The sequence below is a fragment of the Pezoporus occidentalis genome, unplaced genomic scaffold (assembly GCF_034315485.1).
Source record: "Pezoporus occidentalis ecotype Australia unplaced genomic scaffold, CSIRO_AGI_Poc_V1 ctg159, whole genome shotgun sequence".
In the NCBI taxonomy this organism is placed as follows: domain Eukaryota; kingdom Metazoa; phylum Chordata; class Aves; order Psittaciformes; family Psittacidae; genus Pezoporus; species Pezoporus occidentalis.
The window spans coordinates 264,890-1,401,716 of record NW_026913415.1 but is presented as its reverse complement, the minus strand read 5'-3'; the positions used below and the strand labels follow the sequence as shown (position 1 = coordinate 1,401,716).

At 48.9% G+C, this 1,136,827-nt stretch overlaps 24 protein-coding genes and 4 long non-coding RNA genes across 88 annotated transcripts in view; 14 read left to right on the top strand and 14 right to left on the bottom strand.

Annotated features, from left to right (window-relative positions):
• Window positions 1-4,106, bottom strand: part of LOC134160284 (protein PML-like) — a 9,743-nt gene extending 5,637 nt beyond the window's left edge. For all 4 annotated transcript variants that reach the window (XM_062612162.1, XM_062612163.1, XM_062612164.1 and 1 more), the window contains exons 1-4: window positions 3,970-4,106; window positions 3,182-3,287; window positions 1,632-2,199; window positions 1-333 (exon numbers count right to left, since the gene is read on the bottom strand). The exon at window positions 1-333 is cut by the window's left edge and continues 245 nt beyond it. In XM_062612162.1, the coding sequence (XP_062468146.1) occupies window positions 1-333; window positions 1,632-2,199; window positions 3,182-3,287; window positions 3,970-3,984 (1,022 nt within the window). In that variant the 5' untranslated portion in view covers window positions 3,985-4,106. The remainder of the gene's footprint in view (window positions 334-1,631; window positions 2,200-3,181; window positions 3,288-3,969) is intronic.
• Window positions 4,003-9,325, top strand: STOML1 (stomatin like 1). Of its 4 annotated transcripts, XM_062612194.1 has the most exons (8): window positions 4,003-4,128; window positions 4,237-4,564; window positions 4,742-4,848; window positions 4,988-5,137; window positions 5,615-5,818; window positions 6,557-6,767; window positions 7,316-7,537; window positions 8,364-9,325. In XM_062612194.1, the coding sequence occupies exons 2-8, from the start codon at window positions 4,417-4,419 to the stop codon at window positions 8,564-8,566; spliced, it is 1,245 nt and encodes a 414-aa protein (XP_062468178.1). In that variant the 5' UTR covers window positions 4,003-4,128; window positions 4,237-4,416; the 3' UTR covers window positions 8,567-9,325. The 4 variants fall into 4 exon arrangements, with proteins under 4 accessions (XP_062468178.1, XP_062468181.1, XP_062468179.1 ...); XM_062612197.1 differs by lacking the exon at window positions 4,003-4,128 and having other exon boundaries at window positions 4,213-4,564; window positions 7,328-7,537; XM_062612195.1 differs by lacking the exon at window positions 4,003-4,128 and having other exon boundaries at window positions 4,213-4,564; window positions 7,325-7,537.
• Window positions 9,326-10,222: 897 nt separating this feature from the next.
• LOC134160275 (protein PML-like) lies at window positions 10,223-17,445 on the top strand. 4 transcript variants are annotated; one of them, XR_009963501.1, is made up of 4 exons: window positions 10,223-10,361; window positions 11,173-11,645; window positions 12,556-13,873; window positions 14,299-14,321. XR_009963501.1 is itself a non-coding variant. In XM_062612150.1 (4 exons), the coding sequence occupies exons 1-4, from the start codon at window positions 10,341-10,343 to the stop codon at window positions 17,347-17,349; spliced, it is 1,080 nt and encodes a 359-aa protein (XP_062468134.1). In that variant the 5' UTR covers window positions 10,223-10,340; the 3' UTR covers window positions 17,350-17,445. The 4 variants fall into 4 exon arrangements, 3 of the variants coding, with proteins under 3 accessions (XP_062468134.1, XP_062468133.1, XP_062468132.1); XM_062612150.1 differs by lacking the exon at window positions 14,299-14,321 and adding an exon at window positions 17,333-17,445 and having other exon boundaries at window positions 12,556-13,124; XM_062612149.1 differs by having other exon boundaries at window positions 12,556-13,124; window positions 14,299-15,217.
• LOC134160277 (zona pellucida sperm-binding protein 3-like) lies at window positions 17,384-35,781 on the top strand. Its single transcript, XM_062612153.1, has 11 exons — window positions 17,384-17,494; window positions 18,115-18,816; window positions 19,789-19,907; window positions 19,983-20,086; window positions 20,281-20,458; window positions 20,542-20,662; window positions 21,014-21,105; window positions 21,282-21,424; window positions 21,543-21,632; window positions 21,716-21,856; window positions 35,769-35,781. Exons 2-10 carry the CDS (start codon window positions 18,328-18,330, stop codon window positions 21,829-21,831), a joined length of 1,452 nt encoding a protein of 483 aa, XP_062468137.1. The 5' UTR covers window positions 17,384-17,494; window positions 18,115-18,327; the 3' UTR covers window positions 21,832-21,856; window positions 35,769-35,781.
• On the top strand, window positions 25,532-28,553 carry LOC134160278 (zona pellucida sperm-binding protein 3-like). The gene is made up of 9 exons (XM_062612154.1): window positions 25,532-26,351; window positions 26,763-26,881; window positions 26,967-27,070; window positions 27,210-27,387; window positions 27,470-27,590; window positions 27,677-27,768; window positions 27,920-28,056; window positions 28,132-28,221; window positions 28,372-28,553. Exons 1-9 carry the CDS (start codon window positions 25,989-25,991, stop codon window positions 28,512-28,514), a joined length of 1,347 nt encoding a protein of 448 aa, XP_062468138.1. The 5' UTR covers window positions 25,532-25,988; the 3' UTR covers window positions 28,515-28,553.
• LOXL1 (lysyl oxidase like 1) lies at window positions 30,433-40,497 on the bottom strand. Its single transcript, XM_062612151.1, has 7 exons — window positions 38,996-40,497; window positions 33,706-33,814; window positions 32,740-32,877; window positions 32,124-32,280; window positions 31,937-32,032; window positions 31,445-31,560; window positions 30,433-31,089 (listed from the first exon to the last, which is right to left on the bottom strand). The coding sequence occupies exons 1-7, from the start codon at window positions 40,047-40,049 to the stop codon at window positions 31,083-31,085; spliced, it is 1,677 nt and encodes a 558-aa protein (XP_062468135.1). The 5' UTR covers window positions 40,050-40,497; the 3' UTR covers window positions 30,433-31,082.
• An 89,506-nt stretch (window positions 40,498-130,003) lies between these two features.
• On the top strand, window positions 130,004-141,458 carry INSYN1 (inhibitory synaptic factor 1). The gene is made up of 3 exons (XM_062612147.1): window positions 130,004-130,152; window positions 130,449-131,185; window positions 140,758-141,458. The coding sequence occupies exons 2-3, from the start codon at window positions 131,003-131,005 to the stop codon at window positions 141,436-141,438; spliced, it is 864 nt and encodes a 287-aa protein (XP_062468131.1). The 5' UTR covers window positions 130,004-130,152; window positions 130,449-131,002; the 3' UTR covers window positions 141,439-141,458.
• An 11,521-nt stretch (window positions 141,459-152,979) lies between these two features.
• LOC134160273 (zona pellucida sperm-binding protein 3-like) lies at window positions 152,980-156,476 on the bottom strand. Its single transcript, XM_062612146.1, has 9 exons — window positions 156,034-156,476; window positions 155,149-155,267; window positions 154,964-155,067; window positions 154,629-154,806; window positions 154,428-154,548; window positions 154,242-154,333; window positions 154,027-154,172; window positions 153,646-153,756; window positions 152,980-153,143 (listed from the first exon to the last, which is right to left on the bottom strand). The coding sequence occupies exons 1-9, from the start codon at window positions 156,433-156,435 to the stop codon at window positions 153,013-153,015; spliced, it is 1,404 nt and encodes a 467-aa protein (XP_062468130.1). The 5' UTR covers window positions 156,436-156,476; the 3' UTR covers window positions 152,980-153,012.
• Window positions 156,477-161,993: 5,517 nt separating this feature from the next.
• CD276 (CD276 molecule) lies at window positions 161,994-188,337 on the bottom strand. 4 transcript variants are annotated; one of them, XM_062612136.1, is made up of 9 exons: window positions 188,266-188,337; window positions 188,040-188,097; window positions 170,178-170,320; window positions 168,591-168,941; window positions 167,646-167,942; window positions 166,397-166,548; window positions 164,754-164,787; window positions 164,362-164,397; window positions 161,994-163,035 (listed from the first exon to the last, which is right to left on the bottom strand). In XM_062612136.1, exons 3-9 carry the CDS (start codon window positions 170,224-170,226, stop codon window positions 163,013-163,015), a joined length of 942 nt encoding a protein of 313 aa, XP_062468120.1. In that variant the 5' UTR covers window positions 170,227-170,320; window positions 188,040-188,097; window positions 188,266-188,337; the 3' UTR covers window positions 161,994-163,012. The 4 variants fall into 4 exon arrangements, with proteins under 4 accessions (XP_062468120.1, XP_062468122.1, XP_062468121.1 ...); XM_062612139.1 differs by having other exon boundaries at window positions 162,366-163,035; window positions 164,754-164,795; window positions 166,408-166,548; XM_062612138.1 differs by lacking the exons at window positions 188,040-188,097; window positions 188,266-188,337 and adding an exon at window positions 172,611-172,624.
• Window positions 188,338-188,598: 261 nt separating this feature from the next.
• On the top strand, window positions 188,599-246,358 carry NPTN (neuroplastin). 2 transcript variants are annotated; one of them, XM_062612135.1, is made up of 9 exons: window positions 188,599-188,828; window positions 214,014-214,361; window positions 219,655-219,823; window positions 224,252-224,346; window positions 233,004-233,137; window positions 234,387-234,660; window positions 243,710-243,719; window positions 244,798-244,871; window positions 245,260-246,358. In XM_062612135.1, the coding sequence occupies exons 1-8, from the start codon at window positions 188,741-188,743 to the stop codon at window positions 244,856-244,858; spliced, it is 1,179 nt and encodes a 392-aa protein (XP_062468119.1). In that variant the 5' UTR covers window positions 188,599-188,740; the 3' UTR covers window positions 244,859-244,871; window positions 245,260-246,358. The 2 variants fall into 2 exon arrangements, with proteins under 2 accessions (XP_062468119.1, XP_062468118.1); XM_062612134.1 differs by having other exon boundaries at window positions 188,600-188,828; window positions 243,698-243,719.
• Window positions 246,359-246,380: 22 nt separating this feature from the next.
• Window positions 246,381-269,194, bottom strand: REC114 (REC114 meiotic recombination protein). Its single transcript, XM_062612048.1, has 6 exons — window positions 268,712-269,194; window positions 268,179-268,268; window positions 255,094-255,177; window positions 251,119-251,328; window positions 249,316-249,384; window positions 246,381-246,637 (listed from the first exon to the last, which is right to left on the bottom strand). Exons 1-6 carry the CDS (start codon window positions 269,192-269,194, stop codon window positions 246,476-246,478), a joined length of 1,098 nt encoding a protein of 365 aa, XP_062468032.1. The 3' UTR covers window positions 246,381-246,475.
• Window positions 269,195-276,787: 7,593 nt separating this feature from the next.
• Window positions 276,788-415,226, top strand: HCN4 (hyperpolarization activated cyclic nucleotide gated potassium channel 4). 2 transcript variants are annotated; one of them, XM_062612119.1, is made up of 8 exons: window positions 276,788-276,897; window positions 342,185-342,608; window positions 372,113-372,274; window positions 380,090-380,308; window positions 393,207-393,353; window positions 395,233-395,473; window positions 397,892-398,056; window positions 410,787-415,226. In XM_062612119.1, the coding sequence occupies exons 1-8, from the start codon at window positions 276,815-276,817 to the stop codon at window positions 412,340-412,342; spliced, it is 2,997 nt and encodes a 998-aa protein (XP_062468103.1). In that variant the 5' UTR covers window positions 276,788-276,814; the 3' UTR covers window positions 412,343-415,226. The 2 variants fall into 2 exon arrangements, with proteins under 2 accessions (XP_062468103.1, XP_062468102.1); XM_062612118.1 differs by lacking the exon at window positions 276,788-276,897 and adding an exon at window positions 314,056-315,587.
• Window positions 415,227-425,749: 10,523 nt separating this feature from the next.
• On the bottom strand, window positions 425,750-612,549 carry NEO1 (neogenin 1). 9 transcript variants are annotated; one of them, XM_062612112.1, is made up of 29 exons: window positions 612,308-612,549; window positions 553,459-553,776; window positions 533,512-533,787; window positions 528,787-528,940; window positions 520,801-520,937; window positions 491,625-491,779; window positions 490,686-490,806; window positions 473,491-473,710; window positions 466,540-466,694; window positions 465,853-466,001; window positions 464,911-465,049; window positions 460,606-460,655; window positions 459,651-459,795; window positions 458,763-458,873; window positions 454,329-454,523; window positions 453,459-453,554; window positions 452,172-452,395; window positions 449,178-449,316; window positions 445,915-446,022; window positions 442,723-442,917; window positions 441,862-441,894; window positions 437,386-437,454; window positions 436,321-436,468; window positions 434,381-434,619; window positions 433,659-433,751; window positions 430,451-430,609; window positions 428,919-429,173; window positions 428,470-428,610; window positions 425,750-426,563 (listed from the first exon to the last, which is right to left on the bottom strand). In XM_062612112.1, the coding sequence occupies exons 1-29, from the start codon at window positions 612,420-612,422 to the stop codon at window positions 426,556-426,558; spliced, it is 4,347 nt and encodes a 1,448-aa protein (XP_062468096.1). In that variant the 5' UTR covers window positions 612,423-612,549; the 3' UTR covers window positions 425,750-426,555. The 9 variants fall into 9 exon arrangements, with proteins under 9 accessions (XP_062468096.1, XP_062468092.1, XP_062468094.1 ...); XM_062612108.1 differs by having other exon boundaries at window positions 428,474-428,610; window positions 612,308-612,548; XM_062612110.1 differs by having other exon boundaries at window positions 428,474-428,610; window positions 452,172-452,347; window positions 612,308-612,548.
• A 1,408-nt stretch (window positions 612,550-613,957) lies between these two features.
• Window positions 613,958-617,323, bottom strand: LOC134160270 (uncharacterized). 4 transcript variants are annotated; one of them, XR_009963492.1, is made up of 4 exons: window positions 615,362-617,323; window positions 614,601-614,738; window positions 614,384-614,506; window positions 613,958-614,284 (listed from the first exon to the last, which is right to left on the bottom strand). It is a non-coding gene; the product is annotated as an uncharacterized LOC134160270 (long non-coding RNA). The 4 variants fall into 4 exon arrangements; XR_009963491.1 differs by having other exon boundaries at window positions 614,601-615,468; window positions 616,476-617,323; XR_009963490.1 differs by having other exon boundaries at window positions 614,601-615,468; window positions 617,140-617,323.
• Window positions 617,324-617,351: 28 nt separating this feature from the next.
• Window positions 617,352-638,054, bottom strand: LOC134160269 (uncharacterized). Its single transcript, XR_009963488.1, has 11 exons — window positions 637,674-638,054; window positions 637,200-637,345; window positions 635,710-635,795; window positions 630,374-630,885; window positions 629,613-629,737; window positions 629,345-629,505; window positions 628,766-628,917; window positions 627,089-627,279; window positions 623,237-623,383; window positions 618,257-619,007; window positions 617,352-618,117 (listed from the first exon to the last, which is right to left on the bottom strand). It is a non-coding gene; the product is annotated as an uncharacterized LOC134160269 (long non-coding RNA).
• A 1,999-nt stretch (window positions 638,055-640,053) lies between these two features.
• On the bottom strand, window positions 640,054-681,569 carry LOC134160271 (uncharacterized). Of its 5 annotated transcripts, none has more exons than XR_009963497.1 (5): window positions 681,388-681,569; window positions 646,356-646,587; window positions 646,181-646,274; window positions 641,853-642,974; window positions 640,054-640,299 (listed from the first exon to the last, which is right to left on the bottom strand). It is a non-coding gene; the product is annotated as an uncharacterized LOC134160271 (long non-coding RNA). The 5 variants fall into 5 exon arrangements; XR_009963496.1 differs by lacking the exon at window positions 640,054-640,299 and having other exon boundaries at window positions 640,889-641,951; window positions 642,031-642,974; XR_009963493.1 differs by lacking the exon at window positions 640,054-640,299 and having other exon boundaries at window positions 640,889-642,974.
• Window positions 681,570-681,767: 198 nt separating this feature from the next.
• LOC134160272 (uncharacterized) lies at window positions 681,768-728,099 on the bottom strand. Of its 3 annotated transcripts, XR_009963500.1 has the most exons (7): window positions 727,887-728,099; window positions 725,799-725,929; window positions 708,745-708,846; window positions 699,557-699,831; window positions 685,490-685,746; window positions 684,493-684,660; window positions 681,768-682,038 (listed from the first exon to the last, which is right to left on the bottom strand). It is a non-coding gene; the product is annotated as an uncharacterized LOC134160272 (long non-coding RNA). The 3 variants fall into 3 exon arrangements; XR_009963498.1 differs by lacking the exon at window positions 725,799-725,929; XR_009963499.1 differs by lacking the exon at window positions 725,799-725,929 and having other exon boundaries at window positions 685,490-685,653.
• ADPGK (ADP dependent glucokinase) lies at window positions 727,992-739,331 on the top strand. Of its 2 annotated transcripts, none has more exons than XM_062612133.1 (7): window positions 727,992-728,258; window positions 731,426-731,651; window positions 732,768-732,830; window positions 733,352-733,472; window positions 735,156-735,352; window positions 736,642-736,740; window positions 737,705-739,331. In XM_062612133.1, exons 1-7 carry the CDS (start codon window positions 728,044-728,046, stop codon window positions 738,251-738,253), a joined length of 1,470 nt encoding a protein of 489 aa, XP_062468117.1. In that variant the 5' UTR covers window positions 727,992-728,043; the 3' UTR covers window positions 738,254-739,331. The 2 variants fall into 2 exon arrangements, with proteins under 2 accessions (XP_062468117.1, XP_062468115.1); XM_062612131.1 differs by having other exon boundaries at window positions 737,702-739,331.
• A 4,143-nt stretch (window positions 739,332-743,474) lies between these two features.
• On the bottom strand, window positions 743,475-787,470 carry BBS4 (Bardet-Biedl syndrome 4). Of its 2 annotated transcripts, XM_062612127.1 has the most exons (16): window positions 787,358-787,464; window positions 785,541-785,592; window positions 768,037-768,116; window positions 763,956-764,019; window positions 763,159-763,270; window positions 761,625-761,697; window positions 759,125-759,178; window positions 757,226-757,353; window positions 755,346-755,400; window positions 753,878-753,946; window positions 752,494-752,646; window positions 752,191-752,362; window positions 751,061-751,130; window positions 747,913-748,054; window positions 747,328-747,538; window positions 743,475-745,968 (listed from the first exon to the last, which is right to left on the bottom strand). In XM_062612127.1, the coding sequence occupies exons 1-16, from the start codon at window positions 787,385-787,387 to the stop codon at window positions 745,817-745,819; spliced, it is 1,617 nt and encodes a 538-aa protein (XP_062468111.1). In that variant the 5' UTR covers window positions 787,388-787,464; the 3' UTR covers window positions 743,475-745,816. The 2 variants fall into 2 exon arrangements, with proteins under 2 accessions (XP_062468111.1, XP_062468112.1); XM_062612128.1 differs by lacking the exon at window positions 768,037-768,116 and having other exon boundaries at window positions 787,358-787,470.
• Window positions 787,471-789,044: 1,574 nt separating this feature from the next.
• On the bottom strand, window positions 789,045-848,765 carry ARIH1 (ariadne RBR E3 ubiquitin protein ligase 1). The gene is made up of 14 exons (XM_062612126.1): window positions 848,327-848,765; window positions 823,637-823,704; window positions 815,831-815,975; window positions 810,499-810,591; window positions 810,059-810,114; window positions 806,482-806,548; window positions 805,214-805,320; window positions 804,838-804,880; window positions 803,950-804,021; window positions 795,404-795,534; window positions 795,250-795,307; window positions 793,749-794,009; window positions 792,387-792,499; window positions 789,045-789,838 (listed from the first exon to the last, which is right to left on the bottom strand). The coding sequence occupies exons 1-14, from the start codon at window positions 848,693-848,695 to the stop codon at window positions 789,754-789,756; spliced, it is 1,668 nt and encodes a 555-aa protein (XP_062468110.1). The 5' UTR covers window positions 848,696-848,765; the 3' UTR covers window positions 789,045-789,753.
• Window positions 848,766-857,653: 8,888 nt separating this feature from the next.
• HEXA (hexosaminidase subunit alpha) lies at window positions 857,654-868,454 on the top strand. Of its 2 annotated transcripts, none has more exons than XM_062612129.1 (14): window positions 857,654-857,928; window positions 861,179-861,298; window positions 861,849-861,914; window positions 862,066-862,112; window positions 862,419-862,529; window positions 863,335-863,436; window positions 863,520-863,652; window positions 864,458-864,638; window positions 864,930-865,016; window positions 865,360-865,432; window positions 865,783-865,960; window positions 866,267-866,357; window positions 866,751-866,855; window positions 867,615-868,454. In XM_062612129.1, exons 1-14 carry the CDS (start codon window positions 857,682-857,684, stop codon window positions 867,676-867,678), a joined length of 1,605 nt encoding a protein of 534 aa, XP_062468113.1. In that variant the 5' UTR covers window positions 857,654-857,681; the 3' UTR covers window positions 867,679-868,454. The 2 variants fall into 2 exon arrangements, with proteins under 2 accessions (XP_062468113.1, XP_062468114.1); XM_062612130.1 differs by lacking the exon at window positions 857,654-857,928 and adding an exon at window positions 859,551-859,608.
• A 1,966-nt stretch (window positions 868,455-870,420) lies between these two features.
• Window positions 870,421-888,738, top strand: CELF6 (CUGBP Elav-like family member 6). 8 transcript variants are annotated; one of them, XM_062612088.1, is made up of 13 exons: window positions 870,421-870,689; window positions 874,734-874,816; window positions 881,889-881,937; window positions 883,255-883,380; window positions 883,978-884,057; window positions 884,504-884,647; window positions 884,997-885,141; window positions 885,216-885,365; window positions 885,624-885,686; window positions 886,526-886,606; window positions 886,703-886,846; window positions 887,889-888,044; window positions 888,243-888,738. In XM_062612088.1, the coding sequence occupies exons 1-12, from the start codon at window positions 870,437-870,439 to the stop codon at window positions 888,014-888,016; spliced, it is 1,446 nt and encodes a 481-aa protein (XP_062468072.1). In that variant the 5' UTR covers window positions 870,421-870,436; the 3' UTR covers window positions 888,017-888,044; window positions 888,243-888,738. The 8 variants fall into 8 exon arrangements, with proteins under 8 accessions (XP_062468072.1, XP_062468074.1, XP_062468073.1 ...); XM_062612090.1 differs by having other exon boundaries at window positions 883,252-883,380; window positions 885,006-885,141; XM_062612089.1 differs by having other exon boundaries at window positions 883,252-883,380; window positions 886,529-886,606.
• LOC134160233 (anti-sigma-I factor RsgI2-like) lies at window positions 875,993-877,452 on the top strand (the record flags this gene model as incomplete). Its single annotated transcript, XM_062612037.1, is given in 7 exon segments — window positions 875,993-876,519; window positions 876,603-876,664; window positions 876,708-876,781; window positions 876,783-876,904; window positions 876,906-876,996; window positions 876,998-877,040; window positions 877,043-877,452. Coding segments are annotated over 7 exon segments (1,329 nt in total), but the record flags the coding sequence as incomplete, so codon positions are not given.
• A 1,645-nt stretch (window positions 888,739-890,383) lies between the features above and the next one.
• PARP6 (poly(ADP-ribose) polymerase family member 6) lies at window positions 890,384-899,015 on the bottom strand. Of its 3 annotated transcripts, none has more exons than XM_062612085.1 (22): window positions 898,859-899,015; window positions 897,359-897,436; window positions 897,153-897,247; window positions 896,521-896,581; window positions 896,300-896,390; window positions 896,141-896,207; window positions 895,754-895,903; window positions 895,368-895,548; window positions 894,964-895,017; window positions 893,937-894,032; window positions 893,756-893,848; window positions 893,553-893,678; window positions 893,385-893,450; window positions 893,179-893,246; window positions 892,904-892,952; window positions 892,178-892,290; window positions 892,016-892,088; window positions 891,744-891,813; window positions 891,318-891,397; window positions 891,137-891,200; window positions 890,917-891,001; window positions 890,384-890,833 (listed from the first exon to the last, which is right to left on the bottom strand). In XM_062612085.1, the coding sequence occupies exons 1-22, from the start codon at window positions 898,859-898,861 to the stop codon at window positions 890,731-890,733; spliced, it is 1,866 nt and encodes a 621-aa protein (XP_062468069.1). In that variant the 5' UTR covers window positions 898,862-899,015; the 3' UTR covers window positions 890,384-890,730. The 3 variants fall into 3 exon arrangements, 2 of the variants coding, with proteins under 2 accessions (XP_062468069.1, XP_062468070.1); XM_062612086.1 differs by having other exon boundaries at window positions 892,178-892,287; XR_009963486.1 differs by lacking the exons at window positions 890,384-890,833; window positions 891,744-891,813 and having other exon boundaries at window positions 890,932-891,001.
• Window positions 899,016-900,462: 1,447 nt separating this feature from the next.
• PKM (pyruvate kinase M1/2) lies at window positions 900,463-920,895 on the top strand. Of its 3 annotated transcripts, none has more exons than XM_062612122.1 (11): window positions 900,463-900,611; window positions 905,933-906,102; window positions 906,770-906,861; window positions 909,645-909,776; window positions 909,979-910,165; window positions 911,373-911,643; window positions 911,777-911,927; window positions 913,215-913,367; window positions 917,390-917,556; window positions 919,545-919,726; window positions 920,201-920,895. In XM_062612122.1, the coding sequence occupies exons 2-11, from the start codon at window positions 905,952-905,954 to the stop codon at window positions 920,305-920,307; spliced, it is 1,593 nt and encodes a 530-aa protein (XP_062468106.1). In that variant the 5' UTR covers window positions 900,463-900,611; window positions 905,933-905,951; the 3' UTR covers window positions 920,308-920,895. The 3 variants fall into 3 exon arrangements, with proteins under 3 accessions (XP_062468106.1, XP_062468105.1, XP_062468104.1); XM_062612121.1 differs by lacking the exon at window positions 900,463-900,611 and adding an exon at window positions 905,661-905,720; XM_062612120.1 differs by lacking the exons at window positions 900,463-900,611; window positions 917,390-917,556 and adding exons at window positions 905,670-905,720; window positions 916,743-916,909.
• Window positions 920,896-921,237: 342 nt separating this feature from the next.
• Window positions 921,238-933,513, top strand: GRAMD2A (GRAM domain containing 2A). Of its 4 annotated transcripts, XM_062612081.1 has the most exons (13): window positions 921,238-921,310; window positions 921,893-922,233; window positions 924,588-924,701; window positions 925,294-925,351; window positions 926,545-926,617; window positions 926,699-926,802; window positions 927,525-927,623; window positions 928,488-928,559; window positions 929,451-929,513; window positions 930,977-931,130; window positions 931,420-931,519; window positions 931,613-931,720; window positions 932,477-933,513. In XM_062612081.1, exons 3-13 carry the CDS (start codon window positions 924,598-924,600, stop codon window positions 932,478-932,480), a joined length of 939 nt encoding a protein of 312 aa, XP_062468065.1. In that variant the 5' UTR covers window positions 921,238-921,310; window positions 921,893-922,233; window positions 924,588-924,597; the 3' UTR covers window positions 932,481-933,513. The 4 variants fall into 4 exon arrangements, with proteins under 4 accessions (XP_062468065.1, XP_062468066.1, XP_062468064.1 ...); XM_062612082.1 differs by lacking the exon at window positions 921,238-921,310 and having other exon boundaries at window positions 921,819-922,048; XM_062612080.1 differs by lacking the exon at window positions 921,238-921,310 and having other exon boundaries at window positions 921,819-922,233.
• A 1,595-nt stretch (window positions 933,514-935,108) lies between these two features.
• Window positions 935,109-942,325, bottom strand: SENP8 (SUMO peptidase family member, NEDD8 specific). Of its 3 annotated transcripts, none has more exons than XM_062612077.1 (2): window positions 942,197-942,325; window positions 935,109-937,484 (listed from the first exon to the last, which is right to left on the bottom strand). In XM_062612077.1, the coding sequence occupies exon 2, from the start codon at window positions 937,439-937,441 to the stop codon at window positions 936,803-936,805; it is 639 nt and encodes a 212-aa protein (XP_062468061.1). In that variant the 5' UTR covers window positions 937,442-937,484; window positions 942,197-942,325; the 3' UTR covers window positions 935,109-936,802. The 3 variants fall into 3 exon arrangements, with proteins under 3 accessions (XP_062468061.1, XP_062468062.1, XP_062468063.1); XM_062612078.1 differs by lacking the exon at window positions 942,197-942,325 and adding an exon at window positions 942,078-942,166; XM_062612079.1 differs by lacking the exon at window positions 942,197-942,325 and adding an exon at window positions 937,888-938,341.
• Window positions 942,326-942,453: 128 nt separating this feature from the next.
• On the top strand, window positions 942,454-1,133,715 carry MYO9A (myosin IXA). Of its 11 annotated transcripts, none has more exons than XM_062612104.1 (44): window positions 942,454-942,566; window positions 978,525-979,448; window positions 1,007,345-1,007,439; window positions 1,012,354-1,012,416; window positions 1,013,683-1,013,782; window positions 1,016,461-1,016,517; window positions 1,020,339-1,020,436; window positions 1,023,880-1,024,006; window positions 1,031,102-1,031,191; window positions 1,051,508-1,051,624; window positions 1,062,655-1,062,789; window positions 1,077,208-1,077,329; window positions 1,078,517-1,078,658; window positions 1,080,008-1,080,203; window positions 1,084,311-1,084,430; window positions 1,091,078-1,091,153; window positions 1,096,111-1,096,254; window positions 1,096,946-1,096,985; window positions 1,097,818-1,097,940; window positions 1,102,179-1,102,259; window positions 1,103,170-1,103,280; window positions 1,104,304-1,104,426; window positions 1,104,911-1,105,060; window positions 1,105,370-1,105,593; window positions 1,106,824-1,108,473; window positions 1,110,040-1,110,121; window positions 1,110,627-1,110,842; window positions 1,115,743-1,115,855; window positions 1,116,247-1,116,404; window positions 1,116,982-1,117,205; window positions 1,118,118-1,118,234; window positions 1,118,906-1,119,094; window positions 1,120,053-1,120,100; window positions 1,120,774-1,120,885; window positions 1,122,213-1,122,274; window positions 1,124,969-1,125,161; window positions 1,126,258-1,126,386; window positions 1,126,728-1,126,833; window positions 1,127,307-1,127,438; window positions 1,128,396-1,128,519; window positions 1,129,328-1,129,381; window positions 1,131,116-1,131,318; window positions 1,131,520-1,131,662; window positions 1,132,105-1,133,715. In XM_062612104.1, exons 2-44 carry the CDS (start codon window positions 978,606-978,608, stop codon window positions 1,132,584-1,132,586), a joined length of 7,914 nt encoding a protein of 2,637 aa, XP_062468088.1. In that variant the 5' UTR covers window positions 942,454-942,566; window positions 978,525-978,605; the 3' UTR covers window positions 1,132,587-1,133,715. The 11 variants fall into 11 exon arrangements, with proteins under 11 accessions (XP_062468088.1, XP_062468089.1, XP_062468084.1 ...); XM_062612100.1 differs by having other exon boundaries at window positions 942,455-942,566; window positions 1,105,283-1,105,593; window positions 1,110,043-1,110,121; window positions 1,110,630-1,110,842; XM_062612099.1 differs by having other exon boundaries at window positions 942,455-942,566; window positions 1,105,283-1,105,593; window positions 1,110,043-1,110,121.
• Window positions 1,133,716-1,136,827: the final 3,112 nt, after the last annotated feature.

Below are 1,136,827 nucleotides of genomic sequence, written 5' to 3'. Positions count from 1 at the left end.
GCCAGCTCCCGCCGGCCCTGCTCCTGCCGCGCCTCCAGCATCCCCAGCAGCTCCTCTTCCTCGCGCCGCAGCTCCCGCACCAGCTGCTCCACGCGCTGCCGGATCAGCTCCCGCAGCTCCCGCTGCGCCCGCTCCAGCCGCGCCGCCTCCTCCCGCAGCGCCGCGCACGTGGCCTCGAAGCCGCCGCGCCGGTGCCGCAGGGCGCGGGTCACGGTGCCCAGCTCCTGCTGCCGGCGCTGGGTCTCGCTGCGGATGTCGCAGAAGGCCGCGTGCCGGCTGTCCAGCAGCGCGCACGAGCAGCACAGCGCCTTCTCGCACTGCTGGCAGTAGATGCTGCGGGGACAAGCACAGCCACGGCGCCAGCTCGCACCCTGCCCCGCGCACCGGCACCTCCGCCACCCGCACCCCTGGCACCGAGGAGGCTCCCCCCGGGCGGGAAGCAAGACCCGGGGTCACCCTGCGCGGGCTCCTGCTCCTCTGCCGCGCCGGACACGGCCGCTGCGCTCGCTGCGCGGGAGCTGCGGATGGGAGGCAGCCACCCGCACGCTGCAAGGGCGGTGAAGGAAGGGGCTCTCTGCCCCTCCGCGAGCGCTGCCTGGGGTTACGTATGAGAACAGAAGAGCAAAGAGCATCTGATCTCCAGGAGATGCCTGAGGCAAGAATAGAACAAGTGGCGAGGGGAGATCATCGTCCGTCCCTTACATACGTCCCGCGAGCCTGGGGAAGCAGCGGCCTAGGGACGCAGGGAGGCAGGGGTTGCATCACGGCTGGCACCGGTGCTGGCCTCCACAGGTGCTCCAGCCCCTTCCCCTCTTGCTTGGACTTGCCCTTGAGGACGTTTAAACCTCGTCCTGCGCTGCACCCCTGCTGCTCCCCAGGTCCTCTCCAAGCTGGCCTGGCACCAGCAGCCAAGCCCACCCTCCTCTGCCGTCCAGCACAGCAGTGGAGCAATAGGCCTTCTTCTTGCTGAGCTCCACCAACTTCATCCTCCTTATCCTAGCAAGGAGCACCCCACACACTCCCCTCCTTTGGTCGACCCTGTCCCCACTCTGCCATCACCACCTTGAGCCTGGCTGCATCCAAACCCTCCCTCCATGCTCTGAAGCCCAGTTCTTGCAGCACATGCTGGAAGGAAACGTGAGCATCTTTCAAAGCCAATTTGTGAATGGTGGGAGGAAAGCGTTTCCACTGTGATTCCACTTCCCAGGGGGCTGCTGAGGAGTTGAACAGGAGTGGAAACTGAGGCACGGGGCAGGGAACGCCTTTGCCTTGCACCATCAGCTGCAGGTGTGAGCACGAAGCCTGGTGTTCAACCCACCTTTGCTGCCTCCCCTCCTCCTGAGACCTGCCAGCCCTGTATCACACCCTGCTCCTGCCCAGCATCTTGCCAGGTTGCAGAGGTCCCTTGCCAAAGGCAGGCGATAAAATCATCTTGGCTCTGCCCCCCTGGCAGAGTTCATAGGATCCCAGGCTGGTTTGGGTTGGAAGGAACCTTAAAGCTCATCCAGTTCCAAGCCCATGCCATGGGCAGGGACACCCTCCACTAGAACAGGTTGCTCAGACTCGGTCCTGGAGCAGCAGCCACAAAACCCTTGGTGCAGGATGGGACCTGGGCACAAAGCACCACTCACCTGGAGATGTGCCCCTGCTCAGCATGACCAGGAGTGGAGCACAAGAGGCTGCAGGACTTCCTGTTGTCTTCCAGGAACTGATGGGCGGACTCAGCACGAAGTTCCTCCACCCTCTTGGCCTTGTGGCTCCTCTTCTTGAAGAACCACTGGTGGTCCTCAAAGCACTTGGTGCAGAGGAACTCCTCGCACTCAGAGCACCACACCGCAGCCGTTTTCACCCGGCACCGGCTGCAACTCGGGCCACTGCTGCTACTGAGCTCCTTGTAGACCTTGAGCCTGGCCTGCAGGTTGATGAAGAGCAGGTTGTCCATGTCGGGAATGCCGCTGGCCTGCGGGATGGGCGTGGAGCACACAGGGCACTGCCCGATGGGTTTGTTCTCGCTCAGGCAGCCGAGGCACAAGGTGTGCAGGCAGGTGAGGAGCTTGAGGTTGGGCGATTCCTGCCCGCAGCCCTCGCAAAGGATGAACTGGAAGTCATCTTCCTCCGCAGCAGGGTGGGATGGGGGCAAGCACGGGGGTGTACCCGGCTGGGCTCCTGTCTCCATGGGGGCAGCAGCACCATCTCCATCTAGGTGGGATGTGGGGGAAAGACCCCATTGGACCAGAGGGGATGGAGTGGGGCAGGAGGCTCAGTCCCACCCACGGGGGCCATCAGGCCACCCCTGTACAGCCCACTTCACCCCTCGGCTGCAGGGAATCACAGCATCACAGAAGCATCAGGGTCGGAAGGGAGCTCTGGAGACCACCCAGTCCAACCTCTTGGACCCCTCGGTGGCCAAGGCAGGGCCACCCAGAGCAGGCCACATAGGAACACATCCAAGCGGGTTTGGGATGGCTCCAGGGAGGGAGACTCCAATCCCACGCTGGGCAGCCTGTGCCAGGGCTCTGCCACCCTCAGTGTAAAGTGCTTCCTCGTGCTGAGGTTAAGGGAGTGTCTCCCCTTCATCCCGAGGGCATGTGGATGGCAGCACCTCCAAGGCAAAGGATGCTCTGCTAGGGAGATTCTCTGCTGGCTGCACAGGGTTGTGCTCCCTCCTGCCCTCAGTGTGGGACCCTGGGGGTGTCCCCCACGCTCCCCAGCCTCCTCCCCTTTGGGCAATTGTGGATCCCACAGTTGAGGGGGGAGGCTGCAAAGCGACTTTCCTTTCGCTTTCGCTGTCACCGCCCCTTCCTGCCGTGTGAGCGGGAGCGCAGGGAAGGGATGGGAAGGGAAGGGGGGTCTCTGGCCACGGTGTTCCCCCCCCCCCCCCCCCTGATTCCTGCAAACCCCCCTGGGCAGCACCGGGATGCTGGCACCCAAAGGTGTCCCCCTCGTCACCCTCACCCCGGGCCTCCCCCAGCGCGGCAGCGCAGGCAGGAGCCCCCCGAATAGAGCAGGGACCCCCCCCCGTTACCACCCCCCATGCAACAGCTTTGCACCCTAAAAAATACCGCCCCCCCCAGCAGGCAAACCCACGGCAGCGTTTGAGGGGGTCTGGGCCAGGCTGTGCCCCCCTCCCCATCCCGCCTTCCCTTCCAGGAAAGCGGGGACCCCCCCCCCCCCCCTTTACCTGCCGGGAGCCCGGGGCCGGGCGGCCGGGGGGCAGCGGGGCTATCGGCCATGGGAGCGCCGGGGCAGGGCTGCGAGCACCCAGGACTTTCGTGTTCCCGGTCGAGCTGAAAGAGGAGGAGGAGGAGCTGGAGGGAAAAAGGCGGGGAAGGCAAAGGGGGGGCCAGGAGGGACGAAATGGGGTGCTGGGAGGGGGGGAAGAGGGAGCCGGGATTCCCCGCTCCCGGCCGGGCAGCGCACGCTGACCTGCCTGCTCCTGCCTTCCCTCTGCCTGGGGTGCTAGCACCGGGGGTGCTGGTACCGGGGGTGCTGGTACCGGGGGATGCTGACACCAGGGGATGCTGGCACCAGGGGGATGCTGGCACCAAGGAGAGGGGGTTCAGATGGCAAAGCTCTGTCTCATCTACCAGCTAGGCCCCCCCCAGGCTGTCCTGGGGTGCATCTTGGGGTGCCAGCTTGGTTCCAAGCGCAGCCGCTGTGTGTGCAGCTGGGTCTCAGGCCCCTGCTTCAGCCAAGGGGGGCTTTAAGCCAGCCCTATTGTCACCCCCTTTCCCTTCACAGCGCTGCTCTTTGGCCTTCACTGCCCTTTGCAAGCCGGCAAGATGGAGTAGGGGGGGCTTTGGCACGGTGAGAAGGCCGTGCCGGAGAGGGAATTGCTGGGAAAAATACCCCCACTGCTTCCCTGCGGGGCTCGGTACCCCCCGGAGCCCCCTCCCCAGTGACCATGCAATGGAGGACCCCGTCTTCACCACGGAAGTTCCCGGCCAGGGGCTCTCTGGGAAAACTCACCGAGCCGTGAGCCATGAGCCCTTTCGTCCCTGTGCCGTCAGCAGCCACATGACAAGCGGACCAGGAAGCGCTAGCAGCAAGCTCCTTCCCTACACAGCGTCCCCACCACGGCCTCCGGTCCCCACGGACACCCCTGGGGTATCTCCCAGCTCCAAGGGGGTGAGATTCTGTCTCCCGGCTCGGCTCCTGCGTGCCGGGAAGATGGGAAGCTCCAGGCTGGGTGAGAGCCCAGCAAGGAAAGCTCCTGAAGGATGTGGTTTCTTCTAGCCAGCATCCTCCGTGATAGGAGCAGGGTTTGTCAGCTCCTCTCCGGAGCACATCAGGTCTCCAGGCAGGGACGCTGGGTTGGACTGGGGACAGGCAGAAGCCATGCTGGCTGCAGTGCTGGGAGCACAGAGCTGGGCTTAGGATGCTCTGAGCACCAGCCCAGTGCAAAGCACCTGCACCATGTTCAGCCGGTCGGGATACCAGGCCCTTCCCCTGGGAGACTTTGACCGCTTCCAGCAGTCCAGCATTGGGCTCTATAGTGCCCAGAAGGGCTGCTTCTCCTTCGGATCCAAACAAGACTCTCTGGGGCCAGCTGGGAATACCACAGGTGAGTCCCAACCTTAGGAGGGGTGTTGCTGCTTCTCTCCCTATTGCGGTAGGGTGTCCCACTGGCTGTGTGGCCCCTGCGCTTCCCTGGGGTGCATGGGGGAGAGGCTTGGACTGGGGGTTCACAGGCAGGGCAGAGGGGTTGGAGCAGGTACATCTCCCTTTCACCCCACTGCAGAGTCCTCCCAGGGTTGGCTGTCCTGGATCTGCCATGGGATTATCACCTCCTTGGTCTTCTTGCTGATGGTTGTCACCTTCCCCATCTCAGGCTGGTTTGCCTTGAAGGTAAGGGAGGAAGGCAGGGCAGGAATGGGATGACAACCCATCCTCCACAGGGAGGACTGCTCCCAGCTGCCCCTGGTCCCTTTGGCACCGCAGGACCCAGGGCTTTGCTTCAGCCCTGCTCCAAGCTTTTCCATTGCAGATCGTGCCCACCTATGAGCGAATGATCATCTTCCGCCTGGGCCGCATCCGGGCACCGCAGGGACCTGGCGTGGTCCTGCTGCTGCCCTTCATCGACCACTGGCAGCGAGTGGATCTGAGGACAAGGGCCTTCAACGTGCCCCCCTGCAAGGTAAGCGGCCACGGGCTTCAGGGCAGGATGGAGAGACAACTGTAAACTACCCAGAGCACATGGATTTTGGGGTGGTCTGACCCTTGGTGCCGTGCATGGACCCAGCTGTCAGTTCCTGCTCGGGTTGTAGCTGGTGCTGTGAAGGGAGAGTCCTTACCTCTCTGCAGCTGAAAAGTTCCTCTTGACTTTGCATACCTTGTTCAATGGGCGTTCCTGCCTGCAGGCATCTCAAAAACATCCATCCCTATTCTTTCCAGAGGTCTTTTAGTAACAGCCCTGTGCTGGAAACTGTCCTCACCGTTCAGACTAGCCCAAACTTCATCATTTGAGTTGGTTTCATTTCTAATGACCTTCTCAAAGAGACTTAGAGCTGCTTGCCAGATGGGGAAGAAGTGAATGCCTTTGCTCCCAGGCTCTGTGCACAAGGGCTGGGCAATGGGGCAGAGAGGAGAAGAGATCCTGACCCCTCTGCCCCAGCTGACCTCCAAGGATGGGGCCGTCATCTCCATGGGTGCCGACGTCCAGTTTCGCGTGTGGGACCCCGTGTTGTCTGTCATGATGGTGAAGGACCTCATCGCGGCCACCCGGATGACGGCGCAGAACGCCATGACCAAGACCTTGATGAAGAAGAGTCTCCGTGAGATCCAGGTGGAGAAGCTGAGGATCGGGGAGCAGCTCCTGGTGAGGACTGCCCCAAAGCCTTGGGCTCTTGGTGTGAAAGTAACAGCAAGGGAAAGATGGAGCTGCTCCAAGTCCATCTGGCCATGGACCTGGCCAAGGAAGGGAGCTGGGAAGATGTGCTGATTAGTGGGAAGCAGATATCTTCAGCCTGTGGAGCTCTGTGTCTTGTCTCTAAGGGCTTTTTGGCCACAGAGAAAAGCCCACATGGTGTTGGCAGGCTTGAATCTGACCCCCATATCTCCACCAAGAAAATGCCTGGAGGGCTGCAAACTGGGAGGGCAGCAGGACAGTGTTGGCAGAGGGGTGATGAGTCGTGCCTGCAGCCAACCTGGGCCAGGCCAAGATCTTGTGTGCTGAATGTCTCCAAGAGATTAGACATCTTATTATATAGGGAGCACCACAGCAGGATGTGTTACCCCAAGGGAAGCAAGGAAAGGGCCAGCCTGGGAGGGAGCCATGGAAAGGGGAACAAGACAGAACTGTCCTCCCTGTCCTGACCTCCTCCATGCCAGGACAGCAAGTGGGGGAGCAGGGTTGAACGTAAGCATGGACAGCTTGGAGGAGCTGCACTATTGAGCCTGGTCCAACACCTCACATCTAAAGCTGGTGGGTAGCAGAAGTATAAGCTATTGGATGCCCATGGTTGGCGTGCTATGGTTGGATGCTCTCCATGGCCTTACCCAGCTCTGCTCTGTGGCCTCTTACCCAACACGTCTCCCTTTCTCCCTGGCTCTGCAGCTGGAGATCAATGACATGACCAAGTCCTGGGGCCTGGAGGTGGACCGTGTGGAGCTGAGCATGGAGGCTGTGCTGCAGCAGCCCCGGGATTGCCCTCTGGCCGCTGTGCCCCCCGTGCCCGGGCTGGATGGCACCATTCAGCAGCTGGCTGCCCACTTCTTCAGCAGCACCCTGGCTGGGGCAGGCAGCGGGACCGGCGCTCCAGAGGCAGGTAATCGATCTGTGTCTCTGCTTGGGACATCCCTCCTGCCCAGTGAGCCCGTGTGCTTTGGCTGTTTGACACAGAAGTCAAAGTCCGGGGATACCATGCTCCTATGAGCACAAACAGAGGGGAGGAGAGAGGACAGCTCTGGGCACAGCTCCAAACCTTTCCTACAAGACACTGGGGAGGGCAGGAGCAGATCTGCAGGAGACTGGGCTCAAAAGCAGCTCAGTTCTGAGTGTTCCCATCAGGCAACCCCAAGCCTCAGCTTACCAAGAGTCACACTGAGGGCAGCGTGGGTTTGTTGGGGTTTTTTCCAGAAGCCATGCACCAGTTTGTGTCCTGCTGTTTCTTTCAGGGATAATTTTCCACCCCCTGGTAGCACGGGAAGAGTAACCCATGGCAGACAGTAGGAAATGGCAAAACCAGTGGTTGTCTTCTTGCTTAGCTGAAAATGCACTGGTTAAGCGGGTTCCTTTACTCTGGAGACCTTCTGTAGTGGGTTCATGCAGGCCAGCAAAGCTCACCACCTCACAGGGTACCCTCTGCTGTCCCAGTGTTCCCAGCAGACAGCGTGGAGACCGTGAACGAGACGGAGCCTCCCGCCGCTCCCCTCCTTGCCAGCAGTGCCCAGAGGAAGCCCAGCACAGATGAGCTGCTCGCAGCAGTGGAACCCATCCTCTCTGAGGCCCTGGTCAGCCAGGTGGGAGCATCCTACCAAGTCAACATCGCCCTGCCCAGCGGCGCCTGGAGCACCTACTTCATAGACCTCTCCTCAGGTCACTACTCGGGGGTTGCTGTGTTGGAAGCAGGGGGATGTGTTGAGCCTGTGCCCTGTTTTCGTGCTGTGAACTCCCAAGCTTGGTGATCAGAGGTCCCAAACTAAGCCCATTTGGTGGCTCCATGAGAGGCAGCCCAGAGTCCATCAGCTGCGCACTGCAGCTTGGCCCCCACGGCCATGAGTCCTTGCTCCTGAAGTATAATTTGGTTTGGGTTGAAGCCATGATTTTTCCTTCAGAAAGAGAGTACTGGGAGAAGGTTGGCACCTGTGTTTCCTGGTGGCTGGCAAAGTGGGGTGGATGGCTTAGGCCTCAGGGTTTGTTAGCTCCTGATGCCTCCAGCCTAAGGGGGTAGCAGTGGAGGGACATGAGAGGACAGCACCTTGGGCCACTGCCATGCTGGAAGATGCCCTTAATCCATCCCCTCATGGTTGCTGATGGTTTTCCTGGTGGCCATGGCAAAAGTAGGATGAGGCTCGGGGGTAGACCACTGTAACAGGACATTGGTGGGGCAACAGAAGAGACATTTATCTTCATGAGGAGGAAGCACTCCTGTGTCCAAAATCACAGAATCATAGCATCACAGACCGGTTTGGGTTGGAATGGGCTTTAAAGATTGTCCAGTTCCAAACCCTCAAGTGGAAGACACCTTCCACTAGACCAGGTTGCTCCAAGCCCCATCCAAGCTGGCCTTGAACGCTGCCAGGCCCTTGTTTGTCATCTGGCTCACGTCAATCCTTATGGAACAGTGGGGGTGAATGCCAGCGGGCAAGGCTGGATCCTGAAGCCCTCTGTTTCTCCTTCTCCCACCCGTTGTGTCCTACAGGCAGCGGCCGGGCTGGCCATGGCGTGCCCGAGGGCATCCCTGATGTCATTCTGGAGGTGGCAGAGAAGGACCTGCAGGACCTCTTCTCGGGTGACCTGCGCCCCTTGGGTGCCTACATGAGCGGGAGGCTGCAGGTGAAGGGCGACTTGCACCTCGCCCTGAAGCTGGAGGAGCTCATCAAGGCGATGAAGCAGCGTAGATAGAGCAGAGCATGCGTGTGGGTGCGTGTCTGTGTGCATGTGTCTTTGTAGGTGTGCGAAGGCAGGGGACATGCAGGGGGGCTGCACAGCGGGGGCCTTGTCCTGCTGGAGCTTCTCCCTGTGGAGGCTGCAGGAGTCGGTGAAGACGTGAGCAGGGAAACTGAGGCTGAGCTCCATTGCCAGTCCTTGTCCTTGGCTTTACCTCCCCTCCCCATCCTTTGCTTACAATGGGATGAGAATCCCATGAGAAGATGGGATGCAGTTGGCACCCCAGCACGTGCCAGTTTGCTTCCATGTCCCCTTGGCCAATATGCCACCAGGGCACAGCCTTGATGTCCCGGTGCTCCCATGATGGGCTGTGTGGCCAGACTGGAAGGGGCATGAACTGAACAGGTTGGATTGAGAAGAGCTTGGGGACACTGTGACCAAGCACAGTAGCCATGGGATGGGCAGCCAAAGCAGGGCACCAGGGCTGGCTGGACCAGGCTAACGGGATACTGGCATCCATGGGGAAGGAGCAGAGGTGGTGATTCTGGGAATGATCTGCCTTGGAGGTACCCAAACCTTCCTGACACAGCAGTTTGGAACAAGCAATTGCTCTAATTTGTGCTTCAAAGTGCTTTTGCATGTGTGCTGTGAGGCCTGCCCATGGGGCATGTGGACTGTACATAGGCATATATGGATACTTATTTATTTTGTAAGCTTCCTTTCTATCAGCTCTCGATGGACAATAAACCTGGTCTGCAGCCTTGTGCTTGGGCAGTGATGGGCTGATGACTTCTGCACCCCTTGGTGCCTCAGTTTCCCCAAAGGACCACAGGTAAAGAGGTGCTGGCACCAAGGAGGCTGCGTGGTGTAACTCCATCTCACCATATGATCATGATGAAGACATGAAATCCTGCCACGGTGAGGAAGAGGTGTCAGGATGCTCCACTGCTGGGGATGCTCAGCCCCAGCAGCACCCAGCACCCAGGGGTTAACATGTCTTGGCAGCTTTACCAGGCCCCAGGGTGCTTTGCTGGACCAGTGGGACAAGCCTGACAGGTTTGTGTCCTGTACAGGCCAGGGACAAGGGGCAAGGAGGATGGAAATGCTGCCAGAATTGAAAGTTTCATGGGTGCAATGAGGTCAAACCACCTCCTGAATGTCTCCTGCAAAGCCTGGGGCTGGGTGGCACCAGCCTAAGCCAAGCTTTGGAGACCCTCCATGCAGGGGAGGTGACAGTAGTGCCCTGCTATGCCCTGTCCCTTTGGGGATGCCAGGCGAGGGGAGTCCCAGGGGTTCCCGGTGGTCCCCGCTCCGTGGTGGTCCCCATGGTGCAGATGTTTAGAGGGGCAGCGATGCCTTGCATGAAGGGGCAAAGAAGATCCAGGACACAGCCCCGAGCACAAGGAGGGATGTGGAAATCTTCCCCAAGGGTGGGGGGACAGTCCCTGACCCCCCTCGCAACCCTTGCTGTGCACGGGAATAGGCTGGTTTCGCGCTTTAGCACGGCTCCCTCTCCCCGCCGGAGTGCGGCAGGGCGCTAGGACCCTGCAGGGCGATGCCGTTCCTTGGCAAACCGCCTCCTTTCGGGGGGTCCCGGGGTGCCCCCGGCTTTCCTGCCCCCGGGAACGGGCACCCCCGCTGGGCAGCTCTGCTCGGAAGTGACGCGGGGGGAAGCGGGCTCTGCGCAGCTCCTCCCCGACACGGAGGAGGAGTTGCGGGAGGCGCGGAAGGAACCGAAAGTGCGGGCAGCGGCGGGGGGGGGTCCTGATCCGGCCCTGCACCCCCCGCCATGCCCGGCTCCCGCACCCCGGTGAGCGCCAGCTGCCCCCGGGGTGGAGCGGGAGGTGGGCTCCGGGTTGCGGAGGGTCCAGGCCAGCAGGAAGCGGTCGGGGAGGTGGGGGTAAGGGTTCTGGGATGCTGCGCCCCATTCCTGCCAAAGCATAGGTGTGGGAGGGAGGAGGGGGGACGGGGAGGGTGATCCCACCCTGCCAGGGTGACATCCAGAGGGCTTTGGATCGTGGAATCATGGAATGGTTTGGGTTGGAAGGGACCTTAAAGCTCATCCAGTTCCAACCCCTGCCACAGGCAGGGACCCCTTCCACTAGAGCAGCTTGCTCCAAGCCCCTGTGTCCAACCTGGCCTTGAACACTGCCAGGGATGGGGCAGCCACAGCTTCTCTGGGCACCCTGTGCCAGCGCCTCAGCACCCTCACAGGGAAGAGCTTCTGCCTAAGAGCTCATCTCAGCCTCCCCTCTGGCAGGTTAAAGCCATTCCCCTTGGCCTGTCCCTACAGGCCCTTCTAAGAGTCTCTCTCCAGAACCCTTGTACATGTTTCCTCTGTGCCCCATCCCCTGCATTGCAGCCCCCCCAGCCCCATAGCCAGGAAACTGTCCTGTTGCCTCTTTGCTATGGGGGGGGGGGAAGTGCTCAAGGCCATTCCATCCAACATTACCACGGTGCTTGGGCCACATCTGGCCTGTTCATAGCGCCTGAGCATCGCTGGTGGCTCAGTGGTAGTTCTAAATAGGGTCTGTGGGTTACCTTCCTCCCCCAAGGTTTAGTCTCATAAGCTCTTAAATCTCACCCCTGCACTCACTGCTCTTCCTCTCTCCCTTCCCAAGCTCCTAGAAGATGACTTCCAGTTCATCCTTTGCGAGGGCTGCAGGCAGGAATCACCCAACCTCAAGCTCCTCACCTGCCTCCACACCTTGTGCCTTGGCTGCCTGAGCAAGAACAAGCCCATCGGGCAGTGCCCCATGTGCCAGATGCCCATCCCGCAGGCCAGCGGCATTCCCAGCATGGACAACCTGCTCTTCATCAACCTGCAGGCCAGGCTCAAGGTCTACAAGAAGATCATTGGTGGAGATGACTTGTTCTGCGACAACTGCAAGAAACCCAGTGAGTTCTGGTGCTCTGAGTGCGAGGAGTTCCTCTGCACCACGTGCTCTGAGGCCCATCACCGCTATCTGGCGAGCCACGAAGCCAAGAGGGTGATGGACATCAGGGCAGGGTCTGCTAAGGACTTCCTTGAGGGCACCCAGAGGACCAGTAACTTCTGCTGCTCCAACCCGGCCCATAAGAACCAAACTGTAAGGTAGGTCAAAGCGGCCTGTCCCCAGCTGCGTTGATTCTCTTTGGGCTAGTCCCTGGTGGGACTGAGCAGGGTGTCCCTGTCCCTCTGCTGCCCTGGTTTCACCATGCCATGGAGGAGATGGGGGAAGTAGTGACCGGTGGGTTCTACGGCACGGATGGTTTGGATGGAGCCAGGCTCAAGGTGGTGATGGGAGAGTGGGGACAGGGTCGACCAAAGGAGGGGAGTGTGTGGGGTGCTCCTTGCTAGGGTAAGGAGGATGAGGTTGGTGGAGCTCAGCAAGAAGAAGGCCTATTGCTCCAGCTGCTGTGCTGGACAGCAGAGGAGGGTGGGCTTGGCTGCTGGTGCCAGGCCAGCTTGGAGAGGACCTGGGGAGCAGCAGGGGTGCAGCGCAGGACGAGGTTTAACCGTCCTCAAGGGCAAGTCCAAGCAAGAGGGGAAGGGGCTGGAGCATCTGTGGAGGCCAGCACCGGTGCCAGCCGTGATGCAATCCCTGCCTCCCTGCGTCCCTAGGCCGCTGCTTCCCCAGGCTCGCGGGACGTATGTAAGGGACGGACGATGATCTCCCCTCGCCACTTGTTCTATTCTTGCCTCAGGCATCTCCTGGAGATCAGATGCTCTTTGCTCTTCTGTTCTCATACGTAACCCCAGGCAGCGCTCGCGGAGGGGCAGAGAGCCCCTTCCTTCACCGCCCTTGCAGCGTGCGGGTGGCTGCCTCCCATCCGCAGCTCCCGCGCAGCGAGCGCAGCGGCCGTGTCCGGCGCGGCAGAGGAGCAGGAGCCCGCGCAGGGTGACCCCGGGTCTTGCTTCCCGCCCGGGGGGAGCCTCCTCGGTGCCAGGGGTGCGGGTGGCGGAGGTGCCGGTGCGCGGGGCAGGGTGCGAGCTGGCGCCGTGGCTGTGCTTGTCCCCGCAGCATCTACTGCCAGCAGTGCGAGAAGGCGCTGTGCTGCTCGTGCGCGCTGCTGGACAGCCGGCACGCGGCCTTCTGCGACATCCGCAGCGAGACCCAGCGCCGGCAGCAGGAGCTGGGCACCGTGACCCGCGCCCTGCGGCACCGGCGCGGCGGCTTCGAGGCCACGTGCGCGGCGCTGCGGGAGGAGGCGGCGCGGCTGGAGCGGGCGCAGCGGGAGCTGCGGGAGCTGATCCGGCAGCGCGTGGAGCAGCTGGTGCGGGAGCTGCGGCGCGAGGAAGAGGAGCTGCTGGGGATGCTGGAGGCGCGGCAGGAGCAGGGCCGGCGGGAGCTGGCGCGGGAGCTGCAGCGCGTGGAGGGGGTGCTGCGGCGCATGGAGGCGGGCGAGCGGCTGGTGGAGAAGATGGGCCTGTACGCCACGGAGCAGGAGGTGATGGACATGCAGCCCTTCATCAAGGGCGCGCTGCAGGACCTGCAGCGGGCGGCGGTCAGGAGCCAAGCGCAGCCCGTGGGCTTCGCTGAGTGCAGAGCCAGGCTGCAGGCGCTGGTGGAGCGCGTCGAGGGGCACGCAGGTGAGGAGGTGCTTGGCCAGGCGGGCTCATGGGGGGGGGACCGAAAGCCAAGTTGAAGGTTATAATCCCTGGTTAGATCATATTCTCCATGGGTCTCCTTCCACGTGGAGCCTTGATGGCCCTGTGCCTTCAGCCTTTGCTCATGTGATGGGCACAATCCAACCTCTCCCAAGGGTGTTTGGGATGCAGTTGTTGCATCCATGAGTTCCAAATCCACCTTTGTCTCTTGGTCTTGTGGAGTACAGCAGTCCCTCGAACACAGGTTGGCGGGGAGGGAGCATGGTGAATTGCTTGGTATGGAGCCATGGCACGGGTTGAGGGATAAGGGAGCTGCGTGGCACCTGGATGGAGATGGGGCACTTGGAGCTGGGGCTTACAGAGGCTGCTGTGGCAAGGAGGAAGTGGGTGGAAGGGTTGGGTCAACTCTGCATCCTCTGTGCGATACGTTTGTGCTGGTGACACCTGCAGGTCCCTCAGGGATCATAAGCACTGTGCTGGCCCCTGACCACTTCTGCTCCTCATGTCTCCAGCCCATTTGGCTTTGCTCAACATTTGTCCATAACCACATGTGGGGCAATTCCCCTTTGGGCTGTTGGTTACCACCTCGGGGTGGTGCATCCAACCAGGAGGTGAAATGTTCCCTGGGAGCACTCCCTAACAGGGATGGCAAGAGGTCCACGAGCACTGCTGGGTTTGCCCAGGTCTTCCCCCAGCTCTTTGGCAGCAGCGGTGTGGTGGAGATGCTGAAGGTTTGGGAATGGTGAAGGCCTTGGTGTCTGTTGGTGTGTGCAGGGATGGTGCTCTGGAAGATCCGGTTTGGGTCAGAAGGTGGTAGAATCCTTCCAGGAAACAGGCAGTGGGAAGCAGTGGGTGAAGAGACTTTGTGAGGTTCTTCTGCGCCATCCCCCTCCTGCTGTCTTCAGACCTGAGCTATGACCAGTGTCCTCCTTGGCCTGCTGTGGGCATCCGCCACTGAGCTCCCCAGGGCAAACTCATGAGCTCTGGACCATCTGTATCTCGTGGCATAGCTATGGATGGTCCATCAGCCCAGGGGGGATGTCCTGGTGGGCATTGTCCCTTCACCTCCCCTCTCCACCCCACAAAGCAGGCTGGGAGGACCCCCCCGAGCCCTCATTCTCCCTCTTGCTCCCTTCAGCCCCCGTTCCCAAAACAGGTACCTCTGCTCCCCACCGCGCCTCAGTGTCTGAAGACGGGACTACCCTGATCCTCCACCTGGAGCCTCCCAGGGATCATTACCAACCGCATGGAGGTCTCCCCATGGGGCTGCCTGCCCCCCAGCAGCCCTGTGCCCCCGTATCAGACCCCTCCAGCAGCAGAGCACACGTGTGTCCAAGGCAGGGGGGGGATGTGTCCCCCACCCAACCCACATCTCCAGCCCTGCCGACGCAGAGGGATGAAGAAGCAGAGAAGGACGCCAGGTCAGCCCATGGGGACACTGTGCCTCTTCCCAGGAGCATCCAGGACTCTTTGGCCTTGCTGCAGGAAGATTTCAGTGGCTGGGCCAGGTCCAACAGGCAGCAGGCAGAAAAGCTCCTGAAGATGGGCAATCGCCTCCTGCAAGCTCAGCACAGGGCAAACAGGCACTTGGTGTCCATGACCCAGGAGATCCGGGCCATGTCCCACTCCCTGGCCAACATCGCCTCGGCTGTGAGCCCCTTGCTGCAGGCCACGGGCAACCCCCAGGACCCCCAGCCCGCAGCCATGGAGTGGCCATCGATGCCCTCCGGCGTGCTGGAATTGCTGCTTCCCAGCACCCTGCAGGGGCAGGAGCCGCTGCTCCCGGTGGCTGCCACAGCCCCATCCCATGTGAGCTCCCCTCCTGCCTCCCCCGCTGTGAGCCCAGCACGCTCGGGGTCCCCCAGCCCAGCCTCTGAGGAGGAGCATCCCAAGTCAAGGCACCCCACGAGCAGCAAGCGTGGTGGGAAGCCCAGCAGCAGGCTTCGGAAGCGAAGGAGGAAGTGAGGGGCTCCAAACCAGGATGCTTGCCGTGGGCTGCAGCTGCTTGGGATACCCTTATGGAGACCAGGCTCTCCATTTCATCCTGCTGTGCCAATAAATCCTCATGGAATGAATGGTGCATTGATCTTTTGCTGGCTTTGGGAAGGCAGCATCTCCACCCCAGATGAGCCCTCATTACTGCATGGCAATAACGTGCTTGGAAACAGCGTGGTCCTACTCTTTTCTTCTGCTTTCCTTGCCAGCATGTGTCTGGGATGGGTGGGAAGGCAGCAGACCCATATGGGAGAACCAGAGGAAAGGCTTTGGGATGAGGATGGGTGAATGAGCAGGCAGGTGGCTGGGCAGCCCAGCTTGCAGCTCACTGGATTTCGGCCTCAGTAGCATCTCCAAGAGGTGACCCCTCAAGGAATCACAGAATTACTGAATCAATGAGGTCAGAAAAGCCCTTTAAGCTCCTCCAGTCCAACCATTCCCCAGCACTGCCAAGGCCACCACTAACCCACGGCACTGAGGCCTCGTCTCCACGCTGTGTGAACACTTGCAGGGACGGTGACTGCAGCCCTGCCCTGGGCAGCCTGTTCCAATGCCTGAGCACCCTCTGGGGAAGGAATTGTTCCTCAGCTCCATCTAAACCTGCCCTGGTGCAGCTTGAGGCCGGTTCCTCTTGTCCCATCCCTTGTTCCTTGGGAGCAGAGCCCAGCCCCTCCTGGCCCTGGGGCTGTTAGGGGAGAGATGCTGCTGCTGCTGGCTGTGGGCCCTGAGGGCTTGGTTGCTCCTCATCCTCCTCACTGGCTGCCTAGGACCTGCCCAGGGCAGGGTTGGTGGTGCCTATGAGGGGACTACGAGTCCTGGTACTCACTGCAGGGGTGAATTAAAGCCCCGCATCTGAAAAGTGACACATCTGCCTTGGCAGGTAGAGAGATTCTCTGCTTGGACAGCTTTGAGGAGGACACGAAGAGGAGTGGATGAGTGCAGCCAAAGAGCTGTCAGTGCTCCTTTGGTCAGTAGCATCCAAACCCTCTGGGCTGGGATATGAACCTCCTAAGCAGGCACACAGGTTTATCATCTTCCTGCCTCTTTCCTCCTTGCTTTCCAAGCTTAAAGACAGCCCAGGAACTGCTTGATGCACCTCATTGCTCTTTGGCTCCTGCCTCCGGATGGAGAAGGAATAAACCATTTCCCATGCATTTGTTGTGCACTGCAAGTGATTTCCTTTTGCTCCCCATTCCCACAGCACCCACCTGCTCAAAAAGGCAGATGTGCAGGGTATGGGTGCTGTGGTGATGGTTGCTTTGCAGCATGGTGTGGCCCCTTGAGCCCACACTGCACGATGACCCATGTACATGAGACGTGAGCTGTCCAGTTTGAATCATGCCAAACCGGCCTGATTCATCCGTGGCTACCACCTGAAGTTCATGGGCATCTCACCTGCATCTCCAAGCAAAGCAATGAGCACACCACTGTTCAGCCAGAGGCAGGGCCTCTAAACCCCTAGACAAGGGCTCCATCCAATGCCATGCTCCTCCCTGGTGTCTCTTCCACACTCCAACTGCTTCTCTTCCCAATGTGCAGCCCCCCCAGCAGGCATAAAGAAGCTCATGGGGGGTTCAGCTGCATGAACCTGCCCTGGTCCCCTCCCTCTGGGCACCAAGGAGGGGACAACCTGCTGCTGAACCACCCCAGGGAGGGATGGACTGTGCCGAGCATTGTGCCCCATTAATCCTCATAATGATTCGAGACCATGATTATTTGTAATTATCATTAGTAAGAATTATAATTACGTAATAGCATTCTAATTTTTAATGACTATAATTAATCATAGTTATTATTATTTCTAATACCTAATAGCTCTAACATTACCCCTATACTGATTATTCCAGTCATTATTTTACTACTGCTCCTTGCCACACCAATCCTGCCCAGGAAGCTGATGGCTCCAGGGGACAAATCCGGGCAGGAAGCACTTGACCAGCCACGTGTGCACGAGCGTGTTCCTCCCCTTTGCTAAAATCCCGGGAGGCACAAGGAAACACAAGGAAACATGGGTGGCCGCGCTGGGGTGGACACCACTCTGCGGAGTCTGGTCCTGCAGGAGCAAGGATGTGGTTCGGGGCAACCGATGGGGATCTCCTCCTGATTCCCCCTTTTTCTTTTATTCTTCCATATGACTAGAACTCAAATTGCCCCTTTTTCATCAAAAAAGAAAAAAACAACTTTTTGCTTGGTAGAGAAATGCCATCCATGATTCCCTCACATCCAGGAGTGCCCCAGCTGATATGAGCAGCTCCATGAGGATCATCACTGCCCTGAAGGAGCTGGGGACAGGGACCAGTTTGGGCAGCTGAAGAGTGGGTTTGCCTTGGGAAAGCATCACCCCCAATGATCTGGAGGTGGGATGTGGAGTCTGGAGGTGGGATGTGCAGTGTGGAGGTGGGATGTGCAGTCTGGAGGTGGGATGTGCAGTGTGGAGGTGGGATGTGCAATCTGGAGGTGGGATGTGCAGTGTGGAGGTGGGATGTGCAGTCTGGAGGTGGGATGTGCAGTGTGGAGGTGGGATGTGCAATCTGGAGGTGGGATGTGCAGTGTGGAGGTGGGATGTGCAGTCTGGAGGTGGGATGTGCAGTCTGGAGGTGGGATGTGCAATCTGGAGGTGGGATGTGCAGTCTGGAGGTGGGATGTGCAGTGCAGAGGTGGGATGTGCAGTGCAGAGGTGGGATGTGCAGTGTGGAGGTGGGATGTGCAATCTGGAAGTGGGATGTGCAGTCTGGAAGTGGGATGTGCAGTGCGGAGGTGGGATGTGCAGTGCAGAGGTGGGATGTGCAGTCTGGAGGTGGGATGTGCAGTCTGGAGGTGGGATGTGCAGTGTGGAGGTGGGATGTGCAGTCTGGAGGTGGGATGTGCAGTCTGGAGGTGGGATGTGCAGTCTGGAGGTGGGATGTGCAATCTGGAAGTGGGATGTGCAGTGTGGAGGTGGGATGTGCAGTGCAGAGGTGGGATGTGCAGTGTGGAGGTGGGATGTGCAGTCTGGAGGTGGGTCACATCTCTGTGGGTTTTACAGGGCTGGTTGTTACCAAAAACAAGTGGAAACACACAGTTGGCTGCACAGTAAACTCAGCATCCCTCCCATGGGTGAGGGACCCAACCCACCACCTCATTAGCTCATTAGAGCCCACCAATGGTTCCTTAAGGACCTGAGTGCTCTCAGCTGTTGGCAGTTACCCTTATGGGAGGTGTGGCAAGCATCACCTGCATTGGGAGTAGCTATAAAGTGTCCCTGGGCAGCAGTTGCAGCTTGTGCTGGACCCTGGTAGGCAGGATGAGGCCTGGAAGCAGTCTGGGGTTTGCTCTTTTCTGCTCTTTGCTTGGGGAGGTTGTTGCTTACAACCCCTGGGACTTCTTTAGGGGGGAGGCTGAGCTATGGAGGTACAGAGAGGATCCTTCCTTGGGCTATCCCCATTCCTTCTCCCAGCCTTGGGCATGGGTGGACGTGTCCCAGCTGCAGGCTGCAGCCCCGCCGCACCCTGTGGCTGTGCGGTGCCAGGAGGCGCAGGTGATGGTCACGGTGCACAGGGACCTCTTTGGCACGGGGCGCCTGGTCCGGGCTGCGGAGCTGAGCCTGGGCTCGGCTGGGTGCCGGCCGGGGGCCCAGAGCAATGCTGAGAGCACCGTGACCTTCGTGGCTGCGCTGCACGAGTGCGGCAGCACCCTCAGGGTAAGGCTGGGGGGGGCTGGAGCCTTTGGGTGGGGGTCATCTCTTGGCTTGCACCTCCGTGCTGTGGGATGCTGAGACTTCGGATGCTGGAGTGGGGCCGTTATCAGGCCTGTAGGGACAGGCCAAGGGGAATGGCTTGAACCTGCCTGAGGGGAGACTGAGATGAGCTCTTAGGCAGAAGCTCTTCCCTGTGAGGGTGCTGAGGCGCTGGCACAGGGTGCCCAGAGAAGCTGTGGCTGCCCCATCCCTGGCAGTGTTCAAGGCCAGGTTGGACACAGGGGCTTGGAGCAAGCTGCTCCAGTGGAAGGTGTCCCTGCCTGTGGCAGGGTTGGAGCTGGGTGAGCTTTAAGGTCCCTTCCAACCCAAACCATCCTATGACCGGCAGGGGTTGTGCTATAGTTGGACTCGGGGAGGGTACACAAGGGACGGGGAAGTGTTCATCCTGCCCAGCGCAGAGGTATTGAAGTCTTCCAGGACTCTCTATGCTGGTGCTGCCACCTCGAGGGGGGGGGGCCAGATGACCTGATGCTGGGAGCCACTGCAGCAAGCCAGCATGGGATGCTGCCTCGGAAGGCATCTGTGTTGCTGCTGCTTGAGTGTAGCATGAAGGACTTGAAGTGGAAGTGGCCTTGCTCCCCTGGGAGAGGCTTGGTGCCGTGAGGGTGAGCAGGTTCCCCCCAGCTCTGATATCCTGGGGGTGACACTTTCCTGCCTGTTGTTCTGGGCCATGGAAACATGAAGGGAAAACCGGGGCACTGGCTTGAACAGCTCTGCTGCTGAGCAGAGGCTGTGCTGGGGCAGGCTGCAGCAGCTTCACATCCCTGCAGCAGGATGAGGGCCACTCGCCTGCATCCAGCCCGTGTTCTCCTGGCTGATGTCCATCTCGGTGCTGTCTCCAGGCTTCAATGTGCTGCCCTGTGCATGTGGCCCGAAGATCAGGGCTCTTGATGCCTGGGTGTTCTCTTTCCCCAGGTGACCCCCGATGCTCTGGTCTACAGTACAAGCTTAAACTACAACCCAGTTCCTCCTGGCAACCCTGTCATCATCCGCACCAGCCCTGCCATGGTTCCCATAGAGTGCCACTACCCAAGGTGAGCTGAGGCAGGTGAGGGCCAAGCAAGCCCTTCTGCTGCCATGAGGATCTAACCGTGAGCATCCCTCCCCAGGAGGGACAACGTGAGCAGCCATGGTGTCAAGCCCACGTGGGTACCCTTCCTCTCCACCCTGTCCTCCGAGGAGAAGCTGCCCTTCTCCCTGCAGCTCATGAACGGTAGGTTTTGGTGAGGGTCTCCTGGTGCAGACCTCTGAGGTGGTCATGCTTCCATCAGATGGTGCTGGTGTCACCGCAGCGCTCCTGGGGCGCTGGGTTTGGTATGGTTTGGGTGGGTACCCAGGGCCTGGTCACTGCTTCCATCCCAAGCTGGCTGCCCATTCAGCAGTGCCTGGTGACCTCTCTCCTTCCAGATGACTGGAGTGCTGAGAGAGCCTCCACCGTATTCCAACTGGGAGAGGTCCTGCACTTCCAAGCTGGTGTCACCATGGAGAACCACGCACCTCTGAGGCTCTTTGTGGACACCTGTGTGGCCACCCCAACCCCAGACAGGAGCTCTTCCCCCCAATATGCTTTCATTGACTTCAGTGGGTAAGAGCTGGCTGTGTCCTTACTTGAAGAGCACCCTTCTGCAGGCTATGGCAGCTCTGAAAGTGGGATCCTCTTGTGTCCAGGTGCCTGGTGGATGGGCAGCTGGATGATGCCACCTCGACGTTTATATCCCCGAGGCCCAGGCAGGATGTGCTGCAGTTCGCAGTAGATGCATTCAAGTTTGCAGGAAACTCCAACAACCTGGTAAATCCTTCCTAAAGCAAGTGAATTCCCTCATCTAGATGGGGTTGTGGCCTCTGGAACTGCATTCCCAAGGCAGTGGCCTCATGGCAATGTATGAGTGAGGCCATACATTGGAGCATACTCAAGGAGCTTGGCCCTCTGCGCCAAGTATCTCCCTTGGAGACCAGTTCTGATACTGGCCAAGATGAGCCCTTCTGATGGGCTTCAATAGCTGAAGCCTCAAGTGGCTTGAAGCAAAGAGAGCCTTGAGCTGCCCTGGGATGTCGGTGCTCCCATTGGAAGCCAACTTCACGGTGCATAGGGAAGCCATAAAGGCAAAGGAGAGCTGAATCCTGCCCCTGTTCTCCCCAGGTCTACATCACCTGCCACCTGAAGGTGTCCCTGGCTGACCAAGCTCCAGACCCTCTGAACAAGGCTTGCTCCTTCAACAAAGCCAGCAGCCTGTGAGTAGCTGGAGCAGCTTGCCCAAGGGTGAAGAGCTGGGGCTTCTCCTGTGATGCCGCCTCTGGGGAAGGTGGGGTGGGATCCAGGTGGGAGGGTTTGGATGTCTCCTTTGAGGCCCTGAAGCCCGTGAGGGGTTCCCACCATCGGATGGGCTGGTCACTGGGCTCTCTCCTAGCTGGGCCCCTGTGGAAGGCACCCGGGATGTGTGCTCCTGCTGCGAGATGAGGAGCTGTGGCTCGGCCAGGGACTCCAGGAGACCCCACGCTCCATCCCGATGGCAAGGGGGACGTGCCCGGAGAGCGCTGCCCTCCCAGCTTGGTATGTCTCGGTGTGCCTTTGTCCCCATCGTGGTTACTGGCTCGGAGCTGCCTCGCTACCCCTTGGCTAACCCAGGATGCTCAAATGAGGTTGGGTGCTCAAAGGTCCTCCCTTCCAGATCCCTTGGTGAAAGAAGCAGATGTTGCAGTGGGACCCCTCTTCATCCACAGCTGGCAGCATCACCCAGCTAGGAGGATGCCTTCACAAGGTAGGGCAAAGCCAGGGGAGGGGAGGGCTTGTGTGGCAGGCCCTGGCTCTGGCCATAACCACCTCTTTGCTTCTCCTTCCTAGGTGCAGCCCAGTTGTGGATGGTTTTGGGGCTGGCCATGGTTGCTGGTTTGGTCATTGTGCTCCTCGGTGTTGTAGGAGCTCTGGCTGCCTGCCGGAAGCCCAGCAACCCTGTTTAGTTCAGATGCCACCTCCAATAATAAAGTGCAAGTTGAATGACTTGAGAGGTTGAGTGAAGAAGTCTTCTTGGCGAGGCAGCCAGACCTTCGTGCTAACTGTAAGTGTGCTGCTTTGCCCCTCCAAACCCAACTGAAGCATCTTTCTCGTGCCCCCCATGCTCTCAGCAGAGCTCTGTACAGCCTTTACACCCCCGTGAACAGAGCTGGCAACTGGATGTCAACACAAAGCACTACCCAGATGCCTTTCCTTGTCTGTACAAGCATGGAGTTCTACCTCTCTGTGCGGCTGCTTGGGTCAGCTCCATCCTGGTAGCCCCTTATTCAATGAGGGCTTAATCAAACTTGCTAGAAGCTGGTTTGGGGAGGGAAATGGAGCTTTGCTGGCTGAGGAAGGGAGCATGACTTGAGGGATTGTCCTAGGCCACAGGCAGGAATTCCAATCCCTGCCCCAAGGACTGTTTACACATAGTTCTATGCAACAAGCCTTGGCTGACGTGGATAAACAGTCCTTGGGGCAGGGGCTGGAATTCCTGCCCTGCTTCCCCCCCTTCCAGAAAGGAGATTTCTGCCATGCCTGGGTCGTGTTTGCTTTGCTTCTTCCTTCTCCTGTGGAATTTGGGCTCTTTGCTTAGCACAGGAGCTGTAATGGCCAAGATGTTCGTGCCTCAACCCCGAGACCTGGGAGAGGCTCCTGCTTTAGGCATGGGTGGGAGCTAGCCCAGCTGAGCAGCTGGAGCTGCAGTGTTTGCTGCTGGAGCTCATCCAGGGGGCTGGATTCAGGGAAAACTGAGCCCTGTGAGGAGCTGGGGCACGGCTGCTCCTTGAGCTGGTTTGCAAAGGGCAGGAATCGTAGAATCAGGACTTGTGCCACCTCTCGGCCTGCTCATGGGGAGCTTGGGCAGCTCGTTTGGTCATGGAGCACAGAGGAATGTGGTATCCTGTGCAAGCTGGTGTCTTTGGGTCTCAGCCAGCACCCTTGGAGCTCCTCAGCCAGATGCCCTTTGCTGGATGTCACTTTGCTCTGGGATCCCTTTGGTACAAGGTGCCAAGATGGGTTTGAGCCTTTGGGTCACCTAAACCACTGTCCCATCCCTTCCCTTGCTGTTGGTTTGGTTGCTTACGGTTCTAAAAGCAGGTTAGCCCTCCCTCAACGTGGCAAAACTAGTTGGGGGCTGGATCAGGGAGCTGCAGTGATTTGGAGCGGGGATTGGGCATAGCTTCATCCCTCATCCCTTGTTGGGAGAACTTGGTCCTTCCCTTGCAGTGAGATAGGAGCTTTTGGGGGAAGCCTTCACCATCCTCTGAGAGCTGTTAGAGCAGAAGGGAGAGGAGGAGGGCAGAGCATGGAAACAGGGGTGGAAGTGATCCAGGTCCAACACTGGCTGTATCAGGCTGGCACTGGCCATAGGTGAGGATCCCCCCCAACCCAGGGCAGCACTTCCTCACCCAACCTCAACCTTGCAGCCCATGAGTTGTGGCTGCTGCCATGTTAAATAGAGTCATAGGATCAGCTAGGTTGGAAAAGCCCTTTAAGATCATCAAGTCCAACCGTTACCCCCCGACTGACAAGCTCACCACTAACCCGTGTCACTAAGGACCTCAGCACCATGGTTTTTGAGCACTTCAGTGTCTGTGATTCCACCGCTTCCCTGGGAAGCCTGTTCCAGAGGCCTGAGCATCCTTTCAGTGAAGGAGTTTTTCCTGAAACCCAAAAGTTATGAGAAAGCATCTGAAGGAGCACAAAGTAAATAAAAAACCCTTACAATTAGTTTCATGCAACACAGCAAACCCATGCAGTAAAAAAGCTTAGTAAGATGTAAATAAGGTGCCATATTAAACCAAAACCCAGTAACTGGCATTTAGGAAACACAGCTACTAAAATGGATTTAATCATCAGCAACTGTTTGGATTATTATCCTAAATTAAAGTAATGAGAAGATGAAGATAATTTTAACAGAATTAGGAGCTTTCTTAAATGGAAATCCACTATTTCAGTCGCAGGATCAGATGTCAGTGTTTCATAGTAAAATTCATTTGGAGACAAAAAGGGTAGGAGCAATTTTTAATCTTCATGTAACTGATTCCTTCTTGCTCAGCATCTTGCTGGCCATCCCAATCACTCAAACTACCTCAGCTGGCTCCAGGAACGAAGACAAATATCAGCCAAATCTGGCCTACAAAGAACTTTGGGATGTGGAAATGCTTTCTGGCTTCCTGGGCAGCATCACTGGCTCCGGTGATGCTCAATGGCAGCACTGACCTCAAGTTTTGACTTAAAACTTTGTTAGGAGGAATACTGAGCTCTCTTTTAATGTCTCCTTTACACAACTGGGGGAAAGCACTGGGGTTTTTGCTGGTTCAGGGCCTGGGACCTTGTGGTCTCTGTCTCCATCAAAAACCGGAGCCCATGCTCTTTCCCAGTGGTGCTGGACCACGGCCAGTGTCATCTTGTGCTTGGAATACAGGGCAGCTGCTCCTTGCTAATCAGGGAGCAGAAATCCCCCTTCTTCATACATAAACACCTCCTCTGCCCTGGGCCTGGGTGTGTTTCTCCACCTGGGAATCACCTTTGCTAATGTGAGAGCTATAGCCACAAGGTGACCCATCAGAGGATCCTGCTGGGATCAAACCCTGGTACCCAAAGGCCCACAGCCTAAGCTGGCCCCTGAGCTGTGGCTCTCTGGGATGCAGTGGAGTGAGGCCAGGCATCTCCCATGGTCCTTGCAATCAAGGACCCAGCCGAGGAGCAATGCTCTCCCGCTGGCTGTGGGGTAGCAGCTTATTTACCGATACAGCATCACCCACTGCCGTTATCTCTGTGACGCATGGGCTCAGGAATCCCTGGCATGCCTACGCCACTGCCAAGCTCAAGGTACTTTAAACATGAAGGAGAAGGCCTGGACCACTGACAACAGCAGGGCTGGGGCATTGGCTACTAAGGGAAAGGCAGAAGGTTTTATACTTGCACATGAGTGGTTTTGGGGATGCTGAGCCAGACACAAACTCCAAAGCCGGTGGGATTCCTGCTAGGAGCAAGCTGGCCCATGTCTGCCCCAAAACCTTTCCATTTCTTTTCATTTTCCCTGAAATGGCTCAACTCAGACATCCAAATCAGAGGCTTTCCACTGTCACTGAGGCCTGCCAGGGACATCCCAAAGGACAGAGAGGGATTCAGGGTATGAAACAGAGCATCCCTCATAGGGAGCCAATGGGATGCTTGCATTCCCTGGCAGGGAAAAAGAGTTAAAGACACTCAAAAGAAGGACCAGAGCCCCCAGTTACGAGGCTTGAAAACATAGATGGTGTCTTTTTAAGCAGCTTTCCCTGTTCTCCAGCCGTGAGGAACTCACAGGGGACGGGATACAGGCTGGGATGCTGCGCATGGGGAAGGGAGCGATGAGAAGAGGGCCTCACCTCCAGCTTCTGCTGTTCCAAGTTCATTTCCTTGAGGGCAACAAAACAAACACAAGCAAAAGAGCTGGGGAAGGGCAGCAAAGAGAAAAAATGAGAGGTTTTGGCTCTGCAGCCGATGACCTCAGTGCTGCAATGGGGCTTGTTCAGCCCTGGCTGAGAACAGCGTCAGTGGTGAGGGCTCTCCGTCAGCTGCTGCTGACTGAGCATCCCGGTCCCACATGGGATGCGGGGGGATGTGTAAAGCCCCAGTTTGCGCTGGAGCTGCGAGCACATCAGCATCCAAGCGGAAAACCTTAGTCCCAGGGGGGCCGATGGCGCCGGGCAGGAACGGTCCCTGCGTAAGGGATGGGAAACACCCGGATCGGGATCACGGACCCTGCTCTCCTGCTCTGCCAGTTCCCCAGCAGCCTTGAAACCCCCCTTATCACCTTCTAACCTAAACAAGTCCCTTTGTACCAGTCTCCCCGTCTCCAGCCTCTGCTGAGTTTTATAAACAACTGCCCAAAGAGGCTGACGAAGACGTTTTCTCTCGCCTTGGGCAGCCCAGGAACGGGGGGTCCCAGCACCCCGGAAATGACGGGGTGATGCCTCACCTCTCCCTGCACCCACGAGGGCTGGCCTTTGGGTACCATTGGTCCCCAAGCGGGAGCCCAGGGGCGGACAGCTCATGCTGCTGGGGGGGGATATAAGGCTGGAGGAGCAGCCTGGGCTCTCCGTGCCAGGGTTTGCTGGAAGAGGGAAGGATGGGACCCAGAAGCGGCTTGATCCTCGCTCTTCTGTGCTGGGCAGCGGGCGAGGTGGCTGCCTACACTCCCTGGGACTTCTCCTGGGCTGACCTGGCGAGCCGGGGGGTGCAGGCAGACCCCCATGCCTGGTCCTGGCTGGAAGACCCCCATTCCCGATCCATCTCCAGCAGCCAGCCGGTGGTGGTGCAGTGCCAGGAGGCTCAGCTGGTGGTGACGGTGAACAGGGACCTCTTTGGCACCGGCCGCCTGGTCAACGCGGCCGACCTGACGCTGGGGCCAGCAGCGTGCAAGCATTCCTCACTGAACCAGAACTCCGTCGTCTTCACCGCCGGCCTCCACGAGTGCGGCAGCGTCGTGCAGGTAAGACCTTCACCTCCCCGGGCCCCCAGCTCCAGGATCCTGCCTGGGAGCCCCTTCGGGGTCCTCCTCCGGGAGCAGCTCCAGGCTTTGGGACCAGGCACAGTGATGCTGGGGGATGCTCTGGGTTCGGGATGCAGAGCACCAGTGAGGACCATCCCCAGGGGAAGGGTACGTGGGTATTTCCCCCAGACCAAAGCATTTTCCCCACAGCTGGAGACATGCTGTGGGGGTGGCAAAGCCTCCCCATCAGACCCACTTTGCTCGTGGTTTTGCCCATTGGGAAGTTGAGCTCACTGAGAAAGGAGCAGGGTTCCTTCTCCATCCCTTTTCCTTCCCTTTCTTTGGCTTTCCCTGGCATTTCCCAGTTGGGGGTTGTTTTCTCTGACACCTTCCCAATGCTTTTCTGCTCAGATCACGCCAGATTCCCTCATCTACCGCACGCTCCTCAACTATGACCCCAGCCCTGCCAGCAACCCCGTCATCATCCGCAACAACCCCGCCGTCATCCCCATCGAGTGCCACTACCCCAGGTGAGGCCTCCCTGCCCCTGCTACCCAAGGGGATCCACGGGGACCAGCATGGGGCTGTGCAATGATGCCCGTTATCCTTGCCCAGGAGGGAGAACGTGAGCAGCAACGCCATCCGGCCAACCTGGGCTCCCTTCAGCTCCACGCTGTCGGCAGAGGAGAGGCTGGTGTTCTCCCTGCGCCTCATGAATGGTAGGTGGGAAGCTGTACGGGGGATTTCCACCCTTGTCCCAGTATGGGGAAGCTCAGGGATGCACACCAGTGCTCCTGCTTTTGGGATGGGCCTTGGCTCTGGTCCCACAGGACCCCCCCGTCACCCCTTGCCTTGCAGAGGACTGGAGCGCCGAGAGACCCTTCACTGGTTTCCAGCTGGGTGACGTCCTCAACATCCAGGCGGAGGTGGGCACCGAGAGCCATGTGCCGCTGCGGCTGTTCGTGGACAGCTGTGTGGCTGCCCTGAGCCCCGGCACCGACTCCTCACCCCATTACTCCATCATTGACTTCAACGGGTGAGCCCCAGGGACCCAGCCTGCAGCAGCGCTGCGGGGGCACCCAGCAGGATGCTGACCCCCGCCTCCTGTCCCTCCCCAGGTGCCTGGTTGATGGGAGGTCGGATGACACCAGCTCTGCCTTCATCACCCCCCGGCCCCGTGAGGACATGCTGCGCTTCAGGATCGACGTGTTCAGGTTCGCGGGGGACACCAGGAACCTGGTAAGGCTGCGAGTGTCCCCCGCTGGCCCCGAGCCGGTGTCCCCCCACCAGCAGGTCCCCACCTCTCTTCCTTGCCCTCCCTGCAGATCTACATCACCTGCCACCTGAAGGTGACCCCAGCGGAACAAGCCCCGGACCCCCTGAACAAAGCCTGCTCCTTCAACAAAGCCAGAAACACGTGAGTAGGCACCACACCGGGATGAGGGCACAAACGGGCAGGTCCCCTCCAGCACCCCACAGCCCCAGCGGGGCATCACGAACCTGGGGGGCAAGAATGCTCCGTGGGTGCTGGTGGGGGCTCTGGTGACGATGCTCGCCCCCTGCTCCAGCTGGGCCCCCGTGGAAGGCACCCGGGACATCTGCAGCTGCTGCGAGACCGGGAACTGCGAGTCCCCGGCGCAGTCCCGCAGGCTCAACCCCCTGGAGCGATGGCCGGGCCGCCGCTTCCGCCGCCACGATGCCAAGGGTGAGGGCCCTATGGGGACAGAGGGGACACCCCGGGCTGTGGGACAAACCCGCCTCATCGCTGCTTCCTCCTCAGGGAAAGAGGCTGAAGCCGACGTGGTCATCGGCCCCGTTCTCCTCTCGAGGGTCCCAGATGCCGTGTGGGAGCAGCAGGAGGGAGGTCACGGTGAGTCCCCTCTGGCCCCAGCCCCATGGCATGGCCCCAGCCCCATGGAATAGCCCCATCCCCATGGAATAGCCCCAGCCCCACGGCATGGCCCCAGCTCTGTGTCATAGCCCCGGTGACAAGACCTAACAGCCCCCCTTGGTTTTGCAGGTGAAGCGACAGCGATGCCCGGCATAGAGATGTGGCTGATAGGCGTGGTGGCCGGCGTGGGGCTGGCCGTCGCAGTGGGGCTGGCCGCTGTGGGGCTGGCCGTCGCTGTGGGGCGCACGAGGTGCGTCCGTGCCTCGGCGTGAGCGTAGAGCGAAAGCCAAATAAAGCCATGGAACGACAAACGCGTCCGTGCTGCCCCCTCTGCGATCGCACCCTGGGGCCGTGCCAGGACCCCCCGCATCCCCACCCTGGAGGACGTCGCTGGCGGCGGTGAGCGGGGCCGCCCCGGGCGCTCTATGCTGTGGGGCTGCAGACCAAGCCCCGGCTCCCTCCCTGGCACGGGGCGGAGCGAGGAGCCGGCAGCGGCCGCCCCGAGCCCGGGTGAGGGGCGCCGGGGAGGAAACCGAAACCCCCGGGACCCTCCACCGGGCCCAGCGCCACGGCGGGGTCTTGGTCTCGGCCCCGGCCCCCGGGGGCTGCTCTGCACACACCGTACGTGTGCTCAGGGAACACCGCTGCAGCAGCGCCTCCGCTACCGCCCGCAGCCCCAGCCCCGCACCGCATCCGCATCCGCGACACCTCCGCTCCCGGCCCGCGGGGCGGCAGCACCGGCACCGGCACCTCCGCCAATCACGGCCCGCCCCTTGCGCGCCCCGTACATCTCCGCCCAATCCGGGCCCGCCCTTTCGATCCAGCCCCGCCCCTCCCGGAGGCGCGGATGCTCCGTCCCCGCACTCCACTGAGCCCCGGCTCTGGGGGCTCGGGCGGGCACCGGGAGCGGCCCCGCTGCAGAGCGCCCGCTCACCCTCCCCGGGGCCCAACAGCGCCCCAAGGGCCCACGGCAGCGGCACCGCGACCCCTGCGGCTCCGCGGAGCGAAGGGATCGGGGCCTACGGGGAAGGGGAGCGGCGGGGCTGGACCGGACGGAGCGGACACGGGAGGGGCGGGACCGGATTGAAGAGGCGGGGCGCGATTGGGTGCAGTGTAGACGGACGCGCTCTGGCGGGCCTCGGATTGGCTGGGCCGGGTGAGGGCGGTCCCAGACCGGAGTGGCGGCCGCGGGGCCTGGCAGTGCTGGCGGGAGCGGGCGCTCCCGGTGCCCGTTCAAGCTCCCAGAGCCCGGAAGCGCCTCAGGTGGCCGCGACCCCGCGCGGCCGGGGTCCCTCCGGCCCGGAGCTCTCCGGGAGCGGGGCACCCGCGCTACCAGGAGCGGCCGCGCTGCCAGCGGGGCGGGGCAGCCGGGAGGGGCGGGGCTGGATCGAAAGGGCGGGCCCGGATTGGGCGGAGATGTACGGGGCGCGCAAGGGGCGGGCCGTGATTGGCGGAGGTGCCGGTGCCGGTGCTGCCGCCCCGCGGGCCGGGAGCGGAGGTGTCGCGGATGCGGTGCGGGGCTGGGGCCGGGCGGTAGCGGAGGCGCTGCTGCAGCGGTGTTCCCTGAGCACACGTACGGTGTGTGCAGAGCAGCCCCCGGGGGTCGGGGCCGAGACCCCGCCGTGGCGCTGGGGCCGGTGGAGGGTCCCGGGGGTTTCGGTCCAGCCCCGCGGGCTCCCGGCGCCCCTCACCCGGGCTCGGGGCGGCCGCTGCCGGCTCCTCGCTCCGCCCCGTGCCTGGGGTGTTGGAGTCCCCAGAGCCGAGGGCCGCCAACGAGGTCCTCCGGGCTGGGGCTTCCGGGGCACGGCCATCACCGGTCTCTCGCGGCTGCGAATGGGGGCGAGTGATGGGGGGGGCAGAAGATGGGGAGACAGGGGTTGGAGGGACAGGAGGAAGGGGGGAGGATAAAGGGGCGGGGGCAGGAGGTTATGTCAAGGCTGTGGCTCCCAAAGCATAATGGATATCACCCAAGAAGGTGACCGTGCCTCCCACCCCAGCCAGGGCAGCGAGGAGCACTTGGGGTGTCTGGAGGAGCACATCCTTCCCATCCCCCTCATCCCATGTGCCCTGTGCTCCCCAGCACCCAGGGTTAAATAAAGCCCCCTGTGAAGGAGGCGACAGCTTTCCCTTCGCTTTGTGTTGGGGACATCCATCAGTGGGCCACGGCGCCCTCAGTTAAACGCCAAGCTCTCCAAAGCAACGTGTTTTAATGAGTTCTGGTTTTAAAGCTCGTGAAAATAATAAAAATATCAATAATAATCATAAAAAATCCACCCCATGGTTTCCAGTCATCTCAAGGACTCCGTCCTTGTTTCCAGACAGACAGAGCGAGCCCTGCATTAAGGCAACAGGATTCCCAGCACCTTTGGTCCCAGAAGCAACCAGAGCATCCCTGCCCGGGCAGCACCTCCAAATCCAGGCTGTCTCCTCCCCTCCCAAGGAGGTGGCATCACCGGAGACACCCCCGCTGCCCCCCCCCAATAAAAAGATGCCAAAGGGGTTAAAGACTACAGAGCTTTCTATTGCTAATATGCGATTTACGTCCCTTATACAGCATTTATGGGCCCCTGCCTTTATTCCAGCATTGGTTTCCCTTAGGAAATGGGATAAAACCCAAAAGATTAAGGAAAAGTTAAGTATAAAAAACTATTTCAAAGACTCATTCTTGCTTCCCCTCCTCTTAACATGAAGAAATGGGGGGGTGGGGGGGATTTCTCTCTTTCTGGGGGGTCTTGAGGAGCTGCTGATGGGCTCTGGTGGGACAGAGGAGCCAGCTCAGGCACTGTGTTGAGAGGGGGACAGAGGTGGGGGCAGGTGAGGTCCCTCTGGCCCTGCTCCCATCAAGATCTGGAAGGAAACAGAAGGGAAAGAAGAAAAATAATCCCAGGATTTGGGGAATGCATTTAGGAAAAGATTTAAAAATGCTGTTTTAAAGGCAGAAGGGGTGGGGGTGGCGGGGGGGGGTGTCTCTTAAAAGTCATCTTCCTTCTTCCCTGGGATAACCAGGAAATTCAGTATACAGGGAGTGAGACACCAACCCCCAGCTCCCCCACTCGCCAAATCCAGTTTCTTTTTGCTGCTGAAGGAGAAAAACTGGATAAAAGGGAGGAAAAAGGGGCCTGAGCCCTATACCTGGGGGGTTTTGATGGCTAAGAGAGCAGAGAAGGACAGATGGAGAGAGGACAAACAGACGTCTCCTTACTGGGAAATCTTGCAGTTTGTCGTGGAGACGTAGCGCCCGGTGTAGTGGATGTTGCACCTCACCACGTTGTTGGTGAAGTCCGACTCCAGGACGATGTATTTGGGGTTCACTTGAACCTAAAAGCGGGGGAAAGGGAAAGGAAAACACTGTAAAACTTAGTGAGAGCGGGGACGAGAAGCACGTAAACCCATGTGAAGGGGATGGCACCGAAATAGGTGCGCGGTCCCAAACTCAACCACAGAATCAGAGTCAACCAGGTTGGAAAAGCCCTTTAAGCTCATCCAGTCCAACCATTCCCAGCACAGCCAAGGCCACCACTAACCCATGGCACTGAAGGCCTCATCTACATGGACACTTGCAGGGAGGGTAACTCCATCACTGCCCTGGGAGCCTGTTCCAATGCCTGAGCACCCCTTGGTTGAGGAGAGCCCAAGGTGACCCCAAATTGGTACTGTTTGCCCCCAAAAGTCTCCCCCCAACAACCCCGGCCACCTTTAGGACGTAATTCCCCGGCTGCACGTCGGTGATATCGATCCACTGGCAGTCGATGTCAGCGTTGTACGTGTCGTAGCACCCCGGGCTCAAGCCCTGCAGGGACAAAAGGGGGTTCAGGGTGTGCTGGGAGGGGGGGGGGTATGATGACACCCCAAGATGCTCCTTGAGCATCCCCGCAATGAACCTGGGTGTGGGCTGTGCAGGCGTAGCGCTTCAGGTTGCCGAAGTCACAGGTCGTGTCCTCCAGGCAGAAGCTGGCCTTGTGGCCCTCAGCCACCTTCCTCCCCGTGGTGGCATCCAGCAGGTCGTAGTGGCTGAACTCATCCATGCTGTGGTAGTGCCTGGGGAGGGAAAAGGAGGGACAGACAGAGTGACCCCCCCCCCCCCAATGGCATCATCCCCTCCCTCCCCAGCTGTGATTTTGGGGGGTCACCATCAACCCTGACTCCACACCAGCTTTCAAGCTTCCTCCCTGGGGACATATGGGAACAGGGTGCCCAGAGAAGCTGTGGCTGCCCCATCCCTGGCAGTGTTCAAGGCCAGGTTGGACACAGGGGCTTGGAGCAAGCTGCTCTAGTGGAAGGGGTCCCTGCACATGGCAGGGGTTGGGACTGGATGAGCTTTAAGCTCCTTTCCACCCAATCCATTCTATGATTCTATCAATTGCAGGACCCCGGTGGCTTTAGGGCTAAAGAAGTGAATTAGGTGATGCCCCCCTCAACCCCAGAGACCTCAAGGGGCAGAATGTCCTTTCGGAAGCCTCCAAACTGGGATGGGCAGAGGGGCCTGGGGACACTCACTGGTGGCAGCTGTGCCATTCCCAGCTGTGCCGGGGCCGGCTGGGCAGGAAGTCGGCCGTGCCCTGGTTCTTCACGCGCTGGGGAAACCTCAGGAGCACCCGCACGTCGTAGTCGGTGGTTTCCGGGGTGTAGGCAGTGCTGGGGACACTGCAGGGTCACTGCTTCTGTCCCCCGCCCCGGGGAACAGGAGACCCCCAGTGCCCCTGAGGAGGAAAACCCCCGGCGTTTCCTCCATGGGAAAGGGAATTAAGGAAGAAGAAGGAGGGGAGAGAAGGTCCCGGCCCTGCAGCACCCGCCAGACGCCTCCCTTTGGCCTCCTTTGCTCTGTGCTCTGTGCTTTGCATCAAGCTTCCCTCAGCTCTTTGCTTTCCCCTTCCCTCTTTCCTTCTCATCTCCTTCATCCTTCGTCCCCTTCCCCTTTCTTCTTTCCTCTTCTTACCCCTTTCCTTCTCCGTCTTCCCCCCCATTCCATTTCCCTTTCCTTTTCCCTATTCTCTCCCCTTTCCCACTCCCTCTTCTCTATCCTTCCCTTTCCATTCCCCTTCCATTTCCCTTCTCTTTCCCTTTTCTTTCCTCTTCTCTTTCCTTATACCTTTTCTTTCCCCTTCCCTCCTTTCTATTCTTCCTTTTCCTTTCCCCTTTCCTCTTCCCTATTTTTTCTTTCTCTCCTCCATCCTTCCCCCTCCTTCCCCTTCCTTTCCCCCTTTCCTGTTCCCCATCCTTCCCTTTCCCCATTCCTTCTCTCCTCCATCCTTTTCCTTCATCCTTCTTCCCTTTCCCCTTCCTTTTCCCTATCCTTCCCTTCCTTCCCCTCTCCACCCTCCATCCTCCTCCCCATCAACACATCCCCCAGCCACCCTCACATCTCTCCTCTCCAGCCCCCCCCCTTACCCCAACTCCTTGCTCTGTCCCCCCATGTCCCGGCTCTATCCCCCCATGTCCCCCTGGCCCCACAGCTGCTCCTACCTGGCCAGACACTTCTCCTCGGCAGCACAGCGCAGGGAGTACAGGTGAGCTCGCTGCACGTAAGTGGATGCTTGCACATAGTTGGGATCTGGCACCAAGTCGGGGAGCCCTGCAGGAAGATGGGAACAGCCCTTGGGGATGCAGCAGCCCCCTCTGGAAGCAGCCGGCCCCAGCCTCGTGGGGTCGTTTTGCTTGGGCCACCCCCGTGCTGTTTCAATCCCAAACTGCGGATCCTCCCTTCCCCTCCTCTCCCCCCTGGCTCCCTCTGGCAAATCCCAAGCCTCCATTTTCCTGCAGAGGGATTGCTCAACCCGGCCTCCTGGAAGAGATTCCACCCGGCCCTGGCTGCTCTGCAAAGGGTTATTGGGGTCCCCCCCTGAGCCCCCGGCTCCCACCCTTATGGCAGCAGGGGCAGGGGGTGATATGATTCCCCCCCCCCCGAAATGTGGGGTCCCTATTTCCTGCCCTGTTTCCTGAGTTTCACCCCAAAATAGGGGTGAAAGTGGGGGCTCTGCTAACCCCAGCCCCCTCTGCTCCCCTCCCACACCATTATCCTTCCTCTCCTGTAATTCCCAAAGGAACCTCCAAAATGAGCTGTGGACACACAGAAACAGCCAGAGGGACAGGCCGGGGCTGCCTCACTTTCCAAAAGCGTTCCAAAAGAGCCCAACAACTCCCTTTCGCACCCCCAAAGGCTCCTTCACAGCCTCCGGCCTGGCAAGCAGCTGGAATCAGCCCCTCAAGAGGGACCAGGATGGAGGAAGAGGGTGGGGATGCTCCCAGGCACTCCAAGCCTCAGTTTCCCTCCTCACAGCCCTCTGCAAAGCCAAGCCCTGCTCTATAGCAACCTCTGCTTACCATGAGCATCCCTCCTTCCTGCAAGCTTTCCGGTCTGTCCCATCCTCATCCCTGCTTTAATCTCCATTCCCATCCTTGTCCTCATTCTCATCTCTTTCTGTGTCCCCATGTTCACCCTAATCCTCATCCTCACCTTTCATCCCCTTCTCCATCCCCATCCTAATCCCTATCCACATTCTCATCCACTTCTTCATCCCCATCATCATGCTCATCCCCATCCTAGCCCTCATCCTCTTCTGCATCACCATCCTCATCCCTTCACCATCCCCATCCCTATTTTCATCCCTATCCCCAACATCATCCTCACTCCTCATTCCATCCCCATTCTCATCCTCACCCCTGTTCCTCATCCCCTTCTGCATCCCCATCTCCATCCTCACCCCCATCATCCTTATCCATGTCCCCATCTCCTTGCAAGGGACCAGGGGGCTCCAGCCACACCGGCTCCTCTGTTTACACCCGGCCAGCTTCCCATTTCCCCTTTCTTTCCCCTTTTCCTCCCCTTTTCTCCCTCTTTTTCCACGGGCTACAAGAACAATGCCTCCTTGTTTCTTGGCCTGCCTTCCCTCGAGGGATCACGTCACTCCATTGGAGCTCGTTTCCTGCCCCGCTTGCTTGGTCATCGCTGCTGATGTAATACCCGGGGGGGGGGGCTGCACACACCAGGGGGAAACCGGGAGAGCTTGGAAAAGCTTCCCCCCCCCATCCTTAAAACCATGGATCCTAACAAAAGTGATGGGAAAGAGCCCTGGCCGCGTCCCGCTCGCGGGAGGAACATTTGCCATCGTTTATAAACCAGCTTTTCCTCCCCGCTGGTGTTTAGAATAAGTTCTTGGACGCTCCAGAGAGAAACCCGACTCCTTTCCCAATGGGAAGCTGGACTTTCCCCCACCGTGCAGCTCGCCCTGCACGGCCCCGTTGTTATTGTAGGGTCTCAGGCCTGGTTTTCGCCTCAGCGAAGGGTCAAACCGCTTTGGCAGGACCCGGCCTCAGCACCCTGCAAATGTCCCCTTGTCGCAACAAGGGCACCAAAGTGTCCCCATCCGGAGGCTTTTTGCTGAGCCAGCACTTTGGCATCTCCTGCCCCCCGTGGTTGCCTCGCAATGGGACAACCACAGCAAGGAGGTGTTTGGTTTTCCTCCTCTGGCCCTCAGCTGCCCCCGGGAGCTGCCAGAGGAGATTTCCTTCCCATTCCCCATGGAAAGTGCAATAATAAAGCGGGGCAGGCCCGCTCCCTGATGCTGTTTGTGCAGGTGTGCCCGGCTCAGCCCAGAAATCCCAGCTCCAGCAGCTTTCCAAGAGGCAGGCTGCTTCCCTCCCTGTGCCTGGCAGGGCTGGCTCCCTGCCCTGGAGATGGAGGGAGCACCAAAGGGGTAGCTGTGAGCAGTAGGGATGGGGATGTGGGAACACACCGAGTGACTGAGGTGCACGCCTTCATCCCATCCCCATAGCATCCCTCCTCCAGCACTTCCTGACACCCCTCTTCATTCCACCCCATCCCATCCCATCCCATCCCATCCCATCCCATCGCCATAGTATCCCTCCTCCAGCACTTCCTGACGCCTCTCTTCATTCCATCTCATCTCATCTCATCTCATCTCATCTCATCTCATCTCATCTCATCTCATCCCATCCCTACAGCATCCCTCATTCAGCACCTCCTGACACCACTCTTCATCCCATTCCATCCCATCCCCACTGAATCTTCTCAGGATCCGCAGTGGTTGCTAAATGCTTGAAGATAGCAAGAAACTCCAACCCAAACCCATTCCCAAGCTCACAAAAGGGAGACTTTCCCAGCCAGATTGCCACCTCCTGGCCCAGGTGCCTCATCCATGGGTGGCAGCATCTTCAGGCGCCACCGCGACTCAAGCTTAGTGGGTACCAAAATCCCCATCACCCCATGGGGTTTCCCAAACCCTTCCCATTCAAGAACCAACCCCCTGGTGACCTATTTGCATGAGGGCAAGGTGAGAAACCTGCTGGAGACAGAGGAAAGCAGAGGACAGGGGTCCAGGGTGGGGTGAGGAAGCCCCTGGAGATGCCTCCTGGGGGTTGGTTGAGAATGGGGAGCACCAGTGGGCACCGGCACCTTGGCTGAACTCCACCAGGAGGGGTGGGCTACCTGCCCCCATGGCTTAGATGCCACGTGGACTTCACCTTCACCACCCAAGGCCTCCTTTGCATGAGATGATTCTGCCCCTGAGCAAGACCTGGGTGACGCTGGGGTCTCTCTTCAGCAGTCATGAGCAGGACACGTGAAGAATTTTGGTGTCCCCATCTCCTTGCAAAAGCCTGGTCTGATGCATTTATCCCCCTCCACTGATGAAGCCATGGGAGATGCTCCTCTCCCACCTCCACCATGACCTGGCCACCTATAGATTTAGGGGTGGAAAAGATCTCCTTCCTCCTTCTCCATCCTTCTTCCCTTTCCTCTTCTCTTTTCCCTACCCTTCCTTCTCTTTCCTTCCCTGTCCTCTTCCAAGATGTCTTCATGGGCTGGTTTGGATGGAGGAGCCCACCGTGCTCCCACCAGCCCAAATAAAAAGCCTCATAAAAGCCAGTGGGATCTAATTGCTTTATTAACCCCCCAGGTGCCCCAGCGAGAGGCCAGGAATGCCGCACATTCCTGGCGGAGCCGGCTGGGATTAGGAGGCTCTCAAAGATCTTAAGGCACATAATTACCATCTGATTCGGCTTTATAAAGTGTTTTGCCCAATTAAGGAGCCTGCCTGAAGGGTGGCCCTGCGGTGGAGGGGTTCTGGTGGCCTCCAAGGAGGTGACAATGTTTGGCTGCACAGAGCAGCAGGTGACCCGGAGGAGAGGCCAGGCAATGGGGTGGTCCCAGGGACTCACCTCCCTGGGCTGCTCGGATGCTCTGTATTCCCTGAGGAAGAAGGAGGCTGGGGGCTCCTACACTGAGAGGTCAGTGTCCCATTGATGGCCAACAATGAGGGCTGTCCACCTCGAAACCCTGGGCAGAGCCACAGCACCATCACCTCCTGGCCCAGCTTCCAGGGATCCTTGAAGGATACAGCCTTTGCCAACAGGAAGATGCTAAGCTTGGCAGGCATCTTCCCATTTCCCTCTGTCACCTCGGGTCATCTGCAGGGCAGCCACCCCGGGAGACACGGGACTGCCAGCATCCCTCATCCCTGCATCCATTGCCCCTGCATCCCTCATCCCTGCATCCATTGCCCCTGCATCCCTCATCCCTGCATCCATTGCCCCTGCATCCCTCATCCCTGCATCCATTGCCCCTGCATCCCTCATCCCTGCATCCATTGCCCCTGCATCCCTCATCCCTGCATCCATTGCCCCTGCATCCCTAATCCTCCCATCCCTCACCCCCACATCCCTCACCCTGCGGGAGCAGCTGCTCCCAGTGGTGCAGGCAGAGATCCAGAGATCCAAAGGAAGATCCTCTCCTCACAAACCCTGATCCCAAGCTCTTTTCCCACACGGCTGCGGCGGGGGCAGCCGGACCTCGGGCTGACCCGGCTGCTCTCGCTGTGTTTGCTCACTCGCACGCAACGGGGCAGGGCTGGGACAAACGCTTCCCCTGGGGAATGGGGTTTTCTCAGAAAGCAGGGATGGGGCTGGCTGGGTCATGGGGTCAGACGGGGCAGAGGCTCCAGCTGAGATGGGTTTCCCAAGGGACAGGCCGGGAACAGATCCCCCAGGCTGCTGCTCCTCACACCCTCCAGCTTTGCTTCCAATTCCACCATGGAGCAAAAACCGCTCTGGGCAAGGCTCAGCCAAAAGCCACAGGATTTCATCAGGATCAGGGTCAGTAGGACATGAAATGACGGTGTTCCTGCTGTGACCTTGGTCCCTTGCTGCAGCCCGATGCATCCATAGGGACAATCGGCTCCAGGCAAGGCAGCATGGACTCACCTGGGAAGCGAGCATGCACAGCATGACCCAGGACACACTATCCTACTCCAGGAGCATGGGGTTCCCCCAACACATGTCATCCAGCCACCCCACAGATACAGGACATGGCATATGGCCCCCCAGGAGGCAGGATGGCCTGGGACACAGGATGGCCTGGGACACAGGATGGCCTGGACACGGCACAAACCCACCCCACAACCAGTGTCTCCTCCATCCCACAGCACAGACCCACCCCATGAAGATGGGATGACCTGGAACACGGCGTAGGCCCACCCCAAGCCCCACCAGGACTTGCTCCTTTGCACCCCTTCCCTTTCCTCCCTGATTTTTGACCACCTCAAACATCATTCCCCAACAGTCCCACAGTGGGCCCTGGGCCACATTTGCTCCTATAGACAGCATCCCTGGAAAGCAGCTGGCACTGGCCGTAGATGCAGAAAGCTCTGCCTTCAGGGATACCTTCTCCCTTAGGCACCCCCAGAGCATCATCCCACCCTGGGGAGCTGCCACCCACCCCAGGGTCCCCGAAACTCACCCCGTCCACCATGGCTGGGCCTGTAGACGCTTCCCACGCTGACCCGGGCTTGGCTATCGGGGACGGCTTGTGGAATCTCGGGGTTCCTGGCAGGCAGGTAGGGCTCTGGCCGAGGGACCCCATAAGGCTCCAGCGCCCGGAACGGCGGCTGCGGCTCGTAGGGTGGGTACTGCCCCCCGTACCCGGCCCCGGGGGGGGCCTGGAGGTTATCCGCCGATGCGATGCCGTGCCCGCCGGGTTGCTGGTTGCCGTACGAGTCCGGGCTGCCCTGCTCCGGCGAGCCGCCCGCGTCGTGGTACAGGCTATGGGAATACCGGCGGTCCAGCCCATCGACCGGCTGCGGGGCGGCGGGCACGTAGGGGCGTTCGACCGCCGGGTAGTACCCCTGGGCTCTATAGGGGCTCTGCTCCTCCCCGTAGTCCTCGTAGCGTTGCCGGGGTTGGAAGGGGTACACCACGCTGGCGCCCGCCGCCGCCGAAGCCACGGCCGCCCCGCCGGTGCCGGTGCTGCGGTAGTAGGTGTACGCCTCGTCGTACACCCGGGGGGCCTCGTAGGGCTCGTACTGGGGGGCGAAGGGGAACTGGGGGTACGCGGGCTGCCCGGCGGAGGCGAAGGCGAAGGAGGAGGATGAGGATGAGGAGGAAGGCTGGCGGGAGCGGCCAGCAGGCCGGGCCCGCTGCGAAGCGGTGCCGTCGCCCACCGGTCCCTCACGCCAATTGTCGGGCACCTGCCCGAAGCCGAACGGGTGCCGCGTCTGCCCCCGAACCGTCTCGGAGCCCGGGCGCGGCGGTACGGCCGGTGCCTGCCTCCGGACGCTGCCCGCTCCGCCGGTCACCGCTCCCGCTAGCAGCAGCCGGTTCCCCCCGGGTCTCTCCTGCCCCGCCGGTACGTACTCGGCTCCGCTGTTCAGCAGGCTGTAAACGCGGCCGTTGTTCTCCCACTGGATCAGCTGCCTCCACGGCTGCCCGCCGCCCGCCTGCTGCTGCCCGGCCGCCAGCAGGCACAGCCCGCAGCCCAGCGCTGCCCACAGCCCCCACGCTCCCCGCCGGGCCATCCCGGGAGCGCCTTCCCCCCGCAGCGCCGCCGCCAGCCCCGGCCCAGCGGCTCCGGGCCCGGCGCAGCGGCCGCGCTACCGGCGGGGACCGGGGACGGGGAAGCGGCGCTGCCGGCTCCTAGGAACCGCCTCCGGCACCGATCCTGCCCTCGGGAGCCGGGAGGAAGCGCTGCGGGGTGCCGGCACCCGAGGTACGAGGCTTCCGCTCCGGATCAAACCCCGGAATTTGGGGTTGTTTTACAGGGTTTTTTTTTAAACCCTGGAATGATACACGCCTTCAAACATTTGGGGGGAAAACGGCGGGTTTTGGTCCTAGGAACCGCCTCCGGCACGGATCCTGCCCTCCAGGGGCCGGGAGGAAGGGCGGCGAGGTGCTGGCTGCACGCAAAACGCATCCATTCGGGACAAACCCCCGACTTGTTTGGCTTTTTCACTTTGTTTCAGCCTGGCACGGCGCACACCTTCAGGATTTGGGTCGAATTCGGCTGGTTTCGGTCTTACACAACGGGCTCGAAATAGGGGTCGGGCTTGTGGAAAGCCCTGATGGGCCAACGCGACGCAGTCCTGACCGCTTGCAAGGACCCCATTTCCCCCTAAAGGGACCCAATTCGCGCTGGTGACTGTCCCACGCAAAGGCCTGATACCAGGGTGAGGGCCTGGGTGAGCACCTTCATTCCCTCACAAAAGCTTTCAATAGGTTTCAAAGGGGAAACTGCCAAAAAAAAGGGAGTTTTCCCCCAGAACTTGTCTCTTTGTGACAATTTGGTGTTTGGGTTTGTTTGCCCTTGATATTGTCTCCTAAATGAGGCTGGATCCTGCACAAGAGAGTTTTAACAAGGAATAAAACCAGAGACCGGTTGGCAGCTCAGGGCTGGGAATTCTAAACAGAAAGGGGGGACATGAGGAGTGAATCCAGGGGGTCCCCATGCCTGCTGCCAGCTGGATCCAGCCCATGCAAACCATCAGCACACCGGGGCCATCGCTCCTCAGCATCACGGAATGAAGGGCCCGTGCAAACACAACAGTGGGGCTATGACACCTCCCCCCCCCCCCCCTCACCTTCCTACAGCCCCACACCCCAGAGGGACACATCCACAGGGCAGAAATGAAGCTGGGACAAAGCATCCCTCCATCCTTCCCTCCATCTTCCCCCACTCAGAAGCTGGAGCTGACACCCCAACCCAGCCACCCCGCTGCCCCTGAACCCCTTGTTCTCCCGGCACTTCCCTGTTGCTTTAAATCCCGGCCGTAGGGACGTGTGTTTTCCACGTGTAGATTTTTCCTTTTCCCCTTTCCCCCCCCCCTTCTGCCGCTTCCATTCCCAGCCCCGAACCTGGGGATGGAGCCAGGGGCCAACGCCAGCTTGGGCGCGGGGGATCCCAGCACCAATCCTTACCAGAGGGCCTGATTCCCCCCCCCGGGACACCCCCCAATTCCCTGCATCCCCCAATACTTTGCTTTCCCTTGCTCCCGCCCGCGCTCCTCCCTTCTCCCCGCAGGGACTGGAAATACCAGAGTTGATGTAATAGCAGCACAGAGCGCTGGCCAGGAAGGAAAGCCTGGCCTAACCTCCTCCTCCCACATCCCCACCGCCCCACGGCCGCCCATCCTCAGTGGGGACAGGGACACGGGGGGACTGGCAGCAGGTCGCTCCCCCCTGCATCACCCCAGCCCTGCACTCAGACAGGATTTGGGGTGATGTAAAGGGGGGACATGATGCAGTGATGGGGTCACCCCACACTGACGGGGGACAAGGAGGGGTGATGGGGGGGTCCCTATAGATTTGGGTAGAGGGTGAGGGGCTCGTGTGGCTCCGCACCCCATCCTGCTCCCCATGTGGCCACAAGATGCCACCGGGATGCTGTGGCCGAGGGGACAAGCTGCCAGCACCATAACCCTTAATGGGGAGGTTCGAGGACACGCAGGGTCCCACGGGGGGTCAGCATCTCCAAAGGGGATGCAGGAAGGGGGCGGCCAAAAGCGGGACCCCGGGCCACCAAAACGTGACACGAGTGTACGGGGTGGGGGGGGGGTCCCCACTCCCACTAGATGGTGCCAGCAGCCCACGCTGCGGTGCCACCGCTCCCGAGGTGACAGCGGCGGGGACAGCAGCAGCTTCCCCATCGCAGCCCCACAGAAACCCCTTCAGAGGTGGGGTGCGAGAAGGGGGCGCGGGGCTGCACCCCCTGAACCATTTCCACCCCCTCGCCTGTTTACGTGGGGGTGGAGGCGGGTGCCCCCTCCCAGAAGGAGCCCCAGTGCTGGGGGAACGGGGGCAGGCAGCCCCCGGCACAGCTCCAGTGCCTCCATCCCTTCCCACACTTCAAGCTGACCCCTCAGCCCTCCCATTCCGCCTTCCCTTTGCAGAAGTACTTCCCCACGCGTTGAATTCACTTCATTCCTAAGTAAATGAATTACTCGGTAACTTAATTACCTGCAGAGTAAAGTTCCAGTACTGTTATTTGGGATAACCGCTCATGTGAGCAACTGGGTGTCACCTTACTGAATTAATGGGGACCCACGGTCACTGTGGGGCACAGTGGCACAAAAGCTCCTCTGCCTCCATCCATGTCCAATGCACCCAAAAGCTCATCGCCAGCATTTTCCTGCCTCCTTTTAAATATGGATTTGCCAAGAATTTGGATTTGCCAGGAATCTGGATTTGGGGATTTGTCAGGAATTTGGATTTTGGAATTTGCCAGGAATTTGGAGTTTGGATTTGCCAGGAATTCAGATTTAATACGGATTTGCCAGGATTTGACTTCATTTTCCAAGACAGCCAGGTGAGGAGAAAAGGGGGAATTTAACCCAACTTAAATCTCTGCTTTCTTGCCTTCAAACAGGTTGGTTTAGGGAACATCAGGCTTCCCACAAGCAATTTTTAACAGTTTAGGGCAGAAATCCCCCTCTTCTCTCCGGTTCTCAGCATCCTAAAGACAGCCAAGCCCCAGGAGCAAACCAGCATCCCCCATCTCTTTGACCCTGGTGCTATGGGGACAAGCAGATGGGATCAAGCTGGTGACAGAGGACAAGGAGAGCCGCATCTCCCTGGCAAAGCCAGTCTCCTGCTATTCGTTTCCCCCCCAGAATCAGCCAAACTTAGAGATGCAACAGCCTCACCGGAGCAATTCCATGGGGAAACCTCTGGGATGGAGCAGGGAGGTCCCATCCTTGCCTGGAAACCGTCTTACACCACTGCTGCAGAGGAATCACCTCCTCTCGCCAGGATCCAATGGCTCTGCTCTCCCCAGACCCCAAAAACAAAGGAAAAAGGGGGAAAACACAAAGGGTAATCAAGATTGAGAGGAAATCATCAAAACGGCTCTTTGCCACATCCCTTTGAGTAAGCTAAGTCATGCTCTGAGTGTGCCAGGTCCTTCGGGATGGACCGCGGTGGAGCTGGGATGTCTCCTGCTCCATCCCTTCACCCTGGGTGGGAAACTGAGGCTGGGGGATGCTCATGCTCATGCTGGGACCTGAGCAAATCCCACCCAGCAGTTTGGCCTCTGCAGGAGGAGGAGGAGGAGGCAGGCACGGGAGCATCCTCCTCCTCCACACAACTCATCCCAGCTCCGCAGCTGTAAGAGCTTTCAGCAGGGGAATGTGTTTGCAACCCCATTTATCCACCAGCCTCCGTGGAAGGCTCTTCATTGCTTCCCTCTCTGCATCTCCATCAAACACTCAGCAGCCAGGAGGAAACAAGCCCTGAACTTCTCTGCCAACAGCTACAGGGGTCAGCTCCTATGAGTGATGCCTTCAAAAGCCCTTGGTCAAGCATCCGCTGCTTGATGTTAAGCATGGGGTGATTCCCAAGCCAGGGAAAGGGGCATTTGGCATCCCAGCCAGCAAACCTGACACAAAGTCCCCCCAAGCTTTGTATTCCCAGTATCCCAATAGGAGAAAGAAGAGCATGAAGTGATGCTATATATACAGCAGTGTGTAGCAAAGGGATTTGTTGGATCATTTCATCCCTAAAAGTCTTTTTTCCCCCAGGAATTTGCCTGGTATCCTATGAGAAGGGGTGAAAAAAATATTATCTGGGGTAATAAAACCTGAGCTTGGAGTGAGGTGGTTCCTCTCCTCCTTCCTCCCCAAACTGGGCAACACCACACATAACACAAAATTCCAGAGCAATCCCATGGAAAAATCTCTGGGATGGAGCAAGGAGGTTCCTACCCCACATTTGACCCATAGGTGGCTGGGGAGAGTCTGCGGGGGATGCTGGTCCTTCAAACGTGATGCTCCCCGTCTTGCTTTATGGTGGTCCTTCTTCAACGTGGTGCTCCCCTAACTTGCTTTAAGGCATCCTGGTTCATTTCTGAGCCCTCGCAGTGCTCCTTGCTCTCCACACTGACATTCCTCTACCACACTGAGCAATCAAAGGTGATTTTCTTCTCCTTCCATGTTCTTGATGGGGCTTATAATTAACTTGCTTCCGATTGGCATCCCCATCTGCATCTCCCTCATCAGAGGTGTCAGCAGAGTCCTTCAGGAACCTCACCTCTGTGGTTGGTTTTCACAGCCAAGCACAGCCTGGGATGCCAATCCAAGGGGTTTCTTCTCCCCAAGGATGTCCCCAGCGGATGCTGTCCCTCAGCATCCAGCCCACAGGGACATCCACAGGCAAGATGAAGCTTCATCCACATTCCAGCCTCCTGGTCCCAATCCATGCTGAGCATCCCATCTGGAGTGGCAGGGTGGTACCCAAAGGATAAATGCAGCTTCTTAGGTCAGTTTTGGTGGTTCAAATTAGCCTTTGGGGTGGGATCAGACATTGGGGAGGACATTGAAGGTGACCAGGGGAAGCATCCTTTCAATCCATGTGGCTGCCCTCTCCCAGCACACGTGCGGAAGCAGCAGAGGTTTCTCTTCGCTCTTGTCAATGGAATGAAGTTGTCATCGCCCTAATCTCAGCTGTTGTGCATGAGGAATGTTCCCTCCCTTATCTCACCAAAACTCCTGCCTCCAGTTTCCAGCCTGTTTGAATTGCTTTAGTGCTTTGCAGCCCAACCTGGCTCTCTGCTAAGCTGGGAAAATCCATCACATCCCTCAGGGGGAGAGTAAAGCCCGTGGAGCTTTTCCCAAAGGGCATCATCCTCTGCTCTCCTGAGCCTGGTCACCGTGACGGTCCCCAGGGGCAAGGCAGCCCTTGCTGGGGGACAAGGCTCACCCCAGACAGGGAAGATGGGGTGGACATCACCAAGGACATCGCTGGGCTCCTTCCCTTCCAGCCTTCCCCTTGCTGCCGTGGTTGCAGAGGGCTGGATACAGGGCAGGGGAGATCCTCACCCATCAGCCCCAGGGAGAGATGTGCTCTGAGCACAGGAGCATCCATCTGCTTCCTTCAGGAAGCCAGGGGAGAGGTTTTCCATCACCTTCCCACCTGGAGGCATCCAAGCACCCATGGGTGCTGCACCACTGGGTCTGGCAGCTCTGCCGTGCAGGAGGAGCACCCCAGTTACCAGCCAGCAGAGCCATGGGGAGGTTTTCTGCCTTTACAACATCACTTACTGATTTCCATCAGGTGAAACCAAACCGTTCCCACCACTCCCCTTCATTCCCTACCACCGAAGCTTCCAGCGTGGCAGCACCCAGGGAGCAAACAGCCCCAGCAGGACCCAGCTGAACGCCAGGCAACACCCTAAAATAACACAAACCCACTATTCCTATGGGAAAGTTAATGCTTATAGGGTATTAGGTCTTAATGCAAGCACCAAGGGTTTCCCTGCGCAGAGAGGGTGACCCAAGGTGGCTCTGTTGTCCCAGCATCAGCAGATGGCAGCCTCAGCAGCCTGAAAACCACCCACCGCTGTCTCACCCATCACTGCAGCATCAGTCAGAGGGCTCAGCATCCCCTTGGGGGGCGGCTCAGCCCCCTTCCAAGAGGTCCCAGCACCCCACCCCAGCACAGATGCTGGGTACCCCGCGGGCTTCGCTCATGGATGGCAGGAGATGGAATTAATTAGGGAGGCAGAGTGGATAATAACATGTTTTTTAAAGCATGTTGTTTGCAGCAGACTTCTCTGGAGTGGGTTATTTATAGGCTGTGTCTATAACCTAAATAAAGCAGCTGAATTGCACCGTGCTGCTCCGGGGGATGATGCTGGCTGGGGCCCGGGGGGCTCCAGATCCCCCAGCGATGCTCCGCAGGCACCCCCGCACCCCTCCATAGGTGCAGCAGTCAAAGCAAGTCACCAGCTTGAGGACCCTGAGAACCTCCCTCTCAGCAGGAACACCACGTAAGTGGGTGGTTTGAGGACCCCTGTACCTCATCCCTCCCATGGGACCCTGAGGAGGACGCGATGCTCACCATGAGCTGGACCAGCTGCTTCCCCATGGCTTCATCCCAGCGCTGGGCTGCTGCAAACAGGGAGCAGGAGCCAGGGCCACACACTCTGAGTGGGGCAGAGATGGGGCAAAGCTGTTTCCAGACCCTGGGAAAGGGGGCTCAGACACCTCAACCCCAGCTCACCCCAATGGGAACCTCACCAGCAGGGATGCTGCAGTCACCTCCCCACACCAGGAGCAATGAACCTCTTCTTCGCTGTGGTCTTCCTCCTCCTCCTGCTCACCCTTTATCCCCTCTGACTGCTCTCAGGTGTTAATGCCTCCCTTGGGTTTAACCCATTGCTGCCCTCCTGCCCGCAGCTACCTGTGTTTTGGGTGGGTTGGGACAGTGGTGGCACTTGTCTCCATCAGAGGGTTATCCCCAAACCTTGCCAAGATGCTGTGTGCTTGCAATGGGATCCCCCCCAGACCTTCTCACTGCTGGGGTCGTGAGCATCCTCCCCTGTGCCTCAGTTTCCCCACTCACCTCCAAACCACCAGTGGGAAGCTGAGCGGAGGGAAGGGTGGATAAATAAACCCCACCACATCCCCTGTCTTTCCTAGAGCTGCTTTCCAAGGGAAACACCACCCACAGCCGTGACAAATGTCTTTGTCTGGCTCACAAGGGGAATAGCTGACACCCAGAGCGCGGTGCCTGCTTGCACTCTGGAGTGGTAGGTGTATAAATATATAGTGAATAAAATGAATAGTTTTGTTTGTTCTGCTCTTATCTAATTTAATAGCTTCTGGGTGAGCAATTACTCCCTTTAACAAGAGCAAATAAGCAGCATTAGTGTAATTGGTAGAGTATTACTCTGCTTTATGCTATATAATGCAGCATTAGCACTTACTCTTAAAGGAAAGGTTTCTGTTCCTCTCGAGGTTGGAGGGATGCTCGGTGTGGGTTAACCCTGGTTTTACCCACAAAACCCCAAACTCAGTTCCTTTTTGCCATTCCCAGTAAGGAAAAGCTGGTTTTATTCCCCCCTTAATGCTTGCTGCAGGATGAAATCTCTCCTGGATGAAGGGTCAGAGGCCTCGCTATGGGTCTGGCTGCATCTCACAGTGATGCTCATCCTCTCTCCCAGCCAAACCAAGGCTGAAACCTGCCTGGGCAGCCCCAAAACCTCATCCCTGCACATGGGTTTTAAAGAGAAGGGGAGAAAATGACCTGTCAAGAGAGCAAGAGAAATCAGCCCATCATCTCCGGCCAGCCCGGCTGTGTACACAGGCTTAAATAGGCATTAATGCATCCCTTCCTGCCTGACATCATATCTGGGTTAATGTCTTCGCCTGCACACTCCATGATGGACATCTCCATTAGGAGCAATAGAAAAAGTGACAAGAGCTGTCTGGGGAAAGGGAAAACAAGAGAGAAATTGGCTTTTGGGATGGGGCGAGGTGGAAATTCCATCTCAGTCTCTTCATGTGCTCTGCGGAGGAGGAGGAAACAGAAGCGGCAGCTCCAGATCCGGGTGTGTGTGGAGAAGGAAGTGGGAAATGGGAGATAACCCCCCCCAGTCAGAGCAGTCTGGGGGGGTTTCCTGCCCCTTTTCTTCTCCAGTAACCACAAATCCTTCTCCCCACATCCCTTGGAGCTGCTGCATCTTTGCCCTATGGAGGAGGTGTTTCCTCCAGCTGTCCATCCCTGGGAAGCAGAAGTAAAGGTCCAGCTCCTCCCGGTGCATCCTGTTCCCCTTTGAAACAGCTCCCAGTCTTTCCAGTTGACCTCACTGGTCTTGGGGAAAGGACCTGGGAAGCTGGAGGCCACTTGCCCCAGCTGTGCCTCAGTTTCCCTCCCTGTGGAGAAGAGAAGGGGGAGGAAAATGGGACATGAGGACAACTTGAGTGGGTTCAGAGGGGAAGGGATGTAGCATCCATCCCGTCCCTTCACCCACACCTCCTCTCTGGGTGCGGAGCACCTTTAGCCACTCCATCGCATCTCATCCTCCCATTCTATCATCCCATCCCAGGGACCCACTTTGGTGCACAGGGATGGGCTGAGCCTGACCATACATACATGGTGTTCCCCTGGAAAGGAGGAGACAATCCCTGTATTTGATGTCCCCCATGGTGGCCCTGCCCCTCACTAAGGAAGGAGCAGCCAGTTGGCTGCTCTAGCAAGGAAGCTATTGATGGGGGAACAAAATGAAGGATGAGGAGGAGCTGGGAAGGATGGTTTAACCCCATCATAGTGTCTGCCTACAGGAAGAGCGGCCCATCCCAGGTTCTGTGCCAAGAGAGGGATGGTTGGTAAGCAGATGGATTGGTCTGCAAAGGGCATCATGGAGTGAACTGGTGCAAACTCATCCCTGGCAGCACCCAATGCAGCCCTGAAGATGTGCCTGAACCGGGATGTTTTGTCACTGCAGGGAAGGGTATGTCTCAGATGCAATGAAACACGAGGCTGTGGCTCCTGTTACCTGCAGTGGAGACCCAAAGGGACCCATCACACACCCCCAAAACCAACAGCACCCCATGAAAGGGCCTCTTCCAGTCCAAACTGCTTTTCCCCTTTAAACCACTTCCCAGGGTTAGCTCCCAGCTGGTGCAAGGCTGATTATCAACACGCTCTCATTTATCCTGCAAAGCCACCTCACGTCCGCCCATGCCAGGGCACCTAAACCCAGCCCAGAATAGCATCAACCCCAAAGCGGCTCATGCCCATTGACTAACAATGTTAATCCTCCAGAGACAAAGAGAAACCAACCTTGGGGGTCAGGGAGTTTCTGTTACAAGATCAAAGCTGCCTTCATTTCAATGAGAGCAATTTATACTCCGCTAAATACACGGAGCATCCAATGGGGCTGGCTGAAAGAGGTTTGGAACACCCAGGAACTGGCTGCTGGGGTTTGGAGGGCAGCACGTCGTGGGCAGTGCAGGTCCATCATGGAGCAGATGGATGCAGAAATCACTTTGGTCAAGTTAAGAAAGGCAAACTTTGCAGAGAGAGGGGGATAGCTACGTGACAGGTAAAACAGGTAATCCAGAGCAAGGAAATGAGGTTTCAGGTATGGAGCCTGTGTTTCAGCAGCAAACTTCCGGCAAAGAGATGGGGTGTGAATGTTCCAGACCTGGGATAACGCTTCTGTAAGTGGAGAGCTCCCGCTTTGCTGCTATGGATGCTGAAATGCACAATGTGGTGATACCCATGCTGCAGAGCCCGACGGATCCTAGGGCTTTCCCAGAGCAACCTGTCAGCCCCTTCTCACCCTCCTGGTGGAACCAGAGGCAGCCCATGGAAAAGTAACCTCAGGAGCTGAAGCATCACCCAGGGAAGGGCAATTCCCCAGGGACCCATTCCCCTGTGCATCCAGCTCAGGGTGACATTCCCATGATGGAGCTGCTGCTTGTTCCTCCTCACCAGCATCCCAGGGGGAAAATCCCAACCCCAAAACCAAATCCCTCTGCACTCAATGTGCTCTGAGACAGGTAGGGAAGAGGAGGAGGAGGAAGCGAAGCAGCGAGGCTCGGGAAGCACGATCTTGTTAGATAGCTCAGCAGGGACACAGTGTAATCAATCCTAACGAATTCGTCATGGAACAACCCCTTGGTTGGTTTGGGATAAATCAGGAGCTGGCACCTAATGGCATCATCATGAGGAGGGAGCAGGTACCTCCTTATGGCAAGTGCGTTCCCGGGTATCCAAATCCCTCCCAAAGCTGAGGTAGGGAGTGGAATGGCGATGCCCAGGGAGGCATGGCCAGCTCTCATCTTCCACAACCTCCTCCAGGAAAACAAGGCTGAGATCTTCCCAGATTTCAGCCAGGGGGTGAAGTCACTTGAATAAATGAACACGGGGCCATTTGCTCTGAATTCTTGCAGGGATCAGCTTTTGTCCCTCTTCTTGCAGAAGCACCATCGCAAACTAAGCCAGCACTGATGTAACTACATTGCTCAGCCTTCCCCATCTCCTCTCACCCTCAGCACAAGCAACGAGTTCCCTCTACAAGACAATTCTTGCCCTAAGGAATGCCCCGTCCATCTGAAATAGGAAGCATTAAAAATCTCTCCTGTTCCAGCTGGAGAACAATGCTTGGCTTAAAATACATGGGGATAAACATGCTTGGATGTCTCATGAAGATGAGGAGGGATGTCTATGATTCATCACCATGCTCTGCCTTGTCAGATGTCCCAGACCAGCAAAAGAATAACAAAACATCCACAGCACTGCCAGCTCTTCCTTGCCGGAGCCTGGGAACCGCTGCTTTCAGCATTCCAAACAGCCCTGGACTGGGATGCTGGGCTTTGGGTACCTCTGGCATCCCAGTGCATTCAGTGCGGGAAGGCTTTCCTCCCCGGAGGCTTTCCCAGCTTTCCTCTCCTCCTCGTCTTATCTGCTAAAGAAAGCATGTCAGGCAGCATTAGCTCATCCTTCCCCTGATCCCTGCCCAGAGAGCATCCCTTGCAAAACAGACCTCTCCGTGTCAGCACAAGTGTCTGGACTGATAAAAGCCGTTCCGCGGCAACGGCTCCGTATGACCAGCCACTGGATGCTCCCAAACCGATGAGGACCTTGAACACATCATCAGATGTTCTGCGCCGCCCGCCAGCCTGCCTGAGGATGGATGAATTCCTCAAGCTCCCTGGGGCCTCCTCTTTGTCCTTCTATAACCCTCGTTGAGATTTATGGCCCTTCAGTGGCTTTCGTCCTTCTGGGGACCGGACAAAGTCCACCCTTTCTTAGCAGTTTGGGGTCTATTTACCCATTCCCCATATCCTCGGTGCTGGCCTGGCTACATGAGGATAGAAAAAGCAAGAGGATCCTGGATGCTGCTGCCCAGCATCACTTAGGACAGTGTGGGGACAGCCAGGGGGTTGAGACATGGAGCATCTCTCCGAGACAAGCGGCTCCCCCTCTGAAGCAGCAATCACAGTTCAGCTCATCACCATGCTCCGTTTCAGGAACAATTTTCCTCCTTGTGCTTGTTTATTTTGTCCTGAACCCGCCTGGTGCAGGGGAAGATCAGCCCATCCTGCTCTTTGCAATGCTTTTATCCCTCTTTATCCCCCACTGCGTTTCCTCGCCTCACCTTTTTTTCCCCCGTTTTCCCCCTTATTCCCTTTTCCCCTTTCCCCACTCCTGCCACTCACCATGAGGATACTGCTCCTGCTCCCCTGCAAAACCTGCTCCCGCACCACCACAAGCACCTCGGAGCTCTGGCAGGGCTTCCCATCAGGAAAACCTGGGGGAACAGATGGAAGGAGGGAATTAACATCAGGGGGAGCCTGCAGGCAGACTCTCCAGATCCAGATAACCAGACCCTCAAATACAAGGAGTTAAACTCCTGATAACCTACAGAATAAACAAAGCAGCAACTCTGATTCCTTGATCTTCCTTCTCAGAAGAGCCCAAATCCATTCCCTGGGTTATGGGTGAGGGTCTCACAGACTGGGACGAAGCCCAACATGGGTACATTGGGGGGGCCCTACAGGGTTTTTTTGGATGTTTTCCTCCAAGAGAAAAGCAATTAATGGCTCAGTGACCTCCTGATCCCCACACGCCTCTGAAGCAGCGATCTCCCATCAGCCAGAGGATAATGAGAACAAACACTTGCCTCATGGGCTTCACTGAGACAGGCGAGAGCAGAGGAAGAGTCTGTGCAAATAATGATTAAGATAATCAAAGCTACCACAGTGTGGGGCTGAGGGGTGAGCCGCACAGAGAGCTTCCTGTGGTCCAGAAGCTGCAGATGGATGAGCTTGGCTGGAGAGATGCAGGATGCTTGGGGTGCCTGGGCAGGGCGATGCAGGATGTTTGGGGTACCTGGGCAGAGGGATGCAGGATGTTTGGGGTACCTGGGCAGAGGGATGCAGGATGCTTGGGGTGCCTGGGCAGAGGGATGCAGGATGTTTGGGGTACCTGGGCAGAGGGATGCGGGATGCTCAGGGTGCCTGGGCAGAGGGATGCAGGATGCTCGGGTTGCCTGGGCAGAGGGATGCAGGATGCTCGGGTTGCCTGGGCAGGGGGATGCAGGATGCTCAGAGTGCCTGAGCAGAAGCATGCAAGGATGCTCAGGGTGCTTAGGCAGAGGGATGCAGGATACCTGCACAGATGCAGGGCAGGTAGGGGAGACCAAGGATGGGATTTTAACACAAACTCCCACAGCCTCCAGACATTGTCGAAGGACTTAAACACTCATTAGGAGGAGAAGCAAAAGCAGGAGACCAGCAAGTGACTTGCTGGTCTTCCTCTGAAAGATGAGAAAAGCAAACCCCAGGGCAAAGACAATGCTGTATTGTAAGGGCAAACAGGAGCAAGCCATTGGCATGGGAGCTAAAGGCCAACATGGACAGAGAAAAATCAGGCAGTTAAACCTGGAGGAGAAGGAATATATTCCACCCAAGCAGCGTGAGCAGGACACGAGAAGGGCTGGCCTGTGTCAGGACAGCTCAGGAGAGCTCGATAGCTGCAGCTTCAGCTCCTTCTTCATACAACTCATAGAGTAAAGGAGATAAATTCAGAAGCGTGGCAGCAAAGGGCTAAGGTCTCACCACGGAGGCTTCTCTGGAGAGCTGAGATGTGTAACCCCTGCTCGGTGGCCCTGGCCCCTGTCCTCAGCGGATTTAGAAGGTTCAGGTGACAATCACTGTGCCAGTATTTACCCTCCTTCCCCCACATCCTCCCTAGATGCTGCTGCTGGATCCTGGGGGATGTTTTCTGCTGGAGCTGTGGAGGTGCTCAGGAAGCTTGGGACTTACCCGAGTGTTGTGCAAAGGTGGGATCCATAAACGCAACCGAGGTCCCCAGCATGATGAAGCTCTTCCCCACAGCCGTGCCCATCACACAGCTGCCCCCCTTGGGGACCCGGAAAGTGGGAAGCAAGGGCAGGGAGAGATCCTATGGCCCAGCTTGTCTGTAGCCACAAAGGCCAAAGCCCCAATAACAGAGGATTCAACCCCTTTACTACAGGGATCAGCACTGCTTGGTAAGCTGGATGAGGGCTATCCCAAATGGATGCTCATGGAGAGGTGTGCCTGGTTCGGGGTAGAGGGGAGCTGGAGGCTGTAGCTGGCTGTAGGATACCAAGCCAGGAGCAATTATGGACTTTCACCACCTGGACTCTTTGATCCAAAGAGGAAGCACCCAGAAATTTAGTGTTTTCTGGAGCAAGACTGGAAGAGCCAATGCACCTCATGTTCCCTCTTGACCAGGAGATGGGAGAGTAGGAGCAGCTCACAAAAGCCTTGCTGGTAAGAGAGAGAACATCCAGACATGCTCGCTATAGCAGAGGTGAGATCGGCACTGCTGGATGCCAATGGGAAAGGTTCTCCCATTGGGGCCACGCAGGACCTGCTGCCTGCCCTCCAGCCTCTGCTTTGCACTGGTAGCTCAGCAGAAGGATCTTCTCCAGCTGCTTCTTGCCCACCGTGCTCGGGCTTCATCTCATGTGCAGGTCCAAGCCTGGAGGGAGAGACATCCACCTGTATTGGACACTCAGAGGTTGCTTGCACCATTGCATCCTGCACACATAAAGGTCTTTGGGACAAAAGCGAATAGGCAGAACAAACCTAAGACAGGGCAAAGCTGACTTCCTTACCTGCAGGACTCAAGGGGACTCCAAGGCAGCTCTTCTACCCTGATTTTGACACAGATTTCCTGCTGCCACAAGAGTCTCACCATCCCTGCTGCCACAAGTCTTGCTTATGTGCTTGCCTATGTCTGCAAGAAGTTTCAGCATCTTTCATTCCTAAAGCAGTGATTTTGTAACAGCAAGGCACTTGGGGGGAAAAAACCCCACCCAAACCTTACCTTCTTGCTTCGTCTGGGTTGATTTATGCAGGTTACATTGATTTGTAACATCAATTTTGCAAGATCATTTAATATTCCTTTTGTTGTACAACTTGGAGAAGCCTAAATGGGAACCTGAATATAATAACACTCTTCACTGAAGTAAGCTCCTTTCATCCACAGCAAAAAGGGCCCAGAGGTTCTTTCCCAGCTCCCAGCTTCTCTCTAATGACATCTCTATCTCCTGTTTTTCTATATATAATCCCCTCTCTCTGGGTCACTTGCCCCATCGCTGTAAAGCTGATGGCTCCAGGCGATGCTGTAGCAGATGCCGGATCAAGCAGTCAAACGCTGCAGCTCACAGGGAGAAAAATGCCATCAAGTGGAGCTGCTGTGGGGGTTTTAAGGTGTTCAAACACATGAGGACATGAGCTGGGGCTGGGCCTGCCAGGGGGTAGCACCAGTGGCTGCGACCCCTTAGCCTGTCACTGTTATGGGGCAAGGACACCCATCCCAGTGTCTCAGCCAAGTAAAACTCCAGCACGGATAGCCCTGGTCCTGCTGCAGCTGATGGAGGAGGGAGGATTTCACCATAACCTCTCCCTCCATCCCAGCACATGATTTTGGAAGCAGCTGGAGGTGATGCAGGACCTCCGCATGGTCTTTGGCGGCATTGACCCCATCCCTCCGGGTTAGGGACCTGATGAGGCATGCAGCTAGCCCCCTGCACAGCTACAGGGTTAATTACCCTGCAGACAGCTGGACACTGAAACTCAGGCCACTGTAACCCTGCTGGGGACCCCATGCTGCCATCAGGGAGCTGCAGGTGTAGGAGAAGCCCCTGCGCTGTGGACAGGCTCCAGACAGCCACAGCTCCAAGTGCTGTGGGCCACAAGAACCTCACGTTGGGAACTACCCCAGGAGATATTTCCACAGCTCTGACTGCACAGAGGATGCCAGGCCCTGGGGATGACAATCTGGCACCTCAGGTGCCTCACCTGTACCCCAACTGGGGCCATCATCTGTACCCCAGCTGGTGCCATCATCTGTTCTTGTGGCCCAACAGACCCTTGTGAAAGTGGCAACATCCCAACCCACCCTACTTGGACAAGCAGTTTCAGGGTTTCCTGCTAAAACAGCCCCTATTTACAAGGTCATTGAAACCCAAACAACTCAGCAGAAATGCTTCCAGCCTGGATTTGCCCATTCCCAGATGCCTTGGAGATGCCTGGTGTCAGGAGAAGGAAAGAAGGGCCCATGGGATGCTGCAGGGACACAGAGAGCCCCTGCACCCCCTTGCACAGGGAGTGATGCTTAGCACTTCTATAGGACCAACCCCATGCCCTGTCCCCTCTTGGATGACACAACCCCATCCCCAAGGAGACAGGAGCATCCTCTCCCGGCCTCCCCATACCCTGGGTCCCATACACCAGCTAAGGGCCTAAGAGGTCACCCTGCCAAAAAGCACTGCCCAAAGCCAACCACAAGCCAGCCCTGACCTCCCAGATGCTTTCCAGACACTGCCGGTAAGCCCAAACAGGAAAAGTTCTCGCTCCCAGCCCAGCAAGGGGGAAGCAGACTGTTTTCACAGCTCTCTGCAAGCGTGACAAGGTGTCTGGGTTTGTCTCCGAGCTCTCCTGCCTGCTTCCAGGGGGATGAAAAGCTGTTTTTAGAGGCTGAAAAAAGGAGAAATAATAAAACAACACAAGTGCTTCAGTGTAAGAATCAATTCCCCCTCGCTGGGCAGAGCTGACTAATCCTGCACTGTAAGAAAGGGAGAAAAAGCAGCCAGCGAGTGAGAAATGCCAGCTGAGGATAAGTGCAGAGCATCACTAGGCGAAGGGATGCTGCTTCCTCAAGGGGTCATCCATTCTCCTAGGAAAACAGGGAGGAAAAAGTCAACTTCCTGGGGGTGGTTTCAAGGCCAGCTTGGAGCAAGCTGCTCTAGTGGAAGGTGTCCCTGCCCGTGGCAGGATGGTGGAACTGGATGAGCTTTAAGGTCCTTTCCAACCCAAACCAGGCTGGGATTCTATGTGGTTTCCCCCTCAGATGGCACCCAGGTGGACTTGGTGAGGCTGGGGACTCCCTGAAGGCATCCTCTCCACCGCTGATCCTTCTCACCCTGTTGATGAGCATCCCCTCAGCTCTCTACAAGCAAAGGAAGAGTGGGTCTGGTCAGGCCAGGGTAGCAAAGCCCCCCTGGGGTTCCCACCGTCCTGAAGCTCATGAACCACATCAGCAACCTGCTTGGCTTCTATTGACCACCCACCCTGACTCTCTCAGTGGAAAACACAGCCCCGAGCCCACCTAGCTCTGTTTAATTCCAGTCCAAGTGTGCTTTCAGTGGAGGATAGCAGGCAAGTGCAGTGTGGGTTAGCATCACTCATTAGAAATGACCAGAGAGGAGGAATTAAAGGGGTGAAAACCAGGAGAGGAAACGGGATTGGAATCTGAAATGTCTATGTCCATCAGAAGGAACACTTCATAAAGTGACTCCTGGGGCTCAAAGGCAGGTCCTGGTGGAAGGGGTGTGCAAGCAGCAGTGCTGCTGCCCAGCTCCTGTGGTGTTCCCAGCTCCAATCTAAAAGAAGGGGGAGCAGTGAAAGTCACTTCTTTAAACCCAGCACCAAACAGAAAGGGCACAAGAGTGAATTTGTGCTGGTTTCAAACACCCCATGTATGTACAGTTGGGCTCTTGTCTCCCAAGGAAAGCCACTGGGCTGGAAACAGCATTTGGGGGACTGTTATGGAGGGGTATGGTGCAGTCTTGACCAGTTTCACTCCTCTCCAATTGGAGTAAATACAGGGACCAGGAGCACTGCCCAGACCCAGGGAACCCCATGTACCAGCAAGGAGAAGGAGGGTCTGAGTTGAGAGATGATGTGGGATGAGGCACTCGCCATCTCCCAGCTCTGCAGTGATGCTGATGCATCACCCACTCATAAGAGCAGAAGAAGGGAGGGGATCACACGCCTGCAGGGCAGAGATGTACCAAGGGATGCTGTGAGGCGGCAGGGACAGGAGTTCACCAAGATATGAGGTCCCACCGTGTTGCCAGCCCACATCTCCTCTCCAACCCAAACCCCAGCCCTTTGGCAAGGGACTAAAGGTGCCCAAGTCGTTTAGCATCTCTTTGGGTTTGCTGACGACCCATTTACAATGGCTTGGGTAGATCTCAGTCTACATCCCATGTATAATGTGATTACAAGGCTGTGTAATTGCTGCATAATTGTCCTTCTTCCTGAGGCTGGTGCACCCTGGGGTTCCAGGCTCTCAATCTTAATTAAAAAGAATAAATCTTAATCAACCTCAATCATAATTGCAGAGCTGAGGGGGGCAGGGGGAGGATCCCTCAGCACACAACCAACCTTTGGGGTGTAAGGGGAACATGAATCCACATGGGGAAATCAGCCTAAGGAGGTGCCATACCCCATCATTAGGGGTCTAATTGAGGACTCGCTTACACAGTGCTTTAACTCCTCAGTGGCTGATCCTTTGGCAGAGCAATGCCTCAGGAAGATCCACCTGCTGCAGAGCATTTCCACGCATCCACGCACCCTCTGCATTTTACACAGAGCTATCTGCCATCCTCCAGCTGCTGGGAGGCAGGAGCACATCAGCCTTTTCTTGTCCCTGAATCAAAGGGAGTGATGCCACGTCTCGTCTGTCTCAGTAAAGGTGAGCCACGGGAGATTGGGACCCCCAACTCTCCCTTTATCCACCCACTCACAGCCCTTCTGGTTGCAGAAGTGCACTGACTCATAGGGCCAGGGCAGTGGGATGCAAACCAGCTCCTGCCTGGAAAGCAAGAAGCCAAGTTAATGATGGGGCAGAGCTAATAAAGCTATGCCAGGATCCGGGTGCCAAGCTGCTGCAACCCAGGGAGCACAAGGGTGAGGAGAAGGGGCTGCCCAAGAGAAGGGTTTTCCAAGGCAGAGATCTGGAAAGAACTGCTGAAGGGATGCTAGGAGTGAAGGCAGGGCTGTGAAGGAGGGGAAGCCACGCAAGGGCTGTGCAGATGCCTGCTGAACATGAGCTGTGGAGAGCCTGCTCCTGGGCATGAAGTCTGTGCCTTGGCCTCATACGGGCTGAAGTGGTGGATCAGACACACAGATGATGGAGGGGTGCTCGAATGCATAAAACAGGGAGAAAACAAAGAACTGTGGTAAAGGGGGCCAAATATAAAAGAAGAACAACCAAAAAGGCAGATAGATGCAGTTACAATCATAGAATCATTGAGTGGTGTGGGTTGGAAGGGACCTTAAAGCTCACCCAGTCCCAACCCCTGCCACGGGCAGAGACACCTTCCACTTGCTCCAAGCCCCTGTGTCCAACCTGGCCTTGAGCACTGCCAGGGATGGGGCAGCCACAGCTTCTCTGGGCACCCTGTGCCAGCGCCTCAGCACCCTCATAGGGAAGAGCTTCTGCCTTAGATCTAACCTGAACTTCCCCTGTTTCAGTTTGAACCCATCACCCCGTGTCCTACCGCTCCAGTCCCTGATGAAGAGTCCCTCCGCCAGTGCAGAGCTTGCACACAGTGGGAGCTTGCAGATCCTGCCTGGTTTGGCTGCAGGCACCTCTAAGTCTGCCCTCATTGTTCCAAAGGAACCACCAGTCATCCGGGATACACAGCTGCTAACAGCCAGGATGCACGAGAGAGATGCTCAGGCGAGAAACACTCCAGGGGAGGTTTGCCCGCAGTCCCCTCCTGCATCCTCCCATCTACAGCCAGGATTGCTGCCCCATCAGCCCTGACACATTAGGGGAAAAGCCACTCAGAGAGCAGGGGTTGCACTTGGAGAGCTGAAATGGTGTTAGGTGGCGCGGCACGTGAAAGAAGAGAGGTTTAGGTACAACAAAAAGCTCTTTCAGAGTTGTTTTGTTGAGGAGTAACTGGGCCAGATCTCACCTCCTGCATTGACTACTTGGTCTTCACTTGCAGATCTGCCCTGCTCAGTGGCCAGGGAAACCTAAGCAAGTTGCAGAAGGGCTAAGAAAGAGTGAAATGAGGAGGAAAAGAGAAAAGAGTGCTCCCAAGAAGCTTTGGAGAGAGCTGACAGAGGAGGAGCACTCGGCTAATTACATCCTCAGAAGCCTCACCACTTCCAAGATGAATTTTTAATGGCAGAAATAACAGTTTTCCCCATTATTTAACATAGAAAGGAGCAGCTCTGGAGATTGCCACAGCATCCCCCAGTATTACTGCATTGGGGCATCTCCAGACTACACAGAGAGGTGAAATAGAGCCTTTCCCAGGCAGGTCCTGACCTCGGGAGGTGGGACCAGAAGTTAGTTCAGTCTCACATAGACTAAGAAAATGCTCTTTAAAGCAGAGGCAGGGAGATGGGGGCCCACAGGGGTCCGGTGGTGGTGACACCCCCAGGAGGAGACTCGCTCGAGGCCCCACTCGATAGAGTTTTGTGTTTAACATAGAATACCCCAGCTCCCCAGGGCTCTGTAAGCAATGAGCAAGCCCTGCTTAGCACAGGGCTGCAGGGAGGCAGATGGTGCCACAGACTGAGAGCAGCCAGTGGCCCCAAACACCTCCTCCATCATCCAGCCCCCAGGATGGACTGCATCTCCACACCTACGTCATCTCCTGGCAAGGAGCGGAGATGGGCATTTAGCACTGTGGAACACGACTTCTGCCTCCCTCCACCTGCCCTCCTGGTCTAACCTCCCTCTCTGAACCGTTGCTTTACCCAGAGGACAGGGTACCGCAGCTGGGGTCTCAGCACCGCAATTCAGCTCCTTTTCAAGCCCTCGGAGCAAGGTCTGCCTGGAGCCAGAGGAGGAGGTAATCCGTCATGAGCCATATGCCATGAAAAGCTTCACTCATCCCTGGAGGTAAAGCAAGAAGTGAGTGTAGATATAAAGTCCAAAAAGGAGAGAAATTCTAAAGCTCCAGCTTCAAGATGAGAGGGAATCAACCCACGCTATTTCCAAGCAGTTGGACCTATCACCACTGGGTCCTGCCTGGGATGCTGCAGCTCTGTGCCAACTCAACGGAGCCAAATGATGGGTTGTGCAAAACCAAATCTTTTGTGCAAAACCCCTTCTTTGTTTGTGCAAACCCTGTCTTTGTTTTAAAGCTCCTCCCATCTGATGCCTTCCGGTGCTCTCCTTGTGAAGAAGAGCAATTGTTCTCTGCTGCTCAGGTTTTTATAGACCTCTGCCACCAGCTCCATCCGTCATCCCTTCCCTGTGCTGAGGAGGGATGGGTTGTTTAAGCTTTCCTTGTACACAAGCCTTGCACCCCCCAGATCTCCCTCAACACCCCTCTCTACTGTTGCCTGGGGAGCTCCAATTCTCAGCACAGCAGTTGGGAGCCACAAGACACACACGAGAAAGGTGCAAGCACCCTGCCATGCCTGGCTGAAACTTCTGAGAGCGGAAATGCAGCTATTTCCACCTTTAACTATCTCAAACCCTTCTGATCTGGAAGCCTGATGTCCCAGGACTGTGTGTCTGCTATCAATGGGCAAGTTCAGCTCAGCTGTTGTGCTCTCCTGTCTTCCGGCTCGCCATGGAAGATTAAGGTGGGGGGAAGGAACATAAATGGGAGTTTCTAAGGAATTCCCAAAGAACTTTTGTCTCCTGCTTGAGAGGGTCAAAGCTGGACCCCAGAAAGGAGCAGGGAAAGGAGGGGAGTTCTTTAACACAGCCAAGACCTCACTCAGCAAGATGCCCTTAAGAGAAATTGAAGGCAGAAAAAGGTGTTGGGATGGAGGAGCCCCTTTGGGCAGCAAACCCACCACCATCCAAATAGCTGTTTAGCTTCTCTGACAGCATCTTCCAGTGACACATTCATCTTTAATGGATTGAGGGCTGCAAACTCTCCCTCCCTGTCCCCAGTTTTGTTCTTCAAAACTGTTCCATCAAAGAGATCTATGGAAGGCTCTGTTCCCAACTGACAAGCCATCTATTTAAAGTTTATATGCCCAGGAACATTCACAAAGACTTATTAATGTAAAACTGCTGAAGGGAGCAAGTCCGTACACAGCAGCTACACAAACATGTCTCCATTATCATTTAATGCTCCCCTGCTTGGCAAAGCAACACATTCTTGCTTCCTCATCCCATCCTCTCCTACCCCAGTGCTCAGGACTGGCTTATTCCCCAACAGCAAGAGCAGGTAGGTCTGGCAGAGAGGGACAAGACAGCACACGGAGGGCCTCCTCCCTGTGAGGGTGAAGCTGGATACACAACCCACCCTAGTGCTCTGGTTGCAACAAGGAGCAGCATCTAGGAGCTGCCCCTCCGGTATGGACCACGGGTGCTTTAGACTGCATGGAAGGACAGGGGCTCTCACCACAGTGGGGTGGATATGGGAATGGCAGAGTCACATCTCCTGGGCATCAAAGGAGCAAGCAAGTTTGAGGTGGAGCAAGGTGAAACTATCCCCAGTGCATGCTGACAGCTTGGTCTCCGTGCAGACCCCAGGAGGCAAATGGATGGGCTGGGTAGAGAAGGAGGGTTGGGGGCGTGCAGAGCCAGAAGTTCCCCCTACACCCAGAGGCTGCTGCAGGGCATCCTGCAACCCAAGGACAAGGCTATGGGGTAAGTCCATAGGGTAAGCCTGCTGAGCTAGTCACAGGGAGCTCCCTTGCTCTAGCAGTTCCACAAACCTGGAGAGGGTCCTTCCACCCTTCCCAAGCACTTGCTACCAGGGAAAAGCCACCTTCTCCAACCTCGGTTTTGTTCAAGCTGGAAAAAAATAGAGAAATGAACCAAAAGCGTCTTTCCCAACCCATATCAGCTAAGAAATGCAAGTGATTGCATTCATGTACGCGAGCCCTGGGTGATGTTTTACTCCTGGCATGCTGAGAAGCAAAGCATGACCTTGGCTCCTTGAAATCCAAGATTTATCAGCGAACGCCCACAAAGCTCATCAAGCCAGGCAAGGAGCAGAGCCGAGATGAATGGACAATAAATGCATCACTCTTTCCTCTTCCCGACGCACGTGTAAATAAGTGCAGTGTTCCCAGCCAGGCAATGACATATCAAGTATGGCCCATCCAAGGTAATTGCTTGTGCTTTTTCTGGCTTAAGCTTTCCAACCTTGGGGTTTTCCACCTGGAAGAAAAGCCCTGCTCTTCTGATAAATCCCTCTGGCAGCGCAGCTTGTGTTTAGCTTGACAAGAGGACAAAACAATAAAAGTCTTGAAAAGGAAGACTAAAGACATTAAGCATGAGAGGACTTTCTTTGTGCTGAGGGATGGAAAAACCTGGGGCTCTGAAGCTGGAATGGCTGAGACCATGGAGACAGGCAAAGCAACACACACTGGAGAGGGTCAGCAGGGAGCTGCTGGTGCTTCCAGCTCCGACCATGACCTTATGCTGAGCTCCCTGTGCAGACCACTGTCGCCAGGTAACTTCATGCTGACACCTCCATCAGTCCCACCTGCTGCAGGCTCTGGGTTTCTGCATCATCCATGACCATTTCCTACCTGGTGCGAATGCCCCCATGCCCACCTCCGAGTTTTGGAGTTATGAGGCAGCAGGGACCGAGAGTTCTGCTCTTAGCCTTATTCAGCCTTGCACTGCTGCTGGCACTGAGCATCTCCATCTCCAAGGACAGAGCCACAAACCCCTTCTGCCATCAAGAGAGATGCTTTTATAGGCAGGTGAGAGCTCTGCTGTAGGCAGACAGTGCCCAAGGTGGTGCTCAAACCCATTTCTAAGCCTGCAGAGAGGTTATATACACTGACAGCAATGCCAAGCCTCGTTCCTCCCCTGCAGCCAGGAGGGAAAGGTCATCAGGGCTGGCCAAAGGCATTCCCCAAACCCCCACAAATCCATCTCATGTAACAGCCTCAGGTGTTGATTGCCTGATGTGGCCAAATGAAGCAGCTGCTGGGAATTCCCACCGGGATTTACGGACACCACCTTGCGGCACATGGGGTTTTGTGAGCACACAAAGGATGCCATTTTTGGTATCATTCCATTTGTTCATAACATTCCTGCCTTTTATAGGGTCAATAAATTTTTTAGAAAGCACTTTTATTGAGCCATTTCCTAATGAACAACCCCAGCAATTGGCTTCTTGAAAGGAGTCAAGGTAATACTGGAACTTTATGTCAATGCAGTAAAAAGCAAACTAATGTTGTTAACTTCTCCAAGTTCACAGGTCCCCACCGGCGTGGAAATGCTTTGAGATAAAGGCACCATAAACGTGTTAACGTGAATCACTTAACACTGCACCTTCTGCAGGGCTCAGGTGTGGGTTTCAGTGGGAAACACCCCTCTATATAAGCTCAGCTCAGTGTTTGCTGTGAGGTTCCCCATCTATTGGGAAAGGTTTCCTTTGGACAAGTCAGATGTTGTGTTGGGGCACCCCAACCTGGAGGTCACTACAGGGAGATGGGACCAATGCTGTATCTCACCTAGAAGAAGCAAAAGGAACCTGGAGAAGGAGGGCCAGATTTCACAAGGACCAAAAGAAGGCATGCAAAATACGGTCAGACATAGCAATCACGGACCAAAACCAGCAGGAGGGAATGGAAAAGGGGACTCAGAGATCCAGACAGCTTTCCAATTGCATTGCCTCACCTTGCAGCATCGCCGATAGACAGCCCATCTGGCTCAGTCCCCGGCAGCAGGGATGGGAGAAGATGTTTCAGGCCAGAAAAGCAGCCGGGGACTGGGAATAGACAAGAACAAGCCCTCAGCTTGGTTTATGAGCTCAAAAATAGCCACCCCCCACAATTAAATCTTTGGCAGGTTATTCACCGACGTTGTCAGCCCTGCACAAGCTCTTCATTTGGAGGCTTCAGTCGTTGGAAATCAGGTTTATTCGGGGTGAGCTGGAAAATTACAGGGGGCAAGGAGACAAATCACACTGAGATCACCTACCCTGTTGTTCGCTTGGAGTGAATTATATTGGTTTAAATTCAGACATGAGGTTATACCCAGGATATATTTCCTAGATAAATAAGCCACTAGCCTTTTCTGCTTGTAACCAAGCAACATGCAGACATGTGGGTGTAGGACGCCAATGAATGTTTATATTGGGTATTATAACCTTTGTTTACTGTTGGACCGGCCCTATTCCCTCATTCTGAAGGAGAAAGGAAGGGATATTGCCAAGCTGACTCCTGCCTTATAGCCGAGCCCCACATGAATAAAAACCAGAGCCATTAAATCTCCATTCTCCCCAAGCATCGGATCAAGGGACCCTGCAGCAGCTCCTGGTGTGGGGAGCAGCTCTTGAAACATTTAACACGCTCAAATCAGCAGCAAGTGAGATGGAAAACTAAAGAAAACCACCCGGAGCAGCTTGATTTTCAGCCTTTCGGGACACAGAGCCATTAAACTTTCATGTCCACCCTTCACCTCCTCCTTGCCCGGCTCTGATCCGATTTAGCAAACACTCAGTCCCAAGGACCGGAACCTGCTGTAGGCGAGGCAGGGAAGATAAATAAGGCACCAGCACTTTATGGGATGCTGAAATGCAAGATCCTAGCAAAAAGGTGGTTTCTTGGGGTTAGTCTTTTCAGAGTGACCGCCTCTCTGTGCCACATCTCCCTTCCACCAGCCCTACAAGACTGCCAGGGATGAAGGGGACATCAGTGATGCTATTAGAAAGGTAGCCACTGTGGGCATATATACAGATATATAACATATAAATCCAAATTAAAATATATAGAGAAACAAAAATACACAAAATTTGTAAATATATATAACATATTTCTATTTTAGAGAGGTTTTCTCAAACAGATCTCATGGGAATGATTAAAAATATATTTCTTGGGAAGCCATACTTCAGCAATACAAAACACACCAAGGAAAACAAAACAGAAAAGCCCAGAATGGTTCAAATTAAATTCCTGTACTTTTTGTCTCCCCCATCCCCTGCATTCTGCAGAGCCTGCCCCAGATTCTCCATTTCACCCAGGTTTCCAACACATGGCAGCAGATTTGGGCTTTCCCTTCGGTGGAGGAAAAGCCAAGCAGGATGAGCAGATTTTGGGGTTTTCTGGGAGTTTCCATCAGCCACCAGTGTGAGCAAATCACCCACATTAAAAAACAACCCCCCCAAAGCCATGTTTTTGGCTGTCCTCCCTGCTACACACCCCATTGATGCATGGGAGCCAAGGGCAAGGCTGCAGGTGAACCTCAGCAGGTTGAAGGTGTGCATTCCCCTTTGGGCACCATCCTGCACTTCGCAGGTTTCCTGCCACGGGTGCTGGGTACAGGAGACACCCCCACCACCACCACCTTGTTAAGGGCTTAAATGACCTTGGCTTTGCTGCACATGCCTCTTTTGGGATGTCTTTCTCCCCTCCAGGAAAAAGCATATCCCAGACACGCAGCTCCGCAGCCAAACCATCCATCAGAATGCGGTCCCAGATGCAGTGGTGGCTTTATGGCAAACAAGGTGCCCTCAGCCTCGGGCACAGCCTGATCCCCAGCACCCAGAAGGGTGCTCTCCCCATCACTGCAGGGGTGACACCCACATTCTATGGCAGGCACCAGCTCCCCCATCCCCATCCAGCGTCGCTGCAAAGCCTAGATCTTGGCCCATAAGGAGATATGCCCATACACCAAAGTAGATGCCATGGCCAGGCAGCGACACCTCCAGTGCTCCTCCTGACCCAGATGAGCCACCAAGGAGCATGCACCAGCAGTCTCCAGCTGCTGACACCCCACTATGGCACCCATGCAATAAATCCATAGGTAGGGCTCTGTACTGAAGCAACTACAGTGAAGTCCCTGGGCTGCCCAGCAAGTGGGGACCACAGGTACCAGCTCACTCATGCTTCTTCTCTGTCCTGCTCTGTGCCCTGGTGGCACCACGCTGGGCTGGTCACAGCATCGGGCTCCACGCTGGACACTGCTGTCACACATGGCCCTTGGTTGGTTTGTGCAGTGTAGCAAGCCCATACACACAGAGCAAAAAACCAGGAGATGCTGATGGCACCAGAGATCAAACCACGGGAGGTTTCAGCCTCCCAAGGTTAGATGGGTATGGCTGTGGGATGCCCTCTAACAGTGATACCCTTAAACCAGAAGATCCTCATGAACACCAATCAAGCATCTTTGCCTGCTGATAGGGCAAACCTGCAACCCAGCTACCCGGGGGGGACGTTTGGAGGATGGATGGGGACAGACCCATGCTCAGAAGCTCTCCTGCAGCCTGCCTGCAGGCTGGGGGCAGTTAGGATGCAGAGCATGTACCTGATGCATCTGCACCAGCTTTAAAGGGTTTCACTTCACACCACCTTGACTTAAAATTTTACTGCAATTCTTTGCCTGCTGTTTATCCACTTTCACTGCGTTTGGCCTGCTTCTGCAGAGACCTTTCTGGGACACTTTCCAACCTTCTGTCTCTGTTTATCTTGCACCCTTGATAGGGAAAGGGAAAAGAAACCACATCCCAACCTCCAGGCAGGCAATCTGGTCTCTTTGCTGCACGCTGCATCTTCATTCCTGTTCTTGCTGACCTGTTCTTGTCTCTATTCCACCACCCCCCCCCTTCTCCCTTTGGCTGCTCTAATAAAAACTGGGTTTAGGAGACTGAGGGGAGAGATGGATCTGTTTGGATGGAGCCCTGAAAGCCACTCTACCTGTCTTTGGTCCATGTAAGAGAAGGGCTTCATTTCTGCAACCCCCAAACCCAATTAATATCAGGCTAGAAACTGCCTCACGTGCATGTTTGGAAAACAATCAGTCACATGCCTTATAGGATGGCTTTGCTCTCAGCCAAGGATGCAAATCAGGGTGGTGATGCAGGGAGAGAAACTCCTTTCTGTTCGGACTGCTTTCCTCCCCCTCTGTTGTTTCTGACAGTCCAGAGATCAAACTTCTTCCAGTTCTTTCAAATTCCAAGCATTTTTTTGGACGCCAAAATGGGTTTGTTGAAAGAAGTTGATGTTTCCTTTCAAAGTGCTCAAGAAAGAGCAAAGAAAAGCTTTTTCTCTTGGTTTTTCTGCTAAAGGAAATACCAAAATAATGGACTTTGATGAGCACAATCTGCTCTGCTCCTGCCTGTTTCCATCCCAGGGATGCAGATCCCCAGCCTAAGGGTCCTTAGGACCCCCAAACCCCTGGGTGGGGAGTGGGGCAGCAGACCCCAACCCACAACGGAGGGTCCTGGGTTGTTTGCCTGCCTTCAAAGGCTGGTTTCCATCCAATACCACTGCAGAGAGTTGCAGAACCAGAGGTCTGAGGCTGGCTGGGAAGGGATGGAGCCCTGTACCAGGCAGCAAGGGTCTTGTTGGGGACCTGCTCCCTAAGGGGAGAGTCCATTTTGGGGCTGGAGATTATAAACAGACCCCCAAAATAAGAAGAACCAATGGATTTAGTGCTTGAATAGAAGCCTTCAAAAGCACAGCTCACAGGGTGGGTGTCCCCCAGCCCGGGGGCTGTAGTAATGCTTAAGGGGTCACACAGTGTAGGGTGCAGCTCTCAACACCAGCAGCTCTTACACCTCTGCCCAGCAAATTGCCCCATACTGGGCATTGGGAGCCCTGTTCCCACCCTACACCAGAGCTTCACTGAGCACAGAGCTAAACCCTTGGGCTGGCATAGCAGAGAGCAGCAGAAGGGAAAGAGCAACTCAAAGAGGACAGAGAGGGATAAACAGCATCAAAGGAGCACAAACAACATGACCCAGGCTGACAGCTAAGGGGGACAGGGAGGGTTTCCACCCTCAGTGTGTCCCTTGGGAACACCAGAGGCATAAGGAGATGGGGCAGCTCCATCTCTGGAGTAACTCACAGCATCACCCCAGCGTGAAGCAGCAGCTCATGGTGAAGCCTCCATTGGCCAAGCCAGCTCCCAGCAACCTGCCACCACAGAGACCAAGAGCTCCTCACCACCTGCAGCTTATCACCCCCTCCTGCATAAGCACCTCCCTCGTTCCACCCCTTGTTATCTCATGCGTTAAAGTAATTGAGCTGAGTTTGAAGCAATTGGGGGTGGCAAAACAGGCTGAGAGATAGGAAGTGTCAGTGCTCAGAGCTAAATTGTAGGGCTCAGAGTGAACAATCTGTGGCTGTCACTAAAGAATGCTCTGGAAAAGGGGTGCAAATCCCCAAATCAGGCCTGTCTCTTCCTTTAGGGCAGCTGGAAGGGGCATTACATCCTGAAGGAAACTCCAAAAGTCCATTTCATTTTGGTAAGTACCAAGGTTCCACTGTGCTAACATTGGAGCAGTGTAATGCAACATCTAATGCGAAGCCTCCCCATAGCGAGACAGCAGGAAAGTCCAGATGAAGTGAAAGCAATAGCATCTCGAGGAAACATTTTCACTATCAGAATGAAAGGAGATTGAAAAGATCCATTACAACCATTCTACAATAATGGGATTTTTTAACTATTATTATGCTCCAAGGAATTTTTTCCAGTTCAATAAATCTGCACATTCTGCAAGAAAACTCCTGCAGCATCAACATCACAAAGTTCCCCTTTGGGAGCTTCCTTCAATATCCCAGAGGCTCAGGGATGGTTTTTCCTGCAGGGAGCACTGGTATGTCCAGCCTGGCACAGCCCTTGCAATGATGAGGGATTCCCTTTGGGATTCAATGATGACTGGTTCCCTTCCCAGCTCCAGGGCTCCTCATCCATGCCAGGCACAACACTGGGGAAGGAAAAGCAAGCAAGGGACTGTATGTCCCAGGAGCCCTCCCAAAAATAGAGAGGAAAGGGGCATTTTTGAGAAGAAACCAGCAATTTTCCAGGTGCGAAGGTGGGCAGAGGAGACCCCAGGCTGTGCTGAGGCTCTGCGGCTCCCTTTTGTCCATCTGTCCATCTTCAGCCTCATCAGGACTGTTGTAGCAGTGGGAAGCCCTCCCCAGGGGCAAACAGAGAGGAAAGAAGCACATCCATCCAAATGCATCCGGCCATGGGTGATGTGGTACCAGCTCACCAAGATGCCCCCCAGCTGGTGATGCTCCAAGCAGTCCCCATTGCTCCAGCGTACCACAGGCTCCAAGGGCATGGGGAGAAGGGAGATGTGGAAGAGGAAGAAATCCCTGATGTATGCATTAAAGATCATTTTGGTCACAGCAGAAAATTGCTGGCAGCTCCAGCTCTAGCATCTGAGCAGCTGCCATGTGGCCTCCAACCCTTCCCTGCTGGAAGCCAGCCTGGAAATGAGCTGGCCCCAGTACCAACGTCCTACCCGAAGGATAGGGGGAGATTTGTTCCTTGAAATCAGAGCCAGTGACTACCCCATCTGATTTTGCACAGGGAAATCAATGCACAGAGGGTGTCCCCAGAGGGGAGCAGAGCCCTGCAGAGCCTGCCTGGGCCCGTACAGGCACCCCCAAGGAGAAGAGAGCCCTCTGGCAGGGTGAGGAGATGCTGGAGGAGCAGAGTTAAAAGCAGGATGTCTAATACAATTGTACCAGCCTGGAAACACAGAGGAAGCATCATCTGGTGCACAGTCCCTGCAAATGAGCATGGCAACATGAGCCAAGGTGGGAGAGGACCATCTCTCCCATCCCCACCATCTGTCCTGTCCGTCCTCCTGCTGTGCACCACCAGAGTGTACAGCCAGAGCCCAAGTGATGCCCAAACACTTCCTGATGCTTGAAGGCATTGCACTCAAAGCCAAGTGTCCTGGATGGCTGCAAAGATGCTGTGCAAAGGGCAAAGCTGATGTCCCGTTTGTGCCCAGGAGAGGGAAGGGTTGGGATACACGTGCCTGGGTTGAGCCTCCGGTCCCATGGGCATCAGGTACAACCGCACAGCTGGCAGCATCACCCTCCTGCTCCATCCCCAGCACATGCCAACGCCAGCAGCAGCAACGTGGCAAGATGCCATCACCCTGCCAGCGCTGTGTCCCCTTGGCCACCAAGCTCACCCTTTGATCCCTGGAGCCAAGTGTGGCCCTCATGAGGGGGCACCTTGTAGACCCATCCTGCACTCCGGCATCCCCGGAGTCCCAGCAGGGCTGGGTCTGAGCTGATGTCCCAGCAACGGGACACGCTGGCTGGCGTGCAATGGGGTGGATGTCCTGAGCCCATGGCACCGGCGCTGCCAAGGCAAGTCTCATGCTGATGGGCAGCGAACCATCTCACAGCAGCAGATCTTCACCTTTCATCTTTCAACTCCTAGGGATGACTTGCAAAGGAGAAGTTAGTCTGTGCCAGAGAATTTGAGCTCTGCCTCTCACGGCAAGACATGATCAGCCCCCCTGCCTCCCTCCACCCTGCTAAAATCAAATGTAGAAGGCACACTCTGCCAGCCTATCCCCAAGGGGGGCGAGGAGCAATTTCCTCTCCTCTGCACGCTTCAAAGGTGCTCGTGATCTGAGAGCGTCTCCCTCTGGTTCCCTTCCCCTGCAGTTTGTTTCCTCTTCTGGCAGGCTCTGTGCTTCCCATTCCTCCTGCTCTCTCCCTTATCCGTGTAGCTGGAATTGCTGCATGCGGATGGCAGCTTGGCTCAGCTCTCAGAGGTTAGGGACCCTCAAGGACTTTAGTTTCCCTGCCCGTTTTTGAGCTCCTTCCCTACCTATTAACTCATTCCAGCTCCATCAGCTGGATGTGTGCTCTGCTAATGCTTGGAGAAGGGGAATCCCTGTCAGACACCATATAAATGGAGGATCCTTTATAATTTGTCATAGGAGAGTGTGGGTTCAAGCTACAATCTCCACCTATTCATGCTTAGGAGACCACGTTCCATTCCCCAAGGTCTAGATAAGCCCCAACACCAAGCAGGTACATCCCACCCCAAGAAGATGCATTGAAGCTGGCGATGAAACTGAATGTCTCACCAGGGCCCTTCCTACCACATCACAGGAGAGCCATTTCAGATCCACCCTGCAGAGAGAATCCAATAAAGAGACAAACTTGGGTGTCCCAAACCCACAAGAAAATGTGGAGCACGGTGCTCCCTGGGGGGAAGTTTGGGCTGAGAACAAGCGATTGCTTCTCAAACTGCTCTCATGCCCTGGAGCACATATTTACTTCAATGTTTGTGCTCCTTTTTGAGTCCAAATCAGATGGAAATGGTGAAAAATGCTAGTCCTCAATCTGACAGAACTACTTCTCCTTCTGCTGGCAGGCGGATAAGGGGTACAAGCCAAAGAGGGGACCACCTCGAACCCCGGCATGGGCAGCCCATGGTTTTCTAAGCAGAGTGGCCCCCTTGCAGGCTCAGGTTTCTCATAGAGGGATGAAACACTTGGTGAAAGGTGCATTCCAGCATCAATGGGGCTGTTAATAAGCTTGAAGGAAACCAAATCCTTTCCTGGTTGCAGGAGGGAGGCACGTTGGTGTCCTACCATGTTGGAGAAGGCTGACAGGAGAGGAAACCACTCAATGTAGGACCAGAACAAAGTTGATTCCCCAGCTCTTCCCAGGATGTTACAACCAACCAGCTTGTCCCACCATTGTCTTTCATAGCTCCAGACTGTATCAACCCGCAGACCAGGTTAAACCTTGTGTATTTAACTGAAAAGAGTAGGAATTAAAAAGCCAAATAAATCACAGTTGCAGGTTGATTTGTACGGTTTAAATAAAGCCTTCCAAATGGAGGCATTATCCACTGGAAACTGTTAATGAAAAGCCAGCAATGTTCTCAGAAGCAGAAATACCCACAGCATGGAGGCAGGACGTCTATTAAAGCCAGTAAAATCAGATGAATGGGGCTCAAAGCTAGTGGTTTTTAATACACCAGTGCAACACTGCAAATTTCAGCTAAAGCCATTTGGAATTAGCTCTGCTCCCAAGGTGTTTCAAAGAGTCATTTAGCAGATATTTGAGGGATTGGGAGGTGCTGGAGTTACAGCAGATGGTGTTTTAATTTGGCTTGTGGAACCCCAAGAAACATCATGAAAGGCAGAGGTGAGTTCTGCAAGCAAGCGAGAGGCAGAAAGTCCTGTCTGTGTATTTGGGAAGTTCAAACGCCGGGGGTATAATTGGCCTCATGTTAGCAGCTGTGTTCTCCAGAACAAACACCAACCAGTTGGTGAAATGACCTTCAAAACCTATTTGGACACCGAGGCCAAGACGCTTTAAGTCAGCAATCAGCAAGTTGAGCACTGAAGGGTTCTGGAAAGGTGCCCTCTCTTTGCTGCCCAAGTAGGGTTTGGAGATTCAACCGCAGGAAACTCTCTGCCAAGGATGTGTCAGCCTCTCTTCCCAAGATCCCCTCAACCCTGATGGACACATTGAGCTGTGCTGTGATTGCTGAATCCAAATAGATGCCTTTAGAAGCATTAGGACTAAGAAATGAGTGAGGAATTAAGACAGTCAATGAGAAGATGCTGGAGAAGCCACCCGCAATGAGACATGTGCCCATGCTAGGGTCCACAGAGAGTGGCCTTCTAAGCTGAAGGTCACCGGAGGGCTCTCAGCTGCTCTGAAAGGACTCCATGCCACAATAGGTGAGTTTCCCATTTAAGAAGAGCTCTGAAAGCCTAAACTTTAAACTTGCCAGGACCCATTAACCCTCCGTGGAGCCACCAAGCCATGTCACTTACCCAAGGGCCCAGGGCTGGAGACAGCCACCTCCAACCAATCCAGGCTAGAGGGATGGAGAGGGCATCTCGGCCCCTGCAGGAAGACTGAAAAGTTCCCCCTGAGCAGTGACACTAAAAGCTGCCCTTTTGCTTCTGCTGCTTATCAAGAAGAGAAAAAAAGGGAGGAAAAAGAAGTATTTACCCTGTTTATAATATCACTGTAGATCAACATATTAATTATTGATACAACCAGAGACAATGGTAGTCTCCAAACACCTCCCACTGCATCAAACCCATGTGAGGGGTTTCCATCCATCAAAACCCCTGGAAGGGAACAGCCTAAGAACAAGTCTCCACATGGAAGAGAAAGCAAAGGGAGAGGGAAGACCACCCTAACAGGAGAGAATTCCCATGTCCACATCATCTCCAGGAGCAGCAGAGCGAGGAGTTGGTCGGAGGACATGAGCCCTGCACATGGCTTTGAGTGAGGGTTGAAATGACCCCCACCATGGGCACATACAAATCAATGTGGTGGGGTGAAGATGACAACGTGAACACAAGCTCCTCTTTGCTGCAATGAATCTGCTGTGCAGCGGGTGCTCCAGAATGAGGCAGGGAAAGGCTGGCAATGGATTAATAATTCATGCTAAAAAGCTGAACCAAAGCCCTTGATGTGAGTTTGCAGCCTCCCTCCCTCCCCGAGTCGGGCGGGAGGGACAAGCCAGTGACAGTCCTTGAAGAGGAGCCTGGGCTGGAAAAAGAGGGAAAACCTCCCATGGCAACAGGAAAAACCTCCTCATTTTTCACCCAGGCAGGCACTGTGGTGGGCATTTGGGTTTGTCCCACTCCCAGAGCAGCTCGGACAAGGGGCGCAAGCAGGAAATAGCAGTCCTGACTGAAACAACAGGGAAAGACCATGGAGACATTGGTCCACAGCAGAATTACCTGCCCTGGAGCTGATATTGGGCCTGGGTCCAGATGTGCAGCTTCATTTTGGCTGAAACCCGGCTGTGGCATTCAGCTGGTTCCTTCCTCTAGGGACAAGGAAAGGCCAGTTTGAGCAGCTGGAGCAATTCTCATCCTTGAGGACAACCATGACACCGTGGTCACAGGGGAAGAGCCCACATCACTGGAGCTCCCTGGTTACCACTGTGACATGGGGCTTCCTTTGCCCTCTGCTCACACATCCCCAATGCATCACGTAGCAGTGGTGACAGGACTCATCCCAAACCAGCTTTGCAGTGATGGTGGGATGGGGGACCACATCACCCCAGCATGGCTTTGCAATGGGCACAGGGATGCCTCATCCCTCTGTCAAGCTTAAGGTCACCCCTGCAAGGGACAAGGCAGGCAGAAGATGTGCTGGTTTATCTTGTCTAATTGGAGGCAGCAGTCCAGGTCCTGCTCTGATACCCGGCCAACCTCTGCCCCTGTACAAGCTGCTTCAGTTTCCCTTCATCACCAGTGGCAGGGAGGCAGATGGAGCACACTGCAGTTAGGTGCTGCCCTCCTTCCACACACTCCCGGGGAGCTGGCTCCCAGTATTCCACCTCTTATGAAACCTTTCCCACATCCTTGGTGCATCCAGATCTAGATACTCCAACCCCATGAGTCCAAGCCTGCCTTTATTACCTGCAAACGAAACAACACTCAGGTAATGCACACAAAGAAATTGTAATACTAGGTAGACACCTACAAGGCACCAAATCCGTTTCAGTGGTTCCTTCCCATGGTTTAAGAGAGGCATTTTTCAGTGCTGGATGTGGCTGTTTCACTTGCCTCCAGCTGCAGGACTTTGCCCAAAAACCATCCCAACTCTTCTGATGGACGTCGGTGAAGTACTTTTAACCACTGAAGCAAACAAGGGTTTCTTGTGGTCATCCAAGAGACCCCCGAATGTGCTCACTCCAGAGGGGGATTGGCTCTGCAACTGCATGGGCCTGGCCAGGAGGTTTCCCACTTCCTTGGGGAGGAGGTGGCATCTGCCATCACCATGTGCCAGATTGGTGGGCCCATCAGCCTTGAAGGGATCTGTCATCACCAGACCAACCCAGTGCCAATAGTGGAGGGGGGAACCTAAGGGAATAAAGACAAAGGTGTCTTCCCCATGGTGGGAACCTTTTCAGTTGATGTTTTCATATAGAAAGGTCTCCTGCCCCCTGAGGACCTCCAAGCAGAGGTCCCATGCAGAGAGGATCTCCATGAGATTGAGAGGAGGCCTCCTCCTGCAAACAACTGCCCTGTGTACAAGCAAAGATGGCAGGGGAAGCTCCTGGGGAAGGACATGCCATGAGGGGACACGTGCTGTGAGGGTCCCCTCTTGCTGCAAGCAAAGCTGCAGGCACAACCCTGCATGTTGCAGGAGCAACCAGCTTGGCTGGCTGCCCCCATGTTGGAGCCTTGGTTGTGGGGAGCCTCCTTTTCCTTCCAACCAATTGTGTATTCCATGAAAGACACAATGAGCCCTCCCCAAGAAACCCCCCAAGACCAGGACTCACCCAGACATCCAGGTTAGCCCTGAGACCTCACCCGGTGGCCACGGTCAAAGAGACACAGGCAGGTTTCAATGGAAGGCGCTTGGGTATGGACTGGTTTTACCTGCTGCTGTTGAGGGTGGCTCCAGGACATCTCCAGTGACAGAAGAAGGGTTTAATCAGCCCCATTCCAGGTCCTATGTTAATTCATGGGGGACTCGCTACCTTCGGGGCTGTACAGCCACTGAATCCTTAATAGCTTGTCCTCACACAACCCAACTCCTTTATTTTCTGAGCCTGGAACCTTCCTCTTCCTGCTCATCAGCAAATCAGACTTCTTAATAGCAAAGTGAAATAACCTGAGAAGTAATGGGAAAGAAAAAAGGGAGGATTCAGTTTTCCCAGGGACCTTGATCCCTTTTATCATCTCATTGTCTTCAGAGGGGTGGTTTTCTTTCAATCTAATTATGGAGTGGATATGTGTTGCCAGCTCTCTTATGCATCCCGGCTTCCATCAAAACAACAAGGAAGATAAATCCCCCGTTATTGTTTTTTGATGAGAAATTCAGGCTAATAATTTACATCTGGGAAATAATTTCAGCAACTTTACCTTGTTTTCCTGAGAGGTGTCCCACGGGAGCTCTGCGATGGAAGAAATGGCCATAGGAAGAGGCAGCTGTTGCCAAGAAGAAGAAAGGGATATGCACACCCAATATGCTTCTTGAAGGCCTTGACCCAAGCGCTCATAAGCTGTAATCCATGTGAGGCTTTCCATGGCTGGTGGCCACTTTTGGGGAGGGCTTCCAGCAGGCAGGGCCTGGCCAAGCTTCCTCTGCATGAAATGGAGAGGAGACAACTGTAAAATGGAAAAGGGAGGGTTAGTGGAGGCATGAGGGGTGAATTAGGGATGAGTTGACTGGGACCATGGAGGGAGTAAGAGTGCAACATGAAGACCAGGCTGGAAGGGGCTCTAGTGGAAAGTGTCCCTGCTCGTGGCAGGGGGTTGGAGTTGGATGAGCTCTAAGGTTCCTTCCAACCCAAAGCAGTCTGGGATTCTATGAAGACCCTGCAGCAAGACATGGTGGGAGCAAGGCAGGAGGTGGGTGCCCTTGAGAAAGGAGATGGAGACAGCAATGCAGGAGATGAGGGTGTGCATGGGGAGGGACAGGCAGGCCAAGAAGATAGGCCTAGGAGAGAAGGTGGACTAAGGCGGAAAGCAATGGGAAGGGGCAGCCATGGGGACCACAACAACAGGCAGCATGCGGCATCCAGTGCTGCCTGGGGATTCAAGGGCAACAGCATCTGGTAATGCACGTAACTACATGGCCAAGGCTCCCTCTCCAGAAACAGCCCACCATCTTACTCCCCTCAAGCCTGACAAGGTCAGGGTCATGCATGCAAACTAAGGGTGCATTTGGTTGCCTGTAGAAAACACTGAGCTTCTCTCTCAGGCAGTAGCGAGCTACTGGCAACATACCCAAGAGGCACTCCATCACTGTATTTACTACAGGAGAAAGGGGTGTCTGCTCTTCTTGATGGCTACTTGTGGCTAATTTAATACAATAACTAGATATTAGTGTATTAAAGCAAACATATTAGTGCATCTGGACAATACTTGTGACTTTTTTGCCTCTTGCTGGGGTCACTTGAGCCCTCTTTCCTTGTCATGAAGAAAGGAGAACAGGGTTTAGGCAGCGTCACCTGCACAGGTGGAGTGTCTGTGCCAAAGAAAGCATGTGGGGCTTGGAGCGGGTAGATTCACCCTTCACAAGAGGAAGGAGCACCAAGCTGGGCTAGCAGAAGAGACAATGTCCTGCCCTGGGCTGACCACGTTAAGGTTAAACATCAGCAGGACGATGGGTACAAGACCTCAGCACAAAATCACTGAGAATAAAATTAATCAGGAGCACCAAGGGATGCGGCTTGGGAAAAGGCATTTAACTGCCTGCCCACCCATCCCTGCGGCACAAACAGCACCGAGCTGCTCATCTCTAAATGAGAGTTTGACCTGATCGGTGCTGCTGAGAGCTGGTGAGACGCCGTACCTGCCAGGAATGCCAAGATGCCTCTGAGTCACGCTGGCGGGAGCGGGAGGTGGAGGAGGGACCTGGTTTGAAAGCAACCCAACTTGAGGCTTGCAAGCCCTGTGGCAGCTCGGAGAGGAGGGCTTATTCCTTCCTTGAGACCATGAAGACGTCACACACCTCCTTGTCACCGATGGTCCTGCATCGTGGTCCATCGCAGGGATGTGCCTCCGCTCCACATCACATCCCCAAATGTGTAGCATACACAGCTGATCAAATTCCTCTCTTATGACACATTTCCTTAAACTGCTCTGTTCCAGAGGAGTGGTCGTGGTTAGGAAATGTTGCAGCATGCAAAAGGTAGAATGACAGAGAGAAACAGCCCAAAAGCTGAGACTTCTTGTAAGAAGATGGAGAGAAAGGGAGAGATTTGATGATGATACATAAGGGCCAGAGAGATAATGCAGAAAGGAACAGGCATAGATTTAAATTGAAAGATATTCCAGATAAACAGGAGACAGATGAATAGATATAAATGGATTAGATAAATAGACTGTAGGAAGGGAAAGGGGAAAAATAAAGAATGAATATATGGAGAGAATTTATTTCCCAAATAAATCCTGATCTCCCATTCCAGCCTTTGTTTTGCAGACATAAAACACACCTCCTATGACAGATGGACCAGAGACACAATAAAACTCTTCCTCACCTTTTTGCAGCCTCACAGTGCCAAGGCAGAGCTCCGTCCTGACCCACAGGGAGCTCACAGCACCACTGGAACTCCAGCACCTCCCAGACCCACAGTCAAATGCTGCTGCTTTGCCCATGTGTGCCTACACAGCACCAGCTATGCTCAGCATCCATAATGCCATCGATGGGGGGCTTCCCAGCCACTGCTGCTTTATTTCTAGGCCATAGGAAAGAGAAGAAATGGAAGCTGATTTCCTTGTAAAAGGTGAAAACTTACATGAAGATGAACCTCCTATTTGCTGTCATGGTTTACCCCATTTTCTTGCTGGTGCACCCTGTCCATCACGTTCATGGGGATCAGCAGACCTGTGAGATGCCTTTAGCCTTTGCTGGAACCAGTTCTGTGCCCTCCAGGAGTGGAAATCCTGGCAAGCTCTCAAACCACAGAAGTTGCGGCTCAGGCCTGCCTGAAGCTGAGGGCAAGAGCTTGCTGTGTGCAGGGCTGGATCCAGCCCAGCCTCACCACAGAGCCTGGCAAGAGCCATGGATGATGGGGAGAGTGAGGAAAGGCTGTAGCAGCATCACAGACCTGCTCTGCTCAGTGCATGCGTAAGAGGCAACATTCACAAAGGAGAAAACACTTCCTTGCTTAAACAGATGGAGAGATATAAACCCCAGGAAGAGGTGGATGGATAGAGAGCAGGGGTTAGGGGCCATGGCCTGGTGGGAGCCATCACCCTTCCACAAGCCAGGTTTGCAGCGTACAAGCACGCATCTTTTGGAATCAGCTCAAGCAAAACCCTCCTCGAGTCATGTTGCATTTGCTAGAGGGTTTGAGCACACACACGTATCTCGAGGGGGAAAAATCCCTTTTCTCCTAGTACAAGCCTTCAGGGATAAAAAGCAAACACAGGCTGCCTTGCATGGAGCACAACCAGACCCTGCCGTGCAACATCACTGAGATCAAGGGGTCTGCAAAGGATGAGTTATTGAGAGATATCCTGCAATAACATCCATCGGGAGTGATGCATGGGCAGTGTGGGGAGGGCTTGGAGGCTTGCTGCAGGGTTTCTGATCTGCACATGAGATGTGAGTTTTGATGGCGGGGCTGGTCCCCAAAAGCACTCACTACCTCGGGGGCTTTGCTGGTGCTGCTGGCACTAAGAGCAGAGCTTCTAAAGGAGACCCGAAGGCTAAACCATCGTAGCAAAAAATCAAGCCCTGTTTTCCCCCCACAGGAGTCACCTGCAAGGGATTTAGTCTAAATATATCTCCTCCATCACAGCTTGCATTTCGAGCAGTGCATTAATACGAACAGCGGGACGCTGCTGGAGGCGGGCAGTGAGGGAGACATGGGCTGGAGCACTGCAGGCAGGCACAGGCTGTCCCCAGCGTCCCCATGGGACCCCTCTCTCACCCTGCCCATAGTCTCTCTTTGTCAGAGCATGCAAGGAGCAGGGCAGGGGCTGGACCATCTGTGGGCCATGGTTTTCAGACAGCCGTCCCCATTTATTCCCTCCCACAGAGATGCAAGCTTGCCTCTGCAAAGCCTGGGATCAATGCAGTGCTGTCACTGCTGTCGGGGTACAGCAGCCAGGCTCCAATCCCTGGTGCAGAATAACCTCCTGCACCATCAAAAGCTCATGGACATGCCCAGAGTGGTCCTTGGTGCTCACCTTCCATTTACCTTGCAGAAACACCTGAGAGGGGCCCAGGTGACCCCATGGAAGGGGAAGGGCACTCAGCATCTATCCCCATGGTCTGGCCAAAGACAGGCAGCTGCACATAGGATCACAGAATGGTTTGGGTTGGGAAGGACCTCAAAGCTCATCGAGTTCCAATCCCCTACCACGGGCAGGGACACCTCCCACTAGAGCAGCTTGCTCCAAGCCCCTGTGTCCAACCTGCCCTTGAACACTGCCAGGGATGGGGCAGCCACAGCTTCTCTGGGCACCCTGTGCCAGCGCCTCAGCACCCTCACAGGGAAGAATTTCTTCCTTATATCCAACCTAAATCTCCCCTGTTTCAGTTTGAACCCATCACCCCTTGTCCTGTCGCTCCAGTCCCTGAAGAAGAGTCCTACTCCAGCATCCTGTAGCCCCCCTCAGATGCTGGAAGGCTGCTGTGGAAGGCTGCATCACTCCATCCAGGACAGAACGACCTGAGCATTTTTACAGCAGATTTTTGCTATTTGGCATGAAATATTTTCCAGAGCTGCCCAAGAGACTTGGGCACCCCAGAGAGTTGCACATGGGCAAGTGCCAGCCAGGCCTTCCTCCTAATGAATACAAAGCTGGTCATAGAGCCTGCCAAAATCCAGAGTGGAAAAAGACAGAAGGCAGCCAGGGGAACATGCACCAATAAATAAGTTTTATGAAAATCCCCAGCTTTTATACAGTTGCTGAGCTTTGGTGCATCTCAACTGCTACTGAAGGATGCTTGGGGCAGGGTGGGACCAACCCACCTCCTGCATCCGCACATCGCGTTTCTGAAACGACTTCAAAGAAACAAGGGGTCTGTGTTTTCTTTCATTCCAAAGGGTGGCAGGGCACAACCACAAAGATGCCTGGCTTTGCTGGAGTCAAAAATCACCTGGAGCAGCATTTCAGCAGATGTTCCTGCACTTGCACGGTGTTGGTGCTGCAGCATCTCGTGTGGGTGTCGCTCCCAGCTTCAGCTGCCTGGGTATCATAGAATGGTTTGGGTTGGGAAGGACTTTAAGATCATCCAGTTCCAACCCCCTTGCCATGGGCAGGGACACCTCACAACAGACCATGTCACCCAAGGCTCTGTCATGCAGCACTGCTCCATCAGGCCTGATTCTGCACAGCCAGGAAGGTCAGCATCTCCTTTGCCCAAACCAATGGCCTCCAAATCAACCCTCTACAGAGAGGATCTCCCCACCACCATCACCAAGCACACGGCTTCTCCAGCCCAGCATTCAGCTTATACCCGAAAAGTGTTTTGTGGGGATGCTATAGCCACCTTGCAAGGCAAACCCCTCCTGACACTGGAGTCCTCCACTGCCAGCTCTGACACACAGCCAAGCTCCTACCAAGTTAATCTGGAGTTGTTCTCAGGGGGGAGTCTACAAAGAGCACCAGCAGGGGAGGGCTTTCCTCTCCCCAGAATAACAAGCAGTGGAGATGGCTCCAGGGTGCCAACCCACCCTCCGAGCTCAACCCAGCCTTGGGAAGGAGCTCCCAGGAGCTGCTCACAGCCACCCATCGAAAACACCCACTTCCAGCCCACTCCTCTTCATGCCTGAGCCCTTTCCCAAGGTCCTGGGACCCTGGAATACATCAGCCCCTATCAATGATGCTTGGAGTAGCTCAGAAACCTCCCTCCCGGCTCCAACACCCCTTGGCCAGCCGCGTTTCCACATCTCGCACCAGAAGCTTTGAGCAGGGTAATAACACTGCCTCGTTCAAAAGGAGACTTATAAATGTTTGAAGAGCTTGTGTTGGTGGCAGCAGAGATCAAGGGCTGCAAGCAGCACGGATCCGCTGCGCGCAAAGCCCACGTTGACAGCAATTGCAAGCCTCAGTTTGATGTCGCTGCACTCTCAATGATGCCAAATACTCCCTGGTCCCGTATTCCCCCTGGTCCTGCCACCCGGCCTGCCCATGGGAATCACCTGCAGGGATCCACCTGCATCCTTTACCCATGCAGATTAAGAAGGGAAGGTCCTGTACTGCTGGTGGATATGCAGGGGTAATGTGTTGGCTTGTACTAGCTCATTTTGATCCCAGCCATGAGTACATCCCTGGATGAGGTGCCTGCAGGCATGCACACAGTGGGGTTTCCTTCTGCAAGAAAATGAAAACTCATGGAAAATTTGGATCAAGTTCATGAAAAATTTGGGAAAAGGTGTTGGTGTGCTCCCACCATACGCCTGGTAAGGAGGGTACAAGGATGCAGCGCTGCTTGGAGAGGGAAGTGCAGAGGGTTAGGGAGAGCAGCAGCATCTCATGGCTTGTGGTATAAATACTTACATCCCTCCCGGGCTAGAAATGTACGTAGACTTATCTATGAAATTACATAACTTTATATAATCTTCATATACATTTATAACCCTCTGGGGAGATGTTATTATGAGTATGTTGTTCTTCTTCCTTACATCTAACCTGAACGTCCCCTGTTTCAGTTTGAACCCATCACCCCTTGTCCTATCACTGCAGTCCCTAATGAAGAGTCCCCCCCCAGCATCCTTGTAGCCCCCTTCAGACACTGGAAGCTGCTCTGAGGTCTCCACACAGCTTCTCTCCTCCAGGCTGAACAGCCCCAGTGTTCTCAGCCTGGCTCCATAAGGGAGGTGCTCCAGCCCCTGTGCATCCTCGGGACTCCATGTCCTTCTTATGTTGAGGACACCAGAACTGCACACAGTGCTGCAAATGAGGTTTCACAAGAGCAGAGTAAAGGGGCAGGAACGCCTCCTTCGACCTGCTGCTCACGTTCCTTTTGATGCAGCCCAGGATGCGGTTGGTTTTCCAGGCTGTGAGCTCACACTGAAGCTGGCTCATGTTGCGGCTGAGGCCACCATGCCCCAGCACCTGCAAGCAAATACATCACATAATCCCACTCCTAACTGGATTAAATTCCTTCTTAAAACCAGATGGCCCCTGGCTGTCCTCAGATTCCCTCCTGAAACTCTCCTGACAGCTGAAAACCTTCCACTGATTTCCTAAGTGCCTCCCTCCTGATTGTCTGTACCGCTCACTGCTGCAACTGTGCATCTTGTTCCATCTGCAGGAACAGCAAAAGCACACCTATTCCAACTTAAAAGCTGGTTTATAGCCCATCGAGGAACAGAGTGCCACTTACATTGCAAACACGCAACACAGAAGCCTCACATTTGGTACTTTTGATGGTGCTTGCGTATTTTAAAGCCCGCTTCCTCCTCTGTTTTAAATCACAGTTAAAGTTTGCCTGTGCATATTGGCTACACTTTGGTATCACTAAAAACACAGCGTTTGGGACTGTACTTCCATAGCAGCTTCAACAAAGTAGGGCTGGAAACGCCATGTGCCTGGCAAGAAATTCAGCTTCAGGTGGCAGGGAAGGGTGGATGATGGCAGCACATTGATGAGCATCCTCTTCCCTTCTTCATCTGCCTTTCTATTTCTACGCCTATCAGGGAAGAGTGCAATTATTAATCATTAGGAGAATTCCGAGGGTAATCAGAGTAGGGCAATTGCTGGGTACTGAGTGCCCTGGAGCTACGGCTACATGCATAGAGCAGGGCCCTTACCTAAATGTTCAGTGCTTGCACCCTGTTTCCATTATAACTGAGGAGAAGCAAGGAAAAATTAAGCAGAGTTCAAGAGCTGTGTGGTTTCTGGCTTTTTATGCACATTAAAACACATTCTGCCTGGAGCCACAGGGCACGGATGGGGACCCCAAACCCATCCCAAACACAGAGCCACAGGACATGGATGGAGACCACAAACCCATCCCAAACGCAGAGCCACAGGGCATGGATGGAGACCCCAAACTCATCCCAAGCCCCCCAGCCACAGGACATGGATGGGGTCCACAAACCCATCCCAAACACAGAGCCACAGGGCATGGATGGAGACCCCAAACTCATCCCAAACCTAGAGCCACAGGGCATGGATGGAGACCCCAAACTCATCCCAAACACAGAGCCACAGGGCACGGATAGAGACCCCAAACCCATTCCAAACACAGAGCCACAGGGCATGGATGGAGACCCCAAACCCATCCCAAACACAGAGCCACAGGGCACGGATGGGGACCCCAAACCCATCCCAAACCTAGAGCCACAGGGCATGGATGGAGACCCCAAACTCATCCCAAGCCCCCCAGCCACAGGACATGGATGGGGTCCACAAACCCATCCCAAACACAGAGCCACAGGGCATGGATGGAGACCTCAAACCCATTCCAAACACAGAGCCACAGGACATGGATGGGGTCCACAAACCCATCCCAAACACAGAGCCGTGGGCCATAGCCAGGAGAAACATCAACTGCTGGGGAGTTCCCTCTTCTGACCCAAACCTCCTGTTCTCTGCACCAGGCAGGACAGCCAGCATTGTACTTCTCCTCCTCCTCCTGCTTCTCCCCTCCACTGTTTCAGTTCCACCAGGCTGGTGTGTTCCATGTGCAACACAAAACAGCCATGTAAAGATCTGGCAGCCTGCAGGCAGGTCAGGCAGCAGCATCCTCCCCAACAAGGCCAGCCAGCAGACATGGATGGAGCATTTTGGGATGTGCAGTGACCCTATAACCTGCCTCAGTGCCTTGGCAGCTCCTCTCCCCCCCCCAAGGCAAGCTGCTCCATGAAGCCAGGAGGACATGCGAGCCCACCATGCAGCCAAGTGCCTCTTGTTTTCAACGAGACACTTGTTATCCTTGCTCTCTGCCCCAAGGAGCAGCCCTGGTCCCACCCTATGCACTGAGATCCCCCGTGCAGCAAAGCCATGGGAGCCCACTTGAGACCATCAAGGTCTCAGAGCAGTCCCTGGGGTACCTCAAGTCCCCACAGCCAGGCCACCTTGTCAAACGTGTCATTCCCCCTCAGTTTCTTTTTCCTTTCATTAAATCAGTGTTTTCCAGCAATGAAAGAAAAGAAACCAAGTGTTTCCTCCTGAGAAGCTTTTTCCCACTCCACAAGTCTCTGGGAGCTGCAGTTTCTCTCCTCCAGCCCCAGGACCCCCTCAAACCATCACCACTATTAAAACACAGGGTCTTCTCTATGAGCCCTCTTCACCCTGTGCCGCAATACCCATCCACTTGCCTCAAAACCAAAGGAAATTCAACTTCTTTGATCCCCAAACTCTTGAGGTGTGATTCTGCAACAGCTGGAGACAAGGATTTATCCCTTGCCAAAATCAAGGCACAACCCCTTGTAGCAGCATTGGCCAGCAGCAAGGGGGGGTTCTGAATGGGAAAGAAATAAAACCAAGCTTAAGTTATTCCTGCAAGGCGGGAGGCTGGGGAAATAATGCCTTTTCCTGCTGTTGGCATGCTGCTTTGATCTTTACTTTGTAGTTACCATAGTGACAAATAAAAAAGGCATAGGTGGAATAAACTGCTGGAAGTTGATGATGTCCTATGCGTGTTTCTCCAGTGCAGGCTGCAAACATTCCCCCAGCTGCTGCAGCGCGTGTGGCTCATGGGGAGGAGTTACACTCTGCTCACGTTAAGTGACATACAAGCATGTGCCAGACACAGAAAGCTCCACCACTTGGTGTGTCGTGGTCTGGAGAAAGGAGGAAGAGGGTTTGTCTTGTCTGCAGAAGGAAGCGGTAATATTGCAGCTTGGGAAAGGACCATCGTCATTCTCATCTGGGACTAGAGGGGGCTTAGGTGCTGAGGGTGGGGAAGCAGCATAAAGGATATAAACCAGCCTGCAGCGGATGGTCAAAGCAAGAATATCTCCATCATCCAGAGAACCTTTTCTCCAGCTGCTCGGAGGTCTGCACTCACATAGCACCAGGCTAAAGAATAAAATACAAATGCACAAAGGCAAAAAATTACATCCCCCATTGCTTTGCTTTCCCCTGGACCGTTCACCCCAAGGATTGAGCTTTAGGACAGAAAGCTGCTGTCACTTCCAGAAAGGCCACGGTTTACCATTTCTCCTAGAAACCACCCCAAAACCACTGTCCAAGCCAGCTCCTACCGGTTAGGTAAGATTTAACAGTCCAGACAATCTTCATCCTGGTCACTTGCAGCTCTTAACTGGAGCAACCTAACCTAGAGGTACCAACCAACCTCCACCAATGCCTTAATACTTCTTTTCATACTAAGGAGCAAAACCCTATTAGCATCGATTCCTTTCCTATGGAGAGGTTCATTGCACATTTGGATAGACCGCAGCATTCCCAGTGAGAAACTGGGATGTGCTCCTGCACTGGGGCAGCACCTCGGGCTGACCCATGGAGCTGGCTGCAAGAAGCAATGAGATGCTGCTACAGGCTCCAATCATCCTGATTCTCCCATGTACAGGCAATTGAAAATTGCTAATTCCTATGTTCCAATCGATGGAGCAGCCCAAATATTTGCAGGGCTCTGAGCCCAAGTGGCTGCATAAAGGAGCAGAGCGAACAGTGGTGATGCCAGCCCCCCATCACACACACATGGAATTAAATGTAATAAACCCAGAGGAGCAGGGCCAGAATCAGCACAGCAGGGGAGCTCTGAGGGCTGAAAAAGAGCCAGGGCAAAAAGGGTTCATAAAATTACAGAATGGTTTGGGTTGGAAAGGACCTTAAGGTCATCCAGTTCCAACCCCCTGCATCGGGCAGGGAGACCTCACTCTAGACCATGTCACCCAAGACTCTGTCCAACGGGGCCTTGAAGGCTGAAGTTACTTAAGTTACCACCTGGATGACAAGCCAAAGGCACCATGGGTTATTGCACCCATCTGGCAGGCAGGGAGGTGGGGGAAAACCCCAGATACCTCTTTCCAAAGTCCCCTAGAAAGAACATAGGAGGCACCAATTGCTCCTGAGCACCCATCAGCTCCTTCAAAGAACCCACAAGGATGGAGCCATGCTTGAGGGATGCAACCAGCCTCAGGTCCTGCCAACCCCTGCCTGGCTTCGCTGCTGTTGACACGCAGCTCTGAAGTCAATCCGTGCACAACTAATACGCTGCATCTGCTGTGTGTTTTGCTCATCATTTGTTTGCTTTAGTTCTGTTGAATCTCTTCCCGTGCTCCCTGGTAAGCTCTAATGATGTGCGGCGGCTGCTGTTGTTGCACCATTACGCCGCGATAATCTTTGGACAATTATTTGCTGGATTCGCCCCGTTGCTGGATGAAATGGTGCTTTTGCCAGCTGTCAGTTACATATTGCTCTGAGCCCAAGCCAGACCGCGGGGAGCCATCCTGGCACTCAATTAACAGTTGCCAATGCCAGGAGCATCCTACAGGAGCAGCTCTGGCTTCAGACTCTCCTTAGTGATTAAGCATGAGTTGAGTCCTAGGGCGATAGGTGATGCTTACAGGTGACTCACCCGAAGCGGAGGCAGGGTTCATCCCAGGTGCTTGCACACTTAAAACCATACAATCCCAGCCTGGTTTGGGTTGGAAGGGACCTTAAGATCATTCGGTTCCAACCCCTGCCACGGGCAGGGACACCTTCCACTAGAGCAGCTTGCTCCAAGCCCCTGTGTCCAACCTGCCCTTGAACACTGCCAGGGATGGGGCAGCCACAGCTTCTCTGGGCACCCTGTGCCAGAGCCTCAGCACCCTCACAGGGAAGAACATCTGCCTTATATCCAACCTAAATCTCTCCTGCTTCAGTTTGAACCCATCACCCCTTGTCCTATCACTACAGTCCCTAAGGAAGAGTCCCTCCCCAGCATCCTTGTAGCCCCCTTCAGACACTGGAAGCTGCTCTGAGGTCTCCACGCAGCTTCTCTTCTCCAGGCTGAACAGCCCCAGTGCTCTCAGCCTGGCTCCATATGGGAGGTGCTCCAGCCCCTGAGCATCCTCGGTTCTTAACAACATCATTTCTTCTTCAAATATTCCAGTTCTTGTTTTCCCTTAACTCCTACAAAAAGTAAGGTTTTCCTAAGCCACACTCATACAAGAAGAGGCAGCAAGAGGTCACAGGTTGATTCTTCACTATGATGTCTGCTGTAAAGGTCCTTGGCCCCCCCAAGCCAAACTTGTGGGACTCCCCAGATGGAGGAGACAGCCCATAAATCCTCTGTCACAGCAGAGGACAAACCCCATGCATCTGGTGGGTTGGAGCCTCTGGGCTGAGCTCATGGGGGAAAGCATTGCCCAGCAAAGCTGCAAGTGGAGCCTTGCAGGAGAGGAAGGGATGCTTCTGTCCTGGGGAGGCGGCTCAGGCCCTGGCTTTTAAAGCTTTTAGTCTCAAAGACACACACAAAAAAGGAGTTTTTTTCATGCTTATGATTTCAAAAGAAACCCTCCGAAGCTGATGTGACTTGGGGGGGATCCTCCTGGAACATCTCGGAGGTAACGCAGGGGCACATCAAAACACCTGGTACTTTACATGAAGCTCTCATCTTCCCTGCCGCCCCTGCTGTTCCTGTAATTAGAGGGAAAGGTCCTTTGTCTCCAAGTAAACCTCCCCTTTCCCTCTCCCTTCCAGAAGATACCAGCTCCATTTGATTTTTGATGGCCAGCTTTTGGGGTTTTTTTATGACAAGCTTGCTCCTGCATGCCCCATTAGCCTGGGTCTGAGCCGTTATAGGCTTTTTGCAGCATCCTTTTCCCTGCATCATTAATGTTGTTGCACACTAGGTCTTAAATATGCTGCTCCAACCGCTCTGCAGGTGTTCTCAGGGCTCGGTGGGTTTCTAAGTGGCTGCTCCTGTTTAAGTGATGGCCACCCAGCCTGAGAACAAGCACAAGCAGCTTTAGGACCCGAGGGGTTTTTCCTCCCCACCTCCTCTTTTAAACCTTCCACTCCTCATCTCCAGGTCAGAAAGGAGAGAGTGGGCACTTCTCATGCAGCCCTGGAGCTATTTTGCCCTAGGACACGTATTAATGGGTTACAGAGATAACCAGCTGCTTACACCTGTTCTCCCATTACCTCTCCATCAATGATGCATGAACCTGTCTCCACGGGATCAACCTGTCCTTGAAAATCCAAATGCAGATAGGGATGAGCAGCTCCACCCGGGCAGACATTACACCGTTTGCTTTCATTAGTGGTGGTTAAATGCATCATTCCAGTCGTTCCAATAACCATCTCCAAAGGGAATGGAGAGGCTGTATTGAGCATAGGCCATGATGCTTTCAAAGCCTGTCAGCAAGGACAGCCGGGAGAAAAGAAACCAGGACAGGATGTCATGCAGAAATATCCAATGGGATAATAAAATGGAAGTCCTAAGGGAAAAGAGCAATATTGCTTTCAACAGTGAACATTTGCCTTCAGATGGCCATACTTGACCAGAGCCCCAGGACTCTGCGGTGATAGATGAGGGGTGTACATGGTACCCAAGCCTGGTGCTCGGTGTTTTCCTTGGATGGAGCTTATGGGATTTCCAGGGAGATGCTCCCACGTCCATTTTGTGTTCCACAGCTGTCAGGAAGCCCTCCTGCCCCTGGTAGCTCCCTTCCCATTGACACTCCTTAGATTGAGAGAGAAAATCAAATAACACAAGGTCTGGGTATCCTATGGCAGCACCAGGACCTGGGGAACAAAACCTGTACACAGCATCCGCTCTTGAAATGAAGGTTGAGCTGAAGCATCACCTTTATGAGCCTGAAAATAAGATCCTGCTTTGAACAGTGCTGCCATCACCCCAAACCCAGGGATGCTGGGAGCTCCTTTTTCCCCTGCTTGGTCCATGATGTGGATCAGACTCCTGAAGTACCCAAAAGCTCAGGAGCTGCTGGAGCATCCTTTGCATGCCCTGCAGGCCTTATTTATACATTAAGAAAGGGTAATGGAAGAATTAGCTGGGAGAAAAGCAACCAGAGAGCAGCAGAAAACGCCTGATGTATTAGAACCACTTAGAAGCCTCATCGCTCTCAGAGGGGTCTGCAACCCCATTTTGTAGCTCACTACCCCAAATCCTGCACTGAGACACCCCTACAATTCTTATGAGCAGGGGAAACAAGAGGTAAATGCATCCTCCCCAGTCTGGTATAGCACAGGGGCCATGCACAAGCTGCTTTCTGGGTGTAAACACTACTGTTTCTGTACAATGGACATTTGCTCTTGTCTGGTCTCCAGCAGGATGAGCCAAAGCCTGTAAAAACCAGGGAGCAAAGGACCTTTTGGCCATTGGCACGGCTGCCTTTCAAGGAAAGGAGAAAACACAGCGGGGAGTTTTTGGAGCAGCAGGAGTTAAAGAGTCGTCTTCATCTATTAGCACCACCCAGTCTCACATGGAGTCCAGGAAGAAAAAGAAACGAAGGCAAAATAAGCCTGACAACACCACATTAAACCAGCAGCCGTCCTCTTCTCCCATTACTTTAAACCATGAGCATCCTGCTTTCGGGGAGAATCAAAGGGATTTTATTCCCCTGCAAAACAGATGCTCGAGTGCTCAGCACGGTGGTGGGGAAAATGGCCATGGTGCTACCCCATGGCCAAGGCACCCTCACACAACGCATCGAACGAGCATCACCGTCGGCTGCCTCCATCCGTGGTTAAATCAAGCCCAATTATGACAGGTGCAGTTTTATATCACCGTTTGGCTTTTATTGCCATCATAAACGGTCCAGCTGGCATCAGGCTGGCAGCAGTTCATAGCGAGAGAGGCGCTGAGATAAATACAAGAAGGAGAAGGGTTTTTTCTTCCATGCTGTGCCTGAAAATCCATCCCCGCATCGTTCACACCAACCCCAGGTCCAAGGCTGGCGAAGGGAGAAGCCAAATCATCGTAGCAGAAGATGCTCACCCACATTTGCTCTTTGACCTTCATCCGCAACACCGGGGAGCTCACAGCATCCCCTGCTGCTGGGGTGGGAGAACAGGGATGAGAGAATTTGCCTCATAAAGCTGATGGGCTCTGCAGTTCACCCACCAGACCGAAGAGGGTGGGATGGAAAGTGGTCCAGAGCTCCTCAGCAGGAGATGGCTTGTGCCACCCAGGCAGGTATAATGCACGGGAGCGAGCATCCTCAAAGGCAACATTTTGGGTAAATACTTCATCACAGATCCCAAAGGATAAATTCTGCCTGGGGCTGAGGCTACTTTAGCATCTCCAGCTCTCCATTGACTTATTCACAGGCCCCAGAGCTTGAACCTAGGGACCAGATTCTGCTTGCTGCTCATCACCTGGGACAGAGTCAAGAGCCGTTGCCTGAGCCAAGGCTCCCCCATTCCCAGGTTACTACAGAGCCTTTCAAATATATCAGGTTAATTCTCATCCCACCCAGCACACCCTGGAGATAGATGGGGATCATGGAATCATTTAGGCTGGAAAAGACATGGAAAAGATCACAAAGTCCAGCCGTTAACCCAACACTGCCAAGCCCATGTGCACCACATCTACACGTCTTTGAATCCCTGCTGGGACGGTGACTCCACCACTTCCCTGGGCAGTCTGCTCCAGTGCTTGAAGCCCTTTCAGGGAGCCGGGCACCCAAGGAACAACTGGCATTGCTATTTAAGACGGAGGCAAAGAAGGCACTAAATACTTCAGCCTTCTCTTCATCATTTGCCGTTGTGTTTCCCCCTGCATCCAGTAAAGGATGGAGATTCTGCTTAGCCTTCCTTTTGTTGCTAACATATTTATAGAAACGTTTTCTATTGTCTTTTATGGCAGTAACCAAACGAAGGTCTAGCTGGGTTTTGGCCCTTCTCATTTTCTCCTTGCATAGGCTCCTAACACCCCTGTAATCCTCCTGAGCTGCCTGTCTCCTCTTCCAAAGGTCATAAACTCTCTTTCCCCCCACCCAGAGCTCCAGCCAAAGTTCCGCCAGGACTGCCTTCTTCCCCATGTCTTTCTGCACATGGACTCCTTTGCCCTTCAGGACTGCCTCCCAAGTCAACCAGGTTTCCCTAACTTAAAACAGGCCAAAGTCTGCCCTCTAAGAGCCCAAGGTAGTAGTTCTGCTGACCTCCTCCTTTACCTCTCCAAGAGCTGAACACTGTCATTTCATGATCACTGTCGCTCCATCACATCATCCATAAACAACAGGTCCGGAGAGGATCCAGCAAGCCACAAACCCAATTGCCCCACCAGCCTTGAGGAGAACACCTTCCCTGCTTCAGCCCGGCTTTAAATTAACATGGGAGCTTTGAAGTTAACAGGGAAAGGCCAGCCTGCCCCTTCCCCAGCTATTTAGAGCCCGTTGATGGAAGAAATGAACAAACAAGGAGCAAACGTAGCAGGGATCTCCCTGTTTACCCAAGCGATTGCACAGCTCCAAGTAAGCTCCCGGAGGAGGATGAGGTGTCTTGGCCACTGCAGTAGAGCATCGCGGCAGCTGCTGTGCGGAAAGGAGGAAGAGATTTACTATCTCTGGTGCTTGTTTCTCCTTCCCCACCCCCTCTTTTTGGTAATAATAACTGTGAAAGAGGGTGAAGGGGGGGGGGAATCTCCTGCACCTCCCCATGGTGCTGCCTTATTAAAACCACTGACAATTAGTCATTTGACGAAGCAACAAAGAGCCGGCATCGGAGAGGCAGGATTGGAATGTCAATGTGCTAGGGGAGGGATGGGGAGCAGAGGCTCTGGGAGGAGAGCTGCCAATCTCCCTGCAAACCCCACGGCCACCCTTTTCCACCCCACCTTCCTCAGCCTTGGGGTGCAAATAGAGCTGACAGCAAGCACCATGCTCCATCTCCCCCCAGATCCACCCTGACTTGCACCCCTGGCTCAGCTCACTGCCAGGTTTTGGCACATGAGTGGGACACTGGGCAAGGAGGGGCTCAGGTCCCCTGAAAAGCTGCTTTGCTGTTAGAAATCATGTGCAGAAGGGATGGGGGGAACCCAAAAATCCCACCCCAAGGCAGCTGGACCCCAATGAAGCAGAGCCAGGGTCCTTGAGCAGCTTTAGGGGTCTTGTGTCCAGGGATGCAGGCTGGGTGGGATGCATGGATGGATGGATGGATGGATGGATGGATGGATGGATGGATGGATGGATGGATGGATGAAGGGTTGTGAGAAGGACGCAGGGATCAGCCCAGGACTCTCCTTCTCCACACTTCTCCCTTCTTCCCCATGTAATCCCTCTGGAAAGACTGGAAGGACAATGAGGCAGAAGGGGGCTGGAGGTTTAATATAAGAGCTGCATCACACCAATGCATTCAGTCTCACCCTATTTCACACTCCCCCTGAGCCCTTGGCTCAGGAAAAGCCCCAAAACATAACCCATGATCACCCTAAAGACTCAGAATCAACCCTATAATAACAGAAGCCAAACACATTTCTCACTACAGCAAAATGAGCCCAAGGGGGTACAAGGGGATATAACCCCCCCACACACCCCCCTTAGCCACAGATAAGCCCCCAGACTCCATCTACCCCAAAGAGGATGGAGGGGGGTTCCCAGCTGCCAGCCCTTCTCTTACAGCACCTCATACCCAGGACATGGCTCTGAATTCAGAGGCAGAGAGCTGCCAGACGGAGACAATATAAATGCAGCCCTGCAGCCCAACAAATGAACAGTATCTTTATTAGCATCTTCCTTTTATTATAGCTTATAAGGGTTTTTCCCCCCCCTTCACTGCCTTTCTCCTCCTTCTTTTATTCCCATGAACAGTGACATTTATTATTGCACTAGGCAAGCAGGGTGCTTTTGCCCAGCATCCCCCAGGGGACATAAGGCCACCCTGGGGACACTGGTCACCCTTTAAGGAGGGCAGCAAAATATGGCAAAGGAATTACAATGGACAAGAAGGGGCTGGAGCATTTCCCCCATTATCAGCAAAGAGAGGGGGGAAAGTACAGATTCCCAAGGCTTTGGCTTCCTGAGGAAGGCTGAGGGCCCACCACCCTGATGAGCCAGACACTGCAGATGGAGGGATGACAGGCAGAGCTAGACACGCTCCCCAGCACCAAATATAGGAGACCCATCAACTCCCTCCCTTGGAAGCAGCCCATTTACACTGCAAATAAAAACTGCCTGAGTTGAAGCATCCCTTCATCCCAGCATTCCCAACACCGCATCCCCCTGGGGACCTCCCATGTCCTCCAGCATCTTCAGCCACCACAGTGAAGGCTCCCTCCCATCTCCACGGGCTCCTCTTGGTACCCTGCATCCCAGGGGAGACGGAAATGCTCGGTGACATGCTTAAAAGCGAACTGACCTCTTTAGCCATGCATGGATGCTGCCGAACAGCCGGCGGGGCCAGGGAAACATCTGTGCTTCCTGATCCTGGGAGATGCAAACAGCCTCCGGGAGAGGCAGGATCAGGCCCAGCGTGGCTGCTGGAGGCTCAGCAATGGGGTCACCCTCAAGAAAGGGGTCCCTAAATCAACATGAATCTGTCAGGGATGTGCCCGTCCCAGCAGAGCCGTGGGCATTCCGAAAGCATCTCCACCTGCTGCTGAGGTCCCCATGGGGTTTGCCAAGAGGAGATTAAACCCCATGGTTTAATCTCAGTCGCTCCTCATGGAGTAAAGATGGGTTGTGGTTGTTGTTGTTGTTATTCTTCTTCCTCTTTTTCTCCCCATCCCGTAGGTGAGGCTTTGCATTCGGAGGCAAGAGCAGATTGCAGCTTTTAATTAAAACCTCTAAGCCTTTTCCTGCTTCGAGTTGCACCAGGAGCAATCTCTAAACAAGGCTCAGCAGCGAGGAGACAGCGCTGACTGCTGCTCTGCTTCACAAAATAATGAAAACCTAAAGCAGCACAAGCCACAGAACAGGGAGTCCTTCCAACAATCTGTTTGCTGTACCCTGGAAAATAATAGCAACCCATATGGAAAGCCCACACAGCTCTTTTCCAGGTGCTTTGTGCGGCATGAAATCCACGGAATAAATCACCTGTGTGACAGGGAGGGCTGCCGAGGCTCTGCTCATTTGCTGTGGCTCATTCCTTAGGATGCAAACATGTGGCACGGGGCAGGATTTTCTCCCTACGTGGGAAATGTCACCCTAAATACCAGCAGCGTGGGGCATTGCTGTGGCAGAGCCCTGTTCCCAGCCCAGCTGGGAGCAGGCAGGAAGGGGGGGGGGGGGAAGAAAGAGGCTGAGGAATATGTTCCAGGCATTATCTGATCACAGGGTGATGGAATGCAATGGGTTTTCTCCATGTTGTTTACTCGAGGTGGTTATGGGGAGACTGGATCCCACAGGGGAGACCTTCATGGGGCAGAAAACCTGGCACTAAAAGGGGAAACTGAGGCCCCACAAAACAAGGTTGATGCTTAAATCAGATACATGCAGGAGAGCAGAGTAACTAATGAAGCCATGAAAGCATTCCTGTTGTGGGGATGCCAGCAGTATTTTAGCTGGTCCACGAATAAAGCCCTGGAGCCACTTGCAGGCACACAGCATCCACCTGCGCAGCCAGCCAGCTCTTCTGTTTGATGAAGGGATGAAGGATGTGGGGCCACGCACTCATAGAGGATGCTATCCTTGGTTGGCCAGTACCCAAACACCTTGGAAAGCTGTTTTCACTCAGAAAGCACCAAAAGACACTTGGCAACTCTGTTCTAGTTCTGTCTCAGTGCTTAAACCTGGGGGGGGTATTTGGTTTGATTCTTTGCCTGGACAAAACATCCATTTGGGTACCTGCTCAGGCTGCCTGAGCCTCCCCTTCAAGCACGCACATGGGCTGCTGCAGGCCCTGGCATGGGCTCACCACCTTCTTGCAGCGCCAAGCAACCTCTCATACCCTAAAAATCCTCCCTTTGAGCTCGCTAAAGTGGCTCTGAAAGTTTTTATCCCTTCTGCCTTTCATTTTTAACCCAGAGAAGCAGATCTCCATGGACAGGCTCTGCTCCAGGCCCTGGGATGGTTTCATCTCCTGGATACCACACACGGGTGGCCAGGACAGAACCAGGCTCCCACATACTGAAAACGTATTGGGGGTGCCCCTGCAGAGCCTGCTCAGGTGGAATGCAAAATGTGTTTAATTAAACTGGGAATTAGAGGCTTTCCAACCTGATGGGGACTAAACCAAGCCTTGCTCTCTGGAGAGCTGGTGCCAGCACCTCTCAGGTGAAGATGAATGAGCTGCTTTGATTTCCTCCCTCTCCCCACTAGGCAGAGCATCCAAGAGATGCTCAGCAAAGACCAGCACAAGCTCAGCACAGAGGTTCAAGCTCCCACTCCTCCTCCTGAACCAGCCTGATGTGATTTTCCCACCTTCCCATCCTTAGGCCACTTACTTACAGAGAGATACGTGCAAATCCAGCCAGAAAATTAAGTGTTGTAAAGCAAGGAAGACTAATTAAAGCTCCAGTCATTCCACGCTGCAAGATCAGGTCTGTCCAGCTGGTAAATCAGAGGGGACTGGTGGCTGGGATGTTTGTCCACTTGGCTGAGCTCTTCCAGCCATTTACCTAGCATTGCAAACAGATTATGTGATTAGGAGAGAGCAATTAAGAAGCTCAACCATAAACTTTTGTAATTGATGGGCTCCTTCCCTCCTTTTATACCCGCTCCTTCCTCAAAGGCAGCACTGAGCATGATGAAGAGCATCCCTCCAGGGCTAGCATGGGGCAGCATCACCCAAGGATCCACCCTGCTCCTCTCAGCCCAGCAGGTATCTGTTTCATAAGGACCCCTATTCCATAGATCCAGATGTAGGTTCCAGTTCCCACATTCCACCAAGGAACAGTGGGAGCCAACCCCCATGCCTGGCAGCAGCCATGTTTTGGGGATGCTCTGGCCCAGCTTGCTCCCCAGGGAGGATTTAACAGCACTAAAGGGCTCTCTAAAGCCTTCGGACCCACCCCAAACAGTGAGAAAAGCCCCACATAAACCACACTCAACACTCAATGTCCCAAATTTAGAGGACTGATGATGACACGGGGGAACCCCCCTACAAGGGCACACACTCTTGGAATCCCCACAGCACTATAGCAGCCCCCAGTCCCCACCAGTGCCTTAATAAAGGCACAGCAACACCCTCCAGGTGCCGGTGGTTGGGGTCCTGCCCCAAGCCCAGCCCAGCTGCTATAGCAGCAGCAATTAGAACCTCCCCCATTAAACAGCTCTATTTCAGGACATTAAACGCACTGCCATGGATGTGGTAACAGTGGGACAAGTGTGGGGCTTCATCCAGAGAGGCAAAGTTGAGGGATGCTGAAAGCCCGTGCACAAGGCAGGGACCGGAGCAGAGGATGGACAAGCACCAAGAAGTTTTTCCTCCACTCAAGTGACATTTGCTGTCCCTGATGAATCAAAAACGTGTGATCAGTGATGTCCTACACACAGGCAAGAGCCATAATGTGTGTTCCCCAGCCCTGAATCGATGTGGCTGGTAGAAAAGGCTCACGAGCATCATTTTGAGCATCCCCAGCACCTCCAGCTCCTTCCTTTGGAGCCATCCTGCTGCGAATAAGCAGCACCCAAGACCCATTTCCCCCTGAGATACCAACCTCTCTCCTAACTCATTACTAAGATTGGGCAGTGAATAACCTGGTGGAAGAGAAGATGGCACAGACAGAGGCGTGCAGGGCTCCCTGCTCCCCCCAGGCGGCCCCTGCTCCCATCACCTCACTGGGGAGGGACCAGCACTTACCTCCATGGTTCATATTTCAGGTTTTTGGTGCTGGCTCCCAAAAACGCACGGTTTGAGCCCAGAGGGACCATCTGCTCGATGCCTCTCAACCTCAGCACTGGATTTACAGAATAAAACCAGCCCAGGGCGTGAAGAATTTAATAATACAAGGTGTTGCATTACAAAGCCTGGAGAGTAATATCCATATTATGGCTATTATTAAATCAGAGCAGCCTCCTATGTTTTGTCCTGCCTGTAATTTAAACAGATCCTTGGCTATATTTGGGTGCTTTCACAGGGAAAAAGCCATGAGTTATAGCTGAGTACCCGTTAAAAGGGCCTGATGAGCAACTTTTCTCTTTCTAAATCCAAATCTAAATAGGAAATATATGTATTTTAAATATTTTATAGGGGTTTTGCAACCTCCTAATGCTGCCATCGCCTCAATGGGTGTCTTTATCCCAACAATGCAGACAATGGGACATCTCACATGGGGAGGGGACAGTTTCACCAGGGGACATTTCAATCCTCAGATGAGGGCATTTTGGAGATCAGTGGAGTTCCAGCCTCTCCCATCAACCTTCCCTCTTGGGAAGCAGTCAGCCCATGGTATGAAGATGGTGGGTGATGGATGAAAGGGGGCTGTGCATGCCCCATGGGGAGGGATTTGGGTCAGCATTATGCAGTAGAGGCCGGTGAACGCAGTGTTGGGATTTACAAGGGATTTGTGGCTGGCTGGGTTTAAATGCACCTATTTCACCTTTTCTAGCACCAAGGATGCTGCTCCTTGAGGAGGATGATGCTGCAAGAAGCTGGTCCAGCACTTGGCTTTCCCTGAGTGGAAAAGCACTTCACAATGTGATGCTTCATGCAAACTCTGGGCAGGAGGACTGCAGGGAAAAGGGGAATTCTCTTTCTGAATCATTGGAAACACCTCGCTCACCAGGCCTGATGAGGAGGTGATGGCCACTTGGCTGCAAGTGGAATGAGCCGTGCAGATTCCTTAGGTGGGAAGCTAAAGCCTGGGCTTTCCAAATCTAAGGGTTACCATCATTAGCTCCAGCAGGTGAGCTGACATGATGAATTAGCAAAGCCAGGCTCAGGGGCACGACTGCAGCTCATCGCCCGAGCTGGTGGCAGTTTACAGTGAGGCTGAAGGTGGCTCTTCCATGGGGAATTGTGCAGAGGTGAAATAACTTCTCACCTTCAGCACCAAGTTTCCTATGGGGAGCATCAGTCAGCAGTGCCACAGCCCAGTCGGAAACGGGGCCGCTGGTCCAGTGCAGGAGAAAGCTGCTGCAGGGGCCCACAAGTGAAATGAGTTGTGTTGGGTCAGTGGGATCCCCATCCTCGCTGGACCCTGCTGGTTTCATTCCCCTTTAGGGAAGCAGAGCCCTACGGATGGATCCCTCCAGGCATCAGGGCTGGGTTGCAGCTTGTCTGAGCAAGGACATCCTGTGACCAAGGTGGTCCCGGCTTCATGCCTCAGTTTCCACTTCTGCTGCACACGTGCAAGCAATGGGGGAGCTGTTGATGATAGAGGAGCTCAGCTGAGCAAGGACCATGTCTGTCCCTGCACGCCCACAAATAGACCCTAAAGCCTAAGAAAAGACCTGGGTAACATGAAGCAGGGATGCCACGCGTTGAAACCCCCAGCGAGGGCCTGTGGGCAGCCTGAGAGCCGGAGCTAACGGAGCCCTTGGGCTGGCTCCAGGGCTCTCCAAATGGATAGGAAGAAAGCGAACAAAGCCCCTGAATCCCTAAAGAGCGCTTGGCAGGATCAGCTCATCCTGCAGAGCTGGTCTGGGCTCCCTGCGGAGCCCTCGGGCTCTCACAGCCCTCCACGCTTAGAACAGAATAGGAAAGATGTTTCGCAGTGGGTGAAAATGAGTTTGCTTCTGGGAGGCAGGAATCACCTTTTCCTGGTAATTACGAACAAAGAGCATCATTTAGTGAACGCCTGCGAGGTGGTTAATTAGCAGAGAAGGGAGCATCTAGCAATTAAGAGGTGTTTTTCCAACAATTCAGGGTAGCAGGGTCAGGAAACAAGAGGAGGATCAGAGGGAGCGCTTGGCTCCTGCATCCACCACTGTGCAGGGACACAAGGGCAGCCCTGGATCCACACTCCCCAGGAAAGAAAGAACAGAGATGTGGCGTGAGTTTGGGTTGGAAAACTAACTTCCATGTAGTCCGTCCACCTTCCATGTATTCCTTATGCTGTGGGGCTGCCCCATGGCTCAGCTTTCCCAGCAACACCGCTAATGGGTATCCCCACTGCAGACCATCTGCTTCAAGATCTCCCATTCCCCTCCCTGTGAGCGCCTCCAGCCTGGGTAATGCCCCCACCAAGGCTCTTCCTTGGGGGCACAGATGTCACGTCCCTTCCTGTTTGTCCTCAGCACCCCCGGGTCTCCCTTGGCATTCCTGCAGTAGTTGGATTTCAGCAGAGCCCCAGTCCTCCGCGCTCTTGGGGCCACCCCTATTTAACAGGTTATTTGCTTCCCCTTGCTGCTCCACCACATTTCAGCGTCTGTAAATATGTCCAGCACTATTTTATACCGTTTTTCAGCTCAGTGACAAAGAGAGCAAAGAACAACACCAACGATCTCCAAATTAACCAGCTTTTAATCCATTTATCACGGGCTGCGCAGGGCTGTGTGCTGCTGGACTTGCATCAGGCTGGGATGCACAATTAAGTCAAACCTCTCACAGAAGTCGAACTGCATTAGGTCAAGTTATCTTTATCAACTGACCTTGCAATCTCATAAAGAAAAATAGGCTCGGCAAGAGCAGGCTCCAGCATTGTTGCAGGTAGGAGCAGGCAATAACCCCCTGTGGTGCCTGCTCTGGGATGGAGAAACACGTGCCATATCCTTGCCTTGATGTGCTCCTGTCACTTAGCAGCATCACTTTAGCATGTGGAGAGGATTTACATAACCTTCTGGGGAGACGGAAGCCTTGGAAAGGGCTCTCTTCTGGCCCCATGGACCAGGGATTGCTAAGCCAGGGAGAGGGCAGCAGCAAGCATCCCTGTGGTTGCCCAGGAGGGGACCAGATCCCCCCATCCTCAAAGCTGTACATGCTGAGGACAAAAGTGGGTGGCAGATGGGGACACCTTGGGCACAAGGGAAGGGCTCAGCACTAGCAGGAGGTGCTGGGGACATCCTGCAAACACCATGGGTTAGGATGCAGTGCTGCCCATTTGGGGTCTCCAGGGATGGGTACTGGTGAGCACAAGATGGGGGCTGTGACTGCGATAAGAAGGAGCTGGGGGGGCACTGCCTTCTCTCCCTATCCTCCCTACCTCCCTGTCCTCACTGGCATGAAATCAAAGCCATTCCCTAAGGAGGATCCCACAGCATCTGCCTGAGTCACAGGCTGCTGGTCTCGGCAGATGCCAACCTCAAGTGATGCACAAGCATTGGAAAAAGGGATGCCATCCCTGCATCCCTGCTGGGAGCCTCCAGCCATGGCTCCCCAAAGGACCTCCTCAGCTATAAACCATCCCGACTGCCAGGACTCTCCTTCACCAGGCTTCCCAAGCACTGAGAACAGCAGAGCAAGGAGAAAGGGAGGCATGAGAGAGAGGACAGGCGACAGAGGAGAGAGCAGACTTGTCCTGTTGAATAAAGTTGGGAATGATGAGTATTGCTCTGTTGGGCTGCGCAGCACAGGAGTAGATTTGGGCACCTCTGTGTTGGACTGTCTGGGCTATTCTGAGCCCCCTTTTCTAGCTGAGAAATTGGAACAGCATCAATTTTTCACCCTGGTAGGGGAAAAAATGGCGAGACTGGTGTTTCCAAAGTGCTTGCATGGCTCGGTGCCTACGCAAGCTAAAGGATGCTCAATCATTGCACCATGCAAGCAGCACTTTAAAGACTATCAGCATCCAGCCAGCATCGACCTGTGGGCCAAATTTTGGCTCTTTCTTCCCTCAGTGAGCATACTGGGCTGTTCTCAAGAGCCCACCATGAAGCAGAGAAGGTCTCACACTGGTCCAGCATCAACAGAGAAATCTGATTGCAAGTGCTGGCCACAAATGGCTGCTCCTTCAACCCCAGAGACCATGGCTGAGATTCAGGATCTATTTCCCCTATCCTGGTCCTTACAAGTGCATAGCACAGGGCTCCGCACAGACCCACCTCAGCTTGGAAAAGCCTCCCAGGTGCTCCTATGGGTTGTGGTGGCTCTGGTGCACATGATGGGTAGGTACAGGTACCTTGAAGAGCAGGGTTTAAACATGCAGCATGGTGGAATACGGAGGTTCACCCAACTCAGTCCTCTGGTACTGATGTTCTTCAGCTGGGTGAAGAAGGAGAGAAGGTACCAGTAGAAGGTGTGTGCCTACCTCTACATGGAGCAGGTAACAGCATGGACACTTGATGCAGAGAACAAGCCAAAAACTGGAGCAAAAGGTATTTGTGTTGATGCAAACCGAACTTTTATGGAAGGATTCAGCAAAATAGAAGAGAAAGAAATGGGTTGAGGACAAGCAGAGGTGTTTTCTTTGCCTCAGGACAGTGTGTTTCTTTCCTCCAGCACGGTGTGTGCTATTTCAGGCTTTCATAGCCTCCATTTAGATCCATTTTCAAATTACAAAAAGAAATCCTGATTTACAAGGCCAAAGTCAAACCCGCTGTTGTTTGAAATGAGCCAGGACACCTGAAACAAAACTTGTCACTAGGAAGGAAATGAGATGCAAGAGGAAAGGTCTCAGAAGCTCCTCCTTCACTTCGCCCAAGAGCGAAGGTTGACCCGACGCTCTGCTCCCCACACTCATGAAACATCAGTGCCCACAAGTTGTGCTCATGTAAAAAGCCACATACCGGCTTTCTTGAGCACCCATCCCTAGGATGGGATGTGGATGGTGGGACCACCATGAGGACAGACACCCAAGCAGCTCCCAGACCTATATGGTCTATATGGTTCTTCTAAGTGGTGTCACCTCCATCCAAGCTCAGGTCTGCAGGGTCCTCCTGGTGAGTGATGTCGAGGCCCCTTTAGGAAGGACTCAGGGCATCATCTCTGCTTGGTTTTGGGACAAGCATGGGGGAAGTCCCCTATCCCAGAGCAGGGAGAGACCCTCTGTGCTCCAGGTCTGGCAGCAGGGAGAGACCCACATCCTTGCAGTGATGCCATCTGCATCTCTCCATCTCCTTTATTTATCAGGGAGTTTACTGTGGGAAATCTAATCACCATTTTGGAGCTAATCCCGCTATCAAACCCTTGCAAATCCCTTCATCCAGAAGTTTATTAATATTAGCTCTTCTCAAGCAGAAGTGAATTAAGCGCCTTTACCTCTCGTTTGGCTTTTTGTTCCTCTTCTCCTCACCGCTGTTAATGGGAACAATTCAATTAAGGAACAAATGACTTCCCAATAAAAATCCTTCCTTGCTGCCTCCCTCCTCCTCCTGCTCAAGGACTAAGAATGCTTAATAGGGGAAATGAGCTTGGCTGGTGGTGCTGATGGAGGCAAGGACGAGCCCCAGCAAGTACAGCCCCCACAGGCTCTGGGTATGGGGCAGAGGAACTCAGCTCCTCACAGGGATGGGAACTGCTTGGCTGGGAACACCCTGGGCTGGGAGCAGCCTTTTGGGCCTCATGATTTGCCGGGGGAAGATGTCCCAGCCCCAGCATGGCTTGTGCCAGTGCCCAGTTGATGTCATCCCACTTGGGCACGATGGTTCGTGGAGAGGAGAACCCTTGAAGGCTGCAAGTACCACTGGGATAAAGCCAGCAACAAGGCTTGAAAACAGAAACGCTATCTATGGGTGTCACCATAGATAGGTGTCACTATCTATGGGTGTCACCCTGCATCCAAGGGAGCTCAAAGGTGCCCAAGCCCACTTCCAAGAAGTCCAAGTCTGCCTTTGCTGAGTTCATCTCCGAGCATCATGCTACAACAGGCATGGTTCCCACCAAGCAGCACTGGAAGAGGAGGCTCAGCAGTGCTGCCTCTCAGCTCAGCTCCATTGCAAAGGCCACGGCCTATCCCTGCTGTCAGAAAGGATTTGTTCAGTGCTGCATGCTCCCTCCTCCACCTCCTGCAGCGACAGGGCAGCTCTTCCCTTAAACCTGGGGTTAGCCTGGGAAAGGAGGTTGCAGATCCCTGTCCAGCCCAGAGTTTGGCTTCTATCTCTGCATCAGTGGCAGGAGGATGCCGTGGACCAGAGATGCTCAGCCACGGCTGAGGTGCCACCTGCGAGGAGAAGACACGTGTGAGCAGGGTCAGGGAGCAGATCCAGAGCACAGAAGATGAATCAACTTGGGAAAGCTGGCTCAGGAGGCACATTAAACCCCATCTCCCCACAGCTCCTGCTGAAGTTGCAGGGCAGCCAGACCCAGCGCCTCCCCTCCTTTGACATTCTCCACTTGCACTTCACCCCAGGGCCTGCCTGGGGATGCAGCAATAAGGACCATCCCCATACTTTCACCCCTATTTTCCCAGGGTTTGCCTTCTAATACATCCCACTAACATTTGACGTTGGTGCCTCCCTGCCTCTCCCAGAGATGTGTGGAACAGCATCCCTCTGCCCTGCCCGCCATCAACGGAGGGTGAGGGATGGGCACCCAGCCTTGCCGATGGCCACGTTTCAGCGGTGGGAGAAGTGATACAGGAATGCCTCTGGGAAGAACCATGCTGCTGGAATGTCAGCAGCAGTTATTGTAATGGGGGGGCAAGTTGGGCAGGCAGAGGACAGTTCACTTCAGGACAGATCCTGTGCCTGTTTGACAAGGCCGTTTCAACCCAAGCAAAGCTCCAGCCTCAGTGTCAGGGCTGGGGGCCCCACACCCTCCCTGGGTGGTAGCAGAGGGACAGAGATGGCCTTGCCAGCAGGGAAAGGGCTGCAGGATGCTCTGACAAGGGTCACATCACCCAGACTGACCTATTTGGAGGCAGGAAGGATGGCAGAGCTGCACAGCTCCATTTCCAGTTCAGTCTCTCTGGCCAGGGACCACTCCTTGGAGCTGCTGGAAAGCCTCCAAGGCAGTGCTGCAGCAAGGGCAGAGCTGCTGTGAAAAGATTTCCAGCAAAGCAGGCTGAGCATACCTGCAGTGAAGATGGGTTCGTTCCCCATCTCTGGGTCTTCAGCTTCCTCAGGATACACGTTCATAGTGGTCACACCACCAGCTTTTAGGTCTCCTCCAGGCCCATGTTCCTTCCAGATCATGAAGTTTGGTCCCTGGAGTTACCTACACACAGAGGAATCCCATCTTTACTCCATCACAGTCGCCACATGCAGCGTGTGCCCCCAGCAAGCGGTGTCTCACCTTAGCATGGCTGAGGTGATGGAACAGCAAGTGCGCTCATGCAGGCACGTCTGCACAGGGACCACCACCTAAAGAACCACAAAAGCATAAGACAGCATCCTCGGGGGGACAGGAAAGGGACTGCTGAGGCTGAAAACAGTAAAAAAAACCCCAAAGATGAAGTTCTCTGCATCATTTCTTCTCCCATACAAGGGAAAGACGCCGAACTGCTCCACAGGGCATGTAACAGGGCCAACAGCGCTGCTCTCCCCCTCCTTGGCTCCACTGAAGGGATGGCTGCTCATTAGCGAGTGGTGCTAATTAAGAGAAATGAAGCTAATTTACAAGAGCAGACTGAAGAGCCTCCCCCTGCTTCCCTTTGCACCTCCGAGCAGCTATTCAGGAGGTGAAGCAGGCACCAGAGCACATTGACGTAGCAAATCCTGGCCACAAGTACATCCCACCGAGGATGAAGCAGCTCCTCTGGGGCCCACAGGCACTTGCAGACCCAGATCACAGGAGCTTCGGCAGAAACCAGCCTTTGTTTTACTGACACCACCGCAGAAGAGCGCAGTTGAAAGCCTTGCCAAGCCTTGACGTGCTGCCTTTGATTTCTGCAAAACAAAATGAGGGTTCCACACAGAAATTAATTCCTTTGCAACAAGGAGATGCTTGTCAGGCCCGCTGACATCTGCTGACCCAAAATGGAAACAGAAAGAAAAGAGGTTTTCTCCCCAAAATGAGAGATTCAGTTCACATTGACCCAAATTTGAAGGGTTTTATTATTAGTTTTGACTCCAGGTGATGAATGGAAGAAGCAGCCACTCTCCCATCACCAGGGAGCATCTAACTGATGTTGTCAAGCATTACGAGCAGCAACATTACAAGGGGTGATGGGTTCAAACTGAAACAGGGGAAGTTCAGGTTGGATCTAAGGCAGAAGCTCTTCCCTGTGAGGGTGCTGAGGCGCTGGCACAGGGTGCCCAGAGAAGCTGTGGCTGCCCCATCCCTGGCAGTGTTCAAGGCCAGGTTGGACAGAGCCTTGGGAGACATGGTCTGGTGTGAGGTGTCCCTGCCCATGGCAGCGGGTTGGAACTGGATGAACCCAAACCGTTCAGTGATTCTATGAGAACAGGAACATTATAAAACATCCAGATGGGATCACAATTCCCAGATGTGGAAGCTTGCAAACAGCAGAACAAGACCACGGAGGTGTTTTTCCTGAACATCTGGCGTGCCCTGTCATGGGGATGCTGGATGCTGAATCGTGACCAGAATGCTTAAAATCCCTTCAGAACCTCTTCTCCACAAGCTGGTGAAACCCATTTTGTCCCCCAGAGCATCTTGCAGCAGGAAGTCCACAAGTGAACATCCCATTTCAATGAAACAGCATGAAAGAAATTAGGTGATCTGGGATCTTTAATTAAATTCAAAGCTATAAACCAGGTTACACAGGACAAGCTTGGCCTTGGACCTGCCAGGGAGCTTGGCAAGACCCAGCTTGCAGAGGCAAATGGGGAAGGAGGAGAGAACTGAACCACCAAGGGTTCCTTGAAGCTCTAGATTTCACCTTTAATGTATTTCAGCGCATGATTCAAGCACATTATCTGCATGAAATGCTGCATTAGCATCAAAATGAGGGGAGTTCTGTTCGATATATTAAAGTGTCTCTGATGGGTTTGAAGGTAGCTTAGTGCAAGAGAGGCATTAAGGAAGTAAATGCCACATTTGTATTCAAAAGAGCTTTCTTTTTTTCATTTAAAGCCATTGATGTAAGAAGTGGTGCTTAAGACGGGCTTATAAAAGCAAGAGTGCATCTTTGCTATGAGACAAAAAGCTGTGTTGATGGTGAATGGTAAAAGAAAGCAAATAGCCCATTTAGAAGATGTATTTCTTGAGGGTTTTGACATAGGAGCTGGAGGAGAGACAGGGTCTTTGGGTGGCATCAGCACCAAGAACCATATTTTACCCTGAATATGTCCCCACGATGCCTTTGTTTGGTTCACGCCTGGAATTAGAAGCAGTTTTTCCAGGCTGGCCACCCCCACCATCATTTTTCCTGGAAAATAAATAGGATTTATTGACCCAAGTGCCTGGCAAACACCCAGTTTTCCCTTTTCTGTGAAATTTCAAGGCAAAAAAAACACCAGAAAAGGTCTATTTAGGCTTTTCTTAATGTATTTTTTTTTAATGAGGATGGCTTTCTGCTTAACAAAGCAGCTTCAGACGGCTCTTTTCAACATCAGAAGTTCAAGTCCTGTCAAAGGAAATGGGACCAATGGATCTGCTGGGACAGTTTCAATGGGCTTGTGCACCAAAATATGCAAGAAATAGCAATACTGCTTCATAATATTCTTCATATCTTTATGCCACTCAACTGAAAAAGTCCATTTTGGAGCGGGCTCTGAGAAAGGCAGGGTTTGACCCCAAAACTCAGACCCCAATCCAGTCCTGTTTAGACCATGATGGTTTTTACTCACTGTGTTAATGCCAGACAAGGGACATTTTAGCTCAAACCACCGGGATTTCTGCTGAATTTGGGGGATCAGAGTGGTTCAGTTTCCTGCTTTGAAGCTAACACAAACTGCACTGCAAGCTCAGGGCGAGCATTAAACCGGCTTCATCCATCTTTGCCACCTCCGAGGGCAATTAATAATCCCTTGTCTTTCCAAATTGAGAAAGTGAGGGGTTATATTAATTGCTTTTGACCACTTAATGAGTCAGGGAGAAACCCTGGGAAGCTCCTCTTCCTGCCTGAAAATCAGCCAGAGGGAAAAATCCACTGCTCTTGGCTGAGGTGCATCACTTAGGGAGCTACTCATGCCTTGGAGCTGGCACGGGTGTTATCGCTCCCCAGCCATGGGGCTGCTGGAGGTCATTGCCCTGGAAATCCAACCTGGGCTTTGGGGTGAATTAAATCAGTCAGAATGGTTGTTCCCAAGGGAAAGATGCTTTCTCACAGGCACTGGGAGGTTTTAGGGGTGTCCAGCCCTGAACGCAAGAGGCTGGATACACAGCAGGACCTCCAGTGACCACACTATCAACCTGTCACCGATGTCATCCCGCTCTGGAGAGCTGTGCCAAGAGGAAAACACACCAAGGAAGAGTTGGACAGGTTGCAAGTCTTAATAAATTAACAGCCCCTTCCTGCCAATGGCAGTAAATCACAGCCTGGAGCAGGGTCAGCTCTAATCACTCAGCCTCCAGCCTGCCTCCTTGCATGGCACCCTTCCTCCATCACCCAGACAAGAGCCACGAGGATGATCAGGGACTGGAGCACCTCCTGTATGAAGATAGGCTGAGAAAGTTGGGGCTGTCCAGCCTGGAGACCTCATAGCAGCCTTCCAGTATCTGAAGGAGGCCTATAGGGATGCTGGGGAGGGACTCTTCATCAGGGACTGTAGTGATAGGACAAGGGGTGATGGGTTCAAACTTAAACATGGGAAGTTTAGATTGCATATAGGAAGAAATTCTTTCCTGTTAGGGTGATGAGGCACTGGAATGGGTTGCCCAGGGAGGTTGTGAATGCTCCACCCCTGGCAGTGTTCAAGGCCAGGTTGGACACAGAGCCTTGGGTGATATGGTTTAGTGTGAGGTGTCCCTGCCCATGGCAGGGGGGTTGGAACTTTCCAACCCTAACTATTCTATGACTTGGATACCCCAGCACTCCCCACCTTTCCACCCAGCTCCTCTAAACACAAGCTGTCCCAGGGACACCCAGCCCATGGAGCTGCCCCACACACACACAAGGATGGGGCTGTTGCTTGGAAAAGCATCCCCACGTTTGTGCGGGCAAACCCTGCTCTACCCCAAGGATCCCCCATTCCCCGCTTCCTTTCCCGTTCCAGCTCATTCCCCCCTCCTCCCTGCAGCAGGTTGTGCTGTCACAGGAGACGGGAAGGAAACAATGCGGAGGAAATTGATAAGCATGGCTTGAAACCCAGAGAAAGGGAACATTTGCCTGGGAGAAGCTGTGATTAGATCCGTGTGTGTGTGCGTGTCCTTTGCCAGCGCTCCTAAAAATAGAGCTTGGCTGCACAGACTGTCACACGCATGCAGACATGCTCTTGCTGAGGCTATATTTACCAGTCTCAGACAGCCACATTCCTATATGTGAGCCTACATCCCCCCCCCAGACTGGCACTCAGGGTTCACATGGCCAGGAAGGGACCGCAGTGGTGGTGAGGGACGTCCCTGAGCATCCCTGCTGGAATTGAGGCACAGGAAGAAACAGGATGGGGGGCACAGGAGTGGGGAAATTCATTTCTGGAAGGTCCTAGAAGCCATGTGGAATCAAAGGTCTCCGTTTGGAGACATGGACGTGGGGCAAACTTCAGAGGCCACCCAGATGGCCAGAGGGCTCCAAAGAAGCAACCCCAAAAAGAAGTACCTATTCCCCAGCCCTTCCTCCCCTATCAGCCCCAAAGCCAGCAGTTGTGGCCAGGTTACGAAATCCTGGACTGGTTTGGTTTGAAGGGACCTTAAAGCTCATCCAGCTCCAATCCCCTGCCATAGGCAGGGACACCTTCCACTAGGGCAGCTTGCTCCAAGCTCCATCCAACCTGGCCTTGAACACTGCCAGGGATGACACCTCGATCTCCGCATTCAAGTTAAAGCTACGTTCCCTTGGCCTGTCCCTACATGCCCTTGTCAAAAGCCCCTCTCCAGGTTCCTTACAGCCCTTTTGTAGGTCCTCCAAGGCTGATATCTGCACAGCCCAGACATCTACAAGCCATGAGCTGAGGAAGGCTCACAGCGAGCTCCAGCACTCCGCCGATTCATGAGACCGCTGCTCGTGACGCTGAATTCATGGATGTGGGCATGAATAGGTTTGGGAGGAGGAAGGTCCCACAGCTGCTTCTTGGGGAAAGCAGAACTGGAGCATGACCTACATCGCCTGCTGGAAAGCTGCACCTCCGCCCCCCACCGCGCTGGTTAGCCTCGTGATGAAAGGGACAACGTTGAGACAATATTAGTCACATGCATGCGGTCTCTGAAGAGGACAGTTGAAGACCGAGGTGTTATTATCTACATGTGCCTTTGCAGAGGTTGCACGCAATTAGCATTATTCAGAGATACGCAATTAACGTTACCCAGAGATATGTGTTTCGGGTGGGAAAATCACTGGTTTTCTTCCCAGAGAACTTGTTCTGTGCAGAGTTTTCTCAGCTCTGAGCATTTTGGGCCCACTGGGAATTGGAATTGTGCCATTTGCCCCAGCTTGCCCCTGGAAACGGGGCAGCCAGGAGCAAAGGATGGTTCAGCAACGGCAGCTTTTGTTTAACTGGGGGGGTTTGGACAAGCTCAGCACGCCTGCAGACCCAACAGGCACCTGCACACCCACACAGCCCAGTGCCACCTGCAGCATCATTCCCTGGTGACCACGTCCCCAGCAGCTCTGCTCCCCTCCTGCCCAGTGCAGAGCATCTGCCCCAGTCCAGCACTGCCTGCAGGAGAATGTCGCATCTCCAGACCAAGGACCAGAGCTACGGCTTTGGTTGCAAACCTCCCCCTCTGATGCCTCAGGGTGATGCTTGAGCGGACCCAGGCTGCAGATGGGTGCCCATGGATGGAACAGGGGATGGCAGCTCCAAGGGTGGGTTCAAAACCAAGATGTTCTTCCCTCACAGAGAGCAGCAGAGACCCTCTGGGTCTTGTCTTCATTTTGCCACATAAAGTTCCTCTGTTTAACCAGCTGGTTGTTGTATCACCCTGTGAAACATCATTACCAGAGGGTGAGAGAAGAGCTCCGTGCCATCATATGAAGAAGCAGGGGGTGCTTGCTCTGAGTGGGCAGCTTTGGGTGCCTGGGCACACAGAGAGCACTTGTACTCACCAATCTCAGAGCACAGCACTGGCGGTGGCAGCAGAAGATGCTCTCCAGTGGGGAAAGACCTATGAGGTTCACTGTGCTAAGAGCCACTGGGCTTGATAGCAAGCTGAAGTACCCTCAATCATGCCACTAAACACTAAACCCCCAGCTTTGACTTAGCTTGGTGAAGATCTGAGCTGTATATAAAGAGCATTCAGTAAATTAGGAATATGAGGGTTGTTTAGTGATGACTAGTCCATAAATCCAGCCATTTCCCCACCCCTAGCTTTAAGTTTAGAGCCCTAAGCAAGGTCTAGACCTACTCAGACTCTCTCAGCGTAACTTTACCACCAGGAGCTGTCCTTCACGTGAGGACTCCAGACAATCATTCACTCACAGCCACACTGCAAACACCACGTCGTGCTCCAGGTAGGTGCTTTCTCCATCACTGACAATTTGGTCCCCACACCCTTAGGGTCTTTGGACTGAGTGTAACTGGTCTCTGGAGACATTAGTGCCCTCAGGAGCAGACTAAGGCCAGCAAGTGACGTTTCACAGGGCTCTTTAGGCAAGATCAAGGGTGTTGGGTGTCCGACTTAGAATTGCTTGAAGGCACCAGCTGCTTGGACATTGTGAGGTACCTTGATGTACCAGTTGACTTGCAATGGGACTGTAGAGCACGGCCCAGGAGACATCCCCACGCTCATAGCGATGCTGTGGGATCACTCATTCCCAAGTCCTTCCCCTGCCCTCCTGGCAGACAAGTTAACCTACAACTACCACCACAGAGAAACCACTCCCCATGGGCAGACATGGGCGGATGGTCCAGCCAAGAGCAGCAGCCCCTGATGCCCTGACCCCACTTCGGCCTCCAAGAGCAGCCAGGGATCATTGCACATCCAGCCCAGTTTGCAGGGACCACAGGGGCCACCACACAGTCCTGCTCTTCCCTTCAGCAGAAGCCAAGCTCTGCAGAAACATATCCTGCCACAGCAGCACCAGCTCCAGGGCATCCCATGCTGGGTGGCTGCTTACCTTGACAGCGCCCATGGCACTCCCTGCTCTCCCTTGCTGCAGCCAAGGACCTTTAACAAAGGAATCCCATTCCAGTCCAATCTGTTTGACCAAGTGGGGCTCCTCGATGCCATTGGGGATGGTGGCAGATGAGAAAGGGCTGCATGGACAAAACCAGCCCGTTGCCCAAAAATGCTTGTAAAAAGCAAGCAGGCTGCCTGGGTGCACTGAGAATATCTGGAAGTAGCAAGTGTGACATTGCATCCATCAGGGGTGCAACCAGCACCAGCTGCCAAAACATCATAGCAACCTCAAGAAAGGTGCCAAGGAGCCCAGTACCTAACATTAAGGTCATGAAGACTTTCCAAGGGCTGGAGGCTGAGGGTAAAGGGTGGTTGCAGCAGATGGAGGCCAGAGGAAAGCATCAGGATGAGCTCACCCCTGCTGCAAGAGATGCTGTTCACACACAGGCAGCTCCAAGCTGGGCAGGCACTCGGTTGCATGCAGATGGCTCTGCAGCCATCCTCAGGGCTGGTAAACCCCTTCATTTCCCCAGCAAGAGCATCACTTAAGCACAAGCCACAGGCAAAGCCACAAGTGGGCTCTGGAGCTAATGCACAAATTATATTTGAGCAGCACTTCTCCCCAGTGCTGCTCTGCAATACAGGGAAATTGCTGTAATAAAACCAGCCTCTCCACGTGCAAAAGGCAGCAGGAGAGGCAGGAGGGAACAGGGGCCTCGTGGCCAGGCCAGCAGCAGGGCAGCCCTTTGGGAGGGGATTACACAGCATCATTCACCTCCAAGTACAAGGTGATGCTCTCCCAGGGAGATGGCCAGGACAGGGCTTTCCCACCACCACTGCTGGGACATGAAGAGGCAAAACTCTCTGGACAGGAAGAAGCCAATGGTGAGGAACCCATGCTATGAACAGCCATGAGGTTCTGGTCCTGCTCCTCTACCACAGGCCTCCAGGATGGGCTCCCCCAGGGCACAGTGACCACAGTTTCTTCCTTAGGCTCTTCCCATTGTGAGCTTTGTAAACCTGAGGGTAAGTACCCAATGATGCAGGTCATCCTTAAAGCTCTATAATCACAGAGGGAGCATCTGCAACCAGTGGCAAACCAGCACCAAGCCCAGACTCACTGAGTCTAAGAGGAGAAACCATCCATTGGGCCCTTCATGTGGAAAGCAGGCACTCCAAAGCAGGGTTGTCTCAGTAAATCATTTAGAAGCGATTACTAGAAAAAGGATTATTTGTGCATATTATTATTAGGACAGTTCCCAAGAGCAGAGCGCACCGCTGGTGACACTCAGCATCCACTTCCTCAGGTGTAAAACCTGCTTGAAACAAGCTGCTCCAGCCAGGATCCTGAGATGAGGAGGCACAGAAAACAGCTCAACTACTTGCCCTTGGATGGCCATGGAGCCCCACTGCTGACCACTGGCCCCAGTCACAGAAGACACAAACCACCATGATTCATCTAAACACACATCCCAGTGTGGAGCATCATCACTCCAGATACCATCAGTAGCTGGGTAGAAATAAGAGAGCAACCCCTGGAAGAGCAGCAGGTCTGTGGTTGCCAGCCAGCCACAACCATCTACACCCCCAGGGTTGGGAGAAAGGCACAGAAGCTCTCGAACCAGCCCAAAAAAGCCCCATATTTGTCTATTTTTTCTGCTTTATATAGGAGCACCACAGCTGCGAGGCCAAAAATCAGCTCCTGCCCTGGTTGCTGCTGCTTCCAGCAATGTTTGAACTGAAGGAAGCAAAGGGGAGGATCAAACGGCATCACATTAACCAGGAAGCCCCAGCTCCTCTCCACCCTGCTCTCAGCTCCTGTTGCTGTGCAACCCCTCTGGTTTGGGAAGTGCTCTGCAATCACAGCTGAGAGTCAGAGATGCTGGGAGGATGCAGAGGGCGGCTGCAGCAGCTCTCCTGCTCCCAGTAACTTCCCAATAGCCCAGCAAAGGAGCACCAAGCCCTTCTCCATGCCCAGCAATAACTCATCCTTACAGCATGCTGGGATACTCACCTCTGGATCCAAAACATGGCTGGAAAACACAGCATGGAGAGGCTCTCAGGACACAAAAAGCCCAACATTTTGGCCATCTACAGAAACTCGAGCAGTGGGGGAGACAAACAGAGCATAGCAGAGCTGCGAGAGCAACCAAAGGCAAACCCATCCTCTGCTCAGCCCCATGGGGTACAGGATGAGGTCAGCCCTTTGCCCCACGGGTTAAGGCAAGGACAGAAAAATCCTGCAGGACTTGACGCATGGAGAATCTCCTGGGGGAGCAAGTCACCTGGAAGGCCAGGCACAGATAGAACCCCAGCCTGGTTTGGGTTGGAAAGGACCTCAAAGCTCATCCAGTCCCAACTGCTGCCACGGGCAGGGACGCCTTCCACTAGAGCAGCTTGCTCCAAGCCCCTGTGTCCAACCTGGCCTTGAACACTGCCAGGGATGGGGCAGCCACAGCTTCTCTGGGCACCCTGTGCCAGCGCCTCAGCACCCTCACAGGGAAGAGCTTCTGCCTTGTATTCACCTTATATCCACCAGGTCCTGCAAGAAGTACCGGGGAACTGGGTTCTCTACCTCTCATACAAGCCCAGGGCATAAAAAGAAGAGGCAGTTTTCATAGCAGAGGGACCATTTGAAGCTGTTTTGCTGTCGTGGTGGATCCTCCGCCCCGCTCCTGCTTCCAAACTCATGAGCCGCCATCGGAATCTTCCCTGCCAGCAGGATTGCTAATTCTGCACATCCCAAAATAAGATTTGCCAAGCAGCATCCTCACTGTGATTAAAACAATATCGGGCACTAAAAATACACAGCTCCTGGGGGAATCCTGCCTGCCCCAGACAACAAACTTGTTAAGACACAGCAAGGAGGAGCTTCTTTCCCATTAAAGGCAAAGCAAGCACATTCTCCACAATAGGGAGGCCAGGAGGGATGAAAAGCAGTGAGGGGAAATCTGAGGATGAAGGAAGGGCAAAAAGAGAGTGGAAGAGGTTTACTCAAGCATGAAATGCCTGTGGTGGGAGAGCCAGGGCTGGGCAATGGATAGTGAACATCTAGTGATGGGGCTGTACACCTGGAGATGATCCCAAGTATCATCTCGGTACCCTCCTGCCTACAGGAGCTTCTTATGCTGGTCAGGTCATCTTCCCACATCAGTCACACTGCTAACAGCTCCTGCCAGCTAACAGGCAACGTATCTGTGTGTAAGTGGATCAAGGCATCAAGGCAACTATTTGCATTTTTATTCCATCATCTAGCAAACGAATTACCAGGCAATACCTTCTCGTAGCCCTCAGCAGCGAGGAAGCACCCCAGAGAGCATCTCCCACCATGGTGGCTTTACACATTTGGCAATCCATCCATCCATCCATCCATCCTCCACACATTTTCTCCTCATTTCCAACATATATTCCCCATTGGGTTTTACCCATTTGTTCTTGTGCCAATATTGTCTTGCAGCTTAACCTCTCCCCAGTCCCTCGGTCCTCTTCCTCTCCAGGGCATTTCCCAATGCCTGTGGGCCGTACAACCCAACACTGTGTTTCTGGGCCAGTGCAACCCAAGAGCTGCAAAGCCCTGGGCCCTTCCCCAGCTAAACACTAAATAATCACTTCTGTGATCCTATGATTAGCGTGGCTGGCAGCCAGCGTCACGTCAGCGAGCCCTTCCCATGGGGATCAGCCTCTGATGGATGCCCCATCACCCTCAACAGCCCGGACCACAGCAAGACCCTCCCTGGTAGATGCTGGGGCAGGTCCCTGCAGAGCAGCCCCCACAGCAAGCTCTAGTTTTGAACTCAGCCTGCTCGCTGCTCCCTTTGATCTCCCCTTCATTAGTGTTTCTCCTTTGCTTTCAAACGTAATTAATACTTCCCTGATCAAAAGCCCCAGCACAAGGAGAGCTTTAACAACTCCTATTTCACGGTGTGTTCCTATTAAAGCAGGGCTCAGGCAGAAGGGAGGAATGAGACCTCATTTGGAGCCTCAAAACCGCAACAGTTTCCCCTCCCTCTGCCCCATCCCCAGGCTCTCACTGCCAGTGCCAGCCCTGGAGTCAGAACATGCCATGTCCCACTTCCTCCCCACACCCAGCTGCCCCAGCACAGGGTCCTCAGGGGACACAGGACCTACATGGTGGCTGCTTGGGGTCTGGCCAAATGCTCACCTAACCCAGCAACAGCACCCAGAGAAGAGGAGCAGGGCTTCCCCCAGCACCCAGATGCTCTCACCTCACCCCAGTCTGGTGGAGAACTGTCTTGTGTATACCCTTCACTGGTTAGATATCCAGCCCTGACCTGCTCCAGTTCTTACCACTCAGCATCAGACTCTAACCCAAGCTTTGAGCATCCCTGATCCCCTCCCAAAAGCCTTATAAACTTAACAGCATTGTTGCTGGGTCACTTGACCAGCAATCAGATGATCCAAGAGCTACATGGTCAAAGCCCCCCAGTTTAACCTCCTTCACTGGCACAGACCCCCAGCAGGTATCCCATAAGGTCTTAACTGGCTCTTGTGGCTGTGGAAAGCAGCCACAGGTGCTGAGACTGGGGTAGCAGCACAGGGCAGGAGGTGGTTTTTGAGGTGATTAAGAGCATCAGGCACCCACAAAGCCCAGCTCGGTCCCTCCATCCCAGTGCAGACCCTCTGCAGACCATTAGATGCTGCTTGCAAGGGGCACGAAGCATCACAAGATGTCTCTTCTGCCAGCCACATGCCCCTCACTGACCAGAACCACCCAGGATCAGCCAGAGCCAAGCTGCAGCCCAAGGCACCAGGAGAAAGGTGTAGATGCAACCCCAGGCTTTACTGGGCAGCAGGGGCCTCCAGAGCTGGGGCAGGAGATGCTGATCTGACCTTTTCAGTCAATGATCAGTTTAAGTTTGCTGGGAGGAAGAGAAAACAAATCCATCACCCATGGTGAGCCCTGGACAGGTACATCCGGATGCTGCTAGAAGTCCATCGCCTTCACACAGCATCCCCACAGCATCCTTCTCCCCTCCTGCTTCCCCAGCAACCAAAGACAAAAGGAAAAAGACATTTCCTCCATCAAGGGCTGGCTTTTTGGGGCTCACCAGACCTTTGCTAACCCGCTCATGTCCTTTTGCATCAGCCAGGACAGCAGCACGTCCCCATGCAGGGACCCGCCGGCACCGGCGCCAAGGTCACTGCACCCAGGTGACATTACCCAGCAGGCACATCCAAGGGGCTGGCTTTGCTCCCTGGCACCGGCAGCTTGGCCAGACCTTGCAGAGTCACAGAAGGTGACATTTTCCACAGGATTTAACATGCCCTGATAAAAAGCCAGCTAAAAATCCCTCCCGTCTGCTCACATCCCCGCTGGGAACCAGCGCCCTGGGGGAGCAGGCTGTTTGTACCGGCATTTACTGGGGGAAGGAAAGGGAACAAGCTCCTTCCCAAGGCAGGAACCACAAGAGAAGACATTTCTTCCTTTGAAAAGGCATTTGGTTGGGCTCTTTCTGTTACTGTGTGCTGTGGCAGGCACAGTGATACACATCTGTTCAAAGGCAAAAGAAGAACACGACGCTCTGATCCACTCGGACAACCCCAACTGCCCCCCTCCATTACCACGGTTCAGCTTTCCTCCTGCTGAAAACACTGGCTTTTATTCCCCTTACAAACAAGAAGGAAACTGAGCAGCCAAACACACCATGATGTCAAGTCCTGGCAGCCCTCAGGCATTTGGGGAATGAGCCTCTGCCCCTGAAAAGCATGGATTTTTCCTCCTTTTCATCATTAAAGCAAGCAGGAGGATGGATGCTTTAGGGTAAAAACCAGGGAATAGCATGAAGCTTCCTCCGTCAGGAAAACCACAAAACAAAGCCTAATTTCAAGTTGTTTTCACAACCTTCCCCTTGCTTAAAGCTGCTGCCACAGATGCAAATCACAGTCCCCCACTTGGGCAGGCCCGGAACTGGAAAACAGTGCTTTGGAGCAAAGGTTTGCTTTGCTTTGCCTTAGTCTTGTGTTGATAACATAAGAGGGTGGGAATGGAGTAATCTTCCACCTTTGGGAATCGCCTGGGGAGCTGGCTGCCCGGCTCCTGCGGCTGGAGAAGGGGCTCAGCAGTGCTGGTCCTTCCATAGGGAACAGGGAAGGAGCAAATTAAATGAGCTAAAGGAGATGCAGTGCAAAAAAAGCCCCAAAGCATAGAAAAGAACAGAGCCCAGAGCAGAGAGGATGCTCAGTGCATGTTGAGCCCAGGAACATCGGGTCCTGCTCCCACCACTGCCTCCTCCTCCTGCAACACAAGGATCCATGCCCAGGGATCACCAGCACAGCCCAGCAGCCACAACGTGCACTCAGCCTTTCTGCAAGCACAGGATTAGAGGCATGGAGCTATTCCTTTGGCTGGTTGGCTGTCGATGCATCCCTTAAGATGCCACACCATAGCTCAGATCCCAGCCCAAGCTCCAGCTGCTCCCCCCAACTAAGCTCCATTTCCTTCCAGCAGCAAATGTCTTCTACTACTTAAAAGCCATTCTAACACCACTTTAAAATAACTCAGAGTTACTCTCAATGTCTTTACCAGCAAGGAGATGCCCCCTCTCAAAGCCCTGGGTAGCTGTCCCCATGCAGAGAAGCCTGTTCAGCATCTGTCCCAGGCAAATCCAAGCCTGCAGCAGGCTGGAAGAATTCATCCAGCCCTGAACACCATCAGGAAGCATTAAAAGGAAAAAAGTCAGGAAAAACCTGGCACAAACGAGGTTTATGCTCCCAGCAGCAGAAACTGGGGAATATTCAAGCAAAACTGAGCACAGGACATTAGGAAAGGCTCCTTTTCTTTCAGTTCTTTCCCATTTATTTCTTGCTCTCCCACTGTGGTTTCCCAGAATATGGAATGTGTAACCTCAGGATAAACTTCCTCTAACAGATGCACAGAGACAGGGATACAGGGAATTATCATCGGAGGAGTCAGCACTTCAGGCACTAAGTTATGGAGGTTGTGGAGTCTGGGGCACTTTTTTCCCCTTCTCCATTGTTTTCCAGTGGGATGACATAACCTTCTCCAAGCTATTTTTAAGCCCTTGTGACTCGTTTCATCTCAGGACAGATGCTGATCCCAGGAGCCAGGGGTAATTCCTGCACAGTAGCATTATTCCAGGCGAGATGGCACAGCTTTGGCTGGTCACCTTCTCTAGAGGCTGAAACAGCTGCTAAAAATACCCAATTTGGGGTGTTTTTGTAACAGAACCAAGGGAGCTGGAAAGAAAAAGGGGAAAATGTCCCAGTTTGTCTTTCCTGATGCATTTCCTCACCGCTGCGCTCACCAGAGGACAAACAGCACCATTTGTCCTTCTCGGACACTCTCATGCTGGAATCCATCACCAGAGCCAAGGGGTTTAACCCGTTTTGGATAGCAGAGACCTCCAGGACCGTCCCTTTCTTGGGGGACCTCTTCACAGGACACCCCTTTGAGCCCGGAGATAGCTCTGGATGTGGTATCCTGCATGTGCCTATGGTATCCATAGGGGCAAGGTGCAGGAGACATCCCAGGCTTTGGCCTCTGGGGTTGCTGTACCAGAAGGAAGGGCAGCATGTCCTCCAAGGTCCTCCTCTGCCTCCGAGCTCCCATCTCTCCCCATTGCTCTCCCACCTCTCCCATGCAAGGAGGTTTTAGAGGTCTCAGACTCAAAATGCAGATAGCTGGGGCTAGGGAGGGTCTGTGGGACACCTCCAAGCTGTTGGATTCACACATGTACTCTGGTTGCACGAGGGAGCACATAAAGATGGCTGGATAAGCATTTGGGTTTGGGAAGAAGCTGTGGTGCTTCTGCTCCTACAGCCTCAGCATCCCCTGGGGCTTCCCACTGGGAATGAAAACCAGCCCTCCTGCCTGGTCCCAGCCCCTCTTCTCCCTTTCTACAGCAGGACAGGGAAGGCTCAAGGTGGGAGAGAAAGGGGAGAAGACCCTGGTGAGATGCAGTCAAAGCCAGCCCTAAGTACCCTCAGTCTCCACACAGCACCACAGGAGGATGGCTGCCCCCTTTCCTGTCCAGGTTGTCCCCCTCGAACAGATGCAATGCTCTGAGGAGGAGGTATCACGCCAAGATGCAGGTCCCACCCATAGCCCATGTGGGTTTACGGGGTGCTGTGCCCTCAGACACAACAGAAAGCTTCCCAACCCCGGCTTCAAAGCCTCGATACATGCTGGAGAGCACATCCCAGAGCCATCCCAGGGCACCAGCCAGCAGTCTGACACACGAGGGTTAATTCTGCCTGACTTCCAGCATGGAGAGAGCTGGTGCTTGGTTTTCATCGTGCAGGAGTGGAACAGGGCACTACCAGGGTGGGGAAGAGCATCCTCCAGATGCACCAGCAGCCCCTCACCGCCAGGGCTGGAGCCCAACCACAGCCAGAGCTCGGGGTGATGCGAGCACACACGTGGGTACCACTACACACACCCCACAGGCTCAGACACTCCAGCAGCACGTCCCCACCTCACCCAAACACACACAGCACCCGCCCTCGCTCCTGCCCACGCTCCCACAGCGCTGCTTAAACAAACCATCCCGGTTCCCCCAGGAGCTTTAAGGGAAGCAGTACAGAGATACTGCAGTGGCTTCCACACTGAAGCAATGGATAATCCAAGCCTTGGAAAGGCTGATGCCACGATACGGCAGTGATGCTGACTGAAGGCTCAGGCATGGCACGTGCACACACACACACACCTTGTCTCTGAAGCAAAGAAGGGTTGAGGGATATTCCTCTAATCCTTTCCAAGTTGAGGATTTAAATCCTTGGTGTTTTCATCAAGTGTATTCCAGCTCACAAGGACGAACAGATCCCCTCTGAGCCCGTTGACAAGAGCGGAGACAAGCATGCTGCGGGTTGGGAGCACTTCTCCACGGTATCCTATCCGCAGCCCATCCCTTACAGAGCCTATAAATCAGTCACAGAGGTAGTTACCTCTGTTTTCCCCAAAGCTCGGAAGCATGCGGCCGTGTTCTGTCAGCCTGCCCCAAAAGGCTCCTAAAGAGAGGCCACCAAAGCTGGATAATTCCGGAAGCTATAACAGGGATGCACCTGGGGATGTCCTCAGGAAGATACAGCCCACGGGGACATCCCATACCCTGCAGGGACCCCATTTCTTCTTGGGGGGGATGGAGAATTCCTCCTTCCTGCCATTCCTGGGGAGCAAGCAGTTCACCCAGCCCCAGGAACACCAGCTTTTGCTTTGGAACCAACAAACAAGGGTAACTGCAGCCACATGATGCCCAAGACACGACAGCAGACAGTAGGAAGGACCTGCTGGTGGAAGAGTTGAAAACCCCGGGCAAGCAGCAGAGTGAGGGACAAGGGACTGACACCTAAGCCCATTTTGCTCATTCCCTGTTGAGCTGGGAAGTGGGGACAGCTCCTCCCTCCTCTTCATTTCCTAAGCGATCCAAAACCCTGGAAATTCCAAACCTCCCTAGGCTACAAAGCCCTTTCCACCAGGCTGACACACAGATGGCTCCTCATCAAACCAAACCCAACCCAACCCAGCACAGCCCTGCCTGCAGCTCCCAATGGGCTGAGATGTTCCTTGCCATAGACCTCAGTTGGGAGCATCCCAGGGGGCAGGGGACACCCAACTGAACACTGCTTCATGGAAGGAGGAAAGAAAACATCAACTGGAGGAGGAACTGCAAAAAAGCAGCAAGATGAAGCAGAAAATGTGGAGCCCTTGGCAGTCAGCTCCTCGAGGCTGGAACGAGCACTGCCTTCATTGCATCAGCTGCGAGAACCCATTAGCATCTTGCTAAAGTCCATTGAAATATTCACCTGGAGGATATTTAATGCTAAACTGCTGCCAAACGTGAAGAGCCACATTGAGACCCTCCTGTGGCAGCCACCTCCCGCTGGGGTTAGTGGAGGTGAGAGCGGGGATAAAGGCATGGCATGAGCCAGGGGAAGGGACAAGCAATGCGAGGAGCCCCTTGCCAGTGTCGGAGGGATGAAACCCAGAGCAGAGCCTGGCTGGGTTTCCAGCCTGGTTGCATCCGTGGGTCCGCACAGCACAACATGGGAGCATCAAAACGTGCAGGGAAGGGGTTTTCCAGGCTCACAGCCCAAAGCTAAGAGGGATGCACAAGCCCTTTCCTTCACCCAGGAGATTTTAGGGGGGATTCTTGACTTCTTCTCCCCCCTCAAAAGCACCAGGGCTGTTTATTTAACAAGCCCTTGCTCTGCCGTGGAGGGGAACTAGAAGGCGAGTGGCTTCTGATTAACAAAATACATTATTAGCATCCCAACGTGAGCTTTGCCAGTGCCTATAAATACAAGCCAGCAGTGACTCAGCAAAGCTGTAGCTATTTCCCTCCCCAGTTTCCCAGGTAGTTGCATCTTGGGGTGTGCGTGTGTGCATGGTCCTGGCTCCCGGGATGCTGCGCAGGTCGTCATGGAAACCCAACGCTGCCAAAACCCATCCCTGCTCCAGGAGAATCCTGCACTAAATGTCCCCCTTCAGCAGCAGGGAAACCCCAAGAAGATACAGGACCAGGTTGTGGCATAAATGGGCAGCACAAGGAAAAGGAAAAGGTGGGTTTGGGCTTTTACTAAGCTATTCCTGGCCTTTAAAACAACCTGGGCAGCAAGGAAAATTCTCTGTTGTCTCATATGAGGCTGTGCCCATCACCTTGCTTGCATCCAGCACTCAGCCCAGGGGCTTAACATCATGCTTTATATTCTTTTCAACTGTTAAGGCTACGTGTGCAAGAGAAACCAAGGGAGATGACATGAAAAGGCACATTATCCCATGGGTTTCCCACCATCCTGGTCAGCTCTGCCTATCACTAATCAATCCTGCCATGAAACCAAGGAGATTTAATACATCTGCCCCCCCAAAAGATCAACAGCAGTAACATTTGGTGTTTCTAACAGCCTTTCACACATCACATTAGCAGGCTCACCCAGCCCCAAGGCACAAACCCTCCCTTGTTACCCAGCTTAACAGGTTTTCCTTTACAGATTCACAGCGCTAAGCAGGCCCCTGGAGCACAGACAGCCCAAGTTTGCCAGGGAAACAAGAAAATCAGCCCAAAAAAACGCCACAAAATGGCTGGCAACCCCCAAATTTCCATGTCTTGGTCCAAGTTTCAGCGGGTTGTTTGTGCCTGGAGGATGCCAGCGCTGGTTTACTGCGGCATTTGAAAAGCCACTGCCACGGGGAAGGAGATTTGCATTTGGAAACTCCCTGTGATTTTGCTTTTCCGTTCCTATTGCAAAAACCAGGATTTAGCTTGAAAGCAGTTCTGTTTGGAATTTCTGTTTTGGCTTCCTAGCAAATCACAACTGGAACAGCACAGCATGGCTCAGACCCTCCTGGACTGGATACCACGGGGATGGGCGCTGCTGGGCGAGGTAGGAGGAGCAACCAGCTCCATTGATATTCATATTTCCAAGTAGCAGCTTCCAATCCATCATATCCTGGGCTACATCAAAAGGAACGTGAGCAGCAGGTGAAGGAGGGGATCCTGCCCCTTTGCTCTGCTGTCGTGAGACCTCCCTTGCAGCACTGTGTGCAGTTCTGGTGTCCTCAACATAAGGGCACGGAGCTGTTGGAGCAAGTCCAGAGGAGGCCACGAGGATGCTCAGGGGCTGGAGCACCTCCTGTATGGAGACAGGCTGAGAACATTGGGGCTGTTCAGCCTGGAGAAGAGAAGCTGCGTGGAGACCTCAGAGCAGCTTCCAGTATCTGAAGGGGGCCTATAGGGATGCTGGAGAGGGACTCTTCATTAGGGACTGTAGTGATAGGACAAGGGGTGATGGGTTCAAACTGAAACAGGGGAAGTTCAGGTTAGATCTAAGGCAGAAGCTCTTCCCTGTGAGGGCGCTGAGGCGCTGGCACAGGGTGCCCAGAGAAGCTGTGGCTGCCCCATCCCTGGCAGTGTTCAAGGCCAGGTTGGACACAGGGGCTTGGAGCAAGCTGCTCTAGTGGAAGGTGTCCCTGCCTGTGGCAGGGGTTGGAGCAGGATGAGCTCGAGGTCCTTTCCAACCCAAACCATCCTGTGATTAAAGAGGAGGTGGTGACCAAAACAAGCAGAGCTTGTCCCCATCCTAAGTCCTGCTCCAGAAGCAGCTGCATCCCCCTGCCCGCAGCCACTCGCTGCGCCACTGCCCTCCATGGCCAGAGGTCCCTGATTAATTATTTATCATTGCACACCATAAATTGTGATGAATTTGAAACAGAAGCCTGCCCGTGCAACATGAGCAAGGTCACCTTTCCCCTGCCAGGCAGAAGAGCCCTCATGTTCCAGGTTCAACAGCGAGATAGCAGCCCAGCAGGAAAAGATGCTGTAATTACATCCCGCCCTTTTAATGGTCACACTCAGCAGCTGGAGAGTCGGTTTCCCCATCCCAGCACCACAATGATCCAAACCAGCAAGGACTGAATCAGGTTTGGGGCGACATCATTAGGGAGCATTAAATCCTTAAACCCAAGTCGTCTCCAGGAGCATCGCTGTGGCCAGCACCACTGGTCCCAAGGGATGCTCAATGGGTTTATGCAGAACTTGGCCCTGCAAATCTAACTTGGCTCTTGGAGACCCCTAAATAATCTGAGGGGTCTTCAAAGCCATCAAGGCAGCACCTCCCTAAACCTGCTGATTTCATCCTTCCTATTTGTAGTCATGTCCCCAGCCTCGCCATGCATCTCTGAGCCCTCACCAGTGCAGCTCAGTCCCCACAGAGCTACAGAAGACAGATGAGAGCCAGAAACTCAGAGAAGGGCATGGACAAGGCTTTTATAGATGTAAATGAAGCCCAAGGAGATGGCCTAATCCTGCAGGCAGGCGCTCTGCAACAAGCAGAAATGAGATTAGCACAAGGTCCCCTTGGCGTAGGTCTGGCCCATCTGCTTCGTATTCTCCTTGGAGAGGGCATTCCCAAGGAAAGGACTGATCCCAGAGCTCCCTGGGGCATCTCCTGCCCCAGCACCATCCAACTCAGGTATAATCAACTTGCCAGGTGTCAAATGAAGGTGGCAAAAAGATGTCATTTGGGGCCAAAGCAGCAATTCATTCACAGAACATCACTGCTGATGCTGCAGCCCTCAAAGGGAAAGTGCAAGGGAAGCTGGAAAACCCTCTTCCAAAGCTTTGGGGAGAAGCTTATTTTAGCTTTCAGCATTTATTTGGGTAGGGTTGGGGCTTTTTTCCCCTCTGAAAAGCAGCTGGAAAAATCTGCTTTGCTGTCAAGCTCCATCACTGGCTCACAGCCCATGGTCACTGCTGGGGCCTCTCCAAGCCCAGCCTTGCTCCATCCCTGGTACCTCCCCAGCTGGGCAGCCCCAGAGAGACACGAAGTGTGCTCCGTGCTTCAGCATGGTTATGAGAGCTTTCCACTTCAGCCACAGCACTTCAAACTCCAAATCAGATGCTCATGTACAAGCTGAGGATGGCAGGAAAGATGCTTCAGTGCTTGACCCCAGCAGATGCTTTCCAGGATCTCAAATCTAAGACCAGGTTAAGGACCAGAATAACTTATTCCCCCCAGTTCCTGGTACCATTTACCTGCTGCCCAGACTCCCTTATACCTTCCCTGCTCTCCTGGAGCGCTTTCAGCCCAAACACAGAAACCAGAGGGACACTGGAGCTCAGCAGGAAGCATCACCTGGGGGATTTCAGCCCCATGCTTTCCACTGGAGCCTCTTGCCCCCCTCAGCAAACACTTTTATCTCTCTAACAAAGCCACAGATGTGCATTTTTAAGGCTCCTTATTTCAGGCACCCCCAGCTCCACCGGACCCCATGCTCACTCCCCACTCAAGCACCCATGGATGCTCAGGGGTCTCCCCTCTAACTCCCAGCTCTGTTTGCACAGATAAGCCATCCCCGAGCAGACTCAGCTCCCCTTGCCAGGGTGATTAATAGTGGGTTCGCTGGTAAAACAAAAGGCCATTAAGAACGCTAATATTTGCTCTCCCTACTCCCTGCCTACTTCATTTCATCCTTCGACGCAAGCCCTGCACACTTTCCCCAATGAGAAATTAATAAGGGCATGAAGCCACATTGATTTCCCCTGCTGTGGTGGATCAGATACATCTGCTCAACCCCAGGCACCCAGCCCCACTGGCTGCAAAAGCGAGGATGGTCCCAGCTCCATGCATCCAAGAAAAGGATGCATCCCAGAACAGGATGAAAATTACATGAATACACTGTCTCCATCTGAGACTGAGGGGTTTTAACATTAAGGGGAAGAGCAGCATTTCCACAGGGCTTTTAGGCGACTTGGTGATGGAAAAGGTCCCATATCCATCCCCATCCCACCCTGCAGCAACAAGGGCCTCATTTAAAAAAGCTTCATTAAAAGCAGCTCCAAGCACTCCAGACCTCACAGCCTCTAAAGGATGAAGAAAGCAGGAGGGAAACCCCAAAGGGCCAAACCCTGGACAGAAAAGCCCCCTTTAGGGTTGCTCACCATTCACCAACGCCAGCTCCTCTGCAGCTTGCACAGGGATAACCTCCTCTTGCCAAAACCCTCAGCACAAGAAGAACCCTCCTTGCTCCCAGCCCCTTTAGATGGATGTTGAGGCCCTCAAACCCTTTTATACCAATGTCCCCACCCTCCCCAGGTGGGATGTATCTGGGCTGAAAGCTCTGGAGAGGCAGGTTGAGTGCTTTTGGGTGTATTGGGGTTATGACTTGCTCCAGTGCTTTATACAAGAGGCAGAGAAGCCAGCATCACAGAGACCAGCACCCCTCCATGATGGGATGCACATTTTCCACCAAGATCCACAAATTCAGTCAAATATGACATTTCTCTCAGCATAGGAGCAGTTTCCCGATGAAAACACCTTTGGGAAGCAGCTGTGAACGTTCCCATGTCCCATTCCCTGGTTTCACAGCTCACACCCATGTTGCCCCTCCATTTTAATCCACTTTTTTCCTCTCTACCTGCTTAAAAGCAGCAAGTTGACCTGAACGACCACAGCACGTGGCCGAGCAAAACCATTGCTGCTCAACACCAGCAGCAGTTTCTGCTCCTCATCCTCAGCACGGCCAGGCTGTGATTTGAAACTCAGGGATGCTCTGCTCGCTGGGATGAGCGGACACTGGGAATCTGGGGATTTGGACCCCCCGTGATGTGGCTTTGGGCTGGACTGTAGTGCTGAGTGTGCTGAGCATGGCACCAACACAAGCAGAGCAAGCAAAGATGGGCACCAGGCTCTTCTGGTGCAATGGATTGAAGCCCTCCCAAAGGATCCCATCATGGATCATGTCACCAAAGGTGAGGAATTTCATTTCACCCCAGCCCCAGCCCAGCAGGAAGGGGAGCCCCCTTCACCCGCAGATCCTGAGCATCAAGGACCCCATTGTGCACCATCTCAGAGATTAACTCCACATGCCATGTTTCAAATGGCCCAAGGGTAAAGTCCATCCGGGCTGTTTGACCACGAGCATCCTGTGGGATTTCTCCCAGGAGAAGGCACCTGGGAATGCCGCAGGATGGGACCTGTGGCTCTGCAGGCCAGGTAAGGGCAATGGAGATGGGGAAAGAAAGAGATTTTGAAACACCATTTTGAAACAGCAGGCTGCTTCAGGGGGCGTTTGCTTCCTCTTTCCCAATTCCCTACCTTATCCTCTGCAGGTTTTCCCCGGGCAGCTGGGACCCGAGGCGCTGCTAACACATAGCTCTGTATTGTCACATCTCTCCAAGGTAATCTTTGGGGAAAGGGGAATTGACAAACCGGTGGAAAGTGACTGACACTCCGATCAAAACACAAAGGGAACAGAAACAAATGGCTCCGCAAAGAATCGCTATTTAATTAGGAATTAGATCTGTGCCAGTGACTCACGGCAGGAAGCGACACAACAGCGGGCTCAGCGGAGGGCACCTGCAGCAGCATCACAGCGGGGACCAGCTCCAGCCCGCGGCTGTGCTGGGACATTGCCGGAGGGGGACACACATGCAGAGGGGACTCCCGCTGCCAGCATCCCCTTGGCTTTGCCAAGCCAAGAGCCACGCTGCAGGAAGCAGCCTGGCGTGACCCTGGGCAATCAGATGCGTGCGAGCCCGAAAGCTTTGCAGAGAAATCCCCTCGCAGCAGTTTTGCTGCTGGGATGGGAAAATCCCAGTAAATCTGATCTAGGGAAAAGCACAAATAAAGACTGTGGAATGAGGGAGGGAGGGCGATTAGGGAGGTCGGAATAAAGCTGCTCCTCTCTCTCCATCACACTCCAGTTGCAACCCTCCTGTGGGGAAACCCCAGCCCTCCATCAGTAGGGTACCAAAGCTGGGCAGTGCTTGGGAATCCCTCTCAGCTCCTCTGGGAGACATTGAGGAAAGTGAGATGTAATTGGAGAGGATCTGGCAGGGATAGGGACCACAGATCAGTCACAAGGGACATGACACGCTGAGAGCAGGGTGGTCCATGACCCCCCTCAGATCTGGGCTGGGATGCGCAGGTGGGAAGCAGCATCCATGTGGAAGCTCCTGCTGAAAGCTGTATCCTTCATTGAGTTCTTCACAGGGAGGAATCAGGAGCAAGGCAGAATGGAGGAACATCGCTCCTCATGGCTACCTCTTTGTCCCTGGTGCTGGGTGTGCTGGGGGCCAAGGGTGCCCCTCGGCATGGATGCAGCTGGCGATGGTCATGCAGGGCTTTGGAACAAAGGAAAGCAGGAGCAAAGGGTGAGGGATTCTGCAGGCTTGGCTTCTCAGGTGTCTCATTCTATCCCCTTTCCAAGGGGGAGCTAGCTGCCACCCCTTCATTTCACATTGTCATGACACCATCCAGAGGGTTGTAGGAAACACAGCTTGGGCCTTTGACCTCATGGTGGAGGCTTTGGACATAGAATCATAGAACAGTTTGGGTTGAGAGGGACCTTAAAGCTCATGAAGCTCCAATCCCCTGACACAGCTTCTCTGGGCACCCTGTGCCAGCACCTCAGCACCCTCACAGGGAAGAGCTTCTGCCTAAGAGCTTATATCAGTCTCCCTCTGTCAGCTTAAAGCCATTGGGCGTCCCTGCAGGGCCATTTCTGCTGCATTAGCTTCACCCCCATGGACAGGACTTTCCAAGCTGGGTTCTTGGGCAGTGCTCACTCAGAGTCCCACTTTCCAGTACTGGTAATGGGTATTTTTGAGCATCTTTTCTCAGTCTGGCTTGGAGCAAAACTTCCTGGGCTGCTGGTACCCATCACAAAGGTGCTGAGCAGATGCCTATGGAAAAGAGCAGGGCATGGATGGAGCAATGCCCATGTCTCAGCCACTGTATTTTTCCCCCACTGTAGCTTATTCAAGTCATCTGGCCAAAATCATTTGGTATCTTCCATCTCCTTCCCCAGCTGCACTGAGCGTGTCTGGAGCTGAGACCTCACCCGCTCCCACAGCACCGGTCCGAGGCGGATTTCCCAGGCGCAGCACCTCCACCTCCGTTTTACCACCTCCACAAATGACTGTCCTAATATCCTCGCTGAATTCCAGCTGGGGAAGAGCAGAGGCAGAGCATGAGCTGGCATTAAGCTGCTATTAGAGGAAATCGGAGCCTGGGAGTGGAGGAGAAAGCGTCGTGGCTGTCAGGTACCCGGGTGGCCGTGTGGACCGCGGCTGAGCTTCGGGTACCAGTTGTTGCATGGAGAAGGTTCCTGCTGAAAACTTCCCACCAGCCACAGGCTTACCCTGGGAAATATCATTCCAATGGGGCTGTGCACTGAGGGATTGCACCCCAGCCCTCCTGCCAGCGCGGGGATCCACCGCTGGATCCCCATCTGAACGGTCTGTGGGAAGCAGAAGAGCCCCCAAAAGCAGCATCTCACGACGAGCTGCTCGCTGAAGGATGAGTCAGCCCAGGAACACGCCAAAAAGTGTGTTCAGCACTTTTGGACATACCCGGTAGGAGGCAATAAATAACACATCTGCTGGGAGGCGGCCGCGCCTCCTGCAGACCTGGGATTGCCACCTATCGTCGAGGTTCAGCTCTAGGACAAGAATCTCTCCTTGCTCCCATCCCTGTTAAAGTGGATGGATTTTCCCACTCTGGATCCCCTTGCTTTGGGCCCATGCCCTCCCCTCGTTAGGGAGCATCCCACACACACGTGCACATCCAGGCCCATGGCTGTTATTTTCCTCCTCCTGCCCAAGCAAGCCCGACAGGAGGGCCCCTTGCTGGGATGCTGCTGCCGCATCCTGGGTGCACTGCTGGTTTTTTACAGATGCTGCAGAAATTGGTCCTAAATATGACCCACAGAGTGTGTGTGTGGGGGGGGGAGAATTCACATCCAGAAGGGACCAGCTTTAACGAGCCTATTACAGAGCGGGAGCGAAACGAGTGGGGAAACTGAGGCACAAACCTCCCCCCAAAGAAAGGGACCCCCCCATCGCTGCCTCAGTTTCCCCGGCGCTGCCCCCCCCCCCTCCCCGCTCCGCACCGCGCAAAGGGGCTCCCTGCCCCTTTAAGCCCCCCCCGCCCGGCGGAGGCTCGGCCCCTTTCTCTGACACAGCAGCCGCCGGGACGAGCCGAACCGGGAGCCGCGGGGAGGCTGCGGCCGGGGCCGGGGGCCGGGCGCCCACCGCCGCTCCGCCCGCCCCCCCCCCCCCCATGGCCCTGCCCGGGCCGCCGGGCGCCGCCCGCCCCGCTCCGCCCGCTGGAGCCATCGCTGCTGCCGCCGCCGCCGGTCGGTCCCGGGGGCATCGGGAGCGGGGGGTGCGGGCAGCGGGGATGCGGGGATGCGGGGATGGAGGCTGCGGGTACCGGCATCCTCCTTCCGCGGGGATGCGGGGACCGGTGAGGAAGGATGCGAGCAGCGGGAATGGAGGATGCGGGGAGCTGGGATGGAGATGCGAGCATGCCGGGACACCCCCCCCCCCTCCTCCCTGTGCGCACCCCCGAGCTGGAGTATGCGCTCACCCCACTCCGCCTCCTCCCGTGCTTCCCCCTCACCCCCCACGGGAATCGGGGGGGGGGGGGGGCATTTGGGGGCAAGGTGGGATTTCCCCCTTCCTCGACCGAGGCGGGGCTGGGGCTTGAAGCCGGCAGGAGGATGGTGGTGGGAGGAAGCTGCCAGACCCCCCCCCACCCCAAAGCGAAGGGGTCCCCTGGACCGTGCTCCCCCGCTGCGGGCTGTCACCTCCGGTAACGTCTCACCCCTTCCAACAGCGACCTGAAGGAAAGTGGCCCCCGGACTCCTCTTGTGCCACGGAAAAGCCCTGAGGGAGGAGGAAGAGGAGGAGGAGGGGGAGGAAGTAAGAAAAAGAGAAGGCATTAAAAAGAAGGACAAGGAAAGGCTTGGGCTGGAGCCAAGGGGGGTCGGGATAGCGACGGTAAGTTCCTGAGCTGCTTCTCTCTCTGTCTGTCTGTCTATCCATCCATCCGGCTAAGCAAGACCCTGCTGTGCCTAATTTCCTGGTCTCAAAGTGGGGAAGGGGCACAAAACTGGGGGGTGACAGGCACAGGGTCAGGCTCCATCCTGCCCCCCCCAATTAGGGGGGACCACTGTGGGGGTACCTGGGAGCTTGTTCTCATCCCAGGGCTGAGATCAAAGGCAAGGCAGCAGTGGGCCCCGCAGCTGTCTGCCTCCAGAAGGGATCGCTCCCTCACGCTGTCTCTGTCCTTGCAGGAGGGGAGCTTGGGCTCCCCAGGGCACCTGTGGAGACCCCACCGCCAGCACCCAGCACTGGAGCTGGTGACCCCGGAAAGAGGGCCCAGCACAGGGAGCAGCATCGCTCCCTGGGGACACCCAGCCCTGTGTCCCCCTTCCCGGCATCGGAGAGCAGGCAAGGAGTGAGCCGCTGGATTTTAGCTTCCTGGGACATCCAAGGGACTCTTCCTCCTCCTCCTCCTCCTCCTCCTGCTCACCTGACCAAGCAGCACTCACCTCTTCCGCTCGCCCCATGGCCACCCTGCATCTCCCCATGGCCACTGGCTGAGCCCCCTTTGCAGCAGTCCCGACTCCGCATGCTGCATCCCGACCCTGCTCCCCGCTCCGAACCAGAGCCCCCCGACCTCGCAGGGAGGCGAGCGTGCGGCTGGGACTTCCTTGGAGGCAAGGGAACGTTAAGATGTTGAAAGCTCCCCAGCCGAGAGGGGCTGCACGGACGCCAGGCCACCCGGCTAGGGGGGAGCAGGATGGACAGAGCCGTTGGGGCCGGGAACCAAGGCTGGTAGGGAAGGATGGACTCCCAGACCTGCCAGGACAGGCAGCCCAGTGACCACCCCAGCAGCAGCAGCAGCAATTGTAGCAGCAGCAAGAGCAATTGTGAAAGGGAAAGGATCCGGAGCCGGATGAAAATGGTGATCGGGCAACTGGAAGGCATCTTACAGGAGCTCAAGGAGGTGGCCAAGGAGCTCCGGGAGGTAGGAAAGCCCTGGGGTGCCATCGCGTCCCTGCGCGGGTCACGGGAGCCCAAAACATGGGTGCTCTGTCCCTGTCCCCCTGCCTCCGGGGCCAGGCGGGGGTACCAGAGCCAGCTCAGCATCCACCAGCCCCCTGCAGGGACTTGGGGGGCAGAACCCGGCCACGGGGCAATAGGGCATTCAAAAAGGGAGGGATAAATAGACCTGGCTGTAAAATTGCTCTTGACCTTGACACCAGGGTCTGCTCGGGGTCAGGGCCCAGCCAAGGCACCAGCCCTGCGGGTGCTGGTAGTAGGAGAAGCACCACGGGGGTGACACAGTGGGGCTGGGGCAGCCAGTGCTGTTGGTGCTGTTGGCACCGTGTCACAGTCAGCTCTGCTCTGCCTTGTGCCAGGCCCCTTTCAAACAGGGAAGTGGATGGGGAGAGGGGATGATGGGACCCTCTGGCATTGCAGAGAGCACTGAAATCATGGCATCAGCCCTGGGTGTGATAAGGGGGGTGCTGCTGGGGCCAAAGCAGCTGCCTGTCTCATAGCCTGGCTGTCAGGGTCCATTGCTCTTGCAAAACCCATTCTATGATTCATATACATACATATATAAAGTGTGGTTGGACTTCCAGTGTGGAGGAATTTCATACTTAAGGTTTGGTGGGGAATTCTGTAGCTCAAGCGTTTGGGCCACACATGTCCAAGGTGGAGGGGAAGGGGATGTGGATGAGACAGGTAATTTAGGACCACTTGCAGGCAATGGCGATGTGGTAGATGGAAAGCGTGTGGTACTCTTCACGCAGCTCGAGGCTTGGTTTTGGAGTAGGGCAGGTTGGTGTTTGAATGCTCTCCGTGGCCTGAGCCAAGCCTGGGGTTATACCCAGCACTGTGCCAAACCTTCTGTCCCCCCAGGAAGGGCAGGAATTGGTGGAGGTTTTGCCATGGGGCCACCACAGAGCAGCCCCACATGGGTTGGGGACCTTTGGGTACCACCAAGAGAGTGCTGATGCAGGCGGACCAGCATCATCCTCAGTGCAGACACAAACCTGGTCAGGGAGGTGACATCTTCTAGCCTGAAGCAGCCCCTGGGATGCAGCGTTCCTCCTTTGGGGTGGTTCTGCTTGGTCCAGGAGATTTTAGGGAGGCTGTTCCACTGGGAAAGCCAGTGGTGGGAATGCCAAATCCCACCACACCAGCCCCTGGGGCCCTGTGAAGGCTCAACCTGGCCGTGGCATCCGTAGAGATTTTCCTTTCTCTCATGGCTTTGCTGGTCCTTTCTGCAGCAGAAAGCAAACCCGGCCACCCATAGCACTTCCCCAGTCCCAACACCACCAATGGGGGAGCCCAAAACCCCTTCTACAAACCCCTGATGGATTAAAAACAGTCATAATAGCATTAGTGGGGAGGCAGAGCTATTTGCTGTTTAGCCCAAGCTCACTTCATGCTCCTTCAGGGTCTTAAAGAGGCCTTTAAAGTGAGGACGATGACAATTGGCCCCTTCTCTTGTGCCCATGGATTTAAGGCCAGGTGGGACCATACAAGCATCCCTCCGGCTAAGGATGCACAGGGGTAAAAAGGACCTGGATGAGACCTTGAAGTGCTTGGTGCTTCCCACCAAGCTCTAGCTGGCTCTGCAAGGTCCCCGTACAGCTCTTGGAGCCAGACAGACCATGAGCATCCCTGCAGTATCCATGGTAGGGTGCACCAGTGTCTCAGAGCAGAGAAGAGGTGGCCAGGAGACACCCATCCTCTGCCCCTCAGCCCAGGGAGACCCTGCTCCTGTACCAGGGAGGGGACCCATGCCCCATGAGGGGCTTCTCCCCTCTCTCCAGAGGGCACTGGGAAGCTCTGAGGCCTGGGGATGACTTTTCCACAGAGCTGGCACATCCCTAAGCACTGGTGACCTAGCAGCCTGCATCCCTTAGCTGCCCCGCACACCATGGGACAACAGCATAAAGCCAGCCTTAAAGTGCCCACCACGAGGTGGATCCTGACCTTAAACCCTTCTCAACAGCTCCTACAAATACCCACATGGCAGCAAATACTTGGATTTATACAGAACAGCACAAACTCAGCACAAGAGCAGGCTCTGGAGCTAAACCACACCGGTCCGACCGGGCTACACCAGGCTCCGGTGACTGCAAGGGACCAGAGCTCTGGTTCCCCCCAAGCCAAGCAGATGCTGGGTATGAGAGGCGTTAGGAACGCAACTCTTTGTCCCCCGGTCACTCAGAGCAAGCTGGATGGGAGCACACCATGGGCAACAATCAAAGCCACCCAGAAAAGTCTGTAGTAGGGACCAGGCTGGCAAACTGTAAGCTCCAGGATATCGGAGGGAGAGAAGTAGAACACAAGGCTCTGTGGTTGTCTGCCTTGCACATAGCAATGCTCTTCCTCAGCTGGAGGGGAGGGCCAGCACTTGGGGACAAGGACCTGGGGACCGATGGCCCCGAGGTCAAGTGGGCTCAGGGATGGGGGTCTCAAATGGGGCTGCTCAGGGCCACCAAAGCCCTTCAGTGACCACAGGGCCCTGGCACTTGTGATATCAGTGTCTTCTCCAATGGAGACACCATGAGGGGTTTGGAAACGTCCATCCCTGCATCCATCCCCTCTGCACCGGTGGGTTGGGGCACAGGGCTGGATGCGCTCGGTGAGGGCAGTGGTGGGCCCCATCCTGGATCACCCATGGGGCTGGAAAACCTTCACTGGGTGATGCTGGACCTGCTCCTTCCAGCTCCAACACAAGGGGAGCTGGGTACCAGGACTTTACAGGTCTGGGAGAAGCAGCCAGGTTAAAACCACCCTGACAAACATAACCCCCAACACCACCAAAGCCCCTGTGTGGGCACAAGCGCTTTCACCCAGCACGATTCCTGCTCCAAAAGCACTCACCAGCCCCAGCCAGGATTGCGGGATGCTCCGGAGGGATGCTTCAGTGGGGGACCCCGCTCTGCTGGCCCATCCCTGGGGATGCAGCGTGGGACCGTACCCTAGTTCAGGCTCCATCGCTGGCTCCCCGGAGCGGTTCCCACCTGAAGGCTGTCATTCCAGATGTCCGTTAGCTCCAGGATGCTGTTTTACCAGCTTCCCACTCTCCCTGCCTCCCTCCTTCCCTTTTGTGTATATAATTATTCCCAGCGCTCCACGGCAGGGCTGGTTTATATGCGGGGAAAATGATTATTAAAACCTTTGATTGAAATTGCACACTGGAAGTAGAAGTGAGGCAGGAGGCAGGCGGGGAAGGCGCTTCCGCCGAGCGCTCGCCACGCTGCCTGCCTTCCCACATTGCCTCCTGCCAGCCCCAGCCTTTTCCCGCCGGGATCAGGGTGATGCCACGGGGAAGATGGTACCCAGGAGATCCCAGCCACCTCCGCTCCTTCCCAACCCTAGGGGTTAGTGCTGGAGGTCAGGAACCATCCATGGGATATAGGCAGAGGTGGGAGGTAAAACCAATATCGGGGCACGGCTCCCTGTGTGCAACCCCCCTAGAATCCCATGGGAATGGGGCCTATCAACCCTGCATCCCCTGCTATGGGAGCACCGGGGGAAGCAGCAGCGAGGGGTCCCTCCAAGCCTTTGGCAGGAGGAAAATCCTCTCTGCAAGCCCTCGTGATAATAAATACCCTAATGATGGTGTAATCAATAGGTTTGATTCGGCGTGAACTTCCCTGAGCTGGGAATGCTTGGGAAAGTTCGCAGTGAGAAGGCGGCTTATTATCCTAATAATAACACATCCCAGAGATCTGCGCCGTGATTTTGAACTGTTTAGCAGCTGATGAGCTAGCAAATGATCCCAAGATCTGCAGCGTGCTCCTTTGTGAGCAGCAGCTCAGGGAGGAGAGGCCCCTGGAACCCAGCGAGCTCCAATTAATCTTTTATTCCTTATTAAATATTTACTCACCTTTGCCTGCGCTGGGAAGTGGTTTGGGAGATGCGGGATGGGCCCTGCTCCAGGAGCTCTGGGCTGTGGGGTCATGGGGCTTTGGGGTGGCTCTTTGCCCCCCTGGAGGGAGGAATTGAAGTCCAAGGTGATGGCTTTGGGGTGATGTGATGCTCTGGGGATTTGCTGCGTGGTCCCATTGTACATCCCCCCCAGTGCATCAGCTGGCAGCAAAGCACAGCGCAGGGCCAGGCGGGTCAGATACAGGCAGGGAAAGCAGCTGTGGAGCATGGGAAAACACTTTGGGCCCCAAACTAAGCTGCTGCAGGGGTGCAGCGGGTGCTGGGGATGCATTCAGGGGCTGTGGGAGCATGGGAGATCTCCCAGGACCAGATGCTTGGCTCTGCGTTGGGAGAGCAGTTGCATGTGCAGGAGGGCAGCAGAGGGGACACGCGCACCGGTCCCCTCCTCACCGAAGCAAAGACATCCCAGGCAGCACCACTCCATCCCCCTGCTTTGATCCCCACACCCTGGACCCCCCCCCTTCACCCGGTGGTACCCGCCCCGAGCGCCGATGCGCTGCGCCCACCCTCTTCAAAGGCCGTGCTGGGATGAAGGGGCCGTCAGATCGCAGCACTTTGATCCCAGCAGCTCCCAGCTCCTTCCCCAGCCTCGGGAATACGCGTTACCAATTACCAACCATGAAGCCTTTGAAGTCCCCTCTCATCCTCCCCCCCTCGTCCCTCACCTTTCCAGCATCTTCTCGAGCTTCCAGGGGGGGTAGCTCCTTGGCAAGAAACAGCGTGGCCAAAACGTGGACGCTGGAGCCACCAAGCCCAGCTCTGGACTTGATTTGGAGCCACTGACCAAAAATCCCATTCAAAACCAACAGTGCTCCAGGTGTTCAACATCTGCCTTTAGCTGGGGAGGTGAACACCCGTCTGGAAGGTTCCTGGGTGCCAGCAACGTCCATGGGTGCAGGGATGGTTTGAGAGGCGAGGAAAGCACCCGGCATTCCCAGTTGGGCTGAATGGTGGGAGCTGGATTTTGGGGTGGGGATGAACTGGTTGTAGCGCATCCTTGCTCTGTGCTCATCCCTATGGGTTACCTCAGGGACATGGGCACAACCCTCTGCCTCACTCCACTTCATCCTCTGGCTGCTCAAAGCTCTTTGGGCAAGAGCGGAGCACCCTCGGCCTCCCAGCACCTGCTTTCAGGGCACTTGGGCACAGCAGGATGAGGCCCTTCGGTGGCGAGAGGTGAACGGGACTTATCTTTGCTCCCTCTTTTCCTGCTGCAAGACACTGCTGGTTTGAGCAGGGATGCTCTGCTCTCACCAAAGAGGCAGCACTTTGCAGCAAGGTGAAACCTAAAGGCAAGTGAGGATGGGGACACAAGGCACCTCCAGCACATGCTGAGGACACCCCAACCATCTCCACTTGCTTGTAGGGGGACAGAGTGACCCCAGTTCACTGGGGGAGAGAGCATCACCCCAGTATCCATCCCAGGTGTGGTACATCCATCCCTTCCTCCCTCCCCATCCCTCTCATCCTGGCTCCCTCTGACAGCAGCAATGGCCTCAGCCAGGAAAGCTTTGACAACCTGCCTCGGGAAGGAGCAAAGCCCAAATCCTACTTTACATTTAAATCCTCAGTGGGTACCAAGTGTCACATAGGTATTTAACACCCCCCTCCGTCCCGCACCACCATCACCCGTCTAAAATAGACATCACTCCTAAAAATAGCCCCGAGTGAGCCACTGCCGATGTGACACTAATCCCCATGTGCCACTGCAAGGACCGGGATGGGGATGTGCCCCCCCCACCCCAGCACCGACTGGGCCCCGGTGACAGCAGGTCCCTTTAATGAGGGTGAGGAAGGACCTGGATGACAGGAACCCAAATGGAAGCCCATGAAGATGCTCACCCTGAACCCAGCACTGCAACCACAAAGCTGCTGTGACAGCAGAGGTGATCTCATTTTAGCTGAGGAGTTTCAGCACATCATTTGCTGCCTTATTAAAACCTAATAATAGCTGGGTGTTTCCCAAAGCCAGCTCATTTCCACCCCTTTTTCCTAAGGCTTTCTTGCCACCAAGAAAGAATGGGTCACTTGTCTTCTTCCCTTGAGTTTTGCCCTTTCTCCCCCAAAGAAAAGAGGAAGAAAAAGGGGAAAAGATAATAAATGTGGAGGTGCACTGGGAGCAGGAGAAACCATCTCATCTCATTTCCAGACTTTCTCACCAATGCTGATGTGGATGCTCCTTGCCCTCAGCACCCTTCAAAGCCAAAGCTTGAAGGACAGATGGGTCCCTGCCCAGCCCCCATTGCGTGGGCAAGGAAGCAGGAAAATTAAGTTGGAGATCATGAGTGAAGAGCTTAGGTAAAGCCTGCTGCCTTCTGCTGCCTGCGATGAGAGGCACTCAGGTCATTATCCCCAGCACCACCTTCCACTGGGCACCCAAAGTCCCTCCGATGAAGACAGGGACTTGATGTAGGTCTAGGCTCCATCCTGCAAGCAGGATCCAGGGTGGGCTTCGTGAGGCCCAGCCAGGAGGGAAACCACCCATGGGGCCAGCACATGGGGCTGGGAAACAGCACAGCTCAGGAGAGGGCTTCTGAACCAGGGCTGAGCTTATATGGGCTCCTGAGCCATGGGCAGGGTGAGGTCCCAGGCGGGGCTCATCAGGGCTGTTAAGGTGTGTTAGTGCCCATCCCTGTGTGCTCAGGTCTGAGGATGGGATCACTCCCCTTATTTCCAACCCACCCTTTTTTTCCCCTAAAAGGATGCGGTTTGGCATCTTCTATTGCAGCAGTCTCCAGTCCTTCCACCTTCAGCTCCTGGTGACCCCCTCTGTCCCATCTCAGAACAGGTCTCCCCATTCCCAAGTCTCCCCAATCCACGTTTGCAGCAGGCAGCAAACGCACACATCCAGCCCCTTCACCCTCCCCCAAACTGCATCAGCGCCCCGTGCCCCTTGGGATTGTGGCCCCATGGAGGTGACACCAGTGTCCTCCAGAGACGTTCATCCAGGTCACACGGTTTGGAGGCCCCAGGAATGGTCCTGGCACAGCCAGAGCCTGAACGTGCCCCATGCGGCTGATTTAAAAGAGGGGGGGCTGCGTGCGCACGGCTGGATGGCCCCAGACGCAACTGGGTGGTTGGTGTGCCCCATCCTTGGTGCCATGGCCTCGGGAGCACGGCAGAGCAGGAGCTGCACGGGCAGGGCTGTGGAGCCAGGGAAATTTGGAGCTCGGATATGAGAATTCCATGAAAATGAGGTCAGCAGAATGTAAGGAGCCACTTGGCTGCGGCAGCATCCCCCCGGGCTGCTGGCTCCAGATGCCCAGACATGTTCAATTACCCTTAGCTCTGCCCACACGTCCTCATCCACCACGAGGGCTTTGTGAAGAGCCTGCCCGGCCAAGCCACGGCTTATAGCATTGGCCCAAACCTCCAGCAAAGGGCTGCAGAGACCAAGGGCAACCTGGGACAGCAGCTATGGGGTGCCCTCCCTCGGCTACCCAACGTAAGGATGGGACTGGGGTGTCTGAGCCCAAGGACTCGGTTTCCCCTAGGAAAACTGCTCAGAAAAGCATGAAGTTATGGGATAAGAGATGCATAAAAATCACAGAATCATGGAATGGTTTGGGTTGAAGGGACCTTAAAGCTCATCCAGCTCCAACCCCTGCCACGGGCAGGGACACCTTCCACTAGAGCAGCTTGCTCCAAGCCCCTGTGTCCAACCTGGCCTTGAACACTGCCAGGGATGGGGCAGCCACAGCTTCTCTGGGCACCCTGTGCCAGCGCCTCAGCACCCTCACAGGGAAGAGCTTCTGCCTGAGAGCTCATCTCAGTCTCCCCTTGGGCAGGTTCAAGCCATTCCCCTTGGCCTGTCCCTACGTCCCTTGTCCCAAGCCCCTCTCCAGGTTTCCTGCAGCCCCTTCAGGCACTGGAGCTACTCTAAGGTCTCCTGTTCAGGAGCCTTCTCTTCTCCAGGCTGAACAGCCCCAAAAGGATGGGGAGATGTGCCATGATTCATTATTCTTGGTGGATGAGAAGGTCAAACACCCATTGACAAACCCTGGTTCCTGATGGAGATGCAGCAGAGCCTTTTGGTGGCATAAGGAGAAGGAAAGGAAACGTGTCTGGCAACATAATGTCTTTTGTGAAATCTGTGGCTGATTTCCACCAGGAAAGGACATGAGGAAGGGCAGCAGAAGGGAAAAGATGGAGAGGGAAAGGCAGTAATGAAAAATAACCAGGAAAGATACTTGTGCTTGGAGAAACCACCTGGGAAAAGCCAAGCAAAGGGGGTGGTTTGCTCCCAAATGTTCCGTGTTCAGGACAGGAGGCTGGGGAGCAGTGGGAGGGCCATGGGGCCAGGGTGCCCATGCTGGAGAGGGGGGAGCACATAGAGCATCCACTGGGTGCACAAACAGGTCTGAGGAGTCACCCTGATCCCTGCTCCCCGTCTGCTGCTGCCCACCTCCTGCTTGGCAGCACTGGGATGGATGGGCCAGGCCCTCTGCCACCTCCCGCAGCGCACCAGGAACACCCCATTCCAGTGCTGCCAAGCTGGATGCACGCATCCTGCTCTGCCTCCTGCACACAACCAAACTGCACCCCACACACACACAGAGCAACACCCAAGGAACAGCCCTCACGGCAGCGGGGGCTCGGCAGGCACCGGGTTCCCTGGGCAGGATTAGTGCGGTGCTTGGCGCTGGGCAGCGCTTGAGCTGGATGGGGCTAAAGGCTTTGAAGGCGGGTGAGGAGCCTCTTGCATCCAAAAGCCTGGCAAGGTCGTTGGATCATAGAATCACAGACTGGTTTGGGTTGGAAGGGACAAAGCGCATCCGGTCCAACCTCCTGCAGTGAGCAGGGACATCTCCAACCGGATCAGCCTGCCCAGAACCACATCCAGCCTGGCCTGGGACGTCCCCAGGGATGGGGCAATGGGGCATCCACCACCTCTCTGGGCAACCTGTGCTGGTGTTTTACCACCTTCATACCATGCTCCACGGTCCATAGAGGGAAGGAGGCCCTTCCTCCTTCCCTCCCCTCGCAGCCCTGCCCATGGCTCTCACACCACCTAGGACACAGCATCTACTATTTCTAATGCTTTAAGGATCTGCTTGACCCAGGGGTCCATCCGCTGCAGCACAGCAGTGCCATGAGCCCGTCCCCAGGCCACCACAGCTCTTTATATACCCCACACTGCAAAAGATGGAGGACCAGGGACCAACCCCATCAGCATCCCAGCCAGGGCAGGGGGTGACAGCGCTTTCCCCGCAGTCCTGCACCTTCCCATGTATTTGTCCCATGACTTTGGGACATTTTCCACCTTTGCCTCAGTTTCCCCACCCACAGAACTGCATTGTCCAGGGGGAGGAGGTGGCAGCTGCTGGTGGCTTCTCATGGTCAAGTGCAAGGGGATTTGGGGTGGCACTCATGGTCCCGGCACCGGCAGGACCCATCCTGCTGCACCGGGTGCCATGGGGTTGATAGGGCTGTGCCACCAGGTGGGTTTTGGTCCCTGCTGAGGGACTCCCAGGGTGGATCTACTTGGGCTGAGATCTCCCAGCTCATCACACCGGTGGTGCCAGGGGACATGGCAGAGCTTTCGGGATGTGCTGTTACTGCGGAGCCCAAACAGGAGGCTCCTGTTCAGGGGCTCCTGTCTGCCCGTCCCTCTGTCCGCAGGTGGTGGGCCAGATCGACCGGCTGACGTCCGACTTCGAGTTCGAGCTGGAGCCGGACGACTGGACAACGGCGACGGCCAGCAGCACCTCCAGCAGCGAGAAGGGCGGGGGCGCCTTCGAGCTGGGACCCCTCGATTTCCCCGCCTCCGACATCCTCTCCGACAGCTGGGAATTCTGCTCCTTCCTGGATACTTCCACCCCCTCCGACCCCGGCGACGGCCCCGACCCCCCCCGGCCGCAGCCGCAGCCCCCGCCGGCTCGCCAGCCCGATTACCGGCTGATGAATGGGGGGCTCCTCATCACCAACGGCCCCCGGGGCGGGGGGACCCCGGATTCATCCAGCGAGGAAGCCTTTGGCGCAGCGGCCGTCCAGAAGATCTCGCATCACCGCCCGGCCGGCACACGGGAACGGGTCCGGTTCAGCGACAAGGTGCTTTACCACGCTCTGTGCTGCGATGACGACCGGGACGGTGACAGCACAGCATCCCCAGGGGATGACGGCCCCGAAGAGCCCGGCCGGAAGGCGCTGGTGGGGCCCCCCTCCAAGCATCCTTCCGCTGGTGGTGGTCCCCCGGCGCGGCGGGTGATGAGGAACAGCAGCACGCAGACCGTAGCCGATAAAAGCACCCAGACGGTGCTGCCTTACATCCCGGCCAAGCAGAGAATCAAGAACAAAAACTGATGCCGGCTCTGCCGCATGGATTTGGGGAGGGTGGGGAGGGGATGTGGGGATCCCTGGGGAGGGACACGAAAATCAAGGAAGATATATATATATATATATATTTAAATAAATCGATACTACTAATAAAACTCAACATGAAAAGGTGGCAAAGAAGACGAATGTCCCAACTACCTACCCGTCATTTTTTAAGGCTCAGGGAATTTTAAACTGCTTCTTTTTTTTTTTTTTTTTTTTTTAGATCAATAAACCATCCATCATGGAGAAATAACAACAACAACATATATATATTATATGTATATATGTACCAAAAAGGGAAGCCTCTGTGGAGGGGAGAGCCAATGCACCTGAGGTTGTGGCTGGGGGATGGATGGGGAGATGCGGATGCAGGAGGTGGGGGGTGGCTGGACCAGGGAGGACAAATGTCCCTTCCTGGGATGTTTTATCCCTGTTTGGATTAAGAAGAGCCTGTGTGATCTGCTTTGTCATAGCCAATGTCTGAGTGGAGCGGGGATGTTACCAGGGACATCAGCCCCATAGCCAGGATGTGGCCCAAGAGGGATGGAGAAGGGCTTGCGGAGAGCAAAGCCACAGCAGTGATGAGGAATCGAGGTGAGGACACCAATTCCACACACAGTTTCCATCTTTATACCAGGTCCAAGGGAAATATTAGTGACCTCCAAGTCTTGCAACCATCTTAGATGATGAGGGAGATGTCTCCAGCTTTCCTTTAGGTACCCGCTTCTGGTTTTGCCCTGATCTGGAGGGGAAAAAAAAAAAAAGCTAGATTTGCTATGAAGGAATCTGGACTTCCAAATCCACCCTTGGCATTTTTTTCAGTTTCCAGGTTTTGCTGAAGCCTTCAGAATCCAAAGGGATCCATGCAGCACCTCCTCCTGGAGCCAAACCCCTCGTGTGCTCCCTATCTGCTCTTCCTCCAGCAGGGATGCATTTGTACCACCAGCCCTCCAGCATCCCTGGCACAGTGGTGTTTCTTCCAAGCCTGGCAGTAAAACCCTACCACCTTGAGTCCTGATTTTTAATCCAGGTCAGAGATGCTCCATTTCAAGCCTTCTCTCAGGGTCACCCTAAAGCCAGGACCCCCTCTACCACTCAGCATGGCTACCACGAGCAAGGGATGCTCATGTAGAACACCCATTAAAGAGGAGGCAGCAGCGACCAAAACACTCTCTATTCAACCCAAATCGTAGCAGGACAGAAGCCTTTTACCCAAATGGTGTTGAATCACTTTCTTAGGACCCAAGGGATGTGGCATCACTTGGAGGATCAGTGTACATTCCCACCATGTGCAGAACCTGGAGGGTTTGGTGCCTCTGATCCAGGGAACATCCATCTGGATCCCCACCGGGACACCTCAAACTGGGACAAAGCCAGGAGGAAGAAGAGCCCTACAGAAACGACTGCGAGGAGAAGATGATGATGATGCTGCTGCATCAGGTTCCTCTGCATCTCACCCCCTGCCCAGGGCTGGGACCCCCAGGGGAGCGTGAGGGAGTTCTTTCACACCGAGCCAGATCCTGCATCACAAAGCAGGGACAGCTGGGCTCGCCCAGCACCAGCATGGGGAGATGTGGGATGGGACAGCTTCTCCCTGCTCCCTCCATTACTCTGCATGTCATCAGCTGGTTACTTATTTAAGAGCTTTTTCCAGCCTGGCCCCATTGTAAAAGCATGATTAATAGATGTAGCTTTGTTCTTTAATAACTCCTCCCAAAGGATGCCGGGAGGAGCACGAGGCACAAACCCAGAGCAGCTGAGATGCTCATCAACTGATTCGGACTGGGGGGAACCCACATCCCCTGCAGCCCAGGAATGAGCCAGAGGGGAAACTGAGGCCCGGCGCAGGGATGCAAAGCTGCTCACCTTGGGGCTGGGGATTTAAAGCCAATTGCTGCAGGCAGGGCTGTGTGGACAAGGGCAAGAGCTCCTTCCCCCCACGTTTCTATTAGGAGTGGATTTACAGCCGTACAAGCTTTATTTCACGCTCTCTGATAAATCCAAGTGACGGCAGCAGTAAGTGCTGTATTGACCTTCTGGGCCCAGGGATGGGAAACCTCCATAAACCAGGGGTAAACAGAGATGAGGGCAATTCCCCTGCTCCCTTTGCTCAGGGTAAGGGGTAATAAAAGCCACCATTGACATATAGAGAACCAGAGGCGATGTCCTTGCTGCTCTTGCGCACACCCAGAGGGGTTTTGTTATTATTATATAGCAGGAAAAGCTGCTGGTTTGGGGCTTTTTAGGGTAAAAATCAAGCAGATGGGAATTTTTATTAACACAAATATGGAGGAACCATTCTAACTAGAAGGCTTTGTTACACCAGGAGCAAAATTATGCGTGATGTTATTAGTTGCACCACCAACCTAATCATCTCTAATGATGTTGAATGAATGGACTTTGGACTTGCAGGGACAAGGTGCAGCTCATCAGGGTTCCATGGCCACAGGGAGGGTGATGAGGGACGGAATGGAGCTCGGCTGGGAAAGCACTTCATCTTCCTCTTTGTTATTGTCACTCTATATTAACAAGTATTATACATTATATATTAACAAACTAACAAGCCTTTCCCACTCAGCATCCCAGCAATATTCCTGTGCTCCAGCCCCAAGCCTTTCCCAGACCTCAAAACCTGTTCAGGAACACAACAAACAGCAACCAGAGCCAGCAAAGGAAGGGGCAAAGGGCTCATGTTTCCTGCAAGAAGCAATAAAGAAACCATCAGCAAATCAAACAAGGACACGGGCTGCTGGTGATCCAGAACTACGGAAACCTCTGCCATGCATCCCGCTGGGTTTTGGCCGGGAAGGATGCTCAGCGGCTGCTCCGGCCGGAGCCAGGCTTTGATGGGTTTAAAGCAGGATTTCAGCTTCACATCGGAATCCTCCAGCTCTGACCCTCCCCACGGCTCCTGTTGGCGTTGACCTGGATTGCGAGCGGCTCTGCTGGGGTTGGTGCTTTGAAGAAACTCCTCTGAGCTCACCCAATCCCGCCGGCTCATGAAATCCAGCTGGGAAGTTTCCCCCTAGAAGAAGCTGTCTCGCCGCATCTTGCTTCAGTGAGGGATGAAAATAGACCCTGGGTGCCTGGAGACTTCACTTCTGAGCTCGCTGACATGAAAGGCAGCCATCAAAGTGGATAACAGGATATTTTCCAGCCTAAGGAAGAGCTCCGGATCAGGCTCAGGCTTTGGCAAGGCAAACTGTGAGGGGGATTTGATGCACTTGGGACCCCAAACAGCACCCATGGGTCGCCGTGCTCACCCCAGCCCCCTGGAAAGCCAGAACCAAGCTGTCCCTCTGCACCGGAGCATCTCTTTTCGCTCAGATCTATGATAATCCATTCTTACATGGAAACCGTTCCTCCTGCAGAGATGGGCTTTTTCTCACATAGCCCTAGCTCAGACCAGGCTACAGCCAGCACCCTTGTAGCTCATCAGCTGGTAAAAGCATCCCTGGATTTTAGCTGCAGCCCCTGGGGCTGGTCGCTCGCTGTGGTTGGAAGACAAACGCTTTGTTTTTGAAGGGAGAGGCTATTCCTGTGCCTCTGCTAATGCGCAGCATTGTGTCTTGTTTGTTCCTTGCTGTTCCGCAGCTGAACTGCTGCAAGTGATGTACCAGTGCCTCAGACGATGCTGCTGCTTTGGAGCTGCAAGAGGAGCGCTCCTTCATGCTCTCAGGGAGTTAAATCCATTTTGTGCCTTGCGAGTGGACCGTGAAGGCTCTTCCCGCCTCATCTTCACCCCTCCAGCCAGAGTGTTCTGCTCCATGGGGAGAAAAGGAGCATCCCCCAGAGGCTACGGTCCCCATGGGGCAGTGCAGCTCGGTTCTGCTCCGCAGTGCAGTGAGCTGGGGGTGACATCCCCCCCACTTCTCCTTATCTCCAGCCTCAGAGCCTGGTAACTGCCAGACAGCAGCTATCTGCTCACAAGAAAAGGCTGCATGGGAAGCAGGCAAGGAGCCCTGCACCAAGCAGAGTGGATCCACACTGGCCACAGCACCCTAAAGCTGTGCCCCTGCCGAGCACAAACCCAGCCCTCACTCCCTGGGGTGTTATCGCAGCATCCTGCATCCCATCACCCCCTCATCCCCAGCCCAGAGCATCCCTGTTGGAGGAGAAAGGTGGGTTCAGAGGCACCCCTAAGCTATGGACCAGCCACTCCAGGACTCAGTGCTGGGTTATAGATTCACTCCAATGCAGTTTGGCACTAACCCACACACACACCAGAGCAGCTCCCCTGCTCACACTCCTCTCCGGGCTCCATCATCTGAGCCCTCCTGGCAGCCATGGCATGGAGATGGCCCATGTCTGGCTGAGCCTGGCCAGACATGAACCTGACACAGATGCTCATGGCCATGGCACCCTCATTAATCCCTCTGTGGGGGATCAAACTGAAATAGGGGAAGCTCAGATTAGGTATAAGGCAGAAGCTCTTCCCTGTGAGGGTGCTGAGGCGCTGGCACAGGGTGCCCAGAGAAGCTGTGGCTGCCCCATCCCTGGCAGTGTTCAAGGCCAGGTTGGACACAGGGGCTTGGAGCAAGCTGCTGTAGTGGAAGGGGTCCCTGCCTGTGGCAGGGGGGTTGGAACTGGATGAGCTTTGAGGTCCCTTCCAACCCAAACCAGGCTGTGACACCTGAACAAAAGCCCCTGCTGTGCCAGGAAAGGGAAAGAGGAGGATGAGGAGCTGGGATGGATACCCAGCAGCAGGGCAGGAGCCATCATCCTACCCCAGCAATGGGGATGAGGGGCTGCTGTTGTCAGTGGATGAGGATGAGGCAAGTCCAAGGCCAAGTGGGAATGAGTCTGCAGGCAATGCACATGGCTGGAGAGCAGCATCCCCGCAGCCCAGCTCAAGCAGGGACCCATAACTCCAGACTGAGCTTAAATGGGCTGTGGGGGCCCCAGGTGAGGCTGCCCAGGCCATTCAATGCTCCCAGGGTGGTGGGAGGCCAGAGTCGAGGTGAGGGTCTCTGCCTGACGAGCTGAGCTGGCAGCTCCACCACCTCCAGCCCAGCAAAACCCATAGCTCCAGTGGCTCAGCCCTCCCGTACCTGCTGCACTGGGCGCTCTCTGTGCACTGATGGCGTTACCTTGCGCTCTGAGCCGCGTTTCCCGGGTGAGGAGCGAGTGCTCTCCCACCACCACTGGGTGGCAGTGGGCACACATGCACCCGCACCCGAGCGCCCCACGCAGGGGCTGCTCCAGCCTCCTCACCCCGTCAGAGCCCTCCGCCAGGCACCGAGGCCGTGGTGGCCCCGTGTCGCATCACCGACCGGTGTCACTGCCCCACGGCCAGTGCCCAGGGAGCTTCAGCCTGGCCACATCCTGCTTCCTCCCCCCCCAAATTCAGCCAGAAAGGGCAAATTTGAGCCCCAAAGCACTTCTTACCTCCATAGCCCGAAGGCAGCCGCAATCTGAGCCTTGAGTTGACCCTGGGACAAGGGGTGCTTGATGGGAGCACCCCTCTAAATGAGCCCCAGGCCCCTCAGATCCATCAGGTCCAGCTGCGCTTGCTGCAGTCCGGCCCCACCAGAGGAGCCCTGGAGGTACTTGTAAGACAAGGGATGACATGCTTGATGGAGCTCCTTAATTAGAAGTCTCTAAAGCAGAACGTACCGGGGCTCCCCTGGCAGAAACACGCCAGACAAAGCATTCATCATGCTCCAGATAAATAATTGAAACCTTGAGGATCTTGGAATGGGAACAAAATAGAAGAGGAAAACCCAAAGGCACCAACACCAGCCCATGGGAAGTAGCGTTGGCTCTGTGCTGGGTGATGCCCCGGCCTCGGTGGGGAGCCACACAGTGACCCCAAAGCCACCTGAGCCTGGTGGGACCAGACCGGTTCACTGAAAGCTGTGCTCAAAATCCCAGCAGGTGTCAGGATGAGGTTTGGGACTCTAAAACCTCATACGCGGAGCTGTGGGATTACATCCCCATTGCAGCTCTATGTTAAAACGTGTCTTTTCGTTACTATGGGCTCAAATGGTGGATTAAAACCGATTGCTTGCCCACGGGCTCATGCACTGCCCTGGGATATCATCCACAGTCACCTTTGGGATGCTGGAGGATGCCCAAATCTTGGTCTCTGGAAGGAAAAACTTAGGAAACACTTTTGGGAGAAAAACACCAAAAAAAAAAGGCTTTCAAAAAGCAAGCTCCCCTTCCCCATCCCCTCTCAGCCAGAGCAGAGGCGAGGACTTCATGTTAGCAGCACAGCGCTGAAATCATGCCTGATGGAGCCATTTGCACCAAAGAACAGGACTGAGCGGAGCTGGTCCTGGTCTTCCCAGCTCCCCGGTCACACAGAAGGGATGGAGGGAAGGCTTCCTGGGAGAGTGCCTCCCCCATCGCAGCATCAGCCTTGGACAAAACCTCTGGCGCAAGTTTACAGCAGGAAAAAGGTGAAAAGAAGAGGTACAGGAGGCTGCAGAGTGATGCTTCCCCCTGCATCGAAGCCACTTGGGTACCATCTTCAGGTACAAATGGCATCCATGCTCTGCTTTCTTCTTCTTCACCTTTCCTACAAGGAGTTTATAGAAAAGCAAAGCCAGGGCTGGCTGCAAAGCTGGGGTGGAGCTGCTCCTCTCACCCTGCCCATGAGCCAGCAGTTGGTGCTGTATTTAACTCAATAACCATACCTTTAGCTCCTGGTTTTCCTTGCTAGAAGGCTGCAATGCAGTGGGGAAATGGGGTGTTTCATGCCAACCCCACGGCCCTTGGGTGCGCCCACCAAGAGGTGATGCTGAAATGCCCAGAGAAGCTGTGGCTGCCCCATCCCTGGCAGTGTTCAAGGCCAGGTTGGACACAAGGGCTTGGAGCAAGCTGCTCCAGTGGAAGGGGTCCCTGCCCGTGGCAGGGGTTGGAGCTGGGTGAGCTTTAAGGTCCCTTCCAACCCAAACCAGGCTGTGACACCTGAAGAAAAGCTCCTGCTGTGCTGGGAAAGGGAAAGAGAAGGATGAGGAGCTTCTTACCCAGAAGGCACCCATAAAGCCTCAGCGGTGGGCAGCATCCCTGACCTTCCTCCTCCTCCTCCTCCTCCTCCTCCTCCTCCTCCAAGCCCCCCCCCCCAGCACATCACCTGGGTACAGAGCCTGCTGGGAAGGAAGGACTCCACCAAACCCTGCTTTACTGCATTAATATTTGCTGGTAATGAAGGCAGCACTTCGAGTTCCAATCAAATTAGGGAAGCTCTAATGTACAAGGACTGGTGCATTAATTCGTTAGCAGGGAATTACGCTGAATTATCCCCACTAATACAGCATGGCTTCCATTTACCAACGCTGTTTTCAAATGGCTTCTGCCACTTCATTTACACCCCAGCACATTTCTTCTGGCAGCAAAACCCGGGAAGTGAATTAGCTTCAGTTCCTTGGGGAAATGCTTTTGTCTCTCGGATGGGAATAACCACCCATAAGAGGTACCAAGAGTTTTCCTTTCGGCTTCTTCTGCACAGGGAAGATGGGTATTACTTACAGCAAACAGCTCAGGAAACACCACTGGGAAGGTCACTGCCTGTTAGAGCTCCACCAGCAGCATCCCAAGGCTTAGAACAACGTCCTGCTTTGTTGATCATCGCAGAAAGGGAAAAAGGAAGGAAAAAGAACGTGGCAATTCCCTTGGACACATGCAGGCAGGGCATTAATAACGTATATCCTTGGGAAATGAGCCTTGATGCTCAGCTGCACATGCTTAATGCATGCATTTGGGCAGCAAAGCTTACTGGCCTCCCTAGTGCCTGTTGGCAGGGGGCTGAGAAAGGACACAACTTGTGTCATGTCCCTTGCTTGGCATGACTCTGGAGATAAACCCCTTGGCATCCAAACACTCCCCACCTGGGCCGGCACAGGAGCCAGCCCCATGTAACATCAGCAATGCAGTGGCAGAGCACGGTTGAAGCCCCCAGCTGGGGTCTAAGTGCAGCCAAAAGAGCAGGGTGAGATGCAGAAGACACATGGAGAAGAAATAGGATCCTTGGGACTTCGGGGAGCTTATTCACAGGGGCAAAATGAGGGGGAGAAGGAGCCCTTTGTACCACAGGGCACATGTGCCTCAGCCCCCTCTCTAAAGAGCCAGGTCTGCACTGGGATTTAATGCAAGAGGGCACTTGGCTTGGGAAAAGTAAATGTAGAAGGCAATAACTGAGGCTGGGAAGGCCTTGGGCTGAGCTGATGAACCTCCCTGTGGTGGCAGGGCTCCAGGAACCAGGTTTGCTTTGTACTGAACTGCAAGGCAGGCAGCTCAGGGACAACGTGGGAGGCTCCTTCCCTTCCATACTGGGGAAGAAACCCCTCAAGTACGACCCTGGCTGCAGTGACCTGGAGGTTTCCATCACAGGTGGAAGGTTTGGTTGCCTTTGATTGTTTTAAGGCTCCCCTGTGGAGCAGGAATCCCTTGTGGAAAGGTCCCTTCTGCTGTAGGACACATGGCAGGGCCATGAAGGGGATAGTCCCATGGAGAAGATCTTTAAAGCCATCCAGTCCAACCTTGACCTCCAGCCTGCCATCAGTGCCACAGCCCTGCAGAAGCTTGTGCACCCTTCCCTGGCTGTCCAAGCACCCAGACCAGTCCCAGGATGCTGCCATCTCCTTGACGTCAACCCCATGGGGATGGGACCACCTCCCCCCAAGGCGCACACAACAGGAGCTCCAAGCCCACCTAGGCTCCCTGCAGGCTTGCAAGAGCAAGTTGCTACAAGCCCCAGCTCACTCGATGGAGTCTTCCATTAATTATTTTGCCCTGCCTTCAATGGTTCTTGCTCTCTAATAACAGATGGGCCATGCCCAGGGCCACCTCTGTGCAGGAAGGAGATGGGCATTGATGCTCACACCACTTCCACAGGATACCACAACACTGCAAACAAAAGGGCCAGCAGCTCCCTTTCCCCCTGAAATCCCTGTAAACATCATTTTACTGGTTTTCCTGTGGGATAACTTATTTTCCTTTTAATTAACTGCTTCAAAGGCCACTTGGAGCCTATCACCACCATCTCCATGTAGCGGGACACAGCAACCTGGAGCCACCTGTGAAGAACTGCGCTGTATCCCTGTTCACATTATTAATTCCCACAAATTGATTGTTCTTCCAGCATCTTCCAGCTTTCTAATTAAGTCTGTTCTCAGGAGGGTGAGGGAAATGAATGCTAATAAAGCTCAAAAGCAGAGGTATGGGAGAGGGCTTGATTGGACTCAAAGCAGATGAGTTGGGCATCACCCCCAGCATAGGCAATGTACTTCCCCTCTGCATCCAGCAAGGAGCTACACAGGGCTCTGTTAACCCAGGCAGGAAGAAAAGGACCAGCAACATCACCTACTGCAGCTCCAGCAAGAGGGCTCAGTGCTCTGGGGACCTTACAGGTTCAAGCTTAAACAGGGGAAGTTCAGGTTGGATATAAAGCAGAAGCTCTTCCCTGTGAGGGTGCTGAGGCGCTGGCACAGGGTGCCCAGAGAAGCTGTGGCTGCCCCATCCCTGGCAGTGTTCAAGGCCAGGTTGGACACAGGGGCTTGGAGCAAGCTGCTCTAGTGGGAGGTGTCCCTGCCCATGTCAGGGGGGTGGAAGGGGATGAGCCTTAAGGTCCCTTCCAACCCAAACCATTCTCTGATTCTATGACAGTGGAGCAGCACCTGGAACTGCTCAGCTCTCAAGAGCATCCAGTGATAAATGCCTGCCTAGTCCCTTACTTCAATAATCACAGCACCATCCTCCATGAGGCACCTTTTGCCTCTCTGTCTCCTTAATCCCTTTACAGCAACCCCAGCTTTGGGAGCCATAGCTCCAAATGACCCACCCAGACTCTCTCCGCTTTCCTAGCCTGGATGCTGAAGCCATTAGAGGGGCACGGTTTAGTGTGAGGTGTCCCTGCCCATGGCAAACGGGGTGGAATCTTAAGGTCCTTTCCAACCCAAACCATTCTATGATCCGAAGAGGACCGTACAGGTAGGGCTGCCTACAGCTGACACAGCAGTGCCTCCATGCCCTTAGGAAGGGCATCCCCACTCCCTGCCATGCCCCAGAGCTGTTTCTCAGCATTAGGGAAGCACAGTTGCAGAGCTGGAGCTGGCCCTGGCCTTTCTTGGAGCACCCTGCAAGGAGAATCAGCATCACTGCACTGCAGCCCGATGGCTGGGGGAGTGCAGGCCAAAAGAGCTGTTATCTGTAGGTAATGCCTCTAACATTGTCAGAAGGCAAAAGGCAAGGACCAACCCTGCTGCTGGCATAGCCCTAGGTCAGCCTTGCTGCTTTGCCCGTTGATTCCTAGGGCTAAGAGAAGGTTCCTCAGCTCAGGAAGGCTGTGGGAAGCATCAGGTCTTTCACTTTCCCCAGCACATAGGAAGCAGGGACATGAGGCCATTCAGACAGAAGGATGGAGGGGAAATCAAGAGGCTTGGGAAGCTCCCCCTGCAGAGCACACAGCCTGGGGACATTCCTGCTTCTGACGCCAGAAACAGGAGAGGTATTCATGTTCCTCAAGATCGCAAGAGGCAGAACTGGTGTTCGTCCCAGCCCATTAGAGTTGAGACACCCAGAGCTCACACCCAACTTGAATCCCAGCAGGCAGAAGACACCTCAAGCCTTCAGCAGCCCAAGCCAAGAGGTCAGGTTAAGCCTTGCTGCATAGGAGGGAAAGCCACAGGGCAAGGAGAGCACTCCAGCATCATTTCAAGGCCCATCTTGTGCCTATTGACTTAAGTGTGATGAGGACTCCTGTGTCCTATAGCACAGCAGGAGAGCCCCCAAGGCTGCTGCAATGAGGCAATGATAATTCAGACTAAGGGCTTCCCCCACCCCTTTATATTTACACTTGAGACCTGTTTAGAGTGGATGGACTGAGGGCTTCTCATATTTGCCCTCTTAACCACCAAGTTCCACCTCCCCATCCAGCCATTGCTCCCATTTTATCCATGCAGCCGAGGCCACACCAGCTACAAGCAACGCTCACCTTCTGCCCTTCTCCAACATCAAGTCCCTCCCAGCAGCAGAAGCCACACTCAGCACCCAAAATCCCCCCACTTAAAGCTGCTCTTGTGTCCTTGCAGAGGACAGGGCCCCCTCACCCAGGCTGCAGCAAGTCCCACCAACAGAGCTGCTCTTCTCACATCGCCACTGCCACCCCCATGAAGGCAGAGCAAAAGGGACTTCTAGAGTCAGGAATCCACTCAGCATCTGGGAGCAGCACCAGTTCTTCCTTTACTACCTGTAAATAGGAGCCATACCTTGTCTGCAACCAGTATTTAGGGTTCCTCATTGTCTGCACCAAAGGTGGAACATGCAGAGAGCCTCAACAGCAGCACTGGGCACTTGGGAAGGCCTCCTCAGAGAGGCAGCCTCCATCTCCACCAAGCACTGCTGTTTGAGAGATGCTTTCAGGGGGTGACAGCTCTCCCTGTATCTGGTCCATTGGTGGCTTCCCGAGAGCTTGCAGCCACCCCAAGATGCTCCTTACCTGCAGGGTGTGCATGAGCACGACCCCGACACCCAGCCAAGGCTGGCCTGTGTCCCTCCTCCCCACTGAGGACACAAGGGGAGGACAGAAGCACTTCTCTTTATTGGGGTGGGGAGTTACAGGGGCACCGCGGGAGGGCAGCTGCATTTTCTGCACACAAGAAACAGTCCCAGAGCAGTTAAGCTCAGCACAGTGGCTGCTGCGAGCACGGCAGCTTGGACCAGCATGGAAAGTCCTTCAGCAGCACCTGGAAGAGACACGAGACTCTCAGGGACTGCAGCAACAGGACAAGGGGTGATGGGGTCAAACTGAAACAGGGGAAGCTCAGGTCGGATCTAAGGCAGAAGCTCTTCCCTGTGAGGGTGCTGAGGCACTGGCACAGGGTGCCCAGAGAAGCTGTGGCTGCCCCATCCCTGGCAGTGTTCAAGGCCAGGTTGGACACAGGGGCTTGGAGCAAGCTGCTCTAGTGGAAGGTGTCCCTGCCTGTGGCAGGGGGTGGAGCTGGGTGAGCTTTGAGCTCCCTTCCAACCCAAACCAGGCTGGGATTCTATAACAGACATTAAAATGTCTTTTCACCACCCATGAGGGGATGGACTCTCAGCTTCAGGAAGGAGTCCCCTGAACGTCTCCTGGTGATGCTACCAGAAAGCCTGTCCATGAAATCACAGTAGATTCATGACTCCATCAACCTGGAGCCACCCTCAGGCGAGACCTGAGGACACAATCAAAGAGAAAACCCATGCACTTACCATGAGCCTTCCCTGCTGGTGCAAGACCTCCTGAGGAACTCCATAATCCCCGAGCTGAATCAAGGATTAACAGTGGTCCAACCGAGACTTCAGCCTCTGCCAAGGACCCACCTAAGAGGAGACGAACATGACCGAGTTCACAGGGGAGGCAATTCCTGCTTAGCCTGGATTTCAGGGCAAGGTGGACCCTGCAAGAGCAGCTTCCTGGTAGCTGTGAGGGTAAGGACACGCAGCCACCGCTACTTGCCCAAAGACACTGGGAAGAGCTGAGCTTGCCCTTAAAGCGAGATGCATTTGGTAAAGACCTTCCAGCATCTCAGCTACCCCATCCTCAATGGTCGCCCTGTCCTGGGGGTGCGCAGTGGCTGCACAGAGCCCTACCTTGCTTGGAGGAGAGGTCTCTCCTCAAGCGTCTCCCTGGCCATCTGGCTGCAGGGCTGGGTCTCCGGGAGTATCCTCCATACAATGGGCAGTTGCCGGTCTCACAGCAGCTACAGATGTCTCCAGTACCCTCCACAGGAGCCCACCTGAAACAGAATGAGCTGTAAGCCCTCTTCTGGAGGCTGGTCCCATCCCTGTGGGCATCAGGTACTCACAGGCTGCTGGCTTTGTTGAAGGAACAGGCCTTATTCAATGGATCTGGGGCTTGGTCAACTGGGGAGACCTTCAGGTGGCAGGTGATGTAGATCTAGAAGGGAAAAGAAACCAACATCCATGACTGAACTTGTCCACGCACAGCTTCTGGACACACTACGGGAGGTGGGATGGGTACCACATCTCACCAAGTTCCTTTCATCTCCCGCAAACCGGAACGCATCAACCGTGAACTGCAGCGTTTCCTGCCTTGGCCTTGGAGAGATGAAGGCTGAGGTGGTGTCATCCAATCTCCCATCCACCAAGCACCTGGGCAAGGGTCAGAAGTCATGGGCAGCCCAACCAGCCCCAGCAGCAGCACCACCACCACTCAGCACTGCACCCCTTACCCGCTGAGGTCAACCAAGGCGTATCGGGGTGAGGAGTTCCTGTCTGGGCTCAGAGTAGCAACGCAGTCATCCACAAAGAGCCTCAGAGGTATGTGGTTCCCAGCAGCCACATCCGCCTGGAGGTGCAGGCTCTCCCCCAGCTGGAAGCCATTGGATTGTCTTTCAGAGCTCCAGTCATCTGGAAGGTAGAGCCAAGAACCTCGCACACCCCTTAAGTGAGCAACAACCCCACGGGTCCCTTCTGCAGGACGCGATTTTAGCCCAGATTCAGCCGTTTGGGCTCTCAGCATATGGCCGAGACCTGGCAGGAGCAGGGCAGCCAGGTCTGCACCCACCGTTCATGAGGCGCAGGGAGAACATCAGCTTCTCCTCTGCTGACAAGGTGGAGCGGAAGGGAGCCCACGTGGGCCGGACGGCACTGCTGCTCACGTTGCTCCTCCTAAACCAGGGAGAGGTGCGTTAAAGACCGCACCATCCCCACGGGTGCGTCGGGGCAGAGACACAGCCCCCATTTGCTCACCTGGGATAGTGGCACTCAATAGGAACCACAGCCGGATTGGTCCTGACAATGACCAGGTTGCCAGAAGGAGTAGGTTTGTAGGACAAGTTCATTTTGTAGATGAAGGAATCGGGGGTCATCTGCAAGGAAGGTTTGGGAGAGGTGAGAAGCCAGTAAAACAAGCACATCAACCAGCACCATCAGATGCCCAGCACTGATCGTGCTAGGACACACAGGCCCACCAGCTGGAAAAGCACAGGCTGTCCTCCACATTCCCAATCCAGTGCGTACAGGGCACCACGAAGCTCAGTACTGGCATCCCAACGAGGTGCCAGCCCCACAGGTCAGACTTTGGCACCCCAGTGAGCACCCACATGAAGCGGGTCAGGGCTGTGGGACAGCAGGTCTGCAGACCTCCTCCCCAGGGTGGGCTGGGGCACAGCAGCTCCAAGCAGCCCTTCCCCTCTCCTGCTGAGGAGGGCAGCAAGCCCCATTCCCAGTGACACTGCAGTGTAAAGCTCTGCTCATTTCTCCCCTGTGCTCATCCAGTTACATGGCATGCACATCCCATTACAACTGAGCCATAAACCCATCACAAGCCTTGTTGAGTGTGAGCCTCATCTAAGGCTTGAGGAGCGTACCCAGGCTCTAAGACACAGGTGTGCAATGGTCACACCACCCCTCACTGGACATCTACTGCCTCCACACAAGGCCCCTCCTCACCCCAAACCCTGCCACCACCTTCACCGGCTCGTTCCTAGGACACACGTGAATCAGGCAGCACAGCAGCACGTTGCTCCGACGCTGCCCACCACAACCCCCATTCACCACCGCAGTGCTGGGGTCCATTCCCCACGCAGCACTACCAGCGATGCAGCAGCCCCTCACCGCAGCACCCCGCCTCACCTGCAGGGTGCTGCCGCACTCGTGCAGCGCAGCCACGAAGGTCACGGTGCTCTCAGCATCGCTCTGGGCCCCCGGCCGGCACCCAGCCGAGCCCAGGCTCAGCTCCGCAGCCCGGACCAGGCGCCCCGTGCCAAAGAGGTCCCTGTGCACCGTGACCATCACCTGCGCCTCCTGGCACCGCACAGCCACAGGGTGCGGTGGGGCTGCAGCCTGCAGCTGGGACACGTCCACCCATGCCCAAGGCTGGGAGAAGGAAGGAACGTGGGGCCGGCTCCAAGAGGAATCCCCCCGCATCCTCAGAGCCCCAGAGTCCCTTTGAGGGAAGCCCCAGGGACTGTAGGACACTGCTTCAGCCAATGCCCAGCAGAAAAGAGCAACCCCCAGGCTGCCTGCAGACCCCATCCTGACCCCAGGATAAACCAGCTCATAGGGAAGGTGCTGCCCGGGACCCTTTTATACCAGATGGGGACACCTGGGGGCTGCAGGAAGGCCCCCACCCAGCAAGGAGCAACTCAGGACAATGGGACCCAGCTGGGATCATCCCTCCCTCTTAGAGCATGGAGGGTGATTTCCTTGGACCTGCACCTGGGAATTGCCCCGGAGCAGTTTGTTCCAGGTCTCTTTGTCTTGCCTGCTTGGGGTGGCACCAACCACTGCCAGCTCAGTGGCCAGCTGGCCACAGGCCCTCTGCTTTTGTCCCTTGTCCTTCTGCCTGTTTCCTTCTTGTTGCATGAGATGGAACCAGTTTTGGCCACCCACATGGCAAGGGCTCAACAGTCAGGCTCCTACAAGCGTTTCTCCCCATATCATCAGCATCAGTGATTCCCCAGATCCCAGTTCCTGGAGCATCGTTGAGGTGGCACGTTCAGAAATGGAGAGGAGTTGGGCTGCAGGATCCACCTGGGCTCTGGCCCGGGGGTGCTGGTAACCTGTCCATGCTGGATTTCATGCCTATGTGCCCTGGGTAATTGTGTGTCAAGTAATGAAGGCATCATAACCAATGTATTTGCATAGAAAGCAGAGGTACAAAAGCCGATAGTCCCATAATAGTAGCTGATAAGTGAATGGCAGGCGTAATCAAGAGATTAATTGGCCCTCGTGTGTTAATTATGCTAATTGGCACAGCTGCTCATGTGTGTGTGCAGCACGGTGACTAACGGCTCCACAACCCCATGTGAGCTGGATGAAGAGCTTAGGGTCACCCGAAGCTGCTTGCTGCAGTGGCAGAGCCCGGCGAGGGGGGTCCCTCTGACATGGGGGTGATGCCCTGTGCACAGTGGTGTGGCTGGACAAGCCAGGAGGGTGCTTTTAGCTTGAGTGGTTGCATTCATGGTGTGTTTGTAAAGGTGCTTTACAAGGGTGCCCTTGGAAATGGGGTTTATTGGCTGAAGCATCTTCCCCCTGGCCCATTAGGATCCATGGGGTGGGATTGGGAAGGGGCGGCCGGCACCATTCTCTGGTAGGGGAGACTGCAGCGATGAGCCGGGTGAGAAAGGCTCCCACTGAGACCATGGGGGTGCATCCAAATTCCTGGTGGGATCTCCTTCCTTGCTGGCACATGCATGAGGCACTGGCTGTTATCTCCCTGCAGCATGAATAATGCCACACCATCCTTCTCTGGCATGATCTCCGTGTCCCGGCCTTGTCGCTGATATATTTATGAATGATGAATAAATGATACAACAAGAAAAACCTCTCTGGCAGCTCAAGCCCTCTTTATTAATTCAGCAAGCAGCAGGGTTTCTCCAGCCCCAGCTCATCCCTGTGCTAGGTTGATGTCTTTCATGCCTGAAGCTGGGTTTGTTCATGGGGGCTCCTGCAGCCAAAGGCACCCAGGAGACTGGGAGGTGATGCTGGTGCTGCCCACAGCCCCGTCACCCAGCCTGGCAGCAGGACATGGCACTGGGTGTCCAGGGGCTGATTCACCCAACCTCCTACAAACCACCTTGATGGGGACCCAGGTCCACACGCATGGGTGCCTGCACCCCTGTGCTCCTGTTCCAAAGGGAGAGGTGCAGCTCCTCCAGGTACCCCAGGAACCACGCTCAGCCCGAGCCCCGTGTCCCACACTAACAAAACCCCAAGTTTCCCTGCTCTGAAGTGGGTTTCTCATGTCCCACAATAGCTCCAGCCAAAGGCTGACAGGTCCAAACACCAGGAGTGGGGTGGTGAGAAATCAAGTCAGGAATCTGGGATGAAACGGGGATGGGAGATTCACTGGCATTAAAAGCCTGAATCTGTTGGGTGAGGAACAGCTTTTATTCTTGCTTGAGTGCAAAAGAGATCAACAGGCAGCAAACCCCCCCATCCACCACCTCCTGGCTCCTGCACCGCAGTGAGGGCTGCATCCATCACTGTGAGCCCTTCCTGGCTGCCAAGTCCTCTGCAGGCTTCCTTCAGGAATGAAGGACATTGAGGACCTTGTCCTTTTCGCTGTCCTTCCCTGGGCCACCAGGAGCTCAGGGTCTTCACTGAGCCCCTGCTCCATGGGGAAGGCTGCTTGCCCCCCATCCACGCTCCTTGGAAAGCCTTCGGCTGAGCAGGACGAGCGCCGCGGTGGAAGCCTTTGCTGCGCGCTGTAGGAAGCAATATCGCATCCTCCCTTTGGGATGGCTCTGTTATGAATTCTCCATTTGTCTACACAATTTCACCTCGTGAGATGAGTCGTTTCTCTGCCAGGCCTGGCGAGGAACTGCACTGTCAGTGCCTTTCCCCTCATCCAAGGGATCTATTTACCAGGGTGCTTTTCCACTGGAGTGTTAAATACTGTGTTTATAGGGGAAGTGAACCCTCCGCTGGCACTGTTTAAACAACAGCTCCTTACCTGCGACACCGCAGGCCTCTCTAAGGCTCATTAAGCAACACCAACCTCTCTTCAGTGGTCCCAGAGAAAAGGATGCTGCACCGAGCCTGCAGCGCACCGGCTCGGATCCCGCTGCCGGGGGGATGTGGTGTCACCCATCACGAGCAACGAGGGTAAAACAGCACTGAAATGATCACAACGTGACACTGAAACGTCCCCCCAGCTCCCTTGTCCCCATGCCAGGCACCCCAAGGGGAAGCAAACCCCGCTTGGCTAACAGAGGGAAAGGGGAATGGGAGTTGGGAAAGTGCTCATTAATCCTCCTGGCTGGAGACAACTCCTGCACGCCAGGTAGTGCTTTTTCAAGCAGCATCACTGTTTCGCTTCCAACCTCTCTCCCAACGACTTCTGAGTCACTGCAATAAATACTCCCCGCGCTTGCTTTCTGCTTCAGAGCCCTTCTAACTGCTGATGGATAAATTGCTGGAGTTACCCGGGATAAATCATGCAGGGCAGACAAATCTGTAATTAAAACGTCTCTCAACCCCTCAGTTAAGGCTGCCTCAGCGGGACCGGATGCATTGCAGCTGCTGGGAATAACCTGCTTGGGATTGGGCTCTGAAAAATGGGTCCTGGGAGGTGAAAGTGACCATTCCACACAGCTCCCTTGGGAATACCGTGGAGCTGCTTCATTCTCCATCAAAAGGACCGGGGTACCAGGACTGATGGCACAAGTGGGGAGCTTCTCAAGACCTTTTATTGGCTGAAATGGAGCTTTTGAGTGTGCCAGCGTTTTGCATTGGTCCGTGGAAAGCAAATCGCTGGCGCGGAGCTGGGTGGTTTCTCCATCCCAGTTGTTGCACTGGGAGGAAACAACAAATCCTGGATGTTTAGACCAAACTGTGGGAAGGGAATGCTGCTTCCCAGGAAAAGCCACCAGCAGAGGTAGAAAGCGATGCTAAAATCCCTCTCCCCCCAGGCTCACAGCCCTGGCCTTGGGGCTTTGCTCCTTGCTTTCAGCAGCAGAGCGCAGGAAGCTGCAGCCCAGGGGCAGCTTCTGGGCTCTGCTTTTCCTGCAAAGGCCACATATTACATTTAGAGCATCCTTAAATCAGAACGGAGCAGAGCCAGGCTGCTCTGAGCTGAAGTCAGGTCTGGCCTGGCAATATGGGGGCTACGAATTGGCTGTTTGGGTGCAGCGCAGGAGCTGGATCCTGCTCATCCTGACGGAAGGCACATCACCCCATGGAAATAACCCTGGGTTTTCAGAGCATCCCCGTGGGGACACAGGCCCATCTGTGAACTGGGTCAGGACGAGGGGACAACAGGGACGGGCAGCAACCCTGCCCCGGCACCGCAGGGGCATCCTCCACCCCGTCCCATGCCCCTGAGGTGCTCAGGGGAAGGCAGCCACGAGGCTCAGCATCTCCATCCTCCCCTCTCTCTGCAATGAGGTCACGGGAAGGAGCAGGGATCAGTTTATTGATGGGGAGAAGGGAGCTGCATGGATGGGCGCTGGGGACAGCCTGGCCCAGCACAGCCTGCAGTCAGCTGCCAAACGGGACTGCGTGGTTGGGCTTTATACGCACGGAGGGTGTGTGATGAACACGCAGCCTCGCCTGCTCCCGAGAGGGAGGAGAGCAAACACGAGCGAGCTGAGCTCCAGGCAGCTCCCAGGGCTGGGTCTGCACCCCCGTTAAATCCCGCTTCCATGCCTGCCAGGTTTGCCGTTACCCTGGAGCAGCGGGAGCAGGATGTTGGGAATGGGAAAACGCCCGCGTTGTGGCTGACCAGCCTTGTCCCTGCCTGGCTCTCATGCACGGCACCCACGCACCAGTGTGTTGCATTGAAACCTTGACCAAGAGGCTGGATGGTTTCCTCCCCCCCCCAAAAAAGACCCACCATCCTGACAGCTCCAAAAGCAGGATGGCACCTGGGGACAACTGAGCTCCTCCTGGGGTGCTTTACCCCATGCCAAAGCCCAGCCCCTCATCCCAGGGACAGCGGTGAGTGGCTCAGCCCCAAGCAGAAGCACAGCTTGGGCTGGCCCATCAGCCTGAGCCACCTAAGCAGTACTTCCCCTAAGCTGCCACAGCTTCAACGGTGATTTTTCTCCCTTGCCACCCTCAAGATCTCCCTTCCCTGCATGGCCCAGACCCAAAGAGATGCCCCCAAACCTTCCAGCTGGAGGAGACATCCCCAGTGATGCTGGCACCAACTCAACACCTTTAAAGATGCCCTGGATGTGGGGACAACTCACCCCACCACGCACCAAGGAGCTGGGGATGATGATTTCATCCCCAGCCCAGCGCCTCGATGCTAATATTAATGATGCTTCCGAGCACCGGGTTGAAAACTGCACCAGCTCTGAATCCAGGCTGTAGCTCAACCCCCCTAAATGAACCCACCATCATCCCCTCCCTAAGACACCAGCTCATTTCCCCCTGTTGCTTTTAGAAGCAGTTCTTCTATAGCACATGATGCGGGCAGGCAGCAATCCAGCGCTGGAGTGGCTGTCTCCCTGTGCTGAGTGATGGATGAGGGCAGCGTAAGGGCTGTGGTGGCAGCAGGGGACAAAAGGACAGGGCTGAAAGGGGGACATAAGGGTTTGGGTTGGAAGGACCTTAAAGCTCATCCAGTTCCAACCCATGGACACCTTCCACTAGAGCAGCTTGCTCCAAGCCCCTGTGTCCAACCTGCCCTTGAACACTGACAGGGATGGGGCAGCCACAGCTTCTCTGGGCACCCTGTGCCAGCGCCTCAGCACCCTCACAGGGAAGAGCTTCTGCCTAAGAGCTCATCTCAGTCTCCCCTCGGGCAGGTTAAAGCCATTGCCCTTGGCCTGTCCCTACAGGCCCTTGTCCCAAGCCCCTCTCCAGGTTTCTTGTAGCTCCTTTAGGCACTGGGGCTGCAATAAGGCTCCCTAGAGCCTTTTTTGAGCCCAGATACCCCAGTGCCATCGATAGCCCCAGGGACAAACCCAGGCTTAAACTCTATTCAGGAATAAGTGGAATTAACTCGTTTCTTTTCTGTGAATATGGGACAGAATCAGATGACTGAGAAAAATCAACTCTTTTTCACCTGGTTTTGTGCAGTTGCTTCAATGGATCTTTTTTACCCTTCTTAGACCATGGTGAGCTGGAAATCATTGTCCAAACCAAGCCCCCCCCCCCCCATTTATTTGTCAAGGCACAAAATTCCCCTTCAGATCCTGGATTTTAAATAAAACCAAAACCCAGCACAAGAGTCCTCAAGGGACTTCACCCCCGGAGCAGGACCAGGGCCATGCCACCTCGGTCACCCTGGCAGCTTGGATGCCCCAGGTACCCAGCAGCAGTGGGAGGACCCCCAGACACGTCCTGGGGCAATGACCCCCAATCCCATGCTCAGCCCCATGCACCAGCTGGGTTTGTCCTCACCAGTGCTTCAGCCCCCAAAGCAGCACTGTCACCATGGGGAGGCCAGGGGGGCTTCACCCGGCCAGCAGGTCCCCCCCCAACCCTGCCTTTTGTCACCTGGGATAATTCAAGGCAGGAGGTAACCGCCCTGAGGGCACTTTGCATTTAAGGCAGAAATGAAAGTCCAGTGGGAACCACAGTGGTGCAAGGGGACAAAAGTCATCCCCACACATCCCCAGAGTGGTACCTCCATCGGGGACAAGAGCACCAGCTCTGCCCCACCATGCCTGGGAGTCCTGCAGGTCCCATCCATCTTCCCAGAGCCTCCAGGGCTCCGTGTGTTGCTCACTGAGCCCATCACCACTCTCAAGGCCTCTGGGCTTAGAAAGGGCAGCAAAGTTTGCCCTGGAAGGCACCTGGAAGGTGGCTGGCTCAGCTGCAGCCACGCAGGAGCAGGAACAGAGGGTGATGGGGAGCGGGGGGGAATGGTCAACCCTGGTTGCTCTCGGCCCCACGTGGGGATGGACAGATGGACAGGGAAGAGCCTCCACCCCACATCATCCCTGGGAAGGATGCACCAGCCCTGGGGGCTCACTGGGGATAGAGAGATTCAACCACCCCAGGGCACCCCAAAGACAAGACTGGGGACAGAGGAGGCTGACGGGGCTCAGGATGAGGGGTGGCAGCAGCTCCGTGCCCTTGCCAGGGGACCTGGAGCTCATCCCCACTGCAGCTGGTGCAGGGCACAGGGCGCTGCCTGGGGGCGTCCCAGCTCCCATCAGTCGATTTCTTGCTCATTATCTGGGGAGAAAAAGAAAAGACTGAATGAAAACGTGCAAAGACGTTACCAAAGAGTCATTCCCAGGCCCAAGTGAATGAGCTCATCCAGCTGATAACTGCCCTGGGCTGTCCTGGCTCTGGAAAACTGGGATCCCCACTCCCAGGGCTGATGCCAGCCCCAGGTAAATCAGCCTAGGCACATGTAGGTGTGTTTTTATCCCTCCATCCATCCTCCTGGATAGACCCCCCCCCCCTCCACCGGCTGGCAAACCCTGGGAGATGTCATTATCCAAGCTTTATTGCTCCTGTAAAAGTGGTTGAGGTGCAAGCAGATGTCTTTGACATGGGGTTAAGGAAACAGGGCCCACTGTGGCTGGGAAGCTGAGCGTGGTCTGGAGAGGGAGATAAGGGCAGGGAAGAGGAAAAAAAGGAGGAGAAGTGGAGCTGGCTGATGCTTCAGTAAAGGTGGGAAGAGGAAGGGAGAAAAGGCTTTTATTAACTTACTGGTGGGGAGGCAGAAATGGCATGAGAGGAAAACCAGGGCTGTTAATAAAAGAGGAAGGAGGGTTAAAGGAGCAGAGAAGAGTGGCAGCAGAGGCCAAGCTCTGCCTCTAATAGGAAAGGGAATGAATTAAAAGATTGAGATCTTGGAATGAGGATGAGCTTGGGAGGAGCAGGGCTGAGCAAGCATGGAACACACTGGAGTGCGTCACAGGGTTGGGGTGCATGATGGGCTGGTGGCAGCACCGAGCCAGGACGTTGGAAAAAGGTCCTCAAAGGTAAAACCAGGAGCTGGGGCTCCACTTCCCATGAATTCCCATCAGGAATTCAGCATCAGGCTCCTGCTGGGGAATTCTGCATGGGGAGGGATGCAGCTCACGCAACGTGAGGACCAACTCCATCCCTTCCTCTCCTCTTGGCAACACTCAGAGACAGACACAGATTCCTCACAATGACCCAGGCTGGTGGCAGGAGGCTTTTCCTGCCCCCCACCAGTGTCCAAGAAAAGGAAGGATAAGAGAAGAAACACCATGTCAAAGCCATCAACTGCATCACTCCATCACTGCTGGGAGACGCGAGTGGTGGCCAGAGCAAGTGCAGCCCTAACTGGAATGGAAATGGGTGATGGGAAATAACTGATCTAAGAAAATCTGATTGAGAACTGGGGGAGAAAATGAAATAAATATGAACAAATTGAGAATCCCCCCCAAAATCCAGTGATGGATGATGGAGACGCAATAGAGGCTTTCCACTTAGATCTGAGCATCATCTCCAGTGCTCTTAGGAAGAAACCCTCATCATGAGCCAGCTCATGGTCCTACGCTGTTGCCTGGCAAATGCACTCACCCTCTTTGATCTCTGTGCTCTTCAGGAGCTGCAAAGCTGCAAGAAGCAGAGTAGCACTTGGTCAGTCAAGGAGGAAACAACCGAGAGCCCTGTTTTGGGCAACCCACCCCACTAATTGCCGATTTCCACTGCAAACCAACCCTGGTCCCTAAATCTCACCGGCAGGAAGGAGCCAGCATCGCAAGCAGGCTCCTGTACAAGCAGATAAAGGCAATCACTGGGCACATAATTCACCTGTTTGATGACAGCAGAGCATCACAAGCACTCTACTCTTTAGAGATAGGGTGGTGCACCGGGGAGCAGGCGAGCACAGGGGGCTGAGCACAGATGGAGGATGTAAAGCACACTGCGGTGGCACAAGCACATGTATATGATAAGCATCATGCACCCACCTGTCTTGGGTTCTCCCCCCTCCTCATCCTGCTCCTCCGTCCCTGCAAAAGAGCAAGCCAGAGAGTGTGAAGCTCCACCCCAGCTCCCTGAACCAGCTCTGGTGGGTGTCCCTTGTATCGCTGCCATCCCCAGTGCTCAGAGCCACCCATGATCACCCCATATCCCAAGGTCTGCTCAGGAGCAGGTGCTGCGGAGCCACTGGTGATGCTCATGGAGGAGGTGAGTGGCACCCACCTGCACCCAGCACCCCACGGTGGGGATTCCTGCAGCACAAGGCTGGGCTGGCCTGGCCCATCCCCTACAAGCAAAGCAGGAAAAGCCACAGCTCCGGGTGATGCAGCGCAGCCGCTCGCCTCCCTATTTATAGCACAGCCACCATCTGGAGCAGTGCTTGGCAAGGGGCTTAGCAGGGAGACCACGGATCCCCCAACGCCTCCGGGACACCCCATCAGCACTGAGGGATGAGCATCCCCTTCACACCCACCAGCTGCCACCCTGTCTGGGAGCCCAGGAGCTCTGCACCCCATGGGTAAGACCTGCCACCCTGCCAGAAAGCCCAGCAAAAATCACTGCTCCTGCCTCCCGTGGCTGCCAGGCCCACAGGCAGGGGCCCTGCCTGGGTTCTGGCTGACTAAGAGTGACAGCAAAAGGTTATTGCTATGGGCATGCAGCCATCAGTGCAACACATCACGAGCTGGGAGCTGTGTCTTGATGGTAAAAAGCTGAGGTCAGCTGGCCCGGGGCCACAGCTGAGCATCACAGCACTGCAAATCCCCTGGCCAAGGGGAAAACACTGTTAGAGGGGGGAAAAATATATCTATATCATTTTATATATGTATCTCCTGCAGACCATTCCCAGGATAAAACTCTCTTGGTCCCCACTGCTGGGGGGACCCCACAGCCAAGCATCAGGGGATATGGGCACAAGACAGAGAGAGGAGGAGCGAGACAGGAACCCCTGGGGGGGGAAGGCTGCAGGTCCCAGCCCTGCAGCATGGAGCTGGCAGGGAAAGGCTCTGGCAGAGCAAATGCCTCGGGAGGCAGCAAGGGGAAACAAATGGGAACACCAGGAAAGCTGCTTCTGCAGCCATTTCAGAGCACGGCAGCTTTTTACAGCAATAAAACCTCCCTCTTTTGTGCAAACACGTCCCCATAATAATAAAAAAGCCCCAAAATACCCCAAGCCACCAAAGAGGAGGATGCAGAAAACCAGAGCGTGGAGCATCTCTCTCATGCCATTTCAGTGCCAAAGCACTCGGCGTTTCCATGGTGGCAAGTGCTAAAAGCACCTTCTCAAGAGGAGATGCTCCACGCACACCCAGTTGTGGGTACCCGACATGCAGAGGATGCTCGGAGTAGGGAGGTGAAAGGGGGAGAAGGAAAAGTAGGGAGCACTTTCACTGGGGAGGGGGAGTGGGGGGGAGGAAAACCCAGTGTATGTCTGAAAGAGCTGCCTGGAGCAATGCACGCAGCCAGCACAGGTACAGATCTGCTGGTGCCCACTGACCCCAGCAGCTCCGAGCATCTCTTCATCCTCTAACAGACGCCACCACCAAGGCAAACCCACGCTGGTTAAAATTTGCCCCGGCTCCCCCCATCCATGGCCCTCTGCAAACCTCATCCCTTTTCCAGGGGGGGAAACCACCACATTACCTGCGTTTTCCTCCTCTTCCTCACAGCTCTCACGGATCTTCTTCTGGCACACGTAGGCCAGGATGATGAGCAGCCCCACGACGCAAATGGCAAGTCCCACTGTCACCCAGAGAGCCACGGCAGGGAAGGCGAGGTGTTGGCCTTGCAGGGGGAGGAAAGGGAGATACCACCACAGTGAGCAGTGCTCCTACAGGGGGGATGCATGCCCAGGGGACATCCCTATGGAAGGAGCTGGTGGAACAAGAGGTGGTTTTGGAAGTAAAACCATCAGTGCCTCTGATTAAGGCCTCCCCCAGCAGGTCTGGATGAGCAGAAATAGCAGGTTGAGGCACTCGTTAAAATACTTCATTAACTTTTAAGTCATTGCACATAATGAATTCAAAAGGCAGGCTGAGCTTTCACTTGCTGGGGAGCTCCAAAGAAGCATTAGATGATGCAGCACCTGCTCCCTTTCCCCTCTCATCTTAGCCCAGGAAGGATGGGGACACCTTCCCCAGCATCCAGGACAGCCTGGCAGGGATCACCAGGACTTGGGGCTATCTCCTGGAGAACCAGAATTCCATTTTTTCCCTATAACAGTGCTCCTTCAAATGAAGTCTTGCCACAAACCCTGCCCCTCCACAGATGTCACCCCAAGGCTGACCATTTGCTCATGAGGCCATACAAAAGCCACCCCCTCTCCCCAGCCAGCAGCATCCACACAGGTTTCCCTGCAAGAGTTTGCTGCGTCCAGCCAAAACATTAATGCTCCACCAGGGACCCACCTTCCCAACCCAGTGCTGTACTGAGGGTAATGAAAGAGCAATTAGTGCTGAGGAGCACACGAGGTTCCAAAGGCATCCAGGAGGGCAGAACTAGAATGGACCAGGTGCCCAATGAACTTCTGCAGCCTGTATTTTTGAAGCAGGATTCCTGCAGCTGGGATGGAGAACTCCAAACCCCAGAGCATCCTTAGCATTGCTAAGGAGAAGACAAGCACTGTGCCCTGTGCTGGCTTAGACTGGGATGGGCCAACTAACAAAGTGAGAGACTAAGAAATAAGGATGCTTGCTCTAGCTGGGACGCTGGCCTGGGGTGACAGGGAGGACAGCACAGCCTCAAGTCACCCTTGCAAGTCCACGGGGAGAGAGGATGAGCAGAGATACAGGGCAGCAACCCCAGTAGGGATCCCAGTGCCACCACAATCTTTAGGCAGTGCCCTTCACTTCCCTTCCCCAGTTTGGGCCCCACAGGCTCACCTGTGATGGTGACAGAAGCTTGGGTCTCCTGCTGCAGCACCGGGTTCCGCACCACACAGGAGTAGGTGCTGCTGGGCTCCACCAGCACCTGGAGCATGCTGTGCACGTCAAAGAGACCTTCTTCATTGGCCACCTGGGACGTGGTGATGTTCTCTGTGATGCTGCTGCCCTGGCTGTCCTGCCAGAGGACGTGGGCCTCAGGGTAGCCACGGGAAGCGTGGCAAGTCACCGCTGCCAGATCTCCTGGCTTCAAGTGCTTGTTAGGCTCCAGGTTCATATGGGGCTTGGAGTAGGGAGCTGCAAGGAAGAGGGCAGCCAGCATGAGCAAAGGATCCGGATCATAAGGAACCCAATGAGGTTGGGCAAGGACAGACTCTTCCAGCTGATAGAACCAACCAGATGAAGCCTCCCCAGCTTTGGTTCATGGCCCTGTTTCTGTAAGAGCCTCTCCATCACTGCAGGGAAGGGACTGCGGCCCCCACCAGCAATATTTCGGGGAGATTATAGAAACATAGACTGGTTTGGGTTAGAAAGGACCTTAAGATCATCCAGTTCCAGCCCCCTGCCATGGGCAGGGACACCTCACACTGGACCATGTCCAGCCTGGCCTTGAACATTCCCAGGGATGGAGCAGCAACAGCTTCTCTGGGCACCCTGTGCCAGTGCCTCAGCACCCTCATAGTAAAGAACTTCTGCTTTATATCTAACCTGAACTTCCCCTGTTTCAGTTTGAACCCAGCACCCCTTGTCCTATCACTACAGTCCCTGATGAGGAGTCACTCTCCAGCATCAGTGCAGCTCGCTGGTCTCTAACAGAGACCTGACTTCATGGGGAGACCGTGACAAGGCGGAGACAGAAAGAGACTTGAGAGAGGAACAAAGCATGATGGAGAACCCCTCTTTTGGGGCAGACATGTAGGGACACCCCAACTCTCCATCCCTCACCTGCCACCTGCAGTGTCACAGCCGCACTGTTGTGGTCCTGGACCCGGACAAAGCAGGTGAAGCTGCCCTCATCCGAGATCTCCACACGCCGGAGCAGCAGCGAGACGTTGCCCTGGGCCAGCTGGTCATAGAACAGGGCTGTACGGTTGGCGTAGCCCCCACCCTGGTCTTCCAGCTGGTCCCGACCACCAGAGAAGCTGTGGACCAAGCGCTTGGTGTCCGTCAGCTGCCAGATGAGGCTCAGGTCGTTGAGGCTGAAGTTGGCCTCGGGAGAGAAGGAGCAGTGCAGGGTGGCGTCTTGGCCGAAAAGAGCCACCACGGGCTCATCCGGGACCTGGATCTCAATGGCACCTGCAGGAGGGTGGTAAGGGCAAAAGCATGTGGTGGTGAGACCCTGCAGAAGCACCTCCTGAACTCTCCATCTCAGTAACATCAAAGGAAATCAAGGGATGCCCATGGAAGGGACCCAGGGGTAGGTGGCATCTCAGCTGTGACCATGGGCACCTCAACCTGCACCCCACCAGGACAAGCAGCTTGGTTTCTTCCCATGGGTAGAGGACACAGGTGGGTGACAGCAGTGGGGACACAGCCCCATGTCCCCAGGACGAGCCAGCAGCTCCGGGCAGCACCATGGCCAGGCTGGAAGGCTCTAGATGGCACCAGTGCTCCAGCACAATGCCAACCTCATCCCAGTGCCACAGCACGATGCCAACCTCATCCCAGTGCCACAGCACGATGCCAACAACCACGGTGCCAAGCCATGGCAGGACACCAACCCTGCCATTGTATCAGGGAGCAACACCAACCATGCCAGGGCTGCTGGACCCTCCACACCTGGAGCTGGTCCTGGGGTGCCCATTGGCAGCAAGCAGCAGCAACATCCTCTAAAGCAGACCCAGGGCACTTCATTCACCACAGAAAAGCTCCCCTCAGACCAAGGATTTGCTTTATGTTCCAACCTCAAAACTATTGTAGAACACAACAAAGGTGTTACCTATGGCAAATACCTCTCTGGAGACAACAGCAGCAATGAGCCATTGCATTTTAAGCAGGTGGGAAGGATGAGGAGCTGTGGGAAGGAGCCAGGCAGGAGAAGAGTGCTCAGGCAGCATGCCTGGCTCTAGACTCAAGAGCATCAGGTATCCCTCCGGCTAACAGTCAATGCCAGTGGGTTTTAGGATGTACTACCCAGCCTGGCCAGAATCACTGCTGAGCGTTCCGAAAGGATTCAGTCCCAGCATCCCTCCCAGGTTGATGTGACGCAGCCTGGGAGACCAGGAGATGCAGTGCACGGGGACAGACCCGGGGGAGTCAGAAACCTTCAGGATTTCCTCCTCCCTTGGCTCTGCTGTTCAGCTGTGCCACGCAGGAGGTGGTGTCCCTGCTCTGAGGGTGGCCCATGTGCACCAGAAGCCATCACACCCACTGTAAGACCCCCAAAACAGGAGAAACACCTCATGGGTGCTGCCACCAGGGACCACGGGTCAAAGGCAGCTTTGTCAGGACGAGCGTGGCACTAAGGACACCTCCTTTGGGGCGCTGACATGCAGGCCCCACCAACCCCTAAGCCCCCCAAGCCCCACTCACCTGCCAGGCCGAGCACCAGTGCTCTCAGGGCAAGCAGCGGGCAGAGCATCCTTGGCTTGAGCAACGACTGGGAGAGGAAGCAGAAGCGAGCGCAGCCCTGGGTGTCTTCACGGGGTTTTCTCTCTCATTACAAGTACCCTGAGCTGAGGAAAAATAGAAGGAAACAATGAGATGGTGCCAGGGACCAGGGACAAAGAGAAGGGAGAAGACCGGCACCGGGCAGGGGATCCCATGCCAGCAGCACCCGGAGCACCCACCCCGTTGTGAAAGGCAGGAGGGGGTTTGCCTCCAGCCTGGAGCCAGCCAAGTCCCAGGGTTTAGGAAGCCGACGGACCCGGAGGCAGCTCTTGCGCTGGAGGCGTTGGCCGGTGCCCTGGGGAAGCCACGTGAGCCTCTTCCCCTCCTCACTGCTTCTCCTCCCCTTTTGTTTCTCTCTTTCCAAGCACAGTGCTGGGCTGTTACATCCCTGTGCTCCAAGAGGAAGCAACTCGCTCCCGAGGTCCAAAATCACTAAAAGCTAAACATAAAGAGGTCTGCAGATTCCCGTTTCTGCCAACAGCGAGAAGGCTGTGAGGTCCATCCCCACTCATGACATGGAAGTCCCTGGCATGAGGCTGCCCTGAGAAAGGGGGAATAAAATCAGAGCATCTCAGAGCTGGATGTGAGGAGAGGCGAGGGCAAGCTGCCCGGCACCGCTGGCTACCGTGGCTCGCTTCCCGAGCATCCCTCCCTGCCGTGCCTGGAGCAAGCCAGGCCCCTCGTGACCGGCATTCCTCCCTCATAGCAGGAGCTGCAGCCAGCATCACCACTGCCGTGTCCCATCCCATCCCATCCCGGTGTCCCCTGCTCTGCCTTTAGCACCGACAAGTTCTGACACAATAGCTCCCCTTGCAGTAAATCAGTGTCACGGCACCGGTGTCCCGGGGTGCAGAGGGAACTTCAGCCACCGGCTCCTTCATCCTTAAAACCCCTTTAAGTGGGGAAACAGCAGCCCTGAAGCTCTGCTCAGCTCAGTCCCATGGGGGAAACGGAAGCACAGGGCGAGATGGAGGCATGGGGGGGAACTCAGGCCCAGGGGGAAACTGAGGCACAGCTCTGCTCCAGCATCCCCTCTCCTTCCCTCCCGAGCACGAGGTTCCTTTGGGGAAAACAAATTCCCCAGCTTTTTTTCCCAAGCCATATCCCTGAATCTCACCTTTTCCCAAGTGGATGAGCCCAGAGCCAGCCCCAGGCGGGTGGGAAGAGAGGGACGTGCGGTGGGAGAGGGTGACAGGGCAGTGCTCAGCTGCCCATTGAGGGAAACGTGAGTCACCTCCTCCCGCTCACCTTGGAGCTCTTTCCTTTTCCTGGGGATGCTCAAACCAATTCCGTTTTACAGGTTCCGTGATCTGTGAGTCCTGCCAGACCATCCCAGAGGAGTCACGGGAAGGGGACACCCATGTCCCCAACCCTCCTTTCAATGGGGCTCCGGCCTTTCCATGACTCGGTTTCCCCATCCCTGCGGGACAGGCTCTGCCCCAGACCTGAGCTTCTGTCACAAGCTGGGATCTAACGAACCTCACAAACATGCTCCCATGGAAAACCAGGATGGCTGAACCCCTGGGATAATGAAACCCTCTGTTGCAGCAGGACCACAAGTCACCCTGTTTAAATATTAACTACTATTGCCAAAACACTGCTCTTTTATAACACCCAAATTATCAGCTGCCAAATTCTCCCCCGAGACGGTGGAAGCGCAAGGAGGGCATCTGCCGGTGTAGGGAGAAGCCCCGGACCAGCCCGGTTTTTGCGGGAGCCCCTCGGTTTGCTCCTCTCCTCCCCGGGGTTTGTGCCAGCAAAGAGCCCGGCTCTGCTCTAGACTATTTTTAGTCCCAGCTTAACTTGTGGGTGGGAAGGAGAAGTTCCCCGCTTGCACAGCAGGACCCTGCGGGGCTGGGAGAGGGGCGGTAGACAAGAGGGGCGTGCGAACCCCGGTCCCAAGGCAGTGATTTGGGGTGCAGTGCGTGGCGGTGGAAAGGAAGGGCTATTCCTCCGGGACACAAAAAGGGGAACCACCGCTTCCTCCGGAGCCGGGATCCGTCTCACGCCTGGGAGCGGGCGTTACGTTAACCGTGGCATGTAGGGATGCCGCCTCCCCTGCACCCCCACGGGCCTCGGCGACGGGAGCCGGTGGGGACACGGCCGGGACCCCCGAGCCCCGCACAGCCCCGGGGGCAGCTCCATTCATTGCGCCCTCCAGGAACAACGGCCGCGTGCCCAGCCCGGGCCCGCCGCAGAGGGAGCGGGAGCAGCGGCGGCTCCTGCGGCCGGGCCCTGCCCCGCGGGCTCCGCTCCCGGCTGGGACCCACCGGGACCGAACCCCCCCCCCCCCCCACGGCTCCGGTCCCCGCCACGTCCCCAGCGCTGCCCCCGCCCCCCCCCGCGGGTCCTTACCGGGAAGGCGGCGGCGGACGGGCGGGAGAGGAGAGCGCGCGCCGCCGGGGGCGGGCCGCTTGCGGGGCGGCGGCTCCGGCTCTGATTGGCTGAGAGCGCTTCCGGCCGCGGTCCCGCCGGGCGAGGAGGAGGGGCCGGGGAGCGGGGGGCACGGGGATGGGTGCACAGGGATTGGGGTGCACAGGGATGGGTGCACCGGGATGGGTAACGGGGTGCACGGGGATGGGGGCACAGGGATGGGTGCACTGAGATTGGGGTGCACAGGGATGGGTGCCCGAGATGGGGAACGGGGGGCACGGGGATGGGGGCACAGGGATGGGTGAACTGGAGGGGGTGCACGGGGATGGGGGCACCGAGATGGGGAACGGGGGGCACGGGGATGGGGCCACCGAGATGGGGAACGGGGGCACGGGGATGGGGCCACCGAGGTGGGGAACGGGGGGCACGGGATGGGGGCACCGAGATGCGGGGGCACGGGGATGGGGGCAGAGATGGGGAACGGGGGGCACGGGGATGGGGGCACCGAGATGGGTGCACTGAGATTGGGGTGCACAGGGATGGGGGCACCGGGATGGGGAACGGGGGGCACGGGGATGGGTGCACAGGGATTGGGGTGCACAGGGATGGGGGCACCGAGATGGGGAACGGGGGGCACGGGGATGGGGGCACCGAGATGGGGAACGGGGGGCACGGGGATGGGGGCACCGAGATGGGGAACGGGGGGCACGGGGAGGGGTGCACCGAGATGGGGAATGGGGTGCACAGGGATGGGGAACCAAAGCACATGGAGCCAAGGGTTACACACAGCCAGAGCATTGGGATGCACAAAGCTCGGGAACTACGGTGTGAAGCCCTCCCATCAAATCTGGGAGATGCAGACCTGGAGACCCAAGGGACTGGGATGCACCCAGCCAAGGGTATTGGGGTGCAGAGAACCTCAAAACGGGGACTCAGGCCCCCAGATGTGGGCCTAGGGTGCATGGCAAGGCAGGAGTGTGAGCATCTCCGCTGGGATGAACAAAAGGCAGCTGGAGTTTCCAGCTGCAGGGACCAGACACAGGCCACTTCCCAGGGAAAAACCTGGCTAATGATTCACCTATGCAGAGGAGCTGCAACCCCACACCGTGCTCAGGAAAAAGTGCTGCTGGAGGGTAGAGAGGGACCCCAAACAGTTGGGAGCTGCGGTGCTAGAAGGGGACACCCCTGAGATGCTTCCACACACAGCATCTCCTTTATACAGCCTCAGGCAGGCACTAGCACCACTCCCAACATACACAGAAGGGATGTAGCCAGAGCAGGGTAGAAAGGAAGAGGAGGAAGAGCAGGGAGCTGGGCTCTTTGTTAGGGTGATTTTTCAGCAGCACGCACACACACCCACCAGATGTTTCCCCAAAGGAAGCAGCTTCTTGTTTTTAAGCTGATTTTCTTTGGGGGTTCCTCAACACCAGCAGCTCTTGTTGTGTTCTCAAAGGCTCCAGCAGCTTCAGGCCATGCCCCAGAGCCAGGTGCCCATGTGGGAGGCTTGGATCCTGTTGCTCCAGAGCAAAGGAAGCTCCTCACCCTTTTTGATTACAGAGGGGAGCAGGAACACCCAGACCTGCAGAGCTTAAAATTAAAAGGCAAATAAGAATAACCTGAAACATGCTATATTTAAAACCATTTGAGTTTTTCCCCTCACACTTCCAGACAGGGCAGGACTTTTCAGTGACAAAGCACACCTTGACCCAAGCACTTTGGCTGATAGCAGCAAGAACGAGAAAGGGTGAAGCCAATGTACTTCAAAAGCCTTGCAACTAAACTGGGAGCCCTGGGCTCCATTCGAGATGTGCCCTGCAGATCAAGTGGCTTTCTCTTTCTGTGCTCAGCCTGGATGTGTGGACAGCCAATGGAGAAGATCCAGCCACCAGCCCCTCAGCGCTGCAGCAGGGAGACAGGGGTGGGTTGCAGGGACCTTCTGCATGAGATGGTTCCCTCTCCCACAAGCAATAGGTCCCTGGACTTCTCCTGCACCAAAGCTCAGAAACCCAAAAATGCAGGTGGAACCGAAGATTTTGCAAAGATGCCCCCCCCAAAAGACACAACCTTGCCCAGGGCAAAGTTTCACACCATCACAGCTCCATCACGTTGTCCCTTCTCCCAACAGTTCACATGATCAAAGCAGCATCACAGCTTTGATACCTTAACTGTGAGTGCAACTCTGCTCCTGTTAGTCTTTGAAGATCCAAAGTGAGCATCGGAGCACCAGGAGCTTTCTTACTGTTAAATAAGGAGAAACTAAACAGCTTGGAAACAAAGACAGGTTTTTCAACATCAAAACTAGCTAAAAATTCAAATCCAGGCTGTTTGCAAGCCTGCTCATGATTAACAATGAAAGGCCTTCCGGGGAGGGATTTAACCAGTAGATGTTCTCCATCACAAGTGATTGGTTTGGACTAATTTTCCTTCCTCGAACCCTTCAGTACACAAGGTATGTGCATCAAAATGTGCATAGTAATGACACAAAATACAGAGAGGCAAAGGAAAGAACTGCAATTTGCCAGTTTAGTTTCACAGGATTTGATCAAGGGGAGGAAGAATAACCAGAAAGAATGGATGGAGGTACTGGAGCAAATCCAGAGCTTCCCAACAAGGTGTCCATAGCGTGTGGGCTCTGTGCACCCCAAGGGAAGCTTGCATGGCTGTTTCTCCTCCCCATCACAAGCATGAAAATACTACACAGCACCAGCACTTTCCAGCTGCCAAGGATGTAGAAATCAAATCTGCAATGCTCAGGAGGATCTCCTGTGTTTCCTTCCAGCACAGGACGTGTGGCACACAGCATCTTCATGACCAATTCAGTACAAGGCAGGAGGGTAAATCCCACCTTGGCTACATGCAGATTTCCAACCCCCAAAACTACCAGAATCATCTATTTTGGAGCACTTTGGAAGTGAACATCAATCAGCTCTATGCAGTGGTAACTGGGTTACCCCTGTGGGTGAGTGGCTGGAGCTCCTTCAATGCAGGATCCTTGGACATAGGGAAAACAGCTCTGGCTCCTGCTGCAGACTCAAAACCATCACAGTGGCAAAAAGCAAAGGATCTGGAGAAGCAGGAAGGGGGTTTTGAGGTTGCTTTGAACCAAGAGGCAGAGCAGTGAGCCAGTGCCAAGAGAAAACAATCCCAACACTAACCTGGGAGCCTCCCGAGCCGTTTTTGATGAGGCTGCATCCGGATAACCTCAATCCTGCTCACTCAGGAGGAACAGAGCTGGAACACTTTGGATGTGGCCATCCTGAGGCACAGGGTCAGGGCTGGGGATGGTGAATCACTCACCACCACCCAAGCACACATGGTTTAGGCCTGTGTGTGGAGCAGGAGGCTGCTTTGGAGAGAGTCAGCATTTCTGTGGTACACAAGGATCATTCATAAGCAGAGGGCCCAGCAATGGACTCCAGATGCAGAACCACCCCAGGGGAAGCTAGCGAGGAATAGAATGAATCCCATTCTGCACCAGGTACACACCAACCCTTCCTCCTCTCCTTCCCAAGCACAGAAACAAGTCCCCACCACCAGGAGACACTCAAAACAGGCTTGGAGCCTTCATCTGTCCTTCGTATCAGCTACAGCAAATAGTTCCCCTTAAAATCAGGGGGGGCTTTATCTGTCCTAAATGACAATAGCTAAAAGTGCTAGATGTTGCCAGCGCTGGTGTTCCCACAACTGCAGATGAACCACTCTTGCTGACTTGTGTTGGGATCAGCAGCCCAGATTCACCCTGGGGAGTGGGGCACAGCTCAGGAGAGCTCCTTAGCAGGACAGGTCAGTCCCCAGAGCAGAGCTGGGGCACATGAAGGGGTTTTTGCCCATATCTGGGCTCCAGGGATGTCTCTCTGCCTTCGACACCCCAAAAAACACACCTTCCCCTGCTTCCCCACTTCACACAGGGCCTCTCAGGAGCAGGAAGATGAAGCTGCTCTGTGTGCAGATGGTTTCAGCAGCCTGCTTTGGAGCAGCCGCTGCAGGATGAAAAGGCTCCTCTTTGTTCCAGCTGCATTGCCTCTGAGGCACACAGGGAGGAAGAGCAAGCTGGTAGGCAGAGCTGTGCACCAGGCCCTTGGAGAGCATTTCCCCTCCCCCAGACATGGAAAATGAGCCTTTTTTTCCTGCCCTTTTGTTTCCACATCCTTCCCAGGCATCCCCCAGTCCTTCCACCCAGCCTTGCTGCCATAAGCAGCTACAGCATGAAGCACCTCTGCTGCAGCCACCACTGCTTCCAACAACCCTACTGTGCTGGGACTCATCAGCACCCAACAACCAGCAAGGGCAGGATGAAGGAAAACACCTTCCAATACCCCCCCCCCCCCCAGTCTAAGAAACATAAGAACTGCTCCCCCAAAGGCATCACCCCTCTGTGCTCATCTCCAGGTATTGCCAGAGCCTTCATCTGTCCCTGCAGCATCCTCTGCTGTCCCATAGCCACCTTACAGCAGCACAGCCAGGGCCTGCTCTCCCTCATCATCCTCCTCCAATCAAGCTGTGGTGCTGGCCTGGCCAGGAGCAGGCAGGAACAATGCACACGTGAGACCCGAGGTGAGAAATGCCCCAAATCCAGCACTGATGGCTTTGCAAAAGGCATCTCCCTGTCCTGCAGTGACTGAGCACCCCAGGTCTGGTCCTGCCATGGGTCCTCTTTGTAGAGTGAGGCAGAGGTGGGAAGCTGCAGAGTCCACCCTAACATGGGATGAAGATTCCATAACACTGGCAGCTCCCTCCCAAGAGGAGGAATTCCACAGCTGGGATGTCTCAGAAGATGAATCCATGCAACCTGTCCGGGCAGACACTTTCTCCCCCTCTTTACCTGATGGATACTCCCATTAAAGCCCCAGCTTTAATCGCTTCCTGATGATGCAGCTCTCCAAACACTACCATGTGTCCCTGCACCCATCATCACAGTGCTGTGGGCTGCATCTCCTGACCACACCAGACAGATTGCCAGCTCACAGAGGAGCAGGCAGGGAGCACAGGGCTTTCTGGCTCACTTACAAAGCATGTATTGCATTCTCACCTCCCAGGAAATTCATTCAGTTCAGAGCAGGCTATCTGTAAACATTAGTAAGGTATTTTCTTAACAGGGAAAAGTCACAAAGCTTTTCCCCAGGAACACCTCTGCAAGATTGCTTTCACCAGGACTTTCACCAATTTATCATTAAAAAAAGGAAGTTTTATCTCTAAGGCCTTTCCTTAAGGTGTTTTCTCCAACAGTCCAGACTGCAACAATAAGCAAACTCCACGTAGAGAGCACAGCAGCAACAGCACAGCCAAACTCAAGTGCACAAGCAAGGGAAGTGAAGCAGAATAAATACCTGCACAGGGCCAAAGTGGAAGCACAGCACAGCAGGATGGGGTCACCACGTCCCAAAGAAAGCAGTGACACCACAACCCAGCCATGCAGAACTTCAGATCTCAGACCAGCGAAGAGCAAACCATGCCTGGTCCATTAGGTATTCAAGCTACTTACACACAAGGTAAGGGATACATGCTGTGTCCACACGAACACCAGGTTTGCCTGAAAGCTGCACAGACTCTTAATGGTGACTCAACACTTCTATTTACCATCATAAGGTATGTGAAGTTGGACTGACCCAACAGCAGAGTGCAACTGAGCTAATGCAAAGCTTTATGCTACTCCCCCAAAAATAGAACCTTAATCATCCCTGGGGCTGACTTGATGTAAGCAGCAGGGAGCCAGAGACTGCATTACATCCTAATGCACTTTGGACCTCAGCTCCTGTGTGGGAGATGCCCACCAGAGACCATGCAGGGCCTGGCAGAGGCACAGACAGCAGGTCTCACTTGGCAGCCTCCACCCCCTGGTTGCTGCTCACCATCTGCTGTGAGAGCTCCCAAGGCAGAGCCTGCTGTCAGCTGCAGACAGACACACAGCCCAGACTCTCCTGCTCAGCATCCCAACCCCTCCACACCACAGCAGCACCCCTGAAGTAAAGGGACCGTGATGCCGTTAGTGCCTCTGCTTTAGACACTCCAAATATCCCTTTCAGTCCCAGTTTCCCAGGGAATCTAAGTGCTGATCACAGTGCTTACTGTCCCTCTTCCTCCCTTTAGAAAACTTTAGCTAAGTCTGAAAGGAGGTCAAAGCCTAAGGGATGCCTGGATTCCTACCAGCTTGGTTAGAGATTAAGCAGGAGTCAGAGGCGCACACACAGCCCAGGGTGGCAGCCAGCTGGCATCACAGCACACGTCCTGGCTCCATCCTAGCCATAATCGGTGCCATAGCTGTCCTGATAGGTCACTGGGGAGAATGAGTTAGTACAGCAGTGGGAAAGGGATGAGCAGAAGGAAAATGAAGCCCTGGGAAGGAATAACCTCCACACTGCTGCTCCCAGAGCAGCTGATTCAGGAAGCTGGGTGCTAGTGCACCACATCTCCAGACTCACCCACACGTTTTTGGAGCCCACCCTTGTGCTGCACAGAGCAGAGTTTTTCTTCCAAGAAAAGCCCTTCCCAAAGCAGCTCCTCCATCTCACCACCATCATCCTCCTCCTCCTCCTCTTCCTCCAAGGCAGCTGCCTGCAAGGAAGGGAATATGGCAACCGCACAAGTCACTACAAAGCTTGTCTGCAGCTGATGCTTTAGCCTCCTAAACTGCAGCTGTCCCATGGCAACGTGTCAAGTGTATCACATAAAAGATGCCATGTTCACACCATTATCCCCATCCCAGTCCTCCCCATCACCATCTGTTTGGAGCTGGGCCCCCCTCGACAGTTGGCTGGTGGGACAGCAAAAGGAACCAACAGCTTTTTAGGGGATCTTGCAGCACAGGATACACCGACTGTCTCCCAAATATCCTGCCTCCTGCTTAGGAACAGTCCCACCAAGAGATTCCCACTCATGAAGCCAGGCAGAGACGTTGGCATGACAAGCTGAAGATGAGCTGTTTGTTCCCCCACGTTCTGCAACAGCTTGGTGAGCCTTGGGGGAGGTTTGCAGCACAGACCCCACTGACCTGCTGCAGGATATGGTCCTACCTGCCCTGGCCGATCCAAGCAAAGCCCCACCAGGAATGCAGGTGGCTTCAGGACAGTTATCTGAGCTCCTGCAAACACATTCCTCATGCAGCATTTGTTTAACCCTTTAGCCTGTGGTTTGTTTGCACTGTGCTTAAACCAAGCCTGGAGAAGGCGAGACGTCAGCACAAGCCTGAAATAACCACATACCTCTGCACCCTCCTCAGCTGCTTTTAATGGAGACAACTCGGGACCAAGCTTTGCCTGAAGTCTGGAATCCACTCCCAAAGCCCACCAGCACCACAAGGTAAAACACCGTGTGTGGAACCTGGAGAGGGGATAGAGGGTGAAGAGATGCTCATGGTCGCAGTTCCACCCCTGCTCCTAGTATCCCAGCCTTGCTGGAGCACAGCCATCCTCCACCACCCACCAGCCCCAGGCTTTGGGAGGCAATCCAGCCAGGACTGCTGGCAAGGGCCTCTGGACATGAGATTCCCAGCCTTCCTGCCACTCTTCAGGCTTCCCCAGCCTTTCCCCTTGCTCCTGGCACACTCAGAGCTGGTTCACTTCCCATCCATCCACCCCTCATGCTCAGCATCCCTCTGTAATGTCCCTTTTAACTCATCCTTTGCTCCTCTTCAGCCATTGCCCTGCTTGATTTATCTATTATTTCCTAAACTAGTTCTGCTTTCTGAAAGTACATGGGAAAGAGGTTTCAGACTTTCCACTTAAATAGGCTTTTTCTTCCACCCATGCTTCCCTAAAACTGTAATTCAAACAACTTTAATTGTACATTATTGTCTTTCTGAGTCGCCCCTATGGATAATTCATCTTCCTTTAGTGTAGCCATAGGGAGCACAATCTTATCTTTCAGCTCCAGCAACGCTGACAGTTTCCTATCTTGTGATACCTTCTGCTCTTTTCCATGCTGGGGCTTTGTTATAGAGTTGATTAAAGCCAAATTGCTTTTTGCTGCAATTTTACTGCAATCTAACCCAGCAATGCCCCAAGAATCAGAGTCATCTTTCACAATGCTCATCCATTCACTGCTATAAAAGTCCTCCCTGCTCAGGGTGGAGGAGCTCTAAGGCTGTATCAGCCACAGTGTTTGCCATCAGTTAAGCCTCCCCTGTGAGATAGGGGTGAGACACTGAAGCTGAGCCCCTGGCCACTCAGTGCCATCCCCCATTGCTCATTTTCTCTTATTAATCAAAACCACTTCTGCTCAGAAATTGCTTTACTTTCTGCATCTGCATCCAAAAGCTCTTCCTAAGCCCTTTCCACAGCAGCTTTCTTGTTTCTCAAAGGTGCCAGAGGTCTGAAGCCCAAACATTATCCCCAACACACACACACACAACCTAAAGCCTCCATGAGAAATCTCCAATTCTCCCATTTTTGCTCATTTCCAGGCCTTAGCAGGGCATGGCACTGACCAACCAACAAAGCGCCAGCCCTGAATCCAGCTTCTGGGGGTTATGAAAGGGTTTTTAGCTACTCAGGTGACTCAAGGACTCCAGCGATCCCCAGCTACCTGGGAGAAGGTTTCTGGATCTGCACAGTGCACGACTCCAGAGTTTCTGAAAGGATTTCACTGCCCCATGCTCCATCCCACCTCTTCCAGCTCCCAAGGAGGGATAGAGCCAAATACATCACAAAAAAACAGCTCTTTTCATTGCCCTGATGCTGTCTTGAAGTCACACTGGGTGAGCCCATGTTGCTGGATGAGGAGGTCAAGCTCCTACCTCCAAGGAAAGGGGTAAAACAGACCCCTTGCAGACCAAGGGTCAGACCTGGCATTGCCCAGGGCAGGATGCTAGCAAGACCCAACCTGCTAGAAGGGGACATGCAAGCCCTCACTTCAGCAACCAATACACAACAGGCACAAAGTGAAGCTGAAGGAATAGCTCTTATCTCAGTCAAAGGGGTTGAGGCTCCTGGCAGCCCCCCAGGCCCCACACCAAGGGTACCCATACAGGAAAAAAAAGCTGGCCTGTGAACAACAGACCCATCACTCCCTCAGTGCCAGTGAGGAACAGGCATAGGACTGAACCAAGAGATAAAACCAACCACAGCACAAGTGGGAGCATCATACTGGACCAAGCAGCCCCAGGGAAGATGACTGGATTGGATGAGGTCCATCTAGAGACAGGAAGACAGAGTTACCTACACAAAATACATAGGCCTCACGTCAGAAAGTCCAGCCCAGGCTAAGACAGACTGACTTACAGACCAGCTCAAAGCAAGAGCAGCTACCTGGCTCCAAGCTTATATGGAGCAATGGGCAGAGGGTCAGTGGGGCTCCCAGGTGAAGCTGCTCAAGGCCACTAGAGCTTATTAGTACCTACATAGCTGGGCTCAATCCTTCCTCATGACTGCTGTTTATTTTAGGGAGAAGGGAACCTCAAGTGTCATCAAATCACTTTTAGTAAACCATTACATCATTAGCTTATATTAATGTGGCCCAGGCCAGCACAGACAGCCCCATCTCAGAAAGCCTGATCAGAGGAAGCCAGTAGATCTTTTGAAGCTAGAATCATAGAACAGAATCATAGAATAGTACAGGTTGGAAGGGACCTTCAAAGGTCATCTAGTCCATCCCCCCTGCAATGAGCAGGGCCACCTTCATCATAGAAAACCCCATAGGTCCAATCTGACCTGCACCACATGGCATTCAGAAAATTGTAATCTAATTGCCACAAGGCATAAAGGCCAGCTAATACCTTTAGCTTTGATTTAGCTGGTAAAGCATGACCTGCAGGGGATGCTGAAAATAACCCTCATGTATAATAGATCCGATACCCACACGTGTGATGCACAGTCCCCGCTGCACTATCACGAGCAATCTGTGCTGCCACAGGCTGTCTGTCAGTCATAATGAACTTCCCCCTGTCCTCCCCACAATGATCCATCCTGATGCTCTTCATTTCATTTTAATCATCAGCGTTTAGTGAAAGGCATCGGCATTTCTGCCTCGTTGGCTGCGTGCGGCCGGACCCAGGGGGGAGGCAGCAAGAGGCTGCGGTCGATGTGAGCCATGATAGCACAGTTGTCATTGATGTCTGGGTCACTGGGCTGCCTCCAGCTCCCCCAAACCAGGCTTCAGCCCCTATGCGGGTGCTCCTTTAGGAAGAGATGCATGTCATAGAGGAGCGGGGACCAAGAACCATGAGCTCAGCAGGGAAGAGCAGAGGGCCAGGGTGGCACAGACAGATACATAGAGTCATAGAATAGTTAGGGTTGGAAAGGACCTTAAGGTCATCCAGTTCTACACCCCAAGATGAGGGCCCATGTGGCTCACTGAGGTGTCCCCTGATGTAATAAACAGTGTGCAGTGCTTTGGGGATGGCACAAGCTCATCTATCTCTTGAGCAACTGATGCCTGCAGGTTGGGTGACAAGTCCTGAGGATGCCAATGGCTCTGAGCAGCCCCACCTGGGACTCACACCCACACGTGCCTGTGGGCTTTGCAGCCTATTTAAGCTTAGCCCAGGGCTCTCTATCCTTGTTTGTGCTGTGCTCCTGGGGTGCTGGCCTCTAGCTGAGCTCTAGCTACACCTGTACATAATTATGGGTCCTATCGATCTGAATCCTGATCCAGACTGATTTCCAACTTAAATCAAGGTCTGTTTTGTCACCTTGAACCTGCCTGGGGCACTGTCCTGGCTGGGTCTGACTTTGGTTGATCCACCAGAATTGATCCTGAGCTGTGGGCTGATTTCTCAGCTTGGCCTCAAGCCTACCTTACTGCTGTGCACATGCCTGAAAACTGTGGCTCCTGTCTGCCTCCTGTCCTCCTTAATCAGGTACCTTAGGGCTGCTCCATCCCTGCTAGCCATCATGTCCCCTTGCTTCCCCCTGCCTTAGGGAGCACTGTCCTTGGTGCTTCCTGGTACAACAACCCTACTTGCTGTGAGCATCCCTTGGCCAAGGCCAAGTTCACAGGCTAACAGAACTCCAGCCTGGTTTAGGTTGGAAGGGACCTTAAAGCTCACCCAGCTCCAACCCCTGCCACGGGCAGGGACACCTTCCACTAGAGCAGCTTGCTCCAAGCCCTGTGTCCAACCTGGCCTTGAACACTGCCAGGGATGGGGCAGCCACAGCTTCTCTGGGCACCCTGTGCCAGTGTCTCTGCCCTCAGAGTAACAGATTTATTTCTCATATCTAAATCTCCCCTCTTTCAGTTTAAAACCCTTGTCCTGAATGAATGACCTATGGGTGATAGCCCCAGGCCACCCCCCACAGGACACAGATGGCTGTGCATGCAATCTACACATCCCTGTTCTGCTCTTCCAGATGAAGCCAAGCCCTAGCTGCAGGCATTGCTCAGCCAGGCTCACGCTCACCCTGAGCAAGCCCTGCGCTAATCCATGGGTGCCACCTGCCGTCTACTCCTGACGGCATCAGCCACAGCTTCACCTCTGCATCACTGCCAGCTGCTCCAGATGTTCAGGTTTCCCCCTGAGCCCACTCAGAGGTCTCTGGCTGGGACCCACGGTCTCCAAGAGCAAGTTGGGTGTAACATGGGTGTCCCCCCGTGTGGCTGGATGGAACAGCTCCCAGCGGAAGCAGGAGGACAACGTTATCGTTTTCCTTGGGATAATGAGGTCAGGGAACAGCTCTTGGGTATCTGACTGGAAACTAAGTTATTGGAGGCACTTCCCTAAAAAAGTGGGTGGAGAAAACCAGTATTGTATGGATGAAATAATCACAATTGAGAGAAATAACTATGAAGTTGGGTCAGGAGGGGGGGAAGCCCTTTCCTTTCTTTCTGTCCTTCTTGCTCCTTTTCTGCAGAAAAGAAGGTTAAACAAACTTAAGACTTTTGTCCTAACAAAGATGAAATCAAATATGCTGGTATTTGTCACTGGACGCTTTGTTCACACTACAAATGATTCTGACCAGCACTACCCTCTCTGTCACGATTGTTCTGTGTGAAAACACAGTTCTTTTCGGGAAGAAGGGGGGGGGGATGTGATCAATTCAAACACTTTGACCAGTTCCAACAGGAACATTTGAACACAGAGCAGGATGGGGGATTGCTGGAAATAACCAAACTGCCGTTACCCAGTGGGGTTGGGAGGTGTAAAGGGAGCTTTCTGCAAAATAAGAAAGCACATCTATATTCTCTTATTACTACCCTGGGAGCTTTCTTCCTTTTCTTCCATTTTTTCTTTTTTTTTTTTCTTCCAGAAAGCCACTTGTCTCCAATTTTAGAAGCTTTTCCTCTGACTCTCATTCCTCAGAACATGTTTCTCTATAGTTTTATGAGCTTTTCCTTTGTGCTTCATTCCTCTGAGCACTACTTTATGTTCCTGTTCAATCTTTCTCTGCCTCTTTAGGATGAAAGCTTGTAAGGAGTCCCCCATGCAGCACAGCTCTGTCTGTAAGAAGAGCTAGAGAACCTTTGTGGTGACTCACTGGGATAGGTGTCACCTCTGTTTGACAGCTCCATTCTGTTCCCTGATTAGGTTAATGGTGTTCCCTGCCTGCCATTGTGCCTTTGGAGAGATTAATCTGCATATATCTAAGATACATTAAGCGTATAACTCAAAGGCCAGGGATGCTTTTTGGGATGCTTTACCTCCAACTCCTCTGCCATGCTGCAAGGCAAGCAAGGAGCACCGAGGGGCTGGGGTCTGAGTCTGGCTGGCCCTATATAACATACGTGCACAGATGTGTTGCATTGTGTTTGCTCATTCATCTCTCCCCCGGCACGCACAAAACAAACATGGTATCTTGATCATGCACTTGACAGTGCAGTCTGGTTTGCAAATAGACTCTGTGTGTGTGTGTCTGGCTACAAGCTGATTGGAGCCTGCTGGATATGGATCTGGGTTTTCTCTAGCACGTAGCTCTCAGTATTACCTGGTGTTTCTCAGCCCTGAGAGCAGCTGCAATAGCAGGGCTGTGCTGCTAGACGTCAGCAAGTGCTTTGTGCTCTACCCTACATTTTCAACTTGCCAATAATAGATGCAAATGAAGGTGAGTGCAAGTGAGCCTTCTAGAGGCAAAGCTTGCTTCAAGTGCTAAAACATATCAATAAACACATCTGAATAACAGGGATCTCTTAAGCCCTTCCTGTCACAAGAAGACAGGCTGAAAGATCATGCAGGAAAAAGGCTGATGTTGCTTTGAAACATGAGAATTGAAACTTTAATGAATCTGCTGCCGATTACGTGGGGTTTTTGTTCTGAATCCAACATTTTCTTACCACCTTTTGCTGAAGACTTAAGGACTTATCAGCGAACCAAAACTGAGACATCCCAGGTGAAAAGATGAGACTTGCTTGAAGGGAAAATGCAGGGATTTTGAGTTACTGTACTTGGAAACTTTGACACGTCAGGCTTTAGCCTGCCACTCATGAGCCCTGGAATCACCATACCCACACGAGAAAAGCCTGGGAAGGCTCAGCCTGGTGGAATACCAGCCTTTGTAAGAAACCTCTTTCCTCCCTACCAAGCCACTAGGTTGACTTTGTCGCTGGCAAATCCTCATTTTCTCCACTACAAGTGCAACCTGTTGCAAGAGGAGGTACTCAGACGTGGTAGAACAGGTTTTTACCCTATACTAGCCATGGCTGGAGGCTGGAATATGGCAGGAATAGGTCTTGTAATATATATATTTCAGGGAACTGTAGGAACCCTGTTTGTTCCCCAAAGGGCTCTTGAAGGCAACAGCAAGCTTCAGATCAGGTCTGTCAGCACAGTCCTCTTCTGGCCATGGCAAAGACCTCTTCAGTTTCTTGTGTAGCATGTTCACAACATCTTAGGTCTGCACAATCTTCCTTAACCGCTCTGGGTAACCACCTCAGAGCCTTCAAGGGAAACTCCAGCAGAGCAAAGCTCCCAGTGAGCACACACACAGGGTGAAGCTGGCGGTAAGCAGGGCAGTGTGTCTGGGGATTGTCTCCAGCACAGAGCCAGAGGAACGTGATGGGTGAGTTACGCAATTGTGGGGAGAAGATCTAACAACACAAGAGTGTGCTGAGCTGGTTATGGAAGGGGAAAGAAGAAAAAGCCTTCTGCTAACTTTGGCCCAGGCCTCTGGCAGCATGAGTCACTGTGAGCTGCCATGGTTACGAAACAAGTATTACTGTGCAGATACAAACCATGCTCAGAGGCAAGAACATTGCTAAGTAGTTCCAAACTTGGAAAACAGCTGAGTGTAGGTAAGGCCTAATGCCGAGTGGGTGTCTGCAAAAAGCAGTTGCAGCAGAATCCTCCGGAGCTAACATTCAGCAGGTGAAACAACCTGCAAAGAGCAGGAGGATGGGCACCACTGTCCGAAACCTTGACTTCTGGCTCTTTCTGCCTATCCCTTCTGGTTTGCAAAGGCTACTGTCAGAACTGTTCCACAGAAAGGGAAGAAGAGGATGTTTCTGCACCATGGCAAGAAAACAAATAGTAGTGTCACAGATGATTCAGCTGGCACGACTAGTGAGTCATGGAAATGCACCATGGAAATGCTCCAACACGGGTTGCACGGCACAGTGGAATCTCTGATGCACATCAAATCTACCAACACAGCATCCTTGGAGAGTTAGGGGCAGCCAGGGTTATATACAGCACTAGCATATGCCCTAGTGCTTCTCACATGTGACCTCAGCCCTGTGAAGCTGCAGTTGTGAATCTGTGATCATCATGAGTCTGAAACGCTCAAGCAGCAACTTCCCCGGCTTCAAGCGAGCAGCAGGCTTTTCATGGAAAAGGTGTGTCCCGTCCTCCTTCCCAGTCTTTGAGTCACAGCAACACTGAAAGGACTCAGAGCCTGTTTGCTAACCATCAGCTGAGCATAAGCAGGCCAAGGAAAGGATGAGGGGTACCAAGTGAAGCGCCTGCTTCGAGGGATGAGGGGGAGCAAGGCTGCAGTCTGTGCCCTGGTCACACAAGCTCTCGCTGCTGCAGCAGGGCAGGGTGAGGAATGAGGACAGTTTTGGATGTTGCCACACTCCATTGTGGGCACACCAGTGCCTGCAGAGATCTCTGGACTGGAGACAGAAGTGCAGAAAAATCCGGTTTTGAGGGATTTTCTCTTTTTTTTCTTTTCCCACCCCAGCATCCTTCCCTGCTGCTCTGTCCCACGGTCTCCTGCAACTCTCGTACCTCCCCACTTTGGGTGTCCATTACAATGATGGGCTCCCATTGAGCTGCAAGCTCCAGCCCTTTGCTTTGACCTGTGAGGGAGAAGAGTCGGAAACCTGGCTTAAATCACTGCGTTAGGCTTGCTGTTGGCTGCGGGCTCCAGCACAGTACAGAGCAACCAGTGCACAGAGCACTTCTGACCTGGAATCGGTGTTCTACAAACAGGAAAGTGCAGTAAGAGCTGCCCAAAGCTCAGCAGAAGCTGTTTTCCAGGGCACTTCTCATGTCTGGCAATCCAGGAGCGAGCCCCTCTGCTTTCTATCCCCAGCTCCACCACTAACCTGGGGCAAACGCTGTCGCTTCTTGCAGCCTCTTATTTGTGCACATAAGGACAGGGCCCTTGAAGGAAAACACATTCATTATGGTTTTATGCACGTATAAATGAACAGCTCTGATTGAGCAGTGTTTATGGTAAGTTAGGTCTGTTGTGGCTGAACACTTTGGGGTAGATTGCGTTCATCTGACACCCCCCAACCCTGCAGAATGGCACATAAAATCCTAAATTACCTTTGCGCCTATGACCGGAGCCGAAACACCGCCTGCCCCCTTTCCCCTGTATCTGCCGCTCTTACAAGCCCCTGAAGAACCGAGCGGAGGAGGCGTGCGGTGCTCCTCACACCAAACGATGGACTCCGCCATTCCCCACCTCCACCTGCCCTGCTCGGCGCCTCAGGACGGGAGGCTAAAGGCTGGGTCGGCCGGTGACGGGTGACGGCCTCCAACATGGCGGTGGGGGGGGTCCGGCCTCGCGTCTCCCCCCTTCCCCACTCAGTGCCGCCCCCCCGCCTCCCCGCCCCTGTCAAATCTCGCGAGAGGCGGCGGCGGCGTCGCGAGAGCTGGCGCGGCGCTGCGGTAGGAGGTCGGCGGAGAAGGACGGAGCCGGAGCCGCTGCGCGCCCGCCGGTGCCCGCCTCACCCCGCCGCCCCCTTCCTCCTCCTCCTCCTCCTCCTCCTGGCTCCCCTCCCCGGCCGCGGACGGAAGGATGCCGCGCTCCGGGCCGCTCCCCGCCGCATTCTCGCTGCTGCTGGCGACGGCCGCGCTCCTGCCGGGACCCGCCGCGGCGCAGAACGGTGAGGGCGGGGGGGGGCGCGCTGCTGTGGGGCTTGCTATGGCGGTGGGACGAGAGTCAGCCTGGGGGGGGGGGACACGACACACAACACGATAGCCCAGGGCTCGGCGGCTGCCCCTTGAGCCAGGCGGGGTCCGACCCCGGTTTAGGGGGGAATCCCCCGTGTTTAAGGTCCCTCAGGGTGAAGGGAAAGGGGGGCTGAAGGAGAGGGTCGTCCCGTGTGTCCCCCCCCACCCTTCCCTCCGCTTCTCCTGAGGCGTCTCGTGCTGCCGGTAAAATGGAACATCTCCTCCCGCCTACTGAACCTGCATCTGCCGGTTTAATTGCTGCCTTAAATCATTTATAATGCAATAAACCCGTAGTTCCTTAGCAACTAAAGAGGTCTCCTGATAGGAGCGTAAAAGAAGAAGGAGGAAAAAAAAAAAACCCATAGCAAGCCACCCTTCTCCCTATCCTCGTAGGATAGCATGAGCTAAATGTAGCGCACCGTGCCTCCTCCCCGATGAGCTTGCAGCCAAGTGCATGACAATTAGTGGCAGAACAAAGTGGGGCCAAGAGGCTGGCCTGGCCTAGCCGAGCCTCCGGCTCGGAGCGCGCTCCTGCAGCGCGGATGGAACGGCCGCCTTCCAGGGGCTCTGTCTGCTCCAGGCTTCGGGAGAACGGGCTTTCTGGAGCGGCTTCCTCTGCAGCATCACGGGGAGGCTGATGGCAGGGATGCTTTGGCCTGCAAATGCTGTGAAGAGCAGGCAGCTTGGCTCATGAGAGGCTCTCCGGTCTATGTGTGCTAGGAACATATACCTAAAAGGGATGGGTCCCTTACTAATATACCAGGTTTTCATTGTTTCATCCTTCTTTCCTGATCTGCAGATGTAACTCAGTCCTAGCTTTTTCCTTCTGCTGAGGTGAATTTTGCCTTGCAGCATGAGGTCAGCTTAGCTGGCTGTTTGCTGCAGAAGAAACACTGGGGCTTTCAGCATCTTGGACAATAATGGGAGAGATGCAGATGAAAGAAATAATGTCCCAAAGAGCCCAGATCAGAATTATTGCCATTATACGTGCAGGTTTGGCAGTCTGAAGCCAGAGCTGAGCCTTATGTCTCTGTTAACCAAACAGAAGCAGCTGTGGCATCCACACTGTGTGAATGGAAGCTGTGGCTTTCTGCAATATGAAGGACTTTCTGTGGAGCCTAAAAGAGTGTGGCCGAATTCCACTGGAGTTCAATGGGAATTATGGACCTGGCTTCCAGGAGCTCCCAGGAACGAGGCTAAAGTCTGGTTCTCTGTCACGGAGATGCTGTGTGGCAGCATCCTCACGGCAGGGTTAATCTGCCCGTGCTGGGTTTCCCCTTGTATTTGGGTGGAGGGAGGAAAGCAATCTTCTGACAAGCAAGTTAAATGGGTCGTGTGCCTGAAGCTGTTCCTGTGCAGAATTAGCAGGCAAGGCGTCAAATGCTGGCAGCTGCTATAACAGTTCCAAATAGCTGGTAGGCAGTGCAAGCATGTGGTGTTTGACAGTAGTTATGTGTCTGGAGGTCAACAATGAAATGAATTTTTGGGATAGATGGAAAGCCTTTCAGTTGTCTAAATCATGACTTCCATTCCTGATGGGAAGCTCACCAAGCAGTAGCTGCTCTTGGCATGAGGTAAGACTGCAGAGCCCAGGTGGAGCCTGAAAGCTTATTTATTTTTATTTGGTTAACTGGGGTCATCCAAGCAATTAAATGGGAAGGGAGACTCTGCACTGCTGTAGGGGTTTATTCGGGTGAGGGCAAATCATCTTGGAAAGGAGCAGAGTATTCTGAAGCCAACTGAAAGGTGGAGAGCCTTCTGAATAAGGTTTATTGCTGCTGTTGAATTTTTACTCAATTTGAATGCTGTTCTAAGATAGGAAAGCCAACTTCACGGTTGTAGGCCCTCCTGCAGAGGAACTGGTTGGTTTGCTTTATTTCAGCAAGAAATGCTTCATGAGACTGAACAATTCCTCTTTTGCTTTGGCATGAAGAGCAGGTACAGCCATTTCCTGAGTTGTGTGTACTCATTGTAAGTTGTTAGAGAAAAGATGTGGTTTGAACAGATGTGTGCAAGTATGTGAGTGACAACTCCTTCATAACATGTCTAACACACAGGTGTGTGCTTTGAAGGTATAAGGAAGGATCCCAGGGTGTATATGCAAGAATCCCCTTATCCATTATTGATACGGAGCTGTCAGTGTAGTGAAAGCTGATAGCCCAAGTGCTGTTGAATGTACAGTAACACCACACAAGTTTAGGATGGTGAAAGAACCATAATGTACTTGTTGGAGCTGCAGGGCAGGTCACCACTCACCTGGAACAGAAAATGCCCAGTAGGATCCTGAGTGGCTATGGAAAGCTGCCTTTTTTGTCTGCTTCTGACAGGAGATGGCTGAAGAATTGCTAGGGAGTTTTCCAGAGTGAATGTAGTGCAGAATACTCTGAATCAGACTCACCTATGGATTTAAGCTTACTAAAACTGGAATAGCTTTTTGACACTTGCATGGATTGTTTTTTAAAGCTTTTTCATAAGCACCTAAAGATCACAGGAAAGTTTGCATGGCAGAAGTGTAACTTTTCCTGAATATTCAGAGGGACTTGTTGGGTTCTTTGAGGCTGCATTTCTGATGCACACCAGCTTGTCACTTGTATCCAGAGCATAGTTTGGTGGAGTAACAGAAGGCAGTTAGAAGAGGCATAAGGAACAGCTGGAAAAAGCCAGTCTGTCAAGAAGATCTGTGTTAAACCTGTAGTTTGCAATTGGTATTTGCTGGAAAATCACTTTAGAGCTTCAAACAGAAAGCATCTTCCTCATGGAATGGTACTTTGCTTGCTTTTTGGTGATGAATAACATGTCTTTTCCAGTTGTTGGTTGTTAACCTATGCAATACCTTTGTTTCTCCAGCTCCTTGTTTAAAAATAAAGACTTTAGTGTACTAATACTTCACCTTAGAAGGTCTGGATTTAAAGGAGCAATGCTGTATTTTTTTACTGTCATCTAAAATAGATGCTTGGACTGCCCCCATGAAATCCGCAGTGCTTCTTCAGTGCACCAATATGTGAGTTGGATCGCTAGGAGTTTTTCCAGTGCTTCCATTTTCAGAGCTTTGGTCTGGCAAAGTGCACTTCAAACCAGTCTATCATGTATTGTGTAGAGAAGGGAAATCTTACATTTCATCACATCTGTAAAACTGAAAACTGGCTTAATAAAATGACTTGGGTTGTGCAAAGCTGGAAATACAGATTAAGTTAGGTGGCAGTTGCTTAGCTCTGCTCTCCTCCTCCTCTGGATGAGTGAGGAGGAACTAACTAGCTGGCTAAAAATGGAACCTGGCTTTTCTGTTGGCAGAAGCCACTATAGAAGTGACCATAAAGTCAGGGAAGAGTGATTGCTTAAGATGAGATCCTTCTTAAAAGAGCAAGCGAAACCCCCTTCCTTTTATCCTTGTAACGCTATTTCTGACTGCTGATTCTCATCCATTTTGCACGGATTGTATTCTGACATGACTTTAATGGTCTCCAGATAAAACTAAGAACCAGTTTCATACAGCATTTATGGAGCGTGAGTGTGGGCTGAGCTTCGAGGAGAATGTTCAAAGTTCTGGTCTCTTTCCCACCGTTGCCATTCTCCCTCCTACCACTCCTGCATAGGAAAGTTAAGTACAAGCTGTGTGACTAATGCCTAAACACTGAAATTGCACTGAGTTCTGACAGATCTCAGTAACAGGTAAAGAGGATATAACTGCTAGAACTGAGAGGTCCAACAATAGTTTTAATTATGTTAAGAAACACTCAAAGGGAGGGACTCGTGAATTACATTTCAATGCTGAAATACTGAGTGTTAACTGTCCTTACAACATCCTACTGTATGAAGACTACTTCTTGTGAAATTCATGAATGAGGTGCATTATCTCCTTCACAATGAGCTGTTTCTTTTGCTGCAAGTACTACTTCAGAGGAGGCAATTGTAAGAACTTCCATTGTAAAGGACAATGCTAGCCTGTGATTCATCCTTGGGTTGTAAAGCCACAATGTTCAAGCTCTTCTTCACTTCCAAGTGCTGGAGGTGCTGCAGCTCCCACGGTTGATTGAAAGTTAGATAAGCTGCTTCTGTTATCTATTGGCTGGAAAGTTCTTCTGTAAATCTAACCCAAACCTGTTTTCCTATCAGTTTAGGCTTTTTGTTCTTATTCATGCCTTTTAGAATGGGGAGGAGGAGGTTGTTATCTCTCATCAGCAATTCTGTGCAGGTGAATTGTCATGGTTATTCTCGATAAACTGCATTTTCCTGGCCTTCTTGCTGCTTTTCTGCACATTTTCTTCAGTCACGTTTTCTGGAGTGTGATGTGTAAAATTGGATGCTTCTAGTTGGGACCAGACCAAGGTTCAGTGGAGTGGAAGGATCACTCGATGTGTCTTGCATATGGCATTCCCCTTTGCATCACAAGACCTTAAGAACAAGGTTTCTTATTGTGAAACATTTGACTCACGTCCAGTGGGATCCTTTGTGGTGGTCAGATCTTGCATTGCAGGACTGCTACTTTGTGTTTCTTACTACCTAAGTTGAGTAGTTCTTGATAAGTGGCATCTCACCTGCTTCTGATGTCTTCCTCCAGCTGTTGAAAGTCTTTATCTTCTGGAGCATGCTCCCCTACTTCAGCTTGCTTTGGTTTTATCTGCTTAAGAGACCCCTGGAGCCCATCATCAGTCTTATTTCATTCTGTTTTCCATCTCCTCGCGTACTGTATCGCATAAAACCCACACACATGATACACCAAGCTACATTAATGAGATTGTATTTTTGGTTATGAGGCCCTTGTATAGGGAAGTATTAAAAGCTTTACTAAAATTAGGAAAACTGCTTCTGTTCTTTCTCCTCTAGAGTCACCTTTGGTTTTTATTAACTTTGTAGCAGGAGGTCAGATAGTCATGGGCTGTATCAAACCATAGGTATCGATACAGCTCGGTTCTTCCCTCCCCACAGCCATTCTGTGTTTCTGAGCACTTCCAAGCAGATTTGTTCTTGTGGAAGACTAAAATTGAATTGGCTGGTCTGCAATTCCATGATCTTTCCATTTTAATGTTTTAAACATGGGCACTGTCTGCCCTTTTCCATTCACCCAGCTTCCACAGGGACTGCAGGAGGACTTGAATTAAACCCAGCAGCTTGACACCCCCAAAACTTTCCAAAGCAACCTGTAACCTGGTTTTAGAGCTCTTCCCTGAGACTGTTGATTCCTCTATGATTGTGCTTTGTTTTGAACAGCATATGTGATGGCAGGATCTCCTTCCTGTCTTCTCCATCCACCTGAGCTTTCTGCCCACACCAGAGTTGTGCGGGCATTGCTACCAGAAACCCACCAGTGGTTTAGGTGCTGCTTCTCCTGCCAGAGCTGGGGGCTGAATGTGCACCTTTATTATCTGATCCTGCACACAGCCTTGTTATTAGATGCTTGAGAAGAACCTTTATATGTTGAGTTAAACCCCTTTTAACCAAGCTGCATCTCAGGATTCCATGGTGATTGTAGTGGCTTGGCATTTCCCCCAGTTAATTCTGGAATATAAAACCTGGCTTGTATAAAGTCAGTTTATACCTTTCATAAAGGTCTAAAGTTAGAAGAGGGAGAATGGCTGTGAAAATATAATTCAAGAGTTATGAAAGCTGCTTGTCAAATACAACATCCAGTTGTTCAAATCACAACAGTTGTCTGAAATACTGTTTGCATGCCTTTACTAATCTTATTTGATATGTGAAATGTATTTTCACTCTAACACTTTTTTGGATGTCTTGTACTGCGTGACCTTTTGGTGTTGAAGGAGATGGAGTCTAAACATAATTCCAGCCTGGATTAAATGTCTGTGTCAAAAATTGAAAGTATTTTATCCCCATGTAAGATAACTACTGTAGACTTTAAAAGATTCATGCCCAGTTGATAAGCTTGAAGCTTATTTGGTTCATCCCTGTGGTTGAAGTCACCACTTACACTCTGACATAAACTCGGTCAAGAAAAGAAGACAGTAACTTTTGAATCTGTGAAGGGTTCTTCATCATGCAGTGACAGAAGATGGAGATCTCTGTTAGAATTAAGAAGGGTTTTGAGAGCAAGATGGTTTTCTTCCACACCATTCCTCTTCAGGATGCAGTGGAAAACGGCACCATCATACCAGCACAGTGTTTTGGCTGCTTGAAGGTGTGTGTGGGAAAGTGGCCTCTGATCCTGGGAAGTTTATGTTGACTAAATATGACACAAGTGGCACACCATTGAAGAGCTGTAGGTCAGGAGAACCTTTATCCTCCTCTTAACAGCTTTGATGCTGAGATGGGGTGGGATAGCCGAGCTGTGCTTTGCAGCTGCTTTTGAAGGAGGGAGGAAGAGGTCTGTCTTCTCTTTGGAGGTGTAGCTGCGACTTGGGTATGTAACGTGGAATCTCAGGGACACAAGGTTTCTATCAACTGTGCCACCTTTTGATACCAAGTTGAAAACCTTTTGATACCAAGTTGAAAACGTTTTGATAAATTAAAGAAAAAGCAGGGATGTTCTAGAAGAACAAACATTCCAGATGAGGGAAGTGTCGAGGGTAGTAGGTGACCAACTGAATGGATTTGCATCCTGAGACCTTTTTAATAGAGGAAAATCAGATTATAATGTCCCGTTCTGGTTTGAATAAGGAAAAATAGGTCTTGGATTGCTCTAATTCATACAGGCTTTTTTAACATTACGTGTTTTAAAATGCCACATTACCAAAACTATTGAGTCAAAATGCTACTCAGTGTAGCTAAGTAGTATAGCTACTTGCTACTTACTAATTCCTACATCTTGTGAATTATTTCTAGCTCTGAGTGCACACGGGGATCGTGGTTGCTCACCCTATAGCTTGTGTGTGTGTTTGGAAACTAACTGCCTTCTCTAACAGACTTATTGAAGACATGAGAATATAAGAGGAAGGAAAGTACACTTGGAGCACTGCGTGTACTTCTGGTGTCCTCAACATAAGAAGGATATGGAGCTGTTGGAGCAAGTCCAGAGGAGGCCACGCTGAGGCCACAGGCTGAGAAAGTTAGGGCTGTTCAGCCTGGAGAAGAGAAGCTGTGTGGGGACCTCAGAGCAGCTCCCATTGTCTGAAGGGGGCTACAGGGATGCTGGAGAGGGACTCTTCATCAGGGACTGTAGTGATAGGACAAGAGGTAATGGGTTCAAACTGAAGCAGGGGCGATTGAAGCTCTTTCCTGTGAGGGTGCTGAGGCACTGGCACAGGGTGCCCAGAGAAGCTGTGGCTGCCCCATCCCTGGCAGTGTTCAAGGCCAGGTTGGACACAGGGGCTTGGAGCAAGCTGCTCTAGTGGAAGGTGTCCCTGCCCGTGGCAGGGGTTGGAACTGGGTGAGCTTTGAGGTCCTTTCCAACCCAAACCATTCTGTGATTCTGTAATGATCTAGAAAAGGGAAGGTGTGATACAATCAGTGCAAAACCCCAGTTACAGTGGGTGAAAAAAGGATTTAATTCTGGGAAGTTGGTAAAACTTGCACTGTATTTTAAATTAGAGAGAATTGAACTGCAGAGCTTAGAAAAGAGCTCGAGAAGGCTTTTGGCAATGCTGCAGTCTCCCAGCAGACACCATGGCAGACTGAAATAATTCAGTGAAGGCGTACAGCAGGAGTTTGAAAAACCAGATGCTTGAGTGCATTTTTAAACCCCCAGTAGATACCAACTTGACTGAGCACTCTGGGAATGGGGGATTTTTTTTTTGCCTGGTTTGTTAGAAAAGCTTTGTGGTGCTTAACCAGGGTAGTCAACCTCTGTAGGTGCAAATGGAGAAGTGTTTGAATTCCCATCATACTAGTTGAAAACGAATAATCGAGTGAGGCTAAACTGGTTTAAATGTAGTTACAAATCAGAGCTCAGCTGCACTTTTGCTGTTAGTCATCTTAAATTCATGCAAGTGGTGTAATGGCTCTTGGCTTTCCATGATGCAGTGTTCAAGGCCAGGTTGGACAGAGCCTTGGGTGACGTGGTTTAGTGTGAGGTGTCCCTGCCCATGACAGGGGGTTGGAACTAGATGGTCTTAAGGTCCCTTCCAACCCAAACCATTCTATGATGCTAAACGTAGTGTGTGATGGCTGACATAATGGTTTAAAATATTACATGATGCTTTCTGACTTAAGGAAAATCTGAAATTAATATTGCATTCCAGAGCTTAAAAGAGCAGTGAAGACTGTTCCAGAGATGGGTGTGTGAGGTAGGGATGCTTGGCCTGGGAAAGAAAGGTGCCTTGATACAAGATCTGAGACTGTGAAGGCCACCAGGAGAATGAGATATGGGTGGGTTTGTTTTCTGTTCAAGGTGCTTTTTGTTAATTCTCCATACAACAAAGGATAATGAAGAGAACTGAGATGAGCTCTTAGGCAGAAGCTCTTCCCTGTGAGGGTGCTGAGGCGCTGGCACAGGGTGCCCAGAGAAGCTGTGGCTGCCCCATCCCTGGCAGTGTTCAAGGCCAGGTTGGACACAGGGGCTTGGAGCAAGCTGCTCTAGTGGAAGGTGTCCCTGCCCGTGGCAGGGGTTGGAACTGGGTGAGCTTTAAGGTCCCTTCAACCCAAACCAGGCTGGGATTCTATGAACCGTAGTTGAAAAAGGACAAAAGAAACCCTATGTGAGGATTGCTTTGATCTGTGATAGACAGCTCTCTGTGGCACTGTGAAAGCTGGGCACAAGACTGACAAGATCAGCCAGGCAAGGATTATCTTTCCCCCGAATTACTGCTGGGGTGAGAGTAGCTAAAAATCCCCAGTGTTGCACAAGATGGGCCACTTTTAATTCCCTGTTTGAGCAGGTTGGAATCATTGTTACCAGGAGGTGATGCAGACTGATGGAGCAAAGAATTACATCCAGTTTGCAGTTACATTGTTGATCTTGGTTTCTGTGTATCTTCCTGCAAGGGTAGCAGATTCCTGTTCGGTATCATTTGGTTGCTACTGTCTGCTTGAGGTTTTTTTAACCCGAATATGCAGATGGTTTAACTAAAGCAGGAAACTGGATAGCTTTTTGTCCTCTGCTTTAAGCCTCCAAGCAGCTGACTCCCACTCTCACATTTTATAATGTTACCTATTTGTATGATTTTTATAGATGTGTGATGACATTAATTCATATTTCGGGGGTCTAGTTTGAAATAGGAAAAACTTGCATCACGGGATGTAACCTGAAATGGTTTTTAGTTCTGCCCTGATTCTTCCTCTGTGCAGTCGTGTGGAATCTTGATTTAGAAAGGGGAGGGTAGAGCAGAAAAAGATGGAAAAGTATTCCAGTGAGGTTTGAGGAGAGAGTTAAGAGGCTGAGATCAAACGAAGCCAGGAATAAATGACACGGAGGAAAGAAATGTGTATATATAAAGCAAGACTGCTGGGTTTAGTATAGTAAGAAATGTGGTAACAGGATGTACAAATTGCAGCTTTAAGCCAGATAGTCACCAAATAAGCCAGGTTTTATTCTGAGCTTGAGACATTATCCTGTTTCTCAAGTTTGTAGCTGAAGACTTGCAGTGTGGGCTCCATCAGGCAGCTCCGTTTAGACTTGTGATGGATTACCTTAATGACTCTAGGAAATAAATAGGAAGCTCATTCTTTGGAGAGATCCTTTTATTCAGGGTTTGCATATGGCAAGACAAGTTCTGCAGCTGCCTTCTTCCTCTTGTTCTGCCTGCCAGGCTCCATAAAGAGCCAGTTCAGCAGCTGGCTGCTGTTGAGGTTTAGCACTTACTAGAAGAGAGCTGCCCTGGGGCAGTGCTTTCAGAGTCCTGAAGCTGCTGAACGTCTTGGGTCTGTGACTCAGAGCACCTGGTCTTTGGAAGCCTCCTGTGGATGGATTCTTCCCTGTGGATGTAAATTGGGAAGCTAGGGCTCCCATCCCACACTAGGTTTTCCTCCAGGGGGGATTGGGTTCGGGGGCAGAGCTGTTGCTGTCTGCTGCACTGTATATGGCCTATCCATTAGAAACAAGGGACTTTATTTAACCTTATGGTAAAACCTGAGTATGTCTTGGATATACTGGAGGACTTGGTACAGATGTTTCTAAATTGCAGGTGAAAGGGTCATCTTTGGCAAGTACTTGAATAAATAAGACACTTGAGTGATATTTGGAGAGCTTTCTGTAATTGCTCTAAATCTGCACTAAGGGAAAGGTACATTCAGGGTGCCATTCCTTTTGTGCTTCATTCCACTTTAGGAAGTGGTATATCTGGTGCCTATTTGGTCCTCATAATCTAGACACTAACACTGCCAGTTATTTCTGTTTCTTGTTTCATTCAGGAACTTGCCCTTTTGCTCTTAAAAGCTTCACCCTTTCGTGCAGGCCTGATGGTGACCATTGGTCTCTGGTCTGACACCAGCGTTTTCAAAAATGCCCTTAAAGCTGCATTCCTCAAAAAACTAGGAGACCAGTGGTGGGTGCTGTTCCTCGAGGATGGATGTTGGGACTAGTGTTTGTAACATCTTTGTCACAACATGGACAGTGGGATGGAGCACCCTCAGCAGGTGTGCTGATGACACCGAGCTGTGTGGTATGGTTGAAACACTGGAGGGAAGGGATGGGACCCAGAGGGACCTGGACAGACTGGAGAGGTGGGGCTGTGTGAACCTCATGGAGTTCAACAAGGCTAAGTGAAAGGTCATGGCAATTGGTGAGGGCAGTCCTGAGTGAGTCCAGAGGAGGCCATGGAGTTACTGCAGGGGCTGGAGCAGCTCTGCTCTGCAGCCAGGCTGAGAGCTGGGCTGGGGCAGCCTGGACAAGAGAAGGCTCCTGAACAGGAGACCTTAGAGTAGCTCCAGTGCCTGAAGGGGCTGCAGGAAACCTGCAGAGGGGCTTGGGACAAGGGCCTGTAGGGACAGGCCAAGGGGAATGGCTTTAACCTGCCCGAGGGGAGACTGAGATGAGCTCTTAGGCAGAAGCTCTTCCCTGTGAGGGTGCTGAGGCGCTGGCACAGGGTGCCCAGAGAAGCTGTGGCTGCCCCATCCCTGGCAGTGTTCAAGGCCAGGTTGGACACAGGGGCTTGGAGCAAGCTGCTCTAGTGGAAGGTGTCCCTGCCCATGGCAGGGGTTGGGACTGGATGAGCTTTAAGGTCCTTTCTAACCTAAACCGTTCTGTGGTTCTGTGATTCCGTGAAATACCAAAACCATTCTGGTACTGTGAGAGCTCTTCTGCTTGTTGTCAAAGATGAGGGTAATAGGTAATATATACATAGTTTCCTTCTATTGTGTTATTTGTTTAGATTGGTTATGGTACAACTCTTTCTTTTCTTCCCCTGTAACTCTGGTAGAGGGGATAGCACATGCTAATGCAGCCTTCCCTTCCTGCCTGTTTGCTTCTAGAAACAAACTACTTGATATAGATGGGACAGTTTGCACCTCTCCCTGTTTTTGAGGGTAGTGAACCTAATATGAGACTCAGATATACAGTATCAATGGTTTACTTTCAGAGTTAATTTGAGAGATTTTAACTGACAGGTTTTCCAACACTTTGCTGCAAGTTCTGTAGTGCTCAGTAGCAACTTCTGGTCTCACTTAAGTGTAGAAGATAGTTTTAAGCAAAGCTGCATGTTTTGGGTCTCAGACTCCTGAAGCTCCTATATATAGCAATACCAGGATCGATTTAGTGACCTCAATCTTGAGCCATATGGAGTAAGGGGAAAAAAAAGTCCGTTTTGGTTTCTAGGAAGGGAATTAGTTGGGAGAATGGAACAAAAATGACAGGACAGAGAGAAATAGCTTTTAAAGAGCTATAAAAGGCAAGGCAAGAACTGTAATAGGGCATGGATGAATACAGTCCTGTTTGGAGTATTTTTTTTACCTCCACTTTCATCTCTTCAAATCTTCCTTTAAGTAGAGGTATGTGGCTCTTCACTACACAGTAAGGAGCTGGGAGTCACAGTTGTTTGTCAGTGGCCTACATTCATGTCTTTCAGCAAGGCATTATCACATTCTTTTTTGTTGTCCCTTTATTTATGCCTCTTCTAGGCAGCAGAATAACTGCAGAGGTGATTGATGCTTCAAACAGCACCTACCAAATGTTAACCTGGCACTGGCTGCTCAGTCAGTACCAGTACGAGCATGCCGTGTCCTGCCTTGCTGTGCTCCCCTCTTTGGGGCCTCAGTGTGACAAAGTGAAATGGCTTTATAATTCCCAAAGGGTTTTCCATATATTACACTGTTGTCCTCGTTTTGCAGACTGAAACAGGGCTCTTGCCTCTCAGAGATGGAAAATGACTAAATAAAGCTTTTTGGTTTCTTTGCTTTAAGTTGGCAATGAAAATGTGCCCTTTAGAATGCTCAGCAGCAAACTCTTGAAGGCCGTCGAAAGATCACTGTATGTTTGTCCTTTCTCACATTCTTGCTACAACCACCGCTGTTAAAGGCTTGATAGACATTGTAAAATAGCTGCACACTTGAATGTGGTCTTTGGCTCAAGAGCACATGAGAAACTTCCTGGTGTTGGCATCGTGTTGTTAAATGTTGGTAGCTCTTTAACACTGCTGTGATACAAAATAGAAGCAGGACCTTTTCTACTTCACTTTGGGGAGATGATTCACATGAGATTTTAACCAGTTTGTGCAGGTCACCATTTATATTCTTCTCCAACACCAACAAGTCTTTAAAATGCCATTAAACACTCTTAAATGTCTCTCAGCTGTGCCTCTGGATTCCCTGGTATGTTGAGTAGGCTGGAGTGGAGTTCTAATGGTTCAGGCATGCCAGGTCTTCCACTGACTAGTGTAGTACTGCAGGAGGGTGATTTCTGCATGTGGATTAGGATGCATGGTGTGGGTTAGGCTTGCATTCATCCTGAACTTGAATTTCATGTCACAAATAGTGATATTTGATGTCTTCAGAAGTTCTATACTAATAATCTAAGTGGTGTCAGTAGGGCATGTGAGATCCAACTTCTGCTCTAAGGAAGGATGTGGTTTATGGTGGTGCAGCTGCGTGTACTGGCACAAAGCAGTGGGAAGGGCAGGGCTTCTTCTATTGGCATGTCCTTATATACATGTGGTAAGTGTTGGTAGACAGCTTGATCATAGAACCATAGAATGGCAGGGATGTGTCACCCTAGACCAGCCTGGCCTTGAACACAGCCAGGGATGGAGCATTTAATGCTTCTTTGGGCAACCTGTTCCAGGGCTGCACCACGCTTGTAGGAATGAACTTCTTCCTTATATCCAACCTGAACTTCCCTGGTTTAACATTGAACCTGTTACCCCTTGTCCTACCACTACAGTCAGTGATGTGGGGATCTGAGTTAGGAAAGGCTTCTTGTGGTCAAAGGCATGTTTTCAGAGTAATAGATGTGTCAAACCAGGGAGAAGCCAAACTACAGTCAGTGATGTGGGGATCTGAGTTAGGAAAGGCTTCTTGTGGTCAAAGGCATGTTTTCAGAGTAATAGATGTGTCAAACCAGGGAGAAGCCAAACTCCGCTATAGAAATGGGTTAGGCAAAAATAGGACTCAAAAATGCAGTGTGGAAGAAGCAGCTCTCCATTGCAAAAGAAGCACACAAGTTGTGGCATCTCTGTGAATCTTTAATCTATTTCCTTCCTGTTTTCCTCTTCCCTGTAACTGGAATGCTCTTAACAGTGTTCTGGAGAGTAGCTTGTCTTTGGGCTGCCTGCTGCTGCTTGTCTGTGCTTCGTAGCTTGGCTGTCCAGGAGAGAGCAGGACCTGGACTGCTAGAGATACTTACTCTGAAGTTAGTGATTCTCTCCAGCTTTGGAAAGCATAAACTTCAGAAGTACATGAAGCATCCCTTCTTTAAGCCCGTCTCCCACAGTGAGGCCAGTTTTCACATGTTGTCGTCAGGCAGACCCTGCTCTGTTCAGACCTGAACTCTCATTTACATTTAAACATGTTTTGTACCTAAAATGCATTTCACCTTCTGCTAATAGCATTTCTTGTGCACGCAGAGGAATGATTTTTTCCTGGATGCCTGGTTCTCAGCCCTGCCTGGGATTGTGTGACCTCTTTACATAATCCAACCGTTCTGCAAAGGGCATGTCTTTTCAAAGGTCGCTGTATTAAAATGCCCTGCTGCTCCCTCACAGACGAGATGGAGCAGCTCCGACTGCTGCAGAATGCATAAAAGGGGCAAAAAAGAGGTTTTGCCATTCAGTGTGCATTTCCTTCATGCTAAACAGAAGTGTAATCAGTCTCCTTTCAAACACACCTTTGTTGGAGCAGGAAAGGTCAAAGCAAAATTGAGGAGTACTTGAAACCTTTAGAGCTATACTGACGTAGTCTGAGCATTTTAAATAACTAATCTGAACTCAAGGTGTTTTTGTTATCCTCACCAGTGGTTTATAACATCTTTAAGGTGCAAATCTAGTGGCCTTTAAAATGTTAGCTCTGTGGCATGCAGGCTTCAGTTGTGCTGTTACATAGGAACACCAGCCAAATTGAAATTGCTGTCACCTCTGCTGAATTCCTTCCTGCTTATTTCCAGGGAGTGGGTTCCTAGTTGTTAACCATTCATTTTTGGCATTATACAGAAGTCTTTCTGATTTAGAGAGATTCTTACATATTCCTTAGGTGCAACAATAGTATTTCTGTAGTGACTGAAAGAATTAAACTAAAAATGCTGGCGTGTTTGATTTTCTGTCTTCTGGCTGCGTGGATGATTGTGAAGTCTTTCTGTCCCCAGGATGTGCCAGGGAAAAGCGTAAATGGAAAGAACAGAAGGATAATGCCTGCCTTTTCTGAGGATGATGCAAGTTTAATCTTTGGAAAAACCTTTGAGAAACGAATCTCCAGATTCTCCATGGAATGAAATCTCTTGTGTTAAATGCTGCTTGATGCATTCAAACCAGCTTCGTGACAGCGTGTGCCCTTTAGAGCAACTAGGCATGGAAAAGCAGCGTTTGCTACACAGTTAGATGGTTTAGAAAGGTTTGGTGTAGCATCCTGAGCTATGCCAGCATCAGGCAAGCAACACCCCCAGCTCTTTCAGGTGATGAGTATGGGCGCCTGATGCCAACAGCCAGTTTAGTCTTTGTTCTGTAAGTGTCTGTGGATCAGGGGATTTTTTGCCTTCAGATTAGAATTCTTCATAGTTCTACTAGAAGGATGAGCAAGGATCCTTCAGAAACCTGGTTACCACGTAGATATCTGATTTGAATGCCTGATCACTTGACTAGAGAATAAAAACTACTCAAGTCACTTGACTCTTGCATCAATCCTCCAACGCAGAGCCCTTTATTTTGTAGTCAGCCCTGGGTAACATTTTCTAGCCGTGCTTAGTAGCCCTCAGGAACATGATGCTGACGACAAGTCTCTTTGGGGGTTTAAGCCATTTTAATGTGGCACAATGGCTTGTGTTCCACTTGTGTTCGGGGCCTTGCCCCAAGCTGTGATGTGCATCCTCTGTGAGGAACAACTTGCCAGTTTTCCTGGAATCAATGGCTTCAATGGTTTTGTCATTCCCATTTGCTTAACTGGCGTTATGTAAGTTGGAATACAGGCACAGCCCAGTGAAGCTCCCCAGACTAGCCCTTCTTTAAAGCACGCGACTGAAATGCCACAAAGCTAAATATAACTCTGTTTAGGATGTTGTCTTCTGGGCTGCTTGGGGTGTATGTGAACTGCTTCCAAGAAGGCTAGGAGTACCTCTTGACTGATGTCCTTTAACCTTTGAAATATGAAGGAATGTGCTTTTTAAGGTACTTAACAAATGCATGGGCTTGCTGTTGTTCCAGGTACCATTAGGTGTTTCACAGGGAAGTCAACATGTGCTTCAGATTGATCCGAGCTGGCTACATAGCATCATAGAATTAGCAAGGTTGGAAAAGCCCTTTAAGCTCATCAAGTCCAACTGATCCCCAGCACTGCCAAAGCCACCGCTAACCCTAACGGCCTCGTCTCCACGGGGTGTGAACACTTGCAGGGACGGTGACTGCAGCCCTGCCCTGGGCAGCCTGTTCCAATGCCTGAGCACCCTCTGGGGCAGGAATTGTTCCTCAGCTCCATCTAAACCTGCCCTGGTGCAGCTTGAGGCCGTTTCCTCTTGTCCCATCCCTTGTTCCTTGGGAGCAGAGCCCAGCCCCTCCTGGCTCCCTCCTCCTGTCAGGCAGCTGTAGGGAGCGATCAGGTCCCCCGAGCCTTCTCTTCTCCAGACTGAACTCCCCAGGTCCCTCAGCCATTCCCCATCACACTTGTGCTCTGGGCCCTGCACTAGCTCCGTTGCCCTTCTCTGGACCTGCTTCATAATGTCTCTATCTCCTGTTTATCTGGAGAGCATCAGTCCAAGTGTTAGAAGTAAAGGAGAGATTTTTCTATGCTTCCTATAGAAGTGAATGCTTCAATGTCATATCTGCAGTGATATTTAAGCTCACAGCACAGGGAAGCATGGAGCTTTCTAGTTTATACTTCTTCAACACCTTTGGGAGGATGCGCTTGAAACAAAAAGCAGACTTTTATAAGGAAAGTGTTATGCATTGATGATAGAGCTTGTCCCGATAGAAAATGAGCTGGAATAGGGACTGCAAGAATGCATTTTAGGGGCAAACTGGTGGAAACCCAGCATCTTGTTACCCCAAGTTTGCTCCCCATGTGTCATCCAAGGAGATTATACATGTAAAGTGCTGCTTTAGTTATCAGCTCTTCTAAATCATTTGTGGAAAAACATAGGAATTGGCAAGTTAGAGATCCTTAACAAAGAGCAATTAAATGTTGTCATGAAGCTTTGCTTACTCATTTAAAGTGGAATGTATTTCAGTTTTGTTCCATTCTTGTCTCATTAACCAAGCAAAATACCAAGCTTCCCAATTGTTTGTAACAAAGACCTAATTCAGTGTTCCAGTTACTTCAGACTATGCTCTTGTACTGCCAGAGAAGTAGAACTTTGTTCTATCCAGCTAAAGAACTAGGGAAAAAAAGATCTGTAAAGCAGCAGGCTGACATCAGTATGGAGCCAAACTGAGGTACTCATTTCTTGTCCTGATCATTCTCTTGCCGGGCATTCCAGACTTGAATCCATTATCACATCTTCTACCTTATGGAATCAAATATGCAGGTATGGGGTTGTGGTAACCACTGTCCAGAACTCATGAAATTGTGTGTGAATGAGGAAGATGTTGGAGGATGTTTGAACCAACAGCTCTATATAATAAGGATGTATTAGGGGTGAAAGTAATTTCCTGCAAGTGGAGGTGTGTAGTTGTAATTGCTATGACACACCAGTGTCTCTTCTACCCAGTAGCGTTCCTATGAGATGTGCTTTGATGTGGGGTGTTTTCAGTGAATTACAGTTACCAAGAGCAGCTTATGCACAATAAAAGTGACCATAAAATAACAGTTGCACTTAACTTCACACCACAATGACTTTTAAGTGTTGGGGTTTTGTATTCCAATGAAGCTCTTGTATAGAAGCATCCATGATGTGAACCTTGAACTTCAGTGCCTCAACCTGATTGATGGGTTTTGTGTTTGGTGAGGCAGCTGGACTAGAGGCCCCTCAGAAATCCTTTCTAGTCTGAATTCTCTGGTTTATAACCTCGAAGCTGACTGCTGTGTCCTTTCTCCATCCATATGTGCAGAGAGGTGTCTCTTGGCTATGTGGGACATACATCCGGGATGGTCACACAACAGCAGAGGCTCCGAACCCATTTACTTAAGGACTCTCTGAATTTTACTTCAGCAAACAAATGGAATTAGTTTGTGCATGAATATTTTTGGGTGCCAAATGAATAAGGTTTCCTAACGCACAGAGACAGTAGGACAGTTGGTCTGCACTCAGAAAATGTTAATCATTATGTTCGTGGACCTGGAGAAAGTAATCCTCAGGTTTCCCCCCTCTGAAATGATTCCAGTGCTCCATCATGGGCTCATGCATTTTAGATGATGCTCTCTGGGTAAGGTTTTCCTCTGTAGCAAGTCAGAACCTACCTTCAGCTGTTTAAAGCTGCAAGATGCCGTTGCAGGAATTAATTCCATGTGTTGCTGCAGTTCTCAGCATCCTTATAGATGGTATAGGCTCATCTGGCTATTTGATACACATGTCAAAGGGCTGGGCTTTAAACCTGCTTCTGCAGTTGGCTAAAGAATAGGGGAAAAATAGACAAAAAAAGGGCAATTTCTTTTTAGTTTATGGAACTTGGGTGGAGTGTTCTGGGGACTTTAGCTCCAAATTGTGTGATGGGCACATGATGGTTACTCCTCAGTCAAGACAGGGAATGCACTCTAAAACTTAAACTCATCTCTTATCAGTGAAGCGATTGTGACCAAACCCATTTCTAATCAGTGGTATGATTGCAAGCTGTGCCCTCCCAGTGATGTGAGACCATCAGACCTGCTAGATATGGTGGGTGAAAAGAGGCAAGGTGCTTTGGTGCTCTCTGTCGAGTTGAGGTATCTTCAACTCCTCCATCTGGAGTACTGGCTCTCACTTCTTTGTTTTATTTCAGGTACCTCAGTGAAGGTGAGCCTGGGAAAGAAACTAGCCATGAATTAGGTTGCCTTTTTTCCATCCTAAATGAAGAAAATGTAATCCTTTGAGAAAGTGATGGTGGTTTTTTCCACCCTCAAAACGTTTATCGCTTCATTAACACCCTTCAGTGAAGGAGAAGGTGTTAATAAGACTGGTACCAGTTGAAGTAAGTAGCAGCCACCTGGAGCTTGGCTTTTCAAAGCCTGGATTGCAGTAGGAGAATGCTGAGGGGGGAGAAGAGCAGCTTCTTACTGCAGTTTTCTTTGGTCCTCTGATGCGAGTTCTAAATGAGACTGCTGCCATGAAATCAAGGTGAAAACAAAGCTATAGTTAGGACAGAGCAAAGCCAGCTGAGGAGGACTGCCCAAGATCATCTGGGCTTTCATGTTTTAATGAAGTCTTTACAGCTAGCACTTAGGTTTCATCCCCTTTCCTGAAACTGCAGTTTGTCTTGGTCCAGCCTTGGAGCTTGGATCCTTAATTCCACCTCAGAGATTTATCGAGTCAGATGTGCCAGTGGTGGTAAGGCTTTGCTTTCTTTGCCTGGGCAGAGCCTAAGGGTACTTAAAACATCATTCCAGCTCTTCCTGTTCTTTTTGAGGAATTAAAAAGTGAACCTGCATAATTCAGAACACCAATTAGGAAAAAGGTGTGCAAACAGCTTAATGAAAGCTTTTACCCTAGTGCCTATTTTTGGTGGCAGAACGTTGATACTAAGGGTCTAGCATTTGCCAGAGTAACATATCAGGAGCATTTTGGGTCTATAGGGTGTATAAATAAATACAGATATATAAATGAATACAGGACATAAAAAACTCCACTTTGGCAAAGATATTTGGCTTTTTGCTATTCCCTTTAGGAAAGGCATTCCTGAATAGGGCGACATTGGCCTCTTGCTGTTTACAGGATGGGTTTCATTGTAATTGTGACCAATGTAAAGTACAGTCCCCCAGTAGTCCATGTTTTATCTGTGTATTGTGAAAACGGGGTTCATTTTTGCACCAGCTTTGCAAGCTCTCTTTTTGAGCTCTGAACCTTGTTTTCTTTCTTCATGTAAGTGGAATCCACCACAAGATAAAGACAGGATTGGAGCATTACCTTGCTCGATGGAGACATGCACCCCCGACTATTAAACTCGCTTTGTTACCTCTGTATTCCTTGTGGTTGAAAATATCCTTGGAAACACATTGTGTTTCCTTCTTTTGGGTCACCTCTGTGTGTTCTCGTACGTGTGTCCTGCTTTGAACCTCTCCGAACAGCCCCTTCTGCTCTTGGGCTTCAGAGCTTCTTGTTCCGCAACCTTTGCAGACTCTGTTTTTGAGACAGCCTCCCCTTGCCATTTGATGGTCTTGTACTTCTTTTCTGCTTTGATATTCATGCTTGATACACATAAGCCCAAGAGAAATAAGTTTGTTCTGCATCACTGGGGCTTTTTGCAGTACCTGCATTTTATTTTCACCTGGTTGTCTCTCTTTGCTGGACTGGGTTAACATTTCCTTTCCTCAGCTAGCAACTTACCTGCTTTTTCTTAAGGCAAAACATAGCTTTGGGGTTTTTTTTAACCCCTTTCTTTAGACCAGACTTAAACTTGGGGACATTGGTATTCTCCCTGCTTTACTTCTCCAGTGCCATTACAATCAATTCTATTGTAACCTAGTGCATCTTGTGTTAAGTGTCAGTAACAAAAGGATATTTAGATCAATAGCTCAATCGCTTCTGCAGCTCAGGGCTGATACTGTCAGGCACTGCTTTCTGTATGTTCTTATGCTGGTAGCAGCCTAGCATATTGGTGTTACAATAGCTGTTGATCTCTCTGTCAAGATCCAAATTTGTGTGCTCATCCTAGGAGGTGAGGAAGTTGGGGAAGCCTTTTGGTCATTGCATGACTGGTTTTAAGCTATTCAAGGGGGCTCCAGCTAAAGTAGGACTCAAGCTGCTCTACAGGCTTCTGGAGTTTGTCGAAATTACAGTTAGATGTTTCCGCATGCTTATAATGTGCATAAATTTAATCCTCCAGTTCCATCATCACGTCAACAAGAGGATAAGTCTTGTTCCTTCTCCCACCTACACCTCTTCTAGAGGAACTCGGTTGCTGCCTCTTCTCTGGCTTGTGCCAGTGAGGGCAATAGGTGCAGTTGGAAGGGCATTGCTGGTATGTAAAGCTGAGAACGTAGCTTGGCTTGGCCTTGCCTGCGTTTGTCCAACAGGTAGCTCATAAGTACTGGCAGAAGAAAAGCGACTCTCTAAAAGGTGTCTTCCATTAGTAAAGCCTCCTCAGTGAAATCGAGTTGCTCAGGAGTGGTAAAGCTGTGCTTTTGTGCTCCTTTAAACTGTCCATCTTCAGGCTCGCTGTCCGCTCTCCTCTTCTGACCTCAGCATTTGGCCAACATGGAGCTTTTCCAGCTTTCTGGCTCTCCGAGGCTGCTGTACATATCTCTCCTACTGCATATGGGATTTTTTGGCTGGCTCTGAGCTTCTCCCCCACTCCCAGTTCAGGTGCACCTGGCTTTCAGAATGCACTTTTTCTCCAATTAGATTTAGTGGTTCTTCACCAAAATACGCATTTTACTATGGGGGGATTGCGAATGTGAGGAGCCCTGCTGGGAACTGGATTTCATTAGCCTTTGGCAGAACTGTATGTGGAGACTAACTTGTTTCTCTGCTGTTAGAGCATTAGTCAATTGCTTTCCTCACCTTTATCCTCACAGTGATGGCTGAGATCAACTTCTGCAGTGATTTAATGCTGTTGCCACTTACTCTTTCTGTCCTGCATGCAGATAACCTTCAAGGAATAACAACAAAGTTATGATTAGTTGGAAAGATAATGGTGTACTTGAGTAGCTGCACCTTGGACCACAGCGTGTGATACTTCTTGCATTGTGGTATATCATGAAGACCTCTCAAGCCCCTGGGAGAGATGTTTAACAACAGGTTTTCCCTTGTTCTTTATGCGTAATAGCAACTGGCTTTAAAGGTATCCCAAACCTGAACAACCCTCCCCTTCAAACACCTTTGAATGAGATCTTGCTACATAACAGAATAACTCATTCATGACTATAATGCAGAAAATACAGCTGCTGATAGAATGAACAGTTACAACACAATTTTCTTGTAAACCCTTGAAGGTGCTTATTCCTATTGTACTTGACATTAAGGGTTCACTGCAGATTTGGGCTATTCTGCTTCTTCCTTCTATATGATCTTAAGGTATGATCTGTGGATTATTGCCTCCTTCCTCCCCTTCCCAAGAGCCCTGACCTTTGTGAGCTTTCCAGTGTTGGCTGCAGTTTCGCTCTGCTCTTGTGTAAAGGGCTGACACTCATACACCGACAATGATTCTTCCTACACTTTACCCTTTGGGAATCAGGCAGCTGTAAATCACAAATCAGGGCAGGTTTTCAGTTTGAAATGGCTCCAGTATAATCACTTTAACAAAACCTTGACCTCTTGGCTTGATCTGTTTGTGTTTTGCTATGTATTTGTTCCCTTGGTGCTCCTGTCTCTAGACCAGAACACGATAATAATGAGGCAGCAGTACTGTGCTTGGAGAAGACCAAGTAAGGAAACTATTGGGCTCTGAAAGCCTCTTATGTAAGCAATGAAATCTGGAGAGTGTCATTTTCTGTCTGGTTTTGAGCAATAATGGAAATCACTGACAATTGCCAAAAAAGCAGGAGCGCTTTACTTCCCAGGCTCCTGTGGTATTCCCTGTAATACGTAGCCTTTTTTCCCTGTTATTCCTCCCTTCCTCAGAAACATGTCTGCTTGGAACTGGCAGGTTTCAGCTCTTTTGCAGCTCCTAGCTAGAGATCTTACTGGGAAATGGCCCTCTGGCAGATGTACAGTAGCTGCAAGCATCGCCTCCGCTTACTGATGCTGTTTGATGTCTTGCCTTTGCTGTGTTCTGAATGACTGAAATGAAGAACATTAACCCCAGCCCTTTGTAATGCAAAGTGTTTATTAACTTGTATATGAGGCTTTTCTACTGCTTTCATTCCCATCTGTCCATTCAGGATTTTACTGTAGCCTGGAATACCTTTTTTGAAGAGCACTTTTACCTCTTGCTGGGGTGGGGAATGCCACCAAGTGAGCACCATGGTCTAGTGTGAAGTGCCCTTGCCTTTGGCAGGGGGTTGGAACTGGATGAGCCTTAAGGTCCTTTCCAACCCAAATGACTCTGTGATTGTATGAAAACACATTTGTGTGTTTTCTTTGCCATCTTAATGTGTGCTGATAACAGGGTTGCTATGATGACCATCAAGCGTTGCATTGAAATATATCATCATCTGAGATGTTTTTCAAGAGGATTTGAAGTGGATGGAAATGTAGGTTTAAAACTTCAACCTGGGGAATATTTTCTGAAGGGGCCTATTGCTGAAGTGGTCCAGTTTAATCTTTTTAGATTATTTTCAGGCTTTGTGCAGAAGTTACAGTACTTTTAAGAGCTTAGTGAATACAGAACCAGATTCAACCCTGAAAGCTTTTGACAGCTTGTTTTAGTCAAATTACTGAGACTGCTTTTAATAAGAGGATTTACAGGACTTCCATCACTCTCTCATGCCACATATGTCTATTGTGTACCCCAGCAGGAGTGCAGCTCATATTATGTTAAAATATGCAGTTACAGCCTTTTATCCCCGCTACAAAGGCCAGGCAAGGAGGTGTTCTTGAGGAAGTGGTTGCTTAGTAGCCAGGACAGCTGGAGAAACAGGATTGAATTAGGATTTGGGATCACTTGGCCTTTGACTACAGGGGTGCATTTCATGATGCATCTTTGTGACAATGAACCTGTAGAAGGTGGATCCCTTCTTGAGCATCTTCCCTGAAGTGCTGTCATCTCTTTGGCTCATCTCAGTCTTATGGTGGAAGGCAGGAGAAAAACGCTTTGGTATAGGAGGGAAAAGCACTAAGATTTGGAAAGAAGATAGTCTGTGTCCTATGCCAGTGCTTCAGCCTGTTGTGTCTAGTAAACCATGTTGAGGTAGATGTCAGCCTCTCTGTTTGATTCCTGCCTCTGTGGGAATACAGTTTTCCTATTTCAGCATCCGTTGAAATGGGGACAGTCCAGCAGAGCAAGATCATAACCCAGGCTCCTGTGTTACCTCGACCAGCAGTGTGAAACCAGTGTGATCCTTGTTAACCTCAAGAAGCCACGACAGTGGTCTTAGAGCAGTTTACTACCACGAGCAATTAGAGGCACTTGTAGTGCAATAGCTTTTCGTCTTTCTCCCTGCAGCACTGGATTATTTGCTGTAATATTTGATCACAGAGCTCACCTCCTCTAGTGCTAGAGTGTGAGGTTGGAGCACCCCTGTCAAATGAGGTTGTAATTGAAACCATTTCTGAGGTTAATACTTGCTATTTTTTGAGTGTTCTTGTAGCCGTTCCTTGCAGCTACAGCACAGTTGCTCTTCAAACAGGACTGTGCTGGCAAGGAACAGGCTGTGTGTGTACTCTAGGGACTCTTGGCCTTGTTTTCTTGCCCAGATTATTCTGTAGAGATCCATCTATGGTGCAGACTTCCCATGTAGTTGTCAATGTGCAAACGTTTCACGAGCGTGGCCACGCAATGGGAAGGGGAATGCTGTTTAATGAGTGCACATCAGAAATCTTACCGAGGCTTTAACCTTTCTGTGTTCTAATATCCATTGAACTGCCTTTCAGTCCTCTCCCTGAAAATAAGCCATGAATTGGAGGAGAGGGATGACACAATCTGAGGTTTATCAGCTGTGTGGCACTCTAACCCTGCTTGCTGAAGGGAGCACAGCAGTATATGACAGGTTTGGCGCATAATCTGTCTGGCCAGCTGTATTCTCATCCTGTAGTTTGAGGGGGGGCCTGCTGGGGGAAGAGTCTACCTTTAAGGCAACACTGTTTTCAATGGATACCTTGGAAAATAGGATTAAAGGACAATTTAAGATGTCCGTGCTCTTAACACAGCTGGTAAGTATTGAAGGATTCCATGCCATAATAAAGATATTTTGGCCTGATCACGAATGTCAGCTCAGCATCTTGTTTCAGAAGGCAAAAATCATGTGCTCTGTCAAAATACCTTTGATGCTGTTGATTTCCCAGCTATCAGAAGGGTATTTTGGCCTCTGTGTGTATATAGCACTTTACCATAGCAGGTTGTGAGGCTTCTGGAGCTGTGGTGGTCCAGCTACTTCAGGAAGTAGGTCACTTGGATGTCGGGGAATTCCCTCCCTTGGAAGTCCAAAATAGATGGCAGGAAAGGTCAAAGCAGGGTTCAGAGTCATGAGCTGTGCAGGCCAGAAGGTGAAAGTTTTACCCTTTGCCCCCTGTGTAGATGGGTCATAGGAAGCCAGAAATCCCTGCAGAGAAAAGCCGTCTGGCCATGAGCACTCAACACTTGCCAGTTACAGAGTCCACGCAACTGAAAGGGGCTTGAAAACCCATCAGTCTGCTTGGAGGTACCTCCGAGCTGGTGTGTGCTGCAAGCACAGCTGCCACGGATGGATCCCCCAGTGTGGCTGGAGAAGCTCTTCATGCCATGAAGCCATGCTCCAAACGGGAGTGGGCTGTTCCAGACTACCTCCATCCACCAGTGCCCAGGGTTGCGCTTTTCCTATGCAAGTTGTGTTACTGTAGATGCTAATGTCTCCTCTAACTCTTTGTTTTCTGCACCCCATTGCTTTGTTCTTTATAAGCTCTTTTGTTTTCTGCCGCTCTGTCACTGCGTTTCTGCTGCCCCTCCCTCTAGCTGGGTTTGTCAAGTCGCCCATGTCAGAAACTAAACTCACGGGGGACACCTTTGAACTGTACTGTGATGTGGTTGGGAACCCCACTCCAGAGATCCAGTGGTGGTATGCTGAAGTCAACCGGGCTGAGTCTTTCAAACAGCTGTGGGATGGCGCTCGGAAGCGCCGTGTCACCATTAACACTGCCTACGGGGCGAATGGGGTGAGTGTGCTGAGGATAACCCGCCTTACCTTGGAAGACTCTGGGACTTACGAGTGCAGGGCCAGCAACGATCCCAGGAGGAATGACTTGAGGCAAAATCCCTCCATAACGTGGATTCGAGCCCAGGCTACTATAAGCGTCCTTCAGAGTGAGTCCGGCACCCTACAGTAGTGGCACTGTAGTATCTAGAGGCAGTCTAGTGACCCTCACCCTCCTGTCACCCCCCCATCCAACCCTCTGCTCCCTTGTGCTGTTGTTCTGAACCCAAGACTGCTCCTTTACCTGTAGTGCTGCCGTTGTCTGCCCTCTGTGTCTCTTCTCCTTAGGATCAAAGGACTTGGGAAAAATCTGTGGATTAGTTTCAGAGCTTCTGTGTGAAAACAAGCCCAGTGTTGAATCTGTGTTTATTCCCTCCCCCTTAGTGTTATAGTAGGTTTCTAGTCCCCCTAACATTGGCTTCTCCATGAGTGCCTTCATATTTGATTTGTGTTCTTCCCAGGTCTAGCCATTTCATTTTGATTCTGTTCTCTGGGAGTCCTCTCTGAATGCCTTCTCACATGGTTTCGGTTGCATATATGCTGCTGTACAACTCCTTCCCTTTCAGTTACATGTGGCCTTTAATGGTGAGATTTTTCCATGAAGTCGTGGTGTTTTTTCTCCTTTCTGAATTGCAGCATGTTCCTGGTGGCTTCTCTGATGCAGCAGCACTGAACTGATGTAGCACTGAACCTGATGCAGCTATTTTTAACCCAGCCTATGAAAGGAAAGGGGGGGGGGGGAATATCTTCCTCCCCAGTGTTGAACTAATAACATTTAGGTCATGATCTTCATCTGAGAAGGCAATTTTGGACAGCAGAAAAAGCTTTCAAAAGCAGAGAATATAGTTGACCCAGAATGGCTTTTTTTGTTCTTTATTGTTAGAAGACTCTCCTGCATTCAGCTCACTTTTAAAGCAGTCCCAGATGAGCTTGGACATTTATATTGCAGAGGTAGTAGGAAGAACCCAGTTTCATTTTGCGTAAGGTGTAAAACTCTTGCCTTCACTAACAAGAGGAAGCAAATGTCTAATGAGTTATAGGTAGAGTGAACTAAATGTGCAACATGAGCATGGGGTTACAGGAGAGCTTGCTTTCTCTGTGATGAGCTAACATGGCAAACAGTGTAGGCTTTATCTTGTTCTTGCGCTCTGTGCCTAAATAAACCTCTTCTGTGAGTACCCCTTTGAGATTTGTCTGGGCACAAAGATGCCAAACTCTGTAATTATGTCTCAGGTTTTGGAACACCTTTAAATATCAACCCAAAACTCTTTCCAAGATGTGGTGCTGCAGTCAGTGCTGCCTGGATCAGAGACCTTCCCTCTGGGAAATGGAAACAACATGGATGTATATGGAAAACTTGAGAGGAAACCCAAAATGTGGACTGACGTGTGGATTTAAGTGGCACTGGGTCATTCAGCTCAAACCCACTCAGCTTTCAGTCCTACTGCTTGGTTCCTCCTTTGCCCTTTGAGGTCCCAAAGGATTGGATGTGTAGATTACTTGCATGACCTACAACAGCAAGAGCTATGTAATTGGAGGAAATGATACGACCTTAAGACAAAGCTGAAAGATTTGTCTTCTAGGAAGTATTGTCTCCTGGACATCCCCTCTGCCCCTGTAAGACCTTTAGCTCTTCTGGAGCGTGACAAGCCTGGTGTCCTGTGCTCCCCTCTTTGTGACCAGTCAGGGTCAGTAACCTACTGAGGGAAAAAATCCTTTTCATATGAAAAGCCACCATTTGGGATTGAATTACTGTGAAGATGTCTCCATATGGAAAGTGGGTTTTTCCTCTCTCAGGCCTTTGATACTAACCTGCTCCGGGGATTGGAGTTTAACCTTTCATTTACTCCCCAGTTGCTATCATCTTGTTGCACCTGATGCTAATTCTGAAGTGTGTGTTGTGACTTCATTGCCAAGTGCCTTATGCCCAGGGTAATTCTGCTGCTTTGTGGTTTACTCTTGTACTTGAACCAGTTACTTTAACGCTTTAACTCTGTAACACTGCGTATGAGACCAGCTTCTGCTTGGGAAACAGACCACTTGGACATCAAACTCCTGCAACACCACGCTGGAAATGGTGATAATGGGAGGGAAAACAGGTTTCCGAGCTGTCCCTGGAAGGTGGAGACCATCTGAAGCTGCCCAAAATGTCTCAGCTGTGCTATTGTGTGTGTGTGACCACGATTTGTCATCAAAATGGGAATTTGTGATTAAACACATTGGAGTTTCCAGCTAACGATGGCCAATTTGCTGCTGACTTCACATGGCATCACTGAAACGGAACATCAGATGTATCAAAAGAGCACTATCCTTTCAGTCACAGCTTGTCTCAACTACCAGCATTTGAATGCAGAGAGGCCAAGTGCAATTTGATTTTGAAAATCAAGTTTTAGCCCCAGGCACAAGCATCTGGCTTCTGTCTCATTCCTCATTTAGGTGAAGAATTTCACTTACTGATGGGGGGTTTGGCTTGGGTTTTTTAACTTGAAAACCTGATCTCACATAAAATGGGCAGTTTGAGTGGTCTGTGAAAGAGACTCTTCAGCATTTTGCTTTTTCAAGTGGATGTTCTTTGGGTGTTGCTGTCCCAGTAGTATTCCATTTGCAGTTTGTCCCCTAGAATTAAATGAGACTACAACAGCCTGATTGCTTGTTATTGAGCTCAATCAGAATACCATAAATTCAGGTAAAAGATGTAAAGGAGATTGCAGTTGCCTGTGTTTTCTTCACCTAAAAGTTAAAAAGCTGCAAGTCAGGCACAGGAAGCCCCAGCCAATTCCGGCACAGCAAGCTTGGGAGTGCTAAGTGTTGTCTGGACATTGCAGCGTAGCAGAGATGTAGGTAAGAGCTGCAGATCCAGGCAGGTTTTTTTTTTTCAATGTTCTTTGTTGTTTTGTATGGTTTTTGTAGGGTTTTTTTGTATGTGCATAAGGCCTGCAGGGACAGGCCAAGGGGAATGGCTTGAACCTGCCAGAGGGGAGACTGAGATGAGCTCTTAGGCAGAAGCTCTTCCCTGTGAGGGTGCTGAGGCGCTGGCACAGGGTGCCCAGAGAAGCTGTGGCTGCCCCATCCCTGGCAGTGCTCAAGGCCAGGTTGGACACAGGGGCTTGGAGCAAGCTGCTCTAGTGGAAGGTGTCCCTGCCCATGGCAGGGTTTGGAGCTGGGTGAGCTTTAAGGTCCCTTCAGCCCAAACCACTCTGTGATTCTGCTTCACCAGTGTTGAGGCCAAGGAGTCCGCTGTCAATAGAACATGAAAGCAGATTCCCATTGTCACCCCCCTTCTGGATTAAGTCTTTAACTTTCCAGTTTATGTAGGGACTAGGTCCAGGTTTTCTTAGTGCCTTTTTCCTGGTGCTGGCATTTGTGCAGCGCTCTGATGGCAGCATGTGTGCTTCCTGTTTCCAGGATCCCTACAGGCTGGTCGCTGCTTCAGGTTGTGTCTCAGCCCAGCACAGACAGCATCAGCATCTCTTCCAGCAGCACTTGCTGGATGTGGTGCTGTCCTGCCGGGGACCTCCTCCTAAAAGGAAACCACAGCACTTATTTTGCAGGCTACAGGCTTGGAGACCCTGCCTTGAGCATCCAAGGAAAAAAACATTTATTTTCTACCCCATAGGACCCAAGTATGGGGAAAATGAAGCAGAAACTCAGTTGAAAGTACATGGTAATAGCAAAGTGTCAAACCCCCTCCGTTACTCCAGCACCTGACAGTTTTTCTGCACTGAAATGATAGTCCTAGTTTTAAATAGATGTGAAAAGAAGCTGTGTAGCTGAAGAAAGGGGGAATAGATGCACAGAACTGGAACGCCTTTGTCAGGTTATTCGTAGGTGAATATTTTTATTCCCTGCCTCCCCGGGCAATAGTCTAGTACTGGACCATTGGCTAGATGAATGTTTTATGTTGAAAAATGCCATAGTGGTATTTTCCACTTCCCCTCATTCTGTTTCATAACTGGTGTTCCAAGCACTTTGCAGATGAATATCCAAAAGGCTGCATGGCTGTGACTAAATTTATATCCCAAATATGTTACCAGGAGGCATAACTAAATGTACAGCATGAAAAGCCCTGTGCTGACTTGCAGAAGTGACAGAGGTTCATCCCTGCCCGACTTCCTCACCTGACCCAGCACCATGGGAGCGTGGTGGGTGAAATGAGCAGCAGGTAACAGCTACCTCTTTGGAATTCATTTCACCCTTGGAAGTCGTGAGATGCATCAAAGGAGAGGACACACAGCAGCACTGCCATGGTAGATGCTGCTATAGCAGCGGCCTTTAGCTCAAGCTGAACTATAGCTGCTACTAAATGTGGGTATGTTTGGAAGGCTGATAGCAATACTACATTTCCTTTGAGCTCTGTCATCCTGGGATAGGTTTCTGGGATTTACAGAAAACTTGACATGAGACCTTCAATAAAAAGGTCTTTTTTTTCTCCAAGTTTGGGAAGAAACTTGACTATCCTAAACTCTCATCAACCTTATTTGTTAGAGGGTAATAGCCATCTACACAATCTTAAGAGAATGTGGTTATCAAGTAAATGTAAGGGCAGTGCCCTCATGCCAGTATTATCACTTGTGAAAGGCTGTCCCCTAAAAAAGGTGAGTTTGTTCCCAGGTAAGGCTGTAATGTGCCACAGCCTGGCTTCAGTGCCTGTTGCAGCTGTCACCATGTGTAATGCCTGTGGTCTGCTTGTGCAATGAGGCTCACGTTTGCTTTATGCTCTTCATAAATGCTTAAGGTTACTTTAGACATGAAATGGTTCCAGACTCTGATTTTAACATGGTGCATATTCTTACTTATTATTTTTAAGGGCTGCTTTCAGCCATTCTTCATCAGACTCGTGCCTTGTTCACACTCGGATTTCAGACATCAGCAGTTTTGGGCCATTTGAAATATCTTGCGTTCACAGGATGTTTTCCATACGTAGACGTGAGCCTTTTTGCAGGAGGAAGTTCAGAAATATTATTCAGAAGACTCTTTAACTTCTCTATAGAAAATGGGTTTATTCCTAAACCTCAAAGTAGAGGAACCAACTTGCGGCCAGAAAGAAGTTTATGCCGAAGGCCTGGCTGGTCTCTTATGTGTGGTCACAGGACATGCGTTTTTCCATGTCACGGTCAGTAGTGTTGAAATAAGCCATTGGTTAATGGTGTTACACAGGAATCTGTGGTGATGTTGAATATTAAACAACCTCAATAATTCCCTCTTTCCCATCTAGGAGTGCTGATCCATAAGGTGTTGCCTTCACCAAGTTCTATTGTGACTTCCTTGCTGTCTCCCAAATTAGTGCACTTACGTTCCTTGTGTAGTCTTTTTCCCTTCCCAACTCCCCCTTTTGGATTTTAGACTAGCGTGGCACAGTTGCCAGGGAGGATTTGTGGCTATTTAACATGTCCTTTGTTTCAGAGCCCAGGATCAATGCCAGCGAGGATGTAGTCATTCACCTGTACGGTCCGGCTGTCACATTGCAGTGTAACCTCACCACAAGTCCCAGCCCCCTTTCTGCCAGTTATTGGGTGAAGAATGGAGAAGAGATCCCTGGCACTAGAAAACCTTCAAACACTACAGAATACAAGTAAGTCCTTTCGGAATCATCTTCATGGGAGAATGATAAACCTGGTAGAGCTATGGCTTTGGAACACACCTTGGGATTCCAGGCTTCCTGGTTCAGCTTCACAGTGGTCAGATGAACAGAGCTGATCTGCACTAGAGGTTCCACAGAGTATGAATAGTGCTGAAAGAAAGATTCTGGGAAGTTTGTTGACTTCAGTATATGTCTAAAATGAAGATGGATCTGCAGCTGTGCATCTTCATCACAGAGGGAATCCCAGCACACAAATCACTGCTGAATTCAGCTGGCTTAGTCATTTTCTGGGCTTGGGAGATAAACTCTGTGTTCTGTGAGTTGTCAGGTCACTACTGTGAAACGATATCACATCTTGATTAAGCCATTGCAGCTGTATCGCTCATGCTTCTTATTTGTCAGTACTCCATGTTTTCAGCTTTAATCTGTTCCACATGCACATGTTCTGGCTTTGTCCCTACCTTCCATCTAAGGGTGTGAAGGAGAACAGAACATGTACAACCATCTCTTCTGTTCCACTGTAGAATCAAGTATCACAGGCTGGTTTGGGTTGGAAGGGACCTTAAAGCTCCTCCAGCTCCAACCCCTGCCACGGGCAGGGACACCTTCCACTAGAGCAGCTTGCTCCAAGCCCCTGTGTCCAACCTGGCCTTGAGCACTGCCAGGGATGGGGCAGAAATCCTTGGAGGGTTTCTGTATTCCTGCAGTGGGGCTATCTTGCCATGGAGTTGATGAGAGCCATGTGAAGCTTGCTCTCATCTTGAAGTGGTGCCATCAGAGATCTGTTTTGTCTGTGCCGTTTTCTTGCTTTCTTATTTTGTCCTTCCGTTTCCTTCACTCCAGGCCAGCAGGGATAGCAAATCCAGCTTTGTGGTCAGTGTCAAGCAAAGATGAAGAGCACTTAAGGAATGTTTTAACCATTGGGTAACTCATTCTTTGGAGGCATTAGACCCCTTCTGACCCTCCTACTCAGCTCTTAACACCAGGACGAGGTGCTTATGTCTGGTCAGGGCCCACTAAGTTATATATAGTGCTTGTTGTTTAACGTTCCTTGGCTGTACAGTGAAGCAAGGAAACATGCCTACACACTCAGTGGGCTTTTTTCCATCTAGCAGAGTACTGTGGGCTCTTTACCACGCTGGTGTTGCTTCTTGGTACAGGATGAAGAGATATTCCAGGTTTTCCTTGCCTTAGCAAAGCATCCTTTCATCCACGGGATTATGGAAGTGAGGTTTGATTCTGATAAAGCTGTGTTCAACTTTTCACCTTTTGCTCCCACTTCAGCTCACCTTGCATTAGCTGTTCAGTTTTGCAGTTAAAAAAAGTCTCAATTCCATAATTCCATCTTGTTACTTCCTGCCTCCAGTGTTTAACACTGGGGCTGAGTTTTGAAGGCTCTGCTTTCTTATCTAGCAATTAACTTGATGAGTAGCTTTGTCCAAAAGCACCAGTTTGAGTGGTACAAGAGGCGTTTTGCATCACAGGCACTGAAAATTGCATGTTATTATTCAGGGAACTAAGGATCAGTCTGACTTCTTTGCAGGCTGTTCCAAGCCAGGGTGGACTTTCCCTTCCAAATTCCTTTGTAAAGGAAGGATTAGACTTGTTTTCAGTTTTCACTTCCTGGAGAAGAAAGCAGTGAGATGGGCAAACCATAAAGTCCCTTTGTTCCTGGTGAGTGAAGGGGTTGCTGGACCACACTGCAGTCACGGGGACAGCTTGAGGAACGGGTAGATCTGCCCTTGCAAAGTAAAGCTTGAATTCCTGATCATTTTTGAGCTGCTTTGCTGCGTTTTGTGGGTTCAGGCTTTCTGTGGCATCTTGTTGCTGCAGATGATCACACAGTTTGATCTGTTTGTTAACTTCTAGTTTGAGTTAGTTACTCTTTAAATCTAGCACTACCAAATCCTGCCTGCGAGGATCCATGCAGGCAATGGCAGCATAGATGTGGTTAAAAGAGGAGATTTAACACCAGCATTGGTTAATCTTTTGTATTCTCTTAATTTTCCTTTAAAAAGTTTCAGGTTCTTGGCTTTTCAGTCATTAACATGCATTGGCTGGCTGTAAAATGTTGTTAGTACTCGAAGGTCAGTGTTGTTTGCCATCCAGAAAGCTTCAGAATTTATAGGTGCAACTACTTACTTTAAACCCCTTGCTTCAGACAGCATTAGAGATGGAATACAGTGTTCTTAATTCTTCATTCCACCTTGGTGGAGCTGTTCTTGCTGGAAAGCAGCTAAAATCAGGATGTTCAGAGTTAAATCTAGGGCTTTAGTTCAGCATTTTAATGACAAAGGGGCAAGAATTGTTTGTGGTGTATTATTGTACAGGCGGAAGGTGCCTGGAAGTGGTTCAGGCCATCCTGTGCTTTCATTGCAGACTCTTGTCTGCACTCATCATTCGGAGGACAGAAGTAGTGAGTTCTTTGCAGACTTCTCAGCAGTTAATTCAGACTTCCTGAGCTAAACCAGTCCAGCCCTTGGGGTTTATTTGTAGCTCTTGTTTCGCATCTGCTCAAAAGGCTTCGTCTGCAAAAAGCTGGGCTCCTCCTGAAGCCGCAGGCCTGAAGGAAGCTGGTGCTAAGGAGGCTTGTTTCAGGGGCTTGTCTGTCTTTAAAACTTGGCAACTGGATCAGTTTCCATTTGCTTTAATGATTCATGGTAATAATACTCGAGTACTGGCTCTTGTACTTTCACACTGTAAGAAAAGCAGTCTCTGTAGAACTGAAAGAATGCAGCATCTTTCCCCCCAGCTTTTAAGTATTGACTATAATGGATAAGAAACAGCAGCCGTCAGAGTACCATAACTTAATTGTTAAGGTCCTAAATGCGATTATAGAAAGCCAGGTGTTTTCTGCCTACCCACACTATTGCAGATCCTTAAAATAGATGAGCTGAAACATAACAGCAGCTTCCAGTATCTAAAGGGGGCTACAAGGGTGCTGGAGAGGGACTCTTCATCAGGGACTGTAGCGATAGGACAAGGGGTGATGGGTTCAAACTGAAGCAGGGGAAGTTCAGGTTGGAGATAAGGAAGAAGTTTACTGTGAGGGTGGTGAGGCATTGGCACAGGGTGCCCAAAGAAGTGGTAAATGCTCCATCCATGGCAGCGTTCAAGGCCAGGTTGGATGGACTCTTGGGCAACATGGCCTAGGGTGAGGTGTCCCTGCCCATGGCAGGAGATTGGAGCTGGGTGGTCTTAAGGTCCTTTCCAACCCAAACCATTCTATGATTCTATGATTCTATGTATTAACTTCATAACCAACTTCAGGCTTTCACCAGCGATTCTGGAAAGTAAGTGCTCTAACCAGTGAAGACCTGAGTCCAAAGGTTGTGTGTAACTGAGCAGCTTTTTCCATGTGTCTAAGCAGTTTCCATGTATAAGGAAGTAGTTGAATTATTTCCTTACAGTGCTCTGTGCAGGGTCGCTCCTCATCTGCATGTGATTTGCTTCATGTGTTTTAATAAAAAAGCAAAGTCAAGAAGCCTTTCAATAGAGGGGGGGATGAGGAGAACCCGTGGAGATGTAAATTCTGCATCACAACATCATATGCTCCCCTAGTCTAAGATGCCTTTTGTAGCTCAATATCTGAAGAACATATGCATAGAGCTGTTAAGTATCCACAAGCTTTCTGAAAGACAACAAAAGCTGGTGAACTTGAAGGCAGCACCATCTCTAGTGTAACTTCATTTTTTGGGTGCCTGGCATTTGTCATAGCTCAGCTTTAACTCTGGCTTGTTTGCATCTGGTTTGCCCTCAGCTGGTTGTTACTGCATCGGTCTTGCCTAATTCTCAGCGGCATCAGACTCCTGTGTGCTGTCTTCCTTCAGGAGTTGACCAGCTTTTGTGGTTTTTCCACACCCAGGTTGAATCAGAGGAAACTGTTAATGGAGCAGTCTCATACCTGCTCTGGAGAAAGGAAAACAGCTTTGAAGAGGAGTGTCAGCCTTGGTTATACTTGTAGTCTGTTGCTTCCAAGTGGCCATGCTGTCCTACTGATGTATAGTAGTATACATCTCCATACTCAATGGAGGTAGTACCTCCAAAGCCTGTTTCTCACTCAGTGGGAGGCAATACCTGCCAAGTAGGCTACTGACTTGAGGATGACTTGCATCAAACTAACTGTAGTGCGTAGTTAACTGATGTTGGGCTCCTTCTTTGCTTTTGAGCTAAATGCAGCTTTTTCCAGCTAAATTGCTCCTGACTTTCCAGACTAGAGCTCACCCTTTTTCTTGGCCAGCACCAGCCTTTATTTCAAGTAGGTTCATCTGTACACCACACCTTGAAGTAGCAGCCAATAGCTGTGAAATTCAGTGCAAAGATTAACGTGTGTGGGGAAGAAATAAGCTCCTGGCCTGCTTGGGTTTGGTTGCTAACACAGTATTTAACACGGCTCCTGTGTTCTCTCCCTGTCTGCAGGATTTTGAAGCCCAGAGCAGAAGAGTCAGGGGAATACTTGTGCGTGTTTGTGTTTTCAAACTCTCCCATAGCCAACGCCACTATAGAAGTGAGAGGTACTCTCTTGTTTGCTTCTTTTTTGTGTGCTTTTTGTTTCCTCTCCCTGCAAGTGAAATGCTTTTACTGCCTCTGCCGTTTGCTGTGTGTCTGTAACTCGAGGCCTTCCCTAATGATACAGAGCCTGTGTCCAGACCCTGCTTATGATTTTAAGGGAAAGTCATAGGGGAAAGATCTCATGGATATGGGAGTGTGGCTATTGCGTTTGTGGCCCACACAAGGGATGCTAAAACACCCCCTATGCTCCTTTGGTAAATCCGGCTATCAGAGGAGAGCAAGCCTGGCCAGCAGGATGTGTTTGCTCGTGCAAAGGCTGTTGCTTCCTCCCTGTCTCACAGTAACTCAGGCCATTTGAATGCATACAATGTACTTTGAATTTGTCCTGAAAAGAGGGGAAAAGAGAACCATCATCGGCTGTGTGGCAGCTTGGAACTGGTTTTGTCTGCAGGAGCTATTTCAGTTCCTGGGAAGGCCTGGGTTCTGGTTAGGACAGATGCCCTGTGCCAGATAGGGGGTTTCTACTTTCATGCACCCTTTTTTGTCACTGTCTTGTGCATGTTAGTAGCTTCCTGACATCTTCAGGAACCTTAAATCATGGATAGAAACTGCAGAAGGTGAAAGGTTTGCACTGAGCTTTGCTGTAGTTGCTGAACAAAAGAGCAGGGTTTCTGTTAGATGTAGAACATAGGGGTGATAGGATAATGTGAATATATAGGGTATATGGAGGTGATGGAGTTTTATACAGTGTTAAACTCCTGCCACAATGCAGTTGAATAACTGAAAATCACTGCAGGAGCCTTGGTTTGCCCCTTCTGTGCTGCAGTAGGTTGGAATTAGGGCATTAGGGCAGCTTTGTTAACCAAAGGTAGGCGAGTTAACCCAAACCCATGTTTAAAGTCTCACAACCAGCTTATATGTGCCCAGGACTATGCTGATGCTTGCTTGATGGAGGTGTACTTACTGTAAACTCGTCTGAAAGTAAGCCAGCATTCTTTACCGTCCTCCTTAGAGCCCTAGTTCAATGTGAGCTTCCCCTGCTGCTGTTTGAATATAGCAAGGGGGAAGGAGGCTGCTTCACACTGTGTCTCAGCACCCCTGCACAGTGATGCAGCTTAGCCAGATGTGTATTGTCATCCTTGCTGTTTAAATCAGGGCCACAGATCTGTAGCAAAAGCTGACCTCTTTCCTGGGCATTTCTGGTGCATGGTCAGGCTCCCGAATCCAAAGGGAGGAAGTGGGAGGAATTCAGCAGGCTGTGGGAAATGACAAACGGGCAGTATTATTCTGAGTGCCATCTTTCCTCTCCAGAGAGCAGCGGTTTTGAACCATGCAGACACAAATATTGCCAGAGGAATGAGCATTCTGACTGATGCTGTACCAAGAAAAGCTTGCTGATTTGCTGGGTTGATTTTTCAGATTGCTCTTCCAAAGGTCTTGCATAAAACAACCTGTCAAAATGTAGTGTGGAAGCAAATCTGATGCAGAAGCTGCTTCTGCAAGGACAGAGGAGATGTAAGTCCATGCTCATGCTCATTCTCATGCAGCACAAGTTCATGCTGGCCCAGCTGAGAGGTGTGTGCCATGTGGACACATGAGAAACGGATTAGTAGTGATGAACAATCTGACTGCCCTACTGAAAGCCCTTATTGCCTTGCTGGCAGCAAGCTGAATTCAAACTTGCATTGCGCTTCTGGTGAGCTCGTGTGCTGGGTGCTCAGGGTACAGAAGTACAGGTTGGGTTTTCTTTCCTCTTTGGGGATATTTGCTTGCATTCTGCTCCTACACTCTCCTGGCTAAATCTTCTCATATTATCTTAATGAAGATCTTAAGCCCGTTCTGCTTTCTCAAGGCTGCTTTGGGCAGCAAACCTCTTCTAGAGACTGAACTTTGGTACTAGACTGGGTAAGACCTTTTTACAGCTTTGTATGAGCTCTCAAAAGAGCTTTTGGAAACGTTTGGCTTGGGGCTTCTCTGCTGCCAGAGGCAGGGACACAGAACTTGGCAGAGAGCTTTACAGGGACACAGGATTTCGTGTTGGAAAAAGCAAAGCCCATAGATCTGACTGGAGTAGTGGCACAAGGGGCAGGGAGAGAAGAGTAACTAATGCTACTAACAGCTTCTCACAGGCTCTTTCTACATAAATACAGGTAAGTAACCATCAGGTAAAGGGTGATGACTCCAGCACTGCTCTGGGGAAGTTTTGCACCTGCATCTTGCTCAGCAGTCACAATTCCAGGACTTGGTGACCCTGTTCTCCAGCTCCTCCTCACAGCATCCCAGAGTAGCTGATGGGCCTCAAACTCCTCCTTGGCAGAGACAAGTACCAGGGCTTGGCTCGGGTGGGAAGTACCTTGTCCAGTCTTTTGCAAAGCAAATTGGAACAAGTGTATGCTTCTGAACAGCCGCTTTCCTACCAACTCCTGTAGTAATAAATTGGGACTGAATTCAAAGCACCACTTGGAGAACGCTGCAGTCTAATTGCAGTCCTAGTGCTGTACGTAACTTCATTAGATCAGAGAGTATTCCTTTGAGCTAGTGCTCCTGCAAGAGCTGCACAGCTCTACTTCAATGGCATTGCACCCATTTTCTTGGCTGTAAATGTCTCTGAATAATATCCATGCTATTGCAAAGAATACACAGGCCCTTTGTTTCATTTTCCTTTGCAAAGGAAGGCAGCTTGGGGTAAATATTGTACACATTCTGTCAAAGCAGTTCTAGTTGTCAAAGCAAGCAGCTCTATTTTGACGCTATTTCATGTTACCTACTTGTTCATTGTGATCTATTAGTGATGCATGAATCTTGTTTGGCCATGCAGATGCTGTCATTTCATGCTTACCTGCATGTGTGGCCTGTCACAGTACACTTGTGGTTAAGCAATTAGACGCAAATGTCACTGCTTAACAGCTAATTAAGATGATACTGCAATTTTGAACTGCTGATGTACATAGAAAAGATGGTTCTGACTTGTGGACCAAAATAGGGCCTTCCTGACAACTTGTGAACAACTTGAACAAATGCCTCGCAGCAGATGTAGTCCAGGATACACCAGCACCAGTTGCCTTTTATGTAATGCTGCCCCTTTTCTTCCTGCATCCCTACATGTGTTCTGCAGGAAGATGAGCGTGGCTGCCGGAATTGCTGGACTGCAGATTTCAAGCAGATTTTCTTGGTAACAAACTTCCTAAGGCAGCAGCGGAAAATAGTGGGGTTTAATGTCAATCTCCTGGAATTCCCAGTTGGCTTTTGGCTGAAGCGCCTGCTGAAGACCTAGAGTATCCTCTCCAGTCCCTCTGGGCTGTTAGGGGCATTGTGTGAGGGCAGCTCTAAGCCTGAAACGACAGCCTGAGCAAATGGTGATATTAGGGAGCTTCTGCCTTAAAACAGGGATTCTTGTCCCCACGTGCAGCAGAGCTGGCTGGCTGGGAGCACTGCAGGTAGCCAGGCTGTGGTGTGTGATGGGGCTATTTCCAGCAGAAGCAGTGATGATGCTCCTGCCAGGCACTGGGCTGCCTGCTCCCCATCTGGAGGTAGGCTTTTGGAATTGCCGTTGCCACGCAGTGGGAATACCTGCAGTGCTGTTGCCGTGTGATGCCAGAGCTCTGGAAACATGAAGATTAAAAGAAAGGAAAATAACCAGTGAGCTACAAGCCTGAGGAATTCTGCCTCTGCAGTCTTTCTGCTCTTATGAAGATCTTGGGGAAGGAGGAGGAAATGGGTTTGTGTCTTCTGATACTCCAGACCATCATCTGGTGCGCAGCAGCAGCAGTGAGAACTGGATGGGGAAGAACATGCCCTTTAAGTAGCAGGAACATCAAGGAAGATGCTGATGTATGTAGTATGACTGATGGAGGGCAGCTGTCCTCTCCACCCTGCCTTCCCATCAAAGACTCCCTTCTTCCCATGCACCTGGAGAAGCAGAGCCTTTTAGTGCCTCTTCCTGCAATGCCTTTGTGCCATTATCTCATCAAGGGAATCTTCTGACTTCCCTCCTCATCCCTCGCTCATTTTCATAGAATTCCAGACTGGTTTGGGTTGGAAGGGACCTCAAAGCTCATCCAGTTCTAACCCCTTGCCACGGACAGGGACATCCTGGCCTTGAACAGTGCCAGGGATGGGGCAGCCACAGCTTCTCTGGGCACCCTGTGCCAGCGCCTCAGCACCCTCACAGGGAAGAGCTTCTGCCTAAGAGCTCATCTCAGTCTCCCCTCTGGCAGGTTAAAGCCATTCCCCTTGGCCTGTCCCTACATCCCTTGTCCCAAGCCTCTCTCCAGGTTTCCTGCAGCCCCTTCAGGCACTGGAGCTGCTCTCAGGTCTCCCTTAAGGAGCCTTCTCTTCCCCAGGCTGCCCCAGCCTGGCTCCAGAGCAGAGCTGCTCCAGTGCATCCCAGCATCTCCATGGCCTCCTCTGTGCTCACTTCACCTTTACCTGTATCCTCCCCAGTTGGTGTTGGTTTCCCAGTGACAGCAAGTGCTCAGCCCTGTCCCAGTCACTGCTTTGGAGAGATATAAACCAGCTTTTTAACCCCTCCCCAGGCTCAGCTGAGCTGGGCTCTTGTTCCACACGTGATACCTGCGCGTGGAATGTTACTTACCCGCTTTCATTCTGGCTCCAGCCCAAGCAGTGTGCTGGGAAACGAGTGGCTATTTCAGTGGGTATTTCTTGGAAGATCCTGGTTTCCTGGCCCTTGGCTCTCTTCACAAACCTCTGCTGCAGCTTCACAGCACTGGCCCAGAAACTCATTAATAAATCAGATGCTCTCTTAGCACAGCTGCATCTTAGAGTGGTCTAAGGCATTGCACAGAAAATGCACATCACGTTCTCCCTGCAGAACCTTTGGTGCCTCAGCTCCCTGCCCAGGCTATGAAGTTAGTCAGGGATACAAACTACAACACAGAAAAGAAAGGTTCCAGAGCCCTTTTACTGGGGCACCCATAAACCATCATATTTTTAGGTGCTTCTGCCCTTGCTTTAATTTAGTCTGTTAATGGGAAAACTTGCAGAGGTTTTGTTAACTGGGCCATGGTTTGGAGGTGTTACACGTATTAGTAATGCTGGTACCATATCCTGAAACTAGCTGCAAATTAAGGGCTGAATAGCTCCTCGATATGAAGAAATGACATTGTGGTAAGACAAAGCAAGCTCTGGCACAAACCTGCTTTCTGCTGTGATTCAGTTTAGAGCTATCCAAAGCACTGATGCTTCTCAGAAGTTCGCTCTGATGTGTCAGAATGGCTAAATCCGTATTTATTGGGGATTTTTGAGAGCAGTTAATTGAAACTGCCCCTCTTTTTGCTCTTCCATGGGCCCTGGCAAACAAACTGCCAACGTTCTCTGTTTCACAACGTAAGAATGAAACCCTTGCTGCCTTTTATCGGGGCCGTTGCTTGGGTTCATTGCTGCCGGAGCTGACGTAGCATGTTGTGCCCACGTCTCGGCAGCCAGCTGGATATGAACAGAGATGTGGATTCTGCTGCTTAAAAGCTGAAGGGAAATCTAAATCCTTCCTGAACAAAACCTGCTTCATTCCGTGCTTTATCCATTACTGGCACTGGAGCAGGAAGGTGTCAGAAGGAGCTTGACTTGATAAGCTTCCCCAGCAAACATCACTGCTGCTAAATCTGACTGAGGTCAGCTGCCAGTGATACGTGAATTGTAGTCTGTACAGCAGAACCCAGCCAGCTGGGTAGAATAAGCGCTGCATTAATGTCTCAGCCAGAACTAGAAGCTGGCTAGCATCGTGCCCTGGATATATGAATACTCCCTGTGGCACTCCCCTCGGAGCGAGGACAGAAATAGGCCCTGTCCCAGCAGAGCTGGAACCGGCTGCAGCAGAACTGCGCCCAGGAGGAGAGAGCAGGATGTGTTCCTGTCACTTGTGCTCTCCTTGGGGTGACCTGGGGGAGATGGGCTCCTCTTAACGGCGCATGGTTACCTGCGGGCTGCCGGGGAGCGTGGGGTGAGGCTGCAGTGCAGTGCAAGTTCACATGTCCTAGAAAGCTTTCCCTCTTTATCTGTCAGCAGCTTTAGCGAAGAAGTGGGCCAGCCGCAGCGCGCTCCCTGCGCCCTATTCCCCTGCCAGGTTCTGCTCTGACTCCGCTGTCTGCTGGGAGGTGGCAGTGACAAATGACAGATGGAGACTGTGTGGGGCTTCAGCTTTAAGCTGATGAATCCTATTTCTTCTTTTCCTAATGGGGGTAATTTGTGATGGCTTCTGACAGCCCGCCAGTGCCTCTCTGGGGACTGTCACTGTGCCACCTTCCGTCTGTCTCTTGTGCTCTGCTGCCTCCAGCCTTGCATTTTCCTTAGGCTGGGTGAGGTCTCTGAGTATCAGCCCCAAGTAAGCAACCACCATGGGGAGGTCCCGGGGCTGGCTCTGTGCCTAAGGGAGCTTTCCAAGCCTGGCAAGGAAGAGATGAAGCCTCTCAGTCAGTGATGAGGAGAAATTCACTTCTTGTTGAACCACCATCTCATGGAATAAATGCTCTGGAGGCTGCTGGCAGTGGTTTGAAAGGACATTGCAGGTGCATATCGGAGCTCAGTATTCGGGATGTGTAATGCAGTGCACTCAACCCCAAGGCTGATTGATTTTCAGCTTGAAAACTTAATTTCCTCCTGGTATTATTGCCTCTTGTAGGCACAGGTAGTATGGGCTCATTTAGCAAGTACAGACTGTGCTGTCCAGCTTGCTTCGGTTTCTCTCCCTGGCAGCTTCTTTTTGCACAAGAGCAGAGAATTATTATGATCTGGTGTCTTCAGGCCATGTTTTATGTGTCTCAGTACTTTTGTCTGATGTGTGCATGAATACATCATTAGGTACCCGTAAAGATGGATAGAACATTGTGCCTTGTTCTTACATATCATGGTTATGGCCAGCATCATCTTGGAATTAGTCAGCATTTGTCTAGCTTCATCCCTTGCTCTGCCTAGATGATCATGTATATTGCATGTTAGCAAAGCTGCTATTTGCTTGGGTAGACTTGGATCAAGTTCTTCCTTCCCCTTCTTCTTTACGGGCTGATACAACCATAAGATTTGTTTAGGTAATGAGCTCTTTGTCACCTCACTGCTGAAAAGGTGTTCACTTAAATTCAGCTGAAGAGTTGATAATGCTCCAAGCAGCAAGTGTGTCATGGGCTTCTTTACATGCTCAATGGTCACAGCTTCTGCAAAGCTCCCAGTGTGCTGGAAATCCTGTTTTGAGAGAAGCCTGGCTCCATCAGCCTCTCCTGATGGTGGCTTTCAGGTGAATACACACACACTAAGGAATGCTGCAGCTGAAGTGTTCTTACAACCAGGATTCTTCCGTCACTCAGAAGCTTAATTCTGCCTCTGAGTTATCAGTCAGCTGCATTTCAGTCCAGAAAGACTCTTGCAGGAGCATGGCATGGGATGCCTTCTGCATTGGAAAGCCCTTGAAAGATGAAAACTCCTTTAGCATTTAAACGTGCCAAACATCTTTCCTGAAGGGTTGTGCTGCAGCCTGGGGGAGGAGCAGGTTCAGCTGATGCTGGCTCATTGCACAAGATGGGTTGCTCAGTTTTCATTGCTGCAACTGTGAAATGCAACTGCTTGAACCCTTTTAGCTTGCAGCTGCAGATAAGCTGCCACAAAGCTGTGCTCCCTCCCTGTGTGTAGGGGCTGCTGGGCACGAAGGCAGCGCTGCTCAAACAGACCTGTGTAATACATCCTGGTGCCTGGGGGTCTTTTCCTGGAGCACTGGGATCGGGCTTTGGCTGGATTAACAGATCAGTGCCCTGCGATCACACAGCAGGCCACGTGTGACACCATTAGCCAGCTAGAAAGTGACTGACCGGGCTTTAAAGGTGTTCACTACAGCACTGGAGCCATCTGCTTCAGCGAAGGTTCAGCTCGGGCAGCCATTGATCCAGCATAATCTCTCGTGAGGCTGCCCCAGGCATCACTCAATGACTTCAGAAGACCCTCTGCTGATGTTCAGGGCTGCGTTTTGCTTGCAATTGCCCAGCTTCACCTGCAACTCTCCTTAGAATATATGGGTTTGTGTATAGGCTGAATGAGAGGATGCTGTGCTGGAGGGATTTTGACTTCTGCTGCATCACAGGTACCCAGGAGTAGTGTTGCTGTAAGGCGTAACAGGCGTGAAAAGTCACAGTGTGTCTGTGGAGCAAAGCCAAAATCCTGTTGCAAGGGGGAGAATCGCTTGAGTCAGCTTTCCGAAGTTCATGTTCAGACAGTATCAGTGCAAAGTCCTGACGTGGTGAGCAAGTTGTAACCAGAATCGCTGTCAGCTCTTTCAAAGCTGAAGGCACTGCAGGGACCTCCTGCGCGCTGGGGAGGGAGATGGAGGTGTTTCTCAGCTTCCTGCACAGGGGAAGGGCTGGGCTGTCTTAACTTTTGTAGGCTTTTGGTAGAGAACTCGAGTCTGATGCTGAGATTTTTCCCCTGCCCATCAATTTGCCTGGCAAACCAAACCTGGAGGACACAGCTCTTCAGTTGAGGGGCTGCTTGGAGTCGCATGGGACTTGCAGTTTTTCTCCTGCAGCATAGGCTCAGTGTGGGAAAGGAACAGCACGCAGGGAACTTGTCACTTACTTTCTGTTCAGCTTCTCCAGGCTTAAAATAACTCTGTCTTTAATGAGCAGCTTGTAAACACGGAGCTTTTCCTTCCCTTTTGCAGCTATTCCCGACATCACTGGCCACAAGCGGAGCGAAAACAAGAACGAGGGGCAGGAGGCACTGATGTACTGCAAGTCCGTGGGCTTCCCGCACCCCGAGTGGGTCTGGCGCAAGAAGGTCAATGGTGTGTTTGAGGTAAGAGAACGGAGGTGTCGGACAAAGCCTGCCAGAGCCCCTGGTAAAGAGGGAAGCGAGCACCTTGGGCTAGGGCTGTGTTATTTCAGGTGCCTTCTCCAAACGCAGTTCCTCAGAAGCGTTGGTGAGTGAAGGTGGAACCTCCCAGCAGCGGCACGTGCAGAAGGGGTATTTCTGCTGGGGTGTGAATGGAGTCGCTCGTTGCATTGCTGCTGGGTAAAGTCAAGCACTGTGCAGAACGAGACGATATTCAGGGTGTCTGCTACAAATGGCAAGATGTGAGTCAGGAAATGGGACTTAAATGCAGTTGGATGTAAATTTCTCAAACTGTTTTACTGGAAAAGATTGGATTTGATTTAATTTAATTAAGATTTAACCCGAGGATGTGGCAGTGATACCTGTTAGTGTTAAAGTCATTGTATTTTTCCATGTAGCAACTGATCTAGTGAGCAAGAGAGTTGGACGAGCAGTTGGAATAGCAGAAGAGAAGCTGGAAGTTGCTAAATCCTTCAGCCCACCTATTTTTATATCACTGTATGATCTGCCAGAGAGGTAGCAATTTGATTGATAGATGAAGAAAGATGTGAAGTAAGTAAGAGGTAGGGGTTGATTGTTCAATGTTAAGAGTGAGCTTACATTTGAATGGGGCAGTTCTATATGGGTGATGTAGTGAGCACTGCCAGTTCCCTGTGGTGGGGTGCAGGTTCTCCTTGCTCTGGCTGGTGAAGCTATGTGATGAACTGATCCAAGGTGAAGCTTTGGGAAGATCACACATCCATACTTGGTCCAAGTTTTGTCCCTCTTTTAAATTCTTTACGTGTAAGCAACTCTGGAATTGTAGAAGGAATGTGGGGCCTTGAATTCGAGCTTCTCTGAACATTCCTGAGGTCCCTGACCACAGATCTGTGAGAATGCCTGTTTCTTTTAAAAACAGCAAAGGCAAAATGCTGTTAGGGCCATCATACCTGAACTGGTTAGCAAACCGTGCCTAATGTGGCGTAGAATAATCTGACCTGGTACTGGTGGCTTTCCTCTTTGCCCTGGGTGCATTTCTTTGTTGTGGCTTTGCAGCATAGCTCACTTTAGTGAGAGACCCAGGACAAACACTAGTGGTGGGCTTTCCTCTTGTGTTACGGACCAGTCTCTTTGCAAGAACCCCTCAAACCTCTTCTAGTTTCCATGACAGAAAAGAAAAGGCACCAGAACTTGCTAAAGCTCTTGCTCTTTTCCACCTTTCCCCTTCCATCAGGACATCAACAACTCCTCGGGCAGATTCTTTATTTTAAACAAAGACAACTACACTGAGCTCAGCATCACAAACCTACAGATAAACGAGGATCCCGGCGAGTACCAGTGCAACGCAACCAACCAGGTCGGCTCGGTCTCGGTCACAACCATCCTGCGTGTCCGCAGCCACTTGGCTCCCCTCTGGCCCTTTCTGGGCATCCTGGCAGAGATTGTTATCCTCGTTGTCATCATAGTTATCTATGAGAAAAGGAAGCGGCCGGATGAAGTCCCAGACGGTAAGTGTGCTCAAAGCCGCTTGTGAGGAGGAGACCAAAACCCCAACCAAAGGCACAGTGAACTTGTGGAAGCAGGATGGAGCGGGGCTTTGTGGCAGGAAGGATCAGCAGCCCAGTTGGGTCAGCTCTGAGCTCTTTGCTTTCTCACCTCTTCCCTCTCCAGACATTAGATTAAGCCCAGCACGTGCAGGGGATGCAAGTAAAGTCTGTGAAGACCTAACACTGAATATCCTGCACATCACAGACTGGGGGGTGGGGGGGTGGGGATTTCCATGTCTTTAAAGCTTTTGTTGCATGAGGGGTCTCCTGCTTCTGTCTCTTCCCTGCTATAGCAGCCCTGAGAAGCCCTAAACACCAGTCCTAAGGAGTGTAGGGCAGAACAGGGAGAGAGCCAGGAACACGCTAATCCTTGATGGCCCTCCCTCTTCCATGTGGCATCTGCATTGGACACTGGGCAGGTTTTGTAAGGAAACACATTTAAAGGGATTGGGACTGCAGAGATGCTTCAGAAATAAACCATGTTTTTAATGTTAGAAGAGTGGGGGCTCTTATTTTGGTGTGTAACTGAATTTGTACTTCAGTAATGCTCTGGAAACTATATCTAATTGTAACGGCCACTGAGTTACATTTCTAAAGCTTAGGTTTTAATTATCAGCTTTAACAGTAGCACTGATGAGTTAAACTGTGTTTAGTACAGAAATACAAGTAATAACTGTTTCATTTTCGAGCTGTTTCTGCACAACTTCCCCTTTAAAGCAAGGGAGAAGGGGCAGTTTGAGGCTCAAAGGAGTACTTGGAAGAAGCACATTGAGAACCAGGCATTAATGTGACACCAGGCTGCTCATTTTTGTGAAGAGAACCTGTTTTTATCAAGAAACCCTCCCCAGTGATCCTTGTGGGAAGCTCTGGTACACCATTGCGCTGTTGGAACAAGTAACGGAGCAGGCGCTTCAGGGTACACAGAGGGCATGGTGCTGGATCCACAGGGGAAGCACTGAGTCATTAGTGGCTTCCTGGCTTGGAGGAGCCCTCCAGCATGGTAGACGACTTCCAAAAGCGGCTGTGTTGTAGCTTGTGCAGCAGTGACTAGTTGTTGTGGAGCTGCACAAGGTGTGTGTGCTAACACAGCATGACATTTGCCCTGGGGGAGCTGCTGAACCCAGCATCTGCCTCTGAAGTTTGGACAAAACCAACTTCAAGGTTCCTGAGCTACGTTTCAGAGAATGAAAAAAACCCCAAATCTCCTCAAACAGATGATAAATGTTAATATTTCAAGAATGGCTGAGGCTTGGATGACTTCTGTAGCAGATCAAAACACTGTCTTTAAGTAGTGCATACCTAGAGGAAACTGGCTTTTGATTGTAACCTCTTGAGTAGCATTTACTAACTGCTTACAGAGCATGCATTGACTCTGGTCTAGGTGTGTATCCAACAAAAGCTGCATCGTGCATGTTCCTCTGCATAACTAACAGCTTCACAGGCGCTGAGGGCTTTACTGCAGCACTTTGTCCTCAGAGTGGCTCTCAACCAGCCCAGAAAACTTCCAGAAGGACAGTCTGAATCTTCTCTTGCACATCTCCCATGGTGCTGTGCTACGTTGGCCTGGCTTGGATGGCCAGAGAGGATCTCACCTCTCTGTTGGTGGCTGTTCATAGCTCCCTGCATTCCCAAATTTCACCTGCTGTGGTGTCCCCAGGACCAGACCAAAGATACCAGGTTGGAATGTGAGCATTGCAGGCAGCCTCAAATGGCCTTAAGCCAACAGAAATTGGCTTTGCCTCGACTGGATCGCAGTGCAGCTGCCCTGGTGGCACGGTTAAGCACATGTTGGAGGTGAAGAGGTTCCTACCTGTTAGTTCCAAAGGCTGAAGTTTTCCTGGCTGGTTTGGCTGCTCTTTGGGTGCCTGAGGGGTCTGGGCTCACCATCTCTGACGGAGGAGTCCAAGATGATGAGCCAAGTAACTGAGGTTCCTATATTTGCTTGCTCGGTCTGCTGGTAGTTTACAGGCAGCTAAGCTTGAGTCTTGGAGAGTGATGCACCTCTGTGATGGGCATGTGTTGTCTCTGCTCACTTTCTTGGAGGACAAAATCCAGTCCTAAATATCACAGTCAATACCTGTGTATTAAGTTTGCCTGGATGAAGAGACACGATTGGCATAACATCTTCTCAGCTGGAGGCTGACTTGAGTCCTACCTTCCCTTGGATACTCTAGCATTTTCCTTAAAGGCATTTAAAGCTTTCTGTGATACCGTGGTGGGCAACACCCTACAAGCAGGGGCATTTGACAAATGCATCTGTGAGAAGCCCTGGATTATCTGCTGATCTCCACCCTTGGATGTTTTACGTGGGCTAGTCTTCATTTTCTTATTCTCAATACCTCGTTATGAAATGCCAAAGTTAACATTTGAATGCAGTGGTGTGCGTATCATGTGGAATTGAAACTCCCTGCTTCCAAAATCATCCAGCCACCTCCGCATGCTGCAGTGAGCAGTAGCAGGAAACATCAGTGAGCCTATAGCTGAGGCAGCAACATGGGCAGGTATTAAGCTACATATTGTATTACTTGATACAGAAATTATCAGGCAACAGCCGTGATCTCTCAGCTATGAGCTGGTTTTCTGAATTCTCTCTTTTAGCGTTGGCTTTGATGTGTTTAAGCTTTAAGGATGAGGGCTGTGGTTGTGCCACAGTCTCAATACAAAGCTGCTGCAGCAGTGGTGATCGAGCTGTTAGTGCCTTCTTGCTCCACAGGGAAAACCTGGCAGCCTCAGCAGCAGTTCCTCACTGAAGGCCCCTCTTCCTGGGATGTGAATTTCATCCTTGGACCACTCCAGATGTTTTCCTTAGACACTGAGATTCCTTCACATTCACCACCACTCCACTCCCTCTCCTCCTGTGGTGGAATAACTCCGGACCTCCTTTAGCCCCAGGTTTCTCTGCTATTCTTCCTTTGCTCTGGAATAGCAGGTAGAAGGAGTCATAAAACCCCTGGCTGTGTTTGTGGATGGATCCTTTGGACCACTGCCTGGTTGATCGTTGTCACCCGGCTTGGCACATCCTCCTGCTGCAGGCTCTGCATTCCTCCACGTTCAGTGTCTGCTACCAGTAACCAGCCTCAGTGCTGGGGTGGAAGCTTTGTACCTGTGGTCTTGCACCTCTGCAGTGCTCTGGGGTGCCATAGATGCTACGTGAGGGAAAGGTGCCTCCCGTGTTCAGGGTCCCCTTGAGGATCCTCTGGCTGAGGGCTGTCCTGGTGAGGCTCCCTGGAGGGGAGGGTTTCTGCACAGACTTAGTGCAAAGGTGACTGATTCAGGGCACTTTAAGGACTTCTTGAAAAGCTTTGGGAAGAAAATCAGTGATGCTAAATGTACCTTCCCTGTATACAGAAAGCTCAGAGCTTTCCTATAGCTGAGAGTGGGAATTTGGCAGGGTAGAAAGGTACCTGCAGCCTGTGCAGAGCCTGGCTGCTGATGGTGTGGGATGAAATGCTGTTGAGCTGCATTTATCTTGTTGGGAGATGCTGGTGCCCACGCTGAGCGCTCACCTCGTGCAGAACCCAGGTGATGTCGTTTCTAGGGCAGGCTTAGCTAAGCCTACACGAGTTACAGGCGGTCCTTTGGGGTGTGCTGTGCTCAGCTCCTTGGACAAAACCAGGCCAAGCCAAACGCTGGAGCAGGATTGCTCCAGACTTTGCTAACAACAACAGGCAGAGTCCTTTGGGGTCCTTTCTACCTTGCTCAGCTGTGCCACAGCAGAAATGGCTCATCTTGCCTCTCAAGCTAGGCTTGAGGGCTCTACCTTCTTGGTGAGCCTAAACAAAGTGCCAAAAAGGCCTTTGGATAACTGATGCCAAACAGAAGCACCCAGTTACTGGTGGGGGATGCAACAGCTTGGAGAGAAACATTACCTCTCTCCTGGAAGGTGCCTGGGATGCTTTCCAGAGCGCTTGGGAACTCCACCTGGCCAGCCAAAACCAAGGCAATTGAATGGATTGCCTTTCCCCCTCTCTCAGCTCCATGTTCTACAGGCTAAAACTTACCTGTCCTAGTGTGCCCGCTACCTCAGCTCTTGGTGAGGGGGGCAGCGGTGGGTAACCTGGTTCTGTTGGAGCAGCTCTTCTCAGCTTTCTGTGTCCCCACAGAGGGAGGCTGCTCGGGTGGCAGGGGCTGGGGGGATAAATGGCTGCTCTGTGTTCCAAGACCCCTTCCCAAGGGATCTGCTGCCCTTGCAGAAGATGTTACCTCCATCTACCTTCCAGCAATGCCATGCTGGAAGCGCGAGGCTGCTCCTTTAACTTTGGCATTTCCTGACTGCAGGGTGGGGGCTTTTTTGTTGCATGGACCTTGCTTTCTGTGTGGAGTGGATTTGCTTTTTGTGCCATGGAACAGGGCTGCTCAGTAGCTCCTTTGCTAATGTTTCCTCCTTCACATAATTTAGATTTGTGACTTTGCACCCAGGAAATCTGTGTTTCTGACTAGAAATTGTGGCACTGGGGATGCCTGGTGCAGGTTCTTGCTGTTGTACCTGTGGATGAGGGGCATTCTCATCCTCCTGGGAGGGGAGGTGACTGCAGTGAGCCCCCTTGCATCCAAATTATGTGCTGGAAGGAGGAAGGGAGGGCAGATGGCGCTTGAATTTGTGCATCCTCTGCTTTACACATGGTAAAGCAATAGACAGATCCCATCCCTGTTTTCCAGAGGGATTCCAGAGGTTTTGTGTAAAACCGGGGTGGGTGGGTGGAGAACGTGCAGCTTCCCATGGCTTTGGGTGATGAAAGCTGCATGACCGTGGCATGAGGAGGCCAGAGGCACTGGCACGTCGCTGCATGCCTGATGGGAAGCGGTTTCAGCAGGGGACTGCTGATGCATTTTGCTCAATGCGAGTTGCTTGGGCTTCCCTTGACAACAAAAGGAAGCAAATAGCTTTTGATTCCTCTGTGGTATAGCTTAAGCTGCTTATTTCTGATAGACGTAGCGATCAACCGTCGTGACCCAGATGTAGTACATGAAATATTCCTAAAGAAAGTGGGTTTCTTTCTCTTGTTGGATCCAACAGCCCAATATTAGCAAAGATGCTGTTGTAAAGGGTGTGCTCTGGGGTAAGTAGAAAGTAAAAACTCCTTCCTGCATTCCCTGCAGGAATATGAACAGTTTTTACTTGACAATCCATATTCTCTCTGACCTTTAGTTCAAAGCCATGAGGTGACTGGGGTTATAACGTGTCCTTTTTCATTCTTCCCTTCTCATTTCTCAGCTTAATACAAAGACTTGCCATTAGTGTGTTTCTGCTCTGGCTCTGCAGAAGCTCCATCCATATCCCCACATTCTCTCTAATGTTGATTTTTTTTCCCTCTTGACTTTCCCTGCTCCTGCTATTACTGTAAGTAATTCCAAGAACAAAATGTTTTCACCGAAACAGTTTTGCCTTGTAACAAGTGAAATTTGGGGGTTATTTTTTCCTCGACCTGCACCTTTCTCTCCCATGCCTAAAGTTCTTCAAGGGGAGAAAATCATCCGATAGGCACGTTGCTGCCAAGGGCCAGCATCATTATATCACAGTGCTAATCAGCCTGGCTCCTCTGGGCCTTTGTGCACTAGATATGTTAGAGGAGCAGGGTTCCAGTGTAAGTATCTTGGCCAGAGAGTCTCCAATGCGCTTCTGCCTTCATTCCCTTTTGGAGCTCGAGTGTCTCTGTTCACTGCCTCTTCCCCCTCCCTCCAAAACACTCCTGTTAATGAAGGCAAAGGGAAGAGCATTGCTCCGAAGCCAACACGGACTGTGGTGGTAGATGCTGCCTTTGAGCGCAGCCAACCTTAAATGGGTTAATGCTGGCTTTTCCTTTTGCTTATGTGACCCCAAATTGTCATTTTAATACCGTTCCAGTTGGCTGTTGAGCTGTAAGGGCAGGTCTGAGGGTGCCATGTGCCAGTGTGAGAGCCGCTGCTGGAGCTGCTGCTCTCAGCTCCTCTCTGGAAGTTTCTTTGCAAGTTTTAAATCACCAATCACAGAGTCCCTTTGGATGCAAAAATGTGGGTTTTAGTGCTGGAAGGACCCGATAATGTTTCATTTTGGACTTGCACCAGGCTACATGAAGTGAATTTGGTGTTAAAACTAAACCCTGGAGCTTTCCAAAGGGGGTAAAAGAACTGAGCAACAGGTAAAATGCCTCCTAAATTAAGGCTGAAGGAAAGGGGGTGGCAGCACAAACCACCCTCCTTCCCTGACTGCCCAAGCACGAGTTACATTCCCAGACAGTTCATGCAAGTGGAGGAGCTGAAGCAGACCTGATTTGTCATCGCCTTGCGATTTTAATGTGCAGATGGTTTTTGCCTGGAAGGGTTGATTGCACGTGTTACACGATGCGTTAAATCCATAGCAAATTCTAACCTTGCCCCTCCAAAACGGGCTGTTTCAGGCCGCGCAGTGCCCACAGGGAAGGCTCAGGTGGTTGGGGTGTTTAACTCTTGTATTGTATCAGCAGTTGGGTTTTTGGAGTCTGCAGGTCCCCTCCCAGTCCCAAAGGCAATGCCAGCAAAAGGAGGGATTACACACGGTCACCCGGCAGCGCTGTGGGAGCCCCAGGGGCTGGAATGCAGCAGCGTACTGGGAGGACGTGCTCAATGGCCATAGGGTGTCCGTCCTGCGAGCAGCTCGCCTGCCTTAGAGGGGTTGAGTGACGTTGATGCTTGTCGGTTACTATGACTTCTTTTTTTTTTGTTTTTGTTTTTGTTTCCCCCCCTTCAATTGCATCATACCCTTAAAAACCTGGTGGTAAGTGAGAGCTCTGCATGCTTTGGAGTTTGTTTAATCTCCGCTTCAGTCTATACAACGCACAAGCCATAACGTTAACACGTGGTTTTGTTTTTTTTTCCTCAAAACTTCTTCATTCACGTTCACAACTAATTTGGAGTTTTTCAGTTTGCTGTTCTCTTAAACCTTTCTTTAGTCTGATTTTTGTATTGGTTTTTCTGTTGGTCCGTTGCCCCCTGGTTTCACTACGGTTTCGGTCTCTGTCTGTACTGTACTGGGGATGCTTTGCCAGCAGTTCAGTGCCTGACTGGGAGAGAAGCGCACGGAGAAACTTCCCTCAGGCTTCTTTTATCTCCATGTAGGTTACAGATGGGAGAGGGATGAGCGGTGGTGATCCACCCTCTAGTCTTAAGTATTCCAATAAGCATTTTTGTTGGCTCTTTGTTAGGAAAACACCCAGTGGCAGCCTTTATAAACATGATGGAGTTGTTTTTTAAGCATGCAAAATGACTTAGCTGCAACAGGCATGAAAGTATTTTAACAGAGAAGGAGAACTGGTTATTTGCTAGTGAGAGGGAGCTTGTGTCTTCCCGGTGCAGTTTGGTATTCCTGAAGTGTGGCCAAACAAACTCAAAGATGTCTGATGCTTGTCAGAGAGCCGAGGTCCCGAGTGCTAGTGCAGAGCGGCATCGGCAGCATCCGGACCAGGGGAGGGAGGGAGGGTGCTGTCAGGCCGAGGCGCTTCCCACCCGGAGTGCAACCGGCTTGAAGATCTTTTGTGAAGCAAAAGATGTTCGTAGAAGGAAGTTCTAGATTTACTCTACTGTGCTTTGTGTTTCAGTACCTGATGTGTCTCTGTATATCTCCACTGTATATACAACAGCACATTGATGTCTGGTTGTCCTTACTAGTCCTAGTTCTCTCTGTATCTTGTCCGGTAGTGTACTGTTGCTGGTAATGGACTTCTGTGGACACTGGTGTGTCGCTAGTGTGTTATTTTGGCTGTAAAGCTCTTGGTTTGTGGTTAGTTCTTTCTTTTCTTTGAAGTATTTATTTTCTGTTCCGGTCACTGTCTGTGCTAGCAGTGGCTTTGCCTATCCGTTGCCTTGAAGGTACAGGTGGAGTAATGTCCCCTTTGACCGACATTACTCCTAGCGTGTGCTCATGCGGATGCCCACACTGTTGAAACTGTAATTTCCATACCTGCTTCATGTGCACTAAGCACCCTTGTGGAATCCTGCTGAGAGTTTCTTAAAGGCTTCAGTGACACATCCCTCCAACCTGAGGTGGGAACAGCAACTGCTGAGTGCCAGAACCAGCAGGTCCTGAATTGGTCCCCCCAAAATACCTCTACAGGAGTGTTAACCTTTTGGATTGATTTTTGTACTGCTGTTTCAATGCACTTCTGCCTTCCATATTGCAGCTTGGGAGCAAAACAAGGGGGTTTCTAATTCAAACCCCAAAGTTCAATTGGTCACTAATGTTAAACATTACTCATTGGCAGAGTTCTTCCCAATTCTTTAAAGAACAGTTTTGCCGTGAGACACGAGCAGAACAATGCCGTGTCTTGCATAGCTGGTGTGTCTGGAGGTGTTACAACACCCCTGACCCTGCCTCTTGCCAGCATGTTGAGCCCTGTCGGATGCACGCACGATGCCTGCCGCTGCCCACGGACTGCGTTTGGATACTTGAACCAAGTATTGAACCTCCAACCTCCTCCTAACCAAGTCCGATCTAATCAGACCTTGAGGAAAGCGGAATATGTAGAGGTTGGATCAGCCAGGGGAAGACGAGCATGTGGTGTATATGCCCTGTGAGGTATATACCAGTAATTACCCCTCAGCAGTTGAAGAATGGCTTATAAAAAATACTATCTATATTAAAGCAATATCAATGCAAGCAAACAACCAGCAGGATTTTACAACTGAATCGTTGGTTTGTCTTCTCATCTATTTTTTTATGAGATTGAACCACTGGAACTTGGGGACAAGATGAGTCTTGACCATATTGCAACAATCTGTCCGCTACAGTTGCAGTTCTTCATGACCAGCATCCCAAGTGTTAACTAAATGCATTGAGGCAACATACCTGCCATTAAACCCTGAATCCAGACAAGCAGCTCCATGAACCTTTGCACTCCCAAGTGGAATGGCCTTTAATGCTGTAGATAGATCGGTTTGCTGTTCGCGGCTTGGCCAGTGCACGGTGCAAAGACTGACTCTCTTTATGTTTTCTCCCTTTCCTTTCCTTGTCTTTCCCTGGATCACACCGGAATTCTTGCTGCAGATGATGAACCAGCTGGGCCAATGTAAGTGTGTTTTCAGAAAAAAAAAATACTACTTGGCTTAATCTGAGAGTTTAGGGGAGTTCACATGATACAGGGTTGATATTATGTGTGATGTTATTACTGGTCATAGAATCCCAGCCTGGTTTGGGTTGAAGGGACCTTAAAGCTTACCCAGTTGCACTAGAGCAGGTTGCTCCAAGCCCCATATCACAGTATCACAGTATGCCAGAGATTGGAAGTGGCCTCAAAAGATCATCTAGTCCAATCCCCCTGCCGGAGCAGGAACACCTAGATAAGGTTACACAGGAATGTGTCCAGGCGGGTTTTGAATGTCTCCAGAGAAGACATTCAAAGAGAGACTCCACAACCTCCCTGGGCAGCCTGTTCCAGTGTTCTGTCACCCTCACTGAGAAGAAGTTTCTTCTCAAGTTTAAGTGGAACCTCTTGTGTTCCAGTTTGTACCCATTACCCCTTGTCCTATCATTGTTTGCCACTGAGTAGAGCCTGGCTCCATCCTCGTGACACTCCCTCTTCATATATTTATATACACTAATAAGGTCACCCCTCAGTCTCCTCTTCTCCAAACCTGGCCTTGAACACTGCCAGGGATGGGGCAGCCACAGCTTCTCTGGGCACCCTGTGCCAGCGCCTCAGCACCCTCACAGGGAAGAGCTTCTGCCTAAGAGCTCATCTCAGTCTCCCCTCTGGCAGGTTCAAGCCATTCCCCTTGGCCTGTTCCTACATCCCTTGTCCCAAGCCCCTCTCCAGGTTTCCTGCAGCCCCTTTAGGCACTGGAGCTGCTCTCAGGTCTCCCCTTAAGGAGCCTTCTCTTCTCCAGGCTGAACCAGCCCAGCTCTCTCAGCTTGTTGGAGACCCCTTAGGTTGTTAGTGTTGCAGTAAAGAAAAGGGAGAACTATTGGCAGTGCCCTTGTGAGGTGAATTGCGCTGGGTGAGAAGGTGGCAAGATACAAAGCCTAAACGTATTGTCTTTAGCCACTTAGGAGGAAAGGTGCAATGGTGTTTGACTGAAGTACAAAGACTTTTTTTCTTATGCTTTTGCTTGATTTTGGTGCATTTTTTTATGTTGTTATTTCTCCAGGAAAACCAATTCTACAAACAATCATAAAGATAAAAACTTACGCCAGAGAAACACAAATTAAAAATGCTTATCATGTAAGTATGACCTGTGGGCACCTCTGCAATGGGCAGGCTAAACCCTCCTCTTTCTGTAGTGCTTGGGGTGCGTAACAGGACCTCCTCCCTGCATTAAAACACTGTGGGCTGCTCGGGCAACGGTGCTGGCCTTTTGCGCCCTGCTGTCCAAAGATATCCCAAACCACACAGGTAGTTTAAGACCCCACAAGCTGTCAGGCTCTACATCATCCCTACTATTGCTCATGAAACAAACCCCAGCCCCTGCCTCACTCAGTGTTAAAACGCAGAAGCAATCCAGTCGGGAAGCCTCTACTTTCCCTTCATTGAGCGCTTTGTTTGCACGCTGTTTGAACCGTTCCCACCACTGCCGGGCATTGACTAGCACCTTTTCTCATTTCTTTTTTAGAGCTTTAAGTTTCTGAGAGACTGATGGCAATATGACCTGCTAAATTTAAGGGTTGGAACTCTTGGTTCTAGAACTCCAGTTCTGTCTGATTTTGTTTTCATTTATTTTTCTCCTTTTCAAGTGAGCAACGATATGACTGTCTAAAGCATGCCTTATTTAGCCTCTCTGCAAGGATCACCTAGCCAGATACATTTTAATAACGCTTCAGTGTAGAAGGTGTAAACTATTCTGGGCTTTGATGTGCTGTGAATGTTGCTTTTCTTCTTTTTCTTTTTCCCCTCTTTTTCTTTCTTTCCCCTCCTGGATCTATTTAACCGGTAGAGGTAGTTGGGCGAGTCCCGCATGCGCTATTTTTTACTTCCTGTAGCTGTTCAACCGGGCTCTGAACCGCACCGCTGCCATCTAGTGAGACTTTTTGTAAAGTACAGCAAAACGGAAAAGATATATACAGTATATATTTATATTTTGGGGGAGGAGGGGGTAAAACCAAAATCCAGTAATCGTGTTTCATTTTTAAGCTGCTGATATTTCATTCCTTACTGTATGTCTGAAAGATGAGAGAATTCGAGTGTGCTGGTACTTGGCGAAGTAATGTATCTTAAGGGCTTAACCTCTAGAGAGAGACTTGGGTGTCCTATGATCAGACTTCCAAAGGCAGAAGGGTCGGACGTGGTGGTGGAATGCAGTGGAAAACAAAAACCTTCAGTTTATAAATATATATATATGATTGCTTTTTAAGTGATGATTTCTTTTTTGTTAACTCATGTAAATTCTCAACTCCTTTTGCACTGATGTGTTCAACATATTCTTGTACATTCAATTCAGGCAAACTTTTGTAATTTTCCTTTTTTTTTTTTGGGTTTTGTTTAAATGATGAAATGTTACAGCATGGTGATATTCTATGCAACTAGTTATACTCTTTAGTTTGACACTGTAAGTTCTCATGATTTAAAGATTGTAGGAATAGACCTAACAGGGTTCTCATGATGTGCGTAACTGTAGATGCATGAACTTGTGTTCTGTGTATTTGTTGAAGTGCAATGATGTATAAAAAGTGGATTCACCTGTTTTTAAAAATAAAACACTGACCAAAAAAAAACAACACCCCCAAAAACCGTGTGTGAGACTTACTGAAACGTTTAATCCCACGTAACCTGCGCATCCCTGTGCCGGGAATCCCGGAGCCTGCATCCCAGCAGCCACAAGCTGGTGCTTCTCAACCTTCTGTAAGCTTTTGCAGTTCCCTCTCCACGGCTTGCACAAAAGCTGGGAAATGCTGATCCAGGAGGCAGAAGCGGATGAAGGGCCCCAGCTCCTGGGTGCTCCACACCGGGTGCCAGGGCGCAGGGGGCAGCTCAAGGTTCTTGTTCAGCACAGACTGGGGAAGTAAAAACCAAAGGGTTGTGCTAATGCAGGACAGAAAAGGTGTAGTAACGTTTACGTAGTTAAAGGTAAGTGAAAGGTAGGTAGGTAAGTTAAATGTAGGTAAAGGTAAGTGCAGCTACATCAAGGTTTTTTTTGGTATTTAATAAAGATGCATCTGCCAGGTTATTTATGCTGTTTGGATCCTTTCAGTCGGGTCAGATTTCTCCAAGTAATTTTATCTCTATAGGGTTTTTTTCTCTGTCTTATTTTCTTCCCTAGTTCCCTGGGCTTCCTCTCAAAGATCCACTCCATGTTAAGAGAATAGGATCTGGTACAAAGCATGTGTGCTGCCACTTGAATTGTGTGAGGGTAACCAAGTGTGCAGTGCAAAGCTCTTTGTTTAGCGAGAATTCCAGACTGGGTTGGGTTGGGAGAGACCTTAAACCTGATCTAGTTACCAACCCCCTGCCACGGGCAGGAACACCTTCCACTAGAGCAGGTTGCTCCCAGCCCTGTCCAACCTGGCTTTGGTCGCTTTTAGAAGTAAATTAGGGGGCTTTTAAGAATCCTTTCCATGCAGATTTAACCACCTCCTCCTGTTTTTCCCTTGGTGGTGGGCAAAGTACGTCCCCACTCAGCCTCTGGCTTTCTCTACCCATCTGCACTGAAGCCATTAAGTTACGGATGCATTTTGGACACTTTGGGAGAGCAGAAACAAAGACAATCGTGGATGTGTTGCTTTCCCCATGAGGTAAGTGTGATGTACAGAGGGAGTTAGTGATCAAGGTGAATAGTTCTGGTATCAGAGGAAATTCCCAATGCTGCTTAATCTGTGCCTGGCTTTAAAAAACTTCACATGCTTAGTTTGGCCTCTTTTTTTGATGTGCTGAGCCAAGCTTCTGCTGCTTGAACCCAAAACAGCACAAGACAACTGGCAGATGGACCAGGCCCACTGGTGCCTGGAACACAATGGGGAGGCAAACAAAACTCTGTAGCAAAAATATGATCTTAGTGTTGGTTCACATCCCAGGATTGTTCTTCTGGTGGAGAAAAAGATCTTTCAAGATTGTTGAGATATATTTTTAAATAAAAGAGAATGTTTAAAGCCGGTGCTTCTGCCAGCTTCCTGAAGTGGTGGGAATGGAGATCCTGAACTCCAGCACATCCCAGAGCACCAGCTAAAAGCCTGTTTGATGTGAAGAAGTTCAGCCTTTCACAAAGCTTGTGTGGGTCAGGGCTTGAAGCACAGTTGTGTTAAGTTGACTTAAGTAGTAGAGGGACAAGTAAAGGAGGATGTAGTAAAGCTACTACACCACAATCATCTTGTGCTGGGGAATAAAGTGAGAGATAGATGAATGTGTGTAGTAAATACAGGCCTCGGGCAGAAGGCTTTGTTTGAAGTGGGTATCATCTCTTGTCTTGCACAGGGACCACAGAAAAGCAGTTTTTATGAGCTTGAGTTGTTTGTAATGGTGGTTTACAAGCTCTAGTATTGCCTTGTAAAGCAGAGACTGGTCATGAAAAAGACAGCTGCTAAAGGCCAACTGCCTTGTTTGATCCCTCTGGCTCAGTGCTGCACTCTTGCTGCATTGTATAAGGACAGTACCAAAGCTACTGGGAATGGAACAGCAGGGCATGTAATACAGCTCTCACTGCTGAGGAGGGCACAGCAAGCTGCCTTCTCAAAATAGAGGTGTTTATAAAAGGCTTTTTTTTGGGTTTAAAAGATGACAGATTTGTAGTAAGAGCACAGGAATTGTCCCTTAATACTACTGATGAGAAGAAATGTTGAGCTGATCGTGCTCTGAATGTGGAAGAAGGGTAAAAAAGATCCATTGAAGCAACTGCACAAAACCAGGTGAAAAAGTTGAGTTTTCTCAGTCATCTGATTCTGTTCTGTCCCAAATTCACAGAAAAGAAACGAGTTAATTCCACTTATTCCTGAACAGAGTTTAAGCCTGGATTTGTCCCTGAGGCTGTTAATGTCATTGGGGGATCTGGGCTCAGAAAAGGCTCTAGGGAGCCTTATTGCAGCCCCAGTGCCTAAAGGAGCTACAAGAAACCTGGAGAGGGGCTTTGGACAAGGGCCTGTAGGGACAGGCCAAGGGCAATGGCTTGAACCTGCCAGAGGGGAGACTGAGATGAGCTCTTAGGCAGAAGCTCTTCCCTGTGAGGGTGCTGAGGCGCTGGCACAGGGTGCCCAGAGAAGCTGTGGCTGCCCCATCCCTGGCAGTGTTCAAGGCCAGGTTGGACACAGGGGCTTGGAGCAAGCTGCTCTAGTGGAGGGGGTCCCAGCCTGTGTGAGGGGATTGGAGCTGGAAGAGCTTTAAGGTCCCTTCCAAGCCAAACTAGTCTGGAATTCTATGACTGATGTTTCCAGATTTAAGCTATGACTGCTGATGTCATTTCTGCCGTAAAGAGAATGACAAAGCCACTTATTTGGATGTGACATCTTGGGTGTTTGCTCTCAGTGTGTGGTTCGTTCTTATGCAAATGGCATAATGACACCATGAAATACCTGGGTTTGCAGCTTATTTCCTAGCTCTGGATGAGTTTTGTTGGTATAGGTGATGGCATCCTGATGTTCGGTGAAGGCTGGTGTTGATGGAATGTGAGATACCTCGAGCTCTTTCCATGCCCAAGAGATTCAGGTACAGGGTGTAAATGTTAGTTGTATTGTTTTTGCTTTACCTGGGCGAGCTGTGGTACAGATCTTCTTTCTCCAAGGCCTGCACAGGAATCTGGTAGAGGCTCATCTGGCTAGAAAATGTCAAATGCAAATAAGGGCTTGTTACCAAGCAGAGTGTGGGTATGTGCAAGAAGGGAAGTAGTTCCATTTTTAGAGATAACAGGGAGAGAATGTGCTCAGCTACCTTCTGCAGTAAAAGGCAGCTTGTTCTGGAACCTGAATGCACATCTGCTCAAGTCTTTACACATGAAAGACGGTGAAGTAATGGGCCTGCCGTTAACCTGTCATGTCTGAGCTAAGATCAATTTGAAACTGCTTTCTGGAAGTGAGTTTCAAGCGGCTGTGCAGGAACACTCACTAGGAGCGTGCTTTTTTCCTTCCCATGGGCCACATCACTGAAAAGATGCTTGAAGCTGTCAGTTCTATTTTCTGAGTGAAGTTTTCAGTCTAACCTCTGGAGCAAGAGTTACTCATCCCAACAGTATGACTGCTGGGCTTCTGCTACCAAATGCTTTCTTTACCTTCCATTCTTTGCTTTAGCTTATCAGGAAATGAGCAAAGCCCAAAGTATAGGTAATCTGCTTGAAGAACAAACAGTATATCATCACTATCAGCTGTTGAAGGCCTCCCTTGTGCCTTCCTGGAAATGGTGAGAGCCAAATTGACACTTTCTCTACTAAATATGATTTTACTGCCTGGTAGAGTAGGATCTTCCTAGATTACACCATGAAAATGATGTAGCTGAAAGCTTTGACATTCCTTTTTCCAGGCTCAGTCTCAGTCCTGATATTTTTATCCTGTATCCAAGAGCTTTCCTGGCTAAGTTAGTGCAGGGATGTTTTTAGAGCTGGTAAATGTGATCCTCTGGATACCCAAGAGAGCATATATTTAAGAGGTAGTCATCCTCAGAAACACTCTCTGTCTTTTGCCTTTCCCATTTACCTGGAGTCTTTGTCTTGGAAAATGGAAACACTCAGTTTGTACCCAAAATTGCTTTCAAATGTGTCAGGTTAAGATCAAATTGCTCCAATTGTATATTTACTTAATGGCTCTGATCCTGTACCCTGTATAATACATCTGAAAGTGCCAGGTTCCCAGTAGCCTTTGCTGGAATCTACACTGATGGAATTGTAGATGTGGGGGTTTTGGCAACTATTCAGCTCTCCTCTGCTGCTATTTATTAACCTCAGCAGAAACCACCTTGATCTTTCACCAAACCTGAGTGGGAATTGGTAATTCCCCATATTGGTATTCCCAAATAACTACTACTTGGCTGGAGCATTTGCAGCTGTTTCTTTTAATGGTTACTAACTTCCTCGGTTTGTCTGAGTCCTGCATAATTCGTTCTCTTCGTTTCCCTAATGAAGTGTAAGTTCAAACCCCAGAGCAAAGATTTTACCCTATATATGAATCCCATCCCGTCTGCATGCTGATATTCTTCCTGTGATCACATGAACTGCATACTGATTTTCGTTCTTGGTGACCTCTTGGAGGCCAAAATGAGAGAATTAATAATGCTCTGAGATAACTTACAGTAAGCTTGAAGAGCTCGAACCACTTTTGAGCATTGTTAACTTCTTTGAGGTAGGCTAAGAAATGGGAAGATGGTGGCTGGCTTCAGCAGCTCACCTCCTGAATAACTCTCTCTCTCTAGGTTTCCCTGCAGGATATTTGGGTTTCCCAACTCATTTCATAGAGATGGTCTCATAGTTGCAAAAAAACTTTGCTTAGAAGTCAGATTTGCCACAGATCTAACACTAAGGGTTAATTATTTTTCTGTCTGTATGTTGTTGGTTAGTTACTGCCTGTAGTAGCAATGCATTTAGTTCAGCGTTCCTCACCTGGCTGTCACCGTAGGCCAGCTGACTGAAGCTGCGATAGAGCTGCTGGCTTTGCTCCTCGGTTCCTTGCACTGGCACGTACTCTGTGAGTTTCTGAACACAACTCCAGCAGTTTGCCAGCATCTCTTCCTTTGAATCACCACCGAACTGAACACGAAACATGCGGCCTTCATTCTGAAACCAAAGAGAAAAGAAAGGAATCCCCTCAAAATGATTTAATTCAATTCCTATTTGGTAGTTAGGAAGAAGGTGATCCATGCTGTGTTCTCTGCACCAACTTTAAAGCACAGAAACAAGTTTTCCCTGCTCTATCTTCATTATTCCCAGCAGCTAAACCAGACTGATTCCCAGTTTGAAAATCAGTTAAAACCAGTCCAAACTGGTGAGTAAGACCATTTACCAACTAACTGAAGGTCTAGCCAAGTCAGAAAACCTTGCCATGACATGAGTTTTTACGTGTATAGCAGGGAAATAAAGTTCTTCCTGCTGCAGCAAGTAGTGTCCTACATGGACAGGATATGCCAGCTCTTGAAGAGTTATTTGTGACAACAAATGAAATGACATTAAAGTAAGTGGAAGCTAAACTGAAAGTTCTGGGAATAGTGTGTTCCAGTTTGGATTTATGTTACTGTCTGTGCCAAAGCTTTACCAGCCTACCTGGGCTGCCTCTGTGTAGCCAAACAGGTAAATTCAGTTTAGCACTCTACCTGAATGCTGCTGTTCCTTGAAGAGATGCTAACCCAGCAGACTGGGAGCACAAGACACTCCAATGCATTACTCCAAATAGTGAAATAATACTGGAAAATAAAAATAAGAGGTAGCTCTGACATCCAACCCCACGTTTTAGCTTGTGATGCTGTACCATAAATTTTAGGTACATGAGGTTCAGGAAATGGCACTGAAAATGGAGGACTGAAGAGTATGTCATGCATGGTAAGAATGTCCTATGTGCACTCAACTGATCGAAGACAGATGCGTATTGAATGCTTTGGTTAAGGAGTGAGTTAATGGGACTTTTGGTTTGATTTTGAGGTTTCAAATGTAAACCACAGGCAAAGTGCTAGAAAAGAAGCATGTTTTCCTTGGACTGAGCCAGCTTATTCAAGTCTTCATCCTTCTGTGGCGTAAACATGAAAACCTTTTTATAATGCCTACACATGCTGCTAGATGACATGAGTACAAGCATATCTTTCATGTTACAGGCTTCATCTCACAGGTAAGCCAGCTCTTGATGACAGCCTTTATGTTTCTATGCATGTTATTTTAAGATGCTTGTATTGCATGAAGTGATTTTGGGGCAGTGTAAGCAAAAAAGCTTGTCTCAGTGCCTTTCAAAGGGAAAAAGCTAACTGGAACTGGAGCACTCATTTTACCAGTGCGTGGTTACATTACCTCTAACTGAGATGTCAGCTGGGTCAGACTGACATAGCTAAGACCTGTGTGTGGGAGTGCCAAGTGGTGAATTCTCATTGAAATGACAGGGATCTTGCGTCTTCATTTGAATTCCTCCTGGAGACTTTCAGAGAACACTTGCTTTGGTTAGCCCTGCAAGCCCCAAATCACTTTTCAGTCCAAGGTGTTCGTGTTGCCCTCTGCTATTCCACAAAGACTACTGAATACTTAAGACTGCAGTTTATAAACACCAGTAGACTTTGTAAATTTAACACTTTTCCTTTATGGAAAGAGAGGGAATGCTCAAATTCAGCTATGATGATGCCAAGTTTTAGCATAAACGGAGTACTGGGCAGTAACACCTGAACCATACAAGGGCTGAAGTATTAAAGAACCTGGAGGCCACTTAGATGAGGTAAGAGGTCACTAGAGATGGAGCTGCACAAAGGGCAGTGGCAGCCACACAAGGCAAGTGTAAGACACAAGGTGCATCTGTGTTTGGCTTTGGAATTACACACTCGTGTGCTCCGCTGAATAAAGCTTCCACTAGTACAGCTGATCTGCAACACAGATCTTCTCTACAGATCTTGTTCCTTCAAGTGTATCAACACTAAGCTTCTCCAAAGAGAGTTTATAAACTCCTGCTAGCTAAGAGTCCACAGTGCCCTATTAAAACCACATTTCTTAAGTAATCAGTAAGCTTCACTACCAGTGTAATGTAATGACTTGTAAAAGCAAGAGGTACAAGGTAAATCAGAAATGAGAGTCATATTTAGTTGCCCATGCTCCTTATTTGCTCTGTGCACTCAGATACAGCAACCGGTTTTTGGAAACCCTGTGCTCCTCTGCTTGAATCAGCTTTGATTCTTCCCTTACTTAGGTTTAGCAGGGATAGGATGTAAAGCCTTACACAGTGTGGCTGCTTCCTGAAACACGTTGTTGAAGATCAGCACAGGAGTTATATGCACAGATGTCCCTTAAGAAATCACTTCAGCTACAATTTAGGATACAAAGCAGAGGAACTGTATGATAGGACCAGTGCAGTGCCACTAAATGCAGTTTGTCATGTGAATTTATGATAAGTAAGCATTAAGATGCACAAAAATAAGACTCTTGCTATCCCTCCTTTTTTGCACTGTCCCTCAGAGCTTTGTTTCAGCCTCACACTGATTGTGCTGTTCATTTCTCTTTATTTCTTGTGAGATGCAGCAGAATCCCTTAACGCTGTGCTGGGGAACTGGTTCTTGGCACTGGAGAGGCAACTGATGATGCACTGACTGAGCAGAAGTATGACTGCAACTGCTCAATAGTCAACTTCAGTGAGATCCACTTTTTATAAGCATCTGACAAAAATCAGAGGGCCAAGGTGGTTTAGGCTCACGCAAGCACAGCCCATGGATTTAAAATGGTTTCAGGTATTTATGAACTTTCTACAGGCATCATCAGATGAAGCTGATTCTGAAATGAGTCCCTCCTTACATTTGAACAACGTATGTTATGCCTCACATTGGCTTTTTTTCTTGCAGTTCACAAGGCATTGCCCCATCTGCAAACTGTATTGTTTGGTTTGTAACATCCTCTGAAGAAATCTCTGTGCATCTTTAAAACAGAAATCAGGTAAAAGATCAAAATACAACTCAAAGGAATTGTTACAGTTTTCAGCTATTCTGGATATTGCTGTTCTCTGTCATTACAATAACACAGCCTGTACCTGAGCTCCTGTCAGGGGAATGCCAGAACATCTCTGATAATTGAGCTATTTTTATGCCCTAATAGCTCTGGGAATGGGGGAAAGAGTTAAAACCGGTCTTAGCAACTACTGAACAAGGGGCTCAACATGTTCCAGAATTCCTGTTTCTGGCTTAGAGATGAGTTCTCTTGTCAAGAGAGAATTAAGCTGGAGGCAGCTGTCTCTGCTGAAACAACAAAGCCTCTTAGAAACTATCATGGAAGAAAGGAGAACTCATTTGAAACTGCTTCAGTGCTTAGTATAGATGAAATGAAACTTCTCAGGGTTCATCTAAGAACCAAGAAAACTGGGATTTATAAGCAGGCTCGTAACAAGCAAGTGCCATTTAATTAAAGGCTTTTCTTGAGATCTGAAGGGAAGATCAGAAACCCAGGTTCCTTCACGGCCCTGAAGCACCAGCCTGCCAGTACTGTGCCAGCATCAGGGGCCACAGCATGGCTGAATAACTGTTTGTTTAGATACTTCATTTGCCAAACTGAAGTGTGACTCAGAACTGTGTTAGCTAAGAGGGACCCTTCATCAGGGACTGTAATGATAGGACAAGGGGTGATGGGTTCAAACTGAAACAGGGGAGTTCAGGCTAGATATAAGGAGGAAGTTCTTTACTGTGAGGGTGCCCAGAGAAGCTGTGGCTGCCCCAGTGTTCAAGGCCAGGTTGGATGGGGCTTGGAGCAAGCTGCTCTAGCGGAAGGTGTCACTGCCCTTGTCAGGGGGTTGGAACTGGATGATTTTAAGGTCCTTTCCAACCCAAACCAGGCTAGGATTCTATTAGAAATACTAAACCCAACTGTGCTTACCTTGGCCTGTGCATGAAGGAGCAGGCAGTCTGCTTTCCTGACTATCTTTAGCCACTTGTGGGAATCAATCAGTGAGAAACCTTCCTGCAATAAAGCAGAACACAAACGGCTCACAGAGCAAACATGCACCACTCAGAAGTCCACACTTGTTATGTGAGGGAATTTAACCCCTAATGAAGATGAGTCACCTGCATCTGTGCAACTTCTGTATCTGTAAAACAATTACCAGCATGTCATTTTTAAACAAACAAGGGATCGAATCTGTAGCTCCAGTTCCAACGTTGTCAATTATGTTCTAATTTTCATATATACTTTACATTTAAATTGGTGCATGTGATGGAAGTCTCCATGAAATGCACAATAAAACAGCCACAACGGAGCTTGAAATCCTTCCTCATCCCGTGAAGTTGCCCGAGAGGGCAGCAGAGGGCAGGCAAACCTGGGGAATGGGCTCGCAGTCGGTTTAGTTGCTGCCCAGAGGCATTTCCTCCAGATGGCATTCAGGTAAACAAGAAGCAGCTTTGATCGCTTGATGAAGATGTCTTTATATGCCGGTTGCAGTAACTGTCAGTCTCTCCCAACAAGATGGACTGCTCAGCACTGTGAAAATACCTTGGGAAGCTGAAAACATGAGATAAAAATGGCAAGGCAATGGACTGTGTCTCCCAAGGTACCTTCCATGGACTGCCACATAGACATTAGTTAGAAAAGTCGGGGAGAGAGGGGCAAAACCCAAATTTAAGGGCAGGGAGGAAATCACTTATTTGTTTTATCTGAACTTTTAATGCCTTCAATGACCATGGCTTATTGCATAGGCTGCTTTTCCTACATGTCCTGAGGGTCAGAAACCACAAGCCATGTCCACCCTGGACCGCCTGCAGTGTATTTTTGCAAGTTACTACATATCTGCCACAGGTCCAGGCAGGGAAACCATCTGCCTTTCTATTTTGGTACAAGAAGTCACCTCAGGCACTGCTGGCACTGGCTTTATAGTCTCATGGAGCAATCATGTGTAGATTTATAATTGAAATTCTACAGAGAATGTCTAGAAAGCATTGAAGATTGATGTTTTGCTAGAGAAGCAAAGCGGATCACAGGCATGAGGCTGCTCAGACACCAGCTACAACAGACTCGACTGGTAAGGCAGCAAATTCTGAGGTTCATAGGTCAGTGAATTCAGAGCAACAAGAAAGAAGAGCACAAAAACCCTGTCCCTTGTTGCTTTGTGTGAAGCTGAGAGGATCTCTGCCAACATCCAGGAGCTAAGTGTGCCGTAGATCCTGGCAAATGCATGGTGATACATTGAGATTATGGTCCATTTCTGCCTTTCTAGAGGTAATGAACTGGCTCTAAATCTGCTCTGGATGTATGCACTGGCAAAGGAAATAGTAGTATCCCTCCAGACTGCTGCTCCACCAGGCTGACAGAAATACAGAGCACACAGCTGCTGTGGCACTGTTCTTGGGCAGGCAGCATCCAGAGCTGCTTCACATTCCGAGTTGGGCTTTGCTCAGCAGCATTGCCATGAGCAAAGACAGATGGCAGTGTAAGACTGATGAGGAATACAGACCAAAAGGCAGCCTAGAAGTGGGCAGAAGACATAAAATGTTTCCAATATGAGGAGAGAAATGGCAGGGCTTTTCTACGTGTGATCTGATGTAGATACTCATTCTCCAGGATCATACTTGTAAGAACCCTGTATTAAAAGAAAACAGTTTCCTACATCTCTGATAAAAACCTAAGTTGCTCAGAGGAAGGACCCTAAGAGGAATTAAGCTGAAGCAGGAAACAAGCACAAGACCTTTCCCAAATCTTTCAGAAGCAGGCAAGATGCAATCCCACCATACATGAGGTAGGGAAGGCAATGCTGCTGCTCTAGCCTGCCAACCAGCTAGTCCAGCATTAACTGGGAGATACTTTTGTTCTGATTACACATTTCAGCATTCCAAGAGCTGCTGGGTGCTGAGGCCTGTGGTTCTGGAAGGTGCTGTGTGTTATTTATGAATATTGTTATTATTGTATCATTTAGAAACCCTGTGGTGCTGAATGACACAGGAACCTAGGAGCAGTCTGTTTCCTGCTAGATTGCAAGGCCTTTAGTCAAAGCCTACCTTAAGTAAGAATGCATATATATGTATATATATATATAAGAAATGTTAGTTATGTACCAGCTCAGCTCTGCTGCCTTCCATCAATCAGTTTGGATTCACTCATTTATGAGACGACTGTTTCCAAATGAAACTGAACTATGTGTAAGCAATACCTTAGGAGGAACTTTCTGCCACAAATGTTACAGACTCTGCCCTTAAATTACAACCAGTATTAAAAAAGACATACCCCAGCTGCCACGCACAGAGAGACACATTCACCAGCTTGGCTGCTACTTAATGGGCTCATGCAATGCAAATAGAATTTTGTTGTCAAGAGTTCCCAGTTCACCATGAATATAATACATACAGTGTATAATCTCCTGGATTAAGGAGTCACCTGGGTATCCCCCACCCTGGGAATATGCATGTGGAAGAAATGATGAGTTCAGCATGAGATCAAAGGAATTTTATTGTACGTATTAATAAATATCCTAGTGCATAGCTGACAGAATGGTCCTGTCTGCTAACTGAAGCAAGACTGCAGAAGACAAAAGCTGAAGGCCTCAGGCAAGAGCCCGCTTGCACCTTTCTGGTTCAGGCTTGGCAGCACCATGGCACACAATTTCCAGAAAACAGAGTGATCCTCTACTTCCAAAGGCCAGGCTCCATTTCCAGAGAGGTACCTGTGACACCTCCTTAATCCATTCATTTCCCCAGGTAAGCTCCCAAAACACAACTTAGGGAGCAAAACTAGCTTAGTAGCCCTCGCAGTGCCTCTGCAGGGAAAAAGAAGGGATTTGGGGAAAGCACTTTGCTGGGGAAGGGCAGGATCCTCTGCTCTCTGAGCACTCACCTGCAATACTGCACAAAACAATAGGGATGGCTGAAATGACCTGCTGCTTTCATCAGATGGAGATGGGTCCCCAGTGGGACCTGTCTAGGTTCCACTGTCCCATCCAGAGCTCTGCACCATGGGCCTGCTCACCACACTGAGGTACAGTGAGAAATGCTTTCAGAAACACTATTCACTGTCTAGGTTTAAAGTATGATTTGTTAAGTTACAAATATCAATGTTTTGGATCTCTAATAGTCTAGGTACTATTATTATTTAACATTTATACTGAATACCTTAACTTGTTCTTAGAAGTGACTAATTTGGCAGCAAAAGAACAGAAATATTATTTCCAGGTATCTACACAGTGTGGTTAATACATCTGATAAACATCTGCAGCAGAACAGAAATGCTGTACTTGAGAAGACTGTCAAGAGACAATAAAAATAAGGATATGAGAGCAGACAGTGTGAAAAAGCTTGTAAATTATCTTCAACTATTACATGGAACACTAAAGAGAAGGCAAAACTGAGATGCTTTGAGAAAACTTAAGCAAAATTGGAAAGCATGGTTACAAGTAAGTGTTTTGATGGTGACCTCTTTGATAGGGATTTAGTTATTAGTAAGTTGTTACAGTAAGAGCAACTGTGCATGCTTGATACTTGGCACATAGGTTATAATTCAAATTCTTGTATATATCTGAAAAATATTAACTCATTGCCTTCCCAACAGAGAATGAGAGTTGCCACTTTGCACTTCTAAAATGAAAAACTGCTTACTCTGTAAAAAAAATTAAAATTCTTCCTTTCATTAAGGATTGCAGAATAAAAATGTAATTCCAGCTTAAAGTTAGAACTTAATTCCTGATATGAAACATATATTTCCTTAGATCAATACCATACTTAAAACTCTAGGGTCATTAATGACTGCCGCTACTCTTTAGAAACTATTCTAATAGTTGGGTTCAGAAGAACTGGGGCAAGAGAAAATTAAAGATCAGGACCCTTTAAAACTCTTTACTGCTGCCAGTCACCAGTGCACAGCATCCCAGAATGGTTTGGGTTAAAGGGACCTTAAAGCTCATCCAGTTCCAACCCCTGCCATGGGCAGGGACACCTTCCACTAGAGCAGCTTGATCCAAGCCCCTGTGTCCAACCTGGCCTTGAACATTGCCAGGGATGAGGTAGCCACAGCTTCTCTGGGCACCCTGTGCCAGCGCCTCAGCACCCTCATGGGGAAGCACTTCCTTATATCTAGTCTAAATCTACAATAGGAATGCATCATTATACCAAACACAAATGGGGAAGCTAAGGCAGAAAAAATCATAGAATAGTTAGGGTTGGAAAGGACCTTAAGATCATCTAGTTCCAACCCCCCTGCCATGGGCAGGAACACCTCACACTAAACCATATCACCCAAGGCTTCATCCAGCCTGGCCTTGAACACTGCCAGGGATGGAGCATTCACAACCTCCCTGGGCAACCCATTCCAGTGCCTCACCACCCTCACAGTAAAGAACTTCCACCTTATATCCAATCTAAACTTCCCCTGTTTAAGTTTTAACCTGTTACCCCTTGCCCTGTCACTACAGTCCCTAATGAAGAGTCCCCCCCCTGCATCCCTATAGGCCCCCTTCAGACACTGGAAGGCTGCTATGAGGTCTCCACGCAGCCTTCTCTTCTCAAGGCTCAACAGCCCTAATGTTCTCAGCCTGTCTTCATACAGGAGGTGCTCCAGTCCCCTGATCATCCTTGTGACCTCCTCTGGACTTGTTCCAACAGTTCCATGTCCTTTTTATGTTGAGGACACCAGAACTGCACACAATGCTCCAGGTGAGGTCTCACAAGAGCAGAGTAGAGGGGCAGGATCACCTCCTTCGACCTGCTGGTCACGCTCCTTTGGATGCAGCCCAGGATACGGTTGCTTTCTGGGCTGTGAGCGCACACTGAAGCCGGCTCATGTTCATTTTCTCATCCACCAACACCCCCAAGTCCTTCTCTGCAGGGCTGCTCTGAATCTCTTCTCTGCCCAACCTGTAGCTGTGCCTGGGATTGCTCCGACCCAGGTGTAGGACCTTGCACTTGGCATGGTTAAACTTCATGAGGTTGGCATCAGCCCACCTCACAAGCGTGTCGAGGTCCCTCTGGATGGCATTCCTTCCCTCCAGGGTATCAACCGAACCACACAGCTCGGTGTCATCGGCAAACTTGCTGAGGGCGCGCTCAATCCCACTGTCCATGGCAGCGACAAAGATGTTGAACAAGACCGGTCCCAACACCGATCCCTGAGGGACCCCACTCATTATTGGTCTCCAGTTGGACATGGAGCCATTGACCACAACTCTTTGTGTGCGGCCATCCAGCCAATTCTTTATCCACCCAGTGGTCCATCCATCAAATTGATGTCTCTCCAATTTAGAGACAAGGAAGTCATGTGGGACAGTGTCGAACGCTTTGCACAAGTCCAGGTAGATGACATCAACTGCTCTACCCCTGTCCATCAGGTCTGTAGCCCCATCATAGAAGGCCACCAAATTGGTCAGGCAGGATTTCCCCTTAGTGAAGCCATGCTGGCTGTCACCAAGCACCTTGTTGATTTTCATGTGCCTTAGCATGCCTTCCAGGAGAATCTGCTCCAAGATTTTGCCAGGCACAGAGGTGAGACTGACTGCTCTGTAATTCCCTGGGTCATCCATTTTCCCCTTCTTGAAAATGGGGGTTATATTTCCCTTTTTCCAGTTGTCAGGAACTTCACCTGACTGCCATGATTTTTCAAATATGATGGCTTAGCCACTTCATTCACCAGCTCCTTCAGGACCTGCGGATGGATTTCATCAGGTCCCATGGACTTGTTCATGTTCAGGTTCTTAAGATGGTCTCGAACCAGATCCTCTCTTACAGCGGGCCCAAGGTCTTCATTCGCACAGTCCCTGCGTCTACCTTCCAAGAGCTGGGTGGGTTGATCAGAGCCTTTGCCAGTGAAGAATGAGGCAAAGAAGTCATTCAGAACCTCAGCTTTCTCCAAATCCTGGACAGCTAGTTCTCCCGATGGATACTCAGCGTGTCCAAAATAATCATGTCCACAGTACATGATTCCTTCTCCTTTTTCAGAGAGCAACCATAGGACTTTTAACAAAAAAACCAACCTTTCTCTTGCTTTGCAGTGTACAACCACTGAGCAGCATTAGCAATCTGCTCATTTCCCTGGTCTTCTGTCATATGTCCTCTTTTATTCCACAGGGACCTTCCTCTACCCAAGGCACTGTTGTGAATATCAGCTCAGGAATTTGGTGCATGAGGTTTCAGGTACTGCAAAGAAAGCTTTGAAACACCACAATGTCTGCTGCATGCCTGCCTAATTAATGAGTTAGAATCTACTGTATCCAGAGCACTGTTAGATTATTAGAAGCCACGAGGGGACCAGGAGGGCATGAAGGACATTTAGTGTACACTTTAAAAGATCAGGTCACAAATCAATTACTCTGGATTAATTTGATCCTATTAAATAAGTCCTCTTCACAATTGTAATTTGTTTAATTTGTAGGGTATGAAGAATGCCAGCACCAGGATTAATGGCATCAAATAAACCACCGAAATAGAATTCTCATGATGTACTGATTTGAAGGAGGGAAAGGAAAGAAGAGTTGTGGTAAACAGAACATGATGTATCATCTTGAGAGTATTGCCACAAATCTACAGAGATGCTGTGGAGATATTCCTGTAAAATTCCATTATTGACAGTATGCAAGTATAAGATTTTTATACCAGAAAATAGTCAGTGTGTCAGGTAACATTGCAGCAAAAACAGGCCCTAATAATATGTTATAGAGTTTAACTCCAAATGAAGAACTTTGTTTAAAAAACACCCCAACAAACAAATCACAACACCCTCTGATTTGCGTTACACCTTGGGGATTTTTGTTCCCTTTGCTCTCCGTTTCATGCAGTTGAGCACACAAGCAGATCGTATTTTTAAAGGAAAACAGTTGTTTCCTCATTAGGACAGTTTCAAGTATGTCTCTGGCAGCATCATGAAAGAACATCTGAAGTGATCTTGAACGTGTTCCCGTTCCCCAGAAGATTGCCCATTAAATTATGTGTTTTCTTTGAGCAGCTGATGGAAACACTGACCATGTCCACAGTTATTTGTTCTAGGAGCATGGAAGTACTTCAATGACCAGTTCTGGAGCATTCTCCAAAACTATGACACCTCACCATGTACAAGTGTACACAGCACAAGGTATTTTTACTAACCTACGTGGTTTATAAGTGCTGAGACTCAGTGCATACATTGTAGCATTCTTTTGGGCAAGAAAACAGTTATTTCAGCTTCCATTAGTATAAAGACTGCTAGAAGGGAATTCAGTAAATGTTCTATTATTTTGTTGCTCATGAAAATAATTCTGTAGTCTTCTGTATGTGCTAAAAAGAAAAATCAGTTCTTAGGATACGTAGCTATTTCTATTTTATAATATATTTATGGGATCATAGAAGAGTCATATTCTTACTTGACTCTAAAGAGCCATCATTCCTTAAGGGAAAGGCTTCTTAACATTCTTGCTGTAAGAAAATAAAAAGGACTAAGAATATATAAATACATCTATAACAGAGAAAATATTTTGGTATCAAGTCAGGAGCACTGGAATATTTTTCCTAAAATGGATCATGTTAATCCAACCAACAGTAAAACAAAGTTTTCCATTTCCACACAACTCTTTCACCTCAGTTTTGTGCAAATGGAGTTGTAGTGAACGTTGTACATAAATAAAAGACATCAAAGAGGATGATCTACTAAGTAACTAACTTGCACAAAAGGTATCTCATTATCACACTGACAGGAGAGAATGTTACAGGACATAGTTTATGTATTTTAGTATTTCATAAATCATCACTTGACATGAAAAAGGTTTGATGCAAGAACCACTCAACAATGCAATAAAAGATGCCTTTATCAAAACAAAAAGGTAGTTGTTGGAGCCATGCTCACTAGGAGAGCAAACCTTGGGAGCTACACTAGCATGTTAACTGTGAAGCTGCTCAGCACCAGCCCAGGCAACTGCTCACTGCAGAAGAATGAACAAAGAAAAGCTCTAAGTGAAATACAAAACTGCTGAAGTCTGGAAGTTCACAATTTCAGTAGGTGACTGATTGTACTTTTTCTGGACTTCTTAAAAAGCATCCACCCATGATACTATCAGCATAATGCAGAGCTTCCTGGCAGCTGAAAAGGTTCATCTTGGCTTGTGTAAGATGCACGTACCACTGAGAAAAAAAATGCACTCTGGCTTTTATCTGCCTAAAGAAAACAGAAGGTACCAACCAAGATAGTTTGCATTTACTGATGCACTGATTTTACTACATTCCTTGCTAATTATAAACCAGAAGAGATAAAAATCTATGTCATACTACAGTATTACCCAGTATAACAGCATCCAACTGATAAGCTTTCTTTGTTGGATGCTGGATAAAATCTTTCTTTTAAGAACTCTTACTTAGGACGGTTCATGTAGGAATTGTTGGGGTAGGGTGAGGGTCCCAGCTCTACCATGGCTGGGGCAGTAAAAAACCTAACAAAATAGGAACATTCACCACGGAATGAATTCTTGAATTTAGTCAGCAGTCCAGTTCATTCTGGGTTACTGTTAGAGGGGACAAATATCCCTTTATTATTGATCCATGGAAATTTGACAAAAATACAATATAGTTGTTCAAGTTGAGAAGGAAGTGGTGTCCCTGTGACACGGGTCTTGTGCCTTACTGCGTTCCTATGCAGAGGTACAAGGTACAAAGTTAACTGTTATCCAGTTCCCTCAAAACTAGGAGCCTGTAGTACATCAAAAGGTCTGAAAAGTGGGAATTAGGAGATAGATCAAAAGACTAGACATCAACAACTTAAAGGATGCAATTACTACATAGCAAGAAACAGTTCGGAAGGAATTTTGATGGGAGGCAGCACGTACATGGTGGAGAACACCTTGGCAATAAATAGCAGTAGTCTAGGCCCGCAAGTAGAAATTAGGATACACAGTAAACCCACAAGCTGAATCATTCCAACAATTGCAGCATTCTGTCAAACTTGATATATTCCCTCTGGAGCAGAAACTTGTGCATTATCCTCAGTGACAAAATGTCCATTAGAACAGACCCCCAGTGAGAGGATTTGGTCTGTGACAGATTCCAAAGAACTATATGTACTTAGTCGTGCAAAGCCTGTTTAAATATTGTGACAGGGTTCTGACAACTGACAGATGGAGGCTAGAGGGAGATAAAAACCAGTGCATTAACCATTTCTACATTCTGATTATGCTTACAGCAATAACCAGACAGCTCAATATTGCAACTTTTTTGTTACAGAGCATCTCAATGAGGAGTTTGTAACATTTCACCAGTGGCTTGCCCAATTCTAGCTGCTTTAAGTCAACTGGGAGCTGCTCTCAGCTGCTGGCCAACAATATCATGCTGGTGCTGGCTTTTCCCTGGGCATCACTGTCATGAAATGCATGGTTTAGGGTTGCTCAAAGAATAACCATCAAAGGTATTAGCCAAGAGCAGTTCTAGTATGATTTATAATGGCATGACTTAATTCAATGGCAACGTTCATGCTATTAGTTATTACATGGATGAAGTATGCAAAGGAAAAATCAAGGTAAAATCAAACTAAAAACAATTGATACAGGGACCAAGGAAGCAAAAGGTAAGGGAGACCCTCCACTAAACACGAGGCTCAGAGTAGACCCCCTCACTTTCTAAACTCCTGACTGAGTCTAGGTGCTGCTGGATCAATCTCGTCTTAGTCTCAGACTTGGTCAATGGCTTATATCTGAAGGGTTACAGATGTACCAGTTCACCATGGAGGGAAGTTTTACATGGTTTTTGTTTAGCAGCAGTTTGAAGGTTTAAGGATCTTATAAAGTGAGTCACTAGAATATATTATAGTTGCTGTAACAATCTATACACACATACAAACACATACATAAATACATATGAAAGTACCTGTAAATAATTTACTGGGGGGGACTTCAGTCCAGGGAAGGAGTGTTCCACGGCTGTCAGGGATAACCGATTATCCCCTTCTCACTTCCCACCTTGGTCAGGGAACAGGAGTCCTTGATAACAATCAGTGCCTCTTTCCTTAGCTGTGCAAGAGTTCCTAGCATGGTCAAGGAATGCTTCCCCATTCCCTCCAACTCATTACACAAAGGCCAAGTCCTGATGGAAATTCCTGAGATTGTAGAGCAGCCCAGAGGAAGGGACACACTTCTAGGAAGGTATATGCTCAAGGAACAAGCTAAGCAGATGTGCTGGACCAAACCCCTCAGAAACAGGAAACCTGACATAGTTCTGAAGATGCCTGCCCAGGTTCAGAACTAGCAAAGTGGGTATTTGCTAGGTTTTCAGTGAGTCAGGGATGCTTAAGAGGAACAGTGGGAGGACTGGAACTGTTTCAATCTCTGAGAAATACACAGGCATGGGGCATATTACACCAGCGCATTTCACACCAGTTTAGTTTTGTATTCACAGAACACACGTACAGCATGCTCCCAATTGCATGGACTTGAAGAAGTGCAACCAAAGGAGTTGTCAGTCAGGTTTTAAGATGCTTATGACAGCAGTTATGTGTAACTTTGATCATACACTTAGTAAAGTGGTGTTGGCCTTAAGGTTAGTATAGACACATTGTTAAAATAAATGTTTTAAGAAAACCAAGCCAACAAAGAAACAACTTTCTTTTTTGTTTTCTTTTAAACTCAGTATTCTATTTCAGTCACATTTACCACGTACATCTGTTCCACCTCTGTTCTGCTCTATTCTTTGCCTGTGATGGTTACTGCAATATATTAGTGTCTCTTAGAAGCTGAAACAGACCTGATCTCAGAAGTTCCTCATCCGGCATTTCAAGCAAGATAGCTGTCAGGAAGATTCACTAGCCACTAAACCTAAGAGCTGCAAGAAGTGCTTTTCTCAGCCAAGTCTTTATAAAGGTTTTCTTGTACTTCCTGAACTCATCCCTTATGACAGTATGTTTTTATCTGCCCATTGTCACTTGCCAGATTCAGCCTTTGCCAGGCACAGTCTTTGAAGGGCTAAAGCTTTCGTTGGTTCCTTTTTTGCTCTTTAGTTATTAAAACTTCCTTTCAGTTAGCTTGTTTGTGGTTATTTCAAGGACAAGGAATGTAAGTCTCCTAGTTACTAAACAGTTACAGCTGTGTGATAGGGATAATGCACCTCTCCTGGACCAGCTCCAGGAGAGATGCATTCTGCACCAATTGGTTCAAGCAGTATTTAGTAAGAAATGGCACCAAGTCTCATTTCAGTTGCATTTCTTTGAAATATGTGGATTTTCAATGACTCCCTTAACAGAACTGCTAAAATACTTTCCAGCTTCCATGTTTACCCTCATTCAAGAACATTCCAGGAACTTGCCCTCACTAAATATGTGAGCCAAATACCATGCCTTTTGTGAGGGGCACGCAAACTGACAGCCTTCCATTGGCTCATTTGTTATCTATTCAGCTTTCTTAACACATAGGCCAAAACCAATTAAGTGTATCCTTGGTTCTCCCTCTACAGTTACAAGATATTTCTGTAAGTCTGAGACCTCTTAAAAGGCACAGTAAAAATTAATTTATAAGCTAATACATATTTAAAGCAATACATATTTAAAGCTACAATATACTTTCTTATGCATTCTGTATTAAAAAACAAGTCTTTGTCGTCTTAATCGTGCCTTCCACCAGTTTGGACCTGCTTTCTAATATATTTATTAGCCAATTCTTACTTGTTACCATCACTCAGTATTGGTGATACACACTTAATTCCACTTTCCAGCACAGGTTTTCTCTGTCATGAAGAACAAACAAACTCCTGCTAGATGGAGTGTTTCTTTTAAGCTATTCGGTGTCATTGTGAAACCTTTACAGTTTAGTCATGCTTAAGTACAGACAAACCAGTTTACGCAGCTCTGGAGTTGTTATTTTGTCTTCATGGACGCCAGTTCTATGTTAGATCATATTGCCCAACATAGAAAAAAAACATACCCTTCGATAAACCAAATTATCAAACCCAAAATGCTAAACCAAACCCATTGGCAAGAAATTATCTGGATCGTACAGCAAATCTTATAGGCAATTTTTGTTATCTTTTTAATCTGTTTCATAAGTGCATTTTCTCTGTTTTCTTAGAATCATAGAATAGTTAGGGTTGGAAAGGACCTTAAGATCATCAAGTTACAACCCCCCTGCCATATCTAAACCATATCACCCAAGGCCTCGTCCAACCTGGCCTTGAACACCGCCAGGGATGGAGCATTCACAACCTCCTTGGGCAACCCATTCCAGTGCCTCACCACCCTCACAGGAAAGAATTTCCTCCTTAGATCCAATCTAAGCTTCCCCTGTTTAAGTTTTAACCTGTTACCCCTTGTCCTATCACTACAGTCCCTAGTGAAGAGTCCCTCTCCAGCATCCCTATAGGCCCCCTTCAGACACTGGAAGGCTGCTATGAGGTCTCCACGCAGCCTTCTCTTCTCGAGGCTCAACAGCCCCAACTTTCTCACCCTGTCTTCATACAGAAGGTGCTCCAGTCCCCTGATCATCCTTGTGGCCTCCTCTGGACTTGTTCCAACAGTTCCATGTCCTTTTTATGTTGAGGACACCAGAACTGCACACAATGCTCCAGGTGAGGTCTCACAAGAGCAGAGTGAGGGGCAGGATCACCTCCTTCGACCTGCTGGTCACGCTCCTTTTGATGCAGCCAAGGATACGGTTGTTTTCTGGGCTGTGAGCACACACTGAAGCCAGCTCATGTTCATTTTCTCATCCACCAACACCCCCAAGTACTTCTCTGCAGGGCTGCTCTGAATCTTAGGCAGAATCATGAAAAATCCCACATCTTTCAACATCAGCAGCACTTAGCATTACATCTTAATGTAGATCTTTTATAGCCCCAGAAAAAACCCTGTTCCTCAGTATGAAACAATGCATTTGGTATGATTCTGATAAACACAGAGAGAAAGCAGCCAAGCAGCCCAGGAGAATTACCATGAGCAAAATAAAAGTGGCGCTTTCTTTTCAGTGTGAGAGAACATGAGGCTGAGAAGGGAAATTAAGTTAATGCTGATGCTACCATGAAAGGAGAAATGTTTTTTATACGTGAGAAACTTACCAGTACAGTTCGCCCTTGGGAAATAAAGAAATGGCCAGATACAACCATGGTAAGGATAAGATGGCCTGATTCTTCATTTGATTCAAAAACCTGTTCAAAAACAAGAGAGACAAATTAGAACTCCAGCCTGGTAAGTGCAGAATCTCCTTTTTCCATTTCTAGTGCAAAATGAGAGGCTTCAAAGGTTATAATTTACCTCTCACTACTGCACCTTGTGCCACAGATTAGAGGCACATTTACCAACAGATTTAACTATTTTAAGCAACCACCTGGGTTCTTCCAACCTGATCTCTAGTTTTTAATACCACAGACCCCTGCTGAAGGAAGCAATAAACACCAGTGAAACACTATCACATCACTGATGCGTTCACATGAATAATTCATGAAGTAAAGTACCTCCGATGCCTGCATTAGCTCTGGACTTGCAGAAGTATACCTCACTTATTGCCGCTCGTCACGCAGCGGCCTGCTAGACCCCACCGAGTCAGCCACTGCCACCCCGTGCAGGCAGCCTCCCCCGCGCCGCCCCCCACCTTCCAAGAGGCGGCGTTCTGCCCTTCCTCATCGCGGTCCGCCGGGGGCAGGAATCGGCCGTAGCGCTTCAAGGGCCATGTTGTGGCGCTGCCGAGGAGGGAGGTGTCCCCCAGCGCAGAGCCCTGCCCCGGCTCGGAGCCGCGGCCCCCGCCCGCCGCCGCCGCCATCCCGGCCCTGAGGGGAGGTGGCTCTCCACAGCACGGCGCTGGCCGCCGGGGAAGCGGGTTTGAGCGGGAAGTAGGAGCCAATAGGAGGGGAGAAAGAGCGCGTGGGGGGGGGCCTCGTTCACCAATCAGCGGGCGGCAGAGAAACAAGAGCCAATGAGGTAGCGCGCTCGGGCTCACGCCGGGCCTTCTCTCAGTGATGGGTGAAGGCGGGCTGAGCTGATGTCGCTCCGCTCTCCTCAGTGGTGCTCCGTGCTGTGCTGTCTCCTCCTGTTCCTTTCCTTTCGAAGGTATTACTGCTCCAGGGGGAGCGAGCATGCTGCCTCCGCCTTTTCCTAGCACCCTCCAGGTGTACCGGTATGGTGGGGCCGAGGAAGAGAGCAAGCGTGGAGGCCGTGGCACATGCGGCCGCCATTTTGTGTGTTGTGAGAACCCGGCTGTGGAAGAGGGTCCCGATGGCGGCGTGCATCCTTCCTCAGCTGAAACGTGGTCAAGCCAAACTCAAAACTGCCGCTTCACTTCTTAAAGGTTGGACTTGATGATCTTAATGGCTTTTTACAACCTACTTGGTTCTGTGTGTGATAAACATAAATGTATTGGCTTTCACAAATCATAGGTGTGGTTAAGTGGGTATAACTACGAGTTTACAATTACAAAACTCGCTAAAGACACAAGACTAGACAATAAGTTAAAAAGGTTCAGATCTCTTGATCAGAGTTACATAGCAAAAGAATTTGTAAAGGTAAAGAAGGGGGGGAGCTTGATATAAGGTAAGCTAGTGCCTGGAAAAACATAGAGTTAAAGTACTTTTTTAGCTTAACTTGGGTTGTAGAAAGAGAACAATGTTTATGTTGTAAGTCTGTGGAATGCAGTGGCCCTGCTAAGCATGAATTAATTGTTTCACACTGGTCTTCTGAAGTGCCTTTAGTATTAAAGAACAATGTGTTGTAAGTCTGTGGTGACATAACAGGATTTAGTGGCCCCACTAAACGTGAATGAGTTCATCCTTCTACTTACCAGTTAGTTTAGAGACAGCCTCCCAAACATCTGCTAGCTTGGGGTACTCCTTGTCTGCCCATCCTGCAATAAATTTTGCAGCCAGGTCACACGGTTTTAAATCTTTGCTAGTTATCAGAATAATTACAGATATAGCTGGTTGTGTGATTGCTGGGGGGTCCAACTGTGCCAGAGGTGAAAAATACACTGTGAGGAAGACTGCTTACTTCATCCTCAAGACCCCTGCTCACAATCACCACAGAGCAGTGCGCAGACACCAAGAGAGGAGACTTGTGATAATAAATTCTTGAAGCTACTTATGATATCCCCCGCCTATATGCAGGAATTATGAATATATAACTAATGTAATACTGGAAGTATATAAACCTGTAACAAATGCTAATCACTTGTGCCTCTGGCTACGGTCATGTGCCCAGCGCTGTTGCTTTTGCTCTGTTGACTGTCCCTCAATAAAACCTTGTTATCTATGTATTTCACATATGATTCTTGGTGCAAGGCGCTGTTCTTGCTTCATAGAACTTCCAGTAGTGCTTTTGTGGTACCTGGAGTGGGATCTGTCAGAAAAGGGGCTCTCTTTTTTCAATGTGTATTGTATGTTGTTAGCCCAGGTTTATACAGCTGGATTAATAAATCACAGTTGCGCTTGCCTCCCTTCCTACTTTGCTTCCTTTCTGCTATTAGGTTGTTCCTAGAATTAGTTGTACTGCACTTTCTCTAGAAGAAAAAAATGGTACTGAAATGACACGGCAAGACTGCACTTATGTATTCCATTTATAGTAAATATCTTGATCCATTAACAATAAAACACCCTGTGCATTAGCGAGGCAAGGTCATTGAGGGGGCATGGAAGAGCCAGTTCCCATTCAGGAAGAGGTGCATGGGAGCCGACTGATCTGGACAGATTTAAGGATGCAGGGCACCACTAGCTGCCTTTAAACCATCTGCATGCTTGAGGGTATATGCCAGTAGCTTTGATCCTGGTTCTGAGCATTGCCTACTGCCAGCAGCTCATACCTGAGCACAGTGAAGTTTGTTAAGTATTCATGCTTCATAAATGAAACAGAACAAAGGAGTTTATGCTGTTTTTTAGCTTTGTTACCTTTATGGTTCGTATTTACAATGCTGGCTTGGCTGATAGGAAAAAGATTAAAGTGGAATGGAATAACTACTGTCTCATCTGAAAGAAAACCTTCAAGTACAAGGTTAACCTGTAACTTAAACTGTGATGGTTTCACCTGTTAGAAAATACTTTATGTTATGTGGCCATAATGTTTTTCATCTGATGGTACACCCCCAGAGCCAGGTTACCATCACAGGAGCTGTTTCCGGGATAAACAGTTTTACACTGTTGATCTGAAAGCTTTGCAGATAGGGAAGCACAGGCAGAAAGGCATTAAGTGATTTGACAAAGTCATCCAAAAGAGTCAGTAGAAAACAGGGAATACAGCATGGGCCTCCCAGCTGCCAGTTGCCTTCCCTAATCACTGCTTCCCCTGGAGGATTCCTCAGACTGCGCTTGTCAAACATTCAAAATTGGCCTGTAGATGTGGGACCTTGTTGGAAACTACTGAAGAAGCTAAGTATTATTGTTAGAGAAAGATAGTATGAGTACATATATACTGAATATGTATAATACATTATATATAAGTACATAGGCCGAGTCTGTTTCCCACTAATTCAGCTAAAGTTCTGTGGAAAATTGTTTGTTTGCAGCATCTTCAAGTGTTTAGTTTCCAAGAGTGATTTCTCACAGATGTGCTAAAGGCTTCAGCAGGAGGAAAGTAAAAGCTCTATCTTTTACCAAAACAGAAATTTCCAGCTGTGGTTTTGAAAGAGGCAGAAGTAAACCAAGAGGATCAGATACTCCCATAAAATCGTTTAGTAATAATGTATTATTGCATTGGCATGTGAAAAGGAGTTGACGGGGGATGCAAAGCCAGGCAGTGTGTAAAAGGCTGTACAAATTCTTTTCTTCACAGCTTTGTTGGGGCATCTCATTCATGTATGCTCAGTTTATTTAGACCTGGAGCTCAGCCAGTGCAACTGCACCATGACAGGGCAGTATCTCATGCTGCTCTCATTTAGATGTGCCAGTCACAGCCATGTTCGCTTTGGATGCTGAACCTTAAACACGATTCTAGCACCCTGTAATTTTCTGATCATAGTTTTTTGCTTAGCTAGGGTCTGCTAGTTTGCTTTTAGTTTTTGGACAGTTATGTTTTTACATGTGTATAAAGTAAGGTTTGAAGTGGGAGAAAGAAACGAGAATTGCGTTAAGATGGATACACAGGGTCTTGCAGATTGTGATTTCAATGAGGAATTGCAAGATTAGCCTGTGTTCAGAGAGTAGATGTGTAGGAAGATGGTAAAATTGTTTTTGTAAAAGGCCACAGGGGTTGCCAATTTTGTAAAATTACAGATTAGAATGGAGGAGGAGACTGGTAGGTGAGCCTGCCATGTGAAATTACATTTCATCAGAGACGAGATAGCAAACCCCATGTACGTGCTGAGGATTCATCATTGTGGTCTACTTAAGATTTGCTTGAGACTTTGCAGGCTGCAGTGGTAAAAAGTACTTCTCTCACTGCAAAAGTACCCAACCCCGTTAATAACTTAGAGAAACTGCTAGAAGCAGAGGTCTGTGCAGGGAGAGAAATCCATTCTTTTCCTGTGCTATATGGATTTGATGCTGTGGTAATAATTGTTCTATGTATAGTAGTTGATTATGGACTAGACATTTTGCTGAGCCACCTAAATTAATGATTTTTAATAATAGAAGTGGTGATAACAGCAACAATAAAAACACATTACCAGGACTTTATTGTCAAGTGCGAGTGTAGATTTGCAGCAAGTGCAAAGGATGGACCGGAGTAACTAGTACAAATGGGACAAATAATGTATTAAAAAAATAGAGGCTACCAGGTGCATGAAATGGATAAAACGAGCAACAAAAGGTACATTTCAGAAATTTTGGAGGTTTCCCTCTGGTACTGGCAACTTATCATCTGCTTCTACCCAGCTCTGTTAAAGAGAGAAATAGGATTACTCACAGTGGCAGGAATAACAGGCTAGTGAAATTGTTCTGTTCAGAATACTTGATTTATTGCTTTTTTATAATAAATGGAGTTACCTTATGCTTTAGTTGCTTTATTAGTAGTTGTAAGGCTTCCTCCATAACTGACAGGTTCATTCCATTAATCAACATCTCACATAGTTAGTTATACCTCCTTTCAGCTGAATGGGATCTGGCAGTCAGCAGTCTCACTGCCCAGATCTCTCAGTGGTGATGAAATTACAGCATCTCAGTATTTGATTATGGCATAGCAGTTCTGTACCCATCGCTAAAATACCTTCATCCAGTTCTGTCAGCACATGTCAGCATTGCGGGAGATGAGTTCTCTTATGCAGTAATTTGAAGCCAAGAACTATGTGGTGTTCTGGGTTGAGATGAAGGGCTGTGCTGTCCTGAGGAGTGTCAGGCGTCACACACCTATGAGACCTCCTTCCCCAGCTGTTGTGAACTGCAGTCACTGAATTTAATCATTGCTTTTATCCTGTTTCATTTTTTTTCTTTGCCAAAATCTACTCCTTGCAATGAGCTTTCCATTTTCAAATGACTACCAGGAACCAAATCAGTGAATTTCTGACTGAATGCTCTTCAAGTATTGTTGTAAGGCATCAGGCTCAAATTGTAATTTGCAGTTATACTTCATAGTCTCTTTTTTCTCTTCAGTGCTCGTGTCAAGATTAAGGTTGGATTGAGCACCTTAAGCACCACCGGAATTCAAGGGTCCTTCCAGCTTTATGTCTTCTAGAACGTTAAGGAGCTAATCCTTCTCTTTTTCCAAAGTCAAAACACTTTCTCCAGTGAAGTCTTCAATTAGCTTTTTTATTCAGAATTTATTCAGTTTTAGTGTGTCTCCAAAAATTGATTCTGTAAGTTCATATATTGTTTCTGTTTATCTAATTGTGCTATTCTGGACTTGTCAAGTGTTGTATGTACCTAAATGACACATTCATCTTATTCCCTATATTATTTCATAGAATTTCATACATTTGTGGGGATGCTTGAGATTTACAAGGAAGCAGCGGGAGCTCATAGAGCAGTGTATGTGGATGTGAACAATTTGTTATATGACAAAAAAGGAGCCAGTGTAGGTCTGTGGTTTGTGTATCTTAATTGTCCTTGCCATGGGATTTGCTGGAGTGTTCCAAATTGAATCAGAAGCTTTAAATACGTAGGTGGATACATATGTTAAAGAAGTCTGTCTGCATGCGGGCTGGTGTGCAACAAGTGGAAGAGCCCTGTGCCACATCCTTTGTCAACAGCCAGTGTTGGCAGAAAGCTTGTCTGCGGTCAGCAGGGACAAAGACACCACTAAATCTGCATGAAGACCCCTTGCTTTAATGATGACTTTGGCCTTGTCATGTGTTTAGAGACTGTGTTCCATAAAAGGCTTTAGCCTTAAACTTTTTCTAGGGAAGGTCATATTTATTCAAAGCATAATTTACTTGCATTCCCTTTATCTCTTTTTAAGTTTTCTAACTTTAGCACTCATGGCACAGATAAAGGAGCTTCTGCTTCACAGATTTTCCATTTACATAAAAGAACCCCACCCACAAACACCCTTCCCTGTCAGTGCACCCATTCTGCTGAGTGCTTTTCATTTGCTGTGACCTTGAAAACATAAGGGCATTTATTAATTAATTCAAATTTACAGCTGGGTGGAGGGGAGGACTGCAGATTGGAGATAAGCAATTTGTGGTATGCCCCTTGTTTAATGAGGATCCTAGAAGGAGAAATAGTCCTTGCTATTGCCAATATTTCCCATTCCAATCAAGTGTGGTTTTCATTTAACCACTGGCTAAATATTGACCTTAGCAGGATGAGAAGAGCCTGGACTTGGAGTAATTACTGTAAACTGAACACCTGACAGTCCTGGATATGGACAGGAGCTGTAATTATCTCTTCTTTTTTAAAGTCTTGCACTGATTACCTCTGGATCTTTCCTAACACAAGCCTGTGTGTTCTGCTATAAACACCAAATAATGGAAGGGACTTTGGACTTGGATATAACTCTGCCAAGGTTTGTTTCTGCCCAGACATATACCGGAACGTTTAGAGATTTTGTAAAGAAAGAAATACAGTTGGGTTTTTTTTGTTTGATTGGTTTTGTTTGTTTGAGTTTCCCTTGCCCTCATTTAACTGGTTTCAGCAGTATTTGCAGTGAGCTTGTAGGGGAAAATGTCTTTGATTCGTTCTTTAAGTCTCAGCCCCAAAGCTTGTGTCAGGGGGAGTTACGTGTGCATAGAGAAAGGAGAAAATACGTCTTGAACTTTTGTGTGTTCTCAGAAAAGGATATTCTCTTCTCACCACCCTCCTTAATTCTGAATTCTTCTTCTAGTCTACTGGATTATCATGTAGGACTCAGTGAAGCGGGTGAAGAGAAGACTCTAAATAATGTAAATATTTAATAATGTAAACTGTGCCTTTTTTTCCGTGCCTGAATGGAGAATATTGCCATTGGAACAACCCGCATTACAACCACTTAGAGCTGAATAGGTTCAAGTCTTAAAGCATCCTGTTCCAAATACACAGCCATTTAAAATAGAGGGAAATCTTTTCTAGCTGTTAACGTCATGAGATTTTGACATTCAGCTGAATAGTTGCTATGCTTTCCAATAAAAATTGTACTATGTGGTACTCTTCAACTCACCTTGCCACGTTCAGGTGTCCCTCTGACATTTAACCTGGAGTATGCACCGCGCAAGAAGCCTCTAGTTCTCTGAATCCCACGCTGTTTAAGAAGCAAGCAGCAGAATGATAATTTAATTTACTTGCTTAATCCCCCTTATGTTTTATATTAATATGAATCGCATTATAGGAGCAGGGATGTGCTTATATAACACAGTATTCACCTTCAGCTAAAGATTAATGTAGTTACTCATATTTACCATATATAAAATGGAGGTCTTCCTCTCCTGCAGCACGGTGCAAGTAACTTCCAGGAGAGGTAGTTAAAAATTCTATGCTAGGAGTCTCTGAGCCAGGGACTGGGTTATCAAGCATTTGCAGTGTAATAGATACTGGAGGCATTCCCATCTTGGCAAAGATGACAGAATCAGGATGTGTAGAAGAATATTAATTGGAATCGTGTGGTTATGCAGGAAATCTTTCTTTGCTCCAGTTTAATGACCTCTTCTTTCTCCAGACCTCTGCTTTGATACTGGATTGCATGTAGTACAGTGTAGAAATTCTGCTGTACTCTAATGTACACTGTTGTCAGGTTTTCTTTAGCCTGCGTTGGTGAAACCTCACTGGCAATAGTAGCGTGAAACAACATTACAGTTCCTGCATTTGACTGACTCAAAGGCATTCAACATAAGGGAATATTCTATGAGGTTATAGAATAATTCTATGAATTATATATTCTATAATATTCTATAATTCTATGAGGTTACAGAATAATTCTATGAATTATTATCAGGCACTTGATATCTCCCTGTTCCTGAGTGCCATCTTCTTGTGTATCGTAATAAATTTATCAATCTCCCCGTGCTGCCATATGATACAGGTGGCCAAACATAACTCTCCGCCATTGTCCCTGATTTTATTTGGAACATTTTCCAAATAAACAAGAACTACTAAGTTTTGGATGTTTCTTCAAGATATAGTTTTATAATAACCCATTTTCATCTCTGAGCCTGCCTTAGTACCTCTTGGACAGGAACAGGTTTTGATTTCCCATGTTTTTATAGAGCCAAGCATAGCATCACCATTTTGTACATTGAGAATGTCTTTGTCCTCTCCAAGTTACATTTTTGTTAATTTTAATACATTAGGCAGCAGTTTAGTTCTGTCTGATTTAGTTCCTGCATGAAAATTGAGAGACCTATTGTCATTCTTTGCAGAACCCATGTATGATCCCAGTCATTCAGCAAGTTCACAGCAGAAGAGTTTTGCCAGCTTCGGCTGATTTCTTCTTGATATTGTTTGGCAGAAGGTAAGAATGAGAGCCTCTCAGTTTTATTTGTTGTTGTTACACAAGACCTCAATAGGGCAGCAGATAAGCACAATCTTAGTTGTTATTCTCAGAAAAAAAAATATTAAGTGTGATAGATGGAGTGCCATTTGTGATAGAAGATATTTTGTTTTCCTATCTTAGCATTCCAGAGAGAAGGTCTTTTCTAACATGTAACAACAACCTGATATCAGTGGAAAACTCAAATGTCATTTCACATAAGCTCTCCCATAAATCAAGAAAAAATGTAAATTTTAAGATAGCCAAACAGAAGCGAGGCTCAGGGTCACAGCGGAAGGTTGGAGATCATTCTCAAGCTGCTTCTTCCCCTCACATGCTGCAAGGCAAGAGGTTTGGCTTTTTGTTTTGTTTAAACAACATTTTCATGGCTCTACTACATTCATTATGAAGGTGGCTGTAAAAATGTCTGAATTCCAACAGTGTTAATGCCAGTTGGTTTGTATCTGTGCTTTAAGAGGCTGACGGAATATTTAACTGAAAGGGTAAAAGACTGGAAGGAATTGGTTTTATATTGTGCTTATGTTTCCAGTGCCTCAGAATCTGCTTCATGTTCTGTGTAATGGGACTCTGAAAGCAACTGCTTTAGGGGATCTAAAAGTCACTTAAACTTTCTACCACTCTGGCATTTCTTGCCCCCAAAAGATGATTTTGGTGTGATTCCCACATATCCTTCATGTGTTTCTTCATGCTCCCTGGGTGATCAGAGAGACTTATTAGAAGTAAGGTATCACAAAAGCTACAGCATTAAATGACCTTCAAAGCAGAATGAAGCTTGCTGGCATGATGGTGAGCTTTGCCTATTTGTCTTCGTAGTTACAGCTTGAAAGTTGTTTTTACGATTTGTGCTCATGGCCATGAAAGTCCAGTCTAGCTGTATGAAGGATGGTTTCATGGCATAGAGAAGGTACTGGGCCAGATGAGCATGCTGTCCTTTCTACTTGTAGATATTTCACTAATGGAGTAAAAACCATTATATCAGAGGCTCAGTACTTAAAATAGTAATATAGAAGCAATTAGAGAATACTTGGCAATTTTAAAGGTATTACTGCACAGTGCACAGTAGAGAATACTTAAATTTGCTTTTTTTTGTGTAAGTGCAGGCTCACGCTTGCAAGTAAAGCTAAGCACTCAGAGGAAATGATCCTTCAAATCTGTCTGGGCTTTTCATTTCTGTTCAAAACATCATAGCAAGGTGACACCATCTGTAGCTTGTCTTCTCCATCAGGTCTAAGTTTTGTAAGGCTGTTGTTTCTTAATGTATTAAAAAGCAACAAAGAGTAGGCTGTAAATACAGAACACATACCTGACCGTATAGCAGTGCACAAGTCATCTGTGGACCTCTTTGCCATAGTGTGTTGTGTATGCCAAAAGTTTACGTGGGTCTGAAAAGCAATTAGACAAATGCGAGAAGAAAAAAAAAAATCTGATGGGCTGTTGTTTAACAGAGTCTATCTAGAGATGAACTTTACAGCCAACATGGCCTTGGGCCTGCTAGAAACCTTGAGAGTATACTGGGGAAATACAGGATTTCCCTGTTCTTATAGTGGATCTCTGAGGAAAAGTAGTCTTTACTTTAGTCATTATTCCCTCCCTTTAAGAATAGTTAGCAGGCTTTCCCTAGGAAAGTAAGGACCTTCTTTCTCCCTCCTTGCCCCCAAAATGCAGGGAGAGAGAAGTACAAGAAACAGAGACCCAGAAGAAGGACAAAACCAAATGAGTTAAGAGAAAGTGGTGAGGGTTAAAGAGTGAAAAATAAAGGGACAAGAAAACAACTGGGGGACACTGAGCGAAACACTCCCAGGAATACTCACTGCTCCCACAAAGTAGCCAGCAAGATGGTGGATCCTGAGAGGTTTCATATCACTTCCTGGTGTGACAAGGGGCAAGTTTGGCTAAAGTCAAGAGGATGACAGGGCAGTCTTGCAACTTTAAATGGGATGAATGTACATAAAAAAGGAAGGGTAAAAACAGAGCAGAAAGAGTGCAGCCTGGAACATGAATGTACGCAGGTGGTGTCACTTTGTCAAAGGCAATGCGAGTTGGAAGACACTGCAGACTGCATCATGAACATGCCTACTGGCTGTTGCTGTAGCCTGGAGTCTAGTGAAACAAATCTTTACCTTGCACATCTATGATTGTTCTACTGTTTGGTCCTTTTCTTAGTTTAAAATCATGCTTTTCTAGTTGCTTCTTTGAATAGTAGAAACCATACAGAAGCATATGCTGTATTAGCCATGGAGGAAATAATTTCAGATCCAAAATCCAGGCACCAGTCTTTATCAATATTACAGTTTGGGGGTGGGATAAATAAGTAAAAAAAAAAGCACTTTCATTCATCCTGTTAAAAGGGATGAACAAAATCTCTTTATTCAGTCTCTAAAGACATCCAGACAAACCAAAGGAGAAGAAACTCTCAGTGTATCATATACAGCAACTGGGGACTAGGATTTTGTGAGTTTTGCACACAGACATACGACTTGTTCCACCAGCATGCTTACATTCGTCCTCTTGTCTCTTACTGCATTAATAATAAGCCTTAAAAACCCAAAGAACACATGTCATGAAACAGCTTCTGTCTGTTACTTAATTGCTAAGTGACTTTTTCTAGATTTTCCTAATCACTTCAGCCCAGGCACCACTCATCTGTATTTAATATAACCATGAAGTGCCACTCGATTTCCCGATACTGAGCTCTGAACTTGGCACATCTTGCACAACTTTATCACACAGTTGTTATTTCCATGAAGAAGGATTTTCAAATCATTCCCTATTGTCAGAATGCAAGCAGACAAACTGGGTAAATCCTCAGCTGCATGAAAAATGCCAGGAGACAACCATTAGAATCCCACTGTCATACGCTTTAAATGCAGATTTTTATCTTGCCTTAAAATGGTTGTAAGTTTGGTGAGAATAACCTTCAAAATCAGAGGCCAGCAAGTGGTGCAGGCCATGGGGAGACACTGCTTGCAGTTTTCAGCATGGGTATGGGGGGGAAAAGTATTCAAGAGGTGGCAGTTTTCTATAGATCAGAAGAGATTCTTTTGCAGATCTGACCATTTTATACTGCTTATCACACCGGTGTCACTAGCTAATGTTGCACATCGAGCACCAGCATTGGTTTAGGTAGCCATCCCCCCAGCTTATACCTGTGAGCCAGAGAAGAAATTAGATAAGAAGTGCATGCAACAGGCAACTTTGACCTGATTCACAATACAGGGTATCTTTCCCTGTAGTATGGGTTATAAATGTAACTCTGTATCGCTGTAATAGGAAATACAAGATTATTAGCAACTTCCATTCATGATGGAAACTGAGCAGCCTCATAGCCAAGCTCATGGACTTAAACTGTCAGGAATTTTCTCCCATTAAAGCACATAGAAAACATCTTTTCACAATATATTTGATCAGTTTTTGGAAGTTCTATCATCAGCTCATGAATGTGTAAATGAGTAATGTTTTCTCCCTAAAAAATCTCTCTGGAAGAAAACACTAATCAAGGGTTGAGAGGTGAGAGTTAAGGGTTCATCCAGTTGTGATGAACTATGTAATTTGGAATGCCTTAGAATGTGTTTGCTTATTCCATGAGCTCTGTGGGATACTTTATAAAGCAATGAAGAGATGCAAAGACTCGGCCTTGCTATATGTTCAAATGGAATAGACACAGGTGAGCAGCTGCCCTCTTACTCCATGAAGGCTGTCTTGCTGGCATTTTATAGACACCAGTGCTGGTTTTTAGCATCAGCACTAGTTCTTGAGCCACTTCATTGCCTCTTTTGGTCTAGGATGACAGTAAGTGTAGATGCTTATAGTGTGCACGTAATATTTTCCAAGCTCTTAATTTGTAAGTTAGACATTTTACAAGAAAGGTGGAAGTATCTGTTAATGCTGAGGATCTCCAGCTTCTCAAGCTTAACCTGGGTCATGTGCCATAGGGATCATGATACTTATTGAAGTATATGGATATATTATTGCAAGGATATAGAAGAACCTTAAAGAAAGAAGTGTCCAAAGAGGAGTTAGTCTGAAGTCTAAATAAATAGAAGGCAACATACTGCTCTATCTGGGCGTTTCAAAATGCTCTCTCAAACAACGTGAAGATCCAGAAGACACTGGCAAGTCATTGCCCATGAAAGAGAACAAGTCAGGGAGTTCAGGTTCCAGCTGACACTTTCTTACATGAGAGTTTACAAACTCCATTACACTCATGTTAACTTCAGAACTGTTCTTGCTGACTTTCTCCATTGATACGCATTGCTTGAAACTTGATAAAATAGAAAAAGTAATTATAAATTTGGCTTGGAGACAGGAGCTATGCCTGGTTGGATCTGTGGCTGCTCAATATTCATTTCTCTTCTTCCTTTTGCACAGTGGTAGGACACTATTTATTTTTACAATTGTATTGAGGTATTTTGTGGACATTATCAGATGAGCATTTTATTTGTAATCTCACCACACTAAGAAGCCATTCTTGATCAGTCCTCAGAATTCAGACCTCAAGGAAAAAGGAGGGAAAAGAACAAACTTCATGTGGTCATATTGCTTAGCATACAGCTGTATGATGGATATAGTGAGGAAAGCGGTATCGGAATCTAGGTAACACACCTGTGTGCTGCACTAAGGAATGCTGTCATACAGTTTCTTGAGAAGCAAGAGACTCTGTTGGGAACAAGTAGCCTGACTTGTCTACCATCAGCTGTAGAATTTAACCTCCTGCTTCTTACTGCAGCTTGTAGGTGAACTAAAGCATATCTCTCAGATACAGTGTTCTGATTTCGTTTGAAAGCCGTGTTTTTCCTCAGTCTGAAAAGGCTAACTTGTTCTGCCATGTATGGCAAATGGATCCGTCTGCTTAGCCACCTGGAAGGCCTCTATTTTTAGGCTCTTTCCTTGGAGCAGTTGTAATTGGAATTGACATACTGATAGCTAAATTTATGGCACACTGGGCAGTAGTACCTCTGGAGCCACACGAGTTGGTTGTTGTTCACAGAGGCCCTAGCAGGAGCCAGTTTGCTTTTTCCAAGCTGGAAAATAAGCAGTAAAGTTGAGCTAGTGTAGGACTTGCTTTCAGCAGGCAGAGCTGAGCAGTCTTAAGTTAGTTAAAAAAAGAGAACAGAAGGATGAAGGGCACATATCTAATCTGTCTGGGAAGAGTTCAGTTACCAGTTGATGTTTGAGCAGACACAAGTGACTGTAGCCTGAATGCTGCTGTTTAATTTAGATACCTAAAGCCTTACCCATACACAGCAGGTGGGCAGTTTTGGCTAACATTGTTCCATTGTTATTTTTTCTAAAGTAGTGCCAATAGCCGTTATGAATGTACTTAATTATGAAATTATTTCTTTAGCCTGCTCACACAATTTATGTGAGCTTGATTGGGAAGTAATGTATCTTAAACTGCACAGTATTTTGTACATGTGTGTGGTATCTGTGCATACTTGACTGATGAAGTCATATGGATGACTTCTTGCTTTGGCAGTTGCTCTTGATCCCTTTTTATGGCAGATCAAACATATTGAACTCTTCTGTTACTTGAAGGTGTTTTTTCCCCACATCTTCACACTTCTTCCTCACTACCCAGCTGCTTATAGTCCATGGTCACAAAAGCCATGCCCATGCAAGCAGTCCTTTTCAGGGCCATTGCTTTGTCAGGGTGCAGTCCCCTACTCTGCAGCTATTTCCATAGTTTGTTTCTACATGTATGACCTTGCATATTGCTGTATTAAATCACACTGTTAAATTGTCTCAGTTTACCAAAGTGCTTTCTGTATTGTGCTGACAGATAAATTATTTTTCACTTTGCCAATCTTTGTTTTGTTCAAAACAAGGAATCTGTAAAGACTTTGCATGTATGTGGATCCTCTGGGGGTTAGGTTGAATGTCTTCCTGTGTGTATTTGTATGTGCAGATGCACATTTATTTGCTTTGTTTTCACTGTTAAGTGTTGGATCTAGAGCTATTATTTCTTTCCCCTTTTTCCCAGAATGACTTTGACAACAACTCTAACATAAAGACAGATTTGCTTGGAAATCTGATTTCCCGTTTGTTCTTGTTATGTAGTAAGAATGAAGTCTAATTTCTGCCCCAAATTCTAATTTGGCAAGAAGCCACATGCTAAAGCTTTGCCAAATGGAAAACCTGTGCATTCCCAGGAAAGCAGTAACACCTGTATTTGTTGGTTTTGTGCATCACTTGTACAAATGGCTGCAGTTTAGGTCCTGGGTTTTGTTAAATCGTGGACAAGGGAGTACTTTGATTCTCCTTAGTCAATTTGCAGCAGCCTTTTCCTGGCTCTGAAATACTGTCAGAATCTCAGTAATCCATATCCTGCCTCTAAAACATTCGTTCACTGAGTTTAAAATGATTTCCAGTTAGTTTTGTGTTCCGAAGGCTGGCAGACCAATGTATTATTCAGCAATTTGAACTGACGGGAAGAGCGTTCTTCTGTAATACACATCTGCAGCAGTACCTAGGTAGTCAATAGAATAGTCTGTTTGGTCTCAGACTTTTTGTTGACCCAGTGTTTATGCCCCAGATTTGCAATCACATCTAGAAAATAGGTAGCGTGAGGTGCTTCATGTCTGCTGACATAGAGGACTGGTTTTAGGGCATGGAGGGAAGTTGCAGGGTAGTAATTTCTCTGGGATTATTGATACGAGGGCAAGAGAGAAAGTGATAAAATCTGTTTGTTGATATTGCTTGCAAGGCAGAGCAGAGTGGTAGTCTTTGCCTTTCCTCTTCGCATCTCTATTGCGAGATGTTCTTTGTGTAGCTGTGAAAGGGCTTAATGAATGAATGAAGAGCCTACAACACAGAGCCGTACAAACCTGGGGGTTGTTTCCTGGTTTGTCCCAAAGCCTTCTTTGCATTGGAAAGCTACTGTATATTCCTCAGTCTGTGCTGTACCTCTGTCCTCCAGTTAAAAATTGGGAATGCTTTATGGTTGTAAAGAGAGAGAAGTAATGCTAAAGTGAATTCACAGTTGTGATCTCTTCCTACTGCAAGGGGAGGGAGGGCAGTGTGAGTTGATAGTTTAAAACTACTTTCTAAGTAACACTAAACTTTTTTTATATCTCTATTGATTACAAAGGAATCCAGCTCTGGTTGCTTATTGTGATCATAGGAAAAGTCAGGAATTTCTGCCAGCTATGTAGTTTCATTCCAACTAGGATCTGTTTTCCAGATAACGCAGCAGATGGTTCCCGTCAGTCAGACATTGCTACTGTACCTCAACTCACCAAACACTGTAGTTGTTCAGAAATTCAGGGCAATCGTGGTACACACTTTGACCCTACTTGTCAAAACAATCAGGAACTCAGGGAAAGGGTATCTGCCAAGGCTGCAGCATATTCCTATGGGATATGGAAACTTATCCCCTGTGTAATGGAGGACATGATTAATTCTGACTGCATTGACACTACAAGGTTATTGAATAGGATTTCCTTGTGAATGGGCAAATCCTCTCCCAGCAGAAAACCATGTCAGAGGTGTCTAGCGTACTCCCATTGCATTCTGAAAACCCACACCAAGGTTGCATAAATCCAGCTCAGGGTGCTCACAGTTTAAAGTAACAGAGAAGCATCTACAGACTTGTGTGTTCTGTAGTATTATGAACTACAAAATAATATGGATAAGGCTCATTTTATTGAAGAAAAAATTTAGCTCTGCAGTCTCCCTGTGCCTCCTCCGTCTCTGTATTTTTGATAGCAACCATCCATTAGCCTCTAAACCTGGGATTTTGGTTCATGCTCCTGTGTCCAGAGACTGTTGCCACTCAAGGCAGTATATAATCACATTCCACATTTTAAGCAGCTTAACAGGTCACTGGTTCTGTTCATCCTTCTCCAGGCACAACTTCAGAACTGCCTGGAAGATCAGCCCATAAGGGAAGAACAGGTGACAGCAGTTAGAGCTGAATGGGGCAGCTGTCATGCTAGATGATCAGGTGGAGAGCTGTCTTCCTCAGTGCTTGAAGCCTCTGCTGTTTGAAGACACATGCCTACACTTGACAACTTCAGTTATTTAGTTTATCAGGGGACTGCAGGAGCTTTTCCTGGTGGCAAGGGTAGCATTTATTTCTCTAGTGTAAAATTTTGCCTATCAGATGCTCACACCGAGGCTGGTCACAATATAGCTCACTTCACAGTCACTGGAGAGAACGAGACACTACCAGAGTGTCCAGCCCATTAGAGAGATACACATTTAGAGTGATGAATTGTGCCTCCATTGATTATGAAGAGAGATGAGTAAATGACTTAGATCTACACTGCAGGCATCCATGTTTGATCAAACAAATCATACATCTGAGTGATGCATTCATCACTATTATCCTCTAGAAAGAACCACAGACCTTGACAAATCTGCTCACTTTATGCTTCAAATGCAAGATGCACATCATCTTGACATTTGCCAACGAATCTGTGTGCGTGTAGGTGGGTAACAACTGACCCGCAGATACTTTTCCCCCTACTGAGAGGACGTAAGCAAGTGACAGATGTTACTCGTGGTGTTCTAAGCACTGTTGAAAGATATTCTGGTGCAAGGTAATGGATGTAGTATAGATGTGTAGGATTCCCACTGAACTCAGTAAGATTTAAGTCTGCATTAAAACTGCTTGAGTGTTTCACTGTCCCCTTAGCAATCGCCTTTCCGTCGCTCCATTAAGCTCACTAAAGTCAGTGGGAAGGCTTGCAGCTGTTAAAAGTCACAGAGAGGTAGCTGTTGCCTCTCACAGTTCTAAAATCTTCCTGTTGAAAAGCTCTGCCAATGACTCATAAAGGCTTCTCTTTATGCCCTTTTCTGGAAGGTACATTTTGATGGACAGAGTAGTGTCCTTCAGGAAGGTATAGAGAGCTGTCAGTACCATTTGATCCTTTTCTGGTGCCACAGAACTAGATACATCAGCACAAAGTAGTTAGCAGGATTGGTGTGATTCCAGGAGCCCTCTTTAGTCTGGTTATGTACATTGTCTGGGAAGAGTCTACTGCTTACCATGGTCAGAATACAAAAAAGTACTTGACAGAGCACAGAGTTTCAAAACAAGTAAGAAAAATACCTGATTATTATATTGGAGACCTTCTAACTCTAGTATGTAAAAGAATCAACACGTTTTGTACTTTTTTTTCTTGCTGTAAGATGTGTTAGCATATGGCAAGGTTTGAAATCTGTTGGTTTAAGTCTCCAAATCCCTGCTACAGCTTTCTAGGCGCATCAAGCCCCTTAGGAGATTATCCATTAAGATACTGGGTACTATTAGGGGTGTCCTGTTTAGTGGAAGAATGATGTTGGGAATCACCTTGTTTAATACAAGTTCAAAAACTCAGGGCATAGAGCTGTGAGAAAGGAACCAGTCCAGGGTGTTTTCTGTCCTCCAGAAGTCAAGAAGTAGGCTATGGGGCTTTCAGACTTCAAGTACTAATATTTCCTATACATGAGTGCTAGACACAGCCTACATGTCCCATATTCTTCAGTAGCAACTACTGTATTAAATCCTGTAAACATATGAATCAATTAAATGATACTGTTATTCACATTGCTGTAGTGTGAAATCCAAGAATTATCCTTTTGCTTGGACAGACCTTACTGATCAAGTAAGGCTTTTTCCAAGTAAAATGTAAATTCAAGTTAATTTTGGCCTTTGTTGCAAAGAATAAATAAATGAGCAAATGTGTATCGGTGACACAGCACTGCATAGTTGTAAGGTGTAATAGGGACAAAACACAATATAATTGGGGCTGTACGGAGACCTTTAGAAGCAGTGGGTTTAGTCCTCAAGTATTAAAAAGTTAATTAGGTTAAATGTTATTTTCAGCATTGTGCTTATTCCAAATAATTGCCTGATCTACTTATTTCTGCTTTTGTGTAGTAACTGGTTATATCGTTCCTTCTGCTCCTGAGGTCTGGAGGTAGGAGCTTTGCAGCTTGCTTTATCAGTGCTTTTGCTACTTTGATTGTCACTGTGGGGTTTGGGATAGGTTAGGGTTCTTCTCCTCTTAGCAATGTTTGGACCCATTTGCGTTTCACCTTGTGTGTGTGTAAGAAAATGCCCTAGGCCTATAAAACCTAAATGTTCTCAGAAGTGTAGCGGCTGATACAATGATGTTGGAATGTATGGCTTTAAGCACTGGCTTCAGTGATACTTAAGTACATTTTTAATGCCCAGCATAAATGCTAGTTTGATACTTTTTTATCAATTTATATGTCAAAATAAGTATTTCTACTGGTGCATCTTCTTTGAAATACAAGAACTTAACCCTCAAGTATTTCTTGATGTCCTGGAGGCAAGTCCCCACTTAAGCAGTTAACCTGCCTTCAAGAGAAGGTTAAAGGTATTAGTGAATGGCTGCTTATCTGCAGTAAATCTTTTCCAAAGCACAGTCAGCTTTGGGCCTGAATACACAGGCTTCAACTCTGCCCTCAGTCTGAGTAAATAAACAGGAATTCATGCCAGTGTCATCAGTGGACTTTATTATATGTAACCAGATTTTTCAATCATTGTTGTTCTACCTTCTGTGGTGGCATACGGATTTCACATTGCTTTTGCCATCTGCAGAGGATGGTTGGATCATTTTTGCCATGTAAGTGAAGAGCCCACTGGCAGAAATCGGATATATTTTTTGTCCCGACTAAGCTTGTCAGCGGTGGCAGTTTAAATACAGTTTCTTCAACAGTATAGTTAGGGCTCATTCGTTTTTTCTTTTGATTCTCAAAATATTTGGTACTTCTCTAATGCGGCAGCTTCCAACATCACAGACACAGGTTGTTATTTATTTTGGGGGGTGGTGGCAGAAGATAACATTTATCGATATATTTATATGTAGAAGATCATTAAGTGAACTGTTAGGCAGTCATCATTTTAAAATAGGTCTCTTGGTTTCAAAGGCCTTGTCTGAAACACTTGAAGGGGTAAAGCTAAAGTAGATGTTCTTTCTGAAAAGATCCTGAAGCTGTAGCTCAGTCCATCTGACCCTGAGAGAGGCTGTGAAGGCATCCTTGTATATCTGTAGTAGGTGGTAGAGAAGTCTGATGGGAGTAGAAGAGAGAATAAGATGATCAGGTGAAAGGAAATATACTCCTTAATAACATTAACTTGCTTTTGGAACCATGATGTAGGCCAGTTAAGGATTTTGAGATGCCATTGGTAGTCAAGGTACAAAACTTCATTTTATACTGACTCCCAGCATATTTTTAGTCCGTGTTGCTCAACATCACTTGTCTTATGCCACAAGTTACATCAACATGGGCTGGGGAAGGAGCAGGTTGGTTTTTGCTTTGTTATGAAATTCCTGGTTTCACTTTAGAAGGTTTCTTTCTGTAGCTGGAAGGGGTAATTTTTCATGAAAGCTGTAGGTTATAGTGTGTAGAAAGAGTAAATCCATACCACAGATTCAAAAAATAAGCAGATTCCTGGTATTCTAGATCTAGGTGGGTATGTGGGGGTTGTGTGCAGCTTTGTTGCAGGTGTCTTTCTGAATAGCAGTGGATGTGGTGTATGAATATCTAAGTGGAATTTGTTTTAAAAGTGCACAATTTAGGTTGGGCATATATTGGAAAAGAAACCCTGCCACTGATGTGTATTTCCTTGTTCACTGCCCACATACATACATACATACATGCATATCTATATAGAGACTCTGGAAATAAAGCCTCATTTTTGAGCTTGTGTTTTTTTTGCTACTCTGATATTGGATTAAGATAGTATGACTGCGACTTTGGATTATTGCCAGACAGGGATCATTCTACTTTCTTTATTCTACAGTTTGTGTAGTCGAGTATTGCTGCTTGGATTGTGTCTTGCTCTGAGAGTGCAGCTGGGGTGAGATGTGTTGTGCAGCAGCTTGAGATTGCTCACGGTCAGCAGCAGTCGATGGACTTGTTTTACTGTATCCCAAGTCAGTAGGTCCCTGAAGTGCAAGGGAAGGTTTCATGCTGTTCCTATGTTTGCTTTTTAACAAATATCACACTTTGGACTCCTCTGAGAATGCTGCTTCTATAGCCCTGTCCTGGTTTTGACTTGAGATAAAACACTGGATCACCACTCTTTAAGTTCAGTATGAGCTAAAAGACCAAATTAGAGAAGTAAATACATGCTTGTGAAGGAGTACCAAAGGAAATGCATCATACTCAGACCAGTGCAGTGTACAAAATATTGCCAAAGCTGGTCCGCATTATTGCACATACTTCAAGGCTAATACAGACTCAAACTCAAAAGAAACCTGAAAGCTTTACTTCAGTGGGGAGAAAAAAAAATCTTTAAAATACATGGTGTAGAAAATGGCTTTTTATCCCAGTCTGATTGCCAAGAGGGTGCCTCTTTGTACAAGACACCATCATCAATTGTACCTTTCCCCCAGGAGCTGTTTACGCTAAAAATCTATTTTCAGAGCTATATGTAGTAGCAACAACAAGAAAACAGGCAAAGAAAACTGACATTTTACCCTTCAGGTACAGAGAAAAGGACCTATTAGTGGTTGGGGATGCTATTTTAGAAGCATTGCCACTGTCCCACTTATTCACTGGTCTGATCCATCCATCTACCTTTCAAAAACCTTTAACAATGGGAGGAAAAAAAGCCTTTAGAATGCGTGTCTTGGTGCTGTTTAATTGGTGTGTTGGGTGACTGAACTCAAAAGACTTTTCCCTGTCAGTCTGTGTCCCAGTTCCTGCACTGCTGTGAGAGGCTGTCCTCACCATGTTCCTGCTGTGTGCAACACAATGCTCCAGCACAGCTGCAGAAGACTTTGGGTCCCTCTGCTGTATATTGCTGTCAGTGACAGCAGGAAGATGAACTCTGTTGAAAAGCATAGTGCCTTTTTTAACTGCAGGAAAAAGCCTCATTTATTTCTAACTCCAATGAAGAATTGAAGTACTGCAAGGGCCAAAATCCCAATCTCTGTAAGCCCTGCTCCACACAAGCCTGCTAAGGCTTTTGACTAATTATAAGGCTCCATGTTACTAGGGCCTGTAGGGACAGGACAATTGGGAATGGCTTTAACCTGCCAGAGGGGAGACTGAGATGAGCTCTTAGGTAGAAGCTCTTCCCTGTGAGGGTGCTGAGGCGCTGGCACAGGGTGCCCAGAGAAGCTGTGGCTGCCCCATCCCTGGCAGTGTTCAAGGGCAGGGGCTTGGAGCAAGCTGCTCTAGAGGGAGGTGTCCCTGCCTGTGGCAGGGGTTGGGACTGGATGAATTTAAGGTCCCTTCCAACCCAAACTCTCCTGTGATTTTATGGTGATTCTGTTTAAGGGGCATGGTGTGTGGGGGTTTGAACAGCATGAAGTTTTATCTAGTTTCTGTTGCCTATCAAATAATTGTAGAAGCTGGAAGTCACTGGAGCTCAGTGCACAAATCCTGACCTTCATTTTATTTAGTTAAACTTTAGAGCAAGGAAATAGGCTTTTGAGTATGTGTGACATGTAATCCTTACAGAGTTAAATCTGCTCTGGCTTTAAGGCAGTTTTGCTGCTGGAGATCTTCCCCAATGTGATAGTTACTCTTGAAATTTACTTTGCTTAGTAACTACCTAGTGTTTAGACTGGAAACTAAGCAAGTGTAACTCTGGTGGAGTCATGAAATGGTGTATGACCCTATTTGCAAATTTGGGATATTAATGCTCTTCTTGAAGAAGGGCAAGAAGAAGTATATATAGTTTCCTAGGAGGAAGGCTGCTGGGAAGATGACCATCGTTGCAGTTCATGTGCTTGACTGAGGCATGAGTACAGGTTGTTGTGAGCTCAGCACTGTTAGCAAGTTTATCTTCATTGCGTTGTACTGATGTTTTATGATTTCATTACTTTAAAATCAATATAGCACGAAGGCAAATCACCCTATGATATAGAAGCATACTTCAGTGCACCCACCCATCCTTTAATATCTTTAGAGGGGTATGTCCTATTGGAAGTAGTTTGTGCCTATGTTGTGAAAAGCTTAATATGGGAAAGTGTGGCACATGCATCTTTCAGATTACTTACCTGCCCAAAAGCTTGTCCCTTTTTTCAAGTGACAGCACTTCCATTGAATAGGTATGATTTGCTTAATGATAAATATCTAACAGCCCTGAAGACTTTCACACATCTGTCAAATGTTTCAAGCGGAAAAAGTTGTCCTGTACTTGTATGTGCTGCTCTAAGAAGGGAGAAAGTTTTGCTTTCCGTGGCTCATCTGGTTCTTAATAGGCAATCCAGTTTTTGTCTGGGACCAGAACCAAGATCATTTAATGCTCTCTATCCAGTACTCAAGAGAAGATGTTGGTTCTGGCTGTCCACTGATGTGAGCAATGTGAGCTAGGTTGGTTCTTTAGGTTCTCTGCCTCAGGTTGAGTATCAGTGCCATTCTTTCTTGAGTTGCTGTTGTCTTTCTAACCCTATCCCAGATCGATCAGATCATTTCCCCGTCCTAGTTAGTATTGAGACTACAGTTTAATTTTATTACTAACAGTGAGTTATGTGATGAATGTGTGCAAAAAGAGAGAAGTATGAATGAGAAAGTAATTGTGGAAGAATTGTTACTTTATTTCCACCCACAAGCATCCCTATCCATCTTATCCACACACACCTTGCCCTCACAAGGAAGTTGTAGGTGAAATTATACCAACTTCCAGGGAGCAGTGAAGGCAGGGCTGTTCCACAAGGAAAGGCAAGCCAGCAGCTGAGGAAGACCACAGCACAGGCAGGAGCAGCATCCTTCCCAGTGGGGCAGAGTCCCTCAGGGCAAGCAGGCCAGGGCTGGTGACAGTAACAGATTCTATCAACAGTCCAGCCATCCTCAGGCGAAGAACAAGCCAGGTCCAAAATCAGTCCAGCAAAGCCAAATAACAGCTTGAGAACATGCATGGAAATGGGTACACCTACAACATAGCTCAGGTCAGCAGAGGGTGCCTGGGCCTGAGCTTGAATGGAGCTCCTGGAACAAAGAGCAAGTCTTGTTTGGGTAGGGCTCATGGGACACTTAAGGTCTTGTTGGTGCGCTGAGGACCCTGATACTACAAAGCTGAATCTGTCTGTGAAAGCTGAGTGCTGACTCTCCTGGTGCCTCATGTGCTGGCTGGCATTGTGAATGCAGAGTTCTGTTCCCTTCATTCAAATGAAATGAATCTACTGAAGCCAGTTACAGTCTGACCATTGCAAGCAATTTATGGTAAAGCAATTCTGTTGTTTTCCAAAGTGTCATCACAAAGCAATTTGAAATCTGGGTTTATTTTCCCATTTCTTTAACTGCTGTTTCCTGCAGATTCTCAGAATAGAATAAATGAGGAGCACATAGCAATAAATTACTCTTGTTGAGGCTGCTTGATGTCCAAACCACTGCAGATAGAAAGAAACGTCATGCCATTGTTATGGTGACAGTGAAGGATGATGCTTTCCCCCACCCTCTGCAGCTCCAGTGATGAAAATTCAGCTCTCATCTCTCTTTAGGCCGTGATGTACGCCAGCAGCTATTCATTAAGCAGCAGCAGAGAATTTGCATCCATTCCTACCACATACCATTTACTAATCAACAACTGGAATCATTTTCTGAAGGGAGAAACTTGTTTCTACCTTCCTAAATACATACAGCAGCTTGGGGCAGAGCCGTCTTTCCTTCCTGAGCTCCTAACTAATTTTGAGGCAGCCAAGTAACTGACTGACTTCCTAAGCACTCTAGTGTCTTCATCTTCCATGGACTGCTCCTGACCTATGCTTTTAGACATTGCATCTTCTGCTCCACAGGATACTTTGCTCCAATTCAAGACTAATTAGCTGTTCCCCAATAGAGAAGGTCCATATTTCAGTCAGATGCTACAGCTGAGTGATGAGTCCTTTCAGTGCTATATACACTGTTCATTTCAGTGCTATACACTGTTCAGTTGGACTCATTCAAGTGCTACAGAAGTTGCTTGTGAAGGGGGAAGCTGTGTTTTCTCATTTGGTGGTGGTGTTGTGCACTGTTTTAGTCATGGGTTCTGTGCCTTGGGTCTGCCCGAGGCATTGTAGCTACAAAAGCTGTTTTAGAACATACTTTGCATCCTGATTCCTGAGAGTTAAAAGATGATCTGACAACATTTAGTGCCATAACTGGTCTTCATGTTCCCTATTTTAGCACATTCTTAGTAAGAGAGCTTTGTGATAATCTTTCCCTAATCCTGCAGAAACCTGTTTTTTACTAGGCTGCCAAGGGCTGTGAGCTGTAGAGATCGGATTTGGGATATAGATGCACTCAGGAGCATGGTCTTTCTTAAACCTCACAGGGTCTTCCCAGGAATGATCGCTCTGATTCTCAGCCTCTTCTGTTTGACACTTATTTTTGGCTACCGAGTAGAGTCTTTGAAAGCGAGGGATTCCTCCACAGATAAGCCATGTTCTGCTTCCGAGCCTATTGCTTTTCCTTTTCCTTTCTGATGAGAGATAAGCCCCAATTCTACCTTCCCTTTCTGATCAAAGAGAAGACATCGACCTGACTTACAGCTCCTATCCTCCAAAACAACCCAAACATTCCTGTGTAGCTCGATACACTGAGCCTTGTGCCACTTTGGACTATACTACAACTGGTGGCCCAAGAACAGAGAGGTGCTGGATCTTCTTTTTCTAACAAGACGTCTAATTTCATAGAAGAGGATATAAATATTAGCAAATAATTGGTCTTCTGGTTTATAAAGGAGCCCATTTACTATTGTCCCTGGAGCAGACACTGGGTTCTGTAGAAGTGCAGTGATCTCAGATGCAGAGAGCAAATCTGGCTGCTGTTTATGACCTACACTGAAAGGTTTTCAGGGATTTGATCTTGAATGATTCATGAAAAAAGTTGATCCCTAAGACAGTCTGTAAGTATTTCAGAGTTGTGGCAGCCTCTTCACAGACTTTATTCCTGTTGCTCAGTTCACAGCTTTGAACTCCTTATTAGTCTGTTTCTCTCTTTGCCCATAACCAACCTGACTGAACTCAGGGCCAGGCAGTTCTGTCACTGTCTCTATTAAGCTGACAGCACTCGATTCTGAGTTACCACAACAACAAGGATTACGTGACAAGCAAATGAAGACCCAGTCAGATAATGGAGTTTTTAAAATGGGGATTACTGGTGCTGAAGATGTAATGGTCTCTTTGATGCTGTTACTATCTATAGCATAAATCCCTCTCAGTCTTTGGCCTATTGACCTGACACACTGAAAAGGCTCCTTTGCAGCCCCTATTGTCCAAGGGGAAAAGCTTTGAGCACAGACGTCTTCAAGGCACAGGAAAAACACAAGGCCAAGAGATAAGCTTGGAAATTTGAAGGCAGTCCTTTCAAGCAGAGTCCCAGAGTTTTAGTTGAAACCGATCTCCTGATTGTATCTGTGTTGCTTTTTCTCCAAGGTGTGCATTCAATACTTTGTAATTTCTAAAGATATCCTGAGCTGCTCTCCTTAGGGCCAGAGCAGCAGTCTTGCAAATCATCATCTGCTGAAAAGCACTGTCTGATGAGATTTTGGAAGAACTACTTGTCCCTGATACTTACTGTACCTCTTGGAGTATTGACAGGCCTGTGGTATAGAATTACTCAATATACACCTTTACTACCTAAGAATAAACAGTTGGACTTTGGAATAATTAGGACTATTGGTCTTGGTTTGGGGAATACCAGTTAATGGCAGTGGAACAGTTTGTAGAAAGGTGAGAATTTTTAGCCTTTGTCTATACCATAATGCCGTCTCTCTGCAGAGCTGTAATGTAAGGAGAACCTTTTGTGAGTTCCTCAAACATGAGCCCTTTGCACTTCCTTCTAGAGATCTCTGAGGTTACCTTAGAAGTCATTGTCAGGCCCATCATATTGTGAGGAAATAGGGGATGTCATTCTCCCTATTTTCCAGCTGTAAGGTGAAATTCTTTCCTAAATTAGGGTAACATTTTGCTTTATAGAGTTACGAAGACTGTCTTCAGTAACTTAACAGGCACTGACTGACAGACACAGTCTCCCTTGCTAGGTTCTCTGATCAGTCTGGTTTGTGAGAGCTCTGTGGGGATATCTGGCCATTAGCAAGTGTTGGCCCAGTTTCAGTTTGTTCAGAAAATGGAAATATATGGGCAAAAGAAAACTGAGGGGTGAGGGTGAAGGGTGTGCTTGTATAGAGGTTGCTTCCCTCAGTTTGGACTTCACTCCTCAGCTGCGTTCAAGGACAGGCGCATGGAAATTAAGAATAGTTGGACTCATTCAAGTGCCTTTTCATACAAGATACCTTATCATCACTGTCACTGTGAGGCTCTGTTCCATAACAGATGCTGTCACTCAGTGCGTGAACAAGCCTCCTGCTGATGCCAGTGCATTTGTTATGTTCACTGCCCAAGTTCACGGAGGCTGGTGCTGCTTTTTTCTTGTTACTGTTTGATTCCTTTTTCTTGTTGCCTCTTTGCAATTAAGAGCTCAAAAGAGTTGTCCAGGAACTTGAAATAGATGAAGTGTTCTTCTACAGTGACTTCAGAGTGTTTTCCAGGGCAACTGTGCTTTCCCTTTGTGTTGCAGCTCTGTGTATCAGAGCCAATTAGACATTTGTGTTCAAGAGCTGAATTTCCACCAGCTTTCAACAGTTCTCTCTTACTGGTTGCACAGGTCATGTAGCAGCAACATCTCACTGTTGGGGAGCTCTGTTGGGCTTTAGCCTATGCTGCCTTTATTCCATTCCCTTTCCCTTCCTTCCCATTATAGTACTTTATAACAAACTAAATTTCCCTCCTTGTATTCAAACCCTTCAACTATTGGTAGGTGACTGTCACAGGCCCTTGGTCATTGCTGAACCAAGCTATATATATTTAACCTCTCTTCACAAGTTAATCCCTTCAGCTCCTAATCACTTGTGTTGCCTTTTTCTAAACTCTCTATGAAATCAGTCAATCAATGTCTTCATGACAATCAGGAGCCCATCACAGAGCACCCTATTATAAATGCATTTCACCACAGTGAGAAAGATGACATCTTACAGTTTCCTTGTTTCATAATATAATGCTGCTGCACATTCTCCCTAAAAATGGCTTGTTTTTTTTCCTTTTTGATGTTCTGTTTTAGTGAAAACCTCCAGTTTTCTGTTTGTCCTCAGGTCTTGCCCGTGGTCACGCAGAGTAGGACTTAGGGGAGCTACTGCCCTCAAGTTATTTGTAAGAACAATCCAACTTCTTTTGATTAGTTTTTTTGTGGGGAGGAATGACGGTGGCCTTATTTATCAGGGTAGATAGTGGCAGGACTCAAAGCATGCCAGTTTAAATAGAACTAGATTCAGAAGTCATGGCCAGCCCTGAGAACAGAAGAGGGAAGCTCTGGTTACTAATTCTTTGCATCAGCCTTTGACCTCACACCTCAGATACACAGGCACCTTCCCAAACAAGGCATGGCTGTGTCTGAAACCGTGTGCTTCTAACTGCCCCAGGCAAGATAAACACAATCACCTATAGATTCCTGCTTGTCAGTGTGCAGGCACACCAGAGCTGGTTGGCTGCAACCTGCAGCCTTTCACCTGGAGAGAAAGCAGAGTTCATTCCCAAAAGCAGCTCTACGGCCTCTGGACTGCACTGCGTGAACTGGTGTGTTTAGATTGGAGCTGCTTGAGGTGTTATGTGTTACATAGACAGTGACAAGGGGAAACGCTGCAAGTGGAAAATTAGTTGACGTATTGAAGTGTCGTAACAGAGAAAGAGCGTTGGTACATTGAAGGGGATTGGTATTGAGGAGACCTTGGTCCTACACCTGCTGTCACTAGTGATTAAATCACCTTCCCACCATCATCCCCTCTTTGCTCTCTGACCCTTTAACATCAGCCCTCTGAAACAACAGCTGCCTGTCAAGGTATGTTTTATGCAGTGCCTAACACAGCAGGGCCTGGTTTTAGCTATAAATCACCACAATGAAGCCCATCACAATAGAACAAACTACAGAAATAGAGCAGACTGACAACCCTTCACTGAATTATTGAACTACAGTGGGGCTAAATCCCACTGAATCTGCTGTGGCAGCAAAGGGAGTTTAAGTAATGTAAACCATGTATGAGTTGAGATACCCTGTGACAACAATACAGGGACATAAGCTGGCCAAGAGTAAAATTTAGGCAAAAAAGTAGGAAAAGAGATTTCTAAACATCAAGCCAGGGATGTTCTGGAAGAGCTTCCCATGAAGGAAATTAGAGGCAAAAGACCTAACTTCTTGTACTAACTCTAAATGCCCTCTTTAAAGTTTGTTATTAGTAAGAGCATATAGGGCTTACTTAATACTTTATACAAGTCATGAAGTTTAGGGACAGATTCCCAGTCCACATCTTTCTTTCTCAGAGCTATGTCAGGTCTTCATTCTTTCTCTGTTCTTTTCCAGCTTTCATTTCTACACTGAATTTCATTCAGTTAACTTAAAAAAGAATCTAAAACAAATCTGTGCAATAAAGCTCTCTCAGATCAGAGCGTCTGACCTGTCCATTCTAAACCTGAGAGGCTGTGTCTTCACAGGCAGGACTGTTCACATGACTTTTGTCTGGAGTACCTTGTCATAATGCAGATACTTTGTCCCTTGATTGCACCAGTCAACTTCAGAAAGTTTGTAGCTTAAGTGTATAAGCAAATGCACATTGTTCACCATCAGGAGGAATGGAGGCTCTGCTCTCCTGCTGCCACATTTGATGTATGCTGCATGCTCCCTAGGACTTGCCTGTTTCTTAAATAGGTCAGTCAATATGTAAAGTGGAACTGTAGCCACTTATCGCAGGCAAGAAAATCTGTATCTTGGGTTTCAGCACAATCTGTGGGACTTCAGTGGAAAAAGCTACTTTTGTGAAGGAACAAAGCAGGGAGGAATTTGAATCTACTTTAGCTGTGAAACTCCGCTTGGTATCTGCCTGCCTTTGTCCCACCTAACAAAGCATTTGTTGTAAAGCTTATAGCAGAACAACAAGCCCCATACTCCTTGGACTGTAAATTAGCAGGAATTCTACTGGAGTGGATCAGTGGCCCTCTTGGGCAGTAACATGTTTCTGACAGGACTGCTGCATGCAAAGTCCAGTCAGAGCCAATCATAACCTGAAGGCCCAGGCAACACTTTGTAAGGGATGTGTCCACAGCATCCTTTTGCAGCACGTTTGGCAGGGTGGTGCTGGCTGGCAGGTATGACAATCTTGCAGAGACCCTGCACTTGAGGAATTGACACTGTATGTGGAGTTGGAAATACAGACTGGATCAGTTGTTTCTGTTTGAGGTTGGTTCAGTCTGTGATTCACTGCTGTGTCCCTTCTCACACGGTGTCTTGCCCTGGAAGGCGAATCACAGCTGCTTCATCCTGTTTTCAGGGAGTTACATATGCTGCTGAAATTAGAGTCCCGAGACTCATCTGAAGGTACTGTCTGATACTGCCCAGTCAGAGCCCAGCACAGAATGTTCTTCAGGGCTTCCAGTGCTCCCTTCTGAAAACATCTCAGCAGCTTTCCCGGCAAGGAATCCCTTCCTGATGTCTCTACCTTACCTTGCTATTTTGTGTATCAGAGTGAATCTGTTCAAAAGGTTACTGCTACTGAAAACGGGAAGCTTTATTTCCCCAGCCACCTCCTACGCTCTCCTGCTTTTACTGCCTCTGGCTTTCATCGGGTGCTTTAATAAACTGATGTAGTCTACTAATGTCAGACAAGCAAAGCAGCAAAATGAACAAACACCACTTTTTCTCTGAATTAGCAAACAGAAATGTTTGTGAAGGTCCCATGAGTGCAAGAAAAGGAGAAGGGAGAGCTGAACTGGAGGATGAATACTTCTTGTCTTTCAACATCTGCCAGCTGGTAGATGAGTGTGTGAAACTGCAGTTTCATCCCCTTATTTTATTAAACATTAGGAAAAACTGAAAACCTAGAACCGAATTCCATGGTTCAGGGAGATCTCCCTCCTAATGATGCCAAAGTATCTACAGGATAATTACCCTGGACCACATTCCTGGCAATGTTCAAGGCCATGTTAGACAGGGCTTGGAGCAGCTTGGTCTAGTGGAAATTGCAGGGGGGGTGGAGCTGGAAGAGCTTTAAGGCCCCTTCCAACCCAAACCAGTCTGTGATACTATGACCACGAGGCATGTGAATGTAGTTTCCCTGGTTCTAGGTGTAATTTGGCAGAGTTCAACCCTTATCTGTGAATATTCTTTTCCTTGAGTGGAATCTAGGCTAGTCCCATATATTAAAATTAAAACCCGAAAGAACTAGCTTGTCTCAGTGCAACACAGTGTGGGGATTATGTCTGTATTGAGGTTAGAATTTCAGCATGTTATTCTGGATGAAGCCTCTTCTCTTCTGCTTCAGACTGGGCCCGGTTTCATCTGTCTGGAAACGAGAGCTGATGGGGTTTGATAAATGGATGGAAGGGCTGTCCACCTCCACTGTGAGCATCAGCCTCAGAATCTCACTTATGTAATGTGTTCCTCAGTGATTCACAGCAGCAGTCCTGGCAGGTGCTGGGAGAACCATTCTGCTGCTCTCTGGCGGTAGAAGCACACAAAAAAGAAGAGGCCAAAACTGTTCTGCTGCTTCAGGACAAACACATCCGTGACCTGAAAACGGCTGCCAAATTACCAGTTGATACCTTGGAAAACGGAGGTATCGAAACTACCTGAGAAAAACCCAAAGAAATGGTTTAATCTAGCATGAATATGCATAGTGTTACTTGAGTGTCAGAACAATCATCATGCTGGAAGCTCTTAAAGTGAGAACTTTTTGCTTTTCCAGAAGCCCTTGCAGGGATGCTTTTGCAGAATGAGAAGTTCTCGCTGCCAGTCTCATGGCCCAGGAACGCAGTTGCTCGGTTTGGCTACAGCCAGTAGATAGCAGCAGTAAGCAGTCACTCACCAGTCTGCTGCCGCTTTGTGCTGGGATGGGCAGAGCAGCAGCGTCTGGTGAGCAGCAAGCAGTGTCTCATGCCAGAGCTGACCAGCCCTGTGGTGTGGTTCATCAGGGAATAAAAGCAGAGTGTGAGGCTGCCTAGCATGTTGAAAGAAAGGGGCAGCAGCAGCAGATGATCATCAGCATTGGCTGCCAGGGGCAGCTCAAAGGTTGCTCCTGGCAGTTCATGGACAGTCGGGGAGGTGTAGCTACCTCCTTGGGAGAGCAGGGGTCCTGTATCTACTCAGAGCTGACTGATGGCTAGTAAGGGTCTCTCAGCAGGTGCATGCTATCCAGAGACTGGAAAGCAGAGATCACACAGTAAAACTGGAGGCAAAACTAGAAATGAAGCCCTCACCTCCCCGCCTCTCACCTCAGGGGTGGCTAACTCATTGGTTAGCATCCACTGAGGACAGCAGCAGCATTGCACAGTGTCTGACTCCTTGTGCTGCCAGAGCCCCCATGACGTGTGTGGAGCGATCTGTGTAACTACCACCCTGCGGGAAACTGGGGTTGTGGTCAAAGTAGTAATAGCAGGGAGGCTACAGGCTGAGGACGCAAGCCTTAAACACACACCTACAGACACATCACTGTAAGCATAGTTGAGTCCCTACTAGATTAAAGGTGAATATGGATTTTAAACATGCATTCATTTCAGAACAGTGACATGTACTGGAGCCTCTTTAAAGTCCTGTGTAATCAAATAAAGAGTTCTCTTTAAGGCTTGCTTTAACATAGGCAACTCAGAGTGGAGGAGACAGTGCTGGAAAATTGCAGGTTGTTCCTTTCTCCTTCCACATCCAGTGGAAAATAAAGAATATAGAATCACATGAATCTCTCAAGCTTTTTCCTACAGTCACCTGCTGACATGTGAGTAGTATGTGGTTTGATACCGGGACAGGCAGTCCCCAGCTTGCCTGCCTCAGTTGCTGGAGTACCTATTTTAATCAGTGTTGTACAGCACCCTCTTCTGCTGAGAGGGGATGAGAAGTGGAAATCCCTGGTCTGTCTCTTTCCGTGTCTCTGAGAGGCATTTATGTACTGAAGAGCAAGGGAAGTATAAAAACTCAATTACAGCAAATAGGGGAGAATCAATAAAGGAATGAGAAGCTGACAGCACAGAGATGGGGTTCATCTCCACAGCAGAATCATGACACATGACATTACAAGAGCATAGAGTGCTCAGCTGAGTTATCAAGATTGATATTTATGATGATGACTTGCAGTTGTCCTGTTTAAAAACCACACCTATTTGGTAATGAAAACCTGCTGGCAAGATCTGAGCAAAGAGGTGAAATTGCAGGAAGAGTAAAATAAGATCAGTAAATCAAATGCTTTAAATCATCAGTGAGGCACGCTACAATTAGGGTTGGATTCAAGAAGGCAGAATTATTGGAATTGCAAGCATAAATCCATGCCATGCATGTGCTGGGAAACACGCTCACCTCCAGCATCTCCAGCCTGACCTCTGTCAAGGGCACAAAGGTAAACAGCTGTATTCTAGCATAATAATTCCCATCAACTGTTTCATGTTTCAGTTGAACAGAGGCTATGCAGGCTTTGAGGATCCCCATTTTAGGACCTTGGGAGGACTCTCATATTTTGTGTCTTCACATCAGCTTTCACATAAACTTCATGGGATACAGTCTGTGGTGTTCATGAAGACCAGGTGGGTGCTGCTGGAGCCTGAGAGACCTCAGCTGACTTTGCATGGGAGATTGTTTGTTGCTATTGATCTGAAATGCAACCCAGCCATGAAACATCAGTGCCTTCTCCCTGGCCTGACTATGAGCCTTCTCTCTTTATTTTTTTAATTCCACTTGTTCTGTTTGTCTTTTGAAAACTTCCAGTTCCTAACCATATATTTGCCAATGTACAGTAGCCACAGCACAGGAACTGAAGGTGAATAAGGACCACTAAGTAATGCAGTACAAGCTCTTGTATACTGCATTGTTACCTATTTTCTTATACATTCAAAATAAAAATGAGAGACTACCTAGTCACAGAATCATAGAATAGTTAGGGTTGGAAAGGACCTTAAGATCATCCAGTTCCAACCCCCTGCCATGGACGCCTCACACTTAGACCATGTCACCCAAGGCTCTGTCCAGTGTGGCCTCGAACGCTGCCAGGGATGGAGCATTTGCCACTTTTTTGGACAATCTGTTGCAGCGCCTCACTATGCTCACAGTAAAGAACTTCTTCCTTATATTTAACCTAAACATCCTCTGTTTCAGTTTGAACCCATCACCCCTTGTCCCGTCGCTACAGTCCCTGATGAAGAGTCCCTTTCCAGCATTCTTGTACCCCCTAGCTCCATGTCCTGCTTACATTAAGGACACCAGAGTCATGAAGTTCCAGCCTGGGATTTCTTACTTTGTCAGTGGTGTCTACTTAGAACATTCATATTGGATAGAGATTGAAGCACGTCACTCCAGTTTCAATGGCAGGTCAGATTTAGTAAAACAAGCATGTCCTGAAATGCATTTTGCAGGAATGCTTAACAAAAGCTGCTTTGAGTTCAGTGACAACAGCTGGGTTTTGGTTTTAAGAGGCAGTGTTGAACAAGCACAAGTGGAGAGAAATAGCTTATTCCAATGGACTGATTAGGGGATGAGGAATCAGGAAATCCTGTGGTTTTATTTCCTGGCCTGCCACTGCTTCATGACAGGCCCTGGTAAAATCTTTTAGATTCTCTGTAGTGAGCATCTTATTTCATCTCATGTAGCATTAGAACTTGCTTCAGTGAACAGTGACGAAGCCTAGCAGGTACAAATGTGCCTTGCTTAGAAAATTTGGCAGAGCACATGGTTTCCTTCTTTCAAAGGGAAAAGAGAGGAAAATAGAGAGGAAAATACTGGTGACTAGCATTGTCCCAGAAATGCACATGAGAGTGATAAGAGCTGTGTATTTCCTGTCCTCACTATGGGAGAAAACAGATCTAAGAGTGCCTCTGTCTAGTTTCTCCCTGTTTCAGGAAATCCTCTCTCTTTGGTCCCTTTAACAAGAGGAACTAGAATGATAGAGTGGGTTTATTGGGAAAGAACCCATCAAACTAACTTGGATTTCTGGGGATCTTTAGCTTTTTAGCTTTCTTCCTTGTAATATGCTAGAGGACAGTGACTAACAATTAGGAAGAGACAGCAAAACTGTTACGGGGTTTTAATTCTGAGTCCAGCATTGACTTTGTTGTGGCAGTCGGGGCCAGGTTGCCATTTTTCCTCCTTTTGCCTGCAGAAACTAAGCAGAGGGTGCTGAAGTGAATTTGTGTACCTACTGTAAGTAGCATCTTTGGTACAAAGCGGAGTGACCTTATTTCAGTAGCTCCACGATTTTCATTCTGTGTATACTGAACCACTGCTGGAGGGAACTTACTTAGTAAATGAGTAGTTGGTCTTCACAATGGCTCCATGCGCTTTTTTAACGTGGCAGTTTATTAGACGTTTTACTTAGCTACAAGGCATTAATAAAACACAAAAAGCTAAAGCTAACTTCATTGAACCTGGAAATCTGTGCAGTAAAGTTACACAAAATGAGAAATCTCTTGGTTTGCATTTCCTGTAGAAAATGAACATTATGCACCAACAAAGTTTACCATTTGTAGCTTTTAATTTAGATTCACCATTAGGCCACACTGCCACACTCCCAGCAAGATACCTGCGAGGAGCAAAGAGAGGACCTCTGAGAATCCATTTTCAGTCCCTCTTTGAAGCAGGTCTGTATTGAAACTGGAACTGTGATGGTCCAGCCTGGTAGAAGCTCTCAATACTCAGCCCATAAAAATAAAAAGGTCTGTATGTGCTCAGTGTTTCACCACCCTTATAATAAAGAGGTTTTTCCTCACACAGATAGAATCACAGACTGGTTTGGGTTGGAATCTCCCCTCTTTGAGTGTGGACATCTTAAAACCCCACATCCAGCCTTGCCTGGAATGTCTCCAGGGATGGGGCATCCATACATGTGTGTATATATATATATATATGTATACACACACATGATACACACCTTCTGTGTAGACTGAGACTTACACAACTCAGTGTTCAGCCTCCTGTTCTTGCTGCAACTCTTCTCTGGAGAGAGATTTTCAAATAGATCACTATAACCAAAACCAGAAGTCTGAACTTCTGAGGACCAGAAACCTCCTACAGGACATGAACTTGGATAAATATGACCTGCTTCAGTCTTACTTGAGAAGTGTGAAAGTGGCTTCTATAAAGAGGAGTCCTAATGGTTTACAAAGGTCTCAGACATCTTTGAAGGGTCATCAGTAACTGGAGTAAATGTGATCTGATTCCTACTGTCCCTTTTCAAAAGGCTTTGGCAGATACTAGTTTTTGAAGAAACTAAGCAGCCAAATGGGATAAGGGAAGGTTCCAGCATGCCTGACTAGTTGGGTACACAAGAGAAACAGATGGTAAATGACCAGGCCTCACAGTAATGCCAGCAGAGCTGCTCAGGGATTTGTGCTGGGATGTGGGCCGTTCAGCATATTCACAAATGACCCAGGAAAGGGTGTAAGCATTCCAGTCACTAGCACTGCTCCTTTGCTTTTCCAGTTTCTCTGATTTTAACGTGTAGAGGAACATTATTAACATTTATTCTCACCTCTTGTGTGGTACAACCTAGGACTAACTGAAATTAATTGCAGATTCAAGTCAGGTATCTGGGATTGAGCTAAAGCAGGTCTCTTGTAGGAAATACCTAATTTTGGGTTTAAAATTTCCTGTGACAGAGAATCTCTGAAAATCTCCATCATGTTAATCTAGAGGGCAGCTGCCCTCAACATTAAAAATGATTAACTTAATTCTGGCCTGAAGGTGTGTAGCATCCAGGCAGCAGCTCTTTTGTTACAATGTGCTGGTGTGAGGATTCCTCTGGGGTCAGGTCTCCACCTCTCCATGTGTGCACTTACAGATTATTATCAAATAATTACTTCTACTTCCTTTTGCTTAACCAAAAAAGATTAAGCTCCCAGCATCTTTTCTATTAAAGTGCTTCTTCCAGTTCTTTTCCACTGAGCGGGATCTTCAGCTCAGATTTGGGGCTAAAACCTACCACAACCAGCAAAGACAGTTCTGAGTGGTTTAATCACCTTTTGAGTGTCTTCAGCACTGGGCAGGCCTTCCAAGCACAGACAGAATGACCAAAGCAGCTCTGCCACCACCCTCTTGTAGATCAGGGAGTGAGTGCATGGCCTAGGGCTACATGTTTGAAGGCTGCAGATCTGTCCCTTGTGAAAAGCCAAAGGCCACTTAAAAGTCCCAGGAAGATGTTTTAGCAAGTTAGTGTCAGCCCTGGGCTTGATGGGAATACCAAATCATGTTGAATCTCACATTCATTAGATCTCACAGCAAGACTCAGTCTTCTCAATGTATTCCACTGCAGCCTTCTCCCTGCTGTAAGAAGTGAAGCATTCTGGAGTACTGGGAAGTGTGGGGACACACACCTGATCTGAACCTTTTCCCTGCTGAGAAGTTGGAATTTAAAAAAGCAACCACAAAATTTGTGAGTTTTCCCCCATGCCCCTCTTCCTGATGAACTGGATGTTTTTGTCACCACACAGTGCTAAATAAATCCTGTCACCTAATCCTGTTAAGTGAAACCTGCAAATCCAAGGAAGGAGAAGTCTTGCTCCAGTGAGACAAGGATTTATGGAGGGTTTTGCAGCATGGTGAAAAAACAAAGACAGGATTAACAAGGACAGAAGTGGCTAATAATATATACACCATTTTTCTTCAGGCAGACTTTGAACAGCAGCCTGTGGAGCACCCACCGTGACAGGACGTTGCTCAGAATGGTGTTTGTTGTTGTTGTTGCTGCTTAACCTTAAGTGCTTCCTCTGCAGTAGAGTATGCACTGAGATGTCGCCAGCTCCAGCGTGCTGTTTAATCTGACATTCCTCTATGGGAGTAGGAGGAGAAGATGGTTGCAGTATCTAGGTCTGCTTTACGAAGCTACTTTATATGAAAGTAAACAGCTTTTTTCTTATGGCAGTAGCAAACAGAAGCACTGAGCAGACATAAATGGGTTTTGCTAGTAACTTTCTGCTAGACAACATAGGAGCATGTATGCCCAGGGAAGCTGAATGGACACGTCCTGGGTGATCTCTGGCAAGTTCTTTATGCCGGACCCAGTGACGGTCAAAGGTGGGATGTATTGCAGGATGTCACTCCTGTGAGCCAACCAAGCCCATTGGGGGACATTGAACCTTTCAGTCCCGTGCCTTGGTGGCTCTCCGGGGACCACGGGCCAGCCAGCGTGCTGAGCAGGAAACAACCCAGGCGGGAGGGGAATGCTGTAGCCACAAATTGCCTCTCCCCATCATCTCGCTGCAGCTCAGCCATGTGCAGGGCTGCACATACCTTCCCATCAGCTGGAACCCTGTCACCAAGATGGAAGCTTTATTTAAAAAGAAAACAACAGACAGTTCTCACTTTCCTCCTAAACTGCAGCTGGTGAAGCAAATGTCACTTTCCCGTTCCCTTAGTGTCCCACAGGAAGCATCTTTGTGAAGTTGCTCCATTGAACACAAGATTTAAGGTACCATCAGTCAGTAGGAGAGCACAGGAGGGAATATGATTCTGTCAGCTAATGGGTTAGGGAAAAAGCAGGAAGGCCTGTCTGCTGGTCGTGCTCCCAGGAATGTTTCTACACATCACACAGGAAAGGGCTTTGTCTGTTCAGCCTGGAGAAGAGAAGGCTGCGTGGAGACCTCATAGCAGGCTTCCAGTATCTGAAGGGGGTCTATAGGGATGCTGGGGATGGACTCTTCATTAGAGACTGTAGTGAAAGGACAAGGGGTAACGGGTTCAAACTTAAACAGGGGAAGCTTAGACTGGATATAAGGAGGAAATTCTTTCCTGTAAGGGTGGTGAGGCACTGGAATGGGTTGCCCAGGGAGGTTTGTGAATGCTCCATCCCTGGCAGTGTTCAAGACCAGGTTGGACGAAGCCTTGGGTGATATGGTTTAGTGTGAGGTGTTCCTGCCCATGGCAGGGGGGTTGGAACTATATGATCTTAAGGTCCTTTCCAACCCTAACTATTCTATGATTCCATGATTCTATGAAAAAGGAGATAAAGTCTAGGAAGCAGCATGTGGAACTGCTGTGTCTTGTTCTGCCCTTGCATTTAGCAGCACAGAACAGTAACAGTAGCTGCAGTGTGCAGTTTTCTCATTGATTTCCCCCAAAAAAGCCTCAGTGTTCACAGAAGAGCCGGGTGAGAGGGATCCCTCCCCCTCACAAACACACACACACGAACACAAGGCTACCATCCACCGAGACACATTTATACAATGATGAACTGATCCTATCAAGGCAATGGCCTCCAGAGCCTGTAGAGCTTTATTTAAACTCTTACACAAAGGTCAGCGGAGTGTTGAAAACAAATGAAAGCAGAGGCTGTGAAAACGGATCAGTGGGAGTCCCTGGGTGGACTTTGGGAAGTGCCACAGCGTGGGGCAGGGCTGGTCTCTCCCTGCCTGTGCAGGGCCCAGCACAGCCTTGCTGCTCTGCTCCGGCAGCATCTGAGCATGTGGCTGTGTTCAGTCAGGGCCAGCTTGTGTGCCACTGTGGAAGGTGAAATCTTAGTCCTTAGTCTGTAGGCCTGAGAATGAAGGAGATGCCTGTGTGAATAGATGTGACTAGCAAGGAGCATCCAGGGAAGAAGAGGCACAGAGAAGAAAATGCTCTGTCTCCACCTTTTTGACTTGCACTTCCTGTTATTAGGATGTTCAAATCTCATTTTACTACTGGCAACTTGGGTAATACATTGGTTCCTAAAATACCAGCTAAAAAAAAGGGGGGGGAGGGACCAGGAAAAGTGTATTTTCTCTTTTGTTTTCTCTTCTACCCATGCAACCTTCTTGTTACCCAAACCAGCAGGTTTGGCTTTAGCTTTCAAGAGAAGGAAATTCACTTTTTGGTAAAGATAAGGTTTTCAGAATGTCGCCGTAGTTGGTTAAGCAAGAATGGCCATAAAGAAGCTTATAATGAAAGTTCATACCCTCCTTAGTGGCAGCATCACAGGACAACTTCCTCACACAGAAAGGTGAATGTGATGCAGACAATTCTCTCCTGACCTCTTTTCATGTTCTTAGTTTCTTCTCTTCTGTTTTGGATCCACCCTTCTCTGTCTCTTTTCCATGCTTTGGGACCTTTCAACAAAGCCTTCTTTAAAACTAAACAAGCAAAAAGGCTCCAGACCACAGTGAACTGGCATTTGAAGACCAAGAGGTTGTTTACTCTGCTGCTATATTCTGCTCCTGTGCTGTTTAGACTGGGAGTGGACTACCTTCCTCTGCTGGGGTTTTGAGATCAGCAGGATTTTCTAGACGTTTCAGTAGCACCCATGATTAGACAGAAACATGACAGAGAGAGGCTCAGACTGGACCGGGAGTGCTTTTCTTGATCCAGAAGTGAGGTAAAAGCTTGATTAAAGAAACACTAATGTGCACGTGTACTCGTAGGCAGGTGCAAACTCAGGGAAACGATCTCCCGATTTAGGATAGCCATGAGATCCTTCTGGATTGGAGTGGGTTGTATGCAGTGCCACTGAAGGGCTGGCTTCTAAAAGCAAAGCCCCAACAGAGGAGGCCTTTATTTTGATCTCACAGAGTTATTTGTAGCCTTATCAACTGAAGCTTATTTCCCTTCCTCTACTTATCTCCTGGCTCAGCACAGCACTCGGCATTGCTGACAGTTGCACACACTGCTGCTGAGCGGCAGACATGGCAGTGGCACAAATCACTCTCTTGCAAGATAATGGGAATGTCTTGAGGACTCAGGCTGGCCTAACCTAGTTGCTTGTTTGTAAAGGATGTACTTCTGCCAGTAAGGAATGAAATGCAGGCAGAAATACTCCATCTCCCTTGCCTTTCGCCATGGTTTTAGTGGCAGGGAAATTCTACTCCACTTAAGTTGCTGAGTGGGAGGGATGACTACCTGAAGCCCCCTCTGTGGGTAGCAGCATGAGCAGGGTATCAGTGAGGGGCAATGCTAAAGTATAATCTTCTGCTTGAAGCTCTCCCACTGCCATAGTGTTCAGACATGCTGGCTAAAGCTTGGTTTTGCAATTTTGCTATCTTCAAGAGTTTAGAAATTCTGAATAAGCATGGAAATGTCTGAGTTTGTTCTCCAAAATCCTGACATGACTTCTAGTATCTTGTCTGAGGAAGTTTATACAGTCATGCTTTGTATCCAGCAGTCTGTCAGTTCCCTCCTACTAATACTTCAGCTCGTTTGATGGTTTAAAACAAATTTAACAGAGGGATTTTGTCTCGAAAATACTATCTTCCTATATATTTGTGAAAGTAGGTAGTAAAGAGTAAATAGAGTAAAGAAGAGTAAAGAGAGAGTTCCTCTTGAGTCATAGAAACATTGAATTAAAGGGTAATTTAGGTTGAAAGGAATCTCTGAGGGCCTTCTGCTCCCAGCTGCTGCAGCCTATGCACCAGCCTTAAGAAATGACTAGACATTAGAGAATCCACAGCAGTACAATTAGGAATTCTGGAGGAAAAGTTGGTGCAGAATCCTGCATGTTAGACTCCAGTGACAAGGCATAAATCTACAAGATGTTTCTTTCATAGTGTTTTGCTCGCAGAGATCTTGTTTCTAATTAGTCTTATTTCAGGGTTTGAAATCTTCTACCTGTCTTCAGCAGTTTGCTGCAGGGAGGTGCTGTTAAGATACATCCATTAGGAATTCTTAAACCAGAGCTGTTTGAATGTCTGAGAGGTGCTATGGCTTTGAAACTTTGCAGTTGCATCAACAGCATGTTGTTGAGTTTGATTCACCAAGGAAGAGGAAGAGTTAAAGTCAGCCCTGACTGCATTCACCTCACTAAGACCTGCCAAGGTTGGTGGCTTCCATTCCTGTTATTGGAAACAATAGTACATTTCCATCAAATCTAGCCCTGCCTGAGAATCCATAATATACAGTTCATGTAGGCAGGAGATCCATCGGTGGGGACAGCCTGCTGAAAGGGATCCATTATTCTTTGTGAGGCCACAGCTCATTAAATGCGGGAGAAAGGCGCTATTTTGAGCAGGAGTCCTTTGCTAGTCACTGAGCTGATTCCAGTCTGAGCAAACCTCCCCATGCTGTCCCAACCCTCTCCTGATTAATTCCAGATGAGGGTAGAAAAACAAGCTAGTGCTTGGGTTTGAAATAGAAATTTGATGGAGTAGACATTTGGAAGGCAAAGTTTACTGAAGTCCAAGATACAAGCTTAATGTGAGCATTTCATTGTGAATATTGGAAAATTCCTGGGTAGAGTTTAGACCATAATGTAAGAATGTGGGTACTTTTAAACTAAAAATGATTGTGACTTAATCATGCAGTTGCTGTAACCTCAGATTCTATGTCGTTTCTCTTCCTCACAGCTTCATACCTCACTACCTGTCTCTGTTTTTCTAATTCTATGAAGGTTTCTATTCTGCAAGAGGAATATTAAAGGTCAGATGGCCAGACACTCATGCTAATTTGTTTCCAGCTGTGATTTTTAGCTCCTTGCTTCAGTGAGGGTTACCAGCTATTGCAAAAACATCCAAGCATCATGAAACTCTGGGAGGGTTATTCCCTGCGTAGTCTGGGACTTCTTTCCATAGATACCAACACCGCTGGTTCTTTGGATAGCATCTTTTTTGCAGTCCGGTGGCAGAGCTGCTTGTTGGTTATAAGCATGTTCCCCACAATGTGTCCTAGATAAGGGCTCACTTTTTAATCTTGGTTTTAAGGGTGAAGAGAGTGGGATTGCTTGAGATTTGTTTGCCTCTGCAAGATGGAATGAATATCACTTTCCAAGTACTTCCTGATACAAACTTTTGTGTGCTGTTGTGTATCTCCTGCTGCTGCCTCTCTCACCAGGCTCCACAATCCATTGTTGCTAGGGACCTGTTCAGTATCTCTCTGCTCCCACTGATGGACTTTGAACTGTTCTTTCTCCCAACCCGAAACAATTCTTGTGTAGCAACAGTGACTTCTCCTTCCATCCTGACATACAGATCTGTGGGACTCCTCTCTCCCCAGAGTCCAGCATCCTGGCATGGATCTCACATCTCATTGCTCAGCTGTTTCCTTTATCCAGGCCAAATCTTCAGCTCCCCTCTTTGCTGTGGCTTAAACAGGTTTCAACACATGTTCCAGCAGTTCAATCCCCCACTTCACTGCTTTTATAAGGAACATGGTGCAGCAAGAAAAACACACTGCCTGAATTTCAACAAGTACGAGTGTGACAGCACACGTGGGTAGTTAATAAGGGTGAGGGAAGGTAGGATTTGTGTATTTATGGTGATTATTTCTTTATTATCTTCTAGGTCTGATATCAGCTGCCAGGGCAGCAAGTGCAGACTCTGCCACTGAAACTCTGAGGTAGAATTTCCCTGCTTTGTAGTGTTGAATATTTCATGAATTTCACATGTCAGTTATGAGTTACTGCCTGCCTGCGAGGAACAATAGGCAGCTTTGGAAGGACTTGCTCCCATTCTTCCAATCTATAGCACATGTTTGTGGACTCCTTTTTCATCTGAGAATGCAATGATTCAAGGATGATGATGAAACTCTCCCCCATGCAGCATGCAGAAAGCTTGTACTGCTGCTTTCTGTACCCTGAGCCAGAGGACTGCAGTTTTTATGGCTCTCAGTTTGTTCTTCTAGAGTCCTGAGCTCCTTTGGAATGGGGTTTTTCCCATGTGCATTGCAGCACTGGGTTTTTATTAAAACAACAGCACATATACGTTTATAAATATGTATATATAAATACACATATAGACATAAATGTATACATATATATATGTATATATGAGGTGGCAAAATCCCCTAAGAAACAAGTGAATCTTTGGCTGCTTCACTTGCGTTCTCCCTGCTAAATCCATTTCCTTTGTATCTATGCCAAGTCTTAGATCAGTAGCTGACAAATACTGTTTACAAGGAGATCATTTCCCTCAAAACCAGTTCTCCCTTTTCCTGGCAGGTGGGTTCTCTATACCCCCTTTGGGGGTGCTGTGCAGGCAATGATAGGCAGGACCTGGTCCTACAGCAGTGCTGGCTCTTCTGAAATGTGCCTGTAAAGGTCTGTTTGCTGACATGGAAAGAGCTGCCATGCTGACAAATGCTGACAATAAATAATGTCCATGATAGTAGTTTCATACCATTAGACAAGGATAATTCCCAGCCTCCTGCACTTAATTCTTGGAAGGCTCTCAAATAAAGTATCATTATTTTGAAGTTCTCTGGGCACAAAATTGTCATTGCATTTTAAGGACTTAATAACATCCGCAGAGTTTGATACCTGTAATTCCTGGAGCCAAGCGTTTAGAAGCATTTAGGAACCCACACTTGGAGACAGAGCTGCAGAAGCTTGCACCTTCTGGTTTTTAGCACTTTGGGCTGTCTGTTAGACAAGGCCTAGATATGTTACAGCGCTGTCATTCTTATTTCTGGGCATGGGGATATCTGTGTGCTTCTGGAACAGTGCAGCAGTCAGCCTGACTCAGTCTTTGCACCTGATAATTTCTGTCCTAGCTACAGAAGTGATAAAGGAGCATTCTGCAGCTTGGATGCTCTGTTGTATTCCTTCTCCACTTCAGGGCTGTAAGAGAATCTTGTTTGTGTCACCAGATACAGCAGCGCTTGGAGAACAGTCCCAGAGAGGCCAGGACATAAAGAGGGTGTCTAGAATACCTGCAGCTGAGAGAGGACAAACAGCTTGAGCATGTCCTTTATTGCTCTGTCATTCTCTGGGAACATTAGGGACTGTGTTTAAAAAGCTGCATCAGTTTATGCACCTCATTAATCAAAACACATCCTTTTGGAAGGCAGTTGATTGCAGCTTAGGCACAGAAGTGCTTGCACCTCAGCATCCCTAGTGCCTGGAGGAGGGAAGAAGGGGAGGAAGAAGACCTTTCATGCTGTCACTGGCTTGGTTCACATTATCTAATCTATGGGAGCATTTGAAAACTCAGATTTATTTCCCCAGAAAAGCTTGTTCTACCAGAAATTGTAATGAAAATAATATTAAATAATATTTGCACTGGGTAGCTTCACTGAGGAGTATTTCAAATGAGTCACAGCCCATCTGGGTTGTGCCAGGAGGTGGGAGGATGAGAGGAGCAGGTGAACGCTTCAGAGAAAGGATTCAAGTGAGAGCAGGCAAACAATGATGAGGAAGAATGTGCTGTGTATGTGTATGGTGGAGTCACTGCTGATGCCTGCATTTCCTTGAAGTAAGAGCTTCAGTAACATCTGCTGCTTTAAATGCCAGAGGTACCTGAGGCATGTGGCAGGGGACTCCTGGAAGGGAAAAGGGGAATATTTGCTTATGAAAGCAGAAGTACAGGCATGGGTGAGGGTAAACAGATTCTTCGTTTAACTCCACTGGTTTTAAAGGCTTTACATTAGGAAATCATTTGAATCTTAAGAGCTTCTTAAACACAAGGGAATAAACAGCCATTCCCAAAGAAGGAGAAAGCAGGACTGATTGCCACCCCTTTTCCTCTCAAAGAACAAAAGGTAGGGAAATGCCTGATTTTAGCCCTTTTTCCCCACTGCTTTGGCCTCTCTTACATGAGGTGCATTGTAGCCCTCAATGAGAGGAAGCAGGACTCCCACGCGGAGCTGTCACTTCCCCAGGACCAGCCTCCCGGCAGCCTCACTAGCGGAGGGCGAGTGTGCCGCAGAAAGTGCTGACTCAGGTGCCCACTGGGAAGTGGGTTTCCCCGTGTCGTGTGGCAGGGAGAGCCCACGCATCCCTCCTTCCTCGCCATCATTCCAGCAGGGGAGCTCTTCCAGATGCAGCTTGCCTCTCTTTTTATTTATTTGTTTTTGGAATGATTTCTACAGCTCCAGCCCTACAGTGGAGGAATAGTGCTGCTTTGCATGGCTAACGGGGAGGCAAGGCAGCCGAGCAAAACCACACCTTCCACGCCAGGGATACTTTGCACACAGGTGTGAACCACAGCGTTTTCCCCAGCAAACTCCTGCTGGGAAAGCCGGGCACTCCCTGCTCTGCATGCAAGTGAGATTTTCAAGGTGAACTGCTGTTTAGATTTGGATTCACCCTTTCTCACAACACACACACCCCCCCAACCCCCTGCCCCGTGTCTTCACAGGAAAACCTGCAACAAAGCCACCACAACTCCAGAAGGAGCAGGGACCATAAGCATCTAAGAGGAAAAGGAATCTTCTTGCTCCTATTGTTCTTTTCATGTGTTTTATTGTATGTTTATGCTGCTATTGTTAAATCCCAGCCGCCCGCTACTTCTTGCCGTTAAACCACGGGTGGATCCAGCCTGGCACTGCTGGCTAAAGCCGAGCCACGGGTGACTTTGGCTCTGCAGCAGGAGCTCTGCAGCTCCGCAGCAGCAGCGTTGCGGTGCCCCCTGAGGCACACACCCCCTTGGCAGCCAGGCGTTGCCCTTTTAAGAAGCCCGGGTGCTGGCTCAGGTAGGCAGAGCCTGCGTGCAGTAGTCGCTCCTATGGCAACCCAATAGAATGGGATCACTTCATGAATATTCCCAGGAGCAGGAGCTGCATGAGGAATAAGTGATGACAGTGATGTAAGCAAGCAGTGGCTGCTGCAGGTTGCAGTTCATTGTGTTACTGGCCGGCAGGTTGAGGAGTTAGAGGCACCCGGGCTTGAGCTTGGCTTTCTGGATGATGTCTGCCCGCCGGGAGACACGGCACATTTGCATCTCGATGCCAACATGGCAAAGCGGCTGCTGCTGCTGCTGCTGCCGCCCTCCCTCACCTTCCAGCAAGAAGTGTATGGCTCTCCTCTAGACTTCTTGCCGGGTGCTCTGGATCTGAACAGACAGGGATTGCAGTAACACTCACCAAGGGGAGACAAGCAGCGAGTAGCCAAATCGGGACGACAGAGGAGAGGGGAGGCTTTTTTTGCCTTCCCTCTTTTTTTTTTTTTCTCCTTGCCTTCTGGATGCAGAGCCTGTGTTTTGATGCAGAGCGTGTGGATGCCACAGTCTGGTAAGGAGATGACACGCCAGTCTCTGGTCCCTTCTGCCCCTTGAGCTGGGAGCAGGGGCCTGGGGGCAGTGACAGTTCCCTTCCTTGGGCAGAGCAGGGGGGGGGTCTCTCCCTCTTAACTGAGCATCAGCAGCAGCAGCCATGGACAAGCTGCCCCCCTCCATGCGGAAGAGACTCTACAGCCTGCCCCAGCAGATAGGACCCAAGGCGTCGATCATGGACGAGGAGGAAGACAGTGACAAGGACACCCGGAGGAAAAGCATCAGGCTGAAGCCGCTGCCTTCGCCCTCTGCTGGGAGCACCCGGGCTCTCGGGGGAGACCCTGGCCGAGGGGGTGACCCCGGCCTCGTGGAGACAGAGGCGGGCAGCAAGGGTGCCAAGACCAGCACCAACGGGGACTGCCGCCGCTTCAAAGGGAGCCTGTCCTCGCTGACCAGCAGGCACCTCCACGACGCGGCTGAGGAGAAGAGGCTGATCGGCGGCGAAGGGGAGCCGGCCTCCCCCAGTGAGGACAAGAGCCCCCCTGGCAGTTCGGAGCTGGAGCAGGGGCTGCCAGCGCCTCCCCCACCAGCGTCCCCCCCGGAGCTCCAGCAGCAGCCCCCCCGGGCTTGCTCCTCTACCTCCATCAAAGTGGAAGGAGGTGGAGGGTGCGACCAGATCACCCCAGATGAGGAGCAGAGGCTGGGCCAAGCCGGTTTCATGCAGAGGCAGTTTGGGGCCATGCTCCAGCCGGGGGTCAACAAATTCTCCTTGAGGATGTTTGGCAGCCAGAAGGCCGTGGAGAGAGAGCAGGAAAGGGTTAAGTCTGCTGGGTTCTGGATCATCCATCCCTACAGCGACTTCAGGTACAATCCCCCCCTCCTGGCCCACCCAAAACTAGCTGGTCTCCCCTTCCCCTCCCGTGTCCAACTCAGACCTTTCTGCACAGTGCACACACCCAGGCAGAACTTTCCTTCATTTCCTAGTCAGAGGAGCTGGAGGACACATCCAAGATCTGCTCCAGCCAACCAACCTGCAGATTTCATTTCTATTTAAGCTCAGTTCTAGTGACCCCACACTAGTGGTAATTCTAAATTGTGTTTTTAAGCCAACAGATGTATTTTCACATTGGCTTTTTATAAGGGAAATCCTCTCTGCAAGTTCAGTGTAAATGGGGAAAAATGTTCCCACCTGCTGCATGACTCTTAGACTAAAAGTGTGGCTGCTGCTGCTGCGTAACTAGTCCTACACCTCCAGTTCAGAGCAGAAGGTCTGCCTGATTCCTGCTTCAGATCCTGGTTTTGTACCTCTTGAGTCCTCCCCCTTGTTCCCAAAGAGTTAGGGCAGGATGTTGCTACTGTTGCTGTTCTGTGCGGCTTTGTACTGCAGCATCACTTGTCAGGAATTGGGATGTGCAGGGGAGAGCAGCAGTCATTAAGAAGGGGCTTAACGCCTTCAGAGTCTTACGGAGAAGGATTTCCTCTTTTGCATCTGCAGATCCATATTTGCAAAATTCATTTGGACAGGGAATAGTTAACATTGTCTTTGTGAAAGTAATGGCTTGCTTTCACTCAGACAGCAGCGTTTCCATGAAGATTAATAAGGACATTAACTTGTAAACCCTACAGCCATTTTTTATGGAGTTCTGTGTAGCAGAGAGGTTGGCTTTGGGTATTTCCCTGTCTCATGCCCAGGTGAATCGTCGTCTGCAATATGTATATAAAGTACTGCAATCAATAATTAATTACTTAGCGCAGTCAATGGCTAAGGTTTATTGCTTCAACTTTCATTACAACTAGCTTACACCTCACATTTAAAAGCACACAGAAGAACATTCTTCAAACACATATGTATCAAACAACATGATTTTATGGAATTCTTGGACTCTTCGTGAAACCTTCCTGAGTACAGTTAGAAAGAAAGATAATGGCAGGAAGGAGTTGCAGGGTGGATTTGGGTGCCCAAAGACGGAAGCTTCTTGATACCGCCTACTAGGGGTTTAGCAAGCAGTCCACATGCTTAGAAGACTCAGCACTGGCACCAGATTCCTGCACATTTACTTGGATTAACAAATGTTATTAGAAAGCTCTGTGAATTGGAAGACTGCACTGTCATTTGAATTCAGTGCATTCCAGTCTCCCGAGCACACAGCTGACCGAGCATATGAGGGTTTCCAGGAGCTACATCATGATACATATTCCTTGCAAGTACAATCTTACTCAAACCCAGATGGGAAAGAGTCTAAAATTGCCTCCCAGTTGTGACTGATCAAGTCATACCTCACAAACATGGTGAAATGGGAGAGTCATTACCTTTAAAAAGAACAAACCCAATTTCATACCCTTGGCTATAGTTCGGATTATTTGCTGTGAGTCTGAAGTTTAACTGCTTTGCTTTCCCGGGTTATCCTAGCAAGGTGTTCTCAGTGTGTCACACCCTCAAGGAATTTTGGCTTTAATCTCTGGGTTGTATTTGGGTTTATACAAAAGTAGCATTCACTTTGCGTACCTTTTATGTATCTGTACAGTGGATCCCTTCCCTTCCATCTTTCTGACTACGTTTTCAGCACAGAACCAGGCTGGCAAACTTCAGTGACAGGATTGTAGCAGTAGCTGAGGTAACCACCTTGCCCAAGGTGAGATGCCCCTAAGGGTTCATGTTTTGAAGATTCTTAGTGAACCAGTCCTGCCTCCTTAAAACAGCACAGGAGACTAGGAGGTGAGTTTTGATTGCTGAGGTACTCGGCTATAGGGCCACTCCTAGCCTTGCACAAAGGACTGAGATACATGGGCAAGCTTAGACTCTGCCCAGCCAGAGGATCACACTGAGGCTGCTAACAGCCATTCGTATGCATGCAGCTATATCTGTATATATGCATGTGTGACTCCTTGGTGTTAATAATATAATCCTCCCCAATGTAGCTTTGTGCAGAGAGAGCACAGTGAGTTAGGTATCTGCACCCTGATGCAAGACACTCTCTGCTTTGGGGTCAGATTCATCTGGCTGCTTTGTGTTTTTTCTCAGTTAATGCTAGAAGCCTTGCACACAGAAATGTGCCTTCTCCTACTGTTCTGTACCAACATCAGATGGAGCAGTGGTACTGATTGTACAGAGAGGTGGGGAGGAGTTGGCTGTGCTACCTACCCTATGGTCAGTGTGTGTATTTTCCAGGGAACTTTGTTCACCTCTGCTTCTGGGTCACTTGCAGCATATTTGTTTGAATATGAATATGCTTAGAGAGAATGCGTGGGCTTCCATGAAAAATGACCTCTGAACAATGGCTGCCTTGAAGGAGAAGAGTGGGAGCGCTCTCAGATACTCTTCGGGTTTTGTATTCCCTCCTCCTCTGAATACTGCTAAAGCATCTGTCTTGGAAACATCTCACATGAATAATAATATTGTCTGACCTCTGAAATGCAGCAGATTGCACCAAAGAGCAGATATTATCAGACTGGTTGCAAGAGCTCTATCCTTGACCCAAAGGACTCTCTTTTCTGCTTTGAAAATTACGCAGTGCAATGCGTGATTGCTTCTTGTTACAGATGGGTGCAGAGTCTGGAGCATCGGGACCTTATCTCCATTATCTTGCACTTCCCTGCCACCAAAACTGTACAGCAGCATTTGGTGGACATGGTTCAAGTTAAATATTCAGACCCAGATCTTGGATTCTGTCTTTTTGGAGAAACGAGCTTCGCCTCTGAGAGTGAGCTGTATCTCCAGGCATTGTGGTAGAGCTCCAGACCTTGTCTCAGTACAGCTTGAGATGGGAAGTTTTGAATGGAACACTCCAGTCTATTTACTGGAGCTCAGTTCTGCTGCAAAATGACATAGGCGTCATTCCTCTGCCTTCATGGAATTGCTTCTCCTTCGCAGTATGTGCGAGAAGTTCCTGGTTTAGCATAGGACAGAGGCTTTCATCATAGGCTTATTACATTATCCTTTCAGCATCTAACATGGTTAATTCCAGTGGCAAATCTATGACCCTCCAAGAGTAAAGCAAATTAATATAGATTAAGGCTCTGTTGATTCCTGCTTTTAGTCCATTGTGAGGGAAAAAGACACCAAACGACCTTTATAAAACCAAGCTCCCTGCCCCTGAGTACTCATGACTAATGCAGTGGACTAGGTCTGAAAGCACTTAAAAGGTGGCTTAGCGATTTCTAATGAAAATAAGAATCCTAGCTCCACTTCTGAGGTGCAGCTGTGTGTGCTAACAGCCTGAGTTTAGTTGCATCTGGGCTTGATTGCCCATCAGTGCAGAGCCAAACACTATTTCCTAGATCAAGATTTATCTGTGACTTTGAAAGCTTTTCCGCTGGGTAGATAGAATTGTAATTTACTGCTAAGAGAAAGCATTGATCCAGTGCAATCGGTTTAATAAAAAAATTCCAGACAAAAAATGATCTATCTGGTTTGTAGCTGACTGAAGCATATTGGGTGTAGCTGCTCTCCAGAATTGCTTGTAAAAAGGTGTAGCATGCTGCTTTTAGAAAGGCCTGAGAACAGAGACACTACCCGAAGGACCAGAATAGTCCAAACAGTGGATGTAAATAGAACTGAACATAATTCACTGCCCAGTAATCTATTAACTGCTTCACAGAAAAGACAAGCTGCTGCTTCCTTGAAAACAATGGAAAATATCCCACTCGGTAGCAGACCCAACTTCAGATTTTAGGGTTTGTCTTTTCATTGTTCTCCTTTACTTGTGAGAGTTGTGTGCAAACAGATCCCATTTTTCATCGGCTTCCTCTGCCAGAGCCCCCTGTCTGCCTGGGGGCCTGCAGGGATTTCTGTGACACCCAAAGGTAAGGATGCTCAGGTAGGGGAATTCCTGCAGAATGAAGTCATTTGCTCCCCTTCCTGCTGCTCCAGACCTCCGAGCAGTGTCATTCAGGGACACTCATGGGGAATCAGTGGGATTTACTAATTCCACTACTCAACACTGAACTCAATAGCAGTGATGGGATTGAGCAAAAGTGGGGAGGAAGCGTGTTTCCCTTTTGCACTCTCTTGAGTAGAACTGATTCCCTGCATTCCTGATGGGAATAGTGCTCCAGCGATGGAGTCTGTTCTTCCTAAGCTTTCACTGTGCTGTGAGGAGGGTGAGCAATGTGTGAAGCATACAGCACTGCTTCATGGCTGCAGGTCACTTGGGTGGCTGGTGCTCTCCCTGCTCTCAGGCAGTGATGCCCTTTTCTGCAGCCCAGAATGCTGCTGCTTGCACCCCCCTTGCCCACAGCAGCAAACTCCCCTCGTATGACTTGCCCACTGCTCATAGCAAGCTAAAACACAAGGTGCTCACTGTGTGAGCCTTATGTCCACCAAACTGAAATCTGGGTTCAGAGAAACCTCTGCTTAGAGGGAAAGGTCAGGGACACGGTTGCATTCGCAGCAGAACCTGTCATTAGAAACAAAACCAAAGTGCAGCTCAGGCCCAGGTTTATTGCTAGGCAGCTCATTGACTGTGCTGGCTTCTTTTTGTTTTCATCCTGATGGCAGTTGCCTCAAAATAGTGTGGGGACACTGCTGGCTGAGGAGGGGGAGATGCTTTCTTGAAGTCACCTCTTGCTGTCTCTACTGCAGACAACTTTTCTGCCAATTCCCAGGGCAGCTGTGCCGGAGCAGAATGAGAGGAATAATATGAGAGATAATCCAAATCCCACTGAACAGCACGGGTTGGATTTCTGTTCTCTCCAGTGGGCTGTGAATCAGGCCGCAGGAGAAGAAACATGGTTTTGTGACCCTAAGCTAAGGAGACCAAACTAGTGCAGCCACACTTCCCATGGCCACAGGCAAGTCATCGCATCTTCACATCATGATGGGGAGGATGAAAACTCCACACTAGACAATCAGTGTGGGGATACAGATTTTAGTATGAGACAAGTTCAATGGTAGAAAAGGCAGCATTTGAAATAGGAAGGCCTTGGTAGGAGAAGCACCTCAGTGTGTCACCATAATAAGTTTTAAGACCATAATCATATAATATTACAGTACTTTCATGTATGTTCAGGTGCAGAAACTGAGATGATAGTGTATAAATAAATGCTAAAATGAGAATTGAGATACAAGATTCTGCATAAACTTAATTCAGGCCCTTCAAACATCTCTCTGCCACCGGATGAGCACATTATCTCTTCGGAGAAGCCCATCCCTCATCCAGCACACACAGGGATGGTTCCTTTGTGAAAAACATTACCTTGGTGTAGTCAGTTTGAGTACCTGTTTTGCAGAGGAGGTAGCATTATGCAGCATACCTTTTGTTCAGAGCTCTGCATCTGTGGGAGCAGTCATTTGGAGGATTGAGCAGCCAGCCAGAGAAACCCGGTGCCACCCACCCTCTTCCCAAGCCTCTGATGTTTGTTAGTTTAGCTGTTGTTACAGCAAACCCCCCCAACATAGCTGTGAATAATGACATAGTGTTCTCTTTAATCACCACGTAAGAACATTATTGTAATCACAGTTTTGGGTTGAGTGATTTGCCTAACACCTCTGCAGGAACTTTTTGGCAGAGATAGGCTCTCCAGGGCACCGCTCATCTGCCCTCGCCATCACATCTCACTCTGCAGCTCCTTATCTCTTTCATTGCAAACCTTCCAGATAGTGCAAGAAATGAGCTCCTGTAGAAAATCTCTCTCCTCCATGCGTCGCCTCAAGCCCTTCCTCTCATCTCAGGTGAATTCTATGGGAAGAACTGTTTTGAATCTTGTCATGACTGTAACAACCTCCGTTCTGCTATTTCATAACCTGAGCTTTTGACTTTGCAGTCTCATTTTTAATGCAGTGCTTTTGTACAGTTGTTAAGGTTTTAAAAAACAAATCAGTCCCTATCCTCATCACAATCGTCTCTCTGGATTCATTGGCAGGTGTGGATCTTGTCAAGGAGATGCTCCACTGCCCTCTGCTCTGAATTAAGCAATGGCTGTAGCAGGTAGTTACAGCAAAGCAACGATGATGCACCAGGTTCTTGGGTTATTCTCCAGGCTTCAAAGGGAAATACTGTGCTTATTACAAACTCTGCCCTTGTTTTCTCCCCATCTTCTGCCCCATTGTCTCGAACCCGTTGTTTTCCCCATCCCTCACTTCATGTTTGTGTTTCTTATCCCACCAGTCCCATCTCCATTATCTGGGCTTCTCAAGGCTGATTTCTTGGCCAGCCAGCCCTAGGTCCTGGTACCCATTTACCATCTGATCACTGTTTTCCACCTGGCTTTAGTTCTCAGTAACACCCCTCCCGTGCCCCTGCAATGTTCCAGTTGCAATATACTGTACTTGGCTCTTCACTGAGGCTGGTTCCCTCCCTTGCCAGTCTCCATCCTTCAGGGTGTTTTTCTGGGGCCTCTCCACAGATTAGTTTAATCTCGTTCTATATATTCTTAATTGCTGTTGTCCCTCTGACTCTTCAGACTATCTGTTTTCTCAGGTCCTTCTTTCCTTCCTGATTTAAGGATGGATCATTTTGCCTGGTAATTTAACACCCTTCCACATTATCTCTTTCCATCCGTGGACACTTCCAGCCCAGCAATGTTTAGGCAAACTCTACCCATTTTTTTACCTTTTAAACTTGAACTACCTCGATCCTCAGAGCTAAGCATTTAAAATGATGGATTTGTATAGAAGCACAGTCTCCACTGCATTGGTGTGAAATAGATTTTATTTGAGGAAAAATGTGCTTTCTGAAGGTGTTTATTGCTAGGCACACAGAGAATCTGTGTAGGACTTTTCATATTGTTCTAAGCAGGTAAAGTGAAGTTTTCAAGACAGGATTATTCTGGTTAGGTAATGGTGCTAGTGCTTTCTGTGGCACTGAGGTTTTTCTGCTGTAGAGTCACTGCTGCTGCACTGAAAGCCATTTATTACACAGATAAAAGAGGGATCTGTGTCTGGGGGTAACAGTGTCATTTTAGCTTGAGATCATTGAAATATGTCTTTGTTTCTGATGTGTTATGAGCATCTCATTAGCAAGCCCACGAATCCTTCAGTTTGCTCTTGAACCCAACTGTCTGAGCTCTCCTCTGCCAGAGGATAGATTCCTCCCTTTCTCCTATGTTTGAAAGCTGTGTTGGTGCCAAGGCAGTTATAGGTCAATTGAGTTACTGTTAGTTCTAATTGGCACTCTAACAAGCTATTAAATCCATTTACCTACAGATGAATGTCACTCAAAAACAAAGGTGCCAAGTCCTTTGCTGTATTGGAGAACTTAAGAAAGCCCCAGTTCCACCAGAGCCACTGGTGAGTGTAAGGGAAAGGCCAGGCTGTAGGGAAGTGGCCAGTGAGAGCGGAAGATTTCACCCCTGAAGGTTTATGCCACGAGGTCCGGGCTGTTCCTGTGTGCAGGGGGGAGACTATTGAACTTGGGGTCAAGAGGAAGAATTAAGAAAATCACCAACTCAGGCAAATGCTGTTCCCTGTTTGTAACATCACATGGATTTGTTTCCATGTGGAGAGACCTCCGTCCTCTCTTCCTCTGTTGGTTCTCAGTGGCCCACATGTATTCCTGTGACTGCCGATGCAGGTGTAGGATCCACAACCATCTTTCAAATCAGGCAACATTGGCTAGGGACATTACTACCTTTTTGGTGTCTGGTGATCTATAACTCCATGAGATTTACTTGCTCTGTGTTGCAGAAGAGTCCGAGTTACTGTGGTGCGCAGGGTTGATTTAAGTTCTGTTCTGAAGCATTGAGGTAACCTCTTCCTTCAGCAGCCATACAGTGCTTATTCCCACATTATCCCAGCATTTCTTAGTGAGACAGTTGTAAAACAGTAATTTTTCAGCCTATAAGTCAGGACAAGGTTTCTTGACCAAGCGGCACTGCAAGTTCACCCTGAGGTCTTCAAATCAAAGCTGCTTTCTATATGACAAGCAGTAAGCGCTGCTCAGGTATCCTTGCTGAAGCGGGCACATGAGAACGCAGCTTGGCTCTGAGCAGCTCTGCAGTGCTGACAGCAATAAAGCTAGGGTTTTGTCAGCAAACAAAGCAGTTAGGACTCCAGAAAGAGAGAAGAGAGAGCAGATGTGTGCTGGGCTAACAAGGTGCTATTATAGAGACCTTGTTCTGCCTCTTCTCCCTTGTGAATGGTTTGCTACCTGGGAAGTCCCTTTACAAATTGAAATTATTCATTCCATGCAGTATATTCACAGTGGCTGACATCAAATATGGTCACTGTGTGCCTAGTATCAGCACGAGGCTAGTAAATCCAGGCTGTTCACTCCCGAGGAGATGCTGCATGCAGCAGGGGAGTACAGTGCCAGTGGGAGCAAAGCAGAGGAGCATCCAAAGGGGAATTGCAAGGTCAGCTTGAGGGCCCATCACTTGGACATGATAGGGGCACAACTGCTACCCCAGCGACGCACAAAAGCTAATCTCATTTGCGGTGCCTCGTCCAAATGTGCTAATTAAGGATTTAAATCTCTGCCTCTTTGGATGGAGAGGTTGCCTGTGTTTATGCATCTATTGTCACAGAGCTTAGAGGCAGGAGAAGTGCTGCAGGTTGCCAGCTCACTCTAGTGTAGGAGCTGTAACTCCTGGGGTTTTGAATTTTCACAGCTGTGCTCAGGGTTCTTGTGACGGCCAGGAAATCAGTAGCTGTACCCTGAGTAACTCCTCACCGCTGGACCCAGCTCCAGGGAGGCGCTGGGTGCACAGGAGCTCTGGTGGGATTCAGGTTTCCTGGTCAGAGCTGCTTGAGCACTGTCACAGGCTGATGCTCAGTTCCACTCCCTGAATGTCTGGGGGATGGAAAACCCAGTGAAGTGCAGCTGGGTTTCCCTGGCTGTGGGAAAGCAATGTCTTGGGAAGTTATCAGTGCTCAAAGCCTGCGAGGGAGATAAGGGCTGCATTCCCCAGACTCGGGGACTCCACTTTCCTCAGTGCCTTCCTCCCAGTGGCTGTTCTTCACACGTGATTTGAGGGCAAGGTGCTAACTCATCCCAGCTCTGCCATCAGTGTCACCCGGTGCAGTCTCATCTGCAGAGCAGGGGTGTGTGCGCCTGCGTGCGTGTGTGTGTGTGTGTGTCTGGGGGCCAAGAGGGAGCGCAGGCCCTCTGTTACCCAGCTCTGCTCTGCTGCTTCTCTCCCCTGTGTCCACCTCTGGGATGGTGCAGAGCACCACTGGGGTGTGTGCTGAGCGAGTGCAGGGACGTGGTGGCTCTCTGCAGAGAAGCAGGAGTTGCATTAGGCGGGGTGAAGCAGTGCAAAGGTGATGTTTCCTGGCAGCGTCAGGGCTTGGACGAGCTCTCCCAAGAGTCCAGATGATAAGAGAAATGATAACGATGCCTGACTCTATGCAGGTTTTTAACAATAGCAAACCCACTTTCATTGAGCACTAATCCCTGATGCTTGATCTTTGCCCCTTTGCTTTGAAGCACTAATGCATTCATAAGTTAGACTTCTATTAATAACACGAGGAGTATTTTTCTTCCATCTCTGGTTGTCTGTGAATTGTGGGGAGGGCAGGAGAAAGAACCAGTCTAGGTTACAGCTCATAGGCTCTTCACCTTGATGCCTCTACAAAGCATTTGTTTCATTCTCTCATTGCTCATTTAGCTGCATATACACTTGGAATCATAAGCAATGGATAGAAGGGCAAACTGGAAGGCAGGTCAGGCATCTTGTGGAGACTCTGGGAGCCATCCTGAACAGAATACACTGTGCCTTGATCTCCAGCTTTGAAAAGGGGTGATGGTACTGGCAGGGGCTGTGGAAGATGCTGTAGAACTCTGAAAGATTTTAAAGTAGCAGAAGATGCCAGAGTCAGCAAGGTGGTGGTTCCATGTCCAAAAGGTGGTTCCATGAGGCTTTCTTCATGACTGTTCTTTTCTGTGTACTGCTGTAGATTTGGTTATATCTCTTGTCCATCTTTTGCAAAGACCTCAAAACTGAGCAGATCCATGTACTGGGAGGGAATTTCTGGGTAATTGGGTTGTCTTAGTAAGGAAACCAGTTACCAGTGCCTGCACATTTCCAGTATGGTGCTATATTGTGTAGCACATTTAGAACTAGGCTGGGAAAAGATAGAAAAAAGCCTGCATGGGAAGGGAGACAAAAGGAACTTCACCTTTTGTGTCTGTAAATGAGAACTGTGCAGCACCTGCATGGGCTTTGGAGAGGCTCTGAAAAGGAGATGATCCTGAGTATTGCAAGGTGTGCGTCCCTTTTCTTTGGGAATACGTGGCCTCTTGGCTTTAGTAGACACTCCTGAAAAGGTCTGGCACAAGGAGCTGGCAAACGGGCTGCCCTTTGCTGTGCTGTGGCAGCAAACATCTTGTAAGCTTGCTGACTCTAAGCTGATGAGAAATCTGTTGTGACCCCTGGTTTTCAGCACGAACCCAAATGTGCTTCAGGGCATGCCAGCCATGGGTGAGGTGATGCACTGTGTATGCTGTGGTTAGAGAGCAACTAAGCCCGTTCCTCACCTGGGAATCAGAGCAAGTACCTGGGCAGAAGACATGCTTAAATCAAACTCCAGATTCAGTAGTGACTGTTGGCTCAACCCTGACTGCACTTGGAAAGTTTCTGGGCCTCGGCTTTGCAAAACCTCCTGTGAAGTTAGATCTTAGGCGGAAGCTCTTCCCTGTGAGGGTGCTGAGGCGCTGGCACAGGGTGCCCAGAGAAGCTGTGGCTGCCCCATCCCTGGCAGTGTTCAAGGCCAGGTTGGACACAGGGGCTTGGAGCAAGCTGCTCTAGTGGAAGGTGTCCCTGCCCGTGGCAGGGGTTGGAGCTGGGTGAGCTTTAAGGTCCCTTCCAACCCAAACCAGTCTGGGATTCTATGAAAGATACCTTGTTCAGAACTTCTCAGTGTATTCCTGTTATCACTGGGCTCCTCTGCCTTTGTCTCTTTGCAGCCCAGGCACTCCTGTCATCTCCTCCTGATCCATCACCCAGATAGGGTGAATTCCTCTGGCTTCTTGTTGTCTAGTTGGGCCAAAGCCTTCCAAACAAGGGCAGCTCTGCTGGTTGCATGCGCCTTTTGCAGCACAAACAGGAATTGGGGCTAACAGTGGCAGATGTGGGTATGGCCTAGGGCTCCTGCTCTTGAACAGGGGATCTGGAAGCCTCATCTGCAAGTAAATTCACACAGCAAAATCTGCACTGCAGACAAAAAAACCTTTGCCTTGACATCATCTGCCCTGCTCGGAGCTCCGCAGTCAGTCAGGAGAGCAGCGCGCAGCTTCCAGCCTGGCTAGCTCGGGAGAATTAAAACTAAGCTTCCTCATGAGCTAATGCGAGCTGTTCCCACCCCAAACACAGGCTGCTGGGTGGCTTTGTGTCTGTCTAACCATTACTGCATGTGGGTGGATATGTTATGTATGTGTGAATGAGTCTGCTTTGGAAATGGAGACATAACATCGGGGGTGCAGCTAATAATACAATGCCTTGTGAGTGATGTGGATGTGAAAAACGCAAAACAGAGCTGAGCATGTCGAGGATCACTCTCTCTGGTACCACAGGGTGGTGATCCCCAGGTCCAGGCCACTGCTACCTCTCTTTTTTTGCTCCTCTTCCCACCCTAAAGCACCTCAGATGGCTTTCCAGTCCTCTGCTGAAATTGAAAAGCAGGGGAGAAAAAAGCAGTGGGATGTCTCCAAAGCCCAGTCCCCCGATGAGCACAACCCTCTTTGCAGGGCAGAGCAGCTCTTACGGAGAATAGGAAATGACAGAGGTGTTGGCTTGTCCGTCAAGATGAAGCATTATGCCCATCCATGAGCATGGCTGTGCTAGACACTGGTGTATGGAAGTCACTGGGGGAGTGGGGAGATGTAACCCCTGTGGCACTTGGCAGCTGATATTATTTTCACAAGGCTGAGCTGTTTTTAAACCCTTCCTTTCGTGTAATCATCACACATGGATTTTCTCAGTCATGGCAGGCCATGAGCATTTCTTTCCAGCTTCTTAGAAACAAGCTGTGAAAGAGCTGAACGAGATGCCTTGGCCTTAGTCATTCACTTTTCCTCAGCTTGGACCACAAACGAGCTTTGGGCTTTGATTTTGGTGCACAGCCTTGTGGCTGAAGGTTCTTTGAGGGAAGGAACAGCTCTTCCAAGTCAGGACAGGTAAGTGGAAACTTGTGCCTGCCGCAGACTTGGCTACTCAGGTCTGCGCTGCAGTTAGGGATAAAGACACAGCGCTGGTGACACCTCCAGTTGGAACGGTTCAGGGTGGAGCACAGCTTTCCTACAGCTGCTCACAAGAAGAGGGGAGAGAATTCTTCACAAGCTCTTTGAAAACTTGTTTTTCAAAGGGAAGATACATAGCCCCGGGCAGCTCAGAAGGCAGAAGGGAGGATATCCCCGATAAAGGAGTTTTGTAGTAAAACCTAACCTGATCATTCAAAATCCATGGCTGCTGATGGAGCAGACTACTAGCCTACGAGCTGACACAGTGAGTGATTTTAGGACAGTTTGAGTAGTATGCTTGAGTTGTATTCATACCCTGCCCTGAAGCACTAGTTGTGTGTGGTTGTGCTGTGTACTGTGGAAGTGCTGCACTTCCCCTTAGCATTAGCTTTGCTGCAGTGCAGGGTCAGATGATTCCTCCACATGCTGGGGTTCTGCTGGATCCATCATAATTTCTTTGAAATTAGTTGTTATCAACAGATAAAATGTATGGAGCCAAATTCCATGGTGAGAATCCACTGCAGCTAGTGGGGGTGACACTGGGAACCAGTTTTACTCCTTGGAGCTACTTCTCGCCTGTGTCTCTTGTGTAGGTACCTCTGAGGCTCGTATGGGCAGTGTCTAGCATGAGACCTGCTAATACTGCATTCCTGTGAGATACCAGACTGCATTCGCATTTTGGTGGTTGTGGAGTGGATCTTCAAGCAGGACTCAGTGAGGCTGGTTCTCTGTTGCTCCAGTGGAAGTACTTTAAAGCGCTGAATATTCTGCTCTTTGCCCACAGAATAGCTATTTCTGATTCAATGTCTTTCATAAAGGAGATCCCTAAATTACAGTCTGAATATCTAATGAGGTAAAATGGCTTTGGATGTACTCGAGGGCAGAGCTGATGTGCTCTGCCTGCACTCCAGTGAAAGACCTGCTGCTGTTCCCCACGGAAACCAGGGAGTGCTGAGGATGGGGGCTCCAGGGACTTGCAGAGCTTTCTTCCAGGTACCCTCGTCACTGAGCCGTCTTTATACTTCTTTCTCAGCCTTCCTGTATCTACTGAGCACCAGCCAGTTTGGCTGAGTCATCTCACATATATTTTTGGTGGGACAAGTTTGAAAGATAGAGAGGAAAAGGCTAACTTTTGCCTTACTGCTAAGCTTACTTAAACAGAAGGGCTAGATTAAATTCTGGGCTAATTCACATAATATGCTAGCACATCCCTACTCCTGCTGAAATCAAAGGCTACAATAGCCTTGAAATAAGGCCCTGTGTATGTAGAAGTGTATTTCATGTTTTAGAGAAGAGGACCTTTGAGAGCGCATTCTTGTGTTGCTCCTTGGAAAAGCTGGAATTCATTGAGACATTGCTGCCATCCTCGGTGTCCAGAATGGGGCAGGGAACAGGCTTGCCTCTAGGCACCACAAGCAAAGGATTACACATGCCTTTTCTTTTAAGACAGGAAATCTGAAGAAGCCTGGAATAGTCTTTTGTGGCTGTAACTTTCAGTACCCAGAGCATGGCTTGGTTCTTTGAGGTTTTCTTCTTCCAGCCTGGGAACCAGAAGTCCGTATTGGTGAGGAGGGCTGTGGCATCTGCAAAGTGCTGTTGCCCATCTTGCCCTCGGGCTTCAGGCAAGAATAGAACCTGTCCTCACCAAAAGAGGAGGAGAGAACGGAAAGAGCTCCTGTCTAGAAGAAAGGGGATTTAAGATTTAAAGCGGGTAGATTGAAAATGTACACTTGGATCTCCTTTGTCAGTGGAATCTGTACCTTAAATAGGCAGGAGAGAGCTTGAACCTGTGCCACTGTCCTTTTGGTAACTATTTACTGTGTCAACAAAACTACTTGCACATTTCAGGTGTAGCTGAAGTATAAGGTGCTATGTAAGGTAATTCTATAGAATGAGGTTATTATATATATATAAGGTAATGATATTGGTCATATGTCCAAAAAGATTGCGATTTCACATTCCCTTTGTCACATGTCTGAGCCCTGGTGCTGATGTGCAAATGCAGAGAGGTTTTTACATTATTTATTGGGTTTTCATGACTGTCATATCTGTACTGTCCCAGCTGCTTGTAGAAATAGCTTTGTAATATTCCTGTGAAGTAGCAAGTATATGTTCCCATTTTATGTCTGGAAAACTAATACATGGAGAAACTGCATTCTTTTCTAGTGAGTTGTTCACAGACTGTGAACTTGAGTGGTGGAGCCCTCGGTGACAGGACTGTCCTACCTTGTTCTGCAGTGTTCCTCCTGGGAGGCTGGGAACTGGCAGGCTGGAGCCTCTGTGTTATGTATTGATGGAAAATGGGCTGCATCAATCTGAATATATTTCTGAAACAACTTGTTTCTGGCAGGTTGTTCATTCTAAAAATACAGTTATTTCTAATTGCTGAGCAGAATGCTTAATGAATTCTTCCTTCCCAAGAACAATTCATCAAAGACATGATTTAGGGCCGGCACTTGTTCCCCCAGGGCTCAATGGCTGTGTTCCATTGACTTAAATACAGCAGATCAAGGCCAGCCCATACTGGAAAAGATTTATCTAAGTGTTTTTTGATGGTGCCCATCACTATTTGTCTGCATGTCTCTGGCAGAAAAGTGCTATATGTATTGGAGGAGCAGCACTGGACTGTATAGTACAGTTACAGTAAGATGCTGTGTTTTGCAACCAGTGTTTTCCCATTTTGTATATATTTTTAAAGAGGTTATTATGCAAACTCTCATTGATCATCGTGGGCATTCAGAATGGTGAGGAAAGGAGCTGCAGTTACAGCTTGCTCTGGAAGGTTTCTCGGCTGGACTCTGTGGGTCACTGAGCCCCTGCGACATGGATTAGAGCTCTGAGAAAGGAGAATCCGCTGGGCATCCCCAACACACCACAAAGATGTGCCCTTTCTGCATGTCCTGGAAAGAATGGAAGCGATCCATCAACATTCTGCGTCTTGGCAAAAGCCACATAGGTGTGAAGTGAGAAGGCCCAGATCCCCAAGAAGCTGCTCTCTTGCAGGAGTGTTCCGTAGCACCCTCCGTGCCATGGAAGATGAAAAGCCAATGCTCCTACCAGTCTAACAGGAGGGAAGAGGCCTCTTATGCCTTGAATGTAGCCACTGATGTTTTCTACTCTGAGAGAATTCCTCCTAGGGCAGGTGTGCCTAGGGGTACCCTTTCTAGGGGAGAATATATTTTAAATGAGCAGTTTCTGATTTTCTCATTCTCCTCGCTCAGAGTATGCACCGAGTCCTTGGTTTTTTCCCAAGTCTCCTGCTGCCTTTCGACTTCTGCTGGGTTCCCTCATTTCAGTCAGTTCAATGCAGGGCTGTTTGTGGGGCCAACAAATAATAGTTTCTCAGAAACTTAGAAAAGGCTTTGGAGCACAGTTCCTTACATAAGGAGCTGCCTTTCTGTGGAGCTGAAGTGCCCTGCAGTCACTCGAACCGATTCAGGATTCCTGATCTCCTCCTTTCTGCTGTGGACCTGCCTGTGAGTCAGGCACTCAGGAGATAACCACCTCTCTGCTGCAGACCTGCCTCCGTTTCCCCAGCTGCCAGTGCTGAGGGTGAGCCTCAGCCACCTACATCAAGAGCTTTGAGGTCAAAAGGAAAAGAACCTCTTGTGAGCTACATACTGTTTCTGTAGGTGCAGTGATTAATTCAGCATCCGATGTTAGGAGGGGATAGTGGATTCACGTGGATGCCTTAGCTAAGCACAGCCTTGGCACAGTATGTTTCTGCTGAGACCTAAAATAATCAGAGGTGGTTGGACTTTTTTTTTTCTCTTAACTGCTGCATTTTTAGCAGGTGATTTCATGTCTTGTCCAGGGTCTCAATACCAGGATCACAGAATCACAGAATGGGTTGGGACCTTAAAAATCATAGAATCGCATCCCTTGAACACTGCCAGGGATGGGGCAGCCACAGCTTCTCTGGGCACCCTGTGCCAGCGCCTCAGCACCCTCCCAGGGAAGAGCTTCTGCCTAAGAGCTCATCTCAGTCTCCCCTCTGGCAGGTTAAAGCCATTCCCCTTGGCCTGTCCCTACAGGCCCTTGTCCCAAGCCCCTCTCCAGGTTTCCTGCAGCCCCTTTAGGCACTGGAGCCCCTCTGAGGTCTCCCCTTCAGGAGCCTTCTCTTCTCCAGGCTGCCCCAGCCCAGCTCTCTCAGCCTGGCTCCAGAGCAGAGCTGCTCCAGCCCTCGCAGCATCTCCATGGCCTCCTCTGGCCTCTCTCCAACAGCTCCACGTCCCTCTTGTGCTGCTGCCCCAGAGCTGGATCAGGGCTGCAGGGGGGCTCTCAGAGCACAGCAGAGGGGCAGGATCCCCTCCATGACCTGACGCTCTAGGGCACAGCCCAGCACATGGCTGCCCCCAGGATGCCAACAATGTTAGATTTGTTTGGGATTCACTGAATAACTCCCTGCAAACAAGAGTTTGATGTTAGCAGTGAAGGGTTGGAGAGGAAAAGTAGATTCTGCTTTTGCAACTGAAACACACATAGCCACCAGCTCATTACTGTGTTCCATGTCTTACTCCCTTCCACCCCCATCTTCTCAGAACAAGAGGCTTATGCCTGACACTTTGTGCTGAAGCTGGTCTGAAGCGGTGATGCCAGCATGAACATTTCCCACCAGGGCTGGAAGTGCTGATGTAAAGCAGTGTTCTTCTGGTGATTCTGTATGCGAATTGTGGTGACTGTGGATCTGGTGATACTGGTAAGTGTCAGCTGAGTTTTGGAAATAGTATACAATATGTACTCCAGCCATCCCGATCCATGGTCCATGCGCATTGCTCCTTTGGCTCTTCCTCAGCCTCCAACACTTGAAGCCATACTTCGGAGAGTATGTACTTCACAGAGTATCTCATTGAGTAAATGGCTTCATGTAGCTGAACAACAGCCACATCAGATTCAGGTTTGAGCCATCCTCAGGCACAGAAAGCTCTTTCTCTATTCTTTGGTCTTTCATCATAAGGTGATGGGATGTAAATGGCCAACTACCCAGACAAATGACATGCAGAGTTGTTTCTAAGGCACCTTAAACCCACTGCTTAAACCTGCTGCAGAGATGGTTGTCCTGGTGGTGCATGGTTCAAAGGTTATGGTGAGCACCCCAAACCTGGGTCTCTAGGAGCCCCTTTGAGAGCCTGGATGTTGTTAAGAGACCTTCTGTTTCACCCCACTTTCTGTGGGGAGGCTGGAGTTGTGATTCCTAATCGACACCAAGCTGTGGCACAGCAATACCTAGGAGGAACATTTTTAGCATCTCAGATGGCTGGAAGTCTTTTTGTCAGCCTGGTAGATGACTTTGCTATCTGATGCATGCTTTTGTCACCTCTCTGTGGGCTACTGCAGAGCATGAGGACATCAATTTGTCAATCCAAAGCAAAACAACCGCTAGCAGAAACCGCTGCTCCCCACTTTGTAAGCTGTGCTTCTTACCTAGTTATGATTCATGTCATCTCTCTGCCTTAGTTTAGCGTTTAATTTTAGTAAATTTGGGTTCCTGCTGGTGAGGCTGACATCCTAAACTTGCATTATGTCAAGAGAGCCATGTCAGTACAAGCCAGTTGTGAATCCAGCCTGTCATCCTTGTAGCTTGTCAAGAAGAGGAGTTGGTGGCAGATAGCTGTTCCATCAGTTGGTGTCATATGGGCACAAATCAACATATGGCCCAGTATTGCTGCTTTTTGAGACAGTTCAGGACTCTCTAGTGCAGATTCACCTTCCCAACAGCCTGCCTGAAGCCTTGAATTTGACTCATGCTGCATGTTGGATAGGAGCCAGGGCCTGGACTTCATAATGTCACAGCTTATGCATGTCTTTAGGCTTTAGCCCTTCACATTCCGTAACATATTCATGATGACTTGGAAGCTGCAGCCCTTATTGATCTAGCTGTTCACTACACAATGTATGGCATGTTTCCATGGCAATAGGTCCCCTGAAAGTGGCTTCCTCCCTTTCCTCAGTTTATTGGTCTTTTTCATTATTAAATCATCAGAGATAAATGCACACAGAGAAGGGTCAATGGCTGGATCAATGGGCAGCAAGCAAAGAGGAACTTTTCCATATTCATGCTAAGGATAGATTTCAGAACATCAAATAATGCAGAATTGCCAGGCCTTTATAAAGCCTGTTGGCCTCACACATAATGCATCCTGGGAGCTCTATGAAATCAATACATCTAACACCATGAAGACCTTTGGGATTCAGCATGGTGGGGGAGGAATCAAGATTGACGCGTGCAGTAGGGTGGGAGACGAAGAGAGGGTTAAGCTCTATGACCTGGGCTTTCTGCCGTGGAAATGGAAAATTGTCCTGAGTTCTTTGACTCTGGGGGATGTGGTGTGCACGTTCCTTCTGATGAAGTTTGATGAGGCAGCCACGCTGCTAATCCCAGACCACCAGCAACTGGTGTCATCTGTAACCTTCCCTCAACAGGGAGCCTGAAGTGGGCTGCCATAGCAGCAGTAGGGAGAGGAGTTCTTGCAGACGCGTTAGAGCTTCGTTAGCAAGGGCTTGCTCTGACCTGGTTTCCTTCAAGGAGAAACACGTTCTTACAAGTTTCCCACAGAATCTGCACCATGTTTGTCTTCCCAAAGTGTCTGCAGCCACTGCTCCAATGAATTTCCACTGCAGAGCAGTTTATATCTTTGATCACCCCAGCGGTGCTGTGGGAACAGCAGTGAATTACCTGGTTCAGTGTGTAAATGTTAGTCCTTTGGGCCTTCAGCAGGAGGGGGAATAAACTTCCTCACAGAAATACCCACAAAGATCTCCATGCACTGGTAATAGCTGCATCCAGGCAAGTGAGAAAATAGTGCTAATGCTGCTTTTAGATGGAAACGGGGTGTGTGCTCTATTGGCCTCTATACTCCAAATATAGAGCCAGAACAAACGAAGTCTCTTGTGGCTGTGTCTGTGCCTGTGTGTGCATCCCTCAAAGTGAAATGAAACCTTGTTTATTTTTACCTTTCTGGGAAGACTGGCTTCTAAGTATAGCTTTAGGATATGGTTTAATTTGTCGGGATGGTGTTTGCTGGCAGGAAGGCAGCAGGAGTTGAGGAGAGTGGTCAGTTGACTGCTCCATGCAGAATCTGCTGTTCTTGTGACACGTTTGTGTGTGAGCATTACTGGAAATGGGGTGCAGGAGCATATTGTTTGTGTGAGACACAGTGTGTTTGCAGAACAAGGCCTAGGTGTAGGTACATTTGCATTTATCAAATGGCAGGTTGCACATAAACCTCTTGCAAATGCTTGCAGGGTTTCTCTTAAGCACAGTGCAGGTTTAGGTGGTAGGCATTTATGTTGCAGATTAGATGTTCAGAACTGCAACATGCAAGACACATGCAAGCCAGGCAGCAGTGCTGTGGCCTCCATGAACTTCCCTGCCATGCTTCAGACTGTAAAGAGAGGACACCTCCCAGGGTTTGCTCAGTCTCCAGGAAGCTGAGCTTCGAGATAGCACTGGCTGTGCAGTTCACATACAGCATTTGGAGGAACTTGAGTGGAAGATAACAGCATCTGGTAATTAGAGTGCTGTTGTCCCAGCCAAGTCACTTGAATTCTATCAGCAGCTTGCCTATCTGAGGCAAAGTTAAACACACTCAGGAGAAGGGGTGTCAGCAGCTCCTGGGCGTAAGAGTCCATTTTTTATTACATGCTTGAGCCATGCTTCTCTTAATGTGGTTTTGCTTCATGACCGGTGCACTTCAGCACAAAGATAATGCAAAGTGCTTGCGTTTAGAGGCAGAAAAACAGGAAATGTAACGAAGCTGTTCCAACAAGGTCACAGAACACCAGGACTATCTGCCTTGGCTGATGCACAAAGCCTCTTTTAAACTGGAGGCAACTGGAGGCAAATCTTTACCTCTCCGAGGAGCCCAACAGTAGAGTGAGTGTAGTGTAGGTACTATCAAAGAGCAACAATTTAAGCTAACTTGTATTAATACAGTGCATCGTGGTTTTTAAGTTAAAGGGCATAATTCACAATGTACTCTGTTATAATCGGTTAAATGCATCAATGCCTCAAACGTGGTGTTTGCAAATTGTCAACTATTATAGCTGGAATAAAAATACCACCAAGTAATGTGTACATTTATATTTTTACAAAAGAAAGGAAATCTCCCCTTTGCTGCTACTGATCAAATTGTAGTGTTTAACATGACTAGAAACCTCTGCTGAAACTAGGCAACTCTCTTTGCTGGATAGCAGTTCTAGCTCTGAGTGAGTTACTGAAGTCTTTAGTGTCTCATAATCCATCTATTTGTAATATGGGATGCTAATATAGTTTAATTGCATCTCTTGGAATTTAATGAATGTATGGACATCACTTTGAAAAACGCAGGTTGCTGCTCACTGGTTGATGGTGTAGTATTAGATTTAAAAAGTGACCCTAAAGAAGCAATGAAAAGCTGCCAGGCTGCTTTGCTGGGCCTGCAAATGCCATGGTAAAATATTACATAAGCAATAGCTTCCTTAATATTCCACTCACCCAAATCCATGTCATTATATTTTAAGGTAGTACTATGAGTGCATCTGTTAAACTGGAAACACGGAATGCAGTGCTGCAGCTCCGGGGGGACTGGGTGAGCAGTTAATGTGGAGTGGCCATAATCAGTGGCTAATTACAGACCTTGGGAAATATCACTTCTCAAGTGAAAATGTCAAATTGAATTCTGTCAAAATTTGGTAGAAGTCAACACATGAGTTTTAAGAAATCTTGATGTGAAGTGCTCCGAGGTGTGCACCTTCTGTGCTCTGTGCTGTCCCTTGTGTAAGCACTTAACATTCACCACGAGCTAATTGTCCTTTTGCTCCTGATGACATGGAAGCTAATCACAGAGAATCCCAGACTGGTTTGGGTTGGAAGGGACCTTAAAGCTCATCCAGTTCCAACCCTCTGCTGCAGGAAGGGACACCTTCCACTAGGGCAGCTTGCTCCAAGCCCCTGTGTCCAACCTGGCCTTGAACACTGCCAGGGATGGGGCAGCCACAGCTTCTCTGGGCACCCTGTGCCAGCGCCTCAGCACCCTCACATGGAAAAGCTTTGGCCTAATGTCTAATCTAAATCTCTCCTCTGTCAGTTTATAACCATGCAAAATTGTGTCCTATCTTAGTAATTCAGTGATACCTCTTCCTCTCTGACAGCCAGCTGAGGTATCACGATGACTACAGCATCTGAGCTCAGCAGGTGAATGGTTCAGACTACCAGCTGGACAGGGCTCCCAGTCCTGCCTCTTTGCTGTCATCATGACAGTTGGAACACCTTCTGTAGGTGCCGGTAACAGGAGCGTAGCCCTTTGCTGCTGCATCAGCCCTGGTGTTTCTCCACTGTTCATTTCCTATGTACTTGCAGAGCAAGAAGGGATGGGCCAAGCAGGGCTGAGTGAGCAGCGGCAGGGAGGTCTAGAGGAGGCTGGGACGCAGCAGAGCTCTGTACCTCAGGCTGGCATCACACATGGCTTATGATCAGTGCTCTCAGGGTTTATTCAGGGTGGCAGAAGATACATATTATTTGCATAGATTGGTCAGAAGGAATTAAAACTGTCATCTTCTTTAGCTAGGGCCCTCTAATCATTTCCCCTTATGCAGCACATGGAATATTGTTGTAAGTCATTGGACTCTTTTTTTGTGGATATGAATTTCAAAGAGGTTTTCAAGTGCACAGGTATTTGTGTAACTCCCTAAAAATAAATGAATTCTTCTCACAAGTGAATTCTTGGCCCCAGTGGCTGGTTAACCGTCCTTTAGTGTGTTTAGGAGCAGTGAATCACCATGTTCCTCCTATTATCTCTGTGCATAATGCAAAGTTTGTAACTCTCCAGTAGCAATACGCCTACTCCTCTCTGCGAGAAGTAATGCTTCCAAAGCCAGGGAAGGAGCTCTGCCTGCTGTTTCCTTCTCCTCTCCCTTCAGATAGCAGTGTGAATGGCTGCTCTCTGGAGTAAACTTACCTCCCACTGTTGCTGCTCCAGCCACACTGACACCCATTTGCTCATGCTCTTTGCAAAGAGGGTTGCTATTTCTAGCCTAACTAGCGGTACTGGGAATTGCAGCACAAGCTTTTTCCTGTCAGGATAGCTGCTGGTGAGCACAGCAGGGTCTGATTCAACGTGCAGTCCAGAGCGGAGGAAGGAGGACAGGGCAGATTTTCATCAGCTTCTGAAAGGAATAAGGTGCATTTCCTCCCAATGGAAAGCTGAGGATGGAGATGGCATTCAGGTCTCAGCAGGTGGCACTCTGTTTCTTGAGTCCGCACCGAGGCAGTGCTCCTGCCTGGGCTTGGGAGAGCCTCGGGTCTGTCTTTGGTGTTGGTTTTAGCAAGAGACACTCATTAAAGAGCTGCTCTTGCAAGGCTGGAAGGGTTGGCCAGGGTGTCTGAGCGCAGTTCCGTCGCCGGTGGGAATATCCTGACTCCTGTTAGTTTCCAGTTAGAAGCAGTTTCATTTCTTCTCCCTCTCTGTGCGTTTTCAGGCAGCGCCTCAGTTCAACCCAGAGTTGGCTGCCTTTCAGCACAGGCTGAAAGCGTCTAAAAGGCGGTGGTAATTTAAAGGTGAGGTTGCTCCAGTCTATTTTCTCTTGACAGTGCAAACACCACAGAGCAAGAGCAGAACTTTAGGCCACAAATGTGCCCCATTGGGGCAGGTTTTGGGTGCAATAGTGATGCTGTGATGCTGACCCAGATAACCTCTGCAGTTCTCTTCAGCTGGTCACAATCCTTCCTGAGCTCATGCACTGTAATGGGTTGCAGTGCATCACGGAAGGGTTTTGAAAGATCAAGGTTTATTCCATTAAAACCACGACATCCAAAAGCAGTATTCTGAGCCTGCTGTTCCCTCGTGCACTAGACAGAAGGGAAAGGTGATCTGACTTTCTGGTCAAAACCCACCTCCAGAAGTGTATGTGCTATCAGATCAACTGACTGACACCACCTCTGCTTAAAGAGCATAAAGTATGTTCTTAAATTGTCTTTGCCACACTGAATCTCAGATGTATTCTGTTACAGCTAAATAATACATTAGGAATTAAAAGCTCGGCAGTAGCAGTGCATGTTGAAGGGTGATTTTCAGATCTAAGAAGCATGTGTAGAGTAGGATGTAGGATGAAAAACAAGTGTGTTTGAACAAGACATCTGGTTTCTGTAGTGCTGGCAGTTCCCTGTGCTGTGAGCTGCTCGGTCTCCCCGAGTCAACTATAATCAAACAATGCATTCATATTTATTAATTTTTTATGTAGGCTTTTGAAAAGAGGAAGAGATGAGAGAAGAAGACAGGATATCAGAGGAGGACATCCAAGAGAGTGTTAAAAACCTTTTTCAAGCCATACAAATAGCTTCAGGTCTGGTTAAAGAATCCAGTTCAGGCCCTCATCTTCACTTGGCCTCAGACTTCTGTGGACAAATCCCGTTCAGCTTCTCTATCTGCAAGACAGGGATAATAACTCTATCTGCCTCTCATGGGTGCTGCAGAGCCAAGTTCATCACTGTCAGCTCTGTGGAGTCCCTGGGTGAAAGGAATAGCAGAAATACAGAAAGCGTGGATTATTAATAGCTGGTGCTTGCCCTCACATACATCACAGGCACCCTTAGTCATCCTGGCCAGTAATTTACAGGGAATGAAAAGATGCTCCTCCACGTAAATACAAAATTACACATGGATGGTATTACAACTCTGAGGTGTCGTGGTCGCCCAGAGTCTGTTCAGTCTAAATCCAGTGGTGCCACCCTGAGCAAATGCTGCTTCATCTGGTTCTCTCCTCCCTGGCACCTTGGATACCCTTTTATTAGCAGGGGTGCACTGATACTCTAGTTTGCCTTTTGTGTTTTGTAAGTGGTGCCTTTAAAGGTCAGAACTGAGGGGAGCCTGTGACAATAATCTTGAGGCACTAGTACACCCTGGAGGAGAACTCTGCTTTAAGAAACACAGGGCAGTGAATTTTCACGCTTCATCTTTGCTTGCCAGCATTACAAACCATGACTCTCTGCAGACAGATCAGCAGTAATAGCAGACTGGGACTGAGGAACACGTGTGAAGTGAGTCTGAGGATCTTAGAATGGGAATAGCTGTAAGAAATGCCATAAATCAGGATGCAGGACAGCTGACCGTGCTATGACTGTGCTGACTGCAGGAGTGGGGTAACAGGAGGTGCTAGAGCCAGGCAGAAAGCATTTTACTGGGGTTGTGTGTATGGAAAACATCTTCCTGAAGCTGCGGAGCCATCCTTACCACTCCTGTCACTGTCACCACTTGCCACTGAGTATTGAAATCACCACCCAGTGTGAAAATAAGAGGCACAAGGATCCCAGGCTCTCTGAGGAAAGCCTCTCACTGTTCCATCCCTGCATGTCTGACCATGGCTGCCTCATGCTATTCATTTGAAACTCAGGAAGAAATCCTTTTCTTTGTGCATCTCCTTCTGTATCCCCTAAGGCAAATTAAAGATGGCTGGGAGGTTATTTGTTTTCAGTGCTAATACACACACTGCATCCAGACTTGCTGCTCTTGTGGGATTATTATGTAGATGAATTGACTAGGAAAGCTGCAGCATCATCTCAAGCCCTTCCTGAGGAAGACCACAACATGGATTTCTGCTGTATTAATGTACAACACTGTGTGACACAGCCCAGCTCTTAGAGACGGACAAATCTCATTGCTGGGTGTCTACCAACACCAGCTGCAGCCTTATGGGTGAAGGACTGAGTGCTGCCATGCCTGCAGAGGCATGGCACTTAGAGAGCAGGGCAGAGATAGATGATGGCATAAAACCTCAACAGTGGATTATAGCTTTGCTTATACTGAAGTCAGTTCCTACCAGCCTCTGCTGAATGTTCTGAGAACTGCTGGTGTGGTGCTGGGTTGTGACCTGTCTGTACCTGTGTAATACCTGCAATCTTAAATATGCTTTTAGGGGTTTTAAAGCATACTCTGCCCGTTTTGTGTTCCTGATGGGAGGTTTATGAGATGGGTATAGTTGCCTCACTATAGAGATACTGCTCTGTAGGAGCTCAGAGGCCCAGCTGAACAGCTCTTACCAAAGCTACATTTTGAGGATCTTTAAGGCAAATCGCTTCCTCCTGAAACGCCTCAGTGATTTGGGCTGCAACCTGTCAGACAGAGAAGCAGCGTGTGCATGTCCTTCAGCAAACCCAACAGTTCCCTACATTCTATCCCTGTAAATCCAGACTCATGCCGTTGACTTCACCGCTGTTGGGAAGGTTGATTTAAAGGAAGGCTCAATTCTCTCCCTCGTGTTAACCTGCTCAGTGGCCTAGGAAGTTTGTCTTATTTGGTACTCAAGAGATCAGTAATAATACAAATACCATGCTGATAACCAGCCATGATAGTCTCTTTGCTCCGTGCCCTTTGCTCATTTGCTGGGACAAGTGCAGTTTAATACAAGTTATTCATGATACCTCACAATATTGTAGTAGCCACCCTGTAATCTACAGCGTGGAGCTGATGAAATCTTGGCAGTGTGAAGCCACAACACGTTGGCATCTCTGTATGTGAAACATTTGGAACACCACTGTGGTGGGCAGAGGCTCCTTCCTGAGACTCCTCAACAAACTGGGAGACCCAGGCAGGTTTTTACTCCTCACTCTGGGTGAGTTGTGGCAACGTCGTTGTATCTTTTACACTGACACCTCAGGGAAATCTTAGAACAACACTACTGACTTGCCACTGCAGGGAAGAGAAGGTTCTTGGAGACTGCTCCATGGAGCAGCCGTTAAATGTTGTCATTGCTTACTTTAGAAAAGAAAGAGATATTTCTGGGCATGTGCCTCCAGGCTTTATTGATGATGCCTGTACAAACGGGTCTGTAGAGTGTGGACTACCTCCTCAAGTCCAGGCTCAGCAGAAGCTTGGCTCAGCACATAACTGAGCACTGCAGATCACAGCCCAGTCTTCATTTCCATCCTGATCCCAGTGCTGTCAGTGCTTGCTGCTTCCAAAGAAAGATCAGGCAGTAGCCCGAGGGTGTTAACCCCAAGTGGCTTTACTGATACGTGAACTCTGAGGCCTTCCACATACTTGTGTTCTTTATCCCTTTACCTAACAGTCATTGTAGTAACTGCAGGTATGTCAGTCTCTGCTCGGATGGCTCTGAAGTCCCAGTTGAAGTTTTCAAGTGGGCATGTTCATGCCTGTACTCAGTTCCTTTCTGAACCCTCTAAGCCAGAAGACGAGTGTTCCTGTGATATCAAGTACGTCATTAGCAGCTTGTGTACTCTGAGTACAGACAGACTGGCAGAGCACAGGGAGTGATTGGCAGTAGCATAATAAGCGCATTAGTTCTGTTGACCTGGGCTCCCTGATCTCCCACACTGTAGCTGATCTTGTGTGTTTCTGTCTTGCTTTCCAGGTTTTATTGGGATTTGACCATGCTGCTCCTGATGGTAGGGAACCTGATCATCATCCCTGTGGGCATCACTTTTTTCAAGGATGAAAACACTACGCCGTGGATTGTCTTCAATGTGGTTTCGGACACGTTCTTCCTCATCGACCTTGTCCTCAACTTCCGAACTGGGATTGTGGTGGAGGACAACACAGAGATCATCCTAGACCCACAGAGGATCAAGATGAAGTACCTGAAGAGCTGGTTTGTGGTGGATTTTATCTCCTCCATCCCTGTGGACTATATCTTCTTGATAGTTGAAACCCGCATTGACTCGGAGGTGTACAAGACAGCCCGGGCACTGCGCATCGTGCGCTTCACCAAGATTCTCAGCCTCCTGCGGCTGCTGCGGCTCTCCCGCCTCATCCGCTACATCCACCAGTGGGAGGAGGTGAGCAGAGCCTGGGGTGCACTTGCATCCTACATCTTTTCTCTGTTTATGCTGGTATTACACAGTGGTGCTTTCTTTGAATGCCCATTCTCCTGCTTTCTGCCAGTGTGAATGCTAACAAATTGTGTCTTGAGTCTGATGCTTTGCTTTTAGCAGGTTCCTGAGAGGGCCTTCAGCATATTGGTGTGTAGTCACTTGGTACTGTAGTGTCTGCTTCACCACCATAATATATATACTCTGTAGAGATGATGTATTGGCTGGGTGGACCCCCTGCCACAAGTGTGGAGTTACAGAGCTGCCAGTGAGTGGAGCAGTTAGCCAGACACCAGGGTCCTGCCCTCCCAGAGCTCCAGAAGGTCCAGAAACAGCTCAAAGGAAAGGTCTAGATAAAGCTGATTTGCAGAACCTGTGGCACTTCTTCTTTGACATGCTTATCTCTTAAATAAATGGCTCAGTGATGTATTTATAAACTTCTTGCTTTCTAAATTCTCTTACTCTGTGTTAAGGGGAAGAGGAGAGAAGAGCAATCTGCTGATAAATAGTGTCTGTTTAAAGACATAGAATCATAGAATAGTTAGGGTTGGAAAGGACCTTAAGATCATCAAGTTCCACCCCCCCTGCCATGGGCAGGGACACCTCACAGTAAACCATATCACCCAAGGCCTCGTCCAACCTGGCATTGAACACTGCCAGGGATGGAGCATTCACAACCTCCCTGGGCAACCCATTCCAGTGCCTCACCACCCTTACAGGAAAGAATTTCCTCCTTATATCCAGTCTAAGCTTCCCCTGTTTCAGTTTTAACCCGTTACCCCTTGCCCTGTCACTACAGTCCCTAATGAAGAATCCCTCCCCAGCATCCCTATAGGCCCCCTTCAGATAGTGGAAGCTGCTCTGAGGTCTCCACGCAGCCTTCTCTTCTCCAGGCTGAACAGCCCCAATGTTCTCAGCCTGTCTTCATACAGGAGGTGCTCCAGCCCCTGATCATCCTCGTGGCCTCCTCTGGACTTGTTCCAACAGTTCCATGTCCTTTTTATGTTGAGGACACCAGAACTGCACACAGTGCTCCAGGTGAGGTCTCACGAGAGCAGAGTGGAGGGGCAGGATCACCTCCTTCGACCTGCTGGTCACGCTCCTTTGGATGCAGCCCAGGATACGGTTGCTTTCTGGGCTGTGAGCGCACACTGAAGCCGGCTCAAGTTCATTTTCTCATCAACCAACACCTCTAAGTCCTTCTCCTTGGGCTGCTCTGAATCTCTTCTCTGCCCAACCTGTAGCTGTGCCTGGGATTGCTCCGAACCATGTGTAGGACCTTGCACTTGGCATGGTTAAACTCCATGAGGTTGGCATCAGCCCACCTCACAAGCGTGTCGAGGTCCCTCTGGATGGCATTCCTTCCCTCCAGGGTATCAACTGAACCACACAGCTCGGTGTCATCGGCAAACTTGCTGAGGGCGCGCTCAATCCCACTGTCCATGGCAGCGACAAAGATGTTGAACAAGACCAGTCCCAGCACCGATCCCTGAGGGACCCCACTTGTTACTGGTTTCCATAAAGGTCTGGTTAAAAGCAAGAGCCCTGTGCTGTTCCCAGGGGAGTTCCCATGTGGAGGTTGAGCTGTCGGGCATAATTCAAGTGAGGCCACAACCTTACAGGTAGGTTGAAGATTAGTTAATTTTCCTGTGTCTGTGCTCTTCAAAGCAGAGAGAAAGCTCTCAGCATCCTTCTCCACATGTCAGGAGCATATTTCCAGGACAAGGAAAGCTGGTCAAGCAGGTACGTCTTCCTCCCCGTACTTCCTCTTCTGCTTTGGAGCAGAGCCTGATGCAGAGCATGACCTAATGCAGAGTGTGCTCCTGGGAATGTGAAGGGAAAGCAGCCATGCAAGTCATGGTTAGATTGCACCAAGCTGTCAGAACACTAATTCGTGATAGAGCTGGACCTCCTCCCAGCATCACTGACTCAGAGAGGGAGCACTGGTGCACACTTCCGCTTTGTGGTGGTACGATTTGTGACTGCTTTACTTGCAGCAGAGCAAAATGCCTTGGTGAAGTTTGGGATGATGTTGTGCAAGGTGCTGTTCAGTGCTGTTCAGTGCAAGTTTCATTTGCTTCATAGCACAGGCAGGCAGGAAGTGCAGAGATGGAGATAAACAAAGCAAAAGTGTCCTTCCCAGTGTGACTCAGTAAGTCAGAGACTGAGCAGAGCAGTGAGGTGTCTCCAGGTCTGTTGCCCTGTCCCTTGGCTCTGTTGCTGCTCTGTCCTCTAATCGAAGAACACTCAGGAAAGGCAAGGTGGTGGCTTAGACTGTTGTTAAAGTTGCTCCTTCATACAGATTTGCACATAGCTCCAGCCGTGCAGAGCTCCCTGCTTGCTTGTCTCTGCTCCTTGACTTCCTTTCCTGAAGGCTGTTGAAGAGTATTTAAGTATATTTGCTGTTGATTGTACTGGATTTGTTCTAAACCATAATGAAATGAAAGCAAACCAGAGCCCTTTCCCTGCCATCTCACTCACTTTTCTCTGAGAAGCCATTTCTAGTTTCAGGCTGGTGATGCAGACCGGTGGGGCATCTCAGCCTTTTGCTGGCTGTGGTGGGTACCAGGGCAGCACAGCCAGGAGCTCCCCATACTCCCCCTGAAGAACTGAGTCCTGGAGTGATGCAGTGCTGCAAGCGGAGGGGACAGATGGTGCTGGATTGCAGTTTGAGACTGCAATGCAGACTCTGGTATGCATTGCAGAGCCCAGCAGCCCGAACACCATAGTTTTTCCCAAGCAGCAGTTTCCTGGAGAGAGTATGATCCTAGGAGGTTTTCCACCCTCTCAAATCAGGGAGGGAAGCAGAGAGAAGAGCTCATCCCTTGTTGGTGCAGTGCATGCTACAAAGCAGCAAGGAGAGAGGGAAGAGAAGTGCTTCTTCATCTTTGTGTGGGAGTAAATGGTTGCGCTCCCTGGAACCACACTGACAGTTCTTTCTTCTTCTTACTCTGAAGTGCCTACTTACTCTGAAAGTTCCCATTAATCTTCCCTCACTGCACAGATCAGCAGCGGTGATCTGGAAGTGTTCATTCCTGTAGGACACAGCAGTGTTGGACTAGACTTCCTCGGGGTGTGCGCAGGGGGCAGGTTGCTGTGCAGGGTTAAAGGGGGACTGGTGGGTGCTGAAGACTTCCCTTCTCCTTTGCTCCCCCCCACACTACCCCACTCAGTGGCTTATCTGATAGGTAGAATCCTCTGTTAGGCTCTTTGCACATGACCAGATAAGCTAACTAAGACTTCAGTAGGGCTCACTGGTCCACTGAAGAAGAGTCTGTGTGTGAACAGGACTGCGTGAGGGGCAGTCCGAGGCAGAGTTAACAGATGGAGTAGTCAGGGAGGGAGCGTGCTGCCTTGTGTCTGGATGCAGCATCACTGCTCGCATGTACTGAGCTTATGCTGGGACTTCTGATGGAGCAACCGCTGCTGCCTCGCTTATAACTGGTGCTGAGACTCTGGGTCCTGCATGAGGGGGAGAGGGGGATCCAGTGTACACAGAGATGTTAATCTACTTACTCTGCCTCCAAGATGAGCATTCCATCTGTGCATTAGTATAGTTCTGAGTGAGTACAGGGATAAGTGGTCCCTTCCTGAGTTCACAGTGAGCCTCTCCATTTCTTCCCCTGCAATTGGCCATGCTCTGCATGAATTTATCACTCACCCTGCAGTGAGGAGAGAGCAGCTTCTCTAAGGCTGCAGTGCTGTAAAGCAGCCAGGCTCTCACCCGTTCCAGATCAGTGCTAGTCAGGAGCCTGTGGGCTCGAGAGCCAGTGGTTTGAAGTGCCAGCACCACTGTGGCTCAGCAGAGCTCTGCTCTGACATCCTCCCCAGATCTGAACCAAGTGCTTTGGGGCCTGCAGCTGGGCAAACAACCTGAAGGAAACAGAAAAACAAAGAAGCAAAACATTCTAATGTACCCGTGTTCACTGGGGTACGAAAATAAGCTAAATTCCAAACACAGCAGTTTCATTTGCATGATCCATTTTGCATGAGTGGTCCAACGCATGACTTCACCAGTAGGGCAGGATATAAATAGAGTCCTTCTGAAGTGTCTGCCATACCCACCCTGCAGTGGGAAGCTTGGCAGCAGCGGAGGGAGGCACACTGTACTGGCCAGAGCCTTGCCTCAGTAGCACATTCTGAACTTCAGTGTCTGGTAGTCACCAAGTCTATAGGCAGAGATCCAGGAGGGTCTGTGTGCAGGGCTGTACAGCCAGAGACAGAACAAACATAGAATCATGGAATCAACCAGGTTGGAAAAGACCTTTAAGCACATCCAGTCCAACCATTCCCAGCCCTGCCAAGGCCACCACTAACCCATGGCACTGAGGCCTCGTCTCCACGCTGTGTGAACACTTGCAGGGACGGTGACTGCAGCCCTGCCCTGGGCAGCCTGTTCCAATGCCTGAGCACCCTCTGGGGCAGGAATTGTTCCTCAGCTCCATCTAAACCTGCACTGGTGCAGCTTGAGGCCGGTTCCTCTTGTCCCATCCCTTGTTCTTTGGGAGCAGAGCCCAGCCCCTCCTGGCTCCATCCTCCTGTCAGGCAGTTGAAGGGAGCCATCAGGTCCCCCTGAGCCTTCTCTTCTCCAGACTGAACCCCCCCCTGTCCCCCAGCCGTTCCCCATCAGACTTGTGCTCCAGGCCCTGCACCAGCTTCATACATGGGTTCTCCTGTCATGCCGTGTTCATTCCCAGGGAAGCTGTTGTCATCTTGGCCTTTGAACCACTCCAAGAGCATTTCAGGGTGTCTGGCCTGCTCAGTGGTTCCTGACTGTGGGAACGTGGAGGCACGTTGTAACCTCCACCTTAGTCAGGGAGTTGGACCTTCACGCTGTTGTATTGGAGAAACTGTTGAGAGGAAGCAGACTCTGAATATTAACATCCTACAAACCCATCCCAAGGTGCGAGGGGTTATGATGGGAAGGGAAGGAGCTAACTGGGTTTGATACATATCACAATGATAAGATTATCATAAGTAAGAGGATTTTTGCTGATTTTTGTCAGAAAAAAAAAATACAGTTTTCAAATTTTACAGCTGGAACCTGAAGAAAAGGGCAATTTGGTGATTTTCAAGCTATTACATCAATGAAAGCTTGAAAACTTTCCTGAATGCTGTCCTTTTCTTCCCTTGAGTTTCCACATTACATAGAAGCTTGAGAATGGAGGGAATGCATCTTGTCAGGTCTGTTACTGGGCACATCATTATGAAGGGTGACCTCACTTCCAGAAAGATTCAGAGAGATTCAGAACATTGATTCAAAGGCTAGAAGGGCCTTTGTGGAAGGACTAGGAGAGAGCCTCTGAGGCTGTGAGAATATGGCTCCCAATTGCTTTTCCTTGTGATGTGAACAATAATTCCCTTAGTTTCTTCTGAATTCACTTAGTTTCTTCTGACCTATTTGTAGCCTTCTTCAGGTTGGATATATGGATGAAATTCTTCCCTGTGAGGGTGCTGAGGCGCTGGCACAGGGTGCCCAGAGAAGCTGTGGCTGCCCCATCCCTGGCAGTGTTCAAGGCCAGGTTGGAGCAAGCTGCTCTAGTGGAAGGTGTCTCTGCCCGTGGCAGGGGTTGGAACTGGATGATCTTAAGGTCCTTTGCAACCCAAACCATTCTGTGATTCTGTGATAATGTGGCTAGTGGCCTGGGGATGTAATGTTAGGCCAAATCCATGGATCCTGAGAGGCAAGGAGCCGGGCAAAATGGTTGCTCTGCAGTAGCACAGAAAGCTCCCATTGCACAAGCAGTTCCAAATAGCTTAGCAAAGTTTGTATTGCTAGGATTTGCAATTCTGTCATGTTCAATTGCAAGGCAGACCCAGGGGAGTAACTCATAAAACCTCTGGCCACCCTGGAGTAAAAGCAGACTCAATAAACCCTGGTAATGTGGCAGGGAGGGGGGGAGAATGGGCTGGATTCCTTCCTATATTTGCATTACCTCATCTCTGAAAGCAGCATTTGTCTTTAATGTCATTAGAGGAGCTTATTACAGCCATAATGCAAATTATAGCAATTTTCCCTCTTCCTGCACAAAGTGACCCAAAACTCCAGCATCTTTTCCTTTTGAGGAAACCCAGGCTGAGCTGAAATCAATGGCAAACCCCTCTTGTTGATGCATTAGAAGATTGTACCACATTGGACTGTTTCTGCTGTACAGCACATCTTCGTGGAAGGAGGACAGACCACAGAAGGAAACAATGTTCTCTGTTCCTATCCAGGCACTGGATTTCCCCTCACTTGCCCACAGTCACCTACTGATCCGTCCCCTGCTCTGTGCCAAAAGACACCTAAAAAAGTGGGATTTGGTGGGGTTTATCTTTGCCATAATGCAAATTAAGCTCCCACCTGGGAAATGAGAATAGTTTCAAAGAGAGAATATCATAAAGAAGGGGTTATAATGCATTACAAGGAGCCAGGCAAATATTTGCATAGCTGCACAGCTACAGAGGTTGCCATGAAAAAGGAAAAAAGCCTTTTATTATTTTACAGTTACCTTCTGGCACTGCTTAATGTGTCTGCTGTCAACAGGATGCTATGACGGGGAATAGATGGCTTGAGGGGTTGGGATTAGGGCATGGAGCCATTTGTCGCTGGGTCCATGGTTCAGATCCAACTTACAGCAAGTCATTTGCTGTCTCATGGATGGTTTTTCTTGCATCTGTTCTAAGTAGCCAGGTACCTGTGTGACAAAATCATCTCTGGGGCTGGCCCTGGTAAGCCTCAGGCTCTCTCTAGTAGCAGCTGTGGGTTAAATTCCCTCTCCCCCCCCCCCCCCCCCCCCCCCCCCCCCTTTCTGCAGTGAAGTCCATACTGGCCAGGGTGTAAGGCTATGTTAGTGCCCAGGTCTAGCCTGTACCCAGCCCTGGTTCTGAGTCACAGGGGCCACCAGTCTGGGCTTTGATGCTGAGATGGAATTACAGAGGTTTCAAAAGAGAGAGGCTGATCTCCTAATGGTCTCTAATCACTGTGATCGCTGGTTGCTGCTCCAGCCTTTCATTTTCCTCTTCGCTCAGACTCCTCCCAGCCTACTCCTTACGTGCCCCTCCACTGGGCACTGTGGTGAGTTTTCCTTTCTCCTGGGGAGCTCATGTCCCTGTATTTCTCTGCCAGCACCAGCTGCCTGCAGCTCAGAGCCCAGATCTTGCCCAGCTGCCTGTCATTCTTCTTCAGGCCATTGTTTGTGGAGGGGGTTCCTGGCAGGCTTTATCAGTGCTGTTGTGTTGCAGTAACAGAGGGTCCGCAGAGAAGTGCTGGCGTCTGGCATGATGGTTTCTAAGGTTTAGTACCATTTAGGCTGCATGCGTTGGGGATGGGGCATGCTCCAGCTGCGGCCATGGGGGGCCCTCAGCACACTGAGAGCCTGCTGTGTTCTGTCATAGAGGTGATGTGTGAAGTGGTGTGATACCAGGTATGTTTGTAACAGGACGAGGGGGCTTCACAACCTTGTGCTCTGACTGCAAAGCTTAAGGAGAGCTCTAAATCACTGAAAAATCTGGTGAGCTCAGGAAGCAGCAAAGGCAGTGCCTGGGTCCCTGAACCTGTAGGAGCACAGATTCACACTGCAGTAGAGCTGTGCCCCATAGAAAAAGCCCAGTGAAGGCCAACCTGCAAGGGCTGTACTCTCTCTGGAGCTGGAACTGAGCCCCTCGGGTTGTGTATGTAGGCAGCCTACTCTGCAGAGCCTTGTGTCGGTATATGGCAATATAGCACATGCATGGTATGTATGTGATGTGCATATATATAGTGCTGTTGTCAGCAAGACGGCTGATACAGCTCCTAAAGCCATTCAGAGGGAGATTCTTGTTGCCATTTGGGTTGCTGATCCACTGCCAAGTCTGGTTTTGCCTTTTGGGAGTATGGGAATCATACGCTGCCAAACCCACCGTATTCTTAAAGTCAGTGTGCTTTACCATTAGCCTTGGCAAGTGGTGGTAAACACATTACTCCTCTGGTTGAAGGTTCTTCCAGGAAGGCGCTATTGATTGTGTTTGTAGCAAGTGAAAAGCTTTAATGAGGTAGTTGAGGAGAACAGCATTTCCTCACCTCACTTTTTGTATTTAGCAAGACAGGGTTGGAAAAGAGCGTGCCAAATCCCTAAGTTGTGTGAATAAAGCAGGAGCTTGGCCCAGAATAGGACCATGGAAAAAAGACAATCAAGTTGGTTAATGGGGGAGGGAGAAAAGGGGATTTTGGAGCGTAAGGAGGAGCCTGTCAATGTGGAGCTGTTTTTACCAAGAGAGGTTGAAGTCAGTTATTTCATCTCCTCGCAGAGCATCCTCATGGCTCCGAGCCAGCCACTGGGCAAGGGAAGTGGCAGGTGGGACCTGAAGCTGCTCCTGCTGAAGTGGGACTGAAGGAAAGCAAATCCCTGCTGGCAGGAAGGGAAAATACCCCACTCACTGGCATGAAGGGGTTAGATCCTGGAAAATCTCTCAAGAGCTCTTTAGATATGTGTGTGGTTTCTTCTTGTCTGGTTTGCTTTGCTTGCCTCCCCCCTTGAAGCTGTGGGCACTCTGAGACACCACTGACACCGGAGGAATCCAGGGTAGCTTTATTCCTGTAGGTGGATAGGGCCGGTGGGAGAGAACAGGCGATTGCAATACACCTCACTGACCACAGACACAACAGCCCTTGGCAAGTACTGTTGTGTTGTGGAGCTCAAGGCAAAGCAGAAGCCTGAATCCCTCTCCCAGACAAGGGTCGCTGAGCTGGAGTGAGCCCTCAGGCTCCAGCACCACCCCTCCATAATGCTGTGAGTTAAAGAATTCAAATGCCTTGCCATGCAAATAAGGTAGCCAAAGGCAAGCTCTTGCCTTTCAAAGGTTCTGTGCACTCAGGGAGGGGGACAGGGCAGCATCAGCCATGCAGAAGGGTCAGGACCCTGCCTGCCTTTGGGGATGCACCAGGGTTGGGTGGGATGGAAGTGGCTGCCCCTGGCCACTCTTGCTGGGGAATGGAGGAACACAATCCTGAGGCCAAGCTTTGGCTCTGAGTGGATCTCACTTCCCCTCCAGAGGAGAAGTTGCCAGCCCCAGTGCAAGACTCTCAGCAGCACATTGTGTGTGGGGAACCGGAGCCAGAAATCCCCAGCCCTGAGAATGTGTTTGGTTTTTACCCTCTTTTTCTCTTGCTGGAAACATGCTAATGCAATGCAGACAGCTCTACTTTCCCTACTAGCTCGAGGTGAAAGGAAGAAGAAGTCTTTGTCGAGAAGGACAGGCTTCACTCCTGAGCAGGGCACAGAGAGTGCGAAGGTTTAATGGGCAGGAGCCTTATTGATGAAGTTATTTTCTGAGCACCGCTGTGAAAAGAGCTGGTTCGAAGACAGTTTCAGGACATGCAATTATCCAGTTTGCCAGCTTAATGCATCCAACTTAACCTCATTTTTCTGAAGCAGAAATCGATGTGGTAACTCTTTCGGAGCTGAGAGATGACATTTCGTTCTTGCTTCTCTCTTAAGGATGCAGATTTTCAGGCTTCCTCTTCTGCTTTAAGTCCCCCAGTTTTGATAAGCAGGAGTACCCCAAGGGCTAGAGGAAAGGGTGAGGCAGTTTCCACATTCCCAGAGTCACAGCAGAATGGCAAATGTTTCTGCAACCTCTTTGCAGTTCATGGCAGAGTTTTCCTTATTGCCTTTTTGGAAGAGGACTTGGAAATACCTCTGTGATTTCAGTAGGAGAACCTTTTATTCACTTTGTTCAAGCACCACAGAAGAATTCTGAAGTGTTGGCAGCGCTGATCTTCACCCCCGGTTTTCCTTCCAAGGAACTCATGTCCCCTGTTCATCTCTTCCAGCGTCTGTCACCTTCTCTACTCCCACATGGCCAGGGATATTTTGGTAACTATTCCTCCCTTTCCTCAGTCCTGCAGAGCCGCAGCTGCCAGAGCTGTGAGCTGGGTGATGCCTGTCCAGAAGTTCCTCAACAAGAATGTTCCATAAAGTGGGAAAAAGATGGGAGTCGCCCTGCTTTTCACTCACAGACCTCCTCTCCTACCCCTGGCACTTCCAAGGCTCCGTGACTCAGCGGTGCTCAGCTGGGTGCACTGCAGCATCCGAGGGACGGTGGTGGCAGCCGGCCACACGCTGAGCAGTGCTGAGCTGGGTCAGCTGCAGAGCAGCCTGGACCATGCAGCACTCTCAGTCCTCACCTCGGTGGTTCTCTACATGATCTGGTCAGTCAGGGGCAGAGTGCAGTGGGTGTTTTGTGCACAGACAGAGGGAAAGGGGAAGGAAGGGACGTGATGGACTTGGGCTTTTTAACCTAAGAGAAAACTCTTTTCCCTGAGGATGCAAAATGGCAGTGGTGGCCCTTGGCAGAGCCATGTAGCAGGCAGTTCCCTGCTGACCTGCTGGTGGGTCTCTCTTTGCCATTTCCTCATCTGGTATTTATGAAGGAGAAGCCAGAAATCAGAGAGGGTCTGATCATTCTGCCTTTTGTGACAGCTGGAGAAAGAGAGATGTGATCTGAAAACAGAAACACCACAAGTATCCTGCTGCCTTCCTTCTGGGCTTAGGATGAGCCACATGCCTGGAGTCCTGTAATGTTCCTCCCCACAGAATGAAGATGATAATGTAGTCACCTCACAGATCTTAAACAACTGCAGTTCATTCACACTTCTGAAGTGCTGTTAGGGCTGGGATGTGCTTGACGCAGACCCTGAGCATCTCACTGAGATAGGATAGAAACATACGCTTCCCTGCTAAGTAACCTATAGGAGGTCCTTCCCCAGGGCTGGGGGACACTGTTCCTATTCTTCCCTGGAAACAGCCCTGTGTGGGCCATATGTATCTTCATCTTAGCACACCCTTCTGTCTCAGGTAGCTGTTCGTTGTTTTGTGATGTATCCTCTCCCTTGACCTGTTGACTTGGGCTCATCAAGGTGGATGAGCGTAGAAGAGGATGTTATCATCACATGGTTTACTCTGTTAGTTTGAGGGTTAGGAGAGAAGGGGAAAAGTGGGGGGTGTTTCTCAGGTTCATCAGCCAGGATGGATCATGAAAGGATGATGGTTTATGCAGTGTGTAAGTGGATTTGGTGTAGAGGGATACTGGTGTGAGGGAAATGGTGTGATGAGTCAGCTGTGGGCCAGGAGCTGAGCACGCCTTGAAGATGGAGAAGTGACTAGTTGCAGCGGGGGCTGCCCTGACGTGGATCACTTCAGGTGCTCCCACCTGGGGAGGGTGAGGTGAGAGCCTGTCCCTGTGCTGGCAGTGACAAGCAGTCAGACAAGCAGCAGCAGCGCTTCCTTGTAAACGCTGGCAGGAAGCTGGGAGGATTAACGTCCCTTGCAGCAGCTGAGGGGCCTGCTCTTCCCCAGGTCCCTGGAGGGGGTGGGAGCAGTTAACAGCAGCTGTGGTTGTTGGGTTTTTTCCTTTTCATTTATATATATTTATTTTTCAGCCAGCAAACTGCCGGGTGTTAATTCCTCTTGATTTGCTGTGGCTCAGTGCAGCCCAGTTTGGAAAGGCTGTCCCTCCAACAGGGTTTATTTACACTCCTTCCTACTATGCATCACCCCAAAATCCACTAATTTGCTGTACCCAACAGTGTGTCTGGCTTTTCTGGTGCTACAAGGAATTAAGCTGAAGTTGTGTAGTTTGTCTGTGAACTTGGTGTAGCCAAAGTCCAGAGACTTCTGTCAGTGATCCCCAATGAAAGGTACTGAAGAGATAAAGAAGTTTCAGTCATCCTCTCATCCCCAGCACCCAAACCCAGTCCTGTCTACTGGACCCAGCTGATTTTGGCAAGTAGCAGGGTGAACCTAGGAGAGATGAGACATGCCAGCGTGACTGCGTCACTGACAAAGGTCCTCCCTTTCAGTGCCAGAAGGATGCAGCATCCCCCTAAATTCACCTAATGTTCCCTGAAAGCTGGGAGTGGTGGTTGGGAAGTGTGCCTCTGTACACTGGCATGTTGTTAGAGCACATCACGGAAGCTGGAAAAGCTTGGGAGCAGCCCCTGGCAAAGCCTTACCGTGGCACTTACCATGGTCCTTATGTGCCACATGGAGATGTAAAGAGACCATCTAGAGCAAGCCTGGCCAGCTCCACACTTCCCAGGGCCTCGCTGCCCATACCCTCAGCAGCTGGAGGGGGATGTTCTGCTGGTGGGTTTGTGTAAGTGGGTTGTAATGTGATGAACTTTGGGTATCGCATGAGCTCAGTGCTTCCTCACTCTCCCTGTATCTCCATCCGTGCCTTGTGCTAGAGCATCTGTGGGAGATGCGAAGTGGCTAATGAGTCATGGGGAGCTTGTGCCGTGTCACCTTCCTCTCTATTTCCGTAGTACTCTTCCATGCAAAGGAAGGATAAAAAGGGCTGACCTTTGCATACAGGTGGAGAGAGGAAAATAACACATGTGATTCAGGTTGGTTGTGCCTTCTGCAGGCTCTTTCCCCTCCCCACAGGCCTGGCCCATGGGCAAGTCTTGCTCCTCTGCACTCTGAGCTCTTCTTCAAAGGTCTGTTCCCTGCCAGGAGGCAGACATCCTTCCAGCTGCCTTTTCCAGCTAATAAATCACCTCAAGCTGTAGGTAAGAGGACGGGCACCGGAGAACCTTTCCCTTTAGTTCTCTTCCCTCCAGATGGGAAAGACATGTTTGTATTTTGTCTTCAGCATAAGGCAGACCTGGTCCAACTCCGGAATGTGAAGGAAATAAGGAAGGCTGGCAGGGCCAGGGGAAAGCAGAACGAAGAGGGCTTCTGTGAAATGAGGCAGTAGAAATGTACTTCAACCCACAGAGAACAAGTGGGCCACAGAGAGGGGAGCTGGGCTTTGCTGTTGTTTGGGGGAAGAGATGGCTTCTCCAGCATGGAAAGCAGGTGATCTCTCTCATGTACCTGCTGCGAAGGAGAGGGGTCAGCACATAGCAGTGGGCAGATTGCAGCTGCCTTAAACAGTGCATGTGGGGAGAGGGCAGCTACGTGTCTGAGGAATCTTTCTGGAGCTTCTCTCATGACCCTTGGGAATAACGTTGCTGGAGATGAGATAGAAGCACACAACGATGATGCTTCTCACATAGACATTTTTGCCCCTCTTCTTGCCCTCTTCAAGGTCATTTTAGCAGCCAGCCAGGAAGGAAGAACACAGCCCACCTTAGGAAGATGGAAAAACCCCTCCAGTTTCCATCCTGCCTGGCTGTGAGTGCTAGGAATGCAGATGGTGGGGCCTGGAGTCAGGCTGGAATATGTTCCTCTGGCCTTTACCCTCTTCCTCCTCCCCCTTCCTGAGACACAACACACTGCAAGCTCCTACAGGAGATGGTGCCTTTAAAAGGAACCTTATCATAAAGCACTCTCCCCTTATCTGCAGCCTTCAGATGTGGATGTGCTGCAGAGTGCTGACTGGGGACCTGCAGCAGCCTTCCACCTGCTGCTGAGGAGAGGAGGCTCCCTGGACCTCCCTCCCAGCCTGCCTGAAGCAGTGCATCCACTGAAGTAGCCATGCATGGTCAGGGGACTGCATCCCTCCCATCTCCTCCGGAAGAGTCACCAGCATTGCAGAGCAATCCATACGGATCTCTGCTGGCTGTGCTCTAGGCTGGGTATGCACAGCCCCATGGAGGGGGGCCCTTCCATGCCACAGCAGGATCATAGCCTCACTGAATACCCATGGGCTTAGCAAGAATTGCATTTCCATGAAGCCTTGTACTGCTCCATCCTCCCTGCTCTTTGTAGACCTACTGCTGTGGGCTGCAAGTGCAGTGTGGCAAACTCCAGAGGGGGAAAGCCTGGAATGCTCTGCCATTTCCTTGCCTGGTAAATGTTGCTCAGACAGAGCTATTGCTGGCTGCTTTCAGCCTTTCCTTCCTACCTCTCCAGCCATCCCGGCCAGCAGCAGGAGCAGGCGGAGGGGAAGCAGCCTCAGAGCCCAGCATTTGACCCTGATCAGCTAATGGGGTGAGGGAGGGGAGAAGAGCCAGGGCTACAATCAGTTGTCTGAGTGAGGAAGAGCCTGTTTTGATTAGCTAGCAATTTTTGTGGTCATTTGGAGGAAAAGCTGCCTGTGTGTGTTCCCTCCTTCCCGGGGGGGCTGTGAGCTGAGGGACAGCGCCTCAAAACTTCCTGCAGTGCCTTGGGAGGAAATACTCTGTAGTGACATCTTTCAGACAGAAGAGAGGCTATTTCCAGGCTAAAGGGGACAGAGCATTTCCTCAGCATGAGGGCTGGGCATCAGCACCCCGCACAGTAGCTTCTTGCTCCCATCACTTGTCCGCAGATCATCCGGAGCTTCCCCGGCCGGATGGCTAGCAATCAGCTCCTTGCCTCCGAGGCTGGCAGCTCCACACACTGTGGGTTGCTTTACGGAGCCAGGAAGGTGGGGAGGTTGCATCGATGTGCCAGCTTAATTGACTGCTGGCACAGAAAAGGGGATGTGCTGATGGATGGGAGGCAGCTGCCAACCCCAGATGCCAGCACTGGCATCACAACCGCAGCAGGAGAGAGGACCAGGAGCAAGCCGGGGTGGTGGTGGGGAAACAAGCCTGTGGCATAACTGTGTAAGGGGCTAGTGCAGAAGTCAGCGTTGGAAGCCTCGGAATGCGGCAGGCCAGGTGGCTGGGAAGCCTGACTGCAAGGGCAGTGCTCCGAGTCCTCATCCGGAGCCTCCTGGGAGCAGGGCAGCAGGACAGCAAGCTGTGTGCTTTCTGCTTACTGCTGGCAAGCCTCGAAGCCAGGTGCTAAAGGCACAGCTCCCCATGGCTGGAATTGCAGGAGGGCAATGTCAGCCAGTTCACAGGCCGAGCAGGGGGAGATCCGCTTGGTTCCTGAAGCGGTGGCAGCTGGAGGTCATCTGTGGTCATCAGTTATAGCGGAGGCATCCCTTCATCTTGAGCCCATGTGTGTGTGTTTGTGTGCGTGTATGGGGGCTGACAGCTTGGCACAGCCCAGCTGGTGTGCTGGAGGGTGATGGGCCATGCTGGCCAGACGCCTGTCACTGTGCCTGGCCATGGCTGTCACTGCTGGGCTTCCCCTTCTGGCTTTTGTGGTGATAAGGATTTGCCAGGTCACCTTGGGTGGAAGCGAAGAGGTGCTGGGTTGGGCAGATCCTGCTGCAATCCTAGCTACTCACAGAAGCCTCCTGTACTCCAGATCAGCCCTGGTTTTGATGCCCTAAATGCTGTTGCTTTCTGCCTTTCTCTTATCAAGGTAATGCTGCTCAGAGAGCCTTGGTGTTCAGTTTTTTTTCCTTGGTGTTCAGTTTTGGGAGGACACATGTCCCTCACCTCATCCCCAATGATCCTCACCACTTTCCTCCTCATCTCCCTCCTGGCATCCAGCAGATGATCAGAACTCATCCTCAGAGAGACAGTTGCCAAATTCTTTCTCATTAGTCTTGTCAAAAGTGCTTGCATCACCCATATTTAGGCTACAGATGGGAGATGGGATCTGTAATGAAATCCTGATGTTCAGATCGTCTCTTGTCTCTGTGGTAGGCAGAGGCTTAGATTCAAATACCAATCATTTGCTAAAGATGTGGACACCAGGCTAATCCAGACACTGAGGTGCCTGGGCTTTTGGGGAGATCCAACCTGAACCCAACAGATGTTCTTGGAAGTTTAGTGAAAAGAGGCAAAATCTTCCATTTTGTGAGATTCCAGCTGTGTCAGACACGGAAGGGGGAAATCAGATCCCATGACTCTGAGGTCATGCCAAGCCCTGAACTGATGGAGCAGGCTCTTATCGGGGTTTCATATCAGGCTTTCAAATCTGAGGAGGTCAAATTTAGTGTCCTGCATTTGCATCATCCCATGCTCAGTTTAACCTTGGGGTTTTGAGGCATCCCACCACTGTTCCCAGGCTGCTGAAGTGACAGCACTGAGAAGGCGTTGAGATTGCCTGAAGTTGGGTTTCAAAATAGCCAAAATGTTTCTTAGCCCATATCGCTCTAGAAGAATTTGTCTGCAGCTTAATTCCCTATTTCCTTTGTGAAGGGGAAACACCGTTAAGTGGAAGGAAAGAAACTAATAGTGTTAGTTAATGCAGAGAGACATGTAGTCCTGGTGCTAAAGCTTTCTGAAACGAGGACTTTAACATTGCCTCGGAAGCATGTCCTGCCCTGCTGGTTCTCCTTGCCTGCTCCCATATGTTGCAGCTGCTCCTGGTGTCTCCACCCTCTGCCTGCCATGCTTGAGTCCTCATTCATGTTTCTTGCTCTGCCAGAGCTTTCCAGGGTCAGGGATCTGGCTTCATTTATAATCACTGATGACACTTCATAATAATTCTGCCTTAGGTTAGACGTGCTCATGGAAAAGATGCTCATTATAGTAAATGCAGACCACTGAAGCACTGCACTGGTCCCTTCTCCATCCCTTGCAGTATGGCTTGCTCTCCAGGGCAGAAACCTAGTGCTGTGTTGCAGCTGTACCACTCTGCTAGTACTCTTTTGGGGGGGAGAAAAGGCAATGTCAGCCTTTCTTGATCCCTGCTGTCACCTCAGCACGAGACTGCACCACTTCTAAACTCCCAGCTTGTCTAGTGTCTGCTCTTCATCTGTGCCAGCACACATCCAGACATGGACTCCACCACAGCCTGGATTCGTCCAGAGTGAAGGCCCTTGAGCACAGCTCTCTTTCATGTGCTCTGGAGGCATCAAGCATGACTGAGGCTCATCCAGAAGCAGATACCCTGAGAAACTCAGCCCTTCTAAATTCACTGTTGACACTTTGAACCGGTTCTACAGGCTGCCAGGGATGGAAAAGAGTGTGCCACGAGGCTGGCTCCACACAGCCACTGCTTGCTTGGAGCTTTCCAGTGTAGATACAGCCTGTGTGTGCACAGTCTGTCATTACATCAGAGAAGGCAGCAGAAGTTGAAGAATGATCCAGACTGTAGAGGGCAAGGCAGGAGAGGTCGAATGAACAGGCTAGGAAGTGAGTTCCCAAAGGACTCAGCTTTCTTTAAACCTGACCAAGAAACCAAGCAGAGTAAATATGAACACTTAAAGCAGCTCCCATTTCTGTTTAGTGTGGTTGCTTTACAGAAACTGCTCCAATATAGCTTCTTACTGCCTGGTTCTCTGGTGGAGGGGATGAAAAAGCAGAACTGGGATTGGGGAAGCACAGCGTAGAGACAAGCACTAAAAATAATATAAATGGACATGGTAGGATAACTGAGTATAAAAATAGCCCAATTTTAGTTATTTAGGCTACTTCTACACTGTACAAGTAAAGCGAATTCAAAGAAAACTGATGAGAATGATGGAGAATAACCTGGAATAAATGAAAAGTTTGAAATTCTTTCCTTTAAGGGGAAGGTATTAAATGAAGCCTCTAAAGTAATAAGTGAGCTAGAAAAAGATGAGAGCCATCTATATTTCTCCTGCTGTATTCAGCAAATATATGGAACAGTCAGTGAAATTGAAAAGGCAGCAAATTCCAAATGCATTCAAGGAAATATTCTTTCAGGCAGGAGGTATTCAGACATCCACAGACAGCACAATTTAAGGGCAGTTTGGAGGTTTATGTTAGCTCTAAGTGTATCCAGAGTCATAAGGGAGACAACAAGAGCTTTGGAAGGTTAAACCTCACTCCTGCTTCCAAGTTTAAATCAATCTCTCACTATTAGACGTTGAGGTGAAGTCTTCCAAGGAGGTGGGTTATCATCCCTGTGCCCTATGGGAGGTGAGCAGTAAATCAGGAGGGAGTGGTGGCTCCCCTTCCCATCAGGATTAAAAGGAAAGGTTGAATAGCTACATCAGCAAAGCCATTTCAGAAGGAAACTAGCAAAGATTGGGCCTTAAACAAGTAGCTTTGTTTAAATAATTCTGTCAGCAGTGTACTTTTTGGAGCGAAACACCATAAAATACTTGCTGATCACATGGTGCCATGAGAAGAAAAGGTTTCATTAGGACTTTGTTGGCTTTTGTGTGAGCATCCTGCAGTGCCATGGTGGCGTCTGGGTCCATTCCAGCTCTGACAGACAGGGCCCTAGGACAAAATGCCTCTTCCTTTCCAGGGGAAAAGGATAAAGACCTGCCTGGGGAACTGTGTAGCCTTTTAAAGCACTTCCTAATATCTTCTGCTTTTTGGGCTGTTTGGTTGGTACAGGTTTGCTGCAAAGCAAGGGTTGGAAGATTTATGTCAAGGACAGAAAAGCCCTATACTGTGAATAAGATGGGGGGACTTCCCTCTACATTGATTTGAGCCAGGGCTCAACCTCAGGCACAGAGGGGACAGCAGCAGGTTTTTAGAAAACCCTTGCATTTGCCTGAACATACAACATCCCTGTCAAACTCTTCTTATTCTTATTACTATGATTATGATAATGATAATATTATTATGTTATGCCCCTAAAAGAGCTGTGCAAATCTCCTCCTTCTCCCAGGCTGCAGCTCTGGGGAGTTTTGCCTTGAGACCTGTCACCAGGCAGCATTTCCTGTTGAATTTCTAATTAAAGTGGCAGCCTTTAGGGACTGTGCTCCTGCCCAGCATATATTAATGGAGCTTTAAGAATGCTTTAGGTAGAGGTGCTTTTAATAAACGTCTTTGTTCTGATTTAGTTCATTTGTCCAGAACGTATCTCCAGCCACAGCAGGAATTAACCTGTCACACTTTCATAAAGAGAATTCATACTTGCAGAAATATAATCTGCACTGCTTGTTGGTTAAAAACCAGTTTTCCCTGGCCCAGATTCTTCACGCAGATGCAAGATGCACCCAGGCACTTCCCCATGGGAAGGTCGCATGGGAGGCTGCTGGCTGTGCTTCCCCAGCACTTCCTCTTCCTCCTATTTCTCTGTGTCTCCTCTGTGAAGGTTACAGGAGGGAGCAGGTCTTCAGAGGTGTATTACTCAGGGAGTTATTTTCACTGCATTGCTCTTTTACAAGCTGTCTTCTCTAAGGCTGCGGTACTGAAAAGGTTACATTGCTGTTACTGCTCTAAAAGGCGGTTGTGTCCCTGTTACTTGTCCTGGGCCGGATGCGACATGTGTGACACTGCAGGCAAGTGAGTTTGCATCACTGCGCAGTGAAATCTTGTGGTGCTCTGCTACAAGGGACCGAAGAGCAGCCTACCCAGCAGCCTGGCATTCCCCTCTTCGGAGTTTGTCCAGGGCTGCAGTAGAGAATCTTCATCCCTGTGGTGTGAAGTGCAGCCGTGGTTTCATCTGCCCTGTCGGAAGTGCTCCTAGTGAGAAGTGAGTGCTCAAAGCGGATCAGTGGAGACTTTGCAGGGAAATGCTCAGCCCATCTGCAAATCAGGCCATTGTGCTGAGCATCCTCAGGCTGTGAACTTCAGTCTCTGTTAAAATACAGTGTCACCAGGGTTGCAGGCGGAGGAGCTGCATTATCTTTGCTCACACTCTCTGCCTCGTGGCACATGAAACCATTCCAGTCTCCAGGCCTGCCAGGTCACTTCCTTTCATGGCTGTTACAATCACTAACAGCATCAAAAAGTCAAGGGTGGAAGTTGTGCTTGGTTGCTGTGGTTGTAATCAAATTAAAGTAGAGCATTGAGTTAGGTGGCAAGTACTCAATCTCCCTGCAGACCTGAGCCATCCTGCCAGGCTGTTGGGCTTTTGTACACAAATGTAACCAAACCTAAGGCAGATGGAGCATATAGAAACCCACATTATCATCTCTATTTAAAAACAGGAGGGAAAACCACCATCCTTTCAGTCAACAGCAAACTGATCCTTTAAACAAATGCTAGCAGCAGAGGTGAGGAGAGATCTGTGAGCAGCAGGTCTTGTAAAGCACCCGAAGGACCCATTCCATTTTGGGGTGTGCATTTTTTGGTGCAGGTTATTTCAGTCTTACAGGCATCCAGATAGGGCTGCATAGCAGGTGAATATGCATATGCTTTACTCTCTGCATTGCAATGCAAGCTGAATTAAAAGACATATCCATTGATGAAGAGTAAACTGTGAGCCGTGGAGTTCAGCAAGTTTGCACTTGCTGGGCATGCCCTAGTGAGCGTATGTTGTATCTCAGGTGCGATCATAGGAATCTCGAAGTGACAATCCTGTTTTAAATCCTGTTCTGAACTTTAAACCCACAAATTCGAGTGTGACTGAAAGAAGGCTGAAAACAAAGGTCACTGCTAACCTCTGGGGTGACAGCTTCTCTAGAACGTGAACTCGGGCTGCTTCCAGGCAAGCTGGATTTGGAGAAGACAATTTCCTGCTCATTGGAAAGGTCTGTTCTCTTGATCTGATTTCTTCCTCCCGAGTTCCGGCAGTGTGTTTATGGATACAAATCTTAGTTCGCAGGGTCAGGCTCTTTCCTGTAGGTAAATGGGGACAGGGAGGCACTGTGGAGACCAGACATTCATTTAGTCCTCTCTCCTGCTCTTAACGGTGATGAAGTGCTTCATGTGATGAATTCCAAACCGAGCATCTCTGAAGTGGTCTGCTCACAGGTAGATTTATTCCTCTGGGATTGTTTTTTATTAAGCACTGCAAAGGAAGAATATAAACCAATTTTTTAAAGTTCTTCTTAGCCATTTACTTATTTAGGCATGTATTTAATATCCTGCCGAGTTCCTGGCCTGCAGGATTCCTGGCAGTGCATTCCACAAGCTAAACTGCACGTGGCTTGGATGAAAGAGCATTTCCTCTCATCAAGTCCTCCTTCACTTTGCTAAAGGCTCATCTTGCCTTTGGGTGAGAGAGGATTGTTAAGAGCATTAAGCCTGTCCCATACCACTGATGTCTGTCTGGGGTACAGGTACCAGCCTGTCCCACAAGGTGTTCTGTAGTTACTGGGTTTTAACTTTACCTCTCAACCAAGTAAAGCCAGCACAGAGTGGAAGGCAAACAGCTTCTAAGCAGGATGTGACATGGCCCAGCTTTGGGACCTGATGTTGCTGCTGGGAGGTAAGAAGCCTGGGATCCCCTTCCTCAGGACACCTATTTATGCAACTTCATTTCCTTGCCAAGAATAGATCTGTGCTCCTAGGGAAAGGGTGCTGCTGACCTGGGTAACAGCGTAACCTGATCAATAATGCCCTCAGGATTCTCTCTCGTCACTAGTCTATGCTAACGGGTTGGATTGCATTTGTGCTGGTAGCTCAGTGTACTCAGGTGGGTGTTTTCCCACTCGTAGCTCAGTGAAGGTTTGAGGAGACCACAAATGAGGTCCCTGTGACATGTTCTGTAGAGTGGACTCACCTCCAGCACCTGAGTCATGCATTGATTACCTCATTGTGCTGCTCAGCTGCCTTTTCCAGCCAGGAATACCTTCACTGAGTGCCAGTCCAGCACAGAGCCACAAGGACCAGCCTCTCAGGCCACTCAGTGTCCCTTCTTGATGCCATTTCTAGGTCTTGAGGCTCCAGTTTCAAACCAGTTGTGTTTCTTGTCTTCTCCTCAGGTATTTTTGCCTCCTTTCTCCTCAGCCTCCCGGATACTTCTTTCCCTAGGCGTATCTATGTATAGCTCCTGAGCTAGACAGGCCTTTTGCCTGGTGACTGTGGTCATTCTTAAACTTCCAGAAAAGCCTGTGACCTATTTCCAGAAATGATTCATTGCTGGCCTCTCAGAACTACAGTTCCCAAAGATGCAGATAAGAGCCATGAGAGATTAAAACCCAAAATGCCTAAGCAGGTGAGATACCTAATTCCCACTGAGAGTGAGCCACCTAACCTACTTACAGCTCTGGGGCTTGACTTTTTGTCTTTTTCTAAAGGCATTTGACTATGTTGAGAGCATATGAAACCTGAGCTGTAGGTATATGAGAACATCAGACCCATGGAAAAGCAAAGGGTCGCTTCCTCCAAAGATCTTAAAGTCCTGGCCCTGTCGTTGTGTTGCTGCCCTGGGAGGTGACAATACCATCATTGCTCCGCACTAGAGGCAGTAGCCAGCTCCAGTCTCTGCTAGCTAGCACCCATGGGAGCCAGGCTGAGAGAGCTGGGCTGGGGCAGCCTGGAGAAGAGAAGGCTCCTGAAGGGGAGACCTGAGAGCAGCTCCAGTGCCTAAAGGGGCTGCAGGAAAGCTGGAGAGGGGCTTGGGACAAGGGCCTGTAGGGACAGGCCAAGGGGAATGGCTTGAACCTGCCTGAGGGGAGACTGAGATGAGCTCTCAGGCAGAAGCTCTTCCCTGTGAGGGTGCTGAGGCGCTGGCACAGGGTGCCCAGAGAAGCTGTGGCTGCCCCATCCCTGGCAGTGTTCAAGGCCAGGTTGGACACAGGGGCTTGGAGCAAGGTGCTCTAGTGGAAGGTGTCCCTGCCTCTGGCAGGGGTTGGGAATGGATGACCTCTAAGGTCCCTTCAACCCAAACCAGGCTGGAATAGTGTGCGACACAGAGCTCCATTCAGTGGAGGCCCAGCCCAGCCCCACACGTGTTTCCATGGAGGTTCATGGAACACCAGGCAGGAAAAGCACCGAGTTGTGCTAGGAAACATTTTTTAAAGTGTGTGTCGCGTTGCCGTGGTGACAAAAGTTCTTCAGAGGAGAAAACTGGAAGTCGAGGCTGTGGATGGTGGCATGGGGAGGGGAAGGGGGGCTGTCGTCATGGCAGCCTCAACTCCGAGCGTGCAAGAGGCAAAGCACATGGTGGTGGCAGGAGCTTGGGGTTTATATATATCTAGAAACATCTGCCATTGCTGCCAGCTTTCGCAGTGCTAATGAGTCCTGCTGCTTCACCTTCCTCTGCTGTAAATATCTGCCACAGAGACACGAGTCTCTGAGGGGGAAGGCAAGGAAATACTTCTCTTTGCCTTTCATTTTCATATGAGCTTTCTGCTGTTCTCTGTGGCCCCTCAGCTCCTACCTGGAGAAGAACTTCCATTAGCCAGAAGCAAGCTGCCTGGGAAGAGTTAAATCACCTCGGGAGGAGGTAGAGGCTTGCATCGTGCTCTTGCACAGCTTTAAGAGCAGCAGTGCTGCAGGATCACTTCTCTCTGCCCTGCATGCACACACACACTGGCTTTTCGTGGGGCTGAAGTGGCTGTTCCTGAGTGTGAGAGGTACCTTCTTGGGCTCTAGTTGGTAGCTGTAATCCATGGGCAGTGGAGATCGAAGCTGGCAGCCCTAGATTTGGCTCCAAACTTTGCTCTCTGCTTCCTGTGCAAACCTCTGGCAAGTGGCTTTTCCCTTCTCTGTGCCTCATTTTGCCCACCTAGAATAAGGGAGCTCACACATTCATGGGAGATAGAGCAGACCAGATTAATGTCAGGAGAGCCCTTGGAGACCTTTGGATGGAAACTGCCACGGCAGCACAAAGGATTATTATATTGGAAATGCAAAATCTACTTGGATATCTCTCTTAACACCTGGCACTTGGTGCACTTCCCTCAACCTCCCTGTTCCAGGCAGCCTGAGACAAGCATACTCCACAATATCTTCCCCCGTGAGCCTTAAACCTAATAAATCACAGACCTGATTCTCCTCTCGCACTGACTCAAGGCAGCATCAGCAACTCTGCTGACATTGATTATGTCATTTGGTGCAAGGCAAGCATAAAAAGAGATACAACCCCAAACTCTAGACTTCATCTAAAACTTGATCTTCTGGCTATAGTTTCCCTTGCTGGCACAGCAAAAAGCAGGCAAAACCAAATCCCACACCACCCCAAACTGTCGAGCGCATCCCTGACTCTGCACACTGCTTGCAGCTGTAGCTGTGCGCCACAGATGATTCCCCATCTCCAGTCCATCTGCTGTGTGCTGCCTGGTGCTTGCAGCGTTGTCCCAATACAATCTGGATCCCAAAGCTCCCTTCCCCCTGTGCACCATTCTGCCAAACACAGTGGGATCAGCAGAGCCCAAAGCTGGTTGACCCAAAGCTGAAGCTTCAGACGGGACTTCTGTTTCCCAGTATGTTGGGAAGTTGTAAATAAGCCCAACTGCATTCCCTTACATTTATCTATTTCTTTACCTAAGCTCCTTCTCAGTAGGCCAGGCTGCTGTTCCTGAGTTGCCTCAGAAATTCAGAGTTTATGTATGTTTTCATGGCAAGAACAGCATTTTGTCCCTTCTGCCCAAAGAACCAAACGTGGTAAAGCTTCTGGAGTAAAACTAATCCGTGGTTTGGCACAGCTTAAATGTGACATCACTGGAAGAATAAATAGAAAGTCGGGGAGGAAGGAGCAAGTAAAGGGGTTGATGATGCATTTCCCATGGCAGCAGCAGGAGAAGGAAGCCAGCAGCTGAGATCCTTTGCGTTGCTTTGCTGAAACATTGTGTGAGGGGCTACTCAACAGGCTGATCTTCTGTGGGAGCTCTTCTTGTGCATCCTTACAACGTCTGAGTTGCTCAGGGAGTTTGTGTGTGCCTTACGTATGCTCGTGGCTTCCATGCCTCAGTGCTCTAATGTGCATAATGCTTTGTGTGCCTGGAGAGGGCTCTTCCTCCTGGGGCAAGGCCATGCTGTGAGTTCTGCGTGTGGTTTGTCTCTCCCTCCCGTCAGCCTCCCACAAGGGATCGAGGCTCCCAAACCCTTCACCCCACACGGGCTGTGTCAGTCGGGGCTCTTGCTGAGCATACCCCTTGCCTAAAGAATTGCTGCTGGTTTGTGGTAGTGATCCCTAACTGAGCAAACCCACTGCCCTGCCCAGCATGAATGAGGGCTGCCACTCTTGTCCAGTCTCTTCTCGAACGAAACAGGATGCGGCCCACACAGTGCAGAGGCACTGTAGCTGATGATGCAGGGACTTCGTGCAACCACCATGCAGTGATCTAACACTGCTTTAGGCTCAGGGAAGCTCTTCCCAGCAGCCACCTCTCCCCAGTATGTCAAGAGATTAACACTGAGGCTTGGAAAGGCACCTGATGCCTTTATGAGAAACATGGATCTTTACCTCTGTTACCTACAAAAGCCAAGGAAAGAAAGGAAGGAAGAGTGAAAGACATGTCAGCTTGCTTCCCCATAGTCCACAAATACTCTTCTTAAATGTGTTTCCTCACAGCAGAACAACCTTAACTCTGACGCTGGAGCACTCAGAATGACATGTTTTGATTCTCTTTGGAGATTTGTGGTGCCTTTTAAGTTCTTTGGGTTTTTTAAAGCCATAAATTAGGAGTAAATTCTTTGCTTTCTATTAAGCTGGAGCCACGTCACAGCTACTTGATTATCCAGGGGGATTTATCACTGTTGTATGTTAACCATAGTGTGGATACAGATACCAACACTGGCTCAGGACCAGCAGGCTTTCTTAGTTTGGATGCAGTGCTACAGAAACACAACTGTGTTGCTAGAAGAGGTAGTGAAGGGCCACAAGCAGTGTCACTGCTTTCCTGTGGTGCAGAATCTGTTCAGAAACCCCATGCGTGGAAGTCAGCTCTGTGCAGAGCCAGCGCTCAGCTGAGCTGCTGGGGATGCTGTTAGCTCTCTCTGACAGGATGCTTAGGTCCAGCCCAGCTGTGCTGGCTCCAAACAGGATCAGTACTATGTCTCTGCCTCCCGGACCCTCAGGAAAACCCATTTGTTCCAAGCACAGCGCCTCCAGTGTGTGCAGAGCACCACAGCATCCTCTCACTGTGCTCAGGCTCTCAGAGCACTCCAGCCTCCTAGACAGCCAGCCAGCCTAATGGAACATCACTGTCAAGGGTCTGAGGAGTTCTGGTGCCCTCTTGGTTTGGATGGGCACAGCAAGCCGTGTGCCACAGACACCAGCACACCTCGTTCAACATACAACTTGATTACAAAGCCCTTGTTTCAGTGCCAGAGCCAGACCCCACTCCTCCAAGGTGTCCTTGATTTCTTCCAGCTCAAGTGATCAGGTTAGAGGAATCCTGCTGCAGTAGAGAGTACTGCACAGAGTCGTTTGGGGCTGACAACAGATTCAGGCTAATAGGATCCTGATCGCTTCTTCTGAATAAGCGGGATTTCCAAGATGGAGCTTTTATATAACTACAGATGACTTTGAGGAGGAAGGTTTTGATCCTTCCACTCTCCCAAGCTGCCCTTTCAGAAAGCATTGCAAGGTGTTCTTTGGCTGGAAGGACAGGGCTGACTTTGTAACAGGGATTCTGAAGCCACAGCTTGTTTTGGACAAGCAAGAAACAGAGAATAAATACCCTTGGAAAGAGGTGCTTTTAGTGTGAATCTGTGCTTTGTCCTTCTCCTCCCTGCCTTGCTCCAAATGACAGGCAGCCGAAAGGCAGAAAGCACAAGCAGTTCCAGGGGCAGAAGGAGGTGTGATGCTGGGCCCTAGCCTGGCTTGTGTTACAGCAGGACAGGAAAGCCCGGAGTGTTCACGATGAAAACCAGGGGAGTTCTAATCACCACTCACATTCCTCTGCTTGTGAACCAGCTATTCCAGAACGTTCCTTCCCCACCTCTCTATAGTCTGCTTTAGGGCACCGCAGCCTGGCTTAGCCACTCTCCAGCATGCTACTAGAGTTAGTATTCCCTGCAACACACACACCTCTTTACAGCAGGAGCTCCTCCTCTGTGAAGGGTGTTCATTCACACCCCTTCAGGTATTCCTGTGTGCTGCATAGTGAGTCCTTCTTACTTTTCCCTTGCATGTAAATGCAAATGTATTCCAAGGAGTGAGTGTGAGCTGGTAACTCCCAAGACTGCCGTTTGCATTGGAATTGCCTCACCTGCAGTTTAAATATTTCCAGTTGGAGTTTGTTATCCAGGCTTACTGTATGGGCAGCAGAGAGAAACAGGAATTCCCAAGGAGCAGAGCATCTCCTTTCAGATGTGTCACCCTCTGGGTGTGTGTTTCCATCCAGTGACTGTAGTGAAACAGTTTAGATCTCAAGGTCTGAAGTAAGTGAGCTGAATCCATCCTTGTGGAAAGCTGATGTTATCTCTACCTGTGTGGGAAGTGCTGGGGCACTCCTGAATGTGGGCAGTCCTGAATGGCCTCCGAGCTCCATATCCATTCACCTTTCCCCTAAACCATCCATTCCCATAGGCTATTCACCCTCTGCTTTAGATATATTAAAGGCAGAAGCTCTTCCCTGTGAGGGTGCTGAGGCGCTGGCACAGGGTGCCCAGAGAAGCTGTGGCTGCCCCATCCCTGGCAGTGTTCAAGGCCAGGTTGGACACAGGGGCTTGGAGCAAGCTGCTCTAGTGGAAGGGGTCCCTGCCCGTGGCAGGGGTTGGAGCTGGATGAGCTTTGAGCTCCCTTCCAACCCAAACCATTCTATGGTTCTGGGAAGAAAGGCACTTTCTAACTCTGACAGGGTTTCTCCCTGCCCCTGTCTGGAGTCCCCTTGGTTACAGGAGGGCTGGAGCTCTATGGAAAACACACATAGGTGGGAGAGGAAAAGTCATTAGCACAGTAAAACCCTGGGGACACAAAAGATCCATTCAGAGATCCTTCACAGGCTGCTGCTCTGACTTCATTAACAGCATCACCCATGGCTGTCACTCAGGCTGGATTCACTTTGGGTCATCAACATGAGAATGAGCATTTCTGCAGTGGGGAGAAAAAAAAGATGAAACCAGTAGGAATTATTCTTTATGAATGATGTGCTCAGCTTTCATACTGACCGATTGAGTCAGCGTCGAGAGCTGCATTTCCTAGAACAGCCTTTCATGCTGGATTTTGGAGATTTTCTTCTTTTCAGCCCCAAAATATCACTGAAATGGCCTTTCTCCCACAAAGAGACTCTGTGGACTCCAGCTGCCTCTTGGATGCAGTGGGAATAATGGAGTTTAGGAGCAGTTATCCAAATCAATCATCCTGGTTTCCACCATTCTTCTGTGGCTCCCTCCTGGTCTGGCCATGTCACATCTCACAGTGCATCTTACCTCCTGCCAGCAGGATTAGGTGGGGAAGTGTTAAGATCTGCTGTGGAAACAGGCATTCAAATTGCACAGCTCCCTCTGACAGCAGTGATGAGCCAGTTGGGGCAGCTCTCCTGACAAACCAGGATTCCTTCCTTTTATAACTAAAGCCTTTTTAGCTGCTGGAACAGACTCACACTGTGGGATGAGAGGAGACCGATCCCTGGCATAGGCAATGATGGCAGGTACGTACGGTCAGAGGGGTGGGAGGAGCAGGGCTGTCTCTGTCAGAGCAGCAAGGAGCTATATGGACTTAGCCATCCAGTCACGTAGCACACCTATGGCCTGTCCCCTGCTTCAGATACCTCCCTGACAGACATCTCCTCTCCGGAAGCAATTCCCAGGTGCTATCTCATCCACTGCATGCCTGGCTCCCTGCACAGAGGCATGGTGGAGCCCAGGCAGTGCTCAGGAGGCTCACACTACAACTTCCTTTGCTCTCTTACATCAGCCTGGATCATGGTCTCTGTGCCTTTTGGTCTGTTGCCTGGAAGGGAGGGAATACCAGGGTGGGAATGCAGGAATAGACTGTGACATGCAGCCACATCCGATGCCCAGCAGTCTTCTTTGCTCCTCACATTCCTCTGCGTTTTGTTCCTTCCACTAAATCCAAACAGGACGTTGTGTCACCAGATTGGAGGCTGTGCTGCAAGCAGCCGGGCTGCATGTGCCCTCATCTATGGGGAGGCCTCCTGAGAAGGCACCTGACAGCAGTCTCTGCTTCATTCACATCCAGCTGTCCAAACATCTCACTCCTCCTCCACCAGGCACAGCACGACCATGTGTGGGAGCAGTGATGAGGCTCCAGGGCAGGCCTGGAGCATGGCTGTCAGGCCTCCATCCATCCTGGCTCTGTCACAGATTGCCCCCACGTGTCCCTTCCAACCTCAACCATCTTGTGATCTCTCCTCACTGTGGCATGCTGTAAGGTATGGAAAACCAAACCTGGGTGATACGTAGCTCAGGATAGCAGTTGCTGCATGCCCTGTGTGTCTTAACTGTCATCACAAAGCTGGGCATAGGAGAGCCAAGCACCCCCAAAATCTCCACAACCATCTATAGGAAGAAGATGGTGTCCATCAAGAAATATTTGACTGCACATGCAGCTTGCACTTCCTCATGTGTGCTGCTTATGACCGGTACTATGGACAACACTGGCACAGAACTGATCCCAGAGGTGTGGTTGCTGCTGCCTGGTCACAGGTTCTGGGTTTCCTTGCTAGCTGCTCTACAGCTCTGCCATGTTTCTCTATTCCTTGCCCACCTTCACATAAGACTGGAAGTGATGCAGCAGCAGAATACAAGAAATACAGGAAAATAGTTGAATCAGGTCCTCTTCTAGGAGTCTCAGCTGAGCCTGAGGCCATTCCTTCTTGCATTTCATACTTGCAGAGACTGTATCGACAGCTTCCACTGTGGGTCAGTCTGTAGCATCCATTCAGCAAGAGCAGAAATCAAAGAAGGGCACTGCAGTTTAATGATGGAGTTTATTTCTGACAAGTGGCTGATGAGGCAGAAACATTTGCAACCAGCTTATTTTATAAAATGAGTTATGAAGCTTTTAACGTAAATGAGAAGGCAAAATCAAAGGCAGAAGGGTCTATGATGATGATTCTGTATTTTGGGTTTTAATCTGTTTTTCAGCTGGTTCTGCTGACCTGCGCTCAGCTGATGCAGCCTTTTCTGTTACTTTAGCAAGGTTCTTGACCCTGTTACTGCACCTAATGATGTTGGGTTGGTTGGCTGGGGAGCTGCCATCTAACCTGCTCCCTGTTGGCCCCTGCAGATCTTCCACATGACCTACGATCTGGCCAGTGCCGTGGTGAGGATCGTGAACCTGATTGGGATGATGCTGCTGCTGTGTCACTGGGATGGCTGCCTCCAGTTCCTCGTGCCCATGCTGCAGGATTTCCCTGACGACTGCTGGGTGTCCCTCAACCGCATGGTGGTAAGTGCCTGCCCCTCTTGTGCCCTCACAGCCCTAAACCCAGGCCCTCGCTCACAGCATCACCATTGCAGCATCTAACGTGGCATCTCCCCTTCCCCCCGCCTCCTTTGAGGGTTTTCCACCTCTCTCCAGCCCCAGCGCTGTGGGCATGGAGCTGCGGTGGAGGCAGTCTAGGCGAGAAGGACTCGAGGCTGCAAGGGGAGGACCCAGCCCCAGCGGAGCCCGCTGCGGGCTGCCTGCGGCACAAGGCAGGAGCGGGGCTCCCCCTCCCGGCAGGAAACAGCAAAGAGCGAGGGTGGAAACGGGTTTCTGCTGGGATCTGGGCAAACGGAGCCAAAGGCAGGAGGCAGCTGTGAAGCCTTCTCCGGCACATCCACTTGCAGGGTCGGTGTGATCACCCACCCTTCTCCGTGAGGAGCTGCACAGTACCCCATTAGAGTGGGCTGAAACAGGCTCTGCCAAGCCACAGTGCAGCCTCCCATCACGGGAGCAGCAGCCAGACTTCCCAGTAACATCCCAAGCTGTGCTGCTCACTCTGCTGTTCGCTGAGAGGGAGCTTTATACCCTATGGTAAATGCATGGGGAGTTCATGGTGTCTTCCAACCACCTTGTTGAGAATTCAGGCTCTTTTATTCAAAAGGACAATGTCCAGTTGATGAAGCAGCAAAAACTGACAAAGCTTATAAAATTACCTCTTATTGCAGCTCTTAAACCTCCACATTCCCCCAGCCAGTTCCTCCTTAAAAGAAATAATAATCAGGCAGTCGGGCAGAACAGACCCAATGTAACATGGATAAAAGAGCTGCCAGGTTTCTGTGCCTCCCCCTGTAGAGCTGTGGGCACATGCTGCCCATGCCTGAGGACGCTGAGCAGCCATGGAACAGTCGTCTGTTTGCTGTTCAGTTATTCATTTCTTCCCTCTGCAATAATCATTCACTTCCTGCTTCTGAAAGGTACCAGACTGGCACTTCTGGAGACTAGAACCCTTTATGTATCTACAACATGCAGGAGCTGCCTTCCCCCATGCTGCCTTTATATTATTTATGTGGCAGGAGAAATAAAAGATCAGGCCCCATCATGCTAATGCTGTTCAGGTTCAAATGGACATCTCTCATCCTGTAGAGCTCAGAGGTGCAGACAGAAATCATCCCCATCCATAAAGTGACTTGGTGCACTTGCAGGACAGCTTCAGAGCAGCAGGTTTGAGCCATGTTTCCTTTAGCTTCACATTTGTGTGGAGGCTGCTGCCTGATGGCAGTGCATCTGTTTGCTTTTCCCATCAACCCTGGGAGAAGAGGTGAAATCTGAACAGTCAAAACACCCAGGTCTACTGGGAACTGATTTTGCTGATTCAAACGGGCTCTTGGACACCTCTCACTCAGGGTCTGTAAGGCCAGAAAACCACTTGTAACCAATGGAATGAAGAGCTGCAAACAGTAGGCTCAGAGCCTGAGGAGGAGGGAAACAAAGCTAGAAAGAGAGTTGCCTGCACCAGACTATGATCACAGCCTGCAAAAGTCCATCAAGATAACTGTATAGTGAAGGGAGTCTTGAAAGGTGGCAGGAGACAGAACAACGGAAGAACAGATTTAACCTGGGCACCTTCCTTAGCAACAAGGAGAAGGAGAGGGAAGGATGGGATCCCACAGGCAGGAGGGCTCAGCACAAGCTCCAGGAGGAGCAGGGTAGAAAGTGGCTTCCTCTCCAGACGCTGTACAGGAATGTGCCAGCCCCAAAATACCTTGAGTTTAGCTCATTAAGCTGAGAGAATTAATTCATCTGCAATCTGACTTTCTTCTCACAATAAGGTTCTGTCCTCTAATCTCCTGAAATTTCCAGATGTGTCAGTGGGCCATTGATGGATGTGGATGACATGATTACTGCAACAGCTTCAATACAGCCTATAGTGAGGTAATAGGAGAGGCCACTGAGGCAGGAAACAAGAAGAAATCAGTGTTCTGAGCTGATTTCTCAGACTTTGGTGCCAAGATCTTGATGGTGTTTTCGAGAATGGCTGTTTGCAAGCTGGGGTGGATGGGGTTGGGAGGTGGGAGTCCAGGATGGCATCTGTCTGTGACAGGTTGTGGTTTGTGACATTGTGGTCATGGCTTTGAGGAGATAAATACACTTTGTGCAGGACTGTCCTGCTTATACACAGGAGCCAAAAAGCTGGGATGGAACCAGTGTAGGAAAAAAAGGAATCTTCTGAAGCTGCTACAGCCAAGGGGAGCTGAAAGTGAGGTGCCAAATGCTTCGGAGGCTTTCTCCTCGAGTATGCTGGTGCTGCTGTTCCACTGCTCCAGCATTTCCCACCTAGTCACTTGGCAGTCCATAAAACCACCTCTGATTCCGACACAGCAGGGAAAGAAGATTCATCACCTCCAATCTGCTTCCTAAATGTTTGATCCTCTTCCAGGGCCTCTGTGAAGGGTCTGGTGGTGCCAGATCACATCAGGAGCTCGATAAATCCCTGGGTCCAATTCATCTTGGTGTTTCCTACATGCATCATGTAGAAATATGAGCAGTTATAGGAGTGAGTCTCCATGTGACTTCTTTCTGAACTGGCAGGGAAGGATGTTTGCAGTATTAATTACTCAGCCCCATCTCAGGGGCTCCAGCATTGGCTTCTCTACAGGGCACTTTATTAAACAGAAGAACTACAGTGAGTCAGCTGCCGAGCAGCATGTGTGAGAGCAGCAGCATCTCCCCAAGACCCTCTCCTGGCAGCTCCTCACCCCAGACATCTGAGCTCTGCTGAGACCTGAAAGCTGCTGGAAACACATGGCTCACTCCCCTGGGTATTGTGCTGAGCTGAGGAACCCTGCCGAGAAGGCAAATATGCCCCTGTCAAATGCAGTGACCTTGCATAGGGAACACTAATCATCTTCCCTCCCTTCGAAAGGAGAGCAGCTTTTCTTTTGAGCTTAAAGCCTCCTCCACACCCCGACACATTCCTGTAGTGATGCTGATAGAAAGGAGGAAGAGAAATGGATGCTGCATGTGTTGTGGAGGACACATGGATCTTCTGTGTGCTTCTGAACTCCCCCAAAGCCTCTGCTCCAGCTCCTGCCCTCACTCAGCAGGCACATAAATTGTGCAGTAGCTTATCATGGTTTACAGCATCTCTCAGGGAGCAGCAAGAGTAGGGCTGCTCCAGCATGGGGTGTAAGTCAGGAGCCAGAGGGGAGCCCTGCACAGGCAGCACCCTCACCAACTAGAGCACTGTCCTATGAGCTGAAACAGCATGGGCAAAGCAGGAGTGACCATTGACCATTCCGGGGTGTCAGTCACATCCTGGGTCTATCCAGCAAGTCCACTTCCATCTCTTACTGCTCCAAGTAAGGCTGTAGTGTAATGTTCAGATCCCAGGGCTGGGCACAGATCCAGTTCAGGCAGGGTCTGGGTGCCCAGGCCTGCACTGAAACGGAGCACCAGGGACATGGGGTGCGTGGGTCAGGGCCCTGGACAAGGGTGATGACTGGGGCAGTCAGACTGGTGCACTCAGAGCCCTCAGAAGATCTCTTCTGTTGGGTGAAGGCGTGCAAAGCTTTCATTGGAAATAAGCCCAGAAGAGGCAGGTTCTGCCCAGTGTGAATTCTGATCTGTCATCTCCGTTTCTCATCCCACTGTTCCATTCCCTTAAACTGGATCTGAAGGTGTTTTCCGACCCCAGCAGTTATGGTGTTGTCCAGGGGAGGGCAGTGATGTTCAGAGGCCTTACTGCACAGCTTGACATTAGTGTGTAGTAGCAAACCCTGAGTAGCATCTCTGTGGCCGGGTAAGATCACTGCTGAGACAAATGTGGGGCTTCCCAAGATTGAAATATGGCCTTTCACTACAGACAGTGCCTTAATACAGTGAGTTATTAGTGGTGTAAATCAGGCATAACATTGTGCCCATGGACCATACCCCTACCCCAAGAATTTGCCAGTGCTTCTCGGTGTCTTTACTTCTTTCCCTCTAGTCTTCTCTAGTGAGGCTTCAACCAGGCATACTCACATGTACACCAGACCCAGAACATCCTAGAAGACACCATGCAGGAGAGATCCGAGCAGAGGCATTGCATTCCAGACCCTAATCCCAGAGGAACCCTTACAGTACTGCCAGTGTGGATGTTAAAAACAAGCTAGGCTGAGAAACCACTTCAAAGTAATTTGAACTCCCTTTTGGAAATACTCTTAATGCCAGGCATGTATCTGGGATAACATCCCCCTTGACTGTGTTCTGTAGCTTCACTTTAGCTGGCTTTGAGATTTGGTTAATGAGGAGCCATTTGCTCTCTGCAGTTTAAGGCCTCATTGACCTGCCCTAATGGGCCATTTTAGCTACTCCAGTATGTTTGAAGTAGTACAACCCTCCCACTCTGGGGACTGGCATATATTGGCTAGAGGGCTATGACAGTAGAGTGTAGAGCAGGCCTAAAAACTAAAGATATCCTCAGACCTATAAGAAAAGAACACATATACTGTGCCATGAGGATCCAGTGCTCTTTACAGACGTTGAAAGAACTCAGAGGTTGTGTCATGAAAGTAATTGCTCTGAAAGGTTTCCCCTCCATGGAAGTGCCTCTCTTCCAGCAGTCCTTGATCTCTTCTCGCAGCAGATACTCCCTCAGGATATTTGTTTTAAAGGCTCCATGTTCTCCTCCAGCTCTCACCCCCAGCCTGTCATTAACTCAGCGCTCTGCTCTTCAGCCTGGCGTGAAGCAGGCTGTCCTCACCCGGAGCTCTGCTGCTGCTGGGAACTGGGCTTGAGGCTTGGAAGTCTAATGTTCCTAGGGAGCCAGAAGGGATTCTGCAGGCTACAGGGGCTCAGTGATGTTGGATGTTGTAGTTTTGGATGACTAATTCCTACTAAACACTGGCAAGCTTCCTCGTAAGCAGCACTTTGAGCAGCAAGTTGCTGGAAGAATAACATTTAAAACCTGAACCTGCCTGACACCAGCTGTTCCTCTTAAGCTCTGATCATTCTTTGCCATTAAAAACCGTGGCAGTTTCCTGAGATACCAAATTCCAGCTCAGCTATTCTTCTTGTGCCTCCCCAAATTCCCTTTGGAATTTCAGTTCGGCATTTCTGCTCTCAGTTCTGTTGTGGGGATGTGCTGCCCTGTTAAACGACTGCCACACTGACCTCAGAGGCAGCACTTCTGCAGTGTCCCAGTGAGAAATGCCTGGTGGGAAAGGAATTCATCTGACAAGGAAGGGATGGGCCAGGATCCTGCACCAGTAAAGCACGTTTTAGGCAGAGGTTGGTCAAGTGTGACTGCTCCTTCCTGTTGTCTCAGGACGACTTTCCTCCTGAAGCATGGAAAACAAATGGGCTAAAGGCATGGAATTTATAGCCTTTACCATTCTGTGGGTGCAGGGGCCACAGCTTTACAATTGCCAGAACTGCAGGGCTGAGGGAAGGGCACTGTGGTTCCTGGAAGAGTTAACAGTGGAGATGCAGGGCTGGGTCCATACTTTGTGCGAGATGCTTGATGACTTCACAGATCAGAAGCGGGTCTGCAAAATGACCCAAACCTTGGGCGGTGGAAAAAATGGGTCCCCCCCACTTCTTTGGCCAGGACTCTAGGGGCCATAGCATAGACATGGGTGAGGGAAAGGAGCAGATGCACTCCTCTGGTGCTTGCACCTCAGGCAGCCCTTCGCATCCAATCCTTCCTGCTGCCCTAGTGAGGCAGCACAGTACAAAAGATCTTCACCCCTGCCTGCCTCCCCTTTAGTCTGCAGTTCCTCACACACAGGCAGAGCCAGGAATGGAGACAGCAGTGGCCACACTGTCTCTTGTCTCTGTCCCTTGACTCCAGGGTAGTTTTTCCAGCACAGGAGGTGAGCAGGGTCCTGCTTTGTCAGGGAGGGGAGCCCAGACAGGCCGGCGCCAGGCGGGAGCAGCTTTGGGGCTCTGAATGTGGTGCTTCTGTGTCCTCTTCACTATCATTTCTATAGCTTTGCCCTTCTTGTTGCAGTGTGAATCGGGCCTGGCTTGCATAATGTAACTGGATATGGCCCAGGTAATGCTATCACCTGCCTTTGTCCATGTGCTTATCACCTAACCAAGCATTAACACTCTCCAGAGGTTCCAGCTCTTTGCCACAGCTTCTGTTCACTACTTGTAAGCTCAGTGAAAACTTTCCATCAACATTAGTGACACTGCAGAGAGCTCCTCAGCACCACACTCAGTGTGATGAGATACCTCCAAGGTGTCCAGTAAGCTCCAGGGGTCATAGCATCACTGGTCACCGGTGCTGTGGCCGCTGCATCTCTCGGGATGGAGTTCACAAAAGCATTGCTTCTGTGTTTGACAAGCCACAAGCCAGGCGTTCTGTACAATGACCTTCTAAGTTGCCACAGCATATGGATTTACACCCATAATGTTCATGCCTTCCTAGACCAGAAAGAAGAGTGATGAAGGTACAGGTGATGTGCTGTGATGAATGTCACTGGAGCAGAGGTATTTTTTCATATACCCTGTGGCAGCACTGTGTGATGACAGCGCGTTTACTTTACAAGGTTTTGTGGCAAGGACTTGCTGGTACATACCCACAGGATAGTAAATGCACCTTGAAGTGTTCCACAAACTCAAGTTCATCAGATTAATCATGAAGCTTCTGTCCCATGATGTCATTGCTTGTGCTGGTTGCAGTGGGAGAGCACAGGGTGTCTGGTGAAGCCCTTGACTTCAGCTGGCTTCTCTCAGTGGTTTATTGCACCTCCCAGATGAGAGCATTTGTAGTTTTCTCAGCTCCCAGAAAAAAGCCCTGTTTTACACTGAGAAGAACTCGCTCTCTGGACATTATCACCCTAATGTTCTGCCTTTCCCATCTCTTCGGGTAATGACCAGAAATCCTGACCATTTCCTAAATTGCCAGGAGTGATTTTCCCCACTCTAAGGCACCATGCTTAGGCTGTCTTTCACCAGTTCATTTGCTCATGTGGATCACTTCAGAAATATCCCAGGGCCTAATACCAGTTTATGAGGATAGCAGCATGTCACACTGCCTGCCTTCACTGCTGCAAAGTTTTGCTGGAAAGAGTATGCAGAATGTCTACAAACACTGTCCAGAGTCAGTTAATGTCAGATGACCAAACTTACTGAATCATAGAATCCCAGCATGGGCTGGGTTGGAAGGGACCTTAAAGCTCATCCAGTCCCAACCGCTGCCATGGGCAGGGACACCTTCCACTAGAGCAGCTTGCTCCAAGCCTCTGTGTCCAACCTGGCCTTGAACACTGCCAGGGATGGGGCAGCCACAGCTTCTCTGGGCACCCTGTGCCAGCGCCTCAGCACCCTCACAGGGAAGAGCTTCTGCCTTAGATCTAACCTGAAATGTCTGACCTGCTTCAGTTTGAACCCATCACCCCTTGTCCTATCACTACAGTCCCTGATGAAGAGTCCCTCTCCAGCATCCTTGTAACTCCTTCAGACACTGGAAGCTGCTCTAAGGTCTCCACGCAGCTTCTCTTCTCCAGGCTGAACAGTCCCAGTGTTTTCAGCCTCTCTTTGTATGGGAGGTGCTCCAGCCCCTGATCATCCTTATGTCCTCCTCTGGACTTGGTCCAACAGCTCCATGTCCTCCTTATAGTGGGGACACAAGCATTACACACAGTGCTGCAAGTGGGGTGTCATGAGAGCAGAGCAGAAAGGCAGGATTATTGAGTGTGCCCAGCACTTCCAAGCCCTCAGAGAACACAATTGCTTTTTTAATATGTAGAGCTGCTTTAAACATGGGCTTTGGGGTCGAGTGGTGGCTGTGCTTTTCTGGAATGTGAATGCCTGTCCCAGTGCTGAAGCTCTGTCTGTCTGTCTCTCTAGAACGACTCCTGGGGGAAGCAGTATTCCTACGCGCTGTTCAAGGCCATGAGCCACATGCTGTGCATTGGCTACGGGCAGCAGGCACCCGTTGGCATGTCAGACGTGTGGCTCACCATGCTGAGCATGATTGTGGGGGCCACCTGCTACGCCATGTTCATCGGCCACGCCACCGCCCTCATCCAGTCGCTGGACTCCTCGCGGCGGCAGTACCAGGAGAAGGTAAGGACCGGGCTCCGTGACCCTCATGTGAGGCTTCATGTATGGAGGAGTCCAGGGCTGGCAGTAAGCTGGGTGAGAGGGCGGATCTGTGGTGCCTTCCTCACCACGGTGGTTTATTACTTACCCATCTCCACATAGGGGAGCGAAGGGATGGGTAATTCATCCCTTCCCTCAAAACCTCAGGTGCAGAAGGGTAATATCAGGGGAAGTGGGTGATTCTTGTCATTCTTTTTAGATGAACGTTATCAGTGTCACTGGTGGCATCCAAAGCTGCAAGTCACTTTTTCCTTTCCAAGATCTTGTTTCATATCCCAAGTGAATGTTCCAGAATGCGTGGCTCTGTGTAGCAAGTACTAGTTGTAAAGGTATCCAGATAATTCACTTCAGTGCTCAGGAGTGAAAATACACAACAAACCCCAGAGCACAGATCAAAGCTCAGGAACTCCCAACAGGTAGCTCTTGAATGAATTGCACAGTTGTTGAATTGCATAATGGAGGCATGGGCAGAAATGTCACAGTGATCAGTTAGCACTGCGGTGGCAGTGAGTGGTGGTGGCGTTAGGGTGGTGCTCTGTGTAAGATGATAAAGGACAAAGTCAGTCATCCTGATTCAGCTGATGAGGGTAACTCGTGGGACTGCATCAGTTCCTTACCTCGTTCCATGCCTTTGGTGTACCGCTGTCTGTACAATGACATTTCGTTATCTAAAGCAAAAGTGCAGTGATGCTTTGCCATCCAGCACACAGGCAAAACGTCTGCCTTCAACTTCTGCTTGAAGTTGCAAAAGCAACTGCCCTCAGCAGGGCTGAGGATGCCGTAGGCATAGGCAAGGAGGTGTTATGGTCAGGGTGCTACAGAGATATGTGGTCTGATGATTAAGAAGAGGAAGAATTATTTGCTATGCCTGTCCTGACGAGGCCAGGTCCAGTTGCTGTTGTTCAAGTGGGTCAACTATGGCTAAGTGAATTTTAAATTCAGAGTGGGCTAGGAGCAGTTTTGTTATGGGGTTACAATGCTGGGCCACAGAAAGAGAGTAGGGCAGAGACTGAAAGCAAAGAAGACCAGAGGGTGAATCATGATTTGAGGAGAGGGAAGATCTCAAACCACAGCTGGAGATAAAAGAGGGGGAAAGCCCAGGAGAAGAAGGGTGGAGGACTGGGCTTTGTGTAGATTTTTACCACTGTGCTACAGACTGGCTGCAGTAATTCTAATTGGGAGTGTGGCATGCCAAAGGAAAGGACACTGCAACACCAGGAATGAAAGCTGATCAGCTCTGTGTATGCAGAGTAGTTATTCAATGTGTTTGAAGCAGCACAGAAGTGAAGGGCTGATCTGCAGATCAAGCCACCTGGCCAGCCTCCCTGCAGCCAAGGTTCCACCTGCAGGGCTGGGCACCACGGCTTTCTCCTCAAGCCAGGTCCAAAGACAAGGGCTGAACTTGACCTTAGAAGTTGGATTCCAGTCAGTGCTCAGGGAAATCCAGAAGGGCAGCAGGGACTGTGGGGGGATGACAGAACAAATGTGAAGTGTTGGAGCCTTATTAGAATGGAGAGATGTGAATGACAGCGTTAACAGATCCAGGAGGAAAGCTTGGTGGCAGAAGTAGTGGATAGGGGATTTAAAAAAGGGTGTATTTCACACATGATGGTGATAGCAGGTTCATTTCCCAAGGTATTCTCCTGGGATTAAAGCCTCAGGGATTGAGTATCTCCACTTTCCCCTTGCAAATGGGCCAAACGGTGGCCTAAAACCAAATATATATTCATTTCCTGCATTCCTTAGCACTTGAATAGCCATGGTGAAAATGAAGCTGCTTTGTGATTTGCAGCCTTGCAGCTCAATTTAGTTCAGTCCTCATGGGACAACGTGTCTGTTGAAGCATAAGCAAAGAGTCTCAAGTTTGGAGGTCGATTGGTAGAAGCAGGCAGCAGTTTAGAGACACTTCTGCTGAGTACACCTTTGGCTGCAGACAGGGCACTGGGGGCTTTAGCAGCTCTTCCAGGAGTAGCCAACGAAAGGGAAGGCAATGGGAAGGAGGAAGAGTAGCAGAAATAGCATAGTAACAGGACAGGAGGTTCTGGTTAGTAGCTGCACTGAGAGGCTTTGCTTTGTGTAACCTTCAAAACAAGGCGCAGGATCAGGAGTGAGTTTGTGGTGACGTTTCAGATTGTCATGGGCTTTGCCAAACCAGCTTGTTTGTCCCTTGGACAAACAGGAATTTTGAGGAGAGGAGTAAAAGATGTGCTGTCTGGTGCTGTCTGGTGCCTTCAGTCGCAGGTTTGTCTCCCTCTGGCTTGGATTCATCGAACATTTGGACATTCAATCCCTGTCCTGTGTAAGTCTTCTCCTGTAGCACCTGAAATGACACTGTGCTGGTTTCTGCGTGGCAGGGAAGCTGTACAGGATCAATGGGGTAGTAGGAAGCATGGAGAATTTGGATAGGGAATTTGCACCCTCCAAGCCAGTGTAGTGCAGAGGTTTGTGAGTACGAGCGGTGAGTCCCACCAGGCACAGAGCACTCACACCAGCTCAGGCACTGGTGGCACAAACACCCCTTGAACAGCCCTGAATCATAATAGCTCTTTAGAGCTGGCACTCTGAACTGACTGCTTTATTTCCAGGCCCAAAGGCAAAGTTAGAAGGGACCTCTCTGTCCCGTCCTGCATTCAGTGTTATGTCCTTAGTCTTGCCCATACTCACAGAGAATCAATGGCAGGATCAGGAACTGACTCTTAACCTCTTTACCAAGCTGATTCCTTTCTTCTGGGTTAGTTTGCTGCCAGACTAGAGGAGGCCAGTGAGTGCCAGAGCTGGTGCAGGGTGCTAGAGGAAGAGGTCCCTAAGCAACAGCAGAGGCACAAAGCCCTTTTCAGCTATTCATGGGTTATCTCAAGCCTTAACATAGAAATTCCTAACCCTACAACCTGCAGTAGCTGTGGCTCATGAGAGAGGAAGAGTGTTTCCTGCCCAGGAGATAAATAATCCAGACCAATCTGCAAGTTATTGTCATGTTTTTTGCAGGTTCTCCTATTAATTTCTCTGCTTATAAAGCTTGGCTGGATTAATATTTATGTCAAGTCACCACACACAGCCTCCTCCTCCCCAGCAGACTCTATAACCTTGAAGCTTCTGCTGCTTCCTGCAGCCAAGGTCCTTGGAACAGAGCAGGGGGAGACTCTGGGCTTCACTCTCCCAGGATGCAGGCAGCGATGGGCATCATGCAGAGAGGATCTGCTCCCCTGTTATCTTCTCAGGTACATTCAGAAGAATGCCTGATGCGAGGTAGGAATTGCTGCTGTCAGCGTTGCAGAGCCCAGCAAAGCTGTAATCTCTCCTTCCAGAGCTTCACCTCTCATCAAGATCTGCCTGCCACACTGGCATTCCCTCAGCTCTCTGCTTTCCACATTCGGTCCCCTGCTTCTCCTCCCCTCTGAACTGTCCAGTGAACCCTGAATTATCCAGTGCCTCATGTTCCTAAAGTACATATTGAAAATGGGTGGATACTTAGGTGCTTGTGTATTCACTTAATACTCTGAAGCACAGTTGCAAGGGGACTTCCCTACAGAAGCACTAAAGGCATCACCTTTCAGTTCTTGAAACAGCCCTGCTTACCCATCAACAGGCCTTCTTGACACACCCAAGGTCTGGCTGTCCAAGCAAAAAGCACTTTATAGTCCAGCTATCAACATAGCCCTTCTGTCAGCAGCCTGAATTCAGCAAAGGGTAACTGGGGAAAATGTAGTCACTGTAAAGGCTGAAGCAAGACAACAGGACCATTCAGTCTCTGTTGGGACAAAGCAGATTTTAGACCAGTGTTCATTAGAGGGGAAGTGAGACTGCTGTTGTGCCTGCCTGCTGCAGGGAAAGCTGGGGACCTGGCTTTGGCCTTAGAGAAATTCACGCAAGGAAAATGTTTCCAGTGTTATTGAGTGCTGAGATGCAGACAGCAGGGATCCCTAATCTGCCTTTGTCGGGAAAGCTGGGAGGGTATGGCCAGGAGCTGGACTGCTGTGTGGATTGCCCGTCTGTTCTTTAGTCTCTTCCTCAAAGTACCTGAAACTGCCTGAGACACACCACGAGGTGAGAGGAACCCTCAGCCTGGCCTTTCGTGGCTACTCCTTTGGATTTGGGCTCTTCTCCTGTGCAGGTTGGTGTTCTGAACAGCCTCCAAACGAATGTGTGCAGGGAATTGGGTGCAGAGATCCTAGCTGGGGTCCTAGGTACAGCATAATCACATCAGCCTGGCTCCGTGCCCTGGCTGCTAGCCCCTCTCCATCCCTCCTTTAAGCAGAGTGGATTAACCCAAGCACTGCCCTGTAACAAAGCTGTATTCAGCCTTGTGGCTCCAGGAGTGGGTAAGCCACCTTGGGGCCAACACAGCACAGAAGCATGAAGATAACCAGTGTCAGCATGGAGTTGAGCAAAGAGTTCCATTTTTCCCACACTTACTCTCCCACAAGGGTGGGAAATGTGATGTTCATTACCAGTCTGAACAGGATTTGAAGTGACATTCCCAAGGTGATTGGTCACCGATGTCTGTAGGTTCTCAGGGGTCGTTCCCAGATTCCTAGTGTTCAGAGGGGTTATATGGAAGTCCTCTTCGGACCTACTGTCAGTTCTGGGTGTCAGGGAAGCTGCAAAGCTCCCTTACTCTTCTAGTAATGTGTATGAAGGAGAGGGAAAGATGTGCAGCTCTCCAGAAAAACATGTCTGGAACATTTAATCAAATGGAAAATTCAATCAAACTTCCCAATTGGGAAAAGTTTGGAGAGCCTTGCTTTATCCTGCTCTGACAGCACTAGTTGTGTATTACCTCAGCCTGTTAAGAGATGGCTTCAGACCTGTCATGTCCCATGTCACTGTCAAAACATTTGGGGTTGATAACAAGGCTTGTAAATGATGGGCTTTATGGACTGTGCCTGCAGTGAAGTGATGTGTGCAGTGATGTGCCTTGGGCTTGGGCTCTCAGCACTGCCTCCAGGTAGCTGTTTCTGGAATCAGGAACAGGTTTTCTGGGTAGTTTGCAGTGCATAGGCACAAAGTGAAAGGAACAAGGTTTGCATGCAGCTTAACAGGAAGGGTCCAGCTTCCTAAAGCTTACTAAGAATGGATGGAATAGAAACGGGTGCCCCATCCCCACCTTCTCTGCACACATGGGACAAGTCCAAGGAGGCTGCCAGAAAATTGCAACCCAATGTAAGCTGGGTCTCCTTTGAGTTGGGATTTGGACAAAATATCCCCCAGAGGTCCCTTGTAACTGCTGCAATCAGTCTCTGACAGCTTTATTCAGTGGGAACGGCTGGCTCAGGAAGGTACATCCAGTGCTGCAAGGCAGCTGTGCTTTTAGATACCACAGCCACCTCAAGAGTATTTGTAAGAAATAAGCACTGGGGTGGTAGATCAATGATTCCTTCAGTTCAGCTCAACCAACACATCAGCCATTCGTGTCAGTTGTTTTAAGCTCCTTTTCATGAGAGACTCCTGGGTTGGTTATAAAGTGGAAGTGTGTCACTAAGAGGAGCCGCATTTTGAAGCTGTAAAACATGCCTTGTAGATACTGGAAGCAGAGATTTCAGTGCCCAGCTGGGGAATGTGACAATCGTACAAGCAGCAGTGCCTGCATGGAGTGCATGGCTGAGATTGAGTGCACGTACGGTTCCCTCTCCGCTCTCAGACAAGGGGAGGAAGGAGGCAGTAACTTTGCAGTGTCTTTGTAGCACATCTTTAGAGAAGGGGAAGGAAAACTGCCTCGTAGATTGCCTTCTGCCAGCAGGTTTACATTGGAGATAGGTCTCAATTTGCAGTACTGGAGATACTGTGATTATAGCTGGGCTTTTGACATTTTCTTCCTGAGAGTGGAAGCCTTTGTTCTTTGTTCTGTTCTTTGCACACCATCAATGCCAGCCTGTTCTGAGCAGTATGCTTGTGCACACACGTGGAAAGGGCTCTTGCCTCAGCAGTTCTTTGTATCCCAATGTGGGATACAACAAACTTCATTATCAGTTTTGAAATTCATTTTGGCACTTGAAGTGTAAGTAAATAACTGTCTCGGTTAAAATGGACATTCTCAGCTTCCCTGCTGAGCCATCCTGGCAAAAGTCTTCTCCCAGCAATGCTGGTCTTAAACTGCAGAGACTCACTGGTCCCTGTTCCCCATCTCTGACTTTGGTGGCAGATTTTATCTCACCTGATGATGAAAATAACGTTGAGCTCTTTTTCCCCATCAAACCTCCAGTTAAGTGGCTCCAGTCACAAGACCTGACACCTCCAGTATGAACTATGAGTTTCACAGTGTTTCATGAATGATGAAAGATTCATTGAGGTCCAAAAGGTCCCTGCGCTGGACTTACGCTGGTATGTGGCCTCTCAAACCCAGTAAGGCACTCTCTTCAGCTGGAGCCAGTCAAGGAAAACAGGCTGTTTCTGTGGCCATGATATACAGGTTTGTACATAATACATTTGTCATTGCACCACCTTCCTTCAGGCTGAGCACTTGTAAGAGCAGACAAAGGGGGCCTTCCCCACAACATTTAGTGCAAAGATGTTCATCCTAAAGCTCTTGGATCTGCTCTCCTAGACCCCTTGAAGGTAGCAGCCATTTCCATTGCTGGCAGCAGTGGGTGATGCACACTCAGTGCTGTGCTAACAGCACCATCTCCTTTGTGTTCCGTGGCTTGTGCCGCAGCGCTGCAGCAGTGCTGCTGATGGGTGAAGTAAACAACTGTTCCAGCAGCCCATCATTGACCAAGCTCAGTCTGTTGACATCTCACGGGCCAGAAACGAAGCATAATCCTTGCCTAAATAGGTGCTGATTAACAGCAAGGAGAGGCAGCTCTGGCAGCTGATCGTTACAGTCATCCTCAATGGAGTGGATGTTGTATGAAAGAAAGCTCCAGGAATTTTCTGCTAGTGTCTGTGGTCTTTGGAAGGCAGCAAGAGATAAATAGCCTGATTCTAGGTAAGGTGGTTTCTGAAGGTTACCACTGCAGTAGGGGTAAAGCTGTTCCATGTCTTTCAGCATGTAGCATGCCATGGTACAAAGAGTAACGTGGTCTTTGGACTCAGAGCCAGGAGCTCAGAGCCAGGACATGCTGTTGAGCTTCTTGCAGAATGCAGGTAGCTGTGGTAGATTCTAAGAGTACATGGCTGTAGGTTTAAATTTAGGTCATTAATCTGAAAGCCAGATAGCACTGATAAAGTCTGGTGCTGTGCTAGGTCTGGTCCGAGTTGTTCTGGTTGAAATAACCACCCATTCCTATACAACAGGGTACAGTTTGCCTGTACCCAACTCTGAGCCTCCCAACCTACCCCAGACTCCCCTCATGCAGGCATCCTCAATGTCTTTCCTCTTACTAGTTCACTTAGTTTCCTTTGGGCCTCTAAGTGAAGGAATCCAGATCCTGCTTCAGCCTCATCCCTGGCTGCCTGGGGCCTGGAAGGTACGGAACGGACAGCATATGCCTGACTACAGTTCCTCTCAATCACTTTCCTGTTCCTATGGAACAGACAGCCCTGAGCACATTTAATTTGGTTGGAAAACAGCAGGACAGTGCCCACAAGCATGTGTGTAGAGCCAACGGCATTCATAACAGTTGGCAGACTCTGGATAAACTGCCATAACCTGCACCAGATACAGTTTTCAGCAAGAGTTCAGGAAGAGTAAAGTTAGATGAGCAAGGACTGACACTAAATACGTTGCAAGCATGGAGATGCGTAAAGGGGAACCAACACAGATCACACCAGCAGTGCAGGCATGAGTTTGTGTTACAGAATTCCACTGTTCTTCATAGAATCATTTGGGTTGGAAAGGACCTCAAAGCTCATCCAGTTCCAGCTCCCGGCCATGGGCAGGGACACCTTCCACTAGAGCATGTTGATCCAAGCCCCATCCAACCTGGCCTTGAACACTGCCAGGGATGGGGCAGCCACAGCTTCTCTGGGCACCCTGTGCCAGCGCCTCAGCACCCTCACAGGGAAGAGCTTCTGCCTTAGATCTAACCTGAAATGTCTGACCTGCTTCAGTTTGAACCCATCATCCCTTGTCCTATCACTGCAGTCCCTGATGAAGAGTCCCTCTCCAGCATCCTTGTAGCCTTTTTCAGATACTGGAAGCTGCTCTAAGGTCTCCACGCAGCTTCTCTTCTCCAGGCTGAACAGCCCCAGTGTTTTCAGCCTCTCTTTCTGTGAGAGCTGCTCCAGCCCCTGTTCATCCTCGTGGCCTCTTCTGGACTTCCTTCAACTGCTCCATGTCGATTTTATGTAGAGGACAGCATTGCTGCACACAGTTCTGCAGATGGGGTCTCACGAGAGCAGAGGCGCAGGATCCCCTCCCCGAGCTGCTGCTTAATCTCTGTGGGTGCAGCCCAGCACACAGAGGGGTTCTGGGCTCAAGCACACGCTGAAGCCAGGTCATGATCAGCTTCTTGTTGACCAGCACCTCTCATTCCTGGAGTTATCTGACTCCATGACAATGTGTGTCTTGATCATTTTGAGGAAGATGGAGATGTGGTTGTAGAAGACATCCTGAGGGTGGGGATATGGATGACTTAAAAGACAAAAAGGAATTCAGCATTCCTTTGTTTCTAATGATTACTGCACGCTGTGTAGCTGCACTGGTTTAATCCTCATCATAGGTCAGAGAAAATAAAACAAAGATGCTACTGTGGCCTGTCAGGACACTTTGCCTGGTGATGCTCATGACTTGATCTTTACCCCTGTGAAGCACTAATCCATTGCAAGAGCCACAGCGTTGTACCTCATGGCTGCTGATGTGGATCTTAACCCAATATCTCTGGATATATGTTACCAGTATTCAACGTACGGTCAGTGCATTATCATTCTTCACTTCATGGGAAATGCATTATTCAGCTGGAGCATCTTTCTGCTTACACAAGTGCATCTCTGTTGGCTTCCATGGAGTCCAGACAGGGAGACTGTGAACGAGGTTAAACTCTCCCACAGAGGTTTCAGCCTGGAAGGATGCAAGCAGTGCAACAGCTCTGTATAAGTAATGTGTATTTATTGATGGGTAGATAGAGATGAGCATCCCAAGTGCCTTCACTGGAGTGGGTTATGTGTGTGCCTGTGTCAGCATCTGTGAGTATGTGCAACTGTGTTTGAATTAACTGAGGTGCAAAAATGGAATCAGTGTTTCTCTGGAGCCCTGAAGAGCGACGTGTATGGGCCAAGAGAGGGCTCAAAGAGGTGTCAATTCCAGGACTGGGATGGGAGCAGCTCTCCTTAGATGCAGGGCCATTTTTATAATCAGAAGTAAAGCAAGGAAATAGTCAAGAGTCTTTTTGCCAGTGATTTATTACAGAGAGGAGGATTCATGACAGAGATTGAGGGCAGGGAAGATGTTAAAGCTATTTAGTTCCCTTTGGACTGTGAGTGATCTGAGCTTTGGTTGAAGGGGAGGGGAGTGGGGAGACAACTAAGGAAGGTAGGCAGCTGGGGAAGGAAAAATACTCAGGCGAATGGTTTCCCTTTGATATATTAGTATCTCCTTTGAGGGCTTATTTCAGGTAAAACAGACGTAAGAAAATGACGTAGGATTTACATGGACTCAATTGTCTTCAGAGAGATTGAAATAATTCCTAAATGAGTCTTTTTAGTTGAGCACAGAGAGGCCGCTAATCTCTCTGGTTCCTCGGAGCAGGGCTCACACTGGTGACACAGAGGCAAGTGGGAAGATGGAACAAACAAGTTCAAGGGGAAAGGAGATAGAGGAGGGTGTCAGGTGAAGCAACACTGGAAGGTTCTCAAAGGGCTGCCACCTCAGGGGGTATGAAGTGGTTTTAGAAGGTGCCAGATCTTCAGGGGACCAAGGAAGGCCTGTAAATTCAAGGTTGTCAGGCTTAACCCCCATGTACTGCTGATGTTTACCACACAATTATCCTTCCCCCTTTGCTTTGTACCATCACTGAGCGTTGCTGATGGCCTCAGGATAGAGCTCCTTTAGAGCTTAAGCTGAGAAGAGGCATGCAGAGCCCTCTGCACTTTGAACCCTCCCTCACACAGGTTTAATAGCCTTTTGGTTAGTAGCTCTGAATGCTCCACACTGCAGGACCGCTGGCCTTCAGCAGCACCAGGGAAAGGAGGAAACCCCACCTGACTGTAGTTTATTAATGCAGAGAGACTCCATCTCTGCACAAGGGAGAGTGAAGAGCTCACAGAAGTCCCCAGCTGGCATGGGTGAGAGGAGGTGGCACCAGCAAAGACAGGAGAGCCAAGATGTGAACCTCTTGTTAATGATGACAGAGAATTATTGTCTCTTACTTCACTTCTTCCTCTTAGAACTGTGTTCTTCATTTATAATCAGAAGCAGAAGGTTTTTTTTCCCTGGTGAAGTAAATTTGGCCTGGTTTTACTCCGAGCCTTATCTAGGGACAGTGATTCTAGGAGAATCTGACAAGCCCTAGAGACTTGCAGAGCAGTAATTTATTGCTTTTCATTGCAAAGCAATAAATCCATGTACAGTAGTGAATAAGCAGTGTCTGAGAGGCCCCATCCAACCTGTGCTAGTGAATCTGAGGATCCTGGGGGGATTTGTCCTGAGAAGCAAAGGTCGGTTGAAGATGATGGCAGAGGGAAGAGGGGCACCAGGCAGGCATCTTGTGACCTGGTCAGTCATCCACTTCAAGACGTTGGGCTAAAACTGAGATATAAGGTGATAGTTTTGGTAAATAATTTAGCCAAAAAAACCACAGCATTAAAACGAGCCCAGCTGTTTGCAGCTTGAGAATCAATTTAACAAACCCCAAGTCAGCAAAAGCTAGTGTAACGATTGCCCTTTCCATAGTGAGTGTCCTGTATGTCCTGTGTCCAATTTGACAGGTCTCATGGGTGTCTCAGATGCTAACGTGTCTCCAGTGGCAGTAGACAAGCCGTGTTTAAAAAGAAGACAGGAAACCTGGAGAGGGGCTTTGGACAAGGCCCTGTAGGGACAGGCCAAGGGGAATGGCTTTAACCTGCCCGAGGGGAGACTGAGATGAGCTCTTAGGCAGAAGCTCTTCCCTGTGAGGGTGCTGAGGCGCTGGCACAGGGTGCCCAGAGAAGCTGTGGCTGCCCCATCCCTGGCAGTGTTCAAGGCCAGGTTGGACACAGGGGCTTGGAGCAAGCTGCTCTAGTGGAAGGTGTCCCTGCCCATGGCAGGGGTTGGAGCTGGATGAGCTTTAAGGTCCCTTCAACCCAAACCAGGCTGGGATTCTATGGTTCTCTGTTTGTTTGAGCCAAGACCTTAAACTTTGAGCATTTAAGAGCATAACCCACAAAACTGTAACTGGGCTCATACCAGCATGGTGTCCACATGGGACATGGTGGTTCCTGCTCCCTTTATCTCCCTTGTTCATGACTGCAGCCTCCATGCAGCACCCAGTATCCTGCCAGGCCCTGCAGAGCTTCAGCAGTTCAAGCAATGAAGTGCCATATTCATTGCCAATTCTGTGCTTGGCTCCCGCACCCGAGGTGGTGACTCGCTTGACTTTGCTCATGCTGTAGTGATGATGAATATTTACAGTCAGCTCCTCCGCTGCTAGCTCCAGACACAAAGCTCTGGAGATGCCAGGAAACCCCAAGTGTCTCCTCTACCACCTTGGCTTCTCAGAGTAATTCCTGCTCCTCTCTGGTGCAGATGAAGTTGTTAGCATGCAAGGCAGCAGGAGCACAGGCTGTGCTGGGAGCAGAGTGACACGGTGTGTGCAGGGGAGAGCTGCAATGAGCACAGGTTTGGTAATTAGGCTCTTCAGCACAAGCTGCAGTAAAGGGTTATTCAGGGACAGGTGTCTCGGGGACAAGAGGGGAAAGAGGGATGGCAGAAGGGGAGCATCGTCCTTTTGTCAGCATTATTCAGTATGGTACACGCTCAGGATCATGTTCTTTACTGCAGACCAGTGGGAGGGGAGCATAACCATTGCAATGCACACACCTTGTCTCTGCAGCACCTTCAAGGCAAGTGCCCTCGAGCCATTTACAGTCCGAGGCCCTTAAGGAAGTGTCATTTATTCATAGAAAGCACCATTCATGCCCAAATACTGCTCTGGCATCACTCATAGTGGGCCCTTGTATTCCCCTCTAAGTGACATGATGGAAATGCAAACCATTAGATGAAAGCAAGGACAGGTTAGACAGCAGAAGTGCATGGGGCAGTAGAGACCCAAGAAAGGTGAAGAGAATGTGGGGCCCAAGGTGGGAAGGCAAAGGTTCTATCATACGTGGCAGCCAAGGACACAGAGGGGAGGGAAAGCGGACCGTGGGTATTGCAGCTTCAACTGAATAACTCAGCATGCGAGTCTGTGTGTGTCCTTCAGTTTTATCTGTGGCTGTGAACATCCCAGCCTGAGCCACGTATGGCCCCTGGTGCAGTGGGGTCCTGTGCTTGGCTGAGGGGCTGCACATCACTTACTGCTCCAGAGCCAGACCACCAGGTCACTGGCCACCATTCCACTGTGTGCTGTGGAAAAGCCTTCTGCTGAGGACACTTTGTACTTCCCTTTTCTGATTGTGCACAAGGGTTTTACAGTCTTTGCTCAGCAATATTTGCTGCGAGGAGATGCCCAGCTGAGCACTTTCTTATCAGCTTTTGCAGTGTCTGTAGGGGAGGACAGGCCCTGGGCTGCTCAGCACCCAGGGAATGAGGAGCTGCATCCGCAGTGTAACTGTCTGAGGGTAAGGTTAAAGGTTAAAACGTGGTACAGCCATTTAGGGAAAATAACAAAGAGAAAACAAAGATGCCTGCACTCTCCCCACAGCTGCTCTCTCCTGCACCAGATTATCTGCCCAGGTCTGGCTTGGCATGAAGGGAGCAGGTATGGGTACGGTCTAGTTTGTGCTTGTCTGTGAGTGGGCACCATTGTTGCATGTGCTGGTAACTCCTTCTCTTCCTCTCTTCCTTGCACAGTACAAACAAGTGGAGCAGTACATGTCCTTCCACAAGCTGCCTGCAGACATGCGGCAACGCATCCATGACTACTATGAGCACCGCTACCAGGGGAAGATGTTTGATGAGGAGAGCATCCTGGGAGAGCTGAGTGAGCCCCTCCGGGAGGTAAGGAGGTGGCACTGAATGGGCAATGCATGTTCCTGTCCCCTTTGGCAGCTGGGGAGTTCCCAGTGTGCAGTGTTCTGTCCCAGTGCTTTGCAGAGGACACCACCAGCGACGGGAGTGGTGGGAGGCCAGCTTTCCCATTAGCATTGGCTCTGGGTGTGCTCTGTGTGTCTGATCAGCCATAAAGGTCCTGTTTCACTTGGGGCTGTACCTGTTCTGTGCTGTGCCTACCTTTCTGGGGGAGCAAGGCCAAGAAGAGCCGGGTCTTCTTGGGTATGTCTCTGTGGGAGACAGTTTCACTCAGAAGGAATGACTGTCCTATCCCTTGGTGTACGCCTGGTATTCCCTTGATTTGGTCATGGCAGAAGTCAGGGCTGTGGAGAGAGAAACCCAGGCCCTTTGGTGTTTGCAGGACTCCTGCCTGAGTCTGTTAAAGGCTGCAGCACAAGTGATGTCTGACATAAAGGGTGCAGTGTGCAGGCTGTGTTACCCACCCAGCATGTGAACAGGTACATCTTGTCAACTTCTGAGGCTGTGGTGATATCTGGCAATGTCATCCCCTTTCCCAAAGTGCCCCTGTAGGAGACACTCTGGAAGGTGTCATTACCTCACACTTCTGGAAGCCCTTTTCCCTCCCCAGACAAACATGCATGGCTGCTTCCGACTTGTGCTCCCTAATCTGTATCTCATGTATTTATATAAACCTCTGTGCAGTGTGGTGGCCTCATCTGTGCTCCAGACATCAGCTGTAACAGCACATAGAGTCCAAAGAAAGAGAAACCTTCCAGCAGGGCCCACACTTCAAACAAGCATTTACAGAAACCCCCTTCCCTCACTGAAGCCAGGCAATGCAATCCCTAGTTTATGCCTCCAATATATTATCCACCAGCACTAGAAGAGGTTTTCCTTTTGTCTTCTTCCCCCCAGTAAAGCACTTCCATAGGAGAAAGAAGAGCTGAGGACCTACCAGCCTTAGTTTAAAACTAGTTTGGTCAAAGACTTAAAGGCCAACCCTGAAAAGAACCCCAGTGAGGAGCAGACAGATGCTTCCCAGCCCTCCTTCTTCCTGCCCCAGTCATCCAGGTGCCTCTTCCCTGCTTGGCTGGGGTGCCCAGTGCTGAGGTGCTTCACTCAGTATCACTTTCTGCTGCTCTCCAAGTCTGAGCTGGCACAGAGCAGCTCCTGTGCAGTGGAAAGTGCTGTCACTCCCTGGGAGTGACAGCCAGCCACAGGAGGAGGCACAGTCCCTGTCTGCTCTGGACAGCTGAACAGCTCAACTGGGTTTCCTTCACCAGAGGCTGATGATCCATCCATGCCCAGTGACCTGTGGGCACCTCTCCCTCCCCTCTCTTCACCCTATCCCCATCTGCCTCTGAGCTCCTTGGCACGTTTGTGCTGTTCAGCATCTATTTGACAAGCAAGGGCAACACAGACCGTAGGGCTGCCAAGGTGAGTTATAACATTCTCCCAGAGAGGAGCCCTGAGCTTTTTCACCCAGCATTTCACCCGTGCTCTGCACCTCTCTCCTAGCCCAAGGTTTCCTGCAGAAAGAGGTTTACTGTGCATGTTTGGGAGGTTGGGGTTTTTGTCCCTGGTCAGAGAGAAAGCATATGAGTGGAAGCAGTGAGGCATGCAGCTGTCAGCCTCAGCTCACACTGTACGTGCTCTGAGCATCCGGGGCCTATTCCAGCCCGCACTAGGGAAGCCAGACAAAGGGAACAGCATTTCCCTCCTTACTTTATAGTGTACAGTTCAAGTGGGGAAACTTCATCATTTATTAGATGTAGACTAAATATATGTGTCTTTTTCTTCCCCAACTTTCCTCCCCTTCCCTCCCTTCCCCTCTCTTTCTTTCTCTCCTACATCACATCATGCTCAGGAAATCATAAACTTCAACTGCAGGAAGCTGGTGGCTTCTATGCCCCTCTTTGCCAATGCAGATCCCAACTTTGTGACATCAATGTTGACCAAGCTGCGGTTCGAGGTGTTTCAGCCAGGGGATTACATCATCCGGGAGGGCACCATTGGCAAGAAGATGTACTTCATCCAGCATGGGGTGGTGAGCGTCCTCACCAAAGGCAACAAGGAGACCAAGCTGGCAGACGGCTCCTACTTTGGAGGTGCATGTCGGTCAATCATCATTACACAGCAATACCCACTGTGCTCCTTAGCTTGCCCTGGGTGCCCTGGGGTGGGAGCACGTGGAACTGCTTCCCCAGGCACTTCTCCTCCACCCTCTGTTCATCTCAACTGTGTGGCAGCTTCCCGGTGTAGTAAATGGTGTAATGGGAAGTGAGTGGGACTCATGGGCAGTTCAGGAGTATAGATAGCAAGTAGCAAAACGGAGAAGGGAAACTGGGCTCTTGCACCTTCATTTCTTTTTGCCCTAAGCAGACTGACAGATCTGTGAAGCTGAGAACCTAAAGGGAAAAAATGGAGCATTCTCCAAGTGCATTCCTGCTGTTTTCTAGTCCTGCTGTCTGGCATCTATTATATGAGGTACAGGATAAACGTGGAGGAAAACAACATAGTCCATCTTCCAGCCTGTGGCTCAGCAAAATGATGGGGTCAGCAGGCAGAGGTAATCTGTCAGCAGCAGAGCTCGGGAACAGGGGAACTGGCATGAGATCAGGAAAGCCTGTAAAAGAAGATTTGAGATAGTGCTCTTATGAGCAACACAGAGAAATCCATCCTGTCAGAGCCCCGTGAAGACCTCACTGAGCCCCAGACAGCCAGCTCTCTGGTAGATGCGTGTTTCAGTGCACACACTGAATGCCCCAAAATTAATGGCTTACTGAGAGGGGGCAGGAGGTAACCTGCTTTGCCTTCCCTTCTCTAAAGCCTTTTCTCTATTAGAAAATCCCTATCATGCATTTCCTACACTCCTACACTCCGTTCCTATGAAACAACCTGTCTGCATCTACCTGGAGTGCAAGGACTCTGCATGTTCCTAACAAATTAGGTCAGTTTGCTGGGGTTTGGAGTTCCAGGATTGGAGACAATGCTTTGGGATAGACCCAGAATGAATCCTTAGCGTGGTGTTGTGGCTTGACACCCAGCATGCAGCACAGAGAAGAGTGCTGTCAGTCTCTAAGACACGCCATCTGTCTTCAGGTGTCTGCCTTAGATGCCCACAGTCTGTGTGTAGTCAGTGGAAAACCAGGAGACAGGAGCTCTCTGCTGAGTGCATGAGGAGTGTCTGTGCCAAAGTCAGACAAGGGCTTTCTGTTCTGTAATAAGCTGAGCACCCTCCTAAGAGTAGTTGACTGCAGGCTAAATAAACCAAGAGTTAGTAGGTGCCACAAACTTGTCTTTTCCTGACAATCTGTAACCTTGTGTCATATCGTACAATCCCACACTGGTTTAGGTTGGAAAGGACCTCAAAGCTCCTCCAGTTCCAAACCCCTGCCATGTGCAGGGACCCCTTCCACTAGAGCAGCTTGCTCCAAGCCCCTGTGTCCAACCTGGCCTTGAACACTGCCAGGGATGGGGCAGCCCCAGCTTCTCTGGGCACCCTGTGCCAGCGCCTCAGCACCCTCCCAGGGAAGAGCTTCTGCCTAAGAGCTCATCTCAGTCTCCCCTCTGGCAGGTTCAAGCCATTCCCCTTGGCCTGTCCCTACATCCCTTGTCCCAAGCCCCTCTCCAGGTTTCCTGCAGCCCCTTCAGGCACTGGAGCTCCTCTCAGGTCTCCCCTTCAGGAGCCTTCTCTTGTCCAGGCTGCCCCAGCCCAGCTCTCTCAGCCTGGCTCCAGAGCAGAGCTGCTCCAGCCCTCGCAGCATCTCCATGGCCTCCTCTGGCCTCTCTCCAACAGCTCCACGTCCCTCTTGTGCTGCTGCCCCAGAGCTGCAGGGGGGGTCTCCCCAGAGCACAGCCGAGGGGCAGGATCCCCTCCCTGAGCTGCTGCTCATGCTCTGGGGGTGCAGCCCAGCACACGGGGGGTTCTGGCCTCAAGCACACACTGGAGCCGGGTCATTGAGAGTTTCTGCCAACCAACACTCCCAAGTCCTTCTCATGGCTGCTCCCTCCAGACTCCTCCAGCCTGTGTTAGTGCTGGGCATTGCCCCAGCCAGTGCAGGACCTTGCAGATATCTACAAAAACCTTTGAAAAGACAAATGTTCTGGTGTTGGGATCAGAGTTATGCGCAGGCATCAAGCCACAGTCAGCAAAGAGCCTTACTACAAATCCAGAGAGAGAAGTAGCTTCAGCGAGAGCGCAGCTTCACCTTCTCCTCCCAGTGCCCACGAGGAGCTGGAGAAGGACAGCTTCTCCAGTCTGAATGCCCAAATGATATCTTTGATAATCCGCCATCCCAAAACTTGCCTGGCTAATGGGATCGTCAGAATCATGGAGCTGTGTTTTGGGAGCAGCTGCCACAGCTGAGCTCCCGGTGCTGTAAACCGTTGCTGCACACGCAGGATGTTAGCCCTGCTGATGTTCTTAGGGGGAGAGGAGGAAGAGTCCAGCTGGAGAGGCGACAGGGTGGCCGGAAAGTGGTGATGCCCATCCCCATGTGCTCAGGCTGGCTCTTTCCTTGCAGAAATCTGCCTGCTGACGCGGGGCCGGCGCACGGCCAGCGTGCGAGCGGACACCTACTGCCGCCTCTACTCCCTCTCCGTGGACAACTTCAACGAGGTGCTGGAGGAGTACCCCATGATGCGGAGAGCCTTCGAGACGGTGGCCCTGGACAGGCTGGACAGAATCGGTGAGTAGAAGGTGGGGGGGGGTCTCCTTCCCATTGCCTGCTGCTCTGGCAGCCCATCTCCAGCCTTTGTCCTTAGGTCCTTTGATGGAGTTGGGAACTGAAGGAGATCATAGAATCATAGAATGGTTTGGGGTGAAAGGTTAAGGTCATCTAGTTCCAACCCTGTTGCCATGGGCAGGGATACCTCACTCTAGACTATGTGACCCAAGGCGCTGTCTAACCTGTCTCTCTGTGCCTGACTTCAGCTCCTACCAGGAGCCCCGTTCACAATCAGTTAAGTCTGCATTCTTCTCTCTCTTTGCTCCTTACACCTAAACATTTTTGCCAGCCTCTGCTTCCATTCATTCCCAAGATCAGTGTGAGGCCATGAGGGCCATGCTGGTGCATTCACTAGAGTTTGAATTTTAGCTCAAAATCCATAAACATAGTCAGTAAAAACCTCCCCCCCCAAAGCAAACACAAGTAACCAAATGGTCTTAATGCCTTGTTGCAGCACAGTGACCCCCACCTTGTCCAGTGGCAGACCTAAGCTCTTCTGCAAGCACCCCTCTCTAACTAGGGAAGAGAAGGATAACATTCTTTGGTCACAACCAGAGATGTCTTAACACAGAGATTAAGTGACTTATGCAAGGACAGGCAGGAATTCTTTGCAGAGTTGAGGACTGAGCATTTCAGAGTCCTGTGCTAACTCCTTTAGCTGCTTATTTTACATCTCTTCACAGTGCATTCATTTTCATTGCTTTCCAGAATCCAAAAGGTCAATGCAGGGCTGAGTACAGTGCAGAAGGAGAGGAGGATGATGGGGTGAGGAGGGTAAGGAATAAGCTGGCATCCCAGCAACGGGTGCAGTGCCTCTGGGGCTGCTCATGCCAAGAGCACTGTATTCTGGGCATCTCATTACCTGCTGCAAATCAGAAATGTGACCCCTGAGTAAAAGGGTAGGAGCTTAATATGTAGAGTTTGGCAGAGTCTATGATAATGAGGCCCTAGTGTAAGTAGCAAGAGTCCCATCATTTAGGTTATTTAAATTTCACTCTAAAACTGCTGAGAAAATGAAATGTCAGGCACTGGCAGGGATGGTCTATCAAATCTTCCATATTTAGGTGGTCAGAACTGCTCAGGATCCTAGCTTGATGCTTTCTGTGGCTGTGTGTACAGGTGGGCAGGCTGTCCTGTGTCTGTGTGCTGCTGCCCACCTACCTAAAATTCATGGAAAATTCCAACCCAGCTGAGAGAACCTCACGTGCTTCTGCCATCAGAGAAATTCCTTCCTTCCACAGGCAGCTGCAAAATACCAACACCAAGTCAGGAGGTAACACAGGAACAACAGGCCCTTTGGTGCAGAACTCTGGCATTAGCCTCCCCTCCTTTTGCCATTCTGCTGACCTGAGACACCATCAGTCCCTGTGTCGCAGAAGAGGCAGAACTCTTCAGGGTCAGACACTGAAAATCCTTCTGCTACCCTTGTTTCCCTGGCAGCCAGACCTGAGAGCTGCCTGTTCTTTTAACTTTACATCCTCTACTGTTGTGAAATAGCAGCTTCGTAGCGGTTTCCAACCCTGTTGTGCCCTGCAGTCTTTGGTTTGATTTTCCTGAAAGAGCCTTAGTGATTTATGTGTACCCAGCTCTTTCAAATAAGGCATTTCTTCACTTCCCTCTGAAACTTGCACCATCCAGAAAGAGCAGTGCGTTAGCTGTGTAACAGCATCTGACTTTTTTAGGTGTCAAGATGACTGCATTCTGCTTGGTCTCTCTCTGAAAGCAAAGGGATTATTCGACTAGAGTGAAGTTAAGGAACAGAAGTTCATAAAAGCTGGGTATAAACAGAAGCAGGACCCTGTTTTTGGTTCCTGTTATGTTCTGCTCAGGATTTGGACACAAGGTGGAAGCAAATGGGAGCCTCTTTCAGAGTCAGTGGTGCATTCACTAACTCCCTCCTACCCAGACAACAACATGTCCTTGAGAAGCCCATGCGTCACTGAGAACACAAGATGTTTCAGAGGGCTCTTCCACAGTTCTGGTACCAGGATAGGAGCCATCCAGTTCCCCCGTGCAGTACAGGGAGAAAAATCTCAGTCCATTCAGTCACAGTGGCTGCAGAGATTTTTACAGGATTACCACCTACATGGAGGATTTGGAAAGCATGGTCTAAGCTTGTCGAGGCAGCAAGGAGGCAGGATCAAGATGTAAGACGTTATCCCTTGAAGCAACAGCAATAATACTGGTCAACAGGAGGTGTGATGATGCAGAGCAAATGCAGTTTGAAAGCCTGTGGCTAAGGGGAAAGTGCAGGGCAGATGCCCAATCTCCTCCTGTTTGTGGATGGGCAGTGCAGCAGCTTGGAAACTGTCATTGATGGTTCTGCAAAGAGCATGTTGGTGGATCCTTCTAACCTCTGTTGTTAATGGGAATTGGTAGTGGCAGCCTGCCTGTTCCATGTATTGCTTGGGAAGATGTTTTCCAGAGCTCTTTAAAGACTGGCAGGTGTTATTCTCCATGATTTGACTAAGGCTGGGTTCTACAAAGACTTGTGTCTGAGTAACTTCAGACTCTAAAGAACTCCTCACCCTGCAGAATATCACATACCCCACTTTCTGCAGCTTCAGATGGAGACTAGAGACATTTAGGCTGATCACTGATTAATGATCATTTTATCACACATTAAATCTTCCATTTTTTCTTGTTAGTGACCAAGCTGTGACAGTCTTTGCAGTATTTCTGCGGGGAAATGAGTTGTTCTTTTCTCCAGTGAGTAATTCTTTGTCTGACGAGCATTTGTGAATGTCCCAGTTTGTGATGCACCACTTACTTACACAGGTCGCATCGTTCTGTTCCTGCCTGGCTTTGAAACTGGCTTTCAGTGACCACTGAAGCTTAAAATTAGATTTTCACAAACATTTGCACTTGTAAAACACAATGTTCGTTGAAAGTAAATACAAGACAGGGCGTGAGTATTGTTGAATCAAAAGTCACTGATGCGTCCCCAAAACTACTGAGGGACAATTACTTCCAGTGGTGGCTGTGCTGTAGTAAACACCATCAATGTCTGGGTGAGGTTGCTCCCCATCTGTATCAAGGTCACTGGTGGGAGCTGACAGTACATTTACAGCCAGAAGAAGTTACTTGTTCTTTTGCATCAGGCTTTTTTCACCCCCTAGTGAAATGGTTACATTTTGAAGGCCAGTTGTAGATGTTTTGATACAAGGATCCCAGTTAAGTCAGCACTTCCATTGCCTCCAGTCATTGCAGATGCTAAAACACCAGAAGCTCAGACAACGCAATACGAGTCTCCAAATAAAAAATACTGTTGTGGTACAAGAGTGTCAGTTCGAGATCTTATAGTGGTGGAAGTTTTAAAAGCTTTGTCATGCAAACAAGCCACAAAAATAGATGTTCCCAACCCTTTGCCTGTGCAGCCTCTTTGCCAGCTCGTGACCATGCTTCTGCAATTGAAATCCTGTTGGGTTTGTGACCCCACTTGTCCAGGTCATGACTAATACTGTGGGATCTGCTGCCTCAGAGGAAGGGCTGGTGTTAGGTGAGGGGAAGCATGAATGAGATCTGGGATCCATGCCAGGCTCTGCCACACATTCCCTCTTTGTCCTTCGCGTGCCTTTGCTCTGTGCCTCAGTTCCTCAGCTCTTCCACAGGTAAAATAAGGCTAACAAAAGTGGAGCTTGATCTTTGAATGCCTCTCTGCTGCCTGCTCCATGGCAGGTGCCCTGCAAGATCAGATGGATAAATGGAACAGGCTGAAATGTGTATAAATAAACCAAAATGAACTCAGCATAAATTTTATACTGTATCTACACTGTAGGATAGATTTGTTTACTGTATGCAGGTGAGTAGCTCCAAAGAGCTGCACATGTGAAGTGAGCAAGTAGATTTGGTTGTGAGGAGATATAGATAGATAGATAGATAGATAGATAGATAGATAGATAGATAGATAGATAGATAGATAGATAGATGCTTCTTATTCAAGACTGCTGATGCAGGCACAAGTGATGTAAGGATAGAAGTTCCTCTGTCCCAGGTATACAATGCTAGAGTGTGTGCTCTGGGAGAAAGCGTTCTTTCAAACTCACATTGACCTCTTCCTTAAGGCAGTGAAATCATAATCCAAGTGCTGAGCAAGAGAGGTTGCAATGGCTGACATGAGGTAACACAGTTCTACTCCATTTTGTCTTCCTGGTTATCTGAATAACCCACAAACGGGACTGCTCATGAGGACTCAAATTTCAGGTACCACTCTGTGTATTCCTCTGACATGAAATCCTCTCCCCTCATTCCAGCACTACAACTTTTACAGTCAGCAGAGAGAAAAAGGCATATAGAGTATGACAGGTCTTCTGCTATGGTGGCTAGCTGAAATGGCTTAGGTGAATCACCCCTGGAAGTGCTGTCTAGTCCAGGTATGCAGGGTAGGAGCTGGACTTCAACAGGAATTGAATAATGGAATGTGAAAGCCAGTGTTTTCTGTTTAGCCTAAGGCAAAACACCAGCAAATCAGCAGCCATGAGTCACTTCAGCTTAATCAAGGTGAATTGGCAACTGTGTTCACCTCATAAAATGCCATTTCTCTTGCAACTCTAAGCAGAAAATAAAGCTCAAGACACCCCAGTAGAAGGGACAGTGCAGGGTGGTGGTGGGATATCAGGAGACCTGTCTTTAACTTTGTAAATGACCTTGGTTTACATCAGTTCATCCCAGCCCATGTCCCTTGCAGGGTGCAAATTCTCCAGAAAGTTTGGTCTTCTGGGCAGGAGTCACTACTATTGCAAATGGGTACTGGCTAACTGGGAGAAGTGGAGCAGTGCTGGGAGCGTTGTAAGAGATACTGCATAGTACGACCTACTGTCCTGGGCTCAGCAGTAGCAGTCATTTTTTCTCCTTCTTAGTAGCTGGTGCAGTGCTGTGGTTTTGACTTTCAGCCTGGGAACAGCGCTGATAACACCGATGTTTTTAGTTACTGCTCAGTGATGGTTACTCTGACCAAGGACTTTGTGAGCCTCATGCTCTGCCAGGGAGGAGGGGAAGCCAGGGGGAAGCAGAGACAGGACACCTGACCCAAGCTAGCCAAAGAGGTATTCCATACCACAGCACGTCATGCCCGGGATGTAACTGAGAGTTACCTGAAAGGGCTGGTTCGCTGCTCGGTCGGGCTGGGTATCGACGGGTGGTATTGTATTCTCTTCCCATTATTTCCCTTATCATTATTATTATTGGTGGCAGCAGCAGTGGTTTGTGTTATACCTTAGTTACTGGGCTGTTCTTATCTCAACCTGTGGGAGTTACATTCATTCCATTCTCCTCCCCATCCCTCTGGGAGCGGGGGTGAGGAAGGGAAGAAAGGGGGGGAGTGAGCAAGAGGGCTGCCTGGCTGACTTATGGCCTGGGCTTAAACCATGACACCTGCCTACATAGGTCACCCAAGTTGTCAGTTCCTTATATATAAAGAGATCCAACTGCACAGATCTTGGCTATCTATCTGCATCAAAATAAACCACTTTTTCGGATCCCATTTTACCATTCCATCAACTTTAATTTTCAATCTCCTCTTTAATTACATGAAGTAAGACTTGCTTCCCAGCCACTCCTCTGGCCTCATGGGACTTTTCCTGCCTTGAAGGCCATTCAGTAGCTGTCTGCAAGAAGAGCAGGCTGCAGAGCGCAGAAGTGACAGGAAACCAGTTCCAGAATGTCTGGAGTCTTCCAGAATGTGTCCTTGTCACAGCTGTTAGTGCTAGGAGGGCACTGAGAATTGAGTGCAGGAGCTTTGGCTCCAGATAAAAAAGCACTTCTGCCACTTTGAGGAGAAGGCAGTTCCTTGGCTTCAACCACCAGTGGTAAGTAAGAGCCAGGACTCTGTGCTTCAGGCAGCAAAGGGCATCCTGGGCACTCCATAATTGCACAGCTCTTACACCTCCTCAGGGATATTGACAGTCACATTCCTCTAAGAAATTCTGTACTCAGTTTATTTTTCTGCAGAGCTCTGTATGATGGGCATAAATGTGAGGAGTGGAGGCAAGAGCTTCATTTTTGTTTACCTGTCATGAGGTTCATCAGCTCATATTATTCACCATTTGACCTACAGCACTTTGGCCCAGTTAAAAGGGATGTTCTGTCTATTAAGAGTTGCCATATATTTTGTAAGGTACTACTTGGTTTATGGGAGAAGGGAAACAATCAATGGCAGGGCTGAGCTGTTCAGGGAGGGAAAACCTCCCCTTGGAAAGATGGGAATTGTCCATTTTGAAGTTTTGAACACATTATTGTTGAAGATGTTACCAAGAAACATTCGGTGACCCTCCCCAGTACAGTGTGCTCTACACTGATCACATTGATTTCCCTTTCAGTGTGGCTTTCCTGCAATAAAACCCCTGTGTACGAGTCTAACTCCATGTAGTTTTGCAGAGGACAGAACAGGGGAAGAGAGCTTGTTGTACCCTGGAGCTTGAAGAATTTGGCTTTAGCCCCGCAGCGTATGCAGCCTTGTGCATATCAGGGCATAAGAGCAGTAATGATAATTACTGCAGAGCACTTTGAGAGCTGCATGTCTCAGCTGTGATGTATTGACACAGCCAAGCTCTCAGGGATGTTCATCTGAATTGGTGTCTAGAGCAGATTTGTTAACAATGCTGAACGCTTCTGTGGATGCTCCTAGAACTAATCCAGCTGGATCAGCTTTGCTTCCAAGCTTTGCTTCCAAGGGTACTTCAGTTGTGAGCAGAAGCCTTCACATGATAGTTGACACAGTTCACTGTGGGTTAAGTTACATCTGAGAGAAAGGCTGGAACAGGAAAAGCAGCCCAGATTCTTACTGGGAGTTAAGAATTATTTTAAAATCTCTGTTCCAGCTAATTTCATACCATCATGAAATCATGGAATGGTTTGGGTTGGAAAGGACCTCAAAGCTCATCCACCTCCAACCCCTGCCACAGGCAGGGACCCCTTCCCCTAGAGCAGCTTGGTCCAAGCCCCTGTGTCCAACCTGGCCTTGAACACTGCCAGGGATGGGGCAGCCACAGCTTCTCTGGGCACCCTGTGCCAGTGCCTCAGCACCCTCCCAGGGAAGAGCTTCTGCCTAAGAGCTCATCTCAGTCTCCCCTCTGGCAGGTTCAAGCCATTCCCCTTGGCCTGTCCCTTCCTCCCTTGTCCCAAGCCCCTCTCCAGGTTTCCTGCAGCCCCTTTTGGCACTGGAGCTGCTCTCAGGTCTCCCCTTCAGGAGCCTTCTCTTGTCCAGGCTGCCCCAGCCCAGCTCTCTCAGCCTGGCTCCAGAGCAGATATGCGTTATTTATTTAATGTGAAAATGATTACCACAACAGAGCAGCTCAGGGTACAAGTAACCCCCAGGCAAGGGAGGGCAAAGACCACCATCAGCCGTCCAAGCAGTGTGTTCAGTACCCAGTCCTGTGAGTTAGAAGTGAGGAGCTGGAAGAAGTCGCCGCGTGGCAATGGGCAGGCACCGTGACAGCAGGGCAGGCAGAAGGCAGGCTAATAAAGTGAGAGTATTTCAAATCCATGCAAATTCAGAAAGTGATTTAGTGACCCGAATTCTTCAAGTGCAGCCAGTGGGCTTGGAACTGAATTCTCTTTAATTTCCTCTGTGTCTGTGCAGAGTTTTCACAACAAAAAGCTAATTTTGATGATTTGATGGAAGAGTTAGCGTTGAGTGCTGGCTCCTTTTGTGCAGTCACCTGAGCTTTTCTCCCTGTTCTTTTGTGTGCTCTCTGCAGTCAAGGAAAATGTGACTTTGCAGTTCGTTATTAAGCGAGCAACATCTATTTGCTTAGTTTCCATAATTTTACATACCCAGCTCCACTTCAAAGCACCAGTAGCTTTGCTAGGAACCTCTAGGCTCTAAATAGCTTCCTTTTTTAACCCCCTTCTATTTAGCCTATTGTTACAGTGAGGAAAATAGGGAGCTTTTAGAACCCAGAGCACTCCATTGATGGTACTCATTTTTTTCTGACTTAGGGAAGAAATCATATTGAGAACAAAAAACATCAATTGTGCCATGTAGACCCTTGAGTCTTTAGTCCTTTGCCTGATGTTGCTCCTGTAGCTGCCTCAGTCCTGTTAAGGCACACATCCAGGCCAAGGGGTTGCTTTGGAGCCACCCAGTCCTCCCATTATGTTAGCTCAGTAAATTTGGATCGTGCTTTTGGGGTTAGGAGAAGTGCTTGGGTAGATTGTTTGTCTCAGTACCTTAGACTCAGCACTTTTTGTGGGATAAAGAACATAGAAGGAGAAACTCTAACATGCGGCCTCCCTGCTTCCGTGATGAGATGAAATTGGAAAGGGGAGTCCCTTTTCCTTTCTCTTAATGAAGCTTCTCCCCGGCTTAGCAAGAACACAGGGCTCCACCGTGGTTCACTGAGCACAGCTCTGAGCTGAGGAACATCATTTCAGTTGGGGTTACATGGGGCCAAACTAATCAGTTCTCTGATTGCTGCCTTTACTGCTCTTCTCTTGAGGCACGGGATGTGGCAGTAAATCCAGAGCAGCAGAAAGGAATTTGAAACAGAAGCAATTCAATATATAAGATGATGATGAGAAATAATCTCAGAACTACCTCCCTAAGCAAAAGTGCCTCCTACTGCCTCATCCCACTGTTGGCTGATTTTCATGCAGGACCTGAGACAGACCTGCCAGGAAAACATCTTCATCCCACCAGCGTTCTCCTCTTCTGATCTGGTGCTGGTTGGAAGGAGGATTTGCTTCTGAAGCACCTAATAAGACTTATATCTCTGTGTGGAAACATGATGTAAATGATGCAATTCATTAGAATGGTGGAACCCATGAGTTCTTCAGTTTGGGAACCAGCTCCAATTTGAATAATGACTCTGACACATTCCTCTGCCCTTCAGTAACTGAAAGAAGCTTTTCAGTCATTTGGTGGTTAATATTCTGGAGCAGAAATTTGAGACTTTCCTGGCAAAAGAGAAAAGCAAAAGTTGATCTAATGAAGAGATTAATAGATTCAAGCTGGGCTCAGGAAGACGGGGAAGTGGAATGTAACGGCAAAGGAGAACTGAAACGTTCTGGTTTAAAAACTAACAAACCTCCTAATTCCAAGGGTTTCCATGGAATTGTTTTCTCAGTTTGACACAAATTTCAGGAGCTTTGATCAAAACACTTACAGGAAATCGTGTGTATGTTTGGGAAATGTTGGCATATTCTCTGTTTAGTGTTCTGCCAAGGACACCAGAGGCTGCTGAGCAGCTCGTCCTGTGTTATCAAGAGCTTGGGTTATGAAAACATCAATCCCCTCAGTTCATCCGTGCAGCTCTGATTAACATCACTTGGGTTCTCATCTCAGTTGAGGGCAGCCTTGAAAATTGCAGGTTATTCAAGCACAGACAAGCAAATCAGAAGCCAAAGATAGGTGATATGGAATTAAAGGAGTGAGCTGAGGTGTAATGATGGAAACACAGAGCAGTTGATGGTATTTAGCTTTCCGGAAATCTGCATTAGCAACACAGAATCAGAACCCCAGACTGCTTTGGGTTAGAAGGGACCTGAAAGCTCATCCAGTCCCAACCCCTGCCACGGGCAGGGACACCTTCCACTAGGGCAGCTTGCTCCAAGCCCCTGTGTCCAACCTGGCCTTGAACACTGCCAGGGATGGGGCAGCCACAGCTTCTCTGGGCAACCTGTGCCAGCACCTCAGCACCCTCACAGGGAAGAACTTGTTTCTCCTTTTCCTATCCCTCATCAATCCTCCTCAGCCCGGTTTTGCTACTGTTTGTTATCAGGAAAGCAAATGCCAAAAGGCAGCTTTTTTGCCTGCCTGCTTTGAACACAGCGTGTTGACTCCCATCTACATCCTGACCTTGCAGTTGTGCAAGGAAGCTATGGATTCCCCATGCTGGGATTTGTACCTTCAGCTCTGAAGGGAATGATTACAAACCTGCAGCTGAATCCCTCTCGAACTCAAGTATGCTGGCCAGGTTCTCTCTTGTTATTCTTATTTAGGTAGGGTGTTCCTTCTCTCCAGACCACAGCAGTTAATATTTCTGTTTCTGTGTAATCAGCTCTTTGTGATTAATGTGTTTGTGAGCAAACAAATGTCATTTTAGTAGATACCAGGTGGAAATTACTGTGTGTGCAGCGTAGCTCTAAGCCATTCACTGTATATTCACTGCAAAAATGCTCTGAAGTTTAAAGGTGACATTCATGCTCCCTCTGGTGTGCCAGCCTGCAGGAAGGGCAGGTAGAACTGGGATCACAGGAATACCAGTGCTGTCTATTCCAGTCCAGTTTACAATGAAACAGGTATTATACACTGTTTATATCTCCTACACATTCACTTCCAGTGCAGACAAGCCTTCCAGCAACTATAATGACATTAGGAGCTCCAAACACTCCTTGCTTTCAGAACTGTGTCCTTCCAGGGGCTGGTATTATTCTCTAATGCAGGAAAAGAAAGGTCAGTTCATGTGCCTTGATGTTTTTTTTAGGAGGGAGTGAATAGCAGCAGGTAAAACACAAAAGCATTAAGCATCTTGCTACCCACAACAGACATCGTATCACAAATGCACCAGTTGCAGAACCAGAATCAGTTGCTAGAGCCACATCTTGTCCTTTATAAAGACAGAAACACTTTAAAAAGTGCAAGGAAAAATCCTTAGTGTGTTCTTCCAATGCTTAACTACAATCACAGTTAGATTGCTCCTGCTTTCTTTAATGGGCCTGTGTAAAGTCACAGTATCTCACGAGTCCTTCTGGACCTCAAGAGAAAGGTCTTTAACAGCTTTCTTTGTGAAGTTCCATATAAATCAGTATCAGATCATCGCTTCTCTGACAGGTTTGTACTTACAGATGTTTTCAAGCCTGATCCTTGTGGATATTTTCTGTACCTTTTCATACCTTGCAGCTGGACACTAGAACTAAACCATCAAACCTAGCATGATATATGGGGTGAAAGATCCATTATACACTAAAGAAATAAAAGCAACACTAGGGATGTCATCTATGCACAAACCTGTTCCTACATCATTGTGTAAAGGTCTGAGGTGTGACTGGTGTAGGACTGAAAGGAAATTCCACTGGAACCTCACTGGGAACTACTACCCAACGTGGCAGCCCATTCTTAACCATTCCTTCTTGGAAACTAGCAGCTGACCAGTTTAAACCGGAATGCTGTAGGAGACAAATGTAGTATCATTCCATGAACTTAGTAGATAATATCAATGCTCTTGAAAGCTGTGATTTCATGAGTGTGAGACAAGTTTAATGGACATGAGCTGTGCCGCCAGCCTTTAATTCCTAAATCATGACATGATTTGGGGGTTAAAATACAGAAAATGAGGCTCTTCCCCATCCATGCCTCCATCCCCTGCTCTCTGAGTCCACAGCAGTTGGCACCCTGTCCTTTGTCTGTTTGCCCTTGTCCTGTACAGGAGCTAGAAGTGATCAGCCAGGAGAAATGAATCAGGTTCAGGAGGAGGGCGAATACGGCTTCTGATCCAATCCAAACTGGCTGGTGCCTCCTTTGGAGGTGACCCTTCTGCACTCACCCCCCCGAGCTTCAGCTGCAAAGTGAGCTGTGTACAGACACGCAGCCGTAGGGCCAGGGTGCCCCTGCACACACAGACCCACGCAGAGACAACACACAGAGCAGTTCTGGGCTGAACCCTTCAAATCCAAACAGCTTCAGTAGAAATAGCAGAGGTGCTGCCATCAATTCAAACTGGCATATGTTGTCAGGAGAGAGGTCCCTTGAAAAGGCAAGAGCAGGGATCTAATCTGCACTAATTTTATACGAAGCTCATTCAAATCAGCATACACCAGCTCCTTATCAACCAAGTTATCGAGTGGCATGTTAGGAGAACAGAGCTTTAGAAGGCGTTATGCGCAGAGCCTGACCGTATCAGAAACGCTCTCCTTTGAGAAAGCATTTGTGCTCTGGTAAAAGGTCATCACTGGCAGCATCTCCTACCCCATCACTGAATAGTTCTGTCCTTCAGTCTGGGAGAGTGGATCCATGCAGACCACACAAACTCTACACCACTTTTTCCAGCCCACTGCAAAGGTAAAGCACATGCTGCTATTTTGCTGCAGGCTTGGAAGTCCAGCTGGACCATGCAGTTCGCTAGCCTGCAGTTCCTTAAAGTCTGGGCTAGAAGAGCACAGCCAAAATGCAGCATGGCTGAGGTCTCTTACCTGAGCCAGTTTGAGCTCTTCCAGCACGCAAAGTCCTTCTGTCCCTTGTTCCTAGAGAAATCTCAACTCAGAGCACTCCAGAGGGAACACGTTACATGACACAGAGGAGGAAAAGAAGAGTAACTGAAGACTCAGGAGACTTCACTGGACTTACATTTATGAGGTTTTCCTTTGCAAACACACACACACAAAATTGCAGCCTTTGGATTTATTCTTTTTTTTCTAATGGAGGTTCAGATTATGAGGTTAAAATGGGAGTCTTCCAGACTCATGAGCTTTGCTACCCATCTGCCACACTTACCAAAAGTGGCTCTACTGTCTAACTAAAATTGTGTGTCCTGTCAGGCACATTTTGATGGGATCTTTAACACAAGATGTTGATCATAACACAAAAGCAGAAAATGTGATGCTTGTCATCTTGTAGCTGGAACACTGATCCTGTAATGACAGTGGAGGGGAGGCAGTGCCAACAATTTGAGGGAAGTCTGGCAGGAAGCTTTGAGGAGCCCTCCCATTCATTGACATCCCAGAATGACTCTTTCTCTCTTCACTTTCACTACAGGCAAGAAAAATTCCATTCTGCTGCACAAAGTCCAGCATGACCTCAATTCGGGTGTTTTCAACTACCAGGAGAATGAGATCATCCAGCAGATCGTGCAGCACGACAGGGAAATGGCACACTGTGCTCACAACGTCCAGGCTGCCGCCGCTGCCGCATCCACTCCCACCCCTGTCATCTGGACCCCACTGATCCAGGCACCCCTGCAAGCTGCAGCAGCCACCACTTCTGTCGCTATAGCTCTGACCCACCATCCACGCCTCCCAACAGCCATCTTCCGTCCTCCCGTGTCCGTCCTGGGCTCCTTGGGACAGCAATCCAACCAGACTCCAAGACAGCTAAAACGAATCCAGTCTCTAATCCCGTCCACGGGTCCTTCTGCCGTTGGCTCTCCCTCCAGTACTCCGTCCCAGCTGCATACCCCAGGAGCAGAAACCCCTTCCTCCTCCTCCTTCCACATCCAGCAGCTTGCAGGATTCTCAGCAGCCGCTGGCTTAGGCCAGTTCCAGGTGGGATCCCCTCCAAGTGGCTCAAGCCAGGTGGGTTTGAGCAGCGCATCCACAGCGGGACTGAGCCAGATCCAACATGGGAATTCTGGATCCCCCTTAGGTACAGCTCAGTCCTTGCAGCAGCCGCAGCAGCAGCAGCAGCCAGCCCTTTCCAGCAGTGGATTTGGGCATTTCCAGCAAGCCGCAACTGGATCCCCATCAACATCTCTCACCCAGCTCTCATCAAACTCACCCCCCAGTCTTCTCAACCAGTTCCAGCCCACCACAAGACCACTGCAGGGGGGACAGTTACAGCAGCTCTCGGGCAGTGGGACTTTGGGAGGAATGAATCACTTCCAGCCCCCTCCTTCTTCCAACTCTCCATCTTCCAGCCTAAGCCAGCTGGCACAGGGCTCTGGTGGGCCGTCCTCAGGCCTGTGCCAAACACATCCAAGTGCATTAGGATCTTTAACTGGAACGATAGCCCAGCTCCACCAAGAACGGCCACCTTTTGCCTCCATGTCTCCACTACAGCAGTCTGGTGTCGCCTCTCCCTGTTACACCCCTTCTGGCCTTAGTCCTCCTAGTCAGAGCCCAGTAGCAGCAAGAACTTTTCAGTGTGGCCCTCCCGGGGCCTCGGGTTCTCACGGCTCTTTGCTCCTGCCCCAGACCGCCAGCCCACCTTCGCAGATCCTGCAGGCCAAGAGCACGCCACCGGTGCCGCCGGGACGTCTGAACCAGGACATCAAGTTGATTTCTGCTTCCCAGCCATCTTTGCCCCAAGAGCTGGCTCAGACACTGAGCCAAAGCTCTCATTCCTCTAGAGAATCCGTTTCCAGCTTCTCTCCTTTCCCTGGGGGAGGCACTGGACTTCTTGGGAAGCCTTGTAGCTCAATTCCTGGGCGTGTGACTTTACCGCGTCAGCTGTCCTCAGGTTCTTTACCCCATCCGCTGGTGTTTGGGGCCAGCACTGCAGGCGCTGCTTCTCTGACTGCTGGTGGGAGGAAAGAATCCATAGTGCTCACAGGGGACCTGGAACCTGTCAGATCCAAACTGCCCTCCAATTTGTGAGGACTCCTTCTGAGAGCTGGTTCTGTCAGCCCTGCAGTTCAGTTCCTGATCAGACTTCCATGAATCATGTTTTCCTTTTCTTCTCCCCCTCCTTCCCATTGCTTTTTTCTCCACGTCTTTTGTTTAGGTTTAACTGTGATTAGAAACAAACAAAAACCACACGAAAAAAGAACAAAAAAAGAAGCTAGCCAGGTATTCTTAGAGCTATAGATTTTTGGTCACTTGATTTTATAGAATATTTTAATACATGGAACAAAAGGATATGAGCAAATTTAATCCAACGAGGTAGCGCACAGATAAGGCGTGTGCCTGAGCTGGAACATGTGAATGCTCAGCCATAGAAGCCACCAAAAAAAGGTTTTCCTGTTGAGACAAAGATCCGAGGTTGATGTGAGCCATAAAAGAGAACATCGGGTCAGGCCTGTAGCTGGTGATTTTAAGACAGCTCTGCTTGGCATCGCTTTGAACCTGAACCTGACCCACAGCACCTGGTCATGGGGGACTTGGATGGGCCCTGTGAGCGTCAGGTTTTGATTCCTCCCAGGTTTTCCCCCTGTGACCAGCAGGCTGCAGAATAAGCAAGAAGAGGGGGAGTTTCAGCAGCATAGTCTAGGGCTTTCAGAAGGGCTGAGCTTCTGTTCGGACTCCATCTGAAGAGGACGGAGGTGACCAGCAGGTGGCCTGACTTCAGATGCTTGTCTCTTCCTTACTCCACTGATGCTCTAGTAGGAACAAGAAGCAATCCCTTGTAAGTCATAAGCAGGGCAGTGAATATCCCCTCTGTGTTTCTGTAGGCATCGTGGATGGCGTGGGCCGTGGAAGAAGGTCTGTCTCTGCCCCACACCAGGCAGCTGGCCTCAGCCAGCAGGAGAGCCCAAGCAACAACCTCTCCGTGGTTCAGAAAGCTGCCTTTCAGGATGGGGTGTGCAGAGTAAGGGAAGGGATGAAAATAGAGGCAGCACTAGAACCTTCCCGCTCTCATTTGAGTGTCTCAGTGTCCAGGGGCTGACTGCTTTGAAGAGAACTGATTAGAGAAAGATTGGGAGGTGGGGTGCAGCCGCTCCAGCCCTCTTCCTCCTTAGCCCAGGGGAGTTTGAGCTTTGAGGCACCCAGGGTAACTCTGATGCCCAGCTGAGAATCCTCCAGATTTGCAGCCATGTTTATCCCATTAAACCAGATTAGACCAGAAATTTGGCCAGCCATGGGCCATGCTTCTGATGGGGGAATCGAAATCCTTTGCTTGATTTCACCAGCAATAAGAGTCTGCACCTAATTGGCTTTGGTCTCACCTTGCGGGTGCAGCATCACTGGACACGTCTGGGGCCTGGTGGGCACCTTGAACTGGCTTTTTGGGGCACCCCTGACTTAAGGCTGTCAAAGTGGGGTGCAGACAGTGAGGGGCCGTTGGGTGCACACGGCACTGAGGAGCTACAGCCTTTACCTCGAGTGCAAATATCTCCCTTTACGTTGACCCTGGTTTGGTCTTTTGTTTTCTCTTAGGCCAAGAGGTGTCTCCGGCCACCTCGCTCTAAAGAGTCAGGTGCTCAACTTTTCCAACACCCATTGCCCATGCCCAGGCTCCCTCTGCTCCCAGCTCTCATGGGATCCCTCCAGCCCTCAGGCAGAAAGCAGGACTTCATGCAGCAGTGCCAAACACCTTGCTGTTGTTATCACAGGAGCAACCCATGTCCATAGAACCCCCTCTCTCTCTCACCTCCTCTCCCCAAACACTGGCTGACAGTTGGGTTTTTGTACCAAATTGTTTGCAAACCCCTTGACACATGCCTGTATCTCGGATGTTGCTGCCAGCATTCCTGGCCACTCCTGCTTCAGAGTGCTTCGGTGGCTGAGGGTTCAGATGTAATCAGCTTTGGTCTTCCTTCAAGGGTCAGGGCAACTCCAGAAATGGTCTTTTTTCTACTAGCTACATACAACAACTAACTACAATGTGTGAGTGTGTGTGGTGGGAGGGGTGCATGTGTGTGTGTATAGATTTTATATATATCTATATATACACCTTTTTATATATAGCATACAGTTATACACATATGTAGTCTATTTATGCACATGTGTAAGCACGCACACACACACACACACATACGTATATTTATATCTATATATATCCTCCTTTTCAAATACCTGTCAGTTTTGACCCTCCTGTAGGCCTGATGGGCAGCTGAGAATTCTACTGCAGAGATCCTGCTTTTCCAAATATGTACAGGTTCATCTTGAAACCAAATCAGTTGCTGGAATTGAAGCAGACTCAGACACTCTCGTGTTCTCGCAGGGATGAGGCAGTTCCTAGGAGGAAGACTCACTATGTCCTTTGAAGTTTTATGTTGTTTTAGCAACCTTTCTCCCTCCATATTCTAGAGGGCCCCTAGAACGAGCATCTCAAGAGGTTGGGAGCTGAGCTGGTTGGGTCTGGGGTGTCGAACAGAAGTAGGTGGGAAGGGTCTTCAGCCCAGCAATGCCAAGCCCTCATGGATGACTGTCCTGCGACCGCTGCATTGGTACTTGAATCTCAACAACCCCTGTGGACACTGACAGATGGAGGTGCACAGAAACACCCCGAGGGCTGTCTCTGTCTCTGGGTGTTCCATCCACCACTCTGGTGAACATCCTCCTTCGGTTGGGCTCTTCTGCTTAGTTTCTCAAGGGGATACTGTTTGATTTGCCAGTTCTTAGCAGCGCAGTAGCCAATCTTGAGTTACTCCAGCTGGACCCCAGTCAGCACTAGGCTTGTCTCCGTAGGTGGAACTATATTTATTATTATTGGGGTTTTTTGGTTGATTTGGGGGGCGGGAGGGGAAGAGTTCTTGGGGTGGGGTTTGCAATATAAAACACACAATAAAAACCTTAGTAAATAAAAATGTGAAAACCCCATTTCTCTCGCTGTCTGCTTCAAGTGTGAACTTCAGGCACCATGAGATGAGGGTTCTTGAACCCTTGGGTTAAAAACCCAAAGAACAAACCTTGGGTGACATTTCAGACCTCTCTTTCTGTTGAGCAGGGGAGACGCAGGGGTTTGCCTCACTCCTGTCGGTATGTCCCTGAAAATCTGGTAGCTGTTCTGCAAATGTATGTATGACAATTCATATCTTCATATTCATAGCAGATATGGAAGTGCTGGCTGACATGACCTTGGAGAAGAGCCTGAGGAGCCCTGTCACAGGAGACAGACATGAACAGCTTTGGAATAGGGACTGTTGCAGGAAGCAGCCAAACACTGGGAGGAAAGAAGCTGTTCTGAGGTCTCAGACTAAGCTGGATGATGATGCCGAGATCAGGACCAGGTGTGTTTTAGAAAGGTAAAACTAGACTCAGCTCCCAGCTTTTGTTTCACTCCCTCTTTGAGTCTTTGGCCAAACTCACTTGAAGTGTTACACACAAAGTTAATGCTGCTGGTGGCAGCTCACAGAGGAGCTGTGTGGCCTCGTGCCCTTTCTCCATCGTCAGAAAACCATAGGGCAAAGCAGCCAAGCTGTGGCAATGAGGTGGAGAGAGAGACCCCAGCCTCACAGCTTCCTCTCCTCCCACCAGTCAACACCAAGAGCCTCATCTCTGCCTTGGTGACAGCCTCACTTTCACCTCTCCTCCTCTGAAATCTCATTTGCTTTGTACCTGCCCACCCAGGGCTGGGATTTTGCCCTCTGCCCGGCCTCTGAAAGACTTGAGTTTGCTACCAAACACAGCAGCAGCGTGTCTGAGATGAGGACAAGGGCCAGGACCTGCTTTACCCCCCGTGCCGGAGATGGCAAAAACCTAAAGAGGAGCTGAGGGCCATGAGTGAAAGCAGTGTTTTGCAGAGGATGCACCGACACACGCACCAACACAGCAGAGCCCAGGCTCAGGCCAAGGAGGACGCTCCTTTTCCCTTCCTTCCTGTTAGCTCCTGATGGCACAAGGAAACTGGAGACGTTGTGAGTCTTTCTCCACCAGTTTCCTGTACTTGTGCGGCTGCAAGTATTGCTGGTGAGGACAGACTAAACCACACTTCTTCCTTAGAAAGGGATGCTCCCTTGATACCAGATGGCTCTGCCCTGGTGGGTCCCTTGTCCTGGAGGTTTGCTGAGGGAAGTTCACGCACTAGAATATTTGGTTTGCCTTTGAAAATGAGTGTCAGTGTCAGGCTCTTTTATTTTGCATGCTGTTCTTGCTAAGAACTGCGGTTGTGTCAGTCCTGCCCAATCAAGACTTTTTTAAAGTTCAATTTCACTCAGTATTTGCAAACTTTGAAGGCTGGAATAGACCAAAATCCAAGTTCTGAGCTCCTCAGCATCCCTGTGAAACCTTTTTTTTCCCCTCCAAGAACAGCTAGCAGGGATTCCAGACGTAGTCCCACTGCTGCAGGGTGGGCAGGACTACACCAGGAGGATCTCATGCCCTTCCTGTGGGCAGAGGCGATCACTGCAATACAGTAACCATGAGGTCCTCATGACAGGCATGAGACTGCATAGGAGTCAATGACAGGGCTTAGCTTCATCATCACAGCCAGTACCACGTCCCTGCTCTAGGCCACTGGGGATGAGGATGGCATAGGCAGCTTTTCCCTGACCAAAGCCAGGCCCTGGCTCCACGCTCTGGAGAAGCCCCATCAGTTGTTTTAAAAGCTGTGATGGGTTTGACTGGTTTAGCATGTGTGTTAGTGCCTCCTTATTGAAAGGACCTAAGACCACGCTCAGATGTCATGATGCTTGTGCATGGGCTGTAGGGAGCGAACTGGTCAGTACCAGAGCCAAGTCACCCTCTGTAAACAGAGCGGGTTCCCCACCTCCTGATCACCCCTCCCTCTCGTGCAGTGCCTTGTGAAGACCCAGCACAGCTCAGAGTGGATGAAAGGCAGTGTCACCACCTCCTCTGAGTTCTCCCTGTCCCCGCTCCCAGCCTGGCCATGGCTGTTCCTGGGGATTTCAGCCCTTGGGAAGCTGTCCCAGACGGGCTGCCCACCCCACTCACCATCAGGAGCTGGAGGTGGTTTTGCTGCTGCTTCTCAGCTGTGCCCTTCCTTGGTCACATTTCTGCCTTTCCCCACGGTTCATCAAGCCAGGTTTGATGTGTGCAGGTTCCCCCTTGGCTGTGCAGGCTGTGACCCGCAGTCTGTTCGGTTCTGAGCTCCTTCCTACACTCAGCAATGTGCAGAAATGATGTCAAGGCACTTAGGCACAATGTGAGCAGCTCTACCCCCTCTTTGCGGAGGCGGAGGCTTGACTGAACACCTCTTTTGAGACAGGAGAACAAAGGGGAGAAGCTATGGACATGCTAAGGTCCTGGCCCCGAGCCCCAGCTCAGCACCACCTGTTTTTCACAGCACAGACCTTCAGTGCTGAGGTCTGAGGCCCCAAGTGTGCTCCCTGCTGAAGGTGTTGGGCTGGGAGGCCCCTGGGGGCACACACAGTGATGCTGGGTGAGCATTTTCTGCTCTCAGCAGCACCTCAGTGAAGCTGGGGAGGAGCTGAGGGTGCCTCAGAGGCAGTGCTGGGTCCTTTCCAATGGCCTCAGCCCTGCCTCTGCTCTCAGGGGACTTTAAACTCTGATTTTAATGAAGCTGAATATGGTGCCATCTACTATGGGCAAATCAAGGGAAGAAAACCTGAGCTTGGTTCTGCCACTTCGGGTTGCAGGAAGGTACATTGATTTTCTGAAGAAGGCCTTGCCAAGCAGCTGCCTTCAGCCTGCAGCTGCCATCTGACCCCAATCACCAGCACTGCCTCTTCTCCTCAGGTCACCTTTTAGCAGGCACCTGATTAGGGAAGACATTGAATGAAGGCTCTCAAAAGAAGATGCTCTTTTGTTTTAATGGAGGAGGAACAACAGCTTGATAAAAGAGGTTAAAATGGAAGTTTTAGCCTAGCAAATACCATGTCCTTTGTAGGTCTTCTATTGCATGACCTCTTGTTGTAATGGGCACGTCAGGACCTTGTGGGCCACCTCCTCCAGAAATCCCCCCTCCAAGGCTGTGCATGGAAGGGAATGGGAATGGAAATGGGAATGGGAGCTGCCTGAAGCTGTCCTGCAGCACTGAGCAGGAAGCATCTCCCAGCGTCACGTGTTTAAACACCTTCCCCTTTCTGGAAAGCTCTTCCCCCTGCCCGTGCTGCTAATTAATTAGAAAATTAATTAGCCTGCTCTTCAGGGGTCATTTTTCCTCTCTTCCCTTTTATTTTGTGGTTTTGCAGCTTCCTTCAGCCGGGATGGGAATGGCTGCGGCTCACCCACACTGCAGGAGAACACATGCTCCCCCTCCAGCTCTGCAGACACAGCGTGCAGGACCAGTGGGGCCCATCAGAGCCCTCCCCAGAGCCGGTGCTGGCTCTCAAGTGCCCACTGTGGCCAAAGGATGTTGTCAGCTCCAGCCCTGTGCACACTGATCACTGTCAGCTCCTCTCTGCTTGACGTGCGGCTGTGTTGGGGAGCTGGAGGTAGGAGCTGCTCTTTGCTATTCCTGATGCTCCAGTTCTCCTCAGCAGCCTGGAAACATCCACGTGGGAGGAGGGAGCTCTCTCCTACCCCCAGCATGGGGTGAGGAGAACAGCACATCCCAGCACTGCTGGAGCAGGTCCACCACAGTCAGAAGGGCCTGGCTGAGGTGGGAGGAGGATGGAGGAGAGGCTTCCATGCTGCTCCTCTGTAAGGATATCTGCTTCCTCCCCCCGGGAGCTGCCTGGATGTATTGCCAGGAGCACAGGTCCCCTGGCCACCACCACATCTGTACCGATGGCTGCACTGCCAGACAGGAGCCATTTCCCTGATAGATTATCAACCTTCCCCCTGATGCTTCAGGGCCCTCTTGCAGCTCAAGGTTTGTGGCAATGATTTAGTACCACATCACTGTAAGCCTTGTGCTCCCAAAAGCTGTAGCAATGAGGGCATATACACTTATCTCTAGAAAGATGCTGAGAGTAGCTTTAAACCAGCCCTACCATCAATGCTCAAGTGTGACCCCAGAATTCTATGGTTGAGGGTACCTATAGGAGCTGTAGATACCCCAGGGATGAACAGGAGACCTGGAGGGACTTTGTGCATGGACACAACACACACTTTCCTCCCTGCCTCCAGCAAAGTGGTCTCCAAAATCACAGGGTTTGGAACGTACAATCTGAATTTGGTTCAAGCAGCATGAAAACAGGCAGACACGTGCCCCGGGGCCTGGGGAATATCCTCTGAGAGCCAGTGAGTCACAAGCACTGGGGACCCAGCATCCACTTCTCATTTGTCAGGATGCTGCTCTTTGCCTGCTGGGTTTTACTGGAGCTCAGTGGCTCACAGCCAGGCTCACACAGCACCTGAAGCAAGCCATAGGGAAAGGGCTCCATCCTCCATCGCACCTAAACTCCACTGTTGCCCAGCCCCTGCCCTGTTTCCAGCCCACAGACGAGCCAGGGCAGGGGCCAGACCCAGCCCAGGTGAGGAGCAGCATTGGGCTGGGCACTCAGGCTGATGCTCTGAACCTGGGAAGAGGCCCTGGCCTTGGGAATGGGGATGGGAAGCACCTGTAGGAGGTGGAGCTCAGGGGCAGGCTCCAGCCTTACAGCCCCTGGCTCATTACAGCAGGCTCCTGCAGCTCTGGTTAGGGGTGGTGGGATGCGAGTGGGTCAGTATCCAAAGCTCACGTTTGGAGGCTGCTGGGAGCACGTGTGAAGGAAAGGCTTTGTGCTTGCACCTTGTCGGCACTGGGGATTCTGTTGCCCTGGCCGTGGAGGTGGCCCTGGGGGATACGGTTGGAGTGAAAGGGTCTGGAAGGTGCCGTGTGCTGCAGTGTGTTGGTAACCGGGCCCTGTGCCCCGTCTTTAGGGCTCCCTCACCAGGTTTGGTGCTAGGACTGGGCAGCATTTCCCCCCCCAGCCCCCTGTCAGAGTGCCTCGTCCTTCCAGCTCACCAGGGCCCCGGCCCCACTCCACCAGCAGCGGGGGGCAGCGATGCCGCAGGGTCCAGGAGCCCCTGTGAAGCTCCTCCTCATCTGGCTGTGCCCGCTCCTGGGCTCGGCAGGGTGCGGATAACGTGGGGCAGCCCTCGGGGCTGTGTGGGGCTGGCGCAGGGTTCGCGGGTGTCGCCGGGGGTGCTGCAGAGACCCGGGGGGAGCTCTCCCTGGCAGCCGCTCTCTGCGGTACCTCCGTGTCCTTCCCGTGGCAGGGTTCTGTCGTTACAGGGCTCCGCGTCCTCCCTGCAGGCACTGAGATCGATCGGAGCGGCGCAGCACCGGGCTGCGCCTCGGGAGCCGGCAGCAGCTGCAGGGAAACCCGCGTGTAGGAGGGGAGCGCCCCGGCCTCGCCGTCCTTGGCCGGATGAAGTGGATGCTGTTGCCATGGTGACTGTGGGGGGAAACGGGCTCTGGTGTTCTCCTCACGTAGGAGGACGCCAGGCTGGGATCCGGAGGATGCTGGGCGGGGGGAGACGCAGCCATCCCCGGTTCCACTGGGGAACCCCCTCCCCGGGTTCTCCCTGCACGTGTCTGGTCACAGCCTGGCTCTGCTGCGCCCAAGGACCAACCTCTGTGTCCTGCACCCTCCCCGGGCGGTGCTGCAGCCCCAGGCCTGGGTGTCCACACCCCGGCTCCCCTGGCCTTCTGCAGGGTGGGACCTGGGAGGCTGAGCTCTGGCTGCAGTGAAAGGGTTTTAAGGGTCAGGGCTTCCCACCATGTGCCTCTGAATGTCCCAGCTCCAGCTGCAGAGGCTCTGCCACGGGGGGGATGGCAACTGAGGTTACAAATGGGGCTACTCCTAAAATGAAGGAAGGCAAAAGGGACACAGCAAAACCCCAAGGTAGAGGAGCATTCGAGTCTTCCCTTGAATGGAGCCCACTAAGGGTGAGTACCACTGATTTGGATTAACGTGTGATGATTTTAGCGCTGCATCTCTAGCACATCTCGTAATTCTCCCAGCCTCTGCAGTGCAGGGTACTGTAACCAGGGCTCTCCAGTGTCTGGTTCAAGTGGGGAGGGTTTGCAGATGTTACAGCAGCATTACATCATGTTTCCAAGGCGGGCAGTGGTGTTACTGGTGCATTTGTGTCTGGAATGGGAGGGCTGAGGTTAAAGTGCCACCATGCCCAGCCCCCTGTGGGCAGTGCAGCCTGCAGCATCCCCCTAGCCAGTGACCACTGAGGGTGGGATGTCCCGAGACATCCCTGGATGGGACACAGAAACCCGTCCTAACGAACTACGAGGGAAGTCAGTGTTTGCTCTGAGTTGCAGCCCCACGGAGCTGGCTTTCTTGGCCACTGCCCTGCAGGGGACTTCTAAAGGAGGTCTGGAGGAAAGGCAGTGCCGAAGAAGGTTGGGAAACAGGAGCTGGAATTGGGAAGTACCGGGAAACAGCTGATTCTCAAAGACTAAGGGGCAGGGAATAGGTTATGTGTCCGCCTGGCACTCCCATCACATTCAGGCTTTTCCTGCTTTTAACGCTCATGTACGTGTTGCCACTATTCCACACTGGCTTTCCTTTTCCAAACCTGCTGGTCCTGCTTCTGTCAGCCCCTGCGCAGTTCCTTGCTGAGATGATTGTCCCTTTGGCTCCCAGGGTGCCCATCACACTGGGGAGCTGGTAAGCTGTTTCCGAGGCAGGAATGTTGCTGTGCCTGCTTACGGATGGTTTTAGAGTCACACCGCAGCTCGGCATTTGTCGATTAAGAGTATCGCAGTGTCCATACAGAACACGGGATGTGTCCTCTTGGAGGTGGGTGGAAGAAGGGTGTAGGCAGGAGGTTTGCTGAGCAGCTGTGTTCAGCAGCAAGTCACCGCTGCCCTCTAGTGTCCTGCGGAAGGGAACAATACCCAGCAGGTACCGCTTCTACCTGCCTCAAAATGGGCTGCTTGCTAAACCGGTGCTTTTTTCATCGGGCTCGATGTGCAAAGCAAGCGGCACAGCGAACCTAGCAAGGAATGCTCGCTTTTAAAGCTAGAGGTTACCGAGGATCCCAGCCTGGGTTGGGTTGAAGGGACCTTAAAGCTCCTCCAGTTCCAACCCCTGCCACGTGCAGGGACCCCTTCCACTAGAGCAGCTTGCTCCAAGCCCCTGTGTCCAACCTGGCCTTGAACACTGCCAGGGATGGGGCAGCCACAGCTTCTCTGGGCACCCTGTGCCAGCGCCTCAGCACCCTCCCAGGGAAGAGCTTCTGCCTAAGAGCTCATCTCAGTCTCCCCTCGGGCAGGTTCAAGCCATTCCCCTTGGCCTGTCCCTACATCCCTTGTCCCAAGCCCCTCTCCAGCTTTCCTGCAGCCCCTTCAGGCACTGGAGCTGCTCTCAGGTCTCCCCTTCAGGAGCCTTCTCTTGTCCAGGCTGCCCCAGCCCAGCTCTTTAGAGGACAGGGTTGGTTTTCTGTCTATATCCACTTTGTCTGTCTGCGTCTCAGATGTGCCTTGTGACACTCCCACCACAATGACTGATGTCTTTGTTCCCTATTTCTCCTCTCCTCTACGCACACACATGCCCACACCCCACCAGTGCTGGCATGGCTGAGAAGTCCTGACCAGCTTCAGGATCATGGCATCCCTCTGGACCTCCAGGGCCCAGCTCCCACCCAAGACCTCCGTGTGGCTGCACAATTTAATGAGTGAACAGGAAGATGTGACTAGCAAAATAGCGAGGGGGTAAAACCCGTGCAGTAGTTCCTATTGCTGTGTGCAGGGCTCAGGGTGAGGAATGGTGCGAGGCTGCCACGAACATGGGATGCACGTAACAGGGGAGAGTGGCTGACGGTCAGTGTGAGGCTGTAGTACTGAAAGGTAGAGTCTGGAGCTAGTTTGAGGACATCAATTACTGCGCTTTAAACTCTATGGACAGAAAGTGCTATATTCTAAGAATTTCAGTAGTGGTTTTCTGTGATTTACTAGTTTACTGAGGCTATTAAAGGCCCTTTGCTTATTTAAACCCCTCTTTTTCTAATGCTTGGTTTTAAGAAGGTGATACTTTTACTGTTGAGCTCTGAAACGAAGGGGAGTCAGCCAGAAAGCTGCTACATGCTCAGTGTCCACCCAAAGATGGGGCAGGAGGGAATCGTTCTTCTCTCTCTGGAGGACACAACCTACTAAAGCACAAGGGAAAAGGGACAATAAAATACCAACGCTGGTCCCCGCAGATGAAGGAAAAAACGTACAGGAATCATTACAAAGAGAACAAATCATTACAAAGAGCAGACCAGAATGGGGTTGGATTAAAAAAAGTGTATTGGATGGCCAATACAAAATCATAAACATGAAGGTATTAAAAAAAAAAGCCATCGAGTATACAGCAAATACTACAGGAAAGCAAAGAAATGGTACAGAAAGGCAGACATCTACAGCAGTCCTCCAAACAGGCTACATGAGAATCAGAAAACAATATACAGGTTTGGTTTGTTTCCCCCCAGATGGCTGGGGGAAGCTGTCACTTACCAGCTTGACTATGACACTACAAGGATACACAATGTCCCGAATTGAAAATCACAGGGGATGTAAGAAAACGTAGCATTAAAATGTGAAAAAGTGCAATACAGATTGTACACTGAACTGAATGGGTGGTGGTTTTTTCCTCTTTTTTTTTTTTTAACCTTAAAAAACCAACTTTGAACAGTTGTTTTAGCATTAAAAATATTCCCCCCTCCCCAAATTCAATGCCAATATTAACATTCATGGTGTTATACAGAAGGAATATTCACAAAGACCCACCAGCTAAGAACACTGTGTATGTAGGATGGCATTTCTTTGGGTATAGGTAAAAAATAGGCAAAGAAAACATTCCCCCTTCCCCTCCCTTTCAGGACAAGGTGTGGATTTTAGTATTTAAATACATATTCTATAGCTTATTTTGCCCCAAATTGTATTGATTAAAAGTTCCAATCATCATTTTCCGGGTGGCCTGTGGTGCTCTGATTCATTTCCTTTCCTTCCCTCTCAATAAGGAAACCCAGCAAATGTCCTAGAAGCGATGCCACAAGGAGTGCAGGAACAGAAAGGATGTAAAATACAACCCAAGCCCTGTTGCTCTCTGGGAGATTTCTCAGCTCTCCCTTCTGCTGACAGAGACCATGAAAACAGGCCCAGAGCTTCGGTCGGGTGGATGAAAGGACAAGAATGAAGCAAAGTTCTTGGGTTTTAAATTTAAGCAGATGACAGCATTTCCTCTTCCTGCTCTAACAGGTCCAGACATCCAGCAGAGATGCTGTGGACTACAGCAGCAGCACCTCTCGCCTGCAATGCCTGTTACCTGCGTGTCCCAGCTCCCACATCTGACTGCTCAGGAGGAGTCAGTAACTTGTGAGCTTCCTTTCAGCCTAAAGGTGAAATGGCACACGAGCTCCTCAGGCAGCTGAATGCATTTTCTTTTTTACCTAAAATCACTGCAGAGTACAAGTTTGGATTGGAAGGGACCTTCAAAGCTCACCCAGCTCCAACCCCTGCCACGGGCAGGGACACCTTCCATTAGAGCAGCTTGCTCAGAACCACATGCAGCCTGGCCTTGAATGTCTGCTGGGATGGGGCAGCCACAGCTTCTGTGGGCAACCTGTTACAGACTGCCCAGAGACAACTTCTTGGGTTGGAAGGGACCTCAAAGCTCACCCATCTCCAGCCCCTGCCACGCGCAGGGACACCTTCCACTGGAGCAGCTTGCTCCAAGCCCCTGTGTCCAACCTGGCCTTGTTAAAATGACTAAACTACAGTCCCTCTCTTCAAGCCAGGGAGAAAGAAAACCCCCTTTTCCTCCCCTCACACAGGAGCTCCCTTGTATCCTCCCTTCCTTTCCAGACAGCTCTGCGCCAGCACCGCAGCCACTAACACCAGTTTTCATCTCAACTGGTTCCAGAAGTGTAAAAATAATACATTTTTGCCTTGCTTCTGTCTCTGGGGAATCCTTAGGGAAGGGCTCTTGTTTAGATGGCCTGGGCCAGAACTTCAACTGAGCGGCACTGGGAACATCTGTAGTGTTCTCAGAAGTACGATACGGTGTAGTGCTGATGAGAACAGGTCCCCACAGCCCAAACCTAAGCACTGTCAGTGAGGAGCTGCTGCCTCCCTGCTCAGTGAGCTCCATCTGCACGTCAGAGCTTCACGAGGAGAACTGTCCACTACCACCAACACAACAGAGCCAAAGCAAGCTGCAGTGTCATCTGAACACAAGGATTTACCTTACTTTACAGGAGGAATCAGGACTTTTAACGTTTCTCAATGAGACTCTCACTGCAAATCAGTAACCAGGGACACAGTATGCTGAAGGTCCACGGAAGGACGTTACAGAAGATGCTATCATTTCCTTCAGTCTTTCGGGTCCATGGAGAAAGACAGGAAATCAACAATAATGAAACCTCCCCCTGGATCCCCTCCCCTTCCCCAGCTACTTTTCCCCCACTCAAAATATTGAAACGGCACAAAAAGCGACAAACAAGCCTTTTAAATTACATTTCAATTCAAACAGAGCGGGAATCTCACAGTGATGAGAGGAGAAAGTCAGGCTTTTAATAATTATAATATAAAAATAATAAAAAAAGCTTACAAAGAGCAGTGCAGCATCCCAAAAAGGCCATGGATTAACTGCCAGAAGGGGACGTCAGAATACGCAGGGTAAAAAACAAAACAGAACAACCCACACTGGCAATGAATTTCCATACACGATAGAACAAGCAGTCAAACTTCAGTCTAGGCTGTGGAAAACAACAGTTTCTCCTTTTTCTTCTTCTTCCTTTTTTTTTATTACAATTTTTTTTTTCCTTTTTATAAAAAAAGTTAAAATAAAAACACAAATAAAATTGTACATAAATGCCAATGTCCAACACTGAAAAGGCAGGGCAATCACACCACTGAGACAAAACCTGACCAGAAATAAAACAACCCTCAAGTCCACTTTCTTTCCTTTAGTCTGGATGCTGGAGCTGAGCCTGCTGCATCCCACCCTGCGCGGTCTCAGCAGGTCACTGGAATTCAACTTGGCAAAGACTTCATTGCAGGACGATGACAAGAAGGGTCATCTCTTTTTGACCAGCTGGAGCCCAAACGCTGGTTGGTTCCCATTTCCATGGGCTGTCTCTCGTTCTGGTTTTCCTTTAGTTTTGTTTTTTCTTTTCCTTTTTTTTTTTTCTCTTTTTTTCCTCTGTACAATTCCTTGTGTTCCAAGGCTGAGTCCCAACACTTGTGACACTGTCTGGAGTCATGTCCCGGTGAGGGCGGTCATGCTGTAGTGATGGCATTAAGGTCCTTCATAAGTCCTTCCAGGTGGGCCATCTCTTTGGTCAGCTCATCCGGTTCATAGTTCTGTGGGAGATGGAAAGAGTGACTGAGGGTAACCTCTTGTCTCTGAAGAGGGACAGAGCAAGAAGTAACGAGAAACAGTCAGTTATTCCGGAGCAGATTGTGACCCTGACACATGAATAAGCAGGAACAGATCTATTGACAGTTACAGGAATTAGTAACTTGAAACAAGTCTCTATTTTAAGCACAGATCTCTTTGCAGCAGTGATTCATAGTTTCACTGACTTTTAAGGCTGTGACCAGCTTATCTGCTTTCCTTGTATCAATTCCTGCTTTGAGATAACAGCTTCCTTTGAACCAAAGTAGGTGTTTTAGAAACATCTTCCCAGCTTACTTGGAAAAAAGGTCAAAGGAGAACTGCTCTGAGAATCATTTTGCTTTGCTAAAATCCTACTCCATTTTTAGCCTCATCTCTGTAGCTGCAGCTATACTGATACAGCTATCATCATCACCAGTTGGACTTGATCACCTCAAAGGTCTTTTCCAACCTACACCTATCTGTGACTCTATTCTGCCATCACTGCATGCAGACAGATGCCATGAACTGATTCATCTCAAAACCCTTCCTAAGCTGACCAAGTCTTGCCCAGTACTGTGTGGTTTTCAAGCCCTTACATTCTTGGAGCCTTTCTCCAAACCCTCTTTGCTCTCTCAGCACCACTTCCACAGGCGGCATCCAGGCTGCTCGTGGTATTCCAATGCCAGCTCTGCTGATGCCAGATCAGAACCTGCTTCATAGTTTCTGCTCTGTAGGTTTAAAGGCCATTATTAGACCTTATGGCTAGAGTCTAATATTCAGGCTGCTGCTCAGCTGATTGCAGCCTGTACTTATTAATGAAGAAATGTATTAATGGCCATATCTCAGTATTACAAAGTTGATGAATAAACTATAAACTAATGAGTATGTTTTTGGTACCAACTGAGGAAAAAGAATAAAGTAGGAATGACAACAAGACAGAAGGGCAAAAGTGCACCAAATCAAGGCTGCATACAGAAAGGAAAGCAAGAGGGTGACAAAAGGAAAGGGCAAGAAAGAAACAAGAAGTAATAATAATGATCAGCATTTCCTGTGGCAGTAATGCATAAGTTTTTGGCTTGCAATTTGAATGGAAAACAGCTCTTCCAGTGCCTGATGCCCAACACCTCTCCTTTTCTTAAAAGCTGCCTCCAAAGAAGCTCAACAATTGGATGCATTTTCCCCCCAAAATCAGAACACTCCTATATGAGTATCTAAACCCAGATGTGGGGCGATGGCTCATCACCCTGAGGCTGAGGCTCATTCTGGCACTAATGCGAACTCTTCCAGCTGCAGTGACACTGGCTGCTCTGCAGCAGTGCAGCAACCTGCAGCTGCAGGACTTTCATAGGATCCAGGCACAGTATGCTGGCAAACCCGAGCGAAATGACTCACATCTCAAAGCCAGCATGAATACATCATCTTCAGCTGTACAGGGAGCAAAAAGGCACTGTTGGAGGCCTTCAGGTCTGCAGACAAAGATGCTCTTTATATCAAGAGAAGCAGGCAAAACCAAGACATGTAGGGCACTACAGCCCCAGTATGGAAGCCCAAGTCATAAACCAAAGCTCCCTTAGGCACAGAGTACTATGAAGAATGCAAAAATTAGGTACTGTGTAACTAGGAATGAAGGCATGCTCTTAAACTTTCAGATTCAGAAAGGACTTGAAAACTGAAGTGCCTATTCTCTGAATTTACTGCCTTGTGTACAAAGTATTTGCACTATGGTTTTGGATATGGGTTAACCAGCACTTGGTGGAAGTCAAAGGACTTGTTATCCTTTCGACAGTCTCAGTGCAGACATCACTAAAGCTTCCAAGTGTCACCTAAAGAGAGATTCACCACAGTTTGATCAGCACTGCCAAAGAAAGCCCCTGGCGGTGCTAAGAGTACCTACACTTTCTGAGTCCTCAAGCATCCTGGTGGTCTCCTGCACATCAGGGGCACTGGGGACTACCACAGGCATAGGAGGTCGAGTTCTTCCTAAAGTCCCAATCGATGCAGTCTTCACCGAGTGAACTGGATGGGCAGGAGCTTAAAATAAAGTGTTACACGGTTATACCACAGCTGTACCAGATAATGAATTGTTTTGCCTGTCCAGAAAGCTCTTGAAAGCAGGAGAATAAAAAGGATTCTATTAGAGGAAAAGAAGCACTTCGAATTATGGAGTACCGAGTTTGACATTTTGTCTTGCTTATCGATGTAGATAAAAGGGCCTTGAAAGACAAAATTCACCCCAGCCTCTGGCACATTTCCTCTGATGGCCAACTCTCCCCCTCACCCTTTCGGAGCTTCTCTCTTTTCCTAAAACCCCCTTTTTGTGCCCGCTGTTCCCCGCTCACCTTGCTGCGTTAGCAGGGGCGTGCTGGGCAGCGCAGGGTCGTACGCGGAACCAGCAGGTGGAACGGCTGGCACTGCAAAGCTCTTCAGCGGGTGGGAAGGACGCACGTGGGCCGTGGGCAGGTTCTGAGCCGAGTCCTCCTCTTGTGCATTAGCCAGGTAGGACCCTGTGGTGCTTTCCAGGTCCTGGTGGTCAGCACAGGTCTGGGATGAGGAAGCCGGCATGGTGTCTGTGCTGGGCGTGTTCCGAACAGATTCTACAACACACACGACAAGGAGAGGTTTCTTTTCTATAACAGAAATATCCTCTGTGGGCAGATGAAACCAGGAGTGTCTGCAAGTACCTTTTCCAAGGTCACTGCTAGAAGCTAAGCACTGAATTCACAGATTAACCATCTGTGTAGCAAATGACACCAATTCTGTGTAACTGCTCTGTTCTGAGGTGAATGACAATGACTGCCTAATAACAGAATAAGCTTGAGGACTGAATGATTCCATGGGTATAATACCAAATCAAGACTTACACACTGAAACAGCCACATGGAGTAAGACCTTGAATAAACAGCATGAAACACAAACCTTACTTTACCCTGGAGTATTTCACAGGATTGGCCTTCTTAAACAGGTATATATAATATGTGCTGACAAGCCAAACTGCTCCTGAGATAGACTTGAAATCCCTTTACTTACTGAAAACCCTTTACTTGCTGCCTTTATTTGCTTGTTTTCATCAGGCTCCACTCTGCTGAATCTACTGATCTAAGAAAACTGTGAGATGGTGTCTTCAATTGAGGGCATCGTGATCCTACCTGGACCACATGCAGGGAACGATCTGGACTGTGAGAGCTGCCACTTCAGGAGTACAAAGAGAACAAGGGAAACCTCCAACTTGCCATCTGCCTGGGTATTTGCAGCCTCCTGAATTGCTTCCATAAGGAAACAAGTTGTTGGCTGTGGCACCTTAGTTAAAATGTAACCTTAAGCTTGAGAAGCTCAGAATTCACTTCATCTCATGATATTACTTATGTGCAACTTAGAAGTACCCTCGCACTGGAGACATTACAAGAACTACAGCAAATGCCTAGGCTTCAGGCCTGAAAATCCTGCATAGGAATCACCACAATTCTCTGTGTGCTTCAGGAAGATCAATCAAAGCCAGCTCTCAGCAGCAAAGGCTGGATTTTTGTCCTCTCTTGGTTTTACGTGGAACTAATTAGGATAAAAGTTGTTGTATTAAGTAGATTAAATGAGACTTAATCTGATGTTACAGACTCCATGGCTGAAGGCTCTAGAATAAGGAATGTTCCTACTTGAAGCTATATATAAAACATTAAGCTTCCTTTTCCAAGGACATCATCACCTATCACAACATCTGATCTACACCACAAACTGTTCACAGAAAACCCTGTCAAGGGTTTGGTCTGCCCTCCCTCAGGGCACACCGCAACAGAGACCAACTGAGTGAAGTGTCAGGCTTTGATTGCCACTCATCGTTCCCTTACAAGCAAAATCTGTCTGCTCATTAATGTCTCACCTGTGGAATTGGCCCTGTCTGAATGGGACATGGATGTGCCAATCGGCCACGGGTTGACCTGGTGATGGAGATAGCTGCGAGTTGGAGAAGCGAGGCTGCCGGAGTGGAAATGATGGTGAGGGTTATCGAGTGAATGGATGGGATGAGCACTAATCACAGCTGTGAATGAATACAAGACAGAAATATGCTTAACATACAGACAAGCATGCACGTGTAGTGAAACACCACATCCCTCCCATCCCACCAAGCCCCTGAACAGGGGACGCAGGCTGACAGCGAGTAAATCTCAGCAGGTTCACAGTGACACCAAGATGACCTGTTTCAATCCCAATTTTCCAGCACTTCAGCTCCCTCCCTGCCAAACCACATAATGGCAGCAGCTCTGCATTCCAAAGCAGAATCTGGAGGAAAACCTGCTCCTGTGAAAAGCCACATCCCTGGGAAGTTCACCCTGCCACCTAAGCCAGCTTAACCTGCTGGGCTTTGCCAGTAACTCACTGGATTATCAGACCTACATCACACGTATCTTTACAGGTCAACTTGTACCACCTGCACCTAATTAAGATTGTGATGAGCTGTTTCGAGGAAAAGTTCACATGAAGAGCTAAAAAATGTGGTGTGATAAGAAAAAACCAGCCCTTTGCTTCTTAATATCCTTTCAGGTTTTTGTATTCCAGTTGTCAAAGGAGGAGCTAACCAGGCACACCCCATTACTGCGAATTACACTAAAATTGAACACAGTGAATTACCATCATTTAGGATTTAAGAGGTAAATAACTATGCTTGAATAGTAGGAGGCAAAAAAAAATCCATAGGAAGGTATCTGCAGGCAGTCTTTAACACATGAAATGGTCCTCCTGCCTTCTGCTTGCTGAGAAAGGCCCTCACGTACCAGAGAGTTTTCTGTGGAGCTTCTGCAAAAAGGCATCTACAGACATTACATCAACATTTCCACTTACTATAAAATAGAAACCTACAGCTGGAAGCCCTCAGAGCTTTTGCAAACAGAATAAAAAAGTCAAAGTCACAAACCCAATCTTCAGCCCTCAGGCACCAGAAGACCTTACACATCCTTCCTGACATTCAGTGCATCATGCTAACCTGTCACAGCAAGCCAGCTATGTCTGCTTCTGGTTTGCTCCTTCTGGACAAGGCAAGATCTAATAAAGAGGGGGAAAACAAAGCGGTTTTCCAAGCAAAGGCAGCAGGGCTGGTATCACAATGAGAAATCAAAGCTGGGGTTTGTGCTGCAAGGAAAAAGTCATACCCACAACTCGATCTGCAGCATTATCACATCAGCTTGAGTACAAGCAAAAGGTAGAACTGCAATATACCACCTCCCTAAAATATCTATCACCACTCTATCACCTCTGTCAACTGTGTATCTTTTCACCCTAGGTGGGACTGATCATGGAAGATGCTGAGTATCTTTCTCACTGAATAACACAGTACCAGGAGTACTTTGCTACGCTGTTTCCATGGAGCACTTGGCACCTTTCACAGCACCAGCTCCTGTATGGGTCTATCTGATGCTCTGTGTATCCAGTGCTGCATCCTTTTGAGAGAAGAAACACTTAGAGGAGTGCAAGGTAAGACTTACTGCAGTCTGAACTTGTTATGGGGTCACAAAAGCCTGAATTCAACATGTTTCAGCACCTGGCATAGGACAAGAAACCACCAGAATCCAATAGCTGCAATGCCCTTTGTTAGATACCCATATTTGACAGAAGACAAGCTACAGATTATCAGTGTCAAACTGCATCCTCCACTCCTTCCTCACACATGTAACACCAGGAGGAAACAAGGAGCATCACTACTTATTTTAAAACTAAGAAAAAAAAAATACTACTCTTGTAAAAAGGTTGGAAAATAAGGAAACAGTCAGAGATTCACAAAGTGAGCTAATCAGGTCATCAGGACACTTGAGAAAACATGAAGAGCCCCTGTAAACCAAGTGCTCACTTCAGCTAAATAGAGCAAAAATACAGCTGAAACACGCTGGACTGGTGTGAAATCATCCCACTTAACACAAAGGTCAGGGTAGCAATCACCTGGCACAGGGCTGGCCACGACCATGGTGCTCAGGGAAGTCTAAGCTCGGACTAGAGAAGCACACAGGGATTCTGCCTCATGGTTCTGTCTCTGCATATTAACTTGGGTGCATTTTACCTGTGCTCTCCTGTCAGGGTTCCCAGCTGTTCGGGGGTTTAGCCAAGTCTTTTTCCATCTCAGAGTCATCATTGGAGAAGTAGATACATTGTTGGATTCTAGTAATTAAAATCTATTTCTACTGCCTCAGCAATATTTCAGTTCAGCACTTCTGCTCAAGTCATCATTAAGCGATAAGGAAATGCAGAGATAAGAAATAAAACCCCAGATATCCTGCTCATGTAAGAGTACGCTCTGCCAGACTCACAACATCTCAGCCTCTATCAGTGCTCTAGCCATGTTCTAATCAATTTGATAACAGACACATCATGAAGCAAAGCTAAAGTACATACTGCAGGCTTTTGGTAGCCTTTCCAAGAGATGAGCATGTTACTCCTTCACAGAATCATAGAATAAATCACAGAAGGGTTTGGGTTGTTCCAACCCCCTGCCATGGGCAGGGACACCTTCCACTAGAGCAGCTTGCTCCAAGCCCTGTCCAACCTGGCCTTGAACAGTGCCAGAGCCATTCCTTCTGCTTGGCAAATTAGGGGACTAGCTCCCAAGCAGGGATGTCTTGCACTGAAACAAGCAGTGATCTATCCAATTCTCTCTTCCTAATTCACTACTTCAGCATCATTTCTGAAGCTGCTCCTGAGCCACTGTGAGAAGACAGATTCTCAGAGGATAGACTCACAGAGAGAGAACAGTAAGCAGGAGATTCTCCAGGTATCCCTGCTTAATTGATCATGTTTCTCAGTGACACAGGCTCTCCCTAAACTCCACCTGCAGCCACCACTGCTGGAGACTGGGACAGCTGGACACATTCCTAACTCTTCCCCACTTTTGCAGCACACCTCCCCTTGCTCAAATACACCTAATCCCGTTTTTCCTTTTAAGGGTACCTTCTTTGAACTGTTCCACTGCAGATACAACAGAATTACTTAGGAGCAGTAAGTAGGAAGGCAGTATGTGAGTGTGTGTCTGTGCATATGGTATCAGCACGGTTGTTTGGGTGCTCCCCATACCAAGCCAGCTAGTGGGTGGGCTGTTGACTTACGTTGAGGTGGTTGAGAATCAAAAGGCATCATCATCTTGGGCCTCATCCCCCTTCTTCCTGCCAGCGTGGACATGCTATCCTCTGACTCATGCCCTGAAGGAAAAACACTGAAGGTTATTTACCACTGCAGTAAGACTTCTGTGGTACCACACCAGACTGCTTCAATCCTCCTCTCTTTATTTCTGGGCTGTCCTCTTTGTAGGCAGTTCTGTGACTCAGAACTGATAAAAACAGCTCTTTCATCCTTCACTAAAAGGTGGAGAAGAGGACAGTTAGGGTAAAGCTTATTGGGCACTGGAGAAACTCTCTGGGCCGTACTGCAAAACCGAACCTCAGGCAGCGCAGCTATGGGGAGTGAGCGGCAGTGCAGAGCCACATGCTGGCTGGTTAACAACCATTCCCCAGGTGAAAACTCACCCGCACCTCAAGAGCCAAGCAGCAGCTGGTTAAAGCACCAAAACCTGATTGTGTGTTTGACCACTGAGAGAACGCCACATGTGTCTCAACTACTTAACACGAAACACTTGCTAGATGACTATTTGGTATTTACCAAGGGATAGTCATGATTTAACTCTTGGGCGCTCAACTTTCGCACGAAGAGTGTGACCCATCCTTTTCAGAGGGCCCTATAAACTAGGCACAAACCCAATTCGCTACTGGGAAAACAAGAGCAATTTGTCAATAAAGTGATTTCACCAGATAGAGTTAACTTTAAACCTCACCTCTGTAGGAATTCCGCCGCTGATGGATATTGCTGTCCATGGAATTATCAACCGGGGTGATGTCTTGGGAGTTGCGAGGGATTGGGGTATCGGTCATGATTGGATTGGGATCTGGAGATTTATCAATGGGTTTCAGCTCCAGCCTTTCGTGATGGATCCAAAGGTCAGGGGGTTTGACATCTTTGGAGTTTCCTTTGTACTTGTGGGACCCGTTCACTGATTTGCAGGCAGCTCGTTTCCTTGGGAAGGGAAACAAACGGAATGTTCTTACATAGAGGATTCCTTTCACTCATTGGAAAAGGCAAATTTGCAATGTGATTTCCCTCAGATCTTGCATCCAGCTGAGCAGGAGCTGCCCACTGGGCAGGAGGCTTTGAATTTTACATATAAGCACATCTGACACCTCAAAGCATATTCTGCAACATGAAATTTGTCTCAAATGCTACACACGCTGCAGAACTGGGCTCTGCAGCCTCAGCCTTCACTAACAAAGTAAAGTTCTCTGTCCTTGCGCTCATTAAGAGAATATTCTAAACAGGAAGCGTACATCCATCATGCTGGGCCCATACTCCAGGGTGTACGACCAACCTCAAACAATAGCTGTGGGAAGAGTGTGCAGAGAGCTGACTACCCCAATGGGATGGTTAACTTTGAAGATTAATGACAGGAACGTTCATTTCACTGCTGCTCAGGACACACACATCTGGCTGAGGAGCTTTCTCACTGCTGCTGAAGGGGGGCAGCAGCAAACTGTGAGGCAGACATGAGACTGGGCTGGATGGGGCTTGGAACACTCTGCTCTAAGTGGAAGGTGTCCCTGCCCATGGCAGGGGGTTGGAACCGCATCAGCTTTAAGGTCCCTTCAGGCCAAACCAGTCTGGGATTATGTAACTCTATTGGACATGCCATGCAGAGTTCCAGCACTTTCCTTCACACCCCCTCGCTTTGGACCCTGGCAGTGATGGAGGAAGGCATCCCTTCTGGGTAGCACGTTTCCTAGAACTGGCTAAGAGAGGACTAAATACAATTTTGAAAGCTATCAGTGAGCAGAGCCTCTGGTGAGGTGATTTGCAGCCAGACGTGCTCCTGGCACCCTGCTTTAAGCACTGCAACTACAACAGATCAGAAGGTTATTCACTGGTTGTGGGTTGCTGCACGCAAGAGAGGTGGCATTTAGGACTGGAGAAACAAAGGCAAGAGTTCACAGGGTTATTTCTGCTCTTTGAAAACAAAATGCCATGAATTTTGCCCTCTCCCAAGCATATCCCCCAGTTGCTCAACCACCACTCCTGTATCCTTGCTCTCCTCTCTGCAAGAACTTGCAGGATGGTTCACCTTCAGCAAAGCAAGTGGAGATTATCTTCCAAGCCTGGCTTTTCATCACTGTCTTAAACCTCTCTTTAGCATAACAGAGTCTTTTCAAACTTAAAATAAAAAAGCTTTCAGCTCTCTTCAGTCCTTTTGAAAGAACACGCAGGAACAACCTCGTCAGGAGCCTATACATGGAAGTGTTGCTGCTGTAGTCTGAATTCAGATGCTCTAAATGAGGGAAGAATTCAGATACCCATCTGTATTTTGGAACACTTTTCTAAGGAGTCCAGCACCAGGCTCCAGTTCCACTCCAGCATCTAGCTAAAAACTGGGTATTATCCTGCACAGCCTATAAAGCAACTCCACACCATAAAACACCTGCTAAGAACAGAAGTGAGAGCTCTCACAGCTCTGAACAGAAGGACTGGCTAGTGCTTGGAAGCACTACTTTAACCCTCCTCAGAGAGGAGCAGTTGCAGGTATTCGTTAAGGTATTGCCCCAGCTTGCCTCTAAACTCTTGCTGGTTTGTAAACTCTGCTGATTAGGGAATACAGAACATGACCATCATCATCATCATCATCGCCACCACAGGCAGGACAGCTGTCCCAGTGCCACCCCAACAGCTTACTTCTTTTGGTGAGAAGTTGTACGACGGGTGCAGAAGACGGCGACTATCACCACAATCACAATGGTGATCACTCCGACGGACACTATGATTACAAGGAGCATGTTGCTGTCCAAGGGAGAGGTTGGGCTTCCATGGGGACTGTTACTGCCTGGAAGAGTTTGAGACGAGAGAAAGGGGTTATTTTTCATGCAGAAAAAATCCTCATCAAAAGCAAGCAGACCCCAACAAAGACTTCTAGAAGCTGTGTGGAGACCCCAGCACAGCTTTCAGTATCTGAAGGGAGCCTACAAGGATGCCAGAGAGGGACTCTTCATCAGGGACTGCAGTGACAGAACAAGGGGTGATGGGTTCAAACTGAAACAGGGGAAGTTCAGATTAGACACAAGGAAGTTCTTTACTGTGAGGATGGTGAGGCCCTGGAACAGGCTGCCCAAAGAAGCGGTGAATGCTACATCCCTGGCAGTGTTTGAGGCCAAGGTGGATGGTGCTTGGAGCAACCTGCTCTAATGGAAGGTGCCCCTGCATGTGGTAGGGGGCTGGAACTGGATGCTCTTGAGGCCTTTTCCAACCCAAACCATTCTGTGATTCTATGCTCAGAAATCCCTAGAACTGGTATTGGTGTTCCACAGTGGGCACCCTCCTCTGAAGGACTCGCATTTCATGTCGCGCTAACAAGCAACACCTTAGGGCAAGGCTTCCACAGTGCAGAGTGCTGATCAGGAGAAGGATTAAGATGACTTTTTAAACTTCCTACTATGTTCTTCCTGAATTAATTTTACACTTGTGCGCTCCAGCAGCTATTTAAAACCAAACTGGGAACACGATCTGCTTATCGTGCTTCAGACTGAAATGTAAATGCAAGCAATGATATATTTTTCCATCTACCCCACACAGCAGGCAAGAGCACTACGACAGAAGTAGGAAATGATGTCTTGAGTGGGAACAACTATCACCATAGAGAGAAAAAGTTCCTCGAACAGATGTAATGAGTACCTTCGGGAGGATATGGCATCACTTGGTGAAACACCAGAAGACACTGTGTTTAGACTGAAGAACAGCACTTACCACCCAGCGGCGGTTTGTAATCTGCTCCTATGTCCACGGGGCGGCTTCCTTTCCCTGCAGACCCTGAAGCTGAAAAGGGGATGCAGGGGGTAATTGTATATACATATATATCCACACCCACACACATAAACACGCACTGGAGCATCTCTAAGGTAGCTCTTCTCAAACTTCCTCCTTTTCCCTTCCCTACAGCAGGATTTGCCTTGGAGCAGCAGCTGTGCTTCTCCCTGAGAACCACTTCTTCAAAAGAGCTATTTAATAACCAGTTTCCCACATTACTATTTTCCCAAGTAAGCTCAGGAGCCTCTCCTGTTACTCATTTTTAAAACATAATATTATGTGCAGTAATACACAGGTTATATTGAGGCAAATGGCTTTGCCACACTTGCACAGTTAATTATCTCAAAGCAGTAATTACATGGGTTTTTTTTTCCCCAATACCTAATTACAGACAGTGTGGAAGACTGGAAATAAATGGAGGATCAAAACCAGGGGAAATCCATAAAAACCTGCTTTCAGCTTCTCCTCATTCTCTTCTGCTCATGTCACCTTCACCACAAGTGACAATGAGGCATCACAAAATGTGTTTTGGGGAAACCTGGGAGAACAAATCTGTTTCTAAGCTTTAAGTTTAAAGGCTGATGCTGGAAGCAAGCCCATCTGCACCTCAATAATTACAAACTAAGGCAAATTACACAGCCCCTCCTGAACCCTGGCTACTGCTCGTGGGCTCCTCGGTGCTCAGTGCAAGAGCTGACCTCCCTGCTGAGCTGCTGTCCTCTTGGTACTCTACCAGGTATTCTCCCTGCATGATTCAGCTCTAACTTAGATCACTTGCTGCTGCAAGTCATGAAGTCATGAGTTTGCCTCTAGTGTTAAGTTAGCAGAAAGCTGCCTACAGATAAAGATACACAAAGCCCTGGTTCTTCTACTTCTGCATTGCCATTAAACTGCACTAATGCAAAATGACCACGAATGAGGAAAATACTGCAGGAGGGTAAATGTGCGGCAAGATGGAAAGAAGGCATTCCTCTGGTTACAGGAATCCATAATCCTTTAGCCATTTTTACACTGTTGTGCACAAACTGCCCCAAAATCAGCAAATTTGGCACTTTCACAACGAGGAGAAGGAATTCTCTCAGTTAAAAACCCATCCTAGTCAGGAGGTGGTAAAGGACATGTAACAAATGGAACCTGAAGCCAAAGCCTGTAAACTGCTCCCTGTGAAATAAGGACAGTTGGGAAAACCAGCAAAAGGAACCAGCAAGGACACTGAGTAAGCCCTGGGAAGGGCAGTAGGAAGCAACCCTACAGAGAGGAGTCAGATTTAGTCTACAATAAATGAAGACATACTGCAGGACAAATCTAGACTCAAAAAGACGCACTGCACGTGCCAGCCTGGAGAGGACTCTGCCTGCTCTTCCTGAAGTCCTGGACTAATCATGTTGCAGCAGCAACGCACTAATTCAAGTGAGTTTTAAACAGCTTCTATTGTATGAAAGGATGTGAAAATCAAACAACCCTAGGTGGATTCGCTGAATTGCTGAACCTGGCCCTGAAGATCTCTTGGAGCACCAGAAAAGTGGGAGAAGGGGGAGGGGGCAATAAAAATAACTGACAAAGGACAAACAGATACCCTATAAAATTCTGGTGCAGCAGCTGGAGCCTCAACATAGGCAAGATCATGGCACTGGTGGTTGATCAGAGATGGTGGCACACTTCATGCCCATCTTTCTGTTTTATTAGCGCAGGTATTTTCCAACACACGAAATGTCAGCCCACGAACGTGGCTGCTAACAGCAGCTATGCTGGCACGCTGTATTTAGACTTCCATAAATCACTTCCCTGAACACCTGGTTAAAAATAGCATCCTAAAAAAAGCCATGTGGCACTAATAACAAGATTAACAACAAATTCACCGATAAGAATAAGAACTGTGCGTGCAGAGTCATTATTCACAAGGGATATTTCTCATGAGTACTGCAAGGACCTGTGCTTGGCCAAGGGAATTCAATATCCTGATAAATCACTGCTCCTGAAGTTAACAGATGACCTAAGATAATGGAGGAGATAACAAGATACACAGAGTCACCTGCACAGAGCAGCAGGGATCATGTAGTACGCATGGGTGAAACACACTGAGGTGGTGCAGTGTATCATGGGGTCTGCTCTCTCTGAACCATCTATACCCTCACGCAGCCAGCTGCTGCTGTTACAGACCCCCCTATGTGTGAGGATGGGTGACAAAGGACATAAACCATATGGAAATGATAAAAAGATGAGAAGGCAGCGATAGGGAGGAAGCAGTGTTCTGCAAACAGCTGTATTTTCAAAGGGTGTTGGGAACAATTACCTGTGGCAGCTCAGGAATGCCTGATGTTGGCGCTGACTGTGTGGTGTCAGCACCTGCACACCTCCAAAATCACAAAGGTAATTAAAGATACAAGTCCAGGATTCAAACTAGGATGAAATTCAGATACCTGGAGTACTGTGTTCAGCTCTGGGACCCCAGCATAAGAAGGACATGGAGATGTTGGAGTCCAGAGGAGGCCATGGAGATGCTCAAGGGCTGGAGCAGCTCTGCTCTGGAACCAGGCTGAGAGAGCTGGGCTGGGTCAGCCTGGACAATTGAAGGCTCCTGAAGGGGAGACCTGAGAGCAGCTCCAGTGCCTAAAGGGGCTGCAGGAAACCTGGAGAGGGGCTTGGGACAAGGGATGGAGGGACAGGCCAAGGGGAATGGCTTGAACCTGCCAGAGGGGAGACTGAGATGAGCTCTTAGGCAGAAGCTCTTCCCTGTGAGGGTGCTGAGGCGCTGGCACAGGGTGCCCAGAGAAGCTGTGGCTGCCCCATCCCTGGCAGTGCTCAAGGCCAGGTTGGACACAGGGGCTTGGAGCACCCTGCTCCAGTGGAAGGTGTCCCTGCCCGTGGCAGGGGTTGGAGCTGGAGGAGCTTTAAGGTCCCTTCAACCCAAACCAGTCTGAGTCTATGATTAGGAACCTGACCAAGATGCTTCTCACTACCTAATTCCTGAAACCAGGGACCAGCAGTTTAGCCTTTAAATTCTGGGGAGCTCAGTACCAGCTCTGGGCTACAGAAGCGTAGGGAGAACAATGTAGCTTAATAAAGAAGAAAAGTAAGGGAGAGAAAAAAAGGAAAACCACTAAGGCCAGAGTCAATCCCACTGCAGCTCTGTTTCTTCCCAGTCTCAAATAACTTGCCTACTGCTTCCTGAAGGACACAATGCTGCAATTCAGCGGTACTGTCACCAAACAGGCTCTTCTCTCCAGCTTGTCTTCTCCTTTTCTACATTTAACCTACCAGGATCTATAATCCATGAGTGCTCTTCTAGGAATTCTGAAACAAAATTCTCATGGCTTTTAGGTAGAGTTTTCTAATCTATAAATGAATCAAGTTGTTACTAGAATATGCTACTTCAGGATGGTAACGATGGATGACAAGCTTTAGTTATCTGCTGAAATAAGGTTAGACTAGTGCAGAATGGAAATAGCAGCTTCTATGTAAGACCTTTTTATCTTCCCCTATTCCCTTCCTCTTGCAGCTGAGCACTGCCAATGACACCATGAGGGTCTCTTCCCCTGAGACACACCTGAATCTCAGCTTGCAGCTCTGTTACACAAGGCTGGATATGAATTTACCCCATTCTGCCCAGTAGCAGCATCACATGGCACACAGAAGGTAAAAGCATATTTAATAAATTACTTCTAAGTAACAAGTTGAAAAGCAAGTGAAAAAACCCCTCATGCTCAACCCCTTTAGGATCTATTGAATTGTGTGTCTGAGTGCTTGCCAATGTCCTTTTAAACTCATCCCTTTAGACTAATTCTTTCCCTTTTTATTGGGCTTGTAGGTTATTTGGAAGAAAGCAGCAACAGCCCCGGGACATCCACCTTATAACTCAATGTCATGAAGTCAAAGCTGCCATTTTTCAAGCTAGGGGTTTAAAACCTGAGGCTTTTAGTAGCTAATGCTGTGCTCTTCAGGAGCGCCTGGAGTTTGAAGGAGCTGACAAGCAGAATCTCTCTTGCAAAAACCCTTCCCAGAGCAGGCATATTGCCTTTGTCATGACCAGAATTAGAGCTGAAGAGCTCAGAAAACCACACTTGTGCCAATTAGGTGACTGATCTTCCACCTCAATGTACTGAGATCTTGCCTCAGTGGTCAGAGGGCTGTCTGCAGTTGCACTTCACCCAAATTCCCTTCGATAGAGTGATTCAGCTCTGGCACAGGCTTGTCCCTTCATGTGACATCTGACCGCAGGGATCACTTTATATCCCTACCACCCCAACCACAAACAGGACTTCCAGCTCTTCCACTATTGAGCACAACAGGAACTCGCTCATTTACAGTTAGAGCAGCAGACAGTTCTTTCATTGACAGCAAGCAACAACAGCACATGGACAGGGAAAACAAAACGTGTGAAGGCTGGAATAAAAAAGAGTGTGGTTGTTCATTTACCTTGATCATTAGGCATTTTATCTGAGGATTCAGCTAGTGGGACAAGCACAGGGGAGGAAAAAACAAGAGAAAGATCACAAGGCTTGAAGGCGTGAGAGACAGAAATCAAAGTTGCACATTGCCCAAGCAGACCAGGGGGAGCTCCCATTTCTAACCACCAGTGCTCACATGGTAAAGGTACCCTTCAAGAAATCTACTCCTAACGTTTTATATTTCTCCTCTCCTTCGAGTACTTTTTCCCAAGCAACGTGCATGTGTTCCACTTCATTAGTTCTTGATTTAAGAGCTGCTCTATCTCATTATTCCCGCTGTGACATCCAAGTCACCAGCACACAGCTGCACTGCTGGCTCCAACTGGAAAGCCTGCAGCTTTGTACTGCTGGGGCGTGACACACAAGACCCACAACCTTAAAACATCTAAAAACTGATTTCCTAAAAACCACCTTTAGGACACTATAACTAGGTGAGACCTGAGTGCCCACCAGTAACTGAGAAACACCACAATGAATCAAGCAGCTGAGCAGCATTTGCTTATCTATTAACTATATGCAAATAGAAAATTCCATTGAAGTCAAACTCCGTTTGCTCCTCCTGCCTCTTCCAATTTAAACAGGCTCCCAAAGAAGTGGTGAATGTTCCATCCCTGGCAGTGTTCAAGGCCAGGTTGAACAGACTCTTGGGCCGCATGTGTGAGGTGTCCCTGCCCATGGCAGGGGGTCGGATCTGGATGAGCTTTAAGGTCCTTTCCAACCCAAACCACGCTGGGATTCTATGAGATACAAAATTCACACTACCCTGACCTTACAGGAGTTGCAATCAGGAAAAGCAGAGGAAGATCCCGAGGCCTCCGTGGTGATTTACCTTTGGGGGTCCTGAACTGAACTGCCTCAGACATTGGCCCCATGCCCTTGGAGTTGCGGGCCTGAATTTTGAAGTAATAGGGTGTGTCGAGGGTCAGCTCCTGTATCTGATGGGTCAGTCTGTTTCCCACGACGGGTTCGATAACCCAGTCGTGTATTTCAGCGTTCACATCCGTACTGTAGTAAATGATGTATCCTATCGAGAGGGAAAAGCAAAAGGATTTTACACGTGAGCGAACAGGACAGTGGTAAGACCTCACAGAACATATTCTATTGACTTCTCATTACACACAGCTAAATGAGGATGGGATTTCTCTTACTTTTTCAGAGATTAAGAATGCATTCAAGTCTTAGCCAGCCAGCCCAGCTTAAGTTTTAAACCATTCGTAAGTTTGGGTTAAGAGGAAAAAAGCCACTGAAAAGTCAAAATTCCTTCTGACCCCTGTTCACTGGATGTGGAGAAATTCTTCCTTTCCATCTCTTTGCCTGCTCATAGACCAAATAACGTAAAATAACATAAAGCTGTTATTAAAGCATCCTCAAAGTATTAATATTTATAAAACCAGTTAACGTTAAAACAACAAAAGATTCTCATGCAGAGCTGAAGAGCATGTGCTCAATGGTTTATAATGGGTTTATTTTTCAGGGTCTAAATAAAGGTGATGATCAGAAGAGAACTGAAGTTATGCACGTCACAGGCATGGAAAAGGTATGAGATTTTGTTACTGAATACGCTGCAATTACAAACCGCTATGAAGTAAAAGCTTTGTAACTTTTCTAATATAGGAAACACAGAGCCCCAGCATAAAATGAACACTTGCACCACTACAGGGCTGGGTCTCCAGCTGCTTCTTTGTCCCACACACTGCCAGGCTGGGGTTATAGTAAGGAGAAGGCTTAATGCTTGCAACTTGTCCAGGTCACAAAGCAACATACCTGTAACTAGGCCAAGAAGGGGCAATATTTTATATATATATATTTATTTTTATACATATATATATATACACATAGAGATATATATACACACACACAGATATCTCTAGTGACAGTTAAAAGCACCATATATAGTATAGTGGCACAAGAATATTGACTTAAATCGTGACTGTGCCAATTTGTCAGCAACTATAACAATGCACAAGCATCTGGAACCCGGACTAGCACAGTTCAGCATTTCACATCCATTGCATACACATCAAAAGGAGGTCAGAGCTGAAAAAAGACAAGCATTCCACAGACATGCTCTCCAGGGCAGGGAATCCCATCATCACTTTGTTTTTATGGTGGTGTTTAGTGGACAGAAAGGACTAAGCTGAGTTAATGACTGACTGCAGCCCAGAACCACCCCCGTGTGCTGGGCTGCACCCCCAGAGCATGAGCAGCAGCTCAGGAAGGGGATTCTCCCCCTGCTGTGCTCTGAGGAGACCCCCCCCTGCAGTCCTGATCCGACCCTGGGGCAGCACCATGAGAGGGACGTGGAGCTGTTGGAGCGAGGCCAGAGGAGGCCATGGAGATGCTGCGAGGGCTGGAGCAGCTCTGCTCTGGAGCCAGGCTGAGAGAGCTGGGCTGGGGCAGCCTGGACAAGAGAAGGCGCCTGAAGGGGAGACCTGAGAGCAGCTCCAGTGCCTGAAGGGGCTGCAGGAAACCTGGAGAGGGGCTTGGGACAAGGGATGTAGGGACAGGCCAAGGGGAATGGCTTGAACCTGCCAGAGGGGAGACTGAGATGAGCTCTTAGGCAGAAGCTCTTCCCTGTGAGGGTGCTGAGGCGCTGGCACAGGGTGCCCAGAGAAGCTGTGGCTGCCCCATCCCTGGCAGTGTTCAAGGCCAGGTTGGACACAGGGGCTTGGAGCAAGCTGCTCTAGTGGAAGGGGTCCCTGCCTGTGGCAGGGGTTGGAACTGGATGATCTTGAGGTCCTTTCCAACCCAAACTATTCTATGATTCTGTGAGGAGCTGCCTCTCTCACTGCAGGGGCTCTTCCCACCAGAGGGCACCCAGCGCACACACATCCCTGCCAAATGCCTTGTTCTGGTAAACTGAATCTCCTATTTGGGAGACTCAGACTCACCACAGAATGATGTATTTTTTAGCTGTAAACTGCTACTTACGCAAAACCTAATAAATACTCTATGAATAAAGGTCAGGTTCTGTTTCACAGAATAGAAATTGCAAGGAGATGTTTCAGGAACATATATAGGCTGGGGCTATTCGTGCCTATTGTTTCCCACCCCTACTGACCACTAGCAGCCAAGCCCTTTAACCTGTAGTTATGATAAAGGCTCCTGTTTCTCCAGTCAAAGCGTCTTTCCTATATAGAGGAAAAACATATTGCTGATAATAACACAGAACTGGCTTTGTAACCAAGGGTTAAGTCTCCAGTGTTCTGCCTTTTCAGAGAGATCCAACTGGCTTGAGTGTCCTGCCTGGAATCTTACCCGATCTCCGGTGGTGACAGCTTCCAAAGGTTTGATTCCGAGAACAAAAGCAAAACCCCACACTGCAAACTCTGCACCACTAAAGGTGCTTCAAGCATAAAGTCTGAGGTAAAAGCAAACAGCAAATGGAAGTGAACTATTTTGGGAAGCCTTTAGAAATGGGATTCCACGCAGAAACTACCAAAGGGAAACAGTAATATTTTCTGTAAAATGATTTCTCCTACGTAGAAGTGATGTAGTTACTGAGACAAGTAACAGTTTACTCCTAATGGTTTTGTCAAGGGACTAATAACTGACTTTAAGTCTGTTCCACACCACAAAGATGACACAAAGATAGCAATAAGCACTGGCATGGGTTCTCCTAAATAAATTTCTGAGGGGCCAGAGGCATTACCCCCACGGCAGGGGTTGGAACTAGATGATCTTAAGGTCCTTTCCAACCTTAACGAGTCTATGATTCTATTCTATGATTTCTGGAGGCATGCCATTAGAGGAGCACAAGCTGATGGAGACAAAGGTTATTAAGATATTTAAACTTCCAATTCTCTATCTGGTTACCTCCAATTTCACACTGCTGTTACTTTCTATCTTAATATATTTTGACTGGGTACGAAAGTAAATGATTAATCCGAACAACTAAAGAGACTGACAAAGGTAAACACCTCTTGGTTCGCTCTATGGAACATGCTCACATGGTTATGCATGTTATATTCTGCTGCTAACCAGCATCTTGTATAGACTTCATTGCTCATGCAAACTGCACCTGTGATTTTGCCGTTGGCTTCTGATGGAGGCTGCCAGTTGACAATTATTGTCCGAGGTTTCCCCTCTTTGCTCACCACAGTCACGTCTTTGGGAGGAGAAGTGGGAACTGCAAGCAAGCAGACAGACTCGTGTCACTGGACAGATACAAGTAACCTCGGAGACATCTGTCTTTGTTTTACCATTGAAAAAGGCACATATAACAGTAAAATCTCAGAACATTCCGTCTTCAAATAAATCCACCACTGTGTGTGGTGGTCTTACTGATTTACTCCATTCAACCAGCAAATGCCACCTGGTGTGCAGCATCTCCTTTCCAGGAGGAGGTACCTGCTTCTGAAGAGCCAGATGATCTTCAAGGTCCCTTCCAACCCAAACTATTCTATGGTTCTGCCAACAGATACCGTGATTCACAACTGAGTAAGCCCATGTCTCCAAAACCACAGCATCACTGTACAGCTCTAACGGCTGGGGTCAATGACTTCCAACTGAATTTCTTCAGACACCATAAAAATGACACAGATGTGTGAAATAAGTATGCTTTATATGAAATACCTCCATATTTTCAGGTTTATGGTGGGACTGAGTAATGCCAATTTGCCACTTAAACCTGAACCAGGGAAGGAAGCCCACCTGAGATTTAGAACCATAATCCACAGTTGCTGATTGACTTTAGCAAAGAATTCAGTGTAATTTGCAAGGAAATCTGCCTCACCATTTGAAATCCAGAGCTATCTGTGGAGCACACCTGTCCAACCCTCTTCCTTGGGCTGCCAGAGAGCAAGACTGAGAGAAAGAAAGAAGGAGAACGTGCTCCCTTCTCCCATCAGCCTCCTCCTGCCTCACGCTGAGGAAATGGCACAGGTTGCTGCAGCGCAGGCCTGAAATGCGAGTCCTTGCTTGCTGTGAACTGAGATTTCCAGCTGGGACTCAGATTAATGCATCTGGCTGCACAGAGCCAGCATCTCCAAAGGTGCATTGAGCAGGCCAGGCTCTGCACAGCCACATCGTGGAAAACAGGAGACTTCTAATTAGGTAACTTCTAGCAAAGTAAATCCGCTGTGGATATTTAACACTGTAACAGTAACATGGAGTGCTTCCAGGGCTTTCTGCATTTCACGAGCTTTAGGGATATTGCCCACTGGAAATTAATCCGTACATCCTCTGAGATGGCTGCCTACTAACCCTGTGCACAGGAACAGGGGGAATCCAGGGGTAGCAAAAGCTCAACAGTTACTGTACCTATTATCCCAGACTCTTACAAACACACTCAACAAACATATGGCCGTAAGGCACAACTCCAGGCCCTACAGTAAACTTGAGACTAAAACAAACCCCAGGACGAGCCTACAGGAGATTTCTAACCCACAGACCAGCACTGAACCCAGTATCCTGGGTTTTCCTTCAGCAGGAGCTGAGGTGCAAGTCCTACACAACGCTGCTACTCAGGGGTATCCAAAACCATCAGTCACACACTATGGAATTTGTGAGTGATATAAATCACAAGATCCATTATGAGAAAAGACATTCAGCCTTCTGGGGGTTATTTGTTTCTTGGCTTCCAAGCTTTAGGTCACATTTGCAGATATCCTTTACAACCATCCTGCATTAACTTTCTATTCAGATGAAGTGAGGTCTCCTGTATCTCACCCTCCCTCTGCAGATTTCCGAGTTTCAAATGCTGCTTCAAGAACTTCGTTCCTGCAACTTTTTCCATCCCCCATGTAGTTATGGATGAGGATTGTGTGCGTGTCACCAAATAACCTGGGATGGGCACGGTAATTGGAAAGGGAAAGGAGCTTCAGTCCAGATCTGCCTCCACATCATGGACTTCCCACCAAAAATGAAGACAATGTTTTCAAAAGCAACTGAAGCCCACTAAAGCTTTATGGGGCTTCAGAATAAGTTAGATTTCTGCTTTTAACCTGGTCTTACTTTTTCTTATGCCTTGCTATAGAGTTATTTGGATCATCTCAACTAATTCTTTGTGTGCCTGATTTCTTTTTGCTGTATTTTATTTAGTGTAAGAACTACAGGCTAAGTGGGACAGGCTCTTTCTTAATCCTTACAGTTCATATCAAGAGAAACCTAAGCATAATAAGCAGTCAATTTAATTGCACAAAGATCATGTAACACTGCAGGATAAAAAGAGCTAATGAGGGACAGGTCAGGTGCACAGGTCCCGCACCTCCCGGGTACTCAGCAGACACAAGTTCATCCTGGCATCTATAAACCCCTTTCTGTTCTGTACCCCGAGCTTCCAGCATTTCTGTGGCACTGAGGACTGCACCGGCAATGCCTCCAAGGCACAAGAATTTAGGGTTGATTTGGATGTCTTAACTTCTACTGGGATTTCTGTTAGCTCACTTGCCTCATGCGCCTCCTCTGTAACTCTATCAGCACAATGACAGGTTTTAATTATTATTTGCTGATTGTGTGCAGTTCTGGTGTCCTCAACATAAAAAGAACACGGAACTGTTGGAACAAGTCCAGAGGAGACCACGAGGATAATAAGGGGCTGGAGCACCTCCCGTATGGAGACAGGCTGAGAACATTGGGGCTGTTCAGCCTGGAGAAGAGAAGGCTGTGTGGAGACCTCATAGCAGCCTTCCAGTATCTGAAGGGGGTCTACAGGGATGCTGGGGAGGGACTCTTCATTAGGGACTGCAGTGACAGGACAAGGGGTAACGGGTTCAAACTTAAACAGGGGAAGTTTAGATTGGATATAAGGAAGAAGTTCTTTACTGTGAGGGTGCTGAGGCACTGGAATGGGTTGCCCAGGGAGGTTGTGAATGCTCCATCCCTGGCAGTGTCCAAGGCCAGGTTGGACAGAGCCTTGGGTGACACGGTTTAGTGTGAGGTGTTCCTGCCCATGGCAGGGGGGTTGGAACTTGATGATCTTAAGGTCCTTTCCAACCCTAACTATTCTATGATTCTATGTATTTTCTTTGTATTTGTATTAACGTGCTCTGATATGCTCCAAGCATACACTTCCTTCTTCTCTCCTGCCCACGAACTGTGGTACATTATTCATTACTCCTCTGTAATTTGCTGTAAATTCTCTTGCATGCAATCACCCCTTTGAAATCTGAAGTGTGTTGTTGTTGATTTTAATCAGTTTCTAAGCTATAAAGATAAGAACCTCCCAGCAAGCATTCATCAGCATAATCATTTTAAACACATGCTTTCCCTCTCCCAGAACTGTGGCATACTCCGTTCATCTCACTGGGACTGCTGGCCCTTCCAGGGAGAGAAGAGGAGTACCTAATTCAAAAGTCGTTCCATGCGCCGTCATACTCCAAGTACTCGATCTTCGCCCTTTAGTCACCATCACGGAGAATTCATACAAGGTGTTTGGTTTCAACCCAGTCACTAAGTAGCTCAAAGTGGTGGCGTTGGCAGTCTGAAAGGGAAACAGAGTCAGTAACTTCTGAAAGCATCAGTCGCTGGCTCCCAAACGCCCTTGGCTTAGGTAAGTGCTTAAAGCATTTTCATAACCAGTCATTAAATCTGTAATGGTTTTGCTCTGCCATGAAAATTCATTCATCAAGAATTAAAGCGCAGTTGTTTCATCCTCAACTAGAAATGCTTTCTGCAATCAGCAAGAGCATTTAACAGCAGTCAATTAGAAATTAAAGGGGAAGAAAAAAAGCAAGACGAGGTCTTGGGCACACGTGTTCTGCAGCAGGGTAAATCACTGTGATTAGGGGGGGTTCATTTACAGCAGTTCATTAACTGATCTGGCGAGGGAAAGCACTGAAGCCCAGCTAACAGTAACAGTCCTGCCTGAAATCTCTGCCTTCCACATTCCTGCTACAACTTCCAGTCAATTTTTAACACACGTGAAAACCAAAGGTACAACCCCACCTGAAGGTACAAGGAAGGACAAGCTCAAAGGAGAAATCTTCTCTACTTAAGATTTTAAAACCATCAATCCTAAGATTTTTTAAGAAATATTAAAGGTCTTTCTCAACTTAGTTGATTCTGTGATTCCTACACTTTCCATTAGGAGCTGATGCACCCCTGATGAACAACAACACATCAGTTCTTCCCCTCCACAATCCCTAGGGAAATGCCTAACCACACTTAAGCACTCGATTCTGTTTGTACCACTTGTCTGCTCGTAGCTGCAGTCCTTTTTACAGGCTCAAATTGTGGTTTTAATCTACACCTTTGAAACTAGGTGGTGTTCCCTGCACATCACATTGAACGGCAGTGACACATGAAAGGCTAAACTGGAGCAGGAGACTTTCCTGCTTTCTTCGTTTTTCAACCCCACTTACTGTTAAGCTCACAACTGTCCCATGGTACTGAACACTGCTCACCACTAGAGAATAAACTTCATAAATATTACCTTGTAAAGTTTATTTTCCTTTTATACAGTCCTAAAGGTCCAAGTTAAGATTTAATACTTCCGCTTACACTGGAGTGCACACCAATACATCCTGGGTAGCCTGTGAGTAGGACAACCCTGCTCCACCAACAAAGACGCCTGACACTGTTCAAAGCACAGCAGAGTTTATTAGCTTCAGGAACTGCATCACGTCTGTTCCTGGGTTTATGTGCTCTAGACTGACACTGCTCCTACACAAATTTAAGGAAAGAAGGCTCTGTAAAAGCAGAACCTCTTAACTTGTGTTTGAAGTCATTACTCTTCCTCAGTGAGTTTGCAACAGTGCAGAAGTGGGGAGTAAACGTAGGAAACATGAATGAACTATACCAATATCCCACTTACTGACAAGAGGGATGGATGAAACGACTTTATGTTGAGCTGATGTAGCACTGGATACCAGAGAACTGACACCAGCATACAACTGCTGCGTGCAAGGTGGTGGATCAGAGGAGCTCCGATGCAACAGGCCAACAGCCCCCAAACATGTAAGAAACAGGAAGGCAGCGAGAGCTGGCTGCAACAAGCAGCACACTAGCTCACGCTTCATAAAGTTACCCAAGATCTGACTGAAATGCAGCAGCTGATGGAGCAACGCTGCTGAAAAAGGTTTTGCCTTTCTTAAAAGTAACCACCACTGTCCACCAGAAGCTTCATTTGCTTCATTTACTTCATTTACCACAGGGTGGGATTTCCTAGCATTTAACTAATGAAGCTGCAGTATTGTATAAACCACTCCTGAGACATCCCCTCAACAGGACACGGGAATGAGGGCTCAAGTAACTTGCCTTTAGAGGGAGAACACAGATATACACAGCTTTTCATTTCCATTAAAAAACCCTGGTTTGTACCAAGATTGCTCTGTGAGAGCATAAAGGGAGCTCCACTGACTGGAGGTTTTAACAACCATTTCCTTTGAGTCTCATTTCTAATGTGAAATCTGAAGTCAGCAGTTTTGAGGCCTCCTGAGAACTCTGAAACCTAAAAAACGATCCAACCAACTGACTGAAGAAAATGCAAAGCCATAAAGCAAGCCCCAACTCTGCTCTTCAAATCAGAACACCAGATGAAAATCAAGGGAGGCAGGGCCCTCATGAAGTTACTGTCACAGACGTCGTACCCATGCAGTTCCCAAAGGGAAAGTTCACTGTCAGCTTTGTATGAACAGGAAAGGTTGCAAAAGGAAACATAAAGACACCAGGGTATCTTCCCTGCATGACTCTCCCCTGGAATTCAGATCTGTTACCTGGAGAGAAGCCACTGGTAACATGTTCCTTACTAATGTGTTACTGGCTCCTCTAAAGGTAAGTCCCCATTTATGGATGTGATCACAACTGGGTGAAGCAGAAAGTATGAAACTGTCACTGTTTCCATGGTTCCACAGCAGAAAGTAACCATGGAAACATTCACCTTTGCTCCCCATGGTGGCCCTTCCACTCACACCAACACCCCACACATGCAAAAGCGAACACAAAACCAACTCCTTCCACTAAGTCTAGATGAATCTTTGAAGCAATGATTTAACTGAGCAGAACTGGTGTGAACCAGAGAAGCTGTGGCTGCCCCATCCCTGGCAGTGTTCAAGGCCAGGCTGGACACAGGGGCTTGGAGCAAGCTGCTCTAGTGGAAGGTGTCCCTGCCCGTGGCAGGGGTTGGGACTGGATGAGCTTTAAGGTCCCTTCCAACCCAAACCAGGCTGGGATTCTGTGAACTCGGTTCAGACATCTCAAATAAAACTGAGCCCACCTCTACGCCGCTTCCTCAGCCCTTGTCTTTCTTTACTCTGCTTCACTTAACCCTGCCTCAAACATGAAACTGCTTGTTACTGACTGAAGGCAGCTGTGTTAGTGCTGGGGAAGCTCCGATACCTTGTACTTGGTATTAGCAGGAATATTGGTTTTCCAGCGCACTGTGTAGTAGCGAGCATCTGTGATCTTCTGGTTCTTCGGCAGAGAGTTGTCTGCCCAAGTGATCCGTATGGTGTCATGGCTCAGGATGGAAGCCTGAACTCCCACTGGTGGCATCATGGGAGACGGATCTGGCACTGGAGTGTATGGAGCATTAATAACAAACAAATCAACCTCGGAAGTGTCTAGGGAATTGATGGGTAAAAAGTAGTGTATTATAATTAAAAAGGGAGAAGGTGGCATTTTAATGTAAAACAAAAACAAAAAGGGGAAATGCAGGGTTGTGCAATGAAATGAAAGGTGAGAAATGGAGAAAAAGAGAGAAAAGCCAGGTTAATAGGTGACATAAGACAGGCTAATAAAATTACTCTTGCATCGTGTTCCCTTCTTAAGACAGTCAGACAACATATATATGCTAAGATATATACACACCTAACATATTAGTGTTCAGTGCATTCACCCATGGCCTAAGAACCCCCAACATGTAGTAATTTGAACTATATTTGACTGAATGTCCACTGATCCCTCCCCTTCAGAAAACCATGAGGAAAAAGAGCTGAACTCCTAGCTGGGTAACTACCACTTCATAAAAATGAAGGGGAACTCCCAGCACCTTTTACAGACTCTTGATGGTGCTCAAGTTCCCAACGTCACACAGACCTGCAGTAACTGCAAATCTTCATAACCGACAAGGATTCCAGCTACACAGAGTGACTGTGTGACACTGAGAGTCTAACAGGGAGCACACTGAGCTACAGCAATGTAGTAGCTTGCTTGCAAACCAATTTCTCTGCTTAAAATCTTTTATTAATGTATTACAAGAAACACATATGGCAGGAACTTGCTTAGCATAAGTGACAAGACACTGAGACTTAGAGGAAGAAAATGCAGGCATCACATTCAAAACCTCAGTGTAAAAGACCCTCAAAAATCTATACTTGTCTATACTATAAAACACAAAACAAGGGCCTTCAGAACTGCACCCACAGGATGTGTGCCGAGGTAATGGTGGTGAGGTGCTGGCACAGGCTGCACAGAGAACCAGGCTGGGATTAGCACCTGAAAGGTAAGTGTTGTAACGTACAAATGACGCCAATTTGAGGTGGCTCCATGAATGGAGGACGTGTGAACGCAACCACCACAACAGCAAGGCCACTCGGTCACACACCAGCACCACAAGCTCAGCCTCGTGCAGTTCATGGAGGAGTTTGGCTGTGCAAGACACTGAGAGCAGCCCCTCGCCCTTACCCGAGTGAGGCCTGGTCACCGCGCTCTCGTAGAGAGGGATCCCTTCCCCAACGTTGTTAAAGGCTTTCAGGGTTATGACATAGTGGGAGCTTGGGTCTAAAGGGAAAGAACAAACGCCTTAAGTCAAGCTCACAGTGAATCCCGTTTTCTCCTCTTTGTTCAGTATTTTATGACAGGAATACATGAAATCCTTAGGCTGAATTTCCACAGACCTTCTGTTAGTGCTCCAAAGTTCTCCTACAGCACAGGTCTGCAGTCTCAGCAAACCTTCCTCAAGTACAGCCAAAACAACAGTGAGGAAAAACATCTTTAATGACTGTTTTAAGTTGCTCTATGATAAAATCACTCAAAACTCCTCTTTCATAGAACTTCCCATAGTTTGTGACACTAATGTTTATTTTGCTTTCAGGATATTTTACCTAACACAGAGAATTCTCTGGAGGATTGAATCTCCAGTTTTCTTTCCACGTAGATGCCACTGTATCTTGGTGACATTTGAGTTTCTTTTTTGCCTCAGGCCACCTGTTCTGCAGCTCCAGAAGGAGAACCAGGGAACGCTGCTCAGCATGGAAGCGTTTTAATAAGTGTTGAAAGGAAAGCACCACATCAAAACGCACTGTGCTTCAAACTCAGTGGATGTAGGGTTCTGGGGCTGGGGGGAAGGGCTATTCCTCTGCCTCTTTATCATCAGAAAATAGAGTTTATTTGAAATTTATCCACAGTGTGGCATCCACTGCAATAGTTCAATAAGGAACAAGATCGCCTTAAGAACACACATGCAGTATTAGTTATTTCTAACTCCATAATTAGAGAACTGTGGCAGCACTGAGAGGTAAAACCTGGGCACGAGTGTTGATTCTCTCACCATACCTAGGTTTTCGATGGTGTAGTATCTCTGTTTGTAGTCCACCTTGATGGTCTGGGCGTGAGGGCTGCCGATGCCGTACCCGATCGCATAGCCTCTCACCACGATATTCTGGTTTTCAGGAGGAGTCCAGCTCACGACAATGCTGGTGACAAGGGGACGGACGTGCAGGGAGCTGGGAACTTCAGGAACACGGGTTTCTGTTAAAGAAAAATGATGGACTGAAAGGATTCCTTATAAATAAAGGTAATTACATAAAGAGCTACGAGCTAGGAAGGTCAAACGAAGCACTTTACTCTGTGTCTGTACTGAAATGAATACGCTCCAAAGGAGGAGCATTGTTGTGCAAGAGAGAGCAAAGACCTCTAATAAGCAGAAGAAAATTAACACAGATTTGTAGACTAATACATTTTAATAGACCCTCTGTTTAAAAGAAAGGGCAGTTGTACTGAAGGGAAGCATCAGATCTGCGTCAAGGCAGATGTTCTGATGTTTGTGCATGTTCTAGTTTGTCATTCCTCAAACAGCCATGAAATTTATCACGTCCTTCCCCTCCAATCTACTTCCAGCTCCATCACATCACTTACCTGAGGGCATTACAATAATTACACCGAAAACATCCTAATGATGAAAGCAACACTCCTGGCCTTCAAAAAACTATTCCAAAGCTCTAAGAATTGTCCATAAACCACTGCTGCATGTGCTACAAAGGTTTCTTCTGGTCTGTCCTACACTTGTCACCGTTTAAATCCTTGGGCCTCTTTAACATGATTCACAAACTATAATGCACCTGTACCACACGCAACACAAATCCCCTCACAATCCACCAGAGCACTGGGATGCGGATCCCCGACAGAAGAACTTCCACAACATGGCACTGAAATCCCCAAGTATTTTTACTGGATGGTGTTTTCCCCACTGCCGAGTAGAACTTCAGAGCAATCTAAAAGCACGGCTGCACCTACTGGTGTCCAAGCCCTTGTTTTATCGTCCCCCAAATTAAGTAAGAGCTTTTGTCAGGCCACTGGAGCCTGCTGTATGTCGGCAGATGATAAATAATTCTGTGCAGGTAGAAGGCGAGTTCCCTGCTCTAAACCAGCACCAGTTCCGAGGGCTGTGCTTCCTGCAGGGATCTCATTTTAATGAAACATGCAGCGGTTCTCTAAAAGCATTTAATAAAGCACCGCGACAGGAGGATTATTTGGATCATAATATGCCACTGGCCTGCTCGCCCAGGGAGTTTACAGTCTCCAGCTGACACCGCTGATCAATTGAGGTTCACAACTATTAACTACAGAAAAGCTACAGCACTGCAATACGGGAGGGGACATTTTTAACTGCACACGAGTTAGTGCACAGGGGAGAGACTCTGCACAACTGTTCAACACCTCTGGCATATGGGCTCCTCGGGGGACTTGCACCGACTGCAAAACGACACGGCCCCCCTAAAACTAAACTGTAAGAGTCTGGCTCCCATTTCCATTGATGACACCAGAAAGTGAATTAGTTTCTATTTAAATTCAATGGAATAAAAGGGAGTTAAGTCTCACATGTCCAGTAAGCCTGAGAAATTAAAGCTTGGTTGTAAACAGATTTGCATGGTCCTGAAATTATCCACATGAGCTTAGTAAAGAGAGAAAAATAAAAAGTACCATAGAATTCCAGCCTTGTTTGGGTTGGAAGGGACCTTAAAGCTCCTCCAGCTCCAACCCCTGCCACGGGCAGGGACCCCTTCCACTAGAGCAGCTTGCTCCAAGCCCCTGTGTCCAACCTGGCCTTGAACACTGCCAGGGATGGGGCAGCCACAGCTTCTCTGGGCACCCTGTGCCAGCGCCTCAGCACCCTCACAGGGAAGAGCTTCTGCCTAAGAGCTCATCTCAGTCTCCCCTCGGGCAGGTTCAAGCCATTTCCCTTGGCCTGTCCCTACATCCCTTGTCCCAAGCCCCTCTCCAGGTTTCCTGCAGCCCCTTTAGGCACTGGAGCTGCTCTCAGGTCTCCCCTTCAGGAGCCTTCTCTTCTCCAGGCTGACCCAGCCCAGCTCTCTCAGCCTGGCTCCATAACAGCATGTACACCTTCTTTTCCAGCATGCACAGATAGAAAGATCTCATGCAGGTATACAGAATCATATGGACACCGTGTTATGTTGTAACATTAATTGTGAAGTTTTTATTACTTAATTCATTGAAAAGAATATGCATAAAGAAAGTGAGAATTCCTTAATTTCAACATTCCCACTGGACAAAAATGAAAATGGCAAAGCCCACACAGAATGAAAAGGTTCTTTCCTTTTCCCTCCCACTGTCCTGATTAAATTTAGTCCTGATGCTCTCCTCTGGCAAAGTACAATGAACTCTGCTTCAAAAGCAGAGCACACTTTCAGTACCATGTGTAAGTGCTGCCTATGTGCAGAGCTCTGCTGAGGTTTGGGGAATGAGCGGGTTCTCAGAGCTGCAAGGTTGTGTCACAGCCAGTTAGAGGAAGACAGACACAGATGAAAGGGATTTCAACTCTAAAAAGGCATTTAAAATAACTACAAAACACAACTCTACCCTGAACACCGGGCTTTGCACTGCTCTTGATGAGGAAGTGAAGAGTAAGCAGCAAGAGGATGAGTATTAAGTCAAGCATCAACTTTGCATTAACACAAAGACTGAAGCCCCGGCTCTCAAGAGCTTTCATCAGCTGACTGTCGAGGCAACCTTCCAACAGCACAGAGCAAATACTGGAGCTCTTTCACTAGTCTGTCTTCCAGCTGCCAGCAGAACTGAATCTCAAGCCACACAGATGTGAAAGACATCACTGGGCCCTGCAGCTACTTTAACAAAGCCAAGAGGGAAACTGGCCTACAAAAAAGCGCAAGGTAACTTGCGTGCAGGAGCACTAATTAAATGCTTTTCTGAAATGGGAACAGTCTAACCAGGATCAGCAGCTCCATGGAGGCAGCTCCAACGAGATTCACCTCATCCTTTTTAAAATAACCATTTTTCTTCCATTTTAATTGCTCTGAGATTCCTGGGAGATGCTCACAGATCGGAATTCTGTATGCCACACCTGGATCTCAATTCTGCAAGAAGCAGGTTCCCACCTTTGAACTGTTCTGGTGTAGTAAACAACCAACATCTGGGCCAGCTATCAAGGGTCAACAGTTTTCACAGAACATTCTCTACTTTTAAAAACCCTATGTACGGAAAACAAGATGTTAACGTGGTTCTGTGCACTGCATATCATGAAGCAGTGGAAGAGACTTGACTTCTGATGGAAGATAAAGGTCCGTCCTAGTCTACTGCTACCAGTACTGGAGCAATAACAAAAGCAACAATTCTTGTGGGGCAAATGTTCTCTTTAGAAAGAGTCTCAGCAAAACTAGAAGCCCAGGAAAAGTATTCTAAGGAAGCGTGGTACCAATGATGGGGAGTTTGCAAAGGTCTAGGGCTGAAGACAGTGCTTTCCGCTCTTTCTTTGCTCCTGCGTCAAATCTGACACAGTCTACAAGCAACCCAAGTCTGTACCCACACTGCAGCCAAAAGCACTGTACCTCATCAGCAACCACATCCTGCCTTCCAACAGCCAATTCATTCATTAGGGACTGCAGTGATAGGACAAGGAGTAACAGGTTCAAACTTAAACAGGGGAAGTTTAGATTGAATACAAGGCAGAAGTTCTTTCCTGTTAGGGTGCTGAGGCACTGGAATGGGTTGCCCAGGGAGGTTGTGAATGCTCCATCCCTGGCAGTGTTCAAGGCCACGTTGGACAGAGCCTTGGGTGACATGGTTTAGTGCGAGGTGTCCCTGCCCATGGCAGGGGGTTGGAACTGGATGATCTTAAGGTCCTTTCCAACCCAAACCGTTCTATGATTCTATGATTAAATCTCCACTCCCAGCAATTTGGTGTACACTTCCATGGTTTCATCAGCCTCACTGGAGGGCTATATAAATACATCTTCAGTGTTTTACTTCGCAAGAGGAAAAGAGTCCTCCAGTTTCAGTTTCATAGCATACAAACCCCTGCATATTAACATGATGAATTTTATTACAGTATAAAATTTGGGCCATTATGATTGTTATTAGTATAATATGAACCTTACTTTGTATTATTATTTAAATATTGAATCACATCACTGACACTGTCATTCATAATCAGGTATTTCTTAGCAGAAAAATCTTAGTGCCCTTATACAGTTGTACAGGAAGTGTAGAAGCAGAGCTTAATTTCAAGCTATTGTATGGACTCTGCAAGAATTTTGTGTTAGAATAGAAATTAATTTCAGTTAATCATAAATAAAGCACATCGTACAATTAGAATATAGGAAAACCAACCGAAAACAATCAGTTTGCCTTCAACAATGACAATCAAACTTGGAAAAGGCAATAAAATTCATGTCCTGCCCATGAATTCTAACGGTTTTGATGTCACAAATATGGGTACACTCCTGATCTTACCATCCAGATCACTCTCAAATGTTTCTGCTGACACCCAGTCGGTCGCTGGTCCGGTACCATTGACAGTCAGGGCAGCTACTCGGAAGCTGTATTCTGTGCCTCGTTCAAGACCTTAGAGACAAAGAGTACCCAAGATAGCAAACCAGGGATTCCAACTGCCTTCCACCCCACTGGTGCCACTGGAGCATAACAGGAGGTCAAGAATGGAAATGGTAGTACCCACACCCCAGCTTTGACCACAGGGTGCAAGAGCTGAACTGGAGACCCCCAGGGTTGTGACACTGGAAAAGCCTGTGAGGTACTGTTTGCATCTGGCTTTAATTCCTCCCAATTAGTTAAAGTACAGAACCACCCACTCCATAACTAAACCCAGGTGAAGAGTATAAACTATGCAGACAGTTTGTTTCCTGTATGGAAGAGTGTATAGTCAATAATGAAAGCAGCATGAAAATGCACTTAGAATTTGATATATGGGACATCTTCAACAGGCTTTGCTGCTGGCAAAAATACACTCTAGTTACAAGCACAGATCAACTGCTGCTGTGTGAGAAAACCAAAACTTCCTGAGTCACAGCTGGAGTTTCTGAGAACAAATCAAAACATCTTGTTAAAAAGTGCATATTCATTTTCTGCAGAGGCACAATTCCTTCTCTTCGGACCAACTGATCATTTACAGAGACTGAACAAGATCCAAATGAAGCCTTCCTCCTGGTCTATGTACTGGTCATTGCCAGCCAGCCCACACTACCTCATAACCTACACACTCTCATTTGAAGGGTTTTCAGCTTTCCTCCGAGGTAAGAACCCTGTGTAAACACCTCAGCCTGAGCCCACTAAAGGCACCTAAACCCCCCTTGTGCTAACAAACACTGGCAGATGATGGCTCACCTTCAATGAGCTGATAGAGCTGGGTCCCACCAATGCTCTCCGTTACATCGCTCTTGCGGGACACCTTACGGTAGCGGATCTTGTAGCCAGTGATTTGCCCACTGTGTGTCCCTGCAGGAGGAGGCTGCCAGTGAAGCATGATGCTCTGTGGAAGGCAGAAGGTCATTACAATGTCATCACCCCCCACACAGCCACAGAAACTACCCTAGTGCCAAGAGTTCATGAGACACAGGACAAAGTACTGCATTTTCATGTAGTAAAGCAGAGCCTGTATGTAACAAGTAAAACCCTACGATTCAGCAGCCACCCAGGTCATACATGTGCCTACAGAAGTTCACCTCGAAGCATTCGATCCTGTTAGACATTTTGATACAAACAGCCCCCTTGGTTTTCCCCTTCATTTTCCTTCAGGTTATCTTAAGATAGGGTTTACTGGACGATCTATCACTAAGAACTGGTATTTTCTCTAAAGGGTACAGGTTACCTGACCTGTAGTTTATGTACATGAAGTTACTTAGTTTTAGTCATACAGGTGGTAAAGAAGATATTTGGAAGTTGTCATAAAAGGCTTGTTAAAGAATCTCCATTCATAATCTCCAAAGTCACAATGCCCAAGTGCAGAACTTTCTCTTTAAAACACCCAGGACTCTACAACGTTAACCAATAGTTAATCAACAGGAACATGTTTGAGCCATGGTGTTTCTGGCCTTTGTGCCTGATGAAACCTATTTCATAATTAGCCTCTGTGCCTTGGTGCATTGTCATCGTCTTCACTGCATTCCATGCATACAACCCACAATGGGACTGGAGTTTCTAGGGCGTCAAGCACCACGTTCAGATATTCTCCTATACAAACAGCTGAAAAGCAGCACAGTAGAAAAAAAAGACCCCAAACTGGGCAAATCTAAGCCCTGCCAAGCTTTTATTTACAAAGAGGAGATTCTCCCCATCTTACCTTGGAATTGCGGACCTCCAGCGTCAGATTCTGTGGCGGAGCACTGGGGACTAGAAACATTCATGGAATTACAACTCCAGACTTGCCACATATTGTACCAAGTTCTGTATTTTCATGCACAAATGCTCTCTGCTATCAATCATTATGAAAGTACAAACCCTTCTGGTTGAAGACACTGTATAAGAACTACAATATACAACCAGGTACTTTATGACATGCACTGACTGGCTTAGAGGCTTCTGTATCGTTGTCTGTCCAAGAACAAACTCACTTCTTATTCAGGTCTCTACTTACTAAAGGTATCTAAATAACAAATGGTTTCTATTTAAAGGTACTTCCCATGAACTCTAAGAAAAGAGATCACATTCTGTACTGTTCTAAATCAAATCTTTAATATTCATGCTTGATTCTGAGAACCCCCATGTAAAATTCCAGCCATGGATTCTGTGATCATGATTTTCGGTAACAGGAAAAGCTCAGGGTCAGCTCATCCCTGTGTTACCGAAGGGTAAAGCGCATCACAAAGGCAGGTTCTGCTTTTAAACTTAGACTCTTTGTTAGTCCTTTGCTAGCTGTAGCAACTCGCTGGTCACAACGGTGTAACTCCGTTTGACAAAAGGCAATGTGAACAGGAACCTGAGAGCGCGGAAGCCCTGTCACAGCACTTCAGACTCACAAGATGACCTCAAAAGCAGAGATAAGGGTCCCTGAGGCTGCAGCAGAGTACAAGGACCAGGATGTAGCTCACAGGGTAAAGGCTGTTCCAGTCCGAATTATGTACTTCCCAAATAACTCACCCCAGCTACAACAATACCTAAGAAAACACCCCCCAGTGCAGAAAGTGAGAGGTACACTGGGCTGGAGCTAAATAAATACAAGTATGGCGGGGAGGGACTCTCCATTAGGGACTGTAGTGACAGGACAAGGGGTGACGGGTTCAAACTGAAATGGGAAGTTCAGGTTGGATATAAGGAAGAAGTTCTTTACTGTAAGGGTGGTGAGGCACTGGAATGGGTTGCCCAAGGAAGTGAATGCTCCATCCCTGGCAACGTTCAAGGCCAGGTTGGATGGAGTCTTGGGTGAGATGGTTTAGTGTGAGGTGCCCCTGTCCATGGCAGGGGGTTGGAACTGGATGATCTTAAGGTCCTTTCTATTCTACGGTTCTATAATTCTAAATACCCATCTTCCACTATCCCACAGGTAAAAGGGAGACAACAAGGATCTGGTTTTCCTTCTCTCTTGCCAAGTGAACAGAGTCTGAAATGAACAGACGAGGGATTAAGTGCTAGGGCCTTTAAAAAGCCACACAGGTTAAGAGAAGAAAATGAGGTTAAGCTTTTTTTGCTGTTTGTTTTACATGGCTGGTGCCTACTTTCAGAGCAACCTTAAGAAAAGACTCAAGTTTCCCGAGATTAATAATTAGCATCTATATTGCAAATGTGGCAAGAGAAGGACAATCAGCAGCACACAGGAAAGGATACATGCACACAGGTGTACTCATACACACTTATCTCGCCATGTGCACAGCTCATTTTATGTCAAGGTAAGCTTAGACTCAGACTAGATGAAGAGTTTAACCACTCCAACAACTGGAATGGATATTCTATGGTCAAGGTTCCTTCCATCCCTAGCTAGTCTATGATTCTATGATAGCCCACGCTTCGACAGCAAAGGCCTGACCTCATCTGGTACGCTGTACACAGGTGACCCCAGGCTGGAGGGCCATGATGATCTGACAGCTCAGAGAGCTGTGATGACCCATAAGGACAATGTCCTCGCTCAGGGTGTGACACAGGGATCACGTTTCTAGCTGTAACACACAACTGCTTCCCATAGATCAGGAGGATGATGAGAAGAGAGGTGATGCTTACATGCAGCATGTAAACTGGGGTTCACATTGTAACACCTAAAAGGGTTACCCTGCAACAAACCACTGTAACAGATCAGGAGCAAAAACCTACACAAGAATGCAGAAGCTTGTTAAATAGAACCTAAAGGAAGGTCAGAAAGAAATCCCTGCAGGAGACACAGAGAGAGCTTACAGACACCACAGCAAGGGAAAACATGCATTACTCATCTGGAAGGATTTGAGATTGAAGGGGGAGTGCAGCATGGCTGTAAGGCTGTAAGCAGCACGATGACATCCTTCAGGAAGCTTTAGAAAAGCCATTTCTGTTGGTTAAACATGAAAACTGAAATTGGACCAGAAAGAACTTCAGGAAAACCTGACAGTGACATTACAAGTAATAACAAACTCTTCTTCAAACAATTAAGGAGCTGGAAGCCCTTTAGAGAGGGGCTAGTGAATGGTCAGGGTATGACAAATAAAGGAAGAGATAAGGCCACACATCTATCTCTGTGTTTGTACTGAGTGAAAGGAAGAGGAGAGGCTCCATAATAACCCTTTACAAGGGACCTGCAGGATCTCTCAAACAGAAATGTCAACACAAGGGATTACAGAAAAGTCAGACAGGGAACAGGAGCGTGTGGCCAGGGTTAGCTGCTATCCATCCAGGATTCCACAAGGAAGTTGGGAACATGACAAATGTGTAACCTCTCACAAGTTACCTTGATACTGGGAGGTGGCAAATTCAATGTGGGATTTACAAGGGGTTCCATTTGAGAAGCTTTGAGTGGAAGTCAGAAACCTGTAGCAGGCAAATAAACTGAAGCTACAGTAAGTGTGAAACTCCCAGATGCATGGAGCAATAATACATACTTGTCACTTCTTACAGGGAAATCCTGCACTGCAAACCTGCTGGAGAGCTCTTTGGGAAGGGGACAGGAGAGAAGTCCTTGCCTGAGCAAACAACTGGTTCAAAGAAAGGAAAGAACAGGTGGGACCGTCCACGGTGATGACCTGTGGAGGTGCACCATGGAATGCACCGACACCCCTGTGGCTCAGCACACTGGAAGCGATGAAAGGGGATGAGCAGTGAGGTGACCGAGGTAAGTGCAGACAAGGTCTGATGGTAAAGAACTGCAGAAAGACCTCAGCACGTTTAGTGCCTGGATATTAAAGTGAGAGATGAAGTTCACAGTAGATAATGTTATGCACATGCGAAAAAAGATCCCATCTCTATGTGCAAAACAATAGCTCTCAGCAGACCAATTCCATGAAGATTCTGAGCAAACCCAGTGCTCAGAATGATCCAAGAAACAGGCAAATGCTGGTCATTACACACTTGCATCTTTGATACAATTTTAGTCCCCTCTTTTTAAAAGCAGAGAAAAGAAACTGTGGCAGAAGGCAGGGAAGGGCACTGGAGGCTGAAATGGCTCCAGGGAAGGAATGGCTAACCGTGTCTGTGACTTGGGAATCTGGGAAAGAGAGGGATGAGGGAGAACACGGCAAAGGTCTATGAAATGAGGAGCAGGACACAGAGGGCTGATGGACACTAAGACACAGCAGGCTCAGAACAGACAAACAGGGGTGATTTTCACAGTAAGGTCATTGGTAGATCTTTGTGCGTTTGATGTTGTGGATGGTAAAAGCTGACATGGGTTAGAGAGCATGCTGAAAGGGTTTCATACAAGAGCAACTGAATTAGTAAATACACAGAAACCACTGCAGGGTCAGGAAGTCCCCCAGGAACGAACTCGGGCATAGGGAGTTTGGGGCAACGCAGCTCTGCGCTCATCTCTTCTGGTGTGGGTCGCTCCTGGTGAGAGGATCCCAGGCTAGGCTTGCTTTTGCACTGACTGCTCTCATATAGGGGTCAACTTATCCGTAAAAGTTAACACGAACTCGGATCATTACACACTTGACCACAGACCTATAGTTGCTCATGTCACCTCTTTATTTGCCTCACAGAACAGTTACCACTTTCTCTTCCATTACTGTATGCAATGGATTTAATAGTATGTGTCTAAACAAAGACACACAACTTCTTCCCGTATGATCACAATTAAACAAACCCACTCCAAAAGCAGAACTCTGCTCATGTGTAAAAATACTGCAGAACCTGACAAATAATTTGGAGCCCTTGCATTCAATACACTTGATTTTCTGACTGCTTTTAATACTTTGTAGACTCAATAACCCATGAAATAAGCTCCTGATGTTGAGATGAAGGACACCATTGTTTCATAAGCAGAACACCTGGTACTTTTGCAGGTACAGTAATTTTCCTTCACCCAATTTGGAAAGCCTAAGGGGAAACTTTCAACTATGTACGGCCCTATGCAACAAGGACCTTTTTAATAAAACAGGGCAGCAGTGAACAAAGGCTGGTTAAAAATTCACTCAAAGGAAATGACTGGATAATTCCTGTAAAGAAAAAGAGCAGGGATAAAGCAGCTCACCATCTGACAGCGTTCGCACAACAACATCCTGGGTGGAGACACCGGGGCCGTGCTTGTTGTACGCTACCACACGGAAACTGTACTCTGTGTACTTCTTTAAGCCGTTAATGGTGTAGGAGAGTCCTGCTACATCAACATCCTGTGCATAAGGAAGCACACATGTGAGGTCAGAATCATCACTATTAGACATGCCTTACGAGTTTGAGTAAAGCAATTCAAGTCACCTGGCAAACCTGCCTGTTAGTAACAATTCTCACTATGTGCTCAACAGTGGGATGCAGAAGAGGTCATTTTACCTGAGGAATGCATTCCTATTTAAAACAGATGTAAAAACTTATCTTGAAAACTAACAAAAATACTCTTCCTGTAGCTTTTTAAAGCTGGGATCATACTCATATGCCATCAGAAGGAAATTAAATGGCTGGGATTAATCCTCCCAAAGCTGTGTTTATTCTCAGGCGGCAGCTTGTACTTCTACAGAACACACTGGATCCTCCCAGTAGAAATTTAATCAACAAGATGCTCCACACTATCAAAATATCCACCAGTGAATCAAAGAGCTCAAGTAGTAAGAACAGCTCAGACTAAGGATCATGCTAAAAATCAGGAGTTAAACTATTTTACTACAAAACCATAAGCATCCTTTGCACTGTCTGAACCAGAGGGAAGATGGTTTTCATGAATATTTGTGCTCTCCTCTCACGATATGATGGACTTCCCCAAAAAGCTGCTCTATGCTGCTGAGTATCTAAATAAGTTGAATTCCAAGGCATTTCATGCTGGATTTTTCATTCTTAACATTTCCTTGGTTTAGGCCACAGGATTCAGCCCATCAGGGAGATGAACACTAGCTGTGTTTAGGAATTTAAGGTAAAAGTGTACTAAAAGGAAACAGGCTGTTCCCAGCATTATACACCCCACAGGAAGGGCCGGGCTCCCTACCTGCTCGGTGTCCTGCCCCTTCTCCATGTAGTAGAGTTTGTAGTTCTGGATTTCACCATTGCCGGACAGCGGCGTTTCCCAGGTCACCGTAACGGAGGTGGGGGAAGTGGCTGACGCTCGGATGTTGGGTGCTGGACCAGGAAGCTGAACTGAAACACAAGTGTGAAACTCTGCTCGTCACCGGGCTGAACCATCACCATCTGCAGTGGCTCAGCATTTTAGCCTCAACTCCACTACCAGTGAAGGTAAAAAGATGTGTATTTATTCCCATTTCACACAGATTCATTGGGGCACTTAAGGCGGGACCCAATTTCTGAAGGAGATCCTGCTCCCAGGGTCAGATTCCGTTTATCCTGAGTGATTCTAATGAACACCAGACTTCACGTTTGCTTTAAGTTTTCCTTTTGCCCCCTTTTTCAGTCAATGACCATTTAAAAAGGTTCTTATAACAGAAAGTTTTGATAATTTAACAAGGAATTTCCTACCAGTTCTTAATGGTGAGAATAAATCATGCAAGCTCACCAACTTGGAAAATCAGTTTGAAACTACGGTCTGCAAGTTGATGGTTGCAAATACAACTTTTAAGAGTACCTACTTATTCTGGGAAACATCAGGAATGAGAAAACCACCACCATCACCACACCATGGATCCCAAAGTCAGGAAGCCTCCAGGTATTTAGCACGTACCCTCAGGCTGAGTTGCCACCTTCAGCGGTGCTGAGCTCTCCCCAGGGCCATGCTTGTTCTGAGCCACAACTCGAAACACATAAACTGTTTCTGGCATCAGGTTTTGGATCATCACTTGTGTCTCTCCAGGACGACTTGTATTTTCGACACGTTCCCTTTGGGAAACAAAAGGGTTGGGCACAGCGACCATCACTGATTAGCAAGAGGGGTTTTGAGGGGTAAATAAAGGAATAGTTGCTCCCAAGATGTATCCTGTATGAATATATCTAATGCCTTAATGAGGAGGTTATTCATACAGCAATGACTAGACAATAAAACAAGAATATGCCAGAAGTACATGTGATAAACAGCTTCTGATTTTGTAACTTCTCTTCAGAAAACAAAGATGCACTGACCTAAAAGAATGACTTATACCCAACAACACAAAACTCAGAGTAGTTTCTTTGTTATTCCCGTAACAGCATGGTAATTCAGGGACAGCTTTTCCTACTAGTGTGAAGCCAGAAGAAAAGCTGGTCCAGGAGCACGCACAGAGTCTGGGGAGGTTGAAGGCATCCCTGTTAATATTGTGGGGCTGCTTTCTGTGTGTTTGTCAAAGCTTTCACCGCATCTTGCGGCCTCCAAACTCCACTTGGTTCCTCCCTAATATTTAGACGATTTGCAAACATCCACAGGCTCTGACGTGCACAACAGCTGTGGCCTTTCTGCTCTTCCCACACAGGCAGTGGGAACAAGAGCCAGCTCTGCTGCTCATCAGTTTGAGGTGGGAGCAGGAGCAGCCCCTCAGCAGTGCTCGATGCTCGTGTTGTGGAAGCACCATGGCCTCACACCCAGCACAGCTCAGGAAACTCCATCAGCTCTTACGGAGCTCAGGCCTGAGGGGGAGATTAAAAGATTAATCATCAACCAACTACAGCCTTTATTTCATAGGCACCGCTGCTGCCATGTGAACGTGCACAGAGCTGCGCCTGGGTGACGACACCTCCGTACCGGCCTCCCTCGAACAGCAGCTCCCCACCCCTGTACATACAAGTAAAACCAGTGTTACTGAAGAAGAAATCAAACCCTTCCCCACTGAGAACATAGAGGGAAAACGTGCCTGCTCTGAATGCAATGCTTTCCCTTTTGTCTGCTAGACTTCGTTTCACTCTACAGCAGAGGGCAGGCGATTCTCATCTCGGCCATTAGCTGCTTTTAAATCATTTTTAATGCAGAAGCCCAGGCATAATCACTCCACAGTCTCCCCTTCTCTACATTCCAGCCACGATGGGGCCAAAAGCCCCATTTGTAATTTATTTCTTTCTAAATCAACTGGTCTGGTTGACTTACCATAACCTGGGTGAAAACAGGATGAACTCCCTGCTTCTTTCTGCACTGCTACACTCCGACTATACAGAGGGAGACTACACTTAAGAGTAACTAAAGAGCTATTTGAACAGTTTCTAGAATGTTCTCCTTCCTGCAAGTTGAGCTGAAACGGCACTGCATAAACAGCTTAATTTAGATCAGATTTTTAGTCACTCCCTTCATTAAATGAGCATCATCATCATCATCACCACACATTGATGGACATGCTTTTACAAAAGGCTGCTCCTCTTTTCATGTTTATAAAGTAGTTTTTGCAAGAAGGAAGCAAGACCCACGCTAACAAACTACCCTTCCCTGCACAGACTGACACTGGGGTAGGGAAAGAGAGAAACGTTTCCTCCCCTTTCCCAGTTCTAACCAGGGCAAAGGGCTTGCCTGAAAATGCATTTTCAGCTGTTACCTTTAAGAGGTGCCCGAGATGCAATGATGGTATCAGAACACCCCAAGGAAGTGCCAGCTGATTCACAGCTGTGCTGCAACATCCACCTCCCACTGACATACAAGGCTTCTTGCATTTGCTGCCTCCAGTGTAAAGGCCCTCACTGATTTTCCTCAGAAATTCCATCAGCAATCCAAGGGTATTATTTAAAATTACCCCAAAGTGAAAATTATTTTAATGGAAAGACAACATCTCTCAAAAGCCTAGAGACACAGCAATGGGTTGACATTTGGGGCAGTAAGGAGGAACTGCAGCCTCCCCTCGCAACGGGATGCCCAAAACACAGGCAGGTTAATTAATGTTGCATGAATCTCTCTTTCCTGCCCTTCTGCAGGGAGCCACGAGCACCTTTTATGAGCTCGGATGTGTTCAGGTAGGCGTAACAGGTACCAAACCAGATGGTCTGTATGAACATCCCCATTACCAGAGAGAACGTTATGACTGTTCTAACTCATTCCAGTTTAATCCCCAATTAAAGAGCTCTGTAAACTGGAGTGAAGGTTTAAAACTGCTCTCAAGTACTGAAGGGAAAAAGCTTCCAGTGCAAAACCAGGAACAAAACCTGGAAATGTGAAGTTTTGAGATATACTTGGATATATGTTCAACATCTTTGTCACTGACATGGACAGTGGGAAACTTGCAAGTTTGCCGATGACACCGAGCTGTGTGGTTCGGTTGATATGCTGGAGGGAAGGAATGCCATCCAGAGGGACCTTGACACACTTGTGAGGTGGGCTGATGCCAACCTCATGAAGTTTAACCATGCCAGGTGCAAGGTCCTACACCTGGGTCAGAGCAATCCCAGGCACAGCTACAGGTTGGGCAGAGAAGAGATTCAGAGCAGCCCAAGGAGAAGGACTTGGGGGTGTTGGTTGATGAGAAAATGAACATGAGCCGGCTTCAGTGTGCGCTCACAGCCCAGAAAGCAACCGTATCCTGGGCTGCATCCAAAGGAGCGTGACCAGCAGGTCGAAGGAGGTGATCCTGCCCCTCTGCTCTGCTCCTGTGAGACCTCACCTGGAGCATTGTGTGCAGTTCTGGTGTCCTCAACATAAAAAGGACATGGAACTGTTGGAACAAGTCCAGAGGAGGCCACAAGGATGATCAGGGGACTGGAGCACCTCCCGTATGAAGACAGGCTGAGGAAGTTGGGGCTGTTCAGCCTGGAGAAGAGAAGCTGCGTGGAGACCTCATAGCAGCCTTCCAGTATCTGAAGGGGGCCTATAGGGACGCTGGGGAGGGACTCTTCATTAGGGACTGTAGTGACAGGACAAGGGGTAACGGGTTAAAACTGAAACAGGGGAAGTTTAGATTGGATATAAGGAGGAAGTTCTTTCCTGTTAGAGTGGTGAGGCACTGGAATGGGCTGCCCAGGGAGGTTGTGAATGCTCCATCCCTGGCAGTGTTCAAGGCCAGGTTGGACAGAGCCTTGGGTGATATGGTTTAGTGTGAGGTGTCCGTGCCCACGGCAGGGGGGTTGGAACTGGATGATCTTAAGGTCCTTTCCAACCCGAACTATTCTATGATTCTGTAAAGATGACCCTTCAGGAAATGACTGCAAGGGAGGATTGTCTGTGCAGCCGGCTCAGCTGAGAGCCTGCCAGGCAGCTCTCAGAGACACTGTGACAGGGTGATCATACACAGTTAAACCCCATGTTCCATGTTTGGAGCACACTGTGTTGAACCATGGCTTTAATACTGTTGGGCTACCTCACCTCCATGGTGTAATCTGCCCTCTTGTAATAGCCAAGTGCTAGCTATTTCTTCTCTTTTTGTCCAAGTCTTGACAGTCTGGAGCTGTTCTGCTCAGTGCAGGTCTAAAGCTTCAGAGAATTAAACCTCCCCTGGCCCCCTACACACCTGAATTTCCCTACCCTTTACAGGGGAACCTTTTCAAACTGGATGAAATAACCGAGTGACCATACAGTCTATAAGGATTCAGTCATTTCCCCCGATCAGATTACTTCAATCCTTCCAGAAGTGTGACAATAAAGCCACGAGACATCCACGTAACTGCCTCAATAAAAGCCACGCTGAAGTCTTCAAGCCAAGGTGAAGATATGCCACCTGCTGATGACATTCTGCAGCCAGTGACACCATCAGGAACCAGGCACCTTACAGCTGATGTCTGCGCTTTGAAATGCTCCTCTGCCATGAAGAGTTTCAGTTTCTCTGCTAAAAGCAACCTCCACGTCCTGCAGATCTTCATTCTCACCCCTCAGCAGACACAGCTCACTATCAAACCCAGCTTTAACCGTTTCCTAAGCACCAGAAACAACCACTGTTGGCAGCACTGGCATTTGAGCTGCAATTCCTTGTTTGTTGCTGCTTTTATAAATCTTCTGGAACTTTCAACTCGGGCCAACAGTTTCTGCAAGCAGACATGGGGGTTAAAACATGAAATGAATTTCTCTGGGCAAAGGGTACCCCTTGGCAGCAGAAGCAGTTTGTGGCATAAAACCGACATGCGGTGCAGGAAGAGCCTTTTGCAGGCTCACCCATGAATATGAGGGAAACCATGTTCTTGCCACCTCACAGTCCTCTAAATCATAGAGCCACAGGATGGTTTGGGTTGAAGGGACCTTAAAGCTCACCCAGCTCCAACCCCTGCCACGGGCAGGGACACCTTCCACTAGAGCAGCTTGCTCCAAGCCCCTGTGTCCAGCCTGGCCTTGAACACTGCCAGGGATGGGGCAGCCACAGCTTCTCTGGGTACCCTGTGCCAGTGTTTCATTAGTCCAAAGGGCAAAGTTAAGGAACACCCTCCATGTTTCTGTGTGTGTCTCCATTCACTGAACAGGTGAAAAGAACAGGAATGTAAATCAGCAGTGACTGAGGCAGCTGGTAACTAAGGAACCACACGCCTCATATATATGAGGGCTTAAAGCAAGCTGCTCTAGTGGAAGGTGTCCCTGCCCGTGGCAGGGGGCTGGAACTGGAGAAGCTTTAAGGTCCCTTCCACCCCCCACCAATCTGTGATTCTATGCTGTAGTATGCACAGATACTGCTGGGATTTAAGTGCCCCTACAATTCACAGTATGAAGATGACTCGCTCCAGCCCATTAAGATGGGTTACAGATGTCAGGGTATCCAGCTAACCCTTTCCATCTTAGATGTAATTTTCTCAGTTTTCACAAGCCTGATTTAAAAGGTAAATAAATCAAATACTGAGCCTGATCGCTGCTCAAACACAAGCGAGGCAGAGACAACACTTTAACTACTAAAAGGATCCAGTAATGCACGCAATGAAAGTGGTATGTGTAGGCAAAAATGTAATGGTATGAGGAGATGGTACAAATACACTTAAAACCATAAAAGATATAGGATCATATATAATTCAAGGACTAAAAAAGCCATCATTTAAGTAGTGCTTTATAGTGCTGAGAAAGAAAAGAGGGTTGCATATCCAAGCTTCACTTCCAAATTTTCTGATTTCCAACTGCTTAGATGTATGCGATGCTCATCTTAATTTAATACCCAAGCAATGTTTCCATAAGGTCCAACCAACTGGTCAACAAGTACCATGTAACAGCAACATGCTAAAAAGATTTTTCTCCCTTTTTAAGAAGATTTTATTGTCCTGATTGTCTAAGTGCAGGCTGAAAGGCTGGATTTCAGAGTGGGTTTGTATCTGTGCAATGCGTGATGCCAACTGTCTAACAAAAAAACTCCCCAAAAGCAAAGGAGTGGTGAAGTTGAGAAAATAGTGAATATGTGCTAATAAAAGGCTTCCAGAGCCTGCTCTGAACCCTAACCCAGAAGGACACTCAAGCAAACACAGATCCTATTGAAGGCAATGGAACCACCTGCTTCCATCTAAGCACCAGGTTAAGTGCTTTGCTGTGTAAGGTTCTGTGGACTACAGGAACCCAAGCCTGCAGGGCTGCTCTGCAAGAACTGGAAACAGCATTTGCTGCAGGTTTTCCTATAACCTTTTGATTCATGCACCACGGGTTATGAGATTCCTTTTACCCTTTGTTCTGCACATGCTCTTGGCACAAGGAGAGTATCTGCTAGATTTCTATAGTCTTGCATGGAGCGGAAGGGGATGTGTTGTGCTTCCTCCAAAGCAATACAGAGAGGAAGGGAGCCTTCTCCAGCAAATGGCTTTCTAAAACCCCACTGGGTTACAACCAGGGACGTGGAGGAGGAGCGGCAAGAAGCAACAATGGCTGGCCAGATCCCACATTTCCTTCCTGTTTCCCTTATAGTATCTCCAGTACAACTGAGTACTACCCAAGTAAGGAAGGAGCAAAGCAACACTGGTGAGGCAAAGAAACCCTTTCCTCATTGCCTCAGTGAATGGCCATGAGCCTGGACAAGGGGCCTGGCCACTGAATTGAGAGCATGGCAATTCACTGCAAGTAGTGGTGAGTTTTGTGTTCTCTTTAAATGACTTTCTCAACTTGGATCCTCACACTTTAGTAAGCAAGTAGATGTTATTTTTCTCTTGAGTAATGAATCTGATCAACAAGCTAATTTGCAATTAAGCATTGCTCAAATGACTGCTAGCTCTAAGTTCTTTAAAACCCTATCACACCAATTTGAAACTGTAATTCTGAGCAGTAGAGCCTGTCAGGAAGAAAAAGGGGTTGACTGAACTAAACCATTGGCATAATATGTCACAAATGCTTCAGATTCATGGCATTCCTCTTGACAGGGATGACTTGGAGAGACTCAACATTTAACTAACCCCAACCCCATGGTCCTCTCTAGAATCAGACCCTGTCCAGAGCTTTAAAGCATGAAGTGACCTCTTGCTCTCAGTAGCACACAGTGTATCTGGAGGGTGTTTCCAGGCCTATGGTGGATGGCATTTACAGGAGAGGCAGGGTACCTGAAGAGATGTTACTGTCTATGCTCGTTCTTAGTGCCTAAGCAGGCTACTAAAAGCAGGTAGCAACTGTTTGCAGTCAACCAAAACCATGCACAAGCATTGCCTCTATGACTGTATACATGCAGCAACAAAGCAAATAATGCACTTTGTTTAACCAGGGTGCAGGAGGGAAGGAAACACAACCCCTCACCTCCGCCATCCATCAGACTTGGAGCACTGAGAGCTTTTATAGGTTTATAGTGCTTCTAAGCAAAGCTAGCGTGAAGAGCAGCAATGAAAGAGCTGTGTTACACGTCGAGATCTTTACCTGTTTATACCTTCCTTGGTGTAGAAGATTGAATAGGTGAGGTTGTCTCCTTGAGGGTCAGATACAGGTGTCCGCCACGTCAACCGGATGAAGCGAGTGGAGACGAGGGTGGCCACGACGTCCCGCGGGGCTGAAGGCAGCGGTCCTGCTGTCGCTGGTGCTAGATGGTCATTAGTGGCACTGGTCAGTGAAGTGGGAGGTAATGTTGGGATGGCAACATCTTGTCATGTGCAAACATTGGGGAATATGAAGGGCAAACATCACCACGGGTTAAAAAAAAAAAGAAAATAGAAAAAGAACACAAAAGAAATAAACAAAACCACGATGGGAAACAAAAGAAAATGAACACACAAAAAAAGGCCATTAAACTGAAGGCTGACATGCGGGCAAAGGTACTACTGGAAACTAATGGGAATATTAAAAGACACGTCACTGTCGAGCAAGCAGACCAGATCTCCACTGTAATGGAAGTGGCAAGGGAAAAGGAAGGGTGAAGACTGGGGATACAATATGACCTCATCAGAGGACGTACCAGCAGCAAACAATTCCCATTTCCTTGTAAACCAGATGTAATACCCCCCCAAAAAATACCCAACCCATTAGTTACTCAAAAATACACCCAGACCCAATGCTCTATTTCATTACCATGCAGGATTCAGTTATACTGATCTCAATCACAGAGACAAATAGCCACAATAACTCATCCAGGTCATGCAGTTAAACACTGAGGTCAATTCACATGGTTAACTGTGTGGGTGCTGCTGCTGACCATGGTAAGATGTGGTGACAAACTTGGTATGGCAGCAGAAATAAAGACTTTCGCCTCAGTTCCACCAAGGGCACCGTTTCCTTTCCAACAAGGCTTTTCCTCCCTCTCCTAACATGTATGACCTCATTGTACAGAGACATTAACAAGCAGAAACAACTCTTGCTTCAGACTAGATGATGACTCTATAAACTTTTTTTGTGGCAAGTCATGTACATCTCCCTGTATTACCACGTGAAAGCCAGGGTAAAGCTCTGGGATTATTACATTAAAAGGTTACAAGTTAACAGGCACGAGTTGTAGGGTACAAAAAGCTCTTCTCCAAATCCTATTAAAGTAATCCATCCGGTAAATCTAACAGTAATATTCTGAGCAGCTGGACCCCAATTACACAGAGTATTACAGGCAGCACAATTAGTAACAGAACCCTAAAGCTCAGGATACCCTGAATTTTTCTGTATTCTTAACTACTTACCAAGCTTAAGCCACCTGATGCCCTTTTCCACATGGGAATCTCTGCTGCCAAATACATTTATTCACTTATTATTTATATAAACTAACTAAAACTCCTCAGGTTTTCTGCAGAAAGCAGTTCAGGGCTAGCACAGCTTTAGCTGAGAGCTGCAGCACCTCCACCGAACACACCACCGGAACACGTGTCTTGATAGACAAGGAGAAAACTGCACACAAAGAGGGCTGGCTAAAGCAGAACACGTTAATCTGCACAACCAGACCTTCAGGCAGACACACTGAGACATGGAGAAGTCTTTCAACACCCACCTGGCTTTAAACTGTAACACACACACACACACACACACACACCCATCCACCAGCGCAGCTACTTCAATACACAAATTCCATATATCCACTGTTTCAGCTGACTGCAGGGGATGAATTTCCACTGTGTGGGCTTCCAAAGAAGGAAAGGCCAAACGGCAGCATCAGACTGATAGCCTTCAGTACAGCAGCTGTCTTTTAGAGCTCTAAATGGAAGCCATGTACCTTCCACCACCTTACACGAACACTTTGGTTTCTCTTGTCTCAGTCATACTGCCAGGTGACCTGCTTCAAATCACATGTTCTTGATGCCAAAGCTGCATCTTCCCTATCTTTAAACGTCATTCTATTTAGTAAAAATGTAATACAAATGTTTTTTTTTTAAATAATTCCATTGAACCAAAATGCTGAAGTTTCTCTAAGGAAAATACTCCCCTGATAAATGTTTAAACTTCACCTGCTTCATCAAAAACACATCCCACACACTCATGTGTTTGTCTTTTGATATAATGCAACAGATCCATCTTCTACTTAACTGATCTGCACGTGGTGCCTCAAGAACCTGCAGGCATCAGGATGGGAGTCTGGGAGTGCTGCCAAGAGCTCCCAGGTTAACAGGAATCCGGCTGTATCCTCACGCAGGACTCAGACCCAGAACTCCTCCTCCTGCCAGCGTTACAGTAGATGGGTCAAACGCACCAACAAACTACCGGCCTCTGAAGCAAACTGACCCACATCAAAGCACAGGGGCTTGTGAATCCTATGAGGAAGCTCAAGAACGAACAGGCACGAAAACGCACCCCGGGCAAGCTGCAATTAAATGCCAGCTTGGAAGCAATTTGGTATGTGGAGAGCTGGGGAATGTATTGACAAGAGGAGGTTATTTCCTTTGCTTTTCCCCCTCTTCTTCCCAACTCCTCGAGTGCCATTGCACCCTGGTCTGTACCCAGCCGTGTGAGCAGAGGGCTCAGCAGTGCAGAGCAGTGGTGATGAGTAGTCACACTACCATCAGCTTTAATGCCAATAAGGGAGCAGCTTTAGAACTTCAAGCTTTTGAGCATGGTGTAACAAGTAACATTAACTTATATTTAATCACTTTGCATAAAGTACCTATGCTCCGGAATACTCTTTGCAGGCCTCTTCCTACACGGTTTCACCTGGATCTCGGTTTTGAGCTAAGTACCAAATACACCTATTCAGCAAGTGACAGGCTTTCCATGCTAAGAACATGGAAAACTAGTGACATTGCTGCATGCCAGACGTGTACACAACAGATCAATCTTTGCAGCCACTGCTGACAGAGCAGTTCCTGCTGTTTCTAAGGGAGCAAGAAAAGCCCTCATTCAGTTTGGCATCACGCAACGGCTGTACAGGTGAGGTACAGCATGCTGTCTTCAGCAGCATCTGAAAGAAGTCCTTGAGCAGAAGAGCTGATGTAAATGAATCACTCCTTAAACAGCAGCTCCACTGCAGTCAGGCTGGGAGGGGAAAGTGAGGGTAAACAAATGTTGCGAAGAGGACACATTAAAAGTGCTGCGATGCCATTTCAGTCCTGGATCAACAGACAGGGAAAGTCACTTGCTTTATCTGTGGCTAACAAAGTTAAGAAATAAGTTAAAACACAGCAAGTCTCAAGCAGCCCTTTTCCTGCTTTGCACAATGACTTTTCTAACATCTGGATTACACATTTCTCAACTCCCTTCTGTCAAACTGCTCTTTCCAAGGGTTTTTTCAGAGCAGACATCACCTATTGCAACTGTTTTATCAAAATGGTTTGCAGGGTGCACAAGAACCCACAAGGAGCTGGACTCAAGGGGTAGATTCAGGTTAGACATAAAGCAGAAGCTCTTCCCTGTGAGGGTGCTGAGGCGCTGGCACAGGGTGCCCAGAGAAGCTGTGGCTGCCCCATCCCTGGCAGTCTTCAAGGCCAGGCTGGACACAGGGGCTTGGAGCAAGCTGCTCTAGTGGAAGGGGTCCCTGCCCGTGGCAGGGGTTGGAACTGGAGGAGCTTTAAAGGTTCCTTCAACCCAAACCAGGCTGGGATTCTCTGATTCAAACAAATAACCATCAGTGACGTCCCTAACTTGAACCATTCACTGGCAAAACCACGATGTTTTAAATTGACCAGCACAAGGCCACCTGTGCCCATCAGTCTGACGCTCCGATGTGGTCCCCAGCCTTTAATCATGCACGGAAATGACTCCCCCACTGCTCCTGCCATAATTCTCCACAGCGAGATCACAACCCCTCTGCCCGTATCTCTGGTGCTGTTCTGTTATCAGCACTTCAGGATGCTGATGGGATCTTTTCAAAACAACTCTGTCAAAAATGCCACGCCTGAAAAGCGGTCACTGAAATGCTCTGGCTGTGAGCTAATCATTAGAAATACTTTCCACAATGTCCAGCCCCTCCGGTTTAGATTTCCTTTTTCCTGCTTTTCTCCCTCCTGTGGTATATTATTGGCCTATTATGGTTTCCTCCAGCTCCGGGCAATAACATTCCAATTATACCATCAAATACACTACACAAAGGGGAAGCCGAATAGGAATGTTATCTGCATGACCTGGGACAAGTCCAGTTCCCTTGGCTAACCCGTATGTACAGCAAGTATGTCACTGAAATGGATGAAATTAAGCAGTAAAATACTTTAAGAACTACTTAGTGGCCACATTTAGACTTCTCTTGTCCATATTTAAGTGCTCACCAAGTCACAGCGCATGTCCAATGAGAGCAGCAGGGATTTGTGACCGAGGGTTGAGGCTACACTTACATTGGAAGGCCACAGGAGAGGCAATGATGGGTGAATCAGATGTTTCTGAGAGCTACACCTTCCTTTATAGGTTTCACTTTGGACTAGCTCTTTCCCCGGACACTCAAGCTGGACCAGAGAGCATCTTCCAGTTCAGTTTCATCCCAAAGACATGGACATCCAAGACCACTCTGAGATGCAACTCAGTGGGCGAGGAAGAGGCATGGGTGGGAAATATCAGGGGTAGAAATGAGAACTTTCACACTGATGCACCCTGAGAGGCCACAGAGGGGTTAAGTAGAGAACAAGAGAGACCCAGCCAACAGGAATCTGGAGCAGACAGTGGTCTATGTACTTCCACAGAAGAAAAGGAAGCCCTCTTTATAAGGGCTTCAGAATGGATTTTATAGCTTGTAAACATACATAGACTCTTAGCTTTCAGCCACAGAGATCTACTACAACTAAAACCAGCAAATCCCTCTTCTGTCCAAGGGCCTGCTGGAGAAAACATGACCTAGGACACCCACCTCTCCAAACTCCTTCACTATTTTAACTGTATGCCCCAAGGAAAAAGTATCTCTGAGGCACCAATGGGTTTAATTTTGACTTGGGGTATTTGGATAAAAGTGTTTATGCAATATAAAATATTTTTCACATAAATTGCTATTTGGCTGATTCCTGAAAGGTACTCGAGGCTTTCAGCCGTTTCTCTCACTTGTCCCTGGATGCACTGTTCTCCTAAATTCAAGCTTTAGTGTATGGCATCACTCCTCCTGCTCTGGAGTAGGGTTCAGCTTTGATCAGGATTAAGAAGCTGTGATAGCTCAGTCAGTCATAGTGACAACCATTGATTTCCTTCTATACCCTTTCCCTTGTAATATGTAAAAACCACAGCAGTAACTGCTCACAGTGTGGTAAGAAATAATGACATAAGTCCATGCTATACAACTATCCATTAGAGTTCTGCTTTCTTTACTACTCTTTCCCTGTTTTTTTTAATTGTATCAAATTGGCATCCTTCCTCAATTGCTTAGTTCATAAATTTGGGAGGGAAGGGACATCATCTTCTTATTTCTAGTAGTTCCCTGCATGGTAACACAAAGAAAACCACGTTAACTGGCCCCAAGTTGTTCTTACAGGACAAACGCCTGCACCGCCAGAGCTGGTGCTTCGTCTCAACAGCTCAGCTATAACAACTCAATTACTTCCTTCCCTTGGAAAAACTAATTAAAGAACTCTATCAGACTCCTATTCTGCTACTGCGAGGAGCTTTCATGCAAAGCTGAATGAGTGAATAAACAGACATGGAAAGAAGAGTGGATTAAATTGATTTCTGCTGTATATAACAGACATACATTTCCTGAAGCTTGGATTTCCTAACAACAACCAAGAGCACCTCCCTTTCCCTGGTGTAAGGCACAGATCTACATCTGCTCGATGCCACCAGGAAAAGTTTAAAAAAAAAAGTATTTCAGAGAAAATTCAAAATTATACCAATAATTTTAGACAAAATTGTGCTTCCTGAGATGACTTAAACTGCAGGATGTTGTGATGCTGCTCCACGAGGAAATCCCTCAGAAAGAGAAAACCATACGAGAACATTCAGACCAACACCTCCAGGAAAGCACAACCAGGGCCAGCTGGACAGAAAGCCTACTATGCCTGAAATTACTCCTAGCATTAGAATAGCACACAGTTCAGAAATGCCAAGCACGTCTGCTGAGCAACTGACCCCACAAAGGGAGCTTCATGCCTACATGACTGTGTAACAGGGATGTAGCACAGGGACAAGGGGCTCCGGTCTTCAAACATGCAGAGCCTTTATGGTTGATACTGCAGTGTTTGATACAGGCCTTGCTGTGAGGAACTGAAAAGCCACTAGTAATGCCTACCACTGGATATAAAGGACATTTGATACCAAAGGAGACAGAGAAATAGGAGAATCTTTGATGAAGGCATTTCTCCAGTGACCCGTTCATGTTGTATGACACGTTCACACGCCAACAGCATCTTCATGTGCTGTTTCACCACTTTGCCTGGGCAAAGAAACCTCCAAGCTGTCAGCAATTCCGAGCCCTGGGCATATCTCCTATGCACTTATGTGCTGGACTTACTAAACCCAGTGCTTTTAATGTCTGTGGTCTTTAAAATCCTTTTGACTATAATACACAATCAATGAGTGATGGGAAAACAAGGGGATGCTGTCTGGGAGCTTATGTCTGCTGAATGGGAGAAATTCCTCTTGCATGTTGTGGAACTGGCTGCACGCACATATATAAACAGATAAAGTCCTGTCTTGGCCTTATGGCCCAGACTACAAAAGTAACTCACCCTACTAGTCCAGCAAAGAGATCACACAACTTTGTGTGCAGGGTACATAGAGAGCTGAAGGTACTCAAAGGGTCTGACACATGCCAGGACTGGATCAAAGGTGGCAGAACTACACTTCCCCCTTGGGATGTGAAGAGCCACTGGACGTTCCCAGCTGCTCACGAAACTGCTGCCTGAAACAAGGAGGAGTTGAAGCAACTGCTCAGGGGGACAGATGACACCGACCATGGTGGCACAGCTGGAGGACTGAGCCAGGCCAAAGGGAAGCCTCCATCCTACCACAAGAAGGAAGAGGACTGAGGGTAAGAACCCAACACAGCTTTCACTGAATCACCTTTAGAATCACAGAATCCGCCAGGTTGGAAAAGACCTTTAAGATCATCACATCCAGCTGTTCCCCAGCACTGCCAAGGCCACCACTAACCCATGGCACTGAGACCTCATCTATGTACAACCATCCTGAGGAACAGACCCTCTCCCAGGTAAAAGCAACCCTCATTTTCCTCATGCAAGCAAATGCAGATGCTCACTGACTTACTCCTGCCTAAAGCAGGCAGGCAAATGCCTTAATTTTTTGTGGTTTTTTTCAATTTAAATTGCCTTAAATTCGTTTACATTCCCATGGGAATGAGAACTGGTATTTATGCTTCACTCAATGCACATGACTGGCATAAAGCTCACCAAAGAATGCATAACAAGCAAATGCCCAACTAATATCCAGTGACTGGGATTTTTAAGCATTGATTTGGCCCCATATACTAATGTAAAATGGACACTGATGGGCACTGAATAAATGGAGCCTGCATAAATATACTGATAAACACGTTCTGCCTGGAGCCTGTTTTGGAAAGGAAGTCATAAAACCTGCTCTGATAACAAATCCTCCTCCCATTTTCATTTCACTATGAAATGCTTTGGTGTAGAGGAAGCAATTTGAGCTCTTCCTGCCTCATAAAGCCACTGTTAAAAGGTGTGACAGAGCTATTGACGTAGTGCACAGGGCAGGGAGCCCGCAGGGGGAGGCAGCAGGAACCCTACAGCTCTGACCCGATACTGGTGGTGCAGGGCAGGATGAGAAGGAAAAAGCCCTGTGTGTGTTTGGTCATGAGACTCACACTGTGAAAAAGGAGGACAAAAGCCAAAACATACCTGTACCTGGGGAGTTTAACATTATTGTCAGCAGGTTTTGTTATCAGAAAAATTCAAACCGTAACAACATATTGCAAATGATGGACAAAATCTTAAAGTTCTATAGTGAATAGTTCATCTTTTAAAAAGATTTAAGAAAACTGGAGGGTCTGGGGTTTTTTTAACAACCATTCGTTGAGGAGAGAGGGAAAAACCTGAAACAAAGCACACATACAGAACCCAAGGCAATAAAAATGCATGTAAATGCACAAGAACCTGGTACAGGTTATCTTCCTCATGGAAATATGCAGAAACTGAAGTCTTATGCAGAATAAGAAGAAGCTCTTGAGAACAGCAGAGCCTGCAACAGTGTGTTGTAATTTGACTTTAGTAACAGCTGGAAAGCAGTGATTTTATTTCCATGTTTTCTATTTGAGCGCAGCTCTTTATGGAGCAGTTACTAATCCAAATACTACTCATTTTTACAGCAGCCTCTTGCATGTTGGAAGAGTTGGGCAAGATTGCTCCCCGAGCCACAGCTTTCCCTGGGATGCTGCCCATCGCTCTTGTTATCACCTTGAGCAAATCCCATTCCCAGTCTCACCTTCCATGTTTTTCGCACCGCTGTTCAGTTGCCACTCACTGTTTGCAGAGCCAAAGTAACAGGGCCAGAGATGCTGTCAGCTCTAAAAACTACACATAATGAACAAGAACCATTTCAACCAGCCAGGTTCAGGGCTAAACCCCTGCTGTGCCAGCAGAGCTGCACCACTGCACCAGTACCACCACCATCAACCTGCATTACCTGCCTGTTTTAAGGATGTATTTGCAAAGAAACACCATAGGGTCGTTGTTCTTTCTCTCTTTTCTCAGTAACAGCCTAAACTGAAATAAATCAACCCATCCTCAAGTTGCTACCGTTCAACATGGCTTCTTGTAGGTAACTTTGATAACCCTTGGTTTTAAATTGCAATATTTCATTTAAAAGACTGTTAAGACTCCTCAACGCTCAGGCTCTCTGCAGCTGCCAATGCAGAGGGGGCTGCAGCACACATAATTTATCCCAGGGTCAGCCTACATGCTTATCTCTGAGAAATAACTTGGATGGGAAAGAATTTCCCTTCATTTGGGATCTGCTGACACTTGAAGCACCTCTAGCACCAACTCTGGCAAGTTGCACCTGCAGCAGGTGAGATGGAACAAGCTGCTTGGATGGTAAAACTGTGCTCATTTCTGTTAGTCTCTTCATCAAACATCTACGTATTTAACTACTTGTGTACATACCCAGTGAACTCAGGTTTTCTTTACCTAGATCGATACATTTATTATTTTTTTTTTGTATATTTGTGTAAAGAACACCCACCTTTCCTCTTTCAGGCTCTAAGCACATAGAGAGCAACACTATCCAGTGTGGCACTGGAGAGTCCGAGACACAAGAATCTGAGTTCCTCAAATGAGTCTACAGCAACAGATGCCACATTTGAAACCCGGATTGCTCTGGTCACTGACCATTGCTGAAAGCTTCCTTTAGCCCCTTCACTAAAGATATGCCAAGAGGAGAACCATACAGAATGGATTTGTCTTTTAGAGACTTTGGATCCACAATGAGTTTCATTTTCATTTGGTGGGGAAGAGAGGCAATAGGAGAGAGGAAACAATGAAGAAACCACCACACAGGATATTTTTAAGGCAGTGAGAACAGGGACAACTTGCAGCCAGTTCCAACAGTGAATGCCCACCATCAAAACTGGAATTTAGATTTGTTAGATTTCTTTTCTTTCCTCATAATCCTATTCAGGTTATCTTGTCAAGACTGCTGGAAAAATAACTGACAGCAGCAATAAGAGAGCCTCCTCCTCGATTCAGATATTCAGCTGTACGAATCCTATTACATATGCAACCAGAGTGTAAACCAATCATTTTCCCTTCTTCGCCAAATGGCATTCAGCTGTCTCTGATATTACTGTATAATTTAGCAGCTCTGAAAGATAAGCAACCAATTAGGATCATATCCACACGTTTGTTCCCCCCGCTGGTGCGAGACGGACAGAATCTGAGATTTTCCCTTTACAGCACCAGGCTGGATCAATTACAAATCACGGCTACTCCTGTCAATCTTCACAAGCCTGCGGGTGAATAAGAAAGGCAGAGGGAATCTTCGGTAGCTGTCACAGATCCCAAGCTAAAGCTAATCCTGCTGTTATAACTCTTCATTTCAACAAGAAAAGCCATAAAACACACTGAAAGAAGACACCTTCACGATGCAGCGAACACATCCTACGCCTACAGGTGATGTTCTAATTTCACCTCTAACTAGAAGTCAGGTAAAGGCAGAGGAACAATGAGCTGCCACTTGACAAGTGCAGGTGCTCACAATGGAGCAGCAATTACATAAAAACCATGAGGATAAATAGAAAATGGAATTGGTGGATTTGGTAAGTGCCGTTTTGGTATGTGTGTTTGCTTTTATCAGTCTTTCTGGTAGCAAAGAGACTGTTCTCAGACTGAAAAACTCCACTGGGAATCCAGAGTAAGCCAAAAGAGCTGTTAAAGAGCCCATTCCACAGCTGCGGTACCACGTATACACATCCTAGTTCATTCCATTTCTCCTGCATAAATACAGACAAAATACAGCTGAAGAACAGAAAATGTGTATTAGCAGGTCGAATGTTTCTCAAAGAACATCCAAGCTTTTTGCGCCTACAGGTTCCTTCTGCACCTCTGCCTCATGTTCCTTACAGATTATTCCTCCTCACAATGGGACACAGCATTTCTTTAAACACAAGTAGCTCTTAACCACTAATTCCAGTCATGAAAACCAAAATTAAAGAGGTGACACAGCCCAAGCATTTCCAAGTGTAACTGTGTCAGCAGTGATCACTGGAACCCAGCAGCCTTACACCGAATCATGGCACACATGATGGGATCTGAGCACCTTCATGAGCTTCCACTTCTTTTTTGGCCAAGGCAACTGTAAATACGGTCATAAACTAAGAAATGAAACCAATAAACGCATTCAGAGCGCCCTGTAAGTTTTGTTCTGCTTCCTGCGACCCACCACGCACAGCAAACATCCATCCTTTAGGAGTTTCATCTACATTAGAGCCGTTTCTTCAAGGCGTGTGTGGAAACAAGAACAGTCGATTGAACACACAGCACGAGAACTGCTGGCCTCCCAGTTTCCTGAAGTTCTAATTCAAGCAGTTTGAGATCTACTGTGGTTCAGTTCAACTTCTCAACAGGACTATATACAAGCAGGGACCGTAAAGAGCCCTAAATAAACTACTAAATAAATAGCCATTTATTTAGTAATAATACTAGCCAGAGGGACTAAATAAAGGCTCTTTTTTAAACAGGGACTGAGTCAAGAAATGACTCTGAATTAAACCAGCTTTCTGGCAATTCTGCATAGCCATGCAGCCAGGAGAAACACGAATGCTGACTTTCACTGAGGAATAATAGCTAAGTAATGTAAATGAAAATCAAATCCAACCAAATCCCCTATCTTTCAGCACTGAACATACTGCTCTGTTTACAGAAAATTAGCAATGAAGTGTACACAGCCACTAACAAAATATTCCCAGAGTTTGGCTTTGGTTTGACAAAACACTTTGAAGTCAGTTTGTGATTTCAGATGCTGTTTATGTTCCTAAGCCACAACTTTCAAAATGAGACTCCCAAGCTGTTCATCCATCATTCACATGAGGCCCTTTTGGTATCATGAGTCAGGGATGGAGGCAGCAAGTTTGGAAAAGATTTCACCTACACCCAACACAAGCACTGCCAGTATTTCTTATAAACTTCCTTATGCCATCAGTGTGAGGTCCCTGCCTAGTCTTGTTTCTAAAGGTATTTGTTGTAGTGGATTTTACATCCTCCTGCTTTTGGATCTCCCCACAAGAGCAGATGGGATCTCTCACATCTCACCAGGTTTTGACTCCCAGCAGAGCCTGGTACCCTTTGGTCTTGAACACTGCCAGGGATGGGGCAGCCACAGCTTCTCTGGGCACCCTGTGCCAGCGCCTCAGCACCTTCCCAGGGAAGAGCTTCTGCCTAAGAGCTCATCTCAGTCTCCCCTCGGGCAGGTTAAAGCCATTCCCCTTGGCCTGTCCCTGCAGGCCCTTGTCCCAAGCCCCTCTCCAGCTTTCCTGCAGCCCCTTTAGGCACTGGAGCTGCTCTCAGGCCTCCCCTTCAGGAGCCTTCTCTTGTCCAGGCTGACCCAGCCCAGCTCTCTCCAGCCCTTGCAGCAACTCTGAACACAAACCACTTCTTTCTGAGCAAAGAACTAGAACGGTCTTCAGGGTCAATACCCACCAGGGGAGCAATACCCACCAGAGCCCTTCGCTTTTACTCAGTGAACTTGTGTTTATCTTGCACTGATGTTTCACCCATAACACTCTATGTATTTTTCCAGTACTTTTACTGTCCCCAAGAAGTCAACACAATTCCATGGACTGAGAAAGTATTACCTCAAACCTCAACATTCTTGATTCACAGTATGTAACTGCATACAAAATACTCTAAATAAGTAACTCTGTAAGAGGTGAGAGAGCCTCAGAAGTTACATTTGATATCGGTGGAATCACCCAAAATGGATCCCAAAGTAACATGGGAGTTGTCAGCCTCTAGGGCTCAACCACTCGCAGTACAACCTAAATCTATGTAATTTTCTACAGATGGAAAAGTATCCAAAAGTACCACCGAGTTTTTCACAGTGGAGGACAAGCCTCTTCGTGCTAACGTTTGGACTTCTTTCAGCAGAAGCCAGCATTTGTCAAACAGAACCCATATGTGCCTCCTATGGCAGAGGAGTGGAACTGAGATGGCAAACAGAGTATTTCCTCTATCTTGATTTAAGTAAGTCTTTTGACATTGCCTTGTGTGACATTTTCAACAGCAAGCAAGTATCCTCCAGAGAAGGCTACGACAAAAGGGCTGGAAGGATCAGATGTGGAAAAGAGCTCTCAGTGCTTTGGTGAAGCCCTGACCTGAGCCAATCCAGAGTCTTGCCCATCCTGTTTCACTGCTGTGACTCGAGAGAGCTCATGGCCAAACTCTGGCAGAGAAGGACCAGCATCAATGAAATCGTTCATGCAGCAGTGACTCTGGATGGGATTAAATTACACCAATTTAGGGCAATAAATGATGTTTTCTAAAATTACTCAGAATTAGGATTCACATAATGCAATTCAGCAAGGAATTAGTATCACCCAGTGCAACTGAAGTGGTGTCATACTGTAATCGAATTTGGTTTGGAATGTCAAACTGCCACCAGTAGCAAACACTTGTTTCTCCTAAGGAGATCAGCAGGGGAATACATACCACAAACCTGTTATAATTAGACTATTACATTAAGGCTACACACAGAGATAAACAGGGTCCAGCCACCCCTCTCAGACCACTCTTCCTGAATCATGAAATACTGCTGCTTAGGAGGGATCTCAGGAGTTTACCTACGCAACCCCTCACCCGAGCAGAGCCACCTTTAACCAGGTTGCTCAGGCCCTTGTTCAGGTGTGACTTAAGTATCTCCAAGATCACTACAGAACCTCCTGCCGTGGTGCACTGCCGGTGTACTACTGGGTACCAGCAGCACGGTCCAGTCATTCACTTGAAGATCTCACTCCTACACAACTCACAGATGACAAACACCTCACTTCTGCAGTGTAAAAGAGCTAAAATCCTGCAGTATATTACCACGCTCCCTTTGAATTTTGAAGGTGATACAGCACATCTCGGTAACAGTCTGAAATTGTTCTCTAAATAACGCGGCATATTTATTTACACTGATTTGTCTTTATACAGCATTCAAGAATCACTCCTTTTTGGTGCCTGCATACTTGTCAAATGCCTATCACATGGGGGTGACAGGGAACCATCTGCCTCCCTCCCCAAAGGCACCGCCTCTTACTTACTACCACCTGTTCCTTTTCCAGTCCCCAAATGGCAGTTCTGAGCCATGCCAGTTCCTCTGGAGAAAGCCAGGTTACAGGTCCTGGATTTGCTCTTCAGGCTCCTCACTGCCATTTAACCTTCCCAAGGAAAACCCATTCCTGACGTTTTGACAGACCACACAAAGGGACGCTGGAAAAAATGAACCTGTAATTCAGTGAGGACATCAGTAAACCTGATCCGTAACTGAGATAGTCAGGGCTGACCCATCAATTGGACATAAAAAAGGCTGGGTTTGCGTAAAAAAGGAAGGGAGAGATTGGAGGTTGCTGAGAACATCACTCCCAAAGCACAACTGAGGTTCTTCCTTCTCACTGGGATACGCAGGAGTCTCCATGGTAGCATCTGCAGGACATAAGAACAAACCACCTATCTCAACACGAGTCAAAGAGAGGAGCATGGAGATGCCAAATGCTGGCGGAGGGCAAGTGCAGAGGAATGTGGTAATTGAGGCAATTCACTTTCTTTAGGCAGCTCTTAAGTTCTCCCTAAAAGGCAGCAGAGCCACAACTCCAGTGAAATTCCCCAAAGGGGAAGGCAGGTATCTGAGAAACAGGGACACAATTCCAAATCTCAAAGCACTTGGAATGCAGGTGGGATACTTTTCAACTCCATGGCAGAACTCTACACCTGAAGTACAGAGGACATTGGTAGAAGAGTATTTAACTCAGACCATCTACCCAACACCTATTCCCTCTCTTCCCGCTTTCAACCTTCTCACTGCTGGAAGAGTTGCCCTAAAACTCTTGATGCCACAATCCTTTTGTATGTTCCAGGAAAAGCAAAAGTTGTGGTCTCTGTACAGCCAAACCATTTCCAAGCACAGTCTTTTCTATCAACAGAGAATTACAGAGTTGGAAAACAAAAAGCCTCTCCAATAAGCCTTCAACTTCCCCTTTTTTAGCTAATTAAGTTTTAATGTTTTCCACAAATAACTCCACATCTAGTGCAAGCTTTTCAGAGTCCACCCGAAAGACAAAAAAGGACCAAGCCAGAAGAAACTTGGAGCAGATAATCACAATGTGCACTTTATGCCTGTTGCGTTTAATGATAATGCTACCCCCTATGACTGCAGAAAATCCAGATGTGGTATTTGACTTTCCCCAAGACCCCCAAGAAACCCTCAATGAAGCCATGGATGGAACAGCACCATTGCAGAGAGCAAAGTGCAACACAGTGGAGGATTTCCACGGGAAAGGTTTTCACTGAAACAAGCTCACATACAGAAGAGCCAACCGAGTTCTGATATAATACACAGAGCGCAAACCGCTTTACTGGTTTATTTCTATTTAACCTTTCTCACTGTATCTCCCTTAAAGTCTGAGTAACTCTACTTTTTCCAGCTACTCAAACTCACCTTTAATGGCAGCAACTACCTCCTTCCTTGCTGTCTGCTACACCATGCTCAATGCTGTGCTCTCTTTACAGATGCCCACGCTATAGACTTGGCCCAACACTGGCCCATAAAGAAATTCCATAAGGCCTCTACTTTCTAATTTAAATTTAATTAAAGATCAATTTGATAAGCAAAATGGCTCATGGGAAATAAGTCTGCAAATAGCTAGTCTGGAAATTGCCTATTCCACTTTGGAAGGAGAAAACAGAACAGCAAGGGAAGGGGCAGGCTGCTAATTGGGAAGAACTTCTATGAACACTTCACATTTTCTCACTGAAACTAATTTCTCAGTTGGCAAAGTGGATAATTCCCATCAGGAGGGATGAAATTTAGAACAAAAAGCATTCTGAATGAACAACTGAAGTGTTCAGAATAGGTTTTTCTCAAAGCAGTGGGTTTAATTTTCATACCAAGGTAGCTGTCCTGAACTGCTGTGTATGATCCCTTCACCACTGTTCCCTGAACACTGCTCCCTTCTTTGCCATTCACATACTGTGAGAAGGTATTAAAATATCAAAGAGCTGTATTTGTTGACTGTTTATACCAGCTTTCACAACTAAGACACAGCATGTTCATTCCTACTCTCACTACTGGTTACGCCACTACTCAGCACCCAACCAAATAAAGTGTGCTTTTGGTGATGTACCATGTGTTTATCTCTACTACTGGAGAACAACAACTAAACTGCATCTGGGTTACACAGGGAGTGCATTGTTAAAACACTGCAGGCCATGTAACAGAACAACAGGACGCCGGGGTGTATCTTCACACCCGAAATGAGACTCCATCAACACTGCATCCACAATCCATTGGCAGCATGCAAAAGAGAAAGGACAGCATTATAAGGCAAAGTCCTCTAATGGAACAGGACAGGTTGCCAGAGTAGAACAGGAAGGAGAAACCACTGGGCAAACAACATGGGAAGGAAAGGAAGAAAAGTGAGACTACAGGAACTGCAATAACAACAGTAATAGTAATTTATAACCTACTACTGGGAGCAGGGTTAACGTACAGACTCGGGCAGGGCTTCAAAACCAGAGTACATTAATTATTCAGTATTTTTCAAACATGGAAAATATGGAATAATGCTTCCGTTTGGAAGATTTGGGAACGACTGAGGTGATTCATGCAGAGAGCAGAAAGAAAATTACTTTTACTGAGTTTTCTGGCAACCTGATGACAGTAGGCTGCTGCCAGATTCAGGCGCCTACCACCACTGGAAGGCTGAAACCCCACAGCTCTCTAGGATTAAAGGTACTGAACCCAGCAGAGGGCACCTTTTGTTCCCCAAATCCTTTTGGGAAGTACATGCATCTATCTCTTCAGCCTGCAAGGAAACATAGCCACATCCAATTGAGAACTCAGAAGAAGCTCTAAGTGCACAACTACCCTTCAAAAGATTCAGAAAAGAAAAGCTCTCTCTCTGTGGCATGCTCTGCACAGTGAACACCAAACCCAGGTCTAGTAGATTCACATCTGTTAACATTACAAGCATGAAGTTACATCATGCCTCTGACCATCCGTAAGGCTTTCCACCCAAATAAAAGATTACAATTTGGAAACAATACCCTCTAAAGCCAGGCAACACAGGCCCTCCCTCCCCCCCAAGTAAAAATGACTGTTGTCTGACTTGTCTCTCCCCTTATCCCTCTTAGTTTTCTTCTTTCTGCTCTTAGAAGTTATTTTAAAGAACTGTGTGACCTGAAAGAGCAAAACAAGCTGATGCCTCAGGAACAATATTTGTACTATGTTTTTTTGGGAAGACAGTAGGTCTTTAATCATAACAGCAATTATTCTCTTTTAATATCCAAAACACAAAATGCAGAGCATTGCAAGGGGAGCATTGTTAGTAACTTTTTTAAATCTCAGCATGCAACAATACTTCAGATACAAATACAAGGTTGATCCTATGGAACTCCCCAGTTTCTCCTAAGTAACGTTAGGTGCACGGAAGATGACACTGACTCACTCCTGTGATTTAAAAAATCCAACCTCCTGCAGTAGCTGAGCCCCAGATACAACACATCACATGGAAAAGGCCCTCCGAAATTGTTTTTCCCCACCATTTGGCATTCTACTGTCATGATTTATCTTACCAAGGTCAAGTATTATCAGCTGGGCTCCAGCCTGTGCATTTCCAACATCATTTTCTGCAATGCACTGATAGAATCCTTCATCTGATTTCACCAGACCCAAAACCTGCAGATTATGTTCTTTCTGAAGAGGAAAGGGAAAACACAAGGCTTACAAATGGGTTGCAACTGCAAAAGTACTGCTGTTATTATGGCACATTGCTATGACAGGCACAACTTCCAAACGAGTAACATGGAAAAGCGTGTTTGGAGTTGCCCTCAGATTTCACCTCTCTTGCGTTGAATCTTCAAATTACAGGGTATCGAAAAGCAGCAGCAGCTCTCATTAATGACTATGATTTTGTAGCATCACATATCACTGGCAACTCATACCATTTCCACAGGCATTTTTATGACATTTTAAGCGGTGGATGCAAGCACACTAAGTGAGATCACTGTTACAATCCTGCAACCTCTGGTATCCAACCAATTACCCAACCATTAAGTTCTCAACTACGCCTCAGTAATGCCTTTGACTACATCTAAAATTTCCCTCTAGAAGCACCAGAACTCACGAGCCACAGCTCAGTTATATTTATATTTAAACTCTGGCAACTGGCCCTGGTTACAGATGACTGCTGAGAGCAGTCACTGTTCGCTGTGAGCTTGCGCTTCGACTGGTTCAGCCAACAAAGTGTGCTCTGTCAATGTGTGTGTGTCTGTCTCATGGAAAATCTAAGCCATAAAGACATCACTTTGTACAATATAAGCAACATGTTGTAGTGTTTTGGTAAAGTGACTGAATTACGGAACATTAAAGGTTTCAAGAAGCCATTTCTCCTCCAGGCCCCAAACATCAACAGTACGGAAGCAGGAAGCCTATCCTATAAAAGAACCAAGTTTCCATACATGTGTGCTAGAGGTCAACAGCTCAGAAACAAGCAAAATGCACAATATACTTACAATGATTTTGAAATAGTCACTCGGGATAACCATGTCTCCGTTCTTGACCCATTTCACTGTTGGAGTCGGTTTTCCAGTCACCTCACACTCGAAGACAATGTCCATGGATTCATGGGCATAAATATTTGCCGGTCGCTTCAGAAACTCAGGAGGAACTTCAAATAAAATGGAAGAAAGACAAAAGAGGGTGTTAGCATCCGCAGAAACACTGGTTGTGCTCGTACGCAACCACAGAGTAAGACTCAACACAGTACAAGCAGCAGCAATGTGGACAGGAAGTTTCAGATCAGGGTTTGACAGAATATGATACAAGCTCTATCACTGCGCTATTTCAAAACTAGATCTGGGCCACCAGCCCACCAAGACAATGGCTGTTTATAACTCTTCCCAATAAGCTACACTTTGACACACGGTAAAATCCAGCTGGAACTGCCCCAGACACACAACACTAGAGTGGAATCAGGCGGCATTGTGTACAACATCATTTTATTTACACTTGATCTGAGCAATTATTCAGATAAAATCCTCCAGTTGACACAGAAGAGTTTTTTCAGGGAGCTCTTTGGACTCAATACTTAAGTCACTGGGTAAGCAAAAGCTGAAATTATATTAAAATGGACATAAAACTAAGATGAAATTTTCCAAGGGTACCACGGGCTTGTGTTTAGTGAAGAAATTCAGCTTGGCAAATAGATAGTGCTGTACTGATCCAAAGATTTTATTCTCTGGTTTGTGCGAGCTCAAGAAACTCTGTGTGCAGATACTTTTGTATCACATCCCAATTTTTCATTTGCATCACATTCCAGTGCCTAAAGGGGCTGCAGGAAAGCTGGAGAGGGGCTTGGGACAAGGGCCTGCAGGGACAGGCCAAGGGGAATGGCTTGAACCTGCCAGAGGGGAGACTGAGATGAGCTCTTAGGCAGAAGCTCTTCCCTGGGAGGGTGCAGCTGTGGCTGCCCCATCCCTGGCAGTGTTCAAGGCCAGGTTGGACACAGGGGCTTGGAGCAAGCTGCTCTAGTGGAAGGGGTCGCTGCCCATGGCAGGGTTTGGAACTGGAGGAGCTTTAAGGTCCCTTCAACCCAAACAAGGCTGAGGTTCTATACTGATCAGTACTGCAGCTCTATATGACCAAAGATGTGTATTTCCTAACAGCAAACCAGACAAGTTCTTCACTCAAGACATGTACAAAAAGTGGTACCTCTGGGTCTCTGCTTTTAAAATGTCCTGATGTACTCTGAGCAACCCTAAGGATATGTAAAATCCATAAGAACTCAGAGATACTGAACTTTCTGGTAATACAGCAAAGCTGTTGGCTGCGTACTAGCACTCAACACTGCTTTAGCTTGGCAGTAGAAAGAAGAGCTGTTTGCAGCCACAACCAATTTGAATATCATCTATCATGAAGAACATTCAACCTATTTATTGTTCTTTTACTACACCACTGGCATTAGGGCAATTTGCTTACGATGTTGGCAGGTTTAATTGTTCAAGTTCCAGGAAGTCAAAGCAGCCTTTTGCCCTTTAATATTTATCAAAGCAAGTCAATCTGGAAGGGCCGCAGAGTTTAGACAAATATTTTACACGCTCCACCTATCAATGGGAGTTATTCCATGCTAGGGAATAAGGAATCCCAGGTCATGGTTTCCTTCTTCCTGTGAAATCATTGTAAAGGTTTGTAGGTGGATTTAATACTTCTAAAACAAGCAGCTCTTCAACCCCCCCCCCCCCCCCCCAGTTTTGCATTATAAACTAGAGACTATTAGCATATGGCAATATTTATTTATAGAGCAAGATGATGTTTCACTCTCAGATAAGCATGTAAACCTATACCAGAAACTGTGTTAAGGATGTATACGTATCTTCACAGCTCAAACTCTCACATACTGGAGCAAAAACCTGGATATGGCTGCACCCAACTGGCTGGGACTGCAGACATTCATTTCACATCACCTCTCCATGATTTTAACACACACAACTGAAACTCCACGTTAAATGGATTTAGATACTTGTGTACTTACTATCTGTATCAGACGGCTGTTACAATGACATTTGAAAACCATCTTCTGCATTTCTTTGTGACCAAATTACTTAATTCTTTATGAAAACAGCGCCTTTGATTTGAAATCTTTCTTCCTCCCTCACATTCCTCCTCAGCATTTGTCTTCATTGTGAGCTGCACTTCCCATACTGCAGCCTTGATTTGGCAGGCTCGGTGAGCCAGGGGTGCTTGGTCCTGGTGTGACAAGCCCCCCACACACCCTCTCACATACCCTCTGTATTTGCTCCGCTTTGAACTGCTCTTTGTAGGCTGCAGACTTCCAATTACTTGTGTGTCATTTCAGAGGTGTCTTACCGGGGACTTGAAAAATGCCATAAATACAGTGTTATCACTACAGCAAGTATCTTGCCACATTCATTCTGCTGTATTTGCCCTTTCTTAGATGCATCACACTGAGATCAGCCTGTGATAGATCATTGCTCTCTCACTGTTGGCTGTTTTTAGCTAATGAGTAATTTTGTTCCAGTCTGCTTGATCAATAGCTTATGTTCTCATTCCCGTTCAATCTCCTTCTCCATATGCATACAGACACACACACACACACATCAGTTCTTGAAATGCTTACAGAGTTGATAAAAAGGAATGTGAAAATTGGACACATGAAAAGTTCAGATTTTCCATGGATGTACAACGGCTCCTGTTTTCATAGCATTAGGTACAGGATAACATGTAATTCCTCAGCCATGTATTAAACTTGCCACAGGAAGCCTAATAAACACAAGTCAATGACATCCCCTGTCACAAGCACAAAACTTGGGTTAAAAAAAAACCCAAACATCTGACCACCTCAGGATACATGGAAACTGCTGTCCTCAGTAGCTACACCGTAAAACCCAAGGACAAGAAACGGGATACACATGAGAAGTTTAATGAACAGCTCTTGATACAAAAAGATACCTGCTCTGGGTTCTAAGCTGCTTTTGCCAAAGTTGGTCACTTCATCAAAAGAAGCATTAGGACACAATTTACCCTTAATTAAACCATGTTTTAACCCAGTTTTCCAGTTACTTCTTGTATTTGATGGTTACCTCTGAGGAAAGGGACCTGGGTGGGGGTCCTGATAGACACAAGCTCCATAGGAGTGAATGGTGCGTAGCTGCAACAAGGAAAGTCAACAGGATGCTGGGGAACATCAAGGGCATCACCAGCAGATGCAAAGGTGTCACCTGCTTTACTCAGCACTTGTTAGGCCACACATGGAATACTGGGTTCAGTTCTGGTCCCCACTACACAAAAAGGATGCAAACGGGCTGGAGAGGGTCCAGAAGGGCCACAAAGATGACTAAGGACTGGGCAGCACGTGAGGAAAGGCTGAGAGCTGGGACTGTTCAGCCTAGAGAAAAGGTGGCTGAGGAAAGACCTTATCCCCATGTGCCAGTATTTAAGGGTGGCTACAAAGAAGACTGAGACTCCCTTTTTTCAAGGAGTAACATGGAAAAGCTGAGGGGTGATGGGCACAAGTTACCCCCAGGGAAATCCTGACGGACACAAGAGGAAAATGTTTCACAATGAGAACAATCAGCCACTGGAATAACCTCCCCAAGGAAGTGGTGGAAGATTCAGCTGGACAGGGTGTTGAAACATCTCATCCAGGTCGTGCTTTGCTTAGAAAGGTCGGACCAGATGATCCCTCCAACTTCGCATTCCATGATTCTCTTTCAAAAGCATATTTAGACACCCTGTTATTTCAGAACTGATGAGCATAAATGGCACAGAGGAGTCACAGATACCCAGCAGAAGAACAAACAGTGATAGTTTGGGAATGGTCCCTGCTCATCTGAGAGGTTGGGAGATGAGTAGAGGGTGAGGAGGAGGCAGGAGCACCATAAGGGAACTGATGGACCATCCCATCTCAAACAAACTTAGTACAAAGTAAAGTGCTGGGCTCATTTCTGGTTTCTTCACTGATGTTTAACTTGGGATGAAGACATTCAGAAAGTACTCAGGTTTCTTTGCCAACTGATAGAGCTTTAACTCAGGGCATCATTCACAAGCAGGCATTACCACCGAATCCTAAGAGGCAGTATTTTTGGCCACAAAAAAAGAGAGTTGAGCTAGATATCCTGTTACCTGCTCTCAAATATTTCTGATTTAGGAGATTAAGATTTTGAAACACATTACCTTTTCAAAGTGACTTTGCTCTTCTGGTTTATGGAGCAAATGCCAAGCTGCTTACAAGGGATAACAATATGAGAAGAGCTCACATTATTATCAATTGCTTTCCAGTTAATGAATTTTAAAAAGGTTTTAAAATACACTTTTATAGTTTAACTCCATCAGATTAACACAATGCAAGTACAGATGTTTGTGGTAGAGAAGTTACATTGATAACCAGGGAGCAAATGAGCCAATTACCATATCAAATAAGATTCGTAATGGAATATTATGTGTTCTGTTACCAAACAGACAATTAAACTGCAAAGAAGACTTGGCAGCTCTGCCCACTCTTCTATCCCTCTTGATGTTAGCACGAAAATAACAACTACTTTAATTGCAAGGTGCTTGCACAGCATTTCACATGTGCTATGGGACCCTTCGAGGGTCCCTATCCAAGAGCATCTCCCACCCTTTTGTAGACTTATAAGACAAAATATTTTGATCATAACAGCAATGAAGGAAACAAAAAAAACCCAATCTGTGCCAGCAGTTGATTCTAGCTTCTAAGCTAAATCCAAGGGAAGGTGAAACACTTGGAAAGCAGTATGTTTTTTTAAGCCAACAGCTGTAAAATGATGGGAAGAGCTGAGGAGCTACACACATGCAAGAGGAATTGCACGCTGGTTGAAGTACAAATGGGGGTGGATGCTGGGCACAGATCCCATCCCGAGTACAGGTGACCAGAAGGGAACAGAAACAAGTTGCCCCAACTCTCTGCTCCTCTGTCTCTTCAGGTCTAAGAGTGGTGAAAGGCATCATGCTGCTGCACAGGGCTGAAGCTCTCATCTTCACCCTTGTGTGCCAGCACAATCCAACGCAGATTCACACAGAAAACACTGGCTCAGGATCCACACTGTCTGTGCCTTGCTTTTTAAATGCTCAAGGTTCAGAAACCTCCCAGCAGCTACGTGGAGAGATGACAGCAGCATCATTGAGTCTGGACTTGACAGAACAACCGGTTCTTCAAACGTCCTCTCAGTGGTCACTGGCCTTTGCCTGCTCTCTCTCATTAAGAGGGAAATTTTGTGGCCTTCAGGGGCAAAGCTGAAAGAATCTATTTTCCATTCAGCCATCTGCAGTGCTTCAAATGAGAGGGAAATTAATTACATTCAACCCTCCTCTCCATCTCTTGAAGACGAGCTTTCCTTTCAGTCTCACAGTCACTGATGTAAGAACAAAGGTCTCTGGTTTTGCAGCGCCCTTTCAAACCTGAAGCATCGAGCCAAGCCTTGTGTACAAGGAAAGGGAAAATCAAGTTGTGCACAATTAACTAACCAGAACTTTCAACTCCCTCAGTTTCAAGCACGATGAACCTTCTGCTGCAATAACCACATCAAAACGCTGCTGTTCTCGATAAGGTCTCACATTTGTGCATGTTAACCTCGCCCAAAAGTCAAATCCCTACACCTAATACCCCATAAGGAGGCAGAAAACTACAGTGGTGGCAAGGCAGCCATTCCTGCCAGTCAGCCTTGAGCAACAAAGGAAACCCTGCAGAGGCAGAGAAGGGGCCTCAAGCAGGCAGGGCATTCAGACCATCACCACAACAACATCTAAGAGTTTGGAATCATTGTTTTAAGAGTATCCAAAAGACAACAAAGTGCTACATGCCTAGTGCTCCTCAAAGGACAGGCAACTGCACTCCTGCCTCACTTCCTGATGCAGTTAAAACACTCCCTGTTGTACATGGGGTGCAGAAGAAGAGTCTCATTTTCACACAACAAACACAGACTGAAACTTAACTTGAGAAAGTCTTATTTCCCTTTTAAAAAGCCTTAATCAGTACACTGGTGGCCCAAGCATGGCATCACAGAAAACCATCAGACAAAACTCTACCGGGTTCAGGCACCATCATCTCTGTTATGCTGCTCTGTTGTTTCCCCACATGCTCCATCACCTTCTGTGCTGATGAATTACTTGCTTTGCTGCCATCCATCCATTCACCAATCTGCAGACCCGACTCCACTGTCCCTCAGGAGCTATGTAAGCATCTTTTATGTACAACACACTGCCTCTAGCACAGGTGAAACAGCCTCTTCATTGACCTTCCCTAACTGCGAGTCAAAACTCATTAGTACCAGTAGCCAAAGGAGCTTTTCACTAGCCTGAACAGGGCACTGGGAAGTCTGGAGAGGTGAAAAGCACCATCTCTAAGTGAGGAGAACTTCTCCTCTGATTGCTGCTCTACCAACAAGCAACCTGAAGCCAAACCCAAGATCTCACACAGCACTGCAGTATCACAAACTGACAAAACAACCTGCACTAGGATTATGTTTCCTGATTAAGCTGGATGCATAACTTTGGTTGCTTGATGTTTTCTATAGCATGAACAAAGCATATGCATTAACACCACCACAGGACCATTCCCCCTGCACACTGAAGCAGCGTTATACAGCCTAAACCATCCAAAGGACTGCAATACAACTGATTTTCCAAACAGGAATCGTCAAGGACAAGACCAAAGCAGCCATTTCAGCTCCCTCAGCCACCGACAAACACCCTCAGTCCCGCCCCCCCCAATTAGGTGCATTTTCCAAAGTCACACAATTAAACCACAGTTCTTACCAACATCTCTTCACCTCCCCTCCTCTTCCTGCACTTTTGTCCAGGACAAATATTCCTTCAGCAATCGATGCTTACCATTCCAATACAAAAGCATTTGCTAATGCCAAAAGTTTCCACGTACTCCAAATGGTAGATGTAAAAACTAAGTAGACCAGATAGATTTTCACAGCATATCTCTGGTTAATCTCAACTTCAGCATTCTTGGTCAAATTACTTCCATTTTACAACTTTTTTGGTTTGGTTGATACGCTGGAGGGAAGTGAGAGGATGCCACCCAGAGGGATCTCGACACGCTTGGGAGGTGGGCTGATGCCAACCTCATGAAGTTTAACCATGCCAAGGCCACGGTCCTACACCTGGGTCAGAGCAATCCCAGGCACAGCTACAGGTTGGGCAGAGAAGAGATTTAGAGCAGCCCTGCAGAGAAGGACTTGGGGGTGTTGGCTGATGAGAAAATGAACATGAGCCGGCTTCAGTGTGCGCTCACAGCCCAGAAAACAACCGTATCCTGGGCTGCATCAAGAGGAGCGTGACCAGCAGGGCGAAGGAGGTGATCCTGCCCCTCTGCTCTGCTCTTGTGAGACCTCACCTGGAGCATTGTGTGCAGTTCTGGTGTCCTCAGCATAAAAAGGACATGGAACTGTTGGAACAAGTCCAGAGGAGGCCATGAGGATGATCAGGGACTGGAGCACCTCCGGTATGAAGATAGGCTGAGGAAGTTGGGGCTGTTCAGCCTGGAGAAGAGAAGCTGCGTGGAGACCTCATAGCAGCTTCCAGTATCTGAAGGGGGCCTATAGGGATGCTGGGGATGGACTCTTCATTAGGGACTGTAGTGACAGGACAAGGGGTAACGGGTTAAAACTTAAACAGGGGAAGTTTAGATTGGATATAAGGAAGAAGTTCTTCATTGTGAGGGTGGTGAGGCACTGGAATGGGTCGGCCCAGAAAGCTGTGAATGCTCCACCCCTGGCAGTGTTCAAGGCCAGGTTGGACACAGGGGCTTGGAGCAAGCTGCTCCAGTGGAAGGTGTCCCTGCCTATGGCAGGGGGGTTGGAACCAAATGGCCTTAAGGTCCTTTCCAGGCCTAACTATTCTATGATTCTAACTACATTTCTGATTCTGTGGGGAGAATCCTTACCCTGTATTTCAGTGCACAATCAGAATTACCACTAGTGTTTAAACTGGACATTTTAATATAAACCCTGTTTCGTATCAGCCCAAAATGGTAAGTCCAGAGGAATTCTAATTTCTCCTCCAGGGAGAACAAGATACTCGATGAGGACATGCTAGAAATTCTATTAGAATCCTTACAAACTTCGTTTCAACAACTGCAAGTCTGTTTCTAAGAAGGCTGTATCTCTGCCCTACAATGAGTGTCCTGTTAATCCATTCAGCCACTCCTTAGGCCAGTATTAACACGTGCAGCACATAACTCCTTCTCCAAATCTACCTGTCAAGTGAGACTCCTCTATTTTAGTGAGATGTTTGATTTAAACAGGATTTTAAAATCTTGGCTTTTTTTTTGTGGTAAATGTGCTGAACTGGAGGGTGCTTTAGTGGATGGGTCCAAATCAGACCCCAGACATCATCTCATCGCCTGGGATAAGCTCATCTTTCAGTGCTAACCCCGGAAGACTTGCATTATGTACAGAGTGCATTTTATTCAAACTAACAGCAATTTCCTTGGTCACTTAGCTGAAACCAGGCAATTTCTGCCAGCCAGCAAGCTCAGCACAGAGGGCAGACCACTGAAAATGGTTTATATCCTATACTGCTTGCGAGCACCCATGGAGCAGGTCCACTAGGTTATCAAAAAAAGGCAGAGCGTTGAAGTCTTGCAAGGCAAACACTGAAATTAAACAAATCTAGGATAGATTAGAACATTAAACTCTTAAGGTGAGAGCAACAGTTGTCAGATGTCTCAGTCATGTCTTACATTCACCTCAATCTACTTCATGGTACCAAAGCGTAATTACAAAGAGTCAGCAAGCCCTCTGGCCTTCTAAATCCATGCTTTTCCAACATCTTGATTCTGGAGTCTGCTCCAAAATGACGTGGCATCCTTGACCTCCTGCCATTCCCACCAAAACACAGATAAAACACATAGACGGATGTTTCACAGATGCAGTTTGGATTATCCTTTCATTCTATGCTGTGCTTGTACACTTGAAGAAAAGCAGCTAGTTTGTATCTTAAACAAAACCATGGAAATTACACTTTAAATGGGGAATTACAATGTTCCTCCTTAAAAGCAGCAAAGGTACATGGATAAGGACTCTGAAAAGAGTCTGAAAAGCAAGCACCTAATGTTGTATGGTTTTGCTTATGTGGACTATCTGGTGCTCTACAGCTTCCTCCACACATGCCTAAACATGTACTCCACAGAGATATGATTTCAGGGCAGGGGGTGGCCAGAGTGCATTTGAATTCATTTGAAAACAAAGACTGTGCAACTCCAGTGAAGCTGCTGAAGTACGAACTCAGCAGGCAGCCCCTGGATAAACATTTCAGGAGCAGAAACAACAAACCAAACCACATTCAATGATATTACAGCTAACCAGATAAGGATGAACAGTACAGAACAATAATAAAGGGAAATTACACTGATCAATTAGAAAGGTAGAGTAAAAATGTCAGGATATAATTCAATAATATCCTGCATTTATTTTTTTCAGAGAGCAATAATAAAACGTGCACTTAAGGAAGAGGAAGTAATAGCAATAAACACTGCAGGGAAAGGTCTGAGACAGAGATCAGAAACACAACCATGAACGAAACAAGACTCCCAGGACCATCACGGCGCGACAAGAGGCAATCACACAAGGAGGTTTAACACCAGCTCCTGAGATTCTCCTTCATCCAACACACTGCCCCAGCAGCTGAGCACCACCACTGAAGGAAAGCAGGAGCTCTGTGTTACAAAAAGCAATGAAAACGCTCAACGACTCAGAAAATTGGCTCCAAAAGCAGAATGGAAGCCCTGGATTCAGTTATCTGAGCAAAGGCAAGATGGAGCAGTCATGCAGTCGGACACCTCAAAGGGGTTAAGAAAGCTTAACGCATAAATACTGCAATAGAAAGAAAAATGGGGGGTGTAGATAGATATTTATATGTGTGTATATATATATCTATATCTCATTCCTGCACAAGAACAACTCCTACACAGGAGTAACATCTAGATGCGTGCCCTGTTCTAAAAAAGTTCGTATTCTAAACAATTACTTGCTCACTCTTCCACTTTGCTATGAAAATGGGTTCTTTTCGGTATGAACTTCATTAAAATTAAAACAAAATGAAAATCTCTAAAGTAACCATTATGAACTTCTAAATATGTAGGAGATGACATTTTCAGGAAGAACTCTCATTAAAAGCTGTGAGCTTGGCACATGGATTTGGACTGCAAATCATGAGAGGTCATGTACACAGACCCACTAATGGAATTGGCTGGGAAGTCTTCCAGGTGCACAAGCATACAGCGGGTTCTGGAAGCATCCCATATACTAGCAGTACTTTTATGGTGTTCCTAAAATTCTATGTATCCAAAAGGTAGGTGTAAATAATGTCAATGATGGTCAACTGGTCTGATCAGCAACAGTAACGAGCATTTGGAGAAAGAACCTTACCCAACCAGTACCTGCTGCAGATGCAGCGCCTGCTCTGTACTGCGTTCACAGACATAGAATCACAGAATTCCACACTGGTTTGGGTTGAAGGGACCTTAAAGCTCCTCCAGTCCCAACCCCTGCCATGGGCAGGGACACCTTCCACTAGAGCAGCTTGCTCCAAGCCCCTGTGCCCAACCTGGCCTTGAAAACTGCCAGGGATGGGGCAGCCACAGCTCCTCTGGGCACCCTGTGCCAGCGCCTCAGCACCCTCCCAGGGAAGAGCTTCTGCCTAAGAGCTCATCTCAGTCTCCCCTGTTTCAGTTTGAACCCATCACCCCTTGTCCTATCACTGCAGTCCCTGATGAAGAGTCCCTCTCCAGCATCCTTGTAGCCCCCTTCAGACACTGGAAGCTGCTCTGAGGTCTCCACGCAGCTTCTCTTCTTCAGGCTGAACAGCCCCAATGTTCTCAGCCTTCCATCCTTCAAAACATCCTTCACAAGGTAAAACATATCTCTTTCCCCACAAAATACATGCAACTAGATTGAACACACAGTATTTCCCACACATTTAACACCACTATATTTTATTACAATTGTTGTCAGTTTAACTGGTCCAGCCATCAGACAGATTCATCCACAGTTTCCCAGATTTCCCCAGAAGTCTTCTTAAAAACCTCATGTCACATTGACCAAATCTCTTGAGTCTGATTTTGTTTCCTTAGTCTGATTAGCCAGTTGAAGTGATAGGTTACACACCACACTTGGAAACAGGATTTCACACTTACACTTGCTGAGAAATTGTGAGTGAGCACCATCTGGTCCTGATGCTGACTTACTGTTCACTTCATGGATTTGATTTGAAATACATCCTCCCAGCTCTCCAGTTTCAGGTAGCCCCTCCCCAGCTCCCTCTCCTTTTAAAAATAGAATAAATATATATAACAAATAAAGCTTCCACTGGGGCCAAGGACACACAGCAGGAACTTGCTCTTCTGCTTCAGGCCATCTTCTCCCCCCCTTCTCTTTACATTCAGTCATCTGCTGACCCTACATTTTCTCTAGCAGGCTTCCTGTCTCCAGCAAGCTTAGAGAAGAACTATTGGAAGATTTGTATGCTATTAGCACATAACTGAAAGCTTTGTCTTCTTTTACTTGTACATAAGCATGAGAAAAATCATGTTCTTTCCCTTGCTGTTAAGGGGATTGCTGGTGGGGGTTTGGGGTAGGTTTTTTGTCTTTCATTATATTGGAAACTGGGGCAGGCAGCTCCTGGGACAGCTGCCATGGTTTAAACCCAGCCGGTAACTCAGAACCACGCAGCCGCTCGCTCACTCTCCCTACCCCCCCGCCCCTTTCCTCCCCCTGCTCCTGGAGGGATGGGGAGGAGAATGGAATGAATGTAACTCCCACGGGTTGAGATAAGAACAGCCCAGTAACTAAGGTATAACACAAACCACTGCTGCTGCCACCAGTAATAATAACAAGGGAAATAACAAGGGAAGAGAATACAACTGCTCACCACCTGCCGACCGATACCCAGCCCGACCCGAGCAGTGATCTCACCTTTCCAGGTAACTGCCCCCAGTTTACGTGCTGTGGTATGGAATACCTCTTTGGCTAGCTTGGGTCAGGTGTCCTGTCTCTGCTTCCTCCTGGCTTCCCCCCCTCCCTGGCAGAGCATGAGACTCACAAAGTCCTTGGTCAGCATAAGCACGACTAAACAACAACCAAAAACACTGGTGTTATCAGCGCTGTTCCCAGGCTGAAAGTCAAAAACACAGCGCTGCACCAGCTACTAACAAGGAGAAAAAATGACTGCTACTGATGAACCCAGGACAACAGCCCCTGTGGAAGACTTTAGGTGTGCTGCACAATGTCACAGGAGCAACACATGGAAAGTATCACGGAATTCCAGACTGGCTTGGGTCAGAAGGGACCTGAAAGCTCCTCCAGTTCCACCCCCTGCCATGGGCAGGGACATCTTCCACTAGAGCAGCTTGCTCCAAGCCCTGTGTCCAACCTGGCCTTGAACACTGCCAGGGATGGGGCAGCCACAGCTTGTAGCAAAACCCCTCTATGGCCATTTATAATTTTAGATACCAAAGATTTATTTCCTTTTTGTTAAGCTTGAGCCCCCCTTTGTGTATGGACACCCCCTGTTAAACTCCTGAAGGCACAGTCTGGGATCACCATGCTGTTATCAGGGAGAACTCTGCAATTAAGGAAGAACTCATAACAACAAACAGATGACAAAATTGATTTCTATATAAAAATGAGGTAACCAGATCTTCTATCAAAGCTTATCAAGTATAATAAACTGAAACAGAGCTTGTTCACCATTCTTAATAGTGGGGTATTTCTGATTATTATTCCAGGCAAGCCTTCAAAGCAACTTCTAGGATGATTTTTAGAAGTGAAAACCTGAATCTAAGCCTCGGTAATTTAAAACACTATGTTCATTGTGTCTATGTTTTATTAAGCCTTCCATCCCCAGTCCTCCTACGAGGAAACCAAGCCTGTTTGACCCCGAGTCTACTCCAAGTACCACGGAAACATCTGAATCAGGAGAATGCTCATCAAAATTTAAACTTCTGACAGCAGCACCAAAGGCAATGAAAATTTTATTGAATTCCAGAGCCCTCATTTTCTACACAAAGAGCACGTGGTGAAGAGGCAGCAGACAGCCCGCTGCAATGACAGCCTGTGGCCTTTAAGCCCTCGCTTCCAACCTTTAGTGTACGGCTACTCCCAGTTGAAACCCTCCACTTCAGCTACTACCACACCATCTCTCTTGTACGCGAAGCTGCAAGAGAGGTTTGGGATATGATTCTGTCTAGATCCACCTGTCCCCTCTAAAATAAAACCCCAACATGGACCCTCCATCTATGCCAAAACTATTTAATAAATGATCTGCAGCACTTCTTCAGTCAGTGGAAGACAAAACCCTTCTGGCATTTATGGATATTCATTCTGGATAGCGGGATTTTTTTCCTTAAAGATAGGTTTAAATCAATCCCCAGCATCACAGGCTCATGTCATGGCATACAAGTTCTTACACATCCACCACAAAGTTTCAGTCCTCAGTAAAATGTGTTATCACATTATCATTACTCATTTATGGCTGTATAAAGACTTTAAAAGGACAACAACCACACTTAATGCACGGCATGCAGTGTTACCATGAAGTTAGGAAATGGCTGTGAGCACTAAGGATGAGCTTTTCTAACAGATTGTGAAACAAGGGTTCTCTTATTGTGTGATTACTGCTATAGGTAAAGCTGAGGCCTCCAGCTACAGTGAATGACACCCAAGCGCATTGGTAAGGACAAGTTTGTAACTTGCCAAATGGGAAGATGGCAAATTCTCCACAGGTATTTTCTTCCTTGACTGCACTTTTCACAAACAAACCCGAGTTCACATCTTTTTATTCACATCTTTTTGATCAGTGAAAGAAAAAACAAACCTGATTTTCTATTCTTTCATTTTGTCAAAGATGCCCAAGAGAAGGGAGATGCCTGAAGAAAGAAGAAGGGGCTGGAGAACAGAAGGACGGGGTTAGAAAGCTGGGCCAAGGGGGATAAATTCAGGCACAGACAGATACAGATGGATGGAAGAAGCACAGCAAGAAACAGCTGGACAAAGGAGGTGAGAGCGATGCGAGTGCTGATAGCACCATGATTTGAGAGGAGCTCAGGAGGGTAGGGATCAGCTGAGCAAAGAACAGGACCCCAGAGGGACTAATAGAATTTAGTAGGACACTAGAGACAATCAGCGCAGTAGAAAAAGACATTGATGAATGTGGCATAGGAGTAAGGGCAGGGCAGGCTGGGGCCTCAGGGAAAGAGGAGGACAAGGCTGGAAGAATTCTGCCTGCACTGCCCCATGTGAAGGGCAGATGTCTTCAGCTGCTGTCCCTGTCTGTGCCTCTCGGGTGGGCCTGGGGAGGTGGATGTTTCAAGGGCAAAGCTCTTTGTGAGCAGTGACTGCAGCCCATCAAGTGGTGTGATGTGGGCTGGTGGCCGGCTGGAGCAGCGGAGCCACTCGCCCCTCATCAGTGCCTAATGCCCATCACAGCTCTAAAGGGATGTATTAAGAGATGCATACTCCGAAAATCAATGCTGGAGTGTCTCACACTGGGCACTAACACAGCTGGATACATTTCATCTTAATTTTTCTATGTCTCAGTCAATTCTTAAAATGGATTCAATACCACTTCATTTCAGCAGCACACAAATATGCATTCATTAGTGTTTATGAATGATTCAGGTTCCATGGTGCTGAATACCAAAACAGAGATAAATATGGATTTGAGCTGAGCATGATAAATAAATCACGGAACTACCCCCAAATAAGGAGAAAATAATCAAATATTGAATATTTCTCAATAAAGCAGTATATGAAGTTTGCTCATTGCACGAGGCAGCAGGACCCTGTGGAGAAACAGCAGGAGAACACGTATGGTAAGATTTTAAGATGTTTATACCCTCACACCATAACAAGAGGCAAGGGGAAGGTGTCAAGGTAAAGACAGCAAGCCTTGAAAGTTCTGATCCTGCAATATTTGCCTGTGCAGTCTTCACAGTGGGCCAGTGCATTCACGTGCTGGACGAGACCAAGAAGCTGCGAAGGCCAAAAAGGAAACAGATTTTGATGATAATTTCAGATATGAACCCATCTGTTCACTGAATACAGATTGCCTGGGATCACCTGGGGGGAAAAAACCCAGAACATAGGTCTGCAAACAGTAAAAATAACTGATTGGTTCCACTGCTATACTAAGCCCCACTCATATTTACTAAACTGATGGGAATTTCCAACACTACCAGGTGTATCCCTATAGTAACTGCCCACAAAGAAAAATGCTTTTTTCTCATCAAGTAAAAAGAGCGATGGAGAGTTTATGCTTTTCTGGGTTTTTTTGCTTGTAATAACACCAATTCTGTAGGCTTGCTACAGAGTTATCCAATCCCTTTCATTTCCAGATCAATGAATGTAGGCCTATCTTCATATCAAAGTCCCTTCTAATTTCCAAATCCCCAAAATAACCTTAATTACAATCCACTTCATAATAGCTTCCACATAAAGAACAAGCAAACAAGCTGAGACTCGGCAGTTTGAAAGGGAACAAATGCAAAGGATATAATAAAGGGCTATAAAATCATGTCTGGTGCCAGGGGGATAAGGACAGATTGCTTCAGCATCTTCCCATGCAAGCTAGGAAAAAGAATATCCAATAAAGTTAGCAGAGATCGATTCAAACCAACAAAAAGAAGCTGCTGCTCCTACCAGTGTCAGGGGATGCTGCAAATACAAGATGTTTACATGGGAGAGAAAGGGGCAGGAGATGGATTAATAGGACAGAAATCCATTGGGAAGAGCTAAATCATGTAGAAGCTACATACAGCTCAAAATCCCCAGTCTGCAAATGGCTGGAGAATGAGGCATTACTCAAGGGAAGCAACAAATATTCTTGCCCTTTACTTGAATTCTCCCAGCCATCTGCTTTGGACACCGTTAGGAACAAGACACCAAACACATGGGCCTTCTGCTTGGTTTAGCACAGCTACTGCTGTACTGCTGTGGTCCCTTCACTCACAAAACCATGTGCATAACAACACTACAGTGTCACACACCTCCCTTTGCACAGCACTGCTATTAAAATAAGAGGACTTGGAATGTGTGGCCATCGCCGGCCCTGACAGCAGACACTTGTTCAGCCTCCAGAGCCTTGGGACCAAAAGCCCCCAATTCCTGCCCATCCCGTGTGTTGCCCCAACTTACTCTCCCTATTCATGGTCCCATGTCAGTCACACTCCTCACTGAAGCAAACAGGACACCTCAGGCATCAGAGCTGGCAGCAGCCACATCTTACAATAGGAGGGTTAACTCATACGTATGATACCAACTGAAGTGTCAGCTGGGTAAGGTAAAGCCTTACCCAGTGCCGTAACCAGCAGGATTTTCCCAAGGGAGTGCACTAAGAGAGCTTTTCAAGTGCATTATGGAGAACACACTCCTAAGGTGGAATGTGACTGAAGGGAATAGATGCTTTCACATCTTAGACACTCTGCATTGTATTTGAGTTGACCTAAAGGTAGAATGGATTTGGGATGTATCTTCCAACTTCTCTAGGATTGACCAGAAACACCACACCACTATAACTGTGCTGTACGAAGCCAGGATGTTCTCCCTTTCCTTTTGTGCTTAGTTGCACAAAAAGACATATTCTCATTAATTTCTCAGCTTTCTAGAAAGACCAAAGTTGGAATCTTGGGGTGTGTTTCTTAACGCATTGCAAGAATCAGTCTCAAATGGGCAAGTTCAGTGAATACAGGTAAGTCTTGCTGTGTGTTAGTGTAAAACTTCTCCTTCATATGCACCATCTTCCTGCACTTCAAAGGCATTTAACTTTGAAAACAATGATCAACAACTATAATCAATCTGAAACTAAAGAAACGAGGTTTAAGTCTTGCAAGAGAGCCAGCTTTAACATTTGAAGTCACAATATTTTGCCCAACTACTCAAACAAGTGATTTAATGTTACTGTATAATTAATATGATGATGCAGAGCTTTACAACCAGTAATACAGAGAAAATGGTCAATGGAAACCACATAAGAGGCTTCATAAAAGCTTTATTCCTTGTATTTCTATTGTGCCTGCTTACCATCCAGCTGAGTTTTATATAAGTTAATATGTTAATTGTTTAAATCCTCAGTTTTTGTGACTCTTCGGGTTGATGCCTATCTTATTCCAGTTCTGATCAAAAGAAGTAGCGTGGAGATGAGCAGCTCTGAACATCACTCCTGTAACGGTTAATCACACTAATGATAATTCAAGCAAATTAGTAGAGCAATAACTATGCAACATTCAGATGAAGCGTATGACTGGAAGGAAACCTACAGCCAGTGCCAAGGACAGACACACTGCAGCTCACAAACCCTCAGCAGCCTGATCTTGCATAACAAAACTCACTCCTTTTCCATCTCCCAAAGCCTCCCGTGGTTATCTTCCCATCCTGCGCCATGCAAATTCCTGCCTGGCCGTCCAAAACAAAGCTTCAACTCGTTATTTAAAGCACAATGATTTGGGCTCTCTTGTTTTCTGCACCAAAGAGAATACAACAGGATAGTGGTCCTGCACTGTATTTCTATTATCTTCTCACTAGAACCCCATCCTGAGATGTGGTTTATTCTGTGTGGCTTCTCATGATGTGCCAGAGAGGAAGCAAATAGGCAAAAGCTAACGGCTATAAATCAGAGCTATGTTACTGCTGACACTGTCAGTAAACAAAGTTATTAATTATACATGTGCTGGAAAAGCTGAAGAAAAATTATTTGCCCAAAGGGCATAGGAATGTCAAAATTATGCTTTAAAAATTGTCCCTAAAGCATCACACGGAGCTGGTAATGAAACATTTGAATTTACCAAAATGGATGCTTAACTGCACTGGCTCCGCGCTCAGACGCTCTGAACTGCTAAACTCATCTCCAAAGAGATTTTCATTACAAAGACTGACATATTCTAAATTGCACTTCTAGCCTCTTGGCTTCATCACTATGCATAAAGCCTGTCTTCACTGCTCTTTGGGTAGATTGTGCAACTTGCATGCCTACAGCCACTGCAGCCAATACATTTATTGTACTATATATAATATTACTATAAGATAAAACTTTACGAAGCCTATGTTCTGTGTATTAACTTACCAGTTAATAAGGTTACAATAGGTTGTTCAAGGCCACCTACGTTGGGCCTTTCAAGTGTTGCAAGTTAGGATGAACACAATAGAACCCTTATACTCAAGTTGTATTTACAGAACTAAATACTTGACTGAAACTAAAACCATCTGATGCAAGTCAGAAGCACGTAACCTGTGGAATGCCACTTCTGGAGCACAAGGGTGCTCTGAATTACCACAAGGCATAGTGATTTATGGCCTCCCTTGTAAGTGCTTTGGTGAACACTATGTTGGGACTGTACCTAAGCTCCTAAGAATGCAACAAAAGAACAACCATGGAAGAAATCTTTGAGTCAGCCCTTGAAAATGAAAAAGATGAGCAGAGCTGCCAGGAACTGGGACTGTCTCCTGCCATTTCCTAGCCATTAACTACCCTGCTGGAAGCCGAGCTTCCTTCCATCTAGTCGCTTGGATTCTGTTCACATTTTCTTGCAGGCCTCCCTCCTTCCAGTACCTTCCTGAAGGTTGAGCCTCAACGTGTCACTGAAGAGCACGTAGGGACTTTATTATGCAGATCACACCTGCCTGAAAGGCTTTCACCTCTACTGCAATCCAGCATGTTTAATGCCAACTGACACTAAACAGAGAACTGTGTTTAGTCAAGGAATCAAGACTTCATGGTGGTTTTCTTTTGAATTATTCTCCTCCTAAAGACAAACTCATTAACAGCAGGCCTGGGTAGGGAATAAGTCACCACAGCTAACAGCCCGCCTCCTTACAACCCCATCGTTTCATCTTTGGGATGAACTATAGTCGTAGGCAGGGAAGTTTTCATAATGAGACCTCTAGTAGCTGCAATAACCTAGTGGCCATTAGAGAAATAAATTATCTGCTGGTATGAGAGTCAGCTTAACTATCATAAAAATTTAACTTGAAAGAAACTATGTATGCTTTATGGGATGGTCTCTCTCGGGAGACTTGCAGAAGTAATGCACAGTGTTCTGCAGCGTTTCCAGCTCAACATCACCCTCAGATCTCAGCACGAAATTTGGCAGCACAAAACCAATGCAAGCATCTTTGTTGGAATGGAAAAAACACAACCTTCAACCCCATAAACCCAAGAATCAAACTTAAATTCAACCAATTAAACACAGAGGACTGACCCTGATGTACAGAGAAAATAGCTGCAATTTAGGGTACAATTTCTATAAAAAGAGTTCTCACTTGGAGGAAGAGGCATTTTAATGAGCTGCTCAGTTCACACATTCACATTTCGTGGAAGTCTTTGGCACATGCAACTTAAAAATTACTACTGAACCTTTCCACTTTTATTTTGTAATTGAAATTCTGACATCTCTTTGATAGGGAATAAAGCCAATAATAACTAACACTATAGTTTATCTCTCGTTTCTGATGACATCTACTACATACTTCAATCCTTAATAAGGATTCAAGAGCACTTGGAAAATGAAGCCATTGGGCTTACCCCACTGGATGACCTTTCCTACACTGCTGCCTGAAAACCACACACCATTTATACTATCAGGTGCGTTGTGCAGAGGATGAAATTTCCACCCAGTAATCATTATTCCTCCTGCCTTACTCGCAAGGAATCTAACAGCACCCTTCATGCAGGGTACCATGTATATTCATGCATGATATGGCAAAGTTCATGGAAATAGAGCTTTTTGTTCCAAACAGTCTATCAGAAAACACATCACAGAATCAACTTTAGACTCATGGAATTGTTTAGGTTGGAAAAAAATCCTTAAGATCATCAAGTCCAACCATTACTCCAGAATTACCAAGTCCACCACTGAGAGCCTCATCTATGTGCAACCTCCCATCCTGAGGAACAGACCCTCCCCCAGGTAAAAGCAACCCAATGCAAATGAATGGAGATCCTCGCTTATTCTTGCCTAAAGCAGGCAGGCAAATACCTTTTCTGTTTTATTATTTTCATTTAAATTGCCTTAAATTCATTTACATTCCCATGGGAATGAGAACTGGTATTTACTCTTCACTCAATGCACACGACTTGCAAAAAGCTCACCAAAAATACACAACAAGCAAATGCCCAACTAATACCCAGTGATTATAACTTTTAAGCACTGATTTGGCCCTATATTCTAATGTAAAATGGACACTGATGGGCACTGAATAAATTGAGGCTGTATAAATATACTGATAAACACATTCTGCCTGGTGCCTGGTTTGGAAAGGAAGCCATAAAACCTGCTCTGATAACGAACGCTCCTCCAAAAACAAGCAGAACCTCAGTAGAGAAAACAGAGCTGGCAGCATCCACACTGTGTCTTCCCAAAGTTAAACAGTCATCTCCACAGTATGATTTCTGATGGGCATTTTAGTGAGTGGAAGACTGGTGCCTGCAGCACGTGTCTCTAATCCGCAGTTTAGATACTTGAAATCATCACATAACCGACTTCAGAATCAAGGTAGTAAATCCTGGGCCAAGTAAATCCTGATCCAAAAGCACATTTTTCGGTTGGAGACTGGACAAATAGCTCTAAATATGAAACTCGGGCAAGAAAAAGCATTTTCTGTAACTGACTGTCTAGGCCAAAGGTATTGATAACAACATTAGCTTATTCTATTTTAAAAGCCATTCTGTGGAAATTTCTTTCCATAAAGCAGCAGCTGGTTCTAACCCCTGTTAAGATGATCCTTCAGTTATTAGAAATTCTAGCCGAAAGAGAAACCAGCTTTTACAATTCCCATAGTTCAATATCAGTTTCTACATTGTAGATATTTAAGACACTGCTGCTTAATTTAGTAACGTTTTCATTATCCCCAAGGATTACTCGAGAACATTTACAAGGGAAACCATTTGTGTAAATTGTATGGGTTACTGATCATTTGGTTTTGTCTCTCTTAATGGTATTTTTTTATATATATGTCTATATGTATGTTATATATATATTACATGTTAGATATGTAATATCCATTATACATATTTAGATATAAATGCTTATATGTAAAATATATATTTGTATAAATCACAAAGCTGGATTTAAAGTCAAGACCTACCTCATCTTCCTTGCATGTGTAGTTCTGGACATATTACTTCCCACCCACATGCAATCTAGTTACAATTACACAGCCAAAAAGAAAAGATCTCATCTTTGTCCTCACTAACACCTCACCATTTGGGGCTGTTCTACAACTGGTTTTCTGGTGCCAGAAAAGCCCATTTGAAAACTATGCAGTGCCTACATGTCACAAAACCAATTTTCCCTAATGCAATCAATCAATCACTAGTTTCTAATCACTAATCAAATTGTCTAGTGAATGATGGGTGTTTCATGTAAAGAACCTCATGATAAGGATACTGGAGAGGGACTCTGCATCAGGGGCTGTAGCGACAGGACAAGGGTTGATGGGTTTAAACTTAAACAGGGGAAATTCACATTACACATAAGGGAAAAGTTCTTTACTGTGAGGGTGCTGAGGCACTGGAACAGGCTGCCCAAAGAAGTGGTAAATGCCCCATCCCTGGCAGTGTTCAAGGCCAGGCTGGACACAGGGGCTTGGAGCAAGCTGCTCTAGTGGAAGGTGTCCCTGCCCGTGGCAGGGGGTTGGAACTGGATGATGAGCTTTAAGGTGCCTTCTGACCCAAATCCATCTGGGATCCTATGATAAATGCTTGTCAGGTACTCAGAAAAGATACCCTTTTAAGAGCAAAAGCCTACCTTGCAATACTATTATCTACCAACCACTGTGGCTCCATCTGCACTGGGTTGGCACAGGCAGCTTCTCCCTGTCCACACCCAGAGAGCTGCCACATCCATGGATCTTCCTGCTGGTTCTCAGGAAGTCACCACTGCTGGGAAGAGCACGTGCTGGAAGGTGGTGTTTCTGGATGCAGCAGGAGCAGGGCACTCCCAGTCACGGTGTGATCAAAGAGTGGGAATGATTTCAGGCTGACAAACGTGGCCTTTCCCATCCTGTGCCAAAGCTTCAGAGAGATGCTTACTCCCATTTCCAGTTCCCCATCCTGGTCTGCAGTGGGTGGAGAGCTGCACATACCACACTCATACCTCTGCAACACAGTTCAAACCAAACCCCATCTGTTACTGTAATGAGTGCCTAGTCTGAAGCCTCCAACACCTCCTCATCGACCCATGGATGGGTCATACCAGAGGGGCTGCACCTCTACAAGACACACACATAACCCTTGTCTTCAGTACCAGGTTTCAATAATCATCCTGTACTTGCCCTGGCCACAGAAGTTAGACACTGCTCACATCACAGCACAAAGCAGGCAGCAGCTGCCTCTGCTCACCCTGGCCCCAGGAAAGGTCACAAAACCCTCCCAGCCCTGAGCTTCACAGAGCATTTGCCCCCTTTAAACACTGAAAGCCAGTAGTGAGCAGCAAGGCAGAGGTCACTGCCTGCGGAGGCTCTCCCGTGCCTCTCCTTACAACATCCCATTTCCATGGCTTTGTAGCACCACTACTGAATTTTAAACACTTGCACTGCTCCAAAGGAATTCTCCTGCCAAACCACACCAAAGCTCATGCCTTACTCTGAGCTGCAACCGAAGAAAACACATTTTTGTGCCCCTATTCAGAACTGTGGCCAACTCTTCAGCAAGCTTTAACGTCCTCTGCTCCTGAAACATGGCAAGAACTGGACACGGGTTTCTCCTGGTGTTAGGTAAAAACAAGGCAGACCAAAGGAATTCACAACAGTTCATCAGCTCCAGAGGAAGACTCAGAAAGTGGGCAGAGGCAGCTGGAGGTTCTCTGCACTCATGTTCTGTGTACAATAGTGGGCATGAGCAATGAGCCCACGGTATCTTTAAACGCAGCAAAACCTCCATGTTTTGCTTAATGCAAAGAACCATTTATTGGTGTGGACATTCACAACTGGTAAGCAGAATTAGGCACTGCATGCACGTGGTCACTATTGGTCTCCAGGTAAAGCCTGAACAACTGGTAAAGTTTTAACCAACCACTTCCTTCCTGCCCATTCCATATATGTTTCTCAATATTTGTTCATAAGCTTTTCACTAGTAACAGACCTTCGAGGGTTGAAACAAGGACAGGCAGCCTGGGAGGAACACAGAGAGACACTCAGAGCAGGCAGGGATCAGGTTAGGAAAGCATCTCCAGAAGGGACCAGGAGATCTGGTCACCCGGGCTGAGGTACCCAACAACTCCTTTGCCTCCATCTTCACCAGCAAGAGCTCCAGCCACACTGCCCAAGCTGCAGAAGGCAAAGGTAGAGAAGAGAAACCTCTGGGGAGACCTTAGAGCAGCTCCAGTGCCTAAAGGGGGCTCCAGGAAACATGGAAAGGGGCTTGGGACAAGGGCCTGTAGGGACAGGCCAAGGGGAATGGCTTGAACCTGCCCGAGGGGAGACTGAGATGAGCTCTTAGGCAGAAGCTCTTCCCTGGGAGGGTGCTGAGGCGCTGGCACAGGGTGCCCAGAGAAGCTGTGGCTGCCCCATCCCTGGCAGTGTTCAAGGCCAGGTTGGACACAGGGGCTTGGAGCAAGCTGCTCCAGTGGAAGGTGTCCCTGCCTGTGGCAGGGGTTGGAACTGGGTGAGCTTTAAAGGTTCCTTCAATACAAACCAGGCTGGGATTCTATGATTCTAACATTGGTGTTGAACACAAATGCGAGAAGCAAAAACTACTTGCAAAGTATCTATATTTAGTTGAATCCATAACTGAATCCACAAGTCAACCACACAATTCCATGAACATTAAACTATACTTAAGAGCAGCAGCAAGGACTATTAGAAAGTCTTTTGAGATATCAGAATGAAGCACAATGGTACTGATCCAAATCACACCTTCACCCTCCCCACCTCAGATTTCTCTGACCTACTGCACATCTTTTATATCACTACAGAACAAAGACCACTAATGGAACTCACATCACAGCCTCAAGGAAAAGAAATAACCTGTACGAAGCTGAGGGGTTCTTTTTGCCATCACCAGCTTCCCCAACCAGAATAGCTCTGAGATAACCAGAAAAGACAATACTTTGTCCCGAAGTCCAAGCCTTTGACAGCATCAGGTTTAGTGCAGTTATCTGCTGAATGTGTAATTGAAGTGCAGCCTGTTACCAAGATACAGCACTGAGCTTAATTAGAAACAGAAATCGATGAAGATAATCTAGAAGCTATGAGAAAGGTTTTAGCAATTTTCAGTCTTGGGTCAAATTTCTTCTCTAGATTGTTTCCAATAATACTGAAAGCTTATTGCAAAAGTAAGAGTTACCCAGATGTATTATTCCCTTGCTACAGGACTTAATCCAGGGTTTAATGTGCTTTCCCAACATCTACAATTCCTTGAGAAGGATGGCATTACCTTTAACAAAGCACCCACCTCAGCTAAGATTAAATGTGCTACTGGAAGACAAGTCTAAGATTCTTTACCTTAAGGCTCTTCCCTCAGCAACTGTTTTGGTTTGATTTTAAGCCAGTCTTGAGTTTAACTCAGGCGGGTTAGGAAATAAAAGTGAATAAAACTGCAAGATGAGGAAACTAAATGACTGAATGGCTTGAACATTCCCTCTCTGCAACCCCAGCGGTCAGTATGGTTCTTTCTTCTTTACTTACACTTTCCTGGCACATTTTCCTCCTATTTTAATGATAGGAGAGGAGCTGTTTGACCAAAGACTTACTTCTCAAATGGGAGACAGTTTTCAAGCTGTTTTACAAGCCTCATCAACAGCTCTAGACTACATAAACAGTAAATCAAAATAGAATGCATATACTGGTAGAAACATAATCACAAGTAGGTTTTAAGCCAAGATCTTCAAATACAAAAGCTTAAAAATCATAACCTGCCACCAATAACTGATGTGTTTCTTGGACTAGAAACACACATTACACCATTGGCAAATGGAAGCAGAACACCCAGAAAGATTCCAGATTGCTTCTCTCTGAGCATCACCTCTGCAGGCTTTTGAGTGTGCCGAACCTTGCTCCGAGTGTTTAAGACCACAGGTTTCACCATCCTGGATGGTTTTGCATGTGCCACATGTTAGGTGTGCCCAGAATCATGGAATCCCAGGTGGAAGGGACATCACAGACCATCTGGTCCCCAACCTTTCTAGGTTGTTTCAGCTGGTCTAGTGTAGACTCACAACCAACGACAGTTCTGCCTCAACACAACATCATCTTTCCCAATCCAAGTTGTGTCACTGACTAGCAATTTAAAACCTATTGGCAGACAAAATGCAGACTTTATCTCACTTGCTTTTATTATCTACATTACTCCCCAGCCCTTGCACAGAAAGCACAAGTGTTTTCTTACACTGCAGGACCAACTGCAATACATGTATTATTTGATGGAGTAAGGACTTGCCATTATTACAATTCCAGCTATACTGAAAATATTTCCAGGGTTTCCTTTCAAAGCACAGGATTGATGATTCTATCAAAACACTTATTCTGCATTTGGTTTTTGCATACAGCTTGCCCTGGCAGCACAGATGAGGTAGTGATCAGCCTGTTGCTGTGTGGAACCTCCAATTTATCACTAGAGACCCGTGAATAAAACTTTCCTATCTTTAATTTTAGTACATTAACACAGCAAGGCATTTAATGCCCAGTGTTTAAGATATGCTATCAGACACTGAATGCGGTCTTACATTACTCAAGAGCCAAGTTTCTGCTCTTCCAAACAATCATTGCAAGGTAATAACAACAGAAGAGCAGCGATTCTCTTTCTTCTCACAGTAATGCAGTGATTCATTTCTCTTCAAGCCTTCAGACCTGCCATATCAATTTCATAAGGAAAATGGAATTTGGGGGGGGGGGGGTATTGTTTTCTGGTCTATTATTAACTGCAGTAAATATTTCAACAGAAAGAGAAAACTCCCTCTAAACTCATTATCTGCAGCACAAGTACCAAGGCAGGCGACGGGAAGCTCACGCCGTGACCTAACTCGAGCCACAGCATTCACAGAATCCCCAGGGGTGCCGGGCACAGCAATAAATCTGAAGCATTTCCCAGATGAAGAATGAACTTCTGACCTTCCCAGCATTTAACTGCCTCTATGGCTCTTCCAGGCCACAGGTTTGGGACTGAACAGAAGCCAGCTGATTGCATTTTAAATACATTTACCTCTTTTGCCCCAGCTTTTCTTTCATCACTTTCCACCTTATCGAACAGAAATACTACAGATTCCTTCATTGCTGAAGGGAGCAAAACAACTTTTCTGAGCGATCTCGATTCATTACACGTGATGTAAATAAATCTGGGCCCCAGCACCATTCCTCCTGCTGACAGCAAGGGAAGAATTCTGTCAACACAGTTAAAACAACCTTGACTTTGTACCAAAGGTTTTCAGACAGCAAATTATGGCCGCCCTTTGTGGGAAGTAACCCGCTTTGGTGAAGGTACCTTCGTGGTGCTCAGCACGAGACCATGATGACATGCTTTTTGCACCCAAGAGTAAATCCAGGAGAAGTAAGTACAATGCTCTACAGACATTTATCCACTTGACTTTTGTCCCTAAACACTATCTTCAACACGGATGGGGTTCAGAAATGCTCCATTTCAGCCCCTAAAGTCTCAACGTTGAGGAAACACATTTGTATAGTATCCTTCTGGACTCATAAGTACCTTTATTAGGAAGGATTACTTGACTAGAAAGTCACGTTTCCAGATTCAGCCCTTCAGGGATGTATGCAGGACATTTCAATCATTTTCTAAACCCAACCATTAAGGCAATACAAGTATTTTTAAATGACGCAGGGTAGCCTGTTCAACAAGGGGTACCTTGTGCAAACACACATGCAGTACACCAAGATGCAGGTATTTCTTGCCAGCTGAGCACAGCACACAACCCAGATACACCACACTTCATGGTACCCTACCCTTGGAAGATGAAAATCAGCCAGTTCATCCCTACTGCCAGGAAAGAGCAAAGATGCAAGTAATCATTCCAACACAGTGGCTGCTTGGCAGCTTCCTGCCACTGGTACCACATCACAGACAGAGCCTGTTAGCTTCCAGGGATTTAGAACCTTGTCAAAGGATACAGGAAAGTGGGCTTGGAGCAAAGTGACATCTAACAAGCATTCTTTGTATTCAATGCCCAATTTAAGCTTACAGCTTCTAACAGTTAAGAGGCATCAACAGGAACACTGCTTCACTCTCAACTGTCCTAACACTGTCAAACAATGGCACCTTACCCATGCTGAACTAGAGATTTACTCATCTTACTGAACTGGCATTGGGAAGTGGTAACAGAAGGGAAAAAAGAGATTGACTGTCTCAGTACAACCTCTAGCATGGTACTGAATCTCCACACACACTCAGGTACTTGGAGAGAGGCAGAAAAATACACGAGGCAAGGGAATTAAATACCCCAAAAATGGCTTTCTCATATGAGCTTCTGCCAGACTAACTTCTAAGAATGACAGAAAAAGCTTAAATTAAGCAAAATCATGCAGTTATTAGGTGGGAAGAGATGGCAATTTTTCTAGTCCAGAAGAAAATGATACAGTGATCACAGAACAGTTATTCAAACTATTCAACCCTTCACCAAATTACAGTAATGCAGAAATACAATTACGCTCTCCAGCAACCTCCCAAAGGAAAGGCAGAATTAAGATTACAACTAAGAAGTAAAATCAGAACTGCAACTTTCCAAAATGTATTCTCTGTCATCTTTAATCTATTTTAATACTCGAGCATTAGCAGAAATCTTTGGGGGGTTTTGTGCCAGGCGTATACGAAAACTTCAGCATAAAAGACCTGGCAGAACCTATTCTGTATCTTTACAATTGAATAAAGAAATCATTTCCATTAGTTTAGATAAGGAACAAAAGAGTTTTCCCAAGCTCACTTTCATCCCCCGAGTGACCTGACTGTACATCCTTCATTAAGGTTATAACTCAGTCTTATCTATCACTTGCTTAGCTTAATTACATCATATCATTAATATCATTAATTCCTGCCACTGCCCATAAAACTCGCAGCCTCGTGCCAATTCTGCAAAATAGGTCAGAACTGAATTAAACACGGCACACCGAGCTGCATCAAACCACCATCGAGTGCCACACTGCATCAAGCACGCAAGGATTTCAGAAGACAGAGCACCATCTTCAGTCTTCTGGCTCAAGAAACAAGGGAATTAAAATGTGGAAGGGTTTTTTTGGCATGATCAGAATTTCTTGGCTTACACAACACCCCGAGTTAAAGTAGAGCTCTACTGCATCTGAGCAGCCTCACAGAGACTAAAGGCTTTGGGGCTTCTTCCCCAGCTTCGAAAGAAGGGCAGAATTGGCCACAATGCTTGACTTATGTACCAGTTACCCACAGAAAGCAAGAGGCATGCTCAGAGAGCCAGTGCCTAGACCAGGGGGGATAAAACACAAGGTGCAGCTCAAGGTCCAGGTAACAAAAGGAGAGTATTCCCCTCCATGTGTTTGTTAATAAGGTGCAGAATTGCGGTTCAGTTTTACGTAGATGTGGTTAAATAGAGCTGCCACACAGCAGAAATGCTGTGAGTGTCAGCATAAACCTCCCTCCATATGCCACTTCCTGAAGAGGAATACTTTGGCTGGTCAATACTGAGCAACTCTTGTTATCCCTTCTTAATTTCTGTAACTTCTCCACCTCTTATGTACCAGAAGCATACCTGGAACTTGTGAAACACAGCTAAGAGACAAAACATATCATCTGAAATATATATCTATTTAGTACTAACTCAACAGTATATTTAAGGACTATGAAAAACTTCATATATGTCCTTGACAAGGAAGACCTAAGTCACAGCACTGTAGGTCAGTTTTCAGATAGGTCAGAGCAGGGCTGATCACTTCTCCTCCTTTAGTTGGCACTGACCACATTTAATATTAAATGAACATATATAGCAGCGTTTAACTGTGCTCAAGATGCATTATATAAGCAAATTCCCATTTAAATCCTTGTGAAATTAAGAGCAGTTTGAATGATAAATCAGAATACCACATAACAGTATTAAAAGAAGCAGAAGAGTGCATTTTGTTTTGTTTTAAATGGGGCACAACCCCCACAACACAGGGTCTTTCACTGACCACACAATAAAACTCCAGCAAAAGGTCACCTGGAGATGCGTTCTGTCTGAAAATCAGGTATTGGACCTACCTTGAACTGTAAGTTCTGCTTGAGCCTCGATGGTGTCGTTTCCATTGTCCGCTATGCAGGTGTAGGTCCCAGCATCCTGTTCCGTAACCTCGCTGATCTCCAGGCTGCCCCCCGCAAGCAGGAGAAACCTTCCAGAGCTGTGTAAAACACGACACGGGTGAGCTGACAGACACAAGGACTTCAACTGTGCCACCAGAGAAGCACACACAAGCCCAAAACATCTACGCAAGCTGAAGAAGCGTTTGCACACAGTATCTGTAGGTGCCATTTACACGGAGCCATGTTAGGGCAAAGGATTTTTAACCAGAGAATCAAATTCCACACCCTGGCTTCACATTTAAAATGAGGTTCAACTACATCGATTCCAGAAGAGCAGCTCATCTTTTGGCACTTGCAGCTTCAGTTGCTCTTAATCAAATGTGATCCGAGGTGTTTAGAACATAGCAAGAAAAACATCAGGAAAATGAAATGGCACAACCACATCATGAAGAAAACCCAGCATTCTGCGTTTACAGCTGGAGTAACGTGCTGCATGAAAGGCTGTAACATGGCAGACTTAGACCTGGACAACATCAGGAAAGAAGCACACGTGGTGTAACACATAGTAATTGCACTTTGGCAAAAAGGCAGCCACTCTGTCACTAAGGTGCAATATTTCAGAGCAAGATACAGGTTAAAGACATTTTCAAGATACAAATTCATCAAGATGACAATGTTTCTGCACAGAACTTCCCCCCTTGTAAAGCCAGAGGGAAGCATTTAGAACTCAGTCCTTAGAAACTACCTGCTTTTTATGCTTAATGTACTAGATACATGTGGCATCTTATACTAAACATAGTACCCACAGCCAACAGCAATGTTCTTCTCTTACTGCAACCATGATACAGAAGTTTCCAAGATCCTTTATCACTCCAAGTAGCAAAAAACAAAGAAACAAACAAACAGATCAACCCAACTGCTTTCTCCATTTGAAATTTTAAATTCTGTTAGTAGAGCCAATGCTTTCACCTGCTTTGAAAGGTGAATTGTTAGGACACGAAGACTTCTGACTCACCTAACTAATTACTGCATTAGTATTGATTTATGATACTACTATAATTGCTGATCAATTTTCTGATTCAATACATTAAAAGCAAACAAAATGTTTATTGGAATGAAGTGAAGGAAAGTCTTAAAAGCATCCAGAGAGATGTCCTACCCAGGTACACCATAAGGAAAGGCATCCTGTTTTCATGCTCTAGTAACAGGAGGACTACAAAGACTTGGTTTTCTAGTAGTGTAGTGAATTTGAGCTTTAAAAGGAAGAATGCCTGAAGAAAAAGTAGAGCAGCATGTGGACTGCACTGCAAATGGGTGCTAGCCAAGAGGAGAACAGCAAGAAGTTTGTCATTAAAATCTGTTTTGGAACTGCTTGACAGTGCTTCAAGGACTACATACACATTCTGTATATATTTTATTGTCAGTGCAGCCAAAAAAAAGGCAGGAGCCTTCTATCATTAAATATGTAGAAAAAAATAGGAGCTTTTGTGGTAATAAATAGTGACCGATGATCCATCTCCTACTTCAAGCAAGAAAAAGTGATACAAAGGAAACGCGAACAGGAGCTGCCAAAAGCACCTCACCTTTTCCCCATCTTCTTCCAATTTCTTGTATTCAAAAACTGTAGTGGTAGGACAAAGGGTGATGGGTTTAAACTTAAGCAGGGTAAGTTCAGGTTGGATACAAGGAAGCTCTTTACTGTGAGGTTGGTGAAACCCTGGCATAGGGCGCCCAGAGAAGCTGTGGCTGCCCCATCCCTGGTGGTGTTCAAGGCCAGGTTGGACAGTGTCTTGAGTGACATGGTCTAGGGTGAGGTGTCCCTGCCAATGGCAGGAGATTGGAACTGGATGATCTTAACGTCCTTTCCAACCCAAACCATTCTATGATTCTATTTACCTGTATATCTTGCCTAGGTAAAATCATTAGTTTTAAACCACACAAGTCTACTGAAGTTAGCATAAAGAAACTGAACCTAGACACCGTGGATTACACCACCTCCAAGGCAAATCTGACCATCTAAGAAAGTTCTAAGACCATCTAAAAAGATACAAGAAAATTATGCCCTTCCTCATACTTGAACCTCTGGATTTCTACCATTTTCTGGATATTCCATCATTACCCATCTCCAAGCAACACGTGCCTTATGATGCTCATCTTCTCATCGCCAGCCTCTGGAAAAGTGAAGCAACATCTGCATGGGGAGGCAGCAGACTATTGAGGCAGACTATTCATTAGCCAGCAATTAAGATGTTACTAAGACTATTAATAATTACTAGACATTGTTGTATTAGGCCACCAAAGTCAGTCATACAGTACCTCAGAAACTACAGGTAACATGGTAGCATTTACACGGATTTGCCTTTTTGCCAAGAAACAAGGTTTAGGTTTTACAGTTCTCAGTCATCTCAACTGTATGCCATGTATTTCTCTATTTCCCTCAAGAAAACCTAGAGCTGAGCCCAGATTTTACCCATATGTGATGCAACACAAGTTCACCACTCTTAAAAACATGGAAGAAGGAAATCAACTTGTGAGACTCCCTGGTGATTCCTTCTGTATGCATAAAGCTAGGAGCTTAAAGCAAAAGTGCTTTGGTAATAAAGTAAAAACATCTTAATTTGGTAAGGACAATGAAGCACTTCCACAGAAGAGTGAAGCAATCAGATTTCAGACACTGGAGACAAAGAATCAGCTTAATGTAAAAATGATAACATAATTTAAAGTGTCATTAAAACCAACAAAGATTGATCATTCGAATGTCAGGGAACAGGAAAATCAAATTCAAATCTTTTATATGCATTCTATACAGCCCTCAGTTACACACTCATACACAATTACTGGAGCTATTTTGGATACCCACTCACATGATTTTTTTGTGTTTCATTATCACAAAACATAGTGAGTCTTTATTAATTTACTGTATTCAAATAGCCAGTTATACCCTGAGGTTTTGGCTCCCCCCCTTTTGAATTACTATTCCCCAAGCATATAATCTATTTGCAGTGTTGGTAAAGTACAGCAGATAAAATTAGACAGCAAATCACATTATTTTGTGGAATCTACTACCAGAAAAAACTCCATAATTACTCTATGTTTAACCTTTACCGAGCTGAGCAAGTATAATTCACCTAATACAAACCACTCAGAGTGCCTGGCAAACAATAATCTGCAATCATTAAAACCGTCACACATCTGTATGAAGTATTAATGAAAACCCCCTGCACTAAGAGTACCTATGTGATCGTACGTTTAAAGACTTCATTTGAATGCAAACAGCAAGAGCATAAAATGAATGGCACACATGGAACCACAGCTTTGGGATCTCCTCACTTCAGAACATGATTAACCACACAAACCTGTTAGTTTTCGGAAGGCATTTTTCAGTGTAAGATTTCACTGCACTGGACAGCTCAAAACCACCTAAGAGTTCCCTGTACTTGAACAGCCTTATTAGAACAGGATGTTGTAGTTCAGGGACCTTTCAGCTGTTAACTTGTGCGTTCACTTGTAATTTCTTCCGTATCAATGTCCAAATACAAATCAAGATACACAATATGTGCTCTTTGGGCACACACACTGATCCACACACCGCAAAGGCTGCGAAGCAGAACTTCACCTTCCAAACACATGAAACTCTGTGCCTGTCTTGCACGCTCCAAAACCCCGTCTTGGCATCAAAGCTGCCAAGAAACTACTCAATTTGGATATCGAATTTCCCTTATAGTATTGGGTAATACTGACAACACAGTAGATCTTACTTTAGAATGTTTTCTGTAAAGGACATAAGTTTTATTCAATCAGCTTTATGCTTCAGTGACTTTCCTCGCTTCCTTCCATTTCTCTCCACATTTCCTATGCTCCTGGCAGAGAAATTACTCACCGAGTTTATGGAAGAAGTCCAGCTGAACAAGCAGAATGCACATTAGTGTTGCTGACTCACACACATGACAGGGCAGGTGTCCACTGGCAATGCTCTCCAAGAACTGTGTGCAATATCCCCTATACCTCAAGATTATACCCACATGAATCCATCGACTCTAGAGGCTGCCTTCATATTTTGAAGCTCTAGCTTGGAGCTATGAGCACCAACAACATAAACCTCAACCTGAAGCAGGGTTTAGCCTTTTCCTTTCTTCTCAATGTAGTTTTGAGAAGACGATCACATATCATCAAACTACTGCTTGGCCAGCAAGCCAATTCAATGAAAAGCTTCCATCACAAGGCCAGTGCTTTGCTCAGTCACAGGTTATGGGGTCCAATTTTCAACTTGCTGATTTTTTTATCTCTGAAATTGTGAACGCTGGAAGAAAGGCCTCAGAGGAGCAGACCACAGCCAGACAGCAATGCCTATAGAACAGCACACAGGCAGTGCAAGCACACACAGACCCTTCCTCCAAAGAGTATAGAATCATAGAATCATAGAATAATTACGGTTGGAAAGGACCTTAAGATCATCTAGTTCCAACCCCCCTGCCATGGGCAGGGACACCTCACACTAAACCATATCACCCAAGGCTTTGTCCAACCTGGCCTTGAACACCACCAGGGATGGAGCATTCACAACCTCCCTGGGCAACCCATTCCAGTGCCTCAGCACCCTCACAGGAAAGAATTTCCTCCTTATATCCAATCTAAGCTTCCCCTGTTTAAGTTTTAACCCATTACCCCTGGTCCTGTCACTACAGTCCCTAATGAAGAGTCCCTCCCCTGCACCCCTATAGGCCCCCTTCAGATACTGGAAGGCTGCTATGAGGTCTTCCCTCTCTTCTGTCAAGATCTTTCCACCTTGGTGTCCCCCAGCACATTTTGGTGCCTGAGGTTGTTCCTCTCCAGGTGCATGACTTTGCACTTCTTGCTGAACTAATTTTACTTACTCTTCAGCTTCTGAGGACCAGGACTTCCAAGACCTGGTTATTTTGTCATCATTGTCGGAGCTCTTGATGAGGACCCAGAGAGCCAGCAGTCTAACTACCGCTTCTATTGCTTTAAAATCTTTCAGTTAACAAGTTCTGAAAGGCTTCCTTCAGACTTTCTAACAGTTTTACTACACTGGCAACTGTCAGCATTGCACTGAACTTCACCGCTTTCTCACTCTACACTCCAAGCTTCCTCCTTTTTCACTCTAATTTGGAAACTATTTTATCACAGCAAGCTCATTTCACAATATATTGCATTACAGGCTGCTTCTCTGAAGAAGTGCCAGGACTGCCATCATTAACACTGACTCTTATTTATCCAGTCACAAATCTTATTGCTGTCTTCAACACATACTTCATTGAAATTAAAACACCCTCCCTTGTTTCAAGTCTCCTAACAAATATTGAATTTCAAAGCCCCATCACTCATTCAAAATCATTGATTTTCCTATAAATGCAGGGTCCTATCCATATTCTGCTTGAAAGGAAAACATTTCATTTTGTATTTGATCAACTGCCACCACTTAAAAGGGAGTAAAAATCAGGCCCAGCCCTGACCATGCTATCCGAGTTCTGCTTCCTAACCCCATCCACACACAGAGGCATGCATCTATATACATGTGTGTATACCTACACATACGCATGGGAATGTCTGTAGTGTGTGTTTGTATAGACAAAACCCACGATTTAAGAGCTTTTCCCAGACAGAAGATACATTAAAACCTGTCTGGATGAAAACAGTTTTCTCCTGGACTAACGAAAAGCCCTGCTAGTAAGTAAAGCCATTTATATCAAAAGGGGATTTTAATACAAATTAAATGTGCTTTAATTTGTAATTAAATTAACAGACCATGCATAACAAGCTACAGTAGCTATTTTGAAACAGTCTACCTGGAAGCTTTACTCCAACAAAGAATCTTAATTTTCAGTTCCAGAGATTTTCCAGTTATTCTAGTCGAAAGAATAATACAACAGCTGCCAAGGTAAATGAAGTTAAAGAACTTTTTGCTGTCTGCTCTTTGAATCCTTCTCTGTTAAGCCACCACCATGAGCAGCAGACCTCAGAGTTTTGGTACGGTTTGATCTCTGCAACAAACTTTACTCACTCATCTTCAGCCAGGCCAGAAAGGTTCTGTAAGTAACAGCAAGTCAAAGGAAATACAATTTCCACTGGTCATACCCCTTATTTCCCTTTTTAGCTGTATCTTTGTGCAGAACAAAAGATTTATTTCAAATGGAAGAGGAATATTTCTTTGTCTTTTCTACTTTATCCTCTTTAGGGAATACACATCCAAAGGATGTGACAACCAGCAGATTCTAAGAGCATGCGGGCACCCACAGCTCTCTGTTTGGGAGGAAGCTTTCTTTGGGCTTGGTAGGAATACAGAAGCTGTTAGTAACATGATTTGGGAAAAACCAGCAGCCTCATGGCTCCTGCTCCTGCCTTACCACACGGTGTCCATGGGATGATGATGGGACGATGCTCAAGGAAAAGCTGCACCAAGCCAAGAGCTGATGTCAGCGCAGAGGAAGTGCTCTGCTGAGTGCCCACAGCCACAGCCTGACACACAGGCCACGGCAAGCAATCATCCAGCATCCACCCTTGTAACAGAGACATCACACCCCAAACTAACGCTCAACATCCTGACGAACATGGTCATACGTGGTTCAAATTGTGCACACAGAAAGAACAAACGTGTTGAATGTTAAACCTCAGCTCTCCAAGAAAATTTCTCACTCTGAATTTTGAACAGAAAAAATAGTATCCGTGAAGCCCTCACAAGTTATCGTGACAACCTGCACAGAAAAGTTGTGAGGGAATTAACAGCACTGTATTCAGAGCAGGATTTCAGTATCTGGGCACTAGATCAAAATCAAGAAGAAAATAGCTCTTTAGGAAGTGACTTGAACTGCCCTTGTGCACTGAATGTGATGGAGCCTAAGGAAGGGGAAGGGGGGCTGCAAAAATTTATGAAGATGTGACATGACATCATTTTACAGAGAGGAGAAACAAATTAAGATCTTACCAGGATCATTTGTTCTGACATTTCATCACATTTGATTGTGCAACTCTAATGAGCCTGTTCCATCCTCTGTACCGTGAGTGATTTCTTATATTTACAAAAGAAGAAAGAACCTAAATCATGTGCCATCAGGCTGACACCAACACAATTCCTGCGTGCTATTGGAACTGTTAGCCATTACCCACAGAATGCTGCATTCTCCAGATAAAAGACAGTTCAAATTAGGAGCTCCTGGATTTTGTTAATTTAAGAGTTGACCAGAGATATATTACTACCACTAGTACCACAGACATTTGCACATACTTTAGCTGCTTTCTGTGTCAGCCGTGCCACAGCATAACTTTACCTCTTGTTGCTTCATGATTCACTTGTTTCCACATTAATCTCACTGCTGACTTTGAGGAACACTGAGAACATCCAAGTACCTGGAATTTCCATGTTCTAGTATGCTCGTAAGATGGACAAAGATTTTCCTGGTAAGATTCGTTCTGCTTTCTTCTATTTTCTACCCCATTATTTTGAATGGCTACACCAGCAGTGACAATGTGTAAAAGAGTAGTTTGCACTTAATGCATTCCTGAAAGCCCACAATGGTTTTTTATTCATGCCTAAGATTTCAATATTCTGGTTTAATGAGAAATCACGAGATTCTGCTTTCAACACTTAATCCTTAAATGCCTGTGGAACATTCAAACACACACTGAACATTTTCACTGCAGAAAGCGTAATGCAAGTGCAGGGCTTGACACATCATATACCAACATGAAGACGTTTCAGCTTTGCTGCAGCATCCTTAATCCCTTAAATGCTTCTTTTACTCCAGTGGCAATCTAAGAGCAATATATATTCTAAGAACCTTTGTGCTTTAAATAAGATTCCTTGGTTTCAGGTACCTGCAAAAAAGCCTACGATGAGATTGCTCCACAAGCCTCATGAACTACCTTACTTGTCCTAACACTCAGTCTAGGAGCGCTCCAGCACAAAAATACATATTAGCCATTACTCACCCTTCTGTGATAAGCTCTTCTTCGTTTCTTGTCCACCTGATATATGGAACTGGAAATCCTACAGCAACACATGGGAAAACCGCACTTTGCCCAGTGAGCTTTGTCAGTGAAGAGGGCTGTCTCACAAACATCAAGTCCTGCGGCTCCTCCGGATCTGCAAATATGTTGTAGATGACGAAGTTGTTAGAGAGGCAGAACCAGAAGATGCCCATATTACTAAAAACAACCCCAAAACCAACCCCAAATGAAGCATCTCATTTCCTTGCTGCAGCTTCCCAGGATTCAATCACCATCGTACCCATGTAAATGGTTTTCAGTAAGAGACCTCCCCAGCCTCCCACGGGAACAGCTCCCTGCCATTGCCTCCAGACATGCAAACTCAATTCACCACCGTCAGGATTCTGACTCTGCAACCTCCCTGAAACTGGGACTTACATCAGCTAGTAGAGATTTACTAAAGAAAGGTATAGGCTTGGCTTTGTCCAGCCTGATTTACCAGGCAGCTGCCAGAGAGAGTGTTTTTAGGCAGTGGAAAATGAAATTACTGGAGCAGAGAGTCAACCCTGACTGCGGTAAAACTACGAGGTACCTTGCACACTGGAGTAATACAAGCTTTACACTAAAACAAATATCAACCATGGTTTTGCACCCTTACGGAAATGAACCCTCTGAATTAGTTGTGGGTTTGCTTTGATTGGAGCTGGAACGGGTTTGGTTTCTTTCCCCCCCCTTTAAGAACAATCACAAAGCATGTATTCACCCAGTCTTTTACCACAGGAAAAGGCCACTGTGACTGTGAGAATTGAAAACACACCCACCAGTAACGATTGTCCAGCAATCTACTTGGAGCTAAACTACCACAAATAAATATGCAGAGCAAAAGGCTATTTTCTTACTTTCCCCAAAGTACCCATGACTGTTCCAAATGTAACCCGAGGAAAAGGGTCTGAAATAAATTTTAACAGCAACTGAAATCATATTATCAAGGGGCCCCCTAACACCTGGGCAGAAGATGCAGTTTGTACCTTTCGTGTCTGCTGTAACTCCACTGTATGCTTTGCACCATGATCAGAGCAAATGTGGTCCTTCACACCAGCTACAGCATTCCTGCTGCAGTAGTTATCCTACCTCTTTCTGCCAACTGCTCAACCCCCCATGTTTACACTGCATTCTCTGCTAGATTCTCAATGCTCAGATGTTTGATGACAGGTAAGCTCCAGAACCAGCCAAGTCCTCGAACTCTTTTTGTCCACCTAACTGAGAACAAACTCCTCTGTACCTACGCTACTTTTGCTCTCGGAAGCACATTCTGTGTCTTATTGCACCCATCTCAGCCCATCTCACTTGGGAATTTCTGAAAGTGGTTGGGTTTGGTGTTCCTCAGCTCAAAGTGCTGTGAACAACAAGGGAGTGTTTACAGCACTAAGCTAAGGGTGTGCATGTCCTCAAAGGTATCAATGAGGAGCTTGCCAGGGTAGTCAAGAGAACTACACTTGTTGGATCCTATTTCAGACTTGTCCTAAGCAGAGGGATCCAAACTTGGCGCAATCCTGGATCGCACCATCTGGCTCAGGCCCACACACAAGCTACCATGGTGGCTCTGCCCACATTCCCACTAGGAAGTAGTCTGCTTGCTCCAGAAATAAGACCATGTGCAAGCAGGCGGGTAACGAAGCGAGAGCGACCCGGAGTAGCGCACGGAGCAAGCCAAGCTGCAGAACATGGATGTAACAGATTGCCAGCAAGCAATCACTGCACCCAGGAGAGGAGTGGGCGTGATTCACTGGAGACAGCACTCATTAATGCTCCAAGCCCCCAAAAAAGAGCTTAGGTCTCACATTAGTGGGAAATGCTTCAAAAATGAAGTGATGATTTCCCTTGCATTACTCTATTTCACAGTATGTGCTACTAAGAGCAGAGCTCAGCAATGTACCCTCCTGCTCAGTGGCAGAGAAAGGCAGGCAGAGTGCTCTATGGAAATGGCTATCAGAACAAGCACAACATTGTCCACAGATGCAAATGCGTGTGCTAGAAGACATGGTGGGTATATTGCAAAGCCTTAGAAGCAGAGCAGTGTGGTCACTGTCAGGCACACATCAAATAAGGATTTTAAAAGGGAATAAATCCAATGAAGAACAGATTAATCCATATCTTTCAAAACACATCTCAGACGAAAGAGTCAATTATGGGGCCACTCAACATTAAGAGAGTTTTCTGTTGAACAGTGTAATCCCACTCTCAAATACATGCCTGCCAGGAAGGATGTCACAAAACTTCAGTATTGACACTTTCCAACTCCTGACCAAGCAAGGAAACAGCATTATTTGAATCCCCTAATATAGTTCTACTGCATCACCTTCAGCAGGACATTACAAAAGCAAGTAAACTATATCTGGAGCCAAAAGATTTTGAAGGATCAACACAATATGGAAGTTTACCAGGAAATCTTCTATTGCCAAAATGAGAAACGTCTTAAGTGTTCATTTGAGGGGCTGCAGAAACATGAAGGCAAACCAAACCAAAATAACTCACATAAGCACCTTTTCCAAAAGAGCTATGCTTCAAAAGCTCCATCCTTAGTCAAAGAAAAGATGAGGCTTTCTGAAAAGAAAGCTTCAAGAACTTAATGAAACAACTTACTACTTCAAGCATGATTCATATCCAAAGGATAACAACTCAATTGTAAATGACAGCTGCAATTGTAAAATTGAGGTATTTTAAAGTGTATTTTAGCATTTTAAGTAGAAAAGTGACCATTATGAGAAAGGCCTACAGGAAACCTGGAGGGGGGCTTGGGACAAGGGCCTGTAGGGACAGGCCAAGGGGAATGGCTTGAACCTGCCAGAGGGGAGACTGAGATGAGCTCTTAGGCAGAAGCTCTTCCCTGGGAGGGTGCTGAGGCGCTGGCACAGGGTGCCCAGAGAAGCTGTGGCTGCCCCATCCCTGGCAGTGTTCAAGGGCAGGTTGGACACAGGGGCTTGGAGCAAGCTGCTCTAGTGGAAGGTGTCCCTGCCCATGGCAGGGGTTGGAGCTGGGTGAGCTTTAAGGTCCCTTCCAACACAAACCAGTCCAGGATTAAACAGAAATATTCATTGAAAGGGACCCTCTGAAGGTGCCACCACCTTCTTGAAGTCCACCTGTAGCCAACACTGGGTGGTCAAGGTCAACTGTGCTATTAACCCTGAAAGCCTCCAAAGATGGAAGTTTAGGAGGCCTCTCTGGCAATTCCCCAAAATCCAATCAGAATTCCATCATGAAGACTAATTCAAAAGAGCCGGAATAAAATTCTGGAAATCATTAAGAAAACCCATACAAACACCAGCCTGTATTTTCCTAGTTTGGGAAAGTGCAATTCAATTTCTGTCTCATTCTTGGTCAACTTTCAAAACTCTTGGGTTATAACATCTGGAGACACAGAGCTCTGCACAAGTGTTGTTTGAAACAGAACTACATGGAGAAGCAGTTTACATCAGGAATGGACCTGTGTTCTTATACAGATATCCTCACATTTCAAAGTAATAAGCAGAGCCAAACCCAGCAAAATAGAAAGTCATCGTCCTTTAGGGGGCCTGGAGACTTCCCAAAAGGGTCCAATGATTTCCTAAATATCAGAACAATTGATGAGAGAATAAGCACCAGATTCTTTTTGGACACCTGGGACTTAAGCCTGAGAAATTTAGAAATCCCCAAACATTTATACTCAAATATACTCATTTATACTCAGTCAACTCCCTCCCAACAGCTTCAATGACTTTTTAAAGGAAATCTTTCCCCAAAAGTCCTTGAAAATTGAAAGTTAAACATAATAAACAAGTATAGGCATGTCTGGGCCTGTCTCCAGCCCCTGCAGAGAGGTCGGACCCCAGTAACTGATGGTGCTTTCCTGCTTCCCAACTGCAATATACAGGTCAGTCTTCCCAAGGGCCAAAATCCTTTAGCCTATAGCACTCATCCTCAGCTATGCAGCAAACAAAACCAAACCAACCCCAACCACCAGCTTCTACCACTTCACACTTAGCTCAACTTACAAATACACAAAAACCCAACAGAGTAGATTCTCCTGTGCTCCACTTCGTAAGTCTTCTTGTGCAGTTTTCCACATCTAATGTCACAGAACCACAGACTGGTTTGGGTTGGAAGGACCTTAAAGCTCATCCACTTCCAACCCCTGCCACGGGCAGGGACACCTTCCACTAGAGCAGCTTGCTCCAAGCCCCTGTGTCCAACCTGGCCTTGAACACTGCCAGGGATGGAGCATTCACAACCTCCCTGGGCAACCCATTCCAGTGCCTCACCACCCTAACAGGAAAGAACTTCCTCCTTATATCCAATCTAAGCTTCCCCTGTTTAAGTTTTAACCCATTACCCCTTGTCCTGTCACTACAGTCCCTAATGAAGAGTCCCTCTCCAGCATTCCTATAGGCCCCCTTCAGATACTGGAAGGCTGCTATGAGGTCTCCACACAGCTTCTCTTCTCCAGGCTGAACAGCCCCAACTTTCTCAGCCTGTCTTCATACAGGAGGTGCTCCAGCCCCTGAGCATCCTCGTGGCCTCCTCTGGACTTGCTCCAGCAGCTTCATGTCCTTTTTATGTTGAGGACACCAGAACTGCACACAGTGCTGCAAGTGGGGTCTCACGAGAGCAGAACAGAGGGGCAGGATCCCCTCCTTCGACCCTTGACATATGTTTTAATTATTCATTTTTAAAAGAAAAACGGATGACTACCTGGCAGAACCCTGAGCTCTGCTTCATCACTGTACTTGGGGGTCCCCCCGCTCTCAATGACGCATCGATAGAGGCCTCCATCCGTGTCAGTCGCATTGCTGACGATGAGAGCCCCGCTCGGTAACTTGTACACACGCTCATCCAGGAGGACTGGCTGCCGGTCCTGCTCCCACCTCACAAACGGTGCAAGGTCAGCGTTCACTTCACAGTTCAGGATTGCACTGCTTCCTTTAGGGACAGACGAGGCTTCGGGCTGGCTGCTGAACCTGGGAAGGCCTGCAGATAGGAAACAAAACCGAGTAATAAGTTAGAGGTGTTCTGAAGATGACACCAAAGCTCTGACGCCCAAGTCAAGATTCATGAACGTAGTTTTAAAAACATTAAGCTGCTCTCCAACTCACTAAAAATCTTAACATTTGATACCATAATGCTAACCATAGCTGGTGCGAAGGCAAATGAAACCAGTAAGAAAAGTACCAGTTTGAAAACGAGTCAAATGTCAGTAACAAAAGAGAAGTCTTTTGAGTCTCCAAAAACAGGAGACATACACATAACCTCTCCTCACTTCTCCAGGCTGCTGCTCTACTTGAGGAGCAGACAGCACAGAAGTGGCAAAAACACACCTGGTACATCTGAATTTGAACCACATTCTATAAGAGCTCCTTGCAGTGGGACACAGATTGCTCCTGTGTTCCTTGCAGTGGAACACAGATGCGCTCTAGTACTCACTCAGGAGATGGGAACAAGGAGAGGAGCTCCTGGACGCCTTCCTCAAGTTTACAATCCACACAAGATCTTCACTTACTCCCTGCAGCTACAAAAAGCCTCAGCTATGGCACCATAAGGTAAAAATTGCACTTGCTCCCATGCAGAGTTCTCTCTCTCGTGTCAGGGTAGCCGAGAAGTGGGTTTCTCCACAGCTGCCATGCTGACGTGGCAATGAACACATCACTATTGAGTACAAATGCTCTCCAGAAATACCCGAAGCTGCTAAACGGCTTCACATTTGGCTTGAAATGGGTGGCCATGGCATGGTGGTGGTGGATGGGGAGCTGACACAGTGACCTCTGTGAGAAGAGGCTGGGGCTAGTTCCACAGTGGCCCCACAGAGGCCACAGCTGAGCCAAGCACTGGCGGTGATGGCACCTCTGTGGAAGCACATCCAAGAACAGGGAAACATGCACAGCAGTGAGGAAAGGGTGAGAAACAGCCTGCAACAGGCAGGTCAGAGCAGGGGGAGGGAGAGGAGAGAGGGCACAGCTCCAGGGGCTGCTGTGGGGAGACCAGGATGGAACGGGAGGCAGAAGAGATGGGAATGAAGATGGGAAGTTAAGCCTGGGAGATGGGAAGAGATGAGAAGAGGGCAGGGAGAGGAGGTTTGGGGTTTGTCTCTTTTCTTACCACCTGATTTTAACTGGCAAGAAAATGTCATTCATTTTCCCCAAGTCCAGGTTGTTTTGCCCTTCACAGTAACCATTGAGTGGTGCAGCTGAGAGCTGGGTGGGCAGCCAGCAGCCAGCCAAGGTCAAACCACAAGCAGTTTGTGCAACAACTCCCCACAACAGGCAATGTCAGATCCTGAAGCAGAAATACCCTGTCCACCATCACTGGTGTAAGCAAAGGGTTCAGTAAATAAAATACAATAAGGAGGGCGAAACAGAGGTCAAAGCACGGGACAGGAGGAAGAATCACATCCTCACTCTCCACTTCCCATGGTGGTTTGCCGTATTATGAGCTCCCCTTGCGCAGTGTGCACAGAGGTGGTTGTTGGGTTGACGCTGACGTGGGGAAGGCAGAGCTTGCTTGCTGGAGGAACAGGCTCAAAGTCACATTTTCATTCTTTCTTACTCTCCCACTTAAAACTGTCATAGAAAGAGCCTGTTGGTGCTCCTACCCCTTTCCCTCTAGATAGTGCACAGCTTCAAGTACATGTTCCGATTCTCTTCTTTAAAGTCAGAACACTGTGTGCCTTCAATATAAAAGATGAAGAGTGGGACCGCAGGTTGCACACATTAAACCATCCTGGTACAATTATCCCAGCACACGGATAGAGCCTGCTGGGAAGCAGCAGGCACTGGTAACCTCCAATTCAGTGCTGCTGCACAGAGCCAAGACCCAGAGTGGAACACAAACACAAGCTCTCTCTGCAGCTGATACCTCAGCCATCACTATACAGGAATGAGGCTGGCAGAGTTTAGCTCAGCTCTCGCCTCTTCCACTTCTTCTATCAAGCTTAAGGGCAAGACCCCTTATTCATAATATCCCATTTTGTCAAGTTTGGCCTCATTTATCTCTTGTGAAGATGATTCATCTGCACTGTTTTGGACACTCATTTCCAAACAGTTCAACCCAATATTGTTACAAGTCTCACCTAACACCCCTCAGGACTACACTGAGAGCTTGACAGTAGTAGACCCATTTTTCTGCATCTTTAGATTTATTTCATAAATACCCAATTCAGTGCTTTGAAATTCTTCCTTCCTTTAAAAAGGGACAACAATTACTCAGATCAGAGACTTTAACCCGATGAAGTATGCAAACATGCCCATGGATGAAAACACTGCCTGGCTGTTAGTGTGAAGGGGAAGAAAAGGGATGAACAAGTTCTCTACCCCTTGTGCCTTAACTTCGTACCAAGTGCTGCTTATCAGTTACATACCAGGGTGAAAACACCATCTCCTGTAGTTTTCTCTGTCCATATTCACCACATTTGACTGCACAAGGAAGAACCTATAACAAGTGTTGCTTTAGTTACATGGTACATTCCATCATTTTGAGCTTGAATCCCTGTTTACTTTCAAGTAAATCCCACAGGTTTTGGGAGGGGGTTGTTTGGTTTATGAACTGCCTATCTTCCCCTTCCAACTTCTGCAGCGGTTTTTGGAGAAGCAGCAACATCTGATGTCATGTGTTCAGGCTCTTCTCACTTGAATGAAAAACTTCTTTACTCGGTCTTAGAATCGTTTATTACTGGCACCCACTTAAGTACATATTTCAGTACATACTTTCCATAAGACATATTTCCCCCATAGAAAACTAAGTGTGAGCCAGGCCAATAGCACCAACTCAAGTGCTCTGCAAAGCCAACCACCTTTGGCATGAGCAAACCCACAAAGCACCATCTTCCCATCCTGTATTTAACAGAAGAGCTAGGGTAGAAGACCAGATCCACTATCAGGTGTCCCCATGTGAGAAATCAGAACTGTTAACACCAGGAGAAGCAGCAGCCGTGTACCTGCTCTCAGGTTATAGCCAATCTCTGATGCTACAGAGAGGAAGCAAACTGAACATGAAACGTGTATGTAATTGGGGAGGGGGTACAAAACCAGAGACCTTCCCAATCCTTCAGAATATCTGGACTGAATTCTAGCACATTACATTTCTGTTTCATCAAGCAACTCCTCTCACAACCTTGTACAGGCCCATCTCCAACCTGTACATATTCTCTCCCCTCTTGGAATACTATGTGGAGCCTTCTTCCACAATTTCAGTCCTCTGAGAAGAAAGTTTCCAGTTTTCCCTCCCAGTCGTTTTTACAACCAACTTCCAGTCCTTTGATCTTGACCTTGTTTTGGTATTAATTATTTTGCATCTTTGATATTTATCCATTCCTCCCTCCCCCTACGGTATTCACAGGAATAAAATTCAGAGCTGCTTTCAACTTCCCTTCTGCTTAATGAAGCTACAACCCTTAGTGTGTTTTCCTCATTCCCCTAGCCATCCTACCCATGTTTAAACACCCAGAATCACCTGAGTAGGAAGGGACCCAGCCAGAGCAGAGTCAGCTACAAAGTCAGAGGAGGCTCAGGGATTTGTTCAGTCCAACTTCAAAAATCCCCACGGATGGGGGCTGCACCACCTCTTTGTCAACCCGTCCTAACACACAACTGCCTTCATAGCGAAGAACTTCCTCCTTAAATCCAGTCAGAACCTCTTTTGCTTCATGCAGTATTCAACCCCTCTTACTCTCTCACCAGCACTGCTGGCAGAAGGACAAAAAGAGACAAATTGAAGTGCCTGTTGTAATTTAAGATCACAAACATCCACAGAACTATAACACAATTGCTTCTCTGTGTCTGGTGAAAAGCTCTTCCCAAAAGATGTAGCAATCACGTTAGCTCTGCACACCAGCAGGTTACAACCACCACAAAACCCACCAAGTCGCCTTCCTTTCTCTTAGGAAATCACCAGTCCCTCTGCCCCAGCTTAGCACAATACCAACAACACTGCTGCCTGTGTCTGCGGGACTTTGCACAGTGTGCTCGTAACTGTCACCATCATTCAGTCTACAGCATTATTTCACTCTTCCCATAAGACCATCGAGGCCACAGCAAAAGGAACAATTTGCCGCACTTGCAAGTTCTGTAGGTAAATACTTTGTTCTTGCAGCAAAATGACTGATGAGGATGTTGAACAAGATCTTTCTGAACTGATGCAGCTTTCCAGTCTGAACCCATTCCGTTTCCGTCAGGATTCTTATGAATCTCACTATTCTCAGTTAAACTGCTCTCATTTTGACCTTCAATAATTGCCACCGGGACAGCGTATCCAAAGGCTCTGTCGCAGCACACCCACCGTTTCACAGCGCTCCGAGACATCAACCACTTCATCAAGAAACTCAGATGTGAACTGTGGACAAAAGTCACGCTACAGTTTAACCTTCTCTCCATGTCCTCTGTCTTAATTACCCTCACCTTCAAACTCCCTTGCAAAGGGCACAGTGCCGAGATCAGACTGATGGGTCTATGATTACCCCTTGCCTTTTGGACACAGGCGCTACACCAGCTCTTCGAGAAGAATGTGCCAGCCCTGGAATTCACAATTCACGAGGAATCTTTATCAAGAGACATGCACTTTAAGCCAATTCTTTCAGCAGCCTGGAAGGGAGCACTGCACCTCCCTGTCTGCTAGCTGCGTGCTGTGACTTCTGGTTTCATCCTGCCTGTCCCAACCTCCGCACAGCTACCACCTACCCAATCTTATACCGGCACAAGCAGAAACTTGGAGAACCAAAGCCCTGCAATTTCCAACATAAAGCCTAACTATGCTTTAATTTGAATCCCTTACAAGTATTACTCACTTTTTGGATGAGACAGGCATTGGCTATTCTGTTGTGTGCAGGTGCTCCATTAACGTTAAACATGCGTTACTTCAGATGGTTTCATTACTCACTAGCAATGAAATTACAGATAGTTTTCCAGGTCATCTTAAGTCTTTATTTGATCATAGTCCTGTGTGTTTTTAAAATATACACTTTAACCGAGGCTATTATTTTGTCCTAAAGAGTAATTTTCTCTTGTTCTACAATTATTTGCAATTTGCACTGCTCAAAAGGCTCCATTGTGGAGAAGGAATCCCTCTGATTCAGCCAGCAGACAACCACAAACCAGGAATGATGCTTTTACAAAGGGTATTCTAAACACAAGCCTCAATTACTACTAATACTGAGCCCTGTGTATAAATACAGTAAGAGGTCACCGAGTGCTGGCATGCCTCCTGCAGCAGGATGCTTCCAGTCCTGAATCTTTCCATTACAGAGCTTCTCTTTTCCCTTTCAAAGTATCAATTCATGGATCTGTAACCGCATAATTCCTTAACTTTCCATACCAGTTTTGAATGAGTTACCACATAAGCAAATTTATATAAACTATTTTATTTAAACTATAAACACACTTAAAACTGGTTTTTAAAGTTATATTTAAAACTTTGGATTTTTTCCTCAATGGTTGGAGTTTCCCAATCACTCCAACCAACCAGACATAGCAAGGTGATCTAATGACAATTCTTGGTCACATTTCTAACCCCACTCTTCCCCACATGTCGAGGCACCCAGCTGAAGATATTACTGCATCTTCTCATACTGATACATTGATACTTCAGGGTTCTGATGTTCAAGACAACTTCTCCATGTTTGTCCCTACATTAATCATCCTGTGGCAGCACACATACGTATCAATTTTAGGACCCTGAAGGAAAACTACTCCTGACCCAGCAGGGACACAGGTTAATAAACTCGATTTAGGAAGGAGGATTTTCCACTTGGAATGTTCTCTAAACTCTGGCAGGATAACACATAAGCAACACTGCAATTCTCACACGCATACAATAGCAATCAGATGTGGTGCAAACCTCAGATTTTCTGCAGGCCAATGCAAATGGGGTTGGGGGGAGTCAAATGTGTCCCTGTTTACTCCTTCCCTTTTGTCTCTCCACTCCCCTCATCAAAAGGGCAGAGCAATGGTGGGAATGTGAATGAATTTACTTCATGCAAATTTGTTCCATTCAGTGGCCTTCCCAGTCCAAGAACCACAGAGATTTGCAGCCCATTGTCTCCATTTGTGACAAAGATGTGCCTGGAAGAGCAGCAATTCCCATGCTCCTGGAAAACACAGATGGCAAAAGTTCTGCCCGCAGTCCACAGCCATCAACGGGGCCAGGATTTCACCTCCTGGGCTTTGCAGAAGAGGAGGAATTCACTGCTCGAGTCACATGCTGATCTAGTTCAGCCACCTCTCTGCCACCACGGGCAATGCCAATCATTTTCAAGCAGGCTGAAAGACAAAAAACTTCTGTATTCAACAACTATTAAATAACTCACTATATAACAACTCCCTATTCAGTGTCCTGGCTAACTTCAGTGTACGTGCTTGCCTTCTGCTCTAAATACTCAGTCAGCAGTCGCTGTATATGTTCAATTTTGTTTAATGTGGATGCTGTTACCATACACACGTTTGACCCTCTTTAGGATCCTGCTAACCTTTTGGCATCAACCTCGCCAAATCAAGATTACAAGAGAAAAGTAAGCAAAGAGAGTAACTTTCTTGTCTCTAGGGCAACCAAAGGCTGCACAGGGAGTCACTTTTTCCCTGGCCATGGCAGGGTTGCGAACCTTTACTAGTGGTCACCAGCCTGTCTGATCAAGCCTTTGCAAGCACGGTTGTCCTGCGCCTGAGTCTCCTCTATTGCTATGCCACAGCCTGGCATTTCACACAATACCGTGTAGAAGCTTTAAACAGTTCTAAACACACACACACACACACACACACTACATACTTATGCAATTAACTGCTTCCCAAAGCTGGTTTCAGGCTTTTCTGTAGCATCTCAGCCTGCTCAGCAAATGTTTTCCCTGTTTTTTCCCTTGGTTATTTGTATTGTGGTCTGGAAAAATGAAAACACATGAGCGGCTGACTTGCCAAACCTGTTACCTTACTCTTACATCGGTTTCTCATCATTTACCCAAGACTTGAGTAGCACCAAACGCAACCATTGCCACCCTCCAGCTTCCACCTTACAGTCCTGCTGCACTGAACCGCTCTGTTCCAACACAGACACTGGGAATGGGTATGCAAACTGCGGGAGTTCAAACCACCGGTTCTCGTTTGCCTAATCCGATTTAAACTTATGACAAATCCGTAACTCTATTACTACTTCACTAAAACAGCCTCTTGGGAAGGGTGAAGGTTTTAGCAATGCAAGTAGGCGAAGGCTACAGGAACACGGTAGCCCATTGTTAGAACAGCTCCAACATCTGCTGTCCTTTAGTGAAGCAGCGGATCTTGAAATGCCACATATTTTGTCAGTGCCTCAGCTTCTCACCCCAGCCCTGTTAGAAATTCAATAAGTCCAACCATCTGTGGACACTTCATTAAATTATCACAGCTCCTTTCCTTCCCCTTTGCTTGAACATTATTCAGCATCATTTGTCTGAGTGGCAGAGGTGTGAAACATGGTTTAAAATACTCTCTGGTTAATAAGACACATTTGATGAAACTCACCAGCGAACAGATCACACTTTGTAATTACAAAACATCGATGGGCAGCAGAAGTCCAGCATTACCTGAATTAAGATAAAACCAGCTGCTTCTAGTCCTTTCTACAAAGAAGAAATACCAACAATCACATCATCTCCCCACCTCGCTTAGGCAAACTAGAGCAGAGAGAACACAACCTGGCCTGAAATCAGGCGAGAGACAACTACTCAGGGGAGATAAGAATATTAGAGGAATTATAACACGAAGGGAAGAAAAGCTACCAAATACCCCTGCTGGCTAAACCAGAGCAGGAATTCTGTGGAATACACAGCACGGATGTGAAATCCGAGTACATAACCAGAATCTGGCTTTCTCAAACACAGCCTTGGCAGCATAGTTACCATGGTATATACTAAGGTACCCTTCGATCAGAATTAAGAAACAGAGGATGGCACTGTGGCTATCAGTAACACACGCTGATGTATCTACCTCTATGCATACATATATATTAATATCTACCCATACGCACACAACTAACACAGAGTGAGCTGGTGTGAGCTCAGAGCTGTTCTGAACTGGCAACTGCATCCGAGATCTCCTGAGGTCCCTTCCAAGCTCAACCATTCCGTGACACTGTGATAAGGGGAAGCTACCCAGAAAGCTATGGAGAGGTACAGCACAGTATTGCACAAGCCATTGCACAAGGAGGAACAGAATCACACCTGTCAATACAAGCTATTTGTAATGGGGAAAGTTAGCGCAGAATTGCTCATGCTCTGGAGCACAGGGATGGATGACACAGATTTGAGGTCATCACCGTCCCTCTCAGACTTGGATCTGAGCATCACCACTGAACCACGGACTGAAAACAAAAACTATGCAACCACCCATTAAAATCTTAAGAGGGTGTTTGGACCAGTAAAACACATAAGAATATTCTAAAGTTCTACCTGACAAAAAAGCTGCTCCATTTTAGACAAAAAGTGCTTACATAGTACCAGTGGCAGACTGCACAGCCTCATTCTCCGTAAGCCCAAACCGAAGCACAATGGCATAAGAACACAGCCATGCAGATACCAGAAAAAAACCACAAACTGATGTGACCACAGAAGATCCATGCCGAACTTGAAGCAAGACACAAAGCTCCCAGTACCTGCTGAACTCTGTCCATCAACACAAAGGAACGTAGAGACAGATCCTGAGCTCTGGAGAAGCTTTGCTGAACAACTCTTTACACCCAAACCAGGACACAATAATCCCACATGCACTTCTCTCACCACAGCTTGACGGAAAGACATGGGACAAATGGCAGTAAGATAACCTTGGTGAAACCACTAGGCTGGGGACCAACAGCACAATACTGAGTAAAAGGTAAAGGGGATGAGGTGAGGACATCAGTCCATGGCACAGCGGAAGGCCAAGCTGCAAGAAACAGCACAGAAACACCATGGAAGTAATTCTGCTAATGGAGTAGCTAAGGTACTAATAGTACATGACTAATAGTACCAGTAAAATCAGAGATGGGACTTGCAAATGAAGGGCCAAAGAAGCTCCAGCAGCAGCACAAGGCAAGAGGAAATGAGCCTGACCTATACAGACACTGAGAAACATGCTTAGTGGACATTTCTAATGGCACACAAAAACTAACTGAGGGAGTGCAAACTACAGAATAATTCATTTCGTACTGATCAAGATCATTCTAACAGCGAGGACAATGGAGAGAGCCCTGGGGGATTTTAAGAGAAGACCTTCAGATAAGGTGTGTAGATGGCCCCATCATTTAAGAGGCCTTAGGTCTTCATCAATAGACTGCCTTAAAGAAAAAGAGAAGTACAGGCTCACAATTACTCTAAAACAAAATCAAGAGCCATAACAAAAGACGACTGAGATCTGAGTATTCTGGTGAAAGAAAAGAGCTTGACAGGCGAAATAATTTCAAACCCAGGCACGGCTATCAATTACAGAGGCTCATGTGAGCAAGCTATTCAAAGAAGATTAATGTACAGAGGGGACTGTCATGATAAATTTATCATGAAGCTGAAAGAAAGAAGAGATCACTAAAACTTTTGCGGGCAACTCTACAGGCAGTGACAAAGACAGCTGGGACCTGACAACAGGCATTTACAGATAGGAAACAACCTAAACTATTTCACAGAGAAGTACTCCAAAACCAAGAATAGCAAAGAAACCCCTCAAAACCAGAGTGCTCAAAGGCTGGTTTAGCAGGAGACATAAATACAAAGGGGAGAGAACTTCTACAGATGCAAACATGTAGCTGAAAAGATGATGCCTAGGTACAAGAAGGAAGGAGGATGTAAGGAGCAAATGATGTGACAAAACTGCAGCTGTCTCAAAGGGACCTGCAGAAACCCAGCCAAGGTGTGGATGAGCACATCACTGACCTTGGATCATGCACAGGTGCTGGGAGTTCAGCTCATCACATCAGAAATAGGGGTTTAAAGGTCTCTCCATAACAAAGCTCTTCTTTGCTTTAATGTGTTCCATCTAAGAACAGTCACACAAGAGCAGACTGATGGTGCATCTAACCCAGGAATGTGACTCCAGAAATTATTAGAGGAGAAAAAGCAACCTCTTTACAGCAACCTATGAATTATCTAGAGACATTTCCCCATCCTCCTCCAAAAACAGGGGTTTCTATAAGCAAAGAAGGAGTTGCAAGGGCTCTTTTTAGTAATTTTTAATATTATTTCTAATGTGCTTGTGTGAATGATGAGAATGATGCTTTTAAGTCTGTTAACCTTGAACTAACCTCACTGATTCCAATCACAGCAAGCTTCATAACTTAATTTTACCTTATTAAAGTATTTTCTCCATTTTGTTTCCTTTTCAGTATCACAGACTTACAGAAAGGTTTGAGTTGAAGGACCTTAAAGCTCATCCAGTTCCAACCCCTGCCACAGGCAGGGACCCCTTCCACTAGAGCAGCTTGCTCCAAGCCCCTGTGTCCAACCTGGCCTTGAACACTGGCTGGGATGGGGCATAAACTATGTGTCATTTAAAGTTCCTCTTGGATTTCTATTGTGAAAAAAGGAAGAATGAATCTTACACACACTCCTGCCACGATGCTGCGCCTGTGTCACCCTTCGTTGGGCCAGGTGTGATAGTACAAGTTCTTATCATTTCCAAAATGCAATTATTAAGCTGATGCAATGAGAGCCTTCACTTCTACACTAACTAAAGCTGAAATGTCTCATTGAATCCCACACTGGAAAACACAGCGAGTGAAGAATACAGGCTGCAGCCATCACTCTCCTGACAGTTTGGGATTCAGTGAGCAATCTATGTGAAAACCTGTCACACAGAATTACAAAAAAGGGACTGCTGCTGCTGACGTGCAGAGCATAAATAAGGGGAAAAAAATACATATTTGAATGACAACATTAACAAATGAGGAAGCTGATCTAAACCAAGGGCAGCTTCCCTTCCTGGTTGGGGGTGCTGAAGGCATCATCAGTATGCTCTCACTTGCTACTTCTGTATCACCATCGAGAATCACCCATCAACTACTATAAACACAAGTGATCTTAGAGATCTGGCACTGAGGCTCCCTCTCACAGAACTGATGCTTCTCTGGAGATTAACTACATTGCCTCCCATGTTTTCAAACCAAAGGTCAACATTTGAATGTATACTGCAAAGAGCTTTCATTTTGGATGATTTACAGTAAGTTTATATTATTTGTGAAGCCCATTACCATAAAGACAACTTTGTCCATTAACCAACACACAAAGGATATTTGCTTTGCTAATTACAAGATGCAACATTTTAGGTTGCAAACTGGCAGACTGATAAAACCTCATCTTTTCGGTTTATAATCATGGGGAATGTTGCACCCAAGATGATGCCGAATTAGGAAAATCTTCATGGATGACCACAGGATTGAAGCACTTCTGTGCTGGGTGTGCAGGAATCAAGATCAGCTGCCACAAGCATCTTACACAAGCTATCACTGCAAGAAGGGAGATTTCCACCACACCTAAATGGGATAACTGGTCACAGACAGCCAAGGTTTCACCAACCTGGATACTTTTCCTGCATTTACTCATCAGAGAAATGGATTCATAATCATTCTGCCCCTCTTTTCTGACTGGGCTTGCCAAAGGACCTCTCACTGCACTAACCATTAACTCCACTCTAGACAATACACACAAGTTTGGGTTCTGACCAGTAATACTGAATTGCTTTTAAAGCAGAAAGCTCAGGCACAAGAGTTACAGATCTACTGACCCACACAACTGGGCCAGAGACAGTATTAGTCAGAGTAGCTGTCTGATTTTTATTCAATAATAGGTATAGTAAACTTGAAATACAAAAGCTTAAGAAACATTCTTTTGTTTAAAACAGTGGGTTTAGTATCATTCAATCAGCAAACAAAATCTCTTCACGTAGGCTGTAACTATAGGTGTCAATGAAGAGAAGTGTACAACTCTGCTGCCTTGGGCTCTCATCCAGGGTTAGAACCAGTCCAGCTGCTGACAAAGTGCACAGCTCTGTGCTCTGGATGCGGGAGGAAGCTGTCTGACAGTAAATCATAACAACAAACTGCTTTCCTACGAGCTGGTAGAGAGAACACAGCACTAAGCAGCAGGATAAGTTAACTGGATTGACAAGGACTTGAAATCAGGAATTATAGGAAGCAACTCCTGGCATGTGCACCACAAGAGTAAGGGAGACTGACCTGTTGCTGCAGGAGAGGGAACAGATCCTGGATCAGAAGCAACACTTCCTCCTCCCAGATCTAGAGAAGTTACTACCCGATACCCTGCTGATCCACCTCTCCAACGTTTTCAATTCATGCATGAAATGACTCTGATTTAGTTTGGTTATTATCATTTTTAACAAATCATTTCAGTCATGAGCAATTCCAACTCCTCTCCTGCCACAGCCCCTAAAAAGGATTAAATCCAACCTAATTCTGGAAGTAAAATTGTGCCCCAACTCTTCACACCATGTGAGAGTCGTTCAAGACCAGAGTAAAATCCATTCTGGTTTGGCATTTGTTTGGGTTTTGGTGGAAAGGAAGAAGGAAAAGGCAAACCTTTGCAGGTTGCACACCCAGAAAGTGAAGCGCTCTAGATCATAAATCACTTCAACCACTTTGGCTGCAAAGTTATCCAGCTACTGTTAAAACCCCAAACACATAAATGAAAGCTACAAATTCACTTCCGTAACCTTACACTGAAAATACCTGTAGTAGTCCTGAATCCGGACCTCTGCTTTCAGTCCAGTGCTAACATAGACCAGTCCCATGGCTCCCATAGATTTTTATTCCTCCTTTAACTGGACAAAGGTGGATTGTAAGAGTTTAGAATGACAAATAAAAGTAGAGCATTCATTATCTTAAATGTCTAAACTCTCGCACTTTCAGTAACAGCTGACAGAAGCTGTACAAACTGCAGGGCTGTTAAACCACCCTTCCCATTTCCCTGCCATTGACAAGAAATGCACTTTGCTCTAAGCCAATGTATGAAAAATGCAGATGCTTTTTCCAGGGAAAATGGATCTCTGCAAGGAAAATTTATGGCCTATGGCACTTTTACTGCTTAAGTGCTCTTCAGCACCCTCCACTCAACTATCTGTGCTCTTAGGTTTTGCCAATTCCAAGGTACAGAAAGTTCTTTATTCATGAAGATCAGATCAAGATTTTTTAATCCTCTCACTGGGAAAGGCAATCTGCAACACTGAGTACAAAATGTACTCTTATTTCTCCCCTATCTCTGAGGAGCTGCTATATGCACATAGTTTTCCTCTCAGCCCCTTCTCTCTTCAGGAATGGCACAGACACACGGAGGATGGTAAGGAATAAAACGTTCTTTGGTTGTGATCTTCAAAGTTAGGAAAGCTTTGCAGAAGGGAAAAGATTCCAGAACTGCCCAACCTGGCTGCTTTTACACGGTTCTGAGTAGTTATGGCAAAACAACTGGGTAAAATTTCAACCCGAAAAATTGGGGTTTTGAGCAAAATCGTTTATATAGAAGTGATTTTTATATTAAATAGCTAAATACTGTAACATACCAGAAACTAAGCTCTCCCCACCACGAGACACCTCTTGGATGATGCGCTTTGCAGAGCTTTAGCTTTAACTGCAACAACACATCCATCCAGGCCTCTGCTCTCCCACCAGCTGTGCTCAGGGAACATCCCAGATCACCATTTCTTGGCCACAACTTTAGCTGCTGTATATCATCCAGAAACTGTAATGGATCCAGAATTACTTCTTTCTACATGGTCTTCTCTCAGCATACTCATTTACAGCATCTTGGTATGTTATAAAATATTCTAAATTTAATGGGAACAAATTCTTTATTAGCCCATAGAGACAAAGGCAAAGTACAGAGATGTTCTTGAGGCCATATAATGAGCCTGCAACAGAAGCAGAATTAGACATCAGCATCTCCTGGCTCATAACTCAATGATTCCTCCAAGCTACATTAAATACCACAGTAGCTGCTCATCCAGGCCTCCTGTAATTTCAGTGACAGTTACACAGACAGCTCTTGTAGTCACCAATTTGAAAGCCCAAAGCTAGATCCATTCCAGAAGCAAATAAACCTTATAAAGGCAATCCAGTGAGCTCAAATCTGGACTGGTTTCACAAGTCAAATTCATTCTCTCCATCTGGTGCATTGACACCATGTAAATAGCGCTGCTCAAGCACAACTCAAGGCCTGCCACCCTCATTACTGGGAGATGCTGGGCAGCAGGCTGGAGAACACAGTTCACATCCTTCCTCTTTGGATCTTAACTCTCCTCTCACTATGGAATCACCTTCACTTCCTGCAATCCCTGAACAAAGGGGTGCTCTACCTTCCAAGCTGTACAAGACAGGAGGGTGCAGTATCATGGAGCAGCTCTTTCACCACAGCCCTGTCCCATTCCCTGGCTCCTGAGAATCTGAGCCCACAAGGATGGGAACAAGTCAGCAGAAGGAAAGTAAGGGATTATGTACCATGTAAGATATAGAACCTTACCATGTACAAAGGGAGAGGTAACTGCAAGGTCAACACATTCTGACTTTTAGCCTTCAGACACTTGAACTCACAGACAAAATTATTAGTACAAAGGTTTGAAATGAAGCAGTGAAAAACAGTGCAGATTTTATTAATGGAGCAGCAGCCCCTCCACCATGCCACAGCAGCAGGATCCGAAGGCAGAGGCTCCAGCAGCCCAGCAGAGTGAGCTCCATAATGAGCTGAATGAGCTGGCAGGAGGAGGAGCATTTATTCAAGTCAGAACAGCAGAGAAGTACAGAGAACACTGAGGACACGATGCTGAGGAGCAGAAGATGCTGGGGCACATGGAATTAAACTCCAAGTTTTTCTTCCAAGTATGTACACGATGTACTTCAACCCACACAAGCCACTCAAGTGTTACTGGCTGTAAATGGAACAACTGGAAGCCCATCGCAGTCTTGGTGTTCGTGTTTTCCACACAGGCAGCGCTTGAACTTCCACCATGACAGTCCTCAGAACTGCTTCTCAGGAAGAGCCAAGGCTCACGGTGGATGGTGCAGCACCTGCAATGTGTTCAGCTGATTCCAAAGCAAATACTGTGGTTTTACTAAACACAAACCTGCCTTTCCCGATTATTGAGCTCTTTTAGGTCTTGGTACTACCTGGCACGAGTATTTCCCAACAGCAGTGATTAGGCTGTACATTTCCTAAAGCTAATTACAAAATAAAGGTTTGAAAACAGAATTCCTACGAAGACAGGCTGGAGGGAAGGGACAGGATCCAGACAGACCTGGATAGGCTGGAGAGATGGCCCTCTGCAAACCTTACGAAGTTCAAGATCCTGCACCTGCATCAGAGCAATCCCAAGCACAAAGAGTGGCTGGAGGAGGCTGGACGGAGCCCTGAGGAGCAGGGCTTGGAGTGCTGGGTGAGGAAAAGCTCCCCAGACCCAGCAGCATACCCAGAGCATGAGCAGCAGCTCAGGGAGGGGATCCTGCCCCTCGGCTGTGCTCTGGGGAGACCCCCCTGCAGCCCTGACCCAGCTCTGGGGCAGCACCATAAGAGGGACGTGGAGCTGCTGGAGCGAGGCCAGAGGAGGCCATGGAGATGCTGCGAGGGCTGGAGCAGCTCTGCTCTGGAGCCAGGCTGAGAGAGCTGGGCTGGGGCAGCCTGGACAAGAGAAGGCTCCTGAAGGGGAGACCTGAGAGCAGCTCCAGTGCCTGAAGGGGCTGCAGGAAACCTGGAGAGGGGCTTGGGACAAGGGATGTAGGGACAGGCCAAGGGGAATGGCTTTAACCTGCCAGAGGGGAGACTGAGATGAGCTCTTAGGCAGAAGCTCTTCCCTGTGAGGGTGCTGAGGCGCTGGCACAGGGTGCCCAGAGAAGCTGTGGCTGCCCCATCCCTGGCAGTGTTCAAGGCCAGGTTGGACACAGGGGCTTGGAGCAAGCTGCTCTAGTGGAAGGTGTCCCTGCCCATGGCAGGGGTTGGAACTGGGTGAGCTTTAAGGTCCCTTCCAACACAAACCAGGCTGGGATTAAAATGAGAAACAGTAACACAAGGAGATTATTTCATCAAGGTGGGAGGAAAACAAAGTGCTTTTTGAGCTAACGAAGCTCAGACATATCTAAATACATACAACACAGTTACATCAACACAAGTACACAAGTTACATATAAAGCTCAAAGCCAAATATCTAATGCAAAGGTAAATGAAGAAGATGGATTCACTTGGGGGAAAAAGGCACAGAGGTGAAAAATAATTTACTGGACAGTCTTTAAATGACTACATAGACCAATATTAGAAACTCAGTGCCACTGTCATGCCTCAGAGCTTTTAGGTCCTTGTGTATATGTTCTCTCAAACAAAGCTTTAAGAAAGCTTTCACTAAGTACTAGTAAATAGTGACTGGAGGAAAAAGATGCCAGGAATGTTTTTAAGCCAGCATCACACTTCTTCACAGAACACATACACACTTCTTTTTCCAAGAGGAATTACACAGTTCCTCAACGTTTTGTAAATCTTTTCTTTAATCCGTGTTTTGTAAGAGCTATTCCAACCCTTCCCCCTTCTTAAGATCTAACAAGCACTTAAGTGTGGCAGACAGATTTGCATTTCAAAAGCCAATTAAAACACACTGTAGTTAGGCACTGATTAAAAAGTGGTGGCTTTACATAAATTAGGCAGTTCCTTTGACTTCCCCTAGTTCAAATCCATCATAAGAATGGCAAAACACTCGACATTATATGGACTATATTCCCCCAACACTGCGTCACTCCCCTATGCTCAAGTCTGATGGGTCATAGTCTGGGTTCAAGGCAAGGAAAACCCCTTTTAAAAGCAGCATGCTATCCAGCAGCAGCTCACACAATTTGAAGTTACAGACTAACCCTACTGATGTAAAGTATTCTTCATGCTCACATACCTGACCGTAACTTCTGACTTGTGTTTTTATATCACGTGAGAAATTAGGTTAAAGAAGGAAAAGATCCATTTCTGTGGGAAGGAATCTCAGCCCCACAGAAACTTTGCTTCCCACACCTCAAAACCACCCGCAAAGTAAAGGCTTCTCATCTACTATCATGCAGGGAGAAGGTTCTTTAAAAGCACAATGCCAAATGCACGACAAACCTGCCAATCCCAACCAGCGTGAATCTTCCCCTGCCATGACACATTTACAGCGCTGTGTCACACACACAGACTGAAGCATGGAACCAAGAAAGCAGCTCTCCAACATGAAGCATTCAGTCAGTGTGTGAACAGTCCACGCTCAGGTACGGACTGTGTACGGTTTGGTTTGCTTTTTGCACACAAAGGGTGACTAAGCCTCGCTGTCACCTCGCAGCACTTTGTGCTATCAACTCCTGTCACCCCATGGCAAGGAATGAGCTGCACCTCGTAACACTCAAACTTTACATCCAAACTATAACATATAAAAAGTCCTTACTGAGCAGTTTTTACTGGATTTGTTTTGCCCTGGCCTACATTACTCCCCAGAACTGAGCATTTTCAGGCAGTGAAGTCAAGAAGCCATTAAAAGATGTGAGCTCTGCTTTGGAATATCCTTTTTAAGAGATCAGGTGCATTGCAGCGCAGCGTTCACACACCCCATACAAATCCACACACCACTGCTCAATTAAGAGGGGAATTAGCTGCCTCCCACTGTTATCTCAAGGCCAAGGAGAGACCTCACCATGCTAACTAACCCCACACGTACCACAGCCTAAGAGCTCCCAATTAAAACAAAGAGCGAGGGAAGACATTAAAAGCAACTGATGAACTGAGGGATTCAAATGAGGTCAGGAAAAGCAGTATCATTAAACCAGAATTTAAACGCTCCCCCTCTTATTGCAAAGCCTTTAGCAACCCAAGCTACCCTTCCCCCAGCTACAGGGCTGAACTCTGCAGTGCTGCATGGCTCTCGGCACTACGCTCAGGCAGTAAATCCTGCTACACCTATCTCCATTTGACAAGCCTTTTGGAGCAGCAGAACAGCTTATGCACCCTGCAGGCAGAGGATGCTCTTGGGCAAGTTTCTGACCAAACAGGACAGCACAAGGCAGCACAGAACATGCATCAAGAGCACTTCCTCTAGTTCTGAACAACCAAGATTAGAGTTTGTATTGCGTGGAATCCATCAGTAACCCCCTAATATTGCCATTAGGCCAACATAAGATAAAGGGGCAACAATTTATGTGCCAAAAATTTGTACTGGCTTTGGTTAGACTAGATATGGTCAAATTTCTACTGAAAATTGTGAAAACAAAACTCAGCATTGCACTGATGTTGCTGCTGGTTTTAATACTAAAAGGCTCCACTGTTTTAAAACCTATCAATTAAAACACTGTCTTCAACATTAATACAGAAAAACCTGAACTGGAAATTCTGAAGGCATTTTGGATCACCTTCATTTTTAACCCCATTACCCTCACCTAATGATCATGCAGAGCAGGATGGTAACAGAAGCAAGATGCTGAGTGATCTCATGTAGAACGCAGCACAATTAATCACAACAGCAGCGATGGAAGAAGGTGGTAATTGCCTGGGAACTGTTTTTATTGTCCTCATTGCCAAGAAACTCAGAAATGTATTTCTCATTCAGAGACTCCTAAAGTCACTCCTAAGGTATAAAACCCCCCAGTTTTTCATTTCTGATGTTCCACAACAATGCTGCAAGCTAACTTAATGGAGACAACATTGGAATATAAATGACAGCAAGCAGCAGCTCTGGGAGATGCTGTAGCACTAGTCAGGAAGAATTCATTACCTCCAGACATTTATTAAGCAAAGAAAAAGCCCACTGTTTGAAAAAGGCTGGCAAACATCATTAGAGACACAAAAGAAATTGCTTCATGGGCTTTTTCCGAGTTACACTGCCTTTTTTTTCCAGTTGGTTTTTGAAGTCTCACTCTTACAAATGCTAAGTCTCTTCCAGCTACACCGTTTGTAAGACACACACAATCTGACACTTCCAACCTCCGAGACGGAAGGAAACAACATTCTGAACACAGATCACTTCCCAAATCAGTCTTTATTCTAATATGCAAACTTCAGTCACCTGCTGCTTCCTACCCCTAAATAAAAGCTATTAGCAAGTCGTGTCTAAAGGTCACTCAAAACCCCAAAGGTGAGGTGATGACTTGGGTTCCTCAACCTCTGTCAGGAAAGCTCTAATAATGTGGTGGTTTGTTACTTTCCAGCCTTCCTGTTGAGTATCACACACCTGAGACTCAACAGAAAACTACAACCCCCGAGCACTCCTGCCTCCGTCCTCCACCAGTTCCTCAGACACTGTACCCATCTCCAGCTTTTAGGAGCTTCCCAAATGTTTCATGGCAGAGGGCAGATAAATGTCAACCTAAAAGCAGGCAGAGAAAGTCATTTTTTAAGGGTGTTTATCCCTGCTCCTTTTAAACCTTCTAAGCTGTAGTAAATCTAGATTGTGATTACATGCTCCTCACACTTCTTTTTAATCCACCCGTCTCAGTTTTCCTGATCTTCAGCATTTCCTGAGAAATACCCACACATTAAACCACTCAGATGAACAGAACACATGACAAATTTCAGCTACCAAAAGGAGAGAAACGGTCCCAGTTTCACTGATAACTGACAAAAGGAGCTTTTCCTTTCCGGGAAAGCACCTGCCTCTTTTTTGCATGGGAAGAGCACACATCAACATTATCATGCTGCTCATGGTACTTCACAACAAGGGAGAGACTCACCTGCTACAGTGAGCTTTGCTGTCCTGCTGACAATGGTCCCCAGGCTTTCCACAGTTGCCACACATTGATAATATCCTTCATCAGGTTTATTATGCTTGGAATGCACCACACTGTTTATTAATAAAGATCCATCTGGCAGCAACTGGCGCCGGTCATCTGACACCAGGTTTAGGAAAGTCCCATCTTTCTTCCATTCGATTTTTGGGGCGGTTTCACAATAAGCTGAGCAGTTCATTACAACAGAGGCTCCACGGACTGACAGCACGTCCGTCGGCTCCACCAGGAAGTAAAAAGGAGTGAAGGTTCTCACGAGGGAGCCTGGAAAACACAGATCACAACGTTGGAGTTAGTGCTCTGCGGCTTTGCAACAGCCTCATTTCGGGATCTCACAATGTGCAATACTGTCTCCTGAACATACGAGAAACGGCTCCATCTATATGTGACAGGATTTTCTGCTTTGGCTATATACACCGATGGGCTCTTAAAGAGGTTTTCATCTCTAACACATTCAGCTGCTCATATGGCAGCTCCTGAGCAATCCATTGAGCAACCCAGCAGTCTGCCTCGTCGAAGCTCACACAAACTATTATATGTGCTTGAGTACCACGTTTATATCAAACGACATGAAGGCTCCTTGCTTGGCCTTTTCTGGTGGGGGTACCACAACACACCAGCCCAGTCACTTGCTCTGCATAACGAAGATTAAGAAACATTAGGAATAATTCAATCCTAAAGTGTTTCCAATTCTGAGCTCAACACACCTCGCAAGTGCCATAAAACAGTGCTTTATTTCCACTGGAGCTCAGGACAAGCATGATTACTTTTCCATTTTAGTTATTCCCAAAGGAGTTCTGTAATTAACATCTACTTTGCATTCAGAAGTGAATTTTAATTACTGCATATCTGCTGGATTTGGTCAGGCAGAAAGATTATGTGTCAATATCACTTTGGCTTGTCTCAACTTCATCATCCACAGAGGACAGAAAGAAGAGTAATGTGCCCAGAGAAGAGTTTTCCAGATAACATAAGATCAGGTTGAGAGAAAATGGGGTCTTTAACACCAAGACTCCCACCTGTACTCTGACAAACTCCACCTTTCCTCCACTAGGACTAGAAGCGGGATGCACTAGAAGCATCGTGGCAATACAAATCGAGCCACTACCAGCTGTCTGCCAGCAAACCAAGAAGGACAGTGAGCAGACTAAAAGGTTAATAGGGCTTTCGAAGGGAGTCACTTCAACCCAGAGCTGCAAGGATTCCTCCTCTCTTTATGGCAAGTACCAAAGGGAACACTTACAAACCACACAGCCAAACTTACAAGGTCTGTTTGCAGGGCCTAGAAAATCCTCATTTTCCATAGACACAACAACTAAGCGACAACCCGCGTGCATAAAGCATATTTTGCAAGCATTGTGCCTACCAATGTACTCTCAGACTGCAGCATCACACTCAAACCCCACTTGGCTAAAAGTTTTTAAACTGCCTTTTGAAGCCCCAGGCTGGGTTGAGACCAGGAAGAAGATGCCACCAGCATCACTTCTCCCACTTGATCTGGCAGTAAGCAATACATGATCCAGTTAAGAATATGGTTTTCCTTTTGGGCACTTTAATAAGTTGAAGGCAAAATGACAGCGCTTGGGAAATGCATTGTCTGAAAAGGGTTAAAATACATTCCCAAACACAAAATGAAGCTTCCTCCACACACACTGAACCTTTCAGAAAGGGTCAGAAAAATACGCCTCTCCAAACTACTTCATCTTTCACAGTAAGGTCAATAACGAAACACTGAAGTATGGCACGACCACCTTGAAGAGGAACATCTACTGAATAATCAGATTTGTTTCAGCAAGAATAATTATGAAGCCTGGTTTCTTAGGAAAAGCACAAACACGAAGGAGACCTTTCCTTGTAAAGGAAGTCTGTCCTGGTAGCATTTGAGCTTCTTCAATTGCTTGCATGTTATAAATCAGCTTCACCTTCTGAAACAGCCTTCATTAACAGAGCGATAGGACTGCCTCTATCGCTGGATTGCACAGAAAGCCTCTCGTCCCCAAAGAGGCTTCGGCTTCCCCCCCGAGAGGGACTCCTGCCTCCTGCACAGAGCCTGGCTATTGTCTTTGCTGCTCAGAATTCACCAAACTTCCAGATAAGGCAGGGGTGGTGGGAAAGAAACAACAGATAAAGTCTGCTTTTGTTGGCTGTGTCATTCAAATACTCTTCTACCTTCAAGAATCCAAAGAGGAAATAAGGGAATAAAGCATAGAAAGGCTGAAGTTTCCCCAGTGGCAGCAGCAGTCTGAGGCTGGAGACCTGCTATGTTGGTATGCAAATCCTTGAGACTGTGTCTTTCCTAACGATAAAAAAGCACAGGAAAAAAGCCCCAGACATACACAGCAACAACACCCAAACCCAGCCACAGAATTTCTAGGTGCTGCTGTGCTCCTTTGCTTTCTACAGTCACACTCCCCAACGCTCAGCTCTAATACACCAAATGGCAGAAAAGAAACAAGAGTCATGAGCAGCATGAAAATACTTCAATCTGTTCATGAGGATCATCTCCTCCACCACTCCAGACACCTAAAGGTGCTTTTTAAAGTCAAAGTACAGCTCTCCAGGCCCTGGGTTTTTCAGGATGAAGCATTCTACACAAGCTCTCAACCTTGTCCCCCTTTCATTCACAAGCTTCATGTTTTCCTTTTCCAGACCCCTACCAGAACAAAACACATTCCTGAGTCTTGTTTTTCTCTGCCCTTATCCTCTGGCTTTTCAAATAAAACCCAGGAAATCCTTGAAAAGAGGAGGCCAGCTCCTGGTTTGCCTCATCTGGCTTTGGTGCAGATCAGAGCAGATCAAATCCAATGGAGGGGATCAGACTGGTCTTACCCTGCAAGTAAGAAGGTGTCCAAGGAACTATTGCAGAGCGTAGAGCAGAGGATGTCAAGAGAGATCGCACACAAGAAACAGCAGCACAGAAGGGAATTGAGACTTTCAGGAAGAATGGGAAGCAGATTCCCAGCCAGGTTTCAGAGGCAGCATAAAAATAGCTCTTGCCAAGAGCTGTGAAGACATAGCATAGCCTGCTTCAACTCCGGACACTACCATGCTCCTGCACAGAAAGCAGTGGATAAAAAGGTAAGAGGGTTGGTAAATAACCATGACCCATCTTTAAGGAAGGTGAACTAGAACTGAGACCCTTCTACTTGCCCACAGGCTCCGTTTGGAGGCAGGGGCACTCTGGGGAAGTGCTGTCGGGCTGCAGCCACACACACCCACCTGAGCTCAGACTGTTAAGCCCCGATTCAGCAAGGGAAGGTTATGTACATACAAGACCTTAATAAACTTCTATATTGGGTCAACAAGTCCTTTCTCCACTCCATCAACCTACTGATTGTTCAGCTAACTGACCCTGCATGATCTGGGACAAAATGGGTGTATTTTGTGGAGGAAGATTCTACCTTTGGGGAGTGGAGGGTGTACATAGGCTTGATTTCAGTCTATACTGGCACACTTCTTTTTGCCACTGTGGGCATGGAGAGCAGGCTGTTCATCTTTCCCAAGCCTTGTACATATTTGAGGACTTAAGGCTAGAGAAGGATTTTTCTTTAGGCTTAGCATTTCCAGTCTAGCACTAGGTAGAAAACCTAGCACACTGATCTGTAATCCTACTACTGTAATCCCTAGACACTGATCTCAGCAACTGCTGTAAAGCCTCTTCTTCTCCATGTAATGTCTGACTAGCTGACTACTCTTCCTCAGTGTATTAACTTGCACTTGGCTCCTCCAAACTTCTCCTCCTTCCACAAACATAGACCAGTTTTGAACTCTGGCGTTGTCCTCGCTCTTCCAGCTTTAAGTCACGTGAAACTCTAACAAATAGAGCTGACTGTCATGCAGGCTGTGAGTGAAAGGCATTGACAGAAGTTTACTCAGGACACACCAGAGCAAAACCCCCATACAAAGCAGCCTTCATTGCCATTGTCTTTGCTACTTCTTTCAACACTTACCCATTCCTTTTCGTAGCCACCCTACAATGAAGCCATGTTTCCCTATTTCCTCACAAGAGTGTAAGGAGATGGCAGTGGCTGAGGAAAGAATAAGGGGAGTTCTGGCTTTCTATGAAACCATTTAAACAAAGGAAATTAGAACGGTCTGAAAAATATCTCCTTGACAATTCCCTGTCAATTTACCCTCCTACTCACATCACCCTGCAGGAACTGCAGCCAAGCTGACTACTTTCATACATCCCCAACTCCTCCTCTCCTCTCATTTAAAATAATGGGGGACTTTCAGTCCTCCTTGAAGCTCTTCTCTCCTCAAACTCTTGAAATGAACCAGCAGTTCTGCCACTGTTGCAGCCAACATAAAACTCATCACACAGACCTGAACTGGAAGTGTTTAGCAGTGAAGTACATCTAGTCCTTTGCCAAGCCTGGCTGACCTCTTTTGCTCTCAGTACTGGATGAAGGACTGCAAGCATGCACCTCTCCTCACTGGACGTTTGGTCGCAGAAGGACCAAACACAGCACGTTTGAGATGTGACACTGAGGGCGCAAAGTTCAGAGGAATCTGCCTGACATGTTTCCCCAAAGACCACAAAAAGGCTTTTAAACTCAAAAGAAGGAAGGTTTAACGCAACACTTTCAGCTGCAGCAGGCAGGTAAGGCGGAAAGAGCTCATCAGTCACGCTTTCCAAAAGCTCTGTTTTCAAAGAGGGGTATTCCTCAGTGGAAAAAGAGAAACCCAAGACTTCCCTCAGCCTTCTTTCCACAGCTACCGTGCCTACAGAAGGATCACATCCATTTTTTGTACGTTCTGCTAGCTGCATCCCATTTTGGGCAGTGCTACACCTTTCACAAGGCTGAGGTGAGGAAGTGCCTGCCATAGTAAATGCAAAGCGGCTGCCCACATGGGCAAAAGCCTCCCTTTGTTATCCATCTTATTTTGGAAAGACACAAGCTGTCCAGTATCAAACTTAAACCATTTACAGGTGTGCTTTAACAACTGCCTGACCCGAGCTCTGCAGAATTATGGCATTCAGGTAAGTACCTTCAGACAAAACCACTCTCATCTCAGTTCCACTCAGTCCATATAAGTTACCCGACACTGGTACAGGGCAGTATGTGACAGGAGACTGCCCTACTACCAGGGCTAGAGATTCAATCTGAATCCACTCTTGCCATCAAAACTATTTGGCTGCAATGTTTGCCTGACAACAACCACCAACGGCATTCACAGGAGCGGAATTTAACGCCGGATTTCACCTAACTTTGGGGAGGTAACCGCATTCCATTTTACACGGACCAAATGCAGTAACCATCCGGAAGGAAAACGTGCAGCACAGGTAAAATTTCAGAGCCACATTTTCCAAACAGGATGATGAATTAAGGCAACCAAACCCATCTTTCATCAAAAGTACCTGACTTAGACAAGCAGGACACAGGATTCAGTCACTGGAAGGAGTCATACAGGGCTTTGATGAAGACAGATTACTTTTACATGTTGAGGAAAGACATGTCAAGAGGGAGGGATGACACTCATCCTTTTAAGTCAGACTCCAAAGCAATTTGAGAACACACATATAACACCCTTGAAACTGATGTTTGAAATGGAAGCATTTGACAAAATCCTCATCAGACCAGCAGGAACTATTAGAAAGCCCCCTCACTGCAAGTCAATGATAAAAGATCCAAGGTCTCCAGCTGCAGGATTCAACTTCTGAAAGGCTTTTCAGCAGGATTTAATTAACATTCCAATGGCCCTTGTACTCCTAAAACCACCATGTCATGCCCTTCCTAGCCTAGATCATAAAAGCTGTCTTCAAGAATTAGCCAAATGTGGTTTAATTGAAGATGTTACAAACGCTGTTCTTGCAAGCTGCCAGCAAGAGCTCACAATGAACTTGGTTTGTGGCTGTGCTGAGCTATTCAGCACTACAGAGCCCGTTGTCTACACGGACAAATTGGTACCTGCATCCATCTCTAAATAAAATGTAAGGATTAGAAGGTTGGGGGTTTGCTCTTTCCCTGACAGCACTGGGAACATTTGACACTACCCAATAAGCACAATTTCTGTCTGATAGTGCAATACGCCACAGCAGAACCAATCTTTAGACAAATACATTCTCTGCTTAATATTACACCTTTCCCTTATAGGGAACATAAATGTACAGCTCCTGACCAAATTAAAGTGCATTAATGACAATACACATCAACCAAAGAGCTTTAGATCTTACCTTTTATAAAGCACATCCAGAGCTCAATGGTATACATGGTGGTAACTAAGTTCTCTCAGACTGGAAAAGGAAGGTTAAGTTCTCTACACTGCATTCTCTAAATGCCATTTCATTTCTTTCTTTTCAAAGACTCTACAATCCATGAATTACAAGACAAAAATGATACTGCACTTAAGCATCAAGAAACCAAGGAGAATGTGTCAGAGCTACCCCTGACTGCAGATGTACAATATAAATCCTGCTGGTATGTTAATAATTCCAATGGTAGGCTGACAGTGGAACCTGGGAGAGCAAGTGATGTAACATTACAAGGTAAGTTATGCCATGTATAAATCTAGCCTTTCCCAGACAGTAGATTCCTTTGTCTTCGGCACAAACGGATTTCCTCTTTTTATGATTTAATACACTGCAACAAAGATATCCATCAAGAAGAATGGCTCATCTTCACCCCAGCATCATTAAGCACTGTGGGCTAGCAATGATGTTTGAGGAAGGCTGTGGTGCCTCAGATCTGTCCTGGCCCACAAAGAAAGGGGCCATGTTCTGAGATCTGTAAGGGAGAGACATCCTGTTCTTTGTGACGGGGAAAATAACCCGTACAGAGCCCCTTTCCCCTTTACTGAAAAGGGCTAATTCTCCACTGCAGAAAGACACGAACAAAACTGCTTGTTCAAGCAAATTCCCCTGAAAGCAAGCGGCATAAAGCAGGATGCTTTTGTCCTCCTCTCTTCAGTTGTCAATCCTGTGTGCAGGTGCCACCTTACAATACAGGCCAAGCAGACAATGCTGAGGGAATCTTAAGAGCCCAGGATAGCACCAGAAAACTTGTACCTCAGTCATTCTCCTCACTACAATGGGAAGTTCAGAGAAATGATTCTTTACAGTCACTGTAAAGAGCAGCTATCTGAACGCCACCAGGCCTACGTGCAGCCCGTCACCAGCACACAGATCAGAGCTTCCAGGCACAGGGACTGTGCCGGTTTGCTGCCGTGGCTTTCCAAAGGCTGCCATCCAGAAACATGCGGTTGTGAAAAGGCAAAGCATTTTTTGCATATCATCCTCTAATGGCTTAATGTTACCGAGCCGAGATGGTTTGTGACACCATGTGCTAACAAGAACAAAGTCAAGATACTCATCCTCATCACAGGGATTACATTATTTCTGTCTACGTTACAGGCTTTGCCTTTGATACCCTTAGAGCATCCTTGCCTTTCAGACAGCACAGTCAATAAGTAAAGAACAAATTTAAGCAGAGCAAGCTACATTTTGCAATGATGCTTTTTCAGCTTTGTCGATACTTCCAGTTATCTTTCACTTGTTAGTAACAAACTCTTGGTGGCTTAATCTGAACCCACCTTCCCGACAGACCTCAAGCACAGAATCGTATTAAAAACAAAAATAAAAGAGCCCATTTAAAAAAGTATGAAGAAATAGAAGGAAAACAGATCCAAATGGCATAGAGTCTGCCTGCAGGAAACCACTGACAAGTGAGCATCCGTGCATTCGCTCCAACCACTCCTGCTGTAAGTGATAGCATCTCCTCATATATTATTAAATAATGGGAAGGAAAACAAGATAATGATCAACAGCAAAATCCAAACACAGATTGTAATCTCGGATCTCAAATGTCTTTGGAGATGCATTTGTGCCTGGTGTTCAGTTGCACGGCCGTTCTACCACCTCAAGGGAGCCAGAAAATCTTACCTGGATTTTGAGCACACAGAAACAACTGCTATTTACAGTGCTGCCGCTTCACTGTCCACAGCTGGGTGACGATGACTCCCCTCAACAGCTAGCTAACAAACGCCACCACGCTGAGTCCCAGCCCTTGCACCCCTGCACTCCAGGGCTGGAGTTCCAGGAAGCCTGGAAAACTGCAGGGGCAAAGATGGCACAAAGCCCTCTTATAACAGCTTCCCCTTCAGCATGACCCACTATCGCCACTTCTCACAGTACTCCTGTGCAACCTGTCCGGAAGGACATCCCTAGAAGGGAGATGCTCCTCCCTTGCCTGGTCCAGAGTCCCACTGTTAAGACAGTTACCTTCTTGCAAGGATTTCTTTATCTGACTTGAACCTACACTCAAACCTAGAAACAGCCACCAGCCATGCTTCAAAATCACATTCTGTTGGCTTTCCTGTCCCTCCTGATGCACAAGGAGGAAGAATCCTTTATAACCATTAAGACCAAAAAAATTGGATGCCTTTCAGGTTGCTTAAAAACAACCCCTGGGTTTTCTAGAATTCACATTGAGGAAATGAATCCCACAAACCCCTCACTTCTGCAAGGAACACCCTTTCAAACAAATTTTGCTTTTATAAGTCAAAGGAAAAGCAAGATACCACCTAATGCCATGTATTTGAGTTAAGCCAACGAAGGAATTACTCTGAATATCTGCACAGCAAAAGTTCTTTTCATACCCATTTCAGAAGCAGGGCTTAAAGGATTTTAGCCACTCTTCCCTTTTGCTGTGGAACTACCAAAGCCCCATCTCATTTCAGAAACTATCAGGTTTTAGTCAAACAGCCAATCTCTGACACATCCCTTTAAGCTTGCAGAGGATTTAACCATGACACCATGCTCTACTTGATGCAAAAGACAACACCTTCCTGCACACAGTATCCCCTTTTTATTGCTATTAATGACAGAAATGAGCTGGAATAAGGAGGTAAAAACATTTTTACTTAAATTCCAGGCACAGAAATTACCGCAATCAAAATCTCCTGGCATTAGTTGCACAATACATGATCTAAGGTGGAGCTGCAACGCTTCAGGGTGATGATTCTCAAGCACCACAAAACCCAGCGTGCACTCTGCCTCCTAACACAGCCTTCACCCAGTGACAAACTCAGAATCATGGAATCAACCAGGCTGGAAAAGCCCTTTAAGCTCATCCAGTCTAACCATTCCCCAACACTGCCAAGGCCACCATTAACCCATGGCACTGAGGCCTCGTCTACACAGAACTTCTATCAAAATAAGATAAACCTTTCAGATTAAATCAACACAATATGCCAGATGGGGGGGGGGATATGCCCATTCTGGAATGCTTTCTACACCCCTTATTCCCCTGCAGTTTTCTTCCTCAGACCTTACGCAAAAAGATAAAATTAGTTCCTTTGCTTGTGACTTCCCCGCCCTGGTGAAACCCCATTACCAGAGTCCCCAGTTTACAGCCGTCAGCTTGGTAACTCTTACAGTGATCTGACTTCAGAGTGCTTATAGTCTTCACATTCGTCCTGATCACCTCTGAAAAGAACAGCAAGCAATGTGCACTTGTTAGCAGCAGCAGGGCTTCCTTTGGAATGCACATCAGTTACAGAGCACATCAGGTACAGGGGACCAGAGTTCACTTGTTTATTGTTTAATTCTTCCAGCGGCCAACTCCATTACTTGTCAAACTGGGCCGAGAAAAGGCACATGCAGCATTTCTACAAAAGATTACTAGAGGGCACTGTAAAGACACCTACAAAAGGAAGAAAATTCATTTCTGTTCATCATGGTGAACAATAGCACTCTGACTTTTCTACAGAAATAGGTGCCATGTGTTAGCTACTGCACTGTTATAGCGAGGAAAGAGCAATTTCCAGGTTTTTTTCCTGGAGTAATGGGTTTCCTTTCCTGCAGTTCCAGTCTTCTGGGCACTCAGGCACATCATTTACCTCTTCAGATACGGGCAACAGGAAAAACAAACAGTGGCTTCAAAGGGTTAAACCCCCCCAAACCCCCATTTGTAAGACTCAAAATACATAGCGCACACACTGCAAGCAAGATGCTAAACACCTAGGAAAGCCTTCCCCATCCTCCCTCAGTTACATGCTGTTTGGGTTTCCATCAAATCACCCAGTGCTCACCCTGATGCTCAGACCTGAGCAACTGGTTTGCCCAAGCCATGGCTAGATGAGGAATGGAGATTCCCTGGTGGTTTGCAAACCAAGCCCAGATAAACAGGGAGCAGGTTCCTCGCCTCAGTCAGGGTTTTTGCCAGACTGGTACTTCAAAAACGGGCTAGAATGTAAATACAGGGCAGAAATCCCCACACATCACAAGAGTTCTGCGCTGAAACCAATTACTTACATTTTTTCCAAGCAGTAAACACACTGCAGTACCCAAGAGCTCTGCAGGAAGGGGAAAGTAACACTGCTGTTTCTCTGGCTCCAACAGGGTTATGGGGCACCCAAGAGAACATCTTCGATGCAGCAAATTCATTTAAAGCTGTGCTTCGACTGAGCCAGGAGCTCTGCTGCAATGCTGTGCCTTTCCTCCAGCCCACCCACCCAATTCACTGCTTCATGGCAGTGACTGAGATTACAAAGGATGCTCGTAGGAGACGTGTGAAGGGCAAGGGGAAATGCTGTTATGGAGTCAGGGGTGTATCCAATCATAGGCAACAGTCAGAAATGGCAGACAGGCAGATACATGAGGAGGGAAAGAGGAAACCTGGTTTCTAAGGGAACTTCAGGTGAAAAAGAGTTGAACATTAAAAAAAGATGCAAAAAGAACCAAACAGAGCTGTTGAACATCATTTCTAGTGTCCTTCTAAAGAGAGAGACCTCTGTCATGCTTCATGAAAGAGGAACAAATTCTTAACAAATACCTTTAATGTCAGATCAAGCAAGGACTATCTGAGAGGACCTGGAAACACAGGAACAGCTGCATCAAATCAGAGCAAAAAGAATCCTTTTAACTCAGTGTCTTGTTGCAGTAGTCGAGAGCAGAACAGATGCTGCAAAAACTGCCCCAAATTCAGCCTCTGAGCATCTTGCTGCTTGCAATGAGGGGCTTCCACAGCTTGGTAGCTCTTGATGGACAACATGCTATCAGCTACCTCTGAGCTGCTTGGGGAGGATGGGGAGAGGAAAGAAAGGAGGGCACAGAGCAAAACAGTAAGTTCCAGCAATGCATGTAAGGGTCCCTAATTCAAGGGAGTAATGCTGAAAGGTGAAGACAATTGGTTAACTCTGGACACTCTTTCATCCTACAGCCCCTTTCACTCCTCTGGCTTCCTACACTAGTAAAGCAACCACTATTGTAAGGTCCAATCACACTACTGACCCACAATATAACACAATATAATAACCTTAGCAATGTATAAATGAAGATTTTATTGATCTTTCAGGATACTAGTAAAACAAATTAGATCAGTCAAAAAAGGAAACAAACCCCACTAGAAACACCCTGCACTAGTTTTAGGCATCTTCCTTTAAGAAGATTTACACTAGCTTTTCTACCCCATAAAATTCAACATGTGTGGCAGAGTTCACCACAGGGGTAAGTTCAGCTGCAATAAAACTGAACCTTCACAAGTTTAAGTCATGACACTACTCTTGTAAACACAAGCTGACCAACTAGGGAGTCCGAAGTTGAGACCTTCTCTAGCAGAAGGGTTTGCAGCCAGGTGACAGACACATCATCACTCACACAGAAAGGACAGAGATGCAGCACGTGCCCTGAAGTGGCACAGAGAACTGCCACCCATTCCAGCTACACCAGCACCAAGAGAAATAACGCACCAGGGAACTGGAGAAAAGGATAGATAATCAATAGTGCTGCCTGTTGAAATCTGCTATTGGGTGTGGGTTTGCTGTATCTGTGGTCTGAGAAGCTGAATAGTCTAAAGGTAAAAACCTGAAGAGATGCCCACTTTGGTTCTGGCTGAGGAAACAAGCCTCTGGTTTATCTCCTCTGACCGCTGCACATGAGAGCATCCACATTAAGTGCACACTATGTAAAACCTTCCCTGGATTCTCCATAGCCTAAGTTCTCCGTGGCTTTAACCACATCCATCCCTCTGTTTTTTAAACTGAGGGTTGACTGTTCATGTTTAAGACCCTGCTAGCACTGTACTAACCAGGGAAACAAAATGCTTTGGGGCAGAGCATCTGATGGTCACCGAGGACAAGCTACTGTGGCTGCAGCTACATTCATTTCTCCAGGGAAAAAAGACACTCAACATCAACTGAGTGACAGAAAAACCAGCAAGGCACTTCACACAAGGAAAAGATAAGAAATTTGCCTGGTTTTGACCCCTTGGAGGTTATTCTTACACTGGAGAAATGTAAGAAGGAACCTCGTGATTTAAGAAGTTGTCTTTCAATCAAGTGGAGAACGGAGGCAGAAAACACCTGGATTCTGTCACACAATTGATGCTTCATTTTCACTTCTCTATACAGCTCCGGCAGAGCACTGCACAGAAAGACAAGGGGTAAACCTCTGAAACAGGCACACCACCCCCCTGCACAGGCACTTCCTATGTCTGTGGCTGTGGGGGACTGCTGCACCACCCCAGGAACAGGAATTTTCCAGAGATACAATCTTTGGTAAAGACCTTTTTGGGTCAAACATTTCCAGCCACACTATACCCATACAACCCATCCAGAAGACTGCATAAAGCACCTTGCTGAAATTGAAGCGAGAGATCACCAAATCATGTACCCTCTGCCCCAGGCACTTTTAATTTCTATTTACATATACCTATACGCTTCACATACACTTTATCCATACACACAGTTTTATATGCAAGCTACACACATAGACACCTATAGCCATGCACCCCTACCACTGTCCTCGATAACTGAGTATTTCTCGAATCTCAGTTACTTGTTTTCAGGACAAGCATTTAAAAACCACAGAACATCAAAACCATCAACCAAACACAGCACGTCAGTACCATCAACATGCCATATAATATCTATAAAAATATGTTTTACAAAACCAGAGTGTCACTGAGGAAGGTTTCAGGGAACCTAAATGTAGAGATAAATGCAGGAATTAAAATAATAGAATCCCTATCCAGTTTGGGTTGAACGGACCTTAAAGCTCATCCAGCTCCAACCCCTGCCACGGGCAGGGACACCTTCCACTAGAGCAGCTTGCTCCAAGCCCCTGTGTCCAACCTGGCCTTGAACACTGCCAGGGATGGAGCAGCCACAGCTTCTCTGGGCACCCTGTGCCAGCGCCTCAGCACCCTCACAGGGAACAGCTTCTCCCTTATAGCCAACCTGAACGTCCCCTGTTTCAGTTTGAACCCATGTGATATTGAGATCAGCTCCAATGTTAACAAAAAGAGGGTAACTAATCACAAATGAAGAACATTTTAACTACAGCCAAGAAGGGAAGAAGCTACACAATCACGGACCAGTGCTCACCAAGAGTTTTAGCAGCAACCCAAACACACATCACCAAGCTAACAACTCCTTCAAGTTCCATTATTTTTTTTCCCTGTGTAGTAGATAAAACCTGCCCATTTGTCTCATCTCAACAATACACCATCTTTACAAGTTCCAGACACTTTTTTCATCCTCTCTATTGCAAATTCTCCATATAGATCCTGGAAACATTTAATGCCTGTTACACAATTTGCCTGAGTCAAGATCAATAATGCTTTAAGAACACTGTTATGATTGAAAACCAGAGCAAGGCTGTGGCTGGCCTAGATACTCCCTGGTGGGAAGGGAGTGGGAGCTATGACAAAGCTGCCCTATAGCAAACCTGAGCTCTTATAGATGAGCCTCCCTTCACATACCAAGCCAACACACAACAGAAATGGGTGCTACTGATCCTTTATTATGAAAGGCACAAACACAGAATCATGGAATGGTTTGGGTTGGAAAGGACCTTAAGATCTTCCAGTTCCAACTCCCCTGCCATGGGCAGGGACACCTCACACTAAACCATATCACCCAAGGCCTCATCCAACCTGGTCTTGAACACTGCCAGGGATGGGGCATTCACAACCTCCCTGGGCAACCTATCCCAGTCCCTCACCACCCTTACAGGAAAGAACTTCCTCCTTATATCCAATCTAAACTTCCCCTGTTTAAGTTTTAACCCATTACCCCTTGCCCTGTCACTGCAGTCCCTAATGAAGAGTCCCTCTCCAGCATCCCTATAGGACCCCTTCAGATACTGGAAGGCTGCTATGAGGTCTCCACGCAGCCTTCTCTTCTCCAGGCTGAACAGCCCCAACTTCCTCAGCCTGTCTTCATACAGGAGGTGCTCCAGCCCCTGAGCATCCTCGTGGCCTCCTCTGGACTTGTTCCAACAGTTCCATGTCCTTTTTATGTTGAGGACACCAGAACTGCACACAATGCTCCAGGTGAGGTCTCACAAGAGCAGAGTAGAGGGGCAGGATCACCTCCTTCGCCCTGCTGGTCACGCTCCTTTGGATGCAGCTCAGGATACGGTTGGCTTCTGGGCTGTGAGCGCACACTGAAGCCGGCTCATGTTCATTTTCTCATTGACCAACACCCCCAAGTCCCTCTCTACAGGATTGCTCTGAATCATGATCTGAAACATGATCTGGAATTAAAAAATAAATGAAATCCAGGTCTTATTTACTGCCGCTTCGTTATTTCAAGGGCACTAAACATGCACACAGTAGAGCAAACGAGGGCTCTTTATTACTTTTTTAATATATGAAATCAAACAGCTATACATCAGGATGGCAACTGCAGACTATTAACAACATATGTGTATTCCAAACAGATCTATGAAGGAAACTAATTGCACTAATGCTTTATTGCAACTTTGCAGTCATGTTATTTTACCCAGTTGACATTTCTCCACAGCAGATTCCTAAGCTGTGAGCGAGCTCTTCATACGCCAAGGAAAGCTAAAATACCCAAATGTCTCCATCTAACTCCCTATTCTTGATGGCTCCGCTTTCACAAGGGGAGTGGTGTCTGGTTATCTCCGCTGCTCTACAAGGGAAAAGGGAGAAGGAAGGCACTAGGGTCACAGTGGCATTCCAACACTTCCCGGAAAACAGTGGAGTTGTACGTCTAACTTGACCAGCAACTATAACCCTGGGATGTTAATGGAGAGTGTCTACCTGCCACAGCTCTCCCTATTTGATCTCAGTTGAAAGTACAGTAAAATGAGGTGAAAGACCAGTTTTAACTGCTTTACACAGATTCTTGTCTCTTCTGCATGGGTATTAATGAAAAGCCTTCCTGTTTCATGTTCTGACGGCAAACACAAGCTTTCATCTCGCTTGTTTACCAACTTCACCTCCCGAGTTCCCATGAAACACTGGAGCTTTGCTTGGCGCAGTTTTGTCAGAAGAAAATAAAGGGCCTAACACTGTAGCTCTGCAAATATATTAGCAACAATATTTGCAACTATTAGCTTTGCAAATGTCATAAAGAGGTGCAAGGAAAAAACAGATTTATCTGTTCATTTAACATACAGCTTATTTCAAAGTGGGAAAGCAAGTGTCTTTAAAAGGAACTTACACAGGAGTGAAAATATAAATATTGCATATATTAGCTGGATTATCATATAGATATGGGTATTACTGGATTATTTAGGTAGTCAAATACTTGAGTAAAGCAAATTCATAGGTCATCATAAGGAGGAATTTATTTATACCCCTTTTATCCCAATTTCCCCATAACTGTACAAGTTCTCATCTCACTCTTAAGTACGTAAAACTTCACAATTTGGCTGACTGAAAGTTGGGTTTAGCACACAACTTCCCCTTAGACTCAGCTGAGAGATGCCTCCCTACAGTTCCATATTCATTCTGCGTTCTACAGAAGGCCCAAACTGGAACAGCCAGCACAGGTCCTGCGTTACAGCCGCTACAGACAATCATCAGGATCAGACTGCTGATGAAGGTTTCAACTGAGGCTGTTGTCACTTGTCCTTCTGCACCACGGTGGAAGCCTGGCTCCAGCTCCTCCATCCCCACTCTCAGGGCTGCCAGGTTGTCCAACCCTCACCCGAGCCATGTGGTGCCAAACAAGCCCCCCAGAGGCACGTGCTTCAGCTCTGGCCATGCTGGGGAGGGCCTAGCTCCCTCCTGTGTGACATAATGGGGAGCCCAAACCTGGATGCAGCCTGCAAGCTCTGCTCCAGCTCATGCTGGCTGCGCTGTGTCGGCATGCACAGACAGCTCCTGCTTGACTATTTGAAAGGTTTGGGTCAAGGGTTTTTTTCTCTGCTTAATACAAAGCAGAATTTATCAGCTCAAGCAGCATCAACACAGAACGGGGCTCTGCACCCTGCATATCGCATTAGAGATCAGAGCTCAACTCATGCACCTGCATTTTTAAGCTGTTAAACAAACAGACAGACCTGATGGAATATTAACTTGACTAATTATGGCAGCAGAACCCCAGAAGGAACTAACAGCTCCATGGAAAGCAAGCAATACCTGCTTCAGCACTGACAACTGCACAACTTCCAGACATGGAACAGATGGCTCCAACAACCTGTGCAGCCTGTGCCGATAGCAGCCTTGGCTTCGGCTCTGCCTCCCGAGTGTTTAAGATGCAAAGAGGCTTACACCTGACTCGGGAGAGCTGAAGTATGAGCTACAGAACACAGCTTTTAAGTAGAGACAGACACAAAGTATTCAGACTTAACATTTATTCCAATTCATAGACTGTAACCAAATCTAAAGTGTTCTCACTAAAGAAACATTTGCCTTCATACAGCAAAAAGCTCTTGAACCTGTTCTAACAGCAGAATCAAACTAGCTGGCAGCTTGCAGCCCAAAATAAGATTTCTGCTGATAACACTTCACAAACCCAAATGTGGATGTAGCTCTCTGGGGAAGGGACCTGGGGACCTCACCAACTCGGCCACCTGCTCCAAGCAAGGCCTGGTTAGGTGAGGCTGCTCAGGGACTGGTCAGCCAAGCTTTAAGCTGGTCCAAGAATATGCAGCAATACAAGACAAGCAGGAAGTGTGTAAGCACCCAAAGCAGGAAAACGTGGTCAGATACATGCCCCAAACTGGCTTTCCATTATTTCATTTCTGACCTATCGTAACAGCGAATTTGGGTTAAGTATCTTCAAATCACAGCACAGAAACAGCAGGAAGCAGTGCATACAGTCACAACAATGGCAACATCAGGGAAGATGCTTTTTGAGGAAAGCAGAAATAAAAACTACACAAAGTGCCTGATCCCCATTACCATACTCGGAAACAAGAGGAGGGACTCATGGAGCGAGTCCAGAGGAGGCCATGGAGATGCTGGGATGCACTGGAGCAGCTCTGCTCTGGAGCCAGGATGAGAGAGCTGGGCTGGGGCAGCCTGGAGAAGAGAAGGCTCCTGAAGGGGAGACCTGAGAGCAGCTCCAGTGCCTGAAGGGGCTGCAGGAAACCTGGAGAGGGGCTTGGGACAAGGGATGTAGGGACAGGCCAAGGGGAATGGCTTGAACCTGCCAGAGGGGAGACTGAGATGAGCTCTTAGGCAGAAGCTCTTCCCTGGGAGGGTGCTGAGGCGCTGGCACAGGGTGCCCAGAGAAGCTGTGGCTGCCCCATCCCTGGCAGTGTTCAAGGCCAGGTTGGACACAGGGGCTTGGAGCAAGCTGCTCTAGTGGAAGGTGTCCCTGCCTGTGGCAGGGGTTGGGAATGGATGAGCTTTAAGGTCCCTTCCAACCCAAACCAGTCTGGGATTCTATAAATATACTAATGCAGGCCAAAGATTGAATCTGGCAACAAGCAGGACAGAGCTGGTTCTCAGCAGAACAGCACTCAAAGCAGCAGCTCCCATTCATCCCAAAAGCAGGATTCTGCAAAACCTCTTTGAACTAAAGCAACGTGTTCTCAGAGGACCCATGAGGCTATAATAAAACCTCACCTCATCTGAACACAACCGCTTGACTGTTGATCTTGCTGACATTGTAATTACAGTTTTGCTTCTGCACCCAGTGATAGCAAGTGCAATGCGGTCAAGTCCAATGACCTAGCAACAATGTGCACCTTGACACAGGACTGCTCACTACTACAATGTCCTTCAGTGCCCCCGGACACCTTTCCACATCAGTGCTCGACCCCAGCTAAGCTCCAACCCACAGAAGCTGATCCGTTAACCTATGATGGAAGCTGTTTGGGACGTTTGTGACTATGTGTCTCTCAGCTCCACTACACTTAACAGTAACCAAAGTGCAGAGTAAGGACAGCGTGCTCCAGCTTCCCAGACACGACTTCTCCGTCCAAGGTCAGTGGTGGCCTCTGCCAACGTAAGCATGGAACCCAAGGATCTAAACACCACCTACAGGCTTCTTTTCATTCCCTTTCGACTACAGCCTACTACATCCTGCCACGTCTAGTTTCCTGCTCTGTTTTAGGTCTCTAGCTAGAAGTAAGGTAAGGTTTCTGGCATATCCTCTACGTCTGCATCACAGTCAGGGCCTGCTGCAACAAGCTTTCTATTTTGAATAATCCACATTGATAGAAGTGCATTTAAACATAAGCCATTTTACACAAATAAGTTAGCGTGAGCACTGCAGCATGAAACAAGTTCCAAAAGGTGTTACAGCAATGCTTTTCCCAGATGCTTTACGAATTTCTGCCTTAATTTGCCCCAGTCATCAAACTACTACCTTTAAGATAAAACCACAACCATTTTCAGCTCCAGGGCAGACCTGCTTCCTTCCCACAGGCATCCCTCACTGACCACTGGCAAGTCACTATTATAAAGCTAAGAATTCCTTTGGACTCATTTTCCCTGTCAGGTCTGAGGTTTTATGTAAATAGCCCATACAACCTTCTCCTGAGAAACTTCCCTAACTCAACCATACATTAATCACAGTGTAAGCAGGTAATTCGGTGGCAGTCCCTGCTACGGCTGGTATTCACACTTACAAGCTGTATTTTAAGGGTGAGAAAAAGCCTTTTCTCCAATCGATTCACAGCACACGAGTACCAGCACAAATGGGAAGCTGTCTTCTCTAGCAGAGGTATTCACACTTCTTAAACAAAAGAAAGCCAAAGAATAAAAAAAGAGTCAAATAATGTGTGGTGGGGTTTTTGTTTCAGTTTTTGGTAGGTTTTTGGTTTAAGAGCTACAACCACTGAACAAACCTGCAGAACCACCACCCTTTAGTTGACAAAGGGATGAAATGGAGCACTCCAGGAGAGCTAAGCGCTCCTGTCACTGTTAACCATGAAAGAGTCCCAGACAAGAGCATGTAAAATCACTGCATCAGCTCCGGAACAGAAACATCTGCTGTTACAGATCTGATTATAAGAGGAAATGGACAAAGTGAAGTTGGGAACTGGTCAAAAGCAGCATGTCTGAGGTGATGCACTTTAAGAACAGCACCATTGTGCACGTACAAATACAACATTAATACATCCACTACCGTGGGTTTTTTCAATGAAAACGTGACAAGCTTCTGTAAAACACTGTTTACCTCAGATTTTCTGGCTTTGAATCACTCAATAACATGCACCGCTGAGGTCCTCCTCCACTCACCGCGCTATTACCTTGCGTGCACACAAGAGTGGATACAGATCAGACTATTAAAATGCTTCACCCTTATTTCATTGCAGTTTCTATGCAGCAGAGATTTCTTACAACCACTATTAAAATGTAATTACTTTGGTGCCCCAAGTTTTAAAATACATGGTTTGCATGGATTAAAAGTTGGTTTTATCTTTGCAACTATGAAGTATCTCATTGCTAAAGCAGTCAGTGCTCTTCACAGACACGTGCAGTGACCAGGCAGTGCTGGGAGACGGCATGTCTTACACAAGGAATCGATGCCTTGTTGCATGTTTTCAGCCCTGTGAAGTTTGGGGAAATGAACTTGGGCTTCATCTTACCAGTTTAACTCTTTAGATGTATAGAGAAAAGGTACCACTGGATGCTAGTCTTACCTGTTTTCAATTGGTGATCTAGGTGAACTGTTTCTATGAGGATGTATTTTATTTGAGCTCTCTCCTTGGGAACTACATTTTTCTAGAGATACCCTTTGGGACCACAAAACATAGAAGGACACAGTCAAACAAAAGCTCTACCTCGAACAGGTGAGTGAGTCAAAGCAAGGCAAAGTACAACCACACAGCACAACAAAACCAGAGGGGTACTGGTAGCACTGGACAGAGAGCATCTTCTGGTGAGCAGTTAGCATCATTTGCACTGATGCAAGTGAACTTTCCAACATTAAACAAGGGTGCATAAAGCCAAGTATACACACCAGGAACCCCCAGTTCAAGTGAAGGTTCACCTCTTGTCTAACAGTTGGTGACCCTGCAGTGCTGCTCCCCAGAGCTTGGCTGTTGCAAGTTCACTCTGCACCAAAACCAAGCCCCTGCAGGGCCGGTGGCTGAAAGCCACCGCTCCAGCCCCAAAGTGCTCTCAGTGCAAAGGTCATGTCCAAACAGCAGGCTGAGGAGGATGGTACAACAAGAGCCCATTAAGTTTGTATAACCTGCTTTCAGCTAGGGAAAACACTTGTATTAGCATGGTCAAAACTTACTATTAGACCAAGGTGTCTGCGATATCTCATCGATTCAATTAAATATCATTAATTTTGCATGCAACTCAGATCATTCTCTAAACTCTATGCCAAAAGTATCATTTAGTCTTCACTAAGTGATCAGATGGGAAATGGGAGCTCTTTCCCCACTATACCATGATACAGCTCAAGGTTAAGCTGCAGCTCACCAAGGATTGTTAAGCTCTGCCACAGACCCTCACCTTCGGGAGCCCCACACAAAAAGGTCTGTATTTTATTCACTCCAGATTCTTCCCTTACCATCCAGCTCCTCCTTCCAGCGCACCAGTAACCCTGAAAGAACGAGGCAGGCAGAGCTACTAAATACAGACAGATTTACACTGTGCTCACAGGGACTCAAGGAAAAGGAAGTTCTTCAAGCTACAGTTAGAGCATACTGTAGCTGGCAGCATACTACCAGCCTACACCACCACACTGCTTTGATGTTGAAGTTTAAATTAAATTCAAAGTAAAACAAGCTGCATTTTGAGCACTGCTCATCATTTCACCTGTGCAACACCAGAATGAGGGCAAAACCAACTCCTGCCTTACCTTAACAACTGAGTACCATAGCTGTGTTTGGCCACTCTTCTATTACGTGTGTGCAGTGTTGGAACAAACCTACTGTCTAGTATTTGACAGCTAACAACCAGACTTGCAGAAAACCTGGGTGATTTAACACACAAAATGACAATATCATTGGTATAAAAAACAGCAAAGGAGAGGCACTGGAGTTTAGCATAGCAAAGAGTGTAGGCTAGCACTTGTAAAGTAGTATGGCAAATTACATCTGCAAGGTAATTCTGAGCACAGTCATGATCTGACATTAATTTTTCTATACTTAAGAGAAAGAACAAGCCAACAGCTAACATGAGGCACAGAGTGAGACTGCCGGCTGATGCCAGGGGCCAAGCAGACACAGGGCCAGGCTGTGGCTGGCACATGGATGCTCCTGGCTGCTGCCACCGAGCACACGTGGCACAGGCTGGGGCAGGTGGAACAGGAGCTCCTGGGCACAGCACCCGGGGTGTGCAGGCTCAGTCGGGTGCTCTGCTGGGATGAGATCGCTGCCCCAGGGCATGGGCAAGTGATCTCTCAACCATGGTCATTCCTGGTGGTTAATGGCACACTTTTGGCATGTTATTTAAGCACTGAGTTCAAAGACATGAACACCCGTCCTGCAGAACTCACCACAACTCTACACATGCTCACTATCTGATCTCTGCCTTACAGCTACAGCAACTCCTTGGTTCAGTCCTTTCAGGTACGACCTTGGAATTTCGCACCCACTCCAAACTGTGTTCTCTTTCATGTTACACTGCAGGAAAAGGAATATTAACAAAACCCAAGTCATAAATGTTTCCCTCATCACTGCAAAGCTGCACATTAAGGTTCAGCCTTCATCATCCTGCAACTATGCCTCTTAGCTCACAAGTTTCTCATAAGACCATTTTTCAGCATAATTGGTTGGGCCATGAAAACATTTTTTCCATGAGAACTCTTCAGTACTTGTGGTATTTGGAGTCTCCCCAGATCACTGATCCATTACTGATCTGGGCTGAAAACACCATCAATTTTTCACTGGACTACTGACCAGACTAGGTCAACCCTGCAAGATATCCCGAGTATTAGAAACCTGCAAGTACACAGCTGGAATGAGCTACGAGGGTATTTCCAACCCCATACAAGGGAAGGAACTTAGAAAACAATATTTAAACATCTTGCTGGCCTGCAGCTACTTACAGGAGGGCTTCAGCAGCTCATGTACTACTGATAGCAGTGAAGAATGGGATCCCCAGCTGATGTTATGAAAACTGTTTCTAGAGAAGCAGACAACTTCCTCCAGCTTCTGCAATCAAACAGCCTTTTTTAACTCGGGAACACGTGTCTGAAGACACTTTCTGTATCAGTACTCTCACCGAGACTGCTGGTACACTAGGACTGAGTGATGAAATCTGGATTTTTAAACAGCTCCATTCCAATACATTCTATTCTTTTCTTAAACAATTATTAGAGTTTATTGTCCCACAATTTACTCTAACTCGAAGCACCCTAGCAAAACTGCTTCCAAGACAGGAAAGCAAGCTTTACAGCTTAACACAAGGTTTCCAGCACGCTGCACTGCCCAGCCTGCCCCTGAAGCAGGAAGCATCCCTTCCCCATTTTTTTGCCCAGTGGTTGAAAAACAGGCTCTCCATGGAAGCCTTCCATGGATAAGGAAAGGTTTCATGGGAGCCGCCCCTGCCGCAGCAGCCCCCAGCCGCTGGGAATGCCATCCCACCGTCTCCATGGCTACTCCAGTTGAGCAGGGAGCCTGTTACAATAACCAGGCTGCACATGCTTCGCGCTCCCTCCCAGAAGGATGTGCTGATGGAGTGGGGGAAGACCCCCAAACGGAGGTAAATGCAAACCCCCACTTGGGCTGAAACAGGCTCGGAGCCTTGCAGTCATTCTTCCATCCCACGAACGGGAAAACAAACACAGGTTATCTCAATTAAGGTGAGCCACGGAGAGATGCACAAGTGGCAGGAGGTCAGGGGAACTTCAATATGAAGGATAAGTGGCAAGTACCAACTGCTGCTTTGCCAGCGAGGCACTTCCATTAGCTATGGCAGAACTGGAGAAAAAGAACCTCTCCATACACACTTGTACTTTCTAAAAGCTGGTATTCACAAAGTCAGTGAGGTTTTCACCCAGAACACACATGGAGGCTTGCTGATCACTAGCTGCCACGTACAGAGCACTCTCTGGCCCCCGGCTGTAGTGTGCAGTATTTGCACTACCCAGTCCCTCTCTGAAAAAGCCTCTGTTTTATTGGCTTATTCCCTGCAGTCTAGTTTGTGAAATGAAAATTAAAATAAGAATACCTTACCCTCATGAAAGCCTTGGAGGTGTAACTGGCTATTAGCTGCCGTTTGAGACACTGGTATCTGACTAGTTTTCTGCTACACTTCTTTAAATTAGTCTATTATGAGATTCGTATTGAAAAATCAATCAGGAAGAGCTGCAGGTAGTCCTGGCCTCCTTTTGTGTTCCCAGGCACATCAATCAATCTGAACTAAAGCTTCGTCATTGGACTTGCAGCCTGCGCCACAAGTCCCGAACACAATGATATCACTCATCCAGCTCTGTGTGGGATTTGCAGAAGGAAAAAAGCATTATGACTCCTTTTAACTGTTATTTCAGTAGCTACACTAAAACATGAGTGCTGTCCCCACAGCAACACTGAAATAAAGAGAACGACGAGAACAACAGTTTTCCAGTCACACCACTCCAGCAGCAATGCTTTTTCTAACTAAGCTTTCAGCAGTCAGAAATGGGAAGGATTCTAGGCACAGAGCCTGCAATTCAAGTCCGAAATATCTTTGTTAGCAGCAGCAATGAAAAGAAGAAAAAAGCCCACAAAATTCCTCCACTTCAAGCACAACCTCAAACCATATGCTTCCAATCCTGGAAATCTTTGGGAGATGCAGTGCGTTACACAGCTGCAGCCGAGCTCGGAGTGAACGCTGCAAATAAATGCTAATGAGATGCTTATAGATCCTGAACAAATTGATTTACTGAGATCTTGTCGAGTGTCTCCTATCAAGGGTCTGTCAGGGTAAACAACCAAATCCTTACAAACACAAGTGACTATTCATTACAGCTGGAGCAAGAGCTTCAGTTCGGGAAGATAAAAAAGCGCCACACACACATGCAGGCACATGTTACTCCAAAAGGACATTTATCCTTCTGAAACCACCGTTAGACTTCCCTGCCTTTGAAGAGATTTGTCAGCAAGGGAGGCAGTGAAGGGTACAGGCTAAAACAAACGTACAAAGTTTAGCTCACCAGAAATTACCGATCAGTTCGCAAGGCTACAAGTACATTTAAGCACCCAGAAAACAGCTGTCAGTGTAAGAACTGCTCACACATAAAGCTTCAGAACCAGCCTAGGAAACCAGATGTATAGCGAGTTTCTATTCATGAATCAAATTGTTTTACTGCACATTGGTTTAGCACAACCTGTGTGTGTAACCTGTATCTTACAAATCCAACAGGTAGTAAACCCATTCTCTTGAAAAGAATCTTACTGTTTGTAAGATAACGTATGATTATGAATGTAAGTTCCATAGGAAATGAAATAAAATTTCAGCAGCTATAGATGAGAATGAAAAACAAGTATGTTTCTAATTTAATAAAACTTAGATGACTGCATGGTATTCTAACTGCTCAACATGGAAAACTGTAGCATTTCCTTTTGGCAGATTACCTGTAACACATGAACGTTTAACAACCTTAAACACCTTATAGTGGCAGGCAGGAAAGGTGGTAACATGCATCCTCTGATGATGGAGAGTTTCACTTACAGAACATTAGACTGAGAAAGTGAAGTTGCCAAAAGCAGGATAAAAATCCAGCCCTGGTTTACTTACACCAATGGCCTTTGGGGAGGTTACCACAAAAATACTTGGTAGGAAAAGCCAAGAAATGCAAAGCCAATCAATCCCTTTCACTCTCCACAATTCCACTTAACCAAACCTGGCAGCTTTTAAGGGAAATCAAATCAGTCTCCAGCTCCTACTCAAGCAGGAGCAGCCCCAGCCCTACACTACAGCCCATGGCTGCGGCTGGAAGCTGATCTGCAGAAGATCCTCATGAAAGGCTGATGTACTCTATTACTACTACTACTATTACACACCCTGCAGCTCTTCACGCAGCAGCACTCACAGGGAAGCACCTCCTCCTTACCAGAGGAAGGGCAGCACTGTGGGGTTTTTCTGTACCACAGATCTCCACCGCTGACATCTCTCAATCACTTGCACAAAGCAGAGCATCAGCTGACATTGAGAGCAAATTCCCTTTGAACTAAATGAAACCAGCTCCTCCAAGGTGTCAGATTCTCCATTAGGAGAGCTCACCCAAAATCAAGTATGAGTCTCCAGATTTTCAATGCTCCTTATTTTAAGCAACATAAAGTGATTTCAATGTTTCTTGTGGCAATTAGGAGAAACTCAAGGTTTTCCCCGAAGAGGCCCAAACCTCCCAAGTGAATGACAAACGCAGTTCTAGCAACTGCACACTGCAAAGAGGAAAAAAGAAACCTGTCACAGGAATTCTCTTCTAGGAAAAATAAGAGCTCCTACTGTTCTGTGTGCAAGAGATGCTTGTCAGGAAGGTTCCTGCTTACGTTCCATCACATTCCTGTGAAGGTGCACCACTGCCATGTTATGACTTGCTTCTGCATTATTCTCTTTGTGCTAGTTTTGAAGCACAATCAGCCAGTAACTCCCTGCCCTCTTCAAGACAGTGATGGACAGAAACAAAAGAGAACTTTTTAAACATGAGCCATTTACAGACTCAGTGCAAGGATGCTGAAATAATCAGGAAGCTCTTCTACCTTCCTTCAACCACTTCACAAGCCTGAAGTACAACACAGCAAATACAACACAATAGGACGTGCCCTTTGTGAGAAGCACTCAATAGTTCTGCAAAATACATATTGGGGGGGGGGGGATTACTGCAACCGATGTCCCCATCCCACCCCCAAATGTGGGTCTTAAAAAGATCAACTCACTGTTACAGGCCACCCACAATTTTTGTATACTGTGCCCTGACCAGATGTATGCTGGTTTACCAGTTTGGGGGCCTCTTATAGGCTGAAAAACATATGGGAAAGCAGTTATACAGATAGGCACTTCCCAAAACACTCAAGCCAACAAAAACAAACCCCAGCTATCTGCAGGCAGAGGCTCTCATCAGCTCTTGCCAGGAAGGTCTTTCAGGAGTAATCTTATTTTTGAGAAAGGCAAGACTGAGAGAGCAAGGAGAGAGAAGATAGTGTCAAACCAGGAGAAAACAGTTCAGTCTCAACCTACAGCAGCAGTCAAAATGAAAACCAGCTTACTCCGAATGAAAATGGCAAAGGAAACCTAAAACCACGTGAACTGACAGTTACAGTCCTCCATACAAAAACTGACCCAGCTCGGAGCAGTATTCCACCTCCAAGAAGGGAAACAAAGCACCACAAAGAGGATGCATTCAGAGAGTAAAGGTGCTAAGAGCAAAGTCTCCTGTATGAAATCAAGGTACCATTTAATCTCGAAGCAAGTTTTGCTCTCCTCCATTCTTCTTGGCTGAGAGTTGTCTCAGTATGTACCAGGGCCAGTAAGACACCATAAACTCATGAGATGCATGCCAGCTACCACTGGAAAAGGTTACTACTTTAAGTTGTTTAAAATAATCAGTCTTCCTTTCCTAACACTGGACAATTATCTCCTTTACTCCAAGGTGTGAGCAGAAATAAAGAGGCTGTAACGAGAGGCAGAACTTGTATTTATTTCAACATGGATGGATGCCTTCCTGCAGCTACAAACCAAAAATGCCCATGTTTGCTGGTATTAGTTTTTCCCCTTCACCTGCTTGATCTGGTTAATTCATCTGTTCCGCTTTCATCCCATTTCCACAGCACTAATGGAATGGCTCAGATGTGAGGCTATGCAGCACAAGCAACAGCTAGAACACTGCAACTGCCTCAGTCTGTCTTCAACTGTGATCAAAGACGAGAGGTAAGAGATGGTGGCTTGGAAAAGAGACATGTCAAACTCATTACAAGTAAGCAAGCCAGCCTGTGTTCTTCTGTCTACAAAACCTACAATATTAACTGACATAACTACCCCAAAAGGCATGGACCAGCTTTTCAAATGGAAACTCAGGAGAATGGGAACAGCTGAAGAGACCAGAAGGGATTAGAAGATGATCCCAAACCGAGTTACTGGGTTTGGCTTTCATGTCTTCTTTTAAAAAATCTCTGGGAAAGAGACTGAAATTAAAACATAAACAGAGAAAACATTGTTGAAGATAAAACTCTGAGTATTCCAGCTGAAATTACAAACATTCATAATGGTACCTAGTGAGTTCAACAGGGCTTTGCCATTTAAACAGAGGTTAAGCTGTGGAATTTCAGAAACTGAAAGACCAATCAGATCAGGAAAGATGAGCAACCTTTGGGTGGTAGGAGCATCAGCACTGGCGGTCTGGATACTGTACTTCCATCCTCCACAGAACAGCAATGCTATTTTAACCATACATAAGGCAACTGCTGGATGTGGATTACCACCACCACACCAGACTCAAAAAGAAACCTATTTCTTTACTCCTGAGTGCAAAGTGAAGGCTCCTGGGAGCTTGGCTTCCCCAGGATGCCATTTGCCTTTCAAAGAAGTCTCACTGAACAAGCTGAAGCTGTTATTTAACCAAACGTAACAAACCCCGCTAAGGATTTCTTCTTAACCTCCAAATATGCAAGTGCTCGTAAGCAAGTGATCTGGAAAGATGGGGATCACCAATACAAACAGCACTCATTTTCCACATCTGGGAAATGAGTATTCTTGAAGGTTGAGCATTTTTTACAGCATTACATAAATTACAGTACCTTTGCGATGCTGCAGTTGACAAGTTAACCCAGTATCAGCTCGGAAGCCAGTGCTGGAAGTTGCATTTTAGCTGTTCCCAAAGCCAAGTTTGCCTTTCCCAGGAGAAAACCTGTTCTCTACACTCAGATTAATGTGTACCTGAAAGATATGCATACATGGGAGTCCCCCACACCACCCCAACACTTAAACTCCATTTGTAACACTCCTTTTCTATCGTCTGAACCACTTCAGTATGTTGCTTTGCGCTTTAAGTGGACTAGAATAAATACCATCCCACACCAGCATGTAAGTGTTTGATATGAAAAGTATGCTTCCAATCCCACCAGCCTATTTCTTTTCTTCCAGGTACAGTGCAGTCACTCAGAGCTCCAACTTCCTCTCATGCATTTCAGACTGGCCCCTTCTTTTGTTCCTGCAAGACACGAACTCCTAAAAACCTATAACCAGCTCTTCCAGAGCAGTGCTCCACAGCAGCATGCACTGCAGAAATGGTTTGAAGCTGGAGGGGGAGCTCATTTTCATTTGTGTCTTCAGGGAAAACTTAAATAAAAGCCACTGATGCGCTACACAGGAAGCTGCAAGAGCAGAGATGGAACATCCGGATGTTCACTCTGCCCACAGAAACATTGGCATTTTTCTAAATATCCAAGGAGAATATTGGGGATTTAGCCTATGCTAAAACCCTATTACACAACTTAAATGACATTCCCGTGTCTCATCCTTTCAATGTTTAACTCTTTAGAAGTCAATCAAAGAGCTTATGCTCTTTGGCAGAGGCATCACATGTGTACATACAGGACCATACTTGACTCGAGTCTTAACCACAATTCTTACACATAACTCCAACACATCATTTGGTTTTCCTGAGAAGGAGAAGGGACCATCATGGGAGCAGCAGCATTCCAGCAGGTTTAGCCCATGGATAACTCTGACACCCAGACTCATGCTTTCTCCCTTGTAACCCAGCATCCCCTGAGCTGCAGACTAGTTACTGCTCAAGGTGTGCAAGAGGAAATGCACTGCCCAGCACCCAGCTACTTCATAAAGCATTCCCACAGGTAGCACACTAAACACCAGGTACTTCCAGCAAACAAGTTTCTTTTCTAGATTTAGAAGATCCATTTCAAATCCACCGTATTATTACTACCAATCACTGGAAACGTATCTCATGCTTATAAAGGCACTGTACACTAAGCACTGCTTCAAGCCTGAAAGGTTCAGATGGAACAGCATCATTTCAGACCTAGGGAGCACCAATCTCCTGTGATACACACTCAGCACAACCTTCCCAGCTCCTAACAAAAACATTACAGCAGGCACTCAGCCTAAGGAAGTGCAATCTCCTGGCAAGAGAGGCCATGGCAACTGCAGCCGATAGCCTTACTCATTTTACAGCTCCTGCTGACCAATTTCTCATTCCTTATTCATGGGAGTTCCCTTGCATGCATCTGACACCAATGGACATCAGTGACTTGAGACACCTCCAAAAGGGCACCAAATAAAATGTTTATTTGCAACTGAGATAAAAAGAGGTTTCACAGTTTTTAATGGAAAACGTAACAAACACATTCCACATCCCTTCTAAAACATGACCTTTCAGAACACCAGCACTATTCTGCTCATGCTAAGCAAAACCTGAGCAATCATGAAAATAACAGAAGCATTTAGGTTGGGAAAAACATTTAAGATCACGGAGGCCAACCACTACCCCAGCACTGCCAAGTCTACCACTAACCCATGTCATTTAAGAGCCACATACTCCAGAGCTGCCAGTACAAATAGGAAGCATGGGCCATAACTCCCTCTGCAGTCAGAACATCACAAATTTAACATGAACTATGCATTCTACCATTGATGCGGGTAAGAACTTATTAGAAACCTCTATTCAGATCCAGTACCTTCAGCGTGGGCTGAACTCACAGGCCTTGAAGTTGAAGCCTACAGAAGCGAGGCACATAGGAAGCCCCCACCAGAGGACCGAGTTTTTACTGAGGAAATTAGAAGGCAACTCAAAAGCAGTAATTATTTGCACAGAATAATGCCATGAAACATTAGAATGCATTTCAATTCCTTGTGCTGCCTCTGTCCACCAGCTCCAATTACAGATACTGTGTTTTTAAGACAACTTGTAGTTGCCTCTACTTTGGATAAGAAAACACAGATAACAGTACACTCGTTGAGACCTACAGTTCAGTTTCCAGCAACAGCAACATCTTCCCCCCTCTCCCACCCAAACCTGACCATTCTCTACCTCATTCCCCTTGTACTCCTCCCATATCCACACTACAGCTGTCAGATAAAAACCGTAGGGGGTAAATCACTGCTTAGACCTCCACTGTCCCTGTCCTTCACCAACACACCTAACCCCTTTCTGAATGTGATGCCTGCCTCCAACCTCCTGTGGCAGCAAGCTCCAGGGGTTCCATCCCTGCTGCGTGACATGGTTCTCCCTGTACTGTGTTTTTAACTGAGCTATTGGTTCCACCAAGTAATTCATCACTGCAGCACCTCAGGGTTTGGTGACTGTGTGCAATGTGCACTCATCTCACCCCTGCTCCAGCCTCGGCCTCCTCCGTCCCAGAGCCCTCACAGCTTTCAACCTTCTCCCCTCTGCCTCTCAGGAAGAAGCAGTAAAGCAGGAGACCAGAGGTGCACAGGCCACCAGTGTTTTATGGAGCAGCAAGTGTTCTCCATGCCCACCCTCCCTACTGAACAGGGTGCTGTGCTTCACCAGCGTGCCTGGCTGCCGCCGCGCGCAGAGCTGGTGACACCAGCTAACAGCTACCACGGCTCCACGAGCTGTACCTGCGGCTCTGAGCACAACAGCAGGTAGGCTGGATTGTTCCTCCACACACTGAAATCACGCTGACGCTCACCTGCTGCCTTTTCCCCACTTGCTCAATGCTGCAAGGTCCCTGGGAAGCTCTTGGCCACCAGCACGCCCCAGAACTAGCCTGACCCACACCGGGCCCATTTCAATGCACAAGAACACAGAAGAGAACTATGTGTGTTTTCCTCTACCCCATTTTCATAGCAGCTAAACATACCAACTCGAAATACTTACAGTGCTTTGCACTGGGCTCTGCATGGTAGAAGTACAGCAAAGTTTTACAGAGGAGCATTTTCTACTCTGCTATTCTGAACCCCAACACGTGCCTGCACAAGCCGATACCCACTCTGGCCATCTTTTCTGCACTCAATCACTACAGACATCAGTTTTAAAAAGCTACAGTAAATTACATGCTATGCCCAAGGCAAAAAACCTGAAGACAAACTAACAGGAACACACTTTCAAATCACAGCAACTGCCTTTTAGGACCACCACAGCAATTAAATATTGACACCATTTTCCTTTATACAACTTAAAGCAAATTCCAGTGACAAGTCATAATACTACTGAAAAATACACATGCTATTGAGATGAGCTAGATGTCTCAAAGCCCTCCTTTCAGCCAGGAAACCCTAGAGCTTTGCTATTCTTTCCCATCAGCAAGGCTGATACCGCTCCTCGTTAGCTGTCCTTGCAAAAGGGTGGATACTTTTAACCATCGTGGCTGTCTTTGCAAAGGCATGAACTCCCCATCTACCCGCAGTGTGGTGTTCTCAGCACTTCAGTGCCTGAAATAGAGTCTGTGGCACAAGGCTGGGCATTTTCTGGAACTCAGTCTGTGACCCGAGGGGAAGTGCTATGGTTAAACCCATAATGACAAGTCCTGAACATTTAAAACCAAAACAGAAGACAAAGCGAAGGTGGAGAGTAACAGTATCTCAGGATTAGCCTGATCATACACATACAGGTTTTTACCTCTCGGGTAATTGCTAGAATTAGAGAGACAACATAATTTCACACTTTCTTCAAAGTATAAAGCAAAGACATTCTTGAAACATAAAGCAACATGAATGTGACAGAAGCAATCAACACCACAGGCTTGGGGGATCTAGAGGTTTAGGTGCTTGGCTTGTGGGGTTTCTTTTGTTCTTTAATGAAACAAAGATCTCAAGAACTTCAAAATCACCAAGTTTGAAGCTATTGCTTCATAAATGTATGAAAATATCACAAATTATATCTTGTGTACAGTACACAACTTAAAGTGACAGCCTAAAAACCAGCCTTCACTGACACGGCACGCACCACGAATCCTTTCAAACGGGACCTCCCTACGGTATTTAACAGTAGTGAGGGATTTTATGCACCTTGGTTTTGAAACCAATAGTTCTAAAATGCAAAATAATTTCTTGAAAATTCAAATGTAACTTGGTATGCAGCAATTTCACTCGATTTAAGCCATGGAAGAGAATTTTTAAGTGAAGCTGCATTAATTCCTAAACATAGGAACAGCATATGAATAATTTATTGATGACTTTTGCTTCATGTCAGCAGCTTTGCTGGATGAAGTGATATTTATGAAGTCCCCCAGGACACCAAGAAGTTAAAGATGGGCAAAGAAACTGCAGCATAACATCACTACCTCTGCAGAATGATACTTCAGGTACGTAGGTGTCATGGGTGCCTTCCTAACATGAGAGTTACACAGAGCCAAAATTCATGGGGCTGGGAGAGGAGAGCAATGAGCTTATCCCAAGGCAGTTGGTCCCTTTCAAGCCACTGGTAAATAAAACCAGGATCTTTTATGCACAACAGGTATTACAGGAGGGCATTACCATTTTGAGTGGCTTGCAAGCTCTGCTTTAAGCACACCCCTGCAAGACAGACTCAAAATACCAAACTACTGAAACTTTGGCTGCTGATCACTCCACATTTGAGTGCTACTGCAATATCTCACCCATAACCAATATAAAACTTAACTTCAAATCTACTCTGCAGTAGATTCTCTGAAGTTCTTCCCCGTATCTGGTGCAGAATGGCTGTGCCGGCAGCAAAGATGGCTCTTCACTAAGCACAAAGCAGTTCTCTGCCAGAGGCAGGACACTGAGAACATCCAAACAAATGGAGAAAGAAACACAGAAATCCCAATTTCATCTTTTACCCAAAGCCAGCTCTCTGGGCAGAGCCTGACCACTGTTTCCAGGACACACGTCTTCTTTGGAATGGGAACTCTCCTCACACAAAACACTCCATCAAGCAATGCTTGTGGCTTCAGAAACACGGTTCACATCTACAGAAAGGTTTAATTTTTGTCCCTCCTCACAGGGTAAATAATGTCTCAGACTGCAGCGACTTTGGATTAGGCCCGTCTCGTCAGTAATTAACTACAGCTTTGTGGTGCAAAGCATAGCAACAAGGTGGATTAACCAAAATCCCCTCTGCTACACCACCAGTTTTTTTACCCATGCTGAATACACATATGCACAACTGTTAAAAAGGACATTACTTGTGCCCTTAAGGTTGGGGGTTGGTGTCCTCCTTGAATTTAAAGAAATACTTTATAAACACATGGTTTTTGGTAACAGTTCAATAAACTGAAATCACTGCAAACACTACCATCTTTAAACTGGCCTCAAATCTTATCTAAGAGCTTTATCACACAAGTTCTTTTCAAGTCTTAGGGATTTCAAGATCCTAATGCATCAGGCAAAAAGCAGTGAACAACAATGCTGCTCTACCACAGCTGGGGCACTGTGATCCATTAGCCTCGAAAACAGATGAAACAGTAACAGACCCTCCATATATAAACTTACAGCCATCCTCCACACATAGATTACCCATTCCACTAGAACAGTTATGAATTACAAAAGCCTGCATTTCAGTTGGAATTGTGACTCGTTGAGATGGATGCAATAAGCCACAGACAGCATTTTCATACTCCCTGTGTTTTTATATTGCTGTAACTGCAAATCTAAGTACTTGAGGTACCACATCTGCAACTGGCTTGGAAGGGAAAAGAGCAGTTTGCAAATCAGATCCTTTGAAAAATTGTTTTAGCAACTGAATGTAGCAAACAATGAAATAAAATACAGGAATCCAATCAGCTGCAGCCTAAACTGACTTGTGTGCAAGAGCACTTTTCTTCAATCAAAACCCTCTCCCAGATAAATCCTGGATTGCAGCTGGTTTGTCCACTGTGCGACCTTCACGACATGATCCAGTTTCTTCTGAGGTCAATGGTCATCAGGAGAATTAACACAAGTTTCTATCCTGAAACATAAGAAAAATCACTCAATCTGCACACTTTTTGTCCATTTTCAAATCTGACCCTTCATTTTACCATGTCTCCAATTGCTGTAGCCCTCAGTTTTTGCCTTAGGGCAACCAGGTGCATTTGGTCAATGCCCACACACTGATTTGGGTAAAGATGCTTGCGGCTTCAGGCAGTACAAGAGACACTGCGTGACAGCAATGAACCATGTGTGCAACCATTACAAAGTGATACATAAAAGTCCAGGTTTTTTTGTCTTCTTCAAAGCAGGTGCTCAGAGTATTTTTTATTAAAAGGCAGCTTTTTTTGTGAAGAGTGGAACAAATTCAGATAACGACAGTTTTGGTACTTGTGGCTGGGCAAAAGCAGTAACTTTATTACTCAATCCCATATTTAAATAAACACCAGTTTGAACACATCTCTACTGTAATCCCAAAAGCTGCCAAGTGACAGACTACATAACTCTGGCTGCGTTATCCATTCCCTCACTCAGCGACTACTTCACCACTGCTCTAAACAGAGGTTTCCTTCCCTTCAGCAGCACCTACAAGAGGAAGGCGCAAGCCTGGACCTCTTTAGACATCATGCACCTAGCAAACAAAGGATGAACCAACTCTCCTTGTTAGTCTCAGGGAAACTGAACTCAGGCAGCAAAGAGGGTGGTGAATAGATAAAGACAGTTAAAGGCAAACAGTTCGTGTTCTTCATCCCAGCAAATATCTGCAACTTCATACAAAGAGAACTGTTCATATATGATCTGATAGAAAGCCATTATTTCAAGGAGACTCGCAGGAGAGAGCCTTTAAAAGAGCTGCATCACTTCTGGACATTTTAGCTAATGAATTATGCTGTACACAAACAGTTCAAAGTAAGTGAAAACATGAGCTCAGAGGAAGCAACTGCTGTTGCTCAAGGTTTTACAGAACACACCTTTAAAGGAGAAAGGGCTCCCTGCTGATGCCAACACAGACATCCCATGAAACACTGCTGCTTGAGGAGGCAGTCCCATGGACCCTTCTGACACCGAGAGTCCCGAGTACCTTCAAACACAAACTACAGCCACCATTAAGAGGCGATTCCAGAGAAAGAGCATAAAGCTTGGCGAAAAACTAAACTCTTACACAGAAACAGACAGAAAATAGAAGCTCTTTTGGGAAAAGTTTTTGGAAGCCTGTTAACAGTTACTTCATCCTCATGGAAAGCTTCTCACAAAAGTCACTGATGCTGGCACTGCTAGGAACTCAATGTGTGGCAAATCTTAAGCACAGCAGTAATTTATAGTAAATCCTGTGTAGCACATAGTCCTACCCATATACCATTGATCCTACATTTAAGGTTTCCCTTTAGGCTGAAATCTGTCTTTTCATTCAAAAGCTTTACCCAAACTACATTTTGTCAGTATTTACTAGACTAACAGAGTTTAATAAATCAAATTCTTGTTTCTTGTCCATTTGCTTACACATACAGAGGTTTCACCAACAAGATCTGCTACAACATTGGCTCATGCAAGCTTTACACTAGAAGAGCCAGCATGCTGCAAAGCCATTCAATACATAACCACAAGGGCCACATCAAAGTAATTCAGCATAACCAGAAAACATGCTAAGTCAAATTAAGCCCCAATCCTTTCATTAGTTCATGGGGAATTCTATTTGTGCTCAGGCATTCTCTACTTAAAAATTACCAAAAATAGCCCTTTAAGGGTTTGCTGCCCATTTTCTTAGAGCTCGACTGGCATTAGCACTGTTCTTACAGCACCCAATATATCTTGTGCCTGTAACACAGCCAAGATATAAGTCACATAAGGACACCAGAACCAGCACAGGCCAACTGTGCGCACTGCCAGGGTCAAAAGAAACAGGGTTTTCATGAAGCTTAGTGACACCAAGCTCAGTGTGTCCTGGGGAGTCTTTGCTGCGATGCACAAGCACAAGCTAGCCTCCCTCAACTTACTGTCAGCTTCTGTTGGACAGGGGCTTTCCTTTCCTTTCCCACTCTGTAGAAATGGGCATCGGCTCTTGAATTCTACAACCCCAGGCTCAACACATTGTGAGTTCAATGTAAACAGAGGGAACTCCACAGATACTGGGTAATCCAAAGGGAACCACGACTAAAGCATGGTAAGAACGCTCTCCCACGTTCCCACACTTCTCAGGTGAGCTTAGGAGAATTGAAGTTCCAACAGCAGATCCTCTACTGCCTTCTGCCCGCAGCATCCATCTTCCTTTTCTTTGAGCAGGTTGCACAGACCTGTGTGCATTCCACAGGAAATTCCAGCCCTCCACAGAACATAGCTGGACTGCACATCACAGTAATTTTATCAGCAAACACAGAGTTTTCTTCCCTAAAATGCAATGTCTCAGAGAGCTGAGTGGAACATGCTTAGCACATTTATAACTGTGAGAGGCACATTATGTCCCCAGCTTGGGGAATGGGTGAGGATTCTCACAGCAGCCGATCCTTGACCAAAGAACAGATCCATGCAAAGATGAATCCATACTTTAAGTGCAAACTTAACACAACTAATGGTTACATTTGCAGGCTTTCCCTACAAGTCCTCCTCAAGAGGGTTAACAAACACATAGCAGCTCCTGTAAAAAACAACCAAAATAGTTCAAGAAACAATTACAGTTAAGATACATCAGAACCTTCTCACATGCAGACTACAGCGGTATCTGCACATCAGCAATGTGACAGAAGCGTCCAGCATTTGAAATCAAGGGAACTACCACAGCAGCTGCATAAACCCCATCACTGCCAACAAAGAGAAGGCTAAGCAAGACATCAGTGCATAGTATGGACCAAAAGAAAGGGCAGGTGGGTTCTGGTAAGTACATGAGTTCTCAGCTAGGACTTACCCATTCTGTAGCACAACACCTACCTTTGCTGAGGAATACTTTGCAGGAATAGCAGCACAATTCTGAGGACAAGCATTTGCTGCACTAACAGGGAGAACTGGCAATACAGGGACTTGCAGAACGCTTCCTAATTGAATTCTTTTCAAACCTCTTCTTGAGGGCTCCACAATTCTTTCGGCTTTAAGACATTATTAAAAATGTGAATTTTAAACTGTCCTCATGAGGCTCTTCTAACTCTTGCACAGCAGAAATCTATAAATATCGGATCAAATTCTAGCACCACTTCTTACATTATTAATTCTAGAATAAAACCGCTTTCAAAGTTCTTTTCCTTTATCAAATTACTTTCTAAACCCCAGAGAGGGGCAGCGAGGGACAAGATGAACGCTACACATTCAAGCTTAAGTACTACTTACACAGCACTGAGCCTAAAGGTCCCAAAGTTTGGATACTGCTCAATTTGCTGCTGCAAAAACATACTTTACCACAAGTCCTGCAAAGTTTCCAGTGTATACAAGAAGATGTGTAGAAGGAAGGAAAAGAAACATTAAACAACCTTCTAGAGTTCATTAATGATGTCCTTAGTTTTCTGTTCTCTTCAGAAGTAAATCAGTTTAATCACACCCCAATTAGTTCAGTTCAAGCAAGCATGGCAGCTACTGAACAGGAAAAACAAATTGAGTTTTGCTAGCTCATTCTGCAAGCTGCTGCAATGTCTAAACCCATCGAGAGGCCAAAGCTACTAGAGAACCCAAAAAAACCCATGCTCAAACTGTAATTTAGCTGAGCAGTGACAACCAGCTGTATGTCAGAGATGGAAACAGCAAACAAGCCCAAAATCCTTCTGCCCACCAAACATCAGCCATTCTCATATCATTTCTAGCTGCTTTTACGTAAATAAGGCTGGGTTTGCACATGTGCATATATGTGTATATACATGCACACACACACATACATGCACACACACACACACACACACACAGAATCCCTACTTGGAGAAACCCCTGAGTCTGTATGTGCCAATTTTAAGCAAATTTGACAGGTGATTTCAAAGAGGTCCCACAAATTAATTAAAAGCCACAATCAAATGAAGAAGGCAGATTTCCTGCTCTCGAGAGGAATGAGTCAAACTTTTTAGACCATCAGAGAACCTGCACACTACTCCAATGCTAATTACAAGTACATTGAAAGAATTATTCATTACATTGCTTGCAGAATTACTAATTACTTCTCTCCTTCCTCCCAGATTTGTGTTACAGAAGCAAAACAAAGCAAGGGGAACACTGAATACTACTCTGAACACACACCTGTAGCTCCACAGCAGCACCACACATGCTGATGTAAGTCTATCACATCGCTTCCTGACGAGCCGGACAGCAAGCGTGCAGTCTGCAGCTGGCTAGGACAGCTTCTTCCCCTCCCGTGCTCCTGTTGAAGGTGTTACCTACAGCTTGCTGCATTTACAGCTGAACTTGTAGAAAATCTTTAATCAACACCAAACACAGCTGTCCGCTCCCTCCCAAGGCAGAAGGTGACGAAGGAACGGCAACTGAGCGCAGCTTCTCTCACCAGCTTGGCCAGCTTCCAGCATCACTCCGTGAACTTGTTCTGACTTTCAAAGCAACTACTGGATAAAGCCCTTGCTACAAAGGCAGAATTTCAATCTGTGAAGCATCGCTACAGTGACATTCCTCTGGGATAATGCAGATCTCGTGGCAGGAGTGCAGCAGAGACACAGTATCCCCTCAAACAGTAGCTACAGATTTGCTTCTAGGAGGAGAATCCCCAAACTAACTCTGACCACATGTAAAGATAGTCAATCTGTCTTACTCCATGTGGCCCACCACAGGTTTTGCTCTCTGTGTTGCGGCATCTCAACAAGGCGGACTAAGCTTCAGGGAGAGGAGAGAGAAGATGAAGCAGCGGGTTAGGGTTCTGAGTAGCACAGTCTGTTCAGCAGCAACGGGCAGCAGGAAAGAAGCCTGAAGCAGACTACAACATTAACATGACAAATGTGGCTCTCTGCAGCTTCAAAACCACGTTTCAGCTCCCTCAATAACCTTCTGCTGGAGTCTTTTAGTAAAAGAAGTTAAGAGCATCTGTGCTGCACAGCAGAAGTGCTGCCACAAAATGTACATGTTAAAGTTTTTCCTTCGCATCCTGAAAACTAGAGAAATAGTTCAAATTTTCTCCATTCTCCTCAAGGACGTTCTCAAATTCAAGAGACATTTCTATGCGCGATCGGATTTCGGAAAAATCTGAACTCAAACGTGCTCAAGTTTCAAATCCGCCTTGTTCAAATACTAGAAAAAGCTACTCGTCGTCTACATCACGATAAGGAAGGAGGAGAGGCTGGTTTCTGTAACACTCGCAGCCAGCTCACCAATCATTATTCCACCTGAGAGTCCATACCTGCTTGGTGACAGCTCTCCTTTACATGGACAAACAACAAAGAAATCACAGCTACTCCAGCAGCCAAAGAACAAGCTTTAATCATCTAAAAATGTCTTTATCCTCACAGAGTTCTGTTCTCCACAAACAAAGAGAAAAACCATAAACGCTATTTAGTCACATAAAAGACACTCCTTGCTTTTAAATTCAATCTGATGTAGTGAGGATAACACCCACCACACCAGCAGTGCAGCAGCACGGTGCCTCCCATCCTGCATCACACCCACCAGGCCTGGCTGGTAGGGGAGAGCCAGGGAAGGGGGGGAAATAACAAGCAAACCCCACATTATGTCACTCTGTGACATAAGTGTTACTAGAGAGAACACTACACAGGCAGCAACTGCAGGGCTGTTCTCAGACGAGGTTTGGTTCAACTAGGGAAAACCAGGGGGGGCCCTAGCCAGCTAGATGGTAACATACATACAGGAATTCATCTTCTTCTATGGCTCCTTCTCACGCCTGCCTCTCTTGTTACACTTCCTTTATTTTCTTTCTATTCAACCTGGTTTTCCCCAAACAGAAGTACAGGGAAGTTGATGAGGTGGCTTTCACAAATCAAACCGGATCAACAGGAAAACAATGAAAACTGGATCCGATTCTATCAGCCAGCCCATTGCAAAGACCTGCCATGAACCATTCTTCTCAGGGTGGGCGAAACATTTTAACAGCCCGAGCTCTAACAGCACTGGATATCCCATTTCTGACATCAGCCTATAAACATTTCCTATTACTGAAGGAAAGGGCATTTTTCCCAAGCTCTGTGGCATGCAGGTTGGTGCTTCTGACGCCTGAGCACTTCACACAGTTAGGAGACAGGAGCAGAAGTCTGCAATTCCTAATAACTTCCTGGATATTTTACAATTGCTTCCTCTCAGGAAGTTTATCCAGTCTTTGCAGCTCCAACACCAACAATCCTTGCTGAGAGGTAGACTGTCCAAGAATATTAAAAGCACATTCCTACAATTCAGGCGCAGACCTGGTTCTGGCTCACTAACAATAGGTTTTTCTTTTGACCAAACCCATTGCTAGAAGGAAGGAGAATAAGAATAAACTGATTAGGGAATGCCCAATGTCTCAGGCTTTTTATAGTTCATCTATAAGCACCACAGTCTCCAATCACACACAGAAAACCAAACTGGGAGACAAACCTGAAAGAAGTAATACACAGTAAATCACCACAAATGGGGGGGAGGAGATTTCTTTCACTATACATTTAACTTAATGCTTCTTAATTCTCCAGATCCCTGTTTTCCCCCTCATCTTTAAGGTAATAAATAATTCCTCCCAAAACAGTGACATATCTGCATGCAACACATCCCTTTTGTTCCATTTTCACACAACAAAACTTTGCCTGCAACTGATCTTACTGTGTAGCCTATAGTTACTTGCTAAGATTCCACCAGCCTTGCTTTCCACAGAAGTGCTGTACTCGAAATAAAGAACAGGTCAGCCCAACTTCCAAGGGAGGATTTCGTCAGGTGGTGGCCTCTGAGTGCTCAGTCAGACCAAAGGAAGGAAAAAAGAGAAAGGACACAATCTATTTGTCCCGTTACTCTGAAGAACAAGAGAACAGTTTCACTGTGCCACGCCATCCCCACTTGTTTTAAAAGCATTTTATCCATACAAACCTTGCCCCCCCCCCCCCCACCAAAGCCAGGCTGATAATTTTCAAGATGACACCATGTAATCACAACCCCAAACTTTTATGTCTGGAGCAAGAAAAATATTTGATGTGTATCATCAATCATACTGCTCAGAATCCACCTGTATTAATTTGTTACACATTGTTACATTAGAAAGATTTATTACATAAAACTACTCAGCATCAGTGTCAAGCTGCTTTTCTAGAGAAGTCACCTGAATGCTGTAAACACATGGGAAACTTCTTTGGGTTTTTTTTTTAAACCCTATACATTAAATGCTCTTGACGTGGAAGTTTCCCCTGTGCTGCACTTTGAAGATCTGCTGAACAAAAGTGTCTATAGTTGGTGAGCAGAACAGCTTTGATCACAAGGTTCTCTGATCTCAGCCTCTCAGACGCGCTTCTTCATGTACAGACTGGAGCAGAAGAAACAGCGGCCCTGATTTTTCTGTTCCTTCTTAACATTGGAAGGTTGCATCTCGTTCAATATCTACAGAACTTGCATTGAAGTGCCCGTTTCTTGCACTAGCATAATGCCTGACATCTGCCAGGATCCAGCTGGTCACTTAAACTCTACTTCCAGTGCTTATCTAGTGACATCCCACTCCTACTTACATGAGTCTTTTAAATGTCAGGCTTGTACTGCCAGAGTGTTTAGCTGTGCTTTAATACAACTGTTGGTTTGAAAGCAGGCAAAACTTTAAATATCTAGCTTTTTAAAGGAAAAGAAAAAAATCAGCTTTAAATGCTACCCTGTGTTTAAAGCATATTTTAGCCACCTTGCCAGAAAATACGTAAATAGGATTAAATAAAATGCACAGGAGTTCATGGGTCAGGAACGGCTCGGAAATGAGATGTCAGATTTTGTAAAAAGGGAGCACACTGATAATTTCTAATAATTTATTTTCCTTTCTTGTTATTAGTAACCAAATCCACAAGGGAAAAACACCCTCACTGGAAGTATTTCAGCAAATAACTAAAACATTTTGCCACAGACCTTACCCATACCCGCCGTCTCCTTTGCGTGTTGATCAGTTCGATTAACTCTGCCTCAGGATGAAGACTGCTCATCACTTCTGCAGCACCTGACATGCTCAAAGCTCTTTAACAACCTTCACTAGTTCGGGGTAACAAGATTATCCTTTAGTCCTGCTTCTGAATCCTACAAATGTGGCAGCTTCACCATCAGCTTTTCACAAAAGAATGTGTAGTAAATGTGGCAGCTAAAACAGCACTAGGAAGGACACACATCATTACTACATCCCACTTGCAATTATGAAGGAGGAGAGATACTAACTTACATCCCTTTCTCCACTCAGAACAATTAAGAAATGAGTCTTGCTGCAGCTGGCTAACTGAACACAACACACCGAGTGCACCCGAACAAGCAACTGAGAAAGCAGGACAGAGGCAACGAGAGAAAAATGAGATTTTAAAGAGAATGCACATGCAGAAGTTCTGCGCCCAGAGCTCTTAACATAGGACAGATTAACAGAAACTACACAAGTTGCACTCTAAGCCTGGAAATGGCTAAGTGGGGAGCAGAGGGAACATTAGAGCCAAGTTTCAGTAATTGACTGTGTATGCTTGCACGCTCTATCTTTCCCCTCAAACTACATTTTGCCTGCATATGGTTTCTCTTTCTGCTGCTTTTCAAGTGATTTACTCTCTTCAGAAGGAGAATTAGGTCTTATTTTGATCAAATATTTAGGACCTTTCAAACGTTAAAAGCCACAGATTACAAAGAAGGAAGGACAAAACAGTAAAGTAAGATTAAAATTGAAGATAACCCACTAATATTGAAGTAAGGAACGAACAAACAACTAGCAAAACAAGATTCAAAGGACTAAAAGGCTTATCTGCTTTCCTTGCAACGTCTGGCTCCTTACTGCTAAACAACTACTGCGAAGATCTGAACCACACAGGAGCTGATGAAAGGGGTCTGAATATAGGTCAGCAACAGGCTGCTGGACCCAGCCATGGACGCTAATTAGATCACTTTCAGTTATTAAAAACAGAGAAATGAAAATCCCTCCAAACGCAGGGTTTGCCCCTCAGAGTTTTCTCTAATTGTCAGTGGCCTTTGCTTTCAAAGCAGCTGGTTGCTGCCCCAGCTCTCAAACCGTCACCAGAACACACAAAACACATCGGTGACCACACTAAGGGGGAACCTCCAGCACACAGAACACTGAGCAGTATCTGCAGCAACACACAAAGACCGGGGGAGGGGGTCTTTAAATATGGTTTCAAGATCTAAAAGATTCCTTAGTTTTCCTAGGAGAACACTGACTGGTTTGTCTGACACTGCCAAAACCCACAAGGCCAAGAAAAAAACCCAAGCCCCTGACTTCCCCCCCCCCCCCCCCCCAAAGCACACAGTATAGCTCAGTTCATACAGGGCTCCTTGTACCAGCTTGTTTCTGCCTTCTCTTCTGCGGAACAAGCCTTTATGTCTCCATAGTGGAAAAACCCACTGGTTTATATCCTTCTGGAGATGTATGCAGCCAATTAAACTGTAAAATAATACCTGTTTCAAAGTCTAAGTCAAAGGAACGATACATTCCTGGCCTGGGCCCCGAGCCAAGGAGGTCACCTTACACCCTACGGTCACGCGGGAACACTCAGGTTCTGGAGTTTCCTATTTTGATTGCCATATAAAGTAAAAGTGGAGGCTGAAAGGCTGAAAGATTGCGCATGCTTTGCACACAAATTGTGCTTGTTTCTCAAGTGATAATGTTCATATTCTGAGGAACAAGAAAAGACAGTGCAAGAGTTCATAGTGATTGCAAGCCATTCAGAAAGGCTCTGGAAAGTGACAATTTTTAGTCATGAATAAACTATTATGTGACCAGACTATATGCATAAGAATGGTATAATCTGCACAAAACAACAGCGAAACACCACATTACAATAAAACCCACTTGTCAAAGGAACAAGCCAAGGAGATTTATTTCCATGACAGCTGTTATGAGAAGACTGACACATTTTAGTTTAATTTCTAGTTCTCTTCAAAATAAACAGCACGCATGCAAAGTGCCTCCTGCCACTAACAACAGCTCCCAGGGACAGGGCGCACGCAGGGGAGCGCAGCTCCCAACCAATTGCCAATGCAGTTCCATGTCTCCAGAATGCCTTTAAATTCATCACCAAAGCATGTAAAGATCGACAGGAAAAGCACACTATGAAAGGCAGCAAAAGCCTGCTGAAGAAAACAAGGGCACACAAGGATCAATTTGCCAGTGTGACCAAGCATCACCAGCCCCACCATCAAGTCCTGCCCACAGCTGAATGAGGTTGTACTGGAGCCCTGATGGCAGCCCCTGCTTCCACTGGCACTACTTGTGTCAGACTCCTGCAGACAACATTCAACAACTACACCTTTACACAATGCTTGAAGAACTCAATACTGCCCCAAATAACTTCCGTATTTTGGAAGGGAAGCACACAGCGTGGCTTAAACAGCAAGACCTAGTGCTGCTCCCAACACACACCTCCTCCATTCCCAGCCTTACGGAAGGGTGCAACTGAGGAATCCGATCAGCACCTTCTCTCCCACCCTTTATCAGAACAGCAATCACATTTTAACAACTTAAGCTGTGCTGTTCTGCCCCTAAGCTCAGGCCAGCAAGAGCCAGCAGCCTCCCAGCACCCTGGGCCCCATACACACATGCCCTCCCAGGAAACCTTGATTTCCTTTGGAAGACTGCCTCTGACAGCATAAGGGTTTCATACTTGCTGAGGCCCCACAGGGTGAGCTTGCCTGTACTGCTCCACAGCCAGACACAAGGCCACTTTGTAAACTATTTTTAAGTAGATCTTTGTGCTACCATCGTGCTTTATATCCACATTTAAATCTGTATGCATGGCACCCTCAATCTCAGACCAGTGCAGATTAAAAATGCATCCTAAAGTTCCCATGCCACGCTGATTTTTGGATGGACACTCCAAGTCCATTCTCCAAAACGAACACTTGCCTATTTTTGTGACATCTGTCTGACAGAAGCTGTTGTGCCCAATTCACAGGTTGTACTCTGAATTAGTGAACATAGTTACAATGCTTCCTCTGGAGGTTTCAAGACACAAGCAGCTAGCTGGGCTGCATTCCCACAAACAGCTCCAGTTTAATATGTTAAGAACTATTATTTAACCCACATGAAAAACCCCTGCAACGACTATATACATTTAATAAGTTTAATTCCTTTGTCAGATCCATACCACACCACAGAACTAATATGCACATAGAAGACACTTCTCTACCCGTTTCTTACAATGTCCCAAGAACCCAGAAAAGCCAGAGACAGATAAGAAGTATTAAAATCAATTTTTGGCACAAAAAAAAATTCTGTATATTGATTAGCTCCGCAGAAAGCTGCTCAGAAAGTAGCTTTCATAGAATGAATTGACTTAACATCGGCATCATTAACATCTATCAATGAGATTCGTAACACTTTTCAAGCAAAGGATACATCAAAGGGCTACAACATTGACTAATGTGTGGATAAACACCATCAAGAATGCACAGCTACATTTCCACCTAACTTGCCCATAGCCCTGTATTTCGTAATGTTCCAGAATAATGTTTTAACTGTTTAACCTCAGACATCAGAACAGTGAATCTGTAGGTTCCAGTCATGTGTGAAATCAATTGTGTTGACAGAAATACAATTTGAGGCTATTTACTTCTTAGAGGCTTTTCTGCATTTGTCTTTAGGTTAATGAAATTCACTTAGTAATATATATATACACAGGATATGTATCATTTCTTGCCAAGAAGTAAACTCGGGAGCTAGATCTCTATATAAAACTACAAGGCAGCTTTCCACCATGAAAATGTTCCCAGTGCAAGTGTGAATAAAGAACAATAACCCCCTAGAAAAGCTGCCACAACACATTATGAAAAGCTTTGTCTTTGACAGCCATCACGTTGGCAGGAGCAGTTTAAGCTCTCGGTCTTTCCAGAATTTATCACTGCTAAAAATGGTTATCATTTTGTTACAACCATGAACCAAAGCTGGCATCGGAGGCACGGCGGGGCAGGAGTCGCTTCAGGTAGCGGTTAGATGTCATCCTGGTCCGCAGTGTGCACAGGTACAGAAAGGCATTTAACTTCTCAAGCAAATAAAGCCGTGTAAACTCGGCCTTCATCTCCACAAGACAAGGGTGCTGTGCTTTGTGTAAGTTACTCCTCACCCCGGGAAATAAAAACCTGCTGGGCTCTAGCCACTTCTTTCCCGATGCAGGGCAGCGCAGCAGCCTCTCCCCAATCACAGCTCAATTCTTGCTCCTGCTGCTGCTGGCTAACGGCTTTTCCAGCCCCCTGCTGCGGCCTCAGACATTCCTCTGCTCTGTCAAGCAATGAAAATATCAGCAACAGGATTACAGCAAGCCTCGGACAGAACGGCTGGCTCTCTAACATCCAAAGCCTCGGAAGGCGCACGGACACATCCAAGGCCTCAGAAGACGCACGGACACCTTTTGGGGTTCGCAATACTGGTGGTGACTCTAAACTACAGCCATTAATGGCTTTTTCTCTTTTGTGAGCTTCAGAGAAATTAAGGCCTCTAAAAATTCTGTGCTACTTTTGCAGCATTAAAAGGCCTCACATTCCCACAGGATGCAACCAAAGTTTGTTTGTGCTCCTGAAGCAAGGCAGACTCGGCTCTTGCACTAATATGGACTACGAAAAGAAAGAGAGAACGAACAAGCAAAATTCAGAAAGCAAGACTTCCCTTCCTAGTCCGAATCTTGCTGCAGGCACAGCCGGCGACTCCATTGTTCTTCTATTCAGCCTCATACCGGAGTGGTCAAGGGTTAAAGTGGTTTAAAGAAAAGCCTTAAGAAAGAACAACATTTTTCCGACAAGGAGGAACAAGAGGAACACTTGAGAGAGGCTCCGAGCACCATGCTAATTGAAAGAAAACAATCCCGAGGAAGGAGGCCCTCTCTCCAGCGTTCAGGTTTGAATTTTACAGTCAGCTCCTTAGCCAAGTCAATGTATCTAAATAAAATTACTCCGTCACAGTTTGGCTTGCAGGCCACATTATGGTAGGAAGAGCCTCATAATTATACTCCTGTTCACATATTTCAAAACCCTTTCAAAGCTTACTTGAAAAGCTAATTGTTGGCAGCTAGGAGGAGTGCCAATGCTGTCCTCTGCAGTGCTCTCCCCAGGCCTCAGGAGCCCATTCACCTGGCAGCTCCAATCCCCTCACAGAGCCCCATGGCTTTGCAGCGAGCCATAAAGCAAATACAACCATCTCCTCCAAAACCAAACCGTATCTCTGGGACTTCAACAAGCGAAATCCCACGACTACAAAGGAGGCACACTTCTGTATGCTGCATTAGCATTAAGGATGCACAAATTGTAAGCTTTTGAGAATGTAGATAAAGAGCTCAGTTTGCAAATCCAGTGAAGGAGGAATAAACACCTCACCCACATAAAATCCAAAGCTCAGCATGATGTGTTACTCATTCCCACTCCAATTTGCACAGAAAAGAGGGAGATACTAGAAGATCTGTCAAATTCTTGTCCTACCATCATCTAACAGGGATTGTTAACTACAAGACTCGCATACATTTTCCTCGTTGTTGAGTCTTGTGGATGACACAAACCAGGTTATGTCCACAACCTGGAAATGCAGTGTGACGATCTTTATTCTTGTACACCAAACATCATGAAGCAACTTCCAAAGGATCTTATGGGATATTACAGCCATGCTCAAAAATACCTCCAGATTAGCAGGAGGGTTCCTCAAAATTTCACAAGCTCAATTTAAAATGACTGTTCTATGAACGAGAGAGAGCAGGTTAGACTCTCCAGGGTAGCTCTGACTTCATTTTCAGTCAAGCACAGTTGGATAACGAATGATGCTGGATGTCACAAACAGTTCTAAACAGACTCCCACAATAAACGCTTTTACTGTTTTCAGGGAAGCAAAGTTTGAAGGTGCAAAACCATGTAACACAGTAATTAAATCAGGGCCAGTGCTGGCTTTACAGAGGCAAAAAAGTTAGACATAGAGATGACAAAGCTACTTATCACAGAAATACTTTTCTAATCTTATCAAGAAGCTGTGAAACCCAGCTAGCAGTGAGCGTGGAGGCAGGAGCTGGGAAAGCGCACTACAGAGTTTACACAAAGCCGAGGGCTGGGAGGAGCTAACCTAGAGAAACAGCAGCCACCTCCCCCAGCAGAGTTCAGTAAAGCAGCTCCGCATCAACGTGTACCAGCAACTCTGCGCACCTCATGCCTTGGGGGAAGTTACGAACTTCAGCTTTCTGGTACACCAAATCACTTGTAAATGCAACGTTGTCCAGTTGCTTTTTTCCTGCATCCAAAGCCTGCTAAGGAAAGGAATACTCAGAGATTACATTTATGAGCTATTTTTGCCGAGTCTTGCCATCATGTTAATCAGGTTTCAAGTCATGCATGTGCTCACTGGTATACTGAAACACGGACCAGTTACAATTACCAAATTAGAGGGTTTGGTTTTTTTAAAGTTGATTTTTGCCCAACTGGTCTAATCCAAGCTCCTGCTTTCATTTCACCTCATTTGTCGTGAGCAGCAATGCACCTGCAGAGGACAGAATTACCTTCTTCTGTCAGTCTTTCCCCCCACATGTGAACTGAAAGACTCGCGAACACATTGTGTGTCCTAAAAACGTTTAGATAATGCCACCTCAAAATGAAATTACTTCTACACAGACACCACTGAGAGCTGTGTTACAGCCTTGGAAGAGTATATAAGCAATTACAGAGCAAGCATGGGTGCTTCCGATTCAAACTGCTATAAGAGACTGTGTAAATGTAACAGTTATCATAAAAGGTAGAAGAACAAATTAAATGTGGATCTCCTTTTACAGTGATACCCAGATTATCACTTGGTCAACATCTAAACCCCCTCCATCACCTTGTAGAATGATGAAGCAAAAGGTGCTTGTGTTACCAGAATTCCCAAACACCACCTAGAAAACCAATGACAGCTTCCACAACCACAAACCCAGCACAGCACTAACAACAGGAATAGTTTTGCTTATTTGCAGAGAATAGGTGATCATTTCCCACCCGCACAGCACCTCTGGAAGCCCTGAATGAGGATTAAGTCCTGTTTCTGAAACCACTAAGAAGAATGTTACAAGAAACTGACACAGCAACACCACTAAGGACACTTTCCTGGGCACTAGGATGCAGACTATTGCCACATCCTCCCATTGCCTCTCAGGTGTTCCGAGCAACAACATGATCTCTACCCCTCAGTCTTCCACACATCTGTGGTAACAGGTAATGCTGGACAATAACCATTCAGCTGTGAAAAAGGAATTACGATGCATGCATAAACCTTTCCCCAGTTGAAACTGAAGTCTACCATCTTTTCTGACACTACCAGACAGCATTAAACCCGTCTGAAATCCCCGAGTGCATTTCATACTACAGCCATTTCTTGATTTTGTTCTGTGAGAAGAGTCACACAACTTTTAGAAGACACACGAATTGCCCATCTTTGGGCTACTGAAACCAACCATCAACTCAACCTACCATCCACTTCCCCTTCTTAATACAACTGACATGCAACAAGACAGCACAAGATACAAGAAACTAGATGCTAGTGACACAGGTAGTTCACCAAATGTGTTGTGATTTGAGGTTCAGATCACAAATTAAATCCAGCTGCTTTGTATCCCAAGGGAATCATGCAGTGAGTCCAGCTTTGCATTTGGTCATAATTCAATAGGGCACTTGATACCGGCAGTAGGTGCGAGGCAGAACCTACAAAGGCCAATTCTGATTTTGGTTTTGTTTTTTATCAAAATGAACACCCTCACCCCATCACACCCCCTCCTCCACTCACCTTAACCAACAGCCCTCAGCGTGCAGGGGAAGAATGACACAGTTACTCACATTACAGCGGCTAAACTAGATTTAAGCAAACAATATGCTCCACGTGTTAATCTGTAATCATAACAGAAACAATAAGTTGAGAGTCTTTTAAAGCCTTCTGCATAAACAGGAATGATTCGCTCACAGGCTTAAATTTGGGAAAAACATTTCTTTAAGGTATCACAAGACAGAAATAAAGGCAAAAACCTGTTTCTTTCAGGTCATTTTTGTTTTAATAAAAAAGCAAAGGACATCCTTGAAAATATTACGCTAAGGTAATAATGCCTATGCCTGACAAATGTGAATGCAAAGATGAAGCTCCAGAGCACCAGCTCAGCCTCTGCTATGCAGTCATGGCCGGTGGTGCCTCCACAGCAGGTTCCATGGAGAACAAAAGGGGACAGATCAAAATGCATGTGTACACCAGATCAAGGACAGACACTTTCAGCAACCATAACACTGGCTTTTTTCCTTTAGACTGATTTCTGCAGTAAAATAAAAAGCTGGTAACAATAAATAAAACCATTGGAAAACACTATGTTATTTAGAAAAACAACACTTCAGATTTGGAGCAGAAATGGCTGTCACCATGAGCACAAGATCCTCCAATTGAGCTGAACCAGGAACAGCTTTTAACTAGCACTACCTAGAAGGAAGAACGTATCAGATCCTGCTTTGGATGCATTTGATGACTGGGCTCTTGTCCTTCCGTGTTCAGAAACTGTCTTCTCCCTCCCAAAAAGCCTCAAATTTTAAATATGCAAACCTCTGTTCACATGTTGTGGCATTACCTTGCAGATTCCGACTCCTTATTTTAGGCTAGGCCTACAATATTTACATCACCTATGAGGAGTACCACTTGTCTGTACTCAAAGATGACAAATTGTGAGGTGAAGAACACTGATTCACACTGAATAAACCTGTCTGGTAGTTTTAAAATACTTACCCTTGTGGAAAAGAAGTGCAAGATGAAACTTGCAGCTTTATTCCCACTTTGGAACCAAACAAATGAGATTTGGGGGGGGGGGGGCAGCAAACCAGAAGTCATTAAGACTAAATTGAGAATTCATTACCAATCTAAAAATGATTTTTTACAAAGCACTTTAGTAGCAAATTGTTTTCAAAATAATAATGAATGCTTTCTGACTAAATTTTAGTCTATAGATCTGAAATGAGTATGCTGTAAGACATCGTAACATTAAAGATAAATATGGTGTCGTAAGACACAAGGCTTATTTCATTCACAGTACTTTTCGTGTTCAAACACTGAGGCAATCTCTATCCCCACCAGAAAAAGCAGCCTCCTTCCCCACATGGCCACATCACCCTCTCCCTTCTGCTAACACAAGTTCTCAGGCAGGCACATGGTGCAGCAGAGTAGGGAACCCATCCAATTCCCTACGTCCTCCACAAATGCTTGTGAAAGCAAATGGAAGGGCATAGTATGCAGGTCCTCCTCCTTTTAATGGCACTGCCAGCTTGAAATGCTGGAACTAAGCACATGAAAACAGGATTAACATTTGGCTAGGACTCCCTATCTGCTGTGCTTCCTATCTGCCCAACCACATTTCTAATAAAAGATTCACAAACTGATAACAAAATACCTGGATTTTCTGCAACCAGAGCACTCACAGCCCAGCACTGAAAAATCCCAATTCCACCTGCACAGGAGCATATGACAAACTGTTCAGGTGTCCCATCACATCAAAGCACATTTCTGGATGCAGTTTTCCATTCTTTACAGTTCTCTTACACATACTTCCTTGTCTGTTTTCAAACAGGAACATTTGGCTTTATAAATTCCTTTCGGAAAGATTTCATCCTGTTAATTCCCAGCTTTCCTCTCTGCTATCTACAACCCTGCAACAGCCAGCGGTTTCAAGCAAGTAATTCTTTTTTCTAACCAGTGTGACAGTAACCACTTAAAATTTAGAAGGCAAGCTATACTCTGCTCCTCGGTACATGCACAAGAGGCTTTAAAAGTCATGACAGGTCTAATGACTTCAATGACTTTTGGCAGCCTGTTCTACTTTTAGAAGGGATATGCCAACACCTCTATTTGTGGCCCTCGCCTATCTCGATACAGTTACATTATAAGGTTTCACTACGGAGCAGTGTTAAGAAGAGATGTTCAGGTTCATTAAGTACAGAGGGAAACTGAGAAAGGTGAACTTTATACAGAAGGACTTGACTCTACTTCGGCCCAAGCAGAAGCAAGCTGCTGGGCCATTACACTGAAAACTGAGCTGAAAAAAGAGTTGGAAGTTGCCTCCGAGTGCTGCAGCCTGTTACTGATGTCAGTAGCACCACGGTGTTGCATGCAGAACATCAAATAGATGGAAACTGTAGAAAAGCACAATGTCTGTTCAAAACTACATGAAGTCTAACTTAAATAGTTCAATAGGAAAGAAACACCAGTTAAGTCTATATTGTTAGAAACCTCAAACTTCACAGTACCATACACATAGTAGCAGCACTGCATTTTTCACCTCTAGGTCACCACCACCATTAGACACATGTCAAAAGGGTTAAAAGCACATCAAAGAAGATAAATTTATCAAAGTATAATAATAATACTAATGGAAGACAACTGTGCTGGCTACTGACAGATGCTTTGACCCAGTGTCACAAAATGTGACAGCTTCAAGGCATGTAAAAAAGACATCAAATAAAAACAAAGGTAAAATATGAAAAGCCCACAAATACATAAGGACAGAGCTAGAATCAAAAACACTCAGAAGCTGTCCTTGCTTCTAAGCCAAAGATAAAAAAACATAAATAGGTGGCAAAGTTCAACAGAGTCGTATGGAGCAAGCAGAATTACCACCTCACTGGAACCCAAAAGTATATAAAGTACATTGGTGGTTAGAAAACTAGGGAGAGATTAAGCAAAATTTGAAGTGAAAAGTGAAAAAGCCCAGCAAGTATATGCAGTCGGGGGGGGGGTAAGGCAATAGTTAAAAAAAACAATTAACAGAGGCACAGCAAGATTTACAGGTAACAATTAAAACTTACCTATTTTAACTACAAAGCGCAGTAGCACATTAAAGTGGTGGGCAATTTAACCACAGAACAGTTTTTCCACTTTTAAAAGACCTCTGGAGTAAACAATATGGTGAGGGCATACCAAAAATTATTGAGCTTCTATGAGATACAAAGTAACCAAACTGTCAAAATTCATACTATAAAAAGAAGTCATTCACATGAGCCAACACCTATCTAGTGCACCAGGGAAAAAACGTCAACAGATTAAAACTTGCAAATGAAGAAATTCAGCTTAAGCAGAGCATTTGAGTTGCTTCTGTGGTAACCAGTACCAAGCCAGCTGCTCCAACTACTCAACAGCAGAGAAGATTCACTGCTAATGTATGCAGAAGGACGTGTTTTGAAGGGAAAAACTGCTATCCTGCAATTCACTGTTTCCTGATCAACTTACCAACTCAAGACAAGGTTTTACTGAACTCTATCAAAACTAGACTGCAAAAGGAATAGCAAAAATAAAACCTTAACATCATAGAGCATCCATAGGTTCCTTCCTAAAAAAGCCATGCTCGACCCTGGTCGCATCACAATAGCGAACCAAAGCTGAACTGGGAAAGCCCAAAAACTGGCAATAAGAATCAGCAAACACCATAAAAGAATGCACAAGTCTGTATTTGGAGCCCAGCCAGCTCCCAAGCTGGAGAGCCCCTTCAGAACAGTGCCCCAAGGATTTCAGCTGTGCCAGTCTTCCTACTAACACGTCCAATCCCTTTCAGGTACCCCAAAAGATCCAGAAGCCAGGAGCAGAGTGATACTGGCCAGTCACAGTGTAAAAATATAAACTCCCTTTGCTCTGTAGCAATTTACTTCTTAATCGGATTGTTAAAGGGGCATTGAATAGCTTTCATTAAAATTAAATACTGAATCACTTCCTACACAACTCAAACATCTCGTGGCTGCTGCATACTCCAGGGAATAACCCAAACTCCAGGAAAGTTCAGCAGCAGAACACTCCTAATTCCTCAGTTCCTTCATTCCCTTCGGTAAGGGCAGCTTTAAAATATATATATATTTATATATATATAAAGCTATTTTAATTGATGCAAAAAGAACTTCTCATTAATTGATAGTCTGCTTATTTTGTAAAATTAAGATATTCTCTTCAGGATGAATACTAAGTGGTAAAAAAGCCATTTAAAATTAAAGCACCTAATAGACCATAATAGACCATCTAAAGCCTGGCTTTCAGATTTCCTAAAGAACTCTGCAACGACATGCATACAAATTGTGTTTATCTATTTATATGGAATTAATCAGGATTACCCCTTTCATCTTGGCAATTTAACTGGAGAACTAGATCAATAGCATCCAATCAGTAAAATATGACTGTTGTTTCACAACGCTGATACATTTTCTCTGTTAAGAGCTGGTTTGCCTTTTTTTTTTAGCTCAGCAGCCTTAGAGCACTACATTTAACTGTTTGAGGCACACAGTGCAGCACGCTCAGCTCAAGTGCCACCCTCTGAATACCCGGGCCAGCACCCCTCCACCCAGCACCTAGGCTAAGCAAACACATACTGCTGCCTCAGCTGCCGGTTCCCAGCACTGCACTAAGACTTGAGGGGTTGAACACCCAGTTCTTAACATTTGTAGGGAAACACATAAACCTATTCTGTAACCAGCACTGAAGCTGAACGCATGAGAACCTGCGATCTTGGCCCTACAGCCAGCTGAATTCTAATACTGCAGGCACCCTGCAAACTAGCTAAGCAGAAGTGGAGCAAAGCTTCCCTTTCACCAGCTGACATCTTGACAGCAGTGCAGATTCCTCATGGGAATTGAGCATTATTTAGTTATCAGCATGAATTCAGTTATACCTCCTCAAAGACAATGCAATGTGAAACTTTAAACATCCCACATATATCAAAACTGCATGTTTAGCCGAGGTAGCTATAAACATATTGTTCTACACTTTATACACAAAATTATTTCCATGCCAAACTAGTGATGGTACAAAAATGTGCTTTCAAGCCTTGTGTCACACTCAGGCTGATGCTGCACAAGGTAAAAGATTTTATAACGTGGGAGGAAAAGCTAAGAAACACCTCACATTGCTCTTTGTGTGGCCTTCTTAAATTCCCCCTCCATTTCCATGCTCACTTTATCACCCTTCTCTTGGTGAGGCATCAAAGTTCAGTTCAGTACCTACAGAGTTGTCCAGTTTCTCTGAAAATCTTTGGTGAATGTTAATGCCTTGTCAAACACGAGGACATTTTAGCATCAGGAGTAACCAGATACTCTTATTTACATCAATAAAAATCTGTTGCGTGCAATTTCCTTACTTAAATCACACTGATAATTTAGCAGGAGATAACTAAGCCAAGTGATGAGAGTATTTGTTCACTGGTTTTCACTGCGGTAAGTATTAGGCACTGGTGTGTACACACACCTTGCAACTGTGTGCAATTAACATTTAAATTGGTAGTTTATTAGGACAGCTTCATAAGCAAGTCAAATCATTCTCTTAAACAACCCACGCTGCAAAAGCCACTTCGGCACTGACAGCCAGGGATAAGCAGCAAAGCACCACCACAGCCTCAGCAAAAAGCATCTCAAGCCAAGGATTATTAGAACAGTATTTATTCACCCTTGCAAGAAACATGCTCCAGCATCAGACCTTTCCACTGCTGCCTATTTATACGTGCCAGAAGCAGTGGTGTTGGGCTCTGTACAGCACAGGAGCTCTAAGTGGTCAAATTGCTTTTACCAGATCACACACATGAGGCTGACATATCCCAGATTTATAGGAAACAGGGACATCAACTGGAGACCTGCATTTAAGTGACTTGGGATGTAACCGAGACCTGAATATTTCTAATCTATACTTACCTTGTGATATATTTAGAAATAATCAAGTGCACACAAAACGGAAACAAATTATGACTTATGCTTCTAAGGAAGCCAGACAATCTATGCTCCCATTTTCTTTACTTCTCACACTTCAGAAGCAGCATCGAAGGGGGAATGGCTTTAACCTGCCTGAGGGGAGACTGAGATGAGTTCTTAGGCAGAAGCTCTTCCCTGAGAGGGTGCTGAGGCGCTGGCACAGGGTGCCCAGAGAAGCTGTGGCTGCCCCATCCCTGGCAGTGTTCAAGGCCAGGTTGGACACAGGGGCTTGGAGCAAGCTGCTCTAGTGGAAGGTGTCCCTGCCCATGGCAGGGGTTGGGAATGGATGAGCTTTAAGGTCCCTTCAACCCAAACCAGTCTGGGATTCTATGATAGAGCAGCACACACTGCACCAATGATCTGTAATCATGTGGCTAAACACACCTGTGCAGTTCTGAGTCTCACACAGCTTTCATGCCCAGTTTCTAATTACATTTGATCATGAACTTCCAAAACTGCCAGTTTATCCTGTAACACCAAAATACATGTTGATTCTGAGGACTTCACAAATACCAGGGAGAGACAGAACAAAACTCCCACTTCTGCATAATCTACCTTGCAATCTTAATGGTGTGCACAGGTTATCACAGCTTTCCTATCAAAAATTAAAAGGGGACACCAACTTCAATCATATACTTACTAATGCAAAACTGTACAAATCAAAATTGTGTTGAGTTTTGAACAGTTAACAGGAGGCAGGATTTAGCTTAATTTGGTCCTTCTCTACTACCGATTTTCTTGGGTTTATTCCCTTAGCTAAGTGAAATATTGTCCCCATTCTAACATCAGTAGCTCATTTTACCTTACTTGCAAAGCAACCAACCAGTCTAGAAAACACACTGATGTTTATATGGAAAAATAAATGAAGTTAAACACTTTTTTCCCCAAAATAATTCAGCTGCTCTCTTTTCTTCTTCAGAGAGCAATGACTGGTTATTTACAGATGGAATCAAATGTCACCCAAACATACACAGCTACATAGAGAGAATACGGGCTTCCAAATCTATCATTTCTGCTCATTTAGGTCACCTTCACCAACACCAAAATTAACATTTTTTTCTTCTTGGCATTAAAAACCCTACCATTCCAGACACAGCAAGCAGCAGAGCAGTCTGGACAAGCAGAGACACAAGTCGTGCAGCTCAACTCCAGATAGACCTAGACACTAGGAGTTCCTCTGCCTCTCCAGCCCTTTACACCAACCCAAGAAGCCTCTTCTGAGCATGCTAAAGAGATCAAGCTCCATACATGACACAGGACAGAAGGCAGCACTGTCACACTTGAATCTCAAACACAAAGGGGATTGCCTTCATGCTTGATGTGAAGTATCTGTACCACACTCCCTCCTCTCCTACAAGCAAAGAAGGACTTGAGTGTCCCTCTCCCACCTGCCAAATATGAAAGTATGTGGAACATCCTCCAATTAAGAAAAAACACGAATATTCAGGTGGAAAACAGTACAAATGCAAATGGAGTTCATCACTATGCATGAAGGATCTTATCCTCATTAAGACTACCAATCAAGAAAGCCTCTCCCTCTAAACAACCAGTACCAACACCCTCAGGGTGAGGGAAAGCCTGGCATCTGGTCCTCACCGGAGAAGAAACAGGGCAAGACCCATTGACATGTCACAAAACAGAAAGAGGAGAGAGTAGGAGCTCACCAACTCCAACTTCCAAGGCCTCCATAAGGAAGCTTCTGAATTCCCGCTCTGATAACCAGTCACCTTCAACAAAGGTTTTATGTCCCATATTTTAGCATATCACTTCCCCTTTGCTGACTTAATTCCCACATTTGACTTCAACAGCTAGAACCTCACCTATCAATCTGAATTCCTCAACCATAAAGCATTTTTTAACGTAGCAAAGAGCAACCAACCCAATAACTACAGAGAACTCTCCACAGAGCAGCGAGTACTGAAAAAGACCTCACACATCAAGAAGTAACCTACCTATTACACACATGCAGTAGATCCTTGAGTCCAAGTACAATACTTTCTAAAATACAAAAGAATAACTGCTGCAGACCTGGAAACTGCAAAGCCTGTACACTGTAACAGAATAAACACATCCCCTGTCAACAGGAGTCAGCGTACCTGGCTGCATCAGCAGTATTCCTAGGTGAGGACTATCACAGACATTACTGTGTGATTTGGAACAAGACAACTATACCATTCAATAGCAGAGTTTAACCAGTCTCACTTTTCCACCAAGCTAAAAACCACTCATTTGAGCAGCGTTTTCCAAATCCCACTTGCAACGAGCTTGCTTTTAAACTATCAGGATGCAGCCTACAGGGGAGGATCTGAAAAGAAAACCTAGCATTCAGCATTCAAGAGCAGGTTTTCTTCTCAGCTCTCTACTAGTTTGTTGCTGACAAGGGGAAAAATAACAAGTTACTTTTCAAAGTCAGTATTTTGCAAAATGTGCAGACAACACCACTGCAAACCTGGGGAACCTTCTATGGTTTAACAGCCTTTTACAAGAGCGTGTTCAGAAAGCCTCCTCATGCACACACCGTGCTTCATTCACCTGGATGAGATTACGTTTTCCGTAGCCTATAAAGAACCGGGATTCAATAACGGATCGTTAGAGGTAACAATGGTAAAAGGTGTGAGAACGACAGCGGCTGAACCGCTGCCAGACCGCTCATTTCTGGGCTATTGCTGCTCAGCTTCCAGTCAAGTTCCGCTCTCTCCACAGGTTGCCCGACACCTCCTCTCCGGTAAGGGGTCCCTACCGGTTCCAGTAACACCAGCCGGGTCTTCCGAGCCCAGAGCGAGCCCGTTGGAGCTCGCACTCGTCCCAGGAGCGCTCCCGCCCGCAGAGCACGGAGCGCAGGTGACTCGCTCCAGCGTTCACGCGGCGGTAACCGGGTTCAGGTGCCTCCCGCTCCCCCCCGCTCCGCGCCAGCGGTGACCGCCCGCTTGCGGAGGCAGCAGTGGCCTCTGCTGGTGCGCGCACCGCGCCGAGCCGAGCCCACACCGTCCGACCGCAGCCCCGCGCCGCCGGGACCCGCTCGGACCGGCACCGCCCCCCCCCACCGCGACGGCTCGCACCCCCTCAGCGCCCCCCCGCCACCGCTGACAGGGTCTCGCCCAGCCCCTCACCTGTGAGGAGGCTCTGGGAGCCGCTCCGAGCGGCGGCGCCGGCCGGGTCCGGCTGCCCGAGGAGGAGGGCGATCCAGAGGGAGCCGAGGAGCCGCCGGGCTCTCCCCGCCGCCATCGCTCCGCTCCCCGCGCCCGGCAGCCGGGCACCCAGCGCCAGCCCCTCCCCCGGGGGGGGGGGCTCCTCCTGCCCGCTCCGCCGGCCGGGGCGCGCTCCTCCGCCGAGCCCCTGCGGCACCCCCGAGGCGGCGGCGCTGGGCGGGCGGCGGGGCTCCCTCAGCCGCCGCGCTGAGCAGCGGGGGTGGCGCGGGCGGTCAGTCCATGGCGGGCCGGTCCCGGTCCCGGTCCCGCTCCCAGCGCCGCCGCCTCGCACGGAGCCTGAGGGGCGCCCGCCGCGCGCCCCGCCCCTCACCGCCTCCCGCCCACACCCCCCCTCCCCCGCCCCGCCCCGCCGCGCGCATGCGCCCCGCCGCTCCCCTCCCCTCCCCCCCCCCGGCGCGCGCGCGCCGCTCCCGCCGCCGACCCTCGCGCCAGGTGTGCGCGCGCGCCCGCCGGTGACACCAGCGCGCATGCGCGGAGGGAGGCGGGAGCCGGCGCTGAGGAGCGGGAGCCCTCGCTCAGCCCCTGAGGGGGCTCCGGGGCGGGCGCGGCTCCGGCTTCGGGTCCGTGCCCGTGCCCGTGCCCGTGCCCCCGGCGGCGGTGCCCACTGCCATGAGCGCGTGTCGTCCCCGCGTAGCCGGAGCCCTGCGCACATCCCAGGTGTGGCCGCGCACGGGGCCGCAGAGCGGGGTCCGTGCGGGCGCAGCGGGGCGCGCTGGGCAGTGTGGTGCCGGGGTCCGGCGGCGATCGGGCCTCCGGAGCTGCCGAGAGCAGGGAAACCTCACTGACCCCGTGAAAATAACCCGCGGGACCTTGTTCGGTGTGTGTGGGGAGCGGAGGTCCCCGCTGCTCCGCGCTGACTGCGGCCTTCACAACGAGCCTGTTTCTCAACAAGCCAGAGGATAAATAACTGTGAGGAAAAGACCAAACGTACTTCGAAAAGGCAAATGAAATGTTTCCATCCTCCTGGGGGTAATTAGTTTTGCACAGCATTTGCCATTCAAATCCAGATCGTTTGAATGCTGCAGCATCACCAGCCGGGTTCACTCTTGCCGCTGGGTGCTGTATCCTGACAGAGGACACAAAAACGGCTATAAACGTACACTCCCCCTTCATTAATCATGTGAAGTGTACCCTGATATTTTTTCCATCTCAGTTTGTTGCCCACTAAATTACATTGTTACTATGTGCCCGCTATCCTCACTCATTTTATTATTGACTAATTGAATTGTCTCTTTCCAGTACATTAATTACATAGGACTCCAGAAGCAGTAACCACGAGATAAGTGAACCCGTGGGGCACTGCAGGAGGTGAAACACGGGTCCATCCGCCAAAATGGGTGATTGTGTTGCAAAATGGTTTAAAACTAGTTTAAAATCACTTGTTTCCGAAAGAAACAGGCCTCTGCCGTGGTAGTGAGACTCCTGCTAAGGCAGAAAGGAAGGATTTCAGGGGCATTCACCTTGCTACACTCCATGCCTGTGGCGACAGAGTCCTGCTTGGTGCAGATGCCTCTCTGTTCCCATGAAATTACCCCTGATCCAGCGGGATTTGCAGTGGGGCAGACGCTGACACATTCTGCAGGGCACCAAACGCAAGTGTGCATGCACAGACTCCGCGACACGCAGGACTGATGCACCGTCGCCGTGAGCCCAAGCTCTCAGCCCATACAGGTGTCTGGAGTGCTTCTCATGGTGAAACTTCATTATTCTGTAGTTCTGCTGTCAGGAAACAGGGGTTTTGTCCTCCACTAAAAATATCCCGGAGCGTTTTCTCAAGGATGAGTAATTACCTCCTCAGAAGGATGTTTGGGTTTCGCCGTATTATGCTTGCCGAGCTCCGCGGATATCTGATATGCCAGAAGGATTACCAGGAAAGAACTGTAATTTATACAGAAGGTTGAAGCACTGATTAAAAGGCAGGGCTGGTGGCATAACTCCTATTAAAGCTGGTTAGCAATTCCCACCATAAAATCCTACCTTCAGTCACTGTTAATAGTGCCAGACTAACCACTGTGCTGAAATTTAAGCATCTTAAATCCACCCCTCGGGTTAAATTATAAACGTTTCTTCTTTCATTCCTTCTGTCTGGGATCTTGGATTCTGAAAACAAAGTCACTTTGTGAGAGGTGTTCCCTCAAAATCCACCGTGGAAAACCCGCCTGAGGATCCTCTTTGTGCTCAGTGGGGGGCTTACCAGCACATCACAGCCCAAGCCTGTGGGAGTCAGAGCTGGACCTGCAGTTCCAGTTCCCGACTGCTCCAGACCATGCCAAGCCTTGGAAGGCAGGAAGGGCAAGCAAGGAACCCGTCCTTCCAGTCCTCTTGGGAAACACTGAGCAGAAAGCTCCCTGAATAACATGGGATGGGGACAAGAACTGGCTCCAGGACGAGTAAGTTGGCAGGCACAAAGGGCCTGGAGAAAGACATGTTCTCCACAGCAGTGAAAGGGAGCAGGGAGTTGGAAGAGGAAACTGGGTCTGCCTGAGGGAGGGATAAAGCAAAGCCCACATGCAAGAGTCTGGAGGCCAACCTTCTGTGGGAGAAGACTTGAAAACAGACTGGGAATGGGAGAAAACTGCCGGGAGAAGGATGTGCAGCCCAGGCGGAGCGGGAGTTATCTGTTTTCTGGCTACGGGCTGAAGGAGAACTTGCTGGGCAAAAGGGATCAGGCAGGAGAGCTGGAGCAGGGCAAGGGAGGAGGATGTGGGACCCTGAGGGGGTGTGTGGGATGCAGCAAGGGTACCAAGAAAAGGGAATTCTGGAGAGATAGCAATGTAGAAATGGAAACATTTCAGGGACAGACTGCAATGGGTCAGACTGAGGAAAGGAGGCAGAGCAGAAAGCTGAGGATTTAGGAACGGGAATGAAGAGCACCTGGAAAACTCCCATGTCTCTACTGGCAGCAAGTGTCTGAAATACACTGAGAACATACCTCATCCTCTCCAAGTGCTGGACCTCATACAAGCTATTCTGTTCCTCATACAGGATAAGTTTCCATGCTGCTGCTGCTGGCCTACATCAATGGCAACACAGGATTAAATTGCTGGGGTTTTTGGTTACCTCTGAATGGGGGAGAAACACACATGTATTAAACTAACAATAATTAGGCTACAAAGTAAAACACTCCCAACTTACGAAGTGACCAGAATAAAGGCTGCCAGTGCTCAGACACTGAACCAAGGTCAAGGTAAGTGCCTGAGCAACTTCCACTTCATGTACTCTAAAACTGAGATGTAGGAATTTCATGTACCCTGTGACTAACTGTGGGGAAGGCGAGTGCAGCACTGCAGCGAGGTGGGTACCTGCTGCTCCAGGAGGTGCCTTCAGCCTCAGAGCTCCTGCAGGATGCGCAGCACAGAGCTCAAACCAGAGACTTGACAGGGCTGCACTAATTGTGCAGGCTTCACTTCCGAGGTGCCTGGTTTGACATTTTGAAGTCTGATTTGCAGAAGTGAAGAGCACTTGCAGATACATCTGCAGTGAATGAGAATTTATTCAACTTTTGACTAAATCAGATGCTTTGCCATGTTATATTTTCTGACAAAACCAGGCCATGAGTATTTCTAATTGGATAGCTAAAATTAAAAGATACATTTTTTAGTATTCTGCCTGTATGCCTAAGTTCCTCATCTGTAAAATAATGCTCACACCAGTTCTCACAACACTACTGAGAAAATGAATTGGAGTTTGTGAAGCACTCGGATACCATAGTGACAAGTACCATGGAAAAACCCAGGAGGAAATGAATAAATCTGTCTTTAGAACAATATTTGACTAGTGTGCAGTAAATAAAGCACAGGCCACACAGTGAACAGTGACGAGAAAATACAATTATTACTTAGTACAGTCTATTGTGTACAATAAGGGAGGCCGGGAACAGCGTGTGATCTAATTACAATTAAGTAGTGGCTCATGATGCAAATGCACAAAGGGGACAAATTAATGTCGGCATTTCTAAACTTTTACATTCTTGATTTAAACAAAACTAGCCACTTTTAGGGTGCAAATGTGTGATATACGGGTACAAATCATTCCCTCACCCTTTAATAGTCAGAGATACTCTATTTACCTCGTCTACCGCAGCCACTGTTCAGTGGGAAAAGTAGTTTTCTCCTCTTGCAGATCTCTCAGCCTTACCGCCAAGATTTAATGCTGTCATTCACAGGTTGACATCCTGCAGTTCTCAAGTCAACATTTGCCTTCTTTGGGAGCGTGTGCATGGTCATTGCATGGACAAACGGTATTTCCCAGAGAGGGATGCCGAGGAAGACCTTAATGACAGCAACTAAAGTTTTGTCTTGTGCTTGAGGTGCTTTGTGTTTCAAACCAGCTATTGGGTTTGGTGCAGTTCTTATGGAGCAATGACAGCTTCACTGATCTGCTGTGACTCCTCTGTCCTGAGGCTAGAACTGACTCCTGCTGAGATTTGGAGCCACTTCAGAGCTGCTGTAAATTGCATGGGATTATCTGTTGCCCACAAGAAGGGTGATGAAATTAGGATTCAATTGTTCAGTGGTGCTCTGGTTATGGCCAATTTTCTGATCACAATTTCTCTGTTGCTTAGCGGGATGCAAGGTGACACTGAATCATTGCACCAATTTATTGTTATCCAGAGGATTTTCCATTGCTGGGCATCCTCTAGCAGCTGGTTAAGGCAGGTTTGGGATAAGAAGGAGCTGCAGCACAAATAAAGACCTGGCTCATAAAATTGAAGAGTTACAGCTGTGAGATACCTTCAGTTTAACCTGCTGACCTGCCTCCATTGTGTGTGAGGCACCAGCTACATCCACTGATGACTCCTGGCAGTGATGACCTGTCTGATGGTTCCTGCGTAGGTCTCCATGCCAATTCCAGCACCATAGTGCCAGGAAGGTGCACATCTTTCATCATTCAGGAGGGCCTAGATTTTCCTTTTACCATTCATTTTTCACGTTTATTGCTCCTCAACAGATTCAGGGAGGGTCATAGATGGAGCCAGACCTTCCAATAACTAAGGTTAGTTCCCTGGCAAGTTTGAGAGCAAGAAGGAGCTCCTTGGCTTGAGTCAGTGGTGAAGAGAGTCTGAAACAAGAGCAGAGCAGTTGGTGTGAAATGCTTTTAAAGGCTTCAGTTGCTGAGCAGAGGGAGCTGTTGAGGTTTAATCCAGTGTTTGTTTATTTAGGGATTTCAGATGTAGATAGAGGGAACCTAGAATCCAAAAGGCAGGGATTACTGCATCCAATCCACACTTGAAGGGAAAAGAATAATTTAATTGTTATCAGCATGTGCATAACAACGTGGGCTATGGCTGTCTGGGCATTCAGGAGAGAAATGCAGGTAACCCCAAGGGGAAAGCCTGATGTTATTGCAGTCAACTGGATTTTTCCATCCATTAAACCAGTGTGAGATTTCATCTCTGGAAGCCTGTCATGGGATGACACTGTGCCACAGGCATTCACATTGTTATCAGTGGCACTTAGTTTGGCATTTTTCTCTGTTTTGGTGGCTGTCATATTGCCTTTGTTCTCAGACGAGACCATTACTGGAGACAAACTGATAATGGAGTCTCCACTCCTCTTCCCCACCTTCAATGCCGTTGCTTTTCCAGTGTCCCACTTCTCACTGGGGCACTGTAACCCATCTTTGGCTGCAAGACTTTGTTGCTTATCCAGTAAGAGAAGAGGCAGATGGTCCATGCCCTCTCGTGTGAACAGGATCAGCCTCCTCTACAGCTTAAAAAACACATAAGCCAAATGAGGATTCCAGGTGGTGTTTATCCCAAAGCACTTCCAACAATCCCACAGGAATGTTAATTACTGACACCAACAATCTTGTTCTCATTCATATAATGGGAGTGCCTAAAGGTCTTACCTGAGGTTGGGTCCTATTGTATTAGACATGGTAGGATCACACACTAAAAGCAAGTCCTTTCCCCAGAGAAGGTCAGCCTGGCAGGAAGGCTGAAGGAGGTCAGAAGCAGGGAGAGGTGGTGTGAGTCACCAAAGGGAGCACAACAGGTCCACACTTCACATCTCCTGAGTCCAGCAGCTGCACTGCTGTGTAAACACTACCCCATTTGCTCCTGGTGCTGGTGCCAGCCAAGGCAGGGAAAGGGGACTGCAGTGGTGTGAGAGCAATTCCAAACGGAGAGGAAAAACACGGAGAGGAGAAAGGCTAAAAACAAGAGGAAGAGAATTGACAGAACATGGAAACAGTCATTGCCTCTGGGCTTGGGGAATCAAGGAAACAATCTCAGACCAGCAACAGAGGGTGCCTGGAAAATATACAGCCCATTGCTCCTGGTTATCCCAGCACACTTTACAGATACCAGTTAAACCTGCCCTCTGCCCAGCATGGCAGGTCACTCGCACAACCCTGTCACTTTGGGTTTTGGTTCCCTGATAGGTACAGCTGACGTCTTGGGTCATATGGCTGGAATCCTTCATTTCCCCTGTTCTTGGCACAGTTGCTCCCTGCCTCACTTCTCCCCATGCGCAGCCCGTACCCCCTGCACTCACACAAGAGGCTAAGGCATGCTTCCCGGTGGCTTCCCGCTGCTGTCTCTCCCAGCTCTGGAAGCCATCCACTGCTCAGGGGGCTCATCACCTGCACCTGCGGAGTCCTGCGAGTGGGAAGACAAAGCCACGTTACAAATGGAGCAAGCCTCATGCATCAAATTAAAGATCCCACTGTTGGGTCAGCACCTACAACTCCCACAAGTGCTGTCACTGGTCAGTCATGGCTGGTTTGTATCTCAAGCCGTTTACTGCTTTAGGTGTTCAAAACTGAATATGCATATTTAATGCTTCTGGGAACCCCAAGTTGCCTCTGCTTTAAATGGCAGAAACTGGAGACACAGAGTTGTTTTAGAACCTTCTGACAGAATAGTAAACATGAACAAAATTACATTAGTCCAATAATTTAACAGTTCAAAACCAGAGGCACCCATCATTGCTATGATGTAGTGAAGACAGGGACAATGATCCGCAGCAATGGGAAAGAATATGGACGCTGGACAACAGGCTGGGACAGGGACAGAGTCCTGTTTGCTGGAATGAGCAATTATCTTGTTCATACACATCTCACAGTCCTTTAGTTTTGGGTCTGCTTCCTCCTGCTGGAATGCTCCTTAAGACCTCATCACCCCTTCAGATGCTGTGAAGGAATTTCCTATAAATATAGTGGGGTTTTCATGGAAAAAAATACTGGACTTCATTTTTACCATGTCACTTGAAAGAGGGACAAGCTCAAAGAGTTGTAGAATGAAACTTCATAGCAGGTCTTCAGGTTCATGCATCAGGTACATTGCAGACCTTACTGTGCAGCTTTAGATGTCAGTTTATCCATGCATTAAAGTGCAGAGACCCAATCTGACTCGATCCAGTAAATTCAACAGCTCATTACCAATGCCATAAAGCAACAGATCCAAGCCTTCGTTTACACAAGGTCTCTACTCCTCAGGCTCATCAGGTGCCACTGAAGGATGCCTGGAGTCCTGGAGGACTCACCTTTTGCCATAGACCTCCTGCCACACGATCTGTGCACCATGACCACGGTGTCTCTCAAAGCACCTTCCCACCAAGGAAGGCAGGGGGTCCTGCAGCTGTGGCTGCCCCATCCCTGGCAGTGTTCAAGGCCAGGCTGGAGGGGGCTTGGAGCAACCTGCTCTAGTGGAAGGTTGGAATGAGATGGTCTTTAAGGTCCCTTCCAACCCAAACCGTTCCATGATTCTATGCTGCAGCTCCTGGACGTGCTGCAAAAGGCTGGACAAGACCTTGTTTGGGCAGCTGTCGGAGGAGAGCATGAAGGTTGCTTTCCAGAGAGCAGCAACAGCAATAAAGCCCTGATTTGCTAAGGAGAGAAACAAGCTCTGTTCCCAGCAGCTTCTAGTCTGAAAGCAGAGCTACGCCTTGAATCATTCTGCATACATTTAAGTTTTAAATCATTTCGAGCCTCCTGCAAATTTTAAGCATCTCCAAGAACAGGGCAAGTCTGCCAGCATTTCTTCCTAGTTTTCAGCTCTGCAGCTTCTTACCCCCATTAGTGCTGCCTGAATCTGTCTCAGATGCGGGACTGAGCAATTTGGAGACACGAGGACAGTTTAGAAAGAAAAGAATCCATTTTGTGCTGAGCAAGATACTGGGCTGACAGCTCCAGCAGATAAAACGTGGGCAGCCTGCAAACAGGTGAAACGCTTCGCTCCTGAAGCTGTCAATCTGGCACTTCTCACTGGCATTAATTTGGGCTTTTTTGTTTAAACATCCCTTTAGGGCAACAGTTCTGGAAGAACACAACCGTTCTCCCATTTTTCCATGCTCCTCCCAGGGACCCGGCGATCAAAGCCACGAGAGCAAAACATGCAGCTCCAATGGGATACAAAATGCAGGCACTCATGGCATGAACCCTTGTATCTTCCCCGCGGGTACGCTGTGCGTTAAGCACATCAGGAGCTATATGTCTGCTGTCACAAGGTGGTTTTACCACATATTTTTATTTCCTCAGTACCTGAATGGCAGCTTCAGAAATCAAATTAGGGTCAGAATGCTCCAGTGCAGCCCCTGCCTGAGCCACTAAATCAGACCAATTGAAACAACAAATATGCCTGAATAGCAGTTCCTTAAGAAAACGTTGCCCTTACAACACATCGCTTTTACTTCTACATAACCTGACTGGGCTTATTGACTGCCTGGCATTTCTGCTGCTGCCTTTGAGATGTATTGATTCTAGGAAATATGAAATGAGTTTCAAAGAGGTCAGAATGTGACTTTGTGTCTAAGTGAGACACAAAGATGTTCAGAGATACTAAACAGAGCAGGAGACTAAAGGATGCTCACCCACAGCGATAGACTGGTGCTTTTTGAACATCACTGCCCACTGAGTAGCCTGGCCCAGGAAGAGGTGAAGGGGCTAAGCCACCTCCTATAGAACAGGTAGGATCACTACCAAAAACTGGAAAGAATTCAGACGCTTGGAATAAATTTCCATTGCTAAAAATGGGGAATTGGTAGAGAAAGAGGTTAAGGCTATCAGAAGTGCCCTTCATTTCTGAAGCACAGAAGTGTATGTATTCAATAAGAAATCCATTTCTCAAAAAGACTCATTCCATGTTCAGAAACCTACAGCGAGGGCTGAGGAGAAATTGAAGTTTATGTCTGTATCATCTGGAATGAACATTTACATTCTATGGAGAAAAGAAATGACATTTTCCGGACGCGAGCCCTCTGAGGCAGGTAACAAATAAGATATATTTGACAGGGGAAGAAAAGCTTTCTCACAAATCTGGTGTTTCTCTAGCCCCAGATGGCTGCAGTCTGCCTCTAACACCCTCTTTCAGGCTGATGCCTGCTTCATGACCTGTTAGTGTTGTCTAAACCACCTTTCAAGTGGTGGTCCAGCTTTCTTCATTTGATCTCTTGCCCACTTACCAGGTTTCAGGTAGGACTCACCTGCTCCTTCTGGGATTGCCATCTCAGCACTACTAGTAGCAAGGCACTACTTCTCACAGTGCCAAGTCGTTCAGGAAGCACTGCTTTTGGAGAATGCAGCATAGGGGATGACATGGAACAGTATTAGTGCCATGCTACTGATGTTTACTGCTGCTACTGCTGTTAAAGTGTGTTTTTACTAAAGAGCAGAGCTCATGTATCATGCTTAGCTTAAAAAGAAAGCTGTAAAAAAAGTACCAGTGAAAGACACCAGGATGGAACCCTCATGTAACGCTCCTATTCACTTATTCCCTTTCATTTTCTTAAAGTATTCCATCCAGTTTCTGGCAAATGCAGCAGTCCATGGAGTACGGTGCCTCCAGAAACATCCCAAAACAGCACATGCTGCGCGCAGGCTCCTGCTGCAGGAAGTGAGCAGTGAGAACCCTGACACACAACAGGGCAAATACTTCACCAAGAGCAATTTCCAAACCAGAAAGATGAATCATGGACTCATGGAATGGTTTGGGTTGAAGGGACCTCAAAGCTCATCCAGTTCCAACCCTCTGCTGCAGGAAGGGACCCCTTCCACTAGAGCAGCTTGCTCCAAGCCCCTGTGTCCAACCTGGCCTTGAACACTGCCAGGGATGGGGCAGCCACAGCTTCTCTGGGCACCCTGTGCCAGCACCTCAGCACCCTCCCAGGGAAGAGCTTCTGCCTAAGAGCTCATCTCAGTCTCCCCTCTGGCAGGTTAAAGCCATTCCCCTTGGCCTGTCCCTACAGGCCCTTGTCCCAAGCCCCTCTCCAGCTTTCCTGCAGCCCCTTCAGGCACTGGAGCTGCTCTCAGGTCTCCCCTTCAGGAGCCTTCTCTTGTCCAGGCTGACCCAGCCCAGCTCTCTCAGTCTTGCGCAGTCAGTTCTGACACACAAAAGGTTTTACTAATTTCCAGTTGATGCAGGTGAATGACACCAATCATGTTAGATGTGACAAGGCAAAGAAACCTTGCACTTCACCTAAGAATGGCAGCTATAATGTATGTAAAGACTGCCTAAGCACAGAAAGCTCTGATTCTCTCACCTGAATATCTTATTTGCAGTGCCGAAAGGGTAACTGAACTCACCTAAGAGATCCTGACTGGGTTTTGGAACCATCCACACAGAAGTAGATTTTTTTTACTCACAATTAACATGGGCATCAATGAGCCCCGTACTGGATCTGCTGCACCACAGGAGCCCACCTTTCTGGCTGTGGATCTGTTAAAGCAGCACTGGAAAGTCACCACATCTATACTAATGCTGACTGAGAGATCCAGTAACCCAAACGTCTACAGGGGAAGGGAGCAGGACCTGTAGTGTTCAGAAGCAGCCTGCAAAAACCTGCACAATGGGCCTGAAGAGTGGGATGAGCAACAGAAAGCAGTCCTCACCTTTAGGGAAAGGGTAATGCATGCGATGACATCAGGAACACGGGAATGCCAACGCAGCCATCAGCATGGACAAAATCCCCCTTCCGAGCACTTCCTGGGCCTGGGGAGGGTGGGTGACACCGCAGCAGCACGTGAGCAAACCACAGCCTGGAAGAGAAATAGACATTAACTCATTAGAACTTGCATACCAAGTTCTGCAGTGCTGGGAACTCAGTTAAACCCCCCTGAAGAGGAACAACCACACTCTTGCAATTGGGCAGTGAGTATAACTGCTCTAAGTTGCAGTGGGGATCTTCTCTCTGAGCAAAGGAATCCACTGTTAAGTGTTTGGGGACACAACAGACAGCAAAATGGTCTGAAATATTAGCAGCATAGATGCTTGTTGAAAAGCCTTGTTCATAGGAGAACACCTTCACCTGAACAGGAGAATGAGGATTTAACAATACCAGGAAGCCTGCACAGGGTGCTGTGTAAACCTGAATGGCGCTCACACATCCGAAAGCTCATCTCCTGACGGAATTTCTGCATGGAGTACGGCAGGCACAGAGGAAGGGGTGAAAAGGCTCAGAGCTCTCTGAAAGATAAGAGGAACTGCAGAACGGAGAGCACGTGGACATCCACGGGTCACCAGAGAAAGGGGAAAAATGCGGCCCTTTGTGATCAGAGTCAAGCACAAATAAATACGTAGGGAAAGAACGTAGGTCTGTTTCCTGCAAAGAGTAAAGTTTGGGGGGAAGCGGCCTCTGCCAAATAGTTCTCTCTGCTGGAGGCATCAGCAGGGTTCTGACAGGCACGGTAGGAAAACAGACCATACGTTTGTGCGTATTCAACAGCCCCTATGGGAGACATCATTTTCTCAGGCTGCCGTCTGGGTTGTGTTTGGCACTTGAACTGTTTCATGGCCTTTGATAGCCCAGGGTCTGTGTAGATGATGTTTTGTTCTGAGGGAAGAGAGCAGAAGCACATGACCACAAGCTCTCATCAGCTTTGGAAAGACCCAGACCAGCAGAGCTTCAGCAACAAAACTCCTTTGTAATGGAAATGCCATACCTAGGCATGAAATTAGAAAAGCACTGTGTACAAGCAGATCAGAATAAGATTGAAGTCATCCCCAGCATTCCTGCCGCAGCAGAAAAGGATGCAAAGTTAAGATACCATTGACTAGTGAACTGTCTACCCAAATCAGCTGCCCAAGCAATCAGTGACGGATCTTTACGTGCAAGAGTAGACCTGACATATAGATTTTCATGGGGAAACTGAAAGGAGCTTATCAATAGCCCCAGATAAACAGAATTAAGGGCCAAACTGGACATAGACCTTTACAGACCGGTGCTGAGTGAGCTGATTTCTCTGCATGCACTCTCTCTACTGCTTATGACCCTAGTCAGGCATGAAGATTAATGCCTACACAGAAAGCATTTGCTTTCCACTTTTTGTACAGCACTTGTAGGCTGGTTTTGTCTGGTTTCAATTAGAGGTAGTATTAGTCTTTACTTACAGTCTTAGCTGGGTGTAGTCTTGCTCCCCCTGTCCCGTTCCAGAGGAGCCTGAAGTGGCACCTTGCCATCCTCACTGCTATGATGGTTAGGAAGTGAGTTCCATAATAAGACTCCCGTTTACACCCCAAATTGACCAGCTCTGTTCATGTCAGAGGGGTTGCCCCATTTGCACTGCAAATGAAACCCTCTGGTGCTCCAGACTCCAGAGGGGCAATGACTGTTTCTCAGAGTGAACTCACAAATCACTGGGTAGGAGGAGATGCCGGAAAGTGATGCAAATTCCCTTTGCTCCCCGGAACAGCAGCGTAAGTGGCCTCACAGGAGCATCAGGAGGAGTTTCAAAGCTGCCCTTGAACGTGGGGTGCTTCCTGGGGCATCACAAATGCCAAAGAAACTGTGTTTAAGAGTGTTGCTAATTACAACTGCTGCGTGTGCCATGGGGACACCAAAGGGTAGAGCCTCTGCCATGGAGGCAAACGCTCAGGAAGCACAGTACACTGAACAGCCCATCAACTGCACCGGGCAGGTCGGTGTGTAAGTAATGAGTCTCTGAAGATGTGTACACTGAGACAACACACAGAGGGCAAGCATCTTCCTCTCTGACTCCACTCACTTTCTTATTTAGGCTTCTGTAGTCAGAAATTCATTATACAGTAATAGGGAAAAGCTGGCCCCCTATGGAGAAATACTGCTGCAGAGCCCAAGTGGATCATGTATCTTTTCCATCAAGGCCTACAGAATAGTCGGAAGGGTGTCCCAACCATTGCTATATTCCCATAGAAGCCAAGGGCAATGTTCTAGGGATCATCTGGCCTTTTCTAGGCAAGGTGAAAAGACGAGATTTTACTTTGAAGCCTGGGCTGCACACGGTGGTTTGCAGTCATGCACAGGGCATCTATCTACCAGCACAGGTGGGCAGGCTGGTGGAACAGCTACTGCCCTCCTCCAGCACACCAGATCATGCTGATCCATATATTTTAGGGAGAAACACCAGCCAGTCTGTCAGGAGCTCAGCAGAAAAGGTCTCTATGGGAAGACATCCCCCAGGTGCCTGTGAGAAGGCCCGGGAATAAGTTAGACACTGCAAGTTAGGACTCTGCCGTGCACAGGAGCTCCCGCAGCAGGGAAAGCCAAGAGCAGGTTTTTCAGGACTCCTTTTTGGACTAAGGAGCCTAAAAGTTGTGCACATTTCTCTTCAGATGTCTCCTTGGGTCTAGCCTTAAATCTCCCTTTATTCCAGTGGAGAACAGCCGTACTCCCAGGGGGTTTCACAGTGCCAATGTAAACCACAGTAATCCCTTTTCTAGACCTAGGGGTGGAAAGTACTGCACAAAAAAGGCTTCTGCCTTAGAAATAAAATGAAGGTAAATGAGGCCATCAAGTAACAGAGCCAGCACGAAGGCAGTGAGGGGGTTCAGAGGAATGTAATAAGCTTGAGAAAGGTAAACCTTGGGATGGAGGGCTGCAGCTGATCTCGGGCCCCTCAGCACAGCAGACGCGGCTGCCTCGGTGCTGCACAGCTCCACGTGCTGTCCCTCATCGAGGTCTCTTGTTGGCTTCAGTTTCGCCGTGGAAGCTGAAGAGCATTAAACTCTTCCAGAGGACAAGCACAAGAATCAGCAGACATCCTTCCCCTCAATAAATAGAACCTTTTCTAGCAGAGGCTGCTCTGTGAGTTATTGCAGAGCACATAATAGTCCCTGTATTTGCCTGCACAATCCCTGCGCTCCCCAGATCTAACTCATTACCGTGCTTAGCGAAGCGCTTTGAACTGCCTCGAGCATGAAAAGCACCATACAAGAACAAATTTTATTCTCATATAAAGGTATTAAGGCAAGTTAGAGGCATTATTGACGCACATGATATGTTATAATTGCCAAATGTTCACAAAGGCAACATCCAGCCTTTGTGCAGGGAGCTGGAGGGTACCTGTGTGCACAGTGTCTGAGCGCTTCCTGTGCTCTGCCCAACAGCGCCCCTGGCTCCCACAGACAAGCTCAGCTTCCTAGACGCAGCCCTTTGGCTTGGGAGAGGAAGCAGGGCTCTGCTTGACCTGGTTTTTAAAGGGAGACACAAGCTCCTAACACTAACTGCTGGTTAGTACCTGGCTTCATCCAGCTGCACCTCAGTCTTTCCTGACCCATCATTCCCACCCAGTTATTCCTGTCACCATCACAACCCAACCCAACACCCCCAGGGATCACAACTGCATCCCTGCACCTCAACTGAAACATGTGCCACCCTCTTCACAGCCCAGCTCAGCTGTGACCTGCAGCACCCTCTGTTGTTCCCTTCCTGGAGTTCACCCAGCTTGTCCTCCCTACCAGGACTATTCCTTTCCTATTCCATTTACTGTCTTCCACATCAGGGCACCAGCATCACGCTCTCCTCATTCCCTGCTCACCAGTCTTGCCAAATGTGTTTATTTCCACAACATAATCTATGAAATGGAGGGATGCTGGAGGAGCAGAGCTGAGATAGCTGAAGCCCTTCTTACTAGGAAGAGGTAGAACTCAAACAGCTTAGAGTGATGACCCAGAACTCCTGGAAAAGAAATAATATTTGGAAGTGTCAAGTCATTCATCTACATGGAAGATGTAGAGTTGTGCTTAAGGATGCTATCAGAGGAACCAGGAATGTTCTTGGGGCTGGAGGGTAACGGGCAGAACAGTTTTTGCAGGCCCCCACAAAATGTTGGGTTGTCCCAAGCCAATGTCACGTCCCAGAAGAGTCAGCACTTTCACTGCTGTAATTACCAGCAACCAAGATAAATCATTGAATATTAATGTCAATATTGAGAAATAACAAAACCTAACTCAGAAACCACAATGGTATGTGCCCACAGGCGCACGTGCATGCCTGTGTGTGCAGTCTGCCCAATGGACTCATGAGATCATCCAAGATCCTGGCTCACAAGTTACATTCAACCCCTGAAACTTGCCACCGTCTTGAATTCCTTCGGTAAAAATTAAGTCTTGTGGCCCACTTGAAAGCTCTAACAGCTTCTTTTGGGCTAGAAAACACCACTTTTCAGGAGGTTTGAGCTCAGTTTCTCTTCTGGACTAATGGGTATCTGGAAAGGTGCAAAAATCACACCATCATTCTGGAGAGAAAACTGTCCCCCCATGACATGCTCAGTGCCCATAAACTTGCTTTCAAGACTCACAGTCCATCATGCAGCCCTGAGTCTCAAAGACAAGAGCAAGTGATGGAAAGAGTGAGCAGAAACCTCTGCAAACCTGAAGGGCTCAAAGCTTCCCGTACGCTCCGGCATGTGCAGTACCTGTGGTCAGGCACATGGGAAACGATGTCCCAGAGCCTTCTCTTCAAGTGTGCACTGAAAGGGCTTTTACATTTCTCAGTCTGGTTCCATTTCCCTGGCTGCCCTCCACCCTGCCCACAAAGTGCTGCTGGGACAGGAGGAATCTCTTATTTCCATGCCAAAGATTGGGAGTTTTCTTCCTCCACACAATGACGAAGTCCTCAATTGAAGTTTAACCCAACAGGTCCCTGCTGTGTGTCCAGAGGCCGGGTCACCACTGCTTTAGTTGAGCATGAATCCAGTGGAGAGAGCTTGGCGTCAGTAAGTAGGAAGAGACGTGGTCTGGTTACGTGTTCACACTGCTTCATTTTTAGATGTTTCCTGATGGGAGAAATTGAGAACCAAAGATGTTCCACCAAAGCGACTCATCCCATTACTGGAACACTTTGAAAATGTGATATGGATCAGTCTAACACCCCAAGCTTCTCCCGGAACAGAGCATGAGTGTGCAGACACTGAGCTTTTGGGAAGCATCAGGAACCAGACAGATTAGCTTTGTGGCTTTTGTTAGTTGGTTCTGACTTGCTTTTGACTACGCGCCTGCTCACTATTAACACCCCATGGTGCAGTTGTGTTTGACATCCCTATAACTAACCCTGATTTATATGGCCTTGCACAATTCCTCCTCCTTTGTGTGGCCTTGAGAACAGCATAACAGGCATGCTAAAATGGGAACCATTTAAATCAGTCACCACTAAAGGAGTCTACCTTCAAAGAGCGTTATCCTTGTGAATCAAACTTCACTCTTCCTGAATAATCAGGGGTTTTAATGAGATGCAGCTTTTGGGGTTTGGCAGAAGCAGACAAATACTGATTCCAGAGAGCAGACTCAAAGGTGAAAGCATGACAGATCCACAGAGCTGCAGAATAAAAGAGAGAAAAGATCCAGAGAAATCTCAAATGTGCCATATTCATCACTCAATCATTCAATTACAAGTATCTGAGCAGCTCTTTGGTGAAAGGAATTCAAGCTCCCTATTACAGCACGTCGCTGAACATCTCTGATGTCTTTCCACATGGCAATGCAGCAGATGAGCTGTGCTCCTTTCTATACCCATTGCCCACAGAAAATCTGCAAACCACCATCATTGATGCTCCCCAATCCAGGATCCATGTCATAACACACCCTGCCTCCAAAGCCTGTCCACTGCTTAACGCACTGCTTGCTTTAGGAACGTGTTTTTCTTTGGTGCAACATGAACACTTATGATTATGTGCTGCATGTGCCAAATAGGCAGGGCTGGGTGGGGAGCGTGAAGGGAGGCTCCAGCTCACAAATGACAGTACCTATTTTTGGCTCCCGAAGCCAAGCTGTGCTGCTCCCGTTCCGTTCTGACAGCCCAACACGTTGCATTCTCGATGTCACCAATCCCGAGCAGCCGTGGGCAGTTTGGGGTGCTGGGTTCAGCATCCTGGGGAGGAAAAGGCAAGCAGCAATTTCTCTACGCCTGTGGCAGGAAGAAGCTGCATCACGGTAACTGTTACTCCATTACCAACATGTAGATGAGCTTATTTTTCAGCCTGAACGCACCATTACTGCCCAGGAGGCAGGTACCTGGCTCCTCCCTCTCTGACAGCCCTCCACCAGAATGCCCATGACGCCCCCTTCTCCGAAACATCCACCTCTTGGGCGCCCATGGTGGTTACATACGCTGCAGGACGAAATGCCCTGCTTGCTGCCTGGGACACATGGAATATGATCTAACTGGAGTACAATCACATCCCGAGTCTGTTCTATGTAATTACAGTGTTTACTGGGGGTTGCACTGTATTTTCACAGCACCCCAAGGGCTGCAGCCTCCACTCCCCTTACAGACCTGCCCCGCAAGCACTTTACCACACATCTGCTTTGCAGTAAGAGCTCTCCGTGTGCTTTGAGCCTGCAACCAGTGTAAGACAGGGGTAGCTCAGCCCTCCCTCCGCAGCCAACAGTAAGTGACAACTTATTCACGGAGCAGAACCCTCAGACAGCACAAGGCAGAGTCACCGCTCACACCCCCGGCTGCAGGTGCCCCCAGGGGGGTGTCCAGGCTTCCCCTCCTCGTGGCTTTGCAGGGAGGCAGCACAGGGCAGCCCTGGGGCAGAGACAGCCAAATCCTCTCATGAAACTGAACCTGGGCACCTCTCCTCACGGCTGAAGGGGCTCCCAGCCATGCCACCAGCAGCCTGCTCCTGGCTGCCACCACCCACTCGGTCCTGCTCGTACAAGTGCTGGAGTGCTGAGACAAATCCAAGGGGAAGCTGTTTGGTGGATGGCCCCTCAGGTATGTGCATGGGCAGGGGAGATGAGGGACAGGGTGAAGCAGAGCAGCTTACCTTGGTACTGCTGCCAGGAGGAGCTGCTGCAGAACGGATCCTAACTTGGGCAGCTCCAATGGGCAGCTGGGGCCACACCAGCGCTTTCTGGGAGCGCAGGGAGCCGAAACACAGCCTTGTAGGTGTTCTGCTCACCTACCCACAGGAACGGCTTTTCTTCCTTCAGCTGCTTTCCTTCATTACATTCTCCACCTGTACCCTGCTATCAAGTAATTAGAAACACATACACAGCAGTTTCTCGAAACACCAGAGCATTTATCTTTAGCAGTGTAACAGTGAAAGCAAATGACACTGTGTAGACACTGTTAAAAGAAAGGGTTCACTATCTTTAAAGAAGAGAGTTACATTCTCCACCAAGGAACAAACCAATTTGAGCAATCACATTTTGCAGCCATGTAACTCTTTACCTTCCCCTCTCCCAAGCATCTGAAGCATGTGAATGGATGTCTGAATCCTTTACGTGAGAATAGCTTAAACCAGCTCTCAGGGAGAACACGAGGCCTCGTACTGAGCTGAAAAGACGCAGAACGAGTCCAAACCTGCAGGAACAGCCCCCAGTCTGGGACAGGGGGTGGCAGAGCTCACCTCCACCCAGGACCAGCCCCATCCTCAGTTACTGCCAACCATAGGACCTGTGAGCGCTGCAGCTCCATTCTTTAAAGCAAAGGTTGGCTGGAGGAGCACAGCACCTTTTCATTTAATGCCAGTGGAGTTTTGGGATCCACAGGGAAAGGAACCCTGGAAGCGGAGTGTGTTTTCATGATCAGTGTCTAGAGTGGTACAAAATGTCTGCACTGCTTCTTTCCATTCCAGCCTGCGCTTTGAAGTCATGGTAACAGCTTTTGGATTCGAATCCTCTGATGAGACTCCTTGATTTATTAGGTAAAACATCTGGAAAAAATGAAGCCTTGTGGCAGTGTAAATCCTCCAGAAGGAGCAGAGAGAGGCTCCATCCCAGCAGTGCTTCTGTCAAAAGCACGGAAACCTGAGCCCCACCACTCGCTTTGGGCTGCTCCGAGGTTGAAAAAGCTCCAGCTTGGACTGGGCCTGTTCATGTTTCACCCAGTGGCCCAGAAACCAGCACCCAGACTTGGCCGATGCTGCGGGCAGAGAGAGGAACATCAGCTACAGCCCTGGGTGCTGGGAGCACGCCACAGCTAACGGAATGATCTTCATACGCTCTTGCAGCTGGAATGTTGGTAGCAGTTCTGCCCTTGACATTAATAAGGCAGCTCCTGTTATAAATCACTGCAGTCTGTGGGAGCAGGATGACATGTAAAATACCTGGCGCTCTCCCGCGAAGGAAAAGGCAACAGCGCAATACAGACAGGCCAGAAATGAGGAGCTCAGGTCACCCCCGTGTGCTGCTGTGATGAGCAGGGGGCTCAGGGTGACTTCCCCGTTCCCCGATTACAGCACTCGATGTGAGTAAAGGAATGTTGGTGGCAGGAGCAGAAAATGAGCAGCTCTGGATAGCGCTGATGTGGAAGGAATGAAACCTGCCCAGGCAGACGGGCATTTTCTGAAGCAGATTTCTTCTTGTATTTGGAATCAGCCCTGAAGCGAGGTAAAACAAAAGAGAGGGGAGAAGGGAAGAGCAGAACAGCTTGCTGTGCTCTGGAGCTCCTGCGAATGGCTTCCTCTGTGAAATGTGTGTGTGGGGACACGTGTGTGAGCATGTGTGTGAGCATCTGCGCCTAGCTGTGTAAGGTGTTGGTTAGATGAGGGCAAAGCTGGCAATCGCAGTGGTCCTTGACTCACAATTATTTACTCTCTGCCTCCTCCATCCAACAAGCCAGGATCCAAATTTCAGAGCTCACGCTCCGGGGAAGTCCCCCGAGAGCCATCTTTTGACAGTTATTTTCCCATCTAAATCCCCCTTCCAGCAATGTGAATAATGCAGTTCAAACGCTAGCCCGAGTGCCAGTGTTCCTGCTGGAGGGGGCGCGGGACCAGCAGAGGGGCGGGGGGGGGAGGTTGGGAAGTATTTTTTTAATCAGATAAATTATTGCTGGGAAACCAGCCACTTCTCTCCATTCAATTTATACTCTATGGGGAATCCATCTAATACCCCTTCTCTTGGTGTGAAGCAGGACCAGCGAGATGCTGTATCAAACCAGGGAGGAATGCAAAAGACGAGATGGAGTGCAGGGAATGAACGGGCAACGGGAGGAAGGGGCTGTGCAAAAGCCCGTGGTCAAGAAGAAGAGCCAAGGAGACGCGCACACACCTCGTCAGGCGAGGGAGGAAAATGTCTCTGCTCGTTTCTCCCCTGGCAAACTGGAGCAGGCTGAGGCCAGTGTGGGCTAAGAGTGGGGCGGCCTGGCTCTGAGCTTCAGGGCTGAGTGAGGAGCTCCGCACCCGCAGGGAGGTGGCGCAGGTCCCGGGCTGCAGGGATGGAGGCTCCTATCCGGGGCTGCAGGGATGGAGGCTCCTATCCGGGGCTGCAGGGATGGAGGCTCCTGTCCGGGGCTGCAGGGATGGAGGCTCCTATCCGGGGCTGCAGGGATGGAGGCTCCTATCCGGGGCTGCAGGGATGGAGGCTCCCATCCGGGGCTGCAGGGATGGAGGATCCTATCCGGGGCTGCAGGGATGGAGGCTCCTATCCGGGGCTGCAGGGATGGAGGCTCCTATCCGGGGCTGCAGGGATGGAGGCTCCTATCCGGGGCTGCAGGGATGGAGGATCCTATCCGGGGCTACAGGGATGGAGGATCCTATCCGGGGCTGCAGGGATGGAGGCTCCTATCTGGGGCTGCAGGGATGGAGGATCCTATCCGGGGCTGCAGGGATGGAGGCTCCTATCCGGGGCTGCAGGGATGGAGGCTCCTATCCGGGGCTGCAGGGATGGAGGATCCTGTCCGGGGCTGCAGGGATGGAGGCTCCTATCCGGGGCTGCAGGGATGGAGGATCCTGTCCGGGGCTGCAGGGATGGAGGATCCTATCCCGGGCTGCAGGGATGGAGGATCCTATCCGGGGCTGCAGGGATGGAGGCTCCTATCCGGGGCTGCAGGGATGGAGGATCCTATCCGGGCCTGCAGGGATGGAGGATCCTACCCGGGGCTGCAGGGATGGAGGATCCTACCCGGGGCTGCAGGGATGGAGGCTCCTATCTGGGGCTGCAGGGATGGAGGATCCTATCAGGCTCTGCTGGAGTTTGCAAAATGAGTTCAGTGATTTCACAGCAGCTCCCAGTGGAACTGGGAACGTGCCAGTTCACCTCTGCAGTGTAACTGGAACCGGGTAATGCATTGCTGGCCGGCTGGGAGAAGCCAAGGACTGGGAACAGAGGCAGCTCCCAGCACACTGGGTTTCAGACATGCTTGCAGAGCAGCACGTCTGGGAAGCCTGCCTTGTTGTCTGGGCATACCTTTTATTCCTGTTTGGATGAGATGAACACCTTAAGGCTCCAACCAAGACAAGGCTCCATTGTGCTGAGGCGCTGTATGTACATGCAGTGAGAGACGGGCCGTGTCCTGAGGAGCACGGAGCCCAACCAGGAGGTAATTAGAGGTGGGGAGTGGAAGCAGGTGCACAGAGAAGGGAAATGATTTCCCCGAGCTCACCGCGTGAGTCAGCGTCCAAACCAAAACCAGCGCCCGGTGCCCGATACCTGGCCACAGCACTTGCTTCTCTTCAGGTGCCAACGCCAGTTCAGTCCATGGGCTTCCTGCTCCAGCATTTCTCAGCGAATATAAATCATAGAATCACAGAACCCCAGCCTGGGTTGGGTTGAAGGGACCTCAAAGCTCCTCCAGCTCCAACCCCTGCCACAGGCAGGGACACCTTCCACTAGAGCAGCTTGCTCCAAGCCCCTGTGTCCAACCTGCCCTTGAACACTGCCAGGGATGGGGCAGCCACAGCTTCTCTGGGCACCCTGTGCCAGCGCCTCAGCACCCTCACAGGGAAGAGCTTCTGCCTTATCTCCAACCTGACCTTCCCCTGTTTCAGTTTGAACCCATTACCCCTTGTCCTATCACTGCAGTCCCTGGTGAAGTGTCCCTTTCTGGCAGCCAAATGCATAGAGAGTGTTTAAAGACTTGCAGGGTAAGGGCACCTCAGTGGGTGTCATGGCACACTTCTGTGGCCTTTTCTTCTTCTCTATAACAAAGAATCAGAAGTGTTAGTGGGAGCGTTGGCAGCAAGCTCAGGAGACAAGGAAACTTCTGAGGAAGATCTCCCAGATTCCAGGAGTGGCTGCAGTACAAATAATGGTGGAAAATAAAGGTGCTGACTCAGCAGGAGGCAAAGGGGAACAAGTAGAAGAGTCACTCTATGCTGGAAAGTTGGAAGGAGAATATGACAGGCAAAGCAGAAAAGAGAAATAAGGCAACAGGAATTCATTCAGATGTGTTATAGTCTGCTTTTTGGATAGCTTCCCTCTGCTGAGCGCCCATTCTCAGGCAATCAGGCCTTACCCAGAGTCCAGTTATGTGGGGCCCAAACCAAACAGGAACAATTCCTTTACTTCAGAGCTCTTTTCCATCTGCTGTAACAGGCGATGGGATTTCACCAGCCCCCCTGGTTCACTGTCTGCGGGTCCGTGTGAGGGTGTCATTGCTCATACTGCAGCTCCCTTTCCCAGGCGCAATAAATGCTTAAAGCAACACTGAGCTAGACACTTCATTAAAGCCCCCTCTGCCCCCCGACCAGCAAACCTGCTCGTCAGACCTCGATTAACCTCCGAGGTTATTGCCTGCAATTACAGATCTCCCTAGAAATGCCAGCAGGACTTGTGCCAGAACAAAGTGAGCCCCCCGGTCCTGCCGGTGTCAGCTTCTGGGACACCTTACCCTGTAGTGGTTCTTGTCCAGCTGAGACATCCCCAGGAAAAGAACTTTGGGGCTTTTTCTCCCTTTCTAAGAACAAAGAAAGTGTTATCCCTTCCCCCTCAGCATTCCTTCTTGTGTTTTCAGTCCCCGGACATGGGTACTTGAGGGTGCTGAGGCACTGGAATGGGTTGCCCAAGGAAGCTGTGAATGCTCCATCCCTGGCGGTGTTCAAGGCCAGGCTGGACAAAGCCTTGGGTGCCATGGTTTAGTATGAGGTGTCCCTGCCCATGGCAGGGGTTGGAACTGGATGATCTTAAGGTCCTTTCCAACCCAAACCATTCTATGATGAAAGCACTGCCCATTTCAGAGGCTTTATCCAGGACTCTGGTGGAAGGTAAATTCAAGCTGCTCTGCACATTTACTTGTCCCTAAATGTCTTTGGTTTTTTGAATCTGTTCCAGATTCTAACAATTTTACAGTAGGACTCAGGGACTCAGTGATCTCCCCCCTCCCAATCCCCAAGAACAGCAGAAACACAAACTCTTCAACCCTAGATCAAGCACAGACCTCTCTGAAATCCCAATGCGGAACCATCTTTCCTAGGTCTCTCTCCTCCGTGACCCTTGCACTCCCCAGGATCTGCAGCAGTTTCCCTGTCCAAGGAAAAAAACACTGACATGAATCAGGACCTCTTCTTGACAGGCACAAGGAGGAGGGGCTGCTCTTTGCCAGCAGGTACACATTAAATTGCTGTTGAAGCCTCCCCAACGTGTCTGGAGACTCACCGGCCTGTGGGAGTTTTGGGCTGCTCCATCCTTCCACGTTGGTTATCATCTTTCATTTCTTTTACACCTGGTAACATGTGGTTTCGAGAACTCTCTCTGGGCTCAATAAATGATGGAAGTGAACCTCCTTACTCTGGTTCCTTTCTTTCCCTGCCCCTCTTCATTCATTTCCTGGCTCTAAGGCTGAGCAACCAAATCCCCCTGGAATCTCTGGGAAGCGAAGGGTGGCTGGAAATGGCAGGAAAAAGGGTCCTGTCCAAGCGTGAAAGAAAAATAAGGAGCCCCCAGCCCTCTAGTAGGGGAAGACACCTGCCTGCCTGCTTCAGGCTTAGGCTGCATTACACACAGGGTAAGGAAAGGGCAAGAAAACACGGACTTTACGTAGTCAGGGATCTGTGTCCCTGCAGGAAACAGTTCATGTGCTGCTTCTGGGGGACAGCCAGATGTACTCAGAGGTTTGCCAGTGCCTGCTCTGAAGGCCCTGATGGTCCATGGCAGCACCAGGCTTTTCTGCCCATCTCCCTTGTGACTGTCCCCGTGGTTCACCTGCAGGAGAGGATGTGGCAGGATGGACAGACGGGGTCCCTGCATGTCCCACTAGAGGCTGATGCACCTTGGAGCTCCTCACCGTCACTGCACTCATGGAACACTGCAGCAACAAGCGCACCCCTGAGAAACCTAAGCTGGCTTATTAGGGAATTAGATCCCACAGATCATCTTCTCCCCCTGCCATTCCCTGCAGTATTCCTGCTCACTTCCAAGCCCTGCATGTGCTTGGCTGGACAAAGAGCAGTGCACGCTCATTTGGAGCTGCCCGGCCAGCTGGCTGCTGCTGCTACCCCAGACGGATGCGTGCTGGAGGTTCCTTCCATCAGTGGGGACTCCTTTGGGTTTCTCTTTCCTCTGTCCAGCTGCAAAGCTTCAGGTAACTTGTGGGAATTCTGTTCTCAATGAAGCCACTGATTGACTGACAGTCTGAGAAGTAATTCACGGGGAGGGAAGGATGGCAGATAAACAGCAGGACGCCTCTTCAGAAACCAAGACTAAAATGCTAGCGCAAAAGGGCTGCTGGAAATCTTGTTTTCCTTGCCCACAAATTCCCTGATGTGGAAAACATCCCCCCCTTTCCCATATTCTCCAGTTTGCTACGAGTTCAAACACGAACAGCTTCTGCTGGGAGCAGCTGATTGTGCCAGGACATGATAGCTGCTGCTCCTGTGCTGTCCTACCCCCCCAGATCATCCCATTTCAGCCCAGAAAATGAAAGTTTACTAACCACTCTGCTCCCTTCCACTCCGCAAGGAGCTCTGTGGGAGAGCCAAGCCTCTGCTGTTCACAAGCCCATCTGCTTCGGTTGCTTTTCCTCACCTGAAGTTAGAACGCTCCGTTCAGGAGATTGCTCATGGTTGTGTTGGGAGCTGCACAAAACAGATGAGGATTTCAGGTGAGCAGCAGGAAAAGAACACCACAAATCTGTTCCCACCTAAAGAGCCCTAAAAGCAATGATTTAAGGAGAAAGAGAACAAGACGAAGGAGGAAATGCCAAAAAGCCAGCAATGGTTTCAGCAGCACAATCATTCTAAGGAGTTTCTCTTATATTTTTTATGAGAATTCCAACATTTAAAACCAGAAGGGAAAAAGCACAAGTGCTCCAATGCCTGTTTCCCTGAACTCACACTGATCCCTCTGCTCTCGGCATTTTAAAGTCTCTCTAGGCAGAGCTGCAAGACCATACTTTGCCCAAACCTGTACTGCTGCTGTAAGCTGTTTAGTCGCGAGCTCTCCATGTAATTTAACTCAATGCTACAGGTTTCCAGGAGTAATAGGGGGACCCCTGGGAGCCAGAAAGAGATTGGAAATGTCTGTCTGGCCCTAAAGCCTTCGGGGGGGGGGGTCCAGAGACTACCCCTTAACAGCAGAGCTGCTGTCCTTACAGCCTGAGCCTGCAAGCGTGGCTGCAGGAGGGACCGGGGGGCTCTGCATAACGCAGTACGCTGCGAGCCAGCTAAAGCACCCATGCGGCGTGCCTGGGCAGGCTGCAGCAGACATGCACAGCCTCTGCAGGGGGCAGCTGCAGGGGTGGGAGGCAGCCAGGCTGAGGAGCACGCTGTGCTCACAGGCACTGCTGTGGATGGAGTGATACCTGTGAGAGGCACTGCTCCGTGGGGCCACAGCCACCGCAGAGAGGCTGCGCTCCTACACGGATGGGCAGACTGCGACAACCACTCCTTGCTCCCAGCCATGGGCTTCCAGGCCCTGTGCTGCTGCCTGGCTTGGAAGGGAAAACAAATTGCTGCTGTCCCTGGGCACTTCTGAGAGAGAGTGGAAATTAGAGGAGCCCAAAGAAAGGAGCTGAACTGACCCCAGCCGGAAAACAGAGGTGGCAAAAGTATCTTTGCTCCAGCCCTTTCTGTGTTTCACACCTACAGTTGTTAACTCGGGCCAAGAGCCAACTAAAGAAAGAAGCAGCACTTGGAATGGTCTCAGTGCCGTGGCGTTAGCTTTAGGAGGGTCAGCCTGTCCACGGAGACATGTGACATCCATGTGGCAGAGCAGATGTGTGGCTTTACAGAACAAACACTAGAAGTTCACACCTCATACATGGACGAAGGCTGAGAAGAAGCAGTAAGTACTGGAAGGTGGAGAGAATCAGATGCTGGTTTGGGTTGGAAGAGACCTTAAAGCTCCTCCAGTTCCACCCCCTGCCACAGGCAGGGACACCTTCCACTAGAGCAGCTTGCTCCAAGTCCCTTGAACACTGCCAGGGATGGGGCAGCCACAGCTTCTCTGGGCACCCTGTGCCAGCGCCTCAGCACCCTCCCAGGGAAGAGCTTCTGCCTAAGAGCTCATCTCAGTCTCCCCTCTGGCAGGTTAAAGCCATTCCCCTTGGCCTGTCCCTACATCCCTTGTCCCAAGCCCCTCTCCAGGTTTCCTGCAGCCCCTTCAGGCACTGGAGCTGCTCTAAGTTCTCCCCTTCAGGAGCCTTCTCTTCTCCAGGCTGCCCCAGCCCAGCTCTCTCAGCCTGGCTCCAGAGCAGAGCTGCTCCAGCCCTCGCAGCATCTCCATGGCCTCCTCTGGCCTCGCTCCAACAGCTCCACGTCCCTCTTGTGTTGGAAGCCCCAGAGCAGCTTCCTCGTCACAGAGGAACAGCCGTACTACAGGTTCCCAACTGTCCCTCTGTGCCATCAGATCACAGTGTATCTGCTGCACCAGCTCACAGCTGGAAATTCTCCTGGTTTAGGGAGGAACACGGTGTCCCACTTGGCAGCTTCCCAGCCCTGCCCTACCAGCTCAGCACAGCTTGCATGGATCACGTCCCAGGTCTTGAGGCTATTGAGAAAGGAGGCTGCAAGCTCCTGGGAAGGAAGGAGCTTGCCAAGGCAGGCACTTGGATGTGCAACCTGTGGAGAATATTTCCTTCCCTCTGCAACACCCAAAGGTGTGTGGGTTTGGACTGCTTTTGTTTGAGGACTTCACAGTAACGGAGCCCAGTGCACAGTGAGATCTGACCTCAGACCTGTTGAGTGGTACCAAATCTAATGCTGGTCCAGCTTCCCATGGCTGACACCCTGCATGTTCCCAGGCTCCAGCAGAGCTCAGCTCTTCGGTGGGCACTAAAGCAAACTTTGATTTACAAGGACACTCACACTGGTGCTAGCAAGGTGCTGGGATGTTCTGAAAACATCATGCTAAGTGGGTGAGGGAAGAGAAACTGAAATTAGACTTTGCTGTCTCTTTAACTCCTGAGGAATCTCATCTTCCAGCCAAACTGCTCTTTGGAATAGCTATGTAGAACAGAAAACAATGCCTTTAGCAATGCTGCAGCTCTCAGGGCCTGAATCAGGACCTCTCAACCACACATGCTCTTCATTAATGCTAATCCAGGAGCAGCAATGATCCGAGAGCAAAACCTCCGCAAGGATTAAGTACACAGATACTGCCTCATCAGGCTGTGATGCAGGGAGGGATCCAACCTGAACTCCCTCCAAAACACGCAGTCAGATCTGGTTGCTCTGGTTTGGACCCAACCCTGGCAAGATGGAAAGCGGGACCTTGAAAGAGAGGAGCAGAAAAAGAAGGGGAACAGTCCCTTCCCTCTGCGTCCCTCCCGGGACAGCAGCGCTCCTCTCCTGGGCTGGAAGCGCGCGCACTGAGCTTGCCTCCCTCGCCTCCTCAGCTTGCATTGTTCACTTCCCTGCAAATTGTTTCCACATTCTGCTTAAATAACGCCAGTGCCAGCGAGGGGGAGGGAGAAGGGCTGGGAGGAAACCAAACGTCTTTGTTACTTCTGCAAGAGAAGGTGGAGGATGCAGTTGGGAGCGGGAGCCTCGGCAGCCGGAGCAGAGAGTTGCCGTTGTGCTTGTGTTCAGACCTGGAGGAAGAAGAGTAAACAAGGAGGAGATTATATGTAATTATAGACAATCATGTAGCCGGGGATAAACAGGAATCAAAAGCATGGAGGCACTGAAGGCTGGCACGTCCCCAAGCGCAGAACAGAAGCCAGCCGGCGAGAAGCAATGCGGCTGGAAAGCGCTCCCCTTTGGGCCTGTTTTCAGTTAGCTCAGGGGCTGGGGTTTTTTTCCCCTCTCTTCTTTGGCTTGAGGCATTCCCCCATCAAGAGAGGAGCCCATCCAATGGGAAACAGAAGCCAAACCGAAGTCAGCAGAATCCTTGTCTGCAATGTGAAGAGATTACTCTGTGAGAAACGTCAGAAACATTTGGAAAAGGTGGAGCCTGCTGAGGTCAGCAAAACCAGCGACAGGACTTGGGGAACAAAAATAGCTTTAGAAACGCTCCAGAAGCTGTGGCTGTGTGTCCTGCAGGCAGACTGCCCCTGGCAGGACACAGAGGGTGACCGGCAGCTGAGGGTGGCACATGGGTCCTGCTCACAGCTCCCGTGGATCCAGGGTTGTGATGAAAAGGTGTCAGGGCCCCCTGGCTGCCTCACCTCACCTGTGTGCGTGGAGCTGAGCCCATCCATTTGGCACAGCCCTCTTCTCGATCCCCTGCAAATCAGGGGCAAAAGGATGAGCCGTCAGCCCCGGACACCACCTCCCTCCTGCCCGTCTGCGTCTGCAGGGGGAATCGGGGGGAACCGGAGCGTGATGGAACCCTCCTTCCACCACCTGCCTGTGCGTGAAGGGGAGGCAGCGGAGGCCTTGAGCGTGGTGGGACAGCGATTCCCTCCCCTGCCTTGGCTGGGGAGCAGCGGGGCAAGCAGTGGGGTGCCCTGTTTGTTGTGCCTGATGCCAGCACCCTGCTCCGCCAGCAGAGCAGCCCCAGCTTTGCTTTTGCAAGCAGAATGATAGAATGGTTTGGGTTGAAAAGCACCTTAAGCTCATCCAGTTCCAACCCCCTGCCATGGGAAAGGGAAGCAAAAAAGGCAGCAGGGATGGCTCTGGCCACAGTCGGACGAGCAGGCTCTGGTGCTACAAGTGCTGTGGCTGAGGCCAGGGATGCTGAGCTGCCTCTGCACAGCTCTCCCACAGTGTTTAACAGTGCCCTGCAAAGGGACAAGGAGGGGGTAATGCTGAAGAAACAAAGCCAAGAAGCACAACTGAAACAAAGGCAGATGGCCGGGGGGGGCTGTGTTAAAGAAGGACTTGGGGGGATTTAAAAATGAAGAAGAAAAACCCTCGTTAGCCCTTCTCCTGCTTCCCTTGGAGGCTCTGGAGAGTTAGAGGGAAGGCGACATGTGAGGAACAAAGGATGGCAACCTCAGATGGTGACAGAAGGAGGATTGTTTAGCGAGGCAGTGTAAAAAGCTCTCTCCCAGGCACTATTTTAAATCCAAATAGCTTACAGCCCGCTGAATTCTTAAGCCATTTGCCTGATCTCTCAGCTGTTCTTCATTGAGAACACAAGCGCATATTTGAAAGCAAAAAACAGAGAGGAAAAATAAGCATCTATAAGAAATAACCAAACCTGTGTTTAGAATCTGTGGACCAGTGTAGGAAGCACGGCGTCCTCACAGCCTCTTCCACCTTCTCCTTTTCACTAGAGATGCTCTAAATGTCCTTTCCCCTAAGGAGAGAAATGGATTTGTAAAGGGAAATGCCATTTCTCTATGAGAACAGAGTCACAGTTTGGTGAATGATATTACCAGGTTATCTGGGTCCAGGATTTTGTGCATTGTCTCTCAATTCATCACTGTGGGCATTCTTCCTCCAGCATTTCTTTTACTGACAAATCCTTTGCCAGTGGTGGGTACCTGTGTGTGTGCCTTTGGGTACCGCAGATAAGGTTGGTTTGAGCGTGAACCAGGAGTCCCATTCCTCTCGAACCTGCTCAAAATCAGAAAGAGCAGAGAGAATGGAACTGGGAAGAAGACAGTAATGGGTCAAAAAAAGGCATTTGGGGTCCAAGTCTTATCTGCTCTCAATTTACATTGACTCTGGGAGGTAATGCTTAAGCAATCTACTCCCACACCAGCTTAGAGCAGCTACTTCCAACCATCCCAGCCGCTGGTGTGCAGAACCAAGAATAAAAGCAAGATCATGGAAGGATATCAAAAATGAGCCAACGGTGTCCTTCAAACACGTGCTCATGTGCCAGGCGGGAGAGAAACAGCGTCAGAAGTTCACCAGTGTGGTGAGAGAGGACAAGGGAGATGGGCTGACAGGTCTGGACACATTATATCCGCTTTACTTTCTCTTTCATTTATACATGACCAAGAAGGGCGAAGGGTACAGAGCTCTTCCCCCGATGCTCTGTCAAAAATGAAATGAGGTTACTGGTCTCCTGCAAGCACAGATGAACATCAATCACCAAATCCTCATAAAGCCATAAAACACCGTCCCTGGGTGTTATTAGAAAGCAAGAATTAAAAGTTGATCAAGATGGGACGAGCAGAATCTCAAGGGAGAATGGATTTCATCAGCAATCAGCAAATCCTTCTCCAGGCACCTCAGCGTGACAGGCGAGGCAGTGAGAAAATCAAAAGAGCCACTTCCTAAAGAGAAACATACAGCCAGCGTTCCCAGCAGGCATCTTCGGAAAAGCCCTCGGCACGATAGAGTCAATCCTTTCCTGCCTCTTCCTGCTTTCCTGAAGCAAAGAGGAAAAAACACAGGGAAAGCAGAAGAGTACAACATTTTCATTACTGCTTATTTTTATCTTGCAGAACATATTTGTGTGTGCTGGGAAAGGTTTGCATTGCCTTGTCACAAAACCTCTGCAGTTGGGTATGGTAGTTGGCTGCCTCGGCTTAGGACAGGATTATTAAGGAGAGGAGACTGAGATGAGCTCTTAGGCAGAAGCTCTTCCCTGTGAGGGTGCTGAGGCGCTGGCACAGGGTGCCCAGAGAAGCTGTGGCTGCCCCATCCCTGGCAGTGTTCAAGGCCAGGTTGGACACAGGGGCTTGGAGCAAGCTGCTCTAGTGGAAGGGGTCCCTGCCTGTGGCAGGGGTTGGAGCTGGATGAGCTTTAAGGTCCCTTCCAACCCAAACCAGTCTGGGATCCTATGAATATCAGACTAGAGAGCTCTCCAGGGACCCAGAGCTGGAACAGCAGCTGATGAACATCAGCAGAGGCAAAATTCAACTGCATTTCACTTCTGGTAATCCCATTTTGGATGCTGGAACTCAGTCATGGGGAATGAAAACATGAGTGAAGCATTTCTTTATTCCAAGACTGCTTGGATGCCAAAGTAACGCTTTGGAGCACTGGCCTGCACGTCCCACTTCTGGCTAATGCAACAGTTGAAGGGATGCAGACTAATGAGATTTTTCCTGCAGCTCCTTGCTGGTGGTGCTGGAAATCCTTGTATTCCCAGGCCTGGAGCACTAACGCTCCCCAAGACATCCACATGCATAAGAGGCAGGGACTTGCACAGGTCAGAGTTAAGAGCACTGCCTAGAGGGGGAGCTGGGCAAGAGCTGCACCCATCCTCAACTACCCCTTTCGTCCCCAGGGACCTCTCTCAGTTCCCTCTTAGCTGCTCAGGAGGCAGATGTATAAGAATGCCACCAAGAAATGCAGCTCCCCCTTTGCTGCTCCTCCCACGTCCATTGCTGCCGCCCCCTCCACATCCACTTGGAAACGAGCATTTCCACTGCTTATGAAATAACCCTTGGCGCTGATGGAGAGGGTCGGGATCAGCCCTCCAGGCCAGGCCTGCCCGGCACAGGCACCTGCCAATATGCTGCCTGTAATGAATGCAGCAGGGGAACGCGGTGTTTTAATGAAAGAAAACCCATTTCAAGCTTCTGAAGGGCTATTATAAGCTCTAGCACAATGAAACACAAGACATAAGCCTCTTTATATTTAATAATACATGTTATAGATTTTTTCCCTGTGGAGAAACTCCAATGAACACCTTTTTTGTTCAAATCTGTTATTGCAGGTTCTGATTATTCATTGAAAAGCTAAACCTTGAAGATCTGACCACATGATTTGCCAGAAAGTTCAGATTTCTGCACCAAAGCAGACACTTGCAAAGAGTTACAAACGTTTTGTAGAGCCATTGTTAGCACAAAACCAGCTCTGATGGTAAGTTTTTAATTAGCCTGTCCAAATGTGTATGCAAATGTACAGAACTGCATTCCAAATGAAACTACTGACTCCCTAAAGCAAAAAAGGCATCTACAATAGAAGCTACAGGAAAGCAGGAGTGTTCTGAACTTAGCATATAATAAAAGCAGATTCCTAAAGTCAGTTTATCTCATCCTGGCACGCCAAACTTGCCAGCCTCCCACACCACCACACTGTGCCACCCAAGCCACAGCTGCTGAAGGGGTGCCCCAAGCTTACTGGTACTGCTTTCTCCAAGAGAAGATACGCAGTTAATCTGATTCAAACATCTGTTATCTTCCCAACTGATGCAACACGAGGGTATCGTGGTTTAAAACGTGTATTTATTCCCCTCTAAAATATGGGATCACCTCCGGAATACCGGCTACGCTGCATGTCTGATTGGGTTTTATTCCCCACATTGGAGCGGGCTGCGAGGGGAGGCAAAGCCTCAGAAAAGGGGGATTGAGACGCACAGAAGGAGGCAAAGAGAAAGAAAGCAGCTCAATTAATGGCCTGATCCCAGTGAGAACACGAGTACGAATGCGGTCCCTGAAGCTGCCGCCGCTGGTTGCAGCGAGGAGCCTGGTCGATAGATGTTAGCGATGGTGCGGGGAGGAAGGCAGGAGCCCTGCGCCGGGTTACAGCGGACAGGGCACAAGTCCCCAGATCACAATAAAGCAGCTTGAAGGTGACAGATTTCATTGTGGAAGGTGATAAAACTCCCCGTGGCGCGCTGCAAAACAAGGGCTGGAGCTCAGCCTGCAGAAAGGGAGGCAGTGCCCAGACAATGCAGGGGGAGGTTTCTCCTCCTCTCCTTGCCCTGGAAATCAGCAGAGAAGTGCCCGAGGTGGAGCTGCTGCTCGTGAACTGAGCCTCAGTATTTCCACTTGTGCGGTGGAAGTGCAACGGGGCTGCCACAGAGCAGGAAAAAGTAAAGGCTGTGCCTATGGAGACCCATCCAGAACAAGTCTGACCTTCACTGCCCTTCACTTGTGCCCTCTTTGCTTTGTGGAAGGGTTCAGTAAAGACAGGCGTCGTCTCTTCTGGTCTAGCAGAGGTTCAGGCCTGGACTCTGCCCCCAATTGGGCTGCTTGAAATGCAGGAAAGACTCAGCAGCAAAGATGCGAAAACAAGAGGAGAATCAAAGCCTGAGACTAAAGTAGCAATTAGACCAGCCTCGGAATACATTTCAGTCAAATCAATCCATACAAGGATTTCGGTCACGGTGTGCTCGTGCCCACACTGCTTCCTCCCTCCCTTCCTCTCCTGCAACCCAGCATTGCTGTCTGCTTCATCAGAATATGCAAGAAGTGCAGTGACAACACGTCTCCTAAGATGCTTTATCAGTTTTGCAAAGTCCCAGTTCATCCTCCTCCGTGGGTCTATTTACATATTGATGTATTTATTCCACTCTCTCCCAGGCATACCCCATGAGATTAAACTCTTTTATTTACAAAGACATTGGGGTTGCAGCTCTAACAATTGAGTCAGCTGAGCTAGAACTTTGCATGTGCTTTCAGATTGATGGGTGAACAGACAAATCGGCCTCGTCAGCGCTTCAGGAGCAGCCAGCGGGAGGACTGGTTAAACCCCATCTATATCACCCGGTCAATAGCTGCTGCATCTGGGGAAATGAATTGGGGCGTTGGGAGGCACAAATATGCAGAAGGGAAAGGTAATGAGCCAGCAGAAAGAGTGATGGATAAAACCTGGAGGAGAAACTTTGCCAACAGGACTCACCTTAGAAGGTTGGTGCTACAGAGTGGTTTGTGCTTCATAGGAACTTGCAGGCTCCTGGGAGCTGCCCCTGCTCCATCTCACCCATCAAAGTCACCTGTAAAAACAGAACAAAGCTGTTCCTCACTGAGGGGTACACCTGGAGGAAAAGGAGGGTGGGAGGAGGAGGGAGAAATACCTTGTGAGATCAAAGTCAGCAAAAGGTCATTTAAGAGAGGCAGACTGCAGCCCTGCACTGATGTGATGCTCCAGGAAAGGGTCCAAAGCCCTTTCCATGGACAGCATTCCCCTGGGCAGGTCTCAGTGGAACAACTCTCATCCTCCTTCTCCCCATCAGCATCTCAACAGGCTGCATTTGTCAATGCTCTATTCTCCATACCCTATCCCTTCGCAGCCATGCTTGGTGGTACCTGTGAGGAGGAAACATCGAGGTGCCATCCCTACACCAGTATCACCTGCCATGTGCCATGCTGTGGACACAGCACCATGGGGAAACAGCACACTGGGTTCTGCTTAAAGCCCCACAGCTCCTGCCCTGGCCCCCTGCAGCCATCACACCTAAACCTATTGCTGGCATTAGATCACAGCAGCTGTATTCCATAGGGACCAGCAACCGACACCTCCAGGTGCACAAATCTGCAGCACGTGTTCCTCTTGGTTTCTCTGCCTCCCACCACACAAAATACGTCCACGAGAGCATTCCAGGCTCCCTCCAACACCAGAGCTGAAAAGTCACCTGCGTATTTAGCCCAGCATAAATCTGGCTGCTATTGCCTCTCGCTGATGGCAGCTCCTCCGGTGCCAGCATTCTTCTCAGCATCTCTGACATTTCAAAGTTCTATTTAGAGACCTGCATGGGAATTTAAGTTTGAAGTTTTGTACTGAGCACTGTTATATAAATACCCTGCACCACCTGCCTATGGGTCTATCAGTGCCTTTAACTGAAGGGGCAGAGGCAGCCCGAGGAGGGAGCACTAAACAGCACTCAAACCATCTCAACAGCCGGCACTTGTCTCCCTTAATTCTCACCCTGCTCTTTTGCTATCGCCAGACTAATGAATCACAGGTACAAGCTCAAGCATTAATTGCAACAATGAATCATGGGGTTTGTTTGTGCCTGGCCATTTCCAGCCTATAGGAATGCAGCTACTCCCGTTACTTTTATAATTATTATGAGTACAAAGCCAGCAACGCGCTCCACGTTTTGTAGGCATTAAAAAAAGACACGGTATTTGGCCCGAAGCATTAACAATCTGGTGCATATGCAGGGGAGTGATGAATGCGTCGCACTGACAGCCTGGAAATGTGTTTCCTGAATCATTTTTGTGCAGGAAACTTTCTGAAGGTGTTAGGGAAAGCACAGGTTTTAGGAAGCCGCTGCCTCCAGCTCTCCTGGTCAACACGCTTCGGCAGGTCTCGGCCACTCATGGCTTGTTGGGACATCCAAGGCGCACGGCGCATCCACACTGCCCGGCCCATCTCTTCCCCACTGGAAAATTATATAGGATGGGGTGACTTTGGAGTGCAGATGGCTGGGGGGGAAGAGCTCTGTAACCTCTGTGCCTCCAGGCTCAGGCTCAGCTTGAGGGCACAGTGGAAACCGGCATGCAGAGGGATGCTGTGTACCTGTGACGGCAAGGCACGTGCTGGAGACTCCCAGGACAGCTGGAGCTGTCAGGGGGACAGCTCTTGGGTCTGACCCCAGTGAAGAGGCTATGGGCTCACAGGGCAGGCAGTCATTCCTCTAGAAGGGAATGTGGAGCCGTTCACCCCGGTGCTGGGTGGGCCAATAGCTCCTCCTAGCACAGGGATGGAAACACATCCCGAGGGACTGCACGAGGGGTAAGAGAAACTGCTGAGGGTGCTGTTGTGAGAGATGAGATTATACAGGTATTAAATGAGTAACGCGCATGACGCGTCCTTCCCAGGCCAAAGCACCTGCATACACAATGTGTGGGCTCTGATGTGGGGTTGACAGGTTCAGGCAAATGGCTCAGGCCTAATTTTCAGTGTCAGACTGGCAGAATGCAGGCCAGGCTTTTGATGCTGGCGAAGACAAAGACCAAGCAATGAAAACAGAGCTTTTCAGGGAGAAAACAAAGAGCTAAACAGCCATAAACCCCCAGTTTGTCATCCAGGACCTGTTTCCTTTCTCTGCTAGCACCAAGGCTGGGGAGAAGTGGCTTGAAGGAGAGCTCAAGGTGAGCACCCATTATTTACTGCTGCTGATGAATAAGCAGTCCCCCACATTGTGTTCTCCTGCAGGACAGCAAAAGCTCTGCACTGCTGAACAGTCTGGTTCCTTGTCACTTTTTGCCCTCCTGGGGTGCTTTTTACATGGGTTTCCAGTGAAACGTGGTACCTCTATTACTTGTTCACAAACACATAAACCAGTGGCATTCTCCTCCGCCACCTCTGCAGTTCCAGCAGCTCAAACAGGGGAGAGCCGGGAAAGTCACCCTCCAAGGGAGAGGTTGGGAGAACAACGCAAAAAATAAGGATCCAAAAGGATTTGTGTGGGGGTTCAAATAAACACAAAGGACTTCTCTCTGCCAGTTTAAAAGCTTGGGCTCCTTTGAACTTCCTAGGGAAGTGGGGAGCACTGAGGAGAAATTGGCAGGCTCTGATCTGCCTGCTTTGCTCCATTATGGGAAAATCCACTCTTGTCTCCTCGTCCAAGGGCCTGAATTCCTCATCTCACACTGGGTTTGCACAGCAGCGTGAAATGTATCCCCAACACCGGCCTTCATCCTCACTTGACAACGCCAGAACAGCGAGGGCACTGACACATGCATGCAATGGGAACAGGGATGGGGGTGGCTGCTCCCGTTCCAAGGCTGGACTCTGGTGCTCCATCCACCACATCCATGGGATTTCAAAGGCAAACCCAAGGTATGTATTTCCTCTTAGGTGCTCAGGGGTCCTGGTTTGCGAGCTGTCATCCCTGTGGGAAGCTCCCACCCCCCTTTTGACAAATGTTCCCCCTGCTGCCATTGAATCACCAAGTGATGGGGAGACCACGGGGAGGGAGTGAACTGGTGGCTATCACACTGCTCTGCTCTGCTCACTTGTTTTAAATGACCATGAAAGCAAAGGCAAGGGGGGGAGAAAACACACGTGGACAGTTCACTGAGCTGCTGAAATGTCTTTAAAAGAGCATTATGGGCTGGATTATGATGCTTCAGCTCCCACTCATGGCATCTGCTCACACGAGTGGGCATCTGATCAGGCACGTTGCCCAGGACCCTGTCTCTAAATCATCTGTATCTCTCACCGCAGATCTGGAGTTGAGGACAAGCAGATACCCGCCCTGCACACCTGACAGGGCATCTGGGGAGACTGAATGCTCCAGAAATGGCCAGGATGTACCAGGCTGGAGGCACCTGGATCACTGAGGGCTACGAGGGGTTTGGCCTTGTTTCACGGCAGGGTTTGCTATTCCAAGGAGGACAGCCAAGCCCAGCTGGGCTCTGGCACAGGAGGAAGAAGCTGTACCCCATCTGCCCTGGCTATCTGCTCTCCCAGAGCTCCACTTCTGGGCAGGAGGAAGGGGGAGCCCGCTCTGCTCTTCACATGCAAAGGCCCCTCGGGCGCTGTGACAAAGTGGCCCTGGTGAGATGCTGTCTCAAGGTAGAGGTATGGGAAGAGCTTGCAGGGGGGCTGCAGAGCGCGAGGAGGAGATGTGGGCAGAAGAGCACATAACAGCAGCTGGTCTGGGAGAGGACAGTGACCCAGAGGGACGAGAATGCCACAGGAGCAGGAGGGACTTCCCATGGAGGTGGTCAGCAAAACAAGACCCAAGCATGGGGAGAAGACCCTAGCAGGGAAGAGGGAGGAACTGCCCTGACTGTGTGGCTGCAGCTTGAATCTAGGAGATAGGGAGCTGGGGAAAGGCAGGGAGCACAGTTCAGCACAGAGCAAGCCACCCACACCTGAGGGAGAAAGCAGGGCGGGCCCCTATGGGGAAAGGGGGCTCCATGGACCCGCTATGGGAGCCCAGGGATCTGACAGGGAACCTGCTGGACCTGCTGAGCAGCTGCACACGGGCTCACCTCAGAATGGAACAAAACCTGCCTCTGGCTTGTTACTCCTCAATTTTATTAGGAGTCCAATATGCACTGAAGTAAATAAAGTGTGTTCCTCTCTATTCCGTCTTCTGCTAGACCTTACAATCTTCTAACCTGCAGGAAACGCTACCAAAACCCCTGCAGGAAGGATCCCTGCATGTTTACGCCTAAGTTCCAAGTCCATAAGCGCAAATCCAGAGGCACGAGGGAGGAGGAGGAGTTGAGCATCTCTGCCCTGCTGTGTGTGTCCCTCTCACACTGGCTGGGCACTGCACAGGAGCAGCTTCTAGGACACCCCATCTCCTCCTGCCCCTATCCTCCGTGCCCTAGATGTTTTCTCAAATGCCTTCCAACCACAGGAGCTTTGAAACCGAGCAAGGTTTCAAGGCAGCAAGGGTGAGGTGGGGATACACATACTATTTTGGCTGGGAAGATAACTAAAAGGGCAGTCAGGGATGGGAGTGGGGAATGGAGACCTTCCTCAGCACCTCTTGCTCCACTGGGTCTCACTAGATCAGCATTCCCCGAATTGCTGTATCACCAGATGTGATTTGGCCTCTGATAGGACATGAATAAAGCCAATAAAATTCTTATTTATGGCTATAAAAACAATAAGGAAAAGCAGAGATGGGGGATAGGCGGCCCAAAGCTTCCCCTGGCTGCACTGAGCGGAGGGAGGCTCGTGCCTGTATGCCACGAGCAATAGGCTTGAAATGAAGCTGTAACTGCATACAATCAGATGCACTCCCCACTTCCTGCCAAAAGGGACTATTTGTCTTGCATGGGCACAGCTCCCCAGCCACAACCCTTCTTCTAATGACGACTGTTCTGCCTTCAGCCCTGCAGGAGAGAGCTCCTGTTACCGTGCTGAAGGCTGCCCTGCTTCCCTGTACCTCTCTCCCCAGAGGTACAAACACGCCTGATGCTCCAGGCCCTGGGTACCTGAAGACCAGGCTCTGCACACCACCAATATCCCTCCTGCTCTGCCTGGGGGTATTTGGCTGGAGCACTCTGAGCAGTTCTGAGATTTTGAGAGGCATTTCTGTAGAGTGATTTCCTACGCAGCTGCTGGCAGGGGAGCTGCCCTCATCCCGACCTGCAGCAGTGACACCACTCCTCTTAGGAAGCTCTGCAAAAGGTGCAGATCCCAGCATGCCAACCCCTCCCAAGGCCAGGAGGTAGTGGCTCTGAGTCTAGATTTAAAGGGTGAAAGGGATATTTATGAACAATTTCCTGGGTTTGCAACCCCCATAACCTCATAAGCCCCTAAATGAGCCCCTGGGATACATCCATTGGAGGTCCTGAGCAACCCATAAAACGTAAGGAAGGTGAAGGCGTCTTTCTGCTACATCAGGGCCTTCTCTGTTCACAGCTGATAGAGCCTGAAACCCCATTAGTTTCAGAGACAGCCTGAGCACTGCAGAACAGGGCACAGAACCATAGAATCCCAGACTTGTGTTGGAGGGACCTTAAAGCTCCTCCAGCTCCAACCCCTGCCACGGCAGGGACCCCTTCCACTAGAGCAGGGTGCTCCAAGCCCCTGTGTCCAACCTGGCCTTGAACACTGCCAGGGATGGGGCAGCCACAGCTTCTCTGGGCACCCTGTGCCAGCGCCTCAGCACCCTCCCAGGGAAGAGCTTCTGCCTAAGAGCTCATCTCAGTCTCCCCTCTGGCAGGTTCAAGCCATTCCCCTTGGCCTGGCCCTACATCCCTTGTCCCAAGCCCCTCTCCAGGTTTCCTGCAGCCCCTTCAGGCACTGGAGCTGCTCTCAGGTCTCCCCTTCAGGAGCCTTCTCTTGTCCAGGCTGCCCCAGCCCAGCTCTCTCAGCCTGGCTCCAGAGCAGAGCTGCTCCAGTGCATCCCAGCACCTCAGTGGCCTCCTCTGCGCACTGGGAACACTGACACTTACCTGCGCACACCCAGACTGGCTCTGGATAAGGCTGCAGATCCAGGTGGCTTCACGGCAGTGAGAGCAGCCTGCACCCCGCTGAGATCTAAGTTGGCAGCTGAAAAGAAACATTCAAAACGTGTGGCAATGCTGTTTAACGAGGTGGGCACCACCACGAGGGAAACACCCAGCGTGGCTGTCACTTCCTCTGCACCCCATGGCACGAGGCAAAGTCGCATTACTGTGGTGAGCTTCAGCCCAGGAGCAGGCTCCTGGACAGTGAAGCCGGGAACAAAAGTTCTTCCACAACCACGGTGTCTCCAGCCCAGAAACTGCTGCAGTGTGCATGGGAGAACCTTCTGCTGGCCCTCCGAAGGCCATGGAGTTTAATGCTGATCTACAAACGGCGAGTTGCCTCAATGCCGCAGGGCAAGGTCTGGTTACACTTGTGCAAACAACCTGGCACCAGGCAGTGCCGCACACCCCTGTTCTCTTTTCCCAAGCCTTAACCTCAGTTGCCGGCATAATGTTCTGGGAATATACATTTAGGGTGGAAAGCACTGCTGGAAACTGGCTATTCTTCAAAGGCATATTTACTGGATGTTCCAATAGCCACGACTGAATAAATGTAGAGCAATATTACACCGGGTAAAAATAGCTGGGATAAAAGAAGAGTGAAACTCCCAGTACCTTTTTATTCCCTGTTTTTATCAATGATCTAAATGATGCTGTGAAAATCCTTGCTGTGGCCAAGTCTGCATATGCCAGCAGGGAACCAAGGAGCTATCAATACCCAGTGATCTGAAATAACTGAGAGTTGGCCTCACTCCAGTGAAACACGACTGAAAAAGTCCAACGCAAGGCAAGCCACTGGAAACCAGAAACACAGGTTACACATACAGCATGCTGCTTTGAAAAGGACTTGGAGGACACCACGGAGCTCTGTCATAAAGGGCCTCCTCTAACCCCTTGATGTCCAGAAAGGGCAATCACAGACCCCAGCAGGAAGAGCTCCTTCTCACGCAGCTCTGGTGAGAAGCTGCTGGGAAGCCGTGTTCATAGGATCATAGATTCGCAGAATCAACCAGGCTGGAAAAGCCCTTTAAACTCATCCAGTCCAACCGTTCCCAGCACTGCCCAGGCCACCCCTAACCCATGGCACTGAGGCCCCGTCTCCACGGTGTGTGAGCACTTGCAGGGACGGTGACTGCAGCCCTGCCCTGGGCAGCCTGTTCCAATGCCTGAGCACCCTCTGGGGAAGGAATTGTTCCTCAGCTCCATCCAAACCCCCCCTGGGGTTCAGGCTATGCCCCTTCCTTCATAGAGAAAGAGAAAACACAGAAGAGATTCAGGCAAAGCCAAAGAAGGGCCATGGAGCTTGAAACAGCTCCAAGAAGGAGCTGTGGAAAGGCAGGGGCCCAAGGCTGTTGGCTTATTGAAGACATGACTGAGGCGCGATCTGATTACTGCTACAGGCACTGCTCACGGGGAAAGGCGGTTGTGGGAGAGGGGTTTTGGGTATCACGATGCCTCCTCCAAGACAACTGCAAAAGGCAGCAATCAGAAATGGAACCTTGAAATAGAACAGGACAGACAGAGCAGTGAAGGGTGTTCCATGCTGGACCACGTTTGTCAGAGAGCTGGGTGAAATGATGAGATGAGCTGGTTGCCAGAAGGCTCTTTAAGTCACCTTCTGTGAGAAAATACACAGGCTGTCAGACTAAACGGGGCTGTTGTCATGCCTAGATTACCAGACTGGAGACTATTCTTGCACAAACTGTTTGGAGCAGGGATTCTGGAAGAATGGAGGAAGGCTCGGGCAGCGTGAAAGACTTTTCCTAGCTGCCTCAAACTTTACACTGTGCTCAGGGGGATACTTCCACCGCCTAAGCTTTAAGTACTGTAAGTTATATGGCTGTCTCTTCCCAAATTAAGCAAACACAGACTCCCCCCTGCCAAGCTGAAAATCTCAGTATCAGTTTCTCCAGTCCTCACCAAATCCTCACCAGCCTGGCTCTGGAGAAAATGCATAAAGAACCCCTGTCTGCTCCCAGTTACAGCTGGGGAGCTGTGCAGCTATCAGTGAGGTTTCAGGGTGTAGCAGAGCAGAAACCAGCTCAGCATGCTCATCTTCTCCAGCTAAGTCTGTCCTTCTGTTTCGATAGATTAGCTCTTGCCTGCATTTCCCCCTTGCACAGTGATGCCAGCCCAGCCACGGCAACAGCGAGCAGGGAACAGCGGGAGGCCCCGCTTCATCCAACACCAACTCCCAGATCTCTAACAGAGGCGGCTTTTGTTCTGCTGGTTCCTGTGTGATCTCTCCAGCCCTGTCTTCCAGCACTCTGCATTCCTCCTTCAGGGCTCCCTCCTAAAGTAACTCCATAAAATAAGCATATTAGTTTTCTCTCTCAAACCCGGACCTGGCATCTGAGCAACAATAAGAAGTGATCAATCATCACGCTGACACAAAAGGGTCTTTTTCCACCTCTGCCTTGCTTTTGCAAACTGAGCTGTCAGGAGTGAAAATCCATCTTCTGTTTGAAGGGAACACTCAAGACTCTGGCAGTATGATGCAAAGAGTGGATTTTCTAGATTAAAATAAGTGAACACATTGCAAAGAATAAGCTGATCTTACCTGTACATCTTCCTGCCAAGCTGAGATGGACACTAGTGTCACAGCTAGTGGGTGAACCGTGCTTCTCACCACTCTCTTTGCCCCACACATCACACCATCCCTCGGCTCCTAAATCCCAAGTCCTCAGTGGGAACCAGGCAACTTTTCCACTTGGATCTCAGGTGGAGTTCCAAGTTTTCTCAGTGGATCCAAAGTCTGCTCAGACAGTGCATCCCTTTCCTCGGGGGCAGCAGCAACTCTCATCATGAAACAAGCAACTTCCAAATTGCAAAGTGTTGCTGCCCTGGAACAGAGGCATTTCAGAGGGAACATGCTATAAAAACAACAGAACAGGCTGTGCATGTTCACATTCACCTTCACTAATCTGGACACGTACAGCCTGTTTTCTTGGCTTTTAATAAAACTTCCATTATCTTTTTCCTGGTTTGACCAGCTTCCTGCAGCCTCTTCTACACCTGTCAGCCTCTGGTTTAGCTTGGAGCAGCACAGCCTGGTTGAGGTGACTCCCCTGACCTTCCTCACTCAGTACCTTTAGGCCCACACTGCAGGACTGGATTCCATGCACACAAGCCCAAACACAAGTTGAGCTCCAGAGACCCACACAGCATGTCGCAGCTGCCATTGAACGTTCCAAGCTATGGGGCCAGAGCAGGCTAATTCCAAGGAAATCACCCCAACATGCATACAGCAATACAGCACCCTATATATTTGGTGCATATAGCACCAAACATTTCACTCCCCAGATCTGCTCCCTAATGCAACTGCAACCACTAGGAAGCTTCGCTCTGCATCTGCTTCTCTCCCTGCAAGACCTCATGATGCTTCATGGCCAGCCCTTTGCCATACAAGGCCCCTTTGTAAGAATTAGTGAAGGTTTTCCCCCGTTCTCCTCTGTTCTGGTGTGGCTAAACAAGATTTCCTCTAGCAGGAGATAGAGGGAGGTATGCTTGGAGCTTCCCACCTACCCTGCTACCTTGTGAGTGTCACCTTCAGAGATCTTCTCCTCGGAAGCCTGGCTTGGCCCAGCAAACCCCAGGGCTCCTCTAACCCAACAGCAGGCTCTGAATGAAAACAGAAAGCCAGGGCTGAGGTTCAGGTAGGAAACCATGTGTTGTCATGCTGGGGGCACTGAAGGGAAGAGGAAACCAGGTGGATTCCCCTAAAGAAATCACCAGGATCATCATGGATTGAGACTTACTTTGGCATCTGAGAAGTTTCTGTAGCGTTCATTTCCTGCAGCAGGTTTTTTTGTTAGCTGTTGTGTGTATGAGCAAATTTGGTGTGAGCTCAGCTCTGGTGCGTTACCTGCCATGCTCAGATGACAGCTTGTGTGAGACATGCTCATCCACCAGTTATTTTCCAATTAGCATGTAGCTGTGGAGTGATGAGTAATGTTGTACGCAGAGAGGGAATCTTCATTTGCCTGCCCTTAAAACCGGTTACTGTGATTTCTAAGGAGTGTCAAACAATTGCAAATCTTAACCAACCAAAATAGAAGGTAACTGCTTACTGTCAAGTCTAATTTCACTAAACAATGGTATCATTAAATTCTTTTGCACTGGTTGATTTTCAACTGGAAGGAAGAAGGAGGTGTAACTCCTACAAGAGGATTTCACATTTCTTCTTTGCTTGGATCTTTGGTTTATTTAATGGATTTATTTCGTGGGTTACATTTTAATCTTTGCCTTTCTATTAATGACAACAGGGGGATCTACAGTTCATCTTCTCAGTGGTGAAGATATGAGGAGTGTGACTTACTGTGCTTACTGTAACTGGCCACCTTTAAACATCTCTGCTAGCTCTGAAATAGCAGCGCTCGCTATGCCAGAAGATTGTTCCCACTGCAGAAATCTCAACCCAAAAGCATCACTCCCAGAAATGAGGCTCCCGCCTCAGGAGCTGATTTAAATCAGAGACGGAAACAGCAGAAAAACCACTCTCCTGTTGTTTTCATTCTTCCCCTACTCACAGTCTCACGCGACAAATCAGCCGCTACTCACAGCACATCTTCCGAAGGCTGAAGGCGGCTTTCCAGAAAGAGAAGCGTGGGTAACGCTGTCACTGGAGCAGCAGAGTCACCACAGCCCTCTTCAAAACTGGGAGCAAAGCTGCTGGGAAGCAGCACGAGCGTCCTGCTGGACAGCTCAGCTCCTCTGCACTCAACGGGAGCATGCTGAAGCTGAGGAATGCCTCGAACTGATGAGACCTTGCCCAGATGCTGCTTAATGAGGAGCAGAAGCCCAGATGAACATGAAATTCAGTAGCTCAGATGACAGGTACAGTAAGAGTAGTATTTACACAGCTAAACATGTCTGGGAGACAGCTACACACCAACACAGTTATGTGCTGTAACAGGATAGGAGCTGGAAGAGTAGTATCTGCTCCCAGTTAACTCTTCAGTGTGTGGACACATGAGAATAAGGATGTGTTCCTATCCAGTCCCCCTCCTTCCACTGCAGGTGGAGGGTGAGTCCTTACTCAGAGACATAAATGCAAGTTCTCTTAGGTGTAATTGCTACCTCAGCTACACACAGAATACATATTTTATATACTCTAATAAAACAGGGCCAAATAGAATATATAACATTTTATATGCTGTAATAAAACATGAACACCCCCAGTATTTTCTATCAAACGCAGCTTACGGTGAGAGTGTAGTAAGGGCTCAAAGCATTTAAAAATGAAGGAAAGATCTCTCTGCTGATGGTGGTTCCTCTCCTCCCTTATCTCAACCACACCTCATGATACAAACCCCTCATCTCCTCCAATCCTGCACCTGCCACGAAGCATCTTGGTCCAGTCAAGATATTGCAGTTTTGAGCCTCCTTACATCATTTAGCAAGATTACACTGCCAAAAAGCAATTTCTGTGCAAGGAAAGCCCAGTAAGCCCTGCCTGATCCCTTTAGCTCTGTACCATCTGCAAATTTAATGACCCTCCACGCTGCAGCATGTGTAAATCTTTAATACAAATATTAAAGAGCCCCAGCGGAGGATCTGCTCCTCAGTCACCTCCGTGCTGACACTCACCCTTAGCTTCAAGCCGTGGCTCTGCTGCTTGCCAGCATTTCACCCTTTTCAAGAGCAGATTATTTTAACCTACGAGCAGGGAGTTTGGACTATAATCCATCACACCACGTTTTCTGCGAACCTGCTGGACAAGCAGATGGATTTCTGCAATGTAGACGGATAGTTATTTCATTAGCGTAAGTGATCAAATTAGTCTGGCATGATTTACCTGCAATATATCCATGCTGACTCACTCCCGTTACAGTAAATTTCATCTCTCTAAAAAGCCTGGCTGCAAACTCACTGTAAATGATTTCCTAAGATCAACATTCATCTTGAGTCTTTGCCTCCTGTTGTTCCTGTTGTGGAGGAGCACACTCATTTTTGTGTCATTTTGGGGATGGGCTGGACTGAAAGAAGAGCCAGAGGGTATAGGAACAAGTGGAGGGCTGCTTCACTCAAGGACACCCGACTCCTTCTACAGACAGACACAGCACAAGGAATTAAGCCTGGTACAATACATTCAAAGTGAGATTTCATCTGATCCAACTTCCTCTGGATGCTGACAAAGCACCTTGAATAAGAGAGAGCGTGGAGCAGGAACACTAAGTTCTGCCTTGGGAGCTTCCAACCACAAAAAGCATTATCACCTTCTGCATCTAATAAAACTACCAAAAAAAAACCCCCAAAACAACAAGAAAAAAGCTATTGCATGGCCAAACTATCTCCACAAAAGTAGGATTCCCTGCCATGTAACCTAAGTCTTTCCCACTGCAATCCAAATCCATTATTTCTTGCCCTATCCCTGCCTGACAGGAGAGTCAGTGACTGTTGTTTCCAGAGAGGCAGAACCTGTTGTTCTTCCCCCGGGGCACCAGAAGAGTTTTCACTCAAGCTGAAGCCTCATTTCCTCGCTCCAGTGTCTGGTTGGGACCTGCAGCCTAGATGGACATCACAATCACACTGGTAATTCATCTTTCTCCAATGAAACGGGCCTCTGAGGGAATTTGCTGGAAAGATTTCATTGCAAGAACTGAGCTGAAGTCCAGAGAAGCAGCTCAGGAGGCCTCCTTATTTGCTCTGGGTATGCAAAATGGTTTCTCACAGTTTCTTTACCCCCTATAGTATTACAGAATTGTTTAGGTTGGAGAGGACTTTAAGATCATCCAGTTCCAACCCCGTGCCATGGGCAGGGACACCTCACACTAGACCATGTTACCCAAGACTGTCCAACCTGGCCTTGAACACTGTAAGCCATGAGGGCTTGCAGATAACAGTGTCCTTCCATGTAGGGTTTGCCCACCTCTGACTGCAGTTGTCAAACCTCTAGGAGCAGCCAAAGCCCACAGGGGCTGCTGCTGACACAGCCTCAGGAGCTGCCCTGGGGTATAATTCCAGCTCTGCTCTGTCCTCTTGTGCCACCTTTAGGCACATCACCTTCCTCTCAGAGCCATCTTCCCCTCCCGCCTCGAGTGTGACTTGTATGCTTAAACCCCGAACTCTTCAGAGACCAACTCATGCATTTCTCAGGGTCCACCAGACAACTCCATCCATTTCCCAACTCTTTTTGTTAAAGGCAAGAACTGCCTTTCATTTTGCTGTTGGCTGAACATCCAGGAGAGGTTTTTCACACAGGATTTAAGGACTGCTGAGGAGGTAACTTAGGAACTTACTGCGTAACACCTCAAGGTTAATTTTGGTCTAGGGAAGCATCCTTGTACTGAAGATGCTTCTGAAGGTCGACTCCACAGGTAGGCTGTTGGGAACTGTCTGTTACCAACCAAATCATTAAAGTACATTCTTAATTTCAACTGTATTCTTCAACACAGAGAAGCTACGTGCAACATCCTGCTGAGGGCAAAGTGAGTCAAGTAGTCATTAAATGGTCACAGTTAAAAAGCAGAACAAAGGTCCAGTCATTAAAGCATGCACAGAAAACCAAGCCTTTTCCCCCATACATTAATCCTCCACAAGGCTTCCACTGGCTGGCATGGTAAAATAATATAGCCAGAGATGATACATTTTCCTCCTACATATACTCTCATTTAGCTTCTTGGGTGAATCTCTTCATGCTCTTTGGGATTTGCCTATTCTTTGGGTGTTTATAATGAGCTAAAGAGTGAGAGTCACCAACATGTTTCAAGCCTGTTATTTTGGATTGGTTAATCAAGGGGATAAGACGTGTCCTTGGGGAAGGACAGGTACCAGTGAGGCTTCATCCCTAACCAGTCTCAAGCATGTAAATTAACTTAAATGTATTTAAGCATCATGGACTTCAACAGTTTTTAAGCACCTATTTAAAATTAAGCAGTTCTGATAACTTGGGACCTTGGTCAAGTCAAAGGACCTCTAGGAAATAAGGTCATGCTGCCTGAGGCCAAGGTCTGTCTTCAAGCACATGCCACCCCATGTAAATCCCTCAATCAACACATGATCTGTAGACTACCAGGCAAGCTGAGTCTCTTCTCGATCAGCACCATCAAAGTCATGACAGTGCTGCAGAAACTGTTCTCTTTATTGACATGTGATCACTGAAGCTAAGCACGTACTGCGTAATTAGTCAGAAAAATGAATTATTTAAGTAACTTGCATTTAACAAATAGCTCTGCCATTCTGATTGCAATGCAGTACTCAGTCACCATAAAAATGCATTCTTCTTGTGCAGGAAAACAGATTTCTTTGCCTCCAAGATCCTGCAGGTTGGAGAGTTTTTCTTCCAGGGTTTTCAAACATGAAGTCCTATGTCCTTGCACAGATTTGAGGGTCAGGAGCAATGAGGTAGCTATCCAGGCAGACTGATCCCTGGAGCAGGTTCCTATTGGATTAAGCAGAGCATTGCTGTGAATAGAGGAAAACAAACCAAAAACTAATGGGGAAAATGATAGCCTTTCTCTCATTTGACAGAGATCTTCCTTTTCCCTCTTTTTTTGCACGTACATTTTCAGTTTGGTAGACAGGTAATTACATGTCTGATGTAAAGACCAACCCTCCCCAGCTCATGCTTCAGAGATGACAGGATTTAGTTGCAATTTTATCACAGTAATCATGAATTCAGTAGAAATGCACCTGGGGTGGAGGTGGAAGAAGAGCTCACGCGAGGTTTTCAAATGGGAGACCTGGAATCAGACATGGAGTTACTGCTCTTACCTTTAGCTTCATCTTCTAAGCTTGGGAGAGAGACCTGAAGCAATGCAGAGCTGAGCAAAGCTCTCACAACACAAGACAGGGTTCCAAGACCATCCCAGCTCACTCTCAGGAGCAGGTTAGGACACTTGAGCAGGACTGCCCCAAGCCAGTCACGCTGCTCTCTCACAAAGGCTGATCGAGTGGGCTAAACCCAGACAGTCCAAACCTTGAGCCAGTTTCCTACCATCCAACTCAGCATCTCAGTCCTGCAAATCCTGGCACTTCCATCCTAGCAGCAGTAAGGCAAAGCCAGCTCTGCCTGCCTGTCCTCCCTGCACAGACCTGCCCTTCATTCCCTATAGGTCCCCCCAGCTACATGCACTTGGACTGAAACACAGGTAATGGCTGGTAGCCACGCGGGCTAGTGAGCACATGTCATCTGTGGAGGACAGGAGTGAGAATCACCTCTCTGAGCCCAACCTTGCAGCTTCCTCTGAAGCATGGAGAGGACTCTGCTGGGAAGAAGAGGAGAGGACGCGGGTGTGGAAGAACTCCATGGACATTTTCCCAAGGACACTGGCCCAGAGGTTCTGCTCCACTGTCATTAGCTGGTCTGCGGGGGTCAGACCACGAGCTACATTGCCAAAGGCTGCCAAAATGAGGTGCACATGAACAAACGAAATGATGAGAGAAATAAGCAGGAGTGAAGGGAACAAACATTTGGTTTAACAGCAGTTTCCATGCACCTGGCACTGCATCTTGTCAAAACATCTTTATCTCATGACCAGCACTGCTTAGCAACAACACTGTGCCACGCAGGGGCTTGTGGGGCAAAGAAACAGTTTGGCAGGATGTAAAGAGAAAGGAAAGATGGGAACAGCTTTGCTGGGTTTCTAGTGCCAGGGTGGCCGGTAGAGAAAACTGATGTTCCCTGGACAGAACCTGGTGATACAGACTGGGTAGGAAATGAGTCCTGAAACCACCATCAAACATCCCCCAGTCTAACACACACTTGTTCTTGAGGTCTTCGGTCATTACCATTCCCGCACAGTCGTGCACAGAAGCACCTCTTTGTGACACATGCACACACAAACCAGGATCCAAAACTGCTCCTAAGAAGCTTCAGCACTGGAGACTCTCCCTCTCTAGCCCAGGAAATCTGCTCACACCATTACTGTTCTCATCACTTCCCCAGCGTCCACACTGAACATCCCTCGCTGTACATTTAAGTCCATTCTTACCCTTCCACTCCCTTAAGGATGTAACAGACCCATCCCCTCCTCTTTGCCAGAGCGTTCCCAGGTGTCCTCTAACTGCCCTGTTCCTGCCAGTTCCTCCAGTCTGCTCCCTGGGCAAGTGTTCCCTGGATTTATGACTGTTCCAGGCTGCTGCTCACCCCTCTCTGGACTGTGCACCTCTGGCCTTCCCACTGAGTCTCTGCCCACACTGAACAAGCAGGGTCTCTTCTAAACATCTTGCAGCCACAATTCCTATTTCATATGAGGGGTGAGAAAACGATCTGGTCAATCAGAGATGGGAGAAAAAGATGCCAGAGCCTCTGCTCCGAGCGGGTCCAGGCTCGTGGTTGAAGGCTGATAGTCTCCCATACACTTTGGATGAGGAAACAAAATCAGGAGCACCACAGCTAAATTGGGATGTCTGGTCACTTCAGCCATATCACAACCATGCTTTGCTGTTGCTATTGATGTCCCCTAAGCTGCCCTTTAGCAGCATGTCCCTTTCTGAAGCTGCCAGAGCCTTTATTCTTCCTGAGAATAGCTGCCTGCTCGTGCACACAGGGGCAGAGGAAGGTTGGACACTGTGTGTCGCATTGTACTGTCAGACTAAATAGAAGCTGATGGGATAATAATTAATTGCAGTCTCCCTGTAACAGAAGACAAGACAAAGCAAGAGATATAAATAAAATCATCAAAGGGACTCAGAGAATAGGAGCTGTGTCTGCGTTTTGTGAGCAATTTAAAAGCCAGAGGAAGGTTGGGAACCCAAGGACTGAAAAGCCATAAAAATCTATGGAGCCCTCACAAAACCGTGGCAGCGTCTCGCTGATCTGTCTTGTTACCAGGCAGGGGTGTAAATTCCCTCAACACCTCTGTTGTTTAAGGAGCTGGAAAGGGAAGGGGGAGAGAAAGAGGCTTGAGGCGGGAGTGACCCCCGGCTCACTCAGACCTGAGCAGCGGGGAGGTGCCCTCACCGCAAATGGAGGGGACAGAAGCCACCCAGCTCTGCTCCGAGGACAGCAACCTGCCAGCACGGGCTGCCGGCCTCAGGTACGCTCTGAGAGCTGTGTGCAGCCAGGAGGGCTTCAATGGAGCCATTTTTAACTCTCTTCGTACCAGGAGGGCTCCTCTCCTCATGGCTGCACAAAAGCAAACCCTGCCCTGCCCTGTGACTTGCCACAGCCCAGCGCCTGTCCCTGCTTGCCGGCTGTTGTCACAACGTCACCCTCCAGCTCAGGGGGGAGAAGCAGAGACGAGGCAGAGCCAGAGCTGAAAGAGCCCCACCACCACCCCAACCTCATGGGCAGCTGCAACCTGGAGACAGGGTGGGAGAAGAGAGGGGAGCCCTCCCCCTGCACCTCCCCATGAGCCTGTGAATGAAAGAGGATGGATATGAAGGGAGGAGAGGGAAAGAAGGAAGAGAGAGAGCCCTCACTGACATCCGGGCTCAAGTGCTGCTGGTACAGGCTCTTGTCCTGGAAAACAGGCCATTATACATTCAATTCATCTCCATCTTGCCATTATACATTCAGTTCATCTCCATATGGCCATTAACCCCACCACAGAGATAAAGGTACTTCCCTCATTCATTCCCTAAAGTGACTGGCGAGGCTGGGAGGAGAGGGAAAGCAACGAGGCACATCCTCTGCCTCTATGGTAAAAGCTTTTCTTGTTAAGCAGGTACACACCAGGGACAAGTGGGAAGCACAGATCCCAAATCCCAGCCCTAGTCGGGGATTTGGGTTGTGGGTTTGGTTTTTTCTCTCCTTCTCCTTTTAAATTCTCCTTTCAGAAATTCCTTCTCTGGTTAAATGAAGCCAAGGTAAAGAAAGAGCAGCTCATTAAAATGAACTGCCATTGCATGATATCCCCCCCAAAGGCAAACACAATCTTTTTCCCCAAAGGAACAAATAAGCCATCAACTAAACAATAACTTCCTTAACATAGCCAGCAAAGTCTTTCTTCCACCCACTTACCTAAACAATGAACAAAGCAACCAAGAGATGAAAGTCACCTCCCATTCTCTGGGCTGGCCTGGCTGTAACTTTCCATCTCTGGAGCAGCACTGATGGTCAGGAAGGGATCATCTCCTCCTGCTGCCCCATACAGGGCTCCTGCAGGAGCTGGAGACCTGCTGGAGGTCACCAGAGAGAGGGGAGCCTTGTGCCTCCTTGCAGGCCAGGCTTGTCAGGAGGAAGATGTGGCACGGCCATAGCAAGACTTGTAGGCAGCAGAGCTCTTCCAGCCCCGGAGCTTTGGTCTGCTGGGAGGGCTACAGCTTGTGCCACTGCTTCTGTGCAGGCATCAGAACTGCTGCTGGCTTGGCTGGCTTTAGGGACCAAGCCCTGGATCTAAAAGCCAGGGCTGTCTTAGCTAAGGATCAGCTATAGCTTACCTGCAAGCTGGTCACGCTGGCAAGAGAGGTGAGCACATGCTGAGCGAGAGCAGCTCTCCCTTCCCAGCACTGGGGATGATCCAAGGATCTGGAAGCACGATGCTCAGTGCAAGCTCAGCACTGCAGCATTCCCATGTGGCTCAAGAGAAATAAAGAAGGCCAGGTTGGACACAGGGGCTTGGAGCAAGCTGCTCTAGTGGAAGGTGTCTCTGCCCATGGCAGGAGTTGGAACTGGAGGAGCTTTAAGGTCCTTCCAACCCAAACCATTCTGTGAGTCTACGATTTTATTTGTATCACCAAAAAGACCAGAGAAGTCTCCTATCACCTGCACATAACCTGCACTTACTGCTCAAGCTGAGCACATCTCAGAGCCAGAGCACAGCTAAGGTGCTGCGTGGGGGAGAGAAAACAGTGAGTTAATGCATGTCCTTGACTTCAAGCAAGTCAAGAGCTGCTACAGAGAGTAGGAGAGATCTGGAAAACACCCAAATGTTTGTGGGGCCTGCCACCAGCTTCTCCCTTTAGCTTGCAAGCAATCCTGTGGGCAGGGAGAAGGGATGTAGGCTCCAAGCTGCTGCCAAGGGAAGAGTGCACTGTGCAGCAAACAAGCATTGAACTCAGAGCTCAGCTGCTGTTACGGCAGCTCAAGTGAGCCAGCTTCCCACACCTCGTCCCTGAGAGACCACCCCAGTGCAGACCTGCCAGCTGGGCGGTGCTTGGGATTGCTCCTAATGCACTTCAGTCCAGATGAGCCATCTTTGCCACGCTCCAAATGTGTGTAAACACTTTGCTCCTGCTCCTTGTCCCTCTGTGGCAGGGAAGGATGGACTCGGGTAAATGAGAATTCGCAGCAGTACTACTGGCATTTCACATCTGTGGTCCCCACAGGTTCTAGAAGACAAGCACAGCCCAGTTTGCTCCTCCCAATCCAGACCCATGTAAAACATACCAGAATCAAGGCCATTTTGAGATGGATTCCCTCTGGGTACTTTAGGGCAATCTTGTGCTGCCAGATGGTACAACAGAGCCACAAGGCAAAGGCATCATGGACACATAAAGTCACCCAAGGCTGCAGCTTGATGAGGAAGGCTCTGACAACCCTTATTCCCTTGCCCAGGAGCCCTCAAGGCTGAAGTCATTCTCTGATGAACCTGAGAAGTGGGGAAGAGCATCTGGCCCAGGTCTTTGGTGCTTGATAGCCACTAAAATGGTGGCTGCAGCCTGCTCCCTGTCCTAGGAGGACACAAATCAGCTCACAGCTCTCACACCAGCCGTTTGTTACAGCACTTGCCTGAGAAGAGAGCCTCCTCAACCAGCTGCTATGAGGTCCAGAAGCCTCTTCTGTCCAGTGCACAACCAGCTGTGATCTCTGACCTGAAAATCAACACAGTCCTGAGGTTTACACATGAAGCGAGGCCTCAGCCCCCGAAACCTCACCAACTCCATCCCTTCATGCCAGCTACAGCTGACTGGAGGGACAGAAGTGCCCGCTGAGGCTGGGAGTGTCATGAGGCAACCGCTGTGACTGCCGGGCTCGCACTGTGAAGCCAACTCCTGTGGCAGGTGGGATCCCCGACATCACATTCAGAACAAGAGCGTGTCAGCAGGTCTTTCACACAAACTGCCTGTCTTTATGCTGCACAGAACAGAAGCATGAACAGTCACTCACCCGAGCTGCAGGAAGAGATCTGTCAGCAGAGGGGCAGTCACCTTTAGCTGAAACACAGAACTCTAAAAAGAAAGGTTTGAAAGCTGGAACAGATGCTCCTCTGTCACATCTGCAGCTGTAAAATATCCCCTCCCTATAGCCATCCTTTTTTTCACCTGCATCCAGGCAACAGGAGCTACGTTCACTGACACAGTCATCATTACACACACCACTACAACCTGCTTGAGATAATTCCTGCTCCCAGGCAGGGGAGAGGGGAAGCGACGTTGTTGGAATAGCTCCTGTTCAATTGTCCAGAAGGTGATTGAATGCTGTAGCACTCAGATCCACACAGCCCGCGAGGGAGAGGTCAGGGGTGACAGAGACCATCTTGCCATGTGAATATAGAATGGAAAGAGAAGTATCTCCCTCTGATCCCATTTAAAGCCCTTTGTGCAGTGTGAGCAGCAAGAACAGGTCTGAAGAGAAGCTGACACCCACCACAGAGTCCAGAAAGGGGGTGATTTGGTCCCAAGCTTAGAAAGTACTCCAATCTTTGCATGGGAGGAAGGGATGGGTGCAGGCATCTCCTCTGCTCATCCTGGACATGGATCCCAGATTATTGCTGGTTTGGTCTCGGCTGTTGGCTCATGTGGTCCAGATGCAAGACCGGACTAGGACCTGGAATCTCTTGTGGTTATAGTATCTGAACCATCTGCCTGCCACCCAACTTAGGAGATATGCATGGGTGTGAGCACACCCGCAGAAATAGAGCTCAAGCTTTTTATCAGTAATAAGTGATAACATCCAGACTTTGAGTGCCTATTCAGATTAGTTCAGTAACTAGTAGTTAAAATTCTCAGTGATAGGACAGGTGAAATGCAAGCAAGAGGCTCTTTTGATCTGTCCTTGTGCTCTCGGATCCTGGACTATGAGGCACGAGGAACTGACTGACTACAGACATGGTAGGTGGGTGCTCATGTCCCAGGAAGAAGGCTGGAATCGTGTTTTCATGCCTTGCACTCCAAGATCTGCTGTCTTGTTTCAGGCTTGTGAGGTTACCTGGAAGGAGACAGCTGGTTGAGAACTCATGGACTTTAAACAAAACCGAAGCTGGCACCAGGGATCCTGTTGGATATGACACATACACAAGGAGGGTCTATCCCACTGCAAGGGCTGGACAGACTCTTCAGCCTTGTGAGAAGCTGAAGGATACAATACAAGAGTTGGAGGCATCCAGACTGCTTGGGAGAGCTGCTGCAGTGCCAGGTCTGGGCTGGGCAGCTGCTCCCAGCACATGGTGCTCAGACACCAGTTCCCTGCTCCTCAGGAGCAACACATTGTCTGCATCTGCAGAGCCATCAAGGGAAGGAAGAGCAAGACACAAAGCAGAGGATGGCCATGATGATCTAAGCAAGTTGTACTGCTAATGCCACAAGGAAAGAAACCTGTACCCTGTAGTTCATTTCTGCTTCACTTTACCGTACGTGCTCCAAGAGGCAAACCAGACATCAGCAACTCTCACTGCCAGAGGACTCGTGCCCCATCCAGCTGAGCTCCAGCTGGCTGAGCTCCTGCAGACAAGTGAGGGCTGGAGCAGCACTAAGTGGCTGTGTTAAAACTCTCCCTCTAGTTGAGAGTACCTGAGGGGGAGCAGGCCAATGCTCCACTTGACTTTCCATGCTCTCTCCTTCACTCCTGGCCTCACGTGTTGCAGAGTGGAACTCCCTGTTCCTACAGCAGCATGCAGAGGCACAAAGCCATTTTGTGAGAGTCCCTTTTCAGGCAGATCAGATTTACCTGATGAAGACAAGAAGCAGTTCAGAGACAGCAACAGCATCCTAAGAGGCCCTTCAAGGGCAGGATGGCAGAGAGCTCTAAGTCCTGAGGCAACTTGTCAGCTTAAACTTATCTGCTTGAGACCTGCAAGCGCTGAGCTAGTACCTGCAGAGTGTTAGCTTCAGAACAGCTCCACACTCGTACAACAGCTTCTCTGCTCTTTACAAGAGTTTTATTCCTTCACAAACGTTTTGTTTTACAGACATTTTCCTTCTCATGAAGCTTCCGATGCAGTGTGCCTGCTGTGCTGCAGAGCTATGGTATGAATATGACATTACTGCCTTGCCACAGTCCTGTGAAATGGTTAAGAAGAAACACAGAATGAATCAGGCTGGTTTAAGTTGGAAGGGACCTTGAAGCTCCTGCAGTTCCAGCCCCTGCCACAGGCAGGGACACCTTCCACTAGAGCAGCTTGCTCCAAGCCTCTGTGTCCAACCTGGCCTTGAACACTGCCAGGGATGGGGCAGCCACAGCTTCTCTGGGCACCCTGTGCCAGCGCCTCAGCACCCTCCCAGGGAAGAGCTTCTGCCTAAGAGCTCATCTCAGTCTCCCCTCGGGCAGGTTCAAGCCATTCCCCTTGGCCTGTCCCTACAGGCCCTTGTCCCAAGCCCCTCTCCAGGTTTCCTGCAGCCCCTTCAGGCACTGGAGCTGCTCTCAGGTCTCCCCTTCAGGAGCCTTCTCTTGTCCAGGCTGCCCCAGCCCAGCTCTCTCAGCCTGGCTCCAGAGCAGAGCTGCTCCAGCCCTCGCAGCATCTCCATGGCCTCCTCTGGCCTCGCTCCAACAGCTCCACGTCCCTCTTGTGCTGCTGCCCCAGAGCTGGGTCAGGGCTGCAGGGGGGTCTCCCCAGAGCACAGCAGCGGGGCAGGATCCCCTCCCTGAGCTGCTGCTCATGCTCTGGGGGTGCAGCCCACCACACGGGGGGTTCTGGGCTGCAAGTGCAGACTAACAGGTTATGTTATGTTGAACTTCAGAACAGTCATATCCCAAGGGAGCTGCCATCCTCACAACCCTCTGGGGTGTCAGGTGTGGACCAACATTATCATACCAAGGCCTGCATGCTCCATAGACCTGGTGCACCATGGTGTGACCACGCAGACACATGGATCAGAGCTGCACGGACGGGGCTGCCACCAAGGGCTGTGCAAGACGAGGTGCTCGGGTCCCTCAGTAAAAATTAGGGTTGCACTGATGCTGGGTCCCTACTCCAGGTCTAGAACAGACCCTGAACATTGGGATGACTGCCAGGGCTTGGCTCAATGGCTGCTTGCACACTGGGGGTGTGCAAGGCTCTGCAGGGCTGTTTGCTCTCTGACTCCATCCCTCAGCTGTACTGAAAGGGAGTTTGTCCCAGACAAACAAGTAGGGCACAAACTGAGAGCTCCAGAGCAAGCTGCGAGGAAACAGATTGAGTTCTCTGTGCAAACCAACAGCGAAACCAGTCCCTGGTGCCTTCTCTTGTGGGACACTTCAAAGACACCATGCATCCACAATGCTGCTGCTGCTGCCCTGGGGAAGGAGTCATTGAATACCCTCCATGAATGAGGAGTGAAAATGAAGCAGTTTGATTTGGCACGTGCACCATAATAAAGATCCCTGAATGCTCAGCTTCTAATTGAACCTAAAGCAGGCTGTTAATTCCATCTTCACTTCCAGCCTGGAAGGAAAGCATGTTATACCCGAGGGCCAGGACTGATGAGCAGAGCCATAAATCAAGCAGTTTACAAGACCAGCAATTAGGAAACAAGCCGACAGAAGGGAAAACTCTGTCAGTAATAAAGCAGACACACCACAGGATCTGCTGAGTGCTCAAAGCAACTGGGGACATGCAGCCCTTTCCACACCCCGTCTCTAATTCTTCCAGTCACATTGCTGCCTTTTCCCTCTCTCCTACTTCCCTTTATTTCCTCCTGTCCCCCTCCAGTTTATCCTCTGTTCTTTTCCTCCCCCCATCCAAAGGGCCTGTTCTCCCAGGGAATGCAAGAATGCACCTGCTGAGCAAATGGATTTACCAGCTGCAAATGGAGCAGGTAAATCCAGGAGCAGGTAAATCCAGGAGCAGGTAAACCCAGGAGCAGGTAAACCCAGGAGCAGAGGCTTGTGCCTGGTGCCAGCCCCCACAGACACAGATACAGGCAGCCCCATGAGTGCAGGGGTGATGGAGGAAGCAATGTGCTGCTCTCCAGCCAAAGGAGGCAAAACAGTACCTGAGCCCCTTGACAGGGCACAGCGCAGTAGGTCCCATGATGGTGATGCTGGGGGAGTAAGTGGCAGTGGGCAGAGCTGCTCATGTAAGGAAGGGTTGGGATGACTTTAACCATCGAACCTGTCTTCTGCCTTGGTCGTCTCTGATCTCTTCCAGCATCAGTCAGACCCAGCTCCCTTGACTTTGACAGCAACTTCCAACACCCTTCCAACATCTCCTGCTCAATTTCCAGTTCCCTCTCCTTAGTCATCATTGCAAATCCTGCCCTTGCTTTCCTTACCCAAAACCATCTCCTGAGTCACTGGGTGGCCAAAGGGGTTTAGACCCACTGCTGGTCCTGGCCCCCTGCGCAGCTCTGCACCACACTGCCCTCAGACAACCCCTCTGAAGAGGGGAGACTGCTCCTGGGTCTGACACTCATTCCTAGATGCTGCATTCCTGTTGCTGCAGAGCTCCATGTGGCCTGGGACACCAGCACAGTCAGGCCTGAGCAGCTGTTCTGTGCATGTGCAATCTCAGTGTAGGCAATGGGTGTTCAACCAGGCTCTGCCCCCTGCTCAGAGCACTGCCACACCTCTAGGACATCACATCTTTTGGAAATCACAGCCAGCAGTGATATATTTTGCCTACTTTGGCATCTGGTATGTGCATCACTCTGACACGAGAGGAATATGGCTATTTATGGGACTTATTTTGTCAACAGGACGGAGACCAGACCCTCCTCCAGTCATCCCAAAAGCGAACAGATCCATTTATACAAAGGATTAAGTATGTGATATTCCAGTGCAGCCTGAAGCAATGTTTTGTAAAGTCCACTCTGGAAACACTTGCTGTTATCACCTGTCAGAGGCTGAGGGTAAAAGCAGAAGGAACAGGATCAGCAGTCATCAAGCCCCACAGTACATGTTCAGCCTCCAGCATTCCCACACATCTCAGCTCACTATTCCAACCAACCTCAGCTGCCCACGCCTTTTCCTTTGGCTATTTATCCTCCCAAAAGCCAAGGCTGACACTTGCATGACACTAGGCACAAGCACATCCTCTGGACGAACCATGAGCTGCCCCTTTGAGCAGGCAGCAAAGGTCCCACCAGCCTCCTGCTGGGGAGGGCAGGAGGAATGTGGGTGCCTCAGGGCTCCCAGAACAAGGCCACCATGACACTGGTGACCACAGCACCCAGTCAGGCTGTGGTGGCCCAAGGGTGACCTCACGTTGTCTTCAGGTTGCCAGGGAGGGCTGAGAGTCACTTAAAGGCAACATGAATGAGTGTAACCCCAATGCCCTCCCCACTGCACACGGTTTGGAGCCTCTCCAGCGAGCCTCTCTCTTGAATGGAGAGGGGAAAGATTTGGCTGGAAGACTTCTAGTCCACAAGAAGGGGAATCATCTCCTCTAACCTTGAACACAGAGACTAATAATCCTCCTCCCTCAGAGCCAGGGCAGGGAGGCTTTGATGAGCCCCTTGGCAAGAGCTGTTGGAAGAAGCTACAATAGAAAGTTAACAAATTGGGTTAAAAGGAAATAAAGGAGAAATCATTTCAGCGCAAAGAGATTGCAGAGAAGGAGCAAACAGCTGCATCACAGGGAACAGGCTGCAGCAAACTCCATGAGGAGCTGGGGAGGGGAATGGCTTTCAAGGTCTTGAGAAAAGCAAATCCCAGACACAAGGCCAAAGCAAGCTCAGCAGCTGGGGATTCCTTTGGAGAAGAGAGGAAATGCTCTCTAAAGAGAAGTTTTTCCCACCCAGATCCTGGCAAGCCCCTGTGAGCAGTTATGTGTTGCTTACGCAAGGTCTCTTCCAGGCCAGCCAGTCACAGGTTTCAGGCCCAGAATGGCTGGACAGGTTCTGAACTCCTGCTCCTCACTCAAACCTGCTTCTTCATTTGGCCTTCAGTGCAAGGCCAGGTTGGACACAGGGGCTTGGAGCAAGCTGCTCTAGTGGAAGGTGTCCCTGCTTGTGGCAGGGGATGAGCTTTAAGGTCCTTTCCAACTCAAACCATTCTGTGATTCTGTGATTCTGGCACTGGAAGGCAATTCCAGCTGCTTGGCTTTGCCCCAGTCTGAGAAGGTCAGAGCTCCACAATGAGCCATATGTTCACTCTTGGCTTCCTCTCACAATGCCAAGATGTATCTGCAAGGAATAAAGCCATAGGGAATATTAAGTTATGGCTACAGAACTGGAGCCTCTCCTTGGCTTTCCCCTGGATCAGCTATCAGGGGGCAGAGCTGCCAGGAGACAATGTGGGTTGGTAATTCATCAGTGGTCCATTGGGACCCAGCCCCTCTCACCCACAGCCGAGCTCCTGAGACTGATACAAAGGGGATTTGATGGCAACACAGCGGTTTCCCCATTGTGGCCTTCAGCAAAACAGAACTCGTTTTTGAAGGAAGCTCACTTACAGTCCTCTTGCATGACTGATGCTTGGCACCTAACCCTGCAGGGACAGGATTACATTGGACAGGAACCTGCCTGCAGTATTCAGGAATAAGAGAGCCTCTTAAGTAATTTGGTGAGCTATTTATAGTCACCATTCTCCACGCATAAGAAAACAGCAAGAGCAGAAGGATGTCAGAGAAAGGCCTTGCACAGCAGCGTACAGCTGACAGCACTCCCGGAGACTCAGACCTCGCAACTCATATCTCTGCCTAGAACACAAGATAGACAGAACTAAACCAGAACATGCCAAGAGCACCAAGATATTCTGTTTGGAGGGGTCAGGAAGGGGTTGGGAATGAGCAGGGCACAGGCAGCTGCCCAGGGGCACAGCTAGGACACTGAATATGGACATGGATCTAGTCTGAAACCCCTCCAAGCAGCAGCCAGGGCTCCTAAATTGTCTCTGATGTCTCAGCTTGAGTAACTAACCATTGCAGTTATGCCAGTTAATCTTCCATGGACCCCAAGTGACCTCAGCCAGGTAACTTTGCTTGTGCACATCATTTTATTCTTCCATCCTTGGAGCTGCTCTCTTTCAGACAGGGCTAGAAGGCAGCAAAGGAAATTTTCTCCTGTAATGTGAATTAGATTTGGTTATTTTAGTTATGTGTGATTCCTGCTTCCTGGCTAATAACCATGACGCCAAACACCACAGTTCCTTCCTAGAGCAGGAAGCTGGAGATGAAAGGTGGCTGAGAGCTGGAGCAGAGACAGCAAGTGAAAACTCAGGTGGTTGTTTCAGTGCTCATGTACGGAGCGGTGATGATGGGTGACATCTAAGCACCAGGCCCAAGGGAAAAAGGAAGGTCAAAAAGGGCATTAAGAAATCACATCAAGGCAGTCCAAGGTATCTTTAAAAGACACTCAGAAGACAAGACAAGGAGCAGCTGCCAGAGGTCAAGGGATGGTCTCTGTGGCCTGGGATGGAATAAGGCTCTTCTAAGGGTACTGAGGGGCTGGCACAATCTCTGAATGTGCACTCTGCCCACATCCCACTCTGCCACCATGCACAAACCCCCATCAGAGCCACAGCTGCAGTGTGGTGGAGCTGCACAAAATGTGCACTGTACTGAGGCAAAGCCAGCACCACCTGAAAACTCTGCTGCACGTCAGGGCTGGATTCGTAGGCCCAACGGATAACAGAGCTCTGGATGGCAAAGAAAACACAACAGAGAGGTCACCCTGCTGAGAACAAGGTATTCCTGGGTATCAGAGCCTGAAGTAGCACAGAATCATCCTGGCAGCAGTGGGACCGGCCAGAACACCCCTGCCCACCATGAGAAAGGAGCCAGAGCAAGGGCTGACAGGACAAAGAGGAAGTTACTTGGATTTAACTTCTCCCTGTGAAGGGAAAGATGCCCTGTACACAACCAAAGCTGCCAGAACCACATAACCGGTTGCCCCAGGGCACAGCTTTATTCCCTTATACTAAAAAGTAGAAGAGGTTGCTTGTAGGTGGTCACCTCCTGGTCTTCCTCCAACTCCAGCCACTGTTCCTGTACACTTCAGCCATGTTTGTCCTACACACCAAATGGCTGTTCCTTTCACCCACCAAATGCTACGCTTTCTCACCCTCCAAGAAGCTCTACTGGACAAATCCTGCCTCTTGGACACACACACACAGCCCCCCCAGGCCTTCATGGGGAGGACCATCTCATCCACAAGGTCATGCTGCTGCTGCTCCACTTCATTGCAAGCCCCCTCACAGATGCTGCTCTACACCCTCTGCCCAAACCTGCAGTTGCACCTTCTTCCTAACAAGCTCTCTGGCTCATTTTGTTTCTCTTCATCTCCTACATTCAAGCTGGAGCCTTTCCAGCTCCCTCTCCCAGCTTGACTTCCCTCTCCCTTTCCAGTTCTTACATGTTTATGGGCAAGTTACAGCATCTTCCTGACACCATCAACTTCACACTGGCCTCTCTCACAGGTGGCCTCTGTTCCAGGAGCTATTGTAACCTCTCCTTTCAGATTCCTGTAATACCCCTTGTCCAAACAACCTCATCTTGAAATCATGATATCCCTCTCCAACAGACATCACTTCCACTGCTCCCTGTAGGCCCCCATTTTTCCACATAAAACTGTCATTTCATGAAAATGTCAGCTTCACGTTCAGTACCCATCAAGAAACAGATCAAGTGCATGAATCATTCGGAGAGGAAAATAAAAGAACAGAAACATCTCTGATTCATCCACACCTTGGGTGCCGCATGCACTCATGGTCCCTTCATCTCCAAAGGGGTTTCAGAACTGAAATGGGATCTGCAAAGAGCTCAACAGATGGTCAGAGCCACTGAAAAGAATGAAAAGCGCAATGACTGCAGCACAGAGCAGTGGGCTCAGGCTCATTAGCGTGCAAGGGAAAAGGCTTGGGGGGGGGAAGCAGGGCGTGAAGCTGTGATGGGCACTGAAGGGGCACTGATGGACCTGAAGGGGCACTGCCTTTCACCTCCTCTTCCAAAACAAGAGCTCGAGGCCGCTGATGAAGCAAGGAGGAGCTTGACCAGCCCCACGCAGCCAACCCTCTCGAAGAGAGGGACACCATCTTCCCCCTCTGCTCTTGAAGCTGGTACAGGGGCTTTACTTCAAGTGTCTCAGGATCAGAGGACCAATAGATTCACCTCTACAGTTCCCATTATCCCATTACTCTCAGTCAAATATCTTCTCTCTTCTTCATATTAAGAGGAAAAAGCCCACCCTAATGTTATCAGAAGTAAGCTAATTATACTAGTGCTGAAGGCCTTTCCTTTCCCATCTGTCATCTCTCATTCAGTATGAAGGAAGCAGCCCCCATCTTCTATCAGCTCACAGCACCAGACCACCCACCAGATTTCCAAGGAAGCACTGTCGTGCTTTTCTTTATTCATGTTTCTAGAAGGGAAAAACACCCACAAAGCTCCTCACTTGTCTTCTTCAAAACCTTCTTTCACTCCGATTCCTGCAGCACATTTGACAGCACAGCACTGAGCTCTCAGTCAGAGGCACTCACTGCTCCTCTGTTCACCTCCACCAGCCTCACACTCAGTAGGGAGCTCTGGGACAAGTCTCCTCCTTGTACACTTCCATACCACGAGGTTTGTTTTGCAGCTCTCATGCTGGGGGCCTACCACAGGTACTCCCACAGCCACACCACTGGTTCAGCATCCCCCTCTTCTGTGCCATTTCTTCCCCTGAAGGACCACGGGAGGGACACTCAGGCTCCTCACTACACAGGTCCCACTCCCTTCCTAGACTGGTTGAGCTGAAGTGTAAAGGTCCAGAGGTTTTGCCCCACTGCTCCAGAACTTCCCCATTCCAGCAAGCAGCAGCTTTCAGCCATGCAGGGGTGACCCACAGGACCTTCATCCCCAGCCAAGGAGATCCCACCCCCAAACCTGTTTCAGAACATGACTACTTGTACTCCCCAATGCAAAGCAAAGGCAAACATACCACCAAAGCAACTCTGCACACACTCAGGGTCACTACTTCCCTGTCCTGCTCCAGGCTCTACAGCCACAATACAAGTCCCTGCTTGACTCCCATAGTCTCATCTTCCTTTCACCACTGGGCCAGGGGATCCAATGGTCTAGGCTGGCCCCAAGTCCTCTGTGTCAGCAGCAGAAGAGCCACGCTGGGTAGACACTGGGATGAGAGCAAGCACTGTCCTTTCTGCACTTGGAAAAGGCTGGAGGAGCTTTAGGAGGCCAGGGAAGCCCATGGGGTGGTAGGTTGGTGATAACCCTGCTTTGCAGCAGTACCTCTCCTAGCACAGAAAAGGGCAAAGGTTTTGGAAAAGATTTGGCACTCAGCTATAAGCACTCAGCTCCAGGAAAACCCTCCTGTCCTGGACAGGGGCCCAGAGAGGCAGAACAATCCTTGGCCTTGAAGATGCACAAAAGCTGACTGGACCACATTCAGACCACATGGACCTTGCTTTGAAGCTGGCTGTGCTTTGAGCTGGGACCTGGACTGAAGACCCCCTGAGTGGGAACCTCACTTGCTCAGTTAACAGCAGGGCTCTTCTGAGCAGGCATGGAGCACGCCACGGAGCACAGCTCTCCTCCTTGGTTCACTGGGCATGAGATACCCACACTACTGAAGCATCTGGTGACATCCCTAAGCTGGCTGCCCTTTAGATCCAGAAGAACAGCTCCCCTCTTGACAGCATTCCCAAGGGCTCACAGATCAGCCAAAAGGAGAGGCAAAAACAATCTGCAGGAAAATTGAGGTGCTGGAGTGAAATGCTGATTGGTTTGCATTTGAATGATAGTAAGAATGCACTTACATCAATGTTTGGGTCTAGAAAACCCTCTTCAAGGGTTGAAAGTAGTTCACAAGAGTCTTATGAAGCAGAGCTCTTGGCAGTGGGGTGGTGTCTGCAGGAGAAACACCAGTTCCCATCGACACTGAGAGGATGAGAAATATCCCTCCTCTACACATAGAGACACTTCTGGATTGGGATCCTGTAAGGTGGGATTTTATACCCTCATCTGGAGACCATCATTGAAAACAAGGGATTTAGAAAGCTCCTTTACAATTCCCAACATCAGAGCAAGTAAATGTGCAGCATCTCAGATGTTTTGCTGAAGAGATGAAGTGCCTGACTTCATCTCTTTTGTGAAACTCCAACCAATTCCCCTACACATACAAATCAGGCTTAAACGCTTCCTGTGCTCTCAGCTCTAAGACTTTTACTTCCAAACAGACTATTACTAAGAGCTTCCACCAAATGGCTAAATGCAGTAATTGTGCTCAGTTTGGCCAAGGCTTTCTTTGGCTTTTTCTCCCTCACTGCAAAGCTTAGCTCTCCCTAAAAGTGCAGCACGTGGAGAGCGAGGACTAAGCTGCAGGGATATGGGTGCAAGAATGATGGGGTTTGTTGCTTGCAAATGTTTTCAGGACCTCTTCTGAACTCAGAGCACTTGAATTTGCCTGGACCCTGAGACTGTGCAGCAGTGTGGTGGAGGAGAGGAGAGTTCTGCCAGCAGGAAACTCGATCCTGAAGTCCTTGTTCAGGGCTATGTATTTCAGGACTGGCATGAAACTAGGGAGGAGCAGCCAGAGCCACAAGAGGAAACATCAGAGAGTTCTCTTGGAATAATCCCTTCCATGGAGAGGGGTTCAAGCAGCTCTTCCAGATTATACCTTCCAAATCCCTGGGATCACTAAGAAAGAGGCTGAGCTGTTGTTTCCACAGCCTGACTCTGGAAACTGCACCCACTAACATGTGCACAGACATGGGCTCAGCACTGGATATGCCCCTGTTTGCATGTATGTGATCAAGAGGTGTGCCTGCACCCAGAGAATCCCCACACACAGTGCCTGGCTAGTGGCCTTCTAAATAATCACTGAATCCAACAACACTGCCTGCATTCTGTGCTCCTGAAAGCAGCCACTTATGTGCTGTTAGACCCCGTGTGATGATTATAGATGATAAACAGCATTATTTTGGGGCCTGATTACCTCTACTTTTTCATTCTGTCACTACTGTGTGAAACCATCTCAGTGTTATCTGTTCCATGAGCAGAAGCAGTGTGAAGATACAGAATCCTCTGAAAGCAAGGGCCAAACCTGCAGGGAAAGAGCTGAGGCACAGAGTGAGCTGTGGCAGGCTTCTGCCTCCTGAAATGTGAAGTCTTTAAGATGTCCCTGAACACTCTCCAAACGCCAAGGTCAGAGAGTGCTGGGAAGTGGATTTCATTATCCAGCTGTAAACCCCACAGGCAGGAAAACAGCAGTGAGGAACCAGCTCACTTGAGCTCTGCTCAAGGCCCTGCTATCCTGCAACTATCACAGAGCTCAGGATTTTAGGAACCTGAATAAAGTCAAGTCTTCTAAAGCAGCAAAATGGCACATCAGACCTGTCAGTACCATGTGTGAAGCTGGGGAAACCCCTTCCCACACCAGCCAGGGGTCAACTACCTTCAGATTAGGACCTGGAGATGCCTCAGATTGGATTCCAGAGAACAGACCTCTAACTTCTGTTTCAACACACTTACCAATCCATCATCCCAAAGACTGCAGTCACCTCCCAGCCATGTGAATAAACAGACAACACTAACCCCTAGGGGAAGGATGTCACCAGCCCTCACAGAAGATGGGATAAGGCCACTGAAGCTCTACAGCCTCAGCCAGTCTTTCCCTTTACTTTGGCCAGAGTAAGGTCTTTTCTTCCTTCCTCCCTTCCTTCCTGCTATCTCCAATCAAGTATTCACTTCCACCATAACCATTCCCTCTTCCCTTTCCTGCCTGCTCCCTGCCTGTCTTCTCCCTACGATGCTCAGGTCTCTCCCATTATGGTTCTCCTTGCACAATCTCAGTATTGTGTGCTATGCTGGTTTGGAGAATGGAAGAAGCAATTCAACTTCACAACCCCAAGACTCATGCTGGACTCCCACTGGAACCATTTAAAATGAGAGACAGACCTGGGAATGCCTGGACAGCCTGCACAGTTTTCCTGCCAGTTCAGGATGCAGGGGGAGAAGGCTGAGAGGCAGAAGGATCAGTGGGTTGGCAAAGCTGAGGCTCACAAGCAGCCCTGCTTCCCTCCACACTAACCCCATCATGACCCAGCTCCTCAGAGACAGCCACTGCCTGGGACAGAGCAATCTGGAAAAGAACCAGTTCTTTAAGCTTTATTATTGAATAAATAAATCACTCCAGCTATCACGAGGCCCTGAAGCCAAAGTGGCCGAGCAAAGGATAGGAGAAGCCAGAAAAACTTCAGTGAGAACAGGTAACAAGAGACATGTTTACCACAGAAGAGACAAGGCTTCTAATCCAAGCAGGCTGCTGCACCACAGACATTCCCCATGGCCTGGTATGGCTCTCCAGAGCTATTTACACGTACAGGCAGGGAGACGCCGCTCCCTGGCTGGGGAACAATCAACTTTTCTTCTCTCCAGACCAGCAAAGCCAAGATGTTGTAAACACACAACCCCCAAAAATGTGCCTGCGGATTGGGCAGAGCAGCGCCGCTGCTCTCCTGCCAAGCAACAAAGCCCTTCTCCTGTGGGTGGTTTCATGGTGAGGTTTCTGTGGGGAGGAAGTGCTTCTAGTGGTCAAGGCAGAGAACAGGGGTTCGGGAGACCTGGATCCCACCCCTGGCTGTAGGAATCAGAAAGCTCTGGTTGTAGCAAGCGTGCACACACTTGCAGGAGTCCCCACCCCTCTCCTTGCTGAGGCACAAACTGCTGCTCTGAGGAACACCACAAAGACACAGATTTGTCCCCACCTGACAACACCTCCTGACCTTGCAGGGCTATTGCAGCATTCATGTGATTGATGCCTAAGAGGCTCTCAGAGTGCTCTGGATGCGAATCACTCTGGAAGGCACTGGAAGATGTGCACATAATGAGAGCAGCACATGAGAGAGAGACATGCAGCTCACACACACACTCTGCTCCCCTCTGTGCTTGCAAACCTTCACCCAGGTTTGCTGGCTCTGCTGCTCATGCTTTTAAATATTGACAAGATGGACTTGGAAATCCTGTGTCTTAAAGCAGAGTAGCCAACACTGCAGCTTAACAGATGCTCTTCCAAACACCCAGCCCACTGCTCTGGTTGCCCAGCCCCAGCCCCAAGTCTCTGCATTTCACTCACAAAATCAGGCCAATGTGAAGCAAGACTGAGAGCCCACGGCAAATACTGAAGCCAGGCTGAGAGCCCGTGGCAGATACAACCCAGTCCTACTCACTGCTGGTGGGCTGGCACCAGTGACCTCTCAGGCCCTTTGCATTGTTCTCTCTTGGCTTCATTCCAGACACCATTAACATGCTGTTTTTTCCCCTCTTCCAGCTCATTAATGAAGACACGAAGGAAGACTGGACCTCACCCTGATGCCTGTGGCATATCATCAGATAAACACCTCCTTGAAATGTTCCTATCAACCTCTTAGGTAGAAGGACTGTTGTCTTGGGCTGGGCACGCCTGTTACAGATGATGACTTCACTTGCCACACTGCATGGGCCCCATGGGGAGAACCAACCAACTGTACCAACAGGTTTTAAAGAACTAAAGAAAAGAAGGAAGGAATGTCACACTGCCATGGATGGCTCAGTGTTTAGAGCTGGGTTTGCCTGTTTGAAATGTTTTAACCAACTTTTGGGTTTACTTTGTGTCTTAAACTGATCTGGATGCTGTTAGTGCTCCTAAACCTTCTCTTACCTTGTTGGCTGCATGTCAGAAGTGGGTGGCATGAGTCAATCACAATGGACCAGTTTAAAATGTTGTAAGATACTCCCCTCAAGTGGAGGGAATAAAAATCACTCAACCATGTGTCACAGGCTCTGTAGTGAACCTCAGGTACAGGAAGGTAATGAGGTGGACACCCACATGAGGTAGAGTCTACCAACCAGCTTAAAAGATATTAGGAGCATAACATACACAGTGAAACTGCAAAACAAACCTTCCCACTCTACTCCAGGTATACAAGCCACCCGTTGTATCAGGTATCAAAGGGGCTTATGCTCTGATAACCAGTCAAGCTACCACATGGATGGCTAATGTATATCCATGACCAGGTTTTGGAACACAAGCCAAGATGAGTGACAAGTGCTCCACCATGGTGTATCAGCAGAAAGGGAAGAGGCAGCTTGAGCAGTGAAATACTCAAGTCCTGTAGAACTCAGGTTTATGCCTTGTATACCTACCAGAGCCTGCAGCAGGGCTGCAAGGGATAGACAAGCACAGAGAGAACCAGACATAGGTTGCACTGTGTTGGAAGAGCTGGTGTGGGTGGTATCTACTCACCCTGAGGTTGATGTCTGATCTCATGACCACTGTTTTCCTCAAAGCAGGCGATGAACACAAAGACAGACTCTGGATTTCACTGTAGTTTTACAGTTGGGGAGATAGCAGCTCAGCTCCAGACTCTTCTGTATACACTGAACGGGAAAACACTTCATCTGCAAACGAAAAGAGATCAGAGGGGCTTAGCACAAGGCAGGGTTTGTGTCTGTAACTGATCAGTCACCAAAGGGACACAGACGTTTATTACTGACAATGAATTGTGCCAGCGAGGCAGGCGCCTGCAATTACTCCTGTTACATATTATCTTTCATTAACTGTAAAATATATAATTAATAAACGTGCCCCCTCATTTTGGTTAAGTTTCACTGCAAAGGCCTTATTACTGGAATAAATCTTTCCAGCAGAGCACGTTGACAGCACAGGGGAAGGTGCATGCTCTGTGTGTGTGAGGATTTCCTTATGAGAACCAGAATTATCAGGGAGAAATAATCACCTCTCTTCATGGCTAAGACTGTGGAGACACCCCATCTGAGACCAGTTGTTTAAGCTCATGCCTCTTGGAAGCAGGCCAGAAGAATCTGCCTTGGCTGGCAAAGCTGACTTGCTCTGAAGGCAGTCAGGCAGACACAAGCTCTTCTCTCACTGGCAAGTCTGGAGAAACAAAACTGAATCTCATTTCTGGATTCACAGGCTGTTAAAGAAGTCTCCTGGCCATAAAGCTGCTCAGAAAGACCTCGGGGCTTAGGCTGATTCTTTTATAAGCCCCATGTTCACCCACCTCACAGTACTGTGTTAGGGCTGCACGACTGTGATTTGCTTGCCATATACATCAGACCTGGCTTGATTTGGGGATGTCTGGGGGAGGCTGTTCAACCCTCCCAACAAGAACTGCTGCAAAAATGTTGCTGAAATTTGACTCCAAGCAGAAAATTCCCCTTACCTTGTCTCCACTTGTGATCTTTCCCTCGAGTTAGCTGAGTGCCAGTTAACCAGGGGTAATTAAAATGTTTCCACAGGCTGCTCTGGGCAACACTTTTTGCCTCCCTGCAGGCTACAGATGCTCCTGGTTTGCCCTGGGCTGTATGGGCAGCAATGCTTGCCTGCTCCATCATCATCCTGCCTTCCTGGGGAAGAGGCAGAGGGACCAAGAGATCAGTGGCAGAAGGAAGGAGTGAACAAGCACACACTGGATAGGCAGTGATACAACTTCTGGGCATAGAGAAGACCTAAAGAAGCCCCCAGGAGAAGAGGACTGTATGGATTTGAATGAAACCATTGATTTCACTGCTCGTCTCCCTCCTATTGCTTTCTTCTCTCCCAGAGGACACATCTACAGACCTGTGCTGTGGCTTGGAGCCACCGCATTCCTAGCTGGATAGCAGGGCATGTGGTGGGCTAGGAGGATTAGAAAGGCTTTGAGTTCCCCATGGAAAGGGAGAGAGCAGCTTTGAATAACCTTTGCCGTAAGAGCCTTGTGGGAGATACCCACATAAATACCAGGCTGTTGACTTAGAAAGCCAAGCAGTGGAGGAGACAGCATAGAAAAAGCAATACAAGAAGGGCCTGTAGGGATAGGACGGGGGAATGGCTTTAACCTGCCAGAGGGGAGACTGAGATGAGCTCTTAGGCAGAAGTTTTTCCCTGTGAGAAGTTCTTCCCTCATTTCCTAGCCATCCACTACCAATGTGTCACCCAGTTTGCAGTTGTTGGTGAGAGAAATGCCCAGCTCCTGACTCAGAGCAGGTCCTGTCTCAAAGAACTACACTCGAGAACCTGGTACTGCCCTAAATGTAAAGGGGTCCATTCTCCACATGGCTGTAACTCCCACTGAACAATTTTAAACCAGCCAACTAATCTGATCACATAAAAACTTCGGAGTCAGCAAATTATCTAGTTAAATGATGCATATAGAAAGGTTAATTCAGCAACTGAAACCTCACATTTTGTACTGATACAAAGAAGAAAAGAAGGGCTGAACACACTGTCCTTGCAGAAAAAATCAGAAGAGTATTTTAGCTCTCACCTACCGTGTACCCAACATGCAGTTACAGCAACAGCATGGGCTCAGAGTGAGTTTAGGAGTGAATTTGGAATGGAAGCTCTGAAGTTGCATTATACAACTACTTGCCCTGGTTTTGCGCAAAGGAAGAGGCTCCTCTATTAGCCCACTTCCCCAGCGAGCCCCTCTGCATCATCTGTACAAAAGTGGAATTTAACTTTCCTGTATGAAAGGGTAACAGTTCCTTGCATGTGATGTCCTACCCCTCAGCCATGCGCGCACAGGCACTGCCGATACCCGGCACTATTCCATCCCTCAGGATCCCCACTGGGTCAGAGCAGGAAGACAGGAAAGCAATGATGGAGGAGTTCAGCAACTTCACCCTCTGGCTCTTGGGCTGCAGCAGAGGGAGGGAGCAGGGATGCAAAGCATCTGGCTTCCCTGTGCCTCTAACAGCCTGGCAGGAAGGCTGCTGTCAATTCCGCCTTCTGCCTTGTTGGAAGAAAGTAGAAGTGACAAGAGGCCCTGCAGGCAGGCAGCCAGGAACCAGGAATTCAACTGAGCCTCTCCTGAAACCGGACTTCTTTTGGGAGACCCTTCCCCTCAAATTGTTCTGACTTAGAAAAACAGAAAGGCTATTCCTCGTGGTGCAGGGCCAATCCATCCCCCTGCTCTCCTGGCTCAACTTCCCTCCAAGAAAGCACAATTTGCACAACAGGGTTCCCGTTTTCTGGACTGCTCGACAACCAGCCTCCCCCACGATAAATACACAGCCACATCAATATGCACACACACGAGTGCACAGCTACAAACGTTAGTTTCTATAGACATAGGCATTGCCACAGACAGACAAATACCCTGGTGTCTTTCTTTGCTGTGTAACATGCAGGGGAGAGGCGACACCGCAGCTGAATTTACCCCACGCTCGCAGATTAGGAAACAGAGTGTGGGACATACGGTCTATCTCCAGGGCTTAGACCAACTGGTTATTGGCTGCTGCTCTTGTTCCTCTAACAAGCCCCTGGATCTATTACTGGGGCTGCAGAGAAATGCAGCTGAATGAGCCTTTCCCCGTCAGCAGCAATCTGTCACCCCATGTATCTTACCCTGCCTCTCACAGCACAAAAGCTCCTGAGCTGCAAGTCAGCATCAGAAGAAAGGTCATTCTGCAGGTAGGCTGGGGGGGTGTGTGTGGTTTCTTCCTTTCTGGGAATGCGCAGCCAGCTTGAGGCACCGTCTGGATGCTGCAGCGTGAATTTCAACTTCACATATGCCTATAATTTAAAATGAGAGAGCATTTCCATTACAAACCCCATTTTTCCCCATGGATTTATACCATAGCTATTCGGCTTCGCTTCGGGGTGGACCTTCACTGAATATATTCACAGGCAGGGAGAACCTATATTTTCTTGTACAACATTTAAATCCAGCTCAGCCTCTTTTGGTTTTAAGATGGTGAAGAAAATTACGTATGCACACAAACACTCAGGAGCACATACAAAAAGCTTACACAAACATATGCCCGCAGAGAGCTCTGCTCCCAAAAAAGACAAGCCAATGCAAATAAGCTCCATTTTAGAAGTGAATTCATTTGACTGACTTTATTATTCTGAATTATTAACAAGTTCCAGCAACCTTAGAATGCAATAACCACGCTCTGGCTTTCATCTGGGTTAACTGGAAACAGATAACTTATGCTGATAGAAATGCTATCAGTACAGATCTGCCGCAGCAAACGTGGAGGCAGGAACCCGACACACAAGGAGCCCCTCTCTGCATTAACAACCCCTGTACTGGAATGTTCCAGCACAATGAATCACGGGCCAATGCCAGAACCCCCCTGTTTTCAGGAAGGCCAACTGAAACCTGACCTCGGCACACTCAAAGCTGTTTACGACTTGGTCTGCCTCAGTAAGCCCGGTTTTGGTGGGGTTTTTAACTCTTTATTAATTCTACTTTGATGCAGTCCAATAAGGAGCACGGAGAGAAGCAATTTCTTGCTGGCTAGTGCCTCTGGTTCTAGGAAAGCTTCCATAGCATACATGAAGAGAAGTTAAGGACCTGGCATGTAACATACAGGTCATCCAGTTATCCCACACTTACCAGTTTCATTCAAACAATCTCCATGACCGAGATTAGGAACGAGCTCCTGTTTCTCCCACTCACAAGCAGCAATAGGTAGGATTCTCTCTACGCACCACATAGAGAGTTGGGAAATGTGAGAAGGATTTTCTCAGTCTTGAGAGGAAAAAGTTGCCAAGTGGCCACTGAAAGGAGACAAGCATTTTCCCACTGCTGATGGCACAAAAAGCAATTTTGTGGCCTCAGAGAAGGCACAGGAACCAGCAGGGCTCAAGCGCCTGGAAAGGATAAGATGCCCTTATTCACATCTGCTGCCCAGTAAATGCAAACTGCTTCAGTGCCACAAAAATGTAGGTTAGGCAGCTAAGAACCACAGAATCATAGAATGCTTTGGGTTATAAGGGACCTTAAAGATCACCCAGTTATCACGGATGTATCCCACCAGCTGGAGACGCTGCTGATGTCCTCACCATACACTGTATTTCCTCTTCCATCCTTGATTTCACACCCAGACCTCCCCCCCGAGGCTAGGAAAACACTGACTACAAACATCATTCAGGGAAGATGTTTAGTAAAACCCACAGTGCTCAATGGCTCTGAAGGGCAACACAACAGTCTTCCTGCTTCTCTCTAAGAGGGCAGCAGGGCAGGGACTGTAAAACTGAACTCAGCTTGGCCCCAAAGCACTTTAAAGTTCCTGTTGCATTTTCCATCTAAATCCAGCAAATCCCCCCACTAAGCAACAGCCCAGGTAGCCACAACCACTGCAGGAGCAGTGGGCAGGTTTCAGAGAGGGTGTGCGCAGTGGGACAGCAGCTGAGAGCGGAGCAGTGGCCTTCCAGGGAGGGAATGCCAGCTGACAGCGGTGCTCGGAGCTGGGCCCTGCACAGGAGGCATCTGGGAGCTGCTGCATTCCCATTCCTCTGAAGCTTCCTGCACTTCCGAAGCACTGATAGAGTTTCAGTCCTCACCAGCTGGAGCCTGGAGCAGGGGACTCCCTCTGGAGAAGGAGCTGGAGCTCCTCCTCGGGGAGGAAGATGAGGGGTGGTGTCAAGAGGCTGCAGCCGCTGCTGCACATTGCAAGTGACAGAGCAGAGAGGGGCATCCATCAGGTACCCCCCTCGGGAACCTCCTGTGCCAACGGGAGTATCGTGTGGTGGAAATGCAGCTCGTCCCTCACCAAAGGAAAAGAATGTAAAAGGAAACCTAAACCCACCTGGATCTGCTGCTGTGCTCAGGAGAGACACCACAGCACAGCCGGCCTCTCTGCAAGGCTCCCAGGGAGCCCTGGCTGCAAGAAGGGCTTAGAGAGGGGCAAGGCACATTTCCTCACCATCAGACCACGGCACCTCACTTCAGCTGCTTCTTTCATCAAAAGAAGAGCTGAAAAGCCTTGTCTCCTCGCAGAGAACCCTGCATAGCACCAAAGAGAGCAGGATTTCCTCCCCATTCATTGCACATGAGCTCTGCGGGTAGGTGGTTACACACAGGGATGATGGACAGGCGGATGGAGGGCTGTAAGCATGGCAGACAGGTTGGAGCACGGGCAGGCAGCCTGCTGAGGACTGTAGGTTTGAATCACGGAGCACCAGGGGTAGTGCCACAGCCCTGGGTGATAGGTGATGGACACCGGAGTCTGCACTGCCTCACATCGCACAACAGCGAAGGCCCAACCTGTGACCCCCCAGCACGTGCCTCGCTCAGTGTCTACCAGAGCTCCCATGTGGCAGCTGCAGAGTGATCTGGACCACTGGGGCCTGTCAGGACAAACACACCAGGCTTCCTGGCATTCCACCCAGCAGTTATGAAGCTGTCACTTGCTCAGGCTGTCTCCGAACTGTGCCAGCTTTTCACCTGATTGTCATTTCTGGATGCTGTTACTGAGAGGCATTTCTGGAGCTTCAGGACCTGCTTGGGGAGAATGAGGCCAAATTCCCAACCTTTCTGCCTCCCACTTTTCCCCTTTTCTGGAAACTTTTCCCATGCTAAGTATAGTTCCTAACAGGTGCAGGACCAGAGGGGACTGTCAGGGATGCAGCTGTCCCCACAGAGGCCTGGATCCATCTCCATCTGTCTCACTGGAGTTAGCCATGCTGTCAAGCTGGGCTCTTCGGACACGGGATATGGGAGCATCAGAGATGCAGGCAGGGAAGAGATACATGCACACACACAGGCAGAGGGAGGATGGTTCTTCCAGGGAATGCCACAAACAAAGCCTCTGACATCAAGCTAATGCATCCTTTGAGGGTTTAAAGAGCCCTTGCTACACGCAGGCAGGCTGCCAGCTAACTCATCTCTCTTCCTTGCCATGCTAACAGCCTGATGCCAAGGTCAGGCTTTAAATGAAAGCTGACTGCTTTGTAATCCCCTGTGCCTCATTTGGGGATGCCACAAGACTGGGAAGAATCGGTGTAAAAGACACTTGACTGGGGACAGCTCCGGTGCGATGAGTGAAGCTGTTCCCTTGCCCAGGCAGCTGCAGCCCTGGCTCCCACTCTGCCAGCCCCACACCAGAGCTGTTCCAGCCTGTGGAAACACATGGGTAACAGAGACCCCTCTAACACACCTGGTGTGGATGTGTGCCAAGCAGTGGCAGATCACTGACCTCCGGATGCATGGTGGTGACAAGGCGTCCTAACAGAGCTGCGTGGTCAGACACCAAGTTGTCTCGTCACTGTAGGGGATATAGAAATAACAGAAAGAGAGGTAACCCTCTCACAGACTTGGGACCCCCCTCACAAACTATAGGTGCTTCCTACCCTGGTGTCATTTCAGGCTGATGTGACATGAGGGAAGGATCACTTTGCAACATTTCATCATCTCCTTGTTAATCGACCACATGCTGCAGCAAGAACAGCTGATCTGTTTGACAGATCTGGGGCCTGGGATGTGCTCTGTGTTAAGAAGCTGGTTTAGCTTAATATGAGGGTGATGAAAACCTTATGCAGCGAGCAGGATGGCACCTTGACATCACCACCACCATCACTGAGAGAACAAAGCAGGAGGTTTCTGCATTCAGCCTGTGCCACCACAGAACATGCTCCATGCTATGCTTCGGCCACAGTCCAAGGTCTGAACTCGGGGAACCCAAAGCCCAACTGAATGCCATGGGGCAGCGTCTCAAGCTGCAGGAAATGAGGCAGAACCAGCTCTCAGATGTCTGCCTGGGGCTCAGGGACATGGTGGGATGTCAGGGTGAGACAGACGTGTATGATCTTTGGCAGAAGGAAAATCCATTTCTCTTCTTTAATTCCTTTGTCCCAGTGAAGCCACGCTGCTCTCAGCAGGCCCCTGCCCAAGTCACACCTCCCAAAGGAACAACCACGATCCCTGGGATCAGTGGTCCCCTGCAGCTGCAGGGACCGGCTCTGAAGTGAGCCCAAACAACCTTGCACAGACGTCCCTCTCCTCCTAAGGGGCTCCTCAGCAGGGCCAGCGGTACCTGGGGCCTCCCTGCTCACAGCACACACATTTCACCAAGGCACTACTTGGGCACCAGCAGGAGTTCCATTGGCAGGAAGAGGAGGATCAGATCCAGATTCACAAACATCGGCCCTGATTACAGGGATGGCACCATGTTAACCTTTTCCTTAACTTGCCTTAGCATCTTCTGTCTCAGCTTCTGTCCCCTCCTCCAGAGTTTCAGGCCTCCGTGTTGTTACTTTACTCCTTTTACAACGACCCCTTTCACAAAGAAAAGCTGACTGAAGCTCTTTGGGTCTCCAAAGACCATTCCATCACATCAGTGCTGATGGGACTGGGGCTGCCAGACTGAGTTATCACAGGTCCTGCCCTCCCCTCCTATTAAGGCCTACTCACCAAGGGAGCACTGGTCCAGTCCAAGCAGAGAAGGTCAATGCCAAGCTGCACAAGCCTCCCACAATTAGGGAAGAGGCATCAAAGGGAAAGAGAGGAAAACAAATATATCCGAGGCATTTCCCTTTGCCAGACTCCTCCGGAAAGTTACAGACCAGTTCAGACAGCCCCAGGGAGGGAATGAGTTCCAGGGAGACCCAAACCTTTTATGATCAGGTCATCCTGCATCAAGAAGGCTCCAGCCCTGTCTTGAGGAACACATCATGCTCAGCATCTCACAACACCTGTGTCACACAGCCTGGCGTCTCTTTCTGTCCCAGCACAACCCCTTCCTGCCCAGTGGAGGGTCGCACTCCTGTCCTGCTATCAGGACCTATGTGATTGTGCAAGCAAAGCAGTGAAGTCGATTCAGAAGCAATATAGGAACAGTGAGCTTGGATTACTACTTTCCTCCTACAGAGGAAAGGAGGCACATCCCATCAGGCAAGTGACAGTAAAAATACAGTAGGTGTTCTCACACATTAGCATCATTCACTCCAATTCAGGAATGCTGAGCTATGCAGGAAGGATGCTTCTGGGGAGAAGCATCATGTGAATGCTGAATCAGTAGCTCTAGAATGTGTCTGCACTCAGGAAAAGGCACACCTCTGACAGGCTCTGGTCAGTCCTGGGGACTGCGCAGCTTTCAGGCCAAGGAAATAAGGGTCAACACAAAACACCTGTCAGCCCTTTCTTCCTCACAGCCTGGCAGCCCAAAACCCAGAGTAAACCAAGACAGAAGCAACACCCTGCAAAGCCATCTGCACCTGAGCAGCACAGCTGGAACATCTGCAGCATTACAAACCCAGACCGGATGGAGCAGCCCTGAGGAGAGGACTTGGGGGTGTTGGGTGAGGAGCAGCTCCCCATGACCCGGCTTCAGTGAGCGCTTGAGCCCCGACCCCTGCCATGTGCTGGGCTGCACCCCCAGAGCGTGAGCAGCAGCTCAGGGAGGGGATCCTGCCCCTCTGCTGTGCTCTGGGGAGACCCCCCTGCAGCCCTGATCCAGCTCTGGGGCAGCAGCACAAGAGGGACGTGGAGCTGTTGGAGAGAGGCCAGAGGAGGCCATGGAGATGCTGCGAGGGCTGGAGCAGCTCTGCTCTGGAGCCAGGCTGAGAGAGCTGGGCTGGGGCAGCCTGGACAAGAGAAGGCTCCTGAAGGGGAGACCTGAGAGCAGCTCCAGTGCCTGAAGGGGCTGCAGGAAACCTGGAGAGGGGCTTGGGACAAGGGCCTGTAGGGACAGGCCAAGGGGAATGGCTTGAACCTGCCAGAGGGGAGACTGAGATGAGCTCTTAGGCAGAAGCTCTTCCCTGTGAGGGTGCTGAGGCGCTGGCACAGGGTGCCCAGAGAAGCTGTGGCTGCCCCATCCCTGGAAGAAGCAGATGATCCTTAAGGTCCCTTCCAACCCAAACCGATCTGTGATTCTGTGATAATGCAATCTCCTGCCTGGCCGGACATGAGATGGAAAAAGAGGTTTTCTGCCCTTTCATGTCCTCTACCCAGCTGAAAAAGAGCTGAAAACCCCAAGACAGTAGAGAGGTAAAATTCTCTTTGTCTTTGCTTTCAGCCCCAGGTTAAACCTGCCTCAAGCTCCAGGCCTGGACAGAGCCTGGACTTAACTGGATTGACCACAAGGACTGGATGGCTCCCTCTGGTGCAGAGGTCTCTGGAGGTGGAAGGGCTGGCAGAGAGGCAGCACAGGATACTAAAGTTTGGACATTTGAAGTAATGGACATTTGACAGGCATTTCTAAATGGATTTCCGAGCCAGAATTTCCTTTCAGGCACACCTGCAGCTCTGTAAAGCTCTGTGGCCCCTGCACCGTGCTCTGAGGACAGTTTGACCTGGAGCCTGAACAACAGGATTAAGCACTGGATCAGCAGAAAAATGACTGCAGATCCTCATTAGTGCTTGCTACCGGAGAGTTATTGCTCCTACAGAACGCCCGTTTCCCTGAGCCACACTGTGCAGTGCCAATGCCTTTGCTGGATTTAATAGCCAAATTATCACGGCTGTGTCACCTCCTCCCCCTTCTGCATGCTGAGACCTGCTCCCCTGCCTTCATTCCCTCTCCTGTTTTGCTAGCAGGTAAACACACCTTTGCTGTTCCTTCATGGGTAGTCTTCTTTTCAGCTTCTTCCATGCTTAGGCTGGCGGGGACTGGGGGATACAGGCAGTGGAAAACGCAGTGGGTCTTCTCACCCTAAAGATGCCTCCTTGGGAGTGGGTCTTCTAAGTTTTTACTTAGTGAAAGTCCCATCAAAAGTCCTCATTAGAGGTGATGCTGTGTCAAGCTCTCCTCCCAAACATCGCAGTGGGCCACTGTCCTGACATCCAACTGCTCCAGCCTCTGTCACACGCTTCCTGCTCAGCTCCCCAGGCTTCACTCAACAGCAAGAAGCTTGGCTGGGAGGTCCAAGGAAAAGGAGATCGACAGCAGGGCACTGCCAGACAAGAAAGTGCTTCCACTTCTACCTGAAGAGCCCAGGAAGGGGCAGGGACCAGCTGGGGTGGTGGGGAAGGGGCTATACTCCTCTTCAGCTCTCCTAAGTGCAGCCTGTGAAAGGTCATCCAGGACCTATCCTGACCACGGTACCCAAGAACCATCAGCTCCTTTCCAGGACATCAAAAGAGCCATGTAACAAAGAGCATGAGGGAGTTTCACACCAGGATCAGATGTTCATGTGGATAAGAAGAGCACCCACAGTGACAGAGGCTCAAATGAAAATCAGCACAACAGCTCTGATCATCCTGCTCCAGGGGATGAGCTGCTGGCTGGGGTCAGGGGAAGCTCCCCCCATAGGGTTTTACTGCACAATTGTAGGCATTATGGGATTTTTATGCCTTCCTTTAAGGCATCTGGTCTTGGCTTCTGGTGGAGACTGGAGGCTGGGCTGGAAGCACTATTGGTCTGTTCAGCTCAAACAGGTCTTATGTCCTAATACAAAATTAATGGTAGCCTCAGTGAGCTCCACACAGCAAAGCTGTCTGCTCCATGTGCTGCAACCAGCACAGCAACACTCCTGGATCAACACAACCCTCACACCCTACCCAGGCTGTGTCCCCAAATACAGGCACCCCACGCTCCCTGAGGATCAGAACACTGATGCTGCACCCCTGAGCTCCTGTGCCTCAGGAGATGCCTCATCCTCCTATGCTGGGGATACCAGAGCCACAAATCTCTCCAGCAGCAGCTGTAATGCAGATGGGCTGCAGGTACCTGCGTCCCCTTCAGCAGCCTCTCTTGCTGACAGGAGGGCTGTGGAGGCAGAAACAGCTGCCTTAAAAACTCTGTTTCAGGATCCACACTGCAGTCCTTTTTGCTTGCATGGAACAACACCTCAGACAGAGCCACTCATCTTCACTTGAGGACCCCTTTAATCTACCAACACTTAGATTGAGGCTCACGACCAGCCTGTGAACTGGTCAGGTCCTTTTTACCAAGCCAAGGGCATGCTGTCCTGGCTTACACCCAGCACAGGGCTGGAGATGGGAGAAGTGCTCGCTCTGACCATGACTTTCACAGCAGGACTCCTCTGAAAGGACACCGTGCCCTCAGTGACTGGAGCGAGGGGTTTTGTTGAGCTGAGCAGTTTGGTGTCTAAGTGAAAAGTGAGTTCTGCAGTTGCAGTGTGTGCAGCTGACCCATGGCTTGGCCTATGGGAGTCACTGGCACTGCTGGGAAGCCTGACCCAGAGTCCTCTGTTTCCATGCCCATCTCTGTGCTCCTGTGTCTCTGCTGTTGCCAGCCCAGTGCTGGAGATGGCAGGATGTGAACTGCTTTTGCAGAGGCATAAGGGAATCACTGCGGCCATGTGCTGAGGGCTATAACCCCTCCTCAGCACCTGTAGCAAGGACTGGTTTTAGCAGCAGCTGTCTCCAGGCAGTGGAGCTCCGGAACCCTCTTCCCGTGGTATTTGTGTCCAGCTGTAAAACTGCAACAACTTCCAGCTTCCTCATCCTCCTCCTTTCACCACATCCTCTCAACTGCCTCTCCATCCCACCGAAGGCTGCCACGGAGTTGCTCTGCCTCCTCCATGCCATTGCCATTCCCAGCTGCCTCCCGCTCTCTGCTCGGCAATGTTCACAGTGCTTTCCCACATCCCCTGCCCACCCAGTCCCACTGGCCGGGTGGGTGAGTGCCAGGCTCCCCACGCCTGGGCACACAGACTGGCTGGATGTGGTCCTCAGGCCTGTGTTCTGACACCTCTACCCAGTGGTCAGATTGAGCTGGAGTCAGTCAAAGTGCACAAGAACGACTGGGGGAGAGCTGGGACTGACAGATGTGCTCACCACATACGCTGAGTTGCCTTAAAGGATGGTACAAGCACCCCATAAAGTGAATAACTGCACAGGACCACCTCCTGGGGGAGCTTTCACCCTGAACCAGGTGGCAAACAGCTTATTTCACTAGGAAAAAAGACTAAACCACCAGAACCTGACTCTGAAACCATTAAAGTCCTTTGGTGGTACTTAGTGGACCTAAGACCTCAGTGACAAACTCACCACACAGAATGATGAGGTGGAGAACAACAGCCAAACTGCTTATTCCCATCCTGTGACACTGCACACTACTGCAGCCCCTGGTTTGCTCCCCTCTAATCTGAGCTCTTCCTTCATGCCCTGGCTCTATCTACCATGGGGAACAATGTCCTTACTCATAGAGGGACGCTGACCAAATCTTAAAGCAGATGTAATAACACTGTCTCAGCTGACACTCTGATCGATGCTTTTCATGCAAAATTATGCTTTCTGTGACTAATAAATATTGATCTTGTTCCTCTGCAGCACTGCAATAAAGAGGGACTTAAAGATCAGCCAGCGCTGAGCACCCTCCAGCACTTTCCAGCCCCCAGCAGCCACCCAGCAGCACCCCTGTGCATTTGCCCTTACGTCTGCCTGAGCCCATCCAACACTGATGCCATAGCACAAGGCCTGATCACACGGAGAGCACACCATCCCTGTGAACATCCACCTCCCTTCATTCTTCTGTCCTTTGAATGGTTACAGCAGTTCCTAGGGAGAAGTGGAAATTACATGGAATTGGAGTGAGTGCTGGAGGGGGGGAGCAGAGCCATGTCCTGTGCGCATTTAGGATAACAAACAGGAGAAGCTGGGAACTGAAACATTTACAACTACTTGGCAATGGAATGGTGTAAGCATTAATGGGCATGGTCAGACTGCTTCAATCTCCTTACATCAAAGCTATGGAGCTCAATAGCAAGCGCCTGGTGACCAGCTTTGCTGGACACACGGTGTCCATTCAGCCCTGCTGAAAGGCTGAGTGATCAAGCACTGCTCTGCATTTTACACCCATTTGCCCTCCTCAGCACCACACTTTGCTTTCTGGAGGCTGCTCAGCCAGGCAGGGACCCGCCATGCCTTTGCTGACCTGTGTCCATGTCTCAGTGGTGTTCAGGGTGGCCCAAGACTCAGGCTCGTGCCCACTCCCCATCCTTCAGCACAGACCTTGCTTTCACCACAGTTTCCATGTGCCCTTTCCCCACACAGCTGAGGGCTGAGAAGGCTTTTAAGGCAAAAAACTTACAAATTAAGACACTGCCTCTGGACTACGGTGCTTAAACCATGACAGCATCTCCCCCAGGCTGTGGCTGGGGTCACTGGAGAGCTCCCCCAGGTCTCAGACTCTCCCCTTCCCCACGCCCCTCCTGGGAAAACTGGAGAGGCAAAGGGCTGCTGCTCCAGCAGATTTGCAGGAGTGGGAGTTGAAGAATCAATGGAGCTCTGAAAGCCAGTGGGGAAAGTCATTCCTGACACCAGGAATAAATGATTCAGTGGGAAAGGGAAAAAAAAATATACCCACCCTCAAATGAGGCTGGAATTACCCACTGGAGAGATATTTCATCTTGAGAAATTGTGTTTGCCGCAGCGTTCATCTCACTGAGCCACAGCAAGGCTTTAATATCCAGCAAAAGGTCAAACCTAAATGGGACTTGTTCCAGCCTGCACACACACACACACACTGAGCTCCCACAGGTACTCACAGGGCTCTGAGTGGCTCCACATCATCAGCCCTTCCCACCCCCAAGGGGCCACCCTCCCCAGGTGGTTAACAGTCAACCTCCCTGTTCGTTAGGCAGTGCTTACCAGCCTGCTTCCAATTCTGCCTTTGGAATCTCTCATCACACCGGGCCTGGAGGTGGAACCCCCAGGGCTCAGTGCACAGGAGCTGCTCTGGACACGCTGCACTCACAGCCCTGCCTTCTGGTGGAAGGTGCTTGGAGCTCCAGAGGCTTTGCCACCCTCCTTCTCCTGCCTCCTCCCTATATCCAGGTGGAAAAGAAGGATAATGAGCACCAGCAGTGTGGCTGTGCATCCTTCCCCTTCATGCCAGTGTGTGCAGGATGTTATGGTGTGGCCTCTCCCACTCCCACAGCACAAAGGGCAATTGAGTGGGTTTGGGATACAGCCAGCTCAGGCAACAGTACAGAGCAACCAGCTGGCCACAGCCACCTCAGCTGCCCTCCCTTCCAAAAGGGAGGCCAAAAGACCTGTGCTCACTCCCTTTGGAAGCAGGATGGGTCCAAAAGAACAGCCCTGCCTGCTTGGGTGTCTTGAGCAGGGTGAATCTGGGGTGAAGGCTGGGACCTTCCAGATGTTTGCACTCCAGGGACCTCACTGAGCAAAGCACAGGTTTATCCTAAAGGAAGGTAGGATTTCAAGGCACTCGAGGGCTGCAGGGGCAGCTCTCAGCTCCTCATTTGGAAACATCAGTGCTCAAAATAGCTTTTGTGAGCAGAACCACAGAGTCCCTGTGGCAGTGCCTGGTCCTGCCCCACTGACACTGCAGCTCTGAGGAACCCCAAACTGCTCCCATAACGAAGATATTTTATAAGGATCACGTTTGGGTCTGCTTGGGGGTATCTGAATCCCAGAGTCCAGGCTGGTCCTGTGTGGTCCTGTGGGTCTGTGTGAGCACTCTTCTCATTCCCATCTGTCTCATGGTCCCCATGGCCACACTGTTTTTCCCACTTGTGCTGTGGTATTGGTGCTGTCTCCATCCATCCATGCATCTGCTCAGCCTCTCCTCAGGAATTTGTACTCTTCCTCATTCCCTTGGACATGGCTCTACTCCCTGGAGTTTGGCATCCCTATGCCAGGCCACAGCATTGTTCCAGGGATGAACCAGGCAGCGAGCAGATGAAGGGAAGGCAGTTTCCCAGAGAGCTTCCTGCCTCCTTTCCACCATGACAAAGGTGAGAGTCCAAAGGAAGAAAGGAGTGAACTGAGCCTTTTCTATAACATCTACTGACATCCCAAGAGGGAGCAATGCAGGTCAGCGAGCTGAGCACAGGGGGTTTTACCTAAGGCAGAGCTGAAAACCTCCTTGAACTTTAGGGTTTATAGCAAACCTGGTCCCAGGCTACAGGCAAACTTCAGACCCAGAAAAGAACTAGCAACTCTCCTGACAGCCTTGTGCCCTCTACCTTCCATCTCAGTCGTCCACCACAACCTAAAGCTCTCCTGCTTTCCTGTTCAGGGCCACATTAAGCTCAGCCAAGGCACCTCCATCCTGCCCAGAATTCCAGCTGCCCCTTCAGCCCTTCCTGATGGATGAGCTGCCATCCATGATGGGCAACACGCTGGTTTCTGTGCTGATGTGGATCACCTCTGCTGGGGAATCACCTGAAACTACCACCCTTGTTCTCACTTGTGACTTGAGCCAGATTTCACTGTGTACAGAGAGATCAGATTCTGCTCAGGTTAACACCAGAGAGGTTTTTGTTCAAACATTTACAGTTAAAGCTCACCAGAAAATCAACAGGATTCTGCTGGACAACCCTCAGCTATTCACATTCCCCAGAGGAAAACAGCGGGGTTATGTGGTATTTAAAACATACAGAGACATCCAAAAGCCAGCCTCCAGGCTGGGTCTGTGCTGTACATCCATGGCTCTGAGGGAAGCAGGAGGAACTTAATGGCTTTTCCTTTCTAATAACGGTGACCATGTGGACATAGCCAGAGTGGGCAACCAGCCCCTCACCCAGCCACACCAACAGAGGAGGAGGAGACCATCTCTGAACAGCAACCAGCAACCACATACTTGGGAAGCCAACGCTATGGAAAATGGGGTCAGATTGCTTCTCCCCATGTTTGGCTTTGTCTTTGAGCTGTTTGTGTCTCCTGGAAGCAAGTCCTGCCTGGCAACAACCCGAGGTGTCAGTGAGAGGTCTCGTCCTTTCCAGTCAGGATGTTTGAATTCAAGACTCAAACTTGTGGTTGGCAGGGAACGGGGCAAACAAACAGCCAAATGATCTGCTGTGAGTCCCTGACAGCCCAGCACAGGGCAGCAGGCAACAGTTACCCCTCCTGGGGGCCTGGGGAACATCCCCCCCTCACCCAGCAGCTCCTCACTGCTTCTAAATGTTCCTGTTGCTGCTCTCCCCACCCCAGGCCCTCTTTTTGGCACATCAACCTCTGTTTCAAGCTCTCCTCATCCATACCTGCGACTGTCCATGGCTTCAGAGTGTGCCTCTGTGGTTCAATGGTTATCTGGGAGTTAAGTCCAGCTCAAGTTGGACAAAGCTGCAGTGGCAGATGCAGAGGCTCAGGTAGAAATCGCCCTCTCCCTTTGCAAAGGCCAAAGGGTGCTGGAGGGAAGCCAAGCTCCTCCTGATGAACAGGCTGAACCCCTGCGTGCCAGCTCTGAAGGCAGAGCAGACATCTACAGATGTTACTCCCATGGGATGAGGCCAAGTTGATTTAACAGCCTCCTTCCCCTGCCTGGAGATTCAGCTTCCTCAGGGAGCCAGTGACCATGCTCAGAGACCTTTCAACTAGGCAGCACTCTCTGACATGAAGCTCCTGTCTTTGAAGGCTTCTCATGTACCTCCCAGTGCCCTGGGCACTGGCTCAGCAAGCTTCCTGCTTGCACGCACATCCTGCAGCTCCATCCCATACCTCTCCTTGCTGCTGGATACAACAGCATTGCCACGCAGCCACAGTGCATGTGTGCCCTTGGTGTGATCCCCTAAACCCCCATGCTCACAGGGAATGAGTGTGCACAGCTCAATCCTCCCAGTTGTCACCATCTCCCCCTCTGACAATGCAGCCACAGACCCACAGCTGGCAGGCCAGTGTTCCCCCTGTGCTGCTGGATAAGGGAAGGCCGGGGTGGGAATGCAGACAATGTCCTAAACAAATCTGCTGTTTACAAAGTCCCTGTAAACAGTTTACATTGCTAGGGAGAAACCATGGAGGAAGAGCAGCTGGGGCATGTCCCTCTCAGTGCTCCTGGGGGAGTGGAGCTGATGCGTGTCTGCAAAGGGTGCACACACAGGAGAGAAAAGAGGAGGCAGCAAAACCCCAGCACCAGCGGCTGCCGCAGCCTGCCAGGACCTTTGGCCACCTCACACTGCCTCCCTGAGCACAGCCCGAGGGAGGTGGCATGTCCCTGGGGGGCAAAGCAGTGTAGCCAGGTCAGCTGCACAGGGAGGCCAACCTCAGGCTCCAGAAGGGTGGTGATGCTGCTGGGTGAGCTGGCTCCTGCTGCCCAAGGAAGCAGACCTGAAGGAGCCAGCCCTGAAGCTCCCCTGGGCTCTGCGACGCATGTGAAGTGTCTTGTGACTCTCAGCCCATGAAGAAGTGCTGTGTGGCTCACAGAGGCCAGCCTCCTGCTATATTATAGACATGTATTTAAGAGTGGTTAAAAATGGGGCCCCAGAAATACCAACAAGAACATTTTGAAGTCCTGGCACAAAATAAAAGCCTCAGTGTACCTCTAATCTGCCCTGCTTCCTGTCCATGGGAGCCTCTTTGAAGTGCCTGTGCATACCCAGTGTGTCAGTGCAGCCCAGTGAGCTCAGCTGAACCTCCCCTGGCTCCAGGACAGCCCTGGGGTGCTGATGCAGTGAGCCAGGCTGGGGGCTGAATGCAGGGCCTGAAAGGCTTTGGTGGGAGAAATAGAAGGGTTAAAAGGAAAGCAGAGCCTTTATCAGCCTCCCTCAGCCCTGCTCACAGTTGAAAGGGTTCCTTATGTTACTTGAATGGCTGAGCAGGAGGTGAGAAAATGCGGCCTTCACTCGAGGAAGGTGATAAGTGCTCTGAGCCCAGAAACAGTGGCAGAGGGGCACTGGGGATGGGCAGCCAGCTGGAGCAGCAGGGACAGTGAAAACAGGCTCTCTACACATGAGGCAGCAATGCTGACCCAGTAGTTAGAAAGGAACACAGGTACAATGACAAAAACATAAAAAAGCAAGTGGGCAAACTCACCCATTTGGTGTTGAAGGGCAGGCAGAGAGGCAAGGAGACCACATTGCTCCATCTGCAAGGGGTAAGTGATGTTCATCCACATTCACTCTCGACTGCATCACCAGAAGTCCTCTCAGAGCCAGCCCTGCCTTCGCTCTCCACTCAGTCGGTCTTCCAGGGCCCCCAGTTGTGTCCCCTTCCTGACCAGGAATAGGAGGGAGGGGTCTCCAAGCAGAGCTGCCCATCTCAGCCAGCAGGAATGTCAGAGGCATCTGCAGGACCTCTCACAGAATGGACTGAAAGATAAAAATGGGGGGAATAAACCAACCAACCAACCAACCAACCAACCATTCCCAGCTAACACTGGGTTGTCAGGTTCCTTGCTCAGGCAAAAAAAAAACCCAATCCAATGATGTTTTTCAGAGCCAACCACGCGCCCAAAAGCAAAGCAAATGAGCTTGGGTTTGGATTCAGCAGCTTTTGTGCAGTTCAAAGCAGTCATCCAGCTGAACTTCTGAATGAAATGGCTCTTCCAAATGAAAACTTGAGCAATGTTGGATTTAAAGCAGTCAGAAACGACTGAAGCTGTGATCCCACACGAGTTCTGGGTGGTCTGCCCTGCCTGAGACAACTTGCTCAACGTGACCAGAAGTTTGTAAATACGTCTGCTTGACCCCACACAGCTCAGTAACAGTGACAAAGCATCTTCTGATTCAAGTCCTTTCAGAGCCATAGGGACACCCCAGTGATCCCAAAACCTACAGAATTCCCCTGTGCAGGTGGTTAGGCACAGCTTGAAATAGGTGCCAACATCCTTCAGCTTCCTTCTGGTGCCGCAGCGGGCAGCTGTGAGTGACAGGGTGCCTCTCCCAGCAGGGCCACCTCACCTCCACACCCATCATTTCACTGCGAGGTGGGCAGCAAAGCCACTGGAGCTTCTGCTTGTGAGTGCTGAGGCTCTGATTCTATGATAAGCCTTTAAAAATTGCAAAGTGAAGCAGTTCTACTTTCCAAAAAGCATTCACACTCCCCCCTTGCACCCACATGGGCTTGTTATGTTAAGGCTGATTATAAAACCTGCTTGGAGCAGCCCAACACAACCTTGATTTCTGAAAGAGTGCTGAACATGGCTTGCCTTTGTCCACGCTCAGGGTGAGGCTCTGTTAGCACCAGTTCTGCAGCTCTTACTGCTTGATGACCACTGTCCAAAAGGAGTCTTTTCTTCAGGATGCTCTGATGCATGTGAAACAACAGCCCTGACCACTCACATTCGTTTGCAAAGGCTTTGGACAAGAACTCCAGTTGCTAGCCCAGAAGTCTCATGCATTTTCCACTTCAATTGTAATTGTTGGTACTGTGGATCACTTCTCTAGAATCAGACCTAGAATCAGCTGCCTCCCAGAGCACAGGCATATGAAGCACCTCTGGTGGGATCAGCCTGCCCAAAGGATCCCACAGGCAGAGGTGGAGAGACAGCACAGCAAATTCATCTATCACAACTCTTATGCCTGATGCGACAAGCTGATCAGAAAGCACATGTGTCCTGTTAATGCCAAAGGTCTCTCAGGTCTGTTAAGCATCAATTCCCTTCCTGTTCTCAGGGGTTTTATTACTATGAACCATTAAAACACTGCCAAGATGGCCATGAATTAAACCACACATTTTCTCAGCATGAAGCTCCACTCCCATATGTTTGGCGATACACCAAAACCATCCCCTGGATCGCTTTTACAGACATCCACACAGACCAGGCCTGTACCTGCAGCCTCCTCCTGCACCTCTGAGGGGCATCCCCATCCCTCCCTGTTGATCAAGAGGAGACTGACCCAGAAATGCCCTGCCAAGACAAACAGGAGATTCTGTATTGGGATGGCTGGGATATGGCCTGTCCTGCCGAGAGCTGCTGAGGTGGCAGTGGCATTGATCACTGCCTCTATTTGTCCTTCTATAGTGCCCTCCCTGGCTTGCCTATGGTCAGAGAGGAGTGGGGGCCTGCCCTCACCCCGGCACCTCCTCACCAAGTAGTCTGTGCAGACAATCCTCCCTTACACGCATGGCCATGTTCAGGAATTCCTCTTGCAATTCCTTCCTTGTCATCCCCAAACAGCATTCCTGTGCAGAGGAGCTTGGGAAGCACAGCACCGCAGAGCAGTGATTAAGGGCCAAAACCAGACAACAAAGGGAGGCATGGCAGGTGACCTGCGCTGCACCAGAGCTGCTCTGGGACAAAACCCTCACCAAGCTCCAGAGGGAACAGCAGCTCCCAAGTAAAACCCAAGTAATAAGGGGATCTTAGGGGGAAAGATTAATCATTATTGGCAGCGAGATTGTGCAAGTCTAACAGAAGCCAAAGGGGTTTTATTACACTCCAAGTGCAGCTGGGAAGTCCCTGTTAGCTGGGAATCATTAAACCTATTGCAAGAATAAATTCTCTTTCAACCAAACCATAAAATGGGAGTAAAATCCTCTTAAGCCACTGACAGCTCCTAATGGAACAGAATTCTTTTTTTCTTTTTCCCCAAACAATAAAAAAAAATACCAAAATTGCTGCAGATTATGAGGTGAATAGATTAGGCTCCAAACCAGGCAATATTTACTCAAAGAAAACCTGCTTCATTTAATACCTGCCTCAATTAATTTTTAAGTTTGGGATTAGAACTGAACAGACCAATGACATTTCCTGATTGAGCAAATAGGGATTTGTGAATCCTGTTTGCCCACAATTCAGCCAGGACTAGAAGCACGTAGGAAAACTTTCCCTTAGTAACCCCCAGGTAGCACTGCTGCATGTGCCAGTAATGCGAGCCTGGAAGGCAGAAGGTGAAGCCAAGGTCCATCCTCACTACATTTCCCAAAGCAGGAGGTCACTACCCATCCTAGGAAATATGAAAAATATTACAGAAAACGGAAGTTATTTCCTTTATGAACATGAGGACAGAACACCCAAGGGAAAAGCAACATGAACTTGTGTTTCACTTCTTCAACATGCAGGGGAGATCAGAACCACAGATGGGTTTGGGTGGAAGGCACCTTCCAACCCCTGCCACGGGCAGGGACACCTTCCACTAGAGCAGCTTGCTCCAAGCCCCTGTGTCCAACCTGGCCTTGAGCACTGCCAGGGATGGGGCAGCCACAGCTTCTCTGGGCACCCTGTGCCAGCGCCTCAGCACCCTCACAGGGAAGAGCTTCTGCCTAAGAGCTCATCTCAGTCTCCCCTCTGGCAGGTTAAAGCCATTCCCCTTGGCCTGTCCCTACAGGCCCTTGTCCCAAGCCCCTCTCCAGGTTTCCTGAAGCCCCTTTAGGCACTGGAGCTGCTCTAAGGTCTCCCCTTCAGGAGCCTTCTCTTGTCCAGGCTGACCCAGCCCAGCTCTCTCAGCCTGGCTCCAGAGCAGAGCTGCTCCAGCCCCCAGAGCATCTGCTGTCAAAGCAGGCTTTGATCCATCTGCCAGACATGGGATGGATGCAGAGTTCAGCAGCTCCCTGCAAAGGTCTATGAGTTTGCTCTGAACAAAGACCTCAGCTGGATGCTCTGGTTCCAAGGTCGAAGCACAGATAATTGCTCCTCTTACACATGAACACAACTGGCTGGGGCTCTCAGTCCAAGAGCTGCTAACAGCAATGTGATTTAGCAACAGCTCTTAGGGCAAGCTTGGTGTACTCCCCCCTCTCTGCCAGACAGCAGGAGGTGGAGGAGAGAAGCAGAACACCAAGCTCCAGCATTCACACTGGCTCTGGACACCCAGGTGGGAAAATAAACCTGAACATCACTTCTCTGGGGCAGGTAGTGCAAGGACATAGCTGCGTCCTGTGCTCAGGAAGCTCCTTGCACAGCCAGACACCTTCTCCTCTAAGCCCTCCACTCTTGAGAAGAGCATCATCTTCTCATTTTAACCTACAAGCCATTACTTCTGTTAGACCCAATTCCCCAGCCCTCACGGTGGTTCTGCCTGCTCGGAACTTGGTAGGGAATGTGGTGGTCCCATGGTACCTGTAAAGCAAAACTTGTATGTTCTGAGAGAAAGCTTCAAAGCTCTTTGTCCATAACAAAACTCACCAACCTCTGTGGGTCTGGGTACACTGAACTTCTGTGAACAAGGCGATCTGTCTTCCTCAGCTTTCCTCTGCTGCTCTCCCCTCCCTCCAGAGGGTGACTTGGATGCTCAGAACTTTCAGGCCTCTAAAAAGTTCCCTGATGTAGACTTGGCCTCTGCACAGCGGGTGTGAATGCACTGAAAAGTGTCTGTCTCTACAGGAGTCATCCACTGCCCAAGGGCTGGGAATCACTGCCCTGGCACTGCCTTCCTCCTTGCTCATCTGTTTTGAAAACCGCTCCTCGAGGCTGAACTGAGATATCTACAAACCATGCTGAAACACTCAGCAAGTGCTGTCCACAGCCACTCGCTCACCCCATCACTTGCACAACACATGGATGAGGATTCCCAGAGCAGCTCCACACACCACTGGTGCTGTTCAAGAGCAGGGGGTGTCTCACCATTAGGGTCTGCCCTGGAAAGAACAACATGGCCATTGGCTTGTGATACCCTGCTCCCTGTCCCCTGGTATCAGAAGCACACACTGCATAAAAAGCAGGGAGAAATGTTTGATTAAAAAGCTTCCTGCCTGGAAGCAATTCTGATCCTCGCTCAAACTCAGCCCCTAGAGTATACACTTCAATGTATGTATAAAGTCTTTTGGGGAGGGAGATGAGAAAGCATTAGGGGTTTATATTTGATACCGGCCTTGCTGGCATGTCAGAGCTCTGCTGCTCGTGTTTTCAAGACAGGAACCTTGGTAACAAGTGCTGGTGAGTGCAGCAGGCTCTCCACCCGAGTTACTGGTGCAGGTCTGGTTGTATGTTGTGCAAAAGGGTCAGAAGGGACAAAAACAAGAAAGAGAGAAGTGGGTTTAATACTTAAATCTTCCTTAAAGTGAAAATGTGAAAGGTCAGACAGCAGCAACAGCAACGGTGAGGAGTATTTTAGACCCAAATAGCACCTAAATCCAGGTGAGAAAGAGGCAGTCTGCAGCACCAGCAGGATCACAGAGCCCATCAGAAATAGCCACTAATCATGAGTCAGGAGCAAGCAAAGTCTGGGGCATGTCAGGAAATAAGAAGTCACCAGGACTATGGACAAACCTTACAAAGGGAGCTGTAATTCTGCAGGCCTGAGGAGTCACATTGTGATCAAAGAGCCACACAGGCACAAAAGGGAACAGCATGGAAACCAGAATCCTTCTCCTAACAGCAAACAGAGGTGAATTACAGCACAACAGATCCTTCCCAAATCACCCTCCAGGTCCCCAAAGCAATTGATGGAGGACTGCACACGTGATGCTGACTGACAAGCCTGCAAGATTGTCTGTGGGAAAGGAACAAGAGGGGTAATTTTATTGTCATGTACCACAGGGGGGTGTAAGTAAAATCACAGCATGAGAAAATGACAGTGTATCTGTCTTAGGTCATTTACATGCCTGGATAATCTGTGGGAGGAGAGCCAAAGCTGCTACATTTGACAGAGGCAACACAACAGTGATGTGCCTGGGAAACAGAAGCTTACACAGAAGATTTGCAAGCCCTACAATCCAATCTTGTGTTCATTGCTCCCAGAAACCAAAATGATCAGACTTCATAATTGAGGCTTCCAAACGGTTACGCTCTCCTCCCTCATTATGGGCTGGGTAATGGTCTCATCTTGCTGAGCACGCTGCAGGAATGCTGCAGAGGGACAGTCCCACGCTCAGAAGTGAATGTACATCCCAAGGACATGCTTAGAGGCCACAAAGACACCGTAGGCAGGTGGAGAAGCACTAACAGGCATGAGGGCAGACGGTGGGGAGCAGTTGCTGCCATAGGCTGTGTAACACAGTAGTTTTTAGAGGGGGTCTGGATGAAGGAGAAGATGCTTTGTTGGTGTTTGCAGGTTGCTTCTCTGCTGCAGAGGGAGGAGTAACCTGGGAGAAATAGGCAGGAACTGGCATGGCGGGCACACAGGCATGACTTAGCATCTCCGTAGCAGAAAAACTTTCAGAGCTAGATGGAGCAGGGTGGAAGAACAGGCCGTCTGCAGAAGAAGAAGTGTACACACACTGTGCAGCTCACATGAGAGGAGGGATTACAGGATCGCTGAGACACACTCCGCAGGACTCCAGCACTGCACCGTCAGAGCTTCCCAGTGAAAATCCTTGTGATAAGGACTGTGGAACTCTGCTCAGAACTGATAAGTGTGGTGGAAATCTGATTGTCCTGGGAAATCTGGGCACCTCAAAGGGATTTCAGCTGGGTAGACAGGGAGGAGGAGGTGGATCTTAGAGATATCCTGTGGGAAGAACTGGCTAGTTTTCAGCAGGGCCCAGATATAGGTATTAAGAGAGAGGTCAAGTTACAGAGGACCAAGGGGTTGAGCAGATGGTAAGAAAGAGACATCAAAAAAGGAAGCAGGGAAGAGCAAGACAAGAAGATTTAACGTTTCACTTTGACTGTGTTGAGCTGAAGCCAGGAGGTGGGTGTCCATGAAGTGCTGTCAGAAAGACAGACTGCAAATTAATCTGGGCAGTGCAGGACAGGCCAGGAGGAAAGCGATCGCTGTGAGGCAGCGGGAGGGGATTATAGATGCAACATTGGTAAATCAGGTCACCCAGACAGGGAGTGCAGAGAAGGCAAAGAGGAGGCAAGGGATGGAGCAGGTGAAGTAGCGAGCAGGCACTACTTGAGGACTGTCAAGCAGGACAGGCACAGCCTTAGATTACATCAACCCTGTCCCATTCTGTGAGCAGAGGGGAAGAAACATCCCTGCCTTGGGGGCAAGTGTGTCATACCAGCTACTGATAAGAAACCTGGAAAGAGCTTGGGAAGCTGCTGGGTCCCGGTTCTCCAAAGGTGAATTTCTGCCTCAGTTTCCCTGGAGCCACCTGGCTCCTGCAGCTGCAGAAACTTCATCTGGAGGGTAGGGAAGAAGAGAAACCTTCCAGTGGTTGGTGGCTGTAATGCACTTGAGCTTTTGGCAGCTCTATTTTAAGAAGGGGCAGTGAAGCACCCCCTCCAGAGACAGCTACAAGCTCACCACAAACCCAAAAGAGGGTAAAGCACCTTGTTGGTAGCCTTAGATTGGAAAAACCAACCCCACAGCTGAGGCTGGCAGGGAGTTGTGTCAGGAAATGGAGCATACCCAATGTAACTGCTGCCACCCAGGCACTGGAAGAGGCAGAGCTCCCTCTGTTATGCTCAGGGGCAGCAGCAGTGGGGTCCTGAAAGTCACAACTGACCCTGGATTACCCAGGCAGCTGCCTTTTGAGATCACCCCTTTACCTGCGGGTGCTGCTGGAAAGCAGAAGGCAGCGCTCAGAGAATGTCCAGCTTAACTTGGCACTGGCAATGGCCTCTGTGTCAGGAAGGGACTCATGGAGTCTCCAAAGGGAGGCAGAGGGTGTTTTGCAGCATTGGGCACTCACCCCAAGAGCTCAGAACAACAAAGAGATTCTGGGGAAAAAAAGAATCCATTTCCAGTGGCAGAGAGGCTCCTCCCCAGCCCAGCAATCCTGGGCAGAGAGAGGGGAAAAGAGGGCTGGGAAAAGACAGTGGAACTCAGATGGAAGAACAATAGGGCTGTATTAAGGGGGCCTACTCTGGTACTTAAACCAGCTTTAAGCAACTTTGCTGCTGCCTAATCTGAGGCTGATGACGAGTCAGTGTCTTGACAATCTGGAAATGCCTGGCCAAGTCAACGGAGAAGAGCAGGTGAGACACTTAACCCTTAAGCGTAGAGGTTATTCTGCTTGCATGTGCACAGCAAAGGCAAACAGCCTTTAGGTTTAAGCTGCACAAACCTTCATGGAAGCAAGATACGAAGAGTCAAGACCCAGCAGCCTGGGTTCTCACACTGCCTGCTCACCTGCCCCAGCAATTTGGACATTGTTTTACACACTTCATTTCCAAAGAGAATCGAGTCTGCAATGCACAGCTTTGTCCCAAATTCCATTACAAGACTTCATCAGATGACTCCAGACTCTGAGACTACTTTCTCTGCACAGTAATAGCCATTACTCCAGACCCTGTGAGCATTTTCATTACCCTTCCATTTTCCCTTTAGATATGACAAGCAATTCTCAGAAAATACGTTATAAACTCTTGCTCTGGAGTTCTGCCACCTTCAATTGCACTCTGCTTTGCTTCTCCAGCCCAAATCACTGTTTTAGATAGGATACGTGCAACGCAACTAAGTAAATGTGCAAAATCCAAACAGTAAAACACTCCCTGAAGCCCCCAGTGCTGCTTTACAGCTGGGAGTACAGGCTAGGGCCTGCCTTGCAGTTGGAAGAGCACCTCCAGTGTTCACAAGTCCTTGTAGACACAGATCAGCATGATCACTTGCTGCAGAGCAGATCTGGGCCGGTGTGAGGTTCTCTCACAGCCCATCAACAGGGATCTACCTCTGCCAGTCTGCTCTACCCATGGGTGGGCTGCAGGCAGCATCTCCTGGATGCTATGGATGGTCCTGGAAACACCTGAGGAAACACCTCAACCCCAGTGAGGGGCTGGAATGGCAAATCTGGATTCAGAAAGGGGCCATATGGCTCCCACTCTCACTGAAGACATTTAGGGTGCCTCAGGCTTGTTGTCACACAGAGGGCAATGGAGGATATACAGAGTAGATTCACTTGGGAACCCCAGCAGAGTACATATTTCCCCCTAACCTCATTTACATTTCTTGTGGCTCCTCGTGCTCCCCACGACTTCAACAGCCCTGCAGGCACAGGCTCTGGTCCATTGAAGCCTTCCAAGAAGCTAACAAGGTTATACCTCCCCAGGCAGCTCCTCCAAGCTGAACCACGACAGACCCCACGGGTGCAGTCAGTGTGGACTGCTGGTGAAATGCTGCACTAAGGACCAGCAGCGAGGCAGGTTATTCATCATGTGGAGCTGTGCTGCACTCCAGGATCAATGCAGCACACAGGGTGAGGGCTAACCACTGGAGAAAGCCATGACGAAAAGCCTGCTCGAATGCACTTGCAGAAGGATTTACACAGCAAATTAACTCCACTGGTTGAGTTACCTCCATAAGACTTGGTTTTTTTCATTTCAGAACCTCCAAAGGCTGCACAGACCCTCTGGTGCCAAAGAGGAGAGCTGCTGCCTGCACACTGTGAGAACAGCCCCTTCACCCTGCCACCTAACAACAACTACCTGCATTTTCGATGGAGATCTCCATTACCTGTGTCACTGTGCTGGTGGTTGTATTGCTGTGTCTGTCTGGAGCTCCTTGGGTTGACTCAGGACATTCATGTGCTGTTCCCAGCTCTGCTGCTTCCTCTCACTGTAAAACAAAGCACATTACTCAGGGTGGACATGTTCTCTTATTTTGGTTGCCTTCATGGTTTGGTCTGTTCAGAGGCTCTGTGCTCTGCTTTCAAGTCCAGAATTGTCTGTGCAGAGCCTGACGAGGGGAATTTGTACCTGCAAAGCATACATCCTAGATGCTCTTCCCAAACAGCAGAGCTCTGACTAAGATGGCTTTGGAAGAGCCTCCTGCACAGCACAGTGGCATGGTGAAGCCCCTCCTATGTCCTGTGTGGGACAAGCAGCCCTCACCTCTCCTGTGCAAAGGCTTTCAGCCCCACAGCACTGTGGGAGTTTGCTCTAAGCAGCACTTTCTCATGATTCAGGGAGAGGTCCTACAGACTCTGTTTCCCTTTCTAGTGTGGTCTGTCCTCACTCATCAGCATCTGAGGGCCCCTGAACCTTACACGTGTTCACTGAGCTAGTGCTCATTTCATGTCAGACTGGATGCCATGTTTGGTATCACAGCAGAGCTTGGAGACCTCCCAGCCTGGAAAGCAGGATGCTCTGAGCTGACCTGAGTGACAACTGCCAGAGGCCATATCCACCACGTACCTCTGTGTGTGTTCAGACCTTTGGAACACACCACTGCAGTGCCTCTGTGCCCGCAGCGCTGGGTTCCCTGCCCCTCATTCAGATAACCACCACCCCCCAATTTTAAAAGGCCCAATCCTTACCAGTCCCCATGTCCCTGTACACCCCTGCAGAGCACGGGGAATCCATCACCCCCTGCCCACGTTTGCTGAGCCCACGCTTGCCATCAGAGCCCGTTCTCTACTCTGGGTGCCTGCAGCACTGAGCACCTTTAGGGGTGCTCAACTACAGGGTAATTAATTAACTCCAGGAATCACTTGTATTATCTGCAATGGAAGACAGCTCTCATGAAGCCAGCGCTGGAGGTGCAGCGGCCCAGGGCACAGCTCCGGTGTGTGGCGCTGCAGTGCCTGCCGGCGGGGCACTCTCAGCTGCTGGCATTCCTAGGTGAGTAAATTCCTACTGCAAATGACTCTGATGAAGTGGCTGTTATTAGAAAGGCAGACACAAAGGGAGCCCGCTGACTGGCTGGCAGTGATGTCACCGGCACTCACCGCACACATCCCCGTTTGCTCAGCTACATTGTGTGTATAATGTTCTTTTCTACAGGCAATAAGGACTCACGGCAGAGCCCTTCACCCCATGGTGGGGGGGGGTGGGTGTACTTCTCAAGTGGCTGCTGAAAGCAGAGCAGCCTTTGTTCCTCTCTCGCACTGAGCCTAAGGCTAACAGTTTTCACCCACAAAGGCACTGTGTTATTGCTCTATTACAAACCCACCACTCCGTTTTCTAGGGTGGGTAGCAGAGAAATTGGCGTTTTTTGGCTTGCCTGTACCTAAAAATCATTCTGATCACAGAGATTTTGCTATCTAGAAGCCGAAACTTAAAGTACAGAAAAAGTTAACAGCCTGGGTCTCATTCTGTTTTGCAAGCAGCCAGGCAGCAAAACCCCAACCAGTTCTTTATTTTGTGAGTTCCACATGCTGGTTTTTGCTCCCTGCGCAGGCACTGTGGAACTCTCAGGGAGCTCTGCCAGTGGGGCAGGCTCATTTCTCTCCCCTAACTGAATGTCCTATCAAACTTCCAGAATTTGCCTAGCCAATGTTGCAGCTTCCATCATTTCTGGATGCAAACAGGCATGCTGGTACAGCTTAAATGGCAGAACCCCGTGCAGACAGCAGGCACGAAGCACCACTTGCCTCACAGAACTGGAATGAGCTTTCAAATCCAAGGAGGCCTGCCAAGCCGGCCCCGCGGGGCTGTGGGCAGCTCTGCAGCTCCCTCGGGCAGTGCTCCTGCAGCTCTGGGCTCCAGCCTTCACCACACGGGGACGCGGGCAGAGCGGGAGGTTTCCCGTACCTGCTGCTTCCTCCCTCCATCACGTACAGCTGAGGTGTAAGTTTTGCTGGGAAGGCCAAGTGTAACATCCCCAGCTCCTGCTTGGGCTGTACAAACACTGCTCTCCTCTAACACACGCAGCACAAACCCAGAGCTGACCTACACAACTTGCCTGTTCCCCTTGGATTATGGCTCTGAAGTCATTTGTCCTACAAGGGCAGAACAGAAACCACATCTATCACTTGGAAGATGTCCTGGAAACCCCCGGATAGTTGCACTGATGAAACTGGACACTGAGGATGGCTGGAGAGCTCAAGCAGAGTTAGATTTGCTGTTCCCAGTCCAGGGGTCATGACTCTCTGCAACATCATCAGCTCCACTTTATTCCAGGTGGCTTGAAGTTGGAAATCATTGTCTGTTATTGCCTGAAGATTTGCTGAGCTGCCTGCCCTTTGCAGATAGCAGCTGCCCTCCGACTCCCAGATGCTGGATCTGAGGCTTCTGAAGTCCTGAGGGTGAAGGCGCAAGAACAGGCATCAGGGAAAGAAAGAGCCTGACTGAATCAGAGTTTAAAAAGAATGTGAAGGCAGAAGTCCTAGGAGAGGGAGCTGGCTGGCTGGGACATGTGGTCAGGATCAGCAGAAAGGGTCCAGGTTTAAAGACCTGGAACAGATTCAGATCACTCCTTTCACATGTGACCTCCTTTCCTGTTTGAGGAAGACAGCAAAGAGCAGGATCCAGTCTGGACTGAATCCCGGATCCTTTCTTTGCCAATGCACAGCTTCGCCTAACATCCCTCTGTGCTTTTACCACTCCCCGGGCAGCATACAGGGTTAGCAAAAGCATCAGAAGAATCTCAAGTAAAACAACTTCATTGGTTTTAAGAGCTCTCTTACAGTATCTCTGGAGCTCAGGCATGCTCCACCACAGACCAGAGGCAGGAAGCTCAGAACAGCCTGTGGACACTGCATTACTATTCAGAACTGTATCGAGTTCCCAAATGGCAACCACTGTCCAAAAAAAGAACAGAACACCCCCCCACACCCCCATACAGCACAACCAAATGAGCATGCTGAGCCTAACTCTGCTTCCCTTCCTCACACAGAGTAACCCCCTTGCTCCCATCTTGGATTTCAGCAGCGTTCCTTCCCCATGTGAAGCAGCCAGGCTCTAGTGGAGAACTTGGTCCCACCTACTTATCACTTACAACAGGAATTCCTTCATCACTTGGCTTTTTAATAAAGCTGGGGTTTGATGTACCAGTCAGCCCCCCCCTTTCACCTGAGGACAGTATCAGAACCATGTCTGGATTATAACACTCAAGAAGCTGTTCTGGGGTGATAGGAATCAAAGCCCTGAAAGTGGGACTGGGTTTAATTCATCGTGGCTGATTTGATGGTGGATTGAGAGGTTCAGGATTGGCCTGGGGGATAGTTACCACAGGGTACATTGAATTAGGGTGATAGCTTTTCATTTCTAGCAATGTGGGAGGGAAGCGGGGAGGAAATAAGTGAATAATTGCACCTAATTAGAACTTGTGTGTGCATCCCAAATTAATCTGTTGAATAATCAACCACCACCAACAGAGTGATTCAAAAGGAAAAGGAAACAACAGCCCAGAAAGATCTAGATGGCTCCCATAAATTCCTCAGGATGGGACAAATGTTTTATGGAGCTGCGGCCCTAACTACAGAAGGGGAAAGAGACAAGATTACTGAGTGGAAACACTTGTTTTGCCTAAGATGAATGATAAAGAAAAGGGATGAGGACAGCGGGGGACAGCGGGTGATGCTCCTGCCTGACTCTCTTTCCTATCCGCTCACAACACACGGCTGGGACACCACATCCAGCCCCAGGGAAATGCGGGGTGGCTGCAGGGGGACCAGACACGCCACTGCTGTCACTGCAGAGATAATGAAAGGTATCCAGGCTAGCAGAGAGGGCAGATGGAGGCAAAGCTGCAGCTAGCAATCTGTGTGCAAGCACCGACCAACCCACTGCTCCCTGTCCACAGGATCCCCATAATCTCCCAAGGCAGACCTGCTGTTACAAACACTCTCATCACTAACGCAGCGGGGGCAGCTAAGCAGAGAGAGGGAATGATCTAGCAGGGGGTTAATAAAAGGACTGACGCAGAACAAAAAAGCCTGTCACTCGCCCCAAGATGTGCTCTCCATCCCTTCCACCCCCCAGGAAATTAAAAATCCCAGCCTGGGGTGTACACTGTGTTCTCAGCAGGACTGGATGGGGAATGGGATGTGGAAGGGTAGGATGGGAAGGGGAAAGTTGGGAGTCAAATTTTGTGCCAGCTGTCGTTTCCGGTGTGATAGATCTGGCGTTATTCTGAAGGACCAGGTTACCTGGTCTTTAAAAGCCTGACAAGACCAAGCCATGTTTCTGAGCGCTGTTGCCAGCAGCTCCTCCCGGAGAGAGTCCTGCCGGGCAGGAGGGCCAAGCTGCTCTGCCTGACACCAAAGTCCATGCTAGCATGTTTCCATGGAAATGGGAACAGAACAAGTGCCTGTGGCATGACACACCTTTTCTGATGCAGATTTGGACCATTTCTGACATCCCTTCTTGCTGACAACCTCAGGACTGGAGATTTTAGGAGCACAATCAGAACAAGAAGGGAAAAATATGTGATTGTACACAACAAAACCCCTCACCCTCTCCGGTGAGCAGCAGCTGAACCAAAACCATCCTTCAAGGCAAGGAGACTTCCACACTAAATATAGTCTGGTAATCACAGGGTCCTTGTTTCTCACAAGCAGGTAGCAATGATCTGCTCCTTCCCCTCTTCAGGATATTTTGGGTAAAGTTTCCAGCATTTTCCCCCCCTCCAAAGGAATGAAATGTCTTTGCTTGGGGGTGGATCCCCCACTGCCCATTTCCTCCCTGCATTGGCTTCTCTGCAGTGCACTGTCCGCAGCTTGGGAGGCAGGCACAGGCAGATGCAGGGCAGGTACGGGCAGAAGCAGGCAGGTGCGGGAAGGGAGCAGGCAGGGAGTGGGCAGAGAGGCAGAAGCGGGCAGGGAGCAGGGCAGGAGCAGGCAGAGGCAGGTAGGGAGCAGACAGGAGAAGGGCAGGAGCAGGCAGAGGCAGGTAGGGAGCAGACAGGAGAAGGGCAGGAGCAGACAGAGGCAGGTAGGGAACTGACAGGAGCACGGCAGGAGCAGGCAGGGAGCAGGCAGGCGAAGGGCAGGTGCAAGCAGGGAGCAGGGCAGGAGCAGAGGGGAGCAGGCAGGGACTGGCAGGGCGCAGACAGGAGCGGGCAGGAGCTGCCGCGCAGCAGCGCAGCCCCGCAGCGCCCTCTCCCGCGGGCAACCGCACTCCGCCCGGAGAACCGCGCGGCGCGGCTGCCGGCGCCGGGGACGTGCGGCCCCAGCAACCCGTTGCTTTCGGGGTGTTCCGGGTGCCGCCAGTCCCAGCCTCCAACCGGGCAGCCGGGCACGGCCCAGCGCACGGAGATGGCACTTCGCAAGGTACATACGGGCAGCACCCAAAGCAGCAGTAACCTCTGCATGGCTTGAGGCAAGGCCAGTGGCATTTTGGCAAGCAGAAATCTTTGGCTACCTACTGCTCTCTATCAGCCCCTGGGCACGGCACATAAAGGTGAGCTCTGTTCACAGAGGCTTTGCTGAAGACTAAGTTTGGCATAGAATCCCAGACTGGTTTTGGTTGGAAGGGACCTTAAAGCTCCTCCAGCTCCAACCCCTGCCACGGGCAGGGACCCCTTCCACTAGAGCAGCTTGCTCCAAGCCCCTGTGTCCAACCTGGCCTTGAACACTGCCAGGGATGGGGCAGCCACAGCTTCTCTGGGCACCCTGTGCCAGCGCCTTCAACCCATCGGCGCAGGAGCCAACACACTTCAGGAGAAGGAACATGAGAGATCTGCGAAGCCACAGGCAAAGAGGTGACAAATTTTGTCTCAGTAGGGAGTCTGGTTGGCTTGGGATTGGTACCATTTTAAAGGGAAAGTTAGCGCTCCTAGTGCTGGGAGCCAAGGATATGAACAAAGGAGTTTCATGAATACCAATGCGTGCATAGACAGAACAAATAAAAGTCATCTACAGTTGATATTTTGCTTTCCAAGTGGGTGAAAACGAGGTATCCCCTTGATTCAGACCCCCAAGAGATCCAGAAAGAGCTCTGGCCCCTTCATTAGACACAAAGAAGAGACTGGATATCAAGCACTGCCTGAGGTGCCAGGCCTGGCTGAGAGCTTCCATGCTGTCAGGAGGACAGTGTGTGGGAGCAGTTAACCTTCCTCCATGGGGAACAGCATTCCCAGGACACAAAGGTCTCCTGACTGCCATCAAAACACTGGAAAAGTAGAAACATTTCTGCCCTTCCTCAGTGCAAGGGACTGCAGAAGGCATCAGCATCAGAGCCAGACCCAGCTACACCCACAGCATATGGCTATGTCACACTATGGCTGCAGCAATAAAGTTTGGAAAGGAAATTACTAGTTGAGTAAAAGGCCTTTTGGTTGACTGGAATATTTAATTTGGCACAGAAGGAATTGAGAAGCCCAGAGCTCCCTATGAGCACAAAGCAGCAGCAGCAATGTGCCATGTCCCAGCCCTGCTGTCCCCACACTGGACACTCACAACATCTGCCCTGTTGTGCCTTGCCCTGGTCATAAACCAGCTCACATCTCTCAAACCACGCTGTATGTTCTTCCAGATGTGCCCCATTACACTCCCAGCACAGCCAAGCCACTCCCTGCAACACCAGCCTTGCACATCACCTGGACTCAGCTGTTTTGGTTCCAAAGGGATTTTCTCCAGGCTTGAGAAGATCCCTTCCTTCCCTGCCACAGTGAAAACCTTTATGTGGGAGGCTGGGTGTTGGTGAGCATGAGCCCTGTGGTGACAGGCAGCTGGCTTACATGGGGTTGTAATAGGGCTGACAGTATATTCCACACTCTACACCCAGCTGATAGGCCGAGGTTCCTCCTGTGTGCTGCTGAGCAAAACCAGGAGATTGGGAATGTCACTGTGAGCATCAGCTTTGGGTCATGCAGATATCAAAAAGTGAGCAAATTCCCCTTTAGGTGCTCAATTCTGAGGAACAGGACAAGTCCATATTGCCCAAAGGAGACATAGGCAAGATCCACATGCCCTGACCTTACAACTGAATGTATACAAATACCCTGACATCAAACACTAGCATGCCCACCTGTGACAGTCCCAAGCACTCCCTGGTGTTCGCTTTGTCTCTTGTGTGGTGTTTAAGGGAGCAGTGGTCACCCCAGCTGCTGGACTGGCACTACCACGGCATGAACTTCAGGCAGGTGATGGTGACCCTGTTCTCACAGAGCCCTCCCAGCAGGGCCATCACCTGTGTACCCACCTCCTGAATCATTTTGATCCAGACAGGCTTCAAAACCATCTCTTCCTGTGCTGCCCACAGCTCCCCTCCCAAGCACAGACCGATCCATAGAATCACAGACTGGTTTGGGTTGGAAAGGATCTTCAAAGCTCATCTAGCCCAATCCCTCTGCAATGAGCAGGGACATCTTAAACTAGATCAGGTTGTCCAGAACCACATCTAGCCCAGCCTTGAATGTCTCAAGGGATGGGGCATCCACTATTTCTCTGGGTAACCTGTGCCAGGATTTTACCACCCTCAGTGTAAAGAATTTCTTCCTCAAATCCAGCCTGAATCTCCATGTTTTAGTTTAAAACCACCACCCCTCATCCTGTCACAACAGGCCCTGCTAAAAAGTCTCTCCCTGTCTTTCTTATACGCCCCTTTCAAGTACTGAAAGGCCACAATAAGGTCCTCCTGGAGCCTTCTCTTCTCCAGGCTGAACAAGCCTAAACTCTCTCAGCCTTTCCTCATAGGAGATGTGCTTCATCCCTCTGATCATTTTTGTGGTCCTTCCCTGGACCCTCTCCATCAAAGCAGCGAACCCAGTACCACAAAGACACTTGCAGAGCCCCAGCTCTCCAGGTACTCAAGTTTAGAGTTTATGCCTCCAGGGTGACATTGCAGCTGAAATCAAAAGGCACAGAACTCACAAAAGGAATCTTAAAAAAGTATTTTCTGCTTTAGGCAGCTGAAGAGATGAACAGATTCACCGGGCTGAGATCACTCTTGCCTGAGATACACAGCAACTTTTCCTTGCTTTGCCCTTCCAACTCTTCCCCCTTCTCAAAGACACAAACAGTCTTCTGCCACCCAACTCCCAGGTCAGCCTTTCAGGGGGCTGTGCTATCTTATGTATCTGCAGGCAGCAAGTGGGACTTCTTTGGTGCCCTTCAATCTTGACAGAGTAGCAAGTACTCACAACTGTGACTCTATCTTGCACAGTTTGGTCTCAGATTCCTCCTGACTGCACCCACAGTGGTCACACAGTTTGGCTGATGCTCTCTTTTTCTGTGTTCTCTGCTACCCAGGATAAAGATCTCATTTTCCTGTTACCTTGCTGTATTTATGACCTGCAGGGCTGCTCGGGGGCCCCACCATGCCCACTTACGTCTTGTTCCTGTCATGCAGATACAAGCTGCAGCACAGCATTTCAGGAAAATAAGCCGAAGGCATTTGGGGGGCACTAACAGTGGCATTCAACAACTGCTCCTTGGGGATCTGATCTCCTTCTTAGGTGACCTCCTGTCCCTGAAATACAGCCTGAACTTTTCACATGAGAGCACAATTGCTGAACAGTCCTGTGCTATTTAGAGTTATCTTTGCTCTGTTGATAGCAGTGGCACGAATGGGAAAACCACTGCTCTCCTGACACTCCGTTTACTGGCAAGAGATGCCACTGTCACATCTCAGTTCCTACCACTGCACTGTGCTCTGGGCCAGGTGCATCACGTGGATGTAAATGTCTCTGAACAGTTGCCTCTCTGGTAGGGCTAACTAAAGGTTTGTAAATATCTGGAAGGAATTTGGAGTTTACACATCCCAACAGTCTCTAACTGCTCACTACCAGTGGGTAGGCAGCACGCACCTTTCCATGGTCACATCCCAAGCTCTGGAAGCCAGCACGCATTTGCCATGCACTCTTATAGCAAACTGGGATTTCATTTTAGCTTTATTCCCCAGCTCTTGCAGCAGATTGACGACTTTGTGATTACGATCTGCTACAGCTTCTGTCTTGAAGATGTCTGGGCACGTGTGTGCAGAACCTTGGGTACTACAGCAAGTCCTGTGCATCCAGTAATGTGGGTGCTGATGTACTGAGTAACCTGAACAGGAAATCCTTCCTTCAGGGTGAAGGACAGCACCACTCACCTCCTCTTACAAAAGGAGCTTAGCCCTACCTCTCCTGCTACTCTCTTATCTGTTACCCATGAGCAGCACGGGGCTCACAACTGTCACCCACTGCCATGCCAGGCACAAGTTGCTATTTCAGTAGGAACGCTGAAGGCTGATGGGGATCTGACAGTTAAGCTGCACCAGAGCACCAGCTGGGAAGTGGGTGGCAATGAATCTTTTGACAAACAGTTAAACTTCATTTTCTCCAAATTAATTAATTCATACAGAACATATCCCTTCGTGGGTTTCACACTCAGAACAAGGCCAGTCTCACCTCCCCCTCCATTATCTGTCAGTCGTACCACAAAGAAGAGCTCACTCAGTTGTGACTCGTGATCAAATCAGAGTGGAAAAAAGAAAAGCCTCTGCCTCAGCTTTCAATCTACCTTAGTAAAGTTACCCCATATCTTTTACTATTCTTACACCCAAACATCTGCTTCTGCCTTTTGTTTGGAGCTGACCTACACAGCCATGAACCCCCCCTTGGGGAGCAGGCAGAAGCCCCACCACAGGCTCCCTTGCCCAGCAGCCAAGGGACAAGCCAGATCTATTTTCAGGCTGAATTCCGCTCCATTTGTGTTGCATGCCAGGTGTCTGTTTGATACCTCTGCTGCGGTGAAAACTCTCAAATCACTTTTGGTTTTCCATGGCTAAGATCCAAGGAGTCACGGATGCTGGGCAGGTGCTCAGCAGAAAAGCTCCAGAGCCACACACCGAGAGGCACCCCAGCACACGTGCCTCCAGCTGAATGCAACGAGACAGCAACACGCACCACCACTGAACGCCCAGCATTGCCGGGACTGCTGCTCCTCAGCCAGGCTCTTCTGCTTTGATAATGTAAGCGTGGTCATGAACTGCTCAGTGCCTAGCTGTGCCCCTTCTGGCAGCTGCCCAGATCCGCCCTTCTCACCTTCAGCTGCCAGCTAAGTGCTAAATCTGTAGCAGTCTCCAAAGAGTTACCAGCATCTTTTCTGTAAGGGAGCTCTCTTTGGGAAGGGTTTCCTCACACACCTCCCTGTTTGGCATCTTAGGACTTCACTTAAACACCATGTAACATAACCCTAATGATTCTCTGTAACACCTCTGTCTCCAGAGCAGAACATAAGACAGACATAGCATGTTAGACCCCCACAGCCCACTTCTCACGTCTGACAGCAGCGAACAGTGTGATGCCTGGGAAAAGGAGAGCCATCATTCACCAGTCATACCCTGGACACAGAGGACTTGACAGCCCTCTCCAGCATCATTCTAGATCATCTCTGCTTAAGGATGAAGGGTTCCTGTCCACTCAATTCCTTGTACAGAAGCAGGTCCTGATCAACAGTCATTTGTTGCTCTTTTCTGGACAGTTTTTACACTATAAAGTTTTTGAGGTAGAAGGGGAGCCAAATCTATATCCTTGTAAGCCTGTGCCTGGCTAAAGTGAGTGTTCTGTCAAAGAGGGTTTAGCAGCTGACTTCCTCAGGAGCATCACTGAAAAGTCTAGTGTTTCCTTCAGAGATGAATGACCTCATCTAGACAGTAGATGGAGTAGTCACTCGCTGTTGAGGTCTTCTGCATGCACAAAGTCTCAGCTAGAGGTAGAGTGGCAAAGAGTAAAGCAACATGTGATAATCTGTCTTGGCCACTAGTGAGAAGGGAAACGTCACCACAGCCATTTCTGAAATCTGGAAAGCAACAGAGGTAGAAAAGGATCAGCTGTTTTCTTCTATACTCCTCTAAAGGTGAAGGAGAAAGAATCTTTCCCAGTATATCCATCATGGAAAAGCTTTTAGAGCCTCTCTCTCGTTAGCCCATTTGCGTACTGGACCTCATCTTCCAGAGCACTACTTGCAGGCCATCAGTGCTATGAGCAGAACAGCCATTTCTATGAGCAGGATGTGCCTTGCTCATCCTGCTTTGTGCAGTGAGACCAACCACCCAATCACCCAAACTAGCCTGAAAAGACTGCAGGGAAGCATTCAATCCTGCAGTATTAATGAAGCACAATCTCTGAGCTCACAGATGGCATAAATCAGATGCAGACATTCAAAAGGAAGTCTCTGGAGCCTGATGTGGTATGTTACTGATAGGACCACAAAGCAATTTCCCTGGGAACCTACCTGGTTTTCAGTTCAATCTCTTTTGGTTAGCTGCCTCTCCTTGTCATACACATTGCCTAGCCTGGAGGCAACACATCCTCACAAGACTTACAGGTGCCACAAAACTACAAAGAAAAAAAGGAATTTCATGCTCACAGAGCCTCAGCAATATCTATACACTCAAATAAGTAAAAACAGACCTCAAATAATATTTATAACAGATTATGCTCTGGATTTCTGTGATTTCCAGTGATTCATAGTTTTGTTTGTAGAGCATAAAATATTTCCTTTGAAATCCTGCTCAAGCCCTTCCCCATACAGCCAGTTTCACCACCCCCTCGCGTCCCCATCTCCTCTGTTTTATAAAACATTTCACAGAACACTTGCAGAGTGTTCTGACTGTAGACCACTCTTCTCAGCCATGTTTCTGCTAAAGAATTTTCTAGTTCTCTGCTCATTGCCCCTTTGGGGAAGAGGTTGGAGACCGCTTCTGCCAATTAAGACAAATCTGGTTCCATGTGCAGCCACAACTACTACCATTGGCTTCATTTTATACCAAACACTCCATGGTTTATGCCTCCTGCCATTCACACAGGAGGAAAATACCTGGGACAACTTTGACCAAGACAGCTCTGCAGTTAAAGCCTCTGTAGGCAGATCCACAGAAGACATCTTTGCTAGGCACCACTATGTATGAGTCGTGTTGGTTAATATATGACGTGAGAACGTATGTCAGTAGTTTACAACACGAACTATGAAATACACAAACAGTTTTGGCAGTCTCACCAGTGAGATTTCGAAACAACTGCCTCTCTTGTCTACGAGAGTAAACCAATACACAAATGTATTGCAAAGTCTGACTCACGGCTTCAGTTAGCACGTTAGAATCTGCCCACCTTATGGGATTGTGCGAGGCACACCATATCACTCAGCTAACAGCCACTCAGGAGAAAGCAGAACTCTACACCTGCCTGCTACAGCCTTGAGCTCCTGTTTTGAAGCTGCAGCATAGTCTGTGCTCACCTTACTGGAGGGTGCTAAGGAAGACAAGAGATGGGGTTGAGGTGGGTGAAGCAAAGGTGGCCCCGGGGCTGCTCTGATTAAGCACACTCTGTGGAAAGTGCCCACCCAGGGGCACGCTGCAAGGCAGGATCTACAGGGATGAGCAGCTGTTGTAACCATCACCCTACATTGTCCCCACCTGACACAATTCTTCCATAACTGTGTGTGTGACTGAAATGGCAAAATGCAGCTGAGGCAGCAGGAGAGAACCACTCCCCACAAAGACATCTCCTGTGCCCAAGATCCAGACTGTGGCTATTCAGACGTGGATATAATACACACTGACAGAAACAGGAAACCATAAAGAAAAAAAAAGCCATTTTCATACAATATGTATTTTTCCTAGTAAAGCTGTACGGCTCTCAGCCAGAGATTATGCCTTTTCCCTCCCTCATGCTCACAGAAATCCACCTTAAGGCCATCCTGACCATTGGCAAAGTACCCTCCATGGGCCCCCATGTTCAGCACTGCACAGGGACAGGCCTAAAGGTCAGCAAATACTTTGGCTTCTCTATTCTAGTCTCTCCAGGCCTGCTTAAATCTTTCTTCCATAGTCTTCTGCCACAGCAAGGGCTTCAATTACCTAAAGAGCTGCAGATCAAGGGCTGTTCAGAGATCCAGCTTTTAGGGGTGTTCTTGCACAAGTGAAAAAACAAGTGTTGCAATTCTGACACACAATTTTGCTGAGGGGGTTGTACTACACCAGTTTGTCAGCTTGAGGTACATGATGAAGTTTTAGCCACTCCCTTTGCATCACAGTAGTGAAGTCAGATTCAATAGACACCAATACCAATGACACTGGCACTGCTGTTAATGCTGAAATGATGTGAATGGAAACGGTAACCTCTATGCTAAAGAATCCAAAGTACGTATTAGGAGATACAATCCACGTAACACCAAGGAGTATGTAGACTGGATGGATTTAGGGGACTAAAGAACATTTTTGAGAGCTTTGTTCCAGAGTCCCTTTCCAAAGATGAGATTGGACATCTGTCATTCATCTTCTAGCCTGCCAAAGTTGAGAATATGGGGAAGCATCTAAAGCACTGCTCTGTCCATCATGTTAAGACAGATACCCATCCTTTCCTCCAGACAGACACACCACCATCTGTAACACATATAGTAACTCCCACGTGAGGGTGTACAGGGCCAAACCTGACAGCTAAACAGGAGGTCAAGCCTGCCTGTTGTGCAGCTCTTGGCACCTGACAGCATTGCTGTTGGTACAGCTGGACTTGAAGTCTCACAAGGGCAAGAATGGAAATGCAGTCAAGCCATCTTCATACCAAAGCTGTCCACTCCCCAACCTCTCTTCTTCCCCCCCAAGCTTTCAGCTTCATCCATGCCTGTTGACCTGAACTGCTTGCTCCAGAAACTAGCTCCTGAGCTCCAGCAGTCCCTGCCATGAACTCAAATTCACTGGCACATGTGGTGGCTCCCACTTGCCCCAGTTCTGTGTATTCTGCTGGAAGCCAGGTTGATCACCACAGGCTCTGACCCACCAGCACTACAAAATCCAGCAACTTGGCTCAGTGTCGTGGTTTAAACCCAGTCAGGTAATTCGTTCACTCACTTCCCCCCCTTTCTTGCCCTCCCCCCTCCCCCTACTCCCGAAGGGGCAGAGAGGAGAATCGAAAAGAATGCAACTCCCACGGGTTGAGATAAGAACAGTTTAGTAACTAAGGTATAACACAAATCACTACTGCTACCACCAATGATAATAATGATAAAGGAAATAACAAGGGAAGAGAATACATCATCTCACCACCAGCCGACCGATAACTTGCCCCCCTCAGCCCGACCAAGCACCAACCGATAATACCTCCTCCAACCCTGCAGACTCCCAGCCCTTCCGGCTAACTCCCAGTTGCATCCTGGGCATGACATGCTGTGGTATGGAATACCTCCTTGGTCAGTTTGGGTCAGGTGTCCTGTCTCTGCTTCCTCCCGGCTTCCCCTCCTCCCTGGCAGAACATGAGGCTCACAAAGTCCTTGGCCAAACCAAACATTACTATCAGCTCTGTTCCCAGGCCGAAAGTCAAAACACTGCACTGCACCAGCTACCAAGAAGGGGAAAAATGACTGCTACCGCTGAACCCAGGACACTCAGCTTCAAAGAAACCCATCATTTGGGTTGTGGATGTTCCCAGCTCCAGCCGCGGTGACTCAGCCAAGATGGAAGCTGTACCACCCCCCACTGCTGAGTTCTCAGAACAAATTGAGATGGCAAGGCCTCCAAGAAGGCAGAGTTATAATCGTGAGGCGGGGTGGGAGAAGAGATTCTCTGTGCAGAAATACTTCTGCAACAGCAAATCTCTCTGATGTGGTGGTTCAGATTCTACAGAACATCAAAACAACTGGCATGTGACAGCTTTGCACCAGGCACTTCTTCCAGACTCCAATTCTGGGCACAGTCTCTGGTGATCCTAATTAAGGAATTTAAAATGGGACTTGCATTTCTCCGGTGTGATTCTGCTTCTGAAGCACTGCACTACTGAGGAGTTTTGCAACTGCCAAGACATGAAAGTGTGTTTGTTATTAACACATCACTACATAATTAGGGGACTTAGCAGGGGGCTGCGTATTGCCATGTTCTTTTTCCTCTGTTGCTGACAGTGTTAGATGAAAGTCTCTAGGTATCCCATTAGGTGACAAGTGAAAATGAGTTCTGTGGCCAAAACTAAGCAATTTGGCACAATTTAGTAGAGAAGTGGCATTTTCTGCTCAAAAAGGGCCCAGAATTGGAACAGCATGAGGTGTTACAGCCCAAGATCAAGATGCGCTGGCCAAGCTGAATGGGTGTCTCATGGAGCAGAGCAGCAGTGGGTGTTGAAGCCCAGGACTGAGATATATTGGCAGAGCCCAGATGGGGAATGTTGCCCAGTTTCTGAGAACAACACAGAGTTTGTATTTTAATCAAAGCTCCTCTGCTCATCTGCATGGCTCAGCACAAACTTTCATCTTCTGAATTTTCCAGGCCTTTATTAGGATTCATCCAAAAAGCCTACCTTCCACTTTTCCCCACTCCTCCCCCAGTGAAGACATGCTGGTAGCCACCACTCTCACCCCTGTATTCTGCTGCTGCCTCCCAACAAACATCATGGGTGAAGCAACAGACATGTAAAGCAGCAGACATGTACACACTAATTTCATGTATATGGACTGATACAAGGTTCCCACTTTCAGTTTCCAACTCAGACCAAATGAGGCCTGTGATCAAAGACAGGAGGCTGTGAGATTTTAGCATGACAAATGGGTGAGTGAGCTGGGCACACAAAACTGGAATAACTGACTTCATGAAGCCCAGGGAACAAGAGAGAAGCAGCAACATAATGGGAGTGCTGGAGGGACAAGAGGTAACAGGACTGTGAAGCATCTGTAATGCAGATCCTACCCCAAGTACTGCCTGACGTTTATTAGCTACAGCTAAAGATTCCATCCCAGCACTGCAGACACGCATGGCCAACCTCAGAAACAATAAAGGAATTCATAGCTGGAGAAAACCCCTCCCCTTCCCACCCTGGGCACAGGCCTCTACCCTTTAAGCTGGACAAAGTAGGTCGGACGGAATGAGCTCATTTGCGTATGTAAATTCAGCCTACCAAGGAGTAAAGACAATTGCTTCAAGCTTATGAGTTCCAACTAAGAAAAACAAGTCTTCATAGCCCCTTTGGGAACTGGAAGCTTTGGCTTCTACCCTTCCCTTGCCCATATATTCATCCCCTTTCCTCTTGCTTCCTGCCTAACCAGCTCCTGGCAAACCCCTGTTCCCCAAACCAGAGCCTGTGGTCAGAAAAGCAAGCTCAGGGAGGTCATTAAAAAGCTCCCACACAAACATCTGTTAGCTCCAAGCGGCTGCTGAGAGCATGTGCCATGTGAGCAACTCTCCATAGCTGAATTTCAAACAAGCTGGAAACGTCTCTCTTGCCTGCCTCCTGCAGACAAAGTCTTTTTTCGCCTTTTTTCTTTTTTGCTGAAGGGAACAAGCTCCATTTCCAATAACTGAAGACTGATTAAACCCACTGTGCCCCCCCGCCCCCCCCACCCCAGTCACAAGCAGCTCATACCATGAAACAGTGTCAAGAAAAGGATTTCTTACACAAAAGGCTTCATATAACCAGGGAGAAGAAACAAAGGAAAACTGTTGACATTTAAGTTTTGATTTAACTCTTTGCATTCTAAACCTCATTAACTCTTAGTTTGCTCTTGCTATGCTTTTAATAAAAATATTCCTGCAAAACCCCTTGAAACCAGCATGTTGCATCTTTGAAATGACACACAGCACTGAACCAGAAGCAGCTTGCTACTTCCATAATTAAACAGGTATTTAATTAATACCTTTTACTCAGCCCATGTGAACTCCTGTGAATCCAAGAGCCCTGTGTCCGTTTCTGTTACCTCTAAGTAAAATTAGTGGGGCCCTGGGTGGCTCAGATGAAGGAAAGAAGGAGCTCAATTCCACTTCTCGGCTGTCATTTTACCGCTAATTCAGCTGTTTGAGGCAAATCTAGATCTACATCAGCTTAAAACAAATGTCAACTGAGAAACTGTTGCTTAGCTCTTTAACCAAACATGTTCTCCGAGGGAACCTCTTTTTCTTTTTTTCAACCTTTTATTTCTGTTGGCTCATAAATCTTTCAATTACCCTTGCAGTCCCATTCAAGTCCTCTGACAGAACTGTGCATGCAGACTGAACACCAGCAGTTTATGGAGAGCACACAGCAGTTGTTCCTCTTGAGCAGCTTCAATTTTGTTGATGTGGAGACTCTATCTGTCCTGGCAGGAATAAGGACAACTTCAGTCTTCAGTGCAACAATGCAGAACACTGAATTAGCATCAAGTGAAAAACTAATCACCCCAAAATGGCTTAATTCCCCAAAGCACTGCTGTATTAGCTAGGTTATCTGCTTGCAGCCTAACCTTCTGATGACATGGTACTAATAATGGGGTCCCCCAGCTGCGACGGCGCTGTGTCGTGGCTGCCTTATGGGCATGTCTGATTATGATGTTCTGTGACAAGGCTATAAATACACCCATTCCCACAGGTGCAGACCTGATTGCAGTGAGCAGCGAGGGGCTCTGGCAGGTATTTGCTCTGTTCTCAACCAGCGTAGCATTGCCTGCTTGAACGGGAGGGCTGTTTATAACTGTGCGAGCCTCACAGGCTTATCCCCAGGGGAGCTGGAGCACAGAAGCGAGCGAGGTTTCATAATCACATACACATCAAAGGTTAGCAGGAAAAGTGCCGAAGGGAAAGAAAGAGTAAATTTGTTCAAATGAAAAAGCCTACTGACAAAACTCAAAGACCACCTGAGCAAAGGAAAAAGGGGATTACATCTTAACAGACTAACTCTGGTGGGCTGAATGTTGGTCTGAAAGGAGATGAAGATAATCACTCCTTTACAGGGCACTTCGGCACGGAGTTATCTGGGGAGAACGGAGTGTTTGAGGATTTCCTGAAGAACAGGGAAGGTGGCTAGGCCTCTACTTTGTTTTAAAGCATTCTGTTCTTAAAGATCATTATATTATCATAATGCTTTAGGCCCATAAAACCAGTCCGTGTACCTATAAAAACTATCTAACGCTAGTGACAAGGGGTCTTCCCCCTCTCTCCTTCCCCAGCAGTTCCAGCACCCATCGCCTGCCTGTCTTGCTCGCTCTGCACCCTCAGTCCTCACTTGCCCTGAGGAGCAACTTCACACAACAGAAAAATCATAGCTAAATGTGGAAGTCCTCTTTGGTAAGGACCAGCAAGAGACAGAACCTAATGGGCAGCCAAACAACCCCCGAGGGGCAGACATGAGTCCAGAACGGCTGCTGTACATCAGCTGTTGACCCTGCATCCCAGACAGAAAAACATCGACACAAAGCCTTCCGCCAACCCATCTCCTTTAGTGTTTGTTTTGTCAGAGTCAAAGGAGATGACAATCACTCACAACACAGCACTGCATAAGGAAATTATCAGCTGCCTCAGCCAACGCACTGTGGTGCGCAGTTGTCAAACTCTTGCAGATCCTGTCAGAAGCCTTAAGTAATGTTTCTATTACTTCTAAAGAAGCCCAGAAAAACTCCTTTTGATTAAAAAGGGAATCCTCCCTTTCGACTTGCTACACCACCTCTGCAATGGGCTGCAAAGGGTGCGCTCTCCTGCTGCAGCCTGCACAGCCTGCCTGAGGAGCAGTATGGTTAGAGAGCCCATGAAGTCAACCTGGGAGAAGGTATGAGAGAGAACAAGGCCAGAAACTACACTATGAAGGAAGAATATATATTATGGCCAGTGATTAGCTTCAGGTCAGTGGCTGGTTTGCTGAACACGAGCTGGTCAGACAGAGGCACTGGTGTGCTTGGGGCAGAATGGAAATACAATACACACACCCACAAAGATGCTGGGCGACAACGGACAGAGGAAAAGGGGCACCACAAGGAAAAAGCCAAACGAGGGGAGGGTGTTGGTACCAGTACAGAGGAGGCTGCCGGCACGATGCCCTACCAGGCTTTCCCTCCGCACTGCTGGCCCAGTCTGAAAGGCTCTCGGCCCAGCACCGGCTCTCCGCTGCCGGGGCTCCGCTGCCGGGGCCCCGCTGCAGGGCTCGCCGGGGCTGCTCCGTCCCCAGCAGAACCTGAGGCTCCGCGGTTCCCGCGGGCCCCGCCATTTCACCTCACGAGGCGCTGGCGCAGCCTCCGCCTTCCGCCCGATTCCCGTACGCCGCTCCGCAGGCGGCACCGCCGTTACCTCCGCACGGTACGCTGCTTGCGCAAAGCCCGCCTCCATCCCCGAGGCGGCTCTACAACAGCCAGCGGCCGGCGGGGGCGGGGCGCTACGGAGGCGGCGTAAGGAGGCCCCGGCTGGTCACGTCCCTCCTCAGGCGCGGCGCGGCGGGTAGGCCGCGATGTGGCACCGGTCGGTGTGCGTGGGCCTCCTGGCCCTGGCGCTGGGCTACCTCTGCCTGCTGGGCCCCGAGCTGTCCCCGCCGGCCCTGCGGCACCTCTCCGCCTCGCTGCTGGGCACGCTGCGGCGCGCCGGCTCGCTCGAGGGCCGCATGGTGTCGGCCTGGCAGGCGGCCATCGTCCGCCCGGCCCGCGGGTGGGCGCGCGTCGCCGTCGGGTAGGTGCGGGCAGCGCGGCGGGGCCGGGGGAGAGCGCCCCTGGCGGCGGGGAGGGGAGCGGCGGGCAGGGGAGGGCGCCCCTGGCGGCGGGGCGGGCTGTGGTTCCGTACATCCCTCTGTGTGTGTGTGTATGGGTGTATGTGGGTGTGTATGGGGGGGGGGGTGTGTATGGGTGTATGTGGGTGTGTATGGGGGTGTGGGTGTATGGGTGTGTGTGTATGGGGGTGTATGTGTGTGCGTGTATGTGTGTGCGTGTGTGTGTATGGGGGTATGTGTGTGTGTGTATGGGTGTATGTGTGTGTGTGAGTGTGTATGTGTATGGGGGTATGTGTGTGTGTATGGGGATGTGTGTGTGTGCGTGTATATGTGTGTGTGCGCACGTGTGTATGTGTGTGTGTTTGTGTGTGTTTGTGTGTGTGTGCATGTGTGTATGTGTATGTGTGTGTGTATGTGCGTGTGTGTGTGTATATGAGAGACAAGTTCATAACGACTTTGTAAGAGGGGAGAGCTCATGGAGCCAGGCTGCAAAGGAGGGAAGGGAGAGGAGAAGGTGGCAGGTGCCCCATCCTCATTTTAAGCTGGGAAGAGGACGAGGGAAGTTAGGGAATATCACATTGACCGTTGCATGCAGCGTTGACTCACTGTCTCTCAAACACAAGGCCACGACAGGATACGTTGGCTTTGAGCAGAAGATTGGGCCTTCAGGCGTTGGAGGAGGTGGTGTGCCTCGATGGCGGCGTGGCTGCAGAGCTTTAGTTGGAGTCTGTCGTGTGTCATGGTCGATGCAGGACAGAGCAGGTTTTGCACTGCTCCGTGTAGTCCTGTTCGCTGGAAAAGACCCGAGGATCTTCATTTTAATCCGTGTTCTCTTCGCTGGTTTGAAGCAGTCGAACACGGGTATGATTTATACACACAGCACAAACACTTGGGGCCTTAAGGTTCAGCAGCAAACACGGCTCCTTAGTGGCGTAGCTCTGCTGTTAAGGGAGATAAGTCAAGCATGAAGGGTGTTAGCGGAGGAACAGCAGGGAGAGAGAAGACAGTTGGAAGAGGATTAGAGGTCTCTCACTTAAAGAAGCCTGACTTGGTGATGCCCCCTTAATGATTCATTAAAATATCAAATCGCTGGCCTTTTCTTGCAGTGACTTTGGGGTAAAGTGCTGCTTGAGCTCATTCTTTCTTTGGTTTTCTATTCTTTACCGGGAGAGGGGATTTTCCTCTCCATAGCGTATGAGATGATGCACAGTACAGAGGGCCTCTGAGCTGTTACCTCGGGTACAAAAACCTGCAGGGGTTTTAATGTCCTTCATTTTGTGTGTTGTGGCCCAGATCACACATGAAAGGTCACTGACAAGGAGGGATCATAAATGGCTGCGTGTTTCACACCGACACATCAGCAGGCGCTGGTGTTGAGGGTGCCTGGGGGTATAGATGCAGTCGGGGATCCTGCAAAACTTCTATACATCATTTGGATCCCTGTCCGTGAAGCACAGGGCACAGGAGCAGAAACTGCACTGGACCGCACGTCTGGAAGGTGCTTTAGTAACTGCTGGTATTGTGTCAGGCAGTCCCAGCACAAGCACAGGCTGGGGGAGACCAGATGGAGCAGCCCTGAGGACTTGGGGTGTTGGGTGAGGAGCAGCTCCCCATGACCCAGCTTCAGTGTGTGCCTGAGCCCAGGCTCCCCCCGTGTGCTGGGCTGCACCCCCAGAGCATGAGCAGCAGCTCAGGGAGGGGATCCTGCCCCTCTGCTGCGCTCTGGGGAGACCCCCCCTGCAGCCCTGATCCAGCTCTGGGGCAGCAGCACAAGAGGGATGTGGAGCTGTTGGAGCGAGGCCAGAGGAGGCCATGGAGATGCTGTGAGGGCTGGAGCAGCTCAGCTCTGGAGCCAGGCTGAGAGAGCTGGGCTGGGGCAGCCTGGACAAGAGAAGGCTCCTGAAGGGGAGACCTGAGAGCAGCTCCAGTGCCTGAAGGGGCTGCAAGAAACCTGGAGAGGGGCTTGGGACAAGGGATGTAGGGACAGGCCAAGGGGAATGGCTTTAACCTGCCCGAGGGGAGACTGAGATGAGCTCTTAGGCAGAAGCTCTTCCCTGTGAGGGTGCTGAGGCGCTGGCACAGGGTGCCCAGAGAAGCTGTGGCTGCCCCATCCCTGGCAGTGTTCAAGGGCAGGTTGGACACAGGGGCTTGGAGCAAGCTGCTCTAGTGGAAGGTGTCCCTGCCTGTGGCAGGGGGGTTGGAGCTGGATGAGCTTTGAGGTCCCTTCAACCCAAACCGCTCTGTGATTCTATAATACTGGTATCTCTCTGAAACCAAGGAGCAGAAACAAGGGCAAGTGTTCATAAACATTTTTCTGGGGAGCCTGGTTCCAGCCCAGAAACTTCCTGCTTCTCTGGTCTGAATCAGACTGTGTTTAAATTGATGTAATTGATAAGAACTGGGGACTGGAAGAATGGAGCCACCGCTTAGACTTTAGGTAAAGCCCAGATCTGCTGAAACAGTTGTTCTTGCTCCCTGATTGCTGCAGGACTGGTTTCCTGCCTGCACGGTTTGAAGGAAGGTGCTGTGCTGGTTATGGAGATTCAGGATGTTCCTTTGGACACAGCACTTTTCAGCTCTCTTGACCTGTTATAAACAGCACCAGCCTATGTGAGGGGTATTTGTAGGGGGCTGCTGTGCTTATCGTCTAGAGCAGTTGAAACTCAGGAGGCTGATCTAGCCTTCAGTCCTTTCATTTTGTTTTGAACAGTTTGGAATTGCATGTACATTTCAAACCCAAGATTTGTGACATTTTAGAAGCTTCTTTAAGAATTAAATCCACTGTTCTTGTTCTGAGCAAGCCTCAGGCAGCAAATGAAGTACAACGCATGCTGTCCCAGACACACCCACCTTTGGACCACACGGCTTGGCAGGATGTGAGAGACCCTTCAGTGCTCCGTGGTGCTGCAGCACAACAAAACCACGTCAAAAAGAGAACGCTTTAGTAGAGAGGTTCAGGAAGTTTGCATGCCCTTGCGGGCTTCTTTTTCATGTGGTTGGTTGGGTTGCCCCTCAGGTTGAGGGCTGCCAACAGCAAACACTGCTGGCTGCGGGGTGCTCTGCTTGTACCCCCTCCCGAGTGCCGCGGGGTGGGTGCACTTTGCCCAGGCTGCGTTTTCCTGTCTTGCAGCGTCAATGCCTGCGTGGACGTGGTCCTGTCCGGTGTGAAGCTGTTGGAGGCGCTGGGTGTGGAGCCCGGGGACGGGAAGAATCACGCGGTGCTGAGCTCCCGGCGGGACCTGGGGGAGGCGTTCGCTCACTTCATGGACAAGGGGGCGGCTGCCGAGCGCTTCTTCAGCGACGCCGAGTCCTTCCAGCGCATCGCCCGCACGGCCTCCGAGCACCCCGGGGCCCAGGTGCGTCCCGCCTGAGGAGGAGCTCTGAGGAGCACCTTTGGTTTGGGCCCCGGCGGTGACGTCCGAGCTCTGTCTAGCGAGGGTACAAAGGCATTTAGGCAGGAAACCGATGGTACAGCTTGAGTGCGTTCCTGCCTTCCTGCAGACCTCTGCACCCGCTGCAACAGGAGGGGTTCAGTGGTCTGTCCCCTGCTTGCTTTCCCCAGACTGAAATGTCAGTCTACGGCGCTTCTGTAAGAAAGTGATGCAGGAGCCAGTGATGCTCTCCAGGAGGCTCTGACATCGTGTCATGATGTGACAGGAAATAGATCCAAGCATTAGGAGCTGTAAAGGCTCCAATCAGCTTCAGCTCTGTGTAACCCAGGATTTCAGTTCTCTCTAGGACTCATGGAAAGCACTAAATATACTATTTCTGAAGTCTCCCTTTCCAAAAGCAAAGCTTCGTTGCTTTAATTTATACTGGATCTGCTGATCCCTCTCTTGGTGTTAGCTACTTTCTACAGGCTGCTTAAATGCCACTTTCTGTGCAGTTCACCACCTGGAAAGTTCCCATTCTGGAAATAAGGAATCACTCTGAATGCCTTTTAATGGTCAAGATTCTCCTGGTTTCTCCCCACATTGGCTACACTGGCTTTCTGGAATGGCCTGATTAGTAGCTGTAGCCTCCTATAGCCTGTTTCCTGTCACCTCCGAGTGCCTGTGATCCTCATGCTGATCTGTATTCTTTGCTTTCAAAGCTCACACCGGAGTTTTCTCACTCGAAAGTTTGACCTTTCTTACCTGAGGAAACTCCGCGTGGGCCCAGGCACCCTGATCTCAACTGCTGCAGTTTTCAAATGCTTGCTAAAATCCCACCAGTTGCCAGCTGGGAGCCTGCACAGACGTGAGGGCTGTTTGTGTTGTGAATCAATGGAGTTTTACAGGGCTGTTACCTGAAGGTGAGGATTTGCATTGAAAAGGAGTCAGAGCACACTCGCTGAGCACTTACAGAGGGTTGTTTGGCCTTCAGCCCCAAAGAGCTTTGTTGTGTAATGCCAAAATCTCTATACCAAGAACTAAGCATGTCTAAAGCTATCAAAGCGAGGGAGTGCCCATACCTGCCCCTCTGTTTTACAGCTGTACGTGGGAGGAAACGCTGCTCTCATCGGTCAGAAGCTTGCAACAAATCCAGACCTGAAGGTACCCAAAACTGTCACACTGTTTGCTTGTCTGTAGTGAGGCTCCCATTGCTTCCCTGGAGACTTGGGGGGTGCAGGGACAGGCCAAGGAGAATGGCTTGAACCTGCCAGAGGGGAGACTGAGCTGAGCTCTTAGGCAGAAGCTCTTCCCTGGGAGGGTGCTGAGGCGCTGGCACAGGGTGCCCAGAGAAGCTGTGGCTGCCCCATCCCTGGCAGTGTTCAAGGCCAGGTTGGACACAGGGGCTTGGAGCAACCTGCTCTAGTGGAAGGGGTCCCTGCCCATGGCAGGGGGTGGTACTGGGTGAGCATTAAGCTCCCTTCCAACCCAAACCAGGCTGGGATTCCCTGATTCCATGTTGCTGTTATTTCTTAGGTTGGTCTTCCAAGCTGAAAAGCATAGCTAATTTTTTTAAATTAAATTATTATTATTTTAACTCACTTGTCTAGGTGATGCTTAAATGCACGGCAGTGGTGGCAAGGGACATGCCAGGGAAACCTGCATTGAGCATTCTTGTTTTCTAGATCCTCCTCTGTGGCCCAGTTGGTCCTAAACTCCATGAACTACTTGATGACAACGTGGTTGTGCCACCTGAATCCATGCAGGAAAGAGATGAATTCCATCTTATCTTGGAATATCAAGCAGGTACTTTGCCAAAAGCTGAACGTTAGGTTACATGGGAACCCCAGGCATCACAAAGAGATTCCTGGCTCTAAAGCTGTTGGGGTTTGAATCACTTAATTCCGGGACCATGTACAGACATCTAAAAGTCTTTTGAAACCTTCTCTCTTTGCATTATGGTGAATGTAAGGACAGACTCCTGCTGCTGCCTTGACATCTCTTTGCTTCTGTACACTATAACCTAAAGAAACCAAGTGGATTTTGATCTTGTTGCAATGCATAGCCTGCTCACACCTGACAGGTGTCATTCCAAAGCTGTACGAACACTACAACAGTCCGGTAATGTTCTCTGAAAACAGAAGGGTACCATTAACCACATGCAGGTGAAATTCAGGGTAGCCCTAATGTAAAGGCTAAACCAAATCCGAGTGTGTTTTCTTGCTGTTCTGAATGGTTTCACTGGTTCTGCCTCAAAATACAGCGTAAGGAAGACTTCCATTGGTGTGACAGAAGAGGGAGTATTTGGCAAGGAGGGAAGGCAAAAGAGCCATCGTAATTAAACTTGTTTAGCAGCAAAACTAAGCTGGAGCAGCACCCAGAGCATCCACTCTGGCTGAAACAAGGTTACTACAACCAACAAGTACTGTAGCTCCGTAGCCAATGGAGAATACTCTGATCTTTAAGTAAATCTTGCTCCTGGTTAGATGATACATTAGTATATGATGCCTCCTTTTCTCAGCATCTTTGTTCTCATGGGAGAACTCCTCTCCTGAGACTCTGTGGATCTGTGTCCTTGAGACAAGACTCTTCTTTAAGAGGAAACAGCACACGTGGCTGTTGATGCTGGGTTAGTGGCTTTTCCACAAACGCTGGTCGTATTCTCCATAGTGTAACCTGTACCCAGCCTGGGAGAGTGAGTGAAGAAGTATGCAGGCTGGATCTGAGGTAGAGGTTCTACCTACAACAGCCTCAAGAACGCTTGTGCCTCAGGAGCTTTCTGTTCCAGCTGCATTTCTTTATTCCCTTACATTTCTTTCTGACCAGTTATCACAACTGGCACAAGGCACTGCCTGAGCAGATGGGGAGAGCTGGCAGAGGGCTGCCCAGCTGGACCATGGCTTGTGTAATTGTTTCCTCTGGAGGCTCGCTGTCGGTACCCTGACTTCTCGTGGTTCAGTGTCCCAGAGATGGAGCCCTGGAATAAACCTGTTTACACACCCACCACTGATGCAGCTCTCTTCTCACATCGTTTCTGGGAGCTGTGCAGTTGGGTACAGTGAGAGCCGTGAGTTTCCAGGGTCTGTCTTCATGAGACAGCTTGAGCCGAGCCAGCACGGGGTGGCTGCCAAAGGGGCAGGGTCTCCCCTCCCTCTGCACATCCTGCACGCTCCTAGTGTTTGGCTTGAGCTGGCTGCGACACTCACCTCATCTCATGCTAAACTGATTAAAACATCACAAAGCTTGCAAAACCAGCCAAGCATTGAATTTTCCTTCTGATCCAAAAAGCATCTAAATGAGGCAGAGGGAGTGAGCGAAGAGAATGAACGAAGGCAAGAGGAAGGTTTCTCCTATGGCCAGCCATATGGGCACAGTCACGTTGTGTCACCATGCCTTTGGTTCCAGCAGGGTACCCCAAAACTATCTCCAGTCACACGGTTTGATTTGCTTCTCTTCTGAGTTAACCTGCTCCTGTTTGTTTCACGCCAGGTGAAGAGTGGGGACGAGTGAGAGCACCCAATGCCAACCGCTTCATCTTCTCCCACGACCTGTCGAATGGTGCCTTAAACATGCTGGAAGTGTTTGTGTCCAGCCTGGATGAATTTCAGCCAGACCTGGTGGTGCTCTCAGGACTTCACATGATGGAAGGCCAGAGCAAGGAGATGCGGCAGAGACGACTTATGGAGGTGAGATGCTCCAATACCAGTGTCTCCCTAAACTTCCAGGCCAGGAAGTGCTCCATGGCAGAGTCCTCCTTTCCCAGGTTGGAACTTGAAAGCAGGCTGTGTCTACAGATCTGCCACAGACCTTTTCAGTGTTGCATGCTAAAAGGATGTGAACTGTCAGAATGGCAAAAGCCTAATCCTGTAACACTGATGGTTCTTAAATCCAGCGGGCTGTCTAGGGGATAAAAGGTATGGTCTGGTTCTCTGGCTGGAGTATGTTGACGTACTTACTGGTGGTTAAACTGCATTGTGTTTCCTATCCCAGCTACTAAGATGATCGAGGTTCTAATCAAGATTTGCATTCTTTAAGCTGCATCTGTGTTAGATAATCCAAGAGGCAGCTTTCTTATCTGAGCCCAGAGGAGCTACACGAGTTTCCTTCTGCCTTACAGCTCGTTGCCTCTCTTACAGCCCAGTGCCCTTGATGCCATGCACCAGCATTATTCTTTTTCTTTGTTCTAGGATCAGCTGCTCCAGATTTGGGAGGTTTCTGAATTAGTCCATCAGGAGCTGAGCTGGGTGCAGATCAGGGTTAGGCACAGGCTTCCTGCTCTGGGATTCTGACAACTAGAAGTTGTTTTTATTTCTTGCCCTCAGTACATTCTTGTCAGACATGGCATTTGGAATTGTGTTGAAATCCACACACAAGAGGATTCAAGGATGGGTATTGGAGCATTGTGTGCAGTTCTGGTGTCAACATAAAAAGGACATGGAATTGTTGGAACAAGTCCAGAGAAGGGCCACGAGGATGATCAGGGGACTGGAGCACCTCCTGTATGAAGACAGGCTGAGGAAGTTGGGGCTGTTCAGCTGCGTGGAGACCTCATAGCAGCCTTCCAGTATCTGAAGGGGGCCTATAGGGATGCTGGGGAGGAACTCTTCATTAGGGACTGTAGTGACAGGACAAGGGGTAATGGGTTAAAACTTAAACAGGGGAAGTTTAGGTTGGATATAAGAAAGAAATTCTTTCCTGTTAGGGTGGTGAGGCACTGGAATGGGTTGCCCAGGGAGGTTGTGAATGCTCCATCCCTGGCAGTGTTCAAGGCCAGGTTGGACGAAGCCTTGGGTGAGATGGTTTAGTGTGAGGTGTCCCTGACCATGGCAGGGGGATTGGAACTTGATGATCTTAAGGTCCTCTCCAACCCTAACTATTCTATGATTCTGTGATTTCTGAGGCAGAGCCCCCTTGTTCTGTTTATTCATTAATTTGTATTATAGGGTCGTTGTTTTTATTTCCCTGTGTGCTGTAGGCTGTGGCCTCCATCTCTGACATCCCCACTGACATCCCCATACACCTGGAGCTGGCCAGTATGACCGACCAAGATTTTATGAGCAACATAATGCATCAGGTAAGGAAAACGAAAGGACGTGTTCTTTTCATCAGTTTCCTTTTCTTCAGTGTCAATGCACAAACTGGTATACAAATATAGAAATGAAAACTTAAAATTAGGGCTGTTCATGTCAGGTAAGTGCAGAACATGGGTTTAATGTCTGCTGTGGCATTCTGAATGCTTCTCTTTTCTCGATTGAGCTTACCAGAGTTGCCCAGAGAAGCTGTGGCTGCCCCATCCCTGGCAGTGTTCAGGGCCAGGTTGGACACAGGGGCTTGGAGCAAGCTGCTCTAGTGGAAGGGGTCCCTGCCCGTGGCAGGGGGCTGGACTGGATCAGCTTTAAGGTCCCTTTGACCCAAACCAGTCTGTGGTTCCATGATTCAGCAACAGTATTCAGCAGAAACAGGCACAACGCACCTGGGCTCTGCTCTTTCTCAGGCTGTTTTGCAGTCACAGTGAGAAGGTGACCCAGGAGCAATACTGGCAACTCCACAGCTACCGTTTCCTTTGGCTGGTTTAGATCCAGCAGGCTTGCAGCTGTCTAGAAGGAACCAGGATGTGACTTTGAGCTGAGTTGGTAATACTTAAAACCCCCTCAGTTTCTCTGCAGGATTTCTTTCGTGCAGGTCCTGCTGGCTCCTTGTTTAGTTTGACACACGCTAATCTCACTGTTAGGATCCTGTGTTTCATGTGCATTTCATGTGTTGTTACTCTTTGCTGTCAAAGGGCACAAAATGAGCATGCCCCCTTGCTCTGAAAGGTTTCCTTGGCTAAGTCATTCTTGCACACTGCAGACTGGGGCAGCTTGTGCAGGGGTTGTGGCCTGCATCTCTCCAGGACACAGGGTGCTCCTTTCTGCTGGGCGCACTGGTGACAGAGCCAGTGATGGGGTACTGCTAAAAACAACCCCCTGAAGGAAGAGGGCCAGAGTCTGACTGTCCCTCTGGAGGAAGAGCTGTTGTTTCTGTATTTCTGTTAGCAGGTCTTTCCCCTGGTGAACTCCATTGGGCTGAATGAACAGGAGCTGCTGTTCCTCACGCAGGCTGCCTCTGGTCCTCACGCATCCCTCACTTCCTGGAGTGGCATTCCCGATGTGGGTATTGTCAGCGACATCCTCTTCTGGATCCTGAAGGAGCATGGGAAGACCACGGAGCGGGCCTCTGATCTCACACGGATCCACTTCCACACCCTGGCCTACCACATCCTTGCCACTGTGGATGGGTACTGGGGCAACCAGGCTGCTGCTGTGGCTGCTGGAGCTCGAGCAGCAGGGACTCAGGCCTGCGCCACCGAAACCATCGACACCACCAAAGTCTTTCTTAAAGCTCCTATGGAGTTTGTGACCTCCCAGATAGAGGCACCTTCCAAAATCTCTATAAATCCAGATGAGCCAGTGGTGCATTGGCACCGAGAAGGCATCTCCTTCCATTTCACTCCTGTTTTGGTGTGTAAAGATCCTGTCCGGACCGTGGGACTTGGGGATGCTATTTCAGCTGAAGGACTGCTGTATTCGGAAGCATATCCTCAATAGAAAACTAAGACCCTCCCTTTTCTCCAGTACTGTACTGTGTCTGAGGAACCATGGGTTAGGATTTCAGGCAGTGGTGGTATAGGAACAGAATCAGGTTGTGGTGGGTTTTCTGGATATAACTGAAAAAAGAGCCAAAGAACAATTCCAGGTATAAACTGTCCAGCACATTCCAGTCACTGACAGTGACTTGAACGCTTCATGTTTAGGTGCAGGTGTTTTGGTATTTATTGTGAAAATGGGCTTTGCTTTGTCTTAAGCACATGGGGAGGGAAATGAGTGTTGAAATCCCTGTTTGGAACTCCAAATGGCTCCTGTTCTGTTAGTGCTGGAAAGTAGAGCAGCCGGGAGGAGTTCCTGGTGCGGATCCCAGGGAGAACGCTGTCTCCCCTCTGCTAAACTGAAAATAAAAGGCTCTTGCATTATCTCCTCCCAGCCCCTTGCTGGTGGCAGGAGCAAACCTTCCACTTGCTTGGTGGGAGGATGGAAGCTTTTGCCTTTCAGCCCCAGCGTCCCCGGCCCTGGGGAGAGCCAGGGTCCCAAAATGTGATGCACGCTGCACGACTCCTTACATGCACCCGCAAAACCTGGCTCAAGGCTGCCTACATTTACCCTGGGTATCTCTTGTCTCTGTACTAAAGGTATCCAGCTGAGCCCTAGCAGCCTGTGCTTAGTTTTTGGGGGAAGCTAGAAGTGATCAGGGTTGCTATTGGAGGAGACAGCTTTGTTTGCTTGCCGGGTAAACTACAAAGCAATATAGCTGTGGTTGCTGTGCACTCAATGCCTTCTTTGCTAACAGTGGGTGCTTAGATCTGGTATTTTGGAGAGCTGTGGAGTGCTGGAGACCAAGGTTTCGTTGTTGCTTGAGAAAGGTTGTGCAGTTTCTTCAGTTTCCCTGCCCTCCATTCCAGTGTTACTATACTGGGGAATCTGGAGGCACAAAAGCCACGACAGCATTTTCCAGGTAAGACTGAAGGCGAGGAAGGCTTTGTTTTAGGGTTTGATGGGTTTTTCCCTCTTTGATGGGTCACTGAGGGTTTCTTTTCTCTGGACTGCCTTTGACATTAAACAAGTGCAACCACGTGTCCTTGTTCAGTACTTCCTGCGTATTATTTTCCTGTCTCCTTTCCTCCTCTCCCTGACTCCTTCCAGCCACGGGCTGTGGCTTGCACAGCACCAGCATGGTTCCAGCAGGAACTTCAAGTGTGTTTGCATAGCTATCATACACGTTTTCTCAGTATAATTGGATTAAATGCAATCAACGTGTCTACACAAGCCTGGGCCCTACCAGAATTTGTAGGTCACTTGAAGTCAGTCTTAGCATCTGAATGGAGGAAGGACAGTCCATAGTGCTTAGGCTGGAGGGATCCGTTTCACTACATGTCCTGTTGCTGTCAGTGATGTTCTCCTGTTGGAAAATGCCATTGTGAATGCTCTGTAAGGATAAAAATTGACAGCTTTTCTAAGTTGTACTGACTTAGCACACAGTGCTGCCTGTCACCGTGTGCTTAACTGCTGCTTTCCCGCTGAGCAAAGTCTTCTGTGTTGTACCAGATGAGAAATACAGTCAGTGCAGTCTTCTCTTGCAGCCTATCCCATCCTCTGTTGCATCTCAGCATGTTATCCCGGGGCAGGATCTTCCTAAGACTGGAAGTATTTCTATCCACAGTAACTTTTATGCTCATTGATAAACTGTAGCACTGGACTTGGAGTTCTGCTTTACCCTTCCTACAGCAACAATTTGATCTTCTCTTTTCAGCTCTGTAAAGGCCCAAGGCCATTTGCAAAATTATTTGGCCACCTTTGAGGGCAGCCTGGTCACCACCTGCATCCTGCCAGCTGGAGAACTGACCTGTGCTTATGCTGGGTCCCACTTTCCTGATGCTGAGCCAGGCTGGGGGGAGCCTTGAGTTGGAAACAAAACCAAACACACACAAGCTGTCACCAGCAACAGGCCTGCTGCTGGATTTCACTTCTCCCTTCCAAAACCAGTGGATTGGACTGGTGTTGACTTGCAGCCATTTAAAATCACATAACTGCACTAACAGAACTTGTCCAAGAGTAAGTTCTGCTTGTGTTCAACAGGAGGGTTACAGGCCTGGATCAGCTTTTCGTTAACTTTGAAGGAAGAATTGCTATAACCAAGTCTGAAGAAGGGGTTTATTGCTTAAAACTCACCCAGACCTAGAAGCTGAACTCTCATGATGATGATGATTATTACTAACCCTTCCTGCTGCTTCTGCTCTTTCCCACCAAGTAATATTCCTTCTTTGGCCTGTGAATGCCTGGCACCAAGTCACTTCTCAACAGCAGCTCGACTGCTGCTCTGTCTCTGTCTGCTTTGATCAGGCCTTGAGCCCTCACCAGCTCCCCAGATTCACTTACCAAGGCTAATTGTTCACAAGCCTGACCTGTTCAGGATACACCGTTGCTATCCCTGAAACAATCTATGTAACAGCAAAACTGGATGGGATGGCAGGGCCCAGCAGCCTGCCTGTGCTCCATGTTTCACAGGCTGTGAACACGATGCACTTCACTTCCCTCTGCCCCCCAGCTTCATTATGGCTTGTGGAGTCTCTTGGAGTCCTTCTGCCCTAGCTGCCTCGCACTGCTGCCCAGCTGCAGTAGTGACAACAAAGCAAAGCTGCTGTGTCTGTATCAGACCTTGCTGACCACCACACGTGAATATAGCTGCTGAGGGTTGTCTGGTCTGTACAAGGGGAAAAAGCAATGACATTTCCATTGACTGGGTTTGTGGTTGTGTATTTTGCAATAAAAAGCCCACACCAAGTCACTGGGAGGTGAGAGGTTTTTAAACAAACTTTTCTAATGGATTACAAACCCCCAGAGCTCCCTTCACCAGGGAGAAACAGAACAGTTGCAAAAGTACCAAAGCTTCAACCCCAGCCTTGAACTGATCTCTGCTTTCCCCTCTTGTCTCTACAAAAACTGTTTGTTCTTGTGGGTTACTCATACCTCTAAATCCACAGTGCTGGCTAGCTCCAGCCTCAGCTGGCCCTGTTCTGGACAGAAGGGTTTCCACGGGAGGTGTTTATTCCCCACACTGTTTGCTGCAGAGGCAATGGGTGAGCTCATCCCTGTGACAGCAAGCTAGCAGCTTGGGTTGGAACTGGATGAGCGTTAAGGTCCCATCCAGCCCAAACCAGTCGGGGATTCTGTGAACTCCACTTACCCTAAAGGTTGTTTATTGGGCTCTTGCATCTTAGGTGAGCACTGATGCTGTCTGTTGTCAAGGAGTGAGCAGCCAAACTGTCCCTCTCCATGTTGAGACTTGGCACTGGCTGCTGGTCCCTGTGCTTGGAGCAGTCTGTGCTGAAGCAGTGCTCACAAGTACTGCTGTCACACAACGTGCTGCACTGCTATTTCTGCTGTAGGGAAACTCATCCAGTTCTGAGTACATTTGGAAGAACCATAGAAAAATGGACAAAACCTGCATGATGTTTTTCTGGCTTTAGCTGGCCTGTTCTTGCATCCTGCATTAACTCAGCATTTGCGTGTGACTGTTTGGTTCAAGCTGTATTAATTGTGCTCTTCCTTAGTGCAGTTAATGTTTTGGTAAAAGCTCCCAGTTGAGTTTTAAACCTGTGATCATACCAAAGGCTTATGCTTTAAATAAAATATGTTTATAGACCACTGGTTAAAACCAGCTAGAACAGACTCCAAACAAAGACTGTCTCGTGCTCTTCATCCAAGAACTAGTGAGGTTACTGGAGAGAGAAATGAGAATGGTAAAGGTTGTCTTTCCTCTTTGTTTTTAAAGCTTCAGTGCTAAGGGGCAGAGGAACCCTATTTGCATCCTATTTTGCTCTCCTCATGCCTGTCTCTTTCTGCTTCAGCAATCCTGAGTTTGATGAAACTCTTCAGTAAAACTTGATCTTAAAGCCAGAAATGACTCTTTGGTCTGTTCAGAGACATCAGATGAAGTTCTCTTCCGTAACAGATGGAGCAGCTTCTTGTGTAACATCTCAGGTGGAACCTTCGTGCTGACCAGACTGAATCCTCAGGGAGTCACTGATCCAGACTCCTGTGGGAGGACACTCTCTCAGCAGAGGGAGGGAGCACAGACTGGAAACAGCATGCATGACCATTACCTTCTGTGCCGGAAGCTCGGGACGGCGTCTGTTCCCAACAGCTCGCTGTCACTTTGAACACTGAGCCTGGCATCAGCCTTTCCTGAGGAGCTCTCTCAGCAGCTGAGGAACACAAATGGTGGTGAGGAGGAAGGATCTCATTAAAGTGCAAGTGGGGGAGACAAAAAAATGCACCCCGAAAACCTCCCCTGTGAGTTTGTCAGGAAAGCTGCTCCTTCATCAGCGCAGCCTGGGTAAAACTGGGTTCAAACCTCACCTGTATCTACACTGATGCTTGGGGTTTCGTGCAGTTTGCTCTGAGAGTGCTAAAGCTTTCCATGTGGCAGAACTGTGCTTCCTACTATATAAAACTCTTGGCTGATGAACTAGTTATAATCCATCTTCTTTTTGTACTGCATTTATGAGTGGAGCTTATTATTTTAGTCAAGTTTATGTTTCTTGTTCAGCACTGAGACTTGTCTGTCTCTGTAGCAGAAACGGAAACCCACTTCCCAAGGGGGAAGTCTAAACCCTGAACACCTTCCACAAGAACAGGAGGTTGAGTAGGACCCGAGGTCCACCTTGCTCAGTACAGCCTGGCACTGAACACAGCTGGGCAAACCAGATCCTGTACAGGAGCAGGGCATGATAAATCAGCAGCCCGTTGGCTCAGGGAGCTCAAAGCCAGTTTGTCTGGGTTGAGCACGCACTGCTGAGCCCACAGGTCATTACTCTTGGCTGAAACAAGGCCCAAGTGTTGCTGTCTGAGGGACGTGGAGTTTCTTTGCTGGGAGGCAGTCAAGCTGCAGCCTACCTTGTAAGCACTGATTTAACCTCTTGGAGGATATGCAGCTTTCTAAAACGGGGAGAAAACCCTCCTGAAGCAGATGGTTTCTGCTTCCCTAGAAACTAAGCTCATTATTCTTTTCAGTCTTCAAATTTCAATTAGGGGCCGAAAAGAGAAGATGAGAATTATGGCTGATGCCAGAAACAGGTTTTGGAACATAAGGTGTGATTTCCAAACTCCCTAAATGAGCGAGTATAGGCCTGCTGAAAAAGCCCTTGCTTAATTCCAGTTGAAAGAACTGTTTGGCCTCATTCTCATCATTAGATAACATAAGAAAAGCTTTCCATAAAGATACCATGAATTTACTGTATGCAAAGGCCATCATCACCATACCCAGGGGGAGGAGAGAGGACAGGACAAAGACCCTCAGTTCTGCTTATTATCCAACCATAATTACACCTTCAGAGATGCTTCCTTAGACATGGAGCTCACTTTTCCCTTCAAATCCAGGAAGCAACAAGGTGCTGCTGCTCCTTTTCATAGACAAACTGGTCAGTTATCTGCAAAAGCTTCTCACTAAAATATGTATTTGTTTTAAACACCTTTACAGAACCTCCAAACTAGCAGAGGGCAGGCAAAGCAGCTTCTAAAAGCCAAACAAACTGACATAAGCAGATGGAGCTAAAATCTTCCTGTATTGACAACGCTGGCACTCACCCACCTGTAACCTGCTCTGGTCACTGTTCCTTGTGTTGGAGCTTCTTCAAAGCCTTTGTGATAAGACTAAAAGATCACAGTAATCAATTGCTATTGGGAAAGAACATCCTGAACTGAAGCTTTGGGGGTGATTTAAGAGTTGCCATATCCTGCCTCCCTCTGCTCTGCAATCCTAACCTCTTCTCCACAGGCACTCCACCATGCTGCAGTAACTCGCCAGGTAAGATGGTTAATGTGACTAAAGTGGCTGCACTGTACCTGCTCACACTGCTGCATGTTGGCTTTGTTCCATTCTGCCAGGGCTCCACAAGAAATCCTGTTTTCTTCAACCCTAGCACAAGGGAAGCCTTACAGGAGTGCTGCCCTGAAGCTGCACTGACACAAACCCAGTGGTACAGGACAGCTGGGGGAAAAAGCCACATTTGAGATAAGCAGGCAGTTTTGGCAATCAAAGCAGAGGAGAAAGTGAAGGGTTCCTACTCTCCTAGCACTCTCCAGGGAGCAGGATAGCACTTTAGTTCCTCGTTGCACTCTAAAGATGCATTAATGTCATTTTGGATAATAGCAGCTAACGCAAAGCACAGCTGAAGGATGTTAATGTATCCAGGGCCGTGGTCATGCTGCTTTTCCATTGTTGCTATGGAGGAGCTGCCATCACTAGCCCTCCTCTGCTGGATTTGTTAATTGTGGAGTGACACAAGGCAGCAGCACAGAGCTAAAAGCAGGAAATCCATTTTAAAGAGCTGGGCGGCTTCACCAGCAAACACTGATCCCTGAAGCTTCAGCTTCCCACAGCCATGGCAGCCTTCTGCATGCCTCAGTATGCAGCGGGGAGGATGAGGAAAACTACTTAACCCAATACTTGATGTAAAGTATCATGGTTCCACCTTTAGTTCCCAAAAGCAGTTGGTTTAGGACCTGTATCAAGCTCTGGATAAATCCCAGAGGCAACAAACTGACAGTAGCAGAGAGGAGGAAGGCTGAGATTGGGTTGTTCAAGGGTAAAAACATTTTGAAAGCACCTCCAGTGCCATGTGGGCATTAAAATCCCCTGCTCTGCTCACCAAGGGGCTGCTTTGCCACCTTGCAGCTGCAGCAAATGATTTCTCCTAAAATGAACTGTCAGGAGGGTGTAACTAAACCCTTCCGAGCACGGCTGCTGGTACTAAACCAATTTACTTTCAGCACTGAGGCTGACCTATCATCTTTGCTGCAAGGACTTGCTCATTTTTTCCCCTGCAAACCAATCTTACACCCCATGCTGGGCAACACAAACTCTCAAGGCAGAACTCCAGTCCCATGAGCAGAGCTTTCCTGAGGCTCATTTACCCTGTTTCTCAGCACAATGAGGAATTTGGCAGACTTTCCTGCTAGCTGCTTCCCCAACAGCCAGCCTTGAGCACATGCCTTGCCATAGGTCAGCTTTACAACCTGCTTAGCTCCCACAGAGAAGCTTAACCTTAACGGTAAGCCAGGCTGTGCTAGTCTTGAGCCTGGCTTCCTGCTCTGCACTTGCCCTGGTGAGGTGCTACCTTCACCCCTCTCTGAGCATTATTACACTGACCTTCATACAGCTTCTGTAGGGCTTCCTCCATGCTTACAAGTTCAGCCACTGGAAGGGTTTGATCTCTTCGGGGTCCAGGATGCTAAGTCACTACTGCTGGGTTTTCTAATCATACAGGGTACCTCAGCATCCTTCTGGAGGACTTACATCAAACCCCTGAAGACTGCCAGCCCTGGGGATAGATGGATCTCCAGCCTCCAGCCTCTTGTAGTAAGCTGTGACCACAGTAACAGCAGCTACACAGAAACCTCTTCTGATTGCTGCAACTACCCCTTGGGATAAGGTAGAGACCATGTGCTAAAATCATCAACAGGAACTGCTGTATTTAGAGGGACTGACAGTGGGGTGAAGCCCCTGAGGATCAGGGCAAGCACTCCTGCACCTGCCTGTCCTGACCACAGTCCCTCCTACTCCACTGCCTGGGAGCTCTTGCGCTTCTCTTTCCTCTGCTCCTCAGCCGCTGCTGGTGCCGGAGTTTCCTTGGGGCTCATTTCCGAGCCTGGTTCTGGTTCCAGAGGCAGTGAGGGAGACTTTGCAAGTGGGGCTGGAGCTCTAGCACCTGGGGAGAGAACACAGTTACAGTCACTGTATGACTACACGTGTTTTGTCTCATCTCTTTGCCCTTCCAGGCAGCACGGAGATGCGGAACGACCACAACTATCAGTTCCTCTCAGGTTTCTTCTGCCTACGAATAGCACTTAACTCTTGTGAGTTACTGAGGCAGAGACCTCACAGTACCCAAAGCTCTGATGAAGGGAAGCCCAGTATCTCATTCAGCTGGGCTGCTGTGGTAAATCAGTACAAGCTTAGACATTAATTCACGCTTTGGAAAGGAAAACAGTTCCACTGAAGCTGGTTTATACTCAGGTATCATTCCTAGTTCACAGTTTTAGCACATTCAGGGAGAGATTTCAGGTGGTTCAAGTAGCTGCTTTGAGAATAAAATCAAAACAGGACACTGCCATGCTCAACCTGTTTCTGTACTTAGCTTTATGCTGACAAGTGATGATTTGAATCAGCTCCCTTCTCCAATATGGGTAATGAGGTCCTTCAGGTAAGCCCTAAACTCCTGTTACATTTTATTTTACAGCTTTTCTGGCTAAGTCTTCCCTGCATGGGAAGTTTGTTCCATGCATGAGAAGTGGAACAGGTCCTTAGGGGGGAGCAGAGCAAGAGGCCTGGATTACACAACCTCTTTCCTGCTTCAGTATGCAGGCAACAAGACTGGTGGTGACAGAACATCACCATGACGAACCCAGCGCATTCCTCTTCGGAAGCCAAGGGGTGAGAGGAGGTCAGGCTATGATGGTGGCTCAGGAGATGCTCCTACCCAGCCCCAGCAAGAAGCAGCAAGGACAGCTGTCAGTGACAGCTGACAGCTCCTAAGGCTGACACTGATACTACCTCCTGAGCAAGCTCCAGCCCAGGAGCCACCACTAAAAGGTAATCCAGCTTCAAAGCAATCCAATTGCAGTTACTTTTGTAACAGGAATGATAAATTGCTTCAGAATGTCCTTAATTCCCTTTCTCTCCAGCAACCTCTCTGTGCATGGCAGCTCCTGCGCTCTTCCAAAGGAAGACAAGAGGTCTGGTTTCTGAAACCACCCCTGTCCAGAGCAAGAGCTCAACCCTGTGCTAACGGAGTCCTGCCCATCGTGGCTCAGACAGGAAGGGAAATTTCACTGGCTCTCCGCACCCCTGCAAAGCAGGACAGTATAATGTACCACAGAGAGCACCTTCTTTCCATGCTTCCTTCACTCAGAAATCTGGGACAGTTAGTGCCAAATACTGACATCACTGCTGTGTAAGCAAGTCAATACCTTCCTACACATGTGCTGTAACTCTTTACTCAAAGGAAGAGAGATTTCTCCTTTCCCCTCCCACAGTTCTACTTTTAAAAGAAGCAAAAGAGAAGTACCTGAGGGAAGCTGCATGGTTTTCCCATAGCCTGCAGCCGAGGACATGGCTTGACCCAGGGCCTGGTTAGAGCCCAGCGGCTGCTGAGTGCTGGAAGATTTGCCTGACAGAGTAGCTTTCTGCTTGGATTTAGATTCTTTAGAAGACTTAGTCCAGACCAGGCTCTCCCCTGCTTGCAGGGCAACTCCCATCTTCCGGGCAACCTCCACCATCTCAAGAAGCAAAGAGAGGAAACCACTGTAAACAGGAACCCTTCAGCCAATGGTAAAATCAACACCACCACAACCCCCCTGACAAAACGAGAGATGGCAGAGCTGGCCACTGCTATGGTGCTCGAGGGAAACATCCCCACTAATTCATTCCTTTAATTAAGAGGGAATCTTGTCTTGCTGTGTATTGATTGAAGCACTGGGCTTCAAAGAGCAGGAATGAAGCAAGCAGCTCTCAGCAGGCGCCTGCTCTGCTTGGAAATCTCATAAGCAGAATTTCTTCCCCAGAACTGGACTCCAAAGTCAAATTTCCTCCTCGGCTGTTGCCAGCCTTGGTGTGGCTGCTCAGTTCCTGCTGACAATTGTCGGGCACATACCTCAGGGTCAAAGTCAAGAGTACTGCTCTCCTTCAAGGCATTAACCTTCTTCTCCATCTCCTGGTACTGACAGAGGGCTCCCTTCTTGTCACCCTGGTTATACAGCAGGACAGCGTAGTTCAGGTTGACCAGGGGGTTGCACCTGCAGCAGACACACAGGATCCATCACATTCCCTGCGGTAACACTTATCCAGAGCTGTTGTCTGTATTTTACAAGCCAGCATGCTACAGAACATGATGGTCACATTTTATTTTCCTCACTTCTTCCCTCATTCACCCAGTACAAGCACACATAACTGTACGGACTGTTGTAGAGGAACAGGAGGTGATACCCATTAGTGAAGGACTCGAAGAGGAGACCAGAGCCCCAAATAACACTGTTACCTGTGCCTCCCTTCTTGATGCAGAAAAGCACATGAAGAGGAGAGATTGAGATGAGCTCTTAGGCAGAAGCTCTTCCCTGTGAGGGTGCTGAGGCACTGGCACAGGGTGCCCAGAGAAGCTGTGGCTGCCCCATCCCTGGCAGTGTTCAAGGCCAGGTTGGACACAGGGGCTTGGAGCAAGCTGCTCTAGTGGAAGGTGTCCCTGCCCGTGGCAGGGATTGGAGCTGGGTGAGCTTTAAGGTCCCTTCAACCCAAACCAGGCTGGGATTCTGTCATGATTTCAAAAATTACTCCCTGAGTTCTTATTTTTTACAGTATCCATTTTCTTCACATTAACCCCAAACAGCAACTTTTCTTCTGGCATAGCCAGGAGCGAGCAAACTAAACCGGAGGGAAGAGTGAGCTGACTCCTTGGCTCTGTAATTAATACCTGACCCTCTCAGAGAGCTGATCCTTGCCTGAGAAGCCACACTCAACAAACTGCCCTGACTTTTATCAGCCTGAATCTCACCCTTACTTTGGACTGTATGTGTATTATCTGCCACAGAAATGGAATGCAAGAACCCGTGTATCCACACACAGGTCAGTGAGAGACGCTTTGCAGTTTGCTCAAGAAATGTGAGCAAGGGACTGGTGCCCTCTCCTGGAGCTTGGCAGGGATAACTGGAGCCATCCAAGGACTCCAGCACCCGCACTCAGCGCCAAGCCAGAGAGAGCATCCTTTGTGAGGAGCATGGAAGGGAAAGCTTCTGCTCACACTGTTCAATAAATAGGAGTGACATCTGCAGCCCAGGACTCTCCATCCTCAGTAAGTTATGTGACAGTGCTGCAAGAACAAAGACTGTTGGCAGAAATCTGAGAGCATCTACAACCATTGGTTTTCCTTTAAGTGGAGCTGGAATGCTGCTCCTGCATCCCACAAAACCCCTCCTCAATGTCTTTGCCAAAGCAAAGGAAGTAGTGCATGAACAAATAAACAATCAAAACCCCATCTCTTCGCCATCTCCCTCAAAAAGCCAAGCTACACGAAACCAAACCTACACAGCAAAACCCTGCTGAGACCAGACACATCTGGGAAAAGCCAGTTTCAAATTCATGAAGCCAATTCACCATCAAGAGCTGAGAAGCAACCTGACACTTAGAAAAAAGCCAATAGCTAAAGAACCCCAAAAAGAAGGAGAGCTGTGAGCTAGAACTCATAGTACTAAGAAGAAACAGCTTTTTGAAAGGTTCTTCCAAGATGCTTTCCACTGCAGACCCCGTGGCACCCATGGCACCCAGGCCAATGTCAACCAAGGACTTCTGGCAATGGAAACAAACACGGCTGCCTTCATCCCAGCCAAGCAGTTCTTCATATGCCAGCAAAGAAAGCCTGTGGGGACAGGGATTCAGCCACACAATAACAGTCTGAGCAGTCTGTAAGGTCCTGCACTGCCTTTCTGGGCCTGGAAGGCTGCGTAGGAAAGCCAGGAGTCAACTGGACTTAGTGCTGTTGGTAGGAACAACCAACACCATTGCAAACGTTCTCCCACAGCAATCCATGTACAAAGCCTTGAGCAGTTTGCCCAGGCCTGGTTCCAAGGAGGAGGCTGCACAGACCTACCACGTTTGAAACAGATTAATTTTAACACATTTGCAAATTTTAACAGATTACAAATTAATTTAATTAACAAATTAATTTTAACAAATTAATTTTAACAGATTACAAAGCACTACCTGCTTTGTAGCTCTTTAGATGCATAAGTATGAAGAACCCCAGCGCCAGATGCATGCAGCATGTTCAGGCCAGGTAATTCCCAGTAAATGTCTGAAAGCATTTACAGCACCTCATCACAAGAACTGCACTGCAGTGGGTTTGGAAACCTGCTGTCCTTTACAATGGGCTTAGGAGTTTCCAGAATTCCCCAAATTGAGCCTGGCCAAGGCACCCCTGTTAGAGAGGACAGAGGAAAAGAGACCAGCACCTTCTCATGCCACCTTGTGGTGGCCACTGCAGATGGAGAGTGCTTTTGCCACCGCCCTGTGGCCAGCACACAGACTCCAGGCTCAGGAGCAGCATGCTGGTGGCTGCAAATATCCCCAGTAAAGTGGGGAGAGAGGCAGAATTTGAGACAAATTTGGGTTTCTGTCTTAAATTCTGAAACACTGTGAGGTTCAGCTTTACAATTCTGAACCAAGAGCTCCGTTAAGAGCTGGACTGCAAACAGAGAGATGGGTCACGAAATGGAGCAGAAAGGACCACATTGCTGCCCTATTTTGTGCTTTGCACGAACTTCTTGCCCACATTCTCCAAGCTAAAAATCGTCTCTCTGCCCAATTCAGAACAGGCTTTACCCAGAGCATCCCATTCCTCCGCAGCATGCTCAGACTTTGGGTGTCAAAATATTTGGGAATGGCTGGTTTTCTTCTATTGAATCTGCTCCGCTGTGTACAAGTATTCACTGAAAGGAAGGCTGGAATCCAAAGTCATCACCGCTGACTCACTGACTAAACAGCAAAATAGAAACCAGCTTTGGGTTGCTCTGAAACAAAATTTCCCCTTCAGTTTTTCAGAGCTGACTTGAAATTTGGGGTTGTTTTCTTTCTTTTTTTGTTTTAAATGTGGGCTTAAAACTGTCACTTGAAACACTGCAGGAATAAAAATGTTTCCTCACTGCAAACCTTTTAGGGTCAAAGCAGACCCAGGGACAGAGCATGCAAAGGAAACCAGGCTGAGGGAGGCAAAGCAATGCACTCAAATACTGACAGCCACCAGCAAGACTTACTTGTCCAGTGCCACAGCTTGCTCATAGGAACGCTTTGCATTCTCGATGTCCTCAAGGTTTGTGAGAGCAACTGTAAAACAAAATGTACACACAGAAGCTGATGCTTCACAAGGACTTCATTGCCATCTCTGTCCTGGGCTGCACCCCCAGAGCGTGAGCAGCAGCTCAGGGAGGGGATCCTGCCCCTCTGCTGTGCTCTGGGGAGACCCCCCCTGCAGGCCTGATCCAGCTCTGGGGCAGCAGCACAAGAGGGACGTGGAGCTGTTGGAGCGAGGCCACAGGAGGCCACGGAGATGCTGCGAGGGCTGGAGCAGCTCTGCTCTGGAGCCAGGCTGAGAGAGCTGGGCTGGGGCAGCCTGGACAAGAGAAGGCTCCTGAAGGGGAGACCTGAGAGCAGCTCCAGTGCCTGAAGGGGCTGCAGGAAAGCTGGAGAGGGGCTTGGGACAAGGGATGTAGGGACAGGCCAAGGGGAATGGCTTTAACCTGCCAGAGGGGAGACTGAGATGAGCTCTTAGGCAGAAGCTCTTCCCTGTGAGGGTGCTGAGGCGCTGGCACAGGGTGCCCAGAGAAGCTGTGGCTGCCCCATCCCTGGCAGTGCTCAAGGCCAGGTTGGACACAGGGGCTTGGAGCAAGCTGCTCTAGTGGAAGGTGTTCCTGCCTGTGGCAGTGGGGTGGAACTGGGTGAGCTTTAAGCTCCCTTCAACCCAAACCAGTCTGGGATTCTATGATTTTTACGACAATTTTTAGGACATCATCAAATAAATAGGTGCTGTCAGGGACTGCTGCCACAATTAATCCTCATGATGTCGCTTCTGACACATTTGTCTCACTTGACCCCAAAAATCAGTCCTGAAAATGCACACCCACTCCTTAGGCAACCCAAACACAAACTCTAACATGTAAAAAGTCTTTTTTAATGCTTAATCTGCATCTGACTGCAACTTAACCTTCCTATTCATCACCGAGAGAGAACAACTATTAAGACTTCATACCTGCCAGTCACCTCCTGGGGAACAGCTTCTTAGTTTAATCTTTACCCAGCATTTACTTCAGCCCAAACTTTCTGTATCTCTAGAGTTGCATCTCCTAAGGTGGACATACACAGAGCTGGATAATAGAGCATTACATACCTGCAAGGAGCATATAGAGCTCTCCCATCTTGGGCTGGAAGTTGATGGCAGCACTGAGGAAGTGGAAAGCAGACGCATACTGCTGCATTGTGAGGTGGACTAACCCCAGGTTGTACAAAATCTTCCAGTCAAAGGGAGCCAAGTAGTTTGCCCGCTTCAGGCAACTGACAGCCTTGAAAACAAGGAATGAATGTGCTGTAACACAGCCCTCCCAAACAGACCCCCTGCCTCTGCCACAAGAGGAATCTTGTTCTTGCATGACGTTAGCTACAGATCTAAAAAGAAAGGAAACCAGACGCTTACAGCTACGTATTTCTTCTTCCCAAAGAAGCACATCCCGATGTTGTTCCACAGCGGGGGGCTTTCAGGCGCAGTGCTGGCTATCACCCGGTACTTGGAGAGGGCAACGTCAAAATCTCCGTGCGCCTGCATCATGCTGCCAGCAGCCAAGGTAGCCTTCGAGAGAAGACAACAGGCTGAAGAACGGCATTTTCCCAGATAGAGAAGAGGACAACAGGACAAAGTGACTAAACAAAAGCTCTCTCAAGAGCAAGCCTTTAACTTCTTTAGGTGTTTTCTTCCAGGGGCAGCCAAAACCAACAGTGGGGAGCAGGTGAGGACTCTGGAATCTCTCAACATTGAGCAGAGGATAGGGGAAAGAAGGGACTCAAGCCTGCTTCTTCCTGCACTATCTCAATCTTGGAAACATCACAAGGTGAGAAGTGTTGAGGGTCTGGTTTGGGGTGACAGTAGTACCTCTGACAGTCTGAGTCTCTGAGATCTATGCACTAGATAGGTTCCTTTTACTGACAAGCACAGAGAGAAATAGTGCTGGTGCAAGTGAAGTTGGAGAACAAAACACACTCCAGCAAGACACCCGCAGCAAAGCCAGCCTAGTTCACACTGCCTGCCTGAGACTGAAAATTCATGGAAATATGCATGCGGGGAAAAGCAAGCAATGACAACACATTTATTTAAACCACATTAGAGAAGGCCTTTCTAGTATTTCACAGTGACACGCCAGATTTGTAAGTGTAAAGGTGTTTGCACAATAACATTTGCCTTGCATTCGTGTCTCATTTGTCAGCCGCACGTTTCAGTACTCCCCGTTGTTAGCATCGTGCAGAAGGGGAGAAGAAGCAGACAGGAATGAAGTAACATGCCTAAAAAGGGAAGCAGTTTCACAATCAGGGAGGAAAACTAGACGCCAAGCTCAGCTTTCCAAACCGGAGGCAAGGAAAGGCACATTTGTATCCAACAGCTGGAAGCACAGACAGGGTTATTAGCAGATGGGGGAATAGCAGAATGCAACACCACCTGTATCTGTGCTCTGTGCTTAGAGTCAGAGGGACCTGGGCACAGCTCTTGGAATTTTGGAAACACTTTCTAGAAGACTTGCCTTCTAAAGTAAATTCCACTTGGTTTTGCTGCAACTTCAGATTAGAAATCAAAGGGATCAATTTAATATCCCATATTCTGCTTCTTCCCCTTTCCCTACCTCCACACACATCCAACTCCCTGCCCAGGGAAAGGTCCCAGACATGTACTTCAAAGAAAGCTTTCTGGGTATGATCCTTGTCAGCCTCTCCAGGCTGACCCTCGCTATGGATGGCAAAGCTCTGATACTGGAATTAGCTTTAGGAGGTGTCTCATCATCATTCCACTGGTTCATTTCCACTCCTCATACCTTGTAGTTGCCTGGGTCGTAAGTAAGTGCGTTCCCAAGGTGTTCAAAAGCCTTCTGGTACTCCCCAAGCTGGGAAAAGAAGTAAATAAGCATCAGAAATACAGGACTAAGGGGGTTAAGAAGGAGAAGTCCTCCCTTGGCTTCCAACAGGCTGCAAGTGTTAGTGGGCATGACTTTGCCCATATAAAAGCAGATGACTCTTTAGAATCACTTAAATAAATCCTACAATCTTCAACTGAGTTATGCCAGAATTATACCAGTCCAAACAGGATAAAATTCTGGATACTGGTGTCCTTTTTTGGTCACAAAAATTGATGAGAAGCCCATCTGTCACGCCAGCAATTGTACTGACGCATCCAAGTCTAGCACCTTCTGTAATTAGCAGCAAGTGGGAAAGCTGTAGAAGCATCTTTAACACTCCTGAAGGTGAGCATGTACCCAGAGGCATGCAGAACAAATGAATCACAGCACAGACCTGGCAGCTAAATTCACAGGGTGAACGTTATACTCGTGCTACCTCCATCTTACAGATCCCCCTTCCCACGTCATACTCCCCTTTATATCCACACACAGCCACCTCAGACATCCAAAGCTCCTACTGAATTTCCACAGCTCTGGAGCAAGGCAATTTTTTTCCAGATCTACATTTTACTCTCAAGCATCTAAACAAAGACAAGGGGAATGGCTTGAACCTGCCAGAGGGGAGACTGAGATGAGCTCTTAGGCAGAAGCTCTTCCCTGTGAGGGTGCTGAGGCGCTGGCACAGGGTGCCCAGAGAAGCTGTGGCTGCCCCATCCCTGGCAGTGTTCAAGGCCAGGTTGGACACAGGGGCTTGGAGCAAGCTGCTCTAGTGGAAGGGGTCCCTGCCTGTGGCAGGGGTTGGAGCTGGATGAGCTTTAAGGTCCCTTCCAACACAAACCACTCCACAATATGATTCTATGAAATGCTCAAGGATCTTTCCAAATCCACATTTGGTGCCAGATTTCCAGCCCATCAATCCTTTCAGGCACTACTGCCTATTCTTTGCTTGTGGGAAGCTTACTTTTGGAATAATGAGACAGTCCTTCCCATACATTTTACAGACCCGAGTGATAAGCATTCCTTTGTTATTTAAATCGATTCCCATTCCCTTCCACGGTGTGTTAGCACTAACAATTTCATGGCTGCTTTTGCAGGACAATAACTTGCTAGACTCCTGCTCCAGAAACAAGGTAATGACTAGTCATGTTCTGTTATACTTGGAGGATTTATAACAGAATTAGGCTGGTTGCCAAACAGAATTCCTGCCCTGGCTCAGGTCCAGGAAATCAACTTGCTTTTAGTGGCAAAAGGGAAAAAGAGAGAGAAAAGCAAGCTCTGTCAGGCTGAGGGCAGGCTTCAGAGAACCGTGTGCAAGTCATGGGCAGGTGGACAAAAAAACCCTGGATCATTTTGACAGTAACTAAGTTCCTCAGAACAGGTTCAGTACCTGCAAGTACAGCAGCCCCAGTGTTGTAAGGAGGTCTGCATTCTCCGGGGAAAACCTGCAATACAAAAGCCAGAGCTGGTTGCTTATTAGCACTGCTAGAACAAGGTAAAACCAGACCATGGAGCTGTGATGCTACATTATAGCATCACAGAGAGTGATACAGACATCATTTCACTCCAGGAAATTAACTGTTATTACTAAATACAAACATTAGAACAATTGTCATCGTGGGGGCTTCATCTGAGGGATAGGACACCTAAGATTTCAAAATCTCTTTACAAATGGGAAGGCGACAGAGTTCTGTGAAACAGAACTGGATGCATAAGAAGATAATGTGGTTTTGTTAAGCTTCAGTGTGAGTCTGCATCAGTGACCTGGAAATAGAAAATGGGATTTTCCACAGTCTCCCATAAACCAAGCTGTAAAACCATCCTAAGCCTCCTGGGCCATGTAGGACATGCAATCTTCAGCATTTCTGATGGAACCTACACACACTCAACATCAGACTTTTAATTCACCCTATGAAATGATTACAAACCTGGTGTCACAGACCAGCTGTGGACCAGAGTGCTCAGAGAGGCACTACTTGTTAATGTAACCCTGGCCATACACATCAGTCCATTCAGCACAGAGAAGCTTGACAAAATATGTCCCAAGGGCTTTCAGTTACTGTGTGCAGCTCCCCATCCTTTGCTGTGTGAGTTCACACAGCAATGCTGTGAACCCTTTTAAAAGCATCCCCATTCCCAGTAGCTTTTGAAGACATGAACAGGATGAAAAGAACAACAAAAAAGAAAAAGCAGAAAGAGACACTGTATTTGTGGCCTCCCTCACCTTAAAAGAAGGAAGTTTTCAGCTCCCTGTTATCAAGACTTATGAAATGTAATATACACACTTACACTGGCACCTTTACACCCCAAGCAGAACAAAGTGGCCTGTGCCTGTTGTTGAGTAACCACAGAGCAACAACAGTCTGTCCTGGAGCTGGTAACGACAGGCAGATGAGAACACAAAAAACCTCAGGAAAACAGAGGAGTGAGGAAGAAGGGAGGGCAGAGGAGCACTGAGATAAAGAGACATCAACCTGGTAAGATGCTTAGCAAGGATTATTCACGTAATAAACATACTGGATTAGAACAAATGTTCTCCCAACCCAATACACTGTCAGACGTATTGGGTACAATACATCTGACATTGGGTCAGATGTGCAACAGCAGCTGTGTAAAGCAGCAGCCTGGAAAGAGCCTGTACAGAATGTAGATCCTCCAGTGGCTTCTGACATGCCCCTGCTTTTCTTTAGGGTTTGTCTCCATTACAGAACTACACCTTAAAAGCACTGGTAAATCAGATGCTCAGGAATGCCCTAACCCAAGACAGATCAGTACTGAGAAACAGCGAGGGGGTGGGAGAAGCTCCCTGTCCACCACCCCATCATGTCCTTGCCTACTCACCCGCTCCCCAACACAGATCATTCCAAGTGAAAACAGCATGTAAAACCCAGCAACTGATTTCTGACAGAATCAGGGTTACAGAGACACCCAGGTTCCGCCTTTTTAGTGGATAAAGTCAGGTTTGGATAGGTTTGCTCCCAGGCATCTCAGTCCATTTAGTTTTCCACTTTTGCTTTGGTGGCCCTTCCAACATCTACCTTTTTTCCCTGCCACACTGTCAGCAGGAGCAGGACTACAGCTGAGAGCAGAGACAGCTGAAGAGCCTGAAAGTGCCAGCTTTGCACAGAGGATCCACTGTACCATCACTGGTAATCCATAATCACCATTGCCTTTTTAATCATGTCCTCAATTCAGACCTGGGACATCAATCAAGTTCCTCCTGGTACAGGATGGGACATGGGCAGATAGAAAAAAAGGATACGTTCTTACTCTACGGCTTTCTTATAGACTTCAATGGCTTTCTCCATCTCCCCCTCCAATAGGTGAATTTTCCCCAGCATCATGTAAGTCAGATCATGTCTGCTGAGCTCCAGGGCATTGTTTAGCTGGTCTCGTGCCTAAACACACAACCACAGAGAATAAAAACAAGTAAAAAGTGATTACAGAGACCGCAGGGAAGCAACAGCTCAGGAGCAACCCCCAGCAGCCAGTGAAGTGAACAGCCACCACCCCCTGAGCTCGGAGAGCCTGCCAGCAGAACCCAGCCAGCTAACTGTTGAAACAAGTCCTGTACCAGGAGCCACACACTTGCAGGGACAGCAGAAGGCAACGCAGTGTGCTTCAAGCCAAGGCAAGAGGCAATGACCTCCCAGGGAGGAGAGGAGCATGGGCCTGTTCCTGTATTCAAACATGTTTGGCTTGAGGGAAGCTCCAGATTTGTGAGGTTAACAGGTACATTACAGTTTATCCTCTGCTAAAATGCTTATTCCAGCAATGAGCGTGGATTGCCAAGTAAACAAGAGAAGGGAATCAGCTCTTGTTAGGCACACACTGATCCCCTCCAATAGGAGACACTTGGAAGCATATCATCTTGCCACCTTGGGGCAGCATCCTGCTGTCTCTGAGCACATGATATATTAGAGAGAGAAATGCTGTCACACTAATGGAATTCTGCAATACAGGGTATTTGTTACCAGCCCCTACTGAAGAGTCGTCCCTGAAGGCTTCATTATATTTTAGATGTCCTCATGGAAGTACTGCTGCCCATGGTGACCAGTACATCTCAGACAAGGTGTCAGCAGTTTGGAAGTTTGGAAGCTGTCAGTGCAGGCAACACATCTCAAGTATGAATCTGCACTCCAGAGCTTCTTGCTTGATTGCCTCGAACACAGAACGCAGCAGGGGTTTGTTGCAAGGGCCACAGCACTCCATCAGAAAGAGCAGCAGAAAGCAGCATGGCCAAATTGGGAACTAAAGGTTTCTAAATGCTGGATTTTCCCTTACAAAGTAACCCCAGAGGGTCAGAGACAGCTCAGTGCTCATCCCCAGCACCCAGGGGAGGGTTAAATGAGGAACTGGGAATGGCATGCTCAGACCTGGGAAAGAAAACGCCCTTTCAAGCTTCCAAGCTTTTGATGAGCTCCAAAGCTAACAGTGTTAGTGCTGCCACACTGCAGCTATGCTCTTGGGTGACTTTTGCTCCAGGCTTGGTGCAAGAGAAGCTTTGGATACAGGAGCAAATCCTTTCCATGGAGGACAAAAAGAGCCTGCTGCACCTCCAGCAAACCAACCCCATCACTCTTCTCTCTGAATCCTGGCAGACCCAGGGGACAGCAAGTTTTCTTCTGAAACTCTCTGCACAAGCTGCATCTGTATGCAGGGGAAATGGTTTGGGTCTTAACCATCCCGCTTTTTTCCTCATGAAGACGGAACTGGCACACTCTAAGGATTGCTGCTCCTCACAAAACCAGCAGTGTTCATGGCTCTGGCTTTGACAGGCTCAGAAACAGAAGGTGCTCCTGTTGGAGCACAGCTGGTTTTCTGTCTAGTTTCAGGTGGCTCTTTCAGGTTTCTCAAACATACCCTTTAAAACCAGAAACGCCCCCTGAAAAAAATCCTGGTTCAGGACAAGCCTCCCGACCTGCAACAAGCCTGCCTCCACTCCACAACCATCCAACTTCACTGCCCTGCAGCTGGCTCAAAGTAACTCAACAGGCAATGAAAGCAGAGGCAGCTCCCAAACTTTTGCTCCCAGAAACAAACACTGAAGCAAAAAACTTCCTTGATGCCTATCTCTGCAAATGATCCACTTCCAACTACCAAAGAAGGGGAAATTCCTGGGAACCTGCTTCCCATTCACCAGGGAGATACGACGAGCATTTCCATTACCTTGTTGAAGTGCTTCAGGTACATGTAGCAGACACCCAGGTTGTGGCTGATCTCCTGTATGAAAACAAAATCAAACAAGCATTACAAAAAGGGCCCCATAACCCGGGCTCAGTGTGTGCTGGAGCCCAGAACCCCACCGTGGGCTGGGCTGCACCCCCAGAGCGTGAGCAGCAGCTCAGGGAGGGGATCCTGCCCCTCTGCTCTGCTCTGGGGAGACCCCCCTGCAGCTCTGATCCAGCTCTGGGGCAGCAGCACAAGAGGGACGTGGAGCTGTTGGAGCGAGGCCAGAGGAGGCCATGGAGATGCTGCGAGGGCTGGAGCAGCTCTGCTCTGGAGCCAGGCTGAGAGAGCTGGGCTGGGGCAGCCTGGACAAGAGAAGGCTCCTGAAGGGGAGACCTGAAAGCAGCTCCAGTGCCTAAAGGGGCTGCAGGAAAGCTGGAGAGGGGCTTGGGACAAGGGCCTGTAGGGACAGGCCAAGGGGAATGGCTTTAACCTGCCAGAAGGGAGACTGAGATGAGCTCTTAGGCAGAAGCTCTTCCCTGGGAAGGTGCTGAGGTGCTGGCACAGGGTGCTCAGAGAAGCTGTGGCTGCCCCATCCCTGGCAGTGTTCAAGGCCAGGCTGGACACAGGGTCTTGGAGCAAGCTGCTCTAGTGGAAGGGGTCCCTGCCTGTGGCAGGGATTGGAGCTGGATGAGCTTTAAGGTCCCTTCCAACACAAACCAGGCTGGGATTCTGGGATTCTGTGAAACACAAGCTACAAAATCTGCCAGTGATAACAGTCATGGGGATGAGCCCTGTGCCTGGACACACCCGTCTTGCTGTGTAGATCAAGTAAACCTATAAATTCAAGTTACTTCAGGAACTTACAAAGCTTAATGGTGATTGCACACAGACTCCAGGCCACTGAGACGAACAACACAGAAATGATGACAGGTCTTTGGAGAACAAGGAGCAAAGACTGGTTTCTTCACCGAGATGTGATTCAGTTCCCAGTGAGGTCTCTGAAGCTCAGTAAGTTGCCCTTATGGGTGGCTCTCAGTGTAGCTGTACAGTCACTGCGATACACTCACTGCTGCACACAGCTGGGCAAAACTGGGAGACGTGCCTAGTTTTCCAAACTAGAAGTTGAGCATTGGTAGAGCTGATACCCCTCTGGCATCTTAAACCATTTAGCAATAGAGTAGGAAGATCACTTAGGGATCCCAAACACTCTAATGACACTGCAGGGAACAATCACACCTCTAATTCTTCACTTTAACAGACAAGCTACTTGACACCTTCCCTACCTGGCCCATCTTGGGAAGCTGAAAGCGAGGTCCACTAGAGTTCCTCCTTTCCGTTCCAGTAAGCCTTTCACTGCTTCATCAGTTTAGACAGCCTTGACCTTTAAAAGGAAACTCTCTTATTTCCCCATTAACCCTCTTAGAATAGTGTTTTCCTCTCCAGCTGTGTAGAACAGTAATGAATCAGTAACTCCCGGTTACTGCAGCTTGCACAACGAGATGGCATGAGGAAGGGCACAGGCTGGCTCTCCTTTCATGGGAAGGCACGGGAAATAACTAACTGAAGTACCCACCAAAGTCTGCCTGCTGTGGCTGTAAGGAGGGTTATAGGGTGTCAAGCACATACTGCAGGTAGTTTGGTCAGTGAAGGGAACGCAGACTTGAAAGAAGACCCACTGTATAAAAGGTCTGAGTTGACTGGCACAGGATAAGTTGAATAATACCAAACACATCCTTGTATCAGGTCTGAATCTTCAGAACACCAAAGGCACTGCCAAAGTCAGTTGAGTGCCTGGTATCTTCAGGAATGAGATCACATGTACCAAGTCTATCTTGGAAACAACACTGCCGCAGGCAAACCAGGCCCCTGCAGAAGGCTGCCCACAACTAACTGCAAGCCACGTCCTTTCTCCTCTTACCCACGGTCACACATTTCCCTTTGCAATGCTCTTCCTTCCTTTTTTGTCTTCCTGTTTAGGAGGTTGAATTTGCATACCGCTCCTTAGCATCAGCCTACATTTTGCCAAAACAGGCAATGCTTGGTAGGTAACAAGTAACCCTCGCAGCCAGTTTGAGGACAACCTTTTCAGTGGTGTTTTGCATTACAAAGCTTTCCCAGTTACACAACCAAGTTTTAATGCTACCTGAGGGTTTCCAAACAGCGAGCTCATCCCATCCTTTCCTTCATGTATAAACATGGCTATGTGAGCACTGACACTCTGCAAGGCCCAAACATGTTGCTCGGTTCTCTGTGCGCCCAGACAAGGTGTGGGATCTGCAGGCAGAAAGGAAGCCTTGCTCCTGTGATCCCAAGCAGGCACTGCAGAGGCTCAGCCGTGCCTGGGAGCCTGGGCTAAGAGGTGATGCCTCGCAGCCCTGCAGCTCCTCATCTGCTCAGGCCGAGCTCACCTCTGCTTGGAACACATTTGCAGATGTCTTCATAAAGCCACAGAAACATCTGTGCACTCCAACAGCCTGCACCTCACTGAAACACTTACCCAGTCCTTTTCATCGAGTTTAGCTGCTTCATTGTACACTTCAATGGCTGCCTTGTGCTTCCCCAAAAGAAACCTGCAAAAGCATTTCAGGTTTTATTGTTAATTGCTTTGAAACCCTGCTGTGCAACCACTATCACCTCTGCTAGTGAGAAATGATGCTATTTGCTGGCTCTCCAGAGACCTGCACGAGAAGCCCTGAGTTTACAGTCTCAGCAATATTACAATCTGACTCCTGCTCCCTTCCGGGGCTAGGCCATCAATCCTGAGAGATGCTGAGGCACAGCCTGGCATTACTGGAGATGCGATGAATGAATTCACAGGCTCTGAAGTCTGCCTTTGTCTCAAAGGAAAAAGAGTGGTCTAATACCTAAAGGGGCTGCAGGAAACCTGGAACGGGACTTTTTGCAAGGGCCTGTAGGGACAGGCCAAGGGTAATGGCTTTAACCTGCCAGAGGGGAGACTGAGATGAGCTCTTAGGCAGAAGCTCTTCCCTGGGAGGGTGCTGAGGCGCTGGCACAGGGTGCCCAGAGAAGCTGTGGCTGCCCCATCCCTGGCAGTGTTCATAGAATCACAGAATAGAATCATAGAATAGTTCGGGTTGGAAAGGACCTTAAGATCATCCAGTTCCAACCCCCCTGACATGGGCAGGGACACCTCACACTGAACCATGTCACCCGAGGCTCTGTCCAACCTGGCCTTGAACACTGCCAGGGATGGAGCATTCACAGCTTCCCTGGGCAACCCATTCCAGTGCCTCACCACCCTCACAGTAAAGAACTTCTCTTTATATCTAGTAATATATAAACTTCCCCTGTTTCAGTTTTAACCCGTTACCCCTTGTCGTATTACTGAAGTCCCTAATGAAGAGTCCCTCCCCAGCATCCCTATAGCCCCCCTTCAGACACTGGAAGCTGCTCTGAGGTCTCCACGCAGCTTTCTCTTTTCCAGGCTGAACAGCCCCAACTTTCCCAGCCTGTCTTCATACAGGAGGTGCTCCAGCCCCTGAGCATCCTCGTGGCCTCCTCTAGACTTGTTCCAACAGTTCCATGCCCCTTTTGTTTTGAGGACACCAGAACTTTTTCAAGGCCAAGTTGGATGGGGCTTGGACCAACCTGCTCTAGTGGAAGGTGCCCTGCCTGTGGCAGGGATTTGGAACTGGATGAGCTTTATGCTCCCTTCCAACACAAACCAGTCTGGGATTCTGATTCTAAACCAGACATTCAGAGACAGAAAGGGGTCTGTAGGGCAAGTTCACACAGGTCAGGTCAGCTCCCTTAGCTCTGGACCTAGAAACCAGCATGTTACTCCTCTTGCTTAAAGCACAAAGAAAAAGAAAGTACAATAGCAGCCAGGCAGATAACAGAGATTCTGCTTCTAAGGGTAGCCCATGCTTCTGGAAACCAATTCGAGTGCTGATAAGGAGTCAGCATGTTTGGAATTAAGCAGCCTGGGATTTCACCTGATGACAGGGCAAAAAACAAATATGGAGAGTCCTGCGTGGCTCGTCAAAGAGAAACAACAAACCAGCACTCACAGCGATCGTGCCACCTGCTTGAGGTTGTCTGTGCTTCGGGGGTTCAGAATGGAACATGTCTGGAAAAGTTCAAGAGATTCTTGAATCTTCCCCTCCAAGCGAAATATCAAAGCTGTAAAGACAACGTATACCAGGCAAATTAGTCTGTTGTGTGCAGGAAAACTGTGCTTCCCTGACAGCAGGGGAAGAAGGGGGAGTATGGATATAACAACACTCATTCGGTCTTTCTCCCTCCTGCAGCAACCTCAGGCAGATGCTGTGTTTGAGGGCAGAACAAAACACAATCAAAGGACGTGTGTGTGTCTGGAAAAATGGCTGGGTTTCAGAATAAAGGCAGCTTTAAACCCCAACTTCTATGGGCTGCAGTATGGCCTTGGCCAACAAATCCCTGCAGCCCCCACCACAGCACTTTGAATTGCAACACCAAGTTTTGGGGCACAGTTTTTAGGGGGCAGAGGACAGGAGGAGGAATACCATCCCTTAAGCAAACAATAAGAGAACAATCACCCGAGGCAGGTAGCTCTAACAGCAAACATGCTTCTGTAATACAATCAAACACCCCATCCAACACAATGAAGGCCAAGTGCCCATAGTCCAAGGAGAAACGCATCGATACAGAGAACACAGAAAATCTCATCTCCCATTGTGCAACCCCCAAACTTCAAAACTAGGCCAAATACTTTTGACATGTTAATTTTGTACGTTTCTGTCACCTGTCCCCTTCTTACTGTTGCTGTATCTCAAATCAGAACTTGCTTGAGCAACATTCAGACTTCCAGAGGTGTCCTGCAACGTACCTTGAACGTAGACTGCATATTCACACAGCCCATGAGACTCCTGCAGCTGCTCTTTGATGAGAGCCTGGAATGACAAAGCACAGAGAGTACAATTCAATCACAGTCTTCCTCACTGAGAAGCCCTCTATCTGCTCCACTCTTCCCCCATCATTGAACTGCAGCATCAGCTTCCAGCAGACCATAAAGCCTACAGATATTTCAATAAAGGTAATCTCTGTGCACAAAACCTGATTTCTGGCTGGCCAAGTGCCTTCTGCAACCTTGATCTGGAGGATTTTGTGGAAGGGCTACATAGAGCTGTGCTGTATCTGTGCTTACTGCAGAATGCCTTAAAAAAGCTTGAATTTAAACAACACACGACCCACTGATGGACACAGTTCTTCCTTATGGGATGGTGACAGTGGTATCACACAGAACTACAAAATGCATTTAAATGCTTGGGAAAGTCAGTATGCATGCAGAATTTGTAGCTAGTTGCTGTAAGATACTACATTTATCTGCTATGTAAGTTGCAAACTCCCATCGTTCTAAGAAAGCTAAGGACAGTTACAGAAACACAACCTTGCCTGTAACAACAGCACTGGGCTGTGGCTGGGACAACTACAGGAGGGCACAGAGGAGTGCAAGCTCACCACTGCACGTGAAGAGCACTGTGCCAGGAACACTGCAGCCCTTGTAGCATTTCCTAGGACAAAATTAATTAGATATTACATGGAAAGTGCCCCAAGGAATCTCTGGAAGCATCCTCTGCTGATACGGGTATCTGCTTCCAGCCATTTGTGAAGAAATAAATTGAATTGGAGCAACTGCAGCTGTGTCAATGGAAGTCAAATGAGCAAATGAGGAGTATAAGGGAAAAGGAAGGGGGGGAAAAGTAAACTGATGAAAATGTCAGTTTTTGCTGGCTGCATTCCTGCAGTGACAGGCTTGGGGGGGGCACAGTTTGGCATTATTCCATAGTCACACGTGATCTGAAACTAAAACTGGTCAAAAGAGTGAGTGACCTTTGGGAAGATGAGGGCTCTGACTATGAACTGAGAACATCATTTCTGCTCCAAGACTCCTCCTCTGCTCAGAGTGGAAGAGATAAAGGGGAAAAAGAAAGATTTCTGAGCCAGGAATAAGGTGGTGCTCACCTAGCACTCCTGTCTGGTGTATGATCAGCACCAGCATCCCCTGCCTCCAAGCCAAATAAAAGGGAAGGACCTGATAACAAGGAGGAAAACTGAACTTCAAATACAGCACACAGAAGGAAAGTGGAATGAAGACAAGGAGGGTTATTACTGACAATGTGCACTTTGTCAAAAGAAAACTAAAGAGAGGAAGGAGAAGGAATAACAAGTTGAAACTGCTCACCTGTATCTGTTAACAGATCTGCATTATACCCTTTATAAAGTACATTAAGGTAGGAGCTATATCTGCTAAGATATCTTTATAATACTCTTTACAAAGTCCATTATTACAGGACATTCAACTCAGATATAACCAAGCATCTCCTGAATATGGATACTCTCTATTGCTCCATCTACATAAACCCAGGTTCTCAGAGCAAGAGAGGGCAATAGAGAGCTATCTTTTGGAGAGATCTGCCTAATTCTGTAATATCCCAGAGCAAAAGGCCCTGAGCTGAGAAATATGATGTGTAATCCCAGCTTTTCCTCCCAGATTTATTTAACCGACAGAATTCAGACGCTGGCAGGAGACCAACCAGCACAAGGGATTGTAAAGCATCTGGTAATTTTAATAACTCCTTCCTTGCACACAGCAGAAGCAGAAGAGAGCAGAGCTGGAACTGATGTGGGAGCAGAGAGCTGAGCGATGCTCAGGGCCTGTCCCTGCTCTCCCCCCGGCCTGGCTGTGCAGTCACAGAGGATGCTGCAGCTTTACATACACTGGGTACAAGGAGAGGCAAATCAACCACCCAGCATCAGCCATCTCTCGCTGTAAGGAGCACAGCAACATTGTCAAGAGCTTGGTGACACCAGAATGGATGCGGAGTGGCACTATAAGGGGTAAAACCAATTTAATGCCTTCACTTTAAGGAAGCAATTTTGGTGAATAAACAGCTTTTTCTTGGCCTTTTACGTCATTGAAAAATAGGGGAGTGTTTAAAACAGTGTTAGAGAGAAAGCATTTCAACGCCCTGAGTGGGAAAGAGGATCTAGCAAAATTCAGACCCAAATGAATAACATCACGGGTTATTGGTTTCGTAGCTGAGTCTTAAAAGAAAATTAATGGGCTCTAACGAATGCCCAAACTATGCTGAAATCAAGGAGATAATAGCAATTTAAGCCACTGGGGATACTATCAATAACCTTCTTCATTTTGAAGCTATTATCCCCAGATAGCATGTTTGGGAATAATGGAATCCCAGACTGGTTTGGGTTGGAGGGGACCTTAAAGCTCACCCAGTCCCAACCTGTGCCACAGGCAGGGACCCCTTCCCCTAGAGCAGGTTGCTCCAAGCCCCTGTCCAACACTGACAGGGATGGGGCAGCCACAGCTTCCCTGGGCACCCTGTGCCAGTGCCTCAGCACCCTCACAGGGAAGAGCTTCTGCCTAAGAGCTCATCTCAGTCTCCCCTCTGGCAGGTTCAAGCCATTCCCCTTGGCCTGTCCCTACAGGCCCTTGTCCCAAGCCCCTCTCCAGGTTTCCTGCAGCCCCTTTAGGCACTGGAGCTGCTCTCAGGTCTCCCCTTCAGGAGCCTTCTCTTCTCCAGGCTGCCCCAGCCCAGCTCTCTCAGCCTGGCTCCAGAGCAGAGCTGCTCCAGCCCTCGCAGCATCTCCACAGCCTCCTCTGGACTTACATCTGTACTTAACATGTGCAAGCATCCAGGGCATCAGCTTAGATCCGTAATCCCATGTAACACCAGTAGAGCAAGGCAGAGACTACCATAGAGCATCTCAGCCCACCTAAGACCTGAACTGCCTTCTGGACATGCCTATCGACCCCCACTGACTGATGAAGCAGCCTGAGGTTCCCATCTTATCCGTGTCAAATCCAGACCTCTGAGCATACATCCATCACATCTGGGGAAAGGATGGAAGATCATTCAACCTGCTATGGTCTGTATGGCCAAACTTGTTCATATTTACTGCAAGGACCCTCCTTTGTGAGCCCTGCGTAAAGGCTTTGCTGCCTTTTATTTTTACAGCTACTGTGAAGCTGGCCTGCCAAGTAAAAGCTGACTTCTCCCAATTTCTGCCCCCCCCCGTTTTGTTTGCTGCCGTGACTGATGAGGACATGGAGAAGTCAATGTTGCCATTATGTCATCCACTTGGTTGTTCTGTTTCCCTGAGCCATACATCTCTGCACGCTGTGATTCCACATCACATCACAGAAACAGTGACTGTTCACAGAGACCAAACAAATGCAGTCAGATGAACAGAAAAGAGAAACAATTTTCCATTTGGATTGCTGGCCCAGCCTTTGTTTGTATCTATTTAAACCAAGACTGCTGATGATACAACCCTCCAGCTCCATTAAGTAAGAGCTGAATGAGTTTACTCCAGCTGCCCCCAGGAGTTCTCCAGCAGAGACAAGTCCTGACCAACCGCGGTGTTTCAGAAGCAAAAAGTCTCTTCAGCTCTTCTTTGCCCATGACAGAAGTAGAAAGCCAGCTCTTCGTGCCCCCCACCTGCCCACTGGCAATCCGCTTCAACAGCTCCTGTTCATTTTAGCAGGAAAACATGCTGCTTAATACTAGATTTGCCATTTCCTTACTCCACTTGTCATTATAATCCTGAACAACCAGTTCCCCGCCACCCACCAAGCCAGGAGGAATCAAAAGGTGCAACATACAACACACAAATGAAAGAATTTTGTTCAAAGGTAACCGAGATTTCTCTTTTTAGGCTTGGCAGTGATGTTTTACTCAATCGGAGTGTTTTTCATAGTCTTGCTGTAGCACCATCAAGAGACCTGCACTATAGAACTGTTGTTATCATCGTTTTGTATTTTCTCTTGGTCCCTATTCCAGAACAAGTCAGGAAAGAGGGTGCTTTGATAAGTGGTATGAAAACTATCACTCATTACATCAGTAAAGTACTTCCTAATGCAAAGTCCTACGAGCAGCTCCTACCTTGCACTCGTCATAGTCCCTGCGGACATACAGTAGGTAGATCAACCAGTTCTTCCTCTCTAGGACTGGTAACTCTGGCGCTGTAGATGGAAAATAAGAAGAGAATACAGGAGATCAGTTTGATGAGCAGAGAACCGGGGCACAGAGATCTGCAAGCACAACACCACCGCTTCAACAACTGCAACTGCACTGGCTGGTGCAATCAATCACTTGACTTGAAGCCTGGACTGTGAATGTATAAACAGTGTCTGGGTTTAGTTTACTTCTCATACTGATGCATTGCTCAAGACAGACATTAACTACGGCCTCTTAGCACAAAACTACACCTCAAAAGACTTGAGGCACTGGCTCCTTCCAATGCAGTTACTGGAGCAAACAGCTCCAAGCACCAACTACGTCTGAATCCAACACTAACACTGCTCCACAGATCTGGGGGAATTGGTGCTTCCAAAAACACAGGCAGCAGGCTGGAGGAAGAGACTCAGATTCACATTTAGGAACTAGGGCAGAAGAATCAGAGAGCTTTAAAATCAGTTTCTGGGAGTGAATGAGAAGGTGAAACACACAAAAGGAGATTTTGGAGTTTTTGGAGATGTTGCTGCTCTGAAGGTGTGAATAATTTAAAGAGGTCAAACTTAGTTCTTTGAAACTGTGAAGGAACTATGAAACATCACACGTCTGAGACACTGTGAAGCTCCTGGCAGAGAAACGTGTTTGATGCAGCAGAGACTGGCTGGTGCTCCAGCATTCCAATTCTCGGGAGCCAACAGCAGTAATTACGGCACATCACGAATGGATGTTGCTTAGTGATATTCACGTTGGGTTTCAAAGTTGAACACACTGCTGTGCATTTCATTAAGGCTCGAAATGTATTGCCTGTTATTCCTCTCTACTGCGAGATGCAGGGAGCTGAGAGGTAACCATAGCAACTGGCCCAAAAGCTCTACGTTTGCAAGTCAATATTATGACAGAAGTGCAGCAGCGAAGCAAGGACCAGGTCGCCTTCTCCCAGCCCACGGAGCATGGCACAGACCCGCACCACTGACAGAGACACAGGCTCAGCTTCCAGCACCCTGGAGCACGAGGTATTCCTTGGAGTGGTCCACAGGGCCCTCCGCCAGCTGGTGGCAAGGGTCATGATCACAGAATCATTCAGGTTCTAATCCTTTGCAGATCCTCTAGCCCAAACGCCTGCCAAGGCAGGGCCACCCAGAGCAAGTTACAGCCCGAAGGAAGAAGAAATTCCGCAGCTGGAAGGAGCGAACCGTGCTGGGAGATGTTCTTGGTGCAAAGGGCTCTTAATCTGTTATAAAGAACACAGAGTTTAATCCAGGAGGACGGCACCTGCAGTGAGCAACAAACATGTCCCTCAGGCACACCAGGTGTTTCCCCACAATTCACACCAAGTCTGGTATCATAGAATCCCAGACTGGTTTGGGTTGGAAGGGACCTTAAAGCTCACCCAGCTCCAGCCCCTGCCACGGGCAGGGACACCTTCCACTAGAGCAGCTTGCTCCAAGCCCCTGTGTCCAACCTGGCCTTGAACACTGCCAGGGATGGGGCAGCCACAGCTTCTCTGGGCACCCTGTGCCAGCGCCTCAGCACCCTCACAGGGAAGAGCTTCTGCCTTTATCTCCAATCTGAACTCCCCTGTTTCAGTTTGAACCCATCACCCCTTGTTTATTGCTACAGTCCCTGATGAAGAGCCCCTCTCTGGCACCCCTGTAGCCCCCTTCACTGGAAGCTACTATCACTGTGAGCACTTCAAAACAACCAGAGTTTCTCCAGCTGTTGAAGCTGGCAGAAACCTGTAAAGCCATTTCTGGTTCTGGTGGAGATTTTTTCCTTAAATTCTGGAATACCCAGCCAGATTTACACTAGAGCTGAGGTTTAAGGGTGCACACCAGCAATATAAAGGCAAATATCTTATAAAGAAGGTTCAAGTGCCCTAAAAAACACAGCCCGAACTAAAAAGTAACCAAAAGAAGCTAAGCTTACAGAAACACACAGGTCAGGGATCCAAATGCTGCTCAGCTGCGTGATGCCTGGATCTCTGTAAGTAAGACATTTTAACATCTGTGTTCCCAGACCAGATTCGTTGATTTCTGATGACTTAATGTTTCCCATTCATCCTTCTTATAATGAGACCATGAAGGGAAGAGTTAAGAGGTGCCTGAATAGCTACACATTGATTGAAATAACACCATGTCATGAACAGCCTGAGAGCTGCTCTGAAGCTGATTAAGAGGTTACCTGATTCATTAGCAGATTTATAATGACTTCCTTGTGAAAGGATTATTAGTGGTGCAATGATTGAAGTGGACAGAACTTCTCCATCTGAGAAACAGCACTTGGGGATGCCAGACGTGCAGGAAGTGGTTGGACATGTGTGCTCTTCCTGCCACTGTCCAACCCAAAACCTCAAACCAGACACATGTCTGATACACCTGCACACTTCCTACCTCCTTTTCTAAGCATGGATTTAAAAGCAGGCACTGCAAACTCTATTTAACCACAAAGATTTCAGTTCAAGTCAAAACTACAGCATACTTCACCATTTTGTGCCTGATACAAAATCCTTCATCATTACATACAATGAAAACCACCATAAACAGGGATTAAATCAGAAGACCCTCCAGAGATACCCCACCAGGTCTCCCACCATCTGTAGTGCACACCTTGCTGAGAGGTTAAAATGAAACAGCACCATTAAACATCCAGAAGAGGCCATGGAGATGCTGCGAGGGCTGGAGCAGCTCTGCTCTGGAGCCAGGCTGAGAGAGCTGGGCTGGGGCAGCCTGGACAAGAGAAGGCTCCTGAAGGGGAGACCTGAGAGCAGCTCCAGTGCCTGAAGGGGCTGCAGGAAACCTGGAGAGGGGCTTGGGACAAGGGATGTAGGGACAGGCCAAGGGGAATGGCTTGAACCTGCCAGAGGGGAGACTGAGATGAGCTCTTAGGCAGAAGCTCTTCCCTGTGAGGGTGCTGAGGCGCTGGCACAGGGTGCCCAGAGAAGCTGTGGCTGCCCCATCCCTGGCAGTGTTCAAGGCCAGGTTGGACACAGGGGCTTGGAGCAAGCTGCTCTAGTGGAAGGGGTCCCTGCCCGTGGCAGGGGTTGGAGGTGGATGAGCTTTAAGGTCCCTTCAACCCAAACCGCTCTGTGGTTCCCTGAGACAGAAAAGCAAGCGGGCTGGGGTGTGTTGCCAGATGAATAAATTATGTTAAAGCCTACACAAATGTTTTGGGCTAAGCTAAGGGAACAGCAGAGCAGCGAGCGGATGGAAGATCGGTTGTTGAATTCCTGGAGGAAAGAGCTTTTTCACACTTTGAAGACCAGAGGGACATCATCACACTCCACTCCCACGCTATGGAAACGCCTGCTGAGGATAGGGCTTGCAAGGAAGACATGCTGCATGCAGAGTGGGTGCTGAGCAGTGTGTCAAGCTGAAAGGAAAAGGGTAAACCAGACAGCAAGCTGCCTTCTGGGGCCAGGGCTGCAGAAACCCAGCAGAGCTACCTAAAAGAGCTGGGCTGGAGAGAAAACAGAGATCAAAACACACCATGAGACACAGGAGTGAACACGTCCGCAGCCACAGAGATGAAACAGTTCTGCTTCCCCCAGCGACACACTGAGCTAAGGATAACTACGTGGAAGTGGGAAACCACATGGAGCTTTTACACTCCTAGAACTCATTTGGAAATAGCAACAAACTCAACTGAGGGGACATTACTCTCCTTCTCTCTTTCCCCAAGACAAGCCAACTGCAAAAAGGCAGTGCCAATGTCACTCCGAAGAGATGACTGGATTAATTCACAGATCTGGAAGGGAATCTCACATCTGAACACAAACACAAAGCTGTGTAGAAGAAAGCTGATGCACTCCCCGAGTCTGTTCCAGACAGTAAATGTGAACAGTTTGGCCCCTCCTCTGAAGCAATCCAACAGCATCACCAAGAACCAAATCTGGTGTGGATCCCCCCAGGACTGAAGAGAGAGGAAAGCCACAGAAACTGGGAGAAAGGCAATAAATTTGACACAGGAACACGCCTGATGCTCAGAAAAGGGCTGTAGGAATCAAAGGGTTACTACCAGGCTCTATACAGACAGAAGCCATGGAAATCATTTATACACCTCTCCAGAGCCAAAACCACCTTCATCTGCACTTGTTTTTCAAAACAGAGCAGGAGATACCTACTTCTGGTGCTTTTATCTCCCTTGGGGTTGCTCCCCCAGCCTGCTGGTACACTGCAAAGGGTCACTGCATTCTCTGGAAGAAATGAAAAATGGAAATCCCAATCTCTTTGGGACTCTAGCTCCACAGAAAGGGAATACAACATTCCGTACCTTTCTGAGGACATGAATCAATCATCACGGGTCCTGATATTTTCACCATGTTTAATAATTACCCACAGAATACCCTAAAAACCCCTGCATGTAGCTGATGGCTTTAAGCTGAAAAGCTTAAATGAATGGCTTTAACCTGCCCGAGGGGAGACTGAGATGAGCTCTTAGGCAGAAGCTCTTCCCTGTGAGGGTGCTGAGGCGCTGGCACAGGGTGCCCAGAGAAGCTGTGGCTGCCCCATCCCTGGCAGTGTTCAAGGCCAGGTTGGACACAGGGGCTTGGAGCAAGCTGCTCTAGTGGAAGGGGTCCCTGCCTGTGGCAGGGGTTGGAGCTGGGTGAGCTGTAAGGTCCCTTCAGCACAAAGCAAGCTGGGATTCTATGATGATGATGTGTTGCTCAGCTCTTGCTGCATCAACCTGAACAGCAATGTACGGCTGGATCTGGCAACCAGGGGCTGCTAAGAGGGGCAGAATAACAGAAAGCAGCATGTGCACTGCCCTCCCAAGTACAAGGGTGATGGGGAACTCTGGAGGCTCCATATGGCATATAGTGGTTTGCAATCTCGCGTTCATTATACCAGGAGCACATACTGCTGCAATGGATCACTCCAAAGGTTCCTGCACAGGGAAAGGCTGATGAATTTGGCCTCACCAGGAGGAGCTGAGCACATGGATCAGGCTCCTCAGGCTGCCTGCACTGCAATTTGCCACCTTGCTCAATACACAGCTCTTCAGGAGTTTCTCATACATAACTGCTGTGGATCAGACTAAGACATGCTTGTCTCTGTCACCTTTCACAGAGCCTTGCAAACAATCCCAGCATCACAGGGATACAGGGACTACAGGTTAGGAAATAATAGTTTCTCCCATTCCAGCAGTGGGGCCATTATTTGCTGCAAATCAATCTGGTCAAGGGTCAGTGCAAGAAATGCAATTATCCCCCCAACTTGGTACCTACAGTGACGAGTTTATAACTTGCATAATTACCTTCCGGCCTCTCTTCCTGGGCTTACTAAAGTCTGCTCTCATTAAGCAACAGTGACAGGGAGCCAGGCACCAAGTATGTGATGAAACAACCTCAGCCAAGAGACACGCCAGCTCCTCTGAAGTGTGTTTTGATTGAATTCCAAAGGGAATCCATCTGATCCCCACTTTCTCGGTGGCCAGTGATTGATTGCACGGCCCACTTCCAGCAGGGTGATTTTTCTTTCTGACAACGCTCCTTTAAGGAAGCCACTGGAGCAGAAACCTGGCAGAATCTGAGATCATCAGGTTTGTCTCTGTGCTGCGCTATCATCACTCTTTGCTTTGTTCATCCCCTTAGAGATTTTTTCCAAGGACTGAAAAAATGATACAGAATCAGAGTTACTCCCTTTTGTGTAAACCTCCGCTGGAAATTGTTTTGTGCTTGCATCTTCAGGTTGGGTAATTATAGCTTAGAGAGGAACTATCAAACCATGGGGTTTAGATGTAATAAAAGGGGACTGGAATCACTGTAAAGAGAGAGGAAGGAGTGGGGAGAAACCCCAAAAGGCTCTTATCAGATGGGAGAAATGGTTGCTAAAGCACCAGCCATCCTCCTACAGAAATCACAAGTGCAACCAGGCCTTCCCCAGAACTGCCCAACTGCAGCCATCAGGCAGCTTTCACCTTATTTCCTCCAGTGTGCAAACTGTGAGGGGCCAGGAGCAGCCAGGACCCCTCCTGTGGAAGGCACTGCTCAGTTATGGCTCTCTGTATGATCAGAGCCTAGTCTTTTTCCACCCCAGCTTATAGGAAAGAGTCTGAGCCCCAATCCACTCCCCATCCTCCAGCTTTGCAACCCACCTCGCAGCAAACTGAATAAAATCAGCAGGAAGAGCTTTGCAGGAGAAGCAGAGACACAAAAGACTTAAGGTGACACAAAGAAGAACCTGTTGTCAGACCAAAATCTGTAATATCTAAACCATACATAACACAGACCACATAGATCCACAGTCTGGATCCACTGTGATGGGCACCATGTACACACGTAAGATTAGCCAAAGGGTCTAATTTGGATCCTGACTCAACTGTCCCTTTCCAGATCCTAAGTAAAACTGTGTGGTGCAAACCAGCATTCAGGCACACCGGTATTTGCAGAGTTAATAAACACAGAGGCAGTGAGTCAAGCCTCTGTTGGAACATTTTGCTATTAAGAGAGCAGCACCAAAGCACAACGTGGTAAAGTGCATCTTGCTCTGCAGAAACCAAAGCAGGAAGCTTTGCTGTGGTGAACGGCATCATCTCCCATCGTGGGGCCAGGCTTACCCTAACATACAGAAGCAGGATTCACCTTTGATTAGAGATTCATTGCCCATTTCCAAGTCATTCCAGTCACCACCTAGTAAGGGCACAAAGGCAATTCCCTGACCACTGCAGGAGAGCAGCCAAATCTGAAGGGCAACACATCAAATTCCTTAAGGGGTCTTTCAAGGCCAGGTTGGATGGGGCTTGGAGCAAGCTGCTCCAGTGGAAGGTGTCCCTGCCTGTGGCAGGGGTTGGAACTGAAGGAGCTTTAAGCTCCCTTCCAACATAAACCAGCCTGGGATTCCATGACCAACATGCACCCAGCTCAGCCTCCGGAAGGCATTTGCTACCATTATTGCCAGTGTTACAGTTATTCCCACTGGGAGAGCTTGGGGAAGGTCTACTGTGGGGCATAGCTTTGGTTACAGTCTGAAATGAAGCTCAGTGCTCTCACAGCTGTGTTCAACAAGCACTGATAAAGAAGGAAATGCAGGATAAAACCAGCTGCACACATCTCTTTTTGCCTTGAGCTTCCCAAGCTGCCAGTGCCAGGAATTATGCGACCGGCTGTGAAACCAGTGACACAGAGCTAATGAGTATCTGCTAAACAAAAATAACACTGAAATCATAAGGCTCAAACTCAAATAGCTACTAGAAAACAACGTACCACTGCCAGGGAGTTGTATTTTCCATAATAAGGGATGAATAATGGATAGGAAGCAGTTTTAAGCTCAAATATCAAGGGGTTTAGATTTAAAAATAATGGCCTGCCTTTATACCACAGAAGCATCCTACAGACTCCTATCTAGGCTAGTGCACAGAGAAAATGAATGAGAAACCCTCTTCCTCACTCAGACACAGGCTTTCATTGAGATTCTAGCAATATCAATACATTCCATCTTGGGAAGGGAATTCGTGGAGGAATACTGGTCTCCTACACCCAGAACCATCCTTGGAGTTTGAAAATGGAGCCATAACGTATTCAAAACTCAACAATGATGAAAAATCACTCCAAACCCCTCCACCCAGAGGAGGTTTTATATGCTGTATTTCACTCATTGTGAGTACATGCATACATACGTGAGCATACAGGTGGTGTGTACACGAATACCTGTAAAATGGATAGAAACAGCAGAGAAAAGGAGAGCTCCTGCTGTAGCCATCCTCTCTGTTTATCCCCTTCCCTTGTTTTCCCTTTTGCAAACTGCTGCCGGAGCACCTTTAAATCAAACATAAACCGTATGGCTGCTCATTATTCCCAGGCAGTTGGGGTTAATAAAACTCATCAGACACAATTCCGGCACTGGCGACAAAGTCATAATTCATAGCGTGATCTTCCTGGGGTGTACGAACAGCTTCCCCATGCGCAGGGACAGCGAGGAGGAGGCTGGAAAACAGCAGGTTTCAAGAAAAAAAGCAACATTTCTGACTCTACACCTCCCCCTGCAGGAAAATGAGCCGAAGCTATCGGGAAGAGCTGGAATTCTGTCTTAAAACTGATTTATACACAAGGGAGAAGGAAAAGGGGGGATTTTCTGTTGTTAGCTTACTCTGTCTAAATCTTGAAGACTTGCTAGCTCAGACTTCAGTGGGTTTTCTGACTTAAGGCGTTTCGAGTTCTGAGTTACTCCACACAGAAATGGTTTCATGCACAAGACAAATTCATACCTTGGTTATTCAATATAGATGTCTTCTAGTGTGTGCTGCTCAAGTTGAACCTTAAGGGACAGGGGCAAGATCTGTAAATACACACCTTTGACACCCCGGACCTCCCAGTGCCACAGCGACGTTCCCAGTGGCAGAACCAGGCTGGCTACTGGGAAATCTCCATTAGCAGGACGAGGCTGGCGAGACACTGCTCCACAATCCTTCCTCCGTTTGATGTATAATCACAACCACACAAAACAACTGAATCAAGCCTAACAGTGCTTGAGTCAAGCTTAAAATTCAATTCAAGCAAATAAACACTGGGGTAAAGGTTGGACTTGATGATCTGAAAGGTCTTTTCCAACCTGGTTGATTCTATGATTCTATGAAATTTGGTGGCAAATGAGTACTTTAACAAGGAATTTGAAGTATCATCATCTTTACTTGCTTCAGAAAAAGTCAAAACTGAAAGTGTTTCCTCTGCACGAGCTCATTCTGCCCATCAGCACTGACTGCTGAGCAGAGGCACACGCTCCAAACAGAAGGAAAACAAGGATCTGAAAGAGCTTTTGCTATTTTGGGGTTTAAACACCAGCTAATCTAGCAAAAAGCAGGCTGATTCACATAACAGTTCTCAAGTCCCTGAGGATGCAGACACTGTGCTTGGAGCTACTCACGAAGCCAAGCCCTGGCACAGCATCCCAACTGTTATTTTCTTCATTTAAACCATTTTGTTTCCTGCTTGATGCCTCGAGCTCTTGTAGGCAAGGAGACCAAGAACATCATCACAGCGGGCTTCTGAGTAACATGGCTTATCAGCAGCACAGGACGTCTGAGGTATTAACTGCAGCCACACTTTCTGCCTTCAGAGATGCACCTGCTCCAGCGTGGCCTTATCCCTGGCTGCAGCCTCTCCAGGGGGAGTATCTGCTCTGTCATGGGCTTCTCCATGGCCATGATCCTTAAAGATCATGAAGACAGAAAGGCCCCGAGAGATGAATTAGTTCAGGCTAGAGAAGAGAAGGCTCAGGGGAGACCTTATCACCATGTTACACCATTGAAAGGGTGGCTACAAAGAAGATGGAGATTCCCTTTTTACAAGGAGTCCCATGGAAAAGGTGATGGGCACAAGTTACTTGGTCTAGGTCATGCTTTGCCTAGATAGGTTAGAACAGATGATCCTTGAGGTTCCTTCGAACCTGGGATTCCATGATCCCTTCAGAGGTACACCCACTGCGGCACAGATATAACCACGGCCCCAAGCACTTTGAGATGTACTTGCTCTGGTGTGGACTTATTCACAGCCACAGACACTTGGGGTTGTCCTGCTCCTCATCCACAGGTCCCTCATCCCTTCATCTCCAGCTCCCACTGCAGTTCCAGCCTGCCTAGTACAGCAGCACAGACACGGCAGCGATGATGACCCCATCATCTGCCACACCAGGCACGTGGCTGTAACTCAACCTAGAGCTTTCCAGTCAGATCTGTTGTAATCTCAAACCCTTCAAACCCCACGCTGGGTGCCAAATAGGGCTGTTGTGGTTGAACCCCAGCCGGCAACTCAGCCCCACACAGCCGCTCGCTCACTCCTCCCGTGGGCTGGGGGAGGGAATCAAGAGGACAAGTGAGAAAACTTGTGGGCTGTGATAAAGACAGTTTAACAGGCAAAGCAAACGCTGCACACACAAGCAAAGCAAAGAAAGGAATTCATTCCCCCATTCCCATCACAGGCGTGTGCTCAGCCACCTCCAGGACAGCAGGGCTCCAGCACACGTCACTTGGGAAGGCAAACACCATCACCTCCAACATCCGTTCCTCTTCTTCCCCCAGCTTTATACATTGAGCATGAGGTCATAAGGTGTGAAATATCCCTTGTCCCATCTGTGTGCCCTCCTAAGTCCTTGTGCCTCCTGGCTGGTGGGGTGGGATGAGGAGCAGAAAAGGTCTTCACTCTGTGTAAGCACTGCTCAGCAGTAATTAAAAGCTCCCTGTGTTATCAACACTGATTGCACCACAAACCCACAGCATCACCCCATACCAGCTACTATGAAGAAAATTAACTGTATCCCAGCCAAACCCAGCACCGCTGCTCACTGTCTCCTCCCACAGCAAAGCAAGGACGGAAGATATTTCCCCTGCAAACAAAGCCCCAGTGGCTGCAGGCATTCCCAAAATAACCTGTGTAACCAGCTTCTCAGTAATTCCAGCATCAGGAGCATAGCAGTTTGGGGATTTCCAGTCTAATCCTTCCTTTGGCTTACATTCTTTATGCTTAGTCTTTTTCTGTCTACAGCATGAGGTATTTTCCACAGAAATAAAAGCTAAAATCATTATAAGGCATTTGTAAGAAAGAGCTTTCCTCTGAAAAAGCAAACTGAAATTGTAATGGGGGGGTCACAATGCAGCCCTGAACGTTCTCACTCAACAGGAAGCAACACCCAGAGGCTGTCCTCACTCCATCCCTCCACCAGTTTTGGCTGGAAAGACATGAGAGCTGGTATCTCCCAGGCAACACTCGCTCTGGCAGGCAGGGTGGGCAGCAGCCGTGCTCCAGCTATGGACGTGCTCATCTGCAACTCTGCAGAAGCAAGACCTCAAGCACTGGGGAACCCAGGATGTCTTCTTCACAAGCAACTGCGTCTCTTAAGAGACCTTAAGGTACCATGGGCAGTTTGAGTACAACACAGAAGGTCCTTGCAGCATCAGGGAATTATCCTGCAGGATTTGATAGCTGAAGATAAACACCACAACCGGCTGTACACTGAAGCCAGTCCCATCATTCCTGTTCAGATGATGCTGGAGACCCAGGCTAAAGCCACTGAAGACTCAAAGGCTCCAACTCAAGCTGCACAGACAACATTAACTCTGACACTGAGCAAATGCATCTCCTTCAACTCATGTCTGAAAATGAAGACATCCCAGCTACTTGCCTTAGGCTGTCTCTAAGGAGAGGAATACATATGCTCAGGAGTGGATTCCTTGCATTCCACAATAGGTGGATAGGACAGAATGCAGAGGAACGGCATCATTGGGTTTTCCACTAACTACAGAGCACAGGTGATCTGCTGAGACTTGTTCTACCTCAGAGGTGTCACAGTTCAGGAAGATGGATCCCACCCTTCCTAAATCTGTCACTTACTATTTTTATACAACTATTTTTAAACCCACACCAGGAGATGCCATTTTTACCTGTAAGCAGGATGCCAGCAGAAGCTGAATGCTTTGAAATACAACAGAAACTTGCCTTGACTTTCAAAGGAACTGCACAACCTGAATTCACCAATTCAACTGTGATGCTAAAGCAACATGTTGCAACTGGACAGTTAGAGACCCTCTAAAGCTGAGCTATTGCACTCCACTGTACTCCCCCTCAGCCTCATCCAGTGCACTGTGATTCTTAATTACCAAAAGGCACTCAGGTTACACTCACTGTCTGCAAGAGGCACTTTGATGGCACTTGTCATTCAGTTTGCAACCAGCCTGAGAAGCAGATAGAGATTTTCCTCTTTACAGAGAGGAAATAAGTAGGTTGAGAACTGCCAAAAGATGTAATGCTGGAACTGGAACTATAAATCTTCTGATTTAGAAACTAGCACGCAAATTTTACTGCTACCAGCCTGTCCCTGCGAAGGTTTCCCTGTTCCTGTAGTCATGGATATTAATGTACACACACAAGAGGGCAGAGCTGTGCCAGCACATTCAAACTGCAGCATGATCAGTTTGTGGTGCAGGGATTACTGGGCTGGTTTTGGGGGAAGAGGATGAAGCAGAGTGTATTATACAAGTGAATTACCCAAGAATGATAATTCATTCTTTCAATGTCACTATTCAAAACTAATGGCTGTATCAGGTCCTGAACAAGATATACACAGCACTTCTACCCACTTATGGCAGAGAGAGGAAAGCATCAATGTCTCTTCTATAAAACAACACTGTCATTACCCACTAACCTATGTTATTCAGAAACCATTTTCTTCCCAGAAGGTTGTAGGTTCAAATGGGGTAAAAGACCTCGGCTCGCACGTGGTCAGATGGAAATGAAGTGGTACGTACAGGGACAGGAACTGTATCTGCTCCCCTCCAACCACAACATTTCCACTAACTGCTTTTCCTTCTGACACACTTAGAAGTATTAATTCATTTAACTCAAGGGGGTTGCTTTTATCAGGATTTCTCAGGCAGCTTCACTCTTACAAGTTCAAAGGCAGCTTTGAAGCCGGTTCCAAGAGTGGATTTCTATTGATTTCAGAAAATGTATCAGGAATTCAGAAATGATCGGCTCGGCAAGTGCATGGAATCAGCTCCTCGGGGTACGAACATCTCCTGCTCCTCGGAGTGCTCGAGCCATTAAAATACTTACAGGACCCCTTAAAGTATCTGTGGCAGCAGGAGGCATCCCCACTGCTTCATCTGTGTGAGCAGGAGCTGCCCAGAGAGAGCAGCTGTCCATCTGCACAGGACCCACCATCAAAAGCCACTTCTCCTTCTGCATAACCTGAAAGTTAGGTGTTACCTAACAGTAACATTTTGAGATGGCTTAGCACTGTGAGCATCTCAGCAGCAGATAAAGCCAGCTTCACTGCCCATCAAAGCAGCGTGTGCAATTAGTTTCTATTAGAACCCATGGATGACACCCTTGGCTTCAAGGACGAGCACCCACATGAACAGGATGGTATTTGAGCTTAATGCTGCTGTGGGATTTTGCTGGACAAGAGTAACTCACACTGCTTGAGAATAAAATCTATTAAACAAAATAAACTACCCTGGTAAGATACAAAATACCATGGTGTTGTACCCAAACCCCCCGTTTCTGTGTGGTAGAAGTGTGGTAACTTTGAGCTTCAAAGAACACCCTCATTACCACTGAGCTCAAGCACAGGATACAACCACAGCTTCAAAACACACACACACATCACACACTTCCCTATTTCTATTTATCTGCAACATCCAAATCTAATCAAACTTTGCTGTGACTTACAAAGGGACACTGAGCACTCACATTTATCCCTGATAAACCTACCTCATCAGCTGTGCAATCTCACGTCAGTACCTTACTTTGCCTCTGAGAGAGTATAATAAAAGCAGGGAGAAGTTCATTTCCTCCCTCTCATTTCCCCCCTCCTCACACGGGCCTGACAAGACATTTTTGCTAGTTTTGCTCATAATTATATGAGACTGAAGTGGAATTCACCAAACCCAATATAAGACAAAGACTCACACCATCCTCGAAACATCCAGACACGAGGCTGACTTTGCTCCAAGGTGAAGCCAACAAAATAAGCGCTTTGCCAAAGGTCACAGTTAGTCCAAGGCAGAATTCCCTGCTTCAGACTCTAGAAAAACACATACCTACAAATCATCCCTAAAATATCCCAATGCCCAGGACTGAGAAGAACACTTAATCCCTGCTGATGCTTTTCTGCTTCACAAAGGGAAGGTTTTTGCTTTGACAGTTATCTACCTGACCCTTCCTTGGACAAACATAGAGGTGGTTGGTAACAACTCAGCCTTCTCCTTCTTCACAGTCTAATGGATTTCTAGCCCAAGTTCTCAAGTGAAATCTGCTTTCTTTTGCTCTGGTTTATTTATTACAACACACACATCTTTAGGTTCCTACCCTGTTATTAAAAAGCCATCACTGTTCCTCACAAAATCTGATATTTGTGTGGAAATCCAATGCATCTGAAAATGTTCCATTAACCTCTGAACTGTTCTGAGACTAAAAGGAGCCCAAAGCTTCCTTTCTGAATACGTTTTTCCACCATAAAGGGAAATAAATTCAAGTTGTGTTCCATAAAAATCAACAATACAAGTGGTAAAAGCACTTCTCCACTGCTAGGAGATACTCCAAAATGACTTGACTTGCCCGTGTGCCCACAGGAAAGTGGGAAGATGGGAATCTTCAGCCTACTGCAATTCAAAACCAGTTTGGAAAACATCCAATTCATTTAGAATGCAGAAGGGAGATTAAGCCCCCATCTCAGCAGGCTGATAGTAACTCTACATGGCTTCAAGACACAGAGCTCCCTTTATTCTACCATGAATTGCTTGGGGACAAAATATGAACCCCGGCAGAGTTATGGATCTCAAGGTAGCAACAGAGGGAATTGATTGTGAGAGCAGCTCTCCCCACGGGGGGAAAGGACAAAATAATGAATGGGTTTAGCTCCTAACGTGTCAGCTGCTGAGTAACAACAGTCACCAAGCGCAGCCACAACATACTCTGAGGGGTTTACCTTCTACTGGTCCCCTTAGGTTGCTAGATGTAGAGATTTCACATTCTATCACCGCGTACAACACCTTTCCCCACCACCACCACAATCTGCTCCTGACCCTTGTTGGACGCTCATCCTCTTCCCTGCAAGAGAGGCTCTCTGAAATCCCATCCTTTGGGCCTTTGCAGCCTAAAAGCTGCATGACAGAGTGACCCTGACAGCAGCTAATTCAAGAGCAAATTCCGCCTCTTAACTCCACATTATTGTTTAGGAGTTGTAAACACTGGTTCCAGGTTTCTGCTTTGCCTTCTTTTACGGACAGGACTGCAGGAGCACCCAGAAGAGTAAAGCAACACAACAGTGAAGGGAAGCCACTTGACAGGTCTCACAGTTCAACATTATTCAACATATTCTCATCTGCATCACGGGTCAGACTGAGAACACGCCCGCTGCTGTGCCTCCTGGTTAAGCACAGAACTCACAGCTGCATTCAGTCATTCACATGATTCCTTGCAAACTTGAGATCCCGTCCATAGGAACATGTTTAATACCTTTGCCCCACCCAGTACAAACACAGGCAAAAATGATATAATCTGAATCCAAGCACTGTGATGATTAAAGTTAGGACTTCAGCAGTGACAAGGTCAACTGTAAGGTCTTGCCCCTGGGTCGGGGCAATCCCCAGCACAAACACAGGCTGGGGAAGACTGGATGGAGCAGCCTGAGGAGAAGGACTTGGGGGTGTTGGTCAATGAGAAGGTCCCCATGACCCGGCTTCAGTGTGTGCCTGAGCCCAGAACCCCCCTGTGTGCTGGGCTGCACCCCCAGAGCGTGAGCAGCAGGTTGAGGGAGGTGAGGCTAGATGGAACTAGATGAGCTCTGAGGTCCCTTCCAACCCAAACCACGCTGTGATTCTCTATGACATGGTCATACTCTGCTACATTTCTGCACAACACTGTTTAGTTATTGCAATACATCCTCTATCTGGGCAAAATTTCATCCACACTAAACTTCATAGGAGACCATATTTTACCAGATAATCTCTGTATTTCATAGATCTTAATGTTGGTTTCAGTCTCTCTCTGGCACACAATGTAAACCTAAAAAGGCAAATTGCTGCACCAGAAAGTTACCAGTGTCCAAAAACGTCAATTTAAAACCAGTTTATTCAAACAGAACTGATGTACATTTGCCTGGCTCCTTAAATTTCACCAGGATTCTCCTCAGGCAAACTAAAATAGGAAAAGACACTTTATTAAGATATCCTATGAAAATCCTATTTAAAACAGAACAAAGCAAAAGCCTGTCATGGGAACAGGATGCTGTTCTTTGCTGCCAAACCCCACAGAAGCACATACAGCATCACTTTCAGTCTCTCCCCTCCTCTCTTACATGACCCCAGCATCACACCCACACACAAAGGACACTGTTACATCACTCCCCATTACAAATCTTTCTGCTGCCCTCATTTCCTAGAGATTAACCATCAGGAAGCTCAAATCAGCTTCTGCCCACTAAGCTAAAGGTAACACAGTCAAGTATTAAACAGCAAAGCACAAAGGCTTCCAAGGCATTCCATTTCAGAGGTGTGACTGGGACTGGAGATGCCTCAGTTTACCTTAAGAGACAGAAAAGAGAACTACAGAAGTCACAGGCTGGATTACTTTTTGTCTTCACCACAGTTAATCTGGAGTCAAGAGTCATATCAGTATAAAAGAGAGATCCAGAGCCACGAGTAACTGGATTTCATTCACTACTTTCTCCCCTCTGGTGTTTTCCCCACATGGGTGAACACCAACGGAAGGAGGTGGAAGGGACACTTGCTGGTGGTGGATGCTTCCTCAGTGTGTCTGTGAGGCCCATGGCACCATCTTTCTTTTTCAGCTACTCAGTTCTCTCATTAACTAAGCACAGTTGATTTATAACCCTCACCCCACCGTAAAAGAGTGCTGGAGTTGCCAAATAAGCTCCTTTTGAATGCCAGTGTGATCACTGAGGCAGTCTCCATCACAAGTAACAGGAATATGGAAGATCACCTCCCAAACTGTACTCCAAAGGGCACATCACACATTCAGGGTAGAAAATGGCCAAAGCACAGTGCTCCCCAGCTGAGCTTCCTTGCATTAAAAGGTGAGGGAAAAGAAACACTGTTTTGGCTGGCACTATATCAGGGTTCTAGCAACACTCTTAATTATAATCTGAATTGATGGGGTCCTCTGGATACTTGATAAAGGAAAAGCCACAGAAAAACACCCAAAGCTCATCTTAGGTAGGCACAAAGTCTCTGCAGTGGACGGATCTGTACTAGGGATGTGTGCAGAGCTCAGTACCACCAAGAAGTGTGTTCATCACATGTGCTGGGATGAGTCACACCACAAGGGCGAGGGAAAAGGGGAAAGGAGAGGCTGCAACATCAAACTGTGCTGCAGGCTTTGTAAAGGGTCTGGGAAAACATCAAGCTTCAGCCTAACATTTTCAACCAGTAACTGAAATTGTTCCTGTTTCAGTTCAGATTCAACCAGGATTTCAAAACAGTAACTGGGACCAAGTTAAACTGTTTTCACCAAAACCAACCAACCAATAATTAAATGCAGTTACAACCTGACTGGTCTCATCTCACCTGCACATCCCTTTTACATCAAAGCTTAGGAAATGCAACATGAAAAATCACCAAGATGCAGCATTAGTTTGCCAAAATCCTTTTTATAGCAAGAAGACCCTAAAATGAACAAACCCCTCTTGTAACTTAAGAAGCTAAATGGATATCCAAGTCTTTAGCATATACACAATAAAATATACAGTCTCTTAGATTACAAGCTAACATGATTCCGGCTGTAGGTATAATAAGTCAGGCAGCAACAACACTGAGCTGATTATACAGACCCTAGAAAGAACCACTCATACTCAGCAGCTTATAGTCTAATAGTCCTGTCTGTTCCCAGTGGACATTTATTTCTTACTAGAGAGCTGCCCACACTATTAAAGGAATCTTAAAATCAACCTGCCCAAGAAACACAACTGTATCTTCAAACAAACCTTTTTTAGCATGGGGTTTCAGAGGTTCTGTAGCCGCTGGCAATGAAGAAACCTGAAAAGACAGAAAAGAGGAGTATTAAACACACCAGAGGAGGTTTCTTGAAGATCTGTTCTAGAAAATAATCAGAAAGGACAACTGGCAAATCCCAAAAGAGGATATAAAAATAGCATTGTTGCTGCAAGGCACAGCCCGCCCTGCCAAGCACTGCTCTTCCCCAGCCTAGTTAGGTCATTCCTTAAAAACCCCACTTGCTTTAGAGCACATTCCTGTTCCATAGGTTCACTGCTACTTGTTAGGATTCTAGAAAGTGATCCTTACCTCGCAAACACAGAACTCAAGCGGTTAAGATGCCAATTAGAGATCACAGAGGCAAACCTCAAATGCAGTTGCTATAAAATGCTTGGGAAGTTAATTAGAACAAAGCTGTTCCTGGGGAGCCATCCGAGGCCGCAGGCAGGTAACGCAGCCATGTCCCATCACACAGCAGCCAACCTCAACCTGCAAACACTGCCCCGATGTCATGGACCAGGAGGGGCCCAGCCTGGGGAAAACAAATGCATTTGATATGTTCCTCTGCTCTGCATCCAAAAATGAGAAACAGGAACACGCAGGGAGTTGTGCTACTTCTCACTTCCAGTTTCCTGGGGAGAAGACATTCCTCACTCCTCTTCCTCAGACACACCAGGACTGCGCAGGCCTGTGTCGCCTTCCCTCTCCCTCATAAACATGCTTTTAAAGGGGAGACCCAGTCCACCCTTGTTCCTTGCGATGCTTTGGGAGCACTTTCTAGCTTACTCTTTTACTGGAGATCGGGAGGACGGGAGACCCTGAGCACAGCCTGAGACATGGAAAATAACCCGGAATGGACACAGGCGAGGTTTTAGTTCTTCCTAATTTCCAACATTTTGTTCACCTCTCTGATTCCTGGGGGGCGAAGCTGAGCTGCTGTCACAGAACGTGGCCTACCTGCTGTATCACAGAACCATCCCCCCGCTCCTAAGCAGCAATAACCAGCACAACCCCTGAGGTTTTAGAGAAGTGTATTTACAATGCCCACACACGTTATCCCAGTTCCAAGCCCTGTCACTCAGCACTGCGAACACTTCCCTGCATTGCCCTCCTTCACCTCAACAGCTTTCCAGCCATTGCTTCCCCCAGACCCTTTGGACACGCTCTCATCATCACAGACCCAGGACAGAGCCCTGCAGGGCTGCACGAACCACCACAAAACCAGAAGCATTTCTTCCTCCTCACCTTTTAAAGATACTTATCCACGAGAGGATTTTTGTCCCAGTAATCCCAAAACCATTTATTTTCCTTAAGAGCATTTGACAGGGATTTAGAATCATGGAATCCCAGCCTGGTTTGGGCTGGAAGGGATCTTAGAGCTCCTCCAGTTCCAACCCCTGCCACGGGATCAATGTGTTACAGTCTGGAGGTCACACTGAGCTTCTCTACACCTCTGGAAGATGAGGGAAAAACCACCTCCCCTTCCAAAACGGGTACTTTGAGGTACCTTAACATCTCGTTAACACGTACGGGTTCTCAGGTAGGCAGTACTAGCGCTACCTAAGTCAAAGTATTATCTTCTGTGACTACCCGTGTAACACCTGGTTAACGTAACTCAGCAGGTGAAGCAAACGCGGGTCGGTGACGGAGCCGGGAGAGGCTCAGCTCTCAGCCCCCCCCCCCTCCGCCGGACCAAAGCTGAGCTCCCGCTGCGTTTCCAGCACCAAGCGTGCGCGGGTTCAACCCCTCTCTCAGGAGCACCCCCCTCCCGCCGCCTCCCGCAGCCCCGGGGCAGGACGCCCCTCACCGGTGCGGCCTGGGCCTGCGGCTCCGCCATGGCGCCGGCAGCGGGAACGAGCGCCCCGTTACCATGGTTACCCGCGGAAGCACTTCCGGGACAACCACAGAGGCGCGCGGCGCTGGGCCCGACGGGAAGGCGGCGGCGGCGGGAGCGTCGCGGTCCGGTCTGGCCGTGTCCGCCGGTGGGAGCAGGGAGCAGTGAGCAGGGACCGTACACGGTTATTGGGAAGGGTTTGCTCGGCTCCGCGGCTGAGCCAGGGGGAACGGGGCCGCCGGTGGGGCGGGACGCGCCGGCCGGGGGGGCCCGAGGGAGCGGTGATGGGCGGAGGTGCGGGCAGCGTTCATCCCCTCGCGGAGTCCGGGGCCGAGGGGCCGGGCAGCGCTCCCTCAGGACGGGGGGTTCATCATCATCATGAGCTGTTGAACCGTCATTATCTGCTTAATTATCTTTATCTTAAGGTCTGCCGCCACACCAGGGATCCTTTGTGGCCCCACCGCCAGGTCACCACCGCGCTCCGGGGGACACAGCGCTTTCCAGAGCGTGTTAATGCATGGGTAGGGAACTGCGAGCCAAGGGAAGCCCGAGGAGCCAGTCAGTGCCTGCAGGTAGCAGCGGCAGGCCCTGAAGCAGCACCGGGAAGGCCGCTGTGGTGCGGGTCTCCCACAGGAATCCCATAGGAAAACAAGCCAGTGTTGGGAGGGCTGATGGGCAAAACAGGTGCAGAGGGATTGAACTACACCCCTGGAAGTGATGGGAGCCATCGGTGAGGGAGCCAAAGCAACATTTGGTATTTAAACCCTGCCTTCATTCACCCCTTTGCAGGTCGATTCCCCCTCGCAGCTGGCAGAAAGCCTTTGAGGCCGCTAACCTGGCGAAAAATACCACAAAAGGAAGTCCTATGCAGGAGTAAATTTAATAAAACCACCACCACTTGTTTACTTTAACATAGCTCTTGTTACAGAAATCATAAAAATGGACTCAGCAGCTAACTCATGAGTTCTGTCCCCTGTCCACTGAAAAATAGCCCGCTGATTTCAACGCCTGCTGCGCTAGATGGAGTGGTAAATACCTGCCAGGACAGGATGCCCAGCGACTGAGCCCAAAACAAACACAAAGACAATTCAACCATCTTTCCTTTTCAATGTTACGACTTGTTATAATGTAAGTGAAACTCAAGCAGGAAGGAAGGGTCCTTTTGACAGATGAGAGGGGGAGAGAGAGGAGATCCACAGTCTTGTGAGAAGCGGGGCACAAACACCCCTTCCTTTTCCTGCCCTGGAATTAGAACTCTAAATCCACACACACCCCTCCTCTGGGGTCAGAGCACGTGTCCGGTGTGCACGGGTGGGAACAGCAGAGCTGCACTGGGGCAGGTATTGATCCAGGGCCAAAACGAGGAAAGAAAATAGATTAAAAGACAAAACGCACCCTGAACCACAGCACCCCTGCATTGCACAGGGGTCACCAAGAGCCAGGAGCTGCGCAGGGGGACAGGGCTGGTGCCAGCAGCGGATGGAAACACACAGAAGGAAGAGGAGAATCTACTGCTCTGGGAAAAGCCTTCCGGTAAGAAATGAACTAAACTGGATACTCACTGCAGCAGCACACGCTTCCCCCCCCCCTTCCCCCCCAAGCCCAGGGCAAACCAAACAAAACCAAACCAAACTGAAAGAAAGTGCACAGCAAATAGACATAATCTTGAAGATTTTTAAAGAATAAATATTTTTTTGTAATTAAACATTATGCAAACACGTGCCACGCTTGCTCTTTGTCCATGCATATGCGCTATATACAACTTTGAAAAATACTGTGTTGTCCTCTTTTTTTGTTTTAAAAGTCATATACAAAGGTTTTTTTTGTTGTGGTTTTTTTTCTTCCTTGCTGTGTACCCCCCCCTCCTCCCCTCCCCAAAATCACCTTTACAACGAGCCAAATCCACATTCATCCATGTACGTGGGTGGCAGAGAGGAGGAGGAGGGGGGCAGGAGAGCCTTCCCCCCCTTACCAAAGTACATCAAAATGGCTGGTTTGGACATGAAAAGCAGTGTCAAGAAACTGGTTTAAATTTCATCTGTACTACACACAGGAAAAGAAAGATAGAAAAGAAAAAAGGAGTCGGCTTGGAGAATGAAGCTACGTTACAAGTTAAAGTCGGAGGGTTTTTCGTTTTAGTGCGTCTGTCACACGCGTGTTGGCCGCCTAGAATACTGTTGTACAATGGGTTATCTACCTTTGTTTTTTATTACAATATAATTTACTTAAATGTTCTGTTAACAAAACAGAATCCCAGTACTACAGACCAGCGGTGTAACAGGCGGAGCGCCTTGTGTGTGTTTATTGGAATCGCATGAGCACTCTAGAGATGGGAAAGGTTTCAGAGTTCGTTTTATGCGGGGCCGGGCTCAGTCCTCGATGTATTCCCACAGGTCCTTCTCGTAGCCTTCATGCACGTGCTGCAACAAAACCCTTCGTCGGCTCTCGCAGTATCTGGGACAAAGAGGAAGAGCACAGAGGAAGCACGTCAGGAACCACGGCTCAGCCCCGGCAGCCAGCAATGCAAGTCTACATTAAGCCTCACTTCCAAAAGAGGAGATCCCCCTGAGAAGGGCCTTCATAGCCCGTTAACGGCACTAATTAAGACTTGAGTTACTCCAGTCACTCAGCTCTAGGTCCTTAGCTGCAAAAACAGCATGCAAATTTAGAGCTTCCCATGCAAAAGCATCCCTACAGCTGAGAAACCGCCACTACCAACTGGAAAAGGAAGAAGCCGTGGCTGCTAAGTGCTAAAGCTGGAGCACGGGGCAGCGGTGACACCCGAAACAGGCTTAAGCTCCCTCAGACATGGGCTGGTGCCTACTCTGAGCTGTAGCAGGATGACAAAAACCATGAGGCCGGCTGGGCAAAGCTCAGTTTCATTCCCCCTCCAGAATCCCAGTGGAGATGGAAGCAGTCCTGCTGGCTACAAAAAGGGTTGCTGGACTGGATGGAGTGCAACTGTTACCTCACATCGCAACTCCTGGCTCTCAGAGGGTTACTACACCCTGCAGGGTCTTCCCACCTACACTCATTTCAACAAAGCTGCAGAAAAACCTGATCCCAGAGTTAGGTACAGTCCTACCAGGATCAATGATACTGAGGAAAAGTGATATCATAGGAACATATCAAAAGATGCCATGTTCATTTCGGGTGCGTTAGCCAACTAAAAAGATAAAAAGCAGAGAAACATTTAAAGTATTCAGGTTCCAAAGAGCAAATGATAAATAAGCAGCAGCATTTCCGAATCAAACCCCTTCCAGTGGTGGTATCAAAGCCTCCAGCATCTTTAGGCATGCAGGGGACAAGACAAGTCTCAGTTACAGCTCCCAAGGCCCAGCTGTGGAACCAGTTCATGGATCAGCAGCACACAACACACCAGTCTGGGCTGGAATGGGAGAAACTGGAAACCAGGAGCTGACCGCCAAGTTACTGGTTCCTGCCGGGAATTGTGCACTTCATTTTCCTGCAGGTTTATCTGGGTGAAACTGCTCTCCCTGCCTCTTCTCACCACTATCAGCTCTTATAACAGAAGTCATCACACACGAAGTCCCACTGATCTTCTGAAGCATGTGACAGCACACATGCACTGTTGCTGCTCTCCCAACTTCAGACACTTTGCTGGGGGGGTTTAATCCCACTTTCTAGAAGTGTCTTTGCAAGCTAAGGGATTGAAACAGCTCAAACCAAACCAGCTACGGGGTCAGGTCCTGCACCTTCCCAGAGCTCTTTAAACCCAAGTCAGTCCTAGTCTTATGCCATAACCAGCACACAAAGAGCACTGTGCAGGACACGACTGAGACATGACTGAACTAGTTAACATGGGACCTGCACAGGCTTGACAGTTGCATACTTTCATGCCAGAAACATGAAAGCAGTTTTGGGATACTGTGTTTTCAGGCAATTCAGGCTCTATTAGGTTTTCATTTCTTCTGGATAGTTGTTGCTATGCCTAGAAGTGCATCCAGTTTCAGAGCACTTAACTGAACATGCAGCTTGATCTGAGATACCAACTTAATGGTTGTCTTAAGAGGGTTAATCACAAAATACCTCAAAGGAGAAGGTCTGGTAAGGCTTTTCCAGCCCCAGCCGTGCTACAGCAGTACAAGCCACAGGTCCACCACAGCTTAATGGCTACTGCAACTCCCCAGAGTCCCTTAGTCACTAGGGCTCACCCTATTTTGGCTTGATTTCCCCCTTAAGCGAGGCATAACAAATTCAGTGACTTTGGCAATATGCCTCAAAAGCACAAGCCTAATCCTGTGACTCATCTGCATTCCCAGCTTTGTATTTTTCCACTGTGCAGAAGTGATTCCCCTGGGAATGTGAAAACCCTTGGCACTTGTGCCACCTGGACCCTGGTTCCTCTGCTCTGCTCCCTCTTTCTTCCTTAAGGACAGCTTTTCTACACCCACTTTTTGCAGAAATGGACCAAAAGCAGATAAGAGAGCTGATTGCTCTCTTATGGCAACTCATCCTAAGCTAAAGCTGTCAGCCTGGAACAATAAAGTCATTCCTTGTTCTTCAGCCCTCACTATGCAGGTCCCATCTTGGTCCTGGCCATTCCCATGCACTCCTGTGCAGAAAAAGCACTGTATGAAAAGCTGCAGCTTCTGGTCACAAGATTTGTCCATTATGGGATTAAATCTTCTTGCTACTGCTCAGCAGAGTGCCTAAAAGGCAGTGCTGGAGCCTCTCCCTGGAGGCTGTCATCTCCCCAAAGGCTGGTCCCAGCCAAGGCACACAGAATCCTGCTGCCAGCATCTGTGTGAGGGCTTCACCCCTGAGGATCAGGGCCTGGTGCGGGACACCACCACTGCTGTTCTCTGATGCCCAGGGGCTGACTGATGATCACAAGGGATGGCAGAAGGCCAACAGCAAACAGCTTCCCAGGGATGGGACTCTGGAGAAACCATAGCTTGGCAAGTACACGTGCCACTACCTGTCACACAGGATGGGAATACAGGCAGCTCTGAGGTAAAGGATTATTCAAACAACAAACCTGTACTTATCCTGCACTTTCTGCTTTATGTCTTGCAGCGAATCTTGGGATATATCTCGCTCAAGGTACCCAGAAAGCACTTCTGTAGCATTCTCTAAGTCTGCTTGGTTATTCTGCAAAGACAGGGGTAAAAAAACAAACAAAAAAAAGAGTATGGGGGTTAAGGAAAGCAAGACTTCTTTTTCCTCAATGCATCTGAAATCAGTATTGAAAGAAAACAAGGATTAGATAATGCACCAAGTAACGCTCGAGTAACCTGCTCTAAGCATCAAGACTAAAAAGCTGAGATTTCTTCATTTATTAGAAGAAAACCTGCATATCTACCACCAAGGCTTATGTATTCCTCAGTATGCAGCATCCCAGACTGGTTTGGGTTGGAGGGGACCTTAAAGCTCCTCCAGTCCCACCCCCTGCCACAGGCAGGGACACCTTCCACTAGAGCAGCTTGCTCCAAGCCCCTGTGTCCAACCTGGCCTTGAGCACTGCCAGGGATGGGGCAGCCACAGCTTCTCTGGGCACCCTGTGCCAGCGCCTCAGCACCCTCCCAGGGAAGAGCTTCTGCCTAAGAGCTCATCTCAGTCTCCCCTCTGGCAGGTTCAAGCCATTCCCCTTGGCCTGTCCCTACATCCCTTGTCCCAAGCCCCTCTCCAGGTTTCCTGCAGCCCCTTTAGGCACTGGAGCTGCTCTAAGTTCTCCCCTTAAGGAGCCTTCTCTTCTCCAGCTGAACCAGCCCAGCCTCTTTCATGTCTCATTCTGTCCCTTTTGCCAGCAAAGCCTCTGCTAACTCCTGGTACTTGCACAGCAGCACCGGAGCACAGCCTGCACTCCTGCTCAGCAAGCTGTATGTGCCCTTTGCCGAGCACACAGCCCTGGGCAGCCTGTTCCAATGCCTGAGCACCCTCTGGGGAAGGAATTGTTCCTCAGCTCCATCTAAACCTGCCCTGGTGCAGCTTGAGGCTGTTTCCTCTTGTCCCATCCCTTGTTCCTTGGGAGCAGAGCCCAGCCCCTCCTGGCTCCATCCTCCTGTCAGGCAGTTGGAGGGAGCCATCAGGTCCCCCCTGAGCCTTCTCTTCTCCAGACTGAACCCTCCAGGTCCCTCAGCCCTTCCCCATCACCCCTGTGCTCCAGGCCCTGTACCAGCTCCATTGCCCTTCTCTGGCCCCACTCCAGCACCTCAGTGTCTCTCTTGTAGTGAGGGGCCCAGAGCTGAGTACAGGATGCAGGGACCTCTAACTTTTGCTCACAGAATATTAAGACAAGACCCACTTGGGCAAAACCAGGGACAACAGCTTCCCCCAGCATGAAATCTATACCTTCCTTAGCTTTGTAATCTGAGCTTCTGACAACTGTGTTTTCTCCTACCTCAAAGATAATGGACTGATTATTCTTTTTGAGGTAGAAGGCAAAGACGTAAGTGTACATGAGTGTGGCACGACACTGGCAGAGGACGTCGACTGCTTTCTTCAGAAACTGCACCTCAATCCACGACATGTTGTGCTGCTGCATCTCCTCCATCTTCTGCTTCACCTGAGCATAGAGCTTGTGCTCAAAGCGCAGGCTCTGCATGTGGTTCATGTAGCGGTTGCAGTAGAACAGGTACCTCTGCAGGGCTGCTCTGGATCGCTGTGTTAATTCCCATTAGGGAAAAAGGAAGTGAAGAGTTAAAACAAAGTACTGGCTGCAAGAGAAGTAAACCCTTCACAAGGCTCTTCCTGACCCCAAGAACCAGCTTCCTTTCCTAAGGTGTTTCCTCTCCTCTCAGGCTGGCCAGGCTGTTAACCCTAACACTGCTGACACGCAGAGACGAGAGGCCAGACCTGCTGCAGCTCACTGTTCTGTGGCCACTTTCCTAGAGGGGCTGTGACATCCTCACTCCCAACCTTGAAAGTAACTAGAATCGCATGGCCTGAGCCCCACAGGTTCTGAATTTCAGCCTTCCAGGACTTAAATGCTCCCAGTGTCATAAGAAGCAGTGGGAAACACATTTCCTATTTCTTGAAGGGTGGGGGTTTGGCTAATAAGGAACTCCAATTAAACAACTACAGTGCTCGTGTTCAGAGGACAACCTTAGGTTGCTTAGACCACACTGATTACACAGCAGGGGAAAGAGACCATGTGCTAAATAGTACAAGAGAACCAAGATGACTCAGTCCACAGCCATTAATCTTACTTCCTTCTCACTGACAGACCAGCTGTAAAGAAAGGACAACAGGGGCAGAGTTAAACCTGTATGTTGTGTAGCACGTATCGGCCAAAGGCATCTCTAACTGCAGGAGGAAGGGCTGCAGGAAATCCTTTGGTTCTTGGCTATAACAGAGATGCAGAAAAGGGATTTCTGCAAGCTGCAGCACACAATGCAATCCCTGCCCATTAAAAAGATGGCTGGCTCTATCCTTATTCACCAAATAGCTTAACGCAGCTGCAACTTCACCCACAATTTCTTCAACGTCAAGCCTCCAAATATAGTTATTGGCACAACAGAAGCCTTCTTTTATTGATATTCAAAAGCTCTGCTGCATTTAAACACCTCAGGATTCACATTAAGAACGTCACAGAAAAGAGCATTTCATGCAGGATGTGAGGATCGTTGTCTCAGACCCACGGCATTATGATGACTTCATGTGAAGAGCTGCTATAAAACAGGCAAGGCAGCATGACAGATAACAACTGAGCTAACATGCTCTTTAAATTGGGTTAAAATGGCTTTGAACAGTTTCTTTCTGGCAGGAAGCAAGAGTGGAAAGCTGCGGGGGAGTGTAACTGTCGACTGGATTCGTGCCCAAATCCAGGAATTTTTATAGGTTTAGAGAAAGCACACCACAGGGCTGGTGGCCTCCCTCAACACTACACGTTATGGACTCACCTCCTGTGCATCCCTTGCTGCCTTTGCATCATCCTCATTGTAGCGATTACAATTGTACCTGTAGCAGGGGACACAGATGCCACAGATGTCAGTCCAAATCGTGCTGTTTGTGTCCCAGCTCCATCGCTTCTAGCACAGCACGCTCCAGACTCACCAGGCAGATCCGTGGGGCTCCCAGGGGCCCAGACACACCCAGCAGAACTCCGCTTTGCAGTTCTGGTTCCGACACACCATGTGGTTACAGCCCCCGTCCTTCTCAATGGTGACGTGGCATTTCGGGCATTCCTGGTCACAGGACAGAGAGCACCATTAGCAGGGGATGCACAGAACCCATCACAGTCCTGGGAAGGTGACGGGTACCGTGGCAGAAAGACATGGCACTTCAAGTGAAATGCACAGAATCCCACACTGGTTTGGGTGGAAAGGACCTTAAAGCTCACCCAGCTCCAGCCCCTGCCACAGGCAGGGACCCCTTCCACTAGAGCAGCTTGCTCCAAGCCCCTGTGTCCAACCTGGCCTTGAACACTGCCAGGGATGGGGCAGCCACAGCTTCTCTGGGCACCCTGTGCCAGCACCTCAGCACCCTCCCAGGGAAGAGCTTCTGCCTAAGAGCTCATCTCAGTCTCCCCTCTGGCAGGTTAAAGCCATTCCCCTTGTCCCAAGCCTGCAGCCCCTTCAGGCACTGGAGCTGCTCTCAGGTCTCCCCTTCAGGAGCCTTCTCTTGTCCAGGCTGCCCCAGCCCAGCTCTCTCAGCCTGGCTCCAGAGCAGAGCTGCTCCAGCCCTCGCAGCATCTCCATGGCCTCCTGTGGCCTCGCTCCAACAGCTCCACGTCCCTCTCGTGCTGCTGCCCCAGAGCTGGATCAGGACTGCAGGGGGGGTCTCCCCAGAGCGCAGCAGAGGGGCAGGATCCCCTCCCTGAGCTGCTGCTCAAGCTCTGGGGGCTCAAGCACACACTGTAGCCAGGTCATGGGGAGCTTCTCCTCACTCAACAGCCCAAGTCCTTCTCCTCAGGGCTGCCCTTGATCCATTCTCCACCCAGACAGTCGTTCGTCACAATTTACTTCTTCCCTTTGATCATTAAGATCCTCTTCTGAGTCAGGCCTTAAAACATTTCCAAAGTCGGAACAGCTACATAGCAGAAACCTCAAGGAATAACACACTGGACCTACGCTGCTGTCATAGTGCTACACAGGATGGGTCATTTCATGACCTTCTCCACAATCACAGCAGTAGTGATGGTCTGTAACAGCCTGGGGAAGGCATCTGGCTCTCCTCACCATCAAGTGCTTGGTCCCCTTCAGCACTCACACTGTTTATGTCCCATGCTCCAAACTGCATCAGCCTCACGGTGAGCTGATGTCATGTTATCAATCCAAGACACCTGCAGTCAACAAAATGCCGTCCAGAAAGTATCTGAAAACACGTAGCAAGGATCTAATGTGCTTCAAAGAAGCTTCCTCCAGCTAAAAAGCCACTTCTCCTGGGGCAATCCACATTTCCCATCAGGTCACTTCCTTCCCCACTTCATGTGACACCCCACTGAAGACCTTTCTACAAGAGCCAACATGGGTCTTCCCTTTCAGGTGTGAGGCCTTTGACAAACACAAGGATATCAAAGAGCAGCACTGCACAGGCTGATCTTTGGGGAACAGGGCGTATTTCTAATAACACCCATCTCATTCTCCTACATCAGCAGCATGTGGCCACTTCTGAAATGACATTCAACTCACGTGGAGCATGGAAGATTATTGCTGTACACAAAAGGTTGCAGGATATCTGCCCTAAGCTGCCTCTACGAGCAAAGGAAGCCAGTCCAACTGTCTTCTACCAGCTGTTCCTGTGGCACTTCTCCAGTGGCAGGATACAAGGCTCCTGCACAAGAGCTGGCCCACGGAATACATCAGGTAAAGTCAAGCAGCAAAATACCCTCCAAATAAAGCCAAAATCATTTTAGCGTGGATCAGCTCCCCAGTCCAGCTCACCACACAACCACATCAGCACCTGTGAAGTATGTGCAGAAGGCAGTTTTATCTACAAGGCAATAACAAAAGGAGCCAAGTAAGTAATCCCCACTCAGGTAAAATCCCCTTCCCAGCAGGACCACGTCTTTACTGTTTGCTAACCAGAGCAACCACTTCCTATGCTGGCATTCCAGTGCCTAAGGGGGCTGCAGGAAACCTGGAGAGGGGCTTGGGACAAGGGTCTGTAGGGACAGGCCAAGGGGAATGGCTTTAACCTGCCCGAGGGGAGACTGAGATGAGCTCTTAGGCAGAAGCTCTTCCCTGGGAGGGTGCTGAGGCGCTGGCACAGGGTGCCCAGAGAAGCTGTGGCTGCCCCATCCCTGGCAGTGTTCAAGGCCAGGTTGGACACAGGGGCTTGGAGCAAGCTGCTCCAGTGGAAGGGGTCCCTGCCCGAGGCAGAGGCTGGAATGAAACGGTCTTACAGTCCTTTCCAACCCAAAGCAGCCTGGGATACTACAGTACTGTGATGCATGTTTCTGCAGTCACACATCTCCTCCCACCCTCGTGCTCTGTCAGCACACTGCATGCTCACTGGCTGCTTCTTTGTTTTGGACCAGGGGGTTTTGGGACTGGTTGTTACTCCAATGGATTCAAGCAGCAAGAAATCACATAATGGGATTTTTCCAGACCTGCTTTTCTCCCCATCACTTCCGTTTGCCCACCAAACAGAGTAACTGACACACAATAGCTCCTGTGCTGGCCTTCCTGGGGCACTACATCAAGATACCCTCTTGGGCTGTCCATAGGATGGATACTCAGCCAGGTTAGCTTGCTCCCAGTTAGTCAGTCAGTGCAGTTCTGTGAACTTCAGAATCAAATGTGGTGGCCTTGGTGGTGCTGGGGTAATGGTTGGACTTGATGATCTTAAAGACCTTTTCCAGTCTGGCTGATTCTGTGAGCAATGGTTTCTCCTCTGCACGCAGTACCCACTGCACTCTGTTTTTTTTCCCTTTCCAGGCAGCCCTTCTCCTTCTTCCAATCCTGCACCACCAAGTCAGGACCCAAATTTAAGTTTATCCGAACAATGTCCTTAGATCCCTGCTCCATTTGCTCATCAACCAGGGTGCATTTTGCCAATACACACGAACAATGGCACTGCTCCTCGCCACTCCCACACCGACCCTGGGGGAGCAGTGATGTACTGTTTTCCAAGAGACGGTGGTGGTCATAGAGCCATGTGGTTCCTTCCAAGCACACCTCATCTGATGAGATGCCCATACCTGCATGCCACGGCACAAGACACAGCTAACCCAATTAATCAGCTGCAGCCATCACTCCTGCTTAGCAGAAATCCCCCAACTGGAAGGTGAGGGGAACAGTTCCCAATGACCTGATAAGCTGCAGAGGTGCACTGGGGCACATCCACACCACAAGGACATGGGGCCATCCTCATCTAGGCTCAATTTGGAGCACTGAAATCCTGTTCTCCAGTCTTTGGGAGCAAGACCAAGCTCTTCAGTGTCTCAATACCACACAGCACCTGGGGCTTGCAGCTGTAGGATGCAAACTAGAACAAAAAGACCTCAATTACAGCTCCTTTATTACAAGGAACACCATCCTTTTCAAGCCTAATCCACCTGTCAAGCAGAGCACAAGGAAAACCGATGACACAGATCCATGAAGATGTGTTAAAGCGTGCAAGTGGAATGTTACTGAAAATGAAGGCAAAGCCATGAGGAGAACATCCTAAAGAAACGCTGAACACCAGCGGAAAGGCAAAAGCCACCGACACACGGTGGGGAGAGGTTTAGAGATTAAGGAGGCTGGGGAAGGAAGAGCTGTTGGAGAATTATGGCCAGACAACAACGTAAGAGCCAGCAAATCAAATCACTGCCCCGGGAGATTATTCTGCACGTTGCCTGTCACAGCACATGAGAAGCGACCTCGCTACCACCGCTCCACTGCGAACAACGTGCTTTGGAACAGAACAACCCTTGGTCTGTGGTAAAAGGCTGCTGTACCTGACACACCATAAACCCCAGCTGCTGTTTCATGAATGGGAGGATAAACAGAAACACGTTTCCTCTTTCAGGGCAGGTGGAATGGATTAGTCCTCTCTGGAACTCCGGAGCACAACTGGTGTCCATCAGCCTCCCAGCCCCGCTCACTGTGACTGCTTCACCTATAGCCCAGCCTATTCAAAAATAAGAATGACTTAAAAAAATCTTCAAATTCAGAAATCAAGATTTCTGAATGCATGTCAGCAAAATACAGAACTGCTGAACTTGATTATGGTTACCACAAAGCAGTGCAATGTGACAGCACTTAGAGTCAGAGAATGGTTTGTGTTGAAGGGACCTTAAAGCTCATCCAGTTCCAACCCCTGCCACAGGCAGGGACACCTTCAACCAGAGCAGGGTGCTCCAAGCCCCTGTGTCCAACCTGGCCTTGAACACTGCCAGGGATGGGGCAGCCACAGCTTCTCTGGGCACCCTGTGCCAGTGCCTCAGCACCCTCACAGGGAAGAGCTTCTGCCTAAGAGCTCATCTCAGTCTCCCCCCTGGCAGGTTCAAGCCATTCCCCTTGGCCTGTCCCTACATCCCTTGTCCCAAGCCCCTCTCCAGGTTTCCTGCAGCCCCTTTAGGCACTGGAGCTGCTCTCAGGTCTCCCCTTAAGGAGCCTTCTCTTCTCCCTGAGGGATCCCCTCCCTGAGCTGCTGCTCACGCTCTGCAGGTGTAGCCCAGCACACGGCGGGGATCTGGGCTCAAGCGCACACTGAAGCCAGGTCGTGGGGAGCTTTTGGACCAGCACCCCAAGTCCTTCTCCTCACGTTGCTCCACTCGGTCTCCCCCAGCCTGGGTTTGTGCTGGGATTGCCCTGACCCAGGGGCAGGACCTTGCACGTGGCCTGGTTGAACTCCATGAGGTTCCCACAGTCCCACCTCTCCAGCCTGTCCAGTTCCCTCTGGATCCCGTCCCTTCTCTCCAGTGTGTCAAAGAGCCACTGAGCAAAGCAGAGTGTTTTCAACACTTGCTGAGCTGAGAGGAGAAGACGGCACCTTGACATCTGAGGGAAGATGCTGCTCACAGCTCCGGCAAGAAAGGAAAGAGCAAAGTCTGATGCTGGTGCCCGGGAGGATCCAGCGAGCTGCCAGAATTCCTACAGGTCAGAACAAATGTAGGACTTCCAGAAAGTACAGGGGAAGCGCATGTTCAGACACTGAAAAAGTGACCTGAAAAGGAACAGAACTGGGTTCGTGCCATTTTATCTCAGAGGAGAAAAAACGGCCAATAGCTTTTCTGGAGGAAGAAAATCTGCCTGTTTTATACATCAGATGTTCAAGCCCTGTCTAGCCCAGAAGATAATGAGATGGTGACATGCCAGGAGCCGAAAGCAGCAAGGCAGGGGCATTGTTAGTATCAGATGAGCAACCTTCATTAAGACCAATTTAACTTGACAAAAAAAGCCCTAAAAAGAAACAGTGCCTTGAATGCAGATCAGCACCGTTAGCACCTTTGTTCTTCCTCCTTTAGTGTTCCTAGGTGCAGAGAGATTATCATCACTGAAACTCAGGTGTGAAACAGGTTTCCCCTCCTCCTTTTAGACTCCTTTCAGTCCTTACATGCCTTAAGAGTCCAAAATTAAATGCACAAATCCAACCTTTCTATACTCCTTACTCCTCTGAATGCCTACTTAACAGAAGTAATGGATATGTGGTTCCTTTATTCCCAAAGCCACACGAATCAAACACCTGAAACTTGCTTGGTTGAATTCAAGAAAAGAACTGTTTAAGAACTAAGTTGGTACAACAAACAAAGCTGCTCTCCTGCCTCAGACTATTCAACCCTTCTCTGCAAGACTCTACAAGGTTTGATAAAGAACTTGCATTGCTTATCTAATTTAAATTAATTCAGTTAAGCTGAACTCATATGTGAAAGGAGCTTATTTTAAGTAAAAGGACATCTATTCCAGCACACAGATATAGCCCCCATTCTCCTGCTGCAAAGGATTAGCCAGATTTGAAGCCCACATTCCAGGAGAACTGGTATTTTTCTCTTATACCTTCACCTTGGTAAGGCAGGAAGTTCTCTTCCCTGACTGGTGACCACATGGGATAGGACTGTAGCTCAGCATCATGCTTGGAGGACTCAAAAAAGCACTATTCAACAGGTAGAAACAGCAACAGAGACCACAGTAGCGACTGAACTGGGAGAATTCTTCCCCCACAGAAAAAGGGAATTCTTACATCTGAAGGTGCCCAATTCAATTCCCTTCTAGGTTCTTTAAAATGAAGAAATTCAACACAATTTGGGCTCTGACTCACAGCCACTGAAGCGAACAGCTGTGAAGGCACAAAACATCCCTCACCGAGCACAACTGCCTTGCTTTCCTGCTAGATATGGTACAGGCAGATGTATGAGCACTCCACCTGTGCGATCCCCATCCCTGCAACCTCACGCTCCAGCAGAAGAGGCTGTTGCTTGGTTCCTCTCCAAGCAGCAGCAGGACCGTGGCTGTCAGACAGGCACTCGGGTTCCTCATGCCTGTGGCTGAGGGCCAGCAGGCAGCTGAGGCAGGAGGAGGTGGCTGGCAGCCCTGCAGCTCCAGGCCGATCCGGTTCTCCAGAGGCTCCAGTTGCACATGTTCCAGCAGCCAGCACTGCTTCACCATCACAGCAGTGTGGAATTACCACCTTCCGCAGCCTGCTGCCCACGAGAAGCAGAGATCATTCCGAGGGGTAGGTTACGTTTCCTGCCAATGTTGCCTTCAATTGAACGTAGTGTCAGTTCAGAGAGAGAAGAATTGTGATATTGTCCCTCAGTTGATACGGATACCATGGGACTGGGGAGAGTTGGCTTGCTCAGATATCTGGTGCAATTACTCTGAGGTTATTTTTCCTCCTGTTGCTGCTGAACAGCCTGGGCTCCAAAGGATTTTCTTGCTGCAGGAGCATCTTGTATGGTATTAGAGGAGGTAGCTTAGACAGTGATGCTGAAGGACGACAGCTCTTCTGCTGCTGACGCCAGACTACAGAAGCTAACAGATAAGCTGGGTGGAGGCCAGCATGTCTTGGTCTCACTCATTTCCCCTCGTCACCAACCTCTGGATGGGTGTTTCCCACAAAAGTCTTCATACTCCAGCCATCCAGTACTATTTCTGACAGTCTGAGCTTTGCTTTAAATACCAGCCCAACCACTAGCATGGCTCCTACCTGACAAAGCCTAGATCCCCGTTACAAAACAAGAAAGGATGACCATGTCTACACTATTTCTGTCTATGCTTTAGTGCCTGGGAAAGCAGGCTGCAGAAACCATCATCATCCTCTCTGAGGAAGAGACAAATAGCTTCCTATTTCCAGTCGCCGGCATTCGTGGCACATTATGCATGTTTGCTCTATGTAACACATCGACATCCATCACTTCAGCCTTTTCAATGGACACAGAATCCAGTAAGGGAAATCTTAACACTTGATCGTAACAAAAGCCAGCAGAGAGAGCACAGACCCTGGTCTTCAGCAGCACATAACAAGGTAGGGGCAAGTAGAAGACGGGGAGCCCTAAGGCCATGACCAATATCACTCCCTTGAGGAGCAGCAGTAGCTCCTTACCTGGCTGCCAAGGGCTTTGTCACAGGCAAAGCAAGACTGTGACCATTCTGACATCCCAAATATGCAATATCCAAGGCTAAAGCTCAGCCCTTTCCAAGCAGGCCGGCTATTCTTCATCAGGTTTAACAACAAGCAATACCTGAAGACCACACAAGCTTTGAACAACTCCAGTTCAGCTCTCGAGCCACAAGACATTGTCAATCAGCCACCTCAGAACAAGCCAAGTTCACTTTGTTGAGCAACTCCAGGCAGGGACCACACAAGTCTAAGCCCCCAAACCAGAAAGCAGCGCTGAGACTGCACAACTTCAGCTTGATTTTAACTGTGTTTCTGCATGACGGGTGTTTCTGCTTCCACCAGAATGCAACATTCCAGCTCGATGGAAACCACGCAGCCAGTCCCAGAAAGCAGCAGCCACTGCTGCAAACAATACCATTAACCAGTTACACAAGAGAGCTAAGAAAACAAAGCAGCCATTTCCTCACACCCTCCCCACCTTCTACCACCCTCCTGGCTCAACAGTCAGGAGACACAGGTCAGCTCCTGACCCCTGACAGCATCTGCTGCTTGTGTTTTGTGGCCCCCATGCCAGCCTTTGTTTTAATCCCTCCCAGATGCTGAAGTTTCAGGCAAAGTTGGGTGAGCTACAAGGAAGGCATTTACATAACAAAATCTTCCCAGCTGTTGTGCCAGTCTCCATCTGGAACCCTGCCCAGCGGAAATGAACAAACTCCTCAAGAGGCCAACCCAGGGGATGGGAAGGCAGATGTAAAAGTTCACAGCCAAATGAAGCCACGGGTGGTGTGAACATGCTCCACACGCTTGGAGCGAGGCACAGATTTGCTAACGGAAGCCATCAGTGCCAGACAGGAGGCCAAAGACTTCAAACTTGAGCTGTCTTTGGGTTTCCAATCAGCTCTTTCCTACAAGAGCAAACTCCACTCAGCCCAAAGAACCTCACCTGCCTCAAGGCAGTAAAACCTATTTGCTCTTCAAACAAGAGTACTTTGGTGTACTGCGGATTTTAAGGCTTGCTTTTAACACGCAACAGAAAAAATAAACCCAGTACAGAGGAACTGGGCTGTCCTTTCCATCTGATAAGTCTATATAAAATATGGGAAATCCCCCACCTTTGTGTTCGCTGCAATCCAATTGGAAGTTTCACTGTCATCGTCACACTTCTTAATCCATTTCTTTAACCACTGGTAGAAAAGCAAAGAAAGAAGAGAGTTGCATTTAAACAGAGGAACTGTAAATGTCCCCAAGACAGCTGCTTATATTGAGGTAAGGTGCACACACCAGATGGGTGTATGGGGGGTGTTGGTGCTGGAAAGCCATGCAAACAGCAACTGAATTAGCTGCAGGCGTTTCCTGCAGCACCTTCCTGACCCAGTGAGCACAACTGCTGGGCACAACCCCTTCAGCAATGAGTCTGCAGGTCTTAAGTCAAATCAACAGAAACTTCCCATGGGACTCTACAATATCCAGCTGAACAACGCTAAACCTCTGGTGAGGTTTCCCTCCTCTCTCCCCAGAGGAGTTTTTTGTCACTAGGAACAGTCTGCTCTGTCCCCAAGGCGTGAAATGTGGCTGCCCCTGCGCTCTGCACAGGCCACGGGATCACAGGTTTGATTACAGCTTTCAGCAGCTCCACAAACAGTTCCAGAGCTCACTTCATGGCAGCAGGTCCCAGGACCAAATTAATTCCTTCAGCAGGGCAAACCACAAGCCTGCATCTACAGAAATGCTGGTACAGAAATGCTTGTTATCAAGTGAAGCTGCAGCAGCCTCCTCCTCCAGACACTTCCCCATCTGGCTGAGGCTCTGTTCCTTCACAAGCTCCAAGGCATCCAGGAGGACTGCACTGATTCTGCTCATGCTCTAATCTAACCAGGTGAACTACCACACTTCTCACTGAGCAGCCAGCAAAGCTTGTGCTTCATTTCTACACCTTGCATGTAAATTAACCTTCAACTTTTCCAAGTCATGCATTTAGACAAGAACTTTGATGGGCTCACCTTGCATTTAACAGGATCGTGCCAGTTTTCACCACAGTTAAAGCTGTAAGTGAAAAAAAGGGAAAATAAGCAACAGGACAGATGCTTACACTTTTATTTAACCAGGTTAAGAGCGTGCAAGTTTTCTTCAGGGTTGTTCTGCTAAACGAGCAAAGCCTGGTTTAGGGAATTATTATACATGTCAACCCCTCACCCCAACCCTCAGTTCCCTCAACAGCCATTTCAGAGCAGTATTGTAGCTGCCCCATCCCTGGCAGTGTTCAAGGCCAGGTTGGACACAGGGGCTTGGAGCAAGCTGCTCTAGTGGAAGGTGTCCCTGCCCATGGCAGGGGTTGGGGCTGGATGAGCTTTAAGGTCCCTCCCAACCCCTTCTTACCAAAACTGACGTCCACATTTGCAGCGAACAGGTTTAGCATCAGGATATTGGACTTTAACAACGTGGTGGCAATCTGGGGCAGGACACCATTTTAACAGTCGATTACACTATGGAATAAAGCAAAAAGAAACCAACCATATGAGAAAAAAGATGCTCCAAAGGACACTTCCTGCCCTTCATCCCTTTTCATCCTTCCAACCGTGCCTTCACTCACACTCCTTCCTGTCTTACCAGTCCTCTGCAATAAACTGCTGTCATCTCAGTCTAAACATTTACTTGCTTTCTACTGAAAGAAAGCAGGAATAGGATAGTCAACCCTTCACTGTCAAATGGCCTCTTATGAAAGATGAGGAATACAAACACTTCCGCTGACCCTGTAGCTCACCCACAGAAAATGCTTGAAGAATATGAAGCTGTGAGGTGCTCCACTGAAAAAAGCATCTGTCAGGCTGTTTGCACCTGCCAGCTCTGCTCCACCACTGCCAGAGCCTTCTGCAACTGCTCACAAACCAAGCACACTAGGTTTTTTCCCAAGCACTGCTTTCTAGCACCCCTTAACGCCACCTCCTCACGAGTCCCTGCAGTACTGCAGCCTGACATGGGTCTGCATTGCTAGACTACTGTCAGCCTTCATCTACAACACATGCCCAGCTCCATTCAGTTTCAAAACCCCCCAAACCACTGCATACATCACTTCAAAGCAGGAGTGAAAGCCTGATCACAGTAACCACTCACAGCCTTACAACAACAACTTACATCAGTCACTCCACAGTGAAGTTGAATGCACACAACTGGGAAACTGGGACAGTGGGCATGTCTTCCAAAGCACCTTTCTCCAAGTTGATTTTGAGGTTGCAAAGCTGTTAGTACTTTGCTAAAGCAATTCTGCAGCTTTACTTCTACTGGCAAATACTTAAGGCATGGTCTTGACCACAACAATGGTTCCTGGGTTTCAAGCTGAAGTATCTCAGGTAAGATTCAAGACTCCACAGAACCTATATTTTGCACAGCTCTTTCATTCTCTCTATTGACAGGTGCTTGCTCTACCTCTATGCCTTCTGTCCTGCAAATCACATTTATATTTTCCTATAACTACACCTAAACTATAAGGGCTATAAAATAACCCCTGCAAACTCTGACTTGTCACACTTGATTAGAGACTATGCAAAAACTTGCTCAGCAGTTATCAACAAGCCTCAATTCTCTGCTTGGGTATATACACCGAAGAAAGACAACCCAGAAGCCTAGAATGGGAAATGAAAACTCACCTCTACAAAACTATTGGTTATTAAATGCTGGTACTTTAATTTAACCTTGGAATCTGTGATCAGACGCCTGTCAAGAGAAAGACAGAACAATTATTGTAGTAGAAAACTCATTTTTCGCCCATACATAGCCAGTAAGTTAAGACAGACAAATGGTTTTGACTCCTCCACACTGCAGGTACTTTTTCTGTACTTACCTGTTCTCTCTTTAGTTGTTGGATCACATATTATTATGAACACCACAAATATTGTATTTAACTTCTAATATTAACTGGGTTGATAGGAATGCTTCAAGAGCATGGTGACCACTTATCTCTTAAACACACCAACCCAGCTGGAATCTGCATACTGCCCAGCCTAGATACGTTCAAAACACTTTAACTGTGTATTGCAGGGCACATGTATATACAACTTTCAAGTGTCTTCTGCATACATATAGATATAAAGCTGGATTAATATGCACTTTTTGGTGTTTGTTTTAAATCAGACAGTGGAACAGAGCTTTATATAGGCCATAGCATGGATAAATACTGCAATTATGAAGTTAACCATTGCAGGGTGCAGCCAAACATCAAGTGTCCTCCTTATGTGATCACAGCAACATTCACTGAAGAGCAGTGCATGTGACGATGCAACATCACATGAACCCAAGCCCTTGGCAGTCTGGGTTGCTCCTTACCAAACCCTGAGCTGGTTATTACATAAACGTAGCAGGTGGCAGCCAACTTCCCTGTGCTAACACAAAACACATCAGTTGGCAAAGCGTCTCATCAGGCCCGTGTCCACAATGAGCCTGCGATTCTGGAGTGACACTCCTTGAAGAATGAAAGACCAATCTGAACTGGGATTATGCATTAGAAATGTCACTTTCTCACTCTGTACCTGGGCTTCCAGACATAATAAATCTCACTTTAAAGCTTTATTGTATTGCATGTAAGTATCAGGAGCTGGAATTTAAGTGAAGAGTAACATTCAACTAACTGGAGCACATGGAGTACACAATCTGCTGTAGGTCCCAGGTTGGACACAGGGGCTTGGAGCAAGCTGCTCTAGTGGAAGGTGTCCCTGCCCGTGGCAGGGGTTGAAACTGGGTGAGCTTTAAGGTTCTTTCCAACCTAAACCATTCTATGCTCTGTGCTCAACAGCACTTCCATAGCACCCCTCAGGTCAAGACCTTCAAGAACTTTGCTCTGAATATTACCATCTTTTGACAAACAATGAATAAAACTAGACAAATTCAGAGATCAAACCCATTCCCAGTGCCCACAAACCATATCCTGGGGTATGTTCCCCTGTGAGCCAAGCTATATAAAAGAAGCAACCTCACCAAAGAAGCCAGGCTGGAAAGCAAAGTGCTTGCAAAATAACCTTGACATCTTCTGGTAGCTCAGAACTACCCAATCTCAAAAACTCCTCCAAAGATGATAGTAATCCTGCATCAACCCATACATTTTACACTTGTTTTCCATTTTGATAATGCAAACTCCTCAAAGACACCAGTCAGTGTCATCAGCAAAATGCACATCAAGTGAGAGGCCAAAGAGCTTCCCATGGGAATTACTTCAAAACCTTGCTATGTTCTGACGTGATGCAGCAGCAGTGGAATTACTGATGAATGATGGAACTATGCAAAGGAAGATAAAAACACAGCAGCATTCCATACGACTTCCATATGGGAACCCAAGCCCCATCCATTCCCAGGGAGTGGGGTGGCTCTCAGAGGGTAGTACCAGCGTGCTGCCATGCACGAGCAGCAGCCATCAGACGTGCTGGTAAAGAAGGAACCTGCCTTGCTCATTCATGAAATCAGCTCTGCATGTAGGTTAAAGCAATTACCAGCAGCATTAGCAAAGGTGACCAAGGGATAGAGGCAGATTACCTTCAGCCAGTCTGAAGGTCTTGAAGGAACTGAAAGGGACCCTGACTTCAGCCTTCCTACTTAAGCCCAACAGGAACAAAGGAAATGGGCAATAAGATAGGGGAATACTCACAAATGCAGGAAAGTCATATGAATTTGGGCTGTCTGGACTCCTAAAGAGACGGCTCAGCTTGGAGATGTACTGCCTTACCGAGGGCGAGTGCTGAGAGGGGAGCAAATGAATTCCTTGGCCTATCTGCTTTGATTTTCTCATAGATGAAGAAACTGATGTGTCTACATTACACATTCCTATAGCTTGGAAGCCTAGGGCTGGAGACCTTGGAAAGAGACCTTAAAAAGAGAATAATCAAGGACATGGGAAGGGGTGCAAATTCCAATTGGGATTACTTGTATTTATTCATGCCGTTTCCTAAGATGGCCACCTTTGGTTTTAAAGGAAAACATTAGGCTTTCACAAAAAGCTGCACCTCCCTCCCCAGACATTCCAGGTGTCCCTGCCAGACCAGGAAAAGGCGCATAGCTTGAGGTGAAGATTCACCCCAGTGTCATGGCGTTTGTGCTCTAAAAGCTGTGAGGGACAGTCAGAAGCCATAGCAACAGAGGGCAGCGCTGCTCACTTCTTCCACCCTTTCCTTGCTATTGGCACTACCACAGGCTCCAACCATTCCACCACTTCACGTGCACTATCTGAACTGCTGCAATCAAAAAATCACTGCAGAGATTTCCTGCTGAGCGTCCGACACCACAAGTCCAGATCGGGCTCTGCTAAACTAAAACCTCCATCAAGCCACTCAAGGTATTAAGCCAACTTCAGTTCAGTTTCCACCTTCTGGACTCTACAACCCACCCCTCCACAGGGCACGAAAACATTTCAGCTACTTCCACATCTATGCAGCCCACACGCTGTGACTAACAGAGCCACTAACACAAAGGGGCTGGTCTGAAAGCAACTGATAGAAACCCCAGCAAATTAATATCAATGAGTGAGTCAGGCTTCAAGAAGGAAAGAAGAAGGTAGCAGAGTAAGCTTCTATTTAGATGCTTTTTAGTATGAAGAATTCAAATGAACTTAATCAAGGTTGAGAATGATGAAGGATATTACTCATGCAATAACACCACCCATTACAAAAGAGAAGGAAGCTCACGGAATTCAGGGCTTTGCCATGTACGAGCTGTCATCCTACAGCTGGACAACTTAATAAGCCCAGTGACACAGGCTGACATACCAGCTTAATCAAATCTTATGTTCAAGGGTGAACTGCTTTCTATCAGAGGGCATAAAACACACCCTCCATCAGGCTGTATGCAGGACTTCTTTCCCCTGACTCACGTATTAACTACAGCTATAGGACTTGGGGAACCAGTGGGTTGACCTCAGTAGGAAGTCTTAAATTCCTACATAAATCAAAGGAAAGGAAAATGCACAAAGCAGTTAAACAGGGTTTGGGGAGTCTGCCTGGTGCTTATTCTGCTGTCATGCTGACCAAACTGGCCAAGGAGTCTTTTCTCCAAGTACCATGGCATGGGCTTTTAGCGGGACAGAAGCTAAGAGACAGGCTTGTATCAAAACAGACAGGTCGTGATCAACCTCCCTGCTACCTTAATGCAGGTTTTATCTTAAGTCCGTACATTTGAATAGTACATGAGTAGTAAAATGGAAACAGAGAGGAAAGCCAAGAGGCAGCAACTCCTCATACTTACATAACTGTATTGTCATCAACTAAGATATCACAGCCATGAGCAGGGCATGAAATGGTCTGGAAAAAAAAAAATACAACACACAAAAAGGTCACAAAAGAATCAGTTTATCCTGGTTTTGCATCACAAAGAATTCCAAGGCAACAGATTTCACTCAAATCCACACCAAAAATAGCACACTGGCTCTATCATCACATCCCAGATGTGCCACTGTGCACAGCACGATTCCTCCCACCCAGAGCAGATGCCTGCACTGACACCATGTAGCTCCCTCCAGCTTCACCAGTGGCAAAGGCTGCAGCCCCCAAAGCTTTCTTTCATGATTTTGTTGGTTTTTTTGTTTCATTTGGGTGGTTTTTGTCATTTTAGTGAGGAAAGAATTCCCCCCTTTTCTTTCCCCTTTGTCTACAATACACACACTTTCCAGAAATAAGCCAGTTTACCTGTCCCATGCCTTCCTCCATTATTTTGGTAGTTAAATATTCACTCCAGCACTGCATACAGAACTTGTGTCCACACTCTAGGCCAGTGAAGTACTGCAACAACAGAGAACACAAGACAGTGGATGGCTAGCAAGTGGATTCACTGGATCACTTCATCCTTCTCAAGCTGAGCCGTTTATCACATCTCACCCCCACACCAAACTTGAGATGCTACTATTTATTTTAGTTCATCACCACTACAGAACATTGCCAAGGCAACTTCAGTCATGATTTCATCGCCAGACTTTAATCCCAACCCTAGCAGCAAGGAAAGGTGGGGCTGACGTTTCCTGCCTGCCCTTTTGAGCTGGTCCTTGTTTTAAGAGTACAAATGGAGCACAGCACAGCTCTCCTGTTTTACTCTTGCAAACTAGTAAAGTAAATGCAACAGCACAAACAGGTCATGGTTAGAAGATGATATGGAGTCTTATTTCCTCCTGGTGTTTCCACTTGGCCTGCTGTCACACGCGGGTGCCACCCGAAAGTCCTGGAATACACACACCAGCTATGCACAGGCACCAATTTACTCCCTGTTGTGTAGGAAACTAAGCAATCAGTGAGTAGTCTGCTTAACTGGGTGAGCACTGAGCAGACACAGGGGGGTTTGTGTGCGCCTATGCTTTCAACGCACGCACATCGCGTTTGCCACCTTGCCTGGTGAACTGCCCCCTGAACCTCAGATGCTGGCACTAAAGATCCTGATGGGCAGGTGTAAATTACTAACTGAAATTCACTAATGATTAGCTTGTTGCAGACAGCAACAAGGACAACTTCATCTGTGTATGTTATCACTGACACAGTATGTTAAGATACCATCTGGGACTGAACGGTTACACAAGGCGTGGAGAAGCAAACACTGCTGAGGAAAGACTGAAATGAAGTTACTCTATACTCAGAGCCAGGGGCAAGAACAAACAATATTCTTTCAATATAGCTTTTCAAACCACCTTATTCTCAACCAAGAAGATAAAGCAAGAGCCCCACCCTGAGATACCATCAACTTGTCTAAAACTCCACAAACGGGAGAAACCTGGTATCCTCCATGGAACCGACCAAAACAGCAGTGAGATGCTGACAATTAAGGAGAGAGCCCATTTTAAGAGGAGATTAGTGTTCTTCCCAAACCACCTCCTTGACCATTACAGGCTCAAGGTTGCAGCCACCACATGTTGTTCATCCAACACTGGTGTAGTAGCTGGGCACACTCATCCTTTGCTGCTGCAGCACTGGGATCACAGAGGGAAGGTATTTGCTGGTATATTCTTCCCATGGCCTCACCCTTTTGTGGATCACACCCATCTGGTGCTCCTGCCATCATTGTTTGGACATGAGGCTTGGAAATATGCTGTGGTGCTGCAGCCAGCAGCTCGACTCTGCCTGTCACCCCCGCAGCCTGACAGAGAGCTCAAGCAGGGAATGCTGACAGCTATGGGATGCCCAGGTACACCAAGGCTGACAAAAAACCTTCAAATCCATTGCTGAGTCAGCTAACAAAGTACCTGATGTTCCAGAGATGCTGCTGTGGCCAAGTGACACTCCCAGGACTTGCAGAGTTATGGTAGAAAAGCCCCAACATCTGTAACTTTAAGGATGCCGAGAGCACACAACCGTGCTTTGCCTAGAAATGTTGGACCAGATGATCGTTGAGGTTCCTTCCAACCTGGGATTCAATGATTCTGTGACCCTGAAGACAGCACTGACTTTTCCCCGTGATGGGAAGAAAGCACAGAGGAGGGGATCATCACTTAATGAACCTAAATACTGCTGCAGCAAGCGCACACAAGGAAGCACTGAAGAACTCAGGTAAGAATGCATCCTACAGGTTATTTCAGGCAATGAAAACCTTAGCTAAATGCCCATATGCAAGGCAGGCACCACGCTTTCTCCCAGGCTGCAAAGAATTCAGAGCTCTCTGTCAACTCTTTACTTTGAGGGAGTTCCCAATTATTTTTGGCTAAGCTGACAGTAGATGTCAAGGGAGCGAGCACAAAGGTCTCATTAAAGCATCACGCGGAACAGTGCATTGCCGCAGCGACAGCTCTGCTCTCACTGGATCCATAACCCATCACCTGCTCTCCCTGCAAAGGCAGGTGCTAGAGAGGGTCCAGAGAAGGGCCACAAAAATGCTCTAAGGGCTGGAGCAGCTCTGCTGTGAAGAAAGGCTGAGAGAGCTGGGGTTGTTCAGCCCGGAGAAGGCTCCAGGGAGACCTTATTGTAGCCTTTCAGTACTTAAAAGGGGCCTGTAAGAAACATAGGAAGAGACTTTTCAGTAGGATCTGTTGTGATGGGATGAGGGGTGATGGTTTTAAACTGAAGGAGGAGATTCAGGCTGGATATGAGGAAGAAATTCCTTACACTGAGGGTAAAACACCGGCACAGGTTGCCCAGCGAGGTGGTGGATGCCCCATCCCTGGAGACACTCAAGGCCAGGCTGGATGTGGTTCTGGGCAACCTCATCTAGTTGACGATGTCCCTGCTCATTGGAGGGGGTTGGAACAGGATGAGCTTTGAAGGTCCCTTCCAACCCAAACCATTCTATGACTCTATGGTTGATTCTAGCAGCAGCATGTTGACATTCCGTACCTGCCCCTGCTTTTCCGGTACCATCCAAGTGATCAAAGAAGGTATTGGCTGCTCCAAGATGTGTTTGCCATGACGGCCTCACTCAGCAGGAGCACTGACAGACTAAGTCAACCTCAGAACAAACAGACAGTTTGGACAAGAGTACAATGTTCCCTGAACACCCCAACTTTGCTCTCAAACAGGACCAGAAGGGCGAGATGGAAGGGAGGAGGGCGGCAAAGCCATGACCCTCCCAGTTCCCATCCTCACCAACACGGGTTTCACATAAAACAACTGGAGCTTGATACTGGTTCATGGTGACACAGAAGGACTAAGAGTTCTCCTTCAGCGTTCAGCTACCACGATGCAGGCTCAAGGAGAGCACCAATGCCTTGGCTGGCAGGTGCTTCCCAAAACCTCCAAACACAGTTCTTTAGAGGTGACTCTATTTCTGTTGTAAGTGCTTCAAAAGGCAGATAAACACCACCTGCAATGACCCTACAGGAGGGTGAAGAGTCAAGACTCTTACATTCCTGTAATAGCTGTACACTAACATTCCTTAACAGGCACAGCTCCATAGTCTGAGCTTGCCATAGGCTGAAAGGGCCTCTTGGAGAATGGAAATACAGCTTTTTCTGGGAAGGGGGGGAAAGGCTGACCACTGCAAGAGGGTTTAAAAGCTGAGCTTTTAGGTTAGGGACTGAGCATAACTTACTGTAGAATTTGTAATTCACACTGACAAAAGCAGATTTAAAACAGATTTCAAACCAGAAGGCTTATGGTCACCTTAGACACAGACACTACAGATGCTGGCCTCTTACAGAAGAAACAATAGTTTCAGTAATGCTCCAACATTGATGGATGCCAGTGAAACAGAGGATCCCCTCTGCTGTGTCTTGACTGAGCACCAACAATGCCCCTGCTCACTGCAGCATCTCCCTGCTCCAGCTATGAAACTGCTTTTCTCACAGCTGGCCCACTGCTATTTTCAACGTGCTGTTTGACTGACAGACCAAAGGTATCAGTGTGCTTTGTGCAGATCTGCCCAGCAGCACATGCACCCCAGGCAGAGGAGGTGCCCCTCAGCTCTGAGCACGGGGCATGTTCCTGCCACCCAGCACCTAGGGTGAAAAGATGAGAATATATTAAGAAAGTGAAATCTAAGTTTTAAGTTTCCAAGAGAACCTTCTGAAGGGAAGAACAATGTATTAAGAGGGTGCTGAGGCGCTGGCACAGGGTGCCCAGAGAAGCTGTGGCTGCCCCATCCCTGGCAGTGTTCAAGGCCAGGTTGGACACAGGGGCTTGGAGCAAGCTGCTCTAGTGGAAGGGGTCCCTGCCCATGGCAGGGGTTGGGACTGGATGAACTTTAAGGTCTCTCCCAACCCAAAGCAGTCTGGGATTCTCCAAAATCTAGATTTGAATTTCCCTGGGATGGGCATTCAGATGCTCAAGATGTCTCCTCCCATATTTCCCCCTCCAAATAAAATTCTCATCTTTCTTTTTCAAAGTACCTCTTTATACAAAGCAAGAAACAATTCTCCATTGCATGTGCTCTCTAAAAAAGGAAGTCAGTGCACACAAGCTGCAAAAGAAGACACACAAAGTCTTCCGGCTCAAGAGCAATGGTGATCTTAACATTGAGAACCCTAGCAGCCTGAAACTGGGCTTTCCTCTCCTCTGCCTGCTCCAGAGCAAGGGAAAGGCTACAGCACTTGATACAGGGCCACTCAGAAACCCTAAAGGTCATAATGGTTTCCATTCTTGCTGAAAAGCAAGCTCATAAAACACACCCAGAGCACAAGTGGAACCTTATGTAAGGGGTGCTTTAAAGGTCAGGCAGACGTTAAAGCATTGCAGGGGAGGGTCAGGACAGCTCCACCAGGAACAGTAGGTTCCAATAAAGGAAGAATTCCTCCTGCATGTCAGCGCCCTGCCTTTTGGCACAGCCACAGATGAACTCTTCCACTCATCTCATTTTCTTCCAGGATCTCCCATCATTATGTCCTGCCCCTGGAAAGCCAAGGCAAGCTGCTGGCCTGTACAAAAGGCAGCAGAAGCCTGGACCTCCCATTAGTGCATGGGGAAGTACAGTGTGTGTGAACAGCTGCAGAACCAAAGAATCCTCATCACCCATCTCACCAGAAACTGAAATTCTTCATTTAGAGCCTCAGCAAGTCCTTCTACCCTCCTCTTCTCTGATGAAGAAGGTATTGCGCAAACACAAGAGAGATTCAAAGAGAGAGATCCAAAGATACCCTTATTGGTTTTGTATTCCAACCTGTACAACCTCATAGATATTTCTACTCCTCCTCAGTTTCTCTAGGCTTCCTGGCTTGATTACCTGGTAGCATTATTTACTACTTTTATAAGAAGGGATAATCACTTCACTTGAAATACAATCCCATGTGGGGTAAACTACTACTGTTTGAGATTTGCTTTAGAGACACATCATAAGAACTAAAGGGAACACTGAAGTACTAGATAATGTGGTGGGGTGACCACACTTGGATCACCTGCAGCACACAAGACAAAGTTTACCGCATTAAAAAACAACCTTGAGCATCATGTTTTAAGGCATATACTATCAATTAGAGGATTTAATCAACAAAAGAAGTGAAATCTCAGCTTCATTTCAAAGGCTTTCTTAAAATACTGCTGGAGACGGCCTTGCAGACATGCACCCAAAACGTTTTCTGGCAGCAGCATGGGGAGTCACTGGTCAGGTACTCACCGAGTTGGGGTAATTCAGGTAGCAGATCTGACAAGGCATATCCTGGGCTGATGACCTGGTGTTCATCTGGCGCGTTCGAGACTTTTTACTTGGATTAATTACATGACACTCTGCAAAGAGCTTCTCCAAGTTGCCATCGAAGTACCTGCAGGACCCACACAAGACAATGAGGGTTTAAGTACGGCCCTGTAAGTCTTTTTTCAAATGCTGTTTGGGAGTTAAACGTGCATTAAATGTACAAGGTTGGGTTTGGTATTTCAAAGACCCCCAGCCCTGCTACTTGCTCCAAACTCCTCACTACACAGCTCTGAGCACAGAGGCAGGTATTCGACACCTCCATCACTGCAGAGATCTGGCTTGAATTGCACACTCCTGAAAATTCAGGTACCTTCGATACTTCTGTTGCATTTCAAGTAATTCATGATTCTCCACGGTGATTGCTTTATATTATAACTCCAGGAAACTAGAGCAAGAACGTCCTACTTCATAGTCCAGGCATCAGGACCCTTCTTAAAGCACAAGCCTGATGCCCCCAAGTTCAAGTCTCTTTTCAGCTTAAGTCTTCCATTCTTCCCTAATATTCTGATCATTAAAACATGAAAGAGGAGGCAGGAGGCAGCAATCAGTCACAGTCTGTGATTCAGCAGGTCCCTAGTTCCTGTACTTCCTGCTTCCTTCCATGTCCTCAGTTTACTTTAAGTGTGTCTCAAAGAGGTCCTGACTTAATTTTGGCACTTCCTCCTCTGATCTAAGGAGAAATAGGTCAGCAGAGACAAATACTCAGCTAAGCTGATCTAGCATTTACACACGGTCACCATCTCCCATTGAGGCACTGCCCTTCACGCACTTCAGTCACCTCCATGGTTTGGGAACCACTGCTGCGAGGTGTCGGCTCCCATCTCCAGTTAAGACCAGAGAGCAATTTCCCACTGAACACCCTGCTCAAAGCCTACACAGTCCATCTCTTGGGCCAAAACTTGAGCCATTTGAGTATCATTTGTCTCTGGTCAGCCTGAGCTATTTTAACATCCTCCTAAGAAAATATCATTCCAGGTATTCATGGAAAGCAGCATGCAAGATTGGCTGGGAAGGAGATAAAAGACCACTTTTTTTCTATTTCATATTCCCTTAAGAAAACCAACAGTGGTTTGGGCTACCGGCTGACTTAAAGCTCCTCAGCTTGGTGAGGAGGACCAGATTTGACACTCATTACAGGCAGGTCACCCTCCTCCCAGCATCAAGACACCACGTACCTTCCTCCAACTGGCAGCGAACTAATCCAATCTGACCATTAACCAGCTAACCTGCCCTGTACATACATCCCCCATTCAAATCCCGGAAACAAGTCATTCCCTCACAGCAACAGCAAGTTAAATCCAAAAAAGGAAGCACCTCCCTAGAACCCCCCCACATTTGACCATAGTGCAGTGACTTGAAGACCAGCAGATTTATTCCCAGCGGACACCTGTCCTTGTAGCTAAGGCAAGGCTGAGATTAGTCTTTACAAGACACGTATTTAAACTCACCACAAACCAGACAGAATGATAACAACAATAGAACAGAACCCGCTGTCCATCAACAGACAGAAGAAATCCAGGACTTCCTGTTGGGGAATGAAGTTACCGGGGGTGTCTCAGTGATGCAGGACGAGGCCCTGTACACAACATCTAACCAAAGCACCCCTGCAGTATTCCCCAGAAGTCCCAAATCCATAGCAGAACTACCAACAAGACTGGCCTTCAATTCAAAAGGGTTTAGTTCACTGCTGGTTCCTTGATGCAGTTTCACATCCTTTGGATCTTAATTTCCAAGACACTGCATTTTGAAGCTGGTGGTGAATTCTGGCCCAGCAGCATACACGAGGCTTTGCCACTGTTCTTCAACCTTAGCACAGCGACTCAACTCGGCCAGGTTATTTTGTGTGCCTTCAGGATTACTTATCTCTAGAAACCTTTAGCAAATGAATTCAGGGCAGTCCCAAGCAGCCAAACAGCCGGGTGTGATGTTTGCAAAGAAGACAGTGCAAGACAAATGCTGTGACACAACTCGAACACCAGCAATTGTAGCCAGCTGAATGCATCCCATATTCTTTTCCATCTCTGTGTTGATGAGACCTATCATGACACTTTGTACCACTTCCATTGCTAGGATCCTCCCAGCTGCCTGGATTTTTCCTGTACTGTGCCTGCTTGAATCCTCCTCTGAACCAAATGTCTCCAAATAGGTTTGTGCCAAGTCATTCATTAACACTACCAAACACTCATCCCAAAAGCAACTGATAAGGGGATTACTAGGAGGTTCCAGCTAGTCTGCTCCTTCCCTTCTGAGCAAAGTAGATCTATAGACAACATGCTCATAGCTGAACCCAGTGAATGCCCCACATTTTACATAAAATAATTGCATGTTACCATCTCTGCTGTGAAATGTGTGAGAAAAATCCCTTAATTCCCTCACTTCCTTTACAACTCCAGGGGTTTTGATTTTTCTTCAAGTTCTCACCATTAAATGGCTGCTTCTTGGTAGCTCAGTCCTTATTTTTCACTTAGGGAGAAGCGGGGCACCTTTAACAGCCTTTTAAATCCTCTGCCCTCTTTGCAATGTAGATACTCACTGGTTCCAGCACTTATGATACTTGGGAAATGTTATGGTCTAGTCAACCAATATTATACTCTTTGCTCAATATAGCTGACTTCAACAACTGCCTTTATTAGTTTTGCCAAATTCACTCTCCATCACAAAGTTGTTTTCTCTGCTATTTTCAAATGAATAGACACACCAGTGAGTTATTTTCAAGTTCTTCTATCATTTCTTCACTGCTTACCAACACCAAGTCCATAATAGCACCGAGTCTTTCTGGCACAGGGATCAAGCTGTCAGCTTCTTTATTTCCTCCCGCTGTCAGTAACTGCCTGATCACAATTTTCTAGACATAATCAAGTCCTATCCAAGGAGTATCAAAGATAAAAAGCCTTTTCACTGGGATAAAAGCTTCTAGTACGCACTTTGGGATATTTACTTTAGTGAAAGCGCATTTGTGAATGTCACAGAATTGGTGTATTTGCAGTAAAAGACATCTTCAAACCAAAAGGTATCTTCCTGCCTGCCATACACAACTTTTCACCTGCTCAGACTCTGCTGAGTAGTTTTAAGCACTTATTTGCCCAAAGGAAAGCAGACAACCAGGTATCTATAGAGAAAAGTCACGCCTCGGATGCAAGAGGCAACCTGGGCTAGAGCAAAGGCACCAGGGCCATGCTGGCACCGGTCTCTGCTCAAAGGGAACGGAGACAAGCAGCCACTAAGGTACACACATCCAAGGGACTGCAATACCTCTGCCTGTACCCCCAGGGATCAAATCAGACCTTGGGCTACATGCTGACATACGTTTCTTTTTAGGAAGTGACCAGAGGAAGGCACGTAAAGCAGGAGAGCTGCATTTCAGCCTCTTCATCATGAGGAGGTTCATTCCCAAAACTGCCCTCAGGAGGCCCAGATGCTACCAGCCATAGTAAAAGCTAAAGCACTTCCTTCACTTATTGCTGAGGTTACCTGATCAATCCATACCTCGTTGTCTCCAGTCCCTATTAACCATGCTTGTAAGGCACAGGGAAACATACTGTTTCATATCTCTAGTTTCCAAAACACGTGCAGCAGATCAGAAGCTGAACTCAGTAGTTCCTCACTACCCACTCACATCCTGCCAACAAACCCACCCCACACACCAATCCTGCTTTCAGACACAGGTGAGTAACTCGTGTTTCACCAGAGGGATGGGGCAGTTTGTCAGTTGGGGCTATTACTTCACTGTAAGTGGAATAAATACCTCTAACACATCTGTCCTCTTCACAACACCATGCAATTACCCCATGACAAAGCAGGCACGGACACAACCTGCTTATTAAAAATATGCATGACAATACTAAAACCAAACAGCAATACACAGTTTTCATGGTTCAAAACATGGAAATTTCCCTCACACAAGCTCAGGCCTCACCACACTCAACGCTTATCAGAAAAGAGGCCACTTATCTGCTTTACTACAGCCAAAGGGTGATAAGGTGCCTGTTCAGTCACGCTGACTCAGGGTAAATAGACACAGTAAATACACAACATGAAGCAACTGAGCTCAAGCTCTGACTTGGTGTGAAATCGAGCACCAAAAACTGCACCCAAACATTACATCTCAGCAAACATGAAACACACCCAGACTGCAGGCAACAACAGGAATGTCCTGGGAAGGCTTCCTAATGGTTATTAAAAGAGGCCAAATGCAACTGTTGAGTTGAATTTGAGAGAGTAGTTCAACAGTTTAAAGTGAAAGTCACGCAAGAAAAAAAAGCCATTGCTGGGGTCATACACTGCAGACAGTGAATGGACAGCATTATGTTCAAGTAAAACCTACGTTCTGGGGCTTAAATAGTGCTCAAAGTTATTTTCTTGCCGGAGGAGAGCTGCCTCTGCCCCTCACCGTGAACATCTCCCAGTGCCTTTCAGTTCCTTCGCATTAACACAAAGCTACTGCAAGATCTGCTGGACATGCACAAAGCCAAGCAAGTCTCGAAAGTTATCTCTGTTGTGGAAGAATAACCAAGTCTAAATTTGGCATTAATCAGCTTGTGGTCTTTGTCTAAATGAGAACAACCTCTTAATATAAAAAGGAGATGAAAAAAGGTGAGGCGTAGGTGTAGCATCATGGCATCATGTCCAAAGAAGGCCATGGAGATGCTGCAAGGGCTGGAGCAGCTCTGCTCTGGAGCCAGGCCGAGAGAGCTGGGCTGGGGCAGCCTGGACAAGAGAAGGCTCCTGAAGGGGAGACCTGAGAGCAGCTCCAGTGCCTGAAGGGGCTGCAGGAAACCTGGAGAGGGGCTTGGGACAAGGGATGGAGGGACAGGCCAAGGGGAATGGCTTGAACCTGCCAGAGGGGAGACTGAGATGAGCTCTTAGGCAGAAGCTCTTCCCTGTGAGGGTGCTGAGGCGCTGGCACAGGGTGCCCAGAGAAGCTGTGGCTGCCCCATCCCTGGCAGTGCTCAAGGCCAGGTTGGACACAGGGGCTTGGAGCAAGCTGCTCTAGTGGAAGGTGTCCCTGCCCGTGGCAAGGGGGTTGGAATTAGAAGATCTTTAAGGTCCCTTCAACCCAAACCATTCCATGATTCCATGATTTCCAGCTCCATCACTATTTCAAACAGTTTCACATCCTGGCTGCTGAAGTGAGCACCCACCTCCCACTCCTGCCTTCACCTCTTACTGCAGCAGTCATAGAACCTTCCTGGGCACCAAGAGCCAGCTCTCTCCTGCTTTACCACAGCAGAGCATCAGTGGAACACTGCAAAGGGCTCTGTGGAAGCTGTTTGGTGAAAAATTGACAGAAAGCAGCACCAACTACTTGAGAGAGAGTGTTCTGGCATTTTTCTAACACGAAAGGACATAATCAGCACCAGAAGTGTGAGTTGTGTACAATAGGTCTGCACAAGTAAGGGTCAGATACTACATTACTCACCGGAGAAGTCCTATAGAATTAAGATAAGTATTTTAATGAATATGTACCAGGGGTAAATGTTGACCTGTTGACTCTGTACATATTTATATGTACTTAAAAGTGTTCTGCTTGGAAACTGGGAAAACCTTCCCGATAACACCTCCCTTCGAGGTGCTGACGCCCCTATCACAAAAAGACCCCCAGCCCCATTTTATTGTTTTAATTGATGACAGCCTTAAACAAGCTCCCAGTGAGAAGGGGAAAGGCCTACAGAAGGGGTGACATTTCAGCACACTCACGTCAAGGTTATCTCAAAGGTAGCCAAGGAGAGTGAACTTTAGCCTGACCAAAAGAACCAGCACAAGAAACTCAAACAACAGAAGTGAACTGACCTATGTTACAGGGAAGGAACTAAATCAGAATGCTTAACAGTGGCAGTGCAAGTTAAACAGCCTCAATGTGACTGTATTTCTAACTCAAAGAGTTCATACTTCCAACATTAACTCAAAGAGGGCAATCTTGGGAAAATAAAGTAACAGAAAGCTTTAAAAAGTGCAATCACCTCAGAAAAAAAAAAAACAACCAAAACCCAACAAATTAGGCCAAATAAAACATAAAAGACACCTCTGAGCATAATCAGTAACCAAAGACGTTACACAAAGAGGGCTACAGGAGTCCTAAATCCATTATTCTACCAGAGCAGGAATATTTAAACTCCAAAACTATCCACTAGCAGACTGAGTATCTGTTGCTCTTCCACACTTGCACCCTGCATGGAGGAGTACCAAACTACCAGGGCTCAGCAAAGAGCTGCATTTGACATTTCAAAAGTACTACCAACAAGAGTTTCTGTTCTACAGACCACAGACACCTGTCTTCTCGTGCCTGAGCACCAGGCAAAGGAAAAAGGGACCGAAAGTCAAACAGTCCTACCAGACACTGAGTCCTTCTGCCCTCACTGCAATCTGCCCTGTGCTGCACACCCAGTGCTGCCCCTCTGCTGCATGAAGGGGAGACCCCCCCTGCAGCCCTGATCCAGCTCTGGGGCAGCAGCACAAGAGGGACGTGGAGCTGTTGGAGCGAGGCCAGAGGAGGCCATGGAGATGCTGCGAGGGCTGGAGCAGCTCTGCTCTGGAGCCAGGCTGAGAGAGCTGGGCTGGGGCAGCCTGGACAAGAGAAGGCTCCTGAAGGGGAGACCTGAGAGCAGCTCCAGTGCCTGAAGGGGCTGCAGGAAACCTGGAGAGGGGCTTGGGACAAGGGATGTAGGGACAGGCCAAGGGGAATGGCTTGAACCTGCCCAAGGGGAGACTGAGATGAGCTCTTAGGCAGAAGCTCTTCCCTGTGAGGGTGCTGAGGCGCTGGCACAGGGTGCCCAGAGAAGCTGTGGCTGCCCCATCCCTGGCAGTGTTCAAGGCCAGGTTGGACACAGGGGCTTGGAGCAAGCTGCTCTAGTGGAAGGGGTCCCTGCCCATGGCAGGGGTTGGAGCTGGGAGATCTTTAAGGTCCCTTCAACCCAAATCGTTCCGTGATTCCATGATTTGTATCTCTTAGCACTCGTTCAGACCAGCAAAGACCACCTGTACCACCTTTAATGCTCCTTCTGGTCCAGACTAATTCTCCTCCCAGGTTCTACAAGTAAACCAAATTCTCCAGCTCCCTCACACTCTCTCCAAGAGGAACAGTGGCATTGAAATACCCAAATGCATTACCACTGTAGCTGGATTTGGCTCCATTGTGAAATAACAAACTATAAAATATATCTTTAGCAGTAACATTCCCCAGGAGCTGGGAATCAAACATGAGAAACAACCATAAACTGCTCTGCTATGAGGGGAAGAGGCAAAATTCAAGCCATTACTTACACACACTAAAAAAAACCCAGAGCTGCAAAGGTAAAAACAGGGCAGATGTACTTCACCAGTACCCTTCATTAGCCAAGAACAGTTCAGTCACAGCAAGACTATCACATATGTCAGGAACACACACACACCATGACACACAAGAGCAACTGAACCCAAATTTGGAGGAGCTGCAAGGTGACAGGAACCTGGTCCTTTCTCCAGAGCTTGTTTTGACCATGCTGTGCCTGTGTTTCAACTGGAAGCAGCCCTTCCTCTATTGGGCAAGTAACTTCCACAACTTCTCTGACACCTAATAGATATGAATAATATTAAACCAAGGAGTCACTCTCAGAAAGGAGCTAAAGGAGCTTACACAAGAGATCCTCCTGCCATACACTGTGCAGTCATCCAGTCTCACATTAACCTGGTAATAAACATTTCTTGCAGGTCTCAAGTGCAATGTGGCCACATGCTACGAGTGCTGCTTACCTCTCCATCAGCTTCTCTTTGTCCCAGTTGAAATGGCTAAGCAGGATTCGGGTGATGGTCGCTGGATTCTAGAGAAAGAGAAGACAAGAAATAATTGAGTAACAACTCCACGTCCTGTGTGCTTACACAGTGTGTGTAAAGTGCCATAGGGAAGGCTAATTGCCATCCCTCCTACCCATTTCTGCCACAGCCTCCACACTACTTGCAGAACAAGTATGGTCCTGGTTTGCCCCAGCCCCGACCACTGAGCTGGGCCGAAAGCTCTACCCGAACAGAACTGACTGCCAGTGTAAGACAATGTCCTTTGAGGTCCCCAGGTATTCCTGAAGCACCCCAAGATCCAGAAAACACTATGTGATTATACAACTAAAACCAGGAAATACAGCCTAGAAAAATTAGGAATAGGACCAAAACAAAATGATTTTCACCAGGTACAAGTTTTTCTTCAAACTAAATCTGTATCACCAGCCAAGGGTTTGGTTACATGAGCTGAGAGCTGGAACAAACCACATATGCTTGAGCTCCACGCTTTAGCTCCCCAAATCCGGACTCTCAGAGCTCAGTTTTCGGACCATTTACATGCACGAGAGGCAGCAGCCAGTGCCCTGTGAGGGCCTGCGTGTCCTTTGCCATTTGACACCAAAATGGAAGTTCCCCTTAGGGCAGATTGTCAATGGACACTGTGAAGCTGTTGAAAAAGTAGGACATGAACCAGCAATGTGATTTTCTGAGCCCGCAGGCTACAGCTACAGCTTGAAGCTGTCAAAAGCCAGTGCTGCCACCCCAAGAGGCAATTCCCACCCCATCCTTGCACATCCCACGCTCACCAGACCATGCTCACACAGCCAGCTTACGCTGCAATGCTGCACATTACTGCTTTAGAAGACATTTTGTCTTCTTTTCCTCTAAGCTGTCTTCGCACTGAAGCAGTTTCCTCATCTGTCTGGCTGCCTTACCATGCCCTCAGCAGCACCAGCACAAGGTAGAGGGCAGGAGGGGACAGCATCTTGCAGAAGCGGCACCAACAAAATAAAGCCCAAGGGTCAAAATGTAAGCACAATGAACCAGTCTTCTTGTTTATACCATAAAAAAAGTGACACTTCTCTCCTTCTGCACTGTCTTTTATAACCATAGAATCTCAGACTGGTTTGGGTTGAAGGGACCTTAAAGCTCGCCCAGCTCCAACCCCTGCCACAGGCAGGGACCCCTTCCACTAGAGCAGCTTGCTCCAAGCCCCTGTGTCCAACCTGCCCTTGAACACTGCCAGGGATGGGGCAGCCAAAGCTTCTCTGGGCACCCTGTGCCAGCGCCTCAGCACCCTCACAGGGAAGAGCTTCTGCCTAAGAGCTCAGCTCAGTCTCCCCTCGGGCAGGTTCAAGCCATTCCCCTTGGCCTGTCCCAAGCCCCTCTCCAGGTTTCCTGCAGCCCCTTCAGGCACTGGAGCTGCTCTCAGGTCTCCCCTTCAGGAGCCTTCTCTTGTCCAGGCTGCCCCAGCCCAGCTCTCTCAGCCTGGCTCCAGAGCAGAGCTGCTCCAGCCCTCACAGCATCTGCCAGTCCAGCTTGTTTAAGGACAAATTAAGCAATTTTTCCAGCTTAAAAACCCACGTGAACAAAAGCAGCTTTAGAAAGGTTAGACCAGATCCCTGATGCAGTCCATGTGGATCCCCATAAGTAGCTGGGACAGTAAATCCAATACACAGCACGAGGCAGAACAAAACAGAAACCGGTATTGCCAAGCTGTTGTCACAGGGCAGTCACAGCCCATCGTGGAACCAGGCTCCAAGGTAACATGGATCCCAGCTCCCACCTGGAACCACACAGGTGGAGCCACGCATCCTTGGGCATCACAAGCAGCAAGGAGCACCCCGACCTTCCCCACAGGCACAGGAGTAGGGATCACGGCACTGCAGCTGCTGCTAAGGAGGAATCCCACTTCAGGGTGGATTCACCCTACATTCCCTTGCATGGCAAACAGCAAGGGTGCAGCTCCAGGATGGAATTACTTTCCCCCTTCTTTACAGCTCTCAGCCAAAGCAGCAAGCTGATACACCACAGATACATGGAGTTTATAGCCTGAGGCAGGGTGAGAGGCCCTTGGGGCAATAGGATGGTGCTTGCATGGGTTGTGTCTCCTCGGGAGCTGCACCCTCAACTTCTGCCCTGGCCATGGGGACAAGCAGCACTCTGCCCAGCCAACACTGCTCAAGCTGCAGCAGCCAGGCAGGAATGATGCCAACCCAACACCGGACCCCATTTAAAGAGAAGAGAAGAAAAAGAAAAGAGATCAAGTAAAAGCTTCCTGATAGGATCACTCGCTGATCCCACCCAGCACTGCAGACACAGGGAAGCAGCTGAACTGCTTCATGTCGGTCCTGCCACCAAGCAGCTGTATGGGAACTTAAGGGTCTCCTTCACCAAAAGGCTGGTCCAGCTTCAGAAAAGAGGCCAGCAGCCTCTTTCAGGGCCTTAGATTTGGATCTTTCCTGTATTTAGGTCTCCACCACATCTTTTCCTGTAATACCATTGGAATGATACAGGAGTGCCTAAAGGGGCTCTCAGTGGCTCACAAACACGCACGTTCCTCGAGCAAATGAATACAAAACGAAAATATACTTTAGGCAACAAGCAGCTCGTGGCTCCAGATTCCCTCGGTTATGCTGATACCAGCTCCTATAGGCAGCACAACATCCCGTTTGTAAAGGATATCCATGGTCTAGGACAAGTCTTGCCTAAGCCCCGGGGGTCTCTGGCTAAATGTGCCCCACAAGCATCATGTTCAGGTCTCCCTACGTAACCCTTCCAGCTCGCCCACACCTATGAAGCACAGGACACCCCTGCCATGCTCCGGAGCTATGAGGTTCAGGCAGTCAAACACACAGCCCTACCCAAACACAAGGATGCCTCACTCAGCCCAGAGAGCACAGAATCACAGCCTGGTTTGTGCTGCTCACCCAGCCCCAACCCCTGCCATGGGCAGGGACACCTTCCACTAGAGCAGCTTGCTCCAACCCCTGTGTCCCACCTGGCCTTGAGCACTGCCAGGGATGGGGCAGCCACAGCTTCTCTGGGCACCCTGTGCCAGCTGTACAAAACCAGACATGTTCTTCATTTCTCAAGCAACAGCTTGAGGATTGCTGCAAGTCTTGTCCTCTTTTCTGCCTCAGCAGCCCACCTGGCCACTGTACTAACGCTTCTGGGAATACCCATTCATCACTTAACAGTCTAACAGTAAACAGAGGTGGTCTCTGGCTGACTTTTTAAAGACAACAGACAAGTTCCCCTGCACTGAAGGGTAAGTTATGTCATGCTAACAAGGAACTGAAGCAGTCTAAAGCGAACATCAAGTGCAACAAGGCAAACCCAGCAGATATCCTCACCAAAGGAGACAAAGTGGTCGCAAAGAACAAGAGGGTCTCACTTTGTGCCTTCTCCGTTTTCCCAACACAGCCCCTGCAGCTCTCCAAAACTCAGGATTATACTCCAGAGAGCAGCACTGTTGGCTCGGTGGTTTCTAACACAAATAGGGTGCAAGAGGTAGCTGCTCCTGGCTTGTGGGGCTTTACCTTCCTCTGCCTACAGCAGCGTTTGTTCAATACTAACTTTATGCCCTTGCTCATGTGAAGGGGAACAGCAACACAACCCAAGCCAACCTTACACTGGGAAGACCAGAGACAGGGAGGGAGGCAGCACTAAGAGGTTTGCATAATGTAAACCACAGTGAAATACAAATGCAGAAGCCTCTGGCATGAAGGACTATTCCAATTCAAGGCAAGACACCAACACGGTACCAGGGAAGAGCTGCTCCACATTCATTGCTTCCATGCCCACACTTACCCCAATTATTTGGGAACAGCTCTGGAGCCCAAAATCCCACATCTCTCACAATGAAAGGTTAACTGCTGCACAGCACCTATGTCCTGTAACTCTGTCATACAGGGTTAAAATGACAATGAAACCATTTGCTGTTTCCAGCTGGTCTGACACTAGTTGTGCTACAGCCCTTCATCAACCACACCACAGCCACTTTGGACACTCACTCTGCCCAGAGCTGCAAGAATTCAGGCTCAGACAGTTGGGCTGTTCAGTCTGGGGATGAGAAGCTGCATGGAGACCTCAGAGCAGCTTCCAGGGTCTGAAGGGAGCCTACAGGGATGCTGGAGAGGGACTCTTCATCAGGGACTTTAGGAATGGGACAAGGGGTGATGGGTTCAAACTGAAACAGGGAAGTGCAGGTTAGATGTAAGGCAGAAGCTCTTCCCTGTGAGGGTGCTGAGGCGCTGGCACAGGGTGCCCAGAGAAGCTGTGGCTGCCCCATCCCTGGCAGTGTTCAAGGCCAGGTTGGACACAGGGGCTTGGAGCAAGCTGCTCTAGTGGAAGGGGTCCCTGCCCGTGGCAGGGGCTGGAGCTGGAGGAAGTTTAAGGTCCCTTGAATACAAACCACTCTATGAATCTGTGATTCTAATATTTAAACAACACTGGATTCGTGTAGTTTCTGTTCTGGAACTGGATGGGGTCTACCCTTAGCACCAGGATTATTGTCTCACACCACCAAGATTAGCTATGAGCAGGCTATGCTGCCGCTCAGCCAGGATTACTACTTAGGCTTGAAGCTGCAGCAGGGAGAAGTGTGTGCTGACAATGGGTGGCTTCTGGTTACAGAGACGGATTTTCATGAGGGAAGTGCCAGGAACAGGCACAAGCAATGGGAAAACCAACACGTTCAAATGCTCCCTCCTCCTCCCAGCGTGCTTTGATGGGAGCTGAAGCAGCAGATCCCATTCACAGCAGCCACCTAATAAACTGTACATGTGGAAGCCAAGGAAGACTGCCGAGAGCCTGTTGATATCCAGAGAGGAAGGAATCCCGAGGAAAGCAGCCATTTTGTTGGAATTCTCAGGGCAATTCAAGAGACTCCCGTCACAACTCCCTGGCTCACAAACCTGTCACAATACAGCTCTGCCCAGACAGAGTAAGGCACTGATTTTCTTAGTAGTGATTCTGGTTTTAGGCTAAGAAAGCAGCCAAGCCCCAGGTGCGCTGCACACACATCCCACTTCCCACCTGTTTTCACTGGAGGTATTTACATCTACTCTTACCTATGCTGCCATGCTCGGGCACACCAATGCAAGGGGGAGACACTGGGATGGGAAACCCTGCAAAGGTCTGGACTTCTCAAAAAAAACATTATTAATGGAAATAAAACTCCCTAATTTAATAGGATTTAACTGCACTGGAAGCTTGGTCACTACTATTCAAGTTGAATTCTTTTTGCTATCAAAATAAGTAGGAATTGGAATGAGGAACTTGGATGCACTTTAAATGCATGCGTAAGTTATAGCTGCTTAGGACATCAGCTTAAATCAGAGCTCCCAAGCAGCACAGTTTGCTGTACTTGATCCATTCACGTTTTCCTCCATCTGGGGTTAATTCTTGCAGTTATTACTGAGAAAAGCGTATTTCAGAGCTCAGCTCCTCACCCCATGCTGAGAGCAAGCTCCCGTTTCAACTCCAGCATTCACTGCAAGTAAAAACCATTTGAGAACAACCCCAGTTCAGTTCTGCAGCGAAATCCTTTCCCACCTCCTTGAGACACGGTACTGAGAAATTCTTCATGTTGGTTCTTTCCATTTCATGACTGGTTTTGTTTTCTAAACATGCCAGCTTTCGCATTCCAACAGTTTTCATCCCAACTGCAGCACCGCTGTCCCGGTTCCCAGCGCAGGACAACAATACAGGTTTGACGCCACTTCCAGTTTGGTTTTCTACACAGTTGCTTTTGCATTCAGGAATTAGAGTAGACGCATCAGAAACATTGGCTTTGCCTCTGTAAATGGTTCAAACCCCTGCTACATCCACAGCTCCACTGCATGGGTGTGCATAAGGGGCAAGAAACCATACTGAAATTCCCCAACAGAAGGACACTGACTGGTTTCACATCAGTTGAGAGCAAAGCAGAAGAGTTTTTCTTGGTGGTGACCTACTGCACACACTGGTGGACGAAAACTTACAGGCACAAAACCTCATTTCTAGCTGTTCAATACAACTCCCAAGACCTGAATGTAGAAGATTAGATCTATGTGTGGAGTACTTCCAGGACGTGATCTCCTAAAGAGGTATCATCAAACTTGCTAGTTTTTAACCACCACCAACTGAGCACTTGGAAAAGCTGCTGGAAAACTTTCATGTAATCTAATATTCCCTGGCTTAGTTACAGACAGAACATGAGAGGGCTGTTGTGAGAAGAGGAGGACAGCAGCTGAAGACACCAGTCTGCCACCACCCATCCATACTCCTCTCCTCAGTCATCCCCTGAGGCTTGGGAGAGCATCACACCACAATACATTTTGCCATCAGCCATCTCATGGGTCACAGGGCCAGTACCACACACACACGGGTGGATCCGAGTTCCCATCTTCCAAACCCCTGTTGTAAGCAGTAACAACAACTTCAGTACCAGCCATTCCCTACACACCCACTAAGGATATCGCTTCCTACAGCCCCACTGAAGCCATGTTAAGTGACTTGAAATCACCACCTCTGAATCACCTCAGAGTTTACCTGTTTCCTGCTACTGGCATGTCCAAGCAACTCCACATGAGCCAGCCTACTTCCTTGTGACACTGCCAGTCACCACCGTCACGGCCGTCCTCAACCACTGCACTGTAGCTTCCCATTAACGTACACCCAGGCTCCAGCTCCAGCGCTGATCATCCCCGGAGCTTCCCACATCTTTCTCCATCTCATTAACTTCCCTTCACACATCACCTCTGAAGTCTCAAAATTAACTTTTGCACAATTAGCACCATTCTGTGACGGCAGCAAACAGCAGCTGGATATTACAGCCTGTCTGTAGTAACCTGCGTGCACTTCACCGGCTGTTTCCAGCTCTGATGAACATCCTTCTAGGAGAGGAAGAGAATAAAAAACAACTTTGGAGAGAGCTCTATTACTGCAGTTAATGGGTTCAAGAGCCAGAAATGAAGCAGTCAGCTGCTTTACATTTTCTCTGAGCCTTTTGGAAAGTTTTCAGGTTAATGATTAGGAGCCGCAACAAAGATCCATTGTCCAACCAAGCTTTTAAAAGCAGGAATAAAAACCAGCCTGAAAGCAACAACTCTGGGATGAATTAGCAAATTTGGAAGCGCAACAACTGAATTCACACTGTGATACCTCTAACTGAAAGGAGATAGGCCGGATTTGCCATGTGTGCTGGGCAGCACTGGCTCTCGTGTGCCTGCAGAAGCCCCAGCTCAGCACAAATGAAACACTGCATATGGGCTACCATCAGGGAAGGTGCTGCCCAAGATTTCAGCTGCACTTGCTTCCACACCGTATCTATGGTTGGATGACAGAACACAGAGATGTTAACCCTTACTTTACGTATTTGATTTGAAGAACATTTTGGCTTCTGCTTCCTTTTGCTACAGTTCTGGAGCGTAATGTCAACCCTTTACAGAGCCAAGACCCACAGGAACAGATCCTGTGAGTTCAAGCAAGTTGTGCCGCTGGACGCTCCTTCAGGACTAGGGAACAAGAGATATCCAGATGTCCATGCTCTCACAGCCCATTTCTCACTTTCCATTCTTCTAGATGAAGGACCACTGTTGTTCCACAGCCCACAAAGGCACTATCACCCACATATCTCTCTCCCAATGCTGTCTCCCAGCACAAGAAACCCCAACACAAGCAAACGCTTAGCAGAGCTGTGTAATGCGCCACGAGCCATGGCTATAGCTTCCAGAGCTGCCACTGAGCAACTATAGTGGATGTGCTGAGAGAGAACTGGAGTGGGAGCACATGGGTGCCAGAGTACGTTTCAGAATGGGTTTATTCAACCCATTGCCTCCCACTCATGGATTTGCAAAGACTTGCCTTAAAAGAGTAGGAGAAGGTGATGGCATCATTTCCATATAATTCTTCCAGTTTACTATTTCAGTAGCTCCTTAGTATCTCCCACTGCGGAGGAAGAAACAGCACACAGCACTGCAGCGAGGCTGTCTTCAGGTGATATTAAAAGCCCCAAAAGAGTTTTGGCTGCCCTAAGTGTAAAGGACCTGCAGGTTCATCCAAATAGAGTCTGCGTCCCTGGGAACCAACACTTTCCTCTCATGCCAAACCCTCGGTCAGCATCCAGGGCCTCCCAGCACTGCTTCTGGCAGGGTGAGAAATCAACGTTAAGACAGATGACTACTGAAACAAAGCAATCAGAGCTCCGTGTCCCCATCACTAACAACACTTAGTCCCCTCCCATGCTCATCCTTAGACCGTAACTCCCACAAGCAGTGAGCACAAAGTATATTTCAGCCCTTTTCCCTCTTAACATTACACACCACGTCTCTTCAAGATCCCTCACACTTTTTCCCCTTTTATCAAGAGAGCATCGAGAGCAGCCCTGAGAAGGTCATGGGGTGTTGAGTGAGGAGCAGCTCCCCATGACCCAGCTCCAGTGTGTGCTTCAGCCCAGAACCACCCCCCCGTGTGCTGGGCTGCACCCCCAGAGCGTGAGCAGCAGCTCAGGGAGGGGATCCTGCCCCTCTGCTGTGTGAAGGGGAGACCCCCCTGCAGCCCTGACCCAGCTCTGGGGCAGCAGCACAAGAGGGACGTGGAGCTGTTGGAGAGAGGCCAGAGGAGGCCATGGAGATGCTGTGAGGGCTGGAGCAGCTCTGCTCTGGAGCCAGGCTGAGAGAGCTGGGCTGGGGCAGCCTGGAGAAGAGAAGGCTCCTCAAGGGGAGACCTGAGAGCAGCTCCAGTGCCTGAAGGGGCTGCAGGAAAGCTGGAGAGGGGCTTGGGACAAGGGATGTAGGGACAGGCCAAGGGGAATGGCTTTAACCTGCCCGAGGGGAGACTGAGACGAGCTCTTAGGCAGAAGCTCTTCCCTGTGAGGGTGCTGAGGCGCTGGCACAGGGTGCCCAGAGAAGCTGTGGCTGCCCCATCCCTGGCAGTGATCAAGGCCAGGTTGGACACAGGGGCTTGGAGCAAGCTGCTCGAGTGGAAGGTGTCCCTGCCCGTGGCAGGGGTTCGGACAGGATGAGCTTTAAGGTCCCTTCAACACAAACCAGTCTGGGATTCTATGATTCTAGGTCCCCACCCCTATAAAAGTTCTCACCTCAATACACTTTATTTTGGCCACCACATAAGTTACTGCACAGTTCCTACACATGTACCACATATGGATGCAGCTCCATCAAACAGGAGAACTGTTGCTCTTCTCCAGATCACCAGAATCCCCAATGGCAGAAAGAAGCAGTATTTGATACTTTCAGCCCTGCACAGCCTCTACAAAAGACACAACTAAGGTCTCAGTTCTCATCCCAAACCGCTGTGACAACTCACTAATGCTGGGCTTGAAGAAAACAATAGTGCCAGTTTAAGTGGCATGCAAAAGCACATTTTGCCACAGAAAGAAACAGTTATGCTGAATGAAGGTGGAGGAGTTTGGTACTGGGCAATAGGTACCAAAATACCTCAGTTTAGCCCCAGAGTAGAGGGTGTCAGAAGCAGGTAAGGAATCTCTTCCCTTACACTAGATTTTAGAAGCCCTGAGGAAGACTCTAGAAATGCAGAGCAGCTTAGCTATGCCCAAGGTCTATTTCTGCCTGTGAGATAAAACACCAGCTACTTGGATTATTATTTTACTTTGAAATAGGGCAGTAACTAAGCAGGCAGTAAAACATGCTCTTCAGAGCCTGATCCAAAGGAGCTGCATCCCACTGCCACCAGACCAAGCAGCAATAGCTCAGAAAGTATTTACTTCAGCAGCGACACAAGCTCATGCAACCACTGGCTCCTGGCTCAACCACCAGCTGCTCAGTGATGGGAACACGACTGCTTGCACGGTCACAAGTGAACCAGGTTGAGGAACTGACCCAGGTTAAGGGCTTGCTGGTTTATTTTAACCCAGTGAGGGGTCCTCAGACACCTGAGTCAGCACAACTCAGACAACAGGGACCTGCTCCCAAGAGGCTGGTTTGTGAAATCAGTCTGCTGAGAGCCATGAGTCAGGCACAGCAATGCTGGCTCTTCCCCATTTCCAGATTCCCCACGTCTTCTTGTCCCAAAGGCCTTAAAGCATATCAGGGTATAATGTCACACAAGTCAGAGCCAGAGGTCCCACTTTTCTCCCCCATTATCTCACCAGCAACTGAAAGCATAACCCAGAACTGTTGTTTCTCATGTTGAAGAAAAGGGGTTGACATCTTTCTTCCAAAAGCTCTTTACGCGCAAGACACATCTTGAGGGCAGGGGCTGCTCAGGACCTAACCCCATCTGCATCATCACTATTATCTGGGGGCTCTATTCAGCTGGGTACCAACCATCAGATCTCAGAGAGTAGCTGGTGGGAACACTGCCAACCTCTACAGATGTGTCCTCACCATCATCACGTTGTGAGCCTGGTAAGACAGAAACACGCTTTTCTTTTTTATAGGATCTTTTATTAGTCAGTGTTGGAAAGACTGGAAGTGGCATATGTCAGGTCAGCTACCCGTCAAGTCGGTACAAGGAAAACAACCCAAAGCGCCACATTTGGGTTTCAGGGAAAGCACAGGTCTGTCCTGAGCTACAGAAACTGTCTACAGGCAGGAACAGACAACAGAGGAGGAATAAAGCTGAAAGAGAAACTGTACAATCGCCTTTTCCTTTAGATCATTTTTGCAGAAGTCTTAAGATGTCTCAAAGAAGCTTTCTCTGCTTTTTTTCCCCTCATTCAGATATGTATTGGTACATTAATTTCACCCCAGTCAGCATTGTACATGCCCAGGTTCTGGTCCAGAGCCAGGCTGGGCATTAAAGGCCAGGTAGAACAGAGCCTGGAGTGACATGGTCTAGTGTGAGGCATCCCTGCCCACGGCAGGGGGTTGGAACTGGATGATCTTAATATCCTTTCCAACCCAAACCATTCTACAGGATGTACCCATTTCACAGGCCTGATGCATCCATAGGAAACTGGCCCTGCTCCTCATGTCAGGTAGCACAACTGCTCTGTCTGCCAGCTCCGGGTAACACAGCTCATGCCATGGAAAGAACAGGCCATATTAGCACTGCCAAATCAACTACTCACTGATCAGCAGTACCCAGGAGTTCTCTGTGCATTTTCCATGTCCTCAGGGTAACAGAACATCATGTTTGCTGCTTTAAGCACATTCAAAGGCATCACCTGGTCAAAGACACTGTCAGAATTAGGAGGATGCTATCAGCAGATCAGTGGAGGTATCAGAAGTTGTACTTCACCTTCGCTGTCAAATGTCATGATGTCAAAAGACTATTTTTTCATAAGATTACTTGAAGAAATAATGATGCCCTGGCAAACCTGAAGTGTGCGGAACACATTAGGCAAACGGAGAGGATGAGAGTATTCTTCTGGTACCCAACATCACAGCAGCACCTGGAAAGGGAAATTCCCAATAACTTGTGTTCTTTTTCTACAGCCAATTCCCACAGCAGCTCTATCTGGAGGCTCAAACAGCTGCCAAAGAAAGAACTGATTGATTTTCTGGATCAAGTTTTATAAGTTCTCTGCAAAGGTCCCTCAAATTGTCCTTTTCCTGGTCTCAAAGGTCCTTCCAGACAGTGACTAAAGAAAGGGTGTCCTCTCTTAAGCCAATGTGCAAGCAGAGGATCAGCCCCCAAGATGATCTATGTTCAGCATAAATGTGTTAAGCACCAAGTTGTTGGGTGCTCCATCTCCCACCTGCTTTTGTTAGTGGGCACTAAAGAACGTCTATTCTACCATGCTCAAAGCCAGGTGAGTTGTGTATCACACAAGATAATCCAGCCAAATTGTCCATCACCTCAAGACAACTGCTGCTGGTTCCCCAAAATCAGCTGTTTCCAACTGTGAACAGAGCCTTACCCAAAAGGCACTGCCAGCACAGAGTTCTTCTCCCCCAGCAGCTATTGCAGTGCTTGATTATACAGCATCTTCCTCTGCTGACAAGAATGGGAGCCAAAGGACAGGCCACCTCATGAAGCACACGTCAGGTACTCGGGGGGAAATATTCACTACGCAAATATCTTAAAATAACAGGCCTGGGCAGCCTGTGTCCTGAATCCCAGCTTCCACTTCAGAACACTGTCATTAACATTTTCCAGCAGATACACACACAGGGAGAAGAAAATGGTGCAGCGCAATCACTTCTGCCACGAGCACAATCCAGTAGCACCCACAAACATCAGTGAGTTAAAGCTTTACCGTGGGAGCTAAACAAACACCATCCCAAATGAACACTTCCCTCATGGCAATGGCCAGGTTAGCACAAGTGTTATGAGACATGGTCACGGGTGGCACGTTCACCCCTTCAGAGACAACGTGACTGAGGAAAAACATGGGCTTAGCTGAAGAATTTGTAGCCAGGGGCACTTGACAAGAGCACTAGAGAATTTGGATGAAGAAGAAAATCCTTCACATCCTTCCGCCTTATCTCTCCCCTCCAGGCCTCAGCTTGGTGGCCATCCAAGCACTGCCCATTTCTCTGCAGTTCTCTGTCCCTTACTGCTTCTCATCTTGTCCCTTCCTCTAACAGCACACACTTGGTCGAACCATTCCCTCTCCACACGCCTCACTTGGACACAGGAGTTTTACCCACTCTCCGAAGCATCACCACACTCCATAGTCCTTAGGGAAGGGAAAAAAAACACCTCCCTTGGGCTGATTCATCTCCTCAGCACCACACAAAGGCCCTCAAGTTGTCTCCTGGCAGCCCATACCTGGCTCAAGAAGCAGCTGGGTGCACCATGCTGTACCACACCACTCAGCACAGATTTAACCAGCACCCATTCAGCACTCCAGTTCCACAACTGGATCCCAGTTCTTATCAACACCTTCCCATTTCCCAACAGCAGCCTCTGCCCACAGACCATCTCTGCATCATTCAGAAGAAAGAGGCTGCCTTGCCAAATTGCAATACAATACAGAACAGGAAAAGCTTAACCCTTTGACAGATTTACTGGCAAAATATGTTCTGTATGAACGATGTCACCTTGATAAATGGGCAGTAAATCTCCCTCAGTGGTACCTGTGCCTTAATCTGTAACTCTCAATCAAGCAAAGAAAACATAATTCAGCCATCTTAACACTCTTTAACTCTACACGCCCAGGAAATCATTGCCAATGCAGCAGTGTCCTGGGGATGTAATCTTTGGCAACATCTTTGCATTGGCAAAAGCCCCAGAGCAGATGTGGTTGCAGCTTATTATCACTTCCCCACACAAAAGCAGCTATACCTGCAAAAGCACTTCTTTCTGTTGGCAGGATCTGCATCTGCACTAGGATGAGCTGCCAGCATCCTCTTCCCAACAAGCCTCTTCTAGCTCAGCCCATTTTTTAATGATGACTTTGCAGTTTATTCACCATACTCTGCTCATTTAGTCTCACTTAGTTTTATAGCAAACTAAACCGAGCCCTGGCAGCAGCCAACTTTATGAGCTGGGATTTCCTCTACAAAAAGAGATTTTGCCTGTTTACACCCCACAACTTTCTCCTCCGAGGGCTCCACAGAAGCCACCTTTGAAGAAAGGATGTTCTGGAGGCATGAACTGTTCAGCAATTCTCTTGTTCGGTCTCGCTCCCATCCTTTCACAAGATCCACCTCAAACTGTAACTGCAGTCTCTAAGGGCTGCAGGTATTTTTAACTGACTACCTGAGCTCCCTTGAGTTAAGAGACATATTCCATTGGGATTCAGCACAGAAATAACAAGTCACAAATCATACAGCAGCAGGGGAGAAGTGGAAGCCTCCAACTTTTCTTCCCTATTCTCACTTAAGGACTTTGAAGACTTGCCTCTATGCAAACCTGCACTCATTTCATCAGAAGAGTCTCTGAAGCTGTCACGTTAAACCTCCAGAGCACCTGGAGCCCCAGGAAACACACCTGAATGTGCAATTCCATGTTTGATGGACTGTGCACTAGCTGACAAGGCTCCCCTTATTCCTTTCTCATTAAGATATTACCACCTGTCATCAGATACTGGGCTTCTGCACAAGGAAAAACCCACCTCATCTGTCAGTCCTGCCTTACAACTGCTATGAAGGGTTCCAATGTGAGGAATTACACATAGTGAGGTGCACTGCAAAGGCTGGCACCAGGCTCTGCCAAACCACAGCACTGCAGAGATACCCTGGCAAGCCATAGCAGGACACCAGGGAGGGGAATTACACTGCCACACACGAGAATGACAGAGATCCCAACCATCCCAAGCACCCTCCCTCCAGCTTCAGCCATTCCAGGCATCCCTGAAGACAACTGCAATTCTTCACCCTCTGCTCCCCTCCTAGAATCTGATCCCAACTGAAAAAAATCAGTATCACAGATAGGAAGGTGGTTCCTGAACAGGAATGACACAAAGTAGATGACAGAGTCAGCGAGCCAAGAAGCAGCTTAGCAATTTCTCAAGCATCTGACCAGTGTCTGTAAAATCTCCGAACCCCTTTCCAGTACCTGAACACAGAATTCCCAGTGGAAGGCAGAGTATCTTCCATGTCTAAACTACTACAGTCCAAGACCTACATCACATAATACTTGACACTTACTGCCATACAGAACTACACTTGCATTTACTATCAACTGTCACCATCCAGCATAAAAAATACAGCAAAGTACATTTTCAAGTATTAATTTCAGCTCTCAACAATACAAATAAGGAAGTTTCAAACACATCATTTCACCAAGTAAAACAGACTGGTTACTAGAGAACATGCTAATGCACATATAAAACACATACAAATCCAAGAATACCACCTCCATTTGCTCAGATATCTTTCAGTCATCACAGAAGTATTACTGCTATCAAACCCAAGATCTTGGACGCATTCGTTCATTAGATCCTCGTAACCCTAATGAAATCCAGGAAGTCACAGAAATTGTTCCTTTATTAATCATTTCTATTTCACCCCCAAGACCCCCCACTTCACACAAAGCCAAACTTAGCACTAAGTGCATTCATCAGGATCACTTCAGGTGAAGAGGAACACAGAAGGAGAACCCTCTTCCTTCACTCCAGGTCAGGGCTTACTAGAGCCTGTCAGAGCTCCCAGAAGAGAAGTGAAGCTGCTAACTAAATGTTGGAGTGTTTTTCTCCCTAGCTTTTTAATTAAAAGCTGCTGTTCAGCCTAGTTTTAATGCAGACTGATCAGTGAAGCTCTGTCACTTCTGAGCACCTCCTCTGGAGTCTAATCTCATCAGGCCTCATCATGTCTCCTTCAGTTACCCATGAGACACGGATCTCAGACATTCTCCCTTCTTACTAGAAGAGGTCCTTAACTCTTTTCCAGACCATTCCTTCCACTTCCCTATTTCTCAGATCCCTGAGACTTACTAGGACAGAGATTATTAGGAGTTAACTTATTCTTAGGTTAGTCTTCCCACACAGGAAAGCTCATTGCAAGGGGGACTGTTTACTCAAGTGAATTCTCCTGGTTTCCCCTAATCCTTCTCCACATTTCCATCTGCCAGACAAAGGAATGCTGATTGCATTTGTATTTGTTACACAAGAACTCACACAGTCCAGAGCTACCAGCTGCAGAGGGGCTCAGAGCTGGGAAAAACTACCCTGAGCTCTTTCAAAAGTTAAATACACACCTATAATGCAATGTGCACCCAAAACAGGCCACCAAAGCCTTGTCTTCAGGTGCATTTCTTCTGCTGACAGTACAGAGTTGAGCAGTTCAACCATCACTTCAGGAAGATGGAGCAAAGCAACAGCTCACGGGGACAAGCAGGGGGCTGGCTGAGAGTGGCCTATTTCATCAGAGTTCACCAACCCCATTCATTATGTGGCTCTGCAAGCAGCTGTAGCCATGCAGCAAGAGAATGGGAACTGCCCAAGCCAAGAGCAACGTACATGTAACCATGCCCCTACTTCAGGCTGCAGGTACACGTCCCCCTACACATCAAGAAGCACTGCCTGGGATATTAGGTACCCAAAGAAACTCAAAGCACCAGAACAGCTCGAGTCTGTTGGTGTTTCAAGCCAAGCAGCAATGGGAGCCTACCAGTCTTAGCTCAGAAAACCAAACCAAAACCTAAAAGGAAGTTACCTGTACTTCCCTACACAGTGACTATTTCAGCAGCTTCCACTCACACATCAAAGCAGCACAGGAAGGCTAAAACCCAAGTGTGTCCTGACTTGATTTTTATGTAATGGGGTTGTTCAAGCACCAGCCACTTCCTCTGTGGCTCTGAAAAGGTTTTGCTAAAGCAAACAGGACAAATGCACTTTGCCAGGGTACTACACTCACCAGCTCACTCAACGCACTCCAGAGGCTGACTCAGCTTGCTAATACCAGGCAGGAAGCAGAAGCCTTCAGAAATACTTGAGAGTTTTCACTTATCTTGGAAGAAAGTCTCACCATGCCTTCTCCTTAACAGGAGAAAGCAGATATTAAAGAACAAAATAGACAGAACTCTCACCCAAACTCATCTGTTATTTTGCCACTTGACTACTTTCAGGTGCAATTACAGAGATTCTTGTAGTTCTATGTTTTCAGTGTGTTTTCTCCACTTCAAAAGGACTTTTAACTGTGCCCAGGCAGAATCCTTGTGAGCCAGGATCTCCTACTCTATCCTGTTTACCCGCTGGAAAAGACAGCTCCGAGTCTTCATCCCTCATCTGTGAGATTAGGCACAAAACATTATTCCATCAGGCACAGACAGTTTTTCTGAAGGGCTGTAAAGGCAATATGCAAATATCCAAGCTTTTCCTTTCCCACAGCAGGGATTACCTCCCTGCAGCTCCCAGATTCCTCACATCACAAAGCAATCAAAGCTTGATCTTCTGTGAATTAAGAGGCACCCTCCCCACACAGAAAAGCACGCTCACATTGTCACAGGACGTGCAGGGTGCCTCAGATCAGGAAGTCAGGCAGATAAGTCATAGGAAAAACCTTTTCTCTCTCATCCCTTTACGTATCAGCCATGAGTACTTCCCCAGAAGACCTAATTTTGAAGCAGATGGCCAAGACAGGATCCTTGCACTGCTCGTCCCTGGAAAACAGAGGTGCCGCATGGTGCTCTGGGATGTAAAAGTCTTAACTGAGGAAGACACAAAACCAAGAATGCTTTAGAAAAGGAACTTAATGTGCCCGCATGAGTAAGTGAGCACCACCAAAAAGTGATCAGTAACTAGAAAGAACGCCAAGCCGCAGAGGGAGCTGGTACAAAGATTACCATGCAGTTAATCCTAAATTATGGCCAAGAACCACTTGCCACAGCACTCTCACAGTTGCTCCCGGTCCCTAGCAGCAGCATTTGGTTCCTCTCCCCAATATATCCAGAGAACTATAACCTTTTGCCATCACACAGATGTGCCAGAGCTTGTCACAACACGGTCACAGACACAATAGCTTACTGGCCTTTTCCTTGTTCCAAGTGACTTAGATACTGCTGAAAGTCATCTGTGTAAGGCTTCGGACCTGGAACAATTCCTGACATTTGGCAAAAGCCCTCTGTCTCTAAAAACAGGCAAAGGACTGGGTGCAGACAGTTGTTGGAGCGTTACGTACATACAGCGATTCAAACACTAACCACAGTGAACCACTCTGAATACCAAAAATAATCACTCAGCATTGCTATGCCATGTAAACAAGGGGCCTCTTCTGAGCGGGTGGCTGTGGTTATACAGGCATTTCAAACCGTGAAAAGACACCAAGTTGTGAAGCACAAACACCACCAACCCAAGTTACATGTGAAGCTCAACTACTGCAGTAGCCTTGGAAAGCAGTTTTCAAAGCATACATTCAAACAGCATTTCCAGCTCAAGACCAAAAACTAAAAGCAAGCTAAGGAAGCAGATACAGGCCAGGCAAGGTTGAGGTTTTCAACATTCCCAACTGCAAACAGCTGGGATGGCGAAGACACTTACATGTTGTCCCAATTTTCACTAGCAAATTAAGAGAACTGTGTTTCTCCAGCTCACGCAGGGTCCGTCACATCCTCATCACACTGGAGCCTCCTGCACCCACAGCCTACAGGAGCCCAGCAAACACACAGGCATCTGTATTCCAGGCTGCACTCAAATGCACCATTCGGCACCAATGAGTAGCTACAAACCCTCCGTGTGTTTGATGCTGAACGAGGCCGCAGGTTGCCTGCAATTGCTGAAGCTACTGCAGCACTTCATGAAATCCAGCAGCATTATGCACTTGTAGACATGCAAGAGAATAATTCTTCCCTGTGAGGGTGCTGAGGCGCTGGCACAGGGTGCCCAGAGAAGCTGTGGCTGCCCCATCCCTGGCAGTGTTCAAGGCCAGGTTGGACACAGGGGCTTGGAGCAAGCTGCTCTAGTGGAAGGTGTCCCTGCCTGTGGCAAGGGTTGGAACTGGATGGGCTTTAAGGTCCCTTCAATCCAAACATCCTGTGATTCAATGAAAAGCCTCAAAACATTCCTTACAGCTGCCAGTAATACAGTGCAGCCAGACACAAACAGAAAACATCACTTGCAATACTCGAGATCACTCAAACTCCACACGTAAGAGAAGTCCAGAGGACTGGAAGATGACCCTGAGCAGGCAAGTTACAGACAGAAATACACAGGTGTATTCCCAGACTTGTTACTTCCCATGGCAAGTCGCAGCTCTTATGACAAATTCTGGATACTTTCCCCAGTTACCAACCGTTCAAAATGGACTTTCCTAAGCAGGCGAATGAAGAACCACAATCTCCAGATAGAAGCAGCTTCTACTATTACAGCACGAGCAGAACTTGGAGATCAATAATGACTTCCTTAAACTGCTCCATTACATATGGGAGCAAACAGCAGAACCCATTCTTGCTTATTTGATCTCATTCATGAAGTGAAAGGGAAGAGAGATTCTTTTCAAAACAGAAAGCTGAAAACAATTCAACACACCCCAGGGACACTTGGGGAGGTGCTGTACATGGAGCTACTTTAATGGCATCACTTCAAACAAATGGTGAAGTGTTCCAGGTCTCAGTTTGAATGGCAAGAAGTGGAGACTGTCAAATTGAAATCCTGCACACTCTGCTCCTAAATTTAACTGTGCCAAACAGCACTGAGCAAAAATAATGTCCAATATTCTTTTAATAGCCACAGGGCCACTCTGTGCTGCCACACATCACAGGAACACAAAGAGCATCAGAGGCTGGGGGTTATTTCCTACCATGATCTTTAACTCACACAAGGCTAAAACAAAGGAGTCAGAGCTTGGAATAAGTATAAAAGTGGAATCTGTCGTTTCATTTTAATCATGCTTTAACACCCAAAAATAGCTATTGTTTCACATCAAGGGCCACAAATGCTGCAGTCTCAGTTACAACTTCTCTGTGGCACACCAGTTTGCAATTTATAGCAGAACTAACACTCCTCCTTTGCATGGCAAGTAGGGTCCTGCTCACTAAAATTAAACCCACAGGGAATAGCAATAACTGTATTTACTATTTGTTTCTCACTTTCAGAAACAAATGTTTAAAAGCAGCTAAAAAACAAAGAGTGTTTTCAGTTTCACTCTGAAAACATCCCTAATGCATGCCAGTCCCCATCTGCCTCCACGAGGCCCCTGAGAGAAGGCTGCCTTGTTGTGATGTTTGAAAAATGATGTTGAGACAAAAGAAAGCAGCATCAAATGTTTTCACTCCTGGCCAGCCATGAGATTTACATCTGGCCTAACCGAGAACTGAAGAACTAAAAGCAAACGGGTCATTTAAGTACAAAGTTGAAGTTCCTCTGGAGACTTCACAGACACTGGTTCTGCTGAAATTTAAAATAATGCTTCAAAATATTCTATTATATTCAGAACTACATGTCGTGGCAGGCAGGGAACAAATACCATGTCAGTTGCAAAAGCTTTGCAGTGATGGCTTATGCCCGATTTCAGGAATGCTTTGTCACAACCAAGTCTACTGCGTTCCTTGGAAATATTAAATGCATTCCTACTATAATGAAACACCTTATAAATGCCCCGTGACAGAAACATAGCATTTAACAAAGTATTTCCTTCCAGCATCACAACATTAGGGCCCTAACAAGAATTTTATTATCAAATAGCTAACCACATGATAAGAGAAGTTGGAGGCTGCAAATTCACCTCGCGCCACAGCGCAAGCGGACCTGAGTGCAAGAAGCATCAGCCTCAAGTGCTTCCACCCACGGCCTCCTACCCAGCGCTTGTCAAGTAGCTTCAAGTACTCCGAGTCTTCAAGATGTCATCTCTAGCTTTAAATATGGATTTAAGCACAACCCTGTACACCAGCAGCTATTCCTGCTGCTCACTGGCACATCATTCCTTTTTGGACGATGTATTTGGAACGTACTGCCCACAGCACTCAATCACACCAGCATCAGGGAAGTTTCCTCAGTTACAGCTGGAAATCAGTACATTCTGTCCAAGCAAATGAAGCTGCCGTTTGGCAAGACCCCTTTTGCCACAGGATAGTGGGTATGCACTTGCTGTGACAGGGCTCTATTTAACAGCAGGGCTGTGACATTCCGGGGGACATCTGCACCACCTCAGCTTTGCAACCTCTCGAAACAGCCATCCCTCAACACATTAACAAACACAGCTTTGTAACTTTGGAGCAGACTCAGGTTTGGCCTTATTTTAATGGCAAGGCTTTTATCCTGTACAGACCTGACCTTACTTCCAAAGACGTCATCCAGCTTCATCACGTAAATGAGTAACCAGTGGTTGTTACCAACGCTCTGATGTTACACATTACCTGTTCTGCTATGAAGAACCTTAAAGCCTATAGTACAAAGAAAAGGTATTTTTGAGCTAGAGTAACTTTTGTTGGGTCTGGTGATGCCACCTCCTTCCAGAGGAAGGCCATGTTCGGGCATGAAGTTCAACATGCCCACAACCACACAGCACAACACCCGGCTGCATACAAGACCCTGCTCCCTACTCTGGGGTGGGGAAACAGAAAAGCAGCAGCTCAAGTCCCATTTCAGAGCTTTGTTTTAAACACCAGCCACCTCAGAGCTCCATCCCAGGATTTCTGGTCCCTCGCCATTACAAAGTCCAGAAAGAATGAAGGTGGTCAGTGACATCACAATGATGTCATTGGAATGCTCCAGAAAAAGGTGACCAAAAAGAGGGAACAAACCCAACTCAAATATGGAAATCACACAAACTCTCAACAAGGCAAGGAAGACACTGGGCCAAGCAAAGCTACAGAGACACAGATCATCATGTGCTCTCTTCAGAGTAGAAATAAACATGCTGTTCTAAACAGTTTTCAAGTTTATTTTCAGAGAATCTAGAGCAAAGATGGAAACAGCAATCTGACTGCTCTTAAAAAGGCATTCACAGCAGCAGCAAATTATTTGGACCAAAGTTCAGATATAAAGAATATGGGGAAGATGCTCAACTATGGGGTAAAGACCTCTGAGAGAAAGCCTTTTGTGCAGCACCACCTCTGTGCCCAGGTCCTTACAGCTGTCCAGTTTTCTGCCAGCAGCTGGGAAACGATCAGAAATCAGCCTGTTTACTTTGACAACTAAAATTCAAACTAACATGTTAAATGACTCTCTACCCTGCACAGTTGTAGGGATGGAATTGGAAGTGATACTCTGAGCTGGGGTTTCAAAGTCTCAGCCAATTGACAGTACAAGTTTAAGGAGCTAATTCATACCCCTATTTTTGCGCTCAGAGAAGAAGGGGAATTCTTGTTGTGCAACATACAGAGTCAATTATGAGCACCGATGCCAAATACTGCACAAAAATCATCATGAAACACCTGAAGACCTGCTTATGCTCAGAAAAAAAAGGAGGAAATGCAAAGTAAATACTTGAGTCATTCTGAAGCCTGTCTCGTTCACTGGAAGTTTAGTTGTTTCAGCAGGCCAAGCGATAAGGAGAGGCACCAGCTCGGCGCCGAACAGGCATCTTCAAGAGCCCATCGCACACTACAGCACAAGTTACAGCCTTTATAACCAGCAAGCATACCACAAGTTAGCTACTACTTCTGCAGAGTCTTCATCAGCTCAAATCCCTGTCCTGACAAGCTTGGTTTTCGTATGCAGTTTGCATTTGGAAACGACTAAAAAGATGGGAGAATTTGAATTTGAGTCCCTTCAACTAGCAGTACTATCAGCTAATAAGCTGTTAAAATGTAGCGTTTTAATACAAATAAAGGCTGTTTAATACAGAGTTATACCTGCCACGGCTCAGATACCCCCTTGTAGATACTTCATGGCTCACCGATAACTCTTCCTTTCACTGCAGCTGCTGAGATGATCAACTGAAAAACAAAATCTCATTTACAACCTTACTCCTGATCAGAAGAAATCAGTACCTCCCTGATTAGAGGGCAAGAAACCTACAGCTGAAGTCTTCAGGTACTTGACACCTCTACATTACACCCTCACTTGAACAAATAAGTTCCCAAGCACTACAAAATATAACTACAACCACCATTATTTGATACCCAAAACCCCATGTAGATACTTAAAGCCCACAGCCATCCAATACTTGAGTGGAACAAGTGAATCACGGCACTGCAACCGAGGATCTGCAGCAGGATCCTGAGCCAACGGGTCTCCAGAAAAGGTTTACTGAACCAGAAAAGCAGCAGCAGCAGCAATCCTGGTTGGGTGCCAAAACCCAAGGAAATAAACAGAACAGAGCCCTAGAAGATTTCGTCACCACCAACAGAAGCAAAGATGAGCAAATACTGAAGCATCCACTGAACTGAGTTCACTTACCCCTGAATAGACTAGAAATCTACTGACAGTTAAGCTGGCATTTAAAAGCCATTCAGAGCAACTGAATGTTTTTCTACCCTCTTCTGATACCTTCCAGGGCTTAAGCTGATTTTAGGTCCCGAGTTTACCCATGACGTTCTAAACAACCAGAGCTCCTGCACTCTGCTCTGTTCAACCAGGAGTAGCTACTGCAAACCCAACACAAATAACTGAAGCATAGGCAACAGCCACGGCGGTTCTGTGTAGGCAGTTCACGAGGCTTCTGCAGAGCCCAACGCAGCCAAGTCCATGGCAGGGTCAGACCTCCTGCTGCCACCCATGTGCAGAAGGAGAAGGGTCTCTTCACCTGTATCTTCACCTATATTGACTTCTCTCCACTAGTTCTGCAAATCAGAGGTCGAGTGCACATGTCATACAGCTCAAAGGCAGCACAAGAGAGGGGAAAAAACCCGGAGACCAGAAATGAGGACCTTGTCTAAGAAATCAGTTCATGAAGAACATGCAGGTGAGTGCAGCAAGGCGGCCAGGTCTGGAAGACCTAGAGCAGGAATACTCACTGCTCCAAAAGGCAGGAACTTTTCCACCACTGTGCTTATGCAAAGACAGAACAATGGCAGAATCTGTTCAATATCATCAGTCCATGTCATGATTTTCACCGTTGGTCACTAAATCCAGACTGAAAGAATGAAAACTTTGAGTTATTATTTGCATATCTACTCATCATTTGTTTCCCTCTCTATATGAGGATCAATAACTGGTGGCAAAGAAACATCCATACTTAACCATGAGATTGCCTTTAACTGCAGGATAATCAGCTAATCTAAAGAGACTTCTTTATTCAGCTTTACAAGTACAGTACTGTCATTAAAGTTATAAACATTAATTTGACTGAAGAAATGCCATTTACTCATTTGGTACGCAAATACTCGTAGAGCTGTTTGCATAAAGCTCCATATAAGCTACAGTGCATTTATGGCACATAAAAAAACATTTTAAAGCTGCTATTATAGCCACCGTAGAGCACAGAGTAGTTGGGCAAATGCATTCACTGAAGCATCTCGTCTTTAAATTGACATACCAACACTGGAACAACTACCAACAACTGGCAAAGCAACTGGTTTTGGGGCACTCTATCCTTCCATAGTTCACTTTCTCACACTAATCCTCTTGGCAGATTGGAAAAGAAACATTTTCGGTTTACTCTAACTCTGAATAATCCCATGTAAATGGAACAAAAGGAAACTCGCACACTGGTCACCTACAGAAACTTTATGGTGAGCTGGAGTAAAGCCTGGCCATAAACACTTACAAACAGAAGCCAGAGAGCTCCAGCAGCTTGAAATTTCTGCCAGAAGCTCAAGAGCCAACTGATAAGACTTAGATACTTCCATCTGAAGTCAGCAAACGTTATTTCAAACTCAGTATCTATTTTGACACTATGCGCTTAAATCTGGAGACAGAAGAGTTAGTGTTCGCAGCAGTAGCTCGTATCCCTCCTGGCCTATGCAGGAAATAATCACAAGGTTCAGCCCCATGAGCTGGTGGAGCGCGTCTGTATGTGCCAGGGGGGAAGGGAAGGGAGAAGGCAGCAAAACCAGAGCCGTGCCCGGCTGCCTCTCCCCAAATTCCAGAGCTTGCCAGCGGCTCACGGCAGGAGCTCCAGAGCTAACCCCCCCCCCGGCCAGCGGGAAGACGGAGGAGGGGAAGGTAAAACGCAGGTTACAGCCCACCGGCTGGCAAGCACACAAAGAAAGAGGAGTCCTTTATAGCCAACGGCCGCGTTCCCTGCGCTTCCCCGGCAGGAAGCGAGCTCCGGGCCTGTCCCCAGGGGCCTCCCCGCGCGAAGGGAGTGCCGAGGAACCCCCCGCTGCCTCCAGCGCGGGGCTGGGGGCTCGTTCGCAGGAGCTGTTGGGCCGCGGGAGGCCCGGGCCCGGCGCCGCTCAGGCGAGGCCCGTTGGCGGCGCGGCCCGGCCCGGCCCGCCCCGCCTCCCCCTCGCCGCCGGTGCCCGGCCCCGGGGATGGGGGGTCCGCACCTGGATGACCTCGTTGACCTCGCGGATGCACTCCACCATGTGTTGCAGGATCTGCTCGGCCGTCAGCACCTCGTAGCGATAATCCTCCTCCTGCTCGGGGCCGCCGCCGCCGCCGGGGCCCGGTCCGCCGCCCAGACCGCCTCCACCGCCGCCGCCGCCGGGGCCCAGCCCTCCCGTTTCACCGCCTAACAACCCGTCGCGCTCTCCGCCGACGCGCAGCCCGGGCTCCACCAGCTCCACCTCGCCCAGGTCCAGGTTATCGTCGGGCTCGTCCTCCTCGTCGTCCTCCTCGTCCTCCTCCGCGCCGCTGTCCTCGCTGCACTCCTCGTCCTCGTCGAACTCGTAGTTGTAGCCCTCGTCCGAGTCCATGGCGAGGCGGTGAAGTAACGGCGGCGGCTCGCGCGGCGCCCCCCGCCCCGCCACCGCCCCCCCGCCGGCCCCGGCCCCGCCGCGCCTCAACCGCCGCCAACAAAGGGACGCGGCCGACCCGCTCCGTCACCGCGCGCCGCGCACGCACCGCACGTCACGCCGCCGCGCGTGACGCATCGCGCCGCGCCTGCGCCGCGGCCGCCATCTCCCCTCCACCGCGCCGGGAGCCATCTTGAGTGAGCGACACACCCCCCCCCCCCCCCAACACACACCCCTGACCCCCCCCCCGCCGGCGGCGCCATCTTGAGTGCGGCGCGGAGCCATCTTGAGTGTGGCGGGTGGAGCGAGGAGCAGGGGAGGTACCGGCTTCCCCTTTACCGGCTTCCCCTTTACCGGCTTCCCCTTCACGGGCGCAGGCGTGGGCGCCGCAGGGTGGTGGGGATGTATGGTGGAGGTGCGGCAGGGAGCCCTCCTGTGGGGTCCTGTCAGCCGAGCACGGAGGGAGGGCCCCAGCACTGCCATCACAGGGTGCAGCACCTGTGGGGAGTGACTTGTGAGGGAAAACAGGTTGTTGTGCCTCGAAATTGGAATAAAACTGCACTGAGACCGCGTCCAGGCGGTAGTTCTTGTGAAGCCATGGGATAAACGTGTGCTTGCCATCCCTGGGAGGGACCCTGGCTGTGCCGGGAGCATCTCTGGACTCCAGCTTTGCCGTCTGGTCAGTGGGGATGGTGACACCCGGTGTCACGGGCTCCACTCCCTTTCTTCAGTGTTGCTGTTTTGCGGGTTGGGCAGAACGCGCCCGAGTGTCAGCACCAGCACACGGACAGCCCATTCTCCCTGCAGCAGACAAGCCGCCAGCAGCACACCCTGTGCAGGCCGTTGCTGGGCTACCCCGGGCCTCTCGCTTGGACACCGCACCGCCGGCGAGGGGCGGACCCCGGGGTGCCGCAGGGGCTGAGCACCCTTCGCCTCAGCCTCCCCTGCCCTTGCAGCAGCTCTGCCTCTAGCATGAGCCGTGCTGGGCCGGGTACGGGGGAGGCGAACCGGGCTTTCTGTTTGCAACACTCCGGGGAGCAGAGGGGACTCCAGCTGGCTTGGAAACAAGGCTGCAGCGTGGCCCGCAGGAGAGCCGGCTGCTCCCACCCCCTCAGCAGCGGCACAGCCGCGGGACGGCTCCAGGGCTACCTCCTAATCCTCCGCTTCCTGGCGGCCCGGGGAGCCGTTTCTGCCGCGGGGGAAGCGGGCCCGCAGGACGGGCGCGCACACTGAGCGGGGCGGAAGGCGGAGGGGCGAGTTGCGGCCGCTCTGCGGGCAGGAGTCACCGCCGTGCCCCGTGCGTGTGCGTGCAGCGCCCGGCGCGGAGGGACCCCGCTGCCCGCTCCCGTTTCAACACAAATGCCTTGTGAAACAGGCAGAAAATTAGAAGCTGCCTCCAAAAGGGTGTTTCATTTTCTGCTGGCGCACAGAAAGCTTAACGATAGCCGCAGTGACTGGGGTTTACGCTCAGGGTGACGCAGGCAGGTGCCCTTAGGGATCCGAGCAGATTGAGTGTCCGATGTCCTGGGTGCATGTCTCTAGAAACCTTGATGAGTACAGCCTGCATCTTCAGACACACAAACAGCTCTGAAAGTCAGCTCCGCGTGTTCCATGGCATTACAGTCGCGATTACCCGCTGTCCTCCCCGACTGTCACCGTGTGAAGCTGTCCCCATCACACAGCTGGGGACAGCCTTCGCTCCCTGCGTTCTGCCCTGCCCGGTCAGGAGCAGCGCCTGGGGGTGTGGACCGGGCACGCACGTTGCTTCATGCCAAGCTACCTAGTAACTAAAGCCGGGTCCCTAATTACCCTACTTATAGGGAATGGCAGCGGCCCGGGTGTTAATCATCCTGCCCTACATAAATACAAGCAGCCCCAGCTTTGTTCTGCTCCGGACATACCAGCTGGACATTTCCCAAGCAGGTGCCCCTCACACATCAAGCCTCGGGGCTCAGCTGGTCACCATGCCCCCGAGGGGGACAGTGTGTCACCTCCTGAGTGACACTCTGGTATCACTGTCCTGTCCAGCTGGAGACATACCCACCTTCTTGTCAATACATCAGCACGCATGACCCCACCGGACCCCAAGAAGCCAAGAAAGGTGTTGCCCAGACAGCCACGTTTTTGCCTTAGCAGAGCTTTGCAGCTTCCCTGAGCCTGTGCTTGGACGCAAAAACGAGCTCAGTCCTTCACTGAGGCGACCTGTCCCCCCGGGACACACGGGGTTATCCGTGTGCCTGGTAACCAGTTCTTCCGGCTGCCTGGGAGCACCGCAGGGGTTGGGCAGGACCGGGCATCCCCCGTGGCCACGGTAACCCCGGCCACGGGATCCCAGCGCCTCCCCGCTGCCCTCTCCTGGCCCCGGCACAGCTCTGCGAGATGCGCTGCACCGCAACAAGCTGAAGCCGTCGCCTCGCACAGTCCTTCAAGACCCAAGGGCAGGAGCCGTGCTCCGGCAGCACAGAGCACAGCCATTTAGGAACACACTTAAACCTCTCTGGGCACCCGGACTGCTTCCCTTTCTCGTATAATCCCGGTAATAAACATTTATAAACAGTGATGGGATCTTCCCAATGCCATCCCACAGAGATGGGAAGGCAGTTCTACAGTCACAACCCTATCTCTTCCCACAGCAAGACAGGGATCAGCACTTCACTGCAGGTTACTGCTCACTTAAAACACTAGTATTTCTCAAAAATACTCTTTGGTATGAAATTTCAGCTATGCCTTCTGCAAAAGGTCTTTCTTTCATTACAAAGTTTCCTACCTAACGGTCACACATGGAGCACTGGGCATCCGTGGGCTCCTTGTAGATGGCTGGCAAAAGGTGTTTGAGAAGAGCAGGGCTGCTGCCTTCAGCTCATCCCGAGGGGATCTGCTCGGCCTCTGGGGATTTTAGGACTCCAGCTACAGAGGAACGTGGAGAGCTGCTCTTCTACCTGCTCTGAAAGATGATTTAGATGTTCATAGTCATCTGCTGCTTTTCCATTTTATTCATGCAAGAGCTTAATTACCCAAGTGATTCTAGTAACTGTTCATGCTGAAGCTGACAAGAGTAAAATATTGCATTGCAGTCACCTTGCTCCATGAAGCACACGCTCAGTGGATTTACAGGAGCAGGGTCTCTGTGCACGAGGAGTTTGTCACCGCACATCCACGGGCTCTGACTGATTCCAGTTCAGCTCCACAGCTGTGACTGAGAGCAGCCCAGGACGGCAGGCACAAAACCTCAGCCTCCGCAATAACTCTCAGCATGTCCCTATGACAAGCCCTGTTTCAGGATATCAAAGTGCTGTGGAAGTGCTGGTGCCCATGACACAACCACCCCGGGGCTCCTGCACTTGGAGAGTCACCATGGAGCTGGTTGAACCCCCCACCTCACCCAGCCTTCCTCCTGCTGCCCTGCTCCTTGAGCCAGGCGGGATCTCTGGGAAAAGCCCATCTCTGCCATCACATCATACATGGAGCTCCCACACTGGGAGGAAGGAAATCCAGGAGATGTCTTGATGCTTTGGGTTTGAAGCATTAACAACCTCACCCATGACATGGGCTGAGGTGCCCCCTGGATCACTGCTGTTTGTTCAGCCACCCCAAAGCTGTGTGAGCTGCAGATAATCCAGAGGAAAAAAGGCTTTGCAAGTAATACCAATAGTGCAAATACCACCAGGCTGAGCTCGAGTCCGGAACCCGAGTGCTTCAGACAGATTAACACATCTCACCTTGAGCTTTGTGCCTTAAACTCCACTTTAAGTTCATAATTGTTGAAATACTTCTCTGAGGTGAGGCCCACTCCTGCCTGCTAGCTCCGAATCTCCCAGGCCTCGCTCCCCTTACATGTACTCTCCCATCTGAGGAGGTCCCTTCTGTTCAACTCCATCTGTGCTGAGAAACTCATTTACCACATGCATCTGCTAAACTGTTCCATGGCAGCATCTAGGGTGGTACATGGTGGTCAAGGTGGATTGTAGCAACAGGAATTGTAGCTCTCTGCCAGGGACACCACGATGAGCGACATCATCCCTAAAACACAGAGATGTGCCACAGGAGGGCTGACACCCGCAAAGACCCTCACTTCCCCCTGATCACCACCCTGAGTGCCACTGCAACACTGTGCAGCTGCCACCCGCACTGACTGCAATGCAAACACCATAATTATTCGCCATGGCTGGAAGGGGAGGTAAACAGGTAAATGGAGAGGGGAAGTGTGCCCGGAACGTCTCTGAGATGTCAAAGTTGAAGTCAGAGGACTACAGGCGGTCGCAGGCATTTCAAGATGATGATCTATGTGTTCCAAAGCCCTCGTGCAGCCACACCACCTGCAAGTCCCTCGATTGAAGCTGGATTCACTCCGAATGACTGGGCTTAGACAGCGTTTGGCTCAAAGAGCAAAGCGAACACAACACTCATGCTCTGTGAAGGTTGTCATGAATGGCTTCCTCCGTCCCTCTGTCCACAGCTCATTTACTTCTCACCAGCAGAGGAATCTGTATGCAAAACGTCCTCATGATTAAATGCAGGAGCAGCCAGTGTTACAGGGAATTAGGCAGCATAATAAATGGGTTTATACCTTAAAAAAATGCTGTGGAACAAGGAACTGCACTGACAGCCCAAAGGCCACCTTCATGCCCCAGAGGCAAACAAACCAGAAAGACCCAAGTATGACACCAGCCAGATTTCATAACAATTTTTGTCAGAACAAGGAATTTGGATTTCTACCAACTTCATTATCAGCAGTAAGCAGGTAACCCAGCAGAGTCCTGGTGCAGCACAGTGTTCTGCAGAGTCCCCTAGCAACTTGGCTTCCAGCTCTTGCAGTTCAAGAGATGAGAGGAGGGATTTGCAGGTACCTCCTTCTACAAGGGCAGGGGCAGCGCAATGTCCTCAGCCCCATGCACTGACATTGAAGCCTTTAAACAAGTCTATGGGGCTGGTGGCCAGAGTTAGGGCAAGCGGAGGTGCGGTGGGGGAGCAGAGGTAAGCTCTGAACCTTGTGTCTCTGTGTTTACTCCCTGCTTGTTCCCTGCTGAACTGGCCTGAAGAGACCAACCTTCCCAGGGGATAGATCACCCTGCTGACGTGCTCCGAGACCACAAGCTGGTCTGTTGAATTGCTACTGAACAGCAGCATCAGCAGCTTCTGGCTACTGCTGCTCTATGCCCCGTGCAGGACAGCGTGTAAAGCAGTTTCTTTTAGCCAAGCTCCCAAGTTAAACACGTGCTTAGGCAGTTTTCTTACATAAAACTGCATTCCTGAATCAGTCTGTTAGTCTAGATTAATGCTGGCCAGCTACAGATGAACTTGTCTGAGTCATCCCCTGGAGACATCAAGTTCCCTAAAATAGCAACAGCAACAGAATCCATTGAAAAGCTTGAATATCTCCATGGAAAGCTGTGATCACAGTGCTGCACAGGAGTGTGGCAGGCACTGAAACGAGGATTTGCTTCAGGTCAGGGCACTTCCAATCTCAGGAAGCACAGCCCTGACGATGCCGCTGACGTTGCCTGATGCAACACAGCAACAAACTGTCAGGGTTTGGTGGTTGTTTCTTCCCTTGCAATCTTAATACAGTGAAACTCCTAGAGACACTGGACTCAATCAGAGCTGTCAGAAAAGCAGTGGATGTTCGCACAGGGAAAGGCAACAACCCCAATGAAGACCACTGAGGCTTCGTGTAGACCAGCAGCAGCCTCAAGACAAGAGGAGGAAAGCGAATACAGAGAGTGACAGGGGCTCTTTTCCCAGAGGCCTGATGCAAGTTGGAATATAGGTGTTTTCCTCCATGTCCCTTCTTGCCATGGAATGTGGGTAGAGATGGGCCAAAGCCCTGGAGCAATGGCACTGGAGCTGGAAAAACCATAAGGAAGCAGCCTAGCACATACTACCATGCTGAACTGGGGTCCTGCCACCACTCCATAGGGAAAACAAAGAACAGGTAAGCATTGGCAGGAGCCTGAGGGCACCAAGTGGCTTTAACTGCCCCAATCAGCCTTGCCTGGGACCTCCACCCATGACTCATTGCTCCAGGAGCCCTCCTGGAAGTGCATCTGCTCCAAGGCTTCCCTGGATTGATTTTGCACTCTTCTCTGTGCTTTGCTTTTGCTGGGTGACACCGGGACTGTTGGTGGCTCCATTACTGCCACCTCCATGCTCTGCTTGCCTGGCCATGGGGCAGCACCCAGCTGGTGAGGCTCTTGGCCTGTGTTGTGCCTGCCCTGGGTTCTTGGCTCCCCTTCCCTTAGGAGGATGCGTGGTCTTTGTTCTACGGGGTTGTAGAAGGGGGATGCAGTACTGTGTAGTTGTTAAGCCTATGGCAGTGCCAGCTCGGGCCTGGCTCCTGTTCCTGGCCTGGCTCCCTTAGCTATAGATGACCCTTAGTCCCTGCCTTCCCCCACTGGAGATTCCCTATCAATTTCCATCAATCTCATGGAATTCCCACAATCCCATTTAGACCCAAACCTAACTGTGATTGCCTCCTGCTGCCTGGCATCCCCACAACTGCTCCACCTGTGTGAGACCTTCAAACACTGTTTAGCTCCCAGGTTCCTTCAACTCTGCAGAGCACTTTCCCCCATCCCATCCAACCCTCCTCTCCAGCCCCAAAGGTCCTCACAGCTCCTCCTTTCACCGTCACTCCACAGCTTTGTGCTGGTGCTTTTGTAACCTTTGACAGCAAATTCCTTGATGTTTTTCTGCAAAACACTTTCTCCGTTGACGCTGGTTCTGTGTTGCTCACATGATGGAGAATTCTTTAAATTCCCCACCAGACCCTTCCATGGCTGTGTCCTGCTTCTGCAAAGTGTTTTTTCATCTTGTGCTAGTGTGATGAGGCAATTTGCCTTGCCATGCTCTCTCCCATGGCATTTAATTTCTTGCTTGCTTGCTCGCTCCCCATGCATTGCCGATAGCTTGGAGATTTCTGGTGGCTTCACTGCTTGCTCAGGAGGGAAGGGACAACAGTTTTCTTGTAACTTCATTGAATTCCAGCCTGGCTTGGGTTAAAGGAACTTAAAGCTCATCCAGTTCCAACCCCTGCCACAGGCAGGGACCCCTTCCACTAGAGCAGCTTGCTCCAACCCCTGTGTCCAACCTGCCCTTGAGCACTGCCAGGGATGGGGCAGCCACAGCTTCTCTGGGCACCCTGTGCCAGCGCCTCAGCACCCTCACAGGGAAGAGCTTCTGCCTAAGAGCTCATCTCAGTCTCCCCTCTGGCAGGTTCAAGTCATTCCCCTTGGCCTGTCCCTACAGGCCCTTGTCCCAAGCCCCTCTCCAGGTTTCCTGCAGCCCCTTCAGGCACTGGAGCTGCTCTCAGGTCTCCCCTTCAGGAGCCTTCTCTTCTCCAGGCTGCCCCAGCCCAGCTCTCTCAGCCTGGCTCCAGAGCAGAGCTGCTCCAGCCCTCGCAGCATCTCCATGGCCTCCTCTGGCCTCGCTCCAACAGCTCCACGTCCCTCTTGTGCTGCTGCCCCAGAGCTGGATCAGGGCTGCAGGGGGGGTCTCCCCAGAGCGCAGCATAGGGGCAGGATCCCCTCCCTGAGCTGCTGCTCACGCTCTGGGGGTGCAGCCCAGCACACGGGGGGGTCTGGGCTCAAGCACACACTGAAGCTGGGTCATGGGGAGCTTCTCATGGACACACCCAAGTCCTCCTCAGGGCTGCTCCATCCGGTCTCCCCAGCCTGGGTTTGTGCTGGGATTGGCTGATTTGCTGCCTAATTGAATGGAGTTGGTTCCCTTGCAGGAGCTGGTAGGGTTGTGAAGCAATCAGATGGGTAAGACCTGGACTTAAGGGCCCTTATCTGCCCTGGGGATTGCTGAGGAACGCAGAGATGAGAGGGAGGAGGTAAAATAAAGAATTCATCTGCGGCTGAGGGTTTCCTTGCAAAAGCCAGTCCCCGTGTGGAAAGCATCTCTGCAACACTCCTCTGTGAGGCTCCGGCATGGGATAAAGCCCTTTCCATTGGTACAAGCCAACCAGTATTTCACCTGCTGCCTGTAAGATAACCCTGGGAAGCTGAGCAGGGGCTGATGTACACCCAGCACTGCTCATAAAAACACATGGCACCAACAGCATGTCAAAGCCCAAGTCAGATCCGGTGTGCACGCGTGCTCAGTCCCACAGCTGGGAGCTGCTGCAGGTGCAGTATGTGTTGTAAGGCATTCACTTGACTCTCAAAGCCCAAATCAGACTGCCCGGGATCTGCTGGGGCAGGGAGCATGGCAGAGGGGCTCTCACATTTGAGGGCTGGGGAAGCAGTGTCCCTCAGCAAGAGCTGAGAATCATGGAATCAACCAGGTTGGAAAAGCCCTTTAAGCTCATCCAGTCCAACCATTCCCAGCACTGCCAAGGCCACCCCTAACCCATGGCACTGAGGCCTCGTCTCCACGCTGTGTGAACACTTGCAGGGACGGTGACTGCAGCCCTGCCCTGGGCAGCCTGTTCCAATGCCTGAGCACCCTCTGGGGAAGGAATTGTTCCTCAGCTCCATCTAAACCTGCCCTGGTGCAGCTTGAGGCCGTTTCCTCTTGTCCCATCCCTTGTTCCTTGGGAGCAGAGCCCAGCCCCTCCTGGCTCCATCCTCCTGTCAGGCACTTGTAGGGAGCCATCAGGTCCCCCCTGAGCCTTCTCTTCTCCATCTGAACCCCCCAGGTCCCTCAGCCCTTCCCCATCACACTTGTGCTCCAGGCCCTGCACCAGCTCCGTTGCCCTTCTCTGGCCCCGCCGCAGCACCTCAATGTCTCTCCTGCAGCGAGGGCCCAGAACCGAGCGCACCGGGAGGGTCTGTGGGTTGGTTTAACAGTGAAGAGCCGCTCGCCTGGGCTCTGGCGCCCGGCGGCGCTGGGGTGAGGGCGCTGCGAGGTGCCGGGGGCCCGGGGGACGCAAACCCGGCCCCGTGGGGCCGAGCTGCCATTTGGCGGGCGGCGCCGCCCTCTCCCTCAGGCAGCGGGGCACGACATGGCGGCGGGACGGGCTCTGCTGCGGCTGCTGCCGGTGCTGCTGCTGCTGCTGCAGCCGGCGGCTGCCGTGTGGCCGCGGCCTCAGGTCCAGCGCTCCCCGCCCGGCGGTGGCCGCTGCCTGCTGCCGCCCGCCCTTTTCCGCTTCGGCCACGCCGCGGGCTCGGCCGTGGGGCCGGGCTGCACCGTGCTGGAGGCGGCGTTCGAGCGGTACCGGGCGCTGCTCTTCGCCGCCGCCCGCCCTACCGGTGAGGCGGGGTGGGGGCTGCCGGCGGGGCGGGGGGCTCGGCGCCGCTGGGAGCGCGGTTGTCGCTGCCGTGTACGGCTTTATCCTGACAGGAACCCCGCAGACCCAAACCCCCGTGTGTGCTGGGGTCAGCCCGGGCGGGTTTGGGTGATGCGCTGCCTGGGAACCGCCGCGGGTCAGCGGCGCTGGGGCTGATGGTGGCCATGGGCTGATGCCGCAGCGGCTTGGGTTGCGTCTCACGGCAAAGGGCAGCGCCTGTGGAGCGCACCTCTTGCAGCAGAACACGGGGCTGGTTGGCGCAGGGGGCACTGGCTGCCTTTCAGGGAGTTAGGCTCTTGCTGTCAAGACTTTATCTCGTTGTTTTATGTCCTCCAGATCGTGTTTCAGCTCCCCAGGGCTTCATTTTGCTTCCTTCTCTTGCGACTGCTGTTGCAATCCCTTCAGCTCCAGTAGTTCTTGCTAGTCTTCCTGCTCCTAGCAGCTCCTGGTGTCCGGTGTGAAGCGTTCCTTGAGGAAAGACTCGTGTTGCTTCATGCATGTGCCTTCCAAGTACACATCCATGCCATGGAGCGCTCTCCAGAAGGGTTGCTAAGCATCCCGAGGCAGCGTGGCTTTTCTGGTGGAGGTAGCTCATCCTGAAGTTGTAGGGCGAGAAGGGGAAAGGCAGAAGCTCTGAGAGCCTGGGCTCGCCTTGGGACAGGCTCCTGGGCACAGACCTCTTTGTGGTAGCACCCACTGCGTGTCTGGGGTACAGCGCGGGGAGGTCCCTGGCTGTGCGTGCAGGGGCTGGGGAGCCGGCGCACGCGGATGCTGGGTGCCTGCGTGGGTCTGCAGCAGCCTGGAGCGCTGCATCTGGGGAATGTGAGGTGCTTCATTCATCAGAAAGAGCCATGGATGTGCTTTCCAGTGTTTAAGTGTCGGTGTGAACTGCGGGTCAGTGCTCGTGGCACTGGGAGCCATTCGGCTTCGTCTTGAGTGCGTTGTGTTTGGACCAAGGCAAGTTTGAGACCCTGAGGAAGATCCATTTGGCTTATTTTATGTCTTCAACTCTCGTAAGTAGTGATAGAAATAAAGCTTGATTTGGGAGCTGAGGAGACTTCTTTCTTTTGTGCTGCTAGGAACGAACCTTAAAACAGCTGATAGAATTATTCACGTTTTCCTGTTCATCCCAGAGGGAAAATGTGACCAGCACATCACTTGGTGAAACTGTGCGATCATGAGACTGAGCTCGTGCTCATCGCTTTCCATACACCCTGCTTTATGACACTACATGATTAAGGCTTTTTCCCTCTTTGCCTTCCCTTTTTTCTTTCCATCTGGGTGGTTAGTAAGAACAGGCAATGGAAACCCTGGATGGAGGGGAATAGTTTTTATGAATAGAGAAAATAAACGGCAGAAACCATTTTCGCATGTGTATCAAGAATCTGCTATGTCAGTTTAACAGCAGGCAAGATTCTCTCCAACCTCTCCATTCATTCTGGACTTCAAGCATGAAAACAGAGACCAATTTAAGAGAGAAATATGGGGGTCTTTGCCAAGCCCCTGCTCAAAACAAGACAAACCCGAATTGGAGCCACCTTTGCAGTTGGGTCGAGCTTCTCAGGGCTGTTTCCAGCTGGAATGATGGTATTTCCAAGGATGGAGAATTGGGCTCTTGCTGGAGTGTTTGACCACCCTCCAGGTGAAGAATTAACTCTTTTCTTATGTCTAATTGAATTTCCCTTGCTGCTGTCGCCTTGTCTCTTGTCCTTCAGCTGGGCACCTCCAAAGCGTGCCTGGGAGAGACCCCGGTCCCTGTGTGGAACTCAAGCCACCCACGACGTTTTACCGCTGCTAACCTCCTGCAGTTGGTTATTAGTGCCCTTATCCTGCAGTTTATGACTGTAAGCTCCATGAGTTTCACCTTCACCCTTCCTGGTGAATGGATTGCGTGTCCTTGGTGCACCCACCTGCATAGCCTTCTAGGAGCGACAGTGGTGGTGCCTGCCTGCCGCTCGGGTTTGGCCATGTCTCCCTGGGCATGTTTAAACGTGGTTGTTGTGGTGGGATCGGTTCTGTTGTGGCACCTCAGCAGAGCGAGCCCTTCTGTGTCCCCAGGCTTGAGAGCAGCCGTCCCTGGTGAGCAGCGCCGTGCCGAGCAGAGGGAGCAGGTCCTGCTGTGCTGCCGTGTGCTCGCACATCTGCGGGGTTGCCTTGGCTACCAGCTTGTCTGCAACCAGAGGAAAGCTCAAAACAAGGCTATCTTCTAGCCTTTTCCCTTCTCTCCACAGAGGTTTCATCGTCATTCCATCCTTGAGGAATGTGGGGCTCTGGCTCCTGCAAGCTTTGGAGCATGGGCTCTGCATTCCCCCCAAACCCTGGTGGTGCCACAGTCTCTCCCAGGTCTGCTTGGTGCCTGGCTTCTGACCAGGCTTGCTCAAAGCCAAGCTCCTTATGTTTAGTGACCGTATTGAGTATTGACTGTTCCTGGGAATGCTGTGGGGTGTAGACATGGAGTTGGCTGTGAGCAGCTGGGTCTCACCCCACTAATCCGCTCTCTTCCTGGCCAGACCCATGTGTCCCAGCAAAGGCTGAGCACCTCTGGGAGTTGGGGGAATGATTCCAGTGAGGTCTTGGGCTTGTACATCCTTGGAAGTGCTTCTTCCAAGATAGGGAAGTGTGGCCAGAGCTCCTGCTGGGGGTCTGAATATGACCAGGTTTGTTTTCCAGCCACTGTTCTCTGCAGAAGGTGAAGCTGCAGCAGGCTTGGATTCATTCTCCACCCTTTCCTTCTTTGCCTTGTCTATCACGTGTGGGGAGGGTAGCACAGCTTTTGGGGCTGTGCTTCATTTCCCGTGGTTGGGAGAGTTTGAAAACATGAATCTCTTCACCCACCCGGAGAAGATTTGAATAGTTGTGCCTGCTGGAGCAGGGGTTGGTGCCCAGGAGGCTCTGGGGACTGCTCCTAGACCATACTCTGATGTGTCTCCTCTTTTGTGCACTCCTTTAAGCTTCTACTGCAAAGCCTTCCCTGGGGGTTTCCTCACTTTCATGCTGAAGGTTGGGATCAGCTCATGTGTTCCTGATTGCCTGTGTTTGAAGGAAGGCCCTGCTGAACACCCAGTGCCTGCGCTGGGGTGAGGGAGGCGGTGCCATGTGTTAAAACCATGTATTCCTATGCCTCCCATCACTAGCTGAGAGGATGGTGGTGGATTGGGAGCAGGGAAAAGGGCCAGCATGGGGCTGGTGTCCATGGTCTGTGTCCTTTGTAGGGAGTGGATCTGTCCCCTTCTCAGAGAACCCACCCCAGGACTTGCCCTGCACTCAGCTCCTCGTCTTTGTGGCCACACCAGACTGTGATGGGTTTCCCAATCTGGACTCCAAGGAGAGCTGTAAGTGTGGCGCTTGGGAGCAGGAGGGAGTGCGGCTGTTCCTGTGCCTATCAGGTGGAAGTAGCACTGTGCAGCACTTGCCCCCAGTAGCAGAGAGGCAGCAGTCCGGCAGTCCTCACTGGGTTATTGACAAACGGGCAGGGAGGGAGGCACTTCCCTAAGGGTGCTGATAAAGTGGTGGGAGAGGGTTAAAACAAAGAAGAAACCCCCAGATCTGTTCTCTGGGATCTAAGGTGCAGTCCTAGAATAGAATCACAGAATCAACCAGGCTGGAAAAGCCCTCTAAGCTCATCCAGTCCAACCATTCCCCAGCACTGCCCAGGCCAGCCCTAACCCATGGCACTGAGGCCTCGTCTCCACGGTGTGTGAGCACTTGCAGGGACGGTGACTGCAGCCCTGCCCTGGGCAGCCTGTTCCAATGCCTGAGCACCCTCTGGGGAAGGAACTGTTGCTCAGCTCCATCTAAACCTGCCCTGGTGCTGCTGTGGCCTGCAGCAGCACATGATGGAGTGTGGGACCTAACTCCAGCCTCTCTGATGCTGTGTTTCAGACAAGCTCTCTGTCTCGGAAGGCTCCTTGCTGCTTTCTGCTGATGCCGTCTGGGGAGCTCTCAGAGGTGAAGTGTGCTTTCTGTGGGACATTCCCACTCTCCCTGCCTCAGGCCTATGGGGATGTGCCTGTCTTTCCATCGACTTAGCTCTTAATTGAGCTCCGTTCCTTTGGGGGAATCCGTGCTGAGAAAGGGACTGTGTGTGGTTTTCCTGCAGGCCTGGAAACGTTCAGCCAGCTCGTTGGGAGAGACCAGAACGGCACGGTGAGTGCCGGGGCAGTCAGCTCTCCATAGTGCTCCTGCCTCCATGGGGCAGGCTGGGGAGGCCACGCAGTGCGGGGGTACCAGCAGTGCAGCCTCACCAGAGCCCACGCAGAGATTTATGAATCCAGATCCTGCCTTGTGAGCAGGTCAAGTGCTGCAGCTCTCCCTGGCTAGCCTCTAGTGTGGACAGTGAGGGTACCCCTCCTCGTCCCACCTGCCCTGGGGACAAAGGCGAGCCTGGTTGTCCCCTGCTGATGGATGTGTTGCCCAAAGCCTTGCTCACTTCTTGGTATTCTCTGTGTGCAGTACTACATCAACAAGACAGAAATCGTGGACTTTCCCCGCTTCCCTCACCGGGGACTGTTGCTGGACACCTCTCGTCACTACCTGCCCCTCAGAGCCATCCTGGAAACTCTGGTAGGGTGCCTGTGCTGGGAGATGAGGTGGTTTAGTTGGGTGTCCCTTCCGCTGCCACAACTGAGCCCTCTGTGAGTGGCCTGGAGGCCTTTTGGGTTGGTTGTCTGTGTGTTGCTCCTTTCCAAAGATCCTGGGAGCTGAGGCCCCTGCATCTACAGCTCGTTGAGGAAGAGCTCATCCAGCCTGGGTGTTCTGGACAAAACCGGCTTGCTTGTCCCTAGATGAAGCAGCAGGCTGGGGTGGGACGGCAGCATGACCCCAATTCTTAATACACAGATGTTCATAATGGAAAAATGCTTCCATGCTGCAGGCCCTTCCCAGTGCTATGTTTGCTGTGGGGTAAAACATGGCTGTGTTTGCTCCTGAGGTAACTCACAGCTGCCTTGTTTGGGTGATTTCTCAGCTCCCTTTGTAAATAGGATGAGGCAGACCCCCCTGAGGTGTCTTGGATTCCTGCAATCCAGGTTACTTGCTGAAGCTGGGTTGTTTCTGAGGGAAGGGAGAACAGTGACTTCTTGCCAGGCAGGTGAGACAAAGGTGAGTGGTGGTTCTGTGTTCATCCCAGGCAGAATTAAACTTCCAGGTCTCCACCATTGCTCAGTTATAGGAAGAGCAGGGCCCTCTGCAGCTCTTTGTGGTGCTGGTGTGTCTAAGAAAGGTGTCTGAATCCCTCTTGGATTCTGGGGCACGTGTAGGGACTCTGCCTTGTCCTTTTGGACCAGAGAGACATCCCCTTTCAATGACAAGCTGGGTGACCTTTCAGAAGGGGCAGGGCATATTCATCTTTGTCCCTGTTCCTTCCCAGGATGTCATGGCTTACAACAAGTTCAACGTGTTTCACTGGCACATTGTGGACGACCCATCCTTCCCCTATGAGAGCTCAACCTTCCCAGAGCTCAGCAAGCAGGTAACCCCCCCGATCGTCACCCAGGGGAGCAGATCCCTCTATCAGCACCTGGGAAGGGTGCTGAGATTCCTGTGTTCCCCCAGGGAGCCTTCAATGCCATGAGCCACGTGTACACGGCCGGTGACGTGCAGGCGGTGATCGAGTACGCGCGGCTGCGCGGCATCAGGGTCATTGCGGAGTTCGACACTCCGGGGCACACGCTGTCCTGGGGTCCGGGTGAGGAGCACACCCTGCTGCTGCTGCTGCTGCTGCTGCTGCTGCTGCTGCCAGGGAAGGTTCAGTTGTACCAGGGGCAGGGAGGGAATCTGCAGCCTGGATCCCAAACACAGCCTGTGGGCAGCTGTGTCCCACAGGCTGGCTTTGAGGAGGAGCAAACCATCATCTGGGGGAAGTGGGATGCAATGATCCAACTTCTGAACAAAAGCCAAAGTTAAAACATTTCCATCTCTTCTTAGGGCCAAGCTGGGTGATTTTGGGGGAACACCTGCTCTGCCAAAGCTAAGATCATGGGTATTGCCAGGACCTTGGGTTTAACTGGGGGGTACAGCTGACCAAGCTTCCTCCCTCTGCTCAGCTGCACCCCAGTCCTGACACGCTTCTCTCTACTTCAAGTATCTCCTCTTCCGTGTCTGGAAGAACAAGAAGCTCCAGGAAAACATTGCCTTGTCTTTCTGTCTCCTTCCCCTGCTTCCAAATGCACTAGAGTACACCCTGTGCATGTGGTCACAGCCCTAACTGTGGTTGCCCTGTCTCTAATGGGTGTGTGGAGCTGGGAGAGGGTGCTGGGCACTTCACTGCTCAGCATGTGAGCTCCTGTACGAATCTCCCCAGAGCAGCATCCCTCCCTGTCAGGTCAGATATCTTGAGCCAGAGATTCTGCTGTTTGTGCCTCATGGGCCACACTCAGGTCTTCTGTGCCCTGGCAGGCCCTGGGCTGTGCTGAGGAGCATCCGGAGGTTATATGGGGTGATATGGCCACATTTGCCCCCCTCCTTACTGTTCTGTGTTTATTATGACCCAGGTGCTCCAGGCCTCCTGACTCCCTGCTATTTGGGCAAGCATCCTTCTGGGACCTATGGGCCCATCAACCCAGTCCTTAACAGCAGCTACCAGTTTGTGACCAGTTTGTTTCAAGAAGTCAGCTCTGTGTTCCCAGACTTCTTTCTTCACCTCGGTGGTGATGAGGTGGACTTCACGTGCTGGTGAGGCTGAGATCGCTCTGGATGAGGTCTGGAGGGGGGAAGTATCTGGGACTGGAGTCCTGATCATCTGCAGGTCCTTGGTGTCCTGCTCCCCAGGCTCTGTGTCTTAGTTGCCCAGGGTTTCTGTGCTCATGGGGATGCTGGCTGTGGGAAGCCACTGGTGCCGGCGCAGCCACAGCTCTTGGAACGCCTGCAATAGCCTGGATGGATGTGGGAAGGACTTGGCTGTGTCTTGGCCTTACTCCAGAGCTCTGGTTGCAGTGCTTTTATTCTCTTCTCTTTGGTGCACAGGAAATCCAATCCAGAAATCCGTGCCTTCATGAAGCAGATGGGCTTTGGTGAAGATTACAGAAAACTGGAGTCATTCTACATCCAGAGGTAAGGACAGCTGCATCCTGGGCCTGCAGCTGCAGTATGTGACCAGCAGAAAGCTTCTGCTGCTCTGGGGACACCAGATCTCCTTTTCAGGAGCACATCCATTTGGGAATGTCTCCCTGACCCCAAAGGGAGTAGCTTACCTGTGTTTTATTGGGAGATTGACCACACAAAACCTGGGGCTGACGAGAAAGAAGCCCCATAAGGGGCTGTGCTTTTTCCCTTCTCTTTCAGAAGTACCTTCATGTCTTGGTGTTGGGAGTACCGATGCTGCTACTTCAGCTGTATGCAGCCAGCAGAGAGTATAGGTGGGATGACCCAAAACTTGGCTCTCTTTCCATTCCAGGCTCCTGGACATAGTCTCTTCCCTTGGCAAAGGTTCTGTCCTGTGGCAGGAGGTGTTTGACAATGGAGTGAAGGTGGGAGCTGCCTGCTTTCCCTAAGGCAATTGCCTGTGGTGTGGTGAGCAGTGCCAGCACGCCAGCCAGACACACCGGTGTGCTGTGGGGTGTTGTGCCGGGGCTGGCAGGTGATGGCTCTGTCACTCTGGTGTCTGTTTGAACCCTGCCCAGGACACTGTGCAAATGGGCTTATCCCTCTCTCTGTTGCTTCCTCAAAACATGATGGGAAGTGGCTCGAAGCTCAAGCCAGAGTCTGCCTCATTTTCCCTTTGGGGGTGTTCGGAGCTGTGAATGCTCTGCTGGCAGGGAGACACGGTGCTCTTGTTGCCGCACCGATCCCACGTGTGGTCTTCATGTGTCCTCTTCAGCTGAGGCCAGACTCCATCATCCACGTGTGGAAGACCTCCAAGCCGTACATGGAGGAGATGGCAGATGTCACCAAGGCTGGCTACCACGCTCTGCTCTCTACCCCCTGGTACCTCAACCGCATCTCCTACGGGCAGGACTGGATGGCAGCCTACCAAGTGGAGCCCTTGAAATTCAAAGGTGTGTTCCTTATGTTCCCTTCCTGTGTGGCAGCTGACTTGTCACTCAGAGGTAGCACTAGGGCTGCCTGTCTTGCTGCTGGTGTGAAGGTGCTTAAGTGACCATGTCCTTGGTTCCTGTGCTATGTCCTGTTCCCTTGCTGCCAGCAGAGAACACCTCTGCTCCCCCCAGCCTGGGGTTTGAAGTGGGGGCTTTCAGACAGACAAGTTTTTGCCTCCTTGGCTGAGCCAAGGTGTTACAGGCACCTCTGTGAGCAGGGTGTTCTCATGCAACACCCCATCACCTGAATGCTGTGTCATCTGGCAGGCAGTGCTAAACAGAAAGATCTGGTGATCGGTGGAGAGGCCTGCATGTGGGGTGAATACGTGGACGTCACTAACCTGACCCCCAGGCTCTGGTAAGAGAAGCCGTGGGGAGGTTGGCTGGAGTCACAGGGACAATGCTTGGGCCCCTTTCTTTCAGCACTGAGCAATGTGGGTGTGCTCTGTGCATGGTGCTTGTCCCTGTCCCCTGGCAAGACCTCTGTGCTAGTAACAGCTTCACTGAGGCTTAAATGAGGGTTTGTAAGAGTGTAACGTGCTGCTGTGCACCACCACTATGTGTTTTATGCCGTTCTGTCCTTTCTCCCTGGTCCACTCCTGATCTGCGTGTGTCTGGGAGCGGATCTTTTGCTACCCAGCAGCCACGTGATGCAGGATGTCGGTCAGGAAGGTGCTGGGGAGCTCAGGGCTTTGTGTGGGAAGCGTTTGAACTCGCCCTGACCTGCTGCCGCTGTCCTTCGCTCCTCAAGGCCGAGAGCTGGGGCTGTAGCCGAGAGACTGTGGAGCAACGCGAGCGTGAGGAACCTGCAGGACGCCTACGTGCGGCTGGCGGCCTTCCGCTGCCAGCTCCTGGGGTAACGTCCTCCGCACAGCAACGCGGAGCGCGGTGACAGGGCCACCTCGCTGGGTTCAGCCCCCTGGGAGGGCGGTGAGGGTGAGGTGGGCTTTCCCTGGTGCAGAATGCACCTTGTTCTGATGGAGAGCCCCAGGTTTTTCTCTGCCTGTGCGTAGGCAGAGCTGCTTTGTGCAGTGCTGGAAGAGAAACCCTGCTGCTGGCGTGGGCTGGCGGCTCTGTCGAGGAGAGGGCTTCATGCTGAGGAACGGGGACGTGTCAGCTATTGCCACCTCTCCTGCAGCATCAGCTTCCCCAGGAAAGCTGCCCTTACCCGTGGCTCCCACACATGAGCAGAAAAACAAGTCTGCAAGCACAGGATGAAAACCGCTCCCTCCTTGTCGCACCTGAGACAGGCACCAATGCCCACCCTGTGACCACTGAGACCTGACTGTGGGCTCTGCCTGTGTCCTCTGTGTAATCATAGAATCCCAGCCTGGTTTGTGTTGGAAGAGACCTTAAAGCTCATCCAGTTCCAACCCCTGCCATAGAGAGGGACCCCTTCCACTAGAGCAGCTTGCTCCAAGCCCCTGTGTCCAGCCTGGCCTTGAGCACTGCCAGGGATGGGGCAGCCACAGCTTCTCTGGGCAACCTCTCCCAGTTTGGCTCCAGAGCAGAGCTGCTCCAGCCCTCGCAGCATCTCTCTGGCCTCCTCTGGGCTTGCTCCAGCAGCTCCAGGTCCCTCCTGTGTTGTGATGTCCTCTCTCTGCTCTCTTGTCAGGCGCGGGGTCCAGGCGCAGCCGCTCTATGTTGGATACTGTGAAAATGAATTTGGAGGGGTTTGAAGCATGAGTCCCACTGCCCTTGCTCTGCACATGCCGGAGGAGTGATGGTTCTGCCTCGAGAGCTGCTGGTTTGGCTTGGCCCCTTCTGCCCAGCTTCTGCTCTTACTTCGTTGCAATGAACATTTCTGTCCCTTTAGTGTGCACCCTTTGCCTCTTCCTATTTTTATTTCTTTAAATCTATAAATAAATGACCCGAAGAGGAAAAAGGTGCTTTTTCATGCTCAGCTGGGACTTAAAACCGTGCAAGGGCTATTGTTGGCAGGAGATGTGTAGGTGCTTGCTCCAGAGATGCCAGTGCAGAAGCAACATCCCATTGCTCCGGAGCGTGCTGGGTGCCGGCCTGATGAACTGTGCTTTAGTCCCTGCTTCCCACCCTGCAGAGAGGTGACAAGAAGGTGTGAACTGCCCTGTTGTCCTGGGATGGGGAGCTCAGCTCCAGGCATCCTGCATCCAGGTCTGGTTTGGATATTGGCTCCTTGGAGAAGAGACTGGTGCTGCCACTGTCCCATGGAGCTGGAGTCATGGCTCTTGTCCGCGGCTGGTTGGGAACCACATTCAGCTCAAAGCAGGGAATCTCTTGGGAAGAGTGTTTTGGGCTTAAGTGCGTGAGATCTGCTGCTATGGCAGGAAACCTTTTATTGCTGAACTTTAATTTTAAACGCTGTTGGACTTTTATTTAAAAAACAAGATTTTAACTATAAAAATGAAAAATTTAATTTAAAAATCTGACCTTTAGAAATAAATTTTAAAACTTGGCCTTAAAAATATTAATAATTCTCAAGTCTTGCATGTCTTCACCCTCCTGCAAAAGGATGCCCAAATGGTGCTCCTCTGAAGTGATACATCTTAAATAGGATGGGAGGGTTGGTTGTGATGCCCAGCCACCACGGAGCAGGGAACTTTAGCCAGGTTTTGGCGAAAGGGGGATATTTTCCTACATGAAAAGAAGGATATTTTCCCTGGTTCCTGGGGAAAGAGGCTCCTCTGCTTCCCCTAAGTCTCAATGGAGAATTTGTGCCCCTTTCCTGCATTTTTTTTTGGTTGTGAGTATTGTCCTGATCTTGCGTTTCAGGCGGTGCGGTGGGAGCCGGGAGTGTCAATCTGCTGCCTGTCGGTGCTGGCAATCCTCTTGGATTGAGTAACCCAAAAGACCAAAGTAATCATAATTATAATCATGATTTGATGTGGTTCTGAGTCCTAAAGCACTCTGAAAGGCCGGTGTAACTAGTGCTAGCGCCATCAAGCACCGATCAGAAGCTCCTTACTCCATGAGGACATCCTGTGCTCTGCCCCTTGTCCCCACCAGTGCCACCCAGCATCCCCACGGCATCCTCTGGGCTCCACTTCGGGAAGCATCACTTGGCACCACAAAGGCCTCAGGGAGCTGTGGAGCAGCAGCTTTACCTCCTGGGCCGGCCTCTGGTGCTTTAGAGCTGGTGTTTGCCCCGTGCCTGCGCGGCAGGGGGTGGCACAGACCCCTCCTCGTGTGGCCCTTTCTCCCCAGCACATCTATTTCGGTGAGCGCGGAGCAGGCGGTGCCGCGTGAATCACCCGGGGCTCGACGGGATTAAAAATAAACCCAGGCGCTGGAGAGGAGCAGCCAGAGCGCGGCGGGGGGGATGCGGAGACCCCCGCGGGTGGGCACCACGGGCACCGAATCCTTCCAGTGGGTGCTGCTGGGACGGGCTTGCGCGTGCCTGCGTGTAGAGACTCGCATGTGGGTGCCCGCGAGCACGTGTGTTTGTGTACCTGCTTGCACACACGTGCAGATGCAGCACAGGCTGGCAGCGCGGGCATGGAGCTGCACGTGCCTGTGCACGCCCTTGCGTGTGCTCGTGAGCGCTCCTGCAACCACGCGTGTGCACCTGCAGTGCGTGCGTGTGCCTGCACACGTGTGTGCCTGCGCGCCCTTGAGCATGCATGCGTGTGCGCACGCACTCCCGCGACACGCCGGCGCTTGTAGGGACCTGCGCACGCTCGCACACATGCACAAACCCAGGCTCACACGTGCTCGCACATGCCTGCACACGCATGCCAGTGTGCTGAGGAAGCCCCCCCCCTCAAGCCCTGCTGCTTCTCTGGGAGTAATTAATTAACAACCGTGCCAGGTATTAAAGGCGTTTGGTCTAATTACAGATGTTTCGGGGTGACACAGGGTCCATTGAGGTGAAAAACGCAACAAAGCGCCAACATCGTCCCCTTTCCGGCTTGTTTGGGGTGTTCACATCCCGCCCAAGGTGGGTGTTAACTCTGGAACCTACTGAGGGCCGCGGGGGGCGGCTCAGCCTCTCGGCCGGTCCCGCTTCGGGTGGCGGGGGGTGATGGGGATGACGGGGGGGGTGACGGGGTGTGACGGGGTGTGACGGGGTGTGACGGGGTGTGACGGGGTGTGACGTGGGGTGTGACGGAGGCCGGAGCGCGGTGGGGCAGAAGGGGCTGGGGCGGGCCCGGCAGGGGGCAGTAGTAGGCGGAGCCGGGGTCCCCCCGCGCGGCTGCCGGCCTCCCCTCTCCTGATTGGCCGCCGCTGCCTCATTATGCTAATGACCTGCGTCTCGCCGGGGCCAGCCTGCTGACGTCACCAGCCCGCGGGTTGTTGGGGGGGGGGGGGGGGGGGGGGGGCAGTGCCGTGAGCGGAGAGGCCCGGGCCGAGCCGAGCGGTTCCGAGCGGTTCCGAACGGCGCCGAGCGGGGCGGGGCGGGGCGGGGCGGGGCGGCGGGCGCCTCCCGCAGCGGCGGCGGCGGCGGCGGCGGAGCGGGCCATGGCCGCGGCGGGCAGCGGCGTGGCGGCGGCGGAGGCGGGCGCGGCGTTCAGCACCGCGAACAGCGGCCGGGTGAACGGGCTGAGCCGCCCGCCCGGCGCCATCGCCATGAAGGATCACGACGCCATCAAGCTCTTCGTGGGGCAGATCCCGCGTAACCTGGAGGAGAGCGACCTCAAGCCGCTCTTCGAGGAGTTCGGCCGCATCTACGAGCTCACCGTGCTCAAGGACCGCTTCACCGGCATGCACAAAGGTACCGGGGGCGCCGAGCCTGCCCGCGGGGCGCGACCGGGGCGGGGAGCGGGGGGGGAGACACCCGAATGGGGGCTCCCCTCGGGTAGGACGCCCTGAGGTGCAGCCGTGGTCTGAGTACCCCTGAGATGGGGCACCCTGGTATGGGGTGTCCCAGAGGAGGGGGTGCCCCTGCGGTGGTGCACCTCTGAGGGGGGACACCTCTGAGGTGGAGCGCCCAAACACGGAGCACCCTTGAAGTGGAGTTATCCTCAGTCTGGAGGTAGCCCCTAAGGTGGGGATACCCCTGATGTGAAGGTACCCCTGAGCTGGGGGCACCCTGAAGGTGGAGGTGTGCTGGAGGTGGGGTTCCCTGGTATGGGGTACCCCTGAGGTGGAGGCACTGGTATGGTCACCCTGGTATGAGGCACCCCTGGGGTGAAGATACCCCTGACGAGGGGACACTCAGGTGTGGGGCATCCTGGTTTGTGACCCCCCCCTAAGTCTGGGGTACCCCTGAGGCAGAAGGCACCCATGTAAGGTGGAGGTACCAATGGGATGGGGACACCCACTCAGGGTTTGGGTCCCTGCCTGGGATGAGGAGCTGCCATCTGGCTTGGGGACACCCCCGGGGTCAGAGCACCCCAGGGCTACAGCACCCCAGTGGAGTTCAGGACATGTGCCTGCACTGGGGACACCTGTCTGGCATCAGGGCACCCACCTGGGATACAGGCACCCACTGCGGATGGGGGCACCCACCTGGGATACAGGCACCCACTGCGGATGGGGGCACCCATTTGGGATACAGGCACCCATTTGGGATACAGGCACCCGCTGCGGATGGAGGCACCCATTTGGGATACCGGCACCCACTGCGGATGGGGGCACCCATTTGGGATACAGGCACCCACTGCGGATGGGGGCACCCATTTGGGATACCGGCACCCACTGCGGATGGGGGCACCCATTTGGGATACCGGCACCCACTGCGGATGGGGGCACCCATTTGGGATACAGGCACCCACTGTGGATGGGAGCAGCCATTTGGGATATAGGCACCCACTGTGGATGGGGCCACCTATTTGGGATACAGGCACCCACTGCGGATGGGGGCACCCGTTTGGGATACTGGCACCCACTGCGGATGGGGGCACCCATTTGGGATACAGGCACCCACTGTGGATGGGGCCACCTATTTGGGATACAGGCACCCACTGTGGATGGGGCCACCTATTTGGGATACAGGCACCCACTGTGGATGGGCGCACCCATTTGGGATACAGGCACCCACTGCGGATGCAGGCACCCATTTGGGATACAGGCACCCACTGCAGATGGAGGCACCCATTTGGGATACAGGCACCCACTGTGGATGGGGCCACCTCTTTGGGATACAGGCACCCACTGCAGATGGGGGCACACATTTGGAATACAGGCACCCACTGTGCATGGTGGCACACATTTGGGATACAGGCACCCACTGCAGATGGGGGTACCCATTTGGGATAAAGGCACCCACTGCGGATGGGGACACCCATTTGGGATGCAGGCACACACTGCGGATGGAGGCACCCATTTGGGATACAGGCACCCACTGCGGATGGAGGCACCCATTTGGGATACAGGTAGCCACTGTGGATGGAGGCACCCATTTGGGATACAGGCACCCACTGTGGATGGAGGCACCCATTTGGGATACAGGCACCCACTGTGGATGGAGGCACACACACTGTGGATGGAGGCACCCATTTGGGATACAGGCACCCACTGTGGATGGAGGCACCCATTTGGGATACAGGCACCCACTGTGGATGGAGGCACCCATTTGGGATACAGGCACCCACTGTGGATGGAGGCACCCATTTGGGATACAGGCACCCACTGGGGATGGAGGCACCCATTTGGGATACCGGCACCCACTGTGGATGGAGGCACCCATTTGGGATACAGGCACCCACTGCGGATGGAGGCACCCATTTGGGATACAGGTACCCACTGTGGATGGAGGCACCCATTTGGGATACAGGCACCCACTGTGGATGGAGGCACCCATTTGGGATACAGGCACCCACTGGGGATGAGGCACCAGGCCTCTGAGAGCCCCCAGGACCAGGGCTGCCCAGCTGCACCTGGCACAGGGAGCAGAGCACCTGAGCAGAGGCGTGCCGAGGGCTGCATGTGTGCACTGCTGAGGTCTCTATGGACCCCCCCCCCCCCCATAAGCCAGGGTCTGTGGCACTGGAGCAGGGTCAGGGCACCCTGGGTGTCACCCGGACAGGATCCTCCTCACCCTGTCACCGAGCGCCTGTGCCACGGGCAGCGCCCACATCACCGGGACTTCCTGGGAAGCTGAGACTTGGTGCTTGTGGATGGCGCCCTCCGGCCATGGGGCAGCCGCCGTGAACCGCACCATTCTCATCACCGCGCCCTCCCGAATGCCCCCGGGTGTTTCCGAACCGCCCGTGTGCCACAAACAACGGGATTCACACCTCGCCAGGGCCCCTCGGCGCCTCTTCCAGCACGGGCTTCAACTGCTGCGGCCCAGACACACGCTTGAACTGCGGATGTTCCTCTCATTCGAGCACCATCCTTCCTCCCGGCGAGCCTCTGGAGCGGGACCGCTCCGGCCCCAGCCCTCCCAACTCCCCCGGAACGCCTGGGCACCAGCCACGTTGTTGCTGTAGGGGAAATGGGGAAGAAAACGAAGGGATAAAGAGCGGCGAGGAGGAAGCCAACACGATTACGGATGGTAAACACTGGAAATGGCACCGGGGCTGACGCGAGCTGCTGCGCTGACCTCCCCTTTCCACCCGCAGTGGGATAATGTTTAACCAGGGGGATCTCTCCTCGCTCCCCGCGCGGGTTGATGTCCCCAGCACCCTGCGGCGGGGCGAGGGACCCCGTCCCTTGGTGTCCCCCCGCACCACTGTCGTGCTCCCTCCCCTCCCAGGCACGCTGATTGTACTTATTAAGAGTTATTAATACTTAATCAGCTGGCGGATTTAATTGTGCCAATATTAAAAATGCATCAATGTCAATTTTATTCATTAAATATTTACTTTGTTGAAGGGAAACTGTTTTGCTGCTGTTTTAATATCACTTTCAGGCACTTTTGGATGTGACCCCAGCAAACTGGGGGGGAGCCCTCGGGGAGGGAGCAGTGTGGTGGTGGCACAGGGACCGGCATGTTCCCGCAGGGACGGAGAGGCGGAGGGGAGAGGACCGGACCCGGTCCCTAGGGCTTGCTCGTCACCAGCTCTGGGCAAACGAGTGGCGTGGCAGCGTGAGTCAGCGTGGGAAAACCTCACCCCAGGCGTATTGCTGGTTCCCAAAGCGCCAGGATGTCGGAGGAGCCGTGCCTCATCCCGAGGAGGATGCTCGGAGCTGGGAGCAGCGCGGCGCCCAGCCACGATGCGTGGCCTGCCCGGACGCCTGGAGATCTGCTTCCCTGAGGCTTCAGCTGCAGCTTCCCCCAGAGCGCCGCTGCTGCCCGTGTGCTGCTGCTGCTGCCCTGCTCCTTCCTTCATCCCACTGCTCCAGCTCCCATCCTGTTTCGGGGCTGAGCTCTGGGCCTGCTGGTGGTGGTGCCCTCTTGGGTGCCGGGGTGCCACGGTGACAGGGTGCTGGGTGTGATGGTGCTGGGTGCCAGGGTGCCACAGTGCTGGGGTGCTGGGTGCCAGTGTGCTGGACATGACAGTGCTGGGTTCCAGGGTGCCACAGTGCTGGACATGATGGTGCCAAGATGCTGGGTGCCAGGATGCCAACAATGCTGGGTGCTGGACATTATGGTGCCACGGTGCTGGGGTGCTTGGTGCCAGGGTGCCACACTGCTGGACATGACAGTGCCACGATGCTAGGGTGCTGGATGCCACCTTGCTGGGGTGCTGGGTGTCACAGTGCTGGTGTGCGTGGTGCTGGATATCAGAGTCCCAGGGTGCTGGATGCCACAGTGCCACGGTGCCAGGGTAGGAGGGTGCTGGTGCCAGGGTGCTGGGTGCCCCAGTGCCACATTTGTGTGCCTGGGGCTGGGCATTAGGACACTGACCCTGTCTCCCGGTCTCCACAGGCTGTGCCTTCCTCACCTACTGCGCCCGCGACTCGGCCCTGAAGGCGCAGAGCGCCCTGCACGAGCAGAAGACGCTGCCGGGGGTGAGTGACACCGGGGTGAGCTGGGGCAGGGCACGGGGACGGGGACACGGACCCGGGGTGCGGGAGCAGGAGCCGCTTCCAGCGGCCGCAAACCGAGGCATCGATTTTGCTGGCTCCCGCGTGTGCTGCGCTTTCTGTGGGCTCCGACCTCCCGAGCTTAACAAAGTGAAAATAAATATTTAATTATTCGCCTAAATAAAAATCAATAGGGCCGCTGCTTGGCTGGGAAAGCGCCGGGCCCCGGGAATATCCATCCCTGCCTCGGGAGCGCAGAGCTGACGGAGCAGGACGAGGTTCATGTCCTGAGCCGCGCTCTCACCCATGGTTTAGTGCATCAGTAGGTTTAAGGTTTAACAGCCCACTTTGGCACCCTAAAGGAGGTGCAGGTTCGGGCCCTGCCTGTGGGCATGGGGTTGGGACTTGCCTTCATCCCTTCTCATCACACGCTCTCTGTGTGTACACGCATGGGCGAGGTGTATGGTCGCTGTAGCTGCTCACTTCTCACCCTGCACCCCTGGTGCGCGGGGTGAGCACAGGGGTGCACGTGTGAGTAGGTGCTTGCAGGTGGGTGTGTGGGCATGTGCCCATGTGGAGGACGTGCCTGTGCACACCCCTCTGTGCAGGTGTGCATGCAGCGGTGCGGGGTGTGCATCCGCCAGGGCACACAGCCGCAGCAAGTGTGCACACCCCTGTGCTTGTTGTGCTCACACCCCTGTGCCTACGCCCCCTTGTGCTTGTGCCCACACCCCTGCAAGCTCTTGCACACCTCTGCACACCCCTCTACGCTTGTGCACACCTCTCTCTGCTTCTGTTTACAACCCTGTGTGCTTGTACATGCACCCCTGGGTTTATGCACACCCCCTGTAGCTGTGTACACCCTCCGTGTTCGTGCTTATACCCACACGTGCCTGTGCACACCGTACAGTTGTGCACTCCCCATGTATCTGTGCGCACCCCTCTGTGCTTGTACACACCCCCCCATGCTCATGAGCTCTCTGTGCTTCTGCACACCGCTGTGTGCTCCTCCTCACACCCCTGTGCCTGTGCACAACCCCATGTGCTTGTGCACACCCGTCTGGACTTGTCCACATTCTCTTATACTTGTGCACACCCCTCTCTGATTGTGCATAGCCATGTGTGCCTGTGAACACTTCCATGTAGTGGTGACAGCCACGTATGCTTGTACTCACACCTGTACCAGTGCTCACACCCCTGTACCTGTGCTCACCCTGTACCTGTGCTCACACTGTACTTGTGCTCATACCCCTGTACCTGTGCTCACACCCCTGTACCTGTGCTCATACCCCTGTACCTGTGCTCACACCCCTGTATCTGTGCTCATGCTGTACCTGTGCTCATACCCCTGTACCTGTGCTCACACTGTACTTGTGCTCATACCCCTGTAGCTGTGCTCACACCCCTGTACCTGTGCTCACCCTGTACCTGTGCTCACACCCCTGTACCTGTGCTCACACCCCTGTACCTGTGCTCATACCCCTGTACCCGTGCTCACCTGTACCTGTGCTCATACCCCTGTACCTGTGCTCACACTGTACTTGTGCTCATACCCCTGTACCTGTGCTCACACTGTACTTGTGCTCATACCCCTGTAGCTGTGCTCACACCCCTGTACCTGTGCTCATACCCCTGTACCTGTGCTCACACCCCTGTACCTGTGCTCATACCCCTGTACCTGTGCTCACCTGTACCGGTGCTCATGCCGTACCCGTGCTCATACCCCTGCACCTGTGTTCACCTGTACCTGTGCTCACCCTGTAACTCTGCTCACACTGTACCTGTGCTCACACCCCTGTACCTGTGCCCACCTGTACCTGTGCTCATACCCCTGTACCTGTGCCCACCTGTACCTGTGCTCATACCCCTGCACCTGTGTTCACCTGTACCTGTGCTCACCCTGTACCTCTGCTCACGCTGTACCTGTGCTCACACCCCTGTACCTGTGCTGATACCCCTGTACCTGTGCCCACCTGTACCTGTGCTCACACCCCTGTACCTGTGCCCACCTGTACCTGTGCTCACACCCCTGTACCTGTGCCCACCTGTACCTGTTCTCATACCCCTGCACCTGTGTTCATGTGTACCTGTGCTCACCCTGTACCTCTGCTCACGCCTGTGCCCACCTGTACCTGTTCTCACACCCCTGTACCTGTGCTGATACCCCTGTACCTGTGCCCACCTGTACCTGTTCTCACACCCCTGTACCTGTGCCCACCTGTACCTGTGCTCATACCCCTGTACCTGTGCTCACACCCCTGTACCTGTGCCCACCTGTACCTGTTCTCATACCCCTGCACCTGTGTTCACCTGTACCTGTGCTCACCCTGTACCTCTGCTCACGCTGTGCCTGTGCTTACACCCCTGCACCTGTGTTCACCTGTACCTGTGCTCATACCCCTGTACCTCTGCTCATGCTGTACCTGTGCTCACACCCCTGTACCTGTGCTGATACCCCTGTACCTGTGCCCACCTGTACCTGTTCTCATACCCCTGCACCTGTGTTCACCTGTACCTGTGCTCACCCTGTACCTCTGCTCACGCTGTGCCTGTGCTCACACCCCTGTACCTGTGCCCACCTGTACCTGCGCTCGTGTCCCCGTGTGTACCCCACTCCGGGCAGGCCCCGCCCCCGGCGCGTCTTGGGGGCGTGTCCAGGCTCGGAGGGGGCGTGTCCCGACCGAAGCCCCTCCCCTCGGCTCGGCTCGGCCCGGCTCGATTCGGCTCGGCTCGGCGGGGCTGCGGCCGCCCCTCCCTCCCGCCCCGCCTCCCGCGCGCCGCTGCGCGAGCCGAGCCGAATCGGGCCAGACCGAGCCGAGCCGAGCAGAGCCGAATCGAACCGAGCCCCCCCGCCGGGTCCGGCCGGCCCGAGCCGAACCGAGCCGAGCGGAGCCGAACGGAGCCGAGCCGGGCCGGGCCGGGCCGGGCCATGCAGCTGCCGCAGGTGCCGGCGCCGGGGCCGCGGCCGCCCGTGCTGTGGGTGCCCGCCGGGTCCAAGATCCTCTGCATCGAGGTAGGGCCCCGCCTTTGTCTCCACCGGCTCGGCCCGGGGTCTGCACCCGCGGGTGCTCGCAGGCGGGCAGGGGTGGATGGGGGTGATGGTGAGGGCGGTGGATGTGCGGCCGGGGATGGGGTGTTGGCGGGGGGGGGGTATTTGCACCCGGGGATGTGGTGTGTGAGCGCGGGTGATGGTGAGGAGGGTGCATCCGCACCCAGGGGTGAGGTGGCTGTGTTGGGAGGGCGGTTGTTGGTGGTGAGGGTGTATTTGCACGCAGGGATGAGGGTTGTGTGTGTTGCTGTATCTGCATCCAGGGATGGAGAGAGGGTGTTGGCAGTGGGGTGTTGGTGAAGGGGGTGTATCTGCACGCAGGGATGCTCTGTGTGTGAGTGTGGGTGTTGGTGAGGAGGGTGTATCTGCACCCAGGAACGGTGTGTGTGTGGGGGGTGGTGAGCAGGGTGTATTTGCAGGCAGGGATGGAGTGTGTGCATGCCTGTGTTGGTGAAGAGGGTACATCCGCACCCAGGGATGGGCTTGTTTGTGTGTTGGCTGGAGGGTGTATTTTTCCTCCGGGTGTTGTGTGTGTGGTTGCAGGTGTGCAAAGGGATGTGCTCGGGGGGGGGTGTTGCACCCACACGTGGTGCAGGGGTGCGTGCGTGCATTGGCAGGGGCACAGTTTTGCCCCGGGGTGTGCACAAGAGCGGTTGCACCCGGGGATGGTGAGTGTGTGAGCGTGCCGATGGCTCCGTGCGTGTGCCAGCGGGTGCTGAGCGTGTCTCTGCACCCAGCGATTGTGCGCGCGGCGCTGGGCTGTGGGTGTGCGTGGGCCTGGAGGTGGCGGTGCTGGGGGTGTGTGCACGTGTGTGTGCGCGCCCGCTGGGTGTGAGCAGGAGCACGTGTGTGCATGCGGGTGTTGCTGGGCTCCCACACTGTGCGCGGGGCTCAGGTGTATGTGGATGGGTTGTGGGTGCTGCTGGGGGGTGTCCAGCGCCGGGTGTCCACAGCGCTGCCGGGGCCCCACTGTGGGTCCCACTGCTGCAGTGGGGAAACTGAGGCAAGGGGTGTTGTGTTCCTGCCTGGCACGGGGGTGTGTGTCTGTGCTTGTGCGGGATCCACAGCTGCAGGGAGGGCACTGTGGGTGTTAGGTGGGGGTGTGGGTGCTCATGAGGTCTCGGGGTGTGCGGTGTAGGGGTGTTGTGTGCGGGTGTACACAGGGCTGGCCTGGGGCGGGTGTGTGGCTGCACGTGGGTGAACAGCGGCGCTAGGGCTGGTGTACACTGTGTGTGGGGCTGTGTGGGTGCAAGGTGCGGGTGTACTGTTATGCAGGGGGTGCTGAGGCAAGCGTGCCACTGTGGGTGGGTGTGCGTGGAGGTTGCATGTGCTGTGTGTGGCGCTGCGGTTGTGCTCAGGGCTGTGCAGGAGTGGGAGTGCGGCTGTAGGGGGTGTGTGGTTGTGCGTGGGGGTGTGCTGGGATGGTTGCGCGCCTGCGCAGGGTTGTGCAGCGGTGCGACTGTCCCCAGCCCGGCTGTGCCCTCTTGCTGTGAGTGCACCCCTAGGACTATGGCAGGGTGTTCCTGTGGTGGGAGGCTGCCTGTACCCAAGCGCCTGTCTCCCTGCACTGGGTGTTGGCTGCCTGGAGGTCCTCAGGGTGATGCAGGCACCAGCCTCCCACAGGCACCCGCTGCTCCAGCTCCACCCGGCACCTCCACCTCGGCTCACTCGGGTGCACAGTGGCCTCATGGGTGCACCGGCTGTTGGGTGCAAGGAGGAGGGTGACCCCGAGGAAGGAGCTCTACCCCCTGCCCAGGCTGCTGGGGGGCTCCGAATTTGGGTGGGGGACAGTGACAGTGCCCAAGCAGTCAGGAGGTGGTTCAGCAACCAATGGTGACCCCCTTGGCTGTTGCACTGTGGTGGTGTGGCCATGGGGTGCCATAGCCGGTGCTCTGTGGGGCACCCACGGGTGCTGGTGGGTGCTGGGACACCCCAGACAGGATCTCTGGTGACACTGGGTGCATTGGCATGGCCCTGGGGTGTGTGAGGATGGGGGAAAATGGGTGAGCATTGAGGGTTGGATGTGTGAGTGCTGTGGGGTGGAAAGGTGGGTGGTGGGGAGATGGGGATGAATGGGCAGGTGTGAGGGTGCTACGGGGGTGCACGGATGAATGGATGGGTGGATGCGTTTTGGGGGTATGGGTGGGTGCTATGGTGGTGGGTGGGTGCTATGGTGGTACATGGGTGTTATGGTGATGGGTGTTGGGGGATGAATGGGTGAGTCTTGGGGTAAGATGGGTGGATGGGTGATTGTGGGTGTCAGGGAGGGATGAGTGGATGAACGGGTGGATGGATGGATGGATGAATGGGTAGGTGGGTGGGTGGGTGTCAGGGGGTGGATGGATGGGTGTCAGGAGCAGGGGGAGATCGCTGGGTGGTTGGTTGGGTGCCAGGAGTAGGATGGAGGCCTGTTGGGCAGTGGTGGGTGACTGTGTGGGTGCAGGGGTGCTGTGGGGACAGAGGGAGAGGTAGGCACCATCCCCCTGTGCCCAGTAGGGGTCTGGGTGCCCACATCATCTGCCTGTGCCATGGGAGCTGGCACCGGGGGCACTGAGCACCCCGGGTGGGAACGGGGCGATGCCGGGGGTACCAAACCCCTTTTCCAGGGGTGTCCCCAGGCTGGGGCTGTTTGTCCCGGTGCGGTGCAGGGCCCTGGGGAAGGTGAGCTGGTCCCTGAGGTCTGACATTTATAAACATCAGCCGCTCCCGGAGAATCAATACAGTTTAATAACCAGCGAGCGGAGACGGGAGACACATCAAAATGACACTCTGCGGCTCCCTAAATGTTATTCTAAATCATCCTCGCTGCCTTTATTGCATTAAGCACACAGCAGCAGGCCTGGAAATATATTCCATCGGAGGCCATGCAATGGGAAACGGGACTGGTGGGTCAGCGGATGGGGGCAGCTCCCCCACCCAAAATTGGGGTCCGTCCTCCCGGCCGCAGCAGGGACATGGGGACAGGGGGATGCTGGCTCTGCTGTCACAGCCTCCTGGCTTTAGGGTGAGCCCCTTTGCAGGGGATGGGGTGGATGCCTGAGGGACGGGTGACACGAGGGCAGCTGGGTGGCCCCATGTCCCTCGGTGGCTCCTGGGGACTCGGTCCCCTCCCTGGACCATCCCTGGCTCTGCGCTGACATTTCTCCCTGCGTTTCCCTGGAGACGAGACGGTTGCTGTGGAAACCTCCCTCCTCCTCTTCCTTATCCATCCTCTTCCTCACCCTGGGATGGGAGGGGGGCCCTGATGCTGCCCTCACCCAGCCCCTACATTTGTTGCCCCCTCCGTGGGTGCACAGGGGGAGCCCGGGGTGGGGGTACCCACCCGCGTGCGTGCTCGAGCCGTGTACGTGTGTGCACACACCCGCCCCGTCATGCGTGACATCCTGCCGTTGCCGTGACGACCCCATCGAGCACATGGCTCTGGCTCTGCAGCATCGCGGGGGAAGCACGCTTGTTGCCATAGAAACGGCCGTAATTGTAGCGTTTTTCAGCTAAAAGAGGGGGGAAAAAGGAGGGGGAGAGAGGAGGAGAAATGGCTCCGCGGGGCAGCGGGCCAGGGGTGTGCCTGGCGTGTCCTGCTGCACACGCGTGTCACAGCCGCAGGTCCGCACGGCGGTGACGCACGGTAGGAGGCCGGAATTGGGTGGGAATGAGGCACAGGGCCGCGCTGGTGGCGGTGCTGCCAGGCTGGCCGGGTGCTGCTGCTGCCTCTGCAGTCCTTTGCAGTCGAGGAAAGCGGGCAGGCGGCCAAGGCTGGCACCGGCGGCCCGTGGGCGCCTGCGGCACCGGGTGCCCATCCTCGGGTGCCCGTCCCCAGGGCCGCAGTAGCGCCCTGTGCCCCTGGCACCCCCGGTGCCCTGTGCCCACGAGCCCTGGCTCTGTTCTTGCAGGTCCCTTCCGTGCTCCCTGTGCCAGGCTGGGGCCAAATCCTGCCGTTCCCCATGGAAAGGGTTGGGGAGGGGGGCACGGCGCCACCACTGACCGCCCGCTCCCGCTTGTGTGTTGCAGATGAACCGCCCCATCCAGGTGAAGCCAGCCGACAGCGAGGGCCGAGGAGGTAGGTCCCCCCTTCCCCAGCTGCCCAGTGTAGACAGGGGGTCAGGGCCACCCATAGGGTGACAGGGGGCATGGTGGCATCATGGAGGCTGCCATTTCGTTTGCAGAGAAACCCCCAAAGGAGCTGCCTGTGCTGGTGGCATCCAAACCCAAGCGCAAAATGAATGTGATCTCGGCTCTCCCTGCCTGCCCAGCTTGAGAGAGCATCTTGATGTCATGCTGGGAACATCCTGACATCATGCCAGGAACCTCCCAATGTCATACCCGACATCTGACAGCCCCTTTGCCTGTCAAACAGCCCATTTACCCACCTGCAGCTGACTGTGGGGACCCTGCAGAGCTGGGGTGCAGGAAGGAGTCAGCCACACATGGCCTGAGCCCCTCTCAAACAGAAGTTGCCACCTCCCTCCCCCAGGTTCTCCATGGGGCTGTGCTGCTTCCAGGCTGAGTCAATCATCTGGGCAAACCTGCAGGAATTGGATGAAAGCCCCCAGCATTACTGGTGCCGAGGGCTGGGAGCACTGGGATGCTTGCATGGGGCCGCTGGCCCTGGGCTCGGGCAGCTGGGATAGATGTTGCCCTGTTAAAACCATGCTGTTAAACACACCACGAGCTGCGCCCAGCACATCCCAGATAAATCACCCGCTTACCGAGTGTCATTGGGGAAGGGTTAAAGATGGATGGGGCAGTTCGGGCGCCCGGCTCCGGGCCCCTCTCCGGGGCAGCAGCGCTCCCCGAAGCCGCCCTGGCTGGGAGATGGTTTATGTTGAGCAGAGAGCACAGCAGCCCTGTTCCCCGAGCTGATCCTTAACGGGCGGAGCATTAATTGTCTGCTGCCATTATTTATTTATTTGCTGGCGGGGCTCCTGACAGGGCACCTGATTCTCTTTGTCAAAAGCCATTAGCGTGCGGCGGGAGCGCGCGCCCGCGAGACGGATGCTGCGAATAATCGTGAACTTCTCCTTATTTACTCTCCCTCCCTCCCTCCCTCCCGTCGGGGCTGGGTTATTTGTGTCCCCTGGGCACGGCCCGCGGCTGTGGGTTCTTCGCCAGTGGATCACAGGGAGGCAATCGCTGCCGGTTTGCGGCTCCCTTTGTTTCCCAGCCACAGCGGTGCCGGGGGAGCTGGGAAAAGCCCCAGCTCCCGGCCCTCAGGCGGCTCTTTCCCGGCGTCACCTCCTCCTGCCGGGGAGGTTTTCCCACCCGGAGCCGGGTGTAGGATGGAGGTGATAAACCCCGCGCTTGGCTGCTGGATCGGCGGCGCCGGCGTTACCCGGCGCTTCCTGCGTCCCAACGGGCTGGGTTTTGCTTTTAGAAGACAGGAAGCTCTTTGTGGGCATGCTGGGGAAGCAGCAGAGCGAGGACGATGTCCGGCGCCTCTTCGAGCCCTTCGGCCAGATTGAGGAGTGCACCATCCTGCGAGGGCCCGACGGAGCCAGCAAAGGTGGGCAGCGGGGTGGGCACAGGGGGGTGAGCACAGAGGGGTGAGCACAGAGGGGTGAGCACGGTGGGGTGAACACAGTGGAGTGGGCACAGTGGGGTGAGCACAGGGGGGTGGGCACAGAGGGGTGAGCACAGTGGGGTGGGCACAGGGGGGTGAGCATGGTGGGGTGAACACAGTGGAGTGAGCACAGGGGGGTGGGCACAGAGGGGTGAGCACAGTGGGGTGAGCACAGGGGGGTGAGCACGGTGGGGTGAACACAGGGGTGAGCACAGAGGGGTGAGCACGGTGGGGTGAGCACGGTGGGGTGAGCACGGTGGGGTGAGCACAGTGGGGTGAGCACAGGGGGGTGAGCACAGGGGGGTGAGCACGGTGGGGTGAACACAGTGGGGTGAGCACAGGGGGGTGAGCACAGAGGGGTGAGCATGGTGCGGTGGGCACAGTGGGGTGAGCACAGGGGGGTGAGCACAGGGCAGTGAGCATGGTGGGGTGAGCACGGTGTGGTGGGCACAGTGGGGTGGGCACGGTGGGGTGAGCAGGCAGCACCAGCTCCTGCAGCACCCAAGTCCAACCTCTCCCATGTCCCCTCTCTGCCTTTAGGTTGTGCCTTTGTGAAGTACGGCAGCCACGCCGAGGCACAGGCTGCCATCAACAGCCTGCATGGCAGCCAAACCATGCCGGTAAGTGCAGGCTCTCACCCTGCCCTGTTCGACCCCGTGCTGCCTGCATAATCCAATCAGTAGCTCATTTGATCCTCTGTCTAATTGGATCAAAATCCTACAGACCAGCAGTTTGTTGGCCAGATCACCCCGAGGTTCATCCTTGCCCGGGCACTGGGGATGGTGCTCAGGGCTAATTCCCTCCCCGCTGCAGAAAGGGGCTGTTTAATTAACGCCGAAGGTCAAAACTGTGAATGAGGAGGGGAAAAGGGAACGGAGGTCAGGGAGGAACACCGGCTATAATTAAACCTCGCATCGATTGCTGGTCGCTGCTGCCAAGGCGGCAGCATCCCAAGGGCTGAGGATGCTGCAGCCGCTGCGAGCTGGCTGGACCCTCCTGGAGCAGGGACACGTCCCGGGGGCATGGCCAGGGTCCTGCCGTCAGCCCCATCTTCCCCCCATCCCAGGGAGCCTCCTCCAGCCTGGTGGTGAAGTTTGCGGACACGGACAAGGAGAGGACCCTGCGGCGGATGCATCAGATGGCCGGGCAGCTGGGCATCTTCAACCCCATGACCATCCAGTTCGGCGCCTACGGGGCCTACACGCAAGCGGTAGGAGCCGGGGCTGGCCAGGACCTGGGGGGTTTGGGGGGTCCCGTGGCTGGTGGTGGTGGTTGTGCCTGCAGAAGCCTGCATGGGATTGTATCAGTGCCAGTGAATGCAGATGCCCATCAGGGTTGGTGCATCCCCATTTATGGGCACCACAGAGGGTTTCAGGGCACCAGGTGAGGATGGAGGGCGCAGGGGTCACCTTTGCTAGTGTCGCCTGTCCCTGAGTCCAGCAGCGGGTGGCATCCATCCCTCATGTGCGGGTGCAAAGAGGGAGATGCTGATTTATCCTCCCTGCTCCCCCTTCTCTCTGCCTCTCTCTTTCCCCTTTCCCCCCCTTTCTTTCCTTAAGATCATGCAGCAGCAGGCAGCCCTGATGGCGGCTGCGCAGGGCACCTGCCTCAACCCCATGGCTGCCATCGCGGCCGCCCAGATGCAGCAGATGGCCGCCTTCAACGTCAGCGGGCTGGTGGCTGCTCCCCTCACCCCATCGTCAGGTACAACCCCCCCCACGTGCCCCCCGTCCCGCCCAGCGCCCCCATGGGGTGTCACTGACCTCTCCGTGCCGCAGGTACGAGCACTCCCCCCGGCATCAGCACGGCGCCGGTGCCCAGCATCGCCACGCCGATCGGCGTCAACGGCTTCAGCCCGCTGCCGCCGCAGACCAACGGGCAGCCCGCCTCGGAGACCATCTACACCAACGGCATCCACCCCTACCCAGGTACCCCCCCGCAGCCGCTCGGCTCCCGCTGCGCTGCGCACCCCAGGAAGGCGCTGGGTGACCCCCAGCCGTGCGCCCGGCCCCACCGGAACCCTTCCTCCCTTGGCATCGCTGCCTCTGGTCTCGGCTTCCACGGAGCGGCAGGAGCAGCTCTGCCCCCCCGCGGCCGTGCTCGGCCCGGAGCCTTCTCCCATGGGATCTGTCCGTCTGGGGGCTCCTCTGGCTGATTCTCTCTTCCTTCTCCTTTTCTCTTCCCAGCTCAAAGCCCCACGGTGGCAGATCCCCTCCAGCAAGCCTACGCAGGCATGCAGCACTATGCAGGTCTCAAGCTTTGCTTTGCTTTCTTCCCTCTCTCCCCTTATTTGCTCCTCACCCTTTTTGGGGGGCAGGCATCAGCTTGGGGTTGAGCCACAGGTTTGGTGCGGTGTGCTTGGGCACGGATTAATGCAGTGAGCGCCGGGTGCCGTACCCCGGCAGGAGCTGCGGGGCAGCGAGGGGGTGATGCTGGTGCAGAATTCCATCCCCTCGTTCCCAGCAGCACGGATGCGCTCCCAGCACGGCCCTCCGTGCGGGTTTTGGGTGGAGGAACCTGAGTTTTAATGCCCATGGGGGAAAGCTGGCTGCAGTACCAGGAGAGGGGGCAAGGTTTGGGTGGTGATGGAGAGCTGGCTCCATGGCGGATCCTGCTGCTGGAGACAGCCATGGAGGCACCAAGATATCAGAGATCCTCGAATGTTCATCGTGTGGCTGAATCTGCTGGCCAGGGAGATGGGCTGCAGGAAGAAGGGAGTCAAAGCATCCTGTGGAAGTACATCGGGCCCGGCAGCCATTTCTTTAGGAGCACTACCAGTGACGTTCAGATTTTCCACAGAAAATCAAGTTTGGACTCCGAATTGTTGGGTTTTTCCAACCAAAAGTGCCAGCTTTCCTCAGCCTTGAGGCCATGTTGCTGCTGCCACCACTGTGCCCCTGGGAGAGCCATTCCTGCATCCCTGCCGTGCCGGGAGGCCGGGGCGGCGCTGGGGTGGGAAGGGCAGAGCCACGAGCCCGGGGCAGCAGAGGCAGCTCCATGGAGGGTGGCAGCGGGGCCGCCCCTGTTCCCGGCCCTGCGCAGGGCTGGGTGGGCGCCGGGGCCTCAGCTCCGCGTTTCTCTCTTGCAGCAGCGTATCCCACCGCTTACGCGCCCATCAGCCAGGCCTTCCCCCAGCAGGCGCCCATCATCCCGCAGCAGCAGCGAGAAGGTGAGGAGTCGTGGGGGGGCACCCGCGGTGGGGCTGGTGGCTCCTGCCCCCCCGTGCCTCGCGCCTGATGTGTGCCTGTCCCTTGTGTGTCACCAGGTCCCGAGGGCTGTAACCTGTTCATTTATCACCTGCCCCAGGAGTTCGGGGACGCAGAGCTCACGCAGATGTTTTTGCCTTTCGGCAACGTCATCTCTGCCAAAGTCTTTGTAGACCGTGCCACCAACCAGAGTAAATGCTTTGGTAAGTCCCGGTGTGTGGCTCTCCTTGGTGTCCCAGCTCACAGGTCCAGCTCTTCCCAGTCCCCAGCTCGGGGGTCTGGGTCAACATACCAGATCAGAGGTCCAGCTCTCTTCAACATCCCAGCTCCTCCTCAGCTCCAGCTTGGAGGTCCGGCTCTCCCTGATGTCCCAGCTCAGGGGTCTGTCCAGCTTGGGAGTCTGGCTGTCTCCAGTGTCTCATCTGTGGGGTCCAGCTCTCCCCAGCATCCCCAGCTCAGGGGTCGCACTCTCCCCAGTGTCCCAGCCCAGGGATCCTTCTCTCCATGAATTCCAGCTCTGGGGTCTGTCTGTCCCCAACATCCCAGCTCAGAGTCTGGCTGGGGCAGCACTGACTGCCCATGGGTGCATGGTGGCTGGGGCAGTGTGTCCGTCCTGGGGCCGCCGGGCACTTTCATGTCCCACACCGTGCCAGGACAGGACTCGCCCTCCTGCTGCCCCCTCTCCTGCTGTCCTCAGCCCAGTGCCCCCTCCTGCCAGGGAGGGTTGGTCACCGCGTGCTCTGCTCATGTGGCCAAGCGTCACCGCTGCCACCAGCCTGCTCTGGCCTGCAGGTCTGCCACCCACCCTGGTGTCCCTGTGCACCGTGTCAGTCCAGTGTCTTTGGAGGCTCCATCACCTGGGTGTCCCACGAGCCCACACGTCCTGTCCTCGTGTCCCCACAGACCTGCTCACCTTGGCGTGCCTGCAGTCCCTGACACTGATAGACCCTGTTGTACCAGTGACCCCGCAGGCCCCATCACCTTGGTGTCCCTGAGCACCACTCCAGTGTTCTGTGGACTCTCTTATGCTGGTGTCCCCACAGAGTCTGTCACCTCCATGTCCCTGCAGACCTTGGTGTCCCCAAAGATGCCATCAGCCCAGTCCCCTGCCATCTGGGGCTGCGCTGCTACCCCACTGTCCCCTGTCCCAGCATTACCCAAGCTGGGGCTGCCTGCGGGGTTTCATCGCCTCTGTTCAGTGTCAGCCTTGGATGTTTTTGGTGACAAACCCGTCCTTCGCCCCAGGTTTCGTCAGTTTTGACAATCCGACGAGCGCTCAGGCAGCCATTCAGGCCATGAACGGCTTCCAGATCGGCATGAAGAGGCTAAAAGTCCAGCTAAAGCGGCCGAAAGATGCCAACAGACCCTACTGACCCCTGCTCAGCCTGGCCCTGCGGAGAGGTGAGGGGGCTGGGGGCCTGGTGTGCCCCGGGGGACCCGGCAGTGGGGCTCTGCTCGTGCTGTGTTCCCTCCCACGGTGTCCTCGGGGGTCTCTGCACCCAGGACCATGCGCATGGGTTTGAGCGGGGTTTGTGTCCCTGTCCCCTCCCTCCTCTCCGTGCCCCGGGCACAGGCTGAGGCTCTGTCGCTGTTTTGCAGGTTGGGTGTCCCGGGGTGTCTGACGACTTTCCCCTTCCCCAAGTGCAGTATCCAAACCCGTAACTCTCTTTCTTTGCAACACACCCCGGAGGAGGCAGAGGAGGAGGAGATGGAGGAGCAGCGAAGAAGAGAGCCATTCTGGTCGTAGCTTTTCTTTCCTTTTTTGATTACTTTTACCCCAAACTGGTCTTGTTTGTTACTGAACGGGAACACGAGCGAGGAGGACGAGGAAGGAGGAGAGCGACGCGGCTCCGGGGCTGAGGTTCGCCGCCGGCCGCGTGCCGGGACTCAACGCCTCCCTCGCCGGGAGACGGGCGGAGGGCAGCCGGGATCCACTTTGTGGCTGGTGGTTTTGAAAGCACTCACTTGCTGCTACCGATTTCCCAGGAGAAACGAGGAAAAGAGGCTCCAAATGGATTCTTAAACCAAAGCCGGTGGGACGGGACCAGCCTCGGGCGCTTCACCTGGAGGATGCTTGGTTGGAAAAGGAAAAAGGGCAAGATTTGCTTTTTCCCCACGTCAGGGGGAGGAGAAAAGACAAGGATCAAAGTATGTTGGACTTATAGAAGATATATATAAATAAGTATATATATATATATATCCCACGGAGCGGGGCAGCGGGACACGCGCTTCCCCTGCTTGTCACTGGCACAGGGACATAGGATTACTTGTTTCAGAGTCATATCATTCCTTAGAGTTTAGGGACCAAAGGACTATTGCTTTTTTTAAATATATCTATAAATAAATTAATTTAAAAAAATTAAAACAAAACACACAGAAAAAAAAAAAGAAACAAAAAAAAAAAGGGGGGGGGGGGGGGAAGAAAAACAAAACAAAACATAGAAATTGAGGGGGGTAAAAACACCTCGGGTGGGATCTGCTGCGGGCGCTCCCGGAGCGCTCGGCTCCAGGGCTCGGGATGCTCGTGGCTGGGCGGGGGCTGCGGGATGGGGAGGGTTTGGGGGCTGCGGTGGCTCCCGCAGGGAGCGGAGCTGGTCGGAGCCCTCGGTCACCTGCGGGAGAGGGCGAAGCGCTGCGGTTCTTGGTGGCTTCGGGGGAGGGTTGGGGGTGGGGGTGGTTTTTTTTCCAGCCAAAAACAAAACAAAACAACAAAAAAGAGAAAAATGTGAGGTTTCGGCAGAAACAAAGTGCGGTGAAATAAACTTATTTTGTCAAAGTCGGCACCTGGGCTGGTTCTTTGGAGCAGTTGCTGCCGGGTCCCACCACCCAAAGCCCCCCCACAAAGGCACCAGCAGGGCCAAAGCATCCACCGGGAATTTGGTGGAGCCGGGAGAGGAGCGTGGGCTTCTTTTTATTTGCTTTTCCCCAGGAATTCCCATTTTCCAGAGGAATCCCCATGGTTTCGCTGTTCTTTCCAAGTGATGGGAGAGCCTCTGGAGGACCCACGGCCCGTGGGATGTCCCTTCATGGGAAAGTGCCTTCATTTATTTATTTAAGGGGTAAAACCCCCCAAACCCCACAAATCACAGCAGAACACCGATGAGGGGATGGGTGGTGTCACATCACCCAGGTCTGAGTGTCCTTGGGGGCCAGCGAGCGGGGATGGACACTGGAGTCCCTCTGTCACCCCCCAGGGGCAGGGGACACTGCGGAGGTGACACCGGGTGCCTCCAGCAGTGGGACGAGCGCGCTGGGTCTCAGCCGGTGCCTGAACCTGAACCAGGAGGTTTCTGAGGTTGGCTCCTGCCCTCCTGTACCAGCCCGGTCGGACCCAAGGCCGCAGCGCAGTGAGGGCTGCTCTGGGCTTTGGTACTCTCAGCCCCTCAGACCCCATGGTGTTCCCAGGATGATCCCACAGGAGCTGCTCCCAGCCCAAGGGGAACCTCTGCCACCCTCAGTGTGGTCCCACGTCCCTGGTGTGGGCCCATCCCAGAGGCACAGTCCCTTCTCCGTGGCATGGTCCCCGCTCCACAGCACAACCCCTTTGCTGTAGTGCAAGAGCAGCACAATTCCCTCCCCAAAGTCCCAACTCTCTCCCAAAGCCCCATCAATTCCCTACAGTCCTTTCCCTGCAATCCCATTGTTTCCCCATGATCCTGTCCCTTCCCCGCAATCCCATCCCTTCCCCCCCCCACCCCATCCTATTTAAATACTTTCCAGGGACACGGATTCCTTTTTCCTTTTCTTTTCTCTGTTTTTGGGTTTGGTTTGTTGGTTCATGGTTGGTTTTTTGCTTCAGTTTCTCATTGTCAGTAAAACCCTGGTCGCTGCAGCGCCAGGAGGGGCGGCCACCGGCCATGCCAGCCCCTGCAGCTCCTTCTCCGCGCTGCCACAGGGTCGGGGATGCTGGGGGACAGGACCGGGAGGGGACAAGGGGCCACTGAACCTGCCTGGTGCTCGCTGGATGCTGGGCATTATGGACGGGGAGCCACCGGTGTCGGCCCCGTCTCAGCCTTGAAACCCGCACGTCCTTCCCCAGCCCAGGGGCTTCATTGGGTGCCAGGCAGCCCCAGGGGGGCCGCACCGCTCAGTTTGTGTACACCTGAGTCCCAATCACCCGCATGATCTCCTTCTGGATTTTGGGGTCCTGAGTATTGATATTGGCATCTCCCACTTGGCCATCTTCATACCTGGAAGGGGAGAAGGGGAGCAGTGAGGGGCGTCCCATGGGTGTCCCACAGGTGCCACAAGGGGGGCACAGCCCAGCACTCACACAAAGAAGAAGCGGGTGCAGACGTGGTCCGAGACGGGGCAGACCCAGATGTTGCCGTGTTTCTGCAGGTCCTTGGAGGTGATGACTGCAGAGGAAGGGGCTGTCGGCCACAGGATGGGGCAGAGCTCCCTGCTGGTGCCCTCCCTCCCTCCTCCACCCAGCCAGGGGTGCGGGTACTGCCTGTACCCCCCACCCTGTCTCCCACCCTCTATCACCGCACCTTCGCACAGCGCGATGCAGTTCAGGTTGCGGCTCTGGAGGAAGCGGGACTGGATGGAGCGTGTCTGCGGGGAGAGGAGCCGGTGTCACCACCCCACCAAGGCTCAGCTCACCCCCTACCCAGCACCCATGGGTGCCATGTCCCCGTCCCCATCCTCTTGCGGCATCCCCTGGCCCGTCACCTGCGGGATGGTGTTCATCCGGTTGTACCGCTGCACCAGTTCGTCCTTCGAAGGCATCCGGTGCTGCCCTTTCCCCATCCCTGTGGAGAAGCGAGGCTCCCGTCACTGCCAGGCAGGCAGCACCCTGGGGTGACACGGGGACACATGCCACAGACAGGGACGGCCACACCGCGTGCTCCTGCCCTGCAAACGACCCCTGGGAACCCCCAGCAGTCGGAGCAGCAGCTTTTAGAGCCTGGAAAATGTTGGGGTTCAATTCCCCAGCACATGGGAAAGGCCCAGCCTGGCTGGGAAGAGGCTGGTGCACGTGGGAAGGATGCAGGAAGCTGCCTGCTGCAGCCAGCACAATACCAAACATCCCCGGGCCCATGCAGGGAGTGAGAACGGGAGTGCAGATGGGACTGGGCAGCACAGGCAGCCTCTTACCTGAATATCCAAAGGAAATACTGGAGATGGGGCTCAGATAGATGCCCTTGCCATAGGCTGCTCCATGCAGCTTGCAGGGAAACACCAGGGTGAGCACCACGGGGTCACCCGACAGCTCGGGCACGGTGGTGGAGGCAGCCCGGCCTCTGCAGGCAGCATTCCACATGCCTGCATCCCTCCTTGCCTGCATCCCTCCTTGCCTGCATCCCTCCCTGCTGCATCCCTCCCTCCCTGCCTGCCCTGGGCAGTGGCTCCGGCCCTGGGAGCGTTACCTGCAGTTTGGTGTAGGAAGCGTTGACCAGCCCGTTGCGGAGGATGGAATGCCAGTTCTCAATGTGAGAGCCGCTGGAAAAAGCAGCCCCAGGTCAGCCCCACGGCACCCATAGCATCCCGCCCCACAGCACCCACCGGGGGGCTCCTCCCTCGCAGCTCACTGGAAAGCGAAGGTGCTGCCGTAGAGCTTCTTGGCGGTGCGGAACCGCGCTTCCTTGGCTGGGGGGCTGCTGAGCAGGAGGAACTGGTGCGAGGTGTGCATGAACTTCAGCTGCTACCAGGGGAAAAGGAAGAGCAGCGGCGGTGCCGGCGGGGACAGAGGACGGACAGACACAGACAGACAGAGATCATGCACGGCAGCCTGGCACCGGACCGCCCCAGCCCTGCCTTGGCCACCCGGAGCTTGCCGGGAGGGTCAGTGGCATTCCTGGCTCTTGTCCCCCATCCCACAGCCTGTGACAAATATTCTCCATCCCATATCCCATATCCTGCTTCCCACAGCCCACAGCAGGCAGGGCCCATCCCAAAGGTTGTATCCTGCATCCCAGACCTCCCACATACATCAGACACCCACATCCTTACATCCCTAATCCTGCATCCCGCATCCCACATCCCATAGCCAACACGCTGCATCCTATAGCCTGCACCCTGCATCCCTATCTCCCTCCCACATACCATACCCTATGACTTTCATCCTACGCCCTACATCCCACACTTTGTTCTGCATCCCATATCCTTCATCCCGCATCCCATATCCTACATCCCACAACCCATATCCTACACCCCACATCCCATATCCTACGTCCCACCTCACATACCCTCCATCCCATATTCCACTTTCCACTCTCCATCCCGCACCCCACCTGGAGCCCAGCCAGGCCCCTTACCCTGCTGAGAGGCAGCTTGACAATGTGGGATCTGTTGCTGGAGATTATCCTTGGGAAGAGGAGGAGGAAGAGAAGGAGGAAGGTCAGACACGGTGGGCCCACACTCCCCTGGGACCAGAACCCACCCTGAAGCTTGTGGATCATAAGAAAGGGGACAAGGGGGTCATGACGGGGATGCCCGGCTGCTCCCCAGCCTGTCCCCTAGCCCATGGGACATGGGGCAGTGGTGGGTGATGTGGGGCAGTGGAATGGGGCCAGAGCACCCTCGACCTTACCACTGCAGGAGGGGATGGGCCAGGGGGTCCAGCTTGTCCATCTGCTTCTTGATCTCCAGGTAGGACCCCTGGCAGAGGCAAGAGGGGGTGCAGGTGGGTCCCCCAGCACCCACCCAACCAGGGGCGGGTGAGATCAGCACCAAAAAGCCACCCCTGGTGAAGGGTCCCACACCAGGGGCATCTCTCATGGGGCCACGCTGACGTACCTGGGTCATCTCCCGGATGGACATGACGCTGTCCAGGGCCTTCTGCAGCCGCTCGTAGTTCTTCTTCTGCACACGGAGCAGGAGAGAGGTGGCCATCAGAGGGCTCCTCGGGGCTCCCCTTGCCCCATCGCCCCCGCACGGGGGAGCGTTGGTCCCCCCAGTGCTTACCTTGGGGTTGAAGGCAAGTGTTTTGGGGTCGTTGGGGTCTACCACGGAAGGGTAAGGCTCGAAGATGATGCTCTTGCGAGGGGACTCCAGGGCAGCGCGGCACATGGCCACCAGCAGGTCCACCACCTCGGGGACAGAGCGAGGGGTGAGGGAACAGCCCCACGAGGTGACAGCGTGGTCACCCCCCCACACACAGAGCCTACCTCGGCGCCCGTGGCCACTTCCTCCGCCGCGCCGGACATGACGCCCAGGGTGTAGAAGGAGAAGACGCAGAGCTCGCGGGTGCACACTGCTGGCTGCGGGGGGACAGGGGCCATGGGCAGGGTTGGGGACGGTGACACAGGGTGACAACAGCCCATGCGGGGCCGCTCCCCCTCACTGCACCTTGAGCATGGAGCCGTTCTGGAAGACGTGCTGCTCGTCGCACACCACGCAGTACTCATTGAGCGTCGGGATCCGCTGCTCCGCGTACTTCATGATCTGAGGGGGCAAGGCCAGGAGTCAGGCCCGTGGTGGCATCCATGGGAGGAGGCTCCAGGCAGTGGGACTGGGATGAGTGGGATGTGGGGCAGTGGGAAGGATGCTCCAGGCAGTGGGTATGGGATGAGTGGGATGTGGGGCAGTGGGAAGGATGCTCCAGGCAGTGGGTATGGGATGAGTGGGATGTGGGGCAGTGGGGAGGATGCTCAGGATGCTCCAGGCAGAGGGATTGGGATGAGTGGGATGTGGGACAGTGGGAAGGGTGCTCCAGGCAGTGGGTATGGGATGAGTGGGATGTGGGGCAGTGGGAAGGATGCTCCAGGGAGTGGATATGGGATGGGTGGGATGTGGGGCAGTGGGGAGGATGCTCCAGGCAGAGGGATTAGGATGAGTGGGATGTGGGGCAGTGGGAAGGATGCTCCAGGCAGCGGGATTAGGATGAGTGGGATGTGGGGCAGTGGGAAGAATGCTCCAGGCAGAGGGACTGAGATGAGTGGGATGTGGGGCAGTGGGAAGGATGCTCCAGGCAGAGGGACTGGGATGAGTGGGATGTGGGGCAGTGGGAAGGATGCTCCAGGCATCAGGAGTGGGATGTGGGGCAGTGGGAAGGATGCTCCAGGCATCAGGAGTGGAATGTGGGGCAGTGGGAAGGATGCTCCAGGCAGCGGGATTGGGATGAGTGGGATGTGGGGCAGTGGGAAGGATGTTCCAGGCAGTGGGATTGGGATGAGTGGGATGTGGGGCAGTGGGAAGGATGCTCCAGGCAGCGGGATTGGGATGAGTGGGATGTGGGGCAGTGGGAAGGATGCTCCAGGCAGCGGGACTGGGATGAGTGGGATGTGGGGCAGTGGGAAGGATGTTCCAGGCAGTGGTCTGAGGATGAGCAGCACACGGGGCAGTGGGGAGGATGCTCTGGGCTGCAGGACCTCACCTGGACGAGGAAGCCGTACTCCAGCGTCGGGACGTTCTTGCAGTGGCCGCCGACCTGCGCCAGAGCCGGAGCAGAGCCCGCTGCGTTATCCCCTTTCCCCACTGCACCCCGGCTTCCGTGTGGCACCAGCAGCCCCCCGGGACCCCCAATGTGCAAACACCCTCCTGGGGACACAACCGCACCAGGGACACGGCACCAAGAGGGGGTAAAACCCCGCAGGACCCACGGCCGGCGTCCCACCTGGCCCACAAGCACCCATGGGTGCTGGGGAGAAGGCACAGGGGAGAAACTCCATAGGAGCTCCCTCCAAGCCAAGGGCCTCCCAGCCCTGCCCCAGGCCAGCCCCCCGGAATCCGGGAAGGGAAAGGAGAGGAAAGCAAACCCCGAGGCGGGGAGGCACCCACCAGGATGTTGAAGGGGGCGACACCTGCCTGGGTGCTGGGGGCGGGGTAGCCGAAAACCTCCACCTTGGGGTTCTTCACCATACAGGACACGGAGCGGTTCATGAGGCGGTTGACACGAGCCTCAGGGATGCCCAGTTTGCCCTTCAGCACCGAGTCCTGGATGACGGGGAAGCTGGGAGACCTGCGGGCACAGAATCCCCCTGAGCTCCGAATTCAGACACCAAATTCAGCCTTCGGCTGGTTCTGGGGAGCCACCACCACCTCCTCGGGCTCTGGCAGGGAGCAACAGCATCCAAGGGATGAGTAGGGAAACTGAGGCACAGCCCTGGCCACCCAGGGTGAGGGGAGAGAGGTTTGATCCCTTGGTGACACCATCAGGGTCTTACTTGGGGATGGGGGAGAAGATGCTGAGGCCAGCACGGAACTTCTTGATGGTGCCACTCGTCTTGAACCAACTGTGCCGCTTCTCCTGCTGGGTCTTCAGGAAATCATTGCTGAGATGTTTCCATTGCTGGGATGTGAACATGCCCAGGATCCTGGCAGAGAGGTGGCATGGGCATGCACGCAGGGTGCCAGCACCCATGGATGCATCAGTGCCAACTGAGCCTAGCGCTTGGGTGGCTTGTACCACCCAGCTCCTCCTCTTCCCCATCCCCATAGGGTGAGCTGTGTGGCAGTGGCATGGGGCCATGCGGCTGGTTTGGGGGCAAAAGGGTGCCTCTGTGGACCACCCCCCCACCCCCCTTGGGTGCCCACTGTGTTTTGGTTCTTACTTCTTCAGCTGCAGACCCAGCCCGAAGCCCTCCTTGTTGGACGGCTGGAAAACCTCGATGGACGGTTCTGCAGGGAGAGAGGAGGACAACCAGTCAGTGCTGCTGCTGTGCCTGTGCTGAGAGCCATGGGGACACTGTGTCCTGCCTGGCCCCACTCACCAGGGCCATCGAGGTACTGGGAGAGGGAGAAGCGCAGGCGGAGGACGATGGGCTCCGTCCGCAGCACCTTCCACGCCGTCGCCACCTCCTCCTGCCAAGGGAGAGCTGCCATTTGGCACGGCCCTGAGGACCCCCAGCTGGGGAAGGAAATCTGGGGACCCCCCACGTGTGTGTCCCCACCACCCCCATGGCCACGGTGCCAAGGACACCCCAGGACTCACATCGAGGAAGCTGATGTTCACGTGGAGGTCGATGTCCACGTCATCGATGGTCCCGTACTCCCTGTGAAGACACAGAGCCCCGTGGTGGGGTGACTGTGCCAGGGCAGGCAGGCTTGTGGGGTGGTGATGGGCACGTGTAGCTCCTCGTGAATCAAGTGCGTGCACCCATGAGACAAGGAGGGCAACGGGAGAGCACCCGGATTGCAGATGGGTGCCCCAGTGAAGGCACAGTTGGGTGCCCCAGGGATGCCACAGCTGGGTGCCCCAAGGTGCCCCAGCCAAGTGCCTGGGGATGCCATGGCCAAGTGCTCCAGGGGTGCCACAGTGGGCACCATGGAGATGGCACAGTGGGTGCTTGAGGAATGCCATGTCTGGGTGCTTCAGGGGCAGCATAGCAGGGTGCCCAGCAGATGCCATGACCAGGCACCCCGGGGATGGCACCATGGGGTGCCTGGGGATGGCGTTGCTGGGTGCCCAGGGATGCTATGGCCAGACACCCCGGGGATGTCACTGCTGGGTGCCTGGGGATGGCGTTGCTGGGTGCCCAGGGATGCTATGGCCAGACACCCCGGGGATGTCACTGCTGGGTGCCTGGGGATGGCATACCTGGGAGCAGGCAGCGATGCACCCACCTGACAGCCACGGCATTCTCGCTGTAGATCTCCTTCACGGCCTCGATGTCGGCATCCAGCTGCGGGTGACGGTACAGGTCGGCGGCGCAGGTCCCCTGCAGCACAGCACCCCACAGCAGTGTCAGCCCCATGCTCAGGCTCAGGCTCAGGCTGGGGAGTCCTGAGCCCCACCATCACCCATTGGGTCCAGCACCCATGGTGCCTACCTGGACGCCATAGAGGAACTCCTCGGACTCATTGTCCCCATCGGAGTCATCATCAGTCCAGTACTGGCCCTTGAGGTCCTGGGGTGCACAGGGTTGGGGTCAGCAGATTTGAGGGGGGCAGAAAGTTGGGGTGCAGCAGGAATGGGGGGAAAGGGTGGGGGGGAGCAGGTTATGGGGAAGAGGGTTGTGGAGGTGGATCAGGGGTAATGGGTTGGAGGAAATAGATTAAGAGGGAGTGAATTAGGGGGTGGTAGGCTGTGGGACAGAGGGTTGGGGGAGCAAGTTGTGGGGAATGATTTGGGAGGCAGTAGGATGGGGGAGCAGGATCAGGGAGCAGAATGGGGGAGTGTCTGGGAGGGCATCAGGATCTGGGCATTAGGATAGGGGGCACCAGGTTGGGGGGAGTGGGATAGGGGGCAGTGGGATGGGAGCAGTTTGAGGGACAGAAAGATGGGGGCACAGCAGGATGGAGGAGCAGGAAGGGGGAGCAGGAAGGGGGATGAGGGACCAGATTAGGGGAAAGCAGGTTGGGGACAGGTCTGGGACAGCAGGATGGAGACAGCAGGATAAGGACAGCAAGATGGGGATAGCGGGATGGAGACAGTGGGATGGGGCAGTGGGATGGGGACAGTGGGATGGGGACAGCAGGATTGAACAGTGGGAGGGGGACAGAGGGATGGGGCAGTGGGATGGGGCAGTGGGATATGACAGCGGGATGGAGACAGTGGGATGAGGCAGTGGGATGGGGACAGTGGCATGGAGACAGTGGGATGGGGGCAGTGGGATGGGGACAGCAGGATTGAACAGTGGGATGGGGACAGCGGGATGGGGCAGTGGGATGGGGCAGCAGGATGGAACAGCGGGATGGGGCAGTGGGATGGGGCAGTGGGATGGGGCAGCGGGATGGGGACAGCAGGATTGAACAGTGGGATGGGGACAGCGGGATGGGGCAGTGGGATGGGGCAGCAGGATGGAACAGCGGGATGGAACAGCGGGATGGGGCAGTGGGATAGGGCAGCGGGATGGGGACAGCAGGATGGGGACAGCGGGATTGAACAGTGGGATGGGGCAGCGGGATGTGGCAGCGGGATGGGGCAGCGGGATATGACAGTGGAATGGAGACAGTGGGATGGGGCAGTGGGATGGGGACAGCAGGATTGAACAGTGGGATGGGGCAGCGGGATGTGGCCGTAGGATGGAACCGTGGGATGGGGCAGCGGGATTGGACAGCAGGTGGAGGCCATGCACGGAGCCGCTGCAGGGTCCCGGACGATGGCGGGGGGGTTCCTCCCCCATCAGCCCCGTCCCCTTCCCGTACGGGGCACACGGGGACACTCGGGGGCGCCGGGGCCTGGCCCCCCTTCACCTCCCGCCCCGAGCAGGCCCCGTCCCGCCGCCCTCCCCGGGCCCCCATCCGCGGGGCCTGCTCCCGGCGCCGGGCCGCGTGCGGGGCCGTCCCGGTGCCGCGGCGCCCCCCCCGTCCGGCGGCTCCCCGCTCACCATCTCAGCGGCCGGCGGGGCCTGCCAGCGCCTCCATGCTGCCGGGCGGGCGGGCGGCCATCGGGCCTTGACGTCAGGGCCCGGCGCGGGCCCGGCACCGCGGCGTCACCCGGCAACTGCCGCTGACGTCACCCGGGGGACCCCCCCCCCGGTACCCCCCAGCACGGCCCCGGACACCCCCGGGGCGAGGCCGTGACGGGTGCGCGGTGTCCCCAGGGCAGGCTCCTGGTGCCCGCAGGCCCCAGCACAAGGTGCCCCATGCGGTGGCCGCGTTGCGTGTCCCCACGGCCCAGCGGTGCGCCGCAGTGTGCCCCGTGCCCCAGCATAGAGACCCCAAGGCTCAGTGTCCCCCGTGGCCCTGGCACAGGGTGACCATTTTGGGTCCCCACATGGCTGGCGGGGGGTGCCCACAACCTAGGACAGGGTCCCCAGTGTCCTCAGGACAGGATCCTCATAGTTCCAACATGGGGTGATCGGTTTGGGTCCCCACATGGCTGGCATGGGGCACCCACAGAGTCCCCAGCATCCGCACTACAGGGTGCACATGGTCCCAGCACAGGGTGGCCATTTTGGGTCCCCATAGGGCTGGTGCAGTGTTCCCATAGCACAGCACAGGGTTTCCAGTGTCCCCAGTATGAGGTCCCTATGGTCCCAGCACAGGGTGGCCATTTTGGGTTCCCATAGGGCTGGTGCAGTGTTCCACACAGCACAGGGTTTCCAGTGTCCCCAGTATGAGGTCCCTATGGTCCCAGCACAGGGTGGCCATTTTGGGTTCCCATAGGGCTGGTGCAGTGTTCCCATAGCACAGCACAGGGTTTCCAGTGTCCCCAGTATGAGGTCCCTATGGTCCCAGAACACAGTGACCACTTTGAGTCCCCACATGGATGGCACAGTGTCCCCACAGGGGGTATGCATGGCAGGTCCCCATGTCAGTGACATGTCTCCACCAGTGCAGAAGGTCCCCAATGTCCCCAGCAAAAGTTCCCCATGGTCCCGGGGCAGGATTCCCAGTGCCTCCAGCATGGGATCCTCAGGGTCCCCAGCCCAAGTTCCCCATGGGCCTGGCACAGGGTGCCCCACACTGTGTCCCCAGGGTGTCATCACAGGGTCCCCAGCCCAGAGTGCCCTCCAGCCTGGTGTCCCCATGCTCCCATCTCCATGTCCCCATGATCAGGGCCACAATATGCTCTGTCCCTGGCAGTGTTCAAGGCCAGGTTGGGCAGAGCCTTGGATGCCATGGTTTAGTGTGAGGTGTCCCTGCCCACAGCAGACAGTTGGAAGTGGATGATCTTAAGGTCCTTTCCAACCCAAACCATTCCATGATTCCCGGTTCCCCAGCATCCTCAGGGTGGGGAGTTACGAGGCTCAGGATGGCCCACCGCAACCCCGAACGCTCATCACCGCTGCCCCCACGGGGAGAGGGGCCGCAGCCCCAGCCCCTTGGGCCCACCAGCGCCCCGCAGCGGGCGGGGTGCTGACAGTTGTGGGGGGCGCGGCGCCTTTAAGGCGGCGGCCACGCTCCGGCTGCGTGCTGCGCTATAGGGCTTTTGAGGGCCGTGTGCATCCGCCGGAGAAAGGAGTCCCGCCGCCCCGCCTCCTCCCGCCCCAGGGGCGGTCGGCGGAGGGATCCGTTGGGGGGGCACGGGGCGGTGCTGCGGCCGCCGGGATCACCTTGGCGGGGCGGCGGGGCGGTGCGCAGAGGAGCGGCGGCTTTCGGAGCGGACGGGCGTGGGGCGAGGCCGGGCTGCGGCAGGTAACGGCGGCCTGAGGGGCAGCGGGCGGCGGCGAGCGGGTGGCGGTACCCGCCGCGGCACCTTCCGCCGCCGCCATCATCAGCGGCATCCCCGTTCCCGCTGTTGGGCAGGGGTCTCCTTCAGGCGGGGGCGCGGTGTGTGTGTGGTGGCGCGCGCATGCGGGGGTCTCGCGGCGCCGAGCACGTGGCGCCGCGGCCGAGTCCCGGCCGCCCGGAGCATCCTGGTCCCGCCGCCCCGGGGCAGAGGGGGGGGTGTGGGGGTGTTTGTGTGGGGGGGGTCGGTCCTTGAGGCGGGTACCGGGGCAGGGGGTGGCGGGGGCCGCGTGTGTCCCGCAGCGATGCTGTGAGGTGGAGCTCGGGGCCCCGGTTGCAACATCCCGGCCGCCTTCCTGGTGGCCGCGGCTGGACCGGAGTCTTCTGGGAGGCTGAGTCAGATGGAGCGGGAGCGGAGCGCTGTGCCGGCCCCCCCATCTCCCTCTCTCCCCCCCCATCTCCCTCCTCCCCCCCCCCCCCGTCAGCCCCGTGCCGGCGCTCACGTAAGAGCCGACTCTGAAGGGCATCAGCTTAAATCAGCGTACGGCTCGCTGGACTCACAGCGATGCTGCAGCCTCTTTATCCCTCCCTCTCTTCCTCCGCAAGAGATGGCCCTTTTAGCATTAATCATCTCCCGTAATTATGCCTGCTTTAACACGTCCGATTGATTTAGACAGTCCCGTGAACTGTGGAAACCTTTAAAACGTGTTGAAACCTTCTTTGCAGGCATGAATAGTGCTTTTATCGGCAGACAATGGCAACCTCGGAGTGTCTTCTTGGACTCGTAAAAGTATACGGCAGCCTCTAAAGCCCTGCTTTGTTCTGATAAGACAGCTAGTTATCAGCGGCTCCCAGGTTAACAGAAATCACTGCTTTTTGGAGGTTTTTGTGATGTTAATGCCTTAACTTCCTGGCTACCCCCTCCTGTGAAGGGCTGCTGCTAAGCCTGACCTGCTTTGGCCTGAAGGTTGGATGACAAAGAGGTTTTTTAGTTACCCAGATACCTCTTGGGAAACTCGAGGGTTTCAGTGCAATAAGTCAGCCCATAGGAGGTAATTTTATGCTTGACATCCCATTTATAAAGCAGAATTTAGGCTATGTAGAGCAGTGAAGTTTGCTGGCCTCGTGGCTCATGCCAGTGCCAACCTGTTTCCAAGCCATGTGTTGTTAGCAAAGGTGAGGCAGGAAGCTCTGCTATGAGCCACGTGTTTGCAGTGCGGTCTTTTGCCTGCAAAACTTATCCAGGAAACTTCACTTTCACTAGATAAAGAGCTTGTGGAGACTGTGGCCTGCGTTTTCCACGACTGCCTATTTATTCATTTGCCCCAAGCCGTCAATTTTGTGATAAGCCCAGTTTACTGGAGTGATCCACTGCCGGCGTTAATTCCTTTTCTGCACACCAGACTGGTAATTTGAGAGGAATAAGCCGTTTCCCGGGCTGGCTGCACCACGTGCTGGGCCTTTATCTCCTTCTCCCAGGGGGAAGGAGGTGCCGGGGCCGCTGCAGCGCGGTGATGGATGGTGGCACGTAGGGAATGGGGCTGCAGTACCTTGGCGCTGCCGCCCAGGCGCGCAGCAGGTCCCCATCCCTCAGAGATGCGGCACAGGGATCTAGACCTCCTATCTAGAGTTATTCAAACGGAAAACCCACCGTAAAACTTTCTTCTGTAATGCAAAGAGGATTTCTTTACAGCTTCCTGGAGGCAGCTAGGTGGTTTCTGGTGGCCTGGGGCCAGGCTGGAAGTCTCCTTGTCCTTTGTCAGCGCAGCACCTTCAAGGTTAAATCGGTGGGTGTGCCCACACTACAGATACCCTCGAGATAAGTCTTTTTAGTCGCCAAACACCTTATGCTTGTCACTTCGACTCAATTTTTCTTACTAAGTCTCCTTTATATCTTTGCCCTCAGGGAATGGCAGGCTGGGCTAAAGCAAGGCTTAATCTGTCTGCACGCAGGAAAGTGCTGATGTTGTCCTGACCCTCCCAGCTCCATAACTCCAAGAGGCTACAGAGGCATGTCCATTGCCACTGTGCAGCGACTGTTGTGGGACTCTCCCCAGCGGAGCTGCAGTTTGCTGCTGGGGAGAGCATACACCAACTGGGAGCAGGTGGTGGCTGCTGGGTCCTGTCCAGCCTTGCAGAAAGGAGATGGCTTTGGGGTGGCCATCTTGTGTAACAGTGCAACACTACCTCCTGCAAGGGAAGAGCTGTTGCCTCCCTCTCTGTAAGAGGGGGTGACAGGCTGCATCAAAGCCTGCCTTGGCACAGAGCTGTGTTTTTATGTTGTTGAGAGACTTCAGTTTCTCCAGTGAGCAAATCTGATGTTTTTCTGGGCTGCTTTTGGGGAATCTGAAGGCTTGCCCAGTTTCATAACCCTGCCCGTCTCTCATGTGAGTGCTAACTCAAATCATTCCTGCCTCTGGCCAGGGACACTGGGCGTAAGCAGCGTTTTTGTGCAGCGTCAGTGAGGTTGTGTAAGTGAGGCTGACCAGTAAAACCCAAATCATCACCTGCCATGAGCCTGCCTGCAACATTCACAGGCAGTAACATCTCTGGTGTGGCAATGGTTAATGCTGGTGCTGCCTGGGGCTAGTCCTTGCTGCAGTTTCCTCTTCCCTCTGTCACCAGTAACAGCAGACACTTGGCCCAGGGTGGGGATTGCTCCTGCTTCTGCTCATTTCTCCATCCCCCTGGGCAGATCTGATCAGGAGGTGCAGTGATTTCGGAGCCTCTGGTCTGCAGGATGAGCTGGCTGGAGTTAGTTACCTCACTACGGCAGAACAGGTCTCTGCCCTCACATGAGCGCTTTCTAGAACATTCAGGAGCCAGGGAGATAACCAGGCATCTTGCTTAAAGCACAGGCAGCCCAAGTAATAAACGTGGGGATTTAATGGTTATTCCTGGAGGAAGGAATTCACATTTATTTGGTGCTGGAAGCATTCAGACTCTGTAGGATATTGCTTACCTCCCTTCATTACCCAGCCCAGACTGAGTGCTCTGTGTCTTCAGGCGTCCTTGAAAGTCCGAGCTCCTCTGTTTGAATTAAAAACCCCAAACCTGGCAGAGTGGGAAATGCCAAACATTCCTGTTATATTTGTCAGCCTGCTCCCTCCAGGAGAGCTCAGTCGGTGCTTTGTAGATACAGGATAGTGGGAGGCAGGAGGAAATGTTAGAAAGCAAAGGTTGTTGCTAGCATGGCACAGTGCTGCAGCCACACGGGTCTGGGATACGTTTTGGCTGCTGCATTTCTGCTCTTCCCCCCTGGACAAGGTCATGGTGTCTCTGATTGACTTTCCTGAGTGCACTGAAGTGCTCCTGAAGGGGGTTCTGGCTGGGAACTTCCCTTTATGTACTTACAAGGACTTTAGGGGGGTTAAAATTATATTTGCAAATGACTCGAGTGGGTGGGGGTTTTTCCATGAGAGCTCACATTGCCTATTTTAAACCCCCCCAAGTCATGCTCTGGGTGCAGTTTCCAGCTTGGGATCCTGTTGTTTCATATCCCTCATTCGCAGAGGCTATGCAGACCCACTCGCCTGTGTGGAAGTGATTTCCCAGCAGAGGCTTGTTGTTTTTGGCATCTGGAGAAGCTTGTGCTGCTCTGCAGGTGTTGGAGGATGCAGCAGCAAGTGTTAGAGGGCTAAAACACAATGTTTCAGGGCGAGCAGCGGCTTTTCCTATAATAAAGGGACTTTCTCCGGCTTTTTATGTGGGCAGACTTTCTTGTTGTGACTCCGGTGAATCAGCAGCTTCTGGCAGGGCTGAGGGAAAAGAGGTTTTGCCAGGACAAATTATGGTTTTCGCTGCCCTGGCTCCTTTGTGCCGCATGGGAGCGGGGCGATGGTGAGTCAGGGCTGCCTGCGAGAGGATCTGCACGTACGTGGGGAGGGGAGGAGCGTTGGCATGGGCAGGCACATGGCAGGCTGGCAGGGCATCTCCTGCCTGTTCCTCAGAGGTGTGACTTCCATCTCTGACGAGGCTTTCGGGGTTATTAGTGCCTCTGTTTCTAACCTGGATGCTCTGAGCTGGCTGGTGTGTGCAGTTAACACTGGTTTGTGAGTTACTGGGCGGGGGGGGGGGGTTATGTCTGCTTGGAGCAGGCAGAACACACCTGCACAGCAGCCTGTGTTTCCCTCAGCACCACACTAAAGGTCTGTCTTCTAGGTGAAGGCAGCTTATGCTGGAAGAGCAGCCTGCTTTGAATATCCCCTCTGTGCCCAGGGGATGGTGTTTGTAGTGGAAGTGTTGTTTGAAGTCAGAGCTGATGATCTGCCCATGCCAGCAGCCACCACCTTACATCACTTTTACCAGAGGCTCTTGGAAAGTCAGCAGTCTTGCCTGAGCACGTCGAAGAGGACAGACAGCTTTTAGCTGCCACTGCTGCTTGAGAGCACAGGGACTATGGTGCAGCCGGAAGTGAGCCATTAGGAATGCCCAGGGGCACCAGTGCTGCTGGGAATGGACCTCCTCCCATCCTAGTGGACAGTTAAGCTTCAGTTCAGGTTTCTCCTGGGATTGCAGGCTGTTCCTGTGTTGTGGGAATGCTCTAGTCCTGTAGAGGCAAGGAGCCCGAGTTGAGAGAGTTGTTTTCATCCAGACATTGAGAAAAGTCAGCAGTTTTAAATGTGGTGGTTTGCTGCTGCTCTGGGTGAGGGGTAGTGCAGGGAGCAGGGCAGACTTGCAGCATCCTCAGTTGAAGAGTCTGTGAGTGTATTAGATCTTCAGTCTTTGTGTTCTCTGCCAAGGTATTGTGTTTAATCAGCCCAAGTCTACTTGCTGGCATAGGCTTAAAGGATGGGAGTTAAGCTTAGGTGAACATTGCCATGATTAGGTGTTCCTCAGCAGGAGATTGCCTGTGTAAGAGTGTCTACAGTCACGCTCGCGCCGCGCTGTCCCGCTCCCCGGTTGCAATGGGATGTGCACTAGAGGCCTGTAGGAGAAATGACTTGAGAGCTGGGAGGGAGGAGGCAGAGTCTCTGCCTGTGCATTCAAGTGCTTGAATTTTGTTGCGTTGTGTAGCTCCAAGGGAAGACTGGCAATGAAGAGAAGCTATGAAGGGAACATCTGCATAGAAGGCAGGTGAGCTTTGGGTGGTGTATGTGGGGGATGACATGGAAATAGAAGTATGTCTTGCCTGTATCTAAGACTCTCAAGTAGGAACATAAAGATAGCTTGACCCAGTAGCAGCCTGCTTGTTACCTCCATATTCATCACGTGGGTGTGTTGGTGTCTCTGCTTGATGAACCAGTCTGAGTGATTCCTAAACCTGGCACCACTTTCTTCTCTTCCAGACACAGGATTCCAGCAACAATGTCGAAGCACCACGATGCAGGGACTGCTTTCATCCAGACCCAGCAGCTGCACGCTGCCATGGCTGACACCTTCCTGGAGCACATGTGCCGCTTGGACATTGACTCGGAGCCAACCATCGCGAGGAACACCGGCATCATCTGCACCATCGGTAGGTGATTCCTAGATAGGATTGTAGCTGTGAAGCCCTGTGTGGTGAAACTTGTTAAGGAAATTGGGAGAAGGTTTCAGCTTTCATCCCTTGCCAGGGCTGAACTTGTGTGCTGAAAGAACATGATTTTCCCATGTCTGCCTAACCCATGTTATTGCTAGGAGTGAATCCAGTAGCTGGGGAGCTCAGGACTGCTTAGGCTGTGCTGAGCTTCTCAAGGCAAGTTAAAACAATCTTTGCTGCTGCAGATATGATCTATTCAGTGCTGAGTGAGTCTGTATCCATTAGACCTTTTCTGTTCCGCATGAAGCAGCCTGTTGCGAGGGGGTTATCTCATAATTTTTGCAAAGTTAATATTCAAGCTTCCTTGGTGCTTCAGGGCATGTAATGACAGGACAAGGGGGAATGGATTTAAACTGATAGAGGGGAGATTGAGATTAGATATAATGGAAGAAATGTTTCCCTTTGAGGATGGTGTGGCGCTGGCACACGGTGCCCAGAGAAGCTGTGGCTGCCCCATCCCTGGCAGTGTTCAAGGCCAGGTTAGACAGGGCTTGGAGCAAGCTGCTCTAGTGGAAGGTGCTCCTGCCCATGGCAGGGGGCTGGAACTAGATGAGCTTTTGATGTCCTGTTGAAACCTAAACCAATCTGTGATTCTTCCTCCTAGGCCCAGCCTCCCGCTCGGTGGAGAAGCTGAAGGAAATGATTAAATCTGGGATGAATGTTGCCCGCCTCAACTTCTCTCATGGCACTCATGAGGTAAGGGTGGGTCTGAGCTGATAAGGCCTTCCTGGACCATGTGTCTGCCCTCTCTCACAGAAGAGGGGAATCCAGCTCACCCCAGACCAGTCTTGGTGTGGGAAGGTGAAACTTTGGCGGAAGCGTGCTGGTTGTGCATATTGAGCCTGTGTAATTGCTGATAACAGTTAAGTTTTGAAAGCAGTTCAAGATGGTTCCACACCCTTCTGTACCAGGAAGCCAGGTAACTGATATTTGGCACTTCAGTCCTAACTGAAGTGTCAAAGGCAACTTGATTGCCTGCTGTGAAACCCTTCAGTTCTTCCTCCTGTCCTGCCATTCCCTGTACAAAGCTCTTGGTTGTCAGTTAAGAAAATCGGAAGCCAGCAGTGTTTACCCCTCTCCTGCTGTTCACAGGATCACACAACTACCAGTTGCTCGTCTTGCTTCATTGCTGGGGGTTTTGCAAGGAGATCAATGAATAACCTTGTCTCAAAAGAAAATTGTTAGCGATTTGAAGTAATTACTGTGCTTAGTTGAAAGAATTGAGCTCCTGGTTTTGCACAGACAACCTGCTCTGGTGGCGCTCCTGGCAGTCATGAGGTTAGCACCGTGATGCTGGGGAGGTGGTGCAGTGAGCATATAGAAATAAGGTCAAAAGAAATCAACACTGTTTGTGGCAGATGAGCCCTTACTGATATAAATAGGTGCTCAGTGATACTGGAGGAGCTGGGGATCCCATTCCAGGTTGCCTGGAATTGGCACCCTGAGCCTTCCTGCTGAGTTGTTTTTACCCTGGCTGCCCTCCAGCATTCAAAATGTCAGGCAGTAGCCAGTAGCAGCTGTAGGTGGCTTTACTTACTGAACCATGAGCCTCCTGCGGTGTAACAGTTTGGCCTCTCACCCTTGTGGCCTTTAAAGGCCACAGGGCGCTATCAGAATCGAAAGGTCTGGTGCTTAACTGCAAAACCATCAGACCTCAACTAAAGACGCTGGGGTAGCGTCAGCACATAGCCTGCAGTTAGAATCTGCTGGGAGAAAGAGGAGTGTGGAGTAACTCTGCCCCTCGCAGTCACACCCTGCAGCTGAGGGGTGCTTTGGTCTGTTGGCTGGTTAGGGAGTCAGCTGGTGGCCAGTGCTTAAACTCACACCATTCTTGCCCAGTGGAGCTGCCACTGTGGTTTGAACACTTGTTTCCTGAGGTCGAGGACAGGGACTGTGGCTTTCTGTGCTGGGTGAGGTCTAATTCTGCATTTCATACAGATGAGGTGAGGCTACAGCAGAGTCTGGTCTTGCTGTCACCTTCTGTTTGGCTGTTGGCTGTAGCCAGTCTTAAGTTTGAGCCTCCTCCTGGTCCCTCCAAAACTTTCCGGTTTCTAGTGAAGCCCCAAAGAGTTTTCATCCACTGCGAGTGCTTCGGTTCTTTTCAGTTCTTGTGTCTCCCCAGAGCATTTAACAGGGCTTCAGTTTTAGCAGAATTGATTTAGCACCTGGCTGCCAGCTTTTTATATAGAAGAAAATGGCTTTTACTTCCAGCTCTGCCCAGATTCTTGTTCTGCATATGTAACCCTGGAGGAAGCCAGACTCCTAGGAACAAGTTACTCCTTGTTACGAAAGTAAGAAGTAAAAATCCCTGGAGGCTGGGACCAGGTAAACACGATGGCACCGTTCAGGCAGGATTCCTGAACTGCACACACCTACACTGTGGTGTGGGAAGGGTTGGGGCCTTCTCAGTCTCAGCTTTCCCCCTCAATCAATAAACTAAATTACACTTCCTGCTCTAGAGTTAGCTATTACAGCGTATCTATGGCTGAGGGCACACACATGAACTTTAGAACAGCTTTTTCCGGCCCTGCCTTCCTGGTGCTGGGATATTGTCCCTGTGATCATGAAGTGGGCATGCAGGCCTCATGTCAAGGCAGGTGACATGCTGGCATGAGGGGAACAGAGTGCTGCCAGGTGAGTCAGAGCAAAAGCTGCTGGTCTGTCAATGAGAGGGGAAAGGGTATTTCTTATCTACAAAAGTCTGTCAAGTGTTATACAATCTGCAGTCAAGGTTATCTCTTTATGTTGTTTAAGCAAGTAAAGTAAACCGATCTGCTGGTCATCTGAAGCTTGTTTGAGGTTATTTGGATGGGAGTTTCCCAACAGAACTGACTGTCTGGACACAGGCAGCATTAGCAAAATGCTTTTGCACATGTGGAAGTTGGGAAGTTGGGTGTGTGGTGCTGGAATCTTGGAACTTCCGGCTGTGATTGCTTTGGGTCTCAAAATAAAATGTGAATACTTAAATAGATAATGTGCTCTCAGCAAATCCTTTATCTTCAGGGGAAGTTGAAGCTTAAGAGTCCTTAAGAGAGCTTGTCTGTCTGCTCATGTGTGGGACTGGTGAGAGGGGTCATGAAGAAGGCCATGGGCAGTCAGTATTGGGGCAGAGCTTCTGGAAGTGTTCTTAAAGGCCTGTCGGTTGGTGGGCCATCTTAAGATGACAAGTGTGTGTCCTGGTGGAAAATTAACTGCCTGGGCTGTCTGCTGGAGTTTTCCTTCTGGGATTACAAGTGGGGCCAGGGAAGGCACAACCATATAAGTGCTGGGTTCCACTTTCATGTGGGGAAGGCCACTGTATCCTCATGCACTGCTTCTCTGGAGGCTCAGTCTGAATTAAACTCTCAAGCTCCAACTGAAATAGAATATAGTGCAAGAGCAGAGCTGTCAGCTGGGGCAGCTTTTGGGGTGTGTAGTGATATCTTTCGTAAGTGTTGGTGTAGAAATGGCCTGAAAGTTTCCATCTCTTTCCTTGCCAGTATCATGAGGGCACAATCAAGAATGTGCGAGAAGCTACAGAGAGCTTTGCTTCTGATCCCATCACCTACAGACCTGTGGCTATTGCACTGGATACCAAGGGACCTGAAATCCGAACTGGACTCATTAAGGGAGTAAGTTGCTCTTTCTGCCTTTTCTCCCTGTCTTTTTTCCCATGTGATCCTGGATGTCCTGATATGCCTGTGGCCTTCCCAAATGAAAAGTGTCTCTGTGGGCCAAGGTATTGAGCCATCTACCCAGGTCTGGATGATCAGCTGCCGGCTGGGAGGTGGTTGCGTGCTGGTTTTTAGTGCTTTTGCATGTTTTGACACGCAGAGTGGCACAGCAGAAGTGGAGCTGAAGAAGGGTTCATCTCTCAAAGTCACCCTGGATGATGCCTTCATGGAGAAATGCGACGAGAACGTCCTGTGGTTGGACTACAAGAACCTCACCAAGGTCGTAGAAATTGGCAGCAAAATCTATGTGGATGATGGTCTGATTTCCTTGCTGGTTAAGGAGAGAGGTGGGTAGCAGCTGTTCAGCTATGCCTGTCTGGTTTTTCCTCTGAACATATTTGTGCTTTCCTTCTGGTAACTGGTTTTTTTTTTTGCTCGCAGTTGGGTATTAAAGGACGGGCTGTGACAGAGTTTGGGTTCTTCAGCCTGGAGAAGAGAAGGCTCCTGAAGGGGAGACCTGAGAGCAGCTCCAGTGCCTGAAGGGGCTGCAGGAAACCTGGAGAGGGGCTTGGGACAAGGGCCTGTAGGGACAGGCCAAGGGGAAGGGCTTTAACCTGCCCGAGGGGAGACTGAGATGAGCTCTTAGGCAGAAGCTCTTCCCTGTGAGGGTGCTGAGGCGCTGGCACAGGGTGCCCAGAGAAGCTGTGGCTGCCCCATCCCTGGCAGTGTTCAAGGCCAGGTTGGACACAGGGACTTGGAGCAAGCTGCTCTAGTGGAAGGTGTCCCTGCCTGTGGCAGGGGTTGGAACTGAATGAGGTTTAAGGACCCTTCTAACCCAAACCATTCTATGGTATGATTCAATGAGTAAATGGGTCTTAATGCCACAGTGAGAATTTGAACAAAATGTTTTCTACCTCAAGTATAGCAAGTGTCCAAAAACTTCATCTGGTTTCACTGGACTGTCATCTGAACCCCCTTTTCAGCGATGAATGTGTGGAAGGGATATACAGTGCTCATGATCAAAGGCTGTTCAGTGAAGCTAATTTATACTTTTATGCAGGATTTAACTAGTTTTACAGTGTAGACCTGAGTTTTGTGACTAGAGACAGGGCTGGCTTTAATTGGTAGTGTAGGGGTGGGGATTAGTCCTTTGTAGTGCTGCCTGAACCACTCTAGCCTCAAGGTGTTGCCTCAAATCCTGGAGTGTACGGAGATGGAGGTGAGGCTTTCAGGATCTCAGTTTGGAATGACAGGACTTGTGTGTGCACAAGGGCAGCCTGGTAGCTTTTTTGGGAGAGGCAGTCCCAACCTCCTGCATGGAACAAACGGCATCTTCTCCAAGAGCAGCGCAGGAGGGGTTTTAGGCCAGCCTGTTGTGCTGCCATGGGTAACTTGCAAGCTTGTGTGTTACATAAATGCTCTGCATAGACAGATGATGTGCTTTCTATTGTGTGTGGTCGCTACTGGCACTGTGCTCTGAGGCAGGGAGGTGGTGTGGGAGCTCCAGCAGGGAGCTTCTGGTAAACACTGACTGTAGGAACCCATCCCTTTCAGGCAAGGACTATGTTATGACGGAGGTGGAGAACGGCGGCATGCTGGGCAGCAAGAAGGGAGTGAACCTGCCTGGCGCCGCGGTCGACCTGCCTGCAGTCTCCGAGAAGGATATCCAGGACTTAAAATTCGGCGTGGAACAGAATGTGGATATAGTGTTTGCTTCCTTCATCCGCAAAGCTGCTGATGTCCATGCTGTCAGGAACGTGCTAGGGGAAAAGGGAAAGAACATCAAGATCATCAGCAAGATTGAGAACCATGAGGGTGTGCGCAGGTGAGTTTTTAGGAAGTTTTATGTGGCATTTGCTACGTGTTGTGACTTGGTTTTGGTTTTCTTCCTCCTGCCTTGGCATTCCAGGATACCGGAATGGCATGGAGGGGTAACAAACCTCTTCTCTTGCTGTCAGGTTTGATGAGATCCTGGAGGCCAGCGATGGCATCATGGTGGCCCGTGGTGACCTGGGCATCGAGATCCCTGCTGAAAAGGTCTTCCTTGCCCAGAAGATGATGATTGGGCGCTGCAACAGGGCTGGTAAGCCCGTCATCTGTGCCACTCAGGTACTGGAAATGCAGTGGGAAAAGAGGGTGTGAATATCAGTAACTCTCATGGTGTGACCGTTTGCTAGAGTGAGATGCTTAGGGCAAAGAGGATTTGCTCATAGCTTGAGGTGCTGCTTTAAAGATGTTTGAGATCTTCACCAGGAAGGTTACAGGACCTCTGTGGCTGCTGAAGGTTTTACCCCTTGAAGGCATAATGAGCCTTTTGGGCTGAATAACCAAATTCTGGGGAAGAAGATGGCATGTGCTTTTGCCTTGGCATCTTGTAGCAGCACATCTGTGTCTAACAGAACACTTGCGAAGGTTCCCAGGTGTATTAAAAGATATGCGCACACTGCAGCATCAGAAGGAAATGAGGGAAGGATCCATCCCCTCATTATTCTGGGAGTGGGAGAAGGAGAGCTGGTGCTCAGCTTCACTGGTTCCAGTAGATGTCATGTGTGCCTAGTCCTCAGGCACTGGGAGGACTGGTTTCCTGGCTGCACTTGCTCTGTGCATAGGCTGTGAAAGCAAAAGGTGTCTCTAAACTGTAGCCACCAGGCAGGGCTGTGTCACAGTGGTGTATGCTCCTTCCTCTTCCTGTATTGCAGCTGAAACACAGCCTCAGGTGGTGTTTCATGAGTGGTGTTTGCCCAGTGGTGAGCTGCAGCTGGGGGAAGCTGAGCACTTGGGCAAGACAGAAGAGCTGGCCAGGCTGTGGTGTGTGGAGGGACCCTGGCTGCTGGGAGAAGGGGCTAATGAGAAGGAGGAGTTTTTTCTCGTGAAAGCTGTTGTTTGCTGCTCTCCTCAGAGCAAATGCTTAGGAGGCAGGTGGCAGCTGTTCTGACATTACATGTTAAGATCTTGCATTGGATGAAGGTGACTTTAGTTGGTGTAAGACCTTGCTGTTCTCCTTTCCCTAGATGAGAAAAACCACCCCCTAGGTATTAATTTGGGAACATATGGCTGGATTTCAGCTTCTAGAGAGCTCAGAGTTCCTTGGGCCAAGCCCTGTGCTGGAAAGTTCAATTGGAAAGTTGGAGTATTGGGTCATTGGTGTTGTGTGGGTTAAATCTCCCCGGAAAAGGAGTGAATGAGGAACAGAAACAAAATTAAATGAGTTGTTTTTTCTTGCAGGAAGATGCTTTAATTCAAAACTGGTCCCTCACCATCCCGTACACAGGGTAGAATTTTTCAAGCTGCACTCTGTCTTCTGCCCTATATATAAAGTACATTGAAGTGCGCTAGTGAAAAGGCAGCAGCTTTCTTCTGCAGTGTCTTGATTCCTTTGGCTTTCCTCTTTTCCAGATGCTGGAAAGCATGATCAAGAAGCCTCGCCCGACCCGCGCTGAGGGCAGTGATGTTGCTAATGCTGTCTTGGATGGAGCTGACTGCATCATGCTCTCCGGAGAGACCGCCAAGGGAGACTACCCGCTGGAGGCTGTGCGCATGCAGCACGCTGTGAGTACGGCCTTGGCTCCTGGGAGCAGTCCTTCATTGCTCCCATCTGCCACCTGAGCCAGGCAGCTGGAGATCTAAATGTGACTTGGGCTGGGTGGCAGCACCTCACAGTCCAAAGCAATGGAATCAGCTGGGTTAAAAAGCCCTTTAAGCTCATCCAGTTCAACTGTTCCCCAGCAGTGCCAAGGCCACCACTAACCCATGGCACTGAGGGCCTCAGCTCTACACAGTGTGTGAACACTTGCAGGGACGGTGACTGCAGCCCTGCCCTGGGCAGCCTGTTCCAATGCCTGAGCACCCTTTGGGGAAGGAATTGTTCCTCAGCTCCATCTAAACCTGCCCTGGGGCAGCTTGAGGCTGTTTCTTCACGCTGTGAGTGTTTCTTTACCTAGTGTGGTCCTGAGGGCCTGAAAAACCTCACTTTGCGTGCTCCCAAGCATGGCCAGGCAGAGCTGAGAACTGCACTGCAGTGCTCCAGAATCTCAACTTCACATTTCTCACACTTAATTCTTGTTTAGGCTAGGGTAAAGAGGGAGGTTGCCGTTACCTTGGCGTGAGTTTCTTCAAATGCCCTGTTTGTTGTGGCATGTTAAATGCCTTGCTCTTCTCCAAGGTCGAGGAGCCCCTTAAGCGGTTTATCTGTAGATAATGGAAGGTGTGGGCTGGCTCTGGGGGTGGGGGAGGCTCCTGAGCCTGGTTTGCAGCACTGTGTGCTCAGGGTTGGGGTGTGTGTTGCATGAGTACTGACAGCACCGTGGTTTTCCATGCCTGAACTGCCAGAAACCTCTGCTCTGCTTCGAGTTCACCCAGCTCGCGCTGCGGCTGATGGAAACCTGATGAGTGTCCCAAGTGTTGCTTCTCCTCAGTTACCAGTGCTGTGACTTGCAGCAGTGCTAACTCCCACCAGTTTTATGTGCAATTCAGGTTATAGAGATAAATCAACTCAGCTAGTGTTTGTTTGCAGCGCATTATGGAAGTAATCTTTTATCTGGGCAATATGTGTGTTGGGGGTTTTTGGAGTGGAAAGTGCAAAATATGACTTCATGTAACCAGTAGCTGCTGGTTTACAGGCTGAACACTAACGATGCAACTGAAAGGTTCTTCCTCAGTTTTCACCTCCTAAATCACAAGGGCTGACTTTCTGCTAAGGCTTGGAAACCTGCTGCAGGAAGCCTTCTATCTGGGGTTCCATTCTGACATTAATTCCTAGGCTCAGGCAGGTTGTATTGTACTTGTACCCTGAGCTCAAGATCCGTTGCATGTGCTTCCCTCTTGCTGCAGACCTGGGAATTGTGGTGTTACTCTGCCAGGTCGCTGGAGAAACACTGCAGGTTTAAGCCTTCTGTGCAGAAGAGTAAATACAGATCCACTTTGTTTAACATAACATGGCCCAGGCAGCAGGGTGCCAACTCTGCGATGGTAGAAGCACAGCCCCTTTCTGAGCTGACTGGCTTGGTGTTAGTTGAGAGAAGCCCCAGCAATAGTGCCCTGGGTAACCACGGTCTGTACTTCTGCAGCATGGCCAGAGTGGCTGAATATTTCCACTGGAAATGGCCAGGTGGACACAGCAGGGAGAGAGCTCTGGTGAAGAGGGGCTCCTCTGTGCATTCCCTGGCCTGAAACTGGTGTCACTTCGGGTTTATGTACTTAATACAGTGCTGCTACTGGAGTATTCCAAGTAAAGCTCCCTCTGTAGTGAGGGGTAGAAAGTAAACATGGGCTGTCAGGTCAGGGTCTGCTCTGTGTAGTATCCCTGCACCTCTAAGAGACCTGACCTGTCCATCCCTGTCCCAGCAGCTTTCCTGGGACTCCACAGTGGTTTGCTCAGCGATCCCTTTTCATGGTCCTCTTGGAAACAAATTTGCTCTTCAGTACTTGGCACCTCTGTGACAAAAATACCGTGTGCCTCTAGTAGCAAGCTTCCAAATATTGGGCAGGCTGTTTTCTGCTGGTGGGAGTGGGATTCCTTCCAATTCCAGTCCACATTCCGCAGTCATCTTCAGATGTCGCCCTGGCCATGCTGTCTGACAGGACCGAGGTTTAGATAGCTGCTGTTTTCCTCTCTCCCACCTTCACCCTGGTACCTCTGCATGTGTAACAGCTGGAACCCCTCTGGCCATTTCTGTGTGAGTAATGGCAGTGGTGGTGTGGAGTTAAGGACTGGGCTGCTGTTCCTGCCTGTCACATGTGTCCTGGTATTTTTAGACATAAGATACTTAACTACTTTGGCTTAAACTGATACCTGTGGTAGAGAGATAATTCCTGGCATCATGTAAAGCAATTAATTAACATTAGAATAGCAAAATTGATATTTGGAAGGGGTCTAATGACAAAGCCATTTACTCTAATGGCACTTTCTGCTCAAACATAACTCGTCATGCTTTGTGTAGTGGCTGCTCAATTTCCAAAGCAACAACTGGGTGGAGTTGTCCTCAAAAAGATGATGAACCTTTGCATGCTTTTCTGGTCTCCAGAAGCCTTCTTTATTGGGTTGTCAGGGGCTAATGCAGCCTTCTGAGATGAGAATTGTCTCTAAAACATGAGGATGAACAGATCGCTGAACCTGTGGCAAATGCTTAGCCTGAACAGAAAGCCCTTAGATGTGCTTCCTTACCTTGTCTGGCACTGTACAAACACCCCAACATGTTGTGACAACCCTATAAGGAAGACTTGTTCCTATCTTTATTTCTCTATTACCGAAAGAGAAGTTGTAGCACTTGAAGGTGAAACTTTATTGGCTCTCAGGTTAAACTAAGTCTTTACTGGCACTCAAGCTGAACTAAATCTAGTGAAGCTGAGAGACACAGTCTCCCAAATTCAGGGTGATGTTGAAAGCGCACTGATGGTGTGCTGGCTGCATGAAAACTGTTCCAGCAGTGCTGTGTGGTGTTGGGTGGGTATTGAGAAGGAGACATGGACTCACAGAGGTTTCCTCTTGAGTTGCTGTGGGCAGGGCCATCAGCAAGCTGGTAGATGGCATGAGAGTCTCTGAAGGAAGTAATAAGCAGCTGCAACAAAGCGCTCTGACTCTGAGCTGGCTTGCTCCGCGCCTTGAAAAGCAGTCAGTGTTTGCCTGCTCTGAAAAGGCTCCAAAACACAGCAGGAATGCCACCTATGGAATGCTGGCCCCATGACCAGTGCCCACCAGTTCAGTGCTGTGGTGGAGCAGCCAGCGTGGCTGTGGTGTTACTGGGTTGTGTTCAGCAAACTCCCAACCTGAGAGCCAAGAAGAGCTTCACAGCTTGACCTTTAATATCCTCTCGCATGCATTACTATGACAGTTAAGGCAATTAATGTGATCTCATGTTCCTCTGGTGTATCTTTCCTCCTTTTCTTTCCTCTCTCCTCCTCCGTTGCTCCTGCTCGGGGCTGCAGATCGCTCGTGAGGCTGAGGCCGCAATGTTCCATCGTCAGCTGTTCGAAGAGATTTTACGCCTCAATGTTAACAACAGAGACCCTGCTGATGCCATGGCAGTAGGCGCAGTGGAGGCCTCTTTTAAGTGCTTAGCTCCAGCCCTGATAGTTCTGACCGAGTCTGGCAGGTAGGGCTCAGAGAGGGGGCTTGGTGCCATGAGTATGAACACGCTCCCTTTTAGCACTGCCAATGCTTAGCAAGCGGTTTGCTGCCGCCCTGTCAGCCTTGTGCAACTGCTGCGGTCTGAGCTGACTTCTTCTCTGTGGCAGGGAGGGACTCCGTAGGCAGGAGCAGAGCGAGAGTGCCTGGCAGTTGGCATGAATGTCACCGAGTGTGGGCTCGGCAGGGTGAGGTGACTCCGGAGGTGCCACCAGTTCAGCAAAGAAACCTTGAGGACCAGCTGGTTCCTCTCTAACCAACCGGGTGCTGTTTGGGTGCCCGCGTGTTGCGGCATTGCCCCACATAATCTGTGCTCTCTGATTGGCACCTCCCGTGTCAAAGCTCACGGTGTTTGTGTGGCAGCTCGCCATGGAGCACCTCGCCCTGCTGCCCGGGGCGCCTGACGTGAGCGTTGTGTTGTCTTCCCGAACGCGTGTTGCTCTTATAGATTGCCCGCGAGGCCGAAGCCGCCATCTTTCACAGGCAGTTGTTTGAGGAACTGCGTCGTCTGACGTCCCTCAACTGTGATCCCACGGAGGCCGCTGCTGTTGGCGCTGTGGAAGCGTCCTTCAAGTGCTGCAGCGGGGCCATTATTGTCCTCACCAAGTCCGGAAGGTAGGAGGTGACAGGTTCCCCCAGGTCAAGCCAACCTCGTGACAGGGTGGGGGAAGGAGACTCGCATAAAGATGGCTTTGAAAGGAGAGCCATAGTGGTGAAGCCAGGCTTTGGCAGCGACTGAGAGCCCAGCTCCCTGCTGCAGTGCTGGTTCCCTGGAGATGGGCAGACATCTGGAACATCTGCACGTAGAGAACCTCCACATTCCTCTGCCTGCCTCTGCCAGCGTGGCATCAGCACCAAACCCTGCCTCCCCTTCCAGGTGGGAATGGCATCTCTGCCAGCAGCGCTGGCTGGAAGAGTCAAGGGAAAATCAGTTCACATTTCTTGGCAAGAAATCCTCGGTGTAACACGTTCAGTGGACGCAGAATCCATTTCATTTATTTGTTTATTTAAATCAAGGCCTTGGCCTTTCATGGTAGCATCCAATTTCTTGGTCCCCTGCTGACCCCTTCAGGCAGCAGTCCTGCTTGCCTAAGCCTGAGGAGTGAAGAGGCACTGCTTAGGATTGTTAGGGAGGGAAATGGAGAGTGTTGGAAATCTCCTCTTCCTCATGCCCCTGCCTGTGTTAACCTCACTGACCAGGCAGGCACCAGCAGCCTTGTGCTGCCTATGCTCACACATGAGCTCAGTGCCTTGGCTGCGGGTGCGTGACAGCAACATGGATACACTGGAGCCATTAGAGTTTGGGATTTCCATCCAGCAGTGTGAGCAGAGACTCACTTTCCCAGCAATGGAAAGAGTGCTGGAGCTGATCAGCTCTTCTATCTAGAGGAATTAGGCTGCCCATTCCCAAAGCACGTCCGACCCTAAGTCTCATACTGCTTCTGGAATTGCTTGCACTGGATTTGGACCAAAGGGATAGTGCAGCAGCAGAAACAGATGCGATTAGATGCACGGTCTGCCTGAAGATCTGGACCATCAGTGAATCCTTCACCTAAATTTACAGCTTCAAATGGTTTGAAGCAGCTGCTTCCTGCTGAAATGAGTGACTGTAACACCGAGTCTGGACACCCGCGTGCTTGTGATGTTCCTTGTGAAAGGTTCCACCTCACACTTGACCTTTCTGAAGACATCAGAACTCTGAATATTTTTGGCTGTGGATTTGGTTACAACCCTTGAGTACCTGCATGTCCTAGAGCTGCCTGGAGGCAGCGTGGGAAGGATTGGCCGAGAGCTGGCACGGGTGTCTGGGGGCTTCCAGCAGGCTGCCACCGCCTGCTTTGAGCAGCAGTCCTGAATGTTCTGAGCTTGGCTCCACTACATGAGGCTGCAAAAGCTCGTGGAGATCCTAACGTGCTTTGTTGGAAAGATGGAGCTGTAAATACTGCAGTTTCCATCTCCATTTGCAGTGCCCAGGGAAAAGGAACCTGCAGTCCCCACCCAGGGTGTGCTGCTTCCTCTTTTCGGTGTTTTAAAGCCCAATTTTCCACTGTAAATTTTGGCCTCAGTGGCATTTGCTTCCTGTTGGGTGCAAGAGCAGAGCTGTGTGTGGAGGGACTGCCTTCAGCAGGTGAACGTGGCTGGGAGGCAAATGGCCTCAGTGCAGGCTCTTCACATCTTGTGAACCATGAGCTCCTCAAAACAGAGGGAGCTTGCAGGGACCCCCATTGAGATGCCAGGGACTGCTTGCAGAGGCCGGAATAAATGGCACCTTGCCACCTTAACATAGCAACGGAGACAAATACATGCTTGTTTTCGGGACCAAAACACCCAGATGGTGCTTTAAACGCGGAGGCGAGATGATGGTCACCACTGCCAGGGGTGCTGGCCTGCCCAGTTGCCAAACTGGGAATTCAGAGGAGCATCCAGCTTGTTTGGTGAGCTTGGCTCTTGCCAGCATCTCCCATGGGGCATCCTCTGATCCCTCCTGGGGTGTGTGGAGTTCACTGGGCAAACCTGGCTGCTGCTTGCGCTGTTGTGGCTGTACACAGGCTCCCCCCGTGCCTGTAGCGTGGTGCTTCACCCTCTGTGTGTTGTGCTTGCAGGTCTGCACACCTTGTGTCCCGGTACCGCCCGCGGGCTCCCATCATCGCGGTGACCCGCAATGACCAGACCGCGCGCCAGGCACACCTCTACCGCGGCATCTTCCCTGTCCTCTGCAAAGAGCCAGCCCTGGACGCCTGGGCTGAGGACGTGGACCTCCGTGTTAACTTAGGCATGAATGTTGGTGAGTGAGGCCACACCAGGAATCGGGCGCGTTGGGACATGGGGGTCCTGAGCCCCAAAGGTGCTTTTGTGGGTACCAGTGGGGACCGGTGACAAAGGGAGAGGAGCTCACTGCCTGTGTGGTAACGGTGTCTGTTTGGGAAACAGGGGATGGCAGTTGCACGAGTGCAGCCGCATCCGCTTGGGCAATGGGCCGGCAGGGTTGGCACGGCTGCCTTAGAGTGGGTTCTGGCAGAAAACAGGGTTGGCTTTAACGTGGTGCTTGTCCTGAAGGAGGAGAAGCCCAGAGCAGGGTGGCTCCTTTCCTGTTCCCTCTCCCAGTTCTGTGCTGTGGAATTCTCAGCTCCTTGTCCCAACAGAGCCCAAAACAGAGGGGTGGGCAGCGATGGGGCCTTGATATCAACTTGAGTGTCCCTCTGCATGGATGGGTGATGTGATGTGACAACCCCTGACCCCTCCCTCTGTTCTCTCCTAGGCAAAGCACGTGGGTTCTTCAAGAGCGGTGACCTGGTCATCGTGCTGACAGGCTGGCGCCCCGGCTCCGGCTACACCAACACCATGCGTGTGGTGCCCGTTCCTTGAGCGACTTGACTCCGACCAGCACCACCCACCTTCCTTCCCCCTTCCCCTCGCTCCCCTCCCCTCGCGTTAGGCCCGCCATCGCTTGCGCTGTTCTTCTCCCTAGCGTGGACATAGGTTGCTAAACACCACCCAGTGCAGCAGCAGCAGCAGCAGGGGGAAGAGACCTTAAATCACTAAAAAAGTACATACTTGAAGTGTTTAGTTTTTTTAAAACCCTCTCCCTGTAGTGAAGTCGTGCCCTGGTCGATGTTGGAGTCAGCATAGTGAGTTCTTGTCAGTGTAGGACTGGCCTCAGGGTTTGGGGTGATGGGGAAGGGGGGAGGTGATGGTGGCCAACACTTCCACTGTCCCCTCCTCGCTGGAGGCACAGACCAAATCTGGGGTGTATCCAGCCCCTCACCTTGGTTGTCCCAGGGGTGGGGGTAGAAGAGGGGTGCTCCCCTCCCCTGCACTCCCCTCTCTCCGCACTGTCACCATGTTAGTTGTGTGTGTGTGTCCCCAGAGCCTTCTCCTGCACCCTGCACTCCACAGGCCCCTGGGGCAGTCAGAGCACCACTGTCCATCAATAAAGAGAAGCTGAAGCACCCACGCCTGCCCCAGTTCTTGTCTCGGGGTGGAGGGAAGGGGGGTGCCTGGGCTCATTCTCCTGCTGGCAGCGGGTGGAGCGGACCTGGACCCTGGCCCGGGGCAGCGATCCAACCCATGGGCCCGTTTTCCCCCGACTCGGAGGAGAGCGGCTCCTGCCGCTCCGGTAACCGGGGGCTCCGCGGGCCCTTTAAGAGGGGGCTCCCCGCTAAGTCCCGCCCCTCCCGCCAGTGGGCGGGGCGAGGCTCCGCGGCCAGGGGAGCGGAGCTGAGCTCGGCGCGGGTGGCAGCGACCAATGCGGGTGCGCGGAGGGGGCGGGGCTTGGCGGCGGGAGGCCAATGGGAAGGCGCCGGGGTGCCGCGAGGAGGCCGGGCGCGCGGGGCATGACGGCACCGGGCAGCGCGGGGCCGCCGCGCAGGTAGGGCCGGGGGGGGGGGCGGCGTGGGGGGGACCGGCGGGGGCCGGGGGTGCCCGGGGCGGAGCCGTGGGGCTCCCCCCCCCCCGCTGCCGCTGCTGCTGCGAGCCCGGTGCCCGCCCTCGGCCTGCCCCCGGCCGGCGCCGCGCCGTGAGGGGAGCGCGGAAGCACCGAGCCCCGCCTCCCGCCCTGACGGGACGGACCGGGCCGGGGGGTCCCGGCGCTGCCCGGCCCGGGGACCGCTGGTTCCGCCTTGTCCGAGGGGTGCTCCCAGCCCCGGCGGAGGCTGGGGCCGGCCCCGGGCGCTGCCCTCGGTGCAGGGCGGGGGAGGATCTGCCCCCGGCCGGGGGCTGCCCCTCGGGCGCGCCGTCTCGGAGCCGGTGGGACCCGGTATCCCGGGCGCTGGGGCGGCCCTGGGAGCGAGGCCCTGGCTGTCGGCCCGGCTGTGACCCACCGGGCGCAGCGCCCCGGGGCGGGCCGTCCCTGGGGGGGGGGGACCCGGGTGCCCTGAGGGGCCCTGCGGCACACGCGCCCCCGGAGCCGTGTCCCCGTGCCGGCCTTGACTTCCTGTCTCTCCCCTGACAGCGCTGCTCGGGACCCGCCGTTCCCCTCCAGCATCCTCGGCGGTGGCTCCGCTCCAGCAGCCAACACACGGGACTGAAATGACCTTGAAAGCCGGGAACAAGGGCAGCTCGGCGGATCCCGCCCGGGCTCGCTCGGGCCGAGGCAGCCCGGCCGCAGGTGCCTCCCTCTGGCTCTGATCCTCGGCTTTTAGTTTTGGGAGGCAAAATCCCGCCCTCCCTCTCCTGCCTCTGCCACGCGCTTCCCCCGTGCTCCTGCCGGCAGCGGGGAAGGGATCCAGGGAAAACCCAGCGCTGTTGGAGCAGCTCTGCACGGATCGTTCCCAGGCTGGAGCCCAGCATCGCGTAAGGAAAGGGAGATGTTGGTGCGGGGAGAGGGAGAAGCTCCGGGCACCTCCTGGCCAAGCCGCAGCCTGGAGGCGAGCTGGGGGTCTCTGGAAGGAGATGTGTGCCTCGGGACGGCGGGCGCGGGCCGGTGGTGGTTTCCCTTTGCTGGGAATTCCTGTGCCCACCGGCTCCGTCTTCTCTTGGGGGATCCACTCCCCGACTGTTCCTGCTCCGCTTGTAGTCCAGGACGCTCAGGATGGTGATTTTCCTGCAGGAGCGGCTTCCTGCTAAGAAAATCCCTCGAGGACAGCCTGGTTTTCTCCCTGTGCTTGCACTGGAAGTGGCTCTTGGCAGGGAGACCTCCCCATCAGCACTGTGGAGCCCAACCCTGTCTTACCCTGGATCTCTATCCCTGATGTATCTGGGAGCCAGGACAGAGCAAGATCTGTTGAGGGCAACTGAGGTAGCTGCTGCAGTGTCTCTGCTGGGCTGTGGATGCTCCTCATAGTCCCCAGCCCCTCCCTGGAGCAGCCTCATCCTGGCAGCGTGTCTGGGACCATCTTATCCAGGACTTGTCCCTGGCAGTGACCGTGTAGGGGAGGAAAAGCTGGGACAGGGCCATGGAGCATTCCGGGTGCTCGCCAGCCTTTGGCCCTCCTCATTCTAGGGGATTTCTGTGTGTTGGGTGACCCTGAGGAGGGGTTCTTGGTGCCATCTCCTCAAGCAAGGGCACCTCTCCCCATCCCCTTTGTGGTGCCCCTTGCCATCAGCCTGGTCAGGGCTAAATCCGCTCTCCTGGATTAAGCGGTGGGGATTTAAGGGATGATGCAGGGGAAGCTGGAGCAGGCTGAGCTCTCAGAGGGAGGCTCTGGAGCAGGCTGGAGCCCCTTTGTCCAGCATGGGGGCAGGGGGGTTGAAGGCTTCAGTGCCTCCATGGTAGAAGTTTCAGCTTCAGGGCAGTGTGGCATCAATGTGGCATCACCATTTGGGACAGGCTGTCTGTCCCAGAGCCATGGGGTGGCTGAGGAATCAGGCAGGGACAAAGCCTTGGGTGCCATGCCAAGAGATGGTATTTTGGTGCTTCTTGCTGGTAGAGTCTCCCTTCTCTTCCAGACACATCCTTTGACCTGAGCTTCTCCTAACCGCCCCCCAAACCCCGGTGTGATCATCCCATCCCACAATGCTTGGGTTTGGGGACCGTGCGGGCAGCTCGTTTCCTTTGCACACACTGGCTGTGGGGAGCTGGGAGCTGGTTCTAAGCCTGGTCACTTGTGTTCAGGTTTTCTGCAGCCCCATGTATGTGCTGCATCTTCAGGGAGCAGTCCCTGTGCTTCCAGCAGGGATTCAGCCTGGCTCCATTGCATCGGGACAGTGTTTTGGCAGGCCCCTGAGGCTGCGGGCACATGGGGTCTTGCGCTGTCGGGGTGCAGCACCCCCATCCTGGGTTCTTCCTGGGTCTGTGGGGAGTCACTGAGATGGGTTGCCCTTCAGATGAGTCCCTTGGAGCGGGTGCAAGGTGTGTCCGGGGAAGTACAGGCAGCAGAAGAGCCCCTCTGCCTGTAGGAAGCGGTTGGTACGGCTTCTGCCGCACTGCATCACCCCTGCGGGCACCGGGATGTGCTCCAGCTCCGTGCTGTCCGGCCTGCCTGTGCCCCACCTGCTCTGGCAGCCGAGCTTCTTCCCTTGAGTAGTTTCCTCTCCATATTCCGGGGGCTGTTTCCGGGCTCCTCCGTGCTGCTGGGGCCTGTGGATCGCTGCTGCAGCCGCTGGGACCGCGCTCCGCTTTGGCTCTTGGTGCCAGCCGCGCGGCAGCAATCTCTGGTTGCGGTTTGCCGAGGGTGGATGTGTCACCTTTCTGGCCCACCGGGTGATAACCTCCCTGGGAGAGTGTTTGCTTTACCTGTCACAGCTGATAAGCACCTCTGATAAAACCCAGGATAGCAAATAACAGGCTTTGAGGAGAGGGGAGGGATGAAAGGAGGGAGCTGGTGGCCTTGGCAAGGGCTCTGCCCTGGGAAGACGCTGTTTTGCCAACACAGAGGAACAGATCCTGGCCTTCACTGGTCAGGATCTGCAGGAAGTTTCATAAACCTCTGGCTCCTGAGGAGCGGCTCCTCTGTGGAGGGAGCTATGGCAGCAAGTGCTGCTCTTTGGCCGCGCGGCTGCAAGTGCCGAGGAGTTCCTGGCAAGGAACATCCTTATTTTTTCCTCCACATGACGTGGGAAGTCACAGCAATGTTCCTGCTGTCCTTGACTGGCAGATACCAACCACTGTGTGCGGGCTGGGACCGAAGGGAGTGCATTTATGGCTCCAAACCACACCTCTTCCATCTTTCCCTCTCCCTTGGGGGCTAACGGACTTCTCCTCGCAGTGCCAAGCCGATGCATGAAAAAGCAGCTCCCCTGAAGAGCCCCGAGCCCATGCACGGCCGTGAGAAGCTGGAGACATCCCACAAGCAGAGGAGTTTGGATTCCCTCGACGGCAGGTGAGGGGCAGCGGGGTCTGCAGTCAGATGTTTGCTCTTTATTGCTCCTGTTGTGACCTCCTGCAGCACCCCTGCTGCTTCCAAGCTCCCACCGGCTCAGAGTGGGCACAGGGGGTCCCCTTTTGTTTTTGCTCTTACAGACTGGCAGGGAGGGAAGGGGGAGGTTGGGGAAGGGACCGGTATTCTGCTGCTGGGGTTGCTGGGGGGATTTCACTGTCTCTAGTTTCTTCCTTCATTGGCTGGCGTGGTGGATGCAGATGGATGCCCCTGGGCCCATCCTCCTGCCGGGGCGTGTTCCCAAACTTCCATTTGTGCTTTCCCTGGGGAAACCTTGCCCTGGCTGGAGCTGCTCCTAACCTGTCCCTGCTGCTGCTGGTGCTCCTTCCCCTGTGCTAGGGTGTATTTGGGTACAGGCACCTCAGGGCTGGTGCCTCCACCATCAGCTGTTACTTAACATCCAGATGTGCCTTCCCAGGGTCTCTCTTCCATCCTGTGCATCTTGCTGTGTCTCCTCTTGCAGCTCCCGTGTTTGAGGGAGCGGGTGAGACCTGGGGCTCCTCACTCACCTGATGGTTGTTATTTTGCCTTCCAGCCTCCGCCTGAATGAAGCCTTGAAGGATGAGGACATCAAGAAATGCCACCGGGAAGTGGTAAGTCTTGAGCTTCGTGAGTGAACAGCGTGGTTCCTTGGAGCCCGACCCTGGCCATTTGCCATGGAGGAGCCTGCTCCAGGTGTAGGGTAGAGGCTCCTGTCTGCATTTCCAGGGGAGCCAGTGATGGTTTCAGCTGGTCTGTGATCTGCCTTGCAAGCACTTTCAGGATTTTCCATCCAGAGCAAGGGAGAGAGCAGAAATCTTGACTGCAGGCAGCTCAGTTCCCGTCTGTTTGAACCTCTTTGGTTGTTCAGATCGTGCCCAAAGTGGAGCTTTCTGGTCCACCTGCAAACAGGAGACGCTTTGGAAGAGGCAGGAGCAGAGGGAGGAGTTGTTCTGCCTTTCCCCACAAAGAAGTCAGAGAAGAAAAACATTTTGCTGATTGATCAGAGGCCCCTGTGGGGGTTATGGGGCTGTGCTGGGGCCAGGGAGTGTTTCTTGAGGGTAGCTTGGAGGTGATGCCACGATCCCCCCCCTTCCCCCTGAAACACCCCACCAGCACTCCCACCACTCTCCGGGGGGTGTCTGAGCCAACCCCAGGTGGTGCTGAGCCTTGATCCTCTTACAGCCCAGCTCATCCAGTGACGGGGTGTGTGGTGCAAAGGTGACCCTGTCACTGCGGGCAGGACAGGAGGGCTCCGCCGTGTCCCTGGGGAGCACCGGGAGCTCCGGGCAGGGGGCACAACCCTGCCTTCACAGGGCTGGCTTACTGCACAGCTCCAAACTGCTTTGGAGCCTTTCCCTTATCCCCAGAACCTGCCGAGCCTCCCGCGGCAGCCTTTGAAGAGACACCGGCAATATAAATAGCAGGATGGCGCGGTGTGATGGGCACGGAGCAAGTGCTGTCACCGTGCCCCGGATAAGGGAAGAGCTCGAGGAGGAGGAGAGAAGCCGCTGGGCAAGATAAATCGCCTGCGGCTGAGGCTGGGAGAAGCCCAGCTCCTGGCAGAGGCTCCGCAGCCTCCATAGGGGTTGAGGGGGGATGTTTACCTGGGATGATGGCGCAGCGTCTGCTGGGTGCGGGATCATCTGAGCCTCCTCCAGCCCTTCGTGCCCAGCGTCCCCAGCCCGGTGGGACCCCCCTACGCCGGTCCCAGGTGTGGGCAGAGGGAGGTTTTGTTGCAGGAGGGTGTTTTGAGGGGTCTCCTCATCAACGAGCTCACCGGATAACTGCTTTGCTTCCTTTTCAGGCCGCTAGCAAGTACAACTCCCAGTACCACAAGCTGTTCAAGGACATCCCCACGGAGGAGAGCGTGTTGAAAGGTGGGTGATGCAGTGAGGGATGGGCATGGTGGTGGCAGGATCTGGCCCATGGTCTGCCATGGCCCTTTGTCTGCCTTGCAGTTTGCTCCTGCGCGCTCCAGAGGGACATCCTCATCCAGGGAAGGCTTTACATCTCCCCCAACTGGCTCTGCTTCTACGCAAACCTTTTTGGGAAGGATATCAAGGTAACGTTGGGGCCAGCTCACCCCAGTGCCATAGGGCTCATAGATGTGGCTACACTGCAGTTATCCCCTCCTGCACCCAAATAACCCCAAAATCGCCATCAAAAGCCCCTGTGCTTTTGAGGGGAGTGTGGCTGCTCCTCCTCCTCAGATCACCCCTAGCATCAGCCTGGGGAAACCAAATATTGGTTTGGTTTAGAGTTCCCTGATGTAAAACCTCCTACAAGCCGCAGGAGCATTTGAAGGAAGATCAAAGCTTGGGGGGGGGGGGGGCAGATTGGAATCTCTCCTGGCTTTTCTTCTTGATTTACAGTCTGAAGCTTCCCCATTAGCCTTGTGGCTGATTGAGATCTTGGGGAGAGACGGCTTCCTTTAAAACTGGGCTGAAGAGCTGAACTATTTCCATCAGCCGCTTTAAACAAATACCTGATGGAGGAATGGGGTTCAACGAAGTCGTCCTGCCACGGATACATCCTGCTTTAGTTTTAACTCTCCCTGGGCTTGTGGTGGGTTTCAGACTCACCGGGGGCTGTTTTCCCCATGTCCCTGCTGTTTTGCTTGAGTATAAACTGTCTCCGAGCCGAGATTAGCCCAGGGGGATGACGTGAGCTCTGATAAACCCCAGGCTGCTCTGCTTGGGGTGTAATTCTGATGTGTGCTGCGTGTGTGCCTTGTGAAGGAGCCTCCTGGCGCTCACCCCACCCTTGTGTCTCTTTGTCCTCCAGGTGGTGATCCCGGTGGTGTCCGTGCAGCTGATAAAGAAGCACAAGACCGCTCGGCTGCTGCCCAACGGCCTGGCCATCACCACCAACGCCAGCAGGAAGGTAACACCGGAGCCCCGCCGCAGCCCTGCTCTGAGTTAGCTCTGCTTTGAGAGCAGGGAATGAAGCGATTCCAGCTGGGAATGGAGCAGTGCTGTCCGTGCTGGCAGCCGGCCAGGGCAAACACCGTGGCTTTGCTTTCGTTTCTGAATTTCACTTTGTTTCTGGGCGAACCAAAGCCCAAGTGAAACTCGGTCGAGCCTGACAAATCCCCACCAGGCTCAAATAAAACCTTTAAACTCCTTTAGCACAAGCAGGGGAGGGGCTGGGGCTGGTGTTCATCCCAGCTGCTAGAAAGCTTGGATAAGGGGCTGAATTTCCAGCTGCTAAATCACAGTGGGTGTTGGCTGCAGTGAGCTGACGTGGTCCTGCCCGGTGTGTCTTGAGTCCTTGCCTGCTGGCAGCAGCGTGCGTTGCCCATCCCCTGCCAGGGTTATTCCCGTGGGGTTTTGGGAGGGGGTGATTCCTGCAGGATTTAAGCAGGATTTGGGTGTTCAAAGCAATCTGGCTGCAAAGCTGCTCTGCGTCAGGTGAGGTAGGCACTGCCCCGTGTCCCCTTGTGCCGACCCATGGGGATGTTTTCCATCGCTCCCGGCCCCGTTCGCTGCCCCATCCCTCTGGGCTGATCCCGGGAGCCCCCACTGGAAGAGCAGCTGAGCAAGACTGACCCCAAAAAAATCTGGTCCAGGTTTTAGGTGGCTGCAAAAATAACAGCAGGGAGCTCCGCAGGGAGGTGCCTGCAGGGGGATGCGGCTCCCGAAGGAGGGGAAATTCAAGGGCAGGACGTCTCTGTCTGTCCCCTGCCTGTGGAGAGCAGGACTCGGGATGGGGGAATCTCTCCTGGCAGCTCCTCTCTTTCTCTTGCAGTACATCTTCGTGTCCCTCATCTCCCGTGACAGTGTCTATGATGTCCTGAGGAGAGTCTGCACGCACCTGCAGGTACCTTTCACCCGTGTTTTGGTGTCCACAGGGCTCTGCACTGGCCTCCAGGGCTGTGTTTCAGGGAGCAGAACCCTTCAACCCCCACCCCATCATGGCTTCAGACGCTCCCAAAGCCCTCCCTGGTGCCCTGCTGCCTCTTCCCAGCGTCCTCACCCTGCAGCAAGGGACAGGAACCGTGCCCTGGGCACATCTTGTCCCCAGGAGCTGCCACTGGGCTTTTCTGGGTCATGGATGACAGAGGCAGAGCCCGGAGTTCCTGCTCTCTCCCAGGGCGTGTAGGTGAATTATGCATAATCCGGTAGCAATACGAGTTCTGCCACTGCGCACATCGGGGGCCGTGCCCCAGGGCTGGAGCTTGAAGGGGAGGAAAAATGGTACAAAGTCAAGGAAAATTTGAATCAAAATGTCTAAGGGGGGAAGAGCCCTGGAGCATCAGCCCTGGAGCTGAGGAGCAGGACTGCGGGGATCTCCCTCTCCTTGCCTTTGAAGCACGTGGGAAGCAGTGCCGGGGCCCTTCCCCACCTGGCAGGGTGTCTGCTGGCTGTGTGGGGTGGTGATTCGGGTGACTCAGCTCCATTGCCAAACTGGGGGATTTAGCCTTTGAAATGTGCTGGGCTCTGCCTACATATTCCCGTTTCCCTCCCCACAATGCTTCATCCCCTCTGCTGGAAGCTGAGGCTCAAGCAGAGCCGTGGCCCCATAGGGTTTTTGGTGATGGGAAGCAGTGATGCAGGGCCCTGTCCTCTGCCAGGTGCTGTTCTTTGTCCTCACATCCCTGTTAAGCAGCTGCTCTTCACAGACCCTCCAGGAAAGTCAATGCTCAGTTTCCTGGCGCAGGTTGAGGCGGGGAGGGGCAGCACCATCACCCCCGTTCCTTTCTGCTTCCAGGTTTCGAGTAAGAAGAGCTTGAGCTTGAAGGAGCTGACGGAGGAGCCTGATGCTGTGTCACTGGTGAGGGTCAGGGCGGCTCTGGGAGAGGGAAGAAGCCCTGTGACCTCCCCCTGGGTGGGTTTAACACCTTCCCAGCACTGGTGAGCCAGGTCCAGTGTGGAGTTGGTCCCTCTCCCCTCAAGGCTGGCAAAGGTCATGTGAGGATGTGGCTGTTGCCTTCATAGTGCGTCCTCTGGGATGCTTATGCCCTGAGGTGGCACAAACAGAGGGGTCAGGAGGATGGTTTGAGCAGCCCGTGGCTGAGCACGAGCCTCTTGCTCTCGGGGGTCCGTACAGAGATGGAAAAACTCAGAGCGATGTGGGAAATGCTGGCGCTGTGCTCCTGCTGGCTGATGCTGTTCACAACCATGAGCATGGGTAACAGGCTGGAAATAGGGTTCATTATCCCAAAACCTGTGGGGTGAGTGGGATGGCTCAGAGCCAGGAGGCTGGGCAGGGGAAGAGCGTGACCAAGGGAGCATGAGGGGTCTCATCCTGCTGCCTTTGGAACACAGCAGGGCTCTGCTCTGCCCACGGTGGCTTTGTCCCTGGCCAGCAGGATGTGTCTTCTCCATTAAACATGGATGGCCCATCCCTGCCTCTGTTCCAGCATGAAGCTGTGGCTGTGCTGGGCTATATGGGGACACTGGGCATGGTGTCCTCCATGGGCCGGTGGCCCTGTGCACCGGCTGGGTGCAGGAGGTGGCAATTCCAGTGGGCCTTGAGGGACAGGGCTGGTGGCATCCCAGGGGTTGAAGACACTTCTCAAGGGCTGAATCAGGAGTGATCCATGCTGGCAGCATCTCCCGGTGCTTCTGAGTGCTGCAGCCCTTCTGCAGCTCCAGCCCTGGAGACACACTAGCAAGGGAACCCCTCTCCATGTCAGTTACCACCCTGCTCCATTCAGTGCTTCTCTGGGATGCAGAGCCATGGGGCAGGTGAGGGGCTCTTGAAGGATGGTGGGAGACCATGCTGAGGTTAGGGGGGGGAGGAGGTGGCAGTTGTTATTGGGTGCTGGAGAGGGACTGTAGTGACAGGACAAGGGGTGATGGGTTTAAACTGGAACAAAGAAAGTTCAGGTTAGATCTTAGGCAGAAGCTCTTCCCTGTGAGGGTGCTGAGGCGCTGGCACAGGGTGCCCAGAGAAGCTGTGGCTGCCCCATCCCTGGCAGTGTTCAAGGCCAGGTTGGACACAGGGGCTTGGAGCAAGCTGCTCTAGTGGAAGGGGTCCCTGCCTGTGGCAGGGGTTGGAGCTGGATGAGCTTTAAGGTCCCTTCAACCCAAAAACCAAGCTGGAATTCTATGATTCAGGGCAGGCATGGGGTATGTGGGCAAGTCCTTCCTATGGCAATAGGAACCTCCATCCCCATGGGACTGTTGTCCTAAGTAGCACCAGCTCCACCTTAGAATGCTGTTTTGGGTCTGCTGGTGTTCAGTGGAGGTGCTGAATGTGGCCCCGTTGCTCCCCCGGGGCTGTTCCTGCAGGAGGTGATTGTCCCTGAGGGCAAGTGGAGGAAGGTGTCACCCGCTTCCCTGTCCCTGTCGCTGCCGGACACCGACTACCAGTGCATCCACCGGGCCTCTGTCAGCAGCCTGAGCGCCAAGGACAGCTTCACCTCCGAGGAGCCCCTGGTTTCAGGTGAGGACACGGGTTGGGCCCGGCCCCGCACCATGTGCTGGGTGTAAACCTCCACAGAGCCACCTTCATCCATCCCGTGCCCTCGTGGAGGGAGTTTCTGCCTTGCAGACGAGCAGGGTTGCGGCTGGGAGTCCCTGATGGGGTCCTGGGGATGGGATGCGGTGTGGCTGTGGGGTCTGTGCCCTCAGCATGTGCCTGGGAGGGGGGAGCAGCTGATCCCTGAAGGCTCCCGGCAGGCGGAGGAGCACGAGCCCTGTGCTGTGCTGCTGACCCTGGGCTTGTGTTCCAGAAAGTGCAATAAACACAGAGGAGGAGCTGGAGGTGGAGCAGAGCTGCGTGGCGGAGCTGAGGCCCTCCGACTACCAGCTCCTGAAGATCTTCATCGTGCTGTGAGTGTGCGGAGCCGCCGCAGCGGGGGGGACAGGGGGTACACAACTCGAGCACTGGCCGCTGAGCACTTGTGTTTGTTCCTCTGCCCCCAGCATCTGCCTCCTGGTCGTGTCCTCCTCGTACCTGGCGTTCCGCATCTTCCGCCTGGAGCAGCAGCTCTGCTCGCTCAACCGGGACTACCTCTCCCGTGGGCACAGGAGGTGAGGGCCCCCCGGGACACTTCGCTGTGGGGGTGTGGCACCATGAGTGGAGGACCCGAGGTGCAAAGAGCAATGGCTCCGTGCCGTGTCCCAGGGATCCCTCCTCCTTTGTCCTGCTGTTGGGATGGCTGATGGTAGACCCCAAGGTGTCATCCCCATGCGCTGGACGATCCCATCAGCTGCTGGTTTGTGTGACTGAGGAAAGCTCTGCTGACCCTGAGACTTTCAGCCCTTGGGAAGAAGCTTTACTAGTGGGTTTGAGGCTGGTTTCTGGTTGTAGGAAGCACTGGGGTGGAGCCGGGCTGTGCCCTGAGGCTAACATGACCATGGGCATCATCAAGGGATGGACATAGGATCATAGACTCACAGAATCAACCAGGTTGGAAAAGCCCTTTCAGCTCATCCAGTCCAACCATTCCCAGCCCTGCCAAGGCCACCCCTAACCCATGGCACTGAGGCCCCGTCTCCACGCTGTGTGAGCACTTGCAGGGACGGTGACTGCAGCCCTGCCCTGGGCAGCCTGTTCCAATGCCTGAGCACCCTCTGGGGAAGGAATTGTTCCTCAGCTCCATCTAAACCTGCCCTGGAGCAGCTTGAGGCCGGTTCCTCTTGTCCCATCCCTTGTTCCTTGGGAGCAGAGACTGACACGAGTGGGTTCCTTGGGCTGGGGACATCGAGGTGACTCCCTTCACATGCCCATGGGGCATGGGCATGGTACCTCCATGGCCGCTGTCTCACCCATCTCTCTGCTTGCAGGTGACCGTTGCCCCCAGCGCTGGCTGAGGATAGACGCCGGGACGGTGTCACCCCACGTACGGATCCCGGTGCCGAGTCCTCCTGGCTGTTGCACAGGACCTGGTTTTCCCTCAGCCGGTAACATGGGACCAAGTATCTTCTCTCTTCCTCCTGGCACCTGCTCCTGGTGGGACCTCTTGGCCAGCTCACGGCCACCGGTGCCAACTCCCCATCCCACTGGAAACCTGTTTTCTCCCCGGGATGCTGCTGTGCTGTAGCACTGGACGATGGCTCAGGGCTGCTGAGTGGTTGGACCTCCCCTTAGGACTTGCTGCTAAAATGGGTGCTGGTTTTTATCCCAGGCTTGGATTTTTCCTGTTGAAAGATGACTTTAGGCTCACTGGGAACCCAAGACATGGGCATTTGTTGCCGCTGCTGCTCTGGGTGAAGCCCGGGCAGCGGCTCTGGGCTGAACCTGCCTCTTTGTTCCCTTCTCAGTACCCCTGCGACCGCAGCCAGAGGAACAGCCCCAGCCCTGGGGGTGTGGAGGGACAGGGAGAAAGGGGCCACCAGCCCTGTGGGGCAGCACCCAAGGGTGGGGATACAGCTCAGCCCTCCCCAGCTCTGCTGGGCTCTGTACTGGCTCCCAGCCCTTCTCTCCTGGAGCACCGGGCCATCTCGGGGCGCGTGTGTGTGTCTGTGTCCCCTGCAAAGCACTTTAGGGTCCCCCAGACCAGGCGCTCAGTGCCGGACCAAGGCTGCAGTAGCCCGTTCCCCTCATTCAGACATCCCAAACGGAGCCTGTGCCTGGCACTGGGGAGGGTCCCGGATCGCAGCGTGGCTGTGCCCTCGTGGAGCCGAGTCCCGCAGGGTTTGTCCCACCGGCTCCCCCCGGAGCACGCTGGGGTGATTCCTGTGGGATTCCTTTCGGTTTTCTTTCCTGTTTTTTGGGAACTACAAGTGCTGATGGGGCCAAATCCCTGCGCCCGGGGCAGCGCTCGCTGCGCTCCCGGGCCCGGAACGGCTTTTAAATGAAATAAACCCAGGATTTTCTAGCACGTCGCTGTCTGCTGCGGAGCCGGGCACCCCAGCATCAGTGCTGGCCTGGTGCTCCTTCACTGGCTGCAGCCTCAAGGCGTAGGTTACATGGGGACAGCCCTGTCCTTGGGTGGGTTTGGGAATGGATGCCTTCGCCTTGTTCTCCCTTTGGGCCAGCGCTCGTTGTTCCTGGGGCCGGATGGATGCTGGTGGGTGCTCAGCAGCGTTTCTGCACGCTGTGTGTCACCCTGTGTGTCACCCTGGCCATGCTGAGGCTGGGGCGGGAGAATCCGGGTGGCTTTTGCGGGACACGCAGAGCCGGGGGAGCTGCGGGTGCAGGAGACCCGGGTGCGGTTTCTTCACTAGGTGGCAGCAGAGACTGCGGGATGTGGCACTTGGGCTCTGGCAGCGCCTTTCTCCTCCTCCTTGAGCACCCGCAACCCGAATTCCCCCTCCCACCAAGCCCGGCCCCTAGCGCAAAATGCATGAAAATGAGTGAAACGCAAGGAAACAACACAGCGTGGAAAGCCCCAGCGGAGGTGGTGGTGGCCAAGGGGGGGGTGCGGTGGTGTCACCCCATTCTTTCGGGAGGTTTAGTACCCTGGAGTGCTGAGGCTTGGCCACGTTTCTGGCCAGAGCTGCTGCTCCAAAGCCCTGGCGTTAGAGGACTGTTGAAGCCTTTGAGTTTGTGGGTGACCAGTGGATGCAAGGTGCCATCCCACTGCTGCTCCATCCCCAATAGGCACTCACCCTGTTCAAAGGGGTTTGGAGTTTTTTTTTCTAAACCCAAGCTGGTGCTCTACGGGTTTAACCTTAAAGTGAGGTTTATGCCCCCCAAAATGAGGTTTAGGATTGGGGGTTTCTGGGGCTTGTGTGCCCAGTGTGGTTCTGGATGCTCTGCAGCACCCAGTACAAACCAGGTGCATGGGGGTCCAGCCCAGGCCCGCTGTGTGATGGTGGTGACAGACCCCTCAGTTCCTCTGGGGTTACCCAAGGGGTGGGACAACCCGTGGGTGCAGCTGGCTGATGTGGAGGAGGTTTGGAAGAGCCCCTGGCATAGTTTGGGGGGGGGAGTTCCTGCTGCATGGCCCTGGGGGTGTTCTCCAGCCAGTGTTTGCCTGCCTGCTCGCTGTGTGTCAGTGCTCCTGGTGACGCCCTGCTGGAGCTTATTTGCTTTTCTTTGTGTAAAGAAATGCCACGTAAAAGCCTTGGGTGCAGGAAATGTCCTTGGGTGCTCCCCATGCTGGCTTCTGCCCCGTCCCTTGGGGAAAAGGAACATGGGGTGCACCTGCCCTCAGGTCCCCCCGATGCTCCCCATTGCACCCACTGTCCTGCCTTCCTCCCTCCCCTCTTCCCATGCTCCTCCCTAGCTCAAACCAACCCCTAAAGACAGGATTAGGTGATCAAATGTGCCTGTGTGGCTGCCTCACTGTCACACGAGGTGCTGATGGAGCTGTCCCTGGGCTCGCTGGCTCTCTGAGGCTGATTTCTGCCCAGTTTCACCCACTGCAGGGCACAGAGTGGCCGAGAGGCCACTGCAAGAGCCAACAATCATCACAGCCTTGATACCATTGCACAAGAAGGAACTGGCACAAAGACAGGGTGATACAAGTGCTCAGCTTGGTTTGAGTTTTATTCTGGACCTGGAGCAGCAGTGACATTGCTCTGGGAAAGCCGCAGAGTCCAAAGTGAATCCCCTTCATCGAGCGGCTCAATCCCGTTTCAACCCTCTCCAGGCTTTTCAACTCCACCAGAGCACAGAAGGGTTTTTCCAGGGAGTCTGGAAAGGATGGATGGGATGCCCTGACCCACTGGTGGCACTGCAGGAAGGAGGGGAATGGCCGTGACCCTTGCTTCGCTCCACTGCTGGCACCATGTGTTTCCTCGGGTGTTTTGGAAGAGCCTGGCTGTGGCTACTTACCTTTCTCTTAGCAACAAGGGAAGTTTAAGCCCTTCCTAAAGTTCATTGCCGTGGTGCTGGTACACACACACTGGTGGGCCCGGGCTGGCAGTTTGATGGGTGAAGAACTCCAGGGTAAAAACAATCCTTCCCCCTTTCCTATTCCGAGGGCTCTGGTTAACCTCATTTCCCTGCTGCAGCCGGTGCGCTGGGGTGTGGTTGCTTTGCTAGACACTACCTGAGCAACCTGCTCCTGGCTCCTCGTGAGGGTAGAGCTTACTCCTTACCCTGCAACAACATCCCAGATTAATCTTTATTTTCCTTACTGCTAAGCCCATCTTTTCACAAGAGGATCTGCTGGGAGATCCCAGCCACCAGCCAGCGCAGGAGGGAAAGCGTTTCGGTGCAAAGGGTATTAAGGACTTCTTGGGCTTCAAGCAGACTGGAGTTATCTTTGGCTTTTATAGCTCAAACTCTGTCCTTTTGTTCTCCCTGGTGTGTTTTTTTTCTTTATCTCAAGTAACAGAACTGGTTTTGTGCTGGAGGAAGCAGCACCTGAGTGCTGTGAACGCCAGCAAGGGCTGGGGAGCAATGTGGAACCTCCCCAAGTGGAGAGGACCTGAAATCCTAATGAAAAACACGAACTTCAAAGAGTGAGTGTTCCTTTTCATCTCAGTCAAGTTCCCTTTCCTAGGACTGGGTTTCTCAGCTTCCTATTAATCTTCCAGCGGCTTAGAGTCAGGTTTTAATTTGTAGTAAGAGTAAGGTGGGGAACAGAAAAAAAGCTACAGATTAGGAGCACCTGTCTGAAGAAAAGTGATTCTCTTTTTGCCTGGTTCCTTAATTAATCGTAGCATTTCCTTTGGAGTCTCGTCTTTTGACAGGTAACAGCTCAGTATCAGGTTTTTGGGGGGTGAAACAAATCCTTGGTGCTAAACCCCAGACTGCTGGAATGCCCCTAGTGGGAGGCACAGATAAGAAGCAGCTGTGAGAAAGCAGTTGGGGGCTTGGTTTTAAGGGGCATTTGCTAAACCTGGCTTGGAGCAGCAATGCCTGTGGCCAGTTAAAGCCACCTAATGAGGGCATGGTGTCTGCTGGGCAAAAGGTGGAGAAGTCTCTTTAGCAATAACCTCTTTTGCCACAGCAGTTAGTGTAAAACTTCACCACGAGAGGAGGGTTTTCTTTGAGAGCAAAGTGACTTTTCACGTTACAAGTTCGAAGGCCAGTGATTTCCAGAGGGGGCTAAGGCTTTTTCAGGAGGAAACGGGTGTTGGGGGTCTAGCCATGCTGGGGGGGTTACATTCTTCTTCTTTGGGGCAATAATGTGCATGGGCATCTCCCTCAGGCACTGGGGGTGCTGCCTCGTGGATGGGGAAGGCAGTTTTTGGAGGGTTGGAGCTGCATTTCCATCACTTCTGTGCCAGTTTCGTGATGAGAGCTTTCCACTCCGATCTCTTCTGTGTGATGTAGGAGGGGGTGAGGAGCTGCAGCAAAGGCTCTGGCCAACCTCTGAAGTATCCCTGACACAGAGCCTCTGTGTTGCAGATCACGTACATCCCACAGTCATAGCTGTTCTGCTGGGCAGGCGCCTTCTCCTCCACGAAGGTTGCTTTGCCCCCTTTTTTTCCCAAGAACGCCTCCAGCTTCCCTGCCACTTGCTTGGCATGGACAGAGTTGCATTTACTGTGGGAATCATAATGAGCAAAGCACTTTTTGTCCCTGAAATAAACCAGTAAGCTCCAGTGGGTGCCCCCAGCGACCTGGTTGGAGTTGTCATTGATAGGCAAGAACACCAGCTTCTTGTGGAGAAGGTCCAGCGGTTGAAGGAATATGGCTATTTCTTCCTGACTAAGGGCACACTTAATGAACTGAGCCACTTCGGGGCTGATAAAACAAACCTGATCACTGAACTCTTGGAACTGGTGGTTGGCGAAGTACTCAAAGGCAAACCCAATGATGTGATCGTTGAGCCAGTTTGGGGGATCCAGCAAGGCCACGTCTGACTGCCTCAGCAAACTGTCCATGTAACTGAGAACAACAGGGTCCATCCTGCGCTCGTCCGGGCCACAGCACTCCAGGCAACTTCGAAAGCTGAAACGTAGAAAGGGAAGAGGAATTAAGGAGTTGGGTCAAACCTGGGACACGATGCAACTCAACAGACATCTAGAGGTCCTTCTCAGGAAGCTAGAAGCAAAAGCCTGGGTTTCCCAGATGGGTATTTGAGGGACCAGTGTTTGAACCATCTGCCAGAGGATAACAGCTCCTCATCTGCAGTGTGTGATGGGTTGAGCCAGGCTCTTTGGCTGCTCTAGGAGCAGTGTGTGGCTCCAATTAGATAAGTATTTCATCATTATGATCTTAACCTCAAAGAGAAGTGATTTCAAAGCAGTTCCTGCTGGGGAACTGCAGGCACGCCTTCGGTTCTCAGCTTAGTGCATAAACCATATGCGATCGAGGAGAAGTCAGCTGGTGTCTTGGTGTTTCAGTGCTTTACCTGCACAGTGGCAATCGCTGTAACTCTTTGCATCACGGGTATTCCATACACAAAAGCCTTTCAGGGCTGTCTGACAGGCAGATGGTCCCTTTCACCCAGCAGATAGTGCCACAGCTCAGTGCCAGACGCATGACCTGTTCCAGGAAAACCCGCTGGCCCGCCACCACAGAAGGCAGGGCAGTGAGGAGGCAGGAGAAACAAAGCAAAACAAAGCAGTTCCCTACCGTGGGAATCTTTAGGACAACCTTGCTGGTTGAGATCTCAGTAACTCAAATGCCACTGAGGCTGGCTGGGCAGCAGAACACCTATTGTTGTTTTAACTTGCTCAAGTTTTGCTCACAGAAGGAGAAAGCACTCGTGGGTGCCCTGAGGGGTGAAGATCCCTGCAGCCTTCCACTGGGGATGTCCGCCTGCCAGCAGAAGTGACTGCTTTCCAATCTTTTACTTTGTTATTTGTCCAGGCTACAGAGGCTGCTTATCCTCAAAAAGGCACCTGGAAATCCAAGTAGGCTGTAGCACTCCTGTTTGAGGACATACTCAAGGGACTTCCAGGCAAGACTTCTGACCCCGACTAGTTTCCCTTTATCAGGTTATTTGAGTATCCAGTAATTCTGGTCTTCCTAGCAGTCATGGAATTAAAGAATGGTTAGGAAAGGACCTTAAGATGATCCTATCTTACGTAATTCCTTTTCAGAAGCTGCTGCATTTGCTGCCTTCGTATCACAGGGGGATTAAGGTGTGTTTCAGAGCACCAGGACATGCTGATCAACAGGCAACACAAAACACTCTCCAGCACTGGACTAGGACTTAGAAGGAGATGTTCAGAAGAGAAACTGCTGATTTAAACCCCCTATATCAGCCCTAGTTTTCCTCTTGCCGGGCTCCTCAGCTGCTGCGCTGCACTATCAGACCCTGGTAACTTCTCTCCTTGCCAGGACAGGGCTAGAAATGCTGCAGCCAGGGACAGTGATGACATGACGTGGTTTGGCCTCACCCTTTCCTCATCTGTGCCAAGAACAGCATGAAAACATCTTCGGATTTCCTAAAGCACCGTGTGAAAACGAGCAGTGATAAGATCATCTAAATATGATTCCCTATAAATAGGGGAAATAAAAAAGATCAAGTTGTGTTGTTTACATGTTAGGAAGAAGTAGATTTGTGCCTCTTATCACAATGTGAATCATGAAAAGCTATCATTCCTGGCCAGGTATGCATAAATTAAGAGAGATTTATCTCTAAAACATCTTGGCAAGGTTACATCACATGTGATTTGTAAATACCCAAATGGATGAAGCATGCTGCATGTGTAACACGTCGGAAGGAAGGGCTGAGGGCGAGTATCTGGAGCTTGAAAAAGCTAATAACTGTTTGTGTATGGCTGATGGATCCGAGAGATGCCAAGCAGCAAGAGTCACTGCAGAGGAAGCGGAGCAGTCACTGGTATTTGTACTGAGCCAAACACAATGGTATTTGGATGTGCTTCCTCCGTTAATGAACTCAAACTATTTCCAGGTTTGTGGAGCAAATCCTTTGCAACAGCCTGCAGTAGAAAAACAAACCAAACCCCAGACCAAGTCTCAGTAACTCCATAGCGTGCCTGAAAATAGTCTTGTGTAAAGAGCAGGTTTAATGGGGTCACTTCTGGCACATGCCCATACAAGGCCCCACATTTTCCTTTACTGTGTGGGGTTTTCTGCTTCATCTTCTCCTAGGGTTGTATGAAGCAGTAAGCAGCTTTCCATTCCAGTCCAAGTGGGATTATAGGCTAGGGAAGGAAGCGTGTGTCCTGTGTTCTGTTCATTTTCCACTCTGCAGGGACATCGTTTGGGTTATTTTTTTGGTTGAGGAAAAAGAAAAAGAGACATTTGGCAGCTTCCTACAGTCAGGAAGGGAGAATGGTTATAGCAAATGCTTAATTGCCACTAACTACTACTTTTAATTTTATTGCCATCTGGTATTTGCGAAGCTGGTTGTGAGCTGTGCAGGGTGACTCACCACGTGTAGCACACAGCTTAAAGGAAAACCCTTCGCAGGCTGCGATGCCTTTCAGAGCCACTTAAGGTAAGTGGTGAGGACTGGGAAAGCGTAGCAGAGCTGGGAAAAGCTGTTTGGGAGGTTCCTTCATTTGGGAGAACCTCCCCATTAAAGCTCAAGATGAATCCACAGAGAAGCTGGGATGTGGATCTCAGGCCTCTGATGTTAAGGAGTGTTGAAATCCAGTTGCAGATCACAGAGAGCTCTGCTCAGACACAGCCAGAATTTGCTTCCTGGAGGCTCCGGCACACTCTGTTCAGGAGTTTTCATCAAAATAGGAATAAATAGTGACGCAGGCCCAGAACACTTGTTGGAGGCTGCCAGCAACAGCCTTGGTTGTTTTATTTGCATATTCATAGTTGGAATTTGGACAAACTCTGCGTAACCCTCAGTGCCTTGCAGAGATATTTGCTGCCCCATTTCGAGTGCTAAAACAAGAACACCAGGGAGAGAAAAAGGAGCATTTCCATCAAAACATCATCAAGCCCACTGAGATGAAACCACTTCATTTATGGATTTGAAGACGGTGCTGTCTTGCAATGCCTTGCAACATGGCAAGACATCAAGTTTCTCTCGTCTTGAGGTTGTAACAGTTTAACAAACGAACTGCTGCCGTTAGTGCAAGTTTGCTCCATACACTGATGGGAGCACTTGGCGCCCAGGACACGAGGCAATGCCTGCGTTTTGTAACCCTTCACAAAAATAACCCAAACCTGTTATTTTCACAACATTAAAGCTGACTTCCTTCTGCTTGTGATTGGTGCCTTGCACTATGAAGGCAACGCTTGAGAACCAGGGAGTGCAAATCCTTAGTCACCGAGTGTAAATAGGCAGTGATGGAGCAAAGAGTATAAATTAAGGATGAATCAGATTCCTAGAGTCTACTTTAATAAATTAAAGGTACTAAGAACAGCCAGAGGCAGTATTTGAGGGCACCACGTCACTAAATTCCTGTACCAAGTCTAAAGAATATGAAGGTAAATACAAGAAAACACCTGAAAGATTATTCTTTACTGGGGAAGAGCAGGATGGACAGAGAAGTTTTCAGCAGCTTGGCTGAGCTTATTGTACAATCAAGAATAAAAGGCCCCATGTTTTCCCTTTTCACTGGAAACACCAGTAACACCATGTCAGCACTCTGCATAGTGGTTTTGTTAATCGTAGCATCATCAGATGGGGAACATCAGTTTCTGTGTATCAGTGTGAGCTGGGCCGGGCCACCTGCACCTGAGTCTCTGTATTCACCTGTCTCCTAACAAAGCCAAAGAAGAAACTTGAGCAAAACTGAACAACTCAGCCAGAAAAGAAGCACAGTTGTCTACTCTTTCATTAAATATAAGCAGTCTCTGTAGCCTAGAGATTTTAATTCCTGTATGATAAAAGAACAGAGCCTTGGCAGGTTCAATACATCCTGAAGGCTGGACTTGAGGAACACATTCAAATTCCTGTATGCACAGACAATGCCCAAACCTTTAAATCCCCAACAAATTCCCCAAACCAGGGGTGTGCAGCTGCTCTGCACAGCCAAGCTCCAGCGCCCTGCTTCATTTCACAACATCTCATGGGGCAGTCAAGCAAAAGCCGAAGGAACTACACCAAACCAACTGGGTTTTGCTCCCCAGGGTGGGGTTGGCCAAAGTGTTAAGTTTAAGAGATAAAAAAACCCAGTAACTGGAATGTGTGAGGATGAGGCTGCTGGAATAACGATGGGATAGCCCTCAGCTCTCTCACCAACAGGACATTAAACCAGGCGCTGATGGATCATGTTCACCTACTTGGAGAAAGGCTTTACCCAAGTGGGACATGCTGGGAGGGAAAACCCTTTGCCTGGAAGACAAAGACCTAAAGGCCGCAGGAATTCAGTCATGAGAAGGAATTTGGTCAGAGCAATGGCTTTGGGTCATCGCTGCTCATGGAGACGTGACCCAGGTGATGTGCTTGCTCCCGAGCTTCTCCCACCGGCTCGGAGCCGGTACCGGCCGGGATCAGAGCCCGGTGCGGGTTCTATGGAGATAAACGATAATGAAGGGGAGGGGAGAGGAGAGGGTTCCCCGGGAGCAGGGCCCAGCCGGCAGCACCGCTCCCCGCGAGCCCGCCCAGGCCAAGCTGCGTGCGGGCAGCCCCGGCTCCATGTTTACCGATTTTAACCATTTTACCTCAAAACTCGCGCTGAAGCCTCCGGCCCCCCAGACCCTGAGGGCACGGCGACCACCGCCGGCCCCTACCGACACCGCTGTTGCCATGGCAACCCGCGCCCCCCGCCGCCGCCGCTCACCTGCCGCCTCATTCCCCGCTCGCCCTCCGCCGAGCCGGCACGGGCCGGTTGCTGCGCGCTGCCGTAAAGCCGCCAGCGCCGCGTCGTAACGAGCCGGCTGCCTCGGGCTGTGCGCAGGCGCGGAAGGAGGGAGGGCGGCCAGGGGGCGTGGTCTGAAAGGGGCGGGGCGATGGGCGGGGCGAGCGCCCTCCCTCCGCCTCCCCACCCCTCCCGGGCGGCGGCGGGTGCGTGCGGGCAGCGCGCGCGGGCGGCGGGAGCGCTCGGTCCTGCCCCGACCCCCCCCCCCCCCATCGCCTCAGCAGCGCCCCCTCAGCGGGAGCCCCCTCAGCGGCCGCAGCGGGCGAGGGATGCGCCGCGCCCCGGCACCCAGGTGAGAGAGCGGAGCGGAGCGGAGCGGGGCGGCGGCGGCCCCCGGTGTCCCCGGCTGTGAGGTGGGAGCGGCGGGCGCGGTGCCGCCGCTCGGGGCCGGGGTGGCCGTGTCCCGCTCGGCGTGAGGCGGGCGCGGGGCAGCATCGCCCGGTGCCGGCGGGAGCCTTTGTTCGGGAGAGCGGGCGAACCCCCCTCCGCCCCGCGGCGGGGCAAGATGGCCGGGCCCCCCCCTCACGCGTGAGCGGGCGCAAGGTGCGGAGCGGGCCCCGTCCGCGCTGCCCCACGCGGGGCTGCCGGGCTGGAGCTCCCCGCTGCCGGCGCGCTGCTGCCGCACCAGCCCGGGCTGGGCTGGCCGCGCAGGACGCGAAGGCAGCAGCCTGAGCGGGGGGGATCACCCTTCGTGCCCCCACTGTCACCAGCGGGCGGGCGGCGTCCTCCCCGCAACACCGCACCCCGAGCGGGGCAGCAGCCCCGGTGCCGCGGCGATGGGCGCTGCGGACAGGCACCGGCGTTGGCAGAGGAGCGGCCCGTTACGCCACGAACCGGGAGCGGCGTTCCCCATTCCCACCCCGCCTCATTTCTGCGTTTAGCGCAGGGTTTGGCTCGCTCCCGGCACGCCGGACCTTTGCGGGAGCGCTGCCTCTCCTGAAGGCTGAAATAGTCGGTATTTCGTTCTGGAATTTTCCTAAATGTAGCTGAAACCGCCCTTGTTTTAATCCCCCCCCCCCAAAAAAAAAGAAAACCCTCCGACGTGAGTCGCGGTAGGACCTGCCGTGAGTTCAGAGCCGGGCGTTTTGCCGCCCTTCTGCTTCTAGCTCAGCTTCCTCCTCCGTTTACGTTTTCATATCCTGAAATCAAGGGGAGATTCATAAAGTCAGAGCGTGAGCTCAGCAGAAATCATGGCTTGCACATCCCTCGCCGCAGCGCGCTACCCTGCCCATCGGTGTGCGTAGCGGCAGAGGAAGGAGAGTGCTGCTATGGGGAGAAACCCAGCTAAATTGGTAACAAAGCGCTTTGTAAGAGATTATTGTTGGAGAACAGGTTCCTGGCCAGCTCGAGCGTTTTCCCGACTCTTTTCCTGGGGGAGCGCTAGGAAATGACACGGGAGCCTCGTCCCTCCGGAGGAGGTGTGTGTGGACGCGGTGGTGACAGGCGGTGAATGCGTAAGCGGGACCTTACTGGGCTGAGCTTAACCACAGGCACCCAGCAAACACGGGCTGGGGTCAGAGAGGCAGCGTTATCTCTGAAGAGCATCTTCTTCAGCCTGTCACCCTGGAGTCATGCGATAATCACGATTTCCCCTGTGTCCTTGAGTAAACTCATCCATTTAGGTGACTTTCCTCATTTTCTTTTTCTTTAATTTTTAGAAATCGAATCAAGAGGCTTTTATTTCCCTTATGGAGGCTTTCCCAACCTTTTCTCTCGCTCTTGGCCATGATTTTGCATCCCCAAGCCCATTTTGGAAGCTGTTGGTTCGACTGCTGGCAGTAGGGAAACAGCAGTCAGCAGTGGCAGCACACTAATAAGCTTTTGTTTCCTGGGCTATCAGTGATGATGCAACTTTATATATCTATATTTATTTATTTATTGCAACCAATACACAGATCAGAATGGCTTTAGAGATGTTTCGAAAGGCCTTTGGTCCATCAGTGGAGCTTCTGAGTAATCTAAAGAAACATCTTTATTTGAATTCCCTGATTCTCTTTATGTTCTAAAGGAATATTGAAATGCAGGCTCAGTTTTTGCAGACCATGCATCTGAGTTATTTCTTCTGTGCATCCACAGCTCCAGTTATGATTTATAAAGTTCATGGTTTTATATATTTTTCTTTTTTTTGGAGGGGGGGTGGGGGAGAGCTGGATTTTAAGATTTAAAGGTATCAAATGGCTGACACAACATCTGCTGTTGCAGTATCTTGCACAAGCACAGGCACAGCTGCCATCTAAAACTCAGACTCGCCAACGTTTGGGATCCTTTGCTGTGAAAATCAAGCCATCTAAATGTTTCATGCCTAAATTATTTTTATCTGGGACGTTCATGGTACTTTTAGTGCATCACGTTGGCAAGAAAACCTCTGGGAATGTAAAGCATGTGAGGTCAGGCTCTTGAGAAACGGGAAAGCTGGGGTTACCTGCGCAGCCTTCATTTAGCTTGTTATGAAGTAGGGCTGCACTAGAAATCCTAGTCATTCATGTATGCCACTTGATTTCTGTAATGACGGCATCCAGCTCCGGATAGAGGAACAGATTGTGCCTCTGCATCACCCACAAGTCAACAGGGGGAGTAATGGGAGCACAGGGATGGTGCTGGTTCCTCCGCTGGTTGGTACCACCATCCCGCTTGTGAGGAAGACTGTGGTTCACCATGACAGCCTTGGGACCAAGCACCCCTTAAAGCCTTAAATACCTGGAGTAGTGCAATGGCGGGTAAATGTGATCTGAGAGTTTCTAAAGCCCTTTGGGGTGGCTGGTTTTGGTGGGTGTAGCATGGCTGTTCTCTGCCAGATTCTAGTTCTTGATCCAAACTGTGCAGCTCTTCAGCATAATTCCTTAAAAAATGCATTTATTCAGGAGAAAACCAGGTCGCTGAGCCACTTGGAGTGTCTGAGCTGGTCAAACTTGATTTCAGGAATTCCTGCATCCCGTTGCTTTGTAAATAAAATGGGATTGCAGTCCCACTTGCCTGCCAGATCCTTGAGAAGAGCTGCTGTCTGCGGGAAGGAACCCCACTGGTTTTAGATGTGGGTTTTCTTTGCTGCCGCATTGCCCCTGAGGTTCAAGGAACCTTTGTGGTGTAGTTAGCGAAGCCCTCAGCCTGGTCCTGGGGTCTGGCTCCACAGGGCAGGCCGGGTGCAGGTTTTGGCTTTAGAAAATGTGTGTTTTGTGTGTGTTGAGGTTAAAAAGAGCATCTTATTTCCTCAGTCTTGGGTCCTGTGTGCTCACGTTTGCTGAACTTTCTCTTGAGTGAAGGGGATTTCTCTCTTCTCTAAACGTAAACATGAGCATAAATATTTAAAGGATCATGGCTTAAGTTTGGGAATTGGAGACTTTCTCCAGCATTCCTCTGGACAAAAGCAGCATCATCAAGGATCTGGGGATTGGCTGGGTTGTTCCCTGCTCTGGGAAGAAGCTTGTTAATGGTTTGGGCTTCCTGCTGCAAAAATACTACACTGTGTGTTCAGGTTTGATGGCTGGGATTGTCACAGAGCTCAGGCATGGGCTCTTACTCCTAAGGATGAAATTCTGCTGATGGGATGTCTATAGATCATCAGAGTTGAGATGATTTTGATGGTCCTTTATTGTCCTTTCACACAGGTCAGATTTTTCCATAGGCTTTGGGTATGTGTGTGAGCACACAGGTGTTCAGGGTTGAGACTACATAAACCAAACATGTGAGACTCTGCCAGATAATGGATAATAACAGGAAAAAGGGAAATGGAATAGTCTTTGTTTTTTCTATGTGACTCAAATCTCAAATCTTGCTACCACAGTTGGCAGGTCCAACACTGGTGTGATCGTAGGATAGTTAGGGTTGGAAAGGACATTAAGATGGTCAAGTTTCAACCCCCCTGCCATGGGCAGGGACACCTCACACTAAACCATGTCACCCAAGGCCTCGTCCAACCTGGTCTTGAACACTGCCAGGGATGGAGCATTCACAGCCTCCCTGGGCAGCCCATTCCAGTGCCTCACCACCCTAACAGGAAAGAATTTCTCCTTAGATCCAATCTAAACTTCCCCTGTTTAAGTTTTAACCCCTTACCCCTTGTCCTGTCACTACAGTCCCTAATGAAGAGTCCTTCCCCAGCATCCCTATAGGCCCCCTTCAGATACTGGAAGGCTGCTATGAGGTCTCCACGCAGCCTTCTCTTCTCCAGCCTGAACAGCCCCAACTTTCTCAGCCTATCTTCATACAGGAGGTGCTCCAGCCCCTGATCATCCTTGGCTAATGTTCATTTTCTCATCAACCAACACCCCCAAGTCCTTCTCCACAGGGCTGCTCTGAATCTCTTCTCTGCCCAACCTGTAGCTGTGCCTGGGATTGATGACCAGCAGATCTGTAACTCTCAACTATATTTCCAAAAGAGATACAAAAATGAGTTCAATTCTCAAAATCACTATTCAATACACTTGCCTTCTGAATACTGATATTTTTGGAGGTCATATGACCTGTTGAGTTTGCTTTTAAATATTTAATTCTAAGACAGAAAAGTCAAGACATGGCCACAATCACAGGAGGAAGATATACATCACATTTCACATTCCCATACACACATTTTGGTGAATAAAGAACTGGCTGGATGGCCGCACACAGAGTTGTGGTCAATGGCTCAGTGTCCGGCTGGAGACCAGTAACAAGTGGGGTCCCTCAGGGATCGGTGCCGGGACCGGTCTTGTTCAACATCTTTGTTGCTGCCATGGACAGTGGGATTGAGTGCGCCCTCAGCAAGTTTGCCGATGACACCGAGCTGTGTGGTTCGGTTGATACCCTGGAGGGAAGGAATGCCATCCAGAGGGACCTCGACACGCTTGTGAGGTGGGCTGATGCCAACCTCATGGAGTTTAACCATGCCAAGTGCAAGGTCCTACACCTGGGTGGGAGCAATCCCAGGCACAGCTGCAGGTTGGGCAGAGAAGAGATTCAGAGCAGCCCTGCAGAGAAGGACTTGGGGGTGTTGGTGGATGAGAAAATGAACATGAGCCGGCTTCAGTGTGTGCTTGCAGCCCAGAAAGCCAACCGTATCCTGGGCTGCATCCAAAGGAGCGTGACCAGCAGGTGGAAGGAGGTGATCCTGCCCCTCTACTCTGCTCTTGTGAGACCTCACCTGGAGCATTGTGTGCAGTTCTGGTGTCCTCAACATAAAAAGGACATGGAACTGTTGGAACAAGTCCAGAGGAGGCCACAAGGATGCTCAGGGGACTGGAGCACCTCCTGTATGAAGACAGGATGAGAAATTTGGGGCTGTTGAGCCTGGAGAAGGCAAGCTGCTTGGAGACCTCAGAGCAGCCTTCCAGTATCTGGAAGGGTCCTATAGGGATGCTGGGGAGGGACTCTTCATTAGGGACTGCAGTGACAGGACAAGGGGTAACAGGTTAAAACTTAAACGGGAAATTTAGATTGGATATAAGGTGGAAGTTCTTTACTGTGAGGGTGGTGAGGCACTGGAATGGGTTGCCCAGGGAGGCTGTGAATGCTCCATCCCTAGTGGTGTTCAAGGCCAGGTTGGACGAGGCCTTGGGTGATATGGTTTACTGTGAGGTGTCCCTGCCCATGGCAGGGGGGTTGGAACTTGATGATCTTAAGGTCCTTTCCAACCCTAACTATTCTATGATTCTGTGATCATGGGAATGTTTTTTTTTCCTGCAGGGAGGAATCCTACAATGGGTACCTGTGGACAAGTCTCATAAGTGAAGTGAGGGCTGTACATGAATGCTTTTCATTACAATCCCTCCATGATTTTAACATTACTCCCCTGTGTATTGCTGCTTCTAGGTTATATTTCATTTCCCTTGCTTTTCTCTGATGGAGGACTGCAGGATCACTTAAGTCAGAAGGGACCTTGGGAAGTCACTTGATCCAAAACCTGCTCCCAGCAGGGTCGCATGTGAGGTCACATTGAGTTCCTCACACCTTAAGATGTCTTGTGTTGGTCTTCTTCCCCCTGCTGTTTACAGGCTGTGAGAATGGAAGGGGAGGGATCAAGCTGCTTTGAGTGGAAAGAGTCCAAGGAGATCAAGACTCTATGTGATCTGTGGAAGTCCTTGTTCATGAGGCACAGCCTTCCACTTGCAAGCATGTTAAACCGCCACTTTGTGCTGCATTTCCATGATTTCATTAGGCTGATCTAGTGGCAGGCTTCAGCTGAAAGAGGATCTGACCTGGCTGTTGTTAATCTTGGGAGGGGAATAGGGATCGTCCTTGCCCAGGTCGATTTGCTGATAATCAGCTTGAGGCTGGCAAATGGCTCTGGTGGAAACTCCTTGGAGGTGGAATGGTCACCTGGGCAAAGTGAAATAAGTAAATAAATAGCTGTTGGTTTAAGGATTATTGTTACTTCCCTGTTCCTTTCTGCCATTGAAATCTTGCAGTGTGGTTTCTCTTCAGGCACAAATGAGCATCTCTCTTTCTTGCTTAGGGTTCTCAGTCACCTTTGGCTGTCCACACCGTTCCAAGGCATGGTGAAAAGATGTCACTGTTTCAGGCTCTGTTGGTGTTTCTTGTCAGCCCTCTGCAGGGTTTCACTAAGAGCCTTGTGAAGAGGCAGAGACAGGTTTCCTGCCAAGCCCATCATCTGTCAAAGGAGACGAGTCTTAATAGCAGAAAGCCTGTGGTGCACTGAGGATGCTCAGAGGTAGGACAGCGGTGAGGCTGGGTCCATTTCTGACCTGTTCAAGCCCATTGTCCATGGGAACAAACTGATCTTGATGCCCAACAGCTGAAAAAAGGGATGAAGATGGAAAAGAGAGGACCAGAGCTATGCGAGCTGGTGAGGCAGTTAATTATCCTCCTGTTGTATGGCCAGATATACAGTATGTGCATGTTTGGTTTGCTCTGTCTAGGTAAAGCACCCAGATACAAGCTGGATATTGATAGGCTCCCCTTATTACATGCTTTCACTGTTGGTGTGAGAAAAGCATGTGGTGAGGCTCATCACAGCTCGTGTCTGCACAGCTACTGAGTTATGTTGGTTTTTTTGCAGCTCAGCACCTGACTTTACTCAAGATGCAGATGTACCTCTGCTGTGGTCTTCCTTCATCTCTCCATTGGCTTCGGGTGTGCATTTAAAGTGTCCCTTCCAGGTCCCAGAGCAGGTTCCTGAAATCCCTGTTGGTGTCAAGGTCACTAGGAGAAGGCTGGCTGTAGGTCTCAGTGGAGCAAAGGGGTTTCGGATGTTCTCAGTGGTTTGGGCTGGATGCTCAGCTTCTCTTACAGGAATCATTTTGGTTTCCATCCTGTGATTCATAGGAGTTACTACAAATACCTGTAAGGACCAGCAGGGAGTAAAGCAGTGCTCTGTCCTGCTTGGATGCTGCCTGTGGTAGCAGAGGAAAATAGGTTGTAAAATACACAAGTTGCACTGCACAGAAATACTGTGTGCATTGGAATTTAATTCCGTTTAGTGTGGAATGGGCTGTTAGGCAATACTTTTTACTTTCTCATACTTAAACCATTTAGGGTTTAACTGAACATACTGGGGACATAAGTACCCATTTTTCTCCTGCTGCTACTCCAGTTCCCACCTTTAGTAATATAAAAATAGCAAAACCTGTGGGTTTCAGTAGAATTTGAGTCTTATTTCTGATCTCTCCACCTTGAATCACTTCTGGCATACTCCAGAACCATGGTTACTCCTCCTTCGGATGCCTGTTTAGGGTCTCTGCTTTTTCCCATCAAACACTGAAAACCTGACAGCCTCTGTGCTGTTCTTTAATAAAAATTCCTACAGTTATATTTTACTGCTTGTGAAGAATGACCTTTAAAGGGTGGATGCTCCCGAATATGATCTGTCATGGTTGAGCACTAATGGAAGTGAAGGGCTAACCCATGTAAGATACGTCTTTGAAAACCCCGAGCTTTAAACCCAACCCAGACTCTGACGGGTTTTGATAGACCGCCAAGAATCCTTTTATTGTGTTCAGCAGCTACGTGGTTGGTTTGGAGGGATGAACTTAAACCAAGTTAACTGAAAATATTTACTTTAGAAGACTTCCGTGAGTCCACTGTCTTTTCATACTTCACATAAATACATAGGCCAAAATACAACGCCCCAAACCATTGACATTTGTAAGTTTTCAGGACTTGTCGAGGAGCTGTTAAGTTGGTTTTGTGCTCACTGGGTGGATGGGACAACCTCCCTCGGGAGGAATTAGTAAATGATTTAATTGTAAAGGAATGTGGTCCCATTAGGGGGAAAATAAATAAATAATTGGATGCAGTGGATCATTAGAAATGTAGCACTTGATTCAAACGACACCAAAGGACTCTGTAAGGTTTGGGAATGTGGGTTTTTTGGGGAAGAGGGAGGTTGTGTTCCTAAATAACCCTTCTGGGGGGTTTCTTTGAGAAATGGAAGTGCAGGAGAGCCAATCCCTGCTTCTTAATGCATGAATTGCTCAGTAAGTAGGGGATAATTGTGTGGGTTCCTTGCTGCTCATGGTGGTAAGGATGACTGAGCAGCTCCTGCTTGAGGAAGGGACGTGGACAGATGTTGCTGTTTCTTCTGCTGGTTTTCATCAGCAGGATAGATAGAGCCCTGCAGCAGGAAGGGTTTGCTGGAGGGACGTGCCGTGGGCAGTCAGCTCGCTCTGGATTTGGGCCACTTCATTTAGGAAGTGAGGAGAACCCTTGCAGTGAGCGGCAAGGGTCCAGGCTGCGCGTTTCATCCCTCACAGCAAGACTGCTGCACAGATAATCTGCCCAGGCAGGCGCCTGTGCTTTGTGTCAGGGAGCAGGTTGTTCCCTGTGCCCATCGCCTCGGATAATCTCATCCGCAGGCGCTTCACCCTGCCTGGAAGGTACGCAGGGAGAGAGGAGCACAGTGCAGAGCAGAGGTCAGGTTTGAGGTGCCTGCAGCACATAACAAGGAGTCTTTAGAGTATTCGTCAACTATGAACAGAATGAACAAAAGCAACTGAGGAGTCTGCAGGTGTGATTTTACCAATGAAAAAGTCCTTTTTCTGCTCGCAGCGTGACCTTGTTCGACTCTGGTGATGGCCAACGGCATCCTTGTCAAAGCACAGGACCTGTGTCAGAGCGTAGCTGCCTTTCTCCAAATGCATCTCTGATCTCACTGCAATCTGCAGTGATTTGATTAAGGAACCTGTTAGCATTGATAAATACCAGCAATAATATTTCTTCTTCTAAGGCTGAAATGGTCCCTCTGAAACAAATTGCCAAGTGAGATGACTTGATAGCTGTTGCCCACCATGTTTGCTCCCAGCCTGTCGAGGAGACGTGAACTTGTGTTCCTTGTTTCAGGCTCAGATCCTTTTTTAATGACAGGAGGGGAGCTGCAGGCCTGCCCTGAAATGTGTTGTTTGAGTTCAGCTGTACTCTGTGTTCTGTTTCTGTTCCTCTCCCTCAGTTTGTGATTTAAATACCTCTCTACAGCTGTTGCTGTTTGTAAGCAATACAATAAATGAGGAGGAAAAAAAAAAGTATATTAAAAATTAAAGCATCTCCAGCAAACAGAGTGAAGATGAAATAGAGAAAGAAGCAAACACTGAAGTCCATGTCTGCAGCATGGAGAATTCATCCTCCCACCTGAAAGTCTTTGCTGGCAAGAAATAAGGCCTGAAAACTAAACCAAAGTGGGAAACAACCCCTGCCTGGGTATTTCCCTGTGTTTTGTTCCTGTGGAAGGAAGGTGTGAATCTCGCCCGCAGCGTTTGCTGGCTGGGGTTTTAGCAGCATAAGGGCTTTCCTCTCCTGGTTTGTGTTTGCGCTGTGCAGCTGTCCTGCTCCAGCACTGCTTTCGTTTTTGTTTTGTCCAGCAAGAGTGAAACTTGAGGAGGAAAGGCTGAATGGGGAGGTTGGGGCAGTTGTTGTCTCGCGCAAGGCCCCGCTGCGAGATCCCCAGTGCTAAATACGAGCCGTTTTCAACCGTGTCCCAAAGCTCGGTCTAAAAGTAGCACCGTGTCTGGGTATTTGTGGTTCGGGCTGTGAGGAGGGGAGATTGCGTCTTGTCTGTGTGCTTATTTTTAGTCAAAATGAGGGAATATCTCTTCCATCAAGAAAACCAAATGGAACTGAGAGCCTGCAGGCATGGGTTTAACCTGGGTTAGGTGCAGGTTTTCTGTTGTCTGTAAGTGATTTTTACCTGAGCAAGGACTGTCCTCTGTGCTGAGAAAGGCTGGGTGCTTTGTTGTGTGCCATTTGTTTTGTAGGACGGGGGGCAACTTCCTTTTCTGCTGTTTAGACTTTCTGGGGGCATTAATCTACATACTTTCCTTTCAGGTATGCTCTTCAAGGGGTGGAGAGGACAAGTATGCCAAAAACTTGAACAATTATCCTTAGGTGAGGGATCATCACAGGTTCACATGCTGCCGGTATTAGTGAGGCTCCCACCAGCTGCAGTTTAATTGTCTAAAGGTATAAATGTCAGAATTCCTCATTGTTGTGGAATTGTGTGTGTACTTGTGTGCGTCGGGAGCTCTGGAACACCAGGACAACGTTTAGTGAGCGGCCACTGATGGATTTGAAGAGGAGAACTTCAGCCTCAGCTGGTAATGCTAAATAATCATCAGAAAATGCAACCCTTTTGGTTGCTTTGTTCTGCACCTTCCAGTGCTCAGCAGCTCTGCAAATCCAGACCTACATGGGTTGGGGGGGGCATTAGGGATGTGGGCTTGTTGCTGTTAGGGTTTTGTTTTGGTTTTCTTTTTTTTTCAGCCAAGTACCTAAAAATAACCGCAGCTCTGGTCACCTGGTAGGAATCGGTGCCTATTGTAGAGGCAAGTGGTGAAGTAAATGCTCTTTGGTGGCGTTTGCTTGCTGATAAGAGTGTTTTAATACATTTCCTTTCCTCATTCTCTACATGCCTTCAAATTTCTCAAGAAACAAGGTGTGTGTCCTTCTGGTGCCTTAGTGCTGAGCTGGGTTTGTCTCTGTGTGCTCAGCTATGCAGCAGTGCAAGCCCTAGGTGGGTGAATTCAGAGTGGAGGGCTCTGCCGACTGCCTTATTCTGGGGAAAACAAGTATTTTGCTCATGTTACAAAGTCTGCCCAAGGGGTTACTGTTGCAGGTGAACTTTGCATTTGTGTTAAAAGCCCAGACTGGTTTGGGTTGAGAAGGGACCTTAAAGCACCTCCAGCTCCAACCCCTGCCACGGGCAGGGACCCCTTCCACTAGAGCAGCTTGCTCCAAGCCCCTGTGTCCAACCTGGCCTTGAACACTGCCAGGGATGGGGCAGCCACAGCTTCTCTGGGCACCCTGTGCCAGCGCCTCAGCACCCTCCCAGGGAAGAGCTTCTGCCTAAGAGCTCATCTCAGTCTCCCCTCTGGCAGGTTAAAGCCATTCCCCTTGGCCTGTCCCTACAGGCCCTTGTCCCAAGCCCCTCTCCAGCTTTCCTGCAGCCCCTTCAGGCACTGGAGCTGCTCTCAGGTCTCCCCTTCAGGAGCCTTCTCTTCTCCAGGCTGAATAACCCCAGTATGATTATCTGCATCATTTACTACAGCAGACCTGAAGATGGTGAATAAACATTTGCTGTTGGTTCTCTTCTTGCCCCCCCCGCCTTTTTTTAAATGTTCTCTTTGTCCTGAAGCAGTTAATGCCACAGCACATGTTGATTTTGGGCACAAACAATGCAAGGCAGTGGCTGTGGTCTGCAGGGTGTGGCTTGGAAAGGTCTTGTTCCTGATTCCCTTTGGTGGGCTGAGCTGGGAAGGGCTAATTATAGAGACAAACTGGGGAAGGAAGAGAACAGGGTCAATTAGAGCATCCAGCACAGTTTCCTTTAAATTAGTGGTTGGGCTGGATAGATAAAAAAGGCATTAAAGAGGCATGGAGCAAGATTTCAAATGCTCTGGTGTGGAGCAAAGTTGTCAGTGGCAGCAGATGTTTGGCAGTTTTTGTTTGATTTCAGTAAAGAACCTGGTGAATGAGTAGTATTGTTACCAGAATTGTCAAATTGAACTGTGAAGACAAGGGAAATATTACTGCTCTTTTTCCTTTAATATGTTTTTGGATAGCCGTAGGTTGTGATAGTGAATGAAGCAAAGAAACAACTTGCCCTGACCGCTGAATAAAATGGATCTTCTGTGAAAAAAGGAACCATGTGATGATTTTAAGTCTTTAATAGTCAAGTTGTTGTATTTTAAGTAAAAGATTACTGTACCCCCTGTTTCTTATGTAACGTGGATCCATTTTGGATGTGTTTTATCCCTGGCTGGAGAGCAAACTGAGCCTGAAAATTCTTGAGGCTGCCATATAGGTTTAAAAATATCTATTTTAGGTTCCCCCCCCCCGATTTATGTATGAGCTAACTCAGATTAGAGGACACAGTACTTAAAGAGGTGATGCAGAAGCAGGACAAGCTCTTGGCTCATAGCTCTGCAGGTGTGGGAAGCAATAAACCCTTATGCCAACTGAAATCCATGCGAGTCAGTATGAAGAAACAACAGCAAAAAGCTTTTACGGTGCTTCACCAGATGATCCTTTCAGTCCCTGAACACCCCATTGTCTCAGTTTTCCTCCTGGTAGGAAATAAGCCTGGGTTGGCTGCATTTCTGCTTCTCCTCTGCTGGGCTGCCGCCTGGCAGCGTGCAGTCATCCTGAGCTGCTGTGCAGCAGTGGAGATGGCAGAGCTGGGGGAAAAATCCCAAGTTTCAGCTGTGCTTTTCAGTCCAGATTGGCAAGTTCCTTCTGCCGGTGGCGTGACTCATCCCAGCTTCCTCACTGGAGGCCACTCCTGGCACGGCATCAAAGGAGCAGCCCGTGCTCTCAAACCAGAGCTGAACCAGCACCGGCCCTGAGCACAGGCTGCTTCTTGGGCCTGGGATCTCTCGTCATGTGGAAGATGGTGAAATGCACCCAAATCTGAAGGGAACTGGTGATAAACTCAGTGAATTCATCCTGAGGGTGAGAAGGGTTTCTTCTTGCTGCTGTGAGGCTGACACATGCTTGTCAAGAGGGTTTTGCCCAGATGGGGATGAGTTGGAAAAGGCCCTTTGGGATCAATGATACCACCAGCAGAACAGCTTTTTCACTTCTTAGTTTCTCTGTAGGGTTTTAATGTGTCATTCAGGGCATTCTGAGGCTAGGAAGGGGATTTTTGGATTTGTTTCTACTGAGGCTATAGGTAGTGGTGTGCTTTGCCCAGGGCTGTGATGCCAGCTGAGATTCCTGGTAAAAACTAACAGTAGAAATGCTTGCCATTCATTTTTGGCTAAATTGAGTTAGATTGAAACCTTTGAAAGAGATTTTTTTCATACTTGTTTATTTGAAGGAAGGAGTTTAGGATGGTGCTGCCAGTGGGGAAAGACACAGCTGCACCTAGGAGAGGTATGGATCTGCAGGACATGTCACCAGTGACTTGATGGAAGAGCCTCCTTGTGAGCTGTACTCTTGTTTGTAGGAATTAGTTTTCAACAGAAACACATTGTCGGTGATCTGTAGGTTTGTATTATTACTTTACAAATGGCTTACAGTATTATACAGTATTTTTTGGCTTATTCTACTTGTTTATTTTATTGCCTGTGTGCCCTAGTTACAAACAGTTTCATCATTTGAGATGAATCCAGAGAGTCTACCAGGGAGGGTGACAGAAATCTACGGATGAGCGCGGGGTCTTGGCACACCTCCCGCTTTGGCTGTGGGATAGTGCTGGTTTGTAGGTGTTGTGTAAGCAAGAGAAAAGCTTGAGAGGATGTGAAAAGGATGTATAAATATTTAGAGGCTGCCTCTTTCAAAGGTGTGATGGGAGAGTCTTGGAAAACCATGAAAGTGGTGGTTTGGGTTTTTTTTATCTTTTAATGGGTTGGAAATGGAGCTCAGCCCCTTGAGCTGGCACAGGAGTCAACCTGTGGATAATGATCTTAAGTTATACATGAGGAAGAGCCTTAGAGGTACAGATAAAAATGCAAAGTTAATTCAATGAGGTCGTATTGGGATGCAAGAGAAGAGCAACACGATCATATGAAACTAAATGGATTTTGCTTTAAGGTTGTGGCAGGTTGGGGCAGGATAAGATGCCTGTCCCCTGGTCACAGGGAAGCTGCTCCACCAGCCAAGTGCCCAAGAGGGGAGTTTTACCTCTTTATTTCCTCTGTTGGATTTAGCCCCCTCAGTTCTTATGTAGTGGCATTTTACATACTGCATCGCTCTCGTTCCTCCCCTGCTGCCACATTGCGCATGTGGTTCTTTCCTTCGCCCACTTCTTGGCTATTTAAGGTGCATGACAGAGCCCACAGCACAGGGCTGTTGTGATTTTCAGCTCCCCTCCTTATTCTGCATCTATATCCTGCAATTCCTGGAGGTTTGAAGGGCTGCTATAATACTTCTATTTAAGCCATTTTTCTGACTGTATTTTCAGCTGGTGTTAACGTGTCAGTCTGCATTTTCTGCTCTTTTGGTTGCACAACATTTTGTGACAATTCACACATTTTAAACCCAAAGTTCCTACTTTCTTTCCCTTTTTCTTTTGCAAAGTCATCAAAGCTTCGTATTTTCATTTCAGATTGGTTCCCACAGAGCACCGAGGTGATTTTTATGTGTGTGTCATCTCTCAGCACAACTGTTGAGCAAGTGAAATTTCACTGCATTGCTGAGGTCTTCTTTGCTATTCAGTTTTTGAATGAGTCCTTAAGTGGGAGCACTTAATTGCAAGGTACTGCTCTTTGCAAGGTGCTCGGTATAGCTTACAACTAAGCTTGCCTCTATTACTAATTCAGATTTTAGATGGTCACCTTTAGGTAGTTACATGTGAAAACTCAACCCTAGTGTGGAAAATGGCTTTCTGTAGGCAAGTGTGCTGGAGGAAGTAATTCTTTGTCACAGAATCACAGAATCCCAGCCTGGTTTGGGTTGAAGGGTCCTTAAAGCTCACCCAGTCCCAACCCCTGCCACAGGCAGGGACACCTTCCACTAGAGCAGCTTGCTCCAAGCCCCTGTGTCCAACCTGGCCTTGAACACTGCCAGGGATGGGGCAGCCACAGCTTCTCTGGGCACCCTGTGCCAGCACCTCAGCACCCTCACAGGGAAGAGCTTCTTCGTAAGATCTAACTTCTCCTGTTTAAGGGAGCCTCTCAGCATCCTTGTGGCACCCTCCAGATACTGGAAGTTGCTCTGAGGTCTCCACACAGCTTCTCTTCTTCAGGCTGAACAGACCCATCTTTCTTACCCATGTCAGGTCTCTGTTAATGGTTTGAATGATCTTCTTTAGTGTTGCATGGGTTTAGATTTCTGGTTGTGCTCTGTTCTGGGAATTCTTTTCCTTTCTTGTGGTATGCTCAGCCTAGTCAAGATGTTACAACCAGCTTTCATTTTCTCCATTTCCTACGATTCTCAGTTAACCCTATTTTCAGGAAATTGGTGGCTTCCTGCAGACTATTTGTATCTTCTGTCGGCCAAGAGGAGCAAGGTGATGTCTATGCAATGAACTGTGATGGAGTGTTTGGGAAGCTTAGTTTGGAGGTATCGGGGTGGTTTTCCTTGTTCAAGGCATTGTTGAGGTGAGACCCCACAGCAGCAGCGCTTGCTTTAATCTTCTTACTTGGTGTTTGAAGAGTATCTGATGCTATCGTCCATTCCTTCATACATGAAATCTAATCTCTGCTTGAATTAGCCTTTGGAGTAAGGCTCCTGCTTGATAAGAGTAGGCAAATATTAGGTCATTGCCACCAAGGGCTTTATCCTCAGAGAGAAAGCTGTTGAGCTTGAACTTGGGTGATTTATGCACAGAAAACACTTAACATTCCTGAATTACCCCTAGTGCAGACAGTGGGCACTGCTGCCCCCGAGCAGAGCTGTGTTTAGCAAGATGGCTTCTTCCCTGTCCCAGGAAGAAAATACTCTCCCATTTTTTCCACGTGGATGGTATTTCTGGAGCTGCCCACGGTGTGCATGCAGAAAATGCCTAAAGAATCTGCTGGTGGCGGGCAGCTCCCACGTCAGGCCAGGGCTCCCAGTGCTGCGGCTGAAATATGTGCAGCCTGTTCCCTCAGTGCCTACACACTCTGACGACCTGGCGAGGAGGAGGAGGAGGCCAGCAACAATCATTGCCGTTGCAATAAAACCACTTGTCCATCCTGATCCACCCTGGAGCCGAGGGATCCCGGAGGATCATCGTCTGCTGTGGAATGTAATGAGTGAGTTGAGCTGCACTGCGCCTCAAGGCTTGAGAAAGAGCTGGTATCAGTGTTGGAAGGTGGTTGGTGTTGTGGGGCTTTTCTTCACTAGGGACTGTAGTGATAGGACAAGGGGTGATAGGTTTAAACTGCAACAAGGGAAGTTCAGTTTAGATATTAGGCATGTTAATGTTTGGGAAGCGTAGGCACAAGGTAGGTTAAATACCTTGTTAAATAAGGTACTTCCAAAGTGTCTTTATGAATTTCCACATTGGTGGTGGTGGTGACGTGAATATTCTGGCTTTTTCTGGGGAAAAGTGGGGAGACAAAATTGCTTCCAGAGGTGATGGTACAGCTGATGAGAGAGGTAGTGCTAGGTAAGAAGATGGCAGGCACTGCAGGTAGAGGAGGTTTCTTCCTGTCCTCATGCAAAGTTCTGCTCGCAGCTTTATGTAACGGGGGAATCCTTTGCAAGTAACACTGGGAGCGCCCTTGGAGAGCCCCCACTTGTTCACTCTTGCAAAGCACAGCAAGCCAGCCTGTGAAATGGCAGTGCTCAAGAGGAATCTGACAAAAACCTTCATCATGTTATGGGAGATCAAGGAAACCATTCTCACTTCATCGCATTTCTATGTAAATTCATTAGCTGACCTTCCCTGCTTTGTATTTCTCCTAATTCATATTTTAATGCCCCAGTGCCACTGTTTGATGGCTTTGATATTCTCCTCATCTAATTGTTCTTTGTGTTGGCCTACAGCAGTGCTTTGGTTTGCTCTGGTTGTGGTGCAGAGTACAGGGACCTGCAAACCCTCAGAGAGATAAGGGAATACCCAAAGAAATGGGATTGTGGTGTAGCAGAGACAAACCAGATCAGCATGTTGGAGTCAAGTTGTGTGATACACAGACTAGTCATCAACTAAGGGGGAGTTTTGGTGGAGGTAATTCTGAATTCAGTTGAAACCATGCATAAAATATCCATATATTCAATTTGAAAACTTCCGTGCATTCAGGTTTCACTTGTTTTTCCTATTATTTGTGCTACTGCACGTTTGTCAGCAGAACCTGGGGGACTAAAGCTTCCTAACATCTTCTAGTTGGTCTTGGTCTAGTGAGCTTCTGTGTCTCCACCTTAAAACTCCACTGATGACCAGAGTCCTTAGGCACGGAGAGGACAGAGAGGTAAATTCCTTTGGGAATTTACCCAGATCTCTATATCGGTTGCTTTGTAGGCCCCTCAACCTAACTGGATTACTGGTGGTTGGTGTGATGGGCCTTCACTGGACTCATTTGGAGGGAGTCAATGCCTTTCTAATCCAAAGTCAGAGTCCCTCCGTGGACATGTTCAGCCAGAGTTTTGCCTGGTTGCCTGTACTGCTGGTACATGAAGTGTAAAAACTACTTGCCATCCCTAGGAATGTTGTTAGTTGACTGGCTCCATGGTAAACTCACCTCAGTTCTGGCTTTCCTCATTCCCAGTTGCAGAAAGCAATGTCCGGATGATCCCAGGAAGGGACTGTAGTGGAGGACATCACTCCTTTGTAGGAAGGTGCTGTCTCCTTCAATTTAGTTGGCTTCATGCAGTGTTGCTCATCTGCTTCAGTGAAAAACCAGCTGGTTTACCTTTCCCTAGTGAAGACTGGTCTAGTGGAGGGGGGTCTAGTGAATCCAGTCCAACCTGGTCTAGTGTAGGGTGTCCCTGCCTGTGGCAGGAGAGGCACAACTAGATGATCTTTAAGGTCACTTCCAACCCAAACCATTCTATGATGACTGGTAGTCTTTAACCCCCCAAAAACCCAAACCTGGTAAACTAGTATGGGTCAGCCTGAAAGGAGATGTCATCCATTGCATGCTCATATGGAGAGCTGTGGCAAGGACCTGCTGGGATCCAGATTATTTCATTATAAATCCAAATGAGAAGCATGTTTTCCATGGCTGCTTGTTGAAGACGCCCTTTTGATGTATGTTCTTGCATCAGAGATGAAAACCAAGCGTGGCTAGATGATGAGGTTTAAGGGGAGAGGAGCCAAACAGATGCACTTCAGAAAATGAACCTTCAATCTTGGATTTACTTAGCTCATTTCCTAGTGTCACTGCACTATCCGGGTGATGGATGTGCTTTACTTGTGTGATCCTACACTGAATATATTTCTAAACATTTCTTTCGTGCTTCCTTCTGTTGCTCTCATCCCATTGCCAAGTTAATAGGTTTAAGGCAGTTTCATTTCCATACCATATGTTCTTTCATGCATTGTGGGGATAATTATGCTTATGTATTTTACTTTACCATATGATGCCAATATGTAGTCTGTTTTTCAGGTAGCAGAGGTGGCCTACATGTTCTCAGAGAAGCTCTGAGATGACTTCTGTTTCCTGGAAGTGCCATCTCCTGCTGTCTTTTAGAGGAGCCAGGAAGGGTGACACCATGGATGTGAGGGCAGGGAGCTCTGCAGTCACTCTGGAAGTATTAGACTTATTTAACCCTTGAGCCTGCTAGTGGGAAGTTTCCTTGAAGAGCAACTTCCAAGCTGTTCTTTCAATAACATTAATTATTGGGAAGGACAAGAGTTCATGCAGTAGCTGTAAGTATTGCAGGGAATTTAAAGGATTGAAGCAAAGCAGGATCTTTCCTGCTTAAATCACCATAGCTAACTGTAAATGTGAATTATAAATCTGGATGACGTACTTGGAGAAAGCACTTTCCAATCTGTCTTGGGAAGGATACGATTCCCTCTCATTTAACAAATGATGATGGGTGCCTGAAGAACGAACTCAGCTGCAATTGAGAACTGCTGCTGAGGCTTCACTGTTGCCTGAATCACCAGAGCAATGTACTGAAGTCAGCAAATGCAGCAGCATCTGGGGGGTACCATGTTGAAACCTTCTTTCTTTAAACAAATGCAGTAGTTGGTTCATGTGAGACGTGAGCAGGTTGTCCTTAAGCTAAAGATGTGACTGAAGTTTGGAGGAAAAAACATGTGGTTGGGCTATTGGGTGGCTTAGGCTGGGAAATGTCCTCTTTCTTGTGCACATGTCCTTTGGGTTTGGGTTTTTTTAGTTAAAATTGATGAAGCCTGATAGAATTCCAACCACAATACCAGTGTGGTGCTGTTTGGGTTTTGTGTTGCTGAGAGAAGTTGGTATTTGCTCAGATAGGTTTTCACTTGTTGAACTAGTGCAGAGAGAATGTTCATTTTCCCATAATGGATTTCTTTTTTTTTTTTGCCACTTTTGTAGAAATTAATGTCCTTTAATCCAAATTATAAATTTGTGGTGTTAGTAGAGAAGTCTCAATGCTGTGAAAATAGAGCTGCTAAGAGCTGGTGTCAGAAAATACATTGAAACGAAAAAAGAATTAGAAGAGGTTGGTGTGTAATCACTTGGAGCCCCTTCACAGTAAGGGATTTGATGGAATAGTTTAGGTTATTGAAGCTGAAACCTCTACCCAGTCAATTGTGGGACTGTGGCTGGGATTTAAGGGATACAAGGATAAAGGTGATAAGGGAGATACCCAGGGAGGGATGTGAATGGGTTAAATGATAAAATCAGGGAAGTTCATTAGAAAGACACTAGGAACATAGAAAATCCATGAGGGTCAAGTGTAAAATTGATGAGGACATCAAAATACAACAAATAGGTTCCAGTGTGTCTTGTCAGACCCCAAAGAGCTTAAAAAACATCAATGCCCTTAAATATTTGGGGAAACTTCAGATGGTTTTGTGCCTGCAGCCAAGGCAGAGGTAAGTGTAATCATCCTAAAGTGGTTAAATTGCATTTTTCTGTAGAAAGTGATTTTTGGGCTGAGGGTGGAAAAATGGGAGAAGATGGGAAACAAGTTTTCTATCCTGAAAACTCTGCTGAATATCTGATTTCTGATCCAAATCGTGGTCTGTGATTCCTGTGCATGCAATATAGGCAGACTTGGTATATCAGGGACAGCAGTTTATAGGGAGGGATATGAGGATGGAGCTGTTCTGAACAAAAAGAACTTTCCATACCATCTTATCTTTCAACAAAAATACAGACAGTAGATGTCAATGATGGTAAAGAAAGATCTATTTCGTTCCTCTCTGAACACCTTGATTAGCAAGATTAGCATTCATCCGATCAACTGAGACAAGTCCTTCAAACCTTTCTGTGTGAGATCAATATAGAATCATGGAATGGTTTGGGTTGAAGGGACCTTAAAGCTCCTCCAGCTCCAACCCCTGCCACGGGCAGGGACACCTTCCACTCGAGCAGCTTGCTCCAAGCCCCTGTGTCCAACCTGGCCTTGAACACTGCCAGGGATGGGGCAGCCACAGCTTCTCTGGGCACCCTGTGCCAGCACCTCAGCACCCTCACAGTGGTACCTAACCTGAACTTCCCCTGTTTCAGTTTGAATCCCTCCCCAGCATCCTTGTAGCCCCCTTCAGACCCTGGAAGCTGCTCTGAGGTCTCCACACAGCTTCTCTTCTCCAGGCTGAACAGCCCCTGTGTTCTCAGCCTGTCTCCATACAGGAGGTGCTCCAGCCCCTGAGCATCCTCGTGGCCTCCTCTGGGCTTGCTCCAACACCTCCATGTCCTTCTTCTGTTGGGGACACCAGAACTGTACACAGTGCTCCAAGCAGGGTCTCACAAGAGCAGAGGGGCAGGATCACCTCCCTGACCTGCTGCTCACACTCTGGGGATGCAGCCCAGCACGCGGGTGGCCCAGGACACGGATGTGTCCTGTAATTTCCTTTTTAGTTCCTTTTTAATTTTCCCATGGTGTTTCATGGACATCTGCAGGAGTCCCATGCCCACACTTCCTCCCCACGGTGCTCCTGCTGGCAGCTCACCTTGGGAGCTCTCAGTGTGTCATCCAAGCTCCGTGTCTTTGTGTGCCTGATGAGAGCTGAGAGGGAGCATCTGCTGCGGGATGGAGCTGTTGTTGCTGCAGGGCCATGGTAGAGAGTGGGGCTTGTTGTATGTTATGTCCCTGGGCAGCTGCCTGTTCTGTCCTAATGCTTCTAATTCTGCTGGTGAAATGGAGTGCAAATAATTTCAAAACCCAATAGGTTAAATCTTCTGATTTTTGCAATTATTTTATTGCTGATCCCCTCTTTATTTCCCACTCTCCCCCCTTCCACAATGACCTTGCTTTGCCTTCAGCAAGAGAATGGAGCTCATTTTGTTGACTTGTCTTTTTAAATACTCGTTATTGGATTTACCTGACCTCTTTTTCCTGATGTGGGGAGTTGTGCTGGCCTTGGGCCAGTGGAATAATTCATTACAGTCTGAAAGCCTTGGGTTAAAATGCTTTACTTCCCCCTCACCTAACTCCTGCTGGAAATAAAATGATTCTGAAGCTTAGAGCTGTGCTGATTTATTTGGGAGGATAAGCATTTGGAAATAAATCCTGTGAGTATGAGAAAGGTAGACAAGATGCATGCACAAGACTGGGAGTATTTCAGCTGAAATGTTTGCGATGTTGCTGAATCTGAATAAACATGTAATAACTTGAGAAAATAAGTGGTGTTCTTTAGGCAGTGTCTTGGGAGGTGGTTTTGTATTGATTTAGGGTGAGGTTTGTGATCTTACATCATCTTTTCAAGTCGCAAAAAGCACGGTTTCTCTTTTATGGTCCATGTTTGATTCTCATCAGTCAGATTCTAGTATCAGGGAAAATGCCATGTATTTTCTAGGTGATGAAGTGCTTGTGGAAAGCCATTTAGGTCGGGATGTCATGGAGTGCCGTCTCGGTTGTCCTTCCTGTAAACAGAAGCTAGCAGTGAAACCAGCTGTGTTATTTGAGCCTGTTAGCTAGAACCAGTGTTGCATTTCAGATAACACACGGCTGACCTCAGCTCTGTCCTGTCCCCTTCCAAGGGCAGGGACACAGGGCTGGTGCTGGGATTTGTCCTCAATACAGCTCCAGCTGCAGGGCCACTCTGGGGAGTGAGGCTGGGGAGATGTGCAGGGATGGAGAGATGCCCACTGGTCCTTGCTTGGGTTTGGGTGAACTCATATAGTAAAGCCAGCTGTGTGCTCATGTTTCTATGACTACACACGAATGTCCAGTACACCTGAGAGAATATTATGACTTGGGGCAACATTTTGGAAACTGCTTTACATTTTGGTCTGCTTATGGAAGTAAATAGTTGCTGAGGGTCAGAGCATATGGAAAGTCCCCTACAGAAACTGGGGAATGTTGTGAGGACCTTGCTTGCTGTAACAAGCTCTTCTCCTGGGACATTTGGAGATAGAAACCGAGGTCTAGAAGTGGTTTCAGGCTCATGGATGCTGTTTGGTTTCTCCCTAATTTAAAACTCAGAATAATTAGGAAAAAAAAAAAGCTTCAGGAAACTGAAGGAGCATGTTTAGAATCAGTTTTTCACTGCAGATTTGGTAAATACAGAATTGTCTTTTTGTGTTACTGTTGGCATCTTTAAACAAGCAAAACCAGCATCTAAGCCATACTGCTAATACTCTTTACAAGGGAAAAGGCTTAAACCCCGTGTGTACTGCAGATTCTGGAGGGATGTCTGTGTTCTGTCTCCCGTGTCAGGTGGAGCTGATGGTTTTCCATAGGGAGATACGGAGATCACTGTGTGTTTAGTGGGGAGAGGCCCCTCTGCTTCCCCTTGAACGTGGAAGAGAAATATTGGGAGAGAAAGATCGGCACATGGTGGGAAGCCAAAAGGGAGAGGCCCTGATGACTTTCTCTGGGAATAACCCTGCAACTGAAGCTAACAGTCCCTGAAGAATCACTTTTAAATGTTCAGACCCCAAATATCCCAAGGGAGGCTTTAGATTTATGGGAGATTTCAAAAAGCCCTGAATATATAAGGTAGAAGAGAGCTTTATTTCAGCCTGTATGGGACTCCATTCAGGGAGGTGGGAGTGGGCACTGCTGCAGTAAGGGAAACACTGTCCCCAGAGCACCTTTGAGAGATGCCTGTGGTAAATGCACGGACACATGTCAAGGAAGCAGTTTTGCTTCTGGCTTAAAAGAGTTCCTTTCTGCCTGTGATGTTCCTACTTGGGATGTGCAATAACTTTGAGATGTTTAATACTTGCTGCTGCAGGCTGTCATTTCTTAAAGCAGCTGAGGCTGTTTGCTCTCTCTCAGTGCAGACTGCCTGAGCCATGTGCTCAAGGACCATCGCTTTTCCATTTGTTAATCACAGAACCCCAGGCTGGTTTGGGTTGGAAGGGAGCTTAAAGCTCCTCCAGTTCCAACCCCTGCCACGGGCAGGGACACCTTCCACTAGAGCAGCTTGCTCCAAGCCCCTGTGTCCAACCTGGCCTTGAACACTGCCAGGGATGGGGCAGCCACAGCTTCTCTGGGCACCCTGTGCCAGCGCCTCAGCACCCTCACAGGGAAGAGCTTCTGCCTTATCTCCAACCTGAACTTCCCCTGTTTCAGTTTGAACCCACCACCCCTTGTCCTACCACTCCAGTCCCTAACGAAGAGTCCCTCTCCAGCATCCTTGTAGCTCCCTTCAGACACTGGAAGCTGCGCTGAGGTCTCCACGCAGCTTCTCTTCTCCAGGTTGAACAGCCCCAATGTGCTCCTCCAAAAGGAGGTACTTCAGCCCCTGATCATCTTCGTGGCCTCCTCTGGACTTGCTCCAACCCCCCCCCCCCCTTCTTATTCAGGATGGGAGAGTCATCCTTCTAAAGACATGGAAGTGCAAGACACTGAGCAGAAGAGAAGAAGCAAATACATAGAGCTAGTCTGAGCTGAATATGCTCGGTTTTAACTTGTGCCCACTGAAGCACTGAAATCACTGTCAGTCTTGTGAATATTCCTGTTTTTGCTGCTTGATCTCTAAAGAAACCAGATCTTCAACCTCCAGACAAGGTGGGTTTTTATCAGAGAATACCCTGAGATTCAGACTGTTGCCTTGATCAGCTCAATTCTGACCTTACTGGATTAATAGAATGATTTAAAACCAAAACAATTCCAGAATGTGCTTTTGAGCCTTATTTGCTCAACAGCTGCGTTCCTCTGCTACCCTTTGTTGTGTCGAGCTCCAGCTTGGCTGGTTAAGGTAGAAGCTGTTACCCACATGCAAGGATCATAGAATCATGGAATGCCAGGTTGGGAGGGGCGTCAAGGATCATCTGGGCCAACCTTTCTAGGCAAAACATGACCTAGAGGAGATGTCCCAGCACCCTGTCCAGCCCTATCTTAAAAGTGTCCAGTGCTGGGGAATCCACCACTTCCCTGGGGAGATTATGCCAGTGGCTGGTTGTTCTCATGAGCAGTTTTCCTCTTGTGTCCAGTTGGAATCTCCCCAGCAGGAACTTGTGTCCATCACCCCTTGTCTTTTCTGTGGGACTCCTTGTAAAAAGGGAGTCTCAGTCTTCTTTGTAGCCACCCTTAAACAGTGGAATGTGGTGATAGGGTCTCCCCTGAGCCTCCTCTTCTCCAGGCTGAACAAAACCAGCTCTCAGCCTTTCCTCACAGGGCTGCCCAGTCCTGTTGAGCTTGTGTCCAGCAGGACCCACAGGTCCCTTTTCCCAGAGCTGCTCCCCAGCCAAGTAGATCCCAGCCTGCGCCATGCTCCTGCATGCTCCACTGCTCACCCCACATCACCCAAGCAGGTTACTTTGTTGTAGAAGGTGATCAGAATGAAGCTGTGGTCCGAGCTGCAGCGTTACTGTTGGTTTTGCCCAAAGCTGGGAAGATTCAAATGAAATACAAAGCCCATGTATGTCTTTGTCCCCTGGTGTCATCTTAATCCTTGTCTATAGGTTCTCTTGTCTTACTTCATGTTGGGTGGCTGTATGGAGTTATCTGCTTGGTGGGCTTGGAAATCAAGACTCTTCCTAATCCTTATTGGTGATGTAATATTAGCAAAAGGCATATGAACCCCCCCAAAACCAGCTTTAAATCACCCAGAGTATACCAGAGGCATCCTAAATACATGTTCATCGTGGCAGTGTGCTGTGTCACTGCATCTGCTGTAGATCCTTGGTCCTTATTTCATTTCCAAAGGTGAATTATGACTTCCCTAATGGATGCATCGATTCCCTGGTGCCAGTCTGTGACCATCACTGAACTGCAGACTTCAGTCAGCAGATCTGCTCTGCCAAGAAAAGCAATACTTGATAACCTGAATTTAGAAGAAGGTGACTATTTAGAATAACCTGAATTTAGGAGCACTGTTTAGCTCGACCGAGGCTGTAGCTCTCATTAAAAGGGCAGTCCATGCTTGGTCAAGCATTTGTCTTTCATACGTGTTGTGTTTGGATGCTTGCACTGATCTAGCACCGACCATCCATCCACAGCAGTTTGGGAAAACAAACACGGTGCACTCATTGGAGCTTCTCCTTTTCTGCTATTCTTTTAAATCAAGTGGTCTTTTCCAGGATATTCCAGTGCTTGTTTGGACCGAGCACATACAAAGTGGGCTTTGGTGACAGGGCCTCCCATCTCGCAGAGGGTGGCAACCTAACTGGTATCTCACATCCATTGTACACAGTGCAGCTGGGCTTCCTCCTGGATGTTTGCTACTGGACAAGCAGTGGAGGTGGAAGCTTTCTCCCTGTTGCCATAATATGCCTCTGTATCTTAAAAGGATCTTTAACTCCCCAAATAATCTTGTTCCATAGTCATCCTGTTCTTGCGTTCCCTATTAAAAAGGTTGGGAGTGAAGCCAGGATAGCATTTAGTTTCCTTAGTCCTTTACATGAATTCACAGCTTCTTTTGGGGATCTCATGGACAATTCAGCTACGGAATTCAGAAACAAGAGAAAAATTTTTGGGAAAAAAAAAAAGGAATATTTTCATAGAAAACTTTGCCCCTGTTTGGGAGAAGGGGATAAGAAGATGAGGTGCAGTATGGAGATTCGTGCTTAAAGTCCTGACTGTGCACACAGTGGTGGAATACATAATGTATATAAAGGTCTATCATGTAGGTGGTATTTCAAACAAGCTGTCCCTTCAGTTTTACAGTACCAACATTATTTAGTGAACTATCAGCCTTGAAATGTTTTGCCATGCATTATTAAACCCTTGGACAGATCCCCTTTTTTCCTTCCTTTTTCAATGATAATGTTTTCAAAGCGCTCCAAAGCTGGTGTTTTCGGGCGCTGACAATAACTATTTTTAGTGAAGCTGTCATCTATTATTCAAGACATTTTTCAGTACTTCTTGGCTTGGAAGAAGACTTTTGTTTTTGGTTTCATTTCTTGCTGCATTCAGAACAGTCTTGTTCAAGTTTAAAAGCCACCCTTGTGTTGTGGCACTTACCTGACAGCTTCATTTTGAGATGGAATAGATTGTTTTGTGGTTAGTTTAGCTCAACATCCTATTTGTGCCCTTACTAGTAAATGATCTTAATCTGTGGGATGCGTATTTTTTATAAATATGCCTTTTAGAGGAAAAAGACTTATTTTTTAATTTTTTTTTCATAACCTAGTTGCTGGAACTCGTGTTTAAAATATGAATCACCCTGTTTGGGTGGTTTTGTTTGGAGTTTTGGGTTTTTTTTTGCTTTGTAAGGTAGCCAAGCAGATCTGGCAGTACAGTTTCAGTATTATTTTCCCTTTGATCCTTAATTGCACATCATTGAATGCTTAAAAACTCTTCTTTATGCCAGCTGGGCTATATAGAGAGCATACAGGTTGCTACCAGTCTGTGGATAACGAGATCGGGTACCTGGCACCTACATGGACTGGGGGGCAGGAAGGGGCTTTCATGTTGGTGTAGAATTTACTTGTATGATTTGGCTATACAGGACAAAGTTCTAAAACATATGCATATATGTATGTATGTATGTATAGGTGAAGTGATGCACTAAGCTGTTTCGGATGCTCAACTTCGAGAGGAGATGGGTAATGTGTGGCATCATCTGTTCCTTAACCATGAACCTGAATGTAGTCAGGAGCAGCTGCTGCTTTCCTGACAAGGCTGCTGTCGTTGCTGCTGGAGGCTGACTTCCATTTGTTGCAGCAAAGCTGATGCTCTGTGGGGAAATGATTTCATCTGCAGATGGAAACGGGAAGGAGGTGGAAGCAGAAGCGGTGGACGGAGGACAGGGCTCACGTGTGTTCTGCAGTCAGCTGAGGGGCAACTCAACTGACAACAAGAACAAGGATGCGCTTGTGTGGAAGCCTGGGGGGGATTTGTGGTTAGGAATAAGAGTTATAGCAGAAGAAACCCACAGCTGCAGGGGGAGGTGCACATGGTACTGGAAGAATATGGACTTCCAAAAAGAGCTTTATTCTTATGCAGATGCTAAAGAGAAGATGAATTGGGGTGTCACTTAAAGAACATGGGCAGAGAGGAGAACTGGGGAATTGGCTGTTTAAATTCTCCTTCATGAAAAGCTGTGCTTCAGCTAAAATGTTACAAAATGGGATTTGGCTCCTGACCTGCTTTGTATCATTCATGTTAATCCCGAGGAGTATATATCCTATCAGTAGGAAGGTGGGAAACGTGTTTTTGGCATCAGGGAAAACTCAGGTTTTGTATTGCTGGCTCACCAGGAACAGGCAGGTAATAATTTTTGTGAAATGCAATAGTATTGCATTTGGAACAGTGGAAAATTTAATTCGAAGCAGAGTGTTTGCCAAAAAGAGTTTTCTGTGGGAAGGCTTTTACATCATCCCTTTCTTGTTATTGGGGCTGGCCATAATCCTCCAGAAAATTAGGAAAATAGCATTAGTAACAGCGTTATTGTATCTTCCCCAGCACTAGGATGCTTAAATGTGACTTTGTGCCTAAACTGTATTAACTTCTTCCAGGCAACTGCAGTGCTTTTAAGACTACAGGAAAACATCTGAAATTATTGAGGTATTATTTGAGCCAGTATTCAAAACTAATGTTATTCAGTTATGGACATTCAGTAATGTATGTTGTCCCTAATTTTTACTTTTAAGGGAAATACAGCACAGGAATTGCCACTTCCAGAGTGGCTTTATGTTTATTTTGCTGCATGCGGGGGCTCCAGCAAGGCTAAGAAGTGTTGGGTTGTCTTGGCTCATGCTGAAAGTGGGTTGGAGCAGTGAGCGACAATGCTCTGCTTTGGCAATGTGTTCTCGGGCAACAGTTGTCCCTGCTGAGCAGTGTGGCTCTTTGAGTCAAAAAGATCCTTTCAAAAGGGTCAATACACTGATATATAAATATATATTGATAGGTATCAGTATATCAATTGATCAGTGTATCAATATATGTTGAGATGTGTAAATGGATATACTGGTATCTATCAATATATATTATATAACAATGGACAATATACATTATGGCGAAACTGCCATGTGAGAAGTTACTTCTTGATTATAGCATATAAAAATGTAAATTGTTTTTAATAAGTTGCCATTTATTTCCCTTATCTTCATGAGCCCCCAGCACAAGAGGGACATGCACCCTTTAGGTTGAGCCCAGAGGGCATGGAGATGCTGCGAGGGCTGGAGCAGCTCTGCTCTGGAGCCAGGCTGAGAGAGCTGGGCTGGGGCAGCCTGGAGAAGAGAAGGCTCCTGAAGGGGAGACCTGAGAGCAGCTCCAGTGCCTGAAGGGGCTGCAGGAAACCTGGAGAGGGGCTTGGGACAAGGGATGTAGGGACAGGCCAAGGGGAATGGCTTTAACCTGCCAGAGGGGAGACTGAGATGAGCTCTTAGGCAGAAGCTCTTCCCTGTGAGGGTGCTGAGGCGCTGGCACAGGGTGCCCAGAGAAGCTGTGGCTGCCCCATCCCTGGCAGTGCTCAAGGGCAGGTTGGACACAGGGGCTTGGAGCAAGCTGCTCCAGTGGAAGGTGTCCCTGCCTGTGGCAGGGGTTGGAGCTGGAGGAGCTTTAAGGTCCCTTCAACACAAACCAGTCTGTGATCTTATGAACTTTTCTGCTGCAGCAGTACAGTGGCATTCATGTGCCAGTGCAATGTGTTTGTGTAATACCAGTTCTGGAGAGGATCTTTTTTAGCCCAGTTGTTATTTCACGTGTGATGCTTGCTGCAGCTCGAAGTGGTACTGGAGAGCTGTGCCGTAACCTTTCCAGCACAGCAGTGGTCACATTTATCCTCTACCAATGCCTACAGGCTGGATTAGAAGGGGAAGGATGCCTTTATCTCCCCAGGTTTTGTTCTCTGAAGCTCTTGAGCTTGTCTGGGATAGAAGCATCTTCTCCTTAACACTGGTGGAGTTCGTGGGCTCCAAGAAAGGTATTTTGTGCATCCATTTTGGGGCTGGCGAGATGCTCCTCAGTGTGAACCTCTGTAGTCCTTGGCAGAGTTTCTCTGCTCTAACACTTCATATGCTTCATTTTTAACAGGTTCAGGAGGATTTTTATGGTACACACTGTTCTTTTTTCAGGCTGTATACGTGAAATTTTTGGCTGCAAACAAAAATATAAATAGATGGACATGTGCTTTGTGAGATAGTAAAATCTTGTGTCCATTTATGGTTTATACTGCTCTCTCCCTGCTATAGCTGCCTCTTCTCTGAGCTTGTAGGAATGTGTTATCTGACCTTGATCTATGCTTTTGGGATACCAGCTTGTTTCCACTTGGGTTTTCAGGGACTGAACTACTCTATGGACGCCTGTAAGGAGCAAATCCAACCAGCAAATGTGGAAAATGGGACATTTTGGCTGCTGAAATGAGCAGGGTTTCAGTACTGGGGAGGGATGCTCTGTCAGACGACAATGGTTGGGCTGCGTTTGTAAATGACAAATTCATCTTTGTATTTGAAACAGGGCTGTCATGCCTCTGGGCAGTGACTACTTAATTAGTCATTAGAAGAGGCAAAATAACCTGTAACAATGATTCATCCCGCTGGAAATCTCTAAACTTGGGATATACGAAGCACTCCCTTAGTTCCTGCCTTCTTGTTGGTCAGTCTGGATATAGTTGTCCTTTGGCACATGAGGGATATGGGAGCAGCAAGTGTAAGTTAAACTATGCCACCTTTTCCTTTGCAATCGCCTTTGTGTTTTTCAGTTTTATTTTTCTATATTATTACTTTGTGGTTGGTGGCACAAGAAAGCCAAGGGAGCAGCTGGAGGACGTGGGCTTCATTCCTGATGCTCATTTGTCAAAGTTTCTCATGATGCTGGGACAGAGAGAGAATGAACTTCCAAGCACCGTCTGTTCAGTGAGTACAATGAAGCGGGCTGATTATTTTAGTACTTTAACACCACCCTTTATGTGTGGGGATGCTGCTTTCAGGAGGACAGCAGTGCTTCCAGAAGTCAAGATGCAGTGACTCAACCCAGGAGTACAAGAAAGAGGAACAGTCCAGTCAAGGGCACGGTTTTGTTTGCGCCATTGTTTTGGGTCTCCCAGCATCACGCAGAAATGCTGTGACAGGAGCAAAGGGGGAAATCACTTCTCCCATTCAGTTGCCTCAATCACAGGCGTCACCCAGGCTCCCTGCAGTCCCTTTTAGTTTTATTTTAAGAGAACCTTTTTCCCCAGAGGGTGCTCAGGCATTGGAACAGGCTGCCCAGGGCAGGGCTGCAGTCACCGTCCCTGCAAGTGTTCACACTCATTGGAGATGAGATCTCAGTGCCGTGGGTTAGGGGTGGCCTTGGCAGTGCTGGGGAACGGTTGGACTGGATGAGCTTAAAGGGCTTTTCCAACCTGCTTGATTCTGTGATTTCCTTTCTTTGCCTTCAGTCACATCTCCAGCCAGCAGGGCAGGAATCCCACAGACAAGAGCTTCATTCACTGCGTAGCAATGATGAATTCCTTGGACACTGATTCATCCCCTGCACAGAAGGTGCTTTGACCTTAAGGGGAAGAGTGAGTGATCATGTTGTTATTCATATCCGAATTCAGTTCCTTGTTTGTCAGAACCGTTTGCAACGACCTCAAGGAGTAATTTATTTTGCAACAGCTTTTCCTGTAATTTTTTGGTTTTAGCTGGGTTTTGCTATTCTTCCCACTTCCATTTTGTCTCAGCTGCAAGTTGAAGCTGACAGATTTCCATATGAGATCCATCAGTGAGAGTGTGGTGAACAGGCAGCACCATTCTCACCCATCTCCAGCTGCCAAGAGAGGAGCCATTGAGTGGTTGTTGGACCAAGTCCTTGAGACTTGGGGTAGTTCCAGGCTCAGGAAGGGATTATCATCTACTGAGGTGCTTTATGTATCCATGGGTCTCTTAAATAGCAAGAGAAATATCTCTTGCTTGGTAAGCATGGGTAAACAGGAGAAGCTGGTGAGCTTAGGAACAACTTGGAAAACACTTGCAACCTATTTTAGGTTACACGTAGTGTGGGCAGCTTTGCATCTTTGGGGATGATTTACATGGTTTGAGTTGTGTATTCACAGCTGCTTCTTTTATGTTCTGGGAATCCTGCTTGGAGGCTGAGTAGATAACTCTGGCTGTACTGGCATGACAGCAGGGGATCATCCCAGCAGAGGCATGGTGGGTAGCAGTGGCCAAGCAGTTTCTCCTTTTATTATGCCTCTTGACAATAACAGCCAAAAACTACTTTACAGATCTGTCTTGGACTGGGGACATTGAGAAGGTTTATCTACAAAATCATTTGGGTCTGCAGAAGCTGAAGGGATGCAGATTTTTAGGTTCACCTACATTTGCTTTGAACTCTGATCACGATAAAGTGGAATTAGCAAGCAGGAGAATTACGGATTACAGAATTGGGACCTAATGGAAAATTTTAGGGGGAGAGGAAAGAAACCACCAAACTGTGTTTGTTCTTGATGTTGCAGGAGGTGATGGGTGTTTGGTGCCTACAGGGGTTGTGTTTTGGTTGTGTGTCAGCACTCCATTGTGCCAGGTCCAGCTGGGACTTCTGTTGCTGCTGAGCATCTGTGAATGTTTCAGCTCCTGGTTTTGGTATCTGTTTGTGATTTAGGTCATCTCACTGCATTGGTGACTCTCTTCACTCCAAATACGCTACTCTGAAATTTATCCAAAAGGTCTTTTTTCTGTATATGGACAATCTTGGAGTGCTGACAGTTACTTTTGCTGATTGAAGCTTATCGACTCTTTTGAAGAAGATGGTTTGAGTTGTGATTACAAATATAGTTGAAGGTGTCCCTGCTGACTGCAGGAGGGTTGGACCAGTGATGGTTGGACTTGATGATCTTAAAGGTCTTTTGAGATGGATCAACACAGATGATGAAGAGAAAATGATGTTTTGCTCCCATCAGCAAACAGTAGGAAGAGAAAAATCTGGTGAGAAGATGATAAAAAGGAGGGAGTTAAGCATTATATCTGAAGGGGGCCTTCAAGGATGCTGGAGAGGAACTCTTCATAAGGGACTGTAGTGATAGGACAATGGGTGATGGGTTCAAACTGAAACAGGACATTCAGGTTGGATCTAAGGAAGAAGCTCTTCCTTTTGAGGGTGCTGAGGCGCTGGCACAGGGTGCCCAGAGAAGCTGTGGCTGCCCCATCCCTGGCAGTGTTCAAGGCCAGGTTGGACACAGGGGCTTGGAGCAAGCTGCTCTAGTGGAAGGGGTCCCTGCCGTGGCAGGGGTTGGAACTTGATGGTCTTAAGGTCCCTTCCAACCCAAACCATTCTGTGATTCTATGATTATATAAATCATCAAAGGGACTGACATGTAAAACTGCAGTGACCACTGAGGCATTGAGCACCTACGTGAGCTTTTCTAGTAGTTCTTACAGCCACAGCTGTCACAGATGTGTCAGTAGCATCAGTTTTGATGGTGCAGGGGTGTTATTTCAGATACCAGCAGCAAGAAGCTGTTTGCTACTGCAGGAGAGAAATTTGGAGAGCCCTTGTGCTGCTATGTTCAGGTTAGGCAGTGAAGTGTGTTTGAATTGGCCAATTCTTTATCAGAGGTTTTGGGTTTATCTCTTTGAGGAATTCCTGCCCACATGGTATGTGATGTGACGTACCTGTGGATGGAGGAATCCAGGTTCTCTGGAGCAGCCGAGCCTGTTACAACTGCCTGAGGACTGGCAACAGGGAGAAGGTTTTGCTATTTTGGCAGGCCCTCATCTGGGTTATGGGGTGTTGTAATAAAACCAAATGAACTTTGCTTCCAGAATTGCCCCTTTAGCAGCCTCCACACTGACACTCATCTTTAGCTCTTCCAGATCATCTGATATTTGGCAAACTCTGTCAGTGACTTCAGGCTTTGGCTGTCACAGATTATTTATGATGGGGACTGATGCTTCCAGTGGATGATTTATTTTGGACTTTTGCCACGCGTTGCTTGTGCTGTCCCTGGAAAGGGAAATACTGAGGTTGAGCTTTCTGAATGGAAAAATAAGAAATGGCATGACCTAACCCTTCTGTTCATTACCTTTGCACAGGTAACTGGGACATCCTCCTTTGTCTGATATCCCGCCACAATAAGCCTTACTAAAAACCAGCTCCCATTTCAAAAGCACTCACTGTATGTGGTGATACATACGTTTAACTCAAAAAAGCACATTTGTTTACGTATATTAAACTGTGGCCAACTAGTAAAAGATAGCATATGATGTAAAAATAAGCCATTCTGTACCGGTTTAGTGTATGCACAAAGCCTCATTGACTGTTGTAGTTTCAGTAGCTTTTCCTGCTGTTAATTGAATTATTATTGGAATTCTTAGAATGGCCTCTCGTCTTCTTGGAACTATGAAGCTGTTTGGTTATGCAGGAGGACACAAGGCTTCGTTTGTAACCCCAGGTTTGTTTGGAGATGGTGCTTTTTGTGTTACAAGTAAAATTATGATAGTAAAATGGAGCCACATCAGTGTGCAGGGTCAATGTGAGTAACAGTCTTCATTTGAACACACAAAATGAAAAGGATCTAGAAACTATTAAGCTGTAAGTATCTTGTCTTAAAATGTCATCGGTTCTTCCTTTCACAGGCATACGTAGCCTGTGAATTTTGGCCAGAGTTTGCAATTATTTCTGACCTCTGAGGCCTGATGTATCATCTGGATTTCCATCTCCTGTGGGATCAGCATCCCAGTACTGCTGCCTTCAGCCTTGCCAAAGCCAGTACGTGAGTGAAGCGCCTGGTGGTAAAGCCAGGTCCTTTTATAACCTGCCACTTACTTGGGCACAGCATCAGGAAGACAGTGGCTTTTCTTTCCATCAGACTATATAAACGACTTCAGTGTAGCATCATTTTTAGATGTTCTCATTTAAATGTAACCCCAGAGCAACCCAAAGTGCCTTTAATTAAAATAGTATCAACTATTTGGCAACCCACAAATACTTCTTGTTTTTTCTTTTTCCTTTTTAATTTTTTTGTGTCCAAGCACACAAATATTGTTAAATTAGAAAGTCCTATAAAAGCCAGTGTAACAGCCTGCTTGCACAGTTGTCATCGGGAGAGCTTTTCTCCCTCAAATATGGTAGTGACCTAATAACACCCGTTTCAGTGCAGTGTTCTCTCCATACACTGCCTGTTTGATGCTGAGCAGAGCCAGGCTCATGTGCACCAGCCTTGGGAGACCACAAGCAATTATCTTCATTAACGTTTCTTTGACCTAACATAATACTCCAGCCATGGTTAGTGTTACTAAAAGCAAAGCCTGTGGCACACCTCCTGTGATTTATAGGGCACAAATTAACACCTCTTTGCTTTCTGACCTCGCCACATTTCTTAGTCATTAAGTGGAAGCTTCTGGCGTTTGAGTGGTTTTGGAGGCAGGGAGGACTTGGCCCATCTGTGATTGCAGTTACTGGGGCTTACAGCCTCTCCATGGGGCTCATGCCTGGCTCACAGTTCTGCTGGATTCAAGCTGTTTGGATGCAGAAGACGAAGATGTTTGTTACTGCAGCGAGTCCCTGCTGTAGAGAAGCAAGGAAAGCTTTTGGGTAGGTGTGGTGGAGCGACCTGATGCTTTAGGGAGGATTTATTGAGCTTGCACGCATTTGACAAGAGGGAGGGGGCAGAAGGGAAGGTTGGTTTGCTCAAGGTTACCAACTTAAAGTCCTGTTTGCAGTTCTCACGTGAGTCAGCAAGGCTTTGATGCACTCTGATAACTTGAATAAAAATAGCCAGCCCTCTTGTTGTAAGCTTTGAAGTAAAATCTTGAGGAATTATCTGGCTTAAGTGTGGTAGGTTCCCCCCCTCCACTCCCTCCCCTCCTTCTTGAAGAAAAGCTGATGCTGGAGTCAGACAGACAAAGAAAGCCCAACCCAGCACTTAACTGACATCATCCCTGTTGCATCTGTGCCTATAGTAAAGCTATAGGCAAGCAGTTGGAGTGCTTCCCAGTATATAATATATGTGCTGCTACCAAGCCATGTGCTGTGAATCCCTGCCAGATAAATTGCACTGTGACACATGGATTTCTTTGCTTTGAATAGCGCGTGGCTGGGGATAATGCACTTTATGAAATCCTGGAGTGAGCAGCAATGCAACATAAAACAGTGGTTTTCATTTGAGGACCTGAGAAATCTTGTAGCAAGTGAAACTAATCTCCAAATCCCTGCGTGGCTGTAGAAGAGGAGGGTGGTTGTGCTTGGAGTGACGATCTTGGATCTGGGTACTTGGGAGGAGCGCAAGGACAGGGCGATCTGATGCTGCTTCCTGACATAGGCTTCCTAACATTGAATAGCTGAAGCTCAGGAGCTCCCTGAACCTGAAGTGGGTTTTGACTTCATGTTTTGACCACTTTTGAGTGTTTTGTCAGTGCTGTCGGGGAACTCAGTTGTGAGGTCTTGGTCCCTTGGGGCAGTGCCCAAGGAAAAGCTCAACGTTAGGATATGATCACATAAAGTTCTATCAGTATTAAATGCCTCCTGCCACTTTATTCCTTCATCCTGGTTTTGAGGGCCCTCTGCATTTCTTCATAGTTAACTTTTGTCTTTATATTGAAATAACTCTGAACATCTGCAAGGGTTTTAAGTTTCTTACAACCAATTGGTGGAGAACTGAGGATCATTAACCCTGGAATTGCTTTCATTTGGGGTTCATGATGGCTGTTGTCATCTTGCACGGATGATGTTTGAGAAATTAACTGTGTTTAATTTGGTGCTGGAGATTTGTGTTCTGTGGTTTGTAAGCAGTATGAGAGAAATAGTGAGAATGTATGGGTGAGCTGGCTGGAATACTTCATATCTAATGTCAGATATGGACATCTCTGAAAAAGGTGAAATCCTGTTCTCTTTTCAGGTGTTGGTTTGGAATCCTCGTTTGCTTCCTCTAAGGCAATTGGTATTGTCACTTGTGTTGCTCCGTTGCGCCTCGTGGTGTATGTCAAGTGGTTTCCAAGGATCCCTGCTGGGATAAACCTAACCTATTTTTGTTCTCCTTTTTCTTGTTTAGTTCTGCTAACATGATGACCTGACAAGATACAGAGGACAGTCCTGACTATGCAGCGCAGGTACTGATGGGAGAGGATCCAATATGAGTGTAAATGATGTTGGAGGAAGACGACGCTTTGAGGAGAGCGAGTTCACGCTGCACATCTACCCCGGGAGCATCGCGGAGGGGACTATCTACTGCCCCATCACCGCCAGGAAAACGTCCACCGCTGCTGAGGTGATCGAGTCTCTCATCAATAAACTTCAGCTTGAGAAGACAAAATGCTACGTCCTGGCCGAGGTGAAGGAGTTTGGGGGGGAGGAATGGATCCTCAACCCCACAGACTGCCCCGTCCAGCGCATGATGCTGTGGCCTCGCATGGCCCTGGAGAATCGCATCAGCGGCGAGGATTATCGCTTCCTCCTGCGGGAGAAGAACCTGGACGGGTCCATTCACTATGGGAGCCTCCAGTCCTGGCTGAGGGTGACGGAGGAGCGCCGCAGGATGGTAGAACGTGGCTTCCTTCCCCAGCCACAGCAGAAGGACTACGATGACTTGTGCAGCCTGCCAGACCTGAACGAGAAAACGCTCCTGGAGAATCTCAGAAACCGCTTCAAGCAAGAGAAAATCTACACCTACGTAGGCAGCATCCTCATAGTTATTAATCCATTTAAGTTTCTGCCTATCTATAACCCCAAGTATGTCAAGATGTACGATAACCACCAGCTGGGCAAGCTGGAGCCCCATATTTACGCTGTGGCAGACGTGGCTTACCACGCCATGCTTCAGCGGAAGAAGAACCAGTGCATTGTGATTTCAGGAGAGAGCGGGTCAGGAAAGACACAGAGCACCAACTTTCTCATTCATCACCTCACCGCCCTCAGCCAGAAGGGATTTGCCAGTGGAGTAGAACAGATTATTCTTGGAGCTGGACCAGTGCTTGAGGTAAGATGAAATGATAGTAGCATGGAAACCCTTCAATGGTGAAAAAGTAAACCCTGAGTAATTATGATACGAGTTGAGGGTTACCTGCTCAATGGTGATACTGAAGTTACAACAGTATTAGCAGTAAAAGGAGTTGTGTTTTTGTCTATGTAATCCTATCTGCTCCATAAAAAAGCAAAATGAAATTAGAGTAAATGGCTTTTTTTTGGCAGATGGTATGTTTTCACTCAAGTGTTTTGTAGTGTTGGAATATCCTGGTGACTTTTCAGTTTGCAAATGGAAATGAAAAAAGCCTTTCTTGAGTTATTAGCCTTTCTTTTGAGTTAGTAGTCTTTCTGTAGAGTGCCCTGAAAAGAGAATCCACTGCACATAGTGGTTTGGTAGTGTTGTGTTTCTGGAGTTTCTGTGCACTCAGCTTCACTGGGGAAGAGATCAGAGGGAATTTACATGGTCAATATTTTATTTCCCAATCATGAGTACTTGATTCAATTACTTAATGAGGACTTTTCCTATGTGTGAAAGGGGTGAGGTGAGCTGTACCCTTCACTTTACAGATTGAAACTCTGAAGAGGGATACAAGCATTCATTAATTTGCCTTGAGTTTGCCCTGTAACTCTTTGCAATGGTTTCCCTTAGAACGAACGGGAGTTGTGGAGTTGTGTTTGTTAAAGCCTGTCTGCACGTGGGTGACGTGAACATCAGCTGCTGCCCTGCCATTGTTGTTCTTTGAATAAAGAGGTGGCCTGATGACTGTGTGTTCTGCTCTTTAAAAGGGTGCTTTGGCTAAAGAACAGTAAAATTCATGGGGTTTGGGAGGTTTGTTTTCTGTTTTGAGAGGGGGTTTTGTAGGCAAAGATCTGTATCTGTATCTGTATTCCATTAATGAGTCTGAGGACTTGGGTCAGTTTCAGCTACTAGCAGAGGATGGGGAATCAGAGGAAGGACTAGTGCTCATAGATGTCTCAGCCAAGGGTAAGCCAACAGCTTCATTTTGCAAAGCCAACAAGGTTGTTTTCTGTTTTCATAGCGGGTAGAATGGGCTGAACTGACTGAATGTGGAGTTAGCAAATGATTAACATCATTCAGGATGGGCTTTGCTCTGAAAAAGCAGCAAAATTGTGTAGCAAACTGAAGGTAAAGACATGAAAAAGTGACCCAATTAGGTGACTGCATGAATTCTGGAAAGCAGGTCTGAAAACTGTTGTATTCCACCTCCAATCCTGTTATTTGTACAAGACATTTGCATGCCTGTTTGGATGTTGGTCTGTTTTCTAATGTATCTTGTTGGACCGGAGTCCACTTCATAGCTCATACAATCATAAGATGAATCCCAGACTGGTCTGGGTTTGAACAGGACCTTAAAGCTCACCCAGTTCCAACCCCTGCCATGGGCAGGGACCCCTTCCACTAGAGCAGCTTGCTCCAAGCCCCTGTGTCCAACCTGGCCTTGAACACTGCCAGGGATGGGGCAGCCACAGCTTCTCTGGGCACCCTGTGGCAGCGCCTCAGCACCCTCACAGGGAAGAGCTTCTGCCTAAGATCTACTCTACATCTCTAAAATCTAGTTCTCCTAAGTAGTGTCAGAGGGAGCATCTCTGTCTAGCTTAGATGTGCAGAGGTGCAGAAGAGAGATCTCCATGAAAGAGAAGGTAGAAGGAAGTTTTGGGAATTGTATTTTTTTTTCAGTAATAGGTAAACGGTGTACTTGCTTCTTCCCAGGGCCTGTGTGTGTGCTGGGATTGGGTACAGGGAGGGATCCAGGAAGCCTCTTTGCTTTCCTTTCGCAACATCTGCAGCTGTTTTCAAGACAAAAAAGAATCTGGATCATATCTGTTGGGGTTTTTCTGCTTTTGGAGCAGCAGTTTGCATTCCTGTCCCCTGGCAGCTGCGCGGCTGCTGTTGTGCTGCTCACTGCTTCCAGCTCTCTTGGAGAAAGTGAGGCTAATCCAGATGTTCTGTTCTGCAGCACCAGCCTCAAATTTGGTCACAAATCACGCAGGCTTCAAGATAAAACGTGCAGGCTTCTGCTTTCCCTTCCCTTCCTAAAGTGTCCTAAAAGGGATGTTCGGAGGAGAGCTGTTGGAGAGGGCTGTGTTACAGCCACCTGATTGCAGAATTGACCTTTTGATTCCATGCGTTTGGGAAGTTCTTGCCAGGCACCTTCTTCAGTCCCATTTTTTCTTGTGTGTTTTTTCGCTGTGTATTTAAAATTAAATCATAAAGGATGATTGCCTTTATGGGAGCACCTCCCATACAAAGACAGGCTGAGAACGCTGGGGCTGTTCAGCCTGGAGAAGAGAAGCTGTGTGGAGACCTCAGAGCAGCTTCCAGTGTCTGAAGGGGGCTATAAGGATGCTGGAGAGGGACTCTTCATCAGGGGCTGTAGTGATAGGTCCAGGGGTGATGGGTTCAAACTGAAACAGGGGAAGTCCAGCTTAGATATAAGGGAGTTAAGTCTTTACTTATGAATTCTTTACTTTGAGGGTGCTGAGACACTGGCACAGGGTGCCCAGAGAAGCTGTGGCTGCCCCATCCCTGGCAGTGTTCAAGGCCAGGTTGGACACAGGGGCTTGGAGCAAGCTGCTCTAGTGGAAGGTGTCCCTGCCCGTGGCCGAGGGTTGGGACTGGGTGGTCTTAAAGTCCCTTCTTACCCAAACCATTCTATGATGTTCAGCTCAGGTTTCTCTTTGAGGAGGTAGCACATACCTCTTCGTGCTACAACTCCTAGTTTAGGAAATAGAGCACAGCAACTAACAGTTTACGTGGAGCTGTTAATGTCTTTCCCTTCTTGCAAAGCATCTCTGGTAGCCTGAGTGTCTGCATGGAGCCACCCGTTCCTGGGAATATATTCCCAGTCGTGCTCGCACGGTGGGAGCGGAAGTGGGGCAGAATTAAGATATGTCTTTTTCCTGCAGCTTTGCTGTTTTCCTCATTTACCTTTTCTGAATAGCCTCAACCTATTGTTTGTGGGGTTTTTTGTGTGCTGTTGCATGAGATTCCTGTGAGTTGTGTCCAAATTGCACTTGTAAGGATGGCTGTCAAGGCAAGCTGTTACTGCCATCTAAACGTGCTAGTATCAGCCAGGAGCTGCATGTAGCAGCCACAGCGGGTTGGGCTGTGTTCTGAGTCCCAGCCTGTCCTTTTAAAGTGTATTTGATGTCAGTCCTGCTGGTTTTCTTCTACCTACATTGGGATTTAATAGATGAGCCTTTTTGTAGCAGTGCTTCTTGGAATGGTAGCAATATGCCTTTTTTGCCTTTTTTGTTTTCATAGAATCTCAGCCTGGTTTGGGTTGGAAGGGACCTTAAAGCTCCTCCAGCTCCAGCCCCTGCCTCGGGCAGGGACCCCTTCCACTAGAGCAGCTTGCTCCAAGCCCCTGTGTCCAACCTGGCCTTGAGCACTGCCAGGGATGGGGCAGCCACAGCTTCTCTGGGCACCCTGTGCCAGCGCCTCAGCACCCTCACAGGGAAGAGCTTCTGCCTAAGAGCTCATCTCAGTCTCCCCTCTGGCAGGTTCAAGCCATTCCCCTTGGCCTGTCCCTACAGGCCCTTGTCCCAAGCCCCTCTCCAGTTTTGTAATTCTGAGACACTATAAAATATTTATTACTTGTCATAATTGATATTACTTAAATACTGCACTTATTTTTCTACCAACAAGGTTCCAATTGGTTTTAAAAGGTGATTTCCTTGATTTTTTTTTTCTGTATTTTCTCGTTTTCTGATGAAGCCTATCTTTCCTTACATAGGATTGCTTTCTCAGCAGAGTGTCCATAGAGCTGAGCTCTCTGCCTCTGTAGTTTCAAGAATGAGCATCTCTAATTCAGTTATTCAATGTATTTACCAGAGGAGGATTTACATGTGCTACAATTCTATTCTGTTTCCTATAGGCTTCATGCAGTACTTCAGATGAAAACTCCATTATGGCCTTGATGCTCCATCAGGGACCCAGAGTGCATGCCTTTACTCCAACAGTTGCACATGGGTTTGGATAGGCAAATAGGAGGAACTTCCTATAGGCAACTCATGCAGACCATGAAGTGTTTCAGCTTGATTTCTAATTCTAAACTCTGAGTATATTCCCTTTTCTGACTCCTACCGGGATCTGTATTAATGGGAGACAACACTTGAATAGATTCACTTTTTTTCCCCTACATGAAGCAGTATGAAGGGGAGGTAACCAAATTTCATTAAAACAGACTTAACAAAACTAGATTTATTTTATCATGCTCAGTTTCCACTGCTTTGGGTTTTAAGTGGTTGGGTTGTCACATGGCTCTAGAGGCTTTATATGTGGAAACTGGATTCCTGTGAAGGGGTGATGGGAGAGCCGTTACCTTGCTCATTGTTCACTTCTGCCCATTTTTAACTTGCAATATACACTGTTGTTACAGCTCTCCTGGGTGGCTGGGATGGGGTAGGTGTTTAATACAGCACCCGGGGGGGGGGGGGGGGTTTAGCCTCCCCAGAGCATGGAAAGCTTCCAGAGGGAGTAGCACAGAGATCATACAGATGATGCCTAATGTGGGAAGAATTTGTGCAGGCCTCCACGGCAGCCAGGACACAAAGGAGTCACAGAGCAAAGCTCATGCACCAGATGCTTTCACCAGCGCGTTCAAAATGCTCTTATTCTTCAGCTGGGGATGTTTGACAGTTCCAGGCTCTGTATCAAATAGCGTCTTGTTCATCCGCTCCTGCCATGCTGAATTATTCACTAGTTTCGCTTCAGAGTCCTCCTGCAGCGCCCAGATTGGCTGGATTGGTGGCTGAGGTGAATATTCATATTAGTTTTCATTAGTTACTATCTTCAGCAAACATTTTGTTACCCCAAAGTCCATCTTATTTTATATATGTGTTTGTATATATATAAAAATACATACATGCATATGTATGTATAAAACATATATGGGTATATATATAATGTCCGAATGAAAGAAAATGATGACTTCTGATCTATGATGGCTGCAGGGAAATAGAGGAGTTATTAAACAGGTTTGTGCAGAGCTGCCTTTCCCTCCACCCTGAAGAATTAGCAGCTATTTAGTTTCCAGGAGAGAAGTGCTAAGTAAATCCCTGCCTTTGCTGGGTGGAGCACTTGCTTGGAGGGACCATTTTATCCATTCTACACATCCAAGCGTCCCATCTTTTTCTGTCCTTCTTCACCAGCTCTTTCTGGCGCAGTTGTTTTGTCTTGCCATTTGTTCTCATTCATACCCTTCCCTTTTTCTCCTTTTCTTTAGTTTTCTTTCACTGATCTTTTTAGGGTTTTGCTTCTCCTCTACTGATCTTGATCTAAATTTTATAGATATGTAGGTATTGTGTATCTAGAGATCTGGATTTTGTAGATATCTGGATCTCGAGGTTTTATGGACCCCTAAATATCTGGATATTTAGTTTTGTAGGTATTTATCTATACAATAGAATCCTCGGTCTGACTCAAGCAGGGACCAAGGACTCATGCTTCCATGCAACCGTGGCAAACCCAGGTGAAGCTCAGAATTATGCTGACTTTAGTAATACCATTTTCTTCATCTTCACTGGCTAATTGCCCCAGTGTATCTGTAATTTGGGTTTCTATTAAGTTTTTTTGTTTTCAGCTTGACTATCAAGGTGCACATTTTATAAAGCACAAAAGAAGGGCCTCTTTCCTGGAAGCTTTTTGTTTCTATATTTACTTATATATATTTATCAAATAATATAATGATAATATAGGATTCCAATGGTTTCAACCAAAGATTGTGCTGCTGCTGTCCCACAAGGCTTCCACAAGGACTTTACATGGATAATTGATCCCTGGTGTCTGTAGTTAACATGACACTGTATTTTCCTAGTCCTGGAATGAGGAATTAATGCTCTAGTAGGGATTTTGTTTCCCCCCCCCTTCTCCCAGTCAAAACACAGACTTTGGTTTTAGGACCATTCACTTGAGACCCTTTGGACTTTCTTCATGGCTGGGGAACCCATGCTGGGTTTTACACACTGGACCAGTGGGTGGGTGCCAGACAGGTGCTGCAGCACTGTGCCCTTGGTGGGGAACAGAAGAGCCTGAGAACAAGGACAGGGCCTACACCCAGCTCTGATGGTAGCAGTTGACAAATGTTGGCTTTTGAAGGGTTTCTGCTGTCCCTGTGGCTTTTCCAGGCACCACACGAGTGCTGTTGCTGAGCATTCCTGGTGAGAGCATCTTGGTTTGCTGCCTGAGGAGCAAGCCCCTCTCTCACCTGCTCAGTGACAAGGTGACAGTGTCTTACTGAGCCCTGGGATTTGGAACCAATTGTTTCCCAAGGCAGCAAATGCCATTTCCTCAGTCTGCCCTCGAGTGTGTTCACATGAGAGGTGTCTCCTGATTTGTAGCACAGAAGTGGGTCCTGTTGTGTATTTTGTGCGGTTTGTACATTCTGTATGTGCATGTGCAGCCTGTATGTCCATAGCAAGGAGTTCAGCACCCCAAGGAGCCCTTGTGTGAAGGGAAGCAGCTGGAGCCAAGCCCACATGTGCACCTCCAGGGTGCTCCCATCTAGTCCTGCAGCAGAAGACCTCAGCTGCCTGTAACCAGGGTTTAGGTTGAATCACAGCCGTTTCGGAGCATAGAAACTGAAGTGGATTTAGTGTGAGGGGCAAGAGGTTCCCTTTGAAAACCTCCTGAGCTGACTGCAATACTGCAACCTTTCTTCCCCATATGCTTCCTATAGGAAGAGAGAAGCCAACACATTCACTGATGACCTCAAGCAGAGCGTGAGCATCAGTGTGAAGAGTGATCATCATTCAGTGAAAATGTCTAGACAGAAGAATTGCCAGGATGAGCGGTGTTGGCCACATCTCCACCTTGGAGAAGACCCTTTTCTTTGTGGTCCTGATGTCTCCCAGATACAAAGATGTGTAACTCCTGCTTTGAGCAAACAGCTTGGCCAAATTCAAGGGAAATCAGTTTAAAAAGGAAGGCAATATGGTGAAGCACATGCAGGGAGCTGCTCTAAGGTTAAACATTACACAGAAGTTCAGTTAAAGCCCAGCAGAGTGCGTGGCAGAGGGTGATGGGACAATACTGCTCCCAAACCCTCATTGTGCAAGTCTTGCTGCTCACGGCAGCAATTTGGGGGAGGCAAATAAACCCATTGTTTCCCTTGTTTGCAGAAAGGATCTGCCTGAACTGCAGCAGCCCATTGCAACTCACTTCCATTCCCTTAATGAAGATGGATGAGGGATAAATCGTGCCAGACAGTTGAGCCTTTGGCTTTGTCAGAGTGACTGGGGATTTGGACTTCATGGGCAAAGGCTGCCGTAGAGAAGATGAAAAGGACAAGCTGAGTCTGAAGAGTTACTCTTGAGTTTAAAACAGTGGAGACATTTTGCAGATCATTTATTTGAAGACATTTAAAGGATTACAAAATATATGTCCTTTTGCATCGGTATGCGCAATAAATTACTGCAGCTTCTGCTCACTGGGGTGGTTGGTGCCACACATGCATCACTGCTTGATCCCATGAAGCTTCATGCCATGGGTCACTACCACCTCTGTTTTGTAGAGAAGAGCCTTGAAGAGTGAGGTCCCGCTCCACAAGGATGGTTGCACTCAGCCAGGAGAAGGCTTCACCTCATCTTTCCTCCCGTCCCTGGGAGAACATTAGGCAGGAGAGGGTGAAGCTTCCTGAAAGGAGGTTGTAGTGAGGTGGGGATTGTTCTCCCAAGGAACAAGGGATGGGACAAGAGGAAACGGCCTCGAGCTGCCCCAGGGCAGGTTTAGATGGAGCTGAGGACCAATTCCTTCCCCAGAGGGTGCTCAGGCATTGGAACAGGCTGCCCAGGGCAGGGCTGCAGTCACCGTCCCTGCAAGTGTTCACACCCTGTGGAGATGAGGCCTCAGTGCCATGGGTTAGTGGTGGCCTTGGCAGTGCTGGGAACGGTTGGACTGGATGAGCTTAAAGGGCTTTTCCAACCTGGTTGATTCCGTGATTCCCTTGACAACTTTCAGTCATCTGGAGCTCGGACATCTCCTAAATTGGAATCAACCTCTGTCTAATAAACCTGGATGGGTTTCTGGGGGTCAGCTTGATCGCGTGGAGCTTGTGATGACTATCATAAATTATCTTTATTCCAGCCAGCACCACAAGTGCAGCAGGACACTGCTTGTTTGTTGGCCTACAGCTGCATGGCTCTCCCACATGCTGCTAACCCAGTATTCTCATAAAAATACATCTTATGGCTATGTGAAAGCTGAAGGTTTTGGTAGGTCTTAACAACATGATTGATAGAAGGAACAGTGTCTATGTGAGAACTGCTCCAGGGCTTGTCAGGCCACAGCAAAGCCATCTGGATGTGAAATGAATAGTTTAATCTCCCCTATTCTAAGAGCAGAGCATCTTTATAGTTATGTATTTCCATCTTCAGGAGTCCTGGCCCTACCACTGCCCATAAGTAAAGCCATAATGGAGGAAAAGATGATACAGTATTATTTAAAAAACAAAATGATTCAAAATATAATATAGTACAAGGCAAATCAACTTGGTTGATTAGGAAAAACATTACTTATAATCACAGAAGCAATTTATGGCAGTGACTTCCATTACAAAAGGTACCAGTGGTATAATCCACTATAGGAGATGTAGGAATCAGAGATATTGTGATTATTTCTGATTTTGGCCATTATTTAAGATATTTAACACTTTTACATTTACCAAGATGGTTAATTTCATGTGGACCAGTTCAAGTGGTAAATGCCTGGCAGTGTTCAGGGCCAGGCTGAACAGAGTCGTGGGTGACATGGTCTAGTGTGAGGCATCCCTGCCCATGGCAGGGGGTTGGAACTAGATGATGTTAAGGTCTTTTCCAACCTAAACCATTCTATGACTCTATGCTGTTATGGGGAGACCGGTAGCAGGGTCTAATGTGGTGGTTTCCCAGCAGTTCCTATGAAAACCTGTAATGACATGCTAATGCTACGCTGGAAGAATGTTGGAATTTTGAGGGGAACATAAAAGAATAATTTTTAAAAGACCTTTTCAGAGTAACAAACTGTTTAAACTGCACCATTCCCCCATTGCTGCTGTCAGGAAAGTGAGGTTTTAAAGGAGGACAGCACAGGTCTCGGATAAACGGGGATGAGGACCAAAAAATGCTGATTTCCTTAATTAAAAAAGAAGGGGGAGAGGGAAGGGAAGTTCAGCAATCTTTGGCCGTAATGCAATTAAAACATCCTATTTCTTTTTTTGCCAGAGTTTTCCAGCATTATAATATCCTCATGTTTGATAAGAGGGAATAAGAACAGAGGAACTGGATTCCTGTGCAGTGATTCTGTGCTAGGGACCCAAAGTTTCCTGATTTTCCTCAGGATCATCAGATTTATGTATGGATTTTAATCAGGAGGAAAATCCTGGGCAAGGAGCTGTGTGAGGGATGCCAAAGGAGAATGAAAGTGTGGTTAAAAATGCTCAAGTCCAAGATAAGGGCAAAGTGTTAAAACTTTAATGTGCTTTATCATGGAGGAAGTCGGGAATCTTTTGAGAAATGGCAGGTTTGGGGAACAGAGGTTTGGCTTTGGGGGCTGTATCCCAAATGTTCACTGCTCCAGCGCTTCCAAAGCAGAGCAGATCTAATCTCTCTGGACTTCGGTGAAGCATCTGACATGCTTGGGAAAGAAACAAAAAACAAAGAAGAAAAGATAAAAAAAGAAGGAAAAAAGCAGATTTAATAACGTGAAATCTTTATTTTAAACATTACTGCTTTCTCTAAATTTGGGGTATTTTAAATGCAAGCTGGTAGGTATAAGGGGTGGCACTGAGTTTATTCTATGGGAAAGGGTGGGGTTCATTGGGAGTTTTTTCCTTCTGTCTTACAGATGACACTGTGAAATGAATTAACATAGAACCACAGACTGGTTTGTGTTGGAAGGGACCTTAAAGCTCATCCAGTGCCACCCCCCTGCCACAGGCAGGGACCCCTTCCACTAGAGCAGCTTGCTCCAAGCCCCTGTGTCCAACCTGGCCTTGAACACTGCCAGGGATGGGGCAGCCACAGCTTCTCTGGGCACCCTGTGCCAGTGTTTATTATCCTTTAACTAAGAAGACCCACAAGATTGTCCCGAAGAGTAGAAAAATCCGTATTTCTTTCTGTTGTTACTCATTAAAGGGGGAATGAACTGTATCCAACAGAGCCGGGGGAAGATTTGGGGTTGCCTCCTTAAAACCCCCTTCTCTACAGGGCCTATAACCACTTCATCACAACTGAACTGTGCAAGCTTTAGGAATACATTTCCGTGGTTCACTTTAAGGCACTGAACAGTGTGCAGTTAGAACTATTGGAGTTCACGTCTCTATTGCCTTGGCTCCAGCTGCAGAACCAGTGATGCTCAGAGGAATGTATTTGAATTATTAGGCTGAACTCTGCATTTCTGGGCCAGAGTCATCTTGGTATTTGGAGGCCGCTGGGATGGAGGTAACTTTGCCAGCAGCTCGTAAATTTGAGCTGGGCTTTTTTACCTTAGTCAGGAAATTCATGTTTGAGCTTTATTTAAGCTGGGATTCACGGCGCTGTAATCCCAGCGCCCTGCCAAACCCAACCTGCCCTTTGTAATATTCTTTTTTGGCGTTTCATTGCTGTTCTTTGTTTTAGCCTTTGTGTTTTGGGTCGCTCGATTCCCTCTCCATCATGTTTGTTCCCAGAGCTGCTCATCAGGAGTGGATGAATGCACCCAATCACCCGGCAAAAAACCTCTCTGGTAATTGCAGAGGCAGCGCGGAGCGGCTGGACCCGCATGCGTGGGGAGGAGCTGACCCGCTCCAGGCTTTCCAGGGAAAAACACAGTGAGGAAATGCTTTCCGTTTCTCCAAATAGGAGCTATGGAGAAAGCATGGGGTGGCATTTTGCAAGTCCTGGGACATGATGTGTGTGTGTACATATGTGTATGCACAAATCTGCACTGCTGGTGTCGTATCAAAGTCCAAAGTAATACATATAGAAAAATATCTACTGTGATAATGTACGTAATAGAACATTAATGTATGTACACACAAATCTGCATTGCAGCTGTCCAAAGGAATACATATCTCTAACATAATCATAATCATAATAAAATGGCATATGGTGGTATTTTGCAAGGATTGGGAGACTGTGTGTATGTGTATGCACAAGCACACACAAACTGCATTGCAGTGTCATTATATATATACATATACATATTATTATATATACACATATTACTAATACATATATCGTATATTATAAATATGCATTATTTAGATATTAGTAATAATATCTAGATATCAGATAATAGTAATACAGTAATAAGCACACACACAAATCTGCATTGCAGGTGTCATATAGAAGTCCGAAATAATATATATATATAAATCTACTAGAATAATATATACAATGTAATGGAATATTATATATACATGTAAGTCTGCATTGCAGATGTAATGTAGAAGCCCAGGTAATATCTATATTATAATATCTATCTCTTATGGTACTATACATAAATATATGTGCATACCAAAAGATCTGTATTGCAGGTGTCATATAGAAGCTCCAAGTAATTAATCAAATAAAACCCCACTTTGTTTTCTGGGTTATGGTTTGACATGGAGCTTAGCATCCTTCTTGTATTAACCCTTATTTCCACTTCATTCTCAAGCTGCAGAAGAGCAGATGAGCTAACACGAGTAAACCCTTTCTGCTATGGAAAAGCACCTCTGTGATGGATGCTTAAAATAGGTCAGGGAGTAGCCAGCAATAGAAATCTGTCCAGTATTCAGTGATTGCATTGCTCATGGAAAGGTGAGGTGTCAGTTATCTCTCCTGGGTGCGAATGGCCCTGTTGAATAGCTGCAGATGCTTCTCCAGTACGCAGGTATGTCACTGGGAGCTGAAAAGGCTGTCAAAGCTAGCTTAAAATTATATGTATCAAGTCAGTTTTAAAGGCATTTAAGTGAATCCCCCAAGCCAGCAGCTGGTCAGCACTGGGCTGATGATGATGCAAAATTCCCTGTGTGGTCCTCAGAGCAGTGCTGTCCATGTATCTCCAAACTGGCCTGGGCAGTGGTTTCTGTGTGGCACATACAGCACAGTAAGGCTCATTTCCCACCCCACTTTCCCCCCTCCCTTGCTTTTCTTTTTGTCAGATTGAATCAAATAATCACCTCCTCCTGCTTCTTATCTCAATTGCCACTGTATGTTTGCTTTAAATCACAATACTCTATTGCCAGAAGCTTTAGATTAGCATTAGAGAGGGAAAAATAATACTGTAGAGAGAGCAAAGCCCTTCGAAGACTTGCATGTGAGGTATGCCCATGGTAGGTCATCTGCCATTTCAGTTGCCCATGCACCTGGCCAGTCAGTTCTTAAATCACCCATGATTTACTCCTCGTGTTTGCATCATGTGGGTGCTTAAAATGATAAATAACTCCAGTCCTGCTCCTCCGCTTAAGCCTCAAATCACAGAAATGAGGATGCCCGTTTAATTTTACGAGTGATACACAGTGATACTTCTTACATGTGCATGTGCACAAACTTCTCTATTTTAATGTTCTCAGTACAAGTGGGCATCCAGGAGCTGCTAAACCTGGTTTAATCCCTAGCCTGGGCTGCTTCTGGAGGGATTACGGCTGCTAGTATAGGCATTAGCGCTGCAAGACAGGAGCAAAGCTTTCCAAAGTGCTTACACAGCATAAAGAAACTTTGCTGAAGCCTTTTGACTTGGGCGCTGCTTTCTCCTCTGGGCTGCAAGGGAGAGAACTGTGGCTTCTAGAATTACATCACAATTAGGATATTTGTAATAATAGAGAGGCAATATAAATAGCCTCATGGCAGAAGGGAAATAGACGGGTAATGAATGGGTGCGACCTGCCTGTTGCTGTCTTGGTTTTGCTTTCTGGCTCGTGCAAGCCTTCCCTCTGTACCACATCTGGTTTTCATCTGCTACAGGAAAGCCAAATACTTTCAATAAAACCAGGAGAAAACATGATGCTTTACCCCCCCCACCCCGCCATGTACAGATGTTAGCCTGGGTTTCAAGCAGAGCTATTAATGAATTTGGTCAGCCTGGGTTATTGACAGCGTGGATGCTGACTTGGGTGGTTGAGTAAGAGCATCAGCTGAAGGGCAATGCAATTAGAGCTTCATGAGGTCTGAAGTGGTAAATAACGTGTGCTGAGGTTGCTCTGAGTTCTGGTGCCTGCCCCAGCTGATGTCCCAGTGGAATGCTGAAGCGTGGAGGAGATCCTGCTGGTCAGAACAGCCTTGTTCCAGCGGGACCAGCTGCCTTGGCTCGAGCATTAAGCATGCAGCAATAGCAGCACTGCATTAGCATGTGACAGAGGTACATGGCCTAAATGGTCAAATACCAGATATATTGATACAAAATTAAATATGTAATATATACATGAGATATAGTAATAGAAAATACACGTATAACATGAGATGTATAAATATCAAATAAATATAATGTATATTTCCATGAAATGCATAAATTGAAAGACATATATTATTTCCCTTTTATCTGCCCCTCTAAGTGTGACTGAAGTTGTCATTTAGGCTAATTTGAAGGTTTAGATGTAGTGTGGGTCAGTGTCTGCTCAATCTCCAGCACATTAGCACCCCCCCAGCTAAGTTTTTAAATTGTACTTTATTGATCTCAGGCTTTTAAAGAAGCCCAAAAGCTCTTAGTGAGGGCTTGGTGGTGTGCAGATGGAGCATATGTCTTGCTACGAGCAGTATTGGCCTGAGCAATTGGGTATTCCAGGAGTAGGCAGTAATTCCTTTCTCCATTTAGACCTCAGAACTCATCAGCTCCTGCCCCCACTGGGGTTTTGTTGCTGTGAAAGCTTCGTTAAGGTATAATTATGAGAAAGCAAAAGATTGGAAGGCATGGACTAGTGGAAAGCATCCCTGCCAATGGCAGGGGGTTGGAACTGGGTGAACATAAGGTCCCTTTCAGCCCAGACCAGTCTGGGTTTCTATGATTTCTGGTTTTCAGTATTACGCACGTCTTCTTGGCAAGAGAAATGTAGCTAGGAGAGGGAGCCTTTTGAATAACTAGGTCACTTTACCTGCTAGCTTAAGGTGTAAAGGATCTGTGTGAGTCTTCAGGAGCCAGAAGTTTGCATTTTTACTTTAATGGTTGTAATTTTAAAATTGCTTTATGGTTATCATGATGAAAGATGTGAACTACTCATTTTTCCAAAGGGTTTATTGAAGTTTCTAGCTTACAACTGGAAATTCATACAGTAAAAGAAGTTTGAGCTTACTATTAAGGAAAAACGCAGATAGGTTGTAGTTAACTTTTAAGTAAGAAGTAAAATAGCTTTGAGCTTCCTGTTAGGTTTTCTATTTGGAGAAAAACTCGTGCATTTCCATCCAGTTACAGAATCACAAACTGGCTTGGGTTGGAAGGGACCTTAAAGCTTATTTTCATTATTGCTTCTAGCCTGGGAAATACTTGTTTGAAATGTGGAGCTCACCACCTGATAAAACCCATCAGCCCAAATCGTGCTGCTAAAACTCAACCCCTTGCACATATCTCCCCCAGCTTTCAGTTTCCATGAGGAGCCCTAAAAGCCACCTCTCTGCAGCAGAGCCCACGACACCTAAACAGGCACCTAAATAAGGACCAAAGCCAAAAATCAGCAGCTACAATTTGAGTACCTGCAAAGTAAAACGGCATTTCTGTGAACCCTTCAAGCCTCCGTTCTGCGTGGGCAAGCAACAATACTGAATATCTGCTTCAGAGCAAGTAAATAGGAGTTCAAGTGCTAGCACCTTGTTCTTCAGTTCTCTTGGTCGTGGCTCATGTTGCACTCAGCCTAATGAAACCATCAATGCTTTGATGGTAAAAGCACAAACCACAGAGTGTTTCTGGTGTTGGTGCTGCAGTGCTTGAGGAGAGCTCTCACCGTGCCTGACCTGCAACCCTGAGCTGCCTTTGAAACCCTGACCTTCAAAAGCTCTGAATTTTTTCTCTCACATTATTCTTTTCTTCATTGTTCTGCTGGAGCCAACCCATATTTTCCATTGCATAGAATCATAGAGTGAATCACAGAGTGGTTTGGGTTGGAAGGGACCTTAAAAATCATCCAGTTCCAAACCCCTGCCATGGGCAGGGACCCCTTCCACTAGAGCAGCTTGCTCCAAGCCCCTGTGTCCAACCTGGCCTTGAGCACTGCCAGGGATGGGGCAGCCACAGCTTCTCTGGGCACCCTGTGCCAGCGCCTCAGCACCCTCACAGGGAAGAGCTGCCTTATATCTAACCCCTTTTTCAGTTTGAACCCATCAGTCCCTGTCCTATCACTCTGGTCCCTGATGAAGAGTCCCTCTCCAGCATCCTTGTAGGTCCCCTACAATCTGACTTGACTCAACCCACATTTGATCTGACTTCCCCCCCGATTGCCAGATCCACATTTCATTGTGCTGAGGAGCAAAGGTTCTTCAGACAAGGCTGTGTGTCTGGGGTTGGGAGCTTGCAGTTGTTCAAAAGGAGTTATTTTATTTAGGTGTTCTATTTCTCAGTGCCATCCTATTCCTTGCCATTGAATGAGATAAGTTCTAGTTTAATTTGGTGCATCCTGCTGTGACCCAGGGCTGGGGACTTGGTTAAGAGGATGCAAAAGGTGAAGAGTTCCCACTGGGTGCTTAAACGTGTTGATAATTCAATGTGGAGACATTCTGACCTCTTTTTACCTATTACAAGTGTTACCTTTGAAGCATTTGTTTGCTGGAGTGGCACTGGAAGAATTGCAAATGGAGTAATAATCCCAAACCCACTTCTACCATAACGTTTTAGGCTGGCTCGGGACCTTGGTCTGGTTGGGAATAGGATTCCCCATGTATTTATGCCATGTGCCCCAGGGAGCAGCACAATACAGATGGGGACCTCTTAGGGTGATGTTGGTGCTCAGCATTGCTTATCTTCAGTCTTTGATTTTGGAGCTCCTTAGCACTAATTCCACCCTTTCCCCCCCTCCTTTTTTGTACATAGTGTGGGATGTTTTTTCCCTTGTCTTGTTTTATTTTCCACCTGGATTTTAATTATAGTGACTTTAGACAAGGCGGATGAGGAATTTTCAGTAGCTCCCATCTACCTGGATGCCATCCAAGCAGAGAGCCTTGGAAGAAAGAGCAGAAAAAGGAGAGATGAACAGGGTAAGAGCCTCGCATCTCGGATGCCAGAGGCCGGGTGACCAAAGCCTTCCTGCTGAAATCCGGCCAGCACGAGGTAGGACAATTGTGCTGCTGTTCTCTTGGGGGCTTATAAACAAGAGGATGGACTCGGCAAAAGAAAGAAAGGTTTCTTTCTGTATTTTTCCTTTCTGTCGGTTTTTTAAGCTTCCTTTTCCATCCTTCCTCCTCCTCCTGCACTGCAGGCAGAGCTATTTAGGAAAGAAAAGCGGGTTTCACATGACTTTAGTTTTGTAATGTAGTGTTTTTCTTGATGATTAAAGTCATTAAAGGAATAAAATACCCTCTCTTTAAAGATGCAAACAAACCCTCCTTAGCTACCACTTTGAGGATGATGTGTTCTTTAAGGGAGAGATCTTTCAGCTCTATCCCCATAAAACCTTTCCAAATTGCTCCAGCCCATATGTGCTGAGTCATTTTGACTGTACTACATCGCTCGAGTGGTCCTTTCCTTGGTATACTGAGCAGCTTCCCATCTGGGAGGTGTGTAATGAGAATAAACAGATACTGTCTGTTGATGGTGACTTTATAGCTGTATGTATATAGAGTAAAGGTTTTAGAAATGGATAATATGTGATGGAGAAAGTGAGAATCAGGATGTAAGGATCCAGCCTTTTTTTCCCACTAAGACTGATACCTCCACATAGATGTGCTCTGCTGAGTTTGATTTAAATCATATAAACTGTGGTTCTGTCTTAATTGAAGGGAGATCCAAGACATCAGAATTCCATGTTTTGACGTGTCCTTGGCTTTTATCAACACAAATATCAGGTTTTGGATCAGGCATTATGAAGTCACCTTCACCCTCTGGAAGCTCTGTGCATCATCTAAGGGCTGTACCTGGAGAGCTGGGAATGTACCTTTGGGCATCACCCTTCTGCCCTCAGTCCTGCAGGGAGGAATGCTCTGGTGCTCTACCATAGAATCCCAGACTGGTTTTGGTTGAAGGAACCTTAAAGATCATCCAGTTACAGCCCCCTGCCACAGGCAGGGACACCTTCCACTAAAGCAGCTTGCTCCAAGACCCTGTCCATCCTGGCCTTGAACACTGCCAGGGATGGGGCAGCCATATCCCTGCTCCAGGAGCAAGTGCTGCAATGCCATCAGCTCCTTTCCTTGCAAATGCTGCTTCATTTTTACCAACCAAACATCATTAGTAATGCCCCACTCTTCGTTCTGATGTGTTGCTGCACTTTAGGTCACCACCTGCTTCCAAATAATAACTGAAGGTGTGTTTTCGTGTGGGTTATAAATGATATATTGTGCTCAGCACAGGGAGTGCTTGTGTTTCCCTTCCTTTTTCACTTCCTTTTGCTTCTCTGTTAAAAGATCCTTTTTTCACATTGAATCAGTTCATTGGCTTCATCTGATGAATCTCTTGCTAAAGTTGGCAAAGAATACTCTGAATTTGTCCTTTGCAGTTTGGCTCAGCCTGGCAGAAGATGTGTACCCAAAAGCTTCTTGGGTTTTCCAGCAGTTAACCAGTTCATCTGGTTAAAGGTAATATTGCAGCTGCCTACAAAGGGTCTCCCTTCTCTCTGTATCCCAACACAGCTACAACGATAGCAGCATCAGGCTGTGGTTTTTGTTTATTTATTTACAATATATTAGTTACAGAAGAATTACCACAAGGTTTAAACACACTGTAGTGATTCTGCAGAGCTTGGAAGAAGAAATGCTGGTCTGAACTGCTGGGGAGCTTGCAGGGTTCTTGCAAGGGGACTTGTACATCGTTTGTTTCATTACACAGTGATGGAGGCAGCCATCTTCAGGCTGGGGAGCAATTGAGAGGGTTCATGAGGCTGCAGGGTGGCAGTTGAATAGTCCTGATCCAGCTCCGGGGCAGCAGCACACGAGGGACGTGGAGCTGTTGGAGCGAGGCCAGAGGAGGCCATGGAGATGCTGCGAGGGCTGGAGCAGCTCTGCTCTGGAGCCAGGCTGAGAGAGCTGGGCTGGGGCAGCCTGGACAAGAGAAGGCTCCTGAAGGGGAGACCTGAGAGCAGCTCCAGTGCCTGAAGGGGCTGCAGGAAACCTGGAGAGGGGCTTGGGACAAGGGATGTAGGGACAGGCCAAGGGGAATGGCTTTAACCTGCCCGAGGGGGGATTGAGATGTCCTTTCCAACCCAAACCATTCTGTGATTCTGTGATTCTACTATTCTAAAAATATTGGCATTAGTTTTGCGCAGCATTCTCTGCTGTGTGGAAAGTTGGAGTACAAAATCTCACTGCATTTCCCTTAATTTTATTAACGCAGGGCTTTCTCTTTGGTTGGATTTTCGTTTCTTTTTAAAACCAAAGCACTGTTCTCAGAAACAGCGGCTGTGGCTGTATTGGAGAGCATTGCACAGTCCTCCACAGGGGATTTTGGCAGGGTGGGCTTTGCAGTGGAAGCTCATCCCCTGCTTGGAGTCCTCTTGCATGAGAAACTGAATTACAGCGTTGTGGCACGGGACATGGGCTGCTCTGTGCTCATGTGGCAGCTGGTCCTTGATCTGGAGGTAGTGATGGTTCAGTGTCACCTCTATCCATGGCTTAGTAACCTTCTCAGTTCATAGAAACCCTCTCCATTATGACTCCAATGCACCCCCATTTAATACGTGTGGAAAGGTGACAAGCAAATTGTCCTATTTTGCGTTACTTAATGGCTGAAAATACACATTTTAGCCCTTGCCTCCTCTCATAAGACAAATATCTGATAGGAATATGTTAATTTTTGAGACTCCTTTTTCACCTCCTGAAAAGAATCAGTGCTTTTTCCTGGCCCTTACCAGATATTCTGGTTGCTGATAATTACTCAATGCTATGCATCAATCCAATGAGATCATTAGTTCTTTCAGTGGTCTGGCTCCTGCAGGTGCCGTGCTCCATCACCATACTTACTAGTAAGCATTTTTAAGCTCTCGTTTCATCACTTGAACTGTGCTCAAAAGAGGAACAGATATTTTTATGGATCAGTCGGGCATCCCAAGCTGCCTACTGCTACTGAAACATTGCAAGCACTGGAAAACATGAGCCTGGCTGAGTTGCTGTGCTGTGAGTGATCCTGACTGTGTCCGATGCATGGAAATCTGATGCTGCAGCATCATAGCACTTGAAATTGTGGAATTGCATCCAGAAGAGTTGCAGATTATTCCTATAATCCCCCAGAAGAGCAGGGAAGGGCTGGAGACGTGTGTGTGCACGTTTAATCTTGTCCTTAACTCGTGCTGTGTTTCACATGGCAGATAATAAATGTGGGGTTGATGGTGTTGATTTAATGGGAGAGCTCTGGTAGGGTTTTGGTTTTCAGAGGGGAGGGTGTGTATTGTTTTTGTCTGCAGCTAGTAGAAAGTAGCTGAGGTCTAAGAGGAAGGATAACAGAGGCAGAAGCCAAGCTGGCTCTCATGTTACAGTGCTGTGTTTTTGTTGCTGCTAACGTGTTTTTGTTTTTCTTCATTACACATATTTCTCTTGGGAAAAGCAGGAAAAAATATGTGTGTAAAATATACATGAGGTTCCAGATGGGAGACGTTACGATGGAGACACTTTCTCCTGCCTTTCGGTTTGTGACGTTGATCCTGGGGACAAGAAAACTTGTACCAAGCCAGAGCAGTGAATGCTTCAGTGTGTTTTAGTGTGTCTTGGGCTGTTCCAAGTGTGCAGTGGGAAGTTCAGACTTTGTCTCTAAACATTTATCGCCCTGTGTAGAATCATTATATGGAAAACAGGAAGAAAATAGGGTCTTGAAGGGACTTCTGGAGGTCTTCTCCAGGGGCTGGAGTGTGTCCAAGGATTGCACTCCACATCAGTTCCCTCTCTGTAAATGAGAGGCTGGTGGTTGGTGAGGAAGGGATGGAAGCTGCTGGGGAGATGCCTCTCCAAGGGATGAGACTTGCCCATGGGTGATGGTTCGCTTCTATGCTGAGCAGTGGCTCTTGGCTCTAGCTGAGGTTGACGTTGTGTTGGAGATGCTCATCTTCAGGATCTCCTCAAACATTGATGGCTTGTTTCCAGACCTGCACTCGGGCTGAAGGTCCACAGCTCCACCACCCCAAGCAAGCAGTGTTGCTTGGATGAGCCATCAGCAATGCACCCTGTCACCACCAGCTCTTCAAACAAGTGACTCCCAGCTTCAGCAAGCACCTCTGAGTGCTGCTAGAGACGTCGAAATGCAACAGTGGAGATGGGAGCTTGTGTACTACAGAACATGTTGTCCTACAACGTTATCCTAAGAGAATGTTGTCTCCTGCATGGCTGTTTTTACATAATGAAATTGCGTCCTAAAAAACAGTTCTTGGTTTGGCATGTTGTGTGTTGCATCATCCGAAACATCAACGCTTCCAAGACCAACGTGCTTCTGCCAAAAAGACCCAAACCATGTTACTTTTGGAAGTACATGAAGCCATGGGTGAGGACAGCCTTTCTGCAGCTGTCTGTAATGCTCAGTGCACTAAAAAGTTATGGGAGATGCTTCAAAGGCAACATTTTACCCTGTCTGCTGCAGAGCACTGAAACACGTAGATGAAACATTGAAAGCCAGCCTGGGCTACACCTGCAGAGCATGAGCAGCAGCTCAGGAAGGGGATCCTGCCCCTCTGCTGCGCTCTGGGGAGACCCCCCCCTGCAGCCCTGATCCAGCTCTGGGGCAGCAGCACAAGAGGGACGTGGAGCTGTTGGAGCGAGGCCAGAGGAGGCCATGGAGATGCTGCGAGGGCTGGAGCAGCTCTGCTCTGGAGCCAGGCTGAGAGAGCTGGGCTGGGGCAGCCTGGACAAGAGAAGGCTCCTGAAGGGGAGACCTGAGAGCAGCTCCAGTGCCTGAAGGGGCTGCAGGAAACCCGGAGAGGGGCTTGGGACAAGGGATGTAGGGACAGGCCAAGGGGAATGGCTTTAACCTGCCCGAGGGGAGACTGAGATGAGCTCTTAGGCAGAAGCTCTTCCCTGTGAGGGTGCTGAGGCGCTGGCACAGGGTGCCCAGAGAAGCTGTGGCTGCCCCATCCCTGGCAGTGTTCAAGGCCAGGTTGGACACAGGGGCTTGGAGCAAGCTGCTCTAGTGGAAGGTGTCCCTGCCTCTGGCAGGGGGTTGGGACTGGATGAGCTTTAAGGTCCTATCCAACACAAACCAGGCTGGGATTCTATGATTAAGAGTATTTTTTATCAGTCAGTGTTCTATGACTGCTGTTTTGTTTCTTCCATAGTGCTCATTTATGACACTTGTTTTGCCTACTGAGGGAGCATGAAGACTCCTCCTTAAGCCATGAGTTGTTTTCAACTGGTCATTTTATTGCTCTGGGATGATTTTATTTCTCTATTGATATGGAGATAGCATTTGAAGCACTGCTGAAGGAGATTTTGCTCACTCCTGGGACCTGTCAGACATCCGCTATCTCCATTTGATGTAGTGAAGCTTGTGCTTTGGCTGCAGAATATAAACACTGGGTTGGAGAGGCAGTGTAATAACACCGAGCTTCCCAGCTTCATTTTGGGATACTTCTGTAAATCCCAAGCTGAACCCAGGCTGAAGAGTTTGTTTTTCCACCACAATGTTTGCTGGCACGCATCCCTGTGTGAGTTTGCTGGAAAACTCGTGCCTTTGGCTGCTCTTCCCGGGGCCGTCCACCCTACGTGTAAAAGAATAAATAGATGAGCAGAGGAGCAGGGATGTGAGCCAGAGCTTATGGATTTGGCAGCCTCTGTCTCCAGGACCCATCCGTACTGGCATTTGCCTATGACTGTCTGCCAGCTGAGCTGGATTTTATTCCCTGTTACGGCACTTGAGTAGGCAAACTCTCGCTGTTCGGGAAGAGGACTTAAGCACGAGGCTTTGGTTTGGTTTTGGGGTTTTGTCTCGTTGCGTTGTGGTTACGTGGTAATTCCTTTGTTTTCCAGAGTGTTGCTTAAAGGGAAGAAGCTGAAATGGTCTGATCCCATGCTTAAGTATCGGAAATGGAGGAATATTCTGCCAACATTGAAGCATTTGCCAGGAATGCAGATGCTAAATCCTGTTTCTTACATAGCTGATAGAGCATCTGCATCAGCAGAGCTTGAAATCTCCCAAACGAGTGTGTGTTGTAATGGCTTTTGTAGTACTTTAGCTAGGTTATCTTACTCTGTAAGTGTATTTATTGGTGCTCTTTATTCCCATTACATACACTGGCACTTTTACTCAAGTAAATTGGCACCAAACCCTTCTCCAGATCAGTGCTCTCCCATTAAAAAGTAATTTTTCTCCCATATTTGTACTAGGGAATGTGAACCCTAAATGCACAAAGTCAGGTGATCTTAACTGGCCCTGTGTTTTAAGAGAAGTGCTATGAAAGATGCATTCCTCAGTGCTCCATCCCAGGATAGAGATTGGATTCAGCTCAGAGGGGAGAACTGCTGTCCTCAAATAGCCTCAGTGTTGCAATGGCCAAGGAGGTTTAGTGCAAATGTTTTACAAAAGTGGGACATTTTTAGTTGGCATAAACTACCTGTAACAAAAATGCCCTCCAAAGATTATGAGGAGTGTTTTAATCTTCATAAATGCAACCATTGCTACATTTGTTTGGAGATTTAGATTGGATGTTAGGAAGAAGCTCTTCCCTGGGAGGGTGCTGAGGCGCTGGCACAGGGTGCCCAGAGAAGCTGTGGCTGCCCCATCCCTGGCAGTGTTCAAGGCCAGGTTGGACACAGGGGCTTGGAGCAAGCTGCTCCAGTGGAAGGTGTCCCTGCCCGTGGCAGGGGTTGGAGCTGGGTGAGCTTTAAGGTCCCTTCCAACACAAACCAGGCTAGGATTCCATGAAAATTACAAAATTTTAGTATGCTATTTTGTTTTCCTTGTGGTTTTTTTTCTTTTGGAATGAAGATATTTGTGATTTATTATTATTTTTTCATGCATAACATATAGAATATTGGGGGGAAATTGCCTTCAAATCTGGATGTAAATTAGAGGTGATGTTTAGACTCAGCACTCTTGTGGAAGCCTACGCTATAGGTGAAGCATGTGATGCACGTCTGACTTTGTCCTCACTGTTACATCCTTTGTATCATGTCCATCTCACTCTGGCTCTAGCCTCATGCTGATGTTGTTTGATGGTCAATAGAGTTTTCCTGTGGTGTTGTCTTTAGTGCAGTCCCTGTGCATTAGCACTTGTGCATCTTGTGGACCCTGCACCCATCTTGTCCTTTGCCAGCCCCTCTAAATGCAAAGATTTGAATTCACAAATATTCTTTTTGGTTTCCTAAGTTCAGATGAGATGTTGGTTTCCCTGACTGGCGCTTTGAGTTTTCCACCTTGCTTATCCAGTTACAAGTCATTCATGCTTTATGAATGCATTTGATTCATGAATTCCAGTATTCACAGTGATCCAGGGAATATGAGTCCTCCAGTGGGGTCTCTTCCCTGATACTAACCTATTTCTTGGCCCAAGCATAAATCAGCATGGCTAAATCTTGCTCCCGGTCCCTTCAGTGCCCCACAGTGGAATATAACTATGAACATATCTATTCTGCAATGGCATAGCCTGTATTGCGATTTAAGCAGTTGACTTGCCTCGTATATATTCATGATTTGGCTTTCTAAACAAATTTAATTTACATTTCAAGTATATAAGAAACCATTTAAAACCACATTTATTAATATGTTTCTCTTTCTATATAGCAAAGATAAAATAAGAATGTGTTTATTTTTCCCTCAAAGGGTGGTGAATGTTAGAGGCTCAGTTGAGAAGGGCAGGGCTGGGGGCCTTAAATACACCAGCAAGAGCACATCATTCCACTGGTGCTTTCTGCACTAGTGTTAGTAGGCGCAGAAACTGTTATGCCGTAGGGGAATGCAGCTGCTGTTCTATAGGGGAATGGCATTCAGTTAGGATCATCTATCTGACAGCATCTTTTTGCCATTGCTGTATCAGAAGAAGTCACTGTGGTGTCTTCCTAGGTCATAGAATGATTTTTCCTTCCATCCACGATAAGCATCTCTTTGTGCAGGAGGTTTGTAGGAGGCAGCAGGAATGGAGCTGCTCATTGCTCTGCCTTCTCTAAATCATTGAATCCCCAGTGCTGGCTCCAGAGGGATGCTCGGCTCCTACAGAGGAACGTATTGAATTTTGTTGCCTTCAAAATGTTGAGCCTTGGCCAGGAAAAGCTTTGGTCTCCCCGAGAATTTTAGGAATGCTGTTACAGAGTTTTGTCCGTTGAGCTGCTCAGCAGCTTTGAATCAATGAGTCAGGAAAGGGAAGTCATACGAACAGAAGGTAATTTGTTTTAGGAGAGCAGTTATAACTCATTTTGTGTTTTCTGAAGCTGAACTATTGTGTTATGCCCTGGTTGCAGAAGGACGTGGTGTATTCTTCGAGTATGGATCGATTAGGCATGCAGAAATGGAATGAATAGCACTGTTCTTCAATAGCCCAATAGTTCTGTTAATGGAACATGCTGAGTAAACCAAACGAAGCTGCATTAAGTTGTCTCAAGTTCAACATCGGGCGTCTCTTTAGCTACTGGTTGGCCCGTCACCAGCGTGTCTTTGCCATAGAGGCAGCCTTAAGTTTTAACAAGCTGTGATCCAAAGAGCTTTCTCATTTACATCAGCAATAAAGAAGAATGCCTGAAAGAGGGATATTATGGGTTATGATTTCTGTAGGCGTTCGGGTTATAAAATATAATGTGGCCTGGCATGTTAATCCAGGAGAAAGCTCATAAAAGAAAGACAACTCTTGCGTTTCCCACTCCTATATTTGAAATGTTTTCTCCTGACTCTAAATGTTACTTGTTACAGGATAAAAAAGGTTTATTCCTGGGTAAGGCTCTTTTCTGAAGCTAATCCTAATAAATAGATCTTATTTCTCTACCTGTGCTATTACTTAAGGTGTAAGCACAGGGAACCGAAACAGAAAATCCTTTTAATATTGCTTTTGGCTTAAATTCTGTATTAAATTATATGAAAAGGTGATGAAAATAGGGCTGTCTTCTGTTTGGTGTGCTGAAGTTCATGGTGCTGCTGGCTTGTTTGTTCTCAAGCGAGTAACATTAATTAAGGATATAGAAACTTTATCATTTTGGCTTATGTCGTGGTTAAAACCCAGTCACACAACTCGTTCACTCTCTCCCAGTGAGTGGTGCCGGGCTGAGAGCAATCGAGGGCCCCCCCCCTGGGGCTCTCCCCTTCCCCGCTCCCGTGAGGGATGGGGAGGATCGAACGAGTGCAGCTCCCACGGGTTGAGACAAGAGCAGTCCAGCAACCAATGTACAACACAAATCACCACCGCTACCACCACCACCACCAATGGTAAGAGAAAATAACAAGGGTAGAGAATACAATAGCACTGGCCAAGAAACGAGTCCGACCCAGAAGCCCGTGTCCTTCTGGCTAGCTCCCAGTTACCTCCCGGGCATGACGTGCTGTGGTGTGGAATACCTCTTCGGTCAGTTTGGGTCAGGTGTCCTGTCTCTGCTTCCTCCCAGCTTCCCCTCCTCCCTGGCAGAGCATGAGGCTCACAAAGTCCTTGGCCAGACCAAAACATCAGGCTGAAAGTCAAAACACAGCACTGCACCAGCCACCAAGAAGGAGGAAAATGACTGCTACTGCTTAGCCCAGGACAGCTTAACACAATGTCTTGGATTAGAGTGGAGCCTACTGCAGGGAAACATTGTAACGTAATTAATAGAATTGAAAACTAATATTAGATTGGCTATAAGGAGGAAGTTCTTTACTGTAAGGGTGGTGAGGCACTGGAATGGGTTGCCCAGGGAGGTTGTGAATGCTCCATCCCTGGCAGTGTTCAAGGCCAGGTTGGACAGAGCCTTGGGTGACATGGTTCAGTGTGAGGTGTCCCTGCCCATGGCAGGGGGGTGGAACTCGATGATCTTAAGGTTCTTTCCAACCCTAACTATTCTATGATTCTACAATCGAAATATCTCTATAAATATATAGAGATATATAGCTTGAATGTCAACATATTCTGCTTTTTGCTGTGTCTCTGCTTGCTGAGATATCTGAAGGACAATACGTAAAAATGTTAATCATAGATTCATAGAACCACAAAATGGTTTGGGTTGAAGGGACCATAAAACTCATCCAACCCCCTGCCTAAGATCTGGTATAACTTCTGCCTAAGACCTCACCTCAATCTACTCACTTCAAGCATGGAGCCATTACCCAATAAATAAAATAGCACTCTGACTTTTTTGCAAAAATGCCTATTTCTGGGGGGAGGATGCTGGGATTTTCCTTGTTGGAGAGTTTTGGAGGCTTGAATGGTCCCCCAGAGGTGTGGGCATCTTTGACACCCTCTGGAGTGTGGGGTAAAGGTGGGGTCCTAGGTGTGGGGAGGATTTTTGGGGGGAAGAAGCAAAAACCAACTGTGAGCAGCCTGAAAAGAAATGAAGGCTCTGCAGGGGAGTGTTCCTTAGCTGTGTCTGAAATCATCTTTCAAATATAATCTGCTTGCTCGGCAGGTTTCGGCTATCCCAGAACTCGTTTTAGTCAACTAAAGTGAATTCATATGCAACAGCCTGAGTTTAAACAAATCCCTGTATTCAAATAGGGGGAAAACATCACATTGTTATTCTGGTAGCAAACCTCCTTTGGTTCTTAAATCATGAACTCTAACCAGATTGCTAACTAGATGTGCTTGGGAAGATAAAAGTAGGCATGGGAGCGCCCACCACGCAGGTACCGAAGGTGTCACATGCCAAATGTCAAACCTTCTCGCCAAGGTTTCACTGAATTTACCCTTCTTTTTTGGCTTTTAATTGCAAAGTTAAATCTGAAAAGGTCATTTGAAAAGCTCCAGATTATAGATGTAAAGCTCTTTTTAATCTTTTCTAATAAATAGCTGAGTGGGGAATAAATCAGTTGGGAGCTCGAATCTGAGCTCTAATATTAAGCCTCAGCACAAAATGTCCGTACACAAACAACACTTAGAAATTATCTTGTGTATAATTACCTTAAGTAAGTTTGGCTGAGAAGAAAAGGTGAATGATTCTCAAAACTGGTTTATAAATGAAACATTAATTGGAGCTGTCAGCTTGACAGATCCTGTCATTGTGGGCTGGATTATTATTAGAGTCCTTTGGGCACCATTGAAAACACCAGTTTTCAGAGGAGCTGAGCATCGGTTCTTACAGGTTCCCAGTAGCTCTTCAGAGATTTCTTTTAAATGGCAACAAATGACTCCTTATATGAGGTACCTCGCCGAGGCAGGGGTTTAATAAAAGCTTTGCATAATAAAGACTTAAAAGCATTTTGATTTGGGAAAAGCAACGGCAGCAAATCGAAATGGCAGTGTCTGAAATGCTGAAAATACTCTGGGTTATGCTGGTGCAATATATGACATTGTCTAACATCTGAGTAGCCTTCAAAGCATTTTTTCCCTCTTAATTCCATGTATAATTAAAAAGCAGCTTCCTCTAGCTCATTAAAATTGAGAGTCTTGTCGGAGCACTGTACTTTTCTATTTATTTAAATGAATAAAGCACAGCCTTAATGCAGCCTATAATAACTTCTACTACTAAATCTCTTCTTGTACAGCTAACACTTTATTTTTAAATAGTGTTTATCTGCCCTTCATGAATACCAAACTGGAAATGAATATGGTCCCCATAAGCTCATCATATTATTTTATAGAGCATTCAAATGACTTTCACCATATGCTTTTCATTAAATCTACACTGAGAGCAAAGCCCCAGAGTTGAGTTGCTGGTGATGTGAATGTAAATAAGGTCAGGTGGTGGCTTTTCCAATGTAATGATGGCATCTCCCTCTCTTCACAGGCTTTTGGAAATGCAAAAACGGCCCATAACAACAACTCCAGTCGCTTCGGCAAATTTATCCAAGTGAATTACCAGGAGACGGGCACCGTGCGAGGGTGAGTGGCATCACGTTGAAGATGCTGTACGTGCTTTTATCTGCACACAGAGCCCGAGCAGGCTGAGGTAGGGGGTACACAAAGAAGAAGGTTCATTTTTTGGACCAGTGTTTTTTCCCAAAAGGGAGAGAGAGGAAAAAAACCACCCTAATGTTTTTTAGCATATCTAAGTCCATTGGTATGAAAATGTTGGTGCATCTGAGCTGTACATTGAGGTGTGAATACACCTGAGCTGGCTTCAAGCCTGTTGAGCTCTCGTTAGGATATCAACTTCATAATTATGATGAAATGGAAGTTTTCCTCTTAAAACAGCAGTTAAGGCAGGAAAGGGGAATGTTTTAGCTAGGCTGGGTTAGGGGTCTGGTGCATATGATGGAAGCAGAGGTGGAGCGAGCTGGCTTTGCTCAGTCCCAGGGGGGATTTAATCTCCAGCTGCCCTGTGGGTGTAACAGATGCCATGGAGCCTTGATCACTAATTCCCCATATGCTTCTGTCTCTGCCCTGAAGTCTCTCTTTAAGCCAAGCCTGGAACAGTTAAGGCCACTTCCTCCCCCGTTACAAGAGACGCTTGTCTCCAGTGTGGTTCTCCACAGTTTATCTCAGCATCTCTGCTGCTACCCAAAGCTCTGAGAATCACAGAATCATAGAATCATAGAATAGTTAGGGTTGGAAAGGACCTTAAGATCATCCAGTTCCAACCCCCCTGCCATGGGCAGGGACACCTCACACTAAACCATGTCACCCAAGGCCTCGTCTAACCTGATCTTGAACACTGACAGGGATGGAGCATTCACAACCTCCCTGGGCAACCCATTCCAGTGCCTCACCACCCTAACAGTAAAGAATTTCCTCCTTAGATCCAATCTAAACTTCCCCTGTTTCAGTTTTAACCCGTTACCCCTTGTCCTGTCACTACAGTCCCTAATGAAGAGTCCCTCTCCAGCATCCCCATAGGCCCCCTTCAGATACTGGAAGGCTGCTATGAGGTCTCCACATAGTTTTCTCTTCTCCAGGCTGAACAGCCCCAAATTTCTCAGCCTGTCTCCATACAGGAGGTGCTCCAGCCCCTGAGCATCCTTGTGGCCTCCTCTGGACTTGTTCCAACAGTTCCATGTCCTTTTTATGTTGAGGACACCAGAACTGCACACAATGCTCCAGGTGAGGTCTCACAAGGATGTGCAGCTGTGACTCAAACCTTCCTGCCCCGGCAACGGCTGCCACCGAAGTGCTGTGTGGTTGAAGCCTGGTGATGAAACCTGCAGCTGGGCTTACCTAAGCCTGGCTTTCTCCTTGGCTTTGACACTTTACAGGGCATCAGGTCGTCGCAAAGGGACTCAAGCTGGCTCTAAATGAGCAGGGCTTCATTAACTTTGCTTTTTGTCCAGCTTGATTAACTCAGTTGGAAAAACCAAGAGTAGAAGTAGCATTCCAGGGGTTGTGTATGGTTTGTGCCGCTAGCTGAGAGAGCTCTTGCTGGGACTTTGTTGTTCTTTTAGAGAATTGCTTTTAAATCTTTTTCTTTCCTTTTTTTTTCCCCCGGCAGAACAGGATCACACAAATTGCTTCCATTAATTTTTCACATGAGCTGGGTACTCTGTGTACCTTCCCGCTGGTTTGTCATCCTACATCAAACCTGATGTTCTTTGTCTTTCCTTCTTTTTTCTTCTTTATTTCTGGTCAACACAACAGTTAAAAGGATAAGCCTAAGGGTTTTCTTAATACCAACTGAAGTACAAGGTAACAAGAATCCAACAAATGCCTTAACAACATGTTATCTTTATGCCAGCTATGTGGAAGTGGCCTCTATACTTGCAAATAGGTGCAGTATCATTGTATTTGTATACCCTAGTTCATAAAAAAAGAGGAATTTTCTTTCTTTGTAAAAAAAAAAAGCACTTTCTTAGTCTTTGCTTGACAGTGCGGTGGGATTGTGCTTTGCTTTAAGCTTGAAGTGCTGCTCCAATGAAAATAAAGAGACATTTAAAATAACCTGTGAGCTGTTCCTGGCATATGAGACCGCAGGTTTTCCCCTTAGTCTTATAAAGATCACAAGTATTTTATGTCTTTTCCTTTTAATTTAGCATAGATTTTAAGCACAACCCAAGTTAATGGTAATTTTATATTCTGCATGTAATTTGTTTTGTTAATGTAACTGTAATTTGCAGCCCCAGATCAGGACTTTTCTCTGTTCAGAGGCTGAAAGTAGCAGTTGGGTATTTGCTTACAAACCCTATGAATATAATGCCCTAAAACTTGAAGCAAATTTTAACTTAAGAGATATAATAGCCAAGAGCTTTAGTAGCAGCCAACTCCACCCCATGAAATGAAGGCTTTGAAGACGTCTTGAAAGTTGATGGAGCATGAGCAATGGCTGCAGCAAACCGTGTTCCCATAAAGCTGTCCTAATTTATGATGTCCTCTTCGATGATAAGCGAGTTCTGGAGGAAGGTCTTTGCAACCTCCTCGCTCCTCCTAAGATGATCAAAAGCCTCAAGATCTGACACGCTCCATAAATTGCAGAAGAGCCAGATAGGAGACATTTTAATTAAAAGCAGCAGTGCCCTGGTGTAATGGTAACTCTGCAGTGGCATGAGGCTGTATCTCAAATAACATGAGCTGGTGCTCTCAAACCACGCCGTGCTGAGGAGTTTCGTGTCTTGGTGTTTGTATATGAAATTCAGTCTGGGATTTCAGATGATGGTACCTAGGATGCTAAGTACAGGCTTTGTAGCAGGCTTAAAGGAGTATTTTGCACAAAATCATACTCTCAGAACTCCTTTTCTTTACTCTTAAAGATAGGTTTGATGGAATTGGCAGTAGTAAACAAAGAAAACATTTGGAGACATCCACTTTTTTATCCTTCCATTGGTTTTCCTTTTCACTATCCTGTTACAAGAAGGGGTACACGTTCCTCTTGGAATGTGCATTCACTATTGCCTTTGCACTAGGCAAGTAGAATTTCACCAGAACACCATTTTAGTTGCATCAACTGAAAGAAAAAGAAAAGGAAAAAAGAAAAAAATTGCCCTGATTTAAATAGTGTCTGGAGCAGATGACTTCCCAGAGACATCTTCAACCTAAATGAGAGTGATTTTCTAGGGGGGGAGTCTATAATAAGGGCAGAAACCACAGGGGAAGGCATGAAATGTTGAGGCTGGTGGACGTGATCCGGATTGTCATACAGCAGTGTGCTGAGCTACTACCCAGGGGTGGGAGTGGTATCTGGGACACCCTGATGCCTTCTTCATTTGTGTGCTCAAAAACCCTGCAATGAGTATATGGCGTGGCTTGGAATTTAAAAACTGGCTCCAGGTTAGGAAGTGCATACAAGAAACCTCCTCTCAGTAAGGAATATCCATAGGTTGTCTTCAGCTTCCTCACAGAGAATACACAAGAACAAACCTTTTTGATGCACATCATGCAGAGGAATAGCACTGATTTGCTGTCCTTCCTTTACTCCTGCCATGCGGCAAGATCAGCAACCTCTTGGGGGTTGGATATGCCATTTCACAGAACCACAGACTGGTTTGGGCCCACCTTGGAAGGGACCTTAGAGCTCATTGAGTCCCAACCCCTGCCACAGGCAGGGACACCTTCCACTAGAGCAGCTTGCTCCAAGCCCCTGTGTCCAACCTGGCCTTGAACACTGCCAGGGATGGGGCAGCCACAGCTTCTCTGGGCACCCTGTGCCAGCGCCTCAGCACCCTCCCAGGGAAGAGCTTCTGCCTAAGAGCTCATCTCAGTCTCCCCTGTGGCAGGTTCAAGCCATTCCCCTTGGCCTGTCCCTACATCCCTTGTCCCAAGCCCCTCTCCAGCTTTCCTGCAGCCCCTTCAGGCACTGGAGCTGCTCTCAGGTCTCCCCTTCAGGAGCCTTCTCTTGTCCAGGCTGCCCCAGCCCAGCTCTCTCAGCCTGGCTCCAGAGCAGAGCTGCTCCCACCCTCTGATCCAGCTCTCCTACCTCTTCTAGCAGCCTCTCCTATGAGCTGCTGTAAAAGTTGTCCCTAATCTGCAGCAGCACAGGGTTTATTTTGCTTGACTCTTCAGTGCAAAGAGAGACAATTACTGGGATGTAAGTCATAAACAGGTCTGGAGACTGGTGGAGACACAAGCATAGAGGCACTTCCCTGTCCTCCCATGCCTGATGTTCAGTGGGTTCCTTGATTCATATGGGACTGCTAATGTTATGGCCACGTCACTGGGCATCTGGAGCTGGAAAAGCACAGCTACGTCATCAGAACTCTGGTTTCTAAATCCCTATCATTACTGGTTGGGATTGTTTGGAAGAAAAAACCTGTTGAAGCTTGTTTTAGCTGTACAAGCTTGAAGATAAGTATTTAATATATAAATGAAGCATGATTGTTGTGGAGGCCCTTAGGAGAAAATGTAAACTCCAGTCAGGGGCTTTTGCAATTGTTTGTTTTTTAACTGTAGCCACAAGTTTACAGCCTGGGTTTTTGTTGGGAAGTTCCTCTTCTGGAAGAGGGAATGGTGACCTGGGGGGCGATTCTGCAGCTGGTTGTGATCCTGCAAACCTTTGCACCCAGGTCTGTTTCCTGCGTGCAGATGCTTCATCTGCAAGCGGCTCTGTTTTGCTGGCTTTGGATTAAATAGGTACCCAAGAGTCTTGGTTGCTGTCAGCATTTCCCCCTATGCTCCCTGCCCATAGGCTAATGCATCTGAGATCATGTTTTTCATATCCAAGTTAGTGTTGGCTTTGTATCAAACCGAAAAAACCTCAAAAGCCAAACATAATATTGGGCTTGTTCTGCCTAGGAAGAAATTTATATAACTAAGTGAAACAAGGCTCAAACTTCTGATTTCTGTGCGCACCAAGCCTGACAAGTCCAGGTAAAGCTGCGTTCATTTCAGTCAAATGGTGGGTCAATGAATAATGCTTTTATTTTGGCCTTTCAGAGCTTATGTGGAGAAGTACCTCCTGGAGAAATCAAGACTAGTCTATCAGGAGCACAATGAACGGTAGGTGCCGGGATTTTGCTTGCAGGGTTGGTTTTGAGTTCTCTATGTGCCGATAGTGTGGCACTGAGAGCTTAAACCCTTGTTTTAAGGGAAGCTGGCCCGAAGGGTCAGGAATTTCATGGTCCTAACCCTGTGCTTCAGAGATAAATGATACATTTTATATTTTGCTGTTTTGGGAGGAATGTGCTAACCAGGGAAAACAAGCCCCAGTATTTTATTGATAGTCCTTGACTTACATTTTGCATTCTCTTCATGAGTCATGTCATGTGGAATACTACATACCATTTGTTTCCTTGTGCAACTCATAAGCTATTTAGTACAGAATTTGGGGGTGGAGATGGTATTTTGGTTCTGTTTTACAGTTCTTTACACATTGAAGCCATCAGAAGGGCCTCTAGAGAAAGCGAAAACTATATAGACACAAATGTAAGCACATTGTTCTTTCCTAATTGCAACATCGGAGTTGTTACATACTTCTCTCTCAGTGCTTATGACTCTCATTTTAAGTAAATTTGCTGCTTCTGGTTGTCTTTGAACCTTTGGCACTTCTTTGTTTCCCTTTTGAGACAGATGTATGAGAAGTTTTCTTGAATGCTCATAAGCCTATCCCAACGTTAAATAGCCCCTTCAGCCTCGACAAATGTACTCTTGGGTGTTGCAAGATGATTAAACTTGGTTCCTCTTGGAAAAGATCCAGCATAAAAGCAGATTTAAGTTTAGAACTGCTGCTACACTTTTAGTGTTAAGCTGTGCTAGAGGTGTCTCGAAGTGAAACAAGTGTCACTGGGCTGGGTTTAGTATTGGTAATATTCAAGTATTTTGAATACTTGAGTAGTCATGAAAATTGAGGCTTTTTCCACTGTCTTACGGAACTGCAACTGCAAAATCATTGCTTTTTAGATGATAATAAGGTATTAAAAATAATCGCCATCATTTCTGCATTGCAAGGAAATACGTTGGTTTGATGCTAATCAGCGTGTAGGCATTGCACATGTTTCTGAAGGAAAAAGTGGTGATGTCAGGAATTCTTTAAGCACATTCTAGGCCAGTGGATGTCCTTGGATGGCAAAGAGGGTTCTCATTCTCCATTACTTCATTTCATCTTTTACATCACGACAAAGTGATGTAAAAGTGGCTCCATTTCCAGTGTTCAGGCCTGAGTTTGGAAGCTGGAAAATCCAGTTCTGAGGTTCACATGCGCTTCTCTGCTGAACACTGCTGTTTAGTTTGAAGTCTAACATCTTTCTTTCTTTTATTTGTCACCAGGAACTACCATGTATTTTATTACCTCCTGGCAGGAGCAAGTGAGGAAGAGAGATCAGCATTCCATCTGAAGCAGCCTGAGGAATATCATTACCTCAACCAGGTGGGAATACTGTACAGGAACCTATTACATGGTCTTGCCTTTTCTGCTGCTGATATTTAATGCTAATAAAGAAAATGTGTGGAGTAGTAGACAACTAACAAATGAGTTGTCTTAATGCTTGACAGGCAGCCTTTCTCTTTGAAAATAATTCTGCTTTGGCAATCTGAACACCTGATAATATGACATAAAAATATCAACATGGGTATTTCCCATTTCTGTCCCCCAGCTGGGAAGCATGAAATACAGTGTGGGTTTAATTGTCAAAGGCAGAAATGGTAATGATTTACCTGTTATGTGTGTGGATGTCATCTAGGCATTAACATCTGTCTGCTGAGTAGGAGAAAAGGGGAAGATGTGTGATGATTCTAGCAGCTCTTCAGGGTATAACACCTTGCATGAGGTAGTCCTAATAATCCTGTAGCTCCATGGCTGGCAGTGAGCATGATCCTTTTATTTTAACAATAGAAGCTTAATCTCAAGAAAACCACAGCAACCACTGAAAATGTGGGAATTAAAAATGAGTGAGGAGTTACCAACGGCACAATAAGCTCATAGTTTGGAACATGTGGTTTGCTGCAGGTATTTAAGATGCGCTTGTCCACTGATGCTGGTGAATGGGGATTTTATTGCTTTTTGCTCAAAAGGAGAAAAAAAAGAGTAGGAATAAGTGGAAGAGTAGTTGCGTTATAACTGGATTTTTAACTAATTGCCATTTTCTTAGAGCTGGAACAAGATTTAACCCATAAAGTGGGGAGAAACTTGTGTGCGCAACTCAACCCAAATATCCTTTAGTCTTCCTAGAAACAGAATGTAACGCTGGAATATGCCTTAATTACCTGGGGCTTTATAAGGACCTTTTAAAGCAGGTTATCAAAGCCATAATGTACTGTGATATCAGCAACTCCCACCCACTCTTAGCAGCATCAGGAAATTTGCACAGATGAGTAACATAGCTGAAGGCTTTTTGCTTGCCCTCATTGTGCCTCAGGCGTTAGCTGGAGAAAGTGGTGGGATCTGCTCGACCATCTGTGCTGCTGTTTTGCAGTGGGAAGGAGCCAAGATCGTTTGGATCCAATGTTTTGGGTTCACAGGTTTTGCTGGGCAATCCGATAGCTTTCTGTTTGTTGAAAACATTGCTTCTAATTAGAGTCCTTCTGGGGTTTTAATACCCCTTTAAGTGTGTTCATGTTTCAAGTCAAATTATAAATCCATGTAGAATGTAGAACCAGTAAAAGTGAGATCATTTAGGCTGAAACATGTATTTTAATCTAAATTAGGATGCTGTGGGCGAGTAGGCCACAGAGCTACATCCTGTGCATCAGGGAAGCAGACTCTGAACTTGCCTGAATAGTGTTTGGACAGTGGTGACAGCCTGAATTTTTAGGGATTTATTACAATGATTTTAATATTTTTAATAATTAGTGTTAAAGAGACCATTTAACACTGACAGCCACGGGAAATGTCACCTTTAGATGTGTTCAGGGCATTGTTTCGTATTAAAACTGCCGTGACAGCTTCCTGTGCCCTACAGGCAAAGGGGAGAAAGGAAAACAAGGAAAAAGAAGGAAAAAGAGGTAGTGGAGGAATGGGAAAAGAAAATTTGTAAGCGTAAAAGGGGAAAAATTGTAGAATAACCCTTGAGCATTTGCAGTAGCTTCTTAAATGTGTGCTTGAAAAACCCCTTTTCCTTTAAGAAGGCCAAGAACGAGCTCAGAAATGAACCCGTAACTACAAATTAAATAGTAAAATGGAAAAGCTAGAAAATATTGACCCAGGCCCCTCAAGTCAAGCACTGACTTGGTCCTTGGGTCAAGCCCTATTTTTCTTCTCTCTGCTTCCTCAGCTCATGCCATGTTAAGCAAAACAAATGTGTGTTTTACACTGCAGATGAGAAATAATCTGTTCAGGTATTTCACCAAAATGGGATGTTTTTTTTATGTTGATCTGTAAATGCAGGGATCAAGTTTGGAAAAAAAAAAACAGCTTTAATCCCCTGAGTTTGGACAGCTTCTCCATATTTCATACCAATGGCAGGTAAACCTGCTGTTGTTGCCTACCCTGTAACTTGCTGACTGTTCTCTGTGACTTATTCACATTTAACCATATTGAAATCAGTGGTTTGCAGGATTAGACCCTTAGTTTAAGCTCATCAGGAACTCTGGTGCGATGTGTTTCTCCCTCCTAGGACTGGTCACTGACACATGCTTTGACTTCTCTCAACTCCATCTCTGTCTGATTGGAAATAAAGACACTGATTCCTACAAAGCTTTCAAGTGTGGCTTTCTAATTGGTTGGAGGGTTGCACTTTTGCAGCACTTACATGTACCTAGAGCAGAGGTTGAGAACAGAAACCAAAGAATTCTGGTCTTCAGTGGGACTTTTTACATCAATAGCTCTTCAGCTCTGGGTAAACTAAAGGGTTCTCCAACCGCGGAGAAAAAGATCTTAAAATCCATAAAGCATGTGTCTTGAAAATACAGGAAGCAGGAATCAGAGCACCATGAATACAAAAGCATTATAAATCTTGCTTAAAACTAAACAAAAGTAAGGAGTGACTATCCAGAGTAACAACAGTTATTTTACTTGGAAGGTTGACGTTGGTGCCCTGGTTAAAGAGCAGGTTAGTGGGAGTTCTGTTTGGTCTGAACACTACTTAACCCAGTCTGCCTTGCTTTCAGATGACAAAGAAACCCCTCAGACAGAGCTGGGATGATTATTGCTATGACTCTGAGCCGGTCAGTACAAGTACCCGTGTCTTCTGTGTTGCTGGTGCAGGGCCGCTGCTGCTCACTTGATTTTGTTAGGTGCACTGAGACTTGAGCAGAAAACAAAGTCAGATTTGACCTGTTAACTACCTGCTCCCTTCCTCTGCCCTGCAGTGGTGTTGCTTGTGTATTAGCTTATGACAGTACAGATGTGTTTCCCTTGCCCTTTTTCGGTTCCTTCCATCTGGAAAGCTTCAACAGTTGCATATAGTAATCCAGTTTTAGCAAACTATGGGGGTTTTTCCTTCCTTCTTGATATAATACGTAATGATTTGTAGAAATTGTGATACAGTGAAAATGAAATTCCTTTCTGATAAAATAGCAATTCGATCTCTTGGAACCCATCAGTTCATGGTGGTTGTAGCAGTGTATCTGCTCTCCAGGTTCCAGAGGGGAAAGAAAAGGCAAACCCCAAAACATCTCCCTCAGCCATCTGGGAGAAAATCCAATCTTGGTATTATTGAGAATGCAAAACCCAGCCCTCCTCCTAAAATAGTTCTGGTGACGTGATCATCCTTTCCAAATGGATCAACCCAAAAAAGGGAATGGTGAAGCTTCTCCCCATTCCTCCTGTGTAACCGAGTTGGAGGCAGTGGCTTCAGTTGGTGACGTGCTCTGAGTGTCTGTGTGTCCCGTGATGGTCTCTGTTGGTTTTGTCTGGCATGGGGAAGCATGTTTCACATCAGCTGCATGTTGTTCCTGCTAATTTTGCCGTGTGCTTAATGGTTCTGAACTCTAGCTGATGCATCTGGAACAGTGAGAGGTAAAGTGTGAAGGGAGCTGGGTTTCACTTGGGCTAAATAAGCATCTTAACAGCATGACTTCGCTGCAAAATCCTTAGGAGGGGGAGAGGGAAAAGGACTTTGAGCCCTCAGGGTTTAAAAATGTTGGCATCATTAATACATCAGCATCCCGAGAGGTCCTACAAGAGTGGGCAGTGAAGAGCAGATGTTTTTCCATGTATCTCAGTGCACTTCACGAAGTTGCAAAGACCTGAATCTCTTAAGGAATGAGTTAGGACAACTCACTGGTGGAATTCCAAAATAAAACAAATCCCAAATTCGATACTTTCTGCTGCAGGGGCCGATCATGCCCTGACAGCTCAGGCTTTACCATGATACAGGTCCTTATTTTGCACAGCAACTGCGTGCCATTGCAATTTACTTGTATTTTATTCTTCCTGGGATCATTGTTGGTAATATTCGTGCTAAATCAGATCTTAGCTTTAGTTGATTCGCTCTTAAGCATACCATGGACCTCTCCCCATAACCATGGACTCAAGCCCCTGCAGAAATCTGCTTTATAAAGATAATATCCTCTTTGAACTTCCCCTAGAAATCCATGGGTTGCTCCAATGTAATGATAGTAAGGAGGGGACTTGCTTCTTCTGGGAAAGTAATTGCCCTGGCAGAATATGAATGACAAGTTTGGGCTGTGGGCATGGATTTTTCATGTTGTCTGCCCTACTATCCAAGAAACTCCTTTTTTTTATAATCATCATCCATTAGGAACCAGTACAGGGCTGAAACACTTACAGAAAGCATCCAGTTTTTAGCAGATAATTTGCAAAAGGCCTTTCCATGCAGATTAGTGAGTTTGGCAATTGTTATGTATTAATGAAATTGCTTTTAGCATAGATCATGCTACTTCTGAGTTGTCTGTGGGGTTTTGCTGTTGACTTATGCCTTAAGTTTGGCTGGTTGGCCAAGGTTGAGTTTAGGAGGGACACCTTCTTACCCTGATACTTTAGGGTGTAAATAACTACATTGCTCATGCTTGCTGATCTTACCAATACACAGTGTAGATGTCTTTGCTGCATTCCATTGGATATCATGTACAAACACCTTATACATCTCCTGAAAAGGGTAGTTTTTAATCATTTATTAATGAAAGATGAAAGTGTCACATGCAGGCATGTTATTTTCTTGTTGCATTTAAGACCTGATGTTCATTGATGCTGCTCATGCTCTTTTACTGTTCAACATCTCTAAATTCACTGTCTATGCAGTATTAAATTGTTGTTGATAAAGCAATGTTTTCTTGACCAGTTGACCCTCTCTAGCTCTCAGTCGAGGGGACAGGGCAGTTGTGAGGATTCTCCTATATTGAAATATATATCTTAAACAAGAATCTCTCACTTAATCATCTCCTGCTGTAATGATGCTATGGAGTGGAATGAAAAACTCTATCACTGATAGAGTTGTGAGGCTTTCAATGTGGAAGACACAAAGCTGCTACTATAAAAGGACTTTATATATTCTGTATATGTGATTAATTATATGTACTGTAAGTGAGTACAAGTGTCTTGTAGTAACAGTTGTCACCTTATGACTACTTGGTACCTGTTTAATGACGTTCACTGTGGTATTCACATAACCCTGGTTAGTGCTGACTTCCAGAATTATCTGGGCAAAAGTTTTGGGCTAAAGTTTGTGCACACTTGCTCAGGGGGTAAATCTGATTTACAGGGAAATGACCAGAAGAAAATAGGTGGATACAGCTGCTCAATCAATCGTCACCGCAACTGCAGCTATAGGTTTTAATTAACCCGTCTGGATTAACCTGTAGAAAGTCTCTGTCTAAGTGTTAGGAAAATGTTTGGTGGTTTAAAGTAGCACTGTATCATATGATGCCCAATAAACTCATTTTGATTCAGAGACTGGGAATTTTTATAGGCAGCAATGGGAGAAAGTGTTAAGATGAGCTGCAAAGTGAGAGGGAATAATCGGAATCATCCCATGGTGAGCCAAAGCAAAAGGAGCTTGGCATTAAGAGTTTATGTATTCATTTAAGGAGCATTTATGTTCCCTAAATATTGGGGCAGGAGAATATTTCTTGAGTCCAGAATGTCACTGGATTTTCATGAGCGTATCAGTGACTGCTGTCAGGTTGGGATTACCTGAAAACCCCCACTGTTTGCACACATAAGCGTGTATAGACATGGAAATAGAAAATGTGGGTTTCAAATTCTCTCAGTGCTCACAGTTTTAGAAAACTTCGTGGTACTTAGAATAAAGTTTGTGAAAAGTAGATATAAAACTTCCCTTTGCAGGACTTAATTCACTGATCTCTTACATGAAGTTATGTGAAGTCGCTGTTAAAACTGGATTTTGGAGAAGTTGTATCAACATAGTGCTCTCTGAGGTCAGGCTATTGAAACCAAACCACAGCAGGGGGTTGGAACTGGATGGTCTTTAAGGTCCTTTCCAACCCAAACTGGTCTATGATTTATGGAGGAGATGTAGTGTCCTTTGGAAGACTGTCTCACTGTGCTGGATGAAAATGCAGTACAGAGCAAACCATTTGTGTATGTGATGAATAATACTGTGTTGAAATTTGCGCTCTGGTCAGCTTTTCCCTAGAGTCCTTGTAGAAGCAGATTCTCCTCAAAAGCTTCATTTCAATTAAAAAATAAAATAAAATTAAAAATCAAACTTTAAAAAAGAATCTTTTCAAAAATCCAGCTTGTTCGTTCTCTTTCTACTATTTAAAGACAGAAAAATCTGCCTTCCCACTGCAGATAATCTTGGTCCTTTGTGATGTTGCATGTGTGCTTCTTGCTTTACCTCTGAGTCTCCCTGGGCTGGGTGTCGGGTGTAATGAGCCACAGTTACTCCCCATAATGTCAGTGGGACCTTCTGGATATCTCATCTCCCAGTGCCAGCTTGGAAATGTTCTAGTTGCTGATAAAACGCATAGAAATAATATTTATGAAGTGTTGACTTGGCCATCTGGACCTGTTCTCATCTTAATGACTCTCAATGCTTACTCGTGCTGTTTGTACCCAACAGGACTGCTTTTCTGTGGAAGGGGAGGACTTGAAGCATGACTTTGAGCGCTTACAGCTAGCCATGGAGATGGTGGGGTTTCTTCCCAAGACTCGCAGACAGTGAGTTTAGTTTCCATATTGATAGCTTGAATATTATATTAATCATAGAATCACAGAATGGTTTAGGTTGGAAAGTTCCAACCCCCCTGTCATAGGCAGGGACACCTCACACTAGACCAAGGCTCTGTCCAGCCTGGCCTTGAACACTGACAAGGATGGGGCGCTCACCGCTTCTCTGGGCAACCTATGCCAGGGCCTCACCACCCTCAGTAATCAGTGAGATAATTCACTTGACTTGAGCTAACATAACTGTGGCGCTCTATGTAACATACCAAACTGGTGAGAAGGAGTAATTGGTGAGGTGCTGGCACAGGGTGCCCAGAGAAGCTGCGGCTGCCCCATCCCTGGCAGTGTTCAAGGCCAGGTTGGACACAGGGGCTTGGAGCAAGCTGCTCTAGTGGAAGGTGTCCCTGCCTGTGGCAGGGGTTGGAACTCGCTGAGCTTTAAGGTCTCTTCCAACCCAACCATTTGAACCACTTGACCATTCATACAGCAAACTGCCTGTTGTTACCGTAGTTGACAGTTGTCTTTATGCAAATGGAGCATTGGCAAGAAGTTGACAGCATGAATTGTCATGCCTTACTCTGCATGTCATGATTCCAGATCCTGGTTTAATCAGAAATCCTGATTATTAGTCACAATTAATCCTTCGCATATCATTCCTGATTCTGTAGACTATTTCCAACTGGCCTTCATTCACTAACTCCCTGGAAGTGCTGGTTGAAAAACTGGTTAGGTTGCAATAGCACCTTCCACTGACTGCAAGGAATTATGTGCTTCATATGAGGGTTGTCTTCAACCAAAACCATAAATTAATTCCTCTCATGTTGATTGTTGGCTTGAAAGTCTTGAGTAGGTTTGAATGAATTTAGCAGAAGAATTAACCTCAAAGTGAGTATGATTTTGACATCCCAAGTATTGCTGAAAATCACATCGGTAGCTGGAACACAGTGAGAAATCTTGTGCTTCTTTAAGTTAAAATGTTCAAACAAGAATTTAATGAACATGGTTCCTTTTTGACTGAAATCCTGGAGGTTTATGTGGGAAGAGAGAATTGCTGCTTTGTATTAATGGCACTTGAAACCCTGTTCATCACCTTGGGTAAATGACGTTTAAGGGTCTAATATATAATTATTACTTTTTTTAGTTTTCTTCTGGACTGGGTGGTTTACCTCCTAGGCTTTAAGCACCATTTTTCTTGCTTTTCAACATGTACCTGAGCCAGCAGTTAGAAGCAGTTAACTGTGAGAGGCTGTTCTGCCTTCTGCTCCACCAGGAGATTTTCACCCAGATGAAAATCATAGACTCACAGACTGGTTTGGGTTGAAGGGACCTTAAAGCTCATCCAGTTCCAACCCCTGCCACAGGCAGGGACCCCTTCCACTCGAGCAGCTTGCTCCAAGCCCCTGTGTCCAACCTGGCCTTGAACACTGCCCGGGATGGGGCAGCCACAGCTTCTCTGGGCACCCTGTGCCAGCGCCTCAGCACCCTCACAGGGAAGAGCTTCTGCCTAAGAGCTCATCTCAGTCTCCCCTGGTCCAGTTTGAACCCATCACCCCTGCAGTCCTATCACTGCAGTCCCTGATGAAGAATCTCTCTCCAGCATCCCTGTAGCCCCCTTCAGACCCTGGAAGCTGCTCTGAGGTCTCCATGCAGCTTCTCTTCTCCAGGCTGAGCAGCCCAAATGTTCTCAGCTTGTCTTTGTATGAATCTTTTCCATAAGCTCATCCTTGGAACAAATCAATTATGAAATTAAGACTGCTTTTTCTCTATCCATTCCACTCACATGGATACACCCACTTCTAACATCAATCTGTTCCATGTCAGCATGCCTCCTTATCTTTCCAGAGTCAGGTTTGAACGACAGGGGTTTTCTAAAGCCTGCTCAGGGAGCAATAATGGAGTTTAACTGGCAGAGTGAAGCAATCAGTAATTGTCAGGACTGAGCAGAGTTGGATGTCACAGTAAATTCACACTTTTGATTTACTGTGCAATAACTTTTCTTGGCACACAAGTTCTTGTATTTCTCTGAGTGGAGTTTGCTTGTCAGAAAATACAGAGGATTCTTTGCTATATGAACAGATTTGATCCGCTTGGTGTTGTATGACTAACACGAATAAATAACAACCTTCGGCTGAGTAAAGAAAGGAAGGACATTTTAAGTATTACCATACTTTATAAACGATTGCTTATAGCAAAAAATTGGGGTTCACCTTCATAGAAGCAGTTACAGAAGTGAAATATTTGTAATAGTATCCTTGTAATTCATGATAAAAAATCAGTATTGCTTTTTAAAGATAAGCAAGGACTGGCTTGGAGAGGTGAAGGTGTCTTGTCCAGACAAGCTGGTGGCATGGCTAGGAATCAGATTTGTTTTCATTCATTTTTAGCTCCCCAGAGAATGCAGAACCAGGGACAAACAGGGTTTATGGCTGAAGTCAGCCATGACTTGATCACCTCAAAGAACTATTTTTCTTTTGAGGAGTAAGGATCTAACTTTAAAATGACCAAATTTCCACCCTGCCCCCCAAGGAAAAAATAAAATAAGAAAAATTAGCTGGATAGATTTACTTGACGTGTAACAGCTTTCCTCTGTCTCAGTATGCTTATATGTTATAAGCACTAAAAAGCACAAATGTTTCTTTTGCATAGGCTTCCTCCCTGGGACTAGATCTGAGAAGATATTAAATACGTGTGCCAGGGACTAAGGAGCTGGGTGTCTGAGTCCAATCTCCCCCTTAATTCAGGCAATTACATGGTAGATATTTAATCTGGGTATCCTAGATCATTGGAAGATTTATTTTATTTCCTTATAATATGGGGTGCTATTTTATAGCCTTCCAGTGTCTGAAGGGAGCTACAAGGATGCTAGAGAGGGACTCTTCATCAGGGACTGTAGGGGTAGGACAAAGGGTGATGGGTTCAAACCAAAACAGAGGAAGTTCAGGTTAGATCTTAAGGCAGAAGCTCTTCCCTGGGAGGGTGCTGAGGCGCTGGCACAGGGTGCCCAGAGAAGCTGTGGCTGCCCCATCGCTGGCAGTGTTCAAGGCCAGGTTGGACACAGGGGCTTGGAGCAAGCTGCCCTAGTGGAAGGGGTCCCTGCCTGTGGCAGGGGCTGGAACTGCATGTTCTTAAGGTTCTTTCCAACCCAAACCAGTCTGGGATTCTATGATGTGTTAGATAATTTTCAGGAAAGCCATGGCAATGCAAGGTGCTTAACTAAGTGAAAACATATTTTACATGAGGCAAACTGGATGCTTCATTTGAGCATCACTTTTGAGGAAAAATTTGGGGATTTGGGGCAAAAACTGCTTTGAATTGAAAATCTGAGGAACCATTCAAGTCTGAAGCTGGCACGGGATTTTGGGGGTTATGGTTTGGTTTTTTCCTTAGCTTTCTGAAAGAACAAGTGAGCTAAAATGAATTCTCCCTATTTTCTTTAGGATCTTTTCTCTCTTGTCGGCGATACTTCACCTGGGAAACATCCGTTACAAAAAGAAGACTTACAGGGACGACTCCATCGATATCTGTAACCCTGAAATACTGCCTGTTGTGTCGGACCTGCTGGAGGTGAGCCTCTCCCTTAACCTTCATGCCTAAAGAGCCACTTCTAATGAGGTTTTTAATGTTGGGTTTACTCCCCTCTCTTCAGCTTCACGTCTAATGGACTGAAAATACTGTTTCTGTGATTAAAATGTGAAAGATTGAGAAGCAGTTCTAGGGAGAAAGCTAACCTGCCACTCAGTGCAGCCACTTCTTCGACTCCAGCTCCCTCATATAAATTCCCTGGGGCTTCCAAAATCTGTTCCAATATCTGTATAAGAAACTTGAGTGTGAGCCCACTCTTCTGGTTCAGGTGGTGACTGTAGGAGATGCTGAGTTCGCTTGCTGTGTTTTGCCCTGTTGTTGCCCTGCCAGCATCCACAAAGGTTGTATTAGAGATGCTGGAGGGTGCATCTCATCCCTCTAGTACCTATTTATGGACCTGTTATCCACGCATTTATCTAGTTCTCTGTGAATCTATTGATGCTATCTGCTGCTAAGACCCTTTACCAAAAGCACTTTGTCCTCTGAGTCACTGCTGTGTCAGTATCATGTGGGGAGGGTTTGTAGGTCTCAGCCCGTATGGGCCAGGGCCGAATCCAACTCCGCAAATCCATGCAAAAGCATGAAGTAAGTTCTTAGCAGAGTTGCTCTGCTCTCCAGCAGGCTATAAAGCTGTGCCATTGCTACATTTGAATGAGCCAACTTGTTCTGTGCTTGCCTTAAGTGTTCAAGACCTGAGCTTAATACCTCTTGATGTGGATATGGGTGGCCAGAAGGTCTCCTAGCTGTCTTCTTTTCTTGAAGTGCTCTAACCCACGTGTAACTCCAAAGGATACTGAAATGTTGCACTTGTACTTGGTTAGAGCAACTATTATCTTTATCCCTTTGTACTCGCCGGATGGTGTGGAAGGTGAAGTTTTGCTGAATTTATGATAGCATCAGAAGACAAATTGTCATTTTGTGTATGTGTGATACTCTTCCTTCCCTTAAGTAACGCTTATGCTGTCTCACTACCTAAAGAGCTTGGGAATTAGCTCTTGTGGATTTTCGTAGCACAACATTAATGCTTTGAATTTAGGAGAGGGGAAAGTTGTTGTAAAATATGGGTTTAAGCAGCTGGATGCTCTTTGTGTCTTGGCCTTTGGGATTGCAGAAATAAACAGAAGGAAAATATGAGTTTGGAGGAGAATGTTGTTGATTTTACCCTGTTAAAATGGCCAAGTCATTTAAGAAGTAATGGGTTTTTAAAGTAGTTTGGAATAAGAGAGTGACTTAAAGATCTGAAAGTGTTCCAGGCTTTGGGTCTTTGCCCTTTGCAAGCAAACTCTTCTGCAGCATCTGCGTGCTGTAAGGAATCGGGTTTAGGTTTCTGCATCGGTACATGTGAAAGAATGCATCAGCTGTACCAATGCAGGGTGATTTAGTGCCATGGTCTAGTACAGCAGAGAGTATGGATACCATGCTCACTTGCATGGTGTGCAAATAATATATACAAATAATATTAATTTTATATATATATATATTTAATTTCATCATTTTGAAAAAGCTCTGGAATCTGAAATACTTGAGCCAAGTAATAGATTTTTGTGCACCGTGGTAATTCTTTTGCAAGCAAAATTACTGTATACAGCATAAAATAGTTGTGAATTGGATCAGGACAATGCAGATCTCAGGCATGATCTTGTGAAATCCATTGCTGGGTTGGGTAAGTGGTGTTCCTTGTCTTTAAAGCTGCATTTCTGTGGTAATTCATCCATGGAATTGGAGACATTGTCTGCTTCCAAGTGTAAACTTTCCAATAGACCCACTCCCCAATCAGCAGAAATAAAGTGATTTATCTAGTTTTCAGAAGAGGCTTCACTTCCTTTTCTGAAATGCTTGGTTTCTATTTCTTTGCAGACCTGAATAGATCTCATAATGCGTATTCGAAAGGGAGGACTAAAGGATTCAAACATCAACACAAAGAGCATATGTTGCACTACTTAACAACTCCCCAAATAAAGTGTAGCAAATTCTTCTCAATGAAATGTTGTTTGAAACATTTGACACTTTGTATTTGGTCTCATTTGGGTAATTATTTTATTACTTTTTGGTTTTTGTGGTCACTGAACAGTACACAGCTTTGCTTTTCCTGCCATTGTTGCTAAAAATACGGATTGGCTTGAAAAAGTTCTTAATCCCCTCTCTAGATCTTGGCATTACTCACTGAGACTGGAAAATCAGCTCGGAATAAAAATAATATTGATTGACAAATAGTTTAACTTCTGTTCATACAGACACTAGATGCTTGGCAGGACAGTCTTGAGCGTAGCAAAAAGATGGAAGAAACCAGCTCTTCTGTGATCTGATACTTCATAGAATCAAAGACTGGTTTGGGTTGGAAGGTACCTTGAAGCTCATCCAGTTCCAACCCCTGCCACGGGCAGGGACACCTCTCACTAGAGCAGCTTGCTCCAAGCCCCATCCAACCTGGCCTAGAACATGCAGCAAGACTGAACAGCCATCATTCCTCTATATAAAGAGATTTGTGTCCCTATAAAATGAAGCCAAAACACGGGAGGAGTGATAAGGAACCTGGGTGGAGATGCTGATCTGTGAGATGTGTTTGATTTTTCTTAGATGCCAGCAACTGCACCCAATATGGTTTTGGTTTCTTAAAGCATTCAGAGCAGCATTTGTTGAAAAAGCAAGCTGCATTCGAAGCCTTTGGCCAGACTCGGAGATCCTGGTTTCATTTACAATGAGACGCTGATCCCATTTCTTCTCTTTTTTGTTCAAGAGCAGACAGAGCGTGTGGATTCTGGGAGGCTTTTGGCAGGTTCTGCATGGCCTTTGTTTAAACTTTACTGAAATGCTGCAGCGTGATGTCAGGGCTGCCTGATGGATTGAGCAGACATCGAGCCCTGTGCAAGCGCTGCACAGATCCCAGCTCCTCTGCAGGACTCACAGAGGGTGATGTAAAACCGGGGACAACGTTTCTGCTTGCAGGGAGAAGGCTGGCAAGGCTCCTTTTTTGGCTTATTAGCAAAAGTGATTTATTAGGTATGATCTAGTGTCAGCTGATCTTAAGGAAGACTATTTTGTATTCTGTTAGAAGAGCAGGCACATGTTAATTGTCTACATTTACTGATACCAAAAATAATTTCCCTGCATGGAACATCGAGTAAGGAAGGCAAGTTTTGTCTTTGCTCAATGGAGTCTCAGTGCAAATCAACGTAAAAATGAGTTATCAGGTATCCTAAATTAGTTTTCCCAGACCTCTTTTTGCATGGATGATGTTGGCTTTAAGAGCTAACGTCTACCTCCACAGGAGATCAATGTGCTCAACTTCTTTTTCAAATGGAAGACTGTCTTCAGCTTCCCAGGGGTTCCTACAGACATTGTGCTCCTTGTGTGACAAACATCTGGGAAAGTAATTGGGGAGCAGAAGGGAGGTGACGATTATGGGGCAGCCAGTGCTTGCATCCAGCCTTCTGGACCCATGTTATGAATTAAGGCTTGGGGATCACAGAATCATGGAAGGCCTTGGGTTGAAAGAGACCTCCAAAGTTCATCTAGTCTACCCCCAGCTGCAATGAGCAGAGTTTAAACAGCAAAAGTTCAGGTTGGGTCTAAGGCAGAAGTTCTTTACTGTGAGGGTGCTGAGGCGCTGGCACAGGGTGCCCAGAGAAGCTGTGGCTGCCCCATCCCTGGCAGTGTTCAAGGCCAGGTTGGACACAGGGGCTTGGAGCAAGCTGCTCTAGTGGAAGGGGTCCCTGCCCGTGGCAGGTGGTTGGAACTGGATGATCTTGAGCTCCTTTCCAATTCACACCATTCCATGATTCATCAGATGTGGTGCTCCAAGCCCGAACTTGAGCCAGATAACTTGCTGGTTGTTAGAAAGCCTGAAGAAAAGGTTCAGATCATTTTCAAGAACTGATAGAAATCTGGATTTATTTTCCATATGAGGCAGCTTTTGAACAAGCACTCACCACTCTAATCCCCTTCTCAAATATGGGCGAGAGTCAAAAAGTGACATTTTCTTGCTCTCAAGTTGGAAATGGTTCATTTTCCTTCAGCTGCTCTCACATAATAGCCCAGCATTATTGGAGAAGCAGTCTCTGCCTCCCTTGGCTCCAGCCCAGTCCTTGCAGGAGCTTGGCTGGCTGCTCCCTGCCGCGCTCCACTGATGTTTATAGCTGTGGCAGCGTTGCTGGTCATCCTTCACTGGGTTTTAGAGCTCTAGTCATCCATTCCTCTCAGCATTGGTTCCACTTGCATGTGGCAGTGAAGTCTTAAATCTGCGTTTTGTCCCTGTAATCAAGATATAAACTCCTACGGGCTGTGTAGTTTTTTTGAAGAAGGAGAGCAGGACTTGCCCTTTGGCACCAGAAAGCAAAAAGCCATGAAATATAACTTAGAATTGTAACTCCCAGGGAAAAAAAAGAAAGAAATATGTTTCCTATAGGTTTTTTGTTTCTATTTAATGTATCTTGCTTACTGGAGGAGGAAGAAAAGGATGTATGTGATGGGGAAACTACAAGTATTTCCATGCACCAGGTGTCCTTAGTCATCAGCAAGCACCGAGTTTCTCTTTAGAAAGCTCCTGTGGCTCCTTGTTGCCAACAGGAGTCAGGTACCTTCAAGCTGTGACCTTAAATGAAAATTAAGATAGTTTGGCTGTACCCGTGGTGTTGGCTTTCAGAGGCGACGAAGCAGTTGAGATCAAGCTCCACTGGGTGGTAATTGCAGAGAGCCAGGGAGATGCAGGGATTACATTCCCATCAGTGCCAAGGATGGGGTTTTAAGCGAAGATGATTCGATCCCTCCAGCTCAGCTCACAGCAGGTCTGGAGATGGAGGATGTGCATCTGCAGGTCTCCATGAAGAAAACATCAGCATCCATCAAGAGAGCAGAGAGAAGGAAACCAGAGTGAACGTTAGATGGGGTTGGTAAGGGACAGAGCAAGTACTTGTTTAAACCATTTAGAATCCCTGTGTTTGCTGACAAATTTGGGACTTGGAAGCATTTAGGTTGTTTAGGAACATTACATTGGCCTGTTTTGATTAGTAACCATCTGATGCCCTCTGCCTGTTGCCTTTGATAAATAAACCACCAGCGTGCTGAAGTGGGAAGCAGTGGTGTAAAATTCACTTGTGTTCCAAGCTGTCAGCTGAGGGAGAGCAGCCAACGGTGCTGCGAAGTGTCCACATGCTGTCTGCAGAGCCGAAATGAAAAAGCACCATTCTGCTGAATAGAGAGGAATAGAAACCGAATGTGAAAACTCACTGTGGATTTCCGGATCTTAGAATCACAGAATCAACCAGGTTGGAAAAGCCCTTTAAGCTCATCCAGTCCAACCATTCCCAGCAGTGCCCAGGCCACCCCTAACCCATGGCACTGAGGCCTCATCTCCACGCTGTGTGAACACTTGCGGGGACGGTGACTGCAGCCCTGCCCTGGGCAGCCTGTTCCAATGCCTGAGCACCCTCTGGGGCAGGAATTGTTCCTCAGCTCCATCTAAACCTGCCCTGGTGCAGCTTGAGGCCGTTTCCTCTTGTCCCATCCCTTGTTCCTTGGGAGAACAGACCCACCCCACCTGACTACAACCTCCTGTCAAATGAACCAGATTATTTCTTTTCACTTGATTTTGAAAGGTAAAATCAGATCATAGGAACTGGGGGCTCTGAGGATGAGTGAAATGACCCACAAGGTGTTGATGTTCTGTTTCCAGTGACACAGACCTTGCCAGCAGGTGACTTCATGTTTTCTGCTTTCCTCACCACAGCAACAAGTTCTTGTTAGTGGGTGTTGCAAGAAAAGTCTGTTATATAAAAATGCACTGGAGTTTGTCAGGGAGAGTCCCTGGTAGAAAGTAAGTTTTGTACAGAACAGCATCGTTACTGCAATGCTTTGTGGGGTTCCTTAAGTTCCACTGGCTCGTTTGAATTGCTCTTTGTGCTAACTACTGGATTAAACCAGTCAAAGTACATAAACCACTAAGTTTCCCATTACCTGTGTCAAGTCATAAGTGGGATAAAAATACAGCTTTAGATGGCTTCAGAAATGTGGATTTGGTGCTTCTAGTCTTCATCAGAGCAGATCTGGTCTCTGCACTGAATCCTGCAGTTACAATAAGCAGCTTCTATCAACTTCAGTGCAGCTCCTCAAGCAGCAGCATCACCACATCAATCCAGAGCTACCAACTCTGGGCTCAAATGATTTCACCCAAACTAATGCCTTTTTTAACATTGAAACTTAGCAAAGAGCAGTCAACACCTCAGAGTATTCAGGTCTAACACGTAGAAGTGTATCACCGTTTATGCTGGTAGAGAGGGCACACTTCTCCATGGGATAGCAGAATAAGGGGGGCTTTGAACTGGGTGGAAAAGGGGCTTTCTCCCAACGATTTTTGGTGGGTGCTGCTTAATTTGTCAGCACCATTGACCTGTTTGTGGAAGTGTCTGTGTCTACATGACTGGTTTCTTTTCTGTAAACTGGTTTCTGTTACGGCTGATTAGAGATTGTCGTTGTCACCTTGCTGGGAACCGGTGTCTTAAGGGAGTAGGTATCGGGTGCAAATAGCAGAGTAAATACCAAGTGCTTTACTAAAGGTTTCTTCCTCCTCCTAACTCCTCCCCACCCTGAAAACCACCGAAAACCCCTCCACAGAAAGGCTTGGATATATTGAAACATCCAAATCTCAAACTGATGGCACCATTTTCCTTATTTGTAGAGTGATTTGTATATTGTTGTCTTGCCAGCCCTAGGAAGTTGACCAACTTTGCCAACAGTGTGGGAGGGAGGAGCTGCACTGGGAGCAAAGGAAACCACTGGGAAATTGCTAGAAATGGTATGACTGAATGCAGAAAATCAGGTTCCCTTGAATGCCCTGGTGTCTGATTTCTGCTCCTGGGTTTATGCGCTGAGTTGTCTCCTCCCCATGGCTAGTTTATTCTTACGCCTTCAACATTAACTGTGCAAGGGCTGGCAAAGTGGCTTAAATGATTTATAAAATTTGATTTAAGAAGTTCTAAATTAATGAAAATCTTTGCATGTAGAGATTTTAATTTTAATTTTTATAGGATTCTTTTTAAAATGCTCTCAGAATAATCATTAACATCAAGGTTTTTGTTTTAGGTGAAAGAAGAGATGCTGTTTGAGGCCCTGGTTACCAGAAAGACAGTGACAGTAGGAGAGAAGCTGATCTTACCCTACAAACTAGCAGAGGTCTGTACATGATGCTTATTATTAAAGGACAACTCTTGGGATGGTTTTCAATGCTTTGTGATGTACACTCTTTCCAGTTTTCTTTATTTATGTAAAACTACTGCAGGAGAAGCTTATGTGTATGAATCTGCAAATGCATTGACTTTACCTTCTACGCCGTTCCTGGCAAGCAGGATTGCACATGGCTCTGTGCTGGTCTTTAGCTGTTTGAATGATTTACACTGTTGTAAGGGTTCTTCAGAGCAGCTCATGTGCTGCTGAGCATACATGACACAAGGAGCATTGTTCATAGTTCCTTAAATCATGGCTCCGCTTCATCCCACAGCAGAGGGGTGACCAAAGACATCCAGGAAATTTGGGGATTGGTCCTAAGGGCCAGCATTGGTCATGGATCTTGTGAGGAAGGAGCTGGAGATCCTCTGTAGGAGATTCCCATTACCTTTCCTTCAGCACCCTCACAACCTGGGTCCTCACGTGAGGCTTTGAAGTACCCACAACTCCATCAGCAGCTCTCAAACTTAGCATAGTCTGTGCCACTGCTAACCGTGGGGCTGGCACTGCATAGAATGTTTCACTTCTCTGTTATGGTGTTTCTCGGGATTGCAGTGTCAGCAAACACGTGGGATTTGGTTTTTTTTTGGTTTGTTTTTTTTCTTAAATATGTGGTTTCCAGGAATTTTGAATTATATTCTGTGCCTGATAAACAGAAACACCTCTGGGTTCAAACTGAAACAGGGGAAGGTCAAGTTAGAGAAGTTCTTCCCAGTGAGGGTGCTGAGGCGCTGGCACAGGGTGCTCAGAGAAGCTGTGGCTGCCCCATCGCTGGCAGTGTTCAAGGCCAGGTTGGACACAGGGGCTTGGAGCAAGCTGCTCTAGTGGAAGGGGTCCCTGCCCGTGGCAGGGGTTGAAACTGGAGGAGCTTTAAGGTCCCTTCCAACCCAAACCAGTCTGGGATTCTATGATTCTTATTATAGTCTCCAGATTATATAAGTTATGTTCTGCTGCAATACTTGTTTTGGCTGTTTCTGCACTGAGTGCTCTTGTAGCATCCCTTCCCCCTTCAGCGTGTGTGGCATCACACCATGCTCTGTCCCTCGGTTCCCCCTTCTTGCCATATGGTTGTATGAGAACTCACAACATCTTGAGCAACATCTCTGAGAACAGTCTATTGTGTCACAAGTAAGTAAGCACATGATGTGTTGTCATAGGGGTCAGCTGTAGATATTTCGATTCCTTTTTACCAGAGGGAAAAATAAAATCTGTTCTCCCCTTTGGAGACGGTGTTTAGCCTCAGTAACTGCTGCTGAGCTTTCATCTGTAACAGTTACACATTGCCTTTGTGCAAGGCTTGAATCTCCCCTAGCGAAGGGCACACAAATGCTCTTACTGTATCTTCATGATGGATGCAGTATTTGTACTTTTTTCCTGCACCTTAGGCACAGACTTCAGAAGCTCCAGAAAAGCTGAGACTATATCACGTATCAGATGTAACCAGAACCACCCTTCTGCTGAAGGTTACTTCCCATGGTGAACCAGTGGGCAGCAGTGTGCCTTCAACCACCTCGCTGCAAAGCTTGGCAGGTTGCATTAAACTGCTTCTTCCAATATTTTAATCTGGGCCAGCAGATTTTGTATTGAAACAGCTTGAAATAGTCTTACATAGCTGCTCCTTCTGTTGACATCAAAGAGCCCTTTTTGCTACCTAAACCAGGTGAGCGTGAATTTCTCAAGTGCTTTCCAAAATGTCTTTGGTGATGTCTCTGCTCATGAATCTCATGTATTCACTTCCAGAGGTTTGTCACCAATATCTAGAAATGAAAGATTGGGGTGTGGGGTAAGACAAAAGAGCGCAAGGCTCGGGTGGGAAAGGTTGATGTAATCTCCATGATGAAATCATTCTGTAAGAAGCCGTGAAGTGTAAAGTCACCTGTAAAGTAAGGAAAGATAGGCACCACCCATGCTTTTTACTCAATCTTTCCAACATCTGTATCCCGACCACCAAGTTTTATCTGACAGTCACCTCTCTCTGGTAGAAGGTTCACTCCTGGCTTGCTCATGCTTGACATACTAGAGTGGAATTTGAGATGCTCAAACTAGCGGCCTTCTCCTGGCCTTCCTCTGGCTCAGGGAGTAGGAAAAGTGACTTAGATTCAGATCATTTAAATCGGGAAAGAAGAGTAGGATCCATGTGACACTTTGGGACTTTACAAAGAACACTGATGTCTGATCCTCCCACCCATGGCTAACTGGACCGTTGGCGCTGCTGAGAGCCAAGGGGCTTGTTATTCTTGTGTGTTGTACAAAAGAGCATTAGGGTTGGCTCCAATGGGTGGGATGGTTGAGGTCTGGAGGATTTTCAGACAGCAGGACTCCTCTAAGCTGCCTTTCCTGATAGAGCAATGATGTATGTAGCAGCTACTTTGTTTTCCAGGTGCTAAAATACTTGGTGGTTTTTGCATAGCTTGTCAATACACTGTGAGGAATTTGTCTGGAAAAGACTCTGCTGCAGTGGCCCTCAAAACAGGGTTGTAAAAATGTCATTTTGGCACATGTTTGCTTTTTTGCACCATCAATAAGAGCAGCTTCGATCTACCAAGTGCCTTCCAGGGCTTTGAACACTTCTATAAAGGCAGTCATTAAAGGAGGAGCAAAAACTCAGCCAAAGAAGGAATTCTAAGAAATTTTATTTGGTTCTGAAACCTGTTGTATAAACTGTGGGTGGAAATAATAGATTATGGGCTCTGTGGGTGTAAGTAGCGTTGAGCTTCTGCCACCACCATCCCTGCTGATGATTGCTGAGCACAGGGGGAGAGTTTGTTGCTGAGGATACGGTGTCTCCTGATGGAGCCATTGCCTGTGTAGATGAGGCATTTGCAGACCTGGATTTCTTGGTTGTCTTCTTTCTGGATTTTGGGTTATTAGCAAAGAGATGGAGTTTTAATCTGAAATGAACATTCTGAAATAAACATGGGTTCTTATGTTTGGGATGGGTCCTTGAGCTTTGGTGAGGTTCCTACACACATGTACTCCATACTAAAGAGATCACATCACATTCAGTGTGGGTGGTTGGACTTGCCTGTAGGGGTTTAGGTGGTGTTTCACCTGTGCTCTACACAGGCCCTGGCATTTGATGATCCCTTTCAAAAGATGTGGAATATATGTGGATGCCAACTTGATGGAGAAATGCTTTCCATGGAATGGCTAATGCTAGTGTGATCATTCTGTGACCACAGCCTGGCTCCTGTGAGATCTGTAACCTCAGTCCTGCTGTGACAACTGTCACCCTCCTTTAATAGTCCTGAATGGACAGAGGAGATGCAGGAATCATAGAACAGTCATTTCCTTCAGAGGTTTGGAGGCATCAGAGCTGAGATTGAACTTTATTATACCAAGTCAAGCCTTTCCTCTTCCATTTTCCCAAGCTATAGCCCCATAAGCATAGGGAGAGGATGCTACTGTGGGATTTGCAGTGATGCCACATTCCTCTGGGTCAGCAGGCTTGCTTGCTGCACTGTCATTGTGTGCTGAGTAGAAGCACTGTCCTGGGGTTTGAGGCTTTTAGTACCAGTGGTTTGAGCACTTGGCAGCTCCTCATTTGAAACACCTCACACTAGACCATGTCCCTGCCCATGACAGGGGGTTGGAACTGGGTGAGCTTTAAGGTCCCTTCCACCCAAACCGTGCTATAATAAACTAAGGGGAGGCAGTCAAAGCGAGACCTGGCTTTGAAGGAAAAAATCAGCACTGCTTTGTAGCTGCAACCTCCCATTGCTGTGGTGCTGGTGGCAAAGGTGGGTTTCATTGCAGCCCCTGTGCATCTGCAGCTCTGTGGAGAGCACTGCCCCTCTGCATCCCAGAGCTTGCCAAGCAAGGACACCACATCCATAAATAACGCTTATATTTACCTCTGGCAGCTGCCTCTTATCTTGGGAGCCATGCTGGCTTGTCTGACTGAGCTGCCTCCTGGAACCATTCATTTTTCCTTTTATAGTAGCTGGATGGTATTTTAATGCAGTGTTTGAAACAACTGCATCCTTTGGTCTTGTGCTAAGGTTTAGAAGCTGTAGATAGACTTAGAAAAAACACTGTATGGACATGAAAGGCTGCAGTTGTGTTCAGAGGTCTTGCTTTGTTGTCCAAACCAGCTGCCAATGTCTTTCTCAGGCGTGAGATGGTGGATTAATGGAGCTAGCAGCAGTTAATGGATTTTGAGAGAAATCACAGTGTATGCGTGCAGGACGAGGGGCAGCATTTGGTGAGGGGGAGCTGGCCAAGTCCGCTTCATCTAGCAAATAAAAATACAGTGGAAGGACCCTTTGAAAAGAGAGGGTTTGACAGTGGGAGCAGGAGAGCCATTGGGGTGCCTGTGGGTTTAGAGTATTTGGATTCAGCTCTGTCTTGAACATCGGGCATCTCTGCAGCTACGCTATTCTTCTTGATAAGGTAAAATATAGCAGGGAAATAGGGGAGAAAGGGATTTTAACAGTAGCAGAAGAATAATGCGCTCTGAGGGTTGCTGTTGTCGTTCCCCAAGAGCCCCTCAGCTCCAGCCTCTGAGCGTTTTTGTCTTATATCATTGTGTGCAGTCCTCCTGAGGAGGAGGAAGTTGCATAAGCCACAACTGAGGTATTTAAAAGGAAAAAACCCAGGCACAGTAAATGCTAAGCAGCTTGCCTGGTGTGTGGTAGGAAACATGCAGGAGCAGAGCACTTGAATCAAAGCTTTGTGGAGAACGTGGGGACTGGTAAAAATCTTTCTCTTCATCCTGCTTGTGATCTAAGCATCAGCTTAAACTTAATCTGTGCAAGGAACTGCCCTTCTGGGCCATGGCTGTCTTCCTTCTATCTAAATAATTCCAAGAATTGGAGATTTTTCCATCTCCTTTTACAGCAAGGCTCCATTAGTTTATGCCTTAACGAATACACATAGATACTTGTCTCAAATCCATTCAGCATCTTAACCCCCCCTTTCCAGTCCCCGATTTCACTGTGCTGGAGACAAGCCCCATGTCTGAGCTCCTCAGCCATCCCCACCTTGTTCCCACCCCTTTGTTCTGCTTATCAGGCTGATGTCTGTCACCTGCTTCTCTGGTTCTCACCAGTCTCTGCATTTGTTCTGTTCCTCAACTGAGGAAAACCTGCTTATCAAAGGGAATACATCTTTCATCGAATCCTCTTTTACATCCCTCCAGAAACCAGATTTTTCCATGGTGCTTTCAATTCAGTTAGTTCTGTTGGTGTTTCTGAAGTGAATGACTTTGCAAAAAGACTTGGGTTTACCTGATCTTTATCATTCTCAGCCATTTGTGACCAAGGATGTTTCATCCCTCAGGTTTAGTTAATGAATTAATTCACACTTTCAGAAGAAGTCTGATGTGAAATTGTCCAACAGAAGGGGAATAAAAGATGTGAGATAACTTCTTGGGCAACGAGTGAGCTGATTCTTCCCTTCCATTAATTTTGGAAAGCTGTTAGGAGCTGGTTGTTTGATGTGATGAGTGCCAGCATAAATATGTCTTGTATTTAACTGCCTGTGTATTCAGAATTGAAAGTGGAAAATGTCTACCTAAAAAAAGCAGAGGAACAGAAAGGACCTGCGTTGTACATCCAGGGAGGTCCCGGCAAGCAGATGCGGAGCACAAAACAAGCGTGCTTTTTCCTGCCCCTGTGGCACTCTTCTATGACAGCAAGATCTAGGCTGCAGACGTAGAATCCCAGACTGGTTTGTGTTGAAGGGACCTTAAAGCTCCTCCAGCTCCAACCCCTGCCACGGGCAGGGACCCCTTCCACTAGAGCAGCTTGCTCCAAGCCCCTGTGTCCAGCCTGCCCTTGAACACTGCCAGGGATGGGGCAGCCACAGCTTCTCTGGGCACCCTGTGCCAGTGCCTCAGCACCCTCCCAGGGAAGAGCTTCTGCCTAAGAGCTCATCTCAGTCTCTCCTCTGGCAGGTTCAAGCCATTCCCCTTGGCCTGTCCCTACATCCCTTGTCCCAAGCCCCTCTCCAGCTTTCCTGCAGCCCCTTCAGGCACTGGAGCTGCTCTCAGGTCTCCCCTTCAGGAGCCTTCTCTTGTCCAGGCTGCCCCAGCCCAGCTCTCTCAGCCTGGCTCCAGGGCAGAGCTGCTCCAGCTCTCACAGCATCTCCATGACCTCCTGTGGACTCACTCCAGCAGCTTCCCCTTCTGGTGGTGTTGCCCCAGAGCTGGACCAGGACTGATCTTCTTTACCTGGGATCGGTTTCTTGCTGATGAATACAAGACACTTGGCATGTTCATTAATAACCATCACAAGATAGTTATTTTGGATGGTAAACTGCACTGTGTTTCACGCTAAAGCTTGGGGGAGAACACTGCGTTTTCAGCATGATAACAGTTAACTGGCAGAGGCATAAGATAGAGAAGCCTTGAGGAGCAGACTTTAATGAGGGGAAAAAGGTATTTCATTACAGCAGAGAGCTGAGCGATGTTTCATTAGCTCATGTATTAGTAGTGGGACTCTCTGATGCCTTTTTCAGAGCATCATAAAGAGAAAAGGAATGGAGTCCCGGGGCCAAATGGCATAACATTACCTAAGACATTAAAAAAAGCCAACAAAGGAAAAGATCAGATTAATCATGAGCAGTTAACAGCCTCAAACGTTAGAGAAGAAAAAGTGGGAAGGAGACAAAGTAATTAATAGCATGAAGAAGGTGGAATGAAAATTCTCAGTCTTCAAGTATGAGGACAGGGGCACTCAATGGAACAGAAAGTAGGAGAACTGCTGGAAGCACCTACTTATGCCAAACCCCATTAGCGAGGAGACTCATTGTCACCACAGGTTATTAGCATCAGGAGCTTAGCAGGGTTCCTTTGAAGACCTGGGACATTGATGACTGTATTCAGAATTAACAGAGAAATCTTCCTAAAATAACACTGACACCCCACAAAGCTTTGAAGAGCCAAGTGAGTGTCTCTTCGTCGGGACAGGAGGGCAGCCTTTCCATGTACAACCTCAAAAGCAGCTTTTTTGTGGGATGAAGGTTCTCATTTTCCCCTTCAAAATGCAAGCACCAGCTGTGCTTAGTGACAGAATACGAATTAGGTGAGACCTCGTGGGGTTTTGGACTGGTGTGCTGCATATATTTCCTCATGGGATGCAGCATCCTTCCTTTATTAGGAAGATCGAGTTCATCAGTGTTGGGTCTCGTGTCCAAAAGCTGTTACGATCACTCTTTTGCTCTGTGCCACCATGGAAATTCCTATGTGTTAGCTGAGTTCATGCTGTTTATTTGGCACAAATATCAGGGGAAAAAAGGGAGACGTTTAGATTTCAGGGTTTCTGAGCAAACTCCAAAATAAGGACTTTAAGAAGGGAGACGCTGACTTTCCATGGACTGCTCTGCCTGTAGCCAACCTCCCTGCTCCAGCTGCCCTTCCTGTCATCAGATCCATTCTTGACTCTTTAATGGCTTCTTTTCATTACGACTGATTACTGACAAGATGCTTTAATTTCATGGAGTCCCTTTTGTTACTTAAATTGAGGCTAAATTGATGTGAAAAGCTTTGTGAGATTGGAAACCATTCCTGAGTTAGCAAGTCAGCTGTACCCACACAGGAATTTGGGTACAGTTCATTATATGAGATTTTTTTCTATGTAATTCCAATCTGAATACATTTAGATTGATTTCTTGTTGGCCTAAAGCAGTTCATCAATGCTTGTCAGAGGTGGAGGTGTAGCAGCTCCATGGCTGCACAGGGTCTGTTGCACAGACTTTGCCTCTCTGAGGAAGCTTGCCAAAACCCAGGAAGCCTGAGGCAAAGATGAGGATGCACTGGTGAAACAAGTGTTTCTGCAGCAGTGTCTTCTGCTTGGAAAGGGTCAACAGAAAGGCAGGATTTGGCTTATAAAAGCTCAAGTGCTATTTTTGGCGCTGCGTTGGACTTCATGGTGGGAATGCTGGTATGTTGTGGCCGTAAAGTGGTGAGCAACTTTCCCTAAATGTAGCCTACAAGTTCCTCCTCAGGTCAGGTCACACATTTACTTCTTGTGCCAGCACGTAACCTACTAATTTCTTTATGTACCAGTTTCAGTCTGAAAACACAGACTGAATGGGATCTCTGTTCGTGTTCTCCATGGAACAGACTTCAGATGAACAGATGGGGAGGAAAATCCTTTTTAGTTTGAATTAAGTGTTTGAAACCATCAGTGGATCCTTCAAATCTGGCTGCCTTGTGACTGTTCTTCTGCAGCTCTTTATGGTGGCCTCCTGGTTGCTCTGTGTGAGCACCTTTTAGTAGAGGTCCTCCATGAAGCTCTTCTCTCATCCTCTCGTCTGTGGGAAGAAAGAAGAACCACAGAACCACAGACTCGTTTTCTGGGGGAATTTCGTGTCAGGAGGAGACAGTGGGGTTTTTCCTTTCTTTTCTCGTTTGATTTGTTACAGATGACATTTCCTGGCCATGCTGGCCAAAGCAGAAGGCTGAAGGCTTTGACTGAAATCTTTTTAGGAAGATGATGCTGTAACCGCATGACTCCACAGAACTTTGAGAAAATCCCTAAGATGTTCATTGGGTTAGTTTGGCTTTGACTGTAACGTGGGTGCTCTTAGAAAAGCACAACCACAGCATATTACAGATATGCAGCTACAATATGACAATATTATAGACAGGGACTTGCAAAACATCTCTAAAGATATGAAGACAGGCTGAGAACATTGGGGCTGTTGAGCCTGGAGAAGAGAAGCTGCGTGGAGACCGCAGAGCAGCTTCCAGTGTCTGAAGGGGGCTACAAAGGTGCTGGAGACAGACTCTTCATCAGGGACTGGAGCGATAGGACAAGGGGAGATGGGTTCACACTGAAACAGGGGAAGTTCAGGTTAGATCTTAGGCAGAAGCTCTTCCCTGTGAGGGTGCTGAGGCGCTGGCACAGGGTGTCCAGAGAAGCTGTGGCTGCCCCATCCCTGGCAGTGTTCAAGGCCAGGTTGGACACAGGGGCTTGGAGGAGCCTGGTCTAGTGGAAGGTGTCCCTGCCTATGGCAGGGGGTTCAACTGGGTGTTCTTAAGGTCCCTTCCGACCCAAACCAGTCTGGGATTCTATGATTCTATAACTAGTGGTCAGTCTCTAATCTGTGATGGGGATGATGGGTCTTCCATCTGTCCTCTTCCAAGTCCTGCCTGCCACCACCTGAGAAACAATAGGTGGATCCTCCACAGCCACAGAAGATGTTCTCATTTCAGATTCTCCACTGTTTCCCCACTGCCACCCATCTAACAGCAGGAAGATGAGTAAGGAGGGGGCAGGTTGCCGGAGCATACTGACACTTCCCATGTTAACTCCTCAGGAGTCATGTTAGCACAGGAACAGCAGGAGCCATTTCAGTGGGTACACGTGTGCGATAGGGAGTGGTGTAACGATGAGCACATTAATTTATGATGAAGAATGCAACATTAAAAATGTTTTTAATGATATTTTTAAAAAGAATTAATAAAGGATTACCAGCAGGCAGGCTGGTAGCTCTGATGGACTTTCTTGTCAGCCTGATGATACATGGATGCAGGAGGATTGTCTCAGTGGACAACCCCATTGATTTGACTTCTCCCATCGTGGCTGGGATGTTTGTGAAGAGTGCTGGTATAGTTTGGGAGAGCCCCTAAAAAAACCTTTGGGTAATACAGGCTGGCAGGGTGGAAGTGGACTTCTATCCAAGGAAGGTAATTGTGAAGGTGTTAGAAATTGGTACTGGGAAAGTGGTACAAGAGAAGGGAGAGCACAAGAAGACTAAAGAAAAAAAAACATGTTTGATACGTAAAGTTGGAAACTAAAATCTGAAAATCTGAGAACTTTGTAACTGATTTAGTGAGAAAAATCCTCAGTGTCTTCTTGTTTCGGTATCAGAGGATGGTTCCCTATTGTGTTGTAATGACATCCCAGTCTATTTTTCCTTGTAAAATCCACCCGTAAGTTCTGGAAAGCATCTCTGACACTCGCATCTCTTGGATAGAATCCATTGGCTGGACACCACCTGCCTCCCTGCTCCAGGGTGAGAGAGGAAGGTTTCTGTCAGGGTGCAGCAGGCAGCTGGGAAGCAGGAGCCAGCCACTGTGGTGGTGCAAGGCTTAGGGGCTTGTTCGCTGGGGTTTTCAGTATATAGTTTGCAGGTACATTTATAGAAGTAAAACATAAAAATAAGCCTTTTCAGGAAGTTTATAGTGTTTTGAAATGAACTTTTTAAATGAACAGTTCCTTTTTTCTTTTTTCTTTTTTTTTTTTTTTTTAATTAGACTCTTGCATTTTCCACTCTTCTTTCAACGATGCTCTAAAGGATATTTTTCCTCCTCCTAAGTCAAACATGAATTTCATTAAAAACCCCTTTTTCAGGCTGGAGTCAGCATGATGCATTAACAACTCGAGTTCCCTTAGGAAAAGCAATCAGAGAATGACAGGGTTTTAATATGATGCTAAGATGAAATACGAGTATGGAAAATTGCATCATACTTACCCAGCCCGAGTATGATATAATACTCCTTGGTGCCAAGACAGGGATTAAGCTAGAGACTGATAGCCTGCAAGAGTACTTTCCTCTGGGTGTTAAGCCTCTGTCTAAGAAAAAAAAGCTCAGCCTGCCCATCACAGCCTATGTCCTGTGACCCAGAGGGGAACCATAAAAGCTGCTTAATCCATCTCCCACCGCAGGACACGGCTGTGAATGTAAACCAGACACGATGAATTCACTCACAGATAGGAAGTGAGCACAAGAGCAGGAAACCGTAACTCCCCATGTGCACACGAGTGACTTGGGACCCACTGAGAAGACTGAACCTGATGGGAGATAAGAGCAAGACACAAAAACCCACGTCTGAACAAAAAGAGGGATTTAGACCTCACCTAATTCCAGCAACTTGGAGTTTCCATCTATTTGTTTTCAAGCCCAGCAGTATTCTCCCCACTTTCATGTGAGCCACAGAGAGGATGCGATGCCGGCAGGTTGGGCATGTGGTGCTACTAAACTTCATCACCGTCCTCCTCATTCTCTGCTTCTTCCCTAATTTAGCTCCGCTTCACAGCTACATGTCGCTCCCTTCCTTAGGTGCTACTCCATCGCAGAACAGGAGTGACAGACTCCCCAAGCCATCCTGCAGCAGTTGTTCTCTGTCCCTACAGCTACAAACCCAAGCTGAAGCGCTCTTACGTATGCTTTCATTTCAGCCCTCATGGAGTAGTAAGGGTGTCAGAGATTAAAACTGGATTTTATTAGTGTTTTAGTACATGTGGTAGCTACTTCTCCGACACCAGCACTCTCAGTAGTAGCTGGCATCCCTAAGCCCGACTCCAATAAAACGGGGTTTTTGAGTCTGTTTAATCCTGTAATTCATGAGACTGTCATCCCCCAGATGCCCATGTGTGCTGTTTTCAATTGACTACATGTCCAAGACTTACTGAGAATGGGGGACCTGCTTCTGTTTCTGTTCATTAGACCCTTTATGAGATATAAATCAAGTGGATTAGGACAGCCTAAATTGCTCTTAGTTTTGCTTGTTCTAGCAATAGATAAATCCTGTCCCTAGTAGTGGTATAGCCCTTCCCACTGCCTCAGCATTCCTAATAGATATATTTTTTAATAAAAAGGAAATAAATGTGGATTTTTTTCAGAATAGAAACTGATTTATTTCGTCATTTACTCGTGCATGCAATGTGATTGTGTTAAATGGATACTTTGAGTCAAATAAGCAAACAAACATTTCCCTTGATTCCCTCTCCTCCCCCCCATTTGAAAATAATATGTATAGCAAAACCCACAGAAGTGGTTGAAAGAGGAAGCATCATCAGAAAATGTTAGGTCAATACCAGGGGCAAAATTCAGTAGGTATTAAACTGTGCTTTTCCCTCTTGAGTCATCTTGGAATAAGACATTTGTGTTACAGTAAGTACAAATGTAATTGTGAAGCCAGATTTCACCTTGGAGAATAAACAGGGGGGGAATGGGAATGGCTGAGAAGCATTTTAAACCAGACATTAAATGATAACAAAAATCAAATCCTGTGTATGATAATAGCTCATTAAATCTTTTGTTTGGTAGGGCATCAGCAGGTTCCTGGGATTTAGTGCCAGATCCCTGAGAGCAGAAACACCAGTTGGGTAATGCACTGGAAATTGATTCCACATATTAAAAGAGAAAAACAAACAAACGCAAGCCCCCATATTGCCCCTAAAAAGACATATACAGCTTTGATCTGGGGGGGATTTCCTGAAGAGGAAGAATCCTAGTGCTGCTTTTCCCCCCAAATATTTCATTAGAAGCAGATTTCATCCTTGTATAGAAATTATAGGAAGTCTATCAAAGGCCCTAAGGGAGAAGGGGATATTTCCTGTCTTCCTGTGTTCATATCTTATTTCCTGAAGAGAAGAGGAATCTCCGTTTCCATTATACACAAGCAGACAACGTAAAGTATTTTGTGGTGCCTGGCTTTACTTATATAACTTAACTCCTGTCTTTGTGATTTACGTCAAGTCTTGCGAACTTCGCACTCAGAAAGGAACATTCCTTGCCATCCTGGAATTGCTCTGCTTGGTTTTTCTGAGTGTTTGTTGTTAGGGGTCTGAAAGGAGAGCAGGGATTGCTTGTTTTCTTCCTGGAGGGCAGAAAATACCCGCACACGTGTGTGTTCATGTACGTGTTACAGAAGAGCTCTTGTGTCACTAGCAGAGAAAGACTCTATAGGTGGTTTCTACACCTGTATTGGGATCATTCTGCTTTTAACAAAGGGATTTTTGGAGCCTGCTGCACGTTCCTATTGAGGAGTTTACAAGGGGAGTTGCTTGTACAGGCAGAGTTTTTGGTATGGTGGGAGTTGTGCATTAGGACGGAACACAGGTGCGGCAATGGTTTTATTCAGTGTGAGTAAGTAATGTTGATGCCCATCGTGAGACACACATGTGGTCTCTAAGGTAAATGCTCAAAAACTTGAGAAAGGGCAGACCATGACCACGAAGGCACCATGTCTTCTAGACCAGCAGCAAAGCAACAATTCTTTGATGCTAACAACAAAGCAAGAAGTCATTGCCGCCTTCTTCCAAGTCTTCTCTTCCAGATGTAATGAATTTCCCAGATTCGTGCTGAGAAATGGCATTTAAACGTCCCCTTTTCAAGTACTCACCGTTTTTAGAAACTCTGGGGTGGGTGCTCTTGACCTCACTTCCACATCTACATTGCCCCTGATGAAAAACTGGGATTTACCAGCATTATGATGACCGAAAATGTTTGAAAGTGTAGTAACATCCTGTTGAGCAAGTGAATCGTTCAGCGTGTCTTTATGGCTTTATGTATGTCTTTATGTTTCACAGATTTGCATAATGCTGAAGAAATAGCATAAGGGTTGCACCTCATCACAGTTAATGAGCTCAGTAGGGTTTTAATCCTCAGTAGGGCTTTAATTCAGTTTGGTTCCTGTGCTTGCTCTCCAGTTTTACTTTCTAAATCCAATTCTCGTTAACCGAGTCTGTGCTTAGGAACGGGGGTCCAAAATCCTAGCTCTAGGTGCATGCACCATTCATAAGCTGCATTTTTTACAGTGGTGACCCCCGATAGAGTGCTGCTCTCCAATATGCATGTGGTAAAGGGCAATTTTCCTGGGCAAAATTGTCTTTGTTTTTTTCTGCCTCGCTTGTCTAGAGAGGAGCATGCGGTGCCTCCTGTGCTCTGGAAGTAGTAGTGATGGAGTGATGCTCAGTGTCCCTCCTGAGCAAACTCTGGCTTTGGTCTATAATGTTAATTGGCTTTCTTGATGAACTGGTCATACAGAGCTGCCATACCCAAATACCCATCACCTTCCATCACCTGGCCTTTTTGTGCTCTTTGTCCAGGTTCGGTCTATCTTGTCCTTCACATTAGCAGTGAGGGAAGATGGGCAGACCTCTCAATGAGCTAAGATGTTAAAAGACTTTAGAGATCTATAGCTGTCTCTTAAATAGCACTTGGCAATCATTTCTCACCCACAATTGATCAGTGCATTGATACAGGGCTCTTCCTAAGTGGTAACATAAGGGGTGAGCTTTCCTTTCTTCTCCTTATTTCTGATTTCCTGGTCTCTGTGTCAAGGGACACACTATGCAGAAATGGTTATTTCTTTTATGCAGGCTTTTTTTAAACATGGTGTTAGAGGAAGTGTTTATGGTGGTTAAAAGAGCCTTTCATACACTGTGTTTGTTTCAAGTTGAATGTTAGAGACTGGTTGCTGTTCCAGATAAGGTCTATGGTTGGTTTGGTTTGGGCGGAGTAACTGGGGATTGGATCTGGCTTTTGCATTTCAGTATCACTTTGAATCTCATTGCAGTTAGTGGGCTCCACATTCCAGGAAATGCTGGTCTTGGCTATGGAAGTGTTGGATTAAAACCACATATCTTCCAGCAGCATCTTGGTGCCTTTTTCTTCAGCAGGATCTGTTTGCTTTCTGCTACCTGGCATGTGCAGTCGTTGGGATACCACTGCAATTATGCATGGTAAACAGGTGCTCTTTGCCTTTCAAAGCCCTTCAACATTTGTTTACACCCATCCTCTATTCTCCAGATGTGATTTATTCCCCTTAGTCTCAAAAGCTGACAAATATTTGAGGTTTTGTTGTTAAAATTGAACTATTGCTCGGTTTTGCCATATGTTAGGTTAGTCAACAGGGTAACCATTGAATCCAGCAAGGATCATGGGCTTCACATTGGGCAAGCTCTTATCCCAGCAGACCATGTAAAAGGTTAACTGGGTGTCTGCTGTGGGGCAGGTCTCAACAGTGACCTTCAGGGTCTGCAGCAGCACTGAAGGGGGAGAAGGTGAAGCAGAATGAAGCCCTGGTGGTACATGGGCATCTCTTCCTGTGTGCTTTGCAAAGTCATCTGTTGGTTTTACAAGGAGATGAGGGTCCAAAGGCAGGGCAGAGCTTGGTGTCACTTCTCTACTGGGCTGTGTCAAGAAGATGGAATCAAGAGGTGAGGTTATCTTAAATGAAGCCTTCACCAAGCACTAAACCTATCCAGCAGTATGAAGACAAAGTGGACTGAGCTCTGCTTCGTTGTGGTGGGCACCTTCATGGGAGCCTGGGCTCAATTCAAGATGTTTTTTTTCCCATTAGATTACATGCTGATGGATGTATATTTTAAATGCTGATGTTGCCCCTACAGCAGTCAGTGCCTTAATACCATATTGGGATCAAAGAGCTGGAGCTTTCTCCTGGTTTTGGCTCCAGGACCAAGTCTAGAAGGTTTGTGATGTTGCAGTGCCAACGCAGACTTGACACACACACACACAAGCCTGAGGTTTACTATTTCTGGCATCCCTGCATCTCCAAGAAGGAGCAGGGAGACAGGCGGGGGCAAGACCTGAGGTTTGAAATGAAACTGGAAGTAAGAAAAGTGTTTTCTAATGAGTTGTTCAGAGTGGGTACATCCAGTGGAGGAGCTGTGCAGCAAAGGGGCCCATCTGCTTGTGAAGCACTGCATTTGTGGCACCTTTTCAATATTTAAAGCCATAACTTCAGCCGGCAGCTTAGAGCATGAAATTGCTCCCTTAGGTATCTCCTTTTCTACTTAAAAATGTCGGGGCAGGGGGAGTACCTAGTTGCTGGTTTAAGCAGGGTTTGGGGAAGTGATAAAGATGCTTTAATCCTGGTTGTCTATGTATAAGCTGGTGTGGTTTCTGAATATGCAGCAAGGTAAAAGAAATCATTCTGGCATTATTAAAAAGGTGACTTTTTTCTTTCCTATGAACTCAGCCGGCTGCAGCTGTCCAGCCCCTGCACAGGCTCTAACAGCAGTCAGCAAAGAGAAAACTAAACTTACATTGAAATACCACCCTTTACATCATCACATACGGCTTTCTTCTGGGTTTTGTTCTTCATGAGTCATTGGTTCTGTGGCAGAAGATAGATTGAGACTGTCTAATGCAAAGGTGCTATTGTTATAACAAAGAAGCCTATAAAATTCAAGTTTCATAGATAATAATTTCATAATGTTGATTTTGGGGGGGATTTGATTGGAAGCAACGGAACTGTCTTAAGGGAAGGGAAGAGACTTTTCCTTTTCCGTATTTTTTTAAAGCAGACACACTATTTAGAGTGTTAACACCTCTTTTTGGTTTTCTTTTTCTATTTGATTCACTGCTTTTTTCCATTTGTATGTTTGCTGGGGGGCTCTAACCCTTTTGCTTTCCTGGATCATCTGGGGACCAGCAAACATTTGAAGGACGGCAGCAGGAAAAGACCTTCCCTCAGTGTTTCAGATCCCAGTTGAGTATGGAACAACGGGAGGGACAAATCCTGACGCGGGGTTGGGAGCAGTGGTGATGCTGTAGGGATGGCAGCGGATGGAAGATGTGCTTATCTAGAGAGTTTGTAATCTTAAGAATTAAGAATCTACTGAACATGTACAAATCTGTTTTAGAGAGGCTTTTAATTTGAGCCAATTTGGTTTCCTTAGATTATATCTTTTGCCGCCTGTAAAACACAGGCTGGCGCTGCCCAAATGTAGGTCCTTGCTCCAAAACACTTCAAAGAGATCTGAATTCTTCAGTCTGTCTTTGCCTCGTCCCTTTTGGCAGAAGATGGTTCCAAAAGCCTATCTGTTTCTAAGGTAGCCTGAATCCTATCATGAAAACTTTCAGGCCAATTACTTTGGCAATGCAGTCTTATGTAGAAACCCGAATATCTTATTTGATGGTCTTAGCCAAATTGGCCACCCTCAGCAAGTGGCGTTTCTAGCATATAAGAAATAAAATCTATACCTTGATAGCCTGATAAGCAGGAAACCTGTTGATTAAAGCCTTGTCTTCAGCTCGTTTCCTGAATCTCCAACTTGACGTGCGCTGCTTTCCCATCAGCACTGTCTCTGCATGCGGGCAAGACGTTGCTCTCGCTTTGATCCCCGAGAGATTTGTTTTGGCGTTGTGGGAGCTATTTTTATTTTGCTTCGTGAGGGAAATCAAAAGGGTTTGATGAGTGCCACGGTTGAGATCCACTGCAGTGTCACGTAGCGAGGCTTGCAGAGGAGACGAGAAGCTGAGGTTGAGTGGTTAAGGCCAGGCTGGATGTGGGTCTGGGCAACCTGATCTAGATGGAGATGTCCCTGCTCACTGCAGGAGGGTTGGACTAGATGAGCTCTGAAGGTCCGTTCCAACCTAACCTGCTCTGTGATTCTCTGATTCTATACACAAAGACAAGCCATATGTATGTAATATATATATTTCAGAGAATAATCACATTTAATGTAAGTAGGATAATAAATACAGGAATAAAGAAATCCCCCAATAAATACAGGAGTGAATGTTTAAGTGCTTTGTTTAAATGTGCTGCTGCATGTGCTGTAGCTTTTTTGCTATAACAATGCCCTCTTTGCATTAGATAGTCCCATACCAGTGACTGGTGTCCCTTAGGGATCCTCAGGGATACTGGGACCAGTGTTGCTCAGTCTTTGTTGACAACGTGGACAGTGGAATTGAGCACCCTCAGCAAGTTTGCTGGCGACACTGAGCTGTGTGGTGCGGTTGATGCACTGGAGGGAAGGGATGGGGTCCAGAGGGACCTGGACAGGCTGGAGAAGTGGGACCATGAGAACCTCAATGAGTTCAGCAAGGCCAAGGGCAAGGTCCTGCCCTGAGTTAGGCCAATCCCCAGCACAAGCACAGGCTGGGGGAGACCAGATGGAGCAGCCTGAGAAGGACTTGGGGGTGTTGGGTGAGGAGCAGCTCCCCATGACCCAGCTTCAGTGTGTGCTTGAGCCCAGACACCCCCGTGTGCTGGGCTGCACCCCCAGAGCATGAGCAGCAGCTCAGGGAGGGGATCCTGCCCCTCTGCTGTGCTCTGGGGAGACCCCCCCTGAAGCCCTGATCCAGCTCTGGGGCAGCACCATGAGAGGGACGTGGAGCTGCTGGAGCGAGGCCACAGGAGGCCATGGAGATGCTGCGAGGGCTGGAGCAGCTCTGCTCTGGAGCCTGCTCTAGTGGAAGGGGTCCCTGCCTGTGGCAGGGGTTGGAACTGGGTGAGGTTTAAGGTCCCTTCAACACAAACCAGGCTGTGGCTCTGTGATTATGAAAGCAGGAAGCGTTCCTGGGTCTTGGCGTTCATCTTTCCCTAGAGTCTGATTTCTCTGGTGTGACAGTGGCACTGATTGTTTCCCAGCTTTATCCATTCACATTAGGCTGAGCTGGAGCATGGGCTCCAGAAGTGGTTATGAAATTTTCTGTTCATCACTGAAATATTCTCCCGCCTTTTGAGAAAATGTAAAAAATAAAAACAGCAGAAAACCCCTCAAACAGCCCATGTTGCTTGTGAGGAAACCTGCAAGCAAACCTTCCCCCAAGGCTTTCCTTCAGTAAAGGGAAGAAAACCAGTTACTGGAAATGAGATCTGTTTGTATTCCAAAATGCAGCCGTTTTCCAATGCTTGTTGGGTAATTGTGACATTTCAGAACTCACGCTCAGTCCTTTAAAGGCTGTAACAAATCCTTTTCATCCTCTTGCTTGTGCATTTTCATCACGCACTTGGGTTTGGTTTGTAGCAATGCTTTTTGGGGGCAAGCGAGTAATTCTTCGTTAATTGTTGCAATAGCTTGGAATTATCCTTGCACTGTGGTTTATCTGACAGTGTTTTATTGCTACTGAGCCGTGGTTAGCAGCATGTGAAGGCTTATGTACACTGTGAGCTTGTGAGCATCCTCGGGGGGGACCACGTTCCTGCCTTCTCCTCTTGCAGCTCAAGAGGGAGAGAAAGCATTGGCAGAACAGCTTGTGTGCATGCTAGAAGGTGCTAGCACAAAAAGTGCAAGGGAAAAGAGATGGGAAAATGCTAGTAGAAGATAAATGATGCTGCAGGAGCTTTATTTTCCTAGGGGTCAGTGAAATTCGGCCGCTCAGATGATGTACCTTGAAGGGAAGGCTGGTGAGAAGCATTTCAAGGCAGTGAGTGACAAGCCACTGATTTGTTCTAGTTCAAGGTTTTATTGAAGTAGTTCTGTGTGAATCTTCTGTTTCCTTATTTATTCTTCTAGAGTGGCTAAAAGGGACTGAAATATAACAGTCATGGCTGGTACTGCAAGGTATTAGTGTGTGCCAAAGCACTGCAGGCCAGCTCAAGGTGATGATTTAAATCAATGAAGAATCATAGAATCCCAGACAGGTTTGGGTTGGAAGGGAGCTTAAAGCTCATCCAGTCCCAACCCCTGCCAAGGGCAGGGACCCCTTCCACTAGAGCAGCTTGCTCCAAGCCCCTGTGTCCAACCTGCCCTTGAACACTGCCAGGGATGGGGCAGCCACAGCTTCTCTGGGCACCCTGTGCCAGCGCCTCAGCACCCTCCCAGGGAAGAGCTTCTGCCTAAGAGCTCAGCTCAGTCTCCCCTCTGGCAGGTTAAAGCCATTCCCCTTGGCTTGTCCCTACATCCCTTGTCCCAAGCCCCTCTCCAGGTTTCCTGCAGCCCCTTCAGGCACTGGAGCTGCTCTCAGGTCCCCCCTTCAGGAGCCTTCTCTTGTCCAGGCTGACCCAGCCCAGCTCTCTCAGCCTGCTGATCACAAGTCACAAGAACATAGATTGCCCTTAAATATGAATTACTACTTTATAGTTACATGTGTAGGTGCCTGTCCCCAGGCAGATGTGTTTGGGATAGTGACACCTGGGTACCCTCATTTCATCTTGGTTTTCATCACTGTTGATCAAGCAAAATCTCTTTGTGTTGTGGCTGGGAGCACCATGGTGGGCTTGGCCCTTCTTCCGAGGCATTATTCCTCTTTCTAGGAGAGCTGTTAGAGGAGCAGTGAATCTCCCTGCTCTGATTTGTAGCTCCCAGTGGCAGTACCTGGAAAACTTCATGTTTTCTTAGATTTACTATAGGGGTTTTATCTTTGCCTTTTGTTACCCTTCTGCTTGTGCCAGGCACTGCCTGACCCAGTGTGTGCTTCCACATCACTTGCTATCATTGCTCTGCAGTGTCCACCCTCCTCTCGCCTTCTGAATAAACTCTTCCAGGTTCCTGATGAAATCTAATTTATATGTTAAATATATATATATATGTTTGGGTTTTTTTTACCTTTCACTGCCAGTGGTGGGATTTATGGTGTGATCTTGTGCGTCATCCGCTTGAATGCACCAAAGGAAAGTGAGCCAAAGTGACGGGCACATCTCCTGGACCTGGGATTGCAACCAACTCTCGATGGTGTGAGGACTGCTGGTTTATGTGACATGAATTCAAAGCACAAACAAAAGCTTTGGCGAGGGAGAAATACGAACGTTGGATGTGGGAGCTTGAGAAGCAAAAACCATTTTAGTGCAGAGCGGGAATCCTTTCCAATTACCTCTTTTCTGATCTCTTTCAGGCTGTGACTGTGAGGAACTCTATGGCTAAATCATTGTACAGTGCCCTGTTCGACTGGATAGTGTTCAGAATTAACCATGCACTACTCAACTCAAAGGACATGGAGGAAAGCACCAAGGTAACGTCTCACCAGCTCTTCTGGCTACCCTCTTGTGCTTTTAAAATAGGTAACTAGGGGATAAAACATTACCCAAGCTCCCAGCAGCAAATTGCTTCACATGAAGTTCCTTTTCCCCCAGTTAATAATTTAGACTGAGTACATCATTATTTTAAGCGTTTGCTGAGCTGGGAAGGATGAAGCACCTCAAACAATATATCCTCAAAGCAGCTGAGGAAGAGGTTTTGTTGTAGCCACAAAAGCCCGTTCCCCCACCCCTTCCAGGAGCAATTCCAAATCATTTTCCTCCTTGTGTGTAAAACTATAGAGCTGTATATAATTGAGGGGAAAACAGGGAAATCTGGCTGATGAGAGGTGTTTTGATGAAGTTGCTCCATAAAAATCATTAGAGGAGGTGTCAGCAAGCACTGAGATACCACATCTGTAATTAGCAGAAAACTAAGATTAGGGAAGAGCAAAGCTGGCGCCGTGCCATGCCACTTTCCCAAAGAGCTGATGGAAGGGATGACATGAAATTTCTTGTCATAGCAGGTAATGGGTGCTGCAGCCATCCCCTCCATAACCTCATGTATTCATCCATGCTCGCCACACTGGGGTGGTGCTGACCCCAGAACACATGGGTGTATGGTTGCATCCATGCAGCATGCGCTTGCAGCTCGCCAGCTCCCCTTGGCTTGGGAATTTTGGGCATGGGCCAGCAGCATGTGTTGTTTTTGGGGGAGAGGGGGTTTGTACATCCAAGCTGAAGCCACAGCTGCCAAAAGGAGGACTGTGTTGCTAAGCACTAACATTATATTTGAATTATGCTGTAGGAGGCTTGTAGTGTAGCTGCTTCTTTATTTAACTCCATAGAAATGCTTGTGGAGAGTAATTATAGACTGGAAATAAATGCACACATAGAGAATTTGGTAATATGCTTTTCTGAGAAGAGAGGTTGTTCAAGTACCATCCAGCGTGTCTTCCGGCTGCACAGGCTTCCTCTCCCTCTGTTTAATGCTTTACCAAAAACGTTGTGCTCTTTCCTGATTTTTTGTTTCCAAGTCATCCAAAGTTCTGTCTGGCCTGTCAGGAAGAGAGCCCACAGCCCTGTTTGTGTATTTGGTGAAGCAGAAAAGGTGGATTTCTTTTGACAAGGAAACGCATCTCAAATACTGATTAATTCTTTTTAATGATCCAATGATTTTTTAAAAGTATCCTCTGTTCCCTAATATTTAAATGCTAACCGAGACTAGAACAGTAATGCTTAGTCAGCATGTCTGAAATAGCAGGGCACAACGGTAGGTGTTTATGGGCCATTAAACTTTGATTCCCAACCTCAAATCTCAGCAGGTAAGAGCCAGAACAACCAAAATTCGTGCTGTTTTCCAGCACTGCCACTGCATATTAACCCTCTGCTGCCTCCGGGTAATGTTCCTGTACAGCATAACCACCTTCCCCTTCCGCGTCTTCCTGTAGCATCTCATGAATTCCTAATTCCCACTGTTCTGAGCCATGGGGGTGCTGATTGACAGCTGATGAACACGAGCCAGCGTGTGCCCAGGCAGGCAGGAAGCCCCCAGCCTCCTGGCCTGTGTCAGCACCAGTGTGGCAGCAGGGCCGGGGCAGGGATTGTGCCCCTGTGTTGGGCACTGGTGAGGCTGCACCTTGAATCCTGTGTTCACTTCTGGGCCCCTCACTACAGGAGAGACATTGAGGTGCTGGAGCGGGGCCAGAGAAGGGCGATGGAGCTGGTGCAGGGCCTGGAGCACAAGTGTGATGGGGAAGGGCTGAGGGACCTGGGGGGTTCAGATGGAGAAGAGAAGGCTCAGGGGGGACCTGATGGCTCCCTCCAACTGCCTGACAGGAGGATGGAGCCAGGAGGGGCTGGGCTCTGCTCCCAAGGAACAAGGGATGGGACAAGAGGAAACGGCCTCAAGCTGCACCAGGGCAGGTTTAGATGGAGCTGAGGAACAATTCCTGCCCCAGAGGGTGCTCAGGCATTGGAACAGGCTGCCCAGGGCAGGGCTGCAGTCACCGTCCCTGCAAGTGTTCACACAGCGTGGAGACGAGGCCTCAGTGCCATGGGTTAGGGGTGGCCTTGGCAGTGCTGGGAACGGTTGGACTGGAGGAGCTGAAAGGGCTTTTCCAACCGGGCTGATTCTGTGATTCTATGGGGTTTTTGCCCAAGATCACACGGTGCAGCCGTAAGATCCAGGTCAGGCAGCAGGTGCTGGGAGTGCTGTTGCCCTTGCACAAGAGCAGATCCACCAGCGCTGGCAAACCCCCAGGACCCGGAGCTGTAGGAATTTGCAGACTCAGACCGGTGGCAAGATCTGTCAGGTTGGTCCTGGGCTGTCCATGGGCCAGGTTTTCTGGAACAGGGAGGTAGTGCACAGAATACCAGGAAATCTGTGCTTCTAGATGGGAGAATAATTAGGTTTATCTTCAGAGACTTCCACTAACATTGATTTTTCACAGGTCCCAGAAATCATGGGAATGCATGAATCCTGCCTGTTGTATGGGTAGAGAGGTTAAAGAAGAGCATTTGTGTGCATTGCACAGAGCTGCACGGAGCAGCTTTGTTAAACATTCACTAGTCAATTTGCTCTCAAGTTGTACAATGTCACCGCCTTTAGCCCCCGAGTTGAGTCCTCACAGCACAAGAGGGAGGAGAAGTGCCTCCTTGGACCTGGCAGAGCTTGGAATAGCTGCTCCTTTGCCCTCAGGGGATAACATCACTGCCAGCAAGCAGCTGAGGGCATTCCGGGCTCTGTGGCTGCTCCTGGGACACCAGCCCACAATCACTGCCCTTCTCTGACCTGGAGGGACCAAGCTGTTGATGTTTAATTTGAGTTTTCCTACCACTTCACAGTCCTTGAAATCCTTTTCAGCTCCTGCTTGCAGGAACCCCAAATGAGGATATAGGTGGTTCTTAATCTCCCATATGTGGTCTTGAGTTTGGGCAGCACCAGCAAGTAATTGGAAGGTGGACTAGGAGAAAGGACATCTCTGATCCTTGCTGTAAAGCAAGATCTCAGCACTTGGATGACGTGTACTTGCTGGCATCTGCAAGCTCCCTCCACCAAAATCTCCTAAACACACCAAGTCTCTGATTTATAATAGAGAAATAGTCCTGCACTTCACCATTAAAGGTTCCTGAGTTTGCAGTGGGTAAGCAACATGCGACTCACCCTGCAGCAGATGTCCTGGCTTAATCCCAGCCCACGCTTGCCACCAGTATTCCTCTGACTTTTAAGATAGATTTTGAAATGATCCTGTAGGTTGTGAAGGTTCAGAAGGTGGTTAAATGATGAATTTTTGCCAGACAGCTTTCTTACATGATAATTGTGTTATGCGGAAGTGCACAAGTCCATGGGTCCTGATGAGATCCATCCACGGGTCCTGAAGGAGCTGGTGAATGAAGTTGTGAAGCCGCTGGCCATCATATTTGAGAAATCATGGCAGTCAGGTGAAGTTCCTGATGACTGGAAAAAGGGAAATATAACCCCCATTTTCAAGAAGGGGAAAATGGATGACTGGGGAATGACAGAGCAGTCAGTCTCACCTCTGTGCCTGGCAAAATCTTGGAGCAGATTCTCCTGGAAGGCATGCTAAGGCACATGAAAATCAACAAGGTGCTTGGTGACAGCCAGCATGGCCTCACTAAGGGGAAATCCTGCCTGACCAATTTGGTGGCCTTCTATAATGGGGCTAAAAGAACTGATGGACAGGGGTAGAGCAGTTGATGTCATCTACCTGGACTTGTGCAAAGCATTTGACACTGTCCCACATGACTTCCTTGTCTCTGAACTGGAGAGACATCAATTTGACGGATGGACCACTGGGTGGATAAAGAACTGGCTGGATGGCCGCACACAAAGAGTTGTGGTCAATGGCTCAATGTCCGGCTGGAGACCAGTAACGAGTGGTGTCCCTCAGGGATCGGTGTTGGGACCGGTCTTGTTCAACATCTTTGTCGCTGCCATGGACAGTGGGATTGAGTGCGCCCTCAGCAAGTTTGCCGATGACACCGAGCTGTGTGGTTCGGTTGATACCCTGGAGGGAAGGAATGCCATCCAGAGGGACCTGGACACGCTTGTGAGGTGGCTGATGCCAACCTCATGGAGTTTAACCATGCCAAGTGCAAGGTCCTACACCTGGGTGGGAGCAATCCCAGGCACAGCTACAGGTTGGGCAGAGAAGAGATTCAGAGCAGCCCTGCAGAGAAGGACTTGGGGGTGTTGGTTGATGAGAAAATGAACATGAGCCGGCTTCAGTGTGTGCTCACAGCCCAGAAAGCAACCGTATCCTGGGCTGCATCCAAAGGAGCGTGACCAGCAGGGCGAAGGAGGTGATCCTGCCCCTCTGCTCTGCTCTTGTGAGACCTCACCTGGAGCATTGTGTGCAGTTCTGGTGTCCTCAACGTAAGAAGGACATGGAACTGTTGGAACAAGTCCAGAGGAGGCCACGAGGATGATCAGGGGCTGGAGCACCTCCTGTATGAAGACAGGCTGAGGAAGTTGGGGCTGTTCAGGCTGGAGAAGGCTGTGTGGAGACCTCATAGCAGCCTTCCAGTATCTGAAGGGGGCCTATAGGGATGCTGGAAGGGACTCTTCATTAGGGACTGTAGTGATAGAACAAGGGGTAACAGGTTAAAGCTTAAACAGGGGAAGTTTAGGTTGGATCTAAGGAGGAAACTAAGTGAGGCACTGGAATGGGTTGCCCAGGGAGGTTGTGAATGCTCCATCCCTGGCAGTGTTCAAGACCAGGTTGGATGAGGCCTTGGGTGACATGGTTTAGCGTAAAATGTCCCTGCCCACGGCAGGGGGTTGGAACTGGATGATCTTAAGGTCCTTTCCAACCCTAATTGTTCTATGATTCTATGATTCTATAAATATAAGACCCCAATCCATCTGAATTCAGAGTGCCTATGGGAGGAGAACTGCATCTGAAGTTGATGAGAAAAATGAATATAGTATCATAGAATCATAAAATGGTTTGGGTTGAAGGGACCTTAAAGCTCATCCAGTCCCAGGCCCCTGCCGCGGGCAGGGACACCTTCCACTAGAGCAGCTTGCTCCAAGCCCTGTCCAACCTGGCTTTGAGTAGTCAAGGATTGTGACCTGAAGGCTGGAGGATGCAGAAAATGACAAATACCTCTAGATGCACTTGAGGCACACGTGTGAAATCTGGGTTTGAGAGCTCTGTGTGCTGTGGAAACACGTGCAGCCACCTCTGCTCCGGCAACATCTTGTTGCTGGGGCAGAGCAGCATTGCCCCAGCCACACAGGACAACCGTGTTGACCAAACTCATGCTCAGCCAAACTGGTGGTGAATTCATCAGTGCGGACCGATTTGGTGAGGAGGCTGTTTTTATCTAGTTAAACCTATTTCATTTCGGGAAGACTGACTGGGTGGTTTGGTGACAGGTGGGAAGACGACCTACATTCTAACAAAGTCCAAATCCTAGGAGAACCTGGGACAATGGGGATGGAGGCAAGTTTCATGTCCCAATACGTGTGTTTATTTGATGTCAGCAGCAAGGAGAAGATCAAAAGATGAAGCTGGGTAAAAAATACAAACATCCAGCCATCGTTCTTCCACTGCTTTTCAAACAAGCATTTGGAAGATGTAAATCAGACCTTTGATATCCAAATTCAGTTAAATGTACAACGAATTATTTTGGGAAAACACAGTGGGATTTGGCTTATCTTGCTTGCTGACAGGATTTCTAGCATATTATTTCTGAACCAAGTTGTGAATAAGTTATTTGATATGGCTCTTTGATGCTTATAGAAGTCCTGCTGTGTATCGCTTTTACTCTGACTCCATTTCCTTGGTCTCTCTCTATCACTTTTAGCTTTTGTGTTCTCCTGATCCCCTACAAACTGAAATTTGACCTTTGTTAATGAGGCTGGAGACTTTTCCTCCTCTTGAGAACTATATTACTAAGCCTCAGAGAGTCTCTTATTTAATTCCCCTTCCATAAATAAGGTTAAGAACTGTTAGAAGTCCATCTCATTGCTTAAAATGTTTATATAGCATAAACTGTAGTGGACTAAAAAGGACTTTTTCCAAGGTTTGTTTTAAGCTTTTCCCATTTGGTTCTTAAGAATTGTTTTAATTTCTTCCTAAATAACCCTGCTGCTGTTTTCAGATGAGGTGCTGCTTTACGTAGTGATGATGGTAAATGTGAATTCATGGCCATGAAGAAAATTCATCTAAATTAATGGCCATGAAGAAAATTCATGGTTGAATTCATGAAGAATTCATGGCCATGAAGAAAATTCATTTAAATTTAATCAACTAGGTAATTCTTGGCTCTCTGACCCGAAACAGAGGAATTGCTGAACACACAAAAATAGTGCACATCTGTTTGTTAGTTTTAGGTCTCAGTTTCCAAATTTGTAGCAAATCACTGCTTCTCACTTTATAGAATAGGTCATCATGTGCAGTGTGATGATGTAAATTGGAGTAGTCCTTTCAGATTTAGTAGTGATGGATTTTGGATTGGGGTTTTTTGTGTGTCTTGGGTTTTTTTTTACAGTGTTGTTTTTAGAATGTTGTAGAGAATTATTTAAAAAAAAATGAAAAAGATAAAAAGTACAAAAATAACAAATAAAAATGTTTCCTCCCAGAATCTGAAGCAAACCTATTTGTGATTGCCAAGCTCTACCTCCGTGGTGGAATGACATCAGCAGGGTGCATCTGGGGTGACATAAATCAGCTCCACCGATCACTGTTTACTGGTGGTTTGGGAATTGGGGAGCACGTAGTTTTGAGACTATCGTTTGCCAAAGGCTGTTAAAGCTCGTGCTCGGTGTTTGAATGTCACGGCTGTGACATTTTTAGCAGAACATGAGGTCACTCTTTATCATCTCAAGCAGAAAGTGCTCACTAACCCAGCGTTCACTCAGGGTTTAAAGATCCTTGTAGACCTACACTTCAAATTACAGGAGCTTTGGTGCAGGTTTGATACGCCGGTGATACAGTCGCTGCTTCAGGCGTATCCGTGCTGCATATTTGTTAATTTTAAATGGTACTTTTGATAAAGGAACAGCATTAGCACATAAACTAGACTTGGCTAGTTGAGGTCTAAATTATAGCCCAACTTTGCATGATTTCCTTACGGTGCTTGTTCAAAGTGTGAGTTTAAAACTGAAGTATTAGAAGATTTATAAATATAAAATTCCTTATATTCAGTATTGGGCTGCAAACTTAAAACCAGCCAGATCACAGGCTTTGCTCAGGCAGGTTAACAAAATAATTTCATTACCACATACCTCAACGGAAAGAAGGGGTTTTCACTTTGCTCTGAGAAATGACTCTGTAGAGGTAGATCTGTGTGGCTTTATGACCCTTTGGCATAGGTGTTATGAGATTTTTTTGGGCTAGAAAGCAGAAAATAGCCATAAATTCCCAATTTCTCACTTTCAACAGTTTTACCAACTTGCATGCATTGACCTCTATTTTGGGAGCTCTGTGATGCTGCCTCCAGTGACAGAGGGCAAAGACCTGATCCTCTGCAGAGCTCTTCCCTAATTTCTTCAGTGTGAAACTCTGCAGAAACCCAACAGTTTTGTAGTCCTGTGCATTTTGCCTGTCGGAGCTTGTTGAATTTTGGGTGCCAGCAAAAAAATATGAAAAGGCAACATTAAAATATCATTTGAATAGAATTCTTTTCAAACTGAAATAGCAGATTTTTTTCTATATAAAACCTTTCTATTTTGCTGTATAAATGTTTTTTCATGTGCACATTTAAATATATTTTGTAGCAGTTTCAACACAGTAAATGAAGCACTGTTGAAGAAAAGGGGGAGGCGTTTTTGTGCTCAGCTATTTCATGTTGAGTTATGTCCAGTGGCAGGGACTTGACTATTCCATGGATAACTCCGGTAGTTCCGTAAGGATTCTGGAAGTGTGAGTGGTTTATTTTCTAAGTCTTGCTTTTATGTAGTGCAATGGAGATTTCTATGTAGGGTAATTTTAGGGAGCTCTTGTGGACTGTAGGGAAAAGCTTGCACAGCAGTGGGGATTTGCTTACACACTGTGGATGGGAAAAAAGCCACTTTGTCCTGTTGCCATCATCACTTTTTCCATGTATAACATAGATAAAAGATGAGCAACAAGTTTCAGAAGAATTCTAGTGAAAATAAACCAACAAAAAAGATGAAGTAGAAGATTTCTGCTTGTTAGGGTGTCATTTATGAGTGTATTTGTGAATAAAAGGGTTACCGTGTTCATTGGCACACGCAGGAAAAGGAAGGTTGACCCTTGGGAAGCAGTGAGTAGAGCACATCCCTCTGCCAGCCTCATTCCTTGGTCCAGTGGCTTCCCAGTTTCCACCTTCTGGTCAAATGACTGCTTCTCGTGGGTGTTTTGCCAAGTGATGCAAAGTTACAGGAAGCTGGCCAAGGACCTTCAGTAGTTATCCATGTCTTGTCATGGGTGGGGGAAAGGAGGTAGCGTCTGTCTGGCCCCGGAGTAAGGAGAAAAGCCTGGATGAAAGATAAAATAGCCGAAGACCTCTTGGGAAAATGGGTGGGATTCTTATTGTGCTTCTATGCTTTCTCAATTTTGTTTTCACTTGTTCTGATAGCCAAAATCCAGATCACACCAAGCTTCAACTCACAACCCGAGTGGCTGCTCTGCCCGCAGAGCAGGGCACAGAAATGGACCCGTGGTGGCTGCTCTGCCTGCAACCACTGGGTCTGTTCCAGCTGTAGGTGGTTCCCTGGTCAGGAGTTGAGCACAGAAGGAATATTTTCCTCCCACTTTATGTGATGTGTTGAAAACAGACTAACTGCAGCACAGAGAGGCTTCCGGATAGTCTGGTTTGTATTACTGGTGATGGAGTTAGGCTGGTTTTAGGGTGGTCATCTTAGGTAATCCAGAGTACAGATAAGACCAGTAAAATTAAAAGCAGAGTGCCTGCCAGCTCTCAGGTTCTTCTGAGGTGTTTCTGCCTCTTGCTTGAGGCTTGGTTCATCTGACCAGTGCTAGTGCTTTTACCTCTCTTACTGTTCTATTTAGTTAATTGTAAGGTATGAGCAGAGCCTGTGTATGGGTGAGGTGGCTTTGGTTAGACCCTGGAGCGTGGCTCACAAGCGAGCTGCTGGTGGAAATCTCTGTGCATGTGTCCTTCAGGCATATAGAAAACCTTGGTGCACCCACATCTTGATGAGCATCTTGAGGTCATTGTAAGTTAAAGAGGAAACCAAACGGGCTTTAGCTCTTCAGTTTGGAGAAAAGGCTGTGGTGGGATATGGTGGAGGTTTGCAAAATCATTAGAGGTGGAAAAAAAGGCAATTTAGAACTGTAACTCACCAAATCCTTATGTTAATAGGGGCTGATTTGGTAAAAGCACACCTCTATCATGGACTTCTAGAAGGTGGCCTGGTAGGCTGTGAGAGATCATAGTGTCACTAGTGTCAGTGGGTTCAAAACCTACATGGTTTAGTGGTGCTCTTGGCAGTCCTTGGGGTAAAGGTTGGACTTCATGATCTTAAAGGTGTTTTCCAACCTGGTTTGTTCTATGATTCTATGTATCTTAAGTGTCACATGCATGCAAAAAAGTGTCACTTACCAACCCATCAATGTCTGTGTCAGGTCAGGGATCTCTCAGCCTTGATGGGTAAGTTAGACAAGCAGCCCTGCTCAAGGGGAGATCACCACCACCACGTGGCCAGCTGCTATGGAGAGAACTCAGTGGCCCCTAATGGCTGCAGATATTTATAGTGTCAAGTAGCTGATATTTCAGCTATTATATCAGATTTTCTGCTGTGTTCATAGAATCAGAACCCCAGACTGGTTTGTGTTGAAGGGACCTCAAAGCTCCTCCAGCTCCAACCCCTGCATGGGCAGGGACCCCTTCCACTAGAGCAGCTTGCTCCAAGCCCCTGTGTCCAACCTGGCCTTGAACACTGCCAGGGATGGGGCAGCCACAGCTTCTCTGGGCACCCTGTGCCAGCGCCTCAGCACCCTCACAGGGAAGAACTTGTTCCTTATATCTAACCTGAACTTCCCCTGTTTCAGTTTGAACCCATCACCCCTTGTTCTATCGCTACAGTCCCTGACGAAGAGTCCCTCTCCAGCACCCTTGCAGTCCCCTTCAGACAATAGGAGCTGCTCCGAGGTCTCCATGTTAATGCATTTTCAGGCACTTATCAGCCCTGCATCCAGCCAAACTGTTCCTTTTGGTGCTGAGTTCTCCCTGATAGCCTCACACAATAGGATTAACTTCAGTTTGAGCTGCTTGCTGAGTGTCTGCCTTGACCAACGTTCAGTTAGTTCAGATAGGAGGAGTGCATCTGTCACACAGGATGGGATGTCCTGCTGCCATGGTTGGGATGGTGGGCTGGGAGGAGTGTGGGGCTGGTCTTGTAGAGCATTTCTGGTGTCCTAGCGCCAGAGCCGGGGGCTCTGAGACAGCATCCATGGGAAATGAGGCCTGGTTCCCTTCCCTGCACAGAGACCTTCATTCAAGGCAGTTCCAGACTTACTTTCCTTTATTGCAATGGATTATTTCCCTGCAAACCCTGCTGTGCTCCCAATACGCCTTGCTCCCAGCATCCAAAGGTGTTTCTTTGGGAGGCTTGCAGCTGGAGTGTATTTGCTTAGACACCCTCCATTCACCTTGTAGGCGTGTTTCTGTGGACTGTCTTCATGGTGTAAGCCTTTTTTTCCCAACCCTATACCCATTTTTCCCTCAAAAGATAAATACTGTCTTAGATTCAATAGAATAACTTGGAACTGGGTTCAGGTTTCTTCAAAGATGGCAATTTACCTATAAATTAAAGAATACACCAACTCTTAAATTACTTTTCTTTTAGAAAAAGGCCTGATATCTGCAGTTCCATGTTGTGTCTCTGATGTCTCCCTTTGTCTCAAGGTGAAGTCTTCCAGATGGCGTAATACTGGCAATTCCAGTAAAAATTAAAAGTCTGGCTATTAAGTATGTTTAATTCCATCTGAAAGCTTTTGATTATGTACAAATAATCTATTTGCTTTCTGTGGTTTGTTTTTAATCTTCATTGTTACTTTCCCTGCAGACTCTGTCTATTGGAGTACTTGATATTTTTGGGTTTGAAGACTATGAAAACAACAGTTTTGAGCAATTCTGCATTAACTTTGCCAACGAGCGCTTGCAGCACTACTTTAACCAGCACATCTTTAAACTTGAACAGGTAAGTCTGGAAATGAGTGTTGATGTGAGTTTGTGACGCCAATAAGAAAGTTCTTAAATTGTCCCTTTAATTCTCTTATGTTAAAGACTGTGCACTGATTTCTTCAACTTTAACTTCTAATTTATCATATGACTTATTGCTACCTTATTGCAAAATAAAATCCAGCCAGAGATTTGGTGGTTTTAAATGAGTGGTTTGGGATACAAGTGTCCTCAAACATCAGGAAGACCTTGACTGTTCTCTTCCATCTCCGTGTTCAGAGGGCTCATCCATTTGTGGGGAGGGAGGAAATGTCACCCTCGTATATGTTCTCCAAGGTCAGACTTGAGATCCTTATGACCTCCAGCAGCCATGGCAGATTAGGAAAGGCTGGACTTTAAGCTTTGCTTTAGGTTTGTTAAGACTGTGTGTTGCTTTCCAGCCTCAGATGAATGTGCTGTAAGCGAGAGGTAACAAAAATAACAGCCCTTAATTTAGCAGGTAACATAGACACAGGCTGGTATGGTCTGTTTATTAGGATGGGAGGAGGATTCTTCAAACATAATTTGTTATCTAAAAACAAGTGGGACAAGAGAGCTGCTAAACATGTTGTTTCATGGATGCACAACAAACAAGAGAGCTGCATAATAAATATGCTATAGACCTTCAAAATGCCTTTTTCTTCCCATGCCAGCCTGCATGCCCTGCCTTCAGGTGAAATTCTTCTTTGGGTGAGGTCAAAGGAAATGCTCCTTGTTATTAGTTTCAGTAGGGCTGTGCTCTGCAGCCTAAGTCAGCTGAGATCAAAGAATTAAACCAGCCCTTCCCAGAAACCCTGATAGTTTCATTCGGGCCTCCACAGTGTCATAAGAGATCTGAAAAGTCAGTAAGAGAAGCCTGCTCAAATATGAGGATGGTCACAAATAAGCAACGTAACCCTGGGTGGATCATTTGGGGGATATTTGAGCTGGAATTTGATGCTTCTCTTTTTTGTTGGTGGGGTTCTGGTTTTGCTCAAGAAGGGGAGCAGAGCTGCTCAAAACCATTTTATTTCCATTTTTTAACTGGTCTTTGTGTTCTGCAGCCTGCTCTGAGCAGTTGGTAGAAAAACCTGCCTGTATTTCTAGGAACAGGTCTAGTTGACTGTTCTCCACCATAAAAATGCAGACTAAAAGACTATTGCGAAGCCAGTATAGCTTTTTTTTTCTATAAAGATAACAACACACTTTCTAGAAGAGACCTGGGGAGGGAGGCCCCTTGCTGAAAGCTGGATGAGACCGCAGTGGGGTGGGATTTCAGACCACTTGGGTTTCGGCTGGCTTCACAGGGGCAAGCCAAGATGCTGTCATCCCTAAGGGAGTTCCTGTGCTTGGGCTGGGATTTCTTAGCAGGTCAGTGCTCCTTCTCGGGCCTGCGGTATACGCAGAGCTCCTGATTGCAGCAATCTGTAATTCTCCTCAGACTGGCTTCTAACCAATGACCTAATTAGTTTTCTCCTATAAATCTGTCAAGCACATGAAGTCATTAGTGAGGATTTGCTGTATGGATGAGCAGAGCAGTTGTGGAGGCATCCAATTGCAAAGGGCTCATTCCAATTCTTACTGCGGGAGAACGTCATCTGTCTAGGGCTGGAGCACTGCAAGCTCTGCTTGGGGAAAATACTGTTGTCTCTACATAGTTTGCTTTCTATAATTGTAAATAAGCTCTACAGCTGCATGAGCACTAATTCTTGGTTGAATTATTTACATGGCTTAATCATTTACTTTTCCTCTTCTTGGAATTATGTGCTGCATGTGGAGGAGTGGATTTGATGGAAAGAAAACAGATCATGCATATTCAGATCTTGGGGGTTCGGAATATCCTTCCTTCCTAGCTGGCCCAAAGATTAATCTGGTTTTTAATGGTAGCTGTCAGTCTGCAGATGAAAACCAAGTAGTTGATACTGTGTCTCAAGATGGCAATTAGTTCTACTACTTTGCATTGTGAATTTGTCTGAGATATTTGTGGCTTTACAAGGGCCTATTTGGTGTCTTGGTGGCTGAAAAACAAGTTGGTGATGGGCACGTGAAGTGGAGGGATCCTCTTCTGCATCCAGAGATAGGCTTGCTGTATCTCCGAAGCTTGCAGGAGGCTGGAGACAGATTCTGAAGTATATGGACACTTCTGCTAAAAGAAATGAGAAATTTAAGTATTTGCTAAAAACTGTAATGGAATTTGTGTGCAAAACCACAGAGTGTTCTCATGGCTGTGTTGGTGTGTACCGTGATGTAAGTGTTGCTGTGGCATGCAGATGTTATGGAAACCAGAATACCTACCACAGAGTAATCTCACAGAGGCGTGGGATTACTTGAACCTTTCTTTTCCTTTTCTTCCTGGTGAAATCTAATGCAATGTGCCTGGTGGGTCTCTTTTTAAACCTTCTGTCTGAAGACGACACTATTCCCTGTGGTTGCAAACAGCTGCCCAAGGCATCCTCAGGAGCCTGGCTTCAGCCTGATGCCTCTTATAAATACAGCTGCTGCCATGTTGTGCACCAAGAGCATGCAAAGGCCTTTGCAATAGCAACCTCCTCTCTTTGAGCCAACCATGAAAATAAGGATGATGTCTCTCTGCCTGCTGTTTGTAGTAAAATAGGAGGAAAAGGAAAAAATGGCAAATGTGAGAGTTCTGCCTTGGATAAAGAGAATTATTGATGTTCTTTTACAACTTTCTTTTTAAATCAGCTATCCTGGATTGCGAAGGAAGATTTAGTGGTGGTTCATGATAGCAGATGATGGAATAGTACAAGAAAGACAAGCCCTAACCGGGCTGTAAAGCCCAGGCTTATAAATCTTGGCCTATCTGTATAGGCAAATATTGGTTTGGGACTGATAATGACTCTTAATCTAGAAAGATTGCTATTGCAGGAAACAGCTTGCAGCCTGCCCCATCACATAGTAAGGGTGGCTTTCTCCTCCCTATGTACCTCACAGGTTTGTGTGGTGGAGGTTGGAAAAGGGGCTGTAGTTAGTGGCTGCAGGTGCTGCCTGATTCAGTGCTTGCTCCGTGTGGTGGGAGGATGGAGTGTCCTTCACCAGGCTCCACACAGAATGCAGACACGTTTAGCTTTGCAGACAGCATGATTTCATCCCTCCTTGGGCTGATGACTTCAGGTGAGATGACCCCATAGCTCTTGGACGCTTAGGTGCTATCAGAGCATCACACTGCAGCAGTGGTTCTCTGTTCCCTGGTGGCTGATCCATCCCCCTGTCCTTGAGTGGCCTCCTCAAGCAGATAAGACCAGAGCTGTCCTGACCTCCAGATGTCCTTCAAATAACACCCAGGTGAAGATGTAGTTTGGAGATCACCAGTAACATCATACCCATGATAGGAGTTCCCCAAGCTTCTGGATCTTTGGCAGTTTGAAGGCCAGGAATAAAAGGTTTTATTTCTCAATATATCCCATTCTCCAAACTGTTATCTTAGACCTCACTGATCTTGCCCCATCCCTGCTGAGGCTCACTTGGTGCTCCACTTTTCGGTTACCCTCATTCACCTTTCCCTGTTTCAGCTGCTGCTTTGCAGAAGTTGAGAAGTTATTAATTCATAAGGGGGCTGGAGCACCTCCCATATGGAGATAGGCTGAGAACACTGGGGCTGTTCAGCCTGGAGAAGAGAAGCTGCGTGGAGACCTCAGAGCAGCTTCCAGTGCCTGAAGGGGGCTGCAAGGATGCTGGAGAGGGACTCTTCATTAGGGACTGTAGTGACAGGACAAGGGGTGATGGGCTCAAACTGAAACAGGGGAAGTGCAGGTTAGATATAAAGAAGCTCTTCCCTGTGAGGGCACTGAGGCGCTGGCACAGGGTACCCAGAGAAGCTGTGGCTGCCCCATCCCTGACAGTGTTTAAGGACAGGTCAGACAGATCCTTGGTCAACATGGTCTAGTGGAAGGTGTCCCTGCCCATGGCAGAAGGGTTGGAACTGGATGATTTTGAAGTCCTTTCCAACTAAAACCATTCTGTGATTCTGTGATTCATCCTGTAGCTTTCCATCCCACAGGCATTGCTGTTTAAGTTCTTTACTACCCCATTTTCTGTCTGTTCTTTACCTGCCAAACCTCAATTTCGAGGACATCCTTTTGTTTTTAAAAAATGATGAATAACTGGGGTTGAGACTGAGAAAAATATTTGGAATGTGATCGACTGGCTTGAAGCGAGGTATTGAGCAGAGTCTGTTTTCTGGTGGGGTCCCTGGTGAGTTGGTGTCCCAGCCAGCAAAGCTTGGCCTGCTCAGATAAACTTAATTCCATAAAGATAACTCGTCCATACGAAATGGTTGTTCAGCATTGAAAGCTCAGTAAATATTTAGGGAGAGCTATAGGTTTTACTGGTCCTGTGCAGTAGGTGGAGAAATCTGAGGGTCCAGACTAAATCCTGAACATTAAAACAACCTGTTCATCACTGTGGCAGTGGATTGATTACAGAAAAGCATTGATTTGTCATAGAAATTGGTGATAGGTTGTTTGTTCAGTCTGGGAAATGACTGTGATGCCTTCGATGCTTTCAGGCATCTTGGAGGGTTTCTCAGGCCGTGCTCCTCTGTCCCCAGCTGCTTTTCAGGGCGTTTAGAGAAAATAAAATATGAACATTTATAATAACAAGGTGCACAAGTTGTTGAGTTATTATTTGGCAATACACCATCATACATAACTCACATTTGGGGGGGGGGGGGGGGGGGAGAAAGGATGCTTAGAGTTAAGAATTATCTTTAGGATAGAAAGATTTCAAATTCCAGGATTGAAATGAAACACGGCTCTTGTCATCATCAGTCCCCCAAAGCATTGGCTTGGATCCTTCCCCTTCTGGGCTGGGTGCAGGGGGGCTTCATTTACCACCCCCTTGTTCCTGGAGTTCTCCAGATGATGAAGAGTCACAATATATAATAACTATATAATACAGAATCACAGAGTCACAGACTGGGTTGGGTTGGAAGAAGATGAGTAGGAAACCTTGAAAACCCTGTAAAATCATTCAACCAATCCAGAAAGAAGTCATACTGAGACAGAACTGGATCGTCCATTCTGACCACAGCTCTTTTCCTAGGCCCTTTATTTCTTCTCCTTTTTTAATTTCAGTGGCAAGAAGCGAATCTGCCAGCAGATCATGCAGCATCTTCAGGCTCTCGCTTCTCCTGGCTGTTGTAAGAGCAGCTTGGGAAGAAGGATGGGACCATGGCAACATGTGTTTTGTCATGCAAAACAAATTGCCCAATTTTGAGAGCAAAATGTGATTTATGACAAACCCACCACTGCCACTGAAGCATAGGGAGCTCTTTGAGCTCAGAGATGGATGGAGCATGTACAGCCACATACAAGCACTGGACTGAACCTACTATTTCAAAACACTTTCTTTGATGCTCCATCCCTGGTGGTGTTCAAGGCCAGCTGGGACAGAGCCTTGGGTGACATGGTTTAGTGTGAGGTGTCCCTGCCCATGGCAGGGGGTTGGAAATGGATGATCTTAAGGTCCTTTCCAACCCTAACTATTCTATGATTCTATGATGGACAGTCCAAATTGCAATAAATTAAAGTCTCAGGCTTCATACATACAGGGGATGGGAGGATCACAGAATCCCAGGTTGGAAAGGGCCTCAAGGATCATCTGGTCCAACCTTTCTAAGCAAAGCATGACCTAGACTGGATGTCCCAGCTGAATCTTAAGAGTGTCCAATGTTGTGGGGTCCACCACTTCCCTGGGGAGATTCAGCCTCAAAGCAAAAGCAAATTCACTTGCCAGTTGCTGAGGAGCAGTTGAGTCCCTCAAAGGAGAAGACCTTCTCCATCTCAAGAAGCACCTCTGCTTCAAAGCCTTCTGCCAGCCCTCCAGAAGTGGTTAGCAGCTTACAGTGGGCAGCAGAAGAAATGCAAGGCAAGGTTGTTTATCAGAACCCCTGCAGTGCCAGGCGTTATGGTTTAAATAGAGCAGCTTATAAACCTGTTTATAGGTGGTGTATTTATGGAGCCTGTGGATACGTATTTATATACACTGTGCCTGTGGGCAAATGATGAAAACAATGTATGCTACCTTTATATTTTTATGTATATGGCTGTGTGTATAAATTCCTTTTCTGCTTAAATTGAGATCAGACATAAAAATCCTTGTCCATAAATGAAAGCGCTGCCGTCCCCTTCTGGAGGGGTGTCGGGAACTTGAGGCATCCGTGCCGTCTGCAGTGCAGAAGCGCCGGCACCAAAGCAGACATTGGGCTTGTTCAGTCAGGAACTCTCTAATAATAAGGTTTTCCCATTTTAAGGATTTCTCATTCCAAGCGCACTTTAATTCTCAAACTGTAGTGGGATTATTCTGCTGGGACTGGCTGAAGATGCCTGCCTTTGCTGAGCAAGCAAGTAACGCTCCGTGGGATGGATTAATTCTTGGATGCTGGGCAGATCTCTCCTGGATGGAGATTCCCCCACGCCTTGCTGCCATTTCCAGCCTTGGAAAAGCTTTCTCAGGCTCCCTAAAATGGATTTTAGGATACGTACATACTTATACAGACATATCCAGAAAGGAGGTTTTATAAGGTTTAGCTCCTTTAGTTGATTATAAAAAAATGACCTATTTTAATGTAACTTTTACAGCATTAAATATTATGTTCTTTCCTGGGAGGTTTTCAATGGAGTTTGCAGAATACTGCTTTGGTTTTGAGCTTTTTGAGGCATTATTCGTATCTCTTTGTCCTGATGCGTTGCAAGGTTGATGTTTCCTTGTTACTGGGTAAGCAATGAAGACAGAAACAATTTGTATGCTTGAGATGAGTGGCTCTAAGCTTGTATTTGCAAAGGTTTATATTGCTGTGGCTGTCAGATTGACTTGTAATAGTTTTTTAAGTATATTTGGAGGTTATTTGAAGCTGCACAAGTCGGTTTGGGCTGGAGAGGCGTGGAAGGAAGCTTAATTCCGAGTTTCTCACTTTGCAAATGTTGCCAGAAGCTGAAGCAGACGGTGTTAGAGTCAAGAAGTGAGGAATTTCACACCCTTCTGTTTAGTTGTGAGGTTTTAGGCAAAATATATACATTTAGGCATCCAAAAGTATCTGCCTGTCGATCACACTGGAGCGTATGGCCCTGGATTACATGAGTTTGTGTGATAGGAACAGGATGGGAAGCATTCCCACATACAGCTACACTGGAAAAAATGGGTGCTTCAGTTGATTTCCCACTTTATTTGGGGATTTTTCATTGTGTAAAGAAGGCTTTTCCTATGCTTTGATAGTGAAAGCCTCAGGCAGATAATCTCCTGGGGCTTATCTAGTGCTGTCTGGGAGGAGGTGAATGAGCTGATGGGGTTTTCCTCTTCTCTTGCAATTTATTTGAGCATTCCTGAAGCAGGCATTGCCATGCTTTGTGGGGGGAAATGCCGTATTCCCCTTGCACATTGTTCCATGCAAATAAAGCAACCATTTTGGTTTACATTTTCTACTTAATATGCTTTAATTTCCTAATTGGATTTGATAAAAGCTGAAACCACACTACATACCCTGCCCTCATAGCAGCCTTCCAGCATCTGAAGGGGGCCTATAAGGATGCTGGAGGGGGACTCTTCATTAGGGACTGTAGTGACAGGACAAGGGGTAAGGGGTTAAAACTGAAACAGGGGAAGTTTAGATTGGATCTAAGGAAGAAATTCTTTCCTGTTAGGGTGGTGAGGCACTGGAATGGGTTGCCCAGGGAGGTTGTGAATGCTCCATCTCTGGCAGTGTTCAAGGCCAGGCTGGACAGAGCCTTGGGTGATATGGTTTAGTGTGAGGTGTCCCTGCCCATGTCAGGGGGGGTGGAACTGGATGATCTTAAGGTCCTTTCCAACCCTAATGATTCTATGATTCTATGGTTCTATACTACGTTTCACCCCTCTCTTTGCCATCAACTTTCATCATCGCCAGGAAAGAGCTGGGAGCATCATCTGTGTCTTTGGGTTTTAAATGTTATTTTCTGGGCCTGCTTCCCAATTGTCAGGGCAATCTCCCTCTGTAACCCTACATCTGCCTCCTGAGCACTGAAATGCTGAGATACTGGTGTGGCTCTTGGCTTTCAGGCTGTGTGAAGGAATTCCCAACACGCTCCAGGACTCTTGAAACCATGGCATATTTTGTACTTTTCATATTCCATCCCAGGGCAACAAATCTCATCTATCTTAGAAAAACTCACATCCTTTGTACTCAGGCCTGATTTCTTCACTGCTTTTCAATCTGCATTTACTAATCCCTCAGTTTTGTGCTTTGAGACAGATGGGCTTTAAGACTTACTATGATTTTTATTTTGTGTTTTGATCACGTCTCTCCTCTTTCATTTCTTCTCTGGGTTTCCATGCTCCTCTTCTCTTCTATTTTTCAAGGCTCTGATCAGTCCCTCCAACACCTCTTCACTTTACCATATGATCTGGGGGAGCACCAGCCCCCAGAGAGCCAATACTGTAGATAAGTGTGAGCTTCAAAATCGTATTTAATGCTTTCCCCTTTAATCCTGTTTTTTAGCATTTGGTTTGACTTATTGTTGGCCACAGCTGGATATGGAAGAATTCATAATAGAGCATGTGTGGATGTGTAGAGCTCTTCCCAGATGCTGTTGGGCTCAGGCGTATTTTCTCCCACTCAAGATACATAAACCTTTAATTCTGCTGTGGATTAGAGGGTGTTTCTGTTTGGTGCAGCACAAAATCAAGTCCTGATAACGGAACTGATCCAACGCTCCTGTAAAGATAATGGAACTTGTTTCTTGTACAAGAAACCTGGAGAGGGGCTTGGGACAAGGGCCTGCAGGGACAGGCCAAGGGGAATGGCTTTAACCTGCCAGAGGGGAGACTGAGATGAGCTCTTAGGCAGAAGCTCTTCCCTGTGAGGGTGCTGAGGCACTGGCACAGGGTGCCCAGAGAAGCTGTGGCTGCCCCATCCCTGGCAGTGTTCAAGGGCAGGTTGGATACAGGGGCTTGGAGCAAGCTGCTCTAGTGGAAGGGGTCCCTGCCCGAGGCAGGGGTTGGAGCTGGAGGAGCTTTAAGGTCCCTTCAGCCCAAACCAGGCTGGGATTCTTTACACGTTCGGCTATAGAATTACAGATGTTTTCTTTTCCTAGAAGCAGTGTTTCCATCAAGCCTTGTGTCCCAGCTGGGAAGTTTTCCTGATGCTGAGCAAATGGATTTTAATCTTAAATTCATTTTTCTGTGGCACATGAGCAGTGTTTGTTCTCTGGGGTTAGCTGCAGGCGGGCAGGGTTTCTCTTTAGCAGTGCTTAGCTATCTCCTTCCCAGAGTTCCTTTCATTTCATAAAAACGTTGGCTATTCTGACCCATTCTGTTAATTTGGTAGCCCAAGTTTTACATGCTGGTATGTCTCAGATAATGCTGTGTGATATTTAGTAAAGACTTATGCTTGTATTCTGAGGATACACGTTTTAATGTCTGGATGGGCTTTTTGTATCTTCCTTTTTTGGTGTTTGAACATCACAAATTAGGTTTTATCCAGATCAGCCTGAGTCTTTTAAGTTCTAAAAAGCATCCCTTATGAACAAGAAAATCTCAGACAAATACTGGCCTTTCGGATAGGCCACCTCACTGCTTAGCACATCTTTCTAAATGTTGAATGCAATAATAAAGTACATGTATAGAATCATGGAATCAGCCAGGTTGGAAAAGCCCTTTCAGCTCCTCCAGTCCAACCGTTCCCAGCACTGCCAAGGCCACCCCTAACCCATGGCACTGAGGCCTCGTCTCCACGCTGTGTGAACACTTGCAGGGATGGTGACTGCAGCCCTGCCCTGGGCAGCCTGTTCCAATGCCTGAGCACCCTCTGGGGCAGGAATTGTTCCTCAGCTCCATCTAAACCTGCCCTGGTGCAGCTTGAGGCCGTTTCCTCTTGTCCCATCCCTTGTTCCTTGGGAGCAGAGCCCAGCCCCTCCTGGCTCCATCCTCCTGTCAGGCAGTTGGAGGGAGCCATCAGGTCCCCCTGAGCCTTCTCTTCTCCATCTGAACCCCCCAGGTCCCTCAGCCCTTCCCCATCACCCTTGTGCTCCAAGCCCTGCTCCAGCTCCATCGCCCTTCTCTGGCCCCGCTCCAGCACCTCAAGGTCTCTCCTGTAGCGAGGGTCAGAACTGGAGACAGGATTTGAGGTGCAGCCTCACCAGTAGATGTGTATCTATACACATATATGGGCTTTTTGTCTGCTAAAGAGACACAAGGTGAAGTCACTCACTCCCTTCTCTCCCGGACTTCAGCCCAGTCAGAAAGACCCATGCTGACCTGGCTATTGCAGTGAGTGTGTTGAAGCAGCCCCAAGAGCACAACCCTGCTGTGATCTGGGTTATGGCCTTTGAGGGGTGATTATACTCATGCTGGTGGGACGAGTCCCTTCGGTGATGTGCAGGGCCAACGTTAACATGCTGCCAACATCATCATGGTCGGCAGCAGGATTTGGGAAGCGTTAGTCTGCTCATGGTGGCTCTACAGGTCACCTGGGGAGCAATCAGTAGCATCTCACCCAATAATGACAGGAAAATATGAAGCTGCCGGACTCTAAAAAAGCCTGAATTTTGGGGTCTTTGCTCAATTCCTTCTGCCAAGTTTGGGAGCTCAGTGCTCTCCTCTCCAGTGAGCTTGTATCACTCCACCTTCCAGCAGAGCACGTTTCAGCTATCCAGGGATGGGAGGACTAAATCCATACATTCTTGTTGGGAGTAAGGATGCCAGAAATAGAACTCTCTGGACTTCACTGCACTAGAAACTTTTGCAGATAGTGGTAATGTCAGTGGTTTGGTTCTTGATGTAAAGATGGTCTTTTAGGAATAGGACATTTGGATTTTCCCCTAAACATAATTTAGTTCTACATTAAGGTATAAATTTAAACTGTTTTTTTAATTAACCTTCAGTTTGTGGCTTTTTTTGTTTGTTTGAATGGTCTGGAAGTGTTTTGTATTGTCTTCATCTTGACTGTTTCTTAAATGAAAACCTGATGTTGTTTGGATCTAATTCCTTAATATTCGAGTGCTCTGCAAGGAGCCTTGATTCATGAAGGATGGCAGAGACTTGATCGTCGTGCTCAGAAGTGAGGGAATATTTTGGAAGTAGCTTTTAAGTAGCTAAATTCTGCAGAAAGACAGTCATCGGAAGATGAATATAGAAGATTAAAACTGAAACTTGAGTTTTTTATCATAAACATTTGGACAGCAGTGATTTTACTGCAGAGCTTCTGCCTTTATATGGACAACTTGCACTGTGTTCTGCAGACCAACAAACACCTAGGGAATCCTATTCCTCAATCTCAAAGCTGTAAGTATTTCTCCTGGGCTGCGATTCTGCAGGGAAACAAACCAATAACTGGAAAAATGCTAGGAAAAAAGAAATAAGGGGAATATTTTTTTCCATTTCATCTTTGGAGCAATTGATCTGGAATAGTTCCTGCTGCTACAACATGCCTGTGTTGGAAGGAGAGCCTGTATGTGAGTTATTGTGGAAAAGGTTATTAGCTGAGGACTTCAATCCCTCTTTGTATTTGGCCAACACAACAAGAGGCTGCATTGGGGATGGAAGGGAGGGAGCAGTGGACAAACAGATGTAGGGAACAACCCCGCCGCCTGGGAGTGAGAGTTTCTGACCCAGCCCAGAGGAAAACAAGCATAGGAGGGAAAAGTAGCCAGAATCCTGCAGCTGAAGAAACCGAGGCCAGGACTTACATTGCTGACTGGCCTTAGGTCATGCACTGTCTGGAGCAGAGCTGAAAATCCTAGCATAGTTTGGGTTGGAAGGGACCCATAGAGGTCATCTGGTCCAAGCCCTCTGCAGTGAGCAAGGACATCTTCAACCGAGCCTCAAGAAGTAGAGATCTTGAACTCAGGTCTTGTATGGTCGTGTACTGGGGTGTATTTAAAGAAAACCCCAGCAGCTGGCATTGCTGTTCAGTTCTTTTCCTCCGATCTGAGAAGCAGTAGAAGTTTTTGGTGAGGTCAGAATTTCACAGCAATGTTCACTGTGCAGCTGCTCACCGTCCCGTGTGGAGCTGTGGATGTCTAGGGGGCTTCCGGAACAGAGTGATGGTATGTGACCAGCTTAGATGTATGCAGACTTAAAACCCTTACAAATTGGTGAGCCTGGGGGGGAAAGAAACATAAAGCCCCCATGCAAGTAGCTCAAGAAAGAGTCATGATACTTAATAGGTAAGGCAAGTAACATGCACCATCACAACTACAGTAAGGCTTGTCTTTACCTATGCAGCAAGTTTATTGCTCTCTTGGTGCTCAAGACCAGACCTGAGCAGGCAAAACTGGGACTAATGGACCCTGCATCCGCTGAAGCGGCTGTCAGGAGCAGATGTTGATGAATGATGCTGACTCCCATTACCACTGCATGCATCACCAGCTGTCTTCTAAATCACTCAGGAGAAGCTCGTGCTTGCTAAAGAAATATGCAGTCTTCTCCAGTTGGCTGATTGCTGGAGAGGACCTTTTTTCCTGACTTGCACTAAAAATGCAATGAGTCTTAACTGTATGAATTTGAAATGCCTATAGTTCAGCAGGGGCTTGTGAATCATCATCCTACATCCCTGCTGGGTCCTGGTTGCTCGGCAGGAGCCAAAGAAAAAAAGTAAAAAAATATAAAAATAAAAACTAAAATTCATCATGGGGAGTTATTCCTTATTTTCAGGATTATTTTGGTTTTTTCCAATGGGGTGGTTTATGTTTGGAACCTTAAAAATCATTAAAAAAACCTGTGCCTACAGAGAATACACTGGTGTAAAGGTACGTGACGTCCCAAATACTGAATTAAAGACCTTGGAGGGTTTTAGCCAAAATTTCCTTTTGGGATGTCTCAAAGCACTTCAGGGTCTTTTAATTCCCAAAATAATGTGTGTGGAGTTCATGTTAATTTTGGATGAGAGTTTGAAAAATATATGTTTTAAAAGTTCTTTGCTCATATTAAAACTGAAAGCAGAAGCAGCAATAAAGATGAATGGGATTGTTATGAAGGTGCATCATATTAGTGCAGTTCTCAGGATATTTTACTGGTTTTCTTCACTTCTGCATCAAAATGTCTTACACTAGAGAAGTAAAAATGTGGCTTGGATTGGTTGGACATTTGCCAGTACAGGGAGTAAGGTGCCCTTCCAGTGTTGCTGTTTGTAGAGTGGGTCACAAGCCTTTAAAGCATATGATAAAAAATACGATTTCTGAACTCTGCTTTCTTCCAGATGCCTCACAATAATCCCTGCAGGCAACTTCTCAAAGTAATCCAATTGCAAATCTATCTCAGAAGAAACGACCTTTATAAAAGAGCAAGGGACCCCTTCCACTAGAGCAGCTTGCTCCAAGCCCCTGTGTCCAACCTGCCCCTGAACACTGCCAGGGATGGGGCAGCCACAGCTTCTCTGGGCACCCTGTGCCAGCGCCTCAGCACCCTCACAGGGAAGAGCTTCTGCCTAAGAGCTCATCTCAGTCTCCCCTCTGGCAGGTTCAAGCCATTCCCCTTGGCCTGTCCCTCCATCCCTTGTCCCAAGCCCCTCTCCAGGTTTCCTGCAGCCCCTTCAGGCACTGGAGCTGCTCTCAGGTCTCCCCTTCAGGAGCCTTCTCTTGTCCAGGCTGCCCCAGCCCAGCTCTCTCAGCCTGGCTCCAGAGCAGAGCTGCTCCAGCCCTCACAGCATCTCCATGGCCTCCTCTGGCCTCGCTCCAACAGCTCCACGTCCCTCTTGTGCTGCTGCCCCAGAGCTGGATCAGGGCTGCAGGGGGGTCTCCCCAGAGCACAGCAGAGGGGCAGGATCCCCTCCCTGAGCTGCTGCTCACGCTCTGGGGGTGCAGCCCAGGGTAATAAAGATAAATAATTCCTTTTTACTCAGCATGAATCTGGGGCAGATCCTCACTTTTACTGTAGAATGCTGTGGCTCCGCTGGTCTTGGAGCAGTGATTTCTGCTAGCTCGAGGTCTCTTCATAGCCCTTATGATACCAGGCATTAATGTTGTGAGGTACAGAGTTGAGTGCAGTGAAGCAAGAAAGGGAGTTAAATTGGTTTTCCTCTGCAATTAAATGAACATGTTCTATACACCATTTTCTTCTAGGAAATAAATACTCTTACTTGATGCAAACACACTGTATTATGCTTTAAAGGCAGTCTAGGAAAAGGAAAGCAAGAATCAATGGTGCATGGCACGTCTTGCATCCTCAGAAGACAGTGTGTGCCAGACAGCTGACCTGTATCTGAGCAAGTCTGCTGCACCTGAAATTGTTAAATGCTGTGTTTAGGGTGTTCCTGTTGTTCTTTATAATGTTCTGCTGCATCAAATAAAATCTCAGTGGCACATTAACAGAACAAATGTTCATTTCGGTAAACGGTGCATCAGTTTCCAGAAAACCCTTTCCATTTCACCAGGTTTTATTTTTTTTTTCTTGCACCCGATATCCTTTTTATATCTGTGGGGTTTTTTAGGAGGAATATAGAGCAGAAGGAATTAGCTGGCACAACATTGACTACATAGACAACTCCAGTTGCATCAACCTGATCAGTAAGAAGCCGACGGGCCTGCTCCATCTGCTGGATGAAGAAAGCAAGTAAGTAGGAAACTTGGGTTTGCCGATTATTGGTTTTTTTTCACTTAAAAAGTGTTTATCCTCAAGTTTTCCCTACTGTGATTCTTCCCAGAAAGATTCTCTTAGCTTGCTAGGCTGATTTATCTTCTGTCTCTAGTTTTGTTTCCAAGGTGGTAAAGCAAACAGTGGCAAATCAGCAAACAGAGCAAAAAGAGCCTTGAATATAAGAACTAAAACTGTGTTTCAAGAATTTCTTCTGTTAAAAGGAAGGGAAAAGGTCTCCTTTGCTTCTCTCCTCTTTTGTCTCCCTGTCTCTTGTGGTATAATAACATGAAGGTGCTTGAAGTTTAGCTGAGTTAAGGGAGAATCCCAGTGCATGAGTTAAGGCATGGGTGCTGTTGTTGAGATACGAGGTTGGTTGATCAATTTAGTTTTAAAACTTAAGCCATAGAGAACTGAGGGCACTTACACATAGGGGCTGTGCTTCCATGGGGTTTCATGGACATCAAGGGTGCAACTCAGATTTGCATCCTTGGTGATAATCCATCCAGCTTGTCTTGGTAGAAGTTAGCAGATTGTAGAATCCCAGCCTGGTTTGGGTTGGATTGAAGGGACCTTAAAGCTGCTCCAGCTCCAACCCCTGCCACGGGCAGGGACACCTTCTACTAGAGCAGCTTGCTCCAAGCCCCTGTGTCCAACCTGGCCTTGAACATTGCCAGGGATGGGGCAGCCACAGCTTCTCTGGGCACCCTGTTCCTCCTTGCTCTGGCAAGATCAGTCAAGTAACCCTTGACACTGAAGTGAGACTTGTAAACTCAGTATTTCCTAGATGTGCAAGTACCCCATAGATACCAGAGCAGTCCCGGCCTCAAAACCAATGAGAGAAACTTGGGGTCCCAGATAAATGCAGCTACCCTCAATAATGTCTATGCAGTGGGCATATGATGGCGTATACCGCAACATGCACCTATTTGTGCTTTCAGAACTGACTTCAGATCATTACTAAGTCAGCTTAGAGTTCTCCAGGCACCAGATATACCTTGTGTTTGTATATAACCCGATGACAGCATGCAGAATAGTGCTTGCTTCTGCAGGCATGGAAGTGGGACCTCAGAATCTCTCTCTTTTCCCATTTGTGGTCAGGAAAGAAGTGTAAAAGCTTTTTCATTGGGTTTATGGTTGTCTTCTTTTGAATTCTTTCCACTCAGTTTTCCTCAAGCCACAAACCAGACACTGCTGGACAAGTTTAAACGTCAGCATGAAGGGAACTCCTACATTGAATTTCCAGCAGTCATGGAGCCAGCTTTCATCATCAGACACTACGCTGGCAAAGTGAAGTATGGAGTGAAGGTCAGTCCCCCAGCAGTTGTTTTCATGTAAATCTCCTAACTGTGATGGGGAAGCAGAGCACTAAGGGCTCCACAGAGCAGCTTTGGAGAGGACTTGGCTGGAGAAGAGACATGAGGGTTGGGAGAGAAGTGTTTGATAAAAAGCTTGGCTGAAATGAGACGGTGATGGGGGTTGTATCATCCTGTTCTCCTCCATGCTGTGAGCCCTGTGTGTTGGCATTATGGGGAATAATTCAGGGATGCACACTGAGATTGGGTATTTGGTAGCCTTTCTGGGCTTGGTTGATGTAGAAAATCCCATGGTTTTCATCATTCATTATTCTTTAACACAGGCTACACAACCATAGGGCTCAGCATCTCTCTGCTGCAGGGACTTTTGGAAATGCCATTCAAATGATTTCAAAGTTGGCCCTATTTATATTCATTCCACTTAATAGCAGAAGCAATTCTGGTGGGCAGCTGAGCCTATATGAGAAACAGCCTCAGGATTTACAACTGCAAAACTGTTGTTGTGTTTCTGATGCAGTAAATGCATGTGACAAACTTAAGCATAAAATCGTACAATCATAGAATGGTTTGGGTTGGAAGGGACCTTAAGACCATCCAGTTCCAACCCCCTGCCACGGGCAGGAACACCTCACACTAGACCATGTCAACAGGCCCCTTCCAACCTGGGCTTAAACACTGCCAGGGATGGGGCAGCCACAGCTTCTCTGAGTAACCCATGCAGGTGTCCCACCACCCTTACAGGGAAGAGCTTCTGCCTTATATCTAACCTGAACGTCCCCTGTTTCAGTTTGAGCCCATCTCCCCTTGTCCTGTCACTACAGTCCCTAATGAAGAGTCCCTCCCCAGCATCCCTATAGGCCCCCTTCAGACAGTGGAAGCTGCTCTGAGGTCTCCACGCAGCTTCTCTTCTCCAGGCTGAACAGCCCCAGCGTTCTCAGCCTGTCTTCATATGGGAGGTGCTCCAGCCCCTGCTCATCCTCGTGGCCTCCTCTGGACTTGCTCCAACAGCTCTGTGTCCTTCTTACATTGAAGACACCAAAACTGTGCACACAGTGCTCCAAGTGGGGTCTCATGAGAGCAGAGGGGCAGGATCACCTCCTTTGACCTGCTGGTCACACTTCTTTTGATGCAGCCCAGGATATGCATCAGCTTTACGATGCTTCAGAGTGCTTTGGGGTAAAACATTTCTTTTCTAGACATAACCAGGTGCCTAATACAGGGACAGAAAAAGAGATAGAAGCAGATTCAATAGTCCCAGGGGCATCCAGATCTGACCTGCTCTGTCTTGTAGATAATTGTTTATTTTCCTCTTTTTCCCCCCTCCTTTATGTCTTTCCCTAGGATTTCCGTGAGAAGAACACAGATCACATGCGCCCGGACATTGTAGCTCTTCTTAGGAGCAGCAAGAACGCCTTCATCTGCGGGATGATCGGGATCGACCCGGTGGCTGTCTTCCGCTGGGCCATCCTGCGGGCATTCTTCAGGGCCATGGTTGCCTTTAGGGAGGCTGGAAAACGATACGTGGAGAAGAAAACTGGTACGTGTGTCTATGTCCTCATTCTAGCGCCTGCTTTTCAGCAGCAACTTAGGTCCAGTGTATTACTGTGGTATTTTTAGTAGCCTCACTTAGTAGGAGTGATTGATCTATCCAAAAGTCATTAAGATGTTGATTTTTGATGTGCAAAAGCTCCATTGAAATGTATATTTGGATTTGAACACATTGTAAGGGAATAATTTCACTTTGCTGCTTTAACTTTTCCTTTCTGTAGGGTGCATGCGTAGGAAATCCAGAATGACTCAAACAGAAACATAACAATTATTTAGCAGATAAGGCCAAGTTATATTTTCTAGGAGTTCTTGAACTGGAAACAAAAAAAGGCACTAACTTTTCTCTGTATTTTTTCAAGCTGTTCACCCTTTAAGCTGCAAGAGAGCGTGTCTCTTGTCTAGCAAAATTCATTGCTTCTCAGTCATCCAGAACCACTTCGTGCTGAGCACAAGGGCATTAAATTAAAGGAAAGTGATGGTGCATCATCATGCTGTGGCAGGCAATACCTGGCTGTGCTTTTAGACCATTTCTCTGCATAAACCAATTTGGGGAAGATGGGTCCAAGCTATTACTATTAATTTCTGGGCACAAGAGGGCTTGAAATTCATGATGAAATTAGAGACTCAGCAGGGAAAATGTCAGCTGAGTTAAAACAAAGTGCAGAGCTGCACCATGAAGTTTTCAGTCGGAGAGGTGTGCATCAAGGAGAGCCAAGGAGCCTGAGACAAGGGACATAGGAATGGGAACCATACAAGTGGAAAGAATATTTTTCTTGTTTGGGGTGAATAACAGCATCCCAAAGAGCAGGAGGCAGAAATCAGCTTTTGGCTCTTGAGACTTTTAAACCTCCCAGGTGTGATGTTAGAGCAAAGGTGTTTCTCATGACCCTGGGTCTATGGCACATCCAGCAGCATTTATGGACAGTGCTGTTGCATACCACCAGGAGGTAGATGGCAAAATAGTTGGCACTGGGAGGAATTTCACTCGAGCTGGGTGCCAAACTCCATGTTTGCATTTTCTGACCATCATCTTTTCGTCTTGGACTAAACCCAGGCTGAACCTGAAGCAAGCTGCTCAAGGAGATAGTAAAAGTACGTTCAGTCTTGGAAAATAAGAGCTAATTTCAAGCCCTGCTTCGCTGTCTGTGTCTGGCAATCGGTTGTGCCTGCCATGCTCGTCTCCTACTAGCTAGCTTTCTGCTTTTCAGTCTTCAGTTTGTGGCAATAACTTGCTTGTATCTATATCTATATACCAATATATAGGTATATAATAGAGTCCAGGAGGTTTTCAGACAATTCTGAGACTCGATTCTTGCATCACCGTTTCTTTCCATACCAAAACTAACCAACACACAGTAGTGGCTGGATTTCTAACCATTTTCTAGCACGTAATGATGCTTTTTTATCTATCTGGGATTCTTTAGCCTGCTTTCAAATGGCTTTGTGCTTTGTAACTGCTGGGTTTGGAGTCCAGAAAAAAAGAACAAAATGCCTTAGAAAGCTGGATAAGGTTTGTCTTAAGCTACCCAACAATTCTCAGGTAATTTATACTCCAAGTTTCTATGTGCATCTTCAGCATGCATTGGGAAAAAGTCATGAGAAAGTCACCATTATAGAGGCAGCACTATCCACCTTATCCATTGGGAAAACTTGCCCTACTGGCATAGCTGGGACCACTCACATTCAGCTGCCTCTGGCCTCTCTGGAGAGGCACCGTAATGATGAATTAATAAAGAATCACTAAAATCACCCCATCTCAATAGACAACCAAAGACAGGCTGTGGTTTAGGTCTAGTTTGGATTTTTACCAAACCTTGCTGGCTTTACTTAGCCTGATTTGAATGTGTTCCTGCCCACAGATGTGGGGCTTTCAATAACGTTATGGTAGATTAGCAGAAAATAACTTCACACATGTACGTTCAGCCAAGGGTGCATGCTTAATGTTCTCATAGACTTTGGTTCTTGGTTTCTGAGGTCCTGTCTGCTGCTGCTCCCATCCACCAGGCAGGTGTAATGAATCAGTAGGAAAATATCTGAAGCATGCTTTGGTTTTATTTAAGGCTCTTTGCACTCTTTTGTCTTAACCCCAAATGGGTCTCCTTTGCTTTTCACTGTCTGAAGGCCTGCACAAGTCATGCTTGCAATACTCAGCGGGGATTTTCATGACAAATCTCCAGCTTATGTATAAGCAGCTCTGCAAAATTTTGCTCTGCTCTCTTTTTGCACCATCCTTTTGGTTATCTTGTCTATGCCAGCAGTGGCAGCCAGTGCTACGGATGCTTCTGTGGGGATAATCAGCATTCCTTCCTGCCTGCTTTGGGGACTCTCCTTTTTTTGTTCTCCTAATATCCCAGTAGTGCAGCTTTTAGTGACTGATGATTGTCCTTGTTAACCTGGAGGTGCAGAGCAGCAAAGCAGTACCACTGTGAATTTTGTTGGGTACCTTTCTCTTCTGCCCAGGAGATGTGTCTTAACAGGGCTGCCAACCCTCCTTGGATGAAACACTGAGGAGCTGGCAGGCTGCGGTTAGCTGAAGGGTGGACTTCTTCAGTTATTTGATTTTATTATTATTATAGTTGAATTTATCAGGGGAACTACACATTTGAACTAGATTTCGTTAGTGAACTTCAATTAAAGGAACATTATCAAGCTTTTTAGGGAAGAAATTTGGCTAATTGACATTTTTTGCTGTGTCATCAGTATGAATTTATTACCAAAAAAAAAAACCTAATTTTTTGTTAGGGAAAACTGATGGAATCACAGAAGGGTTTGAGATGGAAAGGACCTTAAGATCATCTAGTTCCAACCCACTGCCAAGTGCAGGGATGCCTCACACTAGACCATGTTGCCCAAGGCTCTGTCCAGCCTGGCCTTAGAGGGCTTGGAAGAGCTGATGCCATTCAAACCAGGCTGTGGAGACTCACAGCTTTCTCATCTTGCTTTTGCTGGACATGAACCTAAATCCTCTCTGACAAAGGGCTCATGGTTCTGGGGCTTTGCCCTCCCTCAATGGGCTCTGCCTTTGCATTCAGCCAACAAAGGATGCTCTTTGGGTTAGTGCCTATTGTGGCTGCTCTACATGATAATGTCTTCTCAAAAATGATGCTTTTGACTTCTGCAGGTTTAGTCCTGAAGCTTGACACCAAAAACCCACATACACACTGAAAGAATAAAAAAAGCCAACCTGTATGTGCCAAATAAATGTGATAGCAACCAAAAAATGGGTCTTTGAGATCAAAGTGAGCAGCGTGAAGTGGTGTTGATGTGAGGAAGATGCCCCTTGACAGTGTTCCTCTGGAAAGTTCAGAGCAGTCCTTTCTGATGATTAAATGTGTTGGTATGAAATGCTTCAGTGCTGACACAAGGTAACTCCTCGGTGACCTCATCACGGCCCAACGGGAGCGCGATGTATCCCATGATTTGGCCTCTTAAAGGATGGTGGAGAGGTGCTGCCCATTCACACATTGTCACCCGTGTAACCTCTCCTCCACCCTATGGTCAGAGCTGGGCCATGAAAAGTCCTCTTGACCACACAGTGATGGTTTCTTCCAACTTTTGACCTCAAACCCATTCTACGTAACTCCAGATCCTGTATCCTCTGCCCTCGAGGAATATGGAACCCTTATTCAATGCAAACCATTTCTTTTGCCTTTTAATTACCAATATCTGATCAAAGTGGGGCACTGGGGTGCAAGAGGGGAATTTGAGGTGGCTGTGTCCAGGAGCATCCGGACAGGGAGCTGCAGATAACACCTGACAGAGGCATGGAAAAGATTTTGAAAAGCAGTTAATAAAACCAAAATTTATCAAATCATCTATGTTTTGCCAAATAATCTCAGAGTGATTATAAAGTGATTATACTCTGGATCCTATAAAGGATTATAAGCAGGGTTGGGATGTGGTCCAGCCCATTGCTCCTGTGCCGTGGCTCCGTGTCCAGAGGAACCTGAGGTTAAATTGTGTCAAGCACCAAAAAACACATGACCCTCAAGCTCTCGCGTCCTTCGGGCTTGTTCTTTACCCTCTCCTGATTTCTGCTTATTATAGTCTTTCTCCTCTCTCAATTTTCTGTTTTGTTTTCATTTTGCTTCCCAAGGGCATGATGATGCAGTGCCATGTGCGGTTTTGAAAAGTGTGGATAGTTTTAGCTTTCTCCATCACCCAGTTCACCAGAGGAGCTTAGAGATCCTGCAGAGATGCAAGGAGGAGAAGTACAGTAAGGCTCCACCACCTGCCCTTCCCTCTGATACGACACTCACACAAGAAATGGAAACCAGGTGCATTCAGCCTAGAAGGGGTGAAAAACACCACCCAAGGAGCCTTCAAGCATCAAAAAATAACAGTTTTGAGCCTATTGAGAAATTATTAGGCAGAGTTTGGGGAGGAAAATAAAGTCCAAACCCAAATCTCTTGAGATAGCATATCACTGTGTTGGTGGTTTCCTCGTTTATTCACTGACATTAAGTCAGGAGGCTGATGCCAGGGGTATTTTTGGAGTGGTTTATTTTTGTTATCACACGGGTGATAACAAGCTCAAAGCTCCGCTGGTCCGGTAGGAATGAACATCACCACAAGTCTGTGGCTGATACAGCTGCAATTTGACTTCATTGAGATTTCATTGGACTTCCAAAATAACTTTAGCTTGTGAAAATACTGTCTCTGAGGGCTTTTACTTAAAACTAAAGCCTTTGGCAATGTTGTTTTCCAGAATGAGTTGAGTTACTATGCACTTGGTCTCCGTTTCTTCCTCCTCACTCCTCTGTCATGTAATAAGCTCATCCTGCATGACAACATGGACACTCTTGCCTGCACTACTGTATTATATATATATAAAATATACATTTGGTGCTTGTAAATTTAGATATACCGTTTTCCTGCCATTATTCTCTTCCTTTATGTTGCACATTAAAGCTTACAGAATTAGAGCACTGCTGTATGCAGCCTGCAAGGGCACAAGGACAAATCCCCAGCCCCAGTTGTTAACTTCAATATTGTGCAACTTAGGTGTAAATGCCAAACACCCAGGTTTTTTCTCTAGAGCTGAGCACAGTAAGTACAGCAGTTGCATGTGAAGTCTTCAAAAGTACGCTTTTCATGCAAAAAACCTTATATCAGATCTCCATGCTTTCTCCAGCATGTAGCACTGGGGGAGCAGAGGTGTTTTAACTCTTAATTTAGACTTAAATTCTTAACTTAAACTACATTATTTTTTCCTACAAGCTCTCACTATTGCTATAAGGAGATCTAAAGCAGTAAGACAAGCTCATCACTGGATTTATTAAGTGGTTTTGTACTAAGTGACCTTATTGATGCTACTAAAGAAGTACTGAAAAGAAAGACAATTACCGGTGGTGTAACTTTAATTGCAATTAATTAATCAGTTCAATTTTAATTTGTAAGCTAGCTGAGCCATATGGGAATTCTGGGGGATGTTACATTTGCTGTTGCTTACATGGGAAGGCAATTCAGCAATTCATACAACTCAAGAGATGCACAGAAACAGCTTCAACTTAAGGTGAAGCAGTGACTTGAGCTCAGTGTTGAGCTTAACGTTTTAAAACCTCACTTACTTTACACTTGTCAACACACTTTGGTTTCTCGTAGGAGACACGTGGACCTAAGAGTAGCAATTCCATAGATGCTACTATGGACCAGACAATTACCAGAGTAATTGATGTTCTGCTTTCAGAGGTCATTCACATCTTCATGCAGGGTGTGCTCCTGCAAGCTGCTTCCCCAGGCTTCATGGCTTGGGAAGGCTTAAAATGGGGTTGGAACATGTACTTTTTTTGGTCCTGAATTTAGTGGGTTTGCAGGTCCCACAGGCGAGGAGGTTGTGCGTGCTGAGGTTGGCCCCAGGGACTTGGCTTTTCCTATAAGTTAGTTGAGGTTACACCCATGGCATCCTTGAGAGAGGGACCAAATAGATCTGGAATTGTGCGCATCATAGAATGGTTTCGGTTGGAAAGGGCCTTAAGATCATCCAGCTCCAACCCCTGCCGTGGTCAGGGACCCCTTCCACTAGAGCAGCTTGCTCCAAGCCCCTGTGTCCAACCTGGCCTTGAACACTGCCAGGGATGGGGCAGCCACAGCTTCTCTGGGCACCCTGTGCCAGCGCCTCAGCACCCTCACAGGGAGTAACTTCTTCCTTATATATCCTTATATTTTCCTGTTTCAGTTTGAACCCATCACCCCTTGTCCTATTGCTACAGTCCCTTATGAAGAGTCCCTTTCCAGCACCCTTCAGACACTGGAAGGCTGCTCTGAAGTCTCCAAGCAGCTTCTTCTCTCCAGGCTGAACAGCTGCAATGTTCTTAGTCTGTCTTCATACGGGAGGTGCTCCAGTCCCTGAGCAGCCTTGTGGCCTCCTCTGGACTTGCTCCAACAGCTCCGTGTCCTTATGCTGGGGACACCAGAACTGTACACAGTGCTGCAAGTGGGATCTCACAAGAGCAGAGCAGAGGGGCAGGATCACCTCCTTTGACCTGCTGGTCACAGTTCTAGCTGTGCACAGAGAGAAAACTAATTGATTTGATGAGTATATTGAGATTCCCTCTTGGTCACTTGCTATTTAGCTTGTGCAGCCAACTGATCACCCTTCCCTTACAATCTCAGCTGCTTCACTGGTGTCTTTGTGTCTATCAGTTAATTGATGGTCTTCCACCAAAGGAAGGTACTGGGTTTAGGCACCTTTGAGTCCAAGACCAAAGCTGAGCAGGAGAACAAGTAGTATTCATGCAGTGTATTCATATACATTCACTATTTAATGGCCTGTATTTACTGTACAGAATTCCCAAAGCCTTGTGTCTTGCCACCTTAAATCTAACACCTTTTTTCCTTTCATGTCTAAAAAAACCCTCACTTTATTTCCCAGAAAAGAGGTGACATCAGTCTAACAACATGTCTTTGGTTGCAACATGTATGCATGCTGGTTTTAAGAGCCAAGTGATGCCCAATGTAGAGAAGTCTTTAATCCAGCTTGTGGCCATAACTTTTATTAATCAGAAAGTCACTAAAGGTGCTAAACTGGCAGAATTATGATGTGGGTTTACTGCAGCTATTATTTGGTAGCCTAAACCAGAAGTTCCCTTTTCCCAAGCAATGCAAGGTGCAGATGCAGTAATATTTTGTTACAAACTTGTCTTCATAGCTTCAGCCCGGCTTGTTGGGTTAAGATGGTGTTTTGGGCTTTTTCTTTCAGGGATTTCTTCTGTGGGGAGTGCAGAGAAGTGAAGGAGGACAGAGTTTGCTCAAAAAAGAAGGACACATTCTAAAAAAGTCTTAGAAATACTGGTAAAACCCCATTCTGATGAAATTCTTTAGGTTAGAGAAGTCTTCTGTGCCTTAATGGGGAAGTATCCAGGCATATATACTATGTAAAAACAAAATGGATACAGTTAGACTTTGGGTGCTTTCTTAGTGTAAAACCAGCCACAAAAAATACTAACACAGTATTTTAAGCAGATTTCTGATTATTCTCATTTCACCCCCCCTTACAACCGAGCACAGAAATGCCAGTCTTGAAAGAGGTAAAAGAACGCTCCGAGGATGAGAAATGGAACAAAAATGTCATTCATGGCAAAAAGAGGGATTAAAGAAAGAGTTTTGAACTCTAGGTGTAGCTAGGCACTCAGGTAGATTGCCTGGCTTGCTTTCCAAAAGCCTCCAGAGCTGGAGGTTACAAAACCTTCTCAGCAGGAGCGGTTTGGTCCTGCACAGGCAGGATCAAAGATGACCTGTGCCATCACATTCCTCAATTTTCTTTTGCTCAGATTTCTAGGATATTTGGACAACTTAACCAAGTGAACCTTCAGCTTTTCCAGGCATCTCCTGCCAAGTGTTCAGGCTTCAAGACAAGGTGTTATCTCCACAGGTAAAGGAGAACAGATGTCCCATTAAAGGGATGTCACCTGTTGAGGTTTGGTAGAAATCCATCTTCTCCTTCAGGCTCTGAGGAGCAGCAGATCAGCAGCACTGGCTCAGATCAATGTGTATGTGCTTTGCATTCATCTTCAGAATAAAAAGAATCTTAGGGCACCTTTTAGCTCAACATCTGGGCTACATTAAATAAGGAAGTGATAAACGTGGAGGGGAGATGCTATTGCTTCTTCCTGTTCTGCTGCAAAGTACAATTTAGACTTTCTTTTTCGAGAAGAGGTTTTGCAATCTTTTTGTCCTCTGCAGCCAGCTCGGGGTAGGGAATACACATTGTTCCCATGTTCAGGTGACTGTTGCCATGTTTTCTGTCTCACAGCAGCAATTTTGAGACAGGTAGAATATTGCTTGGCTATTTTCATGTCAAATTCAAGCTTATCGAGTCTCTAAATCTCTGTAGTTTAGTGACTTGAAAAGCATTTTGCTGTCTACAAAAATTGTCTTCTGTCTTCCTAAATGCTTGGTTACAAAACATTTCCACTTTGGGGAAGATAAGAGCTTGAAATGTCTGCTTCTGTAACCATGCATGGAAAATTCCTTGGCTTTATATCAAATAGAAATTACTCTAGAACTACACCTATCAAAGGATATAGGTTCAATAGGCAATAAAGCCTCCCCATGCAGTGTATACTCCTTGCTATCTGTGTCCATGTCCATATATCTGCAGGAAGAGAAGAAGTAGAATCATAGAATCATAGAATGGTTTGGGTTTGAAAGGACCTTAATATCATCGAGTTCCAACCCCCAGCCATGGGCAGGAGCACCTACCACTAGACCCTGTTATCCAAAGCTCTCACAACTTCCTTGGGCAACCCATTCCAGCTCCTCAACACACTTACAGTAAAGAATTTTCTCCTTACATCCCATCTAAACTTCCCCAGGTTAAGTTTTAACCCATCACCCCTGGTCCTATCACTACAGTCCCTAATGAAGAGTCCCTCTCCAGCATCCCTATAGGCCCCCTTCAGATACTGGAAGCTGCTATGAGGTCTCCACACAGCTTCTCTTCTCCAGGCTGAACAGCCCCAACTTCCTCAGCCTATCTTCATACAGGAGGTGCTCCAGTCCCTGATCATCGTCGTGGCCTCCTCTGGACTTGTTCCAACAGCTCCATGTCCTTTTTGTGTTGAGGACACCAGAACTGCACACAATGCTCCAGGTGAGGTCTCACAAGAGCAGAGCAGAGGGGCAGGATCACCTCCTTCGACCTGCTGGTCACGCTCCTTTTGATGCAGCCCAGGATACAGTTGCTTTCTGGGCTGCAAGCGCACACTGAAGCTGGCTCATGTTCATTTTCTCATCAATGAACACCCCCAAGTCCTTCTCCTTGGGCTGCTCTGAATCTCTTCTCTGCCCAACCTGTAGCTGTGCCTGGGATTGCTCCCACCCAGGTGTAGGACCTTGCACTTGGCATGGTTAAACTCCATGAGGTTGGCATCAGCCCACCTCACAAGCGTGTCGAGGTCCCTCTGGATGGCATTCCTTCCCTCCAGGGTATCAACCGAACCACACAGCTCGGTGTCATCGGCAAACTTGCTGAGGGCGCGCTCAATCCCACTGTCCATGGCAGCGATGAAGATGTTAAACAAGACCGATCCCAACACCGATCCCTGAGGGACACCACTCGTTACTGGTCTCCAGCCGGACATTGAGCCATTGACCACAACTCTTTGTGTGCAGCCATCCAGCCAGTTCTTTATCCACCCAGTGGTCCATCCATCAAATTGATGTCTCTCCAATTTAGAGACAAGGATGTCGTGTGGGACAGTGTCGAACGCTTTGCACAAGTCCAGGTAGATGACATCAACTGCTCTACCCCTGTCCATCAGTTCTGTAGCCCCATCGTAGAAGGCCACCAAATTGGTCAGGCAGGATTTCCCCTTAGTGAGGCCATGCTGGCTGTCACCAAGCACCTTGTTGATTTTCATGTGCCTTAGCATGCCTTCCAGGAGAATCTGCTCCAAGATTTTGCCAGGCACAGAGGTGAGACTGACTGCTCTGTAATTCCCCGGGTCATCCATTTTCCCCTTCTTGAAAATGGGGGTTATATTTCCCTTTTTCCAGTCATCGGGAACGTGACCTGACTGCCATGATTTCTCAAATGTGATGGCCAGTGGCTTAGCAACTTCATTCACCAGCTCCTTCAGGACCTGTGGATGGATTTCGTCAGGTCCCATGGACTTGTGCACTTTCAGGTTCTTAAGATGGTCTCGAACCAGCTCCTCTCCTACAGTGGGCCCAAGGTCTTCATTCTCACAGTCCCTTCATCTGCCTTCCAAGACTTGGGTGGTGTGGTCAGAGCATTTGCCAGTGAAGACCGAGGCAAAGAAGTCATTCGGAACCTCAGCCTTCTCCAAATCCAGGGCAGTTCTCCTAGGGCCCACGTTGTCCCTAGTCTGTCTTTTATTCGCAATGTAACTACAGAACCCCTTCCTGTTATCTTTCACATCCCTAGCCAGGTTTAATTCTATCTGGATGCAAGGAATAAATGACCATTTTTCCAAGCACCCTACTTATGTTGTGGTGTTTTGCCCATGCAAGCATCTGGGATGTCCCATGCACAGCGGAGAGCTTGGGAATATTTTGGACATACAGGACATGAGTGGCTGGTCACCACCATCACAGCAACCTCTTTACCATGTTTCCTTACTAGCTGGGACATCATGTCCCTAACACTATGTGCAGGTGTGGGAGGGGAATTACCGGGCTTGAGCAAACAGCGTTACTCATAAGCGTGATGACTGTGGCAGAGAGGTAAAACTTAGTAGGTGATGGGTATGTCGGCATCTTTGGCACCCTTGTATACCCAGCATGTGCCATGACATGTACATGCTCCTCCTCACTGTAATCAGTGCTAAGCTATGGCTGTGCTAATTGCCTCTGGGTGAAGAGCCAGCTAGAAACATCTTTTCTTATGTGCTGGTTTAGGTATTGCTCGGAAGAGCCCACGGACACCGCTCTCAGACCTCCAGGGAGTCAACACCATCAACGAGAGGACCCAGCGGTAAGTCTTGCTTTTACATTGGCACAACAAGGAAATCTGGGATAGGAGAGCACTGTCTGTTGTCATATGTAACTATATTCACGGTTCTTTCAGCTTATTAATTTTGTCTTCTCTTCATTCTTTCTCTGCTATGAGATCATACTTAAATGGCAGGCAAGGAAAGCAGCTTTCCTGCGTCGAAAGGCAGCAGTTATAGGTGGTGTGGCGTACAAGGTGAAAAGAAGCTTGCAAAAAATATCAATGAATGTGCCAATATCAAGGAAATCAAAGTCTAACAAGGAGTTTTCTGGCACAAAAAGCCCAATGATGTGTTTGGATGCAGAACTGCGTGCAAGCACTATGATGCCACTGAGTGTGGAGGACCTGAGAAGCTGAGATTGTACCTGGTCAAACGCTGGCTTATTTTGAAGGGGAAGCAGCATGTCAGCTTCAAAAAGAATTGATTTTCACTGGGTTTTTGTACAGTTTTATTTTTTAATCCTTCCTTGACGGTTCTGGCCATTCAAGCAACTCTTAATGAGATCTTTTTGCTTGAGAGTCACTCAGGTCTACACTTTGAGATACAGATATTTACCTCTTCTGCAAAATGTTTTCCAAACCCATTTCATAATTGAGTTGCTTGCAAAGCACAGTGTCTTCATTTCAAAGGGCTATCTGGGCACAGAACCTCCTTCTTTTCTCCAGCTACTCTTGTGCTGTCCCTCTGCAGATCCTAGAAGGTGATTATCCAAATACCGCTTCTAAAGAGGTACGGTGCATCTCTGCTTCCCTCTGAGTACATGTATGTATGCTGGAGAAACAGATGAGCACCGTCCTCAGCTCCTAAAATGACTGCTTGGAGCTGCAGACATTAAGGTGTAACTTCATGGATGCACTTGAGTTCACGAGAAGCCCGGAACAAATCAAGAGGAGTCTGAGACTGTCTCCTGAAACGTATCCATCAAATCCCCTGTAATGGTCCTTGTGTCTCAGGGAGCTTCCCTTCCACGCAAATTAAAATACCCTCCAAATATGTTATTAAACCTCATTTTTTGCTGGCTTTAATGCCAGATGGCCAAGACAGAAATTAGACACGTGGTGTTGCTTTCTATCCTAGGGGAACAGAAGCGGCTTTTATTGTCTGTTTTTTTTCACCACGTGCCTTCCAAGTGCCATCAAGACTAGAATATCCCTCTGGCCCTGAGTTTCTTCCCTTTGAGAGTGGTGGTAGCACCCTGCTGAAGGAGAACTGAATGTTCTCATACCATTACAAGCTGACTTATTTCCAGCGATCAGAAAGGATGTGATTTCCATAAAAATGTTGGATTGAATTAATGAATTTCTGCCGCTCCTCAAGTTTGGGCACAAATCCAGCTTGTGCAAGCAATCTCAGCCTGTCGTGAGAAGGTGATACAGCCCTGGTTGTCTTCACATCAGTCTTTCCCGCCTCTCCTTTTCTTTCTCCTAATGCTAGAGCCTCTGCAGCTTGAATCTATTGGGTTACAATGATAGCAGGTACATGGTAACACTTGAGGCAGCAGAGGTTGGTGACTTCAGAGATGACATTCACTGTTTCTAGCACTTGTGGTTGCACAGGTTTCCCTAAACATGATGTAACATGAAACTTTGTCACTGTGGAGATCTTCCCATGTAGATAAGAGGTTCTGCAGTTTCTCTAGCAAGCCTTCAAACCTGGTGTGGTGCATGAAGAACATCTGTGAGGTGGGATAGGGATTTTCTCGACTGCCCTGCTCCAGCTTTGGAGGTACATTGGTGTGAGAGCTGGAGCTGTCAGCATCTTCATAGCCCAAAACATTGTGGTTATTTCAGTGAGGGGGCATAGTAAAGGCAGGGAAAGTCCTGTCTCCATGAGAGAAGAGGATGTGTTTATTTACTGTGGAGTTCAGTCTGTGGTCAGCTCTATTTATTTGGCTTAACCCAACCCAGCGTAGCAGCCAAGTTGCTTTAAACAGCCAGGATCAAGGGCAGCAGCTACTGTGTCTTCCTTCCTCATCTGCAGCAGTTGTACCCCAACAGGGTCAGGACACATGGTTTACTCCCTTTACTGATATGTTTGCAGAAAAACGTGGTTTTGAAGCTGTGCTAACTCCTATGTTCATCCCAGTGTGGTGCCTTAGAAGCACAGTCCGTGGTTTTTGTTTCTCTTGGTCATCATCAGTGATGGGTCCCCAAGTGTCATCTGTGCCTCTTCCTTCTGAAAACACAAACCAAGTCTCTCATAAGATCTCTAAGTCCAGCCTGCACTTTCAAAGCAGACAAGTGATTTTGATACCTTTCATTGTGGATGATTTTCATCTGAAGTGTCATATCACACTTGATAAATGTTCGTATTTTGGTTAAATTGCACTTGTCGAGCAAGAAGAGGTAAATACAGGGGGTGAAGGTAACACGTAGAGAGATTTACTTTAACAGCTTTCCAGCAGATAAGCAATTTATGGCCCTAAATTAGGCAGGAATTTGCTTTCAAAGCCATCTCACGATCATGCGGTCGCTGATAAGTCTGCGTTGTGCATCCAACCCACAGGATAGCCCGGGGCTTGCTTCTCAAAGCGAGTTTGAGGCATGACATCACGCAGGAAGTCGCTTCAGCGAGCCAAGCGCTCGCCTCTGATCTCAGAAGAAAGTGGATGGGTGGTTTGCACATGCTGGGGCTGAAACCAGCCTTCAGCAGAGCCTTGTGGAGCGGCCGTGTCTTGGAAGTGCCTTCACCAGCCAGGGGCGATGAAAGCCGTGCCATTGCTAACCGAATCCAGCCGGGCTGCCTGCTTTCCTGCTGGTTTCTGTTCACTGATGAAGCTGGTTTATGTGCGGTCATGTCTAAGCAGCATGCAGGAAAGCAGGGGTTGATCAACCTGTCTTGGAACAGTTGTTTAAGCTTGGTGAGATGATTGACCTCCCAAGTACCCTGAAGGCTTCATTGGTTGCCATCTGCATGTATCCACCCTAAAGTACCCATAACAGAGCTGCTGGTTTGTATCTTTTTTTTTCCCCAAACCACATGGGAATTTCCAAGGGTTTCTATTCCCTGGTCTTGTTCAGAGTCCATGTATCCACAGCCAGTCTCAAGCCTCAGAGTGGCCAAGATTAATGATAGGTTGTAGATCCCGTAAGTGGTCATTGAGGTTTAGTGGTACTCGTCAACTGGTGATTTTTTTCGCCTCCTGCAAATAGGAGGCTTCTGATGGATGGGACCTTAGGTGTAAGGGCAAAGGTGGACAGGAGAGATCACCTGGACAGTAAAGCCTCTTGCTATCCTTCCTTGAATCAAACAGGCTGCTTAAAAGCAGCAGGTCCTGAAGTCCTCAGCCAGGGGTTCACTTTGCTCTGATTCAGCCTTTCTTTTAATAGTTGCTCATGTCAAAAAGGTGATTTAATGGGGCTAGGATGGGGTCTGAAAGGCACTGAGGCAAGGCAGTGAGGTGACTTGTACTCCAGCCTCACGTGGCTCCAAGGATGTGGCTCAAGGCTTTGAGCTGGCAGAAGAACAACTTTGCAGGCTTTAATTTTTAATTTCTATGCAGCACTTGATATTTGCCCTTCTTCTAAATCACGACTTTAAGGCAAAGGGCTGCCTTGTTCCTAGCCCTCAGAAATGAGCAGAGGCCCATTTAAGCCACCGTGTCCTTCAGCATCCTCATGACCAAAATAACTGGTGCTGTATTGACTCTCCTTTTATTCCTTTTTCTCCTGTTTGAGATAGCTTGGAGGGGAGAGGAGTGGGTTGCAGACTCCACATCCTCCTTTAGATCACCTTTCTTTCATATGATGGTTTCTGCAAGGTTGATAGAGTATTTACAGCAGAGAGGACTGAATTGGAAGAGTGATTTGCGATCAGGTCTCAGTGAGTGATTCTGGTCCAACCTCTAAGTCCAGCTGGGGCTGGCATCCTTCATTTGTGGCAAATAATCAGTTTATTGCAAATGGCATTTGCTTTTTCTTTTCCTAATGAAATGATGGAGTGAATTAAAGAATATAGAGTTAGCACTAGCATCATCTAAAGTAGTGACTCTATTAACGATAGCAAGGCTAATGGCAGAAGTCATAGCCTTGTACCTTCAGAGCACTGGAGTATCTGCAGACAGAAGCCTTCTGTCTGGGACAGCTGGAAGCTGTTATTCTCCTGCTGATAGTTTGATTCTTTTATTATTATTTGATTTTTGAAAAGTGCTTAAGTAGCCAATTGCTTCATGTGGTGTCTGGCATCCTGAAGTCATCCCATGGGAGTGAGTCATAGAATCATAGAATGGTTTGAGTTGGAAAGGACTTTAAGATCATCCAGTTCCAATCCCCTGCCATGGTCAGAGACACCTTCCACTAGAGCAGCTTGCTCCAAGCCCCTGTGTCCAACCTGGCCTTGAACACTGCCAGGGATGGGGCAGCCACAGCTTCTCTGGGCACCCTGTGCCAGCGCCTCAGCACCCTCACAGGGAAGAACTGCCTAAGAGCTCATTTCAGTCTCCCCTGTTTCAGTTTGAACTCATCACCCCTCATCCTATCACTACAGTCCCTGATGAAGGGTCCCTCTCCAGCATCCTTGTAGGCCCCATTCAGACACTGGAAAGTGCTCTTGAGGTCTCCATGCAGCTTCTCTTCTCTAGGCTGAACAGCCCCAATGTTCTCAGCCTGTCTTCATATGGGAGGTGCTCCAGCCCCTGCTCATCCTCGTGGACTCCTTTGGACTTGCTCCAACAGCTCTATGTCCTTCTTATTTTGGGGATACCAGAGCTGCACACAGTGCTCCAAGTGAGGTCCCGCAAGAGCAGAGTAGAGGGGCAGGATCATCTCCTTCAACCTGCTCGTGACACTCCTTTTTATGCAGCCCAGGATGTGGGAAAAATAATAAAATGGTGGCTTTCATTTTCTACTGATGGATTAGTTTATTATCTTATTTTGTCTTAGAACTGGGCGGGGGGGGGGGGTACATCTTGCTAACACTATGTGGTGTTTGATGTTGCAGTGATGCCTATGCGGTCGGCTGGAATGGCCGGATGGGGATGCGGCACAGCCGGCTCGCCAGCCCCGGTGCCTTCCTAGACAAGGATGGGATATTTGTCAACGCCACCAACAGCAAGCTGCTGGAGAGGGCCCACGGCATCCTCATGTCAGTACAGAAGGAGGGGATTTTGGCTTTATTCCTGGAGCATAATGAGCAGTGTGGGTGGTTAGAGGAATGTAAATAGACAGAATAGAAATATATCAGGGTTTTGGGTAGACTTGGACATATTTCATGGCTGGGTCAAAGAAACCCCCAGTATGTTCTACACATCTGATTTTTTTTACCTCTTATCATTCATTCGTAATAACAGACGCAGGGAGAAGGAATGAATCTGCCAGTCAAACCAGTCTCCAGATATGACAGCGATGTAACGCAGTCACATTTTTTAGCATGATATCAAAGTTTCCATTACAAATTAGGTGGGGAAATGATGATTCACACCGCAGCCTCGTCGGGAGGTTCAGAGAGCATTGCGGCTGCCTGGAGTTATCACAGGCTGTGAGGAAGCAGCAGGATGGCCAGCTGTTCCCCATGCTGCTCTCTCACTCACTCTGCCCACTTTCTGGCATAACCATCATTGCCAGCGTAACCATTCTCTTTTTAACTGGATGCTTTCCTCTCTAACCTGTGCCACTAAATTTGTACACCTAGTCTGCAGCATGCAGAAGCAGCCCGGTTTCAAGTGCAGGTCACAGGAAGCAGCTGCTAAAGGGGTTTTGGAAGAGCTTGTTTCATCATTTCCTCCATTCTGCAATTGCACACATGGATTAACCTGAGCCTTTTATTATGTCCCCAGGCGAAACAAGAACTTCAAAGCCAAACCCAATCTCCCAAAGGTGAGTGAGAAGCAGCATTTTTACCTTGCTGGTCTGTGGGTTAAGGCTACAGGAAGAGTGTGAGGAAGGCCACTTGTGTCTGCGTCAAGACTTTGGTCAACTCAGCTTTGTTCAGGACTCTTTAATTTATATAAAACCAAAGGATTTCAACCCTGATGTGCTGGGATATACTGTATGAGCTTCTTTCTTGGACCTGCTCTGAGTCTTTTTTACCTTCCCCTGGGAAAGAGTACGTACATGCTGGTGAAGTTTGGTAATTAGATCTCTAAACTCTCTAAGCTGGTAGGTTATGCAAGAGGGCTAGTGGCTGATAGGCATCAGGCTTGATTAATCATATTCAGTTTCCCTCCTTCTTGGCTGCATTAACTATATTTTAAGAGATGCCAAGGGATCTGTTGTACCTAGAAGAATAATGCTTGTTGTGGTCATGGTTGGTGCTGTGTTAGTGGTCAGGAATGGAGGACCAAGAGGAGCAAACTTTGGGTTTACTGCTCTCTGTGTGCGTGTTGCACCTGGAGAGACACAGATACAGTTAAATGATGAACTGCTGATTAACAGAGAATAATTTGTCCGCAGCCGTTGCTGGGTAGGAGAGCCAAATTTCCCATGGTCAAAGTTGCCCTTGCCAAGTCCTCAGAGGAGGACCATGATCTGGGAGATCTGGCCAAATAGAGAACTACATTTCAAGACATCCCTCTGTGTTTCTGGGTGAGATTAAGTAGGGTGGTCACCCCAGGAAGCCCTGCAGAGGGGATAAAAAGGGTTATATGAGATGATAAAATCTGGTTATTCTTGTATTTATCAAGAGCAAATGGAGTGTGTCTTTCCACAGCATATGCTGGACGTGAAGTCCCTCAAACACCTAACCAACCTGACGCTGCACGACCGCATTACCAAATCCCTCCTCCATCTCCATAAGAAGAAAAAACCACCCAGCATCAGTGCCCAGTTCCAGGTAATCCTTTGATATTAGACCTTTGATATTAGACCTTTGATTTAGACCTTTGATATTAGACCTTTGATTTAGACCTTTGATAGAGAGAGGTGAATTAAAAGCAAATACCTGCTCTGGGTCCCCAGGGTGCCTTAAGGACACACTTCCAGGCACAGCCCTGCCCCATCCCTGGCAGTGTTCAAGGGCAGGTTGGACACAGGGGCTTGGAGCAAACTGCTCTAGTGGAAGGGGTCCCTGCCTGTGGCAGGGGTTGGAGCTGGATGAGCTTTAAGGTCCCTTCCAACCCAAACCAGGCTGGGATTCCATGGTCCTCACCACCATTTAGGACATAAATTCAGCTGTTTACATGACTTGGGTAAGCTGGGAGACACCATGCAGGTTATCTAAATGGTATAAATGGAGAGGATCAAGAGCCATGGTGGGTATGGGGGAGGATGATGTGTGAAGCAAGATGGGACGTGAGGATGAGCTGCAGAGCATGCAGGTGTATGCCTGACCTCTGGTACCTCACTTTCTAAGCCATCGCATCGTGGCTCTTTCTCTGCCAAATCCAGAAACTGCAAAATCACAAAATGACATTTTTACAGCCTTTTGACTTGCATTCAGCATCGGAAATTCACTCTGGTTTCAGGCCAGCCGGAATGGGAATTTTAGTAGGGGTGGAAAGGTCACAATATTGCTGCATTATCTCCAGGCAGGCAGTGGAATTGAGAGTAGGGATCGATACAGCATGCGCGGTGCACCAGCCATCCCCAGGATTAGCTGCAGCAAAAATAGTCCTCCAGTATGTGCATCAGGTCTTGGAAACTGCTGCAAGACGCACGCACAAGCAGGTGGGGATGTTAGAAAGCAGCTTCTCGGTTAAAAATTGGTTTCTAAGCAAGTCTGGCTTGGTTCTGACTTGTCATTTTGGTGGTTCGGGGTTGGTTTTGGAGATATGGGTTGTTTTGAGAAATTTTCTGTGCATAGATTCATTGAATATACATACACACACACATGTGCCAATCTATAGATATAATTTGCAGAATGCACGTCTGTATACATGCATATATATATGTATAAAGTTTAGTCTAGTCTAATGGTATGCTGGTTAAAATGCACTTCTGCAGAGTTTAATTCATACAGTACCATGGGGGGGTTGAAGCAGGGATGTCCTGGTGTGAAATGCCTTCCTGAACCCTCTTCATCCTTCAAAGGAAACTGAAAAGCCTTAGGGCGTGTGAGTGAGATTTTGATGTGTGCTTTTACAGCACTTACAAATAAAAGACCATTAAATGCCATGAAGATTCCCCCCCCCCCCCGCAGCAAAGCAGATCGTTCTGATACCCTTACCATTTGTGCTGTTCCCCAGCCATGATTTGACAATGTAGGAGCTGTGTCTACAACACATCCTTCTTTCAGTGACATGGATAAAGCCATGTTGAAGTCAGAGGCAGCTCTGATATGACTGCCTGCTTCTCCTCTAAGACAAATGCAGGGCACTCCAGCCCTGACTCCATTTAACACTTGAGGGAAGCATTTTCTTGCAAGAGCAGCCTGGTGCAAGCTGAGATTGATTTCCTTCGTCAAGAGCAGGCTAATAAAATTGCAGCACATGGAACTGGGTCACAGGCAGGAAATACAAATGTTTCCTGTCACAGGGTTGGAGGAGAGGGTTTGCTGATAAATGCTGCCTTGTGGCTAATGCCTCAACACTGGGCTTGCAGCTGCTCTGTCTCCTATTGATATTAACTATTACTTACAGTAATCTTTAGGTGAAATAGGTGTTTTAGAGGATGCTGTAAGAGCAGCGATGGCTTTCACAGCTGAAAATCAGATGTAAACTGCAGCACAGTGATTTATAGCTTGCCCTTTTACCCTGCATGCAGGTGGTATCCTAAGGAAAAGGATGCTGCCCTGTCTAGCACGGGATGATGCTGAAACTTTGCATTTCAGCTTGAGTGCAGGGGCTGAAAGAGCGGGTGGCTGGACAGTTTTGCAGGCAGAGGGACAAAGGGACAGGGTCCAGGGTTAATCCGGGGACCTGGCGTGTCCTGTATGGATTCCCGATGACCAGAGCTTGCACCAGATGGCAGAGGGTGCCCGAACCATCTGCTGCGTGCGGAATGTCACTGGCTGCTGATGGCATGGAAATCCCCTCTCCTACAGGCAGGCAGTCACAGGATGATCCAATTCCCACTATTTCCAGTGTCTGGAGCACTTCGCTTACCGGGCTTTTGACAGGGTCCTTTGGCAAAGGGGCTGCATCCCGTGTGTGTGTCTCCCTTCCCTCCCTTCAGCCCAGTGCGGGGCAGGGTGCGATGCTGCAGTGTCACCGGTTCAGATGTGCTTTTTTCTTTCTTTTTCTGTCAAAACAGAGGTGATTTTGGAGAAAAGCAGGAGCATGCCAGTGGAGGTCTGCCATGCTGTGGTGTTCCCACTGCTCCCTGGAATGGGAATGACAGGGAAAGAGTTGGGCTTATTCAGCATGGAGAAGAGAAGGCTCCTGAAGGGGAGACCTTAGAGCAGCTCCAGTGCCTAAAGGGGCTGCAGGAAACCTGGAGAGGGGCTTGGGACAAGGGCCTGTAGGGACAGGCCAAGGGGAATGGCTTTAACCTGCCAGAGGGGAGGCTGAGATGAGCTCTTAGGCAGAAGCTCTTCCCTGTGAGGGTGCTGAGGCGCTGGCACAGGGTGGCCAGAGAAGCTGTGGCTGCCCCATCCCTGGCAGTGTTCAAGGCCAGGTTGGACACAGGGGCTTGGAGCAAGCTGCTCTAGTGGAAGGTGTCCCTGCCCGTGGCAGGGAGTTGGGACTGGATGAGTTTAAGGTCCCTTCAACCCAAACCAGGCTGGAATTCTGTGACATTTGCACACAATTAGTACATGGATAACGCAGCTGTATTGCACATGCATGGGATCTATCCCTTACTCTTTACCGGATCCTGGATGTAGATACATTTTTCTAAACATGAAAGGCTTCCCATAAAGATGTCTTTAAATGATCAGAAGGAAAAAAGGCTTCCTGTGAGCAGATCTGTAGGCAAAATGCTTCTTTCTAGTATCATGTGTAATCAAAAATAGCTCTACTTATAATAAATGTGCAACAGAACATCTGCTACACAACTGCATTTTAAATGCTCTCAATATCAGGAGGAATCAAGCCTGGAGTATGTTCCTAATGCCATGTCAGTAATGTGCTCACAATCAGAGATATTCAAAGTATTGGTAGGACACAGCTGAGGAGCCCAGCCATCGGAGTTTTGGCATGTTTTTATTCAAAGAGTTTCTGCTTTGTTACAAAAGAGTCAAAGATCTGCAAGGCAGAGGAATGGCTCAGCGTGATGTCCTGCTGGGGCAGCTGAGCATAGCAATGGTGCTGATATAAATCTGTTATTATGGGCTACACTTTTAATAATGATGTGGGAAAAAGGGGAAATATAAACTGAGAACCTGGAAACCCCTCAGTTCTCAGTGATCACATTTCAGCAGAGAAATATGGCCAGGAATAGTCACAAGGATGATCAGGGGCTGGAGCACCTCCTGGATGGAGATAGGCTGAGAAGGTTGTGGCTGTTCAGCCTGGAGAAGAGAAGCTGCGTGGAGACCTCAGAGCAGCTTCCAGTGTCTGAAGGGGGCTACAAGGATGCTGGAGAGGGACTCTTCATTAGGGACTGTAGTGATAGGACAAGGGGTGATGGGTTCAAACTGAAACAGGGGAAATTGAGATGAGCTCTTAGGCAGAAGCTCTTCCCTGTGAGGGTGCTGAGGCGCTGGCACAGGGTGCCCAGAGAAGCTGTGGCTGCCCCATCCCTGGCAGTGTTCAAGGCCAGGTTGGACACAGGGGCTTGGAGCAAGCTGCTCTAGTGGAAGGTGTCCCTGCCCATGGCAGGGGATTGGAACTGGATGATCTTAAAGTCCTTTCCAGCTCAAACCGTTCTATGATAATATACCAGCATTGAAGCTTTTCTCCTCTGAAACCAACTTTGTTCAGGGTTCACAGTCTTTGAAAATCATTACATAGCTGATGTGAAAGGGTCAACCAGGGGATCTCAAAACACAACTCGGCACTGTATTTCTGTAGCTAATTTGTTGGGTGCAAAGACAAACCCAGCCAAACTGCTAGGGCTGAAACACTCATCTTGGGGAACAGTTTCCCATCTGCCTGCTTTACTCATCATTTATTCCAATATGGCACTTGGATTTTCATTATTCATCATGGTCTCTTCTTCATTTCCCAACTGAAGATGTCTTCTGTGTTGCAGGCCTCGCTCAACAAGCTGATGGAGACCCTTGGCCAAGCAGAACCTTATTTTGTCAAGTGCATTCGATCCAACGCTGAAAAGGTAAATCCCATCCCAGGAGACCAGTGCTGCTGCTAGAAATCATCTTGGAAATGTTGTGTAATTTTTTCAGGGGGTTAAAAAGAAAAGGAGGCCCAAAACTGAGCTGGATTTAGAGGCTAATTGTGTATGGTCAGTGGGAAGGATGGATGTTATCACTTGGGTGTTGCTCTTGTTGAACTGCACTGGCTCTTCTTGTAATTGTAGAAGCACACATATGAAAAACATACGGGTTGAGTTTTATATTGAGTTTAATAAATGAATTTGACTGCTTTGAAGCTCCTGCCCCCTGTAATAGAGATTGGCAGGGCCATGCATTCACTTGTTCTGTTACTGAGCCTTAAAGCTTCTTTAAAATAAAGTTTCTGTAGGTAAAGCAGATACTTTTAGAATAAGCTAATTATTCAAAACTAATTTTCATCACATTATTCAAACTAACTCAGTGATGCATCACATTTCTTGAATTGGATTTCAGGCATGTTTCGTGGGCTGAGGACTCTCAGTTCAAAATAAAGGTTGCAGTGGTGATGCTCTCTTATGGTTTAATCCTTTGGAGTTTTATTCACACATTTAAAGATGAAGCTTTAGGCCTAGGATGTTTAGTTGCTCACAATTTTTAGCTGTGCCCTAGGGGGCTCTTATTCAGTTTAGGGGCTCCAAAAACCTTCTTTATAGCTCTGTATATCTGTTTGAAAGTCTCCATCTGATGGCTGCTTGGACAGAAACAGGATTCAACCATGGTGGGATTAGCACAGTTCTGGGGACCTGCGTTCCCTCCCTCCCCTTGCATCATTGCAATGTGTGTGTCGCACAGATGTGGTACATCTGCTGAATCCCTTTATCCATCCACACGCTTTAAAACTTCAGTTAAAGGGAATATTTGCTCATCATTGGCCTGGTTTTCCCCTTCCAGCTGCCCCTGAGGTTCAACGACAGCCTGGTGCTGAGGCAGCTGCGGTACACAGGGATGCTGGAGACCGTTCGCATTCGCCAGTCGGGATATGGCTGCAAATACTCCTTCCAGGTTCAGTAAAACGTTTCCCTCTTTCCCCACCTTTAGCACCGTTATCGGAGTTGTCTGAATGTTGGTAGCTCATCTGTTTACCAAAGTAATGAACTTAGAGCTGATACAAGGCAGTGAATGTAATGAGCTGATATCAGCCCTGGAGCAGTCCTCTGCTGCACTGCTGATTCCTAGTAAGCTGGTCCTAGACCTCAGTGGACTACAAGCCCCTCTGCGGGTAACAACATCATGGCTTTTGAGCAAAACCAGGTGTTCCGCAATGTGGCCTTCTTTTTTGCAAAGAAAAAGGGATCCGATTTACCTGTGCTCTTCTGTGTGTGTTTTGGATTCACCTGGGAATGGTGTTTGGCCTGTCATGTCAGCAGTGGCTGCATCCCAGCAGGCAGGTGATTGGCATCCTCCAAACGGCTCAGGAGTTATCCAGCTTTTCCTGTTTTCTTCTTTTCCCTGTGTTTGCAGGTTTTGCACATATGTCAGTCCTCTCATGAGTTCCTCATGCTGATTTGTTCCTTGCTGGCAGCTGCTTAGGGCCAGTTGTGTCCTGCACAGCAGCTCTTCAGAAAGGATAAACTGCTGTTATTTTTTGCTGTGAGCATAGATCCCAACTTTACTTGGGAGAATCTCTCCTGTCGTACCTCCTCCGCTCTTTGAGTCCTCAATCAGTAATTGATGGAGCAGCTGAGCCATGCTTTGCAGATGCTGATAACCCCCTTCTGTAGTGGCCCTTGTCAAGGATTTGGAGCCCTTTTGCTCAAGATGACCCTGTGGGTTCTGCAGAACCTCTCCTCCCACACTGAAAGACCTTTGAACATTGCTGGGTCCCTGGTCTGATGTGTTTTCTGTCAAACCACAAACGCTGGATGCAACTTGGTGTTCCCCAGTCCGTAAAACACTGCCTGTCCCTCTGCTCACCCAATAGATTCTGTTTTGTGTGGCCAGCGGAGCAAATCCGTTATTTATGGAAGGGAGGGGCACAGCAGGATCCATCTAACCAAATCTTGGGTTTTTTTTCTTTCTTCTTAGGATTTTGTGAACCATTTCCATGTCCTTCTGCCTCAAGGAATCAACCCATCTAAGCACAATATCCATGATTTCTTCCGGAAAATAAAACTGGATCCAGACAATTACCAAGTTGGAAGAACAATGGTAAATGTTTATCCTCAGACTTAGGTTTAAGGTACAGATACAACATTTGCCTGCATTTCTGTAATTATAAATTAACATCTTTATATATGTTTTTAATCAATCAAACTATTTGCCAGAAGCCAATGGCTTAAACAAACCTTGGAAAACACAAAACTAGTAAGGAACATCATTGTTTCGTGTTAACCAAGTTGCAAGTCTGGTTGTAATGAGGTAGCCTTCAAAAAACTGTCTGTATGCAGACACAACTCAATACAATAGCTGTCGGTTTGTCTCCCCTGAAGGGAAAGCAGAGGCTCTGTAATTCTGCTCTTGGACAGCCCCCGGATGGAGGTGAAACTGCAGAAGCCTGTTACAGGTGGCTTGACTAAAGTCAGCTGCTGAACTTCTTCTGGGGATCCAGGGCACAGACCCCAGGAGGATTAAATCATCTCTCTTGTGCCCTCGGAAGCCCTCATGCTTGTGTCGTTTTGGGGGGGTCGGCCAGGTTTTCGTGAAGGAGCGCGAGCGGCAGCTTCTGCAGGACCTGCTGCATCAGGAGGTGCTGCGCCGGATCACGCTGCTGCAGCGCTGGTTCCGCAGCATGCTCTGCAGGAGGCAGTTCCTGAGCTTAAGGCAAGCTGCAGTCATCATACAGGTATGTGATGGTTGGTAATTACAATCCACGCATCCTACAGATATAGCTGGTGGGTACAGTCAGGTCCCCCCTCTAAGGAAGGAGCTTACCGTCAGGATTCAACTCCTAATGCCGTAATAAGTTGGGAATGGGGGAGACAGAGCTGGAAAGGCTGGGTGAAGGCGGGTGCTCTCCCACCCGCACACAACACCCGTTACAAGGAACTGCCTGCTGTGTTTGCAGAGGTTTTGGCGCGGTTACCAGAGCCGAAAGCAAGGGGAACCATCCCCAGACCCTCTTGTCCTCGGCAAAGCCGCCGCTGTTCTCCAGGCCCACTGGCGTGGCTTCGTGCAGAGGCGCAGGTTCCTGCAGATGCAGTTTGCAGCCCACCTCATCCAGAGCTGCTGGCGGGAGCACACCAAGAGGCGGCGCGACGCGGCCACCAGCATCCAGGCAGCCTGGCGAGGGCACCACGCAAAGCAGCTGTACGCAGCCTGCAGAAGCAAAGTCATCTGCTTGCAGGCGGCCTGCAGAGGATATTTAGCACGACAAAGGTAACGCCATTGGTTAAAATGAGAACATTTTCTTGTAATGCTCACTGGGGAGGGAGGTGGTTGATCTGAAACCAAGCACTGCTTGGACTTCAAGAGGAGGGTGACCATTTGTAAGACCCCTGACCCTGTTCTGACCCAGCCTGCTCCTTCCTTTGCACGCACTTTATAGAATCACAGAGTCACAGAATGGTTTGGGTTGGAAAGGACCTTAAAATCATCCAGTTTCAACCGCCTGCCAAAGGCAGGACACCTCACACTAGACCATGTCTCCCAGGGCTCTGTCCAGCCTGGCCTTGAACACTGCCAGGGATGGGGCAGCCACAGCTTCTCTGGGCACCCTGTGCCAGTGCCTCAGCACCCTCACAGGGAAGAGCTTCTTCCTTATACCTAGCCTGAATATCCCGTTTCAGTTTGAACCCATCACCCCTTGTCCTGTCACTGCAGTCCCTGATGATGAGTCCCATTCTACCAAAGGAGTTTATTTAGCTGCACATCCTACTCTTAGAATAAGCAGAGCCTATTTCAGGTTGGAGCACGTAGGCAGTGGAAAGCCAAGACCATAAATACTCCCAGGTTGGTTTTTTTTTGCCCTTGGCAGCAGCACCACTTTAAGTAGCCTATTTTTAACTCAGATTGCCTCACCAATCTGGTTGCTGCGCTGTCTCACAGGGACAGGAGATACTGGAGCCGGCTGCTACCAAGGGGAGAGCATTTCCAGCCATGCGATGGCTTGTTCGCCACAGGGCAGGTCTTGGTTTGTTCTCCAGAGACACTGCCTGCAAGGTGTGGAGCACCTTGACATGGGGTGGAAGATTTGAGTGCAGGGTGCAGGTGCCTGCTAGCTGTACCAGAGGCAGCCCAGGCAGGATGGTGAAGATGGAGAAGCTGAGCGGGTGCAACAGATTGAGCTTTCCTGGCTCTGTCAGCACACAAATGAGCTAGACCAGGGATGGAGGCTGGAGCTGCTGCTGTCAGCACAAGAGGAGCTTTCAGGTGTGTTGGGGCAGTCCTTGAGTAGGAGAGATGGCATAAGAGGAGAAGGTTGAAAACTGAACTTGCATTCGCGTTGACTTGCCCCAGATGTGCAAGTAGAGTTGCTTGAGATCATGATGGTGGTGAAGTGATGATGGTGATGGTGATGAGATGTCACTGTCACAGTGCCTTGAAGGGACATGAGTGGACACAGTTTAGTGCATCCAAAGTTAACGGTGGTTTTCTGCTTTCTTGCAGGTTTAGAGCTTTGAAAGAGCAGCGATTGAAAGAGGTGCAGCTGGAGAATGGCCTGTCTGTTAGAGAAGAGGATGGACTAGAGGCAGATGATGCTTTGGAAATTAAGGGCTCTGACCCATCTAAGTGGGAGGATGGCTCATTTGAAGAGCGAGTGAGAGCTATAGAGGAACATAAATCACTAATGGAAAATAATCGGGTGAATCACATGGACCCACTGGATACTTCTGGGAATTTATTGTACAAAAGGCATGAGAGAGCCAGCAGCCAGAGTGGGATGGACACGGAGGAGGAGGTCATCGTGAGAGAGAGACCCAAGTCACTGGAGGATCTCAACCAGAAAAAAGTGGTTCGTGCGAAAAGAGAGAGCCGGAGGATGCGTGAACTGGAACAGGCAAAATTCAGCTTGGAGCTGCTCAAGGTCCGCTCCACCGGCGGGCTCTCACCTTCCGAAGAGCGGCGGTGGTCCACTGAGCTGGTGTCAGAGGCACTTCATTCCCCTCAGGGAACCCCGGAGAGTGAAAGCTCTCAAGGGAGCTTTGAAATGTTAAGCTGTGAAGATACCCCAAGTAATAAACTTGTTTCCTTAGTTCTAGATGAGCAGGATGTGCAGTCATTGTCCACTGACTCTTTGCCTGGCAGTCCCCAGGCTCACGTGCAGGAGAAGTCTTTCTGTGGGGCAGATGTGAACAGCAATTTACCCAGTTGCAGAAGGATACCTGCAGACTTGGAGCTACCTGATAACCTCACCGTGAAGGAGCACGTAATCTGTGACCCCCAGAACGCTATGAACAAGGCGCATCCAAGAGAAACCTTCCTTTCCAGCAACCTACCTACTTTCTATGTTCCACCACAAGACAACGTGAAGGTGAAGCTGACGGAGAATAACCTGAAGAACAAAGCAGTGGAAAGAGAGGAGAAGACAGTTACATTTCCTGAGGTCAGGAAGGACTCTGAGCCAGAGCAGGGCAGAGCCTTGGGAAGGGATGAAGAGAAGTCCTCTGCCAAGAGAGAGGAGTGTGGGACAGCGACTGCCACACAGGCCGGTTCCCCAGACTCTGTCATCAAGAGACTGGAAAAGCTCAACGTGGAGAAAGAGGAAAGGCAAAAGCAGCTTCAGCTGCAAAATGAGAGGGAGATGATGGAGCAGATCCGTCAGCAGAAGGAAATTCTGGAGAGACAACGTAAAGCCTTTGAGCAGCAAGGGAGAATGGAGGCATTGCAGAGGGCAGAGCAGAACAGGATGAAGGACTCCTCCCTTAAACCAACCAAAAAACCGGAGAGCCGGCCTCAGTCGGTCCTTATCCTGCACCCCCAGAGCAGGGGGGAGCATGGCCCCACAACTGCTGTGGCTCCAACCTCACCAGTGGACATCAAAGGTCTCACAGTTGGGACCAGGGGAAGCTCTCCAGCTCACAGTGCCCCCAGAGACAGACCTGTCAGCATGTTCATGGAGCGAAAAGAAGGTCAGTTGGGGTCAGCACTGGAAGCCCGATGCCATTCCAGACCGGCTCTGGACCCCAGGGACCATCCGGGCAGCCACTTCTCGAGGACGGAGCGTCTCCGGCAGCCCCGAATGCCCAGCCAGGCCCCTGAGGAGGCAAGGGCAAGCACGATGTTCTTCACCCCAAAAGACAATCCCTTTGGCCTCCAGTGAGTAAAAGATGGTGTGCTTTCTCTGTAGTCTTTCTCCATAGGCTTTTTGTTCTGCTAGAGGCTATTTTATACAACTAGTCCAAATAGAGTGTACAAAACCCCCAGTGAAATGAAAATGGGTTTCTGGATCTTATAGCAATGAGAGGAAGAGGAAAAAGAACTGTCCTGTGTGTGATGAGTATAACATAAGCCAGGGGAGATAATCATGGACTTTAGCAGGTGAGGAGTGGTAGCAGCAAGAGGGTTGACAGTGCTTTCATTTCTCCTAGATGAACAGTGATAGGAGTTTATTTCTGAAGGTAAGAGAGAAAGAAAAGAATTCTTAGGATTTTTAGGTGGTCAGAGTAGAAACGGCACAATATTTGTGGATTTTTCTCATTTCCTATATAATTAACACAGCCAGCAAAGCCATTGGACAGTCCCACCATGGCAGAGACAAAAGCAACAAACCTCCAGTGAGAGTCTGGGGTATGAATTTTTCACGTGTGTAATTACACATGTAATGGGCTTAACAGTCATTCAGCTCCATCACACTGCTCACATGGTGGACTGCTCCAGCACAGGGGCCAGAGACCACAGCAAAATCTTGGGACAGTGTTTGCTCCCACTCTGTCATGTGGCTTAAGCTGCCTTGTCTAATTTTGGAGAGGTTTTGGCCATATAGCTCAAAAGGGACATAAACTCCCCCCCAAAAGGTTGCTGCACCTTTTCCAAGGAAATTAAGCTCCCAGTCAGTGTTTGCTGTTGATAACTCAGGGTACCTCCAAGGGAAGAAGTCTTGTGGTTTATGCGCTGTTGTGATGGGAGGAGATTCCCTTTTATTTTATGCAGCTTCTTCAGCTAAGTCTAGACACACAGAATGATAGAATAGTTTGGGCTGGAAGGGACATTCAAAGTTCATCTAGTCCAGCCACCCTGCAGTGAGCAGGGACATCTTCAACTAGAGCAGGTTGCTCAAAGCCCCATCCAACCTGGCTTATCATTATATCTATCATATGCATCTATCATTTTATTCAGACATGACAGTAGAAAAAGTGAGCTGAGCAAAAAGCACCTTAAGTGGGTGTATTTTTTAATGCTATGAAGATGCAAAGTGAGGATGCTCTCCTTCCAAACCAGTTCAAATGGAAAGCTGCAGGAGGTCCTGGAGAACTGTTTTGGAAGTGGGTGTTTGAGAATAGTCTTTCCCCCCAAAAAAGATCCATTCATTTTCCTGGTTCATGCACAGAACAAGCAACAGGGTTAGAATATATATATATATTAAAAACTCCTGTAATTTACTCTTTATTCTGCAACAGAACAATCACATTTGAGAATCCAGACGTGAAAAGGTACTATCCATAACCACCATGATGGGTAGAGTTTGCAGGCAGAACTTCATGTCTTCTCAGTCCTTTGGTATTAACTCAAATCTTGAAGAATTCAAAGTGATTCCAAAACCTCAAACTTGCAATTTGGTCTTGGTTGTTTGGGCTGTGCACTTGTACGCTCTTGTGAGCTGGGCTGGGGTGGTGGGAAGGTTTTTAGGGGAAAATGAAACATCTCTGTTGTGTTGTGTTTCAGCAGAGAAACAAATCATCAATGCCTTTCCAAGGGTGAGCTAGCCAGGAAGCCGTTTAAGATGCCGGGGTCTGGCAAAGGAGAGGTAAGTTGTAGCTTGTTTGTTTTCTCTTTTAATTGAAGAAAAGGGGAGAAAAAAACTTATTCTGCCAGTTTTCCCTCAAAAGCTTTGAAGAAGTGGACTATAAAGCACAAGGGCTGCTAGACGTAGGGGAGGGATATATCACGGTATAGCAACCTTCACACCTTCTCTGAAAAATAAAAAGCCCTCATGACATTAGTTCGTAGCAGCTCTGGATGAAGAGGATCTCACGGTCCTGATGGCAAACACTGTCCAACACAGTCTTGTCTTGCTTTGGTTTAACATATGTTTGAGTAACATCCATGCTTGTCCGTTTTCACCGTGCTGTCTTGGTTCTTGTTTTCCCTAGTCCCTTTTTGCTCTAGATACGGTAATATTGTGTCCCCTCTGTGGGCTGCAGTGTCCCTTAGAGATGTCCTAGGGCTACGCTATGATGCCAACCATCACTAGAATCTCCTTTTTATTTTAAAACCCTCTTTTTGTTGTGTTTTTTTATCCTTTGGTCAAGCAGGTTCCCAGACCGACCCATAAAAAGAAAGCCCGCATGGCGCGGACGCGCTCCGATTTCTTGACTAGAGGTACTTTTGCTGATGGGGAGGGGGATACGGAGGAAGATGATTGCGGTGGCAATTTTGAGTTCCTTCTCTCCTCTGAGCAACCTCCTCCTGCCGAGGCGGTGCCTGCCGCCCGCCTGGGCCAGGCCTGTTACAGTGACTCCGAAATGGTAATTTTTATCAACGTGGTGTGGGAAATGGAACAAGAGAGTGAGTGGAGCTTGGGAGCCTTTCTTTGCTAATCTTAACTGCACTGACCTCTCCACTGCTTCTTTTCCCACTCCCAAGGATGCTGTAGATGGGTTAACTGGGCAAACACAGCTGGCAAGGATGTGACACAGGGAAATCGTTTGTATTTCTTGGTCATGGGGGTGTTTTCTGGCTTTATTCGGTATCAGCTACGATTCCACACGTCTCCTGGAGCGTTGCAACTTGTTTTGCACAGCTACCTGTTTCTTGTTTGGTTTTTTAAACTTCAATAGCAAAGTCCCCCCAGGATCCTTTTACTCTAAAAATGATCTACACACATCCGTAGAAAAGATCCAATCAAATATTGTCTAAAAAGCAAAGACAGCAAAGAAAACTATATGAATCTTGCACCTTCTTGCATACTTTTGATTTTGTATCTTTTGCCACAGTATCCCGTGATTATTCAGTCCTCAGTTCTCGGAGTAACGCTGGCAGATGACGTCTTAGAAAAGGCAACCCCATGTAAACGGGGCAATAAAAATGTAGTGGGAATGAAACAGTGAGGTTTTTAAAACCAGACCTGCCTTCCTGGCTTTTTGCAGCTCAGTAACTGGTGTCCCTTGGCAGGTCCATGCTGCATGAGCCTGCACTGCAGAGCATTTGCATCTCAGGCTTAATCTCCTGCCCAGATAAGCTGCTTTAGGAAAATCACAAACTGACAGGTTTCAGGAGTGAAGAGGCCAACAGCTTCCAACCCACTCCTGCTTTTTTCCTGAGGTGCTTGAGATGTTCCCATGGAAGTGTGGATAAACACCAGGAGCTGTCTCCTGCCCTAAGAGCCCAGATGAAGCGTTGAGTAGAGCTGCCTTGCTCCTCCACTCCAGCTACAGGGCAGGATGTGGAGCTGAGTATGGAAGCGAAGAAAAGCAGGAAAACCAAAGTCACTCGTGTATTTTGTGCTACAGCATTGCTGTGGGTCTGGCAAACATCTGGTGTGATCCTGAAATCCGCTTTTCCAAGAAAGGCAGATGGCCAAGGAGGGCTTTTTGTGACTTTGCTGTTAGCAGCTTTTATTATAAAGGGTCATTTTTTTCCCCAGGATAATTTCATCACTGGAAGAGGGCAGGTATTCACAAATTCCATGAATTTTTAAAGTTACTTTTGACAAATTTCTAGGGATTTTGAGCCAGGAATACTCAAAACCTGACTGAACAAAACAGCTCTGTGAACTGAGATTGCTTGGCTGCATCTTTGCACTTCTCCCTGCTTGTAGATCAGGAAAGGGAGAATTTTATGTAGTGAAAAGCCTGGCCAAAGCCCTGGGCAAGAGGCTGCATTGTACCTGGAATGCTGTGCTGCATTCCTGGAGGCTGCCCTCTTACAAAGGTTTATGGCTTTTTTAGCTGTAGAAACCTTTCCTGCTGGGATGTGAAAGGTGCTGGGCTGGTGCTTGACAAGCTCCATCCTTGAGGGGGACATGGCTCATTGGAAATGCTCCTTGGGACTCTCCTCACCTGATTTAACAGCTCCCATCGCATGCGAGTAGTAGTAGTAGCTGTCTCTCACCTCTCCTGTATCCCTCTTCTTCCCTGGTCTCCATCACTAGCTCTAACTGGTGGTCAGCACTTTCACCCCTTGTGTAATTGAGTTCTGCTTTCTAGCAGATGCTGCCCATGAAGTCATGTGCTCAGCGATACCCTATGTCTGTATGTCCTGACAACATGTACAGTGCTTCCATCCGTATTCTGTATTGCAGGTTTGAGACCAGCCTTTTGGCTTGTGGCTTTTCTGGGTCAGGATTGCCACAAGTAGCAAAATTTAAGGACTGCTAATCCATATTTATTAGCAGAGGCTGGTTGGGTGTTGCTTAGGAACAGCCTGTGGTAGAGCAATGCTGGTGCAGGTGGGTTCGGGTACAAGATCAAGTAGGTTGATATCTCTGCAGACACATTCGTTGTGTCTTGTGATGCTCACATGAAGACGAGTCAGGCAGCCACCATGCATAGGCTGGTTTCCATGCTACTCAGTAGCTTATTCATACAGCTTCTGCCCCCCAGCTATGACTTTCCAAATAAAGCCTCTCTTAATGCTCAGTGGCCAAGGGCTGCTGGGTGGATGAAAGGGAGATCTCGTGCAACCTTGTGAAGCTGAGCATGTGATGGCTCACCAGCTGCACTGGGTGAGAGCCTGCCTGGTTTGCACATTAGTTGCTTGACTATTGAGTTACTGATTGTGTATCACCAGCTGGTAAATAGAGGTCCGCCAAGAACTGATGCTCCTGACCTAAGTCTGAGGTATCCCAGAGCAGCAAAGACCAAGTTTATCTTCAGCCAGAGCTGAAACCCAAGGTGCACCAGCATATAAGATTGCTGCTGAAAGTATACTTGACTCCAAGGTGCCTTTAAGGCTAAAGGGCTCCCTGACAAAACCAAGCCTTCAAAGGTTGTTTGAGTTTTTTGGCTAGTGAATAGCTGAGGATTCATCTACCTTGCTATGAGACAGGTCCAAATGGGAGGAGTAGCTCCTGGCTGAGGTCACCACATGTTAATACCGTTTCAGTTCTGCACCTAAGTCTGGAGAGCTTTCCTGCAGTGGATAAATGGAAAGCCTTGGTTTGAGAAATCACACCAGAAATACCTTCTGAATACAGCCTCCTTTGGCAGAGGCTCTTACACAGAAGGACCTGGATAATGATGCAGTTGTTTTGCTCCATACAAAGCCACAAATTGGGAAAATTTCATTATTGAAGTAACTGTCACCAATCTGACCTCAAGCATGCCTGAAGAGCCAGCAGTGAAAAAGATGTCTTCCTAAGCCATTCAGAGGGGCATCACACTTCAGGAAGCTCTTCAGTGCAGCACGTAGGGCTGCTGCCTGCTAGGACAAGTCTCTTGGCCATAGTTCTTGCTAGCATGAGTGGGTGAAACAGAGGTTGCTCTTTGGTCTCTTCTTCATCCAGGAGACAACTCCAGACCCCCAGCGATTGTCGTTTACCCACATGTGATGCTTTTTGGTGTTCCCTGTCCAGAGATTTTCCAGTGCAGAGGCTCGTCTTGACATCTAAGAAGGTTTTTCTCCATATGAGGACCTTCCCCTTCAGAGCTTGTTGAAGGAGTCCCTCAAACAGAAGGATCTCACCCCAAAAACACCTTTTAGTGCTTACTTTCAAAAGCTGGACAACTTGCTGTACTATCAGAAGAAATGCTGAACAATAGTAGGTCAAGAATTGGGGCAGAGCAGAGAGAGGTGATGATAGTAACAGTAGAACATTCTTCATTCAATTTTGTCTAAAAAGTGCATCACAGATGTTTTTGACTCAAAGTCTTCTGTGTGAGCCAGTGGTTTCTCTTGCTCTACTCCACAATCTGTACTCTAAACCTGCTTGTGCAGTAGATATGATAGACATTTACAGGATAAGGTGTACATAGTGGCCTGTAGAGCAGCCTCTGCCTTGCTCTGGTGATTCCTTTAGCCTGCTGGCCACTGTCAGCACATACCAATGTGCTTTGAAAGACCAAAAAAGGAAGTAAATCTCCCCACAAAATACTTTTAAAACCCGCAAAACCAAAAACCAAAGCACTAAAATTGATTAAAAGGTTGAAATTACTCAAGAACAAAACTATCATGGGGGGGCAAATATTTATACAAGTCATTTTGAAAAGCAAGTAATAACTTTGGGCTGGATCATTATAACTTTTATGGTTTTAAGGGCTGTTTTCCAGTATCCATCCACAATTTATGTGTGATCATCACCTAAACATAAAAGCAGAAGAAACCCTTTGGTGGTTTAGGCAGTTTCTTTCTTTCCCAGTGGGAAGTCTGCCTTATGTGCTGCCATCTCCTGGCTGGTAGAGAGGTTAGTCCAGGAGTGGGAAATGAAACGTTGAAGAGTAATGCTGAGTCCCCTGCAGCCCGTATTTTATATCATTTTATTTTCACTATTTTAATAGAGGAAAACGAAATGCTGAAACGCACATTGTGTTCAGCAGAGACATTCAGCTACAGGAGATGTTTGACTGTCATCTCCTGAATCCTTTCGTACAACCTGGTTTCCTCATGCTGAAAGTCTGTCCTCCAGAAGGGCAACTCTGAAATCACAGCTTCAGTGGGGGAAAAAAGAACAAAAATGGCTATATTTTTTAAATACATCAAAACTGTTTCTGGGCTGTTTCATGGAATCCTGATAGGTTCAATTATTGCAAATTCATTTCACCGTTCAAAATGATCCCAGGGCATTTACATGCTGGCCAAGGCAGATATCCTTTATGTTGAACTGTAAAATCTCTTATTTGTAGAGCGTTCATTTTGACCTGTCTTTAGCACAAAGACTTTGGTGGTCTTCTCTGTGAAGTCCTCGACAAGAGTTGAAAGAGGAAGCTCTGCTGGGACAGATCCATGAGGTTGAAGGTTCCTTTAGTGCTGGGAACACCACAAATCACTTCTGCATGGCTAACGTGGCTCTTCTGGGATGGAGAGCTGGGCTGCTCAGACCATGCTGGTGGAGTGGCTGTGCAGGCTGAGTGATGAGGACCCATGGCTTGGTGCACACTGGTTTTCTTCATTGGTGGCTCAAGGAAAAAGAAGGTTGGACCCAGTGTAGAGTTGGAGCAAAGGAAATGCCTTTCTTTCTTAGGAGTCATGAAAAGATCTCTCTGGTTGTAGCTACTTCAACAAGACTGCAGGTTTTCACCTCTAGGCAGATGGAAATCAGAATCATACAATAGTTAGGGTTGGAAAGGACCTTACGATCATCCAGCCCCAACGCCCTCTTAAATAAAGACAAGACATGAATATCTCATTTTTGCTGGGACAAACTAAAAACCAGGTGGCACCCAAAGAGCTGTCTCGTTTTTAAACGCTTCGTGCTTGGACTTGTTACAGACGGTGCAGCGATTCACCTCAGGGGAAGGCCAGACAAAACTGCACAAAACGATGTCTCAGGGGGAGATCGGGAAGCTGGTGGCCACGCAGAAGAGCCTGACTCCAGATGGGAGGTAGGAAACGTGGCTGGAGATGGGAGATGAGTCCCTCCCGTTTTGTTCTTGCTCTCCATCACCTTGCTGAACCACCCTGGCTCCTCTGAAGCTCCACCAGTCAAAGTAGTTACTTGTCCTGCCTTTCCTACGTGACTGCAGACGTGCCCAATTCGAAAAGGCATCCTGTTGTGATGACATGGGCCTGATGTCCCATCCCAAACTACCCAATTGCATGCATGAAACTCGAGTTCTTGCCTTTCTTGAGGACAAGTAGCCTGGTTTTCCCAGTAGAAGTTGTTTGTATTTAACTCCTCCTCAAACACCACAAAGGTCAGGACATTTGGGGTAGTTTTAGGTAGAAGGACATTTCCTGGTTGACATGGTTCCTCTTTCCACAACTTATTTCCAGGCCTCAGCGAGCCAAGATGAGGTTCTGGGTGAAGGGAAAGCAGGGGGAGAAGAAGACCTCACGGGAGAAGCTTGCTACCCAGTCTGAGCTGCTGGAGTTGTATGCGGAGCAAGAAGCCCCTGGCAGGGAGGTGATTTCTGGTTTGCAGCTCAGTGAAGGTAAGTGTGGGGTGGCATGGTGCTGGTGGTGTAAGGAGCAGAGAAACTGTGTCTGGTCTCATGACAGAGGGAAAAGCTAGTGTAAACCTGGCTTTACGCTGCAACCAAGCGTAGCCCAAAATACAGGGACTCGGATTTAGAACAGAGGAAGGTTGGTTTATCTATAGGGTATCTGTAATGGGAGTATCATGTATGGTGGTGTGGTCTAGCTGAGGCTGCTGTGGGAAAACGGGTTGGGAAGCTGCACAAATTGGATGTCCATGCTAGTTCATGTCTCTTGAATTCACAGACAGCGACAACCCCAAATGATGGCAAATAGGTTAAAGGGTGGGATCCAGAATGGGTCCTAGAGGAATTCTATGTCATTAATCCTCCCAGCAGCTGTCTGGACATGGCCAGATGTTTCACCCCTTGATGGAGGAAATAACCAAAGGAGAAATGACGTTTAATCTTCCTATACCACACAGTGTTTTCACCTCCCCAGGTTTACACCAATGCCCATCTCCCTGGTTTAGTGGCAGAATTCTTTTTCATCTGCTCTTCTATCTCTGTCCCCCTTTGTGATTATCACCCGTAGAGTTGGGTCCTCACCACTTGACGCCCCCTCGAAGCCCTGAGCTGGCCGGTATCTACCGACGGGAGTTCAAGGAGAACAAGGAGCCCTCTCCCAAAGTGAAACGCAAGCGCAGTGTCAAGATCAGCAACGTGGCTCTGGAGCCCGTGCAGTGGCAGAACGACTCACTGCAGATCATAACCAGCGCTAGCGACTTGAAGAGCATGGATGAGTTTCTCCTGAAAAAGGTAACTCCTTCCTCAATGCTCCAGCTAAATCTTCAGAGAGCTCAAGGAGCAGATGGAGGCAACAAAGCCAAAATTACCCTGGGGGAAGCAGTAGAGTCAAAATGGTTTGGGTTGGAAGGGACCTTAAAGCTCACACGGTTCCAACCCCCTGCCATGGGGAAGACACTGTGCTTTGCAAGCAACCCACTGCCATGGGCAGTGACACCGCACACTAGACCATGTCACCCAAGCCCTGTCCAACCTGGCCTTGAGCACTGCCAGGGATGGGGCAGCCACAGCTTCTCTGGGCACCCTGTGCCAGCACCTCAGCACCCTCACAGGGAAGAGCTTCTGTCTTATATCTGACCTGAACTACCCCTGTTTCAGTTTAAATCCATCACCTGCCACTACAGTCCCTGATGAAGAGTCCCTCTCCAGCATCCGTGTAGCCCCCTTCACATACTGGAAGATGCTCTGAGGTCTCCACGCAGCTTCTCTTCTCCAGGCTGAACAGCCCCAGTGTTCTCAGCCTGTCTCCATCCAGGAGGTGCTCCAGCCCCTGAGCATCCTTCTGACCCTCCTCTGGACTTGCTCCAATAGTTCCATGTCCTTCTTCTTTTGAGGACACCAGAGCTGCAATACTAATAATTCATCTAGGGTGCACTGCATGCACCAGGGCAGGCTTGGGAGAGAAGGTGGCATGCTTCAGTGCTTCCATTGCTTTGAGCTGCCCCGCATCAAAAATGGGGGACTTCAGAGGGCAGGAGTTGATGGCTGCAGGGAAATGCTCATGCTTCTAGTTTGCATGCAGGAGAAACCACCTTGTAATCATTATTAACATCATCTGCCTGTGGTTGAGCAGCTGCTTCATCTCACACAGTGCTCAGCCCCAGCACAAGTGGCATGGGTGAATAAACCCCTTTGGTTTCCCAGATGAATGAACTGGATAATGAGGACAGCAAGAAGGACACGCTCGTGGATGTTGTGTTCAAGAAAGCACTGAAGGAATTCCGACAGAACATCTTCAGCTTTTACTCCTCAGCGTTGGCGGTAAGTGACTGGATGATGGGTGAGAACTTCCACCTCCAGGAAAAACGAGATGCTCCGCGTCCTCCTGGTGGTGGAGACAGTGCTTAGCCTTCCATTCCTGGTCTGCTTATCCCAAAGGATAGATATTCTTCCTTTGTATTCAGTCGCATGAGCTGTAAATTTGGACTCTTACTCTTTAGCCAGCTCTTGACACATGCTGTGTAGAGATTTCTGATCTCCTCATTATAATCAAATGAGAGATGACAGTAAGTCAATGCACTCTTTGCCACCCAAAGTGCCTGAAAGCCTTTGCGTTACATTTATAAGAGGTGGAGACATCTGAGCAATGTGGAGCTCTGCTCTTCTGCTGCTTCTGAATTTGAGCAATGGTTGCTATGGCTCATGATCACAGTGATCAAGAAAAGCTAATTTATTGCCCAGATTGCATGAAGAGTTCCCTCTGAGACTTGATCTGGCACTTAACATCCTACTGCTCTGCACACTGAGAAGCCACCCTGCCAAAGGTCATGAAACAGCTCTGTTAGATGATCCGATTTTCCTTCTTTTTATCATACTTGGACTTTCCCTGAGTGGTTGGAAGCTGGGCAGCCTGAAATGATTGTCTGGAGGTTAAAAGGCAGCCTGAGCCATATAAAAATCACTTTTCTTTTTTGCTTCTGTTCCCTTAAAAGATGGATGATGGGAAAAGCATCCGCTATAAGGACCTTTACGCCTTATTCGAGCAGATTCTGGAGAAGACTATGAGGCTTGAGCAGAGGGACTGGAGTGAGTCTCCAGTTAAAGTCTGGGTCAATACCTTCAAAGTCTTCCTGGATGAATATATGATAGAGTACAAACCCCTGGACTACACCGCGGTAAAGGTAGTTGGCACTTTTCTTAAGCCACGTGAAGATTTGGGACTTGTCTTTCCATGGGGTTGTGCTCTCTGTAGGCACATGGCAACCTCTGTTGTCTTCTCCACTGCTTTAAGCTGAGGTGGACAGCATAAGGGTGATTCGTTGGTTCTGTTTCACTGCACTCAGCAAACCAATTTCACATCAGGGTGAGCTGTGCTTTGGCCAATGCCAATGTGTAGACGTTGTCTTCAGGGCAAAGCTGCAACCATCTGTGGATGGTCAGAAAGGCAACTCCTGGTGCTTCTTTTTTTGGTTCTGGGGGGGTTCTCCAGTCTTTGAGGGAAAGTGAAAGAGATACAAGCTTTCCTGGTCTCCTGACCTCTTCCTGAGTGACTACATCACCATCGGTTGGGTTGCAGGAGAAGGGGATGTGGGCAGTGGCTGTCCTCAGGGTCTAGGTATGGTTTGTAGAACAGTCAGAGCTCGCAGTGTGGTCTCCTGATCTCCTCACTTTCTGTTCTCTGTTGCCTTAGAGGACAGCCATGCGGTCTCTGGCCAGGCTTGGGAGATGGTATTTATTGTATAAATACCCCATTTTCTGGCTCTTCTGCTCCAAGTCCTCCCCATGCTTCTCTCTAGGCAGGTTTTCTTCAGAGCAGGCTGAGCATCAGCTCTGGCTACAGTGCTGTGCCACATTTACCTCAGGTGTCTTGCATGAGATGGGAGATCAGGTCACTGCTGCAGGACTTGGAGCTTAAAGCAGCAGCTGACCTCAGCTCTGGGATGAAGATGGGGGCAGTTGTCCAGGGGATTTCTGAAAACGGGTGATCCATAGGAGGGTTTTCTGAAGTGGCTCTCCTGGGGCTGCAGGTGCACTGGAGAATGGGCTGGAAAGCAGTGGGCAGCATGAGGTACAAGCCCTTTGTGCACGTTACCTGGGGAAATTGTCCCTGAATACACTTAAATCTCTTTCCAATGCCAGGTGCCGAAAACAGAACGAAAAAAGAGAAGAAAAAAGGAAGCAGATGTGGTGAGTTGAGCACATTAAATAACAAATGTTCTTGTGCCCAGAATGATGAGCTGTAAGAGACCTGGTCATGACACCCTATGCTGAGATCTGAACATCACACTGTAATGAACATGCAGCTGTGAAAGGATGTGCTAGAAAGGTGGATGGGGTGGATGTGGTTTGTTTGATCAAGGATCACTGTAGGTTGTTCTCTGAAAACCCATCCCACATCAGTCAAGACAGTAAACGTAATGTCAAGAGTTATAGAAGAACTCAGAGAAAAACAGTATTCTAGGTTTCTGCATAAATTTGCAGCGTGTGCTTTGCATCTCTAATATCAGAGCTGTAGGAGATTCCATGCCCTTTTTTCCTAAAGGATCTGATAGAATTAGTAAGGATGCAGATGCAAAGCAAAAAGGGGCCATGGATGCGTGGAAGAATCTTCTTAACATGGAGAAGTTGACCAGTCAACGTCAGTCAAACATTGTTTCTAACTTGCTTATGTGATGGCTCAGTTCCCATAAAGGCTGGATTGGGTTGCTTGTGGGGTTATTGGACTGAAAAGGACATAAAAATAGCAAATAAAAGCAAATAACAGCTAAAAGCTGGTGAGCTGACCATGTTCATCTCCTCGTTTTGCAGCACACTAAGCATGCATCTCCCTTTAATCACCACTCAACCTTTATCATTGCAGGTGGAAGAGCACAACGGTCACATTTTTAAGGCGACCCAGTACAGCATCCCCACGTACTGTGAATATTGCTCCTCCTTGATCTGGATAATGGACAGGGCTTCTGTTTGTAAATGTAAGCACACTCTCTTTGCTCTGTTTACATGAGTTTGTATCATAGTGATGAGCTTTTGCATTTTGAAAGGTGTTTGCTGCTCTTTCCTGCAGCCCCATTCTCAAATAACTTGTGTTTTTTCACATTAAAAGATCTTTTGGGACAGATCTTAAGGGTTTTTGAAGTCAACCAGTAAGTCCGTCCCAGCAGCCCTTCCATTCCTCATGTTAGAGGTTGGCAGGGGGGAGCTTTGCATGTTACACATTTTATCCCATAAGGTCCTATGGTCATCCCATAGGGTCAAACTGTATTTATCACAGTAAGAAGGATGGTGGAGTCAGGTATGGCAAACATACCCTGCAGCTTCAGCCCTGTAAGTCTCATGACCTTGGAGAATTCATCTGGTTTAGCCTATTTGGCCTCCAGGCACATAAATTTCTGGGGAGCTCAGGAAAGTGGAGGAGGATCAATGGGAAAGATCGATCCATTGCTTTGGATTTTCTGACATTTCTGTGCTTAAGTTGGAAGTATGAACTCTGGGTATTTCAAGCTGAAGCACAGGACAGGAAGAATACAGATTAGGTGCTATTTCCAACCTCTTTGAGGGTATTTTTTTGGAGCATGTCCAGGGGAGACCACGAGGATGATCAGGGGCTGGAGCACCTCCTGTATGGAGATAGGCTGAGAACACTGGGGCTGTTCAGCCTGGAGAAGAGAAGATGCGTGGAGACCTCAGAGCAGCTTCCAGTGTCTGAAGGGGACTATAAGGATGCTGAAGAGGGACTCTTCATTAGGGACTGTAGTGACAGGACAAGGGGTGATGGGTTCAGACTGAAACAGGGGAAGTGCAGGTTGGAGATAAAGCAGAAGCTCTTCCCTGTGAGGGTGCTGAGGCACTGGCACAGGGTGCCCAGAGAAGCTGTGGCTGCCCCATCCCTGGCAGTGTTCAAGGCCAGGTTGGACACAGGGGCTTGGAGCAAGCTGCTCTAGTGGAAGGTGTCCCTGCTCATAGCAGGGGGTTGGATCTGGATGACCTTAAGGTCCCTTCCAACCCAAACCAGTCTGGGTTTCTATGATTCTATTTATGTCTGATAGCACAGAGTGACTCATGATTATTTTCCAAGTTGCGTTTAATGTTTCAGGGAGTTAAATATGGGACTTTTATAATTAAAGGCTTCATATTTTTTCTGTTTGAGTGGATTTAATACAGATTTGGCCCCTGGAAACTGCAAATTCAATGTGCTTTTGACCTGCTAGTCCTGTGAGGAACTACTGAATTCATATTAATTTATATTTCTCCAGCAATCTAACTTTTTGGATTATTAAATCCTTCTTTTCTTCATTGCAGTATGTAAATATGCTTGTCACAAGAAGTGCTGTCTTAAAACCACGACCAAATGCTCCAAAAAGGTAAATGTCTGTCAGTCCTTTTCTTTCATCGTCTTTCATTTTCTTTCAGACAGTGAGCCCAAGTTTGTATAAAAAATGATTGCAGGCACAGAACTTGATATAATGCTGGCAATAACCCTCCTTTGAGCAGCAGCTTGGACCAGAGATCCCTGAAGGTCTCTCCAGCCAGTGCTTTGGTGTTTGCATGGGGACTAACGCAGCGATGCGTCACTGTATATCTGCGCAGTCATGCAGCAGATGGTGCAGTGATGGTCCCTGCCTTTTAACCACACTGAACCGTAGAAAGCTGTCCTTACAGCTTATAGGACTTGGAAATGGGGGGGTTATCCTTAAATGTAGGATTATTCTTGGAAATAGGGGTTATTCTTAACCCAGTTGGTCCCTGTTGAGGCTCACAGCACAATCTCCAAACAGCGACAGCACAACAGCTGAGCAAGGAAGGGTGAATGAAGGATGCTCTAGCACTCACCATCCTCCTTAGAGGGGAGTTAAATACTGTGTGCTGCGTTTTAAGCATATGGAGAACAGTGAATGAATGTAACCGGTCACCCTGGCTAATGTGAGCCATCAGGATTTGGAGGTTTTTTCTTTGAAATAGTTTATTTTATGCCCCAAAAGAATGATAATACAGCCAGGGTAATATTGTGTGCAAAGCTTTGTCAGCTCCTTGTGAAGCTTCTCGAGGAAGAACAGCCTCCATGAAGCTGCATGATTACATTTTTCCCAATAAGCTGAATATATACATTGAACATATATATGAATATACTTGTATTTTGAATATATATGGTACTTTTGCAGCACTCCTTCCCTTTCTGGGAGAGTTTCTGCAAGAGCTGGGAACACCTCGCATGAGTTTCTGGCTCTAATATCTAGGAAGTTCAATGAGATGTCTGATTATTTTAGGAGGAGAAACTCAGAGGTGCTTGGACCCATCTCATTTCTTGGGGTATCCGCACAAGGAAGTTTTTGTGCTGTACCCAAGGAAGCAAGTTCACTGTAGCTTTCCATGTGGGTGGCTGGAGGTCCTTCTCTGGGAAGGCTCTGGCTTGTCTGTACTTGGTTGCTTTAAGGTTGTTTTCAGTGACAGGGAGCCACAAACTCTTTCTTATGCTTTGAGAAAGAGGTATTTATTTTCTGGCAACGGTTGATTTTGTAACTCTTAGCCTTGTCCCAGACTGGATCTGTTTCTCCAGATCTGTGGTGGACTTGAGCAAACGCCAATTTCATCTCTCTCTATGGCCGTGGAATTCCTTTCACCCACGCTTCATCTCAGCTCTACCTGCTTTGAGTAAAGCAGCACATGGGGTTTGTGTCATCATGTTTGCTGATGGCCATTTGAGCAGCAGGTGGTTGCAGCAGAAAAACTTGGACTCAGTCAGAGATCAATGTGATCAGACCAAAGCCATTTATTACAAAGCATCTATCCTTTTTATACTGTTGTCTGCATCTGCTTACAATAGCTCACTGTATTATATTCGGATACATATACAATAGCTTGCTGTATTATAATTGGATACATATACAGTAGCTTGCTGTATTAGAATTGGATACATATACAATAGCTTGCTGTATCAGAATTGGATACATATTCTTGTAGCACACAGCAACTGGTATATAATTGATCAAATAAGCCTATGGGAACTTAACCTTTAAAACTTGCTAACAGTTCACTATTTTGTATCTTAGCACAGTCCAGTTTCTTCTTATCTTGCTTGCGCCGTTACTTTTGCTTCCTTACCCATGTCCTCCTTCATCCTCGATTCATGTCAAGCTCCACGTAGGCACTTGCTGGCTTAAGAACATGGCCTTTCTTTGCTAAAAATCCATCCACAGGTGCTGAATTTCAATTGGTAGCTGAGACCAGGTGTTCCTGGGGTGGGTTTTTTCCCCTAGAACAGGAAACAGTGTGGGCATCTTCCCCACGTCATCTCATAAGGTTGACAGAGCAGTGAAAGGATGAACCTGAATGGGGAAGACAAAGATGCAGGAGTGGTTATAAGGGCAGCTGTGACCTGGGTCATGGTCACCACCATCTTGTTGATGCCTGGGTTGCAGCGTATGCCTTTTCACATCCCTTTCGCTGGCACCAGGGATTCGTGCCAATATTTCACCTGGTCTTTTGAATTTTCCCACTCAGAATCTCCCACGCAAGAGGACTTTGTCCAAATTGGAATGTGCCAGTTAGTTACCCAATCTCCAGTGAGTGTTTGCAGCCATCAAAAGGGTCTGTCCTGGCAGATGTAGATGGGGATTTTCGTGCTCTTATTTTAGCATCATGTTTGTTCACAGACATTTTGTAACTGTCAATGCTGCAAGTTAATCAAAGTCCTCAAGACTCAGATTTACCTGTTCTGCTTTGTGCATCCTCTTTGGGGAGTGAAATCATCCCCAGAGGTGATGCCAGAGAGGCAGGAGGTGGAGGAAGACCATGCCTGGCTGCCTTGGCTCTGCCAAGCTGAAAATATGCCACAGTTGGGTGGTTAAAGAAAGAAGATCCAAAGTTTTATGATTTCAGGTGCATGCCCAGAGACCAACTTAGCATTGCAGACATAATTGCTGGCTGTCCTTCATTAGACTGACTTGCACATCACCTGGATCAGCTGAAGAAGCCTGAAGGGCAGCCGGATCTGAGCACTGCACCAGCATTGCTCCCTGGAAGGATTTTTGACCCCTTTTTCCCCTTTTCCTCCTCAGTATGACCCCGAGCTGTCATCTCGGCAGTTTGGTGTGGAGCTCTCCCGGTTGACCAGTGAGGAGCGGGCAGTGCCGGTGCTGGTGGAGAAGCTCATCAACTACATCGAAATGCATGGGCTGTACACAGAGGGCATTTACAGAAAATCAGGGTCCACCAACAAGATCAAGGAGCTGCGGCAAGGACTTGATACAGGTAAATGGATGGGGAAGAACCATGCCGGGAGAAAAATCTCTGCAACAGCAAGGTTGGATGTGAGGAAGATGGAATGCTTTGTCGGGATGAAACAAGGGAGCGGTCCTGCCGTACTTCCTGTGCGAGTGGTGCTTTCGCATCTCCAACAAAACTCAAGTCACCAACTCATGGGTTTTGGGTGCAGTACCTGAAAAAAAGTAATTCTGGTTGAGGGAAAACACTGTTTACTTACACTGTAGCAACCAATGCCAGCAAGAAAGGAAATCCTTGTTCAACCCAAGGTTCCTTGCCCTGGTGTCGTGGTTTAAACCCAGTCCCCCCTTCTTGCACTCCCCCTACTCCCGGAGGGACAGAGAGGAGAATCAAAAAGAATGCAACCCCCACAGGTTGAGATAAGAACAGTTTAGTAACTAAGGTATAACACAAATCACTACTGCTACCACCAATGATAATAATGATAAAGGAAATAACAAGGGAAGAGAATACAACACCTCAGCACCAGCCAACCGATAACTTGCCCCCCCCAGCCTGACCAAGCACCGACCGATACCTCCTCCAACCCTGCAGACTCCCAGCCCTTCCGGCTCACTCCCAGTTACATCCTGGGCATGACGTGCTGTGGTATGGAATACCTCTTTGGTCAGTTTGGGTCAGGTGTCCTGTCTCTGCTTCCTCCCGGCTTCCCCTCCTCCCTGGCAGAGCATGAGGCTCACAAAGTCCTTGGCCAAACCAAAACATCGCTATCAGCTCTGTTCCCGAGTGAAAGTCAAAACACTGCACTGCACCAGCTACCACGAAGGAGAAAAATGACTGCTACTGCTGAACCCAGGACACCTGGAAAATGCATTTCTCTCTAATGTTATCAGCTCAGGTGGAGCTGAAATCAGGTGCTGGGCTTCTTGCCATTGAATGAAGTGTGGGTTTGGAGTGGCAAACAAACATTTTTATTGTAGAGGAGTAGCTTCTCATAGAATGGTTTGGGTTGGAAGGGACCTTTAATGGTCACCTGGTCCAACCCCATGGCTTCACTAATGGCTTCATATTGATTGTTGCCTCTTGTTTTCTTCGTTTTTCCTCATTCTGTTGCCAAACGCAGACATTGATAATGTGAATTTAGATGACTACAACATCCACGTCATCGCCAGCGTGTTCAAGCAGTGGCTCCGAGATCTGCCCAACCCTCTCATGACCTTCGAACTCTATGAGGAGTTTCTGCGGGCGATGGGTAAGGAGCCTCCTTTGGCATCCCATTCCCTCAGCAGAGAGAAAGGGTGGCCTAACTTTTTATTTAGTCTCGGGGCCCAAACCAGCTAGTTGTTGCCAGGTTACATTTACTGTGTTTCAAAGCCTGAATTTTTGGCTCTAAGGGTTTTTTCACAAGCAGCCGCAGGCAGTTCAGTCTCGCCTTCGGTGGCACACATTGCATCATGGTTCAGCAGATTTCAACCCAAACCATTAGCGAGCAGATCCATCCTTTAAGTAGCGAAAGTAAGTGTTAAGAAGGTAGCATTTTAAATAGGAGGAAGAATTAGAAGCTGTCCCTAAACACTGCTGCTTCCTCTGCAGGCCTCCAGGAGAGGAAGGAGACTGTACGGGGAGTGTATTCAGTCATCGACCAGCTCTCCCGCACCCATCTCAGCACCTTGGAGCGTCTCATCTTCCACCTGGTGAGGTATGTTGAGCCAGGGCCACTCTGGGGCAAGGGGAGCATGCTCAGGCATCCTTCATATAGAAGTCACTTAGGTTGGAAGGAGGTGGGCAAGGAAAAAGAAGAGTTTTCAGGTCTGTCACGCCTCCCAGGAGGTGGCCCCGGAGCTGTTCTCCAAATGACCCTTGTATTGATGAACAGCTTCTGCAGTGTTCTGGTTGCTGATAGTGCTTGCAGGTCCGTGGTGCCCCTCACCACTGCAGGCACAGGATTTGTGGGTGAAAAACGCTGGGGTTTTGCTTGCCTTAAGAACACCTGAGATGTCTTCAGGTTTGGCTTTCTCCAGCAGGCAGAGCAAAGACGAGGGCAGAATAGCGTGCTTGCTAGCAGAGCAAGATTGCACCTTAGAAATGTTGTCTCCTCTATTCATCCATGGAAGAGGTGCAGTGGGAGGTGCCTTCACCACTGACTTCTGGCTTAATCCCTATTTTTTCTAGGATTGCCCTCCAAGAAGAGACCAACCGCATGTCAGCTAATGCTTTGGCCATTGTCTTTGCTCCCTGTATCCTCCGCTGCCCTGATACGACAGACCCGCTGCAGAGCGTTCAGGACATCAGTAAAACAACCACGTAAGAACATGGTGCTGGATGATCCAGCTCCTTACGTATTTCCATGTCACCATTCCTATCTTGATAACCCTCAGTACGGTCAAGTGGCTCAAGAATAGGGAGCTTAAGCATGGAAATTAGGAGCCCATATTTCCCCAAGAGGTTGTTAATGGGGATTTTTAAGCTATGAGGACCCACAAGAGCAGATCAACTTGTGTTCCCACTTGGCACTTCTCAGCAGGAAAAGGTGAAGCTTGTGCTGAGGTGGTTTATTCTTCCTTAATTTGGGGAGGTGGGGGGGAAGGGGTTATTTGATGAGGTGAGTTTGGTCTGCAGCAATATTAATACTGCAGACTTGGATTTCTTTAAGGTATTTGACATAATTGCAAAGGTTTTACAGAGGAAAAAGTGAAGCACCTACCCAAATTCAGTCTGGCTTGTATTAAGTAGATTTAGAAATTGATAATGGAGACAATAATGATGGAAACCATCCAGTGAAGGGCTGGGCTTCTGAAAGAGTTTGGTTTACTGCCTGGAAGTATTAAAATGGTTGGAGACCAGAACGTGTTTGGAGGCTCAGCTGGTAGGAACACTCATCCTTTCAGAGGATTTTTTTGTGGCTTCTCTCTTGGACTTTAGCTATAGCACATCCTCTAATTTTATTACATGGAAAGGACTACATTTTTCCCCAGACACACTCCTGACAGCATTAAACAGTTTTGCTAAACAAGCTTGCTGCAGGATTACTGCATGTAAGTGAGTTGGAGGCACCCTGCCTTCTCCAGGTTTTATTTCCTTGATCCCTCTTCCAAGAGAGGGATCTTTATCACTCTTTTTGGAGGAATTTGCACTACCCTTTGGTTTCCAGCTGGAGCTTTCTCCCTCTGTGTTTTCCACCAGGGCAGATCTTCAGGCAAGACAGAGACAGCTCAGATCAAATTGTTTCCTCTTCCAATCTTGTCCTTTTCCCTCCCTTAGGTGCGTTGAATTAATTGTCATCGAGCAGATGAACAAATACAAGGCTCGCCTCAAGGACATCAACAGCCTGGAGTTTGCAGAGAACAAAGCCAAGAGCCGCCTCTCCTTGATCCGCAGATCGATGGTGAGATGCCAAAACCATCTCTGTCCCTTCCCATCCCTTCCTTGCCACTGAAGCAACCCTCCCTTATCTTCTCCTGCTTATCACAGCCTCCCAAACCCCTCGCACCTCCCACAGCATCCTCCCCAGGACAGGGACCCTCAGCCCCATGGAGGCTCCTCACCTTTGCAGGGAGTCATTCCAAAGCACAAGAAAGTGGGAATGGTCTGTGAAATGTGGTCACTCCAGCTCAGATGCTCCTGATCAGTGTTTTCATCTTGATTTGCACTTGTTTGGTCATGGGTTTAGTCAAGTCTTTCACTGACCAGCTCAATGTTGCACCATGGGAGACCTGGACCATCCTTTTTCATACTCAGTTGCTTTATCTGAACCCAAAATGAGCACCTCAGAGGCTCTCCCTGTTCCCACACCACCTTTTTGGGAGATTCAAATCCATCTCATTGAGCTTCCATGCTGCCTTGGGGGCCAACGAGCGGGCTGTGGATGCACGCTGCACTTGGCTTGTTGGGCTGTGAGAGCGAGACAGACTTGGCGCAGCGTGGTTGTCCCAGCCTTGGGCAGAGGAGCCAAGTGACACTTCTGCTTGGACCTGCCCGCTGTGGTCCTCGGGGACATGTTGCTTCTGCTTTCTTGGGGATGAAATCCAAGCAGGGGCTGCCCAAGGTTGTGGGGCTGGTGCTGCAGAGCTGCCCTGCTTATCCTACTTGAGAAAAAAAACCCACCAAAATGAACAGAAACGGGTTTTTTTGGCGGGGCAATGGCATGTGCACTCTAACCTTCTGCTTTCCTTTTCATCTCCTCTCTAATCCAGAAACCTGTACTAATTGCAGTTAGATTTATGAGCATAACCCGCAGCTCAATCCCGGTATGTATTAACTGCAGTGCGCCCCGCGCCAGCCGCCGCGTCCCTCCGTTGTGTGTCACCGCCACTCATTCCAGCCCCGTCCCACCGGCCATTGTCCGTGAAGTTGCCCGTCTGGTCCCTGAGTGGGAGCTGCTGCTCAGGGTCACTGTTTCTCCAGCAGGTCCCCCAGGCAGCAGGAGTTTGGGACGGCCACCACTCGGCCATCCCCGCAAGCAGCTCCTTGAAAAACTGCTTTCTGCCCCTTCTCCCCTTCCTACTTTTCTTTCCCTCTTCTATTTTCTTTTCCCATCCTGTGCTTCCCTCTTTTTTGCTTTGCTTGACTCATCCCTTCCCACCCCAATTTCTGCTCACTCAGGGTATGTTTCAGCATCAGATTACTTTCGCAGTGCTGCTGTATCTTGAGATGGTGGATAAAGCCAGTGGCTCGGGTGCCTCTGTGACCACGAGGCATCCGAAGGTCTCCTCCACCTTCTCGGAGGAGCAGCACCACCACCCCTTTGAACAGAAGGGCACAAGACCCAGGTTGGAATTGGAAGGCATCCAGCAACCCCTTTATTCCCCAGCTCCATCCCAGCTTGACTTTGAATTCCCAGTGAGAAAAGCGCTTGCAGGTTTTTGAGGCTGCTTCTGGAGCTGTTTCCCTTCCTACCAGATTCAGCCCATGGTGCTTCTGCCCATCCAGGCGGGTCAGGAGACAGAGAAGGGCAAAACTCGAGCTCTGCTCCCCTGATGCTGTTTTGCAAGCGCACCATTTCACAGGGGCTTAAGTCCACAAGCCGGTGGGATCCTTGGGATCTCAGGGGTTTTGGCTAATAGGATTCAGGTAGCTGCACTTCAGCTCAGGAGCCCACGTGAGAAGGTGTTGTCAGAGGAATGCCGGGGCACAGAAGCAGCTTTGCTGCCGCAGGAAGGTCTCTGAGATATGACATTAAAAGATGAAAGGGGTAAAATGGAACAAATCTCACTTTCAGAGGAAAAAAGGGGAGGCTCCTTTACACTGCAAACCTGCTCTGGGCACATGGGTTATCAGGAAGAGCCAGGGATGCCACAGCTGCAGAGATTAGATAGTCCTATGGGGAGAAAAACTGTGTTGCAAAGAGCATGGAGGTGCAGGCTTATCCTGGGTGATGGTTGTCAGGAGAAGGGCACCAAGCAAGGGGCACATCTCAGGCTGGTCGACGTTGCCCAAGTCCTGGTCAGTTGAGCATCTAGAATTTAGAAGATGAGACACGTCCGGTTACAATAATGGTTAAGATAGAAGCTTTTTAATGTCTGTGGTGTCCCTCATCCGAGGGTGGGCAAGGAAAGGATGCAAGATGCAATCTGATGATAAAGTGGGAGCCAGGTGCCCTGAAATCAAAGCCCTGGTGACACCTCCACCCAAAGCCAGCATGGACCTGGCACGGCAAGCTTCCCATCGCATGGGCTGTCAAGCTTTGCAGAAACCCATCCTGCTGCTAGCTGCGCCTGCTTGGAAGTCCAGGTTGCACTTGGTCCATCAGCACCACACTCACCACCTCCATCCTCACCTCCTCCAGTGTGTTGAGTCTTTCTGGTACCCCTCCCAGCCTGGGGTGAGATTTTGGAGAGTCTTGGGTGCAAGCACCAGTGGTGCACTGAGGACCGGTGGCCAGGGCCATTGTCTTTGCTTCTTGGGAGAGCAGTGTGGTTGGCACCTAAGATGTTGGCAAAATCACCTTGGCCGGTGGTGGTGACACCGTTGTCTCTCTTCAGGGCAAAGGACGCGTGAGACGTGGTGCCTACCCCAGCCCAACATCTCCTGTTGCTGTGCGCTTGCCCTCGGTGACAGACGTCCCTGAGGAAACCATGAGCAGTGAGGACGCCATGGAGATGGAGGTGACAGAGCAGCAGCAAGTGGCCATGCAGCAGGAGGAGAAGGTGCTGACTGAGCAGATTGAGAGCCTGCAGAAGGAAAAGTGAGTCTGGCTGAGGGTTTAAGCCATGTCCCCTAGCAGTAGGTTACCTATAGATGTCGGTTGACATCATTTAGTTGACGTGCTGCTCCCAGGATGACCTGGACGACTCCATCGCTCCATGAATCTCTTGGTGTATGTGTATCCCTTTCTTCTCCTCCCCACCTTTTTGGTCCCCTTGGGTCAATGGGTTGGTTTTGGCAGGGAGGAGCTGACGTTCGAGATGCTGACGCTGGAGCCCCGCGCCTCTGACGATGAAACCCTCGAGTCTGAAGCCTCCATCGGCACTGCCGACAGCTCTGAGAATCTGAACTTTGACTCCGAAGGAGCCATCTCCGATCGCTCGGGTAAATCCAGGAGTTCTTGGGTTTCTCATAGAACCACAGGCTGGTTTGGGGTAAAAAAGACCTTCAGAGCTCATCCGGTCCAACCACCCTCCAATGAGCAGGGACATCATAAACTGAGCAGGTAGCTCAGGTTTTTCTACAAGCTTGAGCAGGGTTTATTTGTTTCTTTCCTGCCTAGAGGAAATTTAAAGCCAGAAGTTTAAATGGATGCAAAGAGCGGGGTTAAAGGTTGAAACACATGGGGAGGTGGGTGGTAGCATCCGTGGTTCGGTGGGGAGGCGAGCATTCCTCCAGCACTGCGCATCACCATCCCGGGTGATGGTCCCAGTGAGATGCTGGGAAGATTCTTCTGGCTTCATAGCATGTGTCCCCAGGGAGCGGTGCTGAGAGCCTGTGTGGATTTAGGGTGCTAATCCTCTGTTGGTCTTTCCCACCTCCCCAGAGAGAAGCATAGCACTTACCTCCCTGCGCCCCGCCAAGGCGGAGGGGCCGAGCCGGCTGCGAAGGCACCCCAGGACGCGTGCGGACCCGGTGGATCCAGCCGACGTCTCCATCTCCTCCTCCTCCTCCTCCCAATCATCCACCTCCTGCTTGCCCCACCTTCCCCGGAAGCGCTTCCAGATGTACTCCAAATCGCCTTTCTACCGAGCAGGGGGTCTTGGCGAGGCTCCCGAAAGCCGGGCGAGCCCCGAGGGTTTCATGGGACCTCTCCGTTATCCCGAGGAGCGCCCTCAGTTCACCACCCGCGGGACGTTCAACCCAGAGAAGGGCAAACAGAAACTGAAGAGCGTGAAAACTTCCCCCCCAAAACCCAAAGAACCCCCGGATGGGGGGACAGGGGGGACACGCAAGAGAAACCCCGAGGCCGACTGTGCTGCCGCCCAATCCCTCGTCCTCCTGGGGAGCAACGAGTTCATGGTCTGAGATGTTCCACATCGTGTGCTGGAGCATCCTCCTGGTCCATGCTCCTGATGGCTTCCTGTTAACACCAGGAGGATGAATTCCTGATTTCAAAGGCCAGGGAGGGGGGGACGGTTTTAACGGTGGCCTTAATGGTTATGGGAGGTTGAGGGTTTCTGAGGGGGGCGGGCCAGGGATGGAGGGGCACTGGCCGGCTCCTGCGCCCTTCCTCTCGGAGCACCCCACGCTTCGGAGCATCGCACCGCCAAATCCTTGTGCCCAATCACCGTTGCCTGTGGGTAGGAACAAACCAAGCCTAAAACTCCCACGGGAGCATCCCGAGCCGGCAGCGGCTCCAGCCAGCCGGCCAAGCCCTCCGCGCTTTAACCACCTCATCCACGCCAACGCCAAGCGCATGGAAAAGCGTTAAAATCTGCCAAAAACCACCTTTTTTTTGTGTTATTTTTTAACGTGACCTAACCACCTTCTCCTCTTTTTTTTTTTTTGTTTTGGAGACCATCAGTATTAAAAAATAATAATAATAACAATAATAATACTCAAGGACTACTTGAAGCTCTATTTGTTTATAAGCCGGTTACTGGAGTTTGCTGTAAATAGATATATTTTTATTTTGTTTTCTATTTTTCCCCAAACTGAACTTTTTGGTTTATTATTATTGTTATTTTGTGGCCAGGAAGGAGGAAGCGATGGGCTGAGCCGTCCTGCTGGTGCCACCACTGGTGTCACCATCCATCACTTGCCGCTACTACCTTGCTCTGTACTTGTACTTTGAGGTGTAATTAGCCTAATTTAAAAGCAAAGCCCATGATAGGACTAATCAGCTCTTAATCCCTCCCATATCATCATCATCATCATCATCATCACCCTCTGTAGCATCTGGAGAAGCTCCAGATACTGGAAGACCTCTGGAAAGGCAAAATCAGGAGCTCTAGAGCACTAATTGGATGAATAAAGGACAGCTCCATCCTCTCAGATGTGTTGGGCACTGCAGGTTGAGGCTCATCCTTTCTTGAAACACCACCAAAAAAGGGGGGGGGTAACACCAAAACCTGGGTTTTCCTGAGCATTTTGTGTTTTTCTGAGCATCTCTGCATCCCAGGGTTTAGCCAAGCTGCCCTTCAATCCCTTCCCCCTGCCCACTGCTTTTGAGGGATGGTTTATTTGTTGGGGATTTGGTTTTCTTTTATTTCACTTTTCAAAGTTTTATTTTCATTTTAATTTTTTTCCATGGGAAAAAGCGATAGATGCCACTGGGAGAGCGGGAGCATGGGAACGCCATCCGCCTTGGTGCTGCACCCCAGGAGCAGAGCAAGACCCACTCAGTCATCCCCCACCCATAGGGGAAAATGGGATTTTACCATCCTGAGTGGAAAACAGGCATTCTGGGATGTGCTGGCAGGAAAGTGAAAGATCCTGGGAAGCCGCCCCGGATTTCCCTAGAGCTGGAAATAGTGGGAGCATCCCTATGCTCTGCGCCAAAACCAGCCATTCCTGAGCATCTTTTTCTAAAAGCCCAGGAATTCTCCTCAAAGTGGCTCCAGGTGAGGGTGTCCCTGTGGGAGGGCCGAAGAGCTCCAACCTCATCCTTAGTTTTCCCAACACAGCGGTGTGAGCACAGCTGGGACAGTGGATGTGGCTTAAGCTACGCCTCCAAATGCATATATATATGTGTGTGTGTATTTCTTTTCATATATATATTTCCCTTATATATAGATTATATATATAGGAAGAAAATAAATGTTCAAGAATATATATTCTATATATAAAGAAAATTGACATATGAAAGACTATGTATATTCTATATATAAAGTATATGTAAAATAATATATAAAGAATAAATATGTTTCTTTGTATGTTTTTATTTCTTTGATATATAATACATGTTTACATATAAAGAAATACAAGATATATGCTACATGTGAAGAATATATATATTTCTTTATGTATTTTACATATAAAGAAATATATATAAAGAATAGATGAAGAAAATATATTTCTTTTTATGTATTATAAAATAATATATAGAGAGAAATATAAATATAGGACAAATATACTGTGTATAAAGAATATATATGTCTTTATGCATATATTTATATTTCTATGTAAAGAAATATATATAAAATAAATACATACCATGTATAAAGAATATATTTCTTTATACATAGAAATATTATATATATACAGAGAAATATTATATATATTTCTTTATATATGTAAGGAAATCTATTTCTTTATATATATAAAAAGAAATATATATAATAAATATGTATAAAGAAATGTATGTCAAATAGATGCATACTGTATAAAAAGAACATGTATTTCTTTATATATATTTTTCTGTATTTCTTTTATATGTATAAATATGTGTTTCTTCATACGATTTCTTTATATAGAGCATATAGTTCTCTAAGTACATATATGCCATATATAAAGAATATATGTTCATATCTTTTATCTCTACTTCTTTATATATATGTTTATAGAATATATGTGGAATATATCTAGAAAATATATAGAATATATATAGCAAACATATTTCTTTATATATATAATATATATTTGTGTATATATATATAAAGAAAATGGATATCGAAGAAATATATGCATATATAGATATATATGTGTAAAATCCAGGGCAGGCAGAGGCGGAGCTGCAGAGCGGGGGGTTCCAGGGCTCCCGGCCAGCGCATCCCTCTGGCATCTTCCCTTCCCGGCCCCTCCTGCGAGCCGAGGGATGGATTTGCAGCACGAATGTACTTACTACTGGAGCGGAGGAGCGGGGCTGCGTGCGGTCAAGTGGTGGTGTTATTGTTGTTGTTATTATTATTATTTTTCATGGATTTTTTTAAGTAATTTATAAATCTGCTGCGTGTAAATTAAAACCAGATGTGTATTGTACGAGGATATATTATCCTGTGTCACCCACGCTGGGAATGGTTCAAAAGGGAGGAAAGAAAACCAAACAGGGAAATAAAAGTGTACTTCTCTAAAGGTGAAGCGGCTGTGGTGCTGGTGACACCCCAAAGCACCGCTGGGTTCGGGGAGACTGGGGGGCTTTTTCCTTCTGCTCTCAACATGTTCTTTGGTTAAAGTGCAATTGAACAAAGTGTCACATATTATAATAGATTCAAATGTCACTGATTTCTATGCAGATTATTTCTGGTTTTCATACACAGATTTTTTCTATTCAGATAATTTTCAATTTATTTATTCAGATTATTTTTATTTTATTTATAGTGAGATTATATTCAGGTTATTCTTTATTTTAGTTCCATGCAGATTATTTTCAATTTATTTCAATTCAGGTGATTTTCATCTTTCTATTCAGATTATTTCTAATCATGTTGGCAGAGATAATTCCTCTTCAATTTATTTCTCTTCAGGTTAACTGTACTATTGTGAATTTTATGCAGATGATTGAATTCAGATCACTTCAGTCTGGTTCCATTTGCACAATTTACTTCAATTTCTGTTCAGATCAGTTTAGATTCTTTATTTTCCCAATTCGGATTATTTCTCATCAGTTTATTTTCCCTGACATTCTCTCTAGTCAGCTTCTTTCTTTTTCAACTTATTTGTAGTCAGATTATTTCATCTTATTTATAATTACTCAGAGTCATATTATTTCATTCATATTATTCATATTCAGATAATGTATTTTCAATTTATATTCTGATTCTTTCAGACTCTTTCTTTTCACTGTATTTATATTCAGATTCCTTCCAGTTAGATTATTAATTCCAATTCTTTCCAAACAGATCATTTATATTTATCTTGTTTATATTCAGATAATTTCTTTTTAGTTTATTTGTCTTCAGATTGCTTCAATTTGTTTATTTTCATTTCATTTCAGAATATTTTATTCAGGGTATTTCTCATCAGATTATTTATAGTCATTTATAGTCAGAAAATTTATTTTTAATTTCTTTATATTCAGATTATTTCATTTGATTTCTAGTCACATTATTTTTATTACTCTTTTTTATATTCTGGTTGCTTAATTCCTGTTATTTAATTCCAGTTATTTCATCTTACTTGAATCTCTTTTATTTATAGTCAGATAAGTTATTTTAAATGTACTTCTATTCAGATGGTTTATTTCTATGTTATCTATTTACAGTCAGGTTATTGATAACTCAGGTGGTGCCATCCCCACCTGGGGACAGGGACCCCGATGTGGTGGCACAAGGACACTGGCTTCAAACCCCCCTCTTTATTGCAGGTATAAAACTGGGGGGCAGAGC

Excerpts from the sequence above, each read along its gene's own strand:
- NEO1 (XM_062612108.1), bottom strand. The coding sequence starts at position 612,422 with ATGGCGGCGGGGAGAGCCCGGCGGCTCCTCGGCTCCCTCTGGATCGCC. Across the intron at positions 452,396-453,458 it reads GGTGACCAGGCCTCACTCGG|ACACTTCCGAGGTTGATTTG; the intron begins GTAAGGGCGAGG and ends TCAATTCCCTAG. Across the intron at positions 428,611-428,918 it reads GCCCCTGCTAACGCAGCAAG|CTCCTGCCCATCCAGTTCAC; the intron begins GTGAGCGGGGAA and ends CTTTATTTTAAG.
- MYO9A (XM_062612096.1), top strand. The coding sequence starts at position 978,606 with ATGAGTGTAAATGATGTTGGAGGAAGACGACGCTTTGAGGAGAGCGAG. Across the intron at positions 1,012,417-1,013,682 it reads TATCAGGAGCACAATGAACG|GAACTACCATGTATTTTATT; the intron begins GTAGGTGCCGGG and ends ATTTGTCACCAG. Across the intron at positions 1,103,281-1,104,303 it reads GCTGCAAATACTCCTTCCAG|GATTTTGTGAACCATTTCCA; the intron begins GTTCAGTAAAAC and ends CTTTCTTCTTAG.
- LOC134160273 (XM_062612146.1), bottom strand. The coding sequence starts at position 156,435 with ATGGGGTCTGCAGGCAGCCTGGGGGTTGCTCTTTTCTGCTGGGCATTG. Across the intron at positions 155,068-155,148 it reads ATTGAGTGCCACTATCCCAG|GAGGAGCAACGTGAGCAGCA; the intron begins GTGAGCAAATGG and ends TCCCTGGTTTAG. Across the intron at positions 154,334-154,427 it reads CGGGAGATGAAAGGAACTTG|ATCTACATCACCTGCCACCT; the intron begins GTGAGATGTGGT and ends TTTCCCTTCTAG.
- HCN4 (XM_062612118.1), top strand. The coding sequence starts at position 314,884 with ATGGACAAGCTGCCCCCCTCCATGCGGAAGAGACTCTACAGCCTGCCC. Across the intron at positions 380,309-393,206 it reads GGCGGCAGTACCAGGAGAAG|TACAAACAAGTGGAGCAGTA; the intron begins GTAAGGACCGGG and ends TTCCTTGCACAG. Across the intron at positions 398,057-410,786 it reads GGACAGGCTGGACAGAATCG|GCAAGAAAAATTCCATTCTG; the intron begins GTGAGTAGAAGG and ends CTTTCACTACAG.
- HEXA (XM_062612129.1), top strand. The coding sequence starts at position 857,682 with ATGGCGGCGGGACGGGCTCTGCTGCGGCTGCTGCCGGTGCTGCTGCTG. Across the intron at positions 857,929-861,178 it reads CGCCGCCGCCCGCCCTACCG|GGAGTGGATCTGTCCCCTTC; the intron begins GTGAGGCGGGGT and ends TGTCCTTTGTAG. Across the intron at positions 862,530-863,334 it reads GAGCCATCCTGGAAACTCTG|GATGTCATGGCTTACAACAA; the intron begins GTAGGGTGCCTG and ends GTTCCTTCCCAG.
- PARP6 (XM_062612085.1), bottom strand. Across the intron at positions 896,208-896,299 it reads CCAGTACCTCGATGGCCCTG|AACCGTCCATCGAGGTTTTC; the intron begins GTGAGTGGGGCC and ends CTCTCCCTGCAG. Across the intron at positions 891,398-891,743 it reads TATTTCCTTTGGATATTCAG|GGATGGGGAAAGGGCAGCAC; the intron begins GTAAGAGGCTGC and ends GCTTCTCCACAG.
- ARIH1 (XM_062612126.1), bottom strand. The coding sequence starts at position 848,695 with ATGGACTCGGACGAGGGCTACAACTACGAGTTCGACGAGGACGAGGAG. Across the intron at positions 823,705-848,326 it reads AGGTCAACGAGGTCATCCAG|AATCCAGCGACCATCACCCG; the intron begins GTGCGGACCCCC and ends CTCTTTCTCTAG. Across the intron at positions 810,115-810,498 it reads TGGAGGAAGGCATGGGACAG|ACCATTTCATGCCCTGCTCA; the intron begins GTAAACTGGCTT and ends TTTTTTTTCCAG.
- LOC134160275 (XM_062612148.1), top strand. The coding sequence starts at position 10,341 with ATGCCCGGCTCCCGCACCCCG. Across the intron at positions 10,362-11,172 it reads TGCCCGGCTCCCGCACCCCG|CTCCTAGAAGATGACTTCCA; the intron begins GTGAGCGCCAGC and ends TCCCTTCCCAAG. Across the intron at positions 13,125-14,280 it reads GCGCGTCGAGGGGCACGCAG|CCCCCGTTCCCAAAACAGGT; the intron begins GTGAGGAGGTGC and ends TGCTCCCTTCAG.
- GRAMD2A (XM_062612081.1), top strand. The coding sequence starts at position 924,598 with ATGCATGAAAAAGCAGCTCCCCTGAAGAGCCCCGAGCCCATGCACGGC. Across the intron at positions 931,131-931,419 it reads CGAGGAGCCCCTGGTTTCAG|AAAGTGCAATAAACACAGAG; the intron begins GTGAGGACACGG and ends CTTGTGTTCCAG. Across the intron at positions 931,520-931,612 it reads CTGAAGATCTTCATCGTGCT|CATCTGCCTCCTGGTCGTGT; the intron begins GTGAGTGTGCGG and ends CTCTGCCCCCAG.
- STOML1 (XM_062612194.1), top strand. The coding sequence starts at position 4,417 with ATGTTCAGCCGGTCGGGATACCAGGCCCTTCCCCTGGGAGACTTTGAC. Across the intron at positions 5,138-5,614 it reads TCAACGTGCCCCCCTGCAAG|CTGACCTCCAAGGATGGGGC; the intron begins GTAAGCGGCCAC and ends CCTCTGCCCCAG. Across the intron at positions 7,538-8,363 it reads CTTCATAGACCTCTCCTCAG|GCAGCGGCCGGGCTGGCCAT; the intron begins GTCACTACTCGG and ends TGTGTCCTACAG.
- CELF6 (XM_062612087.1), top strand. The coding sequence starts at position 870,437 with ATGGCCGCGGCGGGCAGCGGCGTGGCGGCGGCGGAGGCGGGCGCGGCG. Across the intron at positions 884,648-884,996 it reads ACGGGGCCTACACGCAAGCG|ATCATGCAGCAGCAGGCAGC; the intron begins GTAGGAGCCGGG and ends TCTTTCCTTAAG. Across the intron at positions 886,607-886,702 it reads CCCGCAGCAGCAGCGAGAAG|GTCCCGAGGGCTGTAACCTG; the intron begins GTGAGGAGTCGT and ends GTGTGTCACCAG.
- PKM (XM_062612121.1), top strand. The coding sequence starts at position 905,680 with ATGAAGAGAAGCTATGAAGGGAACATCTGCATAGAAGGCAG. Across the intron at positions 906,103-906,769 it reads CGGCATCATCTGCACCATCG|GCCCAGCCTCCCGCTCGGTG; the intron begins GTAGGTGATTCC and ends TCTTCCTCCTAG. Across the intron at positions 910,166-911,372 it reads CTTGCTGGTTAAGGAGAGAG|GCAAGGACTATGTTATGACG; the intron begins GTGGGTAGCAGC and ends CATCCCTTTCAG.
- SENP8 (XM_062612077.1), bottom strand. The coding sequence starts at position 937,441 with ATGGACCCTGTTGTTCTCAGTTACATGGACAGTTTGCTGAGGCAGTCA.
- LOC134160278 (XM_062612154.1), top strand. The coding sequence starts at position 25,989 with ATGGGACCCAGAAGCGGCTTGATCCTCGCTCTTCTGTGCTGGGCAGCG. Across the intron at positions 26,352-26,762 it reads AGTGCGGCAGCGTCGTGCAG|ATCACGCCAGATTCCCTCAT; the intron begins GTAAGACCTTCA and ends TTTTCTGCTCAG. Across the intron at positions 27,591-27,676 it reads CGGGGGACACCAGGAACCTG|ATCTACATCACCTGCCACCT; the intron begins GTAAGGCTGCGA and ends CCCTCCCTGCAG.
- REC114 (XM_062612048.1), bottom strand. The coding sequence starts at position 269,194 with ATGCTCGCTCCCCCTGGAGCAGTAATACCTTCGAAAGGAAAGGAACAG. Across the intron at positions 251,329-255,093 it reads TCCTTCATGCACAGGCCAAG|AATGAAGGCCGCATGTTTCG; the intron begins GTAAGCACAGTT and ends CTTTGGTTTCAG. Across the intron at positions 249,385-251,118 it reads TAAATGCATTGCTACTACAG|CCAGATGAGCCTCTACCAGA; the intron begins GCAGTAACTAAC and ends GACATTTTCTAG.
- LOXL1 (XM_062612151.1), bottom strand. The coding sequence starts at position 40,049 with ATGGCCCGGCGGGGAGCGTGGGGGCTGTGGGCAGCGCTGGGCTGCGGG. Across the intron at positions 32,878-33,705 it reads GAGGAGAAGTGTCTGGCCAG|CACTGCCTACACCCCGGAAA; the intron begins GTAGGAGCAGCT and ends CAGTGTCCCCAG. Across the intron at positions 32,281-32,739 it reads GAATGGCACAGCTGCCACCA|GCACTACCACAGCATGGATG; the intron begins GTGAGTGTCCCC and ends TTCCCTCCCCAG.
- ADPGK (XM_062612131.1), top strand. The coding sequence starts at position 728,044 with ATGTGGCACCGGTCGGTGTGCGTGGGCCTCCTGGCCCTGGCGCTGGGC. Across the intron at positions 733,473-735,155 it reads TATCTTGGAATATCAAGCAG|GTGAAGAGTGGGGACGAGTG; the intron begins GTACTTTGCCAA and ends GTTTCACGCCAG. Across the intron at positions 735,353-736,641 it reads GGCAGAGACGACTTATGGAG|GCTGTGGCCTCCATCTCTGA; the intron begins GTGAGATGCTCC and ends TGTGTGCTGTAG.
- INSYN1 (XM_062612147.1), top strand. The coding sequence starts at position 131,003 with ATGGACTCCCAGACCTGCCAGGACAGGCAGCCCAGTGACCACCCCAGC. Across the intron at positions 131,186-140,757 it reads TGGCCAAGGAGCTCCGGGAG|GTGGTGGGCCAGATCGACCG; the intron begins GTAGGAAAGCCC and ends CTCTGTCCGCAG.
- BBS4 (XM_062612127.1), bottom strand. The coding sequence starts at position 787,387 with ATGGCGGAGCCGCAGGCCCAGGCCGCACCG. Across the intron at positions 751,131-752,190 it reads GCTCTATATGCTCCTTGCAG|TTGCTCTCACAAACCTTGAG; the intron begins GTATGTAATGCT and ends TTTGTTTTACAG. Across the intron at positions 747,539-747,912 it reads CTCTTGACTTTGACCCTGAG|ATGGTGGAGGTTGCCCGGAA; the intron begins GTATGTGCCCGA and ends TTGCTTCTTGAG.
- CD276 (XM_062612136.1), bottom strand. The coding sequence starts at position 170,226 with ATGCTCTGCCCGCTGCTTGCCCTGAGAGCACTGGTGCTCGGCCTGGCA. Across the intron at positions 166,549-167,645 it reads AGCTTCTGTCACCATCACAG|GCCAACACCTCGCCTTCCCT; the intron begins GTGAGCCTGTGG and ends TCCCCCTGCAAG. Across the intron at positions 164,398-164,753 it reads GGGGGGAGAACCCAAGACAG|CTTTGCAGCTCCTGAAGAGC; the intron begins GTGGGTGCATGA and ends TGCTTCTTGCAG.
- LOC134160277 (XM_062612153.1), top strand. The coding sequence starts at position 18,328 with ATGGGAGGTGTGGCAAGCATCACCTGCATTGGGAGTAGCTATAAAGTG. Across the intron at positions 20,087-20,280 it reads CTCCCTGCAGCTCATGAACG|ATGACTGGAGTGCTGAGAGA; the intron begins GTAGGTTTTGGT and ends CTCTCCTTCCAG. Across the intron at positions 20,663-21,013 it reads CAGGAAACTCCAACAACCTG|GTCTACATCACCTGCCACCT; the intron begins GTAAATCCTTCC and ends TGTTCTCCCCAG.
- NPTN (XM_062612134.1), top strand. The coding sequence starts at position 188,741 with ATGCCGCGCTCCGGGCCGCTCCCCGCCGCATTCTCGCTGCTGCTGGCG. Across the intron at positions 219,824-224,251 it reads TCAAACACTACAGAATACAA|GATTTTGAAGCCCAGAGCAG; the intron begins GTAAGTCCTTTC and ends CCCTGTCTGCAG. Across the intron at positions 243,720-244,797 it reads GATGAACCAGCTGGGCCAAT|GAAAACCAATTCTACAAACA; the intron begins GTAAGTGTGTTT and ends TTATTTCTCCAG.